At 38.8% G+C, this 1,153,433-nt stretch overlaps 6 protein-coding genes and 1 pseudogene across 14 annotated transcripts; 4 read left to right on the top strand and 3 right to left on the bottom strand.

Annotated features, from left to right (window-relative positions):
- Positions 1-187,837: 187,837 nt before the first annotated feature.
- ARRDC3 (arrestin domain containing 3) lies at positions 187,838-201,955 on the top strand. Of its 5 annotated transcripts, none has more exons than XM_043913587.1 (8): positions 187,838-188,350; positions 192,333-192,414; positions 194,313-194,460; positions 195,480-195,582; positions 195,931-196,187; positions 196,516-196,678; positions 196,950-197,104; positions 199,208-201,955. In XM_043913587.1, the coding sequence occupies exons 1-8, from the start codon at positions 188,071-188,073 to the stop codon at positions 199,262-199,264; spliced, it is 1,245 nt and encodes a 414-aa protein (XP_043769522.1). In that variant the 5' UTR covers positions 187,838-188,070; the 3' UTR covers positions 199,265-201,955. The 5 variants fall into 5 exon arrangements, with proteins under 5 accessions (XP_043769522.1, XP_043769523.1, XP_043769526.1 ...); XM_043913589.1 differs by lacking the exon at positions 187,838-188,350 and adding an exon at positions 191,104-192,224; XM_043913588.1 differs by lacking the exon at positions 199,208-201,955 and having other exon boundaries at positions 187,841-188,350; positions 196,912-197,104.
- Positions 201,956-367,867: 165,912 nt separating this feature from the next.
- ADGRV1 (adhesion G protein-coupled receptor V1) lies at positions 367,868-908,860 on the bottom strand. The gene is made up of 90 exons (XM_043913586.1): positions 908,743-908,860; positions 881,465-881,649; positions 879,269-879,418; positions 878,013-878,108; positions 873,591-873,695; positions 871,990-872,103; positions 869,579-870,144; positions 868,943-869,213; positions 868,022-868,351; positions 860,365-860,541; positions 858,036-858,259; positions 853,331-853,457; positions 852,082-852,267; positions 851,167-851,347; positions 850,107-850,270; positions 848,621-848,744; positions 847,243-847,509; positions 840,826-840,952; positions 839,975-840,192; positions 838,732-839,475; positions 833,604-833,977; positions 822,040-822,216; positions 818,183-818,363; positions 817,010-817,212; positions 811,065-811,194; positions 808,134-808,214; positions 806,584-806,723; positions 804,136-804,745; positions 800,209-800,424; positions 795,050-795,265; positions 794,121-794,365; positions 792,722-792,903; positions 791,111-791,922; positions 787,993-788,202; positions 780,872-781,002; positions 779,729-779,828; positions 778,853-779,032; positions 777,978-778,141; positions 774,159-774,252; positions 772,012-772,090; positions 771,769-771,907; positions 770,986-771,127; positions 769,420-769,682; positions 767,403-767,578; positions 766,485-766,609; positions 763,424-763,581; positions 763,187-763,333; positions 762,757-762,864; positions 758,731-758,995; positions 757,867-757,989; positions 750,758-750,980; positions 750,223-750,427; positions 745,989-746,135; positions 743,204-743,459; positions 741,529-741,731; positions 739,664-739,840; positions 739,128-739,307; positions 736,068-736,247; positions 732,691-732,855; positions 728,935-729,052; positions 726,923-727,046; positions 725,005-725,143; positions 724,647-724,832; positions 724,155-724,387; positions 722,311-722,459; positions 720,511-720,712; positions 719,769-719,988; positions 715,888-716,127; positions 714,293-714,442; positions 712,743-713,216; positions 705,702-705,845; positions 702,894-703,068; positions 699,525-699,660; positions 696,415-697,520; positions 692,836-692,953; positions 691,726-691,897; positions 683,052-683,294; positions 677,933-678,340; positions 672,196-672,380; positions 668,931-669,180; positions 668,308-668,447; positions 666,621-666,781; positions 658,743-658,843; positions 553,574-553,690; positions 543,008-543,186; positions 461,258-461,415; positions 434,254-434,375; positions 380,519-380,710; positions 378,110-378,287; positions 367,868-368,307 (listed from the first exon to the last, which is right to left on the bottom strand). The coding sequence occupies exons 1-90, from the start codon at positions 908,762-908,764 to the stop codon at positions 368,189-368,191; spliced, it is 18,924 nt and encodes a 6,307-aa protein (XP_043769521.1). The 5' UTR covers positions 908,765-908,860; the 3' UTR covers positions 367,868-368,188.
- Positions 908,861-937,190: 28,330 nt separating this feature from the next.
- LYSMD3 (LysM domain containing 3) lies at positions 937,191-948,564 on the top strand. Its single transcript, XM_043913579.1, has 3 exons — positions 937,191-937,394; positions 941,547-941,809; positions 946,391-948,564. The coding sequence occupies exons 2-3, from the start codon at positions 941,555-941,557 to the stop codon at positions 947,054-947,056; spliced, it is 921 nt and encodes a 306-aa protein (XP_043769514.1). The 5' UTR covers positions 937,191-937,394; positions 941,547-941,554; the 3' UTR covers positions 947,057-948,564.
- Positions 948,565-951,311: 2,747 nt separating this feature from the next.
- On the bottom strand, positions 951,312-998,353 carry POLR3G (RNA polymerase III subunit G). Of its 5 annotated transcripts, none has more exons than XM_043913582.1 (8): positions 998,224-998,353; positions 983,629-983,750; positions 981,418-981,547; positions 974,426-974,482; positions 971,360-971,410; positions 962,636-962,718; positions 957,329-957,475; positions 951,312-953,696 (listed from the first exon to the last, which is right to left on the bottom strand). In XM_043913582.1, the coding sequence occupies exons 2-8, from the start codon at positions 983,743-983,745 to the stop codon at positions 953,610-953,612; spliced, it is 672 nt and encodes a 223-aa protein (XP_043769517.1). In that variant the 5' UTR covers positions 983,746-983,750; positions 998,224-998,353; the 3' UTR covers positions 951,312-953,609. The 5 variants fall into 5 exon arrangements, with proteins under 5 accessions (XP_043769517.1, XP_043769516.1, XP_043769518.1 ...); XM_043913581.1 differs by lacking the exon at positions 998,224-998,353 and adding an exon at positions 997,415-997,649; XM_043913583.1 differs by lacking the exon at positions 998,224-998,353 and adding an exon at positions 997,415-997,649 and having other exon boundaries at positions 962,636-962,715.
- On the top strand, positions 998,038-1,013,249 carry MBLAC2 (metallo-beta-lactamase domain containing 2). The gene is made up of 2 exons (XM_043913580.1): positions 998,038-998,687; positions 1,009,872-1,013,249. The coding sequence occupies exons 1-2, from the start codon at positions 998,234-998,236 to the stop codon at positions 1,010,255-1,010,257; spliced, it is 840 nt and encodes a 279-aa protein (XP_043769515.1). The 5' UTR covers positions 998,038-998,233; the 3' UTR covers positions 1,010,258-1,013,249.
- A 48,116-nt stretch (positions 1,013,250-1,061,365) lies between these two features.
- Positions 1,061,366-1,078,792, top strand: CETN3 (centrin 3). Its single transcript, XM_043913578.1, has 5 exons — positions 1,061,366-1,061,523; positions 1,063,538-1,063,673; positions 1,065,460-1,065,574; positions 1,073,175-1,073,366; positions 1,078,395-1,078,792. The coding sequence occupies exons 1-5, from the start codon at positions 1,061,507-1,061,509 to the stop codon at positions 1,078,436-1,078,438; spliced, it is 504 nt and encodes a 167-aa protein (XP_043769513.1). The 5' UTR covers positions 1,061,366-1,061,506; the 3' UTR covers positions 1,078,439-1,078,792.
- On the bottom strand, positions 1,069,775-1,070,907 carry LOC122700599 (annotated as a pseudogene).
- Positions 1,078,793-1,153,433: the final 74,641 nt, after the last annotated feature.

Raw genomic sequence — 1,153,433 nt, 5'->3', positions numbered from 1 at the left:
ACCTTTAATGAATTGTTGGAGCATTTTTCATACATTCAAGAAATATATAAACCTAATTAATGTTTGGCTAAGGTAATAATCTTTAACATTGTCAAAAGGACTTTTGTCCATACGAGAGGCAATGTCTCCATGGAAAGATGAGGCAGTGTCACTGAACGTAAAAGAGCTCAATAGCGAAGGCAAAAGCAAATTACTTGTTCAACATTTTAGGGTTGGGCCAGGTGAAACAGGGCTCCCCAGGTGTCTCAGTGGTAAAGAATCCACCTGCCAATGCAGGACATGTAAGAGACAAGGTTGGATCCTGAGCTGGGAAGGTCCCCTGGAATAGCAAATGGCAACCCACGCCAGTATTGTTGCCTGGGAAATTCCATGGACAGAGCCTGGCAGGCTACATTTCGTGAAGTCGCAAAGAGTGGGACACAGCTGAGAGACAGAGCACACACACGCACACTGGGTGAAACAACACACATTACTATAAAATAACACCACTCACTCATCAGCCTAAAACTGGGCTCATAACCCAGGGAGACTTCTCCCCTTAGCAGGCATCCTACACTGTAGAGGAAAGTGCTTGTTGCAATATCCAGAGCTGGGGGGATAGGGGTGGATGTAGGGTGTTACATGCAATTCGTTGCAAGGCCTGATGGGCAGACACAACAATAATCATTATGCAATGTGCAGGACAGTCCCTTACCCGGAAGAATTGTCCAAAATGTCACTAGTACCACATGGAACCATTAACATTTTAAAAAATGAATATTTAAGTCCTATCTATAGTATTTTATTTGGTTTTCACAGTGTTTGAAAATAAATTTATAGGGAGCATGTGTACTCCAGGATGACAGACACCTGCCCCTATTTTCTGAAGTCTTTGTTTCTGATTGAGTTACCTATCAGCTCCTGAAATGTACTTAAAGCTTAAAACCTACATCCTGATCACTGTACAGCCATGTACATGGATGGCCCCAACCAGGGCAGGTAAATGGTATACTCTCTCAAGCTCTTTTAGTTCTGGGTATGTGTATCAATCACAGTTCCTGAAATCTTGAGCAGGTCTTTTTCCTGGTTAGAATTCGGGAAAGAGAACAGAAAGGAAATATAGGCTTCAATAATATGCAGATTTAATAAAGTTATCTTTTAAGTGGGTCTTTCCATGGATAACTTTGTTTAGTCTCAAAAGTCCATAGACAAGAGATCTACAACTTTACTTGAATTGTTGGTGTTGGTGGCTTTCCCTTTGTTATGTCTTAAGATGAACACTGTCAAAAGTGATCAGAAGGCAACGCTGTCCCTAAGGCTCCCTCAAAAAGAGTGCTAAGATATATCCATTTTCTTTTGTGTCAATTCAGGTGTAGTATTTACAAATGTAAAACTATTATTTTCTTATTTAAACTTCCATTATAATGATCACTTTGTTAATGTCCAGTTTTATCGCAAGTTCTCAATTATATGCTGCAGTTCCTTGATCTGGATCTTTGATAATTCATAAATTCTTTGGTTTAACCATATTTTATTTCTTTAAATGAAAATCAAAGTTTAACTCTAGTACATGCTCTTTGAAACCAGTAAAATTATAAAACACAAAACTATTTTAAGGCAAAGCTAAACATCATCCCCTTCCAACAATGCCCATGCCCTCTGCTAAGTTCCTTATGCCACTTTATCATAAAAAGTAATGGGCCATAACAGTTCGCTGCGGTAACTTTTACACATTTCTCCTTATTAGCAGACATATACAAATAGGTATGTACATATACAAGCATATATGTGATGCTAAGAGTTTTTACTTTTCTGTTTAATTGTTGATACTGAAATAGAATCATTAAATATATACTGTTCCAAACATGCTGTTTTCACTCATAATATATCCTGGATATCTCTATGAGTTAGTAAATATAGATTTCTTATTTAATTGAGCTGAAGGAGATGGGAAAAAAGATTAATGAATATGTCAGACTTCTTGGATCTTACAATTCAGGACCATAAATTGGTTCTGCTGAAAAATGTGCCCTTTCTTCAAGACAAAAGAAGAATGGACTCCAAAGGAGAGTCCAAGATCAGGGCTGCCTCCTCAGTTTCAAACGGAGAATTCATCATCTCACTTTCAACAAGCCAGATGACCTCTGCTCAAAGCTGTGGGGGAACAGGACCACCCAAAGTCATGAGGTGGGACCACCCAGCAGAGGCCTAGGGACCCCTGCTTGGCAGAGCTGCTGGGGCAGGACCTCCACTGTTATGGGTCTGAAAAGCAGGACTGCCACCCCAGTGGGTCTGGAAGGCAAAGCATCGAGTCAAACACGGGTAATCTTGAGGCTTAAAACCTCACAAAACTTGTCTTGCTTCCTCCTTCTTTCCAAATTTATCCATTTTGGAATGTGATTGTCCATCCTCTGTCTGTCCCATCACTGTATTTTGGAAGGAATATATTCGATTTCATAGGTTCACAGCTAAAGAACAATTTGCCTCATGGTGATAATACCTCAAGTCTCATTCATACCTGATTTAAATGATAATTAAATGAGCCTTTGGACTATATACTTTAGAACTGATGCTGGAATGAGTTAAGCCCTTTGGAACTGTTGGGATGAAACATATTTGGCACTGAGAAGAATATACATTTGGGGGCCCAGAAAGCAATGAGCAGAAAGCAATGAGCCAAATGTTGGTGTCTCCTCCCAAAATTCACATGTTAAAATCCTAATCCTAATGCACTGGTAATTGGAGATGGAGCTTCGGTGATGTAATTAAGTCATGAGAATGGAGATGTCATTAACAGGATGAGAGGAGGCCTTTATCATGGGAGGCTAGAAAGCTAGCAAGTTTTCTTTCCACCACATGATGACACAGCAAGACGGCTTTTTGTAAACCAGCAAGAGCACTCTCATCAAGAACCCTAACCTGCTGGCACCCAGATCTCAGCCTTCCAACCTCCAGAACTGTGAGAAATACAGTTTAAATGTTTGTTGTTTAAGCCACCTAGTTTATAATATTTTGGTATAGCAGTTCTAGTACAGTAGGACAGAATCATTTAAATCAGGCTTTTGCAATAGCTCAGTTGGTAAAAAATCCACCTGCAATGCAGGAGATCCCAGTTTGATTCCTGGGTCAGGAAGATCTGCTGGCGAAGCGATAGGCTACCCACTGCAGTATTCTTGGGCTTCCTTTGTGGCTCAGCTGGTAAAGAATCTGTCTGCAATGCGGGAGACCTTGGTTCAATCCCTGAGTTGAGAAGATTCCCTGGAGAAAGGAAAGGCTAACCACTCCAGTATTCTGGCCTGGAGAATTCCTTGGACAGTCCATGGGGTTGCAAAGACTCAGACACGACTGAGCAACTTTCACTTCACTTTGCCCTCATATCACCCCTCAAATTGTCCTAATCCAGGTGATCAGTGACCTCCAAAATCATTATATAAGTAATTCTCAGCCCTTACCTTGATTAATCTATAGAAGGCATTTAATTTTATTTATCAAATCCTTTTTCTCGAGATAGTTTCTTCACTTTTTCCCCCAAGTTTTCTTTCTTCCTCACTTTGGTTTTCCCTTCTACCTCACTGTTTGCTCCTCCACCTCCTTCACTGGTCCCTATACTTCTCTCCGAAATTCTTAATATTTGAATATTCCTGGATGCAGTCCTAGGACCCAGTTATCCAGATCTTTTCACTCCATTGGTGATACAACCCGTCTCATGGGTTTTCTACTATGATGCTGGGTGTACCTCCTATGGTTCTCCTCACTGTTCATAGCTCCTCTTCACACAAAATATTTCTGAGATGAACTCATTATCAGAGAAATGCAAATCAAAACCACAATGAGGTACCATTACACACCAGTCAGGATGGCTGCTATCCAAAAGTCTACAAGCAATAAATGCTGGAGAGGCTGTGGAGAAAAGGGAACCCTCTTACACTGTTGGTGGGAATGCAAACTAGTACAGCCGCTATGGAGAACAGTGTGGAGATTTCTTTAAAAACTGGAAATAGAACTGCCATATGACCCAGCAATCCCACTTCTGGGCATACACACTGAGGAAACCAGATCTGAAAGAGACACGTGCACCCCAATGTTCATCACAGCACTGTTTATAATAGCCAGGACATGGAAGCAACCTAGATGCCCATCAGCAGACGAATGGATAAGGAAGCTGTGGTACATATACACTATGGAATATTACTCAGCCATTAAAAAGAATTCATTTGAATCAGTTCTAATGAGATGGATGAAACTGGAGCCCATTATACAGAGTGAAGTAAGCCAGAAAGATAAAGAACATTACAGCATACTAACACATATATATGGAATTTAGAAAGATGGTAATGATAACCCTATATGCAAAACAGAAAAAGAGACACAGATGTACAGAACAGACTTTTGGACTCTGTGGGAGAAGGCGAGGGTGGGATGTTTCGAGAGAACAGCATCAAAACATGTATATTATCTATGGTGAAACAGATCACCAGCCTAGGTTGGATGCATGAGACAAGTGCTCGGGGCTGGTGCACTGGGAAGACCCAGAGGGATTGGGTAGAGAGGGAGGTGGGAGGGGGGATCGGGATGGGGAATACATGTAAATCCATGGCTGATTCATGTCAATGTATGGCAAAAACCACTACAATATTGTAAGCAATTAGCCTCCAACTAATAAAAAAGGAAAAAAAGAAAAAAAATATTTCAGAGATGATTCTTTCTCAAGGCATTGCTCTACTTAATCTCTCTGTCTGGAATATTCTTCTAATAATTCCTTTCACTTTTTTTGTTAAAATGTTATGCCTTCCCAAGTAAGCCATCATGACAGACCAGTTAAAATGTTAACCTGCATAACCACAACCTCATGTGATTATACTACACACTTATGTCACACTATATGATTCATTTCTTTTACTCCCGCCACCATATTCTAATGTAACCTCCATCTTCAACTGTTTTGTCCACTAGTGTATTCAAAGTACCTAAAGCAGTTCCTGACACATGTCGTTCTGTTCTTAGACGTTCAGTAATGTTTGACTCTTTGCAGCCGCAAGGCTCCTTTGTCCATCGGGATTCTCCAGGCAAGAATACTGGAGTGGGTTGCCATGCCCACCTCAAGGGGATATTCCCAACCCAAGGATAGAACCCTGGTCTCCTGCATTGCAGGCAGATTCTTTAACAACTGAGCCACCAGGGAAACCTTCCTGGCACATAGAAAGTACTTAATAAATACTTGTTGGATTAATTAATTGATTAATCATTTGCCTATGAAAAGCATTCAACTTGTTATAAATTATATATTCTACTTAAATAATGCTACAATAAGCAGCTAATTACTTTGCCAACAAAGGTCTGTCTACTCAAGGCTATGGTTTTTCCAGTGGTCATGGAATGGATGTGAGAGTTGGACTGTGAAGAAAGCTGAGCACCAAAGAACTGATGCTTTTGAACTGTGGTGTTGGAGAAGACTCTTGAGAGTCCCTTGGACTGCAAGGAGATCCAACCAGTCCATCCTAAAGGAGATCAGTCCTGGGTGTTCATTGGAAGGACTGATGCTGAAGCTGAAACTCCAATTCTTTGGCCACCTGATGCGAAGAGCTGACTCATTGGAAAAGACCCTGATGCTGGGAAAGATTGAGGGCAGGAGGAGAAGGGGATGACAGAGGATGAGATGGTTGGATGGCATCACCAACTCAATGGACATGGGTTTGGGTGAACTCCGGGAGTTGGTGATGGACAGGGAGGCCTGGCGTGCTGCGGTTCCTGGGGTCACAAAGAGTCTGACATGACTGAGCGACTGAACTGAACTGAAAACAGCTAATAGCTCCTTATATACTGAAACTTGCATTTCTGTGGGCTAGACCACAATAAGAGGGGATTATTATGTCAAAAGTGTATACCACTATTTTATAGACATCATACTGCTTCCAAGACATCTGTAACAGTATAAACTTCCATTTCTATGGTAGGTGACTATATATATATATATATATATATATATATATATATATATATATATCTCCTCATATGCTGGTCAACAACAGAATTTCTTGTACTTTTCAACAACTCCCTCTGTTATGGATAAAGATATCATCTTATAGTTAAAGAGGTTAGCAAACCAATGACTACAAACTAGCTTGAGCATCAGCAGACAAGTCTTGAAAGAAAACCAGAAATATCATTTACCTAAAATTCCTGCCTTCATTTTCCTCATTTATGAAATTAGTATTTGAAATTACATGATCTCCTCTACAAATCTAAAAAGTGTATCAATTGAAGAAAGCAAGGTCTAGTTTAGAATTGAACACAGAACTGGATATGGTACTTGGAAGCCTGTTAGTATCTTCAGATAAGCTAATTAACCTCTTGGTTAATTTCAGAATAAGGATTCTGATAAAGTGAAACCACAGGTAATCTTTAATTGGAGGAATAGGTTTAAAACATGGGACACAATTCTGGTTTATGTATCGATTAGCTATTTAGAATATCTGGCTATGATCCACCTAGAACAGTGGAGGTTGGGGGTGAAAATGACCCAATTATGACCTGTTTCTCAATATTTCTAGCTATGGCCCTTGGTATCAATTCTAATTAATCAAATGCTATCATGTGGGAGACGGAATAAAGACAAAATCATCTCAATAAGCCTAACTGATTTTTGTAAGCTTTATTTACAACACTTATTACTTGTCAAATCAAATCAAAGGAATCACTTGGAAATGTATACACCCTAATTCTATCAAGTTCCATTGACCCCTCTTAATTGAAATTTTTCCCACAATTTACCACTGACTGCCTTTACAATTACAGCTATTTTTGTCTTCCTCTTAGTAAATAACTGAGCTTAATACAAATTCAAGACAAAAATTCCCACTAGCATAACTTCTCTGTTGGTCAGCTAAGACTCCATGCACTAGATAAAGGGGGCCCAGGTTCAATCCTTGGTTAAGGAACTAGATCCCACATGCCAAAACTAAGAGATCCTGCATGCTGCAGCTAAGACCCAGCCCAGCCAAATAAATAAATAATTTTTTTTTTTAAATTCCCACTAGCATAATAAATGTTTCCACCAAATACAAAACTTGAACACAACAGTAAAGGAATATACACTTTATGGTCAGAGTAGTTTAAAAATATCCAACCCAGTTGATTCCTGTGAAAAAAATCATACCAACCAATTTGAACTTTAAATTAGTTTACATAATTTCTTTTAATATCTGTTAATACTACCATGTCATCTGTGCTAATAATTTTGGTAAACTGAAATAACAGAAATTTTCAAGCCTACCATGAGTAAATGCATGTGTATTTGAAGGAAGATATATGTTTATAATAATTAAATTTTTAAAAATCATTTATATTTATCATACAGTTTATTATCCTACAGTTGTGACATCTCGATCAAAGCTATATATCTTGTCATTGTTTATTCTCTCTTTATCTTTTACAGTCTACTATGAATAGTATTATTCACATTACATTAAATTACAGAGGTTAACCTGAGACTTGTTGTAAATGATTTAGTCAAGTTGGATTTTTTTGTGTGGGGTGGGGGACAGGCAGACTGCTAATGGGGTGATTGAAACTTTTTATTAAGATATAACTACATCTCTACTGTTCCTCCTGGAATCACAAAATCCAAGAATTGGAAGGGGTTATTACAAGCCATATAGTCCAGCCTCTAATTAAATGATAATTCCCTTTAAAACATTGTGCACTGCAAGTAATCTAAACAACATGTTACTATTTCCAAGAGTGGGGCACTTACCACAACACTCAAATTACTCTTTACACTCTTTGATGCTTCTAATTTCAAGAAAAATCTCTCTTATATTGGATTAGAATTATTTCACCTAAAACTTTTATCCCAGGTTTCTAGTTATTAATCTCTTTCAGCAGAAAAATAGATAAAAACATCTTCTACATAAAGTTAATAAAATATGTAAAAGTAGCTCTTTATGTAGTCATTAACTTTCCTTTCTTCAGGGTCAACATTTTCACTTTCTATCATTTTCCTTCTTAAGAGATACCCCCATCCTAATCAACCTCCTCTGGCTTCCACTTCCTTGACTAATCCTATGATGCCGCTTCCACCGAGCTTCCTGGTAGTGCAAATGCTTTTTAAGCATAGCTGTTACCCTTTGCCCCTCAGCTTTGCATTTCTGGACTTCACTGTTATGTGACCTAAATAAAGGCAAGATCCTACCACATCTCTGTAATCCTTACCTACACGTTTCTGAAAGGAAACAAATATGGAGGAAAATTTCAACAAACCCTGCTGGAATGAGTTTCAGGATATTTCAACAAACATGAAAAAAATAAAGCTGTGCCTGATTCCATACGTAAACAAATAAAGGGGAGAAGGAGACAGAGAGAGGAGAATCCTCAGCAGGTTTTTGATAAGGAAGGCCATTCGTATGTTAAAGGTGCAAAGGAAAATAAGGGGGAAAATTAAAGGCTTAAAAAGAGGGACCCATTTGATGATTAAAAAAGTTAATAATTCCTCCTTTATTTTACAATACAAAAATTAGTAAATAAGTCAAAGAAATTATAACCACATGCCCAACAAAGCAAAATATCCACAATATTATGAATGTTACAAAGAAAAATATGTAGGAAGATAATAAAATAATGATGTACTCAGAAGGGCATCACTTTCAATACTTGTGGAATAATGTACTAAAATGGTCCTGGATGTTTTTGATCGATATTATGATACTGAGATTTATCTAAACTGCCAGAAAATTTACTTTCAATAAATACTAAAGTAGTCACATGCTTTGTGTACCACCTGCATTATAATTACACAAGGATTTTCATTTTTAAAAGGCAGGGAGGAGATGAAGTTCAAATTTCTAATTTTTATGAACTCATCCAACAATTATGCTGCCTACCAAAGCTGGAGACTCTACCCCTAAAATATAATGTCTCTATTCACTTCCTTAATTCTCAATTCTTATAGGCATGCTTTTTCTGGCATCGTACCCATTTTGGCAGTAACTCAGACTCTGAAACTGATTCGTTGCAATTTTAATAGTTTTAATAACCTAGATAATCTATTAATATTTTTCCCCTAATTCAGCATTTTGGCATTACATATTTCATGAGAGTATCATTCTGTAGCCAATATTGGTTTGGGTATGTTTTTAATTTTTTCTAAAATTCCCCTTGCCTTTCATTATGCAGTCACTAAGTACTTGAAATCTAATAGAGCCAAGTTATTTTGATGGTTGTCTTCAACCTACATATAATATAATGACAGTTTTACTATGTAAGGAACATCGTTTCTGATAAAATTAGAATAAAAAAACAGTGGGGAAATATGCAATGAACCAGTGATGAAATTTCTCTGGGGCTAATTGGTAAGGACTGTATTTTCTTCTTCCTAAAAAAGGAGTGGCAAAAGAAAGTGTATTTCAAACGTCCCTTGATGATTCAAAAGATACAGGAACTTGCTGGTATGTCCTGGTCACCCATTTGTGGCTAAGATGAGAAGTATTCAATCACAGTTAGACTTAACACATTTAATCAGGCTAGAGGAGTCTCTAGAAGCCTCCAATAAAGACTCTCTCTTAGCAAGATCTTGTACAAATCTCTCTCTGATGATACATAATCACATTGAGGATGACTGAATTTCAGAAGCTTATAGATGATTCTTTCACTAAACTTGCAGTTGCTGAATGATACGAGCTTTTCAAAGATGGCCTTTAAAGATCTGTTTCTTTTCAAAAATGCTCCCTTTTTTCTGAGGGAGACCCTTTCTTCAACACATCTAAACCTTAATATGATTCTTTAAGAATATAAATATTAGAACTAGTATTGGGTAAATCCCCAATGGCGCTGTGGTAAAGAATCTGACTGCCAATGCAGGAGATGCAGAAGACAAGGGTTCAATCCCTGGATTGGGAAGATCACTTGGAGAAGGAAATGGCTAGCCACTCCAGGACTCTTGCCTGAAAAATCCCATGGATAGAAGAGCCTGGCAGACTACAGTCCAAAGGGTCGCAAAGAGTCAGACTCCATTAAGCACACAATTACTCTGTTCTCTAGTCTACTGGGGAAAATGGATCCTAGTTTACACTCAAAAGCTAATGGTTGTTGGCTGGATGAGGTCGAGACTTTCCGAGTTTCAAGAGTTCGAGAGTTTCAATCCTATTTTAAGTAATTAAAATAGGGTTGCTAACATTCAAAGAAAGTAAAACAATTTTAGAAATTCCAGATTATTTAGATAGTACAATTTTTTTTCACTGAAAGCCACTTAAAATAGCAAAGATAATAAGCAATTACAGTGTTTTTATTGCACTTGTAAATCACACCACAATGTCGTTCTACCTTAACATCACTGGGCAGAAACAATTCTCAGAAGACTCCTTAGCTCATTCCCTTGCCTTCACGTAGTATGAGGACTTTCCTATGTTCAAGGCCTCCAGAAAGAAAGTTCACAGAGCTACCGGATAGAGTAATAATTTTCAAGGAGGTTTCTTTTCCCTTTAATACTTATGTCTTAAAGACGTGTCATTCCGTATTCAATTTTCTTGGATATGGAAAATTAAGTTCTGAATTCTAAAAATAAGAGTCATTTTTGTAGGAAAGAACTCTTCTCTGTTCTCTTGTCTTTACCTTGAATCACAGAGAGAAGGCCACCTGAGTCTTTCATTTCCTTGAGGAAGGAAGTATATGTACTTCTCTCCACCTTGTTATAGACTGAATGTTTGTGTTCCCCCCTACCCCAACTTGTTCCAAATTACTTATGTTGTATCCTGGCACACAATGTTATAATATTGGGAGGTAGCACCTTTAGGAGTGATTAAGTTACAAAGGTGGAGTCCTCGTGAATCAAATTAATGTCCTTATAGAAGAGACTCCAGAGTGTTCTTGTCCCTTCCAACATGTAAGGACATAAGACGAAACAGCATCTCTGAGCCAGGAAGCAGACCTTCACCAAACATCCAATCTGCCAGAGCCTTGAATTTGAACTTTCCAGCCTCAAGAACTGTGAGAAATAAATTTCTGTTGTTTATAAGCCACTCAGTTTATGATACTATGTTAAAGCAGCTGAAAAGACTAAGGCACATCCCTTACTACTTTCACCAATGGAAAAACACCTTTGAAGGCTGGACCTCTTGTTAGGTGTGTCCCATGAACTAGAGGTGAGGCCACCTTGTCTCAAGAGCAGGTAACACTGCCCATTGTACTGCCCTTGCTCTGCTCATCATTTCGCTCAGTCTCCACGGGAAGGAGGCCATGAAGGAGATGACCTTGCCGGACCAGCCAAATCTCTCTCTTTGCCCTTGCACTGTCTTTATCTGCCACGAGGTGTATAAATCATTTTAATCTTTTACTGAAGGGTTCATCATTTTCAAAGGAGTTGGAAACCTTAAATACGTTTACTTTTAAGTCTTCAACTTCTCAGTTACAAATATGGAGGTAACAATTCCTCCAATGATAAGTCGTGAAGAATAAATGAGATGATACAAAGTGTTATGTAAACAGTAAGCACTGTAAGAATGCACGCCTCCTAGGAATAATTTCACTCATCTATAAAATAATGGCATAGGATGAAATTATTTCTAAGGATCCATTAAATGCAAACATCACCTCCAGTCCAGATCTATCCTCTAGCAGATCCCTAATCCGCCCCTCTAGTTACAGACACACATTAGGTAAGTCACTTGGCTGAAAGGAGGGAGGGAGAGAGGGAAATCTCACACACACTGCTGGATATAAAGATAACATACACAATCCAAGCACCACACCAACCATGAAGAAATGAACATATTTCTCATAGTGTTCTGTATCTTTTTTTTCCAGAGTCAATATACATAATAAAAATAAAAACCTATGTTTTTGCTTCAACACAATTCTAAAGTCCCTTTATACACCAAAGATTTCCTTATTTTTTGTTGTCACCTACTAATAATAGAGTCCCTACAAATAATAACTGCTCCTGTCATAGAAATGGAGTCTGTCACAAATAAAAAATAAAGGATATCTTTTTAAGACTATGTACAGCTTTGGTGGGGGCTTTCCGGGCGACACAGTGGTAAAGAATCCACCTGCAATGAAGGAGTCACTGGAGACACAGGTTCGATCCCTGGTTTCGGAAGATTCCCTGGAGGAGGGCATGGCACCTCACTCCAGTATTCTTGCCTGGAGAACCCCATGGACAGAGGAGCCTGGTGGGCTATGGTCCATATCGTCACAAAGAGTCGGCCACGACTGAAGCGACTGAGCATGCACATACAGTTTTGGTGGATTTAACAGCATGTTAAAAATTAAGAATGGATTACCCAGAAATTCTTTGCTTCCATTTGTACACATTAAGGTAATATTAGCTATAGTAACAAACTAAAAAATGTATGATAGCTCAAATGCAATAGTTTATTTCTCATATAAAGTCAAACATATTTTTTTCCTAAGCAGTGAAGGACCTTCACCTAAGTAGCCATTCAGGAAGTCAGAGACCTCCCTTTTTGTGACTTCTTATCTCCACCATGTGGTTTTCAAGAGCCCTGGGCCCAGCTGTGCCAAGTTGGTAGAAGAAGAGGTTGGAGAATTATCTGTCAGAATCTACAAGCCAGTCCTAGAAATGGAGCTTGTCACTTCTGTTCACATGACAATGGATAGATCTCCAACACATGGCTATACCTGAGTAGAAAGAAGGCTAGGAAATATGATATAACTATGTGGTCAATAAGAAGAGAAGAGAAACTAGTTTGGTGAATAGCTAGTCGGTCTCTGCCACACTACTACCTCCCCAATAAGATTTCTCACTGATCCTCTCTCTACCCATTTTCCTTAACCTATTTTTCCTCAAAGGTTACTCTTAAAAGTTGACAATTATGACCAATAACAGAATACTTAAAGTATAATAACATAATTATTATGTACTGCATGCAAGCTCAGCATTACAATACTTGCAATTTTCTCCTTAACAATAATTTTATGCAAATTAATGCACATCCTTCCCATTGTTAACCTTCTACTTATAATTCTTCCTTTCTAAAAACTAGGAAAGGGAAATAGTCTTCATAGGTATATTTATAAAGAAGTGTAAAAACAAAGTTAGTAAGAGAAAGACTTTAGCTTAGGAAGTATTCATTTCATAACAATTGTATAAAGAAACTTGAACAACACAACTTAATTTATGCACATGCTAAATCTGAATAATAAAATTAGCATTCAGTGAATGTCAGCTACACTTATCTGTATAGTAATATTCATTTGCATGAATTGAGAATCATTCTCCATTACTGATAGGAGAAAAAAGTGAAACAAAAAAAGAAGATAAAGAGACTAATAAATCTGTCAGAGTGACTGTAATGGAGGAAACACGGGTCTTTGAGAAAAGCTTGATGTATCCATCTTATTTTTAAGCCAACTCTTTGATTGTACCAGAACACTGAAAACTTGCTTTAAGGAAACTGCCAAACCAATGCTTTTGTCTCTCTTTAAATCTCCTTTTTTCCCATGGCCTACCCAAGTTTCAGAAACATTTCCAAGGAACTGGAATAACTAAAGATACTGTGGAATGTAATACCTTATTATAATATGTTTGGGCAATGATAAAATGTCTCACTATCCAAGAATTAGATCATGATCTGAAAAATAAACTATTAAAATATTAAGCATTTGTCTCAGATGGTAAAGAATCTGCCTGCAATGCAGGAGACCTGGGTTTTATCCCTGGGTCAGGAAGATCCCCTAGAGAAGGAAATGGCAACCCACAACAGTATTCTTGCCTGGGAAATCCCATGGACAGAGGAGCCTGGTGGGCTATATATTCTGTGCAGTCACAAAAGAGTCAGACAACTTAGCAACTAAACTACAACAGCTTTATGATTTGCAAAAGGTTCATTTTTCAAGTTCTTCCTGCTGCCTTTGATTAGTCCATTACTCTGTTCCCACTTATTTGCCTATTTTTGGTGGAACTTTGAAACATGTCTTTCTTTACACAATGACTTGGAGGAATTCTGAATATAGTTCTAATTTCTTTTTGGAAAGAATAACATCTCACTGGTACATCAGGTCATTTTATCATCATATGGCTCTATTATTTTCCTGAGTTTCCAACTGACTGCTACTGCACCCTATGGCAACAGCCATACCTCTGAAGATTGGCCAAAAATACAGAATCAAGCATGCTGAGGAGGCAACTGAAACCTAAAGAAAATATAATGGGCATTCTGTCTCTGATCTCTTAACCACAGAGAAGTAGATTTTTTGGTAATATATAAGGCAAAATTGATATTAAGACTATTACTTGGGAGGTGGGCGGGGGGTTTAGGATGGTGGAGGAAACATGTATACCTGTGGTCAATTCACGTTGATGTATGGCAAAAACCATCACAATATTGTAAAGTAATTATCCTCCAATTAAAATAAATTAATTTAATAAAAAATGACTATTACTTTATATACTAATAACAAGAAAAATGCTCATCAAACTATGACATATTATATTACAACTGTAAGATGCCTCCTCATTTCAAGGAATTAACATGTGAACAAGAACTGTACAATACTGAAGTGGGTAGCCATTTTCTTCTCCAAGGCATCTTCCTGATTCAGGGATCAAACCCAGGTCCCCTACATTGCATGCAGATTCTTTATCATCTGAGCCACCAGGAAAACTCCCTTAGAATTAATGAATGACAGCATTGTTGCTTCTTTTATTGCTTCTTACTGAACTCCAGACTCACCAAGATTGACATCAAACCCAAGATACCACGTACTGACTAGCTATGGTTCAAGAAATAGAATGAAAGTGAAAGTTGCTCAGTTCTTCTGACTCTTTGTGACCCCATGGACTATACAGTTCATGGAATTCTCCAGACCAGAATACTGGAGCGGGCAGACTTCCCCTTCTCCAGGGGATCTTCCCAACCCAGGGATGGAACCCAGGTCTCTCACATTGCAGGCAGATTCTTTACCATCTGAGCCACAGGCTTCCCTAGTGGCTCAGATGGTAAAGCGTCTGCCCACAATGTGGGTAGACCTGGGTTCGATCCCTGGGTTGGGAAGATCCCCTGGGGAAGGAAATGGCAACCCACTCCAGTACCCTTGCCTGGAAAATCCCATGGACAGAGGAGCCTGATAGGGCACAGTCCATGGGGTAGCAAAGAGTTGGACACAACTGAGTGACTCCACTTCATTTATAGTTCAAGGAAAGGATTTCAACAGGTCAGAATGAGTCTCTGAAATCTAGCTAATGGTCTGCCTGGTCCTGATTCAGCTGCTTCAAATTATATAAATTTCCACCAGCCCACTGACTTTTTCCATCAGAATTCTTTAAATTCTCTACAATAAACTTCTCCTCTAGAGCTTCATTTAAATATATCTCATCTTCATTAGGAAACTTTTGGGGATGATGTGTACCTTTGCTCTCCTGTCATGGTGATGGTCCAATGAGTGCATACACATGTCGAAACTTATTAGACTGTACACTTTAAATATAAGCATTTTATTTTGTGTCACTCATACTGTTAATGCTGTTTTTAAAAATGAATCATGTTCATATTGAAAAAAAACTAAACAGCCTATCTAGTCCAGTGAACTTCCTTGGGGCTTATAATCAAGTGGAGAGGACAATCACAGAAACAAATCATTACACCGCAATGAGACATCTGAAAGAGCACCGAGGAGCCAGCTTCTAGCTGTGGGGTGATTATCTAGAATTGGAGCTCAAGAATAGCATCCTGGAAGAAATGATGCCTCTGATGTGCCTTGAAGGGAGATGACAGTAGAGATAAAACAAGCAGAAAAGGATGAGCCCTCTAAAATTTAGTTTTGGTTCATAGTATGGTTAAAAAAATACCATTTGAATCTATAGTTTTTGCTTATGAGAAATGTTCAGTGTCTCATGTCCTTTTCACATATATATTTATTCCCTTTCCTTTTCTCAGGCTTCATTGTTAAATGCTTTCATTTTATGGATAAAGTACACATGATCATGAAATATGAAAGGCTGGGTGAAAAAAAATTATTAGTATCTAGTTAACATAGCATTGGCAAATTGAGTAGGCACATTTGAGCATAGATCAAGGACATACCTGATGCTACTTGGTAAAGAGCCAGGCTTCCCTGATAGCTCAGTTGGTAAAGAATCTGCCTGCAAAAATGCAGGAGACCCTGGTTCAATTTCTGGGTAAAGATCCTAGGGAAAAAGAATTTAATTGGGTCCTGGATCTCTAAAAAATTATTATATCAATAATAGTACAATTTCTTAAATAGTTGAAAGTATATAGTCTTTGTACATAACCTAGCAACTTCCTAATACTACAGTGTCAACTTAGTCATCAATGCTATATTTGACAAGTAAATGCTTCATTGTCCTGTACCTATGTGTTCTAAAACCTCCAACTCCTCTTTATTTAGTCACTCCTATCATGTCTTAGCACAAAATTGCATCAATTTCCTCCAGCTGCTGTAATAAAATACCATAAAATAGAACTCTCAAATTTCCAAAATAACAGAAACTTATTCTCTTTGAGTTATGGAGGTTAGAAGTCTAAAATTAAGGTATCAGCAATGTTGTGCTTCCTGTGAAGACTCTAGGGAAGAATCCTTCTTTGCTTCTTCCACCTTCTGGTGACAGCCAGCCATTCTTGGTGCTCCCTAATGCATCCTTCCAATCTCTGCCTCTGTCTTCACATGACTATCTCACCTGTGTGGATGAGTGTCTGTGTGACTTCACATGGCCTTCTTCTAAAGCTACCAGTCATTGGTTTTAGAATTCATCTTCATTCAGTGTGACCTCTTCTTAACTAACTATATCTGCAAAGATCTTACCTCCAAGTAAAATCACATCCTGAGGTTCACAGTGGACAAGAACGTTGGAAGGACACTATCTAACACCTTATAGTCCACCTCTGCCCTCTCCCCAAACTTAAGTCTATACCATATGCAAAATATGTTCACCCGATCTGAACATCCTCAGGAGTCTTAAACATTTATAGCATTAATTCTATATTCAAAATCTCATCTAAGTATCAATAAGAAAGGTTCCAAATCTGGTTATCTAAATCCGGTTACCTAAATCATCTGGTTATCGAAATCATCTAAATTAGGTACGAGTGAGACTCTGGGTAAAATCCACTATGAAGCAAGATTCCTCTCCATCTCTGATTCTGTGAAAACTAGAACACAAGTTATCCTCTTCTAAAACACAATGGTGGAACAGGCTTAAGATAAATATTCCCATCACATAAGGAAGAAACTGGAAAGCAGAAGGGGGTCACAGTTCCCAAATGAGCCTAAAATCCAGCAGAAAAAAATTCTACTTGGTTTCAAGACCTGAGAACAATGCTGTTTCAATGCTCTGTCCTCTAAGCCCTGTAGGGAAGACCTGCTCCTTTAGTCATTAATTTGGAAGTTGTGTTTTAATCCCATGTATGTTAGCCGCTCAGTCATGTCTGACTCTTTGTGAGCCCATTAGCCCACCAGGCTCCTCTGTCGATGGAATTCTCCAGGCAAGAATACTGGAGAGGGTAGTCATTTCCTTCTCCAGGAGATCTTCCTGACCCAGAGATCTAACCTGAGTCTCCTGCATTACAGGCAGATGCTTTACTGTCTCAGTCACTTCTTTACTCAAACTCATGTCCATCAAGTCAGTGAAGCCATCCAACCACCTCACCCTTTTTCATCCCCTTCTTCCGCCTTCAGTCTTTCCCAGAATCAGGGTCTTTTCAAATGAGTCAGTTCTTCACATCAGGTGGCCAAAGTATTGGACTTTCAGCTTCAGCATCAGTCCTTCCAATGAATATTCAGGACTGATCTTTAGGATGGACTGGTTGGATCTCCTTGCTGTTCAAGGGACTCTCAAGAGTCTTCTCCAACACCACAGTTTAAAAGCATCAATCCTTCAGCACTCACCTTTCTTTATGGTCCAACTCTCACAACCCTACCTTACTGGAAAAACCATAGCTTTAACTGGATGGACCTTTGTAATGTCTCTGCTTTATAATATGCCGTCTAGGTTTGTCATAGTGTTTCTCCCAAGGAGCAAGCGTCTTTTAATTTCATGGCTGCAGTCACCATCCACAGTGATTTTGGAGCCCCCAAAAATGAAGTCTCTCACTGTTTCCATTGTTTCCCCATCTACTTGATATGAAGTGATGGGACCAGATGCCATATCTTAGTTTTCTGAATGCTGAGTTTTAAGCCATCTTTTTCACTCTCCTCTTTCACTTTCATCAAGACTCTTTAGCACCTTTTCACTTTCTGCCATAAGGTAGTGTCATCTGCATATCTGAGGTTATTGATATTTCTCCCGGCAATCCTGATTCCAGCTTTGGCTCCGTCTCTTCATTCTTTCTGAAGTTATTTCTCCACTCTTCTCTAGTAGCATGTTGGGCACCTACCAACCTGGGGAGTTCATCTTTCAGTGCCGTATCTTTTTGCCTTCTCATACTGTTCCTGGGGTTCTCAAGGCAAGAATGCTGAAGTGGTTTGCCATTCTCTTCTCCAGTGGACCACGTTTTGTCATGACCCTTCCATCTTGGGTGGCCCTACACGACATGGCTCATAGCTTCATTGAGTTAGACAAGGCTAACTTGAGTTAGTGATGTCAAATTCCCTGGGGGTTCTCCCTGGGGGTCCTCAGTCCCTTTGCCAGATCCCCAGGTTGGGAAATCTGTTGTTGGGTCCTAGAACTTTCTTAACAGTGTGAGAATTTATTTGGTATAACTGTTCTGCAGTTTGTGAGTCATCTGCTCGGCAGCTCTATGGTGGGGCTAATGGAGACCTCCTCCAAGAGGGCTTATGCCACATGCTGCATGACCCAGGTCTGCTGCAGCCAGCGTCCCTGTCCCCCTGCAGGCCACTACTGACCCACGCCTCCACAGGAAACACTCAAACACTCAAAGGCAGGTCTGGCTCAGTCTCTGTGGGGTCTCTGGGTCCTGGTACACACAAAGTTTTGTTTGAGCCCTCCAAGAATCTTTGGTGGGTATGGGGTTTTGATTCTAAACCTGATTTCACCCCTCCTACTGTCTTGTTGGGGCTTCTCCTTTGCCCTTGGACATGGGGTATCTTTTTTTGGTGGGATCCAACATTCTCCTATCGATGGTTGTTTAGCAGCGTGTTGTAATTTTGCAGTTTTCGCAAGAGAAGATGAGCACACATCCTTCTACTCCACCATCTTGTTATGACACTGCAGTGTAATGCTACTTATAACTCCATAAGATTTTTATTAAAAAAATAATAAAATTTTAGTAACTTAAGAGAGTTGAAACTTCTATACTAATACTTTTTTTTTCCTTTAGGATCATAAGACACTTGGAAAAGTCCAAATTTTCTAAATCTAACCATCTGCCATGTCTTCTTCCAAACATATCTAATAAACTGCAAAATGTGACATAAACTTCCTGTCACCTTTCAGTACCCTAGGGCTAGAAATCTCATTCTGTTACACAGCACTAAAATAGAAGAAGCTAGATTGTTAAGGATGAATTTAATGAATTGCACATTAATATAAAATAGCACCTAAAATTATGATATTAAATAAAATGGAAACTAACTCACAGCTCTACTTAGAGAAACTTGGGTCAAAATTAAGAAACATTGAGATACGATATAAATTTATATATAAAGTACACCTTAGTAATAATAGTATAGAGACTTGAGATGGAGACATTAAATATAGCATATATGTTACTTAGAGTAAAATTTTTTTCTATTGCTTTTATTGGAATTTATTTCATAAATTACCTTTACAAAATCAAACACACACACACATAGGTACTCTGTGCATGTTCTCTTGCCTCACCTCTGATCACAGTCTCATCTAGGGAAGATAATATCGTTGAGAGCTTTGATTAATTTTGTGCTGATAGAGTGTCTCCTGCAAGTACTACCCTCTGCCACCAATGTCTGGATGGCACATTAACTCCATAGCAGTTTGAGACTTGGACATGTTAGGGAGTTAAGAACCTTGTGGGTAATCCTCAAACAATGAAAGACAAAAGCTGATGGAAAAAATGCATTCACTTCTGGCCTGGGAAGATGGCTTCCATGGAGGTCCTGGAAGCTAAGCCTCCATTGTTTGTAGCAGTGAGCTCAGTAACATGCTCTTATATTGACTTTTCCTCCTTCCCATTCCTCATTTTTTCTGCTACTTCACCCCTGTTCCCTAGAATCAACTTTCAAGTAAACTACCTGCACACAAGTCTTTACCTCAGGCTCTGCTTCCAATAAAACCCAAGCTAAGACAACTGGCTTTAATTTGAAACAATGTAACAAAATATGAGAGGCCAAATTGATTCACAAAAGTATTTTAGTGACATCAGTGAAAACATCAAGTGTTGACATAAAAAAGATGTACAACGTGAAAGTTGTGGACTAAGTTTTATTTGGATCCAAAAGAGGACTATTGCCCGGGAGACAGCACCTCAGATAGCTCTAAGGAACTGCTCCAAAGAGGTTGTGGGAAAAGGTCAATATATGTGATTTTGGTGAAGGGGAAGTTCAGTGTAATCAAGCAGTTATCTTACAAAAGGTTTTCTGCTAGTCACAAGGAGCTAATGTCACCATGAAGGGATTTAGTGCTTTTCTAGATATGAGGAGATACAAGGATTGGGCTCATGAAATCAGTTCCTGAAAATATCTAACTATTTAAAGACCTGTTTCACCAGTTTTTCTAGAGCACAAAGTGCCTCATTCCTATTTTCCACCCTGAACTCCCTTCAGGACATGTCAAAGGTCAACAGCTGCGGCAGCACATGATTCAATTCCTGCAGAGGCAGATGGCTAATGCCCTTAAGTGAAGTCGCTCAGTTGTGTCGGACTCTTTGCAATCCCATGGACTACAGCCTCCCAGGCTCCTCTGTCCATGGGATTTTCCAGGCAAGAGTACTGGAGTGGGTTGCCATTTCCTTCTCCAGGGGATCTTCCCAACTCAGGGATTTAACCCAGGTCTCCCACATTGCAAACAGACTCTTTACCCTCTAAGTCACCAGGGAAGCCTGGCTAATGCCCTTAGCAAGGGCCAATTTGTAGTTGACACAAGTAAGGACCTCTGAAAATTCTCTCCTCTGTAAAAGCAACAAGAATATTGGCAAAAACTATCAGATTCAATTTTTTCAAATCAAAATTAACCAAAGACTTGTAGAAATCTAGGGAGTGTTTATTCAAGAACAACAACTAAATCTTGATAAGATCAGTGAGCTTTGTGACACTTGGACTTGCTTTATTTTCATTCTTCCCTCCGCTAACCTATGGTAATTTTAAAAGCCAAGAATCTACATTTATAGTGAAAAACAGCTGCCTGGAAGCCACTGCAGGGGGAAAAACATGACTGAAGGTCTTTCAAAGTTCCATTCCCAGGTCATTATTTGACCTGATTCCTTGGAAGACCCCACTAGCAAGACTGGCTTTATGGTACCTGACTCAGAGTTTGCTCATTGCAGAATAGCCTTTATCCTTCGGTGTTTGTTGAAAACAATCAGAAGCAATTGTTGAACAAATCAGCTGCCCAAGGTAGTGGATAATGGTTGAGAAAAAAATAAGCTAATCATAAAACGTGAAAGGAAAATATGGAGAATGAGATGTCCATATATAACTGAAAATTTCTGACATGTTCCTAGGAATCTAGGAGGTCACGCATTCTTAGGGCTGTGAACATGGCTGAAGCTATATAAACAGTCAAGAAAGACCTGGGAAAACCTTAAATTCTCACATGCGTCAGACATGACACCCTGCACAAGCAGGAAGTGAAGGCTAAGGTAGAGTTGTCAATGTCACGGCTAAGTGTTGAAGACACATTCCATGACACAAAGAGCCTCTCATAAAACATGGGGAGACTGACTGTTTCTAAGAATCTAAGGAAGAATCTGTTGAATGATTATCTAACCACAGAGTTTATTGAACTGAGACCTCAGTGGCTACATATGACAAAGAATACAACTTTACAAAATCGGTTAGGAAAAGTTATTAAAGAAGCAACAACAAACAACAACAATAATCCTGGGAAGAATCTGACTTTTAAGTTGATGCATTATATTACATGTCTAGTTTTCAGCAAAAAATCAAGAAATATGCAAATAAACAAGTGTGTGGCACACACACTGGGAGAAAAAAGCAACCAATTGAAACTGTTCCTGAGAAAGCTCAGATGTTGGACTAAGCAGACAAATATTTCATATTAACTATTTTAATTATATTAAAGAAACTAAGAGAAACCATCCTCAAAACACTAATAAAAGTATGAGAATTATGTCTCACCAAATCCATAATATCAATAAAAACAGGAAAAAATATTTTTAAGAACCAAATAAAAATTCTGGAGTTGAAAAAACAGTAACTGAAATTAAAAATTTACTATAAGGGCTCAACACCAGAATTGGGTGACAGAAGAAAGAATTAGTAACCTTGAAGGTTAATCAATATGATCCAGTCAGAAGAATAGAGACTTAAGAATAAAGTAAAGTGAATAGATCTCAGACCTGAAGACATGACTGAGCATGCCACCATCCATTTAAAAGGAATCCTAGAAAAAGAGGAGAGAGAGAACGACACATAAAAAATATTTGAAGAAATAATTTCCAAAACTTCTCAAATTGATGAAAAACATTCATCTATACATGTCATCCAAGAGCCTCAATGAAATCCAAGAAGAATAAACTTAAAGAGGTCCACAGCTTAGACATATATCAGAAGTTAAAGACAAAGAAAGAATCTTGAAAGTAGAAACAGAGAAGTAAATATTCATATAGAACAGTTCAGTTCAGGTCAATCGCTCAGTCATGTCTGACTCTTTGCAACCCCATGAATCACAGCACGCCAGGCCTTCCTGTCCATCACCAACTCCCGGAGTTTACTCAAACTCATGTCCATAGAGTCAGTGATGCCATCCAACCATCTCATCCTCTGTCGTCCCCTTCTCCTCCTGCCCCCAATCCCTCCCAGCATCAGGGTCTTTTCCAATGAGTCAACTCTTCGAATGAGGTGGCCAAAGTATTGGAGTTTCAGCTCCAGCATCAGTCCTTCCAATGAACACCCAGGACTGATCTCCTTTAGGATGGACTGGTTGGATCTCCTTGCAGTCCAAGGGACTCTCAAGAGTCTTCTCCAATACCACAATTCAAAGGCATCAATTCTTCAGCACTCAGCTTTCTTTATAGTCCAACTCTCACATCCATACATGACTACTGGAAAAACCATGGCCTTGACTAGATGGACCTTTGTTGGCAAAGTAATGTCTCTGCTTTTTAATATGCTGTCTAGGTTGATCATAACTTTCCTTCCAAGGAGTAAGTGTCTTTTAATTTCAAGGCTGCAATCACCATCTTCAGTGATTCTGGGGCCCCAAAAAATAAAGTCTGACACTGTTTCCACTGTTTCCCCATCTATTTCCCATGAAGTGATGGGACCAGATGCCATGATCTTAGGGGAGATGGTGAGGGACAGAGAGGCCTCGCCTGCTGCAGTCCATGAGGTTGCAAAGTATCAGACACAACTGGACAACTGAACAACAAAATGACAAGTAAAGAGATTGGAAGAGTAACTTTTCACAAAGGAAACCCCAGGACAAGAAATCTTCACTGGTCATTTACCAAATGTTTAAAGAAAAATAACAAATAACCAACCCTTTTCAAATTTTTCCCTAAAAATTTAAAAATAGAAAAGGGGACACTTTCCAATTCACTCTATCAAGCCAGAATTACCCTCATACTAAAAAAATAGATAAACACATTACAAAAGTCCTCAACAAATTGCTAGCAAATAAAATCCAACAACTTAAAAAATAATTATACATTATGACCAAGTGGGATTTATTCAAGGAATGCAAAAGTGCATCCAACACATGAAAATTAATCAATGTAATCGATGCACCAGAGAAATAGAACAAAGGACAAAGAATTAACTATTTCAGAAAATGTGTTTGACAAATCCAACACCCTTTCAAGATTTTGTTTAAAACCACTCAAAAATCCAAGATTAGAAGAGAAATTTCTCAACTGCTATCTACAAAAATCTATAGGTACATCATACAGTAAAAAACTGAAAACTTTTCTCCTAAGATCAAGACAAGCATGTCCACTCAAGTCACTTCTATTCAACATTGTACAGATGTCTAGTCAAAGCAACTAGGCAAGGAAAATATCAAATAAAAGCCATCAAGACTGGAAAGGAAAAATTAAACTATATTTGCAAAATGGCATGATCGTGCACATAGAAAACTCTAAGAGATCCACTAGAAATATTTTAGAAGTAATAAACTACTTCAGCAAAGTTTTAGGATATAGGAACAATACACCAAAATCAATTGCAATTCTATATAATAGCAATAAAAACTCTGAAAATTAAATTATGAAAACAATTTTATTTATCATAGCATTCAAAAGAATACTTGGGAATAAATTTAACAAAAGAAGTGCAAGGTATATGCCGAAATCTATAAAACACTGTGGAGAGAAATTAAAGAAAACCTAAATCAAATGGAGATATATCTTGTACTCGTGGATTGTCAAAATGGTAACACTCTCCAAATAGATCTAAGATTAAATATGTACCCCACTCGTGTGCACATGCTCCGTTGTGTGGGACTCATTTGTGACCCTTGACTGTAGGGCCCCAGGCTCCTTTGCCCATGGGATTTCCCAGGAAAGAATACCAAAGCAGGTTGCCATTTCCTACTCCAGGGGATCTTCACGCCAAGGAATCAAACTCACATTTCTTGCATTGCAGGCAGATTCTTTACCACTGAGCCACCTTAAGTGATAAGTGATAAGTGAATTCACTCTTTGCAATCCCATGGACTATAGCCTACCAGGCTCCTCCGTCCATGGAATTTTCCAGGCAAGAGTACTGGAGTGGGTTGCCATTTCCTTCTCCAGGGGACCTTCCCGACCCAGGGAGCAAACCCAGGTCTCCCGCATTGCAGGCAGAGCTTTACCATCTGAGCCACCAGGGAAGCAGATAGGAGCTTCCCTGAATAAGTACCTTAAGGACACACAAATAAAAACCGCAGTGAGATAGATATAATCATACACAGTAGAATAGCTATGATAAAAAAGAAACTATGGAAGAAGATGTGGGGAAATTGGAACCCTCATACATAGCTAATGGGAATGTAGAATGGTGTAGCCAGGTTGGAAAATCATTTGGCAGTTCCTCAAAAAGATGAGTGGGCTTCCCTGATAGCTCACTTGGTAAAGAATCGACCTGCAATGCAGGAGACCCTGGTTCAATTCCTGGGTCAGGAAGATCCACTGGAGAAGGGATAGGCTACGTACTGCAGTATTCTTGGGATTCCCTTCTGGCTCAGCTGGTAAAGAATCTGCCTGCAGTGTGGGAGTCCTGGGCTTGATCCCTGGGTTGGGAAGATCCCCTGGAGAGGGGAAAGGCTACCCACTCCAGTATTCTGGCCTGGAGAATTCCATGGACTCCCAAGTCCATGGGGTTGCAAAGAATTGGACATGACTGAGCCACTTTCACTTTCACTTTCAAAAAGCTGAACAGAGTTCTCATATGACCCAGCAATTCCACTTCTAGGTATATACATGTAAGAATTGGAAATATATGTACACACAGATACTTGTATAGATATATTCAAAGCAATATTATTCATAATAGCCCAAATGTCCACTGACAGACAAATGGATAAATAAAATGTGATATATCCATACAATGGAATATTATTCAGCCATAAGAAAGAAAGATATACTTATTCATACTATAACATGAATGGCCTTGAAGTTGTTATGCTATGTGATAGAAGGCAGACACAAAAAACTACCTACTATATGATCCCCTTTATATGAAATGTCCAGAATAGGCAAATTCACAGAAACAAAAAATATATTAAAGTTTGCAAGCAGCTGGGGAAAAGGGAACCAAGCAGTCACTGGTAATAGATACGTGGTGTCTTCCTGGCATCATGAAAACCTAGAGGAATTAGGTAGTTGTGAAATGTCCTCAACTTTTTGAATATATTATAAGCCACTAAACTGTATACTTAAAAGGGTACATCTTATGGCACGTGCATTTTAACTTTATAAAAAGAACTGAAAGCAAAAATTTTGATCTACTGATGCATGAATCACTGAACACTCTGCAGCTTTGTCTGGGATATCCAGTGGGCCTTTGGACCCAATCTGCAGTTGTCCAAATTAAATATATTTCTCCAGTATACATTTACTCTTCTTCCAAATCATATTCATGAATATGGTTTGAAAATTTAAGAATTATTCACTAAATATCCTTGAAATTGATGTCAAGCTTCTGCTAGCTTTATATATACTAGGCATCTGCTAACTCTTGATAGTCTGTACCAGTGTCCAAGTGTTAAGTTTGTCTTCCCACAGGTACATATGCACAATTACCATCACCAAAGGTCTCTCTGCTGTTTTCTGAGAATTGAGTGTGCTGTCGGAGAAGGCAATGGCACCCCACTCCAGTACTCTTGCCTGGAAAATCCCCTGGACGGAGGAGCCTGGTGGGCTGCAGTCCATGGGGTCGCTAAGAGCTGGGTACGACTGAGTGACTTCACTTTCACTTTTCACTTTCATGCATTGGAGAAGGAAATGGCAACCCACTCCAGTGTTCTTGCCTGGAGAATCCCAGGGACAGAGGAGCCTAGTGGGCTGCCGTCTATGGGGTCGCACAGAGTCAGACACGACTGAATCGACTTCGCAGCAGCAGCAGCAGTACTGCCGGACATCTAAGCCCTGGGATGACTCAGAATCACCACCGTGCTTTCTCTTGCCACATGTCCCCTCCTCAGGGCTCTCACATGACTATTGCCCCTATGTGGTGGTATGTTCTTCCCAAAAATACACAGAGGGTTTGCATCTTCACTTTGTTCAAACTTCTGCTCTACTGTCAAACCCCTCCTTTCTTGGCCAGTCCTTTAAAAACAGTACTCTCACTATGCTCTGTCTCCGTTCACCATTTCATCCTTTCACCCTAGCCCTATCCAATCAACTTAGAATACACACATATATATACACTCACATACACACATTTTTATTCTTTTGTTTACTGAAAGTGACAGAGGCATAGACCTGCTTCTTATTCTCGCATCTAGAACTGTGTGCCCAGCATAAGATAGGCGCCCAAAAGATATCTGTTGAATAAATGATTGAAATGCTGTCATAACACAATCTTGAAAATTATTCTTACCATGTATTCAATAATAGGTTAAGACATCTTTATATGCCCTTCCTTATGCCTAACACTAATTAGTTTTAGTCCTCACACCTTTCATTCTCCAGCCGTCCTTTCCTTTACATGAAGTGTTTTGAGGATTTTTCCTCTCTAACAATAGCTTTTCTAATCAAATAGTTGGGGGGGAAAGCTGTCAATCAAGCAACCCTTGGAATTCCAGTAACTATAATGTTCCCAAAGTTCATTCACAGAAAAAGCACCAAATATAAGCACGAAGATTAGTATCCCAGGAAAGTATATTTTTGGAGAAACTATTATTTTTTGGTAAGCCTTCCAAACATGTAAAAGGGTAGTAAAGCAAATTATTATTTGGCTAGCCATAAAACAATATTCTAGTACATCTCTAAAAGATGGGAGATATGCTTTTCTAATAGCATGAGCATTTTATACTGGTACCCTAAATATGTATCTCTTGGTATAAGATGAATTCCCAGTTTATTGGGGAATCAGATGCAAATATATACATTAGGGGAAGCAGAGTAAAATACAGCCCTGTATATATAGATTTCCAAACAGAACAGAGGAGTCTTATCTCTCAGCAGGAAATGTGTGAGATAAATTTCTCACTTAGTCAATTAATTTACACTTTAGTCACCAGTGCTGGAAGGTAGTTTGGCCGACTTAGCAGTCTAGGCTAGAATGAGTAATAATAATTCACATTTATAAAGGGCTTCAGAATATTAATTATTTAATCCACACTATATTGCTGCAAGATAATTCAGAATTATTGCTTGTGCTTTTTAGGCTAGAAAAACTGATCTAAATCAATTAAAATTCATGATAAAAGCAGAGTTCCTGGCCTTCAAGTTGGTGTTCAGTCCATTTTGCCTTGCCACTTTGGCCCTTTGGACTCTGAGATGGGTTAATTAACCTCTCTTGGTATGAATTTGTCCATAAAATGGTGATAATAAGACAAACCTTACAGTAGTATATTGTGCAAATTAATTGATTTTTGGAAAGCACTTTGAGATCCATGGAAGAAAAGTATTAGTTGTAAATATCTCAATTGATTTTAAATGATAAATGATCATTTTTCATATCATTTTTCAACAGCGATAGTGACAGAGATATTGAATAATATATAAAACAATGAAAAATTCTTTCCATCACTCAAAGAAAAAGCGCTTAAAACTCCCACCTCCATTCAGCCAGCCATGACTCATTCATTGGAAAAGAGGCTATGATTCATTCTTTTCCACAACTACCCAGGCTAACGCGCATTTCCAGTACAATGAGAATATTGGCTATTCCTGACAATGCGGTCTCTCATTTATGGTTGCATTTTAAATATATGTACAATAGCCCATCTTGCAGTGCACTATGGAGCATTTTGGAAGATAAGCTGCCTGAGAAAATAACACATTTTTTTAAATTTATATTTTTCTGTGCCCTGATCAGAGCTGCAAAACATTTGTTTTAACACTAGCATCTTACAATCTACTTATAAACACTGAATGGTATCACTGAAAATGCTACCAACACTGTAGATCTCAAAGAAGAATTATTTCATTTTATATCTACTTTCTTAAATGAGTTTTTCTACATAATAGTTCTACAAACCATGGTGTACTTGATTCTGAAAAAAATAAATACAACTAAGTTATTTCATCTTAAAACTACAAATAAATAATTTAAGGACTTTTATTTCAGACATGAACCCAAAGTTGAAGCTCCAAAGCCATATAAACCTAGAATTATATGGTGATAAAATGCTGGTGCTTAGTACAAGAAATGAAATACTAAACCTTAAAATGTGTCTAACAGATGCTTTGTAGCCATCTTCAATCAAAACTCAGTACCCATTGATTTTTCCCCCAAAACAGGAGGCCTAGTTCCCCTCTGAGTGGCCTCTCTCATACGGAACTCTTTCCCAACACCCAGTCTCCACATTTGCCCCAGCCAGAAGTCTGGACTTAACACAGCACAATCTTTAAAAAGGCACTAATTTCACTCATCAAGAGGCAGATTTAGTTCCTGGCTTGAAAAGGAAATAGTTGTAATTAGAATGTGCCTAATAGATGACACCTGTTTGTTAAGTCATTCCCAAAAAAACCACTGCATTCTTAGTAAAGACACTCTGAAATCCAAGGTAAACAAGGATATCCCAGGTTTTGAGAGCCATCAGGATTCCAATTAACTACCTATACCTTCTCTGCAATTGCCTCCTGATTAATAGAGATTTGTGTGTATGTGTGTGGGTCTCTATGTATGTATATATGTATAAACAGACACACACACACATCCTATTTCAACTTAGTTAAGCAAACACACAACCTCCTACCTGAACAACAAATGCCCTGAATTTTAAGCTGTATTGTTTTATATCTTTCATGTATTTATGCATTTTATAGCTGTTCCTATTTTATACACTAAGATAAAACTATTTGGCTATTTAAGCTTTCATAAAGGGTTGAAAATTATTTATATTTGCCTTTTTGGCATCACCTTTAAGTGAAGAAACTTTCCTATTCAGAGTCGTGGAAATTCAGTTCAGTTCACTTCAGTCGCTCAGTCATGTCCGACTCTGCGACCCCATGGACTGCAGCACGCCAGGCCTCCCTGCCCATCACCAACTCCCGGAGCTCACTCAAACTCGTGTTCATCACATCAGTGATGCCACCCAACCATCTCATCCTCCGTCGCCCCCTTCTCCTCCCACCTTCAATCTTTCCCAGCATCAGGGTCTTTTCCAATGAGTCAGTTCTTCACATCAAGTGGCCAAAGTATTGGACTTTGAACTTCAGCATCAATCCTTCCAATGAATAGTCAAGACTGACTTCCTTTAGGACGGATTGGCTGGATCTCATTGCAGCCCAAGAGACTCTCAAGAGTCTTCTCCATCACCACAGTTCAAAAGTATCAATTCTTAATAAGCACTCAGCTTTCTTTATAGGCCAACTCTCCATACATGATCTGGAAAAATCATAGCTTTCAATGGACAGAACTTTGTTGGCAAATAATGTCTCTGCTTTTTAATATGCTGTCTAGGTTGGTCATAACTTTTCCTCCAAGGAGTAAGTATCTCTTAACTTCATGGCTGCAATCATGATCTGCAGTGACTTTGGAGCCCAAAAAAATAGTCTGTCACTGTTTCCCCATCTATTTGCCATGAAGTGATGGAACCAGATGCCATGTTCTTAGCTTTATGAATGCTGAGTTACAAGCCAACTTTTTCATTCTCCTCTTTCACTTTCATCAAGAGGCTCTTTAGTTCTTCACTTTCTGCCATAAGGGTGATGTCATCTGCATATCTGAGGTTATTGATATTTCTCCTCGTAATCTTGATTCCAGCTTGTGCTTCATCCAGCCCAGCGTTTCTCATGATGAACTCTGCATAGAAATTCAATAATCAGGGTGACAATATACAGCCTTGATGTACTCCTTTCCTGATTTGGAACCAGTCTGTTGTTCCATGTCCAGTTCTAACTGTTGCTTCCTGACCTGCATACAGGTTTCTCAAGAGGCAGGTCAGGTGGTCTGGTATTCCCATCTCTTTAAGAGTTTTCCACAGTTTGTTGTGATCCACACAGTCAAAGGCTTTGGTATAGTCAATAAAGCAGAAGTAGATGTTTTTTCTGGAACTCTCTTGCTTTTTTGATGATCCAAAAGATGTTGGTAATTTGACCTCTGGTTTCTCTGCCTTTTCTAAATCCAGCAGGAACATTTGGAAGTTCACAGTTCACGTACAATTGAAGCCTGGCTTGTAGAATTTTGAACATTACTTTACTAGCATGTGAGATGAGTGCAATTGTGTGGTAGTTTGAGCATTCTTTGGGATTGCCTTTCTTTTTGATTGGAATGAAAAGTGACTTTTTCCAGTCCTGTGGCCACTGCTGAGTTTTCCAAATTTTCTGGCATATCGAGTGCAGCACTTTCACAGCATCATCTTTTGGGATTTGAAATAGCTCAACTGGAATTCCATCACCTCCACTAGTTTGTTTGTAGTGATGCTTCCTAAGACCCACTTAACTTTACATTTCAGGATGTCTGGCTCTAGCTAAGTGATCAGACCATCATGATTATCTGGATCATGATCTTTTTTGTATAGTTCTTCTGTGTATTCTTGCTACCTCTTCTTAATATTGTCTTCTTCTGTTAGGTCCCTACCATTTCTGTCCTTTGTTGAGCCCATCTTTTCATGAAATGTTCCCTTGGTATCTCTAATATCATACAAAAATAATGGAATAATTAAAATTAAGATCATCCTAAATTCCCAACTTTGTGAACATTTGCACAGAATTAGTAAATAAAAATTTACATACAATTATTCAAAGTATTTAACATAAAAATCACAAGGTTAATACCCATCAGGATGGTTATTAAAAAAAAATGAGGGGGTTCAAGAAATACCCTTTCTCCCTGTTTTCGGCAAGGATGTGGAAAAACTGGAACCTTCATGCATTGCTGGTAGAAATATAAAGTGGAGTCACTACTGTGAAAAAGTTCATCAGCTGCTCAAAAAGTTAAGCACAGAACTACTACATGACCCAGCAATCCCACTCTTAGGTTTACATCCAAAGAATTAGAGGCAAACACTCTAAGATTTATACCCTTGTTCACAGCAGCATTATTCCCCATGTCCATGCCAATATCCATCAACAGATGAATGGGTTAAAAAACATGGTATATATACACGCAATGAAATATTCTTCAGCCATAAAAGAGAATGCAATTTTGATATATGGAAGAACCCTGAAGGCATTATGTCAGGTGAAAATATTATGCTAAATGAAATAAGCCAGACACAAAATGACCAAAAAAATGTTATGATTCTACTTATATGAGGTCCCTAAAATAGGCAAACTCATAGAGGCAGAAAGCAGAATGGAGGTTACCAGGAGCTGGGCTAAGGGCATGGGGAGTAACTGTTAAATGGGCACAAGTTTTCTGCTCGGTAAGATGAAAGGGTCCTGTAAATGGATAGTAGTGATAGATGTATGACATTGTAAGTGTACTTAATTCCACTGAGTTGCACACTTAAAAATGGTTAAAATGATAAATATTATGTTATATATATTTACCACAAAAAAGTCCAAGGCTAATAGAAATTATTTTAGTATGTTTGTTTAGAAATATTCATTGCCACTTGACCAATTATGTTTCTCAGTGCAACTGGGTGTCTTAATTTGTCCCGTTTATATAAGCATGTGTGTGTATATACACAAAATCTAATTCCAGAAGATGAAAAAGGGTGTAAGCAGCATTCTAATTTATGAGATCAGGGAGTAAACATAAAATTTACCTTTGTAATTTTGCTGAAGTTTATAGCAAAATATCCTTCTTGAGGTTTATTAAACTCTAATCATTTTCTTGAAAGATTAGCAGCAATTATCATTAAGGTTTAAGCATTTAACTGTGACTACTGCAATAAATCTTATTAAAATAACTGAAACATACTTTTTTTGCATGTGCAACCTGTCTCTGAATCACAACCATCTGTAAGTGGTGATTGCCTGGTGCACACAGATGGAAGTAAAACAACGTTCAGGCTATACCATTCTTCCATCATCGCCTGGTACCAAACGGAAATCTGAGTCAGACTATTTGCATTTGAAAGATTATATGATCGCTGTAATTACCAAATACTCATTGGCTTTCTGATATAAAATGCATGATAGGTACCTGATTGAAAATAACGGTTGAACTGTGCAACCTCTCTCTCTTATCTCTGACAGCCTATAAAAAAAAAAAATTAGATGTTAACAATAGAGGAACAGGTTTCAGGTTTTTATAGCACACAATTCCTTTTCAGATTTAAAATGACAGAAGAAGGGAACAGAATAATTTATTTCTCCTGGCTTGCGGCACAGAACCATGGAGTCTCTTGGCCCATAACTTCAGGGCTACACTTTCAACTCCCATCAGCCTAGATCAGTTACAAAGGTGAGCCTCTGCTCCATCTTACAGTTCTGCCAGGCAAGGGAAAAACAGACCCACGTTACTCACAAAGTCTGTGTCATTAAATATGAAAAACAGGAAGCCAAAAATCAAAGAGATTAATATCTTTCTAGGTGTCACCACATTTTGGCTAGTAAGACCTACCTCTGCCAGAAAAATAATCAGAGAAGGGAAAGAGATTTGAGCACTACACCATAATAGAGAACTGATTTCGGAGTTGGGCAAACCCTGCTTTAAAGGCGTCATGATAACATCTAAGTGACCATTTTAGACCTTAACATCTAAGTGAGCAGTTTTGTCTATGAGGGTTTTTTTTCTATCTCGATGAACTTCAGAATATTTCTTACTCTGCCAGGAATGCATCCTATAGTTAAAAGTTTGGACCTAGATAGAATCAGACTTCTGAGGCTTAAATCCTGCTTCCCTCCACCTACAGCTGTGTGACTTTGGCAGGTTACTTAACTTCTCTGTGTGTCTTTTTTCCACTTATAAAGTAGAAATGATAATGATCCACTCAAAGTTTTCTTGGGGGGATCCAATGGGTCAATAAATTTGAGTAGTTTAGAACAGGACCTGGCATCTATTACTGCCAATATTTATCAATTAGTTATTATTCATATGTGAGCCAATTCGTGAGTACACAGTGAAGGACAGACATAGTCCTTGGCCTTGTGGAGCTTCCAGATCTCTAGGAAGATAGATGTTAAAAAAGAAATACAAGAACACGTAATTACAAGACTGAAAGAAAATAAGAGAAGATGGCAGATCTTGTGATGTTTGAGCTAACTATTTCACGTCAGATTCATCATCTGAAAGATCTCAGAAATATTACCTCTATGTTACAGTAGGAAATACTTGGGTCAAAATCGCTCAGGTGTCTCCAACTCTTTGCATCCCCATGGAAAGCAGCCCACCAAGGTCCTCTGTCCATGGAATTCCCAGGCAAGAATATTGGATTGGGCTGCCATTTCCTACTCTAGGGGATCGTTCTGACCCAGGGATCAAACTTGGATTTCCTGCACTGCAGGCAGATTCTTTACCATCTAAACTACCAGGGAGGCCCAAAAATGGGGAAATGAAACTCTCTCATTTGTGTCCCACTCTTTGCAACCCCATGGACTGCAGCCCACCAGGCTCCTCTGTCCATGGAATTCTCCAGGCAAGAGTACTGGAGTGGGTAGCAGTTCCCTTCTCCAGGGAATCTCCCCCACCCAGGGATCGAACCCATGTCTCCCGCATTGCAGGCAGATTCTTGACCAACTGAGCTACCAGCGAAGCCCAAAGTGAAAGTGAAAGTGTTAGCCGCTCAGTCGTCTGACTCTGCGACACACAGACTATAGCCCGCCAGGCTCCTCTGTCCCTGGGCTTCTCCAGGCACGAATCCGGGAGTGGGTTGCCATTCCCTTCTCCAGTGGATCTTCCCAATCCAGGGATTGAACCCAAGTCTCCTGCAGCTCCTGGATTACAGGTGGATTCTTTATAGCTGAGCCACCAGGGAAGCCCTTCATATAAATGGGATCATTGTGTCTGCCTCCTATCACATAGCATAAGAACTTCAAGGCCATCCATGTTATAGTACGAATATTTCATTCTTTCTTTTGGCTGAATAATATTCCGTTGTATGCATATATCACATTTTGTTTATCCATTCATCTGTCAATGGGCATTTGGGCTATTATAAATAATACTGAAATGAATATACCCATATCAGTATTTGTGTGGACATATATTTCCAATTCTTACATTATGATACTTATGTAGGAAATACATGAGTATCATAATGTAAAAATCCCTAGCAAAAGGAAAACCTTAGTGCACATTAGTGTCTTTCTTCCCTTTTCTCCATGGCATCTGATCATTTAGATAAGTGCTTGCTTTGTTCACTGTTTGTCTGAAGATTAGTATTATTATTATTTTTGCAGGGAAAAGTTTCTTAACCTCAAATGACCTCATTCTTTGAGACGCCAGATGCTGAAGAATATTAAAATTATATTTAAGACAGTGTTACATTCAAATTAAGATGTATTTTCTGCTAGATTACACTTTTAAAAGACCGTCATCACATATTATATACACTTAGATATCAAATGACTGCATTTACATTTGAACCAAAATAAAAGATGAAAGTGGTTAATGAAGTTCTAATTCATTGCCTTGAATGTTTTTAGCCTACTACATCCAAATTATTTTTTTTAAATAACTACCACTAGGAAGGCTAATGCAGTGCAGATGACTCCCCAAATATTTGCAATAGGTCACGTGAACACCACTGCGGCATCTCAACAATTGACTGTAATAGATTTAAGGGGGGATGATAGGCTGCCTTGACATTTAAATAGATAATATTTTCTATTAAATCTCTTTTAAAAAACCTTGATTAACACCAGAAATATTTCTCACTTAACCAAAAGAAACCCTCATTAAGGAAATTTTCACTGAGTTACATACAATATGCTCATCTGTGCACCATGAACTTGTTTTTACTCTATATTCAAAGCTGTATGTTTATTTCTCTGTTCTAGTTCAGTTCTAAAAGCCAAAAATATGAAACAGATGTGGTGACTTTCTGTGTAGTGTGAAGCACAATTATGCTTCTTTGAATTGCTCAGGCTAAACACTTGCCCTCCCTAGAGCATCTCGGAACTGTTTTTGAGATTCTTTGCAGCCAAGAATCCAGCCTGCTACCTGTCAGGAGCTGGAATTGTCAGGCCACAGATGGGTGACTGCAAAGGATGCTGTCCTATTGTCCTCCCAACCAAAGTCTGTGCCACATAATAAATAAGTGGGCAAAACCTCAGCTAAATGGTATGCTGTCTCATCCTCGAGAAGAGATTAAGTTGCTGGGTAGTACAGTTCAAGGTCCACTTTACGTGACCCATTTAACAGCACTCCAAAACAAACAGCTCAGTTTCCTAGGCAAGGTTGCTCCCCAAGAAGATGGAGAACCATCACAAGGCAAAGGGCAAGTGAGGCAGGCATCCGTGAGCCCTCTCAGCTCCTTCCTGAAAGGGCACTAAAAAAAAGGGGGAAAGTTCAGCTTGTTGTGCTTCTGAGTTCATAGACAGCATTGGCAATAGTCAAGAGCAAATAAAGAAAAATTTTCCAATTTATCTGTTGTAGCCATGAAGCCTTTAAACCTGTGTCAATCAGCTTAGCCTATGCATCAAAAGTGTACATGTTGATTTTCCTCTTGCTGAGAATAGTTTAAAACATGTGGAAATTGCTATAAATGAAGAGAAAGCTTGAAACAAATGGTAATTTTGTGCTCAAAAAAGAAACTTTTCTTCAGGCTGTGGGAGGTGAGGAAAAGAACTTCCTTTCCTTCTAAAATGAGTGGATGCCGAATATAATGGCATTCATAGAATCCTGCATTGATCTTGCTAGCTTACAACTGCAAAAAGGTCTTGAAACAAAAGCTAACAATGGGCACGTTCACATAAGGATATTTACAGAGTGCCATGCTCAGGGAGGTCCTAAGATTAACACAAATAAGCACACCAGCAGCCTCCTCAAATGTATGTTTTACATCAAACATGCACCACCATTTACATTTACATGCACTACCATTCATTCACTCAGAATTCATTTATTTCATGGAGACCTGGGCATTATGCTAGATGCTAAGGATACGGAAATGAAAAGACTAAGTATGTGCTACAATATGTTCATATGGAAAGGGGAAAAGACATTTAAGACATGTAACAGACACAGTATTTTTACTGCTACCAAGAACTCCTTTCCTACAGTAGTCAGGTCTCTGGGTCTTGGAATAACAGATATGAAGACATAGAAGGTGGAAACAATTTGGCCTACATAACCTCAAGAGATGTTTTAGCATCTATATCTAGGACTCAGGCCACACTGTAGACCAATTCTTAAATTGTAATGACTTCTCTAAGTCTCCTCCTACCAATCCACCCCTCTCTCAATACACCACTCTTGTAAAGCCAAGAAGTGAGAGGGAATATAATCAGGAGGGCTTGCACCTTTTGTTTTCCACCCTTAGAGATGTCTGATTCTATCTGGTCATTTTCAGTTTCATTGATACCTGTGATCACGGAGGGAAAAAGCTACTATTTTCCCCCTTAACCTCTCTGCTATGGTCCAGCACTGTGCAGGCTATGGCCCCTGTATCCAGACCGACCTTCCCCTCTTCAGGCTTTGTAGTGACCTAGGTCATTAAAGAGAGGACACTTGTCCACGTGGGTTGAGTCAAACAGGACTGAGCATCACTACAGTATATGAGATGGTAAAGCCCAAAGCGGTGGCCAGATCACACAGTCAATCATCAAGTATATCCATGAGAAGGACGGCTGTCATAATTCCTGGGAATGAGTTTTCTGTGGTTACAGACTAAGCAGAGGATAGATTCATCTGAGGGTTGGCTCCGCACTGACTTGGGCAGGGCCAGGTACTCTGGGGCAGAGTCCAGAAGATGGATTCCAGTGGTGGTAATGGTTCAGCCGCTAAGTCATGTCCAACACTTTTGCGAGCCCATGAACTGTAACCCACCAGGCTCCTCTGTCCCTTGGATTTCCCAGATGAGAATACTGCAGTGAGTTGCCATTTTTTTTCTCCCGGGGAACTTCCTGACCCAAGGATTGAACCCGGGTCTCCAGCATTGCAGGCAAATTCTTTACCAACTGAGTCACTCGGGAAGCCCATGGATTCTAAAGACTAACTCTAATCATGTTATCTTGAATTTTGGTCTCACATATAAACCAAGGCCTTGGACTTAGATACAGATAACTTAATGCATTTATCCAATGATTCCATATCAAGGGGCAGAGTAGAATATTATTTGATGAAAGGTCCTTAGAAGCAGACATGAATGAACCATGAAGCAGTAAACAAGTCCAAAACTAGAAAATCATACTTAAAACAAAGCAAGTTCTGTAAAAGAGGTCTAGATATGGGAGTAGGTTCATTGAACAAAGTATGCTATTTCCACCAGTTTTGAGGAAAGAAACTATGACTCTACCCTGCCTTAAGATGGAGCAAAGTAAGGGTAGGCAAAGCCTGCCTCCGTTCTTAGACTACCATATTAATATTACGTCTCAACAAATAAGAATACTACAATCACTGTGATAACAGTGTACAAAAAGTCCATGAGGGTCAAAGAGGAAAAGATTGCTCAGAGCAGTCAGTAAAGGCCTCATCTACCCACTCCAGTATTCTGGCCTGGAGAGTTCCATGGACTACCACCCATGGGGTTGCAAAGAGTCGGACACTACTGAGAAACGTTCACTTTCAAGATGCTGCACTTAAACTGAGCCTTGAGCTTGCCAGGGACGAAAGCAGGCAGAGAGCCCTGCAGATTGAGACAACAGCCTGTGTCGAAGCCCACAGTCTGAAACCACATGAGCGCCTGGGACATGCTCATTGGACTGGAACCAGGCAACGGAAGACACTGTCAGCATGGAAGGCGTGTCAGCATGCACAGGTGCTGGAACTCAACTTTCTGACCATGGAGTGTCATTTCCTCATTTCAAGCAGTGGTCTAATGTGATCAGGTAGTAAGCAGAGGTCGGAAGCATCATTTCTATACACAAGTGCCACCACAAATACTGCTCTATGTATACAAATAATATAATACTGCACATGCATAATTTGCATCACAAGCTGTTAGGTGCAATTTTCTCAGAGAAGTTTGGAAACAGTAGCTCATCAATTGAACAGACAAGGTAGAGAGACCATGGAAATATGCTGAATAGTCTCTACAGAAATCTCCAATTACAATGAACTCTGATTATTCAAGAATAAAATGTTATTTGAAATCCAGGGATCAGAATGGTAGAACTTGCAATGTCACTACTACATAAGCTCTAGAAGGAGTAGTGTTTTTAAAACAGAAAAGGAAAAAAAGTCTTTCAAATTGTAAAAATGATAATTATTTAACATAATGTTTCCCACCCCCATAATAGTTTTTCCTAAAATGTGTGGAATAATTTATATATAAATATGTAGATGTATACAAACTGAAATGCCAAACATTGAAAAGAAACTCAAATGAGTGGGTATTTACATATGGAATAGAGCTCATAAGAAACCGTGTTTTCATGATAATGAGATGTTTTCCAAGCTCCCTTTCATTCTGGAAATTTACTCAGAGACAAGCCTATATAGTCATAAAATAACAAAGAAATTCACAGGCAGCCTTAGAAATCTCGAAGGATAAGATCTGACATAAGAAACGGCCACCGTGCCGTCTCCAGTTCAGTGACAGGTCAAAGAGTGAAATGAAAATTCCCAAGAGACGTAGAAGGTAGAAAGTCCTTCAGCTAACCACATCTTTAACAGTTACGGGACATACACAATTTCAAGTCCAGAGAAAGCTTAAATGGATTTAAGTAGGATTCTACTGTTTAGGCACATTCTACAAGGATCATTAACTATCTGTATACAACCACAGAAGAAAGAAAAAAAAAAAAAACAAGGTTTTCTCCGTAATGTTCAGGAAATGGGTGCTTTTGGTCCTCAGAGTTCAAGCGAGGAAAAGGTAACTAATTTGTTTCCAAATTTGTCTGATAACTACTGTGTTTTAAAAAGTCATCAAGATGTAAACAACTATGATAATTATCTTCTCAGAGGGATGTGATATTTTGTAAGGAAAACAAGAAAAATGCTTTAAGACCTTACATTGTTTCCAACAAGAAAAGTAAGCCTATTGATTACAAAACCATTAAATTTCTCATCTAAAGGCTATATTCAAATGACTGACTTGGCCAAGTTTCTTTCAGGTACAGAGGACAAAAATCCAACTCAAACCAGCTTAAAACACAAAGGGACTCTACCACTTCACATGATTAAATCGTGTGCTGAATCCAGTTGCTTCAATAAATTCATCAGAACACTGTTTCCGTCTCTTTATGTCTTAACTCTACTTCCCTCCACCTGCTCTATTGTCTAATATGCCTTCCCCACACAGTGAGGAAGGATGCCGATAACTGCAAGAGAATTTTCTATCAATGTAGTAACCCACGTGGAAAGGGAACATGTCTTTCCCAGTAGTTTCAGCTAAAAATCTCAAACTGACTCAGACTGAGCTTTAGTGAACTTCCAGTTCTGAACGGTTTGTTCTGTCCAAAGTGTGTCTCATACTGATTGGCAAGAGATGGATCACACACCCAGCCCTGGATTCAAGGAGTGAGTTCAGTCCTCTGGGTTACAGTGACCAAGAATGAAGGATAGGTAAACCCCGCAAAGAGACAAGGAACAGATAAACATGTATTTTTTACTCTACAGATAAATTATCGTCATGAATTTCCATTTCATACATTCACTTTTTATAAAATGACATTTCACAGTTTCAGTAAATTGCATTCTCTGTAGGGGTGTTAATGCTCTGGCTGATGCTCTAAAGCCACTGGAAAATATGACAACTCTTGTACTGCTGACAAAAATCATCACAAGTATTTCTGGGCTCCAGACTCATTCCACGTACTTCCTTCCTTTTTTTATTTAGATCCAATCAGGTTAAAAATTCTTTTCAAGACAGTCCATTGCAGAGAGGTAGACAGAGAAGTTACATACACATTGGTTACAACAGCTATCCTGAAAATTTTCATAATAGCAAGGATAGTCATAAGAAGCCAGAGATAAAACTCAGTAAGCAAGAAACTAGATGGATAACAGGAATATAAAAGTTTCAGGAAGTCAGCAAAGTCAGGAAGGTAGAATTATAAAGACAGGGTCCAAAATCTGGGAATTCAAAGGTTTAATAAGCATGACTATAGCAAACAGGAAACTGCTTCAAAGGAAAATGACGCTCTTTGCAGTCTTTTTAAAATTACCGCAGAATGCTGAGTATATAAAGACAAGGTCTCATCAACTGGAAGTATATTTCCATTCAAAGGTATCAACTGGATTCCCAACGTGCTTTTTTATCCCATTTGAAGAAAAGGAAGAGGGCTCAGGCTTTGAAAGTTTTAAATAGATGAGACCAGGTGGCCTAAACAAGTCGATCCTAATCATGAACAATTATGAGATCGTTGCCTCAAATCAAAGAAAAAAAATCTTCTTTTGACACATTTCTATTTTTGATACGTGGGAAGATATGATTGGAGGCCACACTGATTGATATTGCTCTAAATCATAGGGAATGTAGCATGGCCAGTTACTAGTACATCCCCCAATGCCTCAATCGTCAGTCTTCTTAATAACCACCCTCTCTAGGAGACCATGTGATTTCACAATGAGTCACAGCTCAGCTCTTCAGCATTAAGTATTCTTTGTTCATACATCAGAAGTTAAACTAATGTCATCCTCTGGTTATCTAAAAGCCTTGGGATAGCTACACAATAACTATTAGTGATGAGTTCTTGGCGATATCAATTTATGGTATTTATTAATTCTGTAAACATTTACTGAGTATCCGTAATGTTCCAGGTACCATGCTAAATGTTAACGTAATACACATACACTTAATAGTCAGAGAATGTTATCAGTGTTACTAACAAAGGCATGAAAAATGTCATCATGGCTGCAGAGGAAGATGCATTGCAGAATCCTTGCCTACATGTGAACAAGGGAAAATGATGAGAATTTGCCCACTTAGAAAGGTAAGAGAGGGCATTGATAGCAAGAAAAACAAGATTCATAAGGACGCAATGGGAGTAATGTATTTGGTAAATAAACACGGTTCAGTGTTACTGGAGCATGACTTGATAAAGGTCAGATTGCAAGGAGCAACATGTACACCAAACTAATTTTGTTTAAATTTTACACTTCAGTGAGTCAGGAGGCCCTGTTTTAAAAGAAATGAAGAGAGCTGATGTCTTTAATTCTCATCTAATTTCTGAGCAATATAACTGCTCCACCAGTCTGGAAGGAGGACTAAGGTAAATGGGAAATAGGTAGGAGGCAACTGTCCACACAAGAAATAGTGAGATAGCAGTGGAATGGGGTTTTCCAAATTTGCTGGCTTACTGAGTACAGCACTTTCACAGCATCATCTTTTAGGATTTGAAATAGCTCAGCAGGAATTTCATCATCTCCACTAGCTTTGTAGTGATGCTTCCTAAGGCCCACTTGACTTCACATTCCAGGATGTCTGACTCTAGGTGAGTGATCACACCATCGTGATTATCTGGGTCATGAAGATCTTTTTTATATAGTTCCATGTGTTCTTGCCACCTCTTCTTAATATCTTCTGCTTCTGTTAGGTGCATACTATTTCTGTCCTTTACTGTGCACATCTTTGCATGAAATGTTCCCATGGTATCTCTAATTTTCTTGAAGAGATCTCTAGTCTCTCCCATTCTATTGTTTTCCTCTATTCCAATGCACTGATCACTGAGGAAGGCTTTCTTATCTCTCCTTGCTATTCTTTGGAACTCTGCATTCAGAGGGGTATATCTTTCCTTTTCTCCTTTACCTTTTGCTTCTACAGGTCAGTTTTCATTCCAATCCCAAAGATGACCAGTGCCAAAGAATGTTCAAACTACCACACAACTGCACTCATTACACATGCTAGCAAAGTAATGCTCAAAATCTTTCCAGCTAGGCTTCAACAGTATGTAAACTGAGAACTTCCAGATGTTCAAGCTGGACTTAGAAAAGGCAGAGGAATCAGAAATTAAATTGCCAACATCCGTTGGATCATAGAATAAGCAAGAGAGCTCCAGAAAAACATCAACTTCTGCATCATTGACTACATTAAATCCTTTGACTGTGTGGATAACAACAAACTGTGGAAAACTCTTAAGGAGATGGGAACACCAGACCACTGGCCTGCCTGTTGTGAAGCCTGTATGCAGATAAGAAGCAACAGCTAGAACTGGACATAGAACAACAGACTGGTTCCAAGTTGGGAAATGAGTAGGTCAAGGCTGTATATTGTCACCCTGCTTATTCAACTTCTACGCAGAGTACATCATGTGAAATGCCAGGCTGGAGGAAGCACAAGCTGTAATCAAGGTTGCAGGGAGAAATATCAATAACCTCGGATATGCAGATGACACCAGCCTTATGGCAGAAAATGAAGAGGAACTTAACAGCCTCTTCATAAAAGTGAAAGAGGAGAGTGAAAAAGCTGGCTTAAAACTCAGCATTCAGAAAATGAAGATCATGGTATTCAGTCCCATCACTTCATGGCAAATAGACGGGAAAACAATAGAAACAGGGACAGACTTTACTTTCCTGGGCTCCAAAATCACTGCAGATGGTGATTGTAGCCATGAAATTAAAAGACGCTTGATCCTTGGAAGAAAAGTTACAACAAATCTAAATAGCATATTAAAAATCAGAGACATTACTTTGCCAACAAAGGTCATTCTATGGAGAAAAGGGAACCCTCTTACACTGTTGGTGGGAATGCAAACTAGTACAGCCACTATAGAGAACAGTGTGGAGATTCCTTAAAAAACTGGAAATAGAACTGCCATATGACCTAGCAATCCCACTTCTGGGCATATGCACCAAGGAAACCAGATCTGAAAGAGACACGTGCACCCCAATGTTCATTGCAGCACTGTTTATAATAGCCAGGACATGGAAGCAACCTAGATGCCCATCAGCAGATGAATGGATAAGAAAGCTGTGGTACATATACACCATGGAATATTACTCAGCCATTAAAAAGAATTCATTTGAGTCAGTTCTAATGAGATGGATGAAACTGGAGCCCATTATACAGAGTGAAGTAAGCCAGAAAGATAAACACCATAAACATAAACATAAACATAAATACAGTATACTAACGCATATATATGGAATTTTAAAAGATGGTAACGATAACCCTATATGCAAAACAGAAAAAGAGACACAGATGTACAGAACAGACTTTTGGACTCTGTGGAAGGCGAGGGTGGGATGTTCTGAGAGACTAGCATTGAAACAAGTATACTATCAAGGGTAAAACAGACCACCAGCCCAGGTTGGATGCATGAGACAAGTGCTCAGGGCTGGTGCACTGGGAAGACCCAGAGAGATGGAGAGGGAGGCGGGAGGGGGGATCGGGATGGGGAACACATGTAAATCCATGGCTGATTCATGTCAATGTATGGCAAAACCACTACAATATTGTAAGGTAATTAGCCTCCAACTAATAAAAACAAATGGAAAAAAATAAATAAATAAAAATAATAAAATTGATACGGTGTAATATTAAAAGAAAAAGTCATTCTAGTCAAAGCTATGGTTTTTCCAGTAATCATGCATGCATATGAGAGCTGGACAACATAAAAGGCTGAGAGCCAAAAAATGTATGCCTTCCAACTGTGGTGCTGGAGAAGACTCTTGAGAGTCTCTTGGACAGAAGGGAGATCAAAGCAGTCAGTTCTAAAGGAAATCAATCCTGAACATTCATTGGAAGGACTGATGTTAAAGCTGACGCTCCAGTACTTTGACTACCTGGTGTGAAGAACCGAATCATTAGAAAAGACCCTGATGCTGGGAAAGACAGAAAGCAGGAGGAGAAGGGAACAAGAGAATGAGATGGTTGGACGGCATCATCGACTCAATGGACAGGAGTTTGAGCAAACACCGGGAAATGGTGAAGGACAGGGAAGCCTGGTGTGCTGCAGTCCATGGGGTCACTGAAAGTCAGACACAACCGAGTGACTGTACAACAACAGTGGAACGGAGAGAAACTGGATTAAAGAGATAGAATTGGTGGAATCTGGTGACCAATTTCAAGTAATTATAGAAAGAGTGGAAACAATTCTCAGTATATCCAAGACTTCTAACTTTGATAAAAGTGAAACTATTAACTAAACTTAGAGGCAATGGCACCCCACTCCAGTACTCTTGCCTGGCAAATCCCATGGACGGAGGAGCCTGGTAGGCGGCAGTCCATGGGGTCGCGAAGAGTCAGACATGACTGAGCAACTTCACTTTCACTTTTCACTTTCATGCATTGGAGAAGGAAATGGCAACCCACTCCAGTGTTCTTGCCTGGAGAATCCCAGGGACGGGGGAGCCTGGTGGGCTGCCATCTATGGGGTCGCACAGAGTCAGACACGACTGAAGCGACTTAGCAGCAGCAGCATCAGTAGCAGCAGCAGAGTTAGGAAGGTGAAGCTTTGTGATCAAAACTGTAATTGTTCACCAAATCCATGCTCCCCTTCTGCCCAGACATCCCAGTGGACTACATTCCCCATCTCCTTTTCAGTTACACTTACACTTGAAGTAGCTCAGTCGTGTCCGACTCTTTGCAACCCCACAGTTTGCAGCCTACCACGCTCCTCCGTCCATGGGATTTTCCAGGCAAGAGTACTGGAGTGGGGTGCCATTTCCTTCTCCAGAGGATCTTCCCAACCCAAGGATCAAACCTGGGTCTTCCACCTTGCAGGCAGACGCTTTACCATCTGAGCCACCAGGGAAGTCCCTTTTTGGTTCGCAGAATCCTAAAACAAGGGCAGTTGAATACAGACTTAGAAATTTGGAGCTCAGAAAAGCCTTGTTGGAGATAGGATTGAGGACCATCAGTTTATGATTCAAGTCATCAGAATGAGTGGAGAACACCCTTAAGATCACCACTAGCCATAATCCATTGCAAGACATAAAATATTTATTAGATTATATTATTCCTGTACATTATATATAAGATTGAGAAACACTGGAAATATGACTGAAAATGTGATATTGAAAAATAACAGCAAGGAACACCTAACACTATTCTTTATCTATTTTTGTGGTCAGATACAGGAAATGTAAAGGACAAAACAGGAAGTTAATGATGTTGCTTTATTCCACTCTACATCACATAGCACAGATGTACAGCAGGATTTTCTCTCCACTATGAGTACCTACTAAATAAAAAGTTCAGATACCGTGAGTCATATTTATTGTTTTATATCCTGTGTGTACATGCTTAGTTGCTTCAGTCCTGTCCAACTCTTTGCAACCTCATGGACTGTAGCCTGCCAGGCTCCTCTGCCCATGGGAATTCTCCGAGCAAGAATACTGGAGTAGGCTGCATGCCTGCTTCTAGAGGGATGTTCCCGACATAGGGATTGAACCCACGTCTCTCACGTCTTCTGCACTGGGAGGCAGGTCCTTTACCACAGTGCCACTTGAGAAGTCCATTTTATATCCCACCACTTTGCAAAAGGAATTTGAGTCATCCCAAATGCTATATCCTGCAACACATAAAAATTTTACCCAACTGCTGAAGAACGGTAGCTGTACCTATATACAAATATGTATACAAATAGCACATTTTTACTATATTTTCTGTTAAGTGTTTAGAATATGCATTAATCTACTTCTTTACTCATCTGAGATATGAATAGAAAAAAAGGAAAAACAACTGAAATGCAATTTCTAAAAAAAAAAAATCCACTCTACTAACATTTAGAAATGTTTCCATTAATTCCTAGCAGGTTATTTTAGTCAGACTATAAAGATTAAATAGTTTGTGTTCAAGCAGCTTTATTTTGTAGTGTTTGAACTAAGATCACCTTCCTTCTTTCATCTAAGAACCAAAAAGTACCATCTGAAAAACTACTACTCACTGCAAAACAATATTAATACTATATCAGAAATTGCTCCATGAAGATTGTAAAAATACTGGAAGGAGGGGGAGGATTACTGAAGCTTTAGCCATCCCTTGTTTCATTCTTTATTTGACTATTTCCCAGGTAAGTACTGACCAAGTTTGCTTTCACTTAGTTTCAGAGTGCCTACAGGCAAAAAATTATAAGGTATCTGAATTATTTACTTCAAAACTTTAAAGGCATCTGAGGCATCTCCTATATTTTATAGACTTTGAATGGATCAGTGTCAACTACTAGAAATGTAGGCTCAATGATCCTATAAGCCCAAATGGCCATTCTGTACCCAAATGAAAAATGTCACGTGAGCCCTTTGGCCTTGGAGAATCTAACCCAGAACTTATTTATGGGAATTACATGCTTCAGTCACCAATAAATCTTACAACCCTAATCTATGAAGAAACAGATTTTCTTTATATTAAGTTATGGAAGTCAATGATGGCTGTGAGGTGAGCTGCTTAGAAAGTAGTCTGTAAATCCAACTCTATGAGGTAAGCCTTTTAAGAACATTTTTCTCTTAGCAACAGAAGGAACGGTACTTCAGTTTAGATTTTATTTCCTTATGGAACATATTCTAGTGGTAAAAATGACTGAGTATTTTGTGACTCTGAAATGCAATAATTAAAACATAATCTGTTCCTTAAGCACTTGAAATTTTTCTAAATTTGAGATGCTCAACTGGGATATCCCAAACTAAATTGGAATAACTTAAAGAGTAAATCCAAACCTCTGTGCCAAACTGATGCATGCACCTACAATATCTGTACAACATGAGAACATAAGCTGAACATAATACCTAGCTACAGACTCAAACTATTTATATCTTCAAATTTAAGGTGCATCTAAACCAACCAAAAAAAAAAAATCTTAGTTTCTTGGAATGTACAATCTTGACATCTTTTAAAATCCTATGGGTTTCCAGGTCAAAATGGCAGACTATACACATTCACCTTCCTTGTTTCCTAAAACCACATGAAAATAATAGAAATATGAACAGAAGGGACTAAACGTTGAATAGTACTGAGATGGGGATAGCAGCCATCAGTAGACCACAGAATTTTCTCAACTTAGAGGCTAAATAGAGGCAAAAAAGAGAGTATAGGCTAAAAAGCTGCAGAAGACCACCGGAGAGGTGTCAAGTTTTGAGTGAACAAGAGCATGGACCAACAGAACGCTGTGGGGCTGCAGTCAGGGAGATAAAGGAAAGGACTTTGCATGGACCAGTCAGTGAGCTCCCCCTCAAGCCTTTCTCTTCCTTCTCACAGAGGATGAGGTGGCAGCAAGGCCTCAGAATAAAACCACAGAAGCACTTTCTAAAGAAAGCGAAGAATCTTCTGAGGTGGGCTAAGGCTCCTGAGACAGACGCAGAGTGGAGACGGAAGGAAATCCAAACGGTATAGACAACTACATATGGAGAGAAGAAGCACATATGAAGAGAAGCCCAACTAGGGATACAATTACAGTTTTTAACACAGTTTGCTTTTCTCAGAAATAAAATGTTCTTTAAGAGTCAAATAACCAACTATATCTCACCAATTTTCCTATAATCATGATCTACTGACTTGGCATTTGGTATCATTAAAAATACCTGAATTTTTCCTGCTGTACAGTACAGGGAACTCTGTTCAATGTTATGCAGCAGGCCAGATAAGCAGGGTGGAGCGGGATTTGGGCAAAAATGGATACATGTATATGTATGGCTGAGTCCCTTCATGGTGTACCTGAAACTATCATGACATTGTCCATAAGCTATACTCAACATAAAATAAAAAGTTAAAAAAAAAATAGAGTACCTACCGTACTATACGGTTGTTACTGAGTTAACACCTAAAAAGCAGAAAATAATACCCACCCTAGTACATAGTAAGCGCTTAATAAATGTTAGCTGTTATCATTATCAAAAAAAAAAAAAACCTTGTATTTCTAATAAGGACTTTATTAAAATTTTTAGGGGTGATAGAATTTACCAACAAAGGTCCGACTAAAAGCTATGGTTTTTCCAGTAGTCATGTATAGATGTGAAAGTTGGACTATAAAGAAAGCTGAGCCCTGAAGAATTGATGCTTTTGAACTGTGGAGTTGGAGAAGACTCTTGAGAGTCCCTTGGACTGCAAGGAGATCCAACCAGTCCATCCTAAAGGAAATCAGTCCTGAATATTCACTGGAAGGACTGAGGCTGAAGCTGAAACTCCAATACTTTGGCCACCTGAGGCGAAGAGCTGACTCGCTGAAAAAGACCCTGATGCTGGGAAAGATTGAAGGCGGGAGGAGACAGGAACAGCAGAGGATGAGATGGCTGGATGGCATCACCGACTCAATGGACATGAGTTTGAGTAAACTCCGGGAGTTGGTGATGGACCGGGAAGCCTGGTGTGCTGCAGTCCATGGGGTCGCAAAGAGTCGGACACGACTGAGCGACTGAACTGAACTGAGAGAAATTAGAAGTTTTGTCTTTCAGAGGTTAAGAATAAATTCTGCTTTTTCATTATTTCTAAGACACTCCCTTTTCCTTCCACATTAACATCATTTTTTTCTTTTTTATTTCTTTATTCATTTATTTTTGACTGTTCTAGGTGTTCATTGTTGCGCACAGGATTTCTTTTTTTTTAATTAATTTACTTTTTATTAAAGGATAATTGTTTTACAGAATTTTACTGTTTTCTGTCAAACCTCAACATGCATCAGCCATAGGCATACATAGATCCCCTCCCTTTTGAAACTCCCTCCCATCTCCCTCCCCATCCCAATAAAGGGCATCATCTAGTGTGGTTCTATCCAGAGTAGGTGTGACACAGTGTAGCCAGTTTTGTCATGAGCTTACTTGGTTGTTATCCCAAGGAGCATGACTGGACAACAGGAAGCCCTCATTTCAAAAAACAAAATATTTAAGGAAGAGCTATGAGAACTGCTTATTGACTGAAACTTGCCATTGATGCCTGCTGTCAAGAACAGGAGAACATCGGCATCAAAACTTGCTGAAGGGATGTCAGTGGCTTGGAAGAGACTGCCAGAGGTAATGAGTGGAGCAGATGTCTAAAAATGCTGCCTCATCAATACTTTGAAGAGTCAAAAGGGTGGAACTGTATTAAAAGAAACTCAGACCCTGATGACTTTGAGTCAAGAAGTGGGTTAGAAGAATTGGGATGTGAAAAAGCTTTAGTTATTTTGCTTAGATTTTCCCTGTGTGTATTCCCAAGGATTAAAATTACACCTAACCAAGTCTAAATACTCTAAGTGATAAGAATGATTTTTGGCAGTGATTTTCTTTTTCTTGGTAGTGTAAAAAAAGATACATCTTTCATTCAAAGGCACCCCAGATTTGTTGAGATACAGTTACTACCAGTTCAAGAAAATTTGGCTGTTTTAGCAGAATTATAGACAATATTTCATAATAACTTTAATTGGAGTATAACCTTTAAAAATTGTAAATCACTGTGTTATACACCTGAAGATTATATAATATTGTAAATCAACTATACCTCAATAAAAGAAAAGGAAATTTGGCTATTTTATCACTTTTGCAACACAAAAGTGATTAAAGTATATTTGACGTATGTCATTAATAAACTCAGCTCCTTATCCACCTGGTTGGGAATCCATGGTGTCTCAGATGGTAAGGAATCAGCCTGCAATGCAGGAGACCCAGGTTCGATTCCTGGATCAGGAAGCTCCCCTGGAGAAAGAAATGGCAATCCACTTCAGTATTCTTGCCTGGAAAATTCCATGAACAGAGGAGCCTCATGGGCTAGTCCATGGAGTTGCAAAAAGTCCTGACATGACTTAGTGACTAAATCACCATCACCTGGTTATTCTAATCTCTCCTAAGCTCTTTGTCACAACCCTCTTAATCACATTTTTCCCCCAGAAACGTATGGCTCACTCATCAGTTTTGATTCTTTCTTACTTGATTAGAGACAGAAAAAAATACATATGATGCTTTACAAACAGACATATGTTTAGCAGAACAAAACACTCATAATTTCCTACTTATTTAAATCAATAAAAATTAACTGTAACTTAGTATGTTCACCCTTCTTTTATATTATATCTGATTTTACATTTACCTACTATCTTGCTCAGAAATATAAACAACACCAATAGCAAAAAGAGGAAGATAAAGGTGAACAAATGGGGGAAATGACCCATGGTAGAACAGAGATAACTCTGGAAAAGAGGAGACACATCAAAAAATGTAACTGGCTTTATCAGAGGATTTGAAGTGGCTACTGTATTCAAAGCGCAAGAGTAAGCTTCTGTGGGCAGAAGAAACAATCACAGAAGAATCCTTGTAAATTAAAAAATATAATTAATTTGTATTTTGAAAAAAAAGAAAAATACAACTGATGACGTGAGACCTAAAAAAAAAAATTACCTAAAGAAAGACTGATATTAGCATTGAACTGTGTTGAACTTTTGGTTCTGAATGGTAGAGTAAATGTGAGAATCTTTATGATTCTGATTTTAAAAACTGTCTTGAACCCAAAATCCTTCACAAAAATGAATCAAAGAACTATGAAAATAGAGTAACACATTTTTCAGGTATGCAAGGAGTCAAAAATGTTCATAGCCGCATTGTTTACAATTACAAGATCCACAAGCAGGCCAAGCACCCATCAACAAATGAATGGATAAAGTGGATCAGTATCTTACAGTGTTTTCCAGTCATTTAACTAGTTTCTTCAAAGAGGTTGCATGTGTAGCTCATTTTAAAAAATGAGATTTTTCCATTTGCAACAACATAGATGGACTTGGAGGGTATTATGCTCAGTGGGACAAGCCAGACAGAGAAAGATAAATACTGTATGATATCACTTATATGTAGAATCTGAAAAATAAAACAAACTAGATAAAATAACAACAAGAACAAACAAAAAATGGACTTATATAGAGAACAAACTAGTAGTTACCAGTAGGGAAAGGGAAGGTTGGAGGAGCAAGTAGAGGTAGGGGATTAAGAGGTACAAATTATATTCCAGATGCTGTACAATGCATCCTTGGAGCTTGTTTATATTATGAATATTTTATAAGTGTAAATATAACCTTAAAATATTGTGTTTTACACCCAAAACATAATATTTTATATCAACTATGCATATACAATTTTTATATCTATTTTTTAAAGTATTTACAGCTCTACATCCTCTGCAAAACTTGCATTCTTCAATTTTTTCTGATCAAGGTCATATCTTATTCTAGTTTTACTTTCTAGTTCTTGATCTTAATTATATTGTAAAACATTTTATATTTTCTGATTCCTCTTTTCCCCTGTGAAACACCTATTCACATGTTTGGACGATTTTCCTCTTAGGTGCTTTTGCTTTTTTTTTTTTTAATATATCTGAAAAATAATTTTGCCAGCTAAATATGTCTCAAGTACATTTTTATTTTATGTCCTGTAGTTTATTTTTTGACTCTATAATGCCTTTTGATGAGGAAGTTAATTTTATTTAATACAGTTGAATATAGCAACTCCAAGAAGTCATAGAATCTTAAATTTTGTCTTCCCATTAATTTTGAAGGTATGCATGTGTGCTTGGTCATGTCCCAGTCTGTGCAACCCCATGGATGAAGCCTGCCAAGCTCCTCTGCCCATGGAGTTCTCCAGGCAGGAATAGTGAATTGGGTTGTCATTTCCTCCTCCAGGCGAATTTTGAAAATATACTTATTAAAGAATAAGAACAGAATGCACTTTAGCTTGATTTGTTGTTGTTCAGTCGCTCAGTTATGTCCAACTTTTTGCAACCCCGTGGACTGCAGTATGCCACATTTCCCTGTCTTTCACCATCTCCCAGAGCTCATTCAAACTCATGTCCACTGAGTTGGTGATGCCATACAACCATCTCATCCTCTGTTGTCCCCTTCTCCCGCCTTCAATCTTTACCAGCATCAGGGTCTTTTCTAATCAGTCAGCTCTTTGCATCAGGTGGCCAAAGTATTGGAGTTACAGCTTCAGCATCAGTTCTTCCGGTGAATATTCAGGATTGATTTCCTTTAGGATTGACTGGTTTGATCTCTTTGCTGTCCAAGGGATTCTCAAGAGTCTTCTCAACACCACAGTTCAAAAGCATCAATCCTTCGGTGCTCAGAGTTCTTTATGGTCCAACACTCACATCCATACATGACTACTAGAAAAACCATAGCTTTGACTATACAGACCTGTGTTGGCAAAGTAATGTCTCTGCTTTTTAATATGCTGTCTAAGTTTCTCACAGCTTTTCCTTCAAGGAGCAAGTGTCTTTCAATTACAAGGCTGCAGTCACCATCTGCAGTGATTTTGGAGCCCAAGAGAATAAAGTCTGTCACTGTTTCCACTGTTACCCTATCTATTTGCCATGAAGTGATAGGACTGAATGCCATGATCTTAGTTTTGTGAATGTTGAGTTTTAAGCCAGCTTTTTCACTCTCCTCTTTAACTTTCAGCAAGTTCCTCTTCCTTTCTGCCATAAGGGTGGTGTCATTTGCATATCTGAGGTTATTGATATTTCTCCTGGCAATCTTGATTCCAGCTTATGCTTCATCCACCTGGCATTTCACAAGATGTACTCTGTATATAAGTTAAATAAGTAGGGTGATAATATACAACCTTGATGTACTCCTTTACCAATTTGGAACCAGTCCATTGTTCCATGTCTGATTCTAATTGTTGCTTCTTGACCTGCATACAGGTTTCTCAGGAGGCAAGTAAGGTGGTCTGGTATTCCCATCTCTTTAAGAATTTTCCACAGTTTGTTGTGATCCACACAGTCAAAGGCTTTAATGTAGTCAATGATGCAGAAGTAGATGTTTTTCTGGAATTCTCTTGCTTTTTCTATGACCCAACAGATGTTGGCAATTTGATCTCTGGTTCCTCTGCCTTTTCTAAATCCAGCTTGAACATCTGGAAATTCATGGTTCATGTACTGTTGAAGCTTTGCTTGGAGAATTTTGAGCATTACATTACTAGTGTGTGCAAGTGTGTGGTAGTCTGAGCATTCCTTGGCATTGCCTTTTTCTGGGACTGAAATGAAAACTGACCTTTTCCAGTCCTGTGGCCACTGCTGAGTTTTCCAAATTTACTGGCATACTGAGTGCAGCACTTTAATAGCAACATCTTTTAGGATTTGAAATAGTTCAGCTGGAATTCCATCACCTCCACTAGTGTTGTCTGTAGTGATGCTTCCTAAGGCCACTTGACTTCACATTCCAGGATGTCTGGCTCTAGGTGAGTGATCACACCATCATGGTTATCTGGGTCATGAAGATCTTCTTTGTATAGTTCTTCTGTGTATTCTTGCCACCTCTTCTTAATATCTTCTGCTTCTGTTAGGTCCCTACCATTTCTGTCCTTTCTCGAGCCCATCTTTGCATGAAATGTTCCCTTGGTATCCCTAATTTTCCTGAAGAGATCTCTAGTCTTTCCCATTCTATTGTTTTCCTCTGTTTCTTTGCATTGTTCACTTAGGAAGACTCTCTTATCTCTCCTTGCTATTCTTAGTTATTAGCTTGGTTAATAACTTTTAAATATTTAGAAATGCCGTGCAGTCCTTCATAGTAAATATGTACCTCAAGCCCTGCACATGTTAGGAGAAGGACTATTGCTGGGAAGTGCTTTTGCTGGTCTCCCAGCCTGCCTTTAGCTTCCACTCCTCCTGCTCCTTGACCAGTTTTAATAGCTGAGGAAAGAATTCTGTGTTGAAAGAACTTACAAGGGAGGGATTCACACAGAATAGCTCTGCCATGAGTCTGATATTGTCCACACTTTCAAAGTCTGCATATACCCTTTATCGGATGCTTTCTATACCAAGATTTCCAACCATTAGAAAGACACAGCAGAAAGACACAAAGAAAGCATACAGAAAGACACAGAAGCCAGACCAGTTTTCTTTAAATGTAAAAATAGATGTTGCCAATCTCTTGCTCAAAATTCTCCAATGGTTTCTCATCATATCAAATAAATCAACTGTCCTTTCCTTGGCCTCTCAATCCCGCTTGGTTTGTCCCCTCGTCACATTTCTGGTCTCTTAGATGAAACCCTACTACTCTCCCATTACTCACTCCACTCCAGGGTACTGACCTTTGCGCAATTCCCCAAAAGCATCTGCTGCTGCCATGGGAATTTGTACTTGACATTCCCTTCACCTGGAATGTTTTTCCTCCTGATGGATCACTTCCTAGTTTCATTCTAATTTCTGTTGACATTTATCTTTCTCATAAAGGCCTTCCCTGACCCTCTATCTAAATATATGCTACTGTGTATTGTATTTTTATAGGAAGAATTTATTACTACCTCACATTACAAATTTATTTGTTCTTGTTTATTGACAGAATGTCCTATTGAAATGTAAGTTCTATGAGGACAGGTGGTTTGTTTAGTTCATATTTGCATCTCCATAACCTAGAGCATGCCTACATGTGGCTTCATATAATAGATATTCAATAAATGTTTATTGGATGAACATTTCACCCACATACTTCTTAGTCACAGAAACATAAGAACGGATAAATCCAGGTAGCCCTTTGTTGTCTGCATCTGTTACCAGGGCTCATCCAGAGCTATTATAGTGAGAACACCAGAAGCTTTAACAGCGGAAAAATTCTAACCTATGGCTAAGGGTTCAGGTTATCTTGATACCACAGAGCCTTATTATTAGAGCATAAAGGAGCTCTGTCTCATGGTTTCATCAAATTCAGTGTCAATAAGCTTTTTAATCGCTTCTTGAGTTGGGATTTAGGGAGTAAAGGAACATTTTAAAAGGTACCTCTTAGAGTGGGATTGATAATAGGCATAGGATAAGGGTCAGAGGATTTTACTTTATATTTGGTACCATTTTATACTGTCTGAATTATTTTATCCATGTGCAAAATTTCCTTTTGAAATTAAAAGGAAAGTTTACAGTAAGATAAAATAGTTTCATATCCTCTGGAAATAAATATATATATATGTTAAATGTTTTAAAAACCGCTTCTTCTCTCTCCTCATTTTCCCCTTACATATACAATAGCATCTTTGTATCTTTAACAAAAGGGCTCTAACTCTCCTGAAATACCAGGGTTCATTTTCAGTTCACTATGTCTCACAAGGAAGTTGGAGATTTCTTATTACATATCTTTCTTCTCTTTGCAAGATCAAATACTACATGTTTATGTATTTGCTTCTATTTTAGACTATGCCTTCACAAATTATCTAATCAGAAAATGCAAGAATATCTTCATTGTAAATTACAAAGAAAACAATTTTAAACAGTAATATATTCCAAGCACTTTGCATTTACATGGAACAAAAGATTACAAGAATTACTGTTAATGAAAGACCACTAGAAGTTTACACTAGGTAATTAACACAAAAGAAAACATAATGCATTAATAATGACTATAAAAATAGACATAGCTTCATATGAGAGACTTTTTTTCTAGGTGAAACACTAAAAGATACTAAATATATCACTCCCAAGAAAAAGAATCAAATGTAAACTTATTTTTATTCATTTTTTGTATATGTTCAAAACATTAAACTCTTCATCATTTTTTTAATTGAAGTGTAATTTATATTATATTAGCTTCAAGTATACAACATAGTGATTCAATATTTTTTATAGATTATACTCCATTTAAGGTTATTACAAAACAATGGATATATTCCTGTGCTGTACAATATATCCTTGTTGCTTATTTATTTTATACATAGTAGTTTGTACATCTTAGTCCCCTACCCCTGTCTCCCCTCCCCTCTTCACTGGTAACGACCAGTTTTTTCTTTTTATCTGTGAGTCTGTTATATATATATGTACATATACACACACACATATATATATACTTTTGTCCTTTAGATTCCACATATTAGTGATGTCTTTCTCTGACATTTTACTTCATGTGGGACTGTTTATGCTAATATTTCTAATAAATTTAATTTTTAAAGTACTTTATCCCATTTTTACAAGTCAAGGAGATATATATGTTTATATGTGTATGTGTGTGTACTCCTATTAGCAAATGAAGAGGAATAGGATAGGAAAGCTCATAAAATTATTTACAGTGTTCTCTCTCAAAAGAGGAATGGAAGTAGGGGAATAATGAAGGGACACGTCCACATTTTTCTGACTATAGTCATGTACAGTTTGGCTTTTTTAACAATGATATATAGTTATACTTTGTATAATATGTTTGTGTATATGTGAAATTAATGACTAATATTTTTAGAATGTTTTAGAGTAATTAAAACTAAATTTCAAAAGATAAATCACTTTAAGGCATTGAGAGCTTAGTATTTAGACAAAAACCATGAAAAATATCAAACACTGGAAAAATAAAACATTTCTTAAAATGAATTAACAATCTTCTAATTTTTCTGTCTTCATGCTTAGATTTCTACATTGATATAGGCTGTCCTCAATGTGTGGTTCACTCTTACTCCATTAAAACATAAATACAGTAAAACAAACCTGATTTCTACTATCTCATGATGTTGTAATTCTTAGTCTCTAGTCACTCAAGGGACCGTGGTTGGGGAGGAAAAGGATGTAAATAAGATAGAAATTTAAGTATTTCAACAGATTTTAGTATACTGATTTCTCAGGGGAAAAAAGTATATCTAATTTCCTAATTATCTCTTCTATCTTTCTAAATGGCAGAGAACTTTACGGGAGATGGTAAAAGTGCCTGACTGGTTGTGACCTTCCACATCCATGACCCACTTCCTGAAACCTTGCTGATGGGCTCTCATGCGGAACGCTTCCCATCAGTAGCTGAAATTACCTTTCGGAACCTCCAACATGTTTGAGAATCTTAGGATGAATAATTAATGCAACTGCACTCACAGACCTTTGTAATGAGCACATATTTTATAAGTAAATAACTAATGTCCAATACCAAATGAATACCAATGGACTAGCTTTCTGGAAAGCAAGCTTGGTGTTGTGTGAAGCCTGGAACTGACACTGATAGGCCACTATTCACAACTTCCACTTTTATTAGTTGGTTTTTAGACCCATTTACTGAGTGTGTCACTTTAATTCTCATTGGCAAATGAATGTTTGTGGATCATGAAAGAGAATGGAATTAGCTGTACCATTTAACCACAGGAAGCCACAAATAATGTTAACTGATCAGCTGGTCATAAATTTATTCTTTTTAACGGTTGAATTATGCATTCACTACTCTGCACCTGAAAGCAGTTTTCTTCTCCTTTCCTGTATTTTGTGTCAGTCTTTCCTACTTTGTGAATCATCTCTACATTCATAGAGGATATTATGTGAATCAAAAGTTTGTATACATATAAAATAGTTCACCCTCATATGCCTGACATGACTTTGAAATATTTTTCCATTTAACTGAATACTGTCTTAACAGCCAGATTTTATAAAATCTAATTTAAAGGCCTTGCATTGCATTAAGGTACATAATTAAAAGGGTATTCATGAAATTGACCATTTTCCCTGGTAAATACCAAAGAAATAGTACTTCCTGTACCACCTTTTTTTTTTTAACAAGTTCCCTAACCACCTACAGATTTTTTTCAAGTGAAACTCTTTCAAATAATCATGAAAATGCTAATTTTTCCTAGTCACTTAGGACACACAAATTATGTTTCCTTTTCTATTTGCTTTGAGAGCCTCAAGTGAAAAGAGGGAACTTGTGTGATAACATTCTCTAACATTTTACAGAAAATATCCATGAAGCATATTGGCCCAAGGCAAAGGAAGGCTATTGGTTAATGTGAAGAATCTGCTAGAAGAGCTCATCGTATCTAGAAGTAGCATGCTGGGATCAGCAGGGGATGAGGTCAGTCCTGGACAGTTACTGGGAAGGCTTGGAGAAATAACTTGACTTCTCTGTATCTGTTTCCTTATGTGTAAGTAGGAATAATAAGTTCTCTTAGAGCTGTTCTTAAAATTAGACAATGCATTTAAAGCACATGACATGCAGTAAAGACTCAATAAGCCTTCTCCTGTTCCCTTGTCACATCTAAAACTCCCAGATATCATCTCTCAGGAAGGGTTGGTGTGAAATTTATAGTGTAAGATCTGCCTGTTAAGGCAACGATACTCTGTCACTCTGCTTCCATTTTAACTACACTTTTCCTTCATGGCATTTCTCACAACTGTAATTAATTACGCTTAAAATGTAACATCTGTCTTCTCCCCCAGGCTAGGACTCCAAGAAGATCATGTCCATTTCTGTTTACCTTCATTGCAGCCTCAGAACTGAGCACTAGCATTAGTCAGTGTTCATTGAATGAATGGATGCCCAACTTTCTCTCTAAACTCTCTAAGGTTAACTGCCTTTCATGAGAATCATGGATGGCCACTACAGGCACATTTCATGATGAAATATGCAATGAAACATAACAGAATTTCCAAGACAAAAAGCCCAACAGGAATTTGTAACAATACATAATCAAAATAAAATTCAGCATGTTCACATGTTCCAGAGAAAAGGTTTTCAAAGGGTTAATTACATCACATAACATTGTTGGTCACTTTCAAAAAAATATACTGATTCCACTTCAATTATTCTACAGCTATTCGTGTGTATAGGTTTTGCTGAAAAGATCAATTGGTAATGATCTTTCTATAAGAAAAACATAAACATCATTCTTTGATTTGTTGCTGGAGCTGTTTTTTGCAGAGCCTGAGGCTGCTGAAGACTTTAAACTTAAGTTTCACCTGAAACCTTCACTGAAGAAGGCAAAAAAATTTATTAGCATTCAATTCTGCAAGTTGTCTGCCTCTACCATTATTTATATTAAACCAATTTTAATCCATTAAAAATAGTTTCAAAAATGATGCTTAAGATTCCCCCAAAAGCAGCACACAAGTAAAATACTGATTTTCACAAAGCCCACAGGAATGTGCTTTTCATTTTGAATTCATTCTAAGTAAAATTCTGAAAGTGAAGGAAATCTGACCACTAAATACAGCTGAAAAAGGACTAAACTACTTGGCAAACTTTTGATACATATAAAGGAATGACATGGAGAGATGTTTGCTAGAACAGCAAAGGTGAAGACTGATCAGTAGAGGGAATTCACAGTAGTTAGACTTACCAGAACCAAAAGATTAACTTAAGGATATGCATATACACCAACAGATTTAATCATAAATATTCCTACTCAGCTTCTATTTATTAGGTTTTTACATGTCAGACACCTTGCTAAGCCCTTTAACTTTTTCTTCACATAATTGCTATTTTTTAAAATGATCTTACAATGTAATAATCACCATGCTTATTCTATACATAAATATAATGGAAGCCCTGTTAACAAGTAAAATAACTAGGACCTGAAATGTATTTCTTTCCAAAATTTCTGGTTCTTAATTGCTACACAATGCTCTCTACATAACCCTAAGGGTTGCTGCTGCTACTGCTGCTAAGTCACTTCAGTCGTGTCCGACTCTGTGCGACCCCATCCCTGGGATTCTCCAGGCAAGAACACAGGAGTGGGTTGCCATTTCCTTCTCCAATGCATAAAAGTGAAAAGTGAACGTGAAGTCACTCAGTCATGTCTGACTCTCCGCGACCCCATGGACTGCAGCCTACCAGGCTCCTCCGTCCGTGGGATTTTCCAGGCAAGAGTACTGGAGTGGGGTGCCATTGCCTTAGACAACCCCAAACTGAGAAGCATTTCCTTGGGAAAATAATTTCAGATTCCCAAGTCAAAAAATGTCTGGTTAGTCAAGCAAACCTATAATTTATTAATAAAACCTGAGCACAGAGAACCTGAGAGTTCTCAGCAATACCTCTGTCTTCCATGGTCCCTCTGGAGTAAGTCAACAACCACTCAAGTATGGTGACAGAGACTAGGGGATGTGCCTACAGTCCTCAGTTCTACTTGAATCTCCAAGGGCTATCACCAGAGCTTTTCTCCCAGAGGCAGATGAGAGCCGGGGCGGGCGGAAATCACACACAAAAATAGCTTCTCTTTAAAGCCCAAAGCAGAAAACTGAAATTTCTTGGCTTTCTAAAAGGGTACAGCTAGCAAAAGTCATCAGAACCCACTGACCCATCCAAAACAAGACAAAGTTTCTCCGGAAAACCTTATAAATAGAATCCTTGGGCCAGCAGCACAACCCACTAGGCTCAGCTGTCCTGGAAGAAAGCTAGAACGTGAGAAAACTGTTCCCAGCTTCTGTAATGAAAGGACTGTCCCTTTGCCCCTTAAAAATCTCAGAACAGAGATTCTTCTTCCCAGTAAATTATAGAGGACTGAGAACTGGCCAACTCATCCATTACTAGCCCAGGAGAATGGAAAGTACACGTACAGACGGATAAAAGACAAAGAGTGAACGTAAAAGTGGGCAGACGTAGGGAGCACATATCCAAACTGCAAACAAATAAATGAAATAATGTACAATCTCACTAATATTCAGGAAAATTAAAGTTAAAATCAAGATGCTGTATGTCCTTAAAAGCAGAAATCTCACTATGTGAAATATATTTGACAGTAATAAAAGCATTAGAATATAGGGATATACGTACAAAGATGTTTATGTGTCAAAGGAAAACTGAAATAAATTTTATTATTATGTATAGGAAGATGATGAAAAATATAGTATGCTCATTGTGAAATATACAACACCAGGCAATAAAAAATGTTTTCTATTAATCTGGAGGCCTATTTTAAAAAGCAAAGTCTCTTACATAAAGAATTTATGGTTATAAGGGAGGAAGAGGGGAAGGGCTAGATTGGGAGTTTGTGACTGAACACATTGCTCTATTAAAAAAAATTTTAATTAACTTAATTCAAGTGAAAAAAAACATAGAATAATATGTAGAGTTGTTGTTTTTGTTCAGTCACTCAGGTGTGTCTCTTTGCGACACCATTGACTGCACCACACCAGGCCTCCCTGTCCTTCACCATCTCCCAGAGTTTACTCAAAACCGTGAGTCCATTGAGTCTGTGATGCCACCCAACCATCTCACCCTCTGTCATCCCCTTCTCCTGCCTCCAACCTTACTCAGCATCAGGGTCTTGTCTAATGTGTTGGCCCTTCACATCAGGTGGCCAAAGTATTAGAGTTTCAGCTTCAGCATCAGTCCTTCCCATGAATATTCAGGATTGATTTCCTTTAGGATTGACCGGTTTGATCTCCTTGCAGTTCAAGGGACTCAAAAATCTTATCCAACACAGCACTTTGAAATCAATTCTTCGGTGCTCAGTCTTCTTTACAGTCCAACTCTCACATCCATACATGACTACTGGAAAAACCATGGCTTTGACTACATGGACCTTTGTCAGCAAAGTAATGTCTCTGCTTTTTAGTACACTGTCTAGGTTTGTCATACCTTTTCCTCCAAGGAGCAAGCGTCTTTTAATTTCTAATATGTAGAGTAGTATTTTCTTATTTAAAAACCTGTTTATGTTTACACGTATTTGATATCTTTTTACGTACATGAAGACAGGTGGAGAATGTCATGTACTCTGCTATTCATGTGGTTGATTTCAGCAAAGTGCAAACATAAATTCATAACGAAATCATTCACTTTTCTTTTACATGCTTAGATTCTTCTATCTGGTAGCAATAAGATAATATTTCATAAATTTTTAAGGGAAAAATATTACATATAATTACATTTAATATAACACAGACTATAAATTAGACAATATTATGAGTTTAGAATATGAATGAATAATATGAATTATTCATATTATGAATTTAGATAATTGCTTTCAAAGTTAAAAACTCATCATTAACTCAGGCAAGAAGAGATGATGATCTAAACTATTGCAATACCAGTGGCCACAGAAAGAAAAGATATCAATTCAAGAATACCTAAAATCCTAGATTTATGTGGATAATGGGGAAAAAAATAAACAGCAATGATCTCAAGGTTTCTAGTTTATGAAGTACATAGGGATTGTACAAATTAAAATAGGGAGCAAAAGACCACATATCTTGAAGGAGTATATATGAGAAGAGAAATTTAACTTGAAATTATTAAGGTGTTATGAAATAAATTTGGCATCATAAGCATGCAACTGATGCAACTTTTTTTTTTTATAAATTGTCTCTTCATGTATTTTTGCCCATTTTTCTATGGGATTTTTGTCTTTCTTCTCTCAATTTTTAAAGCTTCTTTATATTTTAGGAATTAGACTTTTGATTTTGCTTGTGGTATTAGTTTTGACACAAAAAATAAATTTTTATATAGTCAAACTTATCAAATTTTTTCTTTAAGTCATCTTTACTTGGAATCATACTTGGGAAATCTTCCCTAAATCCAGATTTTAGTAGGACTCTATATAAATCTTTTTACTTTGAAATACAATCCATTTTAAGCTTATTTCTGTTTACTGGTATAAGAAAAGGATATAATTTTATCTTTTTTTCCAAATAAATGTTCAGTCATCTCAACACCATTTATTAAATAATCCATCCTTTCTCCAATGATTTGACACTTTTTTCATATACTAAAATTCCACATGTATGTGGGACTATTTCTATATGTTTCAATCTGTTCCACTGATCCGTCTACATATCTTTGCAGCTGGCCCACACCATTTTTACTACAAAGGCTTTTATGGGGTATTTAAAATATGGTCCTTCTCATAGCTTTCCCTTCTCAGTGTTATCCTAGTTATTCTTGCATGTTTTTTTCAGCATGAACTTTGCTATCAACTTGTTTAACTCCACAAAATAACACATACTGGTATGTTTATTAGGCTCATATTAAGTCTATAAATCAACTTAGGAGCACTGACTTTTGATAAGGTTGAGACATCCTACCCAAAGGGAAGGGATGTCTTTGAATTTATTTGAGGCAAGAGTGTTACACTGTTTGCTTCATGCAGCTCTGGCACATTTATTGTTAGGTTTGTTCCTAAGGATTCTTCCATTTTGTTGTTGCTGTTGCTAGAGCTATCTCTAGACGAAAATTTTAAATTTTTAGCAGATCTGGAATTTCTGCTAGATTGCATTTTTTCATTACATCTCCTAGCAAGCTGTTACTTGTGTCTATAATGGTCTCTCAAACATGACACTGCCCTATTCACATCTTGGTCCCAATAATTCTTTGCTGTGGGAGCTTTCCAGTGCATTGTGAGATATTTGCATACCTCTGACCACTACCCACTAGATACCAGTAGCACTAACATTCCCAGTCATGACAAGCCAAACTGTCTTCAGACACTGCCCCCTGTCACATGGGGGAGAGGCTGAGCGTGTCCTCAGTTAAGAAACACTGGTGTATACGAAGGCGATTGATTTTTGCATGTGAATTATGGATCTTGCACTCTAGGTTGTTACAGTTTCTGCCTGTGTCCTGAAACACTTGAGAAATAAAGCCAGAGTAAAATGGGAGTCCAAAATATCATCTTTACTAGCAGTAGAAATACGATGGGAGAACGTGACTCATGGCTGCAGACCTGTGGGACTTTTTAATGTTAACCCAGCATAATGCACAGCCCCACCAAGGCATGGGTAGTGGAGGAAAACCACAGGCTTGGCCACGTGAGACAGGCCCTTCTCACTGCCCGGCAGGATCTGTACTGCCTGCAACCAGGCTCCTTCCCAAGAGAAAGGGAAAGGGAAATAGGGCATGAAAACCCAGTTTCTCCTTTAAAACTTCTCTAACAGATCAAGGGGAAAGAGAGACACCTACAGCTTCCTCCCAAAGACAAACTCAAGAGTAGGGAGTCAGGGTGCCCTTGAACGCAAAGACCCACTCAAAATCTTCCCCAGGAATGTCTGAGGATCACCAGAGGTAACTCACAGCTGCCCCGGAACAAGCTGACTTGTTTCTGAGGCACCATGTTAGCCGCCCATGCCTTCTGTGACATGAGCAGGGTCCTCACACACACGGCAGTCAAGAACCTCACGGCACCGAGGCGAACATGGGATCCACAGCTCAACCAAGAGGAGGGGACGACAGAGGATGAGATGGTTGGATGGCCTCACTGGCTCAATGGACATGAGTTTGAGCAAACTCGGGGAAATGGTGACGGACAGGGAAGCCTGGTGTGCTGCAGGCCATGGGGTCGCAAGGAGTCGGACATGACTTACGAGACTGAACAACAGCTCAGCGAACGACAGGATAACTGCCCTCAAAAATGTGTAGCACACTTCCTTCCTGAGGGCCCCTCAGCCTTGCTTCTGCCCAAGGTGCCTTAACATGGCTCTTCCTTTCAGCTTCTCTCCCGCGGGCTGGAAACCAGTTCCTTAAACCAGTCAGAGAAACAGGTGTCACCCTACTATCTCTGCTGTCCTCATCAACTTGGCCTCTTCTCACCAAGAATCCATGAACGACAACACTCCTCTGTCCCATTTCAGTCACTCATTTCACCTTCAAAAGCCCTCACACTATGTTAGCTTTACAAAGAAATATCCCAAGGCCTCATGACACCACCTGTTCTACAAACAACCAGACGTTGAATCTTGATTTTAGTGCTAGAAAACACAACAAATAACTTCCAAAGGTGTGCACTATTCAAAATGTGTTCTTAGAAATTCAACAATAGTTATGAAGCATTTACTGTGTGGCAGGCATTCCGTCAGAGAACTGATAACAAGATTTCCATTGACTAGTACTTCAGTGTTAAAGCCACACTCGAGTTTACGTGATGGCATGCCAGACTGGAAAGTTCTGCTCAAGATCTACGACTATGTGCATACCCACCATCCTAGAAGATGAAATCAGGACCTCAGGCCACTGGGCAATTCAGACCCCTCATTAAGTTCTATCTGCCCAAAATTATTCACTTAGACACCTCACTATCTCAGCATCAGGCAGAGCAAGTCACAGAAATGACAAATGGAATTGTAGACATGGCCCTACCATCAACCCCCTGAAGAATTCAAGTCAAGCTGCCAAGAAGAGTTTCTGCCCGTGGATGCCTTTGAGGAATGAAGCAATATTATTATTACAAAAGAGAGTTGTAAGATCATTCTCTTCCTAAATCCATCAGGTTTAGAAATCATTATCCTGAAACCACTCACCAAGAAGCTGCATCTGGTAGCTTAGAGGTGATTTTGGTATTACTTACTGAAAATATACAACTTGGTCATGTTTCTTAAATAAGTTGAAACATGCATATATATGGTTCACAAGGAAAAACAAATATGAATTCACAGAAAAGGAGAAAAGAAGTTGTTCAGTGACCGAGTACAAATTTAGGCCCTGAGTTTCCCAGCAGTCATAGAAATAACAGGAGAGGTGATTTATTACTTATATCTTACTAACATTGAGGAATTTTTTCTGTAAATATTTATGTCAAGAATGTTCAGTTACAACAATGTACTCAAAAAGTAGTTCTACAAAAGCTGCAGAAATGTACTTTATAATACCACATGTGGTGGGCATGGATAATGACTCCTGAAGTTGTCACATCCTTATCCCAGGAACTTACCTTATGTGACAAAGGGACTCTGCAGATGCAATTAAATTAAGGACCTTGATATGGGGAGATTAATTTGTATTAGTATGGTGAATCCAATGAAATTACAATGTCCTTTAGAGTCAGGGAAAGAGCTGTGATCATGACATCAGAGCTCAGGTGGTGTGGTCACTGGCTTTTAAAGATGGAGGCAAAAATAAAAATAAAAAAAATAAAGATGGAGGCAGGGAATGCAGACAGACTCTGGAGTTTGAAAAAGGCAGAAACAGATTCTCCCCTGAATCTCCAGAAGGAACATAATCCTACCAATAATTTAATCTGAACCCAGTGAAACAAATATTTAGAATTCTGACTTACAGAATTTAAAGATAATAAATCTGTGGGCTTTTTAAGTTTGTGGTAATTTGCTAGCAGAAACGCATAGGAAACTAATCTAGAATTAAGTGAGAAAATACATGCAAAATGTTAGCACAGCAAACATGATAAAAAATGATAAAAATATCAAATTATTCAATAAATGCTAACATGATAATGGACGCTCAGTTGCGCCCAACTCTTTGCAACCCCGTGGACTGTAGCCCGCCAGACTCTTCTGTCCATGGGATTCTCCAGACAAGAAACTGAAGGGAGTTGCCATGCCCTCCTCCAGGGGGTCTTCCCAACCCAAGGATCGAACGTGGGTCTCCTGTGTCTCCTGCATTGGCAGGTGGATTCTTTACCATTGAGCCATCTGGGAAGCCCTAACATAATAATAGTGGATTATAATGATGAGTATTTTTGTTCTGATAATTATGTTCAGAAATTTTGATTGTTAGGTTAACACGCATGAAACTGACAACATTTGATCATTTTGGCCTATAAAAATGATTTCAGATAGCCCAACCTAATATTTTTAAGTCTACTGATGAGTCACAGGAATTAAAAAGCAAAACAAAATTAAAAAGAGGGCACCAATCTCCTCAAAATTTATCTTACTCTTCCCTCGTCAAATTCAACCACTTCATGAGATTGTTATAAGGGATTAAAAGAGATAATGTTTGTAAAGGAGTAATAAGTAAGCCTGAATACACGTACTAGTACTAGTAAGCCTGAATACATGTCAACCATTATTATGCTCTTTAATGTAAATTTAATGTAAGGCATTTCATTTGTTTTATTCACTGCTGTAACTCCTGTTGGAGAAACATGCATTTTCATATAACTTACTAAAAATTTTAAGCCAAAAAAAATTTCTATGCAGTTTCTTGTAGTGCCTGACCAGTATGCCTTTGTGTTAGCATTGTTATGTTTAAAAAAAAAATTGTTGAATTAAAAACTATCACATAGGTTTTATTTCATCAAGTATTCTGTTTCTCTTTTGCATCATGATTTTTCTCCTTTCGTATCTTACACATTATTTCTATTTTTCCCAGGGGTTGAAGAAAACTTGTTTTCACAGATGGAAAGGTACAAGTCACAATGTCTTGTAACAAAGGTGTCTTCTTTCTGCCTCCTTCCTAGTTAAATGAAATACAGAAACCCACATCTGCTGTGTTCATGGTAAGTGGCATGGAACTGAACTGGAATTTTAAAGGTAGCAAAAAAATAGCAAGAATAGTAGTGCCCATGGAAGATACAAACTCTGTCCCAACCTTTCCTGCCCCTTGTTATTAAATAAAGCCAGGCAACCAGTTATGGCCCATGGTCTAAGAGAGAAAATGGTACCTGTCCCTTCTAGACCAAAGCATTTCCAAGTCCACATGGGACCCTTCAACCCTCAAACCTCCTACAAGAGGCACATGTCTCAGCACAGCTGCAAAGCACAGAGCTTTCTTGAGCCCACATTCCTCCATGACAGTGACGAGCAGCGCCCCACATGCTCATGTCAGACTCGTGGCAAAACTGGGAAATAAATGTCATGTGCGACGAGCTACTGAGATTTTTGAAATTAATTGTCATCATAACCCAGCCTCTCTTATCCTGATCAATAAAAAGACAAACATACATACATATATTTAATAATTTAATGATCCTGATTACAGATTGGTTAGTAATCAGTTGTCCTTACCCTTACAAAAATAATTATTTTCAAAATAACTTGAAAGAAATTGGTTTGGAGAGAAGACTGGGGATATAAGAAAATCACAGGAAAACAAACAAAAAAAAAACCCTAAAACATTGAGTACATTGAGTATGATAAACAAAATAAGAGACATCAGAAATAAAGTGAGACAAAAATTAAAATTTATGCCACTGGTTCATAATACACATAGAAAGCAAAACAATACTGTGGGTTTCATAGTGCCAGAGAACAGATACCCTTGTTCCACATTAATGGAAACTGTATGTTATTATGCACTATTAGTGCCTGTACTAGAATTTTAGGCAGATGTTCACCAGCTCACAGCATAACTCTTTGAGAATTTTAAATAGAGACCATCTGAGATATTCTACTGTGAAAATGACCTTCTGCATCAGTGCTTCTCAAACTTTAATGTATATAAGAATCATATAGGGATTTGGAGAAAAATACAGACTTCTAAGCTGTGCCTCCAGCTACTCATATATACTATGTCTAAGAAATTCCGCCAACTGGCAATTTTAGCAAACATTCCAGGTGGCTCTGATGCAAGTGGTCTATGTACCTATCATACTTTGGGGGAAAATTATGGGTCCATTATTAGAAGCCAGATAGTAACTGATTCCAACATAAATGTGAAACACCTTCCCTACACATTCTCCAATGCTTGCTTTTCCCTTTAAATGTGTTTTGTCAGAGTTAATTTTATGGTATTGGAAATTTTTTCTCTCTTTGTATAATATATATGTTTTCTTACACTTTTACTGATATTTACATAATTCTTCCAGTAGCTTGAATGTTTGTTTGTAATAATCAAAACTATTTTTCTAACAAGTAGGTATCTCTATAAGGATGTGTTATTCTAATTTTTAGTATCAGTGATGTTGCATTTTAGTCATTACTTTTTTCAATTAGAATATGAGGATTGCTATAAGGATTAAATAAGTTATCACATGTTATTAGAAGAGTGCCTACAAATCAGTAAGCTTCAGTATTATGAGCTGTTCTTCACTAGACCATAAATCTAATGAGACCAGAGACTTTCTGTGTTTTATTCATTGCTGCAACTTTTGCTCCAACACATAGAGGGTACAATAAAAATCTGCTGGATGGATAGATGAGCAGAACTATGAAAATTTCTGTTTTACTTTTACCTACTTAGGTTTACACCGTTCAAAAGCTTGAGAATTGAAACTTCACACCTGCTGATATTTCCAGATGGCTTTTACCATTTGTCTTGCCTTCTTTGCCCTACATACCCTCATTCTTACATCTTCACCAACACCAGCCGAAGGACCATAGTCCTTCTGATTTGTCATTCGGTTAGAAAAATATTTCAGAACTCCCTACATCTAGACCATAAAGAATGCCGAGAGCCAAAGAATTGATGCTTTCAAACTGCGATGCTGGAGAAGATTCTTGAGAGTCTCTTGGACTGCAAGATCAACCAGTCAATCTCAAAGGAAATCAGTCCAGGGTATTCAGGAAGGGCTGATGCTGAAGCTCCAATACTTTGGCCACCTGGTGCAAAGAGCTGACTCACTGGAAGAGACCCTGATGCTGGGAAATATTGAGGGCCAGAGGAGAAGGGGATGAGAGAGGATGAGATGGTTGGATGGCATACCGACTCGATGGACATAAACTTGAGCAAACTCCAAGAGACTGTGAAGGACAGGGAAGCCTGGCATGTTTCCTGGGATCCATGGGGTTGCAGAGTCAGATACGACTTAGCAACTGAAGAAGAATCCTCTGAAGTGGCAAGACTATTTCTGGAACCCAAGAGATTGCTCAGCTGTGCAGGTTCTGGGAAGTGAGGCTGAGAACTATGGGGACCAGCTGGGCAGCTTCAGGTACACGGGGGATACATGAGGTCCTCTCATCGCTACATGGCAGCCATTGCATGGAACAGAACAGCCTGTCGAAATAAGTGGGTGATTTGTAAACTAGGGGTTGGGACACACAGGATGCTAAAACCATGAGTGTACAGAGGCCTGGCAAAGCGACGGGCAGCCACAACCCAACCTGACAACTGCTCGTCAACGAGCATCTCTGTGCTGATGAGAGGACAATAAAGCTGTGAGGAGACAATGTGCTTGTCTTTCCTCATCTTCTAACGATGCCAAGCAGCTGGATTTTAAAACATTTTGGTGGAAAAAAATACATAAACCCTTCACAAATCCTATCAAACGCATGCTATCAAACGCAGCAACACATTGTCCTGACAAAGAAATCTCGACTTGCAACACAAGTTACAACACATCTGTTAGTGATTATTACGATGATTTTATTCCCTAATTTTGAATAATGGTTGTGTTCCTACCTTTCAAGCCACACAGACATACATTGTACATGACATTAATGTTACATTTGTTTCTCATTATATGCGTTTCTCATTAACAACTAATTAGTCTTGATTTTCCCTCTTAAATTATGTAGTATTAAAAGAAATAGACCTTAAAAAATGTCAACAGCAGTCAGAGTTAAGTCAATATTAAAGAAACAAACAGTGCTGGCCTATAGTTAACCTTGCAAGCAAGAGTCAAAATTGACTAAATTGCATGTTTAAATTAACCAAGATAAGTGTGAAAAAAGACTAACATGTTGCATACTACATATTCTTTTGTGGAGGGGAAAAAAAAGACTAGGTATGCCGCATTTTGGGCGAAACTGGCTTATATTAGATTTGAACCACCGAAGTGTTTTTAATTCCTCTTTTTTCTCACAGTTGGAGATCTGGAGAATGTATGTTTCTTGAGCAAAAAAGAAGGAGAAAAATGCTTTCAATAAATGATGGTACATTAGAAAAAAACAATACTTACAAAATATTACTGCCAAAATCTGAAACATCAACTGCCAAACTAAAACACCCTTTTAGTGTGTGAAGACGATTCTAAACACCCTGAAGACGATTCTAAACAACATACTGATATGAAAAAAATTAGAAAAAAAAAAGTATTTTCTTTTTTTCTGTGCTACAAATTCTAAAATGTTACACGTCACATGTTAGAAATAAAGGTTATAATATTCATTCCGTCGTTAACTCCAATGCCTGACTGCACTGGTTTAAAACAGCAGGGGTTCCCAGTGATGTCATGTCAAGGCCACTAAATAATTTTAAGTCTTGAACCTGTCCTAATTATTTGAACAGAAGCAGAATACTTCTAATTGCTTACCCAGCCAGCAACACCGCCATCAGGGGAAGAGACGCCCAGAGTGGTGGGGCTTCCGACATTGTGAGAAGGGAGAAGTTCAGCAGGGCCCCGGGTTTACCCTCACCCGTCCAGGGTTCACGGTGAAACAGTCCTGACGCTGACGTCTCCAAGAGCCAGCAGCTAAAACCACCTTAACACGGCATTACTGCAACGTGCTTCCTAAACTATTACCAGCTGGAACCGGGAGAGGTGGTGGGGAGGGGGGAAGCCAGGTAAGACCTGAGAGACAGAGACAGAAAAGAAAGTCATTTCACGGCTGAAAGGGACAGGGGAGACAACTGAAAATTAATACAGGCCTTCCTCGGCAGCTCAGTGGTAAAGAATCCACCTGCCAACGCAGGAGACCCAGATTCGATCCCCGATCCAGGGTGATCCCACATGCCTTGGAGCAACCAAGCCCCTGCTCCACAGCTATTGAGCCTGTGCTCCAGAGCCGGGGAGCTGCAGCCAAGAGGGGCCACTGCGCGGGGAGACACGCGCACCGCAACCAGAGTCGCCCCCACTCACGGCAGCTAGAGAAGAGCCCACACAGCCATGAAGACCGGTGCAGCCAAAATTAAATAAGTAAATCAAATTATTTGAAAGAAAAGGAATACACATGTAGTGGGGTGGGGGTGGGGTTGCTTTGTGTAAAATCACTTTATTTGGGGAAGGAGACTTACACAGAACAAAGTTCAAGTCATATATAGACCTGAACCACTGAAGCTATTTTACAGGGACTCGAAGGTGGAATTGGAAAAAGACAAAGCCGTCTTCATTCTAATCAGGACCTGAGTCAGTATTTGTCACACTATAACGTTCATGCAAATCACCTGGAGCTCTTGCTAAACTGCAACTTCTGACTCAGAAGAGAGTCCATACTTCTAAAAGGCCCCGGTTGGTGGCGGATGGTCCGTGGACCACACTCTGGGTAGCAATGACCTAGACTCCCCTGCATGTCAACAGAAGTTCCCACCAGATAGATTCATTCAAACGAAAGTTACAACTAGTCTGTTTTGCTCCAAAATAGTTAAAGCAAACTTAACCCTGGGCTTAAATTTGTGACTTTGCAATCATTTCTCTTTTGTGTACTATGGGTCATATTCTCTACATTTCCTAGCTGCACTCCATAGGAACTATCTGATAACTGGTATTTGATTATTGCAAGCTAAGTCGCTTCAGTAGTGTCTGACTCTTTGTGACCCTATGGACCAAGTTCGCTAGCTTCCTCCATCCATGGAATTCTCTAGGCAAGTATACTGGAATGGGTTGCCATGCCCCCCTCCAGGGAATCTTTCTGACCCAGGGATTGAACCCGCGTCTCTTAGGTCTCCTGCACTGGTAGGCGGGTCCTTTACAACTAGCGCCATCTGGGAAGCCCCTTGTGCCCTATATATCCTGCATGTTGGTTATTCAGTTATTAATGAAACATTCAAAAACCTATCTCCTCCTAATATAGAACAAAGAAAACAGTTTCAGGCTGGCTGATCAGATCAGCAGGCAGCAGGCCTCCTAACAAGCCAGCACTGGCCACATCCAAGAAAAGCTGGTGCAAAGTGAGATGAGGTCTGCAGGACTGAGAAGAACAGTGTATTCTCACGTGGCAGAAATCAGGTTCTACAGAAGGAGAAGTTCTGAAACCGGTACCTAGATCTCAGATGTGTTGATTTCAACCTATGTTTGTTTGCACAATAGAAAAAAAAAAAATGGTTTAATAGTGGGCGTTGAGAAACACAAGCCCTATCCCCGTGTCCTATGTAATCCCAAACTATAAGAAAGAAATACCCTAAAGGCAGTAGGAAATGCTGGGATGAAATTGGCTAGAAACAGTGAAAACACTGAGGACTGTGGGAAATGGAAAGAAACAAAGGTTAATTCCATATGAATCCCACTCTCCAGTCTTCTCACTGGGAATGAATATCAATCCAAGGAAGTGTTAGATTGGATGTTATAAAAGGGAGACACTGGGCTTCTAAACTGGTTTCTCAAGGAGTTACTTTGCTGTCATATAGTCACAAAAATGAGGAGAAAGGTAAAATGAGGGAAATAAACTATTGTTATTTTTACCTTCTTTATTGTTATCTAAGGTTAATGAAAGTTGCTTTAAAAAAAAAAAAAGGCAGCTGAAAAGAAAAGGATAAGACTACATAAGGTAATAAATTCAGAAAAGTAAATAAAATAGAAAAAGGAAGCATTCGTGCACCATGAATGCAGCAGAGAGATTTCTTGAGATGGATCTGCTTTGCCAGGAGCCAGAGAGGAAGAACAGAGAAAGAATCACAAGGAGTGGAAGGGAGGTAGAAAGCACTCATGTGTCAGAGCCAGGATGAAATACAAGACCATCAGAATAAAGGAAGTAATCATAAAACAATATTAACATTCTGAAATATTAAAAATGAAACCAGAAGCCCAAAATCCTAAATATTTTATCTGAAATAAAACTCTGCATATTAAAGCAAGGACTACAACCAGGAAGGTAAAAAATAAAATCTTCCTCCTCTTTGAAAAATCTTCATCACATAATTTAGACAATAAAATTCTGTGAATTTTAGCCAAGCTAGGTATCTTTGAGTCAAATGACATTCATAAAAGGTGCTGAGCTATCTTCTGTTAAACTCACTGAGACTGTAGAGTCAAAAGAATATCTCCCCAACACCATATCATTCTGAAGATATACTGTTTTCATAAATGCGGATAGCAATAGTCACAGGACACTGTCTTATGTCTGCTTTCTTTTTATTAAAACCACAATTTAAAACACCATCACAAAAGGACAACCCAAAGTCTAGGTCTAAAGCTCTACCCACCTATGAGTGAATGAGTATATTTTCAAACCAAAACTAATTTTAAATATTAACTCTAAATAAATACCTACTGGAAATTACTTTTTCTGCAAGTAAATGTTCCCCAAAAGGAAATGCAGTAGAATAAAGAATAATACTTGGGATAAAGCTATTCTTTCTTTAAGCCCCCTCCCCTTAACATGTATGTCTTCTTATTACTTCTTAATCCATTTTTTCACTGGAAAACAAATGGGTGGGGTGCTGCAGGGGGAGCGGAGTGAAGTTATTTAACTTTAGTCTTACAGTGCCATCTAGTGGCAGTAAGTGGCAACACTCGCTAATCTATTCCAATTATGCATAAAAATAGACTGACCATGCCCCTACTCAGAGGTGTCCAACTCTGTGTGACCCCATGGACTGCAGCCTGCCAGGTTCCTCTATCCATGGACTTCTCCAGGCAAGATTACTGAAGTGGATTGCCATTCCTTTCTCCAGGGGATCTTCTCGGTCCAGGAATTGAACCTGTGTCTCCTGCATTGCAGGCAGATTCTTTTATCACTGAGGCACCTTGGAAGACCAATAAAAGTAGAAATTGCTACCTTGGAAAACTAGAGGTTATTTCAACGAGTATCTCCCATTTTTGTGTAAGCGCAAAAAGACCCTAGCAGTCTGTGTGTGCTTTAGGAGACTCAATTTTATAGTGTTTTTAGCTTCTGATTACTGGCTTGTGTCTCTTACCTGCATGAAACAAAACAAAACAAAACAAACAAACAAACAAACAAATACAAGATCCAGGCTATGTTTGCTCTCTTCAGGTTCTTTAGCCATGCTTTATGTTATGGATGTACAATGTAGGTAATTCAAAACAAGTTTTCAGTTTGTGCACAAACTTTTTAAAAACACACTCAAGCACAAAACCTCAGTAGCAATCACATTTTTGCTTTCTCCCTTCTCATAAGCGACTGAGCAAACCCAAGGGCAGATTCCCCAGCCTGTCTCTTTCCTGCCTTCCTAGCCTCGGCTTCACCATATTGCAGAAGTTATTAATAAGACATGAAAACTGAAGTCAAACAGACCTGAATTTTACTCCAATGTCTTAAATATTAACTATGTGACCAGAAAACATTATATAACCAGTATAAGTTTCAGCTTCTTCACTGATGAAATGAGCTAGCTAAAGGATTAAATTTATTGATACATGAAAAGCACTACAGAGTTTGGTCTGTAGAAAGTGTTTAATGTGTTTTAATTTGCCTTGGTAACTTGCATCCACTAGATTTACAACCGGTCAAATATCCTACCGGTTTCCAAATATCCTATGTATATTCCAGGTCCTGTAACTTGACTGAGGCTGTTCCCTTTGCTTGGAGCGCCCTGTCTTCAAGGCCCAAGTCCATCCCCTTTCATGACAATTTCCTTAACACTGCTCTCCTCCCAATGTCTCCTTCCTCTGGCTTGAAGCGGTCACTTGTTCTTGACATGACTCACCTTGTTTCACTGATACCCACCCGCCTCTCCAGTGGACCTTCAGCTGCTTTCGGACACAGCTCTATAGCCGAGTGCAGTGCTGAGAAGTCTCCTATAGGAGCACTCAGCAGTCACCAGCAGTTTATAACCCTGACCCGAGTTGGGAAGTGAAGTTCAGACATATGATGATTTTTAAGCAGAAGTATAAATGACAGTCTCCATCCCAAAGACAGTGCTATTCATTTGAGCAAAACAAGGTTTTCGGATACTTGGAAGCAAAGGATAGGTGCTTTCAGGTCATTATTAGTGGCAGCTCTTCTTTCTGACTCCTTGTTTCCAGGCAAAGAGACCCCCTGGTAGCACTACTTGCCTTCTGCCCCTTTTTCCTTCTGTGAATTAGGGGTGATTGCCTTGACTGCGAGGTGGTGCTTATTTGCTAAAACCTACAGGGAATGAAAAGCAGGATTCTCTTTCTTGCTGCTCTGAACCAGTCAAACCAGGCAGCCAGGCAAAAGGCACTCCTCTAAACAGCTGACCTCCCCTGGCTTCAGCGTGTGCCATCCTCGGTGTTATAGCCAATGGGTGAAGAGGCAAGTGAGGAGGAGGTCAGTGGATCATTTCAAAACCACTTTCTCCAAAAGCTTTTAGCAGGAGGAAAAAAAAAAAATAAAAGTAATGTTGGGAGTTCCCTAACTAGTGGCTAGGATTCCAGGCTTTCACTGGCCATGGCCAGGGTTCAGTCCTGGGTCAGGAACTGGGATCCTACAAGCCACAGGGCATGGCAAAAGATTATCCTATAGGAAAGGAGGAAAATAAATCAAAATCTAAAAGGAAAAATGCTATCTGCCTAATATGATAGGCATATATGGATAAAAGAGTATAAAAGTGGCCTTTTAAGCCCTAACAAGTTGCTTCCATGACTTTTACATCTTACATTTTATGTTTTCCCAGGATGACTTTTGAACGAAATATCACAATTTTAAACACAGATGGATGCTGACCCTGCCTTCACACGACCTACCTCTCTGGTCCACCCCCATCTCAGCCCTGGTGCCAATAAAACTTCGAGCCAAAACAGTTAGTCAATCCTTTTAGGCACAGGTAGCCAATTTGACTTTCTTTAAATATCGTATTTAATCTTGATTTCTGAATTGTTAGATGTCATCTTATATTTCGCATCTGAAGTGAGTGCCTTGCCCTCCTCACCCTAGTCCTGGCCCCTCTGACTCATAACCTTCTTCTCAGAGTGCCTCCTACCAACAGGTAAGCGAAAAGTTCAAAAAAAACATGGGCCAGGGGGGTGGTCAAACCATAGTTCCCCATCTCTCTGGCAAGAGAGGGTGTTTGCGGGGAGCATTTGAACACAAGGCGTAAGGAAGACCAGAGCCCTTCCATAGAACTAGACTTGGCAGAAAGGAGTTCTCTCTCCACTGAGGTTGCTAAGTTTGGAAGCCAGGACTGGGGCTGCCAGCAGGTGTCTTCTCCATCGTTTGAACGGGCTAGTGTGCAGAACAAAGCCAATCAGAGCCCAGCAGAGATCAAAGTAGGATAGAAAGAGAATGTGAGTGCAGTGGTTCTGAGATCCCTTCTAGGATCTGAGGTCCAAGTTCCTCCAGCAGTTCCTTTGGGCCTGTGAGCTATTCCAGCTACAAAAACCATCCCATTTTCTTTCTTCTCGAGGTGATTTGAATTGCATTTTTTCACACATGTCCAGAAGAATCTTGTGCAATTTCAGGATCTCATCATTAAAGACTCTGAAGGTCTACTATTATTTTTCCTAAATCCTTGTGGCTAGTCTGACCCTTAGTACTAAGGGTCAATCCCTTCAATCCCAGGATGGCAGATCCTCCCTTAGAGATCTAACTCTTGTCCTGTGACAAACAGAAGACTGTTTAATAACAAGACCCATCTCCTGTGGCCCAGGTCACCAACTATTTCTTAATACGTCTGACTTCAGGAGAGGCTGTAGAATAAGAAAATGACTACAAGGCATCTAGAATTCTTCACCCAAATGTCCAGGAAGCTTAATAAAGCTAATAACAGCAGAGAATTCTTCCTTGAGTGAACCCTATTGAGAAAATCTGTCTTCATAAAATGTCAGGCACTTCACCCGACTTTCTCCAGGGAAGCTGGAACTCAGAATGAATGTGGTTATAGGAATTCTTCCTCTGAGGGATCCTGGCTGTATGTGAGTTCTCTGAGGACCTGATTCCTCGGGCCTAAAACAGATGACAGGGCACTCAGCCTTGATTCATCACACAAGATGAAGCCTGATATATATAATATACATATTTTTTTAACCTATCATAAGATGGCCTGTAATGACTCTTAATCATCTTAAGTAAGATCCTAGAGATCTGTAAACTTTTAATTTAAAAGGTTTAACTTTTGTCTGAAGAGAGGTTATGGTCTGGTGCTGCCACCCACAGATACTAGCAGAACAGGGCTCAGAGAGCCGACTGTGTTCAACACTAAGCTAAGCCCTAGGGGGTCATCATGAGACACGGGTCGCCCTTTGGTGCCTCCAAGTGTGAAGCCAATAAGGGTTTAAGGCAGAGGCCGTAGGCATGAGACCCAGTCTGTAGAAACTGTAAGTGAAGAAGCAGAGCTGTTGTGTACAGATTGTACCCTGCTGAGACGGTGCTGTAATCTGCCTCTTAATTTGTAACCAATCTGTGCGTCCTGGTGCCTGTCTGACTGCCCCACCTGATGGGTGTGCTTTTACAATTTTTCCAGGAAAAAACAGGATTTACTAGAGGACATCCTTGTGGATGACAGACGCAGGGTCTGAAGTTCCTGCTTTCAACAGTACAACCAAAGCAAGGTGTAGAACCATGGAGCTTTCTGTCCAAGTGAAAACCACTCAGGATTCCGGTTGTGAACGAGATAGCCGAGAGCGGCAAAGAACTTTGATCACAAAATGAACTGATTTCTGATTTCTAGCAGCCCTGAGCCTTGGGAAGGACAATTTTAGGTTCTCCTTTAAAAGATACATCTCAACATTTGAAATGTCTCTTTCTTCTCAGCACAAGATAAAATTTTTCTGTTTACAGGATCTTCATCACTTTCATTCTTCTTTCTTTTTACACAAATAAGGACTCCAAACCTTCTTGAGTTTCTCTTTGATTTGTTCTGTTCCAGAATTCAGACAAAAATTGCTGTCACACAGAATCCAAACACCCCATTTGGCACAATGAGCAGGGTAATTTGTGAGTGGTCACAAAGCATCCTGTGTCTGCCTTTGTCCTGAACACTTCTACTCCTCCAAGAGAACATAGTATGGAAATTGCTGGGTTTCTCTCTTTCCTAAACCCAACCTCTGACTAATGTATCATAAATCATCACAATTCTCAGAAGTCCATTTGAAGCCAGTTTCAACTAGGAAATTTAAACACTTTCATAGCAAAGGGAACCCAACTCTCCAATGCAGACCACAATTCAAAATTACTCCAAAACTAAGGCTTTGTCTTTATAACCCCTAAGATAAAACCCAGATGAAGATTAGAAATAGCATTCTTTCTTTGTTATATGCTATTTTGGAGAATTATTTATTCTGGCTTTGAAGGATTTATCTCAAAGGAACATAAAACTAAAGTCGAAGCAAATTTGTGTGACAGATGTAACTTTGACAGCCCTTCTTTCATAGAGATGACTAAAATTGAAGAAATGTCCCTGAATTCAACTAATTGTTCTCCTTCTATGAAACAGTCTGCTTAACGGACATGTCATATTTCCCAGAGACTTCATTTAGGTTTAGATTTATTCAAAATAATCTTTAGCCTTTGATATTCAAGAAAATGACACTGATACTGAATGTTCCACGTAAATTATTAGAGGAACGGAGAACTGAGCTTCATACTAACCTTCCTTATCCTTGAAACAGAAAATGTTCCAAATGTAAAACCCTTCTCACATTTAATCCATGAATTTAAGCAAGTGTGGAGACCTAACTGTAAATTAGTTGGATACTATCAGTGCCCTATTGCCCATGCAATTTTGAACCCCAAATGCTAGCCTTGTGCAATGAATTTTCCAGGACCAATTTTGATGGATATAAAACCTCCTTAATCAGCCGACAAGGCTAAGAATTCCTTTATTTGAGTGTGTATATGAGGGTATGTATGATGTGCAGAAGATAGTGTTAAAATAGACTGGTGAGGGTTAGTCTTACCACTTCATTTTTTTACTATATACCCTCTTTTAACTATTTATAATTAACCAGCTCTGCCAGAAAATCTAAATTAACAAATGCCATAAGATTTTGCTATGACTCACTATTCAAAAAGCAGAGCCTTTGTACCAGAGCCAGGAGAAACACTTACTTAAGATATGTCTGTGGCTTTAAGAAGCTCACGATCACAGTATATGATCAGCTAGTAGAACAAAAAAAGGGGTGGGGGCAGCTTTATTTTTATTATGAAGTTCTTCGTAACAAAAATAAGTAGAAAAGTATTTTGGCAAGACATCTCTAAGCTCTCTTGTAGAGCTAAAATTCTGCGATCATTTGAGTTCATTCTACTTTCTTACATGTGTTAGACTTTTTAAAGTTGGAAGAAGAGTGAGAAGCCCAGTGTACTGGTGTTAAAGTTAGTTTCCGGTACCAATACCCAGGGAGTTGAAGAATGACAAAAGGTAATCTCAGCAGCTTTCTTCTAGCAGCCCAGACCACTTTCAGTCCTGAATCACAAGTTTCAGTTTCCTAATGGTTGCCCAACTTTTTACTGCAGGTCGTGTAACATCTACTTTTGCTGCTCACTCGGTGACTGTGCTTTTCTTCCTTCACCCTCTGGCTCTTGCACATGGCGGCCTTGGAAACCTCATGGAGGCTACTCATTGCTTTCTTCCTGTGAGTCTCTGTCCTTCGAGTTGCTTTACCATTCATGTGTCTTGCTCTGAATGCCTTAAGAAGATCTAACCAGGACCAGACTCACACCTCCTGGACAGCACCCTGTTTCCCAGGGCCAGTGACATGGCTCCCCACCTATCACAGGCCAGCACAACTAATCGGGTGCTAATCTTTGATCCAGACAACTGTGCTCCCAATCAAGATTCCCCTATGCCCAGGGTAAGGACCACCCTGTACCTATATCCTTCAAGACAGGATATGGAGTTCAGTGGCATTAAAATAAACACCTAATGTACTTGGACACCATACATTTTCTTAGATTGTACCTAGACCATCATCAACTTACACTGCATTTGGTAAATCCACAGGATGAAATTTAGAACATTTGTCTGGGCTTCTGCCCATATAGCAAAATAAGGAAGTCCTAATTTCTAAATGAAAACTACTGCTGCAAAAATTTCACACTTAAAAACAGAAGTTAAAAGAAACAAAATTTTAAAACTCACCTACTGCCTTTTCAAATTGTCAGCTCAAAGTTATTAATGTAATAAAAATGTAGATGTAGTTTCTGATAAAAAATCTAGATGTTAAAAAAAAATAATCTAGCCACAAAGATCAGAAACATTTATCAGAGGGGCTTATGTTTCTGATAAATATTTAAGTGTGTAAGGCAGAAACATTGAAGACAATAAATACTTTATAGCTGGCACTTTGTCAAACCTATAAGTGGCTCAGCCTTAGGATTTTACATCATCACTGAATTTACAGTCATTTGATAAGTGGAACAGGACAAGAATTACTTCTTTCTAAATCTAAACCAGGTAATAAATCTAACATCAGGATTCTTCTTATTGTCTGTTATCATCTGATGACAATGCCTTTTACCTTCATTGTCTTGGCAGAAATATGCTATGTAAAATTATAATGTCATATCACTCAGAGTGATTTAACACTATCCAGCCCATACCATTTTAATCAATCAAAATTGTCACTTTTTAGTGTAATGATTTTGTGGTGAATTCCCTGTGTTTAATGTGATATATGGTCCTATCTACCCGTTGATTTACTATTCTCTTCCAAAGTTGAACAGCCCAGGAGGCTGTTCTTGCTTTTGGACATCTCTGGAATTAGCAAACAAGAATAATTTGTGCTAATAAAAATGCTAATTTCCATGGCACAATGAAACCTAAAAAAATATCCTGTGACAATAGCTACAGCTACTTTTAAGTGGAATTAAAAGATAGTTTTGTGAATTAAAACCACAGAAGACCTAGAGCTTTTTCCTCTGTATCCACATATGATCAAGGCATCTGTAATACTACAACCAGGTACCTCAGTACTCAATTTCTCCTTCAATACCATCAAGAAAAACTGGAAACGCATAAAGTATCCCCCTTTATTAAATTCAGACATACATCATACAAACTTTTGTTCTTTAAAAACAAAATTGCAAAATAGTTTAAAGGGATTCCTTAAACATTTATAAACCTTTTCTGTTAGAGATAAGCTAATAAAAATCAATCTCTGTTCCCATTTCTCAACTATATTCTGCATTTAGAACTGCCTACAATGCAGCAACAACCAACCACAAACTCTCACAGTACTTTTTGGTTCAGTCCACGTACCTCAAACAGTCCACAGATAGTCATTTAAGGACTCAATGGGACCCACCCTACATACTACAGTACTACGTACTCCACACAGGTCACCAGAGAGTCACTGAAAGAGCCGGGTTTGTGGAGGCCCTACCATCTCCGAGGACTCTGCACCTCAGTACACAGGCTCCCGAGACACCATAGAAGGAGAACTCCAGGTCCCAAGACACTGATTACATGACTAAATTATAACTCTCTTGTGCTCACATTATAACTCTCTTGTGCTCATGGCCCATTGGCCAGAACTAGTTACATGGCTTGTCGCAACTGCAAGGTCAAGAGAAAACATAATCTTCCTATGTGTCTGGAAGAAGAAAATGGGACATGGGTGAACTTAAGAAGTAACAAACTTACATGTTTTTAAAGAATAAAGTTTCCCAAGGCATCTCTCTTGGCTCAGTGGTAAAGAATCCACCTGCTCAGTGGTAAAGAATCCGCCTGCCGATGCAGAAGACACAAGTTTGATCCCTTGTCCAGAAAGATGCCACGTGCCGCAGAGCAACTAAGCCCATGAGCCCCAACTACCGAGCCTGTGTTCCAGAGCCCTGGAACCGCAACTACTGGGTTCACACGCCACAACTACTAAGGCCCACAGGCCCTAGAACCTGTGCTCACAACAAGAGAAGCCACAGCAATGAAAAGGCCGCACATTGGAACAAAGAGTAGCCCACGCTCACTGCAACTAGAGAAAAGCCTGAGCAGCCAAAAATAAATAAATAATTTTCAAAAAGTGATTTCCAGGCTTATCACAGGCAGCTCTCCTTGTAGAATCTTAAGAAACATGTACTTCTTCTGGAATCTATCATGTTACACACTGAGAGAAAAAAATCCCCTCTAGAACACCAGGTAAGAGTAACAGCTGATCCCATTACTAAAACTGCCCCAGAAATATATATGAGGAAAGTGAATATTCCGCCTGTAGTTTAAGCTAATAAAAATACTTATCTTTAAAATTTTTGTTAACTTGTTCCAATTGGCAGAGTAGCAAAAATAATTTAAAATAAAAGTTTTCATTTTGACAACCAGTCATTCCAATCCTGGCTCATTAAAGCATAAACACAGATTTTAAGCACAAAAAAAATATTAACAAGAACTCTAAAACTCCAAGATTTTTAATGTAACCTTAGCAGAATGAGTTGAGCTTCTTTAAATTTGTTGAAGTAGTTGTCTTCACCACTGTTACCCCTCCCTGGTCCTGTCACTGAGTTCCCAGTGGGCAAAATCAAGAGGTTTTAGATTGAGCTGATTCTCCAAGGCTTACCCAGGGCTGATGGGGGAGAAGAATATGAGTTTATTTATTCACTCAACAAATATTTATTGAATGTCTGCTACGCACCAGGCAGTCTGCCATATCCTGAGCATGTAGCAATAACTGAAATAAACAACAACCAAAACAAAATTCCTCTTTCTTGGACCTCACATACTAGTGAGAAAGGGGGGCAAACAAGATGAAGTACCATAGAATAAACAAACAAATGAGGAGGATAATCCCATGCAATGATGAACACAGTGAAGAAAAGCCAAATAAAAGGACAGAGACAGGACTGGAGTTTGGAACTACTTTGGAGTGGATGGCCTGAGAAAAGAGCTCCGCGGATATGACATTTGATCTGGGAGGATGAGGAAATGAAGCAGTCAAGGAACAGAAGAAACACAACGATTGAAGGGTTGGAATTAGGGTTGAAGGAACTCCAAAGGCAAAGGTCTTAAGACAGAAAACAACTTGACATAAGACAAAAAAAATACCAGGGCCACAGGTAAGAAATGAGGAAAATGGATCAAATCAAGACAGCATCAGGGAAAAATAAGAAAATTGATTAATAGCAACTCAGGTGCAGCAGTCATCATAATTCCAAGCCGTTAATGTGGTACAGAATAGAAAATTTCACGTGGTGGTTAATAGTTGATACTAAACCAGTTCAGTAGGGCTGCAAGAACAACAGAGAGAGTTGTCCATCCAGTTCTCAAAAGTAATCTAGAAGAGATATGGGTAGTTAAAATTATTGAGTGATCAGAATAAACTTGGAGACTGTGAAGGAGAGGGGGTGAGGAGGAAAAGAGGAGATTGAGTCTGTCTTCAGAAATCTACAACTAAGTAGAGAAAGCAGAGTATGCACCACTTGAGAATGAATCAAGGACTTTTGAAAACAAAGTGTGACTAAGTGCAAATTAACATGAGAGCAATCATATCTCAAATGCGGAGGAGAGCGTCAGAAACAAGTGAATTACTCAGTAAAGGAGTAAAGTTTTATTTAGCGTTTTGAAGTAGAATCTAGATGAAAAGTTTGCTTGTGAAATGCTGGAAAAGTGTCAAACCAAAGTATCCCATGTGGAGGGAAAAGGTGTGAACGGTGTGCAAGGTGTGGAAAATGGTTCTTGTTTTGATATTGCCGTGTAACTCACCATCATAAAATCTGGTGGCTTCGGCACTGTTTTATAGTCTCTCATGGTCCTGTTGATTGACTGAGCTCTGCTGGGTGGCATTTCCTTGGGGTCACTCACGCAGTTGGAGTTAGGCAGCGGCTAAGGCTCAGCGGGCTGCTCATCCAAGATGGCGGTGGGTTGCAGGCTCATGGAGAGAGCGCAGGTGGAGTGTGTGACGAGAGTGCCTCCAAGTGGCTCCTCTGTGTCTCTTGGGCTTCTCGCAGCAGCGACTAGCTTCTAAGAGGATACGTCTCATAAGCAAGCACCACCCCAGAGCAAAGTAGATGCTGGAAAACTTAGCATGTCGCCTCCGAAGTCCCATAACATCACTTTTCACCACATTCTATTGATTACGCAAGTTACTAAGGTCAGCATGGATTCAAGGATAAAGAAATTAAACTCAACCTCTTAACATGAGTAGGAGCATGTCTATATAAAGAGGAACAGAATTTACAAGGGTAATATTTTACTATCTATTACAATCTACTTTTGGCCACCAAAAATCCATGCTTTTCTGGCTCACTCTTTTAAGACTCCCAACATTCTCAACCTACTATGACTTCAGACTCAGACTTGAGAGCCAAGATCTTGTCATTTAAATCAGATGTGATGTTTCCTCAGGTTTAGTTCTTCCAGCATAGTTCCTATCAGTCTGAAGACCTGTTAACTAGAGAGACAAATTATTTGACACACATGCACACCCCACACAATGGTGAAAAGGCATAGGATAACTGAGTAGATACTGTCTGTCACAAAGAGACAAAATGGGAAGAACACAGCAGGTCCACAGTAGTTCTGAAATCCATTTGGGCATGGGTCATCAGTTCTTTCATTATTCTGTTATTGTTGTTTAGTTGCTAAGTTGTGTTCAACTCTTTTGTAACCAATAGACTGTAGCCACCAGGTTCCTCTGTTCATGGGATTTCCCAGACAAGAATACTGGGGTGGTTGCCATTTCCTTCTCCATGGCATAGCCTTATTTTCCTGAGAATGATTCACTAGAGATTTTGGTTGCTCCCTTTGAAATCTTGGTTCTGACCCTCTGAGTCATCCTTCTTTCCCCATGAGAATAACCATCCTTGTAACTAATTTCTTCAGCCTGCAGGCTAAGAGGAAAAAAGCTTTTCATTTGTATTATTTTATCCCTTTCATGGGCTTCCCTGATAGCACAGTTGGTAAAGAATCCACCTGCAATGTGGGAGACGTGGGTTCGATGCCTGGGTTGGGAAGATCCCCTGGAGAAGGGAAACGCTACCCACTCCAGTATTCTGGCCTGGAGAATTCCATGGACTGTGTAACCCATGGGGTCTCAAAGAGTCGGACACAACTGAGCGACTTGCACTTCACTTCACTTCATCCCTTTCATCCCAAGTTTATGAGCTTCCTGTGTGTCAAATTATAATCCACTCCATTCAACAAAAGTCACACCCCAATTTCTTCCCAAAAAATACTTGACCTATGCACCAAGACTCTATGAGACAGTGACCTTAATACTTAGAAGTTCTTTTGTCCAGTTGAAAATATCTAAGAATCACACTCTTAAGATTCCTCACAGGTTCTGTTTTCTAGCAGAAAAGAAATATCAGAATATTCTGAGAAGTTCTATTAAGCACACTCTTAACCTACTGTTAGTACAGGGAACTCTGCTCAATATTCTGTAACAACCTAAGTGGAAAAAGAACTTGAAAAAGAATAGATACATGTATATGAAATCCATGGGGTCACAAACAGTCAGACCTGACTGAGCGACTGAACAACATGTGTGTGTGTGTGTGTGTGTGTATATATATATATATATATATATATATATATATACATATGACTGTATGTGTATATATATATACATATATATATATATGACTGAATCACTTTGCTATACGCCTGAAACTAACACAATATTGCTAATCAACTATACTCCAATTTAAAATACATCTTTAAAAAGTATATTATCCTGGTGTAGATTAAACTTCTGTCATTAAAAAAATAGTCATTCAACAAATAGAATATATTTAATGTCAAACTAAAAAAAAAAAATACACCCTTAAATTTTTCTCTGGTCATAACAAAGAGTCTTACAGGTATATTCCTGATATCTTTATATGTACCATCCTGGATTTGATCTTTCTCTGATGTCATCAATGACTTTAAGAATCTTTGGAAATGAGACATTAAAGATGAAAACAATTTTTAACACAGAAAAGTCCTGATTTATTTATATTTCCTCTAATTTTGCTTAAAACTGTCTCATAAATTTCTCTAAATTCTATTCAAAAAAGTTCCTTCTTGACTTCATATTTTTTTTTAATTAGCAGCACTAAAATACTATTTGGTAATGTCAAAATCTATTGAGCAATACTGTATTTCTAAGTTCATTAGGTACATATATCAGAGTGTATTAGCCATTGCTTCACTTTTGCCCTCTAAATTTCACTCATATTTCTTTTGTGGCAACTCTAACCCAGAACCAAACAGGAAAATGAACAGTGGGAAACACAGACCAAACTTAGCTGACACAGTACAAAACAATCATAGCTATAGAGGTAGCAAAATTATGTTCTTCCCTTTGTTATAAGCTTATCATTCTTTCTCCGCAAACACTGCAAAAATGCTTGAAGAAAACAAGTAAAAGCTTCATATTCTATAATAAATTGTGATTTTTATCTTTGCATGTCAATTTTTAGGAAGGCAAAACTATTAATCAGTGGCTGAATTACATAGTGACTTAGCATCTTCGTGTGAGCATGTAAAGCCCGGCCCTTTCCTTCCTGTTATCCCTCAGGTTTGATTGCCATACAATCAGAAAAACTTAGTCAGTTGTTTTTCTGCTTATTTAACTGTAAATGTTGTTTACAAATAAAATTTAATCAACACAGAAAAGCATAATGAAGGCAAAAAATCAAGAAATTCCATAACACTGCAATGACCACCATTAATACTTCAGTGATCATTGCTCATGAGTCTCTTTATGCATCTGTATATACACACTTTAGATCATCCAAGGTATTTTTTATTATGAACAACTTTTATTTATTTATATCTTTGCTTATGTGTTTGTTTTCCTCATCTTCCCTCTTTTTCTTCAGTCGCTGTCATGTCCAACTCTCTGCAACCCCATGGACTGCAACACACCAGGCTTCCCTGTCCTTCACCATCTCTCGGAGTTTGCTCAAACTCATGTCCATTGAGTCAGGGATGCCATCCAACTGTCTTCCCTCTACCTTTTTATGAGTTATCACATCTTCATCAAGATAACCAGTGTTAGAAACCTAGAATATAGTTTTCTGTGGCTTTTACTGTGTGTATGTGCTGGAGAGGGGTGAGGACTGGCATGGTTTATCTCTATTTTTGAAAATTTCTCCAACTCAACTGGTAGGGGGTAGAGTTAATAACTTATTTCAATGAATTCATAATATATAAATCCTTATTTCTGTTGTAATTTGAGTCTTGTATATGATAAAAGGAATGAAGAGCCTATTTTTACTGTCTTCAAAATGAACAACCAGTCGTATTAACACTATTTATTAAACAAAACATATGTTCCCAGAAAATTGCCATATATTAAATCTCTTTTACTGCGTTGAGCTCTCTACTTTATTTTTATGTATATATATGTACATATATGTAGTATATATATATATATATAAATTCTGATACTATACCATCCATATTATTTGTTAATAATGGATTAATGTCTTATGGATGTGAGAGTTGGACTATAAAGAAAGCTGAGCACTGAAGAATTGATGCTTTTTGAAATGTAGTGTTGGAGAAGACTCTTGAGAGTCCCTTGGGCTGCAAGGAGATCCAACCAGTCCATCCTAAAGGAAATCAGTCCTGGGTGTTCATTGGGGGGAACTGATGTTGAAGCTGAAACTCCAATACTTTGGCCACCTGATGCAAAGAGTTGACTCACTGGAAAAGACCCTGATGCTGGGAAAGATTGAGGGCAGGAGGAGAAGGGGAAGACAGAGGATGAGATGGCTGGATGGTATCACCAACACAGTTTGGGTTTGGATGGACTCCAGAAGTTGGTGATGGACAGGGAGGCCTAGTATGCTGCAGTTCATGGGGTTGCAAAGAGTCGGACACGACTGAGCGACTGAACCGAACTGAACTGAAAGTCTTAATACACATTAAGAAAAGTTTACTCTCACTGTTCATCTCTTCTTAACATTTTTGGCTACCTTTTGTGGTTCATTATTTTACATTCAAATACTGAGCATCATTTTATCCAGTGTATTTTTAAAATAATGAGATTCTAGCTGAAGTTACATTCAATGTATGTATTAATTTGGTATTTTTGACATTTTATGTTATTGAATGTTATCGAATCTTCCCATTCAAAAACATAGTGTCTTTCAGATTAGTTACTGGACTTCAATAGATGTTACAGTTTTCTTTATATAGGTATATTTTGCTTCTTCAGAAGTTTAATTCTAATATTTCATAGTTTTCCTACTTAATGTGGTAGTGAAGAGCAAATAAGCCCAACTAAATTGCAAACTTGCTTTCTGGCTCCCAGATAATTAGCATGGGCCATGACCAAGTTCTCAATCAGAATTATACTAGAGAGCTGAGCTAATGAGATTCCTGCATTAACAAAGTCAAGATAATAGGGCAATCCCAGTTGTAGACCAGTTATAATGCCCAGCAGGCAAAAAGCAGAAGTGAACTACAGCAAATCCATGGTCACTGACACACACACACACACACAAAAGCATTCTATTTATCCCCTGATAAATGTTTGACTGGAATATTTTATAACAAGTAACTTAAAATACACTCTCTCTCTCTCACACACACACACACACACATACTGCTTTCATGGTAAATGGTTTAAAATAAAATGCTGACTAGAGGCAAGAACAGGAAAGCCCCATCTGCAAATTACAAACCACTCTCTGTTTATACTTCACACAAACTGTCTCTTCAGCAAACTGCCTCTGTCTTAATTAGAAGTCACAAGTAACATTAGTAATGAAGCAAAGTGTTGGTTCTCCACTCTGGATATCAACTTCATAATCTTTTAAAATTTTATTCTGAAAAGTTATAAATGCAATCATTTTCATTTGGAAGATTCTATAATCAAAAACTAACAAAAATCTTTCAAGACAGGACAAATACGAGGGAGAACAGAACATGAATTTTATTGACTCTTCCCTCTAGTAATTGGTCTATAGCTCTATTTTGTCCTAATATCAAGACACAGAAGTCAGATCAATTGGTTAGCTGAATAGTTTCAGTCAAGATGTTTCTGTGTATCCCTGAATACCAAATTATCTTGTAAGTTTCTACTACAGTATTTTAGATTTGGTATAAGCTTTAGAGTCCTGTATCTCCAATTGATTTTATTATGTATTTTTTCAATAATTACATCATCCAATTAACATTGTGTTAAGATGTGGGTAGGCTAAACAGCTGCCAGGATGCCAGATCATAATAGACACCAAAAATCCCCTAAATAAACTGAGAACATGGCACCAGTCAATTACTGTTTAACACCTGACTTCTTATATAACTGTCAAATTATACATGAATCCTGACCTCATTTAGTTCCTGGTTTTGAATATATGTAGGTCCAAAAAATATATATATACATATAGTTCATAATCCCTATTGCCTTTTATGAAGAATGGATTTTTTTTCAAGTGAATGATCTTCACTTGAAGTAGTAGTAGCTCTGTTAAAACAAATTTCATAGTTTGATGGTTGCCAAATGTGGGGCATGGAGGTTGGCAAAATGGATGAAGAAGATCAAAAAGTAAAAACTTCCATTTATTAAATGATTAAGTCATGGGGATATAATGTACAGCATGGTGACTATGGTTAATAGTACTGCATTGCATACTTGAAGGTGGATCTTAAAATAGTAGATCTTAAAAGTTCTCCTTACAAGAAAAAAAATTTTGTAACTATGTGTGGTGATGGATGTTAACTAGACTTATTGTAGTGATCATTTATACAAATACTGGATCATTATGTTATACACCTGAAACTAATATAATGTTAATTGTCAATTATACCTCAATAAAAAAGAAAAGAAAAGAAAAGTGCTGTCTGATCATGAAAAAAATTTTCACTCTTTTTAATGGGCTTTCTGACATACTGGAGGGAAATATTAATGTTTACGAGCCACTATAACAAGGACACTAGTTAATCAGTGCTTCTTTCTCAGAATAAATGGAAGGAAGGAAGACAGGAATGAAGGAAGGAGAAAGAAAGAAAGAGAAAAAAGAGAGAAAAGAAAGAGACATCTGTGTCTTTCTCTCTACACTAAATATTCAGGTGACTTTTAGAAGTGGCTTCATTAGCATGGTTTCCAATCCTCTCCCAATGCTGGTCATCCTCCTGATTCCACGCCAAACCCTTTACGATGAAGACAACAGCCCACACCCATCCCACCAACAAGAAGGACGGGAATACCACCTGTTGTACACCACCTTCCTGTACACCACAGCTTTAACACAGTTAAAAATTGTGCTAGCTGTTTCTTTTTAATTTTTTTAATTTATTTAATTGGGGGCTAATTACTTTACAATATTGTAGTGGTTTTTGCCATACATTGACATGAATCAGCCACGGGTGTACATGTGTTCCCCATCCTGAACCCCCCTCCCACCTCCCTTCCCATCCCATCCCTCTGGGTCATCCCAGTGCACCAGCCCTGTGCTAGCTTTTTTTGGCAGCCTCACCATCTGGTTGCTTTATGAGTTATCTTTCTATAAATCAGCTTTCAATATTACCTTATTACACTCAAAGTTTGTGTCAAAATACTTAATTAGAAAAACATAATGCCTATTGATGACTTTAAGAAGGAACCTGCTAACGTCACTTTACCCCAAAATACGTGAATCAGACTCTCCTAACATGTAATATATTCATTCTGACTGCTTAAATTAAAAGTTCCTCCAAAGAAGTGTTTTTATACTTACCAATTTAACTAACATTTCTGTGACTGTGAGAAGCATCTTTTATCCCAATGTTTAATTCACACATCGGTAAGCCCTAACGATAACTGTATCACCACATCAACTTCTAGCAGTTAGTATGTCAGTGACAGGCATCATAAAGTTAAACAGATAACTGATATTCAAAGAGAATGAAATAAAAAATTATTGTGGTAATCACCAATGTCAAAAGAGTTTAATCAAGTCACTTTCTTGGGTTCCTGTATTTTCATTTAAAAATGAGTTTGAGAAATCACAGAGAAAGTTGCTGCTTTCAACATCAAATGTAAGTCTAATTAGTGCCTTTTTATTGCAATTAATAACTGTGACACTCAGCATTCTTTAAATCAACCTAAATAAATTCTCTCGTGTTTTCCTCGCTCTTTTGCCTGCTATGTTTCTTGCTAACATTTGGCAACAGAGAAGAGTGTTTATTTTACTTGGAAAATATAATTGCCATTCATACCGTCCTGGAGATTTCCTCATGATTAAACAAAGAAGGATATTTGAAGAGATTTCCAGTTCCCTCTGTTGCTTACGTTGTGACTTTTAACAGAGTCTGAAAGATGTCTTTGGTTTTGTACAACAGTACCTCATAGTGTAAGCTCATATAAATTTGCTTTTCATCAGTGCTCTATTTATTTGATAATATAAATTTCCATTTGCCCTCCTGTTGAAATTGGCTTTTCAGAAACAAATCCTTCTTTGAATGGTACTTCATAATTTTCTGGCTGCCATTTATATCCTCTGGTATTTGCTAAAGGTGATAATTATTATACAAGTAATAAATCAACATATAATCATTCATTTAATTGGCCAAGATGATAAAGAGGAATTCCTACTCATGCCCTGACACCTCAAAATAATAGAATAAGTAGAATAACAGTAAAATGGAAAGAGCCATGGACTGCAAAGCAGAAGACTTGAGCTGGAATGCCAGTACCCCCACTTATTTTACTGGTGTGGGAACATGTACACATTACTTAAACTCTCCAAGCCTTCATTTATTTAGTTACAAAATCATAATGAATCTGTCAGCTAAATTGGATGCGGGCATGCGATAGAACACACAGGGTCAAGGATAATTAAGACAGTAGAGGCCTAAGCAAAATAATGGATGATTGTGCTATTTACTGGAGATGAGAAAGATGGCAAAAAAAATACTAAGGAAAACAATTGAGGATTTGTTTTTTAGACACGTGAAATTTGAAAGATCTATAATATACCTAAGCAGAGATAAGAGAGCAATGGAATATATAGGTCTAGATTTCAAGGAAAATATCAGAACTGAAGATGTAAGCATTATACATGCAATATGTAATAGTTACTTCTACAGCTATGTGCCAAACAATGTCCCAGATGCTGTAGGTAAAGTTTTGAGTTAATAATGAGTATCATTACATTATTATTTTCTAATGCCTAATACAGTGTCTAATTATGTAAGCCACCAAAATATTTTTGAATGAATTTTCAGCTTATGAATGAAGAAGACTCAGAACGGAAACTTTATCACAACTATTAAGTAGACCACTTGGGAAGCCCAGAAAACCTTCTACTCCAGGTCTTTTTGAAGATTGGTTCTTGGGATTTAGCAGACATCATAATCAACCAGACATCAAAACATTTCATCAGGGAGGGAGATGGAAGAGAGTTTCGGGAGGGAGGGGACATGGATGTACCTATGGCTGATTCTTGTTGATGTATGACAGAAAACCACAAAATTCTGTAAAGCAATTATCCTTCAATTGAAATTAAAAAAAAAAAGAAAACAAAAAACATTTCATCAAATAATTTTAAAAAATAATAAAAAAGAAACATTTAAAAAATCATTTCATCATGCGTAATGTGGCAAAATAGTCTACTGCAATAATCATGTGTTTTCTTCTTGCTTCTTCCAAGACTCAAAGAATGAGAGATATTCCTCTTCCCCCTACCAGAGAGCAAATGAACCCTGGACTGCTCAGACTCTCTTGCCAAAGGGGAAAGTTTTAAAGGCTCCATTTTTAAAATCTTCAACTTTCAGGAAGCCACAGAGTTTAGTGAGGATGGGAAGTGGCCTTATCAAGGAAAAGTTCACTTGCCCAAGGCTAGAAAATCAGAAGGTATTTGGAGGTGTGAGGGGTGGGGACCTCTAATTTTTGCATAAAACGCCCTGGATGAGGGGGGAGGTTTTAGAGTGGGCCTTGGAAAGTGAGTTGACCCTTCACTCTGCCTAGAATGCTCTTTCCCCAAATATTCACAGGCGGTTTACACACATCATCCAGGCCTCTATCATAGTGTTTCATTATATGAAAAGCTAAATGTAGTTATCCAGTGTCTTACTGTAGGATGTTCAAGTTGTTTCCAAATTATTTTGTTATTACACTCAATGATGCTACAAAATTCTTGTACTTGACTCCTAGTATACATGTGCAAGAGATGCCCTGATATATTTGCAATAGAGAGGAATTTGGGAGTCATAGGATATGCGTATATTGAATTTCACAGGATAACATCACATTATCTTCCAGTGTGGGTTTATCCAGAACTAGCGCGCAGCAGGTGCTCACTAGTGTGGCTTCACAAGTCTTTTTAATGTTGAAATGATTCCACGGTTAAGAAATAGCTGCCATCCTGAGCCCCATAAGGTCCCCCTGCAGTTCATATGGCCACAGGGTGACTAAACTATTCTGGTTTGCCTGACACTGAGAAAGTTTGGGGAACACAGGGTATTCACTTTTAAACCAAAAAAGTTCCCAGCAAACTGTGACAAGTTGGTCACACTACTTGACCAGCTTCCAACAGTTCAGTAACTAAAGGTCAATGTCTGACCCAGGGGTTAAACATTGTGACTATCGACTCTAGTTGCGCCTGTTTATCCTTCCACCAGCAACTTACATGTTTCACTTCTCCCTGTCTTCACCATCACTTACTACAGTCTTAATTTTTAATTCTTTCTATCTAGGGGTATATAATAATATCTCATTCTAATATTAATTTTCATTTTCCTAATGTGACCAATCATGTTTCACAGGATAACTGGCTCTTCACATAGCTTTATGGAACAATCACTATGCCAGAGATAGGCTGATATGAGCAGGCTAGGTAAAATGGCTCCAGGCTACTCAAAAACTTCATTTTCTAATAGTCTTTTAAAGATCATCCCTCTGGAATGATTCTCCCTCCTTGCTTTGCTTAGGGTCAGACCCCTGCACTTCCAAATTGCCCATCAAAGTTTGTACTGAGAGCATCTATCACCATGGCAAAAACAAGCTAGTGAAAGTGAAATTGTTAGTCTTTCCGTCATGTCCCACTCTTCATGACCCCATGGACTGTATCCTGCCAGGTTCCTCTGTTCATGGAATTCTCCAGGAAAGAATATTGGAGTGAGTTCCTGGGTCTCCCACTTTGCAGGCAGAAATTTTACCATCTGAGCCACCAGGGAAACCCAAAAAACAAATTAAATGGTACCCAAAAGCACTTCCCTTGTGTTTTCAGTTTGGATAGGACATCTGAGGATCCCATCCCAAACCAAAAAAGAAGAAAGCAACAAACTACGATTAATATTGATTATCTAGTCACACTAAGGTGGATAATGAATACATGGGCTTTATTTGACCTAGAAACATATATCAATATGATTGTGCTTATATTAAAACCTTCATTTTGTGGGCCCTATTTATACTCCCTACACTAGTTAACCAAAATAAACTCAGTGAAATTGGCTCTAAAAAGTGCAATCCATACAAATCATTACACATCTAAAATCCAGATAATAATTAACACAGTCTTGAAAGGTAAAGCAAATTTAGAAGCAGTTAGAGACTGAAAATGAGGTGTCATAGCTGGCCATCTCATCTTCTAAGATGTCTTAATTATGTCTTGGGAAAAGGGTTGGGCTCAGTGAAGGTGAGAAATGGAGTATTTCCTGCAATATCAGTAAACAAGGACGTCACAGTCATCAGCGATTCCAGCCCTCCAAATGTGAAATCCTGAGCCCTAAGGGAAATCAGAGAGGAGAATACCTGCAACATGGCGGCCATAAGGCTGCAGCCACTCCCTAAGGAGAGCACTGAGGAACTCAGGATGTAACAAACACAGGATACTTGCCCAGATAGCTGAGATGTATGTGAAAGAATGATGTCAGTAAGCCCAGACTCTTGTATCTTCTCATACATAGTGTTAGTCATTCAGTCCTGTCTGACTCTTTGTGACCCCATGGACTATTCATAGCCCACCAGGCTCCTCTGTCCATGGGATTGTCCAGGCAAGACTATTGGATGGGTTACCATTTCCTTCTCCAGGGGATCTTCCCAACCCAGGCATCGAATCCGGGTCTCCTGCATTTCAGGCAGATTCTCTGACTTGAGAGATCTGGTTTTCTTTAATTCACAAAAATACTTCTGATGTTCAGACTACCTGCCCCTTGTTTCAAACTTCTATATAACCTGACTCTCTCAGAACTGTTCTCTCGAGGTCACTTGAGATGCTGTCTCCTGGGCTTGAAGTCCTAAAAATTCCCACTAAATAAAACAACTCCCAACTTTAAGGCTGTAACTACTTTTTAAGTCGACAAAAGTAACTGAGAAGGCGCCATGTAATTCCTGCATCAGATGTGTGATCACTTAAATCAGTGACATTTTCCTAGTTCAAAAAGCTTTTGCCCAAATTCCAAGGCTGAGAGAAATAAAGCATGATTTTAACTTTGAACAACAGTATTTCTGTGGCTTTTACATTCTACCAAATCATACATTCATGATCTTCCTACAAGTTTAGTGTATAATAAATTCTTTCTTTGCTTTCATGATGTCCTGTTTAAAATAAAAAGAAATTCTCTAGCAATATTTCTGGTGCATTATTCATAAATATTTTTGCTATGTAGGTACTGAGGGTAGAAGCAGTAGTGGAGCTGGAGTAGGAGAAAAAGTGGCTCAAAAAACCATTTAGAATAAGCTTCTTCTTGGGTAACAATTTGAGAGGTTCAGAAAAGAACCATCTAATCTTCAAATAGCTCCTAACTCCTTGTTTCAATGCCTAGAATCTGATTATTAGACCTTAAATATTAGGCTCTAAAATTTCTCAACAAGAACACCCAACATATTTCTTTTTTAAAAGCAACTGTTTTAGAATATGTGAGTCAAAAATAGCATACTATTAACAAATGAGAAGGGAATGGGCGGTGGGGTGGGGGGCTGCACCATCTAACATAGGAGTAAATTCTTGTGATTCTTGCATGTGTCCTTTATGCCCCTACTCAGGTGACTGAATAAATATGAGTCAAAGGCAAGACTCATCTTCTGTCAAGCCCACCCTGATCAATTAAAATGAGTCATTTCCCCACCAGCCATTTTGCCCCTTGTCAGAGCCTACTGATGGTCTGTTCTCCACTACCACACCTTAAGATTCCTACCGGTACCAAACAAGCTTCTGACCATTTTCCCTGAGCCACAGAGATGAAGCAGCTGGCCCGTGTGTTTCTAGTTTGTAGGAAACCTTATGCTACCTCATTCGCTAAAACATACAACAAATGTTTTGTCTAGTGTTATTATTTTTTAATGTAAATAATATATCAACAGAAAATGCAATCTAAAAACCTAAGAATTAGAAAACTACTGTTGCATCAAAACCTGAATTACTATTCAGGCTGCACATTTGGGGACTTTTTTTTCGCTTTTTATTTTATGTTGGAACATATCCGGTTAACAATGTTGTGATAGATTCAGGTGCAGAGCAAAGGGACTCAGCCACACATACACATGTATCTATTCTCCCCCAAACTCCCCTCCCACCCAGGCTGCCACATGACATCAAGCAAATGAACATCTGGGGAACTTTAATGGTTTGTGTAGATCATGTATTATTCTATGGGTTTCATATGCAATATCATTTCATTTTAAGAGCTAAATCCAAAGTCTCATAGAGCAATGGGAAAAAGAGGGATGAATGGAAAGTCTCTGCAAACATGTAAGCAAATAAACCCGTGTCTGGAAAGGAAACCTCTCTTCTTTTTTAGGTGGACTTCATACATTTTCAGGTGGAGAAGGAAATGGCAACCCACTCCAGTATTCTTGCCTGGAGAATCCCAAGGACACAGGAGCCTGGTGGGCTACAGTCCATGGGGTCACAAAGAGTCAGACACGACTGAGCGACTAACGCACACACACATACAAATCAGTCCTGATTTATGGAGGTGGGGCCTTTGGGAGGTAATTAGGCTGTGACGCCGATGGGACCACGAGGGTGGTGCCCTCACGCCAGAATGAATGCTCTGGAAAGAAGAGTAAGCACTCTCTCTCTCTGTCTCTCTGTCTCCATGTATACACACCAAAGAAAGGCCATGTGAGGACACGGCCTTGGACATGGACAAAGGATGCCATTTGTAAAGTAGGAAGAGGGCTCCCACCAGCACCGAATCTGCTGGCATCTTGACTTTGGATTTCCCAGCTTCCAGAATTGGGAGACATAAATGTTTGTTGTTTAAGCTACCCAGTCTACTGTATGCTGTTATAGCAGCCAGAGCTGTCTAAGACAACGTGTCACACAAAGGCAGGAACACTGTGAAGTTGTTCATCCTTCTGGTTATACGCACAGAGGCCCTGCACACAGCCACACAGGAAAATAAGTCCTTCCATGAAGGCAAGAGATAAATCAAGCAATGTTTATTTTTTTAATGCTGAAAGAATCAACAAAATAACATACATAGGATGAACACTGAGGGGAAAAAATAAAGGATTTGGCATAAATCTAATTAGTCAACACAATAAAGAGAGGTTCAGGCGGGTTTTGGTAAACACTGGGTGATTTTTGAGCAGAAAGTAAATAAGGGCATTGAGGTACTATACTAATCACATTTGTTCTAACATTGACCTTATAATAATTAAAAATTGATGCTTGCAACATAATACAGCTGTGCAATCATATTTAAACCTAATCATTTCATAGAGAGAGGAAAGTTGTACAAAAGGTCAAAAACACTTTAATTTCATGACAGTAAATTTACTCTTTATTCCCAAAGTGAAAATGTCTAATTTCTAAAAGAGCAAACCAATAATTACTTATTATAAAGCTATTTTAGTCAATACTTAATTTCTCTATATTGATTAGTGTTTAGACATTTAAAATGTACCCTACAGCAAGAATATGTGTTTACAATACTATTCTCCCTATCTATGTTTGTAAGTATTACAGGTATTGATTGAAGACATGTCTCAAAAATGCCAAACCTAATAGTAATTATATAAAGAATAAAACAGTCTGACTCTTTTAAAACTGGAATTTAATTTTTAAATATTTGAGTACTAGTGTTCTTAAAGGTCTCTATCATGATTGCTATTTCTGCCATTATACACTTTAATGATGAGTGCTTGATTAAACTGTGCATTATAAATTCTTCCTCCTCTCAGAAATAATAGAAAGAGATAATGTAAAAATGATCAACTCTGTCACTCAAAACTAAACACAAAATGTTTTCTTTTTATTTTATGCACTTCTGATTATAAAATAAAAACTGGGATATTATTTCCCCCTTAACTTGCAGTCTGTGTAACTTAGAGCTCCTTGCAATAAAACAAAATGATGCTTCATCAGGCTGTTACTGGGAGTACCAAGGCAATTTACAAACTTTCTATCATTAAGTCTGAGAACATCACTGTGAGGCAGGTATTAATATAACACTTCTCTCCTGAGGAGTTTAATGCACTTTACATAACTTTACTTTATTAACTCTTCCTTGAGCTGGGCAAAAAGGCTAAGATGTCTAACCAGGCACTTCACTCACAAAGCATGCACAGAAATAGAAAAGATTCAATATAGTTACACAGTGTAAATTCGCTTTGCTTCTAATCTGAAATGATGACTAAGATAAGGCCACTTAATATATTTGGTTTTTGTTAATGTTGATTTTAAACAAGTTTCAATTTCATAAATTTGAAGTCAGAAATAAACACATAGAGGATTATTAATCTCATTCATTCTTAAGCAATAATTATTTCTGATGGTGGAAAATCTGTAAGAGTAACAATTAACTTTTCTCTTTACTAAAAACTACAAAAGCAGCTTATGATCATAGGGATAAGCGTTACAACATTTTAAAGTAAAACCATGCCTTTCTTAGCAAGAGTACAACTATACTCACAGAGAGGCAGACAGAAAGGAACTATAAAGAGAAGGACATAGAAATACTAATAATACCTAGTAGCATTCACCAAGGGTCAGCCACTATTTTAAGAAAACTACAAGTATTAATTCATTTAATTCTTGCAAGAACTCTGGGAGGTGAGTATTATCCCCCATTTTATAGATAAGAAAACTGAGGTTGGGAAAACTGAGCTTGTCCTGGGTTGCAAATCTAAGTGGCAGAGCTAGGATACAACACAGGTTATATGATTCTAGAGCCAGGGTCTTAGCCGATGCTCCAGAAAGGAAAAAGTGCTGTCCTTGGCTGATTCAATCCATGGCATACACCCATCAGAGAGTTCCAAGTCCATAATATTTTTCCACTTTAAAAGCAACATTTTCCTACCTGGGTCAACTTCACAATCATTACAAAAGAACAGCTGCTCACGTTTATTGGAGAAGGAAATGGCAACCCACTCCAGTATTCTAGCCTGGAGAATCCCATGGACAGAGGAGCCTGGTGGGCTACACTCCATAGTAAGGGTCACAAAGAGTTGGACACGACTGAAGTGACAGAGCATGCTAAAGTTTGTATATTGTTCTTTCAAAATATGACACCAATATCTAGAAGATGGTCACAAGGAGGCAGTATAGTATAGCTAGGGGTATAGACCTAGATGTCAAACAGACCTTAAGAGGCTGCCACTAGGCAAGCTACTTCTATCCAAGCTTCATAGAACAGAGATAATGGAACTTACCTCCTGGTACTATAGGACTTACCACTCAATAAGTGGTTGCTATTATAATTAAGTCAGTGCAAAATCATCTCAGCCATTCTCAAAACTGTGAAATTCAGAATTAACAGTGGATTTAGCACATCACAATACTGATAGTAAATTGAAGTGAATTGATTCTTTTACCAAATATATGTTCTACACATTATGCTTGTTTCATCCTCAGAACCTAGAATTGAAGTGTGGTTATGTTTCACTTTTGGATAATAAATAAGCTTAGAGATTTGACCTGTCCACTATCCAGTCATAATTAAGATGACTAATCAATTAACTAGATTTATCCCACAAAGCAGAATGAAAACCAGTAAGTGAAGAAATTATTTGAAAAACTTTTCTCTCTCAAATTGTGAAATTGAAATTTTCCCAAAGTTCACCGTGTTAGCTTTTGCTGTAATTAGAGTGAAGCTACAACCCAAACTGAGTAGTTAGAATAGAGATGCTCAAGAGGAAAAATACTGCTCCCAAATAATCCCCCATGTCCAGCATGTACCAGGAGGTTCTACTACTTCCAGCAGAGCCACCAAGGAAAACGGCAAGGTCTGGGGTTAGGGTAGGAGGCTTTTGAGGGGAGAGTCCGAGAAAAGCAGGCAAGTACTCAGGGGCTAGGGCTCCAGCCAGAGGGAGGTGAGACTGTGGTACTTAAACAGCAGATCTGCCTCATATTAGCCTTATCTTCACCGAGACATCCTGTAGAGGTCAGTTTCTGTTCTATTCAGAGAAATCTGGAGAAAATACATTATATTGGTCTTTCCCTGACCTCCTCCCTGAATATTGACCTACTACTATTCCTAAACTGGGAATGCCTTAGTTATGTAAAACAAAAGTACCTCCTGCTAAAGTAGGATACTATTTCTTCTTTCTTAGTTCAAATGAAACAGTTTTGTTATTTGCATAATATCCACTATGTATAGGAAGAAAATTATTTATCCTTCTCATTTATTTCCCACTCCTGGGCATACACACTGAGGAAACCAGATCTGAAAGAGACACGTGCACCCCAGTGTTCATCACAGCACTGTTTATAATAGCCAGGACATGGAAGCAACCTAGATGCCCATCAGCAGACGAATGGATAAGAAAGCTGTGGTACATATACACAATGGAATATTACTCGGCCATTAAAAAGAATTCATTTGAATCGGTTCTAATGAGGTGGATGAAACTAGAGCCCATTATACAGAGTGAAATAAGCCAGAAAGAAAAACACCAATACAGTATACTAACACATATATATGGAATTTAGAAAGATGGTAACGATAACCCTATATGCAAGACAGAAAAAGAGACACAGATGTATAGAACAGACTTTTGGACTCTGTGGGAGAGGGCAAGGGTGGGATGATCTGAGAGAACAGCATTGAAACATGTATATTATCTAGGGTGAAACAGATCGCCAGTCCAGGTTGGATGCATGAGACAAGTGCTCGGGGCTGGTGCACTGGGAAGACCCAGAGGGATGGGATGGGGAGGGAGGTGGGAGGGAGGTTCAGGATGGGGAACACATGTAAATCCACGGCTGATTCATGTCAATGTATGGCAAAAACCACTACAACATTGTAAAGTAATTAGCCTCCAACTAATATAAATAAATGAAAAAAAAATAAAATAAATTTTACCAGTGGTTACTTTGCAAAAAAAAAAAAAAGAAGAAGAACTGATTATTTCCACAATAACTGAAAAAAAAATGTTTCAAGTGAAAGAAAGGAATTTCCTCTTGTATTGGCCAACATACAGGCCAATACGGAGGACGTGGCAGATATAAAGTTATTGTTTTAATCACTGAGTCCTGTCCGACTCTTTTGTGACCCCATGGACTGTAATCCCCCAGGCTCCTCTGTCCCTGAGATTTCCTAGCCAAGAATACTGGAGTGGGTTACCATTTAAAGTAATCATATATAAAGAGAGACACAAGTTCAGTGATACGGGTTCTGTTTACACAGGTGTGAAAAGAAGTGGAAAACAATTGACCCACGAGTCAGCAAGAAAATAATTGAAAACATATTCATATTATCTCAAGAACATATAGAACTTGTGTTTCATTATCAATTTCCAGGCAGTACCCATTCTAACCATTTCTTCCATGTTTAGAATACACGACCTCTCTAGATAAACTGTGCCAACTCGTAACAACTATCACATAAAGATAAGCCTTTTTAATCTAACTTCAGTCACTCATATGACATGACTGAAACACCCAGAATGATGCAAAGCACATACAAGGTACCCTTTAAACTCTTGTTGATGGGGTGGTGATTTCAGTCTATTTTCCTTTTCTCTGACCTTGGTGGAGACCAGAGAAAGGCTTAGAAACACTGGCAAAAGGGTGAGAGATGAGCGCAAACTGGTAAGCTACAAATGCAGAGTAGAACTGAGGAGGAAAACGATGTGAAGTGACTCACTGTGCCTGAGGACAGTGGAATCTATTTTAGAAGACAGCCAGCCACCAAAAACTGTGAACTGTAAAACAGAACGTGCTAAAGCATGCACTCAGAAAACCCACTGCTTCGCTGCTTTCCTACTCAATTTTCATTCAAAAAAAAACTCCCAAATCAATCTCTCTTTCTAATCCTGACCTCTCCAAGAGTTCCAGTTCCACTCACCTAACTGTATAACTGGATTGGGTAGTAAAATGGAATAGTCTTTCTCTGTAATTCACTCTGTCCTCTCCTCATGACCTTCCTGCTAGTATGGAATGCATCTTTAATAAGACCTAGTAAAAAGAATCATCATGGGCTACCCTAGCAACCCTTTGACATTTTAATATGGAAAGTAATCCATTTTAACGAGAAAAAATGTTTACAAGTCTTGCAGATTCTCCAGTGTCTTGAGTTTAAGAATGTGCCGAACAGACCTGACATTGCCCATGCAAGAAGGATTTTAAAGAATCCTGGGGAAGAGGGCAGGGGACTGAAAAAAAGTAAGGTAGGTGATTGGTTAACAGCAGACTCTCTGGTAATGGAATAGATTTGCCTGTTAGTCTGGGCAATAGGAGATCCAATAAAAGGGTTAAATTTGGATACCCAGAAGCACCCCAAGCTTAACATTTCTAAATTCAAACTTCCCCAAGAACCAGTTTCTGCTGACTTCCTTGTTCGTTAAGGGTACGCTTGTTCTCTCAGGCTCCAAACATGAGTCATCTTGCCTCATTCCTCACCCACCCCCATCATATCTAATTAAACACCAAGTTGGAACAGCTTTTTCTTCAGCACTTCTTTGCAGCTCTCTCTGCTGCTTTCTTTTCCCATTGCTTCATCTTGAATGTGGTTTTGACCTCACACTTGGCTCCCTGACCACAGCCCCTTAACTCTTCCAATCTATCTGGCAGGTAGCGTCCCATTGGAGTTTGAGCTCTGCCTTGGCTGGATCACTATTTTCATCAGAAGTATTTTGTGATCCCCCTTGTCTACTGTACGAAGATATTTCAAGCTTTACTTCCAAATGCACCCCAAGCTGCCCTGTGGTTTTACCTTCTTCCTATCTTTCTGAGCACCAGCCAAGCTGGCATGACCACCGTCCACTGCCCTAACTCCAGCCATTTCCTTTCCTCTTCTACAATCTCCCCAGGCCCAGCACATTGCAGCCACACACCCACCCCCAACACACACACACACATTTTGACATCTGTTCAGATGTCCTCCACACCTTCAAGTTTCACTTCACTTCTCCACAGATTTCCCCATCAGAAGTATTTTCTGTTCTCTTAGGGCCTTCATTTGCCTTAATTTGATAGGAAAACATATTGCTTTGTATTGTAGCTGTTGTTTTTATTCAAGGATCTTCTTTCCTAATTAAACTCTCTGCTCATGCTAGGAAAAACCATGTCTAGTTTGTCTAATTTTTCTTCTCAGTGCCTGGCATGGTCCCTCTTACAGACCGAGTGTTCAGGAACTATTTTATATGAGTCAGTGCAGAACCAAAATGACTGTTTCATTTTTTTCCCCCAAAAACAGAGTTTTTCGAGCTTTAGGATGCCACAGAATTACCTGTGATGCTTGTTCAGATATTCTGATTCAAAAGATACGGTCTGTTACAGAGAACAAACTAGTGATTACCAACAGGGAGAGCGTAGTAGGAAGGGGCAATATAGAGGTAGCAGATTAAAAGGTTCAAACTATCAGATATAAAATAAGCTACAAAGATATACTGTTCAACACAAGGAATACAGTCAATATTTTATAACTAGAAATGGATTATAAACTTTAAAATTTGTGAATCACTATATTGTACACCTATAACTTACCTAATATTATATAATATGCATAGCAGCTATAATTCAAATTTTAAAAAAAGATAGTCTGAGACCCAAAAATACGTGTTTTACATGCTTTTGAAAGTAAAACTCCCACCTCTTAGAGTAATGAAAATAAAAACAAAAATAAACAAACATGACCTAATTAAACACTTTTGCACAGCAAAGGAAACCATAAACAAAATGAAAAGACAACCCACAGAATGGGAGAACATATTTGCAAGTAAAGCAACCAACGAAGAATTAATCTCCAAAATATACAAGTAGCTCCAGCTCAATATCAAAAAAAAGCAAATAACCCAATCAAAAAATGGGTGGAAGATATAGATCGACATTTCCCCAAAGAAGACATACAGATGGCCATATAACACATGAAAAGATGTTCAACATCGCTCATTACTAGAGAAATGCAAATTAAAACTACCATGAGATATCACCTCACACCAGTCAGAATGGCCATCAATAAGAAGTCTACAAATGATAAATGTTGGAGAGGGTGTGGAGAAAAGGGAACCCCCTCCACTGTTGGTAGGAGTGTAAACAGGTACAACCACTATGGAGAACAGTATGGAGGTTTCTTTGTGTGTGTGTGTGTGTGTGTGTAATAAAGTTTTATTAAAGTATAAAGGAGATAGAGAAAGCTTCGGACATAGGCATCAGAAGGGGGCAAAAGAGTACCCCCTTTGCTAGTATTAGCAATGGAGTTATATACTCTCCAATGAATCCAAAGAATGTCTGGAGGCTGCAAAGACCTCACCAGACCCACTCCCATAATTTACATTTTAAGATAACAGAGTTGGCCAGAAGGTTTAATCCAAAGATTGTCCACAGGCAGGATACATCCTTGTAAAGACCAGACCTACTCCCATAATTTATGTTTTAAGATAACAGAATTAGCCAGAGGGTTTAATCCAAAGACTGTCCTCAGGCAGGATACATTATTGTTATATAATCCTAAGGAATGTAGAGGAAAAAAAGTAAAAAAGTTTGTCCTTTCTTCCTCCTTGAATATCCCAGACCTCTCTCTCCTTGGGGACCCCTAGACTTCTTATCAACCTGCCTAGGAAATGACTCTCTCATTCCCCCCTTTTCTTTTAGGAGAATTATGTTGCCTACGGAAAAGGGGCGTCGTTCTCATTCCATAACTGCTTCCGAGCTGACAAGGGGCGTTGTCCCTAAACTGGTGAGGCAATATATTCTCCTAATGCTCATAGTGAGGATGTCTGATCCAGGGGCTCCAAGTAATAGTTGGAGGAGGCTGTGGCACTCATAGGAGCTCGGACAACTATTTGTAAATTAAAAGATTTTAGACAGTTAGAAAACTCCATTATACAGTTACAGATGTAAGGCAAAATAGTCATTAAACCAAGTTAAAATCAAAATGAAAAGTCACATTATGTCCATAGTTACATCAGTCCATCTTAAGGTTGTTAGATGTCATCAGAATAGTATGGAGGTTTCTTAAAAAACTAAAAATTGAGCTACCATATGACCCAGCAATCCCACTCCTGGGCATATATCTGGAGAAAACCATAATTCAAAATATACATACACCACAAAGTTCACTGCAGCACTATTTGCAATAGCCAGGACATGGAAGCAACTGAAGTGTTCATCAACAGGTGAATGAATAAAGAAGATATGGTACATATATACAATGGAATATTACTCAGCCATTAAAAAAGAATGAAATACTGCCATTTGCAACAACATGAATGGACCTAGAGATTACCATACGAAAAGTGAAGTAATTCAAACAAAGACAAATATCACATGATATCACTTATATGTAGAATCTAAAAAGCTGTTACAAATGAATTTATTCACAAAACAGAAATGGACTCATAGACTTTGAACACAAACTTATGATTATCAAAGGAGAAAGATGGTAGGGGCAGGGATAGATTAGGAGTTTGGGATTAAAATATACACACTACTACATATAAAAAAGATAATCAACAAGGACCTATTGTATAGTACAGAGAACTCTATTCAATATTCTGTAATAACTTAGGTGGGAAAGGAATCAGAAAAAGAATGGATATATGCATAACTAAAACTTTTTTTTTAAAGGGCAAATGTTATAAATAAATAAATAACTCAATTAGTTTCCATGGGAAAAGGTGTTGCCTATGCAATTCATAGTCGGAAAGCTGAGACAGATACCACACTAAGCTATCACTTTTTTTAAAAATATATACATACTTAAAAAAAATTCACACCTCAACTTAGCCAAACAATTGATGTTCAATAATAGTAATAACAATAAGCTGATGTTTAATAATAATAAACACAGATATAATTTGTAGTTAAATTTTATATTTTAAAGATCATTTACTAGGTCAAATAAATCAAGTGGATAATATTTCAGTTGGTAGTTTCTACTGAAAATAGTTTACATTCCAAGAAAAAAATAATTCTTGGATACTTACTGTAATTTACTATTGAAGATACACAAAAATAACAATCTATTTCTTTACAGAAATGTTTTGGTTTGCAATAGAAATTTTGTTGGCTCCTCTCCTCACTCCCCAAAAAAAACAAAACTTGTCCTTTAAAATTGTACAATAGTAGATAGTAAAAAGAAAAAGGCAAAATGATTTTCCCTAATATATAATAGAATGGAAATTCAACTTTGCCTATTTTCACTCTGGCCTCATCTGGCTTTTCTGCAACCATTTTCCATCTATGTCAAGTTCACCTGGACTTTAGAGTCAGTCTTCTTTAGGGAAGACTTCCCTGATTACTAATTCTTAGGCAAGACACTGTTCATGTAAGAAGATTATGTAAACAGAGAAAAATAGAACTTTTCCTTCCTTAAAAAGTCCATGAATTCAAAGAAAATTATTTTTTCTATAGAATTTAGAGACAATGTTAATTACATAAAAGTATACATTTTAACAATTTACATTTTATTATAAAATGTTATTACAACTAACTAATATGAAAAAAGGATATTTTACCTTTAAAGAATTAACTCTAGTTTTAGAAATACAGCCAAAGTAAATAATCATGGATGTTAAAAAAAAAAAAGTGAGTATAAAGATTTAATCACTATTTTTAATAGCAAAGTAACTACAGATTAAATGTCCAAAAGTTACAGATTGGTAAAATAAGATATAATTAGTTAATAAATCAGAATAGTATGTGATCACTGGGCTTCCCTTGTGGCTAAGCTGGTAAAGAATTAGCCTGCAATTCAGGAGACCTGTGTTCGATCCCTGGGCTGGAAAAATCCCCTGGAGAAGCAAAAGGCTACACATTACAGTATTCTTGCCTGGAGAATTCCAAGGACTATATAGTTCATGGGGTCGCAAGGAGTCAGACACAACTGAGCAACTTTCACTTTCATATGATCAGTAAAAGTGATGCTGCAGAAATGTATTCAATGAAATAATACAAAAAATTTTGAGAAGCACACTAACAAATATCATCTTAGAGAAAAACCCAAACAAACTTTTTGGCCAACACAAAATAATAGCATTTATCAGACACACATTATCATGGAAATTAAATGCTAGAAAGACATTCATCCAAATATCAGTCATGGTTATTTCTGGCTTTGGCATTACTGTTTTTTGTTGTTGTTGTTGTCATTCTTAATACTTTATATATTTTATAAACTACCTACAATAAATGCAATATTTTTAACGAGGACAAAAAAAGTCTGGATTCTAGGGATACCTGGGCCACCTCGAACAAATCACTTAACTCACCCAACTGTATTGGGTTACTTTCTAAAAACAGTAGGTCAAAGATTATACCAACCTTACAAGGTAGAGCAAGACCATTTAGGTATGACCTAAATCAAATCCCTTATGATTACACAGTGGAAGTGACAAATAGATTCAAGGTATTAGATCTGATAGAGTGCCTGAAGAACTATGGGTGGAGGTTCATGACATTGTATAGGAGGCAGTGATCAAGATCATCCCTAAAAAAAAGAGATGCAAAAAAGCAAAACGGTTGTCTGAGGAGGCCTTACAAATAGCTGAGAAAAGAAGAGAAGTGAAAGGCAAAGAAGAGGAAAGATATACCCATTTGGATGCAGAGTTCCAAAGAATAGCAAAGAGAGATAAGAAAGCCTTCCTCAGCGATCAATGCAAAGAAACAGAGGAAAACAATAGAATGGGAAAGACTAGCAATCTCTTCAAGAAAATTAGAGATACCAAGGGAACATTTCATGGAAAGATGGGCTCAATAGAGGACAGAAATGGTATGACCTAACAGAAGCAGAAGATATTAAGAAGAGGTGGCAAGAATACATATAAAAACTATATAAAAAACATGCTCAAAACCCAGATAATCATAGTGGTGTGATCACTCACCTAGAGCCAGACATCCTGGAATGTGAAGTCAAGTGGGCCTTAGGAAGCATCACTACAAACGAAGTTAGTGGAGGTGATAGAAATCCAGTTGAGCTATTTCAAATCCTAAAAGATGATGCTGTTAAAGTGCTACACTCAATATGCCAGCAAATTTGGAAAACTCAGCAGTGGCCACAGGACTGGAAAAGGTCAGTTTTCATTCCAATCCCAAAGAAAGGCAAGGCCAAGGAATGTTCAAACTACAGCACAATTGCACTCATCTCACACGCTAGCAAAGTAATGCTCAAAATTCTCCAAGCCAGGTTTCAACACTATGTGAACTGTGAACTTCCAGATGTTCAACCTGGATTTAGAAAAGGCAGAAGAACCAGAGATCAAATTGCCAACATCGAAAAAGCAAGAGAGTTCCAGAAAAACATCTATTTCTGATTTATTGACTATGCCAAAGCCTTTGAATGTGTGGATCACAACAAACTGTGTAAAACTCTTAAAGAGATGGGAATACCAGACCACCTTACCTGCCTCTTGAGAAATCTGTATGCAGGACAGGAAGCAACAGTTAGAACTGGACATGGAACAACAGACTGGTTCCAAATTGGGAAAGGAGTATGTCAAGGCTGTATATTGTCACCCTGCTTATTTAACTTGTATGCAGAGTACATCATGAGAAATGCCGGGCTGGATGAAACACGAGCTGGAATCAAGATTGCCAGGAAGAATATCAATAACCTCAGATATGTAGATGACACCACCCTCATGGCAGAAAGCAAAGAAGAACTAAAGCGCCTCTTGAATAAAGTGAAAGAGGAGAGTGAAAGTGTTGGCTTAAAGCTCAACATTCAAAAAACTAAGATCATGGTATCTGGTCCCATTACTTCATGGCAAATAGATGGGGAAACAATGGAAACAGTGATAGACTTTATTTTGGGGAGCTCCAAAATCACCACAGATGGTGACTGCAGCCATGAAACTCAAAGATGCTTGCTCCTTGGAAGAAAAGCCATGACCAAGCTAGACAGCATATTTAAAAGCGGAGACATTACTTTGCCAACAAAGGTCCATCTAGTCAAAGCTATGGGCTTCTAATGATAGAAAATGGTCCAGACTTCAGGTTTCAGTTCAGTTCAGTCGCTCAGTCGTGTCCGACTCTTTGTGACCCCATGGACTGCAGCACGCCAGGCTCCCTGTCCATCACCAACTCCCGGAGTCCACCCAAACTCATGTCCATTGAGTCAGTGATGCCATCCAACCATCTCATCCTCTGTCGTCCCCTTCTCCTCCTGCCCCCAATCCCTCCCAGCATCAGGGTCTTTTCCAGTGAGTCAGTTCTTCACATGAGGTGCCCAAAGTATTGGAGTTTCAGCTTCAGCATCAGTCCTTCCAATGAACACCCAGGACTGATCTCCTTTAGGATGGACTGGTTGGGTCTCCTTGCAGTCCAAGGGACTCTCAAGAGTCTTTTCCAACACCACAGTTCAAAAGCATCAATTCTTCGGCACTCAGCTTTCTTTATAGTCCAACTCTCACATCCATGCATGACTACTGGAAAAACCATAGCTTTGACTAGATGGATCTTTGTTGGCAAAGTAATGTCTCTGCTTTTTAATATGCTGTCTAGGTTGGTCATAACTTTCCTTCCAAGGAGTAAGCGTCTTTTAATTTCATGGCTGCAGACACTATCTGCAGTGATTCTGGAGCCCAAAATAATCAAGTCTGTCACTGCTTCTATTGTTTCCCCATCTATTTGCCATGAAGTGATGGGACCAGATGCCATGATCTTAGTTTTCTGAATGTTGAATTTTAAGCCAACTTTTTCACTCTCTTTTTTCACTGTCATCAAGAGGCTCTTTAGTTCTTCATTGCTTTTTGCCATAAGGGTGGTGTCATCTGCATATCTGAGGTTATTGATATTTCTCCCAGCAATCTTGATTCCAGCTTGTACTTCATTCAGGTTTACATGCCATCAAATAAATCTTTTAAGCAAAAGTATGCTAAAAAAGTCATGTTTTACTTCTGGGTACATTTTAGTCATTTAAACTGGAAAAAATGTATTGTTCTGTATATATTTTCACTTCTCTGGGATGTATGTATCCCTGTTAAGCTGGTAATATTCTGATTGAAAACATTAACAAGTTCAGAAGTACCCTCCTTCCTTCCTTTATTCTTTCACCCAATATGTAATTACTGATCATTTAGTATATGCCGATCATATGTAGGTGCTAAGGACACAAGGAGGTTCTCTTCTCATGAAGCATAAAGCATCGTGGTGGGCGGGGGGCGGTAATTACTCAAATAAGCGCACAAATAAATATATAATTGTAACTGATGCTACAAAAGAGATGTAATACAGCACCTGGGCCAGAATTAGAAACATCAGACTTTTAAGATGCTGAGGTGTCTCTACCTCAGAAAGGAAGGTTTCTCTCATTTCTTCCCTTCTTGTCTCTTTCTCAATTTCCATCATGGCATAATCCATTCCTATGCTTTAACTTACCCAGCTGAAAATGTTACGGATACATATCACTTTTCTGGGGCTGCCATAGCAAAACACTTCAGACTGGTGTCTTAAACAAGAGAAGTCCTTTTTCCCACAGTTCCAGAGGCTAGAAGTTCAAGTTCAAGGTGCCAGCAGGACAGGTTTTCTCTGAGGCCTCCCTCCTCGGCCTGCAGATGGCCACCCTCCCGTTGCCTCTTGGCACGGTTTTCCCCTGTGCCTGCGCCCCTGGTATCACCTCTTCTTAGGAGGACACCTGTCAGGTTGGACTAGGACTGCACCCTGAAGGCCTCATTTTATTTATTTTTTTATTTATTTTTATTAGTTGGAGGCTAATTACTTTACAATATTGTAGTGGCTTTTGCCATACATTGACATGAATCAGCCATGGATTTACATGTGTTCCCCATCCCGATCCCCCCTCCCGCCTCCATCCCATCCCTCTGGGTCTTCCCAGTGCACCAGCCCTGAGCACTTGTCTCATGCATCCATCCTGGGCTGGTGATCTGTTTCACCCTTCATAGTATCCTTGTTTCAATGCTATTCTCTCAGAACATCCCACCCTCGCCTTCCACAGAGTCCAAAAGTCTGTTCTGTACATTTGTGTCTCTTTTGCTGTTTTGCATATAGGGTTATTGTTACCATCTTTTTAAATTCCATATATATGCGTTAGTATACTGTATTGGTGTTTATCTTTCTGGCTTACTTCACTCTGTATAATGGGCTCCAGTTTCATCCATCTCATTAGAACTGATTCAAATGAATTCTTTTTAATGGCTGAGTAATATTCCATTGTGTATGCAAACACCTCTTTTACAAAGCCTACTTTCAAATACAGTTAAATCCTGAGGAACTGGGGTATGAGATTTCAAAATAAAAATGGAGGTGGCGGGGAGACACAATTCAGCCCACAGTAGCAGGTTAGGGGGCAGGGCTGCCAAATATAGTTGTGCCCGAGACACATTACACAACTCCAACATGCTGTCACCCACATCACAGTGATCATAAGTGTGTGTCAGTTTTAATGGAAACATCCTGAGGAAAATTTTTTAACTGAAATCTTCCCAGAGAAGTGTTAACCTATTTCTGACTTTCACAAAGGACGCTGGGGCTGACCTTGCTGCTCTGTGGTAGGAAAGCCTCCCACATGGAGGGAGACCTCCAAGAGCAAATTCTGGCCTCTGTTTTCCCCTCCCTCCACCCCCCTCCCTTCAAGAGTGGTTTATTTTGAACGATTAATTTAGAAGGAGCTCCATGAAGGTCACGTAACAGAGGCAGTGTGGCAGAGGGCTTAACACCCAGCTTCTAGAAGAAGATGACCTGGGCTTATCCTTCAGTCCTAACACTGCGTGGCTATGGGCCTTATTTAACATGTGCCTGCTTAGAATTCCTTGTCCCTAAAATAAAAATGACAAGCACACCTACTTTTTAGGGTCATTGTACGACTTCAGTAAGATTATAGCTGTTGGTAAAGTGCCAGGGTCATTGTACGACTTCAATAAGATTATCGCCATTGATAAAGTGCTTTATAAGCAAACCTACAATGAAAGGCTGCTGTCATTCCTTCCGCACAGTTTGGGGATTACCCTTCCAACTCCCCTCACACAAGCTGAGGAGGAACAGACGAGGGCCAAGCTGACAGAGATTTGAATGTAGTTACAAGGAGGCTGCAACTGCACGACATGATGCGTCAACACCAAGCAGAGCTCGCGGCATGGAGAAAAGATTCTAGACTTGTCAAATGGATAGCTTCCTAAAGGAATCGAGGTCAGACTGCAGAAATCCAGTCTACATTGGAGAGCGGGGCTTTCACCTCGTTAGTCTGCATATCCTCTGTGAAAGTGAAGGTGGAAGTCACTCAGTCATGTCCGACTCTTTGCGATCCCATGGGCTATACACTTCATGGAATTCTCCAGGCCAGAATACTGGAGGGGGTAGCCTTTCCCTTCTCCAGGTATATCCTCTGTATATCCTCTAAATAGCTGAGTATGATATCTTGTTTCTTGCAGGCACTAAAATATTGATTGATCTGCTCTAAGGTTAAATAAACATAAAATACCTTACTGTACTTTTCACCGTTGTTCGTTCTCTGGGTAATTTTCCCAGAGAGATGAAGGGCTCCTTGACTGTGGAGATGGAAGACGGGGATGGTTGCACAGCAACATGAATGCACTTACTGCTCCTGAACTAACTGAACTGTACCTTCAAAAACGATTCAAATTGTAAACTTCTTCTTATGTCAGATTTTTGCCACAGTCTTAAAAAAACGTCCACTATGGACCTACGGTAAGAACAAAAGGAAGTTGTGCTCCTGAAACACAAGGATGTCTTGAGAATGGAGGGAGATACGAGCGTTCCTGGCACATGGCAGAGGCTTGATAAAGTCAGTTCCCTTTTCCAATAGTGCTAGATCACAGCTGCCCCTGCTCCGTGACAAGTCCCCCAGAATGCCTGCAGTTCCTACAACCAGATTAAAAGGTTCCTCTAGGGAGAAAAAGGCCTCTAACTCTTGCCGTGGTTCACGACCTGATACTGCAGATGGTGAAGATAGAGCCCCTCTGGAAGAAACCCTACAGCTTGGTCTCTATTAAAATCAATTCTGATCATAAATTACAAAGTACCAAAGGAAATGCTTGAGACTATTAAAAGAAGACATGCTACTTACCATCCATTTTGGATAGGCATCTGTAACATTTATTTCAAAATAACATAGATTTTTTTTTCAATTACAGCTCTAGTGAATTTATGTGCCTCATTATAAAGTAATTCTGCAGGAGTTGAGGAATGAGAAAGTAGAGTCATTAACTCCTTCTTCACAGAGAAACACACAATAGCCCACAAAGAATGAAAGGTGTAAATAAGAATCTCATATTTAACAGACAGCCAATGCTTTATTTTAAAAGATATATTTCTATTCACCTACTAATCAGTCTCCTTGAATTTGACAGTTGTTCTTTAAATCAACATATTCTTGACTGTCTGAGTTTAAATAAATCATGATATGATCCTGAGAACTTGGCAAGAGCATCAATGATTTTACATCTGGCATCGCACAACAGCTGCATGTTGAGGGAATGAAAGCTTTTCTATTTCTTTACCTTGCTTCATTAGTGAATATGTGGTGATGCATGCATTACCACGTGTGTGCAGGCTCAACTCCCCATATGGAGAGGCACTCAGCAATGTCACAAAACCCATGCATCATTTGCTAAGATGCTGAACTTTCACAAATAGTAAGATGATTTTCCGGAAATATTTTCATCTATAAATGGACACATGTTTCTTACCAATACAGCTATATGCTTGAGATACATTGGTAGAACCTGTTGCAAAAGTCTAATGGAGAAATAACTTTAGCTGTCACAGTTGAACATATGTACAGTATGGTACCCATCTTCAAGTCATCATACAGCAAAAAAAAAACAATAAATTCCTTGCCAAATCTATGTCCAACACATTTTCTACTTAGTTCTTGACAACTATACTCCTTTTGGGAAAATATCTGCACTGTGAGCTGTATGGTTAGCTAATTAAAGAAATCTTTACAATGTCCTCAGTCTCTATTTATTTGCCTTATATTTGCATATTTTAAATTGAACCAACATGTCTTTTTATTAGTTACATGCTGTGTAACAAGTTACTCCCAAAGCGTAATGGTTCAAAACACAATAATTTTAATAACTTCCTATCTCAAGGTTCCAGTGGGTCAGGAAATCAGAAGTGGCTTGGCTGGGTAGTTGTGGCTCGGGGTCTCTCAAGAGGTTGAAGTTTAGGTGCCAGTGCTGTAGACATCTTATGATTTGACTGTGGTTGGAGAATCTGCTTCCAAGACGGTTAACACATGTGACTAGCAAGTTGGTGCTGACCCTCTTGGCAAGACATATCAGTCCCTTTGATGTGAAACTCTAGAAAGCTCCTCGAATGTCCTCATGACACGAGAGCTGGAAACCCCAGTGTCTGATCCAAGAGCACAAAGCTGAAGAGGCACTGTCTTCTAAACCCACACTTGGGAGTCACAGAGCATCACTTCCACCATATTCTAACGGTCACACAAACCAAACTTGGTATAATATGGGAGGGGACTACACAAGGGTTTCAATACCAGAGGTGAGGATCTTTGAGGGCCATCTTAAAGGATGGCTACCACACTCAAATTTTATTTTCAAATTTTTAAGCTTCCATGGTACATGCACTTTCATTTGGCTGAGATCTGATTTTGCACATGTTCATTTTTCTGTCTTGGCTGAGCATTAAAATAGCAGCATAGAAGTAAAAATAGAGGTTCTCAATCATAATAATTTAATCAATCTAAAAATTACAAGCATATCCACATTTAACTGATGAAAAAAAATGTATCAGATCTAACAGCAAAGCTATTTGTCATCCACTGAAAGCACTTACCTAATAATGAAAACAAAAATCACTGTGAGTCATTGGTTAAAATTATAGGGAAGGAAACTAATTATTTTGAGATATTTTGCTGTTTCATCCTATTCAATATTCTGAGGTAATATCAATCATTAACCTCAAAGTATTTTCAAATTTTTTTAAAAAAAAGCTTCTGCTCTGTCTGATCTTCTGGTTTCCTTGGTGGCTTAGAGGGTAAAGCATCTGCCCGCAATGCGTGAGACCCGGGTTCAATCCCTGGGTCGGGAAGATCCCCTGGAGAAGGAAATGGCAACCCACTCCAGTATTCTTGCCTGGAAAATCCCATGGATGGAGGAGCCTGGTGGGCTACAGTCCATGGGGTCACAAAGAGTTGGACACAACTGAGCGACATCACTTTCCTAAGGGAAAAGAATGATCTTTATGGGTCTTTTAATCAATAAATTGGAAATATTCATGGAGAGCTCACTCTAAGCTGTTTACAAAAATCTCTACTTTGGTAACCAGCCTCATTCGTTCAACAAATATGTCTGAGCACCTGTTGCTTTGAGATACTCTATGACATTAAAAAAAAAAAAAAAAACTAAGCCAAAGCCTTTGCCCTAAAGGTACTTATATCTGGTTAGGCTGATAAGGCAGTTTAACACATACTTTAATACTAAACATTCTGCAATAAGTTTCATAAGATAAAGAAAAAGTGCACTATGAGTTAGAAGAGAGAAGTCAGTTCTGCTTGGCAAACCCAGCAAAGCCTTAGGGAATACTGGCGTTTGAGCCGACTTTTTAAGGATGAATAGATTTTAACTACTAGTAGATTGAGTAGAGTGGGAGATTATAGGGTAATGATTATAATGAAAGGAGAACAAAATCAAAATGTAAATACAAGGAAATCATAACGCTGCTAACACACATTAAGCCTTGACAATGTCGGTGCATTTTTCATCACCTCCAAGGTAATGAATTTCAAGGTAAGAGACCCAGAAGACTCTGCTCCTTCTCCCCTTCCACCCCTCATCCAGTGCAAACTCATCATTACCTTCTACCGGCTCTTGGGTTTCAATTTGCTGGGGCTGGTTTTCTTGCTAATCCATCAGTACTATAATTTACACAGTTACTCTCACCAAGTTCTTTTTTTGTTTTCTTTCTTCCCTGTTTTAATTAATCAGTGAGGGTTTCCGTATAGGATTTACATTTTAAACTCTTCTGACACAGCTACTGGGTCAGCTTGTATTTTTCAACACAGCCACAAAACCAGCCCGAGCGGAAGTCCCAGGCCCAGCCACCATCTGACGGCCCCTGCAGGCCTGAACTCAAGAGAGAAATGCCTAACTGAGCCCAGGCCACCCTATCACCACAGGAGGTAATAAGGAACAGATTGTTGTAGTTTTAAGCCACTATGCCTTGGAGTGATTTGTTTCCTAACAGTCGATAATTAAGAAGGATTCTGGCTCCTGTAACTGGGATGCTGTCGTAACAAAACCCAAGACACGCAGTATTGTGTGTGGGACCAGGTTGAGAGCAGAAAATGGAAGAATACTGAGGAGGCTGTTAGTGGAAAACTAAAGAACCTCCATGAGCACATCCGTGGAACCTGAGGGCCTCAAGAAGGCTGCCAGCGAGGGTTGGCAAAGAAAGGTCAATGCCACCAGAAGCAGGAGGAAAGGGTGCAATTTTCATGAAGAATCGCAAAGTTCGGCAATGCTGTCGCCTGCGGTAAGGTGCAAAATGTGAAGTGTACCTAACAAACTCGAAGATCTAGCTAAGGAGCTTTTCAGGCAGGATACTAAAATTGCCACCTGGCTTCTTCTCCTGCCAGTGATAAAATGCAAAAGGAAAGAGCTAAAGAATGAACTGTTAATATAGAGGCGCCAAGACTCACTGGGTTTGAAAATAAAACGATTTCTTATTCCCAGCCTCTCTACACAGCAAATGATTCTAAAATTAAAAGTAGCTTCTGGGCAGAGATGAAATCCAGTGCACTATCAAGAAAGCATGGTCTAAAAATGAAAGGGAGGGCACAACTAAAATTCTTTGTTAAGATTTTAGAAAGATCTAAAAGAGTACCTCACAGACCCTTTCAATCAGCCCCAAAGCTTTTCAAGGCTCTTGAGAACATGCCTTGCAGACCCTCTTAGTTGAATAATTGGGCCTCTCAGAATCTTAAGGATGTCATCACACACCAGTGTCACATACATTCTAGTAAAGAAGAATTTAGTTTGAAGAAATAGGATTATAAAGTGATACAGTTAAAGACACACAAACTCACAGTGGTTTTAAGAGAATTATTCTGGTGGAACCACTGTCATCTTAGACCAAAAAGGACAGATAAATACTAAATAAAAAGAGGACTTTGAATTTCTATTTTATAGGCAGGAAGCAAGCTGAGAAGCCTTCTCAGTTGCAAACTCAAGCTTTCCTATTGGAAAAAAAAAATTTTTTTAAGGATGACTTGGACTGCAAGGAGATCCAACCAGTCCATCCTAAAGGGGATCAGTCCTGGGTGTTCAATGGAAGGACTGATGCTGAAGCTGAAACTCCAATACTTTGGCCACCTGATGCAAAGAGTTGACTCATTTGAAAAGACCCTGATTCTGGGAAAGATTGGGGGCAGGAGGAGAAGGGGACGACAGAGGATGAGATGGTTGGATGGCATCACTGACTCAATGGACATGGGTTTGGGTGAACTCCGGGAGTTGTTGATGGACAGGGAGGCCTGGTGTGCTGAGGTTCATGGGGTCACAAAGAGTCAGATGTGACTGAGTGACTGAACTGAACTGAAAGGATGACTCAGGGCAGAACCAAGAGTCCAGAAGGTAGATGGAGCCAAGAGCCAAGCAGGTGCATTGACACAGCAAACAGGCTGAAAACCAGTGGCTCTTGTTTTACCCTTGGGGCACCGTCCCACAGCTGTATGTGGGTGTGAGAGGAAGACAGTCTTATCCCTTTAGTCATAGGTCTTCAAACTGAGAGGAATGTAACTCAGGGAGATGTGCCCGAGGAAACACATTCAAGAAGCTTCACTTGCACCTGACTCCCATGATAAGATCCCAGACTTCGAGCAAATGCCATCGTAGAATAAGACTGAGAGGAAGGGGACGGAATAAGTATATTTTGGACAAGGGAGGGATTTCAATTGTTATGGCCAAAGGGTTGACTGCAACTGACAGTACTCTCCAACCTAACCACAGTGAGCCCTCCCACCACCGACGTTCTTGCAATGTGACCTGCTGAGCTCACTCCTCCCACCAAGGGGGTACATGTCCCCTCCTCCTTAAATGTGGGCAAGTCAAGGATCATGGCAGAAGTGATTCAGTCTCAGAGCACAGGCTATAAAAGATGAAACTGTTTCCAGCTGGGCCCCTTGGACACTCCCTCTTGGAATCAGTGATTACATCAGGAGGAAGAGGAAAGATCTCACTGAGAATCACATAACCGTGTTCTAGTCAACAGCCCTGGGTGAGATCACTGCTAAGCGCCAGCATCAACCTCCAGACACATGAGACAGTGAGCTTAGAGATAATCTAGGCACACTCATTATCTGACCACTCACTACCTGATGGACATCCCAAGTAAGAACTGCCACACTGAGCCCAATTACCCCCAGAATCATGAGTGGAACAAAAATTAAATTATTCCTGTCATTTGAAACCACTAAATTTTGGAACAATTTATTGCAAAGCAATAGATAACTAGAACAGCTACTTATTAAAGTCATTTTTTAATGCCAGAAGGATTAAGTTAACATTAGAAAACAGGTTTCTTTTCCTAAAATCATGTTTTAAGGTAATTTAAAAAGGACAGATAAATACTAAATAAAAAGAGGACTTTGAACTTCTATTTTGTAGGCAGGAAGCAAGCTGAGAAGCCTTCTCAATTGCAAACTCAAGCTTTCCAATTGGGAAAAAAAATTCTTTTAAAGGATGACTCAGGGCAGAACCAAGAGCCCAGAAGGTAGATGGAGCCAAGAGCCAAGCAGGTGCACTGACACAGGAAACAGGCTGAAAATCAGTTTGCTATTAATGTGATACCTTTATCATATAAAATGAAAGTTTATGAAGTCTGTTGTACTAATTGTACTATCCTTCAGCACAAGTGAGATTCCCCTGATTTAGGGAATGCCAAGCGGCTGACCACCATGTTAAGACAGTCTGTCATTAGAATGAATGCTATGAGTTAGGTATAAGTTAAGGCGCTGTGACAAAGAGGCTCCAAAACACAGAGAAACAAAGAGGATTATTTTGCTCTCATGTAACAGTTCAGGAGTAAACACTGCAGGGCTGGCGAAGTGGCTCTGCTATACAAGTTTGGCCAGGGAAGCAGTTGTTTCAAGCTCATCCTCTGTCACCTCCTAAGGTTATCTTCATCTGCATGGTCAACACGACTCACCAGAACCATATTCACACTGTCTCTTGTAGAAAGGGGGAAAGAGCAGAGTGGATGGCAAGAAATTTCCTTATTAAAATAGATTCAAAACTTCCACCCATTAATTCTTCTATCTTCCCATTGGTCAAAACTTAGAGCAACTCCTAGCTACAAGGAAGGCTAGGAAATGTAGACTCTAGCTGAACAGGTAACATACTCAGTTTTGACACATAGACTCTAAGATGGCCCTGTGACTCCTTTTACCAGGTTATTCACATGTTTGTATTAAGCCCTCTGCTTGAGTGTGGGCAGGACCCATGACTTGTTTCTAGCTAATACAATATGGTAACAGTAATAGGAGGCATATGATTATATATATATATATATATGATTACATCACTTAAGATGATAATGTCCATCATGCTATGAGACTCTCCCTTGCTGGCTTTGAAGAAGCAAGCCTCCATGCTGTGTGCTACTGTAGAGAGGGCCACACAACAAGGAAGTGAGGACAGTCTCGGTCCAACAGCCAGCAAGGAAATGAATGCTGCCAATGCCACCAAATCTGATGGGTCAGAACACTGAGAATGGGTCCGCCCTTCAGCAAGAGAGCAACAACAACACTGACACCAGAAGGCAAGCCTGAAGCAGTCAGTGAAAGAACAGCCACACGGAGCCAGTCACTCAATCTGCCTGCCCAGCTCCAGTCATGGAGACCAAATTACAATTAGCAGTAAACATGCAATCAGTGTCAAGAAGTGATAACACAATTCAGATCCTGAACAGAGCCAGAGGAACTGGGTGTGCATTACCATTGGAACAGACCTTCAGATCTGACTCCCCAGAAACAAGGACTGGATGAGCAATGTTAATGTTTCCCCAGCAACTCTGTTCTGTTTCGTGGGTAAGTGGGCCATCCCTTCTGATTGATGCATTCTTTTCTGGATATTCTTGCCATCCAACTTTGCCAGGGAAGGTCTCTATGGATAATTAGATAGATTGTATGGATTACATGGGGTATAATGGTCACATATAACCTGACATCATCAACACTCCTGTGGATTTCATATATTTGTATATTTATTATAACATTGTAGTAAATCACATAAAATTCTGCAAGGACTATTGGTATTCCTTGGTTTGTATTTCTGCTTCCATGGTCACATGACATTCACCTGTGCCTGTGTCTGTGTCCTACTTTCCCGCCTCTTATAAGGATACCAGTCATTTGATCAGGGCCTGTCCTAAACTGGGCTTCCCTCGTGTCTCAGCTGGTAAAGAATCCACCTGCAATGTGGGAGACCCGGGTTTGATCCCTGGGTTGGGAAGATCCCCTGGAGATGGGAACAGCTATCCACTCCAGTATTCTGGCCTGGAGAATGTAGTCTGGCCTGGACTATGTAGTCCATGGGGTCGCAAAGAGTCAGACATGACTGAGCAGCTTTCACTTCACTACCCTAAACCAGAATCACCTCATCTGGTAATTACCTCATCTGGTAAAGTGAATTCATACCTTAATTCACATTTCATCTGCAGAGACCCTACTTCCAAATAAGGTCACATTCACAGATACCAGGGGTAAGGATTTGAACATCTTCATATGGACACAGTTCAACCCATAACAATATCAAATCTTAATTTTCCTCTGTGAACAGTATAACCTAATTTACCTGAGGAGAGTATATTCCTGTGATCACTGTAATTTTCACTCAATGCTCAGCAAAATAATGACCCTGACTGATAGTGCTAAAAAATGTACCCATTTCATAGGTCTTGAATTATTTTTTGTATAGTTATGGTTTCTCCAGTGGTCATGTATGGATGTGAGAGTTGGACTATAAAGAAAGCAGAGCACCGAAGAATTGATGCTTTTGAACTGTGGTGCTGGAGAAGACTCTTGAGAGTCCTTTGGACAGCAAGGAGATCCAACCAGTCCATCCTAAAGGAAATCAGTCCTGAATATTCATTGGAAACTCTGATGCTGAAGTTGAAGCTCCGATACTTTGGCCACCTGATGCGAAGAGCTGACTCATTTGAAAAGACCCTGATGCTGGGAAAGATTGAAGGCAGGAAGAGAAGGGGACAACAGAGGATGAGATGGCTGGATGGCATCACCCAGTCGATAGACATGAGTTTGAGCAAGCTCTAGGAGTTGGTGATGGCCAGGGAGGCCTGGTGTGCTACAGTCCATGGGGTCGCAAAGAGTCGGACATGACTGAGCGACTGAACTGAACTGAGTTCTCTGAAGCTTTTAAGTTAGCAACCCCTTGGCTAGAGGCCATTTTTTGTACGCCTGGAACCACTCACATGTTTAAGGTGGCTATGTATGTATCTGTATGTCCTCTTTTGTATTGTTCTTTAAATTTAACATTCAACGGCTTACTTGGTGGAGCAGTGGGTAAGAATCTATCTGACAATGCAGGGGACATGGGTTCAATCCCTGATCTGGGAAGATTCCACATGCCATGGAGTAACTAAGCCCGTGCTCCACAACTGAAGCCCATGCACGTAGAGCTTGTGGTCTGCAACAAGAGAAGCCTGCTCGATGCAATGAAGAGTAGCCCCTGCTCACCACAACTAGAGAAAGCCCAACAAAGCAATAACAACAACAACAGCAAAAACCCAGCGCAGGAACTCCCTGGTGGCACAGTGGTGAAGAATCTGCCTGCCAATGCAGGGGACACGGGTTCGACATTTGCAACTAAGCCTGTGCACATGAGAAGCCGAAGCACCAAACCACTCGTCACAACTAGAGGAAACCTCTGCAAAGCAACAAAGAGCCAGTGCAGCCAGAAATAAATAAAAATAAATTTTAAAACCAATGCAGCCAAAAAAAATATTAATTTTTTAAAAAATTTAACAGAGAATAAATTTTATTTCACACTTCTTAAAGGAAGTTCCTGCATAATAACTTCCACGTACAGTAAGTCTTCTACACACAAACTTTCAAGTTTCGAACTTTCAAAGATGCAAATGTGCGTTCACATGACCAATCACATAAGCTAGTTCATGTGTCTGGCGTACATTGCCACAAGCGTGCGTCCTCTCCAAGCGGTTGTGCTTTTGTATATGTTACTGTGCAGTACTATGGAGAGAACAGCAGTACAGTATCTTTAGTTCAAGCCCAGGATGTCTGGAAGCAAGTGTAAAAGTGGCAGTGATATAGCTGGTACTACTGTATTTTCAAGGTACTGCACTGTAAAATTAAAATTTTTTTCTTAATGTTTGATGTTTGTTTATTTTTATGTATTATTGGTGTGAAGAGTATTGTAAACCTACTACAGTACAGTACCATATATCTGATTACGTTAGTTGGATACTTAGGCTAACTTTGTTGTACTTACGAACCAGTTGGACCTACTACCATGTTCTCTTTGTGACCCTATGGACTGTCGCAAAGACAGGCTTCTCTGTCCATGGGATATTCCAGGCAAGAGTACTGGAGTGGGTTGCCATTTCCTTCTCCAGGGGATCTTCCCCACCCAGGGATTGAAGCCGGGTCTCCTGCATTGTAGGCAGACACTTGGCCCTCTGAGCCACCAGGGAAGCCCTAAGTGAAAGAGGAGAGTGAAAAAGTTGACTTAAAGCTCAACATTCAGAAAACTAAGATCATGGCATCTGGTCCCATCACTTCATGGCAAATAGATGGGGAAACAGTGGAAATTGTGTCAGACTTTATTTTGGGGGGCTCCAAAATCACTACAGATGGTGATTGTAGCCACGAAATTAAAAAATGCTTACTCCTTGGAAGGAAAGTTATGACCAACCTAGATAGCATATTAAAAAGCAGAGACATTACCAACAAAGGGCCATCTAGTCAAGGCTATGGTTTTTCCAGTGGTCATGTATGGATGTGAGAGTTGGACTGTGAAGAAAGCTGAGCGCCGAAAAATTGATGCTTTTGAACTGTGGTGTTGGAGAAGACTCTTGAGAGTCCCTTGGACTGCAAGGAGATCCAACCAGTCCATCCTAAAGAAGATCAGTCCTGGGTGTTCACTAGAAAGACTGATGCTGAAGCTGAAACTCCAATACTTTGGCCACCTGATGCAAAGAGCTGACTCATTGGAAAAGACCCTGATGCTGGGAGGGATTGGGGACAGGAGGAGAAGGGGATGACAGAGGATGAGATGGCTGGATGGCATCACTGACTCGATGGACCTGAGTTTGAATAAACTCCAGGAGTTGGTGATGGACAGGGAGGCCTGGCGTGCTGTGATTCATGGGGTCATGAAGAGTCGGACACGACTGAGCAACTGAACTGAACTGAACTGAACCACGTTTTCAGATGGAACTCATTTGTATGTAGGGGACTTACTGTTCTGACAAGAGCTTTGTGTTGACTTTAGACTAATGTATAATGGTTCAGTGGGTGGAAGTTAACAGAGATGCAGATTTTACTACGCTATGGAATAAATTTCTAACCATTAAAGTAATCTGGACATGGAATGGAGACTGCTCTAAAGTAGCGAGTCATCTGTGCCTGTAGGTGTTTTCTCAGAGGGTCAATAGTGCTATATCAAAGACCATACATTGGAGTGTGCACCGTGGCTGGCACACAGTAAATGCTCAATAAATAACAGATGAAGTGATGATAGAGAGAGGACTCCTCTGAGCGGTCTAGTCCAAATCCAAGATACTGTCATTTTACCAGAGGTCTGTTCAGAAGAGCACCATTTGACATTCTAACATTTGGGAAACTTCGTGTTTTTATTAATAATATTATTACTACTAACAATATTAGCTGCCAACCACTGAAAACTCATATTTCTAAGGGTTTATGCTAAGTGCCCCCATATAGTTTTGTGTAAATACTTGCATGAGATAAGTATTATCACTCTACTTGACAGGTGAGGAAACTGAGGTTCTCTCTGTTTACATGGCATACGCAAGATCATGCAGTTAACAGGATACAAAATCAAGATTCAGTCTGAATCTGCCTAGCTCTAAATTAAATACTTACCACCCATTATACCACTTCAAAGAACAAAATGGTTGATTATCTTTCAGAGAGAAAGTATCAAATGAATAATAATTTTCAAGTAAGACAGAGACATAGATGTCCTCAAAGACATATACTTTCACTTGAATCACAAAGGTACCATTGCTCTTCCATAAGATCCCAGGAAGGAAAGAGACCACAGGGCTGGATTAAAGGGAATTTTAACTTTGTTCGGCTCCATCTCTGGGAACACAAGCCAAGAGAAAACCCCACTGAGGCTTTCAGCTACCATTTTAAAGGAGGCTGGGGCCTATGAACCAGAATCACTGCTAGGGAAGTTTATAAACATTGGAAGTTTGTTAAGTATATTTACCTCATTAACTTCTTTTTGTCCAAAGTGATTTGTTGAAAACCCATAAAGGGAAGAGGATCTGGGTGCTTATATTCAGGAACAGTAGAGAAAAAAGGCGCTTTTTTTACCAACTAGGCTGAGTAGGGAGAATGAGACCTTTAGTGACAGTTTGCAGCAGAAGCACCCGAGAGAGAAAAACCTAAGTGAAGTGACCAAGCTCTGTGGTCAAAAAAAGAAAGAGAGGGAGACTGAACTTGGGTGCCTGGGAGCTGGTTGGGGTCCATCTCAATAAGCAGCAGGACATTTCACCATCTTCCCCGATCGCTCAGCAGTAAAGAATCTGCCTGCCAATGCGGGACACACAGGAGATGCAGGTTTGATCGCTGGGTCGGGAAGATCCCCTGGAGGAGGAAATGGCAACCCACTCCAGTACTCTTGCCTGGGAAATCCCATATATAGAGGAGCCTGGTGGGCCACAGTCCCTGGGGTCACAAAGAGGCCGACATGACTGACTGAGCACACACACGCCTGGGACGCGGAGATGGCCAGTCAGAGGACAGGCGCTTGCAGCTGTACCACAGGAGTGCGTCTCAAAATGTGGTTCCAGGCCACTGTGTCATAAACCTGGGAACCTACTTGATACGTAACCGCTGCAGCCCCACGGGTGACCTACTGAATCAAAACCGCTGGGGCTGAGGCCCAGCAATCTGTACTTTAATAAGCCTCCAGGTGACTGACATAGACACAAGTTTGCAAACCCCTGAGCTAGGGAATAGGATTTGGCTCATGACAGCACTTCACCTCAGGAGGTACTGGTCCCCTGATAAAAGGTGAAAGCAAAAACAAGCTGACTAGAAAGTCCCTGTGCTAGGACAGCTAGAGGAAATGATTCATTTCTTCAATATCTATCAAAATGTCACAAAAGAAGCACAGCAACTAATCCATTAAGTGATCATGAGTCACCACTCTCAGTAGCGTCTATCTTCTATGTATATTGCTATACAATCCACATTTGTTTGCTGACAGTTTCACTTGTTAACCAGAACCAAGAATACTCACTATAAATGATATAAAAATAGGACTTAAAATTAGTGAAACTTACCGTATCAGTTAGCAATGAATTTGGCTGAAAACAACATATGCCTAAGATAAACACATATTATTCATTCCAGTCAGATACTTTGAAGAAAAATATTAAAATTAAAAAAATATATCCAGACTCTAGTTATTAGTGGAATATTAGACACTTATGTTCTAAAATGAAAGGTGCATTATTCAAATGTACTCAAGAACTTGTTTAAAATGTGACAAATCTGGGACTTCCCTAATAGTCCAGTGCCTAAGACTCCATGTTTCCAATGCACAGGGCTTGGGTTCAATCCCTGGTCAGGAAACTAGACCCCACATGCCACGACTAAGAGTTTGCATGCCACGACTAAAAGAACCTGCATGTTGCAATAAAGATCAAAGTTTCCACATGCTGCCAACTAAGACTCAGCACAGCCAACTAAATAAAAAAAATTTTTTTTTTAAGTGACACATCCCACTACCCTTATTGTACTGGTAAATGATGCTAATGAGTTGGGGTAATGAAAAAAAAAAAACAGTATACAAGATCACGCCCAAATCTATCTGAAGTCAGGGTGTTCTGTTTCCCATATTTCAAAACATGAATCTTTACATCTCTCCTAACAACCAACGTCCTTATCAGATCATATAGAAACTATTTTCAAACTTTTTCTTTCCTTCAGAGATTGAGTCTAGCAAGAGAGGAAGAAATATTTTAAAACAAACCCTTTTATTGAAGTAAAAGAAACTCGAGGCCTCTCACCACGAGTAGAAGATAATCGCATGAGGTCGATGAAGAAAGCGAGGGAAGCCATAGGTACAAACGGGCTCCCGGCGGCAGAACTTTATACTGATGTCAACGATGCTGGAGAGGCGCCAGGACGCCTCAGCCAGGGAACGTGATCACACAGGCTTACAAAGGAAAAGGGCGAGGGGAGCAGGCTGGGATCCTCTTAGCCACAGCTATGGGAGGTGACAGCAGACTTGTCTCATCTGCAAGTGCTTAAGATAGTATTTCTTCATTAACACGATGCTAACCCCGAGAAGAGACTGTGATGGTGGGGGTGAGGGTAGGGGTTGGGGGAACACCAGAGGAGCAAATTGTTTCAATTTAGTTCATACAGTTCCTCTTTCCAACCTTGCTGTATTCAGAGACACCTAATTATATCACCATATGCTTTGAAAAGAACATTTTTTCACTGCATCTAAAACAAGCATATGGTGAAATATTTTTTCAGGGTTATCTTTTAAATGGAGTGTAGACGAATTGATGTGGTATATAATACTTCTAATATATAAGGAGCTTGAAGACCTTTGAGATATAACATCGGAATAGATGGATTAATAATTTTCTTGACATATTCTTGCATGTTTGATTAATTAATTGGTGTCTTGAGACTATGTCATTTTATCTCAAGATTTGAATGTACATGGGTTAATTTAGTAATGGATATCACTTTAATTGGATTTGAAATTGGGGTTTATGTCTCTGAGGACCTTAACTGGTCAGGGTAGTCAAAAGTATTAATTAATACACCTCAGAATATTAACTTATTTTCTGAATGCCTCATGGTCCTCCTCAGTTCATAGATTTGTGAAAGTTTTTCTCTCAGCACGAACTCATGGCCGTACATTTGGGTAATTATAAAAGATCAGTCAAATGTAAAATTATGAAAAAAGAGTTTTAAAAAATTATCATAAGCCTTCTGTTACTGATTTTTAAATTAGTTTACTGAAAATGCACTTATAGTATCTAGGAAAAATTCAACTCTGTGTTTCTTGAATCTACTTTCTCTCAAATACAAATGCATCAGCCAGCATCACCAAATTAAGCCATTTAGACTATGATTGTCATTGATCTGTTTTAGAAATAACATGTGTCAAAATACACGTCAGGTAGGTAGAAGGTCAAAGCCCATGAGAATTCATTGTGATTCTTTCGTTCACTATTTTTGCAACACTGTTCAAGTTAACCTGTCTTTTTGTGTTGGGTTAAAAATGGCAACCCGCTCCAGTACTCTTGCCTGAAAAATCCCATGGACAGAGAAGCCTGTTAGGCTACAGTCAATGGGGTCGCAAAGAGTCAGACACGACTGAGCGATTTCACTTCAACCTGTCCTTATTTGTAAAATGGGGCTACATTCTAACATGGCCACGGTTCACTGAAGTCTGGGTCTGTGAAACCTGCAGCGTCAAGAGCCTACATCTGCTGACTTTTCCTTGCTCCTGGAGAGACCTATGAGTCACTCAAGGACACCAAATACACAGCCTACAATGAGGTTTGGAGAAACTCTGTAACAATTTCAAGCCTAACAACCAACAGAAGTCAGCCTCACAGTGCTTCTATGCACCATCAATGGGTCCCTATGTATACCCAGAAACTTCCTGAGGTAAGACAAGTGGTCCAAGAACACCTCCAGGAACTACGCAAGAGATCCTGGGCCCACTGCCTTCCCATCATGAGAGTCCTGTTCCATGAGAAAGCGCGCTCCTTTGTGTACACTGCCTCTGTTTGGTTTTCTGGCTTTGCGTGGGTGATTAGAGACTCTCCAGTGTTATCTAGAACCAGAGGGAGACAGAGCCTCATGGGTATCTGATGTGACCTACAAGGCCCTGCGTGACTTGGCCCCCCGTCTACCTCTAACTCCCTGATGCCTTGGTGAGCAGTGGAGCTCCCCCAAATCTCCATGCTCCAGTTCAGCAGCCACCTTGCCTCCTGCCCCAGGGCCCTGGCACCTGCAGCTCCCTCAGGAAGATTCTAGTCCCATGCTCCATGGGCCTGCACACACAGTCTTGATGCAATCTCTGTTAAAGTATCACTTTCTCAGGGAAACTTTTCATAAACTCCCCAGTCTAGGTCAAGTTTGTTTATGAGCAACTCTAAAGGATTATGATCCTTTCCTTCACTTATCTACACTTGTAATTATGCATTCATGATGGAATATAGATATATCTCAGGCAATCTGCAAGAAGATACTCTAATAATGTCTGTGTCCACAGCTCAGTGATAACATCCATAACGGTATGTACTTTGAGCCTTTTGCTCACCAGTTCTATCACTCAAATTCAATGGGTAGAAGCAACCAATGATGACTGATTTACAACACAAGAGACAAAAAGGTTAAAAATCTACAGGTTAAAAATCTATGTCAGTCACAAGCTGCCCAGATTTGAATACTGACTCTGCCACTTATTACCTCTGTGGTCTTGGACAGGTTTCTTAATCTGTGTGCCTCAGCTTCTTCATATGTAAAATGGAGATTATAAGAGGATCTATGTATTACAACTGTGGTGAGGATTAAATGCACCTTTTCATCTAAAGCATTTAGTAAGAACAAAACAAAGTAAATGTTAAGCATCCAGTAAATTTTGACTATTATTATTTAAAGCAGAAAGTAAACTTACTAATATTAATTTTAAAGGTTATTCTTTCAGCTCATGCAGTTCAATATAAAAAACAGACAAGTCAATTCACAAATAAGCAGAAGATCTAAATATACATTTCTCCAAAGAAGACACACAGATAGCCAAAAATCACACATGAAAAGTTCAACACTACTAATCATTAGAGAAATGCAAATCAAAACTACAATGAGGTACCACCTCACACCAGTCAGAATGGTCATCATCAAAAAATCTACAAACAGTAAATGCTGAAGAGGGTGTGGAGAAGTGGGAACCCTTTTAAACTGTTGGTGGGAATGTAAATTGGTGCAACCACTATGGAGAATAGTATGGAGGTTCCTTAAAATATTAAAAACAGAACTACCATCTTATCCAGCAATCACACTTCTGGACACATATCCAGAGAAAACTATAATTCAAAAAGGTACATGCACCCCAATGTTCATTGCAGCACTATTTACAATAGCCAAGACATGGGAGCAACCTAATTGTCCATCAACAGGGGAATGGACAAAAGAACGAATCAGTGAGCTGGAAGATAAAATGGTGGAAATAACTTCTGAAGAGCAGAATAAAGTAAAAAGAATGAAAAGAACTGAGGATTGTCTCAGAGACCTCTGGGACAATATCAAATGCACCAACATTCGAATATAGGGGTCCAAGAAGAAGAGGAGAAAAAGAAAGGGTATGAGAAAATTTGTGAAGAGATTAGAGTTGAAAATTTCCCCAACATGGAAAAGGAAATAGTCAATCAAGTCCAAGAGGCACAGAGTCCCATAAAGGCTAAACCTAAGGAGAAATACACCAAGACACCTACTGATCAACTAAGAAAGACTAAATACAAAGAAAGAATATTAAAAGCAGCAAGGAAGAAGCAACAAGTAACATACAGGGAAAGCGCCATATGCTTAACAGCTGATCTTTCAGCAGAAACTCTTCAGGCCAGAAGCAAAGGCGGGATATATTTAAAGCATTGAAAGGGAAAAAAACTACAACCAAGATTACTGTACCAGCAAGGATCTCATACAAAATTTATGGAGAAATAACAAGCTTTTCAGACAAGCAAAAGTTAAGAGACTTCAGTACCACCAACCTAGCTTTACAACAAATGTTGAAGGGACTTATATAGTCAAGAAATACAAGAGAGAAAAAAAAAAAAAAGAAATACAAGAGAAGAAAAAAGATCTACAAAATCAATCCCAAACAATTAAGAAAATGGCAATAGGAACATATATATCAATAATTACTTTAAATGTAAATGGATTAAATACTCCAACCAAAAGACACAGACTGGTTGAATGGATATGAAAACAAGACCCATACATACGCCGTCTACAAGAAACCCACTTCAGACCTAAAGACACATATAGACTGAAAGTGAGAGGATGGAAAAATACATTCCATGCAAATGGGAAGCAAAAGAAAGCTGGAGTAGCAATCCTCCTATCAGACAAAAAGGACCTTAAAATAAAGAAGATTACAAGAGACAAGGAAGGACACTACATAATGATCAAGAGATCAATCCAAGAGGAAGACATACCAATTGTAAATATCTATGCACCCAACATAGGAGCACCTCAATACATAAGACAAACACTAACAAACATAAAAGGAGAAATTGACAGTAACACAATAATAGTAGGAGACTTTAACATGCCACTCACACCAATGGACAGATCATCAAAACAGAAAATTAATAAGGAAACACAAGTCTTAAATGATACATTAGATAAGACTGATCTCATTGATATCTTCAGGACATTCCACCCAAATGCCGAAGAATACACCTTCTTCTCAAGTGCACATGGAACATTCTCCAGGAGAGACCACATCTTGGGTCACAGATCAAACCTCAGTAAATTTAAGAAAATTGTAATCATTTCAAGCATCTTCTCCAACCACAATGTTATGAGACTAGATATCAATAACAAGAAAAAAAACTGTAAGAAACAAAAACACATGGATATTAAACAACATGTTTATAAATAACGAACAGGGTACTGAAGAAATCAAAAGGGAAATCAAAAAATTTCTAGAAACAAATGACCATGAAAACACGACAACTCAAAACCTATGAGATGCAGCAAAAGCAGTTCTAAGAGGGAAGTTTATACCAACACAATCCTACCTCAAGAAACAAGAAAAACATCAAACAGACAACCTAGCTTTACACCTAAAGCAACTGGAAAAAGAACAACAACAACAACAAAAATCAGTAGAAAGAAAGAAATCATAAAGATCCAAGCAGAAATAAATGAAAAAGAAATGAAAGAAACAATGGTAAAGATTAATAAAACTAAAAGCTGGTTCTTTGAGAAGATAAACAAAATTGACAAACCTTTAGCCAGACTCATCAAGAAAAAAAGTGAGAAGAATAAAATCAACAAAATTAGTGAAAAAGGAGAGGTTACAACAGACAATGCAGAAATACAAAGGATTATAAGAGATTACTATGAACAACTATATGGCAATAAAATGGATAACCTGGAAGAAATGGATAGATTCTTAGAAAAGTTCAATCTTGGCTGATTCATATCAATGTATGACAAAACCCACTGAAATGTTGTGAAGTAATTAGCCTCCAACTAATAAAAAAATTAAAAAAAAAAAAAAAGAAAGAAAAGTTCAATCTTCCAAGACTGAACCAGAAGAAGTAGAAATTATGAACAACCCAATTACAAGCGCTGAAATGTAAGGTGTGATCAAAAATCTCCCAAAAAACAAAAGCCCAGGATGAGATGGCTTCACAGGAGAATTCTAGCACACATTTAGAGAAGAGCTAATGCCTATCCTTCTAAAACTCTTTCAAAAAATTGTAGAATAAGAACACTTCCAAACTCATTCTATGTGGTCACCATCAACTTGATACCAAAACCAGACAAAGACAATACAAAAAAAGAAAACTACAGGCCAATATCACTGATGAACATAGATGCAAAAACCCTCAACAAAATTTTAGCAAACAGAATTCAGCAACACATCAAAAAGCTCATACACCATGATCAAGTTGGGTTTATTCCAGGAATGCAAGGATTCTTCAATATATACAAATCAACCAATGTGACATACCATATTAACAAATTAAAAGATAAAAATCATATGATAATCTCAATAGATGCAGAAAAAGGCTTTGACAAAACTCAGCACCCATTTATGATTAAAACTCTTCAAAAAATGGGCATAGAAGGAACCTACCCCAACATAGTAAAGGCCATATATGATAAGCCTACAGCAAACATTATTCTCAATGGTGAAAAACTGAAACAATTCCCCCTAAGATCAGGAACAAGACAAGGGTGTCCACATTCACCACTATTATTCAATATAGTTTTGGAAGTCCTAACTACAGCAATCAGAGAAGAAAAAGAAATAAAAGGAATCCAGATTGGAAAAGAAGTAAAGCTCTTGCTGTTCACAGGTGACATGATACTGTACACAGAAAACCCTAAAGATAGTATCAGAAAATTACTAGAGCTGATCAGTGAATTTAGCAAAGTTGCAGGATACAAAGTCAATATATAGAAATCACTTGCATTTCTATACACTAACTATGAAAAATCAGAAAAAGAAATTAAGGAATCAATCTCATTCACCATTGCAACAAAAAGAATTAAATATCTAGAAATTAACTTACCTAATGACACCCTGGAATGTGATGTGAAGTGGGCCTTAGAACTCATCACTATGAACAAACCTAGTGGATGTGATGGAATTCCAGTTGAGCTCTTTCAAATCCTGAAAGATGATGCTGTGAAAGTGCTACACTCAATATGTCAGCAAACTTGGAAAACTCAGCAGTGGCCACAGGACTGGAAAAGGTCACTTTTCATTCCAATCCCAAAGAAAGGCAATCCCAAAGAATGCTCAAACTACCACACAATTGCACTCATCTCACACGCTAGTAAAGTAATGCTCAAAATTCTCCAAGCCAGGCTTCAGCAATACGTGAACCGAGAACTTCCAGATGTTCAAGCTGGTTTTAGAAAAGGCAGAGAAACCAGAGATCAAATTGCCAATATCCACTGGATCATCGAAAAAGCAAGAGCATTCCAGAAAAACATCTATTTTTGCTTTATTGACTGTGCCAAAGCCTTCGACTGTGTGGATCACAATAAACTGTGGAAAATTCTGAAGGAGATGGGAATACCAGACCACCTGACCTGCCTCTTGAGAAACCTATATGCAAGTCAGGCAGCAACAGTTAGAACTGGACATGGAACAACAGATTGGTTCCAAATAGGAAAAGGAGTAAGTCAAGGCTGTACATTGTCACCTTGCTTATTTAACTTATATGCAGAGTACATCATGAGAAATGCTGGGCTAGATGAAGCACAAGCTGGAATCAAGATTGCTGGGAGAAATATCAATAACCTCAGATATGCAGATGACACCACCCTTATGGCAGAAAGTGAAGAGGGACTAAAAAAACCTCTTGATGAAAGTGAAAGAGGAAAGTGAAAAAGTTGGGTTAAAGCTTAACATTCAGAAAACTAAGATCATGGTATCTGGTCCCATCACCTCATGGGAAATAGATGGGGAGACAGTGGAAACAGTGGCTGACTTTATTTTGGGGGGCTCCAAAATCACTGCAGATGGTGACTGCAGCCATGAAATTAAAAGACACTTACTGCTTGGAAGGAAAGTTATGACCAACCTAGATAGCATATTAAAAAGCAGAGACATTACTTTGCCAACAAAGGTCCATCTGGTCAAGGCTATGGTTTTTCCAGTGGTCATGTATGGATGTGAGAGTTGGACTGTGAAGAAAGCTGAGCGCCGAGAAATTGATAATTTTGAACTATGGTGTTGGAGAAGACTCTTGAGAGTCCCTTGGACTGCAAGGAGGTCCAACCAGTCCATCCTGAAGGAGCTAAGTCCTGGGTGTTCATTGGAAAGACTGATGTTGAAGCTGAAACTCCAATACCTTGGCCACCTGATGCGAAGAGTTGACTCGTTGGAAAAGACCCTGATGCTGGGAGGGATTGGGGGCAGGAGAAGAAGGGGACGACAGAGTATGAGATGGCTGGATGGCATCACCGACTCGATGGACATGAGTTTGAGTAAACTCCGCGAGTTGGTGATGGTCAGGGAGGCCTGGCGAGCTGCGATTCATGGGGTCGCAAAAGTCGGACACGACTGAGCGACTGAACTGAACTGACTGACTAACGAGAGAAAAGGACTGTACACAAAAAATTGTAAGACACGAATGAAAGATATCAAAGACAACATAAACAGATGGAGAGATATTTCATGTTTCTGGGTAGGAAAAATCAATATTGTGAAAATGATGATACTACCAAACACAATCTACAGATTCAATGCAATCCATGTCAAACTACCAATGGCATTTTTCACAGAACTAGAACAAAAAACCTAGATAGCATATTAAAAAGCAGAGACATTACTTTGCCGACAAAGGTCCGTCTAGTCAAGGCTATGGTTTTTCCAATGGTCATGTATGGATGTGAGAGTTGGACTGTGAAGAAAGCTGAGTGCCAAAAAATTGATGCTTTTGAACTGTGGTTTTGGAGAAGATGATCCAACCAGTCCATCCTAAAGCAGATCAGTCCTGGGTGTTTATTGGAAAGACTGATACTGAAGCTGAAACTCCAATACTTTGGCCACCTCATGCAAAGAGTTGACTCGTTGGAAAAGACCCTGATGCTGGGAGGGATTGGGGGCAGGAAGAGAAGGGGACAACAGAGGATGAGATAGCTGGATGGCATCACTGACTTGATGGACATGTGTTTGGGTAAACTCTGGGAGTGTGAAAGTGTTAGTTGCTCTGTCATGTCCAACTCTTTGTGACCCCATGGACTGTAGCCTGCCAGGCCCCTCTGTCCATGGGATTCTCCAGGCGAGAATACTGGAGTGGGTTGCCATCACCCCTTTAAAATGATTTAAATCTTTGTGGGTTGAAATGGTAAGGTTTTCAAGATATTATTTTCTGAAAAGACATTTTTATCATTCTGCCTCACGGTTCCCTGTTGGCCCATGGAAGAGAGCATACTCTCTTCTGTGCCCCCAGGCCACTTCTCAGTGCCTCCACCTACTTCTCAGCTCTCCCTCTGCCTCCTAGGAGAGGAAACACTGACGTCATCAGCCTCATGCTTGGATCAAAGTTGACTAGTAGAAAAGCTACTATTCCAAAAGTTAAGAATAACTTCCACTAACTTTCTATACTACCTGATCCTCTTCTGTTGGTTCACAGACCAGAGCCCAGCCTCAGAGGCAGGCCAGCATCCTTATCCAGGGGCTAGCTAGATACCTGGACTTAGGAAGCCAGGGGCAAGGAGCCCTGCCTAGAGGGCTAGGCCACTTGCTCATGAACCACTGCCATTTCACAGGGAAACCTGCTGTCTAGAGCTCTGGGCACTTGTCCAGCTATTCCATCTCAGAAGTCACGGCTTGTACTTTGGCTCCCTCCTCCCTGCCTCTCAGTGGTTGTTTACTAGTCAAGAGCCCTAGAGAGCAGGTGGGCCAGTGGTAGGCTTTAGCATTAAAACTCCACCAAAAATTCCAGCACAAATCTTTCAGTGGAAGAAAGAAAAGCCTTAGAACAATATCTACATTATAATTCTGCTTCTGTCAAATAAAAATGTCCCCAAATTCTGTGTATGTTCTTATACAATTATGAGAATAATGTTTGAAAAGGTCACAAAGGATGCAAACCAAATTCTCACCATGCCTGCCATTAGAGAGGAGAATGGGTTGGAGGGAGTTAGAGGGGGGAAATGTAAAGAGAGGTATTGACTTTTTCGCTGTGTAGTTCTGTATATTGTTTGGATTTTTACAATGAGCTTATATATTCATACTTGATGTGTGTTTCAAGCAAGAAGGTTTTCTGGTTTTTCATACATAAAAAAATAACTTGCTGAATATCAGAAATCTAAGGAATGACAAAACTCTTGCACAAAGATTTGCTTGAGCAAATGTATGGCCTTATCTAAAACAAAACCTCACTTCCTCTCAAAAAAATAATAAGAACTATGTGAATTGGTGGGGAAAATCACTTTTTAAAAACTAAGAAAAAATAAAAAATAATTCCTATCCTAAGTTTTATTCTTGGTTCTTTTGACTTGCTGCCACCTCTGGGCCTTTATGAGTACTAGACAAACAAGAGGTATTTTTAGGGATGGGTGAAGCATTATGAATTCTCAGGGAACAGAAGAGAGGATGTAATTTGCCAAAGCAGGAACTGATGTCTGTCTTCTGAGTCAAGTGGTATGATTACCAAGTACTGTATATAATATACATATACACTTAGATATATAGCACACACATATCTATGTATATGCACACAATTCATGCAAAATATATATTCCTGAACTTCCCAAAAGCAAGAGCCGTAATTTAGCCATCTTTGTATCATAGTACTCAGTATAATAACCTGATACTTCATCATCGATACAAATATTCTGAGCTATGTAACAATATTTTAGCTACCACTGATTGAAGACTATGCTGGCCACTTAAGTACACTGTCATCTAGCCAACAACTTACCAGGTAGGTATTATGGCCTGAATCATGTTCCCCCCAAATTCATATGCTGTAGCCCTAACTCCCAAAACTTCAGAATGTGATTCTATTTGAAGATAGGGCCTTTAAAGTGGTAATTAAAGTAAAAAACGAGATCATATAAGTGGGTCCTGATCCAATACAACTAGTGTCCTTATAAGATGAGATGAGAAACGACATACAGAAGCAATACCTAGCGAAGACACTGGCGCCATCTACAAGCCAAGGAGAGGCCTTACTTGGACTTCCAGCATCCAAGACTAAGAAAAATCCATTTCTGTAGTTTAAGCCAGTCTGTGATAATTTGTTATGGCAGCTTTAACCAACTAATCTAGTAAGTAAATGATTTTACCCTACTACCTGATTTGAGATTTACTCAAGTCCGGATAGTATAGCCCAATGGACTTGTGATGGGTATCTGTTTTGGTAACAGTATGCTGTTCTCCCTAAAGGTTTCTATTCCATGAAGTCTTTCTGGGTCTACAAAGGATAAGCACAGTATCAAGACTATCACATCCTAAGAGTCTTCCTTCTGTAGCTGGCCCATGGGAGACTTCTGGACCAAGCAATCAATCAGCCTCTCTCTCTTCAGATCTGAAATCTAAGTAGAATCACACAGGACAGAAGGAATTTGGAACTGAGACATTTCAAGTCTACTGCCCTTAATAGATTCTCCATGAGTTCTTATCATAGAGATCGCTGGGGCTACTCTGGTTACTGACCTTCCCAAGGCCTTGAATTTTCAACTCTTCCTCTGCTTCTGAACCAGTGCATCCCCTTTTTTGGCCTAAACTTACTAGGGACAGTCTTTGCTTCCTGAAGCCCAAAACGCTTCAGTGATACACATATCATTTCATACAATTAAGTCCCTCCCATGATAGTCTCCTAATAAATAAATCAACTGTATATTCTTGGGCCCCTTAAGGAAAACAGTTTGAAAACACCTTGCAAGATAAAACTCTCCACCATACCCATCCAATGTCAGTAGGTGACAATGCCATTTCACAGATGAAAAAGGTCAAAGAATAGAAGCTAACATAAAACCAGACTTTTCCAACATACCAAACAGAACTTTAAAGAAATTAGGGGCAAGAGAAAAGAGTACATGGAAAAGTTGAATTGCAGAAGTACAGTATTTGCTCAATAACTAGGCTGTAGTTTATATCTGCAGTGCGCTATGGCACGCAGCTAAGAGCTAGACAGCAAGTCAGTGCAGAAGTTTTGCACAATAATTCTGCCCTACTGGACTCTCAATCCCCAAGCCAGATGGTTTCCACAGAGACAACCTAACTCATTACCAAGGTGAATTAATATCATGACTTGGTAAAAGAATTTTAGAATCACTTCCAATAGCACTATTTTCTGATATCCCTACACAAGTAATATGCCAAGTTGTGTCTATTTGCCAAAACAGTGATTTCCCACAATGAAAATTACTTATTCTTAATGTATTATTTATATCACTTGCAATTTTTTAGCATAAAGTTTATTAAAAAATATATTCCCCCAATCCCCATCAGTCACAATTTTAAAATTGTCTACAGCCAGATCACACAATTAGATCTCAGAATTGACATATCTTTTTTTTCTGCTTAAATTTTAAAACTTCAATAAAGCTTTCGTTTACTTTTCCATGCCCCTTTAAAATTAGAAATTAAATTTCTTTAACTGTTTTCTAACACCTGGAAGATTTTTACTTGCAGTCTCTGCTTTCCTTTATCCATCAAAAAATGGCTACAGTGGTTTTCAAAAACTTTATATAAGTCACAATCTAAACTGATTTCATCCTTCGTGAAACTGGCATCATTCACCCTGCACTTGCTACCTCAGATAGTGAGTATTAGGAATGGCTTTTTATATTCCAGTGAAGTAAACCACCTACCAAGATAGGTTAACTAACCTGATCAACAGGAAAGTGTTGATTCTCAAGTCCTATGCCCAGAGAAGTTTGCAGGTGTCTTCATGAGGTGTCCCCAAAGCTAATACTTATTTTGCCCAACTACACATCTACAAATCAAAATCTCTCCTCTCCTCCCCCTCCCTCACTTCCCACCTTCCCCTTCTCCCCCCACCCCACCCCCACCCTACCCTCATCTCTCTGTTTCTGTTTCAATTTCAGTGTCTGGATCAATCAATCCCTGCTCAACCAATTAGCTCTCAGCAGAGAGAAACACTGGGAGAGAAAACACTATGACTTACAAGTTGCTAAGAGTCTCCATGGTGCTCCTTCCTCTACGTAACCATTCACTTTGCCCCCAAATTCCCACATTAATAACCACAGACGTTTAAGTCCTGATCAACTCTGTTAAAATACCTAGTGCTGCCCTTGGTAAATCAGTGCATGAATAGCCACGGCCGTGGAAGGGGGTCTTGTGCTACAGGGATGAAAAATGCCATCACTTAGAAAGCCTAGACCCAGACATTTGGCTCTGATATGAGCTAGACATCGGTAGAAACAGATTAAAGGCAGAAGTGAAACAAATGGGAAGGTATAAGAAGTAAGTATATGTATGGCTGAGTCCCTTTACTGTTCCCCTGAAACTACCACAACATTGTTAATTAGCTATGACCCAATACAACATAAAAAGTTTATTTTTAAAAAGTAAGTTATGATCCAGAAGGAGAGAAGGAAAAGTCTGTAAGGTGAATTGCTTTGATCAGAATGGCAGGGGAAGATTGACATTCGTGTGATATGCAGACTGACTTTTTTTTTTTTTTAATTGGCATAAAAGTGAAAATGTATTTAGAATGAGAAAATAAATAACAATGAATTACTCATTTTTTAAAGATGACATATCTGACGCATTTTTTTTTTAGCCTTTCCGTATTTTTATTTGGATCTTAATAAATGTATACATTAATCTAAATGGAATTGACAGCTTTACAAGTTTAAGCTTTTTATCCCAAGATAAGTATGTGATTTATTTAAGTCATCTTTTACGGACATAGAGATAGAGATATGACATTTTCTTCAAGAAGGTTCTGCTCATTTCTAGTTATATTTATTCCAAGGTATTTTAAAAAATCTTTCTGTTGCTACTGTTAACCTATCTATAGATATACTTTTATACTTTTTGATATCTATCTATACGACATATCTGCCAGAGTTTTAAGACTGATTTCTACATTGTTTTAATCTGTATACTCACTGACCATCTCTATAAATGACAACAGCTCATATTTTCTAAAGAGGGAATAGAAAAGTAATTCAGTCTTTCTTCTAACACAGTTGGCAGATTTTTAGTTTTTGTTACAAACAGATTCTAAAAGTTTCTGTCATAACACCATCTAATATGGTATTGAGAAAATTTGGGGATTTTTTTTTTAATTTGACAAGGCTTCTTATTAAGTTTCTTTCCTATATGCCTGGTTTCTGGTTCTCTGCATTTTCAAACCCTGTTTCTCTCCGCTGCCTACGCACTTCCCACGCCAAGAACACGTTCGCATTGCAAATGCTCCTGGTCTTGCACCTTCCAATCCAGCTGCCACTGTAAGCAGCAGCTCTACTCAGGGACAATAGCTTCGGTTGTGAAACCACGTGTTAAATGTAGAACATACATCGGCAGCTATTTCCTTTTTATAACATTTCTCTGTCACCAAGTTGCAAGATAAAGAAGCATTCAGAGTATCAAGCAAATCCACACCAGCTTTTAATTGTATGTTAAATGTCATAAATCACATGAATTTGGTGATAATTTCCTCCTCACCAGAGCAGTTGCTTCTAGCGATTTGGCTTTCTTCCAGGCCCTTTTAGATAGCAGTGCTGACCAAATTATCCTGTTATTCAGAAAGCTCAATGAAACATTAGATCACATTTATTTTCAATAATTAAATTCATACCAGCTGCCGAACAAGAAAAGTGTTCCTTCTAACGCAAACCAAAATCAGTTTTAAAAAGACATTGCTCACAAAGAATGCATGCAATGAACCAGAATATTTTACACTTCAAGCCACACATAGCAACGTGGGCAACTGTAGACACATTAATTTGCAGGTAGTAGGGGATGTCTTCCTGTTCACATTATTGTGTTCTTATAAAATATAGTGTTCTATCTAAGTAGGTTACAAAAGAATTGATCATCATTTTCAAAGTGCCCAATATAGAAGTTAGATTGAGAAACTAGGAAATAAAAACAGTATTTCCATAAAGTTATTTGAAAGCATCTATTCACACAAATTCTTAGGAGAACTAAGATTTCTGGTTTGTGTCAAAATTATTTCATAAAATTGAAAAGCTAAGTATATGGGCTTTTTACTCTGGACTTAATTTACTAAAACACGGAAACCTAAAAATGCTGCTTTATCACACATTTGATCCATTAGGAAATTCCTGTAGGAAAAAAAAGTTTAGGAATTCAAGACAAAATAAATACACTTTAAAGCTCACTTTGACTATAAGCAATAGTACTATGTTGTTTAAAGGCAACTGTTCTCCATCTTGAATCCTTGTTAGAATCATGTGGGGAGCTTTTAAAATTCCTACTGTCCAGACTACACCCCAGAAGAGTTCATTAGCATTTCTCTATATAAGGGCCAGGCATCAGTCCCAGGTGATTCTGATATGTGTTAAAAAGTGAGAACAAGTGCATTATTCTGTATTTGTAATGAACAGGCAGGCAAGAGCAGACAAGAATATTTGCTGTAAATTAATTCAGAAGGAAAAGCTGTAGAAAGCACCAAAGTCACTCCCAACCTCTCCAGGCAAGAGGTCTTCAAAATAGGAAGATTCAGCTTAAAGATTATTTAAGGGTGTGACTATGAAACTCTTTTTTTAAGTCTTCAGAAAAACTAACCCTCTCTACCATTCCAATTGGCTTCTGTGACTAGTAAGGGCTTTGTCTCACAGCACCCTATCAGCCAACCCAGAGAGGGATCTGTCTTGAAGAGACTTGTGGGTGTGGTTTTTATCTAATGGAGTAAACCCCAACAGGACTTATAGAAAACTCACAAAGCTTTCAAGAAAATTGTACCAACAGGAGCACCATTGGCTTAAACTAAAGGGGATAAGGAAGAAGGTCCATGGTGCCACCAATTCTGCAGAGGGTGGAAAGCCATCTGCAAAGTTAGTCTGCCCAACTACCACATCGATGAGGAAGGATGATACAGAGGGTAGACCCAAAGATCCTAGGGTATGGAGCCAAGAGCTTAGAAACGTATAACCAGGGCATCACCAGGGCCTGATCAAGGAACTGGTGGCAGCCTGTGCCCAAATAGATTTCAGAATTGCTATAGATCAGGAGACTCGTTGGAGAAGGAAATAGCAACCCACTCCAGTGTTCTTGCCTGGAGAATCCCCGGGACAGAGGAGCCTGGTGGGCTGCCGTCTATGGGGTCGCACAGAGTCAGACACGACTGAAGCGACTTAGCAGCAGCAGCAGCAGCAGCAGGAGACTCGTTTTCCCCTGATGCCATAACAAAATACTGCAAATTCAATGTATTAAAACAACACAAATTTATGATCTTAGAGATCACAGATCAGGTACAAGTTTCACCAGATGAAAACCAAGGTACCAGCAGAGCTTTCTGGAGGCTCTAAGACAAAACCTGTTATCTGTTCATTCTGGTGTTTGACAAAATTCAACAGCTTGAGATCATAGGAGTGAGTTTCCTATTTTCTTGCTGACTATAAACAGAGGGCCATTTCCAGCTTCTGGAGATCATGACATTCCTCAGCTCATGGTCTCCATTCTCCACCTTCACAGCCAGGAGCAGCCTTTCTCTGACTCACTCCTCCTTCTTCCTCTTCTACTTTTAAGGACACAGGTGATCTGGACAACCTAGAATAATCTTCCCATTTCAAGTCACCTTAAACACACCTGCAAAGTACCCTTGGCTATGGAAGGCAACATATTCAGATTCTGGAAATTAGGACATGGCATCTTGGGGTAAAGGGGTCTTGTTTTATCAATCATAACCACTAGGTGGTACAAGCCTTCTGTTCTCCCCCTTTTTAATAGGACAACTTCTGCAGTGATCCTATCTCAGTCTCACTAAGGTATGCATGGGAGTGGGGATATTCAGTTTAGTTCAGTCACTCAGTTGTGTCCAACTCTTTGTGACCCCATGGACTGCAACATGCCAGGCCTCCCTGTCCATCACCAACTCCTGGAGCTTGCTCAAACTCGTCCATCGGGTTGGTGATGCCATCCAGCCATCTCATCCTCTGTCGTCCCTTTCTCCTCCCACTTTCAATCTTTGCCAGCATCAGGGTCTTTTCACATGAGTCAGTTCTTCGCATCAGGTAGCCAGAGTATTGGAGTTTCAGCTTCAGTATCAGTCCTTGCAACAAATATTCAGGACTGATTTCCTTTAGGATGGACTGGTTGGATCTCCTTGCAGTCCAGGGGACTCTCAAGAGTCTTCTCCAACACCACAGTTCAAAAGCATCAATTCTTTGGTACTCAGCTTTTATAGTCCAACTCTCACATCCATCCATGACTACTGGAAAAACCATAGCCTTGACTAGATGGACCTTTGTTGGCAAAGTAATGCCTCTGCTTTTTAATATGCTGTCTAGGTTGATCATAGCTTTTATTCCAAGGAGCAAGCATCTTTTAATTTCACAGCTGCAGTCACCATCTGCAGTGATTTTGGAGCCCAAAAAAGTAATATCTGACACTGTATCCACATTTTCCCCATCTATTTGCCATGAAGTGATGGAACTAGATGCCATGATCTTAGTTTTCTGAATGTTGAGTTTTACGCCAACTTTTTCACTCTCCTCTTTCACTTTCATCAAGATGCTCTTCAGTTCTTCTTCACTTTCTGTTATTAAGGGTGGTGTCATCTGCATATCTGAGGTAATTGATATTTCTCCCATGATGTTAACAGTGGGGAGGTTAAAATGGGGAAGAAGGACAGTTAACCAGTCTCTTCAATGAACAGGTCTTCAGAACAAATGGCTCTGAATGCAAGGAACTATACCCAAGTTACCACATGTGAGGCTCTTCAACCATACCTGCATCCAATTTAGTTAAACAAGTCCTGGATTATGGACTGATGCTATAGTAGAATGACAGTTTGGAAAACCCTGGAAGGGGTACATGTTTTTGCAAGTGAGAGGGATGTAAATAATCTGCAACCAGAAAGCAGACTGAGGTAGACAGACGATGACAGAAAATGCTTAGACTCCTCCCACTAAAATGTAGTCTGAGGCCCCACCCCTTGAATCTTATGACCAACAGAGTAGGCAGAAGTGATGCAGTGTGACTTCCCTGGCAGGTCATTGTACCTGTCAACAAGAGAATACTCAGAAAACATGTGTTGAGTGAGTGGGTAAATGAAAACCTACTCTGTGTAGAAGTCAGGGGAGACGATTATTTTAAACATTAATAATGCATATGGTCACATAACCATTTATTGGAGGCTTACTAGGTACCAGGCAGTATGTAAAGTGCCCTATACATGTGTTATAATTGTATTATCTGCACTTTATAGATCAGAGAGATTAAGTGATGTTAATGAAATCATATGGTCAGTAAGTGGCTGAACTGGTATTCAAACCCAGGTACCTCTAACACCAGAGTCCCCTTATTTGCCTTCTCTCTTCTTTCATTTCTTTTGAACTTCCTTTTTAGTTATTCATATAAATGGTCAAAAAACTCCACAAATAGTGTCAAAAGCATACAGTGAAAAGTCTCTCTCTCACCTCTGAGTCTCATCTCCCATTCCCATTCTCCAAGAAAAGCATGGCTACTAGTTTCCTCTGTATTGTTTTAAACATATCCTAGGTAATTATTAATACAAATATATGTGAGTATCTCTTTTTACACAAATGGTGGTATTTTAAATGCAAAATGTAACTTTTTCTCATATAATCATGTCTCCAAAATTGTTAAACAATACACTGCATTAATGTATGCACAAAAAAGAGGCAAAAACTGGATAATATCCAAATAATTTGAGTCAGTATAATTGTTTAAACAATAAAACATTAATGTAGTGAAAACAAAATAAATATTCTATTCCTCAGGGTTTTTTAATTAAACCTCTTAAATGTGTATTGCATTCCTTGAAACAGTTTAGGAATATCAAATTTTATATTCATTAAGCACATAAAAAATCAGTCAATGTAACTTTAGTAATATTGAAATTTTACTCAAGCAACAGACACCTTTAGAATCTTAAACGGTAAATAGCAAAGGTTTAGGTCTGACAATATTTAATTAATTTTAACTGACCAATAGGAGAAAAAAAAATGAAGGGTATACTAAGAACAAAATAAAGACATTTTCCAGAGTTATGAAATACATTTTTTAAAAATTGTGAACCTACAGCTAATTATCATATGGAAAATACTATCTTGGCTACCTCTTATACTGAGCTTGCTTTTCTATCTAGTACTGATGCAAAATAAAATTTAGGCTGAAGTTTTCTGAAGAGGAAGCAGGAAAGTTTTATTAGTATAAAAGGAGAAAATATAAATTTAACAAAAGATGAAAGAAAGATTTTGCCATATGAAAGATTAATTCAATACTTCAAGAATCACTGTCCTGGAATAGGCATTTATGTTCAAAAATATGAGAAAATTATCAAACTGCATCTTTAAGGATAAATTTGGCCGATAAATGTCATACAGAATAAAACTATCAATTAATAAAATCTGCCTTTCCTTTAGTAGTAAGAAAAAAAATGACCCAAATGTTTGGTTATAAATTTTTCATCACACCTGAGTAGCTTATATATCAAAGTGACACCCTAACTAATATATATACACGAATAATTCACATTTGTCTTGGTTTGGATTTTCCCCCAGAAGCACACTGCGCAACAAGGATTCTAGTACAAGGAGTTGATGTGGAAGGTCTCAGCAAACAGTGGAGTGGAGTGGAAGTCAGTGAAGGGTGTTTTACCGAGGCAGTTAGCACTGTGGGCAACCAAAAACGACCCTAACAGTCAGTGTTGAATACGCCCAAGGAGGGACAAGGAGCTTGGGTGTGTATCCACCAATACTCACTGAGACAAAACAGCTCCCTCAAAGTAGTAATCTGTGGCTGCTTCCCACCTGCGGAGAACCCAGGTGAGGGCACCCAGGCCCAGAGAAAGCCCGCAGACCGAGGCGAGGATTTTGCACTCCAGGGATGGGTGTGATCTGAAGGGATCTGGAGAGTCTCTGCTCTATTTCAGACCAGAGGAAGGCAAAGGTTCTCTGTAAAGGTCCCAAGAGTAAACATTCTAGGCTGTGTGGGCCACTACAATCTCTGCTGCAGCCGCTCAGCTGGGCAGTTATAGCGCAAAAGCAGCCACAGACAATACATAGACAAAGCTGCATGACTGTGTCTCAATGAAACTTTAGGGACACTCAAATGTGAATCTCATATAATTCTCATGTGCTAAACAATATCATTCCTCTTTTGACTTTTTTCAACCACTTAAGAATGCAAAAACTATTCTTTGTTTGCACCCATACAAAAGTAGGAGGTAGGCTGCATTTGGTCCATTGGTTCTAATTTGCCAAACTCTGTTTCAGACTATGAAGATATTTAACAAACATTTATAAAATCCCATGGGAGACAACAATCAATTTGTAAGATTTCATATGATAATATTTAATAACCAACCTAACACAAAAACTGCCCTATTGTTTTGAAAATAGTGTATTTCCATTCTAGTGTACTGATCTATGCTGTAGTTACTAATGAGTTATTAAATGAACGTGCACAGGAAAATGCAAGTATACAAATGATTTCAATCCTGTTTAAAAGCTATTAGAGTTCATCTCATTAACCTGTTCTTTTGTCAGAGTAATCTCATATCTAATGAATACCAAAAAATACATACATTAGTAAATTACGGACAGCTTTTCATCAGTCATGAGTGCATTGTGCTAATCTGCATATTTATATCAGCTATGAAGTCTATGTAACGCAATCTAAATAAGCAAGTACAGAATGTCATTTTATAGAAGGGATTTAGGTGAACTGGTTGGAAAGTGAGGTTAGTCTTGGCCTATTTTTGCAAAATGATCATGTTATTGTTCTTTAGACTGTAAATTTATGTGGGATGAATAAGTAGGGAAGAAATGTAGATGTAGATGACAGAAGGATGTAAAGTCTTCTCCTCAAAGTGCCTCTTTATGCCAACACTACAGGAGCCAAAAGCATTAGAGGACTTGAGCTCAATCTTCCAGAAAGTGGTATGCTACCTTCAGTCAGTTCAGTCACTCAGTCATGTCTGACTCTTTGTGACCCCATGGACTGCAGCAGACCAGGCCTCCCTGCCCATCACCAACTCCTGGACCTTGCTCAAACTCAGGTCCATCGAGTCAGTGATGCCATCCAACCATCTCACCCTCTGCCGCCCCCTTCTCCTCCTGCCTTCAGTCTTTCCCAGCATCAGGGTCTTTGCAAATGAGTCAGTTCTTCACATCAGGTGGCCAAAGTATTGGAGTTTCAGCTTCACCATCAGTCCTTCCAATGAATATTCAGGACTGATTTCCTTTAGGATGGACTGGTTGGATCTCCTTACAGTCCAACGGACTCTCAAGAGTCTTCTCCAACACCACAGTTCAAAAGCATCAATTCTTTAGCACTCAGCTTTCTTTACAGTCCAACTCTCACATCCATACATGACTACTGGAAAAATATAGCTTTGACTAGATGGACCTTTTTTGGCAAAGTAATGTCTCTGCTTTTTAATATGCTGTCTAGGTTGGTCATAACTTTTCTTACAAGGAGCAAGCGTCTTTTAATTTCATGGCTCCAGTCACCATCTGCAGTGATTTTGGAACCCAAAAAAAATAAAGTCTGTCACTGTTTCCATTATTTCCTCATCTATTTGCCATGAAGTGATGAGACTGGATGCCATGATCTTAGTTTTCTGAATGTTGAGCTTTAAGCCAGCTTTTAAACTCTACTCTTTCACTTTCACCAAGAGGCTTTTTAGTTCTCCTTCGCTTTCTGCCATAAGGGTGAGGTACCCATTTGACCTCTCTGGTCATCATTTGTCTTGAAAATAGACACTCAACACCAACTGAAACTATGCAAAAGCAACTTGCTAGATGGAGATGGCCAGACACCATCTTCTCAAAGTCCAAAATCTGGGACTTCCCTGGTGGCCCAGTGGTTAAGAATTTGCCTTCCAGTGGAGGGGATGTGGGTTTGATCCCTGGTCGGGGAACTAAGATTCCACATGCCACAGGGCAGCTAAATCCATGTGACACAACTACTGAGCCAGCATGCCCTAGACCCCATGTGCCACATCTAGTAAGAAGCCCACTCGCCACAATGAAGATCCTGCATGCCACACCTAAGACCCGACACAACACTATTTTTAAAAATCCAAAATTTAATGGACAGATGACAATTCAACATGAGAAGTGCTCAATTAAATGTGTACACAATGCAGAGTGGGATATCAGAAGAGAAAGTGACTAAGGAGCTTCACACAGATAACATGTGGGCTAATTCTTAAAGGGTAAGCATGGCTTACCTTTAAGCCCTGGGAAGATGGCTAGAATTTATCCTGCGGACAGTAAAGGGATGTGACATGTGTTTTAGCACAGGCAGCAAAGATGAGATAAGCAATCAGACTGGGAGACACATCTGAGCTAAAATGGGCCGGACTTGCTTGATCAGATATGGGATGAAGCAGAGCAATACTCCAGAGGATTCACATTGCCAGCCTGGTGGACTGTGTGAATGGTGTGGACATTGATCTTGATTTGGACATTGATCTTGATTTACAAGAAGAAAGAAGTATGCGAAGAAAATAACAATTTGGCTTTGATAAAACATTATGTTTAAGTTACTTGTATTCGGAAAACTCATAGTAATAGCAGCCTAAAATTAAAAGAAATGTCCCAGCTAACGGGTTAGGTTTAGAAGATTCTAATCCATGGAGAGCTGCGAGAGAAAACAATTAGGCTGAAGACAAAATCCTGGTAGAACAAGTGTTCCTGTTTGAGAGGGAGGTGGGAGGGGGGATCGGGATGGGGAATACATGTAAATCCATGGCTGATTCATGTCAATGTATGACAAAACCCACTACAATATTGTAAAGTAATTAGCCTCCAACTAATAAAAATAAATGAAAAGAAAAAATATTCAAAAAGTAAAAAAAAAAAAAATGGGTGTCATTATGGGCCTCGGAGAAGCATTCTAAATGCACAGACAGGATGCAAGAAGTTCCACCAAAAATTGTTTATTTGTTGATTAAACCAATATTCATCAAATACCTTGTAGGTACCAAGTCCAGTGCTCACAGATTTGCAGCAAGAACCAGACAGACAAATTTAAAGATGTGAAGACCTTACAGTCTATTATAGAGATGCATTTAACTAGGAAACAAAGTAAAAATAATTCTATACTATTCCAATAAGAAGAAAATGAGTAAAGTGCTATGATAGAATAACAAAGGATCTACTCAGAAATTTAAAAAAAAACTTCAATTATGGTTTGTCAGGACCAAATTTCTCTGCAGAGGCTTCATTTGAGTTGAGACCTGAGAGAAAAGATAAAGGAAGCATTTCAGGAAGATGATGTCACATACCAAATCCTTTTGTAAGAAAGAGCTTGATTTGTTTTCAAAATTTCTAGAATGCCCACATAACTAGCAGATAAGCATCAGGAGAGAAATGAAGGTAGAGATGGGGTAGGGGACAGGCCTTACAAAATCTTGTAAAACATGAGGTTAGGGTTTGAGAGTTTTTAGAAAAGAGATAAGGATGACTCCCAATTTTCTGATTTTATTAAATATATTGATAATTTGCAGAGGAAATGGAGACCCAGGAAAAGAAAAATTGAGGGCTAAAATCTAGAATTTGATTTGTGCAAATTAGGTGAAACATGTACAGATGACAGAGTAAAGAATGTTAAAAAGGCATTTGGGTAAATGAAGAAATACTCTGGGAATATTTATCTTCTATCTGATATTGTAAGGGATGAGAAGATATGAGATTATCTGACAAGAGTGACACACCAGTAAATGTTTGCTAAATGAGTGAGTAAATAGTCCATTTAAAAATATGCCTTATAAGTCAGATAGATAAAGATTTAAGTCTTGACTGTGAGCTGTGTGACCTTGGGTAAATTACTTAACCACACTAAGTATAATTTTTTCATTTGTGAAATTAAAAACAATAATAAAAAGCTCACTTGGTTAGTTTTAGGACTAACGAAATTATGGGTATAATGTGCTTAACAGTGCATAGTAGTAGTCATTTTAGTTCCGAAATCATTTTCAACTCTTGAGACCCCATGGACCATAGCCCGACAGGCTCCTCTGTCCACAGGATTTCCCAGGCAAGAATATTGGAGTGGGCTGCCATTTCCTTTTCCAGGGGATCTTCCAAACCCAGGGATCGAACCTAGGTCTCCTGCATTGCAGCTGGATTCTTGACCGAATGAGCCACCAGGGGACCCTTTTATCGTGCATGGCATATAGCAAATTACAGTGAGTGCTAACCTTCCACCACCCCAAGTCCACAGCACCCCTACTTGGCCTTTTATGTGCCAAGTAGTTGGAGAAGACTCTTGAGAGTCCCTTGGACTGCAAGGAGATCCAACCAGTCCATCCTAAAGGAGATCAGTCCTGGGTGTTCATTGGAAGGACTGATGTTGAAGCTGAAACTCCAACACTTTGTCCACCTGATGCAAAGAGCTGACTCATTTGAAAAGACCCTGATGCTGGGAAAGATTGAGGGCAGGCAGAGAAGGGGACGAAAGAGGATGGGATGGTTGGATGGCATCACTGACTCAATGGACATGAGTTTGGGTGAACTCCAGGAGTTGGTGATGGGCAGGGAGGCCTGGCGTGCTGCAGTCCCTGGGGTCACAGAGTCGGACACGACTGAGCGACTGGACTGAACTGAGAGGATTAGCTCCTCTCCCTTCCTGCCTTCCCTTCTTTTCCTTTCTCTCTCTAAATTTCTCCCTTTCTTTTCTCTTTCTGTTGAAACAGAAATTGAATGCCTACTTTACACTTAAGGCTGCTACTTCCTCTGGATACTGGAGACAGCAGTGAACAAAAGCGTAACAGGAAAGAACACAAACAACTCTGTGCCTTTCATTATCCTAAAAACAGAATCATATCAGATATCTACTGAATCTAATTAACAATGACAAAAAATCAGTTCCAATAAAAAAAAAAGATTGAAAAAAAAATTTGTCAATTCAGTTTTCCTGGCACAGATTAATAAATGAGCAATTGCAATCATTCTAGTAAATTAAAGTTGCTCTCTCCCCAAACATCAGCATTTACGTCCATAACCTTTTAGACTTATTTCTTGAGCAGTAAAACCAAGGCAACACTGCCTACTTAAAGGCAGGGTGGTGGGAAGTAAACGAGACCACCTTCTAAAAGCACCTTGCACAAGGCTGAATACAACACAGGCAATTATTTACAGCTTCCTTCCCTTTCTCCTTCTTGGATTCTAAAAATTGTTTCTGAAATGAAACACACACACACCACCTCTAGATCAAGTTTTTATAGAAATGTGAAAATATAAATTTGAGTATTATTGAACATAGATAAATCTAAATTCACCTTGGAAAACACTCTTCTTTATATTAAGGAAAAGGTGACGGTTTTATCTGTGTAATGTTCTCAAAAACAAGTATAAAAAGAAATTCAAGATTGCAACTGTCATATAATTAAAAGTAGCTTAAAACTGTACAGACATACATTCATTTTATGTGCAGAAGTTCCTGAAATTTATATTTGAAAAAATTTTACTTATTTACTTAATGGTATTTACTAGAATGTATAATCACAGTCATAAAAGGTTTTGAATCCAAAAAGTCAGTATTTGACCAGAAGATGGCGCCAAGCTCCCAAAAATCTTTGTGGCAGGCAAACAACCGAGTTAATTTAGGTCTAGAAGGTGAGTCAGTTGCTGACTGACCTTTGTGGTCACATACACAACCATCTTGAAGAATCAAGGGAAATTATTTCTGAAGGGTCAAGACTCCTTTATGAGATCTTACCAGATTCTTGCTTTGCTGTTAATATTTTAATCTACATATGAATCTTCTTCCTCATCTGTATTTTAGTTGCCAATTAGCCACTTTCAGTGTTTCACTGTATATTTTAAAATCCATTCTATATGTTTCTGAATGATACTACGAGATCCTGAGACTTTGGTATTTATCTCATTAAAATGATTCAGGTGTCAATATTTTCTTCTTTTTTAAATATAAGAAATAGAATATATTGAAATGGTAGATATTTAACATAATAAATGATTAATTTTTAAATTACCAATAAAGTTAGAAATTTTATTTTTGCAAAATGTTTATTTATATCGATAGATTAAGTTGTGCTGTTATTATCTACAACCTCCGAAATCTCAGTGGATTAAGAAACAAAACTTTATTTCTTGCTCACACTGCAAGTCCATTGCAGGCTGTTTGGGGCTCTCTTTCACATCACACTCACTCTAGGACTCAAAAAAGTGAAAGTGTTAGTCACTCGGTCATGTCCAACTCTTTGTGACCCCGTGGAGGCTGTCTGTGGGATTCTCCAGGCAAGAATACTGGAGTGGGTTGCCATTTCCTTCTCCAGAGGATCTTCCCAACCCTGGGATCAAATCCAGGTCTCCTGCATTGCAGGCAGATTCTTTACTGTCTGAACCACCAGGGAAGCCCCTAGAAGCCAAGCTAAAGATCATCTGCCAACTGGAATATTCCTATAGTTGCTCAAAAGCGTCCATCTGGGAGTAACACTCCACTTTCATTCACGTCTCAATGGCCAAACTCAGTCACATGGATACACCTAACACCAGGAGACCTGCAAAGAAGAATGCTGGAAATACCTGGTGAAGAGTCACTGCATGCTATTCATAACTTAAATTACTCTACCATATACAACAGATTTAGGACTAATATAAACCATTTTATACGAACTTTTATGGCTTTACCAAATCTCCCTAGTATTAAGGAAATGCCAAAGTTCTTTCTTTCGCAGGCATCAAAACTGGTTGGACAGAAAAGACATGTTCGAAAAACAAAATTCTTATGTCAACCAATACCCATACTAATAAATAAAGTGATAAAATTGTCACAAAGTGATAAAGAAAATTAGCTGAAGTAGAGGAGATTTGATCTGAGCATTACAGGAAGTGTAGAATTTGTACTGAAGTAGCAAGAGGATATTTGAGACAACAGGAATAACTGTGAAAAAGGACAGAGAAGTGGGAATAAACAACAGTTGAGTATAAATTACATAAAACAACCTAGATCATCGTTTCCCCACCCTGCAAAAACAAAAACAAAATTTGAGAAAAAAAAAAAAAGTATGTGTGTGTGAGTGAAAGAAAGAGAGAGAGAGAGAAAGTGTGCATCTATGTGTGTGTCTGTATCGTGTTTTTGTGGTGGGGAGAACTAAGAGGGGTGTGGAGGTGAAAAGAAGGCAACCATCAAACCCGTCAACTTATGCTTTTCCCAAGCAAGATCTTTTCAAAAATTCTGCCATCAACAACCAGCATTTTACAAAGAATGAACATTTTATCACAAAAAAAGCAAGAGAAACAATCTCAATTTTTAAAAATTTGAATACACCATTCTAACCACATTTTTCATATTTTTATCTTTTTACTATGGGCCAGTGAAAGCTCTGTCACAAGCCAGCTTCTGTGAGGAACTGACCTGAAAACAGAGTCCAAATTGAGCTGAATGAGAAAGTCAGCACGTCTTCAAAACAAGGCAGAGTAATTTCCTCTGGTGGGAAACCAGTAACTACTGTACGTTTCTGAGTAGAAGGCCAACTAGAATCAGGGTGGGAAGCTGGGAGGAGGGTGTAGAAGAAAGAACATCCAAAATGACCTACACTAACCCAGCAAGACACAGGAGCCTGGATTAGGACGCAGACAGAAGAGAGGCATGGTGGAGGGAAGCCAAAAAGAGACCTTAAAAATAAACCTGTTCTCTCCTGGCGGGTTACAGCCCACAGCATGGCAGAGTCCGACACGACTGAAGTGACTTAGTACACACGCCCCCGATGCTACCTCCCACCTCCCTATCCGGGAAGGTTTTCTTTCAATGATTTATATAACAGAGTTCTTGAAGGTCTGACACCTCAACATGTCCCATGGATCTTGAAAAAACTGCTATATAAACAAAGCTTTAACTGGGCAATTAGAAAGCATTTCAACACCCTCCACAGTTCTGGGACTATCACTGAAACCTTCATCTCCTAGAGTTGGCCCCAGGGAAATGCAGCAAACTAATCTAATGCTAACGTTATTTGTGTTTTAACTTTCATTGTGACCCATTCAACCACATCATCCTATGAAAACAATACTTCTTAAGCACTAAATCCCAGGTCAGGAAGATCCCCTGGACGAGAAAATGGCAACCAACTCCAATCTTCTTGCCTGGAGAAGTCCACGGGCAGAGGAGCCTGGCAGGCTACAGTCCATGGAATCGAAAACAGTCAGACATGACTGAGCAACTTTCACTTTTTCTCACTTTTAAGCCCTAAATGGTTAGTTATTTATACATGTGCCACTCTGGAGAAAGACAGCATTACTTAAATTACTATGAATATTTACCAGGAGTTACTGAAGCCAAGAGTACATTTTTCATCAAGATTTTAACCTAACTCTAAATTACAGTGTTGTCCTTTGAAGTAAAATAATGCTTTATACTTATCTTAAAAAAAAAAAAAAGTTTTACTGTGTTAACTTTTAAAAACATATTTCTTTATACAGGGCATTCTTCTCCACTGCAAATAAATTGAGAGATACCTTAATTTTTTTTTTAATTTTCAGAGGATAATTGCTTTACAGAATTTTGTGGTTTTGTGTCATACATCAACAAGAATCAGCCATAGGTATACCCATGTCCCCTCCCTCCCATCTCCCTCCCCACCCCACCCTTCAGCCTGTTGAAAAGCCTGTTTGAGTTCCCTGCTTCATACAGTGAATCCCCACTGGCTATCTGTTTCACACATGGTATTGTAAATTTCTATGCTGCTCTGTCCATACATCTCCCCTTCTCCCTCCTCTCCTCCCACCTTGTCCATAGGTCTGTTCTCTATGTCTGTTTCTCCCTTGCTGCCTTGAAAATAAACTCATCAGTGCCATCTCTTCAGATTCCATATGTATGTGCCAGTATACGATATTTATATTTCTCTTTCTGACTTACTTCACTCTCTATAATGGGCTCTAGTTTCATCCATGTCATTAGAACAGACTCAAATGCATTCCTTTTTATGGCTGAGTAGTATTCCATTGTATATATGTACCACAGTGTCTTTATCCATTCAACAGATGCCTTAATTTTTAAAAGATGAATCCAATCAAGTTCATTATAATGGCATTCATCATTTTGGAAAATGCTTACTGCCATATGTTTTTAAAAAATAACAAGTGGGGCGGGGAGCTAAGATGGCGGAGGAATAGGATGGGGAGACCACTTTCTCCCCTACAAATTCATCGAAAGAACATTTGAACGCTGAGCAAACTGCACAAAACAACTTTTGATCGCTAGCAGAGGACACCAGGCGCCCAGAAAAGCAGCCCATTGTCTTCGAAAGGAGGTAGGAAAAAATATAAAAGATAAAGAGACAAAAAATAACAAGTGAATTTTTCCCTCATTTTAAGTGTAGATTTTTTCAGGCCTATCAAAGCATACAGACAGTAACAGTAGAAATAGCTAAGTACCCTTCCCTGAGCTTAAAATATGAAACAGAACATTAAATTTCCTGTGAATCTCCAGACACCGTAATCTCATCCCAGAGATAAACTCTTAACTTGATGTTATTATAATCCTATATGTTGCTACATCTTTACTACTTATCTAAGCACCTATGAACAAGTACAATATTATTTGACCTATTTTTAAACTTTATACACATAGTATTCTGCTGTGCAGATGCTTCCCCGTTTTGCCTTTTCATCCAACATAATAATGTTGGGATTTAGCTACACACTGACACATATGACTAAAGGTCATTCAGATTTTCTACCACATACACATCACTTATCCACACTTTTATTACTGGAATTAGATATTTTTCCATACTTATATTATGAGCAATGCTGGCATCAACCTCCTTGCCCCAATCTCCTTGTGCCCATGCAAGACTTTGCCTGAATTCCACCTTTTGAGGCACATCACTGACTTGACACAGTCTCTCATTAGCGGTATGAGTTCTTCATTTCTCTTCCTCACCAAATATTTTAACGAAATTTTCAAATCGTATGCCAGTCTGATGAATGTGAAATAGTATTGCAATGAGGTTTTTTTTTTTTTTTTTCATTTTCTTTTTCCGAATTACAACTGAGTTTAAGCATATTTTCTTGGGTTAGTGGTCAGTTTTTCCCTTCTATGAAATGCCTTTTCATATATCTATCTATATCTCTATCAGGTTGCTGATCTATTATTGATTTTGTAGGATTTTTTGTGTATATGGAATACCATTCCTTTCAAAGTCAGTAATAAGCATTGTAAGTTATCTTCTTTCCAACTGTGGCTCCTATTTTTACTTTTTAATGCTTTCTAAATGTACATAAACTAATACTAGGAATATCTACCAGGCGGCTTCATCTCTTTGGCTTTATGGTTTGTACTTTTTGTATCTTGTGTCTTGTTTAAAATAATAATCACTATTTTATGAGTTAAAGATATTTCCTTATATTTTATTTTAAAAATTTTAAAGTTTTTCATGCACATTTAAGACTTTAATGAACCAAAAATATATTTTTGAGTATGATGTTAGGTAAAAATCTAATTTTATTTTGGTGTGATAAAAAATCAACATGCCTCCAGAGCCAGACCACTTCTGTTGAGTCCTGGCTCTGTCACGTTCTAGCTATGAGACCCTGGCCCTATCACTAAACCTCTCTGAGCCCATTTCCTCACTGGTGAAAAGTAGATTAAAATGACAGCTACCTCACAGGATTGTTGTGAAGAATAAATGAATTAATATTTCTAAGGCATTTAAAAAGTGCCAATAGATGTGGTTTTTCCAGTGGTCATGTATGGATGTGAGAGTTGGACTATAAAGAAAGCTGAGCGCTGAAGAATTAATGCTTTTGAACTGTGGTGTTGGAGAAGACTCTTGAGAGTCCCTTGGACTGCAAGGAGATCCAACCAGTCCATCCTAAAGGAAATCAGTCCTGGGTGTTCATTGGAAGGACTGATGTTGAAGCTGAAACTCCAATACTTTGGCCACCTGATGCGAAGAGCTGACTCATTTGAAAAGACCCTGATGCTGGGAGGGATTGGGGGCAGGAGGAGAAGGGGATGACAGAGGGTGAGATGGTTGGATGGCATCACCGACTCAACAGACATGAGTTTGAGCAGACTCCGGGATTTGGTGTTGGACAGGGAGGCCTGGCGTGCTGCGGTTCATGGGATCGCAAAGAGTCAGACACAACTGAGCAACTGAACTGAACTGAACTGAATAGATGTGACTCCACTGTCTTCTGGCTTCCAGCATGGTAAAAGAACTCTTAACAGTCTGAGATTTTTCTTCTTATAGAATCTGTTCCTTCTGCCTGAAGTCATATACCATTTCCTATTAATAACTGGAGTTCTGGGATTTTATCATGATATACTAAGAGTTTTCCCTCATCTCTCCAGCCTGGAACTTGATGAGATATTATAGTCTGCAAACTCATTTCTTTCATTTTATGGACACTGAGTTCATTTGTTTAATTACTGTCTGACTTCTTTTTTCCTCTTCTGCAACTACCATAAGTCTCATGGTAGACCTTCTAGACACATTTTCTAGGTGTCTAATTGCCTTCCTAGATGCCCATCTCTTTATCTGTTTACTCTGCAGTTGGAGAAATATCTTGGCACTGATTTTCAGAAAATGTCAGATTTCAACAGTGGGAACACCCTCTCCCCAAGTTCCTCTAATAAATTACGTATTTGGTTGCTTTGGTTGTTTTTTTGTTTGTTTGTTTTTTGGGTTTTTTGGCTCCAGAAAGCCTCTTTGTGATGCGTTTTTATTTTCTTGGGTGCTCTTCTCATTTTTGAATTCGGGATTTCCTTTTTCTCCACCCAAAAGCTCTATTTCACTTAATGGTCTGCCTATTCTTCCATTCCACCTTAGGTTCCAACTCCTTGACTGTTTAGAAGCCAAGGAGACTGGATATACTCATGCTAAGCTTGGACTGACCCTCCTCCCAGGGTTCAAAGTCTCCCCTGAACCCACTGCTTTCTGGCTCTTCTCTGCCCACTCAGCCACTGGTCTCACTCCCTACCTGCACTCAGCTTTCTCAGCTCCATCTATGAGAACTGTGGTGTTGGAGAAGACTCTAGAGAGTCCCTTGGACTTCAAGGAGATCAAATCAATCAATCCTAAAGGAAATCAAGTCCTGAATATTCATTGGAAGGACTTATGCTGAAGCTGAAACTCCAATACTTAGACCACCTCGTGCAAAGAACTGACTCATTGTAAAAAACCCTGATGCTGGGAAAGATTGAGGGCAGGAGAAGAAGGGGACGATGGAGGATGAGATGGTTGGATGACATCACCGACTCAATGGACAAGAGTTTGAGCAAGCTCCGGGAGGTGGTGATAGACATGGAAGCCTGGGGTGCTGCAGTCCATGGGGTTGCAAAGAGTCGGACATGATCTGAACTGACTGAAGAGGAAAAAGGCTGCAAGAAAATTCATTCATAGAAGTAGGTGTAAAAGAAACTTTATAGGTGGGGAATGTTTACTATTTCTAGAATTTCCAAGTATCCTAAAACAGATATACATGATATTAATAAACAAGAATGTTATATATTATTATTCATTTTAAAGCCACTGTTGGCCGCTCATATGCCATTTTAAAAGTCTATGCTTGTGGGACTACCTGGTGACCAGAGGCTAAGACTCCATGCTCCCGATGCAGGAGATTCAATCCCCAGTCAGGGGACTAGATCCCACATGTCACAACTAAAAGTTCACAAGCCACAACTAAGCAACTAAAGATCCCACATGCCACAATTAAGACCCAGCACAGTCAAATAAATAAAAATTAATATTACAAAAACAGTCTGTGCTTATGATTGGCTGAAATGTGTCACAGGCTTTATAAGTGATAAATTAGGTCACTATTGTGATTTAGTTTCAGTTTAATCCAAAGAACTGAATTAAAAATGAGGATTAAATCAGATCCAACACATATTATACATTATTTCATTATTATAAACTATAAATTATTATAGATCCTGATTGACTGCAAATAATTTTATACAGATTTAAGTAATCAAACATACGTATTGAAAATGCTAAGGATCATTCTGTTAGCAACAGCTTACTTCCAGAATTTGCCAATGAAAATTTCTATTTCAATAGGTGAAACAATATTTTGGAAAAATGTCTGCCCTGAGTGGATATTTACCTGTTGTTGTTCAGTCATTAAGTCATGTCCAACTCTTTGCAACCCCATGATCTGCAGCACACCAGGCTTCCCTGTCCTTCACTATCTCCCTGAGTTTGTGCAAACTCATGTCCATTGAGTTGATGATGCCATCCAACCATCTCATCCTCTGTGGTCCCCTTTTCCTGCCTTCAATCTTTCCCAGCATCAGGGTCTTTCCCAATCAGTTGGCTCTTTGCATCAGGTGGCCAAAGTATTGGAGCTTCAACATAAATCCTTCCAATGAATAATCAGTGATGATTTCCTTTAGGATTGACTGACTGGATCTCCTTGCAGTCCAAGGGACTCTCAAGAGTCTTCTCCAACACCACAATTCAAAACCATCAATTCTTTGGTGCTCAGCTTTCTTTATGATCCAACTCTCACATTCATACATGACTACAGGAAAAACCATATGGACTATATGGACCTTTGTCAGCAAAGTGATATCTCTGCTTTTTAATACACTGTTCGTTGTAGCTATTCTTCCAAGGAGCAAGTGTATTTTAAGGCTGCAGTCACTATCCACAGGGACTCTGGAGTCCAAGAAAATGAAATCTGACACTGTTTCCACATTTCCCCCATCTATTTGCCATGAAGTGATGGGACTGGATGCTGTGATCTTTGTTTTTTGAATGCTAAGCTTTAAGCCAGCTTTTTCACTCTCCTTTTTCACCTTCATCAGGAGGCTCTTTAGCTCCTCTTCACATTTTGCCAGTGAAGTGGTATCAACTGCATATCTGAGGTTATTGATATTTCTCCTGGCAATCTTGATTCCAGCTTGTGCTTCATCCAGCCTGGCATTTCGCATGATGTACTCTGCATGATGTTCTCTGATAGCTCAGTTGGTAAAGAATCCACCAGCAATGCAGGAGACCCTGGTTCGATTCCTAGGTCAAGAAGATCCACTGGAGAAGGAATAGGCTACCCACTCCAGTGTTGTTGGGCTTGGCTTGTGATTCAGCTGGTAAAGAATTCGCCTGCAATGTGGGAGACATGGGTTTGATCCCTGGGTTGGAAAGATCCCCTGGAGAAGGAAAAGGCTACCCACTCCAGTATTCTGGCCTGGAGAATTCCATGGACTGTGTATAGTCCATGGGGTCACAAAGAGTCAGACACGACTGAGCAACTTTCACTTCACTCTCCATAGAAGTTAAATAAGCAGGGTGACAATACACAGCCTTGACGTACTCCTTTCCCAATTCTGAACTAGTCCATTGTTTCATGTCCGGTGCTAACTGCTGCTCCTTGTTCTGCACACGGGCTTCTCAGGAAGCAGATAAAGTGGTCTGGTATTACCATCTCATTAGGAATATTCCACAGTTTGCCGTCATTCATGTAGTCACAGGCTTTAGCATAGTCAATGAAGCGGAAGTAGATGTTTTTTTGGAATTCCCTTGCTTTTTCTATGATCCAGCGTTATGCTGGCAATTTGATCTCTGATTCCTCTGCCTTTTCTAAATCCAGCTTGTACATCTAGAATTGTCAGTTCAAGTACTGCTGAAGCCTAGCTTGAAAGATTTTGAGCATAATCTTGCTAGCATGTGAAATGAGTGCAACTGTACGATAATTTGAACATTCTCTGACATTGCCCTTCCCTGGGATTAGAATGAAAACTGACCTTTTTCCAGTCCTGTGGCCAATGCTGTTTTCCAAATGTGCTACCATAATGAGTGCAGCACTTTAATAGCATCTTCTTTTAGGATTTGAAATAGCTCAACTGAATTTCATCACCTCCATTAGCTTTGTTGATAGTACTGCTTCCTAACGTCCACTTGACTTCACACTCCAGGATGTCTGGCTCTAAATGAGTGACCACACCACTGTTAAGACATCTATATATAGAAAACAGAAGTTTAACTTTAAACTTGTTCTTTACAATTAAAAAGTACACATGCATGATTTAAAATTTCAAACAGTACAAGAAGGTACATAGTGAAAAATCAGTCTTATGGAACACCTATTCCCCACCCATACCCAAGTACCAACAGTTTCTTGAATATCACTCCCCAAAAATGTACATAATTATGCTTCTGTGTTGAAAAAGATACTACCAAGTGATTCTTTTTCTTTTCACCTAATGCTGCTACTTATGGCATGATTTATTAGTTTTCCTATGCAGAATTCCTGTCCACTTCCACATGCCTCTCCTGTCTGGGCTGTAACCAGGGCCTGGGTGCCAGCTGGTAGAGGCCACAGCTGTTGAAAACCCTAGCAACGCCTCCATCTCTCGGACCATCTCCTCACACAGTCTTGATTTCTTTTCTCCCAGCACTGGAGACTTCCCCAACTCTTTCCTTTCAATAGGAAAGAGTATACTGACAAGCTCTTCTTAAAGGCTGGTAGGTGCTAGACTAAACCATTTACTTGACTATACATTAAGTTTGGGTGTCCAGCATTTCTAGGTCTACTGCTTATTTTGTGTTCTGCAGTTGCCACTGCAGAGTTAGTTTGGCAGTGACTTCAAGATCTGTGCAGCCCCAGGCAAAATGAAAGCCACCACTCATTCACCTTTCCAAGCAAGACAGAGGACAAGATGGTTGGATGATGGCATCATCGACTCAATGGACATGAGTCTGAGCAAACTCAGGGAGATAGTGAAGGACAGGGAAGCCTGGAGTGCATGCTGCAGTCCATGGGGTCACAGAGTCGGACACGACCTCGCGACCAAAAAACAACCTGATTAGTATTCACAGTCTCTCAATACAGCATTCCAGACAAGAACTCCCAAGTGACCACAAATGACCGGTAAGATAACACTCTCCCACATTTAGGTTAAAGCCCAGAAGAGGCAAATTTCATTTTTCCACAGTGACATGTCTTTCTCATTATAAACAAAGCCATTCAACTATTTTGCTCTTATTACCTTTTCTGCGTTTTTTTAAAACTTGATTTTTGATGGATATAATATTGTTAACTTGTTCCCCAATTATGAAGTTTGTTTTATTAATTATCTGATGCTTTCAAGTGTAATATTAACCATCTCTACAGTTTAATTACTGAGTTCTCATATCTAATCCAAATAAATCTATTTAAGTAATCTATCTGTGATCAGGGCTTGCTGAGTTGATTGGGTAAATTTATCTGTGATCTCATTGGTAAAATACAGTACAGAGACATACATTTATAAGAGAATCAGGTGGGGTAGTTCTACTTGCTGTGAAATAATATTATGCATTTTTATTTCTTATAAGGATGTATACTTTTAGTTTATTGGAAGTATATAACTAATCATCAAATATACCCTGGATTCTTAACATTAGAGGATAATGTCTCAACCTAAAAAGGTGAATAAAAATTTGTTTATATTTTAGTGTAATTGAAATGGAAACAGATCTACATGACAGGAGGATATTAATTAAGTTTTAGAAGGAGGGCCATTGTCTAGAGAATCCTGGTTTATTTAGAGCCCTAGTTTACATCATAGGGGAACTGCCTCTGCAAAGCACTTCCCAAAAAATTACTGAGTCTGAGTCTCAAAAAGGACTGAGTCTGACCGTTGTCAACAGCTGGAAGAGCTGGGCTTTGGAATTAATCACTGCTGAATGTCTTACTAGCTGCATAATACTGAGTAAGTTATTGATCTCTAAAAGTCTCAGTTTCCTCACCTGTAAGAAGGAAGTAATATCTCCTAACCTGCAAGAATGACGTCATCAAGATTAGAAATAGGTTTAAAAGAATTTCAAGACAAAGATTTTTTTGGTTACTTATGAAGTTACTGCCTCTCATGTTTTTGCTAGAACTGAAGCTGAGAAAGCAGTATTGCACAGGCCTACGTGGGGGAAGTGACTCCAAAGTTAATTAGCAAGATGTCTACAGACTATGGAGCAGCTTCCTTCTTATCTGGTTTGGCTCTCTGATCCAGGCTCTGAAACCCAGAAATTGGCTTGTTCTTTCCAGGTGGACGTGATTCACCACATGCTGATCCTTGGGGATCTATGCACAAAACATTTCTTTCGTTCTGTCACTGCGTGTCCATTGAGGCTTCCCTGCTGCTCTGGCACCTACAACAGTAAATGCTGTCACTATGCTTTATTCTCTTTTTAGCTTTTTTCACTACTGGAAATTACATTCTAAGCTGATAGGTTAACTTGCTCATTATTTGCCTCCACCGTTAAAAATATAGATTCTATGAGGGAAGACGATTTGTCTCTCTTTTTTTACCATGTGATCCTTGGTGCCTTGAAGAGTGGCTGGAATGTACAGTGATTTGATTTCAACAAATAATTTGTTAAGTGAATAAATGATTTAAATAACTGCACTCACTCTGTGCAGCTGAACATAAAACTCAGCTCTGATTCAAGTACTACTAAATAATTCACTCAAAAATACTATTGGGCAATGCTGATTTTACCGAACATTTTGTATGGGAAATGAAGATAGGGTTTATATTGGCATTCTTCGTTAAAAATTGCTCAAGCTCGCCCACAACAAAAAGAATATAAATTAAAACTGCACTCAGAAGCTTCAGGAGGAACAAGAACTTCTTTGGGAGATGGGGGAGGCGGAGTGGAGAGTGGCAAGTCTTTATGTGGGAGTGAAGCAGTGCGTGAGACGTTTACACACAGGGAATGATCAATTAGGGAAATCTGTAAGGATAACACACAGGGAATGATCAATTAGGAAAATCTGTAAGGATAACAAGAGCTAGCTTCTCACTGTCAGAGAAGGGAATTAAAAACATGCAAAGGGAGAAAAATAAAATTGATCCCGTGGTGTCAGGTAAGAATTGAAAGCATGGTATAGACTCATAATTTTCACTATAGAAGTAAATAAACAAACATAGATGTGGATATGTGTCTGTTCAGGTGGCCTAGGAACAGAGACACCCCAATAGGGAGAAGCACACCTAGCACCAGATCTTAACTTCCATACACCACTCTCTGCTCAAAGCTTCCTTGAAGAAATCAGTAATTCCAAGTCTGGATCAGAAAAAGTACAAGGTGGCCCTGGAACATCTCTTTGAATCAGAAAACAACGGAATGCTCACAGAATGATAGAAGGAAGTCAAAAGGACAGAGAAGCCAGCTTGAAGGAGCACCCACTCATCAAATCTAGGGTAATCTGACCAACGATATAAATAATGACAGTAACAGATTATGATCTATTGAATATAATAGAAACCAATGAGTTCACAATAATTAAAAGAAACAATAAAAAGAAATTCTAATATTGAAAGAGATATTTACATAATTTCAAAAGGACCCTACCCAAAGACGTTAGCAATTGCAAAAGGAAAAGATTAAATTTACAATGGAGAATCCTGGCAGCCACAACTTCAATCAGATGACCAGAATGAACATCATCATTAATGCAGTAACTCAAAATTATACACCATCTGATAGGTTACAATGAGAACACAGCGTTGCTTCTGTGATATCCCTGCCAAAGATGTGTTATCTGAGTTGAGTCAAAAGGAAACATCAGGCAAACCCAAATTAAGAGAAATTTTACAAAATATCTGGCCTTTCAACATCATGAAAGGTAAAGAAAGCGGAAGGAACCATTTCAGATTGAAAAAGGTTAAAGAGGCCCAGCAGCTAAGCACAACACATGATTCTTACTGGATATTTTTTCTATAAAGGACACATTATGGATAATAAGCTAAACATAAATGGCATCTGAGGGTTAGATGGTAGTTATGTAGCAAAGCTAATGCCCTGAGATTGATGGTTTTATTTTGGTTATAAAAAGAATGTACTTGTTTGTAAAATATATACCTAAGGTTTTCCAGAGTGCAGGAATATCATGTCAGCAACTTACTATTAAATAGGAAAAAAAAAAAAACTTTTCTATAAGTTTGAGATAGTTTGAAGTTTTTGAAAAACTGAACTTGATAAAAAAAATAAAAAAAAAAAAACCCTAGACAATAAATTGGTACAACTCCTTAGGAGGGAAATGTAGAAAAGTCAATCAAAAATTCCAACTGCATATATGTTTTCCAACAATACCAACACTGGGAATTCTTCCTGTGGGTATCTTTGTGCTAATGCAAAATAAGTTCTATATGAAACGGCATGCTAAGTCGCTTCAGTTCAGTTCAGTCGTGTCTGACTCTTAGCAACCCCATAGGCTGCAGCCTACCGGGCTCCTCTGTCCATGGGATTTTCCAGGCAAGAGTACTGGACTGGGGTGCCACTGCCTTCTCCGGATGTACTCTGCATATAAGTTAAATAAGCAGGGTGACAATACACAGCCTTGACGTACTCCTTTTCCTATTTGGAACCAGTCTGTTGTTCCATATGCAGTTCTAACTGTTGCTTCCTGACCTGCATACAGGTTTCTCAAGAGGCAGGTCAGGTGGTCTGGTATTCCCATCTCTTTCAGAATTTTTCACAGTTTGTTGTGATCCACACAAAGGCTTTGGCATAGTCAATAAAGCAGAAATAGATGTTTCTCTGGAACGCTCTTGCTTTTTCGATGATCCAGCGGATGTTGGCAATTTGATCTCTGATTCCTCTGCCTTTTCTAAAACCAGCTTGAACATCTGGCAGTTCACAGTTCACGCATTGCTGAAGCCTGGCTTGGAGAATTTAGAGCATTACTTTACAAGCATGTGAGATAAGGGCAAATGTGCGGTAGTTTGAGCACTCTTTGGGATTGCCTTTCTTAGGGATTGGAATGAACACTGACCTTTTCCAGTCCTGTGGCCACTGCTGAGTTTTCCAAATTTGCTGGCATATTGAGTGCAGCACTTTCACAGCATCATCTTTCAGGATTTGAAATAGCTCAACTGGAATTCCACTAGCTTTGTTCGTAGTGATGCTTCCTGAGGCCCACTTGACTTCACATTCCAGGATGTCTGGCTCTAGTTGCTTCAGTCATGTACAACTCTGTGCGACCCCATGGGCTGTAGCCCACCAGGCTCCTCTGTCCACGGAATTCTCCAGGCACGAATACAGGAGTGGGTTGCCGTTTTCTTCTCCAGGGAATCTTCCCAATCCCGGGATCAAACCTGCATCTCCTATGTCCCCTGCACTGGCAGGCAGGTTCTTAACCACTAGCGCCACCTGGGAAGCCCCAACCTCTATGTAAGTTTACTCAATATTATAAATTCAAACAACTAGAAATAACCCAATGTCCACAAATAGGTTAGATTAATTATGATATATCAATAAAATGGAATGCAGCAGGACAATAAAAAGAATCATAAAGTTCTCTATGTGGTGGCAAGAAAGATGTGCAGAACATATTTGTTGTTGTGCATGCATGCTCAGTCATGTCTGACTCTTTGTGATCCTGGGGACTGTAGCCTGCCAGGCTCCTCTGTCCATGGGATTTTCCAGGCAAGAATACTGGAGTGGGTTGCCACTTCCTCCTCCAGGAGATCTTCCTGTCCCAGGGACTAAACCCACATCTCCTGCATTGGCAGGTGGATTCTTTACCACTGATCCTCCTGGGAAGTCCATTCAAAATACATAGTACAGTGAAAAAAAAATTAAGGTACAAAACAATGTAATAACCTATATTTTGTGTTAAAAAAAGCAGATGAGGAAGATAAAAATCAATATTCATATTTGTTTTTATGTATATAAAGAAATTTGCAAGCTTACATTTAAAAAAAAAAAAAAAAACAGTTGTCTCCTGGTGGAGAGAGGGGTGAACACTAAGGGACCAGGCTATTAATGAAACTTTATGGTCCATGTTTTTATACTTGTGTTGAAACATGCGTTTCTATCTTCTATTTGAAAAATTAATTTTAAAAATCTCTTTATTAAACATGCTTGTTTTTCAAAGTTTCTCTTAAACCAAGTGGCTGCTTTCCTTTACTCCCTCTCTAAAGGCCCAACAAACTGGTTCCTCACTGCCCCCAGCATTCCTCAGGATCTCTTATTCCATTCTCCTCATAAACACGCCCAGACTCAGCCCTCTCCTTAATACTACCTGCAAATCTGCTTACCAACTCTTTAGGGAAGTGACCAAAACAAAGGGCCCTATGTGGGAAGCCAAGTACTAGCAACTATTCCCCAGTAGTTTGTCAAACCATTTTTAAAAATACATCCATTCTTTGCTCAGGAGCCGCTCTAAGGAATGGGATTTCTTCCACCTCATGAAGAACTCACTCACCCACACACTAATGGTGCCCTCTGTCCACACAAGCAGCATCACCTTCCCTGTGACTTTCTCCTGCTCTTCATTTTGGGGGGCTGACATGCATAGGCCACCATCCTTCTTATCCAACACTGGACTAAGTTAAATCTGTATTAGGCCAAAGGCTCTGCCCAAATTTGGAGAAAACACTTAAGAACCAGTCAAAACTAGGATTTGGGGCTCAAACTCAAAATGAGAAGGATAAACAAATCCTGTCCAAATGGGATCTAGTTTTGACATATTTTCCTGCTTCCTAATTAGAGCCAAATGTTTGAATAGATCCCAAATTACTTCTGATGAAACTCGCTGCAATATTTTGCCTTTTTAAAAAAAGCAGAGGAAACTATATGTACAAATTGTCAATAGATTTATTTCAGGGCACGGTAATTTTCAGTGCGGTTGTCACAGGATACCATGAATCTCTAGCATAGATGGCCCAACGAGCTCTAGTCTCTGATGGACTGACACATTTGGTCCCCGGGCCACACATGTAACAAAGACTTGTGGGAGCCACAAGTGGAGAGAATCCTCTCTCACATAATTCTTCACCATTATTTTTCTCCCTGCCAAGGATACAGGGGAGCCAGGGAAAAAGACTCCATGATATCATGGATCAGTTAACACCAACACTGGAAAAAGTAAAGTCCTCTGACTTGATCACATTTCAAAACAATTCTCACAATCTCAAACATTTCAGCAAGACTCTAGGAATCTACTGGAGGTGTTATCCCATTGGATTTCCACAAGTTGAAGTGGCTATAACTTATCCCTATTCTCTAAGTCAGGAAATGAAGACCCAGAGATGATCACTGAATCTCCCCAGATCACACAGCTAGGAAGGAACAAGGCTGTGACATGCCTGAATTAGGGTTACCTTCAATGATCTCAGGGTAAATCTCTGATTATCACGTTTAATAATTCTATCAGTGATGGGGATTTCTAAATTCAAATGAGTTTAAAGTTTTATGAGGCTATTTAATGCCTTGAGAAGACAGTCTGCAGAAGCTGGGAATTCCAGAAAATAGGAGCTAAAAAGGTTAATTTATTCTGAGAGAAGGATGATTACTATAAGGTAAGATTACCTATCTCTAATTAACCTAGTCCATTATTGAATTTTTAACAAGAAAGATATGGATAGCAGAACTGTCACTCAGAAAAGAATTCAGCTGAGAAAGTCTGAAGACAGTACCACTCTGGGAATGATAATCATTATATTTGTTAGCCACTGGGAATGCTTAAAATCATCTTCATATTTAAGCCAGAACCTAAAATACTTCCATATTCAAACCTCTCTTAAGGGGACTATGGGGTGCAAGATTAACAAATACATTTTAACACCTACTTAAATTTTTTAAATTGTCTTTCAAAGGTCTTAAATGAAGATCTATTTCTTTTTTAATTGATGCTGATTCTGCTTATTATATTGAAAGCCCTTCTAATAAAAATAGTTAAACATTGTCACTGAGCTGTATTTTTCACTGACCAATGATTTAATAATAGGCCTAACTCCTCACCCTCACTGTCACCTGCCATATTCCAATAGGAAGCCAGAAAAAACAACTATATTATTATTCGTAAGTAATATTTCTGATGACTGGAGAATCAATGCCATTTTAAACACAGCTAACTAAAAATCTGAGGCACCGAAAAGATCTGGTTTGCCATAACTTATGGGCTAGAGTTCGCATTTTTTTCTTATCATTGTAAACTGCAGTATCAACTAAGAATAAAGGTTACTATTCAGTTTTATAACAGAATGTTGAATTGGATTTTTCCTGTTGTCTTGAAATTAGTTATTCTCACTGAAAAGAGATAACAAAAAGGCACAAGGATTGCATGCTTTTAAAGGCCTCTCCAACTACTAGGGTCCAAAGTCTCCCAAAGGACATCCTCAGAGGCATAGTAACCATCTCAGCTCCTCCTAACGGATAACTCAGTCCTAGGTGGCCAGAAAAATATTTCCCCTCAAGCCTCTGAAAGCCGTCCCTGGTGACTCAATAAAGAATCCACTTGCAATGCAAGAGACCAGGGTTTGATCCCTGGGTCAGGACGATCCCCTGGAGAAGGAAATGGCAACCCACTCCAGTATTCTTGCTTGGAAATCCCATGGACAGAGAACAGAGGAGTCTGGCAGGCTACATTCCATGGGGTTACAAGAGTTGGACACAACTTAGAGACTAAACCACTACCAACCACCAACCCCCTGAAGCCAAGTGAATAAGGAATTTCAATGGAACACAGAATGTGAGTGCTGGCAAGGAGCAAAGATTGAAAGCCTGCTACTTGGCTGAAGACTTGCAGAGTCAGGAACCAACCTGATGCCTGCCTTCAAAGTGCAGTGAGTCCCATGAGGAAATCTGGGGAAGAATTTGACTTCTGTCTTCTGGAATTTGGGAACATATCTGAACACCAAAGATTGTGCCTGTCTTTTGAAAGACAAGGACTTGCTGGCTGAGCCCAGGAAAGTGGAATAAAAAGAGACTATGTTATAGAGAACTTAAAAAGAAGGTGAGGAAGTCTCCAACCTATTCCAGGTTTCCTCATCTTTCGAAGGGTGCAGAGAAGGACTTGCATGGCTGACACCTAGTGTGCATGCATGCTAAGTCGCTAAGTCATATCTGACTCTTTGCGACCCCATGGACTGTAGCCCACCAGACTCCTCTGTCCATGAGATTCTCCAGGCAAGAATACTGGAGTGGGTTGCCATGCCCTTCTCCAGGGGATCTTCCCAACCCAGGGATCAAACCCGCGTCTCTTACGTCTCCTGCATTGGCAGGCAGGTTCTTTACCACTAGTGCCACCTGGAAGCCCTTGACACCTTAGGAAGGAATATAGAGAAAAGAGGAAATATGGTTGGGATTTGGATCAAAGGCAAGACTACGGGAAGACATAAATGCTCCCTCTGGAGGTCATCCTCAGTGATGTGGTAGCCCAAGGTAAAGCTAAACAACTCTAAAAATTGAACAAAGTTGTGAGGAGACCACCGCATCCTCAGAGGCCACAAGCAGCAACAGAACCAGACACGGTCTTGTGGGGAGGAGCTCTCTTCATCTCCAGTGGCACCCCCTGCCATCTCTCATATTCTTCCTTCCTTACCCCACCCTCCACACAAAGGAGTTAGATGATAGCAGAGGGAATTGAAAGGATTATATTTGAATCAGATTCGAGATTGGATTTTTACACAGGAGTGAGATTAGACTGGTTTGGCTTTGTTTTTTTAATAACTGAAAGTGATGAGAAAGTTGTGGAATGTACCCAAGAAATTGTCTTGGGAGATTCTATATAGCACTACTGGGAATTGTGATTGGAGAAAAATAAAAACATCACTGTGTTAATATCCACAAAGTACAGTCTATTCAATAAACTATTCAATAAACACTTAAATGTTGACTTTTGAAAGTAGGCTGGGAGGGGTTGTTTTGAGAGGAAGAAGGTTATACACTGTCTCAAGAATAATGGACAATGAAAAGAACAATGATAATGAAAACAAGTCAGTTTGTAAATGTAGGGATTATGGAAAGAGATTTTAGAAAAAAAATCATATAATATTTTATTGTATAAGTTGAATATAATAGTTACCTATGTCTTTTCCAAAAGGGGACATTTTTATTAAAATCAACCTTGGTACTGACTTCAAAGTTCTCAATGCACTGTTTTGTACTTTAACTTATGAGCAAGAGAACAAACTCTCATTATGTGCTTCATATCCACAGTGTACATGATGGACCTGAACCACAAAAATATCCAAACCATGATTTTCAAATCAATCTATCACCTTCTACCAACTTCTCCCCTTTGTTGTCATATCTTGCTCACTGATTCGCAGTCACTAAAGAAATAGGAAAGGGCAGTAGTTTTAATTATTTTTATAATGTAGATTTATTATTTGTGATTAAAAAAAAAAGTTAAAAAATATATTTTATCTTCTTCCTTCCTGTATCAAATCATGCTTTATCCTATATAAATTCAATACCACACAAGCAGTCTACTACTGCTAAACATGTTTCTGCTGCCATAGCATGCATTCTCTTCCTTCAATTAACAGCACATTTGTTTTCTTTTGAGGAACTACCCATATCCCAAATAGGGAAAGGAGGACATCGAGGCTGCATTTTGTCACCCTGCTTATTTAACTTATATGCAGAGTACATCATGAGAAATGCCAGGCTTGATAAATCATGAGCTAGAATCAAGATTTCCAGAAGAAATATCAACAACCTCAGACATGCAGATGATACCACTCTAATGGCAAAAGCATAGAGGAACTAAAGAGCCTCTTGATGAGGATGAAAAAGGAGAGTGAAAAGTCTGGCTTAAAACTCAACATTCAAAAAATGAAGATCATGGCATCCAAGTGCATTACTTCATAGACAATAGATGAGGAAACAGTGGCAGATTTTATTTTCTTGGACTTCAAAATCACTTTGCATGGTGACCACATCCATGAAATTACAAGATGCTTGCTCCTTGGAAGAAAAGCTATCACAAGCCTAGACAGCATATTAAAAAGCAGAGACATCACTTTGCCAACAAAGGTCTATCTAATCAAAGCGATGGTTGTTCCTTTAGTCATGTACAGATGGAAGAATTGGACCATAAAGAAGGCTGAGTGCTGAAGAACTGATGCATTCAAATTGCAGTGCTGGAGAAGACTCTTCAGAGTCCCTTGGACAGCAAGGAGATTGAACCAGTCAATCCTAAAGGAAATTAACCCTGAACATTAATTGGAAGGACTGACGCTGAAGCTGAAACTCCAACACTTTCGCCACCTGATGCAAAGAGCTGACTCACTGGAAAAGACCCTGATGCTGCGAAAGAAGGAGAAGGGGGTGACAAAGAATGAGATGGTTGGACGGCATCACTGACTCAGTGGACATGAGTTCGAGCAAACTCCAGGAGATAGTAAAGGACAGGGAAGTCTTACATGCTGCAGTCCATGGGGTTGCAAAGAATCAGACACAACTTAGCGACTGAACAACAACAACAAATATATATAAATAGCTGGGACTTCCCTGATGATCCAGTGGTTGAGAACCTGCCCTGCAATGCAGGGGACACGGGTTCAATCCCTGGTCGGGGAACTAAGATCCCACATGCTTTGGAGCATCTGAGTCTAAGAGTTGCAACTACAGCCCCAATGCCATGCCACAACTAAGACTAGTTGAAGCCAAAAATAAATTAATTAAATTTTTAAAAAATAGCCAACAAGGACATACTATATAGCACAGGGAACTATGCTTAATATCTTATAATAACCTATAATGGGAAAGAATTCAAATCTACATAATCATATATATAAAATTGAATCACTTTGCTGTACACCTCAAACTAATACAACATTGTAAATCAACTATATTTCAATAAATTTTTTAAAAGAACTCTTCAACATTCAGTATTTATTTCCTTCATGTCAGGCTCTCTCTAGTCAGTATCTTCAACTTGCACCATGTCTATTTAACTATTTAACTGATAAAAACTGCCTTCTCCACTCCTATTCCTAGGACTGCTGAGAAAATTCTACAACTGTTCAGGCTAGCGGCTTCATTCATTTTCAGTTTCTATTTTCAATTAGACTTGCCATACCACTCAGAAATCTTCCTGTGTTTTTGCTCATTTCAGTTCTCTTTTTCTACAATGATTTTAGAACTCTCTCTACTTTACTCAAATCTCCAACTAGATCACTCCTCAACAATCTCCAAAAAAGAAAGTAAAAGCCATAGGATGGAAATTCACTCCCCTTCCAGGTGGCAAACTCTCAAAGAAATCTGTATTAAACCCATTCTTCCCTCCCATTCTCTGCTGGAGTGGAAAAAGAGTCTTGTACTTTAATCCTTAGGATTATGCTCTAGATCTTATTCTTTTCTACCTTCTGGGAGAAGTAGCCTTGTCAATTATCTCTGTCTCTTCTATATCTTTAACCTCACCCTCCAAATGGGCATCTTACAAAAAACAATTCTTTCCTGAAGGAGTCACCTTTCAGCTACTGTCCTTTCTCTACTCACTCACAACTAAATTCAAATCGTCCTATATCTGCCCTGCTTGTGGAAGGAAGGACACAGAAGGAGGAAACAATGGGAGCAGCATATGAGTCAGACCCCACCTGGCAGAGAAGGAAGACAACATCACACAAAGGTCAGTCCAGCGTGGACAGGCCAAGCCTACAGGGTGAGGATACATCTATGCAGGGGGCAGTCTGATGTGGAGGTCTGAGCCCATGCAGAAGAGAACATCTATATGAGAGAAGGGATGGCAGTGGAAAGGAGAGATTCATTACATACAGGGAGAATGAATAAACAAGTAAATCTAAGAAAGCCAATGGGAGCCACGTTTCTCATCATGAAAGGGAGTACCATATATAGAAAGGAAGAAAATTAGACGAAACTCTGAGGTACGAGATTAGAACTGATGGGATCAGTATACATTCAAGGCCAGACAGACAAACACAAAGGTGTGTATCTACATTCCTATATACATGCATATTTATCCTAATCTCTTCGCTGAGACAGGCTTCAAGTACCATACTCCAAAAGCAAAGAGCATACCTAATGCACAGATCCTGTCTTCTAAATATTATTCTCTGCTAAAAAGACTCAGGTCTAAAATAGCTAATTCCAGAGCTAGGGGAGGGAAAGTACAAGATGAACTTGTTAATATCTTGTGCTAGAAAGAAAGTAGTCAAAAAGTGATGGAAAAATGCAAGAGACACACAAGCTACCTGGAAGGAGTTTTCACTAGCTAAATTGGGAACAACGTGAACACCAAGATAAATAATGATAGTAATGAATTAAGGCTCAATAGAACTATAAATAGAACTGTGGTATTGGAGAAGACTCTCGAGAGTCCCTTGGACTGCAAGGAGATCAAACCAGTGAATTCTAAAGGTAATCAACTATGAATATTCATTGGAAGGACTGATGCTGAAGCTGAAGCTCCAATACTTTGGCCACCTGATGTGAAGAACTGAATCACTGTAAAAGACACTGATGCTGCAAAAGACTGAAGGCAGGAGGAGAAGGGGACGACAGAGGACAAAATGGTTGGATGGCATCACTGACTCAATGGACATGAGTTTGAGCAAGCTCTGGGAGATGGTAAAGGAAGGGAAGCTCGGCATGCTGCAGTCCATGGGGTCGCAAATAGTCGGACACGACTGAGCAACTGAACAAAAACAACAAAGAACTATAAATGTGTATACTGAAAGCTTAATGACCAACAATATACATGCAAACTCTCAAAGAACTTCCCCACAAAATATTAACTACCCAAAGAAAAAAAACTGAATTGCTGAGAATCTTGACAGACACATCCTTAATCAAATAACCATTAGTAATGGGTCAAATCAAAATTGTTTATCATCTAACAGGATTCAATGAGAAGAAAACAGCATCACTTCTGAGGTATTTCTGTCAAAATCTAATAATTTAGCTTTTTTAAACTGAACCACAGAAACATAGTGACTATTTCCTCAACTCTCTCAAGAATGGTTCATAACAGTTTTGGTGTATTGAGAGAAGTTAATTTTTTCATACAATAGATGCTTTAGGATGTTATAGCTAAATTCTCTTCTAGAACCCAGAATGGAAAAGGCCCAGAGGCACAGTCCATAAAAGAACTGATCTAGAATTTTCATAATGTCAAGGTCATTAAAAACCAGGAAAAGATTGTGTTGCTGCTCCCAACTGAAGGACACTAAAAAGTCATGACAACTATATGCAACAGGTGGTTTTGAAATATATCTTTTTGTTCTAAAGTATAGTATTAAGACAACAAACTTGATTGGAATTTGCTGGTAGTCAATGTAGAATGTCAATGACCTGATTTCCACAGTTGTGTTATGGTTATAAAAGCAAAAATCCTTACTTATAGGAAACACATAGTAAAGGATTTAGGGGTAGTAAACCAGCACACAGACAAATTACTTCCCAATGGTTCAGGAAAAAAAGTCTTTGTACTTTTTCGTGCCTATAAATTCTCTATCAATTTGTCATTGCTTCAAAATTGTAAAAATCAAAAAAATTCTAAATGAACAAATATAAAACTAAACAAATACAAATTCACTGTCATCCTTAGTCCTTCTCATGTTCCTCATTTCAGTGAATGGCTGCACCATTCATTAATCAAGTTGACCAAGCTAGTGTCATCCTTTACTCTCCTTCCCTCAGTTACATGTCCAATTAACATGTCTCCCACGGAACCCACATCCAATCACACATCAAGCTCCAGTGATTCTACACCCTGAATATATCTTGATCTTAATTCATTTCTCTCTACTTCTCTGAGTTCTGGCCAGCATCCTCTCTCTCCTGCATTACTAAACGTCAGTCTCCTAAAATAAGCTCAAACCTCCTTCAATGCATTTCCCACACATCAGTCTGAGTTATTCTATCACTAAAACACAAATCTGATCACATTATTTTCCCTTAAAAACCCTTAGGTACTCTTTATTGCTCCTAAAGTCCAAACTCCCCATGTTATCATACATCCTGGTTTGCCCAGAGTGGTTTTCATTTCTGTTGTACCAAAACAGACATTAGTGGCCTCTTTTTCATTCTCAAGTGTCCCAACCAGGACAATCAATACTGTATGTGTGCTCAGTCATGTCCAACTCTTTGCAGGAAGTGAAGAGGAATTAAAGAGCATTTTGATGAAGGTAAAAGAGTACAGTGAAAAAGCTGCCTTAAAACTCAACATTCAAAAAACGAAGATAATGGTATAAAATCCCATCATTTCATGGCAAATAGATGGGGAAATATGGGAACAGTGACAGACTTTATTTTCTTGGGCTTCAAAATCACTGCAGCCATGAAATTAAAAGATGCTTGCTCCTTGGAAGAAAAGCTATCACAAACCTAGACAGCATATTAAAAAGCAGAGACATTACTTTGGCAACAAAGGTCCACATAGTCAAAGCTATAGTTTTTCCGATAGTCATGTATGGATGGGATAACTGGACCATAAAGAAAAGGCTGAGTGCTAAAGAATTGATGCTTTCAAATTGTGGTACTGGAGAAGAATATTGAGAGTCCCTTGGACTGCAAGGAGATTAAACCGTCAATCCTAAAGGAAATCAACCCTGAATATTCATTGGAAGGACTGGTGCTGAAGCTTAAGCTCCAATACTTTGACCACCTAATTTGAAGAGCTGACTCACTGGAAGAGACACCGGTGATGGCAAAGACCAAAGGCAGGTGAAGGGGACAACAGAAGATGAAATGGTTGGCTGCCATCACTGACTCAATGGACATGAGTTTGCGCAAACTCTGGGAGATGGTGAAGAACAGGGAAGCCTGGTGTGCTGCAGTTCACGGGGTTGCACAGAGACAGACACGAGTTAGCAACTGAACAACTGTATTGGCAGGCGAGTTCCTTACCACTAGTGCCACCTAGGAAGCCCCAACAATAATTGACATACATATCACATCCTCACTGTAAGGCTCTGAAAAGCTGGCCTCTGTTTACTTCTGTAGCTTGATCATTAAGCATTCCCCCAATTTTCCTCTCCTCGCTAGTGAATCTCAACTTTTCTGGAAAGTTCTGACTAAGCACTGGATCAGAATTCACTACCTTTGCTAGATGCTCCCTAACACTATACTAATACTATTAGCAACACTTTCTATTGCATACATATCTCTAGTGTAACTATTTGTTTATATTACCTCTTAAACTGTATTTCTGTACAGATAACTCTGCTATTGACAGTGCGACCTTGAACAAGTTGCTCTTGAGCAAGATTATTTCTTAACACAAATATAACAAGTCTCTATGATAGAGTTCTCTTTAATTTTATTTCCTTTTTTTTTTTTTTTAAGAAAACACATGTCTTTACAGAAAGTTATCTTCTGGGAAACGAGATAACACCAAAAAAGGATTAGCTCTTCTCAGGGAGGGGTATTTCTTTCCTCTCTGTTCTAGTGAGTATAGACAAGTTCCCACAGCAAATTCTTCATATATGTAGTGTAGCAAATATAGTGCATAGATACACTTTAAATGTATTTGGGAGCCAAATGTATAAATTTGTGGAAAACAATGTTTTCAATCACTTAAAAGAGTTGTTTATTAATAACTAAACATTATTTTGGGAAAGAAAGCCCTACTGAAATAAAAAAGAATAACAATTCAACAACAATTAATGAGTCTTACACTGACAGATTAAACATTGAATATGACATTTAAAAGCCTTTTGAATTTCATAACTGTGAAGAAAAATATGTAGGTATTTTGAAGCTACCTTATAGTGTGTCTTTTATAAATTTTAAGCTAAACATTATGGCTTCTAGAAGTGAAAATTCAGAATTACAAGACTGTATATTTCTATTCATTGACTACACTCTAAATTTAACTGTTATTGTTTTATCTTTGTTAATTGTACAGTTTAATCATAGATACCTTTTGTTTAGTAAAGCATATAATACAACAACCACATCCCTAAAGCTTTTCATTATTAAAGGAAAGTAATTCATATTATCAGAGTTAAATTTATACAAACAAATTTAATCCACAGCACTAACCATTGCTCAAGCTTTCTGATATCTTGTGGATATCTGGAATGTCACATCCTGAGTCATAAATGCATAAATATCTGTTTCTCATAGCAAATATTGTGTCATATTCCACTTATTTCACATCTTTAAAAATAAAAAACATATTTAAAAGTATAGTTGACCCTTGAGCAACATGGGTTTGAACTGCATGGATATGTGGACTTTTTTCACTGAATACATACTACAGGCTAGGCAATCTGAGTTTGTCTGAGGTTGGCTGAATCAGAGGCTGCAGAACCTTGGATTTCGAGAAACCTAGGAAATGCAGGACTGACTGTAAAGTTATACACGGATTATACACACAGGGGAGGGAGGAGGTTGTCTGTAGCCCTCAAGGTCAAGGGTCAACAGTATATGTAAAATCATTTTAAAATAATATGTATTTTTAACGACTAGGGTTTCATATAACTGTTGAATTTACCAAACCTATGAATAAATGTTGGTCTTCAGAAGTGCTTTTAGTGATTTTAATTTCTAAGAGTGATATCATCTCTACATAACCTAAATATATGTAGCAAATAAAATACTGTATAATTGAAACCTTTGAAATAAACCTGTTGCCTACTCACAAATCTGTTCAGAATACTTTATTAAATGTCAGCTGTGAAACTGTGTCAAGAATGCAGGTAAACAATATTACAAGTTTCATTTAACATTCCTAAATTTTTACAATCTGGTATTTTGCTCTCTGCTATGGCACACAACTGCATTTTTTCCTAAGCAAACAAAAGCAAGCCAGAAGACTTTGTTCATCAGTTGTAAATATGTAATATAACTAGAAAAATGCCCTAAGAGGATATACCACTAAATAATAATCATATTTTAATATAATTATTACTTTATAACCACAAAACTTTAGCAAAGACTAGTAATCCTTACTTGCTTTAACTGGTATTGGATAATACATCATGATAGTGACTGTGTGGCAATCAGCATATATTTATAAAATGATGGTTTGAAACTTAAATCTTATTTTTAATTCTTCAGTCTCATGTGGTTGTCTAGAAAAACTTCCCGTAAGATTCTACAATCTTACAATGGAAAACTGCTTAAAGATAACACTCCATTATCAATTGATCACATATCAGTAAATATTTATTGAGTGTGTATCATGTGCCAGGCACTATGCTAAGTGCTGAAGATATAAAAATTACTAACACTTGAGCACTAGATAAGACGGAGTGTGCCCTTGAGAGGCCTGGAGTACAGTAGAGGAGACAATTAATGTACAAACTATATAAAAAATTGTTAAGGAATAGTGTTTTTATAAGGTGTTGTGTACCAAGAAGAGAAATACATAATCCAGGCTAGCAGAGGAGAGGGTGGTGACAGGAGCCTTCTTGGAGGAGGAACTGATAAATAAGCCTGCTACTGGCTTGTAGTACGGCCTAGTAACAGCACAGGTTCAAATCCTAGCATCATCTTTTACCAGCTGTATAAGTTTGGACAACTTACTTTATCATTCCGAGCTTGTTTCCTTGATTATCAAGTGGATATAACAGTATTTACCTCATCGGGCTGTTAAGAGGACCAAATAAGAGTAGAAAGCACGTAAGATATACTTGTATTCTGGCTGTTATAATCTCTTTCTCACACCCCACTCAGCGTACAAGCTGGTGGTTTCTAGACTTCTTGGCCAATGTATGCATGTCCCACACCCCTATAAAAGAAAAACCCACTCCATCGTCACCGCTGTCTTCTGATATCAGCCAGGTTTTCCAGTCTCCTGAAAAGCTGGCCTGACCTGTGGTCATTACCAGACATGCCTGCACCACATTCATTCTTTGAACATGAGTCTGACCACTGACGCATCTCTGGACTGCCTGTCCCCCACCACTTTCCTCTCCTTCACCGTCCCCCACATTCACCAGGAGACACATCTCTTGGCCTTCGCCCCCACACTACTCTCTGATGGGTCTTTCTTAACAGTGTTTTGGAAATTTTTATGCATTTCACTTTATCAGCTTTGCCCTCTATTAGCCACCATGTCTCCAAGCCAGTAGCCAATGTTTATTTCACTTGGAGTTATCATTATTGCAGAGACAGGAAAAAAAAATGTGATTAGAACACAAAATCATCAAGGTTTGTGAGGCTGAGGAAGGCTAGTGCTAGAAAAAGAGCTAACAATTGGGCCTTTTGTTCTTTCCTGCATTATTCTCTTTAGGATCATGACTCTGTTTCACAATCCAGGCTGACAATCTTCCACTGGCCACGCATCTATCAAGTGACTTTTTCTAAAAGATTTTCTGCTCTATTTGCAGAAAGACCTATGGGAGCAGCAGGGCTCAATTCAATTCTTCTCACACATTCACCTTTTTGAGGCCTTTTACCCAATTTCACCAAAAAAAGATTCAAATGATAGCAGGAAATAATAATAATAAATAACAAATTAAAGTTAAAAGATATTTTCCTATTCAAGGGACTCATGATAGAAATAAAGTGTTTATTTCTAAGAGTGCAAAACATATGATTTAGGTATTATAACTATTGAGCAAAAGGATATCTGGGGGCTTCCCAGGTGGTGCAGTGGCAAAGAATCCGCCTGCAGATGCAGGAGACATAAAAGATGCGGGTTCAATCCCTGGGTTGGGAAGATTCCCTGGAGAAGGAAAACGACAACCCGCTCCAATATTCTAGCCTAGAAAATTTCACAAAAAGAGGAGTCTGGTGGGCTGTAGTCCGTGGTATCACAAAGAGTCGGACACGACCGAGAACACAATCACACAGAAGGGTATCCACTTTAGCTTCCAAATTTTGTTTTTAACCTATACCTTAACAAAATTGTTTTGGCTTTATCAAAGCATCACTCCTACTTTCTAAAAACCAAGACAGACTATATTATTTTAATTAGCAAATTAGCTATAATTTAATTCTGTTCCTCGCTTTGGATACTTCACTCTGGGCATCTTTACAACAACGTGTATACCACCATGCCAACAAAATCCCTCATGTACGTTTCAAAGTCCAAAATATTTTTTTAATCAGATATTCTGCAGCAAAATAATCCGAAATTCTTAAATGAGCACAAAAATGTTACAACAAGTTGAGGCAGAAAATTATGGTTGCCTCATGTTTCCACTGAAATGTACTAATTTAAGAAGTTTATACATTAAAAAAGACATTTACGTTACAAAAATAACAAATATAATGCTAATATAACGCTGATGATCCACAAAAGAATTTACTAGGTCATAGATTGAATGTGTGATTTTAAGGTTTAGCTATCACCTAAACTGTTTCCAGATCCTGAAATAAAAGGTCACTTGAAATTCTTAAAATTCTGGAGACAGTGAGTGCTCATGAAACTTCTAAACTTAAATTGCCCCTTCTCCTCACAGCTTTTCACACTGAATACTTCCTTCATCACAACTATGTCTTAAATGTGGTAGCAAGTAAAATTCCCCAACAACAGAAATGACAGTAACATGAAAACTGAGCTGATTATAGATGGGTCAGAAGAAAGAATTCTCTCTTATAGTTTTTAAATTATGATAACAATAATTAACAGTAAATAAATAAATAAAACAGTAAATAAAGCAGAAGGCAAACCTTTGGAAAATGCTTCCATTAAACAGTACTGAGAAGGTAGTGGCAGTAAGTAACAAGTTTGGGGTTTTTTTTTAATCATTCATAATGATCCTCGACATTAAAAGGAAAAAATATAGATAACTAGAAAGGCAAAATACTTCAAGTAAGATACTTAATATGAAATCCCAGTTGGCCCAATATAAATTTGATGTAAAAAAATGGAGAACTGGTTCCTTTCAGTTAATACTTTGCCACCAAAACTCGACATACATCAGAAAATATTAGTTATTATAATTAGAATTCTTTTATCCGCATTACAAAATGATGTGCCTGGTCAAAAACCATAAAATAGTTCGGAAAAGATTTTAACATTTCTGATCCTTCTTCTAGGCCTGATGCCACTTGAGCCTGGATGAATAAACTTTTTCAACTCATCTAATTCAGCAGGTCCTAAGTATTACAGTTTCATGGCTACAATCACCATCTGCAGTGATTCTAGATAGCATATTAAAAAGAACAGACATTACTTTGCCAACAAAGGTCCATCTGGTCATGGCTATGGTTTTTCCAGTGGTCATGTATGGATGTGAGAGTTGGACTGTGAAGAAAGCTGAGTGACAAAAAATTGATGCTTTTGAACCATGGTGTTGGAGAAGACTCTTGAGAGAGTCCCTTGGACTGCAAGGAGATCCAACCAGTCCATCCTAAAGGAGATCAGTCCTGGGTGTTCATTGGAAAGACTGATGCTGAAGCTGCAACTCCAATACTTTGGCCACCTCATGCGAAGAGTTGACTCATTTGAAAAGACCCTGATGCTGGGAGGGATTGGGGGCAGGAGGAGAAGGAGACGACAGAGGATGAGATGGTTGGATGGCATCACCGACTCGATGGACATGGGTTTGAGTAAACTCTGGGAGTTGGTGATGGACAGGGAGGCCTGGCGTGCTGTGGTTCACGGGGTCACAAAGAGTCGGACACAACTGAGCAACTGAACTGAACTGAACTGAAGTATTACAAACTAAGCAAGCAGACTATACTCTTGGAGCCACTAATCAAATCTGTTGTCAAAATATTCTACTGGACTCAACAGCAAAAAAAAACAAACAACCTAATTAAAAAAATGGGCAGAGGATCTGAATAGATATTTTTCCAAAGAAGACATACAGATGGCCAACAGGCAGATGAAAAGATGTTCAACATCACTATCAAGAAAGGCAAACAAAAACCACAATGAGATATCACTCCACACACCCATCAGTATGGTTATTATCAAAGAGACACAAAATAACAAATGTTATAGAGGACACAGAAAAGGGAAACTTCATACACTATTGGTGGAACTGTAAACTGGTGCAAACACAGTGGAAAACAGAAGGGCGATTCCTCAAAAAACTAAGAATAGAACTACTATGACTCAGCTATTCTACTTCTGGGTATTTACTTGAAGAACCACTAACCTGAAAACATATGTGTACCCTGATGTTCACTGCAGCATTGTTTATAATAGCCAAAATATGAGTACAACCTAAGTGTCCACAGACGAATGAATGGATAAAGGTGTGTTATACATAGCAAGCGTATAATTAGCTATATGAGAATGAAATTCAGCCACCTGCAATGACAGAGAATATTATGTTTTCCATCTGAATGAACCTGGAGAATATTATGCTAAGTGAAATATGTGCTGTGAGTGCTCAGTCGTGTCCAACTCTTTGTGACCCCATGGACTGGAGCCCACCAGGCTGCTCTGTCCTTGGGATTCTCTAGGAAAGAACATGGACTGGGCTGCTATCTCTTTCTTAACGGGATCTTCCCGACTCAGGGAGCAAACCTGCATCTCCTGCAAGTCTCCTGCAATGGCAGGACGGTTCTTTACCACTGAGCCACCTGGGAAGTCAAGTGAAGTAAGTCAAACGAAGAAAGACAAATATCTTACGGTTTCACTCATAAGTAGAGTATAAAAAGAAAAAAACAAGTGAACCAAAAAATAAAATGAAAAAAAACTCAGATACAGAGATAAGATCAGATCTGATCTTACCAGAGGGGAAGGCAGTTGGAAGGTGGGTAAGAACAGGGAAGGGAATGGTGATGAATATGAATGGTAACTAGACTTGTGGTGGGGATTATTTTGTAGTGTGTACAGATGTCGAATTATAATGCTGTTATACCTAACACTTACGTTCCTTCTTTTTAAAGTTTAAAAACTGTACTTGATAAGAAGCACTCTAATTGCTTAACTGGTAACACTTTTATTTTTTAGATGTACAGCTCGATGGAAATGTACCAAAATGTTAACAGTGGCATCTCTGGGTGAATAGAATACTTACGAATGATTTTACATTAAATCAAAAATAAGATTAAATGGCATTCACATAATACATATCACACTATTTCTTAATGATGGCAAACAGAAACCAAATTTGGTACTGAATTTTATCACAAAATCCATAAGACATTAAAACATTTATTAAGTAAAAAGAATGTAACAAACATACCATATAATTAGCTAATATAAAAAGCAAGTCTTACTCATTTTGCTGATACTATGTATAGCAAATCTTACCTCTGATCTCCACATCAAAGTCAAATTTGTTGCAGCCTGAAGATGTTAGCATTAAGCCACAGTTGCAAAATCTTGAAATGCAGAGTTAAGACTCAAAAAACAAACAAACAAAATCTCCCTTAGTTCTACAGCACTCAAGTCTGTCAGGTGTAAGATAAAATAAGGAGTAAGCATGGATTTCATATTTCTCCTTAAGAAACAGGTTCTGATGGCTGATACAGTTTTTCTTACAACCACACAACAAGACATTCAGTTGAGATGCCTTGCTTTTAATGATACTCAGCATTTTGATATTATACATGGAAAACTCCAGACTCTGCAGTAATTTTGACATATAGCCTCAATATTATATAACTTAAAAGCAATTATCATTTGTCTATTATTGACACAGTTGTTGAGCTTGAGTTTAAAACTTTACACAGTAAAGTGGAACAGCCATGGAATTTAAAATCCAAGAAGGGACTTCCCTGGTGGCCCAGTGGTTAAGACTCCATGCTTCCAATGTAGGGCACACAGGTTCAATCTCTGGTCAGGGAACTAAGATCCCACACGCCATGAAGCCAGGCAAAAAAAAAAAAAAAATCCAAGAAATAAATACCATAAGAAGAGACTCCTACACAAGTTCAGAAGAAGCTATAAAAGGGGGAGGAGGAACTGGTTATTCTGCCTAGTCAGAATTTTACTCAGCTGTTCCGAGTGAATCTAGTAGAGGGGTTAGAGGAAGGGAAAGGAGACAACACAGCAGTGGGATGTTTTCCTGGGCACAGAAAAGCAGCCTGTAACTCTATTTCGGCAACTGTGAGACAAGTTAACAGTGCGAACAGAAGATGCACTTGACAGGAGTAAAGAGAGTTAGCAGAGTAGGAGGAGATGGCATATGAGACTTGGCCAGGGTGCAGTGGGAAAGAGTCTTGATGGTAAAGATGAATAGCTTAAATGTAACACAAAACACAATTAGGGCCCAGTGCAGCAAGTCCAGAAGCCTGAGACAAAGGCTACAGTACAACATTTCAAGCTGTCCAAAGGGTAGATATTGAGATGAGGGGTCTTAAAAGGGGAAGGTTATAAAAGTCAGGAGACAAAACATTAAAACTTAGTCCAAGTGTTTTCACAGAAATGAAAACACAAGCAGGGATTAAGAGGTGCCAGAGTTGTTCATTTGTTGTTTGTTCCCGATGGTTTTATAGCTTGAATAAACAGGAGGAGGAAAACAAAACTCAAAAAGTAAACTCAAGTTTAGGTGTTTAAGAAATAATCACATGACTGAATCCAAAGAGAATAAAGGTTATAATTAGGGTAAGTGAGTAGGACCTTGAGTCAAAGTGATAGGGGTAAGAATTTCTTTGCAACTTGTCAGTTACTAAAGCATTTAGGAAGACACTGTAAAAAGAAAATAGAGAGAAGCAGAAAAATAATGACGAGAATGATTTGTAATATCCTAAAAGCGTCACACAGAAGGAATAATGTAATATAATGACAGGATTGAATCATTTAATGGGCTAAAACAATTTTACAAAATACAATTCTTCAGAATTCTTTTTGGTTAAATGGAATTCTAGTTGTCTTAATTTAAACAGCTGACTTATTTTTTCAGAAATAAGTTATACTCCAACTAAAGAGAGATTTTAGTAAAGAGTAAAGAGGTTTTAGTAAAGGAGAAATTTTACTAAAAATTCTGAAGAATTCAACCATTGTTCACCGGCCCTTAATAAATTAAAATAACTTTGGTACTAAGGGCCTCACCATAAACTTCACTTTTAAATCTGCGCCCAAAGTCATCTGAACACTAGATATACAGTTTGACTTTACTGCTAAGCTAACACAAATTCCCCACTTTTACCACTAGGTGGCAAGAAAAACCCAAATAGTATCAGTTATCAAGGCCAGTACAAGATCCCAAGTACTTGAACAACTAGAAAAGCCACCAGGTGTCATCCAAGAGGGAAAAAAGACTACTCCTCCTCCCCACCACTGAAATACACGAATTCATAGTTTTAAGCAAAACCATCTAAGCTCTATCGGAGATAAATGTCCAGCCTATTAACTGTCAAAATAGTTTGCATATTTATATTCCATGTAAGCAATTTATTAATGCTCTTGACTCCAAAATGCTGCCTTTCAACTAAAGGCAACAAATAAAATTTAGTTTCTGGATTAAAAAAAAAACAACAGCAAGACCAATGAGCCCAACAGGTCATGATTTAGAGCTTCATCCTATCTAAATACACTGCACAAAATAATTTAAAGTGGTTTACACACAAAAATCTGCCAAAGAGTATTTGGTTATGTATACATAATTTGAGATTCATATTCTTTTCTCCCCATTTCTCTCTTACAGGTAATTTCATTGACTCCATACAATCTAGATAATTTTATGCTGTTAAGCCTTGCTTCCCAGTGTGATACACCAAAGCACTCCAATTTGTTACCAAAACATTCTCAACAGACAAACGTACTTGCCCTTAAGATAGATGTATTATGTGAATTATTATGTTGAACAGTCCAAAGCTGAAAATTAAAATTAAAGCTTCACAGAATTAAGTCCTAGTTATATAACAAATCATTCTTTTTAAAAAAAAAAAAAAAAACACCATCCTCTGGGCTTCACTAACTTGTAACAATTATTTTTCAACGCTGCTGTAAACACTGTGTCAGCTAAAACACTATGTCATGCTGCCTTTTATAAGGTGGTACTTTTTTAGGCCAAATCCTATTCTTAACCCTCTGGACACAGGAATTGCAATCATGTCATACCCCGCAAATCTAGCTGTAGGTGGTGTCTCAAAAAAAGGATGGCTTCTACCTTCGAGGAAGTGGTCAAACCTTTTTCCCCTGGTGTCATCAAGCAGACATCTTGGCTGTTTTTCATTGCTATCAAATTAAGAGATGGAGGAGAAAGCAAAATATAATGATTAAATTATAGATGCTTCTCTTCCTTACTCATTGCAATCTCTTTTAAGGTTTCGACTGGGTCATTTCCACCCTGCCTACAAGGCACTGGTCTTTTTTTAAAAAAACCCAAGCCAAGAATGCTCTTGTCTACTGAACATTATCTCTTCTCTGGTTTTTATTACATTTTCTTTTGAAATTCGTTAAGATTATGCTCAGCGACCAGCCCTTGCCCAACCGGTTTCTCCCCTTCCCCCATCTCTCTACACACATCACTTTTTCCTCCCATCCAGGCAGTGGGCAAAACTCTGCAGTGCCGGGAACGCACGCTTCGGGCCGGTCACTCAGCAGTTTTATCGTTACTGGCCTTTGCAAACAGCTCCCCACCCAAACCTTGTCCCCCGGTGGCCCCCTCGGCCATCATCTTTCTACTAGAGTGTGCTCGGTAAGGGACTCCGGCTAGCACATCGAGGGTTTACGGTAGCCTGCCTACCAATAGGAGGCCACAATGCAGAGAAGTCTGGTTCAGCCTCCCGGCAGCCCCAGTGTCTTCCTCCCGTGGCTTACACCTACTGTACCCGCGAGCGAGCAAAAGAGCCAGGGAGCGAGCCGGGCGCGGGAGGGGGCGCGCTGGGAGGGCCGACAGCAGCCGCGGCGTGCGCATGCGCACCGGGGTTGTTTTTCACAAAGCTCCTCTTAAAGTGAGCTGGCAGCTTCCAGCCGCCCGTCTTTGTAAGGAGACCACTGAGACTCGCAGGAGCGCGGAGCAGCCAACAGCCTCTGTGCTGCCCTGACTTTTTAAGAAATCTCAATGAACTATTTGTAAAGAATCGCTGATCTGCCTGCAAGCTTTTTGCACGGCAAAGACATCGATCAGTGTTAAGTGAGGATCACATCGTATATGTGATCTTGACTTTTTTTGTCTTACATTATATTTTTTATAGATTTTGTTATAAACATGGTGCTGGGAAAGGTAAAGAGTTTGACAATAAGCTTTGACTGTCTTAATGACAGCAATGTCCCTGTGTATTCTAGTGGGGATACAGTCTCAGGAAGGGTGAATTTAGAAGTTACGGGGGAAATCAGAGTAAAATCTCTTAAAATTCATGCAAGAGGACATGCGAAAGTACGCTGGACCGAATCGAGAAACGCCGGCTCCAATACTGCCTATACACAGAATTACACTGAAGAAGTAGAATATTTCAACCATAAAGACATCTTAATTGGACACGAAAGAGGTAAGTTTTTTTTCTAACATTGTTAAGAAGTTATTAGACCTTTCTTTGGAAAGTACCTTTTCGATTTTTCTGAATTAATCTAATCCTGCTCCTAGAAACATATAGCAGTTTGATAAAGGTTAGCAAAGTTAGAAGATTTGGATTCTCCTTGACATTCATCGTGTGTTAAGCCGTAACGCATGCAGGCATCTGCAAAGTGACTGCAAACTGCACTTATTCAACTACCTCTATACCCGGCTTGGTTTGTGCCATACGCATTTGGAATCCATTTCAACCTTACATATAAATTAAAACCGATTCAGTAATTTTACTTATATGTTTTCAAATGAATTGCTAAAAGCTGCAGTCCAATATTAGATTTTTGCCTTATACGCTGCAACCTGAGATCTTAAAAACTAAGCTTCAATGAAGAAATAACACTTTAAAGTGGGTTAATAGGTGTATTTCATTTTTTAATACTGACACGCAAAAGACTTTTAAAGAATTGACCGTAGTTCTTTGATAAAGGGTTTCTGTGGCTTATTTTGACATATGGTATCAACACCCCACGTGTTTTTTCCCTATTCTTTCCAATTCCTTCAGAAATTTACATCAGGCGTTCTCTATTTTAAAGGACAGCACCTATCATGATGATGTGTTAAAAATCAGTTTTAGAAGCCGTTAGGGTCAGAAATTTTCTTTTCCGAGCATCATGCCTAACTTTGGAACGTGGATTCAATGAAACCCCTGCCAGTCAAATGGAATTGAAAAGTATTCGGCTCATTGGGTTTGATTTTTGGTTAGAAAAGGAAGATAAAGGGTTGTCAAAGGGAAAGGGGGTCCTGAGATTTCCAATCTATTGTTTAAATGGTTACATTGTGGAAATATAGGAGACTCTAAGCTTGTTTTTCTAAGTTTCCACCCTTTGTTAGAAGCGGTTCAATCCTGTTTCGGACCAGTTCTGGGGGGTGGTGAGGAGGGGCGCTTGTTCTGCTCTCAGCAGATTGGTTACACGCGTCAGGTGGTGGCGATGACTTAATTCCTAGCCCAAGAAGAATATAATGTGAAAACTGGTTATGTAATTTTGTGCTTCTCCTTTTTAATGCAGTATTTAGTTCGAATGTTGACGATTTTTCAAAAAATAGAGCACATTTTTAACCTTTTTTTAAATTAAAAAATACATACTCATGAGGAAGTGCTGATTGAACTAAGGCAAGTGTGGAAACGTAGGGTGCTTTGAGTTACAGCATGAACGCTTTATTTTTAAAGTATTCAGATTAAATTAGTCTTTTAATTGCGTTTTCAGTTACACAGATCATTTGCATCCTGAAATAATTTCTAGTTAGTCTCTCCAAACAGTGACAGTCATAAGAAATGGAACTGCCTAATGACAGTCCTGGTATTGGTTGAACAGGATGCCCAGGAGTTTGTATTTGATCTTTCCTAGACTGGTAGCTTTTTTTAAGATGGGTTAGAAGAAACAGGTTTTAAAGGAGTTGAGGTGTGCAGTGGGGTAAAAGTAGAATAATAATACGACTTACGGGGACAAACACAAATTTCATTGCTTGCGCCACGGTTTTATAGTGAAGAACACTGTGTTGCCCCACACCCCACCCCCCCACCCGTCCCACGGGACACCCCTCAACCCCTTCAAGCATGGACGAGCTCTTCGGCTTGGAAGAGTTTCAATGACTTTAGAACTGGGACCTCTCAAACTAGCCTGGTATCTGAGGCCCCGCCCCGGGCGGCCGGCGATAGGCGGAGCCGGGTTTGTTAGCCTGTTGCTAAGGCGATGCCAGGCTCTGATTGGACTGGGCGCAGGCGGGTGGGGAGTGAGGGCTCGCCGGCTGGGGCGAGGCTTGGAACCGGCGTGCGCCGGTAAAGGTCCCTCTTGAGCCGCCGCCCCCGCCCGGGCTTCTGGAAGCGCACGGGGCTCCTGTCACATACCATTCTCTCCCCCACCCCCCCACCTCACCCCGCTTGCAGACCTGGAAAGGGACGACTTCAGGTTTCAACAGAAAGGAGAGGCAAGCCTTCCAGGCGGCCCTGGGCGCAACTTTTTAGCTGACAGTTCTCTGTTCATGGGTGAAGTTGGGTGGGCCGGGTTAGCCGGACCCCATTTTCTAGGTTTTTCAGGTGGAAGTTGTTAGGCAGCTCCTTTGACCGTTGTCCCCGCTCCTAGCTAAAACAAAAGCACGTTGCCCGGTCTCTGCAGTCACCAGACGGGCTACCTTGATTTGCCCTGAGAGGAGAGCGAGCCGCCGGGACGGGAAAGTGACAGGAACATCGAAGGCAGGGTTGGGGGAGGGGGGGTACCTTGGCGAGTCTTCCCTGCCATCACCACCCCCGCCATTGTTCCCCCACCACCACCACCGAGCTTTTGCGTCTATTCGACGCCCCCGCCCCCATTTCCTTTGCCGCAAATGTAAAGGTGTCAGGGTGGCCCGAGCCAGATCGAACCGGTCACCGGCTGGGGCGTGTAAAGCGGAAGCGCTGCAGCGCGCTGGCCCCGCCCCCCTCCCCCCCCCCGCCGCCAGCAGGTTAGGCTGTGCGAGCGCGAGTGCGAGCGCCGCGCGACATATGCCGTATGTATAGCGGGGCGCGCGGGCGGCGGCGGCGGCGCGCGGGCGGGCCGGCTGGGATCTGCTCGCGCCGGTTTAGGCCGGTCCTCTCCTGCTCCGGTCTAGTTCTTGATTGACAGCCCGGCACTTGTTTACCACGGCGCGGCCGCCGCCGCCGCTCGCCTCAATGAGACTGCTGAGCTGGCACAAAAAGGGAGCGAGAAGGGAAAAAAAGGAGACACTGGGAGGCAAACTTTGGGCGCCTTCAGGAGGGAGCGGTTTTAAATGGCCCCCAACTCATCAGCCGGTTTTCAGGGCCGAAATCCCAGAGAGAGAATTTGCACGGGGGTGGGGGGAGAAGAAAAAAAATACTGCTGGCGGAAGACTGAGTCGTGATGGTTATTGAATAAAAAGTATCCACATATAGGCACCTTTTTTCCCCCTCTGAGGGAAGCGTCATGTTTTTTGTGTTTATTTATTACTCTTTTAAGGGAAAGTTAAATGATAAAAGCCGTTTCTGGTAGTCTAGTTAATGATAAAGGTTTCTACACCGAGGAAACTGCACTAGTAGACGTTTATGTAATTAAATTACCTAGTTAGAACACTTCAGAAAAGCATGTTAAGAATCCAGAACCCCCTCCCATATTTCCCTGTGTTTATTTTTGAGATATTTTGAAAAATCACCTATTTGTTCAAAAGAAATTGGAAGTAAACTTAAAGGTCATCCTGTTTTTTTCTAGCATTGGGGAACATCCTTATCTTCGTTTTTCAAGGATGTATGACCTGTTTTTTCCCGTTAAGCATGCACATTGTAAATCTAAGGTACATCTTGTATATATGCGAATTTTTAGGTATTAGGACAGACTGAGGTCATAATTTTAGATTCAGTAAGAATTTTTATTTTTGACTATGAAACCGACATTAAAATCACTGTTCCTTTTTTTTTTTTTAACTCCCAACATCTACTTGACAGTTTTCTAATCGTTTTAGAGTTTTCACATTCACATTTTCTGTATCAAAACTGACATTTTTTAAAAGGTTTACGGAGTAGTTCTCGTTTTATATATAGGCTTATTAGGATAAATTTAAGTAAGTAGTTGAAGACAAAGGTAACATCTTAGTATGAGATACAAGGTCTGAGTTTTATGTTAGGCTGTAGTGTATTAGATGTAGATGCTTTGCAGTTTAGGTTGTTTTCCGTTAAAAAAAATCACCTATGGGGTATAAATATTAATTATCCCCATTCTACAGATGAACCAGCTGAAGACAGGACTTTTATTTTACCAAGAGGAAGTGATGAAGTTGGAATTAGAATTCAGATCTCTCACTCCAAAGTTTGTGGCCTTACTTAACTATGTGAGCATCTTTAAAGTTCTGACACCGCGAAGAGAGTGTGAAGGTTTATTAATAAATTTTTTGTTTTCCTTTTCTGTTTGTTTTAGATGACGATAATTCCGAAGAAGGCTTCAACACTATTCATTCAGGAAGGCATGAATATGCATTCAGCTTCGAGCTTCCACAGACGTAAGTATTTTGTTAACAGGCATTTTTCATAAACATCCTTTCTTTTAAAATGAAACATTGTACATTTAAATATTTTTAGTTTTTTAAAAAAACCCTTTTCATTACTGAAACTTGCTAGAGGAAAACAATGTACTAAAAAAAGGAAGCTATATTTTAATCTAGAGTGGCAAAATTATAGAAAGCAAACCTCAATTCTTAGTACTCTCAGAATTTATATGGTCTTTTAAAGTATTTCATTTAAAGTGAACTGGAAGGTGCTAGTCAAATGGTAAACACTTAATAGTTTACCATCAGCATTAGCTGAAAAAAGAGAACATATCAAGTCTGTCATTTAGTAGTTTATAAAAATTAAGTGTTCTATGCTTTCTACCGATGCTTACCAACAGCGGTAAGCAAAGAAGGTCAAAATAATTAGGAATATCCTAACTTGAGAAGTAATGTGTGTTTCGGATATGAATTCATTAGCTTCTGTGCAAGGAGCTATTAAGAATGTCACAGGAGATCTTGTGACCTAAACTTAAAAGGAAATGTCGATCAGAGATATCTTAAAGTAAGGTCTGGAATATAGTATGAAAGGAAGAAGGAAAGTAAAATATTCATAATGTAATCATAAGGTATTAGATCTGGAAATTATACAAAAAGCAGTTTTTAAAATAATGCCTTAACAGATATTAAAGCATGCAAAGTGGTACTTGTAATGTTTGTTCTGAAAGATAAACTTGCATTACAGAAGATTTTGTCAAGTGCCAAATGTACATAATTCTGTGTGTTCTTTAATTCTAGTACTTACTATATGTGGATAGAGTTTATAAGGAGTATTTTTTCAGAGTATTTATCATATTGCTAAGAATAATTTTAATGTAATACCCTAATTACTTTATAAGAGAAATATTTTAAGTTTGTAAATACAATAGGGCTAATACAATTGGGCCTGAATATTTTCAAAGGATGAAGATAATATATATATATTTTTTTATTCTTTCAGTAAACCACAGTCATTTAAAATAAACTGTAGAAGTCTTGCATAGATCCTGCATTTTATTTCTCTGTGCTATACAAATTAATGCAGAAGTCCAAAATGTAAAACAAAAAGTAAACACCACTACGCCTCAAGAAAACTAGCACTCTACCTTGTAAATAAATGAACCTTGTGCATTTTTCTGATGAAATTATGGAAAGGAGACTAAATTTACTAAACCAAAATCTTCCACAATTAATACAATCTGAGAGTTGAAAAAGAATTCTAATTCTTTTGATACAGGTCAACAGAAATTCTTTTTGAAGTCTATAATGTAGTTAGAAAACATGGCCAAAAAGAGTTAGAACATAAGTAAATTAGGAAGCGGGAAAGCATTTTTTGAGAGATCAGTGGACTTAATGAAATGTAAAAAGCTTTTGAAGCCATAATGATTATTCCAGACCTTTTCTGGATCTTAATTAGTTGCTATAATAGGAAATAGTAATTTTTAGCTAATGAAAAATGGAGCACCATAGGGAGTTTGATCTGAATGTTTAACCAGAGTCTAGAATTTCTCAAGAGAAATAGTTAAACCATTCTTAATTTTATTTTTAAACTGAAGTCTTGATGTTTTCAAAAATGTTCATTTCCAGACTTTGATAATTTTGCCACCAGCATTAAAAGTAGCCTCTTCTTAGTTTAAAGCAATTGTATTCTTCTGGCTTTTTTTTAACCAAATTTCTGCAATATTTGACAATTATTATTATTTGGAAGGTTTTTTTACCCCCCCAATGACTTATCCCTTTGGAAATATAAATTATGCCTTCGATACCCCATTGGTGTATAAACATATAATACATTAACACTCCTATGCTGACCTACTGTACAGTTAATTAAAAAGAGGTGTAAGATTAATATATGATCTTTATATTCTGCACAGACCACTTGCTACCTCATTCGAAGGCCGACATGGCAGTGTGCGCTATTGGGTGAAAGCCGAATTGCACAGGCCTTGGCTTCTACCAGTAAAATTAAAGAAGGAATTTACAGTCTTTGAGCATATAGATATCAACACTCCTTCATTACTGGTAAGAATTGACTGAATTCTTCATTCTCTGTTTTTGGCATATAAATACTAAAGAATAATTGCCTAAACTATGTATTCTTTACAATTTTTAAGTAGTAACTTTATTTTTAAATTACATAAATGTTTTCCAAACTACAGTGAAGAGCAATACCAATTAATGCAGAATATGCTCATATTTTCTGATATTGTAATAAATTTAAGTAAATATTTAAAATAAGACCAATATTTGGTATGAAATATCTCTTAACCCAGAAGATAACAAAAGTAACAAAAGTAAATCTGTTCCCTGGATAGTTGTAGTGGAAAAGGAACAGTAATATCGATTATTACTATAATAATATCACTTACCTTGAAAATATTATAATCTAAAATTTGTACTACATTGCATTACTCCAATACAGGGATAGTTGTCAAATCATGGGGAGATTATTATTTTCATGAAAAAACTTAAATTCTGTTTTAAAGAAAATCTTTTTTAATTGTATTTTTTCACAAGTTTCAAATTTGAATTCAGAAACTTTACTTGGTTTAAACAAATAATAACATCTTTACACAAGTAAGAATCAATCTTACAAATGAATTTTCTTTTTTTTTTATTCTGGGTTTTACATTCTCAAAGATGTTATCATTTGAGATTATAACCAAGTTGCTTTCTGAAACTGCCTCTTTTTTTTTTTAATAAAGGCAGTTTAAATAGAATGTGGAAAGGGTTTTTTTGTTTTGTTTTTTCCTTTTTTTTTAAGTTGGTTTTTAATTACTGTGTATGTAGTGCGTGCTAAAACTATGTTTATGAAATACGTTAAACCCTTTTTTCTTTAATTGAATGGAAACTTGTATAAAGACAGAAATACCAGTATAAATCAAAAGCTTTTGGTTAATGGAAAAGTATATTTGCTACAGAAAAAGAAGCAACATTGCTTTTAATGTTAAATTATTCAGGAATTGAGGATTGTATTTTAAAAATTTTATTCCTGTCTCAATTCATACCTTGATCTTTTTCTCTAAATTTATATCTTACAGTCACCCCAAGCAGGCACAAAAGAAAAGACTCTCTGTTGCTGGTTCTGTACCTCAGGCCCCATATCCTTAAGTGCCAAGATCGAAAGGAAGGGCTATACGCCAGGTATGTATGAGGTGGACTCCCACTAAGACTGATCTTTCTTCATTTAACTTTTGTGCATGAATTTACATTTTTTTCTACTAAATGCAAAGATGATACAGTATTCTTTGGTAAACTGTCATAAATTGTGCTTATCCAGTTTCCTTTTGTAAATTGGGATGTAGTCTTGTTTTTTAAATAGCTGCTGTAAATGTATAGTTGATTTTTAGAAGTTACTTGCCGCTCTTAGGGTGGCTTCTTAATCCACATGGTTCACTGAACTTGCAAACTTTAGTTCAAGAATCTACATTTGTTTGGGGGTTGGTTAGTTGGTTTTTAACAGTAGATATATATGTATTTTTTTTCATGTAGGTGAATCAATTCAGATATTTGCTGAGATTGAGAACTGCTCTTCCCGAATGGTGGTGCCAAAGGCAGCCATTTACCAAACACAGGCCTTCTATGCCAAAGGGAAAATGAAGGAAGTCAAACAGCTTGTGGCTAACTTGCGTGGAGAATCCTTATCGTCTGGAAAGACAGAGACGTGGAATGGCAAGTTGCTGAAAATTCCACCAGTCTCTCCCTCCATCCTCGACTGTAGTATAATCCGTGTGGAATATTCACTAATGGTACGTACAGATTTAAGGGTTTGGCGTGGATGTTTTTTGAAGTCTTAATGTCATAAGGGTATCATTTTTGTCATATCTAGAATATGATTTTTTTTATTCCATATATGATATATATAGGTATATGTAATTCTTTGTATAACTTGGACTATAATTTCTAATTTTACCTGAGGTCAGTGCACCATATAATAGTGTACATAATGGAGAAACTTTTCAAGTATATCATTAAAAAATGAAGTAAATGAGGGCCTCAGATGACAATAGATTGGGTTATTTGTTTTTAAAAAAGAAATAGTACTTGGCATTCTAAACCTTTCTTTTCATTGTTTAGGTATATGTGGATATTCCTGGAGCTATGGATTTATTTCTTAATTTGCCACTTGTCATTGGTACCATTCCTCTACATCCATTTGGAAGCAGAACCTCAAGTGTAAGCAGTCAGTGTAGCATGAATATGAACTGGCTTGGTTTATCCCTACCTGAAAGACCTGAAGGTAATAATTTGATAATGTTATCTAAGCTTAATCTGGTATTTGCAAGAAAATAATTTTGCTTCTGATATTTTACGATTAGATAAAATTTGTCTGTATTGAAGAGTGGGGTGTGCCCCTAATGTTAGGTTTAAAATGTATATCCCCCTAGTTTTAATCACAAGACAGATGATTATTATTTTACTCTGACATTCCTTTTTAATACCTTCTATTCTGTGTATTTTGACATGCATAAGAACATGCTGTTCGAATTGCGTGTATCTTTTTCCTTCAGCACCACCCAGCTATGCAGAAGTGGTAACAGAGGAACAAAGACGGAACAATCTTGCACCAGCAAGTGCTTGTGATGACTTTGAGAGAGCACTTCAAGGACCGCTGTTTGCATATATTCAAGAGTTTCGTTTCTTGCCGCCACCCCTTTATTCAGAAGTAAGCATCACACCCTCAAGTACAAAATGGGCTGACTCTTTAGTAAGCAGTATTGCAGAGTTTCTGAAAATACAATTAGGTTTTGATATCATAGTAAGAGAGAAATAAATAATTTTGAACAACAGATTAAAAGTTAGGTCAAGATTGTCAATACAGTCTCACCCAGACATTGGACTGGTCTCTTACATTATTGGCTAAATAAAGATAATGATCTAACCCCATGCTTGTAACATGCTAGTTAAAGGAATAAATATTTTAAAGCATCTGTAGAACTAGCATTTGCAACCATTGATTAAATAGCTAGAATTTGTCTTACTCGTCATCCTTTTTAATTTTCGTATTTCAACATTCTCAGTGATAGGGGAAAATAACATTTGCAGTAACGTACTTAAACAGCATTCCTACACTGTTAGATTATTTTTATTCGTCTCAAGTAACTGAGCACTTACATGAATAAAACATGGCCCTTATTTGGGAGAAGCGTATAGACTGGTGAGAAAAAAACAAACTTAGAAGCAAAATATTACATAACAACGTGATAGGAATGCACAGTTCATTTAAGGAGCAGCTTATTGGGTCTTGAGAATCAGGAGGGGCTTCCCTAAGAAGGTGATTGTTAAGCTGATTCTTAAAAAGTAAGTTTTCTCAAATGTAGAATATTCCAGGCAGGAAGAAAAATATACGCAAAGGAAAGGAGTTGGGAAGAAATCCAGCAATTTCAGGATACTTCAGAATATATATATATATGCATATATGTAATATGCATTGTAAGAGACTTCTAGAATTGGCCTTGATAACAATATATTACCAGATAATTTTTTAAATCATTAGAATCAGCTTTTGCTTTTTGATTGCTATAGTTTAGACAGCTATTTTGCAGTGAAATACTACTCCCAAGAAAGATACAAGAGGATTGTTTCACTCTTCAACAAGTTGCTTTTATTTTTTTTTCCCCCTTAATAGCATGACTAGAAGAGTCAGTTTTCCTTTGGATGTGATTAATATGAAATCCACTGTATTCATTGATTATAGGATGTTCCAAAATCTGTTCTGTTCTCTGCAAATTCTTGTTTGGACATAGTTTTTTTGTTTCACTATTTCAGTTCATGAAATTTTTCATTAAATGCTAAAAGTATCCTCCCACTTTTTAGAAATACTGTCACTACATTTTTATTTTGTCATTTCTGTCTTGCTTATTAAGTCTCTCGTTTGTGATTTGATCTGAGGCTTCCTAGTTGTACAACAGGCATTTTTAAAGAATGGCAGTCTTAAGTATCCACTTTTAAGCAATTTGTCATAAAATTCTACCTTCTTTTAAAATGAACTAAAGCTAATTAAAAGAATATAAAACTTTTAAAAGCCTAAATTAGTTCAGGATATGATTTAATTGTTTAATATCTAGCCACATTTAGGGATGGGGGAGTTCTCAATTGTATTAAAGCTATTTTGAATTTTTTTTTTCTTTAAAGGATAGTCATTAAAAAGAAAAGTGTAAGTGCATATGAAAGTCATTACAGAAAGAGGCAAAATGGGATGCCTCTGGAGCATTTGGGTTCATCATTCTTATTTCTTGATACACACTGTATTCCTAGGCCCTCTCTGGGGCTTTACTCTTATGAGCTATCACCTCAAGTAAGCACCAAGAACATTGTTTACACAACTACATTCTTCCCAAAGCCTAGGGAAAACATCAGTTGACTTTTTTGTAACAGGATGAAATGGAAACTTTACAGGAGAAAATCATTGCTATGAAAATGTTGGCCAGTATATATTTTAAGTCCTCTTAAGTTCTATTAAATGCTGAATAAAGCTCCTGTTATCTGATAAAATATTACCTTTAGCTTTTGTCAAATAAAACTATCCTGGCATACCTTTACAATGTAGTTGTTAATCTAGTAATTGAATAGCAAGTACTTCATAAATGATACTAATCCTCTTTCTTCCCCATACAAGCCCTTTATGTTCATTCTGATTACATTTCTCAATGTAATCAGATTTCTGATTACAGCATTCAAAACATTAGCCTGTTTGCTACATCCTTACTAAAAGCTATCAGTTAACTTCGGTTTTGAGGTTTTTGTATTTGTTTTTTTCCCTTTCTAGATTGATCCAAATCCTGATCAGTCAGCCGATGATAGACCATCTTGCCCCTCTCGCTGAAGGAATACTTGGTTAAATCAAGTTGATGTGGGTTCCGAACTGTATCTCTTCCCTTCCCGGCTGAGGACAGAGAAGTATCTTGGAGACATGTTTTCAGAGGAAGTGGAATAGCTTTTGCCCAGAAAAATGGCAAACATGAAACAACCAGTGATCACGCTTTAGAAGCCTACAGCAACATTCTGGGACTGCTCCAACATGCTTGAAGATCTAAGCTTTTCTCCTTTAAAACTGGCACATACTAAGAGCAGTCTTCTTAGCCTATGGTCATACGTGTCAAGACACCACGTTGTAAAGAGGGATGATTTCCTTCTTTTGATTTGAAAATTTGCACATGCTCAATGCTTACATTGTGCGGTTCAATGTCACTACAGCTTTTTTTTTCCATTTATGCCAGACTCTTGATACTCTTTTAAAACTTGTTTGTGGTGAGCACAACAAGGAACAAAAGAAAGATTTGAAAGAAACTTTAACATGAAAAAAAAATGCACTGACATTTTTTTTTTTATTATTTAATATAGCCTGGACTTTACCTGCGTATGCACATGCTCAGAATTGTCCTACTAGGCTGACCATGTATCACCTCTTCAGCTTGGATCCTATTGTGGATTTATTTACAAACATCAAATGCCTTCAAGCCAATCCTTCTTGCTGTATGTTTGCAGCCTACTGTGGTAGATAAGCAACAGATATGTGGGAAAAGAGATAAGAGGAGGAAGCTAATAAGAGACTTTGTCAAGATTGTATACCTTCTTGGTTTCTTTTAGGAATTTGTTGCCTTTCTACTATTACAGCAAAGCAGCATTTTGTTACTGACTGCCTAAAATCACTTAATCTCAGGTGAACGCATCACTTGCCAAACTGTTGGAATGCTATTTGTGTTTTGTTGCACTGTTGAGTTATTTTTTTGTTTGGTTGGCTTTTTGGAGAGGGAAATTTGGAAAAGGGACATACACAAAAGTGATAACCCACCCGCATTCCCTTCTTATCATTACATATAAGAAGAAGCTAGCAGAGCTGAGAAATGGAGTCAAAATAGGCAGTATGGCAGGCACCAGCAAAGAGTTAAGGGCTGTTGCTCTTACAAGTTATTGTTATTTTTTATTATTATTTTAAAAGTATGGGAGTTTTCCAGTCACTGGAAAGGAGGAGATAGTGCATTTATTTTTATACAGAGTTACTTAATTACCTCCAAAACACATATGTTGGAAATCATTTTTGCTGGTGCAGGGTATTTCCATGAGCAGGAATATGTATGTTCAGATTATGAGAGAGCTCATTTTATACATTTCCTGTCCTGCTCAAGCTTGACAGCTTGAAAGCCCCAGTATATTATAAAAGTATAGAATGTCAAAATTACAAATACTAGACTATTTGTTGAAATAGTAACTTTTATATTTTTCTGGGTTTTTTTTTTTAAACAAAAGTATGTTTTTCCATAACCTAAAGAAGATTTTGCTAAACAAGAGAAATCATTCACTTTGAGTATATATAGTTATGAAGAATGATCACATCAGTAAATTACAGAATGTATGAAAGATAATTTACAGTTGACTCATAAATATACCAGCATTCATGAAGACCCTTAAAACTGCATTTTCCAAGGTACCAAGTGTACTGAATGTCTTTATTTTAGAAGGATTTCAGCTTTGTTTTTTGTTTTTTTGTGTTTTTTTAAATGAAAATCGGCATCTCTGATGTTGCAACATATGTGTGAAATGGGTCTTACATCTATCCTGCCATTTAATCCCACAGTTAATAAAGTGGCTGAAAATAATAGTAACTCTGGCTTGGTGCTTGACCTGGTTAAATACTGTCTTAAAGCTTCATACAAAACAAATAGGCTTTTCCATAAGTGGCCTTTAAGAAAACATGGAAGACAATTCATGTTTGAAAAATGCTGACAGGGTGAAGAAAGCCCATGTAAAAATGAATCGCGTTTTAAGTGATTCGGTTAAAGGGTTTGGGCTCCCGTAGCAAACTAATACTAGATAATAAGGAAATGGGGGTGAAATATTTTTTTATTGTTGTTAAATCATTTTGTGAATGTCCCCCTCAAAAGAAGCTAATGGAATATTTGGCATAAAGGGCATTTGGTGGTTTTATTTTCGTTGGGGGTTGGAGGGGGGGGGATTGTCAGAAAATCCCTTTTCTTTTGTCTCTTCTTACGTCTAACTGACTAGGGAACAATTGTTGATATGCATAGCGTTGGAATACTTATCACCATGTACTCTTATAAATAACACATGAGAAAAGAATGACCAATATTCTAATAATTGGCACTGGATCACAAAATGTGATACAATTTTAAATATATAAAACTTTATCAAATAAAGTTTTATTTCCCCCATTATTCCTTTACTTTCTTACTTAGAGGCATTACTCTTTTCTAAATATTGGTCAATTCTTGATACAAGATGTGAGCTTCACAGGTGTATTCCAGTATTCAAAGATAGATTCCTGATTTTTCAATTAGGGAAAGTAAAATCCAAAATGTTAGCAAAATGAAGTGCAATATTAAATGTTTGCTTTATAGATTATATTCTATGGCTGTTTGTAATTATCTTTTTTTCTTCTTTTTTATTTGGTGCTGAATATGTCCTTGTAGGCTGTTTTAAGAAAACAACATGTGGGAAATGATTTAATTTTTCCTATTGCTCTTCCTTGTGGAAAATAAAAGTGTTTCTTTTTTTTTTTTTTTTCTTTTTTATAAAATTGTTTGGAGATTTATTTGAATTTGAATCATTTCAGTAACTCATCATACATGCATACACTATTAAGACTACAATTAGGGAGTTCCATGGTGGTCTAGTGGTTAGAATTAGGCTCTTTCAATGCCGTGGCCCAGGTTCAACCCTAGTCGAAAAACTGAGATCCTCCAAGCCATGTGGCATGGCCGAAAAGTTAAAAAAAAAAAAAAAAGACTACAATTAAATTCTTATTTTAAGCCATGCTGGATAAGAATTGTTTCTAGATCTTGAGAGGCGTAGAGGAATTTTTAATATAAATTATCATTGTTTTACTTAATTCATTAAGTGATAGATGCTTTTTTTATAAAATTTAGAAGTTTGATAGATGTTTCCATGTATATATGAACCAAACTGAACCAGCTGTTTTCACTTTTCAGGTACTAATTCCTCTCTCTGATGTGTCCCAAGTTTTTAGTATTTCAAGAGCACATAAATTTAGAAATTGTATTAATCTAATCTTAAAACAATTTTTCTAAATGTTAAAACATTTTTTTTTCCTCAAAGAATGTCTGGATTTTATAGTGGTTAGTAACATTAAGAAGTAACATTTGGAATCACACTTAGAAGTTATCTTCTTAACAGTGTTTATATACTCTTGGATGATCTATCAAGTTGTATATGTACATTACTATATGATTCTCCCCTATTCTCAAATGTATATATACATGGAAGAAGTGTGTTACAAAGAGACATTAAGAGACATTTACAATCGATTTTATAGCAACACACTATCATCCTTGTTAAGTAAAAGCAGTCTGCACAATATTTTAATACAATAAGGAAGTAAAAACAACTAGGAGAGGAATCATGAGAAGGGAACATCTGTGTTCTGGGTTCTTTGACTTTAGATAAAACTTTGTATAAGATGGGATTTTGATTTCTTCATCTACAGAGTGGAACAGTATGCAGTTAAAACACAACTTTAGGTAAAGAAATGATGCTCGATGTCAGTTGCTGAAATGTTGGAAATTAACCATGTTACTTCTGAATTTGCATTTGAATACTTCTAGTTCAGTACATGTCTCAAGTTACGTAAAAGTGAGTTGCCTGGGTCTAATTTTTTCTTATCTCAGTTCAGGTTAGTCGCTCAGTTGTGTCCAACTCTGTGACACCATGGACTGCAGCACGCCAGGCCTCCCTGTCCATCACCAACTCCCGGAGTTTACTGAAACTCATGTCCATTGAGTTGGTGATGCCATCCAACCTCTGTCGTCCCTTTCTCCCACCTTCAACCTTTCCCAACATCAGGGTCTTTTCCAATGAGTCAGTTTGCATCAGGTGGCCAGAGTATTAGAGTTTCAGCTTACTTAGCAAATTCCCTGTGTCGTTAATTTATTGAATGGTCAACATTGGTATATTTATCAGGACTTTTGAAAATTGTAACAGGGAGAAACTCAGACTAGCTTAAGTAAAATATGTTAAATAGTAATTCCAGGGATGAACTGTATTAAGCACATTTGGATCCAGAAATCCAAATACTATAAGGATACACTTATCTCTGTTCACTCACCTTTTTTGTATTACCATTAGTCTTTCTTATCAGACTCATTCTCTGTTAGATGGGTTGGGAAAGATGGCCTCAGCTTTTATAGCTCACAGAAGAAATGTCACCTTAAGCCCCCAAGACATTTGTCAGGGAAACTGCTAGTTGCCAGTACCTTGGTCATGTTTCATGCTACCTAGAATGGATTTCCCAAATTTCTGAAAATTTGGTTTCCAGAAGAGAAAAAAGTGAAAGTCGTTCAGTTGTGTCCGACTCTGCAACCCCATAGACAATACAGTCCATGGAATTCTCCAGGCCAGAATACTGGAGTGGGTAGCCATTCCCTTCTTCAGGGGATCTTCCCAACTCGGATTGAACCCAGGTCTCCCACACTGCAGGCGGATTCTTCACCAGCTGAGCCACAGGGAAAGATCACTATATTTTTACTGTTAAAGTGTTGTTCGAAGCAGCAGTAATGGCATCATCTGAGAAGAGGAAAATATCAAAATCTGTCTCAGAGTATTGACCCAAAGTACCTGTTGACATGACTCCCAGGTAATTTGTAAGTACAACAAAGTTTGAGAAACCAGCAGGAAACAAAAGTATAAAATGGAAGCAATAGGCAAATTTGTTCTCATGAATACCAAGGTGTAATTGAGTTGAGGATTTGGGGCACTTAAGAAGTGAAAAATAAACTTGCCATTTCAAATCCCACAGCGTATTCATGGCTTGATATTTTTGAGACAGATCTTTGTAATTACGGGGGTGCTAGCAGTTACTACACCTTTAGAACCCTCATTTCTACAATCAGCATTTCTCAATGCTCTTCCATGACTGATTTTGCCTTTTCATGATACAAATCAATACAGAGGGGAAATACATTTTTCAAGTCATGAGAAAAAAAAAAAAAACGATAAATTTTATTTTGACTTTTGAGGATTGTAAGTCTGCAATCTTACAATGAAAAAAGATTTTTAGGAAAATAACCAGAAGATGTATATACACAAATATGGAAAAGTCCAGGACAACTAGTATTTTAAAAACCCAAAAGCACATGCCCAAATGGAAAGGGAACCAGTAACGCTGTCTGACTGTGGAACAGCACAAAGGTAAATATAAAAGAACTTTTTTTCAAACTAGCTTCACAAATGCCAACGTACGCAAGTAATGTCAAGATATTATACAGAGCCAAAAAGCAATAAAGTTGCTTTAGAATAGTTTCTAGCATTTATATGTTAAAAGTATATAGTTTGATGCAATTCACACCTATATTAAGAAGTTTCTGGGGCTTCCCTGGTGGCTCAGTGGTAAAGAATTTGCCTGCAATGCAGGAGATTCAGGTTTGATCCTTGGTCCTGGGAGATCTCACATGCCTTGGAACAATGAAGCTCATGCACCACAACTACTGAGCCTGGGTTCTCGAGCCCACAGGCCACGACTACTGAGCCCACAGGCCACAACCTCTGAAGCCCGCACACTCTAGAGCCCATGCACCGCAACAGGAGAAGCCACTGCAGTGACAAGCCCGAATACCACAAGACGAGCGTGGCCCCTACTCGCTGCAACTAGAGAAAAGCCTACACAGCAATGAAGACCCAGTACAGCCAAAATAAACTTTTTACAGATAAGAAAATGTGTTCCCTAATCAAGAAAATTATTTAAAAAAATAACTGATAAGTCATAGCTAAGTCAACTGGAAGTGGATTTTTGCTAGTTCTAAATTCAAGACTTACATAAGTTCTCAACATTAATTTCCAGTCTAAACAAAATAATCGTTACCTCTGGGCACTGACTGGTAAGTCTCTGGGAACACTAATAAAGTTAAAACAATGAGAACATCATTTTGTATAATTTAGAGGTCTGTTTCCCAGTTACATAGTCTTACCAGTGAACAGAAGAATGTGAAAGATGAAAATATATATCTCCTAATTTTTAACCCTATAAGATGGTGTTAATTTTGCCAACTCATAGATCCAATGGTAATGATACAAATAGTGAAAGTCAAAGTATTACTCTGTTACTGTTTTAGATGATATGAATTTTTGCCAAAAGCTATCTGATCCTTATTGAATATAGGAATTCGGATTTAAGTCATTTTTGTTAAATGAATTAATAGCTTACACAATGATATAAATGCAAAAAAAAAAATGTTAGAATGAGCCAGTTTCTGCTCTCTTTTGTTCTTTTCTTTAGAAAATCAGCCATCTCCATCTTCTAGTGCAAGGCCCACTTTGATAATCTAGACGTTTTGACAGGTCTGAATCCCACAAAGTGTACCCAAGATGTTTAGACTAATTAGGAAAATAATAGGAAACTCAAATTCAGCACGAGGATCATGCAAACAAACAGCATGCTGGCAGCCTATAAAAGCATACCCAGAACCTACAACAATAAAATCACACAGGCTGTTCTCCAAATCGTCAATTCCAAAATTACAATAGCAGCGTTGGTGGTATAGTGGTACACATAGCTGCCTTCCAAAATTACAAAAAGCAGAGGAGAAAATGTTCCCTCCCCTTCACTATTTTTCCTTCCATTTGGAAAACCAATTCTACAAAACCCTAGAGAAGAAATAGCCATGGGAGTACATGCTGTGTAGGGAAGCCGTAGACAAATGCCTCAGACTGCTGAGCTTTTATGAGTCCTTGAGCAGACTGATCCGGAAAAGCCAAATAAATTGCCATGTTACACTGCCAAGTGTATTCATTTCCTATAGCTGCCTTAACAAAGTACCACAAACCAGGAGACTTAAAACAACCACAGTTTATTCGCTCACAGTTCTGGAGGCTAGAAGTACAAAATGATGGCAGGGCCATGTTTCATCTGAAGCCCAAAGAAGAAAATCTTTTCTCTCTTCTTCTTGCTTCTGGTGGTAGGAGGCAGTCTTCGGGCTTCCTTGGCTTGCAGATGCCTCACTGGAATGTCTGCCACTGTTAAATGGCCATCATCTCCCTGTGTGTCTCTCTCCCTTCATATGGCATTCTCTCTGACTCTCTTTTCTCATTAGGACACAGTCATATCGGATTAAGGACTCACCTAGCCCAGTTTCTGTTAGTCACTCAGTTGTGTCTGATTCTGCAATCCCATGGACTGTAGCCCACCAGATTCCTCTGTCCGTGGAATATTCTAGGCCAATATTCCAAGAATATTGGAGTGGGGTGCCATTTCCTTCTCCAAGGGATCTTGCCAGCCGAGGGATCGAACCTGGGTCTCCCTCATCGCAGGCATATTCTTTATGATCTGAGCCACCAGGGAAGCCCTGCCAACAAAGGTCCATATAATCAAAGCTATGGTTTTTCTAGTAGTCGTATACAGATGTGAGAGTTGGACCATAAAGAAGGCTGAGCACCCAGGAATTGATGCTTTCGAATTGTGGTGCTATAACCCTTTTCCAAATAAGCTCACTTTCTGAGATGTTGGGGATCGGGTCTTCAGCATATCTTTTTAGGAGACAAAATTCAACCCATAACACCTTCCTTCACACCAAAAATGAAACCATCATAACAATACAGCATTTATAAAGAAAGGCTACCACTTTTGGGGGGCCTGTTGAGAGGCTGTGGTAGGCAAGAATTCATCTGGGGGGTAAGAAACCTAAATTCTGGTCCACAGACACCAAGAAGGTGAATGAACTTGAACAAGTCATTTGAGTTTTCTGGTGCCCCCATTTCCTGTTTCCTCATTTAAGAAAAAAAAGTCTTTGGGGACACTTCCAACAATACCTTTCTACTTGGGTTACCTGATATAATGGAGTGAAAATACCTTGTGTTCGGACTCTAGGGTTTCTAAGATTTTATATTATTACAAAAATTATAATTTCCCTATTCTTACACCAATACTGTAGCTTTTAAAACTTGTACAATTGAATTTCACTCTCAAAAATAGTTTGTAGTAGTGTGTAGTGCATTGTGTGTGCACATTCAGTTATTCGGTCATGTCTGACTCTTTGCTACCCTATGGACCGTGTTCAACCAGGCTCTTCTGTTCATGGGATTCTCCAGGCAAGAATACTGGAGTGGATTGCCATGCCCTCCAGGGGGTCTTCCCTGGAGCAATGAAGAGTGGCAGAAGAAGCTTTGCTAGCTCATCTGCCACTCACCTCCTGCACCGCACTTTCTGATAGGCCACAGACTGGTACCTCAGTTTCTTCATTCTTCAACAGTAAAAGTGAAACTTTTCCAGGACTTTTGCAGTTTCTTGTAGACAAACCTCTTTCTTACCCAGTGGGTAGGAACTCAGGTGTGACCCTGCTCTCAGAGTACCACATACTCAGACTATGTGATTTGGCATGAGTTGATTATTAAGGGATTAGCCTTTCTTATTTAAAGTAACTAGAATCCTCAATTCTCACACAAAAATTTGTGTTTTTATCTACTATTGAGCTGTTTTAATACATATTCCTAATGCTCTGAGGTATCATTTTTAAATTTTTAGTATATGACTACTAAATGAGAAATAGATTCGGTTTTGTAAGATTTATGAGAGCAAACATTAATTTATAGAAAGAGCCACTGAGTCTGAGTAGGTATAAGAGTCAGAATAGAGTAGAACTTCTTCTGGAGAAGATTTGGCTAGTACTCGAGCAGCTGCTTCCGAGCCATGGCTCAGATGGTAAAGAATCTGCCTGTAATGCAGGAAACCAGGGTTCGATGCCTGGGTCAGGAAGATCCCATGGAGAAGGGAACGGAAACTCACTCTGGTATTCTTGACTGTAGAATTCCATGGACAGAGGCAGGCTACAGTCCAGAGGGCAACAAAGAGTTGGACATGACTGAAGTGACTTAGCATGCACACACACAGGAGCAGCTGCAAGGTCACCTGCCCTGCTTATTTAGGGTGAAGACACTAGTGACCCTGGCTTCCATAAAAGGAGGGAGGGAGATAGATGATAAGTCAAGGGAAATTGTATTTCTCTGTTCATCTTAAGGTAGTTTACTTCAAAGATAATCTTCAATTTAGTGCTAACACTAGATTATTTCAAGGGGAAAAAGTGCACCTGGGATATTTCTATCTGGGACAATGCTACTATGGTACAAAGCAGAAAAACCAGGAAAAATGCAGGATAAAGTATGAGCTACAATTTCCCCTTATTACACAGTGAAATTTCCTTCTAAAATACCCTTCGCTTGGTGCTAATGGAATACAACATAATAGAGTTTTGTTACCTTAGGGCATTATCTACACCACTCTATGCCTCTTTGACAGTTAGCTTTCCTGATTCAATAAAGAAGAAGAAAATTGCTCCAATTTGAGGAAAATCTATTAACTCGTTTCATTCTCTAAGGTACCATTCTTCCATACGCTGAAGAACTAGCTTACAAAATAACGTCATAGAAATTGAAACACTCTGACCAGGTAGAACCTGGAATACACATTCCTAAACTAGGGGAAAGATTATACGTCTGTCTGCCTTCATCTTTTCCCTAAGCCCACGTAGAACGATTTGTGAAGTGTAGAAATGGTACACGTGTGTTTTTCTTTGGCCTGTCTTTCGAATACCAACCTATGAAGCTCCTACAATGTGTCAGGTACCCTGCAAGGTCTCTTTATGTACATTGTCTTATTCATCCTTATAGCCACTTTCAAAGATAGCTATTACATGTCGTAGTTTTTAGTTGGGGAAACTGTCTTCAAGAAAGTTTGATCAAGGGCCTCTCTGGTGGCTCAGTGGTAAAGAATCCACCTGCCCAATGCAGGAGACACGATCCAATTCCTGGTCCAAGAAGACGCCACGGAGCAACTAGGCCTGTGCCCTAAAGCCCGGTATTTTTAAATCCTGAGTATTTCAACTACTGAGCCTGGGCCCTAGAGCCCAAGCCCATGTGCCCTGGAGCCTACGCTCTGCATCAAGAGAAACCACCACCACAAGAAGCCGTGCACCGCAAATAGAGTAGTACCCCCTCACCACAACTAGAGAACGCCAATTCATAGCAACGGAGACCCAACACAGCCAAAAACAGAGAAATAAAAATTATTTTAAAAGAGAGAAAAAACTTTGAGCAACTGTCTCAAACCACACACCTATCCCATTAAAGACCTGTGACTCACATCCAGGATTGTGTATATTTAAAGCCCTGGCATTTTGCTGTAACGCTACACATATTATCAGTGAACCCTTTATCTGAACCGAGGCTTTGTCTTCAGAAAGCCCCCAGTCAGCATAAAATTCATTCATCCTCACCAGGACCCCTCAAGAACTAGACACTACGGTGCTAAACGTTGCAAGTGGGAAGGCAGAAGTGGTTGGGTGCAATTGTAGGCGGCCCTGAGCTCTGAGGGGACAAGTAGGAAGTTTCAGGGCAGACCACTACGTGTTGCCTTCACTGAGGGAGCCAGAGCCCGACTGTCAGCAGCAGCTGCTGGCACAGGAGAAAGGTCAGTGAGAGTGGAACTGCCACGGGGAGAGGCCACGGCGGGCCCAGGAGACGGGACCTGATTCCAAGGGGAAAACTAGGTCATAGCACAGCGCCTCTGTGCTATTCTCTCCCGGGCTCCCTGCCCACTGGGAATGTCTCAGTGAATGTACCTGGACTAGGCTCATAGTCAGATGACTCCTTTGAAAACTGAACTAATTAATCCCTTCATGTGATGGGAGAACCATTTTAGCTAATCACTTCTTCAGTGTGTGCATGCGTGTGCATGCATGTGTGAGTTGCTCGGTCGTGTCCGACTCTTTGCAACCCCAAGAACTGTAGCCCGCCAGGCTTCTCTGTCCATCGAACTCTCCAGGCAAGAATATTGGAGTGAACTGTCATTCCCGTCTTCAGAGGATCTTCCCAACCCAGGGATCGAACCCTGGTCTCCTGCATCATAGGCAGATTCTTTACCGTCTGAGTCCCAGGGTTGAGTGACAAATAATGCTCACAGCACTCAGTTCAGTAGAGGTGGGAAAGCTCCTTGACTTCCAAATCTTCCCTGATGCCCACAAGGCATTTTGGATTTGAAACTTCTAAAATTTACTCATTCAATCATTAAGTCAAACAACAACTGTTCATTATATGTGGCACTAAGTGTGTACCCTGAGAGAAATCAGAACTAAACCCATTAAAATTTCAATAGCATTACACCACTAGCCCATTTGCTGTTGCTAGATCCTTCAGGGCAATGAAGATGGCTAAGAGTCCTTTGCTTTCCATACATCTCTCTACATATTTTCTCAAAGAAATCTTCCATTTCCCTAGCTTCAACTATCAACTCTATGATAGTGACTCAAATTACCATTATCTCCGATCCTACTTTTACTCAGTAAAGTCTTCAGTTCCTAAAAATTGGCATTTCCAAAAAGAACTCATCTTTCCTCATGTACCTAACCCGCCCCCACCCTCAATACCTTCCCTTTATCTGGGATTTCTGATCTCTGTTAAAAAGAATTGCTCTCCTCACCCATTGATTCCTTGCCTCAGTTACTGAGGTTTTCCCCATGCCAGTAAGCTATGAAGTTTTCTCAGTCTTCTCAGTAAGCTCTCCAGGGTCCCTATCCCTGTTCTTCCATTCCCGTTGCTACCCTCCTCATCTAGGTTTTTATCCTCTCACCCAATTCTTACTTCTTTCCACCCATTTTAAAATCCCATTTTCCCCCATTTTCATTTCTGGATCATTCCAAGCCCTCATGGATCCCTGATACTCTGGAGTTCCCTCAGCATTTATTCTAGTTTATGATATCCTGCTCTTAGCTCCCCAGTGAGTATTTTATCCCACCCCACCCTAAACTCTCAACCTTCATAATGCCTGATCCAGCTGTTCCAGGACAGATGCTCAAAAAACACTAGGCAATAGTTAACATTTAGACACTGCTATGTACTGAATACGCCCTGCCCTCTCCAGTTCTTATGTTGAAGCCATAAAATCCAAGTCATTTATCTGAAGACAGGGTCTTCAGAAGGGAATTAAAGGTAAACGAGGTCTTAAGGGTAGGGCCCTGTTCTGAGAGGACTAAGGCCTTATAAGGATGAGAGATATCCTGTGTCTCTTCCATTCTCTCTCTTCCCCCCTACCTCCTTCTCTCTCTGTGCATGTGGAGAAACAGCAAAAAGGCAGTCTTCTGCAAACCCAGAAGAAAGCTCTCCGCAGAACCCAGCCATGCTAGTACCCAGCCATGCTAGTACCCTGATCTTGGACTTCCCAACATCGAGAACAGTGAGAAAATTAACTTCCGTTGCTTAAGTCAGCCAGTCTATCTTATTTTGTTACTCCAGACCTCTTAGCCATGAGGTATGAGGTGGCGCTAGTGGTAATGAACCCACCTGTCAATGCAGGAGACACAAGAGCTACACCTTCAATCCCTGGGTTGGGAAGATCCCCTGGAGAAGGGCATGGCAACCCACTCCAGTATTCTTGCCTGGAAAACCCCACGGACAGAGGAGCTTGGCAGGTTACAGTCCATAGGATCTCAATAAGTCAGACACGAATGAGGCAGCTTAGCACAGCACATGAATGAGCTTAATAAAGACAAAGCCTTGGTTAGCTTAGTCTTGTTACCTTGACCACAGTGAATCCTCCAAGGATATATAAATGATCTGATGCTGACCAGATGGATATAAGAAGAATTTTGTGGGAATTTCTGGGAAAATTCCTTGCTCTCAAAAGAGTTGTCAAGACAGATATTCCCTCAACATTAAGTTGTTGTGTGTGGAATTGTTTCAACGGTTTATTTACTGTGTAGGAAGGCAGGCTAAAAAGGAAGCAGACTCAGAGAGAGGGGCAGACCTGGGAGAGAGAAGCGAAATAGAGAGGGAACCTTGATCAGATGACACCTGAAGCCTGACCTCTTGAACTTTTTGGTTCTATGAGTTGGTAAATTTCCTTCATAGGCAGTGTGAGCCTGGCCTTCAAATACTTGCAACCAGAAACATCTTTCTTACAGAAAGGAACGCTAAGCCCATTACAATGAAAAAACTGTGATTCACAAGAGAAAATTCAGACCTTCTCCTTTTGTATTTTATGAATTGTATCTGACCCAATTCATCCCACAAATGCTTTGTAGGAACATTTGTCCTAACCCTCCAACACTGCTTCTCTGTAAGTGCCGGCCCATCCCACAGCCTGAGGCATTTTACTCTGAGTACATTAAACAGAAATTACATAAATTTGTCCTCAAAGAACAAACTAAAGTCTCTGATAAAATAAACAGAATGGAATGAACAATTGAAGAAGCAAAGCAAGGACATGTATTAGAAGTGATCTCAGGTGGCCTGCAGCAACTTGAAGCAGGATTTCAATTCCCAGCCAGAGAGGCTGAGATCAGGCTGCAGTAGTGAGGGCGCTGAATCCTAGCCGCTCGACCACCAGGGACCAGTGGCCAGTGACAAGGCCCTCGTGTGTCAGCTGTGTGGAAATGAATTTCTACATAGAGATGGAAAGTAGTGAAGCAAGTAAAGTGTTTATTGGGAAGAAAAAGAGTACAGTACATGTGGGTAGACAGGGGCTCAGAGAGTGGCGCCCTTGTGGTAGTTTGAATTACTTTTATGGAGCATTTCTTCTGGGTTTCCTTTGGCCAATTATCTTGCTTTGTTGATTCTGAGTCCATGTTTGGTTTGTCTGGATTCTAGTGAAAAGGATTATGGGTAGGATAACATCACTTACTATGAGGTGATGGCCCTTCTCATTTGACCTCCAAGAAACCCTTCTGCACACCTTTAGTCAGGAAGGTCTTGACCTCAAGAATGAGGAATATGTAGTGTTTTATCTCTTATCTGGGCAGGGCTGCACTCTTCCCCTTCTTGCTATTTTTGGAGTCTTTGTCCGCTGGGGAGAAACTTCAGCTGTTCAGCCTGGGGCCCATCTACCTCCTGCCTCAGGAAGACCAAAATTCCAATGAGAAGAATTAAGGAAATAATTGTAAAAACCACCGAAAAAAGCCGGGGTCTCATTTTCTTAGCAGTCGAATGAAAGTCAACAGCATAAAAACAATTGTAAACACAAGAGATCCAGAATCATGTCTTTTTGTCATGGTGGTGATAATACACTCTTAACTAAACTCTCTTGCTGAGTCAGGGGCCAGAAGCCTAATTTTTTTAAAAGTCATTTTCAGTGGGCAAGTCCACAGAAGATCTAATGACTGCAGATTAAGATCTATGAAGAAAGCTTAAAACTGGAATAATGTAGCGCAGGTAATACAAAATCAAATGCCACCAGCGTCCAGGCAGGTACCACGCGTGAGTCGGTTGTGGACGGTGGGGCCTGGAGACGACTGAGAATCAGTCTGCTCTGTTCAAAGTGCACAGGGGTACTCAGCACCACAGGTGTGTTGCTCTTAGAAATATTACCCCTTGTATTGTCAGATTTCCCAAATTTTTCAAGGGAACCTGAAAATGTGTGTATATGGAGTGTGGGCATGTGTGTGTGTAAGATGAACTAGTCAGGAAAAAAAAAAAATCAGTGTTCAGTCCAAAAGAAGGAAAGAAGGGTAGGGGGAGGAAAGAAGGAAAAAAGAAAGTCAGTGAGCCATTTTTCCCACTCATCCTTTAGAGAAGTCATCTTCAAGGAGCCGGAGGAGCAGACCATCTGAATCATCATTTTCAAACTACCCTCATGTCTCCTGTCCTCCACAGCTGAGACGAGCCCTCACAGACGTTATTAGGCAGAAGATGGCCAGTGCCAGAATAGGGCTCCTTTTTAAAAAAAAAAAAAATGTATTTTATTTATTTGGCTGCATGTGGCTCAGCTGGTAAAGAATCCGCCTGCAATGCTGGAGACCTGGGTCTGATTCCTGGGTTGGGAAGATCCCCTGGAGAAGGGAAAGGCTACCCACTCCAGGATTCTGTTCTGGCCTGGAGAAGTCCTGTATAGTCCTGGATAGTCCATGGGGTCGCAAAGAGTCAGACACAACTGAGCGGCTTTCACTTTCACGGGGTCCCGGTGGCGGCACATGGGCCCTTGTTACGGTGTGTGACCTTTGCTCTGGCTGTGGTGCCTGGGCTCCACATGTGTGAACTCAGTTGATGCAGTGCAGGCTTAGTTGCTCTGCAGCATGTGGGATCTTAGTTTCCTGACCAGGGATCAAACTTGCATCCCCAGCATTGGAAGGTGGATTCTTAAACACCGGACCACAAGGGAAGTCCCCAGAACAGAGTTTCTTGACCTCCTAACAGGAAATGAGAGTCGCCTGGGAGTCCTGTGAAATTGCAGAGACCAACTCTAAGGTCTAGACGGGTCTAGGGTGGAACCTGAGATTCACATTTCTAAGGAGATCTCAAATGTTACAAAGTGATTGGTTCACACTTTGAGTAGCAAGATTTTATAGAGTAGGTTTTTCCAACGTTTTTTGACAGCAATCTAAAATAAGAAATACATTTAACTTGGCAACCTAGAACATATGCAGAGCAGACATATAATTGAAACATGGACAAAAGTTATTTTATGGAGTATACCGTGTCATTTTTATTCAATTTCACTGTTTTATTCTATCCTACTTTGTGTGTGTGTGTGTGTGTGTGTGTGTGTGTTTAATATTGGTCATTACCTATCAAAGAATTTTTTGGCCCCCTTATAAGTAATGATATAAAGCTTGAAAAACACTTCCATTAAATTCATACTCAAATCTCTTCTATTATATTTTTTAAAATGTATCTCTCCTTCAGAGCAAGAAGACAAGAAAACACTATAAAGGTTGCTGGAGGAACCTAGATCCAAGGAGAAGACAGAAATAGTTAACAGGGATTGAACTCTTCTATTTTTTAACATTATGATTAAGCACATGCCCTGTTGGACCAGACTGCAGAATTCTAAACCTGGTGAAGCCACTTAAAAACTGTGAAACCTGGGCAAGTTATTTAACCTCTTTGTGCCCAGTTTCCACATCTGTAAAACAGAGATAACAATAATACAAGTGCCTTGTGGGCTTTTGTAAGAATTGCTATGTATAAAAAGCTGTATATGTATGCCCATATATATATATATGCATATGCATATATGCATATATATATATATGTGTGTGTGTGCTTAGCCACTCAGTCGTGTCCAACTCTTTTTGTGATCCCCTGGACTGTAGCCCATCAGGCTCCTCTGTCCATGGGGATTCTCTAGGCAAGAACACTGGAGTGGGTTGCCATGTCCTTCTCCATATATATATATATATATATATACACATTTATGTATAAATACAGGACAATGTACTACACACACTAAGCATCACAAAAGTGTTTGCCATTGCCATCATTATTACTAAGTACTTTACAGGAGTCATATAATTTAGCTTTCTTTTTCTTTTTCATTTAGCTTTCTAAAAATCCCATGGGATAATACAGCATTACTGTTAAGTGGTCTAATTTACAGGCATTCCCACTTATTTCTGTGTTGACAGAATTCCTATCTACTCAGGGCATCCATCCCTTACAAGTGATTCCGGAATGAATTCTAGTTGGGAAGGAGATCACAAGAAACCTCTCCTCTTGCCAGTGATGGGTTAAGAAAGAGAACATGATTCAGCTCTCATCAGTGAGCCATGAGGCATCTGGGAAATGTTTCCTCTCCCTTAAAGTAAAACAGAAGAAAGAAACATCCTATCTTCTTGTCTTCAGTGTTATTGTGTCTAGATGTGACACCAGAAACAGCAGCATTCATTTGACAACCATGATGGAAGCCACAGAGAACAAAGTGAAAGGCATGCACGTGGACGCATGTACACATGTTTATCATCACCACTGTGGATAGGGAGGGTGAGAGATAAAGCAAGTATAGGAAATTTCCAAAAGTTATATTAAGGAAGCCACCTATTCTTTATCCACTATGCTACTATAGCCTCATTTTTTTTACATACATAATTATTTTCTTTAAACATCCTGAAAATATGAATTGATACACATGGAAAAGATTTCCAGAATCAGTTGTCCATCTCAAAACCATTAAGGTTGATTACTCTCCAATTATTCCCTTACTATTACATGTCTATGGATTAGTTCCTCTCTAACTGGACTGTCAATATCATAATTATTCTGATAAACAACCTTAACCCAAGGTGTTATGTCTGACTATTCATAGATTAATATATCCTTGTTTTCAGGCTGTTTATGTTTTTAACACACGTCTTCCCTAAAAGAATGTAAATACTTTGGAATTTCTGAGGCTCTGGCTGGGGATCCCTAAAAATAACACTCCTCAAAGAGCAACCTTGAACTCTGAGTCTGATATTTCTCTTCCAAAACCTAACAGGCTTAATATTCTTCATGGCTACCTCTCTTATTATTGCAAGTGAACATGGAAATAACTAAATAAAAAAGCATTACATAGGCATAATGTTTAAAATTTGCTGTCATTTTACAAACTCAGAGCCACCTCATTTGTTTTTTTAAATCAATATTTTAAGAAACACACTTTTATTTCACATTTTAGCAGCTTTGAGATTGGATAGTATTTTGCAATTTTTGTTAGTCAAAAAGGGAACAGAATGCAATTGTATAGACTTTTACTTACTTCTGATGGCAGACTGGAAAATTCCAAACCCATATCATTTCAGACCCACTTGAGTTGTTCTTTTTTCAGGAAACTTCCCGTTGATACCTTTTGGTAAGATGAAAAAAGCTACAGTGTAAAAACTTGTAAATAGATGTCAGAAGCTTGGGGGGAAGTGTATAATAACAGAAACATATTCTTTTTAAAAATGCTGCTTCCACATCAACAGGCACTGATAAATCTGATTCAAAAGTGAATCTGAAAAGCTGATACCAAAGAAATGTTAGGAATATCTTACCTAATTATCTCCATTTTCCTTTTTCTGTATACATGAGTAAAATCTGAGAAAAAATTTATATCTAAATCAGAAAGAATTCTTTCAACTACAAAAAGAATTAATAATTCTAAATGATAAAAGGATTTGTCGGTTTACTTGGCATCATTTTTTTTTCATTTATTTTTATTAGTTGGAGGCTAATTACTTTACAATATTGTAGTGGTTTTTGCCATACATTGACATGAATCAGCCATGGAGTTACATGTATTCCCCATCCCAATCCCCTCCCGACCTCCCTCTCTACCCGATCCCTCTGGGTCTTCCCAGTGCACCAGGCCCGAGCACTTGTCTCATGCATCCAACCTGGGCTGGTGATCTGTTTCACTATAGATAACATACATGTTTCGATGCTGTTCTCTCGACACATCCCACCCTCGCCTTCTCCCACAGAGTCCAAAAGTCTGTTCTGTACATCTGTGTCTCTTTTTCTGTTTTGCATATAGGGTTATCATTACCATCTTTCTAAATTCCATATATATGTGTTAGTATGCTGTAATGTTCTTTATCTTTCTGGCTTATTTCACTCTGTATAATGGGCTCCAGTTTCATCCATCTCATTAGAACTGATTCAAATGAATTCTTTTTAACGGCTGAGTAATATTCCATGGTGTATATGTACCACAGCTTCCTTATCCATTCATCTGCTGATGGGCATCTAGGTCATTTTTTTTTTCATTCTCAATTTTACCTGAAAATTATGACACATCTTCCCATCAATGACATCTTGAATTCTAAGAATATGATTTTATTCATAGAAGAGCAAACAGAATCAGAAAGGCTAAATGATATACACATGCATACATACACACACATATGTGCACACAGTTCCCACAGGACGAGAGGACAGGTCTTTTCTCTGCACTGCAATATTTTGCCTCTGCTTTGGTGAGCATCTTATCATGAACCAAAGTTTATAAGGCTTCCTGTAATCCCAGGACTCAACTTCGAGACAGTATTTGCCACCTGTGGAATGTTATGTGTATTTTTTCTCTAAGCCCCAGTGCCTGTGAAATGTCAAATGACATAGCAAAGACCTTGTTTCCTTTTAATGAACATCACTACGAAGGAAGAACTTGATTGCCCCGGTTGTGGCAGGGACTGCAGCCGTGTGAGACACAGACTGTATGTGTTAGGGGGAAAGTCACATTGTACACATGCTCTGCTGCTATCACACGTATGGTACCTCCGAGTATCAGCCCCTGGAGACAGTGACAAGCTTTTGCTAGGTTGATGTGCAAAATACATAATGCAAAATATTCTGATTATCTCTAGGTTAAATTTCAGAGTTTAGCTTCAAGGATCAAGGGTGTCAAAGAGTGATCAAAATCTTTCCAAATTTTAGGGACTTCCCTGGTGGTCCAGTGGGTAAGACTTCAAGCTCCCAAAGCCTGGGTTTAATCCCTGGTCAGAGAACTAGAACCCACACGCTGCAACTAAGAGTTCACACGAAAGTGAAAGTTAGTCTCACAGTTGCGTCCAACTCTTTGCGATCCCACGGACTGTAGCCTGCCCGGCTCCTCTATCCACGGAATCCTCCAGGCAAGAATACTGCAGTGGGTTGCCATTTCCTTCCCCAGGGGATTTTCCCGACCCAGGGGTCGAACCCGGGTCTCCTCCACTGCAGGCAGACTCTTTACCAACTGGGCCACTAGGGAAGCCCAAGAGTTCACATGCTGCAACTCAAAATTCCACATGCTGAAATGAAGATTGAAGATCCCACATGCCACAACTAAGACTTGGCACAACTGATTAAATACTTTAAAACAATAAGTGTTGGAGAGGGAGGCAGGAGGGGGGATCAGGATGGGGAACACATGTAAATCCATGGCTGATTCATGTCAATGTATGGCAAAAACCACTACAATATTGTAAAGTAATTAGCCTCCAACTAATAAAAATAAATGAAAAACAAACAAACAAATAATAAGTGTTGTTGTTTAGCTGCTAAGTTGTATCCAACTCTTTTTTTTTTTTTTTTCTGAGACCAATGGACTATAGCCTGCTAGGCTCCTCTGTCCGTGGGATTTCCCAGGCAAGAATACTGGAGTGGGTTGCCATTTCCTTCACCAGGGGATCTTCCTGGCCCAGGGATCAAACCCAAGTCTCCTGCGTATCCTACATTGCAGGTGGATTCTTTACTGCTGAGCCACCAGGGAAGCCCCAACATATTAAAAAAAAAAAAAAAAAAAATTCCAAATTTTAAAATCTGAAAGTGCCTACAGGGGATTCTAGCTTGATTCCATAGCTTTTGTAAGCTCAGATTCAAATAAGCCCCTGCTGGACTGCAAGTAAATATTTCTTTGAAAGAAAAATATACCCTGGAGAGAAGCTGAAAACCATAAAGCAGCCCCTGGACTGTTCGATGGTGCTGAAGTGAGTGGGGTTTAAGAAAGAGCTCTGTCTACGATTATATTTTGTAATCTATGTTCAGAATGCAATGCTTTAAATTAAAAACAATAAATCTTTCTAAACTCCAGTTAGCTGCCAATAATGATTTGGAAACTGAAGCACAGATCAATCATTTGAACATGGAAGGGAAAGGACAAAATCCAAGAGTTTTTCCTGCCAGGAGGCCTTTAAGAGTGGTCTGCCACATGGACAATTTTCTGGCTGTGCTGACTTGGGGAGAGGATGAGGTAGGGGACAGGGAGAAAGGAAAACTTTTTGTACTATAAAAATCCTAGCAGATCTACTCTCAGTCAGACCAGTGATATTAAAAATCCTGACACTAATTGAATGTTACCATTGTTAAAGCAAGTTATGAGCTGTTTAAAAAACAAATTTCAGGCTAGATTTTTTTCCCCCCAATGCAATCTCAACAGCTAATCAAATTTAGAGGTTTTCAGATAGCAAGTAATCTATTCAATACAACTTTTTGCCAGTCCTCAATTAGAAAGTGTTAGGTGGAATCTCCAATGCCCTTAAGCCTGAATTGTTTTTCGTGTGAATCTAAAATATCCAGACCCTGTGTTCAAGAAGGGGAAATCATCAACAGTGAAAATTCCTCTAAGCTACTCCTGTATCTGTGTTTGCAAAGTTCCTGCTTGCTCTTAAGGAAATGTTATGTAAATCAGGAGCATGACTTAGTCATTCCTAGACATTATGTCAGAGGTGAAAGAAGACCTTGAGAACTACCTTCCTACAAAATTCAGGCAAAATTATTTTTGTTGATTTTTCTCCTATAGTAATAGAAGGCATATAGAAATTTCAGTTTGAAAAACAAAGCAGAAAATATAATAATGGACAGAACTCCCTTTCCTAATCACTTCTTTTTTTTCTTATTACTTGCACACAAACTGAAACTTTGTTGTAGAATACTTTCAAAAGCATTCAGTCTTTCTGTGACTTCATCTCAATAATTTTGAGAGAAGTCAGTTTGGAAATTTGCAACATTTCTGGAATAATTTCAAATAAATACACATCTATGTTCATACATATGGACCAGTGATTTGCAACAGGGACAATTATGCCTCTTCCTATCCCCAACCCTTACCCAACCCCAGAGGAAATTTGGCGAAGTCGAGATTCCTTTTTGGTCATCCTAACTGGGGGGAGAGGAGAGGGTACTACCGGTATCTGGTATGCAGAGGTCGAAGAAGTTCCTAAACATCCTACAGGGCACAGAATTATACCCACTCCCCACCGAAGCAGTCCAACCCAAATGTTGAGAGTGCTGAGATCTTTGATATAGATACATTTTTGTCCCTCTTTATTTGAACTGTGCAATGTGACACAGGGCTCTTGGGACAGAATTTAGTGCACAGGGATAGAAAATAATACATACCATTTCTGCCATAGGCAATGCCTGCACCTTAGACCATTGTGAAACAGGAGGGAAGAGGGCAGGGTGCAACCCTTTTTTAATTGGAAGATAATTGCTTTACAATGTTATGCTGGTTTCTACCATACAACTATGCAAGTCAGTCATATATATATATATATATATATATATATATATCCCTTCTCTCTTTTGCCTCCCTCCCCCCACCATCCCATCCCTCTAGGTCATGACAAGGGCACAACCATTAAAAGAATAATATAGCCCAACACCACCACACGAACTGATTAGAACCAAATAGGTCCAAGACGGCAGAGAGCTGACATCCACTAGACCTTGAGAGTACATCGTGAGAAACACTGGGCTGGATGAAGCACAAGCTGGAATCAAGATTCCTGGGAGAAATATCAATAACTTCAGATATGCAGGTGACACCACCCTTATGGCAGAAAGTGAAGAAGAGCTAAAGAGCCTCTTGATAAAAGTGAAAGAGGAGAGTGAAAAAGTTGGCTTAAAGCTCAGCATCAGAAAACTAAGATCATGGCATCCGGTCCCATCGCTTCATGGGAAATAGATGGGGAAACAGGGGAAACAGTGGCTGACTTTATCTTTTTGGGCTCCATAATCACTGTAGATGGTGACTGCAGCCATGAAATTAAAAGACACTTACTGCTTGGAAGGAAAGTTGTGACCAACCTAGACAGCATATTAAAAAGTAGAGACATTACTTTGCCAACAAAGGTCTGTCTAGTCAAGGCTATGGTTTTTCCAGTGGTCATGTATGGATATGAGAGTTGGAGTGTAAAGAAAGTTGAGCACTGAAGAATTGATGCTTTTGAACTGTGGTGTTGGAGAAGACTCTTGAGTGTCCCTTGGACTGCAAGGAGATCCAACCAGTCCATCCTAAAGGAAATCAGTCCTGAGTGTTCATTGGAAGGACTGATGTTGAAGCTGAAACTCCAATACTTTGGCCACCTCATGCTAAGAGCTGATTCATTTGAAAAGACCCTGATGAGGGGAAAGATTGAGGGCAGGAGGAGAAGGGGACGACAGAGGATGAGATGGCTGGATGGCATCACCGACTCAATGGACATGAGTTTGGGTAAACTCCAGGAGTTGATGATGGACAGGGAGGCCTGGCATGCTGCAGTCCATGGGGTCACGAGTCGGACATGACTGAGCAGCTGACCTGAACTAAACTGAGACCGTGAGCCTCAGGATACACTCACTCATTGTAACGCATCAGCAAGCTAAACGACACACCCGTGGGCGCCGTGACTGTTCCAAGCCCAATCATAAGGGTCAAAAAGTAGATGGTGGCCCAATTCCGGAAAATCCCCATTCCTTCCTCAAAACAGCTGGAATATTCTCCTACTCATTAGACTATAAAATTACCCACCCCTATAAAAACTAACAACCCTGTACCCTGGGGCCTCTCTCGCCTCTGAGTTGGCCCACACTCTGATTGTGGAGTGTGTTTCTCTCTAACTAAACCTACTTCTTACCTATCACTTTGTCTCTCTCATTGAATCCTTTCTGCAATGAGACACCAAGAACCTGAGCTTCATTAATTCCTGAGACAGGTGTGATCTCAGTTAAAAGACCAGAGGTTCAAGTCCAGATCTGAGTTACACAGTTTCAATTTCACCATACATTTTTGTGTGGACTACTCCCAGAGCCTCCCCACTGGCCTCCCTTTTTCTACTTCTGTTCCCCTGTTCCAGACTTCTCTGGAGCAGCCACAATGGCTTAAATGATGGCAGGTTCCCTTATTGTGGACCCCCCTGAGGTCAACGTCCTTTGAGAACTGTGGGAGCTCCCCTCCCCGCTTCAAGCCACATTGGCCTATCACCAGTTTGTACCTATCACCTTGATCTCTTGCACCTCAGAGACTTCCAATTTTGTACCCACCCCTCTTTCTTTATTCCTTATCTTTCAGATCTAATCTCAGTTTCAGGAAGTCTTCCCCAATTCATCTTCACTAGAGAAATACATTCTCATATGCATGCTAAGTTGCTTCAGTTCAGTTCAGTTCAGTTGCTTAGTCATGTCCGACTCTGTGACCCCATGAACCCACAGCACACCAGGCCTCCCTGTCCATCACCAACTCCCAGAGTCCACCCAAACTCATGTCCATCGAGTCGATGATGCCATCCAACCACCTCATCCTCTGTCGTCCCCTTCTCCTCCTGCCTTCAATCTTTCCCACCATCAGTCATGATCAACTCTTTGCAAGTTGCCATAGCCCACCAGGCTCCTTTGTCCATGGGATTCTCCAGGCAAGAATACTGGAGTAAGTTGCCATGCTCTCCTCCAGGGAATCTTTCTGACCCAGGGATCAAACCTGCATCTCTCATGGCTCCTGAATTGGCAGATGAATTCTTCACCACTAATGCCACCTGATCCTGTAGTATTTTTTTTTCTCTTAATACTCTGCATAATTTGCATTACGTGCTGTGCTTAGTCACTCAATCTTGTCTGACTCTTTGCAACCCCATGGACTGTAGTCCACTGGGCTCCTCTGTCCATGGGGATTCTCCAAACAAGAATACTAGAGTGGGTTGCAATGCCCTCCTCCAGGGGATCTTCCCAACCCAGGGATTGAACCCAGGTCTCCCACATTGCAGGCAGATTCTTTACCTTCTGAGCCACCAGGGAAGCCCAGTTTGCATTATACACTCAAGTAAATTAGCTCTGCTAGTTGATCATAAGTTTGTGAATGCACTGTTATTGTTCAGTTGTGTCTAATTCTTGCAACCCCGTGGACTGTAGCCCTCCAAGTTCCTCTGTCCATGGGATTCTCTAGGCAAGAATACTGGAGTTTTTCATTTTCATTCCTTTCAATAGAAGGAATACATTTCCTTTTCCTAGGGCTCTTCCCAACCCAGGGATCAAATCCTGCATTGCAGGTGGACTCTTTACCATCTGAGTCACCGGGGAAGTCCCTGTGAATGTAGAGCCACTAACTAATTTGCCCATTGTTTCTTCTCCAAGGTCCAGCATGATGTCTGATATAGTGGCTCAATTATGTTACTGAATGAGTGAATTCCCAGGCTTTGCCTTCTAGAAGTTAACACAATTGACGGTGATCAGAAGAAATGTCTGTTTAACAACATACTCTCATGCATCTACTTGCTGTGGGTGGGGAAACACGGATAAGCATAGTTTATGGGAAAAAAAATCAAAGAGAAGAGCCTTAGGGCCCCCAAAATATATTCAGGAGACACAGAAATTCTCTATGACAGGGAATAATTGCCAGTTTTTCAGAGAGTTCTAGGAATGATTTTGAAGTTCTCTCCTGTACAGATCTACAACCATTAATCAATCTGAATTCCAGCAAAAACTTGGTACTCTCAACTTTTTAAGAGTAGTGCTCTGTGAAATGGGAGTAATCCAAGCTGTGTCCAACATTGGGAACACCATGAAAAAAAGACATCAGAGAGGGGAGAAGCCTGAGATCTCAACAGATACCAGCCAATTGGAGTAGAATGATGAGAAAGGTGCACCCTTTGATGACTACTGAAGATACAGAGATAGATGCTGGATTTTCCCCATATTTATATAAAGGGCTTGAGTTCATCTTACTTTAAAATTAGAGATCTAGTTGCTTCCAAGCAGGTGACACCTGGACACTGGCATCTGTGTTACAAAACAATGTGGAATGAATAAAGGAAGGGTTAAGCTAGATGATATCTGAGATCTCTTTTTCAAACATTTCCTCTCTTTATTCTTTGTAACGTAAAAGCTGAAGCACGAGTCTGAGAATAACTGCTTTTGATTTTAGCATTTGAATGTGTGTACATTTTCTCTGGCATGTCCAAGTATTATTTCTTTTGTTCCCTGAATTCTCATCTCACAAACTGGCAAATGGAAATCTTACTTACCCTTTATTCTGCAGTTCCCAGAAAGGTTTACAACGTCCTAACTAAAAGTCACCAAGTGACTCATTATGAAAAGAAATGGGAAAAACCAACTCCAATGAAGCATGGGAAAAAGAGATGCAATGTCTTCACAGCTAGTATTTAAATTCAGCTTTTAAGTGCTTTCATATATCAATTCACTGAATCACATCAACTCTTTGAGGAAGGTACTATCATTATCCTTATTTCACAGAAAAAAATATTTGAGGCACTAGAAGATTAAGTAACTTGCTTCTGGTCACATAGCTAGTAAGTGATAAGCCAAGATTAGAACGTAGGCAGTCAGCCTCCAGGGGTTACACACTCAACCCAGTGTGCATTCATGCCTCACTGTGAAGAAGTTCACAATGATAGGTGGGCTTTTGAATATAGTACATAGCTAGGTAAAACACAGGATAACATCTCAGTTAATCCCACCTCTGCCCTTCGGATTTCCCTGGTGACTCAGACAGTAAAGCGTCTGCCTACGATGCAGGAGACCTGGGTTCGATCCCTGGGTTGGGAAGATCCCCTGGAGAAGGAAATGGCAACCCACTCCAGTATTCTTGCCTGGAAAATCCCATAGACAGAGGAGCCTGGTGGGCTGCAGTCCATAGGGTCCCAAAGAGTTGGACACGACTGAGCGACTTCACTTTCTTTCTTTCTGTCCTTCATTTGCTCAATCCAGAGAAACATCCTTGAATTCTGTCTTTCTCTTATATCCCACATTTGATTTTCCGGGAAACTTCAAAATATACCCAGACTGCAACTGTTTTTTATCATCTTCACTACTACCATCCTGGTCTAAATCACCATCATCTCCCCCACTGGATTACTGCACTAATTTTCCAAATATTTCCTAGGCCTGCCCTCTAACAGGGACTTCCCAGGTGGCTCAGTGGTAAAGAATCCACCTGCCAATGCAGGGGACGACGTAGGAGATGCCGGTTCAGTCCCCAGGTTGGGAAGATGCCCCGGAGAAGGAAATGCAACCCGCTCCAGTATTCTTGCCTGGAGAATCCCATTACAGAGGAGCCTGGTGGGTATATATTCCATGGGGTTGTGAAGAGTCAGACACGACTGAGCATGCAAGGAATATTAAAACTCTGTTGCTGATTTTTAGGTCTACTAGCCCTTGCAGCCAGCAATAAGAGAGTCTTTCAGGAAAATCACAGAAGCTCTCTCACTGTGCCCTGTACTGAGAACTTAAAACTATTCGGTTGTTATTTTTGCTCACACAGAACGCATACACGCCCGCTAACAAGTCACTCTGGACACAGTAGTCAAGAGTGTGATCCTTTAATACCAAAAGTTAGATCAAGTCACTTCTCTGTTCCTGACCATTCAGTGGCTTCCGATTTCATTCAGAGTGAAAGCCAAGATTGTGACAATGACCAGCAAGGCCCCGCCTTCCTCTTTATGATGACCTCATCCCCTCCCACGAACGCATCCAGCCAGCCACACCGGACGACCTGCGTTTCTTGTCCTCAAATATCCCACGCCTGCTCTCTGCCCTAGGGCTGCAGCACTGGCCAGTCCCTCTGCCTGAAATTCTGCATGGTCATCTTCCCCAGTTCCTGCAAGTCTTTATTCAAATAATAGGCCTGTCCTGAAAGCCCTGTTTAGAATTACACACTGCTAGGGTATTCCCTGGAGGTCCAGTGGTTAGGACTCACCGCTTCCACTGCTCGGGCCTGGGTTCGGTCACTGGTTGGGGAACTAAGATCCCACAAGCTGTATGCCCCCCCACCAAATATATATATATATATATATATATATATATATATATATATATATATAAGTGAACCCCATTGCTTTCTCCCCCACGCCCCTCTTACCCATGGCACTTACCATGTACTACTTAGTCACTGTTTGTCTTTATCAGAGTTTAAACTTGTCAACACTAATGTATCATAAATACCATACAGGTTTGGTGAATGATCAAATGAAAGAGTAAGTGGTCATAGTGACCCTAAGGAATGAGAACAGCTGGTTTTTAAAGTCAAGAAATTGTCTATAGACACAGGTGAAACGTATTACTATTGGGTGCATCAGGGTTTTGGTATGCAGACCTAAGGGTTTGAAATTCTCGGGGCCTAAATTTTTTTGCATGAATCAACCTTAAAATATAAATTTAGAAGCAATGAATATTATGGCATTAAACACATAATTCCACATTCCAGCAATATATCTGAACACCCTCTTTTCATTCATCATGTAGGCTCCTAAAAGGAATGGGAACGGTTATAAAAAACAACTATACGCAAGAAAAAAATTTTTGTGAGAACCTTTCACCCTCCCTGTCTGTTCAGCACATCCGTGTCAGTTTTCCTCTCCCAGAGAATCACTCCATTTACGCACTATATCCCTGGGATGGTCCCCAGGAACGTATACAGGTGAGTGGTGATGGCTCTGACAGCAGGTGTCACAGCTCCTCCGACTGGACACCCCTCCCATCAGCACCCAGGGCCATCCAGGATGTCTGCATCCGAATTCCTGGGACTCCAGCTATTCCTACTAATTTACATTCCTGAGAGATGGGTCTGGGCATTTCCATTTTAGCTTGATTCTAGGGTGATTTGTAAATCCCATGGATGCTTAAGAACCATTGTTCTGATCCAGACTTTTCCTGACCATTCTCCCAGGTACAAATTTGCCCTCCCTTAGTCTCACTTCCTTGTGCCCGATTCTCTGTCAAGACTAATCTTCCAAGAGATGATTAGGCAATAATTATGGACACCATTTTAGTGTGTTAGTTCCCAAACTCTCCTTTCCATAATTGCATTCAACACCTTGACTCAAACTAGCAACAAATGCCAAGGGCTATGTATACTCGCAAGCTCAGAAAGGGAGAGAATTTATGACATTTCTCTGATTCAATACAGTTCTTCCTCTCTAATGTTCTGACCTGGTGTGAGTTTGAAGGGTGTGAGTTTGGTGTGAGTTTGAGTTTCCAAAACATCTTTCCACTTAAGTCATATATTTGGAAATAAAAACTATTTTCTTGTACACCACGTTTATGTTTTATTTATCCAACTACCAGGTTGACCTAGACAAAACCAGGAGGATCCTGTTTAGAATGGCATAGATTAAATTTAGCCTTGATCCTTAAAATTTGCTGGTTATATGAAATGCTGATTTGGTAGGTACTACTGATATTTTAAGAGTAAAATTATTCTGAGAATCCAAAAGTCTTGTTTGTGTAGAAGTTCACTAAATAGCAGGTACTTTTAAAGCCAGACTCCAATAGATTTATGCCACCAGACTTCCCTGGTGGCTCAGATGGTAAAGAATCTGCCTGCAATGAGGAAGACCTGGGTCCTCTGTCAGTGAGATTTTGCAAGCAAGACTACTAGAGAGGGTTGCCGTTTCCTTCTCCAGGGGATCTTTGAAACCCAGGAATCAAGACCATGTCTCCTGCATTGCAGGCGGCTTCTTTCCCACTGAGCCACCAGGGAAACCCAAATAGTATAAAGGAGATAGGAAAAAAGAAACAAAACAAAACAGGGTCACGTGGGCAGAATGACTGAGCTAGAGGTGAGGGACTCGCTAAGTGGGTGATATCTGAGTCAAGACCTGAATAATAATGGGAATGGTGATGTAAAAATCAGAGGGCCCTCTGCCTCTGCCGACCCTCTGCCCAGAAGTGATTCATTTTCCTTTCACATGGCCTCCACAGACTTCAAGTGGGCTGGGAAGTAGAGGCTCCTATTACTCCGAGAAGGAGGGGAAGACAGATCATGGGGACCCAGCAGTACTTACTCAGAGTCTCAAAGAAAAGGAAGTGGCTAAACAATAACTTGCCTGCTTGTAATAAAATCCGTGTTTAGTACTTAGCGTGGCTTAAAATATCAGAAGGACAATTGTTCCAGGCAAAGGGAGAAGCAAGTGGTTGCCACGTTAAAGGAACCGGGAAGAGGCCAGTGTGTAGCTGGGAGGCAGTCAGTGAGAGGCAATGCGGTGGACTTGAGGATGCGGCCTGGGAGGGCCAAGCAGGGGCTCTGGATGTGTGCTCTAAGTGCAGCAGGGTGCATTCAGTTTCCAGAAGAGTCAGGTAATCTGACTTAAGTTTCTAAAGTATCTCTTTGGCTGTTGGGTGCAGAATAGATTAAGATCAGGGAAGATGTGGAGTATAAAAGTGGGTAGACAGTCTGCAGTAGTCCGGGTGAGAGAGGATGGTTAACTAGGCCTGGAGGAAAGGAACAAGGAAGATGAAAGGTGTATCTTTCATGTAGAATAGACAGGACTTCGTGGGAGATTGGATGTGAGGAGGTAGAACATAGAGAACTCCCCTCCTGGTAAATAGCGCTGGGTATTTGTTTTCCTTTCCTTCCTCATTTTCATTCATAAACATGAGGATGCCAGGATATATGCTATACTGTGTTCACTGCAGAAGTTTTATGAACTGTATAAAATGATGTAGATGAGACCAATTTTTAAAAGAACTTATTATTTCTGAAAGATGAGATTGAATTTTTACTTGAAAATAGACTTACTAGTGCTGGTCAAGCCAATAGTCATCTTTTAAGAAATAGTCACCTATTAAAAAAAAAGAGGCTATTCTTGAGTTTGGATTATAAAATAGATCTTATAATTCAGGGTGCACAACTACAGAATGTGAACTTGTGTTGAAAGTTTTCTAGAAGTTAGTTTAGGACTGCCTGATGTGATTCTAGTATAAGTACAGCATTTGAATTTTATAAACCTCTGGGCATGCTCAGTCACTCAGTTGTGTCCAGCTCTTTGCAAACCCATAGACTGTAGCCCACCAGGCTCCTCTGTCCATGGGATTCTCCAGGCAAGAATAATGGCATGGGTTGCCATTTCCTCCTCCAAGTGATCTTCCCAACCCAGGGATTGAACGTGCATCTTCTGCATCTCCTGCATTTGTAGGCAGATTCTTTACCACTGAGCCACCTGGGAAGCCCATAAACCTCTTCATTTGTTGTCACTGCCAATCATATGCTACAAATGCAGATCCCTAATCACTATAATCATTGGTGACTTTGTAGTTACACTTAAAGAGCAACGATCCTAACCTTTTAATAGAAATTCTAACTCCAGCCTCCTAACATTTTGCATTCCCTATTCTTACACAGCATTTTTTTTTAAAGCACTCACATCTTTTCACAAATGGAGATGTAGGCAAAAAGGAAATTTAAGCAGTAGCTCTTCCATTTGTGTTATGTTCCAGACAAGGTTGAGGTGCCAGAGTGGGTTGCTTGCTGTGTGCGCCACCAATATGTGAGACAAGAGTGAAGTAGAGATATAGAACTGTCTGTTGATTTTGTTCTGTAATGTGACCAGATGTGTTTAAAACGCAGCAGATGCTGAGTCACATCTTCCATGAGGCTGAACACCAGGGTAAAGCAGCTGTGTGGTGTGGTCAGAAGACAAGGCTCAAGATAAGTGGCTGCTTACAAAATTTTTATCTCTTTTTCCATATTTTAAAAGAATCTGCCTGCAGTGCAGGAGACCTGGGCTCGATCCCTGAGTCAGGAAGATCCCCTGGAGAAGGGAATAACAACCCACTCCAGTATTCTTGCCTGAAGAATTCCATGGACAGAGGAGCCTGGCGGGCTACACAGTCCACGGGGTTGTAGCCCAAAGAAGTTGGACGAAACTAACACTTTCACTAAAACGGAATTCTCAGTGCCAGCTTTATCTGGTACACGTGCATTTTTCTGAAGCACATTATACACAACTTTTGTAGATGTGGAAACCCTCCCAGAAAGCTTGAGGAGCCCCAGTCTGATCTGGAGACTTGCAAACCTGTCTTAACCTTTGCTTGTGAAAGCTGAGAGAGCCTGTCTGGTTCTGCGAGTGAGCAGGGGTCATTCAGCTGGAGTGACAGGTGACTCCTGCCTGCGGTTGCCTAGCCGGTACAGAGGAAACTATACTACTTTCAATAAGGCTGCCCGCGGGAGAAACTTTTTTTAATTTAATATAGTGAGGATCTAAGGGGATTTACCAAGATGAAAGATACAGTGGAGAGAAGAGAAATGGAATGCCAACATCAGTGAGGACAGGAACATTAGGGAGAGGGGACATTCCAAGTTTTGAGGGTTTTGTTTTGGTTTGAGAAGTGATTTTGTAACTTTTGGCTGCTGGCAGGGTGGGGATTTTGTATCTTCCTCTTTTTTGGATTTGGAATGTGTGTTTCCATGAGGTAAGGAAGAGTTACTGTAAAAGTATACGTCTATTTCTCCTCTTTCTGCTCAGAGAATTGCTGTTAAACATACTTCTGCTGCTCCCTTATTTTGTACCAAGTAAATGTTTAAATATTTTAAAATAAACATGTTTCAGCTGACTGCTGGGTAAGATTCATTACGGCCAGGAGGAACTCAGTGGAACTGTTCAAGGAGATCTGGTTAATATCACCATGATTTATGCCTGTGGTGGAAATTACACTAATATTTACACGAAGGGCATGGTTTAGAGGCAATGGCAAGGCCGGATTGAAGTGGGAATTTGCACAGTCAATGTCCACTAATGAAAATAGCTACAGTTCAGTGCTCTTTGCAAAAGCATAATTAGGCCCTTCAAACGACCTGTTATTTTCACATTTTTGCTCTTAAGCTGCAAAACTTTTTCTTGCCATCCTGTGTCTGCACTGAGATTATTCCTTTGCAAAAATAATTAAGCAAGATAATATTAGGCTACAGGATAACTTTTAAAAAATGTATTTTGGCTATTCTTTGATAAGCTTTACCAATGGAAAAAAAATCATGATTTCCTTGATTAATTATATACATTTTAAAATGACCTTTGAGTTTTCTTTATAGTGTCTCAGTAGCATTGTAGAACTGCATTTCTTGGCACTCTGAACACTTGAATGAGTTCCACATAGGTGGAGAAGAAACTTCAGGCCAAAAATTACACTGAAAATATAGTTCTGTTAAAGTCCTTGTGGGTTTCCTCATTTAAGTGATGAGTGAGCCAGTGGGAAATCTCTGACACTGAGTTTGCCAGGTTTCAGACTTTTTCTTTATCCTTGCTTTCCAAGTTCAGTGGTTTTCTAATTTGTTCCAAAAGTAGAACATCCTGTAAGTCAAGGTGCTCTTTATGTCATGTGATAAAATACAGATATAGTTATTCTGATTCAGTACAATAAGTCTGAACTATGCGTGTCTATCTAGAGACAGATTTCTATATAGATACATAAAAAGTTATGCATTTATTTTACTCATCTTTCAAGATTATTCAGTGTTGATGTAGTCTTAAACAGCATTCTCTTGATCTTATATTTATAAATAAAACATGGCTGGATCTTGGTTTCCAATTAGGGCCTCTTCCACCTTTTCCTGTTAGTACTTGTTTGTTACTTGTTCACTCACTTTTGTACCTAGCAAATAAGATGCAATAGCTGATGTTTTAAAGAAAAATTTATGAGAAAAAAATCAAAAATTTTAAAGATTGTATTCACTTATTTGAGATTTTTTTCTGAGGTGGGTAAAAACCATTATTTGATTTTAGCACTGAAGACATTAATCCCAGCTCATAGTCCAGCAATAATAGATTTGAGCATAGCTTGAGAACTGTTGCTCTAATTTTACGTTGAGATTGGGTTCCATCTAATTGCTGCTGAGAAGAGAGAGACCGTTATTAATATGAGTCAAGGTTAACTGAAAGGTAGCTATGGGTAACATCTTCTTTTTTTAATCTTTAACCACCTAATATGTGCCAGGCACTGATTTAAACTCTTTATGTATATGAATATTTTTAATCTTCAAAACTCTAAGAAACCTATAATATTCTTTTATTTATTAATACATTTTACTAAGTGCCTGGCACTATTCTATGTCTCAGGGGTAGGACATGAACAAAACAAAGTCCCTACTCTACTACAACTTATAATTCTCATCAAGGCTACAACTCTGTGTTTAAATCTCTGCTTTACTTCTCATAATCTCTGTGTCTGAACTGCTTTATCTATAAAATGCAGGCAATAATAGTTCCTACCTTAGGGGCTGATATGAAATGATATGGTATGATATTAATCAGTTAATAGTTGCCAAAGCCTTTGACTATATAGATAACAACAAACTGTGGAAAATTCTGAAAGAGATGGGAATACCAGACAACCTGACCTGCCTCTTGAGAAATCTGTATGTAGGTCAGGAAGCAACAGTTAGAACTGGACATGGAACAACAGACTGGTTCCAAATAGGGAAAGGAGTACATCAAGGCTGTTTATTGTCACCCTGTTTATTTAACTTATATGCAGAGTACAGCATGAGAAACGCTGGGCTGGAGGAAGCACGACCTGGAATCAAGATTGCTAGGAGAAATATCAATAACCTCAGATATGCAGATGACACCACCCTTATGGCAGAAAGCAAAGAAGAACTAAACAGCTTCTTGCTGAAAGTGAAAGAGGAGAGTGAAAAAGTTGGCTTAAAACTCAACATTCAGATCCAACCATTCCATCCTAAAGGAGATCGGTCCTGAATACTCATTGGAAGGACTGATGTTGAAGCTGAAATTCTAATACTTTGGCCACCAAATGGGAAGAACTGACTCATTTGAGAAGACCCTGATGCTGGGGAATATTGAAGGTGGAGGAAATAGGACAAGTTGGTGACGGACAGGGAGGCCTGGTGTGCTGCAGTCCATGGGATTGCAAAGAGTTGGACACGACTCGGCACACAAGTACATACATGTGCACAAAGTAGCAGCCTGCCTATCATGGCAAATAGAGAAAGACTAGAAATAGGTGTGGGTGGTTCATTTTATACAAGTGGTTGGGAAAAGATTCACTGTGACAGGGACGTTTGAACAGATACCTGATAGAAGTGAGAGCCTGGATCACATAGCCATCTAGGGGAGGAAGGGTCTGTGTGGAAGAAACAGCAAAGGACAGAGGAGAGGCTTTGCATGGTTTTACAGTCATGTTCAAAGAACAGCAAGGAAGCCAACACAACCAAGAAAGGGAGTCTGGTGGTGAAACCATGTAACTCCGACGGGGACTTGAACCTACAGTCTTAGAACTGAGTTCACACATCTGGTCTCAGGACTTAATGAGGCTCAAGTTCTTGATGCCCCATCGCAGAAAGAATTTAGTGAGAAACAAAGTGATAGGAGTGATTTACTGTGAGAAGTGGATTCATTTAGAGAGAAATTCACTCTACAGACAGAGTGCAGTCCAGCTTAGAAGGGGAGGCTAGCCTCAAAATACAGCATGCTTAGTTTTTAAGGGCTGGGTAATTTCATAGGCTCATGAGTAGGATTATTTCAACTATTTGGGGGGAAGGGGTGGGGATTTCCAGCAATCGGGCCACCACATCCCCTTTTTGGTCTCTGACGGTTGGCCTGAGAACTGTCATGGTACTTGCTGATGGGTTACAACGAGACCACACTGGGGCTCAAGGTCTAGTGGAAGGTGATTTGTCCGCCATCTTGGACCTACTTGGTTCTAACCAGTTTATGTCATATCCTTGGGCTGTGTCATTCTTTTCAATTCTGTGGCTGATCCCCTCCCTTCTGTTTCAGTGGGAGATGACAGAAGGAAGCAAGGATTCCAAGTCAGGAAGAGCTTTTAGACTATGATGAGAACTCTCTGTCTTAATTAGAACTTGATTCTGAATAAAGAGAAAGGCCCAATAAGCTACACCCCTCTTCACCACCCAGGTTTTAAATAATTGATGAAATAAAGCAAAGGAATGTTTTTTTTTTAAATCTGATTCTTTTTCTTCCCCTTTCTAATGTATCCCAAGCAGCAGAACAGTATCTGGCATCCCTGGTGACTCAGATGGTAAAGCGTCTGCCTACAATACGGGAGACCCAGGTTCAATCCCTGGGTCAGGAAGATTTCTTGGAGAAGGAAATGGCAACCCACTCCAGTATTCTTGCCTGGAAAATCCCATGGACGGAGGAGCCTGGTAGGCTACAGTTCATGGGGTCGCAAAGGGTTGGACATGACTGAGCGACTTCACTTTTCAAACTTTTAAGAGTCTCAAAAAACATTTGATGAGTGAATAAAGGAAAAAAATCTATTTTTAGATAAAGACAGAAACCAACACATCAGCTTTATTACTGATAGAGGTACAACTGTTAGATGCTGCTTTGGGTTAGTTGGCCAAGCTGACTTGCCAATACTGAATTCCAATGTTAGGCAGAAAGAACCAGTGATCAGTACATCAACTGACGGCGGGAGGTGGGGGGAGAAGCAACCTGAGGGAGAGACTCGTGATGGCAGAGCAGAGCAGAGTGCCTGACCAGATTAAGTAGCATGCCTGGTCTACCATTCCACTGTTATCAGATAAGTCAATCTATCTTCCCAGGAGCTGAGTGTCTACAGATAGAAGCTAGGAATGTACTTAGTAATACCTCTTCCTTATGGAAATCAGGAGAGGGAAAAAAGTAGATCCTCTAATGACTGAGATAAACACACATTCAAGGATCTGGAGCAGGGACGGACATTTTCTGATTTATATTTTTCAGTATTCTTTCTGTTTGCCACTCCAGATCTGAAACAGGAGGGAAGGCGGAAGGGCACAACCTTTAAAAGAATGCCATGGCCTGAGGACATGACATGAACTGATTAGAACCAAATAGGTCCAAGATAGCAGACAGTTGACTTCCACTAGAACTTGAGCCTCAGTATGTGTTCATTGTAACACATCAGTTGGCTAAGTGACACATGCACAGGCACCATGACAGTTCCAAAGTCAACAATAAAGGTCAAAAAGTGAGCAGTGGCCCCATTCCTGGAAATCCCCACTCCTTTCCCCAAATAGCTGGAATACTCCTCCCACTCATCAGACTATAAAATTACCTGCCCCTATAAAAACTGACAACCCATACCCTGGAGTTGCTGTCACCTTCTGAGATGGCCCACACTCTGTCTGTGGAGTGTGTCTCTCTCTAAATAAATCCACTTCTTAATTACCAGTTTCTCTTTAACTGAATTCTTTTGGTGATGAGACATCAAGAACCTGCACATCATTAAGTCCTGAGACGAGTTATGATCTCAGTTAAAAGACCTTGGGTTCAAGTCTCAACCTGAGTTACATGGTTTCAGATCCACTCTTCTTCACCTTCCTCCTCTGGCTGGGTACTCTGGGGTGAATGGGATTGGACTCTAAGAGGAGGATCAAAGAGTTAGGTAAGAAGTGGATTTATTTCGAAAGAAACACTCTCCACCGATAAATTGTAGACAATCTTAGAAGGTGAGAATGGCCCCAGAGTATGGAGTTGTCAGTTTTTATAGGGATGGGTAATTTCATAGGCTAATGAGTAGGAGGAATATTTCAATTGCTTTGGGGAAGTGGTGGGCATTTCCAGGAATTGGGCCACTGCTCACTTCTTGAACATTATGGTCAGCCTTGGAACTCTCATGGTTCTTGTGGGTGTGTCATTTAGCTTGCTGATGCCGAGGCTCATGGTCAAGTGGAATCTTGGACCTATCTGGTTCCAATCAGTTTATGTCGTGTGCTTGGGTTATGTCATTCTTTAAAGGTTGTGCTGTGCCCTCTTCCCTCTCTTTTCAGTAGGAAATGGTCGGGGTCCTAAAATTCATTTGAATGCAGAACCAATAGGACATGCTGATGCATTAGTTATGTGCACTAAGAGAAAAAAGTGTCAGAAAAGACTCCTCATTTTATAAATCTGTGGACAAAATGTTGCTATTTAGTGACCTGGTAGAGAGGGAATTGAATATGGTTTTTTTCCAGAGGTGGTAAGATATGTTTCAAGAATTTTCAAGATTGCTTTAGCAAAAGTTTTCCTATTGATAGTGTTCATCTCAAAACTGTGGCTCAGAGGGTAAGGCGTCTGCCTGCAATGCGGGAGATCTGGGTTTGATCCCAGGGTCAGGAAAATCCCCTGGAGAAGGAAATGGCAACCCACTCCAGTATTCTTGCCTGAAAAATCCCATGGACAGAGAAGCCTGGTGCAGGCTACAGTCCATAAGTTTCAAAGAGTCAGACACAACTGAGTGACTTCACTTTCACTTTCATCTCAAAACTGTAATTCCTAGGACCATCGTGGGACCTTCTGCAGTTTCTTCAATCATCTCTAGACTGTTGCAGATATTTCCACCCAAGAGAATGACTTTTAAGCCACTTTAATTAAAAAAGCAAACTTACACACACGTCACATAGCCTTTTTAGGAAAAAGAAGGAAAAGGAATATTGTAAGTCAAATCACCAAGGGAGGTTGCAATTGCAAAACTCTTGGTAACTACTAACCCACAGAATAAAACCCTACATTTCTGAGCACTCTGAATCTTCTCACTTTGAACTACTGGCTGTACAAACCTCTGACTGCTACTGCCTACATATTCTGAACAAATGTGCATAGTATTTTCAGTAATCTCAATAATATACAGATGCATGCATATGTATGATGAAGCAAAAACTGAAAAGATAAAACCCAAATTGCTAAGATTGTAAGTAATTTTTAATTTTCCATTTATACTTGTACACATACAAAGTTTTCTGAATTAATCAAGTGTTAGTTTTAGAAACAATTTCTATTTTGATTCTCACCCTTAGACTGCGCTTACTAAGCCACCTATCTAAAATAGTGATTCCCTCCACCCCCATCCCGCCCTACTTTCACACAAATGCATACACAGAATGCTTTACTCTTCTTCATAGCTTATATCACAGTTTGAAGTTATATTATTTGTTTACTGTTCAATCCCATCAATAAAATTTAAGCTCTCTGAGACAAGGTCCTTGTCTGCGTTGTTTATTCTTCCAGAGCCTAGAAACAAGACTGGCCATGAGGACGAGGCTCAATAAATTCTACTAATTCACACACACACACACACACACACTTATTTTAAAGGTATCTATCATCAGTTCACTTTAGTTCAGTCACTCAGTCATGTCCGACTCTTTGCCACCCCACAGACCGCAGCATGCCAGGCCTCTCTGTCCATCACCAGCTCCTGGAATTTACCCAAGCTAACGTCCATTGAGTCGGCAATGCCATCCAATCATCTCATCCTCTGTTGTCCCCTTCTCCTCCTGCCTTCAATCTTTCCCAGCATCAGGGTCTTTTCAAATGAGTCAGCTCTTTGCATCAGGTGGACAAAGTATTGGAGTTTCAGCCTCAACATCAATCCTTCCAATGAACACCCAGGACTGATCTCCTTTAGGATGGACTGGTTGGATCTCCTTGCAGTCCAAGGGACTCTCAAGAGTCTTCTCCAACACCACAGTTCAAAAGCATCAATTCTTCAGTGCTTAGCTTTCTTTGTAGTCCAACTCTCACATCCATACATGACTACTGGAAAAACCATAGCCTTGACTAGACAGACCTTTGTTGACAAAGTAATGTCTCTGCTTTTTAATATGCTGTCTAGGTTGGTCATAACTTTCCTTCCAAGGAGTAAGTGTCTTTTAATTTCACGGCTGCAATCACCATCCGCAGTGATTTTTGAGCCCCCAAAAATAAAGTCAGCTAGTTTCCACTGTTTCCCCATCTATTTGCCATGAAGTGATGGGACCAGATGCCATGATCTTAGTTTTCTGAATGTTGAGCCAACTTTTTCACTCTCCTTGTTAACCTTCACCAAGAGGCTCTTTAGTTCTTCTTTGCTTTCTGCCATAAGGGTGGTGTCATCGGCATATCTGAGGTTATTGATATTTATCCTGGCAATCTTGATTCCAGCTTGTGCTTCATCCAGCCCAGCATTCCTCATGATGTACTCTGCATATAAGTTAAATAAGTAGGGTGACAGTATACAGCCTTGACGTACTCCTTTTCCTATTTGGAACCAGTCTGTTGTTCCATGTCCATGGTGATTCCAAAAAAATCTACACCACTTGTCAAAGTATGTGAAAAATGAAAGTGAAAGTGAAAGTCGCTCAGTCCTGTCCAACTCTTTGCCACCCCATGTACTATACAACCCATGGAATTCTCCAGGCCAGAATACTGAGTATAATCTTTCCCTGTCGAAGTATAAATTGACTCAAATATTCTAAGGGGAAATTTTACCATATATTAAAGAATAAACTTAAGAAAAATCATGACTCTTGATCCAAAAAATCCACTTGTAGGGATTAACAGAAGATTCATATATTTACAAAAGTGTCTTTGCACCATCCCTGTAATAGGATGAAACATAAGGAGGTTTGGTTAAATATATTATGAAAAAGTCATGAAATAGTAAATCATTATAGCAATTAAATTGCTATAGAGAGAGATATATTATATAATATTAAATTTTAAAAGTAGGTAACAGACTAGCATATTCAGCCCAATCCCTTATATATGGAAAAACTTTTGAGAACTCCAGAATACTAACTGTGGTTATTTCTAGGCTGTGAGATTATAGATGTCTCAGAGTTTCTTCTATATGCTTATCTAAACATTTTTAAATGTCTACAATAAACTTTTGAAACAAAGTATTGCTTTATTTTCTTTCATTTTTCAATACTGTTGAAAAATTATTATAAGCAATTCAAAACGGATTTCCTAAGGGCTTGTATCTACAACATATCTCAAAGTGGAAAAATGAAATTTTCAAGTGAATTAAAATTAGAAAAGTATCTGAATGTATTTTCTTTCTCAATTTCTGTTATCCAGTATTTATCTCAAGTGGAATAACATTTCTCTCTGGGCTCCAAAAAGGATATTTGTGGAATCACCACCATCTGCCAACAGAAATTATAACTTCAAACAATAACTAGGCTGATGCTGAAAACCCTAGGGGTAAATACTAAAGCCACAATTCACCATGATCTTTGAGTGCAGTCTGCAGAGGTTAGTGAAGATGGTCTCTGTCAAATTCAAGTTAAATAAAGGGTAGTAAGCACGTAGGACTTCCCTGGTGGCTCAGATGGTAAAGAATCTGCCTGCAATGCAGGAGACCCAGGTTCAATCCCTGGGATAGGAAGATCCCCTGGAGAAGGAAATGGCTACCCACTCCAGTATTCTTGCCTGGAGAATCCCCATGGACAGAGGAGCCTGGTGGGCTACAGTCCATGGGGTTGCAAGGAGTCGGACATGACTGAGCGACTATCACAACAGTAAGCATGCTGCCTACGCTGAACCCACAGAACCAAGCCCTGAGAAAGAGAATGTGTGATGCAAAGTGCTTGCTGGCCAGTGACTGTACAGATGCGGCCAAGACCATTCTCGCCAGGAAGGCTGTTTTGCGAGTGTGGGAAGGATGGTGTTTAGAGGTGAAGAATGGGTCTGTGGATAATGTGTTACTTCTTTAATCTGAGCCAGGGGTTGCAAAAATGTGATTTGAAAATTGACTCAGTCCTGCAGGTATTTGAAACACTTCAGTTCAGTTCAGTCGCTCAGTCGTGTCCGACTCTTTTGCGACCCCATGAACCGTAGTACGCTAGGCCTCCCTATTCATCACCAACTCCCGGAGCCTACCCAAACTCATGTCCATTGAGTCGGTGATGCCATCCAACCATCTCACCCTCTGTCGTCCCCTTCTTCTCCTGCCCTCAATCTTTCCCAGCATCAGGGTATTTTCCAATGAGTCAGCTCTTTGTATCAGGTGGCCAAAGTATTGGAGTTTCAGCTTCAACACTTAGCAAGCTTAAAAAAAAAAGTTTGAAATCTTATTTAGCTCTTTTCAGGCATAGCACTTTGCAGCTAGTCCAAATCACGAGTTTAATTTATGGGCTCCCATAGGTATAGTTTTTGATCCTTATATCTGAGCTATTCTTGGATCCCTACTGGAAAGGCGACCAGCATTTGTCAAACAAAAAATCCAGAGAAACTGCTCTTTAATTGCCAATATGTAAGTGTCATGCTGTTCCATTTTAATAACGCTAACTTCCACAATTCTCAGAAAATAACTACTAGGTGGGACTTCCCTGGTGGCTCAGGCGGTAAAGAATCTGCCTGCAATGCAGGAGTTCAGGGTTCAGTCTCTGGGTCAGGAAGATCCCCTGGAGAAGGGAATGGCAACCCCCTCCAGTATTCTTGCATGGAGAATCCCATGGACAGAGGAGCCTGGTGGGGTTGCAAAGAGTCAGACGCAACTAAGCGACTAACACTAGGATTTCCTCCCAGGCCTCTTCCTTAAAACTTTGTCCCGCTCCTGTTTACCGGTCAGGGACAAAAACAAAGCTAAAAAAGTAGCAAGCCAGTGTAAAAGGAGGTGGGTCTAGGGGTTTGGGAGTAAAAGGAGGTGGGTCTAGGGGTTTGGGAATCAGCGGCAGATCAGGTTCTGCAGGACCTCAATTGCTAGGAGATGGAATTTTGTCTTTATCCTGAAGATAATCAGTGGTCTTTGATAAGGAGATAGAATAAAAATTTGGAAGCAGCCTCTAAATTTCAGAAATGGAATCCATTCATGAGAGTTCATTTCAAATAGGAATCTCCACACTTGGAGCACGAGATCCGGCCTGTCAAGCAATTTCTGTCAGTCTCCAGATTAGTGATGGGTGACTTGGCACTGGGGCCGCTGGGCTGGCAAGAAAGGAGCGCTCGTGTGTCAGATCAGGGACCGCCACAGACACCCAGGGCCACGTGACTTGTCACTTACAGGAGGACGCGGCCCGAGACTGTTCCATCCGCCGGCTGCTGAGTCATCCTACTCCGGGAGCTATTTAAACAGAAGTCTCCAGGAGACACACAGTCAACACTCCACTCAGACAATGCCCAGACCTGCGGAAACCGTGTCCAGCTTGGACTGCCCACGACACGTGCAAAAGCGGTTTCCATCCTCTTCCCAATTTTATCACTCTAGGGGGTTCTGACTTCTGCCTCCTTCCTCCATTTGGGCCTCTTTAGCGGGTCCTCCAGGGGGCTGTTGGCCCCAGAGGCCACCAATTCCTATTTCAAAGTTTCCTCACGGCCTGCCTAGTACAGTATTTCTGTCAAGTCAGCAAACACGAGTTGCACACCGGTGATGGCTGAGGCACTGACCTCCAGGTAACGTTGTTGGTTAAAGGATAAATGAGACACATTCCTTGCCTTTAGAGGCTGAGTCTAGTGGAGGAGACTCTTCCAGGCAACTACAATTTACAAAGTGACAGCTCCAAGACAGGTAAGAACAAGGTGATGTTTTGAACCTTAATTTGGGGTGGGGAGGATGTGCGTGCCTGCTCAGTCACTAAGGCGTGTTCTGACTCTTGGGGACCCCATGGACCGCAGCCTGCCAGGCCCCCTCGTCCATGGGGAGTGGTAACTACTCTTCTCTAAAAGCTGTCACCCTCTGTGTGTGGCCGTCTGGGAGGAACTGAAGGGATGTGGGAGGCATCAAAGGGATTTGGGAGGATGGGCGTTTCAGAAGGGCTTTGCAGATCGGACAGCGTGCTTGCATTCCCACCTGCCTGCCAGCCGTTGCCCGGTTTGACCTGAGCCCCGCCGGCCACTCTGTCTGGCTGTGAGTTCTGTTGATGGTTCTTCTCCCTGCCTGTTCTCTCGGTGCTCCCTCCAGCGTGTCAGATGAGGACTCGCCTCGCATTTGGCTGTCATCTATCAGCCACGACTGTCCTGTCCAGAAGCGCTGGAATTGGCTTTCAAGCCCGCTTCCTGGCTTGGCTCTCTCCACAACTCCATTAAGGATACCATTTGATATCACATGTGCTGCAAGCGCTGTTGATGGAAGTACTAAAGTTGCTGGACGTGAGTGACGTCTTTGGGAAGGATGAGACAGTGTGCCCATGTGGTTGTTGTGTCCAAATGCTGTCCTTACCTCCCAACAGAAAGGTACAGTAAATAAAGGGAAAGGGCAAGACCTTATTTGAAACACCAGATATGAGCTAGGAGCTGTCCGAGACGCTATGCAAAAGCTTTTTTTAGTTCTCACAGTAATAGCATCTGTGTGTTAGAACCCTATTTTACAGTTTGAGGAAGTTATGGCTCAGAGAGGTTAAGAGACGTATCCAAGGTCACACAGCTCTACAGTATTTTTGTTGAGCATGAATCTGAACACAGGCCTGTGTGACTTTGACTCTTATATTCTTTAACCTCCTGGAATAACTCACAGAAGGATCTGTGGAATATTAATATGGCAATAAGATTTCTGATTCCAGTCTGATGATCGGTCTTAGAGTGATATAGGTACAGGATGTATAGTACAAGTATCTGAATCTTTGAAAGCTGTCAGAACAACTTGGGGTGGAAGGAAGCAAGGAACATAGTAAAATCTAATTCATCAGATGAAAATATGGATCAATAGGTTCACATTTGCAGAACTCTTACTACTGAAGAATGAAAGACCCACTGGGAAAAGACGAGGGGGAAAATCTGTCTGTTTTTACGACTTGTTGATATCTATGGCGTTTTTCCTTAAGCCCCAGAACAATTTACAGCATTGCCAGCAGCATTCAGTACATTCAGAACAGGATCATTTCACCCGCAGCTGAACGAGGGCCATGCTCGGGACAGCTCTGAGACGAGCCTTCCAGCAGACATGCCAGGGAGTAAGCCAGGGTCAGTGAGCGAAGAGCAGAGTAGGGCCATTTAAAGCAACACAGTTTATGTAAGTGTGATCTAATCGCTTCCACTGGAAATGGGTCAGATTTGAGTCAAGAGGACCATAGGCCTTAATGACCCCAGTGAAATCAGATTACGGCTTTTCTTTCCGTCTCCTCAGAGAATACGGCCCTCTGATGAAATCAAGATGCTTGGATTCATTATAATCTACCAGGTTTCCCACTCCCTTCTTGCTTTCTCCTAGTTGACTTGCTTTTTATCTTTTTTCTTTTCAGTAAAACCCATTAAACTCAACAGGATATATCAGACGACAGACAAGGATAAATGGACTATGGGGAATAGGGGAAAAGTATGGGATAAAGAAATAGGTCTTTTTCGTCTCTCAGAGCCGTGATTCAGTTCTGACTCAAAAGGAAGTGTGCCACCTACTGAATCACGGAAACCACTTCCTGTAGCTGTTTGGTTTATTCTGGAAGGGCAGCAGGCCAAGAACTGCCCTGCCCTGACCCTGACTGACTCTCCGGAGCCAAGGCGTTCACAGCTTGAGGTGGTTTGGCCTCAGACTCTGAGAACATATCAAATGACAAGTGTTTCGTATCCTAGCAAGGAGTCTTCAGCAACATGAAAACGAGCATGGGCTATTTGCAAACCAAGTGTATCATTACTCAAGCTCCATATCCTTACTGTTTCACAAGGTCTGTGCTCCGGATGACCACTCTCAGGATCTGAATGCAGGCTGGTTCTGTGTTTCCTGAGGGCAACTTGGGCAGCCTGTAGCGTGGCATTTCCCCAGATGAAGCGGCAAGAGTGCCTTCCATCAGTGCAGCAATACTAGACTTGTACTCATTCATTCGATGTGTTTGGAGCACGTGCTCAGGGCTATAGACTGTGCTGGGGTAGGAGTAGAGGCTACAGGGGCAAACAAGACCTTCCAGTTCCTGACCTTATGATACTGATGTTCTATGCTTCATGAAAATTATGTTCTCCCTCTAGAGGCAGGGGCTGTGCTTAGTAAACCATGAAGAGGAACATCAACTAAAGGAAAACTGTTATTTCCTCTTTACCCACAGAAAGTTTCTGACACCAGGATGTGTGGGTTTTTCCACACCGAGAAATTCTCCAGTTCTTGGCAAACACTGAGCATCCCACAGTTCAACTCAAATTCTGTCTGGAGTTACAGCCCAGAACCCTCAGGTTAAGAGCTCAGTCCCATAAGAAGAGCCCCAAGTTCAGACATCAAGTTCCAGCTGTCACCTGTATGTCGGACTAACTGGCTCTATGGAGCATTCCCCTGAGCCCCTCCTCAGGTTTGACAGTTTGCCAGAATGGCTTACAGAATTCAGAAACAACATTTACGCTTACTGGTTTATTATAAAGGGTACAACTCAGGAACAGGAGATGGGAGAATGATATGGGGCAAGGTTTGGGGATGGAGGGGTGAGCAATGGAGCTTCCATATCCTCTCTGGACGCATCCCCTCTTTAGTACCCTGATTTGTTCACAACCTAGTAGCTTTCCATAGTTCAGGATATTTATGGAGACCCCATTAGGTAGTCATGACTGCCTAAATCATTGATGTATGGTGACTGAGTCCATTTCCAGTCCCTCGACCCTCCCTAGATGTCAGGGAGTGGGGCTGAGAGTTCCAACCCTCTAATCACATGGTTGGATCCACTGGTAATCAGCCCCCACCCTCCAAGAGTTACCTGTGTCATAAACTCAAGTATGGTTGAAAGGAGCTTACTATGAATCACAAAAGATGTTCCTAGCATCACTATCCCTTAGGAAACTCCAAGAGTTTTAAGCGTTCTGTGCCAGAAATCAGGGAGGAAAACCAAAATAAATATTTCTTCTTCTTTTTTGGGGGGACCAGAGGGGCTGTACCACATGACACTCAGAATCTTAGTTCCTCAACCAGGGATGGAACCCCTACCCCCTGCTGTAGAAACAAGAAATCTTAACCACTGGACTGCCAGGGAAGTTCCTATATTTCTTATTATATCACAACATCTAGCATCAGGCCTTACATGAAGCAGCCCCCTCAATACTTGTTTGCTGAGAAAGTATATGAAAGAGGAAAGAATGAAAAAAAGAAAGAAAGAAGGGAGGAGCAGGAAAATCTATTATTTTTTGTTGTATTTGGAAGTAAAGATGAAAGCATTAATTATTTTTTTCTTCTATAATGAGAATTTCAAAAAGACTACAGGTTCCTGTTCCACTATAGGTGGATCTGGAAAGTCTCCTGTGACTGAAGACACTTGTGGGCTCTTAACCAGGAAAGTTCTGAGATCAAGAAAGCCCATTCTGAGATCAGGTCAACACTTGAAGTCCTGAAAACCCTCTCCGAGAGTGAAAGGCTCTTTGTTCTCCTCCTTGGAATGGGCCATAATCCCTAAAGACAGAGAATGTATTATTCCTGTGATAGTCCATGTCCAACAGATGTATCAAAGAATGGCTGCAAATCTGTGTAACATTAAGCAAATAATTTACCCACTTCATAAAACAGTTGTGATATTTCAACACAATTATGTCTAGAATGGTGCCTGACCCACAGTAGGCGCCTTGTACATAGAAGGTATCACAACTGCAACTTTTCTTATTATCATTGCCATCCATTTTCCACTATTATTACTTGTGCTGTGTGCTCTATCGCTCCGTCGTGTCTGACTCTTTTGCAACCCCATGGACTACAGCCTGCCAGCCTCCTCTGTCCATGGGATTTCCCAGGCAAGAATACTGGAGTGGGTTACCATTTCTCCTCCAGGGGATCTTCCTGACTCAGGGATCGAATCTGTGTCTCTTGCCTCTCCTGCATTGGCAGGTGGATTCTTTACCACTGAGCCCCCTGGAAAGCCCACTACTATTCCTTAGGTTGCCTGTATAAAGCCATCAATTTTTCCAGGTATGACCAGTAGTCTTCTGTTTAATCATAGAAGTCTATGGTTCAGAGTGTCTCATCTTTTATAGACCCACATTCTTTTCTGAACAATCCTAAAAATCCAATATTGACCTCCCAGTTGAAAATCCCAGTCAAGAAGATATTGTGTAGGTTACTTAGAATGCTTAATTTATGAGAGCAATATTTTTTCCCAAACATAAAATTATATCACTGAATGTTTTTTAAAATGATATGTAACTCAAATATAAGTAGTGTTCAGAGATAAACAGAGACATATTAAAACTTTTAAGAATTTATTTGAGCAAGTGAAATTCACTCAGTCGTGTCTGACCCTTTGTGACCTCATGAACTGTACAGTCCATGAAATTCTCCAGGCCAGAGTGATGGAGTGGGTAGCCTTTCCCTTCTCCAGGGGATCTTCCCAACCCAGGGATTGAACTGGGGTCTCCTGCATTGCAGGTGGATTCTTTACCAACTGAGCCACCAGGGAAGCCCTAAAGATTAGACTAAATGAGCAGCATCAAACCAGAAGTGGTTAGGAGTACTCCACCAGTAAGGAGGCAGGGAAAGACTTCTATAGAAAAGAGGCGCAAGACAGCAAGGAAATTACTGGCTATAGATTAAGTGGTTGCATTATTTGAAAAAGGCTGGTTGACTGTTTGTGACTGGGTGTCCTTAGGTTTTGATTTCTTAACCTTGAGGCATTTACAGGCTTATATTTTAGTTTACTTACTAGGCTGCTAAGGCATTAGCACAACCTCAGATTAACGGCCTCATGATTTAACTATTAACTAATAGGTTGTTTTGCCCCTGCCCTAAGGTCTACTTCCTACACATTTAGCTCAGATGGTAAAGAATCTGGTTGCAATGCAGGTGACCTGGGTTCGATCCCTGGGTCGGGAAGATCCCTTGGAGAAGGGCCTGACTACCCACTTCAGTATTCATGTCTGGTGAATCCTGTGGACAGAGGAGCCTGGCGGGCTACCATACATAGGGTTGCAGAGTTGGACACAACTCATGGATTAATTTTTTTTAAAAAGTCATAAAAGAAGAGGAATTTTTTTTTTAAAGAAGCAAAAGAAAAAGAGAAGTAAGAAAAGATACAAGGGGGGATAAAAGATCCCCACCAAAAATACTGAAGAGCAATGAAAGTTTTATTGGAGTTTTCTTAAGGACGGCTGAGGCATCTGTACTGTACCTCACACCACAAAGATAATAAACGTCTTGTTGAAACCTTGACCAGTTTCACTCAGAGTTTCTCTTTCTGATAGAAATCCCAACATCTCCCTTCATATAGATTCTTCCTTACCTAGGTGACACTTTTCTTCCCCTGTTTCCTCCACAGTACCTCAGAGTTTGCCCCTCTGTTTTCACAAAGATCAGTTGAACCTCTCTGCCCCCCATCATGTCATTTAGCTCAACAAAGGACAGGAAATTAGATCCTAGTTTGTTGTTCAGTTGCTCAGTCATGTCCAACTCTTTGTGACCCCATGAACTGCAGCAAGTTTTCCCCAAATCGAGACATTAGAGTCGCCAAGAATATTAAAGCAATTACAGCAAGCAAATAAATTATTTCACAAAAGAGTCTCAGAAGCCCAACAACAATTTAAGCCCTCTTCTGCATGTACAGTTTTGGTACTGGTTTTGTTCCACTCACTGATATATCCCAAGTGCCTATAAGAATAAATGGCATAAATGTGTATTGAATAAATTAGTTTGAGACCTAACATTTCAAGTGAAACAAAATACTATTAGATTATCTTTTCTGTTTTTTCCTCTTTAATAATGTGTGTGAGACAAGTTTCACACATGCATCCACAGGAAAGAATACAAGTTTCTGTCATTAATATTTTATTATATCACTTTAGGTCAAACGTTACAGAAGATTATATTGAAATCTTGACCAACCTATCTACTTTTTTCCATTGGAATATTGGCCCAACTAAGAAATAACATCAAGGAAAAATTATTTTTTGGCAGAAAAACGTCCTCTCTAAATTCTTATGTGTTTTGTTTTGATTTTTCCTTAGTGACTGGGAGGTCAGTTTCAATCCGCTCAAGCACAGATTCCAAATTTTCAATCTGGTTTTCTTGAGTACAGACCATGTGCCAAGAATGAGGCAATGACACAGCATCACGACCAAGACAGACATAGACCCAGAGTCCAAGGCATGTCCCAGTGACTTCTTAGCTTCTCCCCACTCAAGTTTGCTCCCAAAATCACACTTTTTCATTTCAAATGAATCTATTCTCCCTGTTCCTATCCAATTCTTATGAAATGTTTTGTTTAATGTATTGGTCAGGGTATTCCAGACCCTAAAAGATACCATAATGGGGGACTTCCCTGGCGATCTGGTGGTTAAGATTTTGGGCTTCAAATGCAAGGGGTGCAGGTTCAGTCCCTGGTTGGGGAACTAAGACCCCACGTGCTGCCTGGAATGGCCAAAAACGTAAAAAATATTTTTTAAAAGGATATAATGGAATCATCTATTGATCACAGACCATGTGTCCTCTATGGATCCTTTCTTGCTTCCTTTGAAAACTTGGATTTTAATATGCTTGTGAGTGAATCAGTGACTATAGTTTCAGTAACTTGTAGTTACTATAAGTGTAAATACAGTACAGAGTACAGTTGCTATAACTATCAAAGAAATAATACTTTCATTTTAGCCCAGTAAAAAAAGGAGCTAAGTGTTTTCGGCAACCCCCAAAGAACCCCATGTTATTACATATATGATGCTGAAGAAAAGCGATGACCCAAAGGAACGGTGGCATGCCCGGCAACCAAAGGAACAGACGTCTACCACAAGTAATGTGAGTACCAGGTTTGGATAAGACCCATCTCCGCTATAAGACTGGGGACAATTCACTTAATAGGAACCTTAGCTTCTTCTGCTATGACTCCGGTATTGATATACTTATGCGCTTATTTTGTAACTCTCCTTAGTAAAGTTAACTGTGTCTGTTGTTCCATGAGTCTTCAATTCTCAGGATAATCTTTTCCTATTACAGCCACATTCTTTATCATCGACAGAGATATTCACCTGGTTATTTTGGTTTCTCTAATCCTGCTGGTGAGGACACCTCCAAGGGAGCTTTCGGTCAGGAGCTGACCATGGCATTTAAGGTCACATGCTCTTGGTAGAGAAGGAGAATTTGAAAGGAAACCAAGATCAAACCACCAATAATATATATATTTTTAAAAATTTGGACCTAGTCACTTCCCTGATAATGATATTTAGTTCATATTTGGTATGTCCTTAATACTGCAAGCTTTTTTTTTTTTTTAAATGCATCACCTCATTTAATTCTTATAGTAATCCATTGGAATCAGGTATCAGGATGTTTGGGGCTTCCCTGGTGTCTCAGTGGTAAAGAATCTGTCTGCCAATAAGGGAAACCCAAGTTCAATCCCTGGGTTGGAAAGATCTGCTGGAGAATGAAATGGCAACCCGCTCCAGTATTCTTGCTTGGGAAATCCCATGGACAGAGGAGCCTGGAGGGCTACAGTCCATGGCATCACAAAAGAGTTGGGCATGCCTTAGCAACTAAATAACAATAATCAGGGTGTTTGACTGTAAGTGATAGGAAAAAAACAAAAAACGAACTTCAACTGACAAACAATAAGGGCATCTGTTGGCTCACATGACTGGTAGTCTAGAGAGAAAGCAGCTTCAGGTTTGGTTTATGGGTCCAGTGGCTTTAGATTGTCACCAGATCCGCAGGTTCTGTCTCTGTCCTGACATCCAGGGGTGGACCCCTCGAACACCAATTCCCCTCTGTAGGATGGCCATCAACAGGAAATCTGCTTCCATAGTCATGTCTAGCAAAGGGGAGTGAGTGTCCCCATGGGTAATGAAAAAGGTGAAAAAACTGCCCTCTCCTATTCATGATCTGCTAACTTGTCAGCTGCTTAGCTCTGAAACAGAAAGTGTTGGGAATAGCAGTCAGGGGAAGGAGGAATATTATGGCATAATTGACTCAGCTTCCTGAATCTATCAATCTCTCTGGTTGACTTGGATGAATTAGAATATAGTCCTGGAGCTGGAGCAGTTTTCTGAACCAGGCTGCTGATTACACAATGAAAGAGGAATGGAGCAGATCGGGGCAGGGTGGGGAGGGCGACTACAATGTGTATTACAGGTAAATATTGCTGTGTCCTAATTTACAGAGGAGAAAACTGAGGCATAGAAGAGGAAAGATAAGTAATGCCCAAGATCATAACTGAATCTTAAAAGTCTATCCCCCCATAACAAATTATCTTTCATGTATATTTCTTGGAAGATTATGATCTATAGGAAGAATTAAGGGAAAAACAGGGCTTCCCAGGTGGCACTAGTATTTAAGAACCTGCATGCCAATGCATGAGATGTAAGAGACATGAGTTTGACCCCTGGGTTGGGAAGATTCCTCTGGAGGAGGGCATGGAAACCCACTCCAGTGTTCCTGACTGGAGAATCCCATGGACAGAGGAGCCTGGTGGGCTACAGTCCATAGTGTTGTACGGAGTTGGACACGACTGAACCCACTTAGCACACATGCAAGGGAAAGACCAAAGCACTAGGCATCAAAAGATGGGATTACAATCCTTCCCGTGCCCAATTACTTGCTGTATAACTTCTTTGAAAATGAGAATTATAAAACCTCCTTACTGAAGTAGTAGCAAATATTCAAATAGAAACCTTTCAGAAGAGTGGCATTACTTGGGGACTTGTTTGAAGCACCTCTGCCCTACCCCAGAACCACTTAATCAGAAGTTCTGAGGCTGGGGTCCAGTGACAAATATTTTATTAATCTTTATTTATTTAAACTTTTTTTATTTAAATAAATAAACTTTATTTATTATTATTTATTAATAACAAGCCCTCCAGGTGATTTTGATGGTTGCTAAAATTTGAGAACTGCTGGGCACACACCTTGCTTGGTGCCTAAGCTTTTATTTGTTGTTATCATTCTAAAGACAACGAGTATATTGACTTCTATCTCTAAGAGTTTACAATTTAGGGAAAGACAGAGTTCTTTATCAGGTTCTTTAATATAGGACTGTACTGTTTGATAAATGCTCCAATACAGGTGTAATTCGCTTTGAAAGCTTACAAAGGGTTGAATCTGTTTCTAACAAGATGAATCGCAGAAGGCTTTATAGAATAGGCAAGAAACAGAAAGGGGAACATAGCTATGAACTAAAAGCAGCAGAGATAGTTAAACTTTCAGTGGTTACAACAAAGTTATATCTAAAAATTAAAATACAGTTGACCCTTGAACGATGTGAGGGTTGGCGATGCTGGCCCTCTGCACAAAAATTTGAGCATAACTTACACCTGTGCCCCTAGAAACTCGGTCCCATGTCCTCAGATTCAACCAGCCCAGGACTGTGTAGTACTATGGTATTTACTATTAGAAAAGTTCGCATATAAGTGGTTTCTCACATTTCAAACCTGTGTTGTTCAAGGGTCAACTGTGTAACAATATAAAACTAATATATTAGAGGCTTCACATATATAGGAATAAAAGCCTATCAGAAGTCAGAAGATGAGGATTTTAGTCTTGAGGTTATTACACTTACCAACTGGCCCTTAACATTGTTACTTAGTTGCTAAATCATGTCTGATCTTTGTGGCCCCATGGATTATACACCCATCCAAATTCCTCCATCCATGGGATTTCCCAGGCAAGAATACTGGAGTGGGTTGCCATTCCCTTCTCCAGGGGATCTTCCCAACCCAGTCATTGAACCCACATCTCCTGCATTAGCAGGCAGATTCTTTATCACTGAGCCACCAGGAAAGCCTGGCTGTTAATGTGCTGTTTCATAAAATAGAAGAGAGGTTGGACCCCCACCTCCACCCCGTTCTTAACCAGGCGAAGTTAAGGTAGAGATAGGGCATGTGTAGATTTAAAGATTCCACAAGGAAGTGTGGACACACTCTGGTTAAGAAGCCCCAGGCTCAATGGTCTCTAATCGGTGACCATGTAAAGAATTCTTAAAGAAAAACTAAATACATTAAGAAAGAAGCATGTATATATCATTAAAAATCTATAAGTCAGATTCTTCTTTTTGTGGTTTTTGTTTGCTTAACATCTCTGTAAGTCCTTTAGTACCTAAACACCCAACTGATCAAAGGGATACGCCTGTATTATGTACCAACCAAAGAGTCCCCTTCCCTGCATGGATCACGAAGTCCTTGGCAATCACTTCCATACCAGACTAGTGAGAATTGTTGTTCTCATTTTCCAGATGGATAAACAGAGGATAAAGGCCTTGTTATGTGTCACACATTTCAGTCACCAAATGAAACACAATGGATGTCAGTCTTCTCATCCCTTCAACAATAAAGAGCTTTTAAGCTTTTGCAGTCAACAAGAACTTCTGGAAAGATTACACTGGCTGGAAAGTCATATGTATGGATGATATCCACAAATAGGGGAAAAATGAAATTAAAGCTGAGTGTCTAAGCTCACTGACTCTCAGCAGGAAAGACAGAAGAAGTGCAAAGTTTTAGCAAAGAAAGGTTTGAAAGAAAATAAATTAAATATAGCTGATTATCAAGTGGTTTTTACACAGTAAAACAAGGGCAAAATTACTTTTTTAAGCAGTAATTCTTATCTCTTGATTGAGTCACTCATCCATTCAATAAATACCTATTGATTGCCTTTTATGTACCAAGTACTCATCTCTGTATTAGAAATGCAACAATGACCAAAAGCAGCTAATAAAAACATATAATGCAGTACGTACTAATACTATATTAATGAATGGTAATAGACTGCTGAATAAAATGTCAAAACCCAGTATGAACTAGCATTGTCTCTGGGGGCTTCCCAGGTGGGCAAAATGGTAAAGAATCTGCCTGCCAATGCAAGATATGTGGGCTCGATCCCTGAACTGGGCCGATCCCCTGGAGGAGGAAATGGCAACACACTCCAGTATTCTTGCCTGGAAAATTTCATGGACAAAGGAGCCTGGCAGGCTACAGTGCATGGGGTCACAGGAACTGGAGATGACTGAGTGGTCGAAAATATACACACACCCAACTCTTCTAACTGTATTTCTTTATTTCCTACTCAAATACTGGAAGAGATGTGTAAAACAAAAGAAGAGCTACCTTGATATTGTTTAAACACAAAACAACAGTGTTCTTTCAACTGTGCTTGAGATGGAATAAAACACAAGCACATCTGACATTAACTTTCAATGGTAAATTCATTCTGTATATGTTTTTTAAGAGTAAATGCTTTGGGGGCTTTAAAAATCATCTCTTCATCTTTTTAAATGTCAATTTACTCACACTGATGATGCTCTCAGAGGTTAGGAAATCTTTTGAGACAGAAAGTGGGAACAGAGTGATGCAATATTTCTGAGTGTCATGTGATTTCACAATTTCTTTTTCTGTCTGTTTGGATTTCCAAAAAGGAAGACTCTCATATGTCAACAAGCTCATGAACTGAAGCTTACAATGACAGAAACAAAACCGTAGGGTTTCAAATATATGAATATAGGTAATCTTGTTCTTTGATGGGATGCTGGCTGGCATTAATGTTTGATCTCCTGAGAAACATTAATTTTTCTCTGACAAATTTGCTAGTTTGCTTCATCTGAACACATGCACTATAAACAATGCTTAATAAGAAAGCTTTCTGTTTTCTCCAAGGTCAAAGTTGGAAGAAGTAGAGGGAATTCAGTTTTCCTTACTTGACATTATTCATTATTCTTGTAGTCAGTATTCTCATAAAGAATGCAAACCTCTTACTGTTAGTACAAAAATGCAGCAAATGTCTAGAGCTAAAATATAAATGGATGAAAATGGAAATATGTAAATATGTAAGCTTCTTCCATTTCCAGATATAAAGTTTGAACTCTGTGCTCTCTTTGTTAAGACAAAGTCCATGTAACTGTAAACAAGAACACATATTCTTGTTTCCTCATATTCTACTACTCTAAGCACCCATGAGAATTTTTTCTGGTACTTAAGCCATTAACCTACTTATGCTTTTAACGTTTCTGTGTGTTTTTTCAATATTTGTTGAGCATTTCTGGTATAGTATAGATGGCTCAGAGGAGCTTGGCAGGCTACTGTCCATGGGGCAGCAAAGAGTCAGACATGACTGAGTGACTATCTCTCATAGATGGCTCAGTGATAATAGGTAAATGAGGAAGAAAGAAAAAAATTTTAAGTTTTTCAATAGTATTAAGAATAGCAGCAATAAAACATAATTGCCTGAAAATCACAGCCTTGGAGGCAGGTTGGTTAAATAAAATGCGTCATATTTGGTTTGGAGTCAAGAGATGATTGGAATTTGTCTCTATTGAACATTTATTTGGCAAAATTTAGCCAAAGTTTCATGACTCAATATTCAAAATAAAGTGAAAAGAACATGAAGATGTGAATTAATTTTTAAAAGTAAAATTGTCAATTAAATATAAAGTGGCACAAAAAGATTATATGGAAATGAAATGCAAATTAAGTGTTTTATTGCCAGATCCAGAAGCAAAGCTTTGAGAAACTGTCATTATTATAATTGCAGAATTCTTCACTGAATATTCCTTCAATATTTTTAGATTGTTCTCATCTTTACTATACCACATTGTATTAATGGGTACCACAACCTTGTTTGTTTAGTTTATTCACATCACGGTCCACTTTCCCAAGGAGATTAAGAATTATCCTCCCATACAGCTGTGACCTGATCACAGCAGTTTAAGTCCCCCATGCATTTAACACTTCTGCACAAAAAGAAACACCACCATACTAGAATTGTGATGATGATATGATGAATCACATCAATAGCAAGTTATATGAAGTTTTAAACTTGTTAGAGCAGATATGGTAGTAAAAATAAAATTTTACCTCCCCGAAAACTCTTCTAGTCCCCAAGGCCATGACTTTAAAATAAATGCTGCATGAATTCCTTCCACATCTTGCTGGTGTAAGAGTACTAATACACCTCGCAAAGTGTGTAACTCATTAGCAGGTAGTAACTCAAGCAAAGGAAGCACTCTGGCTGGTTAAGTGATTGGTCAGCAAGGCCTGAATCATGGGAGGTTGGTCTCTGGTGTATCCTCTTGGTCCAGAAAGTGGGAGGCGGTGGTCCAATGAGCCAGAAATTACCTGGCAGCATCAACATCCTGGCTATTGCTCAGGGTAGGTTGCATTTTTTGGCTTTTGCTCTCGAACCAAAGGTTCAAGTATGAAAAGCGGGACTGAAGCCTCTTCTCAGCTACAGCCAGGATACCCCCAGTTCAGCCAGAAGTTAGTTTGAGGGTGGAGTGGCCCAGCATTCCAGGAGTGGCACATGTCAGCCGGAGGTGTGCCAGGGCTGTGTCCCAACTGCAGAGCTGGGCTTGCCACACATCCTCCACTTGGTTAAAATACTGAATTTCTGGACGACTGGGCAGAGATGCTGTTGATTCAGAGTCAAGATGAATGCTGAGTCTATTATCTCACCCTTGGGAGGCATGTATTAGAGAAGAGTCAGGCTGTAGCCTGTAGACTTCAGCCCACCTCTCCATCATGTACCTGAAAGATGCTCCTGGACCCTTTTGTTGCCTTGTTCCTCAGAGTAAAGCATTCATGTTCCTCCCTTGCTCCTTTTGTAAAACCAAAGGCTTCTGCGACAGTGCTTCCCAGAGCTGACTCTGCAACTGAGGGAAGGAAACACCTCTCCACTGCGCCTTCTGGTATGACTTGTTCCCGTCCAATGCTGGCATTGATGTTCTTGTTCATAATATATAAATATATATGTATATATTTAAAAACTACAATGTAGACTGTACTTACAGGGAAAAAAATCAGAATAGCATAGAGTTGTATAAATTGAAGGTAGAAGTCCATATTATTATTACAGAAGCCCTTCTGTACCCCCACTCTCTTGGTGCTTTTCTGGAGAAAATATATGTGTGTGTGTGTGTGTGTGTGTGTGTGTGTGTGTGTGTGTGTGTACGCACGCGCGTGTGCATGTGCTAAGTTGCTTTAGTTGTGTCCAACTCTTTGTGACCCTATGGACCATATCCTGCCAGGCTCCTCTGTCCATGGGATTCTCCAGGGAAGAATATTGGAGTGGGTTGCCATGTCCTCCTCCAGGGGTCTTTCCGACCCAGGGATCAAATCCGCCTCTCTCATATCTCTTGCATTGGCAGGTGAGTTCCCTACCACCAGCACCACCTGGGAAGTCCACATATACACAAATACACACACATATACACAAATATATATACACATATGCATATATGTAAATGTTTCTATGTGTTTGTGCTTTTGGGGGCTTTATTTTTACAAAAAGGGGCTCTCAGTGATCTCTTTATCTGCTAAAACGTGTACTGGGGCAGCAGGTGGAGGAGAAGCAGGTGCAGTTTGCCTCCCTCCTCTCCTTCTCAGGCTTGCCCCTGCGCTGATTCTGTGTGACCTCATGACAGAGGAGAGCCCTCTGGTGTGGCATCCAGGATGCGTCATGCAGCAGAGGCGTGGCCACTGGCACAAAGAGCATCTGGTTTTCAAAGACGAGTCATGAAGCCAAGAGTCGGGTACTTGGGTTTCAGGGCCCAGCATAGGCCAGCACCAGACTGACTTTAACCAGCCAGGAGGAGACATGCTAATGAATTCATGATATGTGATTCAGCTGAAAATGTCAACGATTTGAATGCAACGAAATTGGAATGAACCTTCCCAGTGGCTAAAATTTTATGGCTCACTTTGGCACAGCTCTTAGCACAAAAGGCAATTAGAATATATGTGCAAAGTGGCAGCCTGATTAGTTCACAGGCACAGACACACACACACACACAATTATAGTGCCTTTCACACATCTTAATTGCTTTTCTGCTAAGGAGAGTGAAACTGCAAATCATGAAACTGTGGCATCCTTCATTTTATTAGCAGGTAATATATCCTGAAGACTATTGAAAAATGACAAAAAGATACACATTTACAGGGCAAGTTGAGGTTAAGACACTGCTGACTTTAAGACATTTAACCTAGAAGACAATTATAATGTATTACTATTCACACGCACAATATACATATCTCTGTACAGAAATTTTATGAGTTACTATTAGAGATAATGTTTAAGGTTCTTATTTTTTGCATTTTTCCTGCTTTCCCACATCAACCTGTAGGTTAGGGGGAAAATATTGCCTCGGAAAGATCAAAGATAGTAAAAAAAGAGTAGAGTACCAAAGTAAATTACTCAGTAGCTTTGCTGAATGCTCAGATAGATAGAATTATCTTGAAAGCCCATATTTACAAAAGAATAAAGGATGTTTTGAGTTCCATAAGACTTAGAGCCTGAGGGAGCCAGAGCCCCAGGGAGCTTCGGTGTAAGGCCAAAAGTGGGTAAAATGGCTAGTGTCCTTATCACTAAGATAGGAGATATACACTTCTCCAGCTTGAAGTGATGAGAAATTCAAAGGGAGACCTGGTAAGCACCTGAGTCCCTGAGAGGGTGCAGGAGAAGCCCCATAAAGACTTAAGAAGACTAGAGATGGAGAATGTGGGAAATCTTGCCTCTATTTGTAGAGTATGCCCAGAGGAGGCTCCAGACATTTCAGAGAAATGTCATGCCCAGCAAGACAACAGAACATAGTGGATGAGGGAGGATCTGAGCGGTCAGAACTGAGGGGAGTCTCACTCCAGACAGGGCACGAGGGGACCCACCAGACCCCCCAGTTCTCAAGAGCACGGGGTTGGCTGACAATAGCCAGGGGACCCAAAGGAGCCTGAGTTAGGATGAGGAGGATATAGAACTCTGGTCATGACACCTGCAGTACGTGGGCTGTGAGCATCAGCAGTGGAGACCACAGGGACAGAGCAGATTGGGTTCTATGCCCACCAAGGCTTCAGGGACAGAGGATGATGGAAGACCAAGGACCCCATTCTCACCGGATGTCAAGGTGATATATATACTTTACTCTCCTCTTTTCAATATCTCAGCTCCAGAAAAGGAGAGGGGAAAGACAGAGAAAGAGTAATCCTGAGTTAAGTGAGAATTACTCAAAAGAAAATGAGTTTTGAACAACCAAAATGCAGTTTTCCACTAGCAGTGGAAGCAGGGTCAGGCTAAGATTAGTAATAGAGAAACAAAACTGCATGCTGTCATCATGACTGAACCTCCAGCTCTAAGCTTCCCTCTTCTTCAAGGGAACAAGGTAGGCTGTAGAGAAGCATTATCTTTGTCTTACAGGAAACCACCAGAAACGAAAAACAAGAATCCACCAGAATCGGTTGAACCAAGTAGGCTCAAGATGGCAGAGGCTTTGACCTCCAGTGGACCTTGACTTTTTAATAGACTCATTGTAATACATTAGCATGCCACAGAACACACCCACCAGCGCCATGACAGTTAACAATTATCTTGGCAACTGCTGAAAGAACCCAACAAGGACTGATGAATTGTGAATATTTCTCTCTCTCTTTACTCAATTCCCTCCCTTTTACCTTGACCTTTTTGTATATATAGTGTCTCGGCCCAAGTGGGTTTGAAAGTTGACTTGCAAAGTAAGTTCTTCTTTCTCCATTCTCTGGCCATGAAATAAAGCTTGTACTGTTTCAGTCTCAGCAACAGTTTCCTTATTGGCTGCGTGTATCCAAACAGAAAAAGAATCGTCCTTGCCAAGGCATGAGACTTTTGTTGGGCTAGGGCCCAAGTCGGGGGTCTATATAACCAATTTTGTAACAATGCTATACCTGAGTCTTTGTCTGGAATTTCATGCCCAGTGAAATACATAAGGTCAGTCATAATATCATAGACTCTAGTGGCAAAAAATAGTTGGATAACCTTGGGCATATTTTTTTATCCAAGATTCTGATTCTGTTAAACTAGGTATTGGGAGAATTAAATGAGATACAGGTGTTACCCTAAGACCTGGCATATGGTAAGCTCTTACTAAGTAACCCACACCAGTACTCTTGTCTGAAAAATCCCATGGATAAAGGAACCTGGCAGGTTACAGTCCAGGGGGCCACAAAGAGTTGGACATGACTGAGCACATGTGCGCACATGCACACACACAAGCTTTCAGTAAATGTTACTTATCATGATTGTGACAATAATTATCATTGTGGATTTGTTCATTCTGAGTCTGAACTTTTAATTCAGTTCAGTTCAGTAGCTCAGTTGTGTCTCTTTGCCACCCCATGGACTGCAGAACTTTTAATTGGTAGGATTTAATTACCTGTTGTACGCATAGCATTATGCATCCAGCTACCGAGATTATAAATGCCAATGAAACAGGAGGGAAGGGGAAAGGGCACGACCTTTAAAAGAATGACATCGCCCAAGGACATGACATGAACTGATCAGAACCAGATAGGTCCAAGACAGCAGACAGTCGACTTCCACTTGACTCTGAGCCTCAGTACACGCTTATTACAACACATGGGCAAGCTAAATGATACACCCACAGGCATCAAGACAGTTCCAAGGTCAACCATAAAGGTCAAAAGTGGGCAGTGGCCCAATTCCTAGAAATCCCCACCCCATCCCCCAAACTTCTGGAATTCTCCTCTCACTCATTAGCTCATGAAATTACCCATCCTTACAAAAACTGACAGATCTCTACGGACGGGCCACTTTCACCTCTTGAGACGGCCCACACTGCCTGTGGAGTATGCCTCCCCCAAGGCCTCTCACCTTCTGAGATGGCCCACACTCTGTGGAGTGTGTTTCTCTCTAAATAAATCCATTTCTTACCTATCACTTTGTCTCACCCTGAATTCTCTCTGCAATGAGACATCAAGACCCTGAGCTTCATTAAGTCCTGAGGCTAGATATGATCTCAATTAAAAGACTGTGGGTTGAAGTCCCAATATGTGTTACCTGGTTTCATGAAGAGGTGAAGGGGACATATGCACAGGTCTTTAGAGATAGTATTTAAGGTGTACCCCCTTTTACATGTTTGTTTATGTTTATTGTTTAATTCTGTGAGTTTGTTCAGAGGGAGAGATATGTACCTCTAGATTTGGCAAAATTTGAAGTAAGATTCCTTTTGATAAAGTAATAAAAATAAGACAAATCTAAATTTTAAATGAGGAAAGTTTGTTTCCAGTTCCCCACCCCCACCCCCACCCCCATGACTTAGGTGGAAGCATGGTGGGTGGCCCAAAGTTTCACATTTGGTTTCCTCTTTGCCAAACTCATCAGAGGCACAGTGCCCTTGAGCCTCACCCTGGCACACACTTCAGAACACCGCTTTATGCTTGGCATCCTGAAAACTCCTTTAGGAGATTCAGTCATGGAGTGGTTTTATTAATGTATTGCCCTTATATAGTAATCAGTATTTACAACATTTTTGATATGGCAGCAATATCCATGTCTCTAGGGCCTCCTTGTGATTTGAGAAATTTCACCAGATAAAGCATTCAAGATGTCTCTTATTCAAGAGTGGGTGGGCAATCCTAGTTCCCACCCCCTAAGGCTATTAAAATACAAAGGCTGTGGAAATTGCCCTATCCCTACCTTCGATTCCTGGGTTGGGAACACACCCTGGAGAAGGGCATGGCAACCCACTCCAGTATTCTTGCCTGGAGAATTCCATGGACAGAGGAGCCTGGCGGGCTACAGTCCATGGGGTCACAAAGAGTCAGACATGACTGAGCCACTAACACACACACACACACACACACACACGTAATAAAACAATAGCCACAGGGGCTAATAGTCTTTATCCGGCAGAAGAGGCACCATAAAGTCTTTGCTTGATCTCTGGGTGGCCTCAAGTCTTCCAATCTCTTGACTCAGTTAATTTATTTACAAAAGGGGGATAATGATACTGTGCCAGTTTGCCTCAAAGGGATATTATGTAAAACAAAAGGTTGTACTGTTGAAGGACAAAGCACTATGCAAATGTGATTATCATTAACCAGCCTTGGTTAATGGCGAGTCAGTTTGTTTACTACAGCCGTTCCCTGTATTAATGTAAAGTGTGGCATTTTCTCTGTGGGCCTCTAAATTTCATTCAAGATAGAGAACTCAGCTGAGTCTCTGAGTCTCTCTCCTAGCTTCTGAAACAAAGCAAAACTGACTTATTCCATTAGAAGGAAGGTTCTGTCCTACAAAGTGTGAAGTTTAGAGGCAAAGACTTGGCCATATGAAAGCAGGCCATATGAAATGCAAGTGGCCAGATGTCAGTTGAATTAGGCCTGCCCTCAACACAGAGATCTTTTTTCATCTGATTACACTGTTGAAAAGAAAAGTTATACAGAGCAGCATTTGGCCAGCCCTTTAAAAAGCGGAACTGTGCTTTCTTAGAATCATTAATAAGAATAAATGTTCCTTGGCATCTACATATGTTATTCAAGCTACCCTGAAGTCCCTGCCTTCTTTAGACCTCATCTAGAAATAATTGGTGAATCATTCTTTAGTCACACAAATACATATGTTGTGTACTACTGTGGGAAAAACACACACGAAGTTGCAAATGATCATTCTTAACTCTAAGGGCAACTCTCTCTGATGTTTGAAGACACAGAGAGTCTGTTTTTTTCACCATTACTCAAGTTTCCTCAGGGTCTGTCAAATTGCTGAGGAGACTCAAAACAAGCCCTGATCTACTGGGACGAATGCCAGCTTTATGCTTTGGTCTGGCTGTGGAAAATCCCAGGGTTTTCTCTAGGAATATCTGGGTTGGGACATGTGATTAGATCACCGCCATCATCATCTTTCTCGTGTAGGTCTGTCCCTTCAAACTTGTTTCTTTCTCACACTGGGCTCTCCAAAAGGCCTTCATCACCATTTGATTGCTGTTGTAACTGAATTCAGATCTGAGAGACAAAAAGGTCTAAGATGCTGAGTGGTTTCCATGCCTGCCTGGCTTCACAGAGCACCCAGCAAGGTCATTTCGGGGGCTTACTCAAGGAACAGAAGTGGTCAAGGATAGATCTGCTAGGCCTTAGACTTCCTCTCTTGACTTTGTTTCCTAAAGTAGATTACAAACTCCTGCAGTTGGGGGTCCATGCTATTCTTTTGCATATTTCATGAGCTACACCCTGAGAGACCCTCCTGAGGAAAAGTGGGGTTCTGGGGTGATTCCCATCAAAATTTGATCTCAGGGCAAGAAACCACATTTATTATTCCTTGAAGATAGAGGTGACAGGCTCTATGTCATTCCTTGACAATGTGATTAAGAAGTGTCAGGCGAGTGTATGCTCCTCGGTTTTCATCTCATCACAACAAAGATTTGGAGTGACAGACATTAAAGCCCCCTCAGCACATCACAGCTCTCGGGTCTTGGACAGACCGTGTTATAGCTCTCAGGTCTCGAACGGACCGTGTTATAGCTCTTAGATAAATCAGTGTTATAGCTCAGTGTTACAGCTCTATTTTATTTAGATAATAGCAGGAAAATCCATCTTTGAGGCATGAGGGCATGTCGACCCAAAGACGCGAAGAGAAGAGCGCCCCAGCGTGCGGGAGAGAGCGAGCGAGAAAGCTAGTTTTGTTCTTCTTTTTATGTGCTTCCCTCTCCCTGGGCCTGTCCTATGTAAACTGGGCCAGCCAGGAGTGCTGTTTGTTTTACCTGAGGTTCTCACTCTGGTCCTAGGACCTTCCTTTGTTCTATTTTCGTGGGCTTTTCCCTTCCAGGTCTTTTAGCCACCGCCATTCTGGACTCCTTTTCCCTATTCTAACTACCTAACAGAAGGAATACACTTTACTTTTCTCAATAAACTGCCCACAGAGGCTGGTTCCCACACTTTAGTGACAGCTGCTACCCCTCACGCTCTAGGGTGTTCCCACAGTTACTCACTAGAACCTACCAGGTACTTGCTTTTTTTGACTTAGAACTGGTGAACATCGAGGTACTTTTGTAAACTAGAGGAGAAACTCATTTATTCCACAAATACAATCAACTACGTTCATTGTTGAATTATATTCAATGGCATTGACTATAATACCAGTAGATTCATTGAAATAGGCTAAAACAACCCCCATTCTGAATATTCGTTGATAAAATTGATACCTGAAGCATGTTATAAAGGAAAGAGAGCTGGTGCTGGAATTCAGACCTGCTTCTACCAATTGCTAGATGTGAAGTTCTGAGAAAAATATGTAACTTTTCTCAGACACTGTAAAAATGAAGAGTGTAGAAAAGAGGCCGAATAGCATTAGGATGATGACCTCAGCCTTTGCAGCTGGACCAGCCTGGATTCCAATCCAATTCTATTCTACCGCTTATTAGCTAAGTACTCTTGGGCAAGTTACATAAACTTTCTGTTTCTTTGCTTTCTGATCTGTGAAAATGAGAATAGTGCCACCTCATCTCACAAAAGTGCTTTTACAAGAATTAAATAAAAGCATGTCTATAAGTGATTACTTGGGCTTCTCTGGTGAGTCAGATGGTAAAGAATCTGCCGGCAATGCAGGAGACTCAAGTTCGATCCCTGGGTTGGGAAGATCCCCTGGAGAATACAATGGCTATCCACTCTAGTATTCTTGCCTGGAGAATTTCATGGACAGGGGAGCCTGGTGGGCTACAGTCTGTGGGGCCGCAAAGAGTTGGACTGGACTAAGCAACTCTTATAGTGCCTACTTCAGTATCTGGCTCATAAAAATAGTAAACTGTGGTTTAAAAAAAAAAATCCTGAAAGAACTTTTGAGATCACAAGGTGTAAACTCCTACAGTTTTAAAATGAGAATTAGAGGTCCCGAAGTAAAAGATCCCACTTAAGGTGACTGAGACCACGTGTTTGTGAAACAAATTCCCAAACATTCTATGAGCTCTATGATCTGGACAGAGTACTATCACTTTGTGACCTAATCTATTTACTAAATAAGTGGACTATTAGACTTGGTGATTACCAAGTTTCCATCCACATAAAAATGCCAATGATTGCATTGCTATTAAGCCCCACCTATGTTTAGAACATGTTGCTGATATTGTGGGTGCTATAATGGGCATAAGAGAATCTGTCTCTGGTCTTAAGAGGGTTAAAGTTTAGTTGGAGAGACATTTATATAGCATTTATGAGACATAAACCACTGGCATAACCATGTGACAAGGCCAAATTTCAAGGGTCAAGCAGATTGGATACAGACAGTGAGATCCATTTGATTTAGGTGTTAGCGATGGCTTCATAGAGAAAATAGGTGTTTACCTGTGCATGAACACTGAGCTGGATCTGAGTACACAAATTCAAAGAGGAGAAGGGAGGAGAGGGGAGGGCATTATGCGCCTTGCACCTCTGTGCCTGGATAAAAGTGCAGAGGAAGAGATAAATGCCATTAAGTGTGGGGCATTCATTTAAGCACTTTTCAGTCATCCCTTAAGCGGAACTGACTTCTCTCAGTGTGAACTCCAATTTTCATAAGTGGCAGTGGGGGTGTTCACAAGTGTGTATGTGTGTGTGTATACATGTGAGCACACATTTCAAAACTCTTGACTTTAAATATTGGCAGAAAAAAAAAAAAAGAAAGAAAAAAGATATTGGCAGGAAAACACCACCAAGACCTGGTGAATCCCCAAATGCTCTGCATCCGGAAAAGTAGAGCTCATCTATGATTCCTCTTGCTCTTGATTCGCTTCAGTCCATCAGCTTCTTCTGGCTCCTCTTCCTCTAGCATATATCTCAGTTTCCTCCCCTTCTTTTATTTCCACTGCCCCAATATCCACTGTTGTACAGATGCTAAAGGCACCCCTGTTCCATTCCTGATCCCTACAATGCATTTGCCACAGGAGACCCTGTATTGCAGGCAGATTCTTTACCAACTGAGCTATCAGGGAAGCCCTTACCCTTCAAGCTCCAGCTTAAATATCACCTCCTCTGAGAGGTCTTTTAACCTAGCCATATAAATAATTTTTTTCTGGGATTCTAGATGGCAGCCTATGAATTGTCCTTATCTCTTTTTTTTGACAACTTTTGATACTTTCTCAATTAGTTAGTTTCTTAGCTTTTAAAATGTTTGTTCTTCCTACCAGAATATAACTCTACAATTAGGTCTTGTCTATAGTGTTCATTTTTCAGTCTCCAGGATCTAATGCTGAAGACTGCAAAGAATATTGAATGGATAAGCAAAAGCAAATAAATGGAAAACCATTGTAACAAGTAACTATCATTAAATGCAATTGCTTTCATGCCCACGTTCACCTCCTGATTTGGTAAATGTAGGACTGCAATCATGTACAAAGCAGTTGCTTTATTTGATGGTAATTCTAAAAGAAATATTTATTTTAATTATTTCAAGAGAATGACTGTTACATCTTATGAGTAGGGGGCTCAGAGCTGTTTGGAGTGGTTGATGGGAGATTGGTTGTTAACCTTCATTAATAGCTAAGCTCATTACTTTACACTTGGAAATAACCAAGTTTCTATCTCTGCGAAATAATGAATTATCGCATGTCATGGGGGTTGATCTATAGTTTAAAGGCAAACTGTTATATTCTCTTTGCCTAGTAACTGCCATACTATTCTGCCAAGTTGTTCTCTCTGAGGACAGAAGAAAATGGCTCTTGCTTGGCTATTTTGCATCATCTTTGCGGCCGACTGATGATTGTAGTCATTCTCTTTTAGCTTTCCTCTCATAACCAAAGAACATTAAACACTCACCCAGCTGTTTTACAATCTTACCCAAATATCTTGCCTAAGGTCACTGAGTCAATGCGTTTGTGATGTATATTCCAAAGCCTTTATTAGTCAGATGAGCTGGACAAAATAACTGCCTCTTTGTGATCTAATCTACAGTTTAATCAAGTTCAGTAATAATGACAATATGATACAAACATTCATTTACAGGAGTTTTTTTTTTTTTAATATGTCTTTCAAATGTGTCTTTTAAATGTGCCTAGCAATGTGCAAAACCATTTTTAGGCATCATCTCTTTTAATCCTAACAAGCCTATGAAATAGTAATTTAATTCCATTTCACAGAGGATGAAACTGAGATGTAGTGAAGCTAAGTATGTAGCCCAAGTTCACGCTGTTAAAAAGTGAACTTGGGTTTCAAACAATTCCATAAATGCCAAGGCAGTATCAATGTTTACAAGGTAATAAGAAAGAATCAGAATTGTATACAGGTTTTTAGACATCAAATGATGTACAGATGATCCCTTAACCTACAATGGTTTGAATGATCATTTTTTGACTTTACAATGATGGGAAAGTGACACACATTCAGTAGAAATGGTACTCTGGATTTTGATCTTTTCCCAAGCACATGAGCCAAGAGGTGTACACTCCAGAGGCAGTGAGTAGTAGCCCCCCATTAGCCACGTGAGCACAAGCGTGATCAATATACTTACAGCTTACACGATGTATTTACAACTCTTCTGTTCTTTGCCGTCTGTATTCAATACATTACATGAGAGATTCAATATTTTATTATACAGTAGACTTTGTGTTAGATGATGTTGCCCAACTATAGGCTAATGTAAGTGCTCTGAGCATGTTTAAGACACGTTGCTCAGTCACTTCAGTCGTGACCCTGTGGATTGTAGCCCACCATGCTCCTCTGTCAGTGGGATTCACCAGGCAAGAATACTACAGTGGTTTGCCATGACCTCCAGGGGATCTCCCGGAGCCAGGGATTGAACCCACATCTCTTTACATTTCCAGCATTGGCAGGTGGGTTCTTTACCACTAGCACCACTTGGGAAGCCCGTAAGGTAGGTTAGGCTGAGCTATGATGTTCAGTAGGTTAGAAAGAGTAAATGCATTTTTTATTTATATATTCTACTTACAATGGGTGTTTTGGGACACACACTCATTGTAAGTTGAAGGAGACCTATATAAACTTAGTTAACTTTTTAGATATTTTATATGAGAATAATTTAACTTTTTTTTTTTTTTTAAGCCTAGCATTTATCTCTGGCTATGAATAGTTTATTAGATTCCATTTCTGGTTCATACTACCCATTTTGCTTTTCTGGGATCTCATCATTTCTCATATTTTCATATTTCCTTGTTTTTTTCAGTTTGGTAGTTTTCCCTACTTTTAAAAAACTGAACAGTCATGCTTCTCTGTAAGCTTGGTGAGTCAGTTGAACCTCTAATTACTTCAGTCTCTTTCCTTGCAGGAAAGTCTGTCAAAATACAAGAACACTCGAATGTTTTGCATCATCTCACACGCACACAGGGGATAAGGAGGGATATAATTCTCCTGAAGAAGCAAAACAACTGGCAACAGCTGGCATAACAACTTCTAAAGACCCAGTCTGACTGTTTGGAAATCATCAGCCTCAAACGGCCCCTAAATAATAATTACCCCATCTGCACCAGGACCATCTCATTGACTAGCTACACTTAATGACATAATACCTGCTATCTACTTTCAGCATTGATGTCATCATCGCCATATTTTGTAAGATCAACAAAACATCATCCATTCAGACAGGGGGATGGATATCCTAGATCACACACAGATATACTTCCCCCATTCTCTGGTAACACTGTATCAAATCACGAACAAACACGTCTCCAGTCTTCAAAATAATTTAGTTATCAGAAAGGTGATTGGACAAACCGGTAAAGATTTTTTTTCCCCCACCAACAAAAAGCAAATCAGAATAGTGTTAGTCTTTTTTCTCCAGTTAGCCAGCCTTCACAACTCTAACTGCAGTCCCACTATAATCATTTTAGACTCCATTGTGTGAGCATTGGATGCATAATTTTCAACACATGTTTTATTAATCCATTCTTCCTGTGCTTCATTTAAAATACTGGAAACTATAAAAAGATAAGCTTGTTACTCCCCTGCCAGGAAAAGAAAGAAAAAAAAAAACTAACCAGAAAATACGAGGGGAAAAAAAAAAAAAAACCAGAGCAACTGGAATCTCGGTCTTGAGGAAACACATGGCATTGAAGCATCCGCCGGAGCTCTGTCACCGACTGTCATCTGTGACTCCTGGGCGCTGAAACCTCCAGGCCGGAGCGAGAAGGCTGTGCGTGCAAGCCGGTGAGTATGAGCCTGCGGGGGTCCCGGGTGGCGGCGGGGGAGGGGGCGGGGCCGGCGGCGCGGGGAGGGTCTTCCAGGAAGCCCCGAGCGCGGCGGAGCCCGCGCATGCGCACTCGGCCGGGGCGCCCGGGCCCGCACGTAGCGCCCGGCGTGACTCAGCGCTGACTCACCGCGGCCGCCGCTCCGTGGCTTTCCCGGTCCGCGCGCTCCGCCCGCCCGGCCCCGCCGCCGCCTGCTCCCCCGTCCCTTCCTGCGCGTAGACCAGGCTCGGCGCTTGCAACAGAGCAGGGCGGGTTTTCTAGCTTTTGAATTCCGAACAAGCAGGGGTTCAAACTGGCTTTGTTTTCTTTGACTTTGAAGGGCTCCATAGTCCACTGGTGAAATTCTTCCAAAAGCTTGTTGGAACAGATCCGGAACGGCGTGCTGCCACGGTGACTTAGAGATGACCTCCACTCAGATTTTTGCTTCGGTCGTACGGAGCTCGCATCTACTTTTGGCCCACGTGTGGGCAGGTTATCTTTTCAGTATGTGTGAGAGCTAGCCTTGGCACACACCCTCAGCTGGGGTGACGCAGATCAGGTTGGGACTTGGCAGTATGTTTGGACCTTGAGTGGCTTTACTGTAAAAGCTGCATAGAGACGTCCGTATCTGCCATCTCGCTTCCTGATTAGGTGCCACGCTCATTTGCAGCCTGTCAGTACCCTTTGCGAGGTCCTGGGGTACATTTACATTGCTAATAGCCGGATTCTTGAGCGGTAATGCTCATTTCTCCCTCTCTGAGGTTCAGGGCAGAGAGGAATACCAAGACAGTATTTCTTCAGGTGTAGCCCGCAGGCCACCTGCATGGAAGATGCCTGGCGATATTTGGTCAAAAGGCAGGTTCTTAGACCTCACTCCAAACTGCAAACTCAGAATGTCCTGGGTTAGGGTCTGGAGATCAGTCGGTCAAGGGTTCTGATGTACACTTAGATTTGTAAACTGCTAGGTAGAGGATGAGGCTATGAGACATTATTCGGTTAAGACCAGGAGAAGTCTTTATACTCAAGAACACACTACTCTAAAGTCGATATTGAAGTTCAGATGCCAGGCAATCGTATATCTAAAATTAGTTTTATATATAGTATTATGTTTAACAGAGTTTTTTTCTTTTTAATTGGAAATTCTGGTTTAGAATAAAACGAAGTACCCATTGAGTACATTTTGTTATTTCAGACCAATATTTCCTAAACCCGACTTTGCATCAGAATTACCCATAAAGCATTAAAGGATTCTAATCCCTGGGCCAGACCCTCGGCCTAAAGAACCACTATCGGAAGGACAGTGCAGTTTCAAGAACACGCGGTTTGAAAAGCTCTGCAAGTTCGTCTCTGTACCTTTGCAAAAGGGCTCTCTTCCCAAATAAAATAAATAAATGTTAGTCGCTCACTCACGTCCGACTCTTTGCAACCCGAAGACTGCAGCCTGCCAGGCTTGTCTGTCCACGGAATTCTCCAGGCAGGAATACTGGAGTGGGTTGCCATTCCCTTCTCCAGGGGATCTTCCCAACCCAGGGATCAAACCCAGGTCTCCTGCATTGCAGGCAGATTCTACCTTCTGAGCCACCAGAAGTGAAGTGAAGTGAAGTGGCTCCGTCGTGTCTGATTCTTTGTGACCCCATGGACTGTAGCCCACCAGGCTCCTCCATCCATGGGATTTTCCAGGCGAGAGTATTGAAGTGGTTTGCCATTTCCTTCTCCACTGAGCCACCAGAGCGGCCCCCAAAGACAAGAAAAATGTCACCAACTGCAGGGTGGTTGGCCTGTGTTCGTCTATGGTGCTCACTCATCTCTCAGTCTGTACTGTTTGCTTTTGAAATCACCATTTAAAAAACAAAGTTAAAAAGACACCACATAAAATATCAGCTTATTACTGTATTGATAAATTCACTTATTGAGAAATCAAGTTTGAAATCTTTGTATTCCAGATCTGTTGAGGGGAGTGGATGGGGAAGATGGCAGATTGGAGAATAATCTGGGAGTTTATTTTGAAATTTTTCTTTCTTTGAATATTTTATTTACTCATTTTATTTTCATCTCACTGAATAAGTTTTTTCATTTCATCCCTGTTAGCACTGTGTCCGAAAGCTTAGATCTAACCCACACCTGAAAGAGACATCTCCTTGTTCACTGTACACGTACAGCCTCGCTTCTCCAAGGGCGGTCTCTGGACTAGCCGCATGCATATCACCTGGACACTTGCAGGAAATGCAGATTCTCAGGTCCCATCCAGAACCACTGAATCGGAATCAATACTTTAGTACGATCTCCAAGTGATTTGTTTGTATTTTAAAATTTGGGCAGTGCTATCTTATAGTAATGGGAAGAGTTATACTCTGGGGCTGCTGGAGGAAAAGAGAAGAAATCGAGTAGGGTATATTTATTTCCTTGGGCTGCTATAACAAAGTACCACAAACTAAGTGGTTTATAACAAATTTATTCTTCCACAGTTCTGAAGGCAAGAAGTCAAAATCAAGGTGTCAGCAAGGCCATGTTTTCCCTGAGGCTAAGTAGAACTCTTCTTAGCTTCTTATGGTAGAGATGGATCTTTGGTATTTGTTAGTTTATAGCTGCATCATTCCTATCTTTGCCCCTATCATCACATATCCGTCTTCCTGTGTGTCTCTTGTTTTTACAGTTCTTATAAGGACTTCCCTGGTAGCTCAGCTGGTAAAGAATCTGCCTGCAATGCAGGAGACCCTAGTTCAATTCCTGAGTTGGGAAGACCCACTGGAGAAGGGATAGGCTACCCACTCCAGTATTCCTGGGCTTCCCTGGTAGCTCAGCTAGTAAAGAATCTGCCTGCAGTGCAGGAGACCTGGGTTTCATCCCTGGGTTGGGAAGATCTCCTGGAGAAGGGAAAGGCTATCCACTCCAGTATTCTGGCCTGGAAAATTCCATGGACTGTATAGTCCATGGGGACTCTTGTCTTTACATTTCTTCTTATAAGGATGTCAGTCATATTGGATGATGGGCCATCCTAATGAACTCAGGCTAAATTGATTACAGGATTTTCCAAACAAGGTCATATACACAGGTACCAGGGGTTACAGCTTCACCATATCTCTTTGGGGGGCACAATTCAATCCATGACAGGTAGATATGGAAATTCCATTTTCAACATGTCTTTAATGCCAGAGACATGGGTTTGATCCCTGGGTTGGGAGGATCCCCTGGAGAAGGGAATGGTTTCAATATATAGAAATGCATTATGTGAAAAATAACATTAAACATAAGTATTATAAAATAATCTGATCACATTTTATAAAATAATTATAAACTATTCTCTCCTGTTGGCTATTATTTCACCCTTTTGTCTTGTATTCTCTTAGCTGGATAATGAACTCTTTCCAAAATCAGACTTCTTTGCAACCCTTTTTTATATGATGCTGAGTTCATAGTAAGAACTTACTAGTTATTAAGTATAATAATTAAGTTATAAAATACTATTAGACAAATGTAGAAAATCTCACACGTTTTAATCAACTGGTGGTACAGGGTCAGAGAAAATTCTACCACAAAGATGAGCTTGACCATAAAAATTAAGCCCTAAAATAAAGGAAAAAAGTACTTACAACTGAAACTATCTTAGGACCAGGGCAAGAAAGTGAAGGGAATCCTTATAACCTCAAGAAAGGATAAGAATAGCACCGGAGAGGCAGCTCCAAAACAGTAATGTCTTTTTAAAAACCTTTGACAGTTTGTAGTGGGAGCCTGATTTTGTTTGCTCAGCATGCGTTTTCCCCCATTCCTCTGAGAAAGCTCTCATCATTCTCTCCAGCATTTTTGTGCAGGACTGCCAACCACAGGGTTCCCCTTCCCCCCTCTTCCCAAGGCTAAAACACATGACTGTTTCCTTTTTGTCCTCACGTCTAAATCTGGGTGAGTCTCAAAAATGCAGAAAGCGGTTGAAGGTGAGTCATGTCAGTGGTCATTTCAGACACCAACCAGGTGTTTTGTTTGTTCGTTTCACCATTGAGAATTCCAGAGTAACCCTAGTTACAGTCTTTTCAAGTCCCAATTATTTAAATCTTTTTTTTCTAAGAGCTACCCCAGTATCTTTCCAAGTATTAATTTATTTTAAAATGTAAGATTTCGATGTTTATTTTTAACTTATTCTTTTTCGATCATTATTTTCTACTATATTATAATTTATTGTCAATTATTTTTTTATGAGGCCACGAGTTAGCCCCAGGTGGCTTCTATCGCTTCCAGTCAAAGGAACATAACTACTAGGAAAACATTGATGGGGAGGTCACATATTGCCTACAGCCACCCTACAAGGACAACTTGAGATAGTAGTTTGCATTCACAGTGAACAAAATATGTACTCTTTTTTTTTTTTTCAAAATATGTACTCTTGAGGACTTCCCTGGCGGTGCAGTGGACAGGAATCCACCTGCCAGTGCAGGGGGATATGGATTTAATCCCTGGTCTGGGAAGATTCCACATGCCACAGAGCACCTAAGTCCATGTACCACAACTCCTGAGCCCACACTCTAGAGCCTGCGCTCTGCAACAAAAGAAGCCACAGCAATGAGAAGCCCTGGCACAGTATGAAAAGTAGCCCCCTACTTGCTGCAACTAGAGAAAGCCTGCACACAGTAACAAAATCCCAGCACAGCCTAAAATAAATGAATAAATAAAAATAAAGAGTAAAACTCTTAAAGAAGTACAGGTAATAGCAAATATGTGACTAAAGATGAAAGATGAGCTCAAAAAAATATGTACTTTTGAAATGTAATGAAGGTCTTTTCAGCTTTCTTCAGTTGATTTTTTTCATCTATCATTATTGCCCTGTGTTTCAAGCTGAATCATTCTTTCCTTCTGAACCATCCAAATTGCCAAGGGGTACAAAAGAGAGAATCACTCTGGTTATGCTCCTCATAGACACCAATAATCTTCTTTATGTTGCCTCCAATGCCTCGTTGCGGTTTTCATGATACTTGCAGTATTAAAGAGATTAAAGAAGAGTACTCCAAAGTTTCTAAGTAGAGCTGTTTACCTGCGGGCTAATTGACAAAATAGAAGCAGTGTCTCTGTTATGCCAGATTAAATGTGATCTTTTCTTTGCAAGCAAAGATTAGCCTAAAGCCTTCATGTTGGTCAACACTAAATATGTGTCTTTTTGAGTTCTACTGATAAAATTGAATTTAAATGAGGTACACAGCTTTTCAGAATCCTTATTTTTACTCTCACCCATCTCTCTCCCATCACATGCCTGTATTAGTTGTTGCATAGTGGATATGGAGGCTGGAGAACTAGTATTTATATGCACTTCAAGCAACAAAGGTAAACTTAAAACATACATAGAGCATTCTAAAACTAAATGTGAGTGATCTCCTGGTGGAAAGTTCCCGGTTCCCTTTTAATCAAGTGTCTCAATTCCACAAAATACAAAAGAGCAAAATTCAAACATACAGTACCTCTGATACTTACTACATTGGAACACAGATGTAAAGGGGAAAAAAAAAGGAACCACAACTCACAACAGTATCCACAGCTCTTTATAAGTCTTATATTCTTACTAAAATATTGCTATTCACACAGTTCAATTTCTATTAATAGGACAGCCTGATGACTCATTTTGTACACTGAAAGTCTAATGAGGATTTTTTTTTTTTTAAAACGAGGATTTTTAGATCTGTAATACTCTGTGATGACCATTAATAGCTCCTTCGCATTAAAACACATTTTGGGGGAAAATAGTTCTATGAAAATATTAATTTTTTCCTCTTTTTAAATATTAAGGTATAATTTACATGCAGTAATTTTTAGCCTTTTAGTGCATATTTCTGTGAGATTTGGTGAATACATACAGACACACAACCATCACAATCAAAGCAGAACAATTCCAATATTCCTCAAAGTCCCCTCAAGCTCATTTAAAGTCAAGTCCTACCTTCCCCCTAGCCTCTGGTAATCACTGATCTGTTTTCTCTACATACAGTTTTTCCTCTTCCAGAATGCCATATAAATAGCATCAAACAGTATGTAGCCTTTTGAACTTGGCCTCTTTCATTTAGTATAATGCATTTAAGATTTACCATTTTCTTTTTTTTTTTTTTAAGATTTACCATTTTCTTGCATGTATCATTAGTTTGTTCCTTTTTATTGCAATAATATTCCATTGTATGGATGTACCGTAGTTGGTTTATCCAACTATTAATATTTAATCGATCCTTAATTATTTTGTAAAAGAGGATGGCTTCATGACTATGAAATTATGCATTTATCAAGAAGAGGAAAAAATAAGGTATATTCCATTTGTGCCTTGAATTGTGTAATTACTTTAGATTTATTTGGCTATATACTAGGTATATCTATTTTAAAAAATACATTTTTCACATAACTGAAAAAAGTATAGATATTTGTTCAACTCTGTGGATGTACATTTGAAGCATGTGCTGTGATTTGAAAGGTTTTCTCTACCTAGAATGGGAATAGATCACATCTGATTATTATTGCTGATAACATTAGATAATATTTTGCTTAACCTTCTGAGGGTAAGTGCTCTGTGAACACTCTATTCAACGCAGACCTCTGAAATGGCTCCCTTCCCATCGAAACTCTGTTAATCTTTTACCACGTGGAGGCAACAGGTGGGTTAGTAAATAGCCAATAGAAAGACAATTCTTGTCCTTCAGGATTGGTGCCAGTGGAAAACAGTGACCTGAAATACAGATCTCAGGCCTGACATGATGAAAATCTAATGCCACAGCTGTTGTCTCTCACAACTGTCACTCGTCATGTTTTAATTTCACAGTTTTGATTTAATCTTTTCTAAATATGGCAGGCACTAGATAAATACAGAACAAGATAACAAGAGTTCCCAGCAAAGGAGCTAGGTTGGATTAGCACTATCCCCCTTTCACCACCTCCCCAACCTTTTGGATTTTATTCTTTGTGACATTGCATCTCGGGGACACTGCTTTTCATGTTCTTAAGGACCAGAGCTTCAGCACTAGCTCAGAAGCTTAACAGCAATCATAGCTTTGATTTCATGGTGACTTCTTCACCTTTCTTATCATGCTAACCAGATGCCTTTACCAGCCATTTTAAGTTGTAACACACAGTGGAATTGTATTTGAAAAAAAGAATCAAAACTTTCTATGATGTACCCTCAGATTCTCCTCTCTTCTAAGATATATAATTAAAAACACTGTTTTCAGCCACAGATAAAATTCTTTTTCTTTTAAAGCCTCCTCTAAAAAATAAACCCTATATTGAGTTAGAGCTTACTTACAATAAAATGCATCCTTTCTAACTGTACAATCTTGACAAATATATATACTTGAGTCAACCATCACTGGGCTTCCCCAATGATTCAGTGATCAAGAATCTGCCTGCAATGCTGGAGACACAGGCGTCATGGGTTTGATCCCTGGGTCAGAAAGATCCCCTGGAGGAGGAAATGGCACTCCAGTATTCTTTTTTTTTTTTTAGTGCACATGATGATTTTATTTTTTTTCCCTTTATTTATTTATTTATTTTTTCAGTGGGTTTTGTCATACATTGATATGAATCAGCCATAGATTTACACGTATTCCCCCTCCCGATCCCCCCTCCCACCTCCCTCTCCACCCGATTCCTCTGGGTCTTCCCAGTGCACCAGGCCCAAGCACTTGTCTCATGCATCCCACCTGGGCTGGTGATCTGTTTCACCATAGATAATATACATGCTGTTCTCTCGAAACATCCCACCCTCACCTTCTCCCACAGAGTTCAAAAGTCTGTTCTGTACTTCTGTGTCTCTTTTTCTGTTTTGCATAAAGGGTTGTCGTTACCATCTTTCTAAATTCCATATATATGTGTTAGTATGCTGTAATGTTCTTTATCTTTCTGGCTTATTTCACTCTGTATCATGGGCTCCAGTTTCATCCATCTCATTAGAACTGATTCAAATGAATTCTTTTTAATGGCTGAGTAATATTCCATGGTGTATATGTACCACAGCTTCCTTATCCATTCATCTGCTGATGGGCATCTAGGTTGCTTCCATGTCCTGGCTATTATAAACAGTGCTGCGATGAACATTGGGGTGCACGTGTCTCTTTCAGATCTGGTTTCCTCAGTGTGTATGCCCAGAAGTGGGATTGCTGGGTCATACGGCAGTTCTATTTCCAGTTTTTTAAGAAATCTCCACACTGTTTTCCATAGCGGCTGTACTAGTTTGCATTCCCACCAACAGTGTAAGAGGGTTCCCTTTTCTCCGCACCCTCTCCAGCATTTATTGCTTGTAGACTTTTGGATAGCAGCCATCCTGACTGGCGTGTAATGGTACCTCATTGTGGTTTTGATTTGCATTTCTCTGATAATGAGTGATGTTGAGCATCTTTTCATGTGTTTGTTAGCCATCTGTATGTCTTCTTTGGAGAAATGTCTGTTTAGTTCTTTGGCCCATTTTTTGATTGGGTCATTTATTTTTCTGGAATTGAGCTTCAAGAGTTGCTTGTATATTTTTGAGATTAATCCTTTGTCTGTTTCTTCATTTGCTATTATTTTCTCCCAATCTGAGGGCTGTCTTTTCACCTTACTTATAGTTTCCTTTGTTGTGCAAAAGCTTTTAAGTTTCATTAGGTCCCATTTGTTTAGTTTTGCTTTTATTTCCAATATTCTGGGAGGTGGGTCATAGAGGATCCTGCTGTGATTCATGTCGGAGAGTGTTTTGCCTATGTTCTCCTCTAGGATTTTTATAGTTTCTGGTCTTACATTTAGATCTTTAATCCATTTTGAGTTTATTTTTGTGTATGGTGTTAGAAAGTGTTCTAGTTTCATTCTTTTACAAGTGGTTGACCAGCTTTCCCAGCACCACTTGTTAAAGAGGTTGTCTTTTTTCCATTGTATATCCTTGCCTCCTTTGTCAAAGATAAGGTGTCCATAAGTTCGTGGATTTATCTCTGGGCTTTCTATTCTGTTCCATTGATCTATATTTCTGTCTTTGTGCCAGTACCATACTGTCTTGATGACTGTGGCTTTGTAGTAGAGTCTGAAGTCAGGCAGGTTGATTCCTCCAGTTCCATTCTTCTTTCTCAAGATTACTTTGGCTATTCGAGGTTTTTTGTATTTCCATACAAATTGTGAAATTATTTGTTCTAGTTCTGTGAAAAATACTGTTGGTAGCTTGATAGGGATTGCATTGAATCTATAGATTGCTTTGGGTAGAATAGCCATTTTGACAATATTGATTCTTCCAATCCATGAGCATGGTATGTTTCTCCATCTGTTTGTGTCCTCTTTGATTTCTTTCATCAGTGTTTTATAGTTTTCTATGTATAGGTCTTTTGTTTCTTTAGGTAGATATACTCCTAAGTATCTTATTCTTTTTGTTGCAATGGTGAATGGTATTGTTTCCTTAATTTCTCTTTCTGTTTTTTCATTGTTAGTATATAGGAATGCAAGGGATTTTTGTGTGTTAATTTTATATCCTGCAACTTTACTATATTCATTGATTAGCTCTAGTAATTTTCTGGAAGAGTCTTTAGAGTTTTCTATGTAGAGGATCATGTCATCTGCAAACAGCGAGAGTTTCACTTCTTCTTTTCCTATCTGGATTCCTTTTACTTCTTTTTCTGCTCTGATTGCTGTGGCCAAAACTTCCAACACTAGAGAAGAGCTAACACCTATCTTACTCAAACTCTTCCAGAAAATTGCAGAGGAAGGTAAACTTCCAAACTCATTCTATGAGGCCACCATCACCCTAATTCCAAAACCAGACAAAGATGCCACAAAAAAAGAAAACTACAGGCCAATATCACTGATGAACATAGATGCAAAAATCCTTAACAAAATTCTAGCAAACAGAATCCAACAACATATTAAAAAAATCATATACCACGACCAAGTGGGCTTTATCCCAGGAATGCAAGGATTCTTTAATATCTGCAAATCAATCAATGTAATACACCACATTAACAAATTGAAAGATAAAAATCATATGATTATCTCAATAGATGCAGAGAAAGCCTTTGACAAAATTCAATACCCGTTTATGATTAAAACTCTCCAGAAAGCAGGAATAGAAGGAACATACCTCAACATAATAAAAGCTATATATGACAAACCCACAGCAAGTATCACCCTCAATGGTGAAAAATTGAAAGCATTTCCCCTGAAATCAGGAACAAGACAAGGGTGCCCACTCTCACCACTCCAGTATTCTTGCCTGGAGAATCCCATGGACAGAGGAGCCTGATGGGCTACAGTCCATGGGGTTGCAAAGAGCTGGACATGACTGAGCACATAGGCACTCAAACCATAGGTACAAGATAAAAGCATCTCCCCACTCAAAGGCTTCCTAATGCACTTTTCGGTCATTTCTAGCTCTACTCCCCATCTCAGGCAATTGTTCTGCATTCTAACATGATAGATTAGTATTACTTTTTCCAGAATTTCCTACAAACAGCATGTGTTCCTTTGGGTCTTGTTTTTCACTTAGCGTAAACTTAGTGGAGATCGTCAGTGTTGTTGCATGTGTCTGTAACTTACTCTTTCTTTTCCCCTCTGAGTAGTATTCCATTTTATGGATATACCACCATTGATTTATCCATTCGCCTGCTGAGGGACATTTGGGTTGTGTCCATTTGAGAGACGTCATGAGTAAAGCCACTATAGACACCTGTGTGTAAAAAAATACATGGTTATTTGTAGAAGATGGTCAGAAAATGCTTGCTAGGCATTTGAGCAAAGACCTGAAGGAAGTGAAGGAGAATACCATGAAAATATCTCAGGGAACAGTATTCCGAAGGCAAAGAGAAAATCATGTGAAAAAGAACTTGATGTGTTTGAGGAATATCAAGGAGACCAAGGGGGCTGCAGTGAGAGAGGAAAATAGGAAATGAGGTCAGAAAAGTATAAAGTCCAGATCACGTAGAGTTTTTAGGCTAATGAACTTTGGAAAGAATGAAATCAGAAATGATTAGAGGATTTTGAACATTAAAAGGAGACAGTGTGTCATATTTTAGAAGAAATCACTCTAATATTGGATATAAACTATAGAAGGCAAGACCTGACATAGGTATATCAGTTAGGTGTGCTTAATCGCTCAGTTGTGTCTGACTTTTGTGACTCCATAGACTGTAGCCTGCCAGGCTTCTCTGTTCATGGGATTCTCCAGGCAAGAATACTGGAGTGAATTGCCATTTCCTTCTCCAGGGGATCTTCCTGACCCAGGAATTGAACCTGGGTCTCCTGCATTGCAGGCAGACTCTTTACTGATTGAACTATGAACTATTGAACTAAGCCCATATCAGTTAGGATGTTATTACAATTGCCCAGATGGGAGACTGGACCAGAATGTTAACAGTGAAGCTGAAGAGTAGTGGGATTCTGGACATATTCTGAAGGCAGAGATGACAATACAACCAATGGATTGAAAGGATTCTGTAAAGAGGAGTCAAAGTCATCAATTTAATTCCAATCTTACACTTGCTGTAAGTATAGGGGGAAATTTGTTTCAAGAAGAAAAAGGGAGAAAACAATCACACAGTTTGTATGCTTAAAAACTATTAGAAACTAAGTTGAAACTCATGGTCACTGGCAAATCCAAACTATGTTAATCTCTCCAAATATTTCCAATCTAAATAGCTCATGGTGTCTACCTAAAGTAAAATTCAGTGTTATGAAAAAATGTGATATACAGATTATATGTTGATTTGTCAATGCTTTAGAATCCTGAGTATATAAAAATACTTCACTCAAAGTTTGGAAAGTAACTAATAAGAGAGTAAAATGAAAATCATCACAATCCTACAAAATATAAGATGAGCAACAATTAGTCTTACTATTTTATAGGTTATAAATTAAAAATCAAGATAAATATATGACCCTTTGGATCAAATCTAATGAATCAGAGACTAGAATCAGAGTCTACTGATTCAAATTGTAGCGCAGATATACTTTTGATCATTGCTGACTCCTGCTCAGGGCTATTTTTTCTGTCTATTTTAATGATGGATATTAAATATCAGTACCTTTAATATCTATGACATATATCCAGAAACCTCAATAGATAATTATAAGAAGATTCTGTATGATATTACCATGTTTAGTAAGATCCAACAATGGACTGGTTGTTCAAAATTGGAAAAGGAGTATGTCAGGGCTGCATATTGTCACCCTGCTTATTTAACTTATATGCAGAGTACATCATGCAAAATGCCGGGCTGGATAAAGCACAAGCTGGAATCAAGATTGCTGGGAGAAATATCAGTAACCTCAGCTATGCAGATGACAACACCCTAATGGCAGAAAGTGAAGAGGAACTAAAGAGCCTCTTGATGAAGGTGAAAGAGGAGAGTGGAAAAAGTTGGCTTAAAACTTAACATTCAAAAAACAAAGATCATAGCATTCAGTCCCATCACTTCATGGCAAATAGATGGGGGAAAAAATGGAAACAGTGACAGATTTCTCTTCTTGGTCTCCAAAATCACTGTGGACAGTGACTGCAGCCATGAAATTAAAAGATGCTCCTTGGAATAAAAGCTATGACAAACCTAGACAGCCAGAGATATCAGCTTGCCGACAAAGGTCCATATGGTCAAAGCTATGGCTTTAGAGTAGTCATGTGAGATTTGAACCATAAAAAAGGCTGAGTACTGAAGAATTGATGCTTTCGAATTCTGGTGCTGGAGAAGACTCTTGAGAGTCCCTTGGACAGCAAGGAGATCAAACCAGTCAATTCTAAGAAAATCAACCTGGGATTTTCATTGAAAGGACTGATGCTGAAGCTCCAATATTTTGGCCACCTGATGCAAAGAGCTGACTTATTAGAAAAGACCTTAATGCTAGGAATGTTTGAGGGCAGGAGGAGAAGGGGGTGACAGAGGATGAGATGGTTGGATGGTATCACTGACTCAATGGACATGAGTTTGAGCAAACTCCAGGAGACAGTGAAGGACAGGAAAGCCTGGTGTGCTGCAGTCCATGAGGTCACAAAGAGTCAGACATGACTGAGTGACTGCCCAACAACAAACCAAATGATAGCTCAGTGAAGTATGAAGACTTTGTACAAACCAATTTCTAAGAAATCTGTGATCTGTATCAGTTCCCCTAAGTGTTCTGAAACATCTAGTGCTACTATAATTGTGTAGATTTGTTTTGCAATGACAAAATCTGTCCAAATGTATGTGTGTTGCAGTAGGGGAATGAAGGGGATGTTTAGAAATCCACACAGAAGGGATATTTGCAAACAAATTTAAACAAAGCAGAGTTAGAAACTGTAATTTTTACTTCTCTGATGCTGAGCATACATTTCTCCTAAAATAAAAAATAAAAATTTAAAAACAGAGGGCTGTAAAATTTATCTGTACCAAGGCAATTTTATTCCGTTATAAATATTTTGCATATGTCTAGAGCTGGCACCAGTAATTAGGCCATAATGGTAACTTGTGACTCTTAAACACAACAGCTGTGTGTATTTGGAAAGATTAAGGATAAGTAGATTGTTCAGTAATTTTGGAAGCCTTGTTTACCAAAGCAAAGATGGCTGACAAGATTCTTACTGTTGACTTAATATGATGTAAACATATTTTATTAAATAGTTAAGACTACATAGCTTAAAATTTAATAAAGAAAGCTTTTTACCTAATTTTGGGAAAAAATAAAGGAAAATATTTCTTTCTAAGGCTGAAATTTCAACCTTCTTCATAATATCTAATAATTTGACACAAAAGTTTGATACCTGATCATTTTTTTCTTTAACCAACCTTGACTCCTTACATCTATACACACACATGTACTTTAGTATTAAAATGCATTTTCTTTATTATTCCTTGAAACTATTCATGAGGTGGTATTTCTATTTCACAGGCAGAGGTATAATTATTTATATGTATAAATCATTTGTATAATTATTTATATGCAATCAGCTAAAAGCTACATGAACAGTAGAATGAGTACCAGAACATGATTCATTAATTTTAGATTTGAAGATCAGCGAAGCCCAGATATCCCTGATTCTGAGCTGCTCCTTTGGCAAAGAAGTTTGCTGTTTGCTGATGGAGAGAGTACAAATGCACACTTTATACTGGTATATATTGAGAATGTAGTAAATTGTTAATGGGAAGGATCTCCTTTTCCAAATAAAATGCAGGCCTCTAAATACAAGCAAAATTGGGATTCATTTAATTCTGGAACATCAGAATAGGCAGAATAAGTAAAATAATAAATGAAATATTAAGCAAAACCCTTAATGACTTTTCTAACCTTTGAGCTGATTGAACTCCAAGTTCATTTTGCTAAACAACTTTGGAAAGCTTAACCAACCAGTAGAAATGTGAATTATAGCTCTTCCTCAATGAAGGAACAAATTGACATTGCCCAGGCAGTAAATTTCAATAGAGTTCATTTAAAATTGGAAGAGATAAGCCCATTTGGAAACTGCTGTTAATTAGCCAGCCAACAAGGGCATTGAACATCTATTTTATGTCCATCAGTGGTTTAGGGTGATGAAGAAATATGAGAGATAAAAATGAATGGTCTTTACCTTGTAAGGATTTATAATCTAGTTCTTAGTGACAATTTTGCTTCAGATTAGTAGATAAAAACTTTACGTATTTCTTGATATCCTTCTTGCAGTCCATGGGGTCGCAGAGTGGGACATGACTGAGTGACTGAACTGACTGATGTCCTTTAGAGAACCAAATTTTGTCAGAATCACAGGATTCTTTTGGACAATACCATGGAGTAAATAAACAATATTGAAAATGCTTCCTTCAAATGAGGTCCTTATTTTGTTCAGTGAGTAAAGATTCCGTATACCTATTTGAAGTATCTCAGTGTGGAAGAAGTCCTGACCGGCCAGGTGACCTCCACGGGCTTCTTCACTCTCAGAAAGGAAAAAATAATACTGGTTCTGCTTCCTGGTGCTGACAAGGAGCACATGAGGTAATGTGCAGTGTACACCACTCCAGTGTCCCTTATAAACAGATTCTGAAAGCATCAAAGAGGCAAGCATTTAAACTAAGCAATTAGATTTTAGAAAAACAGCTTAAAAATAAAATTTGACTAATTATACAATCTTGTTGGACATTCTGCTCAGTCATCTCTCACTACATAGTCCAAACTGTTTCCTCTTGGTGTTCTTTGGAAAGAAAAAAAAAAGTTAATCATTTTTGGTACAAAATTACCTAGAGACTGGTAAAGTTTTGATTTTTTATATGTAATCCTGACTCATGGTCACTATACTGAATATCAGTTGCACTTCAATAATCATTTATTGTGCAAGTTTGAGATACAATTCACTGTGTTAGACATGGAAAGACCTGTATTTGATATCCAGATGCTTAACACCCACCAGAGATAATCCCATAAATTCTGTGAAGTTGAATTTATACTAAGATATACCTGGTAGGTAGCTGTGATTTAGAAGATGTTGTTGTCAAAATAAATAATTAATATTATTTTTGTTTTTATCATTAAAAATAGAATGGGGAATGAAGGGAAAATACAGTTTTAAGAGCTTGCTTATTGTTTATATGCCATAAGAAATATAGATGTATATGTAAATATATATACGTACAAGTGTTTTGATGAAAATAGATTTGAAAATATTATCTTCTCTTAGTGAAACAATCTCCTATTGAATTCAAAATATGGAGGAAATTGTGTACAGAATAAATCAGTTTTAGGATCTAGAAAATTAGAGGGAAACTTTTTCTGAGTCAATTTAAGAAATGCACGAACTGTTGTAAAAGCCAAAAACACTCAATAAAATTTAGGAGACCAAATAGTAGTGTCCATGATTTACCTAAATCTAAACCATTTAAATGATGTCTACCTTTGGATATTTTATATAAACCTGATACCTATAGCTTTAGGGTGCTTGCTGTAATAGTTAAAATAATGAAAAATTGAGTTTAGACTTCTAGATAAAGGATCAAATACATATACTTATGTTTGTTTCCTTTTATAATATCATCAAAGTGATAGTGATTTATAAAGAAGAACAAAATCCATAACGACAAAGAGGATAGAAGAGGAGTTAATACAAGAAAATTCTAGAAACTGAGAAGCAGACTGAGAAGTGATAACTGCCTATTAAAACTTTAGAAAGTAACTTTAGGGAAAGTCAAGAAGCAATTAACTTACATTTCAGAATTCCCCAGGGCTCAAAATTGTTGACATTAGGTGCTTTTGAACTGTGTTAAATGCGAGGCTATAAACAGGAGAAGGAGTTGAGTATCTATGGGATGCATTTGGTCACTTCTCTGTCACAGAGCTTCCTCCCTACTCTCTAGAATGGGCAACCTATGCCTCCCCAACTAGTACAGAAGATCGCAAGTTTATTCTAAAGAGGATTTTTGAAAGGGAGAACACTAGGCAAAATCGAAGCTACTGGTACCATGCTTAAACCAGTAGAATTAAGTGAATGTTAACATATGAAATTCCAAGAACAACCATCTTATCCTGTCACCCTTGGTTCCTAGAATGCTAGCTTCCAAACCTCTACCTCCTAGGCCTAGGAATGGAAAAGTCATCTTTGGGGAATCTGACCAGCTTCAAGATCCTGACATCAGTGCTCCTTCAATGACATGGGCTGCCCAAACCACCGACCAAGAGCAAAGCTCCGCTCAGCACACTGCACCCAGAGGCGCTCAGAGCTTGTCCTCAGCCTTCTAGTCCCTGCACTCTTAGAAAACCAAAATTCATTCAGTATCTAAGGGGAGCCTCTATGTGAAAGACAAACATGCAAACAATCAGACAAAAGCAGTGTTGAAGAGATGAACACAGGCAAGGGAAGAAAATAAAAACACTGTCTTTTGTGGCTCAGATGGTAAAGCAACCGCCTACAATGTGGGAGACCCGGGTTTGATCCCTGGGTCGGGAAGATCCCCTGGTGAAGGAAATGGCAACCCACTCCAGTACTCTTGCCTGGAAAATCCCATGGATTGAGGAGTCTGGTAGGCTGCAGTCCATGGGGTCACAAAGAATTGAACACAACTGAGTGATTTCATTTTTGTATCCCAGACTGACAAGAGAGAGTGCAGTAGCCATAAAGTTAGAACAGGGTGACTATCTGTCTGTCTGTCTGTCTATCATCTATAAGGAGAACAAAAAAGAGCTTATAAAAATTCAAATTATGAGTATAAATTAAAAAAAAATAAAGGATTGAAAAATAAAGAGATAAGTTGAGGACATCTCTCTGAAAGCAAAGCAAAAAGACAATGAGAGGGTAAGAAGGAAGGAACGGTTTTGGAATCAGAGGACTGTGGACCATCTAGGAGGTCCAACATTTGAATAACAGAAATTTAAGAAACAGAGATAAGAGAAAATGGATGGAAGAAAATAAATAGGGAAATCATGAACATTTTGCAGAACTGAAAGATCTGAATACTCCCATTAAAATGGACTACTGAGACTGCCGGGGGTCCAGTGTTTAAGAACCCACCCTGCAAAGCAGGGGACATGGGTTTGATCCCTGGTCAGTGAAGTAAGATCCCACATGCCACGGGCAGATAACCCTCCTTGCTGTAACTACTGAAGCCTGCTTGATTTAGAGCCCGTACACGGCAACTATTGAGTCCGCACACCACAACTAGAGAATTGGTGTGCCTCAGTGAAAGATCCCGCATGACACAGTGAAGATTCTGGGAGCAGCAACTAAGACCCAATGCGGCCAAATAAATACATACTTAAAAAAAAAAAAAGACTACCAAGTACACACAACAAAGATTTCTAAATCTTCCACTCTCTCTATATTTTTTGCCGTATTTCAGTATCACATTCTTGTATTGCAGCTTCTTAATTTGGCAGCTTTAGGTATTATCAATTGACTTCCTCATGTTGTAGGTTTAGTATTGTTTCACCATTATCCCATTCATCTCTCTCTTTCCTCTCATCGTCGCATCCAACTAATATAATTATATTGAATATTCATTATTTACATTATTATGAGTACATTAAAATCATTCACAGTGGATCCCTGTAGCGTTTTATGTTTTTTTCTTCTTTCATAATCTTTCATTTCCCTTAGAGTTGGTCTTTGTCTTGTTTCTTCATTTGTGAAATTAGAAGTTTGTGGTTTGATCTATTTCAGATACAGAGATTCAGATGTTGGGAGATTGGGATCGACACGTATACACTGATACACTATTGATAACGAATGAGAACTTACTGTATGGGACAAGAAAGTTTACTCACTGCTTTGTGGTGACCTAAATGGAAAGGAAATCCAAAAAACAGGGGTTGTATCTATACATGTGTGTACACTTTGCTGTACACTACAAACTAACATAAAGCAACTATACTCCAATAAAAATTTTTTTTAATGACATCACTCCTTTGATCTACTCTGTTTTATTCTTTACCTTCATTCTAAGGCAGGCAATCCCAGGGGGCAGCTCTGAGGTTTTCCCAGGTGGTGCAGTGGTAAAGAATCCGCATGCCAACGTAGGAGATGAAAGAGACGCAGGTTTGATCCCTGGGTCAGGAAGGTTACCTAGAGTAGGGAAGAGCAGCCCTCTCCAGTATTCTTGCCTGGAAAATTCCTTGGAGAGAGGAGCCTGGCAGGACGTCCATGGAGGTGCAAAGAGTCAGACTAGGCTGAGCGCACACACACACACACAAGCAGCTCTGAACTTACATCCTCATGGTTTAGAAACTTCAGCAGATAAAGAGAATCTTTTTCTCAATAGCTCCAGTGAGGGAACCAATCTCTTGCCCAAGAGGATGTGCTATTCTTTTTGTTCTCTTGAGTCATGACTTAGGCCTGGGTGGTGTCAGTTTTATCTGAGTCTTATAGATTGAGAATGAGTGGAGTCTGGGCAGACAAAAAAATGATAATAGGCTTGGAAAAATGTTTAATGCATTTTGTGTTTGCATCTTTACAGCATAGCTCAAACTCAAATAAGTCCTACAATTGCACAGGTTAGAAAGGACGAGAGTTCATTTAATCTTTTCCTCTTTTCCTGGTTATAATCAGGATCATAACCAATTATTCCAGATTTAGCACCAAAATTCACTAATGTTGAACTCTATAACTGATGCCTTCAGGTTGATATACTATATAAGTTTTCAAGTTTAAACAATATTATAATTTTAGAGCTAATTCGGGAATGCTTTACTGATAGTCAAAGGGCAGAAATTATAAGTTAAAATTAAGACAATATGAACTCATGACAAATTTTAGTCCTATCAATGTGTTTATATGAAGTTTACTTGATCTTTTAAATGTTATATTTAATATTATTTTTGATGAGTCTTGTGATCTTTTCCATCTGTTATGAGGCAACCACTGGCTAGGAAATTTAGTATTTAGGATCCCCTACTTTTTTAAGACTTCAGCCAAACAATACCTGTTTGGTAGAAATGATTATGATTTTGGTTTCGACTGCAAGGAGATCAAACCAGTCAATCCTGAAGTAAATAATCCTGAATACTCATTGGAAGGACTGATGCTGAAGCTGAAGCGCCAATACTTTGGCCACTTAATGCAAAGAACTGACTCACTGGGAAAGACCCTGATGCTGGGAAAGATTGAAAGCAGGAGGAGAAGGGGACGACAGAGGATGAGATGGTTGGATGGAATCACTGACTCAATGGACATGAGTTTGAGCAAACTCTGGGAGTTGGTGATGGACAGGAAAGCCTGGTGTGCTGTAGTCCATGGGGTCGCAAAGAGTTGGACACAACTAAGCAACTGAACTGAACTGGTTTCCAAGGAGACAAGGCCATCTTCATTCATTTCATCCTTTTTGGTTTTATATATATATATATATATATATATATATATATATATATATATATTTATTTTTATTTGTTGAAGGCTAATTACCTTACAATATTGTAGTGGTTTTTGCCTTACATTGACATGAATCAGCCATAGATTTACATGTGTTCCCCATCCCGATCCCCCCTCCCACCTCCCTCCCCATCCCATCCCTCTGGGTCTTCCTGGTGCACCAGCCCCGAGCACTTGTCTCATGCATCCAACCTGGGCTGGTGATCTGTTTCACCCTTGATAGTATACTTGTTTCAATCCTATTCTCTCAGAACATCCCACCCTTGCCTTCTCCCACAGAGTCCAAAAGTCTGTTCTGTACATCTGTGTCTCTTTTTCTCTTTTGCATATAGGGTTATCATTACCATCTTTTTAAATTCCATATATATGCATTAGTATACTGTATTGGTCTTTATCTTTCTGGCTTACTTCACTCTGTATAATGGGCTCCAGTTTCATCCATCTCATTAGAACTGATTCAAATGAATTCTTTTTAATGGCTGAGTAATATTCCATGGTGTATATGTACCACAGCTTCCTTATCCATTCGTCTGCTGATGGGCATCTAGGTTGCTTCCATGTCCTGGCTATTATAAACAGTGCTGTGATGAACACTGGGGTGCACGTGTCTCTTTCAGATCTGGTTTCCTTGGTGTGTATGCCCAGAAGTGGGATTGCTGGGTCATATGGCAGTTCTATTTCCAGTTTTTTAAGGAATCTCCACACTGTTCTCCATAGTGGCTGTACTAGTTTGCATTCCCACCAGCAGTGTAAGAGGGTAATATATTTTTTAGCAAATCAAAAGTTCTTAGCTGTCCTTCAACTACCTTGCACTGCAAGAAGGGTTGAGATTATTCATTGGGGGAAAAAACTCAAAACACCATGCCAACAAAATTCTTTCAAAACTAATGAACAGCTCTGTATTTCTGAGACCCTTTTAGTACTGTTGTACACTGATCTTTAATGTTGTCATATTTATATTCATTTGAGGATAACTTTATTGTCTCTCTGAGATGTGACTATGTTTACATCTAGCCTTGTAAGTAAAAAATGTTCATTATGCATTTATTTAACAGTATTAAGAGAACTATGATCCACTTTTTGTTTATGACAATACAGCTCTGCCATTTGCAAATAGTGATAGTAAACAATAGCTAACATTAATCCTAGAAAACCTCTATAAACCAGACACTATTATCAATATATTGATGAGGATACTGGAAAAGAAGATAGAAACTTACTAAGAAACTTACTACCAAGTGGTTAGAGCCCAACTCATCCATACAAGGTAGTCAACTCTAAGAACATAATGATAGCACTGGATGGATCGTGACAGTCTGCCTGTTTTTAGTGTAGAATATCAGAAGAAGAAAGATGAACATGAGGTTTGAATGGCATATGTAAAAAGCCAAGAGAGCTCTACGTTGACACATGGGATTATGTTGTGGTTTGTACATGGAATAGACTATTCACTGAGTCCATTTGCTTGGGATTCACAAGGTCCTCAGCAGATAAAAATGACAAAGATAAGGTAATAAAGATCAGAGCCCACCATGAGGAAGCCTTTTTATAATTCTGGACAGAGAGAACGTTCTTTTAGTGAGCTATTACTCTTTCTTTTTCCATATCATCTCCCCTCCAAACCTTTATTTTTTAAATAAATAAATTTTAAAAATTAATTTTATCATAGTATATACTAAATATACAAAAAAGCACAGAGAATAACAAAACCAGCATCCATGTACCCAGCATTCGACTCCATCAAATTCTAACATTTTGTTCTAACACTAACATTATTTGCTAATTTTTAAAAATTATTCCTTTTGACAGTGTGCTAGATTAGTTTAAATAGTATACGACTAACCTGTATGACTCTCTCATACATGACTCTCCTCACCTGTATGACTTGAAGAGTAATATGTACTGTCCAGCAAGCCTAAAAGATAAAACATTACTCCTGTCTTAGAAACCCCTGTGTTTCCCTTCCTAGTGTTGCTAGTTTGACAGAGTATAGAACTCTAGATTGGAAAAAATTATTCCTCAGGATTTTGAAGGCACTATGTCACTGCCTTCTGGCTTCCAGTGTTGCTTTTCAGACACCTGATGCCACTCTGATTCTTTATCCTTTGTCACCTGCTTTTCACCCTCTGTGGAAGCCCTTTGTCTGCACTGTTTTGAAATTTCACAACCGTGTCTTGGTGTGGGTTTATTTTTATCCATGTACTGAGCTCTCAGTGAGCCCTTTCACTCTGAAAATTCATGAACTCCTGCTCTATAAAATGTTATTGGATTACTTTTTTGATGATTATCTATTCTTAATTTGAACCTTGAATGTGATGGGCTGGTGTTCTAACTTTTTAACCATTTTCTCTCATTTTGAAACAAATCACTTTGCCTTTTTGCTATACTTTCTGGGACATTCATTGTCTTAATTCTGTCCTTAAGTCCTTCTAATTTCTATCATGTTTATGGTTTCCAGTGGCGCCTATGAGCCACTCTTTGCCCCTTGTTCCTGGCACAGAACTCCTAGAACCCTTGTAATTTTCTAAATGATTAAAGCTCTAAGAGCACATTTTGTTCTATGTGGTGACACTAGGAAAGACAAAGCCACGATTAGAAGCTTGTCAGCCCCGTCCCCCCGCTTCTCTAAAGAGGGCAAAGAGGCTGAAAATGGAGTTAATTGATCATGTCTATGTAAAGAAGAGCTTCCCTTGTGGCTCAGATGGTCGAGTCTGCCTGCAATGCAGGAGACCTGGGTTGGATCCCTGGGTTGGGAAGATCCCCTGGAGCAGGAAATGGCAACCCACTCCAGTAATCTTGCCTGGAAAATCCCATGGACGGAGATGCCTGGCAGGTACAGTCCATGGGGTCACAAAGAGTCGGACACGACTGAGCGACTTCACTTTCACTTTCATGTAAAGAAGCCTCCATAGACACCCCAGTAGCATGGGCTCAGAGAACTTCCAAGTTGGTGAGCACATCCACACTGGGGGGGTAGTGTCCCCAATGCCACGGGGACAGATGATCCCACTCTCAGACACTCCCAGCGCTTCCCCTGTGTACCTCTTCATATGGCTGTTCATCTGCATCCTTTATCATATCCTTTCACACATGGTAAACATAAGTAAGTGTTCCCCTGAGTTCTGTGAGCTGCTCTAGTGAAATAATCAAGCCTGAAGAGGGGGTCATGGGAACCTCTAATTTGTAGCCAAACTTGACAGAAGTAACCTGGGGACCTACTACTTGCAATTGACAGCTGAAGAGGGGTGGGGACAGTCTTGTGGGACTGAGTTTTTAACCTGTGGCATCTGACACTATCTTCAGGCAGAATGAAATTAAACTATAGGACACCCAGTTGAAGTCACGGAGAATTGCATGATGTAGAGGAAAACCTCCACATGTTTGGTGATCAGAATATCAAAAGTGAAATGTTCTCTGTGAGTAGTAAAGGAGACACACAGGAGGGAAAAACGGTGGTTTTTCTTACATAGTTCCTTTTCCTCATCTGTTCTTTTACTAAAGACTCAGATTCTTTTATGGCTACACCATCTTATTTATCTATCTTTTTAACAACTTTAAAATATTTCTCTCCTCTTTGTGTGGTCTCTGTTTTCTTGGAAATGCTCTTTTCTGTTTCCTCACTTGGGTGACCCTCATATTCTGCAGTATCTCATAGTGATCCTTGGCCTCTCACTCTCATTTAAGGATGGGGCATTAACAGTATGTTCAGAGTTCCATTTTCATGTCTGGGGCTTATTGACTGCGAGCTTATTTTAAGATGTTTTGTCTAAACCATTTTATTAGGGAATCCCTGTCATCTTGCCTATTGGTATTTTTTTTTTTTTTTTTAATGAGAGTTGGAAGATTCCCAGAAGAGATTCTTCCTTTTTCCTTCCTTGCCTTTGAAATCTGACTGCTAATGTTTCAGAGTCAGGAGGATGGTGGGGGTTGATGGTATCTCAACAGCCAGTTTGTAAACATTTCATTTAATCCTTCTGTTCTCAGGGTGGTAGCCAGTTCTGCCCTCAGCTGTGCCCTGAGCCCTCCAGTCAAGAAAAACACTATTCTAGTCTCTCTAGGGAATAAACCTCCAGGGTTCTGCTAGAGCAGGAAGACAGCAGTCCCCTGGCTGCAAGGCTCTGGGTGTCTAGGTCCTTCTTTTTTAAGCCCAACTTTACTCCCACTTCCAAAGTGATGAGATCTTAGCAACTCTGAGAATACTAGTAACTTTGAGGGATGGCAAATTCAATGGGCAGAGGACCCTGGCAGGCTACAGTCCATGGGGTTGCAAGAGCTGAGCATGCAACTGAGCATGCACAGATGATGATGACTGTTATTTTAGAGTAGGAAGCTTCTTGAGTTCTGCTAAATTCATCTGGTTTTCAGAGTCCTATTTAGACTTCCCATTTTTTTTTGTTCTTGGTGCAATTGTTCTTTTCTGCAATTTAACTATGAGTTTAGGTGTGGATTTCACTTATCTTGCTTGGGGTCCCTTATGTTCCTGAATGTGAAGATTTGTATCTTTTCTCAATCCTAGAATATTCTCCTTTACATTTAAAAAAGTTATTTTCTACTAGCGATTGTACACACAGCTGTGTACAATTCTGGACACTTTTTTCCTTTTGGACAATTTCTTTAAAGTAATCATCTAGCACACTAATTCACCTTTCAGCTATGTGTATAAACTCTTTAAACTAAATGTAGAATTTATAACTTTAATTATTATATATTTTATTTCTAGAATCTATTAGTTCTTTTAAAAATAATTATCTTAAATGCATTAAACAAGCTTATTATCTTATATTCTGTAGCTATAATTTTAGCATCTTTGCAGTTTTGGTTCTGGTGTGGTGATATCATTTTGTTTTCTTTTTGTTTCTCCTGCTCAGAGTGGCCTTTTGTGTTGTATGTTTTGAGATTTTTCATGTTGTGTTCCTGTTCCTTGGAAATGTACCTGTGAGAACTCTTTGATACCTGGATTTAAGAACCATACCCTTTGTTCTATCAGTGCTTCCTGGAAACATTGCCAGCCTAGGATCACTTTGATGTAAATTTTTAGGCTGGGCACTTTGAGCGACATTGAGTAGCAATTTTGACCCGGGTTCAGATTGAGGGTTAAATACTGTCAGCTTGAGGTTAAATACTGTCAAGAAAGAATTCCCACCCTCATCCAGAGTTGAGATCAAGAGAAGCAAGTTTCTTTACTATTTCCCTTTTTCTTAATTGTCCTACTGAGGGGAAAAAATGAACTTTGTTGGCATTGGGCGAGGGTCTCAGATAAGAATTTCTATATGAATGTGTCCTATGACTTGTAGGAAGCCATTAAATCTGAAGCTCTAGACTCTTTAGAATCAGTAGATCCCAGCGTGGCATGCACTGCCCTCCCCGCCCCAACCCCCGCCGCTCCTGCCAAGAGTTGAGGAAATTAGCAAGCTTTTTGTTCCATGTCATAGCCCTGTTCCATGGTTCATATTATTTCAAATCAGATCACATGAGCTATAAGGGAAGAAGAGATGATCTCTAACTTTAACAAGCTTTATCTCAAAAAGAGATTTAAAAAAGGAACACACACACATCTAAATGCATCCACAAATATACAAAGAACTTACAATTAAATTTAAATATATCAGTGTTATTAAGCATAAAGGAGGCAAAGATAGAGCTGACTTGCGGGGAAGGAAACCTATGATATGACCTGAAAGTCCAGAGGCAACTGTGGCTGTGTACGCAGCCTGGCTGTCCTCATTTACCCCTCTGCTGCATGCTGACAAAACATTCAACTCCCTCTGTTTGGCAGCTGGAACAATTTTAGCAGTCTTGGAGTCCAGACATGCACACATTTAGATCCTCAATTCTGCTTCTGATTGACAGTCCCTAAAATGGCAGTCTCTGGAAGTCTGGTCATTTATGAGTCTAACATCTCATCAGAAAGAATTGAAAAGCAAAGCACATATTGGTCCTTCTTTCCCAGCCAATGTTATTCAACTGCATTCTTCCACCGCAGAGCCTTGAGATTTTATGGTGCTAAGCATGGACTTTGCTGTTACCTCTAATGTTGATTTCTTTTTCAGTGACCTCAAATGGTGAGGAACATCATCCCCATCTTTGGAGGCCTTGTGGTGGAGTTAGCTACTTGTTGTGAAACAGTTTTGTCTATTAAGGAGCTGGATTATTAGAGGGAAAAAGGCATCTATTTTTTGTTTTTCCTCCTTTTGTCGGATACAACTTAGCAGAGTAGACCAAGTTTGTAGGGGTGGATCTCTCGACCACTATACTCGACATGCCCTGTAAAACCACTCAATATCTCTTCTTATTCTCCTTTCCAGCACACTTTTCCACCTCTCATTCCAATTCTAGTGTGTGTGTATAACTTGATAAGCGGGGTCCATAATTTTTATGAAAAGGCAAAAAAACCAAGTGTAACTAAGACATATATGGAGAACAAGGTAGGAAGAATTCTACTAGACATCACACACACAAAAAATACAATGTAAGAAGGGGGAACCTTTGAATCATCAACAATTAAGAAAGTAAAAGGAAAAAAACATTCAAAGGAAATTTCATAATGTCTCCATAAAATTTGGGGGAAGGCTCCAGTAATAGGTTAAAAAATAAATGTTGTTTCCAAAAAGTATTATAAAATGCTTTGAATTTGTAGTTAAAAACAATCTGCACTTGAATTCTAACTCATCACACGTCACCAGTGTGTACATGTGTAAAATGGGGATAAAAATTCTAGAATCACTGGAGCAGACATTTTGAAAATGAAAAGTACTATTATTAAGTTCAGTTTCCTTTGATATAAGATCAATAAGAGTTTTAAACTAGCGATTTTGATGAACAATTTTTAGAGAAAAATTAAATTTTGGAGGGGTGATAGGCTGATAAAATTAAATTTTAAAATGTTTCCATTTTCAGAATATTTTGTAGAACATGTATAGATGGAAATTATCAAATGAATTAATGTGTCTGAAAATATAATGTAAAACAAAAATACTATGTTTTGGTCCATTTCCAATTCATAGTTCAAGTAATTAACAGTTGAAATAAAAATATCTCATATATTTCTAATAAGTGTGATATTGCCTAACAAATATTTTCTGAGCAGTTTCTTCACTGCCAGCTCACTGCATGAAACATTCTACATGCATATTTTGCTTGTGTTTTCATACTACCTATCAGTTATGCTTGTTCAAAGGTCACTGTCAACTATCTACTCTCTCTCAGGCATGAAGAGAGACTGCAAATGAAAGATCATGCGTATCTGTGCAGTGACAAAAAAATTGTTTGTTTATATGATATCATGTGTAATTTACAAGCATGAAGTGGAACTTAGTGTGTTGTGTAATATTTTATAAGTTTAAAATATTGCTATTTCTAAACTCAGCTTCCAAAATTTTCAAAATACTTGTAATTGGGGACTTTGTATAATATTTCAAAATAGCTCATTTAGAGTTGTCTTCAAGAAAAACACACTCTTCTCCTTCAACAATGAAAGTAACCAACCATCATTATAATTAAATATTCCTATGTTTATAATACTTTTTATGTTAATCATGCACTGGCCAGCTGATGGTGAACTGGCTAGTATTTCTGTGTGAGGATGCCAAGGACAAAATTTCATAAGGTCTTTACCTCTCAGTGAAAAATAATAGCTTTTTTAATCAATTAGGAATGTATTGGGGATAGAATATTATTTTTAATCAATTAAGAATGTATTATAGGATAGGAATTCATAATTTAAATAAATCTATAGTTCTTTCTTTTGAGGTATAAAATTTTCATTAATAATGATATTATTGATACAGAACAAGACTGTACCTGGGGCAGTTGTCTGGTTTATAAACTAGATTCCAGATCCAAATATTTTATGCCCAGTCTTCTCAACTATAATCCCCAAAGCTGCCTGAAACAGTTAAAAGTTTTCACAGGTCAAATTCTGTGTACCTTCCAGTGGAATGTAAAGAGGTAAGTCATGTCAATGGTGTGCTAGAACTGGTGCAAACTGAGTCTTGAGAACCAATGTGTGTTTTCCAACCCCACATTCAGTGACATCATACTGATAGTTCAAAATCAGCCCTGGTAGAAGGAATTATGGGCTTCCCAGGTGACTCAGTGGTAAAGAACCCACCTGCCAATGCAGGAGACATGGGATCGACCCCTGGGTTGAGAAGATCCCCTAGAGAAGTAAATGGCTACCCACTCCAATATTCTTGCCTGGAGAATCCCATGGACAGAGGAGCCTGGTGGGCTACAGTCCATGGGGTCACAAGGGCCACAAAGAGTTGGACACAACTGAGCAACTAAACAACACCACCAATAGGAAGAGTTATACCACAGAAATGGAAAACACTATAAATTCGTTCTTCTTACCTTGGAGAGTCAACTGTTAAACACTGATCAGCATATCACTATTTAGGGGGAAGAAAAGAAAAGGAAGCATGGATGTGGTTTCAGTTGTAGGAAGGCAGTGAAATTTGTAAGTTGGGTTTAGAATGACTAATCAGATTTAGAATTGGAAAATATTATTCAAAATGTCATGTCCTTGAAGAATATTTTCAGCGTTCGTGAGATCAATGAGTTTGGAAAATTAGGAAACAGCTACTGGGAATTTTAAATTATGGGAAGTTCTGAGCAATCTAGTCTGTTTGTAAAAGGGATGTGTAATGTAATTAAATGAATATCTTATCAAGCACCTTGGCTCTGGTCTGCTCCAGGTTATCCTGATGTCAAACAAGAATAGCCTTCCCTAGAACCTCAGCCAAACCTGGTGTAGAAGACCAGAAGTCCCTCAAATGTAGGGTGCAGATTGGTGTACACTGGAAAGCAACTGAATACACATTGGCAGGGGCCAGGTAATTATATTCTTCACTTGGTAGAGCCAACATAAGTCAGCTTTCACTTCAGAGCAATGAAAACAAAGTTCTAAGATGTTATAATCTGACCACATTCGAGTTTCACAGTGGAAATTTACAAAGAAAAACTCATTCTTACCGTTATCATGGCACAATTTCAATATGTAATTTGATTGATCATATATAAAACATAGAACCAGTTATTTTGAATATAATATGAACCCATAGGATATCCTAGCTACTATAGATATTTACAAGTAATAAACAGGTATATATTCAAGTATGTGAAACCACTGTGATAACAAGATAGGTAGGCTTATTCTTGTAATAATCACTTTTCTATTATTCTTGTAATAATTACCATTCTATTATTAATCAACATGCCATATCTCCTTTCTTGGATTTTTTTCTCCATGCGCTTATCACACTACATATTTTTTTGACTGTTATACTATCTATTTCCATCCACTACAATGTGCAGACCTATGTAGGTAAGGATCTTTTCAGCTTGCTTATTACTTTATTGCCACCACTATGTTCTTTCACTACCTGGCACATGATAGATAATGAATATCTGCGGAATAAGTAGATGAATTAACACAAAGATTGGTGAGGAAGTTTCAATGACTAAAAACTTTCAGAATTTTATTCTCTTTGAGATTCCACAGTAACCATAAAAATCAGAAACAGAGAAGATACACAGACAAACCCAGCATAAAAATGTTGCTCACTTGTACTTAGGTTACTAAACACTGAAAGTATGTTTCATCTATCATGTCTTAGTTTAGTACAAATAGCTAAGAAAATATCTTGCAAGCATTTTAGCTGATAAGAAAATTTTCCAGAGAGAATAAACTCAAGTCATCCCTAAAATCCCAGAGATCAGATACTTTTCAACAATGAAACGGTGATTTTCCTTCCTTATGTTGGAGAGCTATATTCTCATTGAGAGCTTTTTTAAAAACAGTGTTTCAAGGTGTTCTCAGGGAAATTTATTCCCACATAGATATGCTATCATGCTGTCATCTTCAACAACTTTTCCTATTATGGTATTGTGGTGTTTGAGAAGACTCTTGAGAGTCCCTTGGACAGCAACAAGATCAAACCAGTCAATCTCAAAGGAAATAAACCCTGATATTCATTGGAAAGGCTGATGCTGAAGCTGGAACTCCAATACTTTGGCCACGTGATGTGAAAACCGACTCATTAGAAAAGCCCTTGATGCAGGGAAAGTTTGAGGGCAAGAGGAGAAAGGGGCGACAGAAGATGAGATGGTTAAAATAGCATCACCGACTCAATGGACATGAATTTGAGCAAACTCCAGGAGATGGTGAAGAACAGGGAAGCCTGGAGTGCTACAGTCCATGAGGTCACAGTCGGACACGACTGACTGACTGAACAACGACAACAACAACTCTTGCTATATTTTAAAAGAAATGTGAAAAATCTTTTTAGATCCATTGTAGAAACAGATTAAGAGAAAACAAACTAATTAGCAGACATAGGGATAGTGGGAAGATAGCCAATCCAGATGAATTTAGACTATTCAAATTTGCAAGATATGTAAATCCATGAGAAAATAGCCTAATTTTTCATTTCCCTTCGATTATATAAAGCTGGTAGTCAAAAAAGCCATACTTCTATTTCTTATAGATATTTAAAAAATTATCTGTGTTTGTAGGATTGAAATTGCTGTATTGTTGACAAAAAGTGTTCATCTGATGGCTGATGATGGGTTCCTTGCTGGGCAATTACTTTGTCACCCCTAACATCTAGCATGGATCTGAGACCATAATCAGTTCTCAATAAATATTTAAGGAATGAACATTGTATAACTGATTTAATAATGAAGTATCTTTGCACCTAGGTCATTAGCTTTGAATTCAGAACTAGACCAGATACTTTGGCCCTTGAAACCCGTTTTCTGCACTCATCTCCCTTGATTCTTTGCTTGCCCTATGACAGAAGTGTAGAATCTGGAGCCAACAAAGGGAATAGAAATGTACAAAATAGCATTTTTAATACAAGAGTCTGTGTGACCTTTAAGATGAGTCCAAGCTCCACTGGCTGAAAAGTTTTCTGTGGGCAAAGCATTTTCCCAAGGTCACGAGAGTTCAAAGAACACAGCAAACTTTGAGGAACATGCCAATGAATTTTGTAAAAGTTGTTTTTGTGTGTGTGTGAAGACACAGGGCTTGGCTGGTCATTCTGATCTCCAGATGGTCACAGGATGCAGCCAGTAATGACCATAAAACATCCTGAAACGTTATTAGTTTAATCAAGCAACATAGTCTCATTTGTTTGCTTGTAAAAGAGAATTTGTCAGAAACGTTGACTCTCTTCTCTATCATTCCCACCACCACCCCTGACTAAGTGACCATTGTTTTTCAGCTGGATTGCTGTAATGACTTACTGATTACCTCTTAAATAATCTTGCTTGCTTGAAATCTATTCACAGCCTAGCTGTAGAGATCATTTTCAAACCTAATTTTTGGATCCTGTCACTTCTAGCCTTGGAAAACTTTTTCCTTCCCATTGTAGTCAGGATAGAATGCAAGAATTTTTACCATAACCTATGAGACCCTGCTTGATTAGGACCCTAGCTTCTTCAATTGTTTCTCTTGCCAGAGTCCCTTTAACTTCAGCCACACAGAACTCATGGTTCTCCCTTGTCTTAAGGCTTTCCCCTGTGCTGGAATCTGCTTCTCACTCACTATTTAGTGCTGCGTGTACTATTCTTGACATCTCTTTAAGGATTAGGAGGCAGTAGTTACTTTTACTGCACCAGGTTGGTAATGCTTCATGACAGGGGTGATGCTCAAACTTGAAGATGAGTAAGGTCTCCTAGTCAGACATGTGGGACAAAAGTGTAATTTCAGCAGAGGTAACGGAATAAATAAAAATAGAGATGGCAAGGAACCATTTGACAGAGAAATAGCACTGACATTTGTTAAAATAAGGAAAATGGACAGAGGATGAAATTTTGATAGCTAGGTGATTTCTCCTTTGGATGTGTTGAGCTTGATTTGTCTGGGACTACAGGATAGATGAGAGGCTAAGCAACTGGCACTGATGGTAAAGAACCCGCCTACCAGTGCAGGATGAGAGATGTGGGTTTGGTCCCTGGGTGGAGAAGACTCGTTGGAGGAGGGCATGGCAACCCACCCCAGGATTCTTGCCTGGAGAATCCCATGGACAGAGGAGCCTGGAGGGCTACAGTCTATAGGGTCTCAAAGAGTCAGACACGACTGACATCACTGATGTAGCATGCTCGAAGGCAGCTGGATATGTGGGGGAGAATATAGAATGGATACATAAAAGGCAGGGAAGGGTACACAGATCTATGAGGTGTCAGCACATACAATTTCCTAGGAGAATTTGTGGAGAAATATAAAAAAGAAATGCCAACATTTAAATAGCAGATACCAGTAAGGAAGAGAAAGAAGAAGCGGTCAGAGAAATTGTCTCTGGACACAAGGGAGGTAAGGGTTTCAAGAAGGAAGTGGTCCAACTCCTACCACAGAAACATAGAAGATAATTTTATTAAGGTGAGGACGGAAAGGACCTGGGGATTTCAAAATAGGTAAGTCTTTGATGAGTTTCCCCAAGGAGGTATTCGAAATGGAGCCACAAGGAAAATAGCCAGAGATTGAGGAGGAATTGGGGTATATAGGGATAGAGACAAAACAGAGACAGACTCACAGACGTAGAAAACAACTTAATGGTTACCAGAAGGAAAATGGGTGAGTGCAGGGGTAAATGAGGAGTTTGGGGTTAACAGATACACTATTAAATATAAAAGGGCCTACTGTATACCACAGGGAACTACTATATTCTGTATCTTGTAAAAACCTGTAATGGAGAAGAATCTGAAAAAGAATATATGTTTATATGCATATATAAAACTGAATTATATATATTATATATAACTGAATTATATAATATAATTACATATATAATATATATAATTCAATTAAAATTATATAATGTATATAATTCAATTATATATAATATGTATAATTCACTTTACTGAACACAAGAAACTAACACAACATTGTAAATCAACTATGAAAAGTGAAAGTGTTCATTGCTCAGTCATGTCTGACTCTTCGCAACCCAATGGACTGTAGCCCACCAGGCTCCTCTGTCCATGGAATTCTCCAGGCAAGAACTCGGGAGTAGGTTGCCATTCCCTTCTCCAGGGGATCTTCCTGACCTAGGGATCAAACTTGGGTCTCCTGTCTTGCAGGCAGATTCTTTACCATCTCAACCACTAGGGAAGCCAACTGTACTTCAACTTAGAAAAAGAGAGAAATGTAGGCAGAGACTGAAGACCATTCTTTTGCAGAGCTAGGCTGTGAAGGGTAGAGGAACAGTGTGGCCAGCTGAGAGTGGATGTAAAGTTGAAGAAAAGTGTTTTAATTATGTTTTATAATACTGAGATTAATTTTGTTTTACAGGGGAAAGAAGGATGATATTATAATACAGTTTTTAAGGCCATAAGGGAGTCCCTGGTAGCTCAGCTGGTAAAGAATCCGCCTGCAACGCAAGAGACCCCAGATTGATTCATGGCTTGGAAAGATCCCCTGGAGAAGGGATAGGCTACCCACTCCAGTATTCTGGCCTGGAGAATTCCATGGACTCTCACAAAGAGTTGGACATGACTGAGCGACTTTCACCTTTGAGGAAATAACTTATGAAACAAAATATTGCAAGAGAGAGTAGGGGATGTACTTTTGAATCAAGAAGAATTACCTTTTAGTGCAGGAGCAAACTCCTGAGATGAGGAAAAAAAGTGAAATGAGTCACGGTCCCCTTACACATCTGTTTGCTGCCGTTCTCCTCAGTGGGGTAAGAGATGTGGCCACTGCTAAGGGGATGTGAAAGTAGCAACTCAGTCTCAGTAACTTTGCGGATATATCTGATGGTGCTAAACCATAATGGTTTTATGTTATGGCTCTAAGGACTTGACCCACACATAAAATAACATTCAAGGCTGAGACATTGCTGCAGATATTTGCATATGGCCTCATCTAGTCTCTCTTGAACCAGAAACAGGGATGCAAGACCAGAGGAGGAGGTTCCAAGACCGAGGATGTGAAAGTAGCTGAGATAGCAGGAGAGATCCCCTCTGAATGTGAACTTCAGACTGTTAACAGCAACGGATTCTTCTTTGGTGCAGGCTTGACACCACTTTCTTCTTGTCATTAGAGTGCATTTAGGAATCACTACAATTTCAGGCATTGTCTCATAGTGCTTGACTGTACTCAAATTTGAGCTTTTAAATGTTTTAAAGAGTTGTTTAATTTTGAGAAAGATGAGAAGTTGAGGGGTTGAGTGGGGTGATGATGTATGGAATTTTCTTTCATCAAAATAAATGACTATGCATTCTCATTAGGAAATAAAAAGCAAAACACTTTAATATATATATATTTATCCAGGGGCATCACCAACTCAATGGACATGAGTTTGAGCAAACTCTGGGAGATAGTGAAGGACAGGGAAGCCTGGTGTGACCCCCTGCAGCCCATGGGGTCACAAAGAGTTGGACACGACTTAGTGACTGAACAACAGCAAATCCTGTGTTTTTAGCATATGTTGGACAGTTACATTTGGTTTAAGTCAATAGATTATCGCTGTGAATGGTTCTTTCCTTCATGTATTTGTGAACATAGTGATCTAGTTTTTACTGGTACTAAAGTTTTCATCAGTGTAGTACGATTTTCTATGCTCAGGGTTTGTTCTTTTGCCTTTTTGTCTTCTTGCCTCTAACTTTTTACCTTTGCCAGCGTTATGCTGCTGAGGCAATAGCATCTGGACACCAAGCAAGCACTGAATAAAGACCTACTGATTCACTGACCCACATCCTGTGAAGATGCTTCATTCACAAGGTCAAATCAGGAAGCTGATGTTGCCAACGTAAACCTGTCTTCCTGGGTGCTTCAAGCCACCTTCTCGTCTAAGCGGGGAATGTGAGCAAACTGCCTTCCCGCATGCTCACAGTGTCAGTGCTGTTGCCTCGAGGAGCAGAAGCAGGAGAATTTGCAAAAGTACAGAAATGTCTAACGGGGGTTTTGTCTCCAGCTGCTAATCTTAAATACACTGTCAACCTAAAGATATCACAGATAAGGCCATTTGGGTTTTTCCCTTTTTTCTTCCTTCTTCTTCTTCTTCTTCTTTTTTTTTTTTAACTATAGCTTTATCATCAAAAACAAGAATTCTTAGGATGAGATGAGTGGGTTAAAGCATTTCATGCAAAGATGGACATAGTAAAGGACAGAAACGGTATGGACCTAGCAGAAGTAGAAGATATTAAGAAGAGGTGGCAAGAATACATAGAAGAACTGTACAAAAAAGATCTTCATGACCCAGGTCACCATGATGGTGTGATTACTCACCTAGAGCCAGGTATCCTGGAGTGTGAAGTCAAGTGGGCCTTTGGAAGTCACTAGGGACAAAGCTAGTGGAGGTGATGGAATTCCAGCTGAGCTATTTCAAATCCTAAAAGATGATGCTGTGAAAGTGCTGCACTCGATATGCCAGCAAATTTGGAAAACTTAGCAGTAGCCACAGGACTGGAAAAGGTCAGATTTCATTCCAATCTCAAAAAAGGGCAAAGAATGTTCAAACTACCACATAACTGCACTCATTTCAGATGCTAGAAAGGTAATGCTCAAAGTTCTCTAAGCCAGGCTTCAACAGTATGTGAACCATGAACTTCCAGATGTTCAAGCTGGATTTAGAAAAAGCAGAGGAACCAGAGATCAAATTGCCAACATGAGTTGGATCATAGGAAAAGCAAGAGAATTCCAGAAAAACATCTACTTCTGCTTCATTGATTACACTAAAGTCTTTGACTGTATTCAGTTCAGTTAAGTTGCTCAGTCATGTCCCACTCTTTGTGACCCCATGGACTGCAGCACACCAAGTTTCCCTGTCCATCACCAGCTTCCAGAGCTTACTCAAACTCATGTCCATCAAGTCAGTGATTCCATCCAACCTTCTCATCCTCTGTCATCCCCTTCTCCTCCTGCCTTCAATCATTCCTAGCATCAGGGTCTTTTCCAATGAGTCAGTTCTTCACATCAGGTAGCCTAAGTATTGGAGTTTCAGGTTCAGCATCAGTCCTTCCAATGAATATTCAGGACTTATTTCCTTTAGGATGGACTGGTTGGGTCTCCTTGCAGTCCAAGGGACTCTCAAGAGTCTTCTCCAACGCCACAGTTCAAAAGCATCAATTCTTCTGCGCTCAGCTTTCTTTATAGTCCAACTCTCACATCCATCCATACATGGCTACTGGAAAAGCCATAGCTTTGACTAGATGGATGTTTGTTGGCAAAGTAATAACTCTGCTTTTCAATATGCTGTCTAGGTTGGTCATAGCTTTTCTTCCAAGGAGCAAGCATCTTTTAGTTTCATGGCCGCAGTCACTATCTGCAGTGGTTTTGGAGCCCCCCAAAATAGTCTCTCATTGTTTCCATTATTTCCCATTCTATTTGCCATGAAGTGATCGGATGCCATGATCTTAGTTTTCTGAATGTTTAGTTTTAAGCCAACTTTTTCACTCTCCTTTTTCATTTTCATCAAGAGGCTCTTTACTTCTTCACTTTCTGCCATAAGGGTGGTGTCATCTGCATATCTGAAGTTATTGATATTTCTCCCAGAAATCTAGATTCTAGCTTGTGCTTCATCCAGTCTGGCATTTCACATGATGTACTCTGCATATAAGTTAAATAAGCAGGGTGACAACATACAGCCTTTGTTGTGACTGTGTGGGTCACAAAAAACTGTGGAAAATTCTTCAAGAGATGGGAATACCAGACCACCTTACCTGCCTCCTGTGATATCTGTATGCAGGTCAAGAAGCAAAAGTTAGAAATGGACATGGGAAAATGGACTGGCTCAAAATTGGGAAAGGAGTATGTCAAGGCTGACTCTAGCGAGTCAGCTCTTGAATGATTGAAGGCAGGAGAAAGATTGAAGGCAGAAGGAGAAGAGGACGATAGAGGACAAGATGGTTGGATGGCATCACTGACTCAATGGACATGAGTTTGAGCAAGCTCTGGGAGATGGTGAAGGACAGGGAAGCCTGGCGTGCTGCAGTTCGTGGGATCGCAAAGAGTCAGACGTGACTGAACAACAAGAACAAGAAAAGAATATTCATTGTAGCAATGTTTGATTTTTAAAGTGTGGAAGCAACAAAATTAATATCAGCTGGAGACCTTGTATTCTAAAATATGGGATGTAATATGTATTAAGGGTTACAGACCACTTTTCTGAAATACATATACATTCTTTTTTATATTCTTTTCTAGTATAGTTTATCATAGGATATTGAATATAGCTCCCTGTGCTATACAGTAGGACCTTGTTGTTTATCCATTCTATATATGAGAGTTTGCATCTGCTAATCCCAAACTCCCAGTCCACCCCTTCCTGACCTCCCCTTCACTGGCAACCATGAGTCTGTTCTCTAAGTCTGTGAGTCTGTTTCCGTTTCATAGATAAGTTCATTCATTGAACACTGATTTTAATAGTCCCTTAAGAAGCATTTCTAAGGTGTTTCTATCATAAATTGTATGCTGAGGGCTTTTCCTTCCTATGTATTTCTGGTGAAGTCATGCTGTGCATTACTCTGCAGTGTTATATTTTTAGCATGATTCTTGACTTAAAATGTTATTGATTTTTCCTAGAAAGCTTTTTATTACTCAGTTTAATATGTAGTTTTAAAAACTTTGTCTGCTGTGTCAGTCAAAGAATCAGTCTGCTCTTTGTCTGTTTTAAAACTTTGTCTGTGCAAAAGTTTTTTTTGAATCATGTATGGCTTTTTAAAACCAATATCTGCAAGGCTAGAATTTTCAACAGGAATGTGCACATTCCTGTAATACAATAGTATACAAGACAGGCTAGATTCTTGCCCTGATGGAGTTTATCTTCCAGTGGGAAAGATACTTTAGAAAAACAAGTAAAATGATGAACATACAATTTTAGGTGGAGATTAGCATTATAAAGAAGAATAGAAGAGTGAGAGGATAAAGTGATAGAGCAATGTTAATTCTTCTAATCCACTAACATGGGGTATCTTTCCATCTGTGTCTTTTTCAATTTCTTTCATCAAAATCTTACAGTTCTTAGTGTACAGATCTTTTCCCTCCTTGGTTTAACTTATTCCTAATTATTTATTGGTAAATAAATTATTATTTATTCCTAATTATCTTTTGGTAAATGTTATCATAAATGGGATTGTTTTATTTCATTTTCAGATACTTGATTGCTAGTGATACATCTTTTTATAAAGACACTAATCACATTAGAATAGAGCCTCCATCCTTCTGACTTCATTTAAATTTAATTACTTTTTAGAGGTTCCATCGATAGTATAACCATCCCGTGTAAGGTTTTAGCATATGAACTTGGAGGTGGGGCTACAAACATTCAGTCCATAACAGGAATGATATGATCTGACTTAACTTTTGAAAATATCATATGGGCTGCTGTGTGGTGAATGACCACTCGGGGGAAAGAGTGAAAACAGGGGGCCTAATTGTACATCTAATACAGTGGTCCAGGTAAGAAATGATAAAGGCTTTGAATAGAATGACAGTGGTAGAAACTGGGACAATATGTAGATTCAGATTATACTTTGAAAGCAAAACTGTGGAAACTTGCTAGATGTGGGTGGATAAAAGCATGACAAGAAACAAGGGAAAAAAAGACTACGGGTTGGGGCCTGAGCATGAGGGAGCATGGTGGCATTATAATCTAAGATAAAGAGGACTAGCAGAGGAAAGGCAGAAAAAACAAGAGTTATATTTTAAACACGTTAAGATTAAGGTGCCTATTGGACAGTCATTTGGTGACTGGGAATAAACAGATAAATACTCAATTTGTGGCATGTTGACTCATAACCAACTTTCATAAAAGCATCTATTTCAGGAAAGTTACTTATTACTTAGTTATAAGCTCTCAACACTAACTGTTGTTGAATTAAGCAGTTATAATAACATATTGAGTACCTCATAGGATTATTGGGAGAGCTGAAGAAACAGAATTTGGCATAATTAACCAAGGAAATCTCCCCCCAACACCCCAAACCAGAACTGGCCCTGGGAAGAAAACTGCTAAATATATTTTAGGATGATAATGCCCCCAGCTGGGCTTGAGCTACCAACATTTCAGTTTCCATACTCTCTGGAGACTAACCAGCCTGCTGGTGGCCTGTTTTTATTGAACTCCTTCCAAAATGAAGTACACATTTGGGAATAAATGATTAGATGATTATTTTATGCTTGTATTTGTTTTTCCTGTCCTTTCTGCCAGAATCCCCATTCATAGATTTATTATGTGTATTCTCCACCATGAAACACCATACAACATAACTTCCAATCAAGAAATTTATGGTGAAAGGAGAAAGTGGACTGGTGTTTATGGAATTACTTTATCGTGTATTCCCATTATAAAGCGGCAGCTGATCTTACAGAATTTTGAAACAATACATGAAATACTCAGTTCTTATGCTAGCTTGGAAATTGGGGTGCTAGTATGTTATATCTGGTATGTGCTCTGAACCAGTAAACATTTATGGCACTGATGCTTTCACAGCCAGAACACAGGGACTCTGGTAAGCAAGGGGCAAAAGTGTGACCCCTCCGACACATTCACTTAATGGCTCGCTCACACAAGTTTTATATCCTATTCCAATCCCTTTAGGCTCCATGGGTTTAGGAGTCTTTGTAGACTGGGGGTGGGTGATGCTGCTGCCTTGGAATCAAGTAAAGATTGACTGGTTTAATGGAATTGGAGGCTGAGAGTGCCACTTTCCTGATTCTGATTCTGAAACCACAGGATCAGTAGTCACAAAGAGGATTATAGGGTGACAGAAATGATTGATCGTAGCTGGAATGGGGAAAGAGTGCTGCTATCACACAATGGGGTCAACAAGGGGTTGATGGAAACCCAGTGATCTTCCGAGGTGCCTTTTAATACTGCCGTTTGCAGCATAAAAGTTAAAGGAAAGCCACGACAACCCATTTGGGAAAGATAGTCAAGGGGTCCCTTTTCTCAGGGATGAACGTAAGGTATTATTTTGGCTAAGGGCAAAAGAAACATGAAATTGTTAACAGAGGAGGCAAGTCGATAACACAAATACAGGCTTCCCAGGTGGCTCACTGGTAAAGAATCTGCCTGCCACTGCAGGGGACACAGGTTCAATCCCCGGTCTGGGAAGATCCCATGTACTGTGCAGCAACTAAGCCCATGCACCACAACTCTCGATCCCGGGAGCCACAGCTACCGAAGCCCACAGGCCCTAGGGACAGTGCTCCCCAACAAGAGCAGCCTCCCCAGTGAGAAGCCCGCAGCTGGAGAGTGGCCTCCGCTTACTGCAACTAGAGAAAAAAAACCCATGCAGCAACAATGACCCAGCACAGTCAAAAGTCATAAAATTATTTTTTGAAAAAAGATTGTTATTTAAAACAATAACAACACAAATGCAGCACCAACAATGAGTTGCAGAAATAAGGATTGCATCTACCCATATAGTCTTTCGGGTGTGTCTTTATATATTTTATCAAGTTTTCCTATATTTTCCTCTATTTCTCCAGTGATTTATGTAGTGTATTTTACTGGTAGTTAACTTTAATATTAGTAGATACTTTATAGAATATTGAGACAAGACCATGGCACAACTCCAGAAGAATTGGACATCTTCCAGAAATCCTGGATTTCAATCTGGATAAGACTTCAGCTCATTCCCTTTATATGGGGAAAAATAGTTACTTTAGGCTAGATGCAAGAGAAGTGTGTAAATTGATGGGCTGCCAAAGGTTTGACTTATACAGGAAATTTGTGATTCATTTTGGCTACATAGCAACCAAGCCCCTTTCTATATTTGGGGAATTTTATATTTGGGGGATTCTCTGCTTTGGTGTAAGACTTCCCTGGTGGCTCAGACGGTAAAGCGTCTGCCTACAATTCGGGAGACCTGGGTTCCATCCCTGGGTGGGGAAGATCCTCTGGAGAAGGAAATGGCAACCCACTCCAGTACTCTTGCCTGGAAAATCCCGTGGGAGGAGCCTGGTAGGTTACAGTTCATGGGGTCTCAGAAGAGTCAGACACGACTGAACGACTTCACTTTCACTTTTCTGCTTTGGTGTAGTAGAGTGGGCAGAGAGTCTATTGCTTTAGAAGCTGAAAATGCTAGACACTTAGCGTGCCTGTGTGCTCAGTTGCTAAGTCGTGTCAGATTTTTTTGTGACCCTATGGACTGTAGCCTGCCAGGTTCCTCTGTCCATGGGATTCTCCAGGCAAAAATACTGGAGTGGGTGGTCAACATAAATCAGCCACAGGTATACATAAGTCCCCTCCGTCTTGAACCTCTCTCCCGTCTCCCTGATTCTCCAGGCAAAAATACTGGAGTGGGTGGTCAACATAAATCAGCCACAGGTATACATAAGTCCCCTCCGTCTTGAACCTCTCTCCCGTCTCCCTCCTCATCCCACCCCTCTAGATTGTTACAGAGCCCCTGTTTGAGTTTCCTGAGTCGTATAGCAAATTCCTGTTGGCTGTCTATTTTACATATGGCAATGTAAGTTTCCTCGTTACTCTTTCTATACATCTCACCCTCTCCTCCCCCCTCCCCTACCCCCATCATGTCCCTAAGTCTGTTCTTTCCTATTGAGCCACCTGGGAAGCTCAGATACTTAGTTTCCCTTAAAGACCAAACGGTCTCATAGCTGGACTTTGACCAAGTAAGTAGTGATGCAAGAAAGCAAGAAAAGGAGACTTTTTTCTGTGTGTTTGTGATCATGACAATGACAGCAATTATTTCCTTATAAAAACAAGACACTTAGTTTGGAGCTTTTCCTTTGGCTTCTTAACCTGAAATTGGGCTCCCTCACCCTCCCAGGGTGCCTGTAAACTAGTCCTTTCAATAAATTCCTTTTCTACTTAACTCTAGCTGGAATTGTTAGAAATCAAGAATCCCAACTAATACAGCATCTGTTGAGGTGGTTTCCAACAATTTTGTCAACCTTATGAATCACTTTTTAAAAATACCTTCAAAATGATCCCTTTTAAAAAATCTGTTTTTAAAAGAAAGAGACCTCCTAAAGTATTTTAATATTAAGCAAAACACATTTGTTAAGTCTGTGCAACTTTAGCTCAGATAAAATTATACTATTCATCAATTTAAGAATTCTAAAAATAAGATAGATGCCTTCATCACTACTTTTAGATTGAGGATCACTAGGTTGAGATAATGTGCACACTGCAATAAGACCTCATTAATTCAAATTATACAGGAGGAAGGACTTCCTAGGTCAATGTAAAAATACCAATTTTTAAAAGCAATGAAGGTTTATAATTTCTAAGTACTTACAGTAAGTAATGACATCTAAATACCAACAGAGCATTACTAGAGACGTTAGAAAGCTACAAGAAATAACAAAAAATCTGCCAAGCTAGATTTATAGAATACATAATCATACAATCAAGTTTTGTAGAGTGGTACCTGTATTTTTCAGGATTCTTTCCATTTCACATAATAAAAGCGCAATTCAACTGGCTAAAATTTTAAAAAGGAATGTGTTTGGCAAATAGAACTGAAAGATCCAGTTAGTCTGGCTTCAGGAATTGCTGGCTGCAGGGGCTAAAAATCATCAGGACTCAGTCTACCCTCCCCATTGTTGGGCAACACCTTCCTTTGTATTAGTTTCATTCCTGGCCCTCTCCTACTGCTTGAAAGATGGTTGTCAGAAGTTCTGGGCCTACATCTTTTTCTCTCAGCAAAAAATAATTCTTTTTACCCAACAGTTTCTTAAAAACTCCTAGGACTATCACAGACTTACCCAGCATATGATCCATGTGCCATTCTTGGCCAAGAATCTGAAGGATGCTGAATGCTTGTATCAGGATCACATTCCCATCGCTACAACCTGAGAATGACTGCGGCTCTGTCAAATCTCAAACCTTGTAGAAGTGAAAAAGTGGTTCAACAAAGAATGCTACTACTGGAAGAAGAATGGGATGCTAGCCAGGCAGACGACCATTTCACAGCCATTTCACTAGAGGACCTTGGATCCTAAGCATCACCTGGAGCTTCAGGCTTCTCTCTAACATCACTGATAGTGACTCAGCTTCCACTTGTACACTCCTCCTGTTGACACGTTTTTTCTCTCATTTGGCAATCTATTTTGCTGCCAGTAAGTGATAAAGTTCTTCCTTATACTGAACTAAGGTTTGCTTCCTTGGATTTTAAAAACATCAATCTCTCTATACTATGCTCTTTAGAGTATAGCATTTGCCCCTTCCTACTTTAAAATGGAGAGTGAAAAATTTGGCTTAAAGCTCAACATTCAGAAAACTAAGATCATGGCATCTGGTCCCACCACTTCATGGGAAATAGATGGGGAAACAGTGGAAACAGTGTCAGACTTTATTTTTGGGGGCTCCAAAATCACTGCAGATGGTGATTACAGCCATGAAATTAAAAGATGCTTACTCCTTGGAAGGAAAGTTATGACTAACCTAGATAGCGTATTAAAAAGCAGAGACATTACTTTGCCAACAAAGGTCCATCTAGTCAAGGCCATGGTTTTTTCAGTGGTCATGTATGGATGTGAGAGTTGGACTATAAAGAAAGCTGAGCACCGAAGAATTGATGCTTTTGAACTATGGTATTGGAGAAGACTCCTGAGAGTCCCTTGGACAAGGAGATCCAACCAGTCCATCCTAAAAGGAGATCAGTCCTGGGTGTTCATTGGAAGAACTGATGCTGAAGCTGAAACTCCAATACTTTGGCCACCTCATGAGAAGAGCTGACTCATTGGAAAAGACCCTGATGCTGGGAGGGATTGGGGGCAGGAGGAGAAGGGGACGACAGAGGATGAGATGGCTGGATGGCATCACCGACTCGATGGGCATGAGTTTGGGTAAACTCTGAGACTTGGTGATGGACAGGGAGGCCTGGCGTGCTGCAATTCATGGGGTCGCAAAGAGTTGGACATGACTGAGAGACTGAACTCACTGACTTTAAAGTGATGTTCTTTCAAGTGAAAGATGTCAGATATGACACAAACCATGCTTGCCACTGAGTATTGTTTTCCTCAGCCATTTCTCACATGACACATTTTCTATAACCTTCATTGTCTTGGACACGTTTCCTCAAGATGTTTCCTCATTTGTCTATGTTTCTTTTACTAGGGTATCATAAAAATGTGCTTCTATAAAAGAATACTTGAGGGTGGATGAATAAAACAACAAGAAAACAAGTCTACACCATGAAATACAGACTGTCATTTTGTTCACTGTGGCCCATCTATCTGCAAAGAGTCCAATAGGGTAAAGATACCAATCCTTGCATTTAAATGTAAAGTGGAGGCAATAGGCCACTTTAGGCTTCATCTTGAATCCAGTGACCACAGTCTGCACTGCCTATGCCTTCTGCGCTAGTGAAAATCTGAACCACTATCTATTACTGAAAGTGAGAGTGAAGTCGCTCAGTCATGTCCGACTCTGCAACCCCATGGACTGTAGCCCACCAGGCTTTTCTGTCCATGGGATTTCCCAGGCAAGAGTACCGGAGTGGGTTGCCATTTCCTTCTCCAGAGGATCTTCCCGACCTAGGGATTGAACCCAGGTCTCCCAAGTTGCAGGCAGACACTTTACCCTCTGAACCACCAAGGAAGCCCATCTATTACTGATGTGACTGGTTATTCCACAGGCGCACTAGGCTGTGAACTATTGAGGGACTATGATTTATTTACCCTTGTATTCCTAGAGTTTATCTCTGTTCCAGGATAGAGTGGATATTTAAACACACATTTATTGAATAAGGGGATGGGTAATCTCATCATATTGTTTTAAGCTTAAACACAAAACTTTGCATTTTTCCTTAAAAGTACACATATAACTGGAAGATGCATACTTTAGAACAAGTGATCTGTTTAAGTCTTAAAAATAGTCCTTCATGTATTTTTCAAAATAGCCCAAATATTTCATAGACAAGGGCTTCCTTGGTGTCTCAGACAGTAAAGAATCTGCTTGCAATGCAGGAGACCTGGGTTCAATCCCTGGATTGGGAAGACCCCCTGGGGAAGGAAATGGCCACGCCCTCCAATTCTATGGACAGAGAAGCCTGGTAGGCTACAGACAGTGAACAATGGCCAAATAAATGAAATTTATTTAGTAAAACTTAACGAGTAGAGGATCCCTGTGCCCAGGACAGAGTTTCATGGATAGTAAATATTACATAAATATTGCTGGAATCAAGACTAACTTCAAGGATATTTAACTATCACATGTATAGATTATGATGGTAAAGTAAAAATTGAAACAGTGAATTCAGTAGATTTGGTCTTAGATATCTATCAGCTTAGTTTCAGACTGTGCAGAAGGATAGAACTGGCAAAACACTGGTTAAGTAAAATGCCTAGAGAAAGTAGCAACATAGACTTTCAGAATCGTCACTCAAAGAGGTGATAGAGACCACTTATTCTAATCTACTCTTTTGCAAAGGAGAAAAACCTGATCACAAAAAGCCAGATTTCTTGTTCAAAGCCACAAGGTTAGTTTCTAACAGAAACAGATAATGCAAGTTTTAAGGTGGAAAAGTACAAGGTCTTTACTTTTGTTTAATGGGGCTTCTGTGTTGATGGAGTTAAACAGAAATATTTTAGAAATCTCTATTATTATGTTTTTAAGGAAGGGATGTTGATCAGCTGATTGATATTTCAATACTCTTACTTTCACGTGTAGCTGTGGGAGCATTCTAAATATAAAGTGACCACACTCCAATCATGAGGTTTCCCTATAGTACTTGTAGAGGGAATGCAGATTGAGTGAGCTATATGTAAGGTGGCCAGATAATTTATCACCCAGATGGAAACATTTCTAAGAGTAAGAGAGGGTGCTATTAATAATTCTGCTTGAACAATAGGCACAAACCCAGACGGTCACCCTGGTAAACCAGGGTGTATTGTCACCACAGACAAATGTGTACTTGTTTCATAGTTCATTGCTTTCTGTTAGGGAGCTGTGGACAAGAATTCTAATAATGGAAGTTGGGAGTAAGGGCTTGTATTTGCTTTTTATTAAGAATATACGTAAAATAAAAAATGAGTTTCCAGATTTGGATTTAGTCCAAGCACATTAAACATCTAGAGTTACACATCCAGAAATTATACATTTGCAATATCATCTGAAAGTATCAAGGTTACTAAACTATAGCATGAATCAGGTCTCGAATAGGTTGGGAAAAGTACAAGTTGTTTTGAGATACCTTAACCCCTCTCTAATATCTTTACTAATCATGAAAGCAATGCAACTGTTTTTATTTTGTCTTTGACTTGGGTCACATTCCATTGCAGGATGATGTAAGTTTTAACCAAGCATGGAATAGTAATGAGCAATTTGGGAGATCCAGTTCTAAAACCTTGCCTTTGGTCACACACAGCTAGCGTTTAGAGTCTAAAAACACGGAACCTTTTGATTTGCAAGGTTAATCGTACACCTGTTTACTTCTGGCATATTTTCTGAGGTTAAACTGTAAAAGCAAATGGTTGACTTGTCCAAGAAAAAAAAAAATAAGCCTATGAGTCTTCTAGTATTTTTCCTAGCTCATTGAAATGTACAAGCTTGGTCTGCATATCTCTCCTCTACAAACAGCTGAGGGCTCTTGACTTTTGCTTGTAGCCAGTAGTTTCCAGCTTGGCTAAACATTAGAATTATTTGGAAGGCTTTTTAGAAATCCTGAGACAAAGGCCACACCTTAAACCAATTAAATGATCAACTCTGGTAACAGAACCCAGACATCAGTATTTTTAAAACCCTAGATAATTCCAGTGCGCAGGCAAAGTTGAGACACACTACTGCACACCCAGCTCCATCTTCAGCTCTGGAATCATTTTAGGGATTATTAGAAGAATGCTAGTCCAGTGCTCTGAGGAGTCTGGAGAAGTCAACTCAAGTTACAGAGCTAGGACTTGTTGTAGTAACTGATGTCCTAGAGTTGCACGTGGAGTAAGAAAAAGAGGGATAATTAGCTTTAGACTTTGGTGGGCTTTATTTTTAAACCTGGGGTTAGATACTTACATTAGCTGTAAGGCTTTGGACATGTTAGTCTCATTGAGCCTCAGTTTCCTAATCTGTAAAATGGACCAATAACACCTGTTGCTGACCTGCTGTGATCACTTGCCTTGCTAATAAAACCAAACTTCCTCTCTTATTTAATCTAGCTTTGGAAACTTCTATTCCTAAAATATCTAGAGTCCTGTCTTGATCATCTGATATTCTAGGACTTAGCCTCTGCCTTCTTTGTATGGGTGCTTTTTCAATGACTATCTCTCCTGGACATCAGCTTGATGTTGGGAGTTTGCTACCTGCTGACAGATTATCCTGATCTTATTTTTTCTTGCACGTGTACATTTGTGTGCTGCCCCATCTAGATTTATTGTTTCTGGGCTCCTGTCACTCAACCACTGGCATATTCCAGAACTTCTTTCTGGATATCACTGACATCTGTTACCTCTAAGTACACATGAATTGGGCATCAAGATCTACCAGTCCGACTAGACTTCTTCTTAGTACCTCTAATTGGGTTGTCACTCCTATATTTGCAGAGCATTTATCAAATCAAAATCACTTTGTCTCTGTGCTCACAATTTACAAAATAGTGGTGGAAGATGGACAACAGGTGTAGTAAGTACAGTGACAGGGACACGTGTTGGCCTTCATCACCCCTATATCCTCTTTTCTCATCAAAGCTTAACACTTTTACATTTGCTTATATCACAAAATAGGATCATTGTTTAAAAATTATTTTAATTTTTTGGGAAGGAGAATGGCAAGGAAAATGGTTACTGGCTGTGTTATGTTGGTTTCTCGTGCTTTGCTCTACACAATTGGGATGATTTAAATTAACTTTGATAAGTTTTGATAATTTTTCAAAGTTCATTTCCCACTCCTTGGCATGTTCAAGCATACGCTCAGTTCTATTTCAGGATCATCTTTGTGAATCTAAAGTGAACTCCATACTTTTCCTTAGAAACCATTTAGTGTGCTGTGTGGATGATGTATCCTTTGGCTCTGTAAAAACCAATCTGGCTTCATCTGTCCATTTCTATAAAGACTGTACAGGTATGTACAAACAGCTATGTGCAAACAGGTCTCAAAGAGAAAAGGAATTTGATGGCCTTTCCAGCAATTGACATTGTGGAGCAATCAGTGAGAACGTTACCCAGGCTACCCTCTGACTCTTCCCTTGGCTTTGCGGATCAGCCCTGACTCCCCTCTGTGCCTTCCTAACTGTATTTCTTTGTGTTTCCTGTGGCTGCCTGCAACTTTATATCACTTACCATAGGAGTGAAACTGACTGATTCTACCAGAAGCAGCGGAGAAGGGGTATATGGCTCACAGGAGTGATGGTGAAAACCATGATGATGACTGCAGTTTTTGTCTTAAAGCATTTTACCAGGGCTTCCCTGGTGGCTCAGCCAGTAAAGAAACTGCTTGCAGTGCAGGATCCTGGGTTCGATCGGTTGGAAAGATCCCCTGGAGAAGGAAACAAAAAACCCCTCCAGTATCCTTGCCTGGAGGATTCTGTGGACAGAGGAGCCTGTCCTTGGGGTCCCTGGGGTCCCAAAGGGTCAGACACGACGGAAGAACTAACACTTTCACTTTGGCATTTTACAGAATTCAGAAGTAATTGGCTGCCCCCGGATCACTCTACTCACTACCACTCAACCAGTTTGTTTTGTAGTGATCAGGGCCGGTTTAGCAAAAATTAAAACGGAGGAAATGGTTAGGCTCAGTGAATCTGTCTCCACGCCTGTGTCTAGGCTCTTCCTGCTGGTTTCCTGGGGTGCCCTCTGCTGGGCTCCAACCGGAGTTCTAACGCGTGGCAATAGCCCGTGAAACTCATGCCTCAACCTCCACTAGACACTTACCATTTTCTGTCGTATGTCATCAGAATCTTAATATTTGTTTTCCAAGCCGACAATTAATGCAGGTAAATTAACCCATGTCAGTGAGTAATGTATTTTATTGTATAAATGGGAAAAAAACCAACACCCCTCCCAGCTCATTTAATTATACATTTTCACAGTGACCTCATGGAGATAACACTTCTACTTAGAGTCTAATTTATTGGTGATTAATGGTGGGAATGGAGGCCAGGAATATGAAGAAGGCTATATTCTGAGAAATCAAAGGGGAAACTATTTTCCAACAGGTCAGACCTTATGGCTCCTCTCAAAGACTGTGTGGGCAGCTGTGTACTCTAGCTATCTGTATGGGGGTACAGATTACCCCATGGGGGTAATTTTCACTCTGCTAGCAGGAAAAGAATGAACGACATTGTTTACTTCTACATTTTTATGAAGAATACCTTGAACTCTTTTAGTGGGTATTATCCAAATCCTAATAATAGGCAAGTACATGGCATTGTGGGGTGGATTAGTTTGTCCATAAAGATGTGTGTAGGGCGTGCATTCATTGGCATGACCTCTTCTGCCCTGTGTTTTTTCTTGTCTACTGAGATCAGTTGGGCAATCCCTGTCTGTAAGCACATTTCCCAAGAACTGGTTAGAGCCAGTCTTCATAAGAGGAACCTATTATGAAACCAGCTCCAGAGGATATTTACTTTGCTGAAGATCAGCTGAAAGATACACTTGCTTGAAAATGAAATTGTTTTCTCCTGGGTCCCTCCTAGCCCCTTGAAAACCAGAGACCCTTGGGCCTCAGATAGAATTAGAGAAGGGAGATGACAGCTAGACCTGATCTGCTTTTTAAAACTTTCTCATTACTTAAGCTGTTATTTTCATAGCTGTTGAATGCATGTTTCATGAAGATCAGTTAAATCTATAACATAGTTGAATTTAATAATGTGCCTGGGATTGGGAACTTGGAAAACATAGCTCACATTTTTTGAAGGCTCACCTATTTTCTTAAAGTTAAATATGAAATGTGTATCCTTGTCTTTAACCTAGGTTCGATCCCTGGGTTGGGAAGGTGCCCTGGAGAAGGGAAAGGCTATCCACTCCAGTATTCTGGCCTAGAGAATTCCATAGACTCTGTAAGTCCATGGCGTCGCAAAGAGTAACCTATCCATGTTTAAGACAAAAATAAATGAAGGTTGCTTTCCAGATAAGTTATTAAATCTTTAGTTAAATGTCCCAGTAAGAAACAGCACCATTAACTTGTGACTTCTAATCTGAAACCATGTATCCCCAGGGTTATATGTATTCAAATTTGAGAAGCACAAACTCACAAGAATCTTGAGGGAGAGGACCTTGTCAGGGAAGAATGGCTATTAATGATCAATCTGCTGATAAGGAGGGTTAGCCTGAGTTCTGCTGTGGATGACATTCACAGGGGAACAGTGGCTTTTGATGATAAGATCTGGTGCATAGTTGTAATGAGACAGGGATGTTAAAAGTATATAGATTACCTAGTATCTAGAAGAGACCATAAACTCAAAATAGAGAGTCATAAAAATGGATGGGGAAGAGGCAGGAAAGTGATTAAACCAGTGCGCATTTCCTAGGTTCCTTATAGAATTATACTGTTTGCAGATGCATGAAGTGAACAGAATGGTAAAGAAGAAAATTCTCTGTATTAATTTTTGCATGATAGCATCTAAAATATTAAGGTATTAAGTTTTAATATTTAAAGTATTAAAGGATTTTACTTTTAAAATACCATATACTTTGGTATATGGTACCAATATATTTAAAACACATATTTTAAATATTTAAAACACATATCACTAGTGTTTTAAATTTATTATGTGAAATATATTTATTCTAGAAGCTAATTTCCCTGAATATTCACTGGAAGAACTGATGCTGAAGCTGAAGCTCCAATACTTTGGCCACCTGATGTGAAGAGCTGACTCACTGGAAAGACCCTGATGCTGGGAAAGACAGAAGGCAGGAGGAGAAGGGAACAACAGAGGATTAGATGGTTGGAAGGCATCACCAACTCAATGTCCATGATTTTGAGCAAATGCTGGGAGATAGTAAAGGACAGGGAAGCTTGGAAGGCTGCAGTCCATGGGGTCGCAGAGAGTGAGACACGACTTAGAGACTGAACAATTCAACAAAAATTTTGTCTATAGGTTATTTGAAACTCAGAGCATGCTTTCCAATACAAAGAATCTTATCAACAGTGAATTTTTCATGCCAGTTCTCAAAGTGTATTTAGCACATAGGGTATCTGGAATAGGTAGGACCTGACTATTTGCATTGTTTTTTATAAACACACTTTGATGCAAGTGATCTGAACAATCTGATACAAGTATGAGAAAAACTATTATAAGAGGTTGAAGACTCCTGTGATAAGGGCAGGAAACTGCGGACACTGGCTGAAGAGCCCAGGACAAGATTGAAAAGGAGTGTAGAAATAAATTAGGTTGACTGCTTTCTCTGCTGTCACATTCCAACATGAGTAGTTACTTTGGCAATTAAGGGAAAACTGATGGAACCATGGGTAGACACTTGATCTAGGGTAGGTAAACCAGACACTTGAGAGTTTGCAAATGGGGACAGGTGTAGAAGTTAATGCCTATTGGTTACTTGAAATGAAGAGATTTTCAGGGGTTACAGGGGGTCAGTCATGTCAAGGGAATGGACCAGCAGTGAGCCAGCATACATAGAAGAATGAGAAACACACAGAGAGAAAGAGAGGAAGAGATGAGGAACCATACATAATGGTGGGGAAGGAGAGGAGAAAAAGTAGACGAGATAGAGAGAAAGAGCAAAAAAAATAAAAACAGAGGGAGAGTTTTCCCTGGAGCCTGTCAATTAGTTGTGGTCAGTTAGATGCCAGTCCCTCCCAGTGGTCTATGTTTTCTGTGAAATATCTTTTCTGTCCTTCCAATCAATTCCTCTTTTTCACTTAAGCTAATTTAAATTTACTCCTGATGACAGGACAATGAAGAATTTGAGAGAAGAGAAGCTACAATGAGATGTATCTTTTTCTCTCTGCTGCCTCCTCTGTCCCGTCTTCTTTTCTCCTTTCCTCTTTCTCCAACTCCTTGATGCTTCTGAGGCTCTTTCTTTTCTACTAATAACATCCTTCTCTTCTCCCTTTCAAAGAGGAAGAGGACCTTCTTTCCTTTGACCACTTCTGTTCTCCAGGTCTTGACCATTTCTGCCCTGAGTATAAACAAACAGCCAGGATGCAAAGGAAAAGAACAGAGGGACATTCCTAGGACCACTTGGGCACAAATAAGAATGTAACTACTTATTCTAAAATATAATATGTGGATTATATTTATTTAAAATAACCCCTTTGTTAAGTACGCTGAACTTAAGAAGCAGCTTCAGGCTGGCTTTACAGTATTTACATGCAGCAGATAGAAATGCTTATTACTGTCTTTGGAGAAGGCAATGGCACCCCACTCCAGTACTCTCGCCTGGAAAATCCCATGGACAGAGGAGCCTGGTAGGCTGCAGTCCATGGGGTTGCAAAGAGTTGGACATGACTGAACGACTTCACTTTCACTTTTCACTTTAATGCATTGGAGAAGGAAATGGCAACCCACTCCAGTGTTCTTGCCTGGAGAACCCCAGGGACAGGGGAGCCTGGTGGGCTGCCGTCTATGGGGTCGCACAGAGTCGGACACGACTGAAGTGACTTAGCAGCAGCAGCAGCAGCATTACTGTCTTTGAAATTTAAACTTTTGTGATGTTTTACTTGATGAAATACTTCTATGGCTCAGTCAGCTTCAGCCACACTCACTGGCCTTTAAAAATTAGACAGTCTTCCCTGAACTGAGAGAAAAAGAATTGCAGATGAGGAATAAAGGTCTAGATTTGTTATTAACTTGAAATATAATAGGTCACACACAAGATTTATGATTTTACATCCTAAAAAATCCTCACTATGCTGCGAGGGAGGGCTGAACTAAAAATGCTCCAATTTTGGCTTGGGTTATTTTTATGAACATTTAGGCTGAGTTGTAAACTCACCTGATCAAGGCAGACAACATATTTGCCTTAAAAGGGCCTCTGGCGGGTCTCCCTCCCTGCTTTTGTGTGAGAAGGGGAGAAACGTAGCTTAATGTGAGCTGACAAAGAAGACAACTTTGATTCTATCTCAGTTCTGCTGCTCACTGGTTAGAGGAGCCAGAATAAGTCACAGCGTCTCTGGGTCTCAGTTTTCTCATTTTATAAAGTGTGAAATCCTTTCTGCAAACAAGGCCACAATAGGTACTTTATGAAGATGATGAAAGTAGACTGCCCCAGGTCCGGTTGGGATGGGGTTGGGTTGACAGGCTAGAATCACTTCCTCCTGACTCCCTACCTTAATGCCACAGCACTCTACCCATACGCCACCCCCAGCTGCCTCCACCCCTTGGAACACCAATGAACTTTGAGGGTTTTGCTGAGAATCCCTGGAAATTCCCCAGACTTGATAATCTCACAATTGCTTCAAGTTCATTAATTCTACAATTCTATAAGGTCTTTAAGAAAAACTCGACTGAAGAAGAGGAAAATATGTCTTTTGCTCCACTTCGTGTTTGCCTAGACAATGTAGGAGATCAGATTTTTATTGAAGCTGCCATTCTAATTGGTAGACATCACTTCGTGTATGTGTTTGTTGAAAAGATCCCTCATGTACTTGCATTTAGATAGAACTTTAGGGGAACAGAATGTATTCATAAAAAAACAGTTGACATTGACTTTCCAGTCAAAGCAAAGTACCCTACCTTGGTTTACAATATGTCTCTTCTAAAAGCTCTGTTGGGAAGGTTAAAAAAAAAAAAAACTTTTGTTTTGGCCATAGAATTATTTATACTTTTAAGATCCATGAATATTAAAATAATACAAATTTTCTGTGATAATTCAAAATTATAAAATTTGAGTAAGGGCTAAACTCATATTCTCCTATACTGACTAGACCTTTTCTTCTGAAATAGTTGAAATTAATCCTAGATACTCATCCATCATCAGAAATGATTCATGGTACTACATTAAAAAAAGTGTTTTATATCAGTTCTTCAGTCTGTTTTACGCCTCTTTGACCAGTTTGAAATTTGTATCAGGCTTGCAATGGACATTTAGAGGTTTGCTTAGTTCTATTTCAAAGGAAGACTGTGATTTGGGAAGGTTAATTCTTAATATTGTTGCTAATTCTTAATATTGCTGCGGTGCACGTGATGTCAGGTTTGCTTCCTACCCCATCATCCCTCGTCAGCTGGTAAAGTCTTCGGGAATCTGAGTTTGCTCTTTAACAGAAAAGAGTCTAATTCAGATTAGCAGATTCTTTTTAAGTGTTATGTCAAGGTAAAGATAAAATAGGAGGCTAACCCATCTGAACTTCACAAATACTACTGGTATTGGTTGGACTATGTCCTTCAAAAATTCATAGGCTGAAGTCCTAACCCTTAGTATCTCAGAGTGTGACTTTATTGGGAAAGAGTTCATTGTTTTGCAGATGTAATTAGTTAAGATGAGGTGATATTGCAGTAGGGTGGGTTCTAATCCAGTATGACCGGTGTCCCTATTAATGGGGGGAATCTGGCCAAAGGCACACAGGGAAAATGTGTGCTAAGATGCAGGCAGAGATCAGGGAGATGTAGCAGAGGCCAAAGAATGCCCAAGATTGCCAGCAGAACTAGAGAAGAGGCATGGAAGAGATTCTCTTCCAGCCATCAGAAGGAGCTGTAACCAGACTTGTCCCAGAATCAGACTCCTGGCCCTCCCGAGTAAAAGACCAACTACTCTTAAATTAGTTTCAAAAGGAAGCTGCAAAGAGAGGAAAATAAGAGCTTGGTTAGAACCAACTAGGCTCAAGATGGAGGAAGATCTGACTTCCAGAAGAACTTGAGCCTCATTACGTGCTCATTGTATATTACCTTAGCACGCTGAATGACACACCCACCAATGCCTGACAGTTGATGGTTGCCATGACAACAAGCGGAAACGCTCAGACAAGGACTGAAAAGGAGAGCTGCCTGGCGTCCCAGGTCCACACCAAGTCACTGTTGTCATGAAAATTCCTCCTCCCTTTTCCATTTCTCTCTTTTACTTCGACCCTCCTCTGTATTTGGTGTCTCCACCTGAGCTGGGTTGAGAAGTTGATTTGCAGTGAGCTGGGATCCCGATTCTTGGTTACTGAATAAAGCTTGTGCTCTCCTGGTCTTGGCATCAGTTTCCTTATTGGCTGTGCGAATCTGGTTGAAAAAGAGAAACTCCCTGGCCAAGAAAGGGTATTTTGGCCCAGTCTAGGACCCTGGCATGGGACCACCTGACCACTTTGGTAACAGAACCAATACTGCCAACATCTTAATCTCACACTTCACACTCCAGAACTGAGATAATTTTTTGTTTGCTTGTTTAAGCCACTAAGTGTGTGGTATTTTGTCACGGCAGTGCCAGCAGATGAATACAGCTACCATCACTGTTGATTTTCTAGAGGGGTATTTCTTAAATGTTATTTGAGTAACATTTTCATGACTCTTGTTATAGTGGTACACATAACCTGTATACTTATTTATTTTAAATTTTTCTTAAAAAATAGCTAATTGAATAAAAGAAGACTTTTTAGTGGATTTGTGGTCTAAGTGGTCTGCAATTATTATTGAGGTACTGAGTTAAAATATAATAAATATTCTTTAAAATGCATAGTAGACTTCACAGGAAAACAAGAGAAATTTCCAGAGTTCAAAAAGAGCTTGTGAATCCATTCACTGTTCTCTACTTCCCCTGCATGCCTCTTTCAAGCCACCAACCATCTTTCACTCTGGACCACTGTGAAAGGGCCCATCAACAACTCTTGTTTCCTCCAAACCACTCTCCTTGTTGCAGTCAGAATGAGCTAAAATTTTATAATTTAATTTTCAAAATACAAACACAACCAATTCACCTCTGTTTAAATCTTTCCCATGATCTGCCAGAGCTATTAGAATAAAGACCAAACTCTTCTCATAGATGTTGCTTACCCCTCTAGCATAGCAGATTTCAGTTATACTGGTTTCCTCTGGGTCTCCGAGCAAAGAGATTTTTCTGCTTGAAACATACCCCACTCTGCACTCTCCTGCCTCACCTTTATTGGTTAATTCCAGCTCATACCTCAGTGAAACTGCTCAGTGAAACTTCACTTCATTTAAAGCCTTTCTCTGATCCTCCCAAACCAAGAGAGTCTCTGTGATTTTATTCTACGAATTTTCCGTACTCTTTCCCAGCATGTCACGATTCCAATTAAACAAATGATTAAGGATTTCATTGTTTTATATGTCTCTCCTGCTTTCACTTAAACTCCACGACAGGAGGGACTGCTTCTATCTTGTTCTCTATAATATGACCTAAACCAAGCATGGTGTCTTCCATAGGTGATTAAAACTATGTTAAGTGAATGATCTGTGTGTACTTAAGAGTAGAGTTGATACTAATTTCTCTCCACTTCATTCCTTATATTCCACCCCCTAAACATTTTAAGAGTGATATCAGCCTGTTACAAGTTTTCTTTTAGCCTTTCTTATAGTGATGATACAAAACCCTGGCGTGCTTCAATCCATTGGGGTTGCAAAGAGCAGCACACGACTCAGCGACAGAACAACAAAAGCAGCCTAATGCCTGTATAAAGAAGTTTTAGTCCACACTTGCTGGAAAAATGTTATCACTCTTCTGTAATTTGAAAGAAATATTTAGAGCAATATACTCCACATACTTCTAATTGTTGCCAGGGACTGATTTTATTATTGGGGTATAATTGCTTTATTTACATTAGATTCTTCTGTAGAGCAAAGTGAATTAGCCATATGTACACATATATCCCCTCCTTCTTGAGCTTCTCTCCAACCCTCCCCATCCCTGTAGGGCATCACAGAGCACTGAGATGAGCCCCTGTGCTATATAGCAACTTGCCACTAGCTATCTATTTCACACATCAGGGACCTACTACTTTAAACTCTTATTTAAAATTATGAGCGAATATCAGTTGAAATATACGAGTAAAGTTAATTATTTAGGCTTCTCTCTGGCTAGTGGTTGATACAACTGATTTTACTTTTACCTGAAGTAAGTGTTGTAACAGAAATTTAATTTCTGGTTGTAACATAAATATTAATTTTTGCACTATAAGCAAATTAGGTGTGCGTGTGACTAGCTTCGCAATCTAGCACAGCTAATTTACTAAGGAGTTCGCTTGCCTATATAGCCCTCTTATTTTATCAATTCAGACATAAGGTTTGAAGTCTTTAAAACTATAGACAATGGAAAAAATACTCCTATAGGAGCAAAAGCTGAATGCCTGAAAAGTTAGCTTTGGATTTAAGTAAACCATTCTCAGTGTTTAGCAATCATAATGCAAAAAACATTCTTTAGCATATAAATAACCCATTTTCTCATTGTAATTGCTTTTTCCTTGTGAAAGCAAAATCAAGTAACCTCTGTCATGTGAGACTATTTGCTATTCAGCATTCTTGGGGATTGTTTCATCCTTAATCATTTGCCCACAAATCAGCATCAGCAGTCAGATTAGTACAGAATTTTTTAATACATATGATCTTAAGTGAATAAGATGGTCAACAAAGATCCAGGCCCTGAATTTAAAACTTTATATCCATCATCTAACTTTAGTCTCAAACCAACTGTTGGCAACGCAGTGGGTTATTTCATTGCTGTTGAGTCGCTTAGTCATGTCCAACTCTGTGTGACCCCATGGACTGCCACCCGCCAGGCTCCTCTGTCCATGGGATTTCCCAGGCAAGGATACTGAAGTGGGTTGCCACATCCTTCTCCAGGGGATCTTCCTGACCCAGGGATTGAACCCACGTCTCCTGCATTGGCAGGTGGATTCTTTTACCACTGAGCCATCAGGGAAGCCAGGCTCATTTTATTATACACTCATTATTCCCATTTCCTGAAGCTTGGAGAGATTAAGTAACTTTCCCAATGTCACACATTTAGTATATGTTAGAGTCAGGAAGCAAACTCAATTTATTACATTTCATTCCAAAGCCCCGATTTTTAACCATTATGTTCTAGTGCTTAGATTTTAAAAAGCCCTATATCGCCTAATGTTCAAATACATAGGACTTATATCCATTATACTTTTAGATGAATTCAGTTTTACACTTATTCGAGTTCATCTCAGGTGCCCTTGGCCTGCAGCAGCTTGAAGCAGGGTTTCAGTTCCCGGCCAGAAACTCAGATCTGGCTGTGGTATTGAGGGCGCTGAATCCTGGCCACGAGACCACCAGGGACCAGTGGCCAGTGACAAGGCCCTGGGCGGTCAGCTGTGTGGGAAGGAATTTCCACATAGAGATGGAAAGCAGTGAAACAAGTGTAGTGTTTATTAGGAGGAAAACAGTACATGTGGCTAGACACACAGGTGGGCCCAGAGATTTGTGTCCTCGTGGTAGTTTGAACCATTTTTATGGGGCATTTCTTCTGGATTTCCTGTAGCCAATCATCTTGCTTTGCCCAGTTCTGAGTCCATATCTGATATTTCTCAGGGTACCCGCCATGTGTGCATGCTCACCTCTTAGCCAAGATGGATTCTAGCAAAGAGGTCTGTCTCTGAGTAGGCTAACATCACTCACCATGAGGTGACAGCCCCCCTCTTTAGACCTCCAAGGAGCCTTTCTGTGCATGTGTAGTCAGGAAGGTCTCCTTGATCTCGAGAATGAGGAATATGTGGTCTTTTATCTCTTATCTGCACAGGGCCCAGCCTCCTCTATCAACCTACTTTTATGGAGTTTCTGTCCACAGGGGAGAAACCGTTCAGCCTGGGGCCCACTGATTTGTCTCAGGATTACGTTGTTTGTTCCAGATCTGGGAGAAGAACTCAGATGCCCTGATTTCCATCCCAATTATTTCCTAGTTATATTATGATACTTCCAGTTATAGAGCTTATTCACATACATTTTACTTGTGATATAAAGTAAAGCAACATTACTGGGCTATATGCTTAAAGAAGTTGTTGTTTAGTCATTAAGTTGTGCCCGACTTTTGCAGCCCCATGGACTGTAGCCTGCCAGGCTCCTCTGTCCATGGGATTTCCCAGGTAAGAAGACTGGAATAAGTTGCCATTTCCTTCTCCAGGGGATCTTCCCAAAGAGATCTAAGCCAGGTCTCTTACATTGGCAGGTGGATTCTTTACCATTGAGCCACCAGGGAAGCTCCAAAGAGGTTACATCCACTAGAAATTTAAAATAAAAATCCTTAATTAGTTGGACATCTTTGTTGTATATGTTTAACTGTCATTCACACGGTTAACACCCTGACCATGATCTTAAAAAAGACATCTTCTGGGACTAAGATCTAAACCTCCAAACTTTAAATCAGCCAAAATATCAGCACTCTCTTCATTCCCCGTCACCCGCCTCCATCTCTCATGCCAGAGAGAGAACTGCTAGTGAGAAGAAAATCACACAGAAATTCTACCCTAGTTCATTATGCCTAACTTTTATGCTATTTACAGCACACAGTAGAAGCAAGGAGAAAAAATAATCATTATATAGCAACAAAAGAGTGAATTCCTATGGAAGACTTCATTTTTTCATCTGAAAAGTTGTTTTTTTTCCTAAAATTAATTTAAAAAAAAGATGAGTATGTCCCTTCCTGGCATTTCCAAAGATCCACAGGTCATGAAGGTCATGATGTATACCTGAGATTTATGCATCATGATCTTCCTTGTAGCAAATCTTATATAAGCTGCACATTTTAAAAAAATTACCAGTAGTATTACTTCTTATTAGAAATCCTAGTTATATCTCCCAAAACCCTTCAACAACCAACAAAGCTTAGTGGTAAAATGAGTAATCATATTTGAACTACTGTTATTAGACTTTGATAACTTTTAGGAACATGATGAATTTTTTTCTTGGGCTATTTTATTCCATGAAGAACAGTTCAGAACTCTTCCTTGTTTCACAGATATCTATTTTCTGATTACTTTAGTGATGTCTCCTGGTTCTTCTCTAAATCTTTTTAGATTCTCCATAAGCTTCTACTTATGGATTATTGTACTAGTGTGCTCAGGGCTGAGACCTGGAAGCTCTATTACCTTCCATTCACTCATCCAACTTCTACTGTCAGATTTATGCCAGGCACTGACAATAAACATGAAAAGCAGTGTCTAAATCAAGCAGAGCCTGGATGACTGTTACCCAAGTCATTTCTTCCTGGGTGCACAGCTAGACCACTGTTCCCAGTCCTTCTAATTAGGTGTGGCTGTGTGCGGGAGCCCAGTGACTTGTGGGCACCAGTCATGTGTGACACTAGCAGGCCTGACCCAGAACACTTCCTTCCCCTTTGTCAAAGTAAACAGGTATTGAAACTGGCTGAGCCACAAGATAGAACTTGAGACCTCGACTTCTGCTTGGAGAAGAGCCACCCTTGACAATTAGCAACATCTGTTTTGGACTTCTTATGGGCAAGAAATAAATGCCTATTGCATTAAACTACTTAGATGTAGGCGTTTATCTCCTACAACAGCTTTCTGTTGTTCAATCACTAAGTTGTGTCCAGCTCTTTGCGACCCCACAGACTGCAGCACACACCAGGCTTCTCTGTCCTTTACTGTCTCCTGGAGTTTGCTCAAACTCATGTCCATTGAGTCGGTGATGCCGACTAACCATCTCATTCTCTGTCACCTCCTCCTCCTCCTGCTCTCAATCATTCCCAGCATCAGGGGCTTTTCCAATGAGTCAGGTCTTTGCATCAGGTGGCCAAAGTACTGGAGCTTCAGCTTCAGCATCAGTCCTTCCAATGAATATTTAGGATTGGTTTCCTTAGGATTGACTGGTTTGATCTCCTTGCTACAATATTTCTATAATAGCTAGCAGTTCCTTAATTAATACATGGCACTCCAAACCAAACAGGATGGTAGATTTAAAAACCACCATATTTATGACAATGGTAATACATGAGTATAGATCAAATAATTCGCTTGATATGTGTGAGGATTGACACTGGCATCAGATGGCAAAGGATAAGGTCTAGAACAGACCTCCTGCAGTGTCATCTCCAGTTGTTTAGACGCATATTATTTTTTCTCACTTAAGAACGAAATAAAGCAAAGGAGATCGTCCAGCATGAGCTGAAAGAAAGGAGGGCCAAGTGTGGAGGTTTAGGAGCCACTTACATTTCAGTACTCAACTAAATAAAAGGAGAAACTAAGGGAGGAAGAGGAAGGCAACTCTGATGCAAGCCTTCAAGAGCCAAGTAGTGCAGTCATGGCAAGCCCCTGAAATGCTACAAGAAGGACCAGAGGCTTCCATACTCACTAAGACAAAAGCCCTTGGAGACCTTTTGGGGGAAAGTGTAGTAGAATGCAAGAAAGCCAGACTACAGTGACTGAGAGGGAGATAAAGATGTGGAAGCAGGAAATGCTACTGTACTATCTGTATGAATGAGGGATGGCTGCCACAAAGGCAATGACACTGAAGATGAAAAAGTTTGGGGATAAGGGGCAAACTCTTAAATGAGCCACGAGATAATGTGAGGCCTCTCTTTCCATTGCTCAGAATCATTTTGGTAGTTTCCAGCACTTTGGCTCTGAGATGAAATCATTTCTCATGAAGGATTCCACAGAGAAAGTCCCTTCTACATGAACCATTCTGTAATCTTCAGAGCCAGTGAGACCACCTGCAGAAAACTGAGAGGAGACGTCACCAAAGAGAGAGCCGTAAACTCAATATATGCATTAAACACTGATTTACTGGATATACCTGTCTTGTCTGGAAAGAAACACTGTATCAGAAGTTTGCAGCTAAGTGAGTTTAGTGAGGAGAAATTAATGTTGAAAGGATTGTTTTAGAGGCCAAATAGCACAATGATTTTTTGCTGTTGCTGTTTTATTGTTTCAGTTTTCCTTAATTCTCTCAAGTCCCGAAGGATGAGTATATGAGGTACAAACCAAGTGCACTTGATTTGTTTTTTTATCTTGTGAATTAATGGTAGAGAAAAAAAGCCATTTCTCATAGGAAAACAATTTGATTTTAGACGATCTATGAATACATGTTGCTTCATTCTTACTTTTCAACTGTTTTTCAAAGAACTTTTTACTCATCCATAATTTAAAGAAAATAAAATATTTTGTATTTCAATCCCACTAATTTTGTGTCATTTTAGTCAAATCAATAAAAAAAGTTTCCCTTTTTGTTTCTACTTCTCTATGCTTCTAATAAATTACTGCTACTTATCTGCTTTAGTAACTTAGACAGTCAGTTCAGTTGCTCAGTCGTGTCCGACTCTTTGCGACCCCATGAATCACAGCACGCCAGGCCTCCCTGTCCATCACCAACTCCCGGAGTTTACTCAAACTCATGCCCATCGAGTGAGTGATGCCATCCAGCCATCTCATCCTCTGTCGTCCCCTTCTCCTCCTGCCCCCAATCCCTCCCAGCATCAGGGTCTTTTCCAATGAGTCAGCTCTTCGCATAACGTGGCCAAAGTATTGGAGTTTCAGCTTCAGCATCAGATCTTCCAATGAACACCCAGGATTGATCTCCTTTAGGATGGACTGACTGGATCTCCTTGCAGTCCAAGGGATTCTCAAGAGTCTTCTCCAACACCATAGTTCAAAAGCATCAATTTTTTGGCACTCAGCTTTCTTCACAGTCCAACTCTCACATCCATACATGACCACTGGAAAAACTATAGCCTTGACCAGACGGACCTTTGTTGGCAAAGTAACGTCTCTGCTTTTTAATATGCTATCTAGGTTGGTCATAACTTTCCTTCCAGGGAGTAAGTGTCTTTTAATTTCAAGGCTGCAATCACCATCTGCAGTGATTTTGGAGCCCCCCAAAATAAAGTCTGACACTGCTTCCACTGTTTCCCCATCTATTTAAGATAGTTTTATTCTAGTTTTGAGTGCCTCATAGAACAAGAACTGACAAGGGATCAAGAATTAGAAAAGTCAAGTTGGAGACCTAGCTCTATCTTACACTAAATGTGCAGAGCTTCCCTGTCTGCACCATAGGAAGAATAAATGTCCTTACTGGACAATTGTGAGATATCTGTGAAAAGGGTCCATATAAATACAAGCTAACTTGGACTTCTAAGAGACCAGTGGGGTAATACCCTTAACTAACATGAAATAATCTCATTTCTACAAATAATGTCTATTGCATTAGGTAAACAGCAAAAATCACCCAGCAAAGTGAAATGAGCTTTAAGAAAACTTCCTTTCAAGTTCACCAGAGGGATTGTTGCTATCTGGGCAAATAAAAGGAAAGTGAGATTTGAACAAACAGTCTCTATCTTTCAGAGTGAAATGTTGACACCAGTGAGCTAGTCACATGATCCAGATACCGTCAGGGAGCCTGGGGAGTGCAGAAAGCATGTGGGTATTTATGAGCCCTATAGTCTCTAACCCAAACCTCAATTTTTGTAAGCTAAACTGAGAAAAATCTTAGCAACTTTCTCAGTGTAGTTCTTTTAAGACTGAGTAGCATTAGGAAAGATCAGTTTCATCTCCATAGGTTTCTTGAGCAAAAGCTGTGGAGACTGCTTCCTTGCTTTGACTACTGTAAATAGTCAAATAAACTATTTGCAATGAACACTGCAGTGAACACTGAGGTGAGTGTATCTTTTCAAATTATAGTCTTCTCCAGATATATACCCAGGCATGGGAATGATGGATCACATATTAGCTCTATTTTTAGTTTTTAAGGACTCTCCATACCATTCTGTATAGTGGCTATTCCAATTTATATTCCCACCAACAGTGTAGGCAACCTAGATGTCCACTGATAGATGATGGGATAAAAAAGATGTGGTATATATGTACGCAACAGAAATTACTGAGCCATAGAAAAGAATGAAGTAATGCAATTTGTAGCAACACGGATGGACTTAGAGATTATCATACTAAGTGAAATAAGCCAAAGACAAATATCATATGATATCACTTATATGTGGAATTTAAACAAAAGATAAAAATGAACTTATTTACAAAACAGAAACAGACCCACACATATAGAAAGCAAATTTATGCTTGCCAAAGGGGAAAGGGTGGAGGAAGGATAAATCAGAAATTTGACTCTTGAGAGTCCCTTGGACTGCAAGGAGATCCAACCAGTCCATCCTAAAGGAGATCAGTCCTGGGAGTTCATTGGAAGGACTGATGCTGAAGCTGAAACTCCAATACTTTGGCCACATCATGCGAAGAGTTGACTCATTGGAAAAGACCCTGATGCTGGGAGGGATTGGGGGCAGGAGGAGAAGGGGACGACAGAGGATGAGATGGCTGGATGGCATCACAGACTCGATGGACATGGGTTTGGGTAAACTCCGGGAGTTGGTGATGGACAGGGAGGCCTGGCGTGCTGTGGTTCATGGGGTCACTAAGAGTCGGACATGACTGAGTGACTGAACTGAACTGAATATGGAAAATAACCAACAAGGATCTACTATATAGCAGAGAGGACTATACTTAGTATTTTGTAATAACCTAGAAGGGAAAGCATCTGAAAAGGAACACCTGTATTTAGCTGCATCACTGTGCTATCTATGCACCTGAAACTGACACACCTTTGTAAATTAACCACACTTCAATTAAAAAAAAAAACACTCAAATTAAAAATAAAAACTACAGGAAATAATAGACACGGTGGGGTGGGGGTACAGTCATGGGTGATGACTGTGTGAATCGCATATGGAGCTCTGTATTTTAGGGTTCCTTCAGGTTTTGGAGAGGTGGCACTAGAGAGCAAAGGCCAGGGTAGAATCCTAGGTCTGGTGCCAGGATTGGCTTCTCAGCTCTCCTGAACCCATGACCAATTAGCCCATGAACCTAGGCTGCAGGTTTGACAGCCCCTCATTCTTGAGGTCAAAGGGTTGTTTGATGCAGCCCTAGGAAAGTGATTAGAAATCAGTTGTCATTCATTTCATAATTGTAGGGGTAGGACACTTTTTGTTATTAATCTGAATTGAGAGAGAATTTTCTTCTCAGAGAATTCTTTCTCCGAACTGAGAAAGAACTGGACAGATTCAAATATATGACCAAAAATGAGATCCTTTTTTCCAGGTCTCTCTGCTCTTCAGAAGGAAAAACAGATAAGGAATGAACCACTGTGAAACAGGTATCCTAGGAAGAGTCTAGAATAGTAATATATCCATGCCTCACTCCAAAATCACTGCAGATGGTGACTGCAGCCATGAAATTAAAAGACGCTTGCTCCTTGGAAGAAAAGCTATGACCAACCTAGACAGCATATTAAAAAGCAGAGGCATTACTTTGCCAACAAAGGTCCATCTAGTCAAAGCTATGGTTTTTTCCCATAATCATGTATGGATGTGAGAGTTGGACTGTAAAGAAAGCTGAGCACTGAAGAATTGATGCTTTTGAACTGTGGTGTTGGAGAAGACTCTTGAGAGTCCCTTGGACCGCAAGGAGATCCAACCAGTCCATCATAAAGGAAATCAGTCCTGAATATCAATTGGAAGGTCTGATGCTGAAGCTGAAACTCCAATACTCTGGCCACCTGATGCAAAGAATTGACTCATTGAAAAAACCCTGATGCTGGGAAAGATTGAAGGTAGGAGGAGAAGGGGATGACAGAGGATGAGATGGTTGGATGGCATCACTGACTCAATGGACATGAGTTTGAGCAAGCTCCAGGAGTTGGTGATGGACAGGGAAGCCTGGCGTGCTGCAGTCCATGGGGTCACAAAGAGTTGACATGACTGAGAGACTGAACTGATGCCTCATGGCAGCCTCATTACAGCCTGTTGCCCAGAGTAGGGCCACAAAATTAGACAGGAGAAGTCAGCCTACCTGCAATTTTGCTTCATTGGGAAATTTAAATACTTTAACTGATTTGATTTTCAGGTGGATTTAAATCACTCTGTTACACGGTCCGGCACTGGGACAGGCAGCTGGCACATGTCTGTGCAATAGCACTCCAGGCAGAAATAATCTTCACAATATTACCTCTCACTCACAGCAGGTGTCTCTGAGGAGCTCCAGCACCGAATTCCATTTAGCAGGTAGAAATACAACACTTTCATGCTCTCAGTGCATTGAGAAACAATTCAAACGTAACCATGATGATAGCAATTGTTTTATGACATGGCTATTACATTACCTCCATTGTTGCAATGGCGTTTCATTGGCTACCACTCATCAATAGACTTGTGTGGTTCACAGGGATCTAATAAATTGCAGCAGATGGAGTTCTGAGTCTCCTCTGGAGAGCTGACTAATCCTACAACCTGTGGAACTGCTTTCTTTACATTTACGGCTTGGCCTTTTTCAGAGACTGAAAATGAATGTGACAGGGAAACGGACAGAAGGCAAACTAGTTGCCAGAGCTGAGACGTTCCTCTTTTGTCTGTACTCTTCGGGAGCTGGATCTTATTCCAAACCATAGTGATTTCTTTCCCATGCCAGGCACACCCACTGCTTTTGTTTACACTGGAAATGAGAACTCTGCACAGTACCTTGATGAGCTAAACTCAGTAAAGGGACATTCCTGGACCCTCCCTCTCATCCAAACCTAATTACCCTGCCAGATCATTTCTCCCTTTCTGGTTAGTCCTATCAGACTACTCAGGCTGCCATAACAAATACTGTAGACTGGTTGGTTTAAACAATAGGAATTTATTTTCCCACAGCTCTGAAGGCTGAAGTCTGAGGTCAGAGTACCAGCATGACCAGGGTTTCCTGCAAGGGCCTTGTAAATGGTTGCCTCCTGGCAGTGTCTTCACGTGACGGAGAGACACAAAGCAAGCTCTCCGGGGTCTATTCTTCCGAGGCATCTAATTCCTAATTCTCTTAAGGGCCCCACCCTCATGATCTCATCCAAACCTAATTACCACCCAAAGGCCCATCACCAAATACCATCACACTTGGGGTTAGGGCTTCAACATATTGATTCCGGGCAGGACACAATTCAGCTCAAATCACTAATATAAGACATGAGTAGGAGGACTCTACCCGTTTCCTAATGAATCTCCCGGTTCCTCACCAGACCCTATAATCTATTCTCAGAGATTGATTTTTGAAAAATACAAATTGGTTAACATCACTCCACCATTCAAAAATCCTCCAGTGACATCCAACCATGTTTAGAAACCAATGTTCTGTGGACTACAGATTTCCGTAGATTCAGACCTTCTTCATCCTTCCAGTTCCTTGTTGTCCACCTCACTGGCCACACCAAGTCTTTTATCACTCCTCACACACATGCGAAGAGCTGACTCATTTGAAAAGACCCTGATACTGGGAAAGATTGAAGGCAGGAGGAGAAGAGGACGACAGAGGGTGAGATGGTTGGATGGCATCACTGACTCAATGGACATGAGTTTGAGTAAACTCCAGGAGTTGGTGATGGACAGGGAGGCCTGGCGTGGGGCCATTCATGGGGGGCGGGCATTCATGGGGTTGCAAAGAGTCGGACACGACTGAGCGACGGAACTGAACTGATACACATCGACTCACTTCTCCTTCAGGGATCCACAGTTGCTGGCTACCTGGTCTGGAGCCCACTTTTCTACATCTTTGAATGGCTTGTTTCCTATCTTCATCTTTCTTTTCTTAATTGTCACCTTGAGGCACTCCTCTTCCTCTAATTCTAACTGTATATTCTGGTTAATGTAAGCACTGTGCCTTGAAAGGACTTCATATATGAAACTTTGTTTTTGTTTTTTTTCTCTTCATAGTCTCAGTGACTGGAAGAGTGCCTGGCATGTGATAGGTACAAAGCATTTATTACAAAACCTAAATTAAATATGATATATGTGCCAATAGCTTGCACATACATTGTCCCACTTGACCATTTCTTAGACATCTCAAATTACAAGTTTCCAAATTGATTAATCTATCCTGTGAAACCAAAGTCTTCTCCCACGTTCCCTGAATAGAATGGTTCAAGCAACATCTGGAAGTCACCTTTCATTTCTCCTTCTCCCTCCACTCCTTACATCCAGTCAATAAGCAATCGTCTTATTCTATCTCTAAAACGCATCATGAATGTATCCTCTTTGCTCTATTTCTATCACTGCTATTCTTGTCAAAGGGTTTCCCCGGTGGCTCAGACAGTAAAGAATCCACTTGCAATGTGGGAGACCTGGGTTTGATCTCTGGGTTGGGAAGATCCCCTGGAGAAGGGAACAGCTACCCATTCCAATACTCTTGCTGGAGAATTCCATGGACAGAGGAGCCTGGCGGGCTGTAGTCCATGGGGTCGCAGAGTCAGACATGACTGAGTGACTAAGCACAACACACATCCTTGTCCAAAAATGCCATCATCTCTGGCCTGGAACACGGCATCTGACAACAGATCTTCCACTTTCATTCTTGGCACATCTTCCCAACTATATTCTAAGCAGTAGCCCGAGTGGTGCTGGGTATTTCATAGCAGCAGTGAATGGGTATGTGGTTCAGCTATGTGCTACTCTGTGGGCCTTGAAGATGAATAGACTCAACATGAGTTTTGTCTCCCTTGGAGATTAAAAATGAAAACCTGTTCATGTAACCACCCTATAAAAGTGTTGAAAGATTTGTTCTCATTTGCCCTTTGAATAAAGGGCAATATCCTTAGCCGGCCATCAGGCCCTCTGTGGTCTGGCTCTGCTACTTTTACAGTTTCAGCTTGTATAGCTCTCCTCCAGCCTCTCTGGGTTCTGGTTGCAACAGTCTCACAGCCCTCTGAAACTGCCACTTGCCTCTCCCTTCAGAGTTTTCACATAGCAGCTTCTCTGCCTAGGAAAAAGTTACTCTCATCTTCAGGTAACCACTGCTTCTTTTAAGCCTTGACTAAATGTCACTCTTTAAAGATGCCTCCCATGAAACAGCTCATCACAACTGATTCTCCCTAATGCACTCTCTTTGCAGCACTTACATTTAGCTTTATCATGTTTGATAATTACAGTTTCATCTGTAGCTGCCCAAGAGCTGCTTCTGCCATGAGGTAGATAGTAAGCTCTATGAATTCAGAAGTCATGGAAACATGTTAAAAATAACAGACCACATCTGCTGTATCCTCAAGGGTTGAGCTGAGTACCAGGTATACCGTGGGCATTCATTATTTATTATTATAGCCAAAATAAGTGAAACACTCTCCCCCACCCCAGAAAGTACCCAAGGGACTTTTATCTCTGGTCCCTTGGATGGCTTAAAATAAAGTTCAATAACAGACTACTATAAAATGTACAATATACCAAGTAACAGAGAAGGGAGGGGTGTTTCAATCATGACTTATATTGAAATTTCTTTATTTTCTGTTCAAGAACAAAAATTTCCTGTACATAGTATGAAAGAATCATGTTTTCTGTTAAGGAACTTACTTGCATTGAGTAATTATTTGCAAAGCATCAATTGTTCATTTGCAAAGCACACCTTTCAGATCTATTCTTTATGATGATAAACTGCCAATTTATTAAGGGAGGCATTGGGATTTCACTGTCAGAGTGAAATGATACTATACAAAGTATGAACACACACGTCTTCTACCCAGTGATTCAGTTCTTTGCCAACACTACTTTGCCATATGTAACAGGGCTTTGACATAGACTTTTAAAGTCCAAAATACTATTTTGTTTCAACAACAACAATTATTATTATTACTACAACCACAAAAGTCTGCACGTCTAAATGCAGGTGTTTTTAATCAAAACAATATGAAGTAGCCAACCATAATAGGAGATATTCTGGGACCAAGTTTCAGGCAATTGGTTAGGACAGATTGCAAGTTGAGAGTCAGAACCAAGAGGATATCCCAATCTGGGTAGACAATTTGCACAGGTATCATGGGCTAATAATGATTTTATATACTTAAATGGTTAAAAAATACACTAGAAAATAATTTGTGATATGTCAAATTAGTATGAAATACAAATTTCACACAATGATGCCCATTCATTTGCATGTTATCAATGTCTTTCATACTATAACAGCAAGGTTAAATAGTTGCAACATAAATTTTTAGAACTGAGCAGAAGATAGTAGATCATGTTATAATTAGACAGTATTTCTAATGTTATTTCTGATTGTGACCCACTTAAGATTGCTACCCATAGCTTGAGAAACATTCGTTTGAATTTGTTTCCGCAATCCTGGTTGCATAATAAAGCACCTAGGAAGTTCTTTAAAACTACTTGCCCCCTACCTCCAGACTTATCAAATCAAAATCTCTGGGCATCTGGGTATTGGTCTCAAAAAAAAAAAAAGCGAACACCCAGCCCTCTCAGGGTGATAGGACTGAGAAGCCCAAGTTGAGAAAGAATACCCTTGCTACTCCAAGCTTGCTCTTCAGAACAGCAACGTCAGCACTTGGGAGTTTGTCGGAAAGGCAGAAACTCAGACCCCAACCGGAACCTACTGAATCAAATTATACTTTTTTTTACAAGATGCTCAGATAATTTACATGCACACTAAAGTGTCAGAGGCAGTGATCCAAACCCAGGAAAAGTTTGATTAAGCACTGCAGCATTAGGCTGTATTCTCCTCATTGTTATGGAAAGGAAAATGAACATATCTGTCTCTGGTTAGTATTGGATTTGGACCAGCAAGGGCAAAATGTATATTGGCAAAGAGTAAGATGGTATCCAGAAAGAAAAGCTATTTCATGGCTAGGAGTTTCTACCTGCAGGCGGCCATGTGACTTCAAACAGGGGAATCTGGGAGCTGGATTCCAAGAACATAACAAGAGTAACTTTGATGTACCAAACCAACCAGACATCTCAACTGGGTCCAAGTGTGTTCTAACCCTGCCCTGCTCTCTCCTGCAGCTGCAAGGGGGCCCAGGACATAGCTTTCTCTGATCTCAGCCTCTGCACCTGGGCCAGAACCAGACTGATTTCTAGGAACCGGAGGATCAGCTATTTGATCAGAAACATCCATGTTTTAAAGGTCAAGTTCTCTGGTGCATTTCATCCCAGTGAGATCAAAGGCCGAGCTGGAATTCTCTCTGGTCACTGAATCTGAGGCTTCCCGGGGGCACAGTGACTCACGGAGGAGCCTCGGCGGGGTGACGTCTCCAGAAACCTACACAAACTCCTTGGCAACTGGAACCTTGGGCGGAAAGTTTTCCCTCTGTAATTTCCTCGGGCCTCTTCTACACTTTAAACTATTTGTGTTCTCACAGCATTTCCAAATGCTGGTTTTACCCTCCACTGACCTGAGCGATTCTATTTGGTGCTGTTGTTAACTTTTGAAGTGCTGGTAAGAGACAACATTCAGTTTCGGTTTTTGCTTCGGTTTTGTTCTATTTTGGGTGGAGGGAGAAGGTGTGAGTGGAGCTACTGGATTTAGAAGCAGGCGTTGATAGACATTCGGTCAAATAATACTAGATCTAGACATGGGTGTTAGAAGCCACCTTTTCCCCCTGAATAGCTCCCTTCCAGAACAATATACAAAAGATAAGAAAACAAATAAAAACCAGATCTAATTTAAAATGACCGCATCTGAACTTCTCTGGAGAAGTTTACACAACTTCCCTTGGATGTTTTTGCTCTCAGTCCCACTGGTCAGAGTGTACAGTTCCCAGGCAGTGGTTCTCAAAGTGCAGGAGAACCCATTTCGCCTGGGAACTTGATAGAAATAACCGGTCTTGGTCCTCATCCCAGACCTGCTGCATCCAAAGTTCTGGGGCTCCAGGCCAGCCCTCCAGGTGATTCGAGACATCCTAAAGTTTGGGGACCTCTGTTCTAAGGAACAAGTGAATTCACATCAGTTATCATTTAAACCGTTCTCAAATGAAGGTTGAACTTTCTGGAAACATGATTTACTAATCCCCACTGCCTTTGGAGAAAAAGTTGAATTTATGGAAGGCAATTCTGATTCTAAGCATACACAGATTAAGATCAATGTTTTACGGTCCCCAAAGCACTTTTCCACTAACAGCTTAAAAAGTTATATAAACATGGCCAAACCTGGTTAATCCTCAGAGTCACCTCCTGCGTTGGTCATCTTTTGTTGAAGATGATGTACTCCAACGGACATGAATCTGTCACAAGGGAGAGAACAATTTGCTCTCATTTTGCAGTTGAATTTTAACTCCAGTCAATCAACTAGGTAAATTAATTTGGAAAGGATTAAAATACTTCCAAACAAGGAGGAGTTCATCTGTCAAGATTCAGTTAGCAGAAAGAAACCTGTTCCCCCAACTAGTGCTTTAAAAGTTGAAAGGCAAGAAGCGAGCCTGCAAACACATGCAAAGATACAGTCTGTGCCCAAGTTATGTTTGCCCAGTGAACCACAAAATATGGCCTAGCACGAACTTCTGAACAAAGTAAAGACTGAAAGTTGCTGCCCAGTCCTTTGGGACAGCAGTATTTCCTAAAGGACACTAAGCCCAACATCAATATAGGCTCTAAGCAGAAATATCTTGAGATTACACTTAGGTGTATGAAGCATTGCTGAACAACAGCAAAGGGATTAGAGGCAAATGATTTCCCATTTAGAAAGCTTTAAGAAATGAAGGCTAAATTTTGGGTAATATTTTAAAGAAAACAAACTACAGGGTTTAGTGGTGAAGCAGGAAAAGTAAATTCCAAGTGGAGAGCATTTCCTTCTTCTTAAATTTACATACCAAGCATTCATTCATCAGTCTGTCATTCATTTCTTCCTGAACGATCTTCAAACTTGGAGCTCTCCTGGGACTGAAAAATCATCACTGGTGGTAAGTATTCTAACTTATTATTGATCATCAAAGAAACACAAAAGATTTGGTTGTTATTTACAAGTTATTTAAGTTCTTAAGAGCCTGATATTTCTGCAACAAAATTATAATACTTCTTTTATATGGTCCGTTTTTTAAATTGGAGGATAATTGTTGGTTTCTATCATACAACAACATGAATCAGTCATACATATATATATATATATATATCTCAGTTCAGTTCAGTCGCTCAATCGTGTCTGACTCTTTGTGATCCCATGAACCGCAGCACGCCAGGCCTCCCTGTCCATCACCAACTCCCAGAGTCCACCCAAACCCATGTCCATTGAGTCGGTGATGCCATCCAGCCATCTCATCCTCTGTCGTCCCCTTCTCCTCCTGCCCCCAATCCCTCCCAGCATCAGGGTCTTCTCCAATGAGTCAACTCTTCGCATGAGGTGGCCAAAGTATTGGAGTTTCAGCTTCAACATCAGTCCTACCAATGAACACCCAGGACTGATCTCCTTCAGGATGGACTGGTTGGATCTCCTTGCAGTCCAAGGGACACTCAAGAGTCTTCTCCAACACCACAGTTCAAAAGCATCAATTCTTCAGTGCTCAGCCCTCTTCACAGTCCAACTCTCACATCCATACATGACCACTGGAAAAACCATAGACTTGACTAGACGGACCTTTGTTGGCAAAGTAATGTCTCTGCTTTTTAATATGTTATCCAGGTTGGTCATAACTTTCCTTCCAAGGAGTAAGTGTCTTTTAATTTCAAGGCTGCAATCACCATCTGCAGTGATTTTGCAACCCAAAAAAATAAAGTCTGACACTGTTTCCACTGTCTCCCCATCTATTTCCCCTGTCTCCCCATCTATTTCCCATGAAGTGATGGGACCAGATGCCATGATCTTAGTTTTCTGAATGTTGAGCTTTAAGCCAAACTTTTTCACTCTCCTCCTTCACTTTCATCGAGAGGCTTTTTAGTTCCTCTTCACTTTCTGCCATAAGGGTGGTGTCATCTGCATATCTGAGGGTATTGATATTTCTCTCAGCAATCTTGATTCCAGCTTGTGCTTCTTCCAGCCCAGCGTTTCTCATGATGTACTCTGCATATAAGTTAAATAAGCAGGGTGACAATATACAGCTTTGACATAATCCTTTTCCTATTTGGAACCAGTCTGTTGCTCCATGTCCAGTTCTAACTGTTGCTTCCTGACCTGCATATATATCTCCTCTCTCTTAAGCTTCCCTTATGTGCCTCTTGTTAGACATCTTATATGTCCTACAAAGTAATTTTTTCTTAGTGAGGTGGAACATTGTAGAGAAGTCCAGCAAAGATTCCTTTGGGTGTTTTGTTTCGCTTTGCAAACTATATCAATATGTCAAATTTGTTAATTCTAGATATCCTTTAAATTCAAGACGTTCAAAGAGGAGCTATTCCTTCACCCAACAAAACCTCTATTCTTTTGCTGGTGTTGACCAGTTTATCAGTGTTGATGAATTACTATTAATTAAGATAGTCATATCTAGCGCCTTCTTTACAACCTGGCAAACCCACTTTAGCATCAAAATCCTATTGTTTCTACCTTTCTGACATCATACTGACTTCCCAACTCCTTCCCTTTGCTACTGCAGTAGTCAGTTACAGCCTTTTCCTGCTTTCAGTGTTTTATGCTAGTCAATCTAGTCTTTATGGTATAGTGGGTGGTCAGACAACCTTTAGCACTTCTTGCTGACATTTGGCTCATCTCCACCTTTTTATAGTTAGATGAACTTGCACAAGTTATTTCAATACAAATAGATCTTGTTTTTTCACCTGGAAAATGGGTATTATAAAAGTACCTACTTTACATGTATTGCTTGGAAAATTCAGTGATATAATCAATATGGACTACTTGGTGCTCAGTTCATAGCAAGCACTGTGTAAATATTATTTTACTCATAGCCCAATCTTTCTAAAGCATATTTTATCACTCAAAATAATCCAGAATAGCTTCCCAATGCCAGCACATTAAATTCTAGAATGTTCATAAATAGATGATCATTTTATTGGAAAACAGGTATTTTGGAAATCCCTTAGAATAGTGCCCTTACCTTGAGTGACTATATCAGCTACTGTAAAAGTGGCAACTAATATTTGGATGCTAATACAGGGGAGAAAACGGGTAAATTAAAAATGCCCTGGGACTTCCCTGGTGGTCCAGGGGCTATGACTCTCTGCTGCCAATGAAGGGGGGCCTGGTTTGATCCCTGGTCAGAGAACTAGATCCAACATGCTACAACAAAGGACTTCTCACTGCTGCAACTAAGATCTGGAGCAGCCAAATTAAATAAATAGATAAAACAACCTCATCATCCAAACTGGAGGATCCACATGCAGGAATCCTCTTCATTCCTTGCAGATGCCGTGTGATTTTTGTCCCTAACTAGCCATTGGTTAAACCCCCAACCCACCCCCAGCCTTCACATCCTTCATCACAACCCTGTGATTGTTTTTCGGTACTTTTCCTGATTCCAGAGAATTTGAGAAAGCTTACAGAAATGTGTACAGCAGGAGAAAAAATACATAGCACCCTGTTAAATAAAATTAAAATTTGAAAATGTAGCTAAAGGAGCCCTCTTAAAATCTAGACTATTCAAACTGATATTCCCTGTGTGTTTGTCTGACCTAGGCCCCAAAGAATACATGTATCTATCTGTCTACCAATTAACCTACATTTTTGTCTCTGTATTTCTACATCTATGTCAATATATAAATTAGGTAGGCAAGTGACTGATGGTAGGGGCTGGACAATTAGTCTATATCATTTGATATTGACCAGTAAATTGCTGATATCATCAGGTACTCAAAGTTCTTCCCAAAGGTGAGTCCATTGCTCTACTAAAATCTGGAGAATTTTAGGGAAAAACTGACACTTCCAAAATAAACTTTGAAGTTGTTCAAAATAAAACTAAAAGTCTTTGAAGAATTGTTGAAATCATGGAAAGGACTGTAGGTATTTTAAAATAATCTTCTGAAGGGTTCACAGAAACTTAGATATGTGGGAAACCTACAGCTCAGTTTCAGAGAAGTAGATTATACAATGAAGTTCAGAACAGATTAGCTGAGACTTAGAATATAAGATTATTTTTCAGGAAAGTAGAACAAATCCACTTCTCAGTATAAAAAAGAAAGTGAAGATCCTTGCCACGCTGTAATGTAATAAAAACATTATGAGAAGCAGAGAAAAGCTGTTTTAAATAGTCACTGATGGTTGGGTTGACCACATGTCTTGTTTTGCCCAGGACATTCCAGGTTTATATGTGTTGTCCTGCTGTGATTGTTAGTAGCAGTCCCTCCTGATCTTAAGTGTTGTCCTTTATTTTTAATATTTATTTTTATTTATTTACTTTTAAAACTTATTTGTTGTGCCAGGTCTTCCTTGTGGCATGTGAACTTGCAGTTCTCTGACCAGAGATTGAAGCCAGGCTCTCTGCAATGGGGGCATGGAGTCTTAGCTACTGGACCACCTGGGAAGTCCCTGAAGTGTCTTGCTTTAAATGATAAATTTTACATTCACTCTATAAAAGTAAATGTTTTATATTACTTATATTATTATACATTTAATATGTTTACTTATTTGCCTGATTAGCAGAGCTCTCACTGAACTATCTCCTTGGGCTGGAAACAAACCACTTTACCTTTCCCAAATGGGTGTTACTTCTAGGAGTTGTGGGAGCTTCCCAAGCTTGTTTTATATATAACGATAATTCTGTGTGGATCTGGAAATTCCAGAGACCCAGTAGGAATTAGCATTTTGTTCTTTCATTGATAAAACACTTTTTAACGACCTGGGATTGCTGGCAGAAGCTCAGGGCTGCTGGGAACAGAAAACTAAGCAGCAGGCCCCTCAAAGTAAGGATTAAGGGGAGTGTATTAATCTCATACCAATGCCCTTCACACATCCCTGTGGCATCAGTATATTGAAAGGTCACAAGCCGACTGTGAAGATTAATTAAACCCTTGGTTAATTCTCTAAATCCAGTTTCCCATAAAAAGTCTTTCCAAGTCCTTGTAACTTGAGGATCTCTCCCATTCATGAGCTATCTAGAAAACCAGTAGAGACTTCTGCAAGGCTACAGGGAGAGGCCTCACACCTAGCCATTGGAGTCCAATATTTCAGTGGAATACTGCTGACTTCCATATATGCAGGAACTACCCATAGCTCTCTACAGAGATGTCTTCAGAGAGGGTTCTAGTTTGTGCCACCAAGTCCTGTCTGTGTTTCATGAACCTGCATCAGAAAACTATTAACATGGACCATAAAGATAGGATTTGTTTAAAAATCAAAGTCTCAAGCTATTTTGAGGGAATGGCATCCTTACTTTAACCTCAAACTTCATACACTTTAATAAATAAAATATGTAAGTGATTATATGAGATGACATGTGAGACTATTCCTTGTAAAGAGGTTATACAAATGGAAGACATTATGGTTCAAATTTCACATGTCTGAGTCTCCCAGATACCTTGGGATGCTTGGCCCCCAGTGTTGAGAGCTAAACTGCAGCTATACCAGCAGAGGTGATGCTTAGCCTCCTGCTCTGAGTAAATGGGTGGGAGGCGGGGCAGATGTTGTTGCAGGCTCTTGTCTTCACTTCACCCTCCTCAGCAAGCTTGTTTCAGCAGTTGGGGGAGTGAGCAGACTTCTTCTGAGGACAGGGATGGGGGTGGGGGTGGGGGTGGGCGGTTAGGAGTAAATCTTTCTCCTCTTTGCCCAACAATTTCACCTCAACTTGGCTTGTATTTGATTCCTCTTATGTGAGTTCAACATTTATGCTTCTAAAATTGAACTCTTGCTCCTGAAGCCCAGAGAAGCAAGTGACAGAAAAAAGAAAGAAGAAAAAACCACCCATGCCCACCACTCCCCACCCCTGCAAAAAAAAAAAAAAAAGGCAGAAAAATTAAGGTGGAACGGAAAGAAAGCTGGAAGAGGCTAGGGAGGAGAAGATTGAGGTGGAAATCTTTCTTGACTAAAGATTTCAATTATTCTGGGTTTCAGTTTCCTCTTCTGTAACATAGGAGTAATCAAGCAATCAGCTTTTAGAAAAGTTGGGAGGATTCTGTAAGATTAAGTATGGGAAGAACATGAAGTAGTGCCTAGAACATTCCCAGCAATCAATAATTATTCTATTAAATGGTTATAAGAAGGGAATTGGAACATAAGGAATAATTTTTTAAAATCTCCTATGTATCAATCTATCTTTAGCCAAAAATAGCTCCCTAAAAAAAAGCAAACCATAATCCCTACTCTTGCTGAGATGTATGGTAGAGAAGATGTGACTTCTGGCCACAATTCCTGGTACCCAGACCCCAAATATACAGTGAGTATGTACAGATTTTCTTCCTCTGGATCCCAATTATGAACCTCTGGTTCTTGTGTGTGTGGCCATAGGTCTTCTATCACCCTTGGTTTACTTTTCAATAAAAATGACATGATTCATCGAATAACTCAGGGCCTTTTGCAATAGAAATAATTAGAAAGTAGCCAGAGATGCCTCATGGGTTACGTCGGATCTCACTGAAGAGCCACGCCCTGAATCCCAAGGGCTTTGGGGTGCCAAGACTGAACAGCTGCCACCTGGGTTCTGGATTCAGCTGGTTTGATTTTGGATGGTGTAAGAGGCCACAGAGAAAAGATAGATCATAAAAGGCCTTAACAAATCCTTTTCAACTATAGGTGTGGTGTTTTCAAAATAACCCTGCTTTCAGGGAGCTCAGCTCCACCCAGAGAAGACAGGTCTGTAGCCAGTCAAAGAGAAATGACTTTGTAAACTGCATATAGAAACACGGAAGAAGGAAGCTGATGCCTCTATCTTTACCCTCAGGTGCAGTCTTCATATGAAGCAGGCAATTATATGTTGAGCCAGAAAACCCCAAGAAATGTATTCTAGGCATACCAGGTCCTCCCTTAGGATGGATCTCTGAGTGGATCCTCTCTGGTCTCTTGAATCCTGTTCCTACCCCAGTGGAGGGAAATTCTGTGCATTTAGTTATAATCTTAGTTACAATCTAGCAATAGAAGCAGATGCAAGTGGTATTCCAGGCATCCTTTCAACCAAAGAAAGAGTTACCAATTGGGAATATGTTTTTCATATATCTAAATAGCTAAAGACAGACCTTCTGCCAGGAAATGGTGAAATACCTATTATCTTGCCCTGTACCGTCTCTTGAACCTCCTTTGGTACTGCATGCATTCTCTTCTAAAGGTCTTGTGTGAGGGACCTGCTATCAGGTCAGAAGATCATTATGGAAGGGAATAATCATGCAAAATAGGAGCTGAAAAAGACTTCCAAAATTTCTGTTGGGTTGAGTGGTTCTCGTTGTTACCTGTATATTAGAATCACCAGAGGAATTATACAAAACTGCCAATACCAAGCCTTCTCTAAGAGACTCTGATTTAATTGTTCTGGGGTAGAGTCTGAGCTCAATAATGAATTTAAAAGGAAAGGATAAGTGTATTATTACCAAGTGTATAAATAATCAATACATTTGATTAAATAGCATACATAGAAACTAAACAACTTTTCTAGAAAGTTGAAATGGAAGCAAGTATTTTGAGCTATGATCTTGGTTTACTCCTTTTGGTGTTCTGAGAACTCAATTTATAATGGGCATGGGAGGGGTTGCCCGTTGCCACCATCAATTCTCTGGGGATAGGAACAGAGTGTCCTACAAATCAACTCAGCTTTGATATTTTATCTACCCAGAGATAGTACGACATTCCACACAGTCAGTCCCACAAAACAGTGTCCCACCCCACCCAACCCTAGGCTCCATTCAGACACTATAGCAAAGCCAGGCTATCACCTGTGGTTCAGACCAGTTGGCTACCGACTGGAGTTGGCTACCCTATTTCCTTGGGTAAAAAAACTTGCTAGAGTGGCTCACAGAATGCAGAGAAACATTTTACTTAGTGGATCACAGGTTTACTGTGAAAGAATATAACTCAGGACCAGCTGAAGGGGAAGACTCACAGTGCAAGGCCTGGGAAAGGGAGCAGAGTTTCTATATGCTCACCCTGACTCGCCCGGTGTTCAACAACCTGGGAGCTCTGTGAATCTTCTCCTTTGGGTTTTCAAGGAGGCTTAATTACAAGGCAAGATTGACTAAGTCATTGGCCATTAGTGAGTGACTCAACCTGTAGGCTCCCTCCCTTCCCTGCCTTAGGTGGGGGAGGGTGGGGGCTCGTCACCCAATTAACTTAACAGAAAACACCTTTGTCACTCTTACCACTAAAGGAACTCTATGCCAGAAACGGGATGAAGACCCAAAACATATTTCTTCTTATAAATTGTAATACCACCTCCACCTCACTTTGGTGAATTGTACAATGCAATCAATCAAAAAATAAAAGTTGAGTACTGGCTCAAAGGTTAACTCAGAAGATGTCATTGAAAAATCAATGGCAGCTTTAAAAACACATTCACAAAGTTCTATGATAGTCCTTCTGAAACAGGAGGGAAGGGGGTAGGGCACGACTTTTAACAGAATGACATAGTCATTGGACACAACATAAACTGATTAGAACCAAATGGGTCCAAGATGGCAGACGAGTTGACTTCCACTTGACTCTGAGCCTCAGTATACCCTCATTGTAACACACCTATGTTAACTGCTCAGTTGTGTCTGACTCTTTGCGACCCCATGAATTGTAACTGGCCATGGCATTCTCCAGGCAAGAAGACTGGAGTGGGTAGCGTTCCATTCTCCAGGAAATTTTCCCGGCAGATATCGAACCTCAGTCTCCTGCATTGCAGGCAGATTCTTTACCATCTGAGCCACATGGGCACCATTGTAACATATCAGTAAGCTAAATGACACACCCACAGGCACCATGACAGCTCCAAGGCCAACATAAAGGTAAAAAAGGGGGCAGTGGCCCAATTCCTGGAAATCCCTACCCCTTCCCCCAAATAGCTGGACTACCCCCACTCACTAGCTTGCGATACTACCAATCCCTATAAAAACTGACAACCCAGTACCCTGGGGCTTCTTTCCCTCTGAGCTGGCCCACACTCAGTCTGTGGAGTGTGTTTCTCTCTAAATAAATCCACTTCTTACCTACCACTTTGTCATTGAATTCTTCCTATGATGAGACAATCATGAACCTGAACCTCATTCGGTCCTGAGACCAGGTGTGATCTCAGTTAAAAGTCCGCGGTGGGTTCAAAGCCCAATCTGAGTTACAGGGTTTCATTTCCTTTGTGAGGTGGAGCCTAATTTCCCTCTCCTTGAGGACGGATTTAATAAGTTGCTTCTAACCAACAGTATAAAGCAGAAGTTGTGGAGATGAAAGTCAGAAAAAGGCCCCGTGGTGCTCTCTCCCCCTCATGAGTGCCCATCTTTCACTCTAGGGAGGACAGCTGAAATGGGTCGGGACACTCAGGCAGCCCCGCGAAGCCCACATTCTGATGAACGGAGGCCTCTGCCAGCAGTCATCTGAGGAAGCCATTTTGGAAGCGGAGCCTCTAATTGTGGTCAGCTCATCAGATGACTCCTCACGAAGTTGCGGCTCTGGCTGACAGCTTGACTGCAACCCCTGGAGATCTCTTGAGCCAGAAGCTCCTAGCTAAGCTGTTCCCAGATTGCTGACAGAAATTGTGTGAGATAATAAATATGTGTTGTTTCAAGATGCTAAGTTTTGTTTGTGTAATTCATCATGCTTCAGTTGACAATATAACTGAAGGGGCTTCCCTGGTGATTTAGCCTGGGAAATGCAGATTCAGGAAACTTAGCCTGAATCTGCCTGAAAGGCAGGAGATGCAGGTTCGATCCCAGGGTTGGGAAGATCCCCTGGAGAAGGAAATGGCAACCCACTCCAGTGTTCTTTCCTGGGAAATCCCATGGACAGAAGAACCTGGTGGGGTTGCAAAGAGTCAGACATGGCTGAGCGACTTTCACTTATAAGCTTACTTTTCCAGGCTTTAATACTTAGAGTGTTCTTGCCGTTGTTTATTACTGTATATTGTGTTTTCCTTGAACTGTAGCAGCAGTGGACCTTTAATCCCCATTTGTATGAAATGACCCAGCCCTACCAAAGTTGATTGAATCAGAGGTTCAACCTTGATTCAAACTAGAACAACCTGAGATTCATTTGTAAGAATTAAGAACTGGGCCTGGGTTGAAGTATTCTCTTAAATGGAGGATAGGTTGGTACATGTTGTCAGCCACATTTTCTTCCATATCTACCTGCAAAGCACAGAAATCACACCTGAAGGGAGAGAGAGAAGTAGAGAAGACAGCTCCATACCATGACCTGTAATTTTGTAATAAATTGTCAATTTCCTCATATCATGGAAGCTGGTTACACGTGAATCTTTCTGTAACCAAAAGGACCTGTCACACTATTCATGTTCATGATTTTATAATTTAGATATACTAACATTAAAAAATGATTCAAACTTTGTCTATTGCTATGATAATAAGGTTTTAATAGCAAAGCATCTATTCTCTTGCACTTTAAATGATTTTCTTTTTCCTAAATTGAATAACTTTCCAGAGAAATGGCATAAGTGAAAGAATTTATAAACAACATCTGTCTAGCTCATGTTATTGGTTATTTGTGTAAAAATTTGTCTTATTACTCACACAAGATAATTTTTTTACCCTTTGGAAAAGAATAATCTATGATTTCCTGTAAGTAAAAGAGCCAGGGAAATTTTTTTTATTTTGATCTAAGTTGTTTCTTCACTTGTAATTATACCTACTATTGTCCCATTCAGCCAAGAAAAGTGTGACTTGGTGTAAAGCTTTAGAATAATTTAGATTAAAAAAAAGTTTCAACAGCAACAATTTGTTGTTGTTGCTTAGCTGCTAAGTTGTGTCCATCTCTGTGAATCCAGGGACTGCAGCTTGCCAGGCTTCCTTGCCCTTCACTATCTCCTGGAATTTGCTCAAACTCATGTTCATTGAGTAGGTGATGCTATCCAACCATCTTATCCTCTGTCACCCTCTTCTCCTACTGCCCTCAATCTTTCCCAGCATCAGGGTCTTTTGCAATGAGTCAGCTATTCACATCAGGTGGCCAAAGTATTGGAGCTTCACTTTCAGCATCAGTCCTACCAATGACTATTCCAGGTTGATTTCCTTTAGGATTGACTGGGTTGATGTCCTTGCTGTCCAAGGGACTCTTAAGAGTCTTCTCCAGCACCAACAGAAAGTCAATTTAAATCAGAAGAATTGTTATACTCTCATAAGTCATTGAAGAGATACAGATGAAGAAATTAATAAGATAAACCTAAACAAAGTTTGAAAAAGTGTAACATGCTCTAGAAAGAAAAGGTAACATTATTATAATTAAGTCAAGTAGGAACTTTTTTTTTTAAGTAGGAACTTTTTAACTTTACTGTATATGATTAATTTGATGGCTACAGGCAAAGGCTAAGAAATCCCACAGTATCGCCCTCTATTTATTTTCCCGTCAGTGTTTGGATGGTTTTGAATTCCAGAATTGCTGTGAGGTCTTTTTATTATGTTTTTTTTTTTTTATTCCTTTTGTTTCCGGTGAAGAAAAATATCTGGTTTCGTAGTGAAGTCTGCTGTAAGAGATTGTTTTTCAGAATATTTCAACTCATCTTTGGGTCACTGACCTCAGGTCTGAAAATTGCAAGATGTTTCCTCATGCAGCTTGCTCTTTGGAGCACTTGTGTTTCATAACTAGTTTCTACCTCCAGGCATTCTATTCCGGCACTAAGGATTTACCTTTTCATCTCAGGGGATTTTGAAAGAGTGTAAACTTGTATCAGAGTATCAAGCATTATTGTGTGCATCTTTTATGAAAACCTGTAAGTTCTATTTCAGCTCCTCTCTTCTCTAGAATTTTCATCATAGCTATTTTTATTGCTTCTAACTCTTAGTATTAATAGTTTCCTACGGTGGCTGGTGATTCTATTGGCTTATTTCTCCCTTATTTTTTTTCATTGCTTGCAAACATTGAAGGGATCAACACAACTGAAGAAAGGATATCAGCTTTGAAAATGTTTGATTCTTCCCTGGAACTTGAAATACAGTGGGAAGGATTGGCAGGGAGCAACTTACTAGGACTGTGCAAAGAAAAGCTCTGGGTGAGTCAAAATGATAGTGCCAGAGTGAAGACAGAGAGGGCAACACGGAGGCTGGGATGGTAAGAGGAGGGTGTGCATAAAACACATGCCTGAAATAAGGGTTGGTCACCTAAGATGTTACGTACATGGAAAAAATGGAGAGGCTGTCTGTGTGGTACAGGCTCTCGGTGCTTGCCTACATGTGCTCCTTCACAGTGCTCCAGTTCAACGTATTTCCTGGCCCCTCTTGTATCAGTCATGTGACTGAGCTCTGGCCAATGAACTTCTAGTGCTGATCATGATATATTTCAAGTAGATTTCCACTCTCTCTCTTTTCCCCAGGCCACTCTGCTAAAAATGAAGGGTTCCAAGGGTCTGAAGTATGCAACCACAGGAGAGAAGGAACTGGGACTCCTGAGTCATTGTTTGGAGGGGAGGTATATTAGATTTTGCAAAACAAGAAATAAAGTATGTCACTGAAAGTTGCTATTTGTTTCTTACAGTAGCTAGCATCAGTTATCCCGACTGACATAGTATCTCTTTGGTTATGATATCATCTTTGATATTGTTACAGTAAGAGAATAAAAGAAGGAATAAAGAAGCAGGAAAAATATTACTCAGAGAGAGAAGACAGAGTATTCTCTACAGAGAGTACAGAGAGAATCCTCTGAGAGAATACCCAACTCAAAGGGGTGGGTGGGATGAAGGGCAGAAAACAGATGGCATTTGGGCATGGAGGGCCTCTAGAGATGGAAAACATTCTGTGGATGTACTGATCTAACTTCAGAACTGAGCAGGACACCTCTCAATGGACCTCAGTTCATGTCAAAGTAGACTGGTATATTTTTAATAACTATAATTAAAAGGAATATCTATTTCATACAACTGTAAATGAAGCACAATATACTGTGCTTAAAAATACAAGACAGAAAAAAAAATCAAAGTGCTATAAAGTTCTTAAATATAAATTTTTTTTTTTAAATGCTGAGGTTTGCTACATGGATTTCAAAATAGGAGAGATTGGAAGCTCTGAGCTTGCGGAGTGGAAGGTGCTGTGAGGATGACAGCTGTATGTAGAGAATGTCTGGATTATGTGCAATTAAATACAAAGCATTCTGAGCCTGGGAGCCCAGAGAAAGGGGCTGGAGAGGACCAGTTTTTCCCTTTGCTTTTTAGTAAATACAGTGACTTAAAAGTCAGTTTCTATGCAACAAAAGAAATATTTAGTGATCAGATTTGGAACAGTTATTTGAAATTTCCAAACATCTGAAGTGTAAAAAATTAGAACTAACATGTCCTTTGAAATATAGCAGGGTGTTTTTTTTTTTTTTCTGAAACAGGGAAGAAATCCAAACATCTGAAATAATACCCCAAATGTTCACTCTTCAGTGATTAACCACCAAATATATGTCATTATCTTTAAAGTATGCTAACACTGTGGCACCCACTGATTGGGATAAAAACACTCCTTTGTTCTGTCTATAAACTGCCAGTCACAGACCTTTCCTGCAGTTTGGGGCTTTCCTTTTCTTTTCCCCCTTCTTTTCCACACCAGAATTTGAGATTTCCTTAGCCTGAGTGGGCCGTCTACGAGTTTCTTTTTGTTGCTGTTGTCCTTTTTAAAAACTTTAAAATTTTGTTTTGGAGTATAACCAATTCACAAATAATGTTGTGATAGTTTCAGGAGAACAGAGGAGGGACTCAACCACACATACACATACATGTATCCATTCTCCCCCAAGCTCCCTTCCCACCCAGACTGCCACATAACATTGAGCAGAGTTCCCTGTGCTGTACAGTGGGATCTTGTTGGTTATTTGCTTTAAATAAAGCAGTCTGTACACGTCCATCCCAAACTCCCTAACTATCCCTTCCTTCCATCCTTTTCCCCTGCCCCCCACAACCATAAATCCATTTTCTAAGTCTGTGAGTCTTTTTCAGTTTTATTAGTAAGTTCATTTGTATCTTTTTTTTTTTTTTTTAGATTTCGCATATAAGGGATGTCATATGATATTTCTCTTTCTCTGCCTGACTTAGGAAGTCCAAGAGTTTCTGACTAGAGATCCCCAAGGCTCTAATGCCCTGGCTTCAGTGGTCTGTGGCTCATGGTGGTCTCTCTGAGTTAATTACTGTGATCACCTATAGCATCTATGGTGGTGGCAGTGGTTTAGTTGCTAAGTCGTGTCCTACTCTTTGCGACCCCATGGACTGCAGCCCGCCAGGCTCCTCTGTCCATGGGATTTTCCAGGCAAGAGTACTGGAGAGGAATGCCATTTCCTTCTCCAGGGGATCTTCCCGACCCAGGAATCGAACCTGGGTCTTCTGCCTTGCAGGCAGATTCTTTACTGACTTAGCTATGAGGGAAGCATATATGAGGCAGATTATAAAATCATGTCATAATCCCCAAGGAACACGGTGTTTGGGGTCCTTAAACTCTAAAAATCTCACCACCCAGAGGTAGCGGTGGGTGTGGAAGGAAGTAGGTAGAGCATGGAAGAGTTTTAGGGCAGTGAAAATACTGTGTATGGTTTAATAGTGATGGATTACATCATTACATATTTATCCAAACCCAGAGAATTACAACATCAAGAGTGAACCCTAAGGTAAATTCTGGATATTGGATGGTTATGATGCGTCAGTGTAGGTTCATGAGTCCTAACAAATGTACCATTTTGGGGAATGTTGATAATGGTGGAGGCAATGCAAGTGTCAAGGCAGATGGTATATGGGAAATCTCTGTTCTTTCCTCTCAATTTTACTGTAAACCTAAAACTGCTCTTAAAAATTGTCTTTAAAAAGATCTCACTAGCTATAATTGTTTCACTAGAAATTGAGAAAAAAAAAAGTGAGGTGTCTTAAACACCACCTGTGCTAAATTCAGGGCTGAAATAATTTCCAAAAAGCTATATACTTTTTTTCTGATTTCAAAGATGTTCTTTGTAGCAAACTTGAAAAATACACAAAAACCAGAGAAAATCTCTGAATACTATTAACTTGCTATATACATATTATGTGTGCATTTATGTGTCTGTGAAGATATATGTAAAAATATACTTATATTGTAAATGTAATATATAAATGTATATGTTATATATTTACATAAATATAATATGTAATTATAATTTCATATTTATATATTTTCCTATTGAGGAATTTTATTATACATAACTTTGTCAGCTATACTTAAGAACAGTTTTCTTACTTATTCATTAATGTTTTTAAGACACTTTAAAAATAATCTCTTAAGTGACTTCACAAGAGTTTTCTTCCAATACTTATTTCATTCTCCCCAAAATTTGTACCATAGAAGGGCATGTACACTGAATAAATTTCTAATCTTACCACTGTTACACTTTTCTTTAAAACAAATTATATTCTCTGCTTTGAAATGAGGTTTTAGAGTTATTAGGGAAAACTGTGAACTCCAAATCATCAACATCATCAAAAGGAAGCTTATAAAATCTTTATGTGTACTCCACAGGCTGTGAGCATACATACTGCCATGGTGGTCACTGTAGAGGCCGTATTTTTGAAAATCTACCTATCTGGAAATAAATAGTTTGTGCCATTGTCTATGATTCTTTTACAGTCCTTGAAGGGTCAGTTATTGCCTGAGGGGAGTCAGGGGTCTCTTTGTTTTTCCCATAATGAAAGTGATAAACGATAAACCATTTTAATGGCTTCCTATTTCATTGGAAACCTTGGCAGTGTCAAAATCTATTTATAAAGAATGCTCACATAAGTCACTTGTAAGTATGTGATGACACGCTGAGCTTAATTTTTACTCTGCCTTGAAGCAGGCAGAGTGTGAGCAATTCCCCACTATGCTTCACATGACAGCTTAGTCCTAAAAGAGAAAGCAACCGTTGTGGATTCCAAGAGCCATATAGGGCCTTGGTTTCTACAGATGACAACTGGAATTGAGCTGATGAAGTGTATTAAATTTATTATATGTCTGATGGGCATTTTTCCAGTCTTAAGGTCTTGGTCTTCAGAGACTTTGCTCCAGAGAAGGTGTGGAGGCAGAGAGTAATACAAATCACTGAAGTTAAAAGGCTTGTCATCTTTGGAGAGTTTCTAGTTTGTGGTCTCAGTTATTTATTGTCATCTAAATCCTGCAAAGACTGGTTGTCCTCCAAGGAGAGCAAAATCAAATAGTTTAAATGCCTGTAAGTGAAGGAATCTTTTCATTCCAAATGGACAACCTTGTATTCTATAGTATTTGAGCAAAATACAAAATCCTCTGAACTTTGCCCATAAAATTCTATTGGTTGGATGAGAAAGGAGTATATAGTCTCAAGTATGGTACCATGAAAACAAGAAAAGTATGCAGTTGTATGTGGTTTAATAGAAAATATAAACTACTCTCTTTGTCAAAATGAAGCAGCATCTGAGTTTACTTACATGGATCACGGCATGCTAAATCCAATAGAGTTTCAGAAAATGTTAGGTGTTTGCAAAGGAAGCTTTTCAGAATAATCATTTAGTGAATAATTCTGTTTCTCAGTAAGACCACCTTTAAATAAAATAGGCAGACATAAGTTTAGAGTTGTACCATTTTCCAACTTTTTAGTAAATCTTTTGTGTTCCAAATTTGTCAAGTATTTTACAATGCTTGACTTTGTATTGCAAAAGAAATAAAATCTATCTCACCTTTAAAGCATGTTCAGTTCTTGATTTATTTCTAATAACTGCATCCACTTGTGACAAGTGAAAAAACACAGTTCTCCACCTGACTGAGATTCATTCCTTTTGTTGTTTGGTCTTAAACGTTTTCATCCATTCCTTTTATTGTTTGCTTTATTATGAAAATCCAGTATATTGTTATATTACATTTTTCTTTAGTTGTATAGAATTGGTTGTATTTATTTGTATAAGTTCCTTTCATATCCAGGAAAGTAATTTCCTTACAGGATTTCTTAGCCCTTGGCAAGCAGAGAGTCTTCTAGTGTGAATGTCATAAGGGAACTGATCACTGTGTAAATAAAGTATTCTTAAACTTACCATGAACAGTTGTTTATATTTGGTAACTTAACCCTTAACAACTACATTTTACTATCTAAAGTTTTTAGGTTTTGTATATATGTGTGTGTATGTGAGAGAAAGGGGAAGACAAAGATGAAGAAGAGGAAGAAGGAGAAGGAGAAAGGGGGGGGGACAGTATCACAAAACCTCCTCCTTTGCTCACGAGAGAGCCAAAAGGTTCATCCCATCTCCCCTCTTATCTATACCTTTGTTTGTTGTTATTGTTGTTTAGTTGCTCAGTTTTGTCCGGCTCTTGTGATCCCATGGACTGCAGCCTGCCAGGCCCCTCTGTCCATGGGATTTTCTGGGCAAGGTTACGAGGGTGGGTTGCAATTTCCTTCTCCAGGGCATCTTTCAACCCAGGGATGGAACCCACATTTCTGCATCTCCTGCATTACAAGTGGATTCTTTACCACTGAGCCACCAGGGAAGCCCCCGTCTACATCTTATACCAAAATAATCACCCATATACAGGAAAAAAAAAAACATTCCTGTCTTTGCCAAAACCACAAATTACATGGAGAACACTTACATTTGAGTGTCTTTCTATCTTAGTTAGTTCAGTCACTCAGTTGTGTCTGACTCTTTGCGACCCCATGAATCAAGCATGCTAGGCCTCCCTGTCCATCACCAACTCCCGGAGTTTACTCAAACTCATGTCCATCGAGTCAGTGATTCCATCCAGCCATCTTATCTTCTGTCATCCCCTTCTCCCCCTGCCCCCTATCCCTCCCAGCATCAGGGTCTTTTCCAATGAGTCAACTCTTCCCATGAGGTGGCCAAAGTACTGGAGTTGCAGCTTCAGCATCAGTCCTTCCAATGAACACCCAGGACTGATCTCCTTCAGGATGGACTGGTTGGATCTCCTTGCAGTCCAAGGGACTCTCAAGAGTCTTCTCCAACACCACATTCAAAAGCCTCAATTCTTCAGTGCTCAGCTTTCTTCACAATCCAACTCTCACATCCATACATGACTAATGGAAAAACCATAGACTAGATGGACCTTTGTTGGCAAAGTAATGTCTCTGCTTTTTAATATGCTATCTAGGTTGGTCATAACTTTCCTTCCAAGGAGTAAGCGTCTTTTAACTTCATGGCTGCAATCACCATCTGCAGTGATTTTGGAGCTCAAAAAAATTAAGTCTGACACTGTTTCCACTGTCTCCCCATCTGTTTCCCATGAAGTGATGGGACCAGATGCCATGATCTTTGTTTTCTGAATGTTGAGCTTTAAGCCAACTTTTTCACTCTCCTCTTTCACTTTCATCAAGAGGCTTTTTATTTCCTCTTCACCTTCTGCCATAAGGGTGGTGTCAGCTGCATATCTGAGGATATTGATATTTCTTCTGGCAATCTTGATTCCAGCTTGTGCTTCATCCAGCCCAGCGTTTCTCATGATGTACCCTGCATATAAGTTAAATAAGCAGGGTGACAATATACAGCCTTGACGTACTCCTTTTCCTATTTGAAACCACTCTGTTGTTGTTCCATGTCCAGTTCCAACTGTTGCTTCCTGACCTGCATATACGTTTCTCAAGAGGCAGGTCAGGTGGTCTGGTTCTATCTTATTTACATTGAAAATGCATTTACTTTGTTGGTAATGTTATGCCCGATGTCCGAATCCCCGAGCGGGAAGAGAGAGAAGGCTTCCAAGACAATGCAACTCGCAAAAAAGGGAAGTTTATTACTGTCTCGAGCCAGGGCTTTCTGCCACAAACATCACAGTGGTGCAGGGTCAGAAAGCGCCGAGCTCAAGCTTGTTACACAAATTTATAAGATATGCAAAAGCGGTTAGTAGCTGGCTTAAGAGGATTGGTTACATGTTTGCAAAGCAATTCTATTGGTACAGACTTTCGCGGGCTTTTTTTCAAACCTGGGCGTTCGCGGGCTTTTCAGCTCTCCCTTTGTTCTTACTGGGCGCATATTGATTGGCTGGCTCCAGGTTACCTGATGGGGGTAGGGAATCTTACCATTTTGGGGGAAGCTAAAACTTAGGTCCAGGCCGCCCGTCATGGTATTAACCCTGGCAGCCTCACAGGTAACAATACCGGAAGTGAGAAAATACCAACTGCTTCCCGTTTCCCTGAAGGCAGTGGCAGAGCAGGTATTTGTTAAATACGAGTTTCTAAAAATCCAGTGTTGATTATATAACCTGTATTTCAACACTCAGTGGGGAGGAGATAGGTAGGAATTTTGTGAGGAAAAAAAATTATCTGGTATTTCCAGCTATAAAGCAGAAGTGACGTGAGGTGAGAAGAATATGCTGACCATGTGGGTCCATCACTTGTTCTGACCGGGATCAGCACTCAGAAATGGACCTTTCTGGCTCTGAACATCCCCAACCACACGAGGCACACAGGCAGGTGCTGGCCTGGGGGCGGTGGAGATGGGGAGGTGAGAGATTCTCACTCTGGACTGAGGAGCTCCAACCTCAATCTGTTCTCTGTGGACAGAGGACTTGGCGGTGAAGGTTACTACGACTGAATATTCTAACAGGGCATCTAATCCAGCCGCTATTCCCATCTCAGGGTCAACATCTCTGTTACGGAGCAACTGCAACAGTTCAGAGCTGCTCTCAGCCTTAAACAAACCCTGATGATAAGATAAAAACACCAAGAGAAACCTACCGTTTACTGCTCCGTCCGCCCTGTCTGGCTCCGCCTGGTCTCTGATCCATGCCTTGAAACCTGAACCTTTAGACCATCTCCAGCAGCTGAATTATTATCATCTGGGGACTGAGGCGCTGAGAAGAACTGACTGAACATCACACATCTACTTTTTTTTGCCTGTTTCTCTTGTGATGAGCAGGCAGATGTGCTTCATCTTAATATAAGCCAAACTTTGATCAGAATCCTTACTTTTATTTTGCTTTTTTAAAATTGAAGTATAGTTGATTTACAGTGTTGTGCCAATCTCTGCTGTAGAGCCAAGTGACCCAGTTATACACATTTACACATTCTCTCTTATTTTCCACTGAATATAGTTCCCTGTGCTATACATTGGGACTCTGTTGTTTATCCTTCAGAACCCTTATTTATAATCAAACTTTCTCACATAGTGTGAAAAATGTGATGTAATTTAAGTACTTTAATAAAAAATTTCAGAGATTCTTTCTCATATAAAATAAGCATGACTGTATGAGGAAAAGGGGAAATGGTCAACAGAAAGACAAAGGGTAAATATTCAAAACCTTTCCTACTATGCAAGCAGTCTTACACGGTAAGACAGAAAGGGAGATTTTGTAGAATTAAACAAATGTGTTTTCTCTCTTTCAAAATGGTTTAGGGAGATGTGAGGGAGTTTCAAAAGGGAGGGGATATATGTATACCTATGGCTGATTCATGTTGAGGTTTGACTGAAAGCAGCAAAATTCTGTAAAGCAATTATCCTTCAATAAAAAATAAATTAATTTTAAAAATGGTTTTATACTGTTCTAGTTTATAGAGTTTTAAAATACTTGGACTGAAGATATATCCAAAGAAAATCTGTTCCTCTTTCTGTTCATCTTTCCAATTTGGCAATTCTGCTGTATATTCTATAGCTTCTACACAGGCAAACTGTGATTTTTTTAGCAATTTATCAATTATTTTTGACTGACTCTAAAATATTTATTTAAAACATTTGTTGCTTCTTCAAACATATTTTTGATCCTTTGCCAGAAAGAAAGTCTCTTCTCCACAGTTCAGTCTTTATCTTGGAGACTGACAGGAAAAAATGACTTTTGATCCATAATCTTTTGGGTTGTCTTGAGAAATCACAAAGTGGCTGAATATGGGAGGTCTTGACTCTTATCCGTAATCAGGTCCCAACAGCACTGAGTAGAGACATTGCTCAGTTATGAAGATGATAGTGTGTTCTGAGCTTGGACACTAACAATTAATCTAATAGACAATGACTTCTTAGCTTCAGAGTACAATTAGTCTTATTCCCTTGGCTCACTAAGATTAGAAATTATACGTTATCTAGGTTTGAGTGTTATAATGCAGACTGTTATTTCAAATATATTTAGTACAGGCATAATGAATCAACCATGAAATGACATATACATACTTCTTTGACTTCCTACTGTGGAACCAGATAAGTACGAGAAAGACTGCAGATTATAACCCTTTGGTTTCAAAATATTCATGCATATGTAATTTCCCACACAAAGCCCTTATGACGAGCAGGTCATGGAATAATAATGAGATGTGAGGAGTAAATATCACCTCTTGCTGTCTATTTACTTTTGGTTTGGCCTCCTTCTTGCCCAGTAATCCTTAAAAAAAAAAATAACTATCCTAGTTTGAAACTTACATAGACTACTGCCAAAATGAAAATAACAAGTTTTTCATAGGTCTTCGGTGGTTTTCAAGACTCCATGGATGACTAGGAAGCAGAATGAATTACATATATATAATTCAACGAATTATAGCTTTGGAAATGAAAGCTGCTGGTAATGTGGAGATGATACGGCATCTGGTTTGTGCAATAATCGCCATTCATTTGGATTCTTAAAGGCAAAACATCTGTAACTAAAATTATAAAAGATCAACAAAGATTATGCTCTAATTAGCTATCCTAGTAGGATAGAGATCATTTTTTTTTTTGGTTGGACAAATACTTATTGGTCATCAATTTTGTTCCAGACATTGTGCTAGGTGCTTAGGAAACCAAAACAAATAGGACACAGTTCTTACTCTTCAGGAGCTTATGGTCACATGTGGGTTTCTTTTTGGGGGTTCTGCAGATGTCATTAGGGGCTCTGTGAGAGGTGAACTAGGAGTTCCAGAAGACACTGGAAAACATTTAAAAAATTGTTTGAACTTCCTTCTCCATGCAATGCTAACATTTGCAGTGGAGAACAGTGATCAAACAGTCTTGTTAACAATTTAAAATATTGTTTTATTTTATTGGGGTAAGGACACTGAACATGTGTTCTACCCTTCTGACAAAATTTTAAATGTATATGACAGTGTTGTTGCCTGTAAGTACAATATTGAAGAGCGGATCTCTAGAGCTTACTCATCTTGTTACTGAAGCTTTATGTCCACGGACTAGTAACTCCCCATTTCTCCCTGCCTTCAGCCCCAGGCAACCACCATTCCACATTTTGATTCTATAAATTTGACTATTTTAGATACATTATAAATGGAATCATGAAGAATTTGTTTTTCTGTCACCTATCAAGAAAGTGAAAAGGCAACCAGTGGAATGGGAGAAAATATTATAAACCACATATCTGGTAAGAAATTAATCTTAAAAAATATGATAATTCTATAACTTAACAGGAAAATAACTAGTTACCTAATTTAAAAATGGTCTAAGGACTTAAAAATACATTTCTCCAAAGAAGACATACAAATGGCCAATAGGTATATGCAAAATGCTCAATGTCACTAGTCATCAGGAAAATGCAAATCAAGACCACAATGAAATATTACCTGTAAGGATGGCTAATATGAAAAAAACAAAAAACAACAATGCTGGTGACTGTTAGTGGGAATGCAGAATAGCACAGCTGCTATGGAAAAAAGTATGGAGGGTCCTCAAAAAACTTAAAAATGATCCAGCAATCTCACTGCTGGGTATCTATGAAAAAGGACTGAAATCAGTGTCTTAAAGATACCGCCCACTCATGTTCATTGCAGCATTATCCATAATAGCTGAGACATGGAAACAACCCAAATGTCCATCAAGAGACACCATTCAGCCTTAAAAGAAGAAGGAAATTCTGCAATACGTGACCACATGGGTGAACCCTTAGGATAAAGATGATCATTTAAAAGAAGAAACCACTCATTTACTACATAATACCAGTGTGCTATTAGATAGGATAGAACATTAAGGAAATGTAAAGCCCCTGGTGGTTCTTGAGTACCTTTCTAATTTGTGTTCTAACCTCTAGCATGTTTTTTATTACATGATTACTACTTCCCTCCTGTAACATGACAAAAGTTTTCAAAATGACTTTGATGAATGAACAGACCAAGGGTATATACTCTGGGGCAGGATGATTGACATTGTCACATGCCTCATGGGTCAGCTTTTTAAAATATCTCTTTATCATGTCTTGTAAAGTGCAATGGAAACTGTTATTATCAAGATTTTCCTTGCTTTTTTCTCAGTTCAGTTCAATTCAGTCGCTCAGTTGTGTTCGACTTTTTGCAACCTCATGGACTGCAGCAAGCCAGGCTTCCCTGTCCATCACCAACTCCCGGAGTTTACTCAAACTCATGTCCATCGATGCCATTCAACCATCTCATCCTCTGTTGTCCCCTTCTCCTCCTGCCTTCAATTTTTCCCAGCATCAGGGTCCTTTCCAATAAGTCAGTTCTTCACATCAGGTGTCCAAAGTATTGGAGTTTCAGCTTCAGCATTAGTCCTTCCAATGAACATTCAGGACTGATTTCCTTTAGGATTGACTGGTTGGATCTCCTTGCAGTCCAGGAGATTTTCAAGAGTCTTTCCCAATACTCCAGTTCAAAAGCATCAGTTCTTCGGTGCTCAGAGCTTTGACTTCTCAGAATTCTTTTATTCTTTTTTTAATCTCTCTTTCCCTTCCTTCCTTTTTCTTTCTTGTGAGTATATATACACCCTTACCTTTGAAATTGTTGTTTTTGTCACTAAGTCGTGTCTCTTTTGTGACCTCATGGACTGTAGCCCACCAGGCTCCTCTGTCCATGGGATTTCCCAGGCAAGAATACTGGAGTGGGTTGCCATTTCCTTCTCCAGGGGATCTTCCTAACCCAGGGATCAAAACCGCTTCTCCTGCATTTCAGGCAGATTCTTTACCACTGAGTCACCAGGAAAGACTTAACCTTTGCAATAAGTATAATCAAATAAGGTAATGTTGAAATTATTTGCATTGTCTTTCCCCTTCATTCTTGTTATAAAACATTCCTGAATTTAAAAAATATATTAAATTTATGATTTTGCTCATAAGACTCCTAAAGGCTAATCACAGTAAAAAGCATAGTTTACTTTGTTGGATCCCTGGGTTGGGAAGATCCCCTGGAGAAGGGAAAAGCTACCCACTCCAGTATTCTGGCCTGGAGAATTCCAGGGACTGTATAGTCCATGGGGTCTCAAAGAGTCGGACACGACTGAGCGACTTTCACTTCACTCACCTTGTTGGAATCATTTTATCTGTTAGAAAACAATGAGTACTTATCTTTCTCACTGGACTAATATACCATTTCATGCTCTGAAACTGCTAGCAATTTCCTTGAGCTGAGTCTCTTCTAGGGGTTCAGCTCTAACCTCGGGGCTCATCAGTTTAGTTCAGTTCAGTCGCTCAGTCGTGTCCGACTCTTTGTGACCCCATGAATCGCAGCACGCCAGGCCTCCCTGTCCATCACCAACTCCCAGAGTTCACTCAAACCCATGTCCATTGAGTCGGTGATGCCATCCAGCCATCTCATCCTCTGTCGTCCCCTTCTCCTCCTGCCCCCAATCCCTCCCAGCATCAGGGTCTTTTCCAATGAGTCAACTCTTCTCATGAGCTCATAGCACTGCCTAAATTGTTGTGTCCCAATGCTGAGTCTCTGGAGGGGTAGGCTGGGAACTGAAATGAAGCATCCCATAGTACTCCTGGTGACTTATTTAAAAAAACAAAAAAGTATAACATGAACCTCTGAGTATCTTACCTGGGGCAAACGGAGGACTATAGCCCAGGAGACAGCATTTCAGATAGCTCTGAGAAACTGCTGCAAAGATGCAGGGAGGAAAGTAAGCATAATGTGATTTTGGTGAAGGAAGAATACATGCAATCAAGCACATATTTTTTTTGCAGAAAGTTTCTGCTAGTCACGTGGAGCAGCTGTCACCAGGAAGGATTTTAGTACTTTTCTAGATATGAGGAGATACAAGAATTGGGCTCATAAAATCAGCTCCTGAAAATATCGTATCTGAGGACCTGCTTTGCCAGTTTTTCCTGGAGCACAGAGTGCCTCATTTCTGCTCTCCACCCTGAACTCCTTTCAAGGGGTGTGAAAATCAGCAGCTACAGCAGCATATGATTTAATTCTTGTAGAGGTAGATGGCAAGTGCCCATGGAAAGTGCCAATTTGTATCTGACACTCCCAAGGACCATGACAACAGTGTCTGATAACTGCATCCCACTGTTACAGATGATGGGAAACAAGGTTAATTTCCGTTTGCTTCTTTTCCTGAAACCAAGTAAGTTCCTTAAGTAAAATATTTAAATTCAGGTGGTTGCTAAACTTGTCAGGTTGATGTGAATACAGACCACAAGAGAAATAATGTTTCCCCCCTCCTCAGGACTATTATTTCTCAAAAATACTGCACATGTATTCCTCATATGAGCTAGCTGGTATGGATTATAGTTTAATTAAGCATCTGGGGTTTTCTAAATTTTTGCAAAGGTGAGTTTGGTTTTCTATTATAGTGTTGAAATTATTATAAGAAAAGAATTTGGGTAGGTGAGATGTATTGAATAATAACATCAAAGTACCAACTCAGTCTTATGAAAATCACTCACCTTTATTTCACTAGTTGGTCAATGAAACTAGAAGAGATTCAAGGTAATGGAAGAATTCCGAGCCTCTGTCCCTTGGTCCATTCTTTAAATGTTACAGGCAATGTGGTCCTCTGACTTACATCCTCCTAGAGCAGTCCTGGAGAGCTGGGTCGTGCCATTAATAAAAACCACATGAAACACAGGATTTCCCTTGTTGCATTCTCTGTGCCTATTAAGATCATGCTGCCTGGAGGTGATCCATTCTGTCACCCAGCTGCTTTGAAAATTCAACATTCTCTTCTCTGATTGAGATCTACCCTCAAACAGATCTACCCGGGGCACTTAGGCTAAACTCAAAGTGGATCTTAAGTGTTGGTAAACACAAGACCAAGTTGTTTGGGAGCTAGGTTCCTGAACGGCATTTTTTTTCTTCTTCCAGTCACAGCCCCATTACATGTTTAAACTTCTCTGGTCAGATTTAGGAACCATGGAAAGTACTAATTAAACCCTAAAACACCTCAAGAGATCGAAAACCAGCTCAAAGATCCAGTTCCAGGGTGAAATGCTTTCTGTTTTGCTTGCTAAGATTTTCACTTGCCTGTTCTCCCCTCTTAGCTGAATTCTCCTGGCTCTACTGCTACTCCATATCTCAAGCGCATACCTTGTTGGCGGCGGCGGCTGCTGTTCTTTAGCCCCCTGAGAAGTCCCATACCTGTCTGCACTTGCATCCAAATTAGGAAAATCCTCTTTAAAAAAAAAAAAAATTCTAAAAAAAGTTGAGAAAGAACTAAAGCAACAAGAAACACAAATTTTAAATAATCACAAAAATGCAGAAGCAGAGACCTTTCCCAAAGAAATTAAATTAGATGTCTACTGACAGAGGGAAGAACTATCAAGGCGATGGGGTGAATACAGAGTTTCTGAGGGTGAGAAAAATGTTTTTAACATGGTGAGTGTAATTAATATCACTGAATTTAAAAACCACAATTAAAAATGGCTAAAATGGCAAATTTTGGTGTTACACATATTTTATGACAATTAAAAAAAAAACAAATGGGAACTGTGTAACACAAGGAACTCTACTCAATGCTCTGTCATGACCTAAATGGAAAAGAAATCTAAAGAAGGGGGAATATGTGTATACATATAACTGAGTCTCTCTCTTGTACAGCAGAAATTAAGATGGTAAAGCAACTATACTCCAACAAAAAGGAAAAACCCCAACAACGTCATATAATCAGCTACTACTGAATTGCGCATTTTAAATGAGTGAGTTGTACTGAATGTCAATATCTTAATAATTATAATAATCTTAATAATCTATCTTAATAAATCTATTTTTTTAAATGTCATGGAGGAGTATCAAACCTGGAAAAGAAAGATCACAAAGTGTCACATTTCTAGTCTTTGAATTTTCAAGACTATGATTTAATTTGCTTCCTCCTATGTCCTTCCCTAGCTGATGTCCCATTTTATTCTACACTGAGAGGAAACTGAATGGCAAAACACTGCTGCTGTGGCAATATGAAGCTTATTTGTTTTAGCACTGTAGTTTCTCAAAATCTTCCCTTTCCTTTTAATATTCAAAGAATCATGCTGATCAGTGGCAGGAGGTTCTTCTGATTCTTTAGTGAGATGGCATTTTGGATAACAATAGAAACTCAGTGAGCTGAAGTAAGAAAGCTGTCCCTGATTGTGGTTTCGGCCAGATTATTCCAAATTCTGACAACAAGTAGAAATGAAAATAGATATTGACAATTGCCTTTGTTATTCATCATGGTGGAGTTATAATCCTTTTAGGAACTTTAAAAATGCTGACAATAAGCTAACTTCACCTTAAGTGACAAATAAGAATCGAATTATCTGCCAAAAAATGTTACAGTAATTATGACTCATGGATTCCACACCATGAAATCTCACATTTCTTCAATCACCATCTAAGCCTCAAATTCATTAAAGCCTATTAACATTTCTAAAATGGTTATTACCCATTTCAAAATTTTCATGCTAAATATTTATTTTATAACCAATTTCCTCAATTGCTTCTACCCTATTTTGGAAGACACTACAGTGCAATGCTGTAGATTGAGACAGACAACAAATTTATTTGTCATTTAATGTATATTTCAATTGTATTACCACCATTTCTAAACTTCCTAAAAAGGACTGTAACTGTGCCAATGATATTTTTGTTTTTTATGCTGTTTGATTTTGTTGTTCAGCTTTTGTTTCCTGTGCAGCTAAAAAGACAATAGATTGATCAAAACTCAATATAATAAGAGATGGAAGTAGGGGAGTATCAACAGGAAGAAGAAAGCAGAGTCATTTTATAATTCATCAAGATCAATACTGCCACTTCAGGCTTTATAAAAAATAAAGCCATTTTTCACAGTGATGATAGAACACTTGAGTGTTTTAATTAGGGCTTTAAGGGAAATTATTAACAACAAAGTTTCCCTTAGGTGGGTTTTTTTTTCAATTTTAATTTTTTCTTAAAATGACTAATGATTTTCCCCCAAATACTTAAGAATTCCAAAATAAAAGGCCAAAAAGTCTTTCTTATAACAAACTTGTTCTGTCCTTAAAGGATTCTTCTGGAACTATAGTCAATGAAATCATCTTGAACACAATAGTGTTTGTTCTAGGACAGACTTTCTGATTTCTCATTCCAAGACAAAGACTGAAAAATCTAAACCAAGAAATAACTTCTCCCAAACAAACTCTGCGCTGTTTGGATGATCCTCTTCTTAGCTGTGTTAAAATGCTTGGTGAAGTTATTTTTAACTGGGAACAGAACATTCATTCTGGAAGATGTTCAGTTCCCTAATTTTATAATGAGCAGAAATAAATACTTTTGATGAAAGACTATGTAAACTACAGTACTCTGTCAATACTCGGGTGCAAAATCAGCAGACAATACATTTTATGGCTTTTAGGAATGAAGGTGGAGTCTTAAATCTGGATCATCTGTATGAATGTGGGGGGAAACAGGGTGATGGACACTGTCTAGACAGAGTTTGCTTCTTTGCTTGGGCACAATATTTTCTCATAAATAATGAGCTTGGGTGATGCCAAGTGGATTCTATGGTTTTTATTGATTGTTATTACTTTTATTAAACAATGTTAGCATTATTAAAAAAACAACGAATACTCTTGGAATATGTACATTCTATTAACTGATACAAATCAATCCTATTAACTGATAGAAATCGATCCAGGCTTTCACTGTAAGCAGTTAATTTTCAGGTTGCACAAAGGTAAGTAATTTATATTCCAAACACAACAATCACTTCTGGGTTCATCATCCAGTACAATTCACAGAATCCTATTATAGAACGTTTTAGCACAGAGCCAATACAAATATGAAAGTACCCTCATTCTAACGATTACTGAGGTGCTAGAGGTGGGTGTCGGCAATGGGGATCCTTCTGAGTTCCACGATCTGGGAGTCAGTCAAGGTGCCTCCGTCCTGGCTGCCTTGACCGGATTCATTATCACTGACGCTGAGACCAGCACCTGCAACAGAAAAAGAATAAACACAAAACTCCCACCTATTAGTCCAGCAAATTCACGGTCAAGTTCCATTAAGTCAACACACGCCTATTTCTACTCTCTTAGTAAAAAGTGAGCTACACACTTAGAATACATATTACTGACACCTAACGACTATTAAACTGTATTTTAAATTCCTCTTGGTAGTTTCCATAAGTACAGATTAATTTCTAAAGACATGGATTTGTGTTCTCAATCATTGTTTTCTGTGTCTACATGGTTAACAGGCATAACTTACTCCAAAGAACACCATTTCTTTTTTTTTTTTAACTTTATTATTATTATTTTTTCCATTTATTTTTATTAGTTGGAGGCTAATTACTTTACAATATTGTAGTGGCTTTTGCCATACATTGACATGAATCAGCCATGGATTTACACGTATTCCCCATCCCGATCCCCCCTCCCACCTCCCTCTCTACCCGGTCCCTCTGGGTCTTCCCAGTGCACCAGGCCCGAGCACTTGTCTCATGCATCCAATCTGGGCTGGAAAAGAACACCATTTCTTAATTGGGGGTTTATTAAAGTACAAAAGAAATCAGGCAAGTTAATTAGAATTTTTCAGCAGAGGGGGCAGGATTTGCTGTTAGAAAACATATATCCTCCAACCCTACATCTACTGAACCTAGTAGGTCCCTCAGCTGACACTCGGTGTGGGCAGGGCCCTGAGAAAACTGTGCATTGACAACACATGGTATCGTATCAGCTTCCAGAAGACACTGGCTCTGAATGACTCAGATCTGATCCCAAGATAAAAATAATTATGTAACACAGTGCCAAAAGCAGATCTGCATAGGAATCCCACAAAGCTAGCTGTTGATTGCAGATAGCGCCCAGAATCTCTGTATTGAGGAAGTGCCACTATTTACTACTTTTTTCACAACTCGGAATAATTCAGAAAACCTGATAGAAGGCAAGACTAACACCTTGCTGTTTTCTTCTGTAATGTGTAAACACACAAACTCTCTCTCCTCTCTCACACACTCACACACACACACATACACACACACACACACACACAGACAGAATAGGGATGTGGTCACAGGGTGTGCTGTTGGCTGAATCACCAGATTACAGCTCCCAGCCCCACCCCCTCTGCTGGGCACAAGACTGCAAAGAAGAAGGAAAGTGAAAAACCAGTTGCCCGGGTAGCTCATACTTCCCTTTCTATCTGAGGTGTAGGAAGGGCAGTTTTGCAGAGCTGGTAGCTATGGGAAGACAGTGGATTAGCTTCTTCTCAACCTATTTGGAGATGGAAGCAGGAGCCTGCTAAGGATCTCCTTCTAGCCAAACCCTCCCTCTTTTGGGTCTCTGCCCTTCCCACCCTCTCTCTTTTAAAGACTGCTGTTGAAACCCCACTGCCTGGCTTTGCTACCGTGACACCACACTGGCCTATCTTATCCTGTGGACTCTTTTCAAAGCTCTTCTGCTTTCTTTTGCGTCTCCTCCTGCTGTTTGACCTCTGGTGGGCTTGTCTTAAGCCCAGCTTCAAGGCTGATCCATCTGACTCTGGCCTGGCTCTCTAGTCTAAATGTCTCACTAGAGCCACTGGTCACTCCCGTTCCCCACCATGTCATTAATCAGCTCTTCAGCCTAGAAGGCTCTTTCCCTGCCCCTCAGCCCTTCTGCTTGGTTGCTTTCACTCTTCCTATAAATATCAACTCAGGTAGCATCTCCTGTGCTACCCATGACAACATGATGATTCTCTTTAAAAATTTCTGGTTCTTCCATTGCATTATGTTCCCCAGGTCACAGGACAGTGCTCAGCCACTGCGTGTATTCAGTAAATGTTGGTTGAGTACAGTAATAAATTATGCTCTGCATCTTAGTTCTTGAAAATGCCTCTTTAAATTTTATTACCAGTTCATCAGAATGTCCCTCTGATCCATTCTGCATTCCACTGCCTTCTCAAGAACAAACATTAGTTCCTATTGTAAACTGCATCAAGCCTGGAACTCTCTGCATTGTCTTTCAAGATACTAACCCAGCTGGACTTTACCAAATAGACATATTCCAGTCTTTGCCCATTGGAAAAGTTTTCTCAGTGTGATCAGTTCTCTAGACTGGTCCCTGTATGTGCCATGTTAATTTCAGCCTGAGTGTCTTCCTATCCGTCCTTCAAGGCCCATTTCCACATCCTTACACAAATACTTCTTTCACTATTCCTTCAAGCAGGGAGCTGAAGGATGCAATATTAGAAAAGTCCTGGTTTATACCTGAAAAAAATTATTAATCACATTCCATCTACCATCTCAAATTGCCCTGATGTGGATGATAAATTGTATGGGAGTGCTCTATATTGGGTTGGCCAAAAAGTTTGTTTGGGTTTTTCCATAAGATGTTATGGGAAAACCAGAATGAACTTTTTGGCCAACCTGGTATAATGTACATGTAAGTCATGAAGCAAAACATGTGACAAACACCCATGAAGTCCTTCCTCAAGTTAAGAACTACAATATTACCAATGTGTTTTTAAAAAATTTAGTCAGTTGCCATAATTGAAAAATGAATATTATTAACAACAAAAAAAATCAGATATGGGATTTCTCTTTAAAAAACAGAAGACAAGGCAGCACTGGGCCTGTATTTCTGGACTGCATAAAACAACAACAATAAATACACGGGGTAGGCAGTGCCTTTTGGTTTGCTGCTGCTGTTATCAGTCTTGAATCCCTTATGGGGTTTGACTGCCCTTATGGAGTTTGACTGCCCCTACGTTTTAAGTAATATTTGGGTTTGCCAGACTGTCTTTGAAGGACAAAGGGCCCATGTTGCTCTGCCAGGGAAGCAGAGGAACTGCCCAACTTATACCAGAAGAACCTCCCAGTGGATCAGTGACACCCTGGCATTTTATAAAGTGGTGACTGAGGCCTTGAGGCCTAGAGCAGCTTGATCTGAGTAACTCAAGGGTTCAGTTGCCCAACATGGGATCAACTCCAGAGAAACAGAAAGGACCTCAGCATTAGTACCAGGGAAAAGTGGGGCTTAATGAGCAATCAAGCACCAACTCCCTCTGATTTCAAAGGTGGCCTGCTCTAAATGCCATTGTGAGTGCTCGGTCACATCTGGCTCTTTGCGACCCCATGGACTGCAGTTCACCAGGCTCGAATCCAACTCCTTGTGACCCCATGGGCTGTAGTTCACCAGGCTCCTCTGTCTGTTGGATTTTTTCGGCAAGAACACTGGAGTGAGTTGCCATTTCCTCCCCCAGGGGATCTTCCCAACCCAGGCATCAAACCCATGTCTCCCCACTGCAGGTAGATTCTTTACCATCGAGTCACCTGGGAAGCCCCTCTAAATGACACTAGGAACATATAAGCATCTGCCCAGCATGGCGACAAAGCATGCTAGAAAGAAATTCGTGAACTGAGAGCCTGCTGAGCAGACTGTGAGGGTCGGGGCACACGGGGCTGGGAGGCTGAACGTGGGTGCAGCCGTACAAGTGACCAGTGTCGCCGGCTTGCCCAGTAGCGCGGAGCCCTGGACGACGTCAGCAAGCTCTCCATGCAGCCTCCCCTGAGTCACCACATCTGTGTGACCCACCTCGTCCTCCTTTTCAGTTCCCTCCCAGTTGACATAAATGCACAATACCCAAATCCTAATCCCTCGCCGAGACTCAGGACGGAACACATTCTCCACACAAGTGTAACACGGCAGAACTGGGAACACAGCCCAGGTTTCTTGTCTCTTTGTAAGTCATTCAGTGGTCTAGGAAGGTATTTGGCAATAGGCATCCTGATATCCTGAAAAGTATTTTTGTGCTTAGATTTTAAGCTAAAAATTTATGAAAAATCCAGTATGTGTGATGATGGTAACTCTTCTTCTTGGTAGACTGAACAGGCAATGTCAAAGGAACTACAAGTAACAATTCACATTTATCGAGAGTCTCTCTTCAACATTTCAACATACTTTAGTTAGTAAGCATGACTAGTCCTGTTTCATAGACACAGAGATTGAGTGGGGATCAGAGGTGTTCACTGAGTGGCCCACGTCACATACAGGAAAATTACAGAATGAAGATACACAACTGGACTTCTTTTTTTTAAACTTTACTTTGTTTTTGGCCATGCCATGCTGCTTGTGGGATCTTAATTCTCTGACCAGGGACTGAATCCAGGTCCATGACAGTGAAAGCCCCTGACCACTGGACGGCCAGGGAAATCACTATTTTTTTAAAAATACATTTATTTATTTGGCTATGCTGGATCTAAGTTGTGTCACGTGAGATTTTCAATCTTTGTTGCAGTATGTGGGATCTAGTCCCCTGACCAGGGATTGAATGTGGGCTCCCTGCATTAGAAGTACAGAGTCTTAGTCACAGGACCAGCAGGGAAATCCCTCCAACTGGACTTCTGACACCAAATGTAGGGTGTTGTCTTTTAATACATCCTATGGTCTCTCTCTCTCTCTCTTTTTTTTCCCTATGGTCTCTTATATTAAAAAGCAGAGACATTACTTTGTCAACAAAGGTCCATCTGGTCAAGGCTATGGTTTTTCCAGTGGTCATGTATGGATGTGAGAATTGGATGGTGAAGAGGGCTGAGTGCTAAAGAATTGAGGCTTTTGAACTGTGGTGTTGGAGAAGACTCTTGAGAGTCCCTTGGACTGCAAGGATATCCAACCAGTCCATCCTAAAGGAGATCAGTCCTTGGAAGGAATGATGTTGAAGCTGCAACTCCAATACTTTGGCCACCTCATGCGAAGAGCTGACTCATTGGAAAAGACCCTGATGCTGGGAGGGATTGGGGGCAGGAGGAGAAGGGGACAACAGAGGATGTGGTTGGATGGCATCACCAACTCAATGGACATGGGTTTGGGTGGACTCTGGGAGTTGGTGATGGACAGGGAGGCCTGGCGTGCTGTGGTTCATGGGGTCGCAAAGAGTTGGACATGACTGAGCGACTGAACTGAACTAATGGTCTCTTATGGGGACAGCTCTAACTGTGTGACTTCTTTGTCCCCCAGGTTTCAAGTGTCACACATCCGTTTATAGGATACATTTCAAACTACTTGGCAGATATTCAGGCACCAACCTACTTCACTATTTTCAAGAGTTATGGTGCAGCAAACACTCAGGTGTTACAGAACACATTATAAACATTTAAAACTGTTTTTAAGCATAACAACAAATAATTTATACCACAAATGGAATTTAAATTCTGCCAGATACTACAGTAGATTCTTCACATAGACAATCTCTAAACTTCATGAAAACTAACAATGAGAATTCTTATGTGATAAATGAGGAAACCGAAAGGTTGAGCTCCTTATTGAAAGTCATAGAAACAGAAGACTGAAGAACCAGGATTACAACACAAACATCTCTGAACTCAATGCCCATTCTTATTTTCTATGGCCTTTTGAAATGTGGCAATGATACAAAGGTCATATTCCTTCAATCTGCTTCTGAGGCAAAGAACTCAAAATCTTTTCAAATTCTATTTTTCTACTTTGATCTCCATCTAACTTTGTTTAGTACACTGGAGTGCCTAAGTTCTCGGAGTTAAATAAGTCATTGTAGTTTTATGTGATGCCTCTGAAAGAGAAATTTATTAATGGGTTCTTTGAGGAATTCATGAATTTGGACCTTGATTCTGAATGTTTTCATTTGTGTTCAAGGACTTGGTATTTATCTTCTTCTGACTGAAAAAGAAATCGTTTAAAGGTTTCCAGTAAGGAAACGTCTACCATGACATTAGTGTCATTGGTCTGAGGTAAAAGAAGGAAGCTAACAGACTAAGGAAGGTGGGGAATCAGATTTGTCCCTCTGGGAGAAACCCCAGTGAAGAAACACCCTGTTTCAAAGCCCAATACGCTCCCAGCTTGACATTTTCTAGAATCTCGCCAGCTTTGGCTGACATAAAGATGACAGCAATCAAAACACTTCTCATTAGGGATGTAAACAGAGTACAAGCCTCTCCATTCTGGACTCATGCTCTGCGTAGGCAGAGTCTGTTCTCGTTAGCTCAGCACCTTCTCCTCTTTCCCTAAAATGGAGGCTGCTCCAGGGTGGTTGTTCTCTTTCTCCCAAAGTCCTGGCTGGAGACAATAAGGATACACTGGAAAGTTCTATTAATAATAACAAGACACCACTAGTTGAGAACTGAGTGTCTCATTTGCCTGTGAAGAACCTGATGGATTTCTTTTTTCTTCTTTATTTTGGTTGTGCAGTGTGGCATGCTGGGATCTTAGTTCCCCAAGCAGGGATCAAACCTGTACCCACCACAGTGGAAACTTGGCGTCTTATCCATTAGCCTGCCAGGAAAGTCCCAAGGCTGATGTATTTCGAGAACAACTAATTGAAAGATGCGATGTTCTCTTTTTAGAGTGAAATGTGAATTTCTCATACAGGGACAAATAATTTACTTTAAAAATGAAAATGGTCAATTGTGTTTTCTTTTTCTTTGTGTTCTTTCTTAAAAAATAAATTCAATATGGTTAAAATTCAAATGGAAAAACAAATCCATGACTGGTTTGGGGGCCAGGGCTTGTATTTTATACCAATCAAATGAATTTCGAACATAAAATATATTAAATTAGGATAAAATTCTGTGTTGTGAGTAGACTGGCAATACAAGTTAAAAGAGAAAAGAGAATGGTGTAAAATCTCCAACTATAAAAGAAAAGTTTGCTTGTATATATTTGAAATAAAATGAATAACAGTGGGCATCAAATTGCTCTGGTACTTAAACCCTTAAACCCTAAAATTTATAATACAATAGAAATGACATTGTTTGATACTATTTAAACTCATGATGACACCTTTAGATGCTTATTTAGATACATAGAAATAGTAACACAGTTTTTCAAAGTTGTTTAGGGGTTCCAATGAGAAAGGCTTGGAAGATCCATTGTTCCCAGTACTTGACTTTGAGTGGCCCACAGTTAAGGCGGGTCTGAGATAGGTCAAGGTTTACAAACTCAAACATCACAGTTGCAAGGGAGGCTCGCATGAATCAGTGACACAGGGCTGGTAGGTGCTGGACAAACTGAGGAGCTCACGTCCTACTAGAAGGGCAGCCGTTACTCAGCTCCAATCGAGCGATGCTGTGTTAGATTTTAAGCACTTTATTGGTAGATTTTTTTTTTTTTAATGAAAAAATTCTGGATTTTTATGGGATATCTCTACATTTAAAAATTTTGGCTCCAAAAAATGTTAAAAGTGCAATGAGGTTCAAATAAAACTCCTGGTTAAGCCAAATCTGGCCTATGTGTCAACTGTGAATTCCACTGTGGATAGAATGGCAGGTGGACTGCTCCTTTGATTTGACCATATTCTATGATGGAAAGCATCTATGGGGTGGTACTTGATTATTATAGTACCTTTTCTAAAAACAGAGGGAGCCAGTGTGAGAGACTACTATTTTGGTCTTTTTAAGCATTTACTTCCTAAAAGAGTTTAGTGAACTCTAAGGAATGCTAAACTCAGTCTATAAGTAAGCAAGTCATTCCATGCATTCCTCAACAGAATGCATTTAATACTTGTTATATATATAGGACCCAGATCTAACTTAATTATGTTGTAGGAATTCATTTTATGCTTACAGTGTCATAACAGCAACTGTCTGCATTGCAATGCCGGGAACATGATCTACCCTGAGAATTATTTGTAACCTGAAAGCCCCCTTTCAGTCCTAACTTGGATGAGCATTTTACACAGTTGCCCCTTTCTCCTTCATGGAACTCTCTTCTCTTTAGTTCTCGTGCTGACCTTGCTACAGCGTCCTTTGTAGGACCCTCTTCTATTCATTCTTAAGCATAAGTATTATCTTGGATGTTCTTCTTGTTTCCTTTCCTTTCTCATGTCTTCCCTTCTTTCCTCTCCGTTTCCTTCCTCACCTCTTTCCATCTCATCTCTTAGCTTCTACTCTTCCAGAGTAAACTCATTTCTCCCCATAGTTTCACATGTAACTCTGCACAATGCCATTCAAGATCATTACCTCCAACCTTGATCTCTCACCAAGGATCCCAACTTGAATATTTAAGAGCCACCAGGCTGAATGATCAAATGATCCAAGTCTGAACTCCCCAGTGTCCACTTGAGAGCAAATAAACAAGCGAATGCTCTATGTGTGATTCCCCAGTCACCTAGGGGAGAAGCCTGAGTCTTTGCTGACTGTCTGCTCAGTGTTCCTTCCGCATTCCTCTTGTTCTTTTTCTTGCCACTTCCCAGATTTGAGGTTTAAACCATGTTTCTTGGGGCTATGTGAATTACCTCTCAGCTTTTCTGATTTTGCTTCTAAATTTATTCTTCAGACTTCCCTAAGAGTTATTTTGCCTCAAAACCAGTGGGAACATATTGTTTTTCTCCTCAAAAACCTCCATGGCTTACTGAGTTCTATAAAAACCCCACCCCTCAGCGTGGCATCTGAAGAGTATTTTCCATCATGCAGAGTGTCAGTAAGTGTTCTGCCTCCCCAAATGAATCTGTCGCTAAATGTGTTCTGGAAGCCACAGGTGAATGAAGTGAGTTTCTTTAGGACTTTTTAGATCTGCTAAAATGCTCAACTGAATACTGAAACTCTGCAGTTTCCCAAGTTTCTGGTCCGGGGGCCATTTTCACTGAGCATGTCTGTGAATATCCCAAACAGGGTGCCAGCTGAAAGCCAGCTGAGGAACTACAGTGATTTATCAACAAAGCAGGTAAACTACTTTCCAGGCGTTTCTCCTGCTGCCTGACTTCACTCACTCCACTCCCCATCCCCTGCAGGCCATGCAGCTGCAGCCCCGGGCTTTGGCTAATTCTATTCCCTCAGCCTGTAATGCCTTTTCTCTATGCTTTACTTAGGTAAACCCTACATATTCTTCAAGACACAATGGATCAGATTTTTAAAAAATTTTCCTTGAATCCTCAATAATTAATAATAACTCTTTCCACAACTTATCTTACTCTTCTTAATGTTTGTGTGAATGTCTATTCTGCCAAGCAAACTCTTAAATTTCACCTTTCTTTCTTTTCTTCCTTCCTCCCTCCTTCCTTCTCTTTCTTTTTTTCTCTCTCTCATCCATTCATTCTCCAACAACATCTACAAAAGGTTTACCAACTGCCAAGCACTGATCTGAACACAAGAATATATATAATAGAATGTACTTTCAAATAACTGTTTCAATATGTTCATCTGAGCACAGGCATATCTTCTTGCATGTTTGTACATCTGGAAATGTAAAAGTTCACTGAACTTTTGGTAGCAGTGACAGATCAACATTTTTCTGAGAAAAAAAAAGGAAAAGAAAGAAGTTGCATATTTGATTGGAAAACAACTCTCCATGGGGGTCACAGACTGGTGAAGCTGAATATATAGGAAGATCCAACGAAATACTACATATGATGGCACTTTAAAAACTGTAGAACTGCACAAGAGACAAATTATGTTGCCTTTGAAAGTTCCTGCCTCAAAGCTACTCCAGAGGAAATTCTCTTTGGCAGGTCAGAGGCAAAACTCTCTCAGGGAGGTTGCTACCAGATTCTTACAGCGCTGAATTTATCTCAGTCGGTGTTCTATCTAGCAAGATTCCAGTGCACAGATATTTACATCGAGTTAAAATATGTCTTTTTCTTAGAAGCAAATTGTCAATTATTTTTAGGTCGTCTCATATTTGGTGCCAAGAACAGAATATCCTAGAATTCGGCTGGGATTAGGAATGGGTCATGGGAATCAGAATGCGCTCAGGGTGACACTGTACTTCTGAAGCTTCATGGGAAGGAGATATAAATCACAGCATAGCAAGAGTGCTTCCTTCTAATGGGCTTTGCGGGTTCACATACCAGTTTTTAATGCAAATATCAAGTCATCAAACTCCTGGGACTCCTCGTCGGCTATTAGTGACCCCTGGCCATATCCTCCAGGGGAAGGGAACGTGGCGCCATTTTGTGGGCTTGGCTTTAAGTCCGGGCTGGCCTGACTAGCTTGCTGGAAGGATGCTCTCTCCCAGTCGGGTGGCACCTTTGGGGTTGGAAGAAAAGGAAACCATAATATGAGTACATATATATTTACCCTGAAATCTATGTGAGCTATTTATCTCTAGATCTCATTACAAAAACCAAGTGAAAGGGCAGCTGAACTGTTTATAGACGTAAGACCTTTAATTTTACCTCTGTTCCTCAGAAAAGTGTGCCTTTTCACGAGCCAATCTAACCTGGTGACACTAAACAATTCCTCTATGAGAATTACTTGTAGATTTCTATGCTGTCATGTGTGGAAAAAGAGAAGTATTTTTTAACCCAATGCATACATTAATTGTTTTTCACAGAATATGTGCAAAAAAAAAAAAAAGCTGTTAAAAGTATAAGAACTGCAAAAGAACTCTGCTAATCTTCAAGATAAAACATAGAATTTTAAATAGAGTAGCTATCTACGAGGATATACTGAATTGAAAAGAAAAGCTCTTTGATAGAATTCTAAAGTCCTCCTTTTTAAAATTTAAATGATGAAAAAGATAGTTCTATCTTGAAGTGAGTAAATATATTTGCTGCCTTTTTGGTTACTGCTTAAAAAAAAAAAAAATCCCTTAATCCTTCCTTTCCTAATGCTTTCCCTTCTCTGCGTGGCTTTTCAGAATGCCTCCGCCAGGCCCTCGCGGACAGCTGAAGCAAGGCCAATTCCAAGCTTCTGAGGAATGCAGGGCGCCCTTCAGGGTATGGCTTTGTGCTACACCCGCAGTGAACATTCAAGTAGCGGCCCAGGCCGGGAACCGAACCGTCACAGCTGCTGCCTCCCAATACAAGGTTCTCTGAGGGACTACAGCATGCCTCACAACTGAGGAAAGTGATCTGAGGGAGGGATAAGTCAATCTGAGAGAAGAGGAAACCTTAAAAAATTTCCTGGAGCAGCAGAACATCTGGACTAGCATTGTTCAGTACAGTGATGGTTCAGTATGGCTTGGTGGAGCCCTGAGAGGCTACAAATGTTTTATATCTTTGCTCTCCATTACCATGGCTACTGAGCACTTGGATGCGGCCAGGGTGATGGATGAATTGAATTTTTACTGTTACTTAAATTTGGCTAGTTTAAGCAGTCACACATGGCTAATAGCTAATGTATTGTATAGTTCAGATCTAGACAGATCTAAACTGGGTAACCAATCAAAGAGACAAAAAAATTCTTTTTAAAGATTTACTCCTGCACTGCTGATCCTGGCAATATTTGTTTCTATTGTTATCAGCTGTGATGTGAAAATAATTCAGTTTTAAGAACTTTTGGGATACAGAAATGGTACTAAACATCTAAGGGTACTAAACATATATCCCAGTCTTTAAATATGATACTTTATTTGTGATCACTTACCTTAATTTTCACCTAACATGAATAAAATTACTTCCAAAATTAACATGGAAGACAACAAAACATATCACTGAACAGGCAGATTATCTATTTATCTACCGACCTATCTATTATCTGTTTTCTTTTCAGATACATGCACTTTGATTTCGTGATTTTTTTCAGGACACAAACACAAATACTGTTCCCCTTGGCTCTTTAATATAGAGACACTGATAAAAGCTCTGTAAGGAATGGTAGACAGGCACATCTTAGGCACTGCAGAAATTGTCAGGGTGACCCTCCTGACCATGTCTTCCTGGACAAATAACTTCAGGTATGTTTTAAAATACGAGCAGCGCTGCCAGTGCTATGGCTGACACTGTTGATGGGTTGGTGGCATGTGATTTGGACACAGAAACCCAAAACGATGTGGTCAGAAAACGGGGGGAGGTTTGTCTGTCTGCTGGGATTTGAATGGTGAATTGGGATGGGCAAAGAAAGGAAGAGAGCCGTGAAAATATTTTCAGGAAGGAACAGTATTTAAAACACCATTTCTGAAGCAGATTTAGTCACTGCAAGGACAGAGGAGCCCGGCGGGCTGCAGTCCATGGGGTAGTAAAGAGTCAGACACAACTGAATGACTACGTGCAAAGGTCAAATTAGGAAGCTTTTGTGCTGACTTTCCAGTACAAACCACTGGTGAGTAGGGCTCACAAAGCACAGAGGAAAAAGAATTAGATACCAGACATGATACCACAGTAAGCGCAGCAAATATCAGAGATCAGAGAACACCAGCAGGAAAAGAACCTGAAAGTTACGTGGCACCATTTAACTTGTACTGTATAAAATGGAAAGGTCGTGTCTGAGAGAGACAGACAGACAGAAGGAGAAGGAGAAAGGACAAGGGGAGGCACCTCCTCCATAGCACTGATGAGATTCTGGGTGGACTTGCTGATCTCGCCCCCAGCAGCAGGCATTCCACTCCCGGGGGTGAAGAAGGCGGTGCTAGGTCCTGGGTGCCCATTCATTTCCACTGTGTAGCTGGCCTTCATAGGACAGCACGTCTGGTTGTGTAGAATGAAATAAACCACAAAAACGTAAAGTCCCTGCAAAAGAAGAGAATACTAGTATGTTAAAGGGGAGCCTGCTACCGGAGCTAAAGAATAAACATGATTGCAAGCATAGCTGCCTTTCCACAAGTGTTCTCCAAATTCTCCCCAAAACCAGGAATGACAGAACGTGTTTGAAGCAGGAGGCCGCTGCAAATTTCTGAATGGCACAAAGGTTCTTCGATGTCATTTGAGAAAACTGCTAACTAGACAATTTTTTCTTAGTTAAAAAATCAGAACTCTGAAGTCTAGCTCTACTATATGTGAATATAGACCTGCAGAGAAATGTGTCTGTCAGATTCACTGTGTACATTTTGTTTTACAGGACAATCTCTTGCCTTTGAAAAAATTACTGGTTTTTTTTTCCCGCACCTATTGCACTCTCTTTTTTTATTTTTTTCTCAGCAAAATGGTGAGTAATGCTCTAGCCACCTTAGAGACTGAGGCAAAGGCAGGACTAATTAAGCCTTCTGCTTTTGTTCATCTATCTCACCTACTTATCTCAGTTGGAAATAAAATCACTGCGTAGGGATTCAGGATGGATTGCTTAATACTTAGCATGCTTCTCAGCGAACATCACATGAGGTTGACAAAGCTATCTTATGCCTTCTTAAACATCTGCTGGCCCTTTAAATTCTCTTGCAATCAAGTCAAACTCAACAATTGCTCTGCTTCCGTCACAGGGAGCAACTCACATTTTGCAATTGTGTTTCAGGCATTGCCTACACTGGCTTTCCTTCATGATTTCTACAAGGGGTCTACTGTATAATTCTAATCGTGCTTCTATAAAGCTTGGTAATTTTGACCTTTACACTCAGCCAATAAAATATGTTAAATTGTGCCTTTTGTGTCTATTAATACTGATGTTTAAGTTTTGGAAGCAAATAAGAATCTCCTTAGTTACTAAAATTCTTATATTAATCCATAAAAATGAAAGTAAGACACACAGCCTGTTAAAGAAAAAAAAAGGAGTTAATGTCAAAACTTTATAAAACACAAGTAAGTATGGTCAGTTTTGAGGTCTGCATTCTCCCATGGCCCCTAATATTTCTGGCAGTGTAGAAGCAGGAAAGCAAACAATATTGTGGACTTAAGACTTGTACCTGCTGGAATAAATAGTAAAAAGTCTATTAGAAAATCCTCAAAGCACAAGAATTACAACTAACTTTTAATGGAAAATAGAGGACAGTCTGAAAGGTAGGAATACTAGCATTTGATCTCTGTTGCCATTTCTGGAATATTGTTATAAATTAGGATTTTCTCCTCTTTGTACTGAAATAACCCCATCCTGAGTTGGCATCCAGTCTATATAATTAACAACTCTGTTTTGAAATCAGTGGTTTATCTGCTAAAATATTTTAAAATGCAATTACTCTTAACCATAATACAAAATTAGTAACTGAAACATTAATTTCCTTTTGAATTGGGCTTGTTTTGTTTTTTTGGAAACAACATTAATATTCTAAATTATGTAGGGTAAGTGAATTAGCTTCACGTGCAAATGATGCCATGCACATTAGCAGAAACAAATCTTCCTGAAAACACACATGTCCAACATTTTTCTTGTACAAGTAATTTTTCACATGGGTATGACTTAACTATATTGGCCACAGCAATAGACAAAACAGGAAAAAAATTAAACTGTCAGCCTTGAAAACTGTGAGAATGTCACTGATTTATTTCAGGATTTTTCTAAGTGTGACTAAGTGATGGGGTAAAAGCTGGATTGGAAAAAAAAATGTCCTAAAAATTCATCTCCAAGGACCCATTTTTTAAAACAGCACATTCTCTCTTGTTTGTTTTTATATCAAGCCTTTTGTGCTTCAGAGGAGGAACTATCTGAAAATAACTTGCATGTGAAAACTGCATACGCTGTGTTTTTTTTTTTCTTAAAAGCGTATTTACATATACAGTAAATACTCTGAACCTTTTAGAGTATAACTTGCATGTGAAAACTGCATATGCTGTGTTCTTTTTTTCTTAAAAGCATATTTACATATACAATAAATACTCTGAACCTTTTAGATGTGTATCAGGAAATATAAACACTGTTAAAATGGAAAGAAAATAATGTTTAAACGCAGATTGTATGACAATTGTGTGTGTCCAATCCAGGCTGGGCAAATATAGAAAAAGGACTTTCATTATCCAAAGTACTCAGCTGTGGAGGTTTCTGACCTCAGAGTAAAAACAAGTCCCTATTTCAAAAGCTGTATGTTGAATCTCAGGTTCTCCTTTGAATGCGTGTGTGTGCGTGCACACGTGAGCTCAGCCGCTCAGTCATGTCTGACTCTTTGTGACCCCATGGACTGCAGCCTGCCAGGCTCCTCTGTCCATAGAATTCTCCAGGCAAGAATACTGGAGTGGGTTGCCATTTCCTACTCCAGGTGATCTTCCCAATCCAGGGATTGAACCTGCGTCTCCCGCATTTCCTGCATTGGCAGGCAGATTCCTCACCCCTGCGCTGTATGGTGTGCTATAAAAGAATTTTATGAGAGCATCTAGAATCTCAGTTACTCAATCCAATGTGTTGACTACCCCTATGTGCACTGCCAGGCAATGAGATGCAAGGATAGAACATTTGACTCCTACTCCAAGTTGCTAACAAAGACAATATCCTACCAAATAATAGGTTAACTGTTTCTGAAGCAGGATATATATAATAATTCACCTGTCCTTCCTAGTCTTTATTTAGTGAAAGCTTACAGAGAAGGAGATTCTTTCTGTGTATTGCTAGTTTGATTATTTTACTGGATTTCCTACGACTATGATGAAAAAATGCTTTCAAAAATCTTTAGTTGGATTATATCTGGACTGACCCACTCTGAATTTATTTTGATGCAGGAATTTAAACTTATTAGTAAGTGCTCAGTGAGACACAAAGGAGATCGTAATGATCTGAAGCAGCAGTCCCCAACATTTCTGGCATCAGAGACCAGTTTTGTGGAAGACAATTTTTCCACAGACTGGGGCCAGGGGGATGGTTTGGGGATGATTCAAGTGAACTGCATTTATTGTGCATTCATTCCTATTATTACTACATCAGCTCCACCTTTGATCATTAGGCATTAGATCCTGAAGGTTAGGGACCCCTGCTCTGAAGGAGTTAATAAATACTCTTAACATCATCAGGGAGCAAATAAGTACAGGAGATTTTGGCTACTTATCTCAGTAGTTTATGTCGGTTCCACATGAGATGGGAAAGAATCAACATTGCCATTTAACAAATTCACCCAAGAAGCAGTGGCAGAGGAGAAGTGGGGAAACAGGAAGTTGATCTAGCTGCTTGTCTCGGAAGGAAGTGAAGTCTCAGCGTTTCATACTGGTTCAGAGACCTCATCTAGGTGTCCCCTCTGAGGACTAAGACGCAGCCCTCAGCTAAGAACAGGTAAGCTTTTTAAGGCTTGTAAAAAGATCACAGAGGAGGGCTTCCCTGGTGGCTCAGTGGTAAAGAAAAGGCAGGAGACATGGGTTCGATCCCTGATCCAGGAAGATCCCACATGTTGCGGAGCATCTAAGTCTGTGTGCCACAACTACTGAGACTGTGCTCCAGAGCCCAGGAGACACAACTACTGAAGCCGGCGTGCACCAGAGCCCATGCTCCACAAAAAGGGAAGCCACTGCAATGGGAAGCCCGGGAACCACAACTAGAGAAAAGCCCTCACAGCAACAAAGGCCCAGCACCACCAAAAATAAACAAATAAATGGGGGAAGACAAAGATCTCAGGAGGGTAACAACAGGCATCAAGGCATAACTAAAGGCACACTGTCTTAGTCAGCAGTCCTTTTTGTCTCTGCCTTTCTCATCCCATAATTTCTTCAGGTTACAGAAAAAGTGGTTAGATGGCCAAGAGGCATGTGAAAAGATGCTCAACATTGCTCATTTTTGGAGAAATGCAAATCAAACCTACAATGAGGTACCACCTAACACCCGCCACAATGGCATCATCAAAAAATCTACAAACAATAAACGCTGGAGAGGGTGTGGAGAAAAGGGAACCCTCTTACACTGTTGGTGAGAATGTAAATTGTAGAGACCAGTATGGAGGCTGCTTAAAAAGCTAAACATAGAACTGCCATATGACCCAGCAATTCACTACTGGACAGGTACCCTGAGAACAGCGTAACTCAGAACAGACACATGTATCCCAGTCTTCACTGTAGCACTATTTACAACAGCCAGGACATGAAGGCAACCTAGATGTCTGTTGACCAATGAATGGATAAAGATGATGTGGTACATATATGCAATGGAATATTACTCAGCCATAAAATGGAACGGAATTGAGTCAGTTGAAGTAATGAGGATGAAACTAGAGCCTGTCATACAGAGTGAAGTAAGCAAGAAAGAGAAAAGCAAATGTTGTATACTCACACATATGTATGGAATCTAGAAAAGTGGTACTGAGGAGCCTGTGTGCAGGGCAGGAATGGAGGTGCAGACATAGGGGACAGGCTTTCGGACACAGCGTGTTGCGGAAGGAGAGGGTGGGATGAATTGAGAGAATAGCATTGACAGATACATACTGCAATGAGTAAAATATGAATAGATAGCGGGAAGCCGCTGTGTATAGCATAGGGAGCTCGGCTGTGTTCTCTGTGATGACCCAGAGGGGTGGAATAGGAGGGTGGGAGGGAGGATCAAAAGGGAGGGCATATATGTATATCATGTCTGATTCATGAGGTTATACAGCAGAAACTAACACAACATTGTAAAGCAATTATATTCCAATAAAAAATAGAAAATCAAATACATTAAATGAACCAACCCACTTAACAGCTGCCCAGGCTCATACCTTTATTTGTCTCGAAACAATGTGACACATAAGTTCATTATCTTGTCTGCGTTCTGAATGCCGGCCTGCACGCACAGCCAGTTGGAGTGAGTGTGACAAACCCCAGGCTACGTCCTCCACCTGTGCGCGTGGACACACCACACAGCAAGAGGTCTCCGCAAGCCTGAGCTAAACGTGTCCCGCATCCTGACATACTGGTTCCGGGTGGCCTCTATTTGTAACATTTATTTTAGTTTCTGGCAAAAAGCTATTATATATGATGAAAATATACCAGTGACAGTACCTAGCAAGCCATTAAAACACAAAGAGCTGAATCAGTCTACATATTAAAAAATAGACCTTTTCTGGTGGCTCAGATAGTAAAGACTCCTCCTGCAATATTAAATTATTATTTATATTAATGTTATACTATAAAATACATATTTATATTAAAATGTAAAGTTTATAAAATACATATTTCATATTAAAATATAAATTTTATAAAATACATGTTTTATTATAAAATTTTACAAATATGTATTTTATACAATTTATATAAATTTATATACATATAAATTTAAATTTATATTTTATACATTTTATAAATATAAATTTTATATACAGTACTTAAAATATTTGAGGAATAAAAAGCTGGACACCTATAAGCAATGAAAGATTGGTCTTACAGACACCACAGATCTCCTGGATGTCATGAGAGTTGATGAACAACGGAGCTATCAGTAGCTGGAACTGATTATGGATGAGGCATATCATGACTCAGAGAATTTGAAAATAAAGGAAGAGGTTTGGCTAATATAAAATTCCAGTGGATTAAGATGAAAAAAAGACTGATTAAAGGAATAAAAGAAGCTAATTGGTAAGAAAAATACTCAAGAATTGGTAATTACTATCTGTGAAACAGGGAATTCAATGAATGTAACTGAAGATGAATGAGAACATATAATATTAACACAAGAAAAGGTTCCTGGGAAAAAACCAAAACCTTAATCCACAGATTGAAAGTATTAACTATAATACCATGTACCAGGGAAATTTTGATATAGATTCCTTGATACCACATCATAGCCTTACTAGGTGTTAAACTTTGAGAGATTCCACCAGAAAACAAATTTTAAGCTGCCTTCAGACTTCTTTACATCAACTTTTAGTGTTAAAAGATAATGAAGCAATATTTATTTAGTTCTGTGGGAGAAAGAATATTATATTCAGAATATAATATTCAAGAATATTATATTCAGCCAATATAGTATTTGAAATTATCAAATATAAAGACAATGCTGGGAATGCAGCATTCGTAAATTTTCTTGGATAAAAAACTTAAAAACCTAACTACATGATAATAAAATATGACTAATAAAGAGAGGAACTGTACATACAAAATGTACATGAAAAAACAGAATTCAGTAATGATGATGGCAAAAGGATCATGTAAAAGGTACTACCATCTATGCATTTAGATACTGGAATAATCTTAAAACTATGAGAATTATATTTATAGATTCAAATGTAAATGTTAAGCCTAGACAATGTAAAACATATAATATTAACCCCATATATATACACATATATATATGTATATAAACCCTATATGTGTGTGTGTGTGTGTGTGTGTGTGTGTATGTGTGTATATACACACACACCTAATGTTGGGAAGAGTGAAATGGGAGGAGACCTGAGTATTGATGACTATATCATCTTTTACAGTATGTAGTCAGTTGATACTATAAAATTGAAATACCTAGGTTATAAAAAACAGTGATTCCAATCCTTTACTGTATTTATAATTTCTTGACTTAAGAGAGACCTTTTATCTCTTGTGATGATTAGAATATATTTTGTGGTATAGAAGCATTTTTTGATATTTAATAATTATTTCTCTTCCATTTCAGCTTTTCTCAAGACAAATTCAAATAAATTGAAATTAAATTTTGTATATTATAGAAACTATAATATGGTCACATATTTAAAACATTTATAAGTAGGCATCTAATCATATTTAGTATGTCCAGAAAGACAAAATGACATAGATATACATAAAGTAGGAATGATTTGTTAACTAAACCTTTATATGTAATGACTTACTTGCTCTTTCCAGTGTTCTCCATTAATTTTCATAGAATTAGATTTCTCTCCTATCATTTCCCTTTCCCTTCAATCTGTGTAACTTCTTTTTAGCATTTCTTGACGCTCAGATTTTTTGGAAATAAATTCCTTTAGCTTTTGCCTGAAAGTGTTTTCATTGTACCTTCCTATTAGAGGGATATTGTCACTGGATATAGATTTGTAGGTTAACAGTTTTGTGTGTTTTGTTTGTTATAGGACTTTAAAGAGGTCATTCCATTGTCTTCTGGTTTCCAGTTTCTGATGAGAATAGTATTAACTTCTATAATGATTTTCTTGAATACAATGTTCCCTTCACTTCCCCAAGCTGCCCTCACGATCTGCTATTTAGATTCTCAAGAGTTTGACTGTGATATGCCTAGGGATACTTTTCTTTGCTTGGGATTCTCGAGGCAATTTGGATCTGTGGTTTGCGCTAATAAACTTGGAAAATTCCTGGGCATCATAATAGTCACTTATTATTTATGAAGATTACTTATGGATGAAATTTGAAGTGACTTTAAAAGTTTTTAATCTTTATATTTTTATTATTTATATTCCTATAATAAATCTTTATCATTTTTCTAAAAACAATGATTAAAAAATAGCCTAAGCAAATTTGTCAATATATTAGTAGTGATCAAGTCTACATAAAGGGTACATAGACACAGGACCATTTATTAATACTGCTTTTTTTTTTTTCTGTTTTTAAAACTTTGGAGCACAACAATATTAAAATAATAGGAATAATGGTTTTGGAGACCTAAGGGAAATGTGCAATTTCAAAATCTCCAGGTATATGTTAATTCTGTTATTTAAAATAGTTAAGAAACAGGCAGTGCAGTCCTACAAGGGGCCTAATCAAAACCACCTATCTTTTGGCTAGCCTAAGAAAGAACATAGAACAATGCAGGATAAGAACTTAGAAGTATTAAATCTGCACTAAAATCAGGCTATATTTTTTCAACTCAAAAGCTACAAATTTGGGATTACAAAAAAAGAGTTATCTTTGATTCAATGGTAACCTCCTAGAAAGCAAGACATTATATCCAGTTAGTTCACTGATGTATGTTTTAGTTCACAGTAAGGTCCTTGGCACCCAGAAGGAGCTTAAGAAATATTTGTTAACTAAGAGATTCTGGCTTTTAATCTTCATTAGTGGCAGAGAGTAGGCTGGGGTGGGGACGGGCAGGTGTTGGTTCTAGTCCTCTAATTTTCTCACTACAGTTAGGTAATTTGGGAGTTGCTCAATGAAAATTTGCTTTGGCCCAGTCTTTTGTGTTTCTCCCATTACATGTGCCAAGACCCTCTCCCGGGAGAATGAACACCACTGATGGCCGGTCTCTGCTCTCTGGGCCTGTGCCCCTCTGGCGGTGGGCTGGCTTGGCGCTGACCCTCCGGGTGACTTCCTGACTCTGGCTTCTCTGCTGGGCCTGAGTTTGCATATTGCTGCTGCTTTTCCTTGTGACTACTTCTCCTTAAAGGGCTTCAGAGCTTCTGCTTTTGCTCTCCCCTTGGCAGACACGCCTGTGAAGTCTCCGTGAGTTCTTGCTTCTGGCGTCACAGGAGCTGCTGACCTACTGCTGTTTTGTATCACCAAGTGACTTAGCGGCAGAGACAATGGATTTGGAACCAATGACAGAAGTGAAAGACCAATACTGTATTTATGCATCTGTACATTTTCTTCAGGCGTGAGAAAACGAGGAATTTCATCTTTCTTGATTCACAGTTTTTCAACAGCTCTTTTTCGCAATTTAACTTGCTTTTGTTAATGTTCTTATTTACAATAAGATTCTTCAATCTAACGTGTGCATTCAATATACAGAGAAAAGGAAAATAAGGGAATCATTTTGATGGCCACTGACTCTTAGTGCAATTGAAACATTTAGAATGCTTTGGGAACAATTATCACCCAAACGCTCCTAAAAATATTTGGATGGGATCAGTAATTACCTAGTGTTCACCATGGGTTATGTCAAGTTCTTCTAAAATGCCTTACTAATTTAAGGGCCACTATTCAGAACAAAGAGAGTCAATGCAAGTTCAGTTAGCTTAGTCTGCTGGCTTCAGAGATGTCTGTAACTAAAATATCTGGGTAGCATGACTTCATTTTCAGGGCTGAGGCTTAGACTGATGTCTATTCTAAATTTTGTAAATCCTAGGAGCAATAATTCTATTTTTTTTTAACCAGAAATATCCAGATTATAGACAAGATACCTTTTGTTTTACACAACTAAAGTTTCTATCTGCAATATAAGAACCTTTTTCTCTGTGTCACTTATGGGCAGGAGAAACATTTGGTCAGTCTTTTTTGAGATGGATACTCATGAATCAAAACACAATTATTTGGCTATGCCTCAGCAATTTCATCTCCAGATGGCATGGGCCCCGTTCCTTCAGTTTTTCCTCTTGAACCTTGTCCTACAGGACTTTATCGCAGAGACTCTCAATGTTCTTTCTGCTTCTGTTAAGTTTCAAAGCATGGCATGCTAATCAGTTGTGATACTACTTATCAGGAGCCAGACTATTTCTGACAAGATAGAAGGAACTGAAAATTAAAGTTGTTTTTTTCTGTAAAGTTAGAACAAGACAAACCCCTGACCCCACCAGCGCCCTGCTGTGAGAGTTCCCAGATAAGAACATGTTGAGAAGCACATACTGAGTTGGGTGGTATGATGAGGACAGACAAGGCTGAAAGTGGTCATAAGAGAACTGAGGTGGGACTAGAGAGTGGAGGAGAGGTTTGAAATCGGAGGGTAATTTTTAAAGGTTTTCATAGAAAGTGGAGAAGAGATTCAAATTGGATTAAGTTTTGAATATGAAAAATAGTTTTAACTGAAAGTACAAAAATTGCCAAACTGTACCATGACTATTTAAACATCGTTATATTTATAAGAACTTTAAAACACAGTTCGAAATAGTTTTTGGTTTACTTTGAGAAATCTCTGTAATAGGAACTGGAAATACTCAGAATCTGTAGACTAAAATACTATTATTATTATTAATAATAATAACAATGACAGTAATAAAATAGTTAAAGTGAATTGTTTCCTTGTCTCAGGGGTGGTTTTTCTATGCAGAACAGATTATGCAAAAGTTTACTATTATTAATAGTCTTGTCTAACAGTGAAATCAGTAGAGTGTCCAGCAAAATCAGCCCATTTGTACACTTACAGCAAATCACATGCATGGCAAATCACCAAGATTAACACTTTAAATATCTTACAATTTTATTTGCCAATTATACCTAAACAAAGCTGAAAAAAGCCTATAATAATGAATAGGACAAATCACTGATACACGTAACATGAATGAATCTCAAAATCAGCATGCTGGGTAAAAAAGTCAGTCATAAAGAAGTGCCCACTGTATGATTCTATTTATACAAAATTCTAGAAACCACAGATTATCATATAGTGACAGAAAGCATATCAGTGGCTCCCTGGCTATGGGAGCAAAGGGAAGGATGGTCTACAGGGCGGCCTGGGGAATCTTTGGGGGGAGATGGAAATATTCTCTGTCTTGACTGTGGTTTCACGAGTGTGTAACCACGTGGTTTTCTAAAGGCTGAAGAACAAAATAGGGTTTTGAATTTGCTGTTTCAATAAAGTGAACACTAATCTTTTAAGCCAAGGGGTCAGCAAACTTTTCCTGAAGGCAGTCACATAGTAAATATTTTAGATTCAGGAGGGCACATGGTCTCTGTCGAAACTACACTGAAATTTGTCTCATACAATTTCTCCCATGTCATAAAATATTATTTTCCTTTCTATTTTTCCTAACATTTGTAAATGAAAAAGCCATCCTTAACACTATAAGAGGACTTCCCTGGTGGCACAGTGGATAAGAATTTGCCTGCCAATGCAGGGGATATGAATTCAATCCCTGATCTGGGGAGATTTCACATGCCATGGAGCAATTAAGCCTGTGTGCTACAACTACTGAGCCAGCGCTGGAGCCCGGAAGCTGAACTACTGAAGCCTGAACGTCCTAGAGCCTGTGCTCCGCAACAAAAGAAGCCACTGCAATGAGAAGCCCGAGCACTGCAATGAAGAGTAATCCCTATTTGCTGCAGTTATGACCAACCCAGACAGCATATTAAAAAGCAGAGACATTACTTTGCCAACAAAGGTCCGTCTAGTCAAAGCTATGGTTTTTCCAGTGGTCATGTATGGATGTGAGAGCTGGACTATAAAGAAAGCTGAGCACCAAAGAACTGATGCTAAAAGAACTGAGGTGTTGGAGAAGACTCTTGAGAGTCCCTTGGACTGCAAGGAGATCCAACCAGTCCATCTTAAAGGAAATCAGTCCTGAATATTCATTGGGAAGGACTGATGCTGAAGCTGAAACTTCAATACTTTGGCCACCTGATGCAAAGAGCTGACTCATTTGAAAAGACCCTGATGCTGGGAAAGGCGGGAGAAGAAGGGGACGACAGAGGATGAGATGGTTGGATGGCATCACCAACTCAATGGACATGAGTTTGGGTAGACTCCAGGAGTTGGTAATGGACAGAGAGGCCTGGCATGCTGCAGTCCATGGGGTGAAAAGAGTCGGACATGACTGAGCGACTGAACTGAACTGAGAGAAAGCCCACGCAGCAACGGACACCTAGTGTGGCCAAAAATTAAAAAACAAACAAAAAAACACGGTAAGAACTTTTCAACACAGTTTCTGGTCAGAATCCTTTAAATCGCCTTTTCAGCAGTCCTCCAAAATTTAGCATTCAGGTATTTGTTACCAACTCTGTGGATTCATTTTAATTGTTTGGATAGTGATAGGTGACCAAAGAACAGGGTTGATGACGATGAAAAGGGAAAACTGACTTAGAGCCCATAAAAGTAAGAGAAGAAAGAGAAGGGATCATTCTGCTGTGGAAACTAAACGAAATCATCCACCTTGATGTGAAAATAAGTACAATCATTATAAGTACTTGACAGGAGGTCAGGAAAGAAGACAAAGTTAGAGACTGAAGTGCAGAAATAGCTGCGCAGTGGTAAAGGCTGAAGCCATGATGGGCATATGATTTATTTTTTAAGGAAGACACTGAATGTAGAGGAAATGCTGAGTCTCAGGACTCGGCACAGCTGCAGGACACGAACAGGAAGAATCACTTTAGTAAACAAAGGTCAGATGAGAGGACAGCCACAACTGACTACACTCGGGATCCCAGGAGAAGACTCAGCTCCCGGAGGGTGAGGGGGTCCACATCACTCTAAACACATGTTAAGAAGACGTGAAAAGAGCCATTTTTTCACTGCAGATGCAACCATTATCTGGGGAAAACACAAGCAGATCATTCCCTATCCTAAGAGGACTTGTCCCTTGATAGCACTATATATTATATATTTCAGTCTACTGTCATCCCATCCAGAGAGCAGTAAGAAGAGATTTAAATACCTAATACACAGAGTTGTCAAGAAAAAGGGTACCCTGAGGTTAGGGAATGATCTGACTCATGACATGAGATCAGCCAGTTTGATAACTACGTGCTGACACTGGATGGGAGTACTTCATTCATTATTATTCTCATTCAGAGCAAAAGACTGCAGAGAACAGAGTTTAATACCTTTAAACTGTGAATTTCAGGCGTTCCATCTGAAGATACTGAATGAACGTTGACAATTTCACATTTGCTACAATGGGTGTTTCTCCCTGCCAATTTTAAGTCACCTCTGATACCGAGGTCCCTTTAGGAGATGCCCAATTTTTGTACTTTTGACTTATTCCTGTCCCACAGGTTGCTGAAGGCAGCCAGCCAGCCAATGACTCATAACTACTGGGCTTCTACATCTTTTATGCTGCTTTTGAAAGGAAAAAAAAAAATCTAGTAAGCTTTGAAGAAATGCATTTCATCATAACATGGTTAGTCAAATATCAAAGATGATCTAAACGGCTTTGTTTTAGAAATATTTTTGCATGAGTCAATTCCAAAATAAGGACACAGTCCACGTAGACTTTTACAGAAATGTGGAACTCAACACCTTATGATCCACTGCACTGGAAACAGGTATAAATTTTGCACTGAGGAGACAGAGAGATTTGTCACAATTGCCAAGACTGGCAAATTCTGAGATATCTCACCAGCAGACAAAAACTCCGAGTTACTACACTTCTGGGAATCTTTACATTTACAGATCTGAGATAATACAGCATGTAAACAGAAATTAATAATTCCAGACATTAAGAACCATCTAACATATTGTTGTTGTTTTTGTTATTCAGTTGCTAGGTTGTGTCTGACTCTTTGCGACCCTATGTACTGTATGTAGCCTGCCTGGCTCCTCTGTCCATGGGATTTTCTAGGCAAGAATACTGGAGTGGGTTGCCATTTCCTTCTCCAGGGGATCTTCCTGGACCAGGGATTGAACTCAAGTCCTCTGCATTGGCAGACAGATTCTCTACCACTGAGCCGCCAGCGAAGCCCATATTACATATTATCAAAATATTGTTACTATTTTCAAATACTCTTTTCTGATGATTACTGAGCTACTTAGTAGGGAGAAATCATTTTGTACCTTTTTGTTGCAATTCTCTAGAAACAGGGATACTAAGATATCTCCAGTAATGCTCTATAGAAAAGCTAATCTACTAACAAACCTCTAAAATGTATGAATATTTTAATTTTAAAGAACAATAATTTAAAGCAGCCCATTCATTGTTAATATTTATTGCAGAAGGGGGAAAAGGAAATAAAATACAGAGAAGCCACTCCTCATCCCCAAATCTTAACACTCAGAAATCACCACTCTATCTTGGATATAAACTTTCTTAAAACTACAATTTCTAGAGAGGGTTTATTTTCCCCAACCCGCTAATTATGTAAGGACATGTTTCCATATGTAAGCATTTTGTTGGGAAAAGAGCTGAAGGTTGGATTTACAGTTGGGCAATAGCTGAAGAAACCTTAGATCTTGGTTTGCCTGGGACAGCCCTGGTTTGTTAGAAATTCCTGGTTTTGCCTGTTGTCTCAGCATTTTTATCAACATCACCCCCCCTTTCGTTAGGGCTCATGAAGGATCCAGGCTTCCCTGGTGGCTCAGTGACAAGGAATTTGCCTCCAATGTGAGAGATCCCAGTTCGATCCCTGGGTCAGGAAGATGCCCTGGAGAAGGGAATGGCAACCCACTCCAGTATTCTTGCTTGGAGAATCCCATGGACAGAGGAGCCTGGTGGGCTACATACAGTCCATGGGGTCACAAAGAGTCAGACACAACTGAGTGACTAGCACACACAAGAAGGATCTAGCACTGAGGAATAAATCCTGATGGAATCAGCAGAGCTACTGAGCGTATCTTAAATCTTAATAAAAATCCAGACTCTAACCAGCCCTCTTTATGTAAGGATGGTCTGCAATTTAAATTCTCTCCTAACCATCTTTGATTCATTCATTAAGTTCATAGGTAATAGCTGAATGCCCACCAAGAAGTGCACTTAGGTTCCACTCAGGCAGTGGACAGATAGGCTTGAGTGCTTTCTCCAGCATTTCAGCCCAGTCTTGTGGGTCAACGCTTGGAGCTCCACCAGGAGTTCCTCTGCATCCTAAATCTCAGAACGTTGCCTGAAGGGGAAATAAGTGAAGTGAAAGATGGGTCCAGTGACCGGCTTTACCTAAGTTGGGATATTCTTCCAAATATTTTACCTTTCTTCAACAAAATAAGGTTGTATACTATTCTTTGAAAAGTTTTTGAGTGTCTAGTACATGGAAAATTCTGTGAGTCATAAAATAATATAAAAGGTGGGGTATCTACTTCAAAGATCTTACCCTAGAGTGAAAAATATGAGGCATCTAAATAAAATTAAGTCTTGTGGCTTAAAGTACCTCCTAAGATGCAGGTCCACACTCCCAAAATCTTTCACAACAGAAATTTCCAACTCTGCAATAGTTGGTATGTTTCACATATGGGCATATATTATCTCTTGTGATGAAAGTCAAAGGAAAGAAAAAGATTAAATTTCACATGTTGATTCCATAATCGAAATTTCAGAACACAATTATATATATTATACTGGTAGTAACATGTAAATTTCTCTTTGAATAACCATATCATCAAGTCAATTAATTATTTTCCTTTTATTTTTTAAAAGAACACTTTAAATAGAGCATTTCTTTTCCTTAGACCAAAACAAATATAAAAATCAGCAAAATGGGTATTATATTGTTTTATATTTGGAGCCTAAAAACACTTAAAAAGCAGAGATATTACTTTGCTGACAAAGGTCCGTCTAGTCAAAGTTATGGCTTTTCCAGTAGTCATGTATAGATATGAGAGTTGGACCATAAAGAAAGCTGGGCACTGAAGAATTGATATTTTTGAACTGTGGTGTTGGAGAAGACTCTTGAGAGTCCCTTGGACTGCAAGGAGATCCAACCAGTCCATCCTAAAGGAAATCAGCCCTGAGTATTTATTGAAAGAACTGATGTTGAAGCTGAAACTGCAATACTTTGGCTGCCTGATGCGAAGAACTGACTGATTGGAAAAGACCCTGATGCTGGGAAAGATTGAAGGCAGGAGGAGAAGTGGATGACAGAGGAGATGGTTGGATGCCATCACTGACTTGATGGACATGAGTTTGAGTAAACTCTGGGAGTTGTTGATAGACAGGGAAGCCTGGTGTGCTGCAGTCCATGGGGTCACAGAGTTGGAAATGACTGAGCGACTGAGCTGAAGAACACCATTTATTATCTTCTGTTCTTTTAGGAACTGCTCAATTCTTAAGATTGATAATTTAACAAAAAATCTAAATAAGGATTTCATTCTATCCCTAAACTTAATTTTCTTGACTGGCTATAACCATTCTCTTGTAGAGAATGAAATTTACAGTCATATATCTTGGAATTGAATATGCAACTGGTAGTATTAGTATAATAAGTACATACTAATTAGTATAGTTAGTATGATAAAGTGCTTTGCTACTTGCTAAATACTGTTATATTGAGCTATATTTATATGCACCTCAGTTGCTTCATCTATAAAATGGGAACCAGTACCTGTCACCTCAATGGATTACAAGGCTCTGATAAAACAAAGGCAAGGTGCTTTTGCAAACTGTAAATGTGCTTCATAAATATAACGAGGTACTGTTTTTAAGCTAAAAGGGTTTGCAGAAAGCTAGTCTCATCCTTAACCTGGTTGGCTTCTTTCTTTGCACAGCACATTCCTACCAGTTGAGGTAGCCTGCCACAAAGTCGTGTTCCGAGAAATAATGTAACACTATGAAGCCAAGCAGGATCTTGGTGGTTGAATATTTACCATGGCTAAGAACCACTTCTTTCCCAGAACTGGTAAAGAACACAAACCAAGGTGCTGTTCTGCCTTGGTGTGATTACAAACACAAGTCTTAACCATTTCTCTTAAGACCTGGGCATCAGTTTTTTGTGCTTTTTTTTTTACTGATACGGTTTATTCTGCATTTGAGTCATTTCACAAAAGGGAGATGTCACTTCAGTGGTTCCCAGTACCTTCAGAAGACAGAATACAACTTGTAACTTGGCTAATTAATAAAGCCTTTCGTGGATTGGTCCTGAATGTCACCACTCCCTGACTCAGACTCCACACTCTAGGCAAAATGAACCACCAGGCACTTTCAGTTCCTCCAAACGAGCTGTGCTTTTTCTCAGGTTTGACCTGTGGAGTTGCTGTTCCTCCTCCCCTAGGCTGGCTGGGCCTTCTCGTTAAGTCTAAGCTTCCTTCAGGGCACTGAGATGTTTCTGCAGCTACCCTCCCACTTCATCCTGGGTTAGGTAACCCAACACCTTGTCCCTGCGCCCTAGACTCCCCCCTTTTGTAGCATTTATTATGCTCTATGCTCACGGCCAGTTTTCTAGTTGGTGTCCTACATCACACTGCAGATAGTAAACGTCTCAAAAGCAAGACAACTGGATTTTTACACTGCCATAAGCCCAGCACAATGCCCTGTGAAGACCCAAGTCCTTCATAGGTATCTGTTGAGTGGATGAAGGAATATATAAAGCTTCCTCAAATCTGTATCACCTGGGGCCTTGAAAAATAAGGGCAAGAAGAATCAGGATCCCACTATGAATGGCACTGATGCCTTAAGGACCTACTCTTAACTAAGAAATGGGTATAGCTGTACCATCTGTGCCATTGTTTTTACTATGCCTTACCAGAAATCTAGAAGACAAATTGGGGCGCTCTCTTTGGCAGCTGCTCCTGTGAGTCAGATCCCAAGTAAGTAAGGGTAGGAGGGAATGTAATCACAAATTTTTATAGGTTATTAAGTTGCAACAAAAACCACCTATAGTGGGAGGGGATGAAATGCTTGTTATGGGAAAGGCAATAAAAACTGAACCCTTTGTGTGCAAGTTTAAAGCCCTTGGCTGCATATGTGAAAGCATGATACATTTTTACTATTCTATTGGTTTAAAACATTTTAATTTAAGTATATGAGGCAATAGCTATGTCTAAGAAGAAAATTTGCTAATATTAAGGAATAAACTCCAAACACCAAATTTTGTACATTTGCAAATCTTTCAATGCAGAAAGTAGTTTGTACTTTAATTTCTCCATCAAATCAGAATGAGAGTCGTTTTGGGTAGAGTATTCTTGGTTGTAGATTCTTCCCTTTCATCACTTTAAATATATCATGCCACTCCCTTCTGGCTTGCAGAATTTCTGTTGAAAAATCAGCTGATAGCCTGATGAGAGGTCCCTTGTATGTTATTTGTCATTTTTCCCTTGTTGCTTTAAATATTTTATCTTTGTCATTAATTTTTGTCAGTTTGATTACTATGTATCTTGGTGTGTTCCTCCTTAGGTTTATCCTGCCTGGGACTATGCACTTCCTGGATTTGGTTGACTATTTCCTTTCCCATGTAAGGGAAGTTTTTAGCTATTATTTCTTCAAATATTTTCTCTATTCCTTTCTCTCTCTCTTCTCCTTTTGGGACCCCTATAACGTGAATGTTGGTGTGTTTAATGTTGTCCCAGAGATCTCTTAGGCTGTCTTCATTTTTTCTCCCCCCATCTTTTTTCTATATTCTGTTTTGCAGCAGTGAGTTCCATCATTCTGTTTTCCAGGTCACTTATCTGTTCTTCTGCCTCAGTTATTTTGCTCTTCATTCCTTCTAGTGTACTGTTCATCTGTTTCTTTGTTCTTTAGTTCTTCTAGGTCTTTGGTAAACATTTCTTGCCTCTTCTCCATTCTTTTTCTGAGATCCTGGGTCATCTTCACTATCATTATTTTGAATTCTATTTTTTCTGGAAAGTTGCCTACCTCCACTTCATTTAGTTGTTTTTCTGAGGTTTTATCTTGTCCCTTCATCTGGGACATAACCCTCTGCCTTTTCATCTTGATTAACTTGCTGTGATGTGGTTTTCCTTCTGCCTGCAGGATTTTAGTTCTTCTTGCTTCTTCTGTCTGCCCTCTGGTGGATGAGGCTAAGAGGCTTGTGTAAGCTTGCTGAAGGGAGGGATTGGTGGTGGGGAAAAACTGGGTGTTGCTCTGATGGGCAGGGCCAGGCTCAGTAAAACTTTAACTCAATTGTTGGCTGATGGGTGGGGCTGTGCTCCTTCCCTGTTAATTGTTTGGCCGGAGGCAACCCAGCCCTGGAGGCTACAGGCTCTATGGTGGGGCTCATGGTGACCTCCAAGAGGGATCACAAGAAGCGGGCACCTCCCAGGACTTCTGCTGCCAGTGTCCCCATCTCTACAGTGGGCCACTGCCGATCTAGGCTTCCACGGGAGATCCTCCCGCACTAGCAAGGAGGTCTTGTTCCATCTCCTGTGGGGTCACTGCTCCTTTCCCCTGTGTCCTGGTGCGTGCAAGATTTTGTTTGTGCCTTCCGAGTCTGTTTCTCCCAGTCCTGTGAATGTCCTGTAATCAAATCTCGCTGGTCTTCAAAGTCAGATTCCCTGGGGATTCCTAGTCCTTTTGCTGGATTCCCAGGCTGGGAAGCCTGACATGGGACTCAGAACCTTCACAACAGTGGGAGAACTTCTTTGGTATTCTTGTTCCCCAGTTTGTGGGCTGCCTACCCGGCAGTTATGGGATTTGACTTTATCATGGTCGCGTCCCTCCTACTGTCTCATTGCGGCTCCTCCTTTGTCTTTGGATGTGGGGTATCTTTCTTTGGTGGGTTCCAGCATCCTCCTGTTGGTGGCTGTTCAACAACTACTTGCAGTTTTGGTGCTCTCACCAAAGGAGATGAGCACATGGCCTTCTACTCTGCCAGTCTGTACCTTGACTTTAAATTTTACCACCCTTATAAGAGAAGGCATATTTTACATTATTCTAACCTAGCCTATAATTTTCAGAACAGATGAATATGTGGGGAATTCCCTGGTAGTCCAGTGGTTAGGACTCAAGAGATTTCACTGCAGTGGGCCCAGGTTCAATCCCTGTTGGGGAACTAAGATCTCACAAGCCATGTGGCATGGCCAAAAAAAGAGATCTTATAAACAAATGAAAATGTGTGATTTATAAGACAAAGACATGAAATCTCACATTCTCTGAAAAAAATAATCTAAAAAATATTAGAGAAAATTGTTTGTATAAGGAAATGTTTGCACAGTTAATAAAAACAATCTAGAAATATTTATTTACATGGTATTGGTGAAAAATAGTGAATTTCTGTATTCTATCACATGGCAAAAGGATGACTGAGATCCTTTGCTTCATTTGTCAATAATAACAAAATCTGGACCCCAAGAAACATCAGACCATTAGTTGCACATTACATGGGGTAAAACAGATTGCTTTATGCTTGCCTATTTTTTTTCCCCTCAGGAATTTTGGACACATATCTCTGTAGGGTACATATTATTTCCTTGTTCCTACATACTTTTTGCACAGATGTGAAATACTAGTGAATCAAATCATAGCAAGTGATGATAGAATTCACAGGAAGGGAACAGCTATTGATGGTCTTTTCCACTTTATTAAAACTTCAATATAGAAAGCTGAAGCAGTGGCTTCCTGAGCATTTATCTTTTGTTTTTAAAAAAGTAGTAGCTACATTTTAAGGACCTTCCTGGTGCTGCAAGCATAGTTACTGCCTATGATAGTATGATTTATATTAAGAAATAAATATTCGGTCTTCACTCCCATTCTGGCACAGAGTTCTTAGAACTCTTGGAGATTTGTTTTGTGAGGAAAGGAATAAAAGTAAAGGTATTTGTGGTTAGGTAAATGAGGTGACCTTTGGAAAGCACCAGGATGGGGGTGAGATAACAGTGGCGCCACTTTTGGTCCCACCTCCTGACTTCCAGGGAGGAGAGAGAAGCTGGTGGCTGAATCAATTGCTAATGACCAGTGATTTCAACAACCATGCCTATGTAGTGAAGTTTCCCTAAAAACCCAAAAGGACCTGGCTGGGAGACTTTCTAGGTTGGTGAACACACTGAAATTCAAGAAGAGTGATAGATCTGGAAGAGGGGTGAACCTTCTGCCCCTTTCCCATACCTTGCTCTTGCATCTCTTCCATCTGGCTATCCCTGATATCCTTTTATAATAAACCAATCATCTTGTAAGTAAATGCATCTTTGAGTTTTGCTGTAGTCAATTAATTGAACTGAGGAGGGGGTCTTGGGAATCCCGGATTTGTAGTCAGTTAGAAGCGCAGGTAACAACCTGGGCTTGCAACTGACATCTGAAGTTGGAGGCAGGTGCTGAGATGGGCAGTCTTATAAGATTGAACATTTAACCTGAGGAATCTCATATAATCTCCAGATAGATAGTGTCAGAATTGCGGTAAACGGCAGGATATCCAGCTGGTGTCCTGAGAATTGCTAGTTGGTGGTAAGTGGAAAACACTATCCCCCCACCCCCACACACATTGGAATCTGGCCTCAGAAGACCCATTACTGCCTAACTCACAAGTATGTGTCTTTAATAAGCTGTATGGTGGAGCTGATCTCTGCACAAGAACCTGATAAAATAAGTGCTGGATTAGAAAAGTGCTTATTTACTATAGTAGCAAATCAGACAAGGTTAGTGGGATTCCCTGAAGTGTAAATATAAGAATCAGCACACAAAAGAGGAAAGGCAATTTCTACCTCACTGCATTTCTGAATGTGCCATGACTGTATTAGGAACTTTGCAAACACTGTCATTGAAATTTTTGAATGACTCTATGAAGCCTTCCTTCAGAGGGATTGAGGCGTCTCTTCAAGCACCCAGTTTTCCTAGCAGGCTCAGAAACCTAGGTGTGAAGTGGCTGGAAGCAGAACAGTTTGTACTTCCCTTACCTTGGGGCAGTGGATTAACTGGACGTGATGGTAAAGTCCAGGTGACATCAGGTGGGCCGGAGAGCACCAAGAGCTGCCTAGGATGGATCATCTACGCACACAGAGGTCCCCAGGAGGGGGACCACCTTGGATGACCCTTCTCTCTCCTCCTCCCCATCCCCAGTCCAATCCATTACCAAATCCAGTCAATTTTACCTCCAAAATATTTCTTGAACCTTGGACTTCTTTCCAAATCCATTGCTCACACACTAGCCAAAGTTACCACAATTTCACACCTTCGTCATGGCAAGAAACTCTGTATCACCCTGCCCCTACTCTCGTCCCTTCCTGTCCTACAATAATTAATTCTCTATAATACGAAGTGTCACTTCACTCCCTACAACCCTTTAAGGCTTACCAGTATTTTTTAAGACAAAGGGCCCAATCCTGCCATGATTTATAAGTATGACGTCGACTATCCACTTTTCCAAGCTCATTTGTCACCACTCAGCTTACACTCTTCAAATTCAGCTATCCTGGTTTCGATTCCTGGGTTGGGAAGATCCCCTTGAGAAGGAAACAGCAACCCACTCCAGTATTCTTGCCTTGAGAATCCCATGGACAGAGGAGCCTGGAGGGCTACGGTCCATGGGGTCGCAAGAGTCGGACACAACTTAGCGACTAAACCAACGATGAATGTATATCATAAGGGTATGATGGCCAGGCACAATTCTAAGAGCTGCTTCCTTAAACACTGCTGCTCCCTCCAGAAAACGCTTCCAAAATGCATAATCCCTTCTGGGCTTATTGGTACCACTTAGGCCAACATCTGACCTCTCTTCCTCAGGAATCCCCCAAATTAAGATAACTTTCTTCTGTTTGTGCTTTTTTATATAATAGCACCCTGCAGTATCCTCTTGTAGAACTTCTGCAATTTTTAACAAGGTCTGTGTTACTGTCTTATTAAAATGTGCCTCCCACAGTAGCAGCAGCCTCTGTGATTTTTCACGTTCGGTTTGGGACCATTTCTGTCGTGCTCAGAACCGGGCACAGTGACCTACATAATAAATATCTCTGAGTGAATAAATGATGAGGGAGGGTGCCTGTTGAAATCTTTTCACTTATAACCTAAAATATGACTTGGAAATGTGTTACTTATGAAGGTAACAAACAGACTGAAATTTATCAGAAACTGGAGAGAATCTTTTAATTAAAGACACACTGATCTACAACGTAGTTAAAATAAATTTAACAGTTTGTTCTATGAAGACAGAACATCTGGAAAACCAATGACAAAGGATCATTTAGGTAGTCAGAGAGAGACAAGAATCTGTCAGGGATTCTCCATTATTAACCAGTGACCCAAGTACTTTATTTCTTGATGTCCTCTTCCATCTTTAAATTTAGAAATTTATTGGTCCCCCCAACCCAAAGTGGAGACAAGGTGCTTTATCAGATGATTTCAGCTTAATGGAAATACCATTTTTGAGTATTTTTTTCCAGCTTAATTTATAGTCACTAAAGAATCTGAACCATCTCTTGATCCAACTGCTGACTATCCATTTCACTCTAAAATCAGGGAGACATCAGGGGCTGTGAAAAGTACATAGATCTCTACCCAGGAGACCTGGATTCTAGTCTCAGCTCTGTCACTACGTAGCGCTGAAAAACTAGGGTCCTACTTTCTCATGTGCAAAATCAAGGTGTGCTGTAGACTGGCTTTTATATGAATTTTTCTAGAATTAAAGTTTGAATTTTTTTCTATAGTTGCAGAATATAACATAGCTGCAGATATTTTGTGTTCTCTTAAAGCCTATCACAAAGAAGGTTAACTTTACAAATTTACTTTCTGTAGACAACTGGTCTATTTCCCAGCCACACACAAATCTCATTGTAAATTAACACATCATGAATACCTAAGCAGTGAATTAGCTTTCTGGAGCTTTGTTGTTTTTTTTTTTCATTTATTTTTATTAGTTGGAGGCTAATTACTTTACAATATTGAAGTGGGTTTTGTCATACATTGACATGAATCAGCCATGGAGTTACATGTATTCCCCATCCCGATCCCCCTCCCACCTCCCTCTCCACCAGATTCCTCTGGGTCTTCCCAGTGCACCAGGCCCGAGCACTTGTCTCATTGGAGCTTTGTTAAGTGTGAGTTTTTGAGCCTACGAAGTTAAGTATCAAACTCTGATCTGTGGTGCCCCCAAAGATAAAAGCAGTTTCTACAATACATTCAATAGAGAAGGGCATGACAACCCATTCTAGTATTCTTGCCTGGAGAATCCCATGGACAGAGGAGCCTGGCAGGCTATAGTCCAGAGGGTTGCAAAGAGTCAGACATGACTGAAGTGACTGAGCACAATATATTTAATAGTTGAGAAAAATCATATAGTTCCACCTTCTCCTACACATCATAAAGATACTACTGAATCCAACCACAGCAAGTGATGACAGAATTCACAGGAAGGGAAGAATTATACCTTCTTTCTGAAGTGCTTTCTCATTTAGGCTGGCTCATGGCCTACATGTGAGAGTGGTAACAGGGGAGAATTAAGAAATAGATCTTTAATAGTGATTTTTGTTCTTCTTGTTACAGAGAGCTGAATTTTATGTGTCAGAGAAGATAGAACATCTCTAGTAAATGTTAACTGTATTTGTTTATAAATAAAGGAGATGAATTTTAGGGTTAGTTCTAACTCATAAATTAAATAGGAAAACATTCTATACATACATCCATCTGTCCAAATAATTGGGATCTTAAAATACCCACAACAGCCTGCATCAATTTCTTAGTCCAGAGAAAATTAAATATTTTAAACTCAGGCTTTTTCTATTTTAGGCTGATTACTGTTTTTCTTCATCTATACTATAACTTTTGGTTTTCATTACAGAAGCCTCATTTTATTTTTTTTTAACATTAAAGAATCCTTGCCTCCTTGTTTTCATTATAATCCTCTAGGAACTGAAACAGAAATTTTATTTTCCAATAAATCCTCTCAGATTTGCCCAAAGTTGATTATTCAGTTTCTAAGTACTGGGAACACAGGATAGACCATTCTGACATCAGTGGGGTCCTTATCAATTCACTTCAAGAACAGCAGACTGGATCTCTCTGTCTTTACTAGCTTTTTCCCCAGTGTGTGTATGTGTGGGGGTTGAGGGGGGCATGTAGAGAGTCGTTTAAATTTAGGATACACCAGTATAAGTCAACATGTTGGAAAGGTACAGTAAACCTTTCATTATTCTTAGCATTCATTCACGTAGTCATTCATTCATGGATCCAATCATTTATTCAGTATTTACTGGGCATAGGCATTGTTAAGAGTTTGGAACAGAGAGAGAACACACATAACACTTATTTTCAAGTGGCCACCAGGTGAGTGAGAGAAAAACAAAAGTAAATGATATTATAGCAGATGAATCAGGAAAATAATCATATTGCAGGAAAGGCATCAAAAAGCGGTTGGGGGTAAGAAGAGAAGATCCCTTGTAAGAGCTGACTTCTAAGTGAGTTTTTTAAAAACAACTCGGAAGCCACATGGTAGGCAGGAGGAAGGAGGAAAGGGCAGCACAAGAAGGTACCCAAGAGGACCAGACAACACGCCCGTGCTCTGACAGCCCACTGGAGAAGGGGAGCGATGCTTTGGATATCAGACTGAACCGAATCTTCATGCAACACATCATTTTCACTGTACAACTAAAGGGAATCACAGATGGTTACTAAATGGACCTTACTGTTCCCAATGAGAACCTCAGAAGCCCCAAATGACTCCTGTCGATTGTTCAAAATTGTAGTACCAAGAAGTGTGATTAGATTTCACATTCTTGGATTGGCCAAAAGGTTTGTTCATGGTTTTCCCATAAGATGGTACAGGAAAATCCCACCAAACTTCCTGACCAACCCAAAACATTGTAGAGCGCTGCTTTAGGGGGTGGGGCTGAGGAATTCTGAACACTTTTAAAGCTAATACACTTCCAGTGAGTGCAAGAATCAGAGTGACTTTAGTGAAGTGAAAGTCGCTCAGTCGTCTCCAACTTTTTGCAACCCCATGGACTATATAGTCCATGGAATTCTCCAGGCCAGAATACTGGAATGGGTAGCCTTTCCCTTCTCCAGGGGATCTTTCCAACCCAGGGATCGAACCCAGGTCTCCCACACTGCAGGTGGATTTTTTACCAGCTGAGCCACAAGGGAAGCCCCTTAAAGAGTGACTTTAAGAAAGGCTTAATAAAGTTGTTTAGGTGGTGAATCAACAACAAGACAGTCTGCTGATTTTGAAAACAATCCAAATTTGTATTACGAAAACAGAAAAAAAACTTGAAATGGTTCAGGCAAGGGCTGGAGTCAACCTATAAAGTTAGTTTTCTAATTTCTTACCCAGGATTCAAGCTGTTAGTAAGTCTTGCTTTGGTTTTGTCTACTGGGCGACTATATGAACTATTTATCCAGCTGAGGAGAGACTTTTCTAAGCTATAAACTGTTTAGCAGTCCCTTTTGTAATAAATCAAATGTCTAATAAGATTATTGTTAGTTAACAAGCAAAGTCTCAAATGCTTTATAGGAGGCCTACAGAGTAAGTTCAAAGGGTAATAATAGCCCTGATTGGGGATGGGCTTCCCTACTGATGATGGCTGGCTCGTCTCTGGCCTGAGGGAATTTAGAAAAACAGTCAAACCATAGTAGCTACAGGAAAGTGCAAAAGGGTATTCTGTCCAGGTCATTGGGAAGTCTAAGGAGGTGAACCCATGTATTACTCGGTTACTATAATTTTGGAAATAAGTGACAATAATCTACAAGATGGACACGTGACTCTTCTGTAAGGTTGGAAGACTCCTCATATGTTGGAAAATCAAAATCTTGGTAATATGAAAAAAGATATAGTAATATTAGTATATTTCTTGTTGCCCTCATGAGAGACACAACTGTTCAAATACCAGGCATTTCCCCTGTTGTTTCCACGCATCTTCCCTATAAAAGTGGCCCATAAACGACAGAGCCAAGTCCCATAACAAATCCTGTTTCCAGTTCAATGCTGCAAACATAGATTAAGTCACATCTTGGAATTCTTCCACTGAGAAAACTTACAAGAAGCGAAGCAACTTTTCAAAGCCTAGCAAAATAAACATTTGCTCCATGACTTACTGAATTTGGCACTTGGAAAATATGCACTTCCAGTAAACTGAGTGAGTTATCCGAGGCACCGACTTCACCTTCCTGGTTGCTTAAGGCCACCCGACTACCCTGGAAAGCTATCCTTCCTTTTTCCCCTGACCCCGCCACGAAGTCGATGATTTGCGGCAAAGCATGTAACCTTCAGCTATTAGAATAGCTCTTAAGTGGAACAATGCTGCCGGCTATCACACACGTCTTAGCGCCAATGCATGATAATTAAATATGTTCTTTTTAATATAAATGTTTTGGTAGTACATGCTGGAAAACTATGAAGCATGTAAATAATTTGAAAAGGTCAGCTTGGGATGAGGTGTTGAAAGTTGTGAGTCATTTCAAGAGACTCCCCTAAATTGAGGAGGTCTGTGGGAGAGAAGTGGAGACATTGGGAATTTCAAATAGATTTAGTTCGACAAGAATTTACCGAGGACCTTCTGCCAGCCTTGTAATTAAGCATTCCAGCAGTACAAAAGAAGTGGAAGAGTGGGTCTTCAGGGAACTGGTTGGGAAAGAGCCCCAGGTGGTGTAGGATATGCCAAGAGAGTGAAAATACAGAACACAATGTGGGGGTTGGCACCAGGAGATTACAGTAAACTATAGAGGTACAGAAGGTTTCAGGGAAGTGGGACATTTAATGCTGGATCCTTAAGGGAGGTAAGATTTGGGGAAAAAATTTAAAGGGGAACACGCTTACACATGAACATAGCAGTGTGGTGGGAGGCAAGGAGATGGGAATGAAAGAAAACCCCTCTGTATTGTAAACACCGTAATGGCTGTATTTGTTCCTTCTAGCCAATATGCCCAAGCAATAGTGCTTTCCATGTTTCGGTGACCTGGTTACCAGGAAAAGCTTTAGCACAAAATACATTTACTCAAAATAAATCTGGAGACTTATTTAAGGCCATGCAACCCTTCTCTTCCTCTCTCTCTCTTTTTTTTTAATAGTAAAACTACCCTTTATTGAGTGTCCACTTATGTGCCAAATGCTGGGCTAAGCACTTTATATGTGCTATTTCGTTTACTGGGACTTTGGGATGGCATTGAAACCTGGAATTCAAACTTGGGCCTGATTCCAAATCCCCAGCTCTTCGCTGTAATTTATCAAGACTAGTGTTGCTTGACGTGGAACCCTGCTCAATGTCACGTGGCAGCCTGGATGGGAGGGGAGTTTGGGGGCGAATGGATACATGTATATGTAGGGCTGAGTCCCTCTGCTGTTCACGGAAACTAACACCACATTGTAAATTGGCTATACACCAATACAAAATAAAAAGGGTTTGAAAAAACTGTTTTGAAAAAATAGTTGCCTGACTCTCTCTGGACCTTGAGGCTTTTCAATGCCTTCAGGTTTCCCCATCTACTAATGCTGTGTTGTGATGCTCCAAAATTACAGCTTCCACTGTATCTCCTAAATACACTCCTGATCCATGCAGAGAGCATGGTAAAGCCTGCTCTGGGGGCCAACAGTGTTACATAACAGGACTTACTCAGAGTGAATGATAGGCACGTTTAAAGGCCAGTGTTTACATATCATGACAGCAGCCTGTAGTTTAAAATGCCTGGGAAGTAACACACTTGGGGAGCATCAAAGTTCGCTCCTCTCTCCTCGCAGAGATTCAGGGGAGGTATATCTTGAGAGTTAACACCTGAACAGGAAGTACAGAGAAAAGCAGTGTTGTGACGCTCTTTTCTCTCCTCTGTTGGTTTTATCTACAAAGTTTTGTTCACTCTGAGGTCTGCTCTGCCCACAACAAGGAGGCTGAAACTCCACATCTCTGAGGGACTGTCCCAGCTGCAGACACTTGCAAACTTCCCATTCGAAGAGAAAGGTAATTTTAATACAAAACAATGAAAACATCCCTTTTGATGTTTATCATCCAAACTCATACAAACTCAAATATAAGAGAGTATTATGGAAAACTGTGGAGTCAAATATTTTTATGTACTTCCCCTGACCTAAAACCAGTCCATCTAAAATTTTTCTTCCTCACTGAATGTCAGGAATGCTGAAGTTTGTTATGAACAGATTTTTTTTTTGGGGGGAGGAAAACTCCATTTTGCTTTTGTTCCTCTGTCATCTTTTCTATCCTTGAGTTAACCTCAGGAGTCTGCACTAGAGGAGAAAACGTTTTCTAAACAGCTATGGTAAAGTCACCCCTGGAGCTTCCTCAATCTCCAGATCTAGTTATTTTTGTCCTAGTTTGGCTCACAGTGCACCTATCTTGGTAAGTGATATGAAGCAAATAAGTTTAAATTTTCTTTTGATGCAGAAGTACTAGACTGGCCTAAAGTGAAATTGAAACTTTACACTGTGAACCTAATATGAACCCCACTTACCTGGGAGAGAAAACCAAGGCCCACATCTTAAAAAATTAATTTTGTGGTGCTTTTGGATGGATGAACTCAAAATAAATGCACCAGAAAATAAATGCGATGGGAAATCTCAGGATGAAGGCCAAAAAAATACATCAAAAGAGCTAGTCTAAGAGACATTCAGTTTGCAATGCCAATGATATAATGGAACTCACTGATGGCTACTCAAACAATACAGCTAAAATCTTCTATTTTTTAAATTTTTAAAAATAAATAGACAAGGAAGTAAAAGCAAATGAAGCTGGAGCTTCCTTTGTTTCCTTTTAGATGTGGTCATCACTTATCTTCTCAATGAGCTTCCATGACCACTTACTTTTCATTCTCGTGAACTTGGCATTTATCACTTTCTTATGTGCTACATAATTTTCTTATTATGTTTATTTGTGATATGTACCACCACCACCCCCAAAGCCCTATACCCAACCAAATGCAAGTTTCTCAGGGGCAGGTATTTTGGTCTGCTGTGTTCATTGATTTATCTTAAGTACATATAACAGTTCCTGAAACAGAGCGAATTAGTTAATCAATTAACATTAAGCATCTGCTAGTGCTAACTAGAGGAAGTTCATAGCTCAGGAACAGAGAAGCAATTATAGACCAATTCACAAATGAAATAAAATTTGTAAAATGGGAGTGAATAACAGTAATAACAAAAGATAAGCACTTACTGAATGCTTACTAGGTACTACCACTCTGAAATGCTTTAGCTACATCGCCTCATGCAATCCTCACGACAGCACTGTGAGATCTGTACCATTATCACGCTCACTTTACAGATGAGGAAACTGAGGCCCGGGGGTATGTTGGGTGCTCAGCTGCTTCAGTCCTATCCAACTCTGCAACCCCTTGGACTGTAGTCCGCCAGGCTCCTCTGTCCATGGGATTGCCCAGGCAAGAATACTGGAGCAGGTTGCCATTTCCTCCTTCAGGGGATTTTCCCAACCCAGGGATCTAACCACGTCTCCTGCGGCTCCTGCATTGGCAGGCGGATTCTTTAACATTGAGCCACTTGGGGAGCTTGGTATGTTAAGTAACTTGTCTTAAATCATAGAACTAGCAAATGGCAAGCCAGGATTAGAACCCCAGAAGTGTGCTGAAGAGCTTGTGCTTGCTATTCGCATACCCTGGAAGGTGGATAACAGAAGCGAATGGATTTTACTATATTCACTTTCTCTCCAGCAGTAGGAGAAATGGAGGGCGGTCTGGAGGGTCCCTTTTTAAGATGTCAATATCCTGGCAAGAGCCACACCCGAGACTAGCACCTTGAGACCATCCTGGGGGATTAAGTGACACTGAGCCCCACTCAAAAACAAAGCATAGTTAAGGGGTGGGGTAAGTGAGTCAAGAGAAGGAAAAAGACATAGGAAGCTGAGTGGGGAGCCACTAAAGATACACTTTTACATACAAGCTGGAACCAAGATTGCCGGGAGAAATAGCAATAACCTCAGATATGCACATGATACCATTCTAATGGTATAAAGTGAAGAGAAACTAAAGAGCCTCTTGATGAGGGTGAAAGAGGAGATTGAAAAAGGTGGCTTAAAACTCAACATTCAAAAAACTCAGATCATGGCATCTGGTCCCATCACTTTATGGCAAATAGGAGAAAAAGTGGAAGCAGTGACAGATTTTATTTTCTTGGGCTCCAAAATCACTGCAGTCGGTGACTACAGCCACAAAATTAAAAGATGCTTGCTCCCTGGAAGGAAAGCTGTGACAAACCTAGACAGCATATTAAAAAGCAGAGATATCACTTTGCCAACAAAGGTCTGTATACTCAAAGTTATCAGTTTTCCTGTACTCATGTGATGTCTTCATGGATGTAAGAGTTGGACCATAAAGAAAACTGAGTGCTGAAGAATTCATGCCTTCGAATTGTGGTGCTGGAGAAGTCTCTTGAGAGACCCTTGGGCTGCAAGGAGATCAAACCAGTCAATCCTGAATGTTCAACTCTGAACATTCATTGGAAGGATTGATGCTGAAGCTGAGGCTCCAATTCTTTGGCCACCTGATGCGAAGAACTGACTCACTGGAAAAGACCCTGATGCTGAGAAAGATTGAGGGCAAGAGAAGGGGGCGACAGAGGACGGGATGGTTGGATGGCATCACTGATTCAATGGACATGAGTTTGAGCAAAGTCCTGGAGACAGTGAAGGACAGGCAAGCCTGGCATGCTGCAGCCCCTGGGGTCGCGAAGAGTCGGACGTGACTTAGCAGCTGAACAACAACAATCTTGAAAATGTTACTAGCCGGTTCTGTCACTAACAGCAATGATCATTTCCTGACCTGCATTTTGCCAGACTACTTTCAGCCATTAGAATAAGATTAGAAGAGGTAATTCAATGGAAATTCATGGTTTCTCACTGTTAAATAATGCTATTTTATTATTTTCACTTTTTTTTTCTCCCCACAAAGAGGTATGAGGTGGTAATGCACCATGACCAGATCAAACAGTGCTAATAAATAACAATAGTTATTTGGAACTAACCTAGAACAAACAGTGCTTTCTCTCTTTCTGGCCCTGTGTGTGTATGCTAAGTTGTACATCATCAGTTATAAACAGGAGACGGCTTCTCTGCTTGAGGAGCAAGGCCCTGGTTAGCATTTGGAAAATGCCTATGAAATATTTCAGTAACAGACTTTTATTTCCACAACTATATTCTGTCCAGGAACATCAAAGCATAGAAAAGCATAAGGGAACAATTATGACACCTGACCTATGCAACATAATATATATTCCACATATATGTGCAACACAAGTAATCATCAACAACTTTCCCTGTCAAACCCGTTTTCTCCTCGCTTTTTTTACTGAAAGGCCCAGAAAGAAGAGAAAAGTCACACAAAGTCATTGACTTTATTGCAATCTAGTCTCTCTTGTTTCAGAGCCAGGAAAACATTTCTTGATTTAATTTTACTGGTAAATAAAACACTTCTGAAGTTCAATAACAAGTGAATGGTCCAAGTTTCATTCTTTCCCCCCTCTTTAAGCCATACTGACCTTTATAGAAGCAAAAGAACAACATCTGACATTTCGTGGAAAATAAAGAAACATAATTTAGCAATTTCTAACCAATGGCCGCACGCTACAGCTTTGGAGTTGCTCAACTCTTTCCAGACACAAATGTCTCACAAGCATGCTTCATATTCTTCTTCAAATAACAAGTAAATAAACACAGTTTTAATTAGATGAGCCTGTCTCACATACTTGGCTGATGTCATCCTTGCCTCTCTAGGGGGGAAAAAATCAATTAAAAAAAAAAAGAAAGGAAAAACACAAGATACAGACATTGTCTCAAACGCTGAGCTGCATTTTTTGCAGTGCAACTCCATAAAGCTGAAACTGCAGGTCCTGACTCGGTTAATCAGATTGCTTGCCCAACTCACACACCATAAAGAAGAAATACAACCGTGAACCCGGGGGCGGGGTGTGGGGGTGGGGGCTGACATGTCTTTTGCCTTGCTCCATGTCATCTGCTCACACGCCCTATTTCTCCACATGGAACAAAAATCTCCTCTTGTCTCCATCTCAGCCACGGGACCAACTGGCACTGCTTCTATTTTTGGTGAAAATTTCCGAGAGCCTGGCGAATGGATGGGCATACTCAACAAATTCGGAGAGAAGGTGCACAGAGCATTTCCCATGGGGACTGAACTTCTCTTTTGATTTTTCATGGCTTGTTTTTAGTTCCAGTTGGGGAACAGGGATAAGCACCGTTCCCCACGCTCCCTATCTGCCAACTGCTTTATCTCTCCTGTCTCTGGCAGCATCTCATTTGCTTCTGCACGGCCACATTGCACGCAGGTTGCCAAGCGCAGCTGAGGAGGTTCTGACCTGACTTGCCAGCATGTGCTTTCCCCCATCGAGCACGGCTAACTGGATTTCTGCCTGCTCTCAGGCTGTCGATCTGAGCAAGGCTGAAGCCTGTTTTGGAGTCATCCAGATCATCCCGAAGGGCCAGCCTCTTCCCCTCCTCCCTTCTTGGACATGCTGCAGACTGGAGGTCACTTGAGGGGATGGCTCTTCCTTGAGGCCACCCTGGGAGTTGGGGTTTGTTCCAGACTATGTTCAGAAAAGGGGTCCAAGAACTCTTAAAACGGCTCTGCTTTTTTTTTTTTTTTAATGTTTGGTATTAAAAAAAAAAAAGTCAGTGACAGCAAAGCTGGAAAAGAGTTTCTTGCGCCCAATCCACATGTACGATGACAGAGGGCCCCCTTCGGTGAGGGCCCGCCTGCTGGGTAAGCCGGGGGCCATGGGGGTGCCCACACTGGCAGCTTGAACACCGCCTGCCAACAGGTTGTGATTGGCCTGCATGCTATTTAAAAGTTGTCTTTTAATGGTTGCCAACATTAACACATCAGGAGCTTTCACATAAAAATCTGGTTTCAGGCTTCTCTAGAAAAATCAGAAGACCTGGCTGACACCAGCTCTGCTTCCCGTCTAGCAAACGCTGACTGGAGCCACACAGCTGCTGCCCCTTTAGACAAGGGCCTCCTGACCCACAGCCTGTGCTCGTAGCCCCTGGCACTCGGGGGGAGTCTGCAGCTGCTGGTGAGGGCACCCCAAGCATCGAGAAGAGAGCCTGGTAGAAGCACTAGGTGGCTGTCAGTAGATACCTGGCAATCTGCCTGATGCCTCCTCTAACCATTTCCATCTCCGTTTTTTCCTGCCTCCAGAGCTGCCCTGAAACATCACGAACACTTACTAGTAAGAATCATCTTCCTTTGCCCCAGGGGCAGAAGTTCAAGAAAGGCCCAGGTACCACTGCTTGCTGATGGCCTTCTGTCTCTGAATCCAATGGCTTGGGTAGGGAGAGAACTTGGTGAGAGAAAGAGAGAACTCATAATTGAGCCAACTAATTATTGCTAAAAAGTTGTAACGTCACGCCAAGGGAGAGAGTCCTAGCGGGGTGTGTGTGTGTGGCTTTATGCCTTCACGTGGGCCCCGAATTGGAATGTAAAGTTGATCAATATAAGGCGTGATGTCTAAAGTCAAGCTCAGAGCAACTCAAATATTTTCTTTGCTTCAACCTGAAACTATGGAGATTACACGGAGACTCTGTATTCAGGACACTTGCCAACTCTCCGCCTTAGGAAACAGCAGAGGCTGGCTTCTGGTGACACGCAGCATGAAACCCGCTGCAGGCTAGGTGAAAAGTTGGTAGCACAGAGGCAGGAGACCATTCGGGGTGATTTTCAAAGTGCTTCGGGGCTCGCAGCTGCGAGACGCCGTAGACGTCACAGCAGTGGGGCAGCTACATTTCTCTTTCACGCGGCTCTAAAAACATAAGCAATCAGCTCTTGGCTGGCTTCAGGAATCCACTTCCTGCCTCGGATTCCTCACAGCACCTGCCTTTATAAACTGCTCCTAGGAATGTGCCCTGGCTCCCTAAAAATCGCACCGATCTGGAGGTTTTCATCTTTCATTTTACCCTTTCTGAACTGGGAAATTCACTGTGTCTCCTAAAACAAACCAAAAAAACACCCCGCAGGCCATGGCCGGGTGGGTTTCTCCAGGCAGAGGGGGGTCCTTGCGAGCAGCAGTCTTGCTGTCTCAGACCATAGCACACATAGTTATCTTGAGGACTACTGACGGAACCCTGAAGGTGTGAGAATTATCAAGACAGGCAAAAAAACAACGGGGTGCAATTGACAACAGATGTTGAGAGGGAAAGAAAAACGATAACAGATTCCAGCTGATGGAACAGAGACAGAGCTAGGAAGAGGGAAAAAAGAATGGCCAGGGGTCTCAGATGGATACAAACAGTGTCAGGTTCCAGGGAACCCCTCCATCAGATTCCAGGTGACCATTCTCTGCCTTAAGGATGGGACAAAATTCTTTCACCGCAGGGCCCCTTCGTGCAGTGTCCAACACCGCGAATGCTTTCTGGAGTCCATTCAGCAGGTTCTCAGCACTGTAGCAGGGGCTATGATCATCAGATGCACGAAGGATTCATAAATCACGGCCCCTGCTCTCAAACTTACACTCTGGGTCACAATTTTATTTGCTGCATTTACGATGCATTCTTTATTTATAGTAAATTCCTTTCACGCTGCTCAGAGCCCACTCCGAATCAGTGACAGTGGGAAGAACAAGAACACGCGTGATGACGGTTCTGCATTCCGGCAAAATAAACACCCCGGTGACTGTCCCTGAATCTGTCTTTACAGATGGAATGCAAAAGAACTGAATTAAATATTTACAGTGGTTAAGGTATTTAACAATACCTTAAATATTGGACTTTTTTAGAAGTTTTTCTTTTTATGTTCTTGAAACTGTTCTAGGATCTCATAACAATGCGGTGAAAAGACTTGGCTCATGTCACCTCCCCATCCCCACCTCAGGGCCTTTTCCACGCTATTTCTTTTTCCCCTCCTACATAAGTGCCAGACAGATGAAGATGACCATGCTCTTTCCCCGTCTTGTGCCTTCGTCCCTCCCTTTCTTCCTTCTGAAGAACTAGAAGAGACTTTCTCCTCTTCCAAACTCATTCGAATCTGGAATCTTCTGCAGCTCAGCTGTAGGCGACAGTTGTCATGAAGCCATCTATGCCTTCTCTAGGCCTTTCAATGAATTTCTCTAATTATTACTATTGTTGCTAAGAGTATCTACAAATAGGGTTAGATCACAACCATCACCATCACAGTAACTAATATTTCTGAGCTTCTTCCAGCTCCACAAATTTGGTCATGCTTCATATTTATTATTCATATTACTCAATCCCAAGGTGGGTATATTATCATCCCCATTTTTCAGAGAGAGGGGGAGAAATTGGGACTTAGAGAAGTAGAGTATATTTCCCAATGACACATAGTAAGTGATAACAGTATTCTGGTCAGTATCATCAATTTACATTTAACTATGAACATCTTTGTCTCCTGAGTTGCTTTTAACTACACAGTCATCAAGCTATTTTAAATGTACTGTTTGGGGAAGGGGCTTTAGTGAGAAGCCAAAGTGAGGTTTCAAATACAAAAGATACTCTTGTTAGTTCTGTGGCTGCTCCTCAGGGTCCTGGGAGATATATGAATCTCAGGTATCTGAGATTCAGTGAGGAGGAGTGTGGAGGGCACCCACGAGTGAAGAAAGAACAGTGACAGCCCACAAGAGCACTGGGATGCCATCTGGGACCAGTGGTCGTTTGCTGGAAATCCAGGTTCACATCCCAGACCACGCCCTCATTAGTCTATTACTCTAGAGCTCATCTTACTCTCTGAGGTCCCCATTTTCCAACTTGAAACAAAAGAATAGCAGAAAACACGTGTACTCGCACAAGTCATAGAAAGGATAAATGGCAAAAGCAATTATCTCCAACTTTTCTGGTTCCTCACACAGAGCAGTATTCGTGTTTATAAAGTTTTGGAAAAGAATCATAAAGTTTTAGAGCTAGGCAAGATTTTGTCTGATTTTGTTTTCTAGATGAAGAAATTCCAGCCTCATGACTTGGTCAAAGTCTTACAGTTAGTCACATATCTGTGCTTCCTCCTTCTTAGTTCAAAGCTCTTCTTGTGGGTCATCATGACCCGCAAGTACAACCTATTTGATTCGCAATTCCATACATATCTATTTGTATTTGGGGTATATAGTCACAAATTTGCAATTGATTTCTTTCTATGATGCAAATCATAGAAATCATTTCTTTCTTAGAAATGATTTCTTTCTTTCTATGATTTCTTTCTGTGGTGTTCTTTAAAGACTATTTTGGCCCCACGTGAAAATACAGAGGAAAAGGAGAAATTTTAGAAAGTTTAGCAACTTAGCAAGTCAACCTCTCCAGCCCTGGCTTCTTCATCCATGAGGTGAAGTAGTTGGCTCAAGATTTCCTAAAGTCAATGAGATTCTGGTAGAATGAGAAGTCTACTTTTGGCGCCCAAGCTGTCACAAGGAGCAAACAAAAGGCAACATAAATGATGGGAGATAATAATGCAGAGAAGCAGAAAACAAAAGGGCAAGTCACCGCCATAAATAGAAGGGAATTATAAATAATGTGGATACAGTAGAGAGAAGTGCAGAATCTGTCAAAATTCTGGTTGTACAGAATGAGAGGGCGAGGTCTGCAGAAGAAGAGCAATGAGTAAAAGGAAGAACAAGCTAGAATGAATCCTAGAGATGTGATGGGCAGCCATGGAGAATACTTGGAATGTTCACAGGGGCAGGCAGCAGGGGGACACAGCTACACCTCCATCAGGGCAGAACTAGCCTTTCCCCCTCAGGTCAGCAAACCGAGGCAGGAGAAAAGAGCAGGGACACTGAGCATCCAGGCCAGGCTTGCACAGGACTTTGTTAGTTCACACCGATTTTAATCCGTTTGGTGATTCAAAGTCAGATAAAGTGTTTGACATCTCTCATCGTTTGGTGATTCAAACAAAGCCAGATTTCAAACAGATTTTATATTTGGTTTCTATTCACTTTTGAGTTAAAAATGTGTGTTTCAGGCTTGACAGAGAGGAGCACATGATGAAATTACGTATCAAGGACTAGCAAAATGTGGTTTTGTTTTGGTAGAGATGACCTTTTTGTTTCTCTGACTCTACTTTTCCTAATAAAATGTTTGATTTATATGGTTTAGAGGCATTAAAAAAACACGGTGGACTCCATCCAAAGACGAAAAGTACTAAATTATAGTGTACTAAGAGAAACCTACCAGTTGCAAAACACTGTGGCTTTTATCATTTATACATAAATAACATACTGAAGCATAGAAGAAGAAGATGAAATAAGAATCTTTCATCTTATTAAAGCTACAAGAATCGGGGTGGTAAACACAGCAAGTACAGAAAATGCAGCAATGACTCAAAGGTACCCACCCATTCTTTAAGACAACTCTTGCACCGGGAGTTCACATCTATGTTATTCTGGTCTAGCATTTTTCTGATAATTTAATTTTGAAGTTGAGTTCATGGGTATGCAACAGAATGGAGAAGGGGTTCTAGCATAGACTCTGCAGTCAGCTGCTGCAGTCAATAGGGACTTGCAGTCTTTGTTTGCTTGTAGAGTATTATTCCATACTGAAGAATGTACACATATAAGGTCACATTGGCACTGCTGAGAGATGTCAAACACTTTATTGAAACCAGTATGTATTTAGAAACAAAAAATATATACTTGGACATTTCCTTAAAATGCTGAGACTAGTTTTGTTGTTGTTCAGTCGCTAAGTCGTGTCTGACTCTTTGTGACCCCATGGACTGCAACATGCCAGGCTTCCCTGTCCTTCACTATCTCCCAGAGTTTGCTCAAACTCACGTCCATTGAGTTGGTGATGCTAGCTAACCATCTCATCCTCTGATGTCCTCTTCTCCTTTTGCCTTCAATCTTTCCCAGCATCAGGGTCTTTTCCAATGAGTCAGCTCTTGGCATCAGGTGGCCGTAGTATTGGGAGCTTCAGTTTTAGCATCAGTCCTTCCAATGAATATTCAGGGTTGATTTCCTTCAGGATTGACTGGTGTGATCTCCTTGGAGTCCAAGGGACTCTCAGTTTGGAAGCAACCAAATTTGCAAATGGACAAAATTCAAGTAGATGTGAAAAAATTTTGCAGAGTTTTTCCCTACAATGCCTACTTAGTTGTCTTCTTTGGAAGAAAGAAACCTTAAAATACAATGAATGAGGTTGTCTAAATAACAGTAAAGCAAAAGGCTAAGACAAAGTTAAGCTTCTCAAAAGTATCTCATAGGAATGTGATATTGAAAAGCATCTACAGGGATGACTTCTTTTCTTAAATTTGTTTCAAGCATGAATATTTCTAAAAGGTCCTGGGAAATAGAAAATGATTATTAATAGGAAAATTATTATGAACAAACTTTTTACTAATACATATTATTATAAGAAAATTAAAAAGAAGCAGATTCCTCACAGACTCAGAGACACTTAACTTTCACACTTGGGATGAGCAGTGTAAAGGGAGGCATCTCAGTAATATAGTGATTCTTCATGAAAAGTGGATACCTTAAAGGCATATCACCTATACTTCAGTAATATTTACAAATGTGATAAAATTCATTTAATAAGACTGTACCCCCTCCAACTCATTGTAATAACTCTGATTACCCTGTGAATTGTTAATTCTGCTAGATTTTAAAAGGGAAAATATCTGAGGGTTTTCTAATTTAAAAACTTGGTAAATTTATTCAATTTTATTTTGCCTATCACTCATTAAAAAAGAAAAAAAAATTCCTTTGAAACTCCCTTTTAGTAAATGATCAGGTCACTAATACAGCTCTAGTAATTAGGTTATACAGATTCAGTAATTTTTTTTCCTGCATTCTTCTATTTAAGATTCTCCAACTCTTGCTAGTGCTGGGGACAAAGGTGGGCATTCAGTGATGAAACAAGAAATCTGCAGTACAAAGTGCTGTGACCACATCAGCAGACCAGAGGCTGCCCTTACCCTCAAAGAGGAGAGAAAGCAAAGAAGCAAAAGAGAGACAATGATTTCTCAAGCACCGAATCCCTGACTTCGTTTTAAGAGGCCCAAAAGCACATCTGTGAGAACTGCTCCTCAGACTGAATACAGCCAGTGAATCCAAAGTGTCCCCTCCTTTCCATCACTTCAGATGGGCTGTCTATCCCTAGCTAGTGCTAAATTTTCTATGTCTTTGTCTTCACAGCAAATATCATGTAAGGGGAGAAAAACAAAGCCAGAGACTTCCCACGTTTTCCTAGAAAAATGGTAACTGTATAGTGCTTTTGCTGCCATGTTTAAACTTCATTAATATTCACTGAAGAGTAATTGCGTTAGGGATTTCAGAAAATGGTGGAGTTCATGGATGAGAATGTTACCAGAGGTTTGGGACGTCCGCCACATCTGTCCTGTTTAGTTCTTGGGTCTCCTTTAATAGGCACCCTCCTAGATGGTTGAACCCTGGGCAACGCAATCCAATACTTGATTTCTTCTAGCCCTGTCTTCGTCTCTAACTGTGTCTCATGTGTAAGTTTTTCCTACCCAGTGAGGTCTATATGGGCTTTCCTGATGGCTCAAGTGGTAAAGAATCTGCCTTGCAATGCAGAAGATGCAGCTTTGACCCCTGGGTTGGGAAGATCCCCTAGAGGAGGAAGTGGCAACCCACTCCAGTATTCTTGCCTGGAAAATCCGGTGGACGGAGGAGCCTGGTGGACTACAGTTCATGGGTCTCAGAGAGTCAGACACGGCTGAGTGACGGAGCGCAGCACACTGCTCCCAAGGTCTATATGACATTTAAAATACAGACCAGGCGACTGGTCCAGGTGGAAGGCAGTTAAACTGCAGCAGTAGTTAAGAGCAGGGGCTTTAGAGAGTGGGGGAGACAATGAGATAGGAAAAGAAAGCTGGGGATCTGTAAGGGAGCCACAGACATGCCACCAACTTCACATGTTATTTTAGAGCTTTTTCTGCCTTTGAGGGCTGGAATCATGTGTTTTATTTCTGTTTCAATTTTCTCAGTGCTTACAAATGTCTTAAGCAAGCCAGAGAAACTTGACTTGCTAACTTGACTTGATACTCAAGGTCACTTTTATTTAGACTGGCTAAATTACACAACCAGGGGAATGAAGGATGGCAGATAACTTGTGGGCAGCATATTCACTGTGGAACCCTCCGTCTGATCTGGAGTCTACTGCATGTTACTGCAGCCCTACTGACCCCAGTGAAGATCTTCAATTAAGCCAGAAAGAGACTGTTATTTGGGAGATGGTGACTTTATGGTGAATGCCAACGTTACAATAGATGAACATTTGTGGAAATGCATTAAGTTTTATAAGTGAAGGATAACAAAACAATAATTCATGTGTTAATTATGCTTACCGATTCATTTTAATTCATGCTGCTTCTTTCTGCATTTTAATTTAGCAACATTTTTAATTCAACAAGCATTTGTTGAATAGCTGCTATAACCACAGTCTTCTGCTAAGGCGCCGTGGAATAAGGAAATAATAAGAGGTTCCACAGTCATCCAGCATCACATGGACTAGTGGGGGAACTGATAAGCTACTAGGTGTGTGACCTTTCCTAAGTTACTTAACTTCTCTAAGCCTCTGTTTCTCTGTATTTAGAATGAAAAATATAATAGCCTACCTTGTAGGGCTGTTGTAAGAATGAACTGAAATAAATACAATTCCATATAATAAGCATTTAATATTAGTTATATTGTTATGATTTTCATTATAAAATATATATTGAGCCCAGAGGCATGGAGACATGCGGTCTAACACATACATACACAAACACATTCTAGAGAGACTGTTTTTTAAATTTCAGTGTTAATGTTGTAAGGCTGAATCAGTGTAACAGGTCAGTGTTCAGTTGTAACTGGCTCAAACAATAAGGTAAAATACACGTAATCCACCACATCACCACTTTATGAGGAGAGTTCCTAAGACTGACAGAGTCTGAAGTGTTGTCCTAAAATGTTGGTTATGCTCAAGAGGGAGGGGATGTATATACACTTACGGCTGATTCACGTTGTACAGCACAAACCAACACAACATTGGAAAGCAATTCCCCTCCAATTAGAAATTTTAAAAAATGTTGGTTATGGAACAAATGATACATTCTAATTAATAGACTGCATGTTTACATCAGACTTATAGTGTATCTATATACTAGGGTCTTGTAGCCGATAAGATCATTGGGATGATAACTTAGGAATGTGGCCTGTGACAACATCAGGGTTCTGAAGACTGAATAACCAGCAATTACAGAAACACTGCTCACTGATTTCAGTGATATACCATGAAGATCTGAAGCTCAGGGTTTGCCTTTGTATGAAAATAATCTTAAATTCATATGCAGTCATGGTGTCACGTGAGGGAAAGGAGAAAGGCAGTTAATGTTACCAAACAACTATTATGTACTAAAAATTACTAAAAATTGTAAAATATATTGTTTTAGGTTGACATTCACAGATATCTTATAAAGTAAATCAGAGTATTCCCACTTTGGAAAAATTAAATAACCTGTCTAAGCTAAAAATTTGTAGGATAGTATCTGTATTTCAAAATATTTTCAGCTCACTATTTCATGGTATCTCTTAAGCTAAAGAGAACGTTATTTAAAATATCTGCAGAGGAAAACAGCAACACAGAATTGATTTATTCTGAAGGATAAAGAAAGGAGGACTTCCTGGATCCATCTAAAATATTTTTTTTAAATTTCAGTTTATATTTGAATTCATGCCATTAAAACGTTTTGTCAGTAGGATTTTTGCAGGTGCTTTTTTAAAATCCCCATTCTGAGAAGGCAGACCTGTTTCCGAGAGCAGGAACCTTTTGGAACTTGAATCTTTAGTTGCTCCTCTGTATTTCTGTGTTGATTTCCTGTTTGTCCTATTGGCTTAATTTTGTGAAATAGGTATAAGGTGATTCCATAGCCAGAATATCATCCTTGAATCTGTTTTCAATTGATGGATTATAAATTCTAAGACCTTACTCAGTTTTTATTTTTTTAAAATACTATATATATGTGTGTGTTTGTGTGTGTGTACATATACTGGTGATATACAAGACATAAAACACATCTCATCAGTTGACCTTAATGCTTATTCAGGCTTCCTCATTGATGTTCTCAGGAGCACCAGCCCAGTGGATATGTTTTAAGAGGTATCCATTAGATATGTGATGAACTGCAGTGACTTTAAACATTTTCATTTATTAATATGAATTCTGTTTATGTTAAACATTTATTAGAAATTTGGTGAAATGAATTTAAGACTTGTTCCTGGCTGTAGTAGAGTTTATTTATTTATTTTATATATCTGATGAACTCTCTTTGAGCACAGTTCTATGAGCTGGAGAACGCACTTTCAGATCCACAAACAATAACAAAACAACAAATGCAGTATCAAAACAGCAGGAGGAGGGCATCCAAACGGCTAGTATCTGAGGGACCAAGATCCTAGAGAGAAGCAAAACCAATTCAGCGGGGAGTCCTATATTCACTGCTGTTTATTTCTTTTTTTTCCTTCAGGGAATTTTCCAATTCAAAATGAGATGCCCAGAGGCCAAACAGAACGTTGTAGCCTGGGACTTGCCGCCGTCTGACTAGGTTGGGGAGACAAAAAATAGAGTTCAAATCTACTAAAGCACCCAGGACTTGAGGGGCCAAGACTCCAGAGAAAAACGGAATAATAAAGGCCGAAGCTGCCTGCATGTTGGCTGAAAGGCTAAGAAACTAAGCAGAAAGCAGCTGCTCAGATGCTCAAAAACCAAGCAGAGAATCCAGCAGTTTCATAGGACCAGGGAATGAAAAAATGGTGTCCCGAGACTGCCTAGGAGTTCCAGGAAATATGATCGGCTTTCAGCTGAGTCACTTTGGTACCCTGAACAAACTTTTAGCTTGCCTCAAGAGAGGGTGAAGACCATAAGTGGATTAACCATCGCAATGCCTGAAACCCACAATGCCTGGACCAAAGAGGTGATTGGCCTATATTCCACTTGGCTTCCAAAAGAAAAATTAAACCCTCTTTAGAGAAGGAAATTGAATTTTGTATACAGGAGTTGCACATGACTGCCACCGATGAGAGTTTACCTGCCAAAACTTTTGTTTGGCCCACGCAATATTTGCTTTTCTCATCTGCATGCTTTGGGGAGGAGGCTGTACTGTTTGATTCTTCTACAGTCCCCACCAATCCTTGGAGGCTCACAATAAACCTGTCTGCCCACATAAGTTACTTACTTGAAACCCGAGGCATGTCCTACACATTTAAAAACAGACGAGTGATGACAACAGATCTATGTTGTAAGCCAAGCACTGAGTGTAATCACAAAGGACTGCAGGACGGGAATACCTATGAGGGGATGAGCCCTTTCGTGGGGCGAACCAGTGGCTGAAGAGGGGATTGAAAGACTGAGCTGTGATAGACATAGAGAACAGGCTTGGGGGAGTGGGAGGTGAGGGAGGAATTGAGAAGGAGTTGGGGATTAGCAGACACAAACTAGCGTAAATACAAAGGATAAACAACAACAGTCTAGCACTGACAGCTGCATCAATTTTCTATGATAAACCATGATGGAACAGAAGATGTAAAAAGAATACAACTGAACCACTTTGCTGTGGTTCAGCAGAAATTAACACAACACTGTAAATCAACTAAGCCTCAATGAACAAAAAAGACTGCGTTTACAAAACTTCCTCTCTTTGGCCTCTCATTGATTTCATACAGCTTCTGAGACAAACATTTCTTTTTGTCCATTTATTCACTTACAGGACTTTGTAAAACATCATGTAGCTTACAAATTTTACATATATATATATATATATTTATATAACATGTAGGACGAAACTGAGGGTGAAAATTAGCATCTCCCTTTGGAAAGTATTAGCTAACTAAAGCTCAGAGACGCCAAGTCGTTTGGCAGACACTTAATCGTATTCGCCTTCTACTACACCTAACAGCTTAATATGAAAGAATGTTATCATAAAATATGCATATATATATATATATAAATATATATATATATATAAAATGCATTCTCCCCACCCCAATATCTGAGTAACACATGAGATAAAAACAAAATTTTAGACCCTGGAAAAATGATAAATTAACACCAAGGCAAAGAGTCTAAATGATTGGGGAAAAACTGGCTCAAATGTTCATTGCTTGCTCCGCTCTCCCCAAACTCTTTTAACATGGGGTGGTATGTGTCTTGCTTACCTTAATTCTTGTAGGTTTGATATTTTGGAATCAGAGCATGCTAGGTCTTCTTGCAGGGAAAGTAAAGGCCCACAAAGCTCACGAAACCATGGTTAAAAATGCAAAAAATGTGGTCAGAGGGCACAGGAAAAACTTTGAAATGAAAAAACCACCAAGTTAAAAACTCAGATAGGACTGGGGCAGGAGAAATGGGGGTACCTGCTTTGCAAGGATGGAACCAGGTATCAAAAGGTAGTCTATTCAATCCCATCATGTCTAAACGTGTATTTGTAGAAGACATTCACCAGCAGATCAGATCCTGACACTTTTTATTTAGAGAACCTAGCACAAACAAAAGTAAAAATCCTGCAGTCTGTCATAAGGGCCCTGCTTGGCCAATCACCAAGTTAATGAAAAGGTAATGCTGTCGTTCACTGTCAAATGGAGTAAGAAGTTTATTGCATGAAAGCCCAAGGATATTAATATTTCGCCAGCCCAGATGCTACTGAGCATTGAACAGAGTGGCACGACCTAATCGGGACAATTTAAATGTATCTCCTTGTCTTAGCTTCTGTATATTTATTTGTAAAGTTATAGAAATGTTCTGGGATGTTCTGAAGAGCACACGAGGCATTCATTAGTTTCTGAATTTCACTCTCCAAAACAAGTGTAGTTAATTTTTTTCCACTGAACTTGACATGGTTCTGGGACAAATCAGTGATACAGTCCCAACCTCCCCTGGCTTCTACATGTTTATTCCAGGGTTTTCTGGGAAGACTGCTTTTCCACTCTTCATGAATAGTTCATGTGCTAGTCTCCAATGGAAACATGGTGACATTTCTTATTACTGCTGGCTGTTGGAAAGCAATCGCAAAGGGAGTGCCTTGAAACAATTAGTCCTCTGTAACTGATTATTTAACAATGTGCATTTCCCAAGAGCTGTTTATCCTCAAAAGGAAGCAGCCAAGACTAAATATGTACTGGATCTAAGCAGACACCTGCACTGAAGCTCTCTGGATGCTAAACAGGAATTCTGAGAAGAAAATTAACAGAGGATTATTAATGTTCTTCTCTATTCCATTTGCAAAGAACTCTGTACCTTTTCGTGTGCAAGGAAACATATTCCATTTCTTGTGATACCTCAAGGACTACTTTTATTGGGAAAATCTCCTTGTGAAAGATGGCTTTAATTTTAAAGCTGAAATTCAACATAAAACAACAAGTGGTAGATAGAAAGCAAGGAAGGAAGGGGTTTCCCTGGTGGCTCAGATGGTAAAGAATCTGCCTGCAATGCAGGAGACCTGGGTTCAATTCCTGGGTCGGGAAGATCCCCTGGAGAAGGGAATGGCAACCCACTCCAGCATTCTTGCCTAGAGAATCCCATGGACAGAGGAGCCAGGCAGGCTGCAGTCCATGGGGTTTCAAAGAGTCAGACACAACTGAGCAATTAACACAGGGACACACCAGAAAAGAATAGAGGAAAGAAGGCAGAAAGAGAGGGAAGGAATGAAGGAGGGAGGGAAAGAAATGGGAGAAAAAGAAACACTATTTTTTAGTAGAAGGAAAATGCTTTATGTGTTCAAGGCACTCGAGTGGCCACTAAAGAACAATTATCTTTGCTAAAATGTATGAGAAACGGTTCCCACCTCTGAGAACTAGGCACTTATTTCCCTAGCCATTTAGCTGTTTAAGATGTGGGACTAGGAATGAAAATGATTTTAACCAGCTGACCTTAAATTTGAATACAGGCTATATATTTTTAGCTACAAATTCCATGTTGTAACTCCCTTCTCTGAAATAGGGAATGACTCAAAAACTGCCAGGGAACATCTCGAGACCAGATGCTCGCATAAAAGAACAAGTTTAAGTCAGTTACAGAGAGACAGTCAAGTAAGACTCTGAAGAATGTGATCTCATAACTCACATACTGAGAAGTGTCATATCCCCATACTATGTAAAGTTCTGCTCCTTTGCCAACTTATGCATTCCAAGAAGAATGCATTTTCAGCTTTTGGAAAGGTTCTTCTCCGTATAGCTCCAAATCAGCTCCAAAAACTTATTTTTCGCCATCTCCAAGAAGCTCATGCCTCTTTACTGCTGGCTACCCTCATTATCTTACACAGGATTCCCTGATAAGAAGATTATCAGTCGGTGAAATTTTGACTGAGTAAATGGGACAGCCCTAGAGAAGCCTGGAATATATGCTGTGTTTAAGTTTGAAGCTGAGTGGTTCAGGTTAAAAATAGAAATGTATTTTAGAACACAGTTAGTCTAGGTGTGATGCCCACAATGTTGAGAGTGTGGCATAGGTACCAACCCATCAGATTGTGGGACTAGCGCTGGAGCAGTTGCTGGAGGCTCTCTGTCTAGCCAAGCATTAGCTGAAAGCTGGCAGGCCCTCTGGAACACTTGCAGGGGGTTCAGACAGTAGCTGTTTCAACAGTATAATGATTGATAGGGTTCTACTAGTGATACAGCGGAGTATCAAACTTAGTCATTACTTCCTGTAATGGTTTACACAAACGCAGGTATACCTTGGACTAAACATTTTAAGAAAGTTGTCACCTATAACTTTTAGCACAATTCTACTTAGAAATGATAAGCTCTACCAGAAAAACTTCTCTGATAGCTCAGCTGGTTAAGAATCTGCCTACAGTGCAGGAGACCCTGGTTCAATTCCTGGGTTGGGAAGATCTGCTGGAGAAGGGATAAGCTACCCACTCCAGTATTCTTGGGCTCTCCTTGTGGCTCAGCTGGTAAAGAGTCTGCCTGCGAAGCGGGAGACCTGGGTTCGATCCCTGGGTTGGGAAGATCCCCTGGAGAAGGGAAAGGCTACCCACTCCAGTATTCTGGTCTGGAGAATTCCATGGGCTGTATAGTCCAGGGGGTCGCAAAGAGTCGGACACGACTGAGCAACTGAATGCAAATCAAAACTACAATGAAGTATCACCTCACACTGGTTTGAATGGCCACCATCAAGCAATCCACAAACAACAAGTGCTGGAGAGGTTTGGAGCAAAGGTCACCCTCTTGCACTGCTAGTGGGAATATAAATTGATACAGCCACTATGGAAGATGGTATGGAGATTCCTTAAAAAACTAAGAATAAAACTACCATACGACCCAGGAATACCACTTCTAGGCATATACCCTGAGGAAACCAAAATGGATAAAGATATATGTACTCCAATGTTCACTGCGTCAGTATTTACAATAGCTAGGACATGGAAGCAACCTAGATGCCCATTGACAGATGTATAAAGAAGCTATGGTACATATATACAATGAAATACTACTCATCCATAAAAAGGAACACATCTGAGTCGGTTCTAATGAGGTGGATGAACCTAGAGCATATTATACAGAGTGAAGTAAGCCAGAAAGAGAAAAAGAAATATCGTATATTAATGCATATATATGGGATCTAGAAAGATGGTACTGATGAACCTATTTGCAGGGCAGCACTGGAGAAGGAAACGGCAACCCACTCCAGCGTTCTTGCCTGGAGAATCCCAGGGACGGGGACGCCTGGTGGGCTGCCGTCTATGGGGTCGCAGAGTCGGACACGACTGAAGCGACTTAGCAGCAGCGGCAGCAGTGGGGACGGAGACTAGAGAACAGACTGATGGACGAGGGCTGAGGAGAGGAAGGAGAGGCTGAGATATATGGAGAGAGCAGCATGGAAGCATACACACTAACATACGTAAAAGAGCCAGTGGGAATTTTTGTATGACTCAGGGAACTCAACTGGGGTTCTGTAACAACCTAGAGGGGTGGGAAAGGGTGGGAGGTGGGAGGGATGTTCAGGAGGGTGGGGACATATGTATACCTACGGCTAATTCAAGTTGATATATGACAGAAAGCATACCAATGTCATAAAGCAATCATCAATCAACTAAGAATAAATATAATTATATAAAAAGAAATCATAAGCTCAACTTTTAGCTTTTAAAAATAGAAATTATCAAATTAACGGATAAGAGGATTAAGAAAAATATTAAACACAGTCCTTTGTGACTTTCTGTGGACAATGTAGACACATTTGGTTTACAATGGATCCTAAGGATATTTGTAATATACCAGTGTCACACTGATTAAGTTTTCTAATAGTTTGACAGCAGCTGTACTTGGCCTTGTCTGAACTTACATCAGTGAACAAGAAAATTTAGAAATATGCTTAGTGGACATGTGTTACTTTGGTCTGCCTAGCCCTGTTACCATTCTATTGACAAGAGACTCTTCTTTTGGTGGGAATTCCATTTCATGTGATTTTTGTGAGAGCAACACATCTTTCCACTGTTAGCATCTGCTCATGACCCAGGCATGGCCAGAGGACCTGTCACCCTATGATTGGTTTTTGGATAATCAGTGACCTAGGGGGTGAGCGTAATTTAAGTCTTTCATAGTGTATTCCCTGCTTTATTCCCTGAAAATCAGGATGTGTTCACCTCACATTCATACATCAAGCACATCATAGGGAACTGGAAAATAAAACAGATACCATAAACATGCTGACATGTTAGCAAGCAACTCCTAGAATTAAAAAAAAAAAAAAATCCTAGGGAATAAACTTAGAGGACATTTCCCCCTTCATTCTCTATGTTCTGCTCACTCTTGATACTCAACAGTTTAATTTTTTTTTTTTATCAAGAAGATGTAAATAACACACACACATAAAATTTAAAAATGAATTAAAGTTAAGCTCTTGGGGAAAAAATGTCTTAGAGTCCAAGGAAAAACAATAAAAATAACAGTTGACATATTTAGAATAACTTTTTAAATATCACTTTTGCATTGGCATCCATCACTCTTTAAAGTATTTCCTATATTTTCTTAAAATGCTCAAACAGAAGTTTGCAAGTTCAACCCCAAATCTTGAGAAAATGATTGACAAATTTCTGATAATATTTCAAGTAATCAGGTTTTCTTTTTAAAATTGTATCCAATAATATATATCAAAATATAAGAATATTATAAAAATATACCTCCATCTGTCAGTTTCAGAGCACCTACGACATAATAATCTGGATTAAAAAGTGAGGCAGTAATAACCTCTGAGCAAAATATAAAAGCCAAGTGTAAGATACATAATACACTTCTGTGGTCACAGGTGTTGACAAAAGCCAATAAGAAAATACAAAGTTCAGTTAAAAAAAAACTGTTAAGTTTTCATGGAATATATTTACTACTATATAGCCATGTACCGTGGAAATGCCCAAGGTGAAGACATGAGATAGTTACTACATTAAATGAACCCTAATAAACCCTAGAGGAACCATATTTTCCAAGTGTTTCTTCACAGGTGCTCATTTTAGCTCTGACTCAGCAATGGTACTAGGAGTGTGCCAAAGTCCAGATACCAGGCACCAGGGATACAAACAGTCATGGCCTCCCTGGTGCCACAGAGATGGAAGGAAGCTCATTAAACAGGCGTTTGAAATATTTTCAGTTATAGCTTATACTTAGCTTGTTCTCAGTTCCTCAAAGAAAGAAACCATAACAATTCCTTTTATATCTTCTCATGAAACACAGTTCAACGCTCAACAATCCTCCTTTACTACCAAACCTCCCACCTGCAGAGCAGCTCAATAAACCTTTTCCTTGTGTGAGTGGCTGGAGAGGTTACAATGGCTACCACTTTCATCTCAGGGCTTAATTTATGTAATTAACTGCTGAATTACAACCAGCAACCTGAATCCCACTAATTTCTAGACAGTCATGCCTTTACAGTCATGCCTATGGTGAGTCTTCCAACTCACCATAGTCTGCTGTTTACATCCTGCCTAGAACCTGCTCCTTACCTTTTACTATTTTTACCTTAAGCTTTTAACCCATTCCTCTCAACAAAAGTCCTTGCTTTTTGCCTTTCAGAGATAAGAGAGAGCAGTGGATACAAACACCAGCTTTCCACAATTTCAGCTCCAGAATAGTTTCTAGGGTACTCTTGTCCTTCCTTCTCTCGGAGAAAGAAACATGTCTACGCCTCCCTCAGACAGACCGCGCATCTCTTCTGCTCTCCCTGCCCTGTCCGTGATCTTGCCAAGGCGATGAGTCTTTCCTCTGGTTTTCAGTGCCTTCTACGTTAGTTCTTTTCACAAGGAAACCAAACCCCCAAGTGTCCTTGGCACCAGCCAACCCTCCTTCCTAAGCTATTGCTTTCTCCATTAAACGTCTTGAATAAAACACACAAACAAAAACCTGTTCCTTATGTATGAGGTACTGTATGCTTTACACACAGTAAATCATTAAATCACACTGTAATCTTGAATGGTCTTTATTCTCGTTTCATAGATGAAGAAAGTAGAACTGAGTAAATACCTGTGACTCAGCTGAAGTCAACCAGATAGCAGGCTGGTGGAGTTGCAGTCACACTTACTTTATCCAGCGGTTCTCAAACTGATTTCCAGAGTAGCTGAGTCAGCTGTGTCAGTCAGAACTGTCAGAAATGCAGATTCTCAGACCCCACCCTGATCTACTGAATCAGAAACGCTGGGTGTGGGGCCTACCGTCTGTGTTTTAACAAGTCCTTCATGTGCTTCTGTGGACACTCCACTTCGGGGACTAGGGCAGTAGGCCACACTGCATTCTTCTTATCCTATTTAACTTCTCAGCTACACTGGACAGAGTTAGGGGTCTTCTTCTGAAGCTTTCTTTTCTTCCAAACATCCCCAACTACCATATCTTGATTCTCTTTCATTAGCCTTCTTATTAAACCATTGGTTAGTTTTACCAAAGTCTCCCAAATCTTACCAACTCCACTGCATATTCCCTAGGACTCTCTCCTGATGTAATTTCCATGTTGACCAAAGGAGTCCGTCCCCAGCCATGGACCTGAGCCAGGATCTTTAGGTGACTCTCTAATACACAGTGCATGCTAAGTCACTCAGTCGTGTCCGGCTCTTTGTGACTCTGTGGACTGTAGCCCACAGGCTCCCTTCTCCATGGGGTTCTCCAGGCATGAATATTGGAGTGGGTTGCCATGCCCTCAGAGGATCTCCCCAACCCAAGGGTCGAACTTGGGTCTTTTACGTTTCCGGCATTGGCAGGTGGGTTCTTTATCACTAGCACCACCTGGGAAGCTCCCAACTCTTACATTTAATTGGCTAAACCAAATTTCATCAATATTTATCTCTATAATATTCTCAAAGCTGTCACCTACCTCTCTTCTCAGGTGCCCTCCCAAACATTATAGGCTGGAAGATGACAACAGCCTTCCCGCCTGGAGCAGCTCTTTTCAACACCCTCCTAAACATTTCCAGCTATCCTTCTAAAAAGTAGGTATGAGCATCTCATTCCTATTCAAAACTTTTTAAAATGCCAAAAATTTAAAAAACAAAAAACTCAACTTTGATGGTTTCCCTTTACCTAAAGGCTGAAGTTTATCATCCCCTTCTGAGCATGGAAACACAGCGATTAAGACAACCCAGCCTTCTGTTTCCTCTCCCACCACAACTTTTCTAACTGTATAACCTTCCCCAGTGTAGGCAAGACTAACCACGTTTCCATTTTGCAGCCTGGTCTAACACTGTATTCTCTGCCTGAAATACCCAACTCTGTCTACTTGTCACTTATTGGACTTCCCTATAGCTCAGATGGTAAAGAATCTGCCTGCAATGCAGGAGACCCAGGTTCGACCCCTGGGTCGGGAAGATCCCCTGGAGAAGGAAATGGCAACCCACTCCAGTATTCTTGCCTGGAGAATCCCATGGACAGAGGAGCCTGGCGGGCCACAGTCCAAGGGGTCTCAAAGAGTCAGACACAACTAAGCGACTGACACACAGAAGTGACACAAAGTAGGAGCAGGTAAAATGAATGAAATATATCGAGTATAATTAGGTCACAGGCCTCATCTAAAGAGGGCAACGTCCACTCAGGACTTGAAATTTGCTGCCATGCAAATACTGCCACTGAAGAAAAGCCAGACCTTCAGGGTTTGATGTGAAATTTTTAAATTGAGCAAATAGTAAAAAAAAAAAAAAAGAAAAAATTTTAAACCCTGCTCTGTGTACCATTGTGTGTTCACCAAACAAAATACATCTGTCGGCTGTCAGTGTAGACTTTGGTATTAGTTCTGCTAGGCCCAGGGATTCAAAGGTGACCAAGACAGGGCCTCTGACCTGAGTGGCTCACCTCTGGGGCGCAGCTCAAACACTAGCCCGGCAGGAGTAAACAAGCCCTCCACTCTGCTCTCATAACACGGTGTTTACACGGCACCTGCCACAATATATCCTTACAGCGAATTGTTTGCTTACTCCCTGAATCATCAGGTCCTCGAGGAGCCGGGCTGTCATCCTCGTCCTCGTAATGGCATCACTGAGCTGGTACTGGGTACTCAATTATAACTCTATTGAGAGATGTCTATATGTCAACTTGTATCAACCTGATTCCAAATGTTTAAGCGACTTTGTATTTTTCCCCTCCCTAAATTGATATTCTGATTTGATTAGGCACCACCTTGTTAAATATGATTTCATTAATGAACCTGTCTGAGAAAAAGCAAACTCAAACATGGTTTGAGTCATATTTCAGTTGTGTGCTATAATCCTAATACTTTTTCTACAGAGTTGTTTTTTTTATAAGATGGTGATCTGTTTAGAGAAATCCTTGATAAATTCAAGAGACTTGTTTTAGTCTACAGACAGATCTTTTCACTTTGGAAAATAAGAAAAAAAAAATGAGTTCATTTGTTCCATTTGCTAATTTCAGGGTGCAACTTTTTTTCCATTTAACAAAAGCACAAAAAAGTCAGCTTTAATTTTTGTTAGTTATATAATTCCTAGTTATGCTATCCAAACATGCTCACAAAGCTAACTTAAGCTAGGCATTGCCAGACTCGGAGGACGTCAATCATTTTCAGTGAACCAAAACACCAAGTACCAGACTTAATAGGGAACTGCTTGACCATCATTGTTATTTCACTCTCAGCTGATCTAATTTTTAGACACAAACCCAGTCCAAATATATGCATGTGCCCTAGATAGCTGCCATCTGTAAACTTTATAAACATCAATCTCGCTGAAAAAGAAACATGTTTTTGTAGTTACTTAGGTGTTGTCAAAATGAAGAAGGGTAAAGATTTTATGTCTTTCTATTTGTATAACCAGCAAGTTAGAAGCCCAGCCATATTTAAGGTGTTAAGAAAGTTTAACACAATCTTTATCACTTTGATCTAACACTTGGCGTGATATTTTGTGCATTTGAATTCACCTCTGTGTGGATGCTTGATTCCTTTATGTTGAAACTCCACACTTGGTGTTCACTAGGACACGTGTGTGCTGTAACCCAACCGTGAGGCTTACCTGCAGGCTGTTGAAAATGACGAACAGAACCAACATCCAGAAGTGTCTGTAAGCCATGTGCAGGCCTCCCCAAAGCCATGTCATCGAAATCAGGGCAAAGAGATACAAAACCAGTGGGATTTCTAGACACCATAAAAGAAAAAGAGTTTTTGAACTTGAGAATACTCCATAATCATACACGTACACAAAATTATTTTTAGCTCCTTCCTGGAGATACCCTTTGTGCCCAAGTCCCCATTTTGAAAGAACAACCTTGGAAACCCCATTCTTAGGGATTCCAGAGAAGAGGAGGGAACATTGCTGAGTCTACACTCCTTCTGTTCTCTCTCTGCCCTCCAAGGCTGGAGAAGGAGGAGACCTGTTCCTCTCCTAGACTACCACCTGCTGGCCGGTCCAGGAAGCGCCAAAGATGCAGTCACTCTTCGATCCCGGGAAAGACCCGGTATGTAAACCTGCTCACAAGTGCTCTCCATCAGAAAATGGCAGGCAGCAGTGTGCTTCCAAAATTACAGCAGCCTCATCTAACATTTTGAAACATTAATGAACTTGTTTGTATGTAAACATATGTATTCATATCTTTTTTTCTGAGTGGACACCAAGCTTCATAGCTGTGGTTAAGAGCAAAGATCAAGTGACTGATTCACTACTGTCAACAGTAAGCTTAGTCTACCATTATTTTATCATGAGATTTGTTTTGACAGTTCCCAGAAGAGATTTCTTCCAGGCCAAAGGACTTCATTACCCTTTCTACTTTATCTCTGATATTTGGGATTTAGAATAATAATCTTAAAAGAGGAGATAATAATATTTAAAGCCATATAAGATTTGGAAAGTGAATCAGATCTTCTTGTTGTTGTCGTTTAGTAGCTAAGTCATGTCCAACTGCTCTGCGACCCTATGGACCACAGCCCATCAGGCTCCTCTGTCCATGGGATTTTCCAGGCAAGAACACTGGAGTGGGTTGCCACTTCCTTCTCCAGGGGATCTTCCTGACCCAGGGGTCGAAAGTACATCTCCTGCTTGGCAGGCAGATTCTTTACCACTGAGCTACCTGGGAAGTTTGTCTCGTAGAGAATCCTTAAACTTGAGTTTGGTATTTTCTCATGATTTAGATGATAAACTTTGCCAGAAATCACAGAAGTGATGCTGGGTTCTTTTTACAGCATTCTATTGGTTTCCACAAGAATTCAACTTGTCTCATTATTTAGGGCTGTTCGTTTTGGTCACTTGATAAGGCATGAATTCTCTACTGTAATCTTTTTTCCTTTGTAACTAGTATATCTTGTATGGCATGACTTAGGAACAAGGTAAGTATTCTTTCACTTATCAAATATTTGATTTATTCATTTGTTTTTATAATATAGATTCATAGATTCTCAATGCAATGGGTTATTACATACTATGTTGTTGTTCAGTTGCTAAGCCGTGTCTGACTCTTTGAGACCCCATGGACTTTAGCCCTTCTACCACTACCTGTTTATTCTGATGTTCAAATTGTCCTAAGTCTGATTAATGGGCGCCCCTTCAAGATGATTTCTGTGACTCCTGTCAGGTCATTGTTCTGGGAGCATTTCCTTGCTTTCTGGCCAAACAAGACGTTTCAAGTTCATCTCATACTTCTCCTGCCACAGTCCTATTTCTTTTAGGGTAGAAGGGTGTTTAGAAACCAAGGTCTGGGGCTGCGTATAGTCTTTGGTTTTGGATTACTGCTGTTCCTAAGTCCTCGCAGGGCTAGAGCATACATGTTTGTGCGTATACGTGCACGCGTGCATGCACACACACACACATCCCTATTTCTATATCTATCTCTGTATAATGAAAATCATCCTTTTATACCAATACTTCCAATTCCAATACATTGCCACAAGGTTAATTGTAATTTTCTCTTTCTCTGTATTTTAATTTCCTTCTCTGTTGGTAAGCAATGTATTTCTCACCATTCCTAAAATATTTACCTATTTGATTGTAACCAATTTCCCACTGCTGTTGTCCGTCCCTGGCACAGATGGGACCCCCCAAACCTACCCAAGGCTCAGGTTCTCATGAGCCTTGTCAGTTCACCCCACCCTTCACACGGATGCCCCCTCACAATGATGGGGCTGGGATCCTGGACACCTTCCAGTGGATGCATACCTTGCTCTGTACAGACTAATGGCATTAGGACAGAATAGTTCCGGAAAAGGGAAGAAAAAGCAGGGAAGAAGGAACATGAGCATTTTTTTTTTGAGAAGGAAACCATGAGGACATCTTGTGAGATATTCTTTTCACAGAAAAAAAATGTCAATTGTCTGAGTTATTACCACTACGCAGAGCAAATAAGAATAATATGATGCAACATAATTTACAGATGAATAGTCCTTTTGTCATTAATGCCTTACCATAGGACAGGAGTGAATATATTAAGGTTTATTTAGCCTTTTTTTTAAAAATTCATTTTTGCTTAATGAAGTCATACAATTTGATAAAGGCCAGAAGACTCATTGGTACTTCTGACAAGATACCCTAATATTTAGGAAACTGCCTGAGCTATGCTTATGAAAGTTTTCAAAGATTAGGTATTAGTCTGGCAATTGCCTTCTTCGCTCTCATGTGCAAGTACAAGATTCTATTTATGGCTCCACGCACAGTACAAAAGGACGTGCATATTTTGCATGAACAGCGACGAACCAAATTTTCAAAATCTGGCCTGCATGTTCGTGTGAGTGCCGAGAGCCAGATGAGCACTGTGTGCTGACAGAGCTCAGTGCGCGAGCCAAAGGAGCATACCAGGGCTAGCGAGAAACACCCAGAGCTCAGGTTTTTCTGGAACTCTGCAGAAAAGTGTGGTAGCTTGGCACCCCAGACGAGAAATGGCACGGAAAGAAAGCCAGTTGTAAATAACTCAGCATACCGAAGACCCCTGCCTGCTTTTCCGGCCGTGCAACAATGATTCAGACCTGATTTCAGATGGAGGAAACACATCCAGAGGGAAATCTGGATTTGGTGGGCCTGAAGTTTATAAAACTTTGAAAAGTTTCTTTAAAAAATAAAAATTTCCAAAGCATAGTTAGATAGAAGATCTTGGAAGGGGCCAATGCAAGTTAAGAGGCCCTAAAATGTATGCTTCATCGGCTTTATGGTCAACCTAAAGGAGGTACCTTTCATCTTTCTGGGGTCGAGAGGAGTGTGTTGTGTTAGTCGTTCAGATGTGTCTGACTCTTTGGGATCCCATGGACCATAGCCCGCCAGGTTCCTCTGTCCATGGGATTCTCCAGGCAAGAATACTGGAGTGGATTGCCATTTCCTTCTCTAAGGGATCTTCCTGACCAGGAATCGAACCTGTGTCTCCTGCATTGGTAGGCGGGTTCTTTACCACGAACGCCACCTGGGAAGCCCATGGGGTCAAGAGTAACAGTGATCAAAGGAAGGGGTGTGAGAGTGGGAGATGGTAATGAAAGTGGAGGGGCACACTTCTGTTTAAAAGCTACTATGAAATCCACCTGGCAAACTGGAAATGAGTTCTCTTCTAATGAACAGCGTTCAGTTACACATTTCCTAAGCTGGTACTTCACATTTGGTGAAAGGCTAGTAACTTTTCTGTTGGCTGTGTAAGCACTGCTTACAATGCAGGCATTTATAAGAGGCAATGCTAACAAGTTACATTTAGGAGTAAATTACTTAATAGAAAACAGAATCATTCCAATGTTCTCAATAAAAGGAAACCCTTAAAACACAGTACGGGGCCCATGGAATAATGGTATCTGGATTAAGTCTGTTGAGACTTCCCTGGTAGTCCAGTGGCTAAGACTCCATGCTCCCAATGCGGGGGGCCAAGGTTCGATCCCTGCTCAGGGATCTAGCTCCCACATGCTGCAACTAGGAGTATGCACGCCACAGTTGAAGATCCTGCATGCTGCAACTAAAGATCCTACAAGCCGCAGCAAAGACAGAAGATCCCACATGGCACTACCAAGACCTGGCACAGCCAATAATAGACAAACAAACATTTTTTGTAGAAAGACTGTGCTACCCAAAATATATCAGGAACCCCTACAACTCAACAGAAACCAAAGAACCGAACTAAAAAATGGACTTAAAGAGATATTTCTCCCCGAAAGATAGACAGATGGCCACCGAGCATAGGCAAAGATGACCAACATCACTAGTCACTAAGAAAGAGCAAGTTAAACCCACAATAAGATACTATGTATACCCGCTAAGATGGCCCTTGTCGAAAATCAGAATACTACAAGTGTTGGCAAAGATGTGGAGAAATTGGAACCCTAGTGCCTTGGTGGTAAGAATGAAATATGGTGCAGCGGCTGCGGAAAACGGTTTGGTGGTACTTCAAAAAGTTAAAAAGACAATTACTGTATAGTCTAGAAATTTCACTCCTAGGTATATGCTCAGAATAACTGAAAATAAGGACTCAGAGACTTGTACATCAGTATTCATGGCAGCACCGAAAGGAGGTGCTATCTGAAAGGAGGCAACAACCCAAAAGTCCCTCAACAGATGAACAGATAAGCAAAATGTGATTATGTACATGCAATGAAATACTGCTCAGCCTCACAAAGGGGTGAAATTCTAACATATGCTACAATGTGAAGGAACCTTGAAAACATGTTAAGTAAAATAAGTCAGACACAAAAGGACAAATATTATTTGATTCCACTTACATGAAGTGCCTAGAATAGGCAAATTCAGAGACAAAGCATAGAATAGAGGTTACCTGGAGCTGGGGCGGGGTGGGGGTGGGGGGATGAAGGTGTTATTGCTTAATGGGTACAGAGTTTACGTTTGGGATGATGAAAAAGTTCTGAAAATAGATGGTGGATGCATTTATTGCTACTGAACTGTACACTTAGAAACAGAATGGTAAATTTTAAGTTATGCATATTTTAGTACTATTTTTTGAAAGCCATACTATTAATAAAAAAGACAAGCTTGTGTCAAGATAAAGTTCCACAATGAGGGAGAAAAAAAATAAATCCTTGAAATACTTAAAATACTTACACCAGCCAGAATCACTAATGTAAAAAACAAAGCGATCTGAAAAGGTTTTAGTGAAAGAAGTTACTTGTGGCAAGTAAAAAACAAACAAAAAAATTAGCCAGTGCATTTGTCATTTGGTACTACTCTCATTGGAAAAGTCTACTTACGGGAGTTAGTAGATTCCACTGAGAATATACAAAATCTCTTTATTTTTTAGTGTAAAATATGACTTCAATGAATTTCATTGCCATTTTTAAAGAAAGTATGGGGCTGAATTATCTCTTTTCTTTGTAATTGCAGCCTTGGCTTTACTGCTATGCACCAGTGACAATTATGGCTTTATTATGGAAATCACACCTCATTTACATGAAGCTGAAATTTATTCTGTGTTTACAATCTTCTAAAGTACTTGCTTTAATTTTACCTCACTGACCTTCTGATTCTAACAATTTGGATGTGCTACTAAAACAAACTCATCAATGTAAAACAAGGAAGACAAGTGTGAAATAATGTGGATTTAAGATATTTATGGGTCTATTTCCAACAATAAACATGCATCGTGTTTAAATTAGAAAAAAAGGTAATTGAAAAGAAGGCATCAAAAGGTCTTATTTCTAAAATATGGGCCTTTATTCTGAAATGAACAGATACTTGAAGGCCAAGAAGTTTCACTGATCTGATCCATTCCCTGGTGAGAAAATATTAAATCCACTCTTGGGCTTTCTTAACGAGGGTTAAGACACGATGCACAGTCACCCAGCGGTGTGTTCGGCAAATAAACCTATTGTCATAGGCGATAACAGGGCACATTCTTCACAAAGCTGCTAAGTCAGCACTAGGGTACTGCGGCTGGAGCAGACAACAAACTTAGAGATGGGATTTGTAAATTGTTCAAAGAAATGCTCCCTACTTCATTTGGGTAGTTGGAATTCCTAATCTTTGGTCACTAGTCCTATACTTGGTTCTATTTTAGAATTTCCTTCTTGCCTCAGTACTTCGACACATTCCCGGAAGAGCTCTTGAGAACCCACCTGGACAACAGGGAATCCACACTAAGTCCCCTGGCTCCAGTCTCCAGACACAGTTGGACATGTTTGTCGCAGCAGGCTAGACTCTGTGTATGTCAACTCAATGATGTGCCAGGTTCTTCACGTTAGCCATCCTGACCAAATTCATAATCTCCAGTGAAACATGAAGATCACACAGAGTGGTGGGTTGCTTTTAATGTGCACACTCACATCCAACTATCATTGAAAAGTTCCTGATGAACCTTTATTTAAAATAAACCTCTCCATGTCTTCTATTCCCCTGTCCCCTTTGACATTTCCTATTCTCTCCTACCCTATTCTACTCCATTCCAATCCATCCCATCCCATCCCATCTCATCCCACTTCACTCTAAAATGCTGCAATGAGACTCACCAGTGTATTGTGACTCACATGTGTAAATCTTTGATCTAAAAGATAGTTTAAGAAGCTAGTAGGCGATCTTAGACATAAAGTAGGCAGAGTAAACATAACTATCACGGGATGCCTACAGCCATCATGTTCTGATATGGATTTACCCTGACCTTTCCTGGGATGTGAAGGAGGCAAGCCTAATTTGGAGGGACCTGCACAGGTAATATATTGACTCTGCAGGCAGAAAGTCAATACTGGCCTACAGCCTATTTTCCAGGTATAAGAGAAATGTGAGAAAATTCTCAAAGGAGTCTCAAGTCTGCTGGGAACCTAAATAGCAGTGCTTTGTCAATGGGTGACTTCGGGCTCTCCTGGACGTTAGAAGACAGTTGAGTGTCAGGCCTACTTTGAGGGTGATTTATTGGGATTGAAAAAAAATGGTACAAGCCTAGAATTATGGTCTCGCCTTGCAAAAGCTATATATAATTTTCAATTTGCAGGCTATAATTTTGAATCTAAGGAGAATAATCAAGTTAGATGAGACATACCCACATGGACCTTGCATGCACTGTTATTAGAGTAATTCCATTTGAACCATGTACTTCAAAGTTGCCAGATAATATCCTACTGGGGAGGGGGGTCAAATAGGTCTGTGATTCTTAAGGAAAAGGTGAAATTACCTGTTTTTTTTTCCCTTGTGAGAAAAAATATCTTGCAACTATGGGAAGGAGAATTATCATTTGGTTTCACAGCCAACATAGAAATTTTCTACACACTTCATAAATGTTTCATAAAATGACATTATGATCAACGTTTTTAGAAGATCAGAGTTCTAAAACAAACATGAAGTCAGCCAACCAACAATCGAAGACTGGCTTAACCTAGTTTTCTAACTACATTACCAGTTACTTAGCCATGAAGGAGCTCAAAACAGTCATCTCCAGGCATGCTCAGGCACCTAAGAGCAATTCCACTTGGCTTTCATAATACAATGAAAATGTACAATGCATCTTTCAACCTGCTACATCTATATTTTAAATCCTACTAGATGGTCTCATAATTTGAGGAATTAGGCTACTGTGTATTTGGCCATGACTAGCCAGTTATGTTTAAAGATAATTTGATAGTACATCACAGAGCCGTCATTACAATTTAATAGGCTCTAATTCAACACTGAAGTCTTGAGTCAATTCTGACACAATGTCTAGAAAAATTAACACTAAAAATAAACTCTATGTGCTCAAGAAAATATTTTTACAGTGTGTTAAATATGTCAGTTCTCAGAACTGTTTCCTGGTAGAGACCCCTGATCTGAATAATTGCCAACTGACCTCAATGCTTATATTTCCTTTCTTTAATTTGGGTCTCTAGTTCTCACATTACAAAACTGTAACATTGAGTAAAATGTTTATTTTATTTCCTTTGCCACGTCACTATTCTAAAAAGGCCACTTGAATGAAATCTTCTGGTTCCTGTCAATGTGATTCACTGACTTTCTTCTTCCAACAGATATTCTGGTATCAGATTATCAGGGCATAGTCTGATCTTAAAAATACAGCTATGTATTTCTCAAAAGCTTTGGGGATATTGTTTACTGTCTATTGTTAAATAATTATGCCTGTAAATATAGAAAACTAATACCAAACCCACAAAGAGAGCTGTTTTCAAGAATATATAACAACAGACCACAAAGAGGTGTAATACTTGTGTTATATAAAAGCTTATCATTGTCTATTTAAACAATGGCCCAGTACCCACAGGTGTGCCAGGAATGTCTATGCCAATGGAAATGAGCTAATATTTTATTGCTCATTCTAACTAACAACCTTGGATCAAGCCCTTACAGGAAAAAGAAAGAGAAACCATTGTGCTAAGAAAGAAAGGCAATCAGCTGGGTGAATGGCCATGTGTATGATCTAGGGAGAAGGAGACCGTCCCAAAAAACCATCTACATTGACAATATTTATATGTTGGTGGCCAAAGTAATCCTATCAACATGGCTTGGATCTAATGACAAACTTTAAAATTTTCTTTCTGTATTTGTTTGTCAATGTTATATGTAGATCTAAAAATGTGTAAGATTTTCATTCTAACTCTTTCTCCTCTTTCATGTGGAAATTAACATTGTTAATGGTTAGACCCTTTCAGCTACTAGTATTTCAGGTGTCAGCTATTAGTAGTAAATAGAGGGTAGATATTAGAGCTTATTTTCACCTCAGGCTCAAAACTATGTTCCCACTTTTTTCTTCCCTTTTTCTTTCCTTCTTTCCTCCCTCCCTCCTTCCCTCCCTTCCTTCCCAAGCCTCCAACATGGAGCTACTCACTCACTATTACTATTAGTATTACTCTTACTATTCAATTCCATCTTTAATAGGTTGGACAGATCCTTCCACATTTTTCATTTGTTTCTCTCTTTTTTTAAAAATTCAAGTGAAGTTTATTCTGTTACAAAGTTTGTGAGCCACATTTGAAAAAAAAATTTTTTTTCATGGTTGCATTTAACCATAGACTGTGATTACGTGCAAAGACTCTGGCATTAGTGGGGAGAATGCTGGAGAGAGGAAAATCACCCTACTTCTTGGAAATCATATAATTAAATGTGTAAGTATCAACAATTGTTCATTTCAATTACTTGTTGATTTATAACCACATCGATTTACACTCTTATAAAACTACAATAGAGCTTCAAATTGCTCTTCAACATTTTTAGTGTTTCCTATGACCCAATTTCTACTTCTTTCTTGAAGCTGATGCATCCTAATTATAAATCATATCATTTTGCTTTCCTGAATGTAATTTATACTAAATTTTATAATTTCCTTCTGTCAAATTCAATTAAAAGAAAAGATATGTTTTGAACAAGGGCCCTGAGCCAAATAAAATTTTTTAAAAAGCATGCACTGAAGTTGACTGAATGGGATTTATTCTAAAAGAGGCAGAATAGTAGAGTGGTTATGAGCATGGACTCTGGGGCCAGATTACTTGAGGTCCATTTACTAGCTGTGTGACCTTGGTGAGTTACTTGACTGCTCTGATACACAATTTCCTCATCTGTACAATAAAGACAACATTAGTACCTCCTAAGTATGCTTTATTGAATTCAGTGAGGATTTAATGATTGAAATGCAAAATACTTAGAATAGTTTTATATAAACTTTGGCGGTTGCTTATTATTCAAAAAATATAGGTATAAATATACATATATATTTAAGATTCAAAAGTGTATTAGATAAAATGTGACAGGTAAAAGGATGAATTACATATGGATCTTCTTTCAAATATTATATATATACATACATATATAACATATATATATATATATATGGGCTTCCCTGGTGGTTCAGATGGTTAAGAATCCACCTGCAATGCAGGAGACCTGGATTTGATCACTGGGTTGGGAAGATATACTGGAGAAGCAAATAGCTACCCACTCCAGTATTCTTGTCAGGAGAATTCCATGGCAGGGGTGGGGGGGTGGCGGGAATACACACACACACACACTATAATAAAAGGTAGAAGATAAATATTAGAAGAGAGGGATCAAGTTACATAAAAATTCAGGGAAAGCCACATAGATGGTATCAGAAAGGCTTTTGTGAGGAAGATGGAATTTCAATTGGAATTTAAAGATGAGGTATGTCTGAACATGTGGATTTTGAGCTTAAGGCAGGAAAGAAAGGCAAAGAGGCAAGTGCATTAATTAGTGTAAAATATCCCTTTCTGACAGGTCCAGGAAGGTTAATAGTGAAAAGAATGAGTTCATGAAGGGATCTTTAGGACCAGGTTAAGCAACCCAGAATGATTTTACAGGAAATGGAGAGGCATTTAAAATTTCTGAGAAGATGAGTTCCCAATCAGAAGAGAAATTTCCTTAATCTCACAGGAAAGTAAACAGATTGGTGGATAGAAAGCTGGAGGCAGGGATACCGGTCAGGAAATCACGGCCGTGGTCCCAGTGAGACAATGAAGACCTGGGGTGAGAACGTGGTGGAGGAGTGGCCCCCACCATAGAAACACAGGGATGGACACAAAAATGTGGTAAAGAATCTAAAGGTGAAGTGCCCCCGAATCAGAAAACAAGGAGGAACTTCACAATCATACAGATGTTGGAACTTAATCCCTGGAGACCCCAATTCATTGAGGCAGTAAAGAGACTCATCAAACCATCATTCGTGAAAGAGCGATTTTGATGATCAGTTTTGACAACTACTGACCTGAAAGTCTACGGCTATCAAGTAAAAAAAATATTACACTGGCTTCAAAATTAGGAAAACAAGAAAAGGATTAAGAGGAAGAATAGAAGGAACCGGGAGAAACAATAACAGAGAGATCAGAGAAATTGGGGCAGGCAAGTCATGGACAAGTTTTGTACTTCTGAGAACAATCTATTATTCCCGGGAAGAGGACAGAAAAGAAGGTGAGAAAACAAGTTGAACTCAAGTGGATAGATTTGAAAATTACCACTGTGGTGTGAAAAGGCAAAGGCAATCCCTGGAAAACACATCTATTGCAGAATTGTGAGTCACATGAAGAATGAGTCATGGCCTGGGATTTACAGGAAAATAAAAAAGAAGAGAGTATTATGAAAACCAAGGGAGGCAGACTATTCAAGGAAGGGAAGTTACCAGTACAACTTATGCACAAGAGTTTTTAAGGACAAGGACACGAGAGGTCAGCTGATTTGGTGTTCTGGGTTATGGGTGATGGATGGAAGAGAACAGCAAGGCTTAGCAGGGAACAGAAGGTGATGAGTACGGAGAGCTTATATGGACTCCTTCAAGAAGTCTGCTGGTCAGAGAGGCAGGGAGGTAACTTGATAAACCAGCAGGATAACGAGTAAGTTCTTTTAAGCACTGAAAAGTGATGCAGGTTTTTAGATGGAGAGGAAAGACCTAGAATAGGGAGCTATTTAAGATGCAAGGCAACTGTGGAAAATTTAATGAAACAAGTTCCAAAAGAAGAAAATTACATGGCAATTTTTTTGCATGGCAATAATTCATTCTTTGGTAAGAATGAATTATTTACTTCCTTACCTAAATGGGAGGAAAAGTGGCAAAGAGGGGAGAAAACAAAAAGCAGGGTTCAGATAAAGTGAGTGAGAGAACATCAGGTTGTTTTCATATCTTACATAGAGAGTGAGAATAGACGGTATTAAACACAAGACTTACGGGCAATCTGTTTCCTAAAGATTACCTAGGAATCAAGTAAAGATAATCCAAAGGCTCACGGAGAAGCAGAGATGGCTCAGTTAAGGTTACTTAGAATAAATTAGTATCTATTGCAGAGTAGCACTAATTGGCTGGCAAAGAGAGAAGTATGTGACATAGACTAGAACGGTGAATGTTAAAATTGCTTAAGGAGAGAGTCATGTTGGTGAGGAAATCAAGGGAGCTGTTGAAAATATCCTAAAGGGAGGTCACAGTGAGGAGTGAGAAACTAGGAGAGGAGGGCAGAGGGGGATGTGAAGAGGGAGATGGGGACCCAGGAAGGGAGGACAGCGTGAGAAATCGTCATCACAGTAATATGAATAGGACGAGGACGATGCAAGCAAAAGAACACAAATTTAAAAATAGGAAAAATTATTAGGCAGGGACATAATGACTTTGAAGTTCAAGATGGACCACAAATGCTTTTGATATCCTACTAGTTGGAAGGAGTAGCCTCTTGCTACTGGTTGTAGGAAAGTAATTTGTTTATGAGAGTGCCATTTTGGTTATGATAAGACAACTCAAAGAGTAATTTTATAAAAGGTTCAGATCAAGTTTGTTACCGCCGTCTGGCCCAATGAAATTCAAATACCTTTGATATGGTGAAGAAAGCAACTTTTATAAAAATGTCCTTTTTCTCCATTCAATGTTTGAGTTTTATAATGCATTAACTGTTAAACATAGTGCCAAGATCACAGATATTGTGCCAGCTATACACTTCTAAAGAAATTTATGATACAACTGTAAATTCCCCAGATTACTTGTCTCCACTCCCTATTTCCCTAGTCCCAACAACTCTATTTTCCTTTATTTCTGGATGTCCTCTTTAATACTGTACCAGTTGATTAAAGTGTGATCAAACAACTATTTAGTGACTATGTATTTTTTAAAGAATTGCATAGACACCAAATCATAAATTGAAAGTAGCCCAAGAATACTGGAGTGGGTAGCCTATCCCATCCCCAGAGGATCTTCCCAATCTAGGAATCGAACCGAGGTCTCCTGCCTTGCAGGTGGATTCTTTACCAACTGAGCTATCAGGGAAGCCCTCTCTAAATAACAAGACTGGCAAAAATGAATAAATGAAAAAAGTTGCAAATAATGCACGGAATTTACAAGTTAGATGTAGATTAATAAATGTAATGTACACCTTACATGGAGTTTCCCTGATTAGAGAGAACCACGGAGTATCACAAGATTTCCGTGTTGATACCAACTGAGGTGCCTCACAGACTAGGTTAGAGGGGAATAGTGTTTTCAATGCCATAGATTTTCTAAGATAAAATAGCCTTGAAAAATTCATTGTTTTTACTCTTCAGTAGAGTTTTAACATATTCTTTGGCAATTGTCTGAATACAATTTGAGAGAGATATTTAAAAAATCAGAAATTGTATTTTCATCAGCCAAAAGTTGAATGAAAGATTTCAGTCACCCATTAAAGAAATGAATGTGCTCTTAGATCAAAGCAGTAAACATGAATAACTATTTCATGTAGCTTTCAAAAGAGTAGAAAGTAATGCTTCACTGGTAATTTTCCCAAGATAACTAAAGAAGGATTTGGGGGTGGGGGGAAGTCCTTTGAAAGAGTGGAGTATGCCAGGAAAATTAAAATGTAAACTTTTAATTAACTTGGGAAAAAACTGCCAAGGAAATATATGGAAAAACTCATCCTATATATAAAAATTATAAACAATTGGGAAAATTTCACTGACCCTCTGGGTCAAGCTGAGGCATGGCAATGGTATGCCTATGTTAATAACAAATGAAGGGCAAAGAATGTGCAATGCATATGAGCAGCAATGCCACTGTGATGTTCTTAGATAACGGCTTTAAATGTGTACCATGATCATATCTTCCACTAACACTCTGCTGAAGCCTATTCATGATGGGTATCAAGAAATTATTTTCAATTGCATTCCTTCTCCTGCCCAATCACCATGAATGATGAACTCAGCAAGTGAGACTGAATTCAGTTCCACTATTTAAGTCCAGACTTAGCAGACATCATGTCCGTTTTAGACTATAGCACTAATTCAAAATGGCTGTGCCTATGGAGACTTTATGCATGAAAGCAGTAGAATTTTCCTTTTATCCTACAGCCTCAGGACTGCTATTGAATGAATGAATGATGCCATCAATTTAACCTTTTAAAGGTTCCATGTGGAAAGGGGACAGACAAGAACCAAGAAATATCAGTCTTAAGAGAGCTGTGAGTTGATGATATAAGCTATGTGCTACGAACTGAATTGAGTCTCTGTAAAATTCATATGTTGAAACCCCAACCCTCAATATGATGGTATTTGTAAATAGGGACATAAGGAGTTAATTAAGTCATGAGAGTAGAGTCCTCACAATGGGATTCATGCCCTTACAAGGAGAGACATGAGTGAACTCTCTCCCTTTCTCTTTCCTTCTCTCCCCCAGGTAAGAACATAGCAAGAGGATGGTCATCTGCAGGCCAGGAAGAGGGCTCTCGTTAGGAACCAAATTGGCCAGCACCCAGACTGTGGGACTTCTCAACCTCTATAACCGTGAGGTATAAATATCTACTGTTTAAACCACCCAGTCTATGGCATTTTGTTATGTCAACCTGAGTCAATTAATATACACCAGGCACAATGATGAAGAAAGGAAGAGAGGGGCATATTTGAAAGATATATAGGAATGATCCAGGACAAAATATTCTGCATCAGTTACATACTGAAAGAGCTGTTACGCTGATAAAAATACCAATGCATACTGCATGCTTACTATGTTTCAGAGTATACTAAAGACTTAATATGAATTAACATTTAATCCTTGAAACAGTTCTATAGAGTTAAATATTATTATTATGCCTGCACTATACATGCAAATAGTGAGGAAAACTAGGCACATTTCAGTACCATAATGGGACAATGCTGTCTTTCTTGGAAATTAGAAGATGAAGAAACAATTTGCTAGCCTGAATCACTTCAAATTCTTTCTGGGGCATGGAGCCTAACAATTCCTTTTATGGAATTAGAGCTCTCTAGGTTTAACATTTACATGTCATTTTTCTCAATGAAAGATTTGAGGACAAAATGGCAAATGGTGAAGCACTGGTGATGGCGGTAAAGAGAGTTCTGGAGAATTTAGGGTCACTTGTGGTTCTAACCCCAACTGCACAATTCAACAGCTCTGCAAATCTGGACACCTTCCTAAGCCTCTCATTTCCTTCACTTTCTTGTCTCACTATAGGACTAGATATATATGCTTCACAAGATTCTTGTGAAAATTGAGATAATATACACAAAATGCTTAACACAGTATGCTGGTATACCGGCAATTATAGCTGTTACAAGGATAATGATTATGCCACCAGGGCTAAAGTCCACCCATAGCTGCCACTTAGAAGCAGTCCAGCCTTTTATTCTCTCCCAGTCCTACTACATCCACGCTCTATGCCCACTACCCACCTTGAAAACAAACTGAAATTGAAGCTTTAGTACTGAAATAGCCTAAACAGAGAACCACCCTTGTCCTCATCAGTTTTCAACAGAGACTAGGTAAAAGACAGTCCCTGAGGTATAAACATTTGGGAAACTTGAGTTTTGGAAAGACCCAGCTCTGCCACAAATTACTAGTCCCTTTTCTTCTTTGGTTACATGTGGAAATCAGGAGTCCAAACAGAAATGTAAGCTTTCTCTTGACTCTGATTTTATTTTTTATTTTTTATCTCAGTGTTCTAAGCCTTAGGAAACTAATTCCTGATGTTAAAGTTCTAAGAGATTTTAATGAGCAATATCAAATCCCCAGTATTTTTTTTTCAAAAACAATAATGAAAAAAAGCAAAAAAAGCAATACACATTGAACGACTACACATCATCTTTCAGGTTCAAAGATTCTGATTTGAATCTTTGAAGACTGAGGTCACAGATATAAATCTAAGCAGAGAATGAGTGTCCAAAATGTCTCTTTAAATATTTTAGATTTTCCCCAGCACTACTGACAAAACGTGGGGAGACGAAACGGTGCTCACAAAGATTTTTTTTTTAAGCTCAAGTAGAAGAGATTGTTTATTGTGCAGCGAGGAGTTCTGGGGTTTTCCTTTGTCCCTAGGCATTGTTTTTTATTTTCTTTTTAGCAATGGAACTGGGAGTAGACTGCAAACAAGCAGTTTTCTGCCAAGGACATGTGAAACCTGTTATATTGGTCATTCTGGATCTGATTTAAGTATGTACTATTACTAGGTAAGATTACTTTTACTTTGCTTCAGTGGAAACCTCAATTTTGGTTTAGGAAAAAAAGGATATTGTGTTTTTCATTTGTATTTATAAACCATGTAAAATTTAAAATGACAATGATACACTTAGAATTTTGCAGTATGTGTTTGAAATGACAAGCAATAAAAATTAAAATAAAACAATGCCATAAAATAAAAATGACAATAAAATTTAAAATGACAATGACATACTTAGAATTCTGTGCAAAAAAATCAGGACACCAGAACCACAGTGTTTCGACTATTGACTGCTACATAACAAACTTGGTGGCTTAAAGTATTTTACAATCTGGGCTGGGTAGTTTTCTCTTCTGTGTGGTGTCTACTTGGGCTGGATCTGACAAGAAGGCTTCTTCACTCCTATGTCTGGAATCAGAGCTGGGATGCTTGAAACAACTGGAGGCGGGCTGACGTGTTGGTCGCTCAGTCATGTCCGACTCTTTGAGACCCCATGGACTGTATCCCATCAGGCTGCTCTGTCTATGGGGATTCTCCAGGCCAGAATAATGGAGTGGGTTGCCATGCCCTCCTCCAGGGGATCGTCCCCACTCAGGGATTAAATCCAGGTCTCCCGCATTGCAGGTGGATTCTTTACTGTTTGAGCTCCCCGGGAAGCCAGGAGATGGACTAAATATGCCTATTCATGTCTATTCACTCCACACAATTAGCTTGGAGATGCTAACATCATGCTTGTCTCAGAGTAATCAGACTTCTTACATTGTGGCTGGCTTCCAAGAGAAAGGAAGCAAAAACTGCCTGTCTTCTTAAAGGCTTGACCCATTATGGGGCAGTATCACTTCCATCAGATTATCTGGACTTCCCTTGTGGCTCAGACGGTAAAGCGTCTGCCTGCAATGCGGGAGACGTGGGTTCGATCCCTGGGTTGGGAAGATCCTTTGGAGAAGGAAATGGCAACCCACTCCAGTACTCTTGCCTGGAAAATCCCATGGACGGAGGAGCATGGTAGGCTACAGTCCATGGGGTTGCAAAGAGTCGGACACGACTGAGCGACTTCACTTCACTTCACTTAAGCAAGTCTGAGACCCAGGTTTGATCCCTGGGGTGGGGAAGATCCCCAGAGAAGGAAATGGCAACACACTCCAGTATTCTTGCCTGGAGGATTCCACAGACAGAAGTGCCTGGTGGGCTATAGTCCATGGGGTCGCAAAGAGTCAGGCACAACTTATCACCTGACACTTTCACTTTCTAAACAAGTCCAAAAAGTTAAAGGGAGGGGAAACAGACTCCACCGCTTTATGCGGGGAGTAGGACACACATCAAGGGAGGGAAATAACTGATGGTGGCCATTTCTGGAGAACACAGCACAGTGTGTATTGCATTTATTAGGAGCTATTTGGTTCCAAATAGGAAAAGGAGTACGTCAAGGCTGTACATTGCCACTGTGCTTATTTAACTTATATGCAGAGTGCATAATGAGAAACACTGGGGTGGATGAAGCACAAGCTGGAATCAAGATTGCCGGGAGAAATATCAATAACCTCAGATATGCAGATGACACCACCCTTACGGCAGAAAGTGAAGAAGAACTATAGAGCCTCTTAATGAAAAGTGAAAGAGGAGAGTGAAAAAGTTGGCTTAAAGCTCAGCATTCAGAAAACTAAGATCATGGCATCCAGTCCCATCACTTCATGGCAGATAGATGGGGAAACAGTGGAAACAGTGGCTGACTTTATTTTTGGGGGCTCCAAAATCACTGCAGATGGTGACTGCAGCCATGAAATTAAAAGACACTTACTCCTTGGAAGGAAAGTTATGACCAACCTAGACAGCATATTAAAAAGCAGAGACATTACTTTGTCAACAAAGGTCCGTCTAGTCAAGGCTATGGTTTTTCCACTAGTCATGTATGGATGTGAGAGTTGGACTATAAAGAAAGCTGAGCGCCGAAGAATTGATGCTTTTGAACTGTGGTGTTGGAGAAGACTCTTGAGAGTCCCTTGGACTGCAAGGAGATTCAACCAATCCATCCTAAAGGAGATCAGTCCTGAATGTTCCTTGGAAGAACTGATGTTGAAGCTGAAACTCCAATACTTTAGCAACCTGATGCAAAGAGCTGACTCATTTGAAAAGACCCTGATGCTGGGAAAGATTGAAGGCAGGAGGAGAAGGGGACGAAGAGGATGAGATGGTTGCATGGCATTACCAACTCAATGGACATGAGTTTGGGTAAGCTCCGGGAGTTGGTGATGGACAGGGAGGCCTGGCATATTGCGGTCCACGGGGTCGGAAAGAGTCGGACACGACTAAGTGACTGAAATGAACTGAACTCATTTCCTCTTCTTCTTTTTCCTTTGGCTTTTAATGAGTTTCCTTTGCTCTTTTTGAAATATCTTAAGATGCCAGGAGAAGACAAGTCACTCATTCTCAGGATATAAGGGATGATACTTCATAATAAATTATAATCGACTTTCAGTGATTTTTGAAATAGCAATGGAATCTTGATTTACATCAGTATTAGTAAATATAAAGAAATGAAACCTGAGAAGAAATGGAAGCATTCATTCTCAAATATATTACCAAGCAGAGAAGTAGCCATTATTGCACCAGGAGATTCCAATTACCTCAGATTCATGTTATACATAGCTCGCTGGATCAAGCTATCTTTACATTTTTACATATCATACTGAAACACATGTGTGGGATTTTTATAAGAAAGGGATTTGTAATCATCTACTTCCTCTTTTCATTCAAATTAATTTTCCTTCCCTGATCCATGAATCATAAGAACTGGCTGATGAAACAGAAAAAGTCAGTAAATTCTAATGAGCCTAAAAGGAGAGACAAGCTTATCATTGCCAGAGATCAAAACCAAACCCCAAAATTACAGGCTTTGTTTAAAAGACTGTTTGAGACACTGAAATTGAGTTCAGGGAACATACCTTTATCCTGACTCATTCTCACTGTGCACTCACTTCACTGAAGGAGGCGGCGGCCAGTGAATTTCATTAGGAGCCACTGACTTTTGAAAATCTGTTACTTAGCAGTTGAGCAACCAAAGGGGCACAGAAGGAAGACAGACCAACATCCCTGTTCCAGCCATGCTCAGAAAGGGAGGGACTGACAGAGGCCATCTCTGGCGACTACAGCAGAGAGTGTATTTTATTTATCAGCAGCTCTTCCTCTGTGCTCCATTTCCTCTGGATTTTAGTGAAAATTTGAGGTCTGAAATTAAGGGATGTCAGGAGCAAAAAAGTCACTAAAAAAAAAAAAAAGAAAAAAGAGTATAGTGGGGTTGATACTGGGCAGACATATCAACACACAAGTGTTGCTGAAAAATTGCTCCTACTGTCAGGCACACCAATCTGCACAAGAGTACTTAGTTGGGAAAAGAGTTCCATGGAAATATGGAAGAGGCCAGGTCCAACAAAATAACTGATGTAAGCTCTTAAGTTATTCAAACAGGCCTGATGCTGGTGTTAACTCACCACATTTGTTTACCAAACCTGAATCTCTAAGGTAAATACATAATCATAATTATTCCAGTTATGAAAAAATGAAAAACAGTTTAGCTATAGGGAAACTATAAATTGACCTTTCCTTCTCACAAATGCATTTCACTCATTGCTAAAAGTAATTTGTAAATAAACAACAAAAAAAACATCTCTACAAGGTTTGATCAAAAATACTTAAAACCTAGCAGTTTGAAACATCAGGAAATTGTGCTTCTGTAAGAAAAGGGGATTTACTTTCAACTCTTTTTTTTACTGTTGTTTTGGCCACACCATGCAGCATATGTGATCTTGATTTCCCAACCAGGGAGAGAACCCGCTCTCCTGCAGTGGAAGTGTGGAGTCTTAAACACTGAACTGCCAGAGAAGTCCTGACTTTCAACTCTTGATTTAATATTTGAGAATGTATTTCTCATAATACTATCTCATACAGTTGAGACTTGAACAATGCAACGCCACACCCTTCGGAGTCAAAAATTCCCATATTGCTTTATAGTTATATACATAATAATATGTATATTTTCTGCTTCTGAGGATTCAACCAACAGCAGGTGGTATAGTACTGTGAAAAGTAAAAGTGAAAGTCGCTCCGTCGTGTCGAACTCTTTAGGTTTCCCTGGTGGCTCAGGTGGTAAAGAATTTGTCTGCAATGTGGGAGACCCAGTTTCAATCCCTGGGTCTAGACGATCCCCTGGAGAAGGGCATAGCAACCCACTCCAGTATTCTTGCCTGGAGAATCCTATGAGATTGCCAAGAGGTTGCCATGCCCTTCTTCAGGGAACCTTCTGGACTCAGGGACTGAACCTGGGTCTCTTGCATTGCAGGCAGATTCTTTATCATCTGAACCACCAGGGAAGCCTATAGTACTGTAGTACATAGCTACTGGAAAAATCTGCATGTAAGTGGATCTGAAGAGTTCAGTGCTGTTCAAGGGTTAACTGCAATATCTGAAAATGCTCATCCACTTTAAAAATGCAGGGCAAAATAAAACTAAACCATAAACCATCTCAGCTGCATTAGAAAAAAGGGTCACTTTTGCATGCTTGGAATTGTAGAGAAATAGGCTGGACCTGCTTGAGACTACAATCTTCCCTCTATCCATGGGGGATTAGTTCTAGAACTCTGTAGGAAATTAAAATTCAAGGATGCTCAAGTCCCTTATATAAAATGGTGTAGTATTTGCATATAACCTACGCACACCCTCTGGAATACTTAAAACAATCTCTAGATTACTTATAATACAATGTAAATATTAATAGTTGTAAACACAATGTAAATGCTATGTAAATAGTTGCCAGCGTGTGACAAACTCAAGTTTTGCTTTTTGGAACTTTCTGAAATTTTATTTTCCCAAATATTTTCTGATCCATAGTTGGTTAAATCTTCAAATACAGAACCCAGTGATATACAGAGGGATGACTATAATCAGAACCGCCCCCCTTCTCGGGTATAAAGTGTACACAGGGTATGCACGAATCTCATAGGAAAGAAGAGAAGAGGCTTGGGACCAGTCTATGCTGCTTTCAAGCTTAGGTTTTTAGAGAACTTGGCAGCATCTGTATCCACTGTGGACTCTAAACTCCTGAATGGGGTTTGTGCCAATTATTCTAACAGTAAAGAATATGAGAAGCAAAGAAAGGTATTTACCATCCAGGTTTTCAAAAATACAGACATGGGAACTTTACTAATACACTAGGCTTTTTAGCATTCTTCCACCTCCCCCTGCTTTTTTTAAACAATGGATATTTATGTGTATTATGTCAATTTTTTATTCTAGAAAATTCTCAACAATTACCTCTTCAAATCTTTACTTTTCTCCATTCTCTGTATTCTTTTCTTCTGGCAATGTATTTTCATACTTCTTAGCTGTTTTCCTATTTTTTCTTTTTTTGCATTTTTCACTGATGAATTTCTCAATCTTAGTTTCAGATTCTAATTAATTCCCTCTTCTCTGTGTCTCATCTGTATCTTATCTCAAGTATTAAGACATTTAAAATTTTCAACTACTAGTATTTTCATTGCCAAGATTTTTGAAATTTTTTTCATTTTCATATTGGTCTGTGTTTTTATTTTGTTTATATCTATTTTTGCTTTTTATGTTTAAGGGCTTTGAGTGGATATATCTGCCTTTATGTCATGGGTTGATGGTCAAACATTTTCTATACAGGGCCAGATATTAAATATGCTAGATTTTTCAGGCCACATGGCTTTTATTCAACTACATAAATTCAACTCTGTACTATGAAAGCAGTCGCAGAATATATGTAAAAAAATGGGTGTGGATAGGTGTCAAAAAAACCCTTTACTTACAAAACAGCTCACTGGAGCTATTTTGGAAAACAGTTTTGTAGTTCCTCAAAATGTTAAACATACAGTTACCGTATGATGCAGAGATTCTAATTCTACGTATATACCCAAGAGAAATGAAAACATATATTAATAAAAAAACTTGTACATGAATGTCCACAAGAAGCTTCTTCATAACATCCAAAAGGTGAAAACAACCCAAATGTCCATCAACTGATAAACAGATAAGCAAAAGTGTAGTATGTTCATACAGTGCAATATTATTTTGTAATAAAAAGAACTAAGTACTGATACATGCTATAACGCAGATAAACTAGGAAACCACTGTGCTAAGTGAAAGAAGTCAGGTTTGAAAGACCACCTATATTCTATGATCCCCTTCTGTGACATGTGCAGAACAGACAAATCTCCAGAGACAGAAAGCTGCCTAATGGTTACCTAGGGCCTAGGAAAGTGGAGAATGGGGAGTGACTGCTAATGAGTATGGGGTTTTTTGAGGGCTGATGAAAATACTCTAAAATTAGATTATGGTGATAGTTACACAACTATATAAATATAATAAATACCAATGAACTCTATAGTTTAAATAGATGAACTTTATGACATGTACACTATATCTCAATGAAGCTGTGAATAAAGAAATAGATAAAATGAGAAAAATAGGTTGAGTGGCTGGTAGGGTCATATTTTGCTAATTCCTGCTTTATCTTTTTGAAGAGTCGAACATAATTACCTAAGTTATTTATAGTTTATTTATTTTTCTGGATTATATTTATCTTTTTGATTGGTGATTTGAATGGCTGTCTTCACCAGTTTTCCTCCAGTGTTTGGATCTTTGGTATTGCAGCCAATCTTGAGTAGAAAGCATGTGCTTCTTTGCTCGCGCTCTCTTCCCCCTCATCTCTGTCTTCCTCTCTGGCTGCTTCTTTCTGTCTAATGGTTTTATGGTTGCCTCCATTTAACCTTCCTGTCCAAAGAAGGCTAATTTGATATCCTGGGTCTTCTACCCCCATAGTTAAGTTGCTCAGTCGTGTCCGACTCTTTGCGACCTCATTGACTGTAGCCCACCAGGCTCCTCCGTCCATGGGGTTCTCCAGGCAAGAGTACTGGAGTGGGTTGCCATTTCCTTCTCCAGGGGATCTTCCCAACCTAGGGATCGAACTCAGGTCTCCCGCATTGCAGGCAGACGCTTTAACCTCTGAGCCACCAGGGAAGCCCTAATGACATACAAATATGGTAGATAAAACTGTGAACTCTAGAGAGTCTGGTCCAGGAACTTGACAAGATTCTTCCTCTGCTTTCTCCTTGGGCTCCCGGACCCCTAAGCCAAAGCCCACACTACAGTGGCGGTCCTTCCACAGATTCCTTTCCTGCAGCACTGCTGCTCCAGTCCATCTGCCCTGGGGGAGACCTTTAATTCCCAGCTTACCGCCACAGCAGCTGAGACACTTCTGCATTCACAGGCTTGTGGACCCAGAAAACATCAGGCCCTTGGCTGCAGCCCAGCTTATATTCCACTTTGTGTTTCTGATCCCCATTTCATCGTCTTCTTAATATTCTCTTGTTATATCTTGTCATTAACTGTGATGCATTTGGAGCAGCAAAATGGGCAAAACATGAATTTTACAGCCCCATCTTGACAATATTTTTCAGGTCAAGGCAACGGAATTTTAGCAGACAGATTCAAAGAGACTATCAAATGGCCCTGAGTAGACAGACATTTTTTCTCTTGACATTTTTGAATTTGAGCTAAGTGGAACATACTCAAGTGGAGGAGAGTTACAGGAGGCTTCAAATAAAATCTAAAGTATCAAGTCAGAGGTCAAGGCTGAACACACAGTTTTGGGAATCATAGAAGGAAAAAATAATAGTCCTAATAATAAATTTCAAAGGGGTAGCTACAAACAGATCAATGAGATAAATTCCATAATTTCTACTTTGGATGATATGACAGATTCCTCTTCTTCTTAATGCTATATTTAACTTGTGGGTGCATTCCTATAATTATAAGATTTTATGGTGCATTGATGATTATTAGTTTATTCAGTCAACAAATATTAATTATGCTCCTGCTATCCAGTAAGCACTCTACAAGGCTCTGGTGATGCAGAGATGAATAATAAATGGTCCTTGCCCTTGAGGAATCCATAATTTATTAAGGAAATCAGCCACACACACCAAAACAAGTCACCATTCCATTCTGAAGTAAGTGTTAAGTGCTCTAATGGCCGTGGGGGCAAAGTGCTTTAAAATCATAGAAGAAGGATGAGTAATTCTTATTTGGTGCAGTAAAGACGTTGATTTCAAAGTCTTCATGGAAGAAGTAGCATACTGGGAGCTTCCACAATTTCCATAAAAAAGTGAGCAGTATCTTGTTGGAAGGAGTCAACTTGGGATTGTTCAGCACACATTTTTTACTTAGATTATGCATTTATTGAGGATGGCTTTGGGGAGCTAAGATAGATTAAGGGAGCATAGTAAGTCCCTTACATCTCTCTTTCATCTACATTTTCTCTCGTTACTTACTTAATACATGAGTTTTTTTTTTTTTATCAACTAATGATGAGGAGTTCATAGAGGGCATCTTACATGAGCAAAGATGACAGATCAGGTAATTTCAAAAATGAGTAAGATTAAATCAATGACATGATCAGAACATAGGCTGAGTGGTAACTAACTTGGGGGTGACAAGATGGCCCAGGGGTGATGGAAAGAGACTCTAGTGTTATAAAGAGCCTGGACTTTCTTTTGGGCAATAAAGCTGAATGATTGTAAAGCTAGAGAGTGAGGGGAGCCCCTTGACATTGTTGAAATACAGACATCTGAGAAAACGAAACGGACAAGAACTGGAACTAGTGACTAATTAGGAAAACACTGTTTAAGAGTCCAAGTGAGATAATGACTGTTACGTTGACTGGGAACAGGAAAATCAGAACTGCCATAATTGTTTTATTAATTGAAAAGCTATAATAAGAGCAATGCTTCTATTAATATATTTCATTGTAAGAGAGGTTTTGCTAGTTGAGATACAAGTGTTCTAGGGATTTTATGTTCAATACTTGAGAGCTGCTTTTCAGATAATTGGAGCATTGTTTATCTACTGTATCCATGGATCACAGCCAAAAGGCACAGGGGTGATTCAGGAATGAAAAAGACTAACTCACTAGGTTAGGCCTTTATGATGTTATCACTACTGAAACATGCGAACACTGGCACTTCTATATAGTATACAGAATAAAATAAATCTTGCTATTTGGGAGAAACAAACTTTGCCTTCAAAACAGAATATGTATTTTAATAGAATGAATCTCAAGTTGAATAAAGGCACAGATTCTGGATAGATTCTACGTCCCATGAAAAAGTACAATTTCTACATTGAATATTGCTTTTCTTTTCTTTTTTGCTGCCATGAATATTTTATTTATTTTTTTTTCATTTATTTTTATTAGTTGGAGGCTAATTACTTTACAATATTGTAGTGGTTTTTGCCATACATTAACATGAATCAGCCATGATTTACATGTGTTCCCCATCCGATCCCCGCTCCCACCTCCCTCCCCACCCCATCCCTCTGGGTCTTCCCAGTGCACCAGCCCTGAGCACTTGTCTCATGCATCCAACCTGGGCTGGTGATCTGTTTCACACTTGATAGTATACTTGTTTCAATGCTATTCTCTTAGAACATCCCACCCTCGCCTTTTCCCACAGAGTCTAAAAGTTTGTTCTGTATATCTGTGTCTCTTTTTCTGTTTTGCATATTGGGTTATCGTTACCATCTTTCTAAATTCCATATATATGCGTTAGTATACTGTATTGGTCTTTATCTTTCTGGCTTACCTCACTCTGTATAATGGGCTCCAGTTTCATCCATCTCATTAGAACTGATTCAAATGAATTGTTTTTAATGGCTGAGTAATATTCCATTGTGTATATGTACCATAGCTTCCTTATCCATTCATCTGCTGATGGGCATCTAGGTTGCTTCCATGAATATTGCTTTTCTAATGGAAGCATCTAAGTTTAGTCATAACCTTGAGTGCTATTTTTGCCCACATAATAATTGCACGCTAAATCAGAGAGAAGAGGGAAGAGTTGGCTAGATACAGCTATTGTACAAACTACCCCATAAGTTAATATAGAAGAGCCCTTTCTCTTTAAACTACAAGGAGAATCTTTTTGCATCTTCCCTAACACAGTTTAGGAACTAGAAGCTTTTATTATGTTAGAACGAATCTTTTTATTATCATATAAGAGACAGTATCTATTGATGTATTAGACACTAATTATGTATTAGACATAATGTATTAAGACACTATTCTAAGTGACTTCATAGATGGTATGCTGCTTAAACTCTGGACCACACTTAACATGTGAAGAACTTCTCTCATTCCTTTGGCTTTAGATTTGCAAAAGCTTAGAAAAGACTTGGGCTTCCCTGGTGGCTCAGATGGTAAAGAGTTTGCCTGCAATGCTGGAGGCCTGGGTTCAATCCCTGGTCAGGAAGATCCCTTGGAGAAGGAAATGGCAACCCTCTCCAGTATTCTTGCCTGGAAAATTGCATGGACGGAGGAGCCTGGTGGGCTACAGTCCATGGGGTCGCAAAGAGTCGGACATGACTGAGCAACTAAGTTATCTTTAACTGATCTTATAGAAAAGACTAGTCTTCCTCTTGGCCCAAGAGAGATTCCTCTACTCCCCGACTCATTAGATTCTCAATATTCCAATCACTCAAACCATTTTAGACTGAGTTTTCTGTATGTAGGTATTTGGTATTGTTCCTTAAAAACATTCCTAAGAGACTCTAATCTAACAACAGAAAAAGAATCAGATCATAAAACCCGGTGTTAAGTATGATTCAAAGGGAAAAAATGAGCTGGTAGTGAAAGCCAATTTGAACTGGAAAGACTTGCACTCTTAAGTAACCAGACATGTGCAGCCACTTATGAAGCTGTCTGGTCACATATGTTTTTAAACATCTGTCTGCACAATCAGAACTCCACATGCAAAACTACAGCACTCACAAGCACTAGGAAGGTTTGTTTGTGATAAAGTCTCAGAGTCTGCAAGACACGAACAGATTTCACAGGTTGAACCCAGGTTGTTACTGCTTGAGTTGAAAAACGCTTGGGGAAGCAGCTCCCAAAGGCTCTGAGTCATTTACTTGAATATTAATATCTTCGGGACAAAACTGGCACCAGCAATGAAACCTGCAGAGCCCTGAAGAGAGAGAGAGATTGCAAGGAAGGCCCAAGGAGCAGGAGAAATCAGAGGACTGTAACTTTTGGCTTCAGAGCTGAAAGCTGAGTCTAACCTCCTTCCCGTTCTTGATAAAGACCATTCAGTGACCTTTCCCCACCATTAAAAGCGCCCAGCTCCAAAGTGTGAATATGGTTTCTTACAAACCTGCACCATTTGTCCTTCCCCTGAAGACATCATCGTAGGCTTTCCACTGTGGCTTCACCTGGTAGGCGTGGATGAACACCACGAACACCACCACGAGGCACATTAAAGGGACAAGGGCTGCAGTGAAGAGAGCGGCATAGATGTTTGGGATGAAGCACCTGCAAGAGAGCAGAGCGGAGATAACTCGGCTGCAGCACCCGCATTTCTAAGTGCGCTGTGCGCCACGCCACCTAATACTGGCTCTCTGTAGCTCAGGGCTGGCAAGAGCAGCTTTTTGGTTCGCCACATTGGAGTTCTGTCTGAGTAGCGGCTACATGACTAAATCTAGCCCACTGCTTCACAAAGTGGGTTCCACGGAACATGTGTATCCTGACGTGCTCAGAAAACCTCAAAAAAGGTTACGGCCAAATAAGTTTGAGAAATTGGGGGAGTGGAGGGGAGATTCACGAGGGCGGGGGTATATGGATCCATACAGCTGACTCATGTTGTTCTGCAGCAGAAATGAAAACAGCACTGTAAAGCAATATATTCCAGTAATAAAATAAAAAACCATCCAAAAGGTTATACTCCATTTATAGTTGTTATAAAATATTGGCTCTGTTCCCTGTGTTGCATAATATATCCTTGTAGCTTATTTTATGCCTAAGAGTTCCTACTTTAGACCCCTATCCCTATATTGCCTTTCCCCCCTTCTTCTCCCCACTGGTAACCACTAGTTTGAAGAAGGCATTGTTTAAAGGCAAATTTGAGCATTCCCAGGGCTCAACTCTGTCATTTCCACAATTCTGTTTTCTGAGTGAATGACAGCTTTGTCATTCCTAAGCTGTACATTTCCCCAGAGCCATTCATTCTCTTGAAAATGATGACAGTTTTCTAGAAACTATACTACATAACTGTATCTATTATTCATGGAGTTTACTTAGCTCAATGAGGTTTAAGGTAAACAACATTACATATTTTGGTAACACTGAAATTCCATAGAAAATGGTTTTAAAGATGTAATTGGAAGTTTTTACCCATGCACCATAAAAATTCTGTTTATATGAAATATGTCACCAAAAAAAAAAAAAACACCTCAAAATGGAGAATGGTTAGAAAGGTTCTCAATATCTAAAATTGTGCTTCTGAGGTATTATAGAGGACACACCTCCTACAACTTATATGACAATAATACTTTACAAGGAATTTCAAGAGTAGGCAATGTTTCTTTTCAAAAATTTCCCCCAACTTCTCCATTTCTTAATACATAATATCTGCAAACTTAGATTATTATATAGTAAAAACAAAATGGATGCTGAAAACTTAATCAGTGCTGTAAAAACTCAAGGATGCTGTACACTTTTAGTTACAAGAAAACCTCAAAATCCAAAATACAGATAATGAGGGGGAACATCCATTCTCGCAACTTGGGAAATTAGCCCCTTGATTTTTATGTTTAAAAAGAGATACATTATGAAAGACTTTACTCAGATATTATTTCTAATTAACATGATCTGCTAAATGCATTCCTTAAGTAAACAAGACACATTTCAAGAGATATTTCAACACACATTCTGCATCTGCAAAGAGATGTCAAAATGATGAATTTTCTGGCTTTTTAGAATTTAATTTGGACAGCATAAAGCCCGAAACCTTCCCTGTACACTCATTTGTATGCTATAAGACCTGCATCTTCCAGGTAAAAGGCACATGATTAAATAAAATAGGTGAACATTAATGGCTTTGATCTTGAATATATTTCTGCACTAAAAATAGTAGTCATGTGGGCTACTCACTTTCATGTACACTGGCTTTGAATGATTTCTTATTGTTTTCATCTGAATTATGGCTTCACTGCTACAGACTGGCTTAAAGCAGCTTAGACAAATGCAGACATTGACAAAAGAAGTCACACAGGCTTCAGTTCTGTATTTTTATCTTGAGAAATGTCATCACAATTCACTTTCAGGCTGTAAAATGGGCATAATTGCTGAATCTACTGTGAGCTGCTTTGGGATGATCAACATCTTGTACAGAGTGCTACGGTATACAGGTTTGGCTCTCCAACACCTACCCTTTCTGGTGGCGGGCCATGTTGGTGCCTCAACCTGTCGGTGTGAAGGGCGTTCCTGAAAACTTTCCTTCACCTTAGAGGAAAACCTTGGAAAGAAGAACTCCAGTGAAGCACGTTACCACCCTGATCCAAAAGTAAATTGAGCCAAGTGAACCTCTGAGAGGTCAGCAGGGAGCAGACATGCCTGTGGCGTCTTTGGGGAGAGAGGGGGAACTTTCCACACGTCCTAGCTCATCACAGTCCTCTGGACAATTCCTGCTTGCACAGTGACGTGGCCATGCTGGACCATTCTCTCAGAGAAAGGGGCAGGAAAAGGACCCAGTCCTGAAGCGGCCCTTTCCCCCTCTGTTTCTTCAGAGCCCCACAAGTCGTGGCCTCTCGTTAGTATCAGGCTCCTGAGAGGGCCCTAAGTCTGCCCTCCACACGGGCAGCATGCGGCCAGGTCATGAACAAGGAGGGCTTTGGGCCCCGGCGTCTCTCAGCTGGCAGCCTCTCCTGCCTGCCTCTTCGCCTCAGGCCCTACAGTCCTGCAGGCGTCTCCCTCACCCACTCCTGTCCGCTCCCGTGACTCCAATCCCCGTCTCCCTCCAACAAAAAGTCTCTGCCTTATGCGCTCTCTCTCTGAGGGATGAGGGGCTCAGACAACCCTCCTGAAACACGAACACTGGAGACAGGGCTGAAGGGATGACCCACGGGCAGAGACAGCAGTCAGGGTACCCACTCAGGTGACTGGGGCCACGGAATGCAGGGGGAGCTGGCTATGTCATTCTACATTCTCTCTCATATACTTAACGCTTTCTTGTTTTAAATTCTCCCTCAACTTTTCCTTGAAGGCTAATATGTATTTTCATTTTCTGATCAATCTTGTCTGACTGGATTTTCAACCGATGTAGAATAAAACTTGCGACAGACACTTAAAGTGAGTGAGTGAAAGTCGCTCAGTTGTGTCTGACTCTTTGAGACCCCATGGACTCTACAGTTCATGGGATTCTCCAGGCCAGAGTACTGGAGCAGGTAGCCTTTCCCTTCTCCAGGGAATCTTCCTGACCCAGGGATGGAACCCAGGTGCCCCGCACTGCAGGCAGATTCTTTACCAGCTGGGCCACGAGGAAAGCCCATACACTTAAAAGTTCCCAAGATAAATGAACTATTAAAAGAAAAGTGAAAGTTAGTTGTTCGGTCATGTTTGATTCTTAGCGACCCCATGGACTGTAGCCCGCCGGGCTCCTCTGTCCATAGGATTCTCCAGGCAAGAATACTGGACTGGGTAGCTATTTCCTCCTCCAGGGGATCTTCCCAACCCAGAGACGTAACCCTGGTCTCCTGCATTGCAGGCAGATTCTTTAGGCACCAGGGAAGCCTAAGTGAACTATATCCTACTCTTCAAAGAAAAAAAAAAAATAAAGCCTCATTGATCAGAATTTTCTTTAGTCCAACTGAAGAAGATATACAGTCCATCCAGGTAGTCTGAAGATTTGATCACATGAAAGTGATGTGGGGAGTTGGGAAACTGTGACTATCACGTTCTAAATAGTTTCTGAAGTAAGGCTGGGAACAAATTCTTAGAGAAACAAGCAGGCTGAACGCTATGCATACACAGGGCTGTGGACGTAGCTGATTAACGTGCTGGCAACTTAGTGCTTCAAGGACAGCTCTGGCAGTTACCAGAAAATGAGACAAAGGCCATGTGGATTTGCTTTCTTAAAAAGGATGAGGAAAGTTGTTCCTTCTAATTACCAGCTCAACCAGCTTCAAAGCATTCTGGTGACCCTGCTCTCTTCTGGTGTTAAATATTTCTTTTGGGTTCTGGTAATCCCATGACTAACTTTTTTTGTTGTTGTTCCCTTTTAAAGTTTCATGGGTAAATTTTTTTCTTATTATAACCCACAGACAATCCGACTTTATTTCAAAATCCTGCCAGGACTTCATCCTTTTCTCTATTTTCAGCCAGATGAAATGAGTGGATATTGTTTCATTACCTTCAGATTTTCCTCTTCAAGTCTACCCTGGAGCATTCACAACGCCTTATGTCACTTTCTCATTTAGTTAAGATTATTACCTCCCCTAGGTAGCTCTTTATACTTATTGAAGTGTTTCCACTTGCATTACTCAACTTGATTTAAATAAATTATGTGGGCGGCACAGGGTATTTCAGGGTTTGTTTTTTTTTTTAAATTCTTGTGTGAAATCAGCATAAGGAGGAGCTCAGAAGCCAAGAGTCCAGGAGAGACAAAGGCTTCACTTACAACTGCTGTAAATATTGGAAGGAATGCTGGGAACTCCCTGGACATGAGTCTGTGATTTGAGTCCATTTTAATTATATTTTAGAGAACAAGCTGACCTTGGCACACTGGAGGACTTGAAGCGATCCAGGCAGCTGACACGTGGGTTACATCTGGGTTACATAGGTAATGAAAAAGGAACTAGGTAATGAAAGAATAATAAATGTATGTTCCCAGGTCTTCTTTGTAAGTGCTTCTCCTCAACAAGACAACAATAATAGTTACGATTCACAGGCTCATGTACCAACCTCCCCCGGAGGGGAGATTTCTTCAATGGTGGCCCCCAAGTCACAGTTACATATGCCGCTCCAACCAGCCTTTCCTTTTCCACATGGACAATCGTGGTGATGCCCTTCTTTATATGCGAAAAAAAAAGAGATGGTCTGCAGTTTTATTCTAGAAATTTAAAAATGTATGACGAATTAAGAATTGTACCTTTATCGCCAACTGTTTTCTGCTTTGTGCAGAAAGTACAATATCGGTTTACTGGCCCTATTAGTTGAAGAATACAGATGTGATTCATTACGTAGATGTTTATCATTTATAACTAATATCTAAGCCAATACTTATGTGTTCAATAGTCCTTTCCTTGCCTGCTCAATTTACTTACTTTCCAAAGATGATATTATCAAACATACTCTTGTAATTCACCTGTGAATTTATGTATGTATATATGTATGTATGCATATATTTTTGTGTATGTGTGTGTATTTTCTGTCCCATCCAAAATGGCTGGAGAGGTTTAGGGAGACCCCATTAAGCACATTTATTTTCTCTCATGAGTAAATTTATGAAGACATTGGAGTGAAAAGAGCAGTTTAACTAACTGCAAGGTACAAAAATAAAGTCTTCTTTCTGTCCTTCTGCTATAGTGCATACAGTTGAGTTCTAAAATTCACTTTCCTTTAACTTTAAACTCCAAACAAGGTTGATATTAAGACTAAATTGTAGGTGAGCCCTACAAAGTGAAATCTCTTATTAGGATAATGTATGGACTTAGACAAGAGGAAGAACAAAGTATTTTTCTAAACTGATTTAGCAGGATAAAACAATCTTAAATACTACTACAACTGTTTCTACTTCTACTACCACTACTAACAGTATTAGCAGTGATCATTTACTCTGTTCCAGGCATGAAACTCAATCCTTACATGCCTCATTACACACTAACACCACAACAGTCACATTAGCCTCATTGTACACACGGAAAATGACATAAAAAATATTTGAGGTCAAATGCTAGTAGCATAAATAGGCTCATTCTGCTACCCCCGATTTTCTAAAATTATTTCGCATTTCCAGCAAAGACATATTAAAGTTAGCAGAAAAGATGCCAGTGTTTTCCTTGAAGACTGGGATTGTAACTTAAAAAATATTTTTCCTAGTCCTTTGCATAATCAGACCCTTAAGAAATTTTCACTGATTTCACTGATTTTTTTTAGCAGTGTTTGAAAACCCCCACTTAAAAGAAAAGTAGGCATAGAAAGGCCTATATTTCCTGTGTGTTCAGTTTAATCATAATCCAAGCAACTTCTGAATATCTCTCACATTCCAGGTACAGTGCTGGCCATGGAAAGACAGATAAAGATGCCTAAAGCATGGTCTGTTCCATCAAGAAGATCATAGTTGAATAAATGATTCTAATCTTTTGCTCAAAGTACTGTTATTTCATTAGCATCATCCATACTACTTGGGAGTTTGTTAAAGATGCAGATTCTCACACCCCACAACATAGCTCCTGAAACTACATTTTGACAAGATCCCCAGGTGTTTCATGTGCACGCTGAAAGCCAGAGAAGCACTCTTCTGCGCACTCCTGGGGCATAAAGTAGCTTAATGTAATTAATGAATTTACTGATCTTTACTTCTCTTTGGCAGTGAAGCCAAGGGACTATGTAACCCCAAGGAGAATCAGGCCCAGAGATTTTGCTGCACTTGGTGGTCATAGCAGCCTGAAGAACCAGAGAGAGAAAAACAGTAGGAAGCAAAAGGGATAGAGAGCTCACTCAAATGCACTCCTTTTTATGGCTGAGTAGTATTCCATTGTCTATATGTACCATAGCTCCTTTATCCATTCATCTGTCAATGGACATCTAGGTTGCCTCCATGTTCCAGCTATCGTAAATTGTTCTGCAATGAACATGATGCATACATATGGAATCTAGAAAGATGGTTCTGATGAATTTACGTTCAGGGCAGCAATGGAGAAACAGACATAGAGAACAGACCTATGGACATGGGGGGAGGAGGGAGGGAGTAGGTGAGATGAATGGAGAGAATAACATGGAAATTTACAATACCATATGTAAAATAGACAGCCAATGGGAATTCGCTGCGTGACTTGGGAACTCAATCAGGAGCTCTGTGACAATCCAGAAGGGCAGGGTGGGGGGGAAGGGGGGAGGGACGTTCAGGGGGGAGGGGACATGGGTGCACCTACGGCTGATTCTTGTTGATGTCTGACAGAAAACCACAAAATTCTGTAAAGCTATTATCTTTCAATTACAAAAAAATAAAGTGGCCAAAAAAAAAAAAAGGGATAGAGAAGCAGAGATCTGTCATATTTAGAAGCCTGGGAATTAGCTTCTGCCATATTTAGGAAGCTGGGAGTAGCAACCCAAGCATTCTCATTACAGGAAAAGAGAGACAGACAGTATATGAAGTGAGAGAAACATAACAGATCTGCTGACGGTGGAAAGAAACAAGAAGGGGAGTGCTGGGTTGTGATAGGTGTGGGGGGAGATAAATACTCAATCCTGCTGCCTCCAAACACCCTTGAAGGAATAAGAATCTGGAGCTGTAAGAGCAATAGGCATGCTCCGCAACTGCCCACACTGCTCTCGGGTTCTGAAGGAGGTGCTCCCGTGTGCCCTATGCCTCCATCCTCACACCACAGCCACAGATCACTCAAGTACAAGTGACTAGCTCTGAGACGGATACCTGGCCCAAAGACAGCCATTCTTCTGGTGTGCCCACGATTTATGACCTGGTGACTCTGCTGTAAATACTCTGCTAAGCCAATCAGCTTTCTGCTCTTGAGCATGTGATATGGACAACTGCCAGGTAGTAGTGGGTGCTAGGGAGAAGGAAATGGCAACCCAGTCCAGTGTTCCTTCCTGGAGAATCCCAGGGAGAGGAGCCTGGTGGGCTGCCGTCTATGGGGTCGCACAGAGTCAGACATGACTGACTCGACTTAGCATGCATGCATGCATTGGAGAAGGAGATGGCAACCCAGTCCAGTGTTCTTGCCTGGAGAATCCCAGGGACAGAGGAGCCTGGTGGGCTGCCGTCTATGGGGTTGCACAGAGTCAGACATGACTGACGCGACTTAGCAGCAGCAGCAGCAGTGGGTGCTAGAGTCACTATAAATTCCTGGCAAACAGCCAAGCTGGAGTAAACACACACTGTACATACAGAATAAGGGATACAGAAATGGAGGGGCGGTGGTTGGGAGGAGCATCGAGATGCTCACCACAACAAGAACTGAGGGACTCCGCGGTCCCTGAGAGATGAAGAGTGCGGTCTGGTTTTTAGCATTCTTGATTCCAGGTCCTCTGAGGTCCACCTGCTCCTCATGTCCTGCTTCTGAATGTCTGTGAGAATGCCTGTGGGGTACACACACTTCTATAACCCCACTTCTTTTATTTAAAGTAGTTTTAGTGGGTTTTTACATGCAACTGTACTGGCCATAGTTAAAAAAAAAAAAGAGCTAGTGAGTGATAATGAGAGAAAGAAGTGAATGCACAGCTATTCTTTAAAACAATGTTGCTCTTGAAGATGCACTCGGTATCACTGCCACGTCTACCAGCTTTAGAGCTCAAACCTACCTCACTGCTAGCACTGCCATCGAATTCTATGCATTGACAAGAGACCAAAGATTAAGAATCAGTCTCGCCTTTCAGCACCTAAAACTTGTCCATATGCTTGTATTACTGGAAAAGACTGAGCAAAGAAAAATGAGGACATATAGGAGCACTCCTATCTCATTTACTTCAAAAGGAACAGATATCTTGATTCACTGAGTATTAAACTGCCTTAAATTTTGAAGCAGTCAGACATATTATAAATGCAGCCTTGTACTGTACGTAATTAGCTTCTGATGAATGAGACACCTGCCCCCACCCCAGCTCATTTAAAACTCAAAATATTAACAAGTTAGATTTGATGAAAAACATCATGATACCCCCAAATGACCTTTTTTTTTCACCGCCCCAAGAAACTCAGATCTGAGCAGTCTGTTCCCTGAACAACGTGGTGAAACTGTTGAAATATGTCTAGTGGTCAGTGCTTGCCAAGTGTAGTCCAGGTAGGTTCCAGTGAATCAAGCCCTTTCAGAATTTAATCAGAATAAGGTCAGGCTGACTTGTTCTTTTTTGCATGTACTAATAATGCTCTATGTTCTCATAAAACAAAATTGTTTGGTACTGGAAACATCATTGTCCTAGAGCCTTCAAAGATGTCCCGTCTTTATTCCTTGTTAACCAAGCCTCTGAATGAATGGCTAAAAAAAGGTTTTTTCCCCTTAACTAATCCTGTCACTTTCCTGTATCTTAAAATAGAAAAATCATAAAGTTTTTTAAGTTCATCAAAAAATAAATTTACAGAGGTGACCATGGGAATACAAGATTAAAGCCCCCCAAATATTTATCTTTTTGCACCACCCCCATCTTCATTCAGGGCTTCCCAGGTGGCACCAGTGGTGAAGAACCTGCTTGCCAATAAAAGAGACATAAGAGATGCAGGTTTCATTCCTGGGTCAGGAAGATCCCCTGGAAGAGGGCATGATAACCCACTGTAGTATTCTTGTCTGGAGAATCCCATGGACAGAGGAGCCTTGGCGGGCTACAAACCATGGGATCGCAAAGGGTTGGACATGACTAAAGCAACCGAACACACAGACATACTACTGAACAATGGCCAAATTACACTGTCCTGAAGATTAGGTCCACAGATTTTTTGCCTTTATGTAAAAGTCGCAAATACTCCAAGAAAAAAGTGTCCAGCACATTCCCTATAGGAGTGCATGCTCAGTTAAAGCCCATCTTTTATTATCTATACTCTTGTTAATATTCACAGCACATTTCAATCAGTAATGTTCCTAAATGCTGACTTAAAATCACTAAGAAATTGTTAATCAGTTAGTCAGACCCTGTTTAAAACACACTATACACTTCCTTGTGCTTTCTGTAAAAAGTTAATTCTGAAAACAACAGTGGTAACATTTAACTATTGAGTAAACAAAGATAATGTAAATAGATGAGGTGATACGTCAATTATTTCAAGGTCATGTCAAGTTGTAGATAACAGAGTTCTCTCTCAACTCCAATACTCACTCTGTTGCTGAGTCCAATTCAATCTGATGTGCTGAATTTTTATTCAAGAAATTTTTAAGGATGTTGGTCTTCAGAGTATTGTGTTAGCACATCAAATAAGCCTTTTAAGATTTGGTTCAGTCGCTAAGTCGTGTCCGATTCTTTGTGATCCCATGAACTGCGGCACACCAGGCTTTCCTGTCCTTCACTATCTCCCTGAGTTTGCTCAAACTCATGTCCACTGAGTCGGTGATGCGATCCAACTATCTCATCCTCTGTCACCCACTTCTCTTGCCCTCAATCTTTCCCAGCATCAAGGTCTTTTCCAATGAGTTGGCTATTTACATCAGGTGGCCAAAGTACTGGGGCTTCAGCTTTAGCATCAGTCCTTCTGATGAATATTCAGGACTGATTTCCTTTATGATGGACTGGTTTGATCTCCTTGCAGTCCAAGGGACTCTCAAGAGTCTTCTCCAACACCGCAGTTTGAAAGCATCAATTCTTTAGCCCTCAGCCTTCTTCATGGCCCAACTCTCACATTCATACATGACTACTGGAAAAACCATAGCTTTAACTATACAGACCGTTGTCAGTAAAGTGATATCTCTGCCTTTTAATATGCTGTCTAGGTTTGCAATAGTTTCCTTCCAAGGAGCAAGCATCTTTTAATTTCATGGCTGCAGTCACTGCCTGCAGTGATTTTGGAGATCAAGAAAAGAAAATCTGTCACTGTGTCCATTTTTTCCCCTTTTCTTTGCCATGAAGTGATGGGACCAGACGCCATGATCTTCATTTTTTCAATGCTGAGTTTTCAGTCAACTATTTTGCTCTTCTCTTTCATCTTCAAGAGGCTCTTTATTTCTTCTTCGCTTTCTGCCATAAGGGTGGTGTTATCTGCATATCTGAGGTTGAGATTTCTCCCAGCAATCTTTACTCCAGCTCGTGATTCATCCAGTCTGGCATTTCACATGATATACTCTGCATATAAGTTAAATAAGCAGGGTGACAACATACAGCTTTGATGTTTTCCTGTCTCAATTTCCTGTTGTTTTCCATGTCTGGTTCTAACTGTTACTTCTTGTCCTGCTTACAGGTTTCTCAGGAGGCAGGTCAGATGGTCTAGTATCCCCATCTCTTGAAGAATTTTGAGTATTACCTTGCTGGCATGTGAAATAAGTGCAATTGTGCAGCAGTTTGAACATTCTTTGGCAATGCCCTTCTTTGGGATTGGAATGAAAGTGACCTTCTCCAGTCCTGTGGCCATTGCTGAGCTTTCCAAGTTTGCTGGTATATTGAGTGTAGTAGCACTTTCATAGCATCATCTTTTAGGATATGAAATAGCTCAGCTGGAATTCCATCACCTCCCTTAGCTTTGATTGTAGTTATGCTTCAAAGTCCACTTGACTTTGCACTCCAGGATGTCTGGCTCCAGGTGACTGACTACAGCATTGAGGTTATCTGGGTGTTTAAGACCTTTTTTGTACAGTTCTTCTGTATATTCTTGCCACCTCTTCTTAATCTCTTCTGCTTCTGTTAGGTCCTTGCCGCTGCTATCCTTTATTGAGCCCATCTTTGCACAAAATTGGAGAAGGCAATGGCAACCCATTCCAGTACTCTTGCCTGGAAAATCCCATGGACGGAGGAGCCTGGTAGGCCACAGTCCACGAGGCTGCAGAGAGTCAGACACGACTGAGCAACTTCATTTCACTTTGCACAAAATGCTCCCTTGGTATTGCTAATGTTCTTAAAGAGATCCCTAGTCCTTCCTATTCTATCATTTTCCTCTATTTCTTTGCATTTATCACTGAAGAAGGCTTTCTCATCTCTCCTTTCTATTCTTTGAAACTCTGCATTCAGTTGGATATAAGATATCTAAATAACCTTAATATGTTCAACTAGGCAGTTGTTAAAGCTCGCCTATGAAACTACAATTAATAAGTATTTATTGAGTATTTTTATATGTTCTGCAATACTACAGTTTCACCTGGAAACTCAGCAAATGTAAAAAGGCATAACTTCTTCCCGGAAGAGTCTTGGAGCAAGAAAATACAATGTAACAATGAGTGAATGTGATAAAATCCCATAATATACTGCCAACATGTGAGAGATATCTAATAAATGCTTAAATGGTTAAGAAATGCGGGACAAAATACCTGGAGAAAACAAGACAGAGTTCATGGATCAATTTCAGAAAAGGAAAGTAAAACTGGAAGCAAATGGAGGCCAAAGTTCTATCCACGCTATGGGGAATCCCCAGCTTTGATGGGAAATGACACATTTCACTTGCTTTGAAGTTTTGAAATCTTCGGGATTAACTCATACGGATGTAGAAGCAACATCTGAAAGCCCCAAGTAGGAAAGTCCTAACCTAGATACCAGATATATAGATATAAAATGATTTCCTTTATGATTTATGTAAATAATTTTCTCAGAAGAAATTGATCTTGCTACTGACAATTTACATGTAGGGACATGGACAGAGTGGGTAAAAGTCTCTTTATTGGAACAGGATAATACTGTTTACACACACACACACAAAGACTGTACTGTTAAGAATGAAGGCATGAAGGCTGTGGAACCAGACTGAGTCAATCCTTGGTATACCTTTTACTAACTCTGTGACCTGGGCCAGTATTGAGCTTCTTCATACCTCAGTTTCCTAAAAAAATAAAATGGAGTGAACAATTGCAACTGCTTCGTAAGAGTGGAATTAGAACTGAATGTAAATCTCTTGGATCAGAGCCTGGCACACTCTAGGTACTCAATAAAGATATCTATGACAATTATCATCATCTATTACTAAGCCCCAAATCCTCTTATGTCTATACAAGACTTAACCTGTGTCTGAGTAAAAAAATACAGGCTAGAAGGAAGGATGAACATCTAGCACCATTTTTATCTGTTAGGGAAAAGTCAAATAGTATGAATTTAAAGATAGAAAAGTCTTTAAATTGGGGTAGTGAGGGAAGACTTCGTGGAAGAGGTGGGGTTTGATAGCAGCTTTTTTCCCTCTGGAATTCCTTGCCAATCAGCAGATACTGAGTGTGATTTAGTCACGCAAAGAAGATGATCTGCCTGTGTCCACAGAGGCTCTGCAAGAAGGGGGAGGAGGAATTTCCCTTTGCAGCTTTCTCCCATGACTCATCTGTTTTTCTGCAAAACCAGTTGAGGAAACTTGGTTCCAACTTGAAAAGCCAAGGTAATTAAGGGTCATTCAAAAAGAGGCAGGTAATCCTCAAGGAAGTCCAACAGAACATTATGGCACCTCACGGGCTGATGAGCAGGCCTGGCCTGGAAGTAGCAGCAGGGGAAGAGTTGGGTTCATGGCTTCTCCAGGCATTTGAACAGATGGTTTCTTACCTGCTGTCCGCCTGTACTTCCTGTCCCTCCAGCTGCCAAGGAGAAGGCACAAGGTGCTCGAGTGAAAAGGCCAATTAGCTGATGGGTGTTCTAGAAGAGGGAGACTTTCAAGCCTCTGCAAAGTCCACACTCTGGATGGGCTGACTGCTGGAAGGCTCCCAATATTGATTATCAGAAAGCAAGGCATTGTGAATGTTCCATCAACCCGACCTGCCCACCAGAAAGAGAAGTGTACCTCCTCCTTTCACGAAGACATTTTTTCTTCGTAGAATCTTCAAACTAGAAAGAATAGTAAAGGTCATTCTGCCCTCCCTCTAGCTTTGGGAGTGAAGAACCCAGGACCCAAAGGCTTCTGAGGCCTGCCCAGAACCTGACTGTCTGAGTTCCTAAGTCAAGTGTTCCAAATGAGGGTCTGAAGCATAAGTCAGACTTAAGAAAATAACCCAGGGACTTCCCTGGTGGTCCAGTAATTAAGAGTTCAACTTCCAATGTGCAGGTTCGATCCCTGGTTGGGGAGCTAAGACCCCACAGGTCTCATGGCCAAAAAACCAAAACACAAAGCAGAAGCAAGATTTTGACAAATTCAATAAAGACTTCAAAAAAATGATCCACATAAAAAAAAAAAAAAAAAAAAAACCCCGAAAATTTTCAGGGGCATACTTGGCTAATAATCTAAAAATTCCTTTCATGGAAAGGTTCCCAGTGTTTTATTTTACTTGGATATGAATTCCTAGGGGCTAAGGGACTACTAAATAAATCACAGAATGAAACAATAAACATGCATATTTATGAATATAATACTCAATAGTAATGACCCAAGAACATTAGATCTTACTTAGCTCTTCCATGAAACTTTTTAAGGATACCACATATTAAATTTTTGCAAAACATAACAATTCACACAAAAGAATAAATTTCATTTAGTCAGATAGACAGCAAAGATATATAAAGAAAGGGCAGTGGATCCAAGACGGCACACTGTCATTCATAAACTCCCCTCCCACTGAGGTCCTTCTCACCCTCTAAAAAAAATTGGCTTCAGTTGAATTAATACCTTATCTGAAGGAATTTATTTTTGACAACAGGATGTTCCTGTTATTTTCTAGCCCTGTAATTTCAACAACAGGATTTCAGGGCAGTGAAATGAAATGGGAACAGCAGAGCAATATTCATCTCTGAGCACAGTCATGATGTATGAGAAAAGCACAAATAGTCCAAAATCCTGTCTCAAAACAATTAAAGCTATCTTCTTCATGAATTTTCTGAGTTTCTTTTAATTTAAAAAAAACATGATCTAACATGCAGTAAATTTTTCTTTTTTTTGGCCAAAATTCTTAACATTTTAATTGTAGCCAAACTTCTTAAATGTAGAACTGAGCCAGCCAAGTCTTCAAAAACTTCCCTTTCTGATGATACACTAGTGTGCTCTTTATTTTGCTTTCTTCAAATGAAAGTTCCATGTGCTACAAAATGGAAATAATTTTTAAAACTTGCTGAAAATGCAAGCGTGTGATATGCTTGATGACTGGGAGGGTATCATTGTACTTCTGTGATAAAATTTTACCAAGCAAGAGTCAAGACTGTTTTCATAACTCATTTGAAAGCCTATTACTCAGGTGTGTCGAGAGGAGTCAGGAGATATCATCTCCTCTAAATCAAACACTTGCTTGAAGATTCTGCTGCCTGTTATCACCAAGAACAGAGACTAATCCAACTGGGTTTGATTTGGGGTGAAAATGCATCAACAAACACTTCTGTCTAGGACATTCTAAATGGAAGACAGGAAGAGTATGATGCTTTCACAACAGGGAGTAAGAAAGTGAAGTGCTTACAGATGTGGACTCTGAATCAGATGGGCCTGGCTTTGAACCTTGACACTGCTACTTCATGGCTATGTGACTATGGGCAAGTGAAGTTACCTATCTGAGCTTCAGTATCCTTGTTTATAAAATATGAATAAAAATCTTTCATTTTTCATAAAAGTGTAGTGAGAATTAGATTAACATGATTAAAGTGTTTAGCACAATGCCTAGTATGTGGTAAAGACTCAAAGGACAGTCGTTATTTACTTTTGCATGTGAATTGGTTTAATTACTTTGCTGAAACACTGTAATATAAACTCGTGAATAGAAATTATATGTGGCATTTAACTATATGCAGATTCTATTTCATATACTTGGCTGATATCATTGATTTTTTGTAACATCAAGCTTATCCACAAAGTCATCACCACCTCTAACCTAGTGTCCAATATCATTTCTCAGAAGAGCAAGCATTTCCTTTAACACCCACAGCAGTGACTTGAATCAAAAAATTAAAAAATAGTGCTACCATGTAACCCATCAACAATTCCACTTCTGGGTATTTATCCTAAGAAAATGAAAACAGCAATTCAAAAAGATATATGCACCCCAATGTTCACCACAGCATTATCTACAGTAGATAAGACAAGGAAGCAACCTAAGTGTCCATTGACAGATGAACGGATAAAGAAGATATGGGGTGTGTGTTTGTGTGTGTATAAGGATTTCCCTGGTGTCTCAGACAGTAAAGAATCTACCGACAATGCATAAGACCTGGGTTTGATCCCTGAGGGGGGAAGATCCCTTGGAGAAGGGAGCGGCTACTCACTCCAGTATTCTTGCCTGGAGAATTCCATGGACAGAGGAGCCTGGCGGGTTACAGTCTGTGGGGTTTAAAGAGTTGGACATAAAGGAGCGACTAACACTCTCACTTTACATATACACACAAACACACACACATATTCACAAAGAAATATTACTCAGCTATAAAAAAGAAAGAAATCTTGCCATTTATGACAACATGAATGGACCTAGAGGGCATTATGTTAAGAGAAATAAGACAGAGAAAGACAAACACCATATGATTTCACTCATAGAGAGAATCTAAAAAACAAAAGTGAACAATCATAATAAAACAGAAACAGATTCATGGATATGAAGAACAAACTCATAGCTGGCAGGAAGAGGGAATGTGTGTGTGAAATAAGGGAAGGGAATTAAGAGGTTAAAAACTCCAGTTGTAAAATAAATAAGTCAAGGATAGGAAATGTACAGCATAGGAAATATAATCAATAGTACCATAATAATTTTGTATGGTGGCAGATGGTTATCAGAGTTACTGTGATGATCATTTTGTAATGTATAAAAATACCAAGTCACTATGCAGTATTCCTGAAACTAACATAATAATGTATGTCGATTATACTTCAATAAAAAATGGTAAGGCTCTGGGTCAACATTAGCCATTGAAAGCTAAGAAAGACATATAATCTTTAAAAATATATGTTAAAATCTTCATTAGGTTTTGCCAAGGTAACCTAAAAGTGTGTACACTAAATCCTAGATTTAAAGCCACAAAAAGGTGTGCTGTGATGAAGTCTTCATGTTGAGATGCCCACTGCCTACTGGCTCTGGGATGTTCCCTATGATTGCTGTGTTTGAAGGGTAGAGGGGCACACGGCATCATAGTGGTCTCCTTCACCATGACTAAGCCATTATTTTCACAGCGATGTTACTTGTCCTTGGAAGACATTTTCTCTGGCAGTTGACGCAGCATTGTTAAAGGTTCCATCATATTATTTCAATCCCAGGGTAATAGTAAACAGCATCCTTGGGGTGCGTTTTCCCCTACTTTCCTCTTCAGCAAACAGATAATGGACCCTATTTATGCTTCTTTATTATTTCTATAAAATACTAAAGCTTAACTCATGTTCCTAAAAGGGTTTTAAGTAGTTTATGTAATCTACGTAAGATAAAATAACAATGAGAGAAATGAGGTAAATAAAAAAATAAATGAAGACTGAATCAGGAGTGGGGTAGCAAAGTGCTCATTGCTAAAAATAGGCTATGCATTCATTCCAGTGTGCTTTCTCTAGCAGGTGTTTCAGAGGCAGGCACACACACCTACACACACATATACAGTAGTTCAAGAGAAGTACAACTCTTTCTAATACAAGAGCAACACAGTTACTGTGTCATACAATGGACAATGTTCTGGATCTTACTTCATGGGAAATTCAGTTTGACTTTTACACGGCCGCTATTCATTCATTCAACACACATCTACCAAGTAAGAACTACGTGCGTGCTATTGGCCATTCATCAGTGATGAATAATACATGCCTCTTGACCTGGAGAAGATCACAGTGCACAGAGGGGGTGAGGCTCGTGCCAAATCTTAGTGCAATGTGTTAAGTGTGATAGCACGGCCACCTGGCGTGTGGGGAGAGCTCAAAGGAAGCCGTGGGTTACTGTGTGCAGGGGAGCTGGAGGGTGAAACCGTATTTGCCAAGAAAGAGACGAGGTGAGACTCGAGAAGGACCTTTGTTACTTAAGTGGCCCGATAGGAAAATGATTTGCACAGTCTTGGGTGGGCCATACTCTCTTTCCTGGAAAACGGCAAAGAAAAGGCAACGCTCAAAAAATTTCTCAGCTCTGTTTCCTGTTGCTTCAGGAATCATCTGTGCTCTTAAAAAGGAAGTGTGGTCTGAGATTTTCAGGAAGGTAACAGAATTATGATTAATCTTTGTTCCTCTGGGGCTATAAAGCTTTCAAGGCCAAGGATTTGTGTATATATCCTGATTCTGGGTACATGACTTCAGGTAAGGACCATAACCAATAACTACGTAGAATTAAAATCCAGGTTTGATTGGTCCAAAGACACACAGATTATGTATTTTACTAATTTTAGAAAGAAGGCCCAGAGTAAAAGAGAGACTTGTCATTTTAAAATTCCTCTAATATAGTCTGCACGATGGATAACTTTGGAGGAAGTTTCAAGAGAGATGCCATATAAGAATTAAAAAAAATAACAATCAGACAATCCAGTTACCATGGATGTCCTCAGAAAGGAAAGTTACTAAACCAATGCTCTCTTCCCAGGACCCTTCAACCCAATGAACATGACCAGATGTGATCTATAAGATCAAAACCGAGTGAAGGGAGCTTGGGAAGTGGATTAAAAGTATAATTAACCACTCCTTGAAAAGTCTACTTTCTTTAGTTAGCTAAAGTAGCAAACTGAAGAACACTGAAGAAGCAAGACTTCTGGAAGAAGAGCCTTTGATGCTGTTTTCTGCTCATATCTTTTCAATGTGAATTTATCCTTTCTTGAGAATTAAAAATTCTTCCTAAACTATAATTGGAATCTGACATAGACATTTTTAACAAGACACAAGGTATTTACAACACTAGGTCTAAAAGCTAGATTGTCTTGATAATCCAAGAGCAGGGTCGCTAACAGCATGTAGCTATCTTATAAAGAAACAGCAGAGCTTCTCCTATTTCAATGCTTCCCACAAAAACAGAGAACAAAACACTACAATCCATCTAATAAGTGCTATTACAATGCCATTTTGGAAAGTTAGATTCTAAGATGAATCTTCCTGAGGAGAATGGATCATGAAAATAAAGAGGCTATCAGGCTATCAAACACACTAATATCAGATATCTTCTTCTTTGTAACTCCCTTTCTTTAATCTTTGCAAAATCTCACTGCAGACTTCCTGATGTTAATATTTGTATTTGCTTAGAGTTCCAAGTGGAGCACTTTGATACTAATTTAAAAAGAAGGAAAAGCAAAGTCAGAACGTTCCTTTTATAGTTTAGGTGTAATCTTTATCAAATGATCAGTGCCAAGATACCAAATAGTTCTCAGTCTATGGTTTGGTAAAATGTTTAGGCTATCATTACATCTTCTATATAAGAAACTTTATAAGCCAGATAGCCAATTGCTAATGGAAATTACAATGAGCTTCTCAACATATATTCATTATAAAAATAAGGATGCTGAATATAATTTTCAGAAGTCAAATTTATTTAAAAAATGCATTTAGTCAGTATCTCCCAGTTAAAGGGTTGATACTCTTATATCTAAGTCAGGCTTGGCATTTATGGGTGCTATACGGGTCCTTTCAGGGCTTTTAGATTCCATTTCCTAGGTGTTGTATTAGGTACTTTTGCACACAATTTTTAGTTTAATCCTCAAGACAAATCCATAAGACACTGTTTTCTCCATTCTTTCACTTAAAGAATATTTACCAAACACCTGTTAAATTCAAGAGACTATTTAAGGCTCCAAGGCTAGAGCAGTGAAAACCTACCACCACAAAAAGGTCCTGCCCTCCTGGGGCTTGCTTTCTAGTGAATACTGCTTTTTCTTAATTCTTTGTAATCTAAACTTGTCCTAAACTAAGTTATTAGGAATTAAAAAGTAAAAACTTCCTCTTAGACCACGATTGGAATCTGACATGGAGGCCTGAGAGAAAAGAAAATATTTAAAAAACCCACATTCAAATAAATAGATATTACATCTGATGGTGATAATTGCCATGATGAAAAATAAAATAGGATAAAGTCATTGTGAAGTTCTGGGAATTGCTAATGTTATATCAAAGAGTCAGAGAGATATATTTTAACTGAGATATGAGATTTTTTGATAAACAAATCAATGAACTAGACTAGTGATCAGTGAACTAGAACTAGTCTCTTTCAAACAACAGGAAAAGATGGTAACATGCCAGTATTCTTACCAACAACACCTTGTTGTCCTATCATATTAATGCTAAGTCTTGAAATGGCAGACTATCACCCAATGAATACCTTACTCTACTGGAAAAAAATCCTATCACTTTATTTCTAAAACATAAAGATTCTCATTGTCATAAATGTACCCAAATAGGTCTGGTTAATTATTTTTCTAATTCTTTATCAGCAGGATCTAGAGGAGGACACCTAGAATTCTTCCTGGAAGGCCAGAAAATGACCCAAGTTAGTAAAATAATTGTACTGAGTATCTGATAAGTCTATGGATTTATATGAAGCATTTCTAGACCTCACACACTGTATTGTTTTTCTTACAGTTTCTTTCTTTTGCCTAAAGCATTCTCCCTTCAAAAATGATCAAAGGACACTGGTGATTCAAACCTTAAATTTGTCTGAGGGTGACATTTTTTTTCTGTCCTGTAAGAATTCAATTCATTTGATCATGGTCATCCCTTAAGTCCAAGTATTTGCCTAAACACAAGTTATCCAGTAAATACACTGAATAATAATATTTATTACCAGTGTGCATTAATATGTAAGGTAACAAGTGTCCATGTGTGGCCATTTGATGTAGTATGCATGTATTTACTTAATTATTTAATTTACTTCATTTTAGAATACTTGTGATTATTTTGTGCTTTTGGGAGTTTTGATAGAAAGATCCACATATCTACAGAAATGAACTCTAATATAAATGTCCTTTCATTACAATGTCTTCATTCACTCAGTTACCAAATAGTTGCTGAGTACCTACTATATATTATATACCAGATCCATTCTAGGCTCAAGCAATATAGCATTACACAAAATCCTTACTAAGAAACAAAGAGTTAGAAGGATGAAATAAATATAAAATATAATATTGGGTGGTGATCGGGGCTCTAATAAAATGAAGCAGCAAATAGAGAGTGAAAAAGATGGTCAGGAAAGGCTTCTCTGAAGTGTGATATTTGAAGTCAAAGAGCATGCCATGTGAACATCTGAAAGAAGCACATTCCAGACAGAAGGAACATCAAGCAAAGGTTTTGAGACAGGAACAGTTGTAAAAATATGTAACACATACAGTGTTATTTACTAAATGCTAGGTGCTCGTCTCAGTAAGAGAAGGGTAGAATGAGTGGAATATCATTTAATCCCCACAACAGTCTTAAGAGTAGTGCTAGTATTATCATCTCCATTCTACAGATGGAAGAATCAAGGCATAGAGAAGTTAAATAACTTGTTCCAGGTTAAACACCAGGAGGAGGCAGATTCAGTGTTTAAACCCAAACAGTTGCTTTGGCTCCAGCGGCCCTTCTCTAACCACTGCACAACACTCCCTCCCTGAACAATGGGGCTGTGGGGGATGCGTAATGAGTGAGGCCTCCTTAAACAGTTGTAGCAAGAATATCTAGAGCTTCAAAGAGTATTGCCATCAAGATGTAAGATATTGGTTTTAATTTATAAAATTAAGATTTGTCAGCTTGAACCAACATAATACTTAATGTAATTATATCTGGAAAAGAAATGCCTCAAAGAAGAATAACACAGATGGAATTTTGTCCAGGCTATGGACAACTCTACTGTATTAAGAATCGACAACACTCCACAGGTTTGCTTCTTTGATTACATCTGAAATAATGAAGCAGAGATGGGACTTCAGTGCTTCCCCTCAAAAGAGTTACATCTGGTTTTCCCAGATGGTGAACAGGAAATTGCAGATAAACACTGGACTGTGGATAGAGTAACCAAAGAAGGCCCCAGACGGCTGCTGAATACAAATTAATAAAAATGCCTGGGGGTTACTATTGGTTCAAACTATAGCTTGTTTGTTCTCTTGGGAAGGAAAAAAAAACCCCAGAAATCAAGTTTTAAGGATCTCAATAAAGAGTTGGAGCAAAACAGTGAATGCTTTCAGCACTAGGAACTCCATGTAAAAAGAAAGAAACACACGCAGGCTTCCAGGGTGCTTCCCATTTATGGGTCTAGAAGCAGAAATTTAACATCCTGACATACGTAACTTTAGAAACGCATAAAGGAAATAGGACAGAGATTGTTTGCTCATGTGTAGGGTCTTATTTTTAAAAGTCTGCTGTATTTTCTAATACTAACATTTTATTCATATTAAATTATCACAATTTAACAGATAGTTCTCGACAGTGTGATTGGCAAAAACCCAAAATGTATCATGCTGAAGTAGTATAACATTTGTTTTAATGTCCAAGGTGGTAGACATGTCTTATGATGTCCAAAGGCACAGCTCTGGCCCAACTGTGGATGAAATAGAACAGTTTACTTTGTGGCTGTTAAGAAAGGTGTTAATTTTTTTTTACATACCAATTGGACTGTGATGCTTGTTATAATCCATTATCATTTATGGTGACTCCCAACACCATGATTACTGAATTGCATATTATTCAAAATAAAAGTGATTGTCTATAGCAGAAGCATGATCTTTTCATGATGCATCAACTACTCAATTGATTTTAGAAAACTTTAGGTAAGAGCTTAAGGAGATCTTTGAACTGAATGAGCAAGTCTTCCCGGGTGAATGGTATTTGGACTGGAGAAATCAGATTGAAGGTAAACCAGTAAAACTGATGAAGAACCTCAAGACTAAATGCATTTAAATAACTTCCTCATTCTCTATCCTTAAAACTACCTCCTAATGGATACTTAATTTTTTAAATACACAATTCTCAAATCTAAGATGTACCCTATACATAAAGAAAAAGGAAAACATACTGAACCTGTATTTATCTGCCTATATGGAATTTGTTTTCAGAACATTGTGAAAAAAGGAAATTATAAATCAATGAAATCTCATGATGGTATTAAGGCAGAGATTAACCAATTGAAACAATATTTCAGTTAAGGTATAGCCTGTGAAAACTTTTTTCTGACAGTGAAAACAATCTTCTCAGCAGGTTCTAGTCCAAGTTCAACTACACTGGGAAGGTCATTTAACATAGGCTTTGATCTCATTATCATGTAAATAATGAAATGACCAGAGAACTTACTTCAGTTTCTTTTCAGAACCCAAATTCTATCATTCAATTTCATTTTAACCTGGGTTCAATATACAGTCTATTTATAAAGGTGCTATGAACATTTGCTTTTAATTAGTATAATTCATGATGTTAACAGACTCCATCTTTCATAATTATTGTTACAAGGAACTCTTAGTTGATGACACTAATAGAAGGAGACAATGGACCAGATGATCCAAGACTGCAGATAACTGGAAATCATATCAGTTTCACATTGTCATTAATCTTTTACTTGGATTAATAGCATACCCTGCCTCTATTCATTGAGAACACAGTAGCTAGAAAATTGGCAGGCTAGAAGTCTGCTGTGTATGATGACAACACCAGCATAAATAAAATATTTTTTTGGTGTATCCACAAAACAGATTTCATACACAGATAATTAAGAATTAAGTTTATTATACAACTGGCATCAACACACATTTATGCAGCAAATATTTTAGGGTCTAGTATGTTCCAGCCCCTATGATGCAAACTTGCATAACGTGATTCTTGCCCTCATGAAGCGTATACTCATTTACCTCTTCACTCTGATTCTGAGCAGCACAGGGGCCCCAGCGGTCAAACATATAAGAAGGAACTCTATTTTAAAAGATTTCAGACAGGCTTCTAATGCATTCCAATGCTTATTAACTACCAGCTGAAAATTTCTCTATCTCAAATCCAAATGTTTCATGCTTCTTCTTAAACTTCTTTTATTTGGTTTTATCTTGAGTATAGATGCAGAAAGAGTAATTTTTTTCTCAATTAGAACCACAGATATATAAAAGTATCCCATTTCTCTTTTACTATTGCAATAATTTTATATCTTTTATCTATCTCAAAAGGTTTTATTTGGCATAGACAAAGCCATACTTATTTAAATTTCATTTTCTACCCATCACGCATCTTTGTAGAACTCTTCTGAATCTTTTTCAATTTGTTTTCAGTCTATTTTTTTAGTTGAAGAGTACCAGCTTGGATACAAACATCTCGTTTAAGGATAGTAAAATGGTAAGACTAAATCACTATTCCTGTATTCTACACATAGTTTTTATTCATCCTTCTATTTTCTTAATTTTAAAACTTTGGCAATTACTGATTCACAAGCAACACAGTATAGTCTTTTCAACCTTTTACTTATATTAAGAAGAGATGGCAAGAAAACACAGAAGAACTATACACAAAAGACCCTCATAACTCGGATAGTCACCTAAATTCCAGACATCCTGGAATGCGAAGTCAGGTGGGCCTCAGGAAGCATCACTACGAACAAAGCTAGTGGAGGTGATGGAATTCCAGCTGAGCTATTTCAAATCCTGAAAGATGATGCTGTGAAAGTGCTGCACTCAATATGCCAACAAATTTGGAAAACCCAGCAGTGGCCGCAGGACTGGAAAACGTCAATCCCAGAGAAAGGCAGTGTCAAAGAATGCTCAAACTACCGTACAATTGCACTCATCTCACACACTAGCAAAGTGATGCTCAAAATTCTCCAAGCCAGGATTCAACAATACATAAACCATCAACTTCCAGATGTTCAAGATGGATGTAGAAAAGGCAGAGGAACCAAAGATCAAATTGCCAACATCTGTTGTGTCACCAAAAAAGCAAGAGAGTTCCAGAAAAGCATCTACTTCTGTTTTATTGACTATGCCAAAGTCTTTGACTGTATGGATCATAATAAACTGTGGAAAATCCTTAAGAGATAGGAATACCAGACCACCTGACCTGTCTCTTGAAAAATCTGTATGCAGGTCAGGAAGCAACAGTTAGAACTGGACATGGAACAACAGACTGGTTCCTAATAGGAAAAGGAGTACGTTACGGCTGTATATTGGCACCCTGCTTATTTAACTTCTATGCAGAATACATCATGAGAAACGCTGGGCTGGAGGAAGCACAAGCTGGAATCAAGACTGCTGGGAGAAATGTCAATAACCTCAGATATGCAGATGACACCACCCTTATGGCAGAAAGTGAAGAAGAACTAAATAGCCTCTTGATGAAAGTGAAAGAGGAGAGTGAAAAAGTTGGCTTAAAGCTCAACATTCAGAAAACTAAGATCATGGCATCCAGTCCCATCACTGCACGGCAGATAGATGGGGAAACAGTGGAAACAGTGTCAGACTTTATTTTTTAGGGCTCCAAAATCACTGCAGATGGTGATTGCAGCCATGAAATTAAAAGACGCTTACTCCTTGGAAGAAATGTTATGACCAACCTACACAGCATATTAAAAAGCAGAGACATTACTTTGCCAACAAAGGTCCATCTAGTCAAGGCTATGGTTTTTCCAGTGGTCATGTATGGATGTGAGAGTTGGACTGTGAAGAAAGCTGAGTGCCGAAGAATTGATGCTTTTGAACTGTGGTGTTGGAGAAGACTCTTGAGAGTCCCTTGGACTGCAAGGAGATCCAACCAGTCCATCCTGAAGCAGATCAGTCCTGGGTGTTCATTGGTAGGACTGATGTTGAAGCTGAAATTCTAATACTTTGGCCACCTGATGCGAAGAGCTGACTCATTTGAAAAGACCCTGATGCTAGGAAAGATTGAGGGCAGGAGGAGAAGGGGACGACAGAGGATGAGATGGTTGCATGGGATCACCAACTCGATGGACATGGGTTTGGGTGGACTCTGGGAGTTGGTGATGGACAGGGAGGCCTGGTGTGCTGTGGTTCATGGGGTTGCAAAGATTCGGATATGACTGAGCAACTGAACTGAACTGAACTCCTTGGAAGAAAAGTTATGACCCACCTAGACAACATATTAAAAAGCAGAGACATTACTTTGCCAACAAAGGTCTGTGTAGCCAAGGCTATGGTTTTTCCAGTAGTCATGTATGGATGTGAGAGTTGGACTACAAAGAAAGCTGAGCACTGAAGAATTGATGCTTTTGAACTGTGGTGTTGTAGAAGACTCTTGAGAGTCCCCTGGACTGCAACGAGATCCAGCTAGTCCATCCTAAAGGAAATCAGACCTGAATGTTCATCCGAAGGACTGATGCTGAAGCTGAAACTCCCATACTCTGGCCATTTGATGTGAAGAACTGACTCACTGGAAAAGACCCTGATGCTGGGAAAGATTGGAAGTGGGAGGAAAAGGGTACAACAGAGGATGAGATGGTTGGATGGCATTGCTGACTCAATGGACATGAATTTGAGTGAACGCCAGGAGTTGGTGATGGACAGGGAGGCCTGGTGTGCTGCAGTTCATGGGGTCGGAAAGAGTCGGACATGACTGAGCGACTGAACTGAACTGATTTACATTATTGCATAATTATCTCTTCATCTTACATCTATTGCCTTGTTTTAATCTTTCAGGTCTGTAATTCTGCTTTTGTCCTTGTTGAAGTCTCTCAGTGATGTTTCTGCACTTTCCTAATTTTCCTTCCTGAAATGATACCTATTGCTTGTTAATTTGCATGCCCATCCATCACCCCTATCCTGGTGTTCTGGGATCACATTCCCCTCTTCTTGTGGAGAGGAGATTACCTAAAATTCTGGTTAAACTGATTAAGGCAAACAGGTGACTTGAGTTGGACAGTCAATACTTCATTCTCTGGCCAGAAAGAATGGTTCAGAAACAGAGAATCTTCCCTGTCTTCACGGTGGGAAAACAATACACTTTTCTGTTGGGAAACCAGAAGGACCACATAGGCTAGGAAGTGCCAGTGGCCTCTCTTCCTGTCTCATGGAGAAAGACTGCCGATAATGAAAGCAACAAAGGAATCCAGAGATGAGTCAGGGAGTAAGACAGAATCCTGATGATATCTGTATTCAGAGCTGCCTGAAGCCTGCTCTGCTCCAAAGGATGTTACATACATGAGGTATATATTTTCTTATGCAAGCGTGAGTTGGGGTCCTAGATCCTAAAAAATTATTTACACATTATGAACATCAGGCTCATTACATATTTGATGTAATTGCATATCAATTATATATTCAGACAGTCTGTGAGCTGTAAGACAGTATGAGAAAAGGACATAAGCCTCAGAATTAACAAACTTGGAAATCAGGGAGCGTTAATGGTGGCATTATACCCTAATTTAAATTGTAGAAGTTTGGGAGGGATCAGTCATACTGGTAGGAAAATGTGAGGCATAATTTTACACCAACTGATAGCATAAGAATATTCATTCTTCAATGAATCTAAGCAAAAAACCCCAGAAAAAACAAAAAAAACTAACACTATATATTGAGGTTAGGAGGTATATGTAACATCTCAATTCCCTACAGCTCATCTTTCATCTGCACCAAAGTCAGTTCTTAGAGCCCTGGAGAGAATCAGGTTCCTTATGTATATATATCTAAAATGCTTGCTGTCATTGAAATAGAAGTGAATTTATGAGATAAATCCTCAAGAGACTAGTTAATTCTTTCTAGGCACTCTGCCTGTGCAGTTGCCCATGCCAGAAATCTGAGAATCATCCATGACTTTATTTTTCTCTTTCTAAATCAAATCAATCACTTGGGTCTCACAACTGTACTTTGTCTTAAGTATTTCTTGAATCCATTCATTTCTTTTCATCTACATTGCCACTGTCTGCAAACCAGATCACTATCGCCTCCTGCCTGGCTTACAGAAATAAGCCTTCAACTCCACTGTCTGCAGTCATCTAGACCCCTACATGTTCCTCACACAACAAGGTAGTGAAGGGGAGGCTTTTCAAAAATGCAAATAATGGCACTCTCTCTTAACCCTTCAGTGACTGACTTAGTGTTACCTGGATCAGGTCCAAACTCCAATCTAGCCCTTGCTTATTTCACTCTGATTTAATAACCCTGGACTTCTTGTGGCTCATCAAATAACCTAGGCCTCCCTCATCCAGCATGATCTTCCTTCCATCCAGAAGACTGTATTGCCTACTCTTAACCTATGACTCTTACTATTCTGCTAGGCCTTGTTTTCAACTGCTACTTCCTCAGGGACACATTCTTTGACATCACGAACTAGACCATGTTCCCCCCTAGTGTATAATTTCATAATTTAATTTTCTTGGGTGGAATCTACCCAAATTGCACTGAGTCAATTTAAGGCCTATCTGTGTAAAACCTGGAAGCTTCCTGAAGGCAAATGCTCTAGGTATCTTGTTCCCTTCAAACTCCTCCTATTACAGTGAAGAGATCATTGATTAACTATCCATATAACTAACTTTATTCCTCTTCCCCCAGTGAACAGATGACAATACTTTCCCCCGCTGACTTGATGGGACAAATACTGGGAGATAGTTCTCCACGGGTCTCTTTCTGGATGGCTTGCAAAAAGAGGCACTGTCAGCTTTTGTCCTGGACTATCTTTTCAAGAATGTATGGACAGCTTTGGAAAGTAAAGATAGTGCTTCCCTCAGGAGCAGAAGGCGGATTTAGTTACTGTCTCTATAATAAATATTTGTCCTTCCTGTGCAAAGATCAGACAGGTTTGCCTGCAGCCTGTTACAAAACGATTGGGGTTTCCTAACCTTGTGGATCTTCGGCTGGGATGCAAATCCATTCCAGGCACAGCATCCAGCTAGGCTGTCCTGCATTGCCCCGGGCACCTCGGGGTAGCAGGCAGGGCAAGGGGCCCTGATGGTATAGAGAGCTGAGCTGCCGGCTGTGTCGGAGTATTAAAGCTGTATGTCTTGATCCAGAATTCTCATATCTGCCAGTACCCATGAACTGTGGCAGGCTATAATTTACCAGCAAGCGAGGAGGGCAAACTTTTAGATCCTGACTTTCTGACCACAGGAGATCATCTATTTTTTGTAATCCTTAACATTAAAAACAATTTAAAAACTTTTCAGGGCATCTGATTATACTACAAACTCTTTAAGCCATAATTTTTTTTTTTTTTACTGAGGTATAGCTGATTTAGAATACATGCTGATTTCAGGTATACAGCATAGTGATTCAGTATTTTTGAAGATTATTCTCCACTATAGGCTATTACAAGATAATGGGTATAATTTCCTGTGCTATACAATATATCCTGTTCTTGTTGCTTATTTTACGTATAGTAGTTTACTAAGCCCATACCAACCCCTAATTTGTCCTTCCCTCCCCCATGTCTGTTTCTATGTCTATGAATCTGTTTCTGTTTTGCATACAAATTTATGTGTACTGTTCTTTAGATTCCACTTATAAGTAATATCATATAGTATTCTTTTTTCTCTGCCTGACTTATTTCACTAAGCATAATATTATCTAGGTCCATCCACATTCTGCAAATGGCCGTATTTCATTCTTCTTTATGCCTGAGTAACATCTGTGGTAAACGTATATAGCACATTTTCTTAATCCAATCATCCGGTGACAGGTGCTTGGGTTGCTTTCATGTCTTGGCTATTGTAAATAGTGATGCTGTGAACACTGGGGTGTATGTATCTTTTTGAATTAGTGTTTCTGTTTTTTTCTAGATAGCTACCTAGGAGTTGGGGATACCCAGGAGTCAGTGATGGCATCACCAACTCAATGGACATGAGTTTGAGTAAACTCCAGGAGTTGGTGATGGACAGGGAGGCCTGGCGTGCTGCAGTCCATGGGGTCGCAGAGTCAAACACGACTGAGCGACTGAACTGAACTGATATCCAGGAGTAGAATTGCTGGATCATACAGTAGTTCTATTTGTAGTTTTTAAAGGCGCTGCCATACTGCTTTCCATAGCGATTGGACCAAATTACATTTTTACCAACAGTGTAGGAGGGTTACCTTTTCTCTCCGTCCTCTCCAACATCTGCTATTTATAGACTTTTTGATAATAGCCATTCTGTGAGGTGATACCTTGATGTGGTTTTAATTTGCATTCTCTAATAATTAGTAAAGTTGAACATCTTTTCATGTGCTTGTTAGCCATCTGTATGCTGTTTTTGGAGAGATGTCTACTTAGAACTGCCCATTTTTCCACTGGGTTGTTTGTTTTCTTGTTGTTGAGCTGTATGGCTATCTATATATTTTGGAAACTAAACCCGTGTCAGTTGCATCATTTGCAGATATCTTCTCCCGTTCCATAGGCTGTCTTCTCATTTTCTTGATGGTTTCCTTTGCTGTGCAAAAGCTTTTAAGTTTAATTAGATCCCATTTGTTTTTGCTTTTTATTTTATTTTTTTGCCTTAGGAGACTGATCTAAGAAAATATTTAAGCCATGAATTCTTAGCTGAGGTACCAGGATCGGCTTCATGAGGACAGTGAATCCAACATATCAGGATTACTGTTTTAACATAGCTCTTGAAAAGAATAAATTGCTTTTGTCATATTTTCCAAAAGGCCAGAAAAATATAAAGAATCACTTAAGGGTGTATGTCTTACCTCTTTATGAATATTTTAGATTTATTTAAGACATATTAAGGACTTCCCATGTAGCGCTAGTGGTAAAGAACCTGCTTGCCCATGTAGGAGACTTAAGAGATGCGAGTTTGATCCCCAGATGGGGAAGATCCTCTGGAGAAGGAAATGGCAACCCACTCCAGTATTCTTTCCTGGAGAAGCCCACGGACAGAGGAGCCTGGTGGGCTACAGTCCATGGATCACAGAGTCAGACACGACTGAAGCCACTTAGCATGCATGCATGATATATTAAAATAAGGTGAAAAAACAGCAATCTACTCATGAAGTATATGTATACATTTATTTTTATTTATTTCCTTTTGGCTGCGCTGGGTCTTCGTGCTTTGTGTGGACTTTCTCTAGCTGAGACGAGTGGGGACTGCTCTCCGCGGCGGTGCGTGGGCTGCCCATTGTGGTGGCTTCTCTTGCAGGGGAGCTCACGCTCTAGCAGTGGCAGCATGGGAGCTCACAGGTTGTGACATGCGGGCTCCAGGGTGCGCGGCGTCAGGAGTTGGGAATGTGGGCTAGGTAGCTGCTGCTTGCGGGCCAAAGAGTGCAGGCTCAGTAGTGGTGCACAAGCCCAGCTGCTCCAGTGCATGTGGAATCTTCCCGGACCAGGGATCAAACCTGTGTCTCCTGACCGGCAGGCAGGCTCTTATTCTCTAAGCCAACAGGGAAGTCCTATTACGTATATTTTAAATGTCAGATACCTGGGATACTTAATCTAAATCCCAATTGGTCAACCTCTTTCTTTACATCATATTTTTGTTTTGTTTTATTTCATTTTATTTCGTTAAGACTTGAAATAAAGGATGTGGTGTGAATGTGTGAATCTTAGCTAATATGGTTCCTGGCATTGTCCTAAGAGCTTTATGTGTATTAACTTGTCTGTTACAGCATCCATATGAAGCGGGTACTATTATTATTAGATGTTACAGATGAGAAAACTGAAGAGCAAGGAAGTTAAATCCCTTATCCAAAGTCCCATAGCTAGAAAGTGATTGAAGATTTGAAACCAGACTGGGAAATATATGAATTAGAGACACAGACGTAAAGAAAGACTTTTGGACTCTGGGGGAGAAGGCGAGGGTGGGATAATTTGAGGGAATAGCATTGAAACATGTATATTACCATATGTGAAATAGATCAGCAGTCTAGGTTCGATGCCTGAGACAGGGCACGCAGGGCTGGTGCACTGGGATGACCCTGAGGTGTGGGATGGGGAGGGAGGTGAAGAGGGGGGATCAGGATGAGGGACACATGTACACCCATGGCCGATTCTTGCCAACGTATGGTAAAAACCACTACAATATTGTAAAGTAATTAGCCTCCAATTAAAATAAATAGATTAATTTACAAAAAAGAAACCCCCCCCAAATAAATAAATAAATAAATAAATAAATAAATAAATATGACCTTACACATAAGCTATGTTGACTTTTCAATTTGATTAAAAATTCGGGATCTTTTTGGATTCTTCTTGCTGTTATGTATTGGCCTATGTGTGCTACTTGATTTAGTTAAGTTGGGCTAGGTAATAATATAACTAAAAAGATAATAGCTAACCAGTCACATTCTTGAAAAATACATTCTTATAAATTTTATTACTTGACAAAATCAAAGTTAATTGAAGCATTTCGGAAAACTGAGGTTAAACAAAAATGATTCTAAAACAAATGTTGGGGAAGAAAAAAATCTGATATTAAAATGTGATAAACAGAATTTTTCTTATGGGTCTAATTTGGTGAGCAAAACTTAATAGGCCACTGGGAGGTAAATGCATGGGCTTCAAGAGAAAGAAAAGGTGAGACCAAGAGAAGGTTGATTTGCTCTTCAAAGAAAGTGAGAAAAAATTGGTTCCTTTCCAGGAGGAGCCAAAGAGGGAGGTAGTAAAAGCTTAGGACACAAAAGAGGGTGCATGAAAGAGAAGAAATGACAAGCTAGATGATGGAAGAACCAAGCTGGAAGATAGAGCCACTGAGAAAGTCTCTACGTTAGAGAAGACAGGAGAAGAACTAAAAACAGGGATGTCAAGCAAGATGTTCATTACACTGGTTTGTCCCTTTACCCTCACTTATGCTTGTAGAATTTGACAGGGTATAAAAAAGTAAGAAGTCTATGTTTCCTCTGTCTTTATTGATAAGAGAATGGGAGAAGAAAATTCATGAAAAATGCTAGATGCAGAGTAGAGTCGGGGAATACAAGAAATCCAGGAATCCAAACCAAGCATTCATGGAGATACAGGTGAGAACACTGGACTCCCCACATTTCCTGTGACGGGGAATCAGATCAAGCTCTCAAAACCATAAAATGGAAGGTGATCCCAAGAGGATGGAGTACTTGATAAATAAAAATTCTAAAAGGATGTTTTTTCTAAAACAAAACAGATTAATTGATGTTAATAATGGCGCCCCTCCTGAATCTTTCTTCAGATGTTCAGAAAACCGTGCTGCAGAGCTGTCATCTATGAGTTTTATGTTATTCTTCCATGAGTTTCATGTTAGATTTTAACCTGCTTAAAGTCTGCATCCAGGTCTTACTGGATTGAAATGTAACGTGTTTTGTATTTATTTATTTTAAGGGTTATTACTTTATTATTTATTTATTTTTTTGGCCATGAGGTATGTGGGATCTTAGTTCCGTGACTTGGGATCGAATCCTCACCTCCTACGGCAGAAGTACAGACTCTTAACCACTAGACCACCAGGGAAACCCCTGTGTTTTGCATTTAGACTGGCCTTGACTCACTTTCACAAGTCTCAGAAAACTGTGTGGGTAACCCCCTAACCTACCCTGGTCTCAGTCTTTCAGCTACAGTTTGGAAGATTTAGAAAAAGCAATCATTGTTCCCACATTCTTATAAGTACTCAACCACACATTAACTTAAAAGTTAAAAAATTTTATATCCACATATAAGATCAAGTTATCAAAAATAGCAGTTGGTTGAGAATTTCTATGGAGTGAATTTCATTTCTCATACATAAATATTAAAATACTTGGTGACTCGAAAGAAGAAAAAAATAAACTTTAAATGAACGATGTATTTGAATAAGGCAACAGAAATATGAAACAATGTCACTAATATTCTGAATATCAATTTAAAGCAATAATGTGGAGGTGGGCCTCAGATCAATACAGTTGAGTATACTGAATTCCCCTTTGCTCAAAATAAACTACTTAAAAAACAAACAAGAATAATAAAAATGTAAATGTACAGTCTAACTCAACATATAAAACAACAAATCCTTAAATGCCAAAAAGAAAGTCACACATTGGCCAATGGAGGCTGCAGTCTTGTGACTCAGAGCAATTAGAACCAGGCAGATCTGGGTTTAATGCCTGTCTAGAGGTGGCAGGGCTGTGCCTGCAAGTTATAGAACTGAGTTCTATGAAGAAATCTAGGAGCCATGAATGGCTGCCAAGATCATGAAAGGGAATCAGAGAAATCATCGCTCACTGCCCTGAAGAAGTGAAAAATAGGTGCTAACCGGAAATCTGAACTCTAACCTCTACCTTATGTAGATGTGACATCCAAATTCAAACATTTGGATAATCAGGAACCTCAAGCTGAAAAATTAAGATAAAACTGGTTTGGAACCTGTTAACTGTATAGGACTCAATAAAGAGCACAAAAAATTCCTACAGAAAACAAATCATGTCTAGTCAAACTTTAAAAAAAAAAAAATCATAGACCACACAAGGAATGTTAAAGATTTATTAACTTCAAAAAATGTGCTGAGTAGATATATAAAAACTACACAAACTTGGAGGCAAAAAATTGAACTGCTTAATTAAACCAATGAAAGAATAGCAAAAAGAAAAGCTAAACAGAAACCTCAGATTCATAGAAAATGCAAAATTGTAGAAATAACTCAAAGTTTACCAACAAATTGGGAAAGAAGAATGTCAAGGCTATATGTTGTCACCCAGCTTATTTAACTTATATGCAGAGTACATCATGCAGAATGCCAGACTGGATGAAGCACAAGCTGGAATCAAGATTGCCAGAAATATCAACAACCTCAGACATGTAGATACCATCTTAATGGCAGAAAGCAAAGAGGAACTAAAGAGCCTCTTGATGAAGGTGAAAGAAGAGAGAAAAAGCTGGCTTAAAACTCAACAGTCAAAAAACTAAGATCACAGCATCCAGTCCCATCACTTCATGACAAATAGAAAGGGGGAGGGGAAAGTAGAAACAGTGGCAGATTTTATTTTCTTGGGCTCCAAAATCACTGTGGACGGTGACTGCAGCCATGAAATTAAAAGACTCTTGCTCCTTGGAAAAAAAATTATGACATACCTAGACAGCATATTAAAAAGCAGAGACATTACTTTGCCAACAAAGGTCCAGTAGTCATGTATGGATATGATAGCTGGACCATAAAGAAGGCTGAGCATCGAAGAATGATGCTTTCAAACTGTGGTACTAGAGAAGATTCTTGAGAGTCCCTTGGACAGCAAGGAGATCAAACCTGAAATCCTAAAGGAAATCAACCCTGAATATTCACTGGAAGGACTGATGCTGAAGCTGAAGCTCCAATACTTTGGCCACATGATGCGAAGAGCTGACTCATTGGAAAAGACCCTGATGTTGGGAAAGACTGAGGGCAGGAGGAGAAGGAGGCAACAGAGGATGAGATGGCATCACCGACTCAATGGACATGAGTTTGAGCAAACTCAGGGAGACTGTGAAGGACAGGGAAGGCTGGTGTGCTGCAGTTCATGGGGTCGCAAAGAGTCAGGCATGTCTTAGTGACTGAGCAACAACAACAGTAAATGTATTAAACCCACTAGCCAATAAAGCTTAGATTTGACTTAAGCAAATCCATATAATACCCATAAAGCTAAAAAAAGAGGTCAGGAAATGCCACAGCAAAACAAAAAGCTAGGATAGTAATACTAATACAAAACCCAATAGAAGAGAAATCTTATAAGCACTGATAGAAACAAAAAGATATCCTATTTAATGATAAAAGAACAATTATCCCTAGAAGAGATAATAATTTGAAATCTATATGCACCTAGCAAGACAGTCTTGAAATAACATATTGCAAACACTGATATAAAGTCAACAAATCTACAATCTAATTGGGAAATTTCATTTTTTTTTTCAGAAACTGATAGATCAAATTGACAAAAACAGAAAGTTAGAAAAACAGTGAAAGAATAAACTGTATAATTAAGGGATTTGTTCAAATACAATGTTTAATTATAACTAGTAGGGCAAAATAGTTAAGAAAAGGTGGCTAGCTACTCAACTCAAGAAAGTAGAAGACTATAATAAAGATACCAGCCAAAACTGCTGAAAAATAAATGAATAACCAAAATAGCAGAGAGATGATTCACCTCTGCATTCCCACTGCTCTGCTACCACCTTGGGCTAAGTGGCCATTACCTCTTGCCTCTATTATGGCAATAACCTCTTAACTTCACCCTGCTTCCTTCACGTTTGTAATCAGATCCTGCCATTCCCTCCTTGGCTGTCTCAATGTAAACCCAGAGTGATTACACTTCCCTATTTCCCTAATTCCTTTTCTCTTTTTCTCAATCACTCTACTTGGGCCACATGGGTCTCTTCGCAATCTCTTCATACTGGGGATGCTCTTGCCTTAGAGCTTTTGCCCTGGCTGTTCCTTCTGCCAGGAATTTCTCCTCAGATACTCACATGGCTAACTTCCTCACCCCTTTTTAAAGGGGGTGTTGAATTTTCTTCTTCTCAATGACATCTCCCCTATTCACCTTCTTTAAAAGTGCAACCCCCAGAATATTGGAAATAAAAGCAAAAATAAACAAATGGGACCTAATGAAACTTAAAAGCTTTTGCACAACAAAGGAAACTATAAGCAAGGTGAAAAGACAGCCTTCAGAATGGGAGAAAATAATAGCAAATGAAGAAACAGACAAAGGATTAATCTCAAAAATATACAAGCAACTCCTGCAGCTCAATTCCAGAAAAATAAATGACCCAATCAAAAAATGGGCCAAAGATCTAAACAGACATTTCTCCAAAGAAGACATACAGATGGCTAACAAACACATGAAAAGATGCTCAACATCACTCATTATCAGAGACATGCAAATCAAAACCTCAATGAGGTACCATTACACGCCAGTCAGAATGGCTGCTATCCAAAAGTCTACAAGCAATAAAAGCTGGAGAGGGTGTGGAGAAAAGGGAACCCTCTTACATTGTTGGTGGGAATGCAAACTAGTACAGCCACTATGGAGAACAGTATGGAGATTTTTTAAAAAACTGGAAATAGAACTGCCATATGACCCAGCAATCCCACTGCTGGGCATACATACCGAGGAAACCAGATCTGAAAGAGACACATGCACCCCAATGTTCATCGCAGCACTGTTTATAATAGCCAGGACATGGAAGCAACCTAGATGCCCATCAGCAGATGAATGGATAAGGAAGCTATGGTACATATACACAATGGAATATTACTCAGCCATTAAAAAGAATTCGTTTGAATCAGTTCTAATGAGATGGATGAAACTGGAGCCCATTATACAGAGTGAAGTAAGCCAGAAAGAGAAAGACCAATACAGTATACTAATGCATATATATGGAATTTAGAAAGATGGTAACGATAACCCTATATGCAAGACAGAAAAAGAGACACAGATGTACAGAACAGACTTTTGGACTCTGTGGGAGAAGGCGAGGGTGGGATGATCTGAGAGAACAGCATCGAAACATGTATATTATCAAATGTGAAACAGATCGCCAGGCCAGGTTGGATGCATGAGACAAGTGCTCGGGGCTGGTGCACTGGGAAGACCCAGAGGGATGGGATGGAGCGGGAGGTAGGAAGGGGATTCAGGATGGGGAACACATGTAAATCCATGGCTGATTCATGTCAACGTATGGCAAAAACCACTAAAATATTGTAAAGTAATTAGCCTCCAACTAATAAAAATAATTGGGGAAAAAATAAATAAATAAAAGTGCAACCCACATGCCCCCTCAAACCCTACAGCACTTCTGATCCCGCTTAACCTGCTCCATCTTCTCTCATAGCTTTTCTTAGGATGTATTATATAATTAAATATATTTTACATTTATTTTTTGTTTCTGCCTCATACACCATAAGAGCTTGGATCTAGAATCTGTTTATTTTTCACTGTTCTCTTTTGTTCCCCATGTCGATTACTTAGAAAAGAGTCTGGCATATAGCAGTCATTCAGTAGAGTTTACTGGTTACTTTATTGAAGTATAATCATTTAAAAAGCTACTTCTTTGAAAAGATACTAACAATATTGGCATTATTGGTCATTAAAAAGAAAGATGGCCCCAAAACAGTGTTAAAAATGAAAAGGAGGATGTAACTTTAGATATTAGAAAATAATATGAAGTGCTTTATGCCAACAAATTAAATACTTGGGTGAAATAAAACTTTTCTAGAAAAAAATTCTAAAGTGACTCAGTAAAAATGGAAAACAGGAAAAGGCTAAAAATTATTAAAGAAATTATTGTCAAAACTTACCCAATATTTTCAAGTCATTATAGTTTTACAGCTGAGTGTTAAGTAAACTTTTATGAAATGGTTAACTCCATCTTATATAAATAATATTACAAAATAGAAACTTCTCTACCTCATCTCTTGATACTACTATAACTTGGATATCAAAAGGTCAGAAATATATGAAAAGAATCATAATAAACCAGTCCTGCTCATGGAGATAAATGCAAAAAATCTAAATTAAATATTAGTAATTTGAATCGAAGAGTGGACCAAAACAAAGTAGGGTTTATCCAAGGATTTCAAAGACAGCTTCATAAAAAGATATCTATAAAATAATCTTATCACTCACAGATTATAGGAGAAATACTATACAGCAATAAAAAAAGCACAGTCTTAGTATAGGGATAAGCAAAAGGAACAGAAGAAAGGGTCTACTCACAAGTGCTGGGGAATTTCAGTATAAAAGAAATAAATGGGGGAAAAATAAATTGTCTAATAGATGGTATTGAGACAATTGGTGGTTATTTTTTTCTAAAAACCCTACTTGACACCACTCACAAAAATACATTCCCGGTAAATACTTAAATATAAAAAATAAAACTTCAAATATCTTAGAAGACAATATAAGAGATTATTCATGGTATCAGAATAAATTTTTTCTTAAGTGAAGTAAAAAATATAAGTGTTAAAGGAAAACAATGTTTAAAAAAAATAAAAGGAAAACAATGTTTAATAGACTACACCAACTTGAATATTCATTAGCTATACGAAATTAAAAAGACAAGGGACAGAAGAGAAGCAGATATTTGCAACATATTTATTGGACAAGTTGCTGCTATCATGAAAAACATCATTAAATGCCTACAAATCAATAACTAAAGGGCAACTACTGGAAGAATGGGTAATTATTTGAAAGGATCAGTTACCAAGCATCGGTGGAGCTGTGGGAATATGCTCCTAGATATCTGGTGAGGTATAAATGGCTACAGTCAACTTTAAGAGCAACTTGTCACTTTTCATTAATATTTGAGATGTGCCTCCATGTATTTATAGTTCTAAATCCCAGAGAAATATTTGTTTATTTTCTGCACATGTTTATTTTGCATACGCATTAGATTCACTGAACTACTATTTATAACAACAAAAAATCAGGGAAAATCCACATGTCTATCTATTGATAGCTATCAAGTTGGAAAGATAAATCACATTCTATTCACATCATGGCATATAAGAGAACAGTTTAAATAGGTGAACTAAAGGTGTATGGACCATGTTGGAAAAGCCTCTAAAACATTACATTGATTAAACAAGCAAATGGCAGAAGGATAGGTTCCTTTAAATAAATTAATATTCTATATAGTTCATGAAGAATATAAAAACATGGGTAGAAAGAATATACGGTAACCTTCATAATACAGAGGATAGAAAGAGAAGTTGAACTGTACCTGTGGAGTATGTCTTTTTAAAAGAAAACTAAGAAAAAAAGTCTAACATTTTCACTTGTTGGATTTTGGTTCAGTCATGTTCAATGAGTCTGGTAAGTTTGGGACAGGCTGTATTCAAACGGGCCAGTCCTTGATGGTAGATATGCCTTAACACTGGGGCAGTGCAAGGCATCACTAGAAGACTAGGGTATTTCTAGTGTGTTAGGTAAGTCCAGTCATGTTTAAAAGGGCCTTATTGCCGGGAGAATCGGTTTGGGGGCAGGATGCAAGCTGGATCAGACAAAGTACAAAATAAAAAGGATACCAAAATCAATCTTAAGAATATCAAAGTCAGCTTAAATTCTCTTGAAAATAAAGCCGAAAGTAAATAAGCAAGCAATCAAAAAGGAATGGTAAAGCAGGCCTCAGTAAGTATAATTTTCTGGCACAAACCAGGCCTGTCACCCAGGCCAGCCTTGTCTCTGTTTAGAAACTCTAGGTTCTTTGAGGTCAGGTCTATCTAGGTTTATATAGATAACTGGGTTTGAGGGTGAAGAGGAGGTATTTTGGTAGGCATCCTTCCCCACATCATGATCCAGACAGCTTCAAAACAGATTCAGAAGCAGGATATATAATTCTACTCTTTGTTCATAAATCTGTCTTTCTAGTCTTTTTATAAGAAATAAAAGCAGAGAAAAGTTGAAATCCAGCCATCCATTGGTTTAAAGAATTCAAAACAAAACAAAACAAACCATGGACCTGAATAACAAGTGGTCTCCAGTGTCTTCTAGTACCCAAAGCCTGTTATTTAACAAATCCTGATTTAGAAAACAAATTCCACGAACAACAAAACAAAGTCTGCTCGCCTGGTAAGGCTTAGAAACCAGCAGGCTCTTTAAAAAGTTCACTGTAAGATTCAGTATTTACACCACCACCAACATTGTCAATAAATTAGACTCACTATTGTACAACACAGGAAAAGAGCAATGTTCCTTGTTTATCTTTGGCTGCTGTTTACTTTTAGCTCGGCTGTGGGAAAGAGAACTCAAACAATGCTAAGCTTTTCCTTAATGAGATCCTGATTAGACAGTCTGGACCAAGGTATAAAGCACAGTATAGACCAAAGCAGGAGAAGGAAATGAAAATCTTTGTCACCCCCCCTCCCCTGCCAGCACCACCATCAAGTCACTCCAGTTTATCCTCAGCGCAGAGCCTTTTAACTTCAGCGACCTCCCTCTTTAGCTTGTCCCAACTGACCCAATAATGGGCTTGATGTCCTTTCTCACGCTGTTCCTGTGTCTTTCCATATGCGAGGCTGGCCTTGCCCTGTTGCCAAACAAGGAATCACACCCACTGTATCTCAACTTCTCAGCACCATGCCAACGCAGGCAATGTAAAGAATGAGAGTTCATCTATATGTTTTTAACCTGGGACCTGAGATGAGATTTAGGAGCCCAAGGATACCACTGAATTTATACCTGCACGTTTCTCAAGAGAGAAGAGTTCTGAGTTTTCACTAGATTACCAGGAGGTTAGGAACCATGACTTAGTCCATTAATTATTTTATGGATTGGATAATGAATAACAGAGATTGTTCTTTTCCTCCAGTTAGGCAGCTCGTTAATGGCAGAGAGGACTGGTTTAGAGTCCTGTGGACTTTTGGTCCTATCTTCATTACACTAGAAGAACTGAGGTTAAATTGTCTGTATGAAAGAAAACATTCATTCTTACTGATAGACGAGGCATCTGACCGAGGCTTTCGGTATTCCCACCTCTCACCTGCCAGGTTGTTTTGGCATGCCTCAAAAACCCACTCACAGCACAGATGGCTCTATCACCTATGAGTTCAGGAATGTTCATGTTCAAAGTGCTATTAAATCTCCCTAAAAGCTTCAACACTGAACAAATTCCTTCTATTCACTGAAATCCAAGGAGGCACCACTCCAAAGTCATCCCTAGCTAATAGCATAAACGTATTTCCCTACTACTCCTCAATAGAGATTGAATCTTGACATTTTCCATTTTTCAAAACTTGTGTTCCAACCTAGAGAAAGGGAATAGCACCAAGGTAGAAAAAATATATATTATGTAATAGTTAAATTTCAGGATTCTTAAATAGTTTGGTTAATGTTTCCCAAGTGACATATCGGTTGTCAAGTGATCTTTGACTGCTTTATTTTTAAATGGCATTGTTCTATGCCCTGCTCCAATGAAACAGCTTATATTTCATTTGCTAATATCACACCAATTCCACTGTAAGGCATCAGCAAACATTTAATCCTGTCTGGGAGAAGTTTATACATGAAATGGGGAAAGGTGACAAGGAAGAGGTCTTAACCATGGAGGATGTCACAGAAGCCGCAGTGAAACTGTGAATTCCAGGTATCTCCATACCTGGGGCTTTCTAGAAGTTGTTGCATTTTTCAAAAAAATTTTTTTAATTTTCTTAAATGTTTTCTTTACTGCTTTGAATGTAGCTTTTTTAAATTGTTGTATTTTTATAGCATTCTTTTTTTTTTTTTTTTTTTAATCTGGGCTTCCCTGATGGCTCAGTGGTAAAGAACCCACCTGCCAATGCAGGAGACCCAGGTTCAGCCTCTGCCTCAGGAAGACCCCCCTGGAGAAGGAAATGGCAACCCACTCCAGTCTTCCTGCCTGGGAAATCCCATGGATGGAGGAGCCTGGCAGGCTACAGTCCATGGGGTTGCAAAGAATCGGACACGACTTAGCAACCAAATGACAACAATCTTGTCTGTAAGTCACAGAAGTTTCCTAAAGGCTAACACAACGGTAGGCTCGGGGTCTAAAGCACTGACCTCAGAGCAAGTCTGCATCCCAGCTAACCCACTTGAGAGCTAGGTGACTTGTACAAGTTTTACATCATTACTTTGTGCCTCAGTTTTCTCATTTCTAAAATGGAAATGATAATATTAGAACATACTTCATAGCAGCACTTTATCTTAAGTATTCAGAAAGTATTATTATTAATATTATTATTATTAGGTGGTCCTTTCTGGGTAATCATCTCATCAATATAATGTGCCCAGTTCTTCAAACTTGTCGCCTCTGTCTCGTTGAGAATTGAGGTGCTTTCATGTGTCGAAGCTTACCCACTGAGCTTTTCTACGTACTAGGCCTTATTTTTTTTTTTTTACCAGTATATCCAGAGTTCCTGGGCCAACCACAGTGGAATTAAAGCACTAAAACAGTGTTGTTTGCATTCCCTGTTTGGGCTGCCAGTGGAGGTACTGGCATAAATGCAATGGCCACTCATGGAAACGAAATTTAAGGGTTTGTGTGGTCTCTTTTCACTGCTGCTGATTGGCGATGGCCGTGGTTGACAGGCCAAACGTTGTGGCAGAAGGGAGGGGGAACAGTACACCACCGGCTTTGTCTTTTGCCCGTGGCAGTCAATTGAGAGATGAGTGGAAATAAACCATCTTATCTGAGAGCCTGTCTTTTCTCAAGGCCTTTTCTCAAGGGTCTCTCACAACTGAAAAGATCCTACATATTCAAAAGTAATTATATCCATTGTTCCAGCTCAGTCCACAATCAATCCCAGGTTCTTTTAAAGGCATTTATGCATCCATTTTGATAACTGGTATTAAAATGTTTAATCTTCAGGCTTAGGGAAGATGTGGCCTCAAAATCTTCCTTCTGCCCCTTGGGCAACTTTATTGTTTTTGCAATATACTAGCTCCTGATCTAGTCGCTGACTACTTGTGGGATTTTTACGTAAATTAGCTAAGTTCTACACAGGGGAAGAGGAGGGGAACTGTGAATGGGAGAAGGAGTGAAAGCAAAAACAGAACAGAAAAGCAAGGGGATGTTACAGAGAAGTGAGGGAGAATTATGTAGAACAGGGATTCATTACTCAGCGTGTAATAGGCTTCCTACTTCAATGGATCAGAATGGTCTCAAGGTTGACAAGGCTGGTCAGAGAAGGTTGTTATAGGCATTCAACTTCCCAAGTCTAATGAGGGTTCAAGAAGCTGCAGTTTATAACTCAGAAGTAGCAATGGGAACTTTAAAGCCTTTTATTTTGGCACAATTCCCAGGGAGGTCTACGTGGAGACCCACTGGCTACAAACGCCATTCTGTGCAACTTGACACTTTTCATTTGGTAGAATTCTGTTGCCAAGGCTATTGCATCAAATTACTGAAATCTTAGTGGATGTAAATTGTCTCATCTGTCTCTTAGCCTGGAAAGAAATTTAAAGGGCATGGTTTCTCCTTCAATGAAAGATTTAACCTCCTTAGCCCATTATGCAATAAGCAGGTTCTAAACCCCTACAGAAATGCTCATGCTTTTCTTTCTGTCTATGAGAACATACCGACTTTCTTTTTTAACCAGAAAGGAAAAGCTTTAGTAGAACCAAGCTCCCCTCATTATGAAGCATTCGGAGGCATATTTGAGGGATTAGGAACTTACTTTTGTATCTTTTAATCATTTTATATAGTTATTCAATTTTTAAAAATTTGTCTGTAACTGTGACTGAGCAACAGAACTGAACTGAGCACTGCTTTTAGTTTAATCCCAGGAGACAAACAAATCAGTGCTGACTTACAGAAGATGTAAACAAATGTTTAATGTTTTCAAATCCTAAATGGGAGCAGAGCAAAAAGGGTAGATGATAAAGCATTAACTTAAAGTTTACTGATCAAAGAGTCCGCCTGCAATATAGGAGTTGCGGGTTTAATCCCAGATCTGGGAAGATCCCCTGGAGAAGGAAATGGCAAGCCACTCTAGCACTCTTGCCTGGAGAACTGCAGGCTACAGTCTATGGGATCACAAAGAGTCAGATACAACTTAGCGACTGAATAACAGCAACAATAAAATCATTCAGAGCATACAGACATTGCTTCCCATTCCAAAGTAGGATATTATCAACATGAATTTCCTTTCTTCATCGAGAGTGAAAATGCTCAAGCCTTTCAATTTCACTGCCCTTCTTTTCTGTCTCAAAATCGTCACAGAGTAGACAAGGCTAGTGACACAATGAGGGAAATAACTAAGATCATCAAGAGAATAACAGCTGAGACAAAGTGATGCTACGTGGTTGGGCATCCAGAGATGAGGAATTCAACTCTGGCTGTACATTCAGATCAGCAGGGGAGTCTTTAGAACCTACTTATGCCTGGGCCCTACACCTTAGGTACAGAAACTGGTTTAACTCTAGCTTCAAAAAGCTTTCACGTGATTCTAACGTACAGTCAAACGTACATGGATCTATAGGATGAAAAACATGAAGGGATAAACTTTAATGTGTGAAGTTCAAGTGTGGGCAGTTGCTAGTTGTGTGTGCGCTCAGCTGTGCCCAACTCTTTGAGATCCCCTGGTCAGTAGCCTAACAGGCTGCTCTGTCCATGGGATTCTCCCGGCAAGAATACTGGAGTGGGTTGCCATTCCCTTTTCCAGCGGATCTTCCTGACCCAGGGATATAACCCACATCTCCTGTATTGGCAAGTGGATTCTTTACCACAGAGCCACCTGGGAAGCCCAGTTTACTAGTTTCTATATATTATTAAATTTAGGTTCTAAAAATAAAAACAGCATTTTAAAAGCATTTAAGTAACATTCTGTGTTTTCCGCCCTGTCTCTGTCATATAAACACTTGCATTTTCTAAAAAGGAAATGTAGTTCCAACAGCCTTGCTCAGGGCTTCAGGGGAAAGCTTTGCTAGGACTCTCTGGGTCCCCTGTCCCACCCCTGGGGGTTGGGGGTGACCCAGGATCCTTTTGAAATTATGAGATAGAAACCACGGGTGGGGATATGATTTGCATTTTCGAATCAGATACTGGAAAGCATTTCCAAATATCTTTCATCCACTATTCTTGGGCAACTAAACCTGAAACAGTTCAGGAAAATTAACTAACTCAAAAACAAAACAAGACAGGGAGAGGAAACAAACACCTTTTAATCTGAATGCATGCATGTGTGCTAAGTCGCTTTAGTCCTATCTGACTTTTTGAGACACTATGGACTGTAACTTGCCAGGCTCTTCTGTCCATGGGATTCTCCAGGTAAGAATACTGGAGTGGGTTGCCATGCCCTTCTCCAGGGGATCTTCCTGACCCAGGGATCGAACCTATGTTTCTTAAGTCTCCTGCATTGGTAGGAAGGTTCTTTACCACTAGCGCCACCTGGGAAGCTCTTAATTTGAATATACAGCAGCGATTGTATTTCTGTTGTCAGGTCCTTATTCTCCATTCCATTCCCACTGAGTCTCTAAGTAAGATCTCCATCACCTCACCTTTACCACTTCTTTAGACAATCACACGTTCCCCTTGAGCTCTGATTATGCACCCTTAATTCAGCCTGTGAATATCTGCATATTAACTTTAATACTCTGAGTACCTAGTGCTTATAGTAAAGTCAAAGTCTAACTACATGTTACAGTCATAAAACTGTTATTAATTAAACACTGGCCTTATTAACTGTAAAACTGTAACATGGAAATCTGCTTGTACAGTTTCTGTTTAAGCATCAACCCCCCTTTAAAATCATTAGATCTTAAGTTTATCTGCAGGATCTTCAATGGGGAAAAAGAAATCACTTCTAATTTAACTCGCACAAATGGAAGTAAGGCCTGAGACAACAGGGAGCTTAAAAATATCAGAAATAATCCTAGGATCCCAAGTTTCCTCTCAAACATCCCAAGCTTTCACACCTAAATATAGTTATGTTGGTTCCTTTGTCTTTAAATGTAACATCTTAAAACAGCAATACTGAAAGCTGTAGGCTAAAACTATGACTTGCAAACATGTTGGAACAAATCTAGTCCTCATATGAAGGGAAACTAAATCACTGTATTCATCTACCCCAAACTGTATCTCCACCAGTAATCAAGCTTATCTGTGACCCAGTTCCAGTTGCTCATAAACGGGGGCAGGGTTCCACAAACCCCACAATGGAAACACTTGAAGGATTTATGAGCCTTTAAATGGATGTTAGCCATTTCAAGAAAACACAGGCCAAGCCAAACCCTTAGCTGTCTGTATTTAGCTTTGATTACAAGGGTTATACAAATAAGGACCCGAATATATCCAGAACTTAGAAAATTGCTTAGAGGCTTTCCTTTTCATAAATCTTAAAAGTACAGGGGGTCCTCTATGTTGAACATCTGAATCAAATCTTTCACTCAGATTTTTTTTTCCTCCTGCTGCCTATTTTCATGGCAGGGGGAAATAAAAGTTCTCAGAAGCCATAGAAAATGTTCGTATTTTGTATTTTCAACTATTCAACTCTCCTTGATGGTAATTTTAGTGGTTCTTCCCACCTGAGCTCCATGGACATTCTAAAGCAGTTGGATGTGTCTAAGCTGAAGTCTAGCTTCAGCAGAAATATGTTTATTTGCTTATAAATTCTACTCTTAAAGATCTGTTATCCAAGCTGAGGGTGCGTTGATACACACTGTAGATAGTTGAATCAGACACACAAGGTTAGAAGAAAGATAATGATTATGCTATTTTAACTAGTTCAAAATGCAATTGTTTTGAAGGTGGTGGGTGATTACTCTATGGGCTGTTCTGTGTTTATTTTTATTTCAAAATGTTTTACATTGCATGCGGTACAACTGCTGGCCTAATTTTGGAATCTGTCACCATATTCGCCTCCTCAGTCGCCATTGTGCCGACTGAAGCGGGCACTAATACCAGAGCTGCCCGGTCCTCACGGGTAGTTGTTGATGCTGTTGTTGTTCAGTCACGATATCGTGTCCGACTCTTCGTGACCCCACGGACCGCAGCACGCCAGGCCTCCCTGTCCATCACCAACTCCCAGAACTTGCTCAAACCCATGTCCAGTGAGTCGGTGATGTCATCCAACCGTCTCATCCTCTGTCGTCCCCTTCTCCTCCTGCCTTCAATCTTTCCCAGCATCAGGGTCTTTTCTAAGGAGTCAGCTCTTCGCATCAGGCGGCCAGTGTTGGAGCTTCAGCTTCCCCATCATTCCTTCCAGTGAGTGTTCATGTTGATTTCCTCTAGGACTGGCTGGTTTGATCTCCTAGCCATCCAAGCCCTCTCAAGAGTCTTCGAGGAGTACAAGCTCACCAAACCTACCTGCGGCCAGCCTTTGTCAAGTGCCAATGTGATTTACGCTCACCTCGGTTTTGCACTTCATTGGTAAATATTCATATAAAAGCTGATGAGAAAATATAGGGTTATGCCACACAGGAAGGGTGGAAGCTAAGCAGTCTCTAACGTGGCTCTCTGTGTAGGCTTAATTAGGTCTCTGATTATTTTGTGGGCACAGAAATTATCAAACTCAGCTTTGATTTCTCCACACAATAGAAATAAAGCTGAATTCATCAAACCATTTATCTTCTCCCAGCCACTGAAATTGGCTGGGAGAAGTACTTAACTTTGTAAATACAACATTGTGAAGAAATTGAGAGAAAAATAATACCACCTAAGGAAAGAAAGTAGCCCTCAGTTAGAATTCAAGTCAGATTTTACTTACTGATGAATGAAACTGACAACCTTATGCCATTCTGCATTATAGCCCTTCAAAAAAATCATTTGTGACAGAGGTAACTGACATTCCTCAAACAAGACAGAAATGATTAGAGAAAATATTTTCTTTTTGCAATTCACTCTCCCAACAATAAATTAACTGACATAAAATAATTGCCCTTAGGGATCCAAATCATTGATGTGTGTCTCTTTCTGATATGGGAATATTTGCTTTAAATTCACATTAAAAATTGAAAATATTAAAAAGGACTTAAAGAAAAAGTTTGCATTGTTTTTTTTTTCTGTTGTATATCAGTAAATGGAATAAGTTTGAAAGAATTCCAAGTTAAACATTACTTATTACAAAACTAGTGATGTTCAATAAAAGTATTTCTTTTATTTGAATTGTGATATAAGCAGTGTAAGAACTGGCTTATACCCAAAGTCAGTATCTCTTAATATTTCAGAAATTTAGATGGCAAAGAAATGGCATTCAGTAGGTTTCATGTTATTTACAGGGTCTCCTATTGGTTCATTCTCTTCTCAACTGACAGTCTCAATTTCTGTCATGGTTTCCATGTTATGGTTTCCAGCTGAAATCCCTCAGCCTTGCAGCCTTTCTGATGGACATGCACAATGGCAGAGAGTCTTCTGCACATGCTTCGCTGTCACACAGTCTGTAGATGCCAGAAGGGATTCCTGGCAACGGTGTGATATAAAGAATACATATTCAATCCAGAGGTAAAGCCCTGACTCTGTCATTTCCTACTGATATAAACTTGGCATGAGTTACAAAACATCCTCAAGCTCCAGGCTACCTGAAAACTTAGGATAATGATGCCTCATGTATTGTGAGACTCACGTGGGACAATGTTCATGAAAACAGTTTCTAAAATGGAAAGTCACATAACAGATAGAAGCAGCCTGGAAAGTTCTTTTTTCTGTAATCCACTGATAAGGTAAATGCAGTGCCAATGTCAGTACTAAGAAAGTTAGGGGGCTGAGAGCAGAACTGGATGCATGTAGGATTTCCAGTCCCACTCCTTAGGATGAAAGCCGGCCTCCAGAAGCACATACCCATGGCAGCCTGATAAGAATGATTACTGGGACGTGCCCAGAAATAATATAAACCAGGAGACATTACACAGATATGTAATGTCTCATATGCAATCTATGGGGAGGAAACCATGGTCATTCTGCTGTAACTATAAACCATGATGAAATGAGAGTTAAAAACACTATCACATTTTCTTAAAATTTTTTTCAAACATGACCTATTTTGATCACCAAGGCTTAGACAAGGCCAATTATTTTATGAGAATTTTCAAGTTCCAGATGCTCAAATGATAATTATATGGGGAGAAAGTATGGGAAATCTGGGAGTGGGAGAGATGCAGAGAGTAGGACACAGCTAGACAAATGCATCAGGAAATTCTCTGAGAAAGAACCGTATTTCTCTCCATATGTATTTAAATAGTCATGCAAATCTAAAGAGTTAAAATGTGAAGAACATTACAAAAAAATATGCTTGGATGACAGTTTTTTCACTAACAACCATTTTATTTGGATGGCATCTACCACAAAGAGTCTAGGTATTTTATATTATTTAAAAAAAAAAAAAGCAGTTTCCTAATCATCAGACTCCTGTGAAAAAAGCAAAAATCTAATAGCATCATTTCCAGTGTTTCCCCAGAAAATGAGAAAAAAACTAAGTACATTAATGAGACATAGCAATGGTCAAGCTATTACCATCTATTACCATTAGACAAGAGTACAAAGAGCAATCTTAAGGAGCTTTCAATTTACACTAGAGAGCAACATGCCTATTCAATAGTTTAAGGGAAGAAGAGATAATTAAAAGTATTCTAGCTAAGAAAGGTCATCTACACCAGATCAAAGTAAACAGCAATCCAATCAGAAGAGTGGATGTCAAAAAGCACACTGCTACTTCTCTTACATTTCCTAGCCCTAGGACTAATTTCCTAAAGATTTTTACATACTATTATTTATGATGTATCGATACCTGTGTAATAGACACAGTTGCTAGTTGCCTGCTCAGCATTTATTTCCTCTTCTACTGGTAACAGCATTTCAGTATCTCCTTTGAGATCCATGTGATTTGTTCATAGCTGACCTCATCTTCCTTCTCTAACAATGGGCCTATGACCTGGCCAATGAATGTCACCTGTTCCCCTATCCACAGCGATAAGTTCAGAGATGGACACTGACTCCATGAAGCCAGTAAGCCTCATATTCAGGACTTCTGGTAGAACTCTTGAAAAGTAAAAACCTTTTTCATCTAGTCTGAAGCCACCAGCTATCACTTTGAGAGAAGGACCTTGCAGAGATAAAATGACTGAAAGCCTGATTGCTGTTGACACGGTTTCAATCCCTGGATGGTGAAAGTCACAGCGCTTTGACACCTTAAACCCCTGGATTCAGCAACGCCTGAAGCCATTCAAAAACAGCACATCGATTAACATATATAATCTTCAAGGTTTATGTCCTGCCAGTTAGCACTGAGTTTCTGCCTTTTTTATTAGCATGAATTCTGAGTACTATAATCGTGCTTCATAAAATGTTGGGGCTTTTATTGAATCAGCATCAGTGTACTTTAGAACACAGCTTTTGGACAAGAGTATTGATGGGAATATTGCATAAAAGGACATCAGACTGATTTCTTAATTTATTTGCATGAATGTACAGTACATTTTTTTCTATTAGCTGATTTAAAGCAAACATGAGATGCAAGACTTAGCATGTCTGTTACTTTTTATAAGGGCAAAAGTTGACTTCCACACCTCAAAACCCAAAGCAAACACTGTTTGAGGTCAAGATGTTGAGTAACATGAATCTCAACTTTTCTAACACCTCCTCTCTCGAAGAGGCTCTGTCAAAAACTCTGTCCCACAAACTACGTAAATCTCCCATATCAAGTTTACTGATGGCACCTCGCATGGAATCTCTGTTTAGGCCCTGGGAGAGCAGAGGGGACTGTCTGAGAAGCCCAGCTGGCTACCAGAGCTGTCTGGAGCTTCAGTTAACTCCAAGCATCCTAGTTAAGGGCAGGGAGAGCGGGCAGAGTATGACACCGCAACCCAGGGAACCCACCGGGACTTCCTGCAGGACACCGGCTCCTCAAACAGACAAGGTCAGTAGGGGCTGGTGATGTTCAGAGGCTTACAGAAAACGTTTTCCTTCCTCTTTCAGGACCAGATCCTTTACTGGGTCTCTGGCTGTTGCTTTCTTTTTGTAAATAAATATGGGAAAACCTAGCAAGTGCTTGGGAAAAACTTCTGGGGAGGGCTGATGATGAAAACTTTCAGTGAAACAAATTTGCTTTACACTGTCATTCAGTGTTTGATTAGCCTCTTCTTTTATATTTTTGTTTCTATCAACAAAAATGTTTTGTTGAGTGACAGGAAAAGATTCATTTTCTTCTGGGTTCCTAGCTTTCAGATTTCAAATTACATCAGAATCCTTTGAGGACTCCTTAAAAGGGCAACCCCCTAGGGCCTACCCACCAGCCCTGAGAAACCTCAATGACTGTGGGTATAGCCGAGAAATCTGAATTTTCAGGTGAGGCAAGTCTCCAGAGAACCACACACTGAGAAACATTATCCTGGGGGCGAATTCACGTTCAAGGGCACACAGTCATTTGTGCCCTGTATTCATCTGTCTCTGTAACCCTAACAGCAATTCAGGTCACTGCTACCATGTCTTCAACTTGATGGTTTTAGCATAAAATCTTACTTATCAAGAGCCACAGAGTTAAAATTTTGAGTGCAATATTGCTCTGACTGGTTTTTCTGTCTGCAATCACCTCCTATATTCATGCCATGGGAGGATAAAGTGTTCCTGACTCGTGGTGCAAGTTCCATATAAACAAACAACTTCAGTTCTCCGTCAGGTGACAAAGCAAAAGACATTTCATAGACTCCTGTGGACCCAGTGATACATTTTAATTTGAAGAGCTAACATTATGAGGGGGGCTTATTTTTTACTCCAATTTTTAACACAGAATTCTAGGAAAGCGCCTGGTGTTTTATATTTCACTCCAGAACACATTCTGCCAGTTGTGGTCTAAATGTGGTTTACATGGCTTGGTAGCTGGTCAATCACCATGGCAAGAGAGAATATCCCATAGTGAGAAAAAAATATATATGTAAAATTGAATCTAAACAGCATATAGAACAAGGCTCTTCATGAATTGTATATATTCATTCTGAAAGACACACCTAAAGTAGGGCATGTTTGAAATGTATTGATTATGTATTAATTAATTAATTCTTGGAGGCTGCTGGTGCCACTGAATGCAACAGAGCAACAGTTTCATAAATGGTTTTCCCATCGGAACTCTTCAAACGACAGCCTAAACATCCCTAGGTTTTACAGCCATGTGATAGTCTTGAGTAATATCAAAGTCTTCTTCCCTGCTTTCTTTATCTTCCCCCTTTCAACCCCTTTCAACCTCCAATATCTACTAGACTGTTTGGTACATAAAAATACCTAATAAATACCTCTTGAATGAATGAACAAAGGAATGAATAAATTAATTAAATGGTTCTTCCCCCTCTGGTCACATTATCTTTTATTCCATCTTAACTTGACTCAATCATCTACTCAAAGTGAAGTGAGAGTAATTTCTTATCCTTAATATCACTTGCCACAGAATACCTAAAATCCGTTAACCTTGCCCTTGGCAAGCTTATGGGACTGATGTCTACTTCTCAACTACAGAAGTCAAAGGAAGAGAATAGTTTTTAGAGAATACTGGCCAGCATTTCCCCTTCCTTCAAAGTCCCAAGGCTTCCTTTCCTTTAATCAGCAGTCAGTTTAAGGAAATTCAGATAGAGTTCACGAAAGAGACCTGGGTCACAAGTCTGGATCTGTCTGCATTTCTGTGTGAAACTTGTAAAACTGTATAAAGCCCTTCAGGTTTTAATAATTTCTGAAGAAATCCCCACCACATAATGTCTGGGTCCAAATAGATAATCAGTAAATCTTTGCTGAATGAATATATTTTGGTGTTATAAAGGCAAAAGATGGCCCAAATCAGTCAATAAAAGACTGACTAAAATTTACAAATAGATGTATATTTGGGCCATTTCAATTTTAAACATATTTTCATCATCTGTGAATATACTTTATCACTAACATTCGTTAGGCAAGGAGTAATGGTTATTTGTCTTTCATGGAAAACATCCACATCAGCTCACTACTTGACACATAGTAGGTGAGTAAATTAGTAAGGAGAGAAAAAGTTACATAAATGATACAAGAAGATATGTGATAAGTGCCATAAAGAGTATCTAAATAAATAGGGAGCTATTCACAACAGAGAGTCTGCCTATGATGAAAATGAAGCAAGGCTTCGAGCAAGCCATGGAATTTAACCCCAAAGCATGTATTCTAACAGAGAAGTAGGCAAAGAAGACCGAAGGCGATTTATTAAAACAAAGGGTATAAGCAAAGCGGTGGAGAAAGGAAAGAGTCATTTATTCGAAGGGGGATAACAAGGATTGCAACTAGAGTGGAACAAATGGAATGTCTAACAGTTACAGACCAAGCTGAAACGGTGTCCCAGGACACTGAAAGTTGGGCAAAGGGAAATCAGATTTTATTTAAGCCTAAGAAGGAAACCAGTCACGAGAAGGATGGCAGACAGGCCGACCTGACCCCCATTAAAGAGAGATTGAGGGCTACCAGTAAGCTATTGAGGTTGCTTTTATTTCAGTACTTGAGATCATGGATTTAAGTGGTAGTAGTGGGTTGGAGAAGGAAATGGCAACCCACTCCAGTGCTCCTGCCTGGAGAATCCCAGGGACGGGGAGCCTGGTGGGCTGCCGTCTATACGGTCGTACAGAGTCGGACACGACTGAAGCGATTTAGCAGCAGCAGCAGCAGCAGTGGGATGGAAGGCTTCCCTGGTGGTTCAGACAGTAAAGAATTTGCCTGTAATGTGGGAGACCTGGGTTCGATCCCTGGGTTGGGAAGATCCCCTGGAGGAGGGCATGGCAACCCACTCCAGTATTCTAGCTGGAGAATCCCCATGGACAGAGGAGCCTGGCGGGCTACAGTCCATGGGGTCACAGAGTCACGACTGAACGACTAAGCACAGTGGGGATGCGAAGAAAGATCAGATGTGAGATGTTCTGTGAAGGAAGGATGGAAAAGAAGGGGAGATTTTGTTTGCTGTGAAGAATGGAGGTGGGGGTGGGAGGGGGGATCGGGATGGGGAATACGTGTAAATCTATGGCTGATTCATATCAATGTATGACAAAACCCACTGGAAAAATAAATAAATAAATAAAGGGGGGGAAAAAAAAAGAATGGAGGTGGGGAATGGAGTCAAGGTAAGTTCAGATATCTGGGAGAAGTCTCAGAATTGAAGGAAATCATGGCTCATTTCCCAAGAAGGAAAGTGCGTTAGTTTAAATGGATAGATCAGCTAATTGCTACTATTATCAACGGAATGCCATTTGAAGCTAATAAAGTAGCTTTTATTAGGTGTGAAACAATGTCTTTCTAGCACCACATTTTTTTCTTGCCTTACTAAATGTAATTAATAAAAGCCTTTGTAAAAGGAAAACATAAACCATGTTATTAAAAGATAAATTGACAACGATGAGGGGATAGTAAGGAAGAATAGAGAAATTTAAAATTCATCGTATTCTGCTTTTATAGATGGGTAATGCTATGCGTGTATGTGTGCTCAAACACTTCAATTGTGTCCAACTCTTTGCGACCCCATGGACTGTAGCCCACGAGGCTCCTCTGTCCATGGGATTCTCCAGGCAAGAATACTGGAGTGGGTTGCCATTTCCTTCTCCAGGGGATCTTCCCAAGCCAGGGATCAAAGCTGAGTCTCTTATGTCTCCTGCATTGGCAGGTAGGTTCTTTACCACTAGCACCATCTGGGAAGCCCTGAGTAATGCTATATATCACACAATATGCTAATATACTAATACATATAAAGAGTCCATAAAAGTAAATATTTTGAAGTTAATAGTGTTCCGAGTCCATAAAAGTAAATATTTTGAAGTTAATAGTGTTCTAAAAGAGTGAGGGAAAATGTAGAATGAAATCTCCTAGGATTTAGGCTAGTGTTTTTTTTTGCCACATGCTAATGTGATGATGACTAAATGAGGAAACTGGAAGAAAAGGAAGAGGATACAGATCTATGAAAATAAGCTGAATCCAAGAAATCAGAAAGGAACTAGAACAGACATGTTCATAATCACAAAAAAGTTCAAATAAAAATTTTCTTCCTTTGGAAACAAAATAAATAGTAACAGAAGTTTGTGAAGACGCCAATATAAACATAGGAGAGAGTAGTTAGTTGCGAAGTTTTCCCTTCTACAAACCTTTTAGGTGCCATATATTCTTGGTCTTAAACGTTAAGACCAATATGAAAACAGTAGAGCAAGTCTGTGATAAACACAATCAGAATAATCCAAAGCAGAAAGTCAAGGCCTCCTGACCATTTCCCCATTTCCTTCCCTAGAGAAAACAAATGTTAGTGGTTTGCTGTACACTCTACAGACTTGTTCTATGCACACCAACATTTGCAATATAAACTGAATTCAGTGTGTTGCTCTCTCCAAGAAATTATTCATTTATCAAATAGTAATTCTGCCTTATGCTGAGAATCTAAAGTCAAGTAATGTCTGGATTTTATTTGCAGGGACTTTATTATCTATCGGGAAACAGAGAGAAGTCAATTATTATGACACAGAACTTAGTAATTTGAGAATCATTACTTTGTCTAATGCATACTGAATATTTCAAAACTTTCAGAAAAATTTCTAGAAATTAAAATTGATATATTCCAGTTGAATAAAAAGTGATTTCTAGGAGAAAAATCTAGATTTTCAGGTTTCTAATGCAAGTATTACCAAAGTTATTTAGCCAGGCATTTTCAGATAAGTCAGGCAAAGCTTCTTTATGTTATGGAGTGTCTATCACTTAAGGTGTTCATTCTCCAGTGGTTTTAATAACTAAAAATATCTTTGACCTAAAGTTTTTCAGTTTATTTTTGCCCCATCAAAAATCCATCTGAACAACTGTGAACACTGATTTTCCTATATCCAAATATTTTAGAACTCAGAGGCAAAAAAAATGACTTACTATTCATGACTATGTCTGTACAAGGGCAAACAAGTCAATGAAAAGTGTCTCAGAGATCATCTGATCTCTGAGAACAAGATCGGTGTTTTAACACAGTCTTTGTGTTCAGTCAAGCATTTCCTCCTCTTTTAGAAGATGGACAGATGTGCTCGTATTTAGGTGTTTCTTTGATCCACCCTAGGAACTTCGTATGAAACTACCGCTTCTCAGAAACACTGAATGAGGTCATTATTCATTACTTAGGAAGCCCGTGTGTCATGCTGAATTTAGCTTTTAAACATTCCCATTCATTTGGTTCCCCTAAACATCTATGTCCCACCCCAGCCAGCTTTCACTAACTTGCATTTAAAGACTGTTTTGTTTATGACCTACCATAGACAAGTTTTTGTGAACGAGATGCTAAGATGATGGCAGGATTGCTAGGGTAGCCCTGATCCAGTCACTGTCCTTTATTTCTGTAACACCTTAATGGAAGTCAGAAATAAAAGCAACTGTCAGTGTTTTAGAGACACATGAAATATATACTTATAATTCATGTATCCTTAAATTACTGAGACATAATTTAAATATATGGCCTTAATTTTCCGATGCTTTTAGTCTCTCTTCCTCCTTCACTCCAAATACCTGACGAGCTATGACAGAGTGTTTTGAAATCCACTGAATTTAGTGCCATAGGCATTACAGCACAACTTAATACATATTAAATAACTTTAGTTTATGACGACTGATTTGCCTCTCACCATTACGAAATGGAAAAAGAAAACTTAAGTGGGATTCTTTTTATTAAAATCATACTCAAAAGTTAGAGCTTTAGCAAAAGAATATTCGTAATTATTTTTCATTATTTGGTTCTAATTATCTGTCACAGACAGATATTTATTACATAACAAAACAAACATCTGGCAATCCACTCCAGTATTCTTGCCTGGAAAATTCCATGGACTGAGGAGCCTGGCAGGCTACAGTCCATGGGGTCTCAAAGAGTCGGACACCACTGAGGCTGAGCAAAACAAACATCAGAGGTGTGACCATCTGGACGTAAAAAAAAAAATCATTCTGACATCTTCCAGGAATATCTTATTTCACGTCAAGGGAAATCAGCAGTAAGTCATTCTTGGAAGCTGCCAGGACTGTGAGTCTCCTTGTCTTGCTTCAGTTCTGTCCAACAGAACCAAGAGGTATAACCTGAGGACATGTGGCAGGATTACAATGCTGGGCCAGTAAAACCTTATCAGGGGAAACACCGACAGTTCTGGATTCCACATCTACTCTCCCCATCATTTCCTTGATGAAAGATCATTTTGCAGAGATTCTGAGAGTGGAAGGTCATAGATACCTCCATTTATCTCATCTCTACACAAGGGGAAAAGTTACACTTGGAGGAAACTTAGGAAATGTTAAGTCTTTACATTACTTACTCGGTGATCAACGCCTCCGGACTACACATTTGGAAAACTCTTATGAATTGAAGAAATAGCAAGTCACATACAAATGCAATAGATTATGAGGGTAAAAGGTCTATACAGTCAAAGCTACAGCTTTTCCAGTAGTCATGTATGGATGTGAAAATTGGACCATAAAGAAAGTTGAGCACTGAAAAATTATGCTTTCAAACTGTGATGCTAGAGAAGACTCTTGAGAGTCCCGTGGACAGCAAGGAGATCAAACCAGTCAATCCTAAAGGAAATCAACCCTGAATATTCTTTGTTAGGATTGGTGCTGAAGCTGAAACTCCAATACTTCGGCCACCTGATGCAAAAAGCTGACTCATTGGAAAAGACCCTGATCTGGGGAAAGATTGAAGGCAGGAGAAGGGGTCAACAGAGGATGAGATGGTTGGATGGCATCACCGTCTCAATGGACATGAGTTTGAGCAGGCTCCGGGAGATAATGAAGGACAGGGAAGCCTGGTGTGCTGTAGTTCATGGGGTCGCAGAGAGTCAGACATGACTTAGTGACAGAACAACAACATCATTAATTACTTGGGGGAAATATTAGTGTCCCTATTCCACTTTCAACATGATTTTTTTTTACCAGAATCCTCTGAAAATGATCATTATGATTCATCAACATTTGCTTCTAAGGAGCTACAAACAGTGCTCTGTTGGTGCTGGCTTGTACGAGCTCATGAGAACAGACTGTTACATTTTTAAGAATTTTTGTGAACCAGTTGTCAGAGCCAATATTAAAAATGAGATTATATAGGCTTACAGTTAACTATATTAAAAGCAAAAGCAATAAATACTAAAAACTTCAGTTCAGTTCAGGTGCTCAGTCGTGTCCAACTCTTTGCAACCCCATGGACTGCAGCATGCCAGCCCTCCCTGTACATCACCAATTCAGAACTTATCATCTTCTAATTAGTGGGCTGGACAAAAAGTACATTTGGGTTTTTCTGTAACATCGTACAGAAAAACCCGAACGGACTTTTGGGTCAACCCAATATTTGACTACATTTTATTGTTATTCATATACCTATTACATATGAGCAGGTAGAAATATCATATAATGGTATGCTGTTATGCATCTCTCTCCACCTCTCCTTTCAGGGCAGTCACGCTGGTAGCTTGAACCTAACCATGGTAGGAGCATTTACAACCTGGAAACTAAGGCTGCAGATCAGTTGTGTCCTGCTCCCACGAGGCACTTTAAACATTAACCAGCACGATCCTGGCAGGGTGGGTTCCAGGATTACAAAGAATAATAAGGCCTTGTCTTCATAAAAATTATGACCTAATTGGGAGACAGGTAAATACTTAACTGTGACTTGTCTTGTAAGTGAGAAAACAGGAGTTAAAGACGTGACAGGAAAAGAAAGCAACACAATGAATTGTGTTTGAGGTGTTCTTAGAGGGTCTGATAGAGTAAGCAACCTTTGACTAGACCTTAATCATTGAGCGAAAGTTCACTAGCAGAGAAGAAGGGAAATGTGCTTCCAAAAAAGAACAAAGGGTAAAGCATGAAATGCCTTGGCATGCTTTGGAAAGGGCAAATAATTGAATATGTCAAGGGCAGTGCTTCTTAGACTTCACCACGTATAATCATTAATGGCAAAGAATGAATGGGTTATTCTGGTGATCTGAAGTTGCAGCTTGAAAAGACTCACTGCCTAGAGAAAGTTCTTTATCTATTTGGTTGCAAAAATTTATCAGAACTTTCTATGGTCTGTATGTATTTTCACTTTCACTTGTCTTCTTTATCGTCTTTGTTCCATCTCAAATTCTCGAGGGAGGGAAAGTTCTTTCAGTATATCAAGTATTTAAAGGCATGAAGGAAAATCAGTATTACCAAGAGAAGCAATTTTATTTCTTGTACATGCTATGCTCTGAGGGTGCAAGGGGTAACTAATCTCTCAGGATGGAGAGAGAGACGGGAAAAGATGTAGCAGCAAGATGGAGCAGGGTCAAGGAGACAAAAGGAAGTAGAGAGATCAAGGAGAGAAAGTTTCTGGGAATGATCCTAACCTACACTGGAGGGACATGCTTTCAAATCATCCCCTAGATTCCCAACATATATATGACAAGTATCAGCAGACTGTGGTCTTTCTTAAAATGATCTAGAGGTGGATGTACCCGGTGAAAGAAGTTTAAGCTTCAGGGCCACTCACTTGAATACACCCTTTTCAGGGGTTTGGGAGTGGCCCCAGAAATATGTTCACCAGGGCATGAGTTTTTGCAAAATCTATAAAACTAAGATATTTTCATTGAAATCAGTTAAGACTGCTGTCTTTTCAATCCCAAGTTCTCTTCTGTCACACTGCCTCGTGCGTTAGGTGATGGTAGAATGACTGGCAGTGTGGCTAAGGGGAAATTCAGAGGGGATCAATTCTGCTGGCATCTGTGAGATAAATTCGCGTGGCTTAGAATCACTTCCATTTATCATGACGTATTGTTAGACATCACTAAAATCACTGCAGATGGTGACTGCAGCCATGAAATTAAAAGACGCTTACTCCTTGGAAGGAAATTTATGACCAACCTGCTGCTGCTGCTGCTAAGTCACTTCAGTCGTGTCCGACTCTGTGTGACCCCATAGACAGCAGCCCACCAGGCTCCCCCGTCCCTGGGATTCTCCAGGCAAGAACACTGGAGTGGGTTGCCATTTCCTTCTCCAGTGCATGAAAGTGAAAAGTGAAAGTGAAGTAGCTTAGTCATGTCTGACTCTTCACGACCCCACAGACTGCAGCCTACCAGGCTCCTCCGTCCATGGGATTTTCCAGGCAAGAGTACTGGAGTGGGTTACCACTGCCTTCTCCGTATGACCAACATAGACAGCATATTAAAAAGCAGAGACATTACTTTGCCAACAAAGGTCCGTCTAGTCAAGATTATGGTTTTTCCAATAGTCATGTGTGGATGTGAGAGTTGGACTATAAAGAACGCTGAGCACAGAAGAATGGATGCTTTTGAACTGTGGTGTTGGAGAAGACTCCTGAGAGTCCCTTGGGCTGCAAGGAGATCCCACCAGTGCATCCTAACGGAGATCAGTCCTGGGTGTTCATGGGAAGGACTGATGTTGAAGCCAAAACCCCAATCCTTTGTCCATCTGATGCAAAAAGCTGACTCATTTGAAAAGACCCTGATGCTGGGAAAGATTGAGGGCAGGAAGAGAAGGGGACGACAGAGGATGAGATGGTTGGATGGCATCACCGACTCAATGGACATCAGTTTGGGTAGGCTCTGGGAGTTGGTGATGGACAGGGAGGCCTGGCTTGCTGCGGTTCATGGGGTCGCAAAGAGTCGGACATGACTGAGTGACTGAACTGAACTGATTGTTCAACATCACCCATTGTACCACCTCGCTGTGCATCAATGACAAAGATGTGCAGAAGTTATACTGAAATATGAAAATGTGCAATTGAGTCCAGACTTAGAAGAGCATGGAGGAGAAACAAGGTTTAGAGTGTACATACTCAAAAGTTGGCCTGTGGAAAATGCTTCAGATTATTATCAGACCCCTATTTCTCTTCTGTCAGAAATATATTCAATGAATAAGATGATGCTCTATATACTTACATATATATATATATAGTTTTTTTTTTTTTTTACTAAGACTTCATAGTTTTTATAGCAGTTTTAGATTCACAGCAAAACTGAGGGGAAGGTCTGGAGACCTTCCACATCTCCTGCCCTTATGCACACATAGCCTCCCCCATAGGAGTGGCCCATGGATTATAACTGATAAACCTACGTTGACACATCATAATCACCTAAAGTCCACAGTTTACATTACAACTCATTCTTGGTGTTGTGCATTTTACGGGTTTGGACAAATGTACAATGAAATCTCCATCACTGTAGTATAATACAGAATATTTCACTACGCTGAACAGATCCTCTCTGCCCCCTCGATGCTCCTCCCTTTCCCAGGCCCTGGCAACCACCAGTGATCTTTTCAGTCTCTCCCTAGTTGGCCTGAAATCTGGATCTGCCCCATAAGGCCATGTGCCTGTATTCCCACTCAAATATCACAGGGCATAATATTATATTTAGTATAAAACTAGTATTTTATTTATCAACTAAGCTATTGTATCTTTTTAAAAAATTAAACTTCAGGAAGATAAACCACGTCTACCCTGAGGCTCTGTCTACAACTCTGGGGCATTTTATTAATATTTTAGTTTGAAAACTATAGATCCAGGGCTTAGCATACATAAGTGGATATGAATGGCTGAAAAAAATTATAGGTTGGGGCCAATGCATTAATGGTGCTGCCTGCTGTTTATAGGAGTTTGAATTTTATTTCCAGAGAGTTGTTGAAAGGTTTTAAGCAGATCTTGTTTTAGAATGAACTCTGTGATAGTACAAGGAAAGGATTAAACTGGGGAGTAAATAATATGATAACTGACTGCGAAGCTATTGCAATAGGCTTTGTTCAAGACTACAGGGACTTGAATTAGATCTATGAAATAGAAAAGGACAGGAGGGAACAGGTCTCAAGTGTTATCAGAAGGATCGATAGCCCTGTGACTAAGAGGATGTGAAAAGTAGGTGAAAGGAAGCTGCCAAATGTTCTTGCCTGAGCACCTAGAGAAATCATATGGCTGATAATTAGTTGGAGAATGCAGCATAAGCAGATTTTCACAACATAAATGGTAGTGGCAAACGAATTGGAACTGTTGCCTTAAAAAAGTTTTGTATACGTTCATGTGTATGTATGGCTGAGTCCTTTCACTGTTCACCTAAAACTGTCACAACATTGTTAACTGGCTATTCCCCAATAAAAAATAAGAAGATTCAATAAAAGAAAGTTCTGAATGCTTTCAAAATAGATTTTTTAAAAAATTACTGCTAAATTTCTCTTTTATGAGTATCTTGGCATGTCTTTTTCCCCATAGGAAATGTTCATTTTGGGGTTGTGAATTATATCCTAAGTGATATTTTAGCAACAAGTACAATCTTAAAGTAAATCAGCCAGCCAAATTTATTCACTGAGTATTAACTGAGCATTTACTCTAAAACTAGCACATAAATAAGCTTTAAGTTTAAAATGAATTCTGAAAAAGCATACAAAGTCTGCTTTTTAGTGTAGGGTTGAATGCAGTGTGTTATATTTAAAAGAAATTAAAGAAACCACATCAGTATTTCAGATTTATGAAAAAGAATCAAATTAGAAACCACTGAGAGTAGAAGAACTTTAGAGGTCATTTAATTAGCTTTCCATCAAAGCTTGACTCTCCCGGTCTCCCTTTTTGTTATGTCAGTTCTTCACACATTTGAAGAAAGCTCTATTGTGTCCCCTGAGACTATTCTTTCATAACAAGGCCCTGCTTCTACTCATAAACCCCTACATAACGTCACTTGACATCCTCCTAACCATCATGGCCATTCTTTTCCTGACAGGCTGTGTTTTGCATTTCACTTTAACTTCAGAATTCAAAACAAATTATTAAATCAATACCCTTCAGATACATTTATTTAAGCAGGCAAGGAGATCCAACCAGTCCATCCTAAAGGAGATCAGCCCTGGGTGTTCACTGGAAGGACTGATGCTGAAGCTGAAACTCTAATACTTTGGCCACCTGATGTGAAGAGCTGACTCACTGGAAAAGACACTGATGCTGGGAAAGATTGAAGGCGGGAGGAGAAGGGGGTGACAGAGAATAAGATGGCTGGATGGCAGCACGGACTCAATGGACATGAGTTTGGGTGGACTCCGGGAGTTGGTGACGGACAGGGAGGCCTGGCGTGCTGCAGTTCATGGGGTCGCAAAGAGGCGGACACGACTGAGCGACTGAACTGAACTGAAAACAACTTAACCATATCCAGTCCATATTTTACTATCATGTCCTTAACAAAATAATAGGAACATATGTCATAGTTTACAATATTTATAGCATTCTCCTGATATATAGACACATCCTTTATAAAGGAAATTGATATAAAAGTATACATAGTTTATCATCACTTTCTGTTTTCTAAGTGCTCCTAAGGAATCAATTTAAGAAGATGTTTTGAAGAGATACTTATCTGAAGGTAAGAAATTCCCCTAGTTTTCTTTCTGTCAAAAAGAAAAAAAATAGGACACTGGGAAGGAGAAATCCCCTGAATTTTAGCTATGAACCCAGTTAAAATTTTAGTGCATACTAAGTAAAGTCGAACATTCCAGTCTGATAAAGGAATGTGTATATATATGTCTGAGTGTTTTCATCCATGTACCACTGAGAAGCAATTATGCTTAATGATGAAAATCTAGTCATAGTCTCATTAAAATGAAGAACGTACAATTACTGATTATTGGCAATACAGTGCTTAAACCCTTTTCCTGAAAAGTATGATGACTGTAATCAGATAAAAATCAATTAGCTATATAGATTTTTAAAACAGGAAGCAAAATATAAGTATCTGAGGTTGATTTGTCTAACTAGATTTAAGAAATTTTATCTGTGTAAAGTAATAAAAAAAGTAATTTAAAATGAAAGAAAAAGAAAAGATATTTTGGTAACTTTTTTCACGACCAGGAAGAAGGAGAGTCCAATTTATGAAACTGGGGGAAATATCTGCATATTCTCCATTTGTTTTCTGTTACCTAACTGCCCTGTATCACTTAGTGTCCATTCAGCAAATTCTCTCATATTTGAATATCATCATCAAAGCAGGAAGAGAAATGTGAAGTTTTTTAGACACTTTGGTGCTCCTACAATCAGTTCACTTCTTTGGGATTTCAAGTCTTTTACCAGTAGTCTTTTTTCTCCCTCTAGAGATTCCTTCTACTTGACAGAGAAAGTTAAAACCAAACTACCTTAATCATGTTTTCTTTTTCTAATATTAAATGCTTTCCTATAGTAGATGTTTTCCCCACTGTTGAGTGTATCTTTAACCAGAACAATAACTTTAAATGGCCCCTCTCTCCCTCCAGTTGTCATTTTATCATTTTTTTCTCAAGTCTCATGTCATTCGAGGTCTAAGCTTCCCTTTTTCTTGCACTGGCCATTCTTTTTCTATTAATGATGCTTTCCTACTCTCCTTCACCATGCCTGTCCTTGTTCATCTGAGTCTACCAGAAAGAATACACATACCCCATAGACTTTGATGACTCTCTTTCCCTTTTTCCCCTTTAAAATTATTGTAACCATTCCATTTAATTTTTAAAACTTTAATTCCTCTAACACTGTATTTCCGTTCAGAGTCTCTGGTCATGAAATATTATCTAATTTTTGTCTGAGTGTTTCCAAACTGAGCTTCCTAAATTTTAGTGTGCACACATATCTAATTATGTTCAGGCTTTCCTTCTCTGTTTATCAAGGGATCCATCTGGCAAAGGTTGATATCTGCTGGATCTTATTGTTTCTATTTCTCAAATTGAACAGAATTATGTCACGCTTGCTTACTGCTTCCTCTACCTTCTGAGAAATTATCAGGTACTCAATATAAAATATCCTCAGTTACTCTCTTTTAAGCAGAACAGAATTTACAGTATGATAGAGCTGCTATGGAGTTATGGATAAGTAGACCCACTGGGTTTAATCCCAGCTGCATTATCCATAATTTTTTCAAGCTTTGCACCTTAATTTCTCTGTAATTTGAAGAAACAAGTTACCCATGCCATGAGCTACATGGCATTCATTTAGCTAATAAGAGCCAGGGTCTCCATCACTAGTAAGCTAAGCATCTCACAGAATTTCCTTGTAAGATAGCCAGAGTTCTCTTCCTCCTGCCATTAGTCCACCAATCCAGTTGATACTAATGACCTTCAGCCATTATTTCCAAGCCTGCAGTTCACCAAATCTACAGCAACAATGGAAATAAAGGGGACTGTATTGGGTGTAGTAGTCTGAGAAGTATTATTTCCTAGGAAAGATATATTTCACAGGTATAGAGACAGGAACAACCTTGACAGCAATGCCTACTGGGGGCTGACATTTTTCATGTATTCTATTTGCTTAAAGTGGCAGACAACCAGGCTATGTAGGTAGATGAAAATGCCATGCTATCCCATAGACCTGCAATGGATAAATGCTACACATTATCATTAATTGGGCTGTTAGTATGTACATGGACCTTAAATCAGCTTCTATACTTAAAAAGAAGATTCTAACTAAGAACAAAGCAACCAGAGCAAACCTTCACAGATTTGTGTATTGGACCACGCAAGGCTCCAGGGAAATCTCATTCCAGGATGAGTAAATAATTTTTGAAGCATCAACACAGGATACATAAGAAGAAGTAGTGAAACCTCTTTAAAAAGATACTGATATTGAAAACTGCTAAGAGTCCAGAAAAAAAATTTTTTTAACTGCTTAGAACTTAAATAGAATTAAGAAGGAAGGCAAAGCCTAAGGAAAAGAAGTAAAATAAGGCCCAGATGAATGCTGTCTGAAGGAACTGTCAAAGAAGCAAAAGAAATGGGGGAGAATATGTAACAACTGAAATCTGCCTTGGAAGCCGGGATGAGCAGAATGACAATGCTGAAACTCAACTGACTGACAGGGCCTTCAAACGTGAGAAGCTGTGGCAGAATGCATGGGGAAAGTCAAAGAACTGAAAACAATTAAAAAAGGGTGATTCTTGTGATCACAGAAGACAAGGCACAGTGATCCGTACTCACAATACTTTGGTATCTCTGATTCTAGAAGAATGGGAAAAGAGCAAAGAAAATACATATGATTGGAAAAGTCAGAGGAGCAGAGCACACACTATGTCTGTGGAGCTAAGAATCCAAGTAACACATTTAAAGGCAAAAAAAAGCTACAACCATATACATTCAGCCCCAATTTTTACATTACGGAAATAAAATGTTAAAGATCTACAAGCATCCAAGGTGAAGAATACATTTACCTGAATGGAAAAATCTAATGGCTAATCTCTGTAATAAAAAATGTTAGATAATAATAATAAATTATTTCCAGAGTTCTGATGTGAAAAATAACATCTGGAAAAAATATTAAATTAGTTAAGAGCATAAGAAATAAAAAATACAGCAAGCAACTAAATTATCAAAAAGTAGAAAATATTTGAGATGAAAAAACACAAAGGGAAAAGAAATTAGGGAGAATATAATGCATTTATGGGAGATATGAGGATCCTATGAGTTAGGTGGTATTTAGGAAATAAAGAACCTCCCTAAATGGAAAGAAACAGAAAGGATAAGGATGCAACTGAAGAAAAATTTTCTGAAATTTAGGAAGAAATAAGTATTCATGTTGAAAGAACACAAAACTTTTCTAAGCATACAAGATGCATATTTCAGGAAAAGACAGACAGGTTTTACTACAAATTAAAAATGTAAATCACATGAAGTTGTGACAAATATTTCATCAAATACTATAGAGGATAATTATCTTTAATAGGAACAAAGCTCTCAAATCTAAGGGAAAAAAAACAGAAAAACAAAGAACATGAACAATTTATGAGAGAAGTAAGAATGGCCAAGTATATAAAAATGTACTCAAACTCTGGTTTCATTAAGGAACCAGCAACAGAAACAATAATACATCACTGCATGTGATGGCTAATTTTATTCGTCAACTTGACTGGGCCATGGGATGCCCAGATATTTGGTCAAATATTATTCTGCCTATGTTTATGAGGGTGTTTCTGGATAAGATTAGTATTTAAATTGGTAGATAAACAGAGTAAAGTAGACTGTTTTTCCTTATGAGAATTCTTCCTACCTGATGGTCTTTGAACTGGGACACTGGCTTTTTTCCTGCCTTCAGACACCAACTGAAACATCACCTCTTCTGAGGTCTCAAGCCTGCCAGCCTCTGAACTGGAATCACACGATTAGCTCTCCTAGGTCTCCAACTTGCTGACTTTGCCTGCAGATCTTGGTAACTGCTATCCTCTGTAATGTCATGAGTCAATCACTAACAGTAAATTTCTTTCTTTCTTTATCTATCGCCTGTCTATACCCTATTGGTTCTGTATCTCTGGAAAAGTTTAATGAACTACATTTACCTATCAAAACCATAAAGCTCACAATCAAGACCAGCACTGTTGTTGGGAGACTGGGACTCTCCAGAAATATCATTAAGAATTTTCAACCTTTCTGGATGACGGTTTGGCAATACTTCTAAATATTTCATATTTTTAATCCAATAATTTCAAGAAATCTGTGATGTAGAAATGTGACACAGCACACTTACTGCAGACCTTTTAAATATTAAAAATGAAGTAAGGAAAGAACTTAAATGTTCAATACTGGAGAATGGTAAATACACTATGATAAAGTCTATCTTGAGACAGATATTGTGTGATGCCATTAAAACATGGAGGTATACCAATGGCTGGAAAAGGAAACGGCAATCCACTCCAGTATTCTTGCCTGGAGAATCCCACAGACAGGGGAGCCTGATGGGCTACAGTCCATGGGATCACAAAGAGCTGGACACGACTGAGCGACTAACACACTATACCAATGGCATGGGAAAATCTAATGATGCAATATTAAGGGAAATAAGGAGATAAAACTGTGTGACCTCAATTTTACATTATAAAATAAAAAATCTATAAATTAGATAGAAACACACATACAACTAGAAGTGCTAATATTTGAATGATAGGAATAATCTGACTTTTTAAAATTACATTTTCTAAGTTTTCCATAATTTCTAAAACAATGATTAATTTTACAATAAAAAAGATTATTTTAAGGGAAAAAAATAACAAGCAGATTCCCTGCTCTTGAAAAGCTAAAAGCTAGAAAATACCACCCCCAAATCAACTGTCAAAATATTCTCTTGAGCCAGGAATAGTTTCCTTTAGTCACTAAATATCCTGTTGGACAAATTGTTTGTATTTGTGGGCATTTCCTTTTTCATTAGAGACGTCAACAAAACTTCCTCTATAAATAATTGATTTGTTTCCTGAACTAATACAGGCTTGACCATTTGTGGTTGTATGAGCTTTCTTAGTTTTCCAAATGAGAGTTTTTGATACATTATAAGATACCTTGTAACACAGAGCATCTGAAAATGAAAGCTGATCAACTCTTCCATTTTATATGTAAAAGTTTTAAAGGAAATAAGCAAAATGAAATGCAATTCACAAGCATCTCTCATTACAACTCCATCTCCTGCAGTTTTACAACCACCTCTTTTCTTTCCTAACGCTTTATTCAGTTTGATATTTCAGATGCCTAAATTTCTAGCACTCCTGTATTAAAAAGTAATCATTATTCTTCCTGATTCTGCCTCTAGTTAATAAATTAGGAGGAACACAGACTGAGAGCCTTGTGGCAACACATTTTCACCATCGTGACCCCGAGTAAATCACTTTAAATGTCCCACCATGTTAACTGTACTATTATTGTACTTGGAAAATTTAATTAGCACACAAAACACTTAAAATAATTCTCTGAAATAGTCTGATATCTCACAAAGTCTTATCTCACACATTAAAATGGAAATTTTCCTTACAAACAGACAGATGTGTTAATAGAGAAATAAAAATTCAAGGAAGACAAAAGCTAATAGGCCTAATCTAGTGCACCTCACTTCCAAAACAACTGAAAAGGAAAACAAGTCCAAAAAAAAAAAAAATCTCTTCAAATTATTGGAAAAGATGAACAATCAGAAAAATTAACAGAGAAAGATGAACAAGCAAGTCACAAAAGAAATAAAATGGTAAATAAATATATAAATGATATAGAAATGTACACATGTACTTAGTATAATGTCTGATACAAAATAAATGAAGCTATTAAAGTATATGTGTGAGTGGCTCACTTGGTAACAAATCCGTGTGCAATACAGGAGACCCAGGTTCAATCCCTGGGTTGGGAAGATCCCCTGGAGAAGGAAATGGCAACCCATTCCAGTATTCTTGTCTGAAAAATCCCATGGAGAGAGGAGCCTGAAACTCAATGAGTTGCAACAAGCCAGACACAACCAAGTGACTAAGCCAAAGCACCAGAGGCTGTTGAGTGGTGAATAGATAGATAAAAACACCTATGTGTATAAACCTATAAAACATATCTATCCTTACATGTATATATAAACATATATATCTCATGTTGGCAAGTACTGAAAAATATTTTATAATGCCCAGAGTTGTCAAGAACGTGCTGTAACAGGCTCTGTCACATTTTGTGTGTGTCATTTTTGGAAAACACTTTAGTACTATCTTTTAAAGTACAAAATTTTATGTCTTCCTTGAATGAGTCATCCCACTGCTCAAAATGCATCCTATGGCAAACAATAACACAAGTATACAAAGATACCTATATAGGGAAGTTCATTACAACTATGTTACAAAGAAAAAATGGAAAAGTCTACCAATAGAAGGTTGGCGAAATAAATATAATATTGTAGTACAAAATGTGATTGATATATACTGATATACAAAATTGTCCCATATATAAAAATGAGACTGCATGGAACTTCCCTGCTGGTCCAGATGTTAAGGTTGTGCTTCCAATACAGAGGGTACAGGTTTGATCCCTGGTTGGGAAACTAAGATTCCACACGCCAGGCAGCAGGAGCAGAAGATAAAAATAAATAAAATAACAGTAAGAATAATAAAATACTTTTATAAAAAGAAATACTTGAAAAAAGTAGATTGCAAAATAGAACATTCCTGTTTTTGTTCCAAGTGTGCATGTATGTGTGTATGACCAAGTGCATATACAAGTATTAGAATACACACAGAAAAAAGGCAGAAAAATATGTACCAATATCTTTCATATGAAGTTATAGGTGAGGTTATCTATCATTATATTGTTATTATAATGAGCATGGAGACTTGGAAAAGATATTATTGATACCCCTGAAATAATCATAAATAAGAATATTTATTTGACACTACTCTGAGAATGGAGAAACAGTGGAAACAGTGGCAGACTTTATTTTTCTGGGCTCCAAAATCACTGCAGATGGTGACTGCAGCCATGAAACAAAAAGACGCTTACTCCTTGGAAGAAAAGTTACGACTAAGCTAGACAGCATATTAAAAAGCAGAGACATTACTTTACCAACAAAGGTCCGTCTAGTCAAGGCTATGGTTTTTCCAGTAGTCATGTATGGATGTGAGAGTTGGACTATAAAGAAAGCTGAGTGCAGAATTGATGCTTTTGAACTGTGGTGTTGGAGAAGACTCTTGAGAGTCCCTTGGACTGCAAGGAGATCCAACCAGTCCATCCTAAAGGAGATCAGTCCTGGGTGTTCATTGGAGGGACTGATGTTGAAGCTGAAACTCCAATACTTTGGCCACCTGATGTGAAGAGATGACTCATTTGAAAAGACCCTGATTCTGGGAAAGATTGAAGGCAAGAGGAGAAGGGGACGACAGAGGATGAGATGGTTGGATGGCATCACCGACTCAATGGACACGAGTTTGAGTAAACTCCAGGAGTTGGTGATGGACAGGGAGGCCTGGCATGCTACAGTCCATGGGGTCACAAAGAGTCGGACATGACTGAGCGACTGGACTGACCTGAACTGAACTCTGAGAATAATATTAGAATAAATCTAATTGCTTCTGAATATAGAAGAAAACATTTCTTCATCTTTCAACATAGATGAAGTTAATGTTCTATTATTTTTCACAGCTTGTGATCTTCCCTAAAAGGATTTCCAGGAACTAAATAGATACTTAGATAAACTATAAAAAGACCAGCTTTAGACTGAATGCTTGTGTCTTTCCTTCCCCCAAATTCATATGTTGAAACTGTATCTCCCAATGTGATGTATTTGGAAGTGGCACCTTTGGGAAATAATTACTGTTAGATTAGGCCACAGAGTGGTGCTTTGTGATGGGATTAATGTGCTTATAAAGATAAGGAGGAAACACAGAATTTCTCTCCACATGCACTAAGGAAGGCCATGTGAGGGCAAGACCAGTTGAGATGGCCCTCACCAAGAACCTGACCCTGCTGGCATTCTGATTGGGAATTGCAGCCTCCAGAACTGTGAGAAATAAATGTCTTGCTTAAGTCACCTGTGTGTGCTAAGTCGCTTCAGTCATGTCCGACTCTTTGTGACCCCATGGACTTTAGCCCACCAGGCTTCTCTGTCCATGGGATTCTCTAGGCAAGAATACTGGAATGGGTTGTCATTTCCTTCTCCAAGTCACCAGTAGTCAATGGTATCCTGTTACATCAGCCTAAACTAAATGAGAGAGTATCATACATAGAAAACTGCAAGCTTTAGAGGCATTTTTTTTCTCATTTATGACAAAAAAAGAAAGCAAAACAAACCTAATTCTACCTTAGGTTGATAAAAGTTAAATTTCATAAATATTAGAGAATGTATTACTTGCAATTCTAATGTCAAAGATGCAAAACAAAAGGACAGGAATAATTGAAATAATAGTTTCAGAATAACTGGAGGTAGTAAAATGATAAGCCGCCCTTCAGGAATTCAGGAGGTCAATAATATTTAGCCAGGCTTGGCTAATAATTACATGTAATTATTACCTTACGTGTGACACATATTCACAGACACTGTTACCTAAACCAAATAAAGGCAGTGCAAAGGGGAAAAGAACAATAGATCAGCATCACTCATGAACAGTGATAAAATAATACTAAATGAAAAATAAATAAAGAGAATCCAACTCCACATTAATGACCAAGATGGATGTCTTCCATGCATGGTAGGTATGCGCCATCTAATAAATATCATAGATCATGTTAGTATATTGAGATACACTAATAAAACCACACGCTTGTCTCCAAAGATGCCGAAAACTGGTAAAATCTGAAGAATGTTTGCAATATTGTTAAGGGCGTTTTCTCATAGTTAATTTCCTGGTTTTGAACATTGTACTATGGTTATATAAGTAGGTATACATATGTCCTTGAGTGAAGGATATATGTGAACTTATTTTTTTCAACTTGTCTGTGTTTAAAATTCTTTCAAAAATAAAATGTAGAAGACGACTGATACAGATAGATAGAACAAGTACAGAGGAGAGCTACTAAGATAATGAAAAGACACACAGAAGCATGCTTTATGTGGAAATATTTGAACAAATAGGAAATGTTTAGCTTAGAAGCAAAAGAATAGGGACAAACTGGAAGATCATTAATATGAAATGTTTAGGGTTTTTTTGGTGTGAGTCCGGCAAATAGATTTTTGAGCCAGAATCTAAAAGATTTCTACTCTGTGTGAAAAGCCCTGAGAGGAAATACTTGCCTTCTCACAGAGCAGTTCAAATATAAAGTGAATGAACATTTGTCAGTGATGCGGTAAAGATTACTCAAGGATTGAATGGACACCGGAAGCAATGCTTTATCAAGTTCCCTTTTCAGCTACATTCCCCTTTCTCTGTGAAGAAGAGAATCCAGGAACTTAAGAGAAGCCATGAGGAATGTAAGACAAAGCACCAGTTGGAATTTTTCTCATAGAGATACAGCAATAGTCAGAAAAGCTGAAGCTGGTGTTAGGGGAGCTAAAGCTAACATGAGCTAAGAGAATGAGGTAACGGTGGTAGAATGAGTTGTATAATCAGCAGCTGTGAAAGGTCAGATAAACTGAGTGTGTTTAGAATAAGAAGTTCAAGAAGCTAATGAGTCTTTGAACAGGAGCCTGAATCATGATATGCTTTTGAGGACATGACTGGAAGTTTATTAAGGCAAGCTGGAGATTTTCCAACCCCTTGGTTCCATGATTCCAAGACCTTGTGGGGAAGCATACACTCAATATTTCTTTATTTTGGAGTTCTGAATAAATGAAAAATGCTAGTAGAATGCTGCTATTTCTATTCATGCATTTCTCTCTGTGTGTGTACACACACACCCATGTGCAATAATATACCACCACCTGAGAAAATCCATGAAGAGATCCTGACAACATCTCTCTTCCATAGACTTACATCAATTTTCTCTAATCCTCAGATGATTTTCTCTAAGATGATTTTCTCTAACTTTCTCTAAGATGACAGGTAAATAGGCTTCCCACATTCACAAATTTTTTTTTATGATTCTCTTTTTAAGAACTTCAATAAAAATAAAGACTCTCACATAATATCATATGCCCCATACAGCACCATTACTTCTATTTAGTTCTAATTTAGAGTATACAGATTTGTCCTCCCTGTTAACAAGATTTCTCCTAATATAGCTAGCAAAATTAGATTGTTTTCAGAGGACTGTGTTATTTATAAAACAGGTAATTCAGTTCAGGAGCAGGATAATCAGAATAGGTTATAATTAAGATTTGCTAAGAATATTGAAAATAAAACATGATACCAAACATACTAAGAAACTAAAATACTGAAAAACTAAAAAAAAAAAAAAGCAATCGATTTTTAAATTGTTAGGTATTTTTTTTTAATCACAAGCAAACACTTAGCTTAAATAGAAGAGAATTCAGTTACACTTTAGCACATAATATTAATAGCTACTCAATAAGTAATTTGCTGATTTTTCTTTAGGTTTGAATTAATACAACTTAGCAAGAAAGAGAAAAATGCAAGTGATTGGGAAGTACAAAACAACCTATTACCGTTAAATCACTTTTACTGTTATTGACATTTATTAATCTGTCAGGGTCTTAGAGCTCAGATGTAGGAATATTGGAATAGTGAGATAAGTAAGTATTTGGATAAGTAAGTCCTCCCCTCTGGCAACTCATTCTCAGTCATTTTACCCTTCCACAATCACATAACTTTGGCCCCAGATTAATAGCAAATATGTCTTTAGGGACAATTTCTCAGGCCCATATTCCCTTGACTTCCATCCTGGCTCCTGACTCAGGGCTAGACTCTCTTTCCTCTGCCCTTGGTATGATAAAGCTAGAGATTCTTCTTCAGATTTTTTCCTTTCCCTAAAGCAGCTGAGAAGCCAATTTAAGAAAAATAGGTGGCTACTTCGAAAGACACTAAATATAAACCACTCAATAGGGACTATCTCTGGGTATTCTCAATAGCCTTATATCTGGTAACTAATGGAAATCAATCAAGGATAGATTTCATTTATCAGTGTTAAGCACTATTCAATTATAAGATTAAAAAACAATTAGAGGAGTTTCTAGCACAATTTTCAAAAAGTTATGAAAATGTCTTTTAAAAAAACATCTTTAAAGTATAGAAGTCTTCTTTTGTTAACTTTGAGTATAGTATAACTTTTCATAGATTCATAGGATTACCTGACTCAGTGACAAAGAAGCAGTAACAAGTCTATACTGGGTGCTCTATTTCATAGACAAAAGTAAATTTAATATTTTATAGGCTCTTTAAAATCTTTCTCCAAATCATGTTGTACAATTTAGGTCTAGATTCAAAAATCCAATGGTATTGATGAATTATAATTTTATCTATCATACATGTATAAGAAAACTTTTTCCTTATAAGATACAACAAGTCTCACACAGTATTTAAGATGTTGAGACATCAGTATCATTTGGTGACTTCCAGGTATTTTAGAACAGGGATTCCCAGGTGGCTCAGATGGTAAAGAATCTTCCAGCAATGTAGGAGACCTGGGTTCGATCCGTTGGTCGGGAAGATCCCTTGGAGAAGGGCATGGCAACGCACTCCAGCATTTCTACCTGGAGTATTCCATGGACAGAGAAGCCCAGGGGTCTAGAGTCTATGGGGTCGCAAAGAGTCGGACATGACTGAGAGACTAACACACATACTAGTATTTTAGATACATTTTGCTAATAATTTTACTGTGTAAAATTTTATTATACATATATTATTGCATAGAGAAAGCATGAAAGTTTTCTCTAAACCCACATTTGTATACACTTACCTTGGTTGTTAAGGCTTTTCTTTTTTCTGGTTCAGTTACTTCCATCAAGGGAAAAGTTAAACCCTACATTCTTCATAAATTTATTGTTTTTATCATATATTCTGGAAGTAATCACTGACCTCCAGGTTGAATTTCAATTTGCATAGATAACACTTCATCAAATATTCATAACATAGTATGATTGGTACAATCACAGGATTTAGAAAAGTTCTGAGTCTACCAAGAGTATATATGAGGTAGTGCTTTTAATCTGAAAATAGATACTTCAAACAGCTGATATTTAAGCTGGTGTTTAGAGGGAAAAGCAGGTATTTGGGGGGCAGACATAAGGAAAGCATTTGAGATATAGAAGACATAGTTAAAGGTACAGGCATAAATCTGCCTGCAATGTGGGAGACCTGGGTTCAATCCCTGAGTTTGGAAGATCCTCTGGAGAAGGAAAAGGCTACCCACTCCAGTATACTGGCCTGGAGAATTCCAAGACTGTATAGTCCATGGGGTTGCAAAGAGTCAGACACAACTGAGCAACTTTCACTTCACAGGCATAAAAGACCACGGGAAATATCAAGTAACTTAGTTACAAAGGGTAACCAGAACGGATGGATGGGAAGGGTGCTAAAAAAAGCTGGTTTAATAGTTTAGAGTCAACTGTGGATAACCTAACATCCATGACCTTGAGGTGATGAAAAATAACTTTAATTTTAAGCATCAGAGTTATATAATCATTTCCATATTTCAAAATTTAGTGGATGGGTTATAAAAGGAAGAAATTGAGATAAGAACACAAGTTAAAAGGTAATCCAACAGACTAGACAAAGATGACACAGATGAACTGAAGAGACGATGATGAAATAAGAAATGAAAATGATGAAGTAGATTAGGAAAACATTTAGGAGTTGGGCTAGGAAACAATTTGTGATTAACAGGATGTGAAATGTGGGGAAAAAAGTAGAAAAACTCTCAAGTTCACAGCTTGAGAACCCTGGAAGACAGTGGACTTTTCATAGAGACTGTAGGTCAAAGCACATACTTAAGAGATTAATTTTAACCTTGCTGAATATAAGTTAGTCACGTGTCATCTGGTAAAGATGTTTATTGGACTTCTGAGTAAATAATAGATGGGGACAATATTATTTGGGGACAAATAATAGATGTCCCCAAACTACACTTATAGAGACTTCTCCAAAAAAACACAGAATAAAACTATCAAAAATCAAAGACAAAGAAAGAATCTTAAAAGCAGCAAGAGAGAAAAAAGCTTGTAACCTACAAGGGAATCTCCATAATGCCATCTGTGGATTTCTCAGCAGAGACCTAAGAGATATCCCAGGAGAGAGTGGAATGATATATTCACAGTGCTGAAAGAGAAACCTACCAACCAACAATACCCTACTTGGCAAAGCTGTCAGTTAGAAAAGACAGACCAAAGGAATTCATCATTACCAGGCTCACCTTACAAGAAAAGCTGAAAGGAGTTCTTTAAGCTGAAAAGAAAGGACACTAATTACTCACATGAAAACATATGAAAATATACAACATACTGGTAAAGGTAAGCATACAGTCAAATTCAGAATGTTCTGATACAGTAATTAGGCAATGTGTTGACCATGTAACTCTATTTAAAAGGTTAAAGGACAGAAGTATTAAAAATAACTATACTGCATTAATTTGTTAATAAATACACAATATAAAAAGATGTAAAGTGTGACCCCAAAAAGTAAAAGGAAGAAGTAAAAGCAGTTGTTATATGTAAATGAAGTTGTTATTAGTATAAAATTTAACATTATATCAGTAAGATATTTTATGTAAGCTTCATGGTAACCATGAGGCAAAATCTACAGTAGACTCATAAAGGATAAAGAGAAGGAAATAGAACATTCTCCAGGATAGATCATATGTTAGACCACAAAATCAGTCAACAGATTTAAAAATACTCAAATCATATCAAGTATCTTTGCTAACCACAATAGTATGAAACTATAGTAGAAATCAATTACTACTAGGAATAAAATTGGAAAATTCACAAATATGTGGAAATTAAACAATACACTCCTAAGCAACCAATGAGTCAAAGAAAAAATCAAAAGGGAAATTTTTAAAAAAATCTGAAAAATGGAAAACAATAAACCAAACTCATGGGATGCTGCAAAAGCAATTCTAAGATAAAGTTTATAGTGATAAAAACCTACATGAAGAAAAAAGAAAGATCTCAAACAAACAATCTAACTTTAAACCTCAAGGAACTAGAAGCCCAAAGTTAGCAGAAGGAAGGAAATAATAAAGATCACAAACTGTTGGTGGGAATACAAATTGTTACCATCACTATAGAAAACAGTATGGAGGTTCCTCAAAAAGTTAAAAATAGAACTATTATAAGATCCAATCCCACTTCTGGGTATGTACACAGAGGGAATGAAATCAGGATTGTGAAGAGATATCTGCACCCCCATGTTCATAGCAGTGTTATTCACAGTAGCAAAGATATAGACACAACCTAAGAATCTGTCTATGAATGAATGGGTAAACATGTGAGATATATATTGCAATATATACAATACACTACATTACTATTCGGTCACAAGAAAGGAAATCCTGCCATGTGCAACAACACGGATAGATCTTGAGGGCATTATGCTAAGTGAAATAATTTAGACAGAGGAAGATAGATATTATAAACCTTATTTATATGAGGAATGTTTAAAAAAAGTTGAACTCATAGAAACAGAGATTAGAATGGTGGCTGCTGTGACCCAAGAATGGGAAAAGTGGAGAGATGGTCAAAAGGCACAAACTGCTAGCTATAAATAAGTTCTGGGGATCCAATGTACAGCATGGTGGCTACATTCAACAATAATGTATTATGTACTTGCAAGTTAAGAGAAGAAATCTTTTTTTTTTTTTTTTTTTGAGAAGAAATCTTAAATGTTCTTACCACACACACACACACACACACAGTAATTATGTGAGGTAATGGAAGTGTTAACCAATCTTATTGTGATAATTAATTCACAACAGATGTGAGTATCAAATCATCACATTGGATACCGTAAACTTATAAAATTATATATGTGAATTATATCTCCATAAATCTGGGGAAATTTCTTTTAGATAAATAAAATAAATACATAGTACCTAACACATAGTAGGAGAAGGCAATGGCAACCCACTCCAGTACTCTTGCCTGGAAAATCCCATGGACGGAGGAGCCGGGTAGGCTGCAGTCCATGGGGTCACTGGGAGTCGGACATGACTGAGCAACTTCACTTTCCCTTTTCATTTTCATGCATTGGAGAAGGAAATGGCAACCCACTCCAGTGTTCTTGCCTGGAGAATCCCAGGGACAGCAGAGCCTGGTGGGCTTCCGTCTACGGGATCACACAGAGTCGGACACGACTGAAGTGACTTGGCAGCAACACATAGTAAACAAAGCGGATAAGATAAATAGAATAAATAAAAAAAGAAAAATGAGATAAAACCTAAAAATAAAAATAAATTAAGAAAATGAGCAATGAAATTGAAAATAAATGCACAACTGAGAATATCAAGAAGTCAAAAGTTGAATTTGGGAAAAAACAACAATATTCACAGCAAGACTGATCTAGAGATAAAAAATGAGAGAAGATACTAATTATTAATATCAAGAATGAAAAACAGATTCGTTTCCACAAACACTAAAAAATTTGAATAGGTAGATGAAATAGAAATATTCCTAGAAAAAAAGATAATTTATCAAATTGACACAGAAAGAACTGCATACAGAAAATATGAATAGTTCTATATGCTTAAAAGAAAAATTAATCTGTAATTAAAAGTCTTCCTGCAAAGAAAACACGAGGCCTAGCTGGCTTCATGTGTGACTTCTTCAAAAATAATAAAGAAGAAATAACACCAAACTTGTAAACTTTTTCAGCTAATAGGAAAAGAGAGATCACTTCCTGGTTTTATGTAATTATCAAAATCTTGGCTCTAAAATTTGACAAAAGCATTGTAACAACTTGAATATATTAATGCATTAGAGATCTACTTAGGGAAAATTCTTAACTAAAAAAGTTTTATTACTACAAACAACTACTGCACAACAGGTCCTACTATTTTATAACCACAATCCTATCATCCCCAGAGGAAAGGCATGTTTTTAAATGATTATATAAGCATAACATATTTTACATAAATATTTTACAAAAATAACATAGTAATTATTCTTTCTTACATTGAGACTAAAGTAATACTAAAAATACAAATTTTTTAAAAATCTGGAATAAATTCACATGAACATTATATGTGAATGAAGCAGCAAAATAACCTATACTAACCAAAGTTTCAATAGTCCTATAATATTAAGATTGGGTAAAAGATTAATATATTTCACATTTCACTTATTATAGCTGAGTTGATAATAAAGAACTTTCTGCAAAGGCCTCAGAGGCAAATATTTTAAGACTCGGTTGATTTGGACATTCATGTATAAACAGTTTATTTCTCTCTTTAAAAATCCTTTTAGAAGCATCAAGAGGGAGTTTCTTCTGATTAACATCACTTGCATTGGGTCCCATTTATTCAGGCTGGGTGTCTACATATGTGATGCTAAAATTGCCACCAAATAACTCCTGTCTTGAAGGGAGCTCATGAAAGAGACGCTACTGGCCACCAGGACTTGTCTCATGGTTATTTGACAAAGAAAGATGCAGAACTTTCTGAAATTAATCCTGGCAGTCCAAGATTTAAATTAATGCCAAGAGTAGTAAAGGTCATAATGAACTTATTTACAAAACAGAAGGAGAGTCACAGATGTAGAAAACAAACTTATGGTCATAAGGGGATGGGGGAGGGGAGGGATAAACTAAGAGACTGGAACTGACATATACAAACTACTATATATAAAATAGATAACTAATAAGAACCTGCTGGACAGAACAGAAAACTCTACTCAATACTCTGTAAAGGTCTATCCAGGAAAAGAATAAAAAAAAAAAAAAAAGAGGGGATATATGTATATGTATAACTGATTCACTTGGCTCCACACCTGAAACTAATACAACATGGCAAATCAACTATATTCCAATAAAATTTATTTTATTTTTTAAAAACATTTATTTACATATTTGGCTGTGCTGGGTCTTACTTGAGGCATGCAGGACCTTTAGCTGCAACATGTGAACTCTTAGTAGGGACAGGTGGGATCTACTTCCCTGACCAGGGATCAAACCCAGGTCCTCTGCATCAGGAGCATGAAGTCTTAGCCACTGGACCACCAGGGGAGTCCCTCCAATAAAAAATTTTTAAATGTCTTATATAATTGGAAAAAGACACAACTACTCCTTTCTAGAAGATCAGGCTTTAGGAATTTTATATGGACAGAATATAACACTATATTTTAATAAATTGTTGTAATACTACAAATTAATGAGCATGAGGGACTCTTACTGAATTTAAATAAAAAGACAAAATTACTATATATGGTGTCTCAATAGGTGTGTTTGTATTACATAGTTAATATCCTTTGGTCAAACGGGGTGTGGGATATTAGTATGTGATGACCCATGTGTGAAGTGTATCTGCAACATGGATTACAAGCATTGATTAAGTATATAATGGATGACTGTAACTGATCATAGGCAATAATGACATTAAAATAATTTCTGCTTAATATAGTGCTTTTATTTTAAAAGATTTTTCACATCTATTACCTAGTTATTTTCTTCACTATAACCTGTGAGATAAAGAGGTACTACTGTCCTCATAAGATTACAACCAGGCTATTCTTTCTCACTTACAAATGTTACCTTTTAAGAAAGAAATCTAAACTGGAAATAGAACTGCCATATGACCCAGCAGTCCCACTTCTGGGCATACACACTGAGGAAACCAGATCTGAAAGAGACACGTGCACCCCAGTGTTCATCACAGCACTGTTTATAATAGCCAGGGCATGGAAGCAACCTACATGCCCATCAGCAGATGAATGGATAAGGAAGCTGTGGTACATATACACCATGGAATATTACTCAGCCATTAAAAAGAATACATTTGAATCAGTTCTAATGAGATGGATGAAACTGGAGCCCATTATACAGAGTGAAGTAAGCCAGAAAGATAAAGAACATTACAGCATACTAACACATATATATGGAATTTAGAAAGATGCTAATGATAACCCTATATGCAAAACAGAAAAAGAGACACAGAAGTACAGAACAGACTTTTGAACTTTGTGGGAGAAGGCGAGGGTGGGATGTTTCGAGAGAACAGCATCGAAACATGTATATTATCTATAGTGAAACAGATCACCAGCCCAGGCTGGATGCAGGAGACAAGTGCTCGGGCCTGGTGCACTGGGAAGACCCAGAGGGATGGGATGGAGAGGGAGGTGGGAGGGGGGATCAGGATGGGGAACACATGTAACTCCATGGCTGATTCATGTCAATGTATGACAAGACCCACTGAGGTATTGTAAAGTGATTAGCCTCCAACTAATAAAAATAAATGAAAAACAAACAAACAAACAAATGTTACTTTTTCCTCTGAATATGAATCCTCATTACACCAAGGGAGCTGATTAACCTTTATTATTCCAAAGGTTTTTGAAGGGGTTGAGTGGTCCTCAAAGTTGTAAGATACCAAAATCAGGATTAAGACAAAGCATATACATGTATGTATAAAGATCTGTTAGATTTCAAGACTACAGAGAACTTTAACAAGAACCTATCAGAAAGACCTAGTTGACCATGGCTCCTTCCCATGTTCTCTTGTAGCCACTCTCCATTCACTCTGACAGTCTTTTTGTATTTAGGCATCTTATGAATGAGGGTACCTGCCAAAATCTGCTCCCCCTCCCAAAAGCATCAGACTCCTTAGACAACTGTGCCACACTCAAACGTTTCCACTGATCACATTCTTGATCAAAACTTTCATAGTTCCCTGATTTCACTAGGTATTTTTAATTTGTTACAATCTAACAAACTAAACTATGGTGAGGTCTCAATATAAATGGCTATGAACTGTTTGATACATCAACCCACCTGAGAAAAACGGTGTCTATCGAAGGGACTGAAGAGGCACCAGTTCTTTATTTAAAGAGAGAATTAGAGGAAGGAGAGGTTTAGACGGTGTGGCAGGAAGACAAAGGTCTTCGTGGTGCTTCTTCAGTCGGAACCCCGAGTCAGCGGCTCCCACCACCTACCAGTAGAGTTGCCGGGTACACTAGGGCTGACGAGGCAGTGGGCGCTCCCTGGATGTACTTACAGGTCACCGTGGATGAGTCCATAGGTCTGCGGCATGCTCTGATGATAGACTGCTCTCAAAATGACTATGAGGAGGACCACCACTAAAGCTGGGAGTCCCCAGCTCAGGAGGAGGAAGAGCAGATAGCGCCTTTCGGTGTGTTCATCATTCATCACCAGCACGTACCAGAAATTCACAGACTAAGGAGAAAAGAGAATGTAAAATGAGCAGGTCTGACATCTCAGGACACACACTCACATGGCTGAGACATCAAGAGTTACTGACCGACAAAGGGCCGGGATCTACTCACGGATTCAAGTTCTGACTTGATTTTTTAATTAGTTCACACATTCATTTTTTTTTCCATACAAGACATTCAGGGTATCCCAAAAGTCTGAAAACATTAGGAAATACTCAGTATATTTGTGTTACTTTATATTTTGCTTCATTTGTTTTGATTTACTCTCAGTCATAATCAACTGTCATTGTTCTGTAAATGCGTGCTTGAAGAAACCCACGCTGATATTCAAACCTACTTTCCATGTGAACAGTTCCGTGAGGATGATGAAGCAAACGGTCCTTTGTTCCAGACTTTTAAACAATTTTTTTACTTGTTGATCAGGTGGTAGAATCAGACACTGTTCCAGGGAATGGGGAGACATGACCACAGCCCCAGGTCTCAGTTCCCAGTGGGAGACAGATAAGTAAACAAACAATGTTTGCACAGAGAAAAATGTACTGTGATGGGCTAGGTTTTATGGCCATTTTTCTTTCTCAATTTATATTCTCTTTTTCATTCATTTACTTGATAAACATTATTGAGAGCATACTAAATTTCTAAAGCCCATCTAGGCATTGGGACTATAACAGTAGCAGAGATGACAGAATTATTTACCTTCTTGAATCTTCCTTTCCAGACAGAAGGAACCTGAGGCCTAGAAATGTTACTCTTGGTCCCAAATCACAACTAGCCATGTATGGAAGTTAAATCTAGAACTTAAATAGTCTGCCTTCTAGTGTTCTTTTTCCATGAGAGTACTTATGTTTAATTATCATTTATTACAGAAACAACACTGAAATCATATCAAACGTATTTCACACAATGATACTTATCCACTAGCTAAATCCCCTTCCTCAACTACATTATGGCAGAGAGAGTGTGGGTACAGATTAATCATATGTATACGTTTTTATATGATAAAGGGATAACTTGGGCAAGCGACAACAATCCCACTGCCTCAGTTTCTTCATGCATACAGCAAAGTTATAAAGATTACATAAGACACTATATACAAAGTGTTAAGCACATAGTCATCACTGGAAAATGTGATCGCCTCACTTAAATCTCCCATTAAGATGTCAGAAAGTGTGAAAGACAAAAGATAAATAGTTAAAGACCAAAAGTACGCAGTGATACAATGGAAACTCTTCTATGTGAAACCTAGTGTTCCTGGGAAGGATTTCAGATGTTTTACTCAGGCTTCCAAGTAAGATTCTATCTGGACCAAATTAGCCTTGGGGGATTAGTATTGATTGGCCTAAAGCAGGAAAGTATAAAAATGTTTGGTTACTTGCAGATTTTTGTGTCTGAATTTTATTTCCTGTCAGCACTCCGTATCTTTGTGTACATTTGCTTATATCTGCAAGTACGAAGCCTGTTTTGAGTTGTCGCTTATGCAAATTTGTTCTGAGTTGTTTTTTTTTAAATGGTCCAAGAGGCTTTTTTCCTCCTTTCTATTTTAAGTTAGGTGGTGGTGGTTTAGTCCCTAGTTCAGTTCAGTTCAGTTCAGTCGCTCAGTCATGTCTGACTCTTGAATCGCAGCACACCCAGCCTCCCTGTCCATCACAAACTCCCGGAGTTTACTCAAACTCATGCCCATCGAGTCGGTGATGCCATCCAACCATCTCATCCTCTGTCGTCCCCTTCTCCTCCTGCCCCCAATCCCTCCCAGCATCAGGGTCTCTTCCAATGAGTCAACTCTTCGCATGAGGTGGTCAAAGTACTGGAGTTTCAGCTTCAGCATCAGTCCTTCCAGTGAACACCCAGGACTGATCTCCTTTAGGATGGAATGGTTGGATAGTCCCTAAGTTGTGTCTAATTCTTGTGACTGCAGCCTGCCAGGCTCCTCTGTCCATGGGATTCTCCAGGCAAGAACTGGCGTGGGTTGCCATTTCCTTCTCCAGAGGATCTTCCTGGCCCAAGAATTAAACACAGGTCTCCTGCATTACAGACAGATTCTTTAGCAACTGAGCTACGAAGGAAGTCCTTAGCGAAGTGGCATGACCCAAACAGGTGGAACTGGACTGTGTCTGATGCTAGGGTGGTTGATGTTGTCTGTTTAAAGAAAGAAAATTCATGCCAAGTAAGGATGACTAACCCATCCCCAAAAGAAAAGTATGGGTCATTTATTTTATTTCTTTTTTTTTTTTTTTTGGTTTTCCAATTTTGTTGATTTTTTTTTCATTTATTTTTATTAGTCGGAGGCTAATTACTTTACAATATTGTAGTGGTTTTTGTCATACATTGACATGAATCAGCCATGGAGTTACATGTATTTCCCATCCCGATCCCCCCCTCCCACCTCCCTCTCCACCCGATTCCTCTGGGTCTTCCCAGTGCACCAGGCCGGAGCACTTGTCTCATGCATCCAACCTGGGCTGGTGATCTGTTTCACATATGATAATATACATGTTTCGATGCTGTTCTCTCGAAACATCCCACCCTCGCCTTCTCCCACAGAGTCCAAAAGTCTGTTCTGTACATCTGTGTCTCTTTTTCTGTTTTGCATATAGGGTTATCATTACCATCTTTCTAAATTCCATATATATGCGTTAGTATACTGTATTGGTCTTTATCTTTCTGGCTTACTTCACTCTGTATAATGGGCTCCAGTTTCATCCATCTCATTAGAACTGATTCAAATGAATTCTTTTTAATGGCTGAGTAATATTCCATGGTGTATATGTACCACAGCTTCCTTATCCATTCGTCTGCTGATGGGCATGTAGGTTGCTTCCATGTCCTGGCTATTATAAACAGTGCTGCGATGAACATTGGGGTGCACGTGTCTCTTTCAGATCTGGTTTCCTCAGTGTGTATGCCCAGGAGTGGGATTGCTGGGTCATATGGCAGGGTCATTTATTTTATATTGACATTGTAATTTTATATATATATATATAAAATATATATGTATTGACGTTATAACAAGGTAACTTGGTGGTGCAGTTGGTAGAAGAATCAGGAAAGAGAGTACAGACTGGTAAATGACTTTTAAGTTGATTCATCATAATAAAGATCAGGGCATGTCCAAAATGTCCACTTTTACACAGATGAACGTTAGTTCCATCAGTTAGAATCACTGAACCTTTCAGCAGCTGTCTGACCTTTCCCTCAGATAAGACTGAGACAAATGTAATTGCGTTGTCAGATTTATACATGCAATGCTTCTGCTCCAAAGAGCTCAAGTAACAGTGTCGCTGAATTCTTGAATACTCAGTTAAGCAAATCCAGCTCTGAATGTCATGAACTTTTGTCAATTAAAAAAAAAAAATCTCTTTCTTTCTTGAAAGAATCCAATTATTAAGGTCTACTTGAAGGACAGTATTTACCGTTGTATGACTTTTTATTTATTGTGGTTAAAGAGTGGAAACGTTATGTTATGAAACAACATTTAATTATTCTGGGACATAGCATATGGCCTAAATCTAAGATTTGTTTTGACCAACTCACTTTATGTTTTCCTTGAATTTTAAATATTTTAATATAGTATGTATGGGAGGTACGTTCTGGAAAGTGTGCCCAGGTCATCAGCCCTCTCTCTCTGAACCCTGTCTCTCTCCTCACATCCTCCCACCCGCCGCCAACACACGCAGGGTGTGCTCACGACCCTGCCCTTCTGCCAAGGCTGTGGATCTGGAGAGCCTGACCCAGGCTGGACCTGGCACTGAATGCCGTGAAATTTTGTGAGAGTCTAAGCTGGTCGACTTAAAAAAAAAAAAGAAGAAGAAAACATACGAACTTTAGTGGTGAGAGTAGCAAAAAGCACAGTGAAGAGAGAAAGTGTGTGTGTAGAGAACGGACAATGCCTTCCATTCCTGCTCACTGCTTCTGAGGTCCAACTATACGTACAGAGCATGGGTTCAATGAGCTAGCCTATATGCTTACTCTCCCTTTTATGATTTGAATGTCTGCTTAAATTAAGTTAGGTTCCTTCATTGTTTTAAAAATTTGAGATACATGTTGCTCTTCTGGAGCATCTGTGTTAAAAGTTCCAGTTACTGCCATTCTCCATAATAAGGTGGGAGGGGGACATTTGAGATATATTCCTTTCCTTGTAATCATGGCTCCTCCTTTGTAATCGGAAGAGTATCAAGAGACCCTTTTCTTTGCGTGCTATTTTTATGTTGACAGATATACAGCATGTGTGCCTCAGTATCTATATCTAACCAATGTTAGAACAAAAAAGTTATGAAAATTCAACATAAGTTAAAAGGTGTCCCTCTCACCAACATGCTTCACACTGAGAACAGCTTACCACACACACCTATTTCCTGCTAAGGACAAACTGTGAATTGCACGGTCAGTATCTAGGTCTCCAATTACATTTCCAGCTCTAGTTTTAAATATTTTGTTAGAACCATCTTATGGACCATCTCAGGACATCTTATTTAGATATAAGGAAGCTGAGGTGGTGAGAGAAAAGCAAAACTTTTTCATATTTGGGTTAGTTATAAAACAAAGCATCTTGTGAAGAGTAAGGTTAAGATTTACTTCCATAGAAAGTCATACAAATACTGATGATTTATTATTTACACAAGGCTTACATTTTGTCTTCATTCCCCGCCCCGCCCCCCCAAATGTATGTGTTAGTGGAGTTGCATACTCCTTGTTCAAGCTTGGAGATAACCCACTCTCTCATTTGCCAAAACTAAATGAGAATTTACAAAGGACATTCAGAAAAGAAATGGCTGAAACATACCTGTGAGCCATGGAAAATTAATTGGTGTATACCTTGTAGTACCTAGTAAAATGCTTTGCGTACAATCTTTATTGAGAAGCATAAAATAAATGAAGATGTACACAATTTCAATATTTAACAATTATCACTGAACTCAGTAAAAACTTCATACTTCAAACTTCATAACTTCATGGTTGAGTTATTCAGTTTACTCATTTATATGCTACCTTCCCAGAAAGAACTGTTGGATTGACTTGAACTCCTAATGAGAAGGGTCAGCCTGTTGTTTAATATTTGATTAATGGTGTCACCAGAAACCTTGCACTGATATATAACATCAAGTTTAGTCACAGATCACGGATGCTATTAATTTTGTTATTACCATAGGTTCTTAGTTATTCTTTCAGAGGAGAATCTAAGAAATGTTATCATGCGTCCTTGTTCCAGTTATCCTTCCTTTTAACAATTTTTACAAGGCTTTGTGAAGATTGGAGAATTCAGTATTTCCTGGGTATGTAATTTTATCTTGATAATTACCAGTCTGTTGCCCTTAATACCTTTGATGTTCCCTCAAATTAAATCAATGATGAAGGAAAAACACAGCTAATATTAGCTTTTCCCTTCCTGTTGTTATGCTCTGGTACTAAGTAGTCTTTCTACCAAGGAATAAATCTATGTACATTTGGTTCTTCATAACCTGATTTTACAGAGAAATTAAAGTACAAGAGGTGAATACTCAAGTACAACTGTGAAATGATTTCTAACCTTATTCTACTATTTAAAAATATGTTCTTCAAGTAAGCTTTAGTTTCAAAGTAAAACATTATATTTTTTATTAAGCTGTGTCCCTCAGCATGAAATGAAGAGACTGCAAGGACAATCCAGGCATGGATATTAACTGAAGCATTTTTTAATACAATTTAACTTGGTGATAGGAAATGATCCTAACACTGGGTCAAATGAATATCCAGGCAAAATTAAGTTTCTACTTACCTATATTATATATTAATATCACAAATAATTTACTTGTGATTTATTTCCTGCGAAGATTAATTCATGGTCTGGCTATCCATCTGGTAACATGTTTCATGTAGATGTTAAGAGCAAAGATATTAGTTTTAGGAATTTATTCCATGGATATTCTATAAGTAAATAAATTATTCAGAGTGCAAGGATGTTCAAGAAAACCTTGTTTACAAAAGCAAAAGTAACTGGAAATAACCAGAACTTCATCACTAGGAGATCAGAAAAATAAATTATGGAATAACCATATTATAGTATAGAAAGGAAAGTGTATCAGGATGGGATAAATCTATATATACACTATATACATATATATATACACACACACACTGTATACAAACATATATAGACTATATACACACACAAACACACATATGCACTTCTTTATTTATAAACATTTATATATTTGTGGAATATATCTGGAGGCATACACAGGAAATGATTAACAGTGTTTACCTTTGGGAGTAGGGTAAGGGTAGAGCAGAGGGTGGAAAGCATATGAAAAAGGGAGAAATAGACGTAACTCTGCTGGTCAAACGAAGTGGGAAAGTGTTTCAGTAATTTCACAGAGTGATCTTACATAAAGAGCAAACAGAAGGATAACTCAATTTCCATAGGCAAGGAGGGAATTTGTGAGTTGTATACCTCTTAAAAAACAAGCAAAATAATTTGTTACTCTATTCCCATCATGCACAATATGATTTCCCTGTCAGAGAAGAGGGGAGCTTAAAGAAAAAAGTCAGGAGAAGGGAAAACTAAAGAAACAGTCAAGGCCACCAGCTCTGGAGCCGGCTATGCATCACGTGTGCACTTCAGTAAAGAGGTTAGAGGTTATCAGTTAGTTCAGCTCTGCAGCGAGTGTCTGCCTCATTCTGTCAGCCCCCTCTTTCCCCTGTATTGAGCTAATTCTCTTTTACAAAACAAAGATGGGAATTATATTGGAAAAAGAATATTCAACATGTTTCAAAATCCATGAATTATTAGCCTACGTATTTTCCTAGCCATTAGTATGGTAAATTAATACATCTGGAGTGTGCAGTCCGTCCCAGGAACTACTACTCCAAGCTCTCTCCATGTATTCATTCATTTTGCTTTTCCACAGTCCTCAAAGACAGGTACCATTATTATAAATCTACAAATCCAGTCATTCAGTAAGAAAATCCAGGCTCAGAAAAGTTACGCAACATGTTCAACTGCAAAATTGTTCTTTACTTTGAAACAGAATCCAATTTTACTACAATGTACTAAAAGTATGATATAAAAGTAAGCAACTCTCCAAGATAAATTCATTTAAATCCATTTATTCTAAGATTGCAGAATTGATGCAGATCAAATAAATAGTCCTTACATGCTGAGCCCAATGATTAAGTTAGTAATTAACTTTTTTTTTTTTTGGTTTACTTCACTTAATATGGTAACATTATAAGCTATTCATACACACACATATATCAAATTCTCTATGTTGCTAAAAAATATGAAGTAGAATTATTAAAATATTAACATCCTTTCAGCTATTTCAACTTTGTTCAACTAATAAGACTGGATTAACAGTAGTCTAATCTTTTATGTAATGTTTCAAAAAAAAATTTCAGCTTTACAAAGAAGATTTTAGTAGACAGTATTTTATAAATGGGAAAATACAGGTTAGTAAAGCGACAACCTTTGACCACAAAGTAACTCATTAGAGGTAACCTACCTAGAATGAGAAGTTACTGAATTTCTCCCTTGTGGTCATACCACAAACCATGAAAAATGTGTGGTGTACCACCTAAAACACATTAAACTTCACTGGTACTTTAAATAGTTTTCCTAAGCCATTAGCCATACAGAAATGTAATTACCTTGTTAAATATGCATCAGCCACAATCATATTTACTCAAAACTTGAAGACATATAGATTATACTAATCTCTATTAAATTGGGTGAAAATTTATATGTGATCCATTAACATTCCCCTAAAGCAAGAGATCCACCTAAAACATTATTTGAAAGTTGGTCATTTCCTGCTGTTTGAATTTATTTCATTGAGTAGATGCCCTCTACTTTCAGATTCAGCTTTTTCAAATTTGAAATTTTTATTGGCTATAAAAGTTCTTGACGTGAATCAAAATTTGCTTCCCTAATTTTTGGCCCATTTTTTCTGGCTCTTCCAAATGAAGCTATATAGTCCATTCTTTTCTTTCCTATAGCAGCCCTCCCAGTAATTTGTAGACAGCCAGCCCATCTCCTTAAATTGTTTCCAGGTTAGTTATCTCCGCTGCCTCCAAGTTTCTTATCAGACTATCTTTCAGCTTCTCATTGGCTGGTTAAAGTTCTTGCTGAAAGTAGCTACAGGGTGCCAAGCTTGTCTGACTATTGTAGATTACAACGTAAACAGGGCTCCCTCAGCTGCCTCCATACTGTTATTTATGTAACCCAGGCCTGTGTTTCTGTAGTTAACTTCTGTATGCTTTAAGCAATCTGGTCACACATTTGATTGCTACTGAGTTTGGGTTAAATTAAAATTTCTAGTTGTTCACATTAACCCCCATCAGATTGTCTTTCACTCTCATTTTCAAGCTGTCACAGCACAGTTTCGCTATATTTGTTCTACCTTTACTCTTAACACAGGCAGCTTATATGTTAGCTAACTTTTCAGCTCTGTATCATCTGCATACCTAATAAAACAGCTTCCTGTGTCTTCATCCAGGTCATTCATCAAAAACTGAATAGGTCAGGGACATGGACAGGGGCCTTCAGCAAACCACTATGGACCTCAGTTCAGGCAGATAAATAACAACACACACAGGATGCATATAAAAAGTTCAACTTAGATAAACTGCTAAGGAAGATCAGAGAATCTTGCAAATGCAATTTTAATTTCAGCAAGTATTTGTTTTATGTTGTACAGTTTAGCTTTACTTTTTAGTTGTTTGGTGGGAGGTTGGAGAACACCATAAACCTTCCATAATTAGAATTTCTCAAAGAGTTATAAAACAATAATTCTATGAGGTAGGAATTACTGTCCCCATAATGCAGATTTAGAAACCAAACTTGGAGAGAGTCAATAACTTGATTAAGGTTACAAAGATAATGACAGAGCCAGAATTCAAACCCAAGATGCAGGTCTCTAATTGTTCCAACTAGTTCTATTAACTAAACAGTTCGGTTTTCTTCTCCTTCAGAAGTGAAGTGAAGTGAAGTCACTCAGTCGAGTCCAACTCTTTGCAACCCAATGGCAGGCTTCTCCATCCATGGGATGTTCCAGGCAAGAAACCTGGAGTGGGTTGCCATTTCCTTCTCCATTCTCCTTCAGAGCTAACTATAATATCATACCTGGGAAAAGATCCCTGCCTTGAGTCTGTACAGTGTTCTCTCTTAATAGTATCACCTCACTTTCCTCCAAAATTGCCAGATGGTAGAAATCCTACATTCTTCTTATTAAACAAGAAAAAAGAATATACAAGGGCCTGAATGCATCTGTTTACATAAAAAAGTTCACATGCATACTCAGAAACACATAAAAAATTATTTCTCATGAAAGACTGAACATTACCACCATGTAGAAATCATTTTCAAAGGCAGCATATTTTAGCTGACCTACTGAATTAGTGACATTAACAGTGCTTAAGTGGATCCAACTCTCAATTAGCCTCTTTATCAAGCAAATCACCACTGGGCAATAGAACCTGGAATTTGAGTCAGAAAAGAAGTGTTCAAATCTCTCCTCAACAGGTCCCAGTTCCTTATGAGAGTATGCTGGGTCTCTTTTGGTCTTACTCTGTACTCTCCCAAAGTGATCTCTTCTAAAGCAAGGGCTCCATTTTCCAACTCTAAGCCAGTAGTCATCTAGTATATTTCTCTAGCATGCACCTCTGTTCTGGAATTTCACCTCTGCATATTCCACTTCTCTCAGAGTCTCCCTTGGAGAGCTCACAAGAACTTCACACTCAGCTTGTCTTAAAAAAAAAACACAACTCACCATCGTGCGCCAATCTCCAGCAGTCGTTATTTCAGTTCAAGGCACCACTATCCATCCACTCACTCACACGGGAAACTTGGGTAAGCAACCTCTGCATCACTAATAATGAATCTCTAATCCTGAAGTCCTACTTTAAAAACCAATTTTCAGAAGCTGTTCACTTTCCTTTGTCTCTTCTGTTCCTCTTTGGTTCACACCACTATGTTCTTTCCCCTGAATCCAGTTAAAGCTGCTTAAATGGCTCCCATTTCAACTCTTTCTGAGCTCAATTCACTACAACAGGGAGCTTTTCTAAAATCCAAACCTCATCATGTCACTCTTTTGCTTAAAAATAATTCCATTGACTTCTCCTAGGGAAAAAAATTTAAATTTCTTACTATGTCTTATAGGACCCATATCACAAGCCTCATCTCCTACCACTCACTTACATAATTCTACTAGATCTCTTCCCACTTCCTCAGATTCACTATGCTTTCCAATGCTGTACAGTGTGGAAGATTATTCTTACATTGATCTCCTGGGGATGCAGTGATGGGCATATGGAATTACTTCCATTTCAGTATAAAGAATGTCAGATACAAAGGCCACTCCCTCCTGATGCCCTGGGAAGTTGCATGGGGTAGAAGGAGGAAGTGAGATACCAACCTGGATGAGCATCCAGCTAAACTGGCAAAGATACAGGTAATGTGTGACGGCAGCAATGGCTGAACAGCTCTCCTCTGTGAGTTGGGGACTTGCATATGCAGATGCCAGAAATACAATCTGTAAGAAACAGATACCTTTATTTTTAAATCATGTTAAAGTCAATTGAGAATATTTTAAAAAACCCATTTTCTTATTTGAATCAACGATTCAATGACTCAAAGGGAAAATAAGTTGATTTGTTTCCCAAACTGAGAAGACTAAGTGATCCTAAAAACAAAAATACATGGATTTTTTATGTTTCTAAGAAAAAAATTAATGATATGAAATTATGCTACATGCTGTTTTGGAGTGTCATTGGAAATTCTCAAAGTAAATCTTGTTCTTATCATGGATCGACAAAAATCATATGAAATATATTTCCCTAAGTGCAAATGAGAAAATAGAGTGGAAGTACCATTCTTTGTGTGAGTCAAACCTCATAGGAGAGAAAAAAAGAGGCAAAATTTCTAAGTTTATTATCATCTGCATCATCTCGTTAGGAAGTAATTCATGTAACAAAATAGACAAAATAAATCTTAAATTTCAAACCCTACAGTTACCCTAATTCTTGGCTTTTTATTTCAACTGCCTTCAAGTCTGTTCAAAAGTATCCTTCACAATAAGATCTCTGACTACACTATTGAAAATTATATCCCCTTTTCTTCTTTATTTCCCACTCATGTGATCACCTGACTCTCCTTTTTTTTTTTTTTAAATAGCACTTGTCACTTTCTAACACACTCAGTAATTTATTTCTTATGTTTCTTGGTCATTTTTAGTCTCACTCATTAGAATGTAATCCCTGTAAAGACAAAACCACTGAATGTTTTACTCACTGTTGTACCCCACTCACATAGCCCAGTATCTGGAACATAGTAAAGTGAAGTGGCTCAGTCGTGTCCAATTCTTTGCGACCCCATGGACTGTAGCCTACCAGGCTCCTCTGTCCATGGGATTTTCCAGGCAAGGGTACTGGAGTGGGTTGCCATTTATTGGGGGTACTCAATAAATACTTGTTGAATAAATGGATAAATAAATGAAGTGAAACACTCCTGTTGATTTTTATTATTTTGCATTTTCTCTATTATATGACTACTGTGTTAAATTTTATAATGGAAAGTATACATGGCAATAATAACATACCGTAACATTGCAAGGGATAAATTCCCTCCTTCTTTAGGACAGAGACCAAGTCTTCTTGACTTAATATTTTTATAAGCTACCACTATGCTTGAAATATGCCTGAAAATGATTGTTGAAAGAAAGATAGATTCCAAAATGATAAAGGGGTGTTGAAAGGAGAAAACTAACTGACTTATGTCTCAAAATAGCCCAACTTCTAAAAAAGAAACACAAATATCATTAGTGCTTCTTGGATTTAAAAAATGAATAATGTGCTCAAAATCAAATCAGAGTATTGTTTCTATTTTCAAATAAAATACGCCCTTCTCCCATCCACTTGTCCCAAACATGTGTACATTAAATTTTCTCAAAAATTTCTGCCCGAAAGTTTTCCCAGGATGGGGTCACTGTGGTGAATGACAGGATCTGGGATGAGACCTCACATGCTTCCAGCATCACTATTTCACAGGGAAAGACTAACCATAATCAGTCTCCTCAGTCAATTACAGAAGAACCAAAATGCTAATTAATAAATTTACAGTAATATGTATCTCATGCCATGCTGACTCTTTCCTCTTTGGAAATATTTATTGAGTACTTCCTGTACCAAGTATAGGAGAAAAAGAATCCTGCCTTTTTTTCTTTTTCAAGCTATGGACACTGAACAAGTCAGTTTACCCTTTTGGGACTAATTCTCTCATCAGTATAAGGAAGAAGTTAGAAAAAAATTAACTGTAAAGTCCCTTTCTATTTCAAAATCCCAGTATTCTTTTTCAAATGAGAAGTATTCCTCTTTCAATTTTTTGTTTATTTAGTTCTAGATTGGGAGTATCTGTTGCTCACAATAAAATAAAAGCAGACACTAGGAATGAATGTCTCATTATTTCCTAACAATCTGGTATAAATGAGTTCCCTGAATAAACAAAGTCAACAAATTGCCTTTCTAGAACATATCACAAATAGCTTTTGAATTAATTAGGGCTTACCTTAAAAACATGCTCAGATTTTCCTAGATTTTTAGCTTTTAAGTTCTGAATTGTAATATGTCATAAATTTAACCTTCCTAAATTGTACAAACACATTCTTTACCAGCTGAGCCACAAGGAAGCCCAAGAATACTGGCGTGGGTAGCCTATCCCTTCTCTAGCGAATTTTCCCGACCCAGTAACCAAACCAGGGTCTCCTGCATTTCAGGCGGATTCCTTACCAACTGAGCTCTCAGGGAAGTCCATTCTCTTAACACCTTCCTCAGAACACTAACAATGAACAACAAACACCAGAAACTATGCCTTGAAAGACTCAAGAGACACAGAACTATGAGATTCAGTCCCCAAAAATTAAAAAAAAAAATTTTTTTTTTATTGTATGTTCTTTCTTTTTACAAAGTGGCATCTTTTCATAAAGATTTTATAAGAGTACTTACAAATCTCTCTAATTCAGACTTTATAGTATAGATTGTGTGGAATTTATTCTGTAGTTTTGTTCTGATCAACCTGAATAGTTTCCAAGATAAAACAACAAAACAACAGCATAATTCAAGCTGGAGGGATTCCCTGGTGGCTCAGAAAGTAAAGAATCTGCCTGTAATGCAGAAGACCTGGATTCAACCTCTGGGTCGGGAAGATTCCCTGGAGAAGAGAATGGCTACCTACTCCAGTATTCTTGCCTGGAGAATTCCATGGACAGCGGAGGCTAGCGGGCTACAGTCCATGGGGTTGCAAAGAGTCAGACACGACTGAGAGACTAACATTTTCACTTTTCACTTTCCCAACCGTAACTGAATATGCTTAGTTTTATGCATTCTATGAAACTATTTATAAATGGTACACTAATTTAAATGATTCTTATTCTTCTCACTGTTTATTTCTCTGAAACAAATCAGTGCAAGTCATTGTTTAAAACTGTATTTATTTTCAAAATACAATTTTAACACCTAAAATTTCATCCTCAAGATACTTCTTCATGTTTTATTATGTTGTAATTTTTTTCTAAATCATAAGACTAGTTACAAAACTATTTGTGTGAACTATGAACATTCTTCCAGAATGTTCTCTGAATTAAGAGAAATGCTTTTTCTTATAATGGGAAAAGATTGATAGATTGATAAGCAAGAGAAGGCTGAGCTCTTAATAAACATCACAAAAACAGGGATGAGCTAAGAATACTTGGAGAACCAGCAATTACACATTGGGCCTATCTAAAGCTAAATTAAAGTGAATTAAAACACAAATTAAACAATGAAAGTAAAGTAAAATCTCCTAGCATATTTGGCTCACCTATCCTTAAGACACTTAACCTAAGAGACAGGAAGTTTACCACTGATTTTTTACTCAAACATATAGAGATGACCAGGAAAAAGGGATATTCTCCATCAGTTCTCCGGATACACTAAGTTGAACGCCATAAGAGGAAAAAATATTTTTTTCAATGGTTTTCAATCATTCAAGTGTTGACCCATTCAGTAAGCAAAGGTTGGAGTGCCTACTATCTACAAAGCACTTTACTATCTATGCAAAACGAAGAATCAGTTCAGTTCAGTTGCTCAGTCGTGTCTGACTCTTTGCGACCCCATGAACTGCAGCACCCCAGGCCTTCTTGTCCATCACCAACTCCCGGAGTCCACCCAAACCCATGTCCATTGAGTCGGTGATGCCATCCAACCATCCCATCCTCTGTCGTCCCCTTCTCCTCCTGCCTTCAATCTTTCCCAGCATCAGGGTCTTTTCCAGTGAGTCAGCTCTTCGCATGAGGTGGCCAAAGTATTGGAGTTTCAGCTTCAACATCAGTCCTTCCAGTGAACACCCTGGACTGATCTCCTTTAGAATGGACTGGTTGGATCTCCTTGCAGTCCAAGGGACTCTCAAGAGTCTTCTCCAAAACCACAGTTCAAAAGTGTCAATTCTTAGGCGCTCAGCTTTTTTTTATAGTCCAACTCCCACATCCATATATGACCGCTGGAAAAACCATAGCCTTGACTAGACAGACCTTTGTTGACAAAGTAATGTCTCTGCTTTTTAATATGCTGTCTAGGTTGGTCATAACTTTCCTTCCAAGGAGTAAGAATATGATGGCAGAAAACAGTGTACAAGCAAGGTGCTACATATTTTCTCTTGGTTTGCTTATGTGTGTGTGAGTACACACACATGTGTGTCATGTACTACTGATGTGAACTCTTATTGTTTCTATCTCAATTTTGTAAATGATGACAGAGGATCTGATAGGGGAACTAACTTGTTTAAGGGTCACTGAACAAGTGTTAAAGTGGAATTCAAATCCTGGTGCTCTGATTTGTAAAACCAGTGTTCTTTCTAGAACATCATGCTGCTGCCCCCCCCCCACAAGCTATTCAACATCAAGCAGGAGTCCTATCTCAAAGTCCTGAAATTCTAGTTTACTGTTTCTCAACCTTTTTTAATCCATGGGCCACCACAGGTTCACAATGGCAACGGAACATAACAACTATGGCAAATATAACATTACTCTTAATTCTATATTGATACAACATATATACATCTTAACTAAAAGAAAACTATATTCCTAAAAGAGAATATCTGATATATTTTGTTGACAACATAAAATTCTTTCTTCTTCTGGTTGATCAGAGCTCTATTACAACAGCTAAGGGAGGACATGGGCTTCCCTGGTGGTTCAGCTGGTAAATAATCTGCCTGCAATGTGGGAGACCTGGGTTCGAACCCTGGATTGGGAAGATGCCCTGGAGAAGGGAAAGGCTACCCACTCCAGCATTCTGGCCTGGAGAATTCCATGGACTGTACAGTCCATGGGGTCGCAAAGAGTCAGACACGACTGAGCAACTTTCACACACACACACACACACACAAGGGAGGACATGGAGGGAAATAATTATTCTTTCACTTTAAATATATAGATGTGTCTCGCATGAAGAGATGCTCAACATCACTCATTATCAGAGAAATGCAAATCAAAACCACAGTGAGGTACCATTACACGCCAGTCAGGATGGCTGCTATCCAAAAGTCCACAAGCAATAAATGCTGGAGAGGGTGTGGAGAAAAGGGAACCCTCTTACACTGTTGGTGGGAATGCAAACTAGTACAGCCGCTATGGGGAACAGTGTGGAGATTCCTTAAAAAACTGGAAACAGAACTGCCATATGACCCAGCAATCCCACTCCTGGGCATACACACTGAGGAAACCAGAACTGAAAGAGACACATGTACCCCAGTGTTCATCACAGCACCGTTTATAATAGCCAGGGCATGGAAGCAACCTAGATGCCCATCAGCAGACAAATGGATAAGAAAGCTATGGTACATATACACCATGGAATATTACTCAGCCATTAAAAAGAATACATTTGAATCAGTTCTAATGAGATGGATGAAACTGGGGCCCATCATACAGAGTGAAGTAAGCCAGAAAGATAAAGACCAATACAGTATACTAACACATATATATGGAATTTAGAAAGATGGTAATGATAACCCTATATGCAAAACAGAAAAAGAGACACAGATGTATAGAATAGACTTTTGGACTCTGTGGGAGAAGGCGAGGGTGGGATGTTCTGAGAGAACAGCATTGAAACAAGTATACTGTCTGGTGAAACAGATCACCAGCCCAGGTTGGATGCATGAGACAAGTGCTCAGGGCTGGTGCACTGGGAAGACCCAGAGGGATGGGATGGGGAGGGAGGTGGGAGGGGGATTCAGGATGGGGAACACATGTAAATCCATGGCTGATTCATGTCAATGTATGGCAAAAACCACTACAATATTGTAAAGTAATTAGCCTCCAACTAATAAAAATAAATGAAAAAAAGAAAAAATAATAAATTTATAGCATGTGTCTCTTCTTCCTTGGGCTAAATAATAACAAATAATAAAAGCTGGTTTTCCTGTAAACTTCATTTCTCAGTACTCCTTATGCACACTCCCACCACCATCCCCTCCCTTTACCACATACATCCTCCCTCCTCTCTCTATGAAACAGTCTTCTCTCCACTCAAATTTCACCTACTCTGACCATGACAGACTGCTAGACTTTTTTATTTTTTTGAGTGCTAACATCACTTGCTGAGCATTTATACTGGGCCAAATGTGTCCTTTCAAACAGGGACGTTCCTAGGAGGAAGCAAGACATGCACATAAGAGGCAATAAAATGTGACAGGTGTCGTAGTAGAGGATGGGGTAAAACATCAGAGAAATTCAAAGTCAAGACTGAATAGTTCTGCTTGTTTATGGAAGTCAAAGCAATATTCAAAGAGGAAACAGAATTGCAATGGCTTGGCCTACACCTTCTCTTCCACAGGACCCTTCATACTACAAACCTGATGTTCTAACTGCATTTATTGCCCTTCTCTAAAATATGTTCACATCATCTCTCAACTCTTTGCTTTTGTTCATTGTCTTCTGTGTAGCTTGAATTTTTGTTTGATCTTTCTCTATTTGAAATTATGTCCATTTTTCAAGGTGTGGTGGAAATGCCAACTCTATCATATGGCTATTTCTTTCAACCATAAGTAACCACTTCAACCTCAGAATTTTTAAAGACAGGATTCTGTTATAACAATCAATCCATTTTGCTACCCAATTCTCAGATAAAAATTAACTTTAAACTCTTGGAAAACTGTAAATTCCTTAAAGGCAACAACCCAGTAAAATTCTCTATTATTATTATTTTGAATATATTTTTAAGAAGGAAAATATTGTTAACTATTCAGTATCCCATACAGACTCTCATGATTTTGAGCATAGTATTTTCTTAAACAGTGTTATTGATGTATGATTGACAGACAATAAATGGGACATAAATAATGTGTATGATTCAGTAAGTTTTGACCTGTGAAACCATCTTCACAATCAAGATAATTAACGTATCATCCACCAAGCTTCCTAACGACTTTTGTAGTACCTCCTTGTACCACCACCACATTGCACCTCCTCAGGCAACCTGTTTTCTGTCACTATACATTAGTTTCACTTACTAGAATTCCATGTTAATGGAAGCATAGGTACTCTTTTCTCTCTGGTTTATTTTACTCAGCATCATTACTTTGAAATTCATCCAAAATAATGTATCAATGGTTTATTCTCTTTTTATCACTGAGTAATATTCTAATAACGTGTCCTATCACCTGCTGATGGATATTTGGGTTGTTTCCAGTTTTTGGCTTTTACAAAGAAAAGCTGCTATGAATGTACAAATTTTAGCATGGACATATGCTTTCATTTATCTTGAGAGGAATGGCTGGACCATATGCTGTGCATTTAATCTTTTAAAAACCTGATTAAGGGACTTGCCTGGTGGTCCAGTGGCTAAGAATTCACCCACCAATGCAGGGAACATGTGTTCAATCCCTTGTCCAGATCCACATGCCATATGGGGCAGCTAAGCCTGTGTACCACAAATACAGAATCCATGATCTAGAGCCATCAAGCTATAGCTACTGAGCTCACATGTTGCAACTAATGAACTATATACTAACAAACAACTATTAGAAAGAGAAATTAAGAAAATAGTCCTCTTTACATCAGCTTCAACAAGAATAAAATATCTAGGAACAAATCTAACTGAGGAGATAAAAGACCTGAAATTGAAGAAGACACAAACAGATGGAAAGACATACCATGCTCATGAATTGGAAGAATTAATATTGTTAAAATGACCATACTACTCAAAGCAATCTACAGATTCAATGCAATGCCTATCAAAATACCCATACAATTTTTCACAAAGCTAGAACAAATAATTCTAAAACTTGTATGAAAACATACAAGACCCTGAATTGCTGAAACAATCTTGAGAAAGAAGAACAAAGTTGGAGGCATCACATTCCTTGATTTCAAACTATACTACAAAGCTACAGTCATCAAAGCAGTATAAGACTGGCACAAAAACAGACACATAGATTAATGGCCTAGAATAGAGAGTCCAGGAATGAATTCACACTTACATGAGCAATTAATCTATGACAAATGAGGCGAAAATATACACAGGGAGAAGACAGCCTCTTCAGTAAACGGTTTTGGGAAAACTGGTCAGCTACACTCAAAAAAATCAAACTGGGTTACTCTCTCACACTATGAACAAAACTAAATTCAAAAACAGATTAAAGACTTAAATATAAAACCTGAAACCATAAAATTTCTAGAAGAAAACACAGGCAAGCTCTTTGACAGTGGTCTCAGTAGTACATTTCAGTCTCAGTATTTTTGGATGTGTCTCCTTATTTGCAGAGAACAAAAACAAAAATAAACAAGTGAGACTACATCAAACTAAAAATCTTTTGTCTAGCGAAGGAAACTATTGGCAAAATGAAAACATCATCTACTAAACAGGGGAAAATACTTGCAAATGATACACTTGATAAGGAATTAACATCCAAAATATATAAAGAGCTCACAAAACTCTTCTTCAAATAAAACCAAACAGCCTGATTAAAAAATAGGTAGAGGACCTGAATAGACATTTTCCCAAAGAAGACATATAGATGGCACATGAAAAGACATTCAACATCATTAATCATGCTGAGCTATGCTTAGTTGCTCAGTCGTGTCCAACTCTTTGTGACTCCATGGACTGTGACCCGCCAGGCTCCTCTGTCCCTCTGTCTTGTCTGGGGATTCACCAGGCAAGAATACTAGAGTGGGTTGCCATGCCCTCCTCCAGGTGATCTTTACAACCCAGGGATCAAACCCAGGTTTCCAGCATTGCAGGCAGATTCTTTACCGTCTGAGCCACCAAGGAAGCCCAAGAATACTTTACCAGCTGAGCTACCTGGGATGCCCCATTAATCACAAGGGACATGCAAATCAAAACCACAATGGGATACCACATCACACCTGTCAATGGCTATCAAAAAGACTACAAATAACAAATGTTGGCAAAGATGTAGAGAAAAAGGAACCCCTGTACACTGCTGATGGGAATGCAAGTTGGTGCAGTCCCTATGGAAAACAGTACGATGGCGCCTCAAAAAGTTAAAAACGGAATTACCATATAACCTAGCAATTATACTAAGGAATTTGGGGCATTAATCCAGAGAAAACAAAAACACTAATTAGAAAAGATATATGCATCCCTCTATTACTGTTATTTACAATAGCTAAGATATGGAAGGAACCTAACTGCCAATCAATAGGTGTGTGTGTGTGTGTGTGTGTGTGTGAGAGAGAGAGAGAGAGAGAGAGAGAGAGATTTTGGAATACTACTCAGCCACAGAAGAGAATGAAATCTTGCCATTTACAACAACATGAATGGACTTAGTCGGTATTATGCCAAGTAAAATAAGTCAGAGGAAGACTAATACTATATTATTTCACTTGTGCATGGAATATAAAAAAATAAAAATGAAAAAAAAAATGACCAAACATAACAAAACAGAAACAGATCTATAGATTCAGAGAACAAACAGGTGGTTGCCAGAGTGGAGGGAAGTGAGTGGAACAAAGAAGTGGGTGAGGGAGATTAAGAGGTGGTTTAGAAGGAATGGTTCTACATTTAAAACTTAAGAAAATTTCAGGAAAATGTTTAAAATCATACAGTCTATTTTCAAGGCTTCACAGTAACTGATGAAATTTTATTCATTATTTCCTCAGTAAAGCAAGAGGAACAAGTATCTTCAAAATTCTTTATCACTTTAAAAAGAATCATAATTCTGCCGTGCTCTTGACTTGGTCTTGAAAAATCAGCAATCTCATCATCTCTCTGGTTATAGAGAGTTGAACTAGTTTAGCAATCTCATTACCTCTCTACAACCCAGTTCAACTAGTTACCTAGTAGGCACAGAATATCTAGCACTGAGTGGGCTCTATGGAAGACACTAAGGAGCAGAAGAAATGTCTCCCAGTTGGCAACAGTGGATTATCTACAAGCAGAGATGAAATGATCTATATCAAGGCTGAGTCACACACAAGATTCCCTCTCTCTTACTGTTTTTATGCCTTAGTCACAAACTTTATAAAGTGATCATTCTTTGTTCTGCCAAGTAGGAATAAGGATATAAAAGAAGATTGAAGCTTATTTCTATTGATGGCAGTAAAATGAAAGAGTCAGCCTTAATGTTTAGCTTAATTAGCCATTTCATCTATAGGAAGAGAACATTATTTATAATTGATTATTAATTTTTTTAAAGATTTTCTTGATGTGGGCCATTTTTAAAGTTTTTATTGAATTTGCCACAATACTGTTTCTGTGTTATGTCTTAGATTTTTGGCCATGAGGCATTGAGATCATAGCTCCCTGACCAGAGATGGAACCCACTATTAACACTTTCACTTTCACAGCTATATATGTACTCTATAGCTCTCTTTCTCCTTCTCATCATATATATATTCAACTTGATCTAGGAGATGAATACAGTTCAAAATGAAGCACCAAACTTTTACATCTGCTCATTACTGTATTTTTCATTGAAATAACTACCATAATTATGAATATATGGCCAGCTCTCCTAATATTTGACAACATCAATAGTTCAGTTCAGTTCAGTCACTCAGTCGTGTCCGACTCTTTGTGACCCCATGAACCACAGCACACCAGGCCTCCCTGTCCATCACCAACTCCTGGAGTCCACCCAAACCCATGTCCATTGAGTCGGTGATGCCATCCAACCATCTCATCCTCTGTCGTCCTCTTCTCCTCCTGCCCTCAATCCTTCCCTGCATGAGGGTCTTTTCCAATGAGTCAGCTCTTTGCATCAGGTGGCCAAAGAAATGGAGTTTCAGCTTCAACATCAGGCCTTCCAATGAACACCCAGGACTGATCTCCTTTAGGATGGACTGGTTGGATCTCCTTGCAGTCCAAGGGACTCTCAAGAGTCTTCTCCAACACCACACTTCAAAAGCATCAATTCTTCAGTGCTCAGCTTTCTTTATAGTCCAACTCTCACATCCATACATGACTACTGGAAAAACTATAGCTTTGACTAGATGGACCTTTGTTGACAAAGTTATGTCTCTGCTTTTTAATATGCTGTCTAGGTTGGTCATAACTTTCCTTCCAAGGAGCAAGCATCTTTTAATTTCATGGCTGCAGTCACCATCTGCAGTGATTTTGGAACCCCCCAAAATAAAGTCTGCCACTGTTTCCACTGTTTCCCCATCTATTTGCCATGAAGTGATGGGACTGGATGCCATGATCTTAGTTTTCTGAATGTTGAGCTTTAAGCCAACTTTTTCACTCTCCTCTTTCACTTTCATCAAGAGGCTCTTTAGTTCTTCTTCACTTTCTGCCATAAGGGTGGTGTCACCTGCATATCTGAGGTTATTGATATTTCTCCCGGCAATCTTGATTCCAGCTTGTGCTTCCTCCAGCCTAGCGTTTCTCATGATGTATTCTGCATAGAAGTTAAATAAGCAGGGTGCCAATATACAGCCTTAACGTACTCCTTTTCCTATTTGGAACCAGTCTTGTTCCATGTCCAGTCTAACTGCTGCTTCGTGACCTGCATACACGTTTCTCAAGAGGCAGGTCAGGTGGTCTGATATTCTCATCTCCTTCAGAATTTTCCACAGTACTGATAGGAATTATGGAGCAGATGTTGTACAAAGTTCAAGTTGAACAATGCATTAATTTGGAAATGGTTAATCAAGCATGAGTGAAGTCATCCCTCCTTTGTCAAAGAAGCTCCATATCAGAACACCATGTACTTTACTGAGTCACTTCTAAACAGTGAATGGAACACACTCTATTTTAAAAACTAAGAGGTCTGGGCTGGATGCAGGCTAATGTACCTTACCACAGTGCTCTAAAATATCATGATTTTTTTTTTTTTTGCTTCATTCTGACTTGTCATTCAGATGCATCTCAGAACATGTGGGTGAGACTTTAAACCACATTCAGCCATCATGTGCACAGGTTCTTTATGATGCAGAGAACCCCTAGAGTTCCCCTATGTCAGGGAAAGGCAAGCACCCTCTCTTTTCTACACTTGTGCGTGCATGCTCAATAGCTCAAGTCGCGTGTGACTCTTTCTTTGCGACCCCATGGACCATAGTCCACCAGGCTCCTCTGTCTGTGGAATTTTCCAGGCAAGAATACTAGAGGGGTTGCATTTCCTACTCCAGGGGACCGTCCTGGCCCAGGGATTGAACCTGAGTCTTCTGCATTGGCAGGCTGACTCTTTACCACTGAGCCACCCGGTAAGCCTTTCAACACCCACGCTCATAACCAATTCCTTCTTCTGGTAATCTATTCTGGGATTCCACTCACCCATTTGTTACCTCTACCATCTAAGCCCAATTCATTTTTAATTCAGTCTTTATAGTCATTAAAGCAATTTCATGTACATGGTTTTTAAGTTTCAATTGTTTTAGAAGGTTGAGAACAGACCGGCTGTGCCCTAAGGCCTGCTGTGCAGACATCGTCCTGGGATTCCCCTTGCATTCTAGATTCTGGATTTCTATTTTCCTCCTCCTTCTTGTACTGAAGCACATCTCTAGGAGCTACATCAGAGTACACAGAGATCGTTTTTTTCGAAGTCTTATGTGACTGAGGTCTTGTTTGTGTTATATGATTGTGTTATAAAAACAATTTACAGTCAGAATCCTAAAGTTACTCATTTTTGTCCTCCAGTGTTGTTTTTGAGAAGTCTAAGACTATTCTAATCCCCAACATGTGACACTGGGCTGGGGGTTGGGTGGGTCCTCTGGAAATCCTTAGCTCTTTCGTTTTATTACAGTGTTCTGAAATGCCACAGTGATTCCATATCTTGTTTGGTTTTGTTTGCTAAGCATTTTAAGGGCGCTTATGAATCATATTCTTCAATTCTGGCCATTTTTATTACATATTTCTTTGATAATTTCCTCCTCTCCATTTTCTATTTTCATAGCTTCTAGATCCATTATCAACTAGGCATTGGACCTTCTGGCCTGATTCCATCTTTCCTTCTTCTAAAAATAAATTCTTTTTATTTACTACCTCTTTGTTCCCCATCTAGCTCATGAAGATACTCATAAGAAAAAAGTTTGTTTAACATTTTTAAAATTAAAATCTACCATATATACAGTAGATCTCAGAAATCTTTAATTGCAATTAGACAAAATTTTACATCTCTATACACCCACTATAAAATCATCATCAAGATCAAGATATAGAACATTTCAAACATCTCATAAGGTTCACTTATTTCCCTTCCCAGTGAATACACAGTAGTTTCAAGAAAATCACCATAAACACCTGTATTATATCAGGTGTATTATAATCAGTTAGTTCTGCCTATTCTTGAACTTCATATGAATGGAACCCTGTAGTATGTACTATTTCACTTCTGGTTTATTTCTTAATAAATGTTTGTGAGATTCATCTATGTTGTTGTAATATGTTTCACTCTGTTTTTAATTGCTGTGTAGTGTTTCATTGCGTGAATATACCAAAATGTATCCATTCTACTTCCTATGGACATTTGGGTTATTTACAGTTTGGGAATATTATGCTTAAAACTCAACATTCAGAAACCCAAGATCATGGCATCCAGTCCCACCACTTCATGGCAAACAGATGTGGAAAAAGTGGAAACATTGGCAGACTTAATTTTTTTGGGCTTCAAAATCACTGCAGATGGTGACTGCAGCCATGAAATTAAAAGATGCTTGCTCCTTGGAAGGAAAGTTTTGACCAACCTAGACAGCAAATTAAAAAGCAGAGACATTACTTTGCCAACAAAGTTCTGTCTAGTCAAAGCTATGGTTTTTCCAGTAGTCATGTACGGATGTGAGAGTTGGACTATAAAGAAAGCTAAGCGCCAAAGAATTGATGCTTTTGAAGTGTGGTGTTGGAGAAGACTCTTGAGAGTCCCTTGGACTGCAAGGAGATCCAACCAGTCCATCCTAAAGGAGATCAGTCCTGGGTGTTCATTGGAAGGACTGATGCTGAAGCTGAAGCTCCAATACTTCGGCCACCTCATGTGAAGAGTTGACTCATTGGAAAAGCCCCTGATGCTGGGAAAGATTGAAGGCAGGAGGAGAAGGGGATGACAGAGGATAAGATGGTTGGATGGTATCACCAACTCTATGGATATGAGCTTGAGCAAGCTCCAGGAGTTGGTGATGGACAGGGAGGCCTGGTGTGCTGAAGTCCATGGGGTCACAAAGAGTCGGACACAACTGAGAGACTGAACCGAACTGATGAATAAAGCTGTAACAAATATCTCACAGACTAGTCTTTTATGGCTTATTTATCTTGGGTACATATTTAAGAAGAAAACTGATGGACTGTAGGATAGGTGTGTGTTTGGTTAGCAGAAATTCCCATTGGTAATACCTGGTACTGTATGTTTTCTCTGAATATTAGTCATTCTGGTTGATGAACAATTGTATATCATTCTGGTTCACATTCATTTTTAACCCTCTTTAACTAGGTTCCATGGTTACCAAGTAGTCACTAAGACTACTTTTTAGTATTGATGCAAGTTGATCTGTTTGATATTTTATGTTATTGGCACACCTTCCTTCTTTACATTTGCTTGCTTCTAAATCTCTTCCTTATACAACATAAAGACTTCATTCTTCTGAAATAAACAGTCCTGGACTCAAATTTTAATATTACCAGTAGACAACAGTGATGTCAGGGAAGTTATTCAACTTTCTGAACTTCAATATCTGTATCTTTAAAATCAGGCTAACTATATTCATCTTATGGGGTAGCTGTGAAGAGTAAGTTATGACATGTGTAGTATATCTCAAACTTTTCTATTTAAGTACCTCTACTGGAAAATGCATGTCTAACTCCTCTTGGGAAGTCTGGGGCTGTATCCTTGACAAATACTTCTTTTGTCTGTGTCATACTTAATCTTAAATACCATGTGAATTTTGCATACATGCATGCTAAGTCACTTTAGTTGTGTCTGACTCTTTGTGATCCTATGGACTGTAGCCCACCAAGCTCCTTTGTCCATGGGATTCTCCAGGCAAGAATACTTTGTCCATGCCCTCCTCCAGGGGATCTTACCAACCCAGGGATCGAACCTGTGTCTCTTCTGTCTGAGGCACTGGCAGCTGGGTTCTTTACCACTAGTGTCACCTGGGAAGCCCATGTGAATTTTACATGTTGCTTAATATCATCATGCTTATCTAACTATATGTATATTAATTTTATTTTGCTGTAAAACAACACTGATAACTGATGATGTAGGAAGACAGCACAGACACATGGGTTCTCATTCACCCTGCAACACTGTCCTCCTTTTTCCAGGGGATAAATATACCTGGGACAAGAATAGACAATCTTGACCTTCTCCATGCTGTTTCAGAACCTGCATTTTCTTCCTTCTACCTCTCTTAAATAATGGTATTTCAGGGCTGCTAGAATACTAAAGAAAAAAAAAGAAGAAAAATCTGTCTTTTGAATAAAAAGAAATTCAGTTCATCGGCCAGAGAATGTCTTCCACTGTGTTGCTTAGGCATTTTGGAATTGCATTTAAAAAAAATAAATAAATGGGGGCTTCTACTAGTTTGAATAGTGTGACCCCAAAATTCATATTTACCTGGAATCTCAGAAACTGACTTTATTTGGAAATAGGGTCTTATAGATTCATTAGTTTAGATGAGGTCACACTGGCTTAGAGTAGGCCCTAAATCCAATGACTCACGGGTCCTGATAAGAAGGCCATATGCAAACAGACTCACACACAGGGAAGAAGTCCACGTGATGACAAAGTTAGAAACTGGAGGAGAGCAGCTGAAAGTCAAGAATGCTAAGGATCACTGGAAATCACCAAAAACTTTGAAGAGGCAAGGAAAGGTTCTTCCCTAGAGTCTTTAGTGGGGCACAGACCTGCTGACACTGTGATCTCAGATCTCTAAACTCCAGAACTGTGTGAGAATAAATTTCTGTTGTTTTACACTGCCCCAACTGTGGTCCTTTATTACAGCAAAGCTAGGAAACGAGTACAGGCTCCCCTCTCAATGGGCAGCTCGTGGAAGGCCTCTTTGAAGAACTGACGTTTTAGCTGTCATCTGAAGACAAGAATGGAGGAGGGCATGGCAACCCATTCCAGTATTCTTGCCTGGAGAATCCCACGGACAGAGCAGCCTGGCCAACTACAGTCCATGGAGTTGCAAAGAGTCGGATACAACTGAGTGATTAAGCACTAAAGCCAAGAAAGCGGTGGCCGTGAGTGCAAGAGAGGCTTTGCAAGCCAAGGAAACACAGCAGAAGGGTCTATCAGGTTCAATAAGATGAATGATTTGTCCAAGATGAGAAGACCTGGAAGAGAAGAACTGAGACTTGGTTCTAAGACTTCAGATTCAAAGACCAGGGGCTGCAGCTTTCATACTACCTCCCAGATCTTAGAACAGCCTCAAAACAACCAACCAACTGGCCAATTCGTTCACCCATCCACCCCTCACTGTTCAATTTTTTTGGCAATTAAAAGTGAAGTAGGGCTAGAGGCTGAGCAGAGATTGCTGACAAAGGACATTTTTATGAGACAGGAGAAGGCTAGTACTAAAGAGCTATTCTACAATTTTCCCCCCTGGCCAAAGCACCCTAGAGAAACACATGTGAAAACCAGCTTAATCAGTCTTCAAGTCTTGGTGATTATTTGTAGCTCCTAGTTGAAGAAGAGGCAGAAAACGTTTCCTGGAGGCTGTAGCTCTTTGTGATTCAAAATCACCTAGAGGCAACCACTGTGAAACCTTCCTGAAATATTCATCAGGTCTCTGGCTTGATGAAAAAAGCTGCAAGGCTCATCTTTTCCTACACAAACTGTAGCTATAGTGTCATAGGCTAAAATCAGCTTTCGGGTAGGTTTTTGCTTGATCTGCTTAGTGCTTTTAAAAAATCCAAATATTTCACACAACAGTTTAGATACTCAATTTTTCTTAAAAAGTCAAAAGTCCTTGCCATAGGGAATGATTAGTCAGAGTTGGGTAATGGCTTCCACTTAGAAAGGGCATACATTTACCAGTTACCATAGTCCCCAGGGCCACACTTAAATAGCTTTTCTGGTCTCTTGCAGGCATTTGGGTTTGTGAACCTTGCTCTATAAAAATTAACTTTACAATCTCCAACCTGATCCTGCTTTATCTGTACATTTAAACATCTCACTAGTCTCAAACTCAGAACCTACTATTAACTCTGAGAAATTCCTCATTCTTCTGTAAATATCTCGTATTCATTTCTTTTCCTCAGCTCTCTTTTAGTCAAATCTACCCCTCCTCCAGGGAAAAACATACCTTATGACACTTGAGCCAAATATATCTGGCCCATTATTTTTCTAGAACTAACTCCTTATTATGTCTGCTAAAGTTTTCTTAATTGAATGCTGACTGGTATTGTTAATTATCAAGTACATATATTTAAGCCAAAGGTTATACAGTGTTTTCATGAATGTCTTTGCTATCATCTTAGCACTTAACACTGAAAATACTCATGGTTAGTTGCATAAAGTGTTTGATGAGTGAATGGTCTCAATGAGTCATCATCAAAGAAAGGTGGGCTAGTTAATAATTCTAATTATTCACACTTTGGATTATATTCGCTAGGCTCTAGGCTTCACCTTCTTATTTTCAGACAATTCTTTACTTACTAAGTAGCTAACAAAGAGTGGAGAGAATAAAGCAGGGTATAGTTTTCTTGCAAATGCTCTAACACAAGGCTTTATGAGGAGAAAGACTGAAATCAGTGGCTAAAATAAGGTTATTAGACTACCTTGGATTAACCAGTTACATTATCAAAATTAAAAACCAACTGCATCATCATATTTTAACTTCCGTAATCATTATAACTCCATGAGTTAATCCTGGATTGCTTCTACTAAATGAGATGTCAAGTTAGCTATGGCTTTTATTTCACACGCACCTGAATTTAGACTATCCTTGTTCTGCATGAGAGTCGGCTCTGAAGTCGAATCTTTAAATTCCTAAGATATCTGTGTGGCTGAGAATGTGGGTTAGACCATTCTCCCAATTCTGTCTCCAATCCCTGTATTTTCAGTTGGGGAACTAGATTGGCAGTAACTCCAAAGCAGAAACCATCTAGCAGGTTTTAAATGGTTTTGGACTGTTGCCTGGTAGTAGTAAAACCAAAATTAATGAGACAGAACTGATTTGAGAATGATGAGTTTGAAATATGCCAGAAGCCCCATATCCACACTCTTGCCCACTCAATTTAACTCATTCCTGAAGGTCGTTCTCATTAAAAAAAAAAAAAAAAGCTTTACGTATTACACATTTCCACAAGACTGATTATTTACTATCAACCAATTTCATTTCCTTTTACTTAAGAAAATTTTTTGTGACTTTAAGCCTCACAGAGGATTATAAGTGATTTCCTGCCCCTGTTGATTTTGAGCAAATGGACGACCCTGATGCTTGTTTTACAATATTGTAATCAGACATTGTTCTGAAGGAAAGCTTCATTTGCTTTGGATGGTGAAGTTTGCTTACCATATTGAAAAGAAGTGCTTTTACTTGGCACAATATTCTTAGGAATTCTCTAGAAGCAGGCTTTATTTATATTTGGCTTTTTTTTTCCTTAGGAAATGTTCCAAATTAAGGATTTTATTAGTATTCATTTTCTGCTCCAAACAAGAGGGGAAAACAGGAGGAAATCCCAGGGGGAAAGCATATAAAGCTCGGCTATCACACAGTTATTTCTATGTTTCTTCCACAGAAGAGTAAGGAGTTTGTGAGAAATTATGTCCGTAACCACACATTTAAATGAGAGCTTCTAAATGGCTTTCACAGTGAACCTTGAAACAAGGCTCTGGCTGAATGTAATTTCCCTTCTGTGCACTCCTCCTCTCCGCTGGTCCCACCTCGGTTCTCCCTGTCATTACTAACTAGTGCCGGTTCAAACTGGCTGGCTCCAGTCTCTGCAGCATCCTTCCTCTGTTTCTCTGGGCTTTTGTTTGAGTTAGAATACAGCATGGCTTTTTGCTTCCATGCAGCTTTGCAATTAACCCCTAAACTGAAAAAACATCACTGAATAACCTGTTAAGGTCTTAATTATCTGAACAGATAGCATTAATCTAAAGCAATTATAACTCCACGTTTACTATTTATCATCATATATATTTATATTTCCTCTATTCTCCTGGTCTGGTAGTAAATAGCTTTCAACCTTTAGCTGAGCATAAGTCATTCTGTATAAGGGTTCTGTTTGTTTATGAAGGCCTACAGAAATGTGTATATAAAGAATTTGCAAAGAATCCAAGCAAAGTGCATTCAAATTTTGTAACTTTTCCTGTTTTTTCCACTAAACAGACAGGAAGCATAAATAGAACAGTCCTGAGACATCCAACAAAGAGAAACCTGGAAAATGTCACTGATACAGTGGCATTATTTTAAGCAATGCACTGGTTTTAGAATCAATTATTTGAAGCACTGTCCCTTCAGTAGCAATACCTGTGGGAAGGAAACTCTTGCAAAGCCATTTTTATTTTTAGAATTAAGTACATGCCATTATCAAAATTCAAAGGAAATAAAAAAGCAATTTAAAGCATATAAATATTATGTTCTGATAAAATAAAACCTCGCATTATTTACCTACATCAAACAAACTGCCACCCTATGTTAACTGCAGTTTCCCTTCTAGTGTTATAGATTAATACTTTCTAAGCCTGCCGTGACTGTGTGTGTGTGTGTGTGTGTGTGTGTGTGTGTGTGTGTGTAGGAGGAAGAGGAGGAACAGAGCAAAGATGAAGGCAACATGACAGGGTCAGTGACTCAGTCAAGGCTTTGGAGCCCCGCAAAGGCTGACACACACTTGAGAAGTCTAATGGGATCCACCAGATTAAACTGGCTGAGAGACCTGAACTTGGCCTGACAGCAGGTGGGACACACTGGGGAAGTGGACTTTCATGCAGCGTCTTTAATAACTGGAATGTAAACCCCCCTCAACAGGGCCTGTACTCTTGGGGTCCCCACTGCCTTATATTTGTCTTCATTTGTGTGACCGGCCCCCGAAGGACTTAGAGTTTGGGACCCCACTTCAGAAACTGAGTCCAATGACCTAACATCTCCACTGACCACATCATAAGGCCCGTCTCCAAGCTCCTGACACACATTTTCCTCTCTGCTTTGGGAATCTCATCTCAGAAGCAAATTCACTGTGACAGCAGTCCTGACAGTGTATACAGAATCCAGACTGTCTGTCCCCAGTGTACATGTTTACAATTAAACAGAGCTTTATACTGAAACTCAGTCAATTCTCCAGTGCGTCCTCCTTTGGCCAGCAATGGATCAAATTGGAATACGAAGTAACATCATCGAAATCATAGATGACTCACAAATTCAGAGTAAATGCCAACTAACTGTGGCCTTTTGACTTACTGTGAATTCTTACAGAAAAGTAGAAAATGATACAAACAATCTGTTTTCCCTTTTGTGAAATCATTTGAATGCTAACTGTGCTGTACATCACAAAATGAGAGTAGCTCATGTTTTGGATAAGACAGGATCAGATTTATATCCCATCCCTTACAGGTCAGTGGAAGGCGGTTGATTCTTAGTCTGTTTACATTCCTTTTCTGAAATAACTGCAGCTCTTTTGCTATTCTGCTGCTGCTGCTAAGTCACTTCAGTCGTGTCCAACTCTGTGCGACCCCATAGACGGCAGCCCACCAGGCTCCCCCGTCCCTGGGATTCTCCAGGCAAAAACACAGGAGTGGGTTGCCATTTCCTTCTCCAATGTGTGAAAGTGAAAAGGGAAAGTGAAGTTGCTCAGTCGTGTCTGACTCTTCGCGACTCCATGGACCGCAGCCTACCAGGCTCCTCCATCCATGGGATTTTCCAGGCAAGAGTACTGGAGTGGGGTGCCATTGCCTTCTCCGTTGCTATTCTGCTAGCATGCAGTAAATGCTAAGAGCTATTTACAAGAACAGTCCTTAAGGGAAAAAAGACAACAGTGGGGTTTGGAAGGTCTAAGGAAAATCAGAATATCAAGTTGTATGCTTGGAAAATATGTTACTTCTGAGCTGCATGAAGAGGTGATGTGACAATGACAGGATCTGGCCTCTATGGGGAAATTCTAAATTGACATCAGTGTTAAAGGATAAGATAAACATGTCCAATTACTCTTAAGCCCCACAAGAAAAGAGTATTGTTTCTTTTTCATGAGGCTATACATATATGGTCTATCTTACAGGGCTTTTGTAAGTGAGATATGAAGTTAGAATGAGAAAGTGCTTAAAAATCTAGAAATCACTATTCAAATGTTAAGTATTATGATTATTCTTTAAAAAATGGAGAAGAAAGCTATTCTTCTAACTAATAGAGGCCAGTATCTAAATTTCCACTGAAAAGTTGTTTATCAATTCTAAATATTATTCCAAGGTGAACAAGAAAGATTTTCTCTAAATTATGATAATTTTGTTCCACACATATTTTCATAGTACTTTATATCCTAGTCCTTTAAAGTATTTCATTCACAATAATGTTAATCCACAATATCTCTACAAGGCAGGAAGAAATTCAAATTGCATGGAAAGTAAGCAGTGAGCCTAGAGTGGAATTCACATTTCCTGACCTTCAGTTTAGTGTTCCATCTGTTAGGCCCTGGTTTTGAATAATGAACTCAAATTAACCTAATCGTCATTGCTCAAAAATTCATTAATCACAGCGGCAAATCTGAACAAAATGAGTAAGTCAATGAAAATCGATACCCCAGAGTTGCTTTTAAGTGTCATTCCTCACACAGCTAACTAATTAATGAGAGAAACTCTAATCCACATCTTGTACCTCATTAAAAATGGGGCCCTTCTTTGACTACTATGTTTTAAAACATAATATCATGGCTTAAACTGACAACAGGTTTCTTTTCATCACCTTAGTTTAACTTTGCTTCTCAAGCTGGAAGATTTCAATGTGGTTTTCTACAAGTGGCACATTTAACTTTAGACAAACTTTTAATATTTACACAAAATATATTATCTATCTTTTCCTGGATTGCCTTTATTTAAGTCCATAACAACAGCAACAGAATAACTGATAGTCTTCTGCCACCATAGATGTATAATAGAAAATATATAGAGAGAGACATAAACACATACAGATAGGGGTAGTATTTCTTGTGTCCCTGTTTCAGGCATGTGACAAGAATAATCAATTGAGTTCCTCTGGACATAACTCCTGGGTAGAAAGATAATAAAAGTGAACCTTGAAGCACCAACTGCTTTTCTCTAATCAATATTGAACATACTAACCAATTTCCTTAAGAGTTTACTGACTAATGAAAATGCTGCCTAATCAAAGCTATTATTAACAATAAGCTGAAATGTAAGCTTCAAGAAGATGGAGATTTTATATGATTTGTCTGCTGTCACATGCCTATATGTTATGCATAGAACAGTGGCTTGCATATAATAGGTACTCAATTAAGTATCTGTTGAGTGAAAAAGAGTGGAGAATTAAACAGAGGCTCTGCTTGAGGAAGCAGAGTAATATTATCCAGAGTAACTCACAAAAATCTTTATTAGAAGTGTTCAGTAGGGAAGCCTTTAATAAAATAATCTCTTTTGACACTGAAACACTGCCAGCCTTGCTCTTATATTTTTCATCCCAAAAGCATACTCTTCAATACTTATGGGTAGTGTATTAATTTTGGCAACAAATTATAAGTCAAAACGAAGCAGCACCAAAATTGAGGCAATCTAAGTGAGAAAAGCTTCAAGGCAATCAAAGTGAAGTTTTCAGAGCAATGAGTTCCACAACTAGAATAAAAGGCAGTTAATAAAAAAGCTACTTCTGCCTTAATGGACATTAAACATTACTTAATGATACAAAATAAAATAATTTATTTCTTCCTCTTGCTCAAACAGTTAAGAACTTCCAACTTAAGATTCACAATAGCTTCACAGAGGAAAAGTCCACTCTAAACACAGACCAATGATAAGAGTTTTTTCCTAAGGGTAGGAAGAGTAAAAATTATAGCCAGCATCAAATATAATCAAATAGTTTGGTGAACTGGAAAGGAATAAAAATCAAGAGACGGGGCAGGTGCTAAAGTAGTGATCTTGTTGGATTATGGGTCTGTAAGTATGCTGAGACATCAGAAATTTCAGCTCCTGTGGGATAAAGAGAAACTAGAATGTTTCACAGGAGACAGAGCACTGCAGGTGGCATGCGCTGATGTCCCCCCTACTTCAACTTCCCAATAAAAGACTGAAAGAGTTTCTGCCAACTGTCGCCTGGGTTAGTGTTTTATGAAGTTGTAAGACTTGCTAAGTGAAAACATCAATACAGCCACCCTACCAGACAATGAGCCAAGTCATTATTTACCTTCTAGACCAGACTGACTAGTATGTTGTTATTATCAGTCTGAGTCCCAGAATGGAGACTCTAAGTGTTGGGTGGAAGCCACTGCAATACTGTTAGACATGAAAAGATAATGAAGAACAGGAAAAAGAGGAGAAAAAAGAATCTGCTACTCCAAATAAGCCTGCCAGCCAATACTTTAAAACACATGAATAAACCTAATGCAAGTAAAAGGCAATCAATAAAATCAACTATTTGAATATAAATGTGCTCCAGATGAAATTAATTTCATGAAACAATCTGACAAAGACCTTAAAAGAGCAGGTTAAGGATGACCAGAATTTAGTGCAGACAAAATTAGCAATAAAAGTAACAAGAGTCCACAAAATATACACAGAAGTGAAATAAGAATAGACAAACGAGAAACATACATATCTTGATATTTAAAAGCACAGTTATTGAAATTAAAGATACAATCAGTGGGATAACTTTAGGCTGGCATCAAAGAATGAATTAATGAAAGGGTAGTAAATACTGAAATACTCACCCAAAACACAGCACAGAAAGACAAGGTTAAAAATTATAAAAGAATATGTAAGATTTTGGAAAGTGTGTGTGTGTGTTAATAGCTCAGTTGTGCCCAACTCTTTGCAATCCCACTGACTGTAGCCTGCCAGGCTCCTTTGTCCATGGAACTCTCCAGGCTAGAATCCTGGAGTAGGAAGCCATTCCCTTCTCCAGGGGATTTTCCCGATCCAAAGATTAAACCTGGGGTCTCCTGCATTGCAGGCAGATTCTTTACCATCTGACCCACCAGAGAAGCCCATTGGAAAGTACCCTAATGTATCTTTCAGAAAAAGAGAATTGATAAAGAAATATGTGATAAGGCAATTGCTGAGAATTTTTAAGAATTAAGGTAAAACATGTCATTAGCTAACATGCAATGGACATGAGTTTGGGTAAACTCCGGGAGTTGGTGATGGACAGGGAGGCCTGGTGCGCTGCAGTCCCTGGGGTCGCAAAGAGTCGGACACGACTGAGCGACTGAACTGAACTGCAAGTATGTGTTATCTACATTAAAATGATGGACAACATTAGGTGGCAACAACAGATGGCAAGAAACAATGGAGAGATATTAGAAAGGTGCCAAGGAAATAAAACTCTTAATCTAAAATTTCATACCTACTCAAACTATTATTCAAGAACTGAGAGTAAATAAATATATTTCAGACATAAAATGACTGAAATACTTGGCACTAAAAGATCTTCAAGACCCAGATAATCACGATGGTGTGATCACTCACCTAGAGCCAGACAACCTGGAATGGGAAGTCAAGTGGGCCTTAGGAAGCATCACTACGAACAAAGCCAGTGGAGGTGATGGAATTCCAGCTGAGCTATTTCAAATCCTGAAAGACGATGCTGTGAAAAGTGCTGCACTCAATATGCCAGCAAATTTGGAAAACTCAGCAGTGGCCACAGGAGTGAAAAAGGTCAGTTTTCATTCCAATCCCAAAGAAAGGCAATGCCAAAGAATGCTCAAACTACTGCACAATTGCACTCATCTCCCACACTAGTAAAGTAATGCTTAAAATTCTCCAAGCCAGGCTTCAGCAATACGTGAACCGTGAACTTCTAGATGTTCAAACTAGTTTTAGAAAAGGCAGAGGAACCAGAGATCAAATTGCCGACATCTGCTGGATCATCGAAAAAGCAAGAATTCCAGAAAAACATCTATTTCTGCTTTATTGACTATGCCAAAGCCTTTGCCTGTGTGGATCACAATAAACTGTGGAAAATTCTGAAAGAGACGGGAATACCAGACCACCTGACCTGCCTCTTGAGAAACCTGTATGCAGGTCAGGAAGCAACTGTTAGAACTGGACATGGAACAACAGACTGGTTCCAAATAGGAAAAGGGGTAAGTCAAGGCTGTATATTGTCACCCTGCTTATTTAACTTCTATGCAGAGTACATCATGAGAAACACTGGGCTGGAGGAAGCTCCTGGAATCAAGATTGCCAGGAGAAATATCAATAACCTCAGATATGCAGGTGACACCACCCTTATGGCAGAAAGTGAAGAAGAACTAAACAGCGTCTTGATGAAAGTAAAAGCGGAGAGTGAAAAAGTTGGCTTAAAGCTCAACATTCAGAAAACTAAGATCATGGCATCCGGTCCCATCACTTCATGGCAAATAGATGGGGAAACAGCGGAAACAGTGGCTGACTTTATTTTTGGGGGCTCCAAAATCACTGCAGATGGTGACTGCAGCCATGAAACTAAAAGACGCTTACACCTTGGAAGGAAAGTTATGACCAACCTAGACAGCATATTAAAAAGCAGAAACATTACTTTGTCAACAAAGGTCCATCTAGTCAAGGCTATGGTTTTTCCAGTGGTCATGTATGGATGTGAGAGTTGGACTATAAAGAAAGCTGAGCACTGAAGAATTGATGCTTTTGAACTGTGGTGTTGGAGAAGAGTCTTGAAAGTCCCTTGGACTGCAAGGAGATCCTACCAGTCCATCCTAAAGGAGATCAGTCCTGGGTGTTCATTGGAAGGACTGATGTTGAAACTCCAGTACTTTGGCCACCTGATGCGAAGAGTTGACTCATTTGAAAAGACCCTGATGCTGGGAAAGATTGAGGGCAGGAGGAGAAGGGGATGACAGAGGATGAGATGGTTGAATGGCATCACCGACTCGATGGATATGAGTTTGAGTAAACTCCAGGAGTTGGTGATGGACAGGGAGGCCTGGTGTGCTGTGATTCATGGGGTCGCAAAGAGTCGGACACGACTGAGTGACTGAACTGAACTGAACACACTTACTAAAAGACTCATTAAAATAAATTCTCCTGGAACAAGAAAAATTAAACTCAGCAGGAAGGTATAATATACAAGAAACAAAGATAAACATAGCAAGTTACTATGTGGGCCAAAATTTTTATCTGTTTGCTAAATGAATGATAATTCTTGTTGAAAAAATCTATAAATAAAAATTGATGACTCATTTTAATTACAAATAGCACAAAGAGAATAACTATAGATACTGCTAAACTTCTCACAAATAATACATGTTAAAATTTGTGAATAAACATTAATACAATTCACAATTTCCAAATTATCAGAAAAAAATAAGAGGTTAAAGAAAACATTATCAATTCACCAGAACACAGGGAAGGAGAAAAAAATGAAGAAGAAAAGAAAAGATAATGAACAGAAAACATAAAGCCATAAGTTATCCAATATATCAGTAATCACAATAAACATACACAGACTAAACTCATTAGAAAAGAGAATACTTGAATTTATTAAGAAAAAATCAAGCTATTTACTGCCTAACAAGAATCCCATCCAAAACAAAAACATATAAAAGGCTGAAAATAAAGTATGAAAAAGATAATACAAATACGTTAAAACAGAAATAAAGGCCATCTTCGCAATAAGGAAATCAGACAAATATATAATTTAAAAGAAAAAGCATTAAAAGGATATTTATAATAGAAAAACTATCAAAATATATGAAAAATATCAAAGCAGTCTTAAAATATATTTGGTAAAGCCTGATGGGATTCAAAGGAGACAGTGAGAAATACCCAGTCAAAATAAAAGCTTTAAAACATTTTTGTCAGATACTGAGAGATCAAGCAGATAAAAAAATAACAAGGATAAAAAAAGTCTGAACAAACAAAAAGTTTGGCACGTTAACAGAAAATATTTATAAAAACTGACTATGTACAAGATTCCTGCTAAAATCTCAAATAATTTTTTTCAAAATGGTGTCATATACACTCCACTTTTGACCCAACACTGCAATACGAGGACTCAGTAGGAAAAGAAAACATTTAAAACTTTTTAAAAAAGTGCTCTCAAACTCAAGTTAAAATGAAAATCACAAAACATTTAGAACTAATTGAAGGTACCAAATTTTATTGTAAAGGTGCTATAGTGACATGAAAAGTAAATTTATAGACTTAATTGTACTTATTTACAAAACTAAAAAGATAATTTAATTCAAAACTAACTACAGATGAAAAAGTAAATATTAAGTAGAAAAATAAATAATAAAAAACATTTACTGGGAAAAAGCAGAGACAATAAGCAAAACCATAGCTTGGTTCTATGAAGATATAAATAAAATAGATGAACCTACAGAAAGGCTAATAAAGAAAAAAGGCACAAAGAAACAATACTGAGTATGAAAATGGAAAGGGATTTATAGATAAATTGACAGCACTTTAAAAATCATAAAAACATAAAAAATTCTTAAGTATAGATCTAAATCTAGATTTAGATACTGACAAAATGTCTGTACACACGTGAGAAAGAAAAGTACAATCTATCTTGGAAATAAACAGATAATAAACTAATTAATAATCCAGTACTAATTAGCTCTGTTTGATTCATAGTCCAAAATATTTTGGCCCAGAAGAAATAAAAAAGGTTATTTGGAAGAACAGTGTCTTATGGCCATTGTCTTTCTCCACAACTTACAACGATGGTTCAAAAAGTTTAGGGTACAAAAGAATCACCTTAGAAATTCATTACAAATGCACACTATCAGTCTTCATCATGAAAGATTCCAAGTCAAAAATTCTGGAATAATCACATTTTGAATAAATAACCCTGATAGACTTGGCTCTCCAGCCATCTTCTGAGAAACACTGCTTTAAGACACAGGACATCCGGACATCTGTCTATAAAATCTCAGTACAACTTCCTGTCGTGAGCACACATCACAGGTGTGTGTATAGGGGTAAAGGTGTAAATTCTGTGGTGCCTACAGAATTAATAACTAAAAACAATAACAACAGAACTATTAGCAAATCATATGCCCATGTTTTCCTGCTGAACATACAACACTATGAACTTCCAAAGGTCTCAAGAGCAAAATCAATCTCTCCTCTCTCTACTAGAGAGCAAAACTTGCCCGAATAAGTTACAGCTAAGCCCCCACAGTCCACTGCTAGCATTCAGGGCCCAGGGGACTGCAGGGAGATGCAAAGTCCCAGGACTACTCACCCCTGAGGCAAGAGAAGGGAGGGCCTTAGTCTCTGAACTGAGAGTCTCTTAGTCTCTCAGCAGCTGAGTGGCAGACATCTGAGATGTCAGGCAGCATGTTCTTGCCAATGGATCTCCACAGAGGACCAGACTGATGTCCCTGCCTTCCTACCCCCAGTGGCTTACAATTACAAGAGTCCCCAGGGACCTAAGTACAGCCAGAGGAAAAGGCCAAGGGAGCCCAGAATCGGCAGATTAAGTTTCTACACCCTAGCAGAATGGGGCTCGATTCGGCTATGATCAAATAAGAGTCGTATTCCTTCCATATCTGTGTGTGGGGGAAACTGAGATTCATACCCTGGACATTCTAGGTAAATCAAACACAAGAGGACTGAAGAACAGGGCATTTACAGGCACTAGCAAGCAGTCTGGCGTTGCTTCAACAGTGGGTGAAGGAAACTGAATATCGAAGACTTCAAACACCTGAATTCAAAAGTTCTGACCTTATGCTAAAGCCATTGTTGTTCAGTCGCTCAGTGGTGTCTGACTCTGCGACCCCGTGGACTGCAGCACGCCAGGCTGCCCTGTCCTTCACTGTCTCCTGGGGTTTGATCAGATTCATGTCCACTGAGTTGACGATGATAAAGCTACAGGGGATCATCACAGGAAGTGTGCTGGCAAAGAAACACATACTCAGAACTTTGTTGAGAAATACAGCTAATGTGGAAAAATGTATTTGATGAAGAAGAAAAGGGACTCAGAGAACAGTAAGTAGACTGACTCCTGCAATAATCGAAGACATGATTCTGACTGGGTGAAATATACATACAGGGTATTACACACGCATATGTACACACATGTCCATGCATGTAAAACTCAAAAGAGATGTCCTTCTGAATGAATCAGTTCTACACGCCCTTGGCCAAATGAAGCCAGCCTGTTCTGTCATTTAATCCTCAAAACAAGTTGATACATCGGTCTCATGATCTCCTGTTAACAGAAGGGAACAGCCTCAACAAAGTTAAAGAACTTCCTCAGGTTCACCAAGAACCCATCATCTCTTGCCTAACAATTGCAAAACTACTTAAGCGAATTTTCTCTCTTTCATTCTAGCCCCATGTGGCTTCACCTCGGAAGTTAGAGTGACCCTGTGAAAAGTTAGGTCAGATGAGCCCATTCTTCTGCACAAATCCCACCCATGATGTCCCCATCTCACGGGGAGGAAAATTCTACTAGGCCCTCTCCCATCTCTCTGTCTTCTTCTGCCAACACCCTCCTCCACATTTCAGGCCCAGGCTCTCTGACTGTTCCTAGAATAAACCACAGAACTGTGCCTGCTTTTCCTTTTGTCTGAAGCTTTCTCCCTTAGTCCTGTGTGTGACCTTCTTTCTCACTTCTTTCAGACCTCTGCTCAAATGATACCTTTTCAAAGAGACCTCTCTTGCCTGTCTGTATAAAATAGCTCAGCTTCTGCTACTTTCAATCCTCTTCTAAGAGCTTTACCCTTTTTTCTTGCAACCTGGTATGTACCCTTGTCCTCTGCCACCACCACTACCAAATATAAACACAAGTAAAGGGATTTTTGTCCTTATGTTGACTGCTCTTAACAAAGTCAGGGAAAGGACAGTCTGCACTCAATGAATGAATGAATACATGGAGCCAGGTCTCTAACTCTGATACACCAAATCTGAAAAATCCATGCTTTTTAAGGTAAATCAGTCAATTTCGATTTGAAATGCATTTTAAATGTCCAGTTATTCTCTTCGATAACAGAAGTTTGAAATTGTCTGAAAATTAAATAGCTGTATTAATTACTATCTCTAAGATGCAGAGTGTGATTTTTTTTCTGACACCACTAATGACTTTAGTTTAATTTTATGTGCATCTTTATCACAAGATGCCTGCTTGTAGCAATATGTGACCAGCAACAATGAGACTGACTTTCACACGCCACTAAGAAAATGTTCTCTATGGTCTGGTAATTCTCAACTGTATTTATGTTTACGTATATATGCTACACACCATCCTTACAGCCTCTGATGATTTTATGAAACTGAAAACTCTTCTTTACACAAATCACTGATTACTTTTTGTAACACTGCATTCTATTATGGCTTAATATCCTCAACTTTTCACAACTGAGATAAAATTAGGGATCTATATGATTTTACTTAAGAGAAAAAAAATTTGGGGAAAGAATTACTGTTTTAAAGGCATTATTAGAACTTTTAATGAACATGTTAAACCAAACAGACTGCGTTTTTCTAACAAATTAAACACCTCTGGCCACAAAATAATACCTAGAAAAACAGGTACCAACCAAAACGTTTGGAAGTTTTTGTTATTGTTGTTTTAGCAATAAAAAAGGCCTGCTTTCACTAGCAAAAAAGGACTGTGTGTTAGCATCTTTAGCTTAGAAACAGAAAAAGTGAATACCCCAACAAGGTTTATTGGGAAACAAGTCTTCTGGGTGCTTTGATAAATGAGCTTGGAAAGATCGCCTCCTAGTGGGTGGACTTGCTCAATGTAGAAGTGACAATGTGGAAAAGTACCTTTCACGTGAAAATGAAATGGGAAATCATACTCCTAACGAAAAAAAAAATTCACAGCCTTGCAAACTCATTTCCGAGAAAATGACCACTTCCTTGAATTCTCTCACCTGTTAAAATGATTACATACAGATTTGTCCACGAGGAAAATAAGCTAAAATAAAGGACTAACTTTTCAGTAATTGTCTAACAGTGCTTGAGAAATCCTTTCTAGCAAGTGGAAATTTTCTTAACAATTAATGTGGTGAGGGGAAATAAAACCAAGTGAGGAAAGTAAAAACATAAAGTGAGAGTTCTTTATCTCCCTTGCTATTCTAACTTTGTACCTCAGCTCCTTTGAACCACTTATTTTATGACCAATTTCAACGAAGGTGTTAAGATTTCAAGTGCTCAAATTCAGATTAGCAGTAAATTGTCAGTGATTTTTCTCTCAGTCGGTATATAGCAAAGGTTTTCAAGTATGTGCTTATTCAGAGATAGTGATTTCATATCTGTCCACCATCAAGGAAACACACCTAATTATGAATTAATCAAAGAAGAAGAAATGGCAAGTTACTGAAATACTTCTCTTCAGAAATTGTGTTGTCAATTGCATCTTGCTGAATCTTCGCTACTTTCCATACTTGAATTTAATCATTTTATAAAATTTAGCACTAAAGTACTGATGACAGCAAGAAGTTATTTATTCTTACAATCTGTGATTTTAAAAGATTTACCAATTTCTAAGTAATATTATATCACTTTTAAGAAATTAAACATTTTGCCCAGTGATATTTACCAATCTGGGTAGCAATATAAAAACTGAACTAAAAAAAAAAAAAAGACATTAATTTTACAGAAGCTCCATGAAGTGAGTTAGCAATATTCTTAGATAAATGACTAAGTTTTTCAATAATTGATTCCTTTCCTATCACCTCTCTACTCTTAAATCGTCACTGTTTCCCCATCAATGGTAAAATTACAAGCTTCTTTGACCCCTGGATCTTGATGACAAGCTCTTGCTTACCACTCCAGTTTCATCTTCTCTTTGGCCTGGTTTTACTTTATACTCACTCCAGTCATCTTAAACTGAACTTGGATCTCTTTCTCCATCAACACATGAAAAATTCTATCAGAACTGCCTGTGTTTCCCAAGGCTACTTGCTCTACTTGGACACACTGCAGCCAGTATCTCCTCTTCCCTTCCTCTTTCAACTGACCTATCAAAAGTCTACTGAGCTAATCTTTCCATGATCAGTTGGGATATCATCTATTCGAAGTCACCTTGGGAATGAATGAAGTGGTGGCTTCTCTGAGTTCTCATGGCACCTGTTCAGAAGTCATATTTTAGCACCGACACTCTGCTGTAAATCAATCTGTTTTGCTTTCCCTTTTCCAAGTTAGGTACTGTTTATCCCTAGCCCTGTGCACCACACACTGCCCATAGTGGATGCTATGCAAGTGTTTATTGATTTGGATAGTCTATATTACATAGGGTCTCACATCATGAGAAATGTTTCTTTCAAATCTAGGTAAAATTATTATAATTAAACTTGAAACCACAGTGTTTCCTCTTTTCCGTTAAATGGAAGCATTCATAAAAGTGCAAGACCAAGCTGATTAGAATAATAAACTTATCACATGAGCAAAGGATAATTATATTGCCCACTCAGAAATTTGGAGTCATGGAAATCTAAAAAAAAAAACTTAAATACACATGCAAAAAACAATATTGTATTTACATAAATTCACACATTAAATACCAAGCTATAAAAATCTATGTACAAAACTACCAGACAATGAAAGGGCTTCACCATTTGGTCATTATGAACTGCGTAGAAGACTGTGTAGGAATGTTCTTGGACAAAGAAGCCCATAATGCAAACAATTATTTTATGTTGACATTCTTATTCACTATATTTGTTTTTTATTCACAGTTTGCCAAAAAGTGAAGTCGCTCAGTCGTGTCCAACTCTTTGCGACCCCTTGGACTGTAACCTACCAGGCTTCTCCATCCATGGGATTTTCCAGGCAAGAATACTGGAGTGGGTTGCCATTTCCTTCTCCAGGGGATCTTCCCCACCCACGGATTGAACCCGGGTCTCCTACATTGCAGGCAGATGCTTTACCCTCTGAGCCACCAGGGAAGCTCACAGTTTGCCAAAGGGACCTATCAAACTGTGTTAGACCAACACTGGAAGTAAGTATTGGCATCCTTGTTTCTCACTTTCTGTGAGAAAGCTGCACATCAGATCCTACAGTTCAGGAAGCTCTTGCATCAAGAATCACACCAGGACCTGTCCTTATATGAGTACGAAACATATTTGTTTTCCAAACAGTTTGGGGTATGTCATATTAAAGAAACCAGAAACAAAAACCAAAAGAAATATTACCAGGTCAGTCCATTCAATGGAAATCCGAAACCCATGGCTGAATTTAATGAATACTTAAACACAGATTGGCCACCTTAAATTCATCTCTTTTTTAAGGCACAATCAGTTCAGTTCAGTCACTCAGTCGTGTCCGACTCTGTGACCCCATGGACTGCAGCACGCCAGGCCTCCCTGTCCGTCACCAACTCCCAGAGTTTACTCAAACTCATGTCCATTGAGTCGGTGATGCCATCCAACCATCTCATCCTCTGTTGTCCCCTTCTCCTCCCGCCTTCAATCTTTCCCAGGATCAGGGTTCTTTCTAATGAGTCTGCTCTTTGCATCAGGTGGCCAAAGTATCGGAGTTTCAATTTCAGCATCAGTCCTTCCAATGAACATTCAGGACTGATTTCCTTCAGGATTGACCGGCTGGATCTCCTTGCAGTCCAAGGGACTCTCAAGAGTCTTTTCCAACACCACAGTTCAAAAGCATCAATTCTTCGGCACTCAGCTTTCTTTATAGTCCAACTCTCACATCCATACATGACCACTGGAAAAAGCATAGCCTTGACCAGACGGACCTTTGTTGGCAAAGTAATGTCTCTGCTTTTTAATATGCTGTCTAGGTTGTCTTAGCTTTTCTTCCAAGGGGCAAGTGTCTTTTAATTCCATGGCTGCAGTCACCATCTGCAGTGATTTTGGAGCCCCCCAAAATAAAGCATCTCACTGTTTCCATTGTTTCCCCATCTATTTGCCATGAAGTGAAGGAACTGGATGCTATTATTTTCATTTTTTGAATGTTGAGTTTTAAACCAGTTTATTGATATTTAAGCCAGGTTACTGATATTTCTCCCAGCAATCTTGATTCCATCTTGTGTTTCATCCAGCCTGGCATTTTGCATGATGTGGAGAAGGGCATGGCAACCCACTCCCATATTCTTGCCTGGAGAATTCCATGGACAGAGGAACCTGGCAGGCTATGGTCCATGGAGTCGCAAAAAGTTGGACATGAGTGAGCGACTTAGCATGCACGCAAGCACGCACTCTGCATAGAAGTTGAATAAGCAGGGTGACAATATACAGCCTTGACATACTCCTTTCCCACTTTGGAACCAGTCCGTTGTTCCATGTCTGGTTCTAACTGCTGCTTCTTGTCCTGCATACAGATTTCTCAGGAGGCAGGTCAGGTGGTCTGGTATTCATATCTCTCAAAGAATTTTTCACAGTTTGTTTGTGATCTACATAGTCAAAGGCTTTGGTGTAATCAATAAAGCAGAAGTAGATGTTTTTCTCAAATTCTCGTGCTTTTTCTATGATACAGTGGATGTTCACAATTTGATCTCTGGTTCCTCTGCCTCTGCTAAATCCAGCTTGAACATCTAGAAGTTAACAGTTCACGTACTGTTGAAGCCTGGCTTGGAGAATTTTGAGCATTACTTTGCTAGCGTGTGAGATGAGTGCAATTGTGCAGTAGTTTGAACATTCTTTGGCGTAGACTTTCTTTGGGATTGGAATGAAAACTGACCTTTTCCGGTCCTGTGGCCACTGCTGAGTTTTCCAAATTTGCTGGCATATTGAATGCATCACTTTCACAGCATCATCTTTTAGAATTTGAAATAGCTCAACTGAAATTCCATCACCTCCACTAGCTTTGTTCGTAGTGATGCTTCCTAAGGTCACCTTAACTTTGCATTCCAGGATGTCTGGCTCTAGGTGAGTGATCACACCAGCATGGTTATCTGGGTCATGAAGATCTTTTATGTATAGTTCTTCTGTGTATTCTTGCCACTTCTTCTTAGTATCTTCTGCCTCTGTTAGGTCCATACCATTTCTGCCCTTTTTTGTGTCCATCTTTGCTTGAAATGTTCCCTTGGTATCTCTAATTTTCTTGAAGAGATTTCTAAGTCTTTCCCCATTCTGTTCTCCTCTTATTTCTTTGCACTGATCACTGAGGAAGGCTTTCTTATCTCTCCTTGCTGTTCTTTGGAACTCTGCATTTAAACAGGAATATCTTTCCCCTTCTCCTTTGCCTTTCACTTCCCTTCTTTCCTCAGGTATTTGTAAGGCCTCCTCAGTAAGGCCTATTTGCATTTCTTTTTCTTGGGGATGGTCTTGATCACTGCCTCCTGTACAATGCATGAACTTCCACCCATAGTTCTTCAGGTACTCTCAGATCTTATCCCTAGAATCTATTTATCACTTCCACTGTATAATCGTAAGGGATTTGATCTAGGTCATACCTGAATGATCTAGTGGTTTTCCCTACTTTCTTCAATTAAAATCTGAATTTGGCAATAAGGAGAATATGGATAAACAAATCAGCTAAAATACAAACCTTCTGTAAAAATGATTTTTAATGTTTTTGTAGCCCATAACCATCACTCTACTTTCCTTAACAATGTACAGAAAAAAAATACTCATTTCTATATATTAGTCAACAACTTAAATACACTCAGCACAGTATAATCTATACTGGACCAACTCATGACCAAAAGCTATTTAGAGATGTGCCTGGTCATAAATAGCAAAACAAAAAGACAAATACCAGCAGTACCTTTCAGCGTCCAGGTTGTGTGTGCACATATGCAATGTGTGTGTGTGTGTGTGTGTATTCCAGAATATATTTAAATTTTAGATAATGCTTCCCTTACTCTTTAATTTTAGATGATAATTTCTTACTACAGTGTATCTCCAGAGAAGACAAGATGAAATGTAAACCTGGTCATTCGGTATAAATGTACTGAGAGCCACTATGTAACAGATGCTCTGTAGAAGTTTTTGAGGACTCCAGATTGAACAAGATACTGTTCCTGTCAATGCATCAAGAGCCAGATACACACACATACACACACACAACCACACATACACACACATACATCACTGTTTAGGAGCTTTCCTGGTGACTTGGTGGTAAACAATCCTCCAGCAAATTAGGAGATGCAAGTTCAATCCCTGAAAGAGGAAATGGCAACCCAGTCCAGTATTCTTGCCTGGGAAATCCCATGGATAGAGGAACCCGATAGGCTATAGTCCATGGAGTCGCAAAAGAGTTGGACACAACTTAGCGACTAAACAACAACAATAAATATATTTCTAAAGCCTGAGCACCAGCAGATGACAAGGTTGCGAGTTACAAATGCAGATGCTGCTTCAGTAGGTCTGGCTGGGCCCAGCATTCCACATTTCTCCAAAGTCTCCAGCTGATGCCAGGGCCATTGGTCTGCAGACCACATTCTGAGCAGAGAAGGTTTAAATTCTTGGCAACACAGGTAAAGCAATAATGAACTGTGTACTTCAAAGGAAGGTTATCTAGGAAAGCCACTGATAGGAAGTGACAACTGTATAGGATAAAGGGAGAAAGAGCTCTAGTTGCACGAAACTTCAAAATCAAAAACATACAGTGATGAAAATACACAATATAGTTAAATGATAATGAGCTAGCAAAAGTGTTCCAAGTATAGAATATGTGAAAAGGTTGCCAGGAGACAAGGTTACAGAAGTAACCTGAGGCTGGGATGGGCCTGTTCTATGCATCTGTCATGCATCATGGAATTCATTCACTAAGCAGTATAGAGATTCCAGGGGGATATGGGACTTTTTTGTTGTTAATTTTTTTACTGACAATATCTGACATATAACATTATATAAATTTAAGGTGCTACTTTGGTACACTTATATATTGTAATACTATTGCTGTTGTAGCAGTAATTAGCACCTATATTACATAATTTCTTTTCAGTGGCTGGGATAATTAAAGTTTAGTCTCTTAGCAAGTTTGACAATTATAGCACATTATCGTTGTCTATATTCATTATACTATGCATTACACACCAATACTTTAGAAAGTTAATTTTGACATTAGTATGGGGAATGGACTGGAAGAGATAAACATAACCAGGGAAACAGTTATCTCAAATAGTTTAAGCTAGAGATACTGAAACTATTGGGGCTTCCCTGATAGCTCAGTTGGTAAAGAATCTGCCTGCAATGCAGGAGACCATAGTTCAATTCCTAGGTCAGGAAGATCCGCCAGAGAAGGGATAGGCTACCCACTCCAGTATTCTTGGGCTTCCCTTGTGGTTCAGCTGGTAAAGAATCCGTCTGCAATGTGGGAGACCTGGGTTCAATCCCTGGGTTGGGAAGATCCCTTGGAGAAGGGAAAGGCTGCCCACTCCAGTATTCTGGCCTGGGGAATTCCATGGACTGTATAGTCCACGGGGTCGCAAAGAGCCGGACACGACTGAGCGACTTTCACTTTCACTTCATTTTCAGAGATAGTGAAGCCTTGGACTGCTGCTGCTGCTAAGTCACATCAGTCGTGTCCGACTCTGTGCGACCACCAGGTCGCACATAGACAGCAGCCCACCAGGCTCCCATCCCTGGGATTCTCCAGGCAAGAACACTGGAGTGGGTTGCCATTTCCTTCTCCAATGCATGAAAGTGAAAGGGGAAAGTGAAGTCGCTCAGTCATGTCGGACTCTTAGCGACCCCATGGACTGTAGCCTACCAGGCTCCTCCATCCATGGGATTTTCCAGACAAGAGTACTGGAGTGGGCTGTCACTGCCTTCTCCTTTGGAGTACAGCAGTGGCATTTAAATAAGGTGGGAAAAAGGATCCCCCCAAAACATTCATGAGCTATATGTGGCCAGACATGGAACCATCCACCAAAGTCCATTCTCCCAGGCTTTCACGGTACAGAGTTAAGCCTACTTAAGACATTGTGTTTCATGGACCTCCTGCAGTCACCAGCATATGAGTGGAAGCAAGTTGAACAACTTATGCTTTCCTTAAGAATCCATCTTTGACCCTGGGCTTCCACCAGCCCCTCTCACACTGACTGGAACGGTGACACTGGAAGTCCCATGTTGAAGATGGGAGAGCTGTTATAGACTCAGTCTCTAATGAACTGCGCAGATCAGAGCTGTCCACTGACCCGAGCACTCACCTCAAACTGAGTGCATGAGAAAAATACAAAATTAGACAGAACTCTACTGGCTTAATCGTGCTTATTAGGTACTTGAATTAATCTGTGTCTTCTTCAAGTACCTCAGTTTTTATTTTCAGCCCCTAGAGGATTTGGTGATTTAAGTATCTGTGAAGAGTAAGGAACACTAGGGATTACAGAAGGATCCAATTAAACAGTATGAACCACAGGGCTGATTGATGGTGCACCCTTATTCAAATCGAGATATTAGAGGGAATTTCAGGGCTAGGGAGAATAGAGTAAACTCACTTTTTGAGGGATGAAGTTGATGGTTACTTGCAGGACATCCTCTTGCAGATATCCAGTAAGTTTTTAGACAAACAAGGCCTGGATCTCTAGAGAATACAAGAGCTGTGGAGAAGTCACTGGAGGTACGGGGTGCACAGAGACAGGCTTTGCAGTAAAAAAGAGAAGGCTGACAGTTACAGGACCCTGACAACAAAACCAATGAGGAGGACAGTCCAACCAAGGAAGATGAGTAGGGGGAGTCATGGGGAAAACCAAAAACAGCGTCACAGAAGTTTAAGTAAATAAAAGAGAGGACAAATCTCATAAAACATCGCCAAGTGAAAAATACAAAAACAGATGCTAAATAACACACACACACACACACACACACACACACACACGCACACACACACACACTTTGATCTCATTTACATAAAGGTTAAAACACAAAAATGTGACATGTGACATCCTGAGGAGGAGTACACATATTCAATAAAAGTATAAAAAAGTGCATAAGAATGATAAATACCAAATCTCTGATAACTTCCGTCTGGGCAGGGAGGAAATTACCATCAAGGAGGAATACACAGGAACCCTGAACTCTGTTGATATTATTTCATTTATCAAACTGGAAGGCAGCACAAAAGTGCTCACATTTTTAATAGTTTACATGTTTCACAACAAAATTTTGAAAGTAATTAAAATGCTAGAAAAAGTTTCACAGAGTAGGGTGCTGTTAACAGTATCAAAGATGAAAAATGGAAAAAAAAATTGAATTTGGCAGATAGCAGTTTGTTAATGACATTTATAAGAGGAATTTTAATAAGTACAGAAGAGCTGAGTTACAATTTTTTAAATTAACAGACAAGAATTTCATGTTTACATTTTAAACACCAGCTACACTATTTCTGTTGAATTTTTCAGTTTATAGGAAACATTTTATGAGAAAAATAAATTTTGCTTCTTCAATAGAGGAAAAAATACTAATGAGATCATAACTTCAGTTCACCTAACAAAACAGAGATTTCTTGATTAGCTTAGCTTATAGGGATAAACTATAAAGTGTTAATCATTCTCTATTAGCATATTAAAAGTTAGTCCCATTTCTGATAAAATTACATAAATTCCAGGGAACAGCAGAATCTAGAATAATGAAAAGTAAGAACTGACTCTGAAGGGAAGAAATACCATTTTTGTTCAAGAAGTGAACAAACAATTTTCAAGAGTATTGCAAAATAAGCCTCTTTCAAAATATTTTTCCTGTTTATTCTAGTAGCGATGTGATCTCAAGCTATGTATATGTCTCCTCTAATGGAGCTAAACTCAAAACTTAAACTAAACCTCACCTAAATCACAGATAAGTACATTAAATAACTGTAGTATATTTTAGCAAAATAAGAGATGACTTTCAAGGAAGAACTTCAATTTTCAAACTCCAGCTGTTTTTTTTTTCCTTACTGAAAATTATAATCTCCATAAGATTCTGATAAAAAATTAATTTTGAATTTGAATTTGTAGTAACAGAATATATGTATATATAGAGAGAAATTATGTTTCCCAACATAATTTTCCCTTATAATTCTTTTTGAAATTTCTAATTCTATTTAATCCCTGGTGGCTCAGTGGTGTGGGTTCAACCCCTGGATCAGGAAGATACCCTGGAAAGTGAAGTGGCGACCCACTTCAGTATTCTTGCCTGGGAAATCCCATGGACAAAGGAGCCTGGTTGGCTACAATTCACAGGGTCTCAAAGAGTTGGACACATTTTAGAGACTAAACAACAACGAACAACACCCATCTCTATAATCATCAAAATAAATTGCTATTGTGATTGGGTAAGATTTTCTATTTCACTATTGTTTGGGAATAGAGAGATATTGTCAAGAAGTATATAAGAGATGATATAGGAAGAAGCATGCGAGCTTGGATAAAAAGGAAATGATTGGACCAGATGAGTTTCATGGTCGTTTCTGATTCTGTCATTCTAAATATAGGTGGCAGGAAGAATGCTATTAGTTGCTGAAAAATAAAAGTAGAAAAAGCAGTTCTGATCTGATATTTGTGATAGTGGGTAGTTCACAATGCTTTATGTGTAGCCAAAAAACCGAGCAATGATCTTTAGAAGGCAAATTAAAACAAACAAAAAAAAAAAAAAAAAAAAGCTTTCAGAGAAACTAGCCCAAACTCTGTGTATGAACAATGAACTTTCTGCCAGCTTTAAAAGATGAATACGAAATTGCATGGTCCTTGAAGGCTGTTTCCTCAAAGACCTATGCTGCTATAGACAAAGCGCTCAAGCAAAAGTTTATGAATCACAATCCACCCAGAAAGAAAAAGTTCTCATGCATGTAAAAGTTGATGTGTAATAATGTCTGGAATCAATAAAATGCTGAAGGGGATGGAAGAGGTGCTGCAGTGACTATCTGACAAATTCAGTCTTTAGGACTCAAGACGAGAAAGCTGAGGGAGACAGAATGAAAGTTTGTACAATGAAAAATATGGAAAGAATAAGCACAAATAGAAACTGGGATGTAGAAGGCATCAGCAAAGTCTAAAAGAGTCACATTAAAATCAGTATTTTTTTTAAAAGCTCAAAGACAGCAAACTTTTAGAAAAGCTTATATTATGGCATAAAAGAAGTGCTGTAGAAAAAAACAGATGTATAGAAATTAATGGAAAAATGCAAAAATAAGGAGCAGTAACTATATTAGGAAATGTGCCTTTCTTTTCTAAGGCTGAAAAAATGGGTTGCAATTAGTACTTTTAGATAATATACATCCTGAAATCCCTACTAGAGAAAGACATACTAGATAGGATGGTCTGACCTGGGGACAAACTGATCAGGTCCCTAAACTGAGGAAAGTGAAAGTCGCTCAGTAGTATCTGACTCTTTGCGACCCCATGGACTATAGTCCATGGACTTCTCAGGCCAGAATACTGGAGTGTGTAGCCTTTCCTTTCTCCAGGGAATCTTCCCAACCCAGGGATTGAACCCAGGTCTCCCGCATTGGAGGCGGATTCTTTACCGGCCGAGACACAAGGGAAGCCCAGGAATACTGGAGTAGGTAGCCTATCCCTTCTGCAGCGGATCTTTCCAACCCAGGAATCAAACTGGGGGTCTCCTGCATTGCAGGCAAATTCTTTACCAGCTGAGCTATTAGGGAAACACACGGTTAAAAGATTATGTGAAACGATCTTGGTAGCTGGTATAGGTATATGTTCCACTAACTAAAAAATGAAGAGAGGGAAGCCTAGGCTGTAGTAATATTAGAAGTGGAAATGTAAAATAATATTTTAAGTAATCACAGTGGAGTGAAAAGCACCAGGGATAAGAGCTTACATGTATCAGAAACTATATCAAAATTTATATACAGATATGTCAGTCTCCATAAAACCCTGCCAACCTGTTACCATTATACACATTTTAAAGAACCAAAAACCAAGGCACAGAGACATTAAATGGCTTAGTTGTCCAAAGCTACAAAAATAGTCAATAGTGGAGCTGGATTTCAAAATTGGAAATAGCTACACTGAAAATCTGCAGTCTTTCCACACTAATCTTTGTACCTACATCTCCTACTAAACTTGGTGACTCATAGACATAGAAGATGCATGAGAACAAAATCATAGAAAATAGCCTCAAGATTCAAACCTACTGATGTGAATGTTAATAAAAGAGAACTAGCCTCTGATAAGCAGAATTTTAGATAATTTCTCTCTGAACCTGAACCTTTGTTTAGTCTAGTAAACATGGCTCATCATAAACCCACTGCAGGCTTCCTGAAAATCAAGGAGTCAGAGGTGGGTCAAACTCTGGGAAAATTTCCTACAGGAATTAGCACCTTCTATTGGGCTTCCCTGATAGTTCTGTTGGTAAAGAATCCGCCTGCAATGCAGGAGACTCTGGTTCGATTCCTGGGTCAGGAAGATCTGTTAGAGAAGGGATAGGCTACCCATTCCAGTATTCTTGGATTTCCCTTGTGGCTCATCTGGTTAAGAATCCACCTGCAATGCGGGAGACCTGGCTTCAATCCCTGGGTTGAGAAGATCTGCTGGAGAAGGGAAAGGCTACCCACTCCAGTATCCTGGCCTGGAGAAGCACATGGACTATACAGTCCATGGGGTTGCAAAGAGTCGGACACGACTGAGTGACTTTCACTTTCACAGTCACTAGACTGGAATGGTTTCGCACCCAAATCACAGCATCTGTGTGAGTCAGTCTCAAAAAGTCTACTTAGACATCTGATTACAGGGATCAGAAGGATAGATTCTGGGATGGCAAGGTCTCAGTCAAATTGCAGCTTCTGTTCTTACTGGTTCTATAACCTGGAATTGGGTGTTTATTCTCTCCATGCTCAATTTCTTCATCTGAAAAATGAAACAGTGAAATACATCTCCCTAAGAGCTATGATAAAAATGAAACAAAACAAGGCAGAGAAAATACTCAGTACAGTCCTTTACAAATGCTCCTTTATTAGGCTTTCTGATGGTGATGATGATGATAAAAATGCTAGAGGATGAGGAAGGGGAAGAAGAGAAGGAGTCTAATTCAAAAGTTCAGACATAGTCCCTGAACATCTGCACCTCTATGTATTTGTTAGCCAATAATCTTCAAATAGGAAAAGGAGTACGTCAAGGCTGTATATTGTCACCCTGCTTATTTAACTTATGTGCAGAGTACATCATGAGAAACGCTGGGCTGGAAGAAGCACAAGCTGGAATCAAGATTGCCGGGAGAAATATCAATAACCTCAGATATGCAGATGACACCACCCTTATGGCAGAGAGTGAAGAGGAACTAAAAACCCTCTTGATGAAAGTGAAAGAGGAGAGTGAAAAAGTTGGCTTAAAGCTCAACATTCAGAAAACCAAGATCATGGCATCTGGTCCCATCACCTCATGGGAAGTAGACGGGGAGACAGTAGAAACAGTGTCAGACTTTATTTTTTTGGGCTCCAAAATCACTGCAGATGGTGACTGCAGCCATGAAATTAAAAGACACTCCTTGGAAGGAAAGTTATGACCAACCTAGATAGCATATTAAAAAGCAGAGACATTACTTTGCCAACAAAGGTCCGTCTGGTCAAGGCTATGGTTTTTCCAGTGGTCATGTATGGATGTGAGAGTTGGACTGTGAAGAACGCGGAGCGCCGAAAAATTGATGCTTTTGAACTGTGATGTTAGAGAAGACTCTTGAGAGTCCCTTGGACTACAAGGAGATCCAAGCAGTCCATCCTAGGGGAGATCAGTCCTGGGTGTTCACTGGAAAGACTGATGCTGAAGCTGAAACTCCAATACTCTGGCCACCTGATGTGAAGAGCTGACTCATTGGAAAAGATCCTAATGCTGGGAGGGATTGGGGGCAGGAGGAGAACGGGACAACAGAGGATGAGATGGTTGGACAGCATCACTGACTCGATGGGCATGAGTTTGAGTAAACTCTGAGAGTTGGTGATGGACAGGGAGGCCTGGCGTGCTGTGATTCATGGGGTCGCAAAGAGTCGGACACGACTGAGCGACTGAACTGAACTGAACTGAACCTTCTTTCTGCTTGGAAGTATGCTTTCCATAGTTAAGGGGTAATAAGATGAGACTCTAGGTGGTTTTTCTTGTAAGGAAAGAAATTTGTTCTCTCCAAGAGATTATCAGGTTTGAAACCAATTTTTTTAGCAGTGTGTCAGATTCAGAGCCTGAGGAAAACCTTAAGAATGTACAGCTGATTTCACTTGTTCATTTTGTTTTGATTTACTATGATCTTGTTTGATTATTTTGAGTAGCCCAACTGCTAACGCATGACTGCAGTTGGCATTTGCCATGGTAGCTAATTTTCATCTATTCTTGGCTGCTATAGGTAATTTTCATTAAAAATTTTTTTTTATTGGTAATGATTTAGAAAGTCATTTTCAAATTAGAATAATGTACCTCAATCTATCTGATTACAGACAGCACGATGTACATTCCCTTACTGCCAGGGAATTGCCCATGGTTCTATTTGTAAATGTAGCTATTTACAGCACTTTTCCTCATCTTCTGATTTTTGGAGTCCCCAAAATAATGAAGATTTAACATGTGCTTAGTAGATGATAATTCCCAATTCCAGGAAATCCATGGTGAAAGCACTCACTGCTGATAGTAGTGAGATTGCTACATTCCTTAAGAAAGCGATGTGGCAATGATGAACAGCAAGTTTTATTACTCATTCTCTCCAATTTGGCCTGGAAATGATCCAACAGAAATCAAACAATACTGCACCACTGTTTTCTACTGACTTACACACGAAACACTGAACATCATAAGAATGATTTCCAGAAATTATGATACACAGATATACGGACATTTTAATGAAAATTTTGAAGACTATGAACAAGCATTGAAAATATTTGCTATAACATTAAGTAAAATGGTATAGACAAAATGTAAAATAACATGTACACTGTAGTTCAAACTACATAAAACATCAGTTCTTTACCCCAGGGTGCACGTACCATTTGCAGAGCTTCTTAAATATTTAAATGCCAAGGATTCACCACAAAAGGATTCCAATCAATTGATCAATTGGTGATAAAATTGTTGAGAATTTACATTTTCTCTATATTCTGTATAATGATGTTATCAATTTCAAAATACTTTCATATTTTCAAATGTTTTAAAATCACATAGATGATTTAAATGTTCTTAAATCACCTTAATCAGTACTACTTCAAATTTAATAAAAAATTGTTTCATCAAGTCTATATTGTTGTTTTTCTTAATTGCCATTGCCTTATTAAATTATAATCCTGACTTTCGACTAACTCACTGGAATGGGATTCTAGAAGAAATCCCATAAAAATGTAACAAAGTGGCTAAACTGAAGACTCCATGTGGAGGCCAAAAGCATCCCACATCCAAATACCAGCTCCAAGTCTCTCCAGCTCTCCAAGCTCTGCTGTTAGTCCAAACCCAGAGAAAACCTCCTGGCAATGCAAGGAGATTAATATTCCTGGCCCATGCCCATCTAAACTATGACTTGTCCACCCTAAATATAGGCACATCAGAAACATTCGAGAGCAGGAAAATATGGACAAATGATGCTGCTAAGTATGGCCATACTTACAAAAGCCTAATCAGGAGAGTCTGAATGTATTATAAAATGCTCAACTGTTAGTAACGTGTGCATTTATGACTGAAATCAACCAATCTTCTCTTTGGAAGTGATCTTGGGAGTTTTTCTGCCTAAGGATGAAGCACGCCCACAGAGTATACTTATAAGGGCAAAGCCTGTGATCAGGAGGCTGGGCTCCTCCTCCCCAGGCACCCCAGTGGGAGGGGGAGGGTCCTCCCCAAAGTGGGCCAGCCAACAGCCCCTGGTGGGCAGACAGTGATAACAGTGGCTAATTGTAGAATTCAAAGTGTATTTTTTTTTCACTTTGTTCCCACCCCCTTTTCTATCAATCTCAGTCAGCATTCATTTTTTGCAGAATGCTTTTGCCCTCCTAAGAGAGTTTAGCCTTCAGACACAATGAAAAAACAAGCAAACAAGGTCATGGACTGTATCACGCTCAGTTCATGTGGCTCTTCCCCAGATATCTGACCAAAGGTAACAGAGATTAATAAGTAATATTGAGTTAGAGAATTAAAAAGAACACTTAATCCTCAAGCCAAACTCCACACTCACTCAAGTTTCAAAATAATATTTTAACATCAATAGCTGTTTAAACCAGAATATTGATTATTTAAAAATTGTATTTGCAGTTTAAAAATAATACCCTATAACAAATAATTTTTAAAAGTTATGCTAAGCTACAGTTGACTACATTATATTTTCTAATATTACTGTACTGTCCTCATAATTAGCCTTTTCTAGGGAATAATTCCCACTAATTAATTACAGTGAATATTAAAAAGAGTTTAACTATACTTAAATTTCTCAAAGTTAAAAGAAAAACAAAGAAAGCAAAAAAAAAGAAATTACAAACATTTCAATTTATCTGGAAGCAACCTAAGTGTCCATCAATAGATGAATGAATATGTATGTGGTACACACACACACACACACACACACACACACACAGAGGAATATTACTCAGCCATAAAAGAGAATAAAGCATCACCATTTTTAACAACATGAAAGTGTTAGTCACTCAGCTGTGTGTGACTCTACGACCCCATGCCAGGCTCCTCTGTCCATGGGATTCTTCAGGCAAGAATACTGGAGTGGGTAGCCGTTCCCTTCTCTAGGGGATCTTCCTGACCCAGGGGACAAACCCAAATCTCCTGCATTGTAGACAGATTTTTTACTGTGTGTGTCACCAGGCAAGCCCATGTAGCAAGATGGACAGACCTAAAGATTACCACACTAAGTGAAGTAACTAAGACAAAGAAAGACAAACATATGGCATCGTTTACATGTGGAATCTAAAAAAGAATACAAACTTATTTACAAAATGAAATAGTCCTAGAAAACAAACTTAACACTTACCAAAGGGGGGGTAACAAATACACATCACTATATATACAAGAGATAAACAAAAATGATTTATTGTATAGCACAGGGAACTGTATTCAATATCCTGTGATAATTTATAATGGAAAAGAATCAAAAAAAAATATATCTTTTAAAAAAATTCCCAAGGTCTTATTTAGTTGTTATTTTGCATTTCCACTGCCAGATGACCATCTTTGGAGAAACTTTAAGCACAATATACACTGAATATTTTTACAGGAAAAACCGACTCGACAGTAGTGGCCTATGGAGTTCAATTCATCATTGTATAGTTCAGAGAAACATCAGATCATTTTGCATTCTTCAAGATATCAACACGAGACATTGTCTCTACTTAATAATTATGGCTGGTGTCAGTTTTGTTAAGTGGGGCAGAGAAGTGAGGAGACAGACAAGGACTCCAGGAGTCAGCACTGGATGGTGAGTTAGGCACGCAGTAATATATGCATATATTTATAAATGCATACATATACGTATATATATATATATATAAAACTGAAAAATGTGTATATATGCTTATATATACATAACTGAAAAAAACCCCACAACTTACCCAGTTTTGAGGAGAGCACACAGGCAAACACTAAATTATTTTTGTTTATAAGTATTTTAACAGTTAGTTGGAGAATTTGTCTCTTAAGAGACCTTGGAGGGTAATTAAAATATCATGATCATATGACTACTATTAATTAGAAAAGGTTTCTTGGAAAACAGGCTGTTCTGTTTTTATTGTTGTTAATAAATAAACTTATCTGGTAGATTTAAAGGTCTGTTTAAAGATTGTTAACCACTTGACCTAAAAACTTAATGAAAAGAATCTAGCAGCTGCTGGTAAATGAAAACCAATGAGAAACGGAGGGAAAATCTCTTTTACTAATTACTAGATAAAATAGTCACGTTTATAAATTTTTCTCCTATATAATATTTAGTCAAACAGTACAGTTATGCTTCACTATGTGTAATATACAAATTCCTTGGTCTGGAATTAAGGACCAATTACTGTATCACCTATTAGCAGCTGTGTGACCATAGACAAGCTGAATAAACTCTCTAAGCCTCAGATTTATCTTCAAATAGGGCTGATAAGAGGAGCTCACTCAAAGATTTGTTGTGATTGAATGAGATGACCTCCAGGAAAGCTTTAGCATAGTAGCTGGCACAGAGTAAAACCTCAATAAGCTTATTATTCAGCTAAGCCTGGATCCATTATCATAGTTCCAGACACTACATTGCATACCTAACAAAGAATTAGATTTTCACTGTCAGTGTAACTGCTAAGAGGGTCTCATGAAAACTTTAAGGTGCATGTCATGTGACAAAGCATTATAGCATGACATTCACCTGCATAGATTTATCATGCCGAGGCAGGACAAAAGTATCACAAATCTATGAACAACTAATTCTAAAGATTTTCACATAAAATGAACACATGAATAAAAATCACTTGAAAGTGACTCTGGGTTGCCTCGGTTTTCCCTGTGGACACTCACATGGAACTCAGCTTAGAATGAGGTTTTACAGAAAGGAAGCTTACCCTTTGTGATATATTTAGAAAACTACTCAGCAAAGGAAAGAGATGCATGAATTGTGATATATAGGGCTTATGAGGCACACAGTTGAAAAACTCTGAATGAAGGATACCTACATTTCCCATATCAAGTTTATATTCCTTGAAATTGAGAAAAAAATCTGAAGACACTTTTTAAAAATTTACTATAATGGACACTATTATAAAGTTATTTTACAATTCTATATCAGTCATTAAATCCAAAGCTAATTTTTAAATGCTACTGCTTTCAGAAGTAAAACCTCTATTAGACCTAATCAGATGCTGCTGTTTAGTCACTAAGTCATGTCTGACTCTTTTGTGACCCCAGGGACTGTAGCCCACCAGGCTCCTCTGTCCATGGGATTTCCCAGGCAAGAACACTGGAGTGGGTTGCCATTTCCTTCTCCAGGGGGGCTTCCTGACCCAAGGATTGAACCCATATCTCCTGTGTTGGCAGGTGGATTCTTTAACACTGAGGCACCAGGGAAGCCCAATTAGTTAGATAACTTTTACCAAATCATAAAAGTAAACATCCTCATTAAGAAAATGGCACGTATTGATATACCAGGATAATTGCAGTGAAAAGTCTACAAATTTAGGCTTATGTTTAGATTAAGAGTGAAATCCATGAAAGTGCTAATTCTCTGATGGCGAGTGTAAACGCTGCTACCACGGGAGATGACACTTCATTCTAAAGGTGGACCTACGTCAACGCAGAGCACTGCCTCTACCCTGCCCTCAGTATTAATTCACTGAGGAGGCACATTTCTGCAGTCTATAATGCACACGATTTGCCTGGAGCACAAATTAACCAGCAAAATCACCAACTCCTGGTTAAGTGTGGTCCATTATTTTTATGTGAGGCTTTTAATGATCAGAAATCTATGTATATTTTATTAATACAGAATAAGGTTAAGAGAGGTGATGGGACACAGAGGTCTGGACATGAGCCCTGGAACAGAAACTTATACTAAGCTGGTTAATGGATATTGGACCTCAGCAAAGTTACATTTCTTGTGCCTCAATATCTTCAACTGTATAATGACAATAAGTACCTAGGATAATTGTGAGGATATCTGTGTGTGTGTGTGTGTGTGTATATGCACGTGTGTGTGTATTTGTTGTTTAGTCGCTAAACTTTTGTAATCCCATGGACTGTAGCCTGCCAGGCTCCTCTGTCCATGGGATTTCCCAGGCAAGATTACTGGGGTGAGTGAGTTGCCACTTCCTTCTCCATGGAATCTTCCTGACCCAGTAATCAAACCTGTCCGGAATTACAGGCAGATTCTTTACTAGTGAGCCACCTGGGAAGACATATCACTGGTCTTTTTGGGAAATAATAGTATATAGCTCCTTAAACACCCCTTTGTGGAGAGATTGTCCTCTCCACAATCATGATGACAATAACAACAGCTTTTACTTAAGAAGTACTTACCATGTGTTAGGCATCTTGTGAGGGCATTTATGTACCCTTTTTTTTTTTTTTTTTTGCATTTTGTGCTTCTACCAACTTCCTGAGATTGGCTCCTTAAGTCAGCTGCCCACAGCAAAAAGCTCAGAACTGGCCGAGCCACGATGTAAACCCAGGGAGCTGCACTGCGGACTCAGAGCCCTGATCACTATGGGGCTGCTTCCACAGGAGACTCTGCAATCATTCTCTCATGCATACTGTGCCCTCAACCTGAGCGATGGGAAGATGCTTTTTTGTGGGACCTGAGACAGCTCCCATTTTAACTAACTTCCTAAGAGGATAAGCAGAAAAAAGTCCATAATACTGTTTCAGATTCAAAAACTGTATATTCTTTTGGAGATTCAGAAAGCTAAGCAGGCAGAAGCCCCTCCCTCAAAAAAAGAAAACCCATGAATAAGTGGAGGAAATATTATGTATTTAATATTTAACATTTATTGAAATTCAGCTGCAATAATATTAAAACCACTAATATAACAAATGAGAAGTTTCAAGGTCAACTTTTGTGTGATTTATATGTTTTATATTAATTAAAATTCTCACAAGGTAAAATAAACTTTACTCTCCTTCTAGGGAAGCCAGTATGTAAAACAATATTATAGACCAATTTTTTAGTTTCTATGGAAATATTACAAGTACAGAGCCAAATCATCCCTTTTAAGAGATTTAGAATAAACAAAGGCAACTGATCAGATATTCAGCACATAAAGCCTGGATGAAAGCTGCTGGATCAAGAGGCAAACTGATCCTTCCTAATGTTTACAGAATACGAAAGAGTTCAAAAAGTAAATGCCGAGTTGTCTGTCTGAAAGAGTCACGTTGTCAATACATGAAAGAACTGACCTAAGTTAAAAATAGAATTCTCATCATGGTACTTAACCCCCTTTCCTGAAGAACCTCACTTAAAAATAGAGCCACACGGATTTTATAGCTATAATTACTTTCCTTGGTAAAACCATTATCAAATTTGTTTAAGATGCTATAGTTCTCTATTAACAATCCTTCCCTAGGAACCCTACTCAATGCTCTATGGTGACCTAAATTGGAAGGAAATCCAAAAAAGAAGAGAATCCTATGGACAGAGGAGCCTGACGGACTACAGTCCACAGGGTCACAACGACTGTAGCACACACCACACTCACAATGCTTACTTTCTCAAAGTAGAATATACACTTAGGATGAAGTTTTTCTTCCAGGATACTGGTGTATATGTACTTTTCTAATAGTCCACTTAGAAATTATCTATTTTCATTGATGGGGTTTCTGTGATACCTGACTAAAATACCACTGACTTTTGCTCTAAATACAGTTAAGGAAGCGTCGGTATTAGAAGTATCAGCTTCAACATATGATTGCATCATGAGTGGTAGCTTCAGTCTGCAGGTTCTTGGCAAGAATCTTTTTAAGGCTCTTGATCCTTTTGTGAGTGCTATTTTAGTTAAAGCTAGAAACACAATCTGTAAATCTATGCACACATAAACTGCAATATCTCCCAAAAAGCTGAAAGTGAATAAACACATAAGGTCCATACTGTCAACCCTTCTGGGTTGTTGAGTTTAGATTCCTCCCTCCAGAAACCTGTTTTCACATGTGATGCCTGATTATCTAGCATACAGAGAATCTTGGACTACTCTATAATTGAAATGTTTGTATTTTTGATTTGTTGTTGTTGTTTAGTTGCTAAGTCATGTCTGACTCTTTTGCAGCCCCATGGATAGTAGCTTGCCAAGCTTCTTTGTCCATGGGATTTTCTCAGCAGGAACACTGGATCGGGTTGCCATTTCCTTCCCAGGGGATCTTCCTGACCCAGGGATCAAACTTGTCTTCTGCACTGGCAAGTGGATTCTTTACTGCTGGGCTACCAGGGAAGCCTCTCCTCACTTTTTAATTTATTTATTTTAAATATTTTCATTTTATACTTATTTTGTATTTTAAGTAATTATAGTCATTAAAAAATTTTAAAGATAAACATGCACTGAACTAAATACGATAATAATATCTTTCCACACCCCAATGGATCATCCTGTATATTTCTGAGGTAAGAACACTCCACTTTGAAGACCACTGATACAGAAGTATACAATTCAACCTGTCTTGAAAATTCCTTCGCAGCGCAACTTGAACATTTTTCTTTTAGAATTTCCACAAATACTTTTTCAGTATTCCCACAAATGAACCTTTCATGGCAAGCAAGCTGGTTGTTACGATAGAAAAAGCAACTGGGCAGAAAACTGAGACTACAACAGTCTCTGGTTGGAAACGTAGCCTATGCATTAGGCCAGCGACTATCAACAGATAGTAAGCGAGCGATTAGATAGAGGGTAAGCTAACGATATTAACAAGACCAGGGTCCGAAGGAGAAGAGCAACTTGGAAAGCTCAGCCAGGCAGAAATGAGAACACAAGGGTCACAGGAGCTCAGAGTCTAAAGGTAGAAAAGTAATCAAGCAGACAGAGAGAACCCCAAGGCACAATGGCAACGCTTCAAGAACGGTCAAAAGGTCGCGGAGTCAGGAATCAGGAGACCCACTTTAACTAGCACAGGGGTTGGTGAAAGGACAAGGAAACAGATGCGAGACGCAAGCAACAAAGCAATTTGATACTGAAGCAATTTTGGAATGGCCAGGAAGTTTCTTACACTGTTTCCTACTGGATCCTTTCCCAGAACTTGGCGAGTGTGACCCTGTGCAAATCTCAGTATCTGGAGGAAATGGTGGAATAACGAGGATGGATCAAGGGAATATTCTTCAGCCTGCACCTCTCCTATGACGCTCTCATCCAATGCATCCTTAAAATCACACACAAAAATTACTGCTCCCTCAGTCCTTCCTTAACTATCCCAACACCACTCTATGAATTCCTATAGCAATTATTTCATCCTCTGAGCATTCTGAAACAACTATGTAAAGCCTTGCATTTTTTAAAATTTCATGTGTAAATGTGCCCAATAAGATTCTAAAGACCAGGTGAGCTATGAGTTCAAGGTACAGTTTAACTTTTCGTAGTTCATGCTTCTTAAATGTTTCTGAGAGTTCTTATAATATTGTGATGTCATTCTTTACCCAGACAAATGCAGAGACAAATGTATGTACACATTGTTTAGTATATATGAGATTGGGGAATTCACCTAAGGTACTGGAGATAATTATGACAAAATTCTACCAGTAAATTCAAAGTAAAGGTTAGCAAATAAAAGACGCTTCTTCACCAAAATATAATAGATTTCTTCACTTATGTGAAATATGAAAACTTAGAATAGTAAATATTGGACACCAGTCACTAAAGCACTGATTATTATCCATGCAGGAAGAGAACACCATAACATTCACTTATTAATTTATTGACAAATTCCACAAACACAATACCTTTGCTGTTGAATAGCATAAAGATACTAGGATATATGCTAGGTGAAAAGAGGACTATCGAAATGAATGAAGCATCATCTCAGCCTTAGAAAAAACTCGAGAATGCAAAGTAAGCCCACCTAATCAAACCCAGGAAGGCTGTCCAGCCATTTGACATTGGGGATGAAAAATGAGTAGGAGTTCATGAGGCAAAGAAAGGGGAGAAGCTGCAGGTGGTAGCATGGTCTACAGGCGCAAAGCTATGAGACCACCAGAGTGTGGGTGTGGGGCAGGAGGGGTACGTTAGGAAGAGAAGGGATGGAAGGGGAGACTGAAGCTCACATGATGGTAAGGAGTTTAGGCTTCATCTTGGAAGCACTGATGGAGGAGCCGTGGCCAAGTTTAAAGTAGTAAATAAGTAGATTTCATCTGGGTGGGTGAAAAAAATTAACTACTTATTGAATTAAGTGGTTATTTAATTACTAAGATAGTATGAGAATCGAAAGTGATCCATAACATTCAGACTAACTCTTTTGTTTCTGAGTTAGCTAATTTTTTTTTAAAGCCAGATGACTTCCAAACTATCTTTGAGAATAATTCAAAACACACACACCATTAGACTGAAAGAGAAGTGTCCACAGTGACACGGCTTTGTGTATGAATAATGACATGCCTAATAATGTGCTAATTAACAATTAACTTAGACTATTCCCTAGCCACATTTTCTAGATGCATCTTAACTTCAACAAAATTAAGTCCTACCTGGACTATCATCTGGGAATCATGAATGACAGCACAAGTCACCTGCTGAGAGGTCTGGCAGGTCTGCAAGAACATCTCTACACATGGAGATATATGGAGAGTAATTTACATACATATAAAAATATATACAATTTATTTACACATTCATATATATGGAGTAATACAAATTACTATATGAGTTATTCATGTCCCAATGGAACATTAGTCTACCATTCTGTCCGTTTTATATTAAAAAATAGAAACCAAAAAGACAAAAAAAATCCTGACCTGTTTGCCTCTCAGTTTAGGGTACATTCTAATTTCTTTATAAAGCATATATGATGAATGATCCAGTCCATAGCATGTTCCAAACAAAATATCACTCTTCCAAAATGATAGTGAAAGCTACTCAAGTTAAAGAAAATACTGCTATTATTTAACTTGTAGAAAGCTAATACAATTGTCCTATTTGAAAGAGGTAAACATTACTCAGTATTTTTTTAAAAAACTTTGCAGTACATTATAAAACAAACATAAGGAGTTTATCTCCACCTGAAATCGTGCACAATATTATAATTTCGTGGAAATATTTGGGGGTAATGACTTTCAAATGGATACAGGAAGAATGTTATTAAAAAGAACAAAGATTAGGAAATATACTGGTGAGCATCACGCTGCAGTGGGGAAGGGAACAGCCTTTCATGACCTAATAGGATTTTTCCATTCTTAACTTGGTTAATCTTAGACAAAAGCAAATAAATCAATCTTGGTTTTTGAAAGTTCATGATGATTTGCAAAGGAAATGAATTCCCTCTGCTAAACATTGTTCATAAAAACATATTATTAAAGTCAACTCAATGAAAAAAAAATCTAGATTTATGACTAAAACGAGGTGTCATTTTTTTTTTCTTAATAAAACAAGATATTTTTCCATCCCTTTTCAAACAGTTTCTAACACAAAAGTAGCTTTCCAGGATTGGGAAATAGGTGGTGAACTTGTAGATTGGCAAAGGTAAGATACTGGCATCATGGAGAGCATGGTAAACTCAGTGTGGTGAAGAGATGAGTCCTTCAGACCTGAAAGCACAGTGCCGCCTTCTGAAAAACCCAGGTGTATCACCAGTTTACTATGGTTGGGGGAAAAGAGCCTGACTCCTGGAAAAGTGTGATTAAAATTCTTAATGAAACACTGCCACTACGACGGAGTCAAATAGTACATTTTTCAAACATTTATTTAAAACAGAATTGTGCAAGTATAAGGTAGGAAGTGCCATCTAGGTATTAAAAACCAAGGATAGGCACTTCAGACAAATGTACATATACTGAGACATGGAATTAAACTTGTAGAGCAAGTATCTGAACAGCAAACAAGTATTTCTCAGTTACAGGCAGTATGCACTGCAGCAAGGCGGCAACATACATAACTAGGTTGAGGACAGGAAATTAACTTAGACTATTCTAAGTTAATGGAAATTCTTCCTCCCAACTGAATAAACTATGTGGAAACAGTCTGGTCTTTGGTCAATCAGAAGAGTTTGATGAAAGAGAAAGGATTTCAAAATCTGTTACAAAGTTCACAGAATTGGTACAATTGGTAAGCTTCCAGGGGAGGGTGGTGGCAGAAGTGATGGGAAGCAGCTGAGTAATGGAGTAGAGCTCAAAGTTGATCTCTCCTAGGAAGAAGTAGCTTGGATAACTGATGTGCCGAAGACAAGTAATCATGACGATTAGATGACTCAAACCAGGGCTTTCCCTGGACTCTCTGTTTCCTCTTACCCACAACATCTCATCCAGTAGGAAATTCTATTGGTTTCACCTTCAAAGTATAGTGTAAATCTGAAACCTCTTCTCCCTGCCATGGATCCCTTAGTTCAAGCTATCACTTTCTCCTGGACATCTGCAAAGGCTTAACTCTTCTCTTTGTCTTCACTGTTTCCCACCAGCAACTGTTCACCACAGTCTATCCTTCATGAAAAATTAAGATCATGGCATCCGGTCCCATCACTTCATGGCAAATAGATGGAGAAACAATGGAAACAGTGACAGACTTTATTTTTGGGGGCTCCAAAATCACTGTAGATAGTGACTGCAGCCATGATGTTAAAAGGCGTTTGCTCCTTGGAAGAAAATCTATGACAAGCCTAGATAGCAAATTAAAAAGTAGAGACATTGCTTTGCCAACAAAGGTCTGTATAGTCAAAGCTATTGTTTTTCCAGTAGTCATGTATGGATGTGAGAGCTGGACAATAAATAAGGCTGAGCACCAAATAACTGATGCTTTTGAACTGGGGTGTTGAAGAAGACTCTTGAGAGTCCCTTGGACGGCAAGATCAAATCAGTCCATCCTAAAGGAAATCAGTCCTGAATATTCATAGCAAGGGCTGATGCTGAAGCTGAAGCTCCAATACTTTGGCCACCTGATGCGAAGAGCCAACTCATTGGAAAAGATCCTGATGCTGGGAACGATTGAAAGCAGGAGGAGAAGGGGACTATAGTGGACGAGATGGTTGGATGGCATCACCGGCTCAATGGAAATGAGTTTGAACAAGCTCTGTGAAATTGTGAAGGAAGGATATGGGAGCCTCGCGTGCTGCAGTCCATGGAGTTGCAAAGAGTTGGACATGACTGAGCGACTGAACGACAACAATCCTCCACTCGGCAGTCAAAACTTTATAATGACCTGGCATCACACATAAGCAACTGGACCTTACACTATCTGGACCCTACCTCTCCCTTAAAATTCATCCTCTTCCATTCTCTGCCCTGATTTCTACAGCCAAACCATCCTAGACTTCCTGCTGGTATTCAGTTCAAAATCTCAGTTAACTGCTCTTTCATGAACAATAAACCCTGACCATGCACAGACAGTATTTAATCATGTGTCCTGTCTTAGCTAGAAGAATTTGCTGTTGAACTCAATGGCAGAAATTTACATTTGGAAATAACAATAGTGGTGATTTACCTGATTCCCGAATAAACGAAGCAGTACAATAAGACATTTTTGAATTTGTCTTTAAGATAAGAACAGTATGTAGAAAGACACACAGAAATAACCTATGGTTATGGGTGAATACGTTCCTTTGAAGCATGAGAGATGTTCACCAACATTGCATGTGTGGGAGCAAACAGGAGAGAAATGGCAAGAAAAGAGAGACAGGAAGAGAGGGGTAATACAGGCACCAAAATGTGCCACACATACCATGTGGAGCTGGGATAAGTGGAGGCCATACAGTTCTAGTCTTAATCCCAAAGACCCCCAAACACCTTAATCCTTAATCCCAAAGACCCAAAATCACATACACTTTATCACCTTGCCCAGGGGTTGTGGCTGAGTGTATGGAATCTAGAAAGATGGTGCTGATGAATTTATTTGCAGGGCAGCAATGGAAAAACAGACATAGAGAATAGACTTACGGACATGGGGAGAGGGGAGGAGAGGGTGAGATGTATGGAGAGAGTAACATGGAAACTTACATTAGCATATGTAAAATAGATCGCCAATGGGAATTTGCTGTATGGCTCGGGGAACTCAAACAGGGGTTCAGTATGAACCTTAAGGGTGGGACGGGCAGGCAGATGGGAGGGAGGATCAAGAGGGAGGGAACATAAGTAGACCAATGGCTGATTCATGTTGATGTTTGGCAGAAAGCAACATAATTCTGTAAAGCAATTATCCTTCAATTAAAAAACTTTCCCAGGATCTTTGTAGCTTTTCAAACATGCTTATTACAGAATGCGCTTCTCCACAGAAACCATGATAGAGATGGTGAAGCTTCCCCAACAGACCACAGAATCCCATTGAACCCATTATATTGCTGGAAGAGTACATATTTCTAATAAGGATGACACTGACCTCAACTCAACACCAATTAAATACTTAAGTGTTCAGCTCTATACTTTGTCATTGAAAAATTGATATATATGTATATATAATATATATGTATTTATATATCACAGCCATATGATAGATTAAATTATCTTTGGGAGTAAGCAAACGAGTCTAAACAATAACTTTTTAAAAATTATTTGCATCCTAAACATCTACATATAAATAAGGTGAGCTGCTAACATGCACAGCAACCATAATTAGATTGGTAAGGGTATAAGTAGTCTGAACAAAAATCAAATAGGTTCACATTAATCCCCACGAGGAGGACTCTAGGACTGCAAAGGTTTGAAGGCAATGATGTGGGGCTGGGCATGTCATATCACATGAAGGGCAGCTGACTTTCTCAGTTTTGGTCCAGATGAATACTGGATTGTATTCACTTCTTCCATTGGCCTGAAGCTGGTCAGAATCTGAAAAATCCACCTTCCTAAACAGGTGAGGTCAGGACTAAGATGAACCCAACTGCCTTGAAATATCCCACATTTATGAATACTCACCAAATAACCTGTTAAAAGGACTCAGGACTGTGCTGTTGTCCTATTTAAACCACTCTGGAACCAACTGTGTGCTCAGTTGCCAAGTCATATAGGGCTCTTTTGCGACCAACATGGACTGCAGCCCACCAGGCTCCTCTGTCCATGGGGTTTTCCAGGCAAGAATACTGAAATGGGTTGCCATTTCCTCCACCAGGGGATCTTCCTGACTCCGGGTTCAAATCCACGAATCCTGTGTCTCTTGCATTGGCAGGCAGATCCTTTACCACTGAGCCACCTGGGAAGCCCTCATGAAACCAACTGACAGACACCTTTTCTACCTGCACCTACTGGCCAGAGAGAGCCCTGAATGGGAACTATTGGAGTTCCTGACTGGCAGAACGTCTAATGTCCTAATGACAAAATGAATGGATTCTGAAAACTTGATATTATTGCATCTCTTGAGGAAAAAGGTAGTTTATGGTGGGGAAACTTGTTGAAGGAGAAATTAACCCCTCTATACTATAAGGCCCAGCAGCTAATATGAGTGAGTGAAACCTGCAGGATGGGAATCATGTCACACCGGTGAGTACATCCCCATGTCAAGGGGCAGGTCTTCCTTGGTGCCAAAAAACAGCTGCCACAGAGAAATACAAAGTAGTGGTGTTGCCAGATTAAAAAAATTTTTGACACTGAAAATCTGGATTTTTAAAAAATGACCTGCTCTTTAAATGTTGGCAAATGATTTAAGTTAAAAAACAAAAATACATAACTCTCTAAGGGGCCAAAGCTTAAGGGATTTTTTGAGGGTGATTTTGCCATTAAATACAAGATACATATTTGTTTACTTGTTCTGTATACAAACCCATATTCACTCTAAAGTCTGAGAAGCACAATTCCAGATCAAAGAAAAGAATAACAGCAGTCTGAATGTAGACTAAGAGAACTACAAAATCCCTCTGTAAATGGAAAGAACCCTATCTAATAGGAGACATTTCTAAGCATGACTTTCTGCTAGTAAAATTTATTCCATTCTGTTTATCATTATGTTAACAAGATCAAACAAAATTAGTAGACTGATCTAAAATGAGCGCTAGGTGGTAAAACTTACTGAAATAGTATATGAAAGAAGTACGTGTTTGTGTTTATTGTGCATCAGCCATGAAAGTTATGGTGAGAAATAGTGTAAGGACCAGGTGAGTCAAAGAAAGGAAACCAGGGGGATCCATTAGGACAAATCCATAGTAAGAACGCCTTCTCCTAGAGAACCAGTGGCAAAGGGCGTCACCCCTGGTGGACAGAAGACAGATGGGTGAGGTGCCCTAGATGGTGGGGGAAGGTTAGCTGGCCGAAATTCTATCAGATTGAGGTGGAAGAAGCTCGTGCTTGATTCTAGACTGTTCAGAGGTGGAAAAGATGGGGCAATGGTGGGGGAGAAGTTGGAAGAATGAAGAGTGACAAACCAGCAGATGGAGTGGATAGGCACATCAGGCCGGGGGTAACCTGAAAGTTCGTTCAAAGAAAAAATCCAAGTAATCTGGAGTATAAAGATTAGTGGCAGGGTACAAAAGGAAGAGAGTGAAATGAGGCAGAGAGTGTGTTAGTCACTCAGTCGTGTCCCACTCTTTGTGACCCCATGAACTGTAGTCCACCAGGCTCCTCTGTCCATGGGATTCTCCAGGCAAGAATACTGGAGTGGGCTGCCCTTTCCTCCTCCAAGGCAGAGAGAGCAAAGTCCAAATTCATATGCTAGATGGGAGCTGAGGTCAAGGCCAGAGAGGAAGCACTGTGGCCTGAAGTCAGACCCCGGGAAACAGGAAGAGGCAGATTAATAACCAGTTTCCGATTCAGCCAAGTTTTCTCCAACTTTGTTGTTTTTGGCCAGGTAAGGGATGTTTTACCTATCAAGGGTCAGATAGCATACAGAACATAAAAACAGAGAGGTATGTGGGGTGATCTGTCCCCCAAGTAGACTGGAGGTGAGATACACTGTTCTGCAGGTCTGGGCAGAGTGATGACCTAACAGAGCCGTGCGTATTCCTTCACCGCAGGTGAGTGAGGCCAGTGAGTGCGCCATCTGAGGTATTTTGGTTAAAACCCAGCAGCCAGGAAATCCGACTGTTTCATTGACTTTGCAAACAGGGTATGATCATGAAACTATTTAAAGAAAGAGTTAAAAAAAAAAAGTTTTGCAAAAGCTCAGTAATTTTTTTCGATATCATGTGACCCTTGGACTTGATGTTTGCATAACAGAGACAGGCAGCGGCAGAGTCCATTCTAATCTGTAACCATAAATGATTTCCAAGAATCTGTGACACCATCCCCAGTTGCTCTGATTCAGTTACTTTCTACCAGTTACCAGCATTTAAATTTATTCAAGCATGCCTGAATATCAGGCATGTTGAAAACGCTAACCTACATTTTATTGAGGAGGAAAGTACTTCAGTATAATAAATCTCATTGATGGCATTTGCTATGAAAGTGAGAATACACTAATGACTCAAGACTGACTAAGCCAACTAAGCCTTGGAACTTGTCTGTTTATCAAGCTTTAAAAATGAATTTCTATGGCCGATCTGAAATGCAGAAGCTAATAAAATATATCAACCACGTAAGGCAATGAAATGACCACAGTTCATTTCAGTTCAATTCAGTCACTCAGTCATGTCTGACTCTTTGTGATCTCATGAATCGCAGCACGCCAGGCATCCCTGTCCATCACAGACTCCCGGAGTTTACCCAAACTCATGTCCATCGAGTCGGTGATGCCATCCAGCCATCTCATTCTCTGTCGGCCCTTCTCCTCCTGCCCCCAATCCCTCCCAGCATCAGGGTCTTTTCCAATGAGTCAGCTCTTCGCATAACGTGGCCAAAGTATTGGAGTTTCAGCTCCAGCATCAGTCCTTCCAATGAACACCCAGGATTGATCTCCTTTAGGATGGACTGGTTGGATCTCCTTGCAGTCCAAGGGACTCTCAAGAGTCTTCTCCAACACCACTCTTCAAAAGCATCAATTTTTCGGCGCTCCGCTTTCTTCACAGTCCAACTCTCACATCCATACATGACCACTGGGAACCATAGCCTTGACTAGACGGACCTTTGTTGGCAAAGTAATGTCTCTGCTTTTAAATATGCTATCTAGGTTGGTCATAACTTTCCTTCCAAGGAGTAAGCGTCTTTTAATTTCATGGCTGCAATCACCATCTACAGTGATTTTGGAGCCCCAAAAAATAAAGTCTGACACTGTTTCCACTGTTTCCCCATCTATTTGCCATGAAGTGATGGGACCAGATGCCATGATATTAGTTTTCTGAATGTCGAGCTTTAAGACAACTTTTTCATGACCACGGAGGACCCCAAAAAGGTGACTGTTGCTGGATCCCTACTTCTTGGCCCAAGAATACTGATTAAAGTCATCAGAGACCCTTGTGTTCTGCTGTGAACAGAAAGTGTTACTCATTATTTTGTCTCTGTCTGCAAAGAAGCTTCAGCACCTAGGTACTTCACCATCTATACCCTTTGCTGGTGTCCTCACCAACAAGAGGGCATCATGATGAGCTGCATGTAGACCAAAGTGATCCCTTCTTGGCATTTAACTCAGCTGTATACTGGTGCTGTAAAAGGGAGCTCAGCACAAGGTTATTTTTTAATAGTATTTTTTTCCTTGAGAAAGCATAGTGCTTACTTTTTCATTCACATGGAAAATGTATTTTATAATGCTTGTTTCACTTCTAATACATGTACATTGAGACTGTAAGAATAAAACACAGCAATTAAGGACTAAACACACAGAATGGGTATCAACTGCTGGATATTTTTGCTACAATGCAAACTGTTCTTGCTCAGTTCTGAAGAATAAACCCCGATGCATATGCAATGAGGAACAAATAATTCACTGCAATAATAAATTTGTTTTTAAATTTGATCATATCAGGGTAAATTCACAAGTTCAAGTAACAGAGAGATAAATTTCTTTCTGTAGACTCTGAAATATCTCAGAAAGAAACTATAGACAGACTGCATTTAAACTAATTGATGACAGTTTTAAAAAAGTATATGGTCTGACAATTTATATTTTCAGCTACAGTAAAGTTCACTTAACTTCATCAATTGATAGTCAACTGTGAAGGTTGGGTTTCAACTGTGAGGTTGGGTTTCAAGGAGTTATTTGCAACTCTACAGGCATGCCTGAGCCTTGACAGATCAGAGCACACCTCATTCTAATGAGTGACTCAAATCTATAAATGAAACAACTCTGTGCACAAAATGAAGAGATAAATGAATGTTTGATTAAAAGCAAAATGTGAATACTATCTTTCTTTTTGATATGTTCTTCCTGACTGCTTGCTCACAACTATCTGCACAGATCTTGGCTACATGCTCACTCCATATCACAGGACATCTCCCAAATTGGAGACACTGGCAAAACAAAAATTATTTCAACTATAAATAGCCAAAATAATGACATTATTTATAAGCTGGTCCTCTAACCTAAAATTTGCTGGAAAGGAGGCAGTCTACGTGTTTATTGAACTGAAGAAAAAAGAAATGTTAAGTTTTAAAATATGCTCCATATGTGGAATCTAAAAAGGAATGACACAAATGAACTTAAAAGAGACTCACAAACTCAGAGAATGAACTAAGGGTTGCTGGTGGGAGGGATAGAGGAAGAGTTAGGGAGTTTGGGATGCAAATGTACACACTGCTATATTTAAAGTGGATAACAAACAAGGACCTTTTGCACAGCACAGGGAACTCTGCTCAATGTTACATGGCCACCTGGATGGGAGGGGAGTTAGGGGGAGAATGGATACGTGTAATATGTATGGCTGAGTCCCTTCACTGTTCACCTGAGACTATCACAACACTGTTAATCAGCTATACCCCAACACAAATGAAAAAGTTAAAAAAAAAAAAAAAAGAAAGAAAAGATGTGTTCTACCAAGGCCCCACCCACCCCCTGACGACATTTTCTAAGATTTCCCATCTTGTTCACTAGGCAAGGGCCACACTGTCATTTCTATTGCTCAACTTTGCCAACCTTGTTCTAGCTTCTGGGCCTTTCTTTGCACCTGCTGTTTTCTCTTCCAAGAAGGTTCTTGACCCAATCTTTGCATTTCTTCTCAATTCACGTGTCACCTCTCCAGTGATACCGTCTCTGACTCCACTTCCCTCCAACAGATTTTCACCCTAACACTTACCAGTATGTAAAGTGTGTTTATCCACCTCTTTATGTCTGTCTCAAATGTTAAGATATATACACTCAAAAGTAGACACCTTACCCTTTTTTTCTTTACCATGGTGAATGTGGTTTCTTGGCCCTTATTAGAAACTCAACAAATATTCATGAATGTAAGGAATGATTCAGTAAAGGAGTATGTCAAGGCTCCTGCTTATTTAACTTACATGCAGAGTACATCATGCAAAATGCCTGGTTGGATGAAGCACAAGCTGGAATCAAGATTGCTGGGAGAAATATCAATAACCTCAGGTATGCAGGTGACACCACCCTTATGGCAGAAAGTGAAGAAAAACTAAAGCACCTCTTGATGAAAGTGAAAGAGGAGAGCGAAAAGTTGGCTTAAAGCTCAACACTCAGAAAACTAAGATCATGGCATCCGGTCCCATCATTTCATGGCAAATAAATGGTGAAACAATGGAAACAGTGAGAGACTTTATATTTGGGGGCTCCAAAATCACTGCAGATGGTGATTGCCGCCATGAAATTAAAAGACACTTGCTCTTTGGAAGAAAAGTTATGACCAACCTAGACAGCATATTAAAAAGCAGAGATATTACTTTACCAACAAAGGTCTGTATAGTCAAAGCTATGGTTTTCCCAGTGGTTATGTATGGATGTGACAGGTGGACTATAAAGAAAGCTGAGTGCTGAAGAATTGATGCTTCTGAACTGTGGTGTTGGAGAAGACTCTTGAGAGTCCCTTGGACTGCAAGGAGATCCAGCCAGTCCATCCTAAAGGAAATTAGTTCTGAATATTCATTGGAAGGACTGATGCTGAAGCTGAAACTCAAATACTTTGGCCACCTGATCCAAAGAACTGGCTCATTGGAAAATATCCTGAAGCTGGGAAAGATTGAAGGTGGGAGGAGAAGGGGATGACAGAGGACGAGATGGTTGGATGGCATCACCGACTTGATGGACATGAGTTTGAGTAAGCTCTGGGAGCTGGTGATGGACAGGGAACCCTGGAGTGCTCTGGTCCATGGGGTTGCAAAGAGTTGGACACAACTGAGCGACTGAATGAATGATTAAAACTGATTTAATAAAAGTATCTTCAGGATCAAATTTAGAAAATAAGACAGTGTTCCTTAATACTGCCATTTAATCAAAATTCACCTTGAAGAAATTCAAGGTAGAGAATGAATTAGGTGCCACAGTCATTCTTGGAGTAGGTACTTGGTGCCCTATCTATGCCATGTGCTAGGCTTGGTGCATCAATGCCAACACTCAGGGAACCTGCTGCAGTCTGAGAAACCTACCTGCCTGGTACAGACTGTGACTGCTGTACTCTTAAAAAGGCATAAAATAGTGGTGAAATAAAGAACTGTCCTGAGAAGAGAACTGGCATAATGTATTCGTCTACTAAGTTTTGTCAGTTAGCCAACAAATACGGTCTCCCTTCTACTCTTACCCCCCGCCCCCAGTGAGTGCGTCTTCAAGTTACTAAGCGAAGGAAAGCTATTTTACTTACTTATTTTAGACGCTGCTTTGTTCTGAGGTGCAGGTGAATTACATCAAGTTGTGCAGGTATTCCTGATGTTTTATAAACTGATCAGTAGCAGCAAACGATGAGGAACCGAAACAAGAGTATGAAAAGAATAGTGAAGTGGAATACAGAACTGGGAGCTTGAGGGGGACTGACAGAGATGAAAACCTTTGCAAAACTGAAGCCTTGGAATTCACTGCTTCTTCCTTGGGAACTGCATGAGCTACAGGGTGGGGCAAAATGACATCACTGCCAGATTTTTTGATGCTGTGTTCAATTTTGTTTCATTGTTTGTATCTAGGGGCTTATTTTGAATCACATACTCTATTACTGTTAATATGTGAGAACATGTATTAATATTTTGAGTCTTTATTAGAATTTAACTATACTATAATTAACCTTTAGGTGATCTTTTAAGAGTATGCTAAATTTCTAAGTGGAGTTTATTTTTACACTCAAATCCTCTTCTTTACTTCTCCCCATACCAGTTTTCAAAGCAACACTACTAAAGAATTTTAATAGTATCTACATCTAAAAACCGTCCCTGGTGGCTCAGATGGTAAAGCGTCTGCCTACAAAGTGGGAGACCCGGGTTCAATCCCTAGGTCGGGAAGATCTAGAAAAGGAAATGGCAGCCCACTCCAGTATTCTTGCCTGGAAAATCCCATGGACGGAGGAACCTGGTAGGCTTTAGTCCATGGGGTCGCAAAGAGTCAGACACAACTGAGTGACTTCACTTTATTTAGAGGTCTTCCCTCATAACTCAGTTGGTAAAGAATCTGCCTGCAATGCAGGAGACCCGGGTTTGTTTCCTGGGTAGGGAAGATCCCGTGGAGAAGAGAATGGCAACTCACTCCAGTATTCTTGCCTGGAGAATCCCATGGACAGAGGAGCCTGTGGGCTCCAGCCCACGGCGTCGCAAGAGTTGGACACAACTTAGCGACTAAACCACCACCACCAGCACATCTAAAATACAGGAAATACATTGAAAAGTGTGAGCAACCCAATAACAATTTTCAAAATGAACAACTTTTTGCTACAGTGTGTGTTAGCCACTCAGTCGTGTCTGACTTTTTGTGGCCCTATGGACTGTACCCACCAGGCTCCTCCAGCCACAGGATTTTCCAGGCAAGAGTACTGGAGTGGGTTGCCATTCCCTTCTTCGGGGGATCTTCCCAACCCAGGGATTGAACCCGGGTCTCCTGCATTGCAGACAGACTCTTTACTGTGTGAGCCATAATAGGGCTTGGGGGAAAAAAAATCAGTTAACCTTTCTAATTCAATATTTATTACTCTTTCTGAACAAAACCACAACTAATAGAATCAGATTCTTTCGTAACATGTTATAGGTTTAACCATCACAAAGAGATGAAATACATCAGATTTAACAAAAAGTTCTTGAAATATAATGGGTATTTAAAGGAAATACACATTATGATTTTAAATGGCTGATAATAAACTGTTAAATAAATATGTGCTTTTAAAAATTATTATTCAAGAAGTTGTAAGACTGTTAGATAATCAGCTCATAAATATTAGGCATATAGGTCCTGCTAAAGTAGATTTTGTGAGGTGAGTGTGAGTTTCAAGAGCCTTGAAACATACTAAACAGACAAGCAATGAGACTAGGTGGGTTTATGTGATTTGCTTCCTTATATCAGCAATAACATTTAATCTATTTTAATGATGCTGTTTAAAATGGAAGTCATTCTAAAACTAAGAGCAACAGCACTTTTATATGATATCCAAGTATAATAACTGATACAGTTAATTTTGGTAACTCATATTCAATAAATCATTAAAAACAGAATATTCTATATAATATTTTATTATTTAATCACATCACAATTATTCTCTATTGTCAAGAAGTTAAAGATTTTCCCTTTTCTGATCCCACCACTTTCCAAATATATTTTCCATATTTTTAAATAAAGTGAATGGTTATCATTTTAATTTTACTGTTTATAATTTTATAACTAAGGTTTTACTGTAATTGATGAGCTTCCAGTAACATGTACATACTAATTTTCTTAATCAATGATATTTAAACTATTGCTAACACTTAATTGGGACTTCCCAGATGACTCAGTGGTAAAGAATCTGCCTGCAATGAAGGAGACCCAGGTTCAATCCATGCGTCAGGAAGATTCCCTGGAAAAGGAAATGTCAACCCATTCCAGTATTCTGAAAAATCCCATGGACAGAGGAGCCTGGTGGACTACAGTCCACAGGGTCACAGAAGAGTCGGACAAGATGTAGTAATTAAATAACAACAAATCACTTAATTGTCCTTTTTATCTATACGAAGTTGATTTTATATAAAGCCTATTTTAAGATATTATCTTTCAATTTGTGTTACACAACAGGGTATGACTGCTCCTGTACACACATCTATGGCTATCTACTCTTGAGATGCTAAGAAAACCAATGACTCCCACGAAAAACTGAGAAAAGTACAAAAGTACATCCAGTCAAAAAGAGGTCTGAATCGCAAGCACATCATGACCTGACTTGATAATAAAAAGTATATTGATCTCTCTTTTTAAATGTATAAAATATAGAAAATGACAAATAATGTAAGCCATAACTAACTACTCATCACCCAGCTATAAAATAAAAAATTTCCAGATTTTCTTCAAATTTTTGTTGTTTAAAAAATTGAATGTTCAGATACATTTGTCTTACTCATTCACTCCATTCCTGCTCCTTCTTCATAGAGATAAAAAGTGAGTTTCCTTATATTTCCATTTCCTGTGCTTGTATCCAGCATTATATGTGTTGTCTTCAACAAAGAACGAACAAAGAATATTAACAGGCAATTCCCAGAAAGGTCAATTAGAAAAGATTTCAACTTCACTCTTCATCAAAAAATGCAAATTAAAATAACAGAGAAATACTCTGTCACTTATCAGACTGAAAGTGTTGGTGAAGATGAGAAAAAACATTACAGGTAGAAGTGCAAGTAGGTACAATGTCTTTAGAGAACAATTTTCAAAAAAAAAAAAACTGAAAATATTTCTGTGCTATGGCCCAGAGATCACCCTTCTAGAGGTATCACACTGAGACCTCAGAAGGCATGTAAAAAGACCATGTTAATAAATGTTATGGCTAAAATGTACAGTGACTCTTACATGCCAGGTACCATTCTAAGTCCCTTCTATGTTCTCACTGTATTATCCTCGTAACACATCTTCCTCAGAGGAAACATACCACACTTCACAGATGAGGACACCAAGACACAGAGGTTTATGAACGGCCACAGTTGCATAACTAGCAGTGATAGCACCACAAACCCAAGTGATCTAGTTCTGGAGCCTGTTAACCACTACGTATGGGTTTCTGAAGCCTGACATGCAAGAGTGAAAGGGTAGAGGTCATCCAAGAGCGGATTAAAGAGGAAGGAATAAACACCTGGCTGTCCATTCACATGCAGCAGAAGAGCGCAGCCAGTAAGACGCAAAAGCCAGACTACACACAGCAGCTTGCATACATTCCAACAGCCTGGCATGGAGAGAAAAGGCAAGGTGCAAACTGATTTGTGTTACATGATGCCTATACTGACAGGCAGAGAAGCACTTGCCTCGGTGTGCTGAGTTGCTCAGTCGGGTCTAACTCTTTATGACCGCATGGACCATAGCCTGCCAGGCTCCTCCGTCCATGGAGTTTTTCAGGCAAGAGTACTGAAGTGGGTTGCCATTTGCTTCTCCAGGGGATGTTCCTGACTCAGGGATCGAACTCACGTCTCCTGCATTGCAGGCGGATTCTTTACCACTGAGCACCCTGGGAAGCCTGCATGATACCTGAGCCCATCTTTATTTCCAATAGTTAAAAGTAGCTAAAGGCTATACATACTAATGAAAATATAAAATCATGAGCAAAAACGGGCTCTTTTTATTTCCCTTGAGGTTAAGAACCGATAATGTGTCAGTTCTGAGAACTGTAAGATTGATAAACTGGATTAGGTTTTGGGGTAAGCACCTGGAATAGTGAAGGATTTTGTAGCTGTTTGGAGCATGCATGCAAAGTCCTTCAAATGATTTTAAAAATCTGCTTATGTGCAAAAAAGGAAAATGTTCTCCATCATCACCCCATAGGCTTCCCATTAAACATGTGAGCCCATAATTATCGCTAAGGCTTATATTCTTGATTTATGATAATTATCTTCATATAAAAACCAAAACAACTTCACTAAACTTTACATACATTAGATATGGAAATATATGGAAAGGTTTTACAAACCAAATTGCACACACAAATATTCACAGAAAACCATATAATGGTATAAGAAATCTGGTTACTTTTACATGACCAAAAAGGATGAACAAATGATGCAAAAATAAAATTTAATATTTCTTATGCTGTATAACTTGGAAGATAAGCCTATCAAGGAATCTCCCTCCTACTGAAATAGACTCTTAAAAAAGTACTCGCTTTAAGAATATAAACTTAAGGGAGATTCTAGCTCTGAAAACAATGATCTGTACAAGATCTTAGCACACAGCTCTTCCTCCTCACTCCCTAGATGAGACTTCTCTGTGTAATGAACAAGGAAGACCTGTCAAGAGAGCACAATGTTGACGTCAGTTCACCTTGACCATCAACCTTTATCGAGCAAGATTACTCTTTTAGTGGTAGTCGCTCAGACATGTCTGACTCTTTGCGGCCCCATGGACTGTAGCCCACCAGGCTCTTCTGTCCATGGGATTTTCCAAGCAAGAATACTGGAGTGGGTTGCCACCTCCTTCTCTAGAGGATCTTCCCGACCCAGGGATTGAACCCAGGTTTCCTGCAGTGGAGGCAGGTTCTTGCTGTCTGAGCCAGCAGGGAAGCCTACTCTTCATGGAACAGTGGTAAATATTAAAATAAAAGATTTGTATGGAGAAAAGACCAATCTAAGAAGGACATACCTTTGAAAGAGCAAGAAAAGCATTGACACACATGGCTAAAATGTTAGTTTTCATGGAAGCTTAATGACAAATAAGTGGGGGTATATTAAATGTTAATTACTGTTAATCTTAGTTCTTAAAAAAATGCTTTAGGTTTGGGTGTGGCAACTCCTTTTGAAAAACTTGTTGGCACTCCAGTGGAGACCTTGCTATGATTTCTTTCCAACACTGGACACACCTTGTTCAAAAGCCAAATGACTCATAAGAGGCCACAATCCAAGATGTGATACTCAGCTTTTAACTCACTCATGATACCCCAGATATAACCACAGTTTCTACTGTGAGAAAAAGAGTAGACTGGGGATTAAAAACTATGGTTTCTCTGTTTCACCTGAATCAGTTGTGCAAGAATAGTAAAAATACAGCTTAGAGTGTCAGATAAGGTAATGAGGAGAAAGGCCACAGTGGGGGGTAGTTATGAAAGTACGCCAACATCAACAAACGTTACTCAATATTTGTACCACTTAAAAATAAGCCAAGCATAGAAGGTGAAAATGGTTAGATAAGAAAGAAGAAAATAAACGCTATTAATGTAAGAGTTGACTAATAAGCAAATGGGTACTACGATTAAAAACAAGTGACTGACACATGATATCCAATATCAAATATGTTATTATTTATGAAAAAAAGGCCAAGTAGAATCACTTCTTTCTCCAAGCCCTTAAGTACATTTATGCATGTCTTAATATATGGCAACCCACTCCAGTGTTCTTGCCTGGAGAATCCCAGGGACGGTGGAGCCTGGTGGGCTGCCGTCTATGGGGTCACACAGAGTCAGACACAACTGAAGCGACTTAGCGGCAGCAGCAGCAATATATAATTCCAGTCACAAGAGTTCCGCTCATATACAGGTATATCTTAGAGGTATGGCGGGCTAGGTTCTAGACGAACACAATTAAAGGAGTCACGTGACTTTTTTGGTTTCCCAGCACATATCAAAGTTATGTTTATACTACACTGTAGTCTATTAAGTGTGCAATAGCATTATGTCTAAAAAAATTGAGACTTCAGCAAATTATAATCTTTTTGCAATAGTAACCTCAAAGGTCACTGATTACAGTAACAAATAATAATGAAAATGATTGGAATATTACCAGAATTACCAAAATGTGACACAGAGACATGAAGTGAACAAATGCTGCTTGAAAAAAAAAATGCCTACAGCCTTGCTCAGCGCAGGATTGCCACAACATTCAATTTGTAAAAAATGCAGAATCTGTGAAGAATAAAGTGAAGCACAGGAAAATGGGCTACATCAAGGAAGATACTGCATTTTTTTGTTGTTACAAATTGAAGGATTGCAGCTGATGGTTAGCATTTTTTTAGCAATAAAGTATTTCTGATTAAACTATGTATGTTGTCATTTTAGACATAATGCTCTTACACACTTCATAGACTACAAGTGTAAGCATAACTTTTAATATGCACTGAGAAACAAAAAAAAATTGTGTGACTCACTTTATTGTGATATTCACTTTTATTGTGATGGTCTGGAACCAAACCGGCAATATCTTTAAGGTATGCCTGTATACAGAGATCAGTTTTCTCCTAAAGTTCATTCTACAGGAAAAAAAATTATTTTAATGCTACTCAGTTCTACTAGTCAAAATAAAAGTGATGCAATAGGTCTCATGTATGTTAAACTGCAATAGTATAATGATCCCTCATATATACATAAAATTTTGAGAAGACAATATTCAAAAGGATTAAAATTGAGGCATGAAAATCAAGAGTTAAAGAATACTTTTTAGTTACTTTTGCTTTTATAACCTCCCTCAAGACAGCATATGAAGGCAGATGGACATTTTCTACCTGTATTTAAGATCATGCCTGTATTTGTTCAGCTTCCACATAGATGAAAAAAAAATTAGTTACTGTGTCTGGATTGCTGTACAGGCAAATAAAGAACAAGAATCTTACTGTAAATCATACAAATAAAGTAAGCATTGGCTAGTTAATGTTATTAAATATTTACACATAGATTACATAAAATCAAGGTAGATGACTTATGGGATAATAGTGAGCTGAATTATGACAATGCCACATTAGATTTTAGTCTTGTAGGCTTCTACTTTCAACATAAAATCAGTAATTTTAAAAAATCTCACTCAAATTCTATTCCCCAACCAACATTTTCCTGGCCCTACATTAAACACAAACAAAACCTAAACCTTCATTAATTTAATAAATATGCACTGAGTATTTATTATTAACCAGGCACTATTCTAGGTATCAAATGTACAGCAGTGGTGAAAAGGGCCACAGTTCTTGTCCTCATGGAGAATACAGTCTCATGACGGGAGGAGAAATGAATAAATAAATAACCATAACATGCTTAGTATTATAGAGGAAAGGAAAAATGAACTAAGACAATGCTGTGTGCTGAGGATGAGGGAGAATTACAGTGAAATAAGAGTGATAAGACCTCCCTAAAAAGGTGACATTCAACCCGAAGTGAACGAAGGAATCTACACAATATAAGGAGCCAAGTATCAGGAGAAACAGCATTTCAGGAAGAGGCCACCACCCCTACAAAGGTTCCAAGACAAGGGACCTTCAGGGAACCAAGGAAGGCCAGTAGCAAAGAGCAGAGTGCTGGGGCGGGCTACACTGATGAGGCATCCTGAGCTGGTCACGCACTAACCACCAGCCACATTAAGATGTTTGAATTGAACATGAAGGGCAGTGGGGAGTCTAATTAAAGAGTCTGAATAAAGAATATACATGACATTTTTAAGAGATGATACTGGTTCCTAAAGAGACAACAAATTGGAAGAGAGCTCAAGATGAAGTAGGCAGACCGATTAGAAGTCCATTTTCAGTAGTCACAGAAGTCTGGGTGGTGGGTGGCATGGAAGGTACTGGATGGATCTATAAAAGAGTAGATGAAATCATGGCAGGATTTGGAGGCAGAATCAATCGAACTTGCTGATAGATCAGAAACGGTGTGTAAGGCAGAGAAAGCAATGAATAACGCTCTTGAGAAACTCTGGGAAAGATGGCCTCAATTGCTGAGCTATGGGAGACTTTGAGAGGAACAGGTTTGAGAGAGTATTAAACATTTTGTTTGGACATGTTAAGATTGATATACCTATGAGACATCCAAGAGGAGATATCAAAAGGCAAGACAGCATACAAAACCAGAGCTTCAAAGACTGGTTTGTAGTGGAGATACATTGAGAAATCTGCGAGTCGTGAAACGGAAGATGGTACTTAAGCTATGGCTAATGATATCATGGATGGAGAGTGTGGAGTAATATTTCTATTATGTTAATGTGCAAAAAAATTTCCTGGGAGATTTTGACTCAGTAAGTTTGAAGTGAGGACTCTGAATCTGCATTTTTATTATACTCTCTAGTCTCATTCTTGTGCCATTTTGTTATATACTGCTATAGAGACAGAAACTAAATGAGCCCAGTAGTGAGCTGGAAAACTCTAGCAGTTGGACAGAAGAGTAGGGCTCTGAGAAGCTGAAGCCATAGACGAACCAGGAGAGACTGGTTCATGCAATGCACACCATCTTCAATGGGAAAATAAAATGTACCTGCTGGGTACTACTAGCAAGAATCTGCTCAGAGTTCCCTTCAGCAAGTTCCTATAAAACAGTGCCAAGAGCAGGCTTCCAGAATAATAGGTCCACACACGTGCTCAATGCTGCTCAATGAGTCTGTGCTTTGTTACTGTAAGAAGAAAATATGGACAATATCAGCTGCTGATTCCATGTAAGTATGACCACTACTATTGTGAAATCAAGAGAGGGCATCATGGGATCAGTACTGGCCATGCTAGAGTTAATGGGAACTTCACTGACCTACTGAGTAACACCATGAGTTTTTATCCTTTTCTTTCCTGGAGTATGCAACTAAATTTAAACTCCAGTATTTATTTATTTATTTTTTTTTTTTTTAAACTCCAGTATTTATTAACTTCTTAAAACAACAGACTAAAACCAGTAGAGCCAGACAAATTAGCAGATTCATTTCTACCTCTTTCTCATCTTTATATACTAGTATTAGCTCCTTTCTTGGTATGCCCTATCTCCTGCCTGCTAAAACTAATTTTTAGAACTGGTTTACCTGCCTAGCATTCAGCCTTTACCTGTCAGACAAAGCAAGCTTTGGTGCCCTCCCTTCGATGTCCTTTCAGAGCTTGTCACATTTCACCTGGGCTTGTGTAATAACCAGCTGATCCACACAATTATTACATGCTGATGGAATTGTTATTACCCACAAGTTTGCATTTTAACAGGAGCTGTTGTAGATACAAACTTCAATTTGAAGTCATTAAGCTAACACTGGATCATTCCTGTATTATTATGAAGACGATACATACTAAGTATATAAAAGATAACTTTAACAGTCTTTAGTCAACACCACATAGATTCCTATCTATTTTACTTGTAAAGTCTTGACAGACAGTTTAAAAGTCTCTGAGTTATTCACCTGGGAGCAAAAAACCACTTGAAAAGACTGCCAAAAGATTATAAACTGCTTCAGAAAGCTGATTTCATGTTATGTGATAGCTGAAAAAATCCTGAACAACAAATACGTGTCTAGGAGTCTGCCTTGTAAAAAACCTAATAAAGCCAAAGATTTTCTTTACAAAATAATAAAACCGGAAGCAATTTTTAAATGAAGGGTTACAAACCAAAGACAACTGGATACAAGGCAAACCACATAAATGTGTGGGGAAACCAGATACACAGTGCCGAGAGCTCTGTGGCCAAGACCTGAATTCAACTTTTGGTAAACACTGTGAGTCTACACATCCCACAGCTGTGGGCCAAGAATCTCAGGGTCACTGCATTAAACTCCCCATTCCACTGCAGAAGAGACATTAGAGGGGGACTAAATTCCTCTGATTGCCAAGGAAATAAAAGGTAACACCAAGCAGGGCTTTCAGCTCTTGTGGATTTCCCAGGACCGAAGAGTCTCTCAGGATGCAGAATTTTCAGTGTAACACTATGACAGTCCTGGGCCAACAGGGATTTGATTTGTTCATCCCAAATCACAAAAATTATTGTACTCTGCTTTGGAGCTAGGTGAAGAAAACATAATGACAACGTGTAGCCTGGTTTTCACAAAAAATGTTGAAAATGGTAGCTTAGTTTGGAAAAAAAATTTATAGGCTGCACATAAAGGAGATGGCAGAGACGTCACCAAGATATTCTCCAAACAGCAGCCAGAGGAATAAGACAACTGATTGTCATAAGCACCAGGTTCACTGACACTATCTTTTCAATATTTCACACAAAAACAACCCTGTGAAAACATATTAACAGCTCTTCAAGAGTTTATGATAGGAAAGGAAGGGAATCAGAAGCAATTTAACAACCCAGAAGTGTTGAAACTAACACTCTAAAGTCAGGTAGATTAATTGTTCTGTAAACTGAATAACAACAGGATATAGAGGAGTGATCAAGATGGTGGAGGGGGAAGACCTGAGTTCACTTTCTCCCACGGGTACACAAAAATTACAACTATTTACAGAGCAGCCATCAATCAGAATATCCTGAAGACTAACAAAAAAGATCTACAACTAAAGATATAAAGAATAAACCACAGTGAGTCAGACAGGAGGGGTACAGATGTGATATAGACAAGACCCACTCCTCTGGGTAGGCAACCCAAAAATGGGAGGATAATCACAACTGCAGAGGTTCTCTCCAAGAAGAAGGGAGTCCAAGCCCCAAATCAGGCTTGCCAGCCTGGGGATCTTGCACCAGGAAAAGGAGCCTCCAAAGTGTTGGTAATAAAGGTCACTGGGGCTTGCTTTCATGACAGCCAGAGGGCTGTAGGAATAGAGACTCTGTTCTTAAATGGCACATACAAAAAATCTGAGGCCCAGAGCAGAAGTGGCAACTTGAAAAGAGTCTGGGTTTCAGATCTGGAGAACCTCCTGGAGAGGCAAGAGCAGCTAGGACCCACCCTGGGACACAATGCAGAGGAGGACTATTTTGAGGAGCCTATCCTATGAGGAGGACATTGGAACTAGGAAGCAGCATTTTGGAGTCCTCCCTTTAGCTTATTAGCACCAAGGAACTAACCCCACCCACCAGCCAGTGGTCACTAATCCTAGGACCCCACGGGCCAGCAGCTAGTTGTGTGGGGATAAACCCCAACTAACAGCAGGCCAGATGCTAGAGACCCACCTAAGCCCCTCACATGCACTGAGATCCAGCCCTGCCCACTAGAGGACCCAGGACCCAGCTCTACTGACCAGTGGGCCAGCATTAGCTCCAGGAACTCCTGGGCCCTGCGGCCTGCTGAGTTGGGATCTGGCCAGCCCACCAGTAGGCTAACACCAGCTCAGGATCCCCGCAGACAACTACCCCATGATCCAGCCACGCCCACCAACAGGCTGTAACCAGGACTGGGACTCCCCAGAAGGAGCAGCTAGCTGTGCCAATGCCCAGCCCAACTGCCCAGGAGCTGACCACCTCCCCATGAGGCAGGACTTGGCTACCAACTGGACTGAGGGCCAGTCACACCCACCAGTGTGCCCAAAGTAGTCAGCCCCATCACAGCTGAAGGGGCCATTAAGCTCAAATAGAGGGCATCCCTGGAGCATACAGATCTGGTGACAAGAGTTGAGTGTTCTGGGTCCCAAAGGACATCTCCTACATAAAGTCACTTCTCCAAGATCAGGAAATGTAGCAGACCTACCTAATACATAGAAATGCGAACAAAGAATTAGGAAAATGAGGTGACAAAGGAAATGTGTTCCAAACAAAGAAAGAAGATAAAATCATAGAAAAAGAACCAAGTGAAATGGTGATAAGCAATCTACCTGATAAAGAAGTCAGGGTAATGGACAGAAGGATGCTCAAAGAACCTGGATGAAGAATGGATGAACACAATGAGAAGTTTAATAGTTAGAAACTAATGAAAAAAGAACCAAAAAGAGAAGAATACAATAATTGAAATGAAAAATACACTAGAAGGAACAGTAGATTAGACGATATAGAGGATCAAATTATCGAACTGGGAGACAGAGTAGTAGAAATCAGTCAAGCTGAACAGAAAAAGATAAAAATAAATAAATAAAAATGAGGACCATTTAAGTAGCCTCTGGGCCAACATTAAACATACTCATATTCTCATTAGAGGGGTCCCAGAAGAAAAAGAGAGAAAGAAAGCGGATAGAGAACATATTTGGAGACATAATAGCTGAAAACTTTAACCTGGAAAAGAACCCAGATATCCAGGCCAAGAAAGCAAAAAGTCTCAAACAAGGTCAAGCCAAAGAGATCCACCCCAAGACACACTGTAATTAAAATGGCAAAATATAAAGATAAAGAGAGACTATTAATAGCAACAAAGGAAAAGCAACAAGTTATGTTTACCCAAAAAAGTGTCAGTAAACATTTCAACACAAACTCTGCAAGTCAGAAAGAAGAAGCATGATATATTTAAAGTGATGAAAAGGGAAAATCTACAATCAAGAATACTCTATCTAGCAGGGCTTTCATTCAGATTTGATGGAGAGATCAAAAGTTTTAGAAACAGGCAAAAGCCAAAAGAGTTTAGCACTACAAAACAGGCTTTACAAGAAATGTTAGCAGGATTTCTCTAAGAAACACAAAAATTACAAAAGAAAAAAACTCATTGGTAAAGACAAATATACAGTTAAATAGATCAACCATTTATAATGCTATAAAGAAAAATAAAAGACAAAATTAATAAAGGTATCTATATCCACAATAAGCACTTAAAGAATACATACAAAATATAAAATATTATGTCAAAAACATTAAACATCATGGAGGGACAGGTAAAACTATAAAACTGTTAAAAAGCATTTGAACTTGAGGGATGACCAACTTCAAATAATCATATATACATAAATAGATTGCAATATATAAAGTTCATGGTAACTACAAACCAAAAACCTACAACAGATATACAAACGAAAAAGAGAAAAGAATCCAAACATAACACTAAAGTAGTCATCATATCACAAGGAAAGAGAACAAAAGAAGATGGAAGGAGCAAACAGGAACTATAAAAATGCTCCCAAAACAATTTAAAAAGGGCAGTAAGTACATACTTATCAATAATTTAAATGGAAATGGACTAAATGGACTAAATGATCCAACCAAAAGACACAGAGTGGCTAAATGGATATGAAAACAAGACATGTACATACATATATATATATATATGTATATATATGTCTAATGGGCTTCCCTGGTGCCTCAGAGGTTAAAGCGTCTGCCTGCAATGCAGGAGACCCAGGTTCAATCCCTGGGTCAGGAAGATCCCCTGGAGAAGGATTTGGCACCCCACTCCAGTATTCTTGCCTGGAAAATCCCATGGACGGAGGAGCCTGGTGGGCTACAGTCTACAGGGTCGCAAAGAGTCGGACACAACTGAGCGACTGAGTGACTTCACTTTCACTTTCATATATATATAATATATATACTGCCTACCAAAGGACTCACTTTAGATCTAAAGACACACACAGACTGAAAGTGACGGGATGGAAAAAGATATCCCATACAAATTGAAATGAAAAGAAAGCTAAGGTAGCAGTACTTCTACCAGAGAAAACAGATTTTAAACAAAGGCTTAATTAGAGACAAAGAAGGACATTACATAATGATAAAGAGCCTGATTCAGCAGGAAGATATAACAATTGTAAATATACATGCATGCAACACAGGAGCACTTAAATACATAAAGCAAATATTAACAACAGTAAGGGAGAACTTGACAGTAACACAATAACAGTAAGGGACTTGAACATCCACTTACATCAATGGACAGACCTTCCAGACAGAAAATCAATAAGAAAACACTGGCCTTAAATGCTACATTAGATTGTGTTAGTCACTCAGTCACGTCCGACTCTTTGTGACCCCATGGACTAGAGCCCACCAGGCTCCTCCGTCCATGGAATTCTCCAGGCAAGAATACTAGAGTGGGTTGCCATTTCTTTCTCCAGACACATCAGATTAGATGGATTTAATAGACATATATAAAACATTCCATTCAAAAGTAGCAGAATACACATTCTTTTCAAGTGCCCATGTAATACCCTCTAGGATAAATCACGTGCTAGGCCACAAAACAAGCCCCAGAAAATTTAAGAAAACTAAAATCATATCAAGCATCTTTTCCAATGACAATGCTGTAAGATTAGAAATCAATTACGACCAAAAGCTAAACAATATGCTACTAAACAACCAATAGGTCACTGAAGAAATCAACTAAGAAATAACACCTATACACAAATGAAAACAAAAACACAACAATCTAAAATCAATGGGATGCAGCAAAAGTAGTTCTTAGAAGATAGTTTATAGCAATATTAATCTATATCATGAAACAAGAAAATCTACAAAAAAGAAAACAAAACAACCTATTCATACACCTAAAAGAGAAAAAGAACAAATAAAACCAAAGTTAGTAGAAAAAACAAAACCATAAAAATCAGAGCAAAAATAAATGAAAAATAGCTCAAAAAATAGAAGAGGTCAATGAAACTAAGAGCTGCTTTTTCAAAAAAAAGTAAGCAAATTGATAAACCTTTTGCCAGAGTCATCAGGTAAAAAAGAGAGAGGGGTCATATAAATAAAATAAGAAATGAGAAAGAAGTTACAACTCATACCACAGAAATACAAAGTGTCATATGAAATTACTATGCACTGTTGTGCACTAATAAAATGGCCAACCTAGAACAAATGGACAAATTCCAGGAAATGTACAATTTCCTAAAACTAAATTAGGAAAAAACAGAAAATATGAACAGACTAACCAGGAATGGAACTGAATCAGTAATTTAAAAAATCCTGATGAAAGAAAAGTCCAGGACTAGACACTTCACAGATGAATTCTACCAAACATTTAAAGAAGGGTAAACATCTATCCTTCTCAAAATATTCTAAAAAACAGCAAAGGAAAGGCCACTTCTTAACTCATTCTATGAAGCCAGTATCACTCTGATACCAAAACCAGATGATGATATCACAAAAAATTACAGGTCAATCTAACTGATAAACACAGATGTAAAAATCTTCAACAAAATATTAGCAAAACAAATCTAACAATACATTAAAAGAGTCATACAGCATAATCCAGAGGGATTCATCCCAGGGACACAAGTATGGTTCAATATCCACAAATCAATGTGATACACATATTAGCAAAGTGAAAAATAAAAACCATATGATCATCTCAATAGATGCAGGAAAAGCTTTTGACAAAATTCAACATTTACTCACAAAAAAATATCCATTAAGAGGGTATAGAGGAAATATTCCTGAACATAACAAAGGTCATATATGATACTCTCACAACTAATGTCACATTCAAGGGTGAAAAGCTGAAAGCACATCCTGAGATCAGAAATAAGACAAGAATGACCACTTAATTCAACATAGTATTGGAAGTCCTAGTCACAGCAGTCAGACAAGAAAAAAATAAATAAAAGGAATTCAAGTTGTAAAGGAAGAAGTAAAATTGTCACTATTTGAGATGACATGAGCATATGTAGAAAAACCCTAAAGACACCATCAAAAAATTGATTCAGTTCAGTTCAGTTCAGGTGCTCAATCGTGTCTAACTCTTTGCGACTCCATGAACCGCAGCATGCCAGGGCTCCCTGTCCATCACCAACTGCCAGAGTCTACCCAAACCCATGTCCATTGAGTCGGTGATACCATCCAACCATCTCATCCTCTATTGTCCCCTTCTCCTCCTGCCCTCAATCTTTCCCAGCATCAGGGTCCTTTCAAATGAGTCAGCTCTTTGCATCAGGTGGCCAAAGTACTGGAGTTTCAGCTTCAACATCAGTCTTTCCAATGAACACCCAGGACTGATTTCCTTTAGGATAGACTGGTTGGATCTCCTTGCAGTCCAAGGGACTATCAAGAGTCTTCTCCAAAACCACAGTTCAAAAGCATCAATTCTTCGGCACTCAGCTTTCTTTATAGTCTAACTCTTACATCCATATATGACAACTGGAAAAACCATAGCCTTGACTAATCTCCAAAAAAGATTACAAATAGAACTAATGTATAATCTAGCAATTCTACTCGGGTACTTATCTGACAAAAACAAAAACACTGATTAGAAAATATATATGCATCCCTATGTTCACTGCAGCATTATTTACAATAGCCAAGATATGGATGCAAGCTAAGTGTCCATCAACAGATGACTGGATAAAGAGGAGGTGTATATTACTTAGCCATAAAAGAAATGAAATCTTGCCATTTGCAACAACCTGATGGATCTAGAGGGTATTATGACAAGTGAAATATGTTCAGACAGAGAAAGACAAAGACTGTATGATTTAATTTGTATGTGGATTATAAAAAACAAAACAAATGAACAATCAATACAAAACATAAACAGAGTCATAGATACAGAGAACAAATAGGAATTTGTTAGAGGGGAAAGGAGAGAGAGGAAGAAAGAAATAGATAAGAGATATTAAGAGGTACAACCTTTCATTTACAAAATAAATGAGTGACAGGTATGTAGTATATGTGTGGAGAATACAGTCAATAATTAGGTAATATCTTCATATGGTGACAGATGTTAACTAGACTTACTGTGGCGATCTTTTTGAAATATACAGAAATATCAAATCATTATATTGCACACAAGGAACTGCCACAGTGTTCTAGGTCAATTATTCTTCAAAAACCAACGAACAAAAAAACTTACAGAAAAAGAGAGATCAGATTTGTGGTTCCCAGAGATGAGAGTAGGAGGAATTGGACAAAGGCAGCTGAAAGGTGCAAACTTCCAGTTATGAGATAAATAAGTACTAGGGATGCAATGTACAATATGATTAATATAATTAAAACTGCTGTATGTTACACATGAAAGTCATTAAGTGAGTAAATCCTAAGAGTTCTCATCACATGGAAATTTTTCTTCTATTTGTGTCTACATGAAATGCTGGATGTTCACTAAACAACATAGTAATCATTCCATGAGGTATGTAAGTTAAATCATTTTGCTACACATTTTCCAATTATACAGTGCTGTGTATCAATTATAGTTCAATAAAACTGAAAGAAAACATAAAAACAGGATACATTTCATAAAGCATGTAGGTAAAAATGATAAAAGGAATAGATTGACTGTCTAGAGTACTGGCTCTCCACTGGCGGCAGTTTCGGTGCTCAGGAAACATCTGGTAATGCCTTGAAGACATTAGTTATCCCCATCAGGTGGCAGGGTCCTGCTGGCATTTAAAAGGCAGGGGCCAGGGATGGTGTTAAACATCCTCCGATGCACAGGATAGTCCCTCGCAACAAATGTTCTGGCCCAAATTAATGCAGAGGTTGAAAAAGTTTAGGTCAACAAAACCTTTATGAAAACCATTTAGATAACGCCAGTGAGGTTAAAGTGCATGAGAAGTATTTTTATTCTAAAAACGTAATTCCGAGACTGACATAGCATGAGCATTTCTCTAGTTAAATCTGGAAGCTGTGAAAGGAAAAGAAAAAAAAAGAAAGTGAAGTCGCTCAGTCGTGTCCGACTCTTTGTGACCACATGGACTGTAGCCTACCTACCAGGTTCCTCCGTCCATGGGATTTTTCAGGCAAAAATACTGGAGTGGGTTGCCATTTCCTTCTCCAGGAGATCTTCCCGGCCCATTGTAGGCAGACGCTTTACGTCTGAGCCACCAGGGAAGTCCGTGAAAGGGAACTGTGTGTGATAAAAAACGACCAGTTGGGAAGAAAACCATTAATAAAAATGAAATGTTCAAAGTACTAACTAGGGATCTGCAGACCAATGTTTTCTATACAACTCAATATTGGACTTTATAATTATTTAAATAATATGAAAAATAGGGGAAAATACCAGACAACTGTTTAAGAAGCATCACATATTTGCTGTCTCTTTTCTACTAGGCCTGAGCTACTATGCAGCTATTCTAGAAGACAGAGCAAGATATGACCTTCCTTCTGATTCCCAGAGATGAATATGTAATATCTCTATCACTTCATATCTATTAGAATTCATCTGAAAATATTTTAGAAGAAAAACGATTCTTTAAAATCATATTGTTAAACTAAATCAATTTAGAGATAATTAAGGCAAACAGTAGTTTTAAGGACATATCCAATAACTGTTCAAAGTTTGAACTTTCAAAATAAAGATGGAATTCTTTTTTGCTGCATTGCTATTTTCATAGAAATATTACTAGAAAAAAACTCCCTAATTTACAGACTCTAACTACTAATAGAATAATATATAATATGGTCAAGACATTTTTTAAAGTAAAACTTTTAATTCAATATTAAGGAAACTGATAGACTACTCTAGAATTTTGAAATACCAATTCTATTCTTGTTAAAAATTACTTATTTGCCATGTATTTATTATGTACTTATTACTTAAAAAGATCTATGTATTTTTGGATGTTGTCTCTCATCTTGTATGAACTTAATCCATATATACAAGTTTCTTTAGAAAAAGGGAAGCCCCTTAGAAAAAGAAAAGGTATTTATTTTCTAGCTCGAAATGCAAATGCAGTGAGCAATTTATCATGTCTGAACAGGTAAGTGGTGAGTGCATCCAAAGGCCTGTCTGGGCACAGGTGGTGTTTTCCCATCCAGAACAATAGCTTTCTTGAAAGTACTAAACGAGAAACAGCACGGAAGTTTGTAAAAGTCAGTCATGAAAAATATATAGACAGGTATATGTGTAATAGGAAAAAAAAACAGGTTTTGAAATGAGCCTGATACAAGTTATAGTCACAGCTTCCTCAGCAACTCAGGCAGGTGACTATGGGAAAGTCTGTCTCAACATCTGTAAAATGGGGATTTAAAAGAGATTAAAATATCTAGTTTTGAGGGGAGTGTTCGTTATTATTTCCTATCTTCACCTCCAAAATGAATGAGAAAGACACGTTGAGAAGCAGTGTAGTTTTGAAAAACTGCTTTCAGAAATGAGAAAAGTATTTCTTTTAAAATAATTACCCTAAATCAAAATATTCAATTTTAAAATCCAGAAGTAGCTTTTTGTTTGGAGGTGAATATACTAATGGAAGAGATAATGGCTTTACCCCTGTGAGAAAATTTGGAAATTTTCTCTCAAAAGTGAATTTTATCCATTTTTCCATTGACTTCATCCTCAGTAAAAGTTAACTTATAGTTAAATATTAATGATGAAATCTCCCGCAAATTTTATTCTTGGTATCTCTTCTTTCCAATCACTAAGCATTTTCCAGATTTATTTTCAAACCTTTGCATTAATACTATAGGGACATCTATGAAATACTACAAATTTTGAGCATCCTTCAAACACAATACCCAATCTTTGTCCTTTACTGTGACCCACAGGCCAAAGTCCATCTCCCATGAGTTATCCAATGATGTGACTTTCATGGAAAAATACAAGATTTAATAACAATTTTCTAAGACTTTTAATGAAGGTTTGTGATCAGACAAGTCTATTAAACAGTAGCACATTTAATGAGTTCTTAAATGATATTATTAGCAGCCCAATAATTAGACCCCTTTGCTACATACACACAAAATGTCAAAGTAACAGGGTCATAATTTCCGGCAACACTGCTTTTGGGTGCTCTGGTCTTTACTAATTTTTATGCTTTCTCCTCAATTTAAGCCAGAAATAATGAGCAAATGTGAACTCTTCCTGGAACACATCATTTAATTTCTTCTAACAAATTGCACAGGTGGAATCCAGCAGTTTCTTGGCAATGCACTGAGGTAGGATCCAACAAATACAATATATTCCATCAATTACCAACTAGGGATGAAATGTACAATAAAATTTCTCACATTGGTATTCACCCTCAGAGTCTGAGTTGGCTAACAAGCAGCCCCAGACATCATCCAGATATGAAGAGAATGTCACCGAGCAGAGTTTTAAGTTTCCCCAAAGAGTGATTATAAAGAAAGCTGAGCGCCGAAGAATTGATGCTTTTGAACTATGGTGTTGGAGAAGACTCTTGAGAGTCCCTTGGACTGCAAGGAGATCCAACCAGTCCATTCTAAAGATCAGTCCTGGGTGTTCATCGGAAGGACTGATGCTGGAGCTGAAACTCCAATACTTTGGCCATCTCATGCAAAGAGTTGACTCATTGGAAAAGATCCTGATGCTGGGAGGGATTGGGGGCAGGAGAAGGGGACAACAGAGAATGAGATGGCTGGATGGCATCATCAACTCAACGGACATGAGTTTGGGTGAACTCCGGGAGTTGGTGATGGTCAGGGAGGCCCAGCGTGCTGCGGTTCATGGGGTCGCAAAGAGTTGGACACGACTGAGCTACTGAACTGAACTGAAAGAGTGACAGCAGGGATGTCAGAACTCCGCAGGGCCACACAGAAACATGGGGTTTATAAGAGCAGCCACTGATCAGAAAAGGTCACTGCTAAACTCTGTCCACGTTTCAGTGCAAACTCACTTATAAGGGTAAGACGCTACAAAAGGGATGGGAATGGGAAACTTGAGATTATTACCATATCTTAACAGCAACAACAGGCTCCAGAAAACTGACATATCGGGATGCTGCTGCTGCTGCCAACAGCTGAGGAACTGCTTAAGTTAGTATTTCCACATGCTCAAACAAGCTGAGTTGAGAGATGGCTCTGGGACGGACCTTCTGACCGTGTAATTTCTCTGACCAAAGCTTTCCAATGCCTGCAAAGCAAAGCCTCAGCTTCTCAAACTGAAATGTCAAGGTCTCCCATAAGCTTATCTGGATCTGACTTTCCAAGCTTTTCTCCCGACACCCTCATTCAAAAATGATGCACGTCAGTCACAATGTCCTACCCTGGGTGGGGCTTTTAAAAACACATCCTGTACTTTCTTAAACCCAAGGTGTTATCCATGCTGCTTTCTTTACTCAAAAGGCTTTCTCCTCACTTCCAACTCTGACTGTTTCAATTTCATCTATCTGGCTAAAGCATTCAGCAATTTCACAGAAAAGGGAAAAGCACTATTATATCTGACACACGTCATGTACCTGTGACATACCTGTGCACACACGCTGTGGGTAGTTTAGTGGATAAAAGAGAATCAGACACACACGGATTCAAATCTGAGTCCTGCTTTGTAGTTGTGGCATGTTGGGCAAATTTAATTACATTCTGTGAGACTCTAAGTCTTAGCTATAAAATAAAGACCACAATGCCTACCAAGTTCACTATTTTGAGAACAGAATGAAGTAGCCATAGTTAAAACTTCTGAATTATATAACAGGAGCTTTAAAAGGACATTATTAACAATGTCATCACCTCTCTAGAAGATATATAAATAAAACTGGAAAAAATCCAGAAAATAGGCTCTTAAAAGGATTTATTTATTGGAAAATACCCTGATGTGGGAAAGATTGAAGACACACGGAGAAGGGGGTGGCAGAGGATGAGATGGTTGGATGGCCATCACTGACTCAATGAACATGATTTCAGCAAACTCCATGAGACAGTGAAGGACGGGGAAGCCTGGCGTGCTGCAGTCCATAGGGTCATAAAGAGTCAAACCAACTTAGCGACTGAACAACAAAGCTAACAAAATACCTTAACTGTTTTACTCCCACCATATCATGCCTTATTTATTTATCTGAATGAAAACCTTTAGCTCTTTTCTTTGCAAATCTCCTTTCAAATTTATATCTCATCTTGTTCAGTGATACTTGTTTTCAAAATGTGCCCTTGGACCTCACTTCAGATGTCCATGTGAAGTGTGTTTACTTGTAGGCGTAAGACTCATCTTTCCTGTAGCTCTCACAATGACTTCTGGAGAAAGAGTAGGGGTGGAGAATCTGAGGTTTCACTCCTGAGTCGTGTGTGAACCCTGCAAATGCCTGCAAATGAATGTGTAGTCTTTACTCTGCTTTTGCCGTGGGGTGTTCCCTTGCCTTCCACCTGCTTGCAGACGGGGTGAACAGAGGCAAAAGCCTCCTTTCAAACCTGTCTGGGTCTGTGACCTTGTTTCTACAACACCTTCCCCAAGCCATCCTCCCCCAGAAAGCTGAGGTAGGCTTATTCCTGGGGAAAGAATTACTCACATGCAGCTGGTCCATGGCTGCTTTTCCCATTTGTTCCAGTCTTTCCGCAGAGAGAGATACAAACAAACAAATGTGGTTTGAGTCCTCCCCATCAAGTAAATTATCATGTGTAAGTGGGGAAAAGTGTAAAGAATGTGTGAGAGCCTTACAGCACATGTAGCTGATTTCAGGGTCTCCTTACTTTCTCTGGTTCCATATCTGTACAAATGGCCCCAGCACTCCTTAGATTATAACCTTCTTGAGGACACAATTGTGACTACTTGGGGGGGTTGATAGCTAGTCTGATGATCTGCTTAATCTCATGCAGAATTTATAATCAACCTAAAAGTAAGAGGTATTTACGAAAAGTTACGCCTATGACATTTTATAATTACCCCCGAAGAAATGGTAAAAAGGTACTCTGAAGAATGAGATCTCAGGGACGTCCCTGGTGGCCCAGGGACTAAGACTTCACCTTCCAACGCAAGGGGTATGGGTTCGATCCCTGGTCAGGGAGCTAAAGATTCCACATGTCTGGTGGCCAAAAAGCCATAATATAAAACAGAAGCACAACTGTAACGAATTCAACATAGACTTTAAAAATGTGAAAGTGTGCAAGTCGCTCAGTCATGTCCAACTCTTTGCAACCCCATGGACTCTACAGTCACGGAATTCTCTGGGCCAGAATACTGGAGTGGGAGCCGTTCCCTTCTCCAGGGGATCATCCCAACCCAGGGGTTGAACCCAGGTCTCCCGCATTGCAGGCAGATTCTCTGCCAGCTGAGCCACAAAGGGAGCCGGAGTTTAAAAATGGTCCACATTGAAAAATCCTTTAAAAAAAAAAAAAAGAATGAGATTCTAATTAACATTTAGGACTAGATACTAAGCAGATCTTTTAAATTTATACAAAACAGTATTCCAAGGTGTCTCAAACCACTCACTTTAACCTTCTAATTTCATGTCAGACCAAAGTGGTTAACAATCTTTTCCCCAAGTTGCTTCCTCTCTCATGAGCACCGCTGACGCAGACGTCAACTGGAAGACAGGCCTCCCAGGATTAGTCAGAGCGCGTTATACGTAACTTGGCAGCTACTTGTAAACTCCAAAGAGAGTAAATCAAATATAAGGGACCGATTGCGAAGCTGAATTGCTTCCTCTTTTCCAGTTTCTCACAAAACTGTTTGAATTCAGCTTCCCCTCTGCCTAACAGCAGCCACTTCTAACGGAAGTCTATTCTCTCAGACTAGCTTCTATTTAGGAAAAATGGCTTATATTGTTGTTCTCAAGCCTATTAATAACTTAGAAAAAAGCTACACACACTGAATTTTAAACAACACCACAAACCCTTTCCTGGGGTATTTTTGCTACCTTTCTCTATGCTCTGAATTCTATCTTTACCTCAAGAATATGAATTCAATAGTAAATTCACAAAGAGTAGTATCATGGAAAAAACACACAGGATATATTTCCTATTGTTATACAGTTAAAGTTACCGCAATTCCTCTGTAGTTTTTTTTTTTTTAATTCTGTCCATAGGGCTTACTTAAAGGGCAAATGAAATGTAGTTCTGTATTGAAATGTTTGCGTGTGTGAGTGCTAAGTCGCTTCAGTCGTGTCTGACTCTTTGCAACCCCACAGACTGTAGTCCACCAGGCTCCTCTGCCCGAGGGATTCTTCAGGCAAGAATACTGGTGTGAGTCACTATGCCCTCCTCCAGGGAATCTTCCCGACCCAGGGATCAAACCAGTATCTCTTGAGTCTACTGCACTGGCAGATGGGTTCTTTACCACTAACGCCACCTGGGAAGCCTGTATTAATATGCTTACCTAAGTTTAAATATTGTGATATATATATATATATATATATATATATATATATATATAGCTATATTGACTTATGCCTTTATGGGTCTTTAACATACAACTGCAGACTATATTTGAAATTACACTGAAAAATATACCTGATCAGCTTTTTCCTATTTTTTAACCAAAACTAACAACAAAGAGTTCATCAGGGTTGTTTTGAGGAATTATTCTTTAAAATATGAAGTAGCTTTCTACGTCCATGCATAATAAATGCTTCAATTTCTAGGAGGTATCACCTCATTCATTAATAAAAGACCAAAAAAAGTCTGAACTTTTATTGACACTTTATAGAGACTTCTGATTTTTTTTTTTTTTAATGAGCAGTGGCATAGAATTGGGTATGTTAGCCTGTATCTGGTTAGACTAGTCAACACATTCCTAAGAAAAACTCTCATGAGACATAAACATGTATCTCTGGCATACAAATTGTATCCTAGAAAAACCCATATAAAATTCTTGTTTCCTGCTTCTTCACCAAGTATCAGTTCTGCTCAGGTCTGGAGACTATTCTCCATGTCTTCCAGGTCTGCAGCAGAAGTCATTCTTTTCTCACCATCAACCCTTAACTAGTTGATCCCCTCCTAAAGTCTTGCAAAACAAACAGAATAGCATGCAATGGACAGCAATCCTTTTGGCAATCCTGCCAGACTCAGCCCATTCCTCTGCCTTTACTAATGTCTGTATTTTAATTATATGTAGATTCCACCTGGTAAAGACTTCTATCTTTCAAAACAGCTTTAGTACTTTCATAAAGATTCTCCTGACCCCACCCCTCACCCTGGAAAGATTTAATAATGCCCCTTTTTTGGTTTCCCACTGTATACTGCACAGACTGCAATCATATGCTTACCACACTCTACTGCATTCGTTTATTTACATGTTTATTCCCCGCTGTAGAAGACTATAAATGCTCCAGTGTCTAAAGCACATCTCATTTATGTCTGCCGTTCCTAATAAAGAGCTTGAATGTTATATATGACACTAAAAGCTTGCAAGATGTGAACAATGAAAGGTGGTTTACATATACACAAGGAGATAAATTTAAATTGGGTTTCCACAAAAACTTCAGGAAAGGCCCTTTTCTCTTGGTTACCTAGAGAATAAATATATCTTTTCTGCTGCTCTGATTTAGACTCAAACAAGAGGCAGTAGACAGACCCACCTGCCCTCATTTGACTCCTCTGCATTCACACAAGAGCCTTCAATAATTAACCCTGACAAACATTTTCAAAGAGCAATTCCTAATCCTAAGAGTCGAAAGTTGCTCAAGTGTGGACTGTTTGTACACTATAAGACCAGTTTTTATGGAGTCCCACGAGCACCCAGCGAGTTAACAGCAGTAACGACCGTGACCTGAGCTAACAGTGGCAGTCTAGCTCCTCTCTCTTTCTTGGGTTAATCTCTCAAACGCCTCCGGCCTTTGTACTGCTGTGGAATAAAGAAACTGTGTAAGCAATACCTACACGCCTCTATTTATATAATTTAACATGCTTATATTGCCCTGCTAAAACAAATATTTATTGAACACTTCTCTAGGCAGATTCAAAGAGGCAAAGGAACTTAACCAATACTTTTACATTTTTACCTAAAGATTTCCAAGGTATAAAACCATACTCCATAAAGGCAGAGGCTCTAATTTTTTAAAATATTTTTGGGGGGACAGAATGGGGTTTTGTGATTGTTCTATCACATTAACCCATTTGTAATACCAGGCACTGAAATGAATGCTTTCTGTTACGCGTAGATTCAAAGGCTCTGGGGATGTGGTATCACGTATGTGCAATAAGCTCAGAAACTAACAGTGGTTTCATAATGATTATGCACATGACCTAAACAAGGCAGGATTGTTTGTCATATCTAGACATATCACAGTGAGTTGGAGTATTTCGTCAAAGCCCTAATTTCAACACACTATCCAATATGACAACCTTGATATTTACATCCTTATTTTTAATGGCCCATTTTAATTACATTGGCACTTACAGACACCTATTAGTGAACTATTTATTAGAAGCAGCTATTACAATTGGTTACTATCTCTGAGTGTCTACACTCAACCTCAACACAAAACGTTATTCCTACATGATAGGGCGATTATATTACAGAGTACAGAAAAACCTATTCTGTGTATCCCAGTGGTGCTTCTCTTATCTCTAACCTTGCTTCTCAATAAGAAGTTAATAAAGCTACTCTGCTTTATGAACCAAACCTCTATCTTAACATGATGTCCACAAGCTCTAGAAAACCTTCAGATTCGCTATCCAACTCATGTGCAGAAACATTTTTCCAAATTCAGGAAGCTGGGTTCAAGAAATCTGCCTCTCCCCTGGAGCTCCTTTCTCTGAGCTCCTCTCTCCTCTCCCTACCCCATTCTGAACCTTCAGGTCAGCTTCTATGGACTTCTTTTTTCAAAAGAAATATTTATTTTTACTTATTTGGCTGCGCTGCATCTTATTTGCAGCACACAAGATCTTTGCTCTTCATTACGGATGTGGGATCCAGTTCCCTCATCAGGGATAAAACCCGGACCCCCTGCATTGGGAGCACAGAGTCTTAGCCACCGGACCGGCAGGGAAGTTCCTCTATGGACATCTGAAGGACGGCTGTGGAAGCACCAAGGATTTTCCTGAAGTTCCCAGACAGAAATCAGAATGTGTTCATACATGAAGAAAAGTTACTATTAGAATCCATAATCACCGGATGAAGAGTTAAAGGGCTTCAGTAGCTGGTTTGGGATCTTAATGTCTCGTTAACTACTTATGTGGAAAAACTAATCTTGAATTGAACATACTTAAATTATAAACCAAGACTTATAATGTAATTTTTTTCTAAGTTGTAGCTCGCGAGAACATTACAGTTCTTCAAGAACACGAATAATCTATTTTTAAAAATTCTGGTTTTTCTTTAAGAGATTGAGAATATGGGAAGTTTATTTTCATGAGAAAATGGCAGTGGGTTATTTTTAAATTGAAGATGTTTACTAGGAGCAAGACTACAATTTCCTTTCATCTCATTGCTTATCACATTAACTAGTTTTTGTTAGAAATCTAATATGTTCCAAAAAGTTTTTTATGGCTGCTAGAAACACAGCAATGGGCAGTCCTGGTCTAATAGAGTTTACACTCTAGGAGGTAGGAAGTAGGGAGCAAGGAGGGGAATGAATACAGTAAATGAACAAGAGAATTCAGATACTGATATACAGCATGAGGTACACACAATGATGGTGTGATATTGTGGGGCGGGAGGGCTACTCAGGGAGGCTGTTCTGAAGTGACAATGTGTGAACTGATTATATGTGAATGAAGGGTGGATGAATAAATATATGAATGAGCAAAGCACTAGTGCAGAACTTTCCAGGCTTAGAGATTAACTGGAACCCAGGACGCAGCATAAGAAGGAAGTGGGACATTTAAGGTCCTAACAAGAGTCCACTGTCACGGTGATGGCTGAACGGGTGGAGATGGGAGGAGGTCAGACTGATGTAGGCAGTGACGATCCTCGTGGTCTGTTGGATGCAGGTCAGGAGTTTCTTATTTATAGTAGGAAGTCACTGAAGGATTTTAGGTGGGAGAGGACTTGAGCTGATTTAGTCTTTAAAAGCACTGCTCTGGCTGCTGAGAAAAGAATAGATTATAAACAAAGGGGCCAGAGTAAAATTGTGGGTAATAAACGTTTCATCATGAAAAAAATCTGAATGAACTTTTTGGCCAACCCAATAACCTGGATGTTACTATAAAAAAGAGATGAGCATGAAAAAGGTAAAGATTGACAGAAGAAGATACAACTGAGATACCTTCTGGAAGCAGAGAGATACAATGCATTTAAATCCTCAAATATGGTTAATACTATACATGTTTTTGAAGGGGAATATTCATACTAATAAAGCTTTAAAAAAATGCAAAAATTGAGAATATCATTTCAGAAGTTGACTTTTACTTAGCTTTGACTTCTGTATTCCAGAAGGAGTGAGGGCATATTCTGGGATGAGGTGGGGCTGGGAGGGGAGCTCTGGGATGGCAGCAGAATTTCTCCATTTCCAGGCCAAACCCCATATAAGCACTTGCACATCCTATCTTCTGAAATGCACTTGGTTGTTGATAAGTGACATGTAAATGTTTCTATTTGGCAGTAACATCCACCCTTAGAACTAACATTCACCTTCACAACTAAAACATAGCTCCTGAAACCAAATTCCTCTTCACTCCTGGCAGAACATAGAGCCTGTTCCTAGGAGACGCTCCCAAACGGGACTCTGCCAGAAGGATGGTTCTAGGCTCACGACTCACAACCCAAAAGGAAAGGCTACTTTACTTGGATAACTGCTGGCATTATGACCCTCTTATATACCTTTTGGCAATAGTATATGATGTGAAAAAAAGAAAAATCTCTGCTCAGAAACCTAAAGCTCAGTTAGACAGATAGGCAATTACGTATAAGACACTGTGTTGGCAGAGCAAGCAGCTGAAACTCAGGCACGACTTCCTGGGACTTACAGATGTGTATGGAAATGCAAAAACCAGTTTTGTGAGGGCCACTCATCGGAGAGATCCACAAAAGGAAGCAAGATGTCGAGAAGCTATAAAGATTAAAGAGACGCCTATGGACATGATGAGTACAGGAGCAAATGTTTTCTCTACCTCAATAAAAACTACAAAAATAAAACAGTGGAAGTGGGGGTGCGATTCTGGGAATACACTGAAAGCCACTGAACTATACAATTTCAGTGGGTGAATGTATGGCGTGTGAATTCTATCTCAACAAGGCTATTTTTTTTTTAATGTCTGCAGGGGGACCACACTGTTATATGCCATGAAAGTGGAGGGAAAAGCACCGTTGATGGGTTCTGAGGTGTCCTTTGCAGATAGAGATGGGGCCATGGACCTAGGACAAGTAATGTAACTGTTTGGGGTCTCAGATTTCTCATGTGCAATGCAGAGGCAATCATACTACTACTGATGGTTTCAAAGAGTGTTGTAAGAACTGCACGGAATTACATAGATCAAGTGCTTACGGTAGTCCCTAGCAGTACTATTTCATTAAATATTGTTTCTGTGTTTAAAAAAATATGCCTATTCCCAAATGAAATAAAAACAAAAATAAGCAAATGGGAACTGATCAAACTTACAAGCTTCTGTAGAGCAAAGGAAACCATAAACAAAAGGAAAAAAAAAACCTACAGATATGAAAATATCCGTAAATGATGCAACTGAGAAGGGCTTTTCCAAAATATACAAACAGATTGCACAACTCAATATCAAAAAAAAACAACCCAGTTGAACAGTGGACAGAAAATCTGAACAGACGTTTCTCCGAAGAAGATGTATAGATGGCGAGAGGTACCTGAAAAGACGCTCATCATTGCTAATCACTAGAAAACACAAATCAAAACTACACAGAGGTACCACCGCACATCGGCCAAGAGGGCCATCATTTAAAAGTCTACAAATAAGAAATATTGGAGAGGTGTGAAGAGAAGGGAATCCTCTTAACTGTTGATGGGGATGTAAATTGGTATAGCCATTATGGAAAACAGTATAGGGATTCCACAAAATACTAAAACTAAAAAACAGAGTTGCCATATGATCAAGCAATCCTATTGTTGGATATACCCAGACAAAACTTCAACTGGAAAAGATACATGCACCCCTACGGTCCTTGACTGAGAGATGAAAGGGTAAGGAAGATATAAAACACAATGGAATATTACTCAGCCATAAAAAGAATGAAATAATGACATTTGCAGATTTGCAGCATCATAGATGGATCTAGAGAAAATCATACTAAGCAAAGTAAGTCAAAAAGAGAAAGACAAATATGATATCACCATGTAATATCACTTACATGCAGAATCTAAAATACGACACAAACGAACATAGTTATGATACAGAAATAGCCTCAGAGACACAGAACAGACGTGTTGTTGCCGAGGGGAAGTGGGGCTTGGGGAGAGAAGGATTAGGTGTTTGTGATTAGCAGATGCAAATTAGTATATATAGGAAGAATAAATAGCAAGGTCCTACTGTATAGCACAACAAACAATAGTCCACATCCTGTGATAAACCATAAGGGAAAAGAATATGAAAAAGAATATATATGTATAGCCTAGTCATTATGCAGTAGAGTAGAAACTGTAAGTCAACCATACTTCAAGAAAATTTTTTATAAAAATTTATTCCGAATTTCAAATACACATCCACAAGGTCAAACCATAAATAGACATACACATAGTTTTCTTTTTCCAAATAGGTATCTATCTATCCATCCATCCATCCATCCGTCCATCTGTCCATCTGTATCTCTACAGTTCCTAAGGTTCTAACAATTCAACACAAGCAATAAAGACACAAACACCTAAAAAATACTTAAGAATAAGAGAAAAAAAATCACATTTGAAAAATAAAAACAAAGCAAAATTAATATAGTGTCTAAAGGTCTTGCAGACTAGCATGAAAACATTTCTGCGATAGTACAGTGAGAGGTATGGTAACAGGCATGATAGAGCTGATTATCTAAAAAGGGTGGGGGCTGAAAAAAATGGTCACTGCCCCTGCTATTGATTTAAGAAAACCCTCAGCGGAGAAAAGCAGGCTCAGTTCCCCCACGGGCATTAGGAAGCACTGGACTCAGAGAAGAACCAGGTGTGACAGAAGGAACTACCTTATCCTCAGACTTTGCCCCTTGTTTGGCCTCAGGCCCTGTGCTTCAGGCTTTTTGAACATGACCAATTATCTTCTTAACAACTCTGCAAGGCATATATTCTTATTATTTTTCCAGTGATTTTTCAATTGCAGTGCTGGGATATTACCCCATTTGTCCCTTCAATTCCAAAAATGGGACTCTTCCTCCTACACTCCATATTTGTTAAAGTTCTTTAGAGCTATCATTAAACATTCATAAAACTTTTTTTCTTCCTCAGACGCTGATTTTTCCCTACTTCAGGAAATCAAATGAAGTCTTGTAAAAGTCAAGGATAGTTTATGTTTTTGAGGCTGTAATATAAGATTACAAACCAGTATTTTCTGGTAAAATCTGGATTTGCTTCACAATTTTTCCTAATAACAAAAGCCATGTTGCAAACATGATAATGTCACTGTAGCCTCATTCAGAATATTACTCACTCTTTCTGCAGCTTTGCAGCTTCAGCACTTGGGAAAGTTTGAATTTCCCAGTAGTGTGACCAGGATACTATTTTTGTATCTTCAGCATCCACTTACTTTCAACTGAGTGAGTCTTGCTCAACTGAGGGCTTGCTAAAAAAAGGGAGCTAGATTTTATTATTAAAAGATTTTTAAGAAATAAAGGTGATATATAAGGAAAATGTGTTCTTAGAAAGCAAACATAACATATATTATTTCTTCTGCAATTCAATACTTTGATCAATATTCAAGTTTTCTTCCATTTTAAAGACCAGTATCAACTTAATCCCTCAAAGCACATACCTGTGAAAAGCATAATATTAATATTTTCATTTGTATTGATAGAATGAATTATCACATTATTTGATAAACACTAGGTACAAATTTACTTCATGACAGGTTACAAGTTCATGCAAAATTCAATAATAATAATGCTAAAAATATAAGGTCATCAAAAAAATCTGGATTCAAGAAATGGGGGCAGGGAGCTCAAACTAGACTTTCATCTTCTCCTAGATATAACATGATTAGGTTAGGCAGCAAAGGAGGGAGTCAACTTGCCTCATGTGTAAAAAATTTCAAAGTAATCAAAAAGCATAAATAAAAACATGGACCAAAGAGAAATTTACTAATTCATATTACCTTCCCATCAAACTGCTATAGCAAGTTCTATTTCAGGAAAAGAAAAATACCAATGGGCCCCCCGGGGTGGGGGGTTGGATGGGAGAGAAGGAAACCCTCCCCTTAAAAAGCTGCAAGATTTTTATATCAGAGGGGCCAGAGCTGTTCGACCTTCTTTGCACCAACAGCCCCCTTCTTTCATGGCCACACTACCTTCAGGTGTGGCCTGAAACAGCACTTCTATTTCCTTCCATCCTACTGAACTCCTCAGGTTTGTATGTCTTATTATTCATCATCTCTCACCAAGGTTTCCAGTGATTCCGCTCGTGCCAAACTGGAGGACTAATCTCCCACCGATCCTAAATCCTCCCATGTGAGGATTTTTTCTTCTTTGGCCTCAGAAACTTTAATAGTGCTTTTAGTTAGCAGCTTCTAACGCCCCTTCTCATTCCACAGGGCACAAGGTCTTAAACACAGACGTTTTGGAGGCAGACGGACCTGAGTTTGAACCGCATCAGCTGCCATGTTCTAGCTCTGAAGGTTGCAACAGATGACTGATTTTCTCTTAGGCTCATTCTTTCCATTTGTAAAATAGCGATGATCAAAGTGTGCACCTCATCTGGTTGTTACAAGGAATGAATAAAGCAAAACATGTAAATCTCTTTTTGCACAGTTCAGTGCCTTAAAGGCAAGTCCCTGTGACATGAGTTATGTGTATTCTAGAATCAGGTTCTCTCTTCAACCTGTACCAAAGAACTACTTCATAGTGTTAACATTTGTCTACATAGCTAACATTTGAGCCACTAGCTTAAATGTGCTACAGGAACTCCAAACCCTGAATGCCCCTAACTGCATGTATCCCTCTCCATCTATTAAAACTTTCAGTCTTTTCTATTTAAGTCAAATGACTTAATAGAAAAGGCTCTCTACGTTTTTGGTGATAGAGTAAATCCCATTAATTCATGACTTATGAGGCAGTGTACCTAACGGTTAAAGGCTGCATGCATGCTGTCTTGTCCAACTCTTTGTGACCCCATGGACTATAGCCCATCAGGCTCCTCTGTCCATGGAAGTTTCCAGGCAAGAATACTGGAGTGGGTAGCCAGGTCCTTCTCCAGGAGATCTTTCCAATCCAGGGATCGAACCCATATCTCTTGCGTCTCCTGCATTGGCAGGTGAATTATTTTACCACTGAGCCACCTGGGAAGCCCAAGGTTAAAGGCTGCTTGCATTCCATTTCCAGTTCTTTCACGTATAACTACATGACCTAGAACAAGTAACTTAAAACTCTTCCTGCCTCAGTTTTCTCAGTTGTAAAATAGGAAGCGTGTTAGTATCAACCTCAGTTAACGCTTAGTAGGTGCTATATTAATGTTTATTGATACATTAAAGAAGATAAAATTTACAATGTGACTTTTGTACTGATTTAAATACAAAACTGAAACAGCAATACTTTCATAGAGCAAACAAATTTTTCTTATTGTTTTGGGGGGGTTGTTTTGTCAGCAACAGCAGCATAGAGGATCTTAGTTTACTGACCAGGGATTAAACTCATGCTCCCTGCTTTGGGAGTGCAGAGTCTTAACCCCTGGACCACCAGGGAAGTCCAAAACAGAGTGTTTGTGTGAGTTCATATTCCTTCCTTTGAATTCTCTTTACCACTACCACTGTCCAAGCTCATGATGCATCATAACCAGATGATGGCAAAAACTGCCCACCCTGCCTCTCAAAACTGATCTCCTGAATTCTGTTTTCTCTTGCTTTAATCCATTTTCAATCTAATCTCTAATTGCCAGATTAATCATTTAATATTGTGCCCTTTTGGACTACTCCATCAGTGTCTCCCATCAGTTCTCAGATAATATACAACCACTTTACCTATGGTGGGCTTTTCTAGCAGGCTTTTCCTAGGTGGGATTCCCAGGGTAGCTATAGCCTTTGGGTCTTTACTCCTGGTCTTTTCCCTGTCTAGAATGTGCCACATCCTATTTCTTCAAATCTCATCCATCTTTTAAACAACCAAGTCTGATTCTACTTGCTCCATGGAGACTTTTCAAGCTGAGGCCCCCACCCACAGCTAACACACAGCTTGGTTCTTACCATAAGGTTCATTTTCAGGCTGTTATTTACACGCTTCATGTGTGTATATCTTGCCTAGTATTTCCCGCTGCACAATCTCAACACTGTCATAGGGTAGATGAGGTGGAAGCGGGTGAGTTCACAGATGATTGCCGATTCTGATGGGGATGTTCAAATTTTTGTTTTAATTTCACCACTGGATGGCTGAATGGGTATTCATAATCATGAATGTGGTGATAGTTTGGCCACATTAATGAACATACCTAAACTAGAAGCAAACAGTTTAGTAAGTTGAACTCAAATGTATATTCATGGCTATGTGTAAAATGCTCTTTATTCAAGTTCACCAAGTCAAAGTCGACACAAAGGAAAGATACAGTTAAATATTCGAAAATTTTTTGTACAAAAATAAAAGCCCTACATACTCAATACTATTGAAGTAGGGGTGCTTACAAGCTCTTCAGAGGAAAGAAATGGGGGATGGGACTGGTTATACTTTCCTTCTGGTGGTTTATGTCCAAAAGCAACACTGAGAAGTTCTGCAAACGTGAAAAGGGATGAGAAAGACCAAAATAAAAGCCTGGTCTGCACCCTCCGTCCTACATGAGTTCCTCTGACTGAGGATCTTAGTAACCCTCCAGGGGAATCTTCCCAACCCAGAGATGGAACCCAGGTCTCCCACATTGCAGGAGACTCTTTACCAGCTGAGCCACAAGGGAAGCCCAAGAATACTGGAGTGCGTAGCCTATCCCTTCTCCAGCGGATCTTCCCGACCCAGGAATTGAACTGGGGTCTCCCACACTGCAGGTGGCTTCTTCACCAACTGAGCTACCAGGGAATCCCCTTAGTAACCAAAGGGGAGAAAAAAGAAAACCAGAAGGAAACAGAAGGAGAAGTTTTTTCCTCAGGAAGGAAACATAAATGTTTGTAAGTGGTTTCAAGGCAATGACACTTTAAATGATAGTAAAAGTTTAATGAGTGGAATTTCTTCAACAAATAATTTTATAGTAAAGAAAAGAGGTTAATCCTATGGGTTAAGTAATAATAACAACAATAACAGCAACACAGCAGTACAGCAGCAACAACCAGAAATGAAATAATAAAGTGTTAGTTGGACACAGAAGTCATGCCCGACTCTTTCTGACCTTATGGACTGTAGCCCGCCAGGCTCCTCTGTCCATGCGACTCTCCAGGCAAGAATACTGGAGTGGGCTGCCACTCCCTTCTCCAGGGGATCTTCCTGACCGAGGGCTATAACCTGGGTCTCCAGCATTGCAGGCAGATTCTTCACTGATGGAGCTAGCCTAATCTCTCAATAAGCAGAAATCAGAAACCTACCCACACTTAATGATTTAGTATTTGAATTTTAACAAGATGTCTACATCAAACTTCAAGAAATCCATTCCTAATCCTAATCCATTTACATCTGCACTAACATAAGATCATAAATGTTATACTGAATAGTAACATTTGTAATTCTCAAGTTCCCAGCCTCAAAGCAAGGTTCAATTTTTATTCTTGTACTTAAATTTTTAAATTTCTTTTTCTTAAATAACAAAAGCAAAAATAACAAAGGATACACTGCTTAACAAGCTATTGACCAAAACTTCCAACTAATGAAAAATCTGTACTGAGTAATGAACATTTAACAACTGCCATCTGACCCTGCTTCAATCCACAAAAATAAGCCTATCAGATACACGTTTCCAGACCCTACACACACAATGACTGTCTTGAGTTGACAGTCTCAACACAGCAATGCGAGCTGCCAGGAGAGAAACCAGACCCTGGAGCAGCCGCAAGGAACCAGTATTGAAGAGGTCACAGCTGGCTTCTGGCTTCTGTCGTGTACAGCCAATGATCCTGAGACTCAAAGATGCAGATACTCACAGCTAAAATAAAATAAACTGCAGTTTAAAGCAGAATCTACTGTTAGGAAGATCTGAGCATGATCCCACCCAGGAAACAAAATGACATGGCAACACGATCTCTCAAAACATTACAGAATGAATGAAAAACTGTACACATCATTGACAGTCCCGTTTTTGCTCAATTCCAGAGGACAGTCCTCTGAATTTTAAGGTGATTGCCTGGTCCCTTCTTAAGGAGAAGGCCTATGCAAGCTAAAAGTCCTAGACATCAAGTGGCTACCAATAATTCAGATCAAATTCTCAGATATTTGGCATCATCTGAATTCAGAGAGCATTTTTATACACTTTTTTTTTCTAGACTAATTTGCTTTTCAGCTTCAGAAAAATGTGCTTAAGCTGTGTGTGTGTGTGTGTGTGTGTGTGTGTGTGTGTTCAGTCGCATCTTATTGTGACTCCCTGGACTGCAGCCTGACAGGTTCCTCTGTCCATGGAAAATTCCAGGCAAGACTATTGGACTGGGTTGCCGTTTCCTACTCCAGAGGATCTTCCTGATCCAGGGATCAAACCCACTTTTGCACTGGCAGGCGGATTCTTTACCACCACGCCACTTGGGAAACCACCATGCTTAGGCCATGCAAACAAACAAAAACAAAAAACCAGGGGAAAGAAAAAACTCAAGCATTTTTCCCTGGTTAAGTTTATTAATCACAGAAAATGCAGTTCTATCTTATTGTCATGTTTTCTATGAGGAAACTTCTGCTCTTTTTTTGGACTTGGAGAACTGCTTTTCCTGACAGAACCCCCAGAACTGAGAACCCTGAACTGCAAACTTGTCCTTTGTCCTCGTTGTTTACCAGCCTTATCAGGGCACACATGGGCTGGCAATGTGATTCTAAGATAAAAATTTCAAAGATATAATTAGATGTTTTTCCGAGAAATAGCACCCAGTGCCATGAAAATTTGTTTGCTCTCTTCTCCTTCAAGCTTGAAGATAAAGGTCTCACAATTTCTTGTCATTCTTTCAGATGAATGAGGAACATTACCTTGGCACTGAAGGAAAAACACACACTTGAAAAGTAAACACTAATGAAAACACAGATTGGATCTCAAAACTTCTGTGACACTTCAATCAACACGGTTTTCTGTAACAACACACTTCTTAAAGCGTATAACAATGTAAATATAATGAAAATAATGTTATGCCCCTGAATTTAACTATAAATGATCAGTGATAGAAAGACATAGTCCAAGCTGAAAAGTAAGTAAAGAAGAAAGTATTGGTTGCTCAGTCATGTCCGACTCTTTGTGATCCCATGGACTGTAGCCCGTCAGGCTTCTCTGTCCATGGGATTCTCCAGGCAAGAATACTGGAGTGGGCTGCCAAGACCTTCTCCAGGGGATTTTCCTGACCCAGGGACTGAACCCGAGTCTCCTGCACTGCAGGCAGGTTCTTTACCATCTGAGCCACCAGGGAAGTCAGAGAAGTCCCAGTTAGTGACGTGTAAGCTTTCTCACAGTGCCCTTCAGATTCCTCAGTTCAAATCTGAACAAAGGGGATAAAAGGAGAGGGGCAGAAAATCACAGATGCATATTTTCTAAGCTGCAGTAGAATATTTAGACCAGTGAAAGAAGTGCTGAGAAAAAATCTCAAGTTTTCTACTGAACTCCATCTTTCAGTTCAGTTAGGCATGCTCAGTCATGTCAGACTCCTTGTGACCCCACGGACTCATTGTGGCCCACCAGGCTCCTCTGTTCACGGAATTTTCTAGTCAAGAATACCAGACTGGGTTGCCATTTCCTACTCCAAGGAGACCTTCCAGACCCAGGGGGACTGGGTTGCCATTTCCTACTCCAAGGAGATCTTCCAGACCCAGGGATCAAACCCACGTCTCCTGAATCTCCTCCGCTGGCAGGCAGAGTCAAACTCCATCTTTGCTCCAGACCAAAAACCGGTTTGGGGGGAAAAAAAAAATCATCTACTGCCACCTGCTGGTAATTTAGAGTCAGTAGTTCTCAAAGATGCTTAAATGGCATAAATTCCAGATTAAAGCAGAATCTTTCACCTTGTAAAGCAAGAATATTAGATACAATATATATTTCTAGAAGCAGAGACAGACTACCACATTCTCCTCATGCTGACTGCCTCCCTCACTGACACATTGTCCTGAAAGGAAGTCAGAGGCCACTACATTTCCATTCTGCCCTTTCCCACAAAAGTCATTCAACTTAGGCCAGAAATAAAGTCTTTAAAACCAGTCTTGGCAGACCTGCCTGCAAAAGATTCACAACTCAAACTCTTGAAGTCAGCTAGAGAAATTTTATTCTTTTAGTCTAAGGACCACAGGTCAAACTGTATTTTTTAAGACTTCTCTATAAGAATATGAACCTTGAGTTGATAGAGGATTCAAATGAGAGATCTGAGAAAGGACCTGAACCCCCCCTCCCGCCCCCCCACCCCTGCAATAGGCAAGATTCTATAACTACAGATATAAACATGATTTTAAAATCCATAAAAGAAAAGGCAGGCCCAAGTTCCTACAGTCAGTTCCATTTCTATTTCTGGAGAATCTAAGAAATTTTCAAAGGCTTAGCTAAAAGGTTTTATGGGAGAAAATTATTCTCTTTATTTTAGGGAGTATATTTAAAAATCAAAGTAGATGGGTAAAACATTTTGAGGAAAGAGAACGTTCTATCAAAAACTATCAGCAATCCTCCTGCCAAAAATAAACTACGGACATTATGTTTTAGTTATCCCATGTCACAAGTCAGACACTGCAGGGTTTTCATGCCACACTGTTTTATCTCTTCTAAAAATATATTGAAAAACATGGATTTGACTAACCACTTTCTCCAAAATTAATGTTAAGTGCAATGTGAATCAGAAGGCAACATCCCAAGATATAAATCCTGAGTCTTCTTTTTCACATCCCTAGACATGAGCAAATTTGTCTGCTAGGACACTGAAGAGTTGTCTGTAATTCTATGGTTCTATAATTAAGACTTGTACAAACTTTGCTGCCAAAAAATCACCAGAGTGGGTGGTGAATACAGCCAAGTAAACGCTAATTATGGAAGGCGGGTTTTCTAAGATCTTAAATACAAGAAGCAAAGGCAAGATCAGACAGCTAAGATAGTTACCAAGGCAATATAAATAGCCTTGTCAAACTCAGTGTAAACCCCCCTTTGGTAACAGCTGTTACCTCTCATAGTTCATAGGTACTTTAAAAGTACAATCTGGTATCTTCTACTTAGAATTCAGCAGTTAATTGTTCCCTAAAAAAGAGAGTTAAGAAATTTACTCATGTCATTTTCATTCCTGGGAGCAAAAAAGGCAAGAGAAGGCCAGTGTTCCAAATAATTTTCCATTTTATGTTTCAGCCCCTCCTCTAATAATATTTTTAAAAGTTCTGCCTGGAATTCAATAGAATGCCATTAGCATCTTAAAATGCATGCAAATTCTAAGCACACAGCACAATAAATTTACATAAATCGAATCATGCATACACCAGCAAGGAATCAGGAAACAGCATTTTCTGCTCTGTAGAAGTGTATCCACCATCCAAAAAAGAGGAAATTTTATACAATAGTGTTACCAAGTTCTCACAATAATAACATTATATAGTGTATCCTTACAATCTAGAACTGTAATGACAGCCTTCAAGTAGAAGGGATCATGCTTTTTCCTGTTTACTTATACTTATGTCTATGCCCATCTCACTGCTAATCAAGAAGCTGTGGGAACTTTTCATTTGAGCTCAGCCCAAATATCACCTCCTCTAGGAAGCCTTTCTTAACCTTCACAGAAAAATTAAGTCCTCACGTATCTTCACACATAGTCTGTGTTTACACTTATCACACTGCATTAGAGTTATCTGTATACACATCTACTGTTTTAGACTGTGAGTACCTTATGGACAGAAAAGGCATTTAATTTCATCTTGATCTGCCTTCTGGGCTTTAAAAACTAGATGGTTTAAAACGCATGCTAATGAATGACTCAGTGTTTTTCACATTATTTCTTCTGCCATAGACAGCTTGTCAAAAAAGAAAGGTCTACCAAATTGTATTCTATAATACTAAATGAAGCAAAATATATTATCCAGATGTCTTAAAGTACGTATCATCTTAATGCCCTCCACATAAAGGATCTATAACACAGCATGTTTTATTCAGATTAAACTGAAATGTGCTAATTTTATATATTATATTAAATATATTATATATGTATTTACAATATATTTACATGTATAAATTGCCAACATGATGCTTCTTAATAGGCAGCAGCTATTTTCTTTGTTAGCGGTGATATCAAGGTAATTATCTGCAGAAGAGATAAAGGAGCTCAACAATGTTACACTGCTTAGACCTGATTCTCTCGTTTGCTCTTACGGGTCTCCTTCCTCATTCTTCTCCACTACAAAACTAAGCGAGCCTATTTCAACTAGGGTGAGATTAAATTTTACTTATACACTCAGCTCAAGGATCACAGGAGAAATGAACATTGCATGAAAGCGGGAAATCCCACGCTCTCCTACCTGTGTACCCAAGCTGGCTGCCAGCATGTGAATCAGAAGTTTAGCTGCAAACATGGAATACCTGGCACAGAAGATATGGGAAAGAACAGCCAGGCAGAGACCTGTAGGAACAAAAAAGGCCGTGTGCGGTTTTACAATCCGTGAACAAACAGGAGCATGGTGAAATCTTCAGAAAAGGTAAGCGCAGTATCTTTGGGCTTACAATACAAGGTCACATAGCACAATATCTCTGGGGACGTTCATGTTTCAATTTCAACCCACGCCACTTGACCAGACGTATAAAATCCTCACACTTCTCAATTAAGCCCAAAGGGTAACTTTACATTTCAAATATCTACTTGTTTACTTCCCGACTAAAATGAAAGCACAAATTAAGCTGATTAATAATTTCATTAAACTTTTAGTTTTCTGTTTCCATCAGACAAGTGTTAACTGCTTAAGAAAAGAATCAAATTTCATTCTAAATTGTCTAAGAACGGGTGCCTTGGCTAAAGGGATATATTTGTGGAGGTGAATATGATTTTTCAGGCATAAAATTGGGATTGATGCTACCAAAACTCAGGTTTGGTAATTACCCCTTTTATCTACTAAGAATAGTTAGGCAATTACAAAAGTGGTGATTATGAATTTTAAAAGCAACCTTACACTCCTGGGTGCCAAAACCAGGAACAAAATGTGTTCTTTCCCACCAAGGTGGTTTTTAACCCAAATATCTACGCTTCGAAGTGGTGTGAAAAACATTATTCCTATTTTCTTTGACTCTACTTGAACTCACCTACCTACACTACTTCAAGGGGATGATTAGAATCTCAGGACAAACCCATAAAATTTTTTATCTTTCAATTTGTATACATTTATTTTAATATTAGTTTGAGATTTTGTATGTGGGCCATTTTTAAAGTCTTTATTGAATTTGTTACAATATTGCTTATGTTTTGGATTTTTGGCCACGAGACATGGGAGCTTAGCTCCCCAACTAGGGATTGAACCGACACGCCCCCTGCATTGGAAGGAGAAGTCTAACCCACTGGACTGCCAGGGAAGTCCCTACTACTAGGTTTTAAAGGCAGACTGTACACATATTTTAAAAGATTTCCTTACTTTTAAAAATTTAAATGTGCTGCAAAAAGCGACATATTTGCTTTATCACTTAAGCCTTTTACTCTACTCTCGTCCTCAGTAGGGTTATTTTGTCTAGGAAGTAATGACACATAACAACTGGCTTGTGTGTGTTGCTTTGCCCGGTATTTTGCATGCATTATCTCATTCATCAATGGCCCCCTGGCAAACAGGAGAAGCTGCATTTATTTTGTTTCCTCATTATCTTTTCTGAAGCAATGGAACTTACACCACATGTTGGCATAAGTGGACTGGGCAGCTGCAAAATGCCCACGTGGGGTCTGTGACTACTGGTCAGCACAGAAATGCCTCTCAGAAGCCCTTTCGCGGAAAAGCTCTCAGTGTATTTAGGTTTGCAAAAGGTAGACAAAGTTTCACACAGGAAGTGAGGCTCTGCATTAGTCAAGGCTTTCAGCCTAGAAACTGGGCCAAGAGATCCGGAGTAATCCATTTCTTTGGAAGGCTGCCATGAGGCGTTCTGGGACAGGCGTGTAGGTCCTGAGGCTGCCTCCCAAATCCACCCACAAAGGCACACAAGCATACCCAGGAACTGCATCTTTGCTCAGGCAGCTTATCAACTATTGAAGCTGCTGTTCCAAACTCACTAATGTACGCTTTGCATTTCTGTGATGATCAGAGCCACCTTAAACTCAAAGTTCAAGTTGAGTGTGAGAGAGAGAGTGTGTGTGTGTGTGTATGTGTGTGCGCGCGTGTAATACATTGACTTAAAAGCAGGGTCTTGCAAGTCTCATTTCATTGTAGGCCAAGTGATGACAAATACATGCTTTTCTGTGAGCTTACCGTGGTGGATGGTAACAATGTGAGGCAAGGGGATTTGTGTTGGGCAAAGGAAAAATACTCCTGAATCAACTGTTTCTTCTAGTTCCCAAAAAGAGCTTATTCGCAGCCTTTCCCCCTAACTTGGTAATTCTCCATTACACTCCCATTTCGTGATATAAATTTATTACACTTAAACTTGACCAGATCAAGAATATTTAATTAAGTCTACTAAGCTTTAATTAAAAATGCTAGCATGACACCTGGTGACAGTCCAGGATTCAAAGCCAGTGGCAGGAAAATGGGCTGGATTCTAACAGCCTGTAACTATGATGTATGATGTTATCCAAGTGCTTTTTTTATTTAGGAAAAAAGGATGCAGGGGAAAAAGCCTCAAGCAGCCTAGCCTCGGCTGACCTTGTGAGAGTTACTGAATACCTTAGATGTAAAGAAATAAATACTTTGGTTACCGAGTTCCTGAAGACTAATTATTTATCTTTTTTCTCATGATATTGAAGAGCTATATTTAGCATACAAAATTTAAATTTACAAGGCAGATTTTTTTAAACTAACAATTTTTTTTGGTTTAAATTCCCTTAATATGTAAATCACATAGTACAAAGGTTAAATTCTAAAAGGAATTCTAAAAAATAAGGTATAACAAATCCAGGTATTACCTAAAGGTAAACTCTAAACAGCTTCTTAGAGACTGATTCCTTAGCAACTAGGCAGAAAAACAAACATGTAATTTATTAAATAATCTTCATTTGCTTTTTTTTCCTAGCAATATGTAGGTTATAGACTTCACTGGAAAAAAATTTAATCAGTTTACTAACACAAATGACTTTTCTATATGATTAGACATGAAGAGGGAAGATAAATTACCCTTAACAAAATAATATTGATAATCTTTGATTTAGATAAGAAAAACTCTAAAGAACAGCTAGATTCTTTTGTCAGTACCAAAGAGGACCAAAGATCTTGTTATCTATCTATACAATATTTGAATGTTTGCATGTGCATAAATATATGTAATGTTTATATATGAACATGCATATCTAGTAAACAACTTCTGTTTGGTATCCCTTAAGAATGAGATATACTTTCAAAATAACTAAAGTTTATCCTCCAGAAGGCAAATATTACATTTTTCCCCATGAAAATTCCTTTAAAATATTTATAAATTTTATATTGTTTTATTATGTATCTCTGTCTCCTCTAAGCGTGAGTGCTAAGTCACTTCAGTTGTGTCTGATTCTTTGTGACCCTAGAGACTGTAGCCTGCCAGGCTCCTCTGTCCATGGGATTCTCCAGGCAAGAATACTGGAGTGGGCTGCCATGCCCGCCTCCAGGGGATCTTTCTGACTCAGGATCAAACCCACATCTCCTGCACCGGCAAGTGGGTCCTCTATCACTAACGCCACCTCTATGGATAAACATTAAAAAAAAAAACCAAATGACCGCTAGATTATTAAATCAGATACTCACCTGTTACCTGAGGTTTTTTTCTATTCCTCCACCTAATGCTGGCTGTAACTATCACCCTTTTAACATTTCTGCTGCTCATCTCTGCTAATTCCCAAATTTCTTCAACACTCCCTTCAACACAATGCCCCTGGATTACAGCTACTAATAAGCTAAGGACAGAAAAACAAAACTGTCAATCTAGAGAGTTTACCAGGTTGAACAAAAGTCCATATGCCACATTTGACAGTACACAAGTTCTGTGTATCAGAGGGAAGAACTGACTCCAGAGGGATGAGGTTACCAGGAGACCAGCCTTCAGGTAACCTGTGAAGTTCAGTACAATAGCCACTAGCCACACAGGGCCGCGTAGGTTTTAATTAATTACAATTAAATAGAATTAAACATTCAGGCCCCAACTGTTCTAGCCACATTTCAAGGGCTCCATCACCAGATGTGGTCAGGAGCCACATTTCCATCATCGAAGAAACACTGGCTGGGGCCACTGTGTCAAACTCTAAAGGGACTGTTTATAAAAGGCCATACAACACAGTTCTGGTCAGAGATGTGAGGGGAAACACTCTGGGTGGTTTTCGGCTCTTAAAACAGGATCCACATAAGTGCTTTTCTCTTGGCAAGCCCAGACATCGTTGTGGGACGTTCAGAGCTGCTCAAGACCATGCAGAGGAGAGGTGGAGAAAAGAAAAGGAAACCTTTGAGGAGAGCGAAACAGAAACACGAGAAGAGGCTGGGCCCCTGATGATGCCACTGAGGTGCTGAACTAATCAGTCCTGGAACTAAATCTGCTTATTTAGTATATCTGACTTGTCTCCAGTTATGTGCCAGCCAGGGTCATCCTAAACGATCCAGCTACGCGTACCTAGCTAGATACATCCTACATTTTTATGCCATGTCAGAGTTAGACGAAGCTCTCTGACTTCTCTATCACCTGCAGTTACCCCTTCAAACTACTTATTTTTTTTTAAAGCTCTTACACATCTTTCTCTATTCTACTTATGAATAACTCCCAATTTGATAGAATGAAACTTTTGATATACTCTCCCCATAATGATAATGGCTGTCTTAGGACAATGATTCGTGTGAATATGAACTTAACATTTTGGGACGAATGTGACACAGAAATTTAGAAAATATCTCATCTTCAAAAATAATTTCAAAAGAATGGGTGGAAAAAAAAAAGAATGGGTGGCATCTAATAAAGTTTTTTCTAGAAAAACTATCAAAATATCAGCTTATAAAATATAAAAGGCACAACTAGAATATTCTTACAGCTTAAAGAAAGCGTTAGTAGCTCAGCTGTGTCTGACTCTCTACAATCCCATGGACTGTAGCCCACCCAGGCTCCTCTGTCCATGGGATTCTCCAGACAAGAATACTGGAGTGGGTTGCCATTTCCTCTCTCCAGGGCATCTTCCCTACCCAGGGATCGAACCCAGTTCTCCCACACTGCAGGCAGATACTTTACTGTCTGAGCCACCTGGGAAGCCCTTACAGTTTAATAAACCTGAACAAAAGAATGAGCATGCTCCAAAGAACTCTAGATTGTGGCTGATTTCCTCATCCCTAAACCTAACTATTTAGTAATTTACAGACAATTATTTCCTGTTACCTACTTTAAACAATGACATTGTGTTGGCATTTATATACTTAGTAATCTATAGAGTAAATAAAACTATTAGTTATTTAAAAGGGATAGCTTTAGTTTGACTAATGTGTTAAAGGATTTCTCCACCACAGAGAACAAAAAGAAAGAAAAAAAAAATGAAACAAATGTGAGCTCTGCAGTCTAATCTCAGTTTAAAAGCACTTCAAAATAGAAGACTCTCCTACAAGTACACCAAACATGACTGAATTCACATACTGATGTTAATGATGAAGTGGATTTTGGAATGCAGAGGTCTCATTAAGCTCATGAGGCCATATGAATTGTACCCAGAATAAAATCAGGATGATTTTAATCCGATGTCTACCTTTGACAGGCCAACATCAACAGTTAGGGAAAGCAGAGCAGGTTTCTTTTGACATTATTCTCCAAATATTAAGAAGCATGCTTAGGTTCCTTTGTAACTATAAGATTATGGTATTATCACCTAAAGTTGTTATGAGCTGTATTTCTTCCCCCTTTGAGGTGAGTCCCATAATGTTACACTTATGTGCACAGTCATTTACTTCTCCCCTCTATAGCTTTTAGTTTCAATGGATAACTTCAGTTTAATTTCTTGGAATTTGATAAACTGGTTTACAGTTTTAAAAATCATAGGTATATATCCTAATCTTTCACCTTTCCATATTGAGGATTACTCAGCTTCTTGGTTTACATACTCATTACACATGCTTGGATCATTTCAACTGTTCTGCTCTAGTAGAGCAACCAGAACTGTAAACCAGAATTAGAACAGATACACTGTGATCTATCTTAATTTTTTTATTAAACAATGGTCAAATTCCTATTTGATTGCATGTTGCCACATTTCAAGAAAAGAGTTAGAATGCTCCCAAATTCAAAGGGATATTTGGTGTGGCCTAACTTAAATGAGAGCATGTGTATGTAAATATGGAAAATATTTTTCCATATGGAAAAATATGGAAAAATCTCTCGCCTTCTTTCTGGGGGCCCTCTCAGAAATGTAATTTCAGCCTCCCCAGAAGCTGAAACTGAGCACAAAGACAGAACCGCCTCGTGAACCACCGAACGTGCAATCCATGTCACAGTACGTCAGGAGCAGAGGGGGGGAAAACTGATAATTTCAAATATGACTCCAAGTCAAAAATAATAAGGTAGATACTAATATCTGGGTGTTGGTTTTCAAATACATGAGCAAATCTTTTTAAGAGTGAGTTGCAAACATATATATTTATTAACAGTTCTCTCAGAAAATATCTTAAAGTCCTCCTAGTCTTCTAAAAAACCAAGATAACATTCTCTCTTTAGTTTGTAAAATTCTTTGCTTTGATGTTGAGTATTTAGAACAAGCAAGGGATTTTTTGTGGGTCATATTAGCACTTAGAATTATGTCTCTATGTTTGAGATGATATCTAGATTTTATTTCAGCATTGTACCTTTTGGTTCTATTTCATCAGTCTATGAAATTTCTCTAAATAGATTGCATCAAAATAAAATAGGGTGTTGCCATCTGATTTTGAAACCTAGAAGAATCTATTAAGCAAGAACCATCATTCTTATGGAAGATGTTATTAAGAATAAGAAATTATTAACATCTGCTATTGAATCTAAGGTTTAGAATTAAGATACATTAAGGAAAATGTATAACTTTTAAAGTGAAACTACAGAGGAAATATTTGAACAACTAGGACAAAGAATATTAAATTACAGTGGAAAGATTTTAACAACCAGGACAAAGAAGGATAATTAATTACATGTTTCTACCTCCACAAAATTTTCTGAATCAATAAAGATTATTAGGGGACAGTCTACACACTAAACATTTAATGATAACCACATTTACATACCAAACATCATTAAGGCAGATGGTCTGAGCTAGTATATCTACCACCCTGTTAACACAATTTAAAATCAATTATTTGGGGCGGGGAGACGGAGGTATTTGCCCTAAGTCTCGCAACTAGCCAGTGGCAGGACAAGGATTTGAATACAGGCACAGTTACCCTATACCCAGTTCTCTGTGTAGCTTATTGTTCATAAAAGCAGCTGTAGGGCTGTAAAAGCTGACTTGGGGCACACAATCCATAAGGGTCGGGATAGAAATACAGTGTAAGGAATTCTCAGACTCCCAACCATAAAGTAAAAACAGCAAATGAGAATAATTCTATAGCTGTTCAAAGTTTACTTATAAGTAAATCGTTTGACACACATTACCCTACTCAAGTTCCTATTCTTGCCAGAAATGGGACCTAGATATAGAAGGTGAAAGAAAATTTATCTTTTAACATAGTAGTTGAATATACTTAAAGCTTCTAGACTGAAAAATGCAAATCAATCCATGGGGTAGGTTTATTTTTTAATGAAAATACAAAATGCTTTATTTATATTATCTCACGCAATCCCGCTATCTACTGCAGAATCTGCCTTCTAAATCAACACTATCAACTTTAACTTTTTTTTTACTATCTAACTTCTATCTCACATTGTACTGGATATACACTGCTGACGAGCTGGAACTATATCTTGCTCTTGCCTTATCCCCAGTACAAAGTTGGTCCTCCATAAATAACGGCTGTATGAATTAATGAATAGGACCATGAGAGGGAACTTTCCTGGCCTCGTGGTTAAGACTATGTGCTTCCACTGCAGGGGGCATGGGTTCAATCCCTGGTCAGGGAACTAAGATCCCACACAATACACAATGCAGCCAAAAAAAGAAAATTAAAAACAAAAACAAAAAAGACCACGAGAAAGTTTATTTTCTTGTAATGTTGATGAACTACAGTACATCTGCATTTATATAAAAGGACCCTGGGAAAACTTTTATTCTCATCAATATTTTAAATTATTGACTCAAAAATACGGTAACTCACCTGAAATACATATAAAGCCAGAAGAGAAAAAAGCTTCATTGTATGAAGACAAGTTGTCAGTCTGGGCGTAGACCGCGTACACAGACATGTATGAACAGGCACATTCCACGTAGTCTGAAGTGTCCTCAACCACTTTGCAAAACTGACTGTCGGACAACCAGCTAGAGCAAAAAACACAATCGTCACTACTCTTTCATCAGTACTTAAGGTGTGGAGACGGCTTTGGAAGAAAAAATAATTTATTGAACCTAAGTGTTCTTTACTCAAGATGGAAGCAGACCACATGTTCAAGCAGAAACACTGGAGGGAACATCTTGTCCAAGACATGAAACAGCAGATCCCACAGACACCTTCAACAGCAGCCTAAACATTAACCAAACCTGCAAAAGCATCGTCAATATTGAAGAAGCTGAGCCTCTCAAACCAGCAGTGCTAGCCCCCACCTCATCTAAAGCAAACAAACTCAAGGTATTCAACAGGAAGTACTCTTCCCTAGCATTCAAGAGTACCAAAAGGTCAACACAGCCAAAAATGTGCAGTGTTCACCATTCCCCATTTTTCACAACTCCTATATTTTGAACCACATAAATTACTTGCTTGTCTAAGTGCTTCCGTCCCCACCTATTTGGATTTTGAGCCAGTTACATTACACACATGTCTTCGAGGGTTTTTTCGGGTGTCTCCTTCTATAAGGTTTGACCTTTAGCACCAAAAGTTTGTCACAATTATAGCAAATACAGTGTCACATGCCACACCTTCTGAGCATCCCTTAGTGACTACTCTGCTCAAGAGCAGTCACTTCTAGGTCCTCTTGATCCCCTTATTTCTCTAAGGCCATGAAACTTCTTAACCCGAACTGCGGATTCAAGCTTAAAACATTCACTATTAATTATACATTGAGGATTGTACAGTATCTGTGTATTAGGTTTAAAGTCCGTCCTCAGACATTAGGAATTTCAAAGGAAAGTTATTTTCCCACACAGAGACTAGCCAGAATTTTGGTGTTTGAAGAGGACAGCTGGTTACCCAACTAGGCTGTGGAATCTTTACAGAATTTTAGTTTGTGTGGCTGAAAGTAACAGAATCTAGTGACTGATTTGAACTCAAAACTCTCTAGGCCAGCCATGCCTGATCCTACAACATTGGCTGAGCTCCCAGGGAGAGAACTGCTCAGAAACATGAGGTCTGAGGCCAAGGAGAGTCAAAGGAAGAGTCGCTGTCTTCTTCCCCTTCTTGTGCCTGCTTTAATCCCCAAATGTGATCCAAGTCATACATGGATTAGAATTATGAATCTGTACTGATCCGTCCAGACATAGAGCATCAGATCCAGAACTACAAGTCCAGAGGGAAGGAGTCAAAAGAATTTCCTTCACTGTTTCATAAATTAACCTGTAACCACAGGAAGGTTAACTGAACTGAGCAGAACTCACGCTAAGTTCCATGGAAGTCGTAATAATAAAGGAGTTAAGTAATGAGTTATACACATGTTTAAATTGTTTGGCTGCATTTGCCACCTGCACAAGGCTAGACCACTTCCTACACTGCGTTGCCTCATTTAGTGTAGTGGTGATTCTCCAGTCTAAAAATCTCACTCCAGACCATCTACGTTCAGTACAAAAAACTGGGCTTAATGGTACCAGAATGAAGAAGGGACAAACTCTGATTTTAAAGAATTATTAACAAGTACCTCGCAGCTGCCGGATTCCAAAGGAGACACAGAGGAGTCTGAGGAACAATTCTAGGCTCGGCAGCATAAATCCTGTAGAGAATCTCATTGTTGTTGGTCAGGGGTTGTGAACTCTGACCTTTCACACTCAAAGATAATACCTGTAATACCAGAAAGAACCGAAAATGTAACATCTTCAAATTAAATGTCAAGACTCCCAGTCTGAAACTTGCTTCATTTTTCTCGTCACTTTTGGCACTATTAGTCGTTAGCTTCCTTATGAATACAGGGCATCTGGTGGATTTTCCACTGCAGACCTACCCCACTCCAGCTACTGACCAGTCTCCACGTGACAATATTCATTTTCAATGTCAGTCTTCATCAGGAGTGGGATATAGCTTTAGTGAAAGCTATGTGTTTTTTCCACTTTCTCATTTCATTCAATAAAACATGAAGGAAATATCTGCAACTATTTTTAAGCCCAAACATTCTACAAAGAGTTCATAAAGATGGGACATGTTTCATCATTAGCTTACCATATGTAGCACTTACCTTAAGTCTAATCAAGTGCATGTATCCTAAGGAGCATGTTTGCAAAGGAAAAAGCAGATTCCAACTACATAATTCTTTAACTGATAGATTACCTTATTTTTCAGGGCATGGAAATTGTTTCCAGTCATAAACCACTGCTGGCTGCTATACTCTGTAAACTGGACTAATTCACATGTGCTTCTCCCGGCCATTATTTCTGCATCCAGAACATCCAATAACCTCTCTGGAACTCGAATATAATCACCTTCTTTTCCTTCAAACTTGTGCCCATTGATCTGCTGAGGGTACCAGTGAAGAGCCAGTATGGACAAATACGGGCAGCTGTCAAGGATGGTTTTGCCTCTATGAGAGAAAAGCAAAGGTTCTGCTAAAATGGCATGTATTTGCATATGTATATCCATTCATATTTGTTAAAAATCCATTACATTGTTAAAAATCTATTACACTGGACCTCTCTTCCTTATGTACAACCATGATACTACTTACCCAGAAGCAGTAAAGAGAATATGCTTTCAGTTCTTTTATGGTGAATTGTTAGGATTTTTTGCACAGAACTTTCTGTATCCTCTTGCCTGATCCCCCTTCTGATCTGAAACATGGGTTTCTGAAAGTTTTTTCACAGTTATCAGAATCTGTGCTATAAAAATGTCTATTTCTGTGTTAGTCACATCAGCATGGGAGGAATAGGGTGAGAAAGGATGCACCATTCAACTGAAACTCTCTTATTTATAATCAAGAGTATCACAAACCTTATATATCTACAGCCAAGTTCTCATCGAGTTCACCTCACCCTTTTCTAAGCCATCAGAGCATTTCTAATCTAACCATGTCCCTGATAAAAGAAATGGCCCTGAATAGAATCTTTATCCATTTAATAATTCTGTTCACAACAACCCCCAGGCACTAGATCCTCTGCTCAGTGAAAATGCTTTTTAGACCTCAGTGTGTGTTGAAATCACCTTGAAGCTTGTTTTAAAAATACAGATTTCTAGGGACTTCCCTGGTGGTCCAGTGGTTAAGACTCTGAGCTCACAATGCAGGGCGCGTGGGTTCAATCCCTAATCAGGAGGCTAAGATCCTATAGCCAAAAAAAAAAAGAAATACATATTTCTACATTACATCCAATTATTACTAAATCAAAATCCTTGCCTAGGGGAGACTAGAGATTCTTTGAGTCTGTATTTTGTAACCAGTCCTCAAAAAAATCTGATATATGTTTTTCTGTGGACACATCATGTCTACAAATAATGAAAAGACACAAAGATAAATCACACTTGAAACCTGTCTGGAAAAATATGGAGAACAGTAGGATAAAGGTAAGTGAGATAGGCCATAAGTGATGTTGAGTATATATAATTGTATCATGCATACAAATACCTCATCAAGGCCCCTAACCTAGGAAATCAAGTTGAGAATTTTAAATAGAAGATTTGAGAAACAAAAGGAAAAGGTAAGGGCTAACGTTTTCCTCTAGCTATATACTCTTTTTAAAAAAATCTTTACCATATTTGAATTGATGCTTTTGAACATTTATCTTTAGTCCAGCCATTCATTCAGGCTCTAGACCTCTGCATTCAAAATGCCTGCTAAAACATCTCAATCCATATAGGCCACCCACAACAGCTTATAAAAACTCATCTCTTCATCTCTCCATCCACATCTTCACTGCTGACTTGGAGCTAAAAGCTGCCACTGTTGACCTCTCCACCATGACCACGTACAAACTGACTGAGATCAGTGAACCACTGTTGGTGGAAATGTAAGTTGGTACAACCACTATGGAAAATATGAAGGAGGTTCCTCAAAAAGCTAAAAACACAGTTTCCATATGATCCAACAATCCTACTCCTGGGAATATGTCTAGAAAAAGCTATAATTCAAAAAGATGCATGAACCCTTATGTTCATAACAGCATTATTCACAATAGTCAAGACATGGAAACAACCTAAATGACCATCAACAAACGAATGGATGAAGAAGATGTAGTACATACATAGCATGGAGTACTACACAGCCATAAAAAAGGAATGAAATTATGTCACTTGCAGCAACACAGATGGACTCAGAGATTATCAAACTAAGTGAAGTAAATCAGAAATAGAAAGACAAATACTATATGATATCACTTATAATATCACTTATGTGGAATTGAAATGACACAAATGAACCTATCCACTAAACAGACTCAAAGACCTGTGGTTGCCAAAGCTCAGGGGAGGGATGGGATGGGGGTTTGGGGTTAGCAGATGCAAAGTATTCTTGTACAGAATGCATAAAAAACAAGGTCCTACTGTATACACAGGGGCTATATTCAACATCCTGTAATAAACCATAAGAGAAAGGAACATGAAAAGAATATATACATATGTATAACTGAATCACTGTGCTGCAGAGCAGAAACACAACATTGTAAATCAACTATACAGCAATTAAAACAATTTAAGTGAATTTCTGATACATGCTAGAGCATGGATAAAACCTGAAGAAACATTATGCTAAGCAAAGTACAGCAAACACAAAGGACAAATATTACATGATTCCACTTATGAGATGGCTAGAATAGGTGAATTGAATAGAGATTAAAAAGTAGAATAGAGGTTACCAGGACAGAGGGAAGGAGGAATGGAGAGTTATTAATGGGTAGAGATTTTTAATTTGAGAGGATGACAGTTCTGGATATGCATACTAGGGATGGTAACCCAACAATCATGAATATCTAAGTGTCACTGAATTGTACACCTAAAAATAGCTTGAAAGTGAAAGTGTTAGCCGCTCAGTCATGTCCAATTCTTTGTAACCATATGGTTTGTAGCCCACCAGGCTCCTCTGTCCATGGGATTCTCCAGACAAGAAAATTGGAGGAGTTGTCATTCCTTCTCCAGGGGATCTCTCCCACCCAGGAATTGAACCCAGGTCTGCCTGCATTGTAGACAGATTTTTACCATCTGAGCTACCAGGAAGTACAGAAAAATAGTTTAAATGGTAAAATCTGTCTTATGTATACATTACCACAATTTAAAAAATGGCCTGAAATAATCTAAAAGTTGGAATCATCCTTTTTTTCCATTCAGAATGTATCTTCTACTCATTATATAAAAAAGAGTAAATAACAAGATGTTTTATTTTTAAAAGACCCTTCAAAACAAGAAGAATATATTACTGGCAGTATAAATTAATTTTTTCTGGATGTAGTTTCTATGTTTTCTTCAAATAATTAACTTAATTTGCCCATCAAGTATAATTCATTGATTGTATAAGCCTTAGTTACATCATCAAAATGTCAATTTGCATTCTTATCACTTTCTACCCTGTAAAGGAATACATGTAAGGTATGGTATTATATTAAAAGATACTTACTTTTCACCAGGAGAGCCACAGGTAACATCAGTCAGTAAAGAAAAGGCAAAACTCTCTGTCACTTCAGTAAAGTGACTGAATCCCCTAGTGTCCTTGCGTTTTGGGTTAACGAGAGCACAAAGGATCTCATAGAAAAGATTTCGGCTTTCAATGCTTAATGCTTGTTTTCTTCCTTCAACAGTTATCTGGAAAAAAATCCCAAGTATGAAACTGTATCTTAAAAAATCAACTGCTTAAATGATACGTAAGGTATAATGTGTTCTTTATGACCAGTTACCAACATTAACAAAAATAAACACGAACCTATGAAGAATTTGAGTAGTGTCAAAATTATATTTGACATTTAAATGTCAAATACATTTGAACTTTAAAAAGCATAATCATTTTATAAAGAGAAGGCATAGTCACAAGAATATTTTCTATATAATATCTAGATAAAGCTCCAAAGGATTGCATGGGTCACTTAATTCTAACTGCAATAATAAATATCACGAGTCAAAATTGAACTCACTTTTACATCTATCCCAATTCATATGGCCTTATGAAAGACATATATAGCATAAAGCAGATTCTGGTTCAAAGAACTGAGAATCCGGGAGATAATAAAACTTACAAACATAAAACAATTTTACTTAAAATATGAGACCCTATAGAGCAAAGTTCTATCAGCAATTGGAAATCCTATCCTATACTTCTGAATCTAAGTACATATGAAATACATATGGGACATATGAATGTATGCCAAATAAAGCATAGGTGATTCTATTTGAATTTCAGATAATCAGTCAATAATTGCCTGATATAAGTATGTTCCAAATAATGCTTGTAAATAAAAATGTTTATTTTTATCTGCAATAGACTTATACTAAAAAATACATTGTTCATCTGCAATTCAAAGTTAATTGGCACCTCATATTTTATTCTTAAAATTTCAACCCTATATTTTCAATGCTTGTTTCATTATTGTCATATTCTAATTATGTCTAAATTGTGAAAACATGTCACATTTTACGGATATGGCAGGCCCCTTTTAACGGCTAGTTTTCCCAATTCTTGTTATTATAAGTAATGCTTAAATACTCATTATACAGGTATTTGTACAAATATTCCCCACACCTATTAGGCACTCTTTTTTTTTTTAGTTTTTCCCTCCAGTTTTATTGGGATATAATTGACTATAAATATTGTTGTTGTTGCTGTTGAGATGCTGAGTCATGTCCGACTCTTCGTGACCCCATGGACTGCAGCACGCCAGGTTTCCCTGTCATTCACCATCTCCTGGAGACGGCTCAAACTCATGTCCATTGAGTGATGCCATCCAACCATTTCGTCCCTTGTCGTTCCCTTCTCCTCCCGCCTTCAATCTTTCCCAGCATCAGGGTCTCTTCCAATGAGTCAGCTCTTTGCATCAGGTGGCCAAAGCACTGAGTCATTCAGGGTTGATGTCCTTTAGGATTGACTAGTTTGATCTCCATGCAGTCCACGGGACTCTCAAGAGTCCTCCCCAACACCACAATTAAAAAGTATCAATTCCTCAGCACTCAGCCTTCTTTATAGTCCAACTCTCACATCCACACATGACTAATGGAAAAACTATAGCTTTGACTATATAACTGAGGTGCCTTTTGATTTTTCTTGTGGTATATGCAAAGAGAAATTTTGTTTAAACTTTATGTGGTCAAGTTTATCAATCATTTCCTTTATGACTTTTGCATTTTTATATTCAGAAGGAACTTCCCCAATGTAAACTTTTATATTAAAAGTGATTCATCCATGTTTTCTGCTACTACTTTCCTGGTTTCAGCTTTACAGTTAGACCTCTGACCAGTCTGGGATTTATTTTGGAGTGGGTTTAACATGGAGAAACAGCTAATATTTTACTTTCAAATGGTTCAATCAGATGTATCAACACCATTTAGAGAATAATAACTACTGCCTCTTGAGAAATCTGCATGCAGGTCAAGAAGCAACAGTTAGAAATGGACATGGAACAACAGACTGGTTCCAAACAGGGAAAGGAGTATGTCAAAGCTGTATATTGTCACCCTGCTTATTCAACTTTTATGCAGAGTACATGATGTGAAATGCCGGGCTGGATGAAGCACAAAGTGGAATCAAGATTGCCAGGAGAAATATCAATAACCTCAGATACGCAGATGACACCACCCTTATGGCAGAAAGTGAAGAAGAACTAAAGAGCCTCTTGATGAAAGTGAAAGAAGAGAGTGAAAAAGCTGGCTTAAAGCTCAACATTCAGAAAACTTAAGATCATGGCATCCGGTCCCACCACTTCGTGGCAAATAGATGGGGAAGCAATGGAAACAGTGACTGACTTTATTTCTTGGGCTCCAAAATCACTGCAGATGGTGACTGCAGACATGAAATTAAAAGATGCTTGCTTCCTGAAAGAAAAGCTATGACCAACCTAGATAGCATATTAAAAAGCAGAGACATTACTTTGCCAACAAAGGTCCGTCTAGTCAAAGCTATGGTTTTTCCAATGGTCATGTGTGGATGTGAGAGTTGGACTATGAAGAAAGCTGAGTGCCAAAGAATTGATGCTTCTGCACTATGGTGTTGGAGAAGACTCTTGAGAGTCCCTTGGACTGCAAGGAGATCCAACCAGTCCATCCTAAAGGAAATCAGTCCTGAATATTCATTGGAAGGACTGATGTTGAAGCTGAAACTCCAATACTTTGGCCACCTGATGCGAAGAACTGACTCACTGGAAAAGACCCTGATGCTGGGAAAGATTGAAGGTGGGAGGAGAAGGGGATAACAGAGGATGAGATGGTTGGATGGCATCACTAAGGTGATGGACATGAGTTTGGGTAAACTCTGGGAGTTGGTAATGGGCAGGGAAGCCTGGCATGCTGCAGTCCACAGGATCGTAAAGAGTCGGACACAACTGAGCGACTGAACTGAACTGACAACTGACCTGAAATGTCACTTTTATCGTATACGAAATTTTCATATGTAATTGGATTATATCTTCACTTTCTGTTTTATTCTACTAATCTGAATATCTGTGACAGCACCAGTTCATCCTGTTTTAATCACTATAACTTCTTATTTTCATATTGAGAAGAATAAGGTCCCTATCATTTTTCATCTTTTTCATAAAATTTCTGATGTATGTTCTCCCAGGTGAACTCATCATTTTGATTAATTTTAAAAAATCCAAAAGACTTTACTGATATTTTGATAGTACTAATACCCTAAGAAAGGCAATCCCAAAGAATGCTCAAACTACCACACAACTGCACTCATCTCACACGCTAGTAAAGTAATGCTCAAAATTCTCCAAGCCAGGCTTCAGCAATACATGAACCGAGAACTTCCAGAAGTTCAAGCTGGTTTTAGAAAAGGCAGAGGAACCAGAGATCAAATTGCCAATATCCACTGGATCATCGAAAAAGCAAGAGAGTTCCAGAAAAATATCTATTTCTGCTTTATTGACTACGCCAAAGCCTTCGACTGTGTGGCTCACAATAAACTGTGGAAAATTCTGAAAGAGATGGGAATACCAGACCACCTGACCTGCCTCTTGAGAAACCTGTATGCAGGTCAGGAAGCAACAGTTAGAACTGGACATGGAACAACAGACTGGTTCCAAATAGGAAAAGGAGTACGTCAAGGCTGTATATTGTCACCCTGCTTATTTAACTTATATGCAGAGTACATCATGAGAAACTCTGGGCTGGAAGAAGCACAAGCTGGAATCAAGATAGCCGGGAGAAATACCAATAACCTCAGATGTGCAGATGACACCACCCTTATGGCACAAAGTGAAGAGGAACTAAAAAGCCTCCTGATGAAGGTGAAAGAGGAGAGTGAAAAAGTTGGCTTAAAGCTCAACATTCAGAAAACTAAGATCATGGCATCTGGTCCCATCACCTCATGGGAAATAGATGGGGAGACAGTGGAAACAGTGTCAGACTATTTTTTTGGGCTCCAAAATCACTGCAGATGGTGACTGCAACCATGAAATTAAAAGACGCTTACTCCTTGGAAGGAAAGTTATGACCAACCTAGATAGCATATTAAAAAGCAGAGACACTACTTTGCCAACAAACGTCTGTCTGGTCAAGGCTATGATTTTTCCAGTAGTCATGTATGGATGTGAGAGTTGGACTGTAAAGAAAGCTGAGCGCTGAAAAATTGTTGCTTTTGAACTACGGTGTTGGAGAAGACTCTTGAGAGTCCCTTGGACTGCAAGGAGATCCAACCAGTCCATCCTAAAGGAGATCAGTCCTGGGTGTTCACTGGAAGGACTGATGCTGAAGCTGAAACTCCAATACTTTGGCTACCTCATGCGAAGAGTTGACTCACTGGAAAAGACCCTGATGTTGGGAGGGATTGGGGGCAGGAGGAGAAGGGGACGACAAAGGATGAGATGGCTGGATGGCATCACCGACTCGATGGGCATGAGTTTGAGTAAACTCCGGGAGTTGGTGATGGACAGGGAGGCCTGGTGTGCTGCGATTCATGGGGTCGCAAAGAGTCGGACACAACTGAGCGACTGAACTGAACTGAACTGAATACTCCGTTTATAGGTTAATTTATAGAAAACTGTTGTCTCTATGTTATTGAGCTTTCCCACTGCTGAACAAGATATAGATTTCTATCTTTTCAAGGCTTCTCTGTTAGTAGAAATTTTCAGTTTTCTTGATATAACATATATTTTAATGTATAATATTATTGAATGATGTCAGTTACTTGAATCATCATATTTCAGTACTGACATATAAACAGCTTCAAGAAAACAATATGCCATAACATTGAAAAAATTTAGTAACAATAACATGATTTGAAAATAATCAGAGCAAAGGTAACTTCAGTGGATATAAAATCATTTTCTTTTTAAGAATACAAATAATGTTTCTACTTGATCTTATAATATTTTAGAACACTTTAAATATATTTCATGCCTCTAATAATTGCCAAGTCACCTATTCCACATAAATGGTTTTAATATATGAGAAGAACTTATATTGTTTATTAATGGTTACTCAAAAAAAAGTTAATTACATTTTTTCCATAGGATCTTCTTTCATAATTCAGTTTCATCATTCATGACAGATTCAAAAAAAAAGAAAAAAAAAAGAATCAAGATGTACTACCTGACAGCTCTAGTTAAATAAGTGTTGATTCTCAACCATTAATATGTAGCTTTCTTAATGTATCTTTTCTAAAATACAGTTACTGTGCATTCTTTCCCTCTTTATAGCCTAAATCAAATTGCAATTGTACTATACTATTTCATCATTAGAAAATTTAAGTAACATCATTTCCTACAGTAAATTCTTTCCAGTAGCCAGGAGGAGCAGGGAACAAGCAAAGAGCAACAGCTTCATAGCACTTCAACCAGAAGAGCCATATAATCTAGTCCTAGTCCTCGTTTATGGACTTAGAAAAACTGCACACTATCTCAGAAGATGTCCATGCAGTTTCCAGAAGTAGCAGAAAGAGCCTGGAGCTTCTGATCTCCGAAGCCTCTTTTCAGACACCGGTCTGTCCTTACTGCTGCAGTAGAGAACTCATCCTTCTCTGAATCCCCAAACCAGCACCAGTCACATCCAAGCAAAAGCACACGGTCAAATATGGTGAACTCCACTCTGAGATTCAGAAATTCGACTCTACCATATAAATTCATTATAACTGATACGATAACCGCATGTGGCTTTGGTCTTTTAAAAAAAGTATGAAACTGCTAACACTTGCAAGGACTTCTTACCTTGTCTATTAAATACAGCACGGCGCTGAGCTGTTCGTCTGTGTTCTCCGTGGCCACTTTCACGCTGACGCTGTGGAGCACCCTGTTGAGAATGTCGCCGTCCAGGGGCTGCTGCAGCTGATCCGCGAGCCCCCAAAAGGCCTGAGAGTCCGCGTCGGAGACGAGAGTGATGTTCGCGGTCCCGTACACTTTATCGACTCCGGCACCCCCTTTCGCATCAAAAAGCATGATCTGGAAGCGTTTAGGAAATGGATTTAAAGACCCTGTCTCTGGCGTGAGGATGACGTCCAGGACAGTGGTTCTCTGGCCGGGCTCAAAGATCAAGGTGCCTTCGGTTCTCACAAAGTCTTTCCCAGAAATAGCTGGAGATATGAGAGTACGACCGATGGTCTCGGCACTCCTCAACTCCTAGAAATTAGACAACACCACTTAAGTGAAACTGTAAACCTCTGATGCCGTCCGGAACCAATTTTCTCTTAAACGATCTGATGGGCCACAACACTGGTATTAAGACAGGTGTTGCTTTAAATTTATAGTTTGAGCCCACATTAGACTTTCTCCTACTATGGGAGTGTTCTGGCCTGGAGGATTCCATGGATGGTATAGTCAGTCCATGGGGTCGCAAAGAGTCGAAGGCAACTGAGTGACGTTCACTTTCACTTTTCACTATGAACCCTCATCAATCTTGTCCTCTAGTGTCCATGTGGCTATATTTCCTCAAACTACACAAATGTCAGATTTTTAATCTTTGGTAATTATATTACAAAGAAGTTGCCTTTTTTCCTTTTATTGTTCAGCTCAGTCACCTTCACATACGCTTTAATCCTTACTAGTCACTTGTGTTATTTCCTTTTCTTCTTTTTCCATTTCCCTTGATAAGTCAAAGTCTTTTCTACTGGTGTCTAAGAACTCATTTATGACTAAGAACGTTAACCGTTTGTCACTCAATGCAAAGGAAACATCGTATTTTATTTTTTGGCTGCTCCAGGTCTTAGTTGCAGTACGCAGGATCTCCATCTCCGTGGTGGCACGCAAGACCCTTAGTTGCAACATGCACTCTCAGTCATGGCATGCGGGATCTAGTTCCCTGACCAGGGATCGAACCCAGGCCCTCTGCATTGGGAGCTCAGAATCTTAGCCACTGGTCCACCAAGGAAGTCCAGAAACATTGTATTTTATTGTTGTCAATTTACTATGGTGTTTTGTCTTTCGGTTGTGTATTAAAATATAACCATGCTGTATTTTTAAAAAATTTTTTTAAAAATAAAACATGGAGTTTTATAATTTTTCTAATCTCCCAAGACAAATTAGAGAGATAAACACACATCATACAGTGATGAGGTTAGGAAAGCTAGATGCCTTAGAATAGATCAAGAAAGAGAATTAGAGAAGAAATGCCATAACTGCCTCACAGAACTTCTCCAGTTGTGAGCTGACTAACAATTTGAAGATGTATGTGTCAGATCACATACGTCCCTGATACAAAGTGTGGTAGGAAGTCACTGGAGGATTCCAGCAGGAGAGTGACATACTTTATTTCATATATTTGGGAGCAATCTGGCTCTTGTGGACAGTTAGGCTGAAGCAGGGGGAGAGGATGGAAGCAGGGAGAAAAGATAGGAGATTTTTACATTAGTTCCTGCAGAAAAGGAAATAATGGTAGCTTTGGTTGTAGGAGTAGAGAGGGTGAGAAGAGCTCAAACTGGGAATATATTTAGAGTGTAGAGTCAGCAGGACTTTCTGATTAATTCAGTGCTGTATGCAAAAGACGAAGAGAATGAGGATAACTCCAAGCTATTTGCCTGGATGAATGGCAGTAAGCTAGGGGAAATATCACCAAGGGCAAAATAGGAGTTATCCATCATATATATGTTATATATATTAAGCTTGAAATGCTTTTTAGACAATTCAAATGAAGATGCCAAGCAACAGCAATCAGATAAATGAGTCTGGATCTGGGGTGGTGAAGACGTTAGTGATAAAAATTCAGGAGTTCTCATTTTACACATGATATTTAAAGAAAACAGGTGGGAATGGTCTAGCCTACAGAGTGAGTATAGGTGGACCCCAAAATTTATTGGTCAGAAAGACTAACACAAGCAACAGGAAGGGGTTCTCAAAGAGAAAAGAGTTAACAGTGGGAAAGAGTGGTGCTCCAGATGCCCAAAGGAGAAGAGCTGGCTTCCAGAGGAGGAAGTGCCCAAGGGTGGCAAAAAGTGAAAAATCAATGAACATGTAGGGTTTTCAAGAGTCTCTGCAGCATAATGGTGGGAGGTTGGAGGAAAGACTAAAGGAGGCAACACAAAAGTCTACTGGCTTCAGAATGGAGAAATTAAACTATTCATTGAGATAACCATATAGGAGTCAAAATGAAAGAACTACATCATCAGCACAGGCGTTTCTCAAAAACATCCTGCTGGACAACGAAAGAAAGCATATCGTGAGACAATACTAAAAGAATCTCATCTCCATAATTACCAAACAGGTAAACCTAAACGGCATATGGTATGTGGTAAAGCTATAAATAAAAGCGAGGTAGTAATTCATCGTGTAATTCAGAATAGAGGTTATCTGCAAGATGCCAAGAGGTTATCCTCCCCTCTCAGGATGGCAGAGAAGGTTCACGGCAGCTAGTGCTAAGCATCTGATAAAGCTGCATTTTCTAAGCTACGTGGTGGTGATTTTATTACTGTAAATTGCACATACACATTCTCTTCACTGTTTTCTGGTAGAATTTATAGAATTTCACAATATAGATGTTTAAAGGAACTAGAACAATCAAAATGTTCTCATGTTTGTAAAATACATGTAACAAACACAAAGAAGAAGCACTATGCAATTTAAAAGCAATAGTGAAAATCAACAGCTTTTGGTGGAATAACCAATGTAAGAATAAGAAGGATAGACATATTTTTTCTTGTACACACATACACAAATGAAATATCTGGAATTGGTTTTCAAACTTGGCTTAGCTACAGGCCTATTTAATTTAAAGATAACTGGAATGAGTGAAATTTTCATTATCTCAAGTCCTTATATCCTTCACCTTTAGATCAGAAATATGGAGATATATAGGAATTTATAGTATGTGCATACTGGGAATGCGGACCTACTGAAGATAGGTATACTGTATGTATACTACAGCTATTAGCTACATTATTAAAAGCTGTTTAAAGTAAAATCAAGAATAGTATTACTGTTAACAGAATAGCAACTTGGTCCATAATAGCAACGTGGTCCATAATTATTTTCTCATACTTGCTAGCTACTGGAAAATTGAATTATATGACTTTCTCTTCTAACAATATGCCCAGCATTCAAAGACAGAAAATTCAAGAGTGATGAAGCAACAGGAAAATAAATAAATGGTTGATTCATGTCAATGTATGACAAAAACCATTACAATATTGTAAAGTAATTAGCCTCCAACTAATAAAACTAAATGAAAAAAAAAATCAGACCAGAGAGGTAAATTTTTTCTTTCTAATTTTTAAAATTAAACCTTGTATTTTGACATAATTACAGACTCACATGCACTTCTAAGAAATATAAAAGAGTGGTCTCCTCTACCCTTTCCTAACATCCTTCATAGATATTAATAACATCTTGCATAATTGTATCACAACCAGGATATGAATGTTGATATAGTCAAGATACATTTTCATCACCACAGGGCTCCTCTATGTTGATTTTTATAGTGCTATTAAAATGCTATGAGTTACATGCTAGTGACAGCATGTGTTTTACAAGGGATCATTTGTGAATAATCTAGAAAGACCATAAATGAGTATGACAGAGATATTGGCATTCAGATTCTTCTTTTGGCATTTTCAACTCCCCTTTCAACTGAGTGTATGAACTAGTTTAAAATAAGTCTCAAATCTTTTTTTTTTATCACTTCTTCCACTCTTCTGCCCTACAAAGTAGAGAGCATATGATGATATATATTTCATGGGAGAAGAAAGAACACATATTTTTTTTCTCATTTCTCTTACCATCTTAAATGCTTAAAAGGAAAAATGCTAAAATCTCCCAATGAATCAAAATACTTCTTTTCATGCTCATACCACTGCGGGCTATTTAGAATGGAGTTTATTTCGAGAGTCTCATATGATAGAGTTGCATCTTCTGGCTTGCCAAGCTGTAGACTCTGTTATAAAGACAACTTTCCTTCCTGGCAGGCTTCCAGGACAGCTCACTACCCACACACAGCTAGCGTCCTCACCTCCAATCCCGGACTCACAGAATTGCTACAGCAAACTGGTGGCGCATCTGCTGGATCTCACGCACAGGATGTTCTGCTCATGAGAGCCACCCAACAGTAACACAACCAGCATGCACTAAACAGCGCGTGGCACAAAGGCACAACCTAGGAACCGTGAGGCCTGAAGTGTCCCCAGGCTTGGGATCTTGAAACAAAAGAAAAGGCAGCACTGTCCAGAATGGCAGCTTTCAAGCTGTGGGGTTTGGGAGTTATACAAGTCCAGGGGAGGGAAATACAGACGGCTACGGTGGGCAAGCTCCGATCTCCACAATCATGCTTCAACGGGAGCAGACATTCAGCTTTGTCTTAATACATTAGAGTTTTGCTCCTAAAATAAACTTTAAAACATAATGCTTCCTCCCTTTCACTTGATGTCACCTAATAAAGTGGATGTTAAAAGTAGCTGTGAGACAGTCTCCTGAACCCATGGATTTAAAGAAACATAAAGGTCACAGGAAACACACAGTTAGTATTGGAAGTCCTAAAGAAGATTTTCAACTAGTTCAGGTAAAAATCAGAACACTGACCCATACTTTTTGTTTCTGATCTTACACAGTTACATCCTAAAGAAACGTTAAATCTCTACAGATTTTATAGAACAGATGTATGTAAGGCATTTTGCATTGTATAATCAACTTTTCCAAAAGAAACAAAAAGACAAAAGACTATCATTTTAAAACATGATCTAAGTGAAAAAAATTGAACTGTATTCAAAGCTAAAGCTTAATGTCATAAACATAATGTGAGTTATGATTGTATCATCAGAAAATAATATATAAAATCTTCTGTTTCATGACACATGCCACAGTTAAGGAAGAAAAGCTTCCTGTGTGTGAATACCTGCTGCCTGCTTACCTGGGTACTGAAGTTAACAGACATCGTTAGTCCGGCCCCATGGTCTCTGGCCACCTGCAGACTAACGAGAGTGGCCTTCTTATGAGCCACTGGCAGTCGAGAACCCACAGAGAAGTACACGAGACTTGGAGGTTTATCAGGCTGGAATAATTTAACCTGTGCAAATCGGGCACTATTGTTTAGGGCTGCTCCAGCTGTTACTTCATACAGTTCCACAAAAAAATGTATTTCACTTTGAGGTATCTGCCAATGAGAAAAAAACAGGAGGGGGAATGATAACTACTAACATATTTCTATTTTAAAACAATTCTGACATTAAGAAATAACATCATTCATACACACTACTACAGAAATAAGTATACATTTAGAGATACGGTCTGTATAATTACAGAATTAAATTCTTACGTTAGATTGCCACGAGATTTATTTTTTTGGTCTTTCTTCAACACCTTTACTCTCTCTGGGAGAGCATCTTACTAGAAAATCAATGTCAGGAGATAATCTACGCATATACTTCAATAAACAAAAGGATACATAAAGTATATTCACACAATGAAAATGTTATCCAGTAGTTAAGAACAATGAAATGTTTCAATATATTTCAATGTGAATGGATCCAAAAACATGACAAAGAGTAAAAAATCAAGTTCGATAATGACATGCATGCCATGCTACAACAAATGTAAAATTTTTAATTACATAAAGCTTACTACATTTTGTTACCAGATACGTATTTCACGAAAGGGTAAAAAAGAAAACAAAACACCACGACAATAAGGATCTCAGGTGGAGAGGTTGCACTGAGGGTAGGGCAGGGTGTGGAGCTGAAAAGCAGGACAGAGAGAACAGAGCTTCCACTTTGTAATGTTTTATTTTTAAAGGTTTTACATAAATTGGCCAAATATTGATGGGTTAACTTAGTGACCTTAGGTATCATTCAATATTTCCCTAAATTCAGTATCAAGAAATCTAAATTTAGTCTGTTGGTTATAGTTTGGTCATGTTTTCCCTCGGTTCTGTGTCAACAATCTCAAATAATTTATTTCCTAAAGCCTGCATTCAATTCTGTAACGTACTGTTAGTCACCTGTTTTTACTTATTTTCTCTTACATAATAATCAAGAAATCTTAGCATCATTTTTAGCTTCCTAGCATAATTCCAAGAAGCTAAGCTGATGCATTTTCAATTGTATGTCTCACTGTCTGACTTGATATAATGCATTCTTTTTTTTCTATCAGCAAGGATCTTAGTCATCATTTGTTTTGTGATCATTTTAATGAGAATTATTATGTCATGAAACAACACAACAAATTCTTCAGTATTATTCAAAATGATTTATATCTTAGCAGCACAGTAAATGAACTGAATCTCTTTTTCGTGTCTGAAGAAACATATTTAGTTTTCATGTGATATAGATTTTCTTTATTTTGCTGATTAACTCTCAGTAAATGTTGAAATGAAGGTCAATATGTTTTTCCCACTTTTGACAAACTAAATTGGTAAATACAATAAACTGAAGCACTTGAAAAGTATGGGTAACTATGTTCAACAACTATTATTCCCTAACGGTTAATGAGCTTGAGTTCACAATAATTTCATTTAACTAAGAATTTCAGAATATTACATTTCAACAAACTCTTGTCTTTTCTTCAGTATAGTATTTCTTCTCATTGTGATGATGATTAAAACATTACTTATAACTACTCTGAGTCAAAAAATATGTTGTTATCTAAGTAGGGAACCATGCAAATTGAACAAATGTGCAGACGGGTGCCAACACATAATTAGAAGAGACAAAAGGAATCTTTCAGTCTAACAACAAAATACTCTGTTCAAAGAATATGCCTGAAGTATACTGGGAAAGCAAAACTCACAGATGGTTATCCAAACCTCTCTGGACCTAAATATGACTAGAGACCTCACAGGAACTCAAGTTCCTTTCCTAGTTAGGTCAGCAGCATTCCAAGATGATCTTTTGCCCAACTAGTATAAAATAATTTTTCGTGGGCCCAGACCTGCCCAGAAGCAAGCCAAGTAATAAATAAGCAAGATCTTACTTAAATAGTTCTTAAAGAAATATGTGCAACAAATGTTTCAACAATCTGTTTAGTTTAAACAAACTTGGTGGGTTAAGAAACGCATCCTAAGTTAAATAACGATGACCTTCATACATTTTGCTAATACAGACCATATGATAGAACCATAGAACCATGAGATACCCAGCAGAGAAAGGGTACTTGAACTGGAATTCAAAAGATGAATTCTAATCTTTACTGAGTAATCAATCTGAGGAAAGTTACTTAAGTTCTTTATAACTTGAAAATAAAAAAACTGAATGACTATAAGGATGATAATTAGAGATAGGGTAAGAGTAGAAAAACGTTGAGTTGAGCGTCAGGAGACAGACTGAACTTAGGAAAAACCACCATCAATCAGCGGTGTAACTCTACAGATGAAAGCAGCGTTGTGTTCACTGTACTGTAAACTACAATTAGTGTTGGTGTGGCTACTACTCGGCTCCACTCCCATCCATTCTGAATAACAGTAATACCAAGCCACCCTATGAAGAGCCAACTCCTTGCTGAGAACCATGTGAAATACCTCTCATTCATTATTATCTCATTTAATATAACTGCCCTGTTATAAACTCCACCAAGTCTGGGAAGTTCAGGAAACCTTAGCAACTTGTCTGTTATCACAAGCTATTTAGTGGAAGAGGCAAAATTTGAACCCAGCTCTTCTATCATCTTACGTATGGACCTAATAGAAGCAGAAGATATTAAGAAGAGGTAGCAAGAATGCACAGAAGAACTATACAAAAAAGATTTTAATGACCAAGATAACCACAATGGTGTGATCACCCACCTAGAGCCAGACATCCTGGAATGTGAAGTCAAGTGGGCCTTAGGAAGCATTACTATGAATAAAGTTACTTGGAGGTGAAGGAATTCCAGCTGAGCTATTTCAAATCCTAAAAGATGATGCTGTGAAAGTGCTGCACTCAATATGCCAGCAAATTTGAAAACCCAGCAGTGGCCACAGGACTGGAAAAGGTCAGTTTTCATTCCAATCCCAAAGAAAGGCAATGCCAAGGAATGTTCAAACTACCGCACAATTGCACTCAATTCACATGCTAGCAAGGTAATGTTCAAAAGTCTCTCAAGCTAGGCTTCAACAGTAGGTGAACCGAGAACTTCCAGATATACAAGCTGGACTTAGAAAAGGCAGAGGAACCAGATTCAAACTGACAATATTTGCTGGATCATGGAGACAGCAAAAATTCCAGAAAAACATCTACTTCTGCTTCACTGACTACACTAAAGCCTTTGACTGTGTGGATCACAACAAACTGTGGAAAATTCTTCAAGTGATGGGAATACCAGACCACCTTATCTGTCTCCCGAGAAATCTGTATTCAAATCAAGAAGCAACAGTTAGAACCGGACATGGAACAACGGACTGGTTACAAATTGGAAAAGGAGTATGTCAAGGCTGTATATTATCACCCTGCTTATTTAACTTTTATGCAGAGTACATCATGCAAAATGCCAGGCTGGATAAAGCACAAGCTGAAATCAAGATTGCCAAGAGAAATATCAATAACCTCAGATATTCAGATGACACCACTCTCGTGACAGAAAGCAAAGAGGAACTAAAGAGCCTCTTGATGATGGTGAAAGAGGAGAGTGAAAAGTCTGGCCTAAAACTCAACATTCAAAAAACTAAGATCATGGCATCTGGTTCCATCACTTCATGGCAAATAGATGGGGAAAAAAATGGAAACAGTGACAGACTTTATTTTCTTAGGTTCCAAAATCATTACAGTGACTGCAGTCATGAAATTAAAAGACACTTGCTCCTTGGAAGAAAAACTATGACAAACCTAGACAGCATACTAAAAAACAGAGACATTACAGTACTTTGCTGACAAAGGTCCATCTAGTCAAAGCTATGGTTTTTCCAGTAGTCATGTATAGAAGTGAGAGTTGAACCATACAGAAGGCCGAGTCCCAAAGAATTGATGCTTTCAAACTGTGATGTTGGAAAAGATGCTTGAGGGTCTCCTGGGCTGCACAGAGATCAAACCAGTCAATCTTAAAGAAAATAAATCCTGAATGTTCATTGGAAGGACTGATGCTGAAGCTGAAACTCCAATATTTTGGCCACCTGATGCGAAGAACTGACTCATTAGAAAAGACCCTGAAGCTCAGAAAGATTGAAGGCAGGAGAAGAAGGGGACGACAAAGAAAGAGAGAGTTGTGTGGCATCACCAACTAAATGGACATGAGTTTGAGCAAATTGCAGGAGATGGTGAAGGACAGGGAAGCCTGGCGTGCTGCAGTCCATGGGGTCACAAAGAGTCAGACACGACTGAGCAACAGAACGACAACAAAACTGAAGATGTGGGCGACATTACTGGAGGAAGTGATATTTTTATTAGCCTTTAAAAGAGAGTTAGGAAATGTTGGGTTGTGGGGGTTGAGGAAAGCATAAGACTATTTAGACAAATGCAGAGAGGAGGACTTAAACGTTATCAAGTAGAAAAACATGACCAAAAGTTTTGAATGTTGAAATTTCAGTTCCTTTTCTTCAGGGCAATAGAAAGCATAGTAACTGATGAAACTCCCACTCAAGAAAAGTAAACTACAATAATATTTGTATAAATTAGGAGTTTGGGATTAGTTCATATGCACTACTATACAGAAAACAGGTAAATAGGACCTACCATATGGCACAGAAAATTATACTTGTTACCTTGCAATACCTACAATGGAAAAGAATATGAAGACAAATGTGTATATACACACACACACACATACATACACACACATATATGTTATTGTTTAGTTGCTTATTCATGTCCAACACTTTGTGACCCCATGGACAGTAGCCCACCCGGCGGCTCTGTCCGGGGAATTCTCCAGGCAAGAATACTGAAGTGGGTGGCCATTCTCTTCTCTAGGGGATCTTTCCGACCCAGGGATAGAACCCAGTTCTCTAGCAATGAATGCAGATTCTTTACCACCTGAGCCATCAAGGAAGCCCAAATGTACATATAAACTAACACAGCACTGTACATTAAGTATACTTCAATTTCAAAAATTTTTTAAATGAAATTCTTGGATAAAAAACCAGTGGGAACTCAATATTTTAAATCTGTTTTCTAGCTCCATCACTACCAAGATGGTTCACAGAAGCAGCTGTGTCAACCATCAACTCTCATGCCTATCTCCAGAACAAAGACTCATATCTCTGAAACTCTGATGAAAGAAAACAAATCCTTGGATGTCTTAGAGCAGGAAAAATCAAGATGGCTCTAAAACACAGATTACTGCTATAAGGCAAATAAGTATCCAGAGATGTTAAAGCAATATGAAAAGACACAAGAGTAACTCAGTAGATCTTTCAGTGTCTATGATATGACTATTGAAGTAGAAGTGGGCATCAGAGGATGAGATGTCTGGAAGCCATCACCAATGCAACGAACATGGACTTGGGCAAACTCTGGAAGATGGTGAGGGACAGGGAGGCCTGGTGTGCTGTAGTCTGTGGGGCTGCAAAGAGTCACACAACTGGGCAACTGAACAATAACAATAGCAAAAATAAAAGTATTTAGTAAGCAATTAAAATTAGATAAATTTGAATCTATAACATAATGGTACTTAAAGGAGAAAAATTATGGTAATGTATTTTTTTAAATGGTTAAAATGAAAAATGTAAGTATAACAGTATATAATTAATATTTTATTAGTTTTAATGTATAGGGTAATGTTCAGTTCAGTTCAGTTCAGTCACTCAGTCATGTCTGACTCTTTGCAACCCCATGAACCGCAGCACGCCAGGCCTCCCTGTCCATCACAAACTCCCGGAGTTTACTCAAACTCATGTCCATCGAGTCGGTGATGCCATCCAGCCATCTCATCCTTTGTCGTCCCCTTCTCCTCCTGCCCCCAATCCCTCCCAACATCAGGGTCTTTTCCAAAGAGTCAACTCTTCTCATAAGGTGGCCAAAGTATTGGAGTTTCACCTTCAGCATCAGTCCTTCCAGTGAACACCCAGGACTGATCTCCTTTAGGATGGACTGGTTGGATCTCCTTGCAGTCCAAGGGACTCTCAAGAGTCTTCTCCAACACCACAGTTCAAAAGCATCAATTTTTCAGCGCTCAGCTTTCTTCACAGTCCAACTCTCACATCCATACATGACTACTGGAAAAACCATAGCCTTGACCAGATGGACCTTTGTTGGCAAAGTAATCTCTCTGCTTTTTAATATGCTATCTAGGTTGGTCATAACTTTCCTTCCAAGGAGTAAGAGTCTTTTAATTTCATGTCTGCAGTCACCATCCGCAGTGATTTTGGAGCCCAAAAAAATAAAGTCTGACACTGTTTCTACTGTCTCCCCGTCTACTTCCCATGAGGTGATGGGACCAGATGCCATGATCTTAGTTTTCTGAATGTTGAGCTTTAAGCCAACTTTTTCACTCTCCTCTTTCACTTTCATCAAGAGGCTTTTTAGTTCCTCTTCACTCTCTGCCATAAGGGTGGTGTCATCTGCATATCTGAGGTTATTGATATTTCTCCCAGCAATCTTGATTCCAGCTTGTGCTTCTTCCAGCCCAGCGTTTCTCATGATGTACTCTGCATATAAGTTAAATAAGCAGGGTGACAATATACAGCCTTGATGTACTCCTTTTCCTATTTGGAACCAGTCTGTTGTTCCATGTCCAGTTCTAACTGTTGCTTCCTGACCTGCATACAGGTTTCTCAAGAGGCAGATCTATGTTAGTATATCAATAAAGTTATGCCTTTAATTAGGTATATATTGATTTATTAGTGAATGGTAAACATCCTTCTCTTTGCATGTACATAGGAAGGAGTTCATAAAAAAATGTTAGTAAGACAATTATTTCTAGAAAAAACACAAATTGTATCAAAAATAGGAATAAATTTTTAGGACTGGTGAAATGTATACAAATGAAAGCATGTCAGAAGTTAAAGAGTACTTCATACAGAAGGTGAAAGATGATGCAATTTTATGTTCATTCAAATATGGTAGAACAGATGAACTGCAAAGATGCACTAAGATCACAAATTTGTTATCTCATTTCTTTTCAATTTGTGCCACATTCCTTAGCATGTGGGACCTTACGGGGATCGAACCCATGGCCCCTGCCCTGGAAGGCAGAGTCTTAAACACCAGACTGCTGACGAAGTCCCTGCTATCTCATTTCTTATGAAGTGGAGACTCCAGGTTGCCCTCACAAATATAACAAGATATTGACAAGGCAGGTCTATCTTTTCAATGCCCCTATAGACCAGCTCAATGTCTGACAGTGACAGGGCAATGGTTAGGGTAAAGCGGCACTGCAAGATTTAAAGAGCAAATCATTCTGTGGAAAACAGATGGTGCTGAAAAAAATAACTTGTAAAGCATGAACTTAAAAAACATGTTGATCTCACAAGTCAAGTCATAAAACGGATCTCAATCCACTGTCCAGCAATTATTTGAAACAGCTTCAGACAAGCATTAGGATCTGTGGTCCTAACAAAGAACAAAGTGGTGATAACCAAGTAACCTGATGTGATCTGAGACGAGTGGTCTTTCTCTTCTGGAACCATCAAACTTGCTACAATTCTTCAAGGGATGAAAATATGTATTACTGTAACCTTAGAGAACATCAATATAACTGTTTCAGGAATCCTCAGAAAGTGAAAAACCAAGTAGACAAAAAAAATGAATGAATAGTTAAATCTACAAAATTATTATTTAGAATGGATTTAAATACAGCTACCCATTTGGAAATAATTTTATTTGTGCAATGCTTTTTCTGCTGTTTAAAGTTTTTGGCATGTACCAAAAAATCGTGATGCTTTTGAACATTCAAAATATTGTGGCTAGTTTTTGCATTAAATATTTGAATTTAATAATTTAAGTGGTAGGCAAGGAACCAATGCTACTGAGTGATCCTTGGACATTAAAGTATCACAGAATAGTCATTTTTTAAGAAGCGATACCTGATTACTAAATGACTAAACTCTGTTAGAGCCTCAGCAGCCAATACCATTTGATTAATGCAGATTCCATTAGAATGAGGAGAGGAACGCTTGGCTCCTGGGTGCCATGTGCAACGTGAACCAAGAGAAATTGATCCAAAGGCTCCCTGAGCATGGCCTCTGTGCCTCTTTGGTAGATCAGAACTGACCTCTCTAACTAAATGGATAGCGAATAAGAGAACTTTCATTCTAAGGATGAAATCTATGGATACAAAACAATGTAATCAAATCTATAGACATGATAAAAGGAAAAGAACTAAACATTCAGAGTAATCAGAAATAAAACTAATCGGGCTGAAAATGACTCAAGGAACCATTCACCCCATGATCAGGTGGGCCAGGAAGAATCTTGGAAATGACAAGAAATAGAACATAAAAAACTGATGAGCTTTTTTATTACTGAGATACAAGTGACTTACAACATATATAAGTCTCAGGTGTACAACTGATGCGCTTATTTACAAAAACTCAAAGAGACTCAGACATCGCAGCTAGGCGAGACACAAAGAATTTCCACGTAATGTATACATGTATACATTTCAACAAAGTAGCTTGAAAACGACTAATTCTAAAGAAATACAATCAGAATTCTACAGCACTGGGCCTCACTGTTTCTTACCTTTCCAGGTTTGAGCTCAATGGTGATAAAGCACTTTGTTTGACCTGCCATACAGACAGTGGTCCCTGATACAGACAGAAGTTCATCCGCCAGGTTCACGCCATCTTTCTGGAGCACAGCAGCTGTTCTGTTAAATGTGACTCGCCAAGAGACCTTGACATCTTCAAAGGCTCTAGGAACAAAGCAAAGCTTATGCCAGTGCAGTCACAGAGTGCATTATTCCTGTCGCTAATGTAGAATATATTACCAATACGCCGGAGTGCACCTCCTCATCCAATACAAGCATTATCTCTCCCACTGACAATGCTGAAAATAACCAATTCTGCCCACTACAGTTAAGAAATTAAGGCCAGAGTTTATGTGGCATTCTTTGACCACACGCCATTCAGTAATGATTAAGTATTTATTGAAATATAATTCTGGATGCTATGTACCAGAAATATGAAAATAAAAATTATAGAGAACCACTGCCTTGAAGTAAATGTTCCTCATTTGTCTTTTAACAAGAATCTTTCTAAAGGAAAAATACTACTGCTAAAAATGGTCGGTACTATAAAGGACAAGAGATGATCTATCCTTTCTGAGAATATTTAGACCCAAAATGGAAAAGGTAACACCGACACATGTACCCGTGTGCATACCAAGCGCACGTATATCATGAACACTCTGATGTGTGCTATACTGCATTAAACTGTAAGCAAAATACTGGCAATCCAAATCTTCCTAAATAGTAAATGGTTGTATATGCAGAGTGATAGAGAATAGTAAACACGATGAAGTGGTGACTTACATAATCTGACATCTGTATGGTACTTCATAAAGTACTAAATGTCCCAGGCAGCCCTAGTCAGGGCTCAATCACATCTGATTCTGCAATCCCATGAACCGTACCCTGCCAGGCTCTTCTGTCCATGGGACTTTCTAGTCAAGAATACTGGAGTGGGTTGCCATTTCCTACTCCAGAGAAACAAGAGTATCTGAACACTGACATCAAATTCCGCATCACTTTCTTCTACCAACATTTCATCTGATTCTACCACTTTATAAATTCAAATTAAACACTATGTAGACACACAGGATGTCATGCCTTCTATTGAGATATAAACAAACCTGTTTGGCTGCCTTGTAACAGTGAGATGCAGACGGCTCGTCTCAGGTCCTTCACCTAGCTCCAGTCTACTCTGGGACTCCTCACTGAATCCTATGATGCCATTGTGAAGATCACTCCCTGAAAAGAAAAATAGAAGATTATAGTATACCAAAGACTTTAAAAGATCTCCAATGTTCCCCACATCTGTTCAGTTCAGATGGTATAAAGGTGAGAAATTCACAAGTGAATGGGGCAGGCAGGAGGTACAACTTTTAAAAGATGTTTACCCAAAACAGATTAGAATCAAAATGAACATGTCAAGGTAGTTGACACTGTGAGAACAAAAAAAGAAAGAAAAGATCAAATCCTGCTCCCCACACTGATATACATGCTCATCTCTCTCTGATGAGGCTTTTTTATTTCAGTCCTTGATACTGCTGTTTAAAGTCAGCACATCCTGATAGAATGTAAGTTCTACTGAGTAGCAATTGTTTTATTTAGTGCTGTATCCCTAGTACCAAGAACAGTGTTTAATAAATATTTAGTGAATCCATGACCTTCATCTGATTGGTTTACTCCCCTATAAGACAACTGACAAAAGACCACTGAAGTTAAACATCTGATTATTTTCCCCAGAGAAAAACAGAACTATTAATGAACTCTTGGGAATCTTGGAGTAAAAGAAAACTCCTCCGAGCAACTCTTGAGGTTGGAGGCACCATCATACTACACAACTGTGTCAAAAACTGGAACAAACCCACAGCCCACACTACGCTGAAGCAGTCACTCCAAACCCTGGCCAACACACAAGCTAGCTTCTCAGACAAGAGACATTATCAGTAAACAGCTCCTGCTGCTTTCTATTTCTCAAGAACCCAGTTCTGCAAAGTGATCCTGAAAGCAATGACCCAGCGGAATTAGCCTCAAAAACCACTTGTACCCATCACCCTGAAACCTGAGGCTCCAAGTAGACAGAACTTCTGCAAGGAAACAGAAAATGACTGATCTGTCTCCAAAGTGTAAGTAAACGTGGAGCCTGCGGCTTAGGGACGTGCAGGTGACTGGACCGCTCTTGTCCTGGTGCCTCAGGGGCGTTTTGTCTCAGCCACTGCCCATCCTCATCCTCACCAATTAATCACTACGACTGCATCTTAGTCCTGCTTTGGAACCTGACCTTAACTCTTTCTCTTCAGCAGCAATTCTTCTCTTGTCACTTTGAGTAGGAATTTGGTCTCTCAATTAATAATAAACAGATTATAAGATTCTCAAAGCAGAACTTGCATTTTCTTTTTCAATGTAATAGTGACTAGCATGGTCCTAAGGAGTATACTACTTTCCTTGCAGCATCTACCATGATAAACTTGATGTCCAGTTTCTAGGAAGATGAATCAAGACTTCCAGAGTGCCAATGATCAGAAACAAAACTAAATAAACTTATTTTCCCCTGATTTACCTTGAGTGTTTGTTCTAAAATCTAAATGTGAAATGATTATGAAGGTTAAAGACAAGAGGAATCAGCAAAATTAACGCTATAGTTAAAAGGGAAATACTAAAATTTAAAATAAAAAGCCAGGTAAGGAGGAGAAGACAGGAACATTCACAGACAGAGTAAGGGAAATCAGAGTATTTGACATGCAAAAATGCTGATGAATTACACCACATGATTCTAAAAGGAGTCAATCATTTGCCACATGTGTAAGATGCTTGGTGTTAGGTAGAGAAGAAAAACATTCGAGAACTTCACTGAAGCGCAACTGACTGACTGCTAAGTTAGGTTCGGAGCTGGCTGACGGGAACTGCCTGGGGAGTTAGACTCAGGGCTGACGTATGGCTGAGCACCGGTAGGCCATATTGACCTGGTATCAGTGCGCCATGTTGGTATGCAATGGTATGCCAAACTGACTGAGGAGCACGTCCATTCCAGTTGGAACACAGCTGCTGTCCTGAGTCCCTGAAGGACCCTAACCACCACCCTAACCAGTTCAACACCTCCCCATGATCCAGTAACTAATGGAGTATCGCTTGGGAGAGCAAAAAGCCTCCATCAACTATTGTGCCTGGTCTGTGCCTCTGTCAAACTAATTGCTAAACATTTTGACTGTCAACTCTGATCTTATTCAAATAAACATAAAAAAAAATATCTATGTCATGGAATGGGGGAAGAGACTGTTTATTTAATTTTAAAAGAAATATATAGGTGGCATTAAGCTAATGTGAATCAAACTCAGTAAATAACTTGAAGAATAGAAGCTGCATTTACAATATTCAATAAACTGGATGATTAGAAATAAATGATAATTTTAATTGGTATAAATTTGCAGGGTAACATAAATGGGATGATGTTGGGTATAAGAGGAAATTACACAATTGCAAAATTACAACTGAATTATAACTGAACGGCTAAAACAAAATTTTAGGAAACACCAAATACTGAAAGTGGGACATAAACATGTTTATTCTAAAAATTTCCTTGTTAAAAAAAAAAGAAACATAAAGCATAGACACTAAATGATTTAATCAGGGCCTCTGAATTAATGATTGAGCTAAGTCAAAATTACATACTTCATGATTTTTAATTTTCTTTCCACTATACTGTTTTATTATAGTGTTATCTGAAACTCTAAAACACTGTGTAAAATTCATTACTGTTTATATAAAAGGGTAGACCAGGTAAGAATCATGAGATAGCCTTGTCAATACTCTAATTAGCGTAAGGTATTGACAAGTTGAGCTAATCCACTTGAAGAAATACAGTATGATTTCAGAGGAAAATTGCAAATTATCACTAAAACATTTTCAAACATGCACATACACACACACACACACACACACACACACACATTCCCAATAGTTCAAAAGTTATATAAACTACATTGGTTCAAAAGCAGAAAAGGGAATAGCTGTAATCTATTTCCCAACAGATATAAAGAATTTTCTGACAATGACATCGTAGACTTTGCAATGGATTAATAAAAGTGGTTGGGAAATTCAGAATGAGGTTTCAAAACAGGACAGGCAAACATGTTTGCCTGTCATCAAACAGGTGATTAAATTAGGTATCTTCCAGAAGACGTACATGAACTTAAGTATTTTTAAGGGTTTCTGTATATTGTGGAAGTACAGATATATAGATTGTCTTAGTTAGCTCTGGGTTTCCCTTGTAGCTCAGTTGGTAAAGAATCTGCCTGCAGTGGAGGAGACCCGGGTTCAGTCCTGGGTTGGGAAGATCCCTTGGAGAAGGAAATGGTGACCCACTCCAGGATCCTTGCCTGGAAAATCTCATGGACAGAGGAGCCTGGTGGGCTATAGTCCATGGGGTCGCAAGGAGTTGGGCACTACTGAGCGACTAACACTAACTTACTTACTAGTTAGCTCTGAGCTAAGTGACATTTACAGTCCACTAAACTCTACCCTGGTATCTCAGAACAACATGATGAGTTTCTGTTAGGGTTTCATGCCACCGGAAAACAAAGTTTAAGGATTCACTGTGAGTGATTCAAGTAATTCACCTTCTTAAATTAAATTTAAGCTAGAATAATCTTATTACAAATTCTGCACCACAAAGGCACATGTTTAACTCCACCACTCCAAATATATACCTGTAATAATGATCATGGCAAAAGCTGCAAAGCCAGCGTCATCCTCTCCCTTCACGATCTGTGCTCCCCCTTGCGGGTCTGTAAGAAACACGTAGAAGAATTCCTGTCCCTCGGGTTCACCATCATCCAGAATTGGAATTGACACTTTACGTTCTCTTTCTCCATCTACAAACCCAAGGATGAGAGTCTGTGCTCCAAAATCTTCTTCTTCAGTTGCCCACGTTAGGTTGGAAATCCCATGGCTGTCAGGAAAGGGCAATGCGTTTGGTCCCTTCTGAGCAGATCTTTCACCGAAAGTTCTCACTGTTATGCTGACGTTGCCAGTAGACCCACCAGTTCTCCGGACAAGGACCTCTGCAGCGGTCAACGTGCCATCCTCCATTTCCTCTTCGACGTAAATAACAGGGGGCCCAAGACTAAATGTTCCATGAACGGAGGTATCTGTAGCTACAGTGGCCACATTAGGCTTCTCAGACATGGCAGAGGTCCCAGCAAGAGTGACAAGGGTCTCAAGGATGGGAGATACGCCAGTCACCTCTGTAACCACGGCGACCACTTTGGTGGGCTGTGGAACGGCAGTGATCTCGGTTGTGTCAGGGTGTGTGGTGGCGGAGTCGGTTTCCAGCGGAAGGGCTGTGTCCACTGCTGTGGTCACAGCGGTCTCGGGGAAAGACGCATCCGTTCCTGCCAGGTCATCATTATCCAATATTGTGATCACCGCCACGCTGAAATCTCGATTCAGGCATGGTCTCCAATTAGCATCAAATTTTGGGAACCCTTTAACTTCCACTGAAGTTAGATTAATGTAAAAAATTTCTTCTGTCTCAGGAAGTTCATCGTCAATAATAATGATTTCAAAATCGACCTCAGCTTGGAATCTTTGGAAAAGCAGCTCCCCGTTCTGAACAGGCTCAAAGTCTTCCCGGGGCTTTGCCCTCCCTGCAGTTGTCTGATAAGAAACTTTAATAAGCTCCCCGTGGAACCCAAACAGTCTTTGTACATGTAATCTGATCATCTGTGTATCCTCCGACACAATGATATTTCTTGAACTGGGGGAAAATTGAAAGACTCCCATTGGTTCAATTTCAGCAACAGTGAAACCTGACCTGGAAAAAAAATTAAACCATGAGAGAACTGATTTAAAAAAACAGGGCTACCACTTATGGAGAGTCATCTTTCACACGTGGAAGATGCTGCTCATGAGGGCATCTTAAAAATGACATGCCCTTTCAAATTCCGTAAACCCCTACTTACTTATTGATGAACATACCAGAGAACAAGAAATGAACCAACAGAAGCTGCAATGGCAGGTGACAGGACCTAACAAGCGTTAGCAAGGTGAGGCGCTCAGAGGTCTTGTTCTGTTTCTCCAATCACCCCACAGCAGCTCTTTGAAGGATCTGAAATGGCAGGTTCTCTCAGCACACAGGGGACCAAAATCAAAGTCTCACAGTCTGGGTGTCAGTCAGGTTTCCGATCTACCAGGCAGGAACAGTTGCCCCTCCTAGATGTAAAAATGCTTGCTGGTTTCAACTGGCCAGTAATGGGACTATTCTCTCACACGAATGTTGCTAAAATCTTATACATGAATTGGAAGAGTCATCCATAATTGATACTGATCTGTTCCTAGTGCTTTTCATGTGGAATTCTGTAGGCTTCCCTTGTGCCTCAGCTGGTAAAGAATCCACCTGCAATGTGGGAGACCCAGGTTTGATCCCTGGGCTGGGAAGATCCCCTGGAGAAGGGAAAGGCTACCCACTCCAGTATTCTGGCCTGGAGAATTCCATGGACTGTACAGTCCATGGGGTCACAAAGAGTCAGACACGACTGAGTGACTTTCACTTCACTTCATGGAATTCTGTTGTGATTTAATCAGTTATATCAGAAGTAACACCGGTAGCCCATCAGCCTAATCCAGACCACAGACATAATTTCTCTGGCTAACAGATTTTTTTTTCCATCTAAATTTAGATGCATTCAGGGAGGACAACTGAGAGCCATCACTTTCTATTGCCAGTCGTAGTTGTGAGTTCAGACAGAGGCCAGACAGCCTAGGTTCAACTCATGGCCCAACACTTATTATCTGTGTGACACTGGGCCCATTATACAATCTATCTGTGACTCGTTTCCTTTATCTATAAAATGGGACTAACAATAGTATCTATGTCCTATGGTGACCTTGAACAGTAAAAGCAGGAGTAAACGAATATAAATACATATACATATAAAGAGGCAATGCCTGGTCTAGGGTAAGCCCTATAAAACTGTCAGCCTGAATTACTTTGCTATACTGCAGAAATTAACACAATATTGTAAGTCAATTATACTTCAATAAAATAAACTGCTAGCTATTACTGCTATTATTAAAGGCAACTGAATCTGTTAACCTAAAATACACTGTGTCCACTTTTTGATTAGCACATGTTAAATCAAAAGCCATACTGAATTACACCAACCAATATCTCCCATACATAAACGTGTACGCAAATATACTCGAACACGTATTAGTTTTGCCCACACACTTTTCCCAGTTTCCAAATAAGTAAACTAAAGAGCAGGAAGATCATGTAACTTTCCCAAAGTCACCCAGCAAGTAAGTGACAGAGGCAGGATTAAACCAGGAGTCTGGCTCTAAGATCTGTTCTCTGCTGTTCTGATCAAGTCCATCCCATGTATAAGAAAAGTCAACTGCTTTTGGCCGGGACATATTTACCTGCAAATATACTGGTATAAATTTAACTCAAAAGTCACAGTATTATCCTACTATGATTTCTTATTCTTACTCTTTGTCTCTAAGGAAAATCAGATATTGTGGGCTAACTTTTCAGAAGACAGTTCCCTTTTAAAATAGATGGCTTTGCCATCATGGTTCTTACTGGAGATGGCACCCCAAGCCAACATTCTCAAGTTAGAGGTCATGATAAGCTCTATTCATGCAAGCAGTGTGTGGTGGCATCTTTGGCATGAAGGCCACGTGTTGCTCTGAACTAAAACTGGTTTTGTCTCTGCTTCAAGGAGACAAATCCTTCTGTCTTTTTTGTTTGAACCAGTAAATTCCAGCTTATCCCTCAGGGACTTTCTTGGCTGAAAATCAATCAAGGGGGTCTTACCGAAGCTGAGCCCCACTGGGGACACTGCTCTGCACTCCAGAGAGGTGAATGACAAAGGCCTCCAGCCGCCCGGGGCTTGGGTGTGTCCAAAGCAAGACTCTTTTACTTTCTTCTCCATGGGAAAAGGAAAGCCTCCCTGACAGGGAACATGGAAAGGGAAGCAGGGTTTCATTTCTTTGAGTTCTTAAATTGGGATTCAACTCTTAAACATATAGTAAAATCTTTCCTTTTCCCAAATTCTATGACGGTCTACAAAAGGCAAAACATTTAAAAAGCCAGTGGTGGGGGTAGGGTGTAAATAAACTTAGAGGAAGCTCCGGAGACCACATAAACCTTGCCTTCAATCCTGTCTACTCTACAAGGTAGAGGTCAAACCATCCAACACTGGCATGTCACTGACCCTCACAGAACTAATGGTATAACTAAAAACTAAAGTAGATGAAATAACAGCTGCTTTACTATTAGAAATATTCAGTTCAACACATACATGGATATAAGAGTGTGTCTTTTTGATTATTGTATTGGGACTTCCCTTAGCTCAGATTAAATTGAAGAAAGTAGGGAAAACCTCCAGACCATTCAGGTTGTGACCTAAATCAAATCCCTAACGATTATACAGTGGAAGTGAGAAACAGATTTAAGGGACTAGATCTGATAGACAGAGTGCCTGAGGAACTATGGACGGAGACTCATGACATTGAACAGGAGACAGGAATCAAAACCATCCCCAAGAAGAAGAAATGCAAAAAAGCATAATGGCTGTCTGAGGAGGCCTTACAAATAACTAGGAAAAGAAGGGAAGCAAAAAGCAAAGGAGAAAAGGAAAGATATACCCATTTGAATGCAGAGTTCCAAAGAATAGCAAGGAGAAATAAGAAAGCCTTCCTCAGGGATCAGTGCAAGGAAATAGAGGAAAACAACAGAATGGAAAGACTAGAGATCTCTTCAAGAAAACAGAGATGCCCAGGGAACATTTCATGCAAAGATGGGGTCAATAAAGGACAGAAACGGTATGGACCTAACAGAAGCAGAAGATGTTAAGAAGAGGTGGCAAGAATACATGGAAGAACTATACAAAAAAGACCCTCACGATCCAGGTAATCATGATGGTATGATCACTCATCTAGAGCCAGACATCCTGGAATGCGAGGTCAAGTGGGCCTTAGGAAGCATCACTATGTACAAAGCTAGTGGAGGTGATGGAATTCCAGCTGAACTACTGCCAATCCTAAAAGATGATGCTGTGAAAGTGCTGCACTCAATATGCCAGCAAATTTGGAAAACTCAGCAGTGGCCACAGGACTGGAAAAGGTCAGTTTTCATTTCAATCCCAAAGAAAGGCAATGCCAAAGAATGCTCACACTACCACACAATTGCACTCATCTCACATGCTAGCAAAGTAATGCTCAAAATTCTCCAAGCCAGGCTTCAGCAACACATGAACCGTGAACTTCTAGATGTTCAAGCTGATTTTAGAAGAGGCAGAGGAACCAGAGATCAAATTGCCAATATCTGCTGGATCATCGAAAAAGCAAGAGAGTCCCAGAAAAACATCTATTTCTGCTTTATTGACTACGCCAAAGCCTTTGACTGTGTGGATCACAATAAACTGTGAAGGAGATGGGAATACCAGACCACCTGACCTGCCTCTTGAGAAATGTGTATGCAGGTCAGGAAGCAACAGTTAGAACTAGACACAGAACAACAGACTGGTTCTAATAGGAAAAGGAGTATGTCAAGACTGTATACTGTCACTCTGCTTATTTAACTTATATGCAGAGTACATCATGAGAAATGCTGGGCTGGATGAAGCACAAGCTGGAATCAAGACTGCTGGGAGAAATATCAATAACCTCAGATATGCAGATGACACCACCCTTATAGCAGAAAGTGAAGCAGAACTAAAGAACCTCTTGATGAAAGTGAAAGAAGAGAGTGAAAAAGTTGGCTTAAAGCTCAACATTCAGAAAACTAAGATCATGGCATCCAGTCCCATCACTTCATGGCAAACAGATGGGGAAACAGTGGAAACAGTGTCAGACTCTATTTTGGGGGGCTCCAAAATCACTGCAGAGGGTGAGTGCAGCCATGAAATTAAAAGATGCTTGCTTCTTGGAAGAAAAGTTAGGACCAACCTAGACAGAATATTAAAAAGCAGAGACATTACTGTGCCAACAAAGGTCCCTCTAGTCAAGGTTAATGGTTTTTCCACTAGTCATGTATGTATGTGAGAGTTGGACTATAAAGAAAGCTGAGCACAGAAGAATTGATGTTTTTGAAACTGTGGTGTTGGAAAAGACTCTTTTTTTTTTTTTTTTTTGGAAAAGACTCTTGAGAGTCCCTTGAACTGCAAGGAGATCCAACCAGTCCATCCTAAAGGAGATCAGTCCTGAATATTCACTGGAAGGACTGATGTTGAAGCTGAAATGCCATTACTTCAGCCACCTGATGCAAAGAGCTGACTCATTGGAAAAGACCCTGATGCTGGGAAAGATTGAAGGCAGGAGGAGAAGGGGATGACAGAGGATGAGATGGTTGGATGGTATCACCGACTCAATGGACATGGGTTTGGGTGGACTCCAGGAGTTGGTGACGGACAGGGAGCCCTGGTGAGCTGCAGTCCATGGGGTCACAAAGAGCTGGACATGACTGAGCGACTGAACTGAACTGAACTGATAGCTCAGATGGTAAAGAACCTGCCTGCAACGCAGGAGACCCAGGTTCGATCCCTGGGTCAGGAAGATCCCCTGGAGAAGGAAATGACAATCCACTCCAGTATTCTTGCCTGGAGAATCCCATGGACAGAGGGGCCTCACGGGCTACAGTCCAAGGGGTCGCAAAGAGTCGGATATGACTAAGCGAGCGACACACACAGCACACACATGGGCCAGAGCACTCCATGGGCCTCATGGTTACTTTTAACAAACTCCTCACGTATAAACCTGGGGTTTCCCAGGAGACTCAGTGGTAAAGAGTCTCCCTGCTGTGCAGGAGATGTGGGTTTATACGCTGGATCAAGAAGATTTTCTGGAGTAGGAAATAGCAACCCACTCCAGTATTCTTGCCTGGGAGATCCCACAGACAGAGGAGCCTGGCAAGCTACAGTCCATGGGGTAGCAAAGAGTCAGACATGACAGCAACTGAACAACATGTTTAAACAGAGCAGGCTACTTACGACCATTATTTTCAGGTGAGGTATGATGTTCTTAATTTCAGTGCAATTCTGATCACTTAAATATGAGAAGACTGTATTAGAAGGCAAAGAGCTAGCTCATTCATTGTCCAGAGTAAAGAGAATCAAAGAAAATTAGTGGCCAATGATACATTTCCATGTTCTACAGATAAAATCTTAGAAAAGACACAACTCACCTACTTTGGGGGTCATGTTGCCAACAGTAGTGAATTCAGGGATTTCTGACCCAGGGACGTATCCAGCCGCCCAGGAAACTTTGAGAGACCCATACGTGCCTCTCCTAGAAATCACAGCTTGGCTTGTTCCGGCAGTGATGTCCGTGAGTGGAAAAGCAGTAGATTCAAACCCAACCTGAGAGAAAACATGCTTAGAATATTTTCTCTTTCTCTAAAAGTTCCTGTTTTCTTAGGAGTGGGTTAAAAGTCAACTTTCTCTTAGTTTACACAGTATATGTCTCTGCTCTAAAATACTCTTGATTAAAGAGTAGTATTTAAGAAATGGCATCTGAAATTTGAAAATGTATCCTATTTATAATTTTGATAATAGTTTATAGCTTTGTTTTTTTATCAAAATGTAAGCCTCTGAATTAACACTATCTAAAAATACAACTGTAACTCTGGTTAAATGACAAGATTAAAAATGGCATTTTAATGACTTGTTATGGGTCTTTATATGGGAGTATAAAGAAAGCTGAGTGCCGAGGCTATGGCTTTTCCAGTAGTCATATGTGGATGTGAGAGATGGACTATAAAGAAAGCTGAGCACCAAAGAATTGATGCTTTTGAACTGTGGTGTTGGAGAAGACGCTTGAGAGTCTCTTGGACTGCAAGGAGATCCAACCAGTCCATCCTAAAGGAAATCAGTCCTGAATATTCATTGGAAGGACTGATGCTGAAGCTGAAACTCCAATACTTTGGCGACCTGATGCGAAGAACTGATGCACTGGAAAAGACACTGATGCTGGGAAAGATTGAAGGATGGAGAAGGGGACGACAGAGAATGAGACGGTTGGATGGCATCACTGACTCAATGGACATGAGTTTGAGTAAACTCCGGGAGTTGGTGATGGACAAGGAGGCCTGGCGTGCTGCAGTCCATGGGGTCACAGAGAGTCAGACAAGACTGAGCGACTGAACTGATGGGTCTTTATAGAAACTGTTTTGTATAAAACTAAACTTTGACTTCTTTCTGAGATACAACAATAAATTTATAAAGTGAGTACCATGAACTAGATTTTCTAGTAAGGATTTTTTCAGCCTTTGATTCAATTTAATATCTTTTGTTGAGGATCATAAATCTTTAAGATTTTTTAAAATAATGATTTTTTTCACCCACATAAAGGAAGATCTGATTTTCAGGGTCAACCTTCCCAAAGTACCCTGGGATTTATACATTAAAATAAGTTCTGGTCAGAGAATAGAAATAAAACCAGATTTCTGGCTTCACACTGTTATTTGGACAACTTAGTTTACCTCTTTTGTTCCAAGTATCTATAAATTTGGGATACCATAGGCTCAACAGTTTTATATTAAGACTCATCTTCCCCATTTTAAATTGGACTGGAGAGGGGCAGAAAAGTGTGAGACAGGGCCATAGGACAGCTTCTGAAGCCACAGAAAAGAAAAACAACAACTTCAATTTGACACCAGTCTAGATTCCCTATTTCAGCAAGTCTTCTGCTTAGCAACTGCCAAAATCTGTAGTGTATCTCAGCTCATGCTTGCTACATGGTTAAAGGCTGTTAGAAAGTATCCGAGCTACATCACAAGTGTGCATGCACACACACACAATACACACACACTCAAATACTGGTGAGGAGTACAGAAGGACACAGCAAGGACAGAAGGACACAGCAAGGACAGAAGAACACTATGACTGGCCGTCATCTGGCCCTTTGAGGTGACACAATGTTGTGACCACAAGCACAGACAAGGAGTAGAAAACAGTTCACTACACCAAATGAATGGTTCAGGCTGAAAGGAATCTTTGTTATAACGACCCATGAACAAAAGAAGATAAAACGTCAACGCATGATACTCTATACGCTCAGTCTCTCTTGAACAGAGGAGGTGCAGCCAAAAACCAATCCTCTCAGATATTTTTAACGCTGTGGGTTCCACTTTAGGGGCAAAGCAAATTCATCCCCTGGGAAGTAGCAGCCCGGGAGGCAGTAACTTGAAGACCATCCCCTTTACGGCCACAGACCCCGTTAGTAAACTGTGGGCCAGACCTCACCACGCCTGCCATGAGTGTCTATCTGGACAGACGCCACGTCCACTTCCTGGTCAAGCTGAAGGAACCCCCCTCTGAGGGAACAGGACACAAGCTGGTATCTTCTCATGGTTTATAAAACAACACAGGCAGCAGCCCTGTCTTGTTCCCACACTGACAGAATCGGCCTACGCAGGAAGCGAAGTCCTCAAGGCATTCTCTGTTCTCATGTGAGTTATGAAGTGATTGGGGAACAATCTTCCCTAACATGAACTTAGGCAGGAGATTCAAATACCTAAGTGTGCCACTAGCATTCATCTACGTTAGCACAAGCTTGCCACAGTAAAAAGAGCCCCACAGATTAAATATTCACAATGCTAGTAAAAGAAAGTCTGAAATATTAACGGATGCTTCATTCTCATTTTAATTTTTTAGCATAAAATGTCTCAATATTAAATACTCATTATCAGGAAAAAAACAAGTTTTGACTCTAAGTGACCATTATTTTAAAGATTCTATACCTTACATTCAAATAAAAATTCTATACCTTATATTCTACAAGATACAGACTTTTTTAAACTGAAAAAGGAGATATGGTTTTCCACCTACTGACAAAAATTGCCAAATTATTTTCAGATAGTGTATCCATAATGCTTAAACTTGATATTCACAGGATTACAGATTTAAGGAATCAAACTCACAGACTCTTAGTCCTTTCTGTAAGAGCTGCCCTCCAGTGGTTCCGAGGGAGTACCACACCCAGTGCCAAGTACCTGAGAATTGGCAGCTTTCTCTGGAACTGGAAGGACGGCGGATTTTGCTTCCTGGAGAATTTTGGGCACGCCATAGAAATTTCCACCAACAAGCATCACAGTCACCAGCTGTAAGGTGAAGTTCGAGCCCAGAGGTAGGAAGACCTATAAACAAACAGTGTAAGTGACTTTTTATTAGTAAAAGATAATTTTCAAAGAAAAATACTGACATTTGAAGTGAGCCATTAGCACTCATTCTGTATCAATCTCATCAATATATGTCCTTTCCCCCAGATTATAAAACAAAGGTCCATGATGAAGACTTTCAGGCTAAGAGTGAGAGTCATATATTATTAAAAAATACCACAAATTTTCAAATTCACCACGCATGCCTGGGTGTGTTATGCTTAGTCACTCAGCCATGTCCAACTCTTTGCGACCCTATGGACTGTAGCCCACCAGGCTCCTCTGTCCATGGGATTCTCCAGGCAAGAATACTGGAGTGGGTTGTCATGCCCTCCTCCAGGGGATCTTTCCAACCCAGGGATCGAACCCAGGTCTCCCACATTACAGGCAGATTCCATCCGAGCCACCAAGGAAACCCAAGAATACTGCAGTGGTAGCCTATCCCTTCTCCAGGGGATCTTCTAGACCCAGGAACTGAACCGGGGTCTCCTGCACTGCAGGAGGATTCTTTACCAGCTGAGTTACTGGGAAGCCAGTAACTTGAAGAATGACGAGAATCCCAGGAGTATCAGTGATAGAATCACATGTTCCAGGAATGGAGGGAGCACAGTGGTGAAAAGTGTCAGCTCCTAAAAGCAGCAAAACTCACTTTCTCCTTCTTCACTGGGTTCAGTTCAGTTTAGTTGCTCAGTCGTGTCTGACTCTTTGAGACCCCATGAACCGCAGCACACCAGGCTTCCCTGTCCATCACCAACTCTCGGAGTCCACCCAAACCCATGTTCATTGAGTCAATGATGCCATCCAACCATCTCATCCTCTGTCGTCCCCTTCTCCTCCTGCCCTCAATCTTTCCTAGCATCAGGATCTTTTCCAATGAGCCAGCTCTTCGCATGAGGTGGCCAAAGTATTGGAGTTTCAGCTTCAGCATCAGTCCTTCCAATGAACACCCAGGACTGATCTCCTTTAGGATGGACTGGTTGGATCTCCTTGCAGTCCAAGAGACTCTCAAGCGTCTTCTCCAACATCACAGTTCAAAAGCATCAATTCTTCAGTGCTCAGCTTTCTTTACAGTCCAACTCTCACATCCATACATGACCATCGGAAAAACCATAGCCTTGACTAGACGAACCTTTGTTGGCAAAGTAGTGTCTCTGCTTTTTAATATGCTATCTAGGTTGGTCATAACTTTCCTTCCAAGGAGTGTCTTTTAATTTCATGGCTACAATCACCATCTGCAGTCATTTTGGAGCCCCAAAAAATAAAGTCTGACACTGTTTCCACTGGTTCCCCATCTATTTGCCGTGAAGTGATGGGGCCGGATGCCATGATCTTAGTTTTCTGAATGTTAAGCTTTAAGCCAACTTTTTCACTCTCCTCTTTCACTTTCATCAAGAGGCTCTTTAGTTCCTCTTCACTTTCTGCCATAAGGGTGGTGATATCTGCATATCTGAGGTTATTGATATTTCTCCCAGCAATCTTGATTCCAGCTTGTGCTTCTTCCAGCCCAGCGTTTCTCATGATGTATTCTGCATATAAGTTAAATAAGCAGGGTGACAATATACAGCCTTGACATACTCCTTTTCCTATTTGGAACCAGTTTGTTGTTCCATGTCCAGTTCTAACTGTTGCTGCCTGACCTGCATACAGGTTTCTCAAGAGGCAGGCCAGGTGGTCTGGTATTCCCCTCTCTTTCAGAATTTTCCACAGTTTATTGTGATCCACACAGTCAAAGGCTTTGGCATAGTCAATAAAGCAGAAATAGATGTTTTTTTGGAACTCTCTTGCTTTTTCGATGATCCAGCAGATGTTGGCAATTTGATCTCTGGTTCCTCTACCTTTCCTAAAATCAGCTTGAACATCTGGAAGTTCACGGTTCACGTGTTGCTTAAGCCTGGTTTGGAGAATTTTAAGCATTACTTTACTAGCGTGTGAGATGAGTGCAACTGTGCAGCAGTTTGAGCATTCTTTGGCATTGCCTTTCTTTGGGTAGGAACTAATAACTTTAATGACATTTATTCAAAACAGATATTGATTTAGGTGCACTGATTATCCGAATATTTTGGACAAGTAAAAACTCCTAACACCATATATTAGACACCAAGTTTCAAAGTTTTAGAATCCAACAAAATAGGGAAATCCTGAATTTAAAAACTTGTATTACTTTACAGTGGAGAAGGAGATGGCAACCCACTCAAGTATTCTTACCTGGAGAATCCCATGGACAGAGGAGCCTGGCAGGCTACAGTCCACAGGATCCCAAGAGTCGGACACGACTTAGCAACAAACCCACCACCACCAACACCATTACTTTACAGAGATTTTTTTTTTAGCACTTACATTTGTTAATAGAAACCTTGCTAATGATAATGGATAAGATGCCATAACTGGGAATATTACTAACGACTCTATACATCTTTACTGGATGTAAAAATAACCATTTCTGTGAAGTCTGTTCCTCTTTTAAGTGTAATGTACTTAAACACATATCAAAGCACCCAAATGTGTAAAATATGTACTATGCTGGTTTCAAACGTGCAACATGAGGGGAACAGATGTTTTACTCATTCGATCAATCTTCATTTTTTCAAAATGACATTCACTGAACATGAAGCACAGATCAAGGGCTGCGGGAACAAGACATAAATCAGTCTCCTGACTTCAGTCATGTGCCTCCCTTATCTCCTTGAAGGAGTGCCCCCTCCCCATGCAGTTCACTGGCTGGGCAGCTAAGCATTCTTTTGTCCCTATTTCCTAAAACATGAAGGGCCAGATGTCAGCTCAAAGCACCCAGGCATTCATGCCCTTCTACCCAGCTCCGCTCATGGCCCACCATCCAGCACAAGGACTCGTGTGTCATGGCAGGACCCCAGGGTGCGGTAGTTAACATTAAAGTTGAACAGGAGTTAATGGGGCATTTGGGAAAATGCTGGTTTGCCTACAGAAGAAAAGCAGGGTGACTAATTTGAAAAGGAACTTGAAGGTTCTCAGGAGTCAAGCATGTTGTGTTATCCCCTCCATGTCCCTGGGCCCAGGACGGCATCACAGAACCATTCTACAGATTGCCCATCATTCTTGATGGCTTTTGGCACAAATAGAATTTACTCCCCCATAATATCCTGTGTGCATCTTGAATGCTGCGTACTCACTCACTTTTATAACTGGCTGTTAAAGGGTCTTCTGCCGCATAGACAGGGAGCAGTGTGATAACAGTGATTATACCCGATGATCATTGTGTATGCGCTGCTTCTCACAAACGCTGGCCCATGGTTAAGTGCCCCGTAAATACTTGAATAAATGACAACAATGAATATAATCTTATCTTGCATTCTAAGTTCTCTTCAACATAGGTTTCTTTAATGTACCAGTGATTCTTACCATCACTTCATCTAAGAAGCCTGTCGTTTACCTTGTTAGCCAGATGATGAACTGTTCACTCTCTGACCCTCATGTTAAACCAACATCAAGAGTCTTCTAGTTTTCAGAACCTAATGGAAACTCACTCTGTTTCAACACCCACTTGAAGGTCCTTCTCCATGGCTGACCCAGCTGAAATCCTAACATGGATCAGGAGGGTGCAGCAGGGACAATTGTATGTAACTTGTAACTAACATCCCAAACTTCAAGGGCACCCGGGGTGTGAGGCAAGAAAGGGACCGCTGGGAAAATCCTCCCCTCACTTTAGCACGTGTCACACTTGGCCCCAAAGGGTCACCTTGGAGACTAATGCACACAGCAACACCTAGTCATCTATGAGCAGCCTACACCACACATCCTGGAATGTAAGAGAACCCGTGAAAATTTAATCGTATTAATGAAAGATGTTAAAGCATGCCAATAAGAGGAAGCTTTCATGTATGTGCAAGCTAGTAAACTTTTGCTACTCTTTACTGAAAATAGAAATTGTAAAAATAATTAATATAGGTTCAGACCAGATATGAAGATATCCATAGATACCTCAAACAGGTCTTAGAACAGTTAAGTATCTTTATAAACTGTACCATTAAGCGTTCAAAGTGAAAGGAAAAGAGGATGACCATCCTTCAAAATGTCTCAGGTACCACAAGAGATAATCTAAAAGCTAGGCAGATCAAGGATCTTACTCCCTGTGAGATATATATATATGATATATATATCATATATATATATATATATTTCAGCTTTCTTATACATAGTCAGAGAGTAATTTGTACTATCCACATTGTAAAAGAATAGCACAATCTTCACCGTGGCATGCCTTACTGCCAAATGAAATGTGTATAAAAATACACAGTTATTCCTAGAAAAGTTAAAGGCAGACCTCCTAGGGCTCATTAACAGAGATCTAAATTTGAGTGTGTTCATAAGCTGATGTTGCGTGGATTGGTATGGGAAAATGTTTCAAATACATAATTAAAGCACACTGTATTTTTTTAAACTCTTATAATTTGTAAATGAGACTCGATACAATAATATTCTGATTACCTTAATCCATCTCTCATTTCCCCAGCTTTGCACTGTTTATTCCAGTCTTGAGAACTTGGGGATATAGGAAATGAATTCAAAAATTGATACAACAAAGCCATGTCATTGAGTCAATTTCTTAAAGAACTTCAGGGATGTAGGAATAACCATGGATCCCAGGGCTCACTAAGAAGCCTCCATTTTCCCAGCTGATTAAACAGCAAAAGTATAAAACTCAAGTGCACAAAAGATCAAAAGGCTGTATAGTAGGTGCCAATTAGTATAATATGTCAAAGGTAGCCTATTTTCTATAGATCATAGGCTTAAATGAAACTAAGGTCATCCATTACTGAGTGGGCTGAACTTCAGTTCAGTTCAGTTCAGTTGCTCAGTCGTGTCCGACTCTTTGCGATCCCATGAATCGTAGCACACCAGGCCTCCCTGTCCATCACCAACTCCTGGAGTTTACTCAAACTCAAGTCCATTGAGTCAGTGATGCCATCCAGCCATCTCATCCTCTGTCGTCCCCTTCTCCTCTTGCCCCAGTCCCCCCCAGCATCAGGGTCTTTTCCAACGAGTCAACTCTTCTCATCAGGTGGCCAAAGTATTAGAGTTTCAGCTTCAGCATCAATCCTTCCAATGAACACCCAGAACTTATCTCCTTCAGTATGGACTGGTTGGACCTCCTTGCAGTCCAAGGGACTCTCAAGAGTCTTCTCCAACACCACAGTTCAAAAAGCATCAATTTTTCGGCGCTCAGCTTTCTTCACAGTCCAACTCTTACATCCATACATGACCACTGGAAAAACCATAGCCTTGACCAGACGGACCTTTGTTGGCAAAGTAATGTCTCTGCTTTTTAATATGCTATCTAGGTTGGTCATAACTTTCCTTCCAAGGAGTAAGCGTCTTTTAATTTCATGGCTGCAGTCACCATCTGCAGTGATTTTGGAGTCTAAAAAAATAAAGCCTGACACTGTTTCCACTGTCTCCCCATCCATTTCCCATGAGGGATGAACTTAGCGGACCATAAACAGGAAACTGTTTCATTTCTCTCCTCTTACTGCTTTGTAGCAACTCTTTGCACTTCCCTTTGACAATGTTGTGTGTAGATCTCAAAGCTTCCTGTCATTTTTTATGAAGGTAAAGGCCAGATCCATACCAACAAAAACTTTCATCTCATACTCCGTTAAAGCTCCTCTATTTATCCCAGCTCTTGCTCAATCCACAGCTGAAGACCTAAGGTGGGAATGGGATCATGGCGTGACTTTTCAGTACTCCTCCAGCCCTTCTTGGACCTTCCCATCAGTCTTCCGGCACCTCTGAGCAGATGGGGAGTTGCTTTGAGGAAGACTGACAAAGGTCTTGCCTCACTTCTGTGGTCCTTTCTTGAGTAACACTGGCAGGCACCCAAACGTTTGACCTTTCATGGAATCCATTCGTATGTTCATCAAAGACTTCAGAATTCAGCTCATTGCCATTCCACCACAGGAATGTACAGTCTTTCAATGACCTTTTTTATTGTCTCCTAACTTCACAATCCACCTCATACCGTTCTCAAGACGACTCCAATCTGGCTACCCTCTGGCACGGACTTTCACGGCCATGAAATAGCAATCCCCACTGCTGCAATGCATCCCATGTGTGAAGTAAATGAACTCCACTCCCAGGCGTATGGAACAACACTAGGTATCCTCTTGGAAGGATTCAGACAAACAGTCCCTCAAATTACTCTGTGGCTGAGTGAGAAAGACTGCTGGGTACCCACTTGGTTCCTGTCACTCTCACCTGATATGTTGGCAGAACATCTGCTGTCCTCTCTCCTCATTAACAAAAAAACCCATAGCTGGCTTCATGGGTGGCAGATTTTCAAGCAGATACCCCATAGCCCCATCAAACCCCAGGAGACACATACCCATCCCTCACTGCACTGCCCTTTGGTAAGAGCACAAGTGTCAGTTGCTCAGTCGGATCCGACTCTTTGTGACCCCATGGACTGTAGCCCACCAGGCTCCTCTGTCCATGGGATTCTCCAGGCAAGAATACTGGAGTGGGTTACCATTTCCTTCTCCAGGTAGGAGCACAAGGAAGCCTACAAATATCTCCCCCTCAATAAGCATTCAGTGAGTACATGTGTGTGTAATGGAGTGTGTACAGCACTTGGGACAATTCCTGGAATTCTGAAGGACTAAATAACTGCCTTCTACTATCTAGACAAGAATATTTTATCTCCAGGATAAAATAACTTATTTACTTATAAGCTGCAAATACCTCAGTAAATGTTATTATCCAAAAATGATGACGCATTTTCTAAGGCACCTTCCACGGTTCCATTTAAATATCTAAATTAGATTGTAAACTGATCATGAGATTAACAAGGGTTTTCTTGAAGGGGTCTTCTGGAATGACTGGGAAAATGGAAAAGACGCTACAGACCTGACTCTGGACGGGCACTGAGTCCACTTTACACCTGGCGCCATCTCTGACCACCAGCTGCCTCTCTGCGTTTTCTGTAACAGCAGACTGCTCCTTAGAGTCAGATGAGATTCGATATCTGACAGCCACATCTCCAAAGGTGCCTGCAAGTCGGGTTACATTAATTTGGATGAATCTACGAAGGTTCTGCCCGATGAGTATGGACTGGTGATCTGAATACAGGGCAAATATTCCATGTGGGTCGTCATTTGCAGAAACAGAGAACCGAATGACACAGTTTTCTGTGTCCAGCTTTGCTCCTCCCTTCACTGAAACAAGCCGGAGCACATACACTTCCTCTATCTCAGGAGTATCATCTGGCAGCAAATGAACATCAAAGCTGGCCTCACTTTCTCCATCGGCAATGGTGAAAATTCCTTTTGTAGAAAGAAAGTCTCCAGTAATATCAAACTCACTACTTAATTCCCAGTAAACCTAAAACAAAAGGAAGAAAACCAACGAAGTTCTATAACGTGGTATATTTAATCAAAATCCTTTAAATTCATTTACCTCAATAATATATAAAAAGCTTGCATCAACAAGTGTGCATCGATATATTCAAATTTAAATTTAAATAAATTCAAATTTAAATTAAGTGTGCCTCAATATATTCAAATTTAAATTTTCCAAGTATCGCTACTTAAGTAATCCAGAAACTGTCTTAACTCTTTGAGGCTATTGTATGCCATTTGCAGGACAAGATAACAAAATCTCATTTCACCTGCTTCTAAATTAGTATAAAATTTGACAAGATAAAGAGAAACAAATTAACTTTAAAATATACCAGTTCCACAAGTGCATTCAACAGTGAACCAAGACCATATTTGAGGGTAAAAAACAAGTAGATAATCTGATATTTACATTGGAATTTGTTTCTGTTTGTTTTTAATAAAAAGAGGATATCTAAGATTTTAAAAATTAAGAATTTCTCCAAAGAAAAAATCTCTAAAAAATTTATTTTCCAAAAATTTTTTACCTCCATAAAGTTTCAACTGAAGAAAAGTAACAATTAATCTCCAATACAGGGGAAAACCTAAGTTTATAGAGAGATTTCACAAAATAAATTTAACTAGCAAACAAATAACCTTGATCTGTTCAATGAATATCTAGATAATTTAAAAGGGCATCTCAATGATACTGAGAATAAAGAATATATTAAGCAATTTGTAAAAATCATGGATAGTCCTGTTAAGCAGAAAAAAGCTTCATATTATAGCAAACAAGAAATTACACATTATGGCAAAGAAGAAAATAGTTCAGTCATATTCTTTGATTAAATATGAGAAAGACCTTTTTAAGCTAACTGTAACTGAATATTTAAAAAACAGCCAGAGGTTGGTGCTGACAGCCCAAAGGGGCCTCAGTGAACCTTCTCAGCATGTGTGAAAATTCATGTCACTTCAGTTTATCAAAAACTCTAATTCTCCAGAACACGCAGTGTCTCTGTTCTTCTCAACCACAACCATCAGGCAAACGATTACTCTGCTTAAAAATCCAAAGAAAAATGGTACCATAATCTCTCCTGAAATGCCCTTGATTCTTTTGACAAAGAAGGTAATGATCAGGGGCCCTTCCAGAGCTGACGGCTCCAAATAGGTCTCCTCAGACAAAGACTCGGGCGCAAACTGAATCACTCCATTAGGATCACCAAACTTCTCTATCTAGAAACAGAGCAAAGTGAAGACATATGTAACAACTGCGGATGAAATTACAGTCTGCAAAGTACCAGTACGCTGATATGTTGTGTATGTACAAGATAAACCGAGGGAATGAAAGAAACACAATAACGACACCTGGGTATGATTCTATCTGGCTGTGCAACTTTTAAAAACCTTAATTTCCCTGACTGCTATCTAAAGCAAGAAAGTTCTTATTCACCAGGGATAATGGGAATAAGTGTTTAAAAAATGACAATTTGTAGAACCTCAAAAGGATAGAACTTCAAAGCCTGAATTAGCTTTACTCACCTCATATTTGCTTCATTTAACCAGCTAAGTTTAGCCAACCTCTTTCTACTGGTTATGATGTATTTATATTGATAATATGGAGGGAGGTGATGGCCCTGTGAGGGTTAATTTTATGTGTCAGCCTGTCTAGGCTAAAGTGCCCAACTGTTTGCTCAAATGCTATCCAGATGTTGCAGTAATGACATTTTGTAGATGTGGTTAAAACTGACAACCAGCTGACGAAGTCAATAAAACTTTTCTTAATAATGTGAATGGACCTCATCCAATGAGATGAAAGCTTTAAAGAGCAAACACTGAGGCTTCCCGGAAAAAAAGGAATTCTGCCTCAAGACCACAATTTAGGAATCCTGCTTGCATTTCCAGCCTGCTGGCCTGTGCCACGAAATTCAAACTCAAGAAGGCAACTTCAGTTCATTCCTGAGCTTCCTGCCTGCTTTATGGATTCTGCTTTATGGATTCCTTCCACCTGTTTTATGCATTCCAACTTGCCAGCCCCCATAGTCATGGGATATAATTCCTTACAAAATGTCTCTCTTTCTTCATATCTGTTTCCCAACATTAACAGTTCCAGTTCTCTGGGGACATCTGACTGATACAGACCCCATATAAAAGACGCTTTTCCAAACTTAGAAAAAGGTGCATCTCTCTACCTTTTTTCAGTAACCTTGGTCTCCAGGGCTTTCTGCCCCAGTGGACTGGGTGATTCATACCAAATAAGTTGTATCTGGATCTGACTCACACCATCACTGCACCAACTGAAAAAGTACCATTCTTCCTTTCAACAGTCTGACTTGCGACTACCTGTGAACTCTGATGCCCTTTAATGGCAAAGATATCCAATGTCTATGACGCAACAAATGCCTCCTCTCGAAAAGTGCCAAATCTCCCCAAAGCATCAGATTTTCTCAGAAAGTGTAAAATAACTATTTCTCAGTATCTTAAAGAATTACCAATAATCAGGCTACGTAATAAACTAACGTAACAACCACAACATCTGACCCACAGGAATTACTATGACTTCCTTGGGTGTTATAACTTTTAATTCATCATAAGCCCGTACAGTTTCAACAAATGTAAGCATATTTTCTGAAAGATCCTTTAAAGCTGAAATTCTGTGGGAAAAATAAAGTCAGACTTACCGTTAATGTAACATCTTTAGCTGTGGAGTCTAATTGAGCTTCTCCTCTCACAAGCTTAAGTTTAATAATGAAAGTCTTTTCAATTTCAATGTCATCATGTGGATAGATTACCAGAATGATGCTTCTCACTCCACCTTCCCCATCTCCAAAAGAGAAGGACCCGCTCACTGGGTCTGCAATGTCTCGGTTCTGTGGTGGTAAAGCTTCCTGAGAATTGGGTCCTACTATCTCCCAGTTCACCTGCAGGGTGTTTGTTTTTTAAAGAAAACAATCAGCTTTAAACAAAGAATTTCTTTGCAGGATAGGCAGTATTGAAAATATATACATACATGTGAAAGTTATTCTAGAGTATCTCCCACAAAGTCCTATGTTATCAACTCATGTTGTTTAAAATAGTCTTTACAAACATAAACTATGTAATCTAGAGAATATCCATTTTCATGAACAACAATATCTAACATGTAATGAAAACTCTGAATACCCGGTCATTTGTCATCATCACAGGATAACAAAAATACAAAAGTACATACTCTAAACAGAGTAATATAAACTTTTTAGGGCTTTCCAGGTGGCTCAGTAGTAAAGAATCTGCCTGCCAAAGCAGGAGATCCAGGTTCAATCCCTGGGTCGGGAAGATCCCTGGAGAAGGGAATGGCAACCCACTCCAGTACTCTTGCCTGGAGAATCCCGTGGACAGAGGAGCCTGGTGGGCTATAGTCCATGGGGTCACAGAATCTGACATGACTGAGCAATTGAGCACACATGCAAACTTTGATAAATACAAGTACAAACTGTCTTGCTAGCACACAGGTTCTGTTCATCAAAACCTATTTGAATCATGTGAAAAGTCTGTTGGGTATGCAGCAACAAGTACACTTAAATAAATTCCTAGTATAAGAGGAACAGAAAGAATGAAAGTAGAACACTTTCTAACACCATACACAAAAATAAACTCAAAGTGGATTAAAGATCTAAATGTAAGACCAGAAACTATAAAACTCCTAGAGGAGAACATAGGCAAAACACTCTCTGACATAAATCACAGCAGGATCCTCTATGACCCACCTCCCAGAATATTGGAAATAAAAGCAAAAATAAACAAATGGGACCTAATGAAACTTAAAAGCTTTTGCACTACAAAGGAAACTATAAGCAAGGTGAAAAGACGGCCCTCAGATTGGGAGAAAATAATAGCAAATGAAGAAACAGACAAAGGATTAATCTCAAAAATATACAAGCAACTCCTGCAGCTCAATTCCAGAAAAATAAATGACCCAATCAAAAAATGGGCCAAAGAACTAAACAGACATTTCTCCAAAGAAGACATACAGATGGCTAACAAACACATGAAAAGATGCTCAACATCACTCATTATCAGAGACATGCAAATCAAAACCACAATGAGGTACCATTACACGCCAGTCAGGATGGCTGCTATCCAAAAGTCTACAAGCAATAAATGCTGGAGAGGGTGTGGAGAAAAGGGAACCCTCTTACACTGTTGGTGGGAATGCAAACTAGTACAGCCATTATGGAGAACAGTGTGGAGATTCCTTAAAAAACTGGAAACAGAACTGCCATATGACCCAGCAATCCCACTTCTGGGCATGCACACCGAGGAAACCAGATCTGAAAGAGACACATGTACCCCAATGCTCATCACAGCACTGTTTATAATAGCCAGGCCATGGAAGCAACCTAGATGCCCATCAGCAGACGAATGGATAAGGAAGCTATGGTACATATACACCATGGAATATTACTCAGCCATTAAAAAGAATTCATTTGAATCAGTTCTAATGAGATGGATGAAACAGAAGCCCATTATACAGAATGAAGTAAGCCAGAAAGATAAAGACCAATACAGTATACTAATGCATATATATGGAATTTAGTAAGATAGTAATGATAACCCTATATGCAAAACAGAAAAAGAGACACAGATGTACAGAACAGACTTTTAGACTCTGTGGGAGAAGGCGAGGGTGGAATGTTCTGAGAGAATAGCATTAAAACAAGTATACTATCAAGGGTGAAACAGATCACCAGCCCAGGTTGGATGCATGAGACGGGTGCCCAGGGCTGGTGCACTGGGAAGACCCAGAGGGATGGGATGGGGAGGGAGGCGGGAGGGGGGATCGGGATGGGGAACACATGTAACTCCATGGCTGATTCATGTCAATGTATGGCAAAAACCACTACAATATTGTAAAGTAATTAGCCTCCAACTAATAACAATAAATGGAAAAAAAAATTTTAAAAAAAGAGGAACATAAATGATCAGAGTTATAAGAAACATAATTTTTATGTTGAAACAAGGGAATCATTTAAAGTTTCTGTAATTTAAAGTTATATACTTCTCACATCCATAAAGAAAGAAAACTGGGCACTTGTCTTTGCTTCTTTCATCTTTGATTGGTGTGAGACATAGCTGACCACTTCTTTCTCTGGAAACACTGCATCCCATCTTCCTTGGCTTACGTGATACTTATATGGCACAAATCATCCTAATTTTCCTTCTCTACATCTCAGTCTTCTTGGCTGGTTCTCCTTCCTCCAATCCATAAATGCTGGGAGTCCAGGACTTGGGTCTGTATCTTTTCCATCCCTGTCTACAGTCCTCGGGCCTCAGAGTTTCAAATGCCTCCGTGTCACCACTTTTCAGATCGGTGTTTTGACCCTTGCACTGGGGTATCCTGCTGCTATCCCAAATCAACAAAGCCAAAGCAGAACTCTTAATTTTCCCCAAGCTTCGACATCTTAATAACCAGCACTACAATGTAACCAGTTGCTCCTCTAAAATTTCTAGGTTAACCTTTATTCCTCTCTGTCCCTCAGGCTCCACCGGCCCTTGTATATTTTTCCTCCAAAATATACTCAATCTCTATTCGTGCCTGGCCATCTGTACCTCTCTCCCTGTCTGAGCCATTGTTAGCTCTGCTGTGGGCTCTAGAGGGCGACACCCTTCTAATTCCCCTCCCTGCTCCTACTCCGGCTTTTGGACAACCCACTTCCTTCACAGCAGCTCTAATTCAGCCGACGACCCGGTGACATTGATATCATTCCTTTGCTTAAAACTCTCTGATGGCATCCTATTGGCACTTCGACTCATCTTCAATCTGATTTAGAAAGTTCTCTGTGGTCAAACACCTACAGGCCCCTGTGATCTAACTTGGGCTGTTATCCCTTTATTTGCAAGCCCACCCACCTCGTGCACCTCGTCACACCTCAAGCATACCAGGTCTGTAGATCTGCACTATCTAATCCCTCTGCCCAAATGCTCAGCCCCCTAATGATTACATGAGCACCTCTTTCAGCTTAAATATCACACCCTCACCATCTAATCAAGGGTAGCCAGCAGGAAACATGTTACTAGACAACCAATGGATCACTGAAGAAATCAAAGAGGAAATAAAAAAATACCGAGAAACAAACCACGGCAAAAACACAGTGATCCAAAATCTACGGGATGCAGCAAAAGCAGTTCTAAGAGGGAAGTTTATAGCAATTTGTTTGCTTATTGTTTGAAAATTCTAAGAGAACAGGGACGAACTGTGTCCTCCTAACCTGTGCATTCTCAGGGACTATGACAGGGTCTGGCACATGGAAAGCACTCAACAAATATACTTGCTGACATAATGAGTTTTACCAGAATCCTTCATTTAATTGTTAACTTTCTCTCAAGAGTTCCCAGAAGGCAGCTGTATGCCTCATACATTTTTATGTATTTCATAGGATTTGGAAACTGCTTTACATCTACTTGGTAATTAATAAATATTATTGACTGTGAATAAATGAACATATTTGAGAAATAAGAAAATCCAACACCATATCTATCAATCAAAATTATTTTAAAAATCATGGGGAAAAAAATACTCTACCTGAATCTCTCCCAAGAGTCCTCCAGTCCGCTCCAGCATCAAGGGTAAAATCATTGTGGAATTGGGATTAGGAACAGAAACTCTGCTTTGATTGAGAAATCTTACTACACCAAAAGGAGAGTCACTCTTGGCAATCGTGATTCTGCACACTAGATGGCGCCCAAGGACCGCTCCACCAGTGGCTCCAATGAGCATAATTTCAATGGGCTCCTCAAATTCACTGCATAGCAAGAAGGAGCAATTCTGTGAGTCTAAACATAATAAAATGCTTCTAAAACCCAAATAACTAGTCATTTGCCAAATTGGTCATACATATTCAAGGCGCAGTAGTCACACACCAAGCGCTAAGGAGAGGGTGCTCAGCTAGAAGCGTGAAATGATCAACTTCGATATTACATAACCTGCAAGTTATTAGACTTTCTTCCCCTCTTTTTAATTGCTTAATGAATTAAAGAAGTGATTTGCAGGATGTTTCCACATTCTGACTGTAGACTTTTCAATCTAGAAGAACAAAAATCAGTATTTCTTCTTCTATTTGAGAAAAAGTGACACACAATCACTGTGGTCTCTCATTCCCCTTTTCCCTACCCCTGCACCCCACCCCCTAGAGTTCCTCACTCATTTCTCCATGGGCACAACTATAATCTAAAATTCTATTTTCAGGGCAAAACACAGGTAAGGACTGGAACACAATACTCATGATTTACATGTGTGCATGTTACATACGAAACAGTAATATTACCTTTCATCGTCATCAATGATGGAAACATTTATAAAACTTAAGTTCTGCCCATGCTGAAAGGTGACTGAACTACCATGCAGAACATAATCGACAGCACCAGGAACTGCAGAGGAGCTCTGAGAGATGAAATCAGCGGTCACACGGCCGTAAGTGCCATGAAGCCTCTGCACGGGAATCATGACCGTCCCTGTGTCTTCCTCCACTGGAACAGGAATGTGCGATGAATTGGCATGCCAACCAAAGAAACTGACTTTAACATGGCTCAGTTAAATCAAACATGACAATTAAATATAACAGGACGATGCAAGCACTCAATTTTTCTGCAGTTCGTTTCTCGCTTTAAAGAACCATGAGCGAACACGTCACAACTTACTTTTTAGGAGAAATACAGCATGTCAAAAGTCAAAAGTTAGACTGAGCAGTGTAAGCTAGAACTTAAATAATTGATTTAATCATCAGTGAAGGCATTCTGCCTCTGTGTGCCACATACAAGTAAATAACCCTTACTGGTAGACAAACTGGTAGATGATGGTAGACGAACACAAAAAACACTTAAAACATGTGTACTGTACTCAAAGGAAACCATTCTGGATTGTTTATGCATATTTAACTGAAACACTGGTAACATTAAAAAATAAGGTATATGTTATTTATATCATATGAGTGTTTTAAAAATTCAAATACGATTCTATTACATTTTTCTGCTTCTATCTACTTATAAATCTGAACATATATCCTCGATGTTTGATTTCAACTTAAGAATTCTATTCAAAAGTTTATTTCTTCTTCAGCTATACTAATATCAGTATATTAAAATATCATTTAATATAGAGTTCATAATAGCCACAGCTAAGTAGTACTGAACTTACATTGTAATCATCACTATGCGTTGCGCAAATCTTCCCAAAGACAGTGAATCAAACAGAAATCAGAGAACAGAAAAAAAGACCCCATTTTTTTCTTGGTGTAAAAATGCAGCCTGACTTCTACTTGCTGTAGGTCGAAGTTTGCAAAATGATGATGTCTTCTGTGATGCTACCCATGAAGCCAATAATAAATCACTCCTAAAGTGATTTCTGATGAACTTTAAAATGGCAGATAACAAAAGAATTTGACAGAGGCGATGAAGGTGATAAACTGATTGCAATAATAAGAAAAAATGTTTATTTTGAAAGGTATATTCATATTCTGCCTTTCAATAAAAACAGAAAGGCAGCCAACTGCTTCTACCCAGGAGGATGTACAGAATGTATAACCATATATCCCACATTCCGCTTCTACATGACGGGAGAATTGGCCACAGAAGGCAAGCTGCTATTAGGAACGGTTTGAAGAAAGCATGATTGGGAGTCCAGGTACTATCTGTGCCTGCAGTCCAGTAAAATGTTTCAAAGGTGATTCATTAGAAAATGAATATTCACTGATTTTTAACTGCAAAGGAAATTAAGCACTGCATAAATTAGAACTACACTCATAAAACTCTTCAAAATATAAACATTTCAATAATCCTAAAATTGAACATAATTTCTCTAAATAATTTATTCCTAACCATTCCATTTTGCCATACACGAGTGAGATTCAAGACTGTCCGAAGGTAACTCAAAATATGTTCTAAAAATGAATACAAATATATACACATAAAGGCATAAATAAATACAAAGTATATATGTAAACACACACATGCACACACACATCCCAAACCAAGAAAACGCATGTAGGAATTCAAACTGACAATGTCATGCTCAGGTACTCTGATTCAGAAATTGGTGCTAAACTTATAAGTAAGGTTACTGAACCTACCTTCAAAGGTGGTATACCTTGGGTCAAATTCAATGATTCCCTCTGCATTATCATTTTTCATTATGATGATTCGGACAATGGAGATGTTTCCTATTTCAGGAGGTTGGTCTATTTGAAGTCCATTTTCTTGGATGGTAAAATCATACCCTCTTGCAAAGTCATAAAAAATAAAATAAAATAAACTGAGTACAGAGTTGCTTAGCATGAATCAAAGAAGGGTCCTACTAGCTCCTGTAAGTGAGTCATAAGCTCAACACGAAAATACCTTTCTTTTCTGAAATGATGTTTGAAATAGATTTCTGCACTGCTTTCAGTTATTACTGCCTGGATAAAATCAAAACTAATACAATGTTACTAAACTTAGGCCATGGGCTTATAATAAAATTATAAGGAGATTGGGAAGGAGTTGGAAAATGAACTTCTGGGGCTGGGAAGGTACTGCTGAACATACACTAAACCACTTTAGTCCTTCAATTTCTAAATTCTATTTACCTAGTATTTTTAACCTACCTAGCTTTGAAAGTTTGAAAGCTCATCAACATGATTATATATAAGGCAAAATTAGAAAATTAGGCATTAAAATATTAAGATAAACTGTAATCAACAGTCTGAGAAGGATTATGGCTTAGCTGCTTACCATAACTTAATATCAAGGCAGTAAGTTTTCTAGAAACTAGGAAAATTGGGTTTATACTAAACTTTCCTTTTCAGATCAAAGTAAGCCTGGAAACGTATCTGGAAGAAAACATTACTTCCTCAGAATTAAGCTTAAGTAGGAATTGGGTTTTTTAAAGGGTAACAATGAGGACAAATGCTTCAAGCCCTACTTAGTTAAAAACACAGATATAATATCACACATTATGTGCTATGCTTATCAAAGTTCACTCAATTAATTAAAACTGACCAGCTAGTGTTTTAATACATTTAATACAAGGACAAATTCATTCCCATCATCAGACAGACTCATTTCCGGCAACTGAAGATTTGAAGAGTTTGTGAGCTCACAGCTAATTTTTCCCAGGGGAATAATATACATTCTGCCTCCTTCAGTGAAATATTTTAGTTAGAAGAAAGCTTTAAGAAATGGCATTAATATCACCAATGCAAAAACATTTTTGGTGCATGCACAAGTAAACTTCCTCTAAGAACTATCTAAATGCAAACAGGATTCCAGTTGAAGGTTATGTGTGAGCCAGAGGTGCTGAGGTGCTCCTTCTGCCACGCAACCTCTGAGTATTTCATCCATTTCATCATGGAACACGTGTTCCCCACCCTGTTAATCAAGCCGCTCCCACTAAATCAGAGAACAAGAGAGTCTCAACAGGGTTAATTCTTGATCTTCAATGAATCCCAACTATCTCTGACTCAAAAATTCTTCCCCTGCTTTAAAAATGCCATTGGGCAAATATCTACCTCATTCATCCACAAAGAAGACAAAACAGTCTTCGGAGATACCAAGGAAAGAAATTTCTCAGTCCAGCCCCTTCTGTGGTGCAGAGAGACAAGAGATGGGGGAACCAAAATCCGCTGCCAGCTGACCTTTGACCTAGAGAACCGCTCCTCTCTTTTCTCGCCAATTACTACCAGCTAACGCTGTGTTCAATTTTCTTGCTGCTCAGAGTGACTTCACACAACGGAAACGCACACTTCCAACTTTCAGGGGAAAAAACTATATTTTACAACGTAGTATAATTAACAGGCTTTGCCACCACATCCCGTCCCAGTGTCACATGAATGTGAGAAAAAGCCGGGGCAGACCATCTTAGAGCTTAGAATCAATCCCTGCACAGCCCAGCGCTGACTCATCCTTTCTCTCTTTTTCCTAATTCTCTCTTTTACTTTACCTTCCCAGGAGTTCCACCTCTGTCATCACGAGGGAAAACTCCTCTGGACCTTCAGGAAGGCTGTCATCAAGGATTTCAATGTGCACGCTCTTCACCGTCTCTCCGGCTTCAAAGAGGAGCTGCGCGGGAGGCGGCAGGAAGTCCGTGCCCGCCGCGGCCGTCCCGCTCACGGCCTCCAAGCAGAGCCTCACGCGGCCGAGAGACCCACCCGATCGGATGACTGTGAGGTTCACCTGCGCGAGAAGCAGTGTTTTTCCACTTGGTGGAAAACTCTACCACGCCAGACTTAATTCTGAGCGTCTCTAATTTTACTTACCAGGATTACCTGGAAGTTCTATGCAAATTGATAAAAAAAAAAAAAAGAAAAGTATATAAAGTCGACATGAAAACGACAGCAGGAGCACATGAAATCAGCTTGGAAACTTAATGTGAACGTAGACACACCCTTTAGAGACTGCTTGTGATAGGAAAGAGAAAGAGCATTTCGCGCACCTTTTGTACTTCCTCGGCCACTCGCAGCTGCTCTTGAGAAAAGGCGAACCGGCCGTAGGGAAAGTCACTGGCCACCACGGTGATGTTGGCGGTGGTACCAACCTCGCTCAACACTCCGCCCTCGCTGACCGCAGTGAGCTGAAACTCATAGAAACGCTTCTCCTCGGGAAGGTCATCGTTCAGAGCCTAGAGACGGACAGAAACAGCCATTCGCGGCAGAATCTGAACATTTAGCGAAAAATAAACATCACATCAGCAACAACAGGCTGTGATACTAAGCCTACCGCCCCCGCCCCCCCCCAACCACACACAGGCACACTCACGGCAAAGGGCGTGAGAGCATCAGTAACTGTGATACCTGTATCACCACAACGGCCGCAGACTGCCCATCTCGCATCGTCAGCTTTCCCGATGTTTCAGCAAATTCCTCCAAGGAGGGAGGGACTATCCTCCAGGACACGGTGACCTCCCCGGAAATCGCTGGGCCACGAATAAGGCTACAACAAGGTAAAATGTATATTTCAATACATTTTTATTTTCCTAGATATCTGCTTAGTCCTTCAACAATAAACAATTTTCATTATTTCCAGAACATTATGCATTTCTTTAAAACCTGGTAGGAGAGCACAGTTCATTTATACTGTTGGATTAGTTTCAGTTGTACGGTAAAGCGAATCATTTATACACATGCATATATTCACTCTTTTTTAGATTCTTTGCCCACACAGGTCATTACAGAGTACGGAGTAGAGTTCCCTGTGCTATACAGTAGGCTCTTGTTAGTTACCTATTCTACATATCAAAGTGTCAAAGTGTTAGCTCTTCGGTCCTGTCCTACTCTCTGCGACCCCATGGACTGTAGCCCGCCAGGCTCCTCTGTCCATGGGATTCTCCAGGCAAGAATACTGGAGTTGGTTGCCTTTCCCTTCACCAGAGGGTCTTCCAGACCCAGGGCTCGAGCCAAGAGCTCTTGTATTGCAGGCAGACTCTTTACTATCTGAGCCACTGGGGAAGCCCCAATTTACATATATAGTAGTGTGTATGTATCAATTTCAATTTCCCAAGTTATTCCTCCCCTACCCTACCCTCTGGTAATCATAAGTTTGTTTTCTCCATCTGTGGGTCTATTTCTGTTCTGTAGATAAGTTCCTTTGTACCCTTTTTTAGATTCCACATATAAGAGATATGATATTTGCATTTCTCTGCCTGACTTACTTCACTCAGTATGACAATCTAGGTCCATCCCTGTTGTTGCAAATGGCATTATTTTAAGAACATTATTTGCATTTAAACAACCTTATCCATCAACTATAAAGCAAATGAAAGTCGGATAATCCTAAGTCAGTAACACCCAAAATACTGAGCTTGTGTAAATTTGTTTGACAATACTGGCAAAAGCTGAACACTAAAAGTATAAGGCTGAAAGGAATTTTTTAAAAAAATGTATGTACAGATTCTTCACGTACTACACAAGGTATAAAGTTCAAACAGATTAAAGAACAGGAAACACTTCATACGTGCAATGCTACTGCAGAAACAACCAAAAAGACAAAAGTTTTAACATAAATCCAGCTACTTTATTGATAGTTGCTATCCCACCCCTCATGAGAGAATTTATAATAAACAAAATTGCCTATGATCATAATGTTGTTGTTGTTTTTGTTTAGTTGCTAATTTGTGTCCATATTTTTTGAGACCCCTTGGATATAGCCCACCAGGCTCCTCTGTTCATGGGATTTTCCAGGCAAGAATACTAGAGTGGGTTGACATTTTCTTCTCCAGAGAATCTTCCTAACCCAGGGATCTAACCTGCCAGCTCCCGTGTCTCTTGCATTGGCAGGCAGGATTCTTTACCACTGCACCACCTGGGAATATCTTAGTTATATAACAGGTCCTAATTTTAGAACATCTTAAAATCTTTGATTCAGATGATTTTTTAAGGAATGATTTTGTAGCTCAGATACACAAGCAGCTCCTATTTTATGGCCTAAGTGACAAAACCGGGCTGAGAGCACAGACCTCCTGACGTTGCTCAATGTGCTTTCCTCGTCATGGGCTCTGCAAATCATCTAAAGACCACAAACCTCAGATTTAACATCAAGACAGGTCAAAACATACCTTCAGTGTTTATCAAAAATGTGTTCTCACCCCAGGATTGTACCAATTTATAAGAAGAATATGTCTGCACTGAGAACAATGTATTTAGGGCATAAAAATGCTAATTACATACAACTTCAAAATTCTCACCTGGGCAATAAAAATCATGAAGCCCTTACCTGATGATGGCAGTACCATTATATTTTGCTGAAGGTTCTCCAATGAGGACATGCCTAGATGATGGAGCTATCCCAACTTCTCCAGATGCTCCCTTATCTCCTCGAATGATTATTGATGCGCTACCTGAATTCAAGATGATACATCATACCACTCATGTAGAAAACACATGTATTCACTTAATACACGCCTGGCAATGTCTAAGGGATTTACATATACGAATCCTGTGAGTTAATCCTCATGACAAGCATGTAAGTTAGGTGCTAATATTATCCTCATTTTACCAACGAAGACATGTAAGCGCACAGAGGCACTGAAGACAGTAAGGCAGATGACTTACCCACGATCACATTTTAATGAAAGGGATAAAGTGGGCAGTACTTCCAATACCATTCCCATGACAAGCAAGTATGGGGATTGCATTCTACCCTATGCGTTAATCCACTTCTGCAGTAACCATTCTGCAGTTCCCTGCAACTGGCTATGTGGTTAGAGGGCTATATCTGTTAGCTATGTAGCAAAAGCAAGAATTCTTGGGGACCCATTTTTATTTTTAATTTTCTGACAACCATTTGCTTCTAAATGTTTATAAAATGTGTCAAGTATTCCTACAAGTGTGGAAATAAAAATCACATCAAGTAATTTGAGTATTCATATCATAATCTGGTAGTAACTTAAATGAACTTGTTTCCAGAAGCACACATTAGTTTCAAGAAGCAAAGGACTGGATTATTACACTATCACTTTCTATGGCAATGGATTAATAGTACCAACAGTGGTTTATCAAGTGTAAGTATGTCACAGTTAGGAATATATAATGAATTTTTTTATATTAACAAATGATTTACCTTGATCCACTGGTATACTCTTGTCCTTGCATCTAATTAGTCCAGAGAAACATCAACTCTGCTGTTTAACACAATGTAAATAACTAAGCTAGCTGACTTAAGATTTATGTAAGAATATAATGCAAAAATATGATTGACTCAAATGCCTGAAGGAAAGTACTCTAGATAAAAATGCAAAAAGATTAACTACCCTAGGTGACATCCAGGGTGACAGCATATGATACTCTCTATAATTCTAAGAATTTCCTTGGCCACAGAATTCTGCTTCTTTGGCTACAAACCCTTGCAAGGGATGAAGTTCTTAATTTCAAAAAAGGACATGCAACAGGAGCCAAACTTTCATATCAACGCTGCTGTGCCATTTTTTATGGGAATTATATAATGAAACCATTTTAGCACCATTAATCTTCTTTCTCCAGATGTAAGAAACAAATTTTCACATGGACCATAGGCAAATGAGAATTATGATGCCCGTTTCTGAAAGGTCAAAATATCTAAGCAGTTATTTTATGATGAAAACAGGTATAGATAGGCTGAAAGAGACATAATAACAGGCTAAGTTTTAAAACAACATCTTATTAGAAAAGGAATGGTGGTCATTTTAAGTGTGTGTAGAAAATACAGATACTCAAAAACCACTATCAACATTTCAAGTAAGTAATTCCTAATGTTTATGACATGCACATGACAAAAGTGGGATTACACTGAACACGTTGTTATAAAGCCAGTTTTATGAATGCAAAAATTATCCATGGAATTAAATGTTCTTAATTTTGATGCAAGTAAGGCTTTTTCTGCCACATTTTTTGAATACCTACTGAGTATTCAGTTAAATTTAACCAGTCTCCTGCTGTTCGGTCATTTAGGAAGCTTTCATATTTTACTTTATGAACACTACTAAAGTAAACATCTTTATTTTTTTTTTAAATCACACAGCTATATAGTATGAAAACCTTGGCGTGTGACCCTAACAATACTGCGTATTATAATTCTAGCTTTAAAAAGTCCTTAGCTGTTATTCAAGTAGGAAATAACATCCTCATGTTTTAACAGACATTTTATGAACTGTAAAAACAAACACTACCCATCATTGTAACTACTGATTATTTGGTCACATTTTTCCAAAAAACTACTTTTTCATTTCCAAACACGTCACTATCTCTTACCTTTTATTGGAGATATTTCTACCTCATCAACTGAGAGCAGCTGAATGGTGAAACGCCTGTCCTCCTCCAACGTGGCATCCTGAAGTGTATGCAACACAATGGTCTTCTGGGATTCAGTCTACACCAAATGAGAGGACAACACGTGTTTTCAGAGTGGCCAAACTTAAATTTTGAATATTCTCATCAGCAGAATGACATTTAAGTTCATAAGCACTTTTTAAAGCACTTTCTTTAAACCCTTTAGAATTACGGGTTTCTTCCAGAAATAATTATTACATAAAAATTAGCTCTGAGCAAAAATCCCACTAAGATTCTTAACAGTAAGAAGGGGGAAATTTTTAACACAACTTTCAAATTTACTGAAAATTTTCAACCACTGAAAGTTGAATCACTTGAGTTAAATGGTCACAGTATGATGTAAATAAATCACAGTGAGAGGTTTAATACTTGTAAGGGTTATCTACCTACCACCCCTTTTTGCTACTTGCTTTCTACCCACTCCTGCTTCCTTCCTATTCCTTCCGCAGGTGTTGATTCAAGAGAGCTCATATTATTCCTTCCCTCTCTGGTCTTACACTTAGCTCAGTAATTTCTTGGAACATATGGTAAGTTTTCAGTACAGACTGGAAGAGAAAGAACAAGGAAAAGCAAATACACAGAAGACAACAAGCTTAATACTTTGCGATGTAACCATGACAGAAATCATTTTTATCTTCAAGGTCTCCTCCGATGCTGATTGAAAAAAGTCCAATTTTTCCCATGCATCACTGAACAATTTTCCACAGTTTGAATTCTGCTGTTTATTTCCTCTTATCTCAGTTTTGCAGACTTCCCTGGTGGCTCAGTGGTAAAGAAGTCGCCTGCCAGTGCAGGAGATGCAGATTCAATCCCTGGGTTGTAAAGATCCCCTGGAGAAGGGAATGGCAACCCACTCCAGTATTCTTGAGTGGAAAATCCCATGGACAGAGGAGCCTGGCGGGCTACAGTCCAAGGGGTCCCAAAAGATTTGGACATCACTTTGAGACTAAACAATAAGAATCTTAGTTCTGCAATCATCTTTTGAGATTTTTATTTATTAAAAGTATTATTTTAATCTCTTCACTCTAGCTTCTCCTTCTTCAGAGTTCCTTTTTTTCTATTTTATAGTATCTTCTTAAAAATTTTATATAAGAGCTGCTAGGAAAATGTATACTTCCTGCCTCAGGCAGGAAGGCACTCAAGGAAAATCTAAACTAAAATCTAAATCTAAACTTCCTGGAATACAGTAAACCACTCTCACCCCTTCTACTTTCCACACACTGTCAGCTAGCTGAACTGTGTGCCTAGCTACACAGCCATTTGTTAGAGTGGAGACATAGATGTGTCAGAGCTGAATACCCAAGGACAACACAGCTGTTATGCAGAAGTAAATGAAATGCGCCAGGCTGCAGAGCAAAAAACAAGATGCAGAGAGTCAAATCCAGGGTCACGCACAAGCTTATCCCTCCTGGTGTTCAGTACTCTGATCAAGGATGGCATTATTCCCTGCGGGACAGATCAGACTATGTGCCACTTTGGCATGAATATCATGCTAACATCAGAAAACCTTTCTAATCATCTGGGAAGCAGATCCAGTGATTAGAATCCGGTAACTGAAAACTGACTGCTCATTATTACTATGTGAAATCTTCAAAGAAGTTTCAAAGTAATCTCTAAATTCTTCTCATGCCAAGTGAGGATTTTACAGAGGGCTAGGGCATGCAACTGAGAGGTCTCCTGAGTCATCGCTGATCAGAATCTAAGACGTGAGTGGATGAAACATCTGTGACATCTGACATGGCATCACTAATTCCATTAGAGAAACCAATACCTCAAAAAAGGCGGCAGAATGTCCCAAGTGGCAAATGGATTGCCAGAGGGCATCACTGACTTCATGGACTATACAGTCCATGGAATTCTCCAGGCCAGAATACTGGAGTGGGTAGCCATTCCCTTCTCTCTTCCCAACCCAGGGATCAAACCCAGGTCTCCCACATTGCAGATGGATTCTCTACTAGCTGAGCCAGTAAAGAATTTTAGCTAGCTGGATTATTTACTAGGGAAGCCCAATCACCAATTAGAAAATTGAAAGAATAAAAAAAGTATTTGCTTCTGTGTTGCTTGGCGTTGAAAGCTCTCATAATAAAAAAAAAAGAAGAAGAAAAAAAAGAAAGCTCTCATAAAAGGCCACTAGACTCAAAAAAAAAAAAAAATAGGCTATGTTTCATTGGAATTCTCTTTAAATGTTTGGTCAGTTTTCGTTTAGAAAACCACCATGGGGACCTTCTACTCTCTTATATTTTATTTTGTTTACAGAAATTCATCTGCTTATACTTTCTACATCTACTATATATCTATTAGAATCAATTTCATATAGGTGTTTACATTTATTTGTCTAGAGTTATACAAATTAATCTCTTAAAATTTTATGCTTTCTCTTTTTAACAGTTCTTTCTTACTTGGTCTTATCCTGTGAGATTATTTTTCGTTGCTTTTTAAATAACTTATCCACCAATTCTACAGTTTTTCTGGTTTTTAACTAACTCCCTTTTGTTTTCATTTTTATGAATTTAGGAATTATTTTTGCGAACATGAAGCAAAAACCATGAAAGACTGATAAATCCAGACTCCCCAGGTTCTTCTCTTTAGCCTACTTGTCTATCTCAAAGCCAATCATACTATCGTATTTACTTTTTATACATACTATCCTAAATTTAGTTGGGGAAGGCCACCCTCCAACCTTCTTTGTGAGTTTCTTGCTATTCTTGGTCTTTTACATCTCCATGAAGGTTTAAGAATCAGCCTGTCAATGCTCTTTCACTTAGCCATCCCTCCTTCCAGGACAAAAGAGTTCAGAGTCTGACTGATGACTACTAGTTGGCTCTGGTTAGATTGGATTCACTGAAACCGTCTGCTCAGATTAACTGGGAGAAAGGGACAGCCAGGATTCCTTCCAAGAGGCTCTGTGTTCCATGTTTTAGAGCCCAAAGTTCTATGGGTAAGAAGACAGCATGGATCAGGTTAAGCAAGAGATGGCAAAACAAGACCTTTCTTTCAGAAAGGCAGGAGGAGAAAGGGGTGAGAAAGGATGAGATGGTTGGATGGCATCACCAACTCAAGAGACATGAGTATGAGCAAGCTCCGGGAGATGGTGAAAGACAGGGAAACCTGGTGTGCTGCAGTCCATGGGGTCACACAGAGTCGGACACGACTGAGCGGCTGAACGAAAAAAAGAAGTCAGAGGCATAGATAACGGACAGAAAAAAGATTTGGAGTGGGACCATAAGTTAAAAGATTACCCAAGGAGAGATGCTGGAGGCATGGACTGTCACAACCATGGCAGAGTAGAAGGGACAGAAAGGGTATTGAAAAGGGAAGACTGACCAATCTCGGTTGTCAAATATATGCAAAAGTTACAGAACAGATGGAGATGGGGATGACAGCTGGATGTCCGGCTTGCTTGACTGGTTTTGCCCTCAATCGGGGAGGCAATGTGGACAGCAGAGTAGTTTTAATGGTTGATGTAGGCAGTGTCAAAACTAAATTTGATTTCAGACATTTAGGGAGGGGTGTGTGTGTGTGTGTGCGTGTGTGATTTCCCCACAGTGCATGTGATTTCAAAAAATTACAGACATAGTGAATACTGTTAACATCAAATGAATTTATAAGCAATACTATGGAAAAGAACATCAAAGACAAATTAGAGGAAAACTGCAGGCATCCTGATGATGACTATACCTCATCAAAATGAAGCGTTCCACTTAAAGGACTGAGGTCGTCCTTAGCCATCTCATCTATGGTCCACTGAAGTCGGACAGCTCCTTTACCTCCTGGGGACCGGACAACTGTCAATGTCACGTACGAATCAGGGTCATCAGACAAAAGGGATTCATCCACCATTACCTGAAAAAAAGAAAATCAACCACAATTTCTAAATCTAGAATTCTATTCATGGCATGTTATAATATAATCATGTGGCAGAAAACAAAAAAAAAATGCTTCACCAAATCCCATTCTCTTTTTGTCCCAGACACTCAGCTACTTGGCACTTCCTAACCTCTTCTGCAATTAAGTGGAGACTGTTACCGAATATCTGGCCCAAAAAATATAGGCAGAGCCTGCTAATCATAGTCTGGCCATCAGTTTCCCACACAATCTCCATATTCCGTCTGTCTCCGTTTGCCGGGTGACCAGAGGAGGCAGAGTCACAGATGGAAAGTCTAGTGCCTGAGACGCCAGTTGGAGAAGAGGTATTCATAAGACCCCAACTAGGAACAGCAATGTAGGACTCTGGCGTAAAGAAGAAATAAACTATTAAGGAACTGAGATTTGGGGATTCTTTTTATGGCAGTAAGACTCCCCACACAATACAGACCTAATATGAATTACATATGTTGACTCTGTGAAGCAAAGACCAAACTGAGCCTATTCCATGCATTTGCTATATAAACACAAAAATATGGCACAACACCTTCCATTTTCAAGAAACACACCTATTTGGGTTTTTTTTTTTTTTTTGACATTTTGCATTGGTGCCAAGAGTAGAGATCTGGAGCCAATTGATATTTATTGGGTTTCTATTATGCGTCATGTCTTACACCAGGGCTTCCATGGTGGCTCAGACAGCAAAGAATCTGCCTGCGACGCAGGAAACCCAGGTTCAATCCCTGGATCGGGATGATCCCCTGGAGAAGGGAATGGCCACCCATTTCAGTATTCTTCCTTGGAGAATTCCATGGACAGAAGAGTCTTGTGGGCTACAGTCCATGGGGTCACAAAGAGTCAGACATGACTGAGCGACTAACATTTTCATCTTACCTTATTTAAGCCTCACAAAAACTAAGAAATCTGAGGGCCAAAGATATACATATATTTGGAGAAAAGGAATCTGGGATTTAGTTCTGATAATTTGATTCCACACCGACTGTTGTTCATACCACTCCTCAGAGAACAAAAATAGCAAATGAGAGAGACTTAAGTAAGAAAGAAAAAATCCATTATTAACAAACTGCACATATAAGTCCTTTTTGTTTCTGTAAATAGTAACATTCTAGTTTCAGCTTCACAAGTGTATTTCCATAAGTCTCTGCTCTACCCAGGGCTTTGGTATATTTAGCACATTGTCCCGGGAGCAGCTTATTAATTTTGACAGATTAATACCAATAATCTTGTCTCAGGGTTTTTCAGTTCTGAATCTAATCAGTGTCACCAAATAATGCTACCAGAATGTTCACTATGTGCACAAAACACTATATCTTATAGATACATGTTAAAATATAAATTCCATGTTATCAAGAGCTTCTGGCTGAAAGAAAGATAAGATATAAGGAAAGTAGCCACAAAGGGTGAGCAACAAGCTACTATTATTATTATCAACAAGTAAAATAGCAATTGACACCTACTGAGGGTAAAGTCCAATTATATATGCTTTACATATAACAACTCACTCCTCACAACAAGAGTTTGGGCGACTAAATCTTACTTTTAGATGATAAGACAAGTTGGAAATCTGAGGCTATTACAGTAAGACAGTAGTTCCCAGATCAAGGGTACACTAATGTTTTTGCAGTAAACTTTACAACTGCAGCTAAAATAAAATTAATAAATAGAAATTATTTATGAATAATAGCGGATCTCTTCAGTTTCTCAAAAGTGAGAGAAACTCGTAAATACACTCCCCAACAGCTAAGTCCAAAAGTGTAGCAAAGTGAAAAGTAAAAACATTATTATAAGGTTTCATCAACTGGAGGCTGGATTACTTAAACCCTGAACATTCATAATCTAGCCTCGGAAGCTAATAGGGAATACATTTTTAGCACATTTCATATATTTTATAAAAATAAATTGCATATTCATATATACTATTACTCTGCAAATATGCAAAGAAGGCCTGGATGGAAATATAACCAAATACCAATGATATCTACTAATGATATCTTAACCAAATACCAATGATATCTACTAATGATATCTGAGCGCAGTAATATTACGGCTATTTTTTTCTTAATACCTTTTGCATTTCCGACTTCTTAGGTTGCCTGCAGAACACTCACAGATACTCCCATGTGAATCTCTCACCCTCTACAGAACACTTACTTCCACGCATTCCTTTCTCAAGGGGGAGTCTCATGAGACTACAGCAGCAGAAGTACTCTGTTCTTTTACAGTTTCCATTTTCTTATGAAGTTGAAATGTCAATGGTCAAATAATTAGGCAGTTATTAGTGTCTATCTAAACTGTAGGGCAAGCCATAGTTCTAGCCTTGCATCCAGAGAACAGTAAAGATAATAAGCATTAGAACAATCTGCTATTATTTAAAATGATCTAAGGTGAATTACTGATTCCCTATTAGTGACTAAATAAAGGGAACGGTAACACAGGAGCCAGAAAAGTTGTGTGCATCAAAACCATCTAAAGATTCGTGTGGCTGTTTCGTCTTAAAACTTCCTTTGAAAGATAAAGTCAGAGGAATTATGACGTAATCATCATGTCAATAATTATGATACACTTTATTTTATATTTAAGGTGTAGAGATAATTTAGTACTAGTCAAAGCTTTTCTCTCTCAGGGGCTGAACCAATAATAATTGGGCTCATCTTGTAGGTCTTGAAAGCAGGCAGTCAAGGGGAAGTAAGAGGGGAGAGAGAAGAAATACAGGGAAACACATGAGTCAGGGGTGACTCTAGTGTTTTGTTCAATATAAATCAAGATAGAAGACCCAAGAGGTGAGGAACATAAATCTCTCCCCAGCCAAACCATCCTGGGGTCAGAATGTGACAGAATCTTTCCTCCCAACGAGGATGGCAGTCTGGTAGCAGAGCAGGCAGAGAACAGAAGGTCTAGACAGAAGTACCTCGTGGTCTGTCACACCCAGTAATGGAAATGTGTTCTCCGTTTTAACTGCCTGATACCAAGAGCTCTCACTACTGTGGAACTGGCTAAGGTAGAGGACTGGCCCCTAATTCCACAGTCAACTCAAAAGAGTCTTGAGAAAAGAATCTTTAAGTAAAGAGTAATGAAATCTGGAAAAAAAGAAAATTACCTTTCTACTATAAATGAAATGAAAAACAAGCCTAGAGGAAAGCACCCCCCACCCCCTGATTTATTTCACTTACAGTCTTTTCTTCAAATCCAAATACTCCAAATGGAGAATCATTCTGTGGAATAACAACAGTTACCACAACATCATCGCCAAGTCTGCCACCTCCAGCCACCTTGATTAAGGAAATATTGAACATCTCCATGAACTCAAATTCATCATCATCAATTATGGTGATTTCTATCACTGCCGTAACCTGTAAAAGTAAAGAAGGAAGAAAGGAAAGAGGGAGGGAGAGAAAGAAGAAGGAGGGGGAGAGGCAGGGAGGGTAGAATGTGTTACTAATTTTCGATGGCAAACATTTTTAGTTGGAATTTACAAACAAAGTACCAAAGAAAAGAGCAGGCATTTTCACCTATTGTCATAATACTATTTTAAAGTCATATATTTACAGCATTTCAAAGTCAAAACATTTCAGTTCACTGTTTCCAAAATAAAGGAAATTATATATGTAATAAAATATAGTTACTGATTCAAGAAAACAATGAAGTCTTATTCTTGAACAAAAATATTTTAAATGTCATGCAGGTTCTAATAACCATTGCACAAACATAAATTTTAGCATATTTAGTATTAATATGACCTGATATAAAACTGTACCTCATAAATTATAACTATCTTCTGCAACTAAAGTAAATCCCTTTGGTTTCAAACTACTGTTCTTGTAATACACGGGAAAAGACAAGAAGGAAGAAAATCCAAATTCGCTATTATTAGAAGCTTGCGATCAGGGATTTATTCATCTGTCTGGCTCTATGTTAAAAGTTTTTATAACTTATAATTTGGTCCAGCTTGTAATATAACTATTGGTCACAAAAATATCCCAGCTATTGTCCATATTTAAAATCCTTTTTTGTATCCCAGGGGGAAATGACGTAGACATTTATCAAGAAATGGTTCTCCTACCTAAAACCACCTTTATATAATAACAGAGAAAATGAAAAATCTGGATGTCATACTCAGGGAAACAGAAACCTGAACAAAATCAAATGCTAAAATAAAAGCTTATCAAAATGCCCGCACCTCATCAATACTGTGGAACACAGAATACTTGCCCACAGGATGTTAAATTTAAGAATAATGCAGATGGCTAACAAACACATGAAAAGATGCTCAACATCACTCATTATTAGAGAAATGCAAATCAAAACCACAATGAGGTACCATTACACGCCAGTCAGGATGGCTGCTATCCAAAAGTCTACAAGCAATAAATGCTGGAGAGGGTGTGGAGAAAAGGGAACCCTCTTACACTGTTGGTGGGAATGCAAACTAGTACAGCCGCTATGGAAAACAGTGTGGAGATTTCTTAAAAAACTGGAAATAGAACTGCCATATGACCCAGCAATCCCACTTCTGGGCATACACACTGAGGAAACCAGATCTGAAAGAGACACATGCACCCCAATGTTCATCGCAGCACTGTTTATAATAGCCAGGACATGGAAGCAACCTAGATGCCCATCAGCAGACGAATGGATAAGGAAGCTGTGGTACATATACACCATGGAATATTACTCAGCCGTTAAAAAGAATTCATTTGAACCAGTCCTAATGAGATGGCTGAAGCTGGAGCCCCTTATACAGAGTGAAGTAAGCCAGAAAGATAAAGAACATTATAGCATACTAACACATATATGGAATTTAGAAAGATGGTAACAATAACCCTATATGCAAAACAGAAAAAGAGACACAGAAATACAGAACAGACTTTTGAACTCTGTGGGAGAAGGTGAGGGTGGGATATTTCAAAAGAACAGCATGTATACTATCTATGGTGAAACAGATCACCAGCCCAGGTGGGATGCATGAGACAAGTGCTCCGGCCTGGTGCACTGGGAAGACCCAGAGGAATCGGGTGGAGAGGGAGGTGGGAGGGGGGATCGGGATGGGGAATACGTGTAAATCTATGGCTGATTCATATCAATGTATGACAAAACCCACTGAAATGTTGTGAAGTAATTAGCCTCCAACTAATAAAAAAAAAAATTAATTAAAAAAAAAAAAAGAATAATGATGATCCAAAGGGTGCTAAGTGATGCAACTTTAACTTTTTGAAAAGGATAAAGTACTGATAATATAAAGTTAGAAGGCCACCTCAATGAAAGTCAGTTTGTTTCTCCTTTTAATGTAAAATCTACAGTTCCCTTCCTCTTAGTAGAAAATGTTTTATAGTCCAAAATTTGCTAAAATCTCAATTTCAAATATGAACAACAGAGCTTTATGTGTAGGAAACTCTATATCTGCATGCTTATCTTTTAGCAGTACTTACTATCCCCCAAGGGCAACAAATAAGTTGATGTACACTATGCATATCTGTGCAGGCAAAATCGGACTGCACGTAAATCGATACTGCTGTTTGAAGTTACTAACATTTTCATGATTGTTCACGTGCTTTTTCCACCTACTGATTTAAAAATTTATGAACACATCTTATGCTTACATATTGCAAAATGCCCAGTTCACAAGCTTACAAATCTTAAGGAATATTGTGTAATTTTTAGCACTGGTAGATCCAAATCTGGAATACTGGTTTTCAGTTTTTTCCAGTTTTAACTACTGTGCTTCTTTTCTATCATTTTAGTCTTTTTTAATTGTAAAAAAAAAATGTTTTTGGATAACAATAAATGTACATAATAAAAATAAATATCTTTAGTTATAAATGTATACACTTTTGGTGCAAATCATAAATAAATATTTATATTTATAAACATTAAGAACTAAACAGAATAAAAAACCTAAAATTTTCAAAAAAAAAAAAAAACCTAAAATTCATAGGAATAGTCTAGTTCATCAGGCAATATTTTATACATTCTTAGGCACCTCTAAGCCAATTATTATCCTTTTATAACTTTATTTAAAATAGATTACGAGGTGGGAAAGCTCAGAAAGGGTGAGATTCTTGCTTATTTACATCTTCTCTCCATGTCCATTAATAAATTATACATCAGCTAACAATATCTCTGTTAGCCTGACATGGGAATTTAGCCATCACCACTGCACGTTCATTTGGTAGACGCCTATAAAATGTCTGAGGTACAACCAAAAAATGCTAATATGTCTGTGACTAGCATACTTGTCTATCTGCAAATTCAAGAATCCCATGAGACGGCTTAAAGTCTTCCAGGCCAGCACTGTCCACTGTTGCTTTCCAATAAACATTTACTGCCCCAAAACTTCCAGCCAGCCGAACTACAGGAACTTGAAGAACGTTCAGGGGTGGAGGCACTTCATAGGCAGTAATGACTCCAGCATCCTTTAAGTAAAGAATATGTAAATTAAAATGCAAGACAAAAGTAACTCTTACAATTCATCACTATCTAAATTTATTATCTCTACTACTAGTTCTTATACTTTACCCTTCAAATTCATAGCTAGATAAAAGTATGCATATTCAGTCTTCAGAACTCTTACATTTAAGTGTAATGCAAATAAACTTGCTTAATCCTTTGGTCTAAGAGAGCTTAAGAATTAGTCTGTAAGAAAAACTTTGAGAGGTATTTATTAATATCTACAATAAAAGTCAATTATTTTTCAGAAAATACAGGACACTGGCCCAATCAGCAGGTACAAGCTTTTGTATTACTATAAATATGTGAAAGTTCATCTCACTCTGGTAACGTGGAACTTAAACATTCCTCTGGGATCATCATTTTCTTCGATCATTATCTCAACCATTTCCAGCCCCGGCCTTTGCACACCGGGCTGTTCTGCAGAGACGTCAGAGTTCACCAGGCGCACGTCAGTGATGCTGACAGTAAACCCTTCCTCCAGCTCGGGAACATCATCCTAGGTGCCAAGAACCAAGGGAGGGGAGAGGGAGATGGTGTTTTATTTTTTAAAATACATTCAATTTGCATTGGAAATGCAGTATTTTTCAGTAAAAAATGACATCCACAGGAATGGGCTGCTCTACCACACACACAAAAAAATATTCCTTTTTTATATTTTAATACATTCCTATTGACAGGCAATGGCAACCCACTCCAGTACTCTTGCCTGGAAAATCCTATGGACGGAGGAGCCTGGTATGCTGCAGTCCATGGGGTCGCTAGGAGTTGGACACCACTGAGTGACTTCACTTTCACTTTCACTATTGACAATCTCAGAATCTCAGGGGATATTCAAGCATACGGGTGATGTTACCCAATGGAAGCCACTTACTCATAAGCAAATAAAAGAAATTAAAAAAAAAAACTCTATCCTACAATTTTGACCACATCCTATTGAATATGTTCTATATATATGGCATTCCCTCAATTTAGGAGAAGGTGGTAAATGCTACATACATCTTAAAAATGAAAGTTCTACACTTTAAAAAATCTAGTTATAATCATATTTTAATTAACTTTTTAAAAATTGTTATCTTATTTTTCAATTGGTAATAAAAAATTTCAAAAGATAGAATACCTAGTGAAAATGAAAGGAAATCTCTGTTTCATCACTCATGTCTTTCCAGAATATCCTCTCCACAAGCCACTATCATCTAATACCATGAATACCACTATTAATAACACTATATTATTACACAATATTATATTCACTCAATAATATTATAATATTATATAGTACACAATATATAAAGATAATATTTAATTATATATTAGTGATAACACTTTTAACCAATTTCAGTTTCCCTTGCTTCATTACAGATGTATATACGAAGTGTATACACATTCTCCTTAGCCAAAGGAGAGAAAGAGAACGATCTAATCCATCTGAAGACTAATCTTAATTCAAGTAATCATATCAAACCAATAATCAAAATAACCAGATGAACTTGGGCATTTTATTCATTCCGTCATTAGTTGAAAACAGCTAACAAACCAACAGAATAGAGGATCCAACCAGACATATAATCAATCCAAATTCAATGCTTCAAAGGTCATTCCAACAATATTCCAGTTCAAAAATAAATATAAATGAATATACCTGTTATTTTTATCTTTCAATTACAAAATATTCATTTATTATTAAATATTAGGGGCTTCCCTGGTGTCTCAGTGGTAAAGAATCCACCTGCAAAACAGGAGATGCTGGAGACACAGCTTCAATCCCTAGGTCAGGAAGATCCTCTGGAGAAGGAAATAACAACCAACTCCAGTATTCTTGCCTGGAAATTTCCACAGACAGAGGAGCCTGGTGGACTATAGTGTTGCAAAGACCCAGACAAGCTTGAGTTACTGAGCACACACATTAAATATTAGGGGGAGTGGGAGCATTAGAGTACTTACATCTTAGTATTTTAAAAGTCTATTTTTTAAAGATTTTACCTTTAAGAGCATCGCATTTTCATCTTTTATCTTCATTTTCCTTTATTATTATATCATACTCATTGAAGCCTAGCTGCTGCTGCTGCTAAGTCACTTCAGTCGTGTCCGACTCTGTGCGACCCCATAGACGGCAGCCCACCAGGCTCCTCTGTCCCCGGGATTCTCCAGGCAAGAACACTGGAGTGGGTTGCCATTTAGACTCACCGGCAAAATGGCAACTTTGACATAAGTTTCTTTCATGTTTTCTTTCATTATTATCATTGTTTCTTGTAGCTCATAGTCTTCATTCTCAGTGGCTTGATTATTGATGTGCAGTAAGAAATTGGGTTTAGCTACCAACTGAATGGCTATGTCTCCAAGTAATCCTTTATCTCGAACGATTTGTAACCGAAGAGCGGTGACGTTCTCTACGAGACAGACGTGCCTCAAGTAAGTAAACGTTTCCAGTAGCTGTTGGTGCTATTCTAAGCACTGAGGCTGCAGTGTTCTGACTATCTCTTCCAGACAGGGAAAGCAAGACAGACAAGCAAAGGCAACATATGCTCCCAAGGAACAGTTTGTGCTTTTCCCAACCAGTGACCAGAGTTGTGCTAAGGATCGCCATACACCGCCGGCAGTAATTCCCAGTTTTAAACCCGCACTTCTGGGTCTCTCTCCCCTATGTTGCACATGGCATGCCCATTAACAGAAACTGCTGAAAATACCAAGAAGCGCATACCTGGAGGATGAGCAGAGGGGCTAACGACAAATGCTAAGAAGATTCTTCAAAAATGAAAAATTAAACACACCAAGTCATTCAATGACTCATTATCAAAAGAGCAAGTTTGTTCTTAAAGGTGGCTATCATAGAGCTCAAAGTATCTCACAGAACCTATTTCACTTCTTAGATTTTTAAAATTTAATTTGCTAAAAATGGGAAAAAAAAAAAAAGGCATGTCAATCTTCCCTACCAGTCTGTGAGTTTCTAACGACCGAATACCACGTCTTTGCTTCCAAAACATGTAGCATAATTTCTGGTACTTACTAGGTGCTATGGTTGCTGAATGGATAAATGAACAGATCATTTTACTTTAAGGCTACTATTTCTGTTCCCATATATACAGACATATAAAGACCTACATGAATAATTACATGTCATTTTCCTCCATCAGCTATTTAAATGAAACGTCCTTGAGTGATGTCTGTTTCTATTTGAAAATTTTAGAACCTTCACAGAGCCTAGTCTTAATACTGGGATGGCCAAAAGGTTCGTTCAGGTTCTTCTGTACTGTCTTATGAAAAAACCCAAACAAACATTCTGACCAACCCAATACATACATATTATATTTAACCTTTTATTTAAATAGGTCAAATGACCTCTATCTATAAAAATCTATTTATTCTACAATTTATACAAAGAGTCAGGCAAAGATGTCAACATGAAACTCAAAGGAAACAGGGAAATAGAAACTGATCACTCACACTTCACAGAAAAATATTATTCTAATTATTGCCTTGGGTTTAATAATTACCATCTCAAGTACCATAACTATTGAAAATCTATACAGGAGAAACTGAGCAAGAAAAGAGAACAGATAGATTAAAAATGAAAAAGAGAAAGCAAAATACAAACCAAACACTTCTACTACAATGATTTCCTAAAATATTAATATTTCTATTATGACAGTAATATCTCAAAAGTAGAAGTTTTCCATACAGCCATATCACTGACTGATGACATGATCAGACAATTTAATAAAGACAAATAAAAAGTAAAAAGGATTACGACCTGTCGAACTGAAAAACATCATACAAAAAGCAATTTATATCCCCAGTAAATATTAGAATTAAACTATTCAATAAAACTTATGAGAACCTGAGAATATCTAACAAGATTTACCTTTAGGCTCTGCTACTCTAAGGAAGACAGACTCAGCATGCCAGCCAACCAAGCCATGAGGTGAGTCATTGGGCAGAGTGGTTATCACAGACTTGTTTCTTTTCTGATCAATAGTAGCACCTTTTGATGGGTCCTCAACCCCTTCTGTGATAATACGGATGAGTGTTACAATGACAATCTCTGACAATTCTGGTAGATCATCAGCAAGAACAGTCAGAGTAATTGTAGACAGTGCCTGGCCTTCAGAAAATGAAATCTAAAATTTTAAAGAAAGAGGATTTTATTTACACTTTAGTTATCACTGTGCAGTAAGAATATCAAAGGTTAGATTATCTTTTAATACTGACCATATCTTAAATAAGCAACAACATATGATCCTACAAATCAATCAAATGCCTTTCACCTGAGAAAGATAAGATTTTTAGGAAAAAGAAAAAGTAAATCACTACTAAAACGTTAAGCTAATAAATCATGTAGCCAAATTGTCCCGTCCTGGAACCTACATTCTTAATGAAGCACTGATTACACACACTCTCTCTCTCTCTCTGAAAATTTAAATCCTAGGTACCATATGTAAAATCTATAAACATTAAATATTTTCCTCTACAAAATTTTTGCTAGGAATGCTACTTCCCTTGCTTAAACTCTGAATGTATTATTTAACAATGATTCAGTCAAAATAGAAGTAGAAAGACAGAGATACAAATCAGGGCAGCTCTCTCCTCTGTGTCTCCATTATCTGAAGATTCAAAACTGAATTTGCTAAAAGGCACCTGAAGTCCTTTCTGAAAGGGCTCCTGTCTGTTTCTTGAATGCCATTTCCCTTTGTTCCCCACCTCAAACTTGATCCTCTAGTAACAGGGACACAGGACTTCCCTGGAGGCTCAGATGGTAAAGAATCCACCTGCAAGGCAGGAGACTCAGGTTCAGACCCCAAGTCGATAAGTTCCCCTGGAGAAGGAAATAGCAACCCACTTCTGTATTCTTGCCTGGGAAATTCTATGGACAGAGGAGCCTGGTGGGCTATAGTCCATAGGGTCACAAAGAGTCAGACAGGACTGAGCAACTAACACTTACTTACTTACTTATTAACAGGGATACAAACTAGTTACAACTATTTAAACTAGCATTACAAGACTATTTTGCTGGCACTCATCTCTCCACCTGGAGAAGGCACTTCAGGATATAAACTCAAGAGCTTTATTAATAAAATCAGGAGTAAGAAAACTACTGCCCTTTGGTAAATCCATTTTTTAGAAATCAAGTTTTACTGGAAAACAGAAAAACTCATTTGATCACATATTATCTATTGCTACCGTTGTGCTACAAAGGCAAAGCTGACACCTGGGGAAAAGACCTTATAGCTCCTAATGTCTAAAGTATTTACTATCTGACCTTTTACAGAATTTACTCACCTTTGGATAAAATACTTCCCATCAAAACTATAGTCCATACTTAAAGACACTTTTGGCATTTAAATTAGAAATAATTTTAATTATGCTTACACAAGAAATACTAATTGGGGAAATACAATTCAGAACCTGAGAAACACAACTTAAAGTTTTTAGTAGCTTGAATATATATTCACTGCAATAAAATTTGCCATAATATCCTTAAGACACTTTGCTCCAATCATCTTTCCAATGATACAGAAATCTAGAAATGATGAACCATAATAAACACCTACCCTGTTTAGAGAAAATTCCACAAGAGGTCTTTTAAAAGCACTCTTCAGAGAAACACTTGGGCAAAATACACAAGAGTAATCTATGAGACCCAAGACAAGTCACGGAAACAAGTCATCCTCCAGTTAGGAACCAAAAGCCCCTGAGCCCTCTCTTTGTGAGTCAGCTACTTCTTTGACTCATTCTGAGTCCATCCTCAAACTTGTGTCATGAATGTCTACTACCCGCCAACAGTATATAATGTGATACTCTCCCAGACCCCTTCCTGTGACTTATGTACCCATCCCGCGGCTATTGGGAATAACAGCTTCTGTATTTCTCACGGGAACTGTCCTCAGCTGCAGCACACTATTGCACCCAAGATTACGACCCATAGGGCTTCCCAGGTGGCTCAGCGGTAAAGAATTCACCTGCTAATATAGGAGATGCAGGAGACACGGGTTTGATCCCTGGGTAGGGAAGATCCCCTGGAGAAGGGAATGGCAACCCACTTCAGTATTATTGCCTGGGAAATGCAATGGACAGAGGAGCCTCGCGAGCTACAGTCCAGGTGGTTGCAGATAGTTAGATGCAACTGAACAAACATGTATGCCCCAAAACAGAAGGTGACCTGAGATCAAGGATCGCTAAATCGGGGATGCAATATCACATCCCCTCCCTGGAGCTGGAAAATAGGAAACTCAACAACTACTGAGCACACAACTCTGGTCTATTTTCCCATACACCTGGCTATTTCACATATACGTGTTCTCTATTTATAGCTTCTCTTCTACCCAGATCTCAAAACCACATTTCCAGCCCCAGATGCATTGGTCTTATCTTTCTGACAGTGTAATACACCCATAATTTGGCTGACTAGTGTACTGAATTTCAAAAGGGATACTGTTTTACAGATAATTTTGATATTACAGGGGCAAGAAGGAAGAATCACAGCAATAAAACTAACCTTAACGTGTATCCCTCTCTATGGTGATTAGGCGGAATCCAGTGGTGACATGGCCAAACTCAAATACTTCACCCACAGGGCAGTGTTTGGTCCCATGGATCAATAGCAACCACAATTTAAAAGTGACTTTCCTATAATTTTCTAAATTACATACCACTCCTAAGGTAGGAAATATATCACTAATACTTCCGTCGGCTTCCCACGCTACGGTTATACGACCATATGTTCCTTTTAAGCGTTCCACATTCAAGGTTATCAGGCTATCTTGATCCATTTCTTCCACTTGCTTATATAATGAATTCTGGAAAATACACAGGAAGTTGCAGAGAGCTATTATCTAAGCAGACGTTTATTTCATGATATCATGCATTTGCAAAATTCACAGTACTAAGCAACATAACACATTAAGTAAAAAACAATAATTTTAAAAATGGTAATATAGAATGACCATGACTGTACTTTAAAACATGGAAGTATGAATAAGTAAAAGACTGAGTTAAAGTAAATGAAAATGTTAATTTTATAGCTTTTTCCCCAGCTCTGTATTTTTCAAATTTTCTTCAATATACGTATATCATTTTTATACTCAGAAAGCATGCTCATTTTTTTAAACAGTATACACAGCATGTAAGCAGCTTGTAGAACAGCAATGTCATAGGGAAGTCAGCACAAAAGCCTTCTTCCTCCACTACATAAAGCTCCAGCAATCCTTCCAGGTCTTTGCTTCCTGATTGTAAAATAAGTGTTTGGTCTACGTGGTCCGCAAGGTCCCATCCAAACGTAATGACATCATGAGAACCCAGGAGCTCCTTTCTGACCATTGACAGATGTTTCCTATCCTTACATTCATATCCTCTGAAACATTTCTACAGGCTGTGATGTTCCCACGGATGATGTTACATTCTTAGCCCATGCTCTTTACAACTGTTTTTCCTGCCAGAACGATCCCTCTCCCTCCTGCTAGAATCCCTTACTCCTCTGCTCACCTATACTTCTGAGCCTCTGCCCTTTGTTCCAAACTGATTTCTGCATCTCTCTGACTAGAACTTTCTTTGCCCAAAGCCCACAACTTCTATTGAGGCCTTTTAACGAACTTTTCCTCAAAATTAATACTCCAAAGAGTCTCTTCTTACAAAACCCTGCTTCCTCCATAGGCAATACAGAGAGAATACAAAGACTTTTAAAAATCCTTCCAGAAAGGTTTTTCTTGTTTCTTTACTAAATCTGAAAAAAAAAACTCCCCCACTAATTTCTCAAATGAAATTAAGAAATTTCATTTAAGCTTATGAAAGCTTCTAGTTAGAATGCTAATTTGAGAAGATATCCAACCCTATAGCAATATTTTACACAGCATCTCAACACACTGTTACAGATGTTACACAGTAATAAAATTCTGCTCAAGGCAATCAAACATCCCTACAGAAAGTGCTTTGATTTTAAAATATGCGTATAATTTCTTCACAAAAGACAATGCTTTAAAAAAAAAAAAAGACTTTTCAAAAGAGAAGCCTCTCTCTGGCTTCATGCCATCTATTCACAAGGATTGGTAAAATAAGGATTTAATATAGCCAGAAAATATTCAAGAAATTCTCAACATCTTCTTAAGTCCCATCTTGGAAAGACGTTGTCCAGACACAAGAGGCCTGTACTGAGGAACTTGACTGGGTGGATTGGAAAAACCTAGGATTCTGTCTATTGGCAAGGATCACACCACAGTGATTTGATAGTTCTGAAACAATTATGAAACAGGTTTCACAAACAGAGGTCTATGCTTAGGCAGCTGAGGAACACAATAAACTCCCCAAATACAGCATGACTTGCGGGGAGAGGATGAAGCTGAGCGGCAGAGCATGTGGGTTCCTGCCCCAGAAGCTGCAGCTCCACCCTCCAAACTTGTATGAGGCCCCGAGAAGCCCACGGGAGGCTTCTGTTTCCTCTCCTGCATAATGACAGGTTCACAGGAAGGACCGACTGGGTGCCGGGCACTTCTCTGATTCAGAGAGAGCGGTATGAGAGCCCTCACGCTCTTGCATGTACGCATGCTAAGCAGCTTCAGTTGTGTCCAACACTTTGTGACCCTATGGACCGAAGCCCGCCAGGCTCCTCTGTCCGTGGGATTCTCCAGGCAAGAATACTGGAGTGGGTCGCCATGCCCTCCTCCAGGGAATCTTCCCGGCCCAGGGATTGAACCCGCATCTCTTATGTCTCCTGCATTGGCAGGTGAGTTCTTTACTTCTAGCGCCTCTTGGGAAGTCCCTCATGCTCTTAAATACTAGCGAAAAGAAACAGACAAACTAGGCTGCTGTAAGCGCTGTAAGGAAGATTAAGGTGAAATAAAAAGTGATAGACTGCTGGTGGGAGTTGCATTTTTCAATCATAAAAGGCCTTTCTGTTAAGATGGCATTTCAGCAGAGAGGAAATAAAGTGAGGGAACAAGTCATGCGAACGCCTGGTGGGGAAGGAGGGTGTCTTCTTTCTTTCGAACCCTCCCACAGCTCATGTCTTAGGGTTACTCTGTCCCACCAGCAGCCACTTGCCACATGTGGCTCCTAAGCACCTAAAATAGGACTAGTCTCTAAGAGTAAAAATGCCCACTGGGTTTGAAGACAAAATATGAAAAAAGGGGTGTCAAATATTTCCTAAGTAATTCCACGTTGACTACATGTTGAAACAACAGTATTTCAAATATACTGGGTTAAGTAAAACATGAAAACTGACTTCACACGTTTCTTTTTGCTTTTCTAATGGGGCTTCTAGAAAACTCAGAGTTACCCAGGGGCTCATATTATAATTCTGTTGGGCAGAGCTGCCACACAGGAAGCTGACCTGCCTTTGGCTTCAGAAATGGATGGGCTGGGTAACAGAGTGATCCCACAACCTGTGGAAGCATTAGTAAGACCCAAATTCCGCATTTTATCCCCCAAAACTGCTCCTTCTGCAGAGGCTGTGTCTTGGTGAAAGGCACATTCATGCTCCCCATGGCTCTATCATTTTCTGCTGAATTGCTCTAAGTCTACTTTCCGCTGCATTGCTCATTTCTGCTCTGGTCTCCTACCTGGTCTACTTCAGTCCTTGCCCACATACAACCTAGTCTCAATTCTATGAACATAATGTCCTTTCAAGTGTGAGTTAGACCTCGCTGCTACTTGAATGAATAAATGACCAAGTAAGTGAGCCTTTCACCCCAGTTCTGGGCAATGAGACATACAAAGAGGCATTTGGGAAACTTCTTTCTTACACCAAGAGCCACACAAAGCATCTCTCTTCTCACAACCGGCCATGAACAAACATGGACAAGAAAGCAGTAGCCTTTACAACAGGAGCAGCTTTCGAACAACAAAATGAAAGATAAGCTTTGGGCTGGCAAAGCAGAGAAGCGGAAAGAATCTGAGCCACAGTGACAGAGCAGAACAACCAGGCAACTCCAAGCCCACCTCCTCGGTAGACATCTCCCAGGTGTTTAAGTCAGGTTCTGTCAGGGTTTCCTTACTTGCAGAGTATTTTTAAAAAAACATACAAGATAGCTGCAGCTGTAACTCTAATTAAGAAATCAGGATACATTTTGCAAATAGGACCAAATGATGCAAAATAGGGAGTGACCTTTTCCTCACTGGCAAAGGAAGGTGAAGGGCCTCCCAGGGGGCTCATTGGTCAAGAATCTGCCTGCCAATGAAGGAGATGTAAGAGATTCAGTTTTGATCCCTGGTTTGGAAAGGTTCCCCTGGAGAAGGAAATGACAACCCAGTCCAAGATTCTTGCCTGGGAAATCCCACGGACAGAGGAGCCTGGTGGGCTACAGTCCATGGGGTCGCAAAGAGTCGGACATGACTTAGTAACTTAGCAACAACACAAGGATGTGAAGTCTGGGTGTGGAAGTCGACCTGGGAAGAACTGCACAGGTCTCTTTCCTCAGCAAACAGCATGTCCATGTGTAGAGCACACATGTAATTGTAAACATCTCTCTCTCTTTCTCTCATAAAGAAGCAACAAAGGCATAAACGGACAGTAATATATTTGCAGGTGATGTGTGTGACAAGACAGTGTATAGTGTACTTGGAATCTGCTTCACTATTACCCTCTGGAAACAAGGGTAACAGCAGAGCCAAACTCCTGGACTAAGGCCAGCTAGTACCATTTCAAATTCAATCTTATAAAGGGGATCAGTACCAAAACAAGGTCAAGTCAAGGTGACTCAAGGGTCCACTGTGCAAGTCTATAAACTTCAATCATCAGTAGAATTCACCTTATAATGCAGAGTAGGGGGTGAAGCGGGAAAGGGAGAAAAAGAGGGGCTTAAGACACTCAAAATATGAATCAGTGAGGGCTGATAGCAGCTAAAAAGTAACACCATGAATAAACCATTTGCCTTCTAAGTGTGGGATCTTTACCTGAGCAAATCCAACAACTCCATAGGCATCATCATTAGACAGAATAGTTATTTGTACATAGCCATTAATACCAATCTCTGCTCCTCCTTTGGGATTTTTAAGCTGAACTCTGAAGGATTCGTCTTCCTCCGGAACTGTATCATCAAGGACATTTACTGCTATTATAGCTTCTTTGTCTCCAGGCTCAAATATCAATTCACCTGAACTAGCATAAGAAGTATATATAAAATCAGTCTACTACAACAAATTAAAGACATATAAATGGTAGAGTAATCATAAAATTCTCATAGCATTGATTACTACTAAAAGTGTGCAGAAATCACATTTCATAAGTAAAATTTTAATCCAAAACATAATTAATACTAATCAACCTGGAAGAATATATATTAGAAATATGGATAATAACCAAACTTCTGGTTTATAAATAGCTCATATATTTAGTATATTTTTTCCATCACTACCTAAAGACTTAAAAATGAGTGCCATATAAAATTATGGTGAGATAAAGACATTCAACATTAAATGCTGGACCTACCTAGGAATAAAGTCAGACTGGCTTGAGATGTAGGCTAGCTCGTATATATGTGAGTGGGTGGCTCCTGCAAGAGCAATTAAATTCTTGCTTGAATTAAGGGACTTCACTGTAACAAAGGCTGCATCATAAGCAGATGGTGCTTCAAGAATAAAAGAGAAGTGATTCAGCTCTGAATTCCAGCAGTAAAGCGCAGACACAGCTTGGCCAACAAGAAGTATGTGGACTGTAGGAAGGAAAGAGAAAGGAACCAGAATGAAAAGTGAATGTCAACTCACAGGCTCCCAACAGGGATATAGCAACAAAACTCTCCCACCTCACAAAGCTACATTTAGATTGCTGAAGTAACTAAATATGGTACAATCTCTGAAACAACTGGATATAAACAATAACTTTAAAATACTGTGAAACAACCAAGTCAGTCTGACAATGTATCCACAATCCTCTTGTCTAAAAAAATCAAAAGCTAATAAAACTCAAATGGATTTTAAACTCTTAATTCACCCTAATATGTATTTATTGAATAGCACTGAAAGATACTTTCTAAAATGAACAAGACTGGTAATTCTACCACTGAAAGTTTCATTTTTGCATTTTCCTTTCCAGTGAATCCATATGAATTTACAATTGACAAATTATAAATAGTCTAAATGTGAGAAATCTTAATTAAAAAGCTTAATGCTGTACTTATAATGTACATTATATACAGTTTTACACTTTGCTGTGTAGCATCCAGATTTATAATTTTATACACAGATACTAGTCTACTAATATTAAAATATATTTAATTATTCCCCTCCCTTGGATGCTTCTTTTTGTTTTCTATTTGTCAATATTAACTAGAGACAGGGGTAATCATTTTATTCTCATCTGATAAATTCTTAAAGATGTCCTAAGGATATTAGCAAATTTATGATCCTTGAGTATAGTCTGTATTTAATAAATGCCAATATATTCAGTATATTCTGCCAATGCTTTTTGAAATGCTGGTAGGAAAGCATGCTCTTAATAGTTCAAAGAAACGGCATATACTTATATCTACAAAAGTTAGGAGCAGAAGGGGGCTCACTACATTGTATATACCATTCAGCAATCTTCAGACTTAAAACTGGGAAGAAAAGCCAGAAACATGCACAAATTCCAATACTTGGAAAAACACACTGGAATAAGAAGATATCTTATAAGATTGACTATGCATTAAAATAGCACACAGATCCAAAAACATGGGTCTTTCTACAGTTGCAGCCAATAGGTTAAAATGGAAAATCCCATATCCTTATTATTAAATATCAAGAACTATTGATCATGTTTATCTATGGTAATTAAATTAAGTACTATTTCAGTTTAGTAAATGTTACATAGTAAAGATCAAGAAAGGTTATTAATAAACCTGCATTTTAAACTCATCAAATATTTTTCATACAGCTTTGTAAAATGGCATACAGTCAGTAAAGAGCAAACTCCTCAGATGAATCACAACATCTCTCAAGTTTAACTGATTTTATAGTCTAACCAGAATCATAAACTGAAGTGTTCTGAATATCACTGATTATGTAGCTTAACCCTTAGAGATACACTCTATTCAAATCCTTGCAATCTCATTAGAATGACAAGGCAGCAAATAGATAATCAGGCATTCAGAGCAGGAAACATACAGGCTCAAATCTACATATATGTATGCAGAGAGTACTTTCTCAAAAAATAGACATGCATATTTGTTCAAGATTATGATGTTGGACAGAGAATTTATAAAGGAAAAAATATTCCTAAATCTCTACCTACTCCACGGAACAAAATTTTAACTAGTACTGATTACAGAATTCTCTTCCATATATCAAAACTATTTTTAAAAAAAGAAAGAAAAAGTATCCCAAAGGAAGGCAACTGTATAGGATTATTTAAAAAGTGCATGTGGACAAAGAAAGTTGCATGACTAAAGCCAACAGGAACTAAAGAGCCTCTTGATGAAAGTGAAAGAGGATAGAGGAAAAGCTTAAAACTCAACATTCAAAAAACTTAAGATCATGGCATCCAGTCCCATCATTTCACGGCAAATAGATGGGCAAACAATGGAAACAGTGACAGACTTTATTTTCTTGGGCTCCAAAATCACTGCAGATGGTGACTGCAGCCATGAAATTAAAAAATGCTTGCTCCTTGGAAGAAAAGTATGACCAACCTAGACAGCATATTAAAAAGCAGAGACATTACTTTACTGGCAAAGGTTCGTAGAATCAAAGCTATGGTTTTTCCATTAGTCATGTATGGATGTGAGAGCTGGACCATAAAGAAGGCTGAGCACCAAAGAATTGATGCTTTTGAACTATGGTGTTGGAGAAGACTCTAGAGTCCCTTGGACTGCAAGGAAATCAAACCAGTCAATCCTAAAGGAAATCAGTCCTGAATAATCACTGGAGGGACTGATGCTGAAGCTGAAACTCCAATACTTTGGCCACCTCATGTGAAGAACTGACTCATTAGAAAAAAACCCTGATGCTGGGAGGGGTTGAAGGCAGGAGGAGAAGGGGACGACAGAGGATGAGATGGTTGGATGGCATCACCGACTCGATGGACATGAGTTTGAGCGAGCTCCGGGAGTTGGTGATGGACAGGGAGGCCTGGCGTGCTGCAGCCAGTTGGGTCGCCAAGAGCCGGACACGACTGAGCAAATGAACTGAGGGCTCCTTCTTGGCATTCACGCCCTTATCTACCCCCATATTTAATCGACCATCAGCTCCCACAACCTGTGAGACAGCTTCTGAATGAATCTACTTCTCTGACCTTGTACTTTGTCACCTACCGCTTTCCAAGCTCCACCAGTTCGAGACCTTTAGTCTGAATTGTGATGAGAGCCTCCAGCTTGTCTATAGACATCTTCTCTTACCAGCCTCTAAGCTCTCTCACATTGGCAATCCACACTCCATTTTGAAAACACGCACACACTCACTCATTCACTCTCACAATCTGTGTCTCATTGTCTGTCTTCCTCTTTCTCTCTCTCTCTCTGCACCCTTCTCTTTTTCATCTCCTCACCGCAGTCTCATAAAAGGCACCCTAATATTACAGGATAAAACCAATAGCCCTTTAAGTCCCTCTGGCCTATCTGATTACATCCTCAGTTACACTCTGGACCACTCTGCCCTCACTGCCAGACTGCCCTCTTCCTGGTCCTTTCCCAGACACTGGCCTTTTTACCCAGGCTGCTCCTGCTGCCTAGAGCCTGCCTCATGCTCAAATCTTTGCCTCATCAACCCCTACTCATCCTATAGTTCACAAGTGAATGTTTCTTCTATTCTGGGCATACCTTAGACTAGGTCATTCATCTTTGTATTATGCAAATTCTTTATTTTTTCACTGCAGTTATCTGCTTGTAGCCAAAAACTTAACTTGTGTGATTACATATAATGGCCCTTCTTTCCTATTAGATGTTAAAACTTCTTCAGGGCAAGAACTATACCTGATTTTGCTTACCCCTGTCTTCTCGGGGTTTACCACTATTCTGAGCACATAACTGGCACTAAGAAATACCTATTAAATAACGAAGGAAAAAGGAAGAAGGGGAAGTCAGGTTTATATGTCTTGGCAGTCTTTGTTATATTCATTCTTCCTCTTTCATTTAAAGAATTCAGTCACTAATCTCTGTCAAGTCATTAACCAGAATAAATATGTAATCCTCCAAGTCATGGCTCCAATCTAATACTTTTAATAAAATATTTGACACGTTCAAAATAAGAAAGTCCTTGCATATTATTTAATGCATAATTTCAGCTTTCAGGAGATCTATAATAAGCCATTCTAAATAATTACCTATTCTTTTCATACTTCTGCATCCTCAAGTCACAGAAACAAAGGAAATAAAGAGACCTCACAATGGTCCCTTAACAAGCCTCCGGCAGAATTTTCCACAAATTCTTTTAGAAAGTGTGCCTATTCTATCTTTTTAAAGTCTTTAAAGGGAATTCTATAACTTCAATTAAAGGCCCATTCAGGCAGCACTCTTCATCCTTAAACACGTTCATTAGGTGACTATTTTGAATCATAATAAGTAGCTCAAGTAAATGTAGTTAGTCCACTTGAAAACTTGAGGTCTAAAAAAAAAATATGATAAAGGCACAAAATTAAAGGACAAGCGGACAAAAACTAAACAAACACATGATGGAAGATACAGAATCTATTCAGTAAGTCGATTGCTGAGTGAGTGAGAAGGAAGACAGAGGTGGCTGTCACAGACCAGCTTCACAGACCGAGAGGCTGTCAGAGGCTGACAATGTAACGGGAAGGTATTGAAGAAAAGCCTGAGCAGAGCGGGCACAGACAGGGGGCTGGCAGCAGACACAGGACCGGGGCGGAGGCAGGAGAATGACCGAGCGCCCGGAGCGAGCGGAGCACACCGCGTGGACACCTGCCTGGACGCAGGGCCGAGGAGCGGGAGCAGGACCCGTGGAAGCACAGGACAGCGGGATAAGCCATCTACCACGAACACGAGGGAAATGAGCTCCGAGTCCTGGGCCGGGGCTGAGGTGGCTGAGGTGACCGTGCCTGAAGGCTCTAGCACCTGACCGAGAAAGCAGCGGGCGGGCAGCTAAGAGGAAGACCCACAGATTCCTGCATCTGTACAAAATTCCCTCCTCTTCCCAACAGCATTTTCTCTGTAGACTTTTAACTCCTGTGAACTCAACGACCCCCAGTAAGGTCCTCTTACTGATGTCCTCCTGACTCAGCCCCTCACCTCTAACCCCCCACTGAGGAGTCTCCATTCCTGCTGCCTCGGTGGCTGCACACAGCACAGCGTGTCCCATGCGGTGAGGACAGATGGGGGTCGTAGAACCACCTTGGGGCGTCATCTGCCTTTGAAACGCGTGTGAGGATTTCTCTACCTCGGCAACGCTCACAGGGAGTCCAGGGACCCCTAAGCGTCCTTGAGACCCTCTAAGAGGTTGTATGATGGCAAAACAACTTCCCTAATAATACCAAGATGCTGTCTGTCTACTTCACTCACATTCTCTCACGAGGGCCCAGTGGGATCTCCCATAGGCCAGATGACTGATATTATTGCAAAAGGCTGAATTACAGATACAGACATGAGAATCCAGCTACTAAACCAGATAGTAAAGAGATCTACAAAAACAAAAAAGCCAGTGCCACTCTTCTTATAAAGGCTTTGTTTTTAAAATTAAAAGGGATATTATTTATGTTGACAGGTAATGAGTTTACTGCTGCCATTTTTCAATGAATATAGAGAAGGGAACAGCTACCCACTCTGGTATCCTGGCCTGGAGAATTCTACCGACTGTACGGTCAGTCCATGGGGTCACAAAGAGTCGGACACGACTGAGCGATTTTCACTTTTCACTTTTAAATGAATTCGTATCTTCTAAATTGCTCAGATTTAATTTCTAATATAATAAATATCAATAAATATAAAAAAAAAAATATAACCCACACAAACCAAAACTCTTCAAGGCCCTCAAATTTTTTAAGAAGGTGAAAAGTTTCTAAGAACAAAATGTTTAGGAACTGCTGAACTACCCCTGGGCCCAGTTCAACCCCCAGGCCTTCTTGCACAGACTCTAGCCTGTCTGTCCTCAACCCTACCACCACCGATTCTGAGTCCAAGCCTCTGTCCTCTGCACTCCAGTCTCTTCACTGTGCCCTCAATGTCACAGACATTCTGCCTTTCTCTTTCACTCACAACTCTGCCCCTGCCTACAGTATTTCCTGCCAATGCACCCAGGCATAGCTCAAGCTCCCCTCTTCGACCTTTTAACCACTCCAATGCTATATCATTCACACAGCAAACAGGATCGGTACCCTACATTGAATATTTCTCTTCCTATTTTTCTTGCTTCTCCAATCAGACATTAAGCCTTTGAAGGTGAGGAATTCTTCACAACTTTAACACTGACTTACATATATCTATTTAACAAATGATGCTATTTAATTCACACTGAACCGCTGTGTCTCAGTTCGCAAGTGGGACCCAGATTTATTCAGACTCGCCTGCTGAGTCGCTCACGGTTGGCCTCCAAGTTCCACAGGGCACCTCACAAGGGACACACTCTCATGCTCTCGCCTTCCGAGCTGTTCACACCTGCTCTGGGAGGCAGCCTCCAACCTCACCAGGTCAACTGTCCTTGGCTTCTTCACCTCATGGCCACTAGGTGCCTCTCAGCTCAAGTGATTTCTTACCAACTCAGAAAATAATCCTACGCCTCCAGATAGCATTAACCCCTTGGGTTCTCACTAACAGACTTTGTGAAACCATTGAGGTTAAAAGACTGCTTATATTTCTGATGTGGATTTACGGTACAGAGGACTAAGAAGGGATTTTGACTGAAGGAGACAGTTCGGAGAGTGAAGAAGGAAAGCAGAATTCTCATAATCATTATCTGACTTTAAACAAACTCTTAAATGTGGATATTTGCTATCCCACTTATAAATATTTTCATATTTTAAAAAGCTTGTGGAATGTTACTCTGCATTTTCTCTAGACAAAAGAAATACATTATCTTTATTTATCCTTCACTAATAGTTTCCCCCCTTAAAATTGATGCTTTTGAACTGTGGTGTTGAAGAAGACTCTTGAGAGTCCCTTGGACTGCAAGGAGATCCAACCAGTCCATCCTAAAGGAAATCAGTCCTGAATATTCACTGGAAGGACTAATGCTGAACCTGAAACTCCAATACTTTGGCCAACTGATGTGAAGAAATGACTCCTTCAAAAAGACCCTGATGCTGGGAAAGACTGAAGGCAGGAGGAGAAGGGGACAACAGAGGATGAGATGGTTGGGTGATATCACCGACTCGATGGACTTGAGTTTGAGCAAGCTCCGGGAGTTGGTGGTGGACAGGGAGGCCTGGCATCTACAGTCCGTGGGGTCGCAGAGTCAGACATGACAGAGTGACTGAACTATTTTAGTCATTCTGATTCTTCTCAAACACAGGGTCCATTCCTTTTGAAATTCTAAGAATTCTGGAAATATTATTGAATAGATTTTAATTTTACATCCGTATTAAAGTACCTAGTGATACTAGCTCTGATTCAATGAGACTGAAACCATTCCAGGTTTCCACACTTCCTTTAAGATCAGTTAACAGTTGAAATGCTTTACCTATTCCTGAAGCTGGTGTGAAGGAGTGGATCTTATTAACAGCTGCAAAATCCAAGGATTGAGAATATCTGAAAGAAGACTGTCCTGCCTCCCAGACGAAAATGTTAACCGAATTCTGATCTCCTACAATAACAGAATAAAAGAACAATCTGAAGGCAAAAGTTACAGAAAAAAAAAATGACAAAATTATACAATAAAACTATAATAAAAATGTTAGATTTAATTAAAGAAACAAACCATATGACATTTCCTCAGAATTCATTCAATGAAACAAAAATACAACTTGGAAACACTTCAAAAGCATTTTTGCATTCACCACAAGAAGTATAAGCATGGTTTAGCCACTAATTATGATTTGATATAAAAAAAAAAGAATACTGAAGTTTTACTTCTTAGGAATACTGAAACTTTACCTATTAAACTACCACTAAGCATAAAAAAAGCATATTTGTAATCAGAGAGTATTTTTAAATGGTCTCATCAAAAGTCACTTGGCACTATTTATTACCACTGCAGATTATCCATAGCATCCTAAGTACAGTCATATAAAAAGTTATCTGTTTGCACATATAGTGTAAAATTTTCATAATTCTTTCTACTTTACCCACCCAACTCCAGTTTTATTTTAGTGTCTTTAATACAGAGGTTCAGAAAACCTACAGGTTATGGACATAACACTTAAAATGTTTTTCTTTGTTCCCCAAATCCACTTTTACCTGACAGTCAATAGATCCAACAAGAAATATTGTACAGATTAGCTAAAAAAAATTACAAGAGTATTTTCATATGAACATAATATGAATGTAAGATACTTTTGATAACAACTTGCAAACACTATGCCCTGCAAACACTCTATCATCTTACCTAGAAAGATAGTTTTGGCAAAAATTAAGTAAATATCATCGCCTGAAGTCAAGGCTTCCACTTGTGTTGTTCCACTGATGGGAACTTCCTGGAAGTTAACAAACTCATTGCTGGACCACCTGAGTAAAAGGGAGTTTGACCTGGCATTAGCCTGTGAAATGGCTAAAAACACAACGCCGCCTCTGGTGAACAAGGCCATGCTCAGCACACCTCGGACAGAGAGGGTCTGATGCCACACAAAGCTTCCTCCATTCCATCTGAAGACCTGCAGGGAATGATCAAATGAAAACACTGATGACTAGGAACTCAGCACTTGGAAGAATGAAGCCAATATCATATGTTTACTCTCTAGGACTCTTTAGTTAGGAAGGTACTTGCATAAATGAGAAAATATCAAAACTGATGCTTTCTCATTGCTCTCTCCCTCTTTTTATCTCTGTGTGTGCCTCTGCATACACAGATTTGAAGAGAAGTTATTTGAAAATAAATAAATTTCAAATATACATCTGGGCACGGGTGGGTGACAGCAAGAGAAGAGAAATTCAAAAACAGGAAAAAAATATTTGTTTAAATACGAAAACTTTAGAACTGGAAAAGAATACTTGCAATACTGTATTATCATTACTCACTCCTTAAGCAACAGAATATAAAGATAAACATCTAAACTTTTTACTCCTGCAGGTGGCAATGCATACAAGGTCTCAGGTGAGTGTTCATGTATTTAAAACCCTGAATCCACCTGATTTCTTATGCCATCTGGTCACTTTCACAAGGAACTACATATAAGCCAAACATTATGCAAGAAGTTATAGACAAAATTGCTTCTCCCTTTATGGATCTTACTAACTAGTAGGAAAAGGCAAACAATAAACACATAAATAAATGTATGATTGTTAACCTGAGACAAGTGCTGAACATAACAATTAGGAAGGTATGATAGAGAATTAGGACTGTCCTAGGAAATAAAATGAGAAAAATTGGCATGACAAACTTTCTAAGGTAGAAAAAGTTCGTCACGACCTGAATGAAGATTGGCCCCACTGGAATGGAGTTGACAACACAGGGGAAACGAAAATAAGACCGGACAGGTAAGATCATGAGGCTCCTTTTGTTGGGTGACCACACAATTTATCACAGGGATGCTTTAGAGGGTGAAAGAGACAATCATTGTAGGAAGGGTGAATGAGATGATCTTAATCATTGCAGGGCAAAAGACATAACCCAGCGCTGTGCTGGGCAGAGAAGATGATACAATTATACTATTAACTATCTGTATTAAATAATCTAGAATTTATTTCAAACATTATTGGAAATCACTGAATAATTTTAAAATGAGGAGCAACATGAATTAATATTTTTTAAAGATTACTCCAGCTACTTGGCACATGGATCTGAGAAGTTTGGAGAACCAGCTAGGAGGCTACTACTACTAGTGTGCTGAGAAGTGACAAGGACCTGGTTAGGGGAGGAAGCAGCAGAGATGAAAAGAACTGCCCATACTCAAAAAAGGTATGGGGAGATATAATCAAAAACACTTAATAATAAATTAGATGGGAATGAATAACTAGGAAAAAATCAAGGAAGTTATAGCCTAGCATTCTATCTTGAGCAATCGCATTTATGAGGGTACTATCTCCCAAGACAAAAGCACACACTTGAAACAAGTTTCATAGAGAAGATCTACAGTTTAGTTTGTGATATGTTAAATCTGAGATACATAAAATAAATCTAAGGGGACATGCCAACATGCAGTTAGACAGGAAGTCTAGAATACAGAGAAAAGGCTACTGGCAAATTTGGAAGACAGCCTATAGTTGATATTCAGAGTAGCAGGACTGATAAAAACACTCAGAGTGAGTGGAGAGGGGAAAAAAAAAAGAATTGTGAACCAATGTATGACAAAACCCACTGAAATGTTGTGAAGTAATTAGCCTCCAACTAATAAAAAAAAATAAATTTAAAAAAAAAAAACAAACCTTAATCTGATATCTGCAGGGCAGCAATGGAAACACAGACGTAGAGAAGAGACTTGTGGACATGGCGCAGGAAGAAGAGGGTGGGATGAACCGAGAGAGCAGCACTGAAACTCACACTTTACCATGTGGAAGACAGACAGTCAGTGGGAATTTGCTGAATGATGCAGGGAGCTCAACCCAGTGCTCTTTAACAACCTAGAGGGGCGGGGTGGGGTGGGAGGTGGGAAGGGAGAGTCAAGAGGGAGGGGACATACCTATGGCTGATTCGTGTTGATGTATGGCAGAAACCAACACAATATTGTAAAGCAATTGTCCTCCAATTCAAAATAAATTAAAAAAAATTTTTTTAATAACTGAGGAAAAAACTGAACCTGGAAAACTCCAAGATATCTATGTTCAGAAAAGGGAGAAGGAAGGAGCATTGCAGACCAAGAAAGATGACATAGACAAACAGAACAAAAATCCGTGTGGTATCCCAAAAATCAAGAGAAGAGATGCTTTAAGTTTGAGAATGAGGTGACTGTCAAATGCTAATGGGAAGTAATGCAAAATAATAACAGACAAAAACATCCACTGTATTTCCAAGCCAGGTGTCATCAGTAATCATGAAGAAGTTTACAAAGCAGGTGGATGATTCTTTGAAGGTATCTTACTACAGAGGGGAGAAAAGAAATGAAACAAGTAAAGGGGGATGAGATCAGGAGAGAAATCACTTTTTAAATGTGAAGATTATTACACAGATTGGAAAAAGTTGGCTTAAGGCTCAACATTCAGAAAACTAAGATCATGGCATCCGGTCCCATCACTTCATGGCAAATAGATGGGGAAACAGTGGAAACAGTGGCTGACTTTACTTTTCTGGGCTCCAAACTCACTGCAGATGGTGACTGCAGCCATGAAATTAAAAGACGCTTGCTCCTTGGAAGGGAAGTTATGACCAACCTAGACAGCATGTTAAAAAGCAGAAACACTGCTTTGCCAACAAAGGTCCGTCTAGTCAAGGCTATGGTTTTTCCACTAGTCATGTATGGATGTGAGAGTTGGACTATAAAGAAAGCTGAGCGCCGAAGAATTGATGCTTTTGAACTGTGGTGTTGGAGAAGACTCTTGAGAGTCCCTTGGACTGCAAGGAGATCCATCCAGTCCTGGGTGTTCATTGGAAGGACTGATGTTGAAGCTGAAACTCCAATACTTTGGCCACCTGATGAGAAGAGCTGACTCATTGCAAAAGACCCTGATGCTGGGAAAGATTGAAGGCAGGAGGAGAAGGGGACGACAGAGGATGAGATGGTTGGATGGCATCACTGACTCAATGGACATGGGTTTGGATGGACTCCGGGAGTTGGTGATGGACAGGGAGGCCTGGTGTGCTGCGGTTCATGGGGTCGCAAAGAACTGGAGACAACTGAGCAACTGAACTGAACTGAAAATAATCTGAGAAAGATGCTAGTGACACAGTAGAGGCAATAACTAACCCTGATGAAGCAAATAGGGACCCCCTATGTGAGGAGCCTGGTTTTTATAAAAGAAGCACTTTTGCCATTGCAACAGGAGGAGGAATAAGATGGTATTGGGGGCTATCTGAATTTGGGGCTGGGAAGATGAGTAATCTCTACCTTGTAGCTCTCATTTCAACAAAGTCATAAACTCAAAGTGAAGAGATAAGAAGCAGGTATAGAAGTTGGGGGAATGACAAAAATTATCAAGTACATATTTTTAAGACACTGTGATACAGCTTATTAGACACATATGGAATTTCTGTGGTGATGTTATGTGCCCCTTTGGCAATGTTAAGATGAAGCTCTGTGAAACCAGTTGTGTGATTTTTCTCCATGTTTTCCAATGCAATTAAATTCTAATTAAATGTTCATGCCTATTTTTACACTTGGCTCTTGAAGACTATATCATTTAAAAATTAATCAATATCTATATTCTTCTTTACTACTTTACCACAATCAAATTATGCTTTTCTTTTATACCAAACCTACAGGCTACACCTTTTATGTGTTTCAATGATTATGTTAAAAAATTCAATTTAAAAGAATCAAACCTGAGTTAATTGAGAATCATCACTTTGACTTGCAACAATCAAATAATCTTGACTGTCTGAAGTAAAATATCTTACTTGAGATGTTTCTGAAATATTGATTGTTTGTACCTGCAAGGAACACAGAATAGTGATGATAAAAATTTAAAGGAAACTTTAAGAAGAAAAGCCCTGAATACAGTAAAGCTGAGTAAATATTTGAAGCTCAAAACTTGAAAAATCATTCTGATCCCTAGGTAAGCATATCTAGGTGTCATTTCAAGAAAGGCAAAAATATCCCTGGATTAAGACAACTTGCTAAATGTGTGCCAACTTACAAAAGCCCCTTATCATGTTAACATAGAACATATACTATCTTCTACTTAGCTCAGTCTCACAAATCTGATTTTTCTTTTAAATAAAGCAATCTACAAATAAAGTGAAGTTTTTTTACCAGGAATAATTTGAATCCAGATGTGAATGTATACACACTATTAACAGAAGACTTTTCTTCATTTCTTTCTTCATGAGTAATCACAAAGTAGGGGGAAAGACCAATATTAAAAGCTTCACATGTTTTAGGATTTTCTACACTTAAATCCTGAGAAACGAGGAATAACACGAATTCAGGAAGCATCCAAAATCTACATGTACATTTTAGTCTTTGTACCATAACGTAAGTTATGCTTACCTTAAATGGAACAAAAATCCCTTGCCATCGGTAAAGAGTAGAAGACAATTTTCTTAACATTAAACCATGTACTGAGTCTTCCAAAGTAAAGAAACACCAGCCAGAAGCTGATGCATCCAGAAAGCTTTGAAACATAGAAAACATAACATCCATTCCCCCTGAAAAACAAAAATCATGATTTCCTTGTGTAAAATCCTCTCCAGACTTCACCTAGTCAAGGTTTATTTAAACAGTGAAACTAATGAGTTTGTTACTAGAAATGAAAATGTTTCCATGGTAAGCAAGTGTGCGTGCGTGTGTGTGTGTGTGTGTGTATATAAAAGAAAAGAGACAAACTAGAGAATTTCAAACCAGTAACTAACAGTATCAACTTACAAAAACAAGAAAAATTTTTAATATCTAAACCCACAAAGACTTTTCTGGAGTATATTTATAAATAAATATTAAATGTATATTTTTAAGGGAAATATATCAGTATGATTTTTATCAGCTTCCATAAAGATGATGAAAATACAACTGAGAAATTTAAAAGTAATAAACACCTTTTATGGAAACGTGCTAAATGTTGGGTTTTAAAAACTTAACACTATTAATTTGAAACTACCCCCCAACCAATAATTTCTAACTTCACGTGTTACATATTTTAAGAATGTCAAAGCAGACTCCCTACCAGAGGCTATCAAATTTGATCAGCCTGCGTCTCCTAAAATTCTGCACTATAATTACACTACATACATGTGCTAAAATTCTGTGCTACAATTAAACAAAGACAAAAACAAAAAAACTCCACCTAATGAAGAATACCTTTTAAAAATCCTTCTATGTTCTATTATCATGACAGTTTCCCATATATGAAGGTCAGTTCTATTTAAACTTTAGTTAATGGTGCAAATGTAACATACCAAGAACAATGTCAGGGTTGAAACCTGGGCTGTCTGTAAATTACTGATCACTTTTTAGATAACTAGTTCAATAAGTCATAACGCCAATGCCTTTTATGTACTATCCACAGGTGATTTCCTCTCCTAGAAATCCAATATTTTAGACTCTTGCCTTGCCACTTTCTAAACACCACAGCTTTGGCATTCAGAGCATGAATATTCTGCACTGGAATCTTAACCATATGGTTAAATCCTTCCCTACCATAATTCAGGAAGAGGGTGGATGAAGAATAAAAAATGCTTGTTAAGATTTAAGAATTTCCAACATATATTCTCAAAAGTACGTCCACAAAACACATGCAGAGCCCAAACCATAATGAGGTTTAACTCTGAATTAGAAACCATAATCTTTCTTTTTTTGGATCTCATCTCGTCATGGCTTCCAGGCAACTATGAAAGTGGAAGTCACTTAGTCGTATCCAACTCTTTGAGACCCCATGGACTGTAGTCTGCCAGGCTCCTGTGTCCACAGAATTCTCCAGGCCAGAATACTGGGATGGGTAGCCTTTCCCTTCTCCAGGGGATCTCCCCAACCCAGGGATCGAACCCAGGCCTCCCACATTACAGGCAGATTCTTTACTGTCTGAGTCACCAGGGAAACCCAAGGCAATTGTACCACTACTAATTACTCCCTTTCTCTTCTAAATATCAATCCTTTTCTACTTATTAGGTCTTTTGCATTAGCATTTACACATGCTTAGGTCTCTTCAAACTAAAGGAATAAACAAAAACCCTGAATCCTACCCACCCCCCACCACTAGTCTTGCTAGGTTCTACCTTCTCAGCCAAACTTCTTGAGCTAGCAACATATATTTGAGGTCTGCATTCTCTCACATCCATTCAAAATGTTATTTGGGTTGCATCCCTCTAAACAAATAGCTCTTGCTAATGACAATGAGTATTTTTTTTCAGCTCTCATCTTACTTTACTTCTCATGAGCAGTTGGCACAATTTACCATTCCTCTCTTTTTAAGAAGCTCTTTTGCCGCTGTCTGCAATCCTGCATCCCCCTGGGTTTCTCACCAGGTCTTCTAAGTCTCCTTCTCATCTCCCTGCTCCTTCCATTTGACTCAGTCTGGATCCTCTTCCCTTCTGTGTTTCCACGCTCACTGTCCAGTGTTGGATGTCAATTCCCATGACTTTTAGCAACAGGCACACCGAACGTTCCCAAATTTCTCTCTCCGGCAGAGATCTTTTATTGAGTCTAAAGAAATGTCTTCTAAAACTTGACTCAAATTCAAATATTTCACTCCCCTCACCACAATAACACTTTGTTTCCATTGAGTACTCCCCTTCTAACTGAAGGCATGACTCTCCAGCCAACTGCACAGGCTAGAAACCTAGGAGTCATAGCTAGAACCTTCTCCACATCCAGTCTCTCACCTAGTCCAAGCTACCACCATCTGCTGCCCTTATGTCGTGCCTTTATCTCTCATTTCTCCTGTGCCAATCCATTCTTTACATGGTACCAAGAATGATGCCTTCAAAATGTGAATGTGATCATACCATCCCACCTGTTATACATGGGAACCCTCCCTCATGCCTAGACCACGAGACTTTCCACAACCCCAAAATAAAGACTAATGTATGTGATAATATCCTTCAAGTTCTTGAACGATCTGGTCTTATCGAGCTCTCCCAAGTCGACACTTCCCCTTGTTTTTAAACCCAGTGCCCACTCCAGTTTTTCACTTGTATGCTCTATACTTCTGCCTTGGCTCCCTGCTTTCTCTTATATGTTCCTCTAACTCAGGTTTTTGCATAATCCCTTCTCATCATCAGGTCTTAGTTCAAACCCTAATACCCCCTGGGAAGCACTGCCTTATGTTCTCACACTTAGAACTTCACCTTTAAAAAACATTAATTATAGTTCAAACTACATACTGATTCTTACTTATTTATTTCTTCCTCTCCCTAAACTCTGAGCTCCACAAGTTCAGTATCATGCCTGGCGACAGGACATGCTCAATAAACATTTGTGAATGCAATCAAAGAATTAAATATTTGTAATCCGTTTTCAGTAGAGCCATAAGATACAACTCATAATGGAAAATGGAAATCTTATACATGCAATCTTTCTTGGTTATAGAATTTTGTTCTTAACGAGAAACTAAACGTACTCATGCCAAAGGCTGTTTCAGAAACTGTCTCCCACTCCACACTCACGGCTAAATCAAGCCCATTGGTACGTGACACGCTTAAATATACAGTCCTGGTGGCCTCTTCAATGTTTACAGAGGTGGCTCTAAAAGAAACAAATGGTCACAGAAAGGAGAAAAAGTGCATCATTTCTACATATTAAATATCTGTATCACATTGCTAATATATATTTAATACACTTTTAAATTTACACAAATCAAGATGAGATCCATCCACAAATTTTACACAGCAGGGAGGCTAGAATCTACAGCTCAAAACATTCGTTTATGAGGATTTTAAAAAGCACAATGATCTCATACTATGAAAGTAAGAAACTGCTAAGAGTCAGTAACTTCACACTACATATTCTAAAATAAAGCTCTGTCATTCCTAAGTTTCTTTTCACATAAATCAAAACCACTTAAGAGAAAAAAAAAATCAGAAAATTCTTAACATGTTAATAAAATGAGATCTACTGGAATATTTGTTAAGATATTAAAAAATATATATTTGTTAGCTTCTAGATGGAATTTTTAAAGCCCAATCATGTTAATATATGATTGAAGAGTCACACAAAAAAAGTCATTCATTTAATTTGAGCATCTAAACATAATTTATATTGTTCCTCATTTTTTATTATTATTGAAAACACAAAATAGTGCTCTTGCCTGAGAGTGTGGATTCTGAGCAAACAAGAATACTAACAACACCATTAAATAAGGCTCATTACGTTTTTGATGCTTCCTGTTATGAGGGCATGTGGCCTCTCTGGACCTATCGGCTAGAGCTTATTTTAAATGTTCCCATTATAACAGAGATCAGTTTTCCTCAGCATTTTCTTTATATCACATTGCCAACTTAGCTTCAGAAATGACAGTTTTCTTATAAATAAACTATACCTATTTGCAACTGCAGAGATGCTGAATAGCCCTAAAGGGGCCTGGTTCTGCAAAACAGTTATCAGGGTTTGAACATGTGCCCCTAGTCTAGCACCTCCAGTCGGATTAAACAAGGTGCAAACAAAATGCTCATCCATCTCTGGTTCTGTGTCCAGTATGGCAGATATGTGTAGGGCCTGAAAACACAAGCAAAAAGTTATTACTAGAATTCAGTATTTTTGCCACATACATATAGAGTAATTTGACATTTTTTGACAACAAAATAATACTTTTGGAAAATATCACCTCTTTTTTAATACCGATCCTCAAAATGTAATAGTAACAACTCTCTCAAGTTACAGCTTTCAAGGTTATCAACACTGTGACTTAGTCCACTGAAAAATCTAAAAATAAATATATATAGTATTTGAAAAATATCACTGAGATTTAAAAACTAAATTTAGGTCTTCATTTTTTGCTACTTCTTTATCCTGCCCTAGCTATATAACTACATTAGTCTCATTCCAGCCTAGGACTCACACTTAAAAAGCACAAATTAGAAACAACCCCGTATGTTTACCAACAGGAGAATGGATAAACAAACAGCCATCGATTCAATGAAATGCTACCAGTCAATTAAAAACAGCATCAACTACTCATGTGTTGTGTTGACCAAAAGAAGCTAGCTAGACACAAAAGGAATTCATACTGTATGACTCTATTTATAAGAAGTTCAAGAATCAGCAAAATGAGTCTTTCGTGATAGAAACCAGAAAGCATTTTCGTCCAGGGAGGGTAAGAGACAAGAAGGAAATTTCTTTCTGATGGTAATGTTTAACACAATAATCCCAGTGGTTGTTACGTTGACGTATACAGATTTTTAAAGTCACCGACCCATGCACCTAAGATTTTTGTATTTTACTGTTTATACCTCAGAGAATAAAAATACGTGGGGAAAAAGGTAGTTATAGAGGTAAGAGAAAAACCTATTTAGTCTAATTTGTTCAAACATTTAATTTGTCTAATGAATAGAAAGGTCTTTAAATATACTATGAAAAAGTCTTTTAAGAAAAAAAATATAGTAACAAGTTTAAAATATACGAAAAGTTAAATAAATAAAGTTTAAAACATTTTTTTAAAAAGGAAAGCATGTGAATGTAAAGCAACAGAATATTCATAAAATAATTCAAATTTGAATTTTTTTTAATCTGTATCAAGATGTAAGTGTCCTTGAAGAAATCCATTAAATGTTTTAAATTTCCAAAAACACACAAAAAACTGGACACAAGTAAATAAATATGAATTCAAAAGTGTGTTGAAGTTTACACAAATTGATCATAAATAAAACTATTTAATTATTAGATGGATTGTTTTCCAGTGAAATATTTTAAAATATATTATTTTAGGTATTATACATTATATACTTGGCTTAAAAATATCAAGCTAATACAAGTAGTTGTTTTAAACCTCAACTGTGTTTTAAAAATAAAGCTTAGTAGCAGGAGCAAAAAATTATTACTATACAGAAAAAGAAGTTTCAGAAAGTGAACTTCTGCAAGTATAGTTCAATTTATGATTAATCCCAAATCCAGCATTCTTCCTCCAATAAGCTATTCTTGTTTTCATAAGACACTTCTCAAACAAGCTGTCTGAAGGAAGCAGCTGTATTTTGTTTAATGACAACGTGGCAAAAAGAATGACTACCTATGGCTTAATGACTGCAGTGAAGGGCCTCGAGTTTCTTGCAGTTTATGATTTAAAGGTAATATAACGTGAAGTATGCCATTTAAATATACTTAACATTCAAAGCACCAATATGCCTATTTTCTTTGTTATTTGCACATTCCACAACTCTGTTAATGGAGCAAATTTCTCCAGCTGCATTCTATACAGACAATACAGTAGTAATCTAGTCATTATCTTTACCTATCCCCTAACCTGGATTTTTTTTTTCTTTCTAGGATCAAGGGGGCTCCTCAAAGAGAAAATTGTTTTGTAAATATTAATCAACCATTCTCATTAAAGGTTCATCCTGTACCTTGAAACGAACACCTTGTTCTAAAACAACATAGCCTTTGGAAGGAGTCAGGTCTTTCGACTCCACTGAAGAGTTCACTTCCGTCACAATGAACTGAACGGTCACAGTTCCAAACAGCCCTTGGGCAGGTTCCCGAACAACATACAACACTGCCACGCTCTCCTGGACATAGACAGCTGTCGGTTCTCGTAGGAAAAAGTGCTCACTGTTGTTAAAGGACAGAACTCCAGGGCCATCGTCATTAGCAAGGATGGTAATGAAGGCTGTCAGAATAAAAATATTAAAACAACAAATTAAAACAGAATGGGTTATAAGTAGTGGGAAGTATGTGGATACTTCATTGTAAGCTAGGCCAAGGCTTTTCTAGATCATCTTAAAAATAAATGTTAAAAGGCATTTAATGAAATTCTACACTCACTCATGATATAAATAAAAAGACTCAGAAATCCTGAAACAAAAGGCAGCTTCTTCAACATGATAAAGGAATCTCTCTCAGAAGCCAACAGAAAGTACCAAAATTTAATGTTGAAGCATTAGAAGACAACGATGCCTCTCATCACTGCTACTATTCAGTATTGCCCTAGAGCTACAAGCAACACGTATAAAAGCAATGGAAAGGAAGCATCAGCATGCCACTATTTTCTAGAGATCGTGATTATCTTCTTAGAAAAGGCAAGAGAAAAAATATTAGAATTATTACAAGAGTTCAAAATATAAGCTAAGTAACCTACAGAAATCAGGAGCTTTCTATCTCCTACTACCACCACTAATAATGGCAATAATAATAGCTGAAACAACTACTACTACTGAGAACTTACAAATTGCTTAACCTGCTTTATTAACTCATTTAATTCTCACAGTATCCCCATGGGGTGAATTCTATCATTATTCTCATTTTACAGAACTGATGATTGAAGCACAGACAGGCAATGCATGGACATTCACAAGCCTGGATGTGGCAGGAAAGGCTGTCAAAGCTAAGAAGTCTGCTTTAGAGCATGCGTTCTAAAAGATTATTGTAACCCCTCTACGTATCAGACATGTGCTGCGCTGCGCTGGGCTTACTTGCTCAGCCATGTCTGACTCTTTGTGACCCCGTGGACTGCAGCCTGCCAGGCTCCTCTGTCCAGGGGGATTGTCCAGGCAAGAATACTAGAGTGGGTTGTCATGCCCTCCTCCAGGGGATCTTCCCAACCCAGCGATCGAACCCAGGCCTCCCACATTGCAGGCGAATTCTCTAGCCTCTGAGCCACCAGGGAAGCCCAAGAATACTGACGTAGGTAGCCTATCTCTTCTCCAGGGGATTTTCCCCACCCAGGAATTGAACCAGGATCTCCTGCACTGCAGGTGGATTTATAATCATTTAAAAATATAATTACAAGGGACAGAGTTCATAGTAGCAACAATACCTAGGAATCAAAGTAAAAAAAAAGTAAGACTTACATGAAAAAATTACAAAATGTTAATGTGTAACTGTGGCAGATGCTGTCAATGCCTCATCATACCACAGGGCTCACTCAGGAGTAAAGAGAGGTGAGAGGGAGCTGTGTATAAACCATCAGTTACCTATTATGTTTTCCCCCAGCTCCAGTCCAGGAGAAGGATTTGTCAAAATCAGCTGAAATGCTTCATCTCCTTCTGGAATGTCATCATCAAGAATCATGATGTCAACGTTTTTATACCTTTCTCCATTAGCGAAATGAAGGATCTGGTCCAAGAGGTAGAAGTGGGCAGTATTATATTTAAATACACTGGTCTTTTTTAAATGTTTGGAGGTAAATATGACATACTGCTGAATGTGAAATAAGCTATTTACAGGATTTTTTCCTTACTTTTTTATGACCTCATTTTTTTTCAACTGACAATTTTAAGTTTAAAAAGAAGTAGGAAGAAAGGAAACTTTTGACTAAGCAGTAAAAGGCAACAAGAGACAAGACAAAAAATATTTTCAAACACTAAAGGTGTTTCAGTAAAGTAAAACAAAGCAATGAAAGTGTTAACATTTTCAAGAAGCATGAGACACTCTGGTAAAGTCATCTAATGATACAAATTCATTAACACAATAATGTGTGTCCTCCAGTATCAAATATTGCAATTAGATAGCAAATGAATTTTTAAAAGTGAGTATCAAATATTACAATAAAATAATGAATGAAGTGAAATACAAAATAACCTTTAAAACAGTACTGAAAATTCAATCTATATAATTTATAATTTACCAAAACAGTGAAGCTATTCCACCAGGTGGAACTCTTCAGCTCTAAGTGACTATGGAATACAGAGCAGTTTATTATTTCAAGGTTAACTGATGTACAGGCCCTAAATCACTGTAACTGTCAATGAATTCACCATTGGGGTAAAGGCGTAATCCAGTCCCAGCTGCGCTTCCAAATTCTGGGCATACACAAACAGGGAAACATGGCCAAGAGCCCCTGTCCTCCTCTGGGCTACCAACGTTAGACTTCCTTGGGTTTCATTTACTTCAAACCTGTGATAAAGAGAAAACATGCATCCTCCCTTACAAGCTTTCATTCACCAGGTAGTAAAGAGTCTGAAACCCCGTGAAGAGCTCTCACACGGCCTTGGCCTCACCTGCGCTGCGGCCACTCGATCACGCCCCGGGCACCGTCACTCACATCAATGACGATTTGTGCAGCCAAGCCCTCTGAATCTGAAAAAGCACAAAGGCATATCTTTAAATAAGCAATTAAAAAGAGAACTATTTGATATAGAATTTAAAGACCATACCTTTGGTATACAGAGGTATTGTCAACACGAATCAAAAGATGCTAAGATACAAATACTTCTATGAGTAAGCAAGCTTTTGCTAACAAGACCCACGAACTTACAGAAATCTCATCAACTGAGAACAGGATAAAATAAGCAATTGGAGTTGTTTTTATTTCTATTTTATTAATCCACTTCAAGAGGAAAGGAAAATGGGGAGAGTTGCAAGAAGTAGAAAGAAGAAGGAAAAACTAGGAAAGAGAAAGTGCTACAGAGAAAAATACAAGCATCAAAGAGACAGAGAGAAACAGGGGTACAAAGAAGCTGAGATGCGTGGGAAAGAAGGGGAAAGGTTAGGTGGAATAAAGACTAAGCTTAATGTAAATTTTCTAATCCCTTTTTATTCTGTATTTCGTTCACCAAGCTCAGTGTGTTACCGATATCTGTTAGTCAGTCTTGAAATAGTAACTAAGCCAGTTACTGTTTTGCTCTGTTTTTTCATGTTTGATTTTTATCTTTTAAATTTCAGAAGTTCCACCTTACTCTCGGATCCTTATGACAGCTGTCTAGGTGGAGAAGGGTAAGGACAGTGGCATTTTCTATGAGTCAGGAGATCAATAACGTGGAGGAAGAATACAAAATCAGGATCTGTGACTAGAGGCTACAGGCAGAGGCCCAGTCCCGCCATTCCCTAGCTACGTGACTGCAGCAGGATTCCTCGTTTCTCTTAGCCTCGGCTCCCTCATCTGTAAAACGGGCAAATATAACAGACGGTATAGAACCTGCCTGTGATGCAGGAGACCTGTGTTCGATCCCTGGGTCGGGAAGATCCCCTGGAGAAGGAAACGGTAACCCACTCCAGTGTTCTTGCCTGAAGAATCCCATGGACAGAGGAGCCTGGCGGGCTACAGTCCACGGGGTCGCAAAGTCGGACATGACGAGGTGACTAACACTACTACAACTACAACTACTGAGGAGTGAGGGTCCTAATATACAAAACATTTGGAAATAAGAGCATTAGAAAGCACTCACCCAAAGCTAAACTGTTCAAACTATCTCTGAGAACAAGGAAGACGATGTACTCTGTGAGTTTTCTTAGTGTCAACAATAATAACCTTGCAGTAACTGCTTGATATAAACAGCCTAGTCATTGGAATCATGTGTTTCTTTTGCATTAAAAATGGAAACTTTCCAAATAATGTTAAAAAACTGATTATTCCCTTCTGCTACTTCCAAAGTTGTCACAATGAGCCTCAGAAGTGAGTGAGGAAGTCCCATTCCTCAGGCCACAGTTCAGGGCCAGGCTTCTCCCCCTTTAACCCAGACTCATCTCCCCTCTGCCCAGAACACCTTCTAACCCAGGGACGGGGAACAGGCTACCTCAGGGCTCCTCACCACCACCCCCACCAGGCCATCACATCTGAAAGCTTCCGAAAAACCTTCCAATATCGAATGTCCAAATCGTGAACAGGAGTTTGTATTTTAATAGGAAGAATTATCTTTTCAAAGTAATCTACATAAATTTGTACTGAGGTTCAAGTTTTACCTTTCAGTCTGTAACGAATTAACTGAGTCTTTTCTAAAGCATGAAAGGAAAGAGATAAAAAGTCAAAACAGAAGCAGGGAATACAACAAACAAACAAATGCTGTTCTTAATCTAAGAGAAAATAAAAACATCTGATCACCTGGAGATCTAATGAAAACAGCAAATTAAATTTTAAAAGGAGAATGACTTCATAAGAACTAATTCTATTTTGAAGATTACAAATTTGTTTATAAAATAATTGCAATGTTTAAAGAAGCATCACACAATAATTCTTAAATGTCTTTATGCTGTCCAATGCACATAACTACAACATAGGAGAGTCTTTAAATCTAAAAGCTCACCATATTTTCACAAATAGCTGAGATTAGCGAACTTCACAATGATCATTTCTGATTAAAAACTGACGAAATTTTATGTCATTTGCAGTGAGTAAACAGAAACAAACAAACAAACAAGGCCACCATACCTAATCTAGGAGGAAATGAAGTGAAAGGAGCCATGATAAGTTCCACATGAGTTAAATTCACGAGGAAATATTCTTCTAGTTCTGGTATATCATCCTGCAAAAATTCACCCATTAAATTCTCTACAATTATGCTCTCAAGGTAATTACCTCTCACAAACTGCTTTTTGAAATTATCTTTTAAATATATATATTTAAATGGTATACAGAAAATATAAAAATCCAAACACAGAGTAGAAAAGATTAAAGTCAGAAAAAATAAACACATCTTAGCAATGATTTTTTTTGGATTTAACACCAAAAACAAAAACAATAAAAGCAAAAATAAAAAGGGGAACTATATCAAACTGAAAAGTTTCTGCATAGCAGAAGAAAACATCAAAAAAAGAAAAGGCAACCTATTAAATGGGAGAAAATACTTGGAAATTAATCCAAAATATATTTTGACAGTCATAGGAGTCAATAGCAAAACAACAAATAATCTGATTTAAAGTGCAGAGGAATGGAATAGAAATTTTTCCAAGGAGGATATACAAATGGCCGACCTGTACATGAAAATGCACTCAATGTCACTAACCATCATAGAAATGCAAGTCAAAACCACAATGAGACATCACCTCACACCTGTTAGAATGGCTATTATCAAAAAGATATCAGTGTTGGTGAGAATGTGGAGAAAGGGGACCCCTTTACCCTGTTGGTGGGAATGTAAACTGGTGCAGTCACTGTGCAAAACAATATGAAGGTTCCTGAGAAACTTAAAAATAGAACCACCAGCAATCCCCCACCTGGGTATTTATTCAAAGGAAATGAAAAAAGTATAATGAAGAGGTATATGCACTCCCATATTCATTACAGCATTATTCACAATGGCCAAGTTATAGAAACAACCAAAGTGTCCATCAACAGATGAAGGGGTAAGATGTGGTACATAAGATGGAACATTATTCAGCCACAAGGAAGAAGGAAATCCTTCATTTTGACAACAAAGATGGATCTTGAAGGAATTATGCTAAGTGAAATAAGCCAGACAAAGGAATACATACTGTATGGTAGAACTTATATGTGGAATCTAAAAAAAAAAAAAGAGTCATACTCATAAAACAGAGAATAGAAAACTGGTTGTCAGGGGCTAGGTGGGGAAGTTGGGGGTGGGGATAGGGAAGGAATTGGTAGAAGAGTACAAACTCAGCTATAGATGACTAAGATCTGAGGAACTAGAGTAAAACACAGTGATTCCAGCTGACAACACCTTACTGTGTAACTGAAATTTGCTGGTAGAGTAGAACGTGTATGTTCACACACACACAAAAAGATAAACACATTAGGTGATGGAAGTGATAACTAGATATGCAGAATCCTTTCACAGAGTCAACATAAATCAACACCATATACGCTTTAACTATCTTCCAATTTTATATACTTTTTAAGATTTTACATAAATTTACCATGCAGTATGGGTTAACTGTACTTCAATAAAGCTGAATTTTTTTAAAAAAGCATAAAACTATTAAACTTTTATATCTGATTATATGCTATTATGTTGAACCACATGAAATCATTTTATATTGATTTCAGTTTTTACCCGGACTAATATGTACACCAATTATATAAATATACAAGCTTAATATTATCTTAAATTTAATAAAAGATTTTAAATTGCCCTAATATCCAATTAGAGTGAAGAATAGAATAACATGGTGGGGAAAACACAGGCTTTGTCGTCAAAGAGACCTAGTACAACATTTCTGTAATTTTAGGTGAGTTGTTAAAACTTTCAGCCCTCAATTCTGCCATCTTTTTTTTTTTTATGGCCATGCTGGGTGTTCATTGCTGCGAGTGGGCTTTCTCCAGCTGCGGTGAGCAGCGGCCACCCTCTAGGTGCTGTGAACAGGCTTCTCACTGCAGAGACTTCTCTTGCCGCAGAGCACCGGTTCTGGGGCTGGCGGGCTTCAGCAGTGGCGGCTCCGGGGCTCTAGAGCACAGACTCAGCCACTGCGGCGCACGGGTTTAGCTGTCCGGCAGCACGTGGGATCTTCCCGGAGTAGGGATCGAACCCGTGTCCCCTGCATCAGCAGGCAGATGCTTAACCACTGGCACACCAGGGAAATCCAATTCCAATTTATAATGAGGGAAATAACAGCTGTTTGCGGGATACTGATTAAAAATATGTAAAACTGCTTAAACATATTGCATAGCAAATGCTTAACCACTGGACCACCAGGGAAGTCCAACTGCAATTCATAATGAGGGAAATAACAGCTACTTTGGGGATATTGATTAAAACTGGTTAAACATAATACATGCAGAGTACCTGGCCTAGAATGAGTCCCTAAAGAGTGATAGATACTTGTGATGGTTAATTTAAATACAATACTATGATTAACAACTAATAAAGCAGGTGCTCAAAACAGGAGGACTAGCAAAACCACATTATCAGTAACTAGACAGACAGCAATATTTACACAGAAATCCAATATATATATATATATATGAATACATAATATCAGTATATATACCTCTCTCTTCATTTTATTTAATGTAGATATGTTGCCACGTGAAAAACTAAGAAAATACAAGTCACTGGCTCTGTCTTCTATAACACACGGACCAATGAATTACAGAATCAGTGACGTACAGGGCCTGTCTCCCATCTACCCCCACCATACCCCATCCCCACGGAACGAATCTCCCCAGTCTGTATATACTGTATATATCCTCCCAGCCTGGCTTATTTCTGCACATACAGACTTGTGGTCTTTTAATCTTGTGCTAATCTGAGAATAGAAAGGGCTACAAAGACCTAGGGAGAAACACAGGAAATTTTGAAGTTCTGTGTTCATGGAACAAGACTCTGTAAACTAGACCTCTGAAAGGTGACTTTCTGCTTTAAAAACTAACATATCTGAGGAATAATTTGTTTATTTTTATTGTTACATTAACAGATACTATATTGGAAAGAAGATCACCTTAAAGTTTCATCAAATCTTGTGTCCTGTGTCACAGACTGAAACAATATTACCTTTCATCTTACAGCTTTAGAATTCTCAAATTATTGTATTAGGTCACAGTGTCACGGTAATCAACAAAAGAAGAATTACTGACTTCAGATGGTAGATGGTTTAGTACTTATAATTTTGTAAATGTAAAAAGCCTCTGAGAAAAGAAGAATTTTTAAGAAACAGAAGCCCCAAAATACACAGTAGTTGAAATTTCATTTTCTAAGGCAATATTCACTCTCTCCCCTCCTCCACCCTCTGCCTCACACAGTCATCTCCTACCCTCTCCACAGGTATTATTTTCATAAACCTCTTGGAAGTGAATTTAGGTGGTTGAAACACCAGGTCCCAAAACAGCACAAGATTCTGCAATGTGAAAAATCATTTAAAACACAATTTCAGTCACCAATGATTACTTGAAGTTTGACCATAATCACATCTTATACCATCAGCCTCTAGTGAGTTTCCTGCTATCTCTAATTTAACCAGTCTTAACAACTAAGACTCTGACCTACATGGCTTCACTGCTCCAATGAATCCTTCGGAGTAATCAAAATGCTCCTCTGGAATCTCTCAGGCCAATGCAATCTTAAAGGGGACTGCTCTAAAGAAATTTTCTTTATCAAAAGTTGTTTCTATAATAAAATACACAACAACAGATGACTCTATCTAGACAAGAACAGAATCCCTGTGTGGTTAAAAAAAAAAAAAGAAGTCACAAAAAGAGATAAGCTGATTTAAAGGCACCAGAGCATTTAATCGATTTCTACTTGTTACCTGGGTATTCACGTTTAGTGCAACAACAGCAAAATAAGTGTTTTACCTCAAGGATAGTAATGTCAATGGCTCCTGCTGTTTCCCCTTCTTCTAAAATCAGAAAGCCAACGACCGGGACAAAGTCCACATCTGGCTCAGCAAGGTTTCCTTCTGTTTGGTTCTTTCGACTCAACATTCCAGGAACTGTGGCATACGTGACATTAATTGCTCCTAAGTGAATTGGATGGGAAAAGATTTTATAATTAAATTTTTTTTTTAAATAGGAGGTTCAAGAGGGAGGGGACAAAGGTATACCTATGGCCGGTTCATGTTGATGTATGACAGAAACCAACACGATATTGTAAAGCAAATATCTTTCAATTAAAAATAAACAAATTTTAAAAAATAACATTATGAACTTTTTGAGTTTTGTAAAAGCACCTCAGTAGCTGCACTACTGGCCCCCAATTTTTCACCCCTTCCTATGTTTCTGACCTTTACCACGTAAGGGCTCAGGGATGCTGCACTGTGGGCAAGGCAGACCGCCCCGCCTCTAGACTTTGAGTTGACTGTATGACTTATTTCTGTTGCCAGCGCAAACACAAAGTAGGTGCTAGTTCTGAGCCTAGACCTGATGGAATCTGCATGTTTTTGCTTGCCCTCAGTGCTCCTAATGGTAGCAGGAGAAGAATGAGAGGCATATTGTAATAGAGTCACCCTGGGCCAAGCTGAGCCTCAGTTAGTGGACCCATAGCCCACCCGCTATCATACGCTGCTGAGACTATATCACTATTCATTGCACAGCACTTTGTGACACTAGATAGTACAATATTCATTTTTTTCCTGTTCCCGATTTATTTTAGCAATGGCTTTCATCCACCCTAGTAGAATATTTAAAAAGCACCTGCCTGAAAATTCCAGTCATTCAAGAGTAACACAAACCTAGAGATCCAAATTCTCTGTTGATGAAAAGCTTAACTGTTGTGTTAGCCTCCTGCAGCAAAACAAATCGTGATGAAAGAGCAAAATTTAACACTCCGTGTGGTTCATCACTGGCTTCTACGGTCAGAACAGCTGCGTATCCTTGAGCATCAAGCAGAGCGGCGCCTGCTGGTGAAACTCCTGAGAAAGTCAGGGACCACAAGAAATCGAACAGTGACTTGGCATTAACTTCTAAACACTTAAACATAATCTTAGTCTGCATAGTAAAGTAAGCAGAAAGTGGTTACTGTTACTTCTCTAACAGAAATCTTTAGATTGACAAACAGAAGCTACCTTTTAGTATTTCTTCTTCTTAGTAAATCATGATTCTTTTTTGCTTGACCAATTATTGTTATTATTTGCTGTACTGGTCGTCTGAATTACAGAAAGTGATCAGAAACTGAGGAAAATACCCAGATAACTTACACAAATTACTAAATCTAATTTATCCCATATAACTGATCCAGAATCCAAATTGGGAGTGGGTGATGGACAGCGAAGCCTGGCGTGCTGTGGTTCAAGGGGTCGCAAAGAGTTGGACATGACTGAGTAACTGAACTGAACTGAGTATAAAATTAACTTCATCAAATTCTACCTTTGGAGATGTATTTTATTCCATAGGACACACTTAGCAAAAATTCTAGAGTTTCAACTGAATCTATAAAGATAAGTATTTTCATGCTCAGCTGATTTGTTTGGATCTAAATTGTTACAGGGCAGATGATATTTAAAGTAACATTTTTTAAACTGGTATCCACCTAATCGTTAAATATAGATAGCAACTATTATTTTTTTTAAATAACATACCAGAAAAATAACAATTAAATTCTGCATTACCTTGTGTCCTGACATCATACAGAATGACCTGGTATACTTCTTTCTCCTCAGGAATATTGTCATCCAACAAATGCACAGATATTGTTTTATTCAATGACCCCTGTATCAAACACAAACAAATTCATCCCTCTACTGTCACTGAGCACAAACTATCTTCTACTTTTATTGTCTTTATAAGCCATGCACCTAAACATATTTTCACTTAAAGTGTTCTGTGGCTTAAAAAATAAATTATGTAAGAAAAAAAAAACCCACTGACTCCTAGAAAAATAGGCTTAGAGCAGATAGGGAACAACTGGAAGATTTTGAGTGCCGAGTTAATGTATGTAGATCTTATCTAATAAGCAATGTAGCACTACTAAAAATTCCAGACAATGTGATAAGTTGGAGAGATTTCTATGACAGTGGCGAATGAGAAAAACTGGAAGACCGGTGTTATAGGGAAACCAGTTAATAGAAGTCAAATGTAGTAATGAGAGCAAAAGGTTATAGAGGTTTATCTTAATATTTAAGCAGTGGAAAAAAAGAAAAAAAGACTCAAACATGTCATCAGATTAGAATTCCTATCAAGTGAGTCTGGAAAAGAGAAGATGAAGAGTAACAATAAAGTAGTACCAACTTAGTACCCAAGAACTGTTTTTTACAGAGTTAATCTTTCACCAATCATCTTTCAAAATATCAGAAAGAACACCTAAATGCAAGCTCAAGAACACTGTGTGAACAAGAGATAAAAAGACATTTGTTTCTAGGGCTATATTAGCTGTTTCATAGCAGTGAAACATTTAAGTTCCAGGGGCAATTAAAGTTCCAAGAGCGTGAGGAGTAGGCAAAGAGGGACAAGAGTCTTCATCGTCTGCAGAATGACAAGGCTGACACCAGCAGGGGAGGGCAGGAGACCAAGAGGGCTTGCCCCAGACACAAAGTCAACGTCTTCTGTTTGCTTAAAGGAGATCTATTCATACAAGGACATATACAAAAACAAGCCCCCTGCTGAAGTCTTAGAAATCCTTTGAGTTCCTAAGGAAGTAGCTCCCTCATCAATCTCTGTTAATCCTTGTACCACTTCATCAGAATTTTCCCATTTTCCTCACAAAACACAGTTTCCTCCAAGTAGTTCAGTACAGTTTTTCTTGGTGCTATTACCTCAGGAAAGAAGAGTTGACCAGTAGAGTTAGCAAAATTGAGTTCTAGGTTTTGCCCAATAATTTTCCAGTTAACAGTAACATTTCCTCGACCAGGGGGTGTTCTTATCACATGGAACTGTAAAATTTCTCCTGCAAGTCAAATGTACAGATTGATGAATGCTTTAATGTAAAATGAACTTATTCACATTTGAAATCAACAAAACCCAAATCCCAAACATGCAGCTGCTACAATGCCTTTTCTAAGAACATTACAAACCTGTTCTGTTTGCAATTCTCTAGAAGCTTTATACATGCTTATGCTTAACACATTACTGCTGATTCCACTTCTAAATACTTCCATTTAGCAGAACTTCAGAAAGTTTAATGAGTAAAAGTTAAAAAGCACATGCTAAAATGGAAAACACAAGCTTTTTATTCACTCCAAAACATGCACCAGAACAGAAATGTTCTGTAAATTTAATAACGAAGTCCTCAATGTCAAAACTAGCCATAATACAAGTAAATTCTTTCTTCACTTCTCAAAAGGACACAAATTCCTTACACTGGTATGCAATGTGATTTTACACAATGCATGCATAAAAATGCTTGCAAATACCTGAAAATCACATTTCTTTGAACTGTAACTTACATATACCATCAATGATTTTGTTTTATAAAAAGAAACACAAAGGAAAGGTGTCAAATCTGTATATCAACCTCTGTAACTTCACCAAAGTTACAGTTATCTTTCCTGGGTTATTGAAGCATTTTAGATACTTTCCATTCCTGGCTTTTATCCTCATGTAGTACTTTATAAAACTGAAGAAAATCAAATCAGACATCTCTTCTAAATTACTTAAAGTGAAACGTTAAGCCCCTACGGAAACTGGTGATGGCTTGCTGAAAATATGCTGCATTCAAAGGTTTGATGATGATGAAGACAAATTATATTAATGAAGCATATTACTAAAATGAGTGAATTGATATTTAAAAAGCTTTAAAAGAACATATCCTTATTCAAATTTTATAGCATAGACATATAGCTAAAAGCATGCATATTCATTTAAAAATCACTTTTTAGTTATCTAAACAAGTTAAATACTTCCGACCTTTTTTAAAGGAGAATAGCAATAAAACAAAATATGAACAGCCTTTCCAAATATATTTTAACTACCACAGTTTTTTTTACTTCTAATAGGCTTCTTAAAGTATCATAAATTAATTAATTTAGAGATTATCTTAATTTCAATTTGTTGTTGTTCAGTTGCTAAGTCATGTCTGACTCTGCAACCCCATGAACTGCAGCACGCCAGGCTTCTCTGTCCATCACTATCTCCCTGAGTTTCCTCAAACTCATGTCCATTGAGTCAGTGATGCCATCCAACCATCTCATCCTCTGTCACTCCTTTCTCCTCTTGCCCTCAACTTTTTAATTACTAATAAACAAAAAATTTTCATACTAAATTTGAGCACACATAACTTTAATACAATAAATTATTTGGGAATAGCAGAAAATATAAGAAAGCAAAAACATCAGAAAGACTTCTAAATAAAATTTCCCAAAACAATTCAATATTTAATGTATACATTTTAAAATGTTTCAATATGAAAAAAAATTGTAATTGTATCATGTTAGCAGGCCATGACTTGGATGTTTTTTGAAACAGAAAGGAAGCGCTACTAGAATGTCCAAAGGTTAGGGTATAACTGAAAGAATGGGTACAATCAGCCATAACTGCCATACCATCCAAAACATTTATACTTGTATAACTCAGAGGAATAAAACACAGACACTATCATGAAACCCCAAAGTAGCTCTCTTGTATACCATGCAGAATTCCACAAGGGTTTATTACTAAAAGACATGGAGAGACCTTTGGCGTTAGTAAGCTGTTTCACCTAGAGTGTTGTCTGGCGACACAGATAAAAAGCTATATAGAGTCATGCATTTCAAGAAAACATAGTAATATTTAAAAATGAAAATTATGTAAGTTTGAAAAACTACTAAAGATGTAATAAAAATACAAATGGCAAAAAAAAAATGTAGATCAATGGAAACCCATGTTGAAGGGGAACCTGTAAATTTCATAATAAAAAATCACAGTTGTAAGATGGTACATAGAGATTTGGGAATAAATGCACCATGAAAGGTGAAACTAAAAATGAAATCTAAGGAGAAAGATATAAAATCTTCCTATGAATTTATTACATGTAAAAATACTCAGTCTAATACCACTTTTAAGACCACTTTTGAAAATTTAATGATACCATGCAAGTAACTTGCAAGAAAATATGACAAGAAACACAATTTGAAGCACAACACACACTCTTAAAAGGTAAATCAAGCATTCCTTAAACACATAATTGTCTAGACCTACTGAAAATCATATCAATAGTATAAATGATGTGAAGACTGTCTATTGATCAAAAAACTCTGCCTCTTTAAGACAGACTGCTAAGAATCAGACCCATTTGAAATGCTTCCTAGGAAAAATTACCAGAAAGCTACCTTCTACCTAGAGAAGGAGTCAAAGAATATAGGAAAAGGAAAAAATTAGAAATAGATGCTCAGTCTTCTAAATATAAGGGAAGGACAGAAGATAAGGCCTAGAGAGAGAAAGTCAAATTTTCAGATAACAAATGTCTCAACATACTGCTTCTAGTTTTTTCCCAGGATGAAGCCCTAGGGAGGGCCCTCCCCTATAGAAAAGTCTAACTCTTGGAAGATCATCTTGATATGAAATCGAAAGTCCAGTAAGAGTCAGTGATACATTTCAACTCTAAGCAGAAGATCTATTATATGCGCTCTTGGCCTAGCCTAACACAAATAAGAACTAGGCATAAAATTCATTTTAATAACCCAGAGTGTTTCATCTACTTGTTGCAAAACAAATCAGGGCTCTTTTCACAAAGATAAATATCAAGTACAATATGTATAACAATAATGGAAAACTAAAATATGGGAAACATATTTTAATAGATACATGTATAATGGTATACAGGTACCATCCAAATTGACTGTGCTCTACAATAGAAAATGATTTAAAACAATTACAGAAATACAAATAGTACGAAACACATTCTGTCAATAAGAACAGTTAAGACAGAAAGTTGAATGCTTCTAATATAGCAGTTTGATAAATATTTTTTTAAAGAATCACATCTCTTGTTCAAATATTTGCCCACAAAAGATATATGCTGTCTCTAAGAAAAGGAAAAATTTTAAATCTATTGAACATGACATAATGATTCTGATGCTGCAAAGCTGTGTGAAGTGAACCATCTAACACAGATTTATAAAGAGTGCATTTATACACAGCATGCGATAAAAACCTACTCTCCCATATTTCTCAATTCTGCCCATTACATTTGAAAGAAAGTAATATTTACCACTGGGCATCTATCCAATTGCCTTAGGACAAAAATGCAGAAGCAGGACTTTACAGAATTCCATATAATGTTAAACACGAGGGCCATCCCTCTCCATGAACTGAAAATGTATTCTAAAGCCAGAAGTTCAGCACAGTCCACATTTTAAAACTAATCACATAAATGAAACTCCAGCACTAGGTCAAAAGCAATGTTAACACTGTCAAAAGCACATATGGCATTTTTATAATTTCATTTCCTTAGCAGTTATCTTTGAAGAATCACCGTGAAGTTTTCATTTTTGTAAACTTCTACGTGATATATATGTCTCTATGCAATCTTGCAGTAACATAAAGAATTATAACACAAAATGCTGAATTCTTGAGGTCGAACATAATGCTTTTGAAAAAAGAAAATTAACTTAGACTCTAAGAAAAGGTTCAGGAGGAAAGGGAAAGAAAAGTAAACTAAAAAAATAGAAATTTCTTCCATTTTTTATTTAGAAAATGTAAGAAGTCTAGGGAGTACTAATAAATGAAAGCAATACATCTTTCTTCTTCCTGTAGCAAACTCATGCTCATAAATTGATATGATAAAGCAGCTATCTAACCAAGAACAGACATGGACCATGTGTTTTAAGGACCAATCATTTTTCCTGTTTGCATCCCCTGCAGATATTTAGCTGTTGGAAACTGCAGAGACCACAATCTGGCTTTCAGGTTAAGTTCAGTCAGGTGAAAGCGAACACAGGTGTCAGAATGTGCAGTTTCTCCAAGATGACTTGGAGCTCAGCACGAGAGCCTAAGTTTCTTCAGAGCCCCCAGCCCACCTCTACCACCACCATCCAGATTTCCTTAAGATGAACATCATGACACTAGCTCCTTTATAGTTCTAATCCCCCTAAAGTGATCCAGGACATCCAAATACTTTTGTACTCTTAGGGAAAAAACCCCATCATATTGCTGAAAATCATATACCTAGAGCAGCTCTTAAGTCCTCCAATAAATCTAATCCTTTCTGGTTACTGAATTTATTCCCTCCATGAAACTAACACTTTTATTCTCTTCTTCTACCTTACCTTCTTCTCTGTATTTCTTCAACAAAATAAAAAGTGAAGTGAAGTCGCTCAGTCGTGTCCGACTCTTTGCAACCCCATGGACTGTAGCCTACCAGGATCCTCAGTCCATGGAATTTTCCAGGCAAGAATACTGGAGTGGGTTGCCATTTCCTTCTCCAGGGGATCTTCCCAACCCAGGGATTGAACCCGGGTCTCCCGCATTGTAGGCAGACTCTTTACCGTCTGAGCTACCAGGGAAGCCAAAATAAAAACAAGTCCAAAATACTCTATGCTTTACTATCTACAATGTAAAAAGTCTAGGGAGTACTAACTAATGAATGCAATTCATCGTCCTATTTCCTGTACCAAACTCATGCTCACAGGTTGATATGATAAAGCAGATTTATTATATCTATTTTATCATATCAGATATGATACGATAATCACATCAGCTTTCTCCAGTTTTTCTCCTCTCCTTGCTCTCAGAGCCAATAAGCTGAATATCCCCTAAGGCCGTGCGTCTCAGCCCTAAAGCAGTGAAAGACAAGGGGCCTTTGTTTTGTTTTTCTTGATCTATCATAGACTGACAGTTTTGTAAAGCAAACGAACGAAAAATGAGTAGGTAAGTTAAATGTCCAAAGGACACACATACAAAATATAAGCCCAAAGATATCACTTTCGGATTTCACAGCAAAACGAGATTATAAAAGTCTCTAGAAAAGATTATTTCCATTTTTGAATTTATCTTGTCACAAACCAGAAGCAAAAAAACACTTTGTGTGAAGACATCAACTTGAGGACCAGACTTTGAGGGGCTAACCGCCCCCAGGGCGTCTACATCCCGTCTTTTATCCTCAGTAATTTGCTGTCCATCCCGAGTTCTCTAAAATTCCTCTGCAGTTACTACTGTTTCCTATAGCCCATTTGCGACTCTAATCTCACTGGCTGCCCAGGTTAGGATGGCAGAGACACAAGCCTTACTTTCTTCTGATAACTAATGACAACACACTCTTATTTTGGTCTCTCCCCACTCCTCTGGCAGAGCGTTCTCTCCCCTCTCTCCTTTGCCTTCTGCCTTTCCTGGACCCTAGCCTGGTATTTCACATAGCTCCATCCTTGACAACTTGCCTTTCTTCCTCCAACCACCAAAATCTTAATAGTTTTCCTGATTCCAACTATTATCCCTAAAAATCCAACTCCTCTAACTGGAGATGGAGTCAGCTTCTCTCATCCATCTCCTCCTCTCACATGGACACTGTTACTCAAATTCATTATTCTTTCAACTCAAATATTTACCCGACATTCCTGCATTGCCAAGTTCTACAGTAGATGTAAGTTCAAGCAAACAAAGCTTCTCACAAGGTGCCCTGGAGCATACGCTTTGGATTCAGACAGCACTAGGTTTAAGCTCCACCATGAATAACTGTGCCAGGTAGTCCCTCTAACATTCAGTTTCCTTGTCTGAAAACCTGGTGTATATCATCATACCCACTTCATAGCCCTGTTGTTAAAATTAAGCGAAATAATAGATGTAAAATGTCTGGCAGGCAGAAAACACTCAATAAATGTTATTGTTCTTGTCATTATTATGAAGATTAACTTCTCCTGTGGTGACTTTTCACTCGTATTTTACTATAAATAATTTTTTTTGAGAGTTGATGATCTGTCTTTAGACTGGATTTATACTGAATTCGTTAGTCACTTTTACTCACTGTTGCTATGACAATATGAGATTCTAAACCATTAATAAGAGGGAAGAGTGTTGGAAAATGTCTCAGATATTTGCATTAAGTTGAATAAACTTGCAAGTTGGGAATATGGTAAGGTAAAAAACGATGTACACTAAAATGCCCTCAGCTTCCAGCAGAGCCACAACACTCATTATAGGATTCTGTCCAGTCACTTAATCCGTGTGTCAGTTTTCTCATCGTGAAAATCAAAGTCCAAATGCATGACCTATATCCTTTTCATTTCTCAAATCTTTGAGATACGATTATTTTTAAACACAAATTATAGTGAAACCCAATCTATAAATACCAGTTTTATCTCAAACAGACTTATTCAAAGACAAAAACATTGTCATGACGCTTTAAACAAACAAAAGCAGCTATAAATGTAAACCCTATAAATGATGTAAAATATTAAGTTTCAAAGAAATTACTGTTTTTTACAGGAAAAGGGGATACTTTATAAATTTTCTAATTTGGCACTTAGTTCATAAATATACTGCCATACAAATATAAAATCCAGGCTAAAATAGTCACTGATTAGAAACTACTATTTGTTTGGAACAGTCAATATTTCACCATTTAATATCAATAGTTAACCCTTAGCACACATATGCTATGTGCCTAAAACTAGACTAAGCACTTAGCATTTAGAGCTAACTTAATCCTCACACAGAAACCTACGAAGGAAATAGCATTTCCCATAAGTTAACAGATGAGAAAGCTGAGCATCCCAGGTCTGACCCATTTCCTTAAAATCACACTAGTGGAAAGTGGCAAGCTAGAACACAATACCAATCTGTGAGGCTCCTGAATCGAGTTAAACTGTTAAACAGCCCTCTCCCAAATAAGCTCCATGTATATTAACAGACCCAGCTGTACAAAATAATCAAAGAATTTGTAAAAATGGGAAACTTTAAAAGACAAGACAAAAAATTACCTCCATGGAAAAGAGAGTGAATGTGCTCAACAATAAAAAGAACCCACCTTCGTGACCTATGACAGATCTGGAAGCAGTCTGAAAGCTAACAACGCCCGCCACATTGTCATTGGCCAAAATGTTCACTCTGACGGTGTCGGAACTGGGCAAAATTCTACTTCCACCTTCCGTGTACACCAAACTAACTACAATGATTTCATCATCCTCTGGCTCGGAGTCATCCAAAATGGTCAAAATAGCAACCTTTTTGGTTTCACCTGTAAAGAATTAATGGGATAAAACCTAAGTAAGAAAATCATCAATAGAGAACTCATAAAGGTCCAAAATAACTTCTTTCAAAAAATGTTAAGTTAAAATGTGTGGGTGCTCAGTCGCTCAGTCATGTCGGACTTTCTGCAACCTCACAGACCATAGCCTGCCAGACTCCTTCCTCTGTTCATGGCATTTCCCAGGCAAAAATACTGGAGTGGGTTGCCAATTTCTCCTCCAAGGACTCTTCCCCACCCAGGAATTGAACCCCGTGTCTCCTGCATCTCCTGCATTGCCAGGTAGATTCTTTACCACTGTGCCACCTGGAAAGTCCTTTAAGTAAAAATACAGTTCAATTATAACAGTTCAATATCATGAGCAATATTAGCATCACTCACTATAAGCAAATGTTGTGTTAGTCTGTATACCCTTTCACATAAAAAGCACTGTAAAATTTCATTAACATGGACAGACTGTGGAAAGGACATTTTGAATTTGGAAACTTAAAGGGTAGAATTATTTCAAGGAATCATGATTTTATTCCTGGTCTCTAGCCTAGAACCATGACCTAGCAAGGGAAAGAGACTCTGAAGCAACTACTGTTTAGAAACAGCTCCTTCTATAAGGGTGGATCTCATTCTCATCCTGGTGTTACTGTGAATGATTTTCAGATAATCAAGCCAAAACTTCCCTGAAAGACCAAGGACACTTAGGGAATACTGGAATGGGTTGCCATTTCCTATTCCAGGGGGTCGTCCCAACCCAGGGACTGGACCTGCATCTCTTCTGTCTCCTGCACTGGCAGGTGGATTCCTTACCACTAGCATCACCTGGGAATCCCCATGACCCTGGTATGTTTTATCAATTCAGTGTTAAGACTGCTTCAAGAAAATATACATTTGTGAAGTAATTAGCCTCCAACTAAAAAAAAAAAAAGAAAAGAAAAGAAAATATACATTACCTGAGAATACAGGTCAACTACAAAATATAGTCCATTTTGCATGATGCTAAAGTTACAACCCAAGGTAATACTAACTGTTGTAATGGTACTACATTACATGATAAATTCTTTATAGTTACCAAAGCCACTAAAATGTTTAATCTTAAATTTTCATCTCCAGTCCCTCCTCAAATTTTCATTACTTTCCTTGAAATATGGGAAAATGTTACCAATTGCTAACCTATGCACATACATACCTCCCACATCAAGTGTATCAGTATTCCATTGTTCCCAAAATCAATTACTAGGAAATAACCATTATAGAGGGCTTCCCTGATGGCTCAGCAGGTAATGAATTCATCTACAAGGCAGGAGACACCGGTTCGATTCCTGGGTCGGGAAGATATCCCCTGGAGAAGGAAATGGCAACCCACTCCAGTATCCCTGCCTGGAAAATTCCATAGACAGAGGAGCCTGGCAGGCTGCAGGCTACAACCCACAGGGTTGCAAAGAGTCAGACACGACTGAGTGACTAAGCACAAGCCCAACCATTATAGACAAGTTTTAAACTATCTTAAAAAGCTACTCTAAGATGTAATGCTTCTTAGATGTTTCAAAAGTATAATCTATATGCACCATAACCCCTAATTACTGTTTCCAAAAAAGTATATGCATTAAAGGATAAAATATGCAAGGAACTGCTCTAAGATAAGAAACTGCTAATAACATTTACTTCCTTCATTTTATTGTATAACCTGAAGCTTTTATAATTTCTTTTCAATCAGAAAAAAAAAAAACTATGTTAAAAAGCCATATAGGATTTTAAGGGCCCAAATCATGAGTTTAAAAATGATTTCAGTAAAGATATCTTTCTTTCACCCAAAGAAAACTATTTTAAATATATGAATGTTCAAAATTTTCAGATACTTGGTGATTCAATCAACCCTGGAAAAGAACTGGTTAATCTGCACTAATCCTAATTATTGTCCAAGTTCTCTATAATTTCACTGTTCATGAAAATTTAAAATAGTGACCCCATTCAAGTCTAAGACCAGTATTACAAGCTCATCTATCACTAGGTCACTATGCTTAATATAACATTAATAAAGTCACCCAATGAAGTGAAAATTGCTCAGTCATGTCTGACTCTTTGCAATCCCATGGACTGTAGCCTGCCAGCCTCCTCTGTCCATGGAATGCTCCAGGCCAGAATACTGGAGTGGAGTGGGATCAAACCCAGGTCTCCTGCTTGCAGGCAGATTCTTTACCATCTGAGTCACCAGGGAAGCCCAAATTTATACTATTTATGCTGTTGCTGTTGTTTAGTTCTAAGTTGTATCCAACTCTCTGTGAGCCCATGAACTATAGCACAACAGGCCCGCCTATCGGGATTTCCCAGACAAGAATACTGAAGTGGGTTACCATTTCCTTCTCCAGGGGATCTTCCCGACCCAGGGACTGAACCTGTGTCTCCTGCATTGGCAGGCAGACTCTTTATCACTGAGCTATAGGGAAGCCCTTATACTATTTAACTTGTTATTTTCTTTGGAGGTTTATCCTGATTTGTCAGTGCATATGAAAAAGCTTCCCATTTCTTGGCTGTCAATACTTTTTACTCACATGTTTAATTGTGGATACGTGGCTCATTCTTATAACTTCCTTTACAAAATGAAAACTTGCTTTAGATATGCTTCTACATTTCCTTAAAGGCTCTGCTATCACACATAAAAGGGATAAAAATTGTCCCATTCCCTGAAAATCTTCTCTTTTTATTCAACTAAAAAGATACACACATAGTGCCTCATCAGCCCTCTATATGTCAGGTCAACCATTAACAAGCCAAATACCACTTTTTTTGTTCACTTTTACATATTAGCAAGAATGTACATAGTAAGAATGCATAGGAACACTAGCATAAAAATGGACTATAATGACTTTCCCAGGGGAACGGAAATCCATTGAGAACCATCACTCACCTTCAGCAAAAGTCAGAATGTCTCCAGCACCGACAAAATCTAAACCTTCAGTAGCTGTTCCACCAACGACACGCCATTCAACTGTCACCTGACCTAAGCTGCCCCCTGTCCTGTGGATCACCATCTCCACTGTGGTTTGAGGCTGCTCCTGAACTTCGACATATAAGCCATCTTCAGAGGTGTTGGGACTAATACTGTAGATCACAAACACTCCAAAGGCATCGCCATTTAATGCTATGACAACTGTAGAAGTGTTTGGCTGTCCTATGGTTGGCTGGTTTTTGAAACTGGCTGTGATGTTCATGAGATGAACTTCGAGGAGAGAAATCAGGAAACTCTCATCCATCTCTGGGAAATCGTCGGGAAGAATGGAAACGGTGAGATTTGCGAATTCGTCGCCTTCCAGCATGATGGCCCACTGCCTTGTCACAGGCTCATAGTCACTACCAGCCACGGCCTGACCGCTAAAAAGAGATGCTACTCTGGTCACGTTTTTCTTGTAGGTCCAGAAGTCTGAGTTGTTAGCAGTGGGGCTGGTCCATGAAGTCATCCAAAAACACTGGGGGCCTTCAGAAGCACTGAGAAAGGAAAACGCTGAGCACGCCTGTTCTTTGAGGCACGAGGTGGCACAAGAATCCTGGGGTTCCCCCGTCGCAGAGACATTCACCCAAGTTCTCCAGAGTGGGTCAGGCACCCCTTGAATTGGCGATTCATAGTAGGACAGTAAGTCTTGACCCTCCTCAACTGCAAGAGCCACTACGTCAATATCAGAAGTACTGTAGAACAACAACAGCCGACCAAAGTGCCCTCCGCTAAAACGTGGAGTGACAAAAGACAGGTTAGGCATTCAGAGCAATCTGTGCATTGCATGCAGAGGACAGAACGCTGACTGTGGTTCCCCTTTTTTTAAATGGATAAAGTACTAGCACAGACACAACCATGTTTCTTAATTAGATTTCTGTGTCTCATTGAGTTTTCTCATGTAAGGAAGCCTGGTTCATTATCATTCAGATAATACTTATTTTTAACCCAGCAATGACAATATCTTGCAAGACATGCAAATCATATCCATTCCAGAATTTTCAAGCAGAGTGAGGAAATGAATCTTCACCACTAACTTTCGCCGAAACAAGGAATGACACCGACATGGGTACATTTCCTTAAAGAAATGTAAATGTAATTACTTGCCCCAAGGTTGCAAGACCACCTATTTTTTTATTTCTGAAGGAGCTCAGTGAACGGTATGCTCCCTCACAAAAGAAGGGCAGGAGAAAATCAGAACCTGAAAACCAACTACTTCATATGGCATCTGAATGATTTTCAATTTAGAAACCACTTGCTTTTTAAGTTCTAATTCAAACAAATCACCAATTAAAGCAATAAATGTCTGGGGTTAGAAAGCCAAATAATGCATAACCCATTTCACTAATAAAAGTTATGGGAAAAATAATGAGTATTCTATAGTGATAAGTGATAAGCATAATTTAATTAAGATTATAATAACCTGTAAAATATTTTACATTATGTAAAAACTACCATAATTAAATTATTGGATTGTGCAAGAGTTCTTTTTCCACCACCCCACAAGTCCCAAACAGCCATCTCATATACCTTCTCCTGACAGTTATGTTAGCACAGGAACTTCTCTCCAGAGGCTCTTGAACACGAGAAACCGACTGAACAAAGGCTACTGTACCATAAGGATTATCATTGGCAGGAATAATAATATTTGCCACTCGATCTAACCCAATAGTACCTCCATCAGAGGCATCAGTTAGTTGCACTTGGATAACCTAAAAATACAGTGAAAACTTCCTTAACAGAATCCTGGTTCTGAAATTAGAATAAACGTGATGCAAGAAAAAAAATCAAAGCTATCCATACAAGAACACAATATAGAGTAATACAAATGAACATAAAGAAACTCCTCTAGCACATTTACAAACCTAATATGTAACAGAACAGTCGTTCACCGACTTTAACACTTGAGCATGACTGCACATAAGAAATACAGGCTGTTTAAGTTCCTTAATATTCTGTTATACAATCGCATGAATCAATTTTAAGATGTCTCTTTATGTTTACCACTTCAATAATATACTTATAATCCCTACACACTTTTTTACTAAGGGAGAATACTGCATATGTGTTTCATGAATAGTTCATTTATTATGCTTTATTTCCCACATTCTCGTAAGTGGAAATTCTCTGATAAAATTTGAAACAAAAATATATCATGATGTCACCTAAATTTAGAGGAAAGAGAAATGTTTTATATGTATTAACTAATAACTAATATTTAAGAAGTGAGTAATGGCACAATTAGCACTCAACTGAAATTTTATGGACTTCCCTTCTACAAAAATTTGACACTATTAAAGAATAAATGCTGTTAAATCTAATTTTATGAGCTCTAGGTTTTAATAATACTTGAATTTCATAAAATAAAATTATCTTCAGCCAATATATGTCAGTGATGAATCAACTTCCCCACTGAGACGCTATCTTTATTTGCCACCGCACTTCTTTATCATGAAAAATAAATATCAGGCAAATAAATCTCACAAGGAATTTGTCACAGAGTAAATCCTAAAGAATAAATGAATGAGCAGAAAATCAAAATCCACATATAATTAAGATTGATTGGCTCACACTCAAGCCAAGAGAGATTATGAATACAAACAAATTAAGTTTATGTGAAACAACACAGCAAACTTTCTGCCAGATTATATACGTTTAATCACTTAACCAAAATGTAGAAAAATATAACTGTACAAAAAAATAATCTTATACTAGTAAACTAGTATGTGAACAAGAATGAGACCTATTTCTAAAATATTCTTGTTTTTGTTTTCTGTAAGGATCACTTTCACACTACCAAATTTTGAACATTCTGCAGAAATAACTTATTGGACACCTCTATAAACGTCACAATAACAGGCATCTGTTCTAGTCACTATAAGACAAGATACGGTTTACAGTGTCATTCTAGACTAGCCATTCCTCTCACCTCTTCAATCTCCGGAACGTCGTCAGCCAGGACCTCTAACAACAAGGTTTGAATGGTTTCCCCAGGGGCAAAGGTCACATTACCTGAGACAACTCGCAGGTCGCCAGTAGCAAGCTGTCCATTAATAGTGGCAACCCACTGAACAGTAACATTGCCGAGTGTCCCAGAATTTCGAATTATTGGCAGGTTTACCTTCACTGAGTTAAACTCAGGTTCCTCTACAGTAAGTTTAATAATCTGAAAACCTAAAGGGCAAAGCAGAGATAAAGTCAAATACAACGTGAAACTAAGTCAACATAGAGTGAACCAACTGCCACCCTATCGTCAATTCCTTCTTTCCCCCCAAGCAACCTAAGAGGCTAAACTCCACAAAATCAGAGACACATGCTATGATACAAATTGCTCAGGCCTGCCAAATTTTCCAAATTATTTTTCATTATGATAGAACCAGAAATCATAAACTCAGATGCCCACAGGGGTCAGACGTGTATCAGTCATGAGTGAAGCTGATCCCATGACTTCTGGGGTGAATGGCATGGGACAAGCCTGGCAGTTGGTATTTTGCTCCGAAGACTGATGCTATGCAAAAAGGGGGGCTTGATGTCACCATAGTTTTTGACTATAAAGCAAGCCCAGAAATTCAGATTCTTGTAAAAATTTCTGTGAATCAGTTCTTTTAACAATTGGTCTAAGATTCACAAAATACATCCAGGAGCCAGACCTGACCTAAACGCCTAAAAGTGTATGATCTCTAGGTTTATGCTAAGAGGTTGATTTCTAACCACAGGTGGTGAACGTACATAGATGTCCTTATATATCAGTAATAGCAGGTTAAAAGGAAACAAGATTAAATCAATTTTGAGGCTCTAAAAATAAAGAAATATATGAATCTATACAAGTAAGTAAGAGACATGGACTAGTCTTATTACCAAATAATCCATAGGGATCATCAGAGGCCTCAATAATAATGATTGCCTCTGTTAACGCCCCGAGTTTCGCCCCTCCTGTTGTTTCATTCAGCAGTTGCACAAGAAAAGACTCTTCCAGCTCAGGGTAGATGTCATTAATGATATATATTGGCACAGCTTTACTGGTTTCCCCTTCTAGTAAGACCACATCCGATGAAGCTATACTATAATCTTCACCTACAAAGACAAAAAGAAAAATGCTAAGACTTCTTCTAGGACATGATAATAAATTCCCCATATACTAGGGAAATACTATGACATATCACAATTCATGGACACACTTCGCAAGATGTTTCTGAGGTCAGTGATTGCATTTTTTTAAACAGAAGATTTCACCTCTCTTGCAAGAAAAAAAATGGGTTTGATACAACACAATAGTGAAAAACCATCCTGACATTCAAGTTCATGTCTTCATTTTTAGAAATACATATACATAGTGTTCTGCTTGCCATATACACATATAGACAATACAAATATACACAGACATATAGATTATGGATATGCACATGAACATAAAGAATCATTCACTACCACAAGATGGCCCCTTATTTACAAAAGTAAAAAAATATGTATGGGACTTTCAAAACAAAGAACAAGAATTCTGATCTCACTGGGGAGACCAATCACACTGCTGCACAGAGGTGGGCATGTCAATATCATCAATCTTATAGCTGGAAAACATGAATTTTTCTACAGAGTTGGATTAAAAGCTACTAATGTATACCCCTATATGGATCACAGACTTGTCATGGTGAAGGGGTTTGGGTAATGCAATGAAGCTATGAGCCATGCTGTGTAGGGCCACCCAAGACAGACGTGTCATAGCAAAGAGTTCTCACAAAACGTCCACTGGAGAAGAAAATGGCAAATTATTCTAGTACTCTTGTCTCGAAAACCCCATGGACAGTATGAAAAGGAAAAAAGATATGACACCAGAAGATGAACCCCAGAGGTCAGAAGTTGTCCTATAAGCTCCTGGGGAAGAGACAAGGACAATTACTAATAGCTCCAATAAGAATGAAGTGGCTGGGCCAAAGCGGGAACTTCTTTCTCAACACTTAGCTGTGGATGTATCTGATGGTAAAAGTAAAGTCTGAGGCTCTAAAGAACAATATTGCATAGGAACGTGGAAAGTTAGGTCTATGAACCAAGGTAAATCAGATATGGTCAAGCAGGAGATGGCAAGATTGAATATTAACAATTTAGGAATCAGTGAACTAAAATGGATGGGAACGGGTGAATTTAATTCAGATGACTATTATAACTACTACTGTGGGCAAAAAAAACACTTCGAAGAAATGAAGTAGCCCTCGTAATCAGCAAAATAGTCCAAAATGCAGTACTTGGGTACAATCTCAAAAATGACAGAATGATCTCGGTTTGTTTCCAACAAAAACCATTCAGTATCACAGTAATCAAGTCTCTGCCCCAACCACTGATGTCAAAGAAGCCAAAGGTGAATGGTTCTATGAAGACCTACACCACCTACTAGAACTCACACCAAAAAAGATGTCCTTTTCATCATAGGGGATTGAAATATAAAAGTACGAAATCAAGAGACACCCAGAGTAAGAGGCAAGTTTGGCCTTGGAGTACAAAATGAAGCCGGGCAAACACTAACAGAGTTTTCTCAAGGGAACATGCTGGTCATAGCAAGCATCTTTTTCCAAAAACAAAAGAGATGAATTTACACATAAACATCACCAGAAGGTCAATATGAAATCAGACTGACTATATTCTTTGACAAAGATGGAGAAGCTCTATCCAGTCAGCAAAGACAAGACCTGGAGCTAACTGTGGCTCAGATTATGAGCTCCTCATTGCAAAATTCAGGCTTAAGAAGAAAGTAGGGAAAATCACTAGACTAGTCAGGTATGACCTAAATCATATTCCTTATGATTATACCATGGAAGTGACAAACAGATTCAAGGGATTAGATCTGGTTGACAGAGTGCCTGAAGTACTATGAACAGAGGTTCAACACATTATATAGGAGGTGATGGCCAAAGCCCAAAAAAAGAGAAATGCAAGAAGCCAAAGTGGTTGTGTGAGGAGGCTTTACAAATAGCTGAGAAAAGAAAAGAAGTGGAAGGTAAGGGAGAAAGGAAAAGATACACCCAACTGAATGTAGAGTTCCAGAGAATAGCAAGGGGAGATAGGAAGATCATCTTAAATAAACAGTGCAAAGAAGAAGAGGAAAACAATAAAATGGGAAAGTCTAGAGATCTTTTCAAGAAAATTAGCGATATCAAGGAAACATTTCATGCAAGGATGGACACAATAAAGGACTGAAACAGTAAGGACCTAACAGAAGCAAATGGGATTAAGAAGAGGTGGCAAAAATACAAAAAAGAGCTACAGAAAAAAAGGTCTTAATGACCCAGTAAGCAGGATGATGTGGTCACTCACCTACAGCTGGATATCCTGGAGTGTGTAGTCAAGGGGGCCTTAGCAAGAATCACTGTGAACAAAGCCAGTGGATGTGACAGAATTCCAGCTGAGCTATTTCAAGTCCTAAAAGATGATGCTGTGAAAGAGCTGCACTGAATACGGCAGCAAATTTAGAAAACAGCAGTGTTCACAGGACTGGAAAAGATCTACTCTTCATTCCAAACCAAAAAAAAAAGAGCAAAGCTAAAGAACATTCAGACTACCATACAGCTGCCCTCATTTCACATGCTAGCAAGGTAATGCTCACAATCCTTCAAACTAGGCTTCAGCAGTTCATGAAGCAAGAACTTCCAGATGTAAAAGTTGAGTTTCAAAGAGGCAGAGAAAATAGAGATCAAATTGCCAACATCCATTGGATCACAGAAAAAGCAAGGGAAGTCCAGAAAAACATCTACTTCTGCTTCATTGACTACAGTAAAGCCACTGACTATGTGGATCACAACAAACTGTGGAAAATTCTTCAAGAGATGGGAATACCAGACCACCTTACTTGCATCCTGAGAAATCTGTATGTGGGTCAAGAAGCAACAGTTAGAATGGAACAGGAAAAATGGACTGGTTCAAAATTGGGAAAGGAGTATGACAAGGCTATATGTTGTCATTCCTTCTTATTTAAATTCTAAGCAGAGTACATCATGCAAAATACCAGGCTGGATGAATCACAAGCTGGAATCAAGACTGCCAAGAGAAGTATCAATAACCTCAGAAATACAGATGATACCACTTTAATGGCAGAAAGTGAAGAGGAACTAAAGAGTCTCTTGATGAGGGTGAAAGAATAGAATGAAAAAGTTGGCTTAAAACTCAACATTCAAAAAACTAAGATCATGACATCCGGTCCCATCACTTCATGGCAAATAGATGGGCGAACCAATGGAGACAGTTACAGACTTTATTTTCTTGGGCTCAAAAATCACTGCGGACAGTGACTGCAGCCATGAAATTAAAAAACACTTGTGTCTTAGAAGGTATGACAACAAACCTAGACAGTATATTAAAAACTAGAGACATCACTTTGCCAACAAAAGTCCATATAGTCAAATCTATGGATTATCCAGTAGTCACGTATGGATATGAGAGTTGGACCATAAAGAAGGCTGAGCACGGAAGAACTGACACTTTTGAACTGTGATATTGGCGAAGACTCTTGAGTGTCCCTTGGACTGCAAGGAGATCCAACCAGTCCATCCTAAAGGAAATCAGTCCTGAATATTCATTGGAAGGACTGATGTTGCAGCTGAAACTCCGATACTTTGGCCACCTGATGTGAAGAGTTGACTCATTAAAAAGGACCCTGATGCTGAAGAAGATTAAATGCAAGAGGAGAAGGGGGTGACAGAGGATGAGATGGTTGGATGGCATCAGTGACTCAATGGACATGAATTTGAACAAACTCCTGGAGATGATAAAGGACAGGGAAACCTGGCGTGCTGCAGTCCATGGGGTCACAAAGGGTCAGGCACAACTTAGTGACTGAACATCAACACCACCAGGAGATGTGAAGGACAGAGGAGCCTGGCATGCTACAGTTCATGGGGGTCACAAAGAGTCGGACATGACTGAACAACAACAAATGCATATCACTCAGGGTGGCTTTGTCTCTGGTCAAACAACAAATGAGGAAAAGAGAGAGGGAGAGATGCAGGTTCGGTCCCTGGGGTCAGGAAGATCCCCTAGAGAAGGGCATGGCAGCCCACTCCAGTATTCTTGCCTGGAGAATCCCATGGACAGACAGGAGTCTGGCGGGCTACAGTCCATCAGGGTCGCAAAGACTCGGACATGACTGAAGTGACTTAGCTTGCACGCACTTATGGAGTTTATAGGCCAATTTCCTAGAATACGGTCGATCCTCACAATCTGTCAAAGTGTAAAGCCCTCTGTATATAGGCATTCCTTTGGGCTACACTCCCCACATACACACACACACTCACACATATACACTCACACACACACACATCATTCACACACACAGCAGGGACTAGGTAAGCCTGCTTCATTTTCTTCTCAAGCAAGTGTCACATCCAAATGATTTATTTCAAAATATCAATTCGGTTATCCTATCCCTTCACACTCATGACCTTTGAATGCACACTAAAAAGGTTCTAACTGAATAGCTCTTGGGCAAAACTCCCTAAGAGGCCATAACTGAACTAGGAAAGAAGACTGTCTCCTAATGTTTGCATTTGGCAATAAAATCCTTCTGCTTATACATAAAATAGTTAATGCTAGTAACTGTCTCTACCATGTTCTTCATAAATAAACAACAGAATAAATGAGTTGAGAGACATAACTGTTGCCAATACTGCAATTATACAGCTGCACATTTTATCCTGCATTCCTCATTATTATTCACACATGAATCCCTTCCAAAAACCTTAAAAGTACACAGGGAGAAAGTCTAACAATGCTTTCCTTGGTTTACTTTTCATTGGTTTGTGCATATTAACCTTTTAAATTCATATACAATTTGCCAACAGTTTTCACAAATTCTGCAAAATCAATGTCATGAATACACAATAAAACATCTAGTCTTTTTACATAATAAAAAGATGCAAGGGTATTATTGCTTTCTGGTTGATTTTTCTCACTACATCTTTGCGTGGCTTTGTTAATCAAGGATACAATTTCCCTCTAAAACACTTCACTGCTCCTTAGATGTCTTTTCTCACCGGCTACTGCAGTTATTGGCACGGCTTTAAATTTCACAGAAACATCTGCAAATGCTCCTCCTGTCCTTGTCACATTGATAATGGGTCCAACATGATTTTCTGCTACTCGAACAACTGGTGCTGAGAGCTGAAGAGTTCCAAAGGCATCATCATTGGCAATGATAATTAACTGAGCAATAGCTTCTACCTTAGGCCCCAGGCGTGGAGAGTTTGGAACTGAAAGACAGAAGAAAAACTAATATATCAAAATTCTAAGAACTCGTCAGAAGTCATCAAGAAGCCTCAGCCAATATATAGGATGGATAAACAACAGAGTCCTACTGTATAACAGAGAGAACTATGATCAATATCCTGTAATAAACCAGAATGGAAAAGAATATGAAAAAGAATGTATGTGTGGTGTATGTGTGTATATATATATGTGTGTGTATATATATATATATATCACTTTGCTATACAGCAGTAATAAATAGAACATGTAAATCCACTATACTTCAATAAAAAGAATTTTTTTAAATGAAGTCGCAGCAAGATCCATGAGCCAAATGGGATTATCATTTTGTGTTTTCTACTATTTATATCCAAAATATTTATCGATTACTATGTACCACCATGCATTTAGATGTTGGGGATACAAAAATGAACACAAAAGTTCCTACTTTCCTGTAACTTCTAGGGTGATTTTTACTATAGCAAAGGAATAATTACCCTACAAGGATTATTTTAATAAGTATTAGAAATTTCTCAAAAGAAAAAATGATTAGAGGTAATTAATCATCACTTCACAAAATATTACAACAGATAGCGATGAAACTTACAGAATTATGCTCTTCCAATTAGTTACCAGCATGCTATAAATTTTTTTAAAGCCACTACAGTTAGAAAATTGAGCAGGAAAGTCATTTAGTTCCTTGTCCTCAAAGAGGAGCTGAATATCATCACACTCCAATTCAATTACTACCTCTCTTCGAGCTTAACTGTCCTTCCCCACAAACTTATTCTCCCTGCACCATCTCAATTAATAGTCATGCAATTACAGAGTCAGCTTCAACACTATCTCAAAGCTGGTATAAAAAGAGTGTGCTTACTTATGCTTTTCCTGCTATACTTCTAAGCCTACCTTTAAGACTCTCGTCTCCCTTGCCACTGATTTTAGGGAGAACAAAACTACCTTTGAAGGCATTTAAGACCCCCCAAAAACTCTCCCTGACTTACTTCCTAGATGCAATTCTGACTTAACATCCTTGCCAAAACAATTTTTATGAACACAAAAGAAGCATCAGCAAGCTCACATTACAAGTAAACAATTTTGAGTTCATATTTAGAACACCTCCAACAATGGTGGTATTTGAAAGCATGTGACAATGTATAAAATTTTTCAGACAATGTATTTTCAGACAATGTAATCTAAAACAAGTAAGGACACCATTTAATTTCAATGATACAGTCCCAGATCACACTAAATTATACAGTTAAAATCCCAAACTGTAAATTGATATAATTAAATATAATATAAACACATTGGGCAAAAATAGCAGTAACCCAGAGTTGCAGCAGCAGATGACATTTGAGGAGTGTCCACTATTTGACAGGCATTGTTCCAATCACTTTCCTTGCATCCAGTAATTTAATTCCCATACCATCTCTACGTGGTGGGTAACACTGTCCATGTCTTATGGATAAGGAATCAGAGGTGCAAAAAGGATGAGGTAGTCAGCTAAGGCATTAGACTAGAACCTGCTGGACACATTTTAGAGACATCATGTAAGGGTTTGTCCAAACTTCAGCTCCTTATCTGCAATTCCTCAGCAAACCAGGTAGATAACCTTCCTCCATTCACAGCTGCTCATCTTGCCCTCTGCCAGTTCATCCCCACTCCTCTCACACTGCCTCCTGAAAGTGTGTGATTCCACTCAGAGCAGAGGACAGAGATCTTATCAGGTCCCGCACTGATTCTACCTATTAAAATTGAGACCATATCACATAGATTTGCACTGAATTATTCTTTTTCTTCATTTTTAATGACATTTTCTGTTTCCTTTCTAATGCACTCAATTGTTCTTTAGCTGTTTCACTTCACAGCTTATGCTGAGTCTGAATTTCCCCAAGTATGCTGCATGGTTCCAGGAACATATCCAGCATAAACAAACACACGTTGACTGTTTCTCCCAACCCATAGCACAGTGATATCCTGCATATAGCACTTTATTAATAACTGTTCACATTTATTGAATGCTTACTATATGCCAGAACCTATATTCATTTTCGCATGTATTATCATATTTAATCTCCATAATAAGTCTATACTATGGATAAGGAAACTTGGGCTTTAAAAGTTTATGGGCAACAATTTATTACAATACACTTGGACCTAAGTTATCTGACACCAGCACCCACAGCCCCTAACTAGCCACTGCTACATGCCATCCTTCTCCCCGGTTTTACTCCTATCTCACTTAATAAACTGCAGTTCCTTGAAAAGTGGGCTATACCATAAAATTCTTGTGGTCAGTCATTCAGTCATATCCAACTCTTTGTGATCCCAGAGACTGTAACCCACCAGGCTCCTCTGTCCATGGAATTTTTCATGCAAGAATATTGGAGTGGGTTGCCATTTCCTCCTCCAGGGGATCTTCCTGACCCAGGGCATCTCCTGGGTCTCCTGCATTGGCAGGTGGATTCTTTACCACTGCACCACCTGGAAAGCCCCTTTATAATTCTTACTAAGACTACTTGCTGAGTTTTATTTTGATGTATTGCTATGGTAACTGACGCTAAACCATGCTAAGAAAACAAGGGATAGGTTACCGTGTGGGAATTTTAACCATGACTGTAACCTAAAAATTTAATGATAGCAGTTACCCTAAAAAAGTAAATTTCCTTTTACAACCGTGGACTACAATTACAATGTGGGCAAGAATGGTGCTCACTACACAATGTGTCAGTAAAGTGACAAAATATACTTGTAAGAAACCTTAATCTATATGGTAGAACGCAGTCAACATGTAGATCTTAACTCTTTCGACTATTTAATTCCAATTTTAAGATAGTTTTATTATATTTTAAAAGATATCTACTTAATACCATATTTACAAATGTTATCCTAAAACTGACATTAAATTGATATTAAATTAATATCACCAATCATCCTTCCTTTTCTTACTGTCTTATTCCGGGAAATCTAGATTCTTTATATAAATACCCCTATCTAAAGTTATAGGTCTTCAGAGAGAGATGTGACTAACGAACAAGCTACAGTGAGCCCCCAGCTCAGGCCAGCTCTCTGCTAGCAGCCCCCCACTCCCTACAAAGCTACTGAGCCACTACCCCAGGGGGAGAGGCTGCTCTGTCCAAACAGAAGCTGTGGAACCAGATCCTCTGGCCAACACAGGTCATCACTCACTCCTCATTCCTCATTCTTATCCCCAACCAGGGCCTTCATCTCAACTCTCAGGATGACCCCCAAATTTCCAGGTCTTCTCACTGCTACACGGCCCTTTCCTCCTGCAATGGCCAGATCCACCGTCTCTTTGTATTGCTTCCCACCGATACAAAGAGACTGTTGGTTAAGGAACCATCCAGGGTGGATCAAGGTGAAAGAGACTCAGGATCTTACTGTCCTTGGAACCCCCAGATTGATTTCAGAAGGCTTCAGAAGCTACAACATCCAGTACAATAGTATTAGAGGTCAGTCATACCAGATTCCATAAACAGTTCTAAAAATTTAGTCTGGGACTATAACAGAGTTTTAAAACACAACAGCACAGTTTCACATCCCACTTCCATTTGCCTTATAAACTTTTTTAAGAGGATGCTTGTAAAATCAGAGCTTACTATTTTTACAGAATATTTTACTATACCAAATTCTTAATTTGTCTCAGAATTCTTACCTCTAATAATAAAAACAACACACTAATGGTTACTTACTTGGGCGATTCTGTACTTTCTCTGTTAAAGTAGAGTTGAGTAGCTCAACAAACAAAGACTCCGACCTTTCTGGCTCATCATCGTCCAAGACTGAAACAGTTATTGTTGCCTCACTCTGATTGGCTCTAAAAATAGCAAATCCAGAAGCTGGTATATAGTCTTTCCCTTGAGTTGCTCTGGCTAAATTAGGGGGAAAATGAGGCGGTTTTTCCGTATCATCCAGTGTTGCATATGTGACTTTAACTTTTCCCAAGAGGCCTTTTAACCTTATTATTGACAACGTGACGTTCTGGGTTGCTTCCTCCACTTTCATAGGTCTATTTCTTTCAGAAAAGATGAAGACCCCGTAAGGATCATCACTAGCCAAAACTATTAATGTGGCATTAGAATGAACACCCAGAGAGCCACTGGAGACGCTGAGGATGGTCACAGAGAATGCTTTATCCAGCTCTGGATCTTCATCAGGCAGTATTTCCACTGTGATGTTGGCACTCTTCTGTCCAAGCTCAAAGGTGACATTGCCAGAGGTGAAGGCCAGATCGCCATCAGGGTCAGAGTCTATGCTCCAAAGCAAAGTCACTCGAGACAGGGCCCCATGACTTCTCATAATCTTTAAAATATTGAATATTAAAATATGTTAAAACAGGCATTAAACCCACCGACTTAGAGGTGTGGATATACAGAACAACAGGATATTAATTTGTAATTTTATTTTAAATAAGCTGTTCTGAAGAACATGAGATTCTTGAAGGCAATGCACTACATATCTTTGAAGACCCTCAGGGAGTTCCCACTTAAAAAATGATTGTTATATGAAATGACAGATTGAAGGAACATGTTTATCTTCTAACTAAACTGCAGCTGTATCATTTCTGCAACTACAACATATACCAGTAATAAAGCAAATGTAATTAACAGTGTATTATACTGCACATTCATGAAAATGTTTTCATTTCCTGCAAAGAGGGTATACACTTTATTGTAAGGAATAGATGACTGATAATTTTTCTGAACAGTTAGCCATAAAACTCATTTTTTTAAAACAGATTATATTTAACTTCAATATAATATGAAAACAAAAATTCACCAAAAAGTATACTCAACCCAAGGCTATATAAGATACATTTAAGAAGCAAGAGATGCTTTTGTCAAGAGTATGTTAAAAAGAATGAAAAATCTTCTTTAAAAAAAATCACTTCAAGTTATTGTATTGTTAGTTGCTCAGCCGTGTCTGACTCTGCAACTTCATGGACTGTAGCCTGCCAGGCTCCTCTGTCCATGGAATTCCCCAGGCAAGAATACTGAAGTGGGTTGCCATTTCCTTCTCCAGGAGATTTTCCCGACCCAGGGATCAAACCTGGGTCTCCTGCATTGCAGGCAGATTTTGTACCGTCTGAGCCACCAGACGGTACAAGCCCTACTTCAAGTCAAGTCCCAACTAAACATAATTTTTATACTTAAAATAAGAATGCTGACTCAATTAGAAACAGGAATTTTTATTAAAAAAGTTTTAATAAACTTGATGCTTTCCCTGAATCCTTTTTTTTTCTTTCTTGAGTAATTAGTTATCCTTTCTAAAGCTGTTTAATTTATGCCACAACAGTTTACTGCAGATCTGCCATAAGAATACAGAAAATATATATTCTGAGTGATCTTTCTTCATCCTTTGAATAAAATCTGAGGACACTGAGCAAGCTTCTGGCTCCTCTAAATTATCTAACAATAGAAGCCTACTTAATTCCTACTGGATGAATGTACAGTAGAAACACAAATACATACATACACACACACATCCCCCACATAGAGATGTTATTATTGCTATTCACAAATGTTTTGCATTTTCTTTCCTTCTGGGAAAGATACAAGCCAGGATGACATTTCTCTACCCAGTTACTTTCGCGTTGTCATGAGACATGCTTTGACCAAAGAAGCTAAATGGAAATGCTGTGAATGACCTCCAGAGAGAAGCTGAAGAGCCAGCGTGCAGTTTCCCCCAACCACGCTTCCCCAGTCAGTGGAGACAGAAGTATCTATTGAGTTATAGCCTTTGCAACCCTCAGTCCTAAGTGATTGATGACAGCCAACTTCAGATGGGGCATAAAACATGAGTGAAAAACAGATCTTTGTGGTAATAAGTCGATTAGAATTTGGAGATGTTTGTTGCCACAGCTTATCTGAATTAAGATAAAAATCTATATTTTTATATTAATAGATATTCCTTAAAGAGTCAGGAATCCTCAGAATCATAATGTATGCAAAATGAAATACAAAGACAAAAGACAAATCACTGTTTAATTATCAATTTGAATTGTCGGTGCCACTAGATTCATTCCCCTCCACTTACACAGAAAAAATTAACATAAAGTATACCTTAATAATACAATAAAACAGTGTTTAAAAAAAAAAAAAACAGAAAATGTCTAGGACTGGAGGGAAGAATGTACTCACATTGAATGTAACAGTGCTGTATCCATCTTCTGGTTCAGTTCCGCTGACAAAGAGTGACTCAGGGCTAAATTCAAATACACCATGAGCATGGTCAGAGGCTGCAATTGTCACTAGAATTTGGGAAGCCACTCCTAGACTGGCTGCATGAATAAGTTCCAACAAACAGAAGAAAATGTTAATCAGTAATTTACAAACCAAAGGGAAAAGCAAGGAACAACTTTTTGAAAAGGGTTGTACCATTCACTGAGGATGTTCTAATTTGCTTTAGAAAGAAAGGCAGACACAAATGGCTGCCACAATATTCGTGCTTTTCTGACCTTCCTCTGTTTGGGCTCCAACGTGACATACAAAGTGCTGCATAAGCACTTGAAGATGAATAAGGAAAACTTGTTTTTCTTTTTCTTCTCTATGAAAGAGAACATTCTTCCACACAGAGCATAGGAGGAAAGTCTCTCACGACCTTTGCTGACCTTGGAAGAACAGGAGCCAAAATAACTCCTACCTTTATAAAACAGTAGTTTTCCTACGATTTTCCCCAACCTGACTGCACAGATTCTTGTTTCCAAATGTGCAGTAATTCTATGCCTATTTTCATCATATTACGATATTATAGATCTCTCTCTTCTGGTCTCAAAGAGTCCAGTACTATAACTAAAAAGATGCTAAAATCTAAATAAATAAGTACTTTTTTCCTAGGAAGTATGTTTGGCTTTTATGCTGATTAAATATGTGGTCAAGACAATAAGGAATCCAAAAATTAGGACAGTAATTAAATACAGAAGTTATAGGAGACATTGACAGAAGTCAGGAATGAGAGGGGTGTTAACAACTTCTGAAACTAAAATTATAAAACCTGACACTGTGAAAAAGGAATGTTTTGAGCATAAACGGAATCTTTCTGAGGGTGAGAAAGAGTCCCCCCTAAAGAAAAACAAATAGTCTATGTATTGTCTCTTTATATGAAAAAATATTTGAGGTAAAAAAGCTGAACCATATTTATATATACATCTAATTCAAAAGGCATCCTCTTTTCAATATTTCCTTCAATAAATTGGCAATTTATTCTCCCCATTTATTTTCTTAATTTCTCTTTCCCATGTGTTTGATTAAATGCAACATATAATGACTCATATGTTGTCGTAAAGAAAATCAGTATGACACATTTTACATGAAAATATAAATATTCTATTTATCTCTTTTTTAGGTATTCAAAGCTATGTAAAAGCTTTTTCAATAATCACTTTTGTAAATGGTACCAAGGAAAATTTCTGTTATAATTAGAATCAGGGAACTGAGTCACATTAGGTTCACAAAGAGAGGAGGAGAGTCTGAGTTGCAGAGGCAGACAGGACTTGATTCTGACTTGATCACTTTCCAGCTGACTTATAACAGCATGGAGTAAATAATACTTGATAAAGTTGTGCTGCTTAATGAGACAAACTATATAAAGGACCTGCATATAGCGGGTATCGAGAAATGGTTAGTATTGTTGTCTCTAAAAAGAAAAGTTAAAATGTAGACTAGTAAAGGGCCTTGGAATAACTGCTTACCACGTCTGTGATTAGCTGGAAGGAAGAACTCCATGTCCCCATCACCACTACCACTGCCATCAACCCTAAAGAGTTCAGTCACTTCACAAGGAGAAACACAGAGTCACGACCCACACAACATACATTGACACAATGAGAAAATTGAGAGTGCTTAAAACATATCCAGCAAAGAGGAAAATACAGTAATACTAGACATGCATTCTTTCAAATAAAACAGATTAGGTGGTAATGGTATAACATTAGTCAAGCTACCAAGTTATAAAACTTTCATTCATAGCTTCAGAAAAATATTCCACATAGGTTGCAACTGGTATTTCCTATTTCCACCAATTTAACTAGCTTTACTTTTAAATTTTCACTTTACAGCAGTGTAAATTGTTTTCATCGTTCATATAAATATTTTTTTCTTTTTTTTTCCCTTTATTTATTTATTTTTTTTTCCAGTGGGTTTTGTCATATTGGGTTTTGTTCATATAAATATTTTTAAATATTTGTGTGTATGTATCAGCCTATACTTAGTCCTATAAACCTGTGACAGTCACCATCCCACTTACAACACTATGTGTATTAGTCACTCAGTCATGTCTGACTTGTTGCAATCCCATGGAGTATAGCCCACCAGGCTCCTCTGTCCATTGGATTCTCCAGATAACAGGACTGGAGTGGATAGCCATTCCCTTCTCCAGGGATAAAACCTGGGTCTCCTACGTTGCAGGCAGATTCTTTACTATCTGAGCCACCAGAAAAGCCCACTTACAATAACTAATTCAAAAATTGGGGAAATGCATCTAACATTCCCCTTTAGCCACACACTTAAGTTCTCACATTTCGGCACCCAGACAAGTGGTCTAGAAACCTCGGCTTCAGTCCTGGCTGTGACAGACACCAGCTGTAAAACCTTCAGCCAGTCACAAAAGCCCTTGGCACCTCACTTTTCTCACCTATAAAAGGTGCCTGCTGCCTTTTATACAGAACTGCAGTAAAGACCAAATAAATGATATTGTAGAAAATGAGGGACCTTGGCAATATATGAAGACTGTAAGAAAGGAAAAGTGGTTCTAACTTTATTTCCACTACATCTCAGAAGCCAACCATTATTTTACCAAGTATTTGCAAACAAAGAAGGCAGGAAGGGCAGCGGTGGAAAAGGAAGAAGAAGAGCAAGACGACATCCACACCTATGTGCTTCTACCATATCCTTGATTGACATGTGAGGCTAAGGTCTGCCCTGCTCTTCCGGGCTTCCCCTCCCCGGGACTGGGATATACCAGACATGAGAACTGATGACACCCAAAACCTGAAACAGCCTTAGAGACAAAATGGATTTCAGGGAATATCCAGTGCATGGCTGTGCTTCCATATTAACCACAGGTTACAAGGAAGAGGGGCAAAATTTAATCCCAATGTACCCCAACTAGCATAGGACACCTACTCTGGTGGCTGTCATATGTAGAAGGGTCTTACTGGCAAAACAGTGTGGAATAAGGATTTCTCCTTTGATCCCCCAAAAGCTTAGTTCTACAAGCTAAATCACCTCTTAGGCAGCCCAGCTATGACTCAAGGAATGGAGGCCTGCATCTAGGTTCCTCTACCTCCAATCCCCACTCAGGGCGGGCTGGGAGGATCAGATTCTCTGCCAGTACAGCTGACTTAGGAAAGTGCAAGACTGGTTTTCAAATGAGTTCTCGTGCCCAATAATACATACCGATGTATATTCTAGCGATATAGAAGGAAGCTCCTCTATAAAATCACAAGTAAACACTATGATCACAAATATAATTTCTAAAGAAAATCTGATGTTCCTTAACAATCAATATTAGGTAAGGCTCACTAACATTTTCTCTATTACCCAAGTAGTTTTCGCAATAAGTAATACAAAGAGCAACTTTTCAAATACTTTACAGTGACTTCTGATTAACAAAGTCCTTTCATGAAAATAATGATCTGGAAATGGGAGGACTTGTCTCTTTGCTTGAGACAAGCAAAGCTGGTCCTGTTACATGACACCAGTCCAGCAGGGTGTCCAGCTTGCTTTTACTGTTCTATGTAGCCAACCAAGCTGTGATGCTGTTTAATCATTTCCCTGACCTGTCCTCTCTGGTTTCACCTGGGCTTTGGGAGAACAGGGAAGGCAAACATGGGAAAATTCTGTCATACTTCCCCAAAGTCTCACTAATACTAAAAGACAATCTTAGTATTTCTGTCCTACCCGATTTCTCCCCCTTGGATGGCTTATTCAGTACTATGACTTTCTTCATCAAAACATAAAAATAATAACAAGATAATAATACCAGCTTTTGTAAGGGAAGAGACTGATCTGATGAATACCAACTCTCAAATTCTTACACTTACAAAGATAATATGGTACACATCTCATGTGTTCTATAAACCCCCAGCAGCACCTGCTAATCAAACAGAGTGATGCTTCTGCAAAGAAATATATATAGTTAATCTATCTGGGATAAATAAAGACTGTAAGCAGCCTCTCTTCAATACAGAGGTGTTTTGCCATAAAATGGATTTTTGACTCCAAAAGTCTGTGATAAATCAGAGTTTTCAGCATATTAGAACTGAGAATATTGTTAACCTGCTTTATTGATAATCACTTCATAATAGGTTTCCCAAAGGGATTAATTTTGACCTATTCTACAACTGGATATAGCTAAAGGAGCTACTGTGAAAACTGAAATAAGGAAGAAGAAGGAGAGATGATTTTAGGGGCACCACTATAAATGATAACTATAATTTGGTGATTCAGTATAATTAAATTATTTCACTATAAAAGCACATCTACTTTAGGAAAAGACCAAAGGGTAATGAAAGAGGGAAAACCAGCACAATAGGTTAATTCAAAAGAAACTTATTTACTTAATCCACTATCATAGTGAGTGGACAAGTAAACTTTTGATATTTTTGAGTCACCATTCTTACCTCCTCCTTCCAAGTTTAACAACTCAACTTTAAAGGATTTCTCCAATTCAGGAATAGAATTATCAGTGATATTTACAGAAATGTATTTAAATCTTTTTCCTGGTTGAAATTCTAAGGTGCCAGCAACACTCTGAAATATAAATAAAAGATTTGTTCATTAGATTATAATTATTTTGTGTATGAATGTAAAAGATGAGAATGTTTACTATGTCCCAGATTGTTACAAATACTGAAACAGATGCAGATAAATATAAAATTGAAAACATTTAAGTGGCTATGAACAGTGATTAATATAAATTCTAAATAATAAATACTCTCAAACTAAATAAAGTAGATGGATTTTTATTTCTCTTACTTGCTTATTCATCAAAAAACTATTAAGGCAAATAAGAAATCTGTATAGGTGACATCCACAAATTCCTAAACAATTAATTCAATGAGATATATGAAATTCCTTTGACTAAGTATACTGAGAACTATTCGGATTACATCACTGAATAATTTAAATGCTACGGTATAATAATAATAATGGCATTTTCCCTAGCAATAATAAATACTGATCCATTGGGCATTAATTATTCTTTAATTATACTCTCAAATGAAATTCATAATATAGATTTCCCATCAGAAAAGTTCATAACTAAGAGAAAAATAAAGAGTTACTTGAAGTCTTAGGGTCCTTTTTTCTCCCATTACCTAATATAAGCATTTTCCTCTCAAGTCATGAGAATAAATTTTAAAGATGTTTAAATTTTTCTACGGTTAGGTTTTGTGGACAACTCTATTTCATCCTGTGGAACAATTAATGATCTTAAAACTAAACTGAGGAACCCAAGTACCAATTCACTTAATCACTCATTTATTAATTTTTTTTCAATATCTTCAAACACATAGCATGTGCATGACACCACTTAGGATGTTTAGGACTCAAAATTAGTCAAGACATATCTCTATCTCCATAAAAATATTCCAGAAAGAGTGTTAAGCACAGGATAGAAAACAGCAACTATAAAAGACATATCATAGGCTCAAGGAAAAAAAGTACCTTTGCCTAGTGTCCAGTTATCAGAGGAGTAATTCTACAAGTCTTAACAACAGAAATAACATCTGACTGTCTTAGGAAACCATAATATTTAACCCTAGCAATATCTTACACAATTGGCCACTCCCTCACTTTCTGGTATTCCATGATATCACACTTTCTGTTTTTCCTACCTTTTTGGCTCATCCTTGTGTTCTTTGCAATTTTAACATTCTCCTAGGACCTGAAAAAGCTATTCTTCATCAGATTCTCCCTAGACTCTATCTCTAGACAAGGTTATACCATATTCTAAGCTTTTAATGTTATGTATATGTTTCCAACTCCCAAATTTCTACTGGCAGACCTATACTTTGCAGACACTGTTTTTTGGGGTTTTTGTTTTTTGTTTTTTTACAAATTAACAGTGTGTGGCAACCCTGCACAGAACAAGTTTATTTGGGACCATTTTTTCCAATAGTGTTTGCTCACTTGTCTCTGTGTCACATTCTGGTAATTTTTGCCATAGTTAAAATTTTGTCATAATTGTTATATTTGCTATTGTGATCTGTGATCTTTGATGTTACTGTTATAGTTGTTTGGAGGCATAGGGAAAGACATCCATAGAAAATAGCTAACTTAATACATGTCACATGTGCTCTGACTGCTCCACTGACAAGCCATTACCCCATCTTGCTCCCTCTCCTGGGGCCTCCTATTTTCTTAGATACAACAATATTGAAATTAGGCTAATAAGTAACCCTACAATGACTTTTACGTGCTCAAGTGACAGGAAGAGTCACATGTCTCTCACTTTAAATCAAAGGTTAGAAATGATTATTAAGCTTAATGAGAAAGGCATGTCAAAAGCTGAGATAGGCCAAAACCCATACCCATTCAGCCAGACAGGTAGCTAAGTTTTAAATGCAAAGGAAAAGTTCTTGAAGGAAACCAAAAGTGCTACTCCAGTGAACACATAAATGATAAGAAAACAAAACAGCCTACTGATGCATATGGAGAAAGTTTAGATAGCAGTGGTCTAGATAGAAGATCAAACGAGTCACAACATTCTCTTAAACCAATAATCCACAATCTTAAACCCTAATCCACAAAAGGCCCTGCTGCTGCTGCTGCTAAGTCGCTTCAGTCGTGTCCGACTCTGTGCGACCCCATAGACGGCAGCCCAACCAGGCTCCGCTGTCCCTGGGATTCTCCAGGCAAGAACACTGGAGTGGGTTGCCATTTCCTTTTCCAGTGCATGAAAGTGAAAAGGGAAAGTGAAGTCGCTCAGTCGTGTCCAACTCTTAGTGACCCCAGGGACTGCAGCCCACCAGGCTCCTCCATCCATGGGATTTTCCAGGCAAGAGTACTGGAGTGGGGTGCCATTGCCTTCTCCGACAAAAGGCCCTAACTCTCTTCAATTCCATAAAAGCTGAGGGAGGTGAGAAAGCTGCAGAAAAAAGGTCTGAAGCTATCAGAGGTTAGCTCATAAGGTTGACAGAAAGATGCCAACTCCACAACACAGAAGTACAAGGTGAAACGGCAAGTACTGATGCAGAAGCTGCAGCAAGTTATCCAGGAGATCTCGCTAAGATAATTAATGAAGGTGGCTAAACTAAAGACTCTTTCAATGTAAATAAAACAACCTTATATTGGAAGAACACACCATCGAGGAACTTCAAAACTAGAAAGAAGTCAACGGCAAGATTCAAAGCTTCAAAAGACAGACTAATTTTCTTACTAAGGGCTAATGCAGCTGGTAACTTTAAGTTGAAGCAAATGCCCATTTACCATTCCAAAAACCCGAGGGCTCTTAAGAATGATGCTAAACCTACTATACCTGTGCTCTATAAATGGAACACTAAAGCCGAGATGACAGCACATCTGTTAACAACACAATTTACTAAATATTTAAGTCTACTGTGGAGAGCTACCTCTCAGAAAAAAAAAAATCCCTTTCAAAATATCACTGCTAACTGACAAGGGATCTGATCATCCAGGAGTTCTAACGGAGATGTACAAGATTCGTATTGTTTTCATGCCTGCTAACACAACATTCGTTCAGCAGCTCATAGCCTGAAAATTCTCAAAAAGGTCTCCAAAGGTACTAACTTTCTGACAGTCACGGAGGATAAGAACATATTTTTTCATTTTGTTTTAGTTATTAAAGAAAATGATAATCCAACTGGAGATTGAATATGGTCATATATGTCAAATCCACAACTAACAGCATACTCAATGGAGGAAAGCAGAAAGCATTTCCTCTAAGATAAGAAACAAGACAAGGATGCCTACTCTCACCCCTTTTATTCAACAAATAATTTTAGAATTTGTCTGAAACACAGAAGACCTCAAATAGCCAAAACAATCTTGAGAAGGACAGAGCCGAAGAAATCACACTCCCTGACGTCAGACTACACCAGAAGGCTACAGCAATCAAAACAGTACGGTACTAGCGCAAAAACAGACACAAAACCAATGAAAGCAAAAGTAAACAAGTCGAAACTAATAAAACCTCAAGGCTTTTGCACAGCAAGGAAAGCTATCCACAGAATGAAAATACAACCTATCAAATAAGAGATTTTTTTTCCAAATAATATGACAAGTAAGGGATTAATATCCAACATATATATACAATTCAGACAACTCAACATTTAAAAAATCAACTCAATTAAAAAATGGGCTAAATAACAGAACAGATGTTTTTCTAAAGAGGAATATAGATGGACAAGCACATGACAAGATGCTCAGCATCGCCAATCACCAGAGAAATGCAAATCAAAACTACAATGAGATATCACCTCACACCCGTCAGAATGGCTGACATCAAAAACAGCACAAATAACAAATGTTGTCAAGGATGTGAAGAAAAGGGAATGCTCATACACTACTGGTGGGAATGTAAATTGGTACAACCACAGTGGAAAACAGTATGGAGGTTTCTCAAAAAACTAAAAATAGAACTGTCATACAATCCAGCAATTATACTCCTGGATATATGTCCAGGATATATATTCACTGGATATAAATTCACTAAAGAATATAAATTTATTATTTTGAGGAGACAGCTATATTTCCATGTTCATTGAAGCATTATTCACAGTAGCCAAGATATACAACCTAAATGTCTGTCAGCAGATGAATAAAGAAAATTATATAGATAGATAAATACACTGATGGACAGACAGAAAGAACAGAATATTATTCAGCCTTAAGAAAAGAAGGGGTCTTCCCTGGTGGTCCAGGGATTAAGAATCCACCTTCCAGGGAGGGGGGGTGGGTTCCATCTCTGGTTGGGGAACTAAGATCCCACATGCCAAATGGCACAGACAAGAAAAAAGAAGTAAATTCTGTCGTATACAACAGGGATGAACCTGGAGAACATTATGCTAGGTAAAATAAGGAGACACAGAAAGACAAATACTTCATGATCTCACTAGTACATGGAATCTAAAATAGTCAAACTCACAGAAGCAGAGACCAGACTAGAACAGTGCTTGCCAGGATCTGAGGGAAGGGGAAAATAAGGAGATGTTTACCAAAGGATACTTCCAAAGTTTCAGTAATGCAAGGTGAATAAGTTCTGGTGCAGTACTATACTACACACCTGAAATCTGCTAAGAGGGTAGATCTTAAACTTCCTGAAAGAAAGTGAGAAAGGAGGGAAGGAAGGAAGGGAAAGGAAACATTATCTATGTGAAGTGATGGATATGTTAATTAGCTTGACGGCAGTAATTATTTCACACAGTATATGTATATCAAAATATTAAATTGTAAATCTTAAATATATATAATTTTATTTGTCAACTATACCTCAATCAAGTTAAAAAAAATAGCTTTTAAAAGAACATCAGTATAAGACTGAAGTGTTTCTTTAAGAGAATGCAGAGAAGACAATAATACTAAGCTGAGTCGAGATACCCTATGGAAGGTATTTCATACCAAACTAGCTAAAGATGAAATAAATGTTAGGGCAAGAGAAATATAACTTGCCCAATAAAACAAGTCAGAAAACTTTGCCAACTGCAATACAGCCAAAATTAATTGAATTCACTTAGCGAAGTTTTCTGGAATTGGGGAGAAAAAGCATGCACAAATTACTGAAGACTACACCCTTGTACAGGTCTTATTAGGAATAAAAGGAAAATCAAGATAACTAATATTAAATTTAAAGGAAAAGATTCTTTGGAAAGACAAAAGTTGAAGGATATAAAATACTTCCTGAGAAGTATAGCCAAGAAGAAATTATGAGCATTCACTTAATATGAGTAGCGGTGACAATAAGGCTACATAACAGTTATTCAGGGTTACTTATATATGTGCCACATACAGTATGTGACACTTAAAACTGCCATTAATCCTCAGGGTGACCTGCCCAACAGGTATTATCTCTCTCTTACCAATAAGGAAACTGAGGTCAGGAAAGATTGACTCTCCGTTAAGGCCACACATTTAGAAGCTCAGTTTAAACCCAGTTTCCAAACTGGTTTTCTTTTTTTGCCAGTACCACACTGGTTCTCACTTGGAGAAAAACATTAAAATTGAAATGACATAGACATATAATTTCTTTACAATTTTGATTGTGTTCGACAGACACAGACAAGGGGATTGAAAATGTCTACAAAACATAATTTTTAAATACATACGATTAAAACCTAGAAGATCAAAATAATATGATGAAGACTATGACAGATAAAAGGGACAAGAGAAATCAACAGGATAGCTATTTAAGTGTCAAACTTTGGGGGACAGAAATACTTTAAATTCACATAAATTTAAAGGCTTCACATAAATCTCAAACCATCAATGCTTCCTTTCCTTGTTTAATAAGTTGCATGTACAGTGCCAAGCCCCTTGCAATCCTAGAAGGGGACTGTGTATGTTCTACAAGTGTATGGACTGCTTCAAAAGGATTAAGGGATTTTACCTGGTAGTCTTCAGGACTGAATGCTGTCAGTGACACTGTTCTATATTCTGCTATAACCCTCCCCAGGAGCCCTTGTGCACGGACGACCAACAACCTAACTTCTCCATCTTCCTCCCGCACGGTGACGTGGGGAACACTGCGTGCAGGTAGGGTCATTGGGTCCTCAGGCTGCGGAGGCGGCCCAGTGCAGAACTGTAGCAAGCCTGGCAGATACAAAGAGAAATGGCATATTTGCCCCAGTTATCTGTGGAAGAATTTCATATGCACTTAAAACTACCTTACACAATTATTTTGATCACCAGGATAAAATTCAGAGGGCTCTCCTTTAGAAAAGACCTCAGTGACGATTTGATTAACATGCTTTTGACACAGAATATGGTAGGAAGTTTTCAGGATATTAAAAACTAAAATGACAATTTTCCTTGTCTCTACCTAAAGAAAACTTTTTTTAAAGGAAACGTCAATAAAAAGAACAGTGATGGAGTTTTACAATATATATTATCATATATTTACTCATATTTGTCTCTAGAATTCATCCTTAAACATATAGCAAAACAAAATTAATGGCACCCCAAAGGACTCGCAATTCATTTTTTTGAAAATTTAAGTATGAAAATGAGTTGAAGAACTTCCCAGGTTTCCTACACAGACTTTTTTTATTGGATGCTTTCCTGCAAAAGAAATACTACTATTCACTGCAGAAAACAGTCTCAACTTATTATAACAGACATCTGTTATTGTTGCCCAACTAAGAAAAGTATCCCTTTTCAGCATATGACAAGAAGAAATTAATATAAACAGACAGTGATAACTCTACTTTTTTGAAGTCTAATAAAACATAAATTACAATGTACTTCAACCAGGTGTTAACATATCACAGTAGGATAATTTTTAAAACTAAAACTTTTGATAGCCATGAATAAAAATACTTTTATTTCCATTTAAAATAATCCTGCATATACTTTATAAAATATATTCTTTAACTTTAGAAACTGGTTCTTTTATTTCATAAACACCATCCCTCAAAATGGCAGCTTAGAAGTTCAAGAGCTTAGAAGGTTAGAGATCCAAAGAAGGTCTACTTCAATCATTTTGCAAAAGTCCCTTAAACTCTTAATAAGAACAAGTATACCCAGAGGAGGGAAGACTATCCTTGCACAAGGGCGTGGTTACCATATGGATGATCACTAGCTTTGATGGTGATATCCGTTGTTTCCTTTTCAGGGTCTATGCTTGCACCACTGGTGGGAGTCGAACCTATTTTCCCATCTCCAGGAATCGCAGAAACCAAGGTCACACGGAAATACTCATTAAGCTCAGGAATATCATCATCAAGGACATAAATATTCAGGACCTTTAAACACAAAAATCCAGAGGCAATAAGCAATGACAAGTAGAATAAGCAAGCAGAAAGTATTTACCACTCACCAGAAGAAAATAAAGCAGCCAACTGAAGTTATTTCCTAACATGAGAGATTTCTACAAAAACTTAAACATTAAAACACAGAGTGAGAGAGAGAAATATCTGAGAAATTAATTCTTTAATCAATAATGGGTACTGAACAGTAATATTTTCTGTATAAAAATATCCTAGTAATGTATTAATATCATAGCATATGTGATATAGTGATATACCCATATCATGTATTCCTATACCAAAGAGAGCAGGATTACCAACCTCAGGGTATAGAATTCCTACTTAAGGAAATGCACATTATCTGTTAGGATGTGGTAGGATTGTAGGAAAGGACAATATGTCTAGTTACTGCCTAAGGAAAGTCTGACATACCTAGAGGCAGCATGCTAGAAAACAGATTTACAACAGACCCTAGAAGTCTGGCATACACAAACTGCCCAAAAAACATTTGGAAAAGAAACAGCAATAATTCAGCCATGCTCTGCAAAACCTAAGTCAAAATCTGAAGTGAAAAAATGATTCCTCTCTCTTTCATTAACTAAACAAGCATGTTGACATCTACAATGGGCAATTTCTAGTCCAGAGACTTAAGAGTCGTCTGTAGGAGAGAGACCTGTGGAAAAACATTTAAAATGCAATGTAAAAATGTCATAGAGTTACGTACAAAATAAACTGAGAACAGAACAATCAGCTCTACCCGTGTCTCCTGTGTTGCATTTCCCGTATTACAGGCGGTTTCTTTTCCCCTGAGCCACCAGGGAAGCCTCTGTCTGGTAAAGGTTTTACAATAGACAGGTTTGAAGTAAGTCTTAATGAATTAGTTGTAGTTTAAGTAATAATGGGGGAAGGGCAGATAAAAGAAACAAGAGCATGAAAGAATAAGATATCTGGGGAACTACAATTAGACACTAAGGCTGGATGGATAAATAGAGGTCAAGACTATAGGGACCTGTCATGGTATCATCAGAAAAATGAACTTCATTCCATAGAGAGTAAAGCAAAACTGAAGAAGCATAAGCAGGAGACAGATAAAATGAGGATTACATTTCAGCATCAGTACCAAGGCAGAATGTAAACAGAGTGGACAGAGCCAGAAGGGGTGCAAAAGTTAGGAGGTGACGGACCAGAAATACTGAGGTTCTAAACTAGTGCAGGGACAAAGGAGATGAAAATAAGAGATGGATTTGAGATTTGTTCTGGGGACAAAAGACCCAGATCTTAAAGACTCAGCATAGGGAGTGAGGGACAGGAAGGAATGACATATGATTTCCTGGTTTCTTCGAGAAAGGAAGGTGACAAACGTCTGAAAACAGACTGTACCTCCAAATGCAAGTTTCAAACACTAGTCACTGGGCCTAAAATCATTTGGAGAGCCTTTTTTTTAATGTAGTTTTTGTACCACTAGGCCCAAGGTAGAATCTGAATTTGGTTTTGATGTTCATTTTGATCAGAATTTTAATTAATAAACTAATATATGGAATGGTCAATGTGCTCAGATATTCTACTTAAATATTGTCATTGTTCTTGAGCTAGAGAAAACAAAAAGTAGACTTAAGATTTAACACATCTTGCCCCCAGAAAGCAAGTTGACAAATGTTACTACGAAAAGCAACACCAAAACATCAAGCTGTCCATTAAAAATGAAGCAATTAATATTTTTTCAAGCATTGAATGATACCAAAGTAACTGCTCATTTTAGTGAAACGAAGACTTTCAAACTGAAGACCATATCAAACTATAAATGTATTTCATACAGTGACTTTATTATGCTATACGCTCTACTTTCTATTTTTTAAATCTTGATCATAACTCACTAAACTGATTTCATAACTAACAGACCACTTAAAAACACTTGAAAAACACATTTCTATTTTAAGTTCGTGCATTGTGGCAAACACCAACACACACTTAGACTCTCTGGCAGCTAGGTTTCTGGGTGCAATTTAAGTATACTTAATTAAATACACTCCCTCAGTTATCTAGAAAGCAACAACAAAACTACTGCTGTCTGTGCTAGAAAGCACAGTGTTAGAGCATCAGCAGACACCCCAGGATCCAGGCTCTGGCTTGGTAAGACTGAGCAACAGTCATAGTGCTGTAAACCAACACCTTTATTCAGTGTTATTACTGTTGCTTTAAAGGTCAATTTATTTTTTAAAGAACTTTTAAAATGATCGAAGAAAATACCTTAAATAAATCTTGACAGCAGCATGTATGACTATTTACCTAACCAAAATCTTATTTATTAACTCTTATCTCTTCCAAAATATACATGAACCCACTTTATAAAACAGCAGTTCCCAGTTACACTTTTATTTCATAGTTGGTAAATGTTCCAATAGAAATATTTGATGATCAACTCTGTTTTCCAAAGAGGAACATTAAAAATTCACCACATACTGTTATTATTACTTGATTTGAGTATTTCAAATCCAAAAAAGAAGTGAAAAAAGCATCAGAAAATAGTCCTTTAAACTGAATGATCTCAGCCTCGTGAAAGCTTACTAGTGTCCTCCTATTCCTCATTTTATCGAATATCAGTAAAAATATTTATTATCGCTCTCTCTTCAGACTGCTTTTGGGGAAGTTTTGTTTTAACATTTTTCCTTCTTTCCCCGAAGTATAGATAGTTGGCCACTCTTCTTGAGCTTCAACTCTTTAAATCTTAAGAATATTTCAAGTTTGCCCTAATTTTATCTTTTTCATCCAGTCAATGCCTAAGTCCCTTAAAAATTTCTTCAAAGATTACATTTGCAAGTCTTAAATTATTCTATTTATCACTGTTGACCTATAAGCTATCTACATTTTTAATAAAACATTACACTGATATGAATATTCCAACATACTAGACTAATAGAAAGTAAGAAAATTTTTGATATAAGAGAAGGTCTCATTTTTATTTCACTTATAAGAAGTGTCACTTATTTCTGAAGTATATATTCAGAAATCAGACTCTGGTTCACAGCAAGTTTTTGAGAAAACTGGTGATTTTTTACTTTCAAAACAAAGAAAGATTACCTATTTTTCCAAATTTAAAAATAAAATGAGATTACAGTTAAAATAATTCCTCTTGGCTGACTGAAAGAATTCTTAAGTGTTGAATTTTTAAGTATTAAGAGTTTTGCAGTTTCTCACTATATTGGTAATAAATAATGATAAACCTTCATGCTATACCATTTTTATTAACACATATATTAAAGAATAGATAAAACTCTAACTGGTGGCTCTGTGGTAAAGAACCCACCTGCCAATGCAGGAGAGGCAAGGGAAGATGCCCTGGAGAAGGAAATGGAGGAAACCCACTCCTGTATTCTAGCCTGGGAAATCCTTTGGACAGAGGAGTGTGTGGGCTACAGTCCACGTGACCACTAGAGTCAGACTCAACTTGGCAACTGAACAACAATGACAAAACTATAACACATGTTATTCAACATTCTTAATGTTTCTTTTGAAGAAATAAATACAAAAATATCTCAGACCATGAGATATACCTAATCACCTAAATATTCCAAATTGCTTAAAAAGCAGGATGCTAAAAATAAATTACACAATAAATGGATAAGGGGAAGCTTCCCAAGAGGTTTTCAAAGAAAGAAAAGAAGACAGGATTTACCTCTGATCTCTGCCAAGGAAGGAACATGATACTTCCACTGGCATTAGCAAAATCATCAACAAGGTAATTAACACCATCAGATTCGATCTGTGAGATAGTGTAAAACACACGCACATAATCCAGAGCTCCTCTAGTTCGCTCCACTACACATGAAATGGTGGATCCCTCCTCTGCGATCTGAAATTGAACATAAACTCGTTGTAAGTATATACTGATTCAAATCAATGATAAAATTACAAATGCTTTCGTGAAAGTCTTTCACCATAAACTTAGTTCTGTAACTTTCTACATCTGTAAGGAGGCCTCTACATTCTTCCAGAAATATCTCTGATTGCTAAAAAATATTTACAATCATTGGTTTTTTGGTTCATTCCTTTAAAAGGATAAATAAAGGCAAAACAGCAATAATTAACTATACCATGTAATTCATTCATTGAAACCTCTCGGGTCTGGCACTGTGCTAGTTTTTTGTTTGTTTGTTTGTTTTTAGTACAATCCTTTTTCCAGATAAGTCTAAAGAGGAAAACAAGCTCATGATTTTATGATGAGTTAGCACTAAAGTTAAGGGTAGAGAGTGGAACATGACATCACGGAGAACTTTTTAGGCATAAACATAAGAAGTAATCAAGAGAATCTGGCGAAATCATTTGGAGGTGATACAAAGTATGCAGTGGGGAGAACCTTGAAAAATTCCTGGTGGGGAGACAACAGTCAGGTAAAGGAGGGCACTGATACTGTGATCAATATCTTTTTGCTATTTCTGACATAAACACATATATGTGTGTTTACATACATGTGTGTGCATTTTTTCCTGTGGAAAGCATTTTTATCTATATTTTAAGATAGTGTTTAGTAATTACATGGAGCAGGAAATTGGAATATCTTAGGTCTGCATATTCTTGTTCTCCCGATTCTATTTTTATAGTATCAAATACATAACTCATAGAAAAAAAGAACTAAAACTAAATAAACAGAGCTCAAACTATAAATCTTAATACATAGTGTCATTTTTTAATTTTTCTTATCAATCTTAAGCACCTCTGATCAACATTAAATACAGCTATTTTGGTGCTAACATCAGAGCTGAAGAAAACGGACTTGAAATTTGTCTGCTAACAGGCAACAGTCAGTTATCAAGGAGCACAGAAACACTGGTTGTTGTTCCAGTAAACCCTCTGAGTTTCACTGAGCATCAGCACCCCTACTGCCTCAAGGTAAAGAAGATCAAGCGTCCCAGGGAGCAGTATTGTGTAACTCCTTTATTTGCCGGCTCATCCACGAGCATAAGAAATCCAAAACGACCATGTGGTTGTTCAGAAACAGCCTTTAGTCTGTTTCCTGATGGGCATATTCTATCTCCTGGTCCAACCAGAACTTCTAATCCAGTGGAGCCTAAAACACGGGAGCAGGAGGGGATAGAGATTCAGTCCTGCTGCTCCCTCTCGCTTCCTATGCCCATGTGGTCTAATCTCTGGAGACACAGAAACAGACATCAGCCACTGGGTACACATACTAGGTCCTGAAGGACAGCACCCAACCCTTCAAATGTTGGCCCTGAGCTGGTACTTCGGCTGAGTCTTCAACAGAACGTTCCCGTTACACTAGGCCCACTGCTTCAGGTGATGTCGTATAATACATACACAGATGACGGAATGTTAGCCATAAAAAAGAATGAAATACTGCCATTTTCAGCAACATGGATAGACCTAGAGATTATCATACTAAGAGAAGTAAGTCAGAGAAAGATATTATATGTCATCAATTATATGTGGAATCTAAAAAGTAATACAGATAAACTTATTTACAAAACAGAAACAGGAAACTCCCTGATGGTCCAGTGGTTAAGAATCAGGCTTTCACTACCATGGGCCCAGATTCAACCCCTGGTCAAGGAACTAAGACTCTACAAGCTGTGTGGTGCTGGGAAGAAAAGCCAGAAACAGACTCACAGACACAGAAAGCTTATGGCTACCCAAGGGGGAAGGGTGTAAGAACGTTAGGAGTATGAGATGAACAGATACACACCACCATATATAAAACAAACAACAAGGATTTACTGTATAGCACAGGGAACTACTTCATGCAAAGATGAGCTTAATAAAGGACAGAAAGGGTATGGACCGAACAGAAGCAGAAGATATTAAGAAGAGGTGGCAAGAATACACAGAAGAACTGTACAAAAAAGATCTTCACGACCCAGATGATCACAATGGTGTGATCACTCACCTAGAGCCAGACATCCTGGAATGTGAAGTCCAGTGGGCCTTAGGAAGCATCACTATGAACAAAGCTAGTGGAGATGATGGAATTCCAGTTGAGCTATTTCAAATCCTAAAAGATGATGCTGTGAAAGTGCTGTACTCAATATGTCAGAAAATTAGGAAAATGCAGCAGTGGCCACAGGACTGGAAAAGGTCAGTTTTCATTCCAATCCCAAAGAAAGGCAGTGCCAAAGAATGCTCAAACTACCACACAATTGTACTTATCTCAGACACTAGTAAAGTAATGCTCAAAATTCTCCAAGCCGGGCTTCATTCAACTGTACATGAACCATGAACTTCCAGATGCTCAACCTGGCTTTAGAAAAGGCAGAGGAAGCACAGATCAAATTGCCAACATCTGCTGGATCATAGAAAAAGCAAGAGAGTTCCAGTAAAACAAATATTTCTGCTTTATTGAATATGCCAAAGCCTTTGACTGTGTGGATCACAGTAAACTGTGGAAAATTCTGAAAGAGATGGAAATACCAGACCACCTGACCTACCTCTTGAGAAACCTGTATGCAGGTCAGGAAGCAACAGTTAGAACTAGACATAGAACAATGGACTGGTTCCAAATAGGAAAAGGATTACGTCAAAGCTGTATATTGTCACCCTGCTTATTTAACTTATGTGCAGAGTACATCATGAGAAACGCTGGGCTGGAGGAAGCACAAGCTGGAATCAAGATGACCGGGAGAAATATCAATAACCTCATATATGCAGATGACACCACCCTTATGGCACAAAGTGAAGAGGAACTAAAGAGCCTGTTGATGAAAGTGAAAGAGGAGAGTGAAAAAGTTGGCTTAAAGCTCAACATTCAGAAAACTAAGATCATGGCATCTGATCCCATCACTTCAAGGCAAATAGATGGGGAAAGAGTGGAAACAGGCTGACATTGTTTTTTGGGACTCCAAAATCACTGCAGATGGTGATTGCAGCCATGAAATTAAAAGACGCTTACTCCTTGGAAGGAAAGTTATGACCAACCTAGACAGTATATTAAAAAGCAGAGAGACATTACTTTGTCAACAATGGTCTGTCTAGTCAAGGCTATGGTTTTTCCAGTAGTCATGTATGGATGTGAGAGTTGGACTATAAAGAAAGCTGAGCGCAGAAGAATTGATGCTTTTGAACTGTGGTGTTGGAGAAGACTCTTGAGAGTCCCTTGGACTGCAAGGAGATCCAACCAGTCCATCCTAAAGGAGATCAATCCTGGGTGTTCATTGGAAGGACTGATGTTGAAGCTGAAACTCCAATACTTTGGCCACCTGATGCGAAGAGCTGACTCATTGGCAAAGACCCTGATGCTGGGAAATATTGAGGGCAGGAGGAGAAGGGGACGACAGAGGATGAGATGGTTGGATGGCAACACCAACTCAAAGGGAATGAGTTTGGGTAAACTCCGGGAGTTGGTGATGGACAGGAGGCCTGGCATGCTGTGGTTCATGAGGTCACAGAGAGTCGTACATGACTGAGCAACTGAACTGAACTGAACAGGAAACTATATTCAATATCTTGTAATAAACCATAGTGGAAAAGAATCTGATTCAGTGTAACTGAATCACTTTGCCGTACATGTGAAACTAATACGTATTTATTACAGATTATAAATCAACTAGAGTTCAGTTTAAAAACTGGTATTTCAAGGCCATATACAAATGGCATATTTTAATGTCATGACATAAATGGTATGTAAAGACTGGATGAGACAATAGAGAAATAAACCTAGATAGAAGAGGACCAAATACAATCAGGTCTGAAGTAACCCTGGTTTTGAAATGAGTATCCCAATACAACTGACATATCAGGAAGCATTCTAAACATAAATGGATTTCACATTTATTTATGTAAAACTTCATCCATTAGAAACATGGCAAACACAGAAAACTGCACCACCTGAAACAAGCTACATGGGCATGCACACCTTCCAGTTACCTCAGTTCAGCATGTGTGTTATCAGCCACTTACCTGCATCTAATATGACAACTTTCCCTCTGACTTCAAATAACCCTCCTTCTATCACTTAACCGCATTTTCCCCACTTTTACAAACAAACTTAACATTTTTTTAAGGTATACATGTCATACTTGATAAACATATTTAAGACTTAAAAACATTATGTAAACCTATTCTTTATTAGGTCCCTACATTTTAATTTTTCTACTACTGACCAATTTAGGGGGCTGTGTCTCTCTCTCCTAAGTTCTGTGTTTTTCATTACGTGATTTGCCATAGTGTGGTGATTTTTAGGAACCCATCAATCATGCTATGTGAGAACTAACATATTCTAAATGTAGGGCTCGCCAAGCCTAAGAGGCTGGAGGGAAGAACAACAGACAGAAACAGGTGTTTAATACAGTTACCTAATTTAGACATTAACATCAGCGTGTTCATCACAGCCAAATGGTGCACAAACACATGTGTGCTGGAAAGAGCACAACTCTGAGGTCACTCAGTCCTGGTTAACTGTTTCACTCTGTCACTTACCCAGCGGCCTCAGTCTCAGGGATCTGTTCTTAGAATGAAGATCACAAAGTCTCATGGGTTTTGGTGAAGGTTAAACAAGTGCTTTACATGATCCCTAGTAATATAGTTAAGTGCTAAGAAAAAAAAACCTTACATTTATGTTGCAACCCCATGGACTGTACCCCGACAGCTTCCTCTGTCCATGGGGATTCTCCAGACAAGAATATACTGGAGTGGGTTGCCATGCCCTCCTCCAGGGATCTTCCCAACCCAGGGATCAAGCCCAGGTCTCTCACATTGCAGACAGATCCTTTACCATTTCAGCCACCAGTGAAGTCCAAGACATAGATTCAGTTCAGTTCAGTTCAGTCGCTCAGTTGTGTCTGACTCTGTGACCCCCATGAATCGCAGCACCCCAGGCCTCCCTGTCCACCACCAACTCCCGGAGTTTACCCAAACTCATGTCCATCGAATCGGTGATGCCTTCCAGCCATCTCATCCTCTGTCGTCCCCTTCTCCTCCTGCCCCCAATCCCTCCCAGCATCAGGGTCTTTCCCAATGAGTCAACTCTTTCCATGAAGTGGCCAAAGTATTAGAGTTTCAGCTTTAGCATCAGTCCTTCCAATGAACACCCAGGATTGATCTCCTTTAGGATGGACTGGTTGGATCTCCTTGCAGACACAGATTAAATAGATCCAAAGATACACTGGGGAGTATGATGTTTCCTTATAGCTTTTTACCAAATCAATGACAAATAGCCAGACAGAATATAGGACTAAGCTTTTTGTCTGCAAGAATCACATGGGAAAAATTTGTCTATTTCATTAAAAATCTATCACCTACTAACTATTTTCAGTTTTAAAAAGAAAGGCAAAAAGGACTATCCATATTCAATACAAATGTGTGCAGATGTATGCTATATATCAAAATTTCATAGAAAATTTAATAACTTAATAATTTATACAATAAAGCAGATTTTAAAGTGTTAATTAGGGAAGAAGTTTCAAGTGTCAAGCACCCATTAAAAAAAAAATTACATAGGATGTTTGGTAAAAATCCACCTTAGAAACTTACAAATTTACAGAAAAAATGACATAATGCCTGACATTTGCTTTTAAAATTAATTCACAGCCAGCAAAGAAAAAAACAAAACTGACAAAAGGCTGATAAACGTTAAAACTAAGTGAGAGGTAACTGGGGTGCCATATTCTATTTTTTGTATGGGTATTTTCCACTTTAAAAGATTTTTTAAATTCAGCTTTTTACCTCCCCTCCCATCCCATGCCAGAGATTCTGTCAGAAATGGGGTCCTGATTCAGGAAGGGTGTCGAGGAAAATACATCAGACATTTCCATCCAAGTCCATCCATGCACAGCACTTTGGGAAGTGGCAGACTAGATGATGGAATCAGTAATACCAGAAAGGGATTAAGACATAGAGAATAAGTAATCAAAAGATTTTTTCTACTATTAAAATATTCATCTCATTGACTTTAGAATCATAAAACAAGCAAATGTTCAGGATAGTATATGAAAGGGCATAACATCAAGTAATAAACATCAGAACCACCATCACTCATTTTTTCACAAGAAGCAATAGCAGCCACTACTGTTTTCTCTACTGCGTCAGGAATTTGTCATATCTTCAGATCATCAGAAAAGTAATTATAAAGGTTAACAGTGAGAAGAGTTTTAGAAATACATTTTCTAGAAAAAATAATACACTGTATGCCATGAATTGGCTTTCTCTACTGAAACAGAAGATTAAAGCTAAACAATTACACATTCAATTAATTTTTTAGTTTGTTTCATGCTTGGGTGATGATGTGTGATATCAGATTATATCAGCATCACTTTTATCTAAAGGAATCTATTCACATAACAGATGGCAGGCATGCAAAAGCGAACACAGTCCAAGTCAAATAATATTCTCTTTTTTACAAAGATCCTCTCAAAATATCTCTAACTTTATTCTTAAACCATGAGTTTCAATATATAAAACATAATTTAGGGCCTTCCCTGGTGGTCTAGCAGTTAAGAATCTTCTTGCCAATGCAGGCGACAAGGTTTGATCCCTGATCGGGGAGGATCCTCTACATGCCACGGGGCAGCTAAGCCCATGTGCCACAACTACTAAGCCCTCACAAGTGCCTAGATTCTGTGCCCTGCAACAAAGAGTAGCCCCTGCTCTCTACAACTGCAGAAAGCCAGAGCAAAGCAACGACAACCCAGTGCAGCTAAAAATAAATCAATAAATAAGTCTTTAAAAAAATTAATGCTTAAAAACAAACCAAAAATATAAAACATAATCCAAATATTGGCTGTAAAAGTAAACCAATAAGACCTTCAGTTTCTATGAATCATTAGGAAAGCAAACTTTATCATTATGGGGCATATACCCTTTCAGGACATACAAAAATAGTGGGAAAATAAGGTGGAGAGAAAATAACATTGAAAGTATAAAGAATAGCAAAATACAGGAAGGTAACATGAGAACCTGGTTACTAGGCAACAGATCCAACAAAAAAAAGTCACCTGTTCAGTATAGGGCCTTCTTGGAATAAAAAGAACTACTTGGCCTACCCCACAAGGGCACTAAACTATGTACAAGTTTGTTCATTCTTTCAATTAAATTTATTAAGTATCTGCTGTTTGCCAGAACACACTGTACCTGGTTAGGAGGAAACATATCACAAAGTAATGTCATCTCTTTCAAGATGCCAACTAGCAGACTACGTCACACTCTACATACTTTCATTACCTGTTTCAGATCTGATTATGCTTTCATTTTAACCTTAATATTACTTTATGTCATATGAATCTATGAAAAATTTAAAAGCATAGCATAACTCAGAGAGAAGTCTTTAAGGATCTCTATTGACTTCAGCATTTTTGAAGGGATAAGAAAAAGTTAACTCTTCAATATCACTGCAACAACACAGTGGAGAAGAATCTCCGGAAGTGACAGTGGTTTTTATTTTTGAAAATGAAGCAAGAAAATGAAGCAACCATAAAATTTAAACTCTGTTATTATATTTGTAGCAATACACATTGATTATCTGGAAAATATTGGTTAACCTAGTTACACAGATCTTCCAAACGTTGATGCATTTCACTACACAAAATAAGCAAATCACTGTCAATAAAAGCTAACCACTATCAATATAAGGTAACACCACTTTCAATCTTAACCGAAAAGTCTTTAAGTATTGGAAAACAGTCAAGCTCACTTTAATTTGTAAGATGTTTCAACAACTCTTAATTTTTGTTTGAAAGCTCAAATTTTTTATCACTGGTAACAAATACTATCGGTTGTTTTCCTGGTAGTCGCTGGCTCACTTCATTTGTTTCCATAAATGTCTGCCAGGTGCCCAAATCCAAATAACCAAACTTTGTTGGTCATTTTTTCAAGTAAAAATGGTGTTCCACAAAATGGGCAGCTAGTTCAGCTCACAGCTCTATCTGCACACCTCCCACAATCACCATGTTTTGTTAATGCAGAGAAGTGCTTTATCTGTGCTTCTCATTTTATGATTTGTGCATGGGCTGAGTCACTTCAGTCATGCCCGACGCTTTGCGACCCTAGGACAGTAGCCCACGAGGCTCCTCTGTCCATGGGATTCTCCAGGCAAGAATTCTGGAGTGGGTTGGTATGCCCTCCTCCAGGGGATCTTCCCAACCCAGGGATCAAACCTGCATCTCTTATGTCTCCAGCATTGACTGGCAGGTTCTTTAACCACTAGCACCATCTATGATACGCAATGTTAAAAAGGTGGGTATTTAAGGGTTGAAATTTTATCAAATGAATGTTTTGTACTCCTTCATCAAATATACTCAAGTGAGATTTTCACCTCTTAAACTACAGGTGTGTGGTAATAAACAGAATAATGACAACTAGTACAGTCAGGTTCTGCTGCCTTGATTCATACAAAGGCACTAGCAACCAGCAGTTTTGGCAACCACTGCTTTTGCAGTGCAAATGTCAATTGTCAATAAAATGAAAAAGACATCGCAGTGTTTTATAAAATTAGATTTGATCTTTGTGGAACTCCTAAAAGAAGTCAGGAACCCATAACGGTCCTTGGACTTGGACTACACTCTGAGAACAATTTCAGTAAGCAATCAATAAATACTGATGACGGTTATCACAACAAAAATATTTCACATCACCCTGTCTTCAAATCCCTCCAAGATGAAAAGTAAGAGTTTTATACTTCTTAACACTTTCAGGCATGAAAATTCTATAATCTTACTGACGATCAAATTGCAGTATCTGCTATTTAAGACACAACACTTTTCCTGTATTAACCATCTAAACTTTTTCCCAATACAGATGTATATGCTATTTTTCTCTCATGTGGACTTACAGGATAATCAGTCATGTTTTCTTTTTCTTTCCAGAGATTTTAAAACTACAAGTACTGTGGCTCATGTAAGGAAGTTCTATTCTGCAATCAAAGATTGACCCCATTCAAATTCTGAATTATCTTGGAGCAAAGGTACATATCTCAGTGGAACTAAACCAACACCAAGACAATCTATCAAGGGAAATTCTGAGACAAGCCAACACTGAAAACTTAGTACTGAGTTTAATGGCCCAGAAAGCTAGAAGAAGTGAAGTCGCTCAGTTGTGTCCAACTCTTTGCGACCCCATGGACTGTAGCCTACCAGGCTCCTCCATCCATGGGATTTTCCAGGCAAGAATACTGGAGGGGGTTGCCATTTCCTTCTCCAGGGGATCTTCCCAACCCAGGGGTTGAACCCAGGTATCCCGCATTGTGGGCAGACACTTTACCATCTAAGCCACCAGGGAAGTCCAAAAAAAAAAAAAAAAAAAACAAATAAAAGCTAGAGAAACACTCAAAAACTACTCCTCTTTAGGCAGTTTAAAAACTTATATATTGTTTTGTTTTCAGTTGGCTATTTATGAAGCTTAGCTGAATCCAGATGTATCTGTTACTTGAACTATGAACCTTTTAATGTCTTGATATTAAAATACATTCACAAGTTCAAGAAAGATTTATTGAGTACCTGCTGTGCACCATGCTAGATCTCACAGATACACAGTAATGAACCTTGTTACACCCAGAGCTCTTTCCCCTCTGTGGGAGAAAGGGAAAGCAGTATACAAGTAGGCTTATAAATAATATAAGGAATTCAAAAGTGTGATCAGTGCTATGAAACAAGTAAAACAAGGTGAAAGAATGGAGACTGACCAGCTGGGAGAAGTAGGAGGATTACTTTAAATCAAAAAGTCTTCACTGAGAAGATGTCTTTGGAGCTGAGACTCGAACAATTAATTCCGCGGATCTGGAATTAGAATGTTCCAGATAGAGAGGCTAGAAAGTGCTGAGGCCCTGATCCTGAAACTGAAAGCAGGCAAGTCTGACCGAAACATGCTGACCAAAGAAGAGAATTAACACAACAAGTCAGAGGCAGGTGCCAGGTCCTAAAGAGATATGAAGGTAAACTGGTCTTACATGGTGCCAGAATGGTTCTCACAACCTGACGGAAGTCCCTTTTCTTTTTAAAAATAAAGATGATATTGAAGATACGAGGGGGAAAGACAGCAGGTTAGAATTCACAAGACCTAAGTTCAAATTCCAGTTCTTCCCATTGCATCTTAGGTGCAAAAAAAGGAGGAGAAAAATGAATATTTATTAAAATACTAGTAACTGCCAGGCTTTGAATCCATTATTTGATCCTACCTCATTTAATTCAATGAGGGTTAGTTATTTTCTGTCTCTAAGCAGCCATTTCTAACCCTCCTAAATGGAGAGAGTAATATTTGTTGCAGTACATTAGGAATTGTCAGAAAGGTGAACAAAAAACTTAACATGTAAAGTTCTTTGATGACTAAGCATCTAAAAGTACTATCATTAAAGATAAATATATTTCTCTTTTAAATCATAGGAGGACATTTGTCCTCCTTGTCTAGAATATTCTATTGCAGGTGTAAAAAAGAGCACTTCTTGAAGATCTCTTACGACTGTCACCAAACCAAAGAGTAGGAGGGGCAATAAAACACTCCAGAGAGCCAGGAACCCCGATCTGAGCTACAAATAAGGCCTGTGACCTAGATATTTTTTCAAGTTCTACCCTTCACATTTTCCTTAATTGCTTCAATTTACGTATGTACCCCCTGTAAACCTACAAGAATCAACTTGCAAAGGGAACGCCTCTCTTGTTCCCTGGCATCCTTTCAGGGACACTGAGCCGTTCCTGTCACACACAACACCTGTGAAGCAGTTTCACGCGATCTCACGTTACTGAGCAAGAAACCAAGAAGATTACGAACCTTTGAATGCTTGGAAAGGGCTGATAAGGATGGTAAAACTGCCTAATGAATTAAGCTGGCCAAGAGAGTGATAAGAAAGGCATTTACACCCAACGTGGAAGAACGCTGTAACTCCTTAAGAATATTTCGCAAGTGGGGGGAAAAAACACACACAAAAATATATTTTAATAAAATTTCAATTATTCACAGATGCTTTCAATATATATTATTTCATTTACTTACCTGGTAACCAGAAAGTAAATTCCATGTGGAGTATAATTATGCATTCTGTGAAAGGCATTAACTCTAAAGATAATTGCTAAAGCTGCATTTGCTACCTTATTATTACTTCTCTCTCCTCATTAAGCTTCTGATTCAAACTGTGAACTTACAAGAGCAAAGACCTTACAATTTACATTTTCACCACTGCCTATAGCATACTTCTGGGTCTAGTGTCAACACTCAAGCCATCTTACCAAATGAAAGAGAGTCCACTCCCAAACAAATCCACATGTGACAAGCTTTTTCACTCTGAAATTCACCATGCTCACTACTTACCTCTGGTATACAGGCTCCTGTGAAACCAAACAAGCCATTGGCATTGTCACTTTTTTGTATTACCAATCTTGCTATAGTATTCTCTTCAGAAAGGCGAGCTCCTCCATATACAGAAACTAGCTTAAGAATGAATAATTCTTCTCCCTCCTCTTCATTGTCATCTCTTGCAGAAATAATGAATGACTTGTTAGTTTCTCCCTGTCTGAATTCCAGATATCCAGAAACAGGATGCAAATCACTCTTGGCTGGCATGGCGTGAAGTTCATAAATTTCTTCAAGGGTCAATTTCCGCTCATAGGACCTCACATCCTGCATCAGACCAGTAAATCTGTCATTGCCATTCACTCCTGCCCCAATTCTCAACGTTCCTGGACCTGAAATTAGAAATGGGTTTAAATGCTACAATAACCACAACTGTACTGTCGTAAATGACAAGTGTGAATCAGAAAGTGAAATGATTTTATTAAAAGGTCTTATTAGGTAAGCAAAGCTTTTGCATAACTAGAACAGAGTAAAGGCTACATTCTGTCAATATTATAATGAAAAATGAATCCAGGAATCACTGGGATTTAAGACATTTTGTACCAAAGATATGTTGTATATATGTATGTATGTGTATATACAAATGAATGTGTATATATTAAGACAAACATTTCTTCCAGGAAATTTAAAAATTTCCTTGCACATCTAAGAATGGAATGATTCAACTCAGTCACAATTTTAAAACTTTAGTATTACTGTTCTTTGAGAACTTCAATTCTTGGTCTGTTAGAAAGTTACCTTGAGTTAAAGTTGTGAGAATTCAGTGAAAGAAATTCTTATGGACCAAATATAACTTTTTACCCAAACAATCAATGCAATAAATGTAGAAAAAGAAATATCCCTTTCTAGGAACAATAATTATATGAGTCTCAGGGACTTTTTCATGATAATAACAACATGCAGTTTAACTACATTACTATGTAGCAATAATAAACCCTTTCAGGAATTCAACAATTCTTCTTTCTTTACTTATTCCCTCCAATAACTCAACTAAAATATTTATGGAAGATGAGAGTTTGGCAGTGATTTGGGATTGCCTCCATGCCTTCTCCAGTGGTTCTGGACTGAATGAAACAGTGAAATGTCCACAATAGAAAAAAAAAATAGATGAACTTCACACACACCACTGAACAAACCTCAGACACTCAAGTGTACACAATGCTCAATCCTATTTACATAAATTTTAAAAACATTAAAAACTAATCTTAGGCTCTTAGAAATGGCAATAGTAGTCAGGCATGGTGGTGAGTCAATGACTAGCAAAGAGAAAAAGAGGGTTTCTGGAAAAAAAATATCTTGATATGGGGACTGGTTATATGGAGTGTTGAAAATGATCCATTTAAAATTTTTAAAAATTCATGTATCTGTACACTTATGTGTACTTTTATATATTTTATAATAAACATGTAATACCCTGCATTTCATTCATAACCTAAATATATATATACACTTCTCCACTTTAAGTTACAAATTACATAAACAATGTAAGTTCCTTGCAGCAAGCTACACAGAGAAAAGAAACACCAGCTCTTACTTTCCCCAGTCTTTCCCATTCTCATTCTCCCATCATGTGATCATCCAAAAAAATTCAATGTCAACAAACATATGTATATATTCACAATCAAAAGATAATAATTTATGACAAACCCACAGCAAGCATTACCCTCAATGGAGAAAAATTGAAAGCTTTTCCCCTGAAATCAGGAACAAGACAAGGGTGCCCACTCTCACCACTACTATTCAACATAGTTTTGGAAGTTTTGGCCACAGCAATCAGAGCAGAAAAAGAAGTAAAAGGAATCCAGATAGGAAAAGAAGAAGTGAAATTCTCGCTATTTGCAGATGACATGATCCTCTACATAGAAAACCCTAAAGACTCTACCAGAAAACTACTGGAGCTAATCAATGAATATAGTAAAGTTGCAGGATATAAAATTAACACACAGAAATCCCTTGCATTCCTATACACTAACAATGAGAAAACAGAAAGAGAAATTAAGGAAATAATACCATTCACCATTGCAACAAAAAGAATAAAATACTAAGGAGTATATCTACCTAAAGAAACAAAAGACCTATACATAGAAAACTATAAAACACTGATGAAAGAAATCAAAGAAGACACAAACAGATGGAGAAACATACCGTGTTCATGGATTGGAAGAATCAATATTGTCAAAATGGCTATTCTACCCAAAGCAATCTATAGATTCAATGCAATCCCTATCAAGCTACCAACGGTATTTTTCACAGAACTAGAACAAATAATTTCACAATTTGTATGGAAATACAAAAAACCTCGAATAGCCAAAGTAATCTTGAAAAAGAAGAATGGAACTGGAGGAATTAACCTGCCTGACTTCAGACTATACTACAAAGCCACAGTCATCAAGACAGTATGGTACTGGCACAAAGACAGAAATATAGATCAATGGAACAGAATAGAAAGCCCAGAGATAAATCCATGAACCTATGGACACCTTATCTTCGACAAAGGAGGCAAGGATATACAATGGAAAAAAGACAACCTCTTGAACAAGTGGTGCTGGGAAAACTGGTCAGGCACTTGTCAAAGAATGAAACTAGAACACTTTCTAACACCATACACAAAAATAAACTCAAAATGGATTAAAGATCTAAATGTAAGACCAGAAACTATAAAACTCCTAGAGGAGAACATAGGCAAAACACTCTCTGACATAAATCACAGCAGGATCCTCTATGACCCACCTCCCAGAATATTGGAAATAAAAGCAAAACTAAACAAATGGGACCTAATGAAACTTAAAAGCTTTTGCACAACAAAGGAAACTATAAGTAAGGTGAAAAGACAGCCCTCAGATTGGGAGAAAATAACAGCAAATGAAGAAACAGACAAAGGATTAATCTCAAAAATATATAAGCAACTCCTGCAGCTCAATTCCAGAAAAATAAATGACCCAATCAAAAAATGGGCCAGAGAACTAAACAGACATTTCTCCAAAGAAGACATACAGATGGCTAACAGACACATGAAAAGATGCTCAACATCACTCATTATCAGAGAAATGCAAATCAAAACCACAATGAGGTACCATTACACGCCAGTCAGGATGGCTGCTATCCAAATGTCTACAAGCAATAAATGCTGGAGAGGGTGTGGAGAAAAGGGAACCCTCTTACACTGTTGGTGGGAATGCAAACTAGTACAGCCACTATGGAGAACAGTGTGGAGATTTCTTAAAAAACTGGAAATAGAACTGCCATATGACCCAGCAATCCCACTCCTGGGCATACACACTGAGGAAACCAGATCTGAAAGAGACACGTGCACCCCAGTGTTCATCGCAGCACTGTTTATAATTGCCAGGACATGGAAGCAAACTAGATGCCCATCAGCAGACGAATGGATAAGGAAGCTGTGGTACATATACACCATGGAATATTACTCAGCCGTTAAAAAGAATTCATTTGAATCAGTTCTAATGAGATGGATGAAACTGGAGCCCATTATACAGAGTGAAGTAAGCCAGAAAGATAAAGAACATTACAGCATGCTAACACATATATATGGAATTTAGAAAGATGGTAATGATAACCCTATATGCAAAACAGAAAAAGAGACACAGATGTACAGAACAGACTTTTGGACTCTGTGGGAGAAGGCGAGGGTGGGATGTTTCGAGAGAACAGCATGTATATTATCTATAGTGAAACAGATCACCAGCCCAGGTGGGATGCATGAGACAAGTGCTCGGGCCTGGTGCACTGGGAAGACCCAGAGGAATCGGGTGGAGAGGGAGGTGGGAGGGGGGATCGGGATGGGGAATACGTGTAAATCTATGGCTGATTCATGTCAATGTATGACAAAACCCACTGCAATGTTGTGAAGTAATTAGCCTCCAAGTAATAAAAATAAATGAAAAAAAAAGATAATAATTTAATGCTACAGAACGCTGTAAGCATAGTTCTTGAGGTTGAAATCAGCAGTGTGTGTTTTCTTTTGCCCATCTTTTTTCCTACTAGGAAAGAAAAAATACAACCAGATAGCTAATGCAGGAGGTTCAGAAGAAAAGATAATCTGTTAAGATATCATACAAGCTCTGTTCTATTTTCCTACTAAAAAAAAAAAATAGAATCAAATCACAGGATAGAGGGGCTGGGAGGGAATTGTGATTATAATAGAGATAAGTGATATTTGGGTAGGAACATGCACACAAGTTTATTTCTCAAGGAAACAGCACACTGTGGTTCAGCTTAAAGACAACAAAGATCCTCTCTATAAAGCACACGATAGAATTCACTTTAACTCCTGTTCCTTGAGACCTCTGTAACTGCTGGATTCCTTAATATAATTTTCTTTTGACTCTTCTTTAAACTTATCTCCACCATACTCTAACTCTAGAAATACTGAGATGGCAGCAGTTTCCCCAGATGCAATATTCTGTTTCACATTTCCACACCTTTGTTCTTTTCTCTACCTGGAATATCATGCCCAACTCTCCTACGACCACAAGAGGAATAAATGTTTCTACCTGGTAATTTTTTTTCTTTCTTCCTACCATGTGTTGAAGTGATCTGTTTGCATACCTTTCTCCCAGAGCCTACTTTAGCTACCTTCAAAGGCAGAGTCTCTGCCCAATTCATTCCTACAGTACCTAGGACAAAACGTATGGTCTTCATAGACACAGGGTTTTATTTAAAGAAATTATAAACCAAAACACCAAGCAGATTTTTAAATACTTGCTAGGCCTTTTTTTTTTTTAATTGAAGGAAAACTGCTTTACAGAATTTTGTTGTTTTCTGTCCAACACCAACATGAGCCAGCCACAGATTTATATAAGTCCTCTCCCTCTAGAACCTCCCTCCCATCTCCGCACCCCACCCCTCTAGGTTGACACAGAGCCCCTATTTGAGTTCCCTGAGACATACAGCAAATTCCCATTGTCTAGCTATTTTACATACGGTAACATAAGTTTCCATGTTACTCTCTCCAAACATCTCACCCTCTCCTCCCATCTCCCCAGAAATACCTGTGAGGCTTTTAAGAAGTCAAAATTTTTCAAAACTCAAAATTCAGGGTCCTAACTGTGGAGATGACACTCACCATCAGTAATGGCTTCTCCCTTCAGACTCTTGATTCCCCTGGGCATTGCATTTCCATCGAGGTAGAATTCAATTATACCATCATCCAGGACAATTAGAAGATGCAGCCAGACATTTTCTTCCAAATATTTCATGACAGTGGTCTTGGCAACATACGTAGCATTGGAACCCAGAGTTTTGTAATGGAGGGAAAGTGTCACGTGGGATTCATTTGTGTGAATTTTTACCCCATAGTAGATGCCTCCATTACCATCATCCTTTGCTATAACAAATCCATTCGTATTGGCATTGGGCATTACCCAAGCTGAAAATGTAAAGTTGGCAATTGAGTTGTTCCTCGAGGGATGGTATTTTGGATTAACAGTTCCAAATGCACCCTCTCGTCCACTGAAGTACAAAGCATCTGTTCCACTATGGTGACGCCTCATGTGTGGCTGTGAGTGCACGGTGCTGGGAAAAATTCCAACCAGCAAAAAATCTATCACTGGAGGCAAACCAGCAGTGAACTCACTAGACAATATTTCCCAGCCTACTCGTACATCACCAAAGGCGCCCTGCTGTCTCAGAACAGTAAAGCTGGTGATGTAAGACATAGCATCTTCCGAGGGGACATCTTCTGCCACTTCTCTCTCGAGGCACTCTGGATCCAAGATGAAAACTCCAAAGGGATCATCATTGAATGGAATCATTACTGTCACCTGGAGGTTGGTTGCTGCCAGCTGGCCCCCAGGACCTGGGGACCCACCTGTAATGAAATCAGGATGAAAAACCAGAACTGAAAATACTTTCCAGTATAAAGTGAAGGCAAAAGGAATTTGTTTACCAAACTTCTCATTAAGTACTTTACTTGTTGATCAATGAACATAGTATCACCATATAGCTTTCACCACATTTTCAAGGGTATTCACTGTAATTTCATTAACAACCAGCTGAGTCTAAAAAGAGGATATTAACTAGAAAGGCTTAATTCTTGTGCTTAAAACCAAAATCGATGCAGACATTGATTATTATTTAAATTATGGTACAAAGACCAAGCTTTTTAAGCTACCATGAATCTGTACTGTACTTCCTATCGTCTATTACTGTTTTGTTTGAGATGCCCTATGAAAAAAAATTTATTTGGTATGAGTATGGAAATAAGTTTCCATCCACAAAACTTCATTAGGTGCATTTTCTACCTAGCTCTAGTTATTTCAGCATAAAATATTAAGTGGTAAAATAAAATAGATGGGAAAACACTGCACCTGAAATGTTTACAAGCTTTAAAATATAAAACTCATTGAACTCAGGAATTTTGTCTGGAAAAGCATGGAGAATTATTGGTTTGGCTCCTTCCCCATCCATAAAGTTAACAGTCCCTGAAGTTTCATAGAACTCTTGTCCAGGTTGCAAAGCAGAATCATTCTGAAATAGCCACCAAGCCACAGAAACATTGCCAAAGTGTCCTCGGTGCCTCAAAATCCTATAAAAAAGTAAAGAAAATTATTTCTTACAAGAAATGTGGAAGTGGCAAATCCAACTCTAATGAGAACTTTCTGTACTGTCTCAGAAATACACTTTGTCTGTTTATCATCTTTAATATAAACCAGTCAGCCAGTTCTTACTGAGCAACCATGAAGAATCTCATGAAAAAGGACAAATGAAGTAGAACCTTAAATAATAAACAGAAGAATGCTTAAAAATCATAGTCTTAGAAGTCCAAACTAATAGATAAATTCTAAGATAAATTCAATCAAAAATATTCAGACAAGAATTGACAAAAGTTCTTCTAAAGCAAAGCCCAGAGTGAAGAGAAGAGTTCCAGAAGACCTTGGATAATTCAAGTCTTTGTGTTCTGATGAGGAACAAAAGTTGGGGTTAAGAAAGGTAAAAAGAATAATTTCTCTTACCATCTAAAGTGTCAAGAGTTTTCTTTAACAAATGAAAACTGCATAAAGAAGTTTACAATTTAATCAGACAACCAAATTTGAAATTATTCCATTCATAGGCATACCTTTTAATTTCGAAAGATTAACAATGTTTCAAATTTTTGCATATGTAAAGATTTTATTTTACTTTATTCAACTTTCAATTTGCCTTATGTAAACATGCTTACCAAAATGAATTAGTCTTTCCTTCTTCGACTGCTTTGTCTATGGGCTCCAAAGAAAAAACACCATTTGGGTCATCATTAGCTTCAATTATCACTGTAGCTATTCCATATGGATATACAACTGTATCACCTAAATTAAAAATGGAGAAGTCAAAATAACAAAAAAGTACCTAACTTACTGTTAAATCTGTATTTTTAAACTAAGAAACAGCTTGTAATAAGGTTCAAATTCCAGGAAGAATTTCCTCATCAAAGGTAATAAATAAATGAGAGAAAGAAATGCCTAAATAAGTTTACTATGACTTGTCTCTGAGGAAATGTTTAATTATAGAAGAACTACTTTATTAAAAAACATACATGATATTTTTATAATAGGAATATCACCTCAATAGTTTAATTAGAAATTTAAAACATAGCTTTATCAAATTTCAAAATGTTGAGGTAGATTCATTTCTTTAAAAAAACTGAATGAAAGGATTACCCTATAAGATACATTAATTAGAATCACTGGCTTAAGTACTTCCCTTTCAATCTCTGCCTTCATAGAGCAAAGTTTGATCTCGTCATACACAGAACAAAGCAATCTTTATGATGTTGAACATGATTTCTTTCTACTCCAATTATTTCCACAGCCTGTTAACACTGTAACAGCCAATAAATTAGGTCTCTTCTCACCAATCCCTTGAGGTCCATAGCTTTTACTCGCCACTGCAGCTGTCACCTCTGTAAACAAAAGTCTTCCCCATCTTTATTCACCTTTCATCACTCCTCAGGGCCCAGCTCAAGCAACAACTCTTTTGGGGAATTTTTCCTTGAATTTCCAAGTTAAGTGCATCTCTGCTATGTTCCTACACCACTTCACACTTTGTCAATCTAACATAGCGATTATCACATTATACTAACACATACATACTAACACATACACACACTCACACACACAATTCCCTATAAGTCCTTGGACAAATGCTTCTTAGTCAACTTCATCTCCTCGCAGATAGATGCTCAGTCACTGGTATTTACGAAAGTTAGCTGAACTGATACAAATAAAACTTTGAAAATTAGATGAGGACAACACCTAAAACTAAACTTAGAGAAATGGACATATGTGGCAAACCAGCACATTATAAGTAACTTACATATATACAGCTGTACTTAATCTTCCTAGATAATTAGCCAATGAAAAGAGGAAGAAACAAGAGACAGTAAGTTATATAAAAAATCCTGACATTACAGAGTAATAGAATAACTTAAAATATATCATAAAATTTAAAAACAAAAACAAGAAAGCCTAATATCAGTAGGATTCTGATTTCAAGCACATCTATTATGCAATATGTCACAGGTGTACAGCAAATGATAGAAATGAAGGGAAACAGGAAGACACAAATGAGAGAGTTGAAGGAATAGGGAGAATGACAAACAGCACAAACAAAAATTACTTTTTCGCCATCTTCTTTCTGAGTATTTGCATGTAAGAGGCATGAGGTACGCATGCACACATAGGGTAAGAGACCGGACATCACAGAATCCAGCCCAGGGTTAGAGCTCACTCATGGAAAGGACACCTCCAATGGAGAAAAGCTTGGGGCTTGATGCTAGAGTCTCAGTGAAGTGGGAGGACATCCACCTGGTGGAAAATCAGGAAGTGAGAACCTGGAGCAGGAAGCGAGAACCCTAGTGTAGTAAGAAAGGCCATCTCGTTTTAGCAAGAAGGTAAACAAAGCAATGGAAAGTGGTTACACATAGGGTGAACTGATTAAATAAGTAAACATATTAAACTACAGGCCAATACTGCTGATGAACATAGATGCAAAAATCCTCAACAAAATTCTAGCAAACAGAATCCAACAACATATTAAAAAGATCATACATCATGACCAAGTGGGCTTTATCCCAGGGACGCAAGGATTCTTCAATATCCACAAACCAATCAGTGTCATACACATTAACAAATTGAAAGCTAAAAACAATATGATTATCTCAATACATGCAAAGAAAGACTTCAACAAAATTCAACACCCATTTATGATAAAAACTCTCCAGAAAGCAGGCACAGAAGGAACATACCTCAACATAATAAAAGCAATATATGATAAACCCACAGCAAACATTATCTTCAATGGCGAAAAATTGAAAGCATTTTCCCTAAAGTCAGGAGCAAAACAAGGATGCCCACTCTCACCACTACTATTCAACATAGTTTTGGAAGTTTTAGCCTCAGCAATCAGAGCAGAAAAAGAAATAAAAGGAATCCAAATGGGAAAAGAAGAAGTAAAACTCTCACTGTTTAAAGATGACATGATCCTCTATGTAGAAAACCCTAAAGACACTACCAGAAAATTACTAGAGCTAATCAATGAATATAGTAAAGTTGCAGGATATAAAATTAACACACAGAAATCCCTTGCATTCCTATACACTAACAATGAGAAAACAGAAAGAGAAATTAAGAAAACAATCCCATTCACCATTGTGATGAAAAGAATAAAATACTTAGGAATAAATTTACCTAAAGAAACAAAAGACCTATATGTAGAAAACTAAAACACTGATGAAAGAAATCAAAGAGGACACAAATAGATGGAGAAATCTACCATGTTCATGGATTGGAAGAATCAATATACTGAAAATGAGTATACCATACAAAGCAATCTATAGATTCAATGCAATCCCTATCAAGCTACCAACAGTATTTTTCACAGAACTAGAACAAATAATTTCACAATTTGTATGGAAACACAAAAAACCTCAAATAGCCAAAACAATCTTGAGAAAGAAGAATGGAACTGGAGGAATCAATCTGCCTGACTTCAGGCTACACTACAAAGATACAGTCATCAAGACAGTATGGTACTGGCACAAAGACAGAAATATAGATCAATGGAACAAAACAGAAAGCCCAGAGACAAATCCATGCACTGATGGACACCTTATCTTTGACAAAGGAGGCAAAATTATACAAAGGAGAAAAGACAATCTCTTTGACACGTGGTACTGGGAAAACTGATCAACCACCTGAAAAAAAAAAAAAATGAAAATAGAATACTTTCTAACACCATACAAAAAAATAAACTCAAAATGGATTAAAAATATAAATTTAAGACCAGAACCTATAAAACTCCTAGAGGAAAACATAGGCAGAACACTCTCTGACATAAATCACAACAGGATCCTCTATGACCCACCTTCCAGAATATTGGAAATAAAAGCAAAAATAAACAAATGGGACCTAATGAAACTTAAAAACTTTTGCACAACAAAGGAAACTGTAAGCAAGGTGAAAAGAAAGCCTTCAGAATGGGAGAAAATAATAGCAAACAAAGCAACTGACAAAGAATGAATCTCAAAAATATACAAACAACTCCTGCAGCTCAATACCAGAAAAGTAAATGACCTTATCAAAAAATGGGCCAAAGATCTAAACAGACATTTCTCCAAAAAAGACACACAGATGGCTAACAAACACATGAAAAGATGCTCAACATCACTCATTATCAGAGAAATGCAAATCAAAACCACAATGAGGTACCATCTCATGCTGGTCAGAATGGCTGCTATCTAAAAGTCTACAAGCAATAAATGCTGGAGAAGGTGTGGAGAAAAGGGAACCCTCTTGCACTGTTGGAGGGAATGCAAATTAGTAGAGCCACTATGGAGAACAATGTGGAGATTCCTTAAAAAACTGGAAATAGAACTGCCATATGACCCAGCAATCCCACTCCTGGGCATACACACTGAAGAAACCAGAATTGAAAGAGACACGTGTACCCCAATGTTCATCGCAGCACTGTTTATAATAACCAGGACATGGAAGCAACCTAGATGTCCATCAACATACGAATGGATAAGAAAGCTGTGGTACATATGCACAATGGAATATTACTCAGCTATTACAAAGAATGCATTTGAGTCAGTTCTAATGAAGTGGGTGAAACTGGAATCTATCATACAGAGTGAAGTAAGTCAGAAAGAAAAACACCAATACAGTATATTAATGCATATATATATGGAATTCAGAAAGATGGTAACAACAACAAAATATGCAAGACAGCAAAAAAGACACAGATATAAAGAACAGACTTTCGGACTCTGTGGGAGAAGGTGAGGGTGGGATGATTTGAGAGAACAGCATTGAAACATGTATATTATCATATATGAAATATGACCAGTCCAAGTTTGATGCATGAAACAGGGCACTCAAAGCTGGTGCACTGGGACAACCCAGAGGGATGAGATGAGGAGGCAGGTGGGAGGGGGGTTCAGGATGGGGGACACATGTACACCCGTGGCTGATTCATGTCAGTGTATGGCAAAACTACCAGAATATTGTAAAGTAATTAGCCTCCAATTATAATAAATAAATTAATTTTAAAAAATAATAATGATAAAGGGAGCTGGATTTCTCATCACCAGAGGACAGAGGGATAAATAGGAAAACAGAGAAAACTAGAACAAGCCCTCTGATGCTAGATACAATGGCCTTCAATATATATACAGCTGGGTACAGAACTACAGATGTTAAGGTGTGTGTGTGTATATATATATATTGAGGGGCTTTCCCGGTGGCTTAGAGGTAAAGAATCCACCTGCCAAGGCAGGAGACATGGGTTCGATCCCTGGGTCAGGAAGATCCCCCAGAGAAGGAAATGGCAACCCACTCCAGTATTCTTGCCTGGAAAATCTCTTGGACAAAAAAGAGCCTGGCAGGCTACAGTCCATGGGGGTTTCAAAGAGTTGAACACAACTTAGCGACTACACAACAACAAGAAATATATATGGGGACAGTCAAAAAGTTCATCCATGTTTTTCTGTAACTCTACAGAAAAACCTAAACAAACTTGGTGGCTAACCCAGTACATAAATGCATACAAACATACATGCATTCCCTATCACTATAAGAGGGCCCAGGAGGAGAATAGCCTAAGAAACAATTAGCACACCTATTACTGAGGTTCTGGTTTCTAAACAGCATTCTACACTAAAAGGAGTCAGGGCTTCTTGAAACAAATGACTGATTCCAGGGTTTTGACAGGAAAAGTATCAGATGAGTGTGGAATAGCTTGCTGTGCCAGGAAGTAAGAAAATGCTCAAAGAATAATAGGAACATGTCAAAAAGACAAGAAAGTCATTTTAACAGACCACCCCTAGCCAAATTTAGGACAATTTGACCATTAAAGTAAATAATGATAGTGAAATATAACCCACTGCATTACATAGAAATCATAAGCCCATACTGATAAATATGTCAATGAACAAATGGAAAGTTTGATGAGTAACAGGATAGTGATGCAGTTTTAAAGTATTTCCCCCATAAAATTTGTATTAAAAACAAAGGAACAAAAAGTACAGTGGTTGCCTGGCAATCACTGCCTAAATTGTGGTCAAAATAGACCTGGCAGTAAAGGGACAAAATAGAAATCTGTGCCAATGGAAGGGATGTGATGGGAACACAGAATTCTTCTACGCAATTCCTGCCAAGGATGCAAAACCTGAATCTAATAATGAGGAACATCAAACCAACCAAAATGAAGGACATTGGACAAAATAACTGCTCTGTAATCTTCCATACTATAAAGGTCATGTAAGTCAAGGAAAGACTGAGTATTTCAGACTGAAGAGATTAAAGATACACAGCAATTAAACACAATGCATGATCTGGGAAAGGATCATTTTGCTCGAAAGGACACTGATGGGTAAACTGGAGAAATCTGAATGGGGTCTGAGGCAATAATTGTATTAATCTCCTGACTTTAATGGTTAATGTAGGAAAATGTCTTGTGTATATGAAAAAACACACTTGCATAATCAGGGGTAATAGAGTAACATGTCTTCAACTTACTAGAAAAGATAAAGGAAAAAATAGCTCTGTGTACTCTTAAAAGAATAAAACAATTACCAAAAGAAGCTATACCCCTCTAATTTACTAAAGATAGGGGTAAAACATTATGCTTCATTTATAGTATAGAGAAGGAAAAGTCTATTTTCCCCCTTGCAAACTGTCACACACCGTGACTACAGCTACAGAGAATTATCAGTCAGTTGGGCTCAGTCACCTGCAGAATACAGCTTCCCAACCACTATGCCCACTGCCCTGGTAGGAGGGAAAAGTCTACAGAATAATAATTCCCTAAGCCCTTGAGTGACTAGAAAAGACTTCGGGTAGTTTCAGCTAGAAGATTTCTATTCCTCATATAATAACATAATTTCCTGTGTGTGCTATTTGTGAAAAAAGATTAAAAATAATGACATAGGGTATATGGGTACACAAAGTTTCAACACATGTATTCTTTTACCCCTTCCCTTAAGAAACCAATGAAACAATTTTGCTCCCGTGAACATTCACAGGTGACAGTTAAGTACTTAATGTCATCTTGTAAAAGAACTGAAACAACAGATCTGCCATAAATATAATTTATTTACCTGTTGAGTTAAAGAGGATTATATAAAAGGGCTCATCTGTTTCTGGGATATCATCTTCCATAATGAATACAGATATGTTCTGCTCTCTACTTCCAACTGCAAAAACAAGCATTTCTCCTTTTTCAACAGGAACAAAGTCTCCGTCTCTGGCGGTAGCCTTCCCATCCATGGTAGCATATTGGACGGTGCAGGGAACATCAACAGATCCATTTCTGAGAACTTTAAAGTCAGCAGTCTCGCCTTCCCGAACCCTCACTACATGAGGCTCTAAAATATTCACAAAGAAAAGAAGGAACATGTGAGCTTTTCTGATTCCATCTACACATTATCAGATCGCACATGTTTCTCCCTGCCCCGCCACGAGAAACGCCCTCCACTGAGTCTTTGCTGAAAGAGAGCTATGATTCCAATGCCTGCATAAGGTCTCCTCTGATTACTTTGAGTCAAGTGGCCTTCCTCTTCCCTTGATTCCTACAAAATCCATTGTCTGCGACTCCCAATTTGTCAGTAAACTGTATGCTATCTGCAATCCTCTGCTTACTGTTTCATAGACTTCATTTCCAAATTTGGACCATAAATTTTTTTTAAAAAATAGGCCAGATACCTTCCACATCTTCTACAGGGTTAATAGAAGACTGAACAAAGGACTAATTCATTAAGTACATGTTAACTGAAGGTGAGGGAGGTGGGAGGGAGGATCGGGATGGGGAATATGTGTAAATCTATGGCTGATTCATATCAATGTATGACCAAAAAATAAATAAATAAATAAAAATTTTAAAAAAAAACCATAAATTGATAGAATTCAAGAGGTTTAAGAGTTTTACAGTTGCAAACTGAACAGCCTGCAAAAATGATTTAAGGAAGAATAAGATACCAATAAATTAGACACCAAATAAAACTAAAAGATGTCTCCAGTGGCAAAGACAGTTGTAAAGAAAGCATTCAAGTGGGAAAAGTGGGAAAACCTTAATTTACATGTTAATTTATATGTCCATGAAATTAACAGTAATTATAGTAAGTAACCATTCATTAAGTACAATATGCAAACCCTGAACTGTCTTCAATACTTCCCTGTGTACTGGAAGAGGTTACATGGAGGACTGTTCATTTTTGCACAAAGGAAAGAAAATAATTTGAAATTTAAAAGTAAGAAGAAAACAAAGCTAACAAAATAGTACTTAATTTTTCCTTCAGAATCCTTAAAAATATCTGTTAAAATGTCAGAGATTGAATAATCATCAAATTATGAAATCCTATTTAAAAATGTATCAATCACGCTTTATTGAAAATGTTCACTTAAAACAATTATTGAAAAAAGCATCCTTAAACTATTCAAGAAAGGTGTGAACTCACTCAAATAAGAAAGCAATACCACCTGCAAAATAAATGGGGTCATCATTTCTTCTAATCCTCAGAGTAGCAGTAGTTTTATTTCCTATTTTAGCTCCTCCAGTGGCATTAAGTAGGATAATGGTAAACTCCTCCATTTCCTCTGGAATCTTTTGGGAAAATGTTACACATGCTTTTTAGTCAGGTGATCTGTACAAATAATTTCACTACATATTCCTAAATTGTTTCATCTTTAAAAAAAATCTTTATTAATGACAGTATTAACATTCATTTCCACTTCTGAGCAGAACCACCCTACATTATTCAAGTAAGAATCAGAACCCTTCAAAACTTTAACATGCATTCATCCAAACAGGCACTTTATTTTGACTCACTATAAAATGTAATGGAAATAGAGGTATTTTTGCTTTACGCCAAGTTAAAAAGAGAAATACTACATCGCTTAAGTTTTTTTCTGTAAGAAAATGGGCTATTATGTTGTTTTTAAGGAGAAACAGTGGAGCAGAAAAACAATAGTTTAGAACAGAAATTTAGAACATTTAGAACAGAAATCATAATAGTAACAAAGGGTCAGTTAGCTTTCAAAGGCCCTTTATAAACTTTATTTAAGTTCCACGGAAGTGCATCACAAAGACCTCATTCCACTGTCCTAACAAGGTGAGACTCCCCATATCTCTGAGCCTATATGCCTCCCCATGTGGACTCTGCTTCACTTTCTCCTCATCCAGGTCTCCGCATCCTAGAACGGAAGAGAGTTGGAATTTTGTCTCTGGAGGCAGGAGTATGAGGGAAAGGGGACAGGCTTCCATACCTATTTGAAGTGCAGTTCCCCTCAGAAAGGTCCATTCCATTGTTACTAAGTTTTTTCTCTGCATTACGCTGAGTCCACCATCCACCTGGACCAATGTCCTGAATCTGCACATGCACCCTAGGGTACTCATAGATAGCGCTCTCATTCTGAATGGGCCTTAAGTCCAAACCAAGCGCTTGACAACCTCTCTCACAAGCGTGAATCTCTGATATTTGACACCTAGGCAGTGTCACCAGCGACTACCAGTAAGTTCTAAAAGTCAAAAATGCCTGTAGGGAAACCAAAAATAACATTTCTACTTTGGCTTGTGTGTGTGTGTGTGTGTGTGTGTGTGTGTGTGTGTGTGTGTGTGTGTGTGTGCTCACTCAGTCATGTCTGACTCTTTCTGACCTCACAAACTATCGCCCACCAGCCTCCTCTGTCCATGGGATTTTGCCAAGAACACAGGAGTGGGTTGTCATTTCCTACTCCAGGGGATCTTCCCGATCCAGGGATCAAACTGTCATCTCTGGCATCTCCTGCATTGGTAGGCAGATTCTTTACCACTGAGTCACCTGGGAATCACTTTGGTTTTCAGTCAAGACATTATATCTGAGTTCTTTATCACATACTCTCATGGCAAAGTAAATGACCAGATGTTTAATATTCAATAAAAAAATAACTATTAAACAACAAAAAGAGTTAAATATGCAACATTTACCTCATCTGGAAGGGAGTAAATGGTGATATTTTTTAAAAATTCCTGGTCTCCAAAGAAAATAGTCGCTCGGACAGGAAACACATCTTGTGTAAAATCTGGACTAACAACCCATGATACATTAACATCACCAAAGTTGCCTCGATTTCTTATTACACCATAAACAGCTGTGAAATACAAATGGGTATAACATATATGATCATATATTAAACCATTTTAAAATGATGAGTAAAGAAATTGCTCAAAGTAAAAATAAGTCCCCTTTTTAAGAAAAATCAATTATTTGCTTAGCCCAGCCTCAAGTTACATATAAATTAACCCAGTCATTCCTCTCTAGCCATACAATTGATAAAATAAATGGACTCAATCTTTGCTACCACAGTCTGAGCTCTTAAAACTCACTCAGCACAGGGAACATAATGGTGCCTAGGTACATCTATCACAAGGGTATTTGCTAAAGACAGTCAGAGAAAGCTGCACACTCAAAAGTGATTTTCTTATCCAGACAGACATGGCTCTAAAGATAAACTATGTTTCATTTCGTGTCACTGAAAGAGTTCCCCAGATGTAACTCTCAGTTTCAGAGCTTTTTCTATTTGACTCAACTCATTCTTTTGAATGTTCGAGTTCTACTGCATATGGTTAATGGAAATCAAAATATAACTGTAATGTATGTGTTAGCCACTCAATCATATCTGACTCTTCACGACCCCATGGAATGTAGCCCATCAGGCTCCTCTGTCCATGGAATTCTCCAGGCAAGAATAATGGAGTGGGTAGCCATTCCCTTCTCCAATGGATCTTCCCAACCCAGGGACTGAATCCAGGTCTCCTGCACTGCAGGCAGATTCTTTACCATCTGAGCCACCATCATCATAATACTACATAAGAAATAAAAATTACAATCTTAAATATGATTTTTAAAACACTAATTTCTACACCATGTGTAATTTCTAAGCAGCTGGACAACTAAAAATAACTACCTACTAAAGAAATAAATTTTAAAATGCCAAATGTTTTCTTCAGTAAACAGTAATGGAATATAAGAAGTAGAATACATTACCACTGTAGGTATCGTCTCCTTTACTTTCATTTATCGTAACAATTAGATCATCAGAAAAAAATTCTATAATCCCATGAGGATCATCATTTTTTAGAATCGTTATGTTGACAACTGTAGCACTTCCCAACTTGCTTTCCCGTTCACCATGGCTGGTGAGGACCACCCAATAATGTTCATCCAACTAAAGTGAGCATGTCAATTAGGAGAAATAAAAAGTTGAAATTTTCAGAGCAAATAAAAACATATATTCAAGAATATTAATACCATCAATTTTTCACAACAATGCACTCACTGAAAAAAAAAAAGCTGATTTTTTTTAATTTTGAACATTCTTCTATCAATTAAGAGAGATAGGTATAAAAATACATTATTCAAAAATGGAAAAGACAAACCATGTTGTTATATTAAAATAGTGAGGAGACTGGATCTTATCACTGATGTTCCAGTCATCCAAACTAATAAAATTAATTTAAAAGCTATATATGGAATAATGTATATACATAATGGAACAATATCTGGTTCTCTTAATATATTTAAAATGTAAATTTATTTTCTTTAAAAGGGTAATTTTACAAAAAAATTTCTTCAGTTTGAAACAACATCCTGAAAGTTCAGTCAATACAGATTATATAAAACAATGTTTAACATATATACAGCTAAAAGGAGACGAAAACTAGTAAGTTTCAGATCGTCTGCTACCATTTTATGTAAGAATGGACAATTCAAATTGGTATGAGTTTTACTTTGCTTTTGAAGCTTGTTTTTTAGTTTCCAAACATAAGTACTTCTCTTTATCTTTTCTTGCCTGCCTCCTTTCCTGTATTTCCTTGCCAACATTCAAACTATTTATATTTATAACATACTACATACGACCAACTTTCCACAAAGGCACAAGAGAAAAATAAAATCCCATACCTCTGGTATCCCATCCAATCTTGTCAGCAAGGTGATTACGATCTCGCTTTCCCCAGGTTTAAATTCCAGTACTCCTGTGTTGCCATAGAATTCATTGCTATCCCTTGGTTCTATTCGATAGTGAAGAAACTGCTTAACAAGTGCTCCCCTATATCGGATGATGTGGAGCTCTACAGATTCTCCTTCCTTAAAAAAAAAAAATCACGAAATTCAAAAAGATAAATGCACCCCAATGTTCATGGAAGCATTATTTATAATTGCTAAGATACAAAAGCAACAAAAGTGTCCATCAACAGATGAATGGTAAAGATGTGATGTGTGTATACACACACACACACACACACATATATATGTGGGTGAATGGAATACTACATCAGTCATCACTACTTTGCCATTTGCCAAATGGCTTCCCTGGTGGCTCAGATGGTAAAGAATCTGCCTGCAATGCAGGAGACCCGGGTTCAATCCCTGGGTTGGGAAGATCCCCTGGAGAAGGGAATGGCAACCCACTCCAGTATTCTTGCCTGGAGAATCCCATGGACAGAGGAGTCTGGTGGACTACAGTCCATGGGGTCACAAAGAGTGGGACACAACTGAGCAACTAACACACAAACGTGAATGGGCTTAGAGGGCATTATGCTAAGTGAAATAAGTCAGACAGAAAAAGACAAATAATGTATGATATCACTTAAATGTGGGATCTAAAAATACAACAAACTAGTGAATATAACAAAAAAGAAGCAGGCTCATATACAGAGAACTAGCAGTTACCAGTGGAGCGAGGGCAAGAGAGGGGTCGGGGATAGGAGGTACAAACTTCTGGGTATAAGAGAGGCTCAAGGACAAACTGTACAGCATGGGGAATATAGCCAATATTTTGCAATAACTGAAAATGGAAAGTACTTTTTCAAAACTGTATTAAAAAAAATAATCCCACACTCTGAATTCAGACTGAACAGGTCTGCATCACAACTTTAAGCAATTTGTGTAAGGCTCAGCTAGAAGTGCCAATGTGTCTCTTTCACACTTAAATATAGCACAGACTGCTTAGAACAGAGACTAGAACATAACAGATCCTAATTATATGCTATCTATATGATTATACCAATAATAATGATAATGACTATGTTCTTGCCAGTAAAGTACCATATAAAGGATAGGGAAAAAAGTCCACAAAAGTTCAAATCCTTTGAAATTGCTCTTCTGAGGTTGTGAGTACAGAAGAGATTAAAGTTTCTTTCATACTTACTTTTATAATATAGGGTCCTCTGGAAGCAGGAGAAAATTCAAAAACTCCCCCAGGATCATCATTTTCCAAAATAATTAGGTCACGGCTCGTATATCCAGATTTCAGCACTTGGTTTTCCACATTGACCCTGGAGAAAACAGTGGCGGAAAAGGTATCTACTACCTATAGACTTACTTCTGTTTGAATATTTATAACACTTACAATATTTATAACACTTTCATATAATGAATATGAAGGTTATTAGAAGTTAAAACTTAAACTGAATTTAACTATATTAAAATCACATAAGATCAAAACAGTTTCACTGATAACACTTATGGGAGAACTTCTCTTTCTGAATTCATTATATCTTTTATATTTGATTGAAAACAAACACTGCATATGTATGCTAAAAATACAGTAATTGAAAGTTTAAACATATTTTATTAGTATCAAATTTATAGACTTGTTTGCAGTTTTAGAGAAATTTAACTTATAATACATAGTTTTAAAGTAATTTAAATAAAATTGCTTAAATTTTACATACACTTGAATTTGTTTTTTAAAAATTCATTACATAAGATTATACTAATTGAATACAAGTTGGATACCTGCTTGGACTAAAGCAGGACACATTGACCAAAAATAAAGTTGTGATTAGATTTTAGAAACATTTCATGACCTTCAGTATGATTCTGTTCACCCTGACTTTAACCTTATGTTTTTTTATTATAAAAGAAATATTATAAATAATAAAAATATTTCTTTTATAATAAAATAAAAAGTAGGACATCATTAAAGAATGGAATGGAATGGATCTGAAATATATGATATGCTATAGCAATTCCTATACAAATCTCAAAAGAACATATTAAAACAAGATGCTTTTTTTATTTCTGGTTTTTATGTTCAGCCTGTAATTAAAATGATCAAAGGGACTAGAACTGTAAGGCTCTGAGGATTTAAAAGCCAGCATACTCTTTGAGAATTCTCAATCCCACAAGCTCTTCTAAACCTTTCCAAATGTCACGTTCTATCGAATCAAAAAGTACCCTGATCAAACCTCAAAATTACAATGCAGCCACAATTAATACGTAGAAAGAACAGCACACTTCCTGTGTAACAGAGAATACGAATTAACATCCTTCCCCAGTTTTTGGAAATATGCCAACCAATACCTAGCATACTAGTGGTCACAAAAGATATAATCAAAATAATAAGAGGATGAGATGGATGGCTGGATGGCATCACCGACTCGATGGACATGAGTTTGAGTAAACTCTGGGAGTTGGTGATGGACAGGGAGGCCTGATGTGCTGTGATTCATGGGGTCGCAAACAGTCGGACACGACTGAGCGACTGAACTGAACTGATGTCCATATAAGCTGAGACAAAAACAGGATCGGAATGTGAATATAAAAATCCAACAACCACAAGATTCATGAAAGATTAAGTAAGAACTGCACCAACAAAGGACACTAATTGTTTTCTTGGTTATACATACACTATCGGGAGAGCTAAAATTTTTAAGTTCTTCAAAATATGTAATTACATAAATTCTCAAAATTTTTATCAGCTATCTTAATAGTATTCATAATTTAAAACGCTTAATACCAAAAAAAAAAAAAAAAACCCTTCAAATAAGCTTATCATTAGAAGATAAACGGACACACAACGCATGCACAGGCAGGTGGGCAAGCCAGCTTTCCCAGGGCTGGCAGTCAGGCAGAACCGAAGCCTTGTCCAAAACACTGGCATGCAAGAGCAAAATGCTGAAGCACCCAAAACCAGACATTCTTCAGTACACTTACCCAAAATACACGACAAACCTTTCGGTTTCTACCCTGTCAACACAGAAGAAAGTATGTGTGGGGTGGGGGAGAGGGGGAAGGGAGATGGAGGCAGTATTTGCCAAAACTTCACTAATGCTGCTAGAAATGGGAATGGCAGGGTGAAAAATAAAGCTAAAGAAAGCCTTTCTTTTCTGCCCCTGCCCCCACCTCCTCACACGAGCTGGTCATATTCACTTGAAGGGAACTCCACACACTGGGTTCTTTGCTATTCACAAATGCTAGCAAGAGGTTGGGCAGTTCCCACTTAGGGAAGATGACCCCACGGCCAGCCAGCATGTCAAGACCCATTGAAGACATTCCTTTCCAGGCCCACTCCAAGGCGCTAGAGCCTGCCAAGCACTGTGCGTGCTCACAAAACCCCAGCAGCTGAGCAAATTTCATTCAGCCCGGCTTATAATTACTTAGTACTTTTAATTAGGTTTCAAAAAAAAAATAATAAAAAACCCACATCCTCAGATCTGAAGCCAGTTATTCTTGGAAAGAATAAAAACTCTTATCAGCAGAGAAATATATACCTTTCATCATTTGCATAGGAATATACTTAAGAAAGCAAAAGATATCACTGCATCTTCTAATTATGACAAATACTACTTAAATATAACTTTCTATCAGGAAATATAAACACTTTTCCAGATTTCCAATGTGCTGCATTTTTAAACAGCCTTGAGAAACATGTCAGAATGTATACACCCTAGTGTTTCACTTTTCAAGTCAAATAAATAATACCATAAATAAGGAGTTATATATTCTACATATGTTGCAAATTTTCCTGAAATTAACTGGCATAATAAAGTTGTTTCTGATCTGGAGAGAACTTAAAAATATTTTTAATTAGTATGGTATTAAAAGCATCATAAATCATTCAGTACTAGGGCAACTTTTATCTCTATTTAACAGAAATATACAAAATTTTCATCTGAATTTTACATTAAAAGAAAATCACAAATGATATCAGAATAAAGTACTTTCCTGCAATATTTTACTGTAACTTACTATAATCACACTAGCATTCATTCATTCTTTTAGTTTAGTTAAAAATTTGCAAAATTGAGAGGGAGGTTTTGACAAAATACCTTACTTTAAATTGTGGATTTGATTGTCACATTTATTTCAATATGTCTTAGTAGAGTTCTGAATTGTAATTGTTCATGCACATATAGATAATACAAATATGTGCTAGTTTCTAATTGATCTAAAAAAATTTAGTATCAATTTGAACTAATTTCTTCCACTTGAAAAGAGAGGAATCAATAACTTCTGAAATTCTTGTCCCTGTGGTTTATACTTTCTTGCGTACTACTTTAACCCACAGGAAAGAGAGAGAGAAAAAATACTTCAAAATTATATTTAGTTAATTTCAAAGATTTATATATGGTTAAAAATGACTGTTTTGAAAGAATATGAAGAATAGTCACTTATGAACTTGCTATACATTTAGTTCAGAGTTGAAACTCTCAACTAAATTAATAAAGTCTCTATAGATTACTGCCTCTTTGGTTTATAACTGCTGTTCAGTTATAAACTATATTCCTTTAGTTTCTTTTTAAGACAGTCCATTGATTTAATAAGCACTCAAATCTAACTTAAACAAAAAAAGGAAGTGATTGGCCTCCAACTAATAAAAAAAAAAAAAAAGTCATAAGTGAAAAAATAATAATTTTCAGTTTACATTTCACTAATTTCTTATCATATGAAATATCTTCCAAAAGATTTAATGTGTGTGTGTGTCTATGTATGTGCACGTGCAGTATTTGGTTTTTGCTTTTTTGGGTTTCTTTGCCGATTTTGCTGTTGTTTTAATTTTTAATTTAAAAAAGAAACACAATGTGGTTACGAAAGCAAACAAAATGAACAGCAGACATTCAACAGATTAGTTCCCTATATTCTGAATTTTTTTCTTTCACATAAAAATAAAAACTACTCATAAGGTTTATTAAATGTGCTTGTATTTCTACAATACAGCAACACAGAAAAACCTATAAGAGTCTGAGAGCAAAATTTGGATACTATCAGGGGTTACATAAAATGATTATTACTTTTTCAGTCCTGATTAAAACAGTACAAAATAACACCTATTGAACCACTGAATTCATCTATGAATTTTATTGTTTCTAAAATGAAAATTTTGCAAAGTCCTCAAATCACACATTAGCCTTCTCAATATGTATCAACTTTAATTTAGAGACGTATGGTAGATAAGCTGGTTTTAATTTTAACTCAATTAAAACCAATTAAGCAAAATATTTTTTTTATTTTTGAAATTTCATGAATTACTGAAAAATTCTCTTTGAGAGATCCTGGTATTTTCTTGATCTAAATCACTTACTTGAGAAATGTTAAGTAAATCCTTACTATTACTTAAAATACCCGTTAAATGTGTATTTCTTTTTCTTCTTTGGAAGTATTATTTAATATTTAAATCCCATGTAAAAAAGAGAATTTCATTAAATTAACATTAACGCTTTCTTTTTACTCACTCTAAAAAGTTCTAATCCTCTTACTTGATGAAAATGAAGCCAGCAGAGCTATTTGCCTAACCTAACATTTTGCATTTATTGCTGCCTATTTTTTGAATATAGCAACATATTAGCTATGCTTAAGATGTATCTAATACCTTAAATTCTTGATGTAATGTTTCTTCACAAAAATAGCAGGGTAAGAGTTCACTACATCATATTTACGATCTAACCAAAATCCATCATAAAACAGCAGTAAAGTCAGGTCAGCAGAGCATTATCTACTTAAGTATTTTCTTTTTACTTTACATGGAAAAAGAATTATTCTCCATACTTTACATGGAGAAAAGAAATAAAATTATTTCAGAGAACATGGACATACAAATGTCACTAAACACTACCTAATTACGTTATTACCTGTCTAGAGAAAGTGTTACTGTCTCATTCATTTCCGGAATGTCATCAGCTTTGACAGTAATGTTGATTGTTGTGTCACTCTGCCCAGATAAAAACACGACAGAGCCATTAAAGGGTCCGATATCGCCCAGGGTCACTGCTTTTGAATTAAAGCCAGAGGGCTTCAAACTCCAGTAGACAGTAGCCTGGCCATCAGTTCCATCCCGATGTAAGGGAATGCATACCTTATAAAGAGAAGAAAACAGAACAAGTTCTTCTGAAATACATGCTTACAAACTACCTAAGCTTTTCAGTTAGTACAGACACATGTTAAATGAATGTTTAGGCACTCTGCATAAAGAAGTGAACAATTAAAATGCTATTACAAGCACAACTGAACAAGCTTCTTTCTAAGCATGACAATTATAAGACTGAACTACTTTATATTAGTTTTTGCTAATCAACTTTATCTACTAAATTTCCTCCACCTAACAATATTCCTATCCTGAGATTTGTCTTAACAAAAAGACTTCATTTTAAGAGCCAAAGAACTGTGAAAAACATAGAACAATTTAGCTAAAGAGTAAATCTCCATCAGAGGGTCTCTGCAAAGAGAATTAATATCACCATATAAACTGAAAAATAAGCTTTTGCGAATAAATCTGGGAAGCACACAGTTATCTTTAATGCATCCTAAAGTGATAAAGGGCAAAATAAGAAAATAATAATACAAATAAGAATAAGAAATGCTTCTAACCAAACAAATGCTGATACTCAAATCATGGCTCTGAGTTTCCATGGGCAAGTTACTTAACCTTTCTGACCTCAATTTCCACATGTGAAATGAAGCTAGAGGTTCCCTATTTTGCAAGTTCCTGGTGAAGAGTCAAGTGTCTCTCCATAGCATGAACTAAATAAATGCAAACTATAATAATAATTCTGAAACAAATTGTATTTGGTAGTGTCATTTGAGTCCAGCACACTTTCAAAATGTCTAAGAAAAGGATCACTGAAGATCATAATGAAGTTTTTTTCAAGCAAAGAATATAAAAAAATATTTAACAGTAGCTATGCAATTCTTTTTAAGTGCCTAAAAAAGGTATCCTCTGCACTTTGCCCTTTAACATAGGCCATCTGGAAAAACATGGAAGGTATTTTCCTCACTAACCATTCTCCTAATTTGGCTACGGTCAAGGCTGAAGACCAGCAAGAAAGTAAGATTCTCAGAAAAGATTTAAAAAAAGAAGCAGCAAGAAAGGGCTAGGCCCTTGATTTACCCCAAGGGAGTGGGCGTGGCCAGGCTGTAAATCAGACAAAGAGAACAAAGGGAAATTCTCACTTCTGCTGTTTCCCAGGAGGGGAAGAAGAGGGGTTCATGGAGCCCAAAACTTTCCCTAGAAGCTCATTCCCCTCCAGGAAAAATATGGAATCGTACATGTACAGCTCTGTAAAATAGATGAGCAAGAACAAACCATTCTTTCAGAACAAACTGAATGCTTTTGAGGTTTTACAAGAAAATAGTGTATTATGAGAAATATACAAAACTCAAAATCACCTTGAAAAATTGAGCTTCTCTGCCAATTCACAGAATCAAATATACAAACAAAAGAAGTTGTGGTCACCATATTTTGACATGAGGCTTTGGTAACAAAAACAACTCTCCAACATTCCTAACCTGAACCACAAACCAGTTTAAATCAAATCTAAGTGTGAGAGAACCTAAGAGGGTTTTAGGGACAGACTGTGGCTCAGGGAATGGCATGGTCAAAGGTCAGAGTGCTCTCTAGATAGATGGCAGGAAAATTCAACCAGGTGGCGGGCAGAGAGAGGCGCCATATATGTGAACATGGTTCCATGTGTGTGTGTATCCAGAATATATGTAAATTATATATTGATGTGTAATTCCTAAGATTTGGTATCCCCTACTTTATCACCACCACCTCCACCACCAAACATAGGATGCCACCCCAATCCTGCCCAAGGCAAGCATGAGGAATGCTTGGAAATGGAAAAAGTCAAGGGTTCTTGGGGTACATATGACTTGACTAATTTTTTTTTAAAAAATTGTGTTGGGCTATTGCTTTATCAAATGTCACAAGCCTCCTCATACTATCCTTCTTCTTATATGTGTGTAATCAATTAATTCTAATTTTATTCTTTCGAATATGGAAAAAGATGAAAAAATCACACATTCATCAATTTCTTTATGTCAAATTACAAACTGAAGGCTTGCTATAACGGTGAAATTTTTCAAGATCTGTTAACTCTGTATTAACCTGACTCCCCCTCAAAAAAAAGTATCTCTATCTCAAACTCAATATGCCCCATCAATAAGAAAAAGTCTACTTACCACTTCAGCAGCAAAATCTTCTGGCTCACGCAAAATGATTGGAAGATTGCTAACAAAGCCAATTTCTCCATTTGCAATGTCTGGAGTAACCACCAAAGAAATATTTTGGATTTCCCCAAATCTAGGACTTATAGGTGGAATCGGGGGAACTATATTCACCAACTCCACAGCTTCCAACTGTAATAAACAGAAAAACACCATAAAAAGTGAAAAGAAATTTTTAAGAAAAATTTTAAAGTCTTAATTGAATGAAAAGACAAGCACAGGTAAAGGCCACCAATAACCTGGCAACTTCCATCTCCTTCATTCATCATCCTGATTCAACCTCCTGGACTGGCCTCTTAACCTCTTTCTGCTTCTCAATTATAATTATTCTCAGGGTTCTTCCTGAGACCTTCATCTTACAATTTCACACTTGCTCCCTAAAAATCTCTGGATCTCTCCTTCAAAATTCCAAATCTTTATAACTGCCACTGAATATGACATAAATGTCGCAGAGACACCTTACAGATAGAATGTGCACAAAGCAATCACCATCTCTGCTCCATGTTACACAATTTTCCCCAGTACCGCCATCTACTTTTCCTCATTGCCTGTACCCACCTACCTTGATTTAAAGCCAAATATCAGAGACTTGCCCACACCTCCCTCCTCCCTTCCACTGAACCACATCTCCAATCAAATCATTCACTCCTCTCTGCCAGAGAAGGTTCACTATCAGAAGACCATTCACAACTCCCAATGTGACTTAATATGTCTTTATGTTTAAAGAAATGCATCATGTGTCCCTGTGATTAATGAACATGACCTTCACTGTTACTTTCGAAGTTTTTCCTCATGTGGAAGGGCCTCTATCCATCATTTCAAAAATCAAAATGGACTTGCTTTTAAAAACTAGTCAAATATCCCTCTCCCCTAGGAAAATTTCCTTGGATTCTCCAGCCCTCTTTCTTCTCTCTCTTCCTCAACTTCTACTACTACCCTCACTAAACTTAGAAATTCACTTTAAATTTCGCATATTGCTTGCTTATCATCATTTTCCATGTTCCAGCCTCTTACTTCCCAACAGGACTACAGAACTCTCGTGGATCTGTGTCCTTCTCAGTATTTTCCTGAAACATAGCATAGACCTGTATGTACAGCAGCTACACAATCAATGTGTTGATTTACCCCTACAACACAAAAGGAACTTGCTCAGAATCCTGATCTATCAAAATCTTCAACTTTCAAAAACCCAACTTATCAATCCTCATAGTGTTCACATGACTATAGGGATAGACAGTCAATATAGGATTGCAAAAAGCATAGATAATTCAAGTTAAAAAAGCAACTGTAACTTAATGGAACAGAATGGATCTCTCCCTCTTCAGAGCCCTCTGTTAAGCTTTGTAATGTGGATACAATGCTGCTAAGTAACCAGCAGTAGACACTGGTGATTGAAGTTGGTTTTTCACAGGTGGACAAGGACTATACTGATACTGCACATACGCTCACTTTTTCTGATAAACAGTGCACTTTTTTTTTTTACTTTATAATATTATATTGGTTTTGCCATACATTGACATGAATCCGCCACGGGTGTACATGTGTTCAACAGTGTACATTTTAAGGGCAAAATTAAATGCTTTTTAAATGTAACACAGTTTGCTTTGAAAATCATATATAGGAGAAGAATATCAAAAGTTCCGTAACTGGTAAATATTCACTTCACTTGAATAAAAAAAAAAAAAAAAGAAATCAGACTAATTTTGCCAAACATTGGTATGTAGACTGAATCATGTAAAACATGCAGTCCTTCAGGATACTGCATTTGCTTAATAAAATAAATGAAATGTGAAAATAGTTAAAATGACATAACTGTCATTCTTCTAGAGAAAAATAATATACATACATATATATGTGTGTATTTATCTTTAAAGGTAGCACAAAAATTTAAAAATAAAAATATATATTTGAATGGCATATAGTATACACTGGTTAGAGGCAAAGACTTGAAAATACACTGGTCCTGTGTGAGTCAGAATGTGTTTGTGAATGTACACTCTCATCCCTATATATTCACAGAGAGTCAAACTGATAACACTGTTGAAAACATCAAGGGGGAAAAAACCCAACATATTTTACTTCGAAACTTCTCAAAAAGGACAAAATTCATATTCTTCCTAAATTTATCAAAACAGTTACAGAACTAATTCTAAACGTAGTATTTTTGAAAACTAAGAAGAAAGAAGATATAGAAGGCCATGAAATGAACTGATCAAAAGGAAAATGCTAATTTTCCATGGCTTACTCCCTAGTCTCCAAGCCTTTTTTGTCTGGGTTCCTTAAGCATCTGCTAAATCAAACTACTCCATTCATAAAGAGTCGTTCTTTGCTTTCAGACAGTTTGCAAGGGGGACAGCACATTACTAACCCCATGCCTGCCAAAAGCTGTATCCCAGACTAATGTATTTAGCTGAGAGGGTCACTAAAGAATAAGAAGCTCACGTCTCTGATTCTCCTTTCTTCAGTTTCATTCAGATTTCCATGCAGAGTCTGATGCCTCCTATTCTAAAGTTGCTCATCCATTATGTACTATACAAACTACACAACCTTTTAATTCCAACCAGACCTCCAGAGCTGACAGCTGTTCTGAACCTTAAGGAACTGTGTCAGTGACTAATAATGCCTTTTCTTCCTAAAGCGTTAAAAGGACCGTCTGCACTATAAGACCTTTCTTATTCAACTGAATACAGAGAGAGATAAAAATTGAGTCTGGAATTAGTACAAAAAGTTTCTAACCCACAATCACCAAAATTCAGATAGTCTTCAAGTTTCTCCTTACTTTTCAAGTGTTATCAAAAATAAACTGTCATGTTCATATTTGTTCTTCAGTCGCTCAGTCGTGTCCGACTCTTTGCGACCCCATGGACTGCAGCACTTCAGGCCTCCCTGTCCTTCACTATCTCCCAGAGCTTGCTCAAACTCAGGTCCATGGAGTCAGTGATGCCATCCAACCATCTCATCCTCTGTCATCCCCTTCTACTGCCTTCAATCTTTCCCAGCATCCAGGTCTTTTCTAATGAGGAGGCCAAAGTACCAGAGTTTCAGCTTCAGCATCAGTCCTCCCAACGAATATTCAGGGCTGATTTCCTTGAGGATTGACGGGTTTGATCTCCTTGCAGTCCAAAGGACTCTCAAGAGTCTTCTCCAACATCATAGTTCACAAGCATCAATTCTTCGGCACTCAGCCTTCTTTATGGTCCAACTCTCACATCCATACATGACTACTGGAAAAATAATAGCTTTGACCTTTGTCAACAAAGTAACGTCTCTGCTTCGTAATACGCTGTCTAGGTCTGTCATAGCTTTTCTTCCAAGAAGCAAGCATCTTTTAACTTCATGGCTGCAGCCACCATCTGCAGTGATTTTGGAGGCCAAGAAAATAAAGTCTGTCACTGTTTGCACTGTTTCCCCATCTATTTGCCATGAAGTGATCGGCCCAGATGCGATGATCTTCGTTTTTTAAGTCAGCTTTTTCACTGGCCATGTTCATATAGAAGGCTGAAATAAAATCACTAGAGTAATTTTGACCAGTTGAAGATTTTTAATAGAGTTTTGTTTGCACAGGGATTCTCTGCAGCCACGTGGATAGAGATTTTGAATGTTTTCAGAGGCTAAAAGTTCAATATAAAGGTTACTAACACTGGCATAAATATAGGGTGTCTCTTGTTCTTCAGGCGCTTAGTCGCGTCCAACTCTTTGCGACCTCATGGACTGCAACAAGCCAGGCTTCCTGTCCTCCACTATCTCCCGGAGTTTGCTCAAACTCATGTCCATTGAGTTGGTAATGCCATCCAACCATCTCATCCTCTGTCACCCTCTTCTTCTCCTGCCCTCAATCCTTCCTAGCCACAGTAAAATCTGGTTTTGAGGCAGTGTAAGAAAACAAATCAGAAATGGAAAACAGAAAAGTTCTCTACAATGCCAAATCAATACTCTGCATCATCAATGCTCAATCTCTGGTCACATCAATCAATCCATCAATCCTCAGGTCACGTCACTGCAACTACTACAGGAATTCCAGGCCTCCATGAAAGCAAAATCAACTGTGTAAAATCTTTCCTTCATTTCACTTGTTTTAGTAATTTCTTTCTCATATGAGTTTTGACCTAGCCAAGACCGGGGACAAAGGGAGAAGTGACATGCTATGAATTGAATGCTTGTATCCCCACCCCTAGAATTGATATGTTGAAACCCTTATGCCCAATAAGATGGTATTTGGAGATGGGACCTTTGGAAGGCAACCAGGTTGTAAGAGTAGAACCCTCATGATGAGGTTAGTGCCCTTTTAAAGAGAAACACCAAAGAATTTGGATCCTCTCTCTCTCCATCACGTGAGCACTCAGCAAAAAGACATCATTTCTGCACAGCAGGAAGGGGATTCTCCCCGAGTCTGATCACACACCTCCCAGCCTCCAGAAGTGAGGAAAGTAAATGTCTGATGTTTAAGCCACAACCCAGTCTGTGGCAGTCTTTATAACAGCCTGAACTGACCAAGACAATATCTACTAATGAGAATGCTCTGAATCCAAAGGACACCAACAGCAGAGAAGGCAAAGGAGTGCCCCTGGTGGTCCAGGGGTTAAGAATCCGCCTGCCAGTGTAGAGGATATGGATTCGATCCCTGGCCTGGGAAGATCTCACATGGCATGGGGCAACTAAGCCCGTGTGCCACAGCTATTGAGCCTGTGCTCTAGAGCCAGGGAACTGCAACTACTGAAGCCCGTGTGCCTGTGCTCAGTAACAAGAGAAGCCCAGAAGCCCCCCCAATGAGAAGGCTGTGCACCAAATACAGAGTAGCCCCAGTCACCGCAACTAGAGAAAGCCCACACAAAGTGAAAGTGAAGTCACTCAGTCATGTCCGACTTTGCGACCCCATGGACTGTAGCCTACCAAGCTCCTCTGTCCATGGGATTTTCCAGGCAAGAGAACTGGAGTGGGTCACCATTTCCTTCTCTAGGGGATATTCCCAGCCAAGGGATCGAAGCTGGGTCGCCCGCATTGTAGGCAGACACTTTCACTGTCTAAGCCACCAGGGAAAGCCCATACACAGCATAAAAACCCAGTGCAGCCATAAATAAATAAAGTTATGACGTTTTCCAGAAGGTCAAACTTAAAGCTTTTTAAGATTTTCTAAGTATATCTCTAAATGTGCTCTGGCAGCAGTATTCTAATTGCCTTAACTTCTTGCTCAACAGGGCCAGGACCATGGGCTTGACCACTTGCTCAATTTCACTTCACAGATTCAGATCCACTGTCTGGCCATTCATCTCACAAGAGCATTCTGCTAGTGGCAAGGGGAACAGAAACAACCGTGAATGACACCATGTTCCGCTCACCCATCATGCCAAGAGGAGAAATTCAAGGGTCCTCTAAAAAGAGGGTTATCCTCATAGACAGAGGGTACATCACATAAAAATTTACTCATTATGAGGAGACACAACAGAATAATAGTGACAACAATAAAGATGAAAAACAGATCTCCCACCACTAGGGACAAAGTCTTGGGATACTGACAAAAGGTCTCCCATACATAGACCTATCGCAAAAAGTCATCCCTACATACCAACAAATAATATACCCCTTAACGGAGCACCCACTAGACACCTCCACTAGAAGTCCTCAATTAATGCACAAACCATACAAGCACAAGAAGTAGGCCAGCTCAAATAAAAAAAGATAAAAAGTCTTCAGAATAAAATGGCCCACCCCACTAAGTGCTAAGCAAGGTATGACACAGCCATGAGAAATTCAAATGCCAAGAAGATTTTTCTTAAAAAGCTTTCAGAGAAGAAGAGCAAGTTAACCTAAAAGGCAAATAATTTATTTTCCTCAAATTTCTCATCAGCTACCCTAGAAGCTAAGAGAGAGTACCTTTCAAGTTCTTAGGAAGAAATTACTTTAGTCTAGAAATTCCTATAAGCCAGGAATCAATGTATGAAATTTCACTGAGCTCAAAGGCTCAAGAAGCTTACCTGGCACATACGTCTTCTGTTCATGTATTTGAGGATACATGTGTTACAACAAACTAAAACACAATCCAAGAAATAAGAGGCAAGAAATCAAGAAAATTAAGGAGTTAGTAAAACAGTCACAAGCAGCACGTGAGAAGCAAGTTGGAGAAAGCAGCGTGCACAGCTAAACTCAGCATTCAACACGTGAAGACAGCTTGCAAGGACTGATACCGAAGCTCCAATACTTTGGCCACCTGATGTGAAGAGCCGACTCTTTCAAAAAGACCCTGATGGTGGGAAAGGCTGAGGACAGAAGGAGAAGGGGGCAACAGAGGATGAGATGGTTGGATGGCATCATCAACTCAGTGGACGTGAATTTGAGCAAACTCCAGGAGATAGTGAAGGACAGGGAAGCCTGGCATGCTGCAGTCCATGGGGTCACAAAGAACTGAATACAATTTATCGAATGCACAAAAAAGACAGCTGGATGGAAGACCTAATTTGGTTAAGAATGGCATATAAAAGGAGGCAGTCAGAAACTCCAGAGAAAGCAATAATAAACTATAAAACAAAGTTAGGGAAAAATATGAAACAAATTTAAATATCCCATGGTTCAAAGAAATTGATGAAATATGAGATTTCATTTCATATATACTTCAGTTAGCATAATGTATGGTAACAGATTATACATTCCTTCCTTATTGCTCTATTTATACTATCTGATTATGTTTGAAATTTAGTTACATATTCAAAATCTGATAAGCACCTTTTATTCTTTCTAATTTTCAAAATCAATCAATAGCAACCATGTGGAAAATACAACTATAGTATTGTGAGTACAGAGGTATCAAACTTTGGCAATAAAAACAATGCTTTGGTTTGGACGTCCCCAGAGGTTCAGCAACTCCACACTTCCACTGCAGGGGGCACGGGTCTGATCCATGGTCAGGGAACTAAGATTCCACATGCCAAGCGGTATGGCCAAAAAAATTAAATTAAAAAAAAAGTTTAAATACTGCTTTGGTTAATAAAAGTTAAGAAATAATAGAAGATAGAAAAATATAAGAGCTTTATTTCTTATTAAGTAATAAAAGTCCAAAGACTCTACATATGTTAACAGATTTTTTTTGGTATACTATTTTAAAGTTATCTACACAATTTTCTGTCATATTGCTTTTTTCATTTCTGAATGCCTTCCCTGCAATATTCATCATGAAAAACATATTTATTCTACAATCCAAATTTCGATGTCACATTTTCCCACATCAACTCAAAAGAATGACAGACCTCTCAGTGGCTCTCTCCCGGCCCTCCCCAACTCACAGTTCATGAATAACTCCATTATATCATGAATTATATTGACCTACATTTCATGTCTGATTGGCTTTTATTATTGCATAATTAAAACATTGACCTTACTATGTCTGATCTGCTTTTATTATTGCATAATTAAAACAACGATCTTAGTATAACCCTTGTTTTATTCATCCTTGTATGCCTGAGGGGCAGACAGTTTCTCTTCAGACTCCCTATATAACTTGCAGTAAGCAACAGAATCCAAAATATAAATAAGGATAAAATAATGACTAGTTAACTCTCTCACTCAGGTAAGTATACATGTGGCTGAACCAAAGTTGAGATGATTTTAATCATTAAAGTACCTGTACTAAAAAGTGGGCCCCATTTTGAAGGAATGCATCATTTCTTATAGGCAATTTCATAGTGACTTGGGTTTTCTGTTCTGGAAAAATGAGACTGCTTCTCTTGGATACATTTAAGATGCCATCTTTTGCCCGCAAAGGGTCCACAGCTCCAGCAGGAATATAAAGTGCAGAATAAAATATCTTCACATCTCCTTTAGTTCCTCCTAGTCTTGCAAGACTCAATGACAAACATCGTTCACCTGGGCTACTTTCAATCTTCTGGTTTTCCACAGGAAAAAATGTTATTAGGCCATAAACATCATCACTATCCTGAATGTAAAACAAAAGCTGCAGATAAAGGAATAAAACATTAAAGTGCAGAATTCTCACATCTAAGATCACCAAACTGTTTATTTTCTAGTCTATTTTGAATTTTAATGTGTAATTCTAAAAATGATTACTCATATAAGTAATGAAGTAAAATATGAATTGGGCTTCCCAGGTGGCTCAGTCGTAAAGAATCTGCCTGCCAGTGCAGGAGATGCACATTCGATCCCTGAGTTGCAAAGATCCCAACTGAGTTGAGAGCAGGAAATTGCAACCCACTCCAGTATTCTTGCCTGGGAAATCCCACGAATGGAGGAGACTGGCAGGCTACGGTCTATGGGGTCGCAAAAGAGTCAGACACGACTTAACGACTGAACAACAACAAAAAGAAGATGAATTAAAAACACATTTGAAAACTTTGTGGAAACTTAAGAACCAACTTTTTATTTACAGATGGGACAACCTTCAGCAAGGGAATTAACCACCACTTCCAAAACCCGTCCTCTTCCTGTCATATCAAACTAAACATATATAAGATGTGTATGGTCAAATTCTTTGTCTGTTTGAGAGCACAGAAGTATTTCTACAAGCAAAGCATAGCAAGAGATCTACCTCCGCTGGTTCGCTCACTTCTGCACCTCCTCGTATCGTATGAGGTAGAATCTGAAGTAGGTAAGCTTCTGCCTCTTCTGGAAGATCATCATTAACGACAATGAGAGGAATCGATGCCAACATCTGCCCTTGTGCAAAATGGAGAACTCCAGATCTTGGCCTGATATCTGTCGTTACCGGTGAGGGATCACTGCTATTGCGTGTCAGTATCCAGTTCACAGAAACATTTCCATGAGTGCCACCATTTCTAACCACTGTAATTTCTTCAAATCTGGAAGAAATATGATATGGTCACATAAGACACTCTATTTCCCTTGAAGTGGGCATTTTCAACATCAAGTTGGCCACTAGCCACTGGTAAGCAGAATCCAAACCATAAAGAATGACTGCTTTTCATATGAAGGAGTAGGTATGAAGATGTGTCCTAGGAAACTACCATAACATGAATTAACTTGCATATTTAAATATGTGCTTCAAGTCTCACTCCCCAAATAAGAAAGAAAACAGTGAAACCATGGGCAAGGAAATTACACATATCCTTAACAGTTCAGCACTGTGTCCAACACCACAAATATCAAATCTTGGAATAATATATTAAAATAACTGCAGCAATACAAGGTTTAAAATAAATTCTACCTTGCTGTTGTATCTTCATCAATTATAACTGTCCTTTCAAACAAGACACTGTTGAATGAGAGGACCCCATAAGGTTTGTCATTTGGCTTAATGGTGACTTGTACAACAGAAGGGCCTAATAGCACAGCATCTCCCCGTAAAGTATCTTTCAGTAACATGACTTGAAACGATTCAGCAATCTCTGGTATGGCATCATCCACTATTTGAAATTTCAGGTGTGATTCATAAATAAAAGGTGGAAAAACAATAGTTGTGTTTGGCTGAAGATCAATGAAGTCTAAATTTTGCTGGGCATGTGCTGTTGAATTCCCAGTTATAACAACATAACTGACAGAAACTTCACAGTCATCAGATCCAATCAGATTTCCACTGTCATCTTTTCCACGAACCACTGGAATTGTGAGTATGTGGTCTTCCTCGGGTACCAAATAAACATTCTGAATGAATCTCACAGGACTGTCATTTTTCTTAACAATGATTTCAACCGAGTTCCTGGAGGTATTGATCTCAGCTCCTCCTTCTACACTTTTCAGTTGAATCAAAAATATTTCATCATTTTCTGGTACCTGTCAGAGAAATACAAGCAATGCCAAAACATCAATAGCTAAAACACCTGCAAAACACAAAGTATAAAAAGCACTTATATTTCAATGCAATTACACAGAAATTTAAAAAAAAAATCTTTAACTGAAAGGAGCAGATAAGGAGGCCTGTTCAGTGTCTATTTACTAAACTATTTTCCAAAGGTAAATAACATATTCTAGATAAAGCAATGATATGAACAAGAAATGAAATATCAGCATAATGACTTTCAACCTTGATCAATCTCTAGAGAACTAAAGATCTGACAGAAAAACAAGTTCTTATTAGCTTCATCAGGTATGCAGGATCAGAAGCAACCTTCAAGGTCTAATAACATTTAAGAATTTGGCAGACTACAATAAACATCACACACAAATTGTTAAGTTTTTCTATCATGTCAATTATTCTTGCTTCAAAGCAGCTTATATCTCAAGATTTATCCATGATACCAATTATATGATTTTCAAAATATGTACCATGCATCTCTGGAAAACAAGTTATAAGAGTCACTTTAGGCAAAATGATGACACTGTTAAAATGTAACTTTTTTTAACTACACAGAAATCCCAGGGATAATCTCTACTGTGCTATTTGCACTTTTACTTCACTATAAATGAAGCAAAGTGAAATAATATATACTTCTACCTCCATCAATGGAAATATAAAAAGTAAAGCTATTTATCTCAAAAAAGAAAATGCAATGGTTTGACTGAAGATCTGTTTCCTTCAAACTTTATTGAGGAATAATAAAAAAATAACTAATATATTTATGGGTACAATATGATGATTTGATATACATATACATTGTGATTACAAAGATCAAGATATTAACAAATCCATCACCTCATACAGTTAATTCTATGTATGTATGTGTGGAGAGAATGCCTATGCCCTACTCTCAGTAACTCTGAATATAGAATACTATATTATTAACTATAGTCTTTTAAACTTACAATTAAAATGTATCACTAATTACTGCTCCCAAACTATAACCTGCTCAATGTTCCAGGTTCTAAAAACAAACGGTTTTTGCTAGCTTTCACAACCACTGAGCTAGAGCTATCAGCACTATTTAATATTTCACTTTTTCAAGAGAAATACTCTTTTCTAATAATGTCTTCTAATTCATCTTTTTTGGGATTTGTTGTGATTTAGTTTCATGATTATTTGTGGGAAGGTAGAGGGATAGATTCCCAGCTATCCCTTTTCTTCTGGTATTACTGCTAAGGTTATTGTGTTAAAAGACATGTTTTCTTTTGGTTAGCTCATTAAGGAACATCCCTGTATATATTGTTCAAATTCACTCTTTCCTTGCCAGTTAAACTAGCCATGTCATATATCTCAATCCTTGGTAGCTTCACTGTGAAATTAAAAACAACAAAAGCCTTCCTATGAATGTGAACATTTAAAATATCCAAACAAATAAATATCAATTGCAACAGAATTTTGTTTGCTTTTATAGTAATACATTTATGCTAGGTAAGTAATACTATACCTGCTCAAAACTGCAATGACTAGCAAAATCAATCATCAAGGTTTACAAAATTCTGAAATGCTTGTATTGAGTATGGCTGTCAGTTACATTCAAGTTCATCGCCTTTCAGATATACAACTTAATGTGAATTAAATAAGGTAAGTATTAACAAGATCAATTCCAAAATAGGCATTAACAGCTATGGCATATCTGGCTGCAATACATTACTTTATATATGACTGTGCTCTTAAATAATTTCAAATACTGAACACAACTTAATACTTGACATAATATTCTCTAACATGACCATAATACAGAGAGCCACTGTTCCTCTTAAGCAGTTAATACATCCTACCTCATCATCAAGTACTGTCAAGTTATAAACTACTGTTGCTTTGCCAGGAGGAAAAGTGATATTTCCTTTAACTGGACTTAAATCATCTTCAGGTGGATTTGGGCCACCCTCTACCTGCAAAGAAACATCGTGCCATCAATAAACATAAAACATTTCATTAGAGTAAGAAAGCATTACTGTGATATAAACTGGCAAACTTACTTTAAAATGTTTTGCAAGAAGAATGACACTAACCTGTATTAAGTCTGCCCTTTTAATTAATGGAGTCAAGGCCCATAATATAATTATAGATCTTGACTATAATTAAACTACAAGGGCTTCCCTGGGGGCTCAGAGAGGAAAGAATCTGCCTGCAATGTGGGAGACCCAGGTTCAATCCCACTGTTCTTGCCTGGAGAATTCTATGGACACAGAAGTCTGGTGGGCTACAGTCCACAGGCTCACAGAGAGTCGGACACGATTAAAGCAACTTAGCACACACGCAGATTAAACAACATGGTTTCTAAGAGTTTTTTCTCAACCACAATATTAAGCCTGAGGGAAAACTTTATAAAAACTTTTTCTTGAGCAGAATGCATTCAAAATTATTATATTCTCTTAAGTAATGGAATCAAATACCAGTTCTACCCCTGGTGGTGTAACCTTGGATGAGGTATTTTTAACAACCCTGTGTGGCTGTTTCCCCATCTTTAGAATGCGGAAACAAGGTCCACTGACCAGGCTAGATGTAAATATTTAATAAAATCATATTCCTTTCAAAAAGTATTTATTAAGTACTCTGTGTCTGACCTCTTTTAGGTACTAAAGGATATAGCAGAGAACAAGGCAAGCTTTCTACCCACCAGGACCTGACATTTAATGAAAAGGAACAAGTGGAAGATAAATAAATGCGTGGCGGATGATGGTGAGGACTATGGAAAAGAGCATTTTAAATGGCAAGAGGGACACTGAGCGCTGGGAAGAGCTACAGTTCACATGCAGCAATAATCAGCGTAAAGCACTTAGACCAGGGCCGAGCAATGCTAAGTGTTCCACAAGTGTTAGCTGTAATCATTTCAACAGAACAAAAGGCTCAAGATTCAATAAAACAACTTCAGACATTCACGGAGAGTTGAAAACACTATAACCTGATGATGCCTTATTTCTAGAGCCAATTTTTTTCCAATTTTTCGAATGTGACTGCTGTTAGCACCATCCATTAAGTGTATTTTTTTAAATGGAGAATGTATATAGGGAAGACTACATATTAGATAATTTTATGTAAGCCTAAGAACCCATGAGCATTTTAAAATTTTATATCCTTAAAGAGATCTGTCATAAATATTCTATGAATTTTATAGAATTATTGTTTTTAATTTGTGGCTTATTATTATCCTGTATCTAAAATAATCTGTTGTGTTTCATGGAAGCATAGTATATTCCAAGCAGCAAGGAAAACAGTTTTCTATTAAACATGAAATCTCTCAGATGATGAAAGCATTCTATTTCATTTTCATTAAGCGTCATGTTTATTATACCAAGGACCTTGATTTTTTTAAATTGCAGGGATCTAGTATGAGTTCTAAGCATTACCATTTAAAATGATTTCACAGTAAACTTACCTCAAAAGTCACAGTCACCATCCCATAGGTTCCTTTTTCTCTGATGAGAGTAAGAGGCACAGATTCATTTCTGCCTCTGGGCTCACTCACTGTGATTGAGAAAGGCTATTGGGAGAGCAAAGACCATCAGGTGCTGATCAACCAGAGGCAGGAGCTCGTGCAAACGGTTACTACCTTAGAAATCCTAATTTTCCACAGACAAACCCATCTACATTGTGCTTTTAAGAACATGGGGTTTCCTTGCCTTCATCAACTGTAGCTAATAACGCTTAGAAGGTTCAAATAATAGTATAAAGGGAACATAAAACTTGTCAGGCAAAAGATGGAGGTTCCTGCCCTGCTTCTGCCAACAATGAGCTGTTCTGCTGAGGAATCTTAAAGGCTACCTAATTGAAAGGTGACGAATTCAAAGGCTCCCAGGGGCCCAGGAGGTCACAGGAATGAGTTGTGCCTCCAGACCCGGGCAGCTCACTGGGACTATGGCTCAGCCTTGCTCTCAACCACTGTTCCTTCCTCATCAGTCAGCTTGCCACTGAAAACAGATAGCTGCTAATGAGATCCAACCAGTCCATCCTAAAGGAGATCAGTTATGGGTGTTCATTGGAAGGACTGATGTTGAAGCTGAAACTCCAATACTTTGGCCACCTGATGCGAAGAGCTGACTCATTTGAAAAGACCCTGATCCTGGGAAAGATTGAGGGCAGGAGGAGAAGGGGACAACAGAGGATGAGATGATTGGATGGCATCACCGACTCGATGGACATGGGTTTGGGTGGACTCCAGGAGTTGGTGGTGGACAGGGAGGCCTGGTGTGCTGTGGTTCATGGGGTTGCAAAGAGCAGGACATGACTGAGGGACTGAACTGAACTGAATGACTTTTTTCAGGACATGATCACTGAGGGGAAGAAAGAGCCAGGACTTCAAGTGTTGGAAAGTGTTGGCATGGCCAGTTGAAACTCAGGGTAGAAGAGGTGAGTGGCCAGGTACAGGCCAGCCAAGGCAGCAGGTGACCCTAGGTCTCAGTATCCCCATCCATCAACAGGGGTAGGAATGCCTGTCTCAAACGGTTCTGATGAGGTTGCAATGAGATCAATTCACACCTAAGTGCTTATCCTAGTACAGGACACATAGTGAGGGCCAGCAAAGGTTGGCTATAATTATCATCACCATCACTGTCATCTTCATCATCGATATAATCATCATCCTGTCTGGAAACCAAAGGCAGACCAGGTACTTTAAGGAAACCAAAATACCAACTGAGAGCTCATCAGTTACTTATTTTAATTTTAATCACAGAGGGAAGGTACCCAGGCAGAGGCTGCCGGGCAGCCATGAGACCACAACAGTTGGGAACTTGGGACCAATGCTAGAAACTGGGATTCATTCCAAGGCTAAGATATTTAATGTCAAAAGAAAGAAGGAAAGAAACCTTTAAATGAATCAGTGTGCGGTTGGGGATAAAGAGTTGGGAGTGAGTATAAAGGCAGAGGGGAGAAAAATCAAGCAATTAAGGGAGCCTGGTTAATAATTAACTAATAATTCCCTATCATTCAAAAAGAAGTGATTTGATTAATAACTTTTGTAAATGCTGTAATAATGGAGGTTACAAAATGTCTACTACATTGGCATGATCTACGTATCCTTTTTAATAAGGATACTGCAACTCTAAAGATCATGTTATCTATAACTCACCTTGTTTCAAAGGTAATTTAAGGTGCTAAGAAAATGACATACAATACACCAATTGAAGGAGTTACCTAAATTGGAATATAGATAACAAGGTGGGGAGTGTCATATCATCTTTTAGTAATGATAATCAGTAACATATTCAAAAGATTCTAAAAATCAGGAAACACTGTAGACTAAAGTGTAGTTGCAATGTATCATTCCACTTAATATAAATTCTGTTTTTATTTCAGAGCCGAGTATGATTTTTATCAGGGAGGGGACCTGCCTTGTATGTTTGTTTCCAAAGACAAAACCCTCTGAACACAGGACTGACAAGGGACACACGAATTTGGTGATAAGGGAGGGGAAAAAAATGAACTTTTGAGCAAAACTAAGGGGGATGAGCTTTAACTTTCAAGAAATACTAATTAATAGGAAAATCTCCAGGTAAGGAATAATTATAGAATTTTTAAGAGCTATAATGTCTGCTATTCAACTTAAGCTTACTATAGGCTTTTCTTTTCAGTGCTCTTCCAATGTATTTCTCTTCTCTCAAGTCACTCCAAACTTTCAGAGGAAGCTAACAGACAATGCTTTTTTTAAGCGGCAGTTGGGGACATCAAGCAAAAGGAGCTGAGTTACAACATGTGTTATAGACTGAATGTCCATGCCCCCTCAAAATTCATATTCAGATCCTAACCTCCAATGTGATGTTATTGGAAGTTGGGGCCTTTGGGAAGAGAGTAGGTCATGAGGGCAGAACCTTTATGAATGAGATTAGTATTCTTATAAAAGAGACCTCCAAGAGTTCTCTTGCCCCTTCCACCACAAGGAAACACAGCAAAAAGAGAACTGTCTATGAACCAGGAAGTAGGCCCACACCAAACCCCAAATCTGCTGATGCCCTGATTTTGGACTTGTCAGCCTCCATAACAGTAAGAAATAAATTTCTGTTGTTACTAAACCACCCAGTCTATATACTGATACTCTGTTTATAGCAGACTGAACAAAGACAATATCCAAGTTAGAGAACAAATGAAGCAGGTAGAATGATCAGCAGAAAGAGATTAGGGCAAGACATGACCATGATTTTATAGGCCTCTTCACTTCTAAGTAATCTTAGATAAAACACTAACAATGAGAAAACAGAAAGAGAAATTAAGAAAACAATCCCATTCACCATTGCAACAAAAAGAATAAAATACTTAGGAATATTATCTACCTAAAGAAACAAAAGACCTATATATAGAAAACTATAAAACACTGGTGAAAGAAACCAAAGAGGACAGAAACAGATGGAGAAATATACCATGTTCATGGATTGGAAGAATCAATATTGTGAAAATGAGTATACCAGGCAAAGCAATCTATAGATTCAATGCAATCCCTATCAAGCTACCAACGATATTTTTCACAGAACTAAAACAAAGGAAACTATAAGCAAGGTGAAAAGACAGCCTTCAGAATGGGAGAAAATAAGAGCAAATGAAGCAACTGACAAAGAATGACTCTCAAAAATATACAAGCAACTCCTGCAGCTCAATTCCAGAAAAATAAATGACCCAATCAAAAAATGGGCCAAAGATCTAAACAGACATTTCTCCAAAGAAGACATACAGGTGGCTAACAAACACATGAAAAGATGCTCAACATCACTCATTATCAAAGAAATGCAAATCAAAACCTCAATGAGGTACCATTTCACTCCAGTCAGAATGGCTGCTATCCAAAAGTCTACAAGCAATAAATGCTGGAGAGGGTGTGGAAAAAAGGGAACCCTCTTACACTGTTGGTGGAATGCAAACTAGTACAGCCACTATGGAGAACAGTGTGGAGATTCCTTAAAAAACTGGAAATAGAACTGCCATATGACCCAGCAATCCCACTAATGGGAATACACACCGAGGAAACCAGAATTGAAAGAGACATGTGTACCCCAATGTTCATCACAGCATTGTTTATAATAGCCAGGACATGGAAGCAACCTAGTTGTCCATCAGCAAATGGATAAGAAAACTGTGGTACATATTCACAATGGAATATTACTCAGCCACTAAAAGGAATACATTTGAATCAGTTCTAATGAGGTGGATGAAACTACAGCCTATTATACAGAGTGAAGTAAGCCAGAAAGAAAAACACCAATACAATATACTAACACATATATATGGAATTTAGAAAGATGGTAACGATAACCCTATATGTGGGACAGCAAAAGAGACATAGATGTATAGAACAGTCTGTTGGATTCTGTGGGAGAGGGCGAGGGTGGGATGATTTGGGAGAATGGCACTGAAACATGTTATTATCATGTGAAATGAATCGCCAGTCCAGGTTTGATGCATGAGATAGGGTGCTCAGGGCTGGTGCACTGGGATAATCCGGAGGGATGGGATGGGGAGGGAGGAGGGAGGGGGGTTCAGGATGGTGAACACATGTACACCTGTGGTGGATTCATGTCAATGTATGGCAAAACCACTACAATATTGTAATTAGTCTCCAAATAAAATAAATAAATTTATATTTAAAAAAGAAAAAAAATGCTAAATAAATAAATTAGTTAGATAAAACAAAAAACAAAAAAAAAAAAAGGACAGTCTACAGAACGTGGAATATGGATAAAGCTGAGCAAATCTTATTTAAAACACTTACAGGATGTTTACACAGGATGATACTAGGTAACATAAAAAGCTATCCAAAAATTTAATAAACTATTATCTAGCAATCACAAGATAAATCAAACCATAACCATACCATATTAAAGGAAATAATCCCAAATGCATTGTCATTTGATAATATTGTCACAGTAACAGTTCTGGGCCACCCAAGCTTCACATTTGCTGAAGGTTTCTAAAACAAAAGCCAAAAAAATAAATTAACACATTAAACAAGAGGAAAACAATTATTTTAATAGCATTTCAGTCTTTAAGTAATCATTCAGAAAATGAATAAAAATACAAGTATTTTTTAAGGCACAGGCTAAGAAAATATATTCAAACTAAATCAACATGGTGAAGTCCCAAACAAGAACTCTTCAAAAGAGTTTTTAAAACCATTAATCACTGTTAAAATATAAATTGTTGTAATTATAAATAATCACTGGCTAGTAATAAATTATAATTACTTAAATTTCATGACTAATATTGAGTTGGCCAAAAAATTCTTTCAGGTTTTTCTGTAACACAATGTAACAGAGAATTAAGTGACAGAATGAAATTTGGTTCAAACACGACTCTATTCTTACACTATAGAAGGTGCTAAAACTTAAAGAATTAGTTATTCTATCAGTTGTAGAGCCAAAATAAAGTTAAAACAGTACAACAATTTTTCTAATAAGTACAGGCAGAGTGTGCTACAACATTTTTATTGATATTTAATAGCAGCATAAAGGATTACAAGAAAAGTTTTTTACAAAAGCAAAACATGATTGCTTCCAGTACCAATTTCATACAATTTTAATCATGCCAACACAATCCTTCTAAAAAGAAACTTTCAATCCACTGGAGAAAAATTAACTAGAGCAGTGTTAGCCACCATTGCCTCAATATAATAGATCATGTCATAAAGGACAATTAAACCTTAGGCTAGTCAAGCATTTTTCCCAGGGTCACTCCAAATTTATTCTAAGGCACAGGGACCTCCCACTTCCAGGCCTGCTTTTTGTAGCCCTCTCCTTGGAACTCAGAAGTCATGGTCATTCTTTGTGCATCTGGTAGCAGGGGAGGGACAGAAGAGAAAAGGGCCAAAGGGAAGACAAGGTTTTCTTGAGCATCTGTAATGGCAGTTCCTAAATAAAGCTGAATTAATCCAAAAACTAGCTGCAGAATCTTCTAAATAAGATTGTCTGAGGAATAACCAGACCATGGAATTGCCAACAAGATTGTCAGTTCTGGCTTCTATGAAAACCACCACCAAGCACTTAAATTGGCTTATCTCTAGAGAAACTTACTTTTAAGCGTTTTAAGATTTTTATAAGTTTAAGCTTTAACAGAGGGAAAAAAAGGACTTACCTGTAAAGTTAAGTGAAAAATGAAAGTTTCATCTGGCTCCGGGAAATCGTCATCACATACTGCTATGTACACTGTCCTATTGGTTTCTCCAAAGGGTATAAAAGTTGCAGCATATGTGTCAAAAAAGTCCCCAGTGTCATCTCCATACAGCTATCAAATGCAAAACACAGATAGTTCTTACATAACAGAGAGTTAGGACAAGCAGAATTGATGCCAAATACAGCAATCAACAGGAAAAAAAAAAACAAAAACGTGAATCATCAAATGACACTGAAGTTTATAAACAGGATGTACAAAAACTAAACAAATATCTAACAACTGATTAATAATCATCTTTCAAAAGCATTATAAAAAGAAATGATTCTACATAAAAATATGTGTTTATTCTCTTGAAGGTAACGGGGTCATTTCATAGAAAAGTAATAATCACATAGGAAAACAATGATGTGAATTTTTTTCCCTCCACCTCTTAATTGATTTGACGTGGATTGCAGAGAACCTAACAAGAAGGGAGGCCTGGCGTGCTGCGGTTCACGGGGTCACAAAGAGTCGGACACAACTGAGCGACTGAACTGAACTGAGCAAGAAGATCAACTGTAGCTAAAATTCTCCCAAAGAAGATGTGTAAGTAGCCTGCCAAAACATATCAGGAAAAAAATTTAATGAAACTACTCTTTCCAAAACTTTTGACTTGAAGCCTTATTTATATTCCCCCAAAACACCAATAAAGACTCAATTTTTTAGTATACCAAATTTATTAGTCATTATAAACTTTTCCTCAGAACTTTTTAAGACCTCATTCTGTAACATCAGCATTGCTAAGATTCTCAAAGGAGTAATAATTATGAAATTATAAAGCAGCAACTTCTTGTGAAAATCCAAATGAGATTTTTTTTTCTGCCAAAGAATGCAAAATGAGTAACTTAGCTACTAGGAAAAAATCATGATTGAGTATAAAGAAAAAATGAAGGATGTATGGGGATATTATAGTCAATGTCTAGTTCTCATTTACAAAAATGAAGTTAGTTTTAAACACTTAAGAAATCCAAGTTGTTAAGGGTGTTGAAAAACTTGTATTCATACCTTAATAAAAAAGTTGGCACAGTCTTTCGGAAAGTGTTAAATATCAAAAGACATGATACAAAGAGAAAATCATGGTCCTATAACCCCAAAATCATTTAACAATCCAAAATATGCAGAAATTGGTATGCATATGTAAACAGTTCCATCAGAGCAATATTTACAACAGCAAAAATTGGAAGCAACCTCAATGAAAAACTATTGAGAAATGACTGAGAAATGATGCCACCATCAAGAAAAGTTGTGAATATGGTAGAGCGATCTGAAAAAGTTATCAGGATATGATCAAAATTATATGTAAAAGGCTATAAAATTTAATAAATTAAAAATATATAAATATATAATCAAACTAAAAATAAATTCAAATAAATACAAACATGCCATAAATTAAAAACTAAAAGCAATGAAAAAAATTATAACATTGGGATTCTTAGTTTTTCTTCTTTATCTCTTTTTATAATGTTTCCCTATCGATTAAAAAAACTTATTTAAAAAAAAAAAATCCAAGTTGTTTGGGCCTCAAATATATCAACGTCCTTAGTGTTCATATGATATGATTTTCTGGTTAAATACAAACACAGATACGTGTACATACAACCCATCTACTAACTAAACTGTGAGCAAGATAGAGCAATAGTCTACCAAATTTCTACTTCTCACTTCTATTTACTGGACTTAATTTCTCCCAAAAGAGGAGCTCCCTAACATAAAGGTTTTTTTTTAATTGCCATTCCTCTACATTTAAAATTTCATATATTTTCTCTCAGTCACTTGATTCTAAGCAATAAATCCAAGCAGAGATAACTAGAATCCAAGTTACCTCCCAAAAAATTTAGTAGAAATACTTGACATTTTTGCTTTATATTTGTTTTAAAATAAGCATATTAACATTTTAAAATAACCAGTCTATATTTTTAAAATACTATTACTGTCAAATACACATGCTACCTTAGATCACTCTATAAATCTCCAAGACATATAAAAGGAATGAATAGTTTATCTGCAAATTATTTATCATAATGGAACTACTCAGGATCTCAAACAGTTAAAGACATTCTGACCACTAAGACATTTCCTATCTATTTCTGTAAAAATAGAACTACTGTCATTGCTTACCGATACAATCGCAGTAACATTTGCTGGGTCTCCTATCCTTTCAATGACAAGACGAATAACTGTTGTACTTGTTTCATTAACTACAAATTCTGTTCGTCCAGCAAACCTGATCTCTGTTTCTCCAAACACAAAAGGGATGAATAAAGCTGAAAGAAGATTTACTAATAAAGATGCAGAGGGCATCCCTATAGGGAAAGAAAAAAAAAGGACTTTGTTCACAAAACGTATCCAATATATTTTCATTAGGGTGCATTGTCTACAGATATAAACACAGAGTGAAGAGTTAGTAAGCAACTAAGACATAAAATTATATCAAATATTAAGCTATCCAATTCAAATGTGTGGTCAGAGAAATAAGTCAAAAATGACAATCCTCTTCTGTTGAACTGTTTACCATTCATAAGTACTTTGTTTTCTTTAACTTTCTTTAACTTTGTTTAACTTTAACTTTGTTCTTTGTTTCTTTAACTTGCATATTAACTTGCATGTTAACAGTAATAACTTGCCTTACACTCATCAAATTTAGTTTATTAAAAATAAATGTTCCTCCAATTTATTCTAAGAAAAACCTAGGCAGCAACATGTGAACTGAATTAAAACCCATCTTCCCCCAAATCAAACTATAAAAGACAAGCAAAAACTAAAATTATCAAAAGGACTGATAACCTTAATGTGACATTATCTATTTGACAATTATACAAGTATCAATATGAGCAAAATGCTTGGAACAGTCACACAAGGCAGTTAGTGAAAGCCAAAGTTTATTTCTTGGTTGTATCTGCTTTTCCCATAGTTTTGTCTTGAGAATGCTTTTTAAAATTTTTCAGTTATTGCAAGGAAATGCTAATCCTTTGAAAGAACACCTAAGTTTCCAGGACTTAAATTTCCCCATTGTACTAGCTAAAATACTAATATCACTTCTTAGAAAATGTCCATGCTTCTTTAAAACTAAGCAAGTTTGGCAAAGCGTTTACTTTCTTTTGCATAACCCTTATTGTTTTCTTCTTCATACAATGTGTGTGTTTATGAGACGCCAATATTGTTCCTACTTTCAGCTCTGTGTGATTCAAGTGTTTTCAAAAGCACAACAGCGCAGGGGCCTCTTGAAAGAGCTGCTGTTTTGTGATGTAGATGTATCTCTAAAAATGTGAGCAATTTATCTCACGGATCATTAAGATTCCAAAGGATTATGTGAGCAGTCACCCGAACATAACAAGTTCATGGCTTTTAAAAAAGAGTTGCATTACGTACTCTATGAACCAAAATGCTTCCTATTAATCTTTACCTTGGTCAAGAAGTAATAAAATTTTCATGTAGCTGCTATTTCCACATGGCTACACAAGGCTTCATATTTAGGAACCACCAGATACACATGTTCCTAATGTACTTTAGGGTTAAAAGGCAAACTACTCAGTGGAATGTATTTAAACAAGGCAGTCTGGGATTGACTAATGATGTCTCACATGTGTGAGGCTGCAAAATCCGTAGACAGGGATGCAGAGTTCAGATAAGAGTCCAGGAAAGAGATGTAGACCAACAGGGACAGATATTCCAGACATTTTTTCACCTGTGCCTTCTCTCTTAGAAAGCCTGCCATGGGGCTAAGGGACTAGGGAGAAGAAATAAGATAGCAGATAGTTACTCCTCACCAACCACAACCTTTTCCCTGACTTCTAAGCCAGAAGTGTGAGCTGAGAGAAAAGAAAGAAAAAAAGAAGAAAGAGAAGGAAAATAGGAAAGCCTAGGTGAGCCAGGGAACTGGGAGTGCTGGGCTTAACCAGAGACAAATGAAGATCTTTTGTGGAATTCTAAGGCCAGAATAATTTTACATCTCACTTATGACAAATAGTGGGAAAGAAAGCAACTAGGGACAAGAAAGAGAAGGCTGAGTGGAGGGGTGTGGAGGTAGCAACCCAGGCCCTGGACGTGGAAGAAAAAGACAACTTTGGTCTGTTGTGATTTTGAAAGAAAACTCAATTCCTTGAACGTGAGATGTGATAGAACCTTAAACTTAGAGAAATAAGACGACACCTGAAGTTCTAAGTGAGAAAGCGTGAGACTGAGTCATAGCACGCTGCTGCTGCTGCTGCTAAGTTGCTTCAGTCGTGTCTGACTCTGTGCGACCCCATGGACGGCAGCCCACCAGACTCCCCCGTCCCTGGGATTCTCCAGGCAAGAACACGGGAGTGGGTTGCCATTTCCTTCTCCAATGCATGAAAGTGAAAGTGAAAGGGAAGTCGCTCAGTCATGTCTGACTCTTAGTGACCCCATGGACTATAGCCCACCAGGCTCCTCCGTCCATGGGATTTTCCAGGCAAGAGTACTGGAGTGGGGTGCCATTGCCTTCTCCGAGTCATAGCATGAGAAGGATGAATAACTTGTGGGAACACAAGTCTCAGTCTGTCACATGTAACAATCGACTCCTAGCTTTGTGAAAAATACTGATTTGCAAACCCAGAAATTCTGATCCACTTAGTTCAGGGTAGGGTTCAGGAGTCTGCATTTAACAGTCCGCCAACTGATTCCAATATAGTTGATCCTTAGGACACACTTGGAAATACACTATCCAAAAGCATGAGGAAGTGTGAGGGATGTGTCTTAAAGGAGACACAAAATAAACCACATTTGGAGCTTTAATTACTGAATTTTTCAATGCAATGCACTTGAACTTACTACAGACCTTCCATATTTTTTACATATTATTAAACAGAGTTTTTAAGATTTTTTTTTAATGTAGAGCATTTTTAAACTCTTTATTGAATCTGTTACACCATGGCTTCTGTTTCATGCTTTATTTTTTTTGGCTGCGAGGCACGTGGGATCTGAGTTCCACAACCAGGGATTGAACCTGCACTCCTTTCACTGAAAGATAAAGTCTTAACCACTAGACCGCAAGGGAAGCCTGTGATATAGCATTTTAAGATTCCATATATCCTGAAGAAAAAGTTTAAGACCTATAGAAAGTAATCACAACAGCAAATGCTTATATAGTGTTGTTCTAGGTATTTTATACACAAAAACACATTTAATCTTTACAACATCTCTGTGAAGGTATCAGTATTATTAACCCCATTTCATAGCTCAGGGAACTAAGGCACAGATAGTAGTTAACACATGCAGTGTCCCTTAGCTAAGTAAGTGGCTGGCAAGATTTGAACCCAGGAGTTCATCTCCAGACTCCCTACCCATAACCACATGAGACTGTCCACTACATGTTATTGCTACAAACCATACACCTCTGTCTTGAATAATATGGTAGGTCATTTATGCTACATATTTCCAAGCATTCTACTATTTTAAACTCATGAACAATAACCAAAACCACCATCAGTTCAATTCAGTTGCTCAGTCATGTCCAACTGCGACCCCATGAACTGCAGCACACCAGGCTTCCCTGTCCATCACCAACTCCCAGAGCTTACTCAAACTCATGTCCATTGAGTCAGTGATGCCACCCAGCCATCTCATCCTCTGTCATCCCCTTCTCCTCCTGCCTTCAATCTTTCCCAGCATCAGGGTCTTTTCTGATGAGTTGGCTCTTCGCATCAGGTGTCTAAATTATTGGAGCTTCAGCTTCAGCATCAGTCCTTCCAATGAATATTTAGGACTGATTTTCATAAAACTGTATAATTATGAGTCTCCTAAAAGTCTGCACCTTATTATTCTGATAAACTGAAACTATTAAACATTTATTTACCTGAAACTATGATTCTCTTGACTATTTAAAATATTTAACAACATCTTTTAATGCCAGGGCTGATGAACTCAAATGATGCATTCTTCCAGTCTCCCAGGCAATTAGATGCTGTGGTTAGGTCAGTAGATTCATTTCGGATTGGCGCACATCAGTAAGTTTTGAGAGATTATGCAAAATGAACAAACAAGCATGACTGGAAATGCCTCAAATTCTGTGACATCACTGATAATTGAATCGCCTCTGCTTTAATCTTTTCAACTTGTAAGAAAAGTTTTTGAGGCAAAGCTGGCATCCAATGGAAGTTAGACGATGTAGAAAAAGCTTTGAAAGTGAAGTTCCCATCAGAAGACAGGCATAATTACACAAGTGCTGAATAGTTTCTTTTTTAAGGTAACTAGGTACATTTTCCTCTATCATACTAAAAATCTAGTCTTGGAATTCCCTTTATTAAACTCAGCAGACTAGGCATTAGTGACTGATACAACACACAAGTCTTACATCTATTTCAGCTCACTTTTCCTCTTATTAGATTTAATGAATATTTTACACAACCCACCAGTCCACCTATTTTAAACATCTCTATAAAATGAATTTCAAACAACATACATTTAAAGATCGTTATGTGCTTATTTCATATTCTGTCACAATTGTGAAAGAGTAATTTTAGTTTTACTGACTCATTCCTCTGAACTGTAATGGCATGATATTCCAAAATTCAAATCTTCTCATTTCCAACTATCATCTATGTTACCCTCACGACTCCCACTACTCGTCAGCATGATTCAAAAAAAGAAAATTGTTCCTGCCAGTGGGTGATCTCTTATCTCTTAATCAATCTCTTACTGTTTTTAAAGTGTTTACTCGTATTTAGGTTACTTTCTTACTTATTTCCCAAATTATACTATGAAGTTTGGGTAGAGTCCAGATAATATGCAGATACAAAGTTTCAGGTTCTTGGATTTTAGTAATTATATTCAGCCTCTCCGTGTGTGGCTTCCTTGACAGCTCTGTTGGTAAAGAATCTGCCTATAACACAGGAGACCTCGGTTCAATTCCTGGGTCGGGACGATTCACTGGAGAAGGGATAGGCTACCCACTCCAGTATTCTGGCCTGGAGAATTCCATGGACTCTCTGGTCTATGGGATTGCAAAGAGTCAGACATGACTGAGCGACTTTCACTTTCACTTTTCATTCAGCCTATCTAACAAGTCACCTAATTCTAACCAACATCCTTCAAAATTAAAATCAGGGATATATTAGAATAGCTCTAACAATGCAAACTGGTTGCTTTCAGAAGAGCGGGTTACAGTTTCACCTAACATCTGTCCACTGAGCACCTACTACACTATACGTTGTGTAACAACTGTGCTAATCACTGAGGACACAAAGGCCCCCAAGAGATGGCCCCTGGCTCCTGATACTACTCACAGGGCTGGGCACAGATTTAGATCAGGCCAATGACAGTTAACAAGACAATTCTGATGAAATAATGTCATTTGCAGCAACATGGACGGACCTGGCGATTATCGTACTCAGTGAAGTAAGTCAGACAAAGACAAATATCATATGATACCACTTATATGTGGAATTTTAAAAAAATGATACAATGAACTTATTAACAAATCAGAAACAGACTCACAAACTTAGAAAGCAAACTTACAGTTAAAGAGAAAAGGTGGGGGATTAACACAAACACAATACTACATATAAAATAGATAACCAATATGGACCTACTTTATAGCATAGCCAACCCTGCTTCAAATTCTGTAATAACCTAAACGAGAAAAGAACTTGAAAAAGAATAGACATGTGTGTATGTATAACTGAATCACTAAGCTGTATACCTGAAATGAACACAGCTTTGTAAATCAACTATAGTTCCAATATAAAATTTAAAAAGAAATTTTTTAAGACACAATTCTGAGACTTTTGCCTAAGCATAAAGATGCAGATTTCCTCTACTGTTGGATTCAGAATCGTGTTGATTGGGACCAGCTTTCTCTGAAGTCTGAAAGTAAAGCCACGCAGCCAAACACAGATCCAAGAGGTGGAGAAGTGCCAAGTCTTGATACTCAAGTTCAAGTTCCTGAATCCAGTTTTACCCTTGCCTTTTCAGTGGCTGAGGCAATAAAATACATTTTCTACTACAGCCAGTTTGGTTTAGATACTCAGTCACTTTCAGCATCAATATTCATCCGTTAAATGCAAACCTAAGACACTGTAAACTCATGTTTGGATATACCAAGTGGAAGATCCCTCCTCTTCCACACTCATACTCAACAGCCATAGAGTCTCATAAACATCAGAGAAAGGACGCCACACCAGCAATCCTTCCTCTTTTCATGTAATTGTTGCTGCTTTTTAGTTGCTCAGTCGTGTCCGACTCCTGGTGACCCCCATGGACTGAAGCCCACCAGGCCCCTCTGTCCATGGGATTCCCTAGGCAAGAATACTAGAGTGGGTTGCCATTTCCTTCTCCAGGGGATTTTCCTGACCCAGGGATTGAACTCGTGTCTTCTGTACCTGTAGGCACAGTCTCCCAGGCTGAGCCACCAGGGAGACCCCCATACAATTATTACCACCATCTATAACATCTCCCCCTCCACTCCGAAACGGACAATTACTAGTGAGGAAATTTACAACAAATACACAAACCACAAATGTCTTCACAACAGAACAAAGCAAGATAGGAGTATATCACTCTGATTCAGTATTCTGAAAAAGTTAACACCCTTCTGATTGTCCTAAGGAATCCCAGTATCACGATTCTTCAAATGAATCAGGCATGAATTCCTTTCTCTTCCTTTTTTTCTGGGTGTCTAGCTCTTTCTTCCCTTCTGAAAATCTGGTATTTGCTGATTTCATTCTTCACTTGCATTGTGCTGTGCTCAGTCACTTAAGTTGTGCCCGACTCTGCAACCCCATGGACTGCAGCCCACCAGGATCCTCTGTCCACGGGGTTTTCCAAGCAAGATTACCGAGTGGGTTGCCATTTCCTCCTCCAGGGGATCCTCCTGAACCAGGGATCAAATCGGCACCCTCTGCTTTTCCTGCACTGGCAGGCAGATTCTTTACCACTGAGCCACCCAGGAAGCCTTTTCACTTGCATTACTTCGCACATAAACATACTAAGTTTCATTTATAAAACAATACCTGCCAACACAATATGCTCTAATAATCACTGAATTTTGAATTCTGTTATCTAGGATATTACCTTCCTCTCATCTTGCCTCTTATTAATGGGTACCATAGAAAAGGTAGCAAGTATCAGTTCAGTCGCTCAGTCGTGTCCAACTCTTTGCCACCCCATTGAATCACAGCATGCCAGGCCTCCATGTCCATCACCAGCTCCCAGAGTTTACTCAAACTCACGTCCACCAAGTTGGTGATGCCATCCAACCATCTCATCCTCTGTCGTCCCCTTCTCCTCCTGCCCCCAATCCCTCCCAGCATCAGGGTCTTTTCCAATGAGTCAACTCTTCGCATCAGGTGGCCAAAGTATTGGAGTTTCAGCTTCAGCATCAGTCCTTCCAGTGAACACCCAGGACTGATCTTTACTATATTCTAAATAAACGGGAATGGTCTTCTACTTTAAGTTTCAGGAAGTGTGTAGAAACAAAACAGAGAAAAATCAATAAACAAAAATCAGGACCCAACAGATAACAAGGTAAAGGAAAACAGGAGAATTCAGCTGATGTGCCGATTGTGAAGCAAGCAACTTTCATACATAACCTTTCATCAGTCTGAACGTTAACTTGGTCTTTTTAAGTTTCCCAATAAAAACCGCACAACCTCTGTGAGGACAGGACGAGGGAAAGACAAACATGACTAGTGCAGAACCGAAGGGCTACATTGATTTTTCAGCTTCAGCTGTTGTCTTGCCCATAGCATAGCAAGCATCTTCCCATGGTGGGACCACCAGGTAATTCACACTGAAAATATGATCCTAATGGAGCAAGGCTTTCAAGTTTAGAATTACTTGAATTCTATTACATTTACTAAAGGGCATTCTCAAACTATAGAATTACTCCTGTGGAACAACAGAGGTTTCATCATTCACACCATCAATTATTCAGCCTCTTAAGAATTCTTAATCTATGTTACTGGTATTTGGCAAGTACTACAAAAAATTGGCTGTTTCCTTCTTCCATACTAAAACAGAATTTAAATGTGCATCTTTCAAAATCTAATGTTATAAATTTAGGAAATGCTAAATACTTTTAAATGATAAAAGGAATAGTCTCACAGTTTTTCCGACTATAAATGTTTCTTACCTTTTATATATATATATAACTTACAACTTAGAGGAAAATATTTTATTCACCTGTAAATGACATATGTGTGATACCATATTAAAAAGGAACAAAAAAGTAAATAAAAAGTTTCCCGAGCACCAAACCCCACCAGACATATGCTTCTTCTACACATAGTCCATTACGGTTATCGACTTTATCTGTCTCTCATGAGAGAATCTATACATATATTAAAATGTACGTCTAAAGGAGAAAATTCATGTAACAAATTCTGTTTTCTTCTACGTAGAGACTACAGGAATCAACACATTTTTTTCAAGACATAAATAGGTAAATGCTAGGCTTCGAGGTAGACATTCATCATGGGAAAATACTTACTGTCTCAACAACACACCATCAACTTCATAGATCTCATCAATAAAATGATTATTCCCATTGCCTTTTACTGTATCTACCAATTCACCCTCCAGGGAAGGGCAGACACAACTATGGAAACTTGAAATTTACTAGATCTCATAATATCAAACCTACATTCCTCAAGATCTACATTAAGCATGACCTCTATACCTGAAACACAAGAGTCATCATGAGATCCCCTTTTACTTCATCCTGGGACTGTTTTTAATTCTTCCCTGTTTGATCTCCTGTTTACTGATTCCACATTTTCCTTTTTTGGTTTACTTGGTTTATTCTCTTGTTTTGATGGAGAACATCTTTCAGTAACTTCCCAAGAAAGTGTACATGAATACAAATGTTTTAGGTTTTGCATATCAGAAATTACTGTAATATTAATCTTCCATTTAACTAATACTTTCTTTGGGTATAGAATTTTTGGTAAAAATAGTTTTCTTTCACTATTTTGAAAGCCTGTTCCACTGTTTTCAAACTTCCAATGTTGCTGCTAAGAAATTCAAAATCATTTTGATTCCCAAGTATTATGTGTTTGCTTATTTGTGTTAGACAACCCCCCCCACCCCGCCCAGAATGTATGTTCTTCTCTTTGTCTAAAGCATGAAACTGCACAAGATTTTTCTTGGAATGTGTTTATTTTTGTCCATTTGGCTAAACAGTAAGTCAGTCCTTTTCACTCTTATACACATCTTTAAAGTATCAGAAATTTTTCTTACACTATTTCACAATGATTTCTTCACCTTCCATTTTCACTGTTCTTTCATCCTGAAACTCTTAACACTGGTTTTCTCAGACTAGCCCTCTAATTTTCTAATCTTTGTCTCTAATTTCTAATCCTTTAGTTTTTGCCCTATTTCAGAGAATTTAATTCATAATAAAATTTCAATTCTTCTAACTTTTTTGCTTATGCCATTGTGTTTTCAATTTCTAGGAAATAGTTATAGTCTGTTGTTTTCCCCTTAACCCATTAAACCTTCTTTTACTTCTCAGAAAATACTTATTTTTTCAATTTTCTGTTCTCCTTATGGGGGCTTCCCGAGTGATTCAGTGGCAAAAGAACCCGCTGGCAATGCAGGAGACATGAGTTTGATCCCTGGGTGAGGAAGATCTGGAGGAAATGGCAACCTACTCCAGTATTTTTGCCTGAAGAATTCCATGGACAGGGGAGCCTGGCAGACTACCATTCATGAAGTCGCAGAAGAGTTGGACATGATTAAGTGACTAAATAACAACAACAATATTCTCTTTATGGTCTCTGTTACCTCCAAGTTGCTTTGTTACTTATTCTGGTATCTATCTTCTATATAATGTTTCTTACTTTTCCATGAGCTCATGTACTCTCATTTTTGTGAGTCACGAAATAAGCATATCGCAACACTGACCAAGCTGCTCATATCTGGACTACAACTGCCCACCAAGGAAAAAGGATGAACAGTGCGGAGATGCTTCCATTCTAAAGCTATGTGGGGTGCTACAAGATTATGGATTTCACCTGTGCTCTTTCAACTCCACTTTGGCAAAACACAAAATGAAATATTCACTACACTAACTCCTTTGAGGCAAATTCAAAAGCAGTAAATTAAGTCAAGGTATGTTCTTGCATCACCGACTCAATGGACACGAGTTTGAGTAGATTCCGGGAGTTGGCGATGGACAGGGAGGCCTGGCGTGCTGCGGTCCATGGGGTCGCAAAGAGTCAGACACGACTGAGAGACTGAACTGAACTGATGTTCTTGCAGCCACCAAATATGAAAGGTCTTCTGTCAAGAAGAGGTAAGACACACTTGCCTTTTTGCTCCTTTGAAATATAAGGATCCTGTGTCTAAAGGTTTCTTGAATCACCATTAGATGGCACCCCTCCATCTTCCAAGACAATCAATAACAATTTCTCAAATTATGAAAAGAGGTTGTAAGAATTTCTGCCACCCGTAACGCTGTACAAATACAATTTTTAATTCTTCATAGAACTCAATGGCAAAATTCAAAAATAATTTTCTTGAAATTAAAGTCTCACTGAAAACAGCCCCAATTAGTTCTAGTCTTTCCTGAGATGCACTATTAACCTAAAAAACAGGTGGGGAGAGGTTCCCTCAGCCACTTTTGTGTGATTTCTTTCTATTCTGTACCTACTTACGGAATACCATCTGTTTTTACTAAGTATCTAGCTGTTCGTATTTTCTAAATGAATTATTTGCCCTCATGAAAGGTAAGGGAGAAAGCTTCATAAACAAATTCAGAGGTTTCAATCCAGAGAGATGTGTTTTGTAGTCTAAACTGTATTTACAAAATAACACTAGAGAATTTTTGCCAAGATCGTAAGTGAAGATTCTGCATTTTTAAAAAGTGGACTTCTAGACTATTTTCACAGAATTGGTAAATCTGAGTCCACATTTTTACACAATACTGATTGGCTGGATCCGAGTGGCAGCTGTTATTTGGACGGAGAATTTGCTCTCCAGAAACCTGCCCGTGTCTCCTCAGTCTAGGGTCAAAGAGGAAAGCAAAATATTTCATATATTTATGCCATTCAAAGAGGGAAAAAGAGGCACAAATGCGCATCTGCACAGATGCACAGACACACACACTCACTCGTGACACATTTTGTGGACTGTCTCCCTGCAGAGTTCCAGGCATTTGATTTTATAAGACATTGGGAAGCAGTCCTGGCATGTGACGATTCTGTGATAGGTGCTATGAAGCCTCTAGCGGGACGCTGCGAGGATGTCTGGGGGTCAAGCAGGAGGTAAATACTAGGGCTGGAGTCAGACATGGGCTCCCCGCTAGTCTCAATCATCTTCCCACCTGTGTGACCTTGGACAAATCAATTCACTTCTCTGGGACTCAAGTTCCCTCAAGCACTAAAGGCAGGAAAAAAGAACAGCTACAGCATTAGGGTATTTTCACCCTCGTTTGCCACAAAGGGCCAGATTCCAGGCTTGAGGCCTTCAATGTCCACGTGGTCAAGAGAAACGGATCGGGCAATCTAGACTGCCTTGGGTACAGACCATCCTCTCAGCCACCCACCCTTAAAGCAGCAACATCAAAATAGAAGGAGGCTGTCTGAGGTAGATGAAAACATTGAGAATTTAGGAAAGTTGGAAAAGCACAATGAAAATCCATCATGGGCACTGACTTCAAGGTCAGAAGGGGAATGAATGGCAACGTTGTGTTCGAAGAACAAAATCATGGGGTTCCTGATATTCTTGGATGACATGCAAAACTTGAACCAGAGTATTAACTAATTCCACACTTTGTTAGGGACATGGGAAGCAAGCATCAGGGTCTTTTCCAGTAAGTCAGTTCTTCGCATCAGGTGGCCAAAGTATTGGAGTTTCAGCTTCAGCATCAGTCCTTCCAATGAATATTCAGGACTGATTTCCTGGATCTCCTTGCAGTCTAAGGGACTCTCAAGAATCTTTCCCAACACCACAGTTCAAAAGCATCAATTCTTCAGTGGTCAGCTTTCTTTATAGCCCAACTTTCACATCCATACATGACTACTGGAAGAACCATAGCTTTGACTAGATGGACATTTGTTGGCAAAGTGGTATCTCTGCTTTTTAATATACTGTCTAGGTTTGTCATAGCTTTCTTCCAAGGAGCAAGCATCTTTTAATTTCATGGCTGCAGTCACCATCCACAGTTATTTTGGAGCCCCAGAAAATAAAGTCTGTCACTGTTTCCATTGTTTCCCCATCTATTTCACATGAAGTGATGGGATGGGATGCCATGATCTTAGTTTTCTGAATGCTGAGTTTTAAGCCAACTTTTTCACTCTCCTCTTTCACTTTCATCAAGAGGCTCTTTATTTCCTCTTTGCTTTCATTTTGTCAGTATTAATTGGGTAAATTAATAACAATAATGCACAATTACTGAGCAGTTACTCTAGGTTAGGCAATGTGCTAAGAATACCTAGATGGAACTGCCTAGGTAGTTGACAATGCTGTGACTGATGGAACATGTCGAAAGTCGTTTGTAAAGTTTTGTGTTGCAGATTTCTTGCTGGATGGTGCTCCATGGTCCGGCAGACCAGTTGAAGTTGACAGCGATCAAACTGAGACATTAATGGAAAACAGTCAGCATTATACCATGCAGGAGATAGCCCAATATGCTTAAAATACCGAAATCAAGTGCTGGAAATCACTTGTACCAGCTTGGTTATGTTTATTGCTTTGATGTTTGATTTCCACATAAGTTAAGCAAAAAGAACCTTCTTGACTGTATTTCCACATGCATTTCTCTACTGAAATGTAACAAAAATGTTCCATTTTTAAAAACGAGTTGTGATGGATACTGCACAGCAATGTGGAACAGAAAAGATCGCTGTTGTTGTTCAGTTCCTCAGTCATGTCTGACTTTTTATGACCCCACGGACTGCAGCTCTCTAGGCTTTCCTGTCCTTCACGTCTCCCGGAGTTGGCTCAAACTCATGTCCATTGAGTTGGTGATGCTATCCAACCATCATCTTCTACTGCCCCCTCCTCCTCCTACCCTCAATCTTTCCTAGCATCAGGGTCATTTCCAATGAGTCGGCTCTTTACATCAGAGGGCCAAAGTGTGGGAGCTTCAGCTTCAGCCTCAGTCACTCCAATGAATATTCAGGGTTGATTTCTTTTAGGATGGACTTGTTTGATCCCCTTGCAGTTCAAGGGACTCTCAAGAGTCTTCTCCAACACCACAGTTTGAAAGCATCAATTCTTCAGCGCTCATTCTTCTTTCTGGTCCAACTCTCACATCAGTACATGATTCATACATGATTACTGGAAAAATCTGCTAATGCAGGAGACGCAAGAGATGCGAGTTTGATTCCTGGGTTGATAAGATCCCCTGGAGGAGGGTATGGCAACCCACTCCAGTATCCTCACTTGGAGAATTCCATGGACAAAGGAGTCTGGTGGGCTACAGTCTACAGTCCATGGGGTCACAAACAGTCAGACATGACGGAGCATGCATATCCAATCTTATTACATAACTATTTAAAAGAATGAAGAATATCCTATTATAAAATATTATAGTCTATTTTAAATGAATTTTATGATGCAGTATATTAATTTAAAATAAAATACTTTAAATAAAATATAAATACTAATTATATGCACATGTTTATGTATACAAGTGAACATCCACCTGGAAAAGTACTGAAAAAACCATGGTCAACTTTAGGCAAAAGAAGTTTGAAGTGATTTTGCTGTTTCTTTGTGTTTTTCTATTTTTGTCATAGTTACTGCATTTGAAAATGTTCTACTTTGGTCATTTCTAACCCTATTTTGAAAAGCAAAATACCAAAATTTAAAACTCTGAAACTGAAGATCATTTTCTAAATGAGATCTAAAACTAAAGATCATTTAACATCCCCATCCTAACACTTGAATTGTGGCTATAAATCTCCAGGCCTTAATATAATCCAAGAATTACAATCTTAGAATTATACGAATGTGTTCTCAACCCATTATAAAATAGGTAACTTCTAGATATGTTTAGTGCCAAAGTGTTTTTCTAAAACAAAAAAGGCAGGAATATCAGTCAAAATAAGAATGTAGACAAATAAATCTCTCATCATCTTTGTACCTTTCCTGTTTTCTTTCTTATCCTCCATTCTGCATTTTCTTCTTTCAACTATAATATACAACTTCAGAAAAGAACACAGTTACCCCTACACAGGTCTATCTCACATGCTTCTATGAAATCCTTTCTACCCAAAACTTACCTTTGAAGAAAATTCACCAGTGAAAAAGACTTTAATAGAATTCACTGTGTGTATCAACTACACTATCTTTCATCTCTTGAGTTTGCCTTAGGAGACCTGGTATCATGAACTGAAATACAGGGAGTCTTTTTTCTGATAATGCAATGACTCCCTCAGACTTTTGCTCCTTTTTTATTTTGCCTTTGATCGATGTGTCCAGGGTACAAAATATCTTGAAGTTATACCACCCACTCTGCTCTCCCCTTCTAGCATGGTAATTGTCCCTTCTTTCAATCATAAAGTTTAATTGGCTTTTTAAAAAAGATGTATCATTTTTCTATCTGTATTTTTGTTACAATTCATGAAAAACAATACTCTTTGTTAATTCTTTCAATGTTAATTTTTAATTTCACCCTATTTTCAATCCACAGTTTCATTAGCGTTGAGGCTCTGAGAATGTAGACTAGAAGTGAAAGCTTCACAAGAACTGACTTAGCTGAATTTCTCTTGTAACTTGGACTTAACTTTCCCATTATCAGACCACACCCTTTCCCATTCTAAATATCTCCCATTTCTCTAAGTTCAGCCACCTGCTATAACTCTTAAACATGCTCTAGTGGTTTAGGATGTGCTGGAAAGATCATAATACAAAAAGTGACTGAGTGACTTTCCTGGTCCAGTGGTTACGAATCCACACTTTCAGGGACTTCTCTGATGGTCCAGTGGTTAAGACTCCATGCTTCCACTACAGGAGTCATGGGTTCAATCCCTTGTCAGTGAACTAAGATCCCAAATGCCAAAAAAAAAAAGAATCCACACTTCCAATGCAGGGGACGTGGGTTCCATCCCTGGTTGGGAACTATATGCCCACAGGCAAAAAGTCAATTTTTTTTTTTTTTAAATGTGACTGAAAGAGCAGGTGGTCGGTCAATTCCTGCTTCTTGAGTCACTTTCTCATGTGGCTTCCTGATGCCACATTCATCTGCCTTCCCTTCTCACTCACTAGGTACCCTTCAGTCTCCTTTGCTGGATCCCTGTCTTCTGATGTCCGTGTGATAAAACAGTCCAGGTCCCAAACCCAGACCTCTTCTGCATCTACATTCATTCTCACTGGGATCTCATTGACCTCACTGCTTTAAACACAGTCTTCCAAATGTACATCTCAAGCCAAACTTCACCTCTAAATTTGGAATTTATTCAGCAGCCTATTTGACATCTCTAGGTATAGGTAATTTTTTAATCTGATTTTTATTTTCAAAATATATAATGCATTTCCATGAATACAAGCTCAAACCTATAGTATAACAAGGTATATTCAGAGAATTCTCACTTACATCCATCTATTCCTTTCTCCTGCCACCCACAGGTAACCACTTTTAGGAGCCCTGGAATTATGTTGCCAATGTTTCTTTTGCAGACAGACCAACACATGGACAAACAAACTGAAACAAGTAAGATTAATTGTATATCAAGTGGTGATATAATCACTGACAAAATAATTCTTTCTAGTGGCTTTAGAACATAGTATTTTGACCATCTGACCTAAGTAGAATAAATTCTAAGGACAAACGCTGCTTCAACGAAAGTTTATACTTCATTCAGTATTCTTACTGTCAGTGGTAATATCAGTATTACTATGTTTAAATTAAATTTGTATATTGTAGAATACACATTTCAGGACCATATTTTACACTCTGTAGAATATATATATTGACACTGCATATGTTGTAGGATAGAACAAATAATAAGTAACTATATAAGAGAAGAAAGAAATGATAATAAAAGCCAAGAAGCTATGCCAAGTCTTTATAAGGTTAAACCTAAGTTGGAAATAGCAGTAGCACCTCATGACTTTTTTTCTTTGTACAAATAGGTGTTTCCTGACTGTGGAACATTAAGAAGGCTTAGAAATAATGACAAATCCATAACAGTAAGCATTACTAGTGCCCACATTTTTATTTCTAAACATCACTCCCCACTAAAAGGAACCAAGGGTCTTTAGAGGAATAACTGATTACCTGGGGAGGAAAATAAATAAAATGAACCTGAACATCTCATACCAGCAAGGAAGCTACTGAAGATTAAAGAGGTCATGTCAGTGGGGCACAAGAGGAATATGGAAGGGTTTCCACTGGCCAAAGATTAAAACTTTGTCTGTCTAAGAGGGTAAAGACTGCAACTGTTTGAAATACATGGAATACATAAACCCTTAAGCTTAAAAGGATACAAAAATCAATCTGTCTGTCTGTCTGTCTCATTGGTCACCACTAAATGCAACCAGGGCATCAACTCCTTACTCTGAAATTAACATTTAAAGGGAAAGAATTAAATATTTATCCTATCTATCCTGGGTAAATTCCTTTTCAGAGTAACCAAATAGCCTAGTTAAGGAAAAAGTTTTCCTTAAAAAAATTCCAGTTAATGTGGCAAGAGGGACAGAGTTAGAAAACCACCTCTTTGCAACTTCCAAAAAAATAACTAAAGAAATGACCATTCATGGATGAAACAATTAGATTAAAATTTTTTAAAAAGTAGATCAAAGATTCTAATGCAAGACCTGAAACCATAAAACTCCTAAAAGAAAACCGAGGGGGTAAGCTCCCTGACACTGGTTCCAGCAATGACTTTTTATATTTTATATCAAAAGGAAATTCAACAAAAGCAAAACTAAGCAAGTAGGACCATACTAAACTAAAAAGCTTCCACTCAGCAAAAGCCATCAACAAAATGAAAAGGAAACCTGCAGAATGGAGGAAAATATTTGCAAACCATGTATCTAATAAGAATTTACTATCCAAAAGATATAAAGAACTCATAAACTGAAGACCAAAAATATGTGATTAAAATATAGGCAGAGGAACTAAACAGACATTTCCCAAAGAAGACATAAAAATGACCAACAGGTACATGAAAAGATGTTCAACATCATTAACCATCAGGGAAATGAAATCAAAACCACAATAAAATATCACCTCACACTGTTAGAATGGCTGTAATAAAAAAGACAAGGGATGTGTTGATAAGGATGTGGAGAAAAGAAGCTGGGCAGTGTTGGAGGGAATGTAAACTGGGGCAGCCACTGCAGAAAACATTATAAAGGTTCCTCAAAGAAACTAAAAATAGAACCACCATAGGATCCAGCAACTCCCCTTCAAGGAACATATCTGAAGGAAACAAAATCACTCTCTCAAAGAGGTATCTGTATCACCATGTTCACTGTAGCATTATTTACAACAGCCAAAACATAGAAACAACATAAGTGCCCATCGATGAATGAATGGATAATGTGATAAATATGTGTATACACACACACACACACACAGAGGATTATTATTATATATTAAATATATATAATATTTATACATTAATATTAATTATATATAAATATTAAATATTAATATAAAAAAGAAGGAAATCTTGCCATTTTTACAACATGGATAGACCATGAGGATTTTATGCTAAGTGAAATAAGTCATACAAAGAAAGAGAAATATTGTATGATCTTACTTATATGTGGCATTTTAAAAAACAAACTCAGAAACAGATTACATTGGGGCTGCCAGAGGGAGATGGAGGTGGAAATGGGTAAAGGCGTTCAAAAACTATAAACTCCCAGTTATAACTTCTGGGAATGTAATGCACAGCATGATGATTACAGTGAACAAGATGGGATACATATTCAAAAGCTGCTAGGAGAGAAAATCTTAAAAGTTCTCATTACAAGAAAAAATATTTGTAGCTATGTGAGGAGAGGGATGTTACCTAAACTACTATGGTAATCATTTTGCAATATACACATATATCAAATCATTTTGCAGTACACCTTAAAGTAATACAGTGTTACATGTCAATCACATCTCAGTAAAACTGGGGGTGGGGTGTTAATGGGAAACTTCTGAATGTAGAGACTGGGCTTTCTGACTGTTGATTTAAATCCAAATCCACTGCTGACGCCTAGTGTCACTAAAGACAGAACCAGACATGTCCATATAAACACCATATAAAGTTTACAGCACCACCTATGTTGTCCAAAAGACAGAACCTGAATCCAATGGGGGCTTCACAGCTAACTCCCAGTTTACTAAGCAAAAAATAAAACAGGGGATAAAGAAACTCATTAAGTATTCCAAAAAGAAAGTTACACAATCAAATGAAGATACACCAGGTGATACATTACCAAATTTCTTCAACATATCAAAGGTATGGGGGAAAAGGGAGATTCAAAACGACTTTGAGATTCTGTCAGAAGCAACAGCTAAGAATTATTTACATCCTAATTAGAAGAATCAAACTCTAAAAAGACATATTTGAGACAATCAAGGAAATTTGAAAATGAACTCATTAGTGAACAAGACTATAGGATTATTGTTAATTTTGTTAGGTAAGATGACAGAATTGTGATTATGTAAGAAAATAACCATATTTTTACAGCTTCCTGATGTGATATGTTGAGATACATGAAACATATACAGAAAATCTTGAAAATTGCCAATTCTGAACAAAGGTCCATCTGCCCAAGGCTATGGTTTTTCCAGTGGTCATGTATGGATGTGAGAGTTGGACTGTGAAGAAAGCTGAGCACTGAGAAATTGATGCTTTGGAACTGTGGTGTTGGAGAAGACTCTTGAGAGTCCCTTAGACTGCAAGGAGATCCAACCAGTCCATCCTAAAGATCAGTCCTGGGTGTTCATTGAAGGACTGATGCTGAAGCTGAAACTCCAGTACTTTGGCCACCTCATGTGAAGAGTTGACTCACTGGAAAAGCCCCTGATGCTGGGAGGGATTGGGGGCAGGAGGAGAAGGGGACGACAGAGGATGAGATGGCTGGATGGCATCACCGACTTGATGGGCATGAGTTTGAGTAAACTCCGGGAGTTGGTGATGGATAGGGAGGCCTGGCGTGCTGCGATTCATGGGGTCACAAACAGCTGGACACAACTGAGTGAGTGAACTGAACTGAACTGAGCAAGAGGTGTAAAGGGATTCATTTTACTATTCTATTTATGTACATGTTTGAAAGCTTTCATAGCAATACCTACTTACTGACAAACTCACATAACAATCAAAGCTCTAATTAATTTAACACTAACTCTTCTTTTACCCCAACTAGGGCCTGCCACAAGCTGTCCTCTTAGGCAAGATCCTTTGAAAATGACTTCAGCTAACATCCCTATTGTGAGTGCCATAGCTGGCTCTTGGGGCTCACTTCCCTTCGCTGCTGTGGAAGGTGATGCACACAGCATCACCAGACACATCCCTCCATCGTGCTGAGTTCTCTTGTTAACATTTTTGCTACTGTCCTCAACCACAAATCAGACTCTCCAAGCAGAGCTGAAGCCCTCCCCACCACATTCAAGAGGAGGCACAAACTCAGATGGTAAAGAATCTGCCTGCAATGTAGGAGACCCGGATTTAATCCCTAAATTGGGAAGATCCCCTGGAGAAGGGAATGGCAACCCACTCCAGTATTCTTGCCCGGAGAATCCCATGGACAGAGAAGCCTGGCAGGCTACAGTCCATGGGGTGCAAAGAGTCAGACACAACTGAGCAACTAACACACATACACACAGATACACACAAGATGGGGTAGTCACAGCACTTCCACAAATTTCCAATATAAATTCTCCCCAGAAAATCCTCTCTCAGACTTAACTCTTTTACTTTATATGAAGAAATTTTTTAATTATCCAATTAGTTTCTGTTATCTTCTTTGAAATTCTGAGTCTTGATAATTTGATAGACATTTGATAGACAACTTTTTTGGTGCCTCAGCTGAAAATTCCAATTTATGAAAAATGCAGGGTACAAAAGAAACTACTACAACACTGTAAATCAACTACACGCTAATAAAATTAATTAAAAACTAATTTTAAAATAAATAATTAAAAATTTTAAATGCATGAAAATATTGCCATCAGGAGGTCAAAGTGGCTCTAACAATGAAGTAGTTATTAAGATTACATGAATTAATTTATGTGAACATATGCTTCGAATCATAAAGTCAAAGTGAAAGTCGCTCAGTCGTGTCCGACTCTTTGCGACCCCACAGACTATACAGTCCATGGGATTCTCCAGGCCAGAATACTGGAGTGGGTAGCCTTTCCCTTCTCCAGGGGCTCTTCCCAACCCAGGGATCGAACTCAGGTCTCCCGTATTGCAGGTGGATTCTTTACCAGCTGAGCCACAAGGGATGCCCAAATCATAAGGCCCTAAGCAAATATATTAGGTTTTTTCAAAAGAGCTTAAGATATTTTGCCTCGTCCAAAATTAGACAAATTTGTTCAAATGTCAATTTATTTCATAAAGCACAATAGACCCTTTTAGGAAATTACTTAAGGTTTCAGATAAATACACAAGTGTACACATGCCCCCCCCACACACACACATATACACACATACACAACAGAATTAGTGATATCTGACAAACTATACATTAGTGAACTGGACATGTCTTTTACTTAAAGCCCAACTTTCAATCAAATAATCTATTAACTGCCCTCCTTAACAAAATAACATTTTAAAGCTCTGTAATTTACCTTAGAAGAAAAAATAAATTTATTTCATTTTGTCAATTCAACCATATCATTTAGAGATGAGTGCCTACCGAAAGGACAGACGTCATCAGAAAATTGAATTCAGTGTGCATCATGTAACATACAATCACATCTTTTATTTTAGCATATCCTAGAAAGGTCAAGCATTATGCCAGCCATTACCATACTTCCCATCTTAAGAAAACCTACAGCCACTAGTGGGGGAGAAGTCATTGGTTGCAAACTGTTCTTTTATTTTATCACAGTTTGGTTGTATTAAATGAATTATAATTGGCAAAGATCTGGGCTTCCCAGGTGACACTAGTGGTCAAGAACCCACCTGCCAATGCAGGAGACATAAGAGATGTGGATTCAGTCCCTAAGTCGGGAAGATCCCCTGCAGGAGGGTAGGGCAACCCACTCTAGTATTCTTGCCTGGAGAATCCCCATGGACAGATGAGCCTAGTGGACTATGGTTCATAGGAGGAGGATAGGGCAGCCCACTCTAGTATTGTTGCCTGGAGAATCCCCATGGACAGACGAGCCCAGTGGGCTACAGTTCATAGGGTTGCAGAGCCAGAAACGACTGAAACAACTTGGCACACACACAATTGGCAGAGATCTATGCAAGTAGAGTTCTAAGTGATAAAACTTCAGGTCACACCTGAATCATCTGCCTTATACAACGACACTGAGCTTAATACAATGTATAGAAGGGATAAAGTTCTTCTAAATGCATCCTGGCTATTTTATTCACCTCTCTATTGACCCAGCAATTCCACTCCTAACCGAGAGAACTGAAAGCATTTATTCACACAAAAACTTGTACACAAACTTGTCCATAATACAATAGTTAAAAATTAGAAACAATCTAAATGTCCATCAATTAATGAATGGATAAACAAAAAGTAGTATATTCACAGAATGGAATTATTATTCAGCCATAAAAAAGAACAAAGGACTTTACGTGTACAAACACGCTACCATGTGACAAACCTTGTAAATATCAGGTAAGGGACAGAAGGCAGACACAAAAGGCCATATGCTGGATGACTCCATGTATGTAACATGTCTAAAAGAGGCACGTCTGTAGGGACAGAAAGTAAACTGGTTGCCAAAGACTTGAGAGCGGGGAGACAACACGAAGTGATGGTGAATGGGAACAGGATTTCTTTTTGAGGTGATGAAAATGTTCTGGAATGACAGTGTTGACAGTGGCACAAATTTGTGAACACATTAAGTGACACCGAATTGTCTACTTTGAAAGGTGGATTTTTGTTGTTGTTGTTGTTAGTGAATTATATCTCAATTAAAAAAAAATTCATACCACCATACATTCAGTCATCTTTTTCTCTTCTGTCAGCAAGTTGATCTAATGTGTATCTGGGACGAGACAGCCAGATCATTCTTACCTGTGCACCTTTGGTCCAAGACATTCCCCAGGCCCTTCTCTCTGCCTCTCAGCTCTCCCCCTCCTTTACCACTCTTCAAAGTGCAGACCAAGTCCCCCTGTTTCCAGGACACTTTCCATCCTGAGTTGACTAGTCTGCCAGAGGACAGGTAAGCCTTTGATTCATTCCTACTCATCAACACTGGCGAATGCAGTTGAACAATATACAAACCACTCTATTTATAGCTACAGATAGGGCTTTGTCTTTATATCACCAACTGGAAATATAAAGATCATGCAGTTCTTTCATATATGTTCTCAATTATAATGATCACTTACAAGGCTGGTATCTAATACAAGCCTTCTTTCAGTTAAACATTCTTCGAAAAATGAGGAATGTATTATTTTACTTCCAAATAATTATATAACTATAACTTTGCAAAAACAGGATTGTATTAAAAGATGAGCTAAATTGAATTATTGCCCCATGACATGGTTTAAAGGATAATATTATTCCAATTATCCTAACAAAAGGATTATCATAATACACAGTGGCTCTTTCAGAGGGATATCACTATATGCATGAAATATACTAACAGCACCCTAATAATCAGAATTCATGACTAAAGAAGCCTACAAAATCTTATTTCCAACTAGCATACAAATACAAACCCTTGAATTATTTCCACAATATGCCTCAGAGCACTTGTTTATTTGTTGTAACACTTAAGAAAAAAATTATTTTCTCTTTAAACATACTCCCCACAGAATTCTTTCTTGCAGAAAGGAGCAGAGTCAATATAATTAATTAAGAATTGCTTCTTTTTTTGTGAATTTTGAGTCATCTTCCTCAGTTAATTCTAATATATTAATATATACCCTCTGTTTATTGCACATACTACATGCAGAAATAAACTATTAAGAGTACCACACAATGCCTTTTTGAAGTTGCATTTGATTTGAAGCTATTCAGCATCTTTCAACCTGTGCCCCATTTCAATAATGACTATTTAATAATTACAATCATCCCCTTATTAGCTTGGCATTTCATTTTCCATGCCCTATGGCACCCTACAGTTGAAGGCAAGGAAAACTCTCTGTTGATTAGTTATTTAAGACCAGCAACAATAACTATGCTGGAGAGAAGGCTACTTGGAGAGGATTACATAAGAGCTGGACTCAACAGCTTCAGACAGAGAGCAGCAAATTATAAACCCAAGTACTTCGTTGCATGTAAGCAAATTGGCTAGCTGAAATGCTAATTGCCTTTCAGCAAAACTAAAGACAGACAGGGAACCTTGTACTTCAGAGAATGAAATGCATTTTTACTCCACTTCTGCACTATTGTCTTGCTGAGAATCGTTTGAAATCTATTCATTAAGGTAGCTCTTTCCCTAACCTTTAAATTGTGGGAATGTTATTTAGCCCCTACCACCACCACTAATGTGCTCATGTGCCAAGACTGGAACAGATGGTTGGACTTAAGCCATGTTAAGCCCCTAATAAAGTAAAGCATGAAAGAATTCCACTCCCAAATACATCGTACAAATCAAGAAAACATGCCCCGGGAAAAGGAATTTTAAATGACATATACATCTATGAAATGCAAATAATCAAATAATCTTTAAAACTAACATTTACAATATAAAGATATTCAAATGCAGAGAGAGAGAGCTGGTATTGTCTCTCTCAAATAGAAGCCCCAGCCTTCCTCTATAACTAATAATTTTGTATAAGTTCAAAACTCACGGATGGACCACTATCCCAACAGTCAGTTTGACTCCTTTAGATGAAAGGAGGTCCATTCTGAGTTTTCAGAATCCTGAATAAATGAATGAGAAGTTGCCCTTTCAGCATCCTGCCCCCACTCCGAGGGACAGGCAGACTTACGCCTGACTGCACCAGAAAGGGCCCCGTGACCACCTGCCCGACAGCTGTGGGAGGGACTTGGCGTGGGACATTTTAAAGTGTATAGTGTGTCCCAGTGCAATCAGAAAACACAGCCTTTGTATTCCCACAGCCTCCTGTGTCCCAGTTCCACCCTCCTCTTCCTCTGCCACACCTCTTATCAGGACCACAGAGCTCTGTTGCTCTGGCTTCCTGTGTGGCCTGACATCGCAGCATATCAGAGAATCCTCCATACATTCAAAGATGCCTTCTGTGCCCCCAGTCCTGCCTGCTGAAGGGAAAAAAACAGACATACATTATGTGGCAAAATCAACTTTCTGTACTACTTCATTCTGCATGAGGAGACAGTCCAGTTTATTAGCGGCATGCTTATCTTCATTTCTCAGCAAACATCTTTGTTTATAGAACAGTTGAGTGAGAGAATATAAGACTAAATAGAGCTTTAAACCATCAACGGTTTAAATAAATAATTCACCTCTCACCCTGATTAGGCAGGAGTCAGTAGAAGGAAGACATCTCTCTGGCTGGCTGGTCACCAAAACCTTTGGATAGTGGAGTTCCTGGGGATTTTTCTTTTTTTTTTCTTTTCTGTACCATTTGAATTTACTACATGAATTTGTATTAACTTTACAACTGGGAAAAAAGTCAGAGAGATGTGCACACTCAACTGTGTGTAATACTTAGCTGTGTGATTTTTTCCCCCCCACGAAATCAGGGAAATGCCCATCCATCTCCACGGCAACATACTATATACATTTGATAGTAAAATTAAATAACCATCGTCTAAGCAGCTTAATACACTTTCTGAGCATGTATCAATTGTCTAGTTGCTCTGTACACGAAGCCAAAGCAGTGATGGCATAGTGCTTCCACTGTGCAAACTCTGGATCCAGTGCATCAAAACTAGATTCAAACTCTGGACCCTTGTCACAGGTAAACAGGTGACAAAGCCATTTGTTCAATATATCACTTTGCTAAATCCTACAGATACTAGAGAAATACAAAATATACTCACTGTCCTCAAAGATTTTGTGTCCTAATTGGGGCAACCTTGAAATTTTCAATAACAGGAGGTCAGCAATATCAAAAAAGAACATTAGGCAGCATTTGGTTGAAAGGCAATAAATTAAACATTTAATGACCAAGTTAATCTGTTAATATGCTTCTCACTTATTTGTTTCTGGGAATATACAGATCTAAAGTCATAAGTGGGAAAACAGAATATGTGACTTTAAGTGAGTCTCGTAACTTAGAAAGTTCCAGTTTCCCCAAAAATAAAAGGGATTAGTCTAGTTTGGCTGCAAGCCTCCTCCCAGTGATTGAGGATTTCAAATGCTATGTTCACAGCTTATGAATTTTTGAGCAATAAATGATCACACACCTAATGTGAGTTAAAATGTGTTTTCTTTGTGGACCTTTCCAGAGCATAGATCTTTCTGCTTCAGTTTCTTCATGTGCAAATCAAGTAATATTTGCCAATTAAATACAAAGCTGGTATATAGTGGACTTTTGAAAAATGTGGCTATCACTCATCATGGGAATATGTACAAAAGGGTTTAGTCACAGCTGATTCCTCTTTGAACACTTCTTCTTTGCATGTACCAAGGCCAACAATACCTCCAACTAGAAAGATATCTGAAATACTTTTGTGTAACCCTAGCCTCCCTCATATCATTTCTATCCATGATTATCACAAAAGTATTTGTGTTCCAAATATACCTTATGTTATCATTTTCTGACAATGAATATAATTAGCACTCAATATTTGATAAGTATATACATAACACAAACTATAACTGTTATTAAAATATAATAAAGGAGTAGCTAATTCATCATTTCTACATCTGATGATATTAAGACTCCATGTTGTTTTGTAATTTACTTTCACCTCCATTACGGACTTACATTCTGGTCTACAATTATTTACATTATCTAGTCTACAATCACTGGCATTATCTGTAAACTGGGTAATACTATTTAATTTACATCTTGTTGTGAGTGTTAAATAAACTATATAAAGGGCTTCTCAGAATTCATTAGATAGCAAGCATTCAATACTGGGCAACTGCTAGCGTCACTCATCATGGAAACAGGAACATGGACCAGTTTGGGTCATACTTATTTCCAGTGTATACATTTTGGTTACTCCTTTTTTTAAAGTTGTAATCTTGAGATATTTCATTTCTAGCTGAATTAAGTCTTTTCAAGCACCTAGTCCAATCCCTTTACTTTATAAATGAAGAAACTAAGGCACAGAAGGGTGAACCAATGTCCAAAGTCACTGTATTAATGGCAGAGCCAGGATGTTGTATCTAAACACATATATTTAAAATGCTTTACTGCAACACAATTCAAGGCGCATTTGGCATTTCCCTACAGACTAGGAAATAACCCCCAAACAAACAGATTGCTGGAGTTCATTTGTATCATCACTAGACACAGAACATCTTTTTTTCCTTTTATATGTTTTACAGTTCTATCTGGCTCTTTTGATAAATGACACATTGAGGAGGAAAAAGAACTTTAGTAATATAAAGTAATAATTTCAGCAAGCATTTGCATATAATGTTGAGTGTCTTAAAGTACATTTTTTGAGCTTTATTCTAATTGACAGTAATTATGCATCGTTAAGATCTGATATCAGTAATCTCTAAAACAGTGAACAGCTAACATATAAACACATTACACCCATTTTTACAGACTGAGGATTCTGTGAAACGTGAAAAGATGGCTTAAAAGAAAAGTTATACAGAATAAGTAAACGCGGCACCTTAAAATCAGCTTTTCCCCTTAATGAAAACTGCCATAATTTCTTCAGTTTTGGTTTCAAGAAAAAATCAATTTTCAAATAGTTTAAAACATTAAAAATGGGTAAGTTTTTAATACACATTATTCTACAGTTCCAGGCTAATTCCTACTTTCCTGAAATCAATTCCCTGAAAGTTCTTCGACTGTAGCGGTTGTTTTGGAACCTAAAGACTCTTTCAATTTATCTCAACCTTCCCGTTATTAATTATTATCTAATGCGCGCTTTAGATAGATCTAGAGATCAGTTGTTTTTTAAGCAGGCTGTCTAAAACTCAAGCCGGAATTCAAGTTTCAAACAGGCAGAAAGAGAAGAAAACTTTTATCTCCCTCCGCTCGCTCGCTTCCCACCTTCCGTGAGATGAGGCGGCTTCGGCGGAGGCGGCTGGGGATCGCCACGCCAGCTGCCCCGCCGGGACGGCAGGCGGTGTGGCCGCGGGCGGCACGCCTGGATGAGCCGCAGCGCGTGGCTCGCTCGCCGCCCACACCACCCGCAACAGGTGCGGGCGAGCCACCCCGCACGGCCGGGATGCTGCGGCGCTCCCGCGGGCCACCCCGAGGCTCGCAGGACCACCCCGCAGAGCCACCGCCTACCTGGCCCCGGGGACACCGACATCCGCGCGCGCCCTGAGGTCCCCGCCGAGCCTCCCTTCGCCCGATCCTCGCTCCGCCTGCCGCTCGCGTCCGCACACTTCGCCCGGGTGCTGCTAAGTCTTTCTCCCGCGGTCGCATCAGGAAGGTGGCTCCATCCTCCCCCGCTCACCCTCCCCTCGGCCTCCTCCAGCTGCTCCAATCGGACACGCGGCTCCCCGGGCTGCGCTCACCTGACCAGCGGAGCAGGGGTGGCCGCCCAAGGCGGCGCGCCCTTGTCTGCGCAGCGGGCCGCCAGGTCCGGCCCTCCGGCGGCCGGAACACCCTGCCTTGGCGGTCCCTAATGGACTCTTCCAGCAGCCAGGCGCCGGAGCTGACCTGCCGACGCGCAGCAACGCGCACGTCCTGCAGCTGCAGCGCATCTAGGACCTCGGGAGCGAACCGTGCTTTATGGTAGTCCGCTTTGACTCACCTTGCTAGTTTGTCCCCTTGGGCACAAGAATCACGCGCACCTATGCAGCAGGGCACTGTGCCTGCGTACAACCTTGTGGGCAACTGCTGGTTTTCTTTCCGCAGAGACAACTCTTGTACTGAGTCTTATTTCGTTCCTAAAAGGGCATTCCATTTAACGTTGAAGCGCTCCATAGAACTTGCGTGTGAATTGGAGAAATGTTAGAAATGAGGACTCTACTCCCACATAACACTTCTAAGTACAAACTGAGGTCAACATCTAAATTATCTGCCTCCTCGTTTATAAAATAGGATTATTAATTCTTAAGAAGGCTGTTGGAAGGATTAGATGAATGAGATCGTGTGAGGTGCAACTCTTTACACCTGGCACTTGGTAAAAACCCTCAACAAATGTTGGCGATTATTTGTTCAGCTTGCAAGGTCAAACTATCTCATCAGCAACGTGCAACTCACCATCTGCATCAGAAATGTTTAAAGCACGTGAAGGATTATTAGAATTATAGAAATTTGAAACCAGGAGGGAGATTGAAATTAGCAATTACCTGTCTAATACCACCTCACTGCAGATTTTATGGTCGAAAAAATTAAAATACTAGGTGATTGAGTGGCTTAGTTAAAGGCATAATTAGGATTAAATCCTAACGTTCCTATTTCCAAACACTCAGTATGTAGGTACCCTTCCTAGCAAATGAGATGACTGCAATTGTGTGGTAGTTTGAACATTCTTTGGCATTGCCTTTCTTTGGGATTGGAATGAAAACTGCCCTTTTCCAGTCCTGTAGCCACTGCTGAGTTTTCCAAATTTGCTGGCATATTGAGTGCAGCATCTTAACAGCATCATCTTTTAGGATTTGCAATAGCTCAACTGGAATTCCATCACCTCCACTAGCTTTGTTCATAGTGATGCTTCCTAAGGGCCGCTTGACTTTGCATTCCAGAATGTCTGGCTGTAGGTGAGAGATCAAACCATCCTTACTATCTGGGTCATGAAGATCTTTTTTGTACAGTTCTTCTGTGTATTCTTGCCACCTCTTCTTAATATCTTCTGCTTCTGATAGGTCCATACCCTTTCTGTCCTTTATTGTGCTCATCTTTGCATGAAATGTTCCCTTGGTATCTCTAATTATCTTGAAGAGATCCCTAGTCTTTCCCATTCTATTGTTTTCCTCTGTTTCTTTGCATTGATCTCTGAGAAAGGCTTTCTTTTATTTATTTATTTATTTATTTGCACCAGGTCTTTACTTGCGGCATACAAACTCTTTAGTTGTGGCATGTGGGATCTAGTTCCCTGACCAGGGATTGAACCCGGGTCCCCTGCACTGGGAGCATGGAGTCTTAGCCATTGGACCACCAGGGAAGTCCCGAGAAAGGCTTTCTTATCTCTCCTTGCTACTCTTTGGAACTCTGCATTCAAATGGGTATATCTTTCCTTTTCTCCTTTGCCTTTCGCTTCTCTTCTTTTCACAGCTATTTGTATGGCCTCCTCAGAAAACCATTTTGCCTTTTTGCATTTCTTTTTCTGGAGAATGGTCTTGATCACTGCCTCCTGTACAATGTTACAAACCTCTGTCCATAGTTCTTCAGGCACTGGGTCTATCAGATCTAATCCCTTGATCCTATTTGCCACTCCCACTGTATAATCATAAGGGATTTGATTTAGGTCATACCTGAATGGTCTAGTGGTTTTCCCTACCTTCTTCAATTTAAGTCTGATTTTGGCAATAAGGAGTTCATGATCTGAGCCACAGTCAGCTCCCGGTCTTGTTTTTGCTGACTGTATAGAGTTTCTCCATCTTTGGCTGCAAAGAATATAATCAATTTTATTTCAGTATTGACCATCTGGTGATGTCCATGTGTAGAGTCTTCTCTTGTGTTGTTGGAAGAGGGTGTTTACTATAACCAGTGGGTTCTCTTGGTAATATTCTGTTACCTTTGCCCTGCTTCATTTTGTATTCCAGGGCCAAATTTACATGTTATTCCAGGTATTAGGAGCTAGCAAAGTAATGCTCAAAATTCTCCAAGCCAGGCTTCAACAGTACATGAACTGTGAACTTCCAGATTTTCAAGCTGGATTCAGAAAAGGCAGAGAAACCAGAGATTAAATTGCCAACATTTGTTGGATCATCAAAAAAGCAAGAGAATTCCAGAAAAGCATCTACTTCTGCCTCATTGACTACGCTAAAGCCTTTGTGTGGATCACACAAATTGTGGAAAATTCTTCTAGAGATGGGAATACCAGACCACCTGCCTGCCTTCTGAGAAATCTGTATGCAGGTCAAGAAGCAGGTTAGAACCAGACATGGAACAATAGACTGGTTCCAAATTGGGAAAGGAGTACATCAAGGCTGTATATTGTCACCCTGCTTATTAACTTATGCAAACTACCTCATGTGAAATGCTAGACTGGATGAAGCGCAAGCTGGAATCAAGATTGCCGGGAGAAATATCAATAACCTCAGAAATGCAGAGGACACCACCCTTATGGCAGAAAGTGAAGAAGAACTAAAGAGCCTCTTGATGAAAGTGAAAGAGGAGAGTGAAAAAGTTGGACTAAATCTCAACATTCAAAAACTAAGATCATGGCATCCAGTCCCATCACTTCATGGCAAATAGATTGGGAAACAATGGAAACAGTGAGACTTTTTGGAGGGGGCACCAAAATCACTGCAGATGGTGACTGCAGCCATGAAATTAAAAGACGCTTGCTCCTTGAAAGAAAAGCTATGACCAATCTAAACAGCATATTAAAAAGCAGAGACATTACTTTGCCCACAAAGGTCTGTCAAGTCAAAGCTATGGTTTTTCCAGTAGTCATGTATGGATGTGAGAGTTGAACTATAAAGAAAGCTGAGCACCAAAGAATTGATGCTTTTGAACTGTGGTGTTGGAGAAGACTCTTGAGAGTCCCTTGGACTGCAAGGAGATACAACCAGTTCATCCTAAAGGAAATCAGTTCTGAATATTCATTGGAAGGACTGATGCTGAAGCTGAAACTCCAATACTTTGGCCACCTGATGCAAAGAACTGACTCCTTGGAAAAGACCCTGATGCTGGGAAAGATTGAAGGCAGAAGGAGAAGGGGACAACAGGGTATGAGATAGTTGGATGGCATCACCGACTCGATGGACAGGAGCAAGCTCTGGGAGTTGGTGATGGACAGGGAAGCCAAAGGGTTGGACATGACTGAGTGACTGAACTGAACTGAACTGAGGTACCCTTCCTAAGGAAGGGCATAGTAATAGGAATAACTAGAGTATTTCTTTGAGCTCTAAACTGCTATTCTGGAGTACTAATTTAGCATTATTATGAACTGTTGTGAAGTATATCATCTCAAAGCTGCAACAGCCAACAAATGGCATCAAAGCCAAAAGTTATTCAGGCAAAAGTGTTCTGCTAGAGAGACCATGTGGGAATGCAAATGAGGCACTTCAGAACTTAAGAACAGGTGGTAAGAAGAGCGACCTAAATGATCAAGGGGATTGAACAGTTTTCCTGTGAGGCTCAACTACAAAGGTGGAGCTGGGTCTAGAAGCTGTAAATTCATGAGGTGTTATTATCAGAGTAAACATAGACTTGCTTACTATATACTGCAATAGAAAAACAAACGAAGACAAATTAGAGTCAAATTAATGAATCAGTTGTATTGATAATGTGAAACAGAAAACAATATTAGAAAAATATTTTCTTACATTAACTATTGTAAACATGTGTCTACTCTATTAATACACCCCGTGGATTTACAGCTCCTAAATTATTTCAGACCTCTTGTAGCTTCTTGATTATTTAAAATATCTTACTGAAATATATTCTCAACCCACAGTTTCATTGTATTGTTAGGATGGTTAAAGGTTTTGTGTGCATGCTGAGTCTCTTCAGTCCGACTCTGCAACCCTATGGACTATAGCCAGCCACTCTGTCCATGGGGATTCTCAAGGCAAGAATACTGGAGGGGGTTGCAGTGCCCTCCTCCAGGGGATCTTCCCCACCCAGGGATCGAACCCATGTCTCTTATATTTCCTGCATTGGCAGGTAGGTTCTTTACCACTAGCACCGCTTGGGAAGCCTGCTTAAAGGCTTTATTTGCTGTATATTACTTTACCAAGACCACAACAAAGTCAGTGTTTATCAATGAACTATTCTGTGTTAATCGTTGTTTCACCAGGTTCCATTCTGCACAACCTGACTTAGCATACATTCTCATTCTGTGGGTGACATTGCCCTAGGCCTTGTGATGGGTCAAAATGGAAACATACACCCACTCTTCTCAAAGCTTCCCCAGAGAACTAAGCAATTCATTAACAATTATTACTAAGTGTTTAGGAAGCAGAAAACACAGGAAGGCACTGCAGGAAACACAGTGATCTCTAAATCACAACCCTAAGTTTGTGAGATTGTAGGTTATATCACTGAGGTTGCATTCTCGCTAGGGTGAGAGTTTAATGAACCACAAAGCAGAATATGCCAAGCAGAAAAATGAGCATCCCAGAGAGTACTGGAAATGCTTCAACAGCAAGAGAATATATGGAAAGCTGAAAGCTTCTCCCAAGAGTTGAAAAATAAACCACAACAAACCGAACAGCTGATATTCTTAGTGGAGTCCCATGCGTGTGCAGGCAGGCTAAGTTGCTACAGTTGTGTCCAACTCTGTGTGACCCTATGGACTGTAACCCGCCAGGCTCCTCTGTGCATGGGACTCTCCCGGCAAGAATACTGGAGTGGGTTGCCATGCCCTCCTCCAGGGGATCTTAATGACCCAGGGATAGAACCTCCATCTCCTGCTTCTCCTTCATTGGCAGGCAGGTTCTTTACCACTAGCACCATCTGGAAAGCCTCCAAAAAGTCACATAGAAGTTATCAAATGCTGAAAGTTTTCAGTGAACGTCTGTCCCATTGCACTTAAATCCAAACTCCTCTCCTGGACTGAAAGAGCCACACCTGGTTCTGTCCAGCCTCGTTTGATTCCTGCCTCCCTCTGTCGCTGTATTCCTATCACACTGACCTTCATATGGCTGGCTGCCCCTTCATTTCAGGGGCAGCTGTCCTTCCCTTGGAGGTGTCTGCCCTGATTGCTTCTGTATGCTATTGCCTACTAGTTTGTTTTATTTTCTCCCCGTTATTTATCCCTAAAAAAGATTTTATTTGCTTATTTAGGTATTTTTGTCTACCCATAAAAATGAAAGCTCCAAGAGGGTAGGTTCCATGTCGCTCTCAATCACTGCTCTATACCAAGCATCTGGAATAGGCTTTGGAATATAGTAGAAAGTTAGTATGTTTGGAAGGGTGGGAGGGAAGGAGGAAAGGCCTATATAATAAGATTGTGTGAAGAACCTGGTGGCAATCACATCAAAAAGATTCCCAGAGCCTATTTCCTTGTACTTCACGATCCAGCCTTAGAAAACATGACTTGATCCCATATTAAAATACAAATACGCTGGAATCAGAGATATTTTTCTACTTCCACCCTTTTCAGCTTAGTGAGTGGGTCTTCAAGTCAAGCTTTGACAAGGAAAACAGAAAGGAAGAGGATTACTGAATATCTGGAGGTGGGAGATGGAGGGGCCACTGAAAGAGGAGTATGTTGAAAGGGAAGTTGAAAGATCTGAAAGCAAGTTGGCCTAATTCCCAATTACGCCTAAATGCAGCACTGTTGGAATGTTAAGTCTTTTGAACTATTGGAATCTTCATGAAATCAAGTCAATCATTAAATGTCACACATTAAAGCATAAGTCATTTTCTTAACCCTGTAAGAAAAGTATTGATGTCTTACAATGTTTCTTCCTTCTCCAGTTTAGTCCTGCATACTAATAAACCTTGTAAATCTTCTCCAAAGATCTTTTTAGTTCCTTAACAAAGGTGTTTCTCATACTTGACATTCTGAGTTTGAATATCTAAACTTAGGTATGCATAAGGGAATTTCATGAAAGGAACAAAACCAAGCTTAGACAGTAGCTACTTATCTTCCTTTCCAAAAAAAAAAAAAAAAAAAAGCAGAAGGAGGAGTACCCAAATCCGCCTACCAGAGATTTCTTTTCTTTGGGCAAAAACAGGAAAAAATTGAGACTTGTCAGAAGCTTGCTACATACCCAGACCCTCTGCCTCGAGGTACACACCCACCTAGGCAACTAGCCAATCAACTTTCCTTCCTTGCACCCCAATATATCATAAAGTTGTCACTAAATTGGAGTGTTTGTTTATCATCTTAGCATTTCATAATGGAAAAACAGACAGTTTAAACCCAAGCTCTCAAAGGGCCTGGCTCAATGTAGTAGCTCATTAAGCATTTGTCGGTGAGTGATGTGCCTGGACAAATATGTAAGGAGGAGGCCCCACTGTCAAATCCAGAACCTCATTTTGTGAGCCAAAGGAAGCCATTCTCTGCCAAAATTGGCTAAGAGAATTCATTTAATTACTGAGAATGCTTTAAGCTTGAGGTTCTGCTCCCATGTGAAAAAGAGAAATGCTTTTGGCCTTTGGGCACGTAAAAAAGCCCCAGAACATCTGAACAAGTCCATGAACTGTATCAGTCAGAGCTATGCGTTGGTGTTATCAGTCCCTCGAACACTCTGCTCCAGACTGACTTTCATTGACCTGATCTTTTGTTTGCGAGCATTCTCAGTCATTCAATCACATCTGACTCTTTACGACCCCATGGACTGTAGCCCACCGGGTTCCTCTGTCCATGGGATTTCCCAGGCAAAGATACTGGAGTGGGTTGTCATTTCGTACTCCAGAGGATCTTCCTGACCAAGGGATTGAACCTGCATCTCTTGCATCTCCTGCATTGGCAGGTGGATTCTTTACCACTGTGCCATTTGGGAAGCCCCAGTCTCTTGTTTCAGTTCAGTCCAGTTCAGTCTCTTGTTTACTAATAATTAAAAACCATCTGTCACTGAGCTGCCAGACTTGGCTTTTCTTCTCCTGCAGATAGCACTATAATCCTGTTAGCTAAAACTCATCTTCTAAATCAGTACCTGATTAACCAGAAGCATCGCTGGACCCTTAGGATAAAAACATGGACAAAATGCCATCTCTGCCCTCCTCTAGTCCACAATGAATTGGAGAAAGAAGACACGAATCATGATAATCAAAAGTACACAGTGAGCATCAGAGAGATACAAAGATAGTTCCGAGAAGGGAGAGACGAGGTCACTGGCCTGCGTCAAGATGACTTTCTTCTTGGCTCTGACAGACCTGTCACGTCCACCTCACCGTGGTTCCCAGGGCTTGGCATTGTCGGATGAAACAGCCGGGTGCTCCCATTGACCTCTGGACCTGACTTACCCATGCTGCGACTGAGTCATGTTCAACTGGAAGCTTATATAAGATCAGTTTTAAACTTCTTGGCCAGGGGTCAGAAAACTTTTTCTATAAAGGGCCAGACAGTCAATATTTTAGACTTGCAGTCTCTGTCGAAACTATTCAACTCTGCCATTGTAGTGTGAAAGCAATCAAAGACAATATGTAAACAGAAGTACACGGCTGTGTTCCAATAAAACTTATTTACAAAAGCAGGCAGTAGCAGAAATGGCCGAAGGGCCTTAGTCTGTGGCTCCCTGCTCTATGCAGAAACAAAAGTTACTTTATTATCAGGTTTTCTTTTACGCTGGTATCCTGAATTGATTAATTCACTCAACAAACCTTGTTGTCATTCAATTGCTAAGCCATGCCTGACTCTGCAACCCCATAGACTGCAGCACGCCAGGCTTCCCTGTCCTTCACTGTCTCCCGGCATTGGCTCAGACTCATGTCCATTGGGTCAATGATGCCATCCAACCATCTCATCTTCTACTGCCCCTTCTCCTCCTGCCCTCAACCTTTCCCAGCATCAGGGTCTTTACCAGTGAGTCAGCTCTTCCCATCAGGTGGCCCAAGTACTGGAGCTTTAGCTTCAGCAACAGTCCTTCCAATGAATATTCAGGGTTGATTTCCTTTAGGATTGACTGGTTTGATCTCCTTGCAGTCCAAGGGACTTTCAAGAGTCTTCTCCAACACCACAGACATTTATTGAGTACCAATTATATATGATGTTTCAGAAATGTAAAAATGAATAAGGATATGGTCTCAGTCTTCATGAAGATTTCAGTACCAGAATTTGCTGTCCTATTCTACAAAGTCCCTCTATATATTCCATTTTATGTATATTCTAGTCCTGATTCTTTGCAAGAAATCTATGCTGTTCCCTGTCCTAGGTCCTCATTTTTATGATATACTGTTTCTTTTTTCTCTGCCTAGTTTCTGATTAATGTTTTCATCTGACCCTCACGACAAATATACGTGCAGATTCTGACTAGCCTCTTGCTTAGTCTGATCTAAACTTCTGCTGCTTAATAAACTTTCCCTGAGTTCAACATTCTCACTCTTTAAAAAAGAGAAGAAACTTTTTAAAAAGCAGCTAACAACTATTATCAACGTATGCATGAACTGCATCTTCTTGTCCACCTACTGTGTACCTTATAAAATATTAAAATTCAGTGTACTGAATGGGCCATTTTCTATTCCTGCAGAACTGGTGATTTGGTCCAAACCAGGACCAAAGAGACAAGAAACTGACTTGCAAAGATAGTTGCCAAGCACTGAGACCAGATCATGCCTCCAGGGCTTTTTCAGCAAATACGGGACAATTATCTGCCTCCAACTTCACCTCAGGGGGAAGAAGAAGCAGCTCCAAGTAGTTAACCTGTGGTGGAGGTTCTGGCTTTTATCTCTCCTTCGGAATTTTGGTAAATATCGGAGATTGGAGATCACAGTAGAGAGGAGGACTGGCAATTCATTCCACTATTTGTCAACTCAGGCCAACAGATATGTTGATCTGCCCTGACACTACCGCTGAGAGGAAAGAGAACTGGGAAAGAAAGATGGCGGGACAGAAAGAAAGAGGGTAAGGAAGCAGCCTCGATGTCACCTTTGTACAAAAATGTGTAGATCTCTCATTGATTGTGATAACCATGGAGGGTGCACCTTGGTAAAATCGTGTCAATACCTGACCCAAGAGAAAAGCCCATGAGGTAGGAAGATTCCAGGAACAAGAGGCTGTGTACTTCCAGGAAGTAGCTGAAGGAGGCCATTAAGGAAGAACCCACTTCAAAGAAACTTGTAATGGGAAGGCCTCGCAGAACCCACCAGAATGTACCCTTGTGCCTCTGAGAACATCAGCAGGCCAGTCACACAGAGGACAGTGAGTGTGTACCATCCAGGGAAGCAGCCACAGCCCTTCCAGAGGGCACTGTGCCGATAAGCAGGTAGACAAAAGGACGTGTGTCCTTCCATTCTCCCTCTCAGCTTTCAGCATCGGAAGACTTAGAGCTCGAAAAGAAAAGGACAGGTATTCTAGAACCAGGATCACCAGACACACATGCACACACACACACACACACACACACACCACTACATACTTCAACAACTAATCATGTGTCCTTTCCACTTCATACCCCTGGAGCCATTGGTCCAGCCTGCAGTGAGGAGAAAAAAACTTTAAATTCAACTTGAGATTGGCATATATTGAGGGCTTCCCTGATAGCTCAGTTGGTTTGGGCTTCCCTTGTGGCTCAGCTGGTGAAGAATCCGCCTGCAATGAGGGAGATCTGGATTTGATCCCTGAGTTGGGAAGATCCCCTGGAGAAGGGAAATGCTACCCACTCCAATATTCTGACCAAGAGAATTCCATGGACTGTATAGTCCATGGAGTGGCAAAGAGTCGGACACGACTGAGCCGCTTTCACTTCACTTGGCATATATTGAAATTATGGGATCTTTCCAAGAGATTTGGTACCCAGTAAGAAAGAATAATTTGACATAGGATACATAGAGAAGAGGGCTTACAGGTGGCTCAGTGGTGGAGAATCCACCTGCCAATGCAGGAGATACAAGAGACATGGGTTCAGTCCCTGGGTTGGAAAGATCCCCCTGGAATAGGAAATCACAACCCACTCCGGTATTCTAACCTGGAGAATTCCATGGACAGAGGAGCCTGGTGGGCTACAGTCCATGGGGTCGCAAAGAGTTGAACATGACTGAGCAATTGAGCACACATAGGGAAGAGATAATGGATAACAACACTGATTCATATTTATGTTTGAAGTTCACATTTGAATTCCAGTAAATAAAAGTCCTCAGTAAACCAGCTATATCAGCATTTTCAAAAGCATATACTACAGATTTCAGTTCCCCCAACTGGCAAAAGTCTCCATAATTAAACCATAAGTGTGGGAAACATTCTTAGAAAACAGTTAAGCACAATAAAATGTTAAAACATCTGAACAGTATAGTAAACAAACCAGTTTAAATTTGTTTCGCTCACTACTTGATGTATTTATTTGATCATGGAAACATTTTTTTTTCTGTGTGATTCCTCTTCATAGCCCTCAAAATACATTGAAAATTCTATTCAAAAAAAGTATCAAAGTCTGGCTATAGGTCTAAAATTGAAGTCATATGAATGCCAATTGGGCAGTTAATGGAAAGAGACCAATTTTGGGGGGTGGAGGTTGTGTTCCTTGCTGTCTCTGTAAGTCCCTCCAGGACTGCAGGAGTTGTGCAAGTCTCAGCAGTATCATTTACATGGAAATCTGTGTGAGGGGTGCATGCCCTCAACAGTTGTTCACACCAACGAAGATCATATGAGAAAACCTGTACTTTATGAGTAGGTTGAAAAGCTGAACGAGGTCTTGTACACTTGAGAGGATTAAGTCCTTTTGGGGAGTATAAGGCTCATATCTGAAAATAAAGTTGGATGCCTGGAAGAAGAGGAAGGTGATCAATGCAATAGCCCCTGAGAGGCTTTTTTCATGTCTTTCCTACCCTGACTTTCATGATCAAGCTTCTACAGGCTGTAAAAAATTAATAAACAGAAACCTCAGTTAAAATGGGCTCAGGAAACCAGAAGAGAGAGCTCTCACACCCCGTGGCACTTCTTCTTGTTCAGTCACTCAGTCCTTTGCAACTCTTTGTGACCGCATGGACTGCGGTACACCAGACACCTCTGTCCATCACTATGTCCCAGGGTTGGCTCAGACTCATGTCCATTGAATCAGTGATGCCATCGAACCATTTCATCCTCTGCCCCCCGCTTCTCCTCCTGCCTTCAGTCTTTCCCAGCATCAGGGTCTCTTCCAATGAGTCAGCTCTTTGCATCAGGTAGCCAAAGTATTGGAGCTTCAGCTTCAAAATCAGTCCTTCCAATGAATATTCAGGGTTGATTGCCTTTAGGATTGACTGGTTTGATCTCCTTGCTGGCCCGGGGATTCTCAAGAGTCTTCTCCAGCTCCACAATTCAAAAGCATCAATTCTTTGGCGCTCAGCCTTCTTCATGGTCCAAATCTCACATTCATACATGACTACTGGGAAAACCATAGCTTTGACTATAGGGACGTTTGTTGGCAAAGCGATATCTCTGCTTTTTAATACGCTGTCTAGGTTTGTCATTGCTTTCCTTCCAAGGAGCAAGCGTCTTTTAATTTTATGGCTGTAGTCACCATCTGCAGTGATTTTGGAACCCAAGAAAATAAAATCTGCCACTGTTTCCACTTTTCCCCTTCTATTTGCCATGAAGTGATGGGACCAGATGCCATGATCTTAATTTTTTAACAGGAAGAAGAAAGACTCCTCTTCTTTCCTGAGAAGGACTCAGCCAAAGAATAGCCTTTGTTTACTGTAGTCCTTCCAAATTCCTTTTCCTCTATATGAAAGTGCTCTCTTTTCCTAGCTGTGGGGGACTTGCATGTGGCTCACCATGGTTGCCAGCCCTGAACTGCAATTAGCTCTGCTGACCCCGAATAAACCATCTTTGCTGGAAAAAGTATCTGCCAGTCTATTTGTTTTAGGTCAACAAAATAAAACAAAAATGGTACCAAAGCCCCGTGAAAGTTGACATATGTACAGTTGTATGAGGGAAGTGCCCAGACAAAGAAGTATGGCAGAAAGTGTTCACACACAGCTTCAGCAGGAGATGACTTCACATCTTCCCAAGAAATGATTTGGGCTTGAGGAAAGATTTAGTCTCGAGCCCTGGTTGGTTCTAGTTGGACAAGCTGGGGCTGCTGAAAGTTACTGCCCAGTAGTCAACTCAGAAGAGCCAACTATAAGAGGCTAAAGAACCAGTAGGAGCATTAGTCCCCGTATTTTCCTGTCTTACCAAAGCCTTTGGTTACCCTGGCTCACACCTGTTTACCAATTGTCTTAGCAGTTGTCTAGAGGTGACTCATTTGTCATGATTTATGACAATTATTTTGAAAACTCTAATGTGCCCTGTCAGAAACTTCTCTGTAAATGATTTGGTTCCTACAGAGATGAAGTATACAAGGAGTACATCCACGCTCAGCTGTGTCTGACTCTTTGCAACCCCATGAGAGTTGCGTCTGTAGCCGCCAGACTCCTCTGTCCATGGAATTTCCCAGGCAAGAAAACTGGAGTGGGTTGCCATTTGCTACTCCAGATCTTCTCAAACCAGGGACTGAACCCACTTCTCCTGTGTCCCCTGCATTGGCAGACAGATTCTTTACCACTGAGCCACCTGGGAAACCTGTACAAAGGGTCAGTTCACTTCAGTCGCTCAGTCGTGTCCGACTCTTTGCGACCCCATGAATCGCAGCAGGCCAGGCCTCCCTGTCCATCACCAACGCCCGGAGTTTACTCAAACTCATGTCCATCGAGTCAGTGATGCCATCCAACCATCTCATCCTCTGTCGTCCCTTTCTCCTCTTGCCCCTAATCCCTCCCAGCATCACGGTCTTTTCCAATGAGTCAACTCTTCTTATGAGGTGGCCAAAGTATTGGAGTGGTAGTTACTTTTTAATTTAAGAAGGAGATATTTGACAAGGTAGCAGTCAGCCCAGACCATCACAGATAACAGAAGCTAGGTGGCATGTTAGAATTTTAAATCAGAAATGTGATGCAGAAATAAATAAATAACAACATTAAAACTTACCTCTTGCTTTTTTCATGTAAAATTAACATTTCACTTTTTCTATACTTGGTTATATCTCCCTTTTCTAAGTTTCTCATAATCTCAGTACTTAATAAGCAAAATGTAAAGGATGAATTAACTGTGATTTTTATGTTGTACTACAAATTCTTTAAATCTTTACCTTCCTAAGTTAAAAATACTCTTCTTCTAAAAGTCCATTTACAGAACCTGATAGTTGAGATTTTATAAAATCAGTAACACAGTTTCTATTTCTAAAGGCATAGAAGAAGAAAAATAAAACTGTTTCTCCTAATTAGGTCCAGATGATGCCAAGAGATAATACAGCATAACTAGATTGAACCAACATAAATTTTATTAATCTTTGATACTTTTACTTTCCTTATGTGCAAAATGGAAGCTTTTACAATACCTTCTGCACAGACTTGTATGTGGATTGAAAGAGATAGTGAAGTGTGGTATACAGTAAGATTTCAATAACTGACAGAAAAACAGTGACATAAAATAAAAACAATGATTTCCTACTTTAGCTATATTTTAGATGCATCCGCTAAAATTTCTCTTGTGAGTTAAACAATCTAACATTGAAAGCACTACGATGGTAAATATACATTCACAATTTTATAAATTCATAGTTATGTATTTAAAAGCATTTTCACATTAAATTTTTAAAATAATTTCTTTTCATTGCTATGATGTGATAGCATCCTTTTTAAATATATCTGGGCACGTTTTACACCAGTAAAAAAATATACATATAATTGCTAAGTAGTTCCATCAAATGAATATTAAGATCAAGTGTACATACCACCTTCTAACAAATAGTCTCATCTCCTTATAAATCTAAATATACACAGTAGTAGTATTTGGCTACATATATTGTATTTTATTTTTATTATGACCATATACAATATCTATTACATTATTTAGCAAAAGACAAATTAGGTACAACTTTATGTCCTGTAGAAAATATTTTAAAACTTTATCTTGCCAAGTTAAAAATATTTCTTCCTCAAGCAATGTTTACAAAACATTTACAGGAAATGCTCTGAGACTCTTTTTAGATTAAAAATAGTTTCCATTTTTTAATAAGAAACATGTCTTCGGGCCTTCCCATATGGCTCAGCGGGTAAAGAATCCACCTGCAATGCGGAAGCTTGTCTCAGAACAGCTTTCCTCATATTTTGAAAGGAATTTCCCCATAAATCGGATATGAATGTGTGTGGAATTTTTAATCCTTTAAGAACAGCTAATGAAATCTTTTTTCTTGGTTGCCTCTGGTTTGGCACGCTGTGTGTGGTACTTCCCATGGTTTGTCATTTTGCTTTAATGACAGGGGGAAGAAACCAGCAAAGTTCAGGAACCACACTGCATATCAAAATGTCACCATGGCAGCATTTGTCCACTTGTCAGAGTCGTTCTGAAGTGACTCAGCCCTTCATTTTGTTGAATCAATATTGAAGTTTTTGAGATTTATTACTTGAGGTTTGGGAGCAGGCGAAGCAAACAAATCCTTCATTTCGATTATCAAATTCTAGTTGGGACAAGATTATGATTTCTATTGATATTTTATTTATGAGCATAGACTATCAGGTTTCTACTCTTTGTATAATTATCTTGTAATAAGCTTGCATTTGCATGACTGATAAAACAGTGAAAAAGAATTTGAAGTTTCTGAAAACATTGTGTGAGCTGTGGTAAGCTTATCAAATGCTGAATTCCAATAGCTAATTTCCTGGGAGTTATGGGGATGGAGGACAGGAAGGAGAGATTTCCTTGTGATAGAAAAATCTTTAAATCTGTGATATAAGATTCCTTAAATTCCATTTTTATTTTTATTTTTTTTAAATTCCATTTTTATATGTATCCCATCTAGAAGCATAATTACTAAGAATGAGGGTAAGCATTTTATGTACTAAGTCTGTTTAATAATGTTCACTTTCGACAAATACAAAATTATAAAACTTATCTTTTCTATTTTCAAATACTGAGATTTCTTCAAAGACTTTTTTATAATCACATAAGCTTCTAGTGGTTAGGTCACAAAATGAGTCTGCGTTCTCACTCTAAACACTCCCTGTGTGTATTTTCAGTTACCCCCATGCTGAATTCAGTGCAGAGCTCATCAGTACTGTCCAATGATGAAAGTATAAGAAATTTTTGTAACTGTGGGTCTGCCTGGGGAAACCTTGAAGTCTCTCTGAAGCTTCGCTGACACATAGGGCAGGTCTTTGGTATTCTTCCTTTACATCTCTTTCCAGGGCTGAGCAGTCTGCCACGTAGCATCTTCTGACCTAGGCCAGTCCTACAAGGATACGCACAGGATGATGTGATGCAATTATCCTCAACAGGGTGCGTCTACACCAGATAATGTGGTGAAGTCATCTGTGTTGGGTCATAGAATCTGCTCTCCCAGGACCCCCTAGTTCTACTGAAGACTTCTTCAAACTGAAGTAATGTTTATTTTACCAATGAATGCAAGGAAACAAAGCCACTGCAAACAAAGCTCCCGCTGTCTATTTCTCACATGGGTGGGAAAAATCAAGTCCAGTGGGAAGAGAGGTTTGACCCATGGTATGTTTGGGGAACATTCAGGGCTTTGCAAAGTATACATATGTGTCAGTGATTGCCTACTGAAAACAGGTATCATGGCCAGGAGGTTTAAGTTCTGAGTGTGTTATCTTCCAGACATCCAGTTAGCTTTCTTTTTTCTTTTCTTTTTTTTTTTTAGAGCAAGTTAGCTTTCTTAAACAATTTCATAGGAGTTGAATTACATACAGCCATAGGAATTTCAACTCATACTGAAATATGTATGAATACTCTGCAATTTCTGGCTAAGGTGATTAAAAAGCTTTTAAAGTGAACCATAGAGATAGCTAACATCATGAATGTTATTAACAGCACTGAACTGCATACTTAAAAATTATTAAATTGGCACATTTTATATTTCTCTTACTACTATTCTTCAATCATAATAATGTTATATATCAAAAACCATTGAACTGTACATTTAAAATAAATGAATTGTGTGGTACTTGAATTACATGTCAAGAAAATGGTTTAAAGAAAGGAAAGAAAACAAGAGTATTCCGCAGAGAGCTTCATTGCTTTGTCTGTAGCTTGTATTGTAAATCAGGTCATAGCAGACATCTTACACTGGAATTGTCTAACTTTTCAGAAAATCTAACTTGTTTCAAGTTTTTCTCTTTGTAGGGTTCTGAACAAGATAAAAGGTTTTTAAGATTGTGCTTGAAAGAGTACTATGCAAAAGAAAAAAAAAAAGTACTATGCAGACAAGTATAGCCTTAGCATTGCATTAGAATAATCCCACATGGAATACTCCCAAACAAAATGGAATTCTCTAATACTCCTTAGTTTTTCTTTTTCCTTTTCTTTTTTCTTCTAAAAGCTGAGAAGTGAGTTGTGAATATTTCCTACAAGAAATGGTGAGCTGGTTAATTTTTTATAATTATAAAATCACGGGTGTTCACTAGTTCAAAGAAAGTCTTTCCCCCCCAAAAAAACCCAATTAAGAAAAGAGATTTTAACTGTGTCCCTTTATCCACTGCCAAAATGCAGTATCAATAGACCAGAATGTGAAAGCTGCAGCTTTGATATGAAAAGTACTGAAAGCATTCATCTTTTGGTAGTTGTTCTGCCACCATATGGAATGGAATAAAAGAAGAAAGAATTATGCAGCATAAACTTGAATTATGCAATTGGAGAAAAGGAAACACAAATCATAACCAGATGTGTCTAAGCATACTTTTTTATTATACAAATCTCCTTTGATATCACCAGGCACCCAACACACTCTACTGGCACCGTAAAGTAATTGAAAACAATATAAAGGAAAAAATTTAGATTCACATACATTATCATTCATTGACAGCAGAGAAATACTATCAGAAATGCCTTTAAAAACACCAGTATTAGGCTGAACCACATGAAACTGATATTTTCTTACATTAAAATGGTCAAATAATGGCAAAATTGTTGACTTATAGCCATTTTATATAACTTGAATACACAGTTTTCCTCCTCATTAAAATGGCAGCCCATTGTGTTCTTTATAATCATCATTCAATAGAATACAAAACAGTTATTTAATTTTATGCAGTTTATTTAATTTTAGACTATTTAACATTTTTAGTCCCTTCCCCTAAACACATGAGTAGATTAATGTTCCTTTTACCCTCCTTAATTAATAAATATTTTATAAGTTGGATATACTTACAGTTACTTAAAATTTTCTACTTTTCTATTGGGGCTACCCTCAGGCAGTCATGAGACACTTTAATGGAGGCCTTTCTCTATTTGATATGATGGTTAAGAGGAGAAAACACTTTTTCAGATCCACTGTGCTCCTATAACCCTCTACAAAATGATGCCAGGCTTCCTCCATTTGCTACTTTGAGAGGCCCAGAAGCAGGTAGTGTGGGCACATTGAGGGGTTGGAGGAGCTGAGAGGGAGGTGTAGGGCTGCTGGAGTGAGAGTGAGTGAAACTTAATCCTAATGGAAAGTGAAAGTGAAAGTCGCTCAGTCGTGTCCAACTCTTTGGGGTATAGTCCATGGAATTCTCCAGGCCAGAATACTGGAGTGGGTTGCTTTTCTCTTCTCCAGGGGATCTTCCCAACCCAGGGATCGAACCCAGGTCTCCTGCATTGCGGGCGGATTCCTTACCAGCTGAGCCACAAGGGAAGCCCAATCCTAATGGAACTAGAGAGCAAAAGCCAATCTCACTGTGGATGACCATCCTATCTCCACTCAGAAACACCATGTCTCCTCAAGGTCTCAAGAGAAAGCCTAGTGCTGGAAAGTGGAAGGTAAAGCCAAAGAGGAGAAGCCGGCTCATGTTAGGAGCAGTATGGAAGGGAGAGAAGAAAGGGAGGCGAGAAAGGGGGCAGAATGGGATGAGTCGAAAGGGACAAAGAACTCTGCCACTGAGTGCTGCCTGAAAGACCTGGCTGAAAGATTTAGGACCAGAGGAGGAGGGGGGAGTGGACAGGCACTATCTATATTCCAGGTCTCAGCGGCCACAGCAGAATGGGGTTCCCAACAAACGCCTGCCCCTTGCTCAGACAGCTGCGTTTGGCTCCCATTGTAGGGGCAATACTTGGGCGGTGGTACTATACCACGTTGTCTGTGATAACATCTTCCATTTGACAACTGGAAGAGTTCTGTTTGCAGTTCACACTGCTAGCAATTCACAAAATAGTGCTCAACCCACAATTCTGGACATTGCCCAGGAGAAGAATAACCATTAAACAACTCTTCCTAAATTAAAGTTGAAGATCAGAGGCAGTCCGGCAGTGATGGAGGAGGAAATTGTTTCCCAGAGTTTAATGTAAGACTAACCCGAGGGAAAACACTGGAAAGGAATACTTCTACCCGGAAGGAGCCAGTTTACTAAATGAAGTCACTTATGTTCTTGCTCACCGCTGACTCATTAAAGCTGCACTGCATTCTTTTCTGCCCCAGGATGAAATCTTGGGTGGATCCCATGTTTCACACTCATTTCAATTGCTAACAAATGGTTTTATTCTCAGGTAGTATAAGCAAAGTTTACTTCCCTCCCATTTACGCTTTGAGAGTCTGTCTGAGCTTGCTGGAGTCTGAGCCAGACTATAAAGCGTACAGTGGAGTTGGAAGGCATGGGCATTCTTTTTCTTGATTCCTCCCAACTCTTAAACTTATCCACTCTACTGTGCTCTTTTATGGCTCGTTCTGGGTTGAAAAAACCTGGGAAATAGATGTGTGTGTGTGTGTGTGTGTGTGTGTGTGTGAGTTGCACTATCATGCCCAACTCTTTGCAACCCCATGGACTGTAGCCTGCCAGGCTCTTCTGTCCATGGAATTCTCCAGGCAAGAATATGGAGTGGATAGCCATTCCCTTCTCCAGGGTATCTCCCCAACCCAAGGAAGTGGTTAATTTTGTAGAATCTAGTACAACTGTGTTCAGAACTCTGCTCTACTATTTACTAGTTAGCTGACCTTAGACAAGACACAATCTCTCAGCATCCTTACATACAAAGTATTGGAACCCATAAGAAAGAAAAGAAATACCTACAACATAAATTGTTTTGAAATTAAGTGTATTAAGTACTGAAAAAAGTGCCAGGTCACCAGTAGTGAGACAAAGCTACATTGTGTATCTTTTGATATGATGCCCTGAGAAGTACCCAACATGACCGGTGTAGAATTCTTGCCCCTCAACATTTAACTTGAATTTAATCATGAGAAAATAATCAAACAAATTCAAATCAAGTTACAGTCTACAAAACAATTGCAGGCTAGATTTCTCAATTCCTCTATTTCTTTGCATTGTTCAATTAAGAAAATGGAATTATTTTCTAAATTTTCTTTTCAAATTGCTCATTGCAGTATATAGAAATACTAGTGAATTTTATGCATTGATCTTGCATCCCGCAACTTTACTAAAGCTATCTATTGGCACTGACAGGTAGATTTTTATATTTGCTCTGCATTCAGTCTGTTGCTATATATTGTTTTGGCTGAAGTATATGAAGAAAATCCAGCCTCTCAAAGATACTTAGTTAAGATAGGAAAAAAAGAACTCTAACAAGTTTTTTCAGATAATTGTAGGTATTTGTCTTTGATACTATATCAAGTCTCAACAAGTGATAGTTTCTCAAAGGTTAGTTGCAATGTGGCATGTGAAATCATATCAATATGCATTTTTTATTTAGTCACATTAAAATCCCTTGGCCTTACACTTTAAAAAGATCTCTTATCTACACATGGTTTTGTAATATGGTACATTTGGAAAATATTGGGTTTACTGAGTTATGAACATTTTCTAAGTGTTAATACTTTTCATTATGTGATATTTGAAAAATCACCTTATCAATATCATCACTAATTTATCATCACAAAATTGTATCAGTTTGGGGAAGTTGTCAAACCTATAGAGGCAATAAAAGTTTTCTAAAATCAAATTTTTGATTGATATAAAACTTGAATTTTATCAATGGTAGCAATACTGTCTTCTTTGACGTTACTGTCTTACTCAGCTCATTTTCAAGAAAATGTCCATGAAATATTCAAGTCTTGTTGACCATAAATTTGTGATTGATGATAAAAATGGCTCCAACTCAAACAAGGGCAGAAGAGCTTTCCCTCCAAGCAACCACTGTACTTTGATATATATAGTAGAAGAGCTTTGTAGAACTTTAACATTTCATCAGAAAGAATAATAATAAAACCAAGAAGTCAAAGGTTGAAATATAATAATTAAGGAACATTTTCAAAGTAAATGTTTATTAAAAAAAAAATGAGTATGTGGAATTCCCTAGTGGTTCAGTGGTTAGGATTTGGCACTTTTACTGCTGCATGCCTGGCCGGGTTTGATCCCTATTTGGGGAACTAAGATCCTCCAAACTGCACAGTGCAGCCAAATAAATGAATGAAGAAATAAAATTTAAAAAATGAGTATGTATCAGTGAGCATTATAATATATTGTGCTGTGCTTGGTCACTCAGTCCTGTCCAACTCTGCAACCTCATGGACTGCAGCTTGCCAGGCTCCTCTGTCTATAGGGATTCTCCAGGCAAGGTTACCTGAGTAGGTTGCCATATCCTCCTCCAGGGGATCTTCCCAACCCAGGGATTGAACCCAGGTCTCCCACACTGCAGGCAGATTCTTTACCAACTGAGCCACCAGGGAAGCCCCATGCATTATCATAAGTACTAATACATTATTATTAATAGTTTGATGCCACTGTCTTGAGTGTCCGATTCTTTGTGACCCTGTGGACTGTAGCCTACTAGGCTCCTCTGTCCATGGGATTCTCCAGGCAAGAATACTGGAGTGGGTTACCATTTCCTTCTCCAGGGGATCTTCCCAACCCAGGGATCGAACCTGGGTCTCCCGCATTGGAGACAGACGCTTTAACCTCTGAGCCACCAGAGAATTCCCTTGATTCATTCATATGAATATAAATGATAACACAGTGAGCCAGATAAATAACTTCTTAGTATTACTGCAAAAATAGTTTTGATCTTGAGGATTCCATGAAGGAGTCTTGGGGACTGACAAGACTACCCTTAGACAAGTTTGGCAGACTACACTTTGACAAAAGCTGGTATAGCTATTGAAATGTCAGTTTTGTATAGACTGCCTTAACTTCACAAATATTGAAAGAAGTAGATGTCACCACTCTTATCATAATTTCTTTGTTGAAGCTTTCCAGTCTACTACCAATGTCTTTGGGTGCTCTCATTACACACACCCAACCAGCAGTAGTTGTCTCCACTTCCAATTATTATGAAATTTGAATTTTAATGAGTAAAGAATAGATATTTAGAGAAAGGTGAACATGGCTCGTTGATGGCAGGACAAGACAGGAAGAAAAAAGACTTACAAACACTTTCATGTATTCATATCACGTTCACCTCCAAACTATCCCTTCTAGTTGCTAAAACCAAATAAGATAAAAGAGCTAACACATCTATTTTACCAGACTATATTATGAAATGCTTTTAATGGCTTCATCCTATGAGCAATCATAATATTTTTATACAAAGAATCATTCTTTCTCAAGCTAATGCCTGATTTTGCTGTGGAATTAATTATAAAGTCTATATAAATTGTCTTTCACAAAGCCGAGAGTAACACTCCAGGAATTTTCTTCTGAAGACTGGCATAGTAAAGCAATAAGATTTAGAAATCTTTATACACCAATTATACCAATTATGAGTAATTATAATTATTCATTTATACTATGTTATGCTATAGATAACCAAGTCTGTAATGTGTCTTAAGGTCAAAGTAATGAAAGGGAAGTTAATCAATTTTCTGTTAATACAAATTGATTCTCCTATAAAATAACAGATTAGATTTAGAATATTCAGAAGGAATAAGTCCTTTGTAAAATAATATATTAAAAAAAGATGAGTTTCATGGTGTTTTTTCTTAACAGACTGCTTACCAGTCAACATATACCATTGCCAAACATGCAATTCTGTGGAAAGGAAGGTTCTACCACTCTCATTATATGCCCCAGTGAGTAAATCCAAGTGTGAAACACTCTTTGAAGTCAGCAGGCATTCTTTGCTTCAAACAATTCTGAAGGGATTTAGAAGCCAGATAGGATTAAAGCTTGGGAAAAAAAAAAAAGAAAGAAAAAAAAATCCTCTCAATCTTAACTGTAAATAAAAGAAAACATGGTGAAAAGGGAGAAGGGAAACTTTACTTAGATCGATCAATTGCCACAGTGGTAAATCTGGTTTATTTAGTATTAGCAGAGGAAATGAAGGTATACAAGAAGGAACTGGTGAAAAATATCTTAAAAACCAATATGGAGTAACTGCAGGAATTTGGGTGATTTGAAAAAATTATTTTAAGCCAAGTATTTCTAATACAAATCAATCTGATATTTTATGTGCTCTCTGACTAAAGTCAACCTCTTTCCTGCCCCCATTATGGCCATAGCCTCCTCAGTGATCTACCTGCTTCTATCCTGGCTCTACTAAACAATCCATTTTAAAAGGTATTTAATGTCCTCTTCTGCATCAATACTTAAGACCCTGGTGGCTCAGAGGGGTAAAGCATCTGCCTGCAGTGCAGGAGACCTGGGTTCGATCCCTAGGTTGGGAAGATCCCCTGGAGAAGTAAATGGCAACCCACTCCAGTACCCTTGCCTGGAAAATCCCATGGACTGAGGAGCCTGGTAGGCTAGTGTCCACGGGGTCTCCAAGAGTCGGACACAACTGAGCGACTTGACTTTACTTTGCATCGAATCCTCCCGTGGTTTCCCACCTTGCTGGGAGTAAAAGCCCACGTCCTGGGAATGGCCTACACAGTCCTATTCTATTTGGTGCCCTCTAACCTCTTGTCCTGCTGCTCTCGGACCTGGCGCAATCCACTCCAGCCATCTGACCAGGCTCTGGGCTCTTCCTTCTGCCTGGCAAGTTCTCCTCCTAGGTGCCAGTGTAGCTCTCAAACAGATTCTCCTCAGACTGTTGTCTATCTACCTTTTCAATCAGTCCCTTTCCTGGGACTTCCCTGGTGATTCATGGCTAAAATTCCACACCCGGAGTTCGATCCCTGGCCAAGGAACGAGATCCCATGTGCCACAACTAAGACCTGTCACAGCCAAATAAATAAATAAATACATGCTAAACCAAAATCAGGCCTTTCCTTAGCCACTCAATCCCAAAAGCAAACTGCCCCCCCAATCCAAACCCTGTCTATATCTGTAAAACTGAGTCACTTTGGGGTACAGCCGAGATTGGCACAACATTGTAAATCAACTATACTTCAATTAAAAACAACAAAACAACAAACCACTGCAAGCTTCTTTCCTACTCAATTTTTCTCCATGAAATTATCACTATCTAACATATTAATGTTCCATTTATTTCTCTCTCTTCTATCACAAGAATATGAGCTCCAAGAGAACAAGGATTTGGGCTTGATTGCTTACTACAGATCCCTAGTCCTTAAAACAGAGCCTGAAACACAATAGGTGCTTAATTTTTATTTATCAAATGAATAGATGTCATTTCTGTCTATATTTTGTCAGACGAGTACTACCTTCACTTTAGGTATATGCACCTCGCTATTCAATGATTCTTTATCTGGGAATGGAATTTCTATCTTGTTTTTTCAAATACTGTTGGTTAACATGAAGACTGCCATGGGAGTGGTCCTCTAACTATCTGAAAAGACCTAGGCTAGAACAGGAAAACACTTTTGTGTCTTCGTTTTGGAGATCTTTCCATGTACCTCTTCATTTTCTCTTCATGCTTCCGTACCTCCTGATCTTCCTAACTCCATGAGTACACTATTGAATACTTAGAAATCTAACTGGATGTCTACTCTCTGGACTCTATTTTGACTTGCTCTCCACTTTTGTACGCTCTTATCCAATTCCATTGACAGGGTCATCTGTTGTGTTTTCCTTTGGTGAAAGTGGACTTAACCATCTATCGTAGGTGTTTGGAAGAGCAGGCAAGACAGCAAGCAGAATACATGTTCTAGGGCATTTATCTGCCCCATTTATTTATGTAGCCAGAGTAATTGTAGAGATCACAGGAAACAAGGAATTTTAAATTACAGTCTACTTAATTGTAAACATATAACTATTCCTTTCTTTGTGTAATAACTTCCTAGCTAGAGAATCTAAGAATAGTATTTTGAGTCTAGTTTTCATCTAATAATATCTGTAGATAGAGACATTTGAAGTCATTCAAATCATATTCAATAGTTAATATCCCTAAATTATATTTACTTGCATTTGTAACCACTTACATCTGCATGTACAAATGCATTTATAATTGCATTTGTAAGCAACTCTGAATTCCCGAAGTACACTTGACTCTTCTTTTATACACATTATTGCAGAGCATTATGATAAGTGAAAGTGTTAGTCACTCAGTCATGTCTGACTCTTTGTGACCCTATGGACTATAGCTTGACAGGCTCCTCTGTCCTTGGAATTCTCCAGGCAATTCTCCAGGAGTGGGTAGCCATTCCCTTCTCCAGGGGATCTTCTCAACCCAGGGATCAAACTTGGGTCTCCCGAATTCTTTACTGTCTGAGCCACCAGTGATTATGACAATCACTCTGCTTTAGCATCAGAGGAGGAACAGCAGCTAGGGGTTTCATCTGGCTTGCCTCGAGTGGAACGTATCTAAATCATGCAGTCTGTTTTTTTAAAGACTTCTGGAGAAGAGACACAATCATTTTTTTTTCTACATATAGATTGTTTGAAGATCAGAGATGAGGGGAGTGTTTTTAGGTCTCATCTCATAATCCAGTTTTAAAGTCCTTTAAGTATTTCCTTGATGTACTACAGTCTTTGCTTCTAGAAAGTAGAATGAGAAGGAACAGCTGATAAAAGGATACAAGAAGGAGCAGAGAGTCAAAAAGCAAGGGTGGAAAAAAAAAAAGCAAGGGTGAAAGAAATCTGGCAGAGGGAAATAAAGAAGAAATATAAAAACAATTAAATGTTCCATTACTCTTTTGTCTTTTGATTCCAAAGGACTTGATCTGGCTCTTTTTTTTATAGATACTCACTACTTGAATACAAAGCACAAAGAGACTCAGGAATGATTAAGTGGTGCATGGTTGACTACTGGCTAACTGTGGATAAAACAAGTCCAGTTATTCAACAATAAAAAGCAGGCTTCCCTGGTGGGTCAGTGGTAAAGAATTCACATGCCAATGCAGGAAGATCGCACATGCCACAGAGCAATGAAGCCCTTGTGCCACAACTATTACGCCTATGCTCTAGAGCCCAGGAAACACAACTATTGAAGCCTGCATACCCTAAGGCCTGTGCTCAGCAAGAAGAGAAGGCAGCGCAGTGAGAAGCCCAGACACTGCATTTAGAGAGTAGCCTCCACTCGCTGCAACTAGAGAAAAGCCCACACAGCAACAAAGACCCAGCAAGCACAGCCAATTAAAAAAAAAAGTCTTCAGCCTTAATATTTTTCAATAATAATAAAAGCACATGGTAATAAAAATTCAATCTATGTAGAGAGGTCTAAGAAGAAAAGGCAAAGATTTCTACCACATCTAGTCCTTCCAACCACTGTTATAAATTTCTTTAGTAATATCCTAGAAAGAAAAATTTAACACATTTTCCTGTACAGATATATGAATGCGTGTGTGTGAGAGTGGGGAGGATGAGGGGTGTGCATTTAAAATTTTATTCCAAAGCAATGACATCAGACATTCTATGTGGCAACTTACTTTTTTTTTCTCTTTAAAATACATTCTGGAGAACTTTCTTTCCATGTGCCTAGTTATGGAAGCCCCATGAATAAGGAAAATTTGGCTTTTTAAGCATTGTACCCCCAATGCCTAGAACAAAGGTTTCACGCATAATTCTTCTCCAGGAAAAACATGTTAGGTAATTAAATGAATAAATCAGAAAATACGAAAAACAACTTCATTGTTTTGAGCAAAGGCATAATATTGCATTATTTAAAAGTACCAGAAGTTTTCAGTCTGCAATTGATGAACATTTAGCATATTTTCAGATTTTTGGCTATTACTGTAATAAACATTCCTGAACCTACCTATTAGATCTTATACATGTTTATCTGTAGGTGAATCCAAGGTAATTACTTTGCAAAGTAATAATTCAGTCAACTACATTTTTAACTTTCACATTTCCAAGTAACACTCTTAACTGGTTGCATCAATTTGCACTCTTATTAAAATACAGTTTTTATTCTGGGACATACCACAAAACCTAAATGTTTAATGACAGAAATACACATTCCTAGAAACTACATATTATTTTCTCTACAGCCTTTGAATGAAAACTGTCAGAGGAGGTCTAAAAAACTGAAAATCCTTTTAGCCTTGCTCAGTACTAGGGACATCCTTTTTCTCAGACAAAGTATTTGTTCCTACTGGCCAGTTTTTTGGAACTTAGCCAAACTTCATGGCTAACTGCCTCCTTTGCATATTTTTATAATAAAACATAATTCTATTATTGTCTTTTTGTAAAAAGTTCACTAACTGCACCTTTGTTAAATATAAATAATGGTTCAAGAGCATGCACATATCATTGAGAAAGTATTTATACAAAGGAAATAGGTAGCAGTCCTGTAGAAGCGCTTGAAAGTCTATCTCCTGGACTTTCACATGGATTCCACTGCCTATTGACATTAAAATAAGAAAAGTAACCTATATGCAGAAAGAAGGTTGGATTCACATTAACATTCATGAAGGCTGAGCTGCTTGAGCCCTACACATCAAGTAGGGAAAATATCCTTTGTCTACTGATGAGAAAATGTCTCAGTGATAAATGGTTACAGACAGGGGTGTCAGAAGGGCAACAGCACACAGAACAGCTCCGACAAACTTAAAAAACGTGTTGTTGTTGTTTTTTTTTAAACTCTTCTACTCCAGTTCTTTTTGTTGCATTGTGGAGCAGAGTGCCTATCTCCAGAAATAAAAGAAAAAATATTGCAATTCAGAATTCCTAACCTTTACTGAGGCACTTCCCAGAAAACAGAAATCTTTGAAAACAATCTTTGAAAATAATCTAAAACAAAGCTTCAAAGACTTCATGATGCATAAATATTCAGACACTCTTCAAAGAAGTACACTGCACCCTGCCTGTTTGGGTCTAAAATGCATATTGTCATAAGAACAGGCTGGTCGTCAAAGTGTAAAGCCTAACGTCAACACTGGGAGACATTACGCACATCATCAAAAACGCTTTACACTTATTTACATAAATTCAAACACGTTATTACCCTCATTCAGTAAACTTCTGAGAAGCACCATGTATGATGTCATGAGTTTGTCATTTAACAAACTAAAATCTTATTGCCTCCAAAACAAACGTGGTAGGCTTTCAGTTAATTTTCCAAACAAATTAAGTTACCATTTGTAAACAGCCTTGTCTCATTGAGAAAAGGAGGCCTGAAAACCCCGGGCTCGAGGGCAAACATTTTCTGGGGCCTAACTCTAGGTGGCTCACTTTCCTCATCTAAGAATATAAAGGTTGAAACAATCGTCCGCCGCCGCCCAAGGGTTTTTTTTCCTCCAGTATTTTGTCTTTTCTGCAGGAGTCGAGAGGATTCAGTTCGAAGAGCAAGAAGCACGGAATAATTTAAAATATGGATGTCAATACTATGCTTTGGGGCGTCCTTCCCCACATCACAGAAACCTTCAGAGGCAAAGAGGAAATGCACAGCAGCCCCGGACAAACCCTCACAAACCCTCAGTACCTCCCCCACCCCTTCAGTGTTTTCCAGCCGGCCTTTGCCTACGCTGTGCGAAAGAAACAGACGACCACACGAAGTCCGCCCAAATAGCTGGATTAGACTGCGGATTTGGCCCCGAAGCTTTTATGTACTGGGGAAAATGAGGGGGCGGGGCCAAAGGGGAGGAGTCAGGGGCGGGGCTGGAACCCGCACCCGACTTCCGGGCTGCGGCGGAATCCCTGCGCCTGCGCGCCCGCGTCGGCTTGTAGTTAGGGATTCCCGGGTTCTTGGGCTCGCCCTCGCGCCCCCGCCCTCCGCCTCCTCCGGGTCCCATCCCACCTCCGCCCACTTGACGCGATGACGCACGGCAGGTTTGCGGACGTGGCGGCGGCGCACGGCACGAAAGGCGGAGACGTTGGTGGTGGTGGTGGTGGCGGCGGCGGCGGCAGCGGCGACGACGGTGGAAGACAGGGCCAGTCAGAGACGGAGGCTCGGCCATGAACTGGCCCGGGACGGCGGCGGCGGACCTGGTGGCGGTCTCCTCGTTGAGTGCCCCCTGCTAACGGGACAGGTAAAGATGGCGGCCAGAGGTGGGTGCGGGGTAAGGGGGTGGCCGGGTCCGGCCGGCGGCGTTGGGGCCCCGGCTGCACCTTCGCTGGAGGCGGCGCGGACCCAGCGGCCGCAGATGTGGCGGGCCGGCTGTCGGGGGCTCGGACCCCGGCACCGCTTGAAAGAGACTTCGAGGCAGCGGAGACCTTCGAGACCAGCTCCACCAAAGCCCCTTGTTACACCCTCGGGGAAACTGAGGCTCAGAGGAAAGGCTTCTCCCTGCCCGAATCCCGGAGCAGCGGATTTCCCAACTAGACACCTTTCTCCCACAACCTCGTGTTTGTGTTGAATATTCGTTGACAGCATCTGGTCCACATCGTCCCAAGTGCGATGACAACATAGGGATCTGAGGTTTAATCTTCGCTAGGTGTAGAGAAAGAAAAAAGAACTAGATGTGTGGAGAGAAGGAGGAGGGAAGGTAAGTTTTTAGAAACTCGATTGACCCTGAGAAAACAGTCTCTCTGATACTGTCCCAGTGCTGAAGTAGCTTGTGACCTGTGGCCCTTTTATTGCTGCTTGCTTAAGGAATGTCAAAGCGAAAACACCCAACAGCATTTATAGAGCACGCAGGCATTGGGGAAATAATTTTCGGTTACCGAGTGAGCTGATGAGTGCTTTAACACGGGGTCCATTGGGTTACTTTTTTGCCAGTTCTTGTAATCTATGTAGCATGCAGGCTTGTTTCAGTTTTCTGAAGGAGGCATTTGTGCTTTCTGTCCTGCCTTGAGAGAACTGTAACAGGTGGAGCAAATTGAGCCAGATGACTTCACTACTGTGTACTTTGTAATCTTTTATATAGTTGGCTCAGATAATTACATGCCAGGGCCAGAGTCTAGCTTTTCATGTCAATTAGGGACACAACCAACTCTTGATTATTCAGAGACAAACTATCCAGTTTGTGGTATTCTACTGCCTGCGTTACTTCAGTACACGGGGAGTGGAGATCGTGAGACACATACATTGTTTCGCAGTGTATCATGGAGTTGCTCCTGCTAAGTGACTTCAGTCGAGTCCGACTCTCTGCGACCCTGTGGACTGTAGCCCACCAGGCTGCTCTGTGCCTGGGATTCTCCAGGCAAGAATACCAGAGTGGGTTGCCATGCCCTCCTCCAGGGGATCTTCCCGACCAATGGATCGAACCTGCATCTCTTAGGTCTTCGGCGTTGGCAGACAGGTTCTTTACCACTGGCGCCACCTGTGTATTGCATATTATGGAGAGACACTGATATCAGTATCTAAAATGGTTTTGGGCCTTGCTCAGTGAATTTCAGCGGTACTAAGCCACTTTGGGGTTCTAAGAACAAATTATCAGGAGAAAAAGTCTTAAGTTGGCAGCATAACTGAGTTAGTATAGCCTAGTGTAAATTGCTGTATATTAAGTGGTTCATAACTTGTAAAACTTTTTGAGACTATGAAAACAATAAATGTTATCCCCAGAAAAGTGTGCATATGTATAAAATTTTGCTTAGGAATACACAGTATTCACAGATATTTCCAAGATTAAAGACAGTATTGAAAGACAGTTAAATAAGTGGAAATAAAATTATTATCTGTTTTAGGTGAAGGTGAGATACTCTTTCAACTTCTTTGAGAACAAAATAAAAATAAAGCATCCTTAATTTATTACGATATTAAAACAAGTTTCATCTTTAAGCTTGTTAGAGTTGTCACTTGTTAGAATTCCTTGAAGGGAATAGATGTGATTTTAAAACCGTTTTTGAGATGTAAAACGTGGGTAGCTTTCTTTAGTTTGGTGGCTGCTGAGTTAGGAGTTCCAGTTTATGGTAGTAAATAATGTAGCTTTTGGGGGAACAGGTGAAATTATCAACTTAATATGTAGCTATTAGTTACTTATTGAGTAGAAACTTTTGAACTTTTAAAGCATTACCGTGTTGCCATAGAGCAGGGTCAGAAACTGGTTTTCTGGGGTTGGATTCAATGATATGAAATAGTTTCCAAAGTTTTAAGTATGTCCCAACATAGTAGGTGATATATTGTGTATATTACAAATTCAGACTTTTGGAGTTGGTCTTTTCTGATTTTTTTCTTTTCCTTGTCCATAGTATTCACAACTGCTTTTGGGAAATCATTTAGTCTTGGCTTTCATTGCTCAGCATGGTCATGATTTCCTCCTCCTCTGATTACTTCTTTTCCATCTTTGCAGGCTGATCTTCCTTCATCTAAATACTAAATGTAGCAGTTCTCCAAGGGTCCGCATTGGACCCACTTTTCTTATTCTGCGTGCTCTCTCTCTAGGTAATCTCATCTATACAGCTTCAGTTTCTACCTGTGTGCAGACGAGTCATGAAATTATGTCACCCAGACCTTTCTGAATTTGACTACATAGTCCACTTGACTATTTGACATTCTTTTTGGTTGTCTTAAAGGAATTTATAATCAAAGTCACCCACTCTCACCATGCTCTTCCAGTGTTCCAAATCTTAGAGAATGGCATCAGTGTTTACTCAGGGACACAAATCAGAAATCTTGGTGTGACCTTTAACTAATTTCTTTTCTTCGTATCTGAGCCACATCGTTAAGCCCTAAGTATTTTACCTTCCCAATTCTTTTTACTACTTCTCTACTCTCTTTCACAATTATTGAAAATAACCTATCCTTCCTTATGTGAAAAATTACTATAAACTAAAACTGTGAGCGTGGAATTGGTTTTTTATGTTCTTTTTTGTTTTTAACACTGATAGACTTTGGTGGGGGAGGGCCTGGTTGCCACCTGGGATCCCACTCTCCTGACAGAGGTATGAAGGGATTTAGAAACCTTTGTGCAGTGTCTGTATTCTGGGGCCCCAGGGCAGGAAGTGGGTAATTGCTGGGTGGCCTGGAGGTGGGGAGGCAGTGCCCTTGCTACCTGCATGCCCACATCCACCCTGAACATGATGGTGGGGTGAGATGCTCTGGGTGGGATGAGCAAGTCCCCAGGCTAGGGCCAAGTTGGCCACAGGGGTTGTGGCAGGTGGCCACCACTTCAGCAGCACTAGGTACCACAGTTACTGGGCATCTTGTTGCTGGCATTGTCAGTGGTGAACCTGTAGTCACACGTGAGCTCCTCACCATGCGGGAGGCAATGCAGGGTAGGTAAAATGACGACGTGCCCTAGCCCTCCACGTGGATGACTGGAGAAAGCAGTTGGGTTCACAGGAGTGGGTGATGACGCAGATAGCATTGCCATACATCGTGGCACCCCTGTGTCAAAGTCATCCATTCGGAACACACAGCACCGAATGCCCCTCCCGTTGGAGAACTTATCCCACTTTTTTTAATGAGAATAGGTCAGCTTGATGAATGTGAGTTGTGAGTGAGTACACTTAAGTCAGCTCTCATCTCCGTCTTAAAATGTCTTTTCTGAAGTAGAAATGAATATAGTGTCTTAAAATCTGTTCACAGTCTCTGTGGACCATAAATTGAGTTTCATGGGGGCTTTGGTAAGCTAAAAGTTTGATGAAAAGCTGCCAGGGAAGAAAAATCTTTGGTGGGAAGAAAAATTCCTGGTTGAGAGCAAAATCATGACCTGTGTAGATGGCACATATTGTACTGAATATAAATAGTGAAATCAGCCTGATCCAGGGAAGTGGGAAGAGAGTCCAAAAGATAGTTCAATCTCGTGGAACTTAAAACTCAGGACAACTCAGAAAGTTTGGGGTTTATAAAAGTATTGTGTGTATATATGTAAAAACTATATATACTTTTTTGATTCCATCAGATCTATAAATTATATATATAATCACACGTTTTTAAGATGTGTGATTTAAAATTATTTTTTATATTTCTTATATCTTCTTCACATACTCAGAATGGGGAAACTTAATTTTTTGACCTGAAATAATATAGCAATTTGCCCTTATTAAAATGTAAGCATCACTATTGTGTGACATATGGTCTAAAAGAATGGATTACCTCTTCCTCCCATCCCATTGTCCCCATTGCCAGATATGCTCATTGTTCTTCAACAGCTACAAAACTTGAACCTAAGTTTTTAAATAACTCAAACCATTCTTTAAAAAATAAAATATAGAGTGTCTTGAATATAAGATTCATGTAAATCAGTCAAATGGATCAGCTACATTCCAAAGTTCTCTCTGCCTTCTTTCCCCACCAGATTTGGACATGGCAGGGAGGCATCAGAATCGTAGTTTTCCTCTTCCAGGAATTCATTCAAGTGCTCAAGTACATACATTTGGAAATTGTACAGACAGTGATATGCTGGAGGAAGATGCTGAAGTGTATGAGCTTCGATCCCGAGGAAAAGAAAAAATCCGAAGAAGTACATCAAAAGATAGACTTGATGACATTATAGTGTTAACAAAAGATATACAGGAAGGAGACACTTTAAATGCAATAGCCCTTCAATACTGTTGTACGGTAAGTTTTAACCTGATTTTGCATAATGCAGCCCCAATTACATTATTTGTTCACAGTACAAGTTGAAGTAAAGTCTGTGCCCTTTCATCTTTGTTCCTTCACCACCCCCCCTTTTTTTCCTCTTTCCACAGAAATCTCTTATCCTGTTGGTGGCTGTTAACTTCTTAAATTTTAAGTGAACACTTGAATTGTTTATTTCTAAATCATGATTCTGTTTTCAGATTGAAAACACTGAAATGTATTTATTTTTCTCCTTATTCAGGTTGTAAGAGAATGTAGAAATATATGAGGAAAATTTTTTTCCTGTCCCAATTTCCTAAGATAAAACACACTGGTGTATTTCTTTCCATACCTTTTCTGGGGGGAGATGTATATGTATGTGGTGATGTTTTTAAAATTGGTTTATATTTTCCGTGTTACTGTGAAAGTTGCCTCTGACTTTTTCATTTCTTAGTATATCATGGACATCCCTCATAGCCATATAGGTCTAACTCACTATGTTATATAGCTTACGATGTTCCATAGTATGGATATACCACAATTATTAAATTGTTCTCTTATTCATGGGTAGTCAGGATTTCCTCCATGTTTTGCATTGGGCAGTGAATGTTGTCACTACTAATACTTTTGTTTCTGTGAAATAGATTCTCATAAGAGGGATTTATAGAGGAAAGGTATATTTTTTACTTTACTAGGTATTAAGCTTTGTTTAAATTCATTTTATATCTGTGTCATGTCCATCTTGCATCCATAGCATGGAATCTGTTTTCATGTAAACACATTCAAATCTTTTGTTATCAAAGTTTTTATTCTTATGCTCCCAAAAGAATTTTGAAATGTATGTACTAGGTAACACCTTGCACATTTTAAAGTGAACATCTTAAATACATCTTGACTTAAAATTGTCACAAAGAATTTAATTTCCAGAATGTTGTCAATATTGATATTTAAAAATAAGACTGTTAGAATATTCTTTAAATGTATGCATGGAATTCTAAATACCACCAGGATTTGCTACCTAAAATCATTCATTTAAAATATAAGCTCTTTTTTTAGTAGCATGAAATTTTATATATTCCTTTTTCTCCTTGATTAATATTTTCATTCTCCCCCTCAAAATCTTTCATACTGTAAAATATATTTATGCTTGAAAACCTTTTATTGGTTACCTGTCACAGTTCCCTGCAGTAGAAACACACATATATTGATAAATTTATATATATATTTAAATTTAATTTTATAAAGTTTCCTATGACCATGAGGTTCTATGTGTTATTTTTTATGAATAAGTACTGCAGTTATTTATGATTGATCAAAACAAATATACATTTTAATTAATAAAATATTTTATTGAAATGCATTTCTTGATGGAGTAAGAAAAGCTGGGTTTGGGGTTTTTTTGTGATTTGTTCATGTATGGGAACATTATTTATTGTTAGAAAATGATTTTATTCTTTAATGCAGATAAAATTGTTAATATGTATTCTGTAGCGAAATAAGACCGTGGAGAAATAAACCTTAGAAGGTTGTTAATGGAAAATAATAAAGACTTTAAGATTGGGGCAAGGCTAAAAATATCAAGATGGAGATCCAAGAGAAGAGTGTGATCTAGTAGCTTTATTAGAGAAAGACAGTAGTTTTCTAGAGCCTAGAAAGTTTTCTTAGAAGAAATTTGAAATGCCATCTAAATGATCAAAAATAGGTTATATTTTTAATCAGTGAGGTTTTGAAAAGGACAAAGTATTTCAGACATATGACAGTGAAGTAGAAAAGATACCAAGGAGGAAATAAAGTAGACAACAGGAAGTTTATCAGGTGTTTCAGGAATGCGTGACGCCGACTAGGATAAAGCGCTTGAAGGGAACTGAGGGGAGCCTGACATGTAGTGAGAGAGCGCCATTTTACAGTTTTAGAGAGTGCTGCAAAAGGAGGGTGGGGGTGGGGGGTGGGCAGGAGAGCCTGCTGGTGCATTGGAGGGAATCTAAGAAAGAGGTTACTGGAATACCCAGTGAATGGAAGTGTGTGGGCTAAAATATTTATAGAAAGGGTAGAGAAGAAGCTGATAGAAAATGCATTGGGGGGGGCAATCACAGGATGTGTCTGCTGTTTCCTTAATTAAATGCAGACTGATGAAAGGCATTTAGCTTAACAGAGAAGATGGCATTGGCCATAGTAATGGGAAAATTGATAAAGCGGAGTTAGGGAGGTAAACAGTGCTGTTTGACAGAGCTCAACTAGTGGGAAAAAAAAGATTAATCTTATAAAAAGGATTTATCATTTAAAAATTACGGAAATTAGTGCCAAATTCTGCTTATAAATATTCAACCTTAGGAATTATTAAAATATGCCTGTATAAAACAGTGATAAGAGGAACAAAAAGTTCAGGGTTGGAATCCTAAATGTAACCAAGGAAGTTAGCATAACAGAGAAAACATTATAGGGATATTTAGAGAGGTAGAGGCTAAATCTTGGAAGCATGGTTCAGAAAGATTGCTGAGTAGTTATTAGTTGGAATATACAATACCAAACAAAGGAGCATTTAGAGAATAGGGTCAGGCTTTCAGTGAATCCTCATTTGTGTTAAGATTCCTAAGGTAGTAAAATGACGAAGCACCCTTTAACATTCCACTGTCTTCCACTGTCGTCTCCTCTCTTTTCCTTCCACACATACACTTCAAAGGAATTCACTTTTTCTCATTCTGTATTACACTGGATCAGTAATATGCAATTAATCCAGGTCACTGCTGCTGCTTAAAACTGTTTGATAACCTGAATTCTGCAGGTTTCTGATTTTCTTACTATTAAAGTTTAATAGCTGCTGCTGCTGCTAAGTCACTTCAGTCGTGTCCGACTCTGTGCGACCCCATAGACAGCAGCCCACCAGGTACCCCATCTCTGGGATTCTCCAGGCAAGAACACTGGAGTGGGCTGCCATTTCCTTCTCTAATGCATGAAAGGGAAAAGCGAAAGTGAAGTCGCTCAGTCGTGTCCAACTCCTAGCGACTCCATGGACTGCAGCCCACCAGGCTCCTCCGTCCATGGGATTTTCCAGGCAACAGTACTGGAGTGGGGTGCCATTGTCTTCTCCTGATATCAGCTAACACTTGCATAATATATGTGTTTCACTGCTGTAGGTGTTCTTTGGACATTTTAATAATCTTCACAGTAACCGTATGTGGTAGGTAGTAGTATTACGGTCATTTTACATACATGAAACTGATTTGCAGAGAGGTTAAACAATCTGCCCCAAATCATACAGCTAGACAGTGTCATGGTCATGCTTCAAACCCAGGTAGCCTGTGCTTGTAACCACTATCATATAGTGCTTTCCTGCCTACTGTTTCTCAGTCTCCTTTGTGGCTTTCTCTTACTCAGCATGCACCTCACATGTTGGCATTCCTCAGGGATCTTTCCTGGTACCTTTTCCTAGCGAATCTACTCTTGTGACGTCAATGACCATTTCTGCTGGTAATCCACAAATCTCTCTCTTTAGCTGGGTTCATTCTTCTGAATTTCAGACATTCATCTCTAACTGCCTTTTGCACATCCTCCACTTTCATATTTCAGGCACGTCAAAGTCAACATGTGTGAAATCTGTGTTCATTCTCTCTTACCCCTCTACAGTGTTCCATATCTTAATGAGGGACGTGATTACCCATTGTTGGCCATGTCAGAAACCTAAGTTTTACCCTAGATTCACTTTAACCTCTCTGACATCAATCAGGTGATAAATGATCAGGGCTTAGTTTACAGCTTTGATGGACTAATAATTGAAAGTAGTTGGAGAACCTGGCATAGTAATTGGTAGCCTGAGAAATACTCCCTTACTCTTGCCATTGTTGGCAGGTGGAACGGATATATAGACAAGTTGAGGACTATATAAAATATACAAGGAAAGCCTTTAAAAATGACTGATCTTGGGAGGAGCTGAATAATGCATTTACAGCAAGAAGTTTAGGGGGAAATGGCTTTCAGAAAACAAGTGAAGGAGATAAATTATCATTTTATTAATTCCAACGTGTATTTTTAAAAATAAAATATTTTAACATCTTTAAATCAGAATGGTGGCATCTTCAATATTTGGTGGGTTTTTTTTTACCCTTATGATACATAAAATAATGGGACACCCTAAGAGTGGATGGCATCTTAGTTTTGATAAAACGTGGTACTTTTTTTGGGTTAGGTTGACATTTGCCTATGCTCTAACTGCCACACAAGAAGAAAGAACTTAAGTCTGTAATCCCTCCTTCACAAATTGTTTACAGGCATCAGAAGTGTGATATTTGTACATGAGGTACAAAGAGAAATATCAGAAGATCCTAGAATCTATTTAAATAACTAGAATTAGTGTTAACAATATATGGGGTGATAGTAGAATATAACTGGTGATTTCTTAAGACTGGTAGATCAAGAGTGGTGTAGAACTGTTATCCACAAATAAAATCTCTCTGGATGTGATAACTCAATACTTCTAATATTAAGCTCATTTTTCCCCCTCTAAAAGTAACGGGTGAATGAATTGTTACTACTTTTATTTTGATTCAGAATTTAGTTGAATGTTGTTTTTTTTTTTCTTTACAGGTAGCAGATATCAAGAGGGTTAACAATCTCATCAGTGACCAAGACTTTTTTGCCCTTAGGTCTATCAAAATTCCAGTAAAAAAGTTTAGTTCATTGACTGAAACACTTTATCCTCCAAAAGGAAGACAGGCTTCACGTCCTTCTACTGTTCAATACCTTCCAGAACAACAGGAAGTTTTGTCAGCTAATGACTCTCTTTCTTCCACTGAGTCAGCTGGTAGCTTTCTAAAAGAAGTAGACCGAGACATCGAACAAATAGTAAAGTGTACAGACACCAAAAGAGAGAACCTTAATGAGGTGGTGTCTGCCTTGACAGCACAACAGGTCCGTTTTGAACCTGATAACAAAAACATTCAACGGAAGGATCCTTACTATGGAGCAGACTGGGGAATAGGGTGGTGGACAGCTGTAGTGATAATGTTGATAGTAGGCATAATCACACCCGTGTTTTATTTGCTGTATTATGAAATTTTAGCTAAGGTGGATGTCAGTCACCATTCAACAGTGGATTCTTCACATTTGCATTCAGGAGTCACGCCCCCATCACAGCAGAGAGAAATGGAAAATGGAATTGCTCCAACTAAAGGACTGCCCTTTGGTGCACAAGATGATCATAAACTATATAGTCAAGATTCTCAGTTACCTGCTGCTCAACACAAAACGTAGCAGTTGGTTCACAGTTACAGTGTTCCAATCACATGTGCATTTGGAATGTGGTGAATCAGTTAGTCAGTAACCACTTCAAAGGCAGAATTTGGAGAGACTGAAGATGCTTTGTTTTTCACCTTTTGTTGTTATTTGGAGCCACTTACTAATGGGTTGAGTATAAAATCCCTACAGTTGCTAGTTGTTGATATTGAAAGCAGTGAATCTGTGTATCTGTTGTATCAATGCTTAAAGCAGAAATGAATTGTGTCTAGGAAGTTCTTGAAAAATGCATCATTTTTCTTAGTCAAGACTGGTTATGTTTAAATTTTATTTTTTAAGTATTTTTGTTTTGAGGTTGTTAATAATAAATTTAAGCAAATAATGATAGCATCAGATGTCTGCAACTGAGGAAAATTTTAATACTGTGAACCATCAAGATGTTCAGTTGCAAGAAAGTCTGATTCTAAAATTATTTGATAGCACTTAAAATTCTATTTTGAAATTAAAAAAAAAACACATTTAGTTCATCCGCTATGAAAGCATAAATAGAACAGAAATGGGAAAGTTATCTATAATGTCTGTAATAGAGGGTGAGATATATCATTAAACCCCCCAAATAATGTGTTACTGTTGGGAAGTTGCTGTTTGGTCACTAGAACACTGGATTATGTCAGGATGTAAAGTTTATCTTTATTTCTTAAAGAATGCTGCCACTGCTTCTGTTTTTTAAGTAATTATATTTTCCTCTGATATTTGAAAGCACTTTTGTTGTTCTATAATGAAAGTGTTACACATGTAAAGATTACCATTATTTAGGAAATATTTCCTTACATACTGTGATACGTTGTTGCTGTATTACATGTAGTAACATGCCTTAATTACATTTAATGCCTTATATAATTTTTAGAATTAAGCATTGTTTCAGATAGTCCAATAGGATTCATAACATAGGCTGTATAAAATTAGCCTCCACCTTCACTATCAAGCACAAGTTGATGGGACGAAAACATTTTCACTGTCTGTCTCTGAGGTCTGTTGCAGAAAAGCAGGGGTAGAGAGACTGTTATCATTAGCAGTAACAGACATATTGCTTTATTGATCCCTTAGCCTCTAGAGTTTTTCAAAGAGGAAATGTTCAACTTAAATCCTTTTTCCCTGGACTAGAGCATCACATTGGGGAGCAGGGGCCAGAGGTGTATGGTTTGGTCAGAAGGGGTTTATAGGGCCACATTTAAAAATCTACTGTGGATCAGACAGACTCTGGCTAAATAAGCATTTGCATATGGATTCCATCATTTAATTTTTAAAAGTATGTGTTTTTAAAATGTTATCAAAATAATTCATTAGAAGTAAGATTTGGTGGAGTCTGGCTTGCCTGTTTTGTGTATAATAAAGTATGCACCTTAAGATACATAATAACACCTCATTTTCTGGGCATTATTTCCTAACTTTTAATGTTTAAGCTTTTCGACCAGTTGTTCTATATTTCAGATTTCAATCTGGATACAAAGTGAGGTGAACAAATACACACACACACACACACACACACACACACACACACGAGGCTTAATGTACTTTCAGGAGCAATGTGTCAGAAAGATAGGACAAAGAAGTCAAACATTAACGCCCTTCCATACATCAGAGGGCCTTAGACAATACACACACACACACACACACACACACACGAGGCTTAATGTACTTTCAGGAGCAATGTGTCAGAAAGATAGGACAAAGAAGTCAAACATTAACGCCCTTCCATACATCAGAGGGCCTTAGACAATACACACACACACACACACACACACACGAGGCTTAATGTACTTTCAGGAGCAATGTGTCAGAAAGATAGGACAAAGAAGTCAAACATTAACGCCCTTCCATACATCAGAGGGCCTTAGACAATTACCAAAAAGTGTTAATATGGAAGTCTGTACAAATTGATTTTTAGAGCGACTCTATTAGTTTGAGATTTAAAAAATTGTTTTAATGTGCCTTGGGCATCTTTCTAATTTATGCTCAGTGTTAACTTGGTCAGTTTACATTGTATTTATTAAGTCTGCTGAAAATCAAGTTTTAGGGAAGAAAATAAAGATTATTTTAGGATAGAATGGGCTAGATGGCCTTTGAAGAACTTTTGTTTACATCAAATTGATGAAATTTCAGAGTGTCAAGGATTCCTTTTTGTTTGTGATACTTGGAAATTGACAAAGAGAAGTCTGATTTCCAAAATCATTAACATTTTAAAAAGTAGGTGTACTGTGTTGGTTAAAAACATTTTCTGTCTTGCAGAGTGTCCTGTTCCTTGAAGGAAGTGTAGCATATCCTTATGGCATAGTCAGGCAGTTTTCCTTTGTCCTTACGTTTGAATTATATGTTTTTTACTTGATTGAATATAGTTTGAATTACATATAATTCTATATATATGTTATATATAGAGAGAATTCTATATGTTATATATATAGAATTCTAGATTTTAATCCTTGTCATTTGTTAAAACAATTTCCTAAGCATTTAATAGATACAATAATTTTAACTTTTAAAAAGTACTAAGTAGTACTACAAAATTTGTAGTAAATGCAGATTACTTTGTAAAACTTAATAAAACAAGAAAAGTTATCATTTGATATTGTGGCTTTTGTGTTGAAACCCTTATTTGAATTTACTTTGAGACTTTACATTAGAAGGTATATACACACACACGTATATACATACAGATGTAAAAGTAACAACTGTGAATCACTGCATTTGGTTCACTTAAAATGTTGGAGTTGCAAGTATTTAAGAAAAACTGCTTATTTTTAAAAAGGGCAGTTCTTTCTTAAAAGTTTGGGTACAAATGGTTAAACTTGTTTCAAACAATGGATGGTATTTAAATAATTTTTGCCATCCTATTCCTAGAAAATTACAGGCTTTGTGTCCTTAAAAGATATATTAAGATCAGTTATAGAGTCATTAGGAATTAGAAGACAGTAATGTTAACTTTGAAAACTTGTTTTTTAAAGCTTGTCTTTTTCTGAGCCCTACTTGTTCAATGGCCTGAAGAGTTCTTTAAATGAACAATTATTTAGTTATTAGTTTTACTAAAATTATCTACTTGGAATATGAAGAATACAATTAATTAGGTTTTAGAAATACCATGAAACAGGATCCAGTCAAAGTGTTAGAGAGTCAAGGTGGAGTTTTGGGAAGTCTGTATTTAAACGGTACATGATGGGAATCATTCTTATTTTGAATTACGTTGCTCAGGAAATCAGTATTTTTCTTCCAAGTATGTGCATATTGCACTGTTAGATCACAGAAATCTGAATGCTTTAATTATTTTATGTATGCAAATTATATAAAATTTTTGTATAACGTATTTTATACAAATGCAGCATGAAATTGTAGAATATTATGTTAGCATGTACATCTGTAAAACTGGGTTTTAAAACTTTCTGCCCCTTATTTTTCATATTTTAAAAGATATACAAAATGTAATAAAGTTTCTATTTTATTATTCAATAAAAAAATGGAAGCCGGTTAATTGAATTGAATAAAGCAAATCTTTTCTCCTCCTCTATTTGATAAAAGAGATACTATGTAAGATAGACTGAATTGCCAAAGATTTACCAATTCAGATTCTCCCTTATATTGAAACAAAAATACACTGGATGACTTATAGAACATAAGTGAAAGGAAATGAAAACAAATTTCAGATGAATGTTATTTGCAATGAAAAAGGCCTTATGAGGCATGGAGATTACAGATTGGTCATGTAATAATATACTCTATTTACATCTAAATTTTATTATGAAACACACTTTTCATCTCAAAATGCTAATTTTTAAAAATACTAGTAAAAATCAGTTATTTGGAGTTATTTAATGGAGAATCTGTGGTGTAAACCTTGGTTTCTTCATTTTTAAAAGCATCTTAAAATTGTATTTATAATTTTTCTTATGAAAAGGTACTAACTTCAGAGTCTTTAAGCATACTAAAGAAAAGCCATGACACTGTACATCTGAAAGTGGGGAAGGAAAGGTTAACAAGGTCCAATGAGTGTCAGCATTCTCTCAATATTCAAATCTCTTAGTTTGTTCTTACAGCTAATTTTAATCACCAAGAGTTTTATTGTTGATGGTGGTTTGTCCAAGAACATCTGATACTGATATCCTGCTCAATGAATATACAGTTATTGTACTAGGTAAAATAAGTATTAACAAATTAGCTTTCGCAAACACACGTATTTCAGTAGGGTCAAAATAAAACATCTTAATATAAAACAAAAGGACAATTTTTTTTTTTGCAGGAATTTAATGTGTAAACAAATACAGAAAAATAAGCATTAGAGCAACAAAACAGTTTTGTATCTTATATACAGAAATTTTATTTAAAGACACTTCACCATCAAGGATGAGGCGAATCTCTGCACTAAAGTTTACCTTCTCACAGAATAATTTCACAGTCTTCTTAGATTTTAAGCCAAATAATAAGATTGCCACTGTTAAAAGCAAGCTGCAAATACCTCCTGCCTGTTCTCACAATTAGTCTACTTTGAACTTATGAAGAGACCTTCCCAAGGAGGAAGGCAGTGCGCGTAACAGACACGGCTGGGCCTCCCCAGCAATGCTCGCCCACAGCAGCTGCTTTATCACCTGTGGGACTAAAACGGTGGCAACAAACTGAAAGCCCGGAACAAAGATTCCTCTATCTTTGGTGTATTTGCCTGATTCACATGTTATCTTCAGATTCATAAAAAAGGAAGTAAACAGAACAATAAGGTAAGATTTGTATAAATTAAATAGTATTTAGCTGTAGTACTAAGGAGTTGAGAGAATAAGAAACATGTAAATTACCAACCCTAAATGACTATTGCCCATTACAACTGAAAGGTGAGAATTCTACTCTTAAGTAGACTGCTACTTTAGAGTGTTTCATTCATGTTTTCCATTTATAATCTAAAATTTTTCATAAACTCCTTTAAGAAATCACATAGGATCAACACAATACTGAATAATGGCCCTCGCACCCATAGTGAATTATCTGAGGAAATATTACAATTCAAAGTGGTCTTTTTTTTTTTCCTGAGAAAGCCATATTACAAAATGGCACAAGACAATACACATTTTTTTCCACAATAAAATGAGACGGGAAAATCAAATTTTGATATATTTTTGTGAGGAAAATAAGTCTGTCTCTCAAAACTTTTCAATCACTTTGCCAGTTACAATTTTTTTAGAGGGTGAGAATCAAATTTAAGAATGATCATTTCCACAAGGCGAGAGAATGAACACATATGGTAAACTTTGGTTGGAATTTAAGCAGTTTTTATAGAAAATTGTTTACAAGTGAAGAAACTAAGGCACAGAAAACCTAACCAAGCTCAATTTCAAGGCTGAGTTTAATAGTACAGGTAGAAACAGAATCTAGAGCTCTGGTTCTCAGGTCAGAGGGCAATGGGTGGTATCTTCCCAAGAGGGAAGAAATTATTTCTTTTGGTGAGTAATGTTAACAAATTATTTAAAAAATACATAATATGAATTTCCTTGAAAATCTTTGGCATATGTAAGTCATCAGAAGCTGAAGTTTTTAGATATCCTCCCTCCTACCCCAAACAAAAAGGGGAGCTAGTTTTTAAATGAATCAAGAAAGATTAATCTCAATTTCAAAGTGACCTGAGTTTTATTCTGCATTGTTAAATCAATTGGACAGTTTGAGTCCTATGAAACGTAACAGAGGCCACTACACCTCAAAAACTACACATATATGCATTCTGCAATGAGATTTATACAACTTGAACTTACTCCACATTTTCATCAAGTACAAAATTAAATATCTCAGTCTAATTTTTCATTAACCAATGACTCAAAGATAACAAACTTGTTACAGTGGGATGATTAATTGATCTATAGGATGGTATGAAGTTAGCCCCAAATTCATGTATTTATTTATCCCAGGTCTTCGTATTGGTTTGAGATGTAAGTTATAAAATTAGATTGGCATTTCTCCCTGTGCGTGTGTTTCCAATCACAAAACTTTTAATCTCATAAAATATGCATTTTTAAGAGCTCAGGTAGGTTTTTGTAGTCATAATATAGTAGCACAGAACATTCCATGTAAAAGTAAAAAGTAAAATTGTTTTCAAGTTTCTTTGTTTCTAAAGTGCTCCATGTGCAGTATTAAACCAACTTTCAGATTATAGAAATCCATTATGATGACTAGTAGCAGTTTTAGAAAAGATCAGCAGTTAAATAAGAATAATTTGTTTAAGTATGAATACATGGATTAAAAGATGCAAAAACTCTTTAGGCACATTCTAATCCAAAACATAAAAAAAAAAAAATCCACTTGAATACATTAGAGAGATGACAGAGGTGTTGAGAAGGAATGTCAGTGTCAGAGATTAACTGGTAAGGTAACTAGTGTGTAAACTCAAAGTGGTTCTGAATATTTTAATAACAAGTATCTTTCCAACAAAACAGTAACAAAAATAAAGTACTTACTCATGGCTTATCAGAAATAAAATAGAAAATAAGTCTGTCCAAATGTTCAGAAGCTGTATCATAAAAATATTTTTTGAGAAATTCCATAGCTAGTAGGTTGCTTCATCCATGTTGTCGTCACTGTCTGCACCAAAATCATCTCCATCTTCAAAGTAGGAATTAATGTAGTCATTTTCCTAAGTGAAATGATATACTCCTCAGTAAACTTTAAAAGTATGAGTAGTAACATTAAAGAACATAATGTGGGCTGTCCCTTTAAACATATGTTTATAAATACCAAAGTTAGGTAACTAGAAACTATGCCAGGCTTAAAAGAAGTCTCTGTTATTTCAATGCTTAAAACATTACCTTTCACACATCTACCTGTGCTCTTTCTTCCTTGAGACCACCATCCCCTACTAGTCTCAGGCACCAACTAGCTTAGAGAACACACACGGATGCCCGTTACCAGGATACATCTCATTCATTACACCTCAGAGGAGGGATGATAAGTGGTTTAGCTAGTTTAACCACTATACACTTACTCCAAACAAATGTACAAACACTCAATAAACGAAGTCAATTTACACTAACATTCATTTGAACTAAGAACTAAGGTTTTCAGTTACAATAGCTGAGCATAAGCAGAGATTTTTGCTTTCTATCCAAAAAAAAAAAAAAAAGACCTCAAGATACTGAATCAAACATAGAAGATGACATATTACATTCCATCTAGGGTGGTTCAGTTTCCTTGAAGAGAGATTAATCCCCTGGGAACATTCTAATTCTTATGGGTGAGTAAGACTACTATCCAAGTAAATGACTCAAGATATTTCTGCTTTCTACCAAAAATTCAAAAATCCATTTTGGATATAGATTAAAAGAAATTTAAGGGAGTTATTAACCAACTGCAGCATATGGACTGTCGCTGGATTCCAACTGGAACAAGGAAAAATTTTTTTCCAATCAAAACAATTTGAACACTGGTTTAATACTTGATGATATTAAAGAAATACATTTTATTCTGTTAGCTATGATAATGTTACTGTGATAAAGAACCCTTATTTTTGAGTACATACTCAAAGACTGAAATATTGAAGTTGAAATTCCCAATACTTTGGCCACCTGATGCGAAGAACTGACTCACTGGAAATAACCCTGATGGGAAAGATTGAAGGTGGGAAGAAATGGGGACGACAGAGGATAAGATGGTTGGATGGCATCACCGACTCAATGGACACGAGTGTGAGTAAACTCCGGGAGTTGGTGATGGACAGGGAGGCCTGGCGTGCCGCAGTCCATGGGGTCGCAAAGAGTTGGATACGACTGAGCGACTGAACTAACTGAAATATTTATGGATGAAATGATACAATGCCTGGGATTTGCTTTACAATGATCCAAGGCAGCTGGGGCTATGAAGGGGGTAGGGGGACATGAGTGGACTGGGTGGATGAAAGAGTGGCAGAAAGGCTGGCTATGAATTGATGATTGTTAAAGCTGAGTGATGAGTCTGTAGGTGTTTTTATTACTAGTCACTAGTTTTTGAACATGACTGAAATTTGCCATAAAAAAATTAACCTCCAAGATACTGTTTTGAGGGTGTTAGCCTGCTGTGGCCCCCTTTGCCTGGCAAAGCACAAGCTATTCTTTACTACTTCATGCCCTGCCAAATTAATCTCCATATCTCTATTATCTATAGCAGGAATTATAACAGAGTAATTAAGAAATAGAGACTATTCTCAAAAGAAAGCCTCCTGGATATCATCATTTTTAGGATCTGCATGGTGGGATACTATATATAAATTCATATAAATAATGTAAGAAAGGTAACTTGTATTATTCAGATATGTCTTTCATTACTTTGTCCTCCCTAAACACTTTAATTTCCAACTAAGAGCCTTATCATATCTAGGGTTGTCCTGGTTTCTCTGGTGCTAAGAAATCCAACAGTCTGGAAACCTGGTTGAATCCTGGGAGTAGTGTATGGGGGAGGGGTGGCAGGGTTCAAGTGAGGCCACCTTTACAGGAGACCTTAGTAAGGACACTGGTGTGAAACTGTAAGCTAGTCAGTTTATATACACAGGTGGAAATGAGTAAGGAAGAGACACTGTATTTCAAATTGAGCACATGCTACTTGGGTTTAGACATGAGTACCTCCAAGCATGGTCAGTGATTCACATTTGGTAATTCTGTGAGATTAGTAATTTTGATACATAGATTGGTACAGAGTCAGAACCTATCGAAACTGATGGTATAAAGGGTTCATGGCTTCATTTGGGCCCCTGCTTTTTTCTTTAATTACAACATTCAAAAGGCTGAAAAAAAGTCCATATTTTCTCAATTTTACATGTAGGTGTTATATAGATAATTCGCTCCATTTTACTCTTCCAAACAAAATGCTTATCACATCATATATATATATATACACACACACACACACACACACACATATATATATATATATCTCGATGATTTAATTAGCAGTAATTTTTCATTAGTTAACTGCTAGAAAGAGCAAAGAGAGTAACTTTAAATATGGAAAGGCTTTGAGCTTGCTTATACCCAGACTCACCTAGCCTCACCCTTAAAATATGTATCATTTGTTTATTAAAGTAGAAAGTTGGGTTTTTAAAAAATGAAATACAGTTATATGAACCCACTGGTGGTGTTTAGTACTCTATTAAGACCCAATATAGAATTCTGAAATTACTAGAATTCTAATGTTTGTTGCTCTTGTTAGAACAAATCTTAATTTCAACACAGCTCAACTCAAGTCTAGACTTTTTATAAAGAGATCATTTCAAAAGCCAAAGAATATTCAGGAAAATTTCAAAAAATAGTAACACGCTCTTAAAATATTAACAAATAATGAGAAGTTTCTATTAATTAGAATGTCTTAGTGATGATTCAGACATAGATCAATGGAACAGAGTCCAGAAATACATCTAAGCAGATGAAGGAATCTAAGAGCTGATAAAGGAGAATTTCAAATCAATGCAGAAAGAAAATTATTTAGTACATGAGGCAGGCAATTGGCTAGCCATTTGGAAGCAGATAAAAATGAATCAGTACCCTTCCTGCACACCAATATAAATCTTTTAAAACAAAAATTTAAGGAAAAGTAATTGTAGCATATAATTAAGATTTCTTAGGTGGAGTAGTTCAGGTGAAAGAAAGATTCAGCAGTGTGGTGTGTGAAGCTGAGATGGAGTGAAGACAATGGTCACTGGAATGTATCAACAGAAGAAACTCAGCCTTGGGTTACTACGTGAGGCATCTACAAAGTCCCAAAGAGGCCGTGACCAACAAACTCACCCTGATTGATTGACTCCAGCTTATTTTGAAATGCACCTTGTTTCTGAAAGTTGGAAATCCCAAATCTAAAACACGGAGTCCTGACTCAGTCATACTTGAGGTTGAATTATGAATGTTCTCTGATAGTGTCCACACGCACTTTGGGATTTAAAACCTGATGGTATTTCTGGGATTCCCCCTCAAAATATGACTAAACCCATAATTTATACCTTATTGCTGACTTAAAGTGGTAAGTAGATAAATCTCAAACTAAACTGAACTATTTCCTTAACTTATGGACTCCCACAGTCAAAGCTATCAAGTTACTCTTACCTCCTACATTCCATTTGGTATCACTACAATTTCAATGCTATAATTCTCCTAGTATCAAAGACTTGATGCCATTGACAATAACATACCCCTGGTTCCCATCAGCTTGGTGTTTAATATTTTAATTATATACCACATATCTGATTCCTTATTAGAGCATCCTTGAGTTTAGGAACTTCGCTACTCTCCCAGAATAGACCCTTACCTCTTCCTGCTCCTCTTCATCATATTCCTCTTGTTCAGCAGCATCATCTTCCTCATCATCATCGCCTTCTTTACTTTTCTCTTTGCTTCCTTCTTTCTCTTCATTTTCCTCATCTGATTTTTCACCATCACCTTTCTTTTCCAATTCCTGGTATCAATGAGCTTCATTAATTTAAATGGAAACCACCAGACTCTGACTTTCCTGCTCAACCTCAAGAGAGCAGTTATCTACCACCTAATTCTAACCCTCCCTTACCAACACCTCCAGGCCCTCACCTAGGACACTGTGAGCTACCTCAAGAAAGGAGGTACTCATTGGGTTGTCATTACATTAGTACCTTCTTTGATTTTGTTATTTCATAACTTGGTCTTGGGGGAATTCCCTGGTTGTCCAGTGGCTAAGACTCTGTGCTCCCGATAGAGGGGGGCTGGGTTCGATCCCTGGTCAGGGAACTAGATCCCATGTGCCACAACTAAGAAAGACTCTATGAAGCCAAATAAATAGAAATAAATATTTAAAAAAAACCAAAAACAAACCTCGCTCTTGGGTAACGCTTCGATTTCGGCTCTATATCATAGTACTTTGTTTTTATGATTACTATCCTACTTCCTTCTAAAATATTTTGATTCAGTTTATGAAGAACTTTCAGAATGTTATTTTGTTTTCCTTCTCTTTCATGAAAGGAGAAAAGAGAATGTAATGGTAACATTTCAAAGTGTCTATGTTTTAGCTGCTAAGTGAAACTGTTTAAAATAATATCAAGTCATCTTGGGGTGAATTATCCTATTTGCAGATTATCCATGTTTTTTTTTTCTAACATTTCATTATTTTTTTTTAATTTATTTTTAATTGGAGGATAATTGCTTTTCAATGTTGTGTTGGTTTCTGCTGTAAGGCATGATATCTATGTTTTTATCTCTGTTCTCTCTCGTTATTTACTTCCCATATCCAAGGATTTTTGTTTTGTAATGTATCTGGCAGGTTGGAAAAAAGAGAGATTAAAACTCAAATCTGAGTCAATATTAGCACTTATTAACACCCCTAAGAATGGAGGCAAAGAAGAGATACAGAGTTAGAAAATCTTTGATTATGTGATGGCTCCACTTACCTTGTTAAAATCACTATGCCACCTTCTCATAAGGCACAGATTTAACTTTAAGATTACATCTTTATATTTCTATTATGACCACCAACATTTATTTTCCATTTGATAAAAGACTTGTTTTCATTACTGTTATTATCCATTCACTAATCTGTCCTAAGTTTAATTTGCACAAGTGACAGAATTTCAAAAGTTTTCTAAGAGGTGGGGAATAGCAATAGTTTTATATATTAATACTCATAATTGAGGCAGAAGATCAGTTTAGCTAAAACATTATTAATCAGGAATCAGAACACTAATTCATAAATCTGTAAGTACTGCACCTTATTTTAAGATATTTGCTCTGTAGATTACAGAGAGAAAACATACTTTGTATTTGGCATAACAACTTTATTCCATTCGGCTCTTAAATATTTTTAAAAATCCATTCCCACTTAGCTAGAACAAATAAAATGAAGGTAATAGATATAAGATGATTTATCTTCATACTGGGGCTACTGACCCATGTTACCTTTTATGAATTACTACAATGTAATGTGTGAAATTTCACCAACTGGCAGTCCTGTTGGAAAATTGCAAGCAAACAAAATAGTATTTATAGATTTTTTGAAATGTCTATAAATACACACCTACATATAAAATGATGCTATGTTAATGTTAATGAAGATATAAAATTTTTATTTTCTATTTTAATCAAACCCTAGTAAAAAGGCCTACATCTCACAGACTGTAGTTTAAAGTGAATTGTAGTGCTATTTTAAACTCTGCAAAGTATATGCTATATCCGAAAAATCATGCTGTTAGCTCTTATTTCATAATTAGCAACAGAATTATTTAAACTAGTTATGTGAAAATATTTTTAAAATATAGAATTCATTCAGTCTATGTAGGGAGTGGGAGGTCTTGATTTCCAATACTGCCATCTCAATTATCTTCAAATAAATAACCTCAACTTTATTTCTATCACGTAGACCTAAATCAAACCAATAAAATACCTAAATCAGTTAACAAATATCAGATTTATAAAATTTAGAAAAATGATCTCACACACACTGTCTCATCACTTCATTCCCTTTGTGTTAGGCTATTAGTTTTCATTTGTCTATTTAGTAGTCTCTATTTTCTCTTCTGTGAGATGTAACTATTTACCCTTACTACTTTATGGATTTAAGAACAACGTGAATAACAATGTAAAAAACACAATTTGAAAACAGTTAACTTATGGACAGGAAACAGTCCTTTTTGTTTAAATACTGTAGACCACCCAACAGAGACACCCACCTATAAGCGTGTCATACAGAAATAAGCCCAAATATTAGTGTATGCTGTCTCAGTATTCCCACCATTAGATGTGACTGGATGTCATTCCCTCTCCACAGAAGTTTTATTAAAGAAAACCTGCAATGACTTTTGCTGAAGAAATGAATAACTGAGTCATCTGGAAGCTAGCTGTTCTATTAAAGTTGCTAACTTATGGGGATTTCTAGATTTAAAACTCCAGTTTTAACAATGTACGTGATGAAAAAGGTGTTTAAATGTAGGGCATAAGGAGATACAATTTGTTCTGATGAGAAACCACATCCAGAGGTCCAGACTAAATTTCCTTATAGCACACGTCCTCTAAGCAGCTTCTTTCCAGGAAGTTTTAAGAAAAGTCAGAATCTGTGTTCAGTCAATACAAGGCGGCTAGTTCTGCAACCCCATCCATCATTTCATCCCAGTTAAACCTGACACTTACTATTCCTTCAACAATCCTCCTGGCTTGACTTTCAGACAAGTGATCTTCAGCACCTGTACTGGTCAAAAGTAAAATTTAACCAAGATCTCCAAGCTTACAGCAAAGACGTGGAGGAGCCCGAGGAATAGATCAGGGCAGCAGAGTAATCCGGCAGACAAGCTGTGGCACCATGGCTGACAGAGGTGGTCCTGAGCAGCAGGGAACCCTTCAGAGACTGACCAGAGACCACCACCTTCTGTGTTGCAGCCAACTAAGTCCTAATCCTAAACAGTAAAGTATTTCAGTTCACATCTTACCTTCTTCCGGAGAAGGCAATGGCAACCCACTCCAGTACTCTTGCCTGGAAAATCCCATGGACGGAGGAGCCTGATAGACTGCAGTCCATGGGGTCGCGAATCGGACACGACTGAGCGACTTCACTTTCCCTTTTCACTTTTATGCATTGGAGAAGGAAATGGCAACCCACTCCAGCATTCTTGCCTGGAGAGTCCCAGGGACGGGGGAGCCTGGTGGGCTGCTGTCTATGGGGTCGCACAGAGTCGGACACGACTGAAGCGACTCAGCAGCAGCAGCTTACCTTCTTCCTTAGACACTGAGGTTTTTAAATCAGAGATTGTTCCTAAGTGCCTTCCATCAGCTGTGCTCATCCTACACCTTGCAGGGAGTAGAAACTTAAAGCAATGTTCACTGATTAAAGGGTGAATGAAAGATTTTTCCATAAAAGAGAAATGAGGGGGAAAAAAAAAAGTTTCTGTTACCATGTAACTATGCTAACTTGGTCAGGCAAGTTTTAAAGCCTTGACTTCCTCATCGGTAAATAAGGAATACTAATACCTATTCTATTTGTTGTTGTTAAGTCTTAAGGACATAACAGATGTAAATCGCTCAAAGAACCCGCTATATAAAAAGTTCTCAAAAAGCAATAGCTGCTATCATAATTATATCATCATCATGATCATCACTATAACCATCAAGGCAAGGTAATCCATGCATTGACAGTGGGAATAAGGGAATAAACTGGTATAACCTCTGTGGAGAATGATCTGCCATTATTTATGCATACTATCTATATTTTCTATATTATACAGTACATATAATAATTAACCTAGCAAATCTACTTCTAGAAATCTACCTTACATAAGTGAAATCACATACTTAACATGGATTCACTGTTCCACTGTTTATATATATATATATATATTTTTTTTTTTTTAATTAAAAAAAATTTTTTTGGCCATGCCATATGGCATGTGGGATTTTAGTTTCCCAACCAGGGATCAAATGCATGTGCCTTCTGCAGTGAAAGCTCAGAGTCTTAACCACTGGACTGCCAGGGAAGTCCTAGCATTACTTCTAATAGTGAAACACTAAATGAAACACGTGTGTGTGCTAAGTCGCTTCAGTCCTGTACGACTCTTTGCAACTCAATGGACTGGAGCCCGCCAGGCTCCTCTGTCCACGGGATTCTCCAGGCAAGGATACTGGAGTGGGTTGCCATTCCCTTCTCCAGGGGATCTTTCTGACCCAGGGATTGAATCTGCGTCTCTTTACGTCTTCTGCATTGGCAGGCAGGTTCTTTACCATTAGTGCCACCTGGAAGCCCTCTGGTATTTCACAGAGCTTCCTATCCTCTGAGAAATACTTTTTAATGAACAATCACAGCTAGGACAGCCATGTATGTAATGTCCATCAACAGGTTACTGATTAAATTTATTATGGTTCATTCTTATAGTGAAGCCAAAGGAAAAAAGAAAGAAAGAAAAGAATGATGGAACTCTTTTGTAGACTGATACAGAAGCCAACATATTTTAAGCAATAAGATAAAAAAGCAAAACAGGGCAATATGTTACTTTTTGTTATTAAAAAGAAAAAATAGTATTTTCTATGTATAAAATGTTTCTGGAAGGATATATAAGAAACTGGTAACATTGGTTGTCTCTAATAGGGGACTTGGATGGATGGCTAGGGGCAGGGATTGGAGGGCATATTTCCAGTTTATTAATTTTTAAAATTTTACATCTTTTTATTTTTCAAATATTTTTTAAAAGGCAATAAAAATAAGTGCCATAAGAAAGGATTTTCCCTCAATAGAATCTTTTAGACCTAAGACAGAATAAAAGCATTAAAAATACACATACACCAATGAGAGAAAAAATGAGAGGTTTTTGGAGATATACATTTGTTTCCTTCCCATGCATAATTCAAGAGGAAAAGAGGAATAGAGTGGAAAAGAGGTAGATGATAGAAGGTGAGGCAAGCTGACAGGTGGGTAGTAGAGAGAATAGGATGGAGCCCCTATACCTCCTAGCCAACATTGTTCAAACATTGCTAGCCACCCTATATGCTGGGCTTGACTCTGCCAAATTCACAAGTCATTTAAAAGAGACAGAAGGTGGAAAGGCTGCAGAAGACAAAAAGAGGTATGACATTTTCTCAGTCTGTTCTTATATTGAGAAGAACACCTTACCTCAATTTTTTTCAATACATCCGCAGGATTTGTGAGTGAAGGGCCTTTGCCTGTATCCGTTGCCTTTTTGGATCTGGGGCCTGCTGAAGTAAAACCACTGGTAACACATTTTCGTATAACAGCAATTGTGTATTAAATGTCTTCACCTTTTAATATGCCATCTAGCAGGGTGGTATGCCACACAGGACACATAATTTGCAGGCTGAATTAACTTAAAGAATGAACAAAAAATAAACCAGCACACATCAGCAATTTTCCATGATAAGGAGCAAACGATAATCACTTAATAGGATATTTTCTAAGACTGCAACTGTTACTGAAATCGCAAGCCCATGTGCTTGATGCACAGTGAAGCCCATCAATACTAAACATCAGAGTTTGGAACACAGAAAGGTTTATTACAGATTCGTACAAGGAGATGGGTGGCTCATACCCTAGGAACCCCAAAGCTACTGAAAGCTTTCAGCAAGTCCTTTTAAAAGCAAAAGGTGAGGGATGGGTGTGGTTAGTAGTTGCAGACTTCTTAAGTCGGGTCATGACCAGGTAATGATGTTCCTGAAAATCTCTACCAGATGAATGTTATTCTCTCTCCTGACAAGAAAGGGCAAAGTCCCAAGGCACAACGTTCACCCTCCAAGGTCCCAGTCCCGGCTAAGAGGAGGCAAATCTCAGGTGGTGGCTCCTTCGGGGCCAGGTTCCCACATTCTGCCCAGCTGTCACCCCTGAGGGAGTTAGGCGCCCAACTCAACTGGCCCTCAGTCTCCTCAGGGCCCCCAAAAGCGGGGACCAGGTCTCAGGGACTGTGACCCAGACAGACGGCCTCTGCTGTTAGATGGCAGAGACAGGTGTGGGGGAAAGGTTCACCGAAGGCCTGAACCAGGGCTAGTGGAGGGCTTTAGTGAGGGCTCTGGAGCCCAGCAGGACATAGTCCCCAGTCTGTTCCCCGGGCCCTCCTGCTCACCCGCTGGCCCAAGACTGGGTCAGCTGAAGGGCCTCCAGGAGAAGGCCTAAATCTGCCTCTGACCTCACTCTCCACATGATGACCCCCACACCACCAATCCTTGACTGAATCACTTCCCCAGTGGTCCCTCATTGACAGCTGGCTGCTTGGGGACAGGGCCCACTGAGGCAACGAGCAACAGCTGAGCAAAACCTGTTGCTTGGTAACAGCGTGCAGCGTAATGACACACAGCAATAGCTACCTGCTAAAGGCTATGTTCATCTTGGTCTGTTATACAACCAGATATTTTACTAAAAATTTGAACTGGCAATTTATGAAATCAGGGTAAAAACTGCAACAATGGTAGAAGCAGAATATATTTAGAAGAGGTGGCAAGAATACACAGAAGAACTACACAAAAAAGATCTTCATGACCCGGATAACCATGATGGTGTGATCACTGACCTAGAGCCAGACATCCTAGAGTGTGACGTCAAGTGGGCCTTAGGAAGCTTCGCTATGAATAAAGCTAGTGGAGGTGATGGAATTTCAGTTGAGCTATTCCAAATCCTAAAAGATGATGCTGTGAAAGTGCTGCACTCAGTATGTCAGCAAATATGGAAAACTCAGCAGGACTGGAAAAAGTCAGTTTTCATTCCAATCCCAAAGAAGGGCAATGCCAAAGAATGTTCAAAATACAGCACAGCTGCACTTATTTCACATGCTAGCAAGATAATGCTCAAAGTTCTCCAAGGTAGGTTTCAACAGTAGAACTTCCAGATGTACAAGTTGGATTTAGAAAAGGCAGAAGAACCAGAGATCAAATTTCCAACATCTGTTGGATCACAGAAAAACCAAGAGAATTCCAAAAAAACCTGTGCTTCTGCCTCATTGTCTACACTAAAGCCTTTGACTATGTGGATCACAACAAACTGTGCAAAATTCTTAAAGAGATGGGGATACCAGACCACCTGACCTGCCTCCTGAGAAATCTGTATGCAGGCCAAGAAGCAACAGTTACAACCAGACTTGGAACAATGGACTGTTTCAAAATTGGGAAAGGAGCACGTCAAGGCTGTATACTGTCACCTGACTTATTTAACTTATATGCAGAGTGAAAGTGAAAGTTGCTCAGTCGTGTCCGACTTTGTGACCTCATGGGCTGCAGTCCATGGAATTCTCCAGGCCAGAAGACTGGAGTGGGTAGCCTTTCCCTTCTCCAGGGGATCTTCCCAACCCAGGGATCGAACGCAGGTCTCCCACATTGCAAGAGGATTCTTTACCAGCTGAGACACAAGGGAAGTCCTTACATCATGAGAAATGCCGGGCTGGATGAAGCACAAGTTGGAATCAGGACTGTGGGGAGAAATATCAATAAGCTCAGATATGCAGATGACACCACCCTTACGGCACAAAGTGAAGAAAAAACTAAAGAGCCTCTTGATGAAAGTGAAAGAGGAGAGTGAAAAAGCTGGCTTAAAATTCAACATTCAAAAAAAGAAGATCATGGCATCCGGTCCCATCACTTCATGGCAAACAGATGGGGAAACAATAGAAACAATGACAGACTTTATTTACTTGGGCTCCAAAATCACTGCGGAAAGTGACTGCAGTCACAAAATTAAGACACTTGCTCCTTTGAAGAGAAGTTATGACAAACCTAGACAGCGCATTGAAAAAAGAGACATTACTTTGCTGACAAAGGTCCATATAGTCAAAGCTATGGTTTTTTCCAGCAGTCATGTATGGATGTGAGATGTGGACCATAAAAAAGGCTGAGCTGAAGAATTGATGCTTTTGAACTGTGTTGTTGGCAAAGACTCTTGAGAGTCCCTTGGACTGCAAGGAGATCCCACCAGTCCATCCTAAAGGAGATCAGTCCTGGGTGTTCATAGGAAGGACTGATGCTGAAGCTGAAACTCCAGTACTTTGGCCACCTGATGCAAAGAGCCAACTCACTGAAAAAAACCCTGATGCTGGGAAAGATTGAAGGCCAGAGGAGAAGGGTGATACAGAGGATGAGATGGTTGGATGGCATCACCAATGCAACGGACATGAGTGAGCAAACTCAGGGAGATGGTGAAGGACAGCAAGCCTGGTGTGCTGCAGTCCATGGAGTCACAAAGAGTTGGACACGACTGAGCGACTGAAAAACAACAAAATCAAGTACACTTTAATTAAAAAACAAACAAGTGCAGAATAAACACACATTTGCCAGTGGTTGAAGAGATGAGAAAGAGGTTCTATTCAGGGAAACACAGCATTATCTTTGAAATGAAGAATAAAATATATAAATGGAACATACCAATCACATGAATCTGAAAACACAAAGCAATAATAAATAATATGTTTTAATGGCTTTGTGTGTGTGTTAATCACTCAGTCGTGTCCAACTCTTTGTGACCCCATGGACTGTGGCCTGCCAGGCTCCTCTGTCCATGGAATTCTCCAGGTAAGAATACTGGAGTGGGTTGCCATTCCCTTCTCCATGGGATCTTCCCGACTGAGGGACAGAACCCAGGTCACCTGCATTGCAGGTAGGTGCTTTACTGTCTGAGCTACTAGGGAAGCCCTTTAATAGCTTTGGGATACATAATTTTTAAGCTGTATCAAATATATTGCATTTTGAGGGTATTGTGAAACTGCAGGGTATAGAGAATTGTTTCACATATAGATCTTGCTAGTCAGTTACCAAAACTGACATGTTACAAAAATTATGATGTTATGTTACAAAATTGATAATGTTACAAAATTGTCCCACTGTGATCACAAAGTATTATTATCCTTTCCCAAAATCAAGCTAAATACTTAGAAATTACTTGGTAACAGGAAAATATGGCTCAAAAAGATGTAATTTTGTTAAAGATTAACATTTAACCTACAGAAAAGAGATTTTTAGATTGTGGTGCATGACCCATAACTGATAGAATTTACAATTTATTGTTTTATACCAAATTGCCCCTTGGGGAATCTCTAAGTTAGAAACTCCTGAATATATATATTAGTGAGGTTTTGCTCAAACAAAAGTTATTAAAAAAAAAAAAATAGCTAGATTTAATGACGGGTAATTTTCTCTGCTTCCCTTGAGGGCAAAAGCTGTTTAATCTGAATTGTAGCACATAAAATATCATATCATATATGAACAAGCTCTCAACATATATTATTGATGCCAGAAAATACTAGCTAGGAATGTAACTTACATCAAGAAGTCCTTTTGTCTAAGGAACTTTTGTCAAATTATTTAAATTTCATAACACATAAATCTGCTAAATGGATATTATAGAACACAGTCAGGTAAATAAACTTATAAAAATTATTAATCTCTTAGCCAAGAAAGTCACAGCTACATATTCAAGTCCATTCAGCAATTTTTGCTACATTCCATTCTTGTTTTATGTAATGCCAATTCTTTTATTTATAATTGGAAAAGAAGTGTAAAATTACTAAAATCTGTTAAAAGACTGTTTCAACACCAAAATATTTACATTTTTTAAAAAAATCTTTGGCCAATTACATGCATATATTTGAATTTTTTTTTATTTCTTTCAACACAACACCTGCCAGTAGCTGGCCCTTCAAGAAACAAAGCTTTTCTGTCTTTGGGTCTTTAGGTATTATCTGCTTTCTTGTAAATCAAGGGAGACCGTTTTTAACAAAAGAGAGTATATAAGCTTACCGGGAACAAAACACAAAAATTGTATAATATGCAACAAAAATATGAGAGCAGAATGGAAAAGGAAAGTTTTGCTGCTGTTTCATTTTTCAACAAATGAAAAGCCTGACACGCTGGAAGCTTTTACTAATCTTTAATGCGTCCATGGGCTTCTAAGGATGAGCAGCTGTGGGATGTATTTGAACATGAATTCCTCCAAATCAGATATATTCTTTCCAGCCCTTTAAAGTCTGCTAAAAATTCGTGATCCACTAGGTCATGACCGGTATCCTTCGTGCTGCTGAGTGTGCTTAGTCGTGTCCAACTCTTTGCCCCCATGGATTTAGCCCACCAGGCTCCTCTGTCCGCGGGATTTTCTAGGCAAGATACTGGAAAGGGTTGCCACTTCCTTCTCCAGGGGACCTTCCCAACCCAGGGATCAAACCTGTGTCTCCTGCGTCACCTGCATTGCAGGTAGACTCTTTACTGCTGAGCCACTGAGTAAGTCCATTGATGCAAGTGTTTTTTATTGTGAAAATAATATATTTGCCCAATAAAAGCCAAGGGTATAAAAGAAGGCAGGAAAACTGTATCTCAATATATAATATTCTGTTCTCAATCAAGCTAAATGTTGTAGCTATGAAATGAAACAAAACGAAAATACTTCTGTTTAAAATACATATGTCAAAATTTTTCAAGTTGTATGTTTTGAATATGTGCATTTTATTATATGTCAACTATACCTCAATATAGCTGTTGGGGGAAAGAGATCTCTTTCAAAAGACAAAAGGAGAGGGAATACTTCCTAACTTATTCTATAAGGTCAGAATTACCCTAGTACCAAAATCAGATACATGTTACAAGAAAGAAAACTCTCATAAAGATAGAAAGATAGAAAGAAAACTCTCATAAAGATAGAAAACTCAATAAAATATTCTTAAATCCAATCCAACAGTATATAGAAAGAATTATACATCATAGCCAAGTGGGATTTATCCCAGAGATGTAAGGCTGGTCCAAAATCAATTAATGTAATTCACATTAACAAGCTAAAGAAGAAAAATCACATGATCATATTAATAGATGCAGAAAAACATATGTCAAAAACCAAACAGCCGTTCATGATAAAAACTCTTAGAAATTAGGAACAGAGGAGAAAATTTTCAACTTGGTAAAGAATATCTACGAAAACACCCTATAGTTACATCATGCTTAGTGATGAAAACTAGACATCATTAGTAATAAAAAAACAATTTGACACTCTCCCACTAAGATCAGGAAGAAGGCAAAAAAGTTCCCTCCTCATTGCTGCTTTTCAACATTGTACTTGAAGTCCTAGCTAATACATTAAGATAGGAAAAGGATATAAAAGGTATGTAGATTGGGAAGGAAGAAATAAAACTTTCTTTGTTCATAGACAATATGTAGAAAATCTGAAAGAATGGGCTAAAAAACTCTGGGAACTAATAAACAATTATAGCAGGATTACAGCATACGAGGTTAATACGTAAAATTCAATAGATTTCCTATATATCAACAATGAGCTAGTGGAATTTGAAATGAAAAACATGCTGTTATTTACACTAGTACTTCCCAAAATGAAGTACTTAGGTATAAGTCTAACAAAATATATATATACATGACTTGTATGAGGAAAACTCTAAAACTCTGAATAATGATATCAGAGAAGTAAGCAAATGGAGACATATTCCATATTCATTGGTAGGAAGAGCTAATATCTTCAAGATGTCTCTTCTTCCCAATTACATCTATAAGTTCAATACAACCTCAATCAAACTCCTAGTGAGTTATTCTACAGATATCAGCAAACAGACTCTACTATATATATGGAAGGCAAAAGACTGAGAACAGCCAACACAATACTGAAGAAAAAGAACAAAGTTAGACGATGGTACTACCTGATTTTAAAAACATACTATAAAGTTATTGTAATCAAGACTATGGTTCAGGTGAAATAAATACATTGATCAATGAAACAGAATAGAGAGCCCAGAAAGAGACCCACATAAATACAGAAAAATGTAACTGGACTTCCATGTGCAAAAAAACTAAATTTACACAGACTTTACACCCGTCACAAAAATTAACTCACAATGGATCAGTTCTAAATGTAAAACATAAAATTATGAAACTCTTAAAAGATAGCATAAGAGAAAATTTAGGTGACCTTTAGCTTGGTGATGACTTTTGAGATGCAAAACCAAAGGCATGATCCATGAAAAAAAGAACAGATAACCTGGACTACATTAAAACTCAAAACTTCTGTGTAAAAGACTGTCAAGAGAGTAAGAAGACAAGCTACGGAATGGGAGAAAATGTTTGCAAAAGATATATTTGAAAAAGGACTGTGTGAAATAGAAACAAATATATATTGGTCTCAGCATCTGGTTCCTGGCATAGAACTGCTAAAACCCTTAAAACTTCCTAAGTGATAACAGTATTTTGTTGTTGTTCTAACAAGAATCTACATCCCTTGGAATTTAGTGAAAAATAGGAGTGTCTTTTGGAGTTTCCCTGATGGCTCAGCAGGTAGAATCCACCTGCCAATGCAGGAGACCTGGGTTCGATCCCTGGGTTGGGAAGATCCCCTGGAGAAGGGAATGGCAACCCATTCTAGTAACCTTGCCGGGAAAACCCCATGGACAGAGAGCCACCCATGGGGTTGCAAAGAGTCAGACCAACTGAAGCGACTGTGCACAGGAGTCTCTTGTTCTGAGGAGGTGATTCTCGGGGGGCGGCCGGGCGCTTCAGGATGGGGCCATGACCAGAACCCCTGGAAAAGGGGCAAGGGGCTAGAGACTGAGTTAACGACTGGTCAGGCCTATGTGATGAAGCCCCCATAAAAACCCCCAAGTATGCGGTTGCAGGAGTTTCTGGATTGGTGAACATATTCGTGAACTGGAAGGTGACACATCCCAATTCCACAGACATGCATGGGTGACCTTCCAGACTTGACCTTATGCCTCTTTTCACTTGACTGTGCATCCATCTGGGTCTTTATCATAACCTTTATTATAGTAAACTGGTACATGTAAGTAAACATATCACCACGTTCTGTGAGCTGTACAGGTAAATCAAATCCCACCAGGGAGGGTCATGGGAACCTCCAGTTGGCAGCCAATGCAGAGAGAAGTTGCGGGAAACTTGGGGACACACTATATTTGTGACTGATATCTGTACTGGGGAGGAGTCTCCTGGGACTGAGCCCTTAGTGGGGTCGCTGCTAACTCCAATTAGTGTCAGAACTGAATTAGATGATGACACGTAGTTGGTGTTGCAGAGAATTTTTTGATATGTAGGAAAAAATAACCATCTATCTAGTGTCAGAAGTGCTGTGAATGTGGCAGTGGTATGAGAGGAAAGGAGAAACACACAGCGGGAATGTTTTTCCTACAGATTAGTATCCAAAATACAGAAAGAACTCTTAAAACTCAACAAGAAAAACACATTAACAAAGCCGGTTTCTCCAGCGTCACTCCCATGACCTCATCACAGCAAGCTCGTACTCGTCATTCAATCTGGAGTTCAACTGCATCTCTTCAACAAACCCTTCCCTGACCTCCCAGTGAAGACCGTGTGCTGTGCTGAATGTCTTTACTCCATCTGACTGTAAGCTCTGTGAGGGTGAGGATTACTCCTCCTTTGCTCACTGGCTTATCCCTCTTAGCACTGGGCCTGGCAATAGTAGATGCTCAACAGCTTTTTATTTGGTGGAATTATGAAAGAACAGCACAACAAAAACGTTCACTTCGGCATTTTATGTACACCATAAAGTTCTATTCTACCAGTTCCCAAAAGTTACCAGTTCCAAAGGTTGTAGTTAAAAACTTCAAATAAAGCCAGTGTAATCATTTAAAAAATTTCAAATATACAAATGAGAATACCTACATAATTGAAAAGTTTTTCCTAGCACATCAAAATTCTTAATTAAGGGAAAAACAAACAAAAAATCAACAGCAAAAAGCACTAACAAAATAATCAAAATATCAAAAAGACTTTTGGAAAAAGCATTTAGAACATTGAGTGTAACTTTATATTGACAGTTTCATATAGATAGAAGTTAAGCAATAACCTTTTCCTATCTGGATTATTATTACATTAGTTAATGTACCTTTTCTGCATTTTTTCCTTGGCATCAACTCTCTAGGGAGTCTTCTCCAATCTGTGTGTACAAAAGCAGAAATAAAAATGGCTGTTTCCTCTGGGAGTTCCTGGCACTAGGTATATTTAAAGAACGTGACGGTGGCGAGGGAAATAAAATTTAATATCTGTATAGATTTAGCTGGGGATTAAATTATAATAGTGATATATTTTCTCCTCCAAAGAAAAAAATTCATTAAAATACCTTTGAAATAGTTATAAAATTCCTATAATATTCTTTTAAGCTGCATAATATTTATATAATTAATTTCAAGTACAGGAATTTTCATAATGAAAAAACGTAGAAAAATATTTATGGCCATGAGAAGTTATTCATGATACACTGTTAAATTAAAAAAGTTTCTAAAACAATACATATATAGTTCCATTTAAAGAATAAACCTAACATGTAAATGCTTCAACAGATGTATATTTGTGCAGAGAAAGCACTAGGTTGGAAACAAAATATTACAGGAATTCCTTGTGTTGGGATTATAGCTATTTTCCTTAAATGTAATTTATTATTCAATTACTCTGTATGTTGTACATGTCCTGTAGTTGATATGTACTTCTTACGTAATGAAAAAATTTTTTTCAAAGTTAAAATATGTGACCATAATCCTAATATATGCAAAACTAAACAATTTAATAATTATAGGAAAACTTTAAAACTAAAAATAGAAATAGCTATGGAAAAGTAAATTCCTTCCATTTAATGATTTTGCCTGCATTAGCTAAATAATTCCTCTAATTTGTCACTTGTTTTTCTTTTTTAAGCTTAGAAACAATCAGAAAACTGAAACAACATGAAAACAGACTTAACAAATGCTGCCTGCTAATAAAAAACTCAGTACTGTTTGTAGAAAATACTTATATCTCAAGCTATTTTTCCTGAATTAATAAATTTGCTTTAAATATTAGGTTGGTATAAAAGTAATTGCAGGTTCAGACTGTGAATTTTAAATCATTATAACTAGGCTTAAACACATCTTTATTAAAATAGGAACCATTACAATCAACACATTTTTGCCAATGAGAAATAAGTTTGTTTATTCCTATAGCATAAAAATTCGTGCTTCAGAATTTGAGCAACTCTCGGAAACAATTTTCTGCCTCCAGCTGCTTATGCAAGCATTTTCCCTGCAAAAACTTGTCAAGATGCTTGAAGACGTGGTAGTCAGTGAGAGGTCAGGTGCATATGGCAGATGATGCAAAAAGCCCAATCATTCAACTTCTGAAGCACTGGTTGCACGACGTGCGGTTGGGCACTGCTGGGCAGAAGAACTGGGCCCTTTCTGTTGACCAATGCTGGCTGCAGGCACTGCAGTTTTCAGTGCATCTCACTGATTTGCTGAGCTTACTTCTCAGATCTTATGGTTTCGCCGGGATTCAGAAAGCTGGAGTGGATCTGACAGTGGGCATCAGACCACCAAACAGTGACCATGACCTTTTCTTGGTGCAAGTTTGGTTTTGGGAAGTACTTTGGAGCTGCTTCTCAGTCTGACCACTGCACTGGTCATTGCTAGTTGACATGTAAAATCCATACTTCGTTGCACGTCACTCTCCGATGGAGAAATGGTTCACTGTTGTATAGAATAAGATGACACATCAAAATGACAGTTTTTTTGATTTTCGGTCAGCTCATGAGGCACTCACTTATCAAGCCTTTCACCTTTCCAATTCACTTCAAACGCTGAACGACCATTGAAAGGTTGATGTCGAGTTCTTTGGCAACTTCTTGTGTAGATGTAAGAGGATCAGCTCCGATGATGGCTCTCGGCTGGTCACTACACTCCTCATCTTCAAGGCTCTCATCTCCTTTGCAAAACTTTTTGAACCATCACTGCCCTGTAGGTTCATTAGCAGTTCCTGGGCCAAAGGTGTTGTTGATGTTGACAGTTGTCTCCATTGCTTTACGACCCATTTTGAACTCAAATAAAAAAATCACTTGAATTTGCTTTTTGTATAACATCATTTCCCTAGTCTAAAATAAATATAAAATAAACAGCAAGTAATTTGTCTTTAGCCAAAGAAAACGACACATAAAGCAAGAAATGAGCATTAAAATGTAAGTACAACATAACCACATTTATTTAAGAATGTATTCCAATATCAAACAGCAAAGTTCAACAAAGCAAAAAACCACAATTACTTTTGCACCAACCTAATATGTTTGTTTTTATAAACGATCCATAGGTGATCATGACAAAGTACTTACAGAGAATCATTTAGAGACAAATATTTATGTAGTAGAACAAATGAGACACCTAAGAGGAGTGTTTCCAGAGGGACACAACATCATCAACAATTAGCATTGAAAAGAGATGCTGTAACCCAGGAAAGCAACCAATGCTGTAAACGCAACTTAAATTTCTGCATACAGGCAGTTTCTGTAACACAGCATGTCAAAGGGAAGTGAGGTGAAATGAGAAAACCTGGGTTTTACTAGTATATTCCAAGTTGCCTTGACAGGTCACTGCGTTTCTATAGCCACTGTTAATTTTCTACAAAATGAAGTAGATGATATCTCTGCAGCCCCTTACCCTTGCCTCTACCCAAGGCAATTTTATGAATGTTGGGAAAAAAATACTCTCTTAGGTATGTTGAAAGGCATATTAACAACTAAAAAGAGTCTATGCTGGAAAGAAAGGAAGATACACAAGCTTGGCTGAAAATATTCTTAAAACTAGACTTGTTTCCTCCTCAAAAGCTATAAAATCACTCAGGAACACAGAAGTGAGTACTATTAGTATTAAAGATGAAAACTGTGATTGTATCAAATGAAAATGGAAAATCCAATGAGTTTGGCCAGTCCTATTAAAAAAAAAAAAGTATACTAAGAACGTCTACAATATCACTTCAACTATTCCTTGTTACAACATAAAAATCTTTTCATAAGATATATGTTGTTAATTAACTACAGGAAAAGAGCCAGACTCTATTTTCCTATAGTCAAAATAGAAAATAGTCCTAAAAAGACATGGGATAGGGAGATAGCCTTTGAAGATTATTTTAACATTTTCAGTTTTATAGTTACCTGGTATCCACTCTTCTTTGTACACCTTCATATATCTTTTACTGTATCTTTCAATATCTAGAAAAAGAAAAGATAGAAAAAAAGAATTTTAAAATAATTGGAAAAACCAGGTAATATCTTTTATTTCCAAAACAGGGAGTTTCCTACATTTGTACACAATGTGTTCCTGGACACATACTGAACAGAGTAATACATGTCTAGGGAAGTGGCAGGAAGCACCTGAGAATAAATGGCTGGGGGTGAGTAGAGACCTAAATCCTAATTAAAGTTCTCAGTACCAGATAATCTGAATCATCTCTGAGAATGTTCACAAAAGCCCAAAGGCAAGTCAGGAAGCCACTTACACAAAAAGTCGGGGGTGGGGGGGGCGGGGGGAGGGCTATGTATCTTTTTTCTTCTTGTGACACTGGCCTCTAGCTCCCAAGTTTTGAATCTTGTGTAACTGGGAGGTATTAAGTACCTAAGTGAGGATGGAGGGCTGTTTGCTTACCTCTAATAAAGTAAGCAAATATTTAATATACACATCAGTTAGTCTTCTCAGGGAGACACTTTTCACAACCCACTGGGGAAGACAGTGGGGAAAAGGATAGGAGGAGGTGAGGTTGGAGATTCAACCAGTCCATCCTAAAGGAAATCAACCCTGAATATTCACTGGAAGGACTGATGCTGAAGCTGAAGCTCCAATACTTTGGCCACCTGATGCAAACAGCCAACTCACTGGAAAAGACCCTGATGCTGGGAAAGACTGAGGGCAGGAGGAGACAGAGGATGAGATGGTTGGATGGCATGACAATGAGCTACCACTTTATACCCAGTTGGACAGCTAGAACCAATAAACGTTAACAAGGCTGTGGACAAACGGGAACCCTCATACACTGTAGGTGATATAAAATGGTGCAACCACTTTCGAAAATAGTTGGCAGTTCCTCAAAATGTAAAATAAAAACTTGCCATCTGACCCTAGATATACAACAAAAGTGACATGGTACACAAAAACACATACGTGAACGTTTATAGTAGCATTATTCATGAAAACCCCACTGTAGAAGTGACCCAAATGTCCATCAACTGATGAATGAACAAAATGTGGTATATACATATAATGGAATATTATTCAACCATAAAAAGTAATGAAACACTGATAACATGCTTTACTATGTATGACCCAGAGACCATTCTGCTAAATGAAAGACATCAGTCACAAAAGAATACACATTAAGATTCCATTTATATGAAATGTCTAAAACAGACAAAGCAGATTACAGGGTGCCAAGGGCTGAGGCAGAGAGGGGACAATAGGGGTTGATTCTAAAGGGTATGGGAGTCTCTTCTCAGGATGATGAACCAATTCTATAAATTAGATAGTACTGTTGGCACAATTTTGTGAGTACACTCAAAGGGACTGAACTGTATGCTGTAAAAAGTAAATTTTATATATCTGGATTTTTATCTCAATAAGGCTTCCCTGGTGGCTTAGATGGTAAAGAATCTGCCTGCAAAGTGGGAAACCTGGGTTCAGTCCCTGAATTGGGAAGATCTCCTGGAGAAGGGAATGACAACCCACTCCAGGATATTCCTGCCTGGAGAATCCAACGGACAGAGGAGCCTGGAGGTTATGGGCTACAGTCCATGGGGTCACAAAGAGTCAGACATGACTGAGTGATTAACACTTTCTTTCACTATCTCAATAAAGCTGTTATTTAAAAAGAAAGAAAAGTAATTATTGGGAATTTTAATAAGCATTAAGTAAACTGAAACTTACATTCCACTATTTTCTTGGTTTTGAAGGTATATTTACCCAAAATGAGCAACATCCTTTGAATACAGCTAAGTGTGCATCAACTGTGCATTGTGAGTTTGTCATGTGCAAACCATAAATATAAGTATTTCATATATCCTGATTCTGGATTTCAAATAAATCTTTAATAAATTCTAACATATTACTTCTGGCTTTTCTCGTACCTACACCACCCAAGTGATTCTAGATTACGAATACATTTCTATTAACATGATCTAGCTTATCATTATGTCCAATTCTTCTTGTACTTGCACCATCAAAAAGTAATGCTTTAAAAAACTTTTATGGTTCACACTTCTGTTGAAGAGAGGATGGCCCAGCCATTTTCATTATTAAATATATCATTACCAATTAATATGATCAATCCAATAAATTGTTTCACTTGTACATAATCTATTTCCTTTCAGTCATCTTTGTCTTTGCCTTTGCTTTCAGCAGCTGTCTAGTTAGTTAACAAATATTTGGTACATAAAAACCAACAAAAAAGAAAAAAATATGGTCACATGTCATTTTAGCAAATGGAATTGTCCATGTTCCTACCACAAAATACTATGTGATGAGGTCTGTTTCAAAAATTAACTGTATGAGAACGCCATGTTTCCTTTTCATTCTTTTGAGAGACACTGTTTACTTATTGATTGATAAGTTTGAGAAAATTCATCTAGGATACTGTCATCTGAAGACTCAGTGTGAGACTTTCCTTATACCATCAATTCCACCAGTGAGAGGGTAACAGGCAGGAAGGCCAGGGGTCTCCAAATGGAGGAAATAGGCTGCAAGTGTCAGACATTTTTATCTCTTTTAAAGCAGCAGGAGGAAACAAACTAGGGATATTTTTTTCCTTCTCTATTCAAATTTAAAAGAAGGTTTCTCTTAAAATACTGTGTTGCCATGATACCTGGTTTCACCTGAAACTAACTATTCTCAAACCTTGAGTTAACCAATACATTTCTCTTATGGAAATGTTTGTCTTAAGCTATGTCAATGTACTATGCATTTACCCCAGACTCTGTCTTCAAGTCAGTTCTGCCTAATGACTCAGAACCTACTTGACAAACCAGTATGTTATACTCAGATATTGTTCCCCTAATCTATGTAAATGAAACTATTTGTATGGTAATCTTCCCTTCTACAAGATTCAAGTCAATCCTTTTATGGCCTAGGATGAATCATCTGGTGCCAAGATTATCCCAAAATGCATCTTATGGATGAGGGGCCTGGTGCCATTCTGAGTTTTAAGACATTCCTTTCTTTTCATTAACAGACTGCTAGTGACTATGTGACATCCAGCTGAAGATTAGCAGGGGGTGCTCTTTCTGCCCCCTTCTGATGCCTATGTCAGAAGCTTTCTCTATCTCCTTTATACTTTAATAAAACTTTATTACACAAAAGCTCTGAGTGATCTAGCCTTGTCTCTGGCCCCGGATTGAATTCGTCTCCTCCGTAGGCCAAGAATCACGGCATCTTATCGTTCAGCAACAACCTTTCACCAGCATTATTAGAATTCAAGGGGCTCCTTTCTATCTCTTTGCATTCCTCTTCTGATTTGTCTAGTAACTGAAACATCCTTCTCTGCCAATTTTTTTCTCTGCAGTTACGGGCAGAAAATGAAAATTTCTGAATTCTAAATTGTATTCTATGAAAGCTAAACAAAACCAAAACAACTATACAGACAGGAGTCTCTCCAGAATTATTCTATATCATCTTAAAAATTAATGTTATACTTTAGCCAACACAACAAAAAAATTAAAGGATGATGTAACAGTGATGATTTGTTTCAGTACTGCATGATGCTTCTATGAAGTTTCATCATTCTTCCATTTTTTATATTTTAGTCTTTTCTAGCATAGTAGAGGCTAACTGATGAAAAATGATGAAATAATATCTATGATGATGAAGCAGAAAAATTTTTCAAGATGCAAGAAAAGTAAGATCACTGAAATTCCAAAATGTACTTTAGATTTACAAAAGGGTCCAATGGGCTAATACAGGTAATGCTAAGACAAAATAACTTTTCTTCTCTTTTAAAGCAGGTTCTCTTTGTTCCTTGGAAGATCTCTATGAAAAAATAAGTTATGAATATCAATCATTACATATAGTAAGAAATGCTCCAAAAAAGAAACTAAAAAATTAAAATGAGGTCTCGTGGGCCATGACCATATAGTGAGAGTTAATAAACCAAACAAACTCCATTCATTCAATAAGAGACCTTGTGGTCATAATGTAGGTAGAGGCACAATTTCCATTAAGTTTTGAACTTCTGAAAATGACTTACAGAACCATCACCACTGTCACTCCTGTTTCTAGCTCATAGGACCCCAGTGGCTCAGGAACCTGAGCTGGGAACCACTGGACCAGATGTTCTCTATGTACCTTTGGAGCTAAAACTCATTAAAATAATAATATTCATTGATTTTTTTTCTCTTTATTATAAAAATAATACATTTCACTGTAGAGAAAACACCAATCACTTCTATAATTCTACCTCAGAACACTAAAATTAACCCTGGAACACCTAACAACATGAAAAATGTTTATTCTGGGCCCTTGGTTCTTTGTGAAAAATCTCAATGCCCCTGGGCCACCAGGCACTTGATTATCAGCAAGAGATTTCCTACCCTACCTGTTCAAGTCTCCAGAGATTTAGTTCTTTACATTGTTAGTCCATAAGTTGCTCTGTCCTAAAGCACACAGGAAGTCAGTGATGGGGAAAGGGTAGTGAAGATATGGTGATGGAACACTCCCTACCATATGGCTTCCTGTGACAGTTGTGTACTTCTATTCAGTCCGGTCAATTCTTTCCCACTCATGGTTTGTATACATACACACTATTAGTATGTGTATATACACATGCATAATGTGTATCTACAGTATATATTATACTAACCTGTATCCACATATATATGTGTATGTTGTTGTTGTTTAGTCACTAAGTCATGTCCAACTCTTTTGCAACCCATGGACTCTAGACCACCAGGATCCTCTGTCCATGGGATTTGCCAGGCAAATATACTGGAAAGGCTGCCATTTCCTTCTCCAGATCTTCCCAACCCAGGGATGGAAACCAGGTCTTCTTCATTGGCAGGTGGATTCTTTACCATTGAGCCATCAGGAAAGACCATATATGTATTTATGTATGTGTATATATATATGTACACATATGTGTATATGTATATATGTACATATGTATGTATGTATATATATACATATGTATGTATGTATACATACCATATATGTATATACTGTATTAACCACAGTTTTTTTTTTTTTAATAAAACATTACATCAGGAAAGAGAGGTAAACATGAGTATATTCGAAGAGAATATACTTGGATCAATTTGGAAAATTCTATGCAAGAGTTTTCTTCTGAAACAGTAGCAAATGATTCCTTATATTTTTAAATACTTCATTAAGCAGTTATAAAAGGTAAAGAGCCTTTTGACCCATGTATAAGACAGCTACTTCCAGAAATCAGAAACAAAATTATGTTCCTGGTCTAAATGACTCAAATAAATGTCTTCACGGTATGATGTGCTTTTAAATTAGATGTGTACTTTACTAACAGTTACATTTGGTTAAGTATGTATGTCCCATAGTCTAGAGACTAATTTTAAAAAGGCTAAAGTATACCCTACACTATTATTTTTTCAATAAAAATGGATATTTATTAGTTCACTTAATCTTACTTATTTAAATCTTTAAAATGAGCTTTAATTTCATTTTTAAACTCAGATAAAAGCAAGTGACATAATCATGAAAGTAAAAAAATTCAGTACTTCTGAGGTAACTTCAAGCAGCTTTCTTTTGAAAAATTAAATAAACCTGTCTAAAATGCTTCTTACAATTATAAGCACATGTGGTCTTACTATATAAGACTTCCTTTTTGATTCTTATCCAATTCTAAGTCTTTTAGAAAGAGGGAAAGGGTATGCATTTTTAATACTAATGGAATGAGATGACACTAAAGGAATTTCTCATGTTTTAATGATGTTGTTTTGAGAACTCAAGGATGATATCGATCTCTCTAATTTCAACATTCAAGGGCAGAAACTAAAAATCAATATAGTTCTACTGTGCTAAATAACTACTCAGGAATGTGTTCCCTTCGTCTGAAACCACTTCACTTTCAGTCTGAGACTGTCAAGCCTTCTTCAACTACAATTTCTCCTCTCTGTCCTTGGCATAATGAATGAAGACATCTTTTACATTTTATATTTGATATAAATGGTGAGTCAAAATATAGTCAAGGCTTTCAAAAATTTTAACCAAAATATTAAATAAACAGAGACCTGCTTCAAAGATTTATGTATAAGGATAAAAATCACAGCATTATACATATGAGCAAAAAAACTAAAAACAATCTTAAATCTAACAGCAGGGAACTAGTTACAATGAATAACATTATAGCCACACAATGGACTACCATGAAGTCATCAAAAATCATATATTCTAAGAATAAGTGAATAAAACAGGTAACTAATAAGGACCTATTGTATAGCATAGGGAACTTTACTCAGTATTCTGTAATGACCCATACGGGGACAGAGTCTAAAACACAGTGGATATAAGTATAACTGATTCATTTCCTGTAGAGCAGAACCTAACACAACATTGTACACCAACTATACTCCAGTACAGATTAATTAAAAAAAAAAGAATATGTGCCAATGCTAATACTATGCTATTGAGGAAAAAAGGAAGATACAAAGTAACATGAATCCAATTTTGTAAAAGGATATACACATAGAAGAAGAATTTGGAATATATAATATCAGTAGTTCTCTAGACAGAAGGAATAAAGGTGATTTTTTTTTTTGCCACTCTGCACAGCATGTGGGATCTTAGTTCCCTGACCAGGCGTCAAACCCACGCCTCCTGCATGGGACTGCATTGGAAGCGCTGAGCCTTAACCACTGGACCACCAGGGAAGTTCCAGGGTGATTTTCACTTTCTTAATATTTCTGTTTTCATAAATTTCACTGAACATATAACACTTTTATTTTGAAAGGTAATCTTAAAAGTATCAAAAAGTTTAAAATATAATTTCCGCTAAGTCAAGGCAAATATGCTTTTTCAAGGTAGTTGATAATTTCTGACTACATCAAATCAATCAGCATTAAAGATCATATATCTTACGGTGAAACACTATTTTATCTGTAGACAGTGAATCACATAATCGGAGTCCAATACGCACCTTGTTTTTCTTCAGGTGTTTCTACAAAATAAGGCATTCTCTTCACAGTTTCTCTTAACTCTTGTTTCAAGGCAAGCACATAATCTTCACTCTCTCCTGTTTTTAGTGGCACTGGCTTGTAGTCTGTATCCTGTTTACATTAAGAGGCAATTTTTTTCAAAATAAATGAAACATTTTAATATCCCTTTTGTCTATGTTCTGAAAAAATGTCAGTTTTACTGAAAAACCACATTTTATAGGCATTAAGTTTTACCACCAACTTAAAATATTTTGAGCTTTTATTATCAATTAAACCTTTCCACCCATCTCCTATTTTGCTCTTACTTTATACGTAGAAAAGATACTTAATTTTCCTACTTGCCTAATTTTTCTACTGATCACACCAACAGTCATTTGCTATATAGTCTGATGACTGTGATTCTGTATTTTAAAAATCAAAGCACCCAGATAAAAGCAGCTGCTTTAGTCTCCTACTATGGTGGTTTCCTGTTAGCCATGGTGGTATTAGTAGGAGCAGTAGCATTAAAAAAAAGTAGTAGCAGCTACTATTTAACAAGTGGTTACTACAACCTGGATGTACTCAATATTAAGAACTCATGAATTCATCTAAAGTATCAATAATTCCTCTTTTATAGTGAGGAAGCTGAGACGTGAATAATCTGTAAGTCTATATAACACAAAAGTGGCAAAGCAGAAATTTGAACCTATTATTTTCAATTGTTAAGAATTACATGTATACACACATATGTATTATGAATGCATATATATTTATAATACAACAGGAGATATCATGATGAACTAGTCAAACTTTCTGCCTGTGTGGAACTTATACTCTAGGGGAGAAAAATAAGTAAACAAATGAGGTAATACACAATTTCAGATAGTGGTAAGTGACAGAAGGACTAAAGCCAGGAAGAGGAAAGAGTGACCGACAGAGTCCATGGAGATTGCAAATGGCTGGTCTATCCAGTAAGCATGCATGATCTCTTGGGTGAGTTATCTTTGAGCAGAAATCTGGATAAGAATATGAAGCCATCCATACAAAGAAATGGGGAGACCAATGGCTCTAGCAGGGAAACTAACAGGGGAAAATGCCTAAGGGAAAAAGGAGACCACCACGGCTAAGGAATGAAGACAGTGGTGGGAAAACGGTCAGAGAGACAGAAGAAAGCCAGATCAGACAGAGCCTTTTAGCCAGGAATAAATTTTATTCCCTGTAGAAAACAATAGTATGTACTAATATTCCCAAGCTTTAGAAGTAATCTCACACATGAAGAAGAGCTGTTTTAAAAGGAAACCAATATAAAGTGACACTATGTCTATACCTGAGACATTTACCTTTGTTTTTAGGCTGCACTGAATATCAGAAAGGCAAAATATCAAGGGTAAAAAAGTAGACACTCCCCATGTGAGATGTTCTAGATCCCAAGAACATCTGTTCAGCATCCTCTACTTATATAAATCTTTCAACAAAGGACGTTTCCTTTTGAAAGAGGGAAAAGATTCCTGGAAGGAGTATTTGGTTATTTACGACTTTTTCATATTTTGTACCACAGCACATGTGCATCTTGAAATGTAAGCTTAAGTTTTAAACTAAATATAAAGTCAAGCATTTGATTAAAAACTATATCAATTAAGTTTACAGCATAATTAAATTTAAAAGCAGTACTAAATGTAGTAGAAATGCTTATATTTTGAAAAACAGTAACAAAATTAAAATTTACTTTAATAAAATAAGGAAAAAACCAAAAAAAAAAAAAAAAAAAAAAAAAGGCCAAGTGGTATACTAGGGAGCAGAATTAAATTCTATAGATAAAAGATGAGAATAAAGTCATTACAAAATGGGATGTGAGGACAACTATAAAATCTAACTTTACTTTTAAAAATATTATTTTAATATTGAAATATATCAATAACAGCATTATAAGACACAAGAATTAAAAGAAAAATTCTTGGTCACAAAATACTGAATTTATTCAGGGAAAAAATATATATAGTTTTTTGCATTTTAAGAAAGCAATCTGAAAATTAGAAATGTTTCAGAAAAAAACAGTGGAAATATTTAAATTAAAGGTAAGTGACCATCTCTTTTACTTTCTTACAGTTTAGGATATCATAATGATATCATATATTCAAGTCTTACACAGTATTTAAATTCTCTCTGAAACATGAGACGCACCCTGTGAGAATTCTGCTGTTAAATGTACTTACAGGAAATAGTGGGGGTGGTTTCAATACAACATCAGGTAACTTTTCACCTCTGCTAAATCCAACAGCTTCAATGTTAAATGTATAAGCAGCACGTCCTCTTCCTTTATTCCCAGCCATTGGAACTAGTTATACCAGAAAAAGCAGACAAATTAAGACACTATTAATGTTTAGGTTTCATGGAATTGCAAGAAAAATGAAAGCAAAATATACTCCACCCCTTAAGTAGCATGGCTCATTTAAAACACTTCTGGAAAGCAAAAGTTGTAAAGAAACAAATACGGGATAAACTGATTTCTAAACATGTCCTTAGTAAAGTAATGCTCAAAATTCTCCAAGCCAGGCTTCAGCAATACGTGAACCATGAAATTCCAGATGTTCAAGCTGGTTTTAGAAAAAGCAGAGGAACCAGAGATCAAATTACCAACATCCGCTGGATCATCGAAAAAGAAAGAAAGTTCCAGAAAAATATCTATGTCTGCTTTATTGACTATGCCAAAGACCTTGGCAGTGTGGATCACAATAAACTGTGGAAAATTCTGAAAGAGATGGGAATACCAGACCACCTGACCTGCCTCTTGAGAAACCTGCATGCAGGTCAGGAAGCAACAGTTAGAACTGGACATGGAACAACAGACTGGTTCCAAATAGGAAAAGGAGTACATCAAGGCTGTATATTGTCACCCTGCTTATTTAACTTAATGCAGAGTACATCATGAGAAACGCTGGGCTGGAAGAAGCACAAGCTGGAATCAAGATTGCCGGGAGAAATATCAATAACCTCAGATGTGCAGATGACAACCACCCTTATGGCAGAAAGTGAAGAGGAACTAAAAAGCCTCCTGATGAAGGTGAAAGAGGAGAGTGAAAAAGTTGGCTTAAAGCCCAACATTCAGAAGACTAAGATCATGGCATCTGGTCCCATCACTTCATGGGAAATAGATGGGGAAACAGTGGAAACAGTGTCAGACTTTATTTTTGGGGGCTCCAAAATCACTGTGGATGGTGACTGCAGCCATGAAGTTAAAAGACGCTTACTCCTTGGAAGGAAAGTTATGACCAACCTAGATAGCATATTAAAAAGCAGAGACACTACTTTGCCAACAAACGTCTGTCTGGTCAAGGCTATGGGTTTTCCAGTGGTCATGTATGGATGTGAGAGTTGGACTGTGAAGAAAGCTGAGCACTGAGAAATTGATGCTTCTGAACTGTGGTGTTGGAGAAGACTCTTGAGAGTCCCTTGGACTGCAAGGAGATCCAACCAGTCCATCCTAAAGGAGATCAGTCCTGGGTGTTCACTGGAAGGACTGATGCTGAAGCTGAAACTTCAATACTTTGGCCACCTGATGTGAAGAGCTGACTCATTGGAAAAGACCCTGATGCTGGGAGGGATTGGGGTCAAGAGGAGAAGGTGACGACAGAGGATGAGATGGCTGGATGGCATCACTGACTCGATGGACATGAGTTTGGGTGGACTCCGGGAGTTGGTGATGGACAGGGAGGCCTGGCGTGCTGCAATTCATGGGGTCACAAAGAGTCAGACATGACTGAGCAACTGAACTGAACTGAATTGAAACATGTCCTACTTAGTCATGCTTGGAAGGTATGGTGATGATGGTCTCAACGACCTCACACAGACTCTGGCTGGAGGGCTGACGCTGGGGTTTCTTTGCAATGCTGCCCCAACCCCTGTGCGGTCAGCTGGTGCAGTTCTCCCCAACACTCTGTGGTTCTGCAATGGGATCTCAGATATGCATTAAAAATGTGGACCAGTAGGGGCTGTGCTGACGAACGGGGACACCTTGTTTTCCAAATCAGCTCCAAGTCTATCAGCAGTCATACATACTTTAAATGTTTAAATGATTTGTTTATCCCAAAATCTGAGTGTCAGAAAGAATCCTTGAGATCTAGTCCAAAGTCCTCCTTTTAGAAACGGGAATGGACTCATAAGACTTTGAACAGGTCTGTCCAAGCAGAAAAAATTGTTAAAGATAAATCTGTACTCTGTAACTTTAGGGATAAAGTTACCATTATTAGAGAACAATATCATTCTTAAGTTGTACTGAATTTCTGAGTCATCTGAAACATGATTATTCTATATAGTTGATGCTTGAACAACATGGGGTTAGGGGCACTGACCACCCCATGCAGTCAAAAATCCGTGTATAATTTTACAGTCAACCCTCTGAATCCATGGTTTTCTATTCTCAAATTCAACTAACCTCAGTTTGTGTAGTGTTAGTTTTCCACTAGAAAAAAAATCCACATATTAAGAGGATCCACGTAATTCAAACTGTGTTGTTCAGAGTCAACTGTAGTGTGAAAACAGGATTCCTACACTAGGGCCCTTTCACTATAACTCATTGGACTGTAGTGAAGATTATAATGCACATTCTTTAAATCTTTCTCCCAATGATGATACCGAGTATCATTCAACTCTCTAAGTCCAAGAAAGCAAGAATAGGTCCTCCATACCACTGTAACAGTCACCTCCGTTTTTTCCCTAACCATTTATGCGTTGAGGAAACCAGGTCACTATCCGCTACATGCTTCTTCAACTTCAACCCTAAGGCATGTGCAGATTACTCAGAAATCTTGTCAAAAAGCAGAATATGAACCAGCTGGCCAAGGATGAGGCCTGAGGATCAGCATTTCTAACAAGCTCTCTGAAGACAGCAGTGTTACTGGTTTGCAGACCACACTTTGAGAGTAGGAGGGGTGGACAATTTTACATACTGTGGATTTCAATGATTGCATACACGAGACGTGGTTTAACACATTCCTCTACTCCCTGTATTTTCTATAAACAGATGGACTAGAGGCTTATTCAAATTTGGGTTTGATTTTTTAGAAAAATACTCAAAAGAGATGTTGTCTTTCCTACTGCATCAAAAGAGATGCTGTTTTTCCTACTGCATCACATGATGCATATAAGTCTCTTTCAGGAATGTTCTCTGGTCATTGGGGTCATGTCCTGTCAGTCTGTTTTTGTCCAGTATAAAGTTGAAAAAAAAAAAGTCCAAAGATAAGTGGACCCATGTAATTCAAATTTGTGTTGTTTGGAGTCAACTGTAATGTGAAATCAGCTTTCACTTAATGATTTTTAAAAATGCAAGTATTGATGATCATATCCTAGATACACAAGTTCACTACAGATTATAATGTGGTGATAAATAAATTTTATCATTTCTTTCTTAACTAGAATCCCACCAGTAATCAATTCCCCTCATCTACTAGTTACTGTGAAATACAACTTATATAGAAAAGATACTTATTTTAATATCTGGTTGTCCACACTAAGAGAGGGAAAATATACAAATGGCCTTGTTTCAATTGCTGAGTCACTAAAACATACGCTGAGCCTGTAGAAAGCAGGTCTCCCAAATATGAAAATTGCTGAGCACTGGAAAGACTGATGCTGAATCTGAAACTCCAATACTTTGGCCACCGGATGCGAAACGCCAACTCATTGGAAAAGACCTGATGCTGGGAAAGATCGAAGGCAGGAGGAGAAGGGGTCCACAGAGGATGATACAGTTGGATGGCAAGAGTGGACTAGAGTCTGAGCAAACTCCAGGAGATGGTGAAGGACAGGGAAGCCTGGTAAGCTGCAGTCCATATTGCAAAGAGCTGGACGTGACTGAGTAACTGAACAAGAACTCACACCTTCACTCTGAGGAAAACCCACCTAAAAAGAGAGTATATCAGCTGTCATTACTTGATGGAGTATCTCCTGAGAACTATCAAATTCTGCTGACTCTAAAGTTTCATATTTATTAAGAAACCTTTGGGTGTATAAACTTGATTATCATTAGTGAATGTACTGCCCTTGGCAGAAAAATCAATCCTAACTCTTGAGACACCCTTAATAATTACATGGCATTCTGGCCTAGAAATCCATTTCTTTCTAGTTTGGTTATCATGAGTCAGTTCTCATATCTGGAGAAGTTGCTGAATTCATTCTCTTCTCCTGCAGAACTGGGAGGCAATGGCTGGACTCTGGTAACAGTCTCTTGGCAAAACAGACTCACAAGTTATGGCCTAAGCTTCACTGTTTGAATCCCTTGAAATCCCTTAAGTTGATTAAGCCATTTCTGTGGTCTTTTTTCATCCTGCTAAACTGCTTGAATGAAGAGTTTTTTATTTTTTTTTTAATCAGCTTTCCCCATTTTCTCATTATCAAAATCATCCTCTACTTCATGTGGGCCAGTTTCATTCAGCTAACATTGAGCATTCCAGGCATTCAGTGAGCACTCAGCAAAACCAAGTCTCCGCCTTCACAGCTTATGTTTCGGTGGATGGACAGCCATAAGTATGTAACGTAATGTTATGTGCTCCTGTAGTGGGCTGAATTATGTCCTCCCCCAACCCCCGTACCTGTGAATATGACCTTCCTTGTTTGTAAATAAAGTCTTTGGAGATGTAATCAAATTAACATGAGGTCATAGGAGGCTGGGCTTCCCTAATAGCTCAGTTGGTAAAGAATCCTCTTGCAATGCAAGAAACCCCGGTTCAATTCCTGGGCTGGGAAGATCCTCTGGAGAAGGGATAGGCTACCCACTCCAGTATTCTTGGGCTTCCCTTGTGGCTCAGCTGGTAAAGAATCCACCTGCAACGGAGCAGACCTGGGTTTGATCCCTGGGTTGGGAAGATCCCCTGGAGAAGGGAAAGGCTACCTACTCCAGTTTTCTGGACTGGAGAATTCCATGGGCTGTATAGTCCATGGGGTCGCAAAGAGTCAGACATGACTGAGCGACTTTCACTTTCACTTCACTTTGATACAAGATAAAGGGGAGCCCTCTCCTAGCGACTGGCATCCTTATAACCGGGGTGTTTGGGCAGAGAGAGGCACCCGGGGGAAACACTGCGTGAAGATAGGAGCGCAGACTGGAGTGCCGTAGCTGCAACCCAGGAACACTGAGGAGCGCCAGGAACCACCCGAAGCTGGAAGAGGCGCACTGAACAGATTCTCCCTCAGAGCCCCCAGAGGGAACAAGCTCCGCTGATACCTTGATTTCAGATTTCTGGCTCTAAAAATTAGAGAATAAATTTCTGTTGTTTTTCAGTCAACCAGTTTGTGGCAGCCATAGGAATTAATATAGCTCTGAAGAAAAATAAATCATAGTAAGGGGGTAAAGAATAACAAAGAGGTGCAGTACTGACTTTTTCACACAAGTGCAGTCTTTCTGCGGACAATAAACCGGAGCGGTGTGCTGTAGAGGGCCTGAGAGCTTTGAGGTGGAGGAAGAAGTTGAAGATGGCTATGGATAGAAGGCAGAACAGGGGCAGGAGAGGAAGCCCCAAGATGCAGTGTCTGAGGAGCAAGAAGCTCATGCAGAAGAAGCAAGGAGAGGCTGACAAAGGCCAGCTCTTGTGGAGCCCTGTGTGAGCTGTGGCAGAAGGTTTGCCTTTTATCTTACTGTGATGGGAACGGTACTCAGGCAGATGCTGAAGTGCGAAGGCCCCTAACAGTCCTCAGTGGCAAAACCCACTGGACTCCCCCTTGTTCACGCTCTTGGACTTCAAAAGCATGCTGTTGTTTTTCAGCTGCTCAGTCGTGTCTGACTCTGTGCAACCCCATGCACTGCAGCACGCCAGCCTTCCCTGTCTGTCACTATCTCCTGGAGTTTGCTCACACTCATGTCCACTAAGTCAGTGATGCCATCCAACCATCTTATCCTCTGTCGTCCCCTTCTCCTTCTTCCTTCAATCTTTCCCAGCATTAGGGTCTTTTCCAACGAATCCGCTCTTCACATCAAGTGGCCAAAGTATTGAAGCTCCAGCATCAGCCCTTCCAATGAATATGCAGGGTTGATTTCCTTTAGGACTGACTGGTTTGATCTTCTTAGTGGCCAAGAGACTCTCAAGAGTCTTCTCCAGCACCACAGTTCAAAAGCATCAATTCTTTGGTGCTCAGCCTTCTTTATGGTCCTACTCTCAAATCTGCATATGACTACTGGAAAAACTATAGCTTTAACTATATGAACTTTTGTTGGCAAAGTGATGTCTCAGCTTTTTAATATGCTGCCTAGATTTGTCATAGCTTTCCTTCCAAGGAGCAAGCGTCTTTTAATTTCATGGTTGCAGTCACTGTCCACAGTGATTTTGGAGCCCAAGAAAATAAAATCTGCCACCGTTTCCGTTGTTTCCCCATCTGTTTGCCATGAAGTGATGGAACTGGTATATCCAAGGCATACCATTCATTATTGCCTCCATCCTTATGAAACTGTCTATTCTCCAGGCTTTAGTCTGATCGCAGGTTCTTCTAACTCAAGACCAGTTTTTGTCTACTTCTCTTCTTAAAACTTCCTAAATATGGATTTCCTTAAGGTTCAATCTATAGTTCTGCTCTTTATCTTTGGAAAAAATACCCCCTCTCAGGATTTGATAATGTCCTCCACACAACTACCTCTACCATTAACCTCTCTTCTGAATTTCATCCCATTTTCTTACTACCAAAAGAGTATTTGGACAGTACCTTAAACTCAGGGCTTCCCTGGCAGCTCAATGGTAAAGAATCTACCTGCCAGTGCAGGAGATGGGTTGGGATCTCTGGGTTGGGAAGATTCCCTGTGAGAAAGAAATGGCAACCCACTCCAGTATTCTTGCCTGGGAAACCCCAAAGACAGAGGAGCCTGGCGGGCTATCGTCCATAGGGTTGCAAACCAACTGGACACAATTTAGAGACTAAACAACAACAATCTTAACTTAAAATACTGAGATCATCTTTCTATAGTAACTCGTTCGCTTTTCATATAGAATGTCCCTATTTCTATCCACAGTATGCTATTTCCCCAATCGCCAACATTTGAAGTTTTGGAGTCAGTCAGGATTGATTTATCATTCTGTTTCACCCCTCCATCAGAATCAATCATCTGTCTTCAAAATGTCCCTTCCTTTCCGTTTTCTCTACCACAATTCAGTTCGGCTTCTTTCCACCTCACTTTTGATGGCTGCAGATTTTGTAGTATCCCCTGTTCTTCCTGTTTATTTTATTCTCTCACACTATTCATTCTAAAGCATAATTCTGATTAAATGCTTCTCTTCTCTTCCCTCTTGGCTAGATAATTAAGTCCAAACTCGCTATTCCAAGTACTGAGAGCCCTTTTATGATGGTTGCACTGACTGGCCTGGAATCATTTCTTGACTAGCACTTGCTCCACTGGAAACCACTTCCTCCTTGTCTGGCTGCATCCCTTTTCACCTTAAGATCCAGTTTAACTTGCTCAACATCACAACTGTCAGTTCATCCCACCTTGCTTTTGGAAAGATTCTCCTGTTAAAATACATGGATTTTCAAAAACTGAGGTGATATATGTTGCTGCTTTCTTCAATTCTGGAAGAAATATGGACAATGCCTCTTTTGGGAAAAGAATCTTTTCCAAAGGAGTTTCACTTCCATTTTTTTGTTTCTTCAAATGTATTAACACCAGAAATCTTATATCCCCCATTGTTTAGCAGCATACTCTGCATACAGCAACAGTTTCATAATCAATGTTGTTTCCTTATTTATTGACTTATGGTTGATTTGGACTGGAATGCAAAAGTAGGAAGTCAAGAGATACCTGGAGTAATAGGCGAATTTGTCCTTGGAGTACAAAATGAAATGGGGCAAAGGCTAACAGAGTTTTTCAAAGAGAACGCACTGGTCATAGCAAACACCCTCTTCCAAGAACTCAAGAGAAGACTCTACACATGGACATCACTAGATGGTCAACACCAAAATCAGATTGATTATATTCTTTGCAGCCAAAGATGGAGAAACTCTATACAGTCAGCAAAAACAAGACCAAGAACTGACTGTGGCTCAGATCATGAATTCCTTATTGCAAAATTCAGGCTTCAATTGAATAAAGTAGGGAAAACCACTAGACCATTCAGGTATGACCTAAATCAAATCCCTTATGATTATACAGTGGAAGTGACAAATAGATTCAAATAGATCTGCTAGACTGCCTGAAGAACTATGGATGGAGGTTTGAAGGACTTCTGATGAAGGTTTGGGACACTGTACAGGAAGCAGTGATCAAGACCATCCCCAAGAAAAAGAAATGCAAAAAGGCAAAATTGTTGTCTGAGGAGGCCTCACAAATAGCTAAGAAAAGACGAGAAGTCAAAGGCAAAGGAGAAAAGGAAAGATATATGCATTTGAATGCAGAGTTCCAAGGGATAGCAAGGAGAGATAAGAAAGCCTTCCTCATTGATCAATGCAAAGAACAGAGGAAAACAATAGAATGGGAAAGACTCATCAATAGATTTCATCAAGAAAATCAGAGCTACCAAGGGAACATTTCATGCAAAGATGGGCTCAATAAAGGACAGAAATGGCAGGGACCCAACAGAAGTAGAAGATATTAAGAAAAGGTGGCAAGAATACACAGAAGAACTATACAAAAAAGATATTCAGGACCCAGATAACCACAATGGTGTGATCATTCACCTAAAGCCAGACATCCTGGAATGCAAAGTCAAGTGGGCCATCACTATGAACAAAGCTAGTGGAGGTGATGGAATTCCAGTTGAGCTATTGCAAATCCTAAAAGATGATGCTGTGAAAGTGCTGCATTCAACATGCCAACAAATTTGGAAACTAGCAGCGGCCACAGGACTGGAAAAGGTCAGTTTTCATTCATATCCCAAAGAAAGGCAATGCCAAAGAATGTTCAAACTACTGCACAGTTGCACTCATCTCACACGCTAGTAAAGTAATGCTCAAGATTCTCCAAGCCAGGCTTCAGCAGTGCATGAACCGTGAACTTCCAGATGTTCAAGCTGGATTTAGAAAGGCAGAGGAACCAGAGATCAAATTGCTAACATCCGCTAGATCATCGAAAAAGCGAGAGAGTTCCAGAAAAATATCTATTTCTGCTTTATTGATTATGCCAAAGCCTTTGTGTGGATCACAACAAACTAGAAAATTCTTTAAGAGATGGGAATACCAGACCATCTGACCTGCCTCTTGAGAAATCTTATGCAGGTCAGGAAGCAACAGTTAGAATTGGACATGGAACAACAGACTGGTTCCAAATAGGAAAAGGAGTATGTCAAGGCTGTATATTGTCACCCTGCTTATTTAACTTATGTGCAGTGTGCATCATCAGAAACCCTGGGCTGGAGGAAGCACAAGCTGGAATCGAGACTGCTGGGAGAAATATCAATAACCTCAGATATGGAGATGACACCACCCTTATGGCAAAAAGTGAAGAACTAAAGAGCCTCTTGATGAAAGTGAAAGAGGAGTCAAAAAGTTGGCTTAAAACTCAACATTCAGAAAAATAAGATCATGACATCTGGTCCCATCACTTCATAGCAAATAGATGGAGAAACAGTGGCAGACTTTATTTTTTTGGGCTCCAAACTCACTGCAGATGGTGACTGCAGCCATGAAATTAAAAGATGCTTGCTCCTTGAAAGAAAAGCTATTACAAACCTAGACAGCATATTAAAAAGTAGAGACATTACTTTGCCAACAAAGGTCTGTCTAGTCAAGGCTAGGGTTTTTCCAGAAGTCATGTATGGATGTGAGAGTTGGACTATAACGAAAGCTGAGCGCCAAAGAATTGATGCTTTTGAACTGTGGTGTTGGAGAAGACTCTTGAGAGTCCCTTGGATTGCAAGGATCAAACCAGCCAATCCTATAGGAAATCAGTCCTGAATATTTACTGGAAGGACTGATGCTGAAGCTGAAACTCCCAATACTTTGGCCACCTGATGCGAAGAAATGACTCACTAGAAAAGACCCTGATGCTGGGAAAGATTGAAGGCAGGAGAAGGGGACGACAAAGGATGAGATGGTTGGATAACATCACCGACTCAATGGACATGAGTTTGAGCAAACTCCGGGAGTTGGTAAAGGACAGGGAAGCATGGTGTGCTGCAGTCCACGGGGTTGCAAAGAGTCAGACACGACTAAGCCAGTGAACTGAACTAATGGTGAACTAATTAACCCACAGAAATACAACTTATTCAGCCCACTATTAAGAATTTTTGTTTTTGTTTGTTATCTTCTGGAAGCGGTTTGGGACCTGGCTGTACACTGGAATCATCAGGACATTTAAACAAACAACAACATAAAGAAAAAGAAAAAGCCTCAGACACCACCCCAGAACAATGAAACCAGATGTTCAAGCTGGATTTAGAAAGGCAGAGGCAGTAGGACTTTTTAAAAGCATCCCAGGAGACGAAATTAAGAACCATGGCTTCAGATTGAACTTCCCATTATATAGGAAAGTGAGGCACTGAAAGGTCAATGGGGTGCTTAAAGACAGAGCTAATTCCTAACAAAGTCAGGACTGGGTTAAAAGTTCAGGTTACCTTTCCATTGTCCTTATATTTATATTAGGCTGCCTGTAGCATACTTGAGGTTAGCTGAAGACCTTTCAAATCCCAGCAATATCTTTAATCTTTACAATGAACTGAAATAGTAAAGGCAAAATAGATTGGATTGAAAGATGTAAAATCAGATGGACTACCCTTCCTTTTTGGGATGCCTCCTGAAAATTCATATTCAAAATTGTTCTGAGAGAGCTTCATGGGAGCAGTTCAAGCATCCAGGAGCTGACCTGCGAAAGCCTATGCTAATTAATAACAGAAACAACCTTGTGGCAGAGATTGAGCTCATCTCTGAAGCTCCTCCTCACTCTAGCATTTTGTGAGTTATAATTGTGGCTTAAATGTGCTGTGTTCCACATCTCACAAGGTTAAGTTTCCTGCACATATTACCAAGGTGAATAATACACAAACAGATATAAGCAGGAATGGAACCTAGGAGAGGCACTGAAAGCCAGGTCACAGTATCTTTCCTGATGAATGACACCTAAATTACCCTAATTAGAAACTAATAGTCATGCTGACCTTGTCTCCATCTCCCTTGATTCCCTCATCTAACCATAGAAGACAATCAGCTCTGTGTCCCTTCTTACAAGTCTGCCTTTCTTTACTTCTGCCTTGGTTCAGGGCTTCACCATCTCTTGACTGGATCTCTAATACAGAACTAGTAAACTTCTCATGGCTGCCTGTGCATACTCAATCGCTTAGTCATGTCTGACTCTTCACGACCCCATGGATTGTAGCCCTCCAGGTGTCTCTGTCCATGGAATTTCCCAGGCAAGAATACTGGAGTGGGTTACCATTTCCTCCTCCAGGGGATCTTCCTGGCCCAGGGATTGAAGCCACGTCTCTGCATTGGCAGGCAGATTTTTTACCACTTATTCACCTGGGAAGCCCCTCTAAAGGCTAGACTCATCCTTTCAACCCATTCTCCAGTCATCTTTCTTGAACACAAACCTTAATGTATCATCCTCTAAACTAACAGAACTTTGGTGTCTAACTTTCCACCTCTTGCATACTGCAGCACCCTCCCACCCCAGCTCTGCTATTGCTGCTAAGTCACTTCAGTTGTGTCCGACTCTGTGCGACCCCATCCCTGGGATTCTCCAGGCAAGAACACTGGAGTGGGTTGCCATTTCCTTCGCCAATGCATAAAAGTGAAAAGTGAAAGTGAAGTCGCTCAGTCATGTCCGACTCTTTGCGACCCCATGGACTGCAGCCTACCAGGCTCCTCCGTCCATGGGATTTTCCAGGCAAGAGCACTGGAGTGGGTGCCATTGCCTTCTCCCACCCCAGCTCTAACCACTCCCAATGCTGCTATTTCAGCTGTCGCATGTTGCGCTCCTTCTGCCTGGAATGCCACGTGCACCTGACCAAGCCCCATCATCACTGAAAGTACTATGCAAATACTACTTCTCTTCTACCATTTCCTCCACCCTAAGTGGGGGCAGAACCTACCTCTTTCCTGTTTCCCAAGTACTACACCGCTTTGGGGGCTTCCCAGGTGCTGCTAGTGGCAAAGAACCTGCCTGCCAATGAGGGAGACATGAGAGATGTGGGTTCAATCCCTGGGCTGGGAAGATCCCCTGGAGGAGGGCATGGCAACCCAGTCTAGTATTCTTGCCTGGAGAAACCCATGGACAGAGGAGCCTATGTCCATACAGTCTGTGGTCCATAGGGTCGCATAGGTGGTCATGACTGAAGTGACATAGCATGCACACTGCTTTTATTGCCCTTTTAAAAATCATGTTGTAATTGTCAGTTCTTGTCTGTCTCCTCAGTAATTTCTTCAATTATCCACTCTTCAAGTATTAACTAAGTACCCTCTGTGTCAGACCATCTTCTACATAATTTGAATAGTGAACAAAACAAAATCCCTGCTTTCATAGTGCTCACTGTCTATTATGGGAAATGGGGGGGGGAAACGTACTTTATAGAAAGTGTCAGGTAGTGATCAGTGCTATGAAAAAAAAAAAGCAGGAAACATGGGTGCTATTATAGAAAGACTGGATAAAGAAGTTCTCCAGTATCTTGTAATATTTGAACACAAACCTGACACAGAGAAGGAAAAAGCCATGCTGAGAACTAGGAAAGGATATATAGAGGAAAGTGTACAAGCAGAAGGATCTGTAAGTGTGAAAGGCCTCTTTGAAGACTCATTCACCTTTTCGTGTCCTATTACTAACCAGAGCCTGGCAAAAGTCCAATAAAAATTGGGAGAATTATTGCTGAGCTCATAGCCTGGTAAGGATATCACTCCAATTCACCTCCCTTTGACTAGAGGAAAAATAAAATCATAGAGAGGTCTGTATGTCCCTGCTGAGATCGTGCTAACCAACAGTGGTCTTTTAAGGCCAGCTCAAATTGCTACTCCAAAACAGTTCCTTCCATGCATATTGTCATAGAACCTAGTTTTTAACTTCCTCTGGGGAAATATCTCATTTGCTTTATATTGCCAACATTTGTGTGCAAATATTCTCTTCCTTCAAATTCCTTGAGAACCCAGATTGTGATCTTAAAAAAAAAAAAAAATCTGTAGTTTTACACATCACCTAGTTTGCAGAACTGAATGTCTGGATAAATTCTAACTAGGTTAGGCAAATATTCAGAAAGGCTACATCCTCATCCCAGACTTAACTGTAGGGGAGGAGAATACACCTCTCCCTCTAGGAAGGCTTATTAGAGGCTGCCACAGTAAGTGTTTTCATAATTATCTTTCATAATGCTGTCTCATGAGTCTTCATAATTTTTCCTGGCTGAGCAGGGAGGTTAGTCAAGTTCTCAAAGGAATTTCTGAAGCCTAAATGGGTGTTTCAACAGCGAGAAGATGCGGGATGGGGACAGGAGGAACCTGGTGTTATTAGTGGGGGTGATCTCTGCGGCTGGTGGGGCCACACCCATGTCATTATCCACTTTTCCTGTCTTCTCAAGGTGCGGCTGCTTCCACCTCTCTTTAGTTTAGTCTATCTCTACCAACTTTCTTTGGTCTCTTCCAAGAGCGGACAAACTCAACGAAAACAAGGGAAGGCAGGGGAACGAATATATAATTCTTTTAGAAGAGAAGAAAAACCTTATCAACAACATCCCTCCCTGAGATACAGGATAAAGTGCTAACAGTTAAGAAAACAAACTGAATATCCTTCCTTAGCTGCAAGCCTGCGGCAATGACTCGCGTTTGAGCCCATCACACCGTCGGCATTGAAACTGATCATCAGTAACAGCATCAATTCCCTTCTAACTCGCCGCAAACAGTCCTAAGAAGTATAGACTAGGTAAACCGTCGAAACTACGATTTTGTAAAAGTGCGAAGGGATTAGGAGAAGGGGAGCTAAAAGCTATCTTCCAACAACCCTCAACCCAGAGGGTTGACTTCCCCCCACCTTCTCCACGTGCCCCTTTAACTACCCCCCCCACTCACACCCCCAACTCCTCCCAAGCCCTCGACTGCCTCCTCAATTACCTGTTCGCTAAGTCTCCAGGCTCGGGGAAAGCGTACAGCCGTAAGTGCCGGCCGGCAACCAAGGGGTGCAGACCGAAGGTTCCGGCGCTCCAGGGCCGGTTCCACCTCTGGAGAAGGCGCGCTCCTCCCTCCACGCGGCCTCTGAGCGGCGTTCGGATCCCAACCAGTTATCCCCGCCCACTCCCGAGCTAGGCCCCGCCCTCCGGGCCCAGAGCTTTTTTAGCCCTCGGCAGGCGCCGTAGTCGTCCAGCCCCGCCCCCCGGCGCCCCCGCCCCCCGGCGCCCCCCCGCCCACGCCCGAGCCTTGGCCCGACTCTTTCCGCGCCGGCTGGAAATGCGCGTCGGGGCGCGCGGCGGGCGGGCGGCCTGGCTTTCTCCCACCCCTACTGTCGCTCTAAGGCCTCTGCGGTCCGACCCCCTGAGGTTAGGAAGCGTGTCACTTTCTGGATCTCCCGACTACTGCACTGGCCCGTGCGTTAACGTTCCTGGTGTTGCGGCCAGTCACGGCTGCGACTATTCCGGCGCCCCGGCGCGAGGAGAGCGGCGTCTGCTCTCCGCGGACCCGGCGTGAGGGTGCGGGCGGACGCTCCAGAGGCAGCGCCTCTCCCCGAGTCCTTCCTCCTCGCCTAGCGCGCGCACACACACACACACACACACACACACACACCGCAGCCGCATCCCCCGCCCGCCCCCTCCCGGCTCTGCGCCTCGTGCCCGGGCAGACGGCTCCACACCGCCGCAACCCGCCCGCGGGAAGGCACATACACGCGCGCGCGCCTACAAACTCCCGCTCGGCTTGGGCCGCCATACCCCGCGCAGCATGTCGGCGCTCGAGTGGTACGCCCACAAGTCCCTGGGCGACGGCATCTTCTGGATTCAGGAACGCTTCTACGAGTCTGGCAACCGCGCCAACATCTGGCTGGTGCGGGGCTCCGAGCAGGACGTGGTGATAGACACCGGCCTGGGGCTGCGCAGCCTCCCCGAGTACCTGTACTCCTCCGGCCTCCTGCGGGACCGCGCGGCCAGAGACGACGCGGCTTGCCGGCCGCTGCTAGCCGTGGCTACCCACGTGCATTTCGACCACTCGGGCGGCCTCTACCAGTTCGACCGGGTGGCGGTGCACCACGCCGAGGCCGAGGCGCTGGCCCGCGGGGACAACTTCGAGACCGTGACCTGGCTGTCCGACAGCGAGGTGGTGCGGGCGCCGAGCCCCGGCTGGAGGGCCAGGCAGTTCCGAGTGCAGGCGGTGCAGCCCACCCTCGTCCTGCAGGACGGTAATGCGCACCCCCCACCCCGCCTTCTCGGGCGCTCGCTCTCTCATTTAAGGGAAGGGATTGGGGGAGAGACTGTTCCGAGGGATGCTTGTTGCAGACCTGCTCGGCTGTGAGGTTGAGGGGGTGGGGTGGAGGGTTGGTTTGTTTTGTCACATCGCATAAACGCTTGTTTCAGTTTCTTCCCCCCCCCCCCCCCCCGCCCGGGGCCAAATAGCCCACTCACTCCACCATCGAGTCGCTGGAAGGCCATCGCAACCTTTCCTACCGGAGGCCAGCTCTGACACCGGGTACCGATGCCGCGTATTCGACTGAAAGCCAGCCCCACCCCCTAGTCAGTTTCCTCTTGAAGGTCCACGGTGTGCAGTAACACCACCAGAGACTTGTCACTAGGGTTCCCATTCTTACCCCCTCAGACATGTCCGTCATTTGCAGGCACTTTTCTAGCGAAAAGACTTCTAAGGATGACGCTTCGTGGAGAGAATGCGTGCCGTTGGCTCAGAGCTTTTTGAGAACTGCTGACTCCATCGGCTCGGAATGGACAGTGCCCACCTGTAGGCTTAGAAAGCCATTAGAGAGCAGTGATTCTAATCTTCTCACGCATCTTTAGCTTCCTGATAGGTTTCTGCTCCTGATACTGCCTCACAAGAGAAAAAGCTTAATAGTGAACATATGAAGTAGAATGTGCCTGAGTCTTAACGTTATGACAGCTCTCTGTTCTGGCTGAAAAGCCAGGCCTGAGAAAGATGAATAAGGAGGCTGTACCCATAAGGGTGAAGCATGTGGACTAATGCATAGATAATCTTGGGCCTCTTTGGCTCTGCGAAAAACAGAATGGGATTCAGAAAGAAATTAGTGGAATGAAATAGCATAGGGTTCCAACCCTTCCAACCCCCCACACAGGCACTTAAATGATTGAGCCAGTTGGTCACAGCAGTGATATTTGTGTATTAATTTCTTTGTTCTTTTTAGAATGCTACTGTTGATACCATTTTATCTTCCCAACACGTTTGAAGTGAGGCTACTTAAATGGCTTCAATTAAATGGCTTGCCTAGGGGCCACAGAGCAAGATAGAGACAAAAGCTAGGATTCCAACCCAGGCACAATAGATCAAAGCATGTAGATCACACATTAATCCTACCCCCAAAATATGTTTTTATGGTAATTCTGAATAGGATATGAAACCCCCTTGCTTTTCTATCTTGAAACTCTTATTTGCCAGTTTAATTTATTGAACTGTTCTGAGACAAAAAAAAACACAGTTGCTGCAGTACAATAAGGCTCACTTTATGACCAACCGGTATGACAAATAATGAAGTACTTTATGAAAATGAGTTTATCTTACAGATGAGATCTTGATCACTTGACGTATAAAAAAATAGCAAGTTTCTGTACCTTACACACCACTTTAAAAAACCTATTAATTAAAATTTTAAATCTGAAGATTAAAAAAAGTGGTTTAGATGGGAGCCTTACATTACCTGACACTTTGAGGTGAAAGAAAACTAAATTTAAATTTACACTAAATGTGCTTTTAATTACTATATTTCTTGATGAAATTAATGCTTTTAGAAGTAGGATTTCCTTGTAATTTATGGGTATTCAGACTAATTTAACTCAGACCCCCCCCAACCAAAAAAAGTTTTTCATCAGTATTTAAAATATGTTTAAGTTGTTTAAAAGAATAAATGACTTTTGATTTATTTACTTTGGATCCTCTGTCAGGAAATCAATGATGAAAGAGTGCTAAGAAATACTGTTTTATAGATGAAGAGTCCACACAAGGCTTGAATATTATGCCTGAAATCACATTGCCTGTTAGGGAAAGAGCCTGGACTAGAAATGAGATTTCTTAAATTCCAGTGAGTACTAGAATTATAGGCTTTTGGAGTTGCAGGGGACCTGCAACCTACCTATGTGGTGTTTTAAGCCTTTGAAAGTGTGAAAAGAGAGCTTAATATTTACTAAACACTTGGTAGGTGATACTGTGTTAAAAGTTGTTTTTCATTAGGAGCTGGATGTCTCACCCTCTCAAGTAGAATCCAATATCCTCTTTTCTCAGGATTGTTAATTTCCTGTCTCTTCTGAATGGTGTGGCCTGCTAACTTAATATTATCATAATCCAGGTGCCTGGAAGGAGATATAAAATATTTATATAAAAATTCATATACTAAAAAAATCATATACAGTTACACACACATGTGAACAGCACATACCTAACAGCATAGTCTTCATTGTTTCAGTTAGAAAATAAGGAGGCTGAATTCCTTAGCTTACTACATTTCATTTAGTGTATTGGTGATCACCTGTCATGGAGAAGCATAAGTCTGTACCCTGTATCACTAACCCAGATGCTGACTTGTGTATGAGGGATGAGGAGGACAAGGTGAGGTCATCATCCACTGCATCATTTTTTATGAAAAAAAGCTACTCACCCTACTAATAGTGAAACTGTATCTTCCTATAAAAAGACAGCAATAAACCCTAGATAGATACAGCACGTTCTTCTTGAATGGACACACATGATTCTATTTTTCACAACAGGCAGGCATTTTGGCTCCTGTTACACATGTTTAAACGATTTTCCCAGAGTCATCCCAGTTGTTTTAGGTAAACTTAGATCATTTGGGGAGATTAAAAACAAAAAATAGATTCCAGAGAGGCAGCAGGTTGAACGAACACTTTTAATTGGACTCCCTCTCAAAATGTCACTAAGATTGCAGCAAATGGACCGTGGTTTGTCTGTCTTATGTATAAATCCACATTGACGGAGGTTCTGTTTTGCATTGTTGTTGTTGTTTAGTTGCAAATTCATGTCCAATTCTTTGCGACCCCATGGACTGTAGCCTGCCAGGCTCCTGTGTCTGTGGAACTTCCCAGGCAGGAATACTGGAGCAGGTTGCCATTTCCTTCTCCAGAGGATCTTGCCAATCCTTCTGATGACTGAGTTAGCAGTTTTATCATATGCCAGCAATAGAAAATTGAGAGCCAGTCCACTTTGTTCTGCAGGAGATTAACAGGCTCAAGAATTAGCAGTAGCCAGTACCTTAGCAGGGGCAAAAGGAAAAAAACTAAAACAAGTAGAATTGATGGAAAGCCACTTAAGAAGCTGTTAGAACTCTGGAATTCTTCTCCCTAAGTGAATGCTCCTCTCCCCAGAGTTAGTTGGTTCTCTGGGGAGAATGAAGCAAAAGGGTTTCTTGATTGAGGGATGCTGAGTACTAATGAGCTCAAGGGTTCAGGTGGAAAATAGGAGGGATAAGTGTATGTATATAAAAATATAGAAAAATAATAGATAATATATATGTTCTTTACTAGTTTCCCAGAAGAATGAGAGCCAGGCCTTTAGCCTCCATACATACCTCCAGGTAGGAAATTGGAAGAATCTTATCTGGAAATCTGTCCAGCCCTGGGGTAAAGATTAAGATACTGATTCCTAGGTAATTCTTGGCTTGAACTTTCTACAATGAAGTCTGCCTCACCAGGTGCCATGCCTTGCTTCAAACAGCTTTTTCAGTATCCTCCAATTCTTAAACAGGCAATCAAGCATTATGAAAAAAATCTGAGAAAATCCTCTCACATGAAGTAAAATACTAAAAACATAAAGCGACTTGAGAAGAGAGGACAATCATTAATATCATTAGGGGATGACAAAAGCTATTGCATTCAAGATACCTGAGAGACAATAGGATGCCATAAAACTAAGCAACAGGCAGAACCATATTCACACTCCTAAAAGAAACCTTGTCAGAAATTATTTAGTGGAAGGTCTGGAAGATGAAGTTGAAAATGTACAAAAGGAGCAGATAGGCAAAATGAAAAACTAGGAGAAACCCAGTAAAGAACCAGTGTGAAAAATCTGATATTGGAATATTAAGAGCACAGATAGAGCAAATAGAGAAAGTAGAGAAAAAGAATAGTAGAGAAAATACAAGAAAATATCCCATGATTAAGGGATGAACATTTCCAGATTGAAAGAGCCCATAGATGAAAACATGTTCAACCCGCAGCATGTTATTATAAAATTTCAGAATGCTGGGATCAAAGAAGAGTCTACAGACTTCCAAATTTAAACACAGAAGTTCATCTATACCAATCATAATGGCTTTAGAGCTAGAAAAGAAGAGCTGTGACTTATTTGAATAAAACCAATTTCCAACTTAGAATTCTGACATCCATTTCAGTATCAGTCAAGCTTTCAAAAAATTATTTCCCACATGCTGTTACTTAGGAAGCTACTAAGATATATCTTAGAGTCCCTGGTGGCTCAGGCAGTGAAGTCTGCCTGCAATGTAGGAGACCCGAGTTCAGTGCCTGAGTCGGGGAGATCCCCTGGAGAAGGAAACGGCAACCCACTCCAGTATTATTGCCTGGAAAATCCCATGGATGCAGGAACCTGGGGGCTACAGTCCATGGAGTTGCAAAGAGTTGGACACGACTGAGCAACTTCACTTTTTAAGATGTATCTTTATCCTATTTACACCAAGAGGAAGACATGGAATACAGAATATAGGAGATCTGTTTCAAGACAAAGTTGACAGGAAGCATCAGGATGATGGCAAAGGATGACACTGACAACAATAGAACCTCAGGCATAGAGGACTCCAGATCTAAGCACCTGAATCATTCTTTTGAGGGGTGGGAAGATGAGAAATGTATACATGTGTGGTTTTGGTAGGTAGGAGTAAAAAGAGCTACTAAAAAATCCTTGTTTCATAGTGGAAGTCAATGAATAACATCTAAAATGCCAAGAAATGATAATACATGAATGAAATCAGCGGAGTATGAGGTATAAGCATTATTTACAAATGATTATACCTAGTAGTCATCTGTAAATAATACTTTGGCTCCAATACTTTGACCACCTGATGGGAAGAGCCAACTCACTGGAAAAGACCTTGATCCTGGTAAAGATTGAAGGCAGGAGGAGAAGGGGACAACAGAGGATGAGATGGTTGGATGGCATCACTGACTCAATGGACATGAATTTGAGCAAACACCAGGAGAAAGTGAAGGACAGGGAAGCCTGGCGTGCTGCAGTCCATGGGGTCGCAAGGAGTTGGACACAACTGAGAGATTGAACAACAAACAACATATCTAGTAGAGGCAGCTACCAGAGGAAGTTGCTAAAATTGTTAAAAGTGGTTGCCTACTGGGAGCAGGATTGGAGATAGAGCCAGAATGGGGCAAAGAATGTTTTCTTACACTTTAAGCCCTCCTAAAATGTTTTATTTGAAATATGTAATTTAGTTCTTTAATTAAAAGTGAAATAAAAATTAAAAATGGGGAGTGCCAAGTTGGGAAAGGATATTTGAGAAGCCAAGAAAAGTCTAGTATGGTTGGAATGTGGTGACAACTGGGTTAGGGTGAAGGCTTGGAAGGATAGTATGTGATATATGTGTATATATATATATATTTTGTATAAATTTATATGTGATATTTATACACTTCATAGACAGTGTTGCTTGTAAGAGAGGTCTTGATGAAATTATATGTGTTAGCATTATAAGCATGGGGAGGTATTTATAAAGCCGTATGGTAATGGCAGACCTAATATTAATAATATTCCATCTCTGTGGCCTTATCAATTGTTTACAGTTGGTGTCCATTTTGATAAGTGGGTGCTTATGTCTTATCTACTGCTAAGTATTTTGAATATCACCTGGCCTTGAATATCAAAAACCATAAGACTCTATCCCTCCATTGGTAATTCTCTACAGCTTCATTTTGAGCATCAAACTTCCCTCATTCTTCTTCTTTCTGTACATCTATTAAATAGTCTGTCTGCAACAGTTCTATTATTAAATCAACTTAGCTATAATAGCCTTTACCTTACTTATCGGAAATGACAGTGGTTTGTGATCCCCAGAAGCACCTTAAATCTGAAACAGTTATCCTGTGAAGGAGTCTGGCCCCTTATGACTGGAATGTGGGGCAATTTGAGTACCTAATTCTATCTTACTGTATTAATAATTACTGGGATTTGAGACAAGACCAGAGCAACCCCTGTTCCCACCCAGGCTTCACCGACCTGTGCCTCACTGACTGCCATTATAGTTTTGTTTTTCTGAAAACTTTCTACAAAACATAATCACATGCAATCTTTTGTGTCTTCTTTCATTTGGCATGCTGTTTTTGGAGATTGATCCATGTTGTTTTATCTAATAATAATTCCTTTCTGTTGCTGAGAAACTACTCATTTATCAATATAACACATTTTAGATGTTCTCCTGTTGAAGGAAATTTGAACTTTCTAGTTTGGAATTGTTATGACTAATGCAGCATGAAAGTTTACATGTAATTTTTTATGTTGATGATTGCTTTTATTTCCTAGGTAGATAGCTAGAAATGAATTACTGGGTTGTATGGTAAATGTGGCATACAGCACACACCCACGTGGTAAATGTATGTTAAATGTTTAAGAAGGTGCCAAACTGTTTTCCAAAGTGCTATGCCATTTTACATTCCCAAGTGCAGTGTAGAAGTTGCAGTTTCTCCACATCTCTGTCAGCACTTGCTTTTGTCAGTCCTTTTGATTTTAGGCATCCTAGTGAGTATGTAGTGGTATTTCATTGAGGTTTTAATTTGCATTTCCCTAATGACTGATTATGTTGAGCATCTTTTCAGGCTCTTATTTGCTATTCAGAAATCTTCTTTGTTGAAAGATCTTACCAAAATCTTTTTTTTTAATTGAAATTTTGTTTTCTTCTAATTGAGCTCTATGAGTTCTTTATGTATTCTTAATTCAGGTCCTTTATCAGATACACATTTTGCAAGTGTTTACTCCCAGTGTATGTCCTGCCTTTTCATTTTCTTAATAGTATGCTCTTCTTTTTTTCTTTTTTTAAGTAAGCAAAATTTTTTTCCTGTATTTTTCTGGTTGCACCAGGCCTTCATTACTGCGCACAAGCTTTCTCTGCTGGTGATGAGCAGGGGCTACTCTGTTGTGGTGCAGAGGCTTCTCACTGTGGCGACTTGTTGTGGGGCACAGGCCTGTGTAGATAAGCAGACTTCTGCAGTTGTGGTGTGTGGCTCTGGGCTGCATGGGCTTCCGTAGTTGTGCCACACGGCCCAGTAGTTGCGGCTAGCGGGCCCTGAAGTACTTGTGGTCCACGGGCTTAGTTGCTCTGCAAATCGTGGCATCTTCCCAGGCCAGGAATTGAATTACTCAGATGGTGGACAATCCACCTGCAATACAGGAGACCCAGGTTCAATACCTAGGTTGAAAAGATTCCCTGGGGAAGGGAAAGGCTACCCACTCCAGTATTCTTGCCTGGAGAATCCCGTGGACAGTGGAGGCTGGCAGGCTCCAGTCCATGGGATCACAAAAAGCTGGACAAGACTGAGCTACTAACACTTCTCTCCCCTGCCTTGTCAGGCAGATTCTTATCCATTGCACAACCAGGGAAGTCCTTAATGGTATCTTTTTAAGCAAGAAAGTTTTTAACTTGGATGAAGTCCAGTTAATCATTTTTCCTTATGTTTTATGCTTTTTGTGTTATTCTGAGAGCTCTATGACTAGCCCAAAATCACAAAGATTTTCTTCTTTAAGAAGCGCTCACATTTAGGATTATGATCCATTTTGAGTTAATTTTTGTTACTGTTGTGAAAGGTTCAATTCAGTTCAGTTGCTCAGTCATGTCCGACTCTGCGAGACCATGGACTGCAGCACGCCAGGCTTCCCTGTCCATCACCAACTCCCAGAGCTTACTGAAACTCATGTCCATTGAGTCGGTGATGCCATCCAACCATCTCATTCTCTGTCATCCCCTTCTCCTCCCGCCTTCAGTCTTTCCTAGCATCAGGGTCTTTTCCAGTGAGTCGGTCCTTTGCATCAGGTGGCCAAAGTATTGGAGTTTCAGCTTCAACATCAGTCCTTCCAATGAATATTCAGGACTAATTTCCTTTAGGATTGACTGGTTTGATCTCCTTGCAGTCCAAGGAACTCTCAAGAATCTTCTCCAACACCATGTTCAAAAGCATCAATTCTTCGATGTTCAGCTTTCTTTATAGTCCAACTCTCACATTCATACATGACTACTGGAAAAACCATAGCTTTGACTAAACAGACCTTTGTTGGCAAAGTAATGTCTCTGCTTTTTAATGTGCTGTCTAGGTTGGTCATAGCTTTTCTTCCAAGGAGTAAGCGTCTTTTAATTTCATGGCTGCAGTCACTATCTACAGTGATTTTGGAGCCCAAGAAAATAAAAGTCTCTCACTGTTTCTATTGTTTCCCCATCTATTTGCCATGAAATGATGGGACCAGATGCCATGATCTTAGTTTTTTGAATGTTGAGTTTTTGTGTGTGTGTGTGTGTAATAAAGTTTATTAAAATATAAAAGAGATAGAGAAAGCTTCTGACATAGGCATCAGAAGGGGGCAAAAGAGTACCCATGAATATTGAGTTTTAAGCCAGGTTTTTCACTCTCTCTTTCACTTTCATCAGGAGGCTCTTTAGTTCTTCGCTTTCTGCCAAAAGGGTGGTGTCATCTGCGCATCTAGGTTATTTATATTTCTCCCTGAACTCTTTATTCCAGCTTGTGCTTCATCCAACCCGGCATTCTGCACGAAGTGCTCTGCATGTGAGTTAATTAAGCAGGGTGACAATATACAGCCTTGACGTATTCCTTTCCCAACTTGGAACCAGTCTGTTGTTCCATGTCTAGTTCTAACTGTTGCTTCCTGACCTGCATACAGCTTTCCCAGGAGGCAGGTCAGGTGGTCTGGTATTCCCATCTCTCGAAGAATTTTCCAGTTTGTTGTGATCTACACAGTCAAAGGGTTTGACATAATCAATAAAGCAGGAGTAGATGTTTTTCTGGAACTCTCTTGCTTTTTCAGTGATCCAATAAGTGTTGGCAATTTGACCTCTGGTTTCTCTGGCTTTTCTAACTCCAGCTTGAACATCTGGAAGTTCACAGTTCACGTACTGTTGAAGCCTGGCTTGGAGAATTTTGAGCATTATTTTGCTAGTGTGTGAGATGAGTGCAATTGTGTGGTAGTTTGAACATTCTTTGGCATTGCCTTTGGGATTGGAATGAAAACTGATCTTTTCCAGTCCTGTGGCCACTGCTGAGTTTTCCAAATTTGCTGGCATTTTGAGTGCAGCAGTTTCACAGCATCATCTTTTAGGATTTGAAATAGCTCGGCTAGAATTCTATCACCTCCACTAGCTTTGTTCATAGTGATGCTTCCTAAGGCCCACTTGACTTTGCATTCCAGGATGTCTGGCTCCAGGTGAGTGATCACACCATCATGGTTATCTGGGTCATGAAGATCTTCTTTGTATAGTTCTTCTCTGAATGTAGCTGTCTAATACATGTAGCTATTTAATACAAATTTGAATTAGTTATGATTGATTAAAATTAAAAATTTAGTTTCTTCGTTACACTAGCTTTATTTCTCATGCCATTAGCCACATATAGCTATTCATATTGCCTAGTGTTGATACAGAACATTTGTATTATCTCAGAAAGTACATATTAGACAGTGCAGCTATAGGAAAAATTGAATTTAATTACCATCTTAACAGTTTCGAGTCTTCCAGTCAATGGATATGGCATATTTCTCCTTTTGCTCACATTCTCTTTAATTTGTCTTTAAAGTGTTTCTGTAGTTTTCAGTGTACAGATATAACAAAACTTCTCTTTCATGTACAATTGAAAGGAATGTGTACTTAGCTCTTTTGGCATGAATTATTTTATATATGTCAGCTAGGTCAAGTTGGCTGATGGTGTTGTTCAAGTCTTCTGTATCCATACTGATTTTCTATTTGCTTATATTATGAATTATTCAAACTACTCAAATATCTAACCTCAATTGTTAAACTGTTCATTCTTAATTCTTTTTTATTTTATGAATTTTTAATCTCTATTTTAGGTACATATACATTTATATATACATTTAGAATTTTTTTCATTAGGTATTGACCTAATTTTGTCCTCATAAAATGTACCTCTTTTCTCTAGTAATATTCTTTATATAAAAAAACCATTTTGTCTGACAATATAACCACTCTAGTTCTTGTCATTCATATTTATAAGGTATGACTTATCATCCTATTTTTGGCTTTGATTTTATAGTTCCTCTCTTGTAGACTGAGTACGTATCTTGCTTTTTAAATCTAGTCTGACAATCTTTGCCTTTGATTAGAGTACTTATCCCTTTCATATTTAATATAATTGCTGACACAGTTGTTTTTAGGTCTGCCATTTTGGTCATTTGTTTTCTTTGTCTCTTGTTTATGCCTTTATTCTTCTTCTGTTGTCTTCTTTTATATTTAATGATTCCTGATTATTATGCCATTTTAATTTCACTAGTAATTTTAGCTATATTTCTTTGATTTTTTTCTATATATGTATATGCTTGCACTAGAGATAACAATATGAATCTTTTAATTTATTATGATTTACCTAAGTTTGTACTGATTTAAATCCAGTGAAAGAGCAATTTTGTATTCATATAGCTCAGTTTCGTCCCCACTGTCAAATAACTGGAGGAGTTTGAGATTTTACCCTATTTGTAGGTTAGTAAATTGGGCTGCGACGGTTTAGTGGATTCTGACAGAAGACTTGACGTTCCAGGGTCCGAGACCAAGAACAGTGTGTTACAGCAATCGCAGTAGCCAGAGCATCACCATTTGTACTGATTCCTCAGACCTTAATTTCTGCAGAGTGATAAAGGGGAAAATACCACACCCTTCACTAGAGCATCATTGATGAATTGTGTCATCAGGATATTAGTATAATGGATATTCTGAAAATGAATTTTTTTGTCAAATAAATTTGTGAAACTATACAGTCATATCTCACTTGTGTGTATCCACAATGTACATTGACATATTAAATGTACGTTAGCAAATCTTGCAGAAAAGAAAGCTGCTTATTTTTCATTGAAGGAAGAGTTTTCCAAATTATTTGACCACTGAATCTTTTCTTGAATGTATTATAACAACCAGCAGAAATTGTGTTCCACTGTCTACTTTGGCAAACACTGGTCTAATAAACAACAGAAATGAAATATAGGCAACTTATTTTAAATCATCTTTTATTACTAGGCTGCTTTTACAATAAAAGTAAAATATCATCTTCCCAACACCTTTGAAACTGTTGTGTTCTGCTGTTCTTTAAGTGATTGAAGTCAAATATATAACATGTTTATCTGTAAATTCTGTTTTCATTTTTAGGGGATGTGATCAACCTTGGTGACAGACAGCTCACTGTTATGCACATGCCTGGTCATTCTAGGGGCAGTATTTGCTTGCATGACAAAGACCGAAAGATTCTCTTCAGTGGAGACGTCGTGTATGATGGATCACTGATTGATTGGCTCCCATACAGCAGGATAAGTGACTATGTTGGAACCTGTGAACGTCTGATAGAATTAGTGGACAGAGGTCTGGTAGAGAAAGTACTTCCTGGGCACTTCAATACCTTTGGTGCTGAAAGGCTTTTTCGATTGGCTTCTAACTATATTTCAAAAGCTGGGATATGCCATAAAGTCTCTACTTTTGCCATGCGATCTCTTGCAAGTTTAGCCCTACGTGTGACAAATTCTAGGACCTCACCCTAGTATCTACTTTGATTAATTCTATAAATTATTCCAGTTCATTTTGTGTTGTTTAAACAGTGAGCATTTTAAGAAGTGCTTTTATAGTACTGTTATATATTAGAGAAAAAAAAGATTGAGAATGAATAAGCCAAAAAAGGAACTTCTTAGTTTTTTTTTTCTTTTTTCCAAATAAGAAACCACTTAAATGAGCTTATAATTTGCCAAAGTTGTAATTTGCCATTGTCCTGTATCATTTGCCCTAGAAATGATATAGAGGTATATGGGGAAGCAAGGAGGCATTTTGCAGTAATAGAATTATCTCTGTGTCTCATTTCTTTTATTTCCTAGATGATCTAGGAAAAAAGAGCATAAGAGAATTTTACATTTAAACTCCAGACTTGATATTTTTAGTATATTATTTCAAAATAAAGGTTATTGGGTTTAAGATAAAAACTCAAAACCTAACAAATAAGCTAACATTTAGAATGACAGCTAAAACAATCCATTGTTATGGTACAGAATTTTTATGCTTCCTTTTATTTGTTCTTAATGTAATTATAGTGTACATTATGTGTTGTGTGATTTTACTTACAAAAAGTACAATGAATTTTACTTCATTGAAAAGCTTTAAATATTAATTGCAGAGTGCTTCAGTAAAAAAGCTACAATATATTGTTGTTTGTTATTATGTAAGTGTAATATTTTCAATTGTAGAAACGAAATTCAAATGTTTGTAATCTAACTACAAATTGTCAGATTTTTCAAAAGGACACTGTCAGGCAAATTTGAAAATATACACATTAAGAATAACTTTTAAATTATATCCTATTTTAATAGTAACAGCTATTATAAACAAAATTTTCCTTGTTAAATAGCAGCTTCAGTATATGTATCTTATTTTATAGTACCAGACAACATCCTAAAATAAACCATTCTTTTTCTTAACAAAGCATACATATGTACCACAGAAGGCTTTTCAGATTAATTGCAAAATGTGTGTAAGATACTGACTTAGAATGAATTGCCTTTTTTATCCTGATTCACAACACCTATTCCTGTTCAGTATTCTTTGTCTTGAATGAAAAGAAATTTCCATTTATAAAATTATAGGAAAGATTATCCCACTATTTAGTAAGATGTTTTGGTTTGGTGCTTTTAGTAATTTATTAAAAAGCCTTTTGGAATATTTCATAAAGGTTTTTTTAAACATTTTTTTCACTGCCTTTTTATTATTGACATATCTAAAACCAAACTCGGATAGCTTTGGAAATCAGAAATTTTAGTATTAGGAAGGTCCAGCAATTTTGATTTCTGAAAAATTATGAAACTTTTCCTACCCTACACCCCACTCAGGTTCTTAGTCTTTTAGTCATTCAACACACATGCACATACACACCCCACATACATACACACCCCACATACATACACACAGTCACATACATACATGCATTCATTGTGCTAAACACTGTGGAAGCTTACAAAGTCAGAGACTGTATCCTAGCTGGAAGTAGAAGACAAAACATGAGTAGAAGTATATGCAGTTGAAGTTTATACAAATTACACATGAGTGTCAGGGACATAAATGGAGGAGTGTGAAGTTTGGTTAGGGAAAGTTTCCTGGAGGAGAAGTTTTTGAGTCAGGTTTGGAAAGATGATTTATTAGCTGGTGAGGATAGAAAATAAGAATAGGGTTGTTCCTGCATCTTTTGGAGCTAAGAATAGGGATGGAAGTGTTGCTGTCCAGAGTAGGCTATTCCCTTGTGACGATTTAGTTTTCAGGAGCCTTAGATCTTCTAAGCACCAAGCATTTAGCATGAAAAAGTGATTATGTATGTAAGAATCATCCGTAAGACAGACAAGCTTATGGCCTATATGGCCACATACCACCAAATGATCCCTTACTTAAAATCAGTAGGGAGGCCATGGTTGTTGAAATGAAGAATATCATGGGAATTTCTCTGTGATAGTCATTCAAGGCAGTAGGTCTGTTTTAATAGTGCAACATCAAGACTACAGATTTGGTTCAGGGCAACTACAAACTATCACTTAATGAGCCTTAAATATAGCCATTATTTTTATATCAAAGCACAAAAGAAAACCAAAAGTCCTTAATCATTGATCATTTTATCATATTTTAGGACTTTTTTTTTTTAAATCAGGGTATAGTAGGCACTAAGTTTTATGGGAAATATTTAAACCTGATGAAGGCTTTCCTTATTTCTTGAAAGTGCAATTTTTCAAAGTACACTGATTTTATTTTTAAATTTCCCATTTTTTTTTTCTAGATTTTTCAAATTGTACCAGAACATAAGACTGTGATATTTTGCTTTTGCTTCAATGTGAGTAAATTAGGGAAAGGAGGTATCATTCATTTAGTGTCCGTGCTATGCATTTTAAAATAGGCATTATTTAATTTAATCCTGGCCCCAGTGCCAAGAAGTAATTGACCAGCCTAACAACACAACTTGGAAACAAAGCTGGTAACTGAACACAGGTCTCTCTGCCTCCCAGACTGTGCTCTTTCTCTTACACCTGCACAATAACATAAAATTGGCAAAGTGTATTTTTACTTTTCAAAATGCCACATGTGCCAAGAATAAATCAAGTGATGTTAAAGCTTAATAGCGTATTTTAAAAAAGCTTTAAAAATATGTATTTTCACCCTGACAGTGACCCTTGTTGTAATTTATGGTTTGGAGAAATAATAGTATGTAAGTATAATTCAAAGTTGTCAAAATATAAGACATTTAGAAATAATTTTTATTATTTATTTTGTTAATAACTTAATTTTTGGAAATTCAGTTTCCTTATTTGGTGTTTCCTTTTAACTGAGAAGTCTAGAGCAAACAAAACCTTGTGTGTTATCCTGATGTAGTTGAATAAATGATTGTGTGTAGTTGTTCTTATATGGATAGTAACATGAATGTGACATGCACAAATTGTTCTCATAATTTTCAGATAACTGTAACTAAACATTTGTGTGATAACTATTAAAGTGAACATTTTATTTCAATCTACGGTTGGTATTTTTTATAAATGTTAGCAAATTTCTATTTAATGTCTTGCAAGGTTATTTTCTGTATGAAGCACAATTTTGAAAAACTTGAGATAAAGAAGATGTCAAATCCCTGGGAAAGAATATTAGAATGTAGAAACTGAATAATACCTATATAAACCTTGTTGTTCTTTAGTCACCCAGTCGTGTCTGACTCTTTGTGACCCATGGACTGCAGCACCCCAGGCCTCCCTGTCCTTCACCATCGCCCAAAGTTTGCCCAAGTTCATGTTCATTGCATCCACGATGCTGTCCGGCCATCTTATCCTCTGATGCCTTCTTCTCCTTTTACCCTCAGTCTTTCCCAGCTGCCTTGTCATGATGAAGGGGCTTGTGTAACTCGATGAAGCTGTGAGCCACGCCGTGAAAGGCCACCCTAGACGGATGGGTCATAGCAGAGAGTTCTGACAAAACGTGACCAAATGGAGGAGGAAATGGCAGACCACTCCAGTATACTTGCCGTGAGAACCTCATGAACTGTATAAAAGGTGAAAAAGATATGACACCAAAAGATGAGTCCTCCAGGTCTGAAGGTGTCCAATATGCTACTGAGGAATAGCAAAGGAGAATTACCAATTCAATTCAGTTCAGTTCAGTTGCTCAGTCATGTCCGACTCTTTGTGACCCCATGAACCGCAGCATGCCAGGCCTCCCTGTCAGCCCGAGAAGAAATGAAGCAGCTGGGTCAAAGCAGATAGAAGCCTTACTAGTTCATAAATATGGCCTTTCAAATAAATGGATAAAAGATGGACTATTAAATATATATTTCAGTTGATGTGGGGAAAAAAATCAATGTCATCATAAAAATGTTGATCATAAAGATAAATTCATCATCATAATAAATTCCAAATGGATTTAACATCTAAAGCAGAATCATGTATATTGAAAGAAAATTTTAATCATGTGTAAGCCATTAGAATAGGGAAGATCTTTATATAGAAACACAAGATAAAACTATATTAGAATTTAAAATGTCATAACTCAGATGTCATAATGAAAGTTAAAAAGAAATTTTAAAATATTCATTAACTTGTGTAACAGGAAAAAATTTAAGGCAAATATAAAGAATGCCTACAAGTCAACAAGAAAAAGATAAACTAATGTATGGCAGGAAAGACCTTTTCTCTACCCTCTTAGATTCTGAGGCTGGGCCTGAGAATTAACCATACAAGAGAGAGTAATAGCAAAGCATACAAATTCTATTTGATGTTGATACTTTTATATGTACATGGAGGTCTTTATATATAAGTAAAAAAGAGGAGTGGATAGGCTTGAGGGCATACATACCATTTTAACAAAGAATGACAGTCTCTAGATGCATCCACATCTCTACAAATGACCCAGTTTTGTTCCTTCTTATAGCTGAGTGGTATTCCATTGTGTGTAGGTACCACATCGTCTTTATACGTTGCTCTGTTGGCAGACATTTATGTTGTTTCCATGCCCTGGCTATTGTAAATAGTACTGCAGTGAACACTGGGGTGCATGTGTCTTTTTTAATTATAGTTTTCTCCGAGTATATGCCCAGTAGTGGGATTGCTGGGTCATGTGGTAGTTCTGTTTTAGTTTTTTAAGGAACCTCCATACTGTTCTCCATGGTGGCTGTACAAATTTACATTCCCCCTAAAAAGTCTTAGAAATTGATAGTAGCAGGTACCTCCAGGACTACGAGTGAAAACCTTTTCGCTTCAATTTTAGTTTGCAACTTTGACCATCGAATTCCCCCTAATTCTATACTACTAAGCACTCTCTTATCCCCCACTACAGGGAAGATTGGAGGCTAATTTAGATTTATCATGAAATTAAGTAATCTTTAGCTTCATGGTGTAGGACTGGTATGGGCCCCTTTGAAGACCCTGGGAGGGGCTCAAGAAACGTGTTCAAATGGCCATTTTTTTTTGTTTAATTTGTAAAACTAAGCTATTTTTTATTCTCTGTTTCAAAGCCTCCAAATTTCATAATTTTCAGGTCCTGAAAAATGGATCTGTTCCTGGATAGAGGATTATTATGTGAGGAGGATAAAATAGGATCTCTACTCGAAATAAACTGGACATTGTTAAGTCAGGGTCCTATACTGAAAAAAAAAAGGGATTTAGCAAACTTCTGCATACAGTGAAGTTTGTTTACTAAAAGTTCACATTCCCAGACTTCTCTAACCTAGCTTAAAGAATGCTAGCAATCAAGATTATACTTTCCCGGAGTAGATTTTTCAGGCCTTAAAAATTTGAATCCCCAAAGAAAAGACTTAATGATATTGAATCTGGAATCCCCAAAGAAAGGTTCCTGGGAGATTACCCTGCAATGCAGTGCGCAATTGCTGAGTCTCCCTTCCTTAGCACTTTCCCACATGGAATTGTAGTCTTTTACTTAAAGTTAAATATAATACATACATCAAGAGCCAGCATGTTCTGGAAAACTAAAAGAATAAATGGAAATAAATGGAAAAAAAAACCCCACTTAAAGCAGGAAGAGAATTTAACAAAGTAGCAGCATATAAAATTAACATAAAAAATATATGGTCTTCACCAAAGAAGATATACAGATGGTAAATAAGCATATGAAAAGATGCTCCATATCATATGTCATCAGGGAAATGTAGACAAAAATAAGATATCACTACAGACCTATTAGAGTGGCCAAAATCCAGGATACTGACAACACCAGATGGTGATGAGAATGTGGAACAACAGGGACTCATTCATTGCTGGTGAACACACAAAATGATACAGCCACTTTGGAAGAATGTTGGCACATTCTTACAAGATATATTCTTGCTAAACGATCGAATTGTGCTCTGCCATATTTACCCAACTGAATTAAAGATTTACGGCCACACAAAATCTGCACATGTATGTTTATAGCAGCTTTATTCATAATTGCGAAACCTTGGGAGCAAACAAGATGTCCTTCTGTAGGTGATAAACTGTGGTACATCTAGACAATGGCATATTATTCAGTGCTAAAAAAAAGAAATGAGCTTTCAGGGAATGGCCACGTCAGATTAGGTAGACCCTGCACCCCCTTCCCGTGGGCACACCAAAATTGCAACTAGATTATCTAAAGAGCAACTGTTGATGAGAAGGACCAGTAGACTAGCATAAATGATCTTCTACAACTAAATATGTAAAGAAGGAGCCACAGTGAGACAGGTAAGAGGGGCAGATATGTGGTATAATTAATACCTCTGCCCACCAGTGGGCAATTCTATAACAGGAAAATAATTACAACTGCAGAATAAAGAATAAGGAGTCTGAGCCCTACAATGGACTCCTCAGCCCAGGACTCTTGCATCAGGAAGACCAGCCCTCAGAATGTTTGGCTTTGAAGGCCAGGATGGCTCACTTTTGGGAGACCCAGAGGGCTGTGGGAAATAGACCCCGCTCCTAGAGAGGGCATACAAGATCTCACATGCTTCAGGACCCAGAGCAGAAGCAGTCATTTGAAAAGGATCCTTGCTCAGACCTACATGCTGATCTTGGAGAGCCTCCTGGAGAGGTAGGAGGCAATCGGAGATCACATTGCGACAGATACTGACTGCAGCCACTTTGGGGAACTCATTCTAGCGTGATGACACACGTGTTGGCAAGAAGAACTTAGTAGATGTTATAGAACATTCCATCCAAAGGCAGCAGCACAGGTTCTTTTCAAGTGTATGTGGAGCATGCTCCAGGATAGATCATCTGCCAGGCCCACAAAACAAGTCAGAGTAAATTTAAGAAAATTGAAATATCAAGCACCCTTTTCCAACCACAATTCTGTGAGACTAGAAATCAGCTATAAGAAAAAGAAACTGTGGAAAAACAAAAAAACCACACACTTGTGGAGGCTAAATAATATGCTACTAAACAACCAATGGATTACTGAGGAAATCAAACAATACCTGGAGACAAATGAAAAAGCAGTTCCAAGACGGAAGTTTAAAGCCATGCAAACCTACCTTAGAAAACAGGAATAATTTCAAATGACCTCACGTTATACCTAAAGGAACTAAAAGAGGAGAATAAACAAATTCAAAGTTATTAGATGGAAATACATCATAAAGAACACAGCAGAAATAAATGAAATAAAGACTAAAAAAATAGGAAAGATCGAACAAAGATCTAGTTTTTTGAAAAGGTAAACAAAATTGACAAATCTTTAGTCAGACTCATCCAGAAGAAAAGAGAGAGGGCCCAAATCAATAAAATCAGAAATGAAGAAAGAGAAGTTCTAAGGATAGTATAGAAACATAAAGGATCATGAGAGATAGCTATGAACAGCTATACAGTAACAAAATGAAAAACCTAGAAGAATGTACAATCTCCCCATACTGAACCAGGAAGAAACAGAAAATAAGAACAGACCCACTACCGGTAATGAAACTGAATCAGTAACAAAAAACTCCCCCCAAACAAAAATCCAGAACCAGATGGCTTAGCAGGTGAATTCTACCACACATTCAGAGAAAAGTGAACATTTTTCCCTCTCAAATGAAAGTGTAAGAAAGTCTCAAGAAAGTGCAGAGAAAGAAACACTTCTGAACTCAACCTACAAGGCCAGCATCACCCTGCTATCAAAACCAGATAGACAAATTTTTCAATGGTGTTTATATAGCAAACAGCTTTGAAAAATGACATGATATCTCCTCTACAGCAAAGGGAAGTTTTTCTTACTGGCCAATGTAAAAACTTTGGATCCCTAAGCTAACAGTTTCTTTCCTGTGGAACAATTCACTGTGTATGCAGATGTTACCTGGCTCTCTTTACAACTAGTGCTTAGGGAACCAGTGTAAGAATATTATAATATTGTAGCTACTGCCATTGCAGTGGGTAATGAAATCTTTTGTCTCTGATTCAGAAGTTTCATATCTTCTGCCTGCATTCATAAAACTGTAACAAGCTGACTTGTCAGTTTGTGAATGGGGCAAAATTTCATACCCTTCCTAGTTTTTGACAAGCAAGATTCCATATCATAAAGATATCTATACTAGCTATTTACAAATTTAATGTCATCCTAATATATGTTAATACCAAAAGAACTCAAAATTAAAGAAATGGAAAGTTGGTGCCTATGGAGTCCTTTTAGGAAAGCTGGCCTGTCCCTGACTTACAGGGTCACTGATATATACTGAATGTTTGTGTCCCCCCCAAAATTCAGATGTCAAAATCGAATGTGCTGGTGTTGGGAGGTGGTGCCTTTGGGAGATGATTAGGCCATGAGCAGCCTGCATGAATGGAGTTAGTGCCCACATAAAAGAGGTTTCAGAGGGTTCCCTTGCCCCCCTGCCATGTAAGGAAACAACGAAAAGGTAACTGTCTATGAATAAGGAAGCAGACCTTTACCAGAAATGGAATCAGCCTTTATCTTGTGCTTCCCAGTCTTCAGAACTGTAACCAATAAATTTCTGTTGTCTATAAGCCACCTAATCTATGGTAGTTTTGCTACAGAGGTTAAAGGGGCCAAGACAGTTCCACACTGACAAGTGGTAAGGAAACTTTCCTTCCCGGCAATCCAGGAATATTCCAATATTTTGGAGACTTCAAGAACGAGGGATTTCCACAAATTTATAGGTACTGTCTATAAAACTTGGCTCAGAGAGTTGCTTGGGTGTGATATCCTAACCTTGGAAGTCAAGAGCATTGCATAAAATTCTTATCTAGTGATGCACATACATTTTTTTCTGGTGGAAGGACAATAGGGACCCTCTCACTCCCAAAAGCAAGCTTTTGGTCCCTCTGCAAATTTGTTTCATATTTCTGATTTATACATATCTCCATTCTTTAACTTTGCCTTTGAATCAGTTATGACATTTTCCTGGTTCTCTCTTTAAGAACGAGTTAAATAGAATCTTTGGTGGTTGTTGTTCAGTCACTATGTCATGTCTGACTCTTAGCAACTGGAGATCAATCCAGTCCATCCTAAAGGAAATCAGTCCTGAATATTCATTGGAAGGGCTGATGCTGAAGCTGAAGTTCCAATAGTTTGGCCACTTGATGTGAAGAGCTGACTTATTGGAAAAGACCCTGTTGCTGGGAAGGATTGAGAGCAGGAGGAAAAGCGGGCAACAGAAGATGAGATGGTTGGATGGCATCAGCAACTCAAAGGACATGAGTTTGAGGAAACTCTGGGAGAGAGTGAAGGACAGGGAAGCCTGGCATGCTGCAGTCCGTGGGGTCACAAAGTGTTGGACATGACTTAGCGACTGAACAATAACAACGATCTTCGACTGCAGAAAATATAGGCAATCTGATTTCCATATTGATCATTGGTGATGTCCATGTGTAGTCTTCTCATGTGTTGTTGGAAGAGGATGTTTGCTATGCCCAGTGCGTTCTCTTGACAAAACTCTTATACCCCTTCCCCTGCTTCATTTTGTACTCCAAGGCCAAACTTGCCTGTTACTCCAGGTATCTTTTGAGTTCCTACTTTTGCATTCCATCCCCTATGATGAAAATGACATCATTTTTTGGTGTTAGTTCTAGAGGGTCTTGTGGTCTTCATAGAACTATTCAACTTCAGCTTCTTCAGCATTAGTGGTTGGGGCATAGACTTGCATTACTGTGATGTTGAATGATTTGCCTTGGAAATGAACTGAAATTCTGTCATTTGAGATTGTACCCAGGTACTGCATTTTGGACTCTTTTGTTGACTATGAGGGCTACTCCATTTCTTCTAAGGGATTCCTGCCCACAGTAGTAGATATAATGGTCACCTGAATTAAATTCACCCATTCCTGTCCATTTTAGTTCATTGATTCCTAAAATGTCAATGTTCACTCTTGCCATCTCCTTCTTGACCACTTCCAATTTGCCTTGATTCATGGACCTAACATTCCAGGTTCCTATGCAATATTGTTCTTTATAGCATCAGACTTTACTTTCACCACCAGACACAACCATGATTGAGCGTCATTTCTGCTTTGGCCCAGCCTCTTCATTCTTTCTGGAGCTATTTTTCCACTCTTCCCCAGTAGTATATTGGACATCTACTGACCTGGGGGGGGGCTTATCTTTCTGTGTCATATATTTTTGCCTTTTCATACTGTTCATGGGGTTCTCAAGGCAGGAATACTGGAGTGGTTTGCCATTCCCTTCTCCAGTGGATCACCTTTGTCAGAAGCCTCCACCACATCCAGTCCATCTTGGGTGGCCCTGCATGGCATGGCTCTTAGCTTTGTTGAGGTCCTTTCACCATGACAAGACTGTGATCTTTGTGAGGTCTGGGTCAAGTAGTGGAGTAGAAGAATGTGTGCCCATGTTCTCCTTGAGAACACCAAAATCTCAACTAGCTGTTGAGCTACCCTCAACAGGAGGAGGTTGGAACCCACCAAAAAAAGGTACCCCTTGTCCAAGGACAAAGGAGGAGCCACAACAAGATGGTAGGAGGGACGTAATCATGTTAAAATCAAATCCCAAACCTGCCGGGTGGACGACCCACAAACTGGAGAGCAATAATACCATAGAAGTTCTCCCACCGTTGAGGAGTTCTAGGTCCTGCATCAGAGGTCCTAACCTGGTTATCCAGCAAAGGGACTGGAAATCTCCAGGGAGTTTGACTTTGAAGGCCAGTGGGATTGGATTATATAACTTCCACAGGACTGGGAGAACAGAGACTCATGGGGGGCACAAATAAAACCTTGTGTGCACCAGGACCCAGGGGAAAGGAGCAGTGACCCCATAGGGGACAGAGCCAGATCTGCCTCTGAGTGTTTGAGGGTCTCCTTTGGAGGCATGGGTTGGCAGTGACCTGCTACAGGGACAGGGGTACTGGCAGCAGCCATCCTGTGTTGGCATATGTCTTCTTGGAGGTCACCATTAGCCCTCCATTAGCCTATGGACTCAAGGGCTGGGTTGCCTCAAGCCGAACAACCAATAGGGAGGGAGCACAGCCCCAACTATCAATAAACAATTCGATTAAAGATATACTGAGCATGTGCCTGCACACAGAGTAAGACCCAGTTTCCCAACAGCCAATCCCTCCCATTGGGAGGCTTGCACAAGCCTCTTATCCTCATCCATCAGAGGGCAGAAACAGAAGAAACAAAAACTACAATCTCACAGTGTCCAGAACGAAAACCACAATCATAGAATCTTTTATACATGTTTATTTTATTTCCATATCAGAGCTTGATTTTAATTGTTTTTAAAAAATATCCTTTAATAGGACATACCACATATACATCTGCTTAGATAGCATTTAAAAAAAAATTTTTAACAGAATTTATCATATGCCCAACTCTGTTTTGCTTACATTATTTGCTCCATACAACAAAATACTATAAGTAAGTACTATTGCTGACTTGCAATCTTTTGACATTCCATTCTTTAGTGTCAGATGAGGAAGCTGAGACAAAGAGTTCACAGATAAGTGAGATAGGATTAATACCCAAACCAGTTTGGTTCCAGAGTCCACACTCTTAACCACAACTTTATATTCCCTAGATATACAGAAGACTGGCGCCTCAGAGACAGAGATTTCTCAAGATAAATCTATAAATTAGCTTCTCATTTTGATTTAGCTTTCATTGGAGCTTGAAGATTAGCAAAACTGAGTTAGGTTAAGACCAATATTTCCAGGGTGAGAAAGTAAGAGTTACAGACTTGGTGTCCTTGTACTATCCCTCCTGGCAGTAAGTATTTTATGAATTTAATCTTGTGTGATCATGGCTCTGGGCTGTGGTAAAAGCAAGACAACAGGATGAAAATGGAGCTGCTTATTCTAAGCCCCGTATCACCAAACCAAGACAATTTAATTACAGTTTCAGCACTACCAGAAATGGAATGTTCAGTCAATCAGGAATTGCTTGTTCACCACTAGTTAGGTAAACTACTTGGTAGATCCCACCACCATCCCCTAAAAAAAATTAACCTTGCCATAATCATCTGCTTTTTTGCCTAGTATAACTTCCTGCTCTCCTAAAGCTATAAAAGTCTTCCATTTTGTATAGTTCCCTGGAGCTCTTTTCTATCTGCTAGATTGGATGCTGCCTAATTCAAATTGATTTTTGCTGAAATAAATTCTTAAAGTTTTTAATATGCCTCAGTTTATCTTTTCTAGTCATCTAGTGAAAGTCGCTCAGTCGTGCCCGACTCTTTGTGACCCCATGGACTATACAGTCCACAAAATTCTCCAGGCCAGAATACTGGAGTTGGTACCCGTTCCTTTCTCTAGGGGATCCTCCCAACCCAGGGATCGAGCCCAGGTCTCCCGCATTGCAGGTGGATTCTTTACCAGCTGAGCCAGCAGGGAACAGCTTATAATAAGAATGAGTCTCTGGACCTTCAAGTTAGGAAGCCAGGTTCTATTCACCTTGGACAACCCTGCCTCACCTCACCATCTCCACCTTCCTTTATAATTTCTTTTTTTTTCTTCAAAAGTTAACTATGGTACTTGGAAAACTCCCATCACCCTCTTAATTGATTTATTTATTTGGCTGCACCGGGTCTTAGTTGTGTACGTGAGATCTTTTTGCCTCATGTGAGATCTTCACTTTAGTTGTAGCACACAGGCTTAGTCGCCCCGTGGCATCCTTATAATTTCTTGACTGATTACACCACTGTAGTTGAAAATGATTAAGAATCTATATTAAAAGGGATTAAATTATACTCAGTAAACTTCTTGGGAAAAAATAATGAATCTATAACACATTTGAGAATTATTTGCATCCCCAGTAGTTTTAGTTTTCAAAGCTTAAAGGAAGAATCATACTGCTCTCTAGAAAACTGCCACCCAAAATGCTTTATTTCCCAAGGTGTCCAGCTCCCAACTTTTATCTCATTGGTTCATGGCCTTCCCAGTGCTGCATGGAAGTTCATTGACCAATGTGAAGTAAAATCCTGCTGTTCTTCACTCTGGAGTACGCTATGCTGCATAAGCCTTCTTTAAAGTTGCACGAATCAGCTCGAAACATGTTGATTCCTGCAGCTGTTCTGCAAGTGGGTGCCTATCTTTCTCAGGGAATCCCAGGACTCGACCGAAAGTGAATTGCAAGTCTATCATTAATTCTAAAGTTTAAGTCAGACCATTACAGACCTTCCCTATAAATTAAAAAAGAAAAAGAAAAAAAAAATCCAGAGATATTTGGGAGATAGGAAAATACTTTAATATCTCTATTTAAAGGTGAGAGGAATCACAATTCTCAGCCTATAACATAATATAATATATAGTAAAATATAATATTTAAATATAATATAATGTATATTTAAATCTGGTAGGAGTGTGAAAAAATATGAATGCCTGTAACAAGCCAATTAATAGAGTATAACTGAACAACTGCAATTTAAAAAATCTGGCTATCTGAGTGCTGAAAATTTCCCAAGGTGATTCTGGTGCTCAGAGGATGGGTTAAGAACCACTGCTATGAACATTATTATACTGATATTTTGAATATCAGTTTAGGTAACTTTAAGCAATAGATCTGTTAACTCCTGTTTTCTTTCCACCATTTCTAAGATATCCAAGGTCTTTTGAATTGGAATAATCAACATATTTTTAAATTAAAAAAAAATCCAGTTGTGACAAACGAAGACTTGGTCAGTCTCCTTTTCTTTCTTTTTTTTTTAAGTTAATTAATTTATTTTAATTGGAGGCAAATTACTTTACAACATTGTAGTGGGTTTTGCCATACATTGACACGAATTAGCCATGGATTTACATGTGTTCCCATCCTGAACCCCCCCCCTTCCACCTCCCTCCCCGTCCCATCCCTCTGGGTCATCCCAGTGCACCAGCCCTGAACACCCTGTCTCATGCATCGAACCTGGACTGGCGATCTGTTTCACATATGATAATATACATGTTTCAATGCTATTCTCTCAAATCATCTCACCCTCACCTTCTCCCACAGAGTCCAATTATACAGAGTGAAGTAAGTCAGAAAGAAGAACACCAATAGACTATATTAACGCATATATATGGAATTTAGAAAGACAGTAACGATGATCCTCTTCTTAAATTAGGCAAAATGCCCACAACAGTTATCCGATCTGGTTTCCTTTATATTGGGGACTGACAGTGACAGTTACCTTGGCTGGTTAGCAGATGGTCTATACTTGAGTGAGAAAAGTGTAGCTGGTGAATGCAGACTAGAACCAGCTGCATTTCTGGTGATACAGTAACTCAAGAAATTTATTTTTTTTACCTTATCTGCCACTAGCCTCTTTTTCTCACTGCCAGGTTTGTTGTTTTTTTTTTAAACTTTGTTTTTTGGTATCATCCATTAAAGACTGTATAGTCTCAAAACTTGGAATTCCATTTAAGAGCCTTTTCTGACAAGCAAGGAAGTTGAATTTCTTTGTCCTGTATTATGGCTTGTAAATATAGTAAAGCACTGTTCATCTGTATTCAACCAAGTTGCTAAACATTCTTATTCAGGTATGTATTTGGCTATGTTGACTAATTTTCTATGTGTGTCTTAGTACAGGTGTTATTTGTTAGAAACTAAGATTTTATGTGGGAGTTGAAACTTGTGATTCACCATTTATATCCTAGACCCATTCGCCCAAGATTTCTCGTGTTTTTATTTTCTCCAGCAGACAAAGTACAATCCGAACTGAGGTTTTGAATCACCAGAACAAAAAGTCTGTTCACAGGATCAGCTACTTAATTTGTGGGGCCCCAGTGCAAAATGAAAATGAATTTCATTCAGAAATTATGAAGAATTTCAAGATGGCCATAGCAGAACATTAAACTGAGTGTAGAGGCCTTCTAAATGCAGACCCTTCTGCACGTGTGTGTATGTATGTGTGTGTGTGTTGTATGCGAATGTATATGTACACACATAAACTTTTATATGAAAATTAGATTTTTAAAGAAAAATCTCAAATGCTTTTATACATACATATACACGTGTATACACACACACGCATACATGACTTTTTTTTTTTCCTTAAAAATCTTATCTCCTCTTAAAACTTGAGCTGTTACTTCTGGGATGATGACTACAATATTTGTGCCTCTATTGTGTATTCATTCAGCAAATATTTATTCTTGGCCAGAATTCGGTTCTAGGCATTTAGAGTGGATATAATGATTCAAGTCCAAAAGCCATCTTGGACCATAGAGGAAACTTAGGAATGAAAAAGCGCATGGTGTGGCAACAAGATGAAACGACCCTGGGTTATTGACATTGTGGGGCTGTCATGCCAATTCTGGACTGCCTGTCTCAGACTTCCATGTGTTTTTGTTATGTAAGCCATGGACAGTCAGAATTTTTCTATTACTTTAACTGAATCTAATCCTAACAGTAAAATAGACATCTCAAATTTAATGTGTCGAAAAATGGACTTTGGATTTCTTTTCTCTCAAACCTCAGTAACAGCATCTGATATCCTTTCAGTTGCATAGGCTGAAATCCTCTTGAAAAGGGGTTCTTAACTTTGGGTTCATGAAGGTTCAATGGGTGACAGACCCGATCAACTTGGACGGGGAAAAATTTACACCTATCACACCATGAACCTATAACTGAAATGCAACATTTCCTTCTTTTAAGATCACAGGCAATCAATCACATTAGTGTTAGTAGTATCTGTGACAATGTCACGAATAATGATAACAGACATCTTTATATCATAGTACAGTTGTTGCAGAGATTTCAAAATATTTTTAACACTTCTCATTACTTTGAATTTTATAGGAGCAATTATGAAGGAACACTCATATCACATATTTTCTAATATTTTGATAGTAATATTTTAATAGAATTAGCTTCCCATGTAATCTTATGTATTTCATTTCATACACTTAAAATACTGTTCTCAGAAGGTGGTTCATAAGCTTCCCTAAAGGCTAAAGGGGTCCATGCTATATGAGGGGTAAAAGTACTTTCCTTCTGGTCCTCCTTGACCTCTCAATTTATCTCACCCATGTGTCAAAGGAACTAGTTATGACCAGTATCCATTCTTCCTATTTCCTTAGTATCGGAACCCCAGGGTTTTTTTGGCAGAGAGCAACAATATTGTCACCTGAGAGACCTCATTTCCCAGACACGTCTTGTAATTAAGCATAGCTTTGTGACTAAGCTTTACCTTAGGAGTTATAAGTAAAAATGTTTTATAAGACTTCTGGAAAGGTTGTATAAAATGTCCAGGTTATACCACCATTGGATAGCCTACTTCTAGAATTACTTTACATTAAAAAAAAATACTCTAGGTAGATTTCTGTTCCTAATGGCTTAATGTAGTTCCTAAATTCCTAACTGATACATTCCACTTTTGACAAATCCTACTAATTCTACCTTCAAAATTCAAATTCAGAGTTTGAGTACTTCTCATCCTCTCTACCACTGTCACCCTTGTCTCAGCTCCCATCAAAATCTCATCTGAATTATTGCAATAACAAATTATTATTATTTTTTTTGCAATAACCAATTCCAACTGGTCTCTCTTCTCCTGTGTGTCTCCCCATGGTGTTTTCTCACCAAGTGTCCAAAGTGACATTTTCAAATTCTTAAGGTGAATCGTATCACTCCTCTGCCCCAAGCGTTTCATGCTTTTTTTTCTCATTTCAAATGAAAATTAAGTCCTAGTGACGGTTTGTGTACTTTTATAAGATGCTACCAATCTACTCCCTTACCCCTTTGAATTCTTCCCACTCTCCCTCTGCTCACATAATTCCTGTCCCATCTACCCCTTTGTCATTTTTTAGATAGCATAAATGTGCTCAAGGTAGGTGCTTAATAATATATTTATCTAATGAATAACTGAGGGGAAAAAAAACAATACAAGATGCCTAGTTCAGGCCAATTTTTACTGTAGGTTGGAATTAGTCAATGTGAGCAAACCTGATTGTTCTAAATAACTGGGTTCTTAGGTGTAATATTGATAAAGTACCATTTATGGTGCCAGTAAGATAGAGAATAACAAAGTTTTCACTGATCATGAGAAGAATTGTCATATCATCACTCTAACTTAGGCAATCTTGCCACAAAACCATCTCTCTTGATTTCCCCTTTTCTCTCATAGGTACTCCGAAGCAAACATTCAGTTATCCTGATTCTTTCCTATCAGAAGTACCATCATCTTTATGATGCTTTTCAAGCTGGTCTCTTACTTTTCATCCCTTCAGCTTTCCATCTACTTCAAGGCTCTATCCTCTAACACACAGATTACTGCAGGAACCTCCTATGTAGTTCCCATCATCTCCCTCTCTTACTTTGAGTGTTACCAATAGAATAATTTCCCTAAAAGACTGGTTTTAATAGACCCTCTATAGTACAGTGTCAGGAGAAGGCAATGGCACCCTACTCCAGTACTCTTGCCTGGAAAATCCCATGGACGGAGGAGCCTGGTGGGCTGCAGTCCATGGGGTCGCAAAGAGTCGGACACGACTGAGTGACTTCACTTTCACTTTTCACTTTCATGTGTTGGAGAAGGAAATGGCAACCCACTCCAGTGTTCCTGCCTGGAGAATCCCAGGGACGGGGGAGCCTGGTGGGCTGCCGTCTATGGGGTCGCACAGAGTCGGACACGACTGAAGCGACTTAGCAGCAGCAGCAGCAGCAATACAGTGTCATTTAATATTTACTTACCGATGGTAAAAACTAATGTACAATGAAGCTTATTACTAGAGATAAAGAAGCTACGGAGTCTATTTGTTCTTATTGCTCTACTAAGTTCATAGCAAAATAATAATGATGAAATTTAATTATCCACCACATTATTCTCCACATAGTTGGTATAATTAGATATGATTACAAAGCTACCTGCCAGTAAAAGACTTGAAAAAAGATTAAAAAAAAAATCTATGTTTTGGGGGCTTCCCTGGTGGTCCAGTAGTTAAGAATCTGCCTTCTGATGCAGGGGTCATGGGTCCAGTCCCTGTTTGGAGAACTGAGATCCCACATGCCCTGGAGCAACTAAGCCCATTTGCAACTAGAGAACCCATACACCACAACAAGAAAAAGCCCACGCACCACAGTGAAGACCCAGCTCGGCCAAAACAAAACAAGTCCTATGTTTTATCATTCATTTCTTTTTTTTTTTTTTTTTTACTTGGGCGGGGGCGCGCACGCTCACGCACGCACCCGCACCGGCGCGCGCGCTCCCGGGAGGACGTGGTCGCCAGCGGATCGGAGCCGCTATCATTCATTTCAATAATAGATTTATAATATAAAAACAAATGCAACTATGATCATAAATATTGTTTTATAATTCATTTCTACAATTCAATTCTTACATTTAACATTATAAGATACAGAGTACTGAACTAAATACTATGGGAACTGACAAATGAATACACAAATAGAGAATATTGGTAGTACCTTCTATATTATCAAGCTACGTAGAGATTCTGGTAAGGTATTAGGGAAAATGTGAGACATAATGGGAAAGGGGGACAAAAAGTAATTGAATCACTGATCTATGAATCAAGGAGAAATACATTTTGTAGATAGTTTGTTTCCATTGAACTATTTAGGTTATTTCAAGCTTTTAAAAATATCTGGCCCTTAAGTAGACAATCAAATGAACTAACTTTTAAATATCTAAATGCTATTTCTTATGGCAAAAACTGCAAAAATTACAATCCTTGAATGTAACCCTAGCAGTCATCATGATATTTTTAATAGAAACGTATGATGTTGACAGAATTATGGAGGAAATGCCAAGGAAGATTCAGTTTGACCCTGAGGTACTATTTCATGTCTTTTAGCAGCACTTTAACCCTCAGACTCAAAACGATAAAAAGTACTTGAGAATCAACTGTAAGAATCACCATGGAGACCACACCGTGTTCTCAGGTCACATTAATGAGGTCTCTCCATTCTGCCAAGGACAAGCTCCCCGCATCTGACACTGCCGCAGCTAGTAGACAGAGAATTGTGTGGTTTCAAGTGACAAACACACACTCAAAACAGCATCAATAAAGAGGATTTATCGAAGGGATGAAACTGGCCATTTCAAAAACACTTGAAGAATAAAATACAATTGGGTAATGAAGAATAAAATACACCTGGAAAATGGAAAAGAGACTGCTATAAAGCCAACAACTTCCTTTCATATCCCTCTGAGCATTACGGACTCTGTTTTCCTCTGTGCCTCTGGGTTTACTTGTGGCAGCTCTGCTCCCCCATAAATTATCTTGTAGATGACTTTGATTTCTTGTCCTTTGTCATGTCTTGCCTTGACCTTTCAGTTGGAGCATTTAGCATCTTCTGACTCGTTGACTCAGTACCTGTATTCAGAAGTCCTGAGAAAAAGAATCTGATTTTTTCAGTTTAGGTCGGGTGTCTCCAGGTGGAGCCATAGGCTGTGGTGGGTGTGGTGGCCTTTGTATATGACCTTACAGGGACTGTGACCAGTTAAAATACACATCATCCACAGTTTCCTGAAATCCTTAAGGGGTAAAAAGGGTTGTGGTAACAATATATTCCCAGCTCCATTTTGGAATCTTACCATTTATTCTTTCACACCTTTTCTTCCCCATTGATTATAAGAAATTAAGAATACTCACAGACACAAACACACAGTGTCCAAGTTATAAAAGAGCTGACAAAAAATTAAGGTTGTTATTTTGATCCTTCTGCTTGACTTGTTATTTGAATGAAAACTCAGTGAGATAATAGTTATTGATTCCCTTCAGTGAGCTCAGCACTTGGGGTGGGAGGGGTAAGAAGGACAATAAATGATAAAAGTGGTCTTTGATGTTTTAGATTTTTCTAAGCTACGTTAAGTCTAACTCCCCAAAGGATCCTCCATTTCCAGTAATTCCCAATGGGCTCATAAGCGTGTAGTCTACACATACTTACTGTTGCCCTGCTCATCTCTGCTGCTCAATTCTTACCACTACTTCTCAATCACACTCTCACTTCTCAGAACTTGCTACTTCAACAGGCTTCACATGAGATAAGGATTCTAGAAAATTCCCTTAGGCAAGTTTTAGGGAAGGAAGGGAAGACATATGATGTTTATTTTATTTTATTTATTTTTTGGTTAAGTAGCCAGCATTAAAAAAAAAAACCCAGGAGAATTCACATAACATGTTTTTCTTGTTTCTCTTGAAAAATATGAAAACCCAGTGTTTGGTTATCTGTATTTTCATACATGCATGCGTGCTAAGTCACTTCAGTTGTGTCTGATTCTGTGCGACCCCATGGACTGTAGCCCGCTGGGCTCCTTTGTCTGTGGGATTCTCCAGGCAAGAATACTGGAGTGAATTGCCATGACCTCCTCTGGAGTGTCTTCCTGAGCAGGGAATCGAACCCATGTCTCCTGTGTCTCCTGCATTGGCAGGGTTGGTTTCTTTTTTTAAACTACTAGTGCCACCTGGAAAGCCCATATTTTCATACGCTTGGACCCAAATAGCAATCTCCCTCTTTAGATGGGTGCAGCTCCCCAATTTGTCACAGTTCCCCTACTATGTGCTGTACGCATTCAGCCTGCTTTTCTCATTTTACTTAAATGCCTTGCCCTTACAGGCATTTGTGCGTGTATATCTTGATCTTTTTAGTTTATAAAATGTACTGTATTTCTTTTTCTTTTTTTCCAGGTCTAACCTCTGGAGAAACTGTGACCCATCTCCAGATTTTGAGACTATTATATGGCACCACATCACACTCAAAACAGTGAGCCAAGTCAGAGACAAGTAATTTCTATTCTCTTTTACTTTAGGGACAATTCTTTGCTTACCTCCTCTGACATCTGCTTTCAGAGCTAAGGAAATTCATTGTCTATTTAATTTAATACAAACTTTATGACAGTGGGGCTTTCCTTGTGTCTCCGCTGGTAAAGAATCTGCATGCAATGCAGGAGACCTGGGTTCGATCCCTGGGTTGGGAAGATACCCTGGAGAAGGGAAAGGATGCCCACTCCAGTTTTCTGGCCTGGAGAATCCCATGGACTAAACAGTCCATGGGGCTGCAAAGAGTCGGACACAACTGAGTGACTTTCACTATAACTTTTTTCGTGACAGTGTCCTTGATTTAATCGTTGGTCCTGGTCACCATCCGTGCAGTAAATCTAGTGCAAACAGTGCCTCCTTGTGGTGTGCCCTAATATTACAGCACATGGAATAAGGCTCTTACTGCAACTATGTTGCTCATCCCAACAACATCGCTATTTTCAAAAATTGTCATGTGAGCAAAAATTGTCCACGACTTGGAAATGGGCAAAAGAGATCACTGAGTTTAGCAGACTTCCTGGGGGTTATCTGATTACATAACATTAAGTATCTTTGATCGACTTTCTACTGAAGAGGCTGTTTGACATCTCAATATTGTAGAAATTAACGTACAAAACTACTAGTAAAACAATAATTCTTGTACATAGCAGTGCAAATTAATTGATTTTGTGTTACAGATATAAAACTGATTTTTGCCTTATAGGAAAGATTACCACAAACATTAAATTTTATTGCCCTATTGGTTATTAACCAGTTTTGCATCTATTAGCAGATTCTTTTCAGCATTCCTTACTATGTGTGTATGTATGTCTGTTTTTGAAATTTTCTTTTAAACTGATTCTGCCATTACTAATGAGCTGAATAAAATCTTTCACGTGTGTTCATTTTATATTATATATACATAAAAGTGAAAAATATATTTTTTCTTTTTGGATATAATACTTTAGCAATTAAATATCTGATGTTTTGATTATTGCATTTCAGGAGCTCCAGTTGAAAAAGAAACTCAGGTTACTAAATATATAAACCTAAATTGCACAAAAATTAGCTGTAGTGATCTTCAGGTAAAAAGAACGTTTTGGGTATAGTGACGATAGTTTTTCCATGCAGTATGTAAACTTTTCTGTGGTAAAGAGATCTCCTCCACAAAGGTGATTTGCTCTCAAACCCTTCCTTCCACCCTTGTCTGTATTTTTTAATGCAGAAAGGAGAAAGAGAAGTGTTAGAAACAGTAGAATTAGATGAGAAAGCAAAAAAAAAAAAAAAAAAAATCAGTTGCAAGAAAAGAAAACAGATTCAGGAACACTGTTTCAGCTGTGTCTTTTTGTATAGAGCATCCTTACAGGCACAAAATCTCAGAAATTTGTGTGCTTCAAAGTGAATTTTCACCTCAGTGACCCAGTGACACCTCTGGTTATTAAGGAAGGATGTTAGTTTACTACCTGAAATACAATACAGCATCTTTAACTGGACTTCAGTTTTTTCCTCTGTAGTTTTCTTTCCTTAAAATTGAGGAATTGCATTTTGGTAGCTGAGGTTTAAGCTTTAAAAAATATGATAACTGAATGTTTTTTTCAAGAGCCATTGTCTAGTGGATTTATAAAGAAACAAAGATATTGCCATCTAGTGGTTTAATTGAAGAAATTCAGTGAAACAGTTTTTCTCCTGAAAATTCACATAATACTCTCTCTATATTAAGTGTAATTTAAAAAGAAACCAAAAAACCTTGACTTTTAAAATTTTATTTATTTATTTTTAATTGAAGGATAATTGCTTTACAATATTGTGTTGGTTTCTGCCATACATCAGCATGAGTCAGTCATAAGTACACATATGTCTCCTCCCTCTTGAACTTCCCTCCCAAACCTTGATTTTAGAAAGAAATTATTAATATATTTTAATTGATTTTTTAGATTATTCACTCTTTTCAGGTTATATTCCCTAATTATTAAGCTCTGTAAAGTATTAATCAGAACAAGCAAAAATGTTTTCATAATTTGAAGAAAATATTAATAGAAGACAAAGTCCCACTGGTTAAACAAGCCACAAACCAAATGTTAAACCAAATCATAAAATCAAATTAATGATCAAATAAATAGTTCATACCAAATTTTAGAAAGGAACTGTATATAGTAAATAGGTACACATTACATACAATTATAATAGCAGTATTCTCTAAAGTATGGTTTAAAGCTAGGCTCTTATACCAGGATCCTTTGCTTGTATTAAATAGCTCCATTATAGCAAATTCTCTACAAAAGAATATTCCATTAAGTAAAATATCATTCCATCATTTGTTTTGATCATAAAAGAAGAAATGTATTTCTATAAAACTCTCCAACCCCAAAACTTTGACATTTAAACATAAAAATTATATGTAAAAGACCAGCAAAATTTTATTTAGAGGTAAACAGAAAATTCACAGATATTATCATTCCTTTCTGCATTGGTATGAATTTTTATAGTATTGTATAAAGGAGAATTACTCTGTTGTACTGTAGAAACATTTCATTTCTTATAGCAGCGTGAGAGACAATAGCTCCCGAAGATACTCTGACTCCATCTAGCTGTGATAGGGATTTTCCAGGTTCCTCTTGTATTTTCTTTTTTTTTTTTTCTTTTTTTTTTAATTAGTTGGAGGCTAATTACTTCACAACATTTCAGTGGGTTTTGTCATACATTGATATGAATCAGCCATAGATTTACACGTATTCCCCATCCCGATCCCCCCTCCCACCTCCCTCTCCACCCGACTCCTCTGGGTCTTCCCAGTGCACCAGGCCGGAGCACTTGTCTCATGCATCCCACCTGGGCTGGTGATCTGTTTCACCATAGATAGTATACATGCTGTTCTTTTGAAATATCCCACCCTCACATTCTCCCACAGAGTTCAAAAGTCTGTTCTGTATTTCTGTGTCTCTTTTTCTGTTTTGCATATAGGGTTATCGTTACCATCTTTCTAAATTCCATATATATGTGTTAGTATGCTGTAATGTTCTTTATCTTTCTGGCTTACTTCACTCTGTATAAGGGGCTCCAGTTTCATCCATCTCATTAGGACTGGTTCAAATGAATTCTTTTTAATGGCTGAGTAATATTCCATGGTGTATATGTACCACAGCTTCCTTATCCATTCATCTGCTGATGGGCATCTAGGTTGCTTCCATGTCCTGGCTATTATAAACAGTGCTGCGATGAACATTGGGGTGCACGTGTCTCTTTCAGATCTGGTTTCCTCAGTGTGTATGCCCAGAAGTGGGATTGCTGGGTCATATGGCAGTTCTATTTCCAGTTTTTTAAGAAATCTCCACACTGTTTTCCATAGCGGCTGTACTAGTTTGCATTCCCACTAGCAGTGTAAGAGGGTTCCCTTTTCTCCACACCCTCTCCAGCATTTATTGCTTGTAGACTTTTGGATAGCAGCCATCCTGACTGGCATGTAATGGTACCTCATTGTGGTTTTGATTTGCATTTCTCTAATAATGAGTGATGTTGAGCATCTTTTCATGTGTTTGTTAGCCATCTGTATGTCTTCTTTGGGGAAATGTCTGTTTAGTTCTTTGGCCCATTTTTTGATTGGGTCATTTATTTTTCTGGAATTGAGCTGCAGGAGTTGCCTGTATATTTTTGAGATTAATCCTTTGTCTGTTTCTTCATTTGCTATTATTTTCTCCCAATCTGAGGGCTGTCTTTTCACCTTACTTATAGTTTCCTTTGTAGTGCAAAAGCTTTTAAGTTTCATTAGGTCCCATTTGTTTAGTTTTGCTTTTATTTCCAATATTCTGGGAGGTGGGTCATAGAGGATCTTGCTGTGATTTATGTCGGAGAGTGTTTTGCCTATGTTCTCCTCTAGGAGTTTTATAGTTTCTGGTCTTACATTTAGATTTTTAATCCATTTTGAGTTTATCAAATTAACAAAGATCAAACACGAAGAACAAATATTAAAAGCAGCAAGGGAGAAACAACAAATAACACACAAAGGGATTCCCATAAGGATAACAGCTGATCTATCAATAGAAACCCTCCAGGCCAGAAGGGAATGGCAGGACGTACTGAAAGTAATGAAAGAGAATAACCTACAACCTAGATTACTGTATCCAGCAAGGATCTCATTCAGATATGAAGGAGAATTCAAAAGCTTTACAGATAAGCAAAAGCTGAGAGAATTCAGCACCACCAAACCAGCTCTTCAACAAATGCTAAAGGATCTTCTCTAGACAGGAAATGTAGAAAGGTTGTATAAACGTGAACCCAAAACAACAAAGTAAATGGCAACGGGACCACACCTATTAATAATTACCCTAAATGTAAATGGGTTGAATGCCCCAACTAAAAGACAAAGATTGGCTGAATGGATACAAAAACAAGACCCCTATATATGCTGTCTACAAGAGACCCACCTCAAAACAAGAGACACATACAGACTAAAAGTGAAGGGCTGGAAAAAAATATTTCATGCAAACGGAGACCAAAAGAAAGCAGGAGTTGCAATACTCATATCAGATAAAATAGACTTTCAAATAAAGGATGTGAAAAGAGACAAAGAAGGACACTACATAATGATCAAAGGATCAATCCAAGAAGAAGATATAACAATTATAAATATATATGCACCCAACATAGGAGCACCGCAATATGTACGGCAAACACTAACGAGTATGAAAGAGGAAATTAATAGTAACACAATAATAGTGGGAGACTTTAATACCCCACTCACAACTATGGATAGATCAACTAAACAGAAAATTAACAAGGAAACACAAACCTTAAATGACACAATGGACCAGCTAGACCTAATTGATATCTATAGGACATTTCACCCCAAAACAATCAACTTCACCTTTTTCTCAAGTGCACACGGAACCTTCTCCAGAATAGATCACATCCTGGGCCATAAATCTGGTCTTGGAAAATTCAAAAAAATTGAAATCATTCCAGTCATCTTTTCTGACCACAGTGCAGTAAGATTAGATCTCAATTACAGGAAAAAAATTGTTAAAAATTCAAACAAATGGAGGCTAAATAACACGCTTCTGAATAACCAACAAATCATAGAAGAAATCAAAAAAGAAATCAAAATATTTATAGAAATGAATGAAAATGAAAACACAACAACCCAAAAGCTATGGGACACTGTAAAAGCAGTGCTAAGGGGAAGGTTCATAGCATCACAGGCTTACATCAAGAAACAAGAAAAAAATCCTCTTGTATTTTCAAACCATCATGTATCCAGTTTTCTTCAAATGGGAATTTTTAAATAAAACTTTCTGAGTATCCTGATTCCACTTTTAAAGCAGACTTTATACTCTGGGAACCATATGCTTACTTTGAACTTAGTAGAACCTTCTCATCCTTGGTCATGAAAGCATCATGATGCAATCCATCCAGCTGGGGACAAACAAGAGAAAGGATGTCTTTTCATGGCATCTTCTGGGGTAGATATAAAAATCTAAAGGAGAGACACAGAAACTAGACAGAGGGACATTTATGATCAAAGGCTCTGTTTATGATCCTTATGTGAAAGGATGAAACCTTCTACTCCCAAAATGGTTCAGGGGCACAGATTGTCATATGACCTCTGGGCAGCCCATGGACTGTACGCTCCTCTGTCCATAGGATTCTCCAGCCAAGAATACTGGAGTGGGTTGCCATGCTCTCCTTCAGGGGATCTTCCCGACCCAGGAATCAAACTTGCATCTCTGTCGTCTCCTGCATTAGCAGGGGAGTTCTTTACCCCTAGTGCCACCTGGGAAGTGCCACCCGTATATGTATATAGACATGAATAACTGAATCACTTTGTTGAGCAGCAGAAGTTAACACAACATTGTGAATCAACTATATATCAATAGTATATATGTACACATACATATAATGATGATTGATGGTAATGGAAAAAACAAACAGAAAGAGAAGGAAGGAGTATTACTGTGCACACTCATTCTCATCCTGCCTCCCCCACGCACACTGCCCCCAACCCCCCCAACACATAGTTATTGTCAGAGTTCAGGTAAGTACAGATCCTGTTGTGGTTTTTGTGGAAAATAAGTACAGACTCAAGGTTTGGAGTAAGATTTGATTCACTGGGTAGCATGGGAGCACACACAAGCCAAAACTAGATAACCACATTCCTAATCCTTGGCTGCATTTCCAATTTTATTGTCAAGAAGCTGTTTAATAAAAGCAAAGGATTCTGGTAGATTAAGTTTATAATCTACATTTATATCTATCAAAAGTGAAAGAAAAAATTTAGGCATGTGTTTTCATATAAGTTTCACATAAGTTTCCAGGCAAGTCAATCAAGGCAAAATATTGTAGCACTGCTAATTCAAGACCTGTTTGCAAAGTGTGTTGACGACCTCTGTTGAAACAGGTCATACTATTTAACTAGAAGAAATAAAACTTAAGTATCAATCAGTTTGTAGAAAAGTCAGTCTTTTCTCTGTCTATGTAATATGAAAATCTATTTATTATAGGGAGATCCCCTGGAGAAGGGATAGGCTACCTACTCCAGAATTCTTGGGCTTCCCTTGTGGCTCAGCTGGTAAAGAACTGCCTGCAATGAGGGAGACCTGGGTTCGATCCCTAGGTTGGGAAGATTCCCTGGAGAAGGGAAAGGCTACCCACTCAAGTTTTCTGGCCTGGAGAATTCCATAGACTGTATAGTCCATGGGGTCACAAAGAGTCGGACATGACAGCAACTTTCACTTTCATTTATTATAGGGGATAATTTCTTCTTCAAGATCTTATTAAAAATAGAGTTTGCCCCTCCTCTCTCAAATGTTACTGAGCTAGAATCTGTGAGATTGAGGCCACACCTATTTTTAACAAGCTCTCCAGGTCTTTATAATATCTATTAGTTTGAGAACTATTCTTCTAGATGTCATTTTAAAAAACCAGTAAGACTAAATAATTTCCATAGAAAAGGTTAAAGTCTATCAAGGGTGAAAGAGTGGAACAACTGGTCAAATTTAATAGCCACTTAGCTGGAGGACTAGCAGATCACCAATAAGAAACCCAGTTTATAACATCATTGGTACAAGAAATAATGAATATAATGTTTAATTAATGAGTCATATTACCATTGGTGGCAACCTGATAAAATCTCTTTGAGAGTAAAAATACTAAAGATGTAAACAGTAGTATTGATTAATCCAATAGTTACTTATTGAATGTCAACTACATGCTAGATGCTATAACATGCACTAAAATTATTGAGAAACAAGTTTTCCGCTTAGAATGCTCTTGGTATGATAAAATGATTCTTAGTCTTCAGTAGGAATAAAGATAACCCTGGATGCTTGTTAAGAATGCAGATGCTCAGTATCTGATTATGAGGAAATTGGTCTAATTAGTAAGTTAGAAAGTAAACAGATATTTGTAATACAAGTGGTAAGTTTTACGAGACATACAGATGCTATTTGATCACTGATCTAGACCAAGAAGGAAGGGTAAATATCAGGGATAGTTTTTCATAAAAAGTGGTACCAACTTGAATTCCTGAATAAAAACTAGTTGTTTTTTACAAGAAGAAAGGTGGTGAAGAGCATGAAAAATGGCTCTGAACTATGAGATAGTGTGGCATATATGAGGAACCAAGGAAGATTTCTTATACCTGGAATTTAAGAGTTAAGAGTGAGGCAAAAGGGAAATGGGATTGGAGAAGTAAGCAGGACTAGATCATGAACAGTCTAGTATCCTAAGCTTTGGGGTGTATTTTTGTCCCCAAATAAGTGGTGAACCATTGACTTATTTGAAGCAGTGAATAGAGGGTAATTCCATCTGAGTTGGATTTTAGAAAAAGCATTCTGATAGTCCTGAATGAATGGGTTGAGTGAGGGTTGGGGTGGGGCAAAAAAGTGAAATTAGCAGGAAGGCCAATTAGAAGGTCATCTGATAATTCAAGCAAGAAATGTGAAAAGCCTACTTGAAGGAGTGTTGATAGAGAAGAGAGAGAGGAAACTGTTAAAGTGATTCGATTGGTGAGATGAGAAGAAGATAGTGTGAAGGATGACTTCTAGGTTTTGTTTTGAGTCCATTCATCTCATCCCCTTGGTAATAGTGTCTCTTCTTTTTAATTGGGAAGACTTTCCCTCTGCCATCTTAGTATTTTGTATTTTAAGTAGTTAATTTCATTTGTTAGTGCTGGCTATGTTCCAAATGCTACCATGACAAACACACTATCTCATTATAGAGGATGCTGTCAATGCTCTGCTTATACCCTCTCAGCCCCCTCCAGGTCAGCTGTAGCCTTGGTGGACAATGCCTGGAAAAACCCAGAGCTTCTTACTTCAAGCCTTGGACCTTTCTCTGTGGGGGCTGCCCCCGGATTGGACCTAATCTCTGCTCAGGGTCAGCCAGAATTGTCAGACAATTAATATCCCAGGGGCAACCCTCATCCAATAGGGAATACAGACTGTGGATAATTACCCTTCCGAGCTTTCCTAGCCCTTTATCACCCTCACCATGTTTCCTGGGATCAGCTCGCAAATAAACTATTCGAAATTTGAGATTGTCTCAGAGTTTGCTCTGGGGGAAACCCAAGCAAAGGTACTCAGTTCTCATACCAACTCAGAGAGAGAGGTAGAAACAATTCCTATCATTTTTTTATATATGTGCAATTTAATGCTTGGAGAGGTTAAATAAATTGTCTGTATCACTTAGCTGATAAATGCTAGAGCCTGGATTCAAACCCAACACTGTGCTCTATCGCCAGTCTCAAATTCCAAGACGCAAACCAGGTATCACCAACTCACAGTAAAAACCAGAGGCAGCCTATCAGTCCCTTTCGAGCAATATTGAGACTGATTACTATTTTCAGATTCTGACCCTTATTATTACAAAGGTTGAGCCTGAGATTGCAGGCCAGCATATGTGAATGTCCACTCTGTTGTTGTTCAGTTGCTAAGTTGTGTCTGACTGTTTGCAACCTCATGGACTGCAGCAGGCCAGGCCTGCCTGTCCCTCACCATCTCCTGGAGTTCAACCAAGTTCATGTCCATTGAAATGGTGATGCCATCCAACCATCTCATCCTCTGCCACCCTCTTCCACCCTCTTGAAAGAAAGTGTTAGTTGCTCAGTCATGTCCAAGTCTTTGTGACCCCATGGACTGTAGCCTGTCAGGATCTTCTGTTCATGGAATTCTCCAGGCAAGAATACTGGAGTGGGTTGCCATTCCCTTCTCCAGGGGATCTTCCTGACCCAGAGATCGAGTCCGGGTCTTCAGTATTGTGGGTAGAATTTTTACCGTCTGAGCCACCAGGAAAGCTCCTGAATTTCCCTGATTTGGGAAGATCAAGTTTTCCTGATCTGGGAAGAACCCACATGCCTTGGGGCTGCTAAGCTGGTGAGCCACAACTATTGAGTTTATGTGTAGCAACTCCTGAAGCCCATATGCCCTAGAGTCTGTGCTCTGCAACAAGAGAAGCCAGCACAGTGAGAAACCCATGCACCTCCAGCTAGAGAGTAGTCCCACTCACTGCAACTAGAGAAAGCCCAAGTGCAAGAACAAAGACCCAGTGCAGCCAATAATAATAATAATAATAATAATAATAATAAATAAAAAAGAATTTGAAGTGGAAATGAGTGATGAAAGGAAAAGGGAAACTGCTACTTGAGGTTATTAAAAATAATATATCCAGAACTCAGCTCATATTTTCTTCTCCTTGCATATAATGTAAACAAGCCACATTGAAGGGAAGTTATGAAGGAAGAATATGAGAAATTTAATTTAATTTTAATTACTTCACCAATTAGCTGTGTTACATTAAGCAAATCACATTTTGTTTGGTATCTGTGGGAAGAAGGGTTTTGGGTATAGATGAGCTGTAAGTTCCTTTCTAGTTTTAACATTTCTGTGATTCCATCTGATCCTCATGGAATAATAGAGTTACTGGGATCAAGGAGTCTCAGCTCTAAATTTACTAGTCTACTTTCCTAGTCCTTCCACATATTTTGTACTTTCCTAAATTCATGCATTTTTCCTTTGATTTTTCTTCCATCTGAAATGTTTTTGCTTCAAATAAAATTTCAGCACCACTTTAGAATTCTTTGCCTTAATGATTGCAGAAATAATTGTGGCCTCCTCTGAATTCTCAAGCATTTATTATTATACCATTCATTCACCTGGCAATTAACACTTATAGCACAAGAAAACTCTGCAAGAGACGTTACAATAGGCACAGAGTGTGGGATTGATTGCTAGAGGAGTGGTTTGGACTGTAGTTCTCAACATGTGGTGGAAAAATCATATTGAGTTTCTATGCCTCTATTCTTTCTCCCTGATCAGAGCCACACTAGTGTGTCCTAACACTCCAGGTTGAATATAATTAGTATATAAATGAACTCAGGTATTTATACAGGCCATAATGCACAAAGTGAAGCAGTTCGTTCACAATAAAACAGGTGAAGAGGGCTCTGGCAAAAAGGAGAAAGCTCAAGTCTCACACAAAGAGGGCAGCAGTGCCTTGACTGTGAGGGGGGTGCAATGTTGGTAATGCTAAATCTTCCATTCTTTAAGACAAATTGGAAATTGAAAGTTTTTGTTCTTCGTTTTCTGGTTCCTGGTTTAAATGTTAGTAGCAAAATCAAACATTTTAAACATACCTTTTGTAGGTCTTATTTGGCTAGTAGGTGGTCTCTGGCCATCTCTCCATTAGCCCATTACTTTTTCACTCTGGCCTTTCCAGTGAGATTACTAACCCAAAAGTTACCAGCTTTGTGACTCAAGAAAAATAACACGTCCTAGCATTTTTTTGTGTGTGTATGTACATATGACCACATAGGATGTATGATCAGTAAATGAGAAAACACCTATAAGACATAGCACCACAGAAATAAACATTCCATGAATATTGCTACTATACCTAAATCACACTACAATCTGGCTTCCTTCAAACCCCCACGGGCCATCTCTTCCTCTGTTGGTGCACAATCTCCTCTCTTTACCCTCTGAGTTTTAACTCTTTTGAATAAGACCCTTCTTAAGTTGCGTGTAAGTTCGGGTTTTTTTTTTTTTTTTTTTAATGTTCTGCAGCATGTAGGATCTTAGTTCCCTGACCAGGGATCAAAGACATACTTCATTTGCTTTGGGAGTGTGGAATCTTAACCACTGGATCATCAGGGAAGTCCTAAGTCGTGTGCAAGTTTTTTAATGGTAAAGACTATCCTGTTCCTCCCCAACACTTAAAAAATCTTTTTATTCTGGATAATCTCAATCATATACACATGTAGAAAAATAGTAGTATAATCAAACCCTGAGCTGATTATCCTCACGAATTTTCAACATCTGGCCAATTTTGTTTCTTCCACACCCTCATCAAGTCCCTACTCTCCTACCCTACACACATGCTGGATTATTTTGAAGCCAACTGTAGACATCACATCATCTCATTTGTAAATACTTCAATATTTATACAGTTTTCTAAGGGATGAGTGAGAAACAGTGGTCTCGTGGGAAGATTCTTCGTGATGATGGGCAGGGGAAGTACGAGCAAGAAGGGATGGTTTCCTAACAGAGTTAAAGAAAGAAATCTGTCTGCAATTATTAGGTAAACCTAAGCATTTAAGTAGTTTTCTACCTTATAGTTCTCTTACTTAGAAGAAAATTTCAAAATACATTTTGCATAAATCTTGATCGACAATAGAAATGCTATGCCTATTTTAAATTAATCCAGTCTGGCTTCCAGCAACAACCTTCTACTAATGTGCTCCTACTGAAGTTACCAATATTGCCAAGCTCAACGGAGCTGACCACTTCCTCCTATTTGGCTTCCAGTTTCTCCTGGTTTTCTTTCTTACACTGACCATTCCATTCACACGCTTAAGATTTCATCTTAAACTTTCTTATTTTTTTTAAACACAAAGTTTATTCTAGTTGATTTATCTAGTTATATAACTTTAACTACAATTTAAATACTGATGACTCAAATTTATTTCTAGCCTTCACTTTTTTTCTGAGGCATCATACACCCACACATGTGTTTATATGAAGATTCATGCATTTTAGAATAAATTTTAATGATATAAGGAATATGTTGCACTAAAAACAATATTCTTTATTAAAAATTCCATATAGCATTAGTTCTTGCAACAGTCTCTCATTGATTTTTGCCAAACCCTTGTATCTGTATTCAAACTATAGTTGCACCTGATAAACAAATGTAGTTCCAATATGAATGGACATTAATTCTTTTCATTATGTCAATAAGTAAGACAATACTAGCCAGCTCTAGTACTCCACTTACATTAGAATTCTCTTTATTCCTGGATTATGCCAAGCTTATTCCTACTTCAGTACTTTTGCATTTACCCTTCCTCTTCTCTTTTTCAGCTCTTCACTAGACTGGCTTTTGATCCCAGCTCAGGTGCTGTGGAGAGGCTTTCCTTGACCACTATACCAATGCAGCTTTACACACTCCATCTACTTTCTGTCCTACTGTTCTCCATTATTTTGTTCAAAGATATTTAGCAATCGTTATTTTTTAGTCACTCAGTCGTGTCTGACTCTTCACAACCCTATGAACTGCAAGCCTCCCTATCCTTCATTATCTCCCGGAGTTTGCTCAAACTCATGTCCATTGAGTTGGTGATGCCATCCAACCATCTCATCCTCTATAGCTCCCTTCTCCTCTTGCCTTCAATCTTCCCCAGCCTGAGGGTCTTTTCCAATGAGTCGGATCTTCGCATCAGGTGGCCAAAGAATTGGAGCTTCAGCTTCAGCATCAGTTCTTCCAGTGAACATTCAGGGTTGATTTCCTTTAGGACTGACTGGTTGAATCTCTTTTCAGTCCAAGGGAACCTCAAGAGTCTTCTCCAACACTGCCATACAAAGGCATCAATTATTTGGTGCTCAGCCTTCTTTATGGTTCAACTCTCATATCCATACATGACTACTGGAAAAACCATAGCTTTGACTGTATGGACCTTTGTTGGCCAAGTGATGTCTCTGTTTTTCAATATGCTGTCTAGGTTTGTCATAGCTTTTCTTCCAAGGAGCAAGCATCTTTTAATTTCATGGCTGTAGTCACCATTATCAGTTCTAAAAAAGCAAGGCCTGTACCTATGTAGCTATTTATTCATTGAATGGATGATTTATGCTTTGAGTGAAACAATTCAAACAGTGCAAAAATATACCAGGAGACTTCCACTTCCAGGAGAATGGAGTAGCTGTACTTTTCCAATTACAAAAACAAAAACAAAAAACAACTCTTGGCATAACATAACATAACACAAATACATGAAGATTCTAGTAGATAAAAATAGATCAGAACAGCTAAGGAATTCAGGATCCAGACAGCAAACAACATGGTGAGTTCCTTGGATTTCTTTTTTTAATGCATATCATCCTAGAATGAATACTGGAGAAGCAGACAACTTGAAAATGACAATGGGCGCTGACAAAGGTCCAACCAATGCCTTATCCCTTGAACCAAATGACCAGAAAAGGGTAGCCTAGCAAGACAGAAAGCTTTTTGAAAGCAACTAATTTACCACAGGAAAAATTATGGCTTCATCCCCACCCATGCCAGCAAAGGCCAAGTGGGAAACTGCGACTGTTCAGTTGTCTCTTTATCCTCCCATCAGCTGTCCTCGCTATAGATGAAATTCATTCAGACACCCACTCATATAGTTGACCCTGCTTCCTTGGACCCCCTCAAATTACCCATTCAGAGACAAGTCCTTCCTTACACTCTTTTTCTGAGATACCTCACAATTCTCTCACTGAGCTTGCAGCAAATATAAATAAATAAATTCACTTGTTCAACTACAGTTATTTCTGGTAGTCTTTGGCTGAAGAACACTGACATTGTGAAGTGGCCTTAATCTCTCTTTATTCTTATTGTTAATGTTATTTTAACTCAAATGATAGTGTATTATATACACTAGTTTGTACTTTTATTTTACTTAAGGACATATTTGAAACATATTACGTATTAGTATGTACAGATCTGCATTATCTTTTTTAACAGGAGCATAATAATTCCATACTATGGACGTAAATTAATATATTTAACTACCTTCTGTTCATGGACATCGAATGTTTTCCCAATCTTTTTCTAAATGGCAGTGAATAGTTATGCACATATTTTATGCATTGTTGCTGCTATTTAGTCTCTCAGTTGTGTCCAACTCGTTTGCTTCCCCATGGGCTGTAGCCCTCCAGGCTCCTCTGTCTATGGGATTTCCCAGGCAAGAATCCTGGAATAGCCATTTCTTTCTTCAGGGAATCTTCCTGACCTAGGAGTGGAACCCGGGTCTCCTGCATTGATAGGTGGATTCTTTACCACTGAGCCACCTGGGAAGCCCCACTTTCTGCAATTGTATTTACAACATAATTTCTGAGAAGAATAAATCTTAGTTTAAATGGTATGTACATTTATAATTTTGATACATATGATCTCCAAGACTCTCCAAAGAGTTTGTTTCAAATTACCGAACAATGCTTAACGAAGGCTTTTCTGCTAATTCTCCATAGTTAAGTTTGTAATACCAAACTTGGGCTTCCCATGTGGCTCAGGGGTAAAGAATCTGCTTGCTGCTGCAGGAGACATGGGTTCAATCCCTGGGTGAGAAAGGTCCCTTGGAGAAGGAAATGGCAACCCGCTCCAGTATTCTTGCAAGGGAAATCCTACGGACAGAGAAGCCTGGTGGGCTACATTTCATGGGGTCAGAAAAGAGTCGGAGATGACTTAAAGACTAAACAACGACAACAACAATACCAAACTTAGACATTTCTAGTAAGTGAAAATTTTATCTCCGTGTCGTTTATTTGAGCATTTAATTTATTTTTAGAGAAGCTGAGTAAGTTAAATGTCTAAAAGCTATTTATAGTTCTTTTTAGGCAAGCTGTCTTCCTTATATTTTAGGTTCTAATATAAAAATATATCAAATGTTGGGCTTCCCTGGTGGCTCAGCTGGTAAAGAGTCTGCCTGCAATGCAGGAGACCCTGGTTTGATTCCTGGGTCAGGAAGATGCCCTGGAGAAGGGGTAGGCTACCCACTCCAGCACTCTTGGGCTTCCCTTGTGGCTCAGCTGGTAAAGAATCTGCCTGCAATATGAGAGACCAGGCTTCCATCCTCGGGTTGGGAAGATTCCCTGGAGAAGGGAATAGCTACCCACCCCAGTATTCTGGCCTGGAAAATATAATATAAAAGCATATTAAATGTTATATTTAACAATACATAATATACTATATAACATTTAAATTTTGATCTTATTTCATACAGTATTTTACGTTCTGTCAAATCTGACTTGCAGGGTTTATTTGGAAATATAAATATATTGCTATTCCTCACCTAAGCTACTATTGTGGTTCATCTACAGTGAGAAAATTTGTCTTTACTTTGGTATCCAGCTATTGACTTGCTCAAACCTAAACATAATTATTTCAGTGTTTCATTTCTCTTCTAGTTACTAGTTACCACATTTTACTTTTTAGTCAAAATACTTTTTTCTTTTAATCATTTTTCTGTTTAATAGCCTAATCCACCCCCCCACCTCCTCCTTTTTTCCCTCTCTTTCTCTTTTTTCTTTCTCTAAATATCTTAACTGTTGCCACAGTAATCACTTTATATAATTAGATGCCCCAATTTTGGGAGGAAAGAGAAGAATTTTGCAGGAACATTATGATTTATTAAACTAAAAGAACCATTACTTCCCTCCTGCTCTTGATGCTGTCTGCCTGTAGTATGTAGGTGGTAGCTAAAAATAACTCTATTAATCTTCTCTATATTGTATTCAGTAGCATGTTTAGTGCCTCATTACTAAAGAGAATTCATCCAAAAAAATGCAAAATCCTTTGTTTCTGACTGTTGTGATAAGAACACCATTTGGGTTCAAAGACATCCTGTGAATCTACAAGCATGGGTATCTAACTACAACTTATCTGGTTTTAAGAAATGTAAAGCCAGACAAAGAAGCCATGAAATTTCCTTTTCTTTAGCTAAAGCTCCCCAAAGCTGGTTACCAGACCCCTGCTGCCAACTAAATATTCTGATTTGAAGAGCAGCTCTGAGATTAATAGATAATTTTCAGTTTTATACAAGGCTTCATAGGGAAACTTTCAATCCATCAAAATAACTCAAAAGGCTAGATGGCTTACTTTTCAAGTAGAAAGCATATGTTCTATTCCATTCTTATTAAAAATTTCAGCATATTTTAATCTTAAGTTTTTTTGTTCTTTCTAGTTAATATGATTAGAGATATTATGTATATTCAGTGCTGGACGCATGAAGTGCAGATAATCCTAGACTTCAATATGACTAGATACACTGCCCTTAGCTCTAGGCACAAGAGGTCCCTGCTCAGGGTGCCATACTTTGGAACCCACTCTGGCCCTTCTTCAGCTGTACTTCATATGAGGTGAGGCATCTCAGGGGCCTAAGACATAGCCATCTGAGGAGCAGCAGAATACGTTACCTTAAAACGTGCCTCCGACAAAAATTTTTTGAGCCAGAGACAGTTAAGAAGCAGCAGATGGAGGAAAAACTCTCTTGACCCACCCCTAAAAAGGACACAAACCCTCTCTTTGTTAGAGACAGACCCTTATTAACCCAGAGATGGCACCAGAGGAATCTGCAGACCTTATTCTATTAGTTTCCTCTCATATACCCACCTTCCCAGTTTTCTGCCCTTGAAAGCCTAAAATTGTTTTCCTTTATCCTGTAACTTCTCTGCAAATGTACTGTTCTTTGTTGAATATTTTATAATAGCTGGAGTTCTAAGCCACTTTTTAGAACTACTCATTTTCCCCTGGATATCTCCCAGGTGTATAGGGGGTAAACATGTTAACAAACTTCTGTTTGTTTTTCTCTTGTTAATCAGCCTTTTATTACAGGGCTGTCAGGAAAGAACTGAAAGGGACAGAGGGGAAATTATTTTTCTTCCCTACACACCCACTTTGTGTACAAGTTCCAGAGACTTGGGACCCCAGAAGTCCTTGTCCAAATGGCTCTGAGTCTTCCTCTAGGATTTTTGCCTCGCAAGAACCATGCCCTTGAGTGTATAACCCTAAGCTCACGGGTGGCCAAATGCCTATTTTTTGCCAAGGGTGAGAATGAAGCTTGGGCTTGCAGGCTGGAGTATCTACACATGTACACTAGAGGCCCTCCACAGTGTGGGGGCAGAGTTGGAAAAAAGAAAAGGCTGAGTCTGTCTGGATCTTCCCCCATTACCAAGATTCAGTATGAAAAACTAAAGAATCAGAAATTTCAACTTTGAACCTGGACTTCAGGTCACCATGAAGCCATGTTTGTCAAAGTAGGATGATAGAACATATTTTATTTAACAGCTTGCCAGCCTGATTTATGGGCTTCCCTGGTGGCTCAGATGATAAAGAATCCATCTATCTGCAATGCAGGAGACCTGGGTTTGATCCTTGGGTTGGGAAGATCCCCTGGAGGAGGAAATAGCAGTGTTCTTGCCTGGAGAATTCCGTGGACAGAGGAACCTGGCAGGCTACAGACTGTGGGGTCGCAAAGAGTTGGACACAACTGAGTGACTAGTATACATACACAACTTGATTTGTAACTTGGAAATATTTATACATTTGCACCAGCCTTCCCAATGCTGCTGGGGACTAGGTTCCTTGTTCTCTGTTGCATCTTTTGTCCTGACTCCAGATTATTCAATTTGTTTGTCAAACAACTCATGAATAATAATTTTCTGCAACTATGGTCCTTTTTTTAAGGGAGAAACTAACACTTACTGATTGTCTTAATGGATAATTTAGATTCATTAATTTACTTGCTCTTCAAAGCAACTTTGTGAAGTAAGTGTGATCCCCACCACAGGGATGAGGAAACTTAAAAAGTAAAAAACTAGCCCCTCACAGCTATAAAAGAGCTAACTGGCTTCGTCAAAACTTTCACTCTACTTCCTGTCAACTTTTCATCCCATATCCTGACTTTTAGTGGATATCCCAACTTCCTATTGTACTTACAAGTTTGAGAACAAGTACAGTGAAAGTTCTTAAATTATATTCTACCTCACAGTCTCTGAGTATCTTCACCCTACCTCTCTTTTATCCACTCTAACTTCCTTCTCTTTATGTAGATAATCCTCCACTTCTGACTCTAAGAGATCTAAATCGTATCAACTTTCTCTTCTCCTGCTTCACTCCCATCTTTAACCTGTACCTCTCAATTGGCTTCTCCTCTGATAAAGTGTTTCCTGTTCCAAAGGAATATTTAAAACTTGTTGATATCTTTGTTAATTCCTCAATCTTCTCCTTTCCATAGCTGAATTTCTTCAAAGTGAAGTTAATCACTATCTCATCATTCTTTAACCTTCTACAATCTGTATTCCCTAATTCTACAAAAATTGCATCCAAAGGCCCTGTGAAAAACTAATATTTTTAAATAGATAACATACTTAGTAAAATGCATAAAGCATGGTAATCTTAAGTATGCAGTTAGAAGATTTTTGTACATGCATACACTCTTGTAGCCACCATGTAGATTAAGATACAAAATACTTCCATTACTCCATAAAGTTCCTTTGTGCTTTTTTCAGTACATACCACCAGCTACTATCCCATCCCCACCTACCCAAAAGTAATGCTGTTGTGATTTTGGTAAACATTGATTAGTTCTGCCTGTTGTTGAACTTTATACAAATGGAATCATGCTACAAATTTACTTGCGCATACTTTTTGTGTCTTATTTCACTTAAGATAGTATCCATGAGTATCCATCTTTTTGTTGACTCTGTGAATAGTTCTTTATTTTTTTCAGTTGTTTATAATTTTTTTTCTTTTATCCCTGGTAATATTCCATTGTATGAACATACCTCAATTTGTTTGTTCTTTAGCCTGTTAATGGAAATCTGGTTTGTTTCCAGCTTGGAGTTATTATGAATGAAGTTGCAATAAATATTCTTTCAAAAATTGTTCTAGGGAGACATGCTACTTTTCCTGGGTATATACATAGAAATGAAACTGCTGTGTCATAAGTTGAGTGAGCTTGACATTAGTTGAGACAGACAATTTTACAAGCAGTTGTTTTATTTTATGGTCACAGGAGCAATGTTTAAAAGTTGGCCATATCCTTCTGGCATTGGATATTGTTAGTCTTTCAAAAAACTTTAATATTTTCAAATTTTAGTCTTTTTGGTGCATGAGTAATGATATTCATTGTGGTTTTAACTTGTATTTTCCTAAGAACTAATACAGTTGAACACCTTTTTATATGTTTATTGCTCATTTAGATATGTACTTTTGCAAAGTGCCTACAGATATTTTATGCAATGTTTCTATTTGATTTTCAGCATTTTTATAATTGATTTCTAATGCTTTCTCAGATATATGTACTATAAATGTCTTTTCCTGGTTTGTGGCTTGCCTCTTCACTTTCCTGATGGTGTCTTTGATGAGAGAAATGTGAACTTCTGATGCTATCTAATTTGTCAATTTTAAATTTTATGATCAATACTTTTTAAGTCCTGTTTAAGAGATCGTATCTGCCCTAAAGTCATGGAGATATTCTCCTATATTTTCTTTTAGAAGCTTGAAAACATTTTCTTTCACTTGTAAGTCTAAGACTCATTTCAAATCAATTCTTGTCTATGCCAAGAGATAGGAATCAGGTTAATTTCTCTTTTGTGTGACATTTGGTTGCTGCAGTACTATTCATTGCAAGATCTTCTTTTTCTCATTAAATGATATTGGTGCCTTTGTAGTGAATTAGTTGACTGTATGAGTAGGCATCCCAGATGGCCCTAGTGGCAAAGAACTCGCCTGCCAAGGCAGGAGACGTAAGAGATGCGGGTTTGACCCCTGGGTCACGAAGATCGCGTGGAGGAGGGCATGGCAACCCACTCCAGTATTCTTGCCTGGAGAATCCCTTGGACAGGGGAGCCTGGCGGGCTACAGTCCATTCATAGTGTCTCAAAGAGTCGGACATGACTGAAGCGACTTAGCATATGTACACACGGGGCTAAAATGGAGCAAAACGTTAACTCCTAGATCTTTGCAAATGATTTTTGTCTGGTAGAGAATATAAATCTAAAGGCTATGATTTATTTTGACCTGTAAAAACATTAACCAACAGGACATTGTAACAGCAAATTTATTTCAGCACACCTTTTGTGACTATCTACATATACTCAAGTTTCTCTAATTTTTTTGTGAACCAGCTTTATCATCTTGCTGGTTTCCTGATTAAAGAATTAAATAGAGCTTGGAAACATATTCACTTTACATTTGTACAGTAGTCATGCCTTTAAGTTTTGAATATTATACTTTGACAATAGTGAGGAGTTAAATTTATTCCAATGAGTTACATGAACTAGGTGACTGGTGAGGCCGTTATGCAAGGTAGAGCGTACATAATAAGTCTTTTAGGAGAAATGACTGTTGTTTTGGTATACTATTTTCCATTAAGATGGACATGCTAACACACAAATGATCTAGGTTTGAAAACTGAGAGTAGAGGGCTAGAGGAACATTTTTGAGAAATTTTAGGTGATTGTTGGAATTCAGAAGATGAGAGGGCCTAGGATAGCATGGAAAAACTAAGGATATGATTCTGCCAAAAATAAACATTTAGAGAGTGGATGAAGAAAAGTCATCAAAGAAGGAGTAGTAAAAAGCAGCCATGAGAGTAATTTTAAAGAGTGAGTGGTCAGTGTGCAGATGCAACCCAGGGGACAACTAGGATGGGAATTGAAAAAAAGCAATTGAACCTAGCAATTAAGAAGTCTTTGGTGACCTAGTAAAAGCTCTTCCAGTAGCGAGGTGAGGATGTAAGCTAGATTTGCTGTGGGCTGGGAGAAAATGAGATATGAGGAAATGGATGCTGTAAATATAGATTGTTTCAGGAAGTTTGGCTCTAAGACCTAAATCAGATCATAATAATTCACTGCTTAAAACATGCTGATGGGTTTCCATTACACTTGAAATAAAATTCATCTCCTTATCATAGTTTATTAGGTTCCCATGTGATTAGGACTCTATCAATCTGCCTTCCTGTACAACTCTGCCACTCTCATCATGCTTCAGACGTATTGAATTCTTTTTTTTTTCCCTTGAATATGCCAGTCTTGTTCCTATCTTAGGACCTTTGCTAGTTTCTCTTTTTGATATACTCTCCCTCCAGACCTTTGTAACTCTTGTACGACAGTAATGAAGGCATCCTTTAAAAGAACTTTTAAAAGAAAGTTAAAAAAAAAAAAATCCTGCTGTGAGGAGCATAGGAACACCTTCCAGCTGTCATACCTTCAGATCCACTCACACTGAGACCACACTTAGCCTGGGCTGCACCTAGCTGGTGAGTACAGCATGGATATCAGAGCTAGTTAGTGTTAGGCTATTTCTGCCTACCATCAGTTCAGTTCAGTCACTCAGTCATGTCTGACTCTTTGAGACCCCATGAATCGCAGCACGCCAGGCCTCCCTGTCCATCACCAACTCCCGGAGTTTACTCAAACTCATGCCGATCGAGTCGGTGATGCCATCCAGCCATCTCATCCTCTGTCGCCCCCTTCTCCTCCTGCCCTCAATCCCTCCCAGCATCAGGGTCTTTTCCAATGAGTCAACTCTTCACATGAGGTGGCCAAAGTATTGGACTTTTAGCTTCAGCATCAGTCCTTCCAATGAACACCCAGGACTGATCTCCTTCAGGATGGACTGGTTGGATCTCCTTGCAGTCCAAGGGACTCTCAAAGGTCTTCTCCAACACCACAGTTCAAAAGCATCAATTTTTCTGTGCTCAGCTTTCTTCACAGTCCAACTATGGTAGTAGGGCTCCTCAAAAGGGCAGTTCTTGCTTTGGGGCTCGTCACTGGCCCCAGGTTTTCTCACAACTACGTTTCACTCTAAAGCTCTTCCAACCTGATTTTCCTTCCTTCCTGCTCTCCCTTCCCAGGTGTCACAACTAGACTGTGGTTTGAAGACTCTCTTGACATCCTCTTGCCACACCTTTACCCTCACAGATGTTTCCTAGTCTCTGTCACACCTAATCCTATCTTCTCTTCTGCACTTAGAGGATCTGTGACACAGCCGGCAATCATTTTATATGTCAAATCAAAAATCACTTTCTCAGAGCCTTCCCAGATCTGTGGTGCTCAACCTCTGAGCAGTAAACTCACCTCTTACCTCATTCTCCTGTCTTAGTTTCTTCATAGAATTTATCATTGTATTAAAAAAATTTTTTAAACAGATTTTAGTGTGCTATTTTAAAGTAAATTATAAACATTTTAAACATTTCACTTCTAAATACTTTAGTTTGTATCTCTAAATAAGAGAGCATTTTCATAGATGGACAGAATATTATTAGAATATTATTAGATGGACAAAATAATAATTTGTTTATATCTTTTAATTCCATGTCCATATTCAAATTTCCTCGGTTGTCTACATAATGCCTTTTTTAACTGCTTGGTCCAAATCAGTATTTAATTGAGGATAAGGAATTCTATCTGATTCTAATATCTTTTAAGACCCTTTGAACTAGGTCAGCCCCCTTTTTCATGCACTAACTTAGTATTATTTTGAAATTTACCAATTTTTAAAATTTTTTATTTATTTATTTTTCATTTATTTTTATTAGTTGGAGGCTAATTACTTTACAATATTGTAGTGGTTTTGGCCATACATTGACATGAATCAGCCATGGATTTACATGTGTTCCCCATCCTGAACCCCCCTCCCACTTCCCTCCTCATCCCATCCCTCTGGGTCTTCCCAGCGCACCAGCCCTGAGCACTTGTCTCATGCATCCAACCTGGACTGGTGATCTGTTTCACATTTGATAATATACATGTTTCAATGCTATTCTCTCAGATCATCCCACCCTCGCCTTCTCCCACAGAGTCCAAATGTCTGTTCTATACATCTGTGTCTCTTTTTCAGTCTTGCAAATAGGGTTATTGTTACCATCTTTCTAAACTCCACATATATGCATTAGTATACTGTATTGGTCTTTATTGTTCAGGCTTACTTCACTCTGTATAATGGGCTCCAGTTTCATCCATCTTATTAGGACTGGTTCAAATGTATATAGTCTTTTTAATGGCTGAGTAATATTCCATGGTGTATATGTATCACAGCTTCCTTATCCATTCGTCTGCTGATGGGCATCTAGGTTGCTTCCATGTCCTGGCTATTATAAACAGTGCTGCGATGAATACTGGGGTGCACGTGTCTCTTTCAGATCTGGTTTCCTCGGTGTGTATGCCCAGGAGTAGGATTGCTGGGTCATATGGCAGTTCTATTTCCAGTTTTTTAAGAAATCTCCACACTGTTTTCCATAGTGGCTGTACTAGTTTGCATTCCCACCAACAGTGTAAGAGGGTTCCCTTTTCTCCACACCCTCTCCAGCATTTATTGCTTGTAGACTTTTGGATAGCAGCCATCCTGACTGGCATGTAATGGTACCTCATTGAGGTTTTGATTTGCATTTCTCTAATAATGAGTGATGTTGAGCATCTTTTCAGGTGTTTGTTAGCCATCTGTATGTCTTCTTTGGAGAAATGTCTGTTTAGATCTTTGTCTCATTTTTTGATTGGGTCATTTATTTTTCTGGAATTGAGCTGCAGGAGTTGCTCGTATATTTTTGAGATTAATCCTTTGTCTGTTGCTTTGTTTGCTATTATTTTCTCCCATTCTGAAGGTTGTCTTTTCACCTTGCTTATAGTTTCCTTTGATGCATGCACTAACTTATTGAAGAGAATGTCCGATTACCTTATAGAATGCTTTTTCTGGACTAGCCCCCCTGCTTTTTTTTTTTTTTAAAAGAGGTTTCTTTATCTATTTCCTATAGAATGGAAAATTAGATATTACAATGTAATAAAATTCAAGTTAAACATTCTAGGCTAAAAGATGTAAGAGGTTGGGTTGGCTACTTCATATTAATAACATTAGCAGATATTTGATACCTGGTAATATTGCAATTGGTGTTGTTAATTTAGACCATTATATCAGACTGGTGATGCATGCGTGTGTGCTAAGTCGCTTCAGTGGTGTTGGACTCTTTGCAACCCTATGGACCGTAGCCCACCTGGTTCCTCTGTCCATAGGATTCTCCAGGCAAGAATACTGGGGTGGATTGCCGTGCTCTTCTCCAGGGGATCTTCTGACCCAGGGATCAAACCTGTATCTCTTATGTCTCCTGCACTGGCAGGCAGGTTCTTTATCACTAGCGCCACCTGGGAAGACCAGACTCATGGTACCTTGTGGTAAAAAGACATTTCCCTCCTTGGGACAAGAAAATCATCTATGTGGTATTACTTTGGAAGTGTATGAAGATGTATTCATAGTTCTCCATCACAAACCAATGAACCAAGGTGGTATGAACCCACCTTTATCTCTTCTGCAAGGCTACTCAATTGTTCCAACACAACTTATCTAACTACTAGGGAAAAGTAATGGACTAGACATAGTTTTGCCACAGATTTGACTTTTTAATACCAGAAAGGAAATCATAATCATAGGGACTTAGTCTTATGACTTAATCAACAATGAAAAGCAAGCTATAAGAGATGCCCTAGACAGAGAGCAACAGGAAGGAGAGATTGGGTAAAATATACTTGAAAGCAGTACTTGGAGAACAAGAAAATAATCTTTTGGTTTGGAACAGGTCAAGGTCAGATTATAAACAGTTTTCAGTTATATTATGAAAAATAATACCCCCTTGTCCTTCATGTATTTGAAATATTTTTTCTACTTCATTATTTGCCTTAGTTCCCTGATCAGGATCTTAGTTCCCAGATCAGGGATTGAGCCCAAGCCACCTGCAGTGGATGTGTGAAGTCTTAACCACTGGACTGCCCCGGAAGTCTGCCGTTTAATTTTTTAATCTTTATATTTTTAGATCTTTATTGGTTTTAATATCATACTTGTCTTTTACACACACACACACACACACACATTCTATCTATTGCTTGCAATCCATTCAATTTTTCTTCTTGAAAACACTCTAGGTGTCTATTTTAGGTTAACTGCTTTCTAAGCCTTTTGTATCTTGCCTTTTCGCTTTTCATTAAATTATGAAATGTATTAGTTTTCTTTTACTGCCATAAAAGATTACTTCAAAGTCAATGACTTAAAACAACCACTCACTATGTCTCAAATTTATGGGTCAAAAGTCTAGCACAGTGTGCTTCAACTGAGTTATCTGCTTAGGGTCTCACAAGGCCTAAATCAAGGTGTTAGAAGTGACATGCTTCTTTCTGGAGGCTCAGAGGATGAATCTGGTTAATCAGATCACTGCCAGGATTTAGTTCCATGCTTTTGTAGGACTGAATCCCTGTTTCCCTGCTGGTTGATGGCTGGAGGTTGTCTCAGCTACTAGAAGCTGCTCACATTCTTTGATTCATGACATCATTTCTTCATTTTAAAGTCAGCAATGGTGGGTCGAGTCCTTCTCATTTTGCACATCTCTCTGATCTCTTCTCCTTCAACAGGGAGAAAGTTTCCTAATTTTTAGGGCTAATGTAATTAGATTGAGATTACTGGATAACTGCCCTATCTTAAGGTTGGTAGTGTTAATTACACCTGCAAAGTTCCTTTTGCCATGTAATATAACACATTCACAAATTTCAGGAATTAGGGCACAGACATTTTTGGCTAGCCATTCTATTTCCCACACTGAGTTATAATTCTTGTGTTTTACATCTATCTTATTTTTTAATTTCACTCATTTTTATGGAGTACACCGCTTAGCATAGATGATGATTGAGTTTACTGATATACTTATCATGTTCTCACATTTGATTTTTGTCTTGACAGGGAATAGAATTCTAAATTCAAAATAATTTCCCCTTAAAATTTTGATGGCATTGTGGTCTTTCTAATGCTTCTGATAAAAAATCTAATGCTAATTCAATTATTATTCTTTTATAGAAGATCAGATTCTTGTTTCTGAAAGCTGTTAGGCCTTTATCTTTTCTTTATGATGTTATGAAATATCTTGTTGATGTGGTGAGATGTGGTTTCTTTTACCATTTATTTTGTTCCGCACTAGGAATGTCTATCAATCTGAAGACCTGTGCTACTCTTCATTTCCTTGAAATTTTTCTTCAGTTAATTATTACTTTGATAGTTTTCTGCCTCTTCTCCAGTTGTTACTGTCTCTTTCTGGAATTCTTATTTGTCATATGATGGACCTACTGAATTAATCCTCCACATTTTTTTTTTCCTTTCAATTTTTTCATGTTTTTGTCTGAATGCTCTATGTTCTGAAATATTTCCTCAATTAAATCATCTCACTAATGTATTAAAATGTTAATTTCTGTAATCATTTTTAAGTCTTTTCTTACTGTCAGGATGCTTTCCTTTTTCAAAGTATCCCATTCTCCAATACAATATTTTCTTGACTCTTAGAAAGCTTAATATTATTACTTTATCATGAGTTTCTTTTGGTTCCTAAGTCCAGTCTTCTTAGATAGCTGTTTCCTTAATTTCATCCTTCATACCATTGATTTTCTTCAGATTTCTAGTGGTTTTTTATTTTTTCATTCACTTTTTAAGAGTGGGGTTCTAAATAGAGGTGAAGAGAGAATAACAAGGAGGGGAACTTGGAGAAACTGAAGAGGAGTGGTTTCCTAAAGAGTTTTTAAACTTACATTTTTATTGAGCCTTCTTCTCATTTCCACCCTCTACTTTGTAACTCTAAACCTAGTGTCTCTCTGGGACTCTGCCAGGCAGATCAACTCTCTCTGAATCATTAGACACCTCTTGCAAATTCTGAGATGCCACTTTGGTGATCTGTGTCATTTGTTAACAGGTTTCCATATCTCTTTTGATATTTCAGATATCTTTTTGAAATATCTTGTCTGTAGATGGTACTTCTCCGAGTCACTTCAGTATTAGAAATTAATTTCTCAACGATTGTTTCATTAATATTTCAGGAGGAAGACTAAACAAACAACTAATGCTACTGATCTTCCTAAACCAGTTTATCTACTTTTGGCTCTGCTCTGGCTCATCATGGGCTTCCCTGGTTGCTCAGAGGGTAAAACGTCTGCCTGCAATGTGTGAGACCTGGGTTTGATTCCCTGGAGAAGGAAATGGCAACCCACTCCAGTACTCTTGCCTGGAAAATTCCATGGACGGAGGAGCCTGGTAAGCTACAGTCCATGGAATCTCAGAGTCGCACATGACTGAGCAATTTCACTTCTGGCTCATCATGGAGCATGCATTCACTGACTTTAAATGCTTTTAAAATGCCAAGTGGAGAAGGAAATGGCAACCCACTTCAATATTCTTGCCTGGAGACTCCCATGGACAGAGGAGTTTGGGATTGCAAGAGTTGGACATGTCTTAGCGACTAAATCACCACCACCAAGATGCTAAGGGTTGTGCTCTCTTAAATTAAGCTAAGAAGGTCTCCATCATGCTTTGGATTTAAAGCACAAGAATCAGCTCTTCAAGAATTTTAAAACTCACCCATAAATCTGAGTTGGCTGGATGCCTTTTTGTTTTGAGATAGAGTTTTGCATAATTTTAAAGTCTTGTCTATAGCTTCAGTTTTCTTTTTTGAGTCCTTATCTTTGTTTTCCCTGAAAAGTGACTATTTCATTTTACTATTAATATTTATTGGCAGAATGAAGTTGTATAAAGTATTTTAATAGTTTTTAAAACTCCCTTTAAACTATTGACTTTATTAGTGGCAATATTTCCTTTCTTGTTACAATTCCCTATTTCTGTCCATTTTATTGCTATTGCCAAAAACCAGTTTATTATTAGATTATGAGACTATCAATTATTATTTTAACAATTTTCTTCTAAAAACCTATTTTCTTTTGTTGTTTTATCTTTAGTAATTTCTTCTTCCTAATTTCAATTAGTTAATTTTGTTTATTTCTAAAATATTCAAATCAGTGTTGGTTTATTTTTATTCTTGTTTAATATTAAAGTAACTTTGTTCTATAGCTTGGTCTATATCTTACAATTTTAACATAGTTTTCCATTGTCATTACGGTCTAGTATGTAATCACAATTTTATTGTCCTTTTAGACTCAAAGGTGATTTATACTTTAAAATTTAGAGTTTTTTACTTCTGTTATTTTTGGGGGGCTATCCTGTAGCTATTAATTCTTAGCTTTACTCCATTATGCCATCTTTGCATGTGTGTTAGTCGCTCAGTCGTGTCCGACTTTTTGTGACACCCATGGACTGTGGCCTGCCAGGCTCCTCTGTCCATGGAAATCTCCAGGCAAGAATACTGGAGTGGGTTGCCATTTCCTATTCCAAGGGATCCTCCCCACCAAGGGATACAACGCAAGTCTCCTGCATTACAGGTGGATGCTTTACCGTCTGAGCTACTGTACCATCTTTCAGTTCAGTTCAGTTCAGTCAATCAGTCATGTTCAACTCTTTGCGACCCCATGGACTGCAGCACACCAGGCCTCCCTGTCCATCGCCAACTCCCAGAGTTTACTCAAACTCATGTTCATTGATTCTGTGATGCCATCCAACCAGCTCATCCTCTGTCATCCCCTTCTCCCGCCATCAATCTTTCCCAGTATCAGGGTCTTTTCCAGTGAGTCAGTTCTTCATATCAAGTGGCTAAAGTATTGGAGTTTCAGCTTCAGCATCAGTCCTTCCAATGAATATTCAGGATTGATTTCCTTTAGGGTGGATTGGGTGGATCTCCTTGAAGTCCAAGGGACTCTCAAGAGTCTTCTCCAATACCACAGTTCAAAAGCATCAATTCTTCTGCCCTCAGCTTTCTTTATAGTCCAACTCTCAGATCCATACATGACTACTGAAAAAACCATAGCTTTGACTAGACAGACTTTTGTTGGCAAAGTAATGTCTCTGCTTTTTAATATGCTGTCTAGGTTGGTCATAACCTTTCTTCCAAGGAGCAAGCGTCTTTCAATTTCATGGCTGCAGTCACCATCTGCAGTGATTTTGGAGACCCCTAAAATAAAGTCTCTCAGTGTTTCCATTGTTCCCCCATCTATTTGCCACGAAGTGATGGGACCAGATGCCATGATCCTAGTTTTCTGAATATTGAGCTTTAAGACAACTTTTTCACTCTCCTCTTTCACTTTCCTCAAGAGGCTCTTAAGTTCTTCACTTTCTGCCATAAGGGTGGTGTCATCTGCATATCTGAGGTTATTGATATTTCTCCCGGCAATCTTGATTCCAACTTGTGTTTCATCCAGCCCAGCATTTCTCATGATGTACTCTGCATATAATAAGTCAGGTGACAGTATACAGCCTTGACGTACTCCTTTCCTGATTTGGAACCAGTCTGTTGTTTCAGGTCCAGTTCTAACTGCTGCTTCTTGACCTGCATACAGATTTCTCAGGCGGCAGGTCAGGTGGTCTGGTGTTCCCATCTCTTTCAGAATTTTCCGGTTTGTTGTGATCCACACCGTCAAAAGCTTTGGCATAGTCAATAAAGCAGAAGTAGATGTTTTTACCATCTTTACTTAACCAAATTTAGATCATCCTTCTAGGCTTAACATACATGCCATCTCCTTCAAGAAGTCTTTCTTATACCTTCTGTGTTCTCTCCCTTCTCTAAATGTGTACATGTATCTTTTTATATTTATACCACAGTTTTATATATTAATACCTTCCCTCTTCCCTTACTGGACATCTACTGTCCCGCTATTTCATTCCTTTTTGAGATTTGCCGCTTAGCTCAGTACCTTGTGATTTTTCACAATAAGATTCCATTCAATTCAACAAATATTTATTGAGCAGAGGCATCAGACACTTACAACGCATCAGACATTGTTTTAGGCACTAGGAATAGTGTTAAATGAAGGATATAAGCCTTTTAAGATTAGTAGGAGAGATGAACAGGTAAAGATATTAAATGTCCAAGTGAGCTTTAAGAGACTTCTCTTCGTAGTGAAGATAACATGAGTTTAAGCAGCTTATAGCACTCGAAAATAAAGGACAAAAACGAACAAACCCGTTCAAAGGAGGAATAGGGGAGCAAATGGCCCTTCAGGCACAGCTTCAACCGTAAATAGCCTAATAATCCAACCCAGTGATTATCGAAATATAATCCGCAGTATCTGCTTCAGAATCATTTGAAGTTTGTATTAAAAAAAATGCAGATTCACACCTACTAGAAATTAGAATGAGTGATATTTAAATCTGCGTTTGAAACAAACTCCCCATGTACTCAAACCATCCAAAAATGTACAATACAGTAGAGTCAAGTTTCGCAGACACCGTTCGAAAGCCGCTCCCTCCTTCTAGCCGGAGGAGAGCCTGCGGCATATCTCATCTCTTTCCTTTCCGCCGGGTCTCCGGACACTGGGCCACACGCCACAGGCTTTCTGGTCAGAGGCATAGCTCAGCCACCTCCCACCTGAGTCCAGCGAACACTCAGCAAAGGATTGGGGTGGAGGGGGGGTGGGGGGCGGAAAGCAACAGGCCAATCTAAAGGGCGAGAGGCGTAGCAGGGGATGCGGAAGATCTATTTGATTGACGTGAAATATGCCCAATGAGAGCAGAGGACAAGTGACGCTTTCGCCTCAATGGGCAGGACGTTAGCGATTTCAACCAATCCAGCTCAGAAGTGTGTTGCTTTGTGGGAGGTTTTTGAGACCGCTGAGGGTCGTTGGCGTCTGTCGAACGGCTTGTGAAGTCTTGCTGCTTTGGGTAGGGGGTTAAAATCGTTCTCGAGAGGAACGTCTCAGTCCGAAGAGAAAATGAGTTTAGCTCTGAGGTCGGTAATGAGGAGGCGGCAAATGCACTCCACACCTCGCAGCGGGCCCCAGGGCGGTTGTGTGTGGAAGGGAAGCAGCTGGGGGCCGAAGCGAGGAAGGGAATGCAGTTTGGGACGAGGGACGGGATGCTTGGTCAACTTTCCCGGGCCCAGAGCCCCTCCCATTGGGGGCCCTGTTGAGCTCCGCACTTTAGCTGAGGTGGTCATTTCTGTCAGGGCACTGGCTTTAGACCGCCAAAAAGCCGGGCTGTGGTAGTCTTGAGGAGGCAGGGAAATATCGCGAGGTTTCAGTGCGCGGTGTTTGTGCGAGAAACCGGGAAACCAGGCCTTGGAGCATCACTTGGTTCAGTGCCTGGTCCATGGCTCCCACCTCAGCAGACCTCCTGCTAACGTGCGTGCTCAGTCGGCTCAGTCGTTTCAGTCGTGTCAGACTCTTTGCGACCCTATGGCCTGTAGCCCGCCAGGCTCCTCTGGGTGTGGGTTTCTCCAGGCAGGAGTACTGGAGAGGGTTGCCCTGCACTCCTCCAGGAGATTTTCTCTTGCATTGCAGGCATGTTCTTTACCCACTGAGCCACCTGGGAAGCCCGCTGCTAACATATTTACCCATAAATTTTGGAAATAACGCAAAACCTCTCCTCTGTCTTCAGGGGCCCTGCAAAAGGGTATAATGAGAGGCCCCCTTTAGTGATTTTAATTGGTAATCTCTTAGATTTCCTAAATTTTCTCATTTTACCTTTCATTCATTTCCAACCTCTAACCCACTGTTTTTTGCTCCCTCTCCTAACCTCAGCTAGAAGTTTTACCTTAAAAGTGTTTATGTAGTTGCGCTTCAGTAAAAAGGAAGCGAGTTCTGAAGAGGGATAATCGTGGTATCCTTGAATGAGGTCTACTGTCGGTGGGTTGTGAACTTTTGTCCGGTCAGAATCTTGGGAAGAGAATAACCCCCGGAGTTTCCAAGCTTGTGTGAATCCAGGTCTCTTGTGAAAGAAAGAGCTTTATCATAACCTCATTTGGTCATTTTCTAGCCATCTCTTGCCTTTTTAGAATAGATTTCAGAGAATAAAAGAAAAGTCAACTGGTTTTTACATTTTTAAAGTTTATAGAATTCTTGTTTCAAAACTTGTACAAGTGTTGTAGCCCCATTTGAAAATTTGGAACGCTTATATTGGCACCTCTTAAGAAGACATTTCTAGTTTTTAGAGTAAATTACTTTTTTTACTTTAAGTTTTTTCAGAGTTTGTGAGAAAGTGCCTAGATGTATATGCTGAGATTTACAAGACAGTTGACTCTTCACCGTATGTATAAATAAAATACCACAAGTATTAAGTACTTTTTTTCATATTTGATATTTGTGGTATGCTTACGTTCATTATTTTGGCTGATTTGTTGATATCAATGGGAGAAATTACAAAAAAAGTGCCAAACAGTTTAAAATGTGTAGTCTAAAAATACTGAACAGTCTAAACAGTGCCAAAATAGTTTGTAAATTAATTTATGAATTAAATTTTTTTGCAATAATTTTGATAATTCTAAGCACTATAAAAGTAAACCTAATATATAGAAATCAACAATTGTGAATTGAATTCTTTTTTTTAAACAGTCTGTATTGTAGAATGATGAGAATAAGTATGGGTGCTTTGTTTTTTGTGGGGGTTTCTGACAGAACTGTTTCTTATTCACAGTTCTTGTTTCTTCCACAGTAATATTACTGGGAATAAATAAAAGCTAGGAAGAAGGAAAAGCTAGGTCCTCATTTCTTTTAATAATCTCTAAAACTGTAAAACTTTTCAGTTTTAGGGAGGTACAAATTTAAAGCAGCTTAGACAATGGAATGAGCAGGGCTTTGACTCATGTAAGGAAATTTCTTTATGTTTTTACAAAATACTTTTTAGATATTTAAAACATTATTCATTGGCTAATTTTTTTGTTGAGTTTTTTGGAATTTTATCATTTAGAAGCATATGACAATAGGATTAAAGTGGACTAAGTAGACTTTTTTCTTATTATTTCATAGAAATGAGCTTGTAGTAGACAAAACAAAGAGGAAAAAAAGAAGAGAACTCTCTGAAGAACAGAAACAAGAAATTAAAGATGCTTTTGAACTATTTGACACAGACAAAGATGAAGCAATAGATTATCACGAATTAAAGGTAATACACTTAAAATATATCTTTTCTATTAAAATGTTTTGCATTTTTATCCGCTGATTAAAAATGTATTTCTAAATATTTTAATTGAACTGGTTTTGGAAATGTAAACCATTTTAAACATTCACTGTTAAGGGCTATAATAAAGTTGAGTAGTACTTGTATCTTTTTGGAAACTCCTTTTCACATGGTAAAATGAGTAATATTTTAAATGTAAAAATATATTCCTGTAGAGGGGCTTATTTTTCATTCACATAATTAAAATATTTGAAACTGTAGGATTTAAACAGTTCTAACAATATTCTTCCCATTGTGTGTTTTTTTACTTTTTTTAAGACTCATTCATTTCTCAGATTGAGGGAGTGTTATTTGTTTTTTAATTTAAACATGTTAGTAACAGTCTCAACCTATTTTCTCTTATTCAGATGACGTGAGTGGTGTCTGATGTTGATGCAGTGCTAATGGGGAAAAATATCAGTTTTAAGTTTTAGAATTTTTTATAAAGAATCAAGGGGAAATCGGTGTTTAAGATAGTTTGGATCTTAAACTCAGCACAATGAGCAAGGTAGTATCCTTATGGCTCTTTAGCTTATTTTTCCCTCTGTTTTAGTTACCCAGCTTTGATCAGTTATTCCTTTATAATGGGCTTCCCTTGTAGCTCAGCTGGTAAAGAGTCTGCCTGCAATGATAGAGACCTGGGTTTGATCCCTGGGTTGGGAAGATCCCCTGGAGAAGGGAAAGGCTACTCACTCCAGTATTCTGACCTAGAGAATGCCATGGACTATATAGTCCATGGGGTCGAAAAGAGTTGGACACGACTGAGCGACTTTCACTTCACTTCCTTTATAATGTCTCTTCTATTTGTGATCATTCTTATTATCTTGGTTTGCGATCTTCTGTTATATCTGGAACTTCTACATGGCTTCTCCATTTCCTGTACACTGTTATTAGATTCATCTTTCTAAAATTCTTTCATTATGTTATTCATTGCTCATGAACCCTTAGTGGCTCCTCATTGTACACTAGATAGAGTTCAGATTTTTTTCATTTGCATTGAAAGCCTTCCACACTTTTACTACCACCTATTTTTTCTCATTTGCTAACTGCTCTTTTTCCACCTGATCTTTCCCCATTCTGGTAAGGTGAAGTGCTCTGTTCACTGTGTTCAAGCCTATTGTATATTTCTTTGTGTGTTTTAGTACTAGTCATTCTTTTCTAAATGCCCTTCTACTCTACTTCATCCAACTTGGATCTCTTCAAGTAAGACTTCTTTAAATAATAACATCTCTTCTTCTTTGTTACTATTAACTAGATCTTTTCTTTCTCTAAGCTCAGGATCTTGACTACTTACTTGATAACTAGTAAGTAGTTGATAACTTGATAACTAATCATGTTGAGTAATTCTTATTTTAATTTTTTAATCTCTTCTATTGTATAACTTTTGAGTATTTATGCTATGTCTTTTTAAAATTTGATTGTTAATCCTTTGAGAAAAAATAACTTGTTAAAATTATCTGTGCAGTAAAGTCAGTACATTGTACAATATATTCTATAAACACTCATTGATTAGTTTGTCATATTGAAAAAGGGATACATAAAAATAAAAAAAATGCCATTTAATTTTAGTAATGAAGGAAAAACTATCACTGTTATTTTAGAAACATAAAACATGTGAAAATATGCTTTATTGATATGTTGTCATCTTTTAAGTTTTAAGAACTTAAGAATTGGAATTCACTTATTTTGTAAAAATTTTTTTATAATTTGCTTTTCCCTTTTAATCCGAAAGGTGGCAATGAGAGCCTTGGGGTTTGACGTAAAAAAAGCTGATGTACTGAAGATTCTTAAAGATTATGACAGAGAAGCCACTGGGAAAATAACCTTTGAGGATTTCAATGAAGTTGGTGTGTATTTTAACAGTTTTGTAAAGACTGTTTTACAGAAGTCTTTGTAATCAGCAGTTGTTAGGAAATTATCTGGAGACTGTCAGTATTTTTAAAATTCTTTGGGTGGTGGAATTTTGTCATTGGACATTGCTGTATAATGTATATCTTATTTTTGGGTTTTTTTGGGTGCTGTTTCTTTTTTTGCTAATTTTCAAAGAAAAGATTTGTAGCTTCACTGTAAATGGATTTATCATTTTGTTTTTTGTTTTGTTCTGAAGATTTTAACCAAGCAACTGTTGTGTTGCTTGTTATGAGATGATGTCTTTCTACATAATGTGTATCTATATTATGTGATAAAACTAAGAGTGGTTGAGAAATGATTTTCTTAGAGGAAAAGATAAGGTTTGGTGTATTTTTGTTTGGAAAATATTTCCCAAAAATCATCCAAGTAAGTGATTTTCGTTGGCAAAGTGGGAGAAGAGGAAATTGGTAGCAGTATCTACCAATCTACCCTATCTAAAGATATGGTATCTTTAGTCATTTATGAAGTACATGCCTTCAAGTTGACAAAGCATATGAGGGGCTGCATACTGTAGATGACCTTGATGTCAATGAATAAAGTCATCTCTTTAAAGTTACTGGTGGGGAGAAGATTGTAGTAAGGGTGGCAGTTGCCAGACTGGGAGCAGACAACCAGCTGGGTCATAATCTAAGCATATTATTATTTTTTTTTAATGTCTATTCAAATCCTTTGTTCATTTTAAAAAATATTTAATTTGTTTATTTGGTTGTGTTGGATCTTAGTTGTGGCATATTGGATTTTTCATTGTAGTACACAGACACTCTTATTGTGTCACTTGGGCTTAGTAGTTGGCAGTGTGTGGGCTTTATGCTCTGTAGCCTATGGGATCTTAGTTCCTGGATTGAACGCATGTCCCCGGCATTTCAAGGAAGATTCTTAACCACAAGACCACCAGGGAAATCCCCTAAGCATATTATTTAGTTAGTTTTTGATATTCCAAGAATCTAGGAAAATTCAGCTACACACAGACATACACAAAAAAAACCTTTAAGTATTCAACAAGAAATAATATGAGAAAGAAAAGGAGTAGCAGTTAGTACATGTGGAAAAAATAGATTTGTATCATTAGTAATTTTTGTCAAATCTGAAAATTTGAACCCAAAGCAAGGAAGAGGGAAATTAAAGGAAAAAATCTAGAAGACAAAAAAAGCACCACAGAGAAGATCTCCAACTTATGAACTAATAGATGATTATTTGGAGAGGAGCTTGTCCCTTTGGAGAGCATATTCTTTTTTTTCTCTAATTTGTAGAATTTACTTGAGGAAGAGTGCCATCTTCATTTCCCCAGTATTGAAGCTTTTGGGTTTATGATTTTAGCAAAAGTTTCAACTAGATTGTTTATAGAAACAAGGTTCAGGATACAGTAGGAATGAAACTACTAGAAAGGAGCTATAATTCAAATAAATTTGGTCCAGTGTAGTGGTTTAGCATGGACATTTTGGAATCAGATTGCCTGGGTTTAGATCCTGGTTTTGCCACCTACTAGCTGTGTAACTTGATCATTTTACTTCTCTCTGCCTCATTTTCAGCTATAAAATGGGAATGGTTGTACTATCTCATAGGGTTCTTAGGAATAAATAAGTTAAAAATATGTGAAGTGTTTAACAAAAGAGCCTTAGTATATAGTAAGTTCAATTGAAAGTGAAAGTCGCTAAGTTGTGTCTGACTGTTTGAGATGCCATGGACTATAGAGTCCATGGAATTCTCCAGGCCAGAATACTGAAGGAGGTAGCCTTTTCCTTCTCTAGGGTATCTTTCCAACCCAGGGATTGAGCCCAGGTCTCCCTCATTGCAGGCAGATTCTTTACCAGCTGAGTCAATTAAGTGTTTGTTATTACTTGAAAAATTAGTCTTTGTTTTAATGGCTCAAAAATATCATATATGTGTATTGTTGAAGCATAAAAAGTATTCTACTCCATGTATTTATATTTTTCTCATTACTTTTTCCTGTATGTTGACGCTCAGTTGTGTCTTACTCTTTGTGATCCCATGTACTGTAGCCCACTAGACTCCTCTGTCCAAGGGCTTCTCTTGGCAATAATAGCGGAGTGGGGTGCCATTTCCTCCTTCAGGGGATCTTCCCAGTCCAGGGATTGAACTGGTGGCTCTTGGGTCTCCTGCATTGGCAGGCGAATTCTTTACCACTAGCGCCACCTGGTTGTAGGTTATTTTAAGCACTATATAATTGTCTCTAATAATTTTATAAAACACATTATTTCATCTTAAGTGGATACGGTTTTAAAATTTTGATTTTATTAGCAGTTAAAGCCAGAGCCCTATGCCATCTCTACCTTTCCTGATCCTCCATCTCTTCTATGTTTTTAATAGAGCAGAACTACTGGGTTCCTTCTAGAATAAAGGTTCATGAATAAACTTCACCCTGACTTTCAAAGATCAACCTTTTCACAGGCTCAGCACATACGTTAGCTATCCTCAGGCCACTTATTAAGAGTATCAACTGTCAGATAAAATTTTATTACTGTTTGGGAATAGTTAAGAGCTATGTTTTCTCTCCATTTTTTGGTTATTTTAAAATAATGACTGACCACAGATGAATATATGTTTTATGTGCTGTGCTGTGCTTAGTCGCTCAGTCGTGTCTGACTCTATGACCCCACGGACTGTAGCCCGCCAGGCTCCTCTGTCTATGGGGATTCTCCAGGCAACCCACATGCCCTCCTCCAGGGGATCTTCCCACCCCAGGGAGCAAACCCACTTTGGGACAAATGACTCTGAATCAGAATAGACCCAGGAATTGAACCGGGGTCTCCTGCATTGCAGGCAGATTCTTTACCAACTGAGTTACCAGGGAAGCCCAGGCCCCTGCTCTAGAGAATAGGAAAGCTAGGATTGGGCCAGCTAGGTAAAGTCTTATACGCCATAGAGTTTGGCCTTTAGTCAGCAGTTTTTTAAAGAGGAGATACGTTTTTAGAGAGGTAACTCTGTTGAGATTATTAAAGATTATGTTGGAGAGAAGAGAGATTGTCAACAGAAGATACAGTTGGCCTTCTATCCCTGGGTTCCACATCTGTGGATTCAACCAACTGTGGATTGAAAATGTTAGGGAAAAAATGCCAGAAAGTTCTAAAGAGCTAAACTTAAATTTGCTGAATACTTGGCAGTTTTTTGCATAGCATTTACATTGTATTTGGGCTTCCCTGATAGCTCAGTTGGTAAAGAATCCTGCAACGATTCCTGGGTTGGGAAGATCCGTTGGAGAAGGGATAAGCTACCCACTCCAGTACTCTTGGGCTTCCCTTGTGGCTCAGCTGGTAAAGCATCCGCCTGCAGTGTGGGAGACCTGGGTTCCATCCCTGGGTTGGAAAGATCCCCTGGAGAAGGGAAAGGCTACCCACTCCAGTCTTCTGGCCTGGAGAATTCCATGGACTGTATAGCCCATGGGGTCTCAAAGAGTTGGATGCGACTTTCACTTCACTTCACCACATTGTATTTACAACTATTTACATAGCATTTACATTGTATTAGATATTGTAAGTAGTCCAGAGATGATTTAAAGTATAACAGGGGTATGTGCATAGATTATATGCAAATACTATCCCTTCTGGATGTTGAAATCTGAGGAGAGTCCTGGAACCAGTCTCCCATGGATACCATAGAATCTGAGAGACAACTGTAATAGACTTTTTGTGCTGAGGGTGGTGAGAGTGAAAAGAAAAGGGATGTAGTTAAGAGTAAAAAAGTTAGTAACCTCAGTATTCTAGGATATGACTGCTTGGGTTTAAAGTTTTAATGTGATGTTTTCTAATTTGCTGTATTAAGGGATTTTTAAAAACACATTCAGTGTTTTTATTTAATTTTTTTAGCACACAATTTATATACCTCCCCACCCCTTCCTTTAAATTAGTCTTGATAATTTTCCATAATAAACTACTCAAAGAGAAACTTTGGTCAAGAATGGAATGAAATCTCAGAACAAAAAAACCCATAAAACAAAACTCAATCTCTGCTGCTTTTAAAAAGCCAACACTTTCACCAATTATACTCAAAACAAAACAAGGTTTGCACCACGTTTGTCTTCAGTGTTTCCTGACAGTGGCTCTCCTCCACATGTGAATGGTGGAGCTGCCTCACGCAGCCTGTCCGTCCTCATGCTGGGTCTGGAGGTCCGCTCATCTTCACATTATCCGAAGGCCCTGGCTGGAAGTTTCTAAGGTCTTGAAATCCCAAATGGTCATGGCTCTGTCGACACCGTTAGTGCAAAATTTGCAACAATCTTGGTTGTCCACCTCATAAATAGAGACTTGAGTGATGCTTCTTGACTTGACTTCTGATGCACCAGACTTGACTTCTGGTGCAGCGTCTCCAGGGCCATGTTGTGGTCCTCGGTCCTGGCCCGCTTGTCCATGTTGCATTGGATGCTCTGTTTGGGGATGTCCAGCTTGCTGATGAAGGTCAAGCAGCTGCGATTGTTCTAGTTAACGAGCATGGGGCAGCAGTCATGGCCAGCAGCCACGATGCTGTTCTCTGAGACAAACGACACACTCAGGAGGGGCAGGAACTCCATCTTCAGAGTTGAGACCTGCACGCTTTTTGAGGTGTCAGCAGTGGACATGGTGCTGTTGTGGCTGACCCAGGCCAGGTGGCTGCCACTGGCCAGGAAGCTGACCCCATGCGCCCTGCCTCCATACTGTGACATCAGCTGACTGAAAGGCATTTTGCCGCCCCAGGGCGTACTGGCTGGCTTCTCATCTACTTCTTTACTGTAGGTAGAAAGCACTCATCATTTGAAGTCACAGGATCCCACTGCCAGCAAGACGTTGTTGGGATGCCAATCCAAGCTGAGGGCCGTGGAGCGGATGGGCTTTTTAATGTGCTTGCTCACCCATCAGTCATTTTCAGACTCAAAGTACCAGAGATGAGTCATGCCCTGCTGCCCATGGCAAGTCTGTTCTCACTTGATGAAAGGGGGTGCATGGTTAATTCTCAGGATCACCAGGGTGACACCATCTTTCTGACTCCAGACATAGGCATTGCGGTGGGCCCCGCAAGTGATGGTGCGGTCACTCTTGGGAGCCCAGTCGGAACCTGTGATGTGTCCATTGTGCTCCTTGAGTTCCTGAACTTTCACCCACTGGCCCCCGTTCTTCTTATAGATTTGGACTTTGTGATTATTGGGGCTAAGGGCGCTTTGGGTATGATCCATGTTCTAGGCATGAAAGGTGATTGGCTATAGTAAAAACTGATGCAGCAACATTGTTCTTAGTGCTTTTGAAGGATAGAAAGCTGGGGTTGGGGCCATCTAGACAGGCTCGGAGTGTTGACTTGGCGGGATCTGGTCAGTTCACACTCATAGACTTTGGCAGACACGGGTGAAGGACCCTTAAGTGATTGTTAGAATGTATAAGGTCTAACTGTCTTGAGTGAGTACATTTCTGATAGTATAATTAAGTCATTTGAAAATAGAGTTACATGGACAGAAATTTGTGAAATAGATTGAACCCACCTTTACTGCCTTTCTGTTGATTTATTTTCATTGAAAAAAAATGTTACAATTCTACTTTGTAGAACAAGAATAGAACATGAAGGCATGGAGGAGAGTCATCATAAAGTTAAAATGATTTAGCTGTCCAGAATGATGGGTATTTATACTTCCAAAGAAAAGTTGCATTCTAAGGCAAAGTATTGATAAAAGATTATATAGACACACAAGTCTGAAGTAACTAACACAATTAAAGCACCATTGGGATAGAAATTTATACATCTTGGAACCCCATCTGTTCCCCAGATCACCCTGTTGCTTCTTTAAGTACATTAATATTTTAAGCAAGCTGCTTTTTTGGTTCACCTGTCATGTAAATTATTTAATTGGTGAAGAAAATTTCTTAACACTTTTTTTTTCCTTGTCCTGCTTTTTTGTTGGGACTAAATTCAAAATAAGTTGAGTATGAGCCATAAAGTTAAGTGTGGTATTTTATTTTGGTGTTATGGCTGTATATATGCCAACTCCTTTTTAACTGAATATTTATAAGCTTTGATGATTTGCATACTTATAGTAATATACTTCAATTAGTTACTTGGAAGACTTTTGTATAAAATTAATGGATAAAAGAAAATTATTGTAGAGGAAAAACTCAAAAAAAGAAAATTATTTAATATATGTGTAGATGATTTAACATTAACTTGAATAGGTGCTTATTCTAAAGCTCATTCCAACCAGATATCATGCAGACAGCAGCACAGCAACAGTTTGTGGGGGACTTGAATTGTATTTTTCTTTTGGGTGCATTAAATATTCCAGTGTTTTCCATCTGTAAGCCTTTGCAAATTTTTAATGATTCTGTAAACCTCACAGGATGGAGTTATTTTTAATGGCACAGTGAAAGCCATAAATACCTCTTGTTGTAGTGGTAGATTAACATGTAGAATTACTTCAAAGATTTTTACTTTGATACTTTCAGAATTTTATCTAATAACTTAAAAAATTTTATACCACAGATTTAAAAAGTTTTGTTATTGTGGCTATTGATTAAAGACTGTGGTTTTATGAAAATATCAAGCTTACTCATTATATATTATTAAATTTAGTATGTTAAGTAATTGTTACTGTTGAGGCCTGAAATTGCCCACATTTAATTTTAATTTAGCTGTCTGATAGTTATTCTCCTGCTGAACAGAATGGATTTGACTTTAGAGAGATCTCCTTTCCAGACTTTTTTATTCTTACTGCAATCAGATTCTATCCTTTTAGTAACTTCTTTTGAGAAACCAGGGGGTTCTTCTAAGTTACGAAGATACCAGCAGATTTTTCATATACTGTCTGAGATTGTGTCTTTATCAATGATGGCAGTTAATTTTGTAAATTTGTTAGGGAAATTTGTTTGTTTTTAAGTTGTGTTAAATTCGGAGAACAATGAGTATTACCGTTAAGTTTAGCCAGCAAACAAGTTTTAGTTGGTTTTGATTGTTTTGTTGGTATGTCATCTCTGCAACTAGGTTAAGAACTCCTGGACTTGTGTGCTTGATGTCAGTGGAACCTAGTACAGTTCTTAATAGTAGACCTTGAATAAATATGGTATAAATATAGTTTTCAAAAATTGCTTCTGTGTAATATAATTATGCTTACTCTTATAATAGAATATTGTTGTTTAGTCACAAGTTGTGTTTGACTCTTTTGTGACCCCGTGGACTGTAATGCGCCAGGCTCCTTTGTCTAAGGGATCTCCCAGGCAAGAATACTGGAGTGGGTTGCCATTTCCTTCACTGGGGATCTTCCTGGCCCAGGCTTCAAACCTATATTTTCTGCTTGTCAGGCAGATCCTTTACTATTGAGCCACTTGGGAAGCCATATGATAGGATAAATTATTGATAATGTGAAGGTTAAATTCTAGAATATGGATTTGGCTTTTCTGATTTTAGGTTTATCTCAGGGATTTTGTACTTTGGTTTGGCATTTTTATTGCCAAACTAATTGTTGACAATTTGACAGCTTTAATTCTCTTCTAATAATTAGTTGATTTTACAAATGAATGCCTTTGTGACTGTGAAGGTTTACTTTTCATCTCTTCTTAACTATAGTGACAGACTGGATATTGGAAAGAGATCCACATGAAGAAATACTGAAGGCATTTAAACTATTTGATGATGATGATTCTGGTAAAATAAGCTTGAGGAATTTGCGACGTGTTGCCAGAGAATTGGGTGAAAACATGAGTGATGAAGAACTTCGGGCTATGATAGAAGAATTTGATAAAGATGGTGATGGAGAAAGTAAGTTTTGAGTAAAACATATATTCCAAATATTCCTACTTGTACACATAAGTAATTTTTTTTAAACCAAATGATTTTCAACACCCTTTGCAAACTGTCCCTTTATTTAGTGTAAATAAATACACTGTTCATCCTGTAATGGGCTTTTTTGCATAAGTATTACATATACTTGGCTTGGAATGAAGCAGACCTTTAAAACCAACTGTACAGGTTATAATATGAGGTTCCACACTTCAAGAAAGTGTTTTTCTTTGACGGTGAAGTATCTCCAAAATTTCAGCCACTCAGTAAATCTCAGCCTTTAATGCTTTCTTCCTCAACCTTTATGCATGTCTAAGTTTGAGTCTACCCTTCAGATATTTTGAAGTTTTATTGCTTTATTTACTGCTGCTGTCCTAATTCAGGCCCTGATTTCTTTGTTGGAATTTTATAATATCATAGCTTCGTTTATTATTTCCTTGAATGCCTGCTGGTACACAGTTCTGTGTGCTGACTGGTGCTGCCCAATAAGAGGCTGATGTTGTCCCTTCTCTCGCTGACTTAGAGTCTCTTGTAGCCTCCTAATTGCCTCCTCTATGCCTCTAAGCCTCTGTTTTCATCCTAATTTATTCTAATATCATTCTTTTCCTAAAATGCAAGTTTGGTGATGTCATTTTCATATTCACTTATGATTCTTTAGTGCCTATGGAATAAAGTCCAAAGCCTTTTATGAGATCTGTCCTATAACAGCTATCTCGTTTTATTTCCCACTGTATTCTTCTCTTTTTACTCTAACCCTCACCTCTTATATAGTATACATACTTTGACAGAATTTACTCCATCCTGTCCTTTTATGCTGTGCCTTTCATCATGCTGTTCTTTAATCTAATTGCCAGTTTCTGTCTGCTAAAATGTTAGTCGTTATCTCAGGTTCATCTTAAACTCCTCAGAGCCTCCCTCATTGATCTCTATTTTGTAAATGATGAAATTTCCATTGAGGGCCCGTTTAGAGAAACAGTCTTTTTTGACCTTTTATACATTGCCTTCTGTTAGTTATATATCTATGTGTGTCTTTCCAATTATATTGTGAGCCACTAAAGAGCAGTATGGAATCATACAGTGCGAAAAGCCTGAGGCTGTGGAATCATACAGGCTTGGATTTGAATTCAGTCTCTACCACTTACTTAGTAGCTCTGTAATTTTGTGCAGGTTTTTAACATTTTCTGAGTCTCAGTTTTCCTATTTATAAAAATGCAACTTTAATACCTTTCAAGGTGGTTATGATTATGAAATGATAATCATATTGATTATGATAACTGAACGTGCCTAACATTAAATGTAAACTTGCTTTCCTTCTTTTTTTTCCATGTTTATATTCTCCTGCGTTTTCTTGAACGTGATGAGTACTGTCATGTTTGTTGACTTAAGTAGTAAGCAAGAGTGTGTGTTACAGTAGATATATGTTGCTATAGTACCAACTATTCATTTTTACATGAATATATATATTTATATGTATATACATATATTTCTATAATCTTGGAAATACTGGCATGCTTCAAGAAGGAGGTAAGACAGTAGTAACTGGTTATCAACTCAGGTTTGTAGATTGTCTGTTAGAATTGTGCATTATTATGCTTTACCATTATATTTATGTGACTATTATTGAGCATTATACAACTTTTCTGGGGCTTTCTGGGTAGCTAAGTGGTAAAGAATCTGCCTGCAATGCAGGAGGCTTGGGTTTGATCCTTGGGTTGGGAAGATCCTCTGGAGGAGGGGATGGCAACTAACTTCAGTATTCTTGCCTGGAGAATCCCATGGTCAGAGAAGCCTGGGCTGTAGTCTATAGGGTTGCAAAGAGTTGGACACTACTGGAGTGACTTAGCATGCATGTATACAACTTTTCTATTTTTAGTCCTAGCTCTTTGAAAGGATCAACATAATTAATTATATTTTAAAACAGAGATGATTGAAACTTGAGAAAATTAAAATGACTTCTTAAGCTCTAACTCTAATATTTGGATTTATAATCCGTTGCCTTCATGGTTAAAAAATGTTTTGTGTCTTCCCAAGCTGTTGATTATTACTCTAAGTTAGCTTTAAATGAGTTCCTTTATGTAAAGTACTCTCTTCAGTGGTAGAGAGAATCTTGATATGTCTATTTCATACTCCCTACTTAATGTGTCAAAAGACCAGAGTTATAAACAGTTTCTTTTACCTATACTAGGTACAGGATTGCTTTTCTAAATAAAGCTGTGGTAGTGATATAGAACGGAGAAGGCAATGGCACCCCACTCCAGTCCTCTTGCCTGGAAAGTCCCATGGGCAGAGGAGCCTGGTAGGCTGCGGTCCATGGGGTCACTAAGAGTCGGACATGACTGAGCGACTTCACTTTTCCTTTTCACTTTCACGCGTTGGAGAAGGAAATGGCAACCCACTCCAGTGTTCTTGCCTGGAGAATCCCAGGGACGGCAGAGCCTGGTGGGCTGCCGTCTATGGGGTCGCAGAGTCGGACACGACTGAAGCGACGCAGCAGCAGCAGCAGTGATATAGAAAGACTCCCTCCCAAGATATATAAACTAAAACACAATAAATCTTTTTGAAAAATGGTAGCAACATTAAAAAACCCCAAGTGGACCATCTTCTAAATAATTATGAATGTTAACAATTGAAATGAAGTGAAGTTGGTCAGTCATGTCTGACTCTTTGCGACCTTATGGACTGTAGCCTGCCAGGCTCCTCCGTCAATGGGATGTTTCCAGGCAAGAATACTGGAGTGGGTTGCCATTTTCTTCTCCAGGGAATCTTCCCAACCCAGAGATCAAACCTGGGTCTCCCACATTGCAGGCAGACTCTTTACCATCTGAGCCACCAAGGAATCCCTGTAACATTTATTTAGTACTTAATATATTTTATATTTTGTTCTTATAATGTTACCTTGTAGATTATGTCACTTAAGTTTCATAATAGCTTTTGTGAAGTAAATACATTGTTTTACCTATTTAGGCTTAGGATAGATGAATATATAGATGGGGAAACTAAAGCTCTGAGAGTTTAATAACGTGTTCAAGGTTATCACAACACAGCATAGTCAGATTTAAACTCGGATCTCCATAGTGACAAAGAATATGCTTTTAACCATAATACTGTATTACCTCTTATGCTATAAAGTAAAATATTAGTTTTATATGTTTATAGCGTTTTTAAAATTACATATTATTATAGAAAACAATGTGTTAGTAAAATGTTCAACTGGCACTTCAGATGTTAAAATTTGTTATTTCCCCTCTGAAGCCAGATAGTCTCTAAGGTAATTAATCTACTTAATTTTAAAATTTTAATAACATGTAATAAGATTTACCCTTTAAAATGACTGATGAAAATTTTGTTTGAAAAGGTAGTGTACAAAAAAATGAAGTGGCATATTTGTTTGATTCAGTATATACTTTATCAAATGCTTATTTTAAGGTAGGCATTGTGTTAGAATTATTAAAGGAACTTGATATAAGATAGGATTGATAGAGAAGCTTATGAAACCAAAAGTATGAAGGCATCACCGATCTTCCTAATTGTCTGAAAGTCTCACTGATAACAAAGTGAAGTGAAATGAAGTTGCTCAGTATGTGAAGTGAAGTGAAGTTGCTCAGTTGTGTCCGATTCTTTGTGACCCCATGGACGGTAGCCTGCCAGGTTCCTCTGTCCATGGAATTCAACAGGCAAGAATACTAGAGTGGGTTGCCATGTCCTTTTCCAGGGGATCTTCCCAACTCGGGGATGGAACCTAGGTCTCCTGCATTGTAGACGGATTCTTTACTGTCTGAGCCAGCTTTTAAGTTCACTTTTTTGGACTTAAACATTTTGTTTTTAGATATGAAATTATGGAATAGTTTAAAATACTTTTGAAATGCTCCAGTGTTTTGTTTTAGAACTATATGATGCTTGATTTGAAATTTGAGTATTGAGATTTTTACAAATTGAGAGAAAAAGTTTGAGATTTTTAAATAAGAAAACCTAAGTGCTTTTCAGATTTTGAATATTTTAATTACGGCTCTGTTATGCTGTTAAAATGATGGTAGTCAAATCATACTAAGGCCAGTTTTCTTATGTTGTTTTCCTTAAAAATATATTCTTGTTTGCTGTTTTGGTCTAGATGCCTGATTCTAGATTTTTCTAAATTAGGAGTTCTTAAATGAAGGTGCATATTGATGAAATTATTCAAAATTTTAATATATTTTGATTATGTTTTATAACTAGAGAGGGAAAGGGGTCATAGCTGTCATAAGATACTGAAGCATATTCCTTTAACTGCAAAGGTTAAAGATCAGTACTGCAGTTTATAAAATCATTGAAAGTATTTTGAGTTTTGTATTATAGATTTTGTATTCTGTTCTACTGTCTGTCATACTGTGTTGTAGATGTTTAATATTGAATGCATGAGTTGGTTGTTCTTTCTCAGGTTCTGAGCAACTCATTCTTAATTCCTTCTAGCTTTTTTTTGCACTGTTTTTTCTTTAACTATGTTTCAGTTTTGTTTTTTTTTAAACAGAGGCTTTTATATCTATAAAAGTTCCAAAAACAAGTTGACATTTTTTCTAATTCTATTTTCATCCTTCATAATTCTAATTTACATGTATGATATATTTAAGCTTATTTATTCAGAAAGTGTTTGTTAAATGAACTAGTGGAATAAAGATTATCAAGAGAGCTTAACCATCTAAGAAATTTAAAACATCAAGCTTTTAAAGCTATTTTACTGTGTGTATAAATATTATGATTATAATGGATTTTTTGTAACTTGCATACTATTATGTCCTTTTCCTAGTTAATATTATAGAATATTTATGTTTATTATATTTTATATATTTTCGTATTCATGAAGTTCAATTTGATGTAGTCAACTTGCTACAAAGAAGTAAAAGCAAAATACTATGTTTTGGTTTATTAAGAATTTTGTATAATATAAAATTTAAAAATACTTAGTGTAAAATAGTAAAAGTGTTTTCTGAAAAAAATTTTTATTTCTGACTTACATTTTCTTTCTTATCACAGTAAATCAAGAGGAATTCATTGCTATTATGACTGGTGACATTTAAAGAATTACAAGGATAAACACTAAGAATGTTGCAGTTGTCATCTTATATTCTATTTTTGTGCCTGGAGCCGTGTTAAAAAAAAAAAAATCTTTGTTTTTCTGAAAGGACCAAAAATAAGCATCTTATGTATTCATATTTTACTATTGTTAAGTTTCTTCATATGAATAGTATTGTTAGTACTTTAATAGCTTAGCTTTGTAGTTTATAGTATAGCTTTTATATATAAAGTTTAAAACTTTGAATCATGTGGTACACATTTTTTGAAGGTTTTATATTTAGCGTTCGTAGTCACTTTGGGTGCACATGTTTTTCAGACTTTCTTTAATAAAATGTTTATTTTTTTGTGTATTAAAATTTGGTACATTTTGTTTTATTTTGATTCCAAATGTCTGTTAACTCTCAAGCGTATCTTTCTAAATCTTTTCTCTTTACACTGTTGGTTTCAGAAACAAAAATTGACATACAGATTTTAATATAATAGTACATTTTTTCATTACAAGTTTGACATTTGATGTTTCAGTACAAAATGATGACTCAATATAGGCATAATTCCTTTTTCATGAGTCTTTCAGTTTGGAGGGAAAAAGTATTGTGCATATAGAATTCATTTATCCTCATGTATTATGTTCCATAATACTTTTGGTGTCAACGTAAGTTATGACAGTTAAATCTGGATATTTCCATCTTAAACTAATTGAATACAGTTTGAATCATCTAACTTCTTGACAAAGTGAAAGATTTAAATTTTGGAATTTTGATCTCTTAAGATAATTATCACTCAATTAAACGTCACAGTGATGAAAATAGGAATCTGTAAGTCACAGAAATCATTTAAGGCTCTGTTTTACTTGTATAAAGGAACATTCAGTGATTCACCAGCAAACAGTGGGGGCAGATTTTCCAGGTATTGGTGGGTTCTTCTTCCTTATAGAAGTGTATGTTGGGGGAGAACACCTGGTAATGGGAGATAGGTCATAGAGAAATAGAATTTATACCCATCCTTCACTAATAATCCTATTCCTGGGGGTAGGAAGAAAGTTTGGTTCAGTGGTGTTTAGGTTCTTGTTTTAAATCTAAAGTACAGTAATAATTTGAGGCACTCTAAGTGTGAGCCTCTTAGAATACTACAGAAAGAATTATCCACTAGGAACTTAGCAAAAAAAATCAGTAAAGAATAATGTAATAGTGGTGATATTTCAGATAATTCTCTAGAAAGCAAGTTATTTGTTCACCATATTAAAATTTAATTTTGAATTTGAAACCAATTGTTCATAGTAGTATAGTGTAGGGATCACAAAGAGCTGGACACAACTGAGTGACCAGTATGTAGGGCAACAAATAGACTGTGAAATTAAAAAAATTGTATCATAGTGATGAATGTGTCTTCTTGTCTCAATCACAAAATATGTTGATTTCCAGGAAGTTGAAGAATAAAGAAAATGCAGAGTAGAGCACAAACATATAACCAGGCTTGCTAGTGTTCTACCACTGTGTTGGAATAAATAACCCAAGGTACTTTTTGTCATGGACAGAGATTCTTCTTTATTCTTAATTATAAATACTTTCTCCTTGGGATGCCAGTATTTTCTTTTGAAACTGTGGCTTGAGGGGAAGAGTGCTCACCTCAGTTCTTTGTTTGTGAAAGCTTTCTCTTACAGAAGGGTATGAATTATTTTCAAGTTTTTTCCAGTGACAATAACTGAAAAGTCCAAAGGCTTATAAAATTAACTAGTAGAGGGGGCAATAAGAGGACAGGAGTGAATTTGCTTTACAAAAGGAAGTGGAGGTGAGTATTAGTCATTTATTATTATAGTTATATTGATTATGCAATGACATTTCATGATGTAAGAAAATAACTTTCTTGTTAAGCTGGTGCGTTTGCTGCTCTGGTGTCCTGGTAAGCTTTGATAGTTTGCGATTTCTCAGCTAAGATCTTTTTTTTATATGTAAGCTAACAAAGCCTACTTTCTTGAGAAGTTATGTGCCTCTCAACAGTTCCTAGATTAGGGTCTGGTGGTAGGTAGTTGCGAAGGGGAGGAAATCAGAAATATATTTCTTATGCACTTAATATGTGATGCATAATGCTTATTTAATAGTTTATTGCAGGAAATTCATATAGCACTTCTAATGGAACACTATCAAATTTAGTTGATGTGCCAGTGTTAATGGCCTTGCATTAGCAAACACTATGATGAGTGAACTATCCAGTTGGGTTGCTCATTTCCTCAACACTCTAAGCCATCTATCTGATGCTAATCTCTGAATGGAAATCCTCTTGGGAATTGCTAGTGATGTGTTCTACCCTGAAAATGATTTTTAATGTTCTGAAGACCAACATGGAGATGGCAAAATAGTTTTTAAAAGTCACTTAAAATATATAATTAAATTTAACTTGTGTAGGTATTATATAAAGATAATATAGACAGTAACAGCAAAAATTCTTTGTTTTAAGATTGCCAGTTCCATTCCCATTCCTCTCAAGAGTATCAGTATCAGTTAGACTTCAGACATCAAGAGCGCAACTGCATGTTTTAACAGAGTGTGATATAGAGAGTGGACTTCCCTGGTGGCTCAGTGGTAAAGAATCTGCCTACAATGCAGGAGACGCAGGTTTGATCCCTGGGTCGGGAAAGATCCCCTGCAGAACGAAATGGCAACCCACTGCAGTATTCTTGCCTGGCAAATCCCATGGACAGAAGAGCGTGGCGGGCTGCAGTCCTAGGGTCACGAAAGAGTCCGCCACGACTTAGCGACTGCTGCTGCTGCTGCGTCGCTTCAGTCGTGTCCGACTCTGCGACCCCATAGACGACAGCCCACCAGGCTCCGCCGTCCCTGGGATTCTCCAGGCAAGAACACTGGAGTGGGTTGCCATTTCCTTCTCCAATGCACGAAAGTGAAAAGTGAAAGTGAAGTCGCTCAGTCATGTCCGACTCTTCGCAACCCCATGGACTGCAGCCCACCAGGCTCCTCCGTCCATGGGATTTTCCAGGCAAGAGCACTGGAGTGGGTTGCCATTGCCTTCTCCGGACTTAGCGACTAAACAGCAAATATTGGAAGTAAATTAAATTGGTGTTAGAGAACCAAAAAAAAAAAGAAAAGAAAAGGAACACAGATAGCCGAGGGTAAAGGTGGTGGTTCCTGAAAACTAGAAGTTTGGAGGAGAGGTCCTGCAGAGCAGGGACTCAGAGATTCCTGAGGAGGTGCGCACTGGTAGGGGATTGATGAGGCTGGTTTGGGAAATCTCTAGAAAAAGCTGGTGAGTGGAACCAGGTGATGCTTTTGAAATGAAGACCTGTTGCCTTGGAGATGTTGACAGGAACTCCAGGCAAACAGGAAATATTAAGAGCCTTTCCTCCTCCTGTCTTCCTTTATTCTTCTAGTTCTCTTTCTGCATGCATGTGTGCCAAGTCACTTCAGTTGTATCTGACTCTTTGCGACCCCCTGGACTGTAGCCCTCCAGGGCCCTCTGTCCATGGGGATTCTCCAGGCAGGTATCCTGGAGTGGATTGCCATGCCCTCCTGCAGGGGATTTTCCTGACCCAGGGATCGAACCCCCATCTCTTACATATCCTGCATTGGCAGTAGGATTCTTTACCACTAATGCCGGTCTGGGAAAACCCAGTTCAGTTTTTAGTGGAGCTTAAAAAAGTTCAGCCGGCAAAGGGAAAATGTCGTTTACACAGACCTAACCCCCAGTATTATGCATTTGAGTATAGAATATGACTTGGAGCTGTGTGGGGAAGAAGTTTAGTAACAAACACAATTGACCATATATTTTATGATCTGAACCAGGTTACTTGAGAGTGAAGGGGCTTAGGGGAGATTATTATTTTATTGGGGCAACAGGTTTAACTCAGAACTAGTCTAGGCAGACTAGGACATACTGTCACCTTTTATCTGGGACTAGTATCCATTGTTATTTTGGAGAAGAATCTTTCATCCTGTTTCCTTTGCACATACATGAGATTATAGAAATAGCTTTTTTTCTTTCACATGAATATTCTATCCATTCTGCAGCTAACTTTTATAAAGGAAATGTCTTTAAAAATTTAGTAACTTGGACTTCACTATGGTCCAGTGGTTAAGACTGTGCTGCCAATACTGGGCATGGGTTTGATGCCTACTCGGGGAGCTAAAATCCCACATGCCTTGAGGTGTAGCCAAAAGATTAAAAAGAAAACAAACAGTAAAAATTAGTAACTTAATTAAGTGCTGTTGTGTTCCAGGCACACAGAGGTATTTATATACATTATGTATTTTAATTTTAATAACTTGGGATAGATACTGTTGAGTGGCTTTTGTTTTACATACACAAAACTCAAAGCTTAGAGGGCTTAAGTAATTTGTTCAAGGTAATGCTTTAGTTTTAGTTGCTAAGTTGTGTCCAACTCTTGGCAACCCCAAAGAGGCTCCTGTCAGATTCCTCTGTCCGTGGGATTTTCCAGGCAAGAATACTGGAGTAGCTTGCCATTTCCTTCTCCAGAGCATCTCCCTGACCCAGGGATCGAACTCAGTCTCCTGCATTGCAGGCAGATTCTTTACTAACTGAGCTACCAGGGAAGCCCTTCAAGGTAATAGGAATTGGAATTTGCTCCTAAGCGTTCTGACTCCAGAGTCTGCTCATAGCCACTAGATTATCTGCCTACAATGATGTTTATAAACTATCTCAAGGTACAAAGGATGACACTTTAAAAACCTCCAGGGGATCTATCATGGATGACCTCCTTAATTGTAATAGCTGGTTAATGATTTGTGTTTCATTAGAGAAACTATCTTTCCTTAGAAAACATGTATCTTGCTTGTGTTAAAAATTGAGGCATTTAAAGTCCTCGCCAACCTGGTTAACTTAACCATACTTTAAGCAAAATCAACATTTTTCTTTTTCATTTCCTATTAAGGTAAACATGTTCAATTAAATCTGAAATTGCCGGCCAAAACTAAACTTTCCAGGAGACTTTCTCTATATCAGTCCTGCTGAGAGATAATTATTGCTAATCTAACTCCTAAGAGATGATGTGATGTTTTTCAGCATTAGCAATAAAAACAAAATAACTCCCTCAGAGGGGGAAAAAAGCAAAACAGGAAGATTTAGATTCTGTTTTCTATGAGAGAAAACTTTGTTCAAATCTAATTGGCTAGTTTCACTGCTTAGCAAAGATTAAAAGGAAAAATTAGGAAAGATTTTAAAAAACTAGAAAACATGTTGTAAATACCTTTTTTGGTTTGGGGAAAAATTAAATCAGATTATACTTGTGAAGATGTTTTGTGAATTGCAAATTTTATTAAAATATAAATTGCTATAGAGCTAGACAGGTACTACAGTTGAAATTACTGATCTTGGGCCCAAGTGACTTGTAGTTCTATAGTGTAGTCCTGGAACATCTGGGATCTCCAAGTCCCCTAAGGGACTCTGAGGTGTACCCAGACCCAAGTAGCTAGAAGATTGGTAGGGGGAAAATTTTAAACCTGCATTTGTTTCTTTGACATGTTTATAAGCCGATGAGTAAGCCCAGTGTTTAGTCCATTTGAAGGAAGTATGTTCTTAGGGAACTTGGTATATAAAAGTAGAGAATTATATAAATCATATACTGTTTATGTTTGGTCAAAACATAATGTTTTGTCATTATGTTTGGTCAAAAACATTATGTTTGGTCAAAACAGTAATGTTAACTGTTTCCATTTGGTTGAAATAAGCTTAAAATTATAACAATTTTTATTTCTACTCATAAAAAAATTGTAAAAAGCTAATCTTAATTTCCTGGAAGCTATTAGGGTCTTCATTTATAAAGGATTAATTCATGAGAAAAAAAGATAGAAAGGCAAATTTTTTCCTTAGAGAGTTCTCTGTTTCTATTTTACTGATAATTTATATCTCATCTTTTTCCAAAGAGAGATTTATAGCAAATGTCTCCAGCACAAATACAGTAAGATTATTAAATTAGAAATAATAGATTACAAACCAGATGGAATGAAGAAGACACAAATCAAAGTCAACTTTAGTTATTCAGTGTTAATTTGAAGGAGTTTTCAAATTAATTGGCTAGCAGAGACCGTGGACAGGGCTTATGTCCCCATCACAAATAGCTGCTTTTTACCGCTGTACTCTCCTTCCTCTTGCCTCCTTGGGGTTGGAGAAGTGCTGAGTTTACTGAGGTCCGTCTCAGTTAAAGTGGGAGTGAGATCTACGGCAGCCCCTCATTCTCCAGAGTCTGCATGCTAAGTTGCTTCAGGCGTGTTCGACTCTGTGCGACCCTATGGACTGCAGGCCACCAGACTCCTCTGTCCATGAGGATTCTCCAGGCAAGGATACTGGTGTGGATTGCTATGCCCTCCTCCAGGGGAGCTTCCTGATCCAGAGCTTGAACCGCATCTCTTATGTCTCCTGCATTGGCAGGCAAGTTCTTTACCACTAGCGCCACCTGGGAAGCCCATTCTCTGGTACATGCCCCCTACTCCTGGCACTATAGGGAAGGGAAATACTGGACTCCTGCTGTGCCTTAGTGTGGTGAATCTACAGCCTAGGTAAGCTGGGCCTACATAACCAAGATACTTGTCCTAGGAATGCAGACTAAGGTAAAAGGTGAGGGCCAATAATTTTTTTTTTTTAAAGCTGGATTTGGAATATGAGTTAATGTGTCAAAACAGAAGTTTCAGACATGCAAATTAATGCACAGACTCATTGCTGAATGCCATATCCCATATACTACTTTCTAAAAAAGTATAGAAGCATGAAATTAAATGTATGGCCCAATATCTTAAAATATGGCTCAGGATTCTGATTAATTGGGCATTGAGGAAAACAGTAACCATTTCAATTGATGCTCAGGGCTTCCTAAGCCTCAAGGAAGCCAGAGATTTAGGAGTGGTATGGGAGAAGTTGGCAGGAGTTGTAGGGAAAGGATGGGTGGCCGAGAGACACCGATGGCAAAAGACTGCTCAGTAGTTACTGGCTTGTGCATTTACTGTCACATCTTGACTGTCCCAGGACCTCTAGGGTGTGGGGAACAATCTCATCTACGTTTCTGTTTTTGTCCTGGGACTGACTCTGCTTAACCTCAGTTTTCAAAAGAGCATTAGAATGGAATCTAAGTTCCATACTGTTCTAAGGTGACTGTGGCTGGGCATTCACTGATGGAATTGAATGGGAACACCTGGTTCTGGTTCGTTCCATTTCATTCATTCATAGAAGTCAACATACTTCTCCCACTTTGTATCACTTAGGGTATCATCCCATTCACCTAAAAATTAAAAGTATAAAAAATTAAAAGCAGTTCTATTTGGTAATATTCTTGTGAGTTTTCAATGAACAGTGATTGTGCTTTTGTGTCAAGGGGCCGTTTTGCTTTGTATACATTAATAGATATAGACCAATAAAATGAGTCATTAGCTCGGTTCTTGTAATCTATGGGTCTAACTTTTTAAAACTTCATCTTGTTACATATTCAACTTTGTTAATCTCTATTAATGAAATCTTATGTTTTGAGAATGTTCTTTTTAGGGGGAGGGGGTTTTGCTTCTTGTAATTTTGAATGTGTGTGTTTTTTTTCCTCCATTTATTTTTATTAATTGGAGGCTAATTATGATATTGTAGTGGTTTTTGCCATACATTGACATGAATCAGCCATGGAGTTACATGTATTCCCCATCCCGATCCCCCCTCCCACTTCTCTCCCCACCCCATCCCTCTGGGTCTTCCCAGTGCACCAGCCCTGAGCACTTGTCTCATGCATCCAACCTGGGCTGGTGATCTGTTTCACCATAGATAATATACATGTTTCGATGCTGTTCTCTCGAATCATCCCACCCTCGCCTTCTCCCACAGAGTCCAAAAGTCTGTTCTGTACATCTGTGTCTCTTTTTCTGTTTTGCATATAGGGTTATCGTTACCATCTTTCTAAATTCCATATATATGCGTTAGTATACTGTATTGGTCTTTATCTTTCTGGCTTACTTCACTCTGTATAATGGATTCCAGTTTCATCCATCTCATTAGAACTGATTCAAATGAATTCCTTTTAATGACTGAGTAATATTCCATGGTGTATATGTACCACAGCTTCCTTATCCATTCGTCTGCTGATGGGCATCTAGGTTGCTTCCATGTCCTGGCTATTATAAACAGTGCTGCGATGAACATTGGGGTGCACGTGTCTCTTTCAGATCTGGTTTCATCAGTGTGTATGCCCAGGAGTGGGATTGCTGGCTCATATGGCAGTTCTATTTCCAGTTTTTTAAGGAATCTCCACACTGTTCTCCATAGCGGCTGTACTAGTTTGCATTCCCACCAACAGTGTTTAGAACAAATTTACATGTAGTGCAACTGACAGTAAATTCACAGGCCTTCTAACTGCTCAATCAGCCAATTCTTCTTTTAAACTAACTGTCCCTAGGCATTTCTTCAAGGAAGAATATCAGTGTACTTAATCTAACTGTTCAAATTAGAATAGCATTTGGAGAGAAAAATAGGACAAAATATACTTCCAGCCTCCGCTAGGGGGAGCTATTGCTGCAACTAAAAAATCATCTGAGAAAACCTGCATTTCACATGACAGTTACATGATAACAGTTTTTATATTTTGAAGCATACACACATGTGAAACAATGATTTTATAGTCCTCATGAGTATTTCTTGTGTTATAATTTTATTTTTACATTATATCTAAAAATTAAAATATAAAAATGAAGAAATGAGGTGTGTTTGATTAAACAAACTTTTTTAGAAAATAATTATAAAATGAAGATATAAGTTCAGTCTTGTGAATAATTTGTATTTAAAATGTGTATATTATGAGCTACATAAAACAGAAAAATCTTTTTCACAAAACATGTTTCTAAATTTTGCCAATTTAGTATATATTTTTCGCTACTCTACTGGCTTTTATCTGTGATATAAAGGCTTATAATTTCTATGAAACATTTTAGCTTATAATATTAGGTTGGTACAAAAGTAATAGCAGTTTCAGACCCATGAATTTTAAATCATTATAACTAGGCTCATTTTTACATTTTTATTAATCAAAACAGGAACCATTATAATCAACACATTTTGCCAATGAGAAATAAGTTTGTTTACTTCTGTAGTGTAAAAATCAGTGCTTTGGGATTCAGTGAACTCTCGGAAAGTATTTTCTGCCTCCTGCTGGTTGTGGAAGCGTTATCACTGCAAAACGTTGTTGAAACTCTTGAAGAAGTGGTAGTTGGTTGGTGAGAGGTCAGGTGAATATGGTGGAGGAGGCAAAACTCTGTAGCCAAATTTGTTCAACTTTTGAAGTGGTGGTTGTGCTACGTGCGGTCAGGTGTTGTGGAGAATTGGGCTTATTCTGTTGGCTGATGCCGGGTGCAGGCATTGCAGTTTTTGGTGCATCTCATTGGTTTGCTGAGCATACTTCTCAGATGTAATGGTTTCACCTGGATTCAGAAAGCTGTAGTGGACTAGATGGGTAGTAGACCACCAAACAGTGACCAGAACCTTTTTTGGTGCAAGTTTAGCTTTGGGAAGTGCATTGGAGCTTCTTCTCAGTCCAAACTGTGTATGTTGTCGCTGGTTATTATATAAAATCCACTTTTTGTTACAATCTGATTGAGAAATGGTTCGTTGTTGTTGTTTTGTAGAATAAGAAGATGACACTTAAAAAATGACAATTTTTTGATTTGCAGTCAGCTTATGAGTCACACTGGGCTTTTTCACTTTTCCAATTTGCTTCAAATGCTGAATGGTCATAGAATGGTCGATGCTGAGTTCTTTGGCAGTTTTTCGTGTAGCTGTAAGAGGGTCAGCTTTGATGATTGCTCTCAGTTTGTTGTTGTCAACTTCCAGTGGCTGACCACTATGCTTCTTATCTTCAAGGCTCTCGTCTCCTTTGCAAAGCTGCTTGAACCACCACTGCACTGTACATTTGTTAGTGGCTCCTGGGCCAAATGCGCTGTTGATGTTGTGAGTTGTCTCTGCTGCTTTACAACCCATTTTGAACGTGAATTAAAAATATCACTCAGATTTGCTTTTTGTCTAATGTAATTGCTATAGTCTAAAATAAATATAAAATAAGCAGCAAGTAATAAGTCATTAGCAAAAAAACATAAAGCAAGAAATGTGCATTAAAATGATATATAACATAACCACATTTAAGAATGTATTCCAATATCAAATGGCAAAGTTCAAGAATGCAAAACTGAAGTTACTTTTGCACCAACCTAATATTTATAATCATGAAGTGGGTAAGTTACATAATCACCAAACTGGTCAATCTTTTTGTCTCACTTCTAGTTGTGAGGACATTCTCTTTTGTTCCTTCCAATTATACATGCTTTCTTAGCATCAGGTACTATTTGTTTATGCTCATATTTCTTAATATTCCTTAATTTTTTCATGGTTCAAATAATTGTTTTCATATTCAAGGTGTTTTTACCTGATTTGCATTACTCCTCCTTCCTGAATTTATTAATTAGAAGTAATTTATATTAATGGTTTTCAGTGGTGAACAGTTTACAAATTCTGTGGAGCAGACATTACTGTTTCCATTTTTCAGATTAGGAAGTTTAGGCTGAGAATGATTACCTTACCTGACTAATGTAATGTACTCTGCCTTCTGATTCTAAGCCCAGTATTTTCTCTGCAATACCACAGTTGATTTTAAGGTATCCCAGATACGGACCAACCATCTTTCCAAGCATATTTCTCGACCAAGACTAGTGAACTCATAATTTGAGTTAGTATGTCTTCTGACTAGACATGTTCTTCTGTATGAGAAATGCCTCGCTCTAGATGAAGTATTTGGATAATTTCCCTTGTCCTTAGAAAATGTGAATACATGGTGTTTTAAATGTGGCAAGAGATATTTTTTTGTTGATACCGTAATAATCCATTTGGCTCAACAGTGTTTTAATGATACCTTTGTATTTCTATTTACACATATGCACTCAATTTTTTTCCCCAAAGAAAAGTTTTGACTCTATGAAGGACTGAATGTAACTCAAGCAAAATGAGATGAAAATGGGACTCAGATATAGGAAAAGTTCTACCCATACTGAAAGAAATGCCAAGTTAAAGTACTCTGAGATACCATTTTCACCTAGTTATTTTTGTAATATAATATGTTAGACACTAAAAAGTGTATGTGTTGGGAGGATAAATGAATAAACCAGACATTCTTCCACTGCTGGGATTAAAAATCGGTACAACCACCTGTGGATAATGTCTATCAGCACTGTAAATGATAGACACTACTTGACTCAGCAACAAGTTTCTTAGAATTTAGCCTGTGGATATACTTGTGCACATGCAACATTGTTTATGTTTGAGGCTATTCATAGGTTTATTATAGCAAAAAATGGAAATAAATGCCCTTTGATAGGTGGTTGGTTGGTTAAATAGATTATTACACAGCTGTTGAAAAGAATGAGCAAGCTCTACACTGATAGGCAAAGAACTTTAAGCAATATTAAATGAAAACTGCAAGGTGCAGAACAGTCTTAAGCTATCTTTTGTCTAAAAAGGAAAGAGAATATGCATATTTCCTTTTATACTGATAGAGGCTACACAGAGGACTAATACAAGTGATTTTCTGCTTGGAATTGGAGGCAAAAGAGGTAACTGGGTAGCTCAGAGATGGGTAAAAAAAGACATTTTCTTTAGAACCAGGAGAATATACGACTTATTTTTAAAATGCGTATCTGAGAAAGAGAGAAAATATGTAAGAGATTAAGTAGACACATATACTTTTGCTTCCTAAAATGACAGTAAAGGGATATTTTTAAAAAGGCATATACCCACAAGGACAGACTGGGAGAGGAAGAAATAGCAAATTTCTGGAAGCTGGAAAGCAGATGAATGAATGTTACTGACTCAGCAGACCCAGAGAGCCAGATTCTTTGCTGACAGTGGGAAAAACAGAAGCTTTCATGTTACAGAATATCCTGAAGGTCCAGGAATTGGCTTCTCCAGTTACCTCTGGAAGTGAGACGGAAGGTGGGGCTAAAAATAGGAAGAATGGTTGAAAGCTTCTTAAAGCAGTGGAGTTCCCAGTTGCACAGCCAGGCAAATTCCCTTCCCCAATCTTAAGGTTTAGTTTCTGAACTGCGTTAAAAAAAAAAAAAAAATCCCACAAAACTCTTTGGATTAAGATGTACCAAAAAAAAAACGATGTACCAGGAGGAGGTGGGGGTGCGGGGAGTGTTGTAAGTAACTTGCTGAAAACAAAGTGATTATTCAGCATTTGCAAACTGAATACCAAGACCCTCTAATTTCACTTTGCCTAGGGTTACATCCTTTCCTCCGAGCAGCCCACATCCAGTCTGTTTGAGATGGAGAGTGTTACAAAGACATGGTTCCCTTGCCCCAGTTGGGGACAAAAAATGGGAAACAACTCTAAAGAGCCATTCCAGCTTCAGAACTCCCTGTGGGATTGGCTGTGGCAACTGCATCACGGGTCAGCTTCCTTGTCAGCCCAGTCCTGCCTTCCTCACTCCCTTGAAGGTATTGTTCCTGAAGGTGGTCCCCAATTAAACACCTGCCCCTAAATCTCAGCCTCGGGAAACCCTACTTATAACGGAATCTAAAATAAATGGGAAAAATGGAAAGAAAAAGATGGATAACCTTAGATAAATAAGAGAAGATACTACATCCATGATTCAAAAGCAAGACACCACAGGAAGAAAAATCGAAAGAATATAAAAGAGCTTCTGAAAGTTAAAAATATAGTGGTAGAAATGAAAACAAAAACTGAATATATATGTTGAAAGATAAAGTTTAGGAAATCTCAGAAAACAGAGCAAAAGGACAAAGAGGAAAGAAAAGGTGTTCTTAAGATCAGTCTAAATATGTGGCACCTGAATAAAAAAAGCTTCAGAAAGACACCGCAGAGGAAATGATTGTCATGAGGGAGAATAAGAGGGAGGCAATCACCAACAAAATAATAACATTTCCAAAAATTTAAGGATATGAGTTTCCAGGTTGAGTTCCAAGCAGCCCACTTGTGAATTAGGGCACCTCACAGCAAAATTTCAGGATACTGGGATGCAAAAAGAAGATTCTGTAACTTTCCAGAGAAAATAGATAGTCATAAATCATTAAGAATCAGAATGGCTTCTTAGCACACTGGAAGGTTGAAGACTGTGTGTCAGTAGATTCAAAATGGAGAAGAAAAATGACTTCGATGCAGATATGCCATGAAAGTGTTAGCTGCTCAGCCATGTCCAGCTCCTTGCAACTGTAGCCTCTGTCCATGGATTCTCCAGGCAAGGATACTAGAGTGGGTAAGCCATTTGCTTCTCCAGGGGATCTTCCTGATCCAGGGATCAAACTTGGGTCTCCCGCATTGCAGGTCAATTCTTTACTATCTGAGCCACCAGGGAAGCCCAGATATTCTGTAGTGAGTCAAACTCTTGTGAGATAGGATTGACATTTGGATACCTCCAAGTTCTCAAAAATTTACCTCCCCGCTTGTCTTCTTTGGAAGCTCCTGGAAGATAAAAAATCTTCTGAATTGAGGACATATAATAAGAAACTTTAAGATGTAGCATCCATGAAAGAAGAAGCAAAACAAAATCTCTGTGACAGGGGTTAAGCAAATACCAAGATGTTAATTGTGCCCTAGGCTTTAGAGAGTGACCAATCCAGATTCAAACAAGTCTGAAAGTTCTGGCAGAAATTATTCAAGATGAACTGACTGGAATACCTACTATGAATAAAAAATTGAGAGATTTAATAATTTTCAGAGAGTTTGGGGTTAAATTAGTGATAACTGCACATGTGTGTGTGCATGCTAAGTCACTTCAGTTGTGTCCTACTCTTTGTGACCCTATAGACCATAGCCCACCAGGCTCCTATGTCCAAGGGGTTCTACAGGCAAGAATACTGGAGTGGGTTGCCATGCCCTCCTCCAAGGGATCTTGCCCACCCAGGGATTAAACCTGTGTCTTTCTATGTCTCCTGCATTGGCAAGGCAGGTTCTTTACCACTAGCACCACCTGGGAAGTCCCTGATAATTACACATCAGTTCAGCTGCTCAGTCATGTCCAACTCTGTGACCCCATGGACTGCAGCATGTCAGGCCTCCCTGTCCATCACCAACTCCCGGAATTCACCCAAACTCATGTCCATTGAGTCCATGATGCCATCCAACCATCTCATCCTCTGTTTTCCCCTTCTTTTCCCTCCAATCTTTCCCAGCATCAGGATCTTTTCAAATGAGTCAGTTCTTTGCATCAGGTGGCCAAAGTATTGGAGTTTCAGCTTCAGCATCAGTCCTTCCAATGAGTATTCAGGACTGATTTCCTTTAGGATGGACAGGTTGGATCTCCTTGCAGTCCAAGGGACTCTCAAGAGTCTTCTCCAATACCACAGTTCAAAAGCATCAATTCTTCGGCACTCAGTTTTCTTTATAGTACAACTCTCACATCCATATATGACTACTGGAAAAACCATAGCTTTGACTAGGCTGAGCTTTGTCAGCAAAGTAATGTCTCTGCTTTTTAATATGCTGTCTAGGTTGGTCATAACTTTTCTTCCAAGGAGCAAGTGTCTTTTAATTTCATGGCTGCAGTCACCATCTGCAGTTATTTTGGAGCCCAAAAAATAAAGTCTGTCACTGTTTCTACTGTTTCCCCTTCTATTTGCCATGAAGTGATGGGACCAGATGCCATGATCTTAGTTTTCTGAATGTTGAGTCATCACATTTTCTGCGGGGAACTTCGCTCATGCTGGGTCTGGAGGCCAGTGCCCGTCCCTGTCCCTGCCGCCATTGTCCCACTGTGCGCCCAATAACTGCACATAAAATTAAGCAAATATAAAACAGGATTGCTATTAATATTATCTCCAGGGAAATGAAATTTTATGCAAGAAAGAAAAAGAAATAATGTCTCTATTGCGTAACTGTAAAATCACATACATACTCACAAGAGGTAAATGCTGAATATTGATCTAACAAAAATTAATGAAATAATAATATTGAGAGGGTGAGGGAAGAATGTGTTCATGTGTCTGTATTTGATAGGATTAGAGAACTAAATGCTCATTTTCTATAGATAGAAGTAGCAATATAAGAATGGAGCATACTTAAGTATTAAGAACATGAACTTTGGATTGAGACTATCTAGATTTGAATGATAGCTACTTTCCAGCAGTATGACCTTAAGCAAGTTACTTGGTTTCTCTGTACATTAGTAGTCATCTTTAAAAAGGAGATAATGATAATACACATCACACATGGTTACTGTGAGGATAATGAATAGGTGAGATTAGACCACCACTGTACTGCTCTACAGTAACTGTGATGTAAATATTTTCAATTTATGTTATCTGTTATAGACTGAATTGTGTTGTCCTCCACCACCAAATTCATATGTGGAAGCCTTAATTTCTAGTACTTTAGAATGAATATTTGGAGCTGGGGCCTTTAAAGAGGTAATTAAATTAAAACAAGGCCTTTAGGGTAGGCCTCAGTCTAATCTGATTGGTGTCTTTATAAGAAAACACTAGGGTGTGCACGAAGAGACCAGGGATGCATGGACACAGAGAAAAAGATATGTGAGGACAAGTGTGTCTTCCTCACAGAAAGGGCAAGTCAAGAGGAGCGATGCTTTAGGAGAAACCAAACCTGCTGAAACTTTGATCTCTTAAGACTTGTAGCCTCTAGAACTGTGAGAAAGTAAATTTCTTTTATTTAAGGCACAACCTATGGTATTTTGTTTTGGCAGCCCTAGCAAATTAATTATCATATTCCAAAAGGTTCACCTCAAAGAGCTAAGCATGGTTGCCTCTGGGAAGCAGGAAGCAGGAAGAAGTAGGGAAGAGAGATTGCTTTTTATTTCCTCTAATGAAATAGATGGGGAAACCATGGAAACAGTGGCTGACTTTATTTTTTGGGGCTCCAGAATCACTGCAGGTGGTGATTGCAGCCATGAAATTAAAAGACGCTTACTCCTTGGAAGGAAAGTTATGACCAACCTAGACAGCATATTAAAAAGCAGAGACAATACTTTGCCAACAAAGGTCCATCTAGTCAAGGCTATGGTTTTTCTAGTGGTCATGTATGGATGTGAGAGTTGTACTATAAAGAAAGCTGAGAGCCGAAGAATTGATGTTTTTGAACTGTAGTGTTGGAGAAGACTCTTGAGAGTCCCTTGGACTGCAAGGAGATCCAACCAGTCCATCCTAAGTGAGATCAGTACTGAATATTCATTGGAAGGTCTGATGCTAAAGCTGAAACTCCAATACTTCGGCCACCTGATGCAAAGAGCTGACTCATTTGAAAAGACCCTGATGCTGGGAAAGATTGAGGGCAGGAGGAGAAGGGGAAAGCAGAGGATGAGATGGTTGGATGGCATCATGGACTCAATGGACATGAGTTTGGGTGAATTCTGGGAGTTGGTGATGGACAGGGAGGCCTGGTATGCTGCGGTCCACGGGGTCCCAAAGAGTCGGGCATGACTGAGCAACCGAACTGAGCTAAATGAAAACTTTGTGGAACTCGTTGATTCCATAAACTATATGTATTTATAACTTTGAAAAAAAAGCACAAACAACAAAAAAAAAAATGGAAGTCAGTATGTGATAAATCAGAGTTATCTCTTGTCTTCTCTTTTTTTTTTTTTTTTTTAAATCTATGTCATTAATAACTGTTTTGAGGGGAAAAAAAAAAAAAAGAACTGTTTTGAGTTCCCTTTCAAGCACTGTAGACATCTGGGTCTCTATCAAAGATGCCACCAAACAGGGGATGTTAACACTTTGGGCACTCTTTTTTCATTCAGACTAGATTAAATCTAGCCTCAGTAATGTCCAGGTAGCTAATTGGAACTCATCACTCCTGGGAAGAAACCTGAATTCACCAATAACTCTTTGGTAGCTGAGCCCACTCAGAATTGTGAAGTGATACTATGTATCTCTCACCTCATTTGACATCAGTGTATTTTTTATGGCTGTAATATTTTTTAATACTATATTTCGTTATAGTTTTCCTTGTCTAGTCTCTAATTTCTCACCCTGTGGCCCTTCTGACATTTTTACCCCAGGGAAGATATAATCCAATAGTATGCTTTTGGCTAAGTAATAGCCAACAAAAAGTGTTTAACCATAAGGAAATATTCTCTCACATAAAAAGAAATCTTGAGATTCTAGGTAGAGTGTTTAGCCTAATGGCTCAATGGTATTACTAGGGGCCAGATTTTCTTTGTGATTATTCTATGTGCCATTCTCAGCATGGTGGCTACTCTTGTCTTAGGTGCAAGATAACCAACTGCAGCAGTTCAAGGCCTTATGTCCTCATAAGCAATATCCAAGAGCTACATGGGAGAAGAGGACATTCACATTTGAACATTTTGCCGGAAGCACCAGCCTTTGTCTACTTACATCTCTTGATCATAGTTGTATCACATGTCGTTCCTCAGGTTGCCAGTGTAATGAATTACCATGGTTGCCTAATCCAAATAATGCTCTCTGAAGTTGAGAAGGGGCTCAGGCTCCCCTGAAACACATCTCATACCTGAGTAAAGTCAGGATTATGTTAGCAAGGAACAAAGGAAGAGAAGGGCAAATGCCATGGAATTGGAAAGAAGAAACTTTAGCCACAGTTCTGTTGTGATAGGAAGGGAAAGTAGGAAATTCTCTCACTGTGAGAACGAGAGAGAGAAAGGCAGTGAAAGGTCAGTGATGGAAGTCCTGGCTCCCCACCTTGGGGTTTAAACTTGGGGAGGGGCCTACAGGCCGAGGTTAAGGATGATGGAAACATATGGTTCCTAGTAAAGGGACCCTTAGTCTTGGTTTAAGGCAGTGAAAGGTCAGTGATGGAAGTCCTGGCTCCCCACCTTGGGGTTTAAACTTGGGGAGGGGCCTTGCAGGCAGAGGTTAAGGATGATGGAAACACATGGTTCCTAGTAAAGGGACCCTTAGTCTTGGTTTCTTAAGACTTGGTTTATGACATTGCAAGTCTCTTAGATGACCCACAACATTCAGAACAATTATACCACAGAAATTCTCTGTTAAGAAAGTTCTAGGGTCCACAACAGATTTCCCAACCTGGAGATCTGGCAAAGGGACCGAGAACCAGCCAGTGGGACTTGATTACAGAACTTCCACAGGTTGGGGGAATGGACTCTTGGAGGGCACAAACAAAACACTGTGTGTCCCAGGACCCTAGAGAGAAGAGCAGTGACCTCACAAGAGACTGAACCAGACTTGCCTGTGAGTGTCCAGGAGTCTCTGGCAGAAGGGTGGGCCGACAGTGGCCTGCCATGGGGTCAGGGGCATTGAATACAACAGCCTTGGCATAAGTCCTTTTGAAGGAGGTTGCCAATACCCCTACCATAGTTTGGCCTCAGGGAGGGAACACAGCCCCACCCATCAACAGAAAATTGGGTTAAAGATTTACTGAGCATGGCCCTGCCCATCAGAACAAGACCCAGATTCCCCCACAGCCAGTCCCTTCTGTCAAGAAGCTTCCCAAGCCTCTTATCCTTATCCATAAGAGCATGGAGAGAATGGAAACCACAATTACAGAAAACTAACTAAACAGACAACTTGAATCACAGCCTTGTTTAACTCAATGAGACTATGAGCCATGCCATGTAGGGCCACCCAAGATGGATGGGTTGTGGTGGAGAGTTCTGACAAAAAGTGGTCCACTGGAGAAGGGAATGGCAAACCACTTCAGTATTCTTGCCTTGAGAACCCCATGAACAGTATGAAAAGGCAAAAAGATATGACACAGAAAGATGAACTCCCCAGGTTGGTAGGTGCCCGAAATACTACAGGAGAAGAGTGGAGAAATAGCTCCAGAAACCATGAAAAGCCTGAGTCAAAGTGAAAACAGTGCCCAGTTGTGGATGTAACTGGTGATGGAAGCAAAGTCCACTGCTGTAAAGAACAATATTGCATAGGAACCTGGACTGTTAGGTCCATGAATCAAGGTAAATTGGAAGTGGTTAAACAGGAGATGGCAATAGTGAACATCGACATTTTAGGAATCAGTGAACTAAAATGGACCAGACTGGGTGAATTTAATTCAGATGACCATTATATCTATTACTCTAGGCTAGAATCCCTTAGAAGGAATGGAGAAGCCCTCATAGTCAACAAAAGAGTCTGAAATGCAATAGTTAGGTGCAGTCTCAAAAAGGACAGAATGATCAGTGTTTGTTTCCAAGGCAAACCATTCAATATCACAGTAATCCAAGTCTATGCCCCAACCACTAATGCCAAAGAAGCTGATCAGTTCTATGACGACCTACAAGACCTTTGAGAACTAACACCCCCAAAAGATGTCCTTTTCATCATAGGGGACTGGAATGCAAAAGTAGAAAGTCAAGAGATACCTGGAGTAACAAGCAGTTTGGCCTTGGAGTACAGAATGAAGCAGGGCAAAGGTTAACAGAATTTTGCCAAGAGAACACACTGATTATAACAAACACCCTCTTCCAACAACACAAGAGAAGACTCTACACATGGACCAGATGGTCAATACTGAAATCAGATTGATTATATTCTTTGCAGCTGAAGCTGAAGAAGCTCTATACAGTCAGCAAAAGCAATTCTTGGAGCTGACTGGCTCAGATCACAGACTCCTTATTGCAAAATTCAGATTGAAATTGAAGAAAGTAGGGAAAACCACTAGAGCATTCAGGTATGACCTAAATCAAATCCCTTTATGATTATACGGTGGAAGTGAAAAATAGATTCAAGGGGTTAGATCTGATAGACAGAGTGCCTGAAGAATTATGGATGGAGGTTTGTGACATTGTACAGAAGACAGGGATCAAGACCATCCCCAAGAAAAAGAAATGCAAAAAGGCAAAATGGTTGTCTGGGGAGGCTGTGAAATAGCTGTGAAAAGAAGAGAAGCTAAAAGCAAAGGAGAAAAGGAATGATATACCCATTTGAATGCAGAGTTCCAAAGAATAGCAAGGAGAGATAAGAAAACCTTCTTCAGTGATCAGTGCAAAGAAATAGAGGGAAACAATAGAATGGTAAAGACTAGAGATCTCTTCAAGAAAATTAGAGATACCAAGGGAAAATTTCATGCAAAGATGGGCACAATAAAGGACAGAAATGGTATGGACTTAACAGAAGCAGAAGATATTAAGAAGAGGTGGCAAGAATACCCAGAACTATACATAAAAGATCTTCACGACCCAGATAATCATGATGGTGTGATCACTCACCTAGAGCCAGACATCCTGGAATGGGAAATCAAGTGGGCCTTAGGAAGCATCACTACAAACAAAGCTAGTGAAGGTGATGGAATTCCAGCTGAGTTCTTTCAAATCCTAAAAGATGATGCTGTGAAAGTGCTGCCCTCAATATGCCAGCAAATTTGGAAAACTCAACAGTTATCCACAGGACTGGAAAAGGTCAGTTTTCATTCCAATCCCAAAGAAAGGCAATGCCAAAGAATGCTTAAACTACTGCACAATTGCACTCATCTCACACACTGGCAAAGTAATGCTCAAAATCCTCCAAGGCCAAACTGCTTCAACAGTACATGAACTGAGAACTTCCAGATGTTCAAGCTGGATTTTGAAAAGGCAGAGGAACCAGAAATCAAATTGTCAACATACATTGGATCATAGAAAAAGCAAGGGAATTCCAGAAAAATTCTTCTGTCTCATTGACTGTGCCAAATCCTTTGATTGTGTGGATCACAACAAACTGTGGGAAATTCTTCAAGCAATGGGAATACCTCATCACCTTACCTGCAGGTCAAGAACCAACAGTTAGAACTGGACATGGAACAATGGACGGGTTCCAAACTGGGAAAAGAGTATGTCAAGGCTGTATATTGTCACCCAGCTAATTTAACTTCTGTGTAGAGTACATCATGGAAAATGCTGGACTGGATGAAGCACAAGCTGGAATCAAGATTGCCGGAAGAAATATCAGTAACCTCATATATGTAGATGACAGCACCCTATGGCAGAAAGCCAAAAGGAATTAAAGAGCTTCTTGATGACAGTGGAAAAGGAGAGTAAAAAAGCTGGCTTAAAACTCAGCATTCAAGAAACTAAGATCATAGCATTCGGTCTTATCACTTCATGTCAAATAGATGGGGAAACAATGGAAACAGTGACAGACTTTATTTTGCTGGGCTCCAAAATCACTGCAGATGGTGACTGCAGCCATGAAATGAAAAGACACTCGCTCCTTGGAAGAAAATCTATGACAGCATATTAAAACCTAGACAGCATATTAAAAAGCACATTACTTTGCTGACAAAGCTCTTTCTAGTCAAAGCTATAGTTTTTCCAGTAGTTAGGTATGGATGTGAGAGTTGGACCATAAAGCTGAGCACTGAAGAATTGATGCTTTTGAACTATGGTGTTGGAGAAGACTCTTGAGAGTCCCTTGAACTGCAAGGCGATCCAACCAGTCCATCCTGAGGGAAGTCAGTCCTGAATATTCATTGGAAGGACTGATGCTGAAGCTGAAACTCCAATACTTTGGCCACCTAATTTGAAGAACTGACTCATTTCAAAAGACCCTGATGCTGGGAAAGATTGAAGGAGGGAGTAGAAGGGGACAACAGAGGATGAGATGGTTGGATGGCATTACTGACTCTATGGAGATGAGTTTGAGCAAGCTCCAGGAGTTGGTGATGGACAGGGAAGCCTGGCCTGCTGCAGTCAATGGAGTTGCAAAGGGTCAGACATGACTGAGTGACTGAACTGAACTGAAGGTTTTTAGAGAAATGTTGAAATTGGAGTTTAGCCACATTCAACATGCCTCTGTTTAAGAGAATAAATGCCTGAAGGATGGGGCTAAATGTCTGAGGTGACATGTGAGTACCATATAATTTGAAATTCCTCCAGAAGGTAGATTTTATGCCTGAAGACTGGTTGAAGCCAATGACTGTTTAGGCAACAACCAAAAGAATTGACAAAACTGCATGGATCGCAGGAGAGCTTTCCTACATCATCTATGCATGTGAAGCCTTCATACTCCCTCTTCTGTTTCTGGAAGGGAAAGGGAAAGTAGGAGGAAAAACAGATCTGACAGAGATTTTGACCTTTGCACTGACTGAATATTCACATTTGAAAATGCAAATAGACTGAATTACGTTTAAATTGGGAATATTTTTCCTACTAGTATAGGACTTCAGAATAAGAAAAGATCAATTGTAGAGAAATTTTACCATTTTTCTTCATTTCAAATTATATAAATTTTGACTATGCTATGTTTTACATATTTCAGGATCATCTTCTTTTTTTAACCTTTTGGGGCAACATCATAAAAAGTGGAAAAGTAAAGAAAAAAATGTAAATATGGAGATACATAGGGCTCTGTTGAGAAATGGCTATGTGGTTTTACAGAACATCAATTAAGATTGCATTACAGGCTTACCTCAAGAAACAAGAAAAAAGCCAAATAAATAACCTAACTCTACACCTAAAGCAACTAGAGAAGGAAGAAATGAAGAACCCCAGGGTTAGTAGAAGGAAAGAAATCTTAAAATCAGGGCAGAAATAAATGCAAAAGAAACTAAAGAGACCATAGCAAAAATCAACAAAGCTAAAAGCTGGTTTTTTGAAAAAATAAACAAAACTGACAAACCGTTAGCAAGACTCATTAAGAAACAAAGGGAGAAGAACCAAATTAACAAAATTAGAAATGAAAATGGAGAGATCACAACAGACAACACTGAAATACAAAGGATCATAAGAGACTACTACCAGCAGCTCTATGCCAATAAAATGGACAACTTGGATGAAATGGACAAATTCTTAGAAAAGTATAACTTTCCAAAACTGAACCAGGAAGAAATAGAAGATCTTAACGGACCCATCACAAGCAAGGAAATTGAAACTGTAATCAGAAATCTTCCAGCAAACAAAAGCCCAGGACCAGATGGCTTCACAGCTGAATTCTACCAAAAATTTAGAGAAGAGCTAACACCTATCTTACTCAAACTCTTCCAGAAAATTGCATAAGAAGGTAAACTTCCAAACTCATTCTATGAGGCCACCATCACCCTAATTCCAAAGCCAGAAAAAGGTGCCACAAAAAAAGAAAACTACAAGCCAATATCACTGATGAACATAGATGCAAAAATCCTTAATAAAATTCTAGCAAACAGAATCCAACAACATATTAAAAAAGTCATACATCATGACCAAGTGGGCTCTATCCCAGGAATGCAAGGATTCTTTAATATCTGCAAATCAATCAATGTAATACACCACATTAACAAATTGAAAGATAAAAACCATATGATTATCTCAATAGATGCAGAAAAAGCCTTTGACAAATTTCAACATCCATTTATGATTAAAACTCTCCAGAAAGCAGGAATAGAAGGAACATACCTCAAGAAGACATACAGATGGCTAACAAACACATGAAAAGATGCTCAACATCACTCATTATCAGAGAAATGCAAATCAAAACCACAATGAGGTACCATTACACGCCAGTCAGGATGGCTGCTATCCAAATGTCTACAAGCAATAAATGCTGGAGAGGGTGTGGAGAAAAGGGAACCCTCTTTCACTGTTGGTGGGAATGCAAACTAGTACAGCCACTATGGAAAACAGTGTGGAGATTTCTTAAAAAACTGGAAATAGAACTGCCATATGACCCAGCAATCCCACTTCTGGGCATACACACTGAGGAAACCAGATCCAAAAGAGACACATGCACCCCAATGTTCATCGCAGCACTGTTTATAATAGCCAGGACATGGAAACAACCTAGATGCCCATCAGCAGATGAATGGATAAGGAAGCTGTGGTACATATACACCATGGAATATTACTCAGCCATTAAAAAGAATTCATTTGAATCAGTCCTAATGAGATGGATGAAACTGGAGCCCATTATACAGAGTGAAGTAAGCCAGAAAGATAAAGAACATTACAGCATACTAACACATATATATGGAATTTAGAAAGATGCTAATGATAACCCTATATGCAAAACAGAAAAAGAGACACAGAAATACAGAACAGACTTTTGAACTCTGTGGGAGAATGTGAGGGTGGGATATTTCAAAAGAACAGCATGTATACTATCTATGGTGAAACAGATCACCAGCCCAGGTGGGATGCATGAGACAAGTGCTCAGGGCTGGTGCACTGGGAAGACCCAGAGGAATCGGGTGGAGAGGGAGGTGGGAGGGGAGATCGGGATGGGGAATATGTGTAAATCTATGGCTGATTCATGTCAATGTATGACAAAACCCACTGAAATGTTGTGAAGTAATTAGCCTCCAACTAATAAAAAAAAAAAAAGAAAAAAAAAAAAAGCTATATATGACAAACCCACAGCAAGCATTACCCTCAATGGTGAAAAATTGAAAGCATTTCCCCTGAAATCAGGAACAAGACAAGGGTGCCCACTCTCACCACTACTATTCAACATAGTTTTGGAAGTTTTGGTCAGAGTAGAAAAAGAAATAAAAGGAATCCAGATAGGAAAAGAAGTGAAACGCTCACTGTTTGCAGATGACATGATCCTCTACATAGAAAACCCTAAAGACTCTACCAGAAAATTACTAGAGCTAATCAATGAATATAGTAAAGTTGCAGGATATAAAATTAACACACAGAAATCCCTTGCATTCCTATACACTAACAATGAGAAAACAGAAAGAGAAACTAAGGAAACAATACCATTCACCATTGCAACAAAAAGAATAAAATATTTAGGAGTGTATCTACCTAAAGAAACAGAAGACCTATACATAGAAAACTATAAAACACTGATGAAAGAAATCAAAGAAGACACAAACAGATGGAGAAATATACCGTGTTCATGGATTGGAAGAATCAATATTGTGAAAATGAGTATATGACCCAAAGCAATGTATAGATTCAATGCAATCCCTATCAAGCTACCAATGGTATTCTTCACAGAACTAGAACAAATAGTTTCACAATTTGTATGGAAATACAAAAAACCTCGAATAGCCAAAGCAATCTTGAGAAAGAAGAATGGAACTGGAGGAATCAACCTGCCTGACTTCAGGCTACACTACAAAGCCACAGTCATCAAGACAGTATGGTACTGGCACAAAGACAGAAATATAGATCAATGGAACAAAATAGAAAGCCCAGAGATAAATCCATGTACCTATGGACACCTTATCTTTGACAAAAGAGGCAAGGATATGCAATGGAAAAAAGACAACCCCTTTAACAAGTGGTGCTGGGAAAACTGGTCAGCCACTTGTAAAAGAATGAAACTAGAACACTCTCTAACACAATACACAAAAATAAACTCAAAATGGATTAAAAAAAAAAAAGAAAAAAACTCAAAATGGATTAAAGATCTAAATGTAAGACCAGAAACTATAAAAATCCTAGAGGAGAACATAGGCAAAACACTCTCTGACGTAAACCACAGCAGGATCCTCTATGACCCACCTCCCAGAATATTGGAAATAAAAGCAAAAATAAACAAATGGGACCTAATGAAACTTAAAAGATTTTGCACAACAAAGGAAACTATAAGTAAGGTGAAAAGACAGCCCTCAGATTGGGAGAAAATAACAGCAAACGAAGCAACAGACAAAGGATTAACCTCAAAAATATACAAGCAACTCCTGCAGCTCAATTCCAGAAAAATAAATGACCCAATCAAAAAATGGGCCAAAGAACTAAACAGACATTTCTCCAAAGAAGACATACAGATGGCTAACAAACACATGAAAAGATGCTCAACATCACTTATTATCAGAGAAATGCAAATCAAAACCACAATGAGATACCATTACATGCCAGTCAGGATGGCTGCTATCCAAAAGTCTGCAATAAATGCTGGAGAGGGTGTGGAGAAAAGGGAACCCTCTTTCACTGTTGGTGGGAATGCAAACTAGTACAGCCGCTATGGAGAATAGTGTGGAGATTTCTTAAAAAACTGGAAATAGAACTGCCATATGACCCAGCAATCCCACTTCTGGGCATACACACCTAGGAAACCAGATCTGAAAGAGACACGTGCACCCCAATGTTCATCGCAGCACTGTTTATAATAGCCAGGCCATGGAAGCAACCTAGATGCCCATCAGCAGACGAATGGATAAGGAAGCTGTGGTACATATACACCATGGAATATTACTCAGCCATTAAAAAGAATTCATTTGAATCAGTTCTAATGAGATGGATGAAACTGGAACCCATTATACAGAGTGAAGTAAACCAGAAAGATTAAAAACCAATACAGTATACTAACGCATATATATGGAATATAGAAAGGTGGTAACGATAACCCTATATGCAAAACAGAAAAAGAGACATAGATGTACAGAACAGACTTTTGGACTCTGTGGGAGAAGGCGAGGGTGGAATGTTTTGAGAGAACAGCATCGAAACATGTATATTATCAAGGGTGAAACAGATCACCAGCCCAGGTTGGATGCATGAGACGAGTGCTCGGGGCTGGTGCACTAGGAAGACCCAGAGGGATGGGGTGGGGAGGGAGGCGGGAGGGGAGATCGGGATGGGAAATACATGTAAATCCATGGCTGATTCATGTCAATGTATGGCCAAAACCACTACAATATTGTAAAGTAATTAGCCTCCAACTAATAAAAGTAAATGGGAAAAAAAAAAAGAAAATTGAGACAGTTGTTCTGTAGAATAAAAAAAAAAAGATAATGCAAAATTATTTACCTAGCCACTTTCTTCAAAAAGTATGGTTAATATAACAATTTTGGTATTTTTAGTAAACTTAATATAATATCTCTTAACTAGATTTTAAATGCATGCTTTAAATTTTTTTAAAATTATGTAAGGATAACCATGATTCAGTACAGAAACAAGCAACCAGGTTACTTATATTTATTTTGTTTGCATTATGTTTTCTCTTTACTACATATGTTTAACCAGGTGGAAAACAACAGAAAATTTCCATTTTTTAAAACAAATATAACCTGGTCAGGAATTGAATTTACATTCTAATTATATTATAATAAATCAGGAATGTTTACTGTTGCATCTAGCACCCAGTTAAAACTCGACACATGTATAATAATAATAAGAAAATTTGTTGGCCAAAATGTTGTAATAGCTACTAAAAATACATGAATAAATTTTAATATCCAGAGAGGAAACAACAGACATACAGTGTGTATTTGAGGCACATGTATCATTTGAACAGGCGCCAGAATTGTAGCTAAAGATTAAAGTGTGATTTAGAGATATATTCCACTCCGTATGCATGTGCGTTGCCTCCGTTAGCATTAATAGAATTTACACGCACACAGAGGAGAGAACTGAAATTTGTTGAAAGGCAAGGAAAGAATGATTTTTAACTTTGTAATTCCAGGAGCGTGGAACTGTATTATTAAAAGCTCTGTGAAAGGTCTTAATTTAGATATTGAGTTATAGAAGCTCTATATCGAACTACTCCATGTATACTTTGTTTGTATTATTAGAGAAAGGTGAGTCAGGCAAGCTAAAGAATTTGCCAAAGGCTGATCTGGGATCATAGTACTGTGTAGAAATGGAAAGCAATATATGCATTTTGGATGTAGATTAATTTGAAAAATATGAACAATTTTTTAAAACAATTTTTAATCTGGGTCAAAATGTAATTTGTATTATTGTATCCATTAGTGGGCACACATGCACACATGCACGCATGCACACACACACTGCAGTAATTTATAGCACCTCTATTCATTTACCTATAAGCATCTATCACCTATCTGGGGTTTAGAAAAATATAAGTATTTTCAGCCTATGGAGGGTTTTTCTTTTTTTGCTGCAAAATTATCAAAAAATTGTTGAATCCTAAGGTCCCAGATAAATGTAGGGAAGGGAATTAGAGGTGAAATTAAATTTGTATCCTTTTCTTTCTTACTACTTCCTAGAAAATGGCGCTCATGACATGTACACTTTCCTTTAGTGAGTATCAGGAAGGAAATAATGAGCTAAATAATGAATCAGACCAGGATGGTAACAAGTGATGGACTTAATTTTCTGAGGGAAGAATTATATTTGAAAGTACAGTTTACTTTGGAAAGTCTCTTTGCAATATATTCATTCATTCATTAGCACATTCTTAGTGAAGGTCTCCTATGTTCCAGTCACTTTTCTACTGATCCAGGAGATGCAAATAGCTTTCCAGGTGGCACTAGTGATAAAGAACCCGACTGCTAATGCTGGAGACATAAGAGATGCCAGTTAGATCCCTGGGTCCAGAAGATCCCCTGGAGGAGGACGTGTCAACCCACTCTAGTATTCTTGCCTGAAGAATCCCATGGACAGAGGAGCCTGGTGGGCTACAGTCCATGGGGTTGCAAAGGTCAGACACAATTGAAGCAACTTAGCATACACAAATACAGGAGCAAATACGACAAATTTCCTGACCTCATGGATTTTACAGGGGAGCAATATGTGTTAAGAACTTAAAGCCCACACTTTTAAATTTAATTTTTATATTTTTATTAATCTAATCTGATACTTAGAGATATGCACAAAGATTGATGAATACAAATTCCTACTGCATCATTATTTATAGTGCAGAAAAACTATAATCTCCTTAAATGCCCAACAATATATAATGGATCAAATGCTTAGTATCAAATAGTTAGATACTTTTGAATATGTTTTGAAGTCCTCTATAATAAGAAATAGATATCTCTAGGTAGTGAAAAGGAGTACTTTTTTTTTTTTGAAAAGGAGTACTTTTAATTGTCATGATTCTTTCCTATTATCTCTGGAATTTCTGAGCATACATTGCTTTCTAAATTTAAAATAATTTTAAGGTCCTTTTAATCTAAAGATCCAAAACTGATAGATTTTAGGAGTAGCAGATATATGTGAAAAGCAAGGAAAGCCTCACTATTTCTTTTGCTTACACAAATCATCTTCCTCTTATTTCTGGAAGGTTGCTAGTGTCTGTGCCAGAATCTCTTATGAATTCACCTATATCATAAGAAGCTACCTCAGAAGTGCTGGAGGTGCTGTGTATGAACTGAAATATTTGGGTCAGATATGAAGTCTCACTTGAGACTATGGATGTGAGCAGGAGTGTTTTCTACTTATTATCCAGACATTTGAATTGTCAGGTGTTCAAATGCAAACTATGTCTTAATGTGATAAGTATTACATTTTACTTTTAGGAGTTTGAAAGGAGTGAGCTTCCCAGTCCCTCTGAAGTTAGGTGAGCTACATTATATGTTTTGGTTAATAAAGTTTTACCTTTAGCTTTCTCAACAGGCCATGTCAGTCACAGGTAGTTCGTGGTGGAAGTTCAAGGTAGTTATGGTGGAAACTGTTCCATCTGTGGAGAAGGCAATGGCACCCCATTCCAGTACTCTTGGCTGGAAAATCCCATGGACGGAGGAGCCTGGTAGGCTGCAGTCCATGGGGTCGCGAAGGGTCGGACATGACTGAGCGACTTCACTTTCACTTTTCACTTTTATGCATTGGAGAAGGAAATGGCAACCCACTCCAGTATTCTTGCCTGGAGAATCCCAGGGATGGAGTCCCAGAGTCGGACACGACTGAAGTGACTTAGCAGCAGTTCCATTGTGGGGTTGTGAAACTTAAAAAAAATGTGATTCCTGACAGAACTCCTAAGACCATTGTGATTTCCTGAGTGAAAAGAGTACCCTACCCTGAGCTCCTTGCAATTGCCTTGAAATCCCTGGGTGATAGGAATGTGTTTTGTTCTAAGGAGGTGTCTCTAAGTGGACTCCAGGGTGGGAGTCAGTCACTAGGAATACTAAGCCATAATTAAAAGCTTGAAATTTTGGCCCTAATCTCCATTCTCCAGAGACAAGATAGAATTAATATTCCATTGTGCCTACATGGTGAACTTCCAATAAAATCCCCACAGTGCAGTATTTAGGGAGATTCTTGGTTGGCAAAAAAATAAGTACCTGGAAGCGGTACATCTCAACTCCACGGAGACTGATGTTCCTGTGTGAAGATCCTCCCAGATCTTGCTCCATGTATCACTTCATCTGACTCTTCATATGTATCCTTTATCATATCCTTTATAATAAACTGGTAGATGTAAGGAAATGTTACCTGAGTTCTGTGAGCTGTTTCAGCAAATGATTGAACCCAAGGAAGGGGGTTGTGGGAACCTCCAATTTATACTATGTTGGACAGAAGTTGTGTGTAACCAAAGGTCCCACTGCTTATAATTGACATCTAAAGTTGGGGACAGAGCTGTAGGACTGAGTCCTGAACCTGTGGGGTCCTTACTAACTCTGGTTAGTGTCATAACTGAATCGCAGGACACCCGGCTGGTGTCACAAAGAATTGTTTGGTGTGAGACAAAGCCCCACGCATCTGGTGTCAGAAATGCTGTGAGTGTGGTAGTAGTGTGAGAGCAACGGAGAAACACACAGAGGTAAGTTCTTCCTTACGAGGCCCCCTTACCTAGAATGGAATCTGCCGACCGAGAAACAGAACAGCCTGAGCTCTTAAGTGGCTCAGTCACAAAGGCCATTTGTAAAAGCACGGCTGCTGCTTTGCATGTGGGTAAAGGATCTTTGAAAGCTTGACCTTGGAGAATGGAGAATTCTTAGTGTTTTTATTTGTTTCCTTTTTTTTATTTATGTTAAACCAGAAGTTTCTAAGTATGATTTTGTGACTCACAACTTACCTACTACTTTATAACCATTTCAGATAAGTAGTGACAAACTGAAGGGACTTCTCTGCTAAATGTGTAATAAAGCTTCCATGATAAACACACACCATGCTTTTACAAATAGATGCTTATGAAGTACCTTTCTATGGTCATATACGTTGTCCTTGTTGTGTATGTTTTATTGGTTTTCTTTGCAGAATGATTTTTCTTTTCTATCTATAGAGTCATCCCCAAAGTTCCCAAATTTACATGGACTCAGTTTTTTAACCCTAGTAGAGACAAACTAGAATTTCTTATTCCTAAATACAATTTCCTGGAAAGAGAATATGATTGGACATATTAGTCTAGCATCCAAATCTGGCCCAATTAATTCTGATCTATGGCACCAGAATACATGGGTCCTAGAGCCCATCGCTGAATGGGGTGGAATATTTGTTCTCAGAGAATGAGGATGACAACCTAGAATGTATATGCTACAGACAACAGTTGGAACACAGTGTAGTTGGAAATCATTGCTTTAAGAGTATTATCAGTACAATTATATAGATTATTATTATATTCTCAAAAGATTTGACTATCACAGTTTATAAACTTGCTCCCTTGAGCTGTTATAACTGTTAAAATATTTCTATATGGTTTTTATTTAAATTAATAACAAGGGGAAAACATTGATATGATTCTGGGTATGTCATTTTAACAACTGAGTTGTACTTTATACTAAAAAGAATTACTTTGCATATAATAATAATATCAATGAGTATATAATAATATTTTTGGAGATAGGAATGGGTATGGAGTTAAGCCTATAGGAAATATGGAAAGTAATGATTTAAATGATTTAAATATCACTAGGGGCTTCCCTAGTGGCTCAGACAGTAAGGAATCCACCTGGAATGCAGGAGACCTGGGTTCTATCGCTGGGTTGGGAAGATCCCCTGGCAAAGGGAATGGCTACTCAACAGTATTCTTGCCTGGAGAATTCCATGGACGGGAGAGCCTGGAGGACTACAGTTCATGGGATAGCAACGAGTCGGACACGACTGAGTGACTAACACACATACACACGTTCAAAGAAGAGATATAGTTTATAAATCAAACAATTTAGTTAAAAGTTAAAATTACAAATTCAAAGTAAGGAAATTGTTGAAGATTTGCAATAGGGTGGTATATATTAAAGTGTTAGCTTTATGAGCTGCTCCTTTAAAAGTGTCCATATTTTCACATTAGTGTATGTCAAAGGCTCTGATATGTCCCCTAGGAAAAAGTGTTGTTCCACCTTGTAACTCCAAATTGTATGGATAGAGATTTTTTTTCATTTAATTAATTAAAGATGGTACAGAATTAGTGTTATGAACTCAGCAAGTTGGCTCATTTGGAGGACTTCGTATCACTACTTGTTAGTTTCTAAACACTCCTATAGTCAGTTGGAGTTATATTCTAATAATACGTGTTTTAGAAAGGACAGATAAGAACAAATGTCAGGCAGTTGTTAGCATTTGCCAGGTTCTTCAAGCTCTGTTTTCATGTTCAAACATCTCATAAGATCCCTAATAAGGACTGGGGGGACATATTGTGCGTTATTGATAATTGATGAATTTCATTTTGTTTTTGACAACTCCACAAGCCACCAAAGTGAGTGTCTGTTGTGAAGTCAGGCTTAGTCATTTTAATCTCTACTTTAATATACTAGGAACATCTTATTTCCATGGATACCATAACAAACATGATCTTGGCTGAAGTCAATTTAAAAGAGTTCAAGTGATGATAAATGGAAAAGAACAAAAAAGAAAGACTTCATTTTAATCTTCACTAAACAATAGTTGTGTATTTAGTTATTCATGCCAAGTAATATTTATTTAGCATTGACTGTGTGCCAGGCACAATGTGGAGATAGGAGGATTCTCTGCCCTTTCCTCGCTGACATTTTGTCATGAGAATGAAGCTTGTTTGCAATCTGATGCTGAAAGATTATACCATATTCCAAGAATAAATACAAGTTTCTCTGGAGGTGGAGAATGAGGTCTGTTATTAAGGAGATTTGAGGTTTGTTCACTGTTAGCTGAATTATTGAGGGCTTAGCATAGTGCTTACCAAATTTTACTGTATGTTAGAATCACCTAGTATGTGTGTGCATGCTAAGTGGCTGCCTTTGCAACCACTATGGACTCTTTGTGTCTGACTCTTTGCAACGCTATGGACTGTAGTCCGCCAGGCTCCTCTGTCCATAGTGATTCTCCAGGCAAGGATACTGGAGTGGGTTGCCATGGCACCCACCTCCCCCCAGGAGATTTTCCCCACCCAGGGATCGAACCCACGTCTCATATCTTCTGCATTAGCAGTCAGGTTCTTTAACACTAGCACCACCCGGGAAGCCCAGAATCACCCAGGGGGCTTGTTAAAACACAAATTGCTGCCCAGCAACTTCAGAGTTCCTGATTCAGTACATCTTGGGTAGAGTCTGAGAATCTGCACTTCTATCAAGTACCCAGAAGAGGCTGATCCTGCTGGTCTTGGAACCACACTTTGGGAATTACTGACACAGTGAGTGTATCAGTTAGCTATCGCTAGTATAACAAATGATTCCAAACTTAGATGACCTAAAGGTTTATTATCGTACACAGTTTCTGTGGGCCCAGGTCTTGGGTGTTGGTTCAAGCTGGTTCTCGCTTGGGGTCTCTCATTGGGTTGCAGTCAACACATGAGTCAGGGCTGCTGTCCTCCAAAAGCTAGACGTGTGCTGGGGGGCCGCTTCTTATGTGGCTCCCTCACTTAACTGTTGATAGGGGCCTCAATTCCTCACTGGCTGTCGGCAGGAAGACTCAGTTCCTTGGTATCTGCATCTCATCTTAGGGCTGCTTGAGTGTCCTTGTGTCATGGTAGCAGGCTTTCCCCAGAGCAAGTGATCCACGCTGGAGCGCAACGAGGAAGCTACAGACTTTAATGAACTGGTCATTTGCCATCACTTTTGCCACATACTATTCATTAAAAGTGAGTCACTGAGTCCAGTCCACACTTAAGGGAAGAGGATTTAGGATCCACTTTTTGGAGGGAGGAGTGTAAAAAAAAAATCTGTGGGCATGTTTTAAAATCAATATACAGATTATACTCTATAATTAGTATTTAAGTAGTTATTTGTTATTGATTAATTATTAAATATTAGCAAATATTTAATTAGTGATTAACTTTTCAAAGATGATTATATGATAAAAGAATAAGGTAGAAATGCTGAATAGCCAGAATTCAGTCACTAGAATTTGTACACTTTAACTTTTAGTGATTTTGAAATATTTTGAAAAAAATAGTAATATAGCATTTTTGCTAATATTTTGAATGTTACTCGTATTTTGAATATTCCTATTTTATAAAAAATGTATTTTGCTTAAATGTAGATACCAGGATATCTTTTTATTTTATGTATGTGTGTATATATGTGTATATGTATATATGTATCTATTTGTTGTTGCTGTTTAGTCACTAAGTCTTGTCCAACTCTTTGTGAGCCCATGGACTGTAGCCCTTCAGGCTCCTCTGTCCATGGGATTTCTTAGTCAAGAATACTGGAGTGGGTTGCTATTTCTTTTTCCAAGGGGTCTTCCTGACCCAGGGACTGAACCCATGTCTCCTGCTTGGAAGGTGGATTCTTTACCACTGGGCCATGTGGGAAACCCTATGTGCCTATTTAGCTGTGAACTTAAATTTGATTTAGTAAAGGTTTGAATTCCAGTTCATCATTTAGTAACTTCGTGATCTTGAGTAAGTTGTTTAGCCTTTTAGAATTCAGCTTTCTCATTCATAAAATGGATTTAATGATAGTACCTACTCTATAGAATTGGTCTGGAGATTAAATGAACTAGCAAAGAGCTTAGTATGTTAATATTATTTCATTTTTATGAATATATATATATATATATATATATATATATACACATTGAAAATAGAATGATTTGGAAGGGATTGAAATGAAAAATATAAGTTTAGAGAGTAGCAGACTTCACTGAATGTTTAGAGAGAAAAAGTTTATATCTTAGCCAAACAGATAATTTTAAATTGCGTTGAACATTGCTGTGCTTAAAGAAAATGACAAACTTTAGCTATTTCTCATGATTTGTACTCTAGGCTCCTGCCATACTACTTACCTTTATCTTTCTCCATTCTTCCTCCACTCTCAAGGAAGACAAGTCTTACAATTTTCATGCACAGCAATTTAATTCTCCATTTGTTCTTCTTTGTTTTCCTGATCTAAATTTTCCAATCCAAGTGGTTCATCAAGACATTTCCCTAAACAAAGATTATTCTTTCTTTCTTTAAGAAGAATTCTGGTACCAGCTGTTTAACATATATTTTAAATTTTGCTACTTATAAACTAATTACTAATATATCCATTTGCATCCCATAGCTATTGATTGTGCACTTTGTGCTGTGACCATGAATATACTATGACCTACTGAAATAGGAAACTGTGAAGTAGTAGGTCTGGTGCACACCATTTATATTACATTGGCATGTTCTTAATTCCTTAGGTATGACATGTTATGAACATTGTTTTTAATAATCCTAAATATCATTTTTATTCCATGTCACATAAATCTAATAAAAATTTCAAGACTTCAATTTACTAGATGGCAATTAACCTCAGTTTGAAGTTTTTAAATATAGTTTCCTTAGAGGACAAAGGTAAAAGCCAAGATTTTGGGCTTCTAGATTCTTGTTCAGGATTCTGTGCCTTCAACATCTATTTTCACAGATTTGGGAAAAATGATTAGTGGTCAGAATGATGGTTGAGGTACTGTTGAGTCTTGCAATTCAAAAAGGTTTTATTATGTTTTATATCCTTTACTTACTGTTTCTTAGTTTCATCTTAAGATCTGAATAAGATCACTGCAGACAGACATACCAGAGAAGACTCTCTTGTGGGGGAACCTAGGGATCTGCATTGTAGCAAGTTCCCCAGTGATGCTTCTATACAATAAATTTGCTATGCTTAGCAAAATAGATTGGGAAAGGTTTCCAATGGCAACCTTGAATCTGCAAAAAGGTTTTTCTCATTTGTGGTTAGTTAGCTAAATATTATATTAAAATGAACAATCTCCTAATTGTTCTGGTTAATTGAAACTTTATTATAATGTAGTTTGGTGATTGATTTTAAGTGTTCTATTTGTATCTTTTAGTCAGTGGGTGAGGCAATGAATATTTAAAGATGGTTTTGTTGAGCTAGGTATTAGAAGAATTAAAAGGCGTAAAGTGAGAAAAAGATCTCGAACCCGGGGTCTCCTTCTCGTCTAGTGCTATTTGAGTTGATTTTTATCTAAGATTGTTTTTGCCTCTTATGCTCTGTTTTAGTTTTAATATAATTAAAACTTCATTTGACTATTTCAATTTTATCCTTTTTAGATTTTATTAGAGATGTTTCTTATTGTGGTATAATAGAAAGATTATTTACTTTGATATCAAACTGAATTGTGAATTCTAGTTCTGTCAGTTACTAGTTGCATGATTGTGAGTGAATTGCTCAGAGCAAATGACTCTGAGTCTCCACTTCCTCACCTGTCAAATGGGAGTAATAATTCCTATGTTAGAAGATTATTGTATGGATGAAACAAGTAGATACTTACATTCCTATTTCCTATACTTTTTTTCTAAAAGAACTTTTGGCCATTTAAAAAATTGTTTAGTTTAATTTAACATGACTAAAGATATTTATCACTTTCAAATTCTCATTTGTATTTACATTTTTCTAACAGACAGTTTGAAGATGATTAAAGGTATTTTTTCTGATTAATTGGTGTCCTTTCTATTCATAGTATGTAATATTGATCTAGCTTCTGTAAAGAAAGCATGTGTCAAAACTGCACTGTCTTTCTCAAACCTTGTCTCCTTCTTCAAGCAAATACTGTGATACATACTATAGGAGGTATAAGGAGGAGAACTCTAAGAAAAATAATGTGTCCTCAGGTATCTTGGATTCACCAGTGGACAGACATAAAAAACAAGTGGAAAAGTAAATAAAAATAGGAGATCTAAATAGCATTCAAAGCAACTTTAAAGAGTTGCCTCAGGTAGTACCTGAGTTATTGTCAGAACACTCACCATTAGCATAAATATGTGCTAATGCAACTCTCTGAAGAATGGTCAACTTTCATGTGAAATAAAAGCATTGGCCTGAAGTTGATATTGGCAGCCAGAATTACATTTGCCCCTTTTCTGTTTCCAGGATAACCCATGGAGGGCAAAGAAATACTGTCTATAGTTGTTTACCAACTGCTATTATAAGGTCATGAGGCATAAAAGTGGACCTTCCTTCTTAGTGTTGGAAATTATTCTTGAGAATAGCACTGAAGTATTCCCTGATAGCTCAACTGGTAAAGAATCTGCCTGCAATGCAGGAGACCCTGGTTCGATTCCTGAATCGGGAAGATCCCTTAGAGGAGGGCATGGCAACCCTCTCCAGTATTCTCGGGCTTCCCAGGTGGCTCAGACAGTAGAGAATCTGCCTGCAATGCGGGAAACCTGGGTTCGATCTGCGGGTTGGGAAAATCCCTTTGAGGAGGACATGGCAACCCACTCCAGTATTCTTGACTGGAGAATCCCCACGGACAAGAGGAGCCTGGCCGGCCCACAGTCCATGGGGTCGTAAAGAGTCCGACACGACTGAGTGACTAAACATGCGGTATTTAATCTTTATTTGTAACAACAATAATAGGCAAAGAGAGGTTGTATTTAAATACTTAAGCAAATGAAGTGTTTTCTTTTTCCTACTTAAGTATTAGAGCACATGATATAAAATAATTACTTATCCTGTGATTCTAAATACTCTTCAAAAGTGAGTGGGAAAGTTGGATACCTAGACAAAGTAAAATAAAAAAATAAACAAGAGTTAAATGAATTAATTAATTTTAGGTACCTATTTTGAATATTTCAGGTACATTTTTTCTTCACACTCCTTTGCCACCAGTGGCTTTTTTTAAATTTCATGTATTTTCTGCCTTTTTTATTTCATTTAGGTTTTGTGACATTTGTGTATTCGTGTAGGGGCTAATATATCAACATTACCTATTTGAACACTTCCATACTTTCTGGTTCTATGAGATATTCCAGGCACATGTTGAACTTTCTCCACTCCAGCCCTTGACTCAGTTATTTCTCTAAGGAGTCCTGGTTCATTTTATTGATATCTTTAGAAATCAAGATCTGGGTACTAAGTGCCTTCATTAGTTCTGTGATATTATTGCTTTAAGTGGACAGAGCAAGGAAACATTCTTTCTCTTTCTCTGAATAGATTAAAAATCACAATTTCATATTGATATCTTCAATTCCAGTCCAACAGTACAGGACTCATTCTAGGCTTCCCTCTTTCATTATTTGTAAATCGTTTTTCCAACAGTAAAACAGATACCTGCATTTTGTTATCTACAGTATATTTATTTACTCATTCCTAGAATGTGTTTAGTTTCAGAATAATTTATTAATTGGGGAATAGTACTTATGTAGTTTTTTTTATTGTCTTTAGATTTAAAATATAAATTAAAAAAAAGAATTTCCCCCAAAGTTACTTAAGCTAGTTCTTTTCTTCTTTGTCCTCTTAAATAGGGTTATGTTACTCCTTGCTAAGACAGTAAGGCTCATTTGTTGCTATTTATATCTTCTTTTGAGTTTTCTCCAAATCCTGGTTGATTTTAATAATTTTTTAATATGCTTTTGTATGTGTTTGGCATTTTAAAACAATGTCCTTATTCTAAAAATCAGAATTATACAAGAAAATGTACTTAAGTTTCCCTTTATCCTTTTTATTCTGTTCTTTTTCTTCCTTCCTTCCATTCTGTTTCCACCCCTTGTAGGTGACCAATTTTATTAGTTTTGGGTTTATCCTTTAGATGTGTATTCTTGTATTTCCCTTTTCTTTTTCTAACACAAATGGTAAAATACCATAGGTGCTCTTTTGCATTTTGCTGTTTTCTCTTAACCAAATACCCTGGAAATCACTCCATATCAGTTCATAATCTTCCTTATTCTTATTTTTATTAGCTGCAGTAATTCTCCCTTTGCAAATGTAGTATGATTTATTAATCATTGTTCTACTTATGGGCATTTAGGTTGTTTCTAGTATTTTGCCATTATAAACAGTGTTGCAATGAAAAACTTGGTATATATGTATTTTTCTATTGTAAATGAAACTTTAGACTCAAATTCAGAAGTGGAATTCTTGGAGTAAGATGTACATGCACATGTAATTTTATTAGGGGAATGTCAAATTCCCCTCGGAATGGCTGTACCTGTAAGATATGAAAGTGCCTGCCTTCCCATAGCCTCACCAACAGAATGGCTTCCCATGTTTTAAAAGTTTTATTAATTTGGTTTGTGAAAATTTTAATTTTCTTAAATTTCACTGTTTATTTGTAATTAACACTTTGAGGATTAATCCCTTTTTATTTTTTAGGATCTATCAGATGACTTTTTTTGAAATCGTATCAATCTTCATAATTTTTCAGTCACAGTTATAAGGTTTTATCTATCCATTCACTCACTGTCTATTAAAAAGATATCTTGAGTGACTTCTGTTTTCCAGACAATGCACTAAGATGTGGTATATGCCATCAAGTTGCTTAGTGACAGGAAGGACAGGGTAAGCAAGTAGATGGACCATTACAATATAGTGTACTAAGAACCATATGAACTATGGTGTTGGAGAAGACTCTTGAGAGTCCCTTGGACTGCAAGGAGGTCCAACCAGTCCATCCTAAAGGAGATCAGTCCTGGGTGTTCATTAGAAGGACTGATGCTGAAGCTGAAACTCCAATACTTTGGCCACCTCATGCGAAGTGTTGACTCATTGGTCTGATGCTGGGAGGGATTGCAGGCAGAAGGAGAAGGGGACAACAGGGGATGAGATTGCTGGATGGCATCACCGACTCATTGGACATGAGTTTGAGTAAACTCCGGGAGTTGGTGATGGACAGGGAGGCCTGGCGTGCTGCGATTCATGGGGTCGCAAAGAGTCGGACATGACTGAGCGACTGAACTGAACTGAACTGAAGAACTATATTAGTGAGGATGGACTGGGATGATGGAAATAAGCACACGGTATTAAGGGAGCACTAATGGGGAGCATTTCCCTTATATTTTCAAGAGTCATCCTGGGGAAAGTAATTTCTCGGCTGAGTGAATCTTTAACATGAGCAGAAATTAACCAGTAGAAACAGAAGTGAAGGAGTGTTGGTGAGTTTTCCAGAAAGCCACAGCTCTGCACTGAAGAGAACTCTCAATGAGGGAAGACAGAGCCAAACATGTTCTGGAATTGCAGGTGTTAATAGTTTAATGTGATTGGCATATAAAATTCATGTATGCACACATGTATGTGGAAAAGTGAGAGAGGAGCAGGGGATAATACAGTTGAAGAGGCATGTTGAGAAGTTTAGACTTCATCTAGAGGACAGAGGAGACTTACTAAAAAGCTTTAAGTAGAGTAGAGATATGATTAGGATTTTTGTTGTGGAAGTGATGATGAAGTGATTCCAAAGAACTTGAGGTTTGTCTTCAAAGTGTTGAACTATGTTATATACATAGAGATATGTTAAGTCGCATAAAGGAATGATCCCTAGACCAAGAACTGACTGATCTTAAAGAACAGTAACTTCTTTAAGAAAGAATGAGCCAGTCTGAATTTGGTCAGCAGTGAAAGCAAGGTTGAAGGGAGGTGGCATCTGAGAGGAGACCATTGTCTGTTTTGGTGACTTAAAGTGAGTTTTTTTTTTTTTTAAATGTTTATTTGTTTGGCTGCGCAGGGTCTTAGTTGCGGCTCATGGAATCTTTGCTCTTTGTCACGACATGTGGGATCTAGTTCCCTGACCAGGGACCGAACCGGGGTCCCCTGCATTGGGAGTGCAGAGTCTTATCCACCAGACTGCCAGGGAAGTCCCGAGTTCTTTTCTCAAAACAGGAGCTGCTCTTGGTGTGCTGGGCTTTTCCAGCTAAATAATAGTACTAGTATTTATATGTGTTGAGAAATAAAATGATCTCTACCCATAACAGCCTATATTTTGCATTGACATGGTTTTACTTGCTATGAGAAAATTCTTGTTCGGAAGGATAAAATTGACTATGACTTTATTGTTCATTTCAGAAAATTCATGAGAATCCATTTAAACCAATATTAGACAAATCAAATTAAAGCAGTATTATATAACATTTTTACTCTTCAAGATGTGCTTTGAAACCCTTTTAATTTTTAAAAAACCTTTCCCCTCCCTTAGTCTGCCAGTCCCAAACTGTCAGATCACAAGTTTGCCTAATCATAATCAAACCCTCCAAAATATCCATCTTAAACTAGATCCCCTAAGTCTTATATGTATCCCCTCTTTGCCTTTCCTCTTCTGAAACACCATCAAGATTCTTGTCAGGATCTTTGGCCTCTTGTACTGTGGTAAGCAAGAAACCCAGGTTTGCTTTATTAACAGGTTATTTTGATGGTTTTATCAGGCAGTAAAGTATATAAAAGATTTATTTCTTATTCCACCTACAAATGCTTTTTTGTATAAGTGGTGACTTATAGTTTGGAACCATAAAGCCTAAATTAACAGTTCAAGAATATCTGTTACCTTTCTAGTTTTGTTTTCTTTCCTTTGTCATATGACGTTTACAGTCAGAGAGGCCTCAGGGAATATCACCTGGGGCTCAGTTATAACTATTGTTTTTCACGTTAGTGAATTTGAAAATGCATTATGGATTCAGGAATGAATAAGTGAACTGTGTGTTCTATCCAGTCAGCCCACATCAACCAAGGAAGACGTTTGAAAAAAAGCTATATAGATTTTATGTTAATTTGGTATTTATGAGCACCAAACTTTTAGCACTGACATCTGCCTGAGAAGAAACTTCATTTACAGCAGTGCAGAAATGAAGTTCACTGCGAACCAGTTTTGGATACCATATGCTTTACCACGCTGAAGAGGAGGGGGAAAAGAGGCATTTTAAAAACAGACTCTCCTTGCTCTCGCTGTGGATGATGTTGCGTGATAACATTGTGACATCATAACTTACGTTATTTTATTTGCTGTTGCACCAATATAACATAAAGGCGTGTAACAGCACCTTGGATGTATCTAGTGCTTCCCTTCCATGGAACTTAAGGCACTTCACAGGCATTTTCTTTCTAAACCTCACAACATCTCTCTAAGGTATTGCCAAACTGGAGACAAATTTCACAGTTTAATCATGTGGAACACATTGGTAAATATAGATGTGCCTTTTAGAAAGTTGCTTCAAAGTGTATTTTGCAGCTCACGCGACGTTTCTCAGGGTGTAAACCAGTGGTGTAATGTAAAGCTTTTGGCCTTCCCCCACATGAGCTGGGAGGGGAGACGTGCTTGGCAGCGCGCAGAGGCACAGGAGGAGAGGAGGGTCTTGGGGAAAGGCCGGCTGCGTGTTTTGTTACACGTCCTCCCCTTTTTTTCCCATATCTCCACCCAGGGGTGCCTCCTTTTCCTCCTTCTAATTCTTTTCTTTTTAACATCAAAAAAGAAAACCCAGTTAGAAAATTTGGCTGTGTTTAAGAGTCTGGTTAGATTTTTCAGGGCAGAGCACAAAAGTCCATTTAACTCACAAGGCCTGCTGCTTATAATCCTGGTAATTGAACAAGTGCTTATGGTTTTAATGGAAAATGAGGTATTCTTATGACATGAGATTGTGGCAACATTGCAGACCAACTGTGCTGTTTCTTGCGCTAACCTCTTCAAATGCACCGTGAAAAGGAATGGGCTCTTTCTCAGAATGCTTCTGCCTCCCACACCCCACCTTTTTCCTTCCCAGATCTCCCAGACCTCCCAATTCCCTAGGAAAGATGTCTTGATAGGGAACAGAGACTGGATGTGAATTCTAGTTGTGCTCTGGAAGAGCTGTGTGAACCCTGGGTTGTTAACCTCCCAGAGACTTTCCTCCCATGTGTAATTTATATGTATTTCCTAAGTCACAGGTTTGCTGTGAAGATTAAATAAGATAGTTTGTAGGGAAGAACTGAAGAGCTACCCAGCAGATAAGAATAAGGCCAGTCAGAAACATTTGACTGTCCAGTTTCCTGAGGATGTCCATTTTCCCACTCTTTTGGGTATCATCCAAACCAGAACCTTTTTAGAGAATGAAAGAGGGAGCTCTAGTACAACCGTCAGAAACTGGGAGTGTCCCAAGCAAGCCAGGATGCCTGATCAGTCCACGTTGTTGTCACATTGCTCAGCATTGTCTGACTCTTTGTGACCCCATGAACTTAGGAAATTTCAGATGGGAAGTGCCTAGGGCTTCCCTGGTGGCTCAGACGGTGAAGAATCTGCCTGCAATGCATGAGGTGAGAGTTCAATTCCTGAGTTGGGAAGATCCCCTGGAGAAGGGAATGATAACCCACTCCAGTGTTCTTGCCTGGAGAATCCCATGGACAGAGGAGCCCGATGGGCTACAGTCCATAGGGTCGCAAAGAGCCAGACACAACTTTGGACTAACACTTTCACTTTTACTTCTTTCACTATGCCTAACTGTATGTGTTATTGTGGACACAGAGGCTGGCATTTTATGAATAAGAATGTAATTTACTGCCCACATACAAGTTGAACCTGTACCACTTATTGTTTATTTTCACAGGTCCTTGTATAGCTTATATTCCCCAGCGTGTGCTACATGGACAACAGGTGGCACCCGAGACCATTTCAAGAGTTACATAGCAAACACAGAATTTTTTAAACTAGCGCGTCAAATCTGTATTTTTGAAAGTAAAATTTCTATACTAAAATACTTTTATTTAGACCAAATTTAGAATTCGTTTAAAGAAAACAAGTGAATCATATTTTAATTGGATTACAGAATGACTGATAAATGGGAAGTCCTGCTTGACAGGGTACAGCTAGGAGACTGAAAGAATAAACTAGTCAGTATTTGAATAAACAACATTATAATGTATCAACTTTCATTGCAAGAAAAGTGCTTTGCAAGAACTGGAGAAAAGACAAATACTGAACCCAATCATGCCTCAGGTGAGGGGAATAGAAATGGAGTGTTTGCATCTGACAATTAGCTTTGGTTACTTTTTCGGGTGAGTTCTGGGCCTTACCACTGCTTTTGTAGTCAGTATTGGAAACTATGTGTGAACAGGGCTTCCCTGGTGGCTCAGTGGTAAAGAATCAGCCTGCCAGTGCAGGGTATGTGGGTTTGATCAGTGGGCTGAGAAAATCCCTAGAGAAGGGAATGGCTACCCACTCCAGCATTCTTGCCTGGAGAATCCCATGGACAGAGGAGTGTGGTGGACTAGTCTGCGGGCTGCAAAGATTTGGACATGACTTAGCAACCAAACAACAACAACAATTGTATGAAGAATTGATAAAATTTGGTAAAATTTAATACAGATGCTGGTTTAAACTTTGTGGGAACATTCTATTCATGTTTATTCTTTGAGATACATGATTTAGGATGGAGACAGTTGATCTTGTCTTGAGGATTTCAGGAATGAGTACTCTTCAAACTCTTGAGTAGTTCATTTAATTCTCTGGTAATCAAAGAGGTCTTTCTGATATCTAGTCTCAATCCCTTCTATTTTAGTTGAAGTTTCAGAAAAATTAGGAAGTTGTTGCCATTCTGGCTCTCAATATTTGTTACCTCGATGCTGACAGCAGTGGATTTCCTAATGTTCACCTTGCTTTGTTTGCACTGTTTTCTTTTTGTTTGTGGCGGTGGAAAGCATGAATGCTTCTTATTGCTTTTGTTTGTTTGCTTCAAATGGAGACAATTTAGATAATATATCAAGACCCTTTTGTATGAATTATAAGAGGTCAGCCATTAGCAATTACACTCTGTCCTAAAACACATCAAAATATTTGAAAGATGGTCATTCACAGATATCTATGTGCACTCAAGCTTAGGGTTTGTAAAGGTTTACAAGTATTTATGTATGATTTTATGTCTATTTTCAGAGTTTTTTTTTTTCCCTTGTGGAACTTTGAAAAATGAAGAGAATTAAGTTGTTTCTAAAAAGCCAAAGCAGCCTGCCATCTCTTTTTCTTTTCTGGGCTACAGTCCAATTTGCACAGCAGTTGCAAAGAAAAAGCAAACGCATCACTAGATTCAGCGAGAAATATTGTAACAGTATGTAATCTCTGTCAAGATAAAATTGCTTTGTGATTTACATTACAATAAATCCTGACCTTTAAGTGCTGCAGACTAAGCTAATCTGTGAAGTACTTTATTCCAACACTGAATCAGCGAGTGAGGCTCAACCAAATTGACTGCATTAGTCCCACTGTGGTGTGGGTAAAGAGCCTATATATATCGAAGCAGATTACAGAGCATTGTTCTATGTGTACTATAATAAGTAGAATAATTGAAATATTCAATCTGTTTCATCATTGTGAAATAATAGAATTATTTTAACCTCCCTTCTATTTGCCTATTATGGGAATTATAAGTAGCTTCGTTTAAATATCATTAGGGCCTAATTTAGATAGATGAGAACAAGAAAATTCAGAATTAAGGTTAAAATACCACATGGCATTTTAACCTTAATTCATGCCCTATGACTGTTATTTATTTTATTTTTCTTTCTCTGTCTCTCTATCTTGATACAAGAGCTAAGGTGTTATGTTGAATTTCTCAGTACTAGCTTTGAATTTTTTGTCTTCCCAAGTTAAATATTAGACTTATCAATCACTGGAGAATGGAATTTTCTCCAAGATATTACAAATTTAAAAAATAACTAGAATTTACCAAATTTGGGAGTTTTTAAACTGTTATTTCTTCATGGATTTTTCTCTCCTCCTCTCAGCTTTCCTCTCAATTTTAAGTGTACATATATTAGACAACTTTATATTATCCCAGATGTCAGTGATACTTTCTTTTCCCAATCTTTTCTTTCTATGCTTCAATTCCTGTAGTTTCTATTGCAGGTCTTCAAATCCACTCCCTTCCCCTCCTTAAGCCCCCTGCCCCCCACCATAGTGCCTAATTTGCTGTTAATTATATCAAGGATATATATATTTATATATTTAATTTCAGCTCCTAAATTTTTCATCTCTAAAAGTTTCATTAAAAAAATCTTCCCTTTCTCACCTCATCACCTCATGTGTGCTAATTCTATCATCTCTGTCATTTTTGCCTCTTTTCCTGTGTGGTGAATACTGATTGGATAATGGATATTATGCTTTTGTTTTTTGGGGTGAATTTTTTGGTATTCCTTCAAGTACCTTTAAAAATAGGGCTTTTGTCCTGGCATGCGATTGCATTCTCAGAAATAAAATTTCTTTGAGGCTGAGTTTTAAGTTTTGTTGGGCAGATCCAGAACAGCCTTTAGTCTAGGTCTCATTTGGCCCTGTGGCTAAGACAGTACCTTCTGAAGGTACCTTTCATCCCTGTAGGAGATAAATTGAGAATTGATCTACTTACTGCTTTCTGTTGCTTCTGTAGCTCCCTGCTCTCTGATACTCTGCCCCAGAAAGTCTCCCTGTCTTGCTGTTTCTGAGTTCCAACTTCTGTCTCTTCAGCTCAGCAAGACCATAGGGCTCAGTTTGGGTTCCCTTCCATTCTCTGAGGACTGTTAGCTGTCTTCAGGTAGAATGTTGGAGGTGGTAGAGCTCACAGTGTCTTCCTCTCCTTAGGAGCCACACTCTTGTGTCACCTATTATTCAATGTCTAAAAACCATTGTTTCCTGGATTTCTGTCAGATTTCCTAATTAAGGTGGAAGGCTCGTTGTTAACATCTATCACGGTCAGAAGCAGATATGCAAATACTTAAAGTTTAAAAGGTAGTTTAAGATTTATATTTAGCTAATGTTTAGCAGTTCTTGCCAGGATACATTTCTGGAGACATCAAAGTAAGAAGGTTATTAAAACAGATTCTGGACTTGTTACAATGAACTCTTAACAATGGTTTGATGCTCGTTGTCTACTCACAAAGCAATATAATGATTGCAAAGCAGGGAAAACACTGTAATCACCTCAGCAACTTAAAATCAGATTTTTAAAACTTCTTTCAGAGTTATATACAAGTGTTTTTGGAAGTGCTAGAGGCCTCCATTGTTTCCTATGGCACTTGTTGCTCTGATCTATTTTCAAGTTATATTTAATCCAGGGGAACAGTTTTCATTTTATTAAGGCAAACTTTTAGGGGTTTTGTGTATTTTTTATTTTAGATTTTTATAATAAATTTATAGGGTGCCTTGAGGGCAGCCCAATTTACATTATAGGGGGCTACCTAAGAAACTCACCTGGGACCTACCACTCTATTCTGCCTTGGAGCACTGGCCCAGAACCAGAATTGTTCATGAGATACCCCACATTATAAATAGAGACATCCTCAGGGCACCATATCAATGTACACTGGAGGGTCTTCTCATGCATTTTGAGGGGAAAATAGCAGATTTGATATCCCCAAGATAAGAGCAGCTAAATGCTAAAAGGATACTTGAGCACTTAGCTAAGACATTAGTATTTTTAAGGGTCAATTTCATAGTTTCAAACAATTTTAAAGTCAAAATGTAGTGATTTTCTAGTGTATTCATTTTAGTGCCCAAAAGAATATAAAACAAATAAGTTGAAGGGGAGATTATATAAAAATATTGATAGATTGATATAGGTAAGGTCACACACACGTACATGAATAGTCTTTCAAATTGCTCTTTATTTTCCTACCAATTTTTAAAAACTGCAAACTAATGGGACTGTTATAACTTGATGAACTTCCAATATTCAAATTTTCTGTGACCTAATCTGCAGATTAGACGCCAACGCCTTTGACTGCATGAATCACAATAAACTGTGGAAAATTCTTCAAGAGCTGGGAATTCTTCTGGGAATTCTTCAAGACCAGCTTACCTGCCTTCTGAGAGATCTGTATGCAGGTCAAGAAGCAGCAGTTAGAACTGGACATGGAACAATAGATTAGTTCCAAATTGGGAAAGGAGTACATCAAGACTGTATATTGTCACCGTGCTTATTTAACTACTATGCAGAGTACATCATGCAAAATGCTGGGCTGGATGAAGCACAGGCTGGAATCAAGATTGCCAGGAGAAATGTTAATGACCTCAGATATGCAGATGATACCACCCTTATGGCAGAAAGTGAAGAGGACCTAAAAAGCCTCTTGATAAAAGTGAAAGAGGAGAGTGAAAAAGTTGGCTTAAAATTCAACATTCAAAAAACGAAAATCATGGCATCCAGTCCCATCACTTCATGGTAAATAGATGGAGAAACAATGGAAGCAGTGAGAAACTTTGTTTTCTTGGGCTCCAAAATCACTGCAGATGGTGACTGCAGCCATGAAATTGGAAGAAAAGCTGTGACAAACCTAGATAGCATGTTAAAAAGCAAAGACATTACTTTGCTAACAAAGAGCCGTCTAGTCAAAGCTATGGTTTTTCTAGTGGTCATGTATGGATGTGAGTTGGACTATAAAGAAAGCTGAGTGCCAAAGAACTGATGCTTTTGAACTGTGGTGTTGAAGACTCTTGCGAGTCCCTTAGACAGCAAGGAGATCCGACCAGTCAATCCTAAAGGAGATCAGTCCTGAATATTCATTGGAAGGACTGATGCTGAAGCTGAAGCTTCAACACTTTGGCCACCTCATGCGAAGAGTTGACTCATTGGTCTGATGCTGGGAGGGATTGCAGGCAGGAGGAGAAGGGGACAACAGGGGATGAGATGGCTGGATGGCATCACCGACTCATTGGGCATGAGTTTGAGTAAATTCCGGGAGTTGGTGATGGACAGGGAAGCCTGGCGTGCTGCAGTCCATGGGGTTGCAAAGAATCAGACACGACTGAGCAACTGAACTGACTGAATCTGCAGACTGGGCTTCCCAGGTGACTCAGCGGTTAAGAATCTGTCTGCTGATGTAGGAGACTGGGGTTGAGATCCCTGGGTTGAGAATATTCTCTGGATTAGGAAATGGCAACACACTCCAGTATTCTTGCCTGGAAAATTTCATGGACAGAGAATCCCGGTGGGCTACAGTCCCCGAGGTCACAAAAAGTTGGACACGACTTAGCGAGTGAGCACACAGTCTGCAGACGAGAGCATCAGACTAGCTCACCGATCTTTTGTGATGTCAGTTGAATCAACATTTACCTCTGAAAGAGCGATTTTATTTTTATTAGAAAGAAGCCTTGAGTCTTAGCCTGCAACACTTTCCAGTTTCCAATGTCATCCTCAGGTCAGTAAGATACTTCTCTACCTTCTTATACAAAAATGCCAATCCCACACAGGTCATGAGCTGTTGATATTTTGTCCCTATCTGCTTGATTTGGGGGTTCAACAGGACACCTTATCACCTCTTCAATTTTAGATGTTAGTCTGTGGGTTTTGGTTTTGCTGTTACAATTATTTTCTGTTTTTATGACAGAATTTGGGGAGATTCAGAACTGCTCCCCTGCCATCGCTGTCTTCCCAGAGTTTCTTCCTACCTTGAATTCTTGAAGATTTTGCCTCTTCATCTGTTAGAAATAAGAGAACAAAACCACCTCCTAATATTTTTTTCCAATTCTGAGGTCTATGACTGTATAAGATAACTCAAAATTGTTATTTTCACTCTCATATTTTCAGACCCTGCATGTCTAAGATAAGGTGTGTACTACAATTATATTTCTTCCTCTGAGTCAAAACTTAGCCTCATATCCATCTAACTATTCATCCATCCTAATAACAAATACTGAGCCTCTTACTGTGGACTAGCTTTGTTTCTCCAGGTACTTATCAGGTTTGCTGTGTTATTTGAGGCTGTAAATATCCACACTACTAATACCATTTCTCAGATATATGATCACCTAAGCAGATCTGGTTGTTACTTGGAGGTGAAATTTGAGTGTTACAATTTTTGTTTGTTGGTTTGTTTTATTTTTGGGTAAGTGGGGGTGGATAGTGATACAGTATTCCAACTTTTTGATATTGAGGGTTTCTTGTCGGTAGACAATCTGGACCACTTAGCATGATCAAACCAGCACTTGAAGTTTCTTCATGATTTACCAATCAGCTAAAGAAAGCCAACTGATCTCACCATTGGATCAGTAGCCAGACTCTATGAGCTTGGAAGACTTGAATAAATCTAAGCCTATGAAAAGGCACTGGGGAGTATTACCTATAGTCATGTGATGATTTAGTGTTATCAAATAGTCCATGTAGGCAGCTGCCCACTCTGCCCTGAGGAGGGACAGTCCTGCTGAGTAGTTTTTGGGAGAGACTTTGGCAAATGGGGCAGAAGCCACACTGAGAATATACAGGAATTCAATTTCAGGCAGTGCTTCACTTCTCCAGAAGATCTTGAGCTCAACAAATGTATATTACTTACTTTTCACCATTTTCCCTGAGGTCATACAATTTGTATAACAAATGTTTATGGAGTATCTTCCATGTATCAGTCATTTTGTTAGGTTCTTTATCTTTTTATCTTAATGTAATTTTTTCTTATTACAGTCATATTGGCAAATGCTTAGGAAATCAAACAATACTTCAAGACTCATAAGAAATAGCTAATCCCTGTTTTATTTTTCTCCTCTTCTAATTCCTTCTCTCCAGAGGCAACTACTCTGTTTCTAACTATTGAGCCTTATATTTGCTAATGTATATAAAAATAGCTTTTATTGCTATTTCTTGATTTGTCTCTTTGAATATTATTTATTGACTTCCTTCTCTAGAAGATTATGGTTTAGCTCTCTTATATCCCACCCCTTCAAGACAGACATATTTCTCCTTCCTTATTCTTTCAGTAAAATTATATAATCATTTTTATTTGTCAATGTTTATTTACATTGTTGCAATCATGTATCATGTAAATATTATATACAGATAGTGAACCATGTATTATACTCTATTTCATTTCCTTTCAGATATAACTTATATTTTCTTTGAAATTAAAAAAAATGTTTTTGTTTCTTTTCTAAGTAAATATCATTAATTCATCCCCAGTTCTCTGATGGAACTGAAATCCTAACTCATTGGGTAACCGCCATGGTCATTATGTGTGAGAGGTATCCCTTTAAAGGTCTCTTTTCTTCTACTCTAATCTGCCCTGGTTGTTCTTCAGGCCTGCCACATAGCTGTCATCCTGAGAGTTCCATTTATGTCTGTTGGGCTTTCCTGGTGGCTCCGATGGTAAAGAATCTGCCCTCAATGCAGGAGACCCAGGTTCGATCCTTGGATCGAGAAGATCCCCTGGAGAAGGGGATGACAACCCGCTCCAGCATTCTTGCCTGGAAAATTTCGTGGACAGAGGAGCGTGGTGGGCTACTGCCAAGGAATCACAGAGTCGGACATGACTGAGGGACTTTTTCACTTTTACACTACATCTTTTTGCTGTGTTCCACTTCACTCTAATGCTATTTCTGATTTTTCCATTCTTTTTGTCTCCTTAAGATCTTTTTTTCTAATGAAGTATTTTCTAATTCATTAATCCTTTCTTTCTTTCTTTTGCTTATCTAAATCTTTCATTATACTCATTGATTTCTTAAAGTGTTTTCAGTTTTAGAATTTTCCCTGAATTCTTTTTAATACAGACTGCAGTTTTGATGAAATTCTTCATCTTGCCATTTATTTTCTTGACTGTGTTATTGTAGTTATTTTGAAATTCTTATTGATAACTCTAATACCTGGGATGTGTTTCTATTTTCTCTTTCTCTTTGTTTTTAGTCATTTTTGTCTTCTTGGCATGTGTAATTTTTGACTTAATGGCAGACATTGTAAATTTAAAATGATTGATTTTATCTTTATTTTTTCCAGAGAGAATGTTTTCCCCCCTCTGGCAGGCTGTTAGAGGAGGGATGGATCACCTTGATATATTTGTGGATAGTTATTTCACTCTGTTCTCACAGTATTTCTGTTTGTAAATCTCAGCTAAAAGTCTGGAGGTATCTACCAAGACCTCTTATCTTTGACAGACTTTGAACCCCCATTTCTGTCTTCTTGACACTGTGGTCAGTTAGACATTGCTTCATTTTCAGCTTCTAACCTGCAGATTCCTGCTTGGTTTCTTGGCTTCTAATCTTGGACATCTTAAGAATCTGCAAATACCTTAAGCAGAGAAGTTCCAAGGAATGTCAGGTTTATCTCTTCCTGTGGTCCCCTTTTCTTTAGGACATTGGATCCTCAAATTTTGGAAGCCTAGGTATCACTGAACTTAAATTTAGGTCTCCATAAACCATGGAAACTGACACACACACAAAAGCCAACCCTTTTTGTTCAACTTCAGTCCCCACTGTGCAAGTCAACAAATATTCTGGGGAAAAAGCATCAGTGAATGTAAGCTCATCTCAATGAGTTTCCCCTTCCTCTGTAATTTTGGCTCTTGAAGTCCAGGTTGCCTTTGTTGCTATCAGTACTTTTAAAAAGCCTATTTTTTTTTTTTCCAGCTTTCAGTTTGGAACTTGTGACATTTAGGATTTGAGATTTTTTTTCTTGTATTAATTCTAGAACAATTTATGTCCTTCCATTTTCTTTTTCCCTCTGGAAAACCCTGATATTTTGATGTTGGACTTGCTGGATGGGTCCCTTAACTTCTCTCCCTCTTATTTTCATATCTATGTCTTTTCCCTTGGGCCAGTTAATTCAGAGAAGAATCTTTGATATTATGTCTTGGGTTATGGGGTTAGAATGGCTGCTGGTGTTCTAAGAGACCAGTAGGGGTTGAGGAGCAGTGTTGTTCTAAATGTAACCTTGCACTCAGTGCCCCTGTTTTGAACTTGATATCTTGCTCATGCCTTTAGCTCTAACTTCTATCCCTAGTTTCAGAACTTCCCTGGTTCATCCTCCCCAGATAGTAAACTTTGGTCTTCAGAACAGATTGAGGAGAGAGATTTGTCTATAGTTTTGTTTTTGGTCCCACTCCACATGTAGCTTCAGAAATACTTGGTGCTGTGAGTTTTTGAGACTTCCCAGGCTCTTTGGCACAAGTAGATGATAGCCAGGTTTCAGCTTTCTCTGATATGTTGACACTTAGCTTTTACTTGTTTGCTTCCAGCTATTAAAGTTATCTTGTCAAATCTTGTCCCTTTCATATTCTTATTTTTGTTGTCCTTGTAGATTCATTCTCAATGTGTATGAATTGTTTTTATTTTTTCTTTTCTTGTTCTTTTTTTAATCTAGAGCGCTAGAGCTTTGGGGAAGGACCAGAGACAGGTGTGTTTAATCCACCATACTTAACAGGAAGTTTTAGCTGCTTTATATACATCACAATGTATTTCCACAGCAGGTATCAGTATATATAAAGAGAAATGCTGAAGGAACATAATGAATGACAAGTTGGAATTAAAACTCAGTCTGTTGCTGAAACCCTTATTTTATTTTATTTTATTATTATTTTTTTTTACATTTTAAAAACTTTATTTATATTAATTGGAGGACAATCACTTCACAACACTGTGGTGGCCCCTGCCACACATTGACATGGATCAGTCACAGGCACACATGCACCACAACAGTGAACTTTAAACTAGGATTTACATATACTTGGATGACCAAAAATGTTTTTGAAAAGCATCTCTCATTCTGGTAGAGATGAAAACTCTGGTAGAGAGGAAAGCCCAGACAGAAAGCCCAGACAGAATAAGACATATGTGAGGATGAAGCAGAGTGAGTGGACTAATTTACATTTATTTACAACAGTCAACTTTAGGTTTTGCATATACTTGGAGGACCAAAATTTCTAAAGAACAGGAAGGTACACAGATGCTTTCTCACAACTTTCCTGTAGGTTTTTCCTAAATGCCACTACCTAAGCAAACTCCTGGGGTTAAGGGAAAAATCAAACAAGTTCTCTTATTTTACCTTTACTTGAGAAAACACTTTTGTTTTTTTCCTATAGAAATGAGAGGACCTCTCATCTACCTTACCCTTTTCTTTTCTTTTTTTTCAGTTATTTTTATTAGTTGGAGGCTAATTACTTCGCAACATTGCAGTGGGTTTTGTCATACATTGACATGAATCAGCCATGGAGTTACATGTATTCCCCATCCCGATCCCCCCCCTCCCCCCCCCCCCCCGATTCCCCTGGGTCCTCCCAGTGCACCTGGCCCGAGCACCTGTCTCATGCATCCCACCTGGGCCGGTGGTCTGTTTCACCATAGATAATATACATGCTGTTCTCTCGAAACATCCCACCCTCGCCTTCTCCCACAGAGTCCAAAAGTCTGCTCTGTACATCTGTGTCTCTTTTTCTGTTTCGCATATAGGGTTATCATTACCATCTTTCTAAATTCCATATATATGTGTTAGTATGCTGTAATGTTCTTTATCTTTCTGGCTTACTTCACTCTGTATAAGGGGCTCCAGTTTCATCCATCTCATTAGGACTGGTTCAAATGAATTCTTTTTAATGGCTGAGTAATATTCCATGGTGTATATGTACCACAGCTTCCTTATCCATTTGTCTGCTGATGGGCATCTAGGTTGCTTCCATGTCCTGGCTATTATAAACAGTGCTGCGATGAACATTGGGATGCACGTGTCTCTTTCAGATCTGGTTTCCTCAGTGTGTATGCCCAGGAGTGGGATTGCTGGGTCATATGGCAGTTCTATTTCCAGTTTTTTAAGAAATCTCCACACTGTTTTCCATAGCGGCTGTACTAGTTTGCATTCCCACCAAGAGTGTAAGAGGGTTCCCTTATCTCCACACCCTCTCCAGCATTTATTGCTTGTAGACTTTTGGATAGCAGCCATCCTGACTGGCGTGTAATGGTACCTCATTGTGGTTTTGATTTGCATTTCTCTAATAATGAGTGATGTTGAGCACCTTTTCATGTGTTTGTTAGCCATCTGTATGTCTTCTTTGGAGAAATGTCTGTTTAGTTCTTTGGCCCATTTTTTGATTGGGTCATTTATTTTTCTGGAATTGAGCTTCAGGAGTTGCTTGTATATTTTTGAGGTTAATCCTTTGTCTGTTGCTTCATTTGCTGTTATTTTCTCCCAATCTGAGGGCTGTCTTTTCACCTTGCCTATAGTTTCCTTTGTTGTGCAAAAGCTTTTGAGTTTCATTAGGTCCCATTTGTTTATTTTTGCTTTTATTTCCAATTTTCTGGGAGGTGGGTCATAGAGGATCCTGCTGTGATTCATGTCGGAGAGTGTTTTGCCTATGTTCTCCTCTAGGAGTTTTATAGTGAAACCCTTATTTTAGAATGAGGTTCGTTCTTTTTTTCCTACTTTGAAATTCAGGTTCTACTCACAAGTATGAAGAAATCTAATCTTTTGAAATCAAGTGATACATGAAGTAAGAGTTTTTTTTTTTTTTTTAGAGTTTTTTACAACATATGTTCACCTTCTCTATTTAGCATTAAATTCTTAAGTTCTTATTACATTATAATGAGTTATAAATTTTCAAAATCTAATGCAATTTTGCTAATATCTTTCTTATTGTAGTTTTTATTTTGTGCTTGAAATTAATTGCTAAAACTAAACTCTATAGAAATTATCCTCTAATTGAGACTTTTCTCTAAGTCAAGATTATTCTCCTTGATAGATTATATCCATTTTCTTTCATAGAAAATAAAGTTTCTTTTTTAACTCTAGTGTTTTTCTTCAAAGACTGAAAATTTCTGGGAAGTTTCTTATTTTGTTTCCTTTTGCACTATTCCAGAATTCCCTTTTGCTTCTTCTCAGCATATCTTTGACCCTGGAGACACATGGTTCAAGTTTTCCCATGTATTCACCACACGATTAATGGTTTGTTCTTTCTTATGGGAAACAACTAAGATCTATGTGAAACAAGATTTTTTTCAAAACACAATTATCAAACAAGTAGAACATGTAATGTGTGGAGAGTTTCTATAAGAAATCACCATCTAAAAGTGTGCCAGCTTCACTTTAATATTTCTGCTAAGGAAGGAATGGAGAAGGTCCTGGTTATGGGACAATGTCATAGAAAAGGGAAAAAGTGAGAGTGTTAGCTCTTCAGTCGTGTCCATTTGTTTGTAACCCCATGGATGTAGCCCACCAGACTCCTCTGTCCATGGAATTCTCCAGACAAGAATACTGAAGTGGGCTGCCATTTCCTTCTCCAGGGGATCTTTCCAACCCAGGAATCGAATCCAGGCCTCCCACATTGCAGGCATATTCTTTACTGTCTGAACCACCAGGGGAAGTGGAATTACGACGGGCTGTTGTCACTTTCAAACACTTTTGTTCCATGGGAGTTATAAAGGGACATAGAGATGACCTGTGAACGACTGGGTCCATGAATAGGCAGACTTTTTAATAGTGAATACTATAGTATTATATGGTCTGCAGTTGTTTGGATTCCAGTGCAGAAGTGCAGCCATGGAGAAATCATATATTGGAGGAACTGTGGATACAGAGGCCCACTATAAGTTATATGCAGATTTTTTACTTCTCTCTGAACCCCTGTGTTGTTCAAAGGTCAACTGTATTTCAGTTTTGAAGTTATTACTTACTTTAAGGCAAAAACCTGTTTGTCTGCTCTTCCTTCCCTATTTTCAACTGGTAGGGTGATTCTAGCTGCTAAATATTTATAGGAAAAATATCCAGATAATCAAAGAACTGAAACCATTGTGGAAACATCTGATATATAATATTGTTTGAACTGAGAATAGATTGGGTCTCAAACTTTTAGCTGGTGGCTCAGTCAGTAGAGAGTCTGCCTGCAATGCGGGAGACCCAGGTTTGATCCCTGGGTCAGGAAGATCCCCTGGAAAAGGAAATGGCAACCCACTCCAGTATTCTTTCCTGGAGAATTCTGTGGACAGAGGAGCCTGGCAGGTTACAGTCCATGGGGTCACAAAGAGTCAGACATGGCGGAGTCACTAACAATTTCATTTTCTTTCAAACTATTACATTGGTCTCTAAGTCTCTTGGCACCCTGAAATCTCCATGTTATTACCTGTTTTGAAAGAAATAAGATTACTTTATTTTGTTAAATAGCTAAAAAAATTTATATTCCCTAGGAACTTGCTTTTGAGGGCTTCCCAGGTGGGGCTAGTGGTAAAAACCTGCCTGCCAATGCAGGAGACATAAGAGATGTAGGTGAGATTCCTGGGTTGGGAAGATCCCCTGGAGGGGGGCATGGCAACTCACTCCGGTATTCTTGCCTGGAGAATTCCATGGACAGAGGAGCCTGGTGGGCTATAGTCCATAGGGTCGCAAAGAGTTGGACACAACTGAGTGACTAACACTTTCACTTCTCTGAACCATTCCATGGTGTTCTGTCTCTCCCAACTAGATTGCAAACTCTTGAACAGCTAACAAAGGAATGCCATGTTGATATTACATAAAAATATGCTCATAAATGTCGTCCCTCTAAATACAGAAAATTGTGTTTGTGTTTTAATTCTATAGTGTGTGTTCTTCAGTGAAGAAACTGATGAAAGGTCTCTATTTCCACATGGGATCCTGGGTGATTTGCCATGAGCAGAATCAACAGATGGCTCTGAATGGGAATCTTTTTAAACTAGGGTAGTGATATCTAGGATATTCTCCCTGGTATTCTACTGGCATACCCAGACCAGAAGAGGATAAAAATGAAATAATTACAAGGAAACATTTTCAAAGTTTAAGTAGTAAAATCCTAGCTGAGGAAGTGATCAATTAACATACAGAAGCAGACTGAAGAATTTTCCGAAACAGGTAAGCAAAGGGAAATTTAGAAACCACAGAAGAATACATATCTCGATCTATTATAAATCACGGTGACCTCTTCTATAACAAGGGCAGTTTCCAACAGGCAACTCTGGGTAAGAATTTTAAAATCGGTGTTAAAGTCAAGTGGAGAAAAATAAAATTGTAAGGGAGACTAGCTTCAAAATGACTTTGTGACAAAGCCTTTTAATGATAAAATAGTAACAAAGGGGAATAAATCCCTAAAGAAAGAAAGGTACCAGTAAGGATTAAAATTACAAATGTTAGAGAAAGAGAATCACAAATGAATGGTGGTACAATTTTCTTCGCAGGTGTAGCAGGAAAAAAGATTTAAATCATTTTGAGAAATTGACTCTCTCTGATGTAAAAATCATTTTTCTTTTTTAATACATATGTTCTGCCAAAATGTAAGTTTTGAGTTCAAACTTGGATCCTCTTTTTCTTGCCTCATGTCTGTCTTCCTCACGTCCTTTATTTGTCCTCTTAGGAAGAAAGCTTGTGTGACTCTGTACTGACATGCATGTGAGTCTTTGCTGATATTTCAACCCAGATTGAGATATCAAAGGCTATAAGGAACACAGGAAAAATTGAGGAATAGCAGCTAGTAACTCAGATGATTAGAATAAGAGATGGAGATATGTGGTAGAAGCAGATGGGTACCAGTACATCCCACATAGCAGGGTCCAATAAATATTTGATATAAGAATAAAAAAGATGAATACAATTATGAACGTTTGAAGAGATTGTCCCACACCAGAAAATATAATAAAAATAGCTGCAATTTATCAAGTGCTTTTCACATGTCAAGGGCTGTTCTGATTATTTTTGTATCTTACTTCATTTGGAAAATACCTTTAGAAGCTAAACGTCATCCTCAATGTACTGATCAGGAAATCAGGCTCAGAGATATGAAGTGTCTTGCCCAAGTTCTCCCAGTCTGTTGCTATTGAAGTTCAAGTCCGTTTAACTACTGTGACCAATGATACCACTTTTCCCTGAAAAAAAAAAAATAAGTAAGGCCATGACAATCCCCCTGTTGCTTCTAGTATGTACGAGGTTCCAATACTGGGGCTTCCCAGGTGATGCTAGTGGTAAAGAACTTGCCTGCCAATGCAGGAGATGTAAGAGATGCAAGTTAGACCTCTGGGTTGGGATGATCCCCTGGAGGAGGAGATGGCAACCCACTCCAGTATTCTTGCCTGGAGAATCCCATGGACAGGGTTTCCTGGTCGCTATGGTCCATGGGGTCGCAAAAAGTCAGATATGACTGAAGTGACTTAGCACAGTTTCCAATACAGCATAGTATAGAGTTGTTTTTTAGCACTCTGTAAAATTGCTAGGGAGACATTTTCAGTTGGATGTCCCATAGGCCATAGTCAGTGATTAAAAGGGCCTAAAACTGATTTCATTGTCTTCCCTGAAAACCCCGTCTCCACCTCCTCCTTCTTTCCTTCATTATAGTTAATGGCACCACAGTCTACCCAGGAACCTATAAATAATTCTACTTTCACAGCCTCTGCAGTCAATTTTGTCACCTTAGCTTTCACCTCTACAATATCTGTAGGATCTGAACACTCCATTTCATGACTGATGCCTTTGTCAGGCTCTCATTTGTTCTCACTGGTACTACTCCAAGAAGCTTTTGATTTGTTTCACTGCCTGCCATTGTGGCCATCTCCAACTTAACCTGCAGCTGGAGTCATTGCCCTTGGTTAAAAAGTGCTACCCAAGGGAAAAAGAAATCTCTTTTGCTCCCATGACTTCATTTACCATCTGTATGCTGATAGACCACAAATGCACATCCCTAGCCCAGATTTCTCTTCAGAGTTTCCATAGTAATGATCTGAACTCAGTAAACAGTACCACAATCCACCCAGTGCCTCTGACATTCTCACTCTGATATTCATCAGTTGTAAGTTCCTGCTGTTCTTGCCGAATAGCTTTCTTTTCTGTTCACTTTCTTCCTATAGCCACTTTTCTGCTTCCACCTTATCTGTCTGCAATAGCCTGAGTCACTGGAGTAGCCATGAAAATATCTTCTAACTAGTCATCCTGTGTCCTTGGTTTCCCACTTAAAATTCACACATAGTATATTTTATTAACTGTAATATATAGGTTTTTCTTTTACATTATAACTTCTCTGAAATCAGGATATATCTTATGATTGATTTAGTATATATAGTTCCATTAGCAGCATTTTTAAAATGTCATATGTAAAAGGATGGTGCATTTTATATTTAGTGATGTCTTAGAGTCAATGAAATGGTATGGACTTAACAGAAGCAGAAGATATTAAGAAGAGATGGCAAGTATACACAGAAGAACTATACCAAAAAGATCTTAATGACCCAGAAAACCACGATGGTGTAATTACTCACCTAGAGCCTGACATCCTTGAGTGTGAAGTCAAGTGGGCCCTAGGAAGCATCACTACGAACAAAGCTAGAGGAGGTGATGGAATCCCAGCTGAGCTATTTCAAATCCTAAAAGATGATGCTGTGAAAGTGCTGCACTCAATATCCCAGCAAATTTGGAAAACTCAGCAGTGGCCACAGGACTGGAAAAGGTCAGTTTTCATTCCCATCCCAAAGAAAGGCAATGCCGAAGAATGCTCAAACTACCGCACAATTGCACTCATCTCACATGCTGGTAAAGTTGCTGCTGCTACTACTTCAGTCATGTTGCTTCAGTCATGTCCAACTCTATGTGACCCCATAGATGGCAGCCCACCAGGCTCCCCCAACCCTGGGATTCTCCAGGCAAGAACACTGGAGTGGGTTGCCATTTCCTTCTCCAATGCATGAAAGTGAAAAGTGAAAGTGAAGTCACTCAGTCAAGTCTGACTCTTAGTGACCCCATGGACTGCAGCCCACCAGGCTCCTCAGTCCATTGGATTTTCCAGGCAAGAGTACTGGATGGGGTGCCATTGTCTTCTTTCACATGCTAGTAAAGTAATGCTCAAAATTCTCCAAGCCAGGCTTCAACAATATGTGAACTGTGAACTTCCAGATGTTCAAGCTGGTTTTAGAAAAGGCAGAGGAATCAGAGATCAAATTTCCAACATCTGCTGGATCATCAAAAAAGCAAGAGAGTTCCAGAAAAACATCTATTTCTGCTTCATTGACTAATCTAAGCCTTTGACTCTGTGGATCACAACAAACTGTGAAAAAATTTTCAAGAGGTGGGAATACCAGACCACCTTTTCCTGCCTCCTGAGAAAAAATCAAAACCACAATGAGGTACCATTACACGCCAGTCAGGATGGCTGCTATCCAAAAGTCTACAAGCAATAAATGCTGGAGAGGCTGTGGAGAAAAGGGAACCCTCTTACACTCTTGGTGGGAATGCAAACTAGTACAGCCGCTATGGAAAACAGTGTGGAGATTTCTTAAAAAACTGGAAATAGAACTGCCATATGACCCAGCAATCCCACTTCTGGGCATACACACTGAGGAAACCAGATCTGAAAGAGACACGTGCACCCCAATGTTCATCGCAGCACTGTTTATAATAGCCAGGACATGGAAGCAACCTAGATGCCCATCAGCAGATGAATGGATAAGGAAGCTGTGGTACATATACACCATGGAATATTACTCAGCCGTCAAAAAGAATTCATTTGAATCAGTCCTAATGAGATGGATGAAACTGGAGCCCCTTATACAGAGTGAAGTAAGCCAGAAAGATAAAGAACATTACAGCATACTAACACATATATATGGAATTTAGAAAGATGGTAACGATAACCCTATATGCAAAATGGAAAAAGAGACACAGAAATACAGAACAGACTTTTGAACTCTGTGGGAGAAGGTGAGGGTGGGATGTTTCAAAAGAACAGCATGTATACTATCTATGGTGAAACAGATCACCAGCCCAGGTGGGATGCATGAGACAAGTGCTCGGGCCTGGCGCACTGGGAAGACCCAGAGGAATCGGGTGGAGAGGGAGATGGGAGGTGGGATCGGGATGGGGAATACGTGTAAATCTATGGCTGATTCATATCAATGTATGACCAAAAAAATAAAAATTAAAAGAAAAAAAAAAAAAAAAAAAAAAAGAATTCATTATAGAACTGAATGAAAAAAAAAAAAAAAAAAAAAAGAAGCAACAGCTAGAACCCGACAAGGAACAACGGACTTGTTCCCAATTGAGAAAGGAGTACATCAAGACTGTATATCGTCACCTTGCTTATTTAAATTATATGCAGAATACATCATGTGAAATACCAGACTGGGTGAAGCACAAGTTGGAATCAGGATTGCCAGGAGAAATATCAATAACCTCAGATATGAAGATATGGCAATAAGCAAAGAGGAACTAAAGGGCCTCTTGATGAAAGTGAAAGAGGAGAGTGAAAAAACTGGCTTAAAACTCAGCATTCAAAAAATGAAGATCTTGGCATCCGGTCCCATTACTTCATGGCAAATAGATGGGGAAACAATGGAAGCAGTGACAGACTTTATTTTCTTGAGTTCCAAAATCACTGCAGATGGTGACTGCTGCCATGAAACTAGAGGACACTTGCTCCTTGGAAGGAAAGTATGACCAACCTAGACAGCATATTAAAAAGCAGAGACATTACTTTGCTGACAAAGGTCCATCTAGTCAAAGCTATGGTTTGTTCAGTAGTCATGTATGGATGTGGGAGTTCAACCATAAAGAAAGCTGAGTGCTGAGAAATTGATGCTTTTGAACTGTGATGTTGGAGAAAACTCTTGAGAGTCCCTTAGACAGCAAGGAGATCCTGCAGTCAATCCTAAAGGAAATCAGTCCTGAATATTCATTGGAGGGATGATGCTAAAGGTGAAGCTCCAATACTTTTGCCACCTGATGCGAAGAACTGACTCACTGGAAAGACCCTGTTGCTGGGAAAGATTGAAGGCAGGAGGAGAAGCGGATGACTGAGGATGAGATGGTTGGATGGTATCACCGACTCAATGGACATAAATTTGAGTAGACTCTGGGAGTTGGTGATGGACAGGGAAGCCTGGCATGCTGCAGTCCATGGGATCGTAAAGGGTCAGATGTGACTGAGCAACTGAACTGAACTGAATAATAGGAAAAATCAGTTTTCTGGATATGCTACTATCCTGCATAGAACTTCAATGATTTCCCATTGTCCTTAGGATAATATTCACTATTTTTAGAAATACTTTGCAAAAATTACCTTTATGACATGTAACAATTAATCCAACAGTTGCCTGTATATATTGATCACATGATTAGTATTCACTGAACTTAGTGTGGACCTATAACAGGAACTCTTCCCTGTCAGATTCCCATGGTAGAATTCAACATTCTTGACTTCCCTGTGAGGCCCTGCATGCCTGACCCTTGTTTACCACTGTAGAATCATTTTTACTTATATTCTTCTAGTTATCTATCTTTCAGCATACTCATCCAAGAAATATTTACTGGGCAACTACTATGTGTTGGGCACTATGATGATATTCAATGAACCAAAAAATAATAGATATGGCTATTGCCTCATGGTGCTAACTGTGCATTTGAAGCCTGCCTTGAATTTTCCATGTTGTATTTTGTCTCAGGACCTTTAAATATCCTAGTCTCTCTCTTAGGGATGGCCTTCTTCTTCCCTCCCCTGCTTTGCCCTTCTACCTAGCCCTATCTCCTAGTCATCCTTCAAGGCTTGTTTTATAGAACACTCCCTCACAGTCAACCTGTTCCATACTCCCCAGGTTCCTGCACTTCTTTTCACGGCACTTTCAAGACTTACCTTCTTAGGATCTGTCTTCCCCTTTGGACTGTCAGGTCCATGAAGGCAGAGTCTGTATGTATCTAACTCATGACTTTCTCCCAAGCCCTTAATCCAGTGCCTGGCTCATATTAGGGCCTCTTTAAATATTTATTAAATAATCAAGTAATGGAATTGGAAACATAAATTCAATTTTTAAAAGATATTTTTTAAAAAGTTCTATTTATTTTTGGTAGTGCTGGGTCTTCATCGCTGAGCAGGTTTTCTCTAGTTGCATCAAGCGGGGGCTACTCTTGTTGTGGTGCACAGGCTTCTCACTGCAGTGTCTTTTCTTGTTGAAGATTGCAAGCTCTAGGGCGCTTGTGCTTCAGTAGTTGCAGCATGTGGGCCCAGTAGTTGCAGCTCCCGGGGTCTATAGCACAGGCTCTGTAGCTGCGGCACCCGGGCTTAGCTGCTCCGCAGCATGTGGGCTCTTCCCCGACCAGGGATCGAACCTGTGTCTCCCACATTGGTGGCGGATTCTTTAACACTGAGCCATCGGGGAAGCCCGTGAATTCAATTTTGAACCACCTTGAGGCCACTTGAATATATATTTAAAACAATCTAAATAGAACCATCAACATAGGGGGTTGCATGATAAGTTTTAGTTTGACAGGCGAGAAGAAGAAAAAAAATATCAGTTTCAAGCTGAGATGCACAGAAGTTGATATTTAATATTATAAATATTTTGTTTTTTGAAATAAATGCTGTAATTCTCTAGCATCATTATTTTCATTGCAAATCAATATGCTGACCAACATTTGTACAGTAGTTTTTGTGTCTTGAGATTAGATCATACTCTTCCTCTGTTGATTTTAAAGCCTTCTTTTCCTTTGGTCTACCCTTTGTATTAAAGATGGGCTGCCTTTGTGCATCATGGATTTGCTCAGAGAATTATTTTTAAGAACTAGTTGTAGATTCCATTCCAAGTGGTGAACTCGCCTAGCACACTAGGCAGAGTCTACTGTTTTGCAAATATGGGTCCAATTATAATCCCAAGAAAGAAGCTTACTAATGTCATTTTATTTTTAAATATAGCACATTTTTATCAAAGTTCAAGGCAATCTTTAACTGCTGTCCTTTCTTTGCTCTAGATACAAGTTTTTCTTCAATTATGTACACTCTAATTCATTATGCAATTGTATATTTCTTGTAATTGCCTCTGCATTTATGTCAGCATAATCTTCCTCTGTGTAATCACAGAAAAATGTTAGAAATAGCCAAAAAAGAAATCTTACCTTTAAAATACTCCACAATAGATAAAGAATCACAATTTTAGGTTTTCTAGTTGTTGAATTTTACCTTTCCTATTTTTAGTAACATCTCTCCAAATTCTTGGATGAAAGTGCTATAAAATGTAAAGTATTATTACCACAACCTATAGCAACAAACTACCTGAACACAGGTATAATCAAAAGGAAAATTTTTATAAGCACATTCATATTCAAAGATCTTGTGATATAAGCCAACCCCTGTGGGGGTATTATTTTCAAACATAACAGGTTGACATTATATAATTACACACTGCTGGATATTGAAATATCAAAAAAGGAAAAAGTGCTTATAGTAGTACTCACAGCACACTATTATGAGTATTCACATTTATCCACACATCTTTAGAGAATTATTTCTGGTTACATATTACAGACTTTAGCAAAGATTTAGTGATTTATTTAATATCAATATTAGGTTTTGACATTAATGTCTTAGCAAGCAAAGGGAGGTGTGGTCCCAAGACTCACTTCCACTCGATAATGGGGCTCCAAGGTGAACCTCTTCTCCATTGTTCTGCATTCAGTTTGTTAAACAGACATTTCACATATTATATGTATATAAATATTCAAATTCCCATTCAATTATCTTTATAATTTGTACTCCCAAGACTATTTAACTTTTCCCTTTATTGTTGTTTCTACTTTTGATGATGACATTTTTATTTTCTAAGGTAGTTTCTTTTTTTTTAATGTTCCACTTTGCCATCCACTTCTTTATGCATCTTCTATAGAAATGATATTGAAATAGAAATTGTAGAAATACTAGAAATGATGGGAATTAATCAGCATTTCTGATTTCTTTCTATTTTCTACTATTTTCAGTGCTATCTTCCTTTCAGTTCATCTCTGGATTGTAACCAATTTTTACCTTTCTCCTTTCAAATGTCAGGTTTCTTAGCTTTCCATTCTCTTTTTTTAACATGAGGTTTTTAGTGCGTATGGTGCACTGTGAGATTTCACAATAGAGATTCACAACTTAGGCCCCAAATGCTGTCATTCTTGGAGCATTACTTATGTTGTCTCTCTTCAACTTGGTCAGCTTGGTGATCTTACGTCTCTTCTTCCTACAAGGTTATGTAGGCACAGTCTATTGGGTGTTCTTAAATATCTCTCCTTTCTAGATTCCTTTTCTAAAATGGGATGCATATAGTTATAGGGTGTATCATTTCATATTTAATATTCTTTTTTTTTTTTTTAACATGTAACCTTTTATTTATTTATTTTTTTTGTTTCCCTTCCAGTTTTAGTTTTATTGAGATATGATTGACATACAGCTTTGTAGAATTTTAAGCATAATGACTTGACTTACATACATCATGACTTGTTTACACAATAAGTCAAGTAAATATCCATCATGTCACATATTAAACAAAATAAAAGAAAATCATTTTTCCTTATGGTGAAAACTCTAAAGATATACTCTCTTAACAACTTTATATATAACATACAGCAGTGTTACTAGTGTTACTTATATTTATCATGTACATTACATCTCTAATACTGATTCTTATCAGTATTTATTCATCGGTACGAAATTTTGTACCTTTTGACCACCTTCATTCAATTCTCCCTCCCTATACCCGCCTCACTGCAAATCTGACCCATTTTTCTATGAATATGTTTGTTTTTGAAGTATAATTGACCAGCAACAACACGTTAGTGCCTGGTGCATAGCATGTTCGTTTCTGGGCTTCCCAGGTGGTGCTAGTGGTTAAGAGCCCGCCTGCCAATGCATGAGAAGTAAGAGACACAGGGGTTCGATCCCTGGGTCGGGAAGATCCCCGGGGGAGGGATCTCCTCCACTCCAGTATTCTTTTTTTTTTTTTTTATTTTTATTTTATTTTTTTTTTCTATTTTTTTCATTGATATGAATCAGCCATAGATTTACACTTATTCCCCATCCCGATCCCCCCTCCCATCTCCCTCTCCACCCGATTCCTCTGGGTCTTCCCAGTGCACCAGGCCGGAGCACTTGTCTCATGCATCCCACCTGGGCTGGTGATCTGTTTCACCATAGATAGTATACATGCTGTTCTTTTGAAACATCCCACCCTCACCTTCTCCCACAGAGTTCAAAAGTCTGTTCTGTATTTCTGTGTCTCTTTTTCTGTTTTGCATATAGGGTTATCATTACCATCTTTCTAAATTCCATATATATGTGTTAGTATGCTGTAATGTTCTTTATCTTTCTGGCTTACTTCACTCTGTATAAGGGGTTCCAGTTTCATCCATCTCATTAGGACTGGTTCAAATGAATTCTTTTTGACGGCTGAGTAAAATTCCATGGTGTATATGTACCACAGCTTCCTTATCCATTCATCTGCTGATGGGCATCTAGGTTGCTTCCATGTCCTGGCTATTATAAACAGTGCTGCGATGAACATTGGGATGCACATGTCTCTTTCAGATCTGGTTTCCTCAGTGTGTATGCCCAGGAGTGGGATTGCTGGGTCATATGGCAGTTCTATTTCCAGTTTTTTAAGGAATCTCCACACTGTTTTCCATAGTGGCTGTACTAGTTTGCATTCCCACCAACAGTGTAAGAGGGTTCCCTTTTCTCCACAGCCTCTCCAGCATTTATTGCTTGTAGACTTTTGGATAGCAGCCATCCTGACTGGTGTGTAATGGTACCTCATTGTGGTTTTGATTTGCATTTCTCTAATAATGAGTGATGTTGAGCACCTTTTCATGTGTTTGTTAGCCATCTGTATGTCTTCTTTGGAGAAATGTCTGTTTAGTTCTCTGGCCCATTTTTTGATTGGGTCATTTATTTTTCTGGAATTGAGCTGCAGGAGTTGCTTGTATATTTTTGAGATTAATCCTTTGTCTGTTGCTTCATTTGCTATTATTTTCTCCCAATCTGACGGCTGTCTTTTCACCTTACTTATAGTTTCTTTTGTAGTGCAAAAGCTTTTAAGTTTCATTAGATCCCATTTGTTTAGTTTTGCTTTTATTTCCAATATTCTGGGAGGTGGGTTATAGAGGATCTTGCTGTGATTTATGTCGGAGAGTGTTTTGCCTATGTTCTCCTCTAGGAGTTTTATAGTTTCTGGTCTTACATTTAGATCTTTAATCCATTTTGAGTTTATTTTTGTGTATGGTGTTAGAAAGTGTTCTAGTTTCATTCTTTTGCAAGTGGTTGACCAGTTTTCCCAGCACCACTTGTTAAAGGGGTTGTCTTTTTTCCATTGTATATCCTTGCCTCCTTTGTCAAAGATAAGGTGTCCATAGGTTCGTGGATTTATCTCTGGGCTTTCTATTCTGTTCCATTGGTCTATATTTCTGTCTTTGTGCCAGTACCATACTGTCTTGATGACTGTGGCTTTGTAGTAGAGTCTGAAGTCAGGCAGGTTGATTCCTCCAGTTCCATTCTTCTTTTTCAAGATTACTTTGGCTATTCGAGGTTTTTTGTATTTCCATACAAATTGTGAAATTCTTTGGTCTAGTTCTGTGAAAAATACCGTTGGTAGCTTGATAGGGATTGCATTGAATCTATAGATTGCTTTGGGTAGAATAGCCATTTTGACAATATTGATTCTTCCAATCCATGAACACGGCATGTTTCTCCATCTGTTTGTGTCCTCTTTGATTTCTTTCATCAGTGTTTTATAGTTTTCTATGTATAGGTCTTTTGTTTCTTTAGGTAGATATACTCCTAAGTATTTTATTCTTTTTGTTGCAATGGTGAATGGTATTGTTTCCTTAATTTCTCTTTCTGTTTTTTCATTGTTAGTATATAGGAATGCAAGGGATTTCTGTGTGTTAATTTTATATCCTGCAACTTTACTATATTCATTGATTAGTTCTAGTAATTTTCTGGTAGAGTCTTTAGGGTTTTCTATATAGAGGATCATGTCATCTGCAAACAGTGAGAGTTTCACTTCTTCTTTTCCTATCTGGATTCCTTTTACTTCTTTTTCTGCTCTGATTGCTGTGGCCAAAACTTCCAACACTATGTTGAATAGTAGCGGTGAGAGTGGGCACCCTTGTCTTGTTCCTGATTTCAGGGGAAATGCTTTCAATTTTTCACCATTGAGGGTGATGCTTGCTGTGGGTTTGTCATATATAGCTTTTATTATGTTGAGGTATGTTCCTTCTATTCCTGCTTTTTGGAGAGTTTTAATCATAAATGAGTGTTGAATTTTGTCAAAGGCTTTCTCTGCATCTATTGAGATAATCATATGGTTTTTATCTTTCAATTTGTTAATGTGGTGTATTACATTGATTGATTTGCGGATATTGAAGAATCCTTGCATTCCTGGGATAAAGCCCACTTGGTCGTGGTGTATGATTTTTTTAATATGTTGTTGGATTCTGTTTGCTAGAATTTTGTTAAGGATTTTTGCATCTATGTTCATCAGTGATATTGGCCTGTAGTTTTCTTTTTTTGTGGCATCTTTGTCAGGTTTTGGAATTAGGGTGATGGTGGCCTCATAGAATGAGTTTGGAAGTTTACCTTCTTCTGCAATTTTCTGGAAGAGTTTGAGTAAGGTAGGTGTTAGCTCTTCTCTAAATTTTTGGTAGAATTCAGCTGTGAAGCCATCTGGTCCTGGGCTTTTGTTTGCTGGAAAATTTTTGATTACAGTTTTGATTTCCTTGCCTGTGATGGGTCTGTTAAGATCTTCTATTTCTTCCTGGTTCAGTTTTGGAAAGTTATACTTTTCTAAGAATTTGTCCATTTCATCCAAGTTGTCCATTTTATTGGCATAGAGCTGCTGGTAGTAGTCTCTTATGATCCTTTGTATTTCAGTGTTGTCTGTTGTGATCTCTCCATTTTCATTTCTAATTTTGTTAATTTGGTTCTTCTCTCTTTGTTTCTTAATGAGTCTTGCTAATGGTTTGTCAATTTTGTTTATTTTTTCAAAAAACCAGCTTTTAGCTTTGTTGATTTTTGCTATGGTCTCTTTAGTTTCTATTGCATTTATTTCTGCCTTAATTTTTAAGATTTCTTTCCTTCTGCTAACCCTGGGGTTCTTCATTTCTTCCTTCTCTAATTGCTTTAGGTGTAGAGTTAGGTTATTTATTTGGCTTTTTTCTTGTTTCTTGATGTAAGCCTGTAATGCTATGAACCTTCCCCTTAGCACTGCTTTTACAGTGTCCCATAGGTTTTGGGTTGTTGTGTTTTCATTTTCATTCATTTCTATACGTATTTTGATTTCTTTTTTGATTTCTTCTATGATTTGTTGGTTATTCAGAAGCATGTTATTTAGCCTCCATGTGTTTGAATTTTTAACAATTTTTTTCCTGTAATTGAGATCTAATCTTACTGCACTGTGGTCAGAAAAGATGACTGGAATGATTTCAATTTTTTTGAATTTTCCAAGACTAGATTTATGGCCCAGGATGTGATCTATTCTGGAGAAGGTTCCGTGTGCACTTGAGAAAAAGGTGAAGTTGCTTGTTTTGGGGTGAAATGTCCTATAGATATCAATTAGGTCTAGCTGGTCCATTGTGTCATTTAAAGTTTGTGTTTCCTTGTTAATTTTCTGTTTAGTTGATCTATCCATAGTTGTGAGTGGGGTATTAAAGTCTCCCACTATTATTGTGTTACTATTAATTTCCTCTTTCATACTCGTTAGTGTTTGCCGTACATATTGCGGTGCTCCTATGTTGGGTGCATATATATTTATAATTGTTATATCTTCTTCTTGGATTGATCCTTTGATCATTATGTAGTGTCCTTCTTTGTCTCTTTTCACAGCTTTTATTTGAAAGTCTATTTTATCTGATATGAGTATTGCGACTCCTGCTTTCTTTTGGTCTCCATTTGCATGAAATATTTTTTTCCAGCCCTTCACTTTTAGTCTGTATGTGTCTCTTGTTTTGAGGTGGGTCTCTTGTAGACAGCATATATGGGGGTCTTGTTTTTGTATCCATTCAGCCAATCTTTGTCTTTTGGTTGGGGCATTCAACCCATTTACATTTAAGGTAATTATTGATAGGTGTGGTCCCGTTGCCATTTACTTTGTTGTTTTGGGTTCACGTTTATACAACCTTTCTGCATTTCCTGTCTAGAGAAGATCCTTTAGCATTTGTTGAAGAGCTGGTTTGGTGGTGCTGAATTCTCTCAGCTTTTGCTTATCTGTAAAGCTTTTGAGTTCTCCTTCATATCTGAATGAGATCCTTGCTGGATACAGTAATCTAGGTTGTAGGTTATTCTCTTTCATTACTTTCAGGACGTCCTGCCATTCCCTTCTGGCCTGGAGGGTTTCTATTGATAGGTCAGCTGTTATCCTTATGGGAATCCCTTTGTGTGTTATTTGTTGTTTTTCCCTTGCTGCTTTTAATATTTGTTATTTGTGTTTGATCTTTGTTAGTTTGATTAATATGCGTCTTGGGGTGTTTCGCCTTGGGTTTATCCTGTTTGGGACTCTCTGGGTTTCTTGGACTTGAGTGGCTATTTCCTTCCCCATTTTAGGGAAGTTTTCAGCTATCATCTCCTCGAGTATTTTCTCATGGCCTTTCTTTTTGTCTTCTTCTTCTGGGACTCCTATGATTTGAATGTTGGGGCGTTTCACAGTGTCCCAGAGGTCCCTGAGGTTGTCCTCATTTCTTCTGATCCTTTTTTCTTTTTTCCTCTCTGCTTCATTTATTTCCACCATTTTATCTTCTACCTCACTTATCCTATCTTCTGCCTCCGTTATTCTACTCTTGGTTCCCTCCAAAGTGTTTTTGATCTCATTCATTGCATTGTTCATTTTTAATTGACTCTTTTTTATTTCTTCTAGGTCTTTATTAAACAATTCTTGTATCTTTTCAATCTTTGTCTCCAGGCTATTTATCTGTAACTCCATTTTGTTTTCAAGATTTTGGATCATTTTTATTATCATTATTCTAAATTCTTTTTCAGGTAGAGTCCCTATCTCCTCCTCTTTTGTTTGACTTGGTGGGCATTTTTCATGTTCCTTTACCTGTTGGGTATTTCTTTGCCTTTTCATCTTGTTTAGATTGCTGTGTCTGGAGTGGACTTTCTGTATTCTGGAGGTCTGTGGTTCCTTTTTATTGTGGAGGATTAACCCAGTGGGTGGGGTTAGACGATTGGCTTGTCAAGGTTTCCCGGTTAGGGAAGCTTGCGTCAGTGTACTGGTGCGTGGAACTTGATTTCTTCTTTTTGGAGAGCAATGGAGTGCCCAGTAATGAGTTTTGAGATGGGTCTATGTGTTAGGTGTCACCTTGGGCAGCCTGTATGTTGACATTCGGGGCTATGTTCCTGTGTTGCTGGAGAATTTGCGTGGTATGTCTTGCTCTAAAACTTACTGGCTCTTGGGTGGTGGTTGGTTTCAGTGTAGGTATGGAGGCTTTTGGACGGTCACTTATTGCTTAAAGTTCCATGTAGTCAGGAGTTTTCTGGTGTTCTCAGGTTTTGGGCTTAAGTTTCCTGCCTCTGGATTTCAGTTTTATTCTTCCTGTAGTCTCAGGACTTCTCCAACTATACAGCACTGATAATAAAACTTCTAGGTTAATGGCGAAAAGATTCTCCCCTGTTAGGGACACCCAGAGAGGTTCACAGAGTTACATGAACAGGAGAAAAGGGAGGAGGGAGATAGAGATGAGCAGGAGGAGAAAAAGGGGGACTCAAGAGGAGAGAGACAGATCTACGCAGCTGTCTGTTCCCAGAGTGTTCTCCGTATCTCAGACACGTACAAGGATTCACAGAATTGGATTGGGAAGAGAAGGGGAAAGGAGGAAATAGAGGTGTTCTGAGGTAGAAAACAGAGAGTCAAGATTGGGAGAGAATAATCTTCGGTTTAAAGATAGGGCTTCTTTTTTTTTTTTTTTTGGTAAGGTTATAGTGTAGTGAAAATGAAAATGAAGAGTAGTAGAGGAGTACTAGAGGACTTTAAAAGAAATAAGAGAAAAAGAAAAATAGAAAATAAAAGAGAAAACGGAAAGGAAAAAAAAGAAGAAAAAAGAGAAAAAAAAAGAAAAAGAAAAAAAAGAAAAAAAACAAAAAAAAAAACAAAAAAAAAAACAAAAAAAAAAAAAAAAGAAAGAAAGAAAAAAAAAAAATTTTTTTTCCCCCTAATTAAAAAAATCCTAAAAATCTATGTAAATAAAAGTTAAGGAGTAATGGGGGAGTAATAGGGAATTTTAAAGGAAAATAAAAGAGAAAAAATAAAAAAGAAAAAATATAAAAAGAAAAAAAAAATTTTTTTTTTTTTTCCTTACTTAGAAAAAAAAAAGTAAAAATATATCTAGGAGTTTCTCTGGAGCTGCTGCGGTCAGTGTGGGTTCGGCTCAGTTTCAGATAGCTCCTCGTTCCAGCTTACACTTCTCGATAACTACAGGGCCCTTCCGGTGAAGTCGGTGTTTTCTACAGGGATTTTAATCTGTTGCACCAGTCCCTTCTGAAGCGGTTCCCTTTGTTTATTTGGCTTCTGTTTGCCGGTCTCTTCAGAGCCTCATTTCCGCCCTGACACAGGCGGGCGGAGGTGGACTCTTATTCAGGTAGCTAGTTCCGTTGCGCTGCTGGGAGGGGCTGACGCTGCGGGGATGGGCTGGCGCTGCGGGGCGGGGCTGACGCTGCGGGGAGGGGCTGGCCCTGCGGGGGCGGGCTGGCGCTGCCGGGAGGGGCTGACGCTGCTTTCTCCCTCTGCGCTGCTCAGGCTCCCGGCTGTTCTATATGGAGCGCGCCCCGCGCTGCGCTAGGTTCCAGCCCTCGGGTGTTACACAAAAGCGCGGAAGGAAAAGCTGCGCCTGCTCTCTGTGCCTTCCCCGTCAGAGCGGTCCAGGCAGCGAGGGGCTTGATGGGCGCACTATCCCCAGGTGTGGCACACTCACTCCCTTCCGCGGACCCAGTCTCAGTTTCCGCTGACGCCAGTCGGGTGCGCGTGCCTTCCGCCCTCTGCGTCCCTAGCCCCAGTCCCCGCCCGCGCCGGTCGGGTGCCTGCGCCCTGTGTCTCGCCGCGACCTTCCCCTCCCCCCTGCCTCCTGCCTCCGGCGGGGCTGGGCGGGTCCGCAGCCTGCGACCTCTTCTTGGGACTTTCTCCGTCCCTTTGTTCTGCGAACGGCGGGCAGTGTGTTCCGGCCGGTTAATTTTCTCTCTTTTGGTCTCCCACAGTTCAAGTTGGCACCTCACAGAAGCTCCCTCCGATTGTCCTCAGGGCCCTCAGGCCCGGACCCTAGCCCAAGCAAGGCCGCCTAAGACTCCCTTCCCGGGACGGGTCTCCGTCCTTAGCTCTTTTGTCTCACTTTTTATCTTTTATATTTTGTCCTACCTCCTTTCGAAGACAATGGTCTGCTTTTCTGGGCGCCTGATGACCTCAGCTAGCGATCAGAAGTTGTTTTGTGAGGTTTGCTCTGCATTCAGTTATTCTTTTGATGAATTTGTAGGAGAGAAAGTGGTCTCCCCGTCCTACTCCTCCGCCATCTTGGCTCCTCCCATATTTAATATTCTTAACAGTTTTTTTCCTAAAGAAACTTACCTATGGGAGAGTGGGATTGAGGTAAAGAGGAAAAACAGAACTAGACCATGAAACAGAAACATAAATATATTTTTGGAGGAGCATTAGATGACATATGAGAACAGTCATGATTTAAGAGCAAATACTAGGAAAGCAACAAACTGTAGTATATGTAGTATTTTAGGTAATAGTAGTATGGGGAACTAGTCCCTCCATTGTTGACAAAAATCACTCAGTCAACCAGCAAACCATGCAATAATAGAATAAGCTGTCCCAATTAACAAACTTTGATTTAATGGGTACATACTCAATAAAGAGAATTCCATATAAACTTTTACTTCTGCTTTATTGACTACGCCAAAGCCTTTGACTGTGTGGCTCACAACTGGAAAATTCTTCAAGAGTTGGGAATACCAGATCATCTTACTTGTCTCCTGAGAAATCTGTATGAAGGTCAAGAAGCAACAGTTAGAACCAGACATAGAACATCGGACTGGTTACAAATCGAGAAAGAAGAACGTTAAGGCTGTATATTGTCATCCTGCTTATTTAACTTTTATGCAGAATACATCATGTGAAATGCTGGGCTGGAAAAGCTGATGAAGGTGGAATCAAGATTGCTGGGAGAAATATCAATAACCTCAGATATGCAGATGACACCACCCTTATGGCAGAAAGCAAAGAACTAAAGAGCCCCTTGATGAAAGTGAAAGAGGAGAGTGAAGAAGTTGGCTTAAAGCTCAACATTCAGAAAACTAAGATCATGGCATCCGGTCCCATCACTTCGTGGCAAGTAGATGGGAAAACAATGGAAGCAGTGACAGAGTTTATTTTCTTGGGCCCCAAAATCACTGCAGATGGTGACTGCAGCCATGAAATTAGAAGATGCTTGCTCCTTGGAAGAAAAGTTATGACTAACCTAGACAGCATATTAAAAAACAGAGACATTACTTTGCTGACAAAGGTTCGTTTAGTCAAAGCTATGGTTTCTACAGTAGTCATGTATGGATGTGAGAATTTGACCATAAAGAAAGCTGAGCACTGAAGAATTGATGCTTTTGAATTGATGATTTGAGAGACTAGCATTGAAATATGTATATTATCATATGTGAAATAGATTGCCAGTCCAGGTTTGATGCATGAGACAGGGTGCTCAGGGCTGGTGCACTGAGATGACCCTGAGGAATGGGATGGGGAGAGAGGTGGGAGGGGGGGTTCAGGATTGGGAACACATGTACACCCATGGCTGATTCATGTGAATGTATGGCAAAAACCACCACAATATTGTAAACTAATTAGCCTCCAATTAAAATAAATTAATTAATAAAAAAAGACTCTTGAGAGTCCCTTGGACTGCAAGGAGATTCAACAGTCAATCCTAATGGAAATCAGTCCTTAGTATTCATTGGAAGGACTGATGCTGAAGCTGAAG

This window comes from Cervus elaphus, chromosome 9 (assembly GCF_910594005.1).
Source record: "Cervus elaphus chromosome 9, mCerEla1.1, whole genome shotgun sequence".
Lineage (NCBI taxonomy): Eukaryota > Metazoa > Chordata > Mammalia > Artiodactyla > Cervidae > Cervus > Cervus elaphus.
This window is presented reverse-complemented; position numbering and strand designations above follow the sequence as displayed.

Bases quoted from the DNA above. Each gene is read 5' to 3' on its own strand.
- POLR3G (XM_043913582.1), bottom strand. From the start codon at position 983,745: ATGGCTGGGAATAAAGGAAGAGGACGTGCTGCTTATACATTTAACATT. The intron at 962,719-971,359 runs GTACATTAACTA...GTTTTACTTCAG, and splicing joins AAGGAAAAAATGCAGAAAAG to CAGGCCCCAGATCCAAAAAG. The intron at 953,697-957,328 runs GTAAGGGTCTAT...CATTTCACTTAG, and splicing joins ATGAAGAGGAGCAGGAAGAG to GAAAATGACTACATTAATTC.
- MBLAC2 (XM_043913580.1), top strand. From the start codon at position 998,234: ATGTCGGCGCTCGAGTGGTACGCCCACAAGTCCCTGGGCGACGGCATC. The intron at 998,688-1,009,871 runs GTAATGCGCACC...TTTCATTTTTAG, and splicing joins CACCCTCGTCCTGCAGGACG to GGGATGTGATCAACCTTGGT.
- ARRDC3 (XM_043913587.1), top strand. From the start codon at position 188,071: ATGGTGCTGGGAAAGGTAAAGAGTTTGACAATAAGCTTTGACTGTCTT. The intron at 196,679-196,949 runs GTAATAATTTGA...TTTTTCCTTCAG, and splicing joins CCTACCTGAAAGACCTGAAG to CACCACCCAGCTATGCAGAA. The intron at 197,105-199,207 runs GTAAGCATCACA...TTCCCTTTCTAG, and splicing joins CGCCACCCCTTTATTCAGAA to ATTGATCCAAATCCTGATCA.
- LYSMD3 (XM_043913579.1), top strand. From the start codon at position 941,555: ATGGCAGGGAGGCATCAGAATCGTAGTTTTCCTCTTCCAGGAATTCAT. The intron at 941,810-946,390 runs GTAAGTTTTAAC...TTTTCTTTACAG, and splicing joins CCCTTCAATACTGTTGTACG to GTAGCAGATATCAAGAGGGT.
- ADGRV1 (XM_043913586.1), bottom strand. From the start codon at position 908,764: ATGTCGGTGTCCCCGGGGCCAG. The intron at 840,193-840,825 runs GTAAGCATGTTT...ACTTTTTTATAG, and splicing joins GGAAAGACTAATTCATTTTG to GATTTTGAGGCACCGAGGAC. The intron at 771,908-772,011 runs GTGAGGCCAAGG...TCTTTATCACAG, and splicing joins ATCGAGTGGCCGCAGCGCAG to GTTTGAAGTAAATGAAACCC.
- CETN3 (XM_043913578.1), top strand. The intron at 1,063,674-1,065,459 runs GTAATACACTTA...TTAATCCGAAAG, and splicing joins TAGATTATCACGAATTAAAG to GTGGCAATGAGAGCCTTGGG. The intron at 1,073,367-1,078,394 runs GTAAGTTTTGAG...TTCTTATCACAG, and splicing joins TAAAGATGGTGATGGAGAAA to TAAATCAAGAGGAATTCATT.